General features: G+C 42.7%; 3 protein-coding genes, 9 long non-coding RNA genes, 1 other non-coding gene and 4 pseudogenes across 57 annotated transcripts, besides 87 other annotated features; 8 read left to right on the top strand and 9 right to left on the bottom strand.

Moving 5' to 3' along the window:
- Nucleotides 369-523,341, top strand: TSHZ2 (teashirt zinc finger homeobox 2). Of its 10 annotated transcripts, none has more exons than XM_047439875.1 (5): nt 369-1,344; nt 281,510-284,582; nt 472,262-472,399; nt 515,155-518,958; nt 522,882-523,341. In XM_047439875.1, exons 1-2 carry the CDS (start codon nt 1,305-1,307, stop codon nt 284,572-284,574), a joined length of 3,105 nt encoding a protein of 1,034 aa, XP_047295831.1. In that variant the 5' UTR covers nt 369-1,304; the 3' UTR covers nt 284,575-284,582; nt 472,262-472,399; nt 515,155-518,958; nt 522,882-523,341. The 10 variants fall into 10 exon arrangements, with proteins under 10 accessions (XP_047295831.1, XP_047295830.1, XP_047295829.1 ...); XM_047439874.1 differs by having other exon boundaries at nt 522,885-523,341; XM_047439873.1 differs by having other exon boundaries at nt 515,155-515,343; nt 518,877-523,341.
- Nucleotides 75,773-76,972: an enhancer, noted in NCBI's record as "MED14-independent group 3 enhancer chr20:51664301-51665500 (GRCh37/hg19 assembly coordinates)". NCBI's record gives its function as "activates an origin of replication core promoter dependent on BRD2, BRD4, P300/CBP and CDK7 cofactors, and independent of MED14, by STARR-seq in HCT116 cells {active_cell/tissue: HCT116}" and the evidence as "EXISTENCE:reporter gene assay evidence [ECO:0000049][PMID:35650434]".
- Nucleotides 93,162-94,361: an enhancer, noted in NCBI's record as "BRD4-independent group 4 enhancer chr20:51681690-51682889 (GRCh37/hg19 assembly coordinates)". NCBI's record gives its function as "activates an origin of replication core promoter dependent on BRD2, P300/CBP, MED14 and CDK7 cofactors, and independent of BRD4, by STARR-seq in HCT116 cells {active_cell/tissue: HCT116}" and the evidence as "EXISTENCE:reporter gene assay evidence [ECO:0000049][PMID:35650434]".
- Nucleotides 94,998-95,499: an enhancer, noted in NCBI's record as "NANOG hESC enhancer chr20:51683526-51684027 (GRCh37/hg19 assembly coordinates)". NCBI's record gives its function as "activates a minimal SCP1, AML or CMV promoter by ChIP-STARR-seq in naive H9 embryonic stem cells {active_cell/tissue: H9 hESC(naive)}" and the evidence as "EXISTENCE:reporter gene assay evidence [ECO:0000049][PMID:30033119]".
- Nucleotides 116,727-116,953: a silencer, noted in NCBI's record as "fragment chr20:51705255-51705481 (GRCh37/hg19 assembly coordinates)". NCBI's record gives its function as "represses an EF-1alpha promoter that drives an FKBP-Casp9 reporter gene in an ReSE screen in K562 erythroleukemia cells {active_cell/tissue: K562}" and the evidence as "EXISTENCE:reporter gene assay evidence [ECO:0000049][PMID:32094911]".
- On the top strand, nt 125,664-125,908 carry RN7SKP184 (RN7SK pseudogene 184; annotated as a pseudogene).
- Nucleotides 177,227-177,427: a silencer, noted in NCBI's record as "peak4263 fragment used in MPRA reporter construct". NCBI's record gives its function as "represses an SCP1 promoter by STARR-seq MPRAs in K562 erythroleukemia cells {active_cell/tissue: K562}" and the evidence as "EXISTENCE:reporter gene assay evidence [ECO:0000049][PMID:32103011]".
- Nucleotides 185,431-185,550: a silencer, noted in NCBI's record as "silent region_13046". NCBI's record gives its function as "represses an Ori minimal core promoter by ATAC-STARR-seq in GM12878 lymphoblastoid cells {active_cell/tissue: GM12878}" and the evidence as "EXISTENCE:reporter gene assay evidence [ECO:0000049][PMID:35858748]".
- Nucleotides 204,281-204,575: a silencer, noted in NCBI's record as "tiled region #1604; K562 Repressive non-DNase unmatched - State 7:EnhWF". NCBI's record gives its function as "represses a minimal TATA promoter and a strong SV40 promoter by Sharpr-MPRA in K562 cells {active_cell/tissue: K562}" and the evidence as "EXISTENCE:reporter gene assay evidence [ECO:0000049][PMID:27701403]".
- Nucleotides 222,941-223,235: a silencer, noted in NCBI's record as "tiled region #9561; K562 Repressive non-DNase unmatched - State 13:Ctcf". NCBI's record gives its function as "represses a minimal TATA promoter and a strong SV40 promoter by Sharpr-MPRA in K562 cells {active_cell/tissue: K562}" and the evidence as "EXISTENCE:reporter gene assay evidence [ECO:0000049][PMID:27701403]".
- Nucleotides 310,128-310,683: an enhancer, noted in NCBI's record as "OCT4-NANOG hESC enhancer chr20:51898656-51899211 (GRCh37/hg19 assembly coordinates)". NCBI's record gives its function as "activates a minimal SCP1, AML or CMV promoter by ChIP-STARR-seq in naive and primed H9 embryonic stem cells {active_cell/tissue: H9 hESC(naive and primed)}" and the evidence as "EXISTENCE:reporter gene assay evidence [ECO:0000049][PMID:30033119]".
- Nucleotides 310,946-311,552: an enhancer, noted in NCBI's record as "NANOG hESC enhancer chr20:51899474-51900080 (GRCh37/hg19 assembly coordinates)". NCBI's record gives its function as "activates a minimal SCP1, AML or CMV promoter by ChIP-STARR-seq in primed H9 embryonic stem cells {active_cell/tissue: H9 hESC(primed)}" and the evidence as "EXISTENCE:reporter gene assay evidence [ECO:0000049][PMID:30033119]".
- Nucleotides 359,561-359,855: an enhancer, noted in NCBI's record as "tiled region #12391; K562 Activating DNase matched - State 5:Enh, and HepG2 Activating non-DNase unmatched - State 20:ReprD". NCBI's record gives its function as "activates a minimal TATA promoter and a strong SV40 promoter by Sharpr-MPRA in K562 cells, with weaker activation in HepG2 cells {active_cell/tissue: HepG2 | K562}" and the evidence as "EXISTENCE:reporter gene assay evidence [ECO:0000049][PMID:27701403]".
- Nucleotides 425,679-429,330, bottom strand: LOC105372670 (uncharacterized). Its single transcript, XR_007067659.1, has 2 exons — nt 429,144-429,330; nt 425,679-428,498 (listed from the first exon to the last, which is right to left on the bottom strand). It is a non-coding gene; the product is annotated as an uncharacterized LOC105372670 (long non-coding RNA).
- Nucleotides 435,962-436,256: a silencer, noted in NCBI's record as "tiled region #11508; HepG2 Repressive DNase matched - State 13:Ctcf, and K562 Repressive non-DNase unmatched - State 13:Ctcf". NCBI's record gives its function as "represses a minimal TATA promoter and a strong SV40 promoter by Sharpr-MPRA in HepG2 and K562 cells {active_cell/tissue: HepG2 | K562}" and the evidence as "EXISTENCE:reporter gene assay evidence [ECO:0000049][PMID:27701403]".
- Nucleotides 441,202-441,251: a silencer, noted in NCBI's record as "silent region_13047". NCBI's record gives its function as "represses an Ori minimal core promoter by ATAC-STARR-seq in GM12878 lymphoblastoid cells {active_cell/tissue: GM12878}" and the evidence as "EXISTENCE:reporter gene assay evidence [ECO:0000049][PMID:35858748]".
- Nucleotides 449,203-449,689, top strand: PPIAP10 (peptidylprolyl isomerase A pseudogene 10; annotated as a pseudogene).
- On the bottom strand, nt 459,982-532,329 carry TSHZ2-AS1 (TSHZ2 antisense RNA 1). Of its 2 annotated transcripts, NR_187667.1 has the most exons (6): nt 532,120-532,329; nt 489,480-489,615; nt 483,267-483,451; nt 480,948-481,119; nt 475,225-475,288; nt 459,982-463,004 (listed from the first exon to the last, which is right to left on the bottom strand). It is a non-coding gene; the product is annotated as a TSHZ2 antisense RNA 1 (long non-coding RNA). The 2 variants fall into 2 exon arrangements; NR_187666.1 differs by lacking the exon at nt 459,982-463,004 and having other exon boundaries at nt 471,094-475,288; nt 489,480-489,579.
- Nucleotides 488,613-489,191: an enhancer, noted in NCBI's record as "NANOG-H3K27ac-H3K4me1 hESC enhancer chr20:52077141-52077719 (GRCh37/hg19 assembly coordinates)". NCBI's record gives its function as "activates a minimal SCP1, AML or CMV promoter by ChIP-STARR-seq in primed H9 embryonic stem cells {active_cell/tissue: H9 hESC(primed)}" and the evidence as "EXISTENCE:reporter gene assay evidence [ECO:0000049][PMID:30033119]".
- Nucleotides 489,192-489,769: an enhancer, noted in NCBI's record as "NANOG-H3K27ac-H3K4me1 hESC enhancer chr20:52077720-52078297 (GRCh37/hg19 assembly coordinates)". NCBI's record gives its function as "activates a minimal SCP1, AML or CMV promoter by ChIP-STARR-seq in primed H9 embryonic stem cells {active_cell/tissue: H9 hESC(primed)}" and the evidence as "EXISTENCE:reporter gene assay evidence [ECO:0000049][PMID:30033119]".
- Nucleotides 500,923-501,540: an enhancer, noted in NCBI's record as "H3K27ac-H3K4me1 hESC enhancer chr20:52089451-52090068 (GRCh37/hg19 assembly coordinates)". NCBI's record gives its function as "activates a minimal SCP1, AML or CMV promoter by ChIP-STARR-seq in primed H9 embryonic stem cells {active_cell/tissue: H9 hESC(primed)}" and the evidence as "EXISTENCE:reporter gene assay evidence [ECO:0000049][PMID:30033119]".
- Nucleotides 532,081-532,731: an enhancer, noted in NCBI's record as "H3K27ac-H3K4me1 hESC enhancer chr20:52120609-52121259 (GRCh37/hg19 assembly coordinates)". NCBI's record gives its function as "activates a minimal SCP1, AML or CMV promoter by ChIP-STARR-seq in primed H9 embryonic stem cells {active_cell/tissue: H9 hESC(primed)}" and the evidence as "EXISTENCE:reporter gene assay evidence [ECO:0000049][PMID:30033119]".
- Nucleotides 538,405-538,906: an enhancer, noted in NCBI's record as "H3K4me1 hESC enhancer chr20:52126933-52127434 (GRCh37/hg19 assembly coordinates)". NCBI's record gives its function as "activates a minimal SCP1, AML or CMV promoter by ChIP-STARR-seq in naive H9 embryonic stem cells {active_cell/tissue: H9 hESC(naive)}" and the evidence as "EXISTENCE:reporter gene assay evidence [ECO:0000049][PMID:30033119]".
- Nucleotides 538,907-539,406: an enhancer, noted in NCBI's record as "H3K4me1 hESC enhancer chr20:52127435-52127934 (GRCh37/hg19 assembly coordinates)". NCBI's record gives its function as "activates a minimal SCP1, AML or CMV promoter by ChIP-STARR-seq in naive H9 embryonic stem cells {active_cell/tissue: H9 hESC(naive)}" and the evidence as "EXISTENCE:reporter gene assay evidence [ECO:0000049][PMID:30033119]".
- On the bottom strand, nt 544,929-553,321 carry LOC105372671 (uncharacterized). Its single transcript, XR_001754720.2, has 4 exons — nt 552,887-553,321; nt 552,665-552,776; nt 545,273-545,379; nt 544,929-545,183 (listed from the first exon to the last, which is right to left on the bottom strand). It is a non-coding gene; the product is annotated as an uncharacterized LOC105372671 (long non-coding RNA).
- Nucleotides 563,257-563,557: a silencer, noted in NCBI's record as "silencer 6 fragment used in repoter construct". NCBI's record gives its function as "represses an SCP1 promoter by reporter assays in K562 erythroleukemia cells {active_cell/tissue: K562}" and the evidence as "EXISTENCE:reporter gene assay evidence [ECO:0000049][PMID:32103011]".
- Nucleotides 580,781-603,319, top strand: ZNF217-AS1 (ZNF217 antisense RNA 1). Its single transcript, NR_110051.1, has 6 exons — nt 580,781-581,098; nt 584,649-584,766; nt 590,760-590,878; nt 598,283-598,514; nt 600,659-600,867; nt 602,369-603,319. It is a non-coding gene; the product is annotated as a ZNF217 antisense RNA 1 (long non-coding RNA).
- Nucleotides 584,927-585,427: an enhancer, noted in NCBI's record as "H3K27ac hESC enhancer chr20:52173455-52173955 (GRCh37/hg19 assembly coordinates)". NCBI's record gives its function as "activates a minimal SCP1, AML or CMV promoter by ChIP-STARR-seq in naive H9 embryonic stem cells {active_cell/tissue: H9 hESC(naive)}" and the evidence as "EXISTENCE:reporter gene assay evidence [ECO:0000049][PMID:30033119]".
- Nucleotides 587,358-587,541: a silencer, noted in NCBI's record as "fragment chr20:52175886-52176069 (GRCh37/hg19 assembly coordinates)". NCBI's record gives its function as "represses an EF-1alpha promoter that drives an FKBP-Casp9 reporter gene in an ReSE screen in K562 erythroleukemia cells {active_cell/tissue: K562}" and the evidence as "EXISTENCE:reporter gene assay evidence [ECO:0000049][PMID:32094911]".
- Nucleotides 595,082-625,713, bottom strand: ZNF217 (zinc finger protein 217). Of its 13 annotated transcripts, NM_006526.3 has the most exons (6): nt 621,767-621,850; nt 609,472-611,179; nt 606,345-606,461; nt 603,738-605,291; nt 599,732-599,864; nt 595,082-597,275 (listed from the first exon to the last, which is right to left on the bottom strand). In NM_006526.3, exons 2-5 carry the CDS (start codon nt 610,835-610,837, stop codon nt 599,755-599,757), a joined length of 3,147 nt encoding a protein of 1,048 aa, NP_006517.1. In that variant the 5' UTR covers nt 610,838-611,179; nt 621,767-621,850; the 3' UTR covers nt 595,082-597,275; nt 599,732-599,754. The 13 variants fall into 13 exon arrangements, with proteins under 13 accessions (NP_006517.1, XP_011527338.1, XP_047296418.1 ...); XM_011529036.2 differs by lacking the exons at nt 599,732-599,864; nt 621,767-621,850 and adding an exon at nt 625,642-625,713; XM_047440462.1 differs by lacking the exons at nt 599,732-599,864; nt 621,767-621,850 and adding an exon at nt 622,792-625,713.
- Nucleotides 601,165-601,315: a silencer, noted in NCBI's record as "fragment chr20:52189693-52189843 (GRCh37/hg19 assembly coordinates)". NCBI's record gives its function as "represses an EF-1alpha promoter that drives an FKBP-Casp9 reporter gene in an ReSE screen in K562 erythroleukemia cells {active_cell/tissue: K562}" and the evidence as "EXISTENCE:reporter gene assay evidence [ECO:0000049][PMID:32094911]".
- Nucleotides 609,851-610,642: an enhancer, noted in NCBI's record as "H3K27ac-H3K4me1 hESC enhancer chr20:52198379-52199170 (GRCh37/hg19 assembly coordinates)". NCBI's record gives its function as "activates a minimal SCP1, AML or CMV promoter by ChIP-STARR-seq in naive H9 embryonic stem cells {active_cell/tissue: H9 hESC(naive)}" and the evidence as "EXISTENCE:reporter gene assay evidence [ECO:0000049][PMID:30033119]".
- Nucleotides 610,040-610,169: an enhancer, noted in NCBI's record as "active region_18119". NCBI's record gives its function as "activates an Ori minimal core promoter by ATAC-STARR-seq in GM12878 lymphoblastoid cells {active_cell/tissue: GM12878}" and the evidence as "EXISTENCE:reporter gene assay evidence [ECO:0000049][PMID:35858748]".
- Nucleotides 610,200-610,269: an enhancer, noted in NCBI's record as "active region_18120". NCBI's record gives its function as "activates an Ori minimal core promoter by ATAC-STARR-seq in GM12878 lymphoblastoid cells {active_cell/tissue: GM12878}" and the evidence as "EXISTENCE:reporter gene assay evidence [ECO:0000049][PMID:35858748]".
- Nucleotides 620,561-620,800: a silencer, noted in NCBI's record as "silent region_13048". NCBI's record gives its function as "represses an Ori minimal core promoter by ATAC-STARR-seq in GM12878 lymphoblastoid cells {active_cell/tissue: GM12878}" and the evidence as "EXISTENCE:reporter gene assay evidence [ECO:0000049][PMID:35858748]".
- Nucleotides 621,221-621,370: a silencer, noted in NCBI's record as "silent region_13049". NCBI's record gives its function as "represses an Ori minimal core promoter by ATAC-STARR-seq in GM12878 lymphoblastoid cells {active_cell/tissue: GM12878}" and the evidence as "EXISTENCE:reporter gene assay evidence [ECO:0000049][PMID:35858748]".
- Nucleotides 621,861-621,940: a silencer, noted in NCBI's record as "silent region_13050". NCBI's record gives its function as "represses an Ori minimal core promoter by ATAC-STARR-seq in GM12878 lymphoblastoid cells {active_cell/tissue: GM12878}" and the evidence as "EXISTENCE:reporter gene assay evidence [ECO:0000049][PMID:35858748]".
- Nucleotides 622,031-622,870: a silencer, noted in NCBI's record as "silent region_13051". NCBI's record gives its function as "represses an Ori minimal core promoter by ATAC-STARR-seq in GM12878 lymphoblastoid cells {active_cell/tissue: GM12878}" and the evidence as "EXISTENCE:reporter gene assay evidence [ECO:0000049][PMID:35858748]".
- Nucleotides 624,671-624,720: an enhancer, noted in NCBI's record as "active region_18121". NCBI's record gives its function as "activates an Ori minimal core promoter by ATAC-STARR-seq in GM12878 lymphoblastoid cells {active_cell/tissue: GM12878}" and the evidence as "EXISTENCE:reporter gene assay evidence [ECO:0000049][PMID:35858748]".
- Nucleotides 626,311-626,811: an enhancer, noted in NCBI's record as "H3K4me1 hESC enhancer chr20:52214839-52215339 (GRCh37/hg19 assembly coordinates)". NCBI's record gives its function as "activates a minimal SCP1, AML or CMV promoter by ChIP-STARR-seq in naive H9 embryonic stem cells {active_cell/tissue: H9 hESC(naive)}" and the evidence as "EXISTENCE:reporter gene assay evidence [ECO:0000049][PMID:30033119]".
- On the top strand, nt 636,365-662,601 carry LOC105372672 (uncharacterized). Its single transcript, NR_134576.1, has 3 exons — nt 636,365-636,522; nt 645,848-646,009; nt 662,541-662,601. It is a non-coding gene; the product is annotated as an uncharacterized LOC105372672 (long non-coding RNA).
- Nucleotides 636,521-636,840: an enhancer, noted in NCBI's record as "active region_18122". NCBI's record gives its function as "activates an Ori minimal core promoter by ATAC-STARR-seq in GM12878 lymphoblastoid cells {active_cell/tissue: GM12878}" and the evidence as "EXISTENCE:reporter gene assay evidence [ECO:0000049][PMID:35858748]".
- Nucleotides 638,781-638,830: an enhancer, noted in NCBI's record as "active region_18123". NCBI's record gives its function as "activates an Ori minimal core promoter by ATAC-STARR-seq in GM12878 lymphoblastoid cells {active_cell/tissue: GM12878}" and the evidence as "EXISTENCE:reporter gene assay evidence [ECO:0000049][PMID:35858748]".
- Nucleotides 649,556-650,320: an enhancer, noted in NCBI's record as "H3K27ac hESC enhancer chr20:52238084-52238848 (GRCh37/hg19 assembly coordinates)". NCBI's record gives its function as "activates a minimal SCP1, AML or CMV promoter by ChIP-STARR-seq in naive H9 embryonic stem cells {active_cell/tissue: H9 hESC(naive)}" and the evidence as "EXISTENCE:reporter gene assay evidence [ECO:0000049][PMID:30033119]".
- Nucleotides 654,908-655,100: a silencer, noted in NCBI's record as "fragment chr20:52243436-52243628 (GRCh37/hg19 assembly coordinates)". NCBI's record gives its function as "represses an EF-1alpha promoter that drives an FKBP-Casp9 reporter gene in an ReSE screen in K562 erythroleukemia cells {active_cell/tissue: K562}" and the evidence as "EXISTENCE:reporter gene assay evidence [ECO:0000049][PMID:32094911]".
- Nucleotides 671,290-671,339: an enhancer, noted in NCBI's record as "active region_18124". NCBI's record gives its function as "activates an Ori minimal core promoter by ATAC-STARR-seq in GM12878 lymphoblastoid cells {active_cell/tissue: GM12878}" and the evidence as "EXISTENCE:reporter gene assay evidence [ECO:0000049][PMID:35858748]".
- Nucleotides 671,380-671,429: an enhancer, noted in NCBI's record as "active region_18125". NCBI's record gives its function as "activates an Ori minimal core promoter by ATAC-STARR-seq in GM12878 lymphoblastoid cells {active_cell/tissue: GM12878}" and the evidence as "EXISTENCE:reporter gene assay evidence [ECO:0000049][PMID:35858748]".
- Nucleotides 681,213-681,262: an enhancer, noted in NCBI's record as "active region_18126". NCBI's record gives its function as "activates an Ori minimal core promoter by ATAC-STARR-seq in GM12878 lymphoblastoid cells {active_cell/tissue: GM12878}" and the evidence as "EXISTENCE:reporter gene assay evidence [ECO:0000049][PMID:35858748]".
- Nucleotides 683,035-683,154: an enhancer, noted in NCBI's record as "active region_18127". NCBI's record gives its function as "activates an Ori minimal core promoter by ATAC-STARR-seq in GM12878 lymphoblastoid cells {active_cell/tissue: GM12878}" and the evidence as "EXISTENCE:reporter gene assay evidence [ECO:0000049][PMID:35858748]".
- Nucleotides 688,223-688,282: an enhancer, noted in NCBI's record as "active region_18128". NCBI's record gives its function as "activates an Ori minimal core promoter by ATAC-STARR-seq in GM12878 lymphoblastoid cells {active_cell/tissue: GM12878}" and the evidence as "EXISTENCE:reporter gene assay evidence [ECO:0000049][PMID:35858748]".
- Nucleotides 688,293-688,352: an enhancer, noted in NCBI's record as "active region_18129". NCBI's record gives its function as "activates an Ori minimal core promoter by ATAC-STARR-seq in GM12878 lymphoblastoid cells {active_cell/tissue: GM12878}" and the evidence as "EXISTENCE:reporter gene assay evidence [ECO:0000049][PMID:35858748]".
- Nucleotides 689,273-689,332: an enhancer, noted in NCBI's record as "active region_18130". NCBI's record gives its function as "activates an Ori minimal core promoter by ATAC-STARR-seq in GM12878 lymphoblastoid cells {active_cell/tissue: GM12878}" and the evidence as "EXISTENCE:reporter gene assay evidence [ECO:0000049][PMID:35858748]".
- RNU7-14P (RNA, U7 small nuclear 14 pseudogene) lies at nt 696,709-696,768 on the bottom strand (annotated as a pseudogene).
- Nucleotides 719,329-719,828: an enhancer, noted in NCBI's record as "H3K4me1 hESC enhancer chr20:52307857-52308356 (GRCh37/hg19 assembly coordinates)". NCBI's record gives its function as "activates a minimal SCP1, AML or CMV promoter by ChIP-STARR-seq in primed H9 embryonic stem cells {active_cell/tissue: H9 hESC(primed)}" and the evidence as "EXISTENCE:reporter gene assay evidence [ECO:0000049][PMID:30033119]".
- Nucleotides 726,587-726,787: a silencer, noted in NCBI's record as "peak4269 fragment used in MPRA reporter construct". NCBI's record gives its function as "represses an SCP1 promoter by STARR-seq MPRAs in K562 erythroleukemia cells {active_cell/tissue: K562}" and the evidence as "EXISTENCE:reporter gene assay evidence [ECO:0000049][PMID:32103011]".
- Nucleotides 736,014-736,063: an enhancer, noted in NCBI's record as "active region_18131". NCBI's record gives its function as "activates an Ori minimal core promoter by ATAC-STARR-seq in GM12878 lymphoblastoid cells {active_cell/tissue: GM12878}" and the evidence as "EXISTENCE:reporter gene assay evidence [ECO:0000049][PMID:35858748]".
- Nucleotides 739,324-740,225: an enhancer, noted in NCBI's record as "H3K27ac-H3K4me1 hESC enhancer chr20:52327852-52328753 (GRCh37/hg19 assembly coordinates)". NCBI's record gives its function as "activates a minimal SCP1, AML or CMV promoter by ChIP-STARR-seq in primed H9 embryonic stem cells {active_cell/tissue: H9 hESC(primed)}" and the evidence as "EXISTENCE:reporter gene assay evidence [ECO:0000049][PMID:30033119]".
- Nucleotides 740,226-741,126: an enhancer, noted in NCBI's record as "H3K27ac-H3K4me1 hESC enhancer chr20:52328754-52329654 (GRCh37/hg19 assembly coordinates)". NCBI's record gives its function as "activates a minimal SCP1, AML or CMV promoter by ChIP-STARR-seq in primed H9 embryonic stem cells {active_cell/tissue: H9 hESC(primed)}" and the evidence as "EXISTENCE:reporter gene assay evidence [ECO:0000049][PMID:30033119]".
- Nucleotides 741,127-742,028: an enhancer, noted in NCBI's record as "H3K27ac-H3K4me1 hESC enhancer chr20:52329655-52330556 (GRCh37/hg19 assembly coordinates)". NCBI's record gives its function as "activates a minimal SCP1, AML or CMV promoter by ChIP-STARR-seq in naive H9 embryonic stem cells {active_cell/tissue: H9 hESC(naive)}" and the evidence as "EXISTENCE:reporter gene assay evidence [ECO:0000049][PMID:30033119]".
- Nucleotides 743,547-743,747: a silencer, noted in NCBI's record as "peak4270 fragment used in MPRA reporter construct". NCBI's record gives its function as "represses an SCP1 promoter by STARR-seq MPRAs in K562 erythroleukemia cells {active_cell/tissue: K562}" and the evidence as "EXISTENCE:reporter gene assay evidence [ECO:0000049][PMID:32103011]".
- Nucleotides 752,351-753,350: an enhancer, noted in NCBI's record as "H3K27ac-H3K4me1 hESC enhancer chr20:52340879-52341878 (GRCh37/hg19 assembly coordinates)". NCBI's record gives its function as "activates a minimal SCP1, AML or CMV promoter by ChIP-STARR-seq in primed H9 embryonic stem cells {active_cell/tissue: H9 hESC(primed)}" and the evidence as "EXISTENCE:reporter gene assay evidence [ECO:0000049][PMID:30033119]".
- Nucleotides 753,351-754,348: an enhancer, noted in NCBI's record as "H3K27ac-H3K4me1 hESC enhancer chr20:52341879-52342876 (GRCh37/hg19 assembly coordinates)". NCBI's record gives its function as "activates a minimal SCP1, AML or CMV promoter by ChIP-STARR-seq in primed H9 embryonic stem cells {active_cell/tissue: H9 hESC(primed)}" and the evidence as "EXISTENCE:reporter gene assay evidence [ECO:0000049][PMID:30033119]".
- Nucleotides 756,563-757,063: an enhancer, noted in NCBI's record as "H3K27ac hESC enhancer chr20:52345091-52345591 (GRCh37/hg19 assembly coordinates)". NCBI's record gives its function as "activates a minimal SCP1, AML or CMV promoter by ChIP-STARR-seq in primed H9 embryonic stem cells {active_cell/tissue: H9 hESC(primed)}" and the evidence as "EXISTENCE:reporter gene assay evidence [ECO:0000049][PMID:30033119]".
- Nucleotides 757,464-757,513: an enhancer, noted in NCBI's record as "active region_18132". NCBI's record gives its function as "activates an Ori minimal core promoter by ATAC-STARR-seq in GM12878 lymphoblastoid cells {active_cell/tissue: GM12878}" and the evidence as "EXISTENCE:reporter gene assay evidence [ECO:0000049][PMID:35858748]".
- Nucleotides 757,794-757,893: an enhancer, noted in NCBI's record as "active region_18133". NCBI's record gives its function as "activates an Ori minimal core promoter by ATAC-STARR-seq in GM12878 lymphoblastoid cells {active_cell/tissue: GM12878}" and the evidence as "EXISTENCE:reporter gene assay evidence [ECO:0000049][PMID:35858748]".
- Nucleotides 762,127-762,327: a silencer, noted in NCBI's record as "peak4271 fragment used in MPRA reporter construct". NCBI's record gives its function as "represses an SCP1 promoter by STARR-seq MPRAs in K562 erythroleukemia cells {active_cell/tissue: K562}" and the evidence as "EXISTENCE:reporter gene assay evidence [ECO:0000049][PMID:32103011]".
- Nucleotides 763,593-764,498: an enhancer, noted in NCBI's record as "H3K27ac hESC enhancer chr20:52352121-52353026 (GRCh37/hg19 assembly coordinates)". NCBI's record gives its function as "activates a minimal SCP1, AML or CMV promoter by ChIP-STARR-seq in naive H9 embryonic stem cells {active_cell/tissue: H9 hESC(naive)}" and the evidence as "EXISTENCE:reporter gene assay evidence [ECO:0000049][PMID:30033119]".
- Nucleotides 764,499-765,402: an enhancer, noted in NCBI's record as "NANOG-H3K27ac-H3K4me1 hESC enhancer chr20:52353027-52353930 (GRCh37/hg19 assembly coordinates)". NCBI's record gives its function as "activates a minimal SCP1, AML or CMV promoter by ChIP-STARR-seq in primed H9 embryonic stem cells {active_cell/tissue: H9 hESC(primed)}" and the evidence as "EXISTENCE:reporter gene assay evidence [ECO:0000049][PMID:30033119]".
- LOC124904933 (uncharacterized) lies at nt 764,774-769,811 on the top strand. The gene is made up of 2 exons (XR_007067660.1): nt 764,774-766,869; nt 768,415-769,811. It is a non-coding gene; the product is annotated as an uncharacterized LOC124904933 (long non-coding RNA).
- Nucleotides 765,403-766,306: an enhancer, noted in NCBI's record as "H3K27ac-H3K4me1 hESC enhancer chr20:52353931-52354834 (GRCh37/hg19 assembly coordinates)". NCBI's record gives its function as "activates a minimal SCP1, AML or CMV promoter by ChIP-STARR-seq in primed H9 embryonic stem cells {active_cell/tissue: H9 hESC(primed)}" and the evidence as "EXISTENCE:reporter gene assay evidence [ECO:0000049][PMID:30033119]".
- Nucleotides 768,581-768,875: a silencer, noted in NCBI's record as "tiled region #8160; K562 Repressive DNase unmatched - State 5:Enh". NCBI's record gives its function as "represses a minimal TATA promoter and a strong SV40 promoter by Sharpr-MPRA in K562 cells {active_cell/tissue: K562}" and the evidence as "EXISTENCE:reporter gene assay evidence [ECO:0000049][PMID:27701403]".
- Nucleotides 776,262-776,855: an enhancer, noted in NCBI's record as "H3K27ac-H3K4me1 hESC enhancer chr20:52364790-52365383 (GRCh37/hg19 assembly coordinates)". NCBI's record gives its function as "activates a minimal SCP1, AML or CMV promoter by ChIP-STARR-seq in primed H9 embryonic stem cells {active_cell/tissue: H9 hESC(primed)}" and the evidence as "EXISTENCE:reporter gene assay evidence [ECO:0000049][PMID:30033119]".
- Nucleotides 778,799-779,300: an enhancer, noted in NCBI's record as "H3K27ac hESC enhancer chr20:52367327-52367828 (GRCh37/hg19 assembly coordinates)". NCBI's record gives its function as "activates a minimal SCP1, AML or CMV promoter by ChIP-STARR-seq in primed H9 embryonic stem cells {active_cell/tissue: H9 hESC(primed)}" and the evidence as "EXISTENCE:reporter gene assay evidence [ECO:0000049][PMID:30033119]".
- Nucleotides 782,589-782,638: an enhancer, noted in NCBI's record as "active region_18134". NCBI's record gives its function as "activates an Ori minimal core promoter by ATAC-STARR-seq in GM12878 lymphoblastoid cells {active_cell/tissue: GM12878}" and the evidence as "EXISTENCE:reporter gene assay evidence [ECO:0000049][PMID:35858748]".
- Nucleotides 782,669-782,748: an enhancer, noted in NCBI's record as "active region_18135". NCBI's record gives its function as "activates an Ori minimal core promoter by ATAC-STARR-seq in GM12878 lymphoblastoid cells {active_cell/tissue: GM12878}" and the evidence as "EXISTENCE:reporter gene assay evidence [ECO:0000049][PMID:35858748]".
- Nucleotides 790,792-791,458: an enhancer, noted in NCBI's record as "H3K27ac hESC enhancer chr20:52379320-52379986 (GRCh37/hg19 assembly coordinates)". NCBI's record gives its function as "activates a minimal SCP1, AML or CMV promoter by ChIP-STARR-seq in naive H9 embryonic stem cells {active_cell/tissue: H9 hESC(naive)}" and the evidence as "EXISTENCE:reporter gene assay evidence [ECO:0000049][PMID:30033119]".
- Nucleotides 795,660-795,829: an enhancer, noted in NCBI's record as "active region_18136". NCBI's record gives its function as "activates an Ori minimal core promoter by ATAC-STARR-seq in GM12878 lymphoblastoid cells {active_cell/tissue: GM12878}" and the evidence as "EXISTENCE:reporter gene assay evidence [ECO:0000049][PMID:35858748]".
- Nucleotides 796,152-796,748: an enhancer, noted in NCBI's record as "OCT4-NANOG hESC enhancer chr20:52384680-52385276 (GRCh37/hg19 assembly coordinates)". NCBI's record gives its function as "activates a minimal SCP1, AML or CMV promoter by ChIP-STARR-seq in naive H9 embryonic stem cells {active_cell/tissue: H9 hESC(naive)}" and the evidence as "EXISTENCE:reporter gene assay evidence [ECO:0000049][PMID:30033119]".
- Nucleotides 802,099-803,298: an enhancer, noted in NCBI's record as "P300/CBP strongly-dependent group 1 enhancer chr20:52390627-52391826 (GRCh37/hg19 assembly coordinates)". NCBI's record gives its function as "activates an origin of replication core promoter dependent on BRD2, BRD4, P300/CBP, MED14 and CDK7 cofactors, with strong dependence on P300/CBP, by STARR-seq in HCT116 cells {active_cell/tissue: HCT116}" and the evidence as "EXISTENCE:reporter gene assay evidence [ECO:0000049][PMID:35650434]".
- Nucleotides 807,807-808,007: a silencer, noted in NCBI's record as "peak4272 fragment used in MPRA reporter construct". NCBI's record gives its function as "represses an SCP1 promoter by STARR-seq MPRAs in K562 erythroleukemia cells {active_cell/tissue: K562}" and the evidence as "EXISTENCE:reporter gene assay evidence [ECO:0000049][PMID:32103011]".
- Nucleotides 827,127-827,327: a silencer, noted in NCBI's record as "peak4274 fragment used in MPRA reporter construct". NCBI's record gives its function as "represses an SCP1 promoter by STARR-seq MPRAs in K562 erythroleukemia cells {active_cell/tissue: K562}" and the evidence as "EXISTENCE:reporter gene assay evidence [ECO:0000049][PMID:32103011]".
- Nucleotides 829,307-829,808: an enhancer, noted in NCBI's record as "H3K4me1 hESC enhancer chr20:52417835-52418336 (GRCh37/hg19 assembly coordinates)". NCBI's record gives its function as "activates a minimal SCP1, AML or CMV promoter by ChIP-STARR-seq in naive H9 embryonic stem cells {active_cell/tissue: H9 hESC(naive)}" and the evidence as "EXISTENCE:reporter gene assay evidence [ECO:0000049][PMID:30033119]".
- Nucleotides 856,735-856,844: an enhancer, noted in NCBI's record as "active region_18137". NCBI's record gives its function as "activates an Ori minimal core promoter by ATAC-STARR-seq in GM12878 lymphoblastoid cells {active_cell/tissue: GM12878}" and the evidence as "EXISTENCE:reporter gene assay evidence [ECO:0000049][PMID:35858748]".
- Nucleotides 858,111-858,255: an enhancer, noted in NCBI's record as "145 bp enhancer 186 fragment used in the MPRA reporter construct; PK_construct_1603". NCBI's record gives its function as "activates an SV40 promoter by MPRA in HepG2 cells {active_cell/tissue: HepG2}" and the evidence as "EXISTENCE:reporter gene assay evidence [ECO:0000049][PMID:23512712]".
- Nucleotides 858,177-858,190: a transcriptional cis regulatory region, noted in NCBI's record as "HNF4 motif; enhancer activity is reduced when this motif is scrambled". NCBI's record gives its function as "necessary for full MPRA enhancer 186 activity {active_cell/tissue: HepG2}" and the evidence as "EXISTENCE:site-directed mutagenesis evidence [ECO:0005528][PMID:23512712]".
- Nucleotides 867,687-868,257: an enhancer, noted in NCBI's record as "H3K27ac-H3K4me1 hESC enhancer chr20:52456215-52456785 (GRCh37/hg19 assembly coordinates)". NCBI's record gives its function as "activates a minimal SCP1, AML or CMV promoter by ChIP-STARR-seq in naive H9 embryonic stem cells {active_cell/tissue: H9 hESC(naive)}" and the evidence as "EXISTENCE:reporter gene assay evidence [ECO:0000049][PMID:30033119]".
- On the top strand, nt 873,494-881,716 carry LOC124904934 (uncharacterized). 4 transcript variants are annotated; one of them, XR_007067663.1, is made up of 5 exons: nt 873,526-873,567; nt 874,929-875,056; nt 876,034-876,219; nt 877,742-877,919; nt 880,205-880,497. It is a non-coding gene; the product is annotated as an uncharacterized LOC124904934 (long non-coding RNA). The 4 variants fall into 4 exon arrangements; XR_007067662.1 differs by having other exon boundaries at nt 874,956-875,056; XR_007067664.1 differs by lacking the exon at nt 874,929-875,056 and having other exon boundaries at nt 873,494-873,567; nt 880,205-881,716.
- Nucleotides 875,325-875,384: a silencer, noted in NCBI's record as "silent region_13052". NCBI's record gives its function as "represses an Ori minimal core promoter by ATAC-STARR-seq in GM12878 lymphoblastoid cells {active_cell/tissue: GM12878}" and the evidence as "EXISTENCE:reporter gene assay evidence [ECO:0000049][PMID:35858748]".
- A 9,871-nt stretch (nt 881,717-891,587) lies between the features above and the next one.
- LOC124904935 (uncharacterized) lies at nt 891,588-894,175 on the bottom strand. The gene is made up of 2 exons (XR_007067665.1): nt 893,072-894,175; nt 891,588-892,497 (listed from the first exon to the last, which is right to left on the bottom strand). It is a non-coding gene; the product is annotated as an uncharacterized LOC124904935 (long non-coding RNA).
- Nucleotides 894,176-902,508: 8,333 nt separating this feature from the next.
- Nucleotides 902,509-903,720, bottom strand: SUMO1P1 (SUMO1 pseudogene 1; annotated as a pseudogene). Its single transcript, NR_002189.3, has one exon. The product of NR_002189.3 is annotated as an SUMO1 pseudogene 1 (transcript).
- Nucleotides 902,909-904,108: an enhancer, noted in NCBI's record as "BRD4-independent group 4 enhancer chr20:52491437-52492636 (GRCh37/hg19 assembly coordinates)". NCBI's record gives its function as "activates an origin of replication core promoter dependent on BRD2, P300/CBP, MED14 and CDK7 cofactors, and independent of BRD4, by STARR-seq in HCT116 cells {active_cell/tissue: HCT116}" and the evidence as "EXISTENCE:reporter gene assay evidence [ECO:0000049][PMID:35650434]".
- Nucleotides 913,227-913,427: a silencer, noted in NCBI's record as "peak4276 fragment used in MPRA reporter construct". NCBI's record gives its function as "represses an SCP1 promoter by STARR-seq MPRAs in K562 erythroleukemia cells {active_cell/tissue: K562}" and the evidence as "EXISTENCE:reporter gene assay evidence [ECO:0000049][PMID:32103011]".
- Nucleotides 934,100-935,299: an enhancer, noted in NCBI's record as "CDK7 strongly-dependent group 2 enhancer chr20:52522628-52523827 (GRCh37/hg19 assembly coordinates)". NCBI's record gives its function as "activates an origin of replication core promoter dependent on BRD2, BRD4, P300/CBP, MED14 and CDK7 cofactors, with strong dependence on CDK7, by STARR-seq in HCT116 cells {active_cell/tissue: HCT116}" and the evidence as "EXISTENCE:reporter gene assay evidence [ECO:0000049][PMID:35650434]".
- On the top strand, nt 943,500-971,592 carry BCAS1-AS1 (BCAS1 antisense RNA 1). Its single transcript, NR_199019.1, has 5 exons — nt 943,500-943,577; nt 965,374-965,605; nt 968,443-968,609; nt 969,296-969,406; nt 970,186-971,592. It is a non-coding gene; the product is annotated as a BCAS1 antisense RNA 1 (long non-coding RNA).
- Nucleotides 958,984-959,083: an enhancer, noted in NCBI's record as "active region_18138". NCBI's record gives its function as "activates an Ori minimal core promoter by ATAC-STARR-seq in GM12878 lymphoblastoid cells {active_cell/tissue: GM12878}" and the evidence as "EXISTENCE:reporter gene assay evidence [ECO:0000049][PMID:35858748]".
- Nucleotides 963,023-963,524: an enhancer, noted in NCBI's record as "H3K4me1 hESC enhancer chr20:52551551-52552052 (GRCh37/hg19 assembly coordinates)". NCBI's record gives its function as "activates a minimal SCP1, AML or CMV promoter by ChIP-STARR-seq in primed H9 embryonic stem cells {active_cell/tissue: H9 hESC(primed)}" and the evidence as "EXISTENCE:reporter gene assay evidence [ECO:0000049][PMID:30033119]".
- Nucleotides 966,781-967,075: a silencer, noted in NCBI's record as "tiled region #3819; HepG2 Repressive DNase matched - State 20:ReprD". NCBI's record gives its function as "represses a minimal TATA promoter and a strong SV40 promoter by Sharpr-MPRA in HepG2 cells {active_cell/tissue: HepG2}" and the evidence as "EXISTENCE:reporter gene assay evidence [ECO:0000049][PMID:27701403]".
- On the bottom strand, nt 971,552-1,098,605 carry BCAS1 (brain enriched myelin associated protein 1). Of its 19 annotated transcripts, none has more exons than NM_001366298.2 (13): nt 1,098,444-1,098,605; nt 1,086,658-1,086,734; nt 1,086,096-1,086,165; nt 1,056,403-1,056,983; nt 1,023,903-1,024,061; nt 1,023,023-1,023,067; nt 1,020,523-1,020,657; nt 1,013,298-1,013,510; nt 1,003,400-1,003,441; nt 994,917-995,084; nt 985,443-985,508; nt 981,443-981,706; nt 971,552-973,007 (listed from the first exon to the last, which is right to left on the bottom strand). In NM_001366298.2, exons 2-13 carry the CDS (start codon nt 1,086,727-1,086,729, stop codon nt 972,933-972,935), a joined length of 1,890 nt encoding a protein of 629 aa, NP_001353227.1. In that variant the 5' UTR covers nt 1,086,730-1,086,734; nt 1,098,444-1,098,605; the 3' UTR covers nt 971,552-972,932. The 19 variants fall into 19 exon arrangements, with proteins under 19 accessions (NP_001353227.1, XP_011527392.1, NP_003648.2 ...); XM_011529090.4 differs by lacking the exon at nt 1,098,444-1,098,605 and adding an exon at nt 1,086,986-1,087,031; NM_003657.4 differs by lacking the exon at nt 1,020,523-1,020,657.
- Nucleotides 977,108-977,207: an enhancer, noted in NCBI's record as "active region_18139". NCBI's record gives its function as "activates an Ori minimal core promoter by ATAC-STARR-seq in GM12878 lymphoblastoid cells {active_cell/tissue: GM12878}" and the evidence as "EXISTENCE:reporter gene assay evidence [ECO:0000049][PMID:35858748]".
- Nucleotides 1,096,419-1,096,496, bottom strand: MIR4756 (microRNA 4756). The gene has a single exon (NR_039913.1). It is a non-coding gene; the product is annotated as a microRNA 4756 (primary transcript).
- Nucleotides 1,097,324-1,098,198: an enhancer, noted in NCBI's record as "H3K27ac-H3K4me1 hESC enhancer chr20:52685852-52686726 (GRCh37/hg19 assembly coordinates)". NCBI's record gives its function as "activates a minimal SCP1, AML or CMV promoter by ChIP-STARR-seq in primed H9 embryonic stem cells {active_cell/tissue: H9 hESC(primed)}" and the evidence as "EXISTENCE:reporter gene assay evidence [ECO:0000049][PMID:30033119]".
- Nucleotides 1,107,716-1,107,775: a silencer, noted in NCBI's record as "silent region_13053". NCBI's record gives its function as "represses an Ori minimal core promoter by ATAC-STARR-seq in GM12878 lymphoblastoid cells {active_cell/tissue: GM12878}" and the evidence as "EXISTENCE:reporter gene assay evidence [ECO:0000049][PMID:35858748]".
- Nucleotides 1,108,741-1,109,242: an enhancer, noted in NCBI's record as "NANOG hESC enhancer chr20:52697269-52697770 (GRCh37/hg19 assembly coordinates)". NCBI's record gives its function as "activates a minimal SCP1, AML or CMV promoter by ChIP-STARR-seq in naive H9 embryonic stem cells {active_cell/tissue: H9 hESC(naive)}" and the evidence as "EXISTENCE:reporter gene assay evidence [ECO:0000049][PMID:30033119]".
- Nucleotides 1,151,565-1,152,370: an enhancer, noted in NCBI's record as "NANOG-H3K27ac hESC enhancer chr20:52740093-52740898 (GRCh37/hg19 assembly coordinates)". NCBI's record gives its function as "activates a minimal SCP1, AML or CMV promoter by ChIP-STARR-seq in naive H9 embryonic stem cells {active_cell/tissue: H9 hESC(naive)}" and the evidence as "EXISTENCE:reporter gene assay evidence [ECO:0000049][PMID:30033119]".

Genomic DNA, 1,153,433 nt, shown 5'->3' on the forward strand with positions numbered 1-1,153,433 from the left:
TGGTCAGCCAACCTGGCCCCCCTGAATCTCCCTCCACAGCCTCCCAGCTTCAGAGTTCAGCCATCATCACACTGCCTCCTTTTCTCCCGCACCCCTTCCCTCCTCACCTCCTTTCCTCCCGCCCCCGCCCCTTCCGCCTCCCGGAGGGGTGTCCCCGCGCCCGGTGGGCACGCCCTCGCCCCGGCGGAGAGGGCGCACAGAGGGGCCTGGGCCGGCGCGCCGGGGCCCCCGCCCCCAGCCCCTCTCCCCTGCGGGACGCTGTCCCTTTAATAGGCTCCCGCTGCCTGGCGCTCTGCGGCTGGGGAGTAAATTTCTCCCTGTCATCAGGTCGCGGGGAGAGGAGGAGGAGGAGGAGTTTGTTAATGTTCAGTTTGTTCAGCGGGATCGATGTTTGCTGGCATCGCCTCGCCCTGTCTTGTGTGTGTGTGCGAGGGTGTGTGTGTGTGTTTGTGTGTGTGTGCATATGTGGGGGGTGTGAGTGTGTGTGTGCGAGGAAGCGGGGGTGCGTGCGCGTGTGAGTGCGTGTGTGAGTGTCTGTGTGTGTGTCTGTGTGTGTGTGTGAGTGAGTGAATTCCAGATTTTCTGTCTTTCCAAAACCCGCTCCTGTCCTCTCGCATATCACTCACAGACGGGGATCTGACAGCAGCCACAAACCTACAGTGAGTGATCGCTCTCCCCCCGGCACGAATCCGCCATAGAGATCGGCGAGGAGGAGGAGGAGGAGGAGGAAGAAAAGAAGGAGGAGGTGGAGGAGGAGGTGGAGGAGGAGGAGGAGGAGGGAAAGAGGAGAAGGAAGAAGAAGAAAAAGAAGAAACCCACTACCTTCCCAGGATTGCCTTTTTTTTTTCCTTATCTTTACGCGCGAGTGTGCCTGTGGCGCGTGTGCGCCCCTCGTCCCTTCCATCCGAACCCGGGCTTGGATGTTTAATAAAGAAATCAAGTGTCTCAACAGTCACCAAAAAAAAAAAAAACCGCAAAAACAAAACCAAAAAAATTCCAAAAGCAAAAACAAAAAAGAGAGAGGAAAAAAAATTCAAAATAAACAAACAAACAAACAAGGCAGAACCAACCTCTACTTCAAAGCAGCCGGCACAAGCCACCCGTGTCTGCCACCCAGAGAGGGGGGTCTCTGGCCCGTGGTGGAGGAGTTGCAGGGGGGATCGTCAGGGGGACAGAGGCCGAGTGACGTCCTAGGAGCCACCGGGCAAGAGGCGGAGGAGACCCAGAGAGGCCAGAGAGACAGCGGGCCCCAGCGCGCGGCTCGGGGCTGGGGCGCCAGAAGTGGGACTGGAGCGAAGTAGAGGATGCCGAGGAGAAAACAGCAGGCACCCAAGCGGGCGGCAGGTAAGAGAAACGGCTCCGCTTCGGGGCTGCCCTGTGCGCCGAGCTCCTCGCCCGCCCTCCTTGCCCCTGGGTGCCCGGGGGCACCACCCACTTAAGCTTTCGGGGGAGTTTGCGCCGGGTGCCCTTCTAATAACCCCGTCCTCTCTCGCCTTCTCTGGTCTCCCAAATCCTCCCCTTCCAAGCTCCGGTTGGGTTGGGGTGAGCTATCCCACCAAGCCTTTCCTCCTTAAACTTTCTTTCCTCCACCCTCTACCCCACCCCTAACTTTCTTCCAGTCTGTTTCTTGCCTCTCGGGCCAAAGTCGGATTGAGGATTTGGGGTGCGGAGTAGGGAGACAGCCCCTCCACCCCTGCATCCCTCTGCGTGGTCAGTGCCAGTGGCTTTTGGCCTCCAGGGATAGCGTCTCCTCTCACTGGGGCTTGGGGCGCTGAAGTGTGAGGCATACCTAACACTCGGGCTGCAGGCAGGCTTTGGGGCCAGCAATAGGAGTTTAGCGTTGATCACCAAGGTGGACAAAATGCCCCCAGGAAATGGATGACTCTTTGCATATATTTTCTAAAAGGATCCATATTTGGAAATGTAATTAACAATTTCCCTATTCTTTAAAAAAACCAAAAAGGGTTGTAGGGGGGAAATTCCCCATAGAAATTTAAACAGCTCTGGATTTTCTTTGCCTAGAGAGTTGCAAACTTTGTGAAATGATTCGTACTGTAAAAACTATCCCATCTGAATCCTTACTGCCCCCTAAAAAAGATAAGAACAGGTTAATGGATCAGTACAATAGACCTTCTAAAGTTTTTTTTTCTTTTGGGTTGCTTAATTGCTTTTTTAATAGTATGCTGGGGTTTTGTTTCTCGGAAATGTAATATGAAAGTTCATTTTTCTTCTGCCAGACCCACCCACTGAAAAATCAGCTTTCCACTTGATTGCTAGTTTTGATTTGACATTTGATTGATCACCTGTCATCTCGCTGCCTTTGATCTATTCATTCTTGATATATATCAATAAATCACTCACCATGGTAACTCAGAGTGCCAGTGACGCAAACCTTGCCCTCTATATTCAGAGCCAGACATGCACAATTATTATCTTGTTTGGCTTTTAATGTGGGCGTTTTTATTTCTTTGTGTCCTTTAGTTGAATCAGGGCTTTCGCAAAAAGCTTAAGTTTAGTTGTTTTTTCCTCTCTCTCTGTCTTTACCCTCTTGATTTAGGCAACATTAGGTAAGACTGGTCTTCTGCAGACCCACCTCCACATTTCATTCTGTTCCAACTCTAGCAAAACATAGGGAGAAGTTTGGTGGAACACTTTCATAAACTTTGCAAAGTCACCCTTAGAACAAATCCAAAGTTAGTTAGGAATCTGAGGAGAGTGGGCATCCCTTGTCTGAATGTGTTGAACCACCAAGCTCATCCTCCTTCCTCGCCTGAGTGTTTCAAAATATCCACAATTATCATTCCTTCTGAGCACAGAATTGCTTCCCTATTTGTAAGTTGGTTCAAGTGGCATGCAGAAATATTGATAAAGCGTGGATTCATATATTTTCTGATCGTTTCCCTAAAAGCAAAATAATTAAAATATTTTTAGTGAGGTACGTATTTGGAACTTGCCTCATCAGTGAGGTTTTCTTTTTTCAACTCTAGTTACTTCTTTGGAAAACAATGTCTCTTTCCTACCGTTGTCTCTTTCTGCATTTAACTCACTGATTTCCTAAAACTTAGGCTGCTTTGCAATCTGACAGCGTGTGGATGTGTTCAATGGCCTTTGAGACCCAGGAACAGTGAGCCTGCTGCATCTAGTTCTGGCAACATAAGTTTAAGTGTAGCTACATTATTAGAGATAACGTCCTTATTGTTGTCCCGAAAGAGAACCCTGGGCTACGGTCCAGCAAGAAGTGATACTGCCCTGAAAATTACTCTTTTTTTTTTTCTGGTTGTTCCGGTAAAGACTATCAACAACTAGGCAGTAATTTAAATTACCAGAATGACTGGACATGTCTCCTTTAGTAAGCTCATTACAAAAAGTGCATTGCTCAGAATTGCTCGACTTTGATTATAATTATCCTACGATCGATAAGGATCCAGGTGTACGTAACATAACACTGTATCACATTATTTAAATCAGGTCCTTTTCATTAAGCTGTGTCTGTTGGTGCTGGCTAGTTTATTGGTGTGTGTGGGTGTGTGGGGGTGTGTGTGTGTGTGTGTTAGAAACTTGTAACTATAGTTTCAGTTTTCTGGCCTATTATATTCCTACTGTCTTTGTATGTTTGTTTTGTATGATTCTTATTATTTTCACCAGAAGCGGAAACCCTTTTTAAGCTGAAAAAGGATGATTCATTTCGTACACAGTGAGGGCCCTCTTACCTTATTTATTTGCTCACATATTAATAGAGGAGACAGTTTTTCATGCAGTGTTTCTTCTGTTCATCTAAGGTCATCAATGCCCTACTCTATTTCAGCTGAAGTGGTTATTCACAAGTAAAGTTAGCCACTTTGGGGTTCTGTAGTCAGTTAACATCCAGGGAAGGGGAGAAGGTGGGTTCTAAGATTATGGCCATACTAACTTTTATCACTGCTTAAAATTAAACACAATGCACAACTGTAAGTAATTACACCCAAGGACTGATGTTGAAAGCTTGATTTCTAGCTTGATTAATGAATAATGGGAGATAGAAAAAGCCTGTGAGTGGATCCGAGCTGAGGCTCTCCCGGAGCGCTCTTTTTCCCAAGAACTGTTCCAGGCAATTTGATTCCTTTGTATTATTAGTTATAAGTTCCATGTTTCAAGGAATCAATTACAGAACTTTCTACTAAAGCAGGTATCTAAACAGAATAAACAAGATGATATTGTAAGTGATGAGGAATTTTAGTCTTTATTTGTTATGTTCCTCCCCCTTCAGGGGGAAGGGATGTGAGGGGACAATTCTCTTTAAGGAAACAGCTAAATCAGAGTATTTCCCTCTGAAATGTCATTCTTCCTGGCTTTCTTAAGCTATGCTATTCCACCATACTATTACTTAGGGCAAGAAAAAAAAAGTTGAGAAAGCAGCCTACAGTACCCCAGGGGTTTGTGTTGTGTGTGCATGCTTGCTTCCTTGGATGTATATTTCACTCACCATTAAAATACATCCACTATTACCTGAAAATATTGCAGGATTCAGTACCAGCATTTTCCCCTTCTATGCATTTCAAGGGAGATAGAGAAAATGGCAGGAAAGTAAAACAGAACGGTGTTTTGATTTGTTTGCATTTTGCAGGATGCAGAGTGGTTAAAAATTTAAAATTGTAGACTTAGAATCTAACTCTTGATTTTCTACAGCCTATCTCAGCCTCTGTGCGCGCACATAAATAATACGTATTTTATTTCACCATACTGAACTGCTTTTATATTAATGACAGCCAATTGCAATAGAACACACAATCTTTTGTGAGCACATCTTGTGAATATATCTTTTATATATGTAAGTTATAGGATTCTGCCCCTGCCCACCCAAAGCAATTAGATGTTTCCCTCTTGCTGACTCTTAAAGGCTTTCTGATCACCCAGATCTGAAGAGTCTTGCAAGAAAGAACAGCTCCCTCAATTTATTTTGTTTATTTAATATGGAGATGAATAATGCAGATTTTGTTTTCATGAATGTCCTTGTGTGGCAGTAAACATTAGACTATTAGCAATCATTACTTAAAAGTTGCAATTTGCACCTTAATAACACAGGTTATTTACATGGGAAACATAGTCAACAGGGACAACTCTGAACACTGCAACAGAGCAGAAATGACCTCAGAGATCTCTTTTCCACCTCTTGATAGTGATGACTCTGAATTAACCGGTGAGGTCCCAGAAATCTCAACCAACAGGATGGAGGGAGGGGGCAGGCAGCTCAGGGCGAAGTTTACCTTTAATTTACTGTCAAGTGGGACAGCTTTCAAGAGACTAGGAATCGGGTAGATTTGGGACCCTTCCTCCCTCACTTTGTTTAAACATCCTTCAGAAAGACAAGTTCACATCTTGAATATTTAAATATCTCACGCGATGGATTCCTTCACTTGCCCAAAAGTATGTTTTTAACAAATGAATGGAAAAATACACACACACACACACACACACACACACACACACACACACACACACACGCATGGACACAATAAAGTCCAAAGGGTCTTAGCAGCACAAACTCTTTTGGCCATTCTTGTTACTTAAGGCAGATATCTGAAAAAGGAAGGATAGATTCCTTGAAATCGCTTGGTCCACACAACATTTTGGACGGAAATTGATTGCTTAAGTGGTCCTTTTCCCACCCCCGTCTTGATTTCCTTCTTCCACCTCTCACCTCACCCTTAAAGACTCAGACTGAATAGGACATCTCAAAAGCCCATTTGTTTTAGGCATTTATTGATTTCATTTTTAATCTGCCATATCAGGACACAATACGTTAACCCTAATCAGCAGATTACAAGTGACAGAGAGTTTAGTGGAAACTCTGTAAGGGAGCAGGGGCTCCGGGAAACTTCTTGACAATGAAAATCTTCTCTGAGGCTTAAGAGTTTGGATGCTGAAGATTACTTTTGGGGAGGGGAGAAACATTCCTCAGAAACAGTCTACATTTTTTTCTTCCACTTTACATTTCTTTATCTCCCAGTTGCCCATTCTACTGCTACACTTTGGGAATGCTTAACACCCAAGAAATACCTCCCAAGTATTTTTAGGAGGTCGGTCCCTGAAGCAGCTTGACTTTTGTCATAGTCTCCAACGGACGTTTATGCTTTCATTTCATCCCAGCTGATTTCTCATTCATTTGACGGAATTTCTCCAAAGGATAATACCTGAGTTGATCTGTTTCTTTTCCCAGGGCCTTGGGAATTGTGCTGTCCATTGAATGGGTTTTGGTCATGGGGGTGGGGGCACAGACTGAGCCTGGCATTTTTTAAAGCCATTGAAATGATGCCTCACTGTTCATCACTGCAGCTGAGCTTATCAAGTCAACCAAGAAGAAAACCTAGGCCCTGGTCACGTTTGTGCTATGCCTGTAATTAGCTGACACGAGGTAAATGTCCAAAGTCGACCTTCCCTTCCATCACTGTATTTATACTATCAATTTTATTTGGGAATGTCATGGTCTGGGAAGACTCAGCCACTATTTCGAAGGCAATGCCTGCTTCTACCTAGGTCCCCTTTAAAAAAACACAGAAATTGCCGAACAAATTCTATATTAAGACCAGGCATACACGGAGTATCATTTTCGTTTGATGCAAAGTCAGTTGGAAATACATTTAACTAACAGTTAAATAGTGTCTTGCATCGCTTCCCTGAAGCAGTGGTTTTTCATTACATATTTAATTACAATCAAACTGAACGACTTTTATTAAAAAAATCACAGTGGTATTAAAAGAAGCCTGGCGCACAAATAATTTTATTGCTTCACAAGTTGAGAACGCTTTTATATTTTTATTTCTTTGAGAGAAATTTATTTTAATTTTCTAATGTTGTGATAAATACAGACTATCTTTTACTGTAGTCTGTAATCAGGGAGAGCTTATCCTTCTATCTTTATAGAGTCTGCTTACCCCAGAATAGGTTTTTACATTCATTTTTCAGTAATTTGTAACAATTGGTATTTTTAATTTTTTTTTTAAGTTTTACAAGTTCTATTTAAAGTTAGAAATTCTCACATTCCTTAGGGTGATCTTTGGCAAGCAGCTCTTCGATTATAGGAGGAAGTTAGTCATTCTAACCACATAAGAAAGTGGAGAGTACTTGCTTGCTTACCTGAATATTACAGTAAGAAAAAAACACCATCTATTTACATGCCTCTAACATGTAACACTATTTTCACTGGATTTATAATTTCTTTTTTTTTTCCTCCTACTGACCTTTCATTCACTTGTTTTGGGAACTTTTTCTGAGAAGAACGTTTAGAGATAGCATTTAAAGTGGATTTCAAGATACATCAGATTTTAAGACATTGTAATAAAAATTAGAGACTTCAGAGCCCAACGGTTCACTGCTAGTCTAGGTCTGCAAACTAATGAGAAAGCACCTCTGCAAACACATAGTTTCAACTTTAACTTGCACATGAATGGGGAGCGTCTCCAGCAGTGTGGCCGTATCCATATTGCTCATTTTGTCCGAGAAATTATTTTGTCCAAGGGTATCAGACTGAGGTCCGTTCAAAGACATTATATACATACACAGAGACACAGAAGAGAAATCTGAGATGCGAGTGGGAATTGCTGATATATTTGTTTCCAAAGCAAACTCCATGAATGAAATGATTCAATAATTTGGAGGCATTTGAAAGTCATTAAAATGGCCATTTGGAATTTTCAGTTGTTGCCTCCCTCAATTTTTTACGTTTCCCCTGTAGAAAAAGACATCCTCTGGGCACCCTCAAATATTCTGGGATGCTAAAGTCATGCTAAAATTATTTACAATTTTAGAAATTAAAATTCAGGAGGCACAGCAAGATAATCCGATTATTAATATATCAGTATTATTTAGCTATGCATAACAACAGGAAAACGCACAATGCAAAAGTTTTAGAGATAATGAGCTTAGAGAAATTACATGGGGGGAAGAAATACCTGGATCATATTTGAAAGCATTTGTCTTGAATTCTGCTCATCTAAATGAGAGCTCTCTTTCTACCTGTGTCATTTAAAAAACAATTTCAATATCCTCCTACCTGCTACCCCAGCCTGAAGCAGGGACTAATGAAACTCTCTCTGGACACACAGATGTAAGACACTATATTACACAACACTTTTTAAAAAATTGTTTCAGAAAACCAAATGTGGGCATGCAAACCAAAAGAAAAACCTCAAGGATCTTCGTAAGATAGCTAGCTCAGGGTTCAAGATCAAGAGAACTTTGTTGCGGCAGGATAAGAAGACAACAGCATTGCGTTTTAGCTAAACATCTCTTCTTGGCAAATGAGAAGCGGTGAAGCAGGGAAGATTTTTTTAAGGAGCTTTTTAGCTCTTTTGCATCTCTCTCCAAAGACTAATTTAATTGAAAAGCTGTAGTGTCCATTTATGATTAAGGAAAGGCCTCATGTTTCCACAACACTGCTAGACACTAAGGTGGGTTTGAAGAAAAAAAAAAAAAGGCCAGCATTCTGCAGTTTCTGTTAGTATAAAAATTAAGATCACTGGTCTTAATTACTTGAGTGCTTTCAGAACTGAAGGAATACTCTAAAATCACCCCTGAGCTTTCTTCTTAAAGCCACATCTAAGCCATTTCTATGGAAATTATATAGTTTAGATATTAAGGTGGGTAGAATACAGTTATTGCTTTTAATGAAAATAGTTACGAAGGGCAGAATGAGATAAAAACAGAGTTGGCAGCAGCCATTCTATTTGTAATGAATTTGAAAGAAACTTCCGTAATGCTTTACTGGATCATGAAAAACCCATGAAACCTTGTGACATGGGAGATACAAAAATGAGACAGAGGGTCAAGGTCTTCTATAGGGGAAAAATGGCTTGTGTAAGTGAGAGCAGTGGCATATAAATATCTCTATATAAACTGCACAGGGCTTACTTTAAATCACTTCAATTTATCAGATCCTTGGAATTTTTTTTATGTATTTAGGAGCCTCTCTTTTATACCCCAGAGAGATATGAATAGCTTCTGGGCCAAGATGATGCTGTAGAGAAGAGTCAAATCTATTCTATGTGCACGGTGCCATTTGGTACAGAAGAAATGCCAAAATGAAAAGCCATAAATGCGTTTTATATCAGAATTGCCTTTGGCTATTTTCCTTTATTAGAAAGTTGGGTACACTGCTGAGTGCTTCTTCTTGTTTTCCCCCTTGGGATTAGATTTGAGACTGTGGATGGAACAGCGGAGTAAGGGCAAGTGACTTGGGTTCTGGTTGCAGCCTTGCCCCACGCTAGTTATTTAGCCCCGGGCAAGCTCTAGAGATAAACCTTACTCTCCGGGTAAGAATGTGAGTTTTTGGAGTCAGACTGATTGAAGTTCAAGTCTCTAGGTCTAATTCTTATTCGGCCGCGTAAACTTGGGCAGGCTGCTCAAATCTCTGCCCTCCACTTTCTAATCTATAAAATGGGGGCAATCATATGTTCCAGGTGTGTGGAAAGGATTGTGTCAGAGGAGGGCTGAGAAAGTGTGCTGAAACTGTTAGGCACCACAGGGATACGAGGGAATAGTGTGTCTTTACCCTGAATAACCAGACTATGGAAAATTTATATTAACTGGGAAACAAGCAACTTACCAGTTATCACAGAACAAGGGGTCCAGGGCTTGAAAGAAACCAGATATGGATGGATTTTGATTTGTAAGCCTGGAAACACAATGGCTAAGCAGTGTTTTAGCCTCTTCTCCTGAGGCAGACTCATTCTGGGCTGTTTGGAGTCCAGCACCCGCTCAAAAAAGAGTTTCTTTCCCAAGAAATAGAATTTATAGCACCACCAACAACGGTAACAATGGTAACAATGATATCTGCCACTAAACAAGTGCTTTTTACATACCACGTGCTTTATATGTTTACATTTATTCGTTTACACGGCAGTTATTTCTTGAGTTCCTACTATGTGTCAGATGCTGTTCTACTACCTGGACCTGGAGGTGAATAGGATGGGGATGATCCCTGGGGATCTTGCCCTCCAATTGGGGGAAGCTAGAGAATATACAAAGAAATTTATAAAGGAAAAGATAATTTCAGTATAGAAAAAAAGCTTCATGATGGCAATAGCTTTATAAAAGCAAAATTATGAGAGCAGGAGTTGGGACAACAGAGATGTAGATGGTCAGGGGAGACCTCTCAGAGGAGGGGACATCTGGGCTAAGTCCTGTTCCTTATAACTTTCAAGTATAATCCCTGTTTTACTGATGAGAATCTGAGTAAGTTGCAGGATAACTCATTCAAGTTCGTGCGGTAGCCAAGCTGAGTTTTAAACTCAGCTCTTCCTGCTTCCAAAGTCCATGCATTTAATTTATTATGATCGTTTATCTAGAATAGTCATAGCGAGTTGCCAGGAAGGACCCAAGGAAGAACCCTCAGTCTTATTATTCTCCCCCTGTGTCTATTGTGATGTCTAAAGCTATGGGGTTAATTGAGAGCCTAGACGGAGGATGCTGCCTTTAGCGGCATCTCCAGATAGAATCTTCAGGCCAACTCCTGTCATCTGAAGTTGTCTCTTTATGGGATGTTCTTTCATATGTCCGTACATGCATTCATTTGTTCAACAAATATTGGCTGTGCATCTATTATGTGCCAGGTATTGTTCTAGGTGCTGTAAAAATAACAGTAGACAAGAATAGAGATGCCCCTGCCCTCACACAGCTAATATTCTTGTGGGCTAGCCTAAAAAGCTAACAAACAAATAAATATATAACACAATATTGAATAGTCCTAATTGCATTTCATAAGAATAAATCTGGCTTCATGAGGTAGAGTATGATGGAGGGTTGCCATGTTATATAGAGTGGTCAGGGGAGCTATTTCTCCAGTGGTGATTTGATCAGACCTGAAAAAAAAGTGAGAGACTAGCCAAGCACAGGGCTGGGAGAAGCAGTCCAGGCAGAGGAAGGAGGAAATGCCAAAGGCCTAAGGAGGTGATGTGATCTGATTGGTTATTAGTTGAACATAGGTCCTGTTTGTATTTCAAAAGTGATGATGGACTTGGGCATGTTTGCTCTCTCCGTCTACTTACCCAGCCCCTAGTGATGGTGAGTAGGATGCTTAGGATGATAGAGGTGGCAGCTGGAGATAAAAACACATTCCCAGCCTTCATAGAGAGATTGGTGCTGTGATGGATGACATGGCGAGGCTGTGGAAAGGCATTGTTAAGAGTCAAGCCGACCTGGGGTCCAACTGCAGCCAGCTGTGCACTCAGAAGCAAGTTTCCTCACCTCATTGCACCTCAGCGTTTTCATCTGTCAGATGGGGATAAGAATTTTGCTCACCTCACATTTTACTTGTGATAATTAGATTATGTGACACATATAAAACTCTTGGTGCGGGCCCAGTATTTACATGGGTTCTTCCTCACAAATGAATGTTTTTTATTCTTGCACTTAATTGTGTTTTCTTTTCTGCAGGAATTCTGAGAGAAATCTAGGCACCTGAGTTAGTCCTTGGCACCGTTTAGGCAGTAACCAAATATTTCCTGATGAATGAATAAATGAAACTGTAAAGAAATGAATGCTTTCATTCATATATTGCTTTGTATACTAATTAATTACTTTCAAGTATAAGGATCTCTTTCATAGGTCTAAAACTTTTAGCAGACCTCTGGACCAATTGCAAATCCTAGCTGTTCTTAGAATATGTTTCAAATGAGAAAATATTAATGACCAAAAGACGATGATTTTCGTCTGAATCTTGTATTTTGCGCATCGTGACATCACGTGCCTTCGACTGAAGAGCAGTGATATCCCTTTGTGCGGTAAATATTGTGCATTCATCTTCTAGACAGTGCTTGCTGAGAACATGGATGGAGGGGAAGGAGTGGAGGGTCCTCATTTCTGACCCTGAGGTTCAGCCTCTCCCTGCGCGCTCTCCAAGTGGTGCTCCGAGCCCCCCAGGACCTGGCAACTCTGTCCCTCCCCCACGGGGAACCCGCGCTCATCCCCTCAGGCCCCAGGCGGCGAAGCTTAGGGGTTGTTAAGCTAATGGGAATAGGCTACGGGCTGTTTCCTGGTAACGCCTTCTTCACTTTTTAATTGTCACCTCCAGATAAGTGCCTGAGAGCAGGAAGAAGGGAAGCTGGCTGGCTGCCTGTTAAGATGTATCTTAGGACAAAGAGATTTGGGATCCTGGAGAGCACGGGGGAGATTCTGCTGCCTGCCTTAGGACCTTTATGAACAAGCGTGATGTTGGGAGGGCGGCTGTGGCTGTGTACCAGGTGCTGTAGGAGGCGCTGGAACTGGAGCCTTGCATCCGAATGACAAAGTGCCTGCCTTCCCGGAGCTTACATTGAGTGCGGAGGACAGACCAGGGACTAGCCAGCAGACAGTCCCATGTGTCAGGGTCTGGTGTTTGCAGAGGGTGTTTGCAGGGGTAGAGCATGACAGGAAGTGGCTGTTTTGGATAAGACGATCAGGAAAGGTACCCGTCTGCGGAAGTGATACTGGGTCTGGAGTGAAGCGGTTGGAAGAAAACTGCACCTCTCTGGAGGAAGACAGTGCCAGGCACAGCTGAAAATCCGGGGCTAGAGCTACTGGGAGGAACAGGAGGAGCAGCTGGGAAACTGGGTGGCCGGAGCAGACGGGGAGGGTGAGCAGGGAGGGTAAAGATAAGCAAGCAAGGGGCTGGGGCTGTCACCGAGGTGGGGTGCCTCGGAGGGTGCAGGAGCAGAGTCAGGATCTGACTTAGGTTTGATAGGCTCCTCTGGCTGTCCTGCGATTTATCAGGGACCCAGGTTGCGAGCAGGCCGACCACTCAAGAGGCGTCTACATCAATGCAGTCAAAGGCTATGCTGACTTGGACCAGATGGATGGCGGAAGAGCCATGACAGTGGTCCGGGGAGAGACCACAAGTTTGCAGGCAGGGTGCTAGTGAAAAAGAGGCGTCTACTGAAAGCTGTCCAGGAGAAATCAGACTAGGTTAGCCATGAATATTTTCTCTAATTCTGTCTTCTATTTTTCTCCTCCAGTTATATGTAAGGGTCTTACTGCAAATTGTCAGTCTATCGTTCTCTGAGCCAAAGTGGAAACCAATAAAAGTGTTGGGAGCTGCCTACATTCTAGAACTGACCGTACAGGGAAAGAGGCCACACTTTTCCACGCATATTTCCTGGAGTCCTGGAATGGCTTCTTCACATATTTCTCCACCCCCATTAGACAACTCAGTCACTAGGCAAGAGGATGGATCTTGGAGTCTGACAGACAGGCATGGGTTCAATTTCTCTCCAACGATTATTTCATCTCGGTGCGACCTCAGGCATCTTTGCTTTCCCAGACTTTGTTTTCTCATTAGCAAAACAGACCTAATAAAAGGACTCATTTCATAGGTTTTTTATGAGGATTAATTGAGATAAACCAGATAATACGCTTAACACCGTGGTACTTGCAATGAAGAAAATGGTGAATGGTACATACATGGTAAGTGGTCAATACATTTTAGTCATTCTATTAACAAGTTAATAATCCTCTCCATGCCTTGATTTCCTTATTGGTAGAATGGGGATAATAAAACCCCCTTCTGGGTAGTTGGGAGAAGTCAAGCATTAATACCAGTGAAGCACTTCAAATGGTGCTTTGCATACAGCGAGTGCTCAATAAATGTTAAATTCTTAAAATCATCACCACGATTCTGACCTTATGGACTTTGAAGGGCAGATGTTGTGTCTCATTGCTTTCGTGTCCACAAGACCTGGCACATAGACGATGCTCAATAAATATTATTTGAAGGAGTGAATGATGGTGACATGGTTCTTAGGAGTTAAAATGAGAAAACCCAAGGAGCCGAAAGCATGTCTCTACGGGGAAAGGTTAGAGAGCACTGACTCAAACCATCGTCTCCAATTATGCAGTTTTAATGAGGAAGCAAGCCCAACCTTGAACATTATTTAAGCCAGAGTTATCCCAATAAGCATTTTCCTACCATGAGTGGTAGATTAAGTAGCATTGAGTCATGTAGTGAAAGTAATGTCCCTTCTTCATACCATTTCAATGCCTCTGGTAAGTCAAGAGAAAGTCTTTGATAATAGCCTATTTTTAACACCTCTCACCCTTGTTTGTCAGAAAGAGCAGACCTCAGATTCAGAGACTTTAGCAAGCAAAGATATCCAGTAAAGAAATGAAATAATGGCCGGGCACAGTGGCTCACGCCTGTAATCCCAGCACTTTGGGAGTCCTAGGCAGGCGGATCACGAGGTTGGGAGTTCGAGACCAGCCTGACCAACATGGCGAAACCCCGTCTCTACTAAAAATACAGAAAAAAAAAAAATTAGCCGGGCGTGGTGGTGGCACATGCCTGTAAACCCAGCTACTCAGGAGGCTGAAGCAGGAGAATTGCTTGAACCCGGGAGGCGGAGGTTGCAGTGAGAGCCGAGATTATGCCACTGCACTCCAGCCTGGGCAATGGAGCAAGAATCCATCAAAAAAAAAAAAAAAAAGAAAGAAAGAAATGAAATAATAATCTCAGGGCAGGGCATGGTGGCTCACGCCTGTAATCCTAGCACTATGGGAAGCCGAGGTGGCAGATCACCTGAGGTCAGGGGTTTGAGACCAGCCTGGCCAAGATGATGAAACCCCATCTCTACTAAAAATACAAAAATTAGCCAGGCGTGATGGGGCATTTCTGTAATCCCAGCTACTCCGGAAGCTGAGCCAGGAGAATCGCTTGAACCCAGGAGGCGGAGATTGAAGTGAGCCGAGATCTCGCCACTGCACTCCAGCCTGGGCAACAGAGTGAAACTCCGTCTCAAAAAAAAAGAAATAATAATCTTAGACTTTTGTTGTCTGATTACCATCAATGTATGGCAAATGATATGGGTTTTTCATTGACTATGACATAAATTTTTGTTTTAAAATAAAATTACGGCAAGAAAAAAGAAGGAATGGTTTTAAAGAAATATTAAAAAATCAATTGTGTGTGTGTGTGGTGTGTTTGTGTGTTTTGTGTGTGTGTGTGTATGTAGGGGAAGATGTTGCACAAGCTGTGAAGAGGGGGTAGAATGATGTGAGGACACTGCAATGCCAGGGCAGGGCAAGGTGCAGAAGAAGCTGTGAGTAAGGGCTGTCAAGAAACCCCCAGAAGATAGAGGCTTTCATTAAAACTTCCAAAAACTTTGGAAATCTGAAGGAATCTCCTCTCCCAGGATATCAGCGGGAAGCTCAGGAAAGTCTTTACTCACCCCCAAAATTTTGCAAATATGGAGGGAATGGGAATGATTTCCTGGTTTTGCATCTAGAATAGAGGAGTGGTTCTCAACCTTTATTTGGTATACTCATCACTTGGAGAAGTTGCTAAAATGCAAATTTGCAGATTCCAGACCTACAGCCTAGAGATTCTGATTCCATAGGAGGGGAATGAGGCCCATGAATCTGGGAATCTGTACATTAGATATCCATTAATCCATTTGAATTACAGGATAACAGGAAAAAGTACATAAAATTTATATAAGTTCCCTTTTTTTATACTCTTTCTCTCTCCTCTCTCTCTCTCTTTCTCTCTCCTCTCTCTCTCTCTTTCCCTCTCTCTTTCTCCCTCTCTCTCTTCTCTCTCTCCTCTCTCTCTCTCTCCCCTACCCCCAAAATGCCAAAGCACTTATATTTTAAAAGTTGTTTCAAAGTTGTTTGAGGGGTCCATTTTCACTTGTGGCTTTTAGTGAACAGAAAAAAATATAAGAAGGCTCTCTATTGTGTTACAGCGAGGAAATGCATGCATTTACACATTTGTCTACCTGGTCTCAGCATGAAACAGAGCCCAGAAAAGTCTTCAATTAAGAAGGAGAAAGACAAGCAATCCAGAAAATAATTTAAGAGGGCTTTGTCTGCTTGGGAGCCAGCTGGCAACCTGGGTTCCAGATCAGTGAGACAAGAAAGAAGCAAAAGGGATCTCTCAGACTTGATTCTTTATTTCTTACACCCTACAATTCTCAAGACTCTATAGAATGAGGGCAGAAAACCTGGGTTGTATTTTTTGGAATCTCCTCTACTTTCTTGTTATCTGTTTCATATTTTTTCATACTTTTTCAATGACTTCTCTTCTTTTTTATTCTTCCTTCATTTCCTTTGTTCTTTCCTGATTTCCTTTCCTGAATCAGACTTCCAAGCCCTTTCTATGTAGTACCGGTGATCCATGGGTGAATGTGATAAAAACGATGATGGTGCTAATGATGAACATGACACTAACTGTCATCGCCTTAATGGTTACCATTTCTTGACCCATATAACAACGAAGCCAAAAGGACTAAGCTTGTACCTAACATTTACCAAGCACTGGCTACATTCAGGTTGTTTATATACAATCTCTCCCCGAGACATCCTGTAAGCTGGTTATGATTATTGGCCAATTGAATAGATACGGAAACCTAAGTTTTGGAAATTTCAAGGAGCTTGACTAAGATGATGACAAGCTTTTAGATAGGATACTGAAGCCCAGGCCCACCTATCAGAGTCCAAGCTCTCAGACACTATGCTTTGTTGCTTCTCATAGTATTTCATGCTTAACAGCACAGACTCACATAAATAAACTTCCACAATATAGTATAGATACATGGAGGCTAAGGCCATGAACTGAAATTTAGTGTTTCCCCAGGTTGAAGTAAGTCAATTGTGTTGTAGAAAAAAAAAAAAAAGATCATCCCTACTTATTTAAATCCCCAAACACCATCTTTAAAACTTGAGCCTATGAAGAAAAAGAATAAAGACTTTTGAAATCTCTTATGCTATCCATGATGGCATTTTTGTAAATCCATTCCTGTTTCACTAAACAAAAGTAGAAAAAAATCATGAAAACCCCCAACACAGTCCATCTGGGGCGTCTCAGTAAGAATCGTGCTCACCCACTCCACAGCATCTTTGAGGATGTGGCCTTAAGTCAGACGCTGCTCATCTGTTCCTGATAAATCTCTTGTAGGCTCCAGGACTCTTCCTGGCCATCAAAAAATATGGAACGCATGCAACGACACTGCCCTCTTATTTATTTTAGCAAATGAAAATCTGCCCTCACAGGTTTATGGTCAAGATGTCTAAAAGATGTCTTGTATTTGTATTTAAGAGTCACCTTAACAGTAGGTGACTCTTAAATGAGTACTCCAAATAATAGGATAAGAAAGGTGATCATGAAACTCAAGGGATCCTATCTGAGAGGGAGAATGTTGTCTACACCAGAAATCATGATAGACTCTGTCTGGCAAAAAAAAAAAAAAAAATCAATTGTTTTTAGTTATTATTGGTGATGTTTTTTTTTAACATTTTTGTTTATTTATTTCCTTTTTAGTGGGTCACATTTTAAAACAACCCATTGTGTTAATACAAAGTTTGGCAAACTGCCTTGCCATCTGATTTGAGGTTAATCTAATAAGAAATGGAATGAAATGATCATCCTGTTTTATTGTCTTTAACATTAATGTTTTCTTTGTTAGTATTGGATGGGAAGTCAGTCAGATGGAATAGAAGAAAGAACTGTTAAAAAAATAAAATGAGCTTATTTCACTTGATCAATCAATTTCAGATATAAAATAATTAAGCTTTACAAATAGTTAAGGACTCTTTGAACAACCAGCTTAAAATCTCTGTGCCTCACTCCTGTAAAATAGGCATAAGGAGAGTTCTTACTTCCATGCACTATTATGAGAAGTTAAAAAGGTGATACTTATTACATACTCAGAACAACGCTTGGCGCATAATAAGAATTCAACAAATTTTAGTTATTATTTCCTTTCTCAGTCTCTCCCTAGAGACAGGCACTATTAAAAATCTAGTGTGCGTATCTTCCATTATTTATAGTTTTACATGCATGTATATGTTGTTAGAAGCATTATTATTCTTTCGTATATGTTTTTAAAAGATTGTGTAAATAGTTTCACACTATATTTTGTAATTTTTTTTCCTTTTTTTTTAACTTTATGTTTGGACTCTAACCAAGTAAATAGATAGGTAGAAAAAAGAAAAAGAGAGATGATAGGTTTTAATATATATACATACTAATTATATATATATAACTAATTTCTCTTTATGTGCTTTGTAATATTCCATCATAAGAATGTTCATTTGTATTCATTTATCGGTTCCTCTGTTAATAGACATTTAGCATGTTTTAAATTTTTCACCATTGCACAAAATCCTGTATTGAATATTGGTGGTAATTTTTACAATCTTCACATAAGTAATTTATGTGGAGAAGAACAGTTATGAAAAATTTACTGGATGTAGTAAGAAAATCATTTGGGAAAAAAATAAACATTATTGAAACAGCTAATATTTTATAATTTGAATATTTTTTGTAACTTCACTGAGATGTCTACCCCTCTAATGAAAAATGTCTACCCCTCTAACCAAAGATGTCTACCCCTCTAACCAAAACATTTGCACATAGTAGGCACTTGAAAAATGCCTGCTTGGCTTAAGTACGCTGAACGTAAATAAAATATATCAATAATCCCAATAATAAGTGTGTTAAGAAAACTGAGTAGCTGCCTTGGGGTGGGGTGGGGTGGGGAACAGGGAGAAGTAAAAAGAAAAGCATGAACAACAGAAAAGAAATCACACTTGTCCTCAGTGTTTGTAATAGATCAAGCTTCAGAGCTGGCCAGCTACGGCTTTAGAGATGCCGAGCTCCTGGAGTGTTACAGGTGTGTGGATGGGGTCGGGTCAGGGAAGGAAGAGCCCCCCGGATTTTGTGTTACAAGATGAATTGTTAACAACAGTCAATCCCGCAATTTAACACTTTAAGCAGTTAAACTTAAGTTAATGCAGTTTAGCAAACATATATTGAAGCTCACTGGTAGGTCCAGGGGGTAGAAATAAATAAGACAGAACTCCAATGTTTAGAAGGTCCATGTGGTACAATATGCTTTTCCTAACCAAGACCAACATCATCCTTATAACAGGGATGTGTGTGTGTGTGTGTTGGGTCTATTACCTCTGCGTATTGAGAACACTGTGTGTATATTTTACCCAGCATGACTTGGTTACACTGTATGTATATTTTGATTGTGTATTTCTGCTGTAGGTCTCTTTTATTGTGTGCGTGAGTTGTGAATACATGTATATTATGTGTGTTGTGATTGAACATGTGTGATGTATGTTGTGGGTATTAGTGTGTGTGTTGTGGCAGGGGAAGAGAGCATGAAAAGCTTTTCTGATGCATGATTTTGTGTGGATTATGTATATTGTGGGTATTATTGTGTGTGTTGTAGGGGGAGAGAGTGTGAAAGCTTTTCTGATGCATGATTTTGTGTGGATTATGTATGTTGTGGGTATTAGTGTGTGTTGTGGGGGGAGAGAGTGTGAAAGCTTTTCTGATGCATGATTTTGTGTGGATTATGTATGTTGTGGGTATTAGTGTGTGTTGTGGGGGGAGAGAGTGTGAAAGCTTTTCTGATGTATGATTTTGTGTGGATTATGTATGTTGTGGGTATCAGTGTGTGTTGTGGGGGGAGAGAGTGTGAAAGCTTTTCTGATGCATGATTTTGTGTGGATTATGTATGTTGTGGGTATTAGTGTGTGTGTTGTAGGAGAAGAGAGTGTGAAAGCTTTTCTGATGTATGATTTTGTGTGGATTATGTATGTTGTGGGTATTAGTGTGTGTTGTGGGGAGAGAGAGTGTGAAAGCTTTTCTGATGCATGATTTTGTGTGGATTATGTATGTTGTGGGTATTAGTGTGTGTTGTGGGGGGAGAGAATGTGAAAGCTTTTCTGATGCATGATTTTGTGTGGATTATGTATGTTGTAGGTATTAGTGTGTGTGTTGGGGGCAGAGAGTGTGAAAAGCTTTTCTGATGCATGATTTTGTGTGGATTATGTATGTTGTGGGTATTAGTGTGTGTTGTGGGGAAAGAGTGTGAAAAGCTTTTCTGGTGCATGATTTTGCGTTTGTGGTGGACCTGGCATGTTCATGTGTTCTTGCCAACTATGCTGCTAATGGAATCACTGCAAAGCCCTTCAGGATTTTCCCTGTGAACATGAAGCCGACGTCACAGTGTATTTTCCTGGGGGTTCCCCTGTGGCACTGTACCCTGACCTCCTGGTCATGGCTTGGTTAGAGGAAAACAAAACCACTGTTACACAGGATGTCCCCTGCTCAGGAAAATTTGCTCTCAATGGGAAATGTATAAGAGACAGATAGTACTGGAAGCTCCACACCCTATTGTAATGTCTATTTCCTGGCCTCTCTTCCTCTCCATGCCACATGTTCTATCGTGTCAGGGATTCATCTTAGGAATTGTGGGAACAATTCATTTGCAGTACCTGGAACACAGTCAGTGGGTTGAATGCATGAATGTATGAATGAATGAATGAACAAGGGGTTCTCCAAGGTTCCAGGCCTTTGGAATATTTAGATACCCCAGTTATTTATACTCACAGAGCTGACTGTAGTAGGATCTTAGTAAATGTCATATAGATAAACCGATGCATGCACATGGCACTCGTGAACATTTGCTTATCTCAGAAGCAGGCTAGCAATCGTAAGAAAACAGTTCTTCAGTGGGGCTTTTATTCTTCCTCTGTGGATCCCATAGGAGCCCCTTGTCTCCTGTCCCTTTGGTTTAATTATTGTTCCTTAAGATCAGCAGGGCAGCCCTTCTGTTTACTGTCAAACTGCAGCCACAAATGGAGAGAAAGAATGAAGGGGAAAAAAATCTTCATAATCCAGGTACAGGAATTTCCTCAAAGATTTTTTTTTCTTTAAAAGAGGTGAAAGGAAGGTGGAAAAGTTGGGGAAATGAGTTTCCAAACTTGCCAAACACATAAACCAACAGAATTGTGTTGCTGCCTCCATAAATGTTTAATAAGTTTTATCATCTTGTGACTAAGGTTAAACAAATGTGAGTCCTTTGAGGAATTATTTACTGGAAGCAAAGTTATAGCATCAACATCTGTGTTTCCAATCACTTAGATGAGGAATAGATCAAATAAATCATGAGTAAGTTCCACAAAATAACTTCTGTATTATCATCTCAGGAGAAGAATAATGTAAGCAGCTCTTTTAGGTGCCCTCTCGATTGGAATTTACAGGTTTTTTTCTTAGGCTTCTCTTTTTTTATTCATTTCATTATCTCCAAATAATAAGTCTTCACTGCTTTGTGGAAAGTTACCATAAAAACATCCACAATAGAAGGACTTTGAAATTTCTCTCTGGGAATCTGGCTATTTCAGCCAACATTCTCATTTGGGAATGGGCTAACATTTCCAATATATAACATCCATATAATTTAACCTCATAAATTTATTTTTTTTCACAGTGATGTAATGGGGAGACTGACCTGGAGTTTATAAATGTTCCCTGCTCACTGCATTCCCCCGGGCAACATAACATTCTAGACAGTGTTTTATGTGCCCTGATTAAAATATAACGTATTCTTGCATTTCCTGTGGACTGACCTGTTAGTACTCTTAGCAGAACATTTAAGGAATACAGAGATGTTTTCAAACGTGTAACAATGCACTGTGTGAGGTTTGTTTTTGTTGTTGTTATTAAATCATGATCTCATTTTCATTTTAGATCACAGTCCCCTGGGCGCCCCTCCACAAGAAAAGTTCTGTGCTTTGGTTTGACTTTTGAATCTGCCAGTGCACTCTGACAAATAAAAATAAGCAGGAACGCTTGTTTGTAACTGCAATTGGAATTCTTAGGCACATACTTTAAGCTGCTTTCCTGAAGTGGAGGGAAGGATTTGGAAAAGTTAATGGGGAGTCCCCCAAGATAAAACAGTAGCAATGGAAACTTATAACCTTCCTTATTGAAAGAAAAAAATAATAAATGAAGACAAGGGGAAGGGCTTCCTATAGTTTTTGCAATCATGAAAATGACACTTGTGACACATAGTACACTGAGCAAACCAATTTGTGGATTGAGATGTTTTAATTTTCTATGCGAGAAACACATAACAAAAGTAAAAGGCCACCCTTGCCTTCCGGAGGAGCAAAGGGAAGTTTGTGGGGTGAGGATGTGAGCTGGAAACCTTGCTGGGCTGAAGCTGATGCTGCCATGTAGCTTTTCCAGGGTACAAATCTCATTCCAAGAATAACACAAAAGAGGCTTGGAAACTGCTTGGAGGAAGAAGGGATGGATAGATCAAACAAATTAGTGAAAGATAAGTTCCCAGAAAGGAGTATGTGTATTTGAGAGTCTGCCTTTTATTCATTTAACAGATATTTATTAATTTACATTGTTTTCCGGCCCCTGTGCTGTGTATCAGGGCTTATCAGGATAAACAAGGCACAGCCTCTGCTTTCAGAGGTTAGCAATGGAGTGCCCAGAATAACGTCCGGAAGAAGGCACCCAGTGAGGTCTCAGGAAATGTTAGTTGAAAGAATGAATGGGTGAATTAATGGAAAAATAGACGGGTGAATGAATGGATGAATGGATGAATGGATAGATGGATTGATGGATGGATGGATGAATGGATGGATAAACGGATGGATGGATGGATGGATGAGTAGATGGATGGATGGATGGATGAGTGAATGAATGGACGGATGGATGGATGGATGGATGAATAAATGAATGCATAAAGATGATCTGTGGCTCCCTAGGAATTCAAGCTCATGTCTATATGTTTGTTTCTGGATCTAATTGTTGATTTCTGCCCGGATTTTATCACAGGTGGGCCCTGACATTTTCATTAGCAATGGTTCCCTTGATTTCCCTTCAGACGAATCCTTCCTGAACCCAGGTGCCCTTTATCCTGCACATTAGCCCCTAGTCAGCTCTTACAAGCCATAATGTGCCGTGAAGTTCTCCAGATTTTTCCCTGGTTGGCCACTCTGAGTGTTTTTCACTGCTCACCACGACCTCTAATCAAATCAGCTTGGTTTCCCTGTGTCTCCTTCCCTCTGTTTTGCTCCTGGAAACTGTGATAACCAGATGCATTAACATTTCCGAGAGTCCACCACATGCCAGGCTCTGTCCCATGTACATTACAGTGCACTTGAGGCTCATTTAGCCTCCCTTTCAATTGAGCAGGTAGACTATTATTCCTGTTTTCCAGATATGCAAACTGAGGCACAGAGCTGTGAAGTAATTAGTTCAGATGGAAGACACATAGTGGAGCCAGGATTGAAGCTCAGGTGTGTTTCACTCTAAAGCCACAACAAGTACCTAACCTCAGCACCTCTAGAGGTCAAACTTTTTTATCTTGATGAATCCTGTTTTTGCCTGTGATACATTTTCCAGCATCTCAGTTCCTCAGCAGAGCTCCAGCTTCACAGCTACAGATACAGAGACCCAAGGAATGGAGTTGGGGTAAGCTCCATCTTTGATGTTTTTTAACCTCGCTCCTCATTCAGAATCTCTACATGGGGTGGCTGTAGTAACCACCTACCATCATCGTCCATCTGGCTTAGCCACTAGCAGAAAAGAACATCTCTCTCAGGACCTCCAGCAAATATTCTGGGGTTGACCTTAACCTACATAGGTTTCCACGACCCTCCCTGAACCAATCACTTTCTCTGGCTCTGTGCATCCAGAATGATTTGCCAAAGCAAAATCAAAGTGGCATTACCAAAAAAGGGAGGAATGCATGCAGAGCCAGCAGAGTCCATAGCTGTCCACTACATTCTCTATAGGGTTGCAACCAAGTGCTTTGAACTCAGGCAAACTGAGGTTCCAATCTAGGTTATTTATTTTTTCTTTCCTTTTTTTTTTTTTTTTTTTGAGACATAGTCTCGCTCTGTCGCCCAGGCTGGAGTGCAGTGGTGCAATCTTGGCTCACTGCAACCTCTGCCTTTCAGGTTCAAGCGATTCTCCTGCCTCAGCCTCCTGAGTAGCTGGGACTACAGGCATACGCCTCCATACCTGGCTAATTTTTGTATTTTTTTTTTTTTTAGTAGAGACAGGGTTTTGCCATGTTGGCCAGGCTGGTCTTGATCTCCTGACCTCAGGTAATCCACCCACCTCGGCCTCCCAAAGTGCTAGGATTAAAGGTGTGAGCCATTGTGCCCGGCCAAGGTTATTTACTTTCTATCTGATCGTAGACAAGTTATTTAACCTTCTAAGCCCCACTTTCTTAATTAAAAATAGTGTTTTTAATGCATGCTAAGTACATAGTAAGTTCTTAATAAATGTTAATGTGGTGTTTGTAGACAACAGTATGTTGAAGACTACTGGAATAGCACATAGATGTCTTTGGAGAAAGAGATATATTCTTTTGAGGTCTGCATTTATGCTTTGGGGCACACAGTTTAATAAAAAGGTAATATAAAATGGAAGTGGGGTAAAATATGTCTCCCAGAATGAGCCAACAGGATTGAAAGAACCACTTTCCAAGTCTAGATCACTGTAGCATCTTTTTGCTTAAGGCCGAAAGTTCTTCTCAACTTTCCTTTCAGGTTTTTATTTATTTATTTATTTATTTATTTATTTATTTATTTATTTATTAGGCAAAATGGGAATTGAGAAGCCTGAAATGATGAAGATGCTCATGATTTTAAAAAGTTTTTGTATGTCAGGAATGAAAGATGTGGTGAGGTTGAACAGGAGGAAAAAAATGACTGTATCCCAGTCAGCCTGGGTAGTATCACTTCCTGCTTTCCTGGGGTAAAAAGCCTGGAGGAATATGGGCATTCGGTTGTTGAGAAAGAGTTTGTCTGACTTCTCTTGCTGTATTTGGGATTGTTCAGAGACTAACTGGTTGGATTGCAATTTGCTTTCTTGTGGAAAAACTGATCTAGCAACATATATTGTGCGTTTGAGCTTTAGAGAAGCCTTTTCTCTTGTAGTTTATTCTCTTGCATAGTGGTGTTTCTAGGCTGCTGACATATGCGAAGGAAACATTGTATTGATGTGTGCATGTGACAGTCTACCTGCAACATGCATGTGCTCGTGGCTGAATCATTTGTGCATCCAAAGCTGAGGTCCCTGGCTGCTGTTGATTTAGTCCAATGCATATGTAATACTCTGTGGAAAACATTCCTGGTTAGTAGCTCCTCACTACTGTGTTATACAAGCTGCTGGCAAAGGTAATTATGCTTAATAGGAGCCACCTTTGATTTAAAGCTGCAGAGGTGAGTAATTAAATTGAGCTCGCTCAAGCACGAGGGGGTGGCATGCAACCTTTGTTTGGGGACATTCATTGGGAGCGGCTGGGATCTGTTACAAAGGCAATGTTTCTTGGGCTCATATTTGTCACCCAGATTGTCTTAGAAAGACATCAGTGCACCTGGGAGAGATGCAGCAAAGGCATAGTGCAGGCATCTCTTTCTTCGTCCTGTCCCCTCAAATATCACCAAAGGAGAACTCGCCTCCCAGCTTCATCTGCCCTGGTTCCTGTGCTCATCTTGCCCCGGGGGGGGGTTCAGCACTGTCCTGCTCTCTGGTTTCTCGATGCTCATCTCTACAGATGATCACAACTGATCACCAATAGTGATCAGTCTTGCCACGTGGACTGGCAGTCCTGAGATTTCTAATCTGGGTCTGCTCGGACATCAACAGCAACAACAAAAGCATACCAGTCCCTTAATCCTTTAATGATTGAATATGAGACGAATTCGTGTTTGTAAGATTTCATTTCAATCCCATGGGTGGCTATTATTGCATCTCAAAGATGATCTATTTGTATACATTTCTATATTTTCTTTTCAGCAAACCTAACCTGATAAAAGAAAAAAAAAATGCCTGGGCTGTCCTCTCCCCAGCCCTACCCTCTAGAGTTTCTGAATGGTAACACCCAAGCAAGCCGGGTTCTGTTGGGCAAAGAGCCTGTTCCAGGCGATGCCACCTAGAACTGGGGTGACATACTTGCTAGGAAAGAACAGCAACTCCAACTAAATCTTTGTGGCTTCCAAAGGATTCCCAAGCTCCAGGCAGAGGGTTTTGCTCTGTGATAACTGCAAAGTGGGTTCATAAAATCCAGAGGAATCCTAGGAAAATCTCTTTGCCTAAACTCCCCTGCTTTTAGGATAAACAGATGGCCTTACATCTTCCTACTCAAAGTATGGCCTGCAGGCCAACAGCCTCAGCATCTCCTAGGAGCTCATTAGAAATGCAGATTCTCATGCCCCACCCCAGACCTGCTTCATCAGAATCTGCATTTTCAGAGGATGCTCAGGGGGGGATTCGTGAGCACGTTGAGATTTTTAGAAGAGTTAGCCTACCCTGAATGGTTGACTCCTGCCTCCTTTCTGACTTGAAATCCTCATCATTTCCTTGCCTGAACTGTGGTTTCTTTCTGTCCTTATTCCATGCCCAGCTGTGCCTTCTTCTTTTTTTGGGGGGACAGAGTCTTGCTCTGTCACCCAGGCTGGCATGCAATGGCGTGATCTTGGCTCACTGCAGCCTCTGTCTCCCAGGTTCAAGCGATTCTCCTGCCTCAGCCTCCTGACTAGCTGGGATTAAAGGCACCTGCCACCACACCTGGCTGATTTTTGTATTTTCAGTAGAGACCGGGTTTCGCCATGTTGGCCAGGCTGGTCTCGAATTCCTGACCTCAAGTGATCCACCCGCCTTGGTTCCCAAAGTGCTGGGATTACAGGTATGAGCCACTGCACCTGGCCAAAGCTCTGCCCTCTTCTTGGTCTAGTTAATGCCTTCACATGGTTCATATATTAGCCCAAGGGTTACTTGCTCAGGGAAACCTTGCCTCAGCCTTTAGATTAGGTTAAATCCACCCTCGCCAGTACAGGCCTGAAAGCACCATATACCTCACTGCCTTGCTCTTTTCAGGGTTACAATTCTATGATTCTTGGTTTAGTTAATTTCTGTCTATCGCCTCTGCACACAGTTCCATGAGGGCAGGAACCATGTCCAGTTTTATGACTCCCACCTGCTGGGACCCCACCATAGTGTCCAGTACATGTAGAAGCTCAATAAATATTTGTTCAGTGAACAGATGCGTGCTCTCAGGACATATAATTAGGAATATTGTAGGCGTATTGCTGGCTACTTAGTTTATCTCTTCAGGAATGTTCAAAACATTTCTAGAACTGTTTTCTGTTTATTCAATTCCAGGTGATGAGAAAATCAACTCAACCGAACTACTATTTTTAAGCACTTTCCACACATTCAGCATTATACCACTTAATCCTCACAACATTTTATAAATTTTATAAATGAATAAACTGAAACTTACAGCAGTGATTTCAGACTAGCAAAATGATGGCAGAGCTGAAAACCACGTTCTACTCTTCACTGCCACATTCCACTCTTCACTGCCACATTCCAAGACCCATGAGTCTGAGGCCTCATGCTCTCCCTTGGGTTGGAATCAGAGTGGTTCTCCAAGATGCACAGAGTTCCCGATTCACCTCCTTAACACAGATCTTTATTAAGCACACCACCTGGGTGCCAAGCACTGTTCTGTAGCAGCAGTAATGAGTAAGATCCATCAGGACCCTGCTCTCAGGGGACAGAAGCAACATATATACTTAAGATGCCATGTGGTTAAAAAGGGGCTAAGAAGAAAAACAAAGGGTGGCAAAGGGAGGGAAGGTGAGGGAAGGGGGCTATAAACCATAGAGCCTTTGCCTCCTTCATTTTTGTATCTGAGCACTTGGCTCAAGGGCCAGTGTGCGATAGGTCTCCTCAGTTAGCATCGGTTGATGACTGACTGACAGATGGAATCCAACATTTCCAAAGTGGGCTAAGCACCAGCTGGTGTCGTATGTGACCATAAAACTGAGCAGAGCAAACGGCCAGTCTAGAGATTGGGATTTCCTACCCTGTTGCCCAGATTTTCCTCCCTCTATCAGCCACTGGTTTGTGACTGGAATCATCAGAATCGCCTCTAGAGCTTTCAAAAAAAAGTCATGTGCTCAGCTTTTCCTTGGGCAAACTGGGATTTCTGGGGGTGGAAAACCAGCATGTGTGTTTTTAAAAAATCCTACAGTTAAGTCTGATGTGCTCAAATGGTTGAGATGCTGTATACCCCAACCATGTGAAATAATAACACCATCTAGCTTTCACTGAGTGCCTACTGTGTGCCAAGCCACATACTCAGTGGTTAACCAACCCCACTAAGAGAGAAGAAGATGGTGACGATGATGATGGTAATGAAAACAACAGCTAATATTTATTGAGTAATGTTGTTTGTGCCTGGTGTTATGCTAAACACTTATGATGTCCAAATAGTTCATCTTCGCAGACGTCCAATGAGTCTTTTTCTGTCTCACTCACCATTATAGACATTTCAGAGAAGGTTCAAGTAAGTATCAGATATATGTTTCAAGCAGGGGTTGACAAACTGTGACCTGTGAGCTAAACGCCACCTGTTTTTGTATGACCTATGGGTTAGAATGGTTTTTACATTTTTTAATGATTGGGAGGAAATGTGAAAATTAGTTTTCTTAGGTTATATAAGTACCTATATAATATCTTAAATTTTGTCTCTTGGCCTGCAAAGCTCAAATTTACTATTTGGTCCTTTATTGGAAAAGTTTGCTGGCTTCTGCCCTAGTGTATTTTTTTCCAACTTGTTGTATGTGTAGGACAGTCATATGAGTGATTGTTTTAGGTGGTAGAAGCATGAATTTTTAAAATAATTATGGTTTCATTTGCTGTGTAATAGAAGGGGAAAGTAAAACTAATATATTAAAACTGATTTCATGGATGTTACTGCTCAATCCAATGTAAAGAAAAAAATGAATCTTTTTGAAATCAATTTTTAAAAAATAATAATACAGGCAGTATGGAGATAAAACAGAAATCATGCAAGTTATAGAAATGGGATAAACACTGTTATAGGATCAGAAAGTGGGATGAATAGGGAAAAGTCAAAATAATGGAAACAATTTCACCTGGATGAGAAAGATAGGAGATGAGATGACGGAAGCTTTTTGCATTTTTAATATTCTGTGATTCTCAGTTTCTTAGAACCCTTGTTTTTCAGGACTTTTTGATCTCTTGAGGTCTCTTCCAGCGCTCTGATTCCATGAAAAGTTTCCTCGGGAGATACTGACACAAGCTGGGGGATGTCCAGGGTTCGTTATAGCTCAAGGCACAGTCTTCCTGTGTTTTTCCTTCTGCTGACTTAGAAAGACAGATGAGCAAACCTCAGATGGATTCAGAGGTTTGGTGGGGAAATCTGAGAGGCTCTCTAGTTCAGCCAGGAGTGGAAGAGGGGGACAGCCATCTGATAATGACTGTTGCTATTTTAAGACACAGATAGCAGAGATGAGGAGTAGCGTGATGAAAACTCACATTAAAACAACCAAGAGAGGCACAACAGGAACTCTATGAACCCCAGAGAGACCCGGTCTGGGTTTACAATGACAATGTTGTGTGTGCGTTCATGTGCGTGTGTGTGTGTGTGTGTGTGTGTGTGTGTGTGTGTGTGTGTGTGTGTGTTTGGGAGGGGGTGCTGATATTTTTTTAAATGCAGATGGTTTTGTTCTCTGTAGTTGAAGCTTCAGTTCAGCAGCTCTGAGACAAACAGGAAAGCCTGTGTTATTCTCTACAGGAACACATCAAAGGTAGTTTCTGGCAACAGTCAAAATGTATATCAAGGAAGGAGAAAGGATTCATGACCTGTTTGAACAACTAGTGTTAAAAACACATTCGAGAAGAAATAATGCTAGGTAGAGGATGAAAGGAAAATAGGAGAAAGGAAGACCCCTTGCTTCACTCAGACCTAAAGATGATTGTTTCTCACCATTGCTAGCTTTTTCAAGAATAAGGAAGCGAAAAAATCACCTGTCTCATTTATCATCTGACAGGGGAGCTAAACTCTGCTGGATGAAACTTTTTCTTTTGCCCCAGACTAAATAAAGCCCCACCTCGTCTTCTGTTTCATTTTGAAAGAAAAGAGGTAAAACATGCACAACTAAAACACTTGTTTAAAAGTGTGTGACATTTCAGGAAGGTTTAACGTTACGTATGTCTTCCCTATTGAGTTTCATAAACAGAGTATCATTGTTTGATAGTGGCATAGCTGTGGTTTTGAGAAGGCTTGTCTAGAACGGAGTTCCTGAGCTGCTTGGATGATATTTCACTGCTTTGATGGAGAACGGACTAAAGAACATCATTGTGACCTTTTTATCAAGGCTTAAAGGAAGTATAAAAAGAAAACGGAAGTTGTCAACACTCACCAGGCTCTATTGTGAGGCACACAACCAACCCAGGGAGGAAAATCTAAGGTTGCTTTTGTCACCTTAACTCACATCACTTCATTGTAGTACAAGTGAGAGCCGGAACTTATTGGACACTTACTCTGTGCCACACAGGCTTTGGGTGAATTTTTGCATTTTAATTCTCACCCCAGTAAAGAGACATAATGGTATCCATGTTAGAAATGACAAAGAGGCACACAGTGAAGTCAGGTGACTCGGCCAAGCTTCTGCAGCTGCTTAGAGGCCAGGCTGATCTACCTAGCCAGGGGTACCTGACTTCCAAGCCCGTGCTGTCGACCCTTCTGGTTTAACTCTGAGTAAATTTCATACTTTGTGGAGCGTCCATCAGCCAATCACAATCTAAAAATAATACAAAATGAAAGAAACTGTCATACATTATCTTTTTTTCATCTTCCTAACAAATAAGCTGGCATGATTATTCTTTCCATTACCCTGAAAAATAAACCAAGGCTCAAGGAGAGGTCATGGTCTGCCCCAAACCACAGCCTCCATTCTCTGGCTTGAAATCTTATGCTTTTACCCACCTTTTGATGTTACCTCTTAAGTGATGTTGCCAGAATTAGCAATAAAATAAATTTATAAAAAAGAAAATAAATATTTTTATTTATAAAAAATAAATTTATAAAAAAGAACAGGATGCACAGTTAAATTTGAATTTCAGATAATATAAAAGAATGTTTAGTATAAGGATGTCCAGTACAGTATTTGGGACCTACGGGCAAGCTTTAAAGAACATAAGTTTTATCACATTCTCCAGGTACGACGTGTGTATTAATAAATCAATAGAAGTTTATCTGTGAGCAGTTATCTCAGTTTTTTAATTCCTAAGTCTTCATGTTCTGAAGAAATGGCCATCACCTTGCATTCCCAGGGCCTATTGATTATGAGGCTTCATAAACCTTAGGACTTGAGAGAACAGCTGGGATTCCTTCCCAGTTGCTAACCAATGACTTCATAATGTAATGGACAGCTCTAAATTGTGCTTCTACGTTGTAGACATAATAAGAGACACACTAAAGGACAAATACATTATCTAATAAAGCTGCCTCGAGCTTAAGAGATAACAAAATGTCAAAACTAAATTCTTTTTCTAAGCACTTCCAGTATGAAATTTAGTTCACCGTCCAGGTACTGTCCTTCATTGTGGGGAGAAACATCCTGCCTGTCTACCTGGGGTTCTATTTTATTTCATCAGCCTCCTGTTTTTCTCCAGGGATGGTGTGTGTGTGTGTGTGTGTGTGTGTGTGTGTGTGTGTGTGAAATTTTTTCCTAAATATTAAGTCAGTGCACCTTCCTCGCAAGCGCTGGACAGCTCAGGATCTTATTTTGGAAGCTCGAGGTATGAGCAGGCCTGAGAAAATTGTGGCCCTTCTTTTTACTCCTTCCCTCTGTGAACTTTTGAGAAGATTCCTTAGTGATCGGCTTACACGCTTTCAAACTGGCACGCCTGTAATCTGGTAAAATGTGTCAGCCCTATGGAGAAATAAGCCTTCCAGAAGAGTTTCTTCATTGTTGAGGTAATTGTCTCCTCTCTGACAGGCACATTCATCAGTGGCTTAATGGTCAATCACTAGTTGGCAGGCAGAGTGTTTTCATTCTTCCCTATCCACTACATTAGGCATACTTAATCAAAATGTCTCCGGGTAATGGCTGTGAAGAGTTCATGACTGACTGATCCGTTGTCTGTGCTGATAGAAAATTAACAGCTCAGTGCTGGAAAGATGCGAGCCCACAGATAAACAAATTGTACATTAATATTTCATCTTGGGGACCTGGGATGTGCTGTCCATAGCAAAATATTTCCTGGCTGCACAAGCAATTCTTTCTTTCCTTCTCTTTCCTTCTTTTTTTTCTTTTTCTTTTTTTTTTTAATTATTTCTTTCCGTAAGCTGTGCACACTCATACCACATGGACAGTATGCATCCTGTTCTAGAAGCTTCAGTGTCTGTGGAAAGTTCAGGGGAGTTCATATTCGATGCCCTGTTTTCATCACTGCCAAATGAAAGCAGGCGAAACCCTATAGAGGAGTTGTTTTGTTCTTTCTTTTTCTAGTATAATATCTGTGGGCTGACTGTTGCCTGAGCATGGAACACGCACCCACTCCCCCCCTCCAATTAAATACCTGCCCCAACTTTAAACATATTTCATACAGAATATTTAAGGGTTTCTGGATGAAATACAAATTTCATCCAGAAATACAAATTTCATCCAGAAATACAAATAGGAAAACACACATTGCTCAGTCCTACTTATTTTAGCTGTAATTCATTGTGTTGGATGATTTTGCAGAGTATTCTGATAGTGAAGACAAACTGATTCCCTAGTGAAGCTGAAATCGGTCAAGCTTCCTGATGGCCAAGACGTAAGATGATACAGCAGTTGACCATGTGCGAAAGACCAGAAGGGTCAGAGTTTGACTTGCCTTGACCCCATGCAGGCGTTGCCCCGCCACCTCTTCCTGTCTTTTTAATTTTATACCCAGAAGAACAAAAACAGAGAAAAGGCATTTACGCTTAGCAGTCCAGACCTGCCGGGAAAAGCATAAAACAAGGTGTATAAATGCTGGAAGAGGAAGCCACACCATCCTGCTGCTTATGAGCTCAGGGAAGTTCTTTTTAAATGGTGTCCTAGGTGCACACAAAAGAAATGTGTGGGCGTCCGTGTGACATCACATGCCATAAAAGACATCAAGATGCTACCAAAAGTCAGACCCTCAGGTTTAATCTGAGTGGTTCAATATAATAATAAAAATAATAATAGCCAACTTTCAGTGTTTACTATAAGATAGGCAATATGGGCTGTACATGAATCTTCTGATTTAGTGGAGGTAGATACCATCATTATTCCCATTTTACAGATGAGCAAACTAAGAGAGACAGGAGGAAATTCATCTAAGACCAAACAGCCAGTAAGTGATATAATAGAATCGTGGGAGTCATCCTGAACTTTGAACCTCTTCCCTTAACTGCACTACATATAAGAAGCCAGGTTTAAGCCGGGCCTGGTGGCTCACACTTGTAATCCCAGCACTTTGGGAGGCCGAGGCCAGAGGATCAGTGAGGTCAGGAGTTCGAGACCAGCCTGGGCAACACGGTGAAACCCTGTCTCTACTAAAAATACAAAAAAAATTAGCCAGGTGTGGTGGTGCACACCTGTACCTAGCTACTTGGGAGGCTGAGCCAGGAGAATCGCTTGAACCTGGGAGGCAGAGATTGCCGTGAGCCAAGATCACACCGTGCACTCCAGCCTGGGCAACAGAGAGAGACTCTGTCTCAAAAGTAAATAAATAAATAAATAAACAAATAAGCCAGGTTTGAGCTGAACTATTTAGAAATATAAAATGTTGAAGCTGGAGAAAACGTGTAGATGTCCTGCCATCTGAACTCTTCCTGTTCCAGAGGAGAAATGGTGGCCTAGAGGAATGGGAGGTGAAGGGTCTAAGGTCTTACCACTGCTGTCCCCAGGCAGTAGACACATTGGTTTTATTAACAGGAAATTCTTTGGAGATTCTCTGTAAATCCTGCATGCAGCGTGTCCTGTGTCATGTGGTGATGAGAAGCTGAATAAATTCACACTTGGATCATTCTCGATCTGTCCTAGGCAAGGCCCTGGAGAGGTACTCGGTGTTAAAATTTCTGGAGTGACTGTGACATCTTGAAGTATAAAGTAGAACAAACCTTTGTGTATATAGCCCCTCTCTCCAAGTACTGGCTCTTTCTGGTTATTCTCTGGCTAGATTTTCTTTCCTCTAGCTGATGTGTTTGGTGACCTCACTTTTTCTTCTCTGTTTTGAGAAATCTATGAAATTTAAGATAAGATAAGCCCATTGGGTTAATAGCATTTCACCTGCCTTTCCTGTATACTCAAGAAATAATCCCAAGAGAAGAATCTTAGCTTTAAAGGCATCAAGTTTAACACAGAGCAGGGTGAGATGGAATGTATTTAATAGTTAGATGATCCTTCATTCTTTTCTTTTTTGTGACACACACACGTACATGTGTGCACTCAAAATGCTTAACTTATAACCAGTTCCATTGCCACTTCATTCACTTACGAGCCTAAAGTTTGGAAGTTTGCTCCTATTGAAAGAAAAGTTGTAAGATGTTCAACATTATAAAAAGTGCATGAGTTGATCTGTTCCCAGACAGACTCACAGAATTTTACTTAACATATATTGTTGCAAAAATGTTTGCATCCCTACTGAAAAATCATTAGTGTCACTATTGCAAGAGTAGTTATTAAACAGTTAAGAAAAAAAGTGATATTTTCCCTAACGTTAAGTATTCATGCCTGAAAAGAGACTGAGAAATAGATACAGATTTTTATAGCTATTCTGGAAGAAGTCTCCATGTGCTTTTGAAGAATTTGCAATAGGAGCACAGGCTCATGTATCCTTAGATGCCTTGCATGGAAGCACATGACCAAGATAAACTGAACACTAGCCAATAGGGAGTGGTGAGGACCATGGAGTGCTGCAAGCCCCAGTCCCTTTTAATGTGCACCACGGCTACTCAACTCCAGTCTGTAGTCACCATGCAGGAATCCATCATCTATGTTGCCAGATCTTTTGGTTTCTCAATGGATTCACAAACCTACATTTCAATTTCCTAAGCAGCACAAGTTAAGTAAATCACACGTGGTACCTGAATTCAATGTAAACTGCCATTTTATAAACTCAGATTTAGAGATACATGTAGTCCTTCATTCTTCATTCTTTCACATCATTTTCTTTGGTACAGATCTAAAATAGCATCATTCTAATATTAATCTGTCATGTTGGGTGGTGGTGGGGTAGGGTGCTATGGTTTATTTTGTTTGGGGTCAAACATGAATAAAAAATAAAAATAGGACTTTTCTGAGTTAATTGAGTAGGAGTTGGGAGAGTTAGAGGGGAAAACTGAATATCAGTATAAATATTTGAGCACCTACAATGTGCAAGTTCTGGAAATCCATGAGTGAACAAAGCTGATGATGCCCTCATGACACTTGTAAATTTCTCAATAATTCTTTAATTGCCATTGTGACTGGTGCTGCAAGAGTAAAGGCTGCTACTGTGAGGGTGTCTGACAGCCCTAGCCTGGGGTGGCAAGAAAGGCTTCCCTGAGGAGGTGGCATTGAACTTGATACTTGAAGGCTTAGCAGGAGTTGACCAGGCTGAAGTGGCCTGGTGGAGTAAGGAGCTTCTGGCCAAGAAGGCCTTGGGTGCAGAAGTCCTGAGGTTGGAGACAGCAGGTGCATGGACAGAGGAAGGTTGGCACGATCGGCTCCAGTGAGAAAGAGAAAGATGGTAAGGAAGGAGGTTCAGAAATCAGATGGACCAAACACATGAAAATGTTTGGTCATTTTAAAAAGATGACTTGCAATATGGCAACTGGGCCATAAAGAGTTAACAAGAGGAGTATGGCATGAGTATAGGCCTTTCAAAGTGAAAGACAGGAAGAAGCACAAAATACGTGTTGGATAAAATAATTTCTTGGTGATGACATTAGCATGGAATAGTTACCATCCTAGAGAAGGTGCTAGAAGATACAGGGGAATGATAAGAGTCATCCAAGAAAGAAATGTGTGTTTGTGTGTGTGTGTGTGTGAGTATGTGTGTATACTCGTGTGTGTATGTATGTATACTCATGCGTGTATGTATGTATATGCGTGTGTGGTGTGTGTGTATGTATGTATACTCGTGTGTGTGTATGTATATTCGTGTGTGTGTGTGTGTGTGTTTGTATTTCTGACATATCCATATATCCAGTTGAGTATTTGCAGAGTGATGTGAGCATGACATGGTTAATGATTAAAATCCAAATTAGGTTTCATCAGGAAAATTAAAATAATTTAAAAAATAATAATACAACACAGCAAATGGTCTGGCTGTGTTTCCTACTTTTATTCATAATACTAATTTATATCATTATAAATTATGTGTAAGGGTGTCTACCTTGTCAAGCCTATGTTTGTAAAGAAGAAAGCATTTTGTATCTCACACCAAGAAACCAATTCCACTGAATTGTATGTGAGTTAATATTCAAGGCAAAAAAGACCAATTTAAATCAATACATAATTAACCTTGATATTAGAATTGAGAATGAAAGCCCAGTTTAGAGTGTTGAGCATGATTTTCTTAATGATATGAACAGTGTGTTTAGTCTTTATGAAGAAAAAAATAAAGGGAAGAAACACTGGATGGAAAGAGGAGAGAAGTAGGTAAAGGCATTTCAGAAATATGGTTAATTGGGTAATTGGGGATTGGGTGTCACTTGAACTTAAGCCTGTGGTTAATTCATGGCTTATTCTTCAGGAATGACATTGGCAGAGCAGTTATTGGAATAATGAATTGCTCACTTGTCCTGGGCAAATAGAAAATTCCCCTGGTTGAATAAAACAGTGGGAGGAGGCATTTGATAGGCTTATAATGGCTTAAGAGCCTGGGTTAGGGTTCTTCCCCTGACAGTCAGAAAAGAGAACTTTGGGGGATTGGATATTTTCAGCAAAGGGGCAAAATTAAGAAAGGATTATAATCACCTTTTTTTTTTTTTTACGGGAATTGACATTGATACTTAAAGCATTTTCAAAATGAACGTCAAAAACAGAGTTAAGCAGCAGAATATTAAGTCAAGGTAGGGGGCTGATATAATAAGGAGTTTGAGGAATTTTAGAGGAAAAGTAGTCGATATAAAGGCCAACTTAGTCAAGTGTCAATTATTCCCGTTTTAAAAATAGAGTAGTGTATACCCTTATTCATGGGGAATACATTCCAAGACCTCCAGTAGATGCCTGAAACCTCAGATCATACCAAGTCTTATACATATTATGTTTTTCCTATACAAATATACCTGTGCTAAAGCTTAACTTATAAATTAAGCACAGTAAGAGATTAACAACAATAAAAAATAGAACAATTATAATAATATACTCTAGTAGAAGTTATTTGAATGTTGTCTTTCTCCTCTCTCTCTCTCTCTCTCTCTCTCTCTCTCTCTCTCTCTCTCTCTCTCTCAAAATATCTTGTACTGGCTGGGCATGGTGGCTCACACCTATAACACCAACAATTTGGGAGGCCAAAGTAGGAGGATTGCTTGAGCCCAGGAGTTCAAGACTAGCCTGAAAAAATAGTGAGACCAATCGCTACAAAAAATATATATATATACAAAAAATTAGCTGGGCATGGTGGCATGTGCCTGTGATCCCAGCTACTCAGGAGGCTGAGGCTGGAGAATCGGTTGAATCAGGGAGGTTGAGGCTGCAGTGAGCCGTGATCCTGCCACTGTACTCCAGCCTGGGTGATAAAATGAGACCCTACCTCAAAAAAATTCACAACAAAACAAAAAATATACAAGCAATATCCTGTACAGTGCTCACTCTTCTTTTTCTTGTGATGATGAAAAATGATAAACCGTGTGTGCAAAGAGATGACGTGATGAAGCGGGACAGCTCAGGATTTCATCACACTACTCTGAAAGGCACATAATTTAAAACTTATGAATTGTTTATTTCTGGAATTTTCTATTTAATATTTTTGAACCATAGTTGACCACAGGTAACTGAAACCACAGAAAGCAAAACCACAGATAAGTAGGGACTACTGTAAAAAGAGAAATAGTTCCATAAACTTTCAATGTTAACTTTTTTAGCCCCAAAGTTTAGAAGATTCAGAGGAGAAAGATTTTCCCAGTCAAAAAGCTTCTGCCCAAACTCAGACTTTTCAGATATCTTGTTGAAGGCAAATTTCCATGTTATTTCAATGGCAAATGGCAGACCCTTGGACCAACCACCAAAGATACTCAATTATTTCCATTAATGCAGTGAAGGGACTAGAAATTCATTACCCAAAATTCCCCCCAAAAAAAGACCTACATTGGGAACTCTGAGGATTTTGTTTGTTTGTTTGATTTGTTTCTAATATGGCTTCGTGGCATCTTGTGTTTCGGGGATGATGTAAACTATATCATAATCACTATCATTGTCATTGTTGATTCTCTTAGTCTTTTAGAGTGGACAAAAGGCTCTCGTCCATGGGTCTACCCTCCCCTTCTCACCTACCATTTTCTCCTCATCCTCGTATGTAAATACTGAGAACCTACTCTAACCACAAAGCCAGTCATTCAGGACCCATTGCCTCAGGCTGGATGCTGCAGTCTTTTGGATGGAACCCAGGAATCTGGATTCCTAACTGGAACCCTGGAGGATGGTTACACACGTCGAAGTTTGAGAACATCCCTCTATTCCACCCACCACATTGCATCACATGGCAGAATGAGAAAAGATTGATCTTTGAACAATTCCCCATTTTGATTGGATCATCAAAATCCTATCTGCACAATCCTCCATGTCTAAACACACACTCCTAAAGGAAGCAAAGCAAAACAACAACAGCAATAACAAAAAACATGGCACTAGTAACTCAGAGTGGAAAACATGACTCTGCTGTTCAGTGGTTAGAACCAGCTGGATGCAAGATCCTCTGGTCGGATTTTATGTGTGCCCAGCCTGTGAGCCTTAGGAAGGAGGTCAGTTGGTTTCTTTTTCTTGGCCAACTAGATTGGAAACAAAACAAAACAAAATAAAATGCTGATATGCTGAGTTATGACAAACTGAGACACATGTCATGAGAGGAAAAATGACAGCTTTACTGCTGCAGTGATTACAAAAAACACAGCAAATTAACCACCAATATGGCTTTGTATGTAGAGTGAAACAACTTTATTGCACTGTAAATTGGAGACCTAGAACATATTTTAGGAGTGTCACACCTGAAAAGCTGACGATTTTCCCCAAATTGCTATTAATATTTTTTTATTTTTATTAGTTTTATTTTCCACCCAACTGAAAGCTGAAACTAGAATTATTTTTCCTCCCTAGAAAAATTTTATTTTGTAGAGTTGGACATTTTCTTTATTACGTTGTCTCTGTAAGAGTTACTTAGCTATAATAAAACAGTCATATTTATAACTTAATTAAATCTGGCCATTTAAACAGAAATACTTGTAAGTAATACCAATAAAATAAAAAAGTGAATATCATATTTGATAAGTTTTGCTCAAACAGCTTTCTTTATTAGTGCCTTTTATGTAACTCAGGGAAAAAATATACTGATCCAGCTTGGCCTGAATTTTACTGTGAAAAGTCCTCAGATGAGTTAATATTTGTTTGCTGTGTTTTAAGTTATTGAGCTAAGCAGGGGTGTCATGAATGAATGTTCAGGTTGTGCACTGTGCAAGTCTGCCATATCTCAAGAGCCCCAATTCATATCCTGGGATCCTCTTTTGGTTCCAATTTCAAATATCACACTGTAGCCGAGAATCTCACTTTTAATGCCCATAACAAATTATTAATACCTTTATTTCCAATGTAACAGTGGCCAGATAAGTAAACCCAAAGTTTTAAATATAACAGGACCAACAGTGTTCATTCATCTAATCCAACATGATTACATTACTAATAAAAAGCCAGGACCTTATTTTATGCTATATAATCCTAATAGTTCAGAACTAGCAGACTTATTCAGTTTCTATCAGATTGTGTATTAACCAAACACATTTCTGAGATGATTTTTTTTGAATATCAAAGAGCACACAGGAGTATGTGGAAAATTAGGGTAGGAGCATAGTAGGATCTCAAGAAATGTTTGTTTCATGGTTAATTAAATAAACAGATGGCTGAATGACCATATATTGCTTTTATATAAGAGGAAAATTAAAATCTCCCCAGAGTCAGTTTTAAGGGCAGTTTTCTTTACACTGGGAAAATCGAACAACCCCACAGCTGCCTTTGGAAGCTGTACCTTTTGGCTGAAGAGTGAATGGTTCAACTTCTTTGAGTCAGTCCCCATCTGCCTTCCCAATAGGGTCATTCTTTTCTGTGCCTGGCAATGGTCCCTGCACTTTACAAAACAAAGTTATGAGGTAGGTACAATTGCCACCACATTACAGATGAGAAAAGGGAAGCACAGAGAATTGAGAAACGGGGTCTTATGCTAGTCAGTGATACAGCTGGGATTTGATCCACGATATCTGGTTTCAAAGCCAGTGTTCTTGACCACTACACGATGGCCCATGACTGTTCAGAGAGGTACTCATACAGATTTATACTTCAATGTACAATATTTCGAGATAAACAGCCCTATTGTGAATCAGTGCTACCCAGGGCTGGCCAGAGGTCTTGCATCCTAATTACCAGCGAGGTCACTTTGATATCCAGTAGGTACCTCTGGGTCCATTTGTCTGACCTTATCACCTTCCGTTCTTGTTTCCCGTCTCTGTTTCTGCTCAGTTAGCCACCAATCGGCCTTCTCTGGTCCCTTACTCCTGGGTGTGTTCCATCTCCTCGCTACTCAGAATGTGGTCCTCAGAGCAGGAGTATCAGCATCGTCTGGATTTGTTAGGAATGCACAATCTCAGGCCTCTGCCAACCCAAATGAATCAGGATTTTCATTTAACAAGATCCGCAGGTGGTTCAAACACACTTTAAAGCTTGGGAAGTTTAGGTGTGGTACCTATTTTCCAGAACCCCAAGCAGCTGGGCCAATTTAGAACATTCCCTTGGTTTGGGAAGGTTCGCTTCTCCATTTCCCTCTAGGACTTCCTTGTTTTCTTCAACAGGCCCCCTTTACAGCCCTAACCAACCAACCACACACACACACACATGCACATGCACACATACATGCACACCTACACATATGCACAGATGCACTGACACAGGTGCACAAGTACACTTTTTGGGAAGGCAGTTTTCTTTTCTCGCTCATGTCTCAGACTGCCTTGGCCCTTCCCGGCTTCTCTCTCTGTCCCTCGCACCTGCCACTTCAGCTAAGATCTCTCCTTTCCACAACAGTGGATCCCACTCTAAAATTTCAAAAAAACGACCAAATGCTGGGGAAATTAGCTCCAGGTTGCTCTCTCTTTTACTTTGCCAAATAAAGACATTAAACTAAAACAAGACAAGCTACCCTAGTTGATAACTATCCCTTTATGATCTCAGAAAAAAAGAATAGGGTTTAACACATTTTACTTGATAAAAAATTCACTATATTTTCTTCTTGTTTTCTTGTTTCATCTCAGTGTGATTGGAGTTTTAGTATAGCTTCACAGAGTAATATTTATAGATCACTTCAGATTTTGTGACCATTGCAGCAAAAATGTTGGGTGATCAGCCATGTCTTTCTCTCCTTTGAGTCACCTACTCCCAGGAAGATTTTATTATCCCAATTAAAACAAGAGAAGTAAAGGCTTCCCAACAGGCTCTACTTGTTAATGGAAGGTGGCTATTTCCTGTATGAAACTCTCACATCCCTATTTGTCCTCAATGGTTTCTGAGCTCGAGCATTTTTTTTTTATCATACAAATACAGCCAGCTTTATAAAGAGGAAATACATAGAGACAAGGTACTAAAGAATTTTAAATGACACTACTCTGGAACTTCAACTGTTCTCCATAAGAACAGGAAAGGGTCCTCAGCATAGGTTAACTTAACAAATATTTATAGTGTGTGGTCCTTGTCCTCTAGACTGGGCGAGAATCCTTGTCATCCATTCTTTGCTACTGCACCAGTAGACACTATTTTAAGTAGTTGTTTGTGGAATTATTAATATCATCCCTTTAATTGTGGTCTAATAGGACCACATCTGTTTTGTTCACCATAAGCTCCCCAGAAACCAACACAGTGGTGATGACTACATGTGATAACTTATAGTAAGTGGCGCTAAGCAAAGAGGAAGCATAGGCTGATTACATTTATTTAAGCATCAGTGATAGCTTTCTATTGCCTATGTGGTTTTAAAAAATCTTCTTTCCTTTGCATTCAGGCTCATTTATTTATTCTTTCAAATGATATTTATGACACTCTTACTGTGTGCCAGGCAGCGTTGAATCCACTTGGGATAAGGGAATGAAAACAAAAGGCAATACTTCCTGCAGCCATGGAGTTTACTTTCAATTTCCTGCCTCGTGGGGATGATATGAAAGTGAAATGAGCAGTGAGTGTGTATTAGTCAGCTCAGGCTGCTGTAACAAAATACCATAGACTGGGTGGGTGGCTTAAATGACAAACACTTATTGCTTACAATTCTGGAGGCTAGAAAGTTCATGATCAAGGTGCTAGCATTGTCAAGTTTCTGGTAAAGGGTTTTTTTCTGGCCTGTAGAAGAAGCCATCTCTTCATACGGCAGAGAGAGAGAGAGAGAGAGAGAGAGAAGAGAGCGAGTGCACATCCTCATGTCTCTTCTTACAAGGGCACTAATACCAACCTGAGGATTCCACCCTTGTGACCTAATTACTTCTTCAGGGCCCCTCATCCTAATACCATCACATTGAGGGTCTGGGCTTTAACACAGGACTTTGGTGGGGACATAATTCAGTCGATAGCAGCATGTTGAAGTGATTAGAAAAATTCCCTACATGTGAAGAATGCAGAAAAATTTCTTCACCTATTTATGGAGCATTAGTTATGAACCAGGAGCTGTGCTGGAATTTGGGGACCAGGTGGTGACTGGAGGCACCTGGATTCCTGCTGCTCATGGGTTCCTAGGCAGTGCTCTCTGCCCTGCCTCAAGTTCTACCCTCCTCTTCCTCTTGACTAAAGCTCCATTTTCTCCTCCTTCAAGAACCTCTCCCTTCCTCTTTCCGTGCTAGGAAATGTACCCCCAGCATTTTGTATCTATCTCTTGTTAACACTTATAACCCACTTTTTCTTGGCCTACTTGTTAATATCTTTCAGTAGTCTGGGAACCTCTCAAGGTCAGGGACAGGGACTTAGTTGTTTTCATACATTTCCAAATCCTGCTCCCCTCCACCTCCCTGAAGCCCCAGTACAACGCTTCGTACAGAATGAGTCGTCTGTTCGTTTGTGTGCAATGAATGGATACATTTTGTAATGTCACCCTGTGTTTAAAACTCCCAATAACTTCCCAAACTGCATTTAAAGCCTAATTCTTTGCCCTGTCTCTCCTCTGCCTACCTCCCCACCTCTCCAGTGTGGAATAGCGCCATTCCCTTGTTGCCCCACACTGCATGGTGGCCACTGTCTTTCCTTCTGTTTCTGAAAACAGCTGACCCCATTCTGTCCTCTCAGTTTTACACTTGCTGGTTTCCTGGTTCTTCCCATGGCCTGGCTTCTCCTCATCATTGTCACTGTCACCTCCTCTGAGAAGCCCTCTGTGATCCCTTTGCTGAACTGATCTCTTCTTTTCCTAGACATCCTCTTTCAACCTTTTCAAATCTCATTTTCCTCATAGCAGTTACCATTGTATGAAATTACCTTGTGTATATTTCATTTCTTGTACGGGAACAGTGGTTCTCAACTGGGACCATTTGCATCCCAGAGGACATTTTTTTGTTATCACAGTTGGGGAGAAGATGTCACTGGCTTCCAGTGTGTAGAACCAGAGATGCTGCCAAACGTTCTACAATACACAGAACACCCCCAACTACCCCTAGCAAATAATTATCTTTGGCCACAATATCAATAGTGCCAGGATGAGAACCCCAGGATAGAATTTGCACAATGAGGATGGGGCCTCTTCTGTCTGGTTCTTGTCAATGTTCTCATGGTCTCAAATAGCACCTGGCACAGCACATTCCTTTAGCCAATGTTTGTGTCATGGATAAATTAAGTTCTATGTTAAAATATAGGAGGGTAATGTGACTTGGGGGCCTCTACCTCATTATTTTGGAAGAAATGGAATCAGAATTCAATGCCACACCATTAGACATTCTCTAGTGAAATGATGCCGTTAACTCACCGGTGATCATGCTGCTGGGACAGGATGGGAGGGTGAGAAGTGGGGGAAAGGGGTGTTTTTCTCTATTCTTAAGGATGCTGTGAAGTACACCTTGCCCAGTGTTCAGGGGGCTGAAAGTAAGGGCAGCACCTATCTGTGTCATGCATGACAAGAGGCTGTGCCAGAAAGGGAAGAATTTTTAAAAATAATAAAAATCCCGATTTAATGATAAATAATCATGCCCTGCCTCTGACGTTAAAGGGCATCATTGTCTCGGCTCAGCGATGTAAATCACCATAATGGACGAATCTTTTAAAAGTAACATGGAATTTAAAAATGGAAAATATGAGGGCCATGCAGGATGACTGTGAAAATCATCCGTTTATTATCTAGGTGTGCTTAATAATCTGCTGCCTGGGGAAGAATCATTTGCTAACCCTGAGGAATGGCTCATTTTCCAATTCAATCATTCAGGCCAGCACTGCCTAGGACTTCTCTTCCTCCTCCCTTCCCCTCCCCACTCATGACTTCTTTCGTCACTGTCTAGAAAGAGTCTATCACTGCCATAACTTCCATTAAAGCCTCCACTAAACAGTTTCAAAAGAACAAGGTAGGTTCACCATGAGCTGGTGCAGTTAGCAACAAATCAGCCTTCAATTGGTGAGAATGACTCATTTGAAAGGGATTATTAGCCAAATGTTAATTGATTAGTGGAACTAAAGCAATTAAAGTGAACAGAGCCTTAGCCTGTCTCCACCCATCCTCAACGCAGGCATCTTTCTACCATGTGACTCACCCTCTGCAAATTATGAGCATTCCTGGTCCACAGAGAAATGGTTTTTCCTTTTTACGGTTTCCAGAATTTTGTGAGAGGCTTTGAAATCAAGAAATGGAAATCAAATAAGTAAGTGCAAAAAGACAATCTACTACTTGGTATGCCTGTATCAGATAGAATTGGCTGGATTATGCTGCTGTAACAAATAGCCCCTAAGTCACAGTGACTTAACACATCAAACGTTGACTTTCTATTCACGCTACTCATCTGCCATTAGTTGAGGGTGGTGGGCTCCACAGGTTGCATCCCCATAAAGCTGACCTTGCATAATACACAACCCCCAAATCACAATGACTTAACACAACAGAAGTTTACCTTTTACTCGTGAGTTGCAGGTGGGGGGCTTGCTTGTTTTCATCACTAACTGCTAAGGAGACAAGGACGTTATTCTCTACCATGGACTTGGAGGAGAAGGAGAATGGAAATAACTGTAAGAAACCCTGTTCATTACCCCAGTGCCTAGTGCCTTATACAATTGAAGAACATTAGTCATCATCATATTCCTTTCCCCAACAATTGACACCATTATTGAAGTTTGCCTATGTTCAGATCTGTGCTCATTGCTTTATGTGCGGTATCTCATTGAATTTTCACAACAGCTCTGTGGCATACAGGGCATTGTAAACCTCCTTTTCTGAAATGAGGCTCAGGGTAATTAGTAACTTACCCATCATCTCACCTAGTAACTTACAGAGCTGTTTTGATCCCTAGTTTGCTTGACTCCACAGCCCATGACATGCTACAAGTCGTACTGAAATAAGTCCTCTCTGTCTTTCTCCCTGAGGATCTCTCAAAGTGCAGTGGATGTAATTCTGGTGTTTCACAACATGATTTTACATAGCATACGGGCCAACATTTTTTTTCTTTAACAGTTGATATGTATCGTAATGTGTATGTGAAAAAGATATAACTCGTGGCAAAATCATGATCTAATAGATGTTATTGCTTAAGTTGAGGCTTAACTGAATTTTTAAGTTTAAAAATAGTCAAGTTTTTAAATTAAGTAAATATAATAGGGAAAAACATGAAAGCAGTACACAATTAATGGAGGTTTGAAAATTTGAATCTTTTCACATAAACAATCCATCAAACAGCCTAATATTTACTAAGATTGTCTGTGGGCTAGAGAATACTTTGACATCACCCGCTTTGGGAAGTATTTATCATCCCTTCCTTTTAATGCGTCTTCACCCCAATGGTTAAGAACTTTCTTTTCTGTGCTTCAGAAGTATCTTGTATAGTTTAGGACCAATCACATTGTATAGTAGTTACCTAACATGTCTCTCTTTCACAATAGACTATGTAACTTTCATGGGATTTTATTAATCTTGGTATTTTCGGCTACTGATCCAAATAGATATTTTACAATAAAATCATGGAACTTACCTAGGTGGAGTATGCAATGCAGTGAAAGAGACGAACATCGCATCAATAGGATTCTGCTACAAGTAACAAGGAAAACATCACATTCAAACTGGTTTATAAGGAATTACTGGCTCATGTAATTGAAAAACCCCAAAATCATGTATACATCAGGGAAGGCTTGCTCTAGCAGCTGGACAATATCACCAAGAAGGCAACGTCCTTCTGTCTCCTACCATTTCTTGCAGCCTCAAGACGGCAGCTAGAAGACTCTAGAGTTATAAACTTCCTCATTCATATCCAACAGGAAAGAGAAAGTGTCTTTTTCCTGTCTTTCCCAGCAGTTTTGTAGACAATCACTGGGAATAGACCACCTTATGTCATATACCAAGTTCCCAAACCATTACCCGTTTTCAGGGGCATGAAGTGAGCTCATTGGCTTGGTCAAGGTCACCTGCTCCACTGCTAGTCCTGGAAAGGGGGTCTGGGTTTCCAGAATTCTGCAGAGGATCTGAAGCAAACCAGGGGCTAACAGAAGGGGGAGGGCAGGACAGCAGATAACAAGAAACATGAATCTGACTCCAGTGAACTGGAAGCATTTTGTAACTAGCATTGAATGCCCCTGTGTCACCTTGAAAGTGATGACTTTGCCTTTGTCCTATCACAGGTCACCACTGCCTTTAAATCAGATTACCTAAAAGCAATGTTGAACTTTAACACATCTTTCCATATGCTGTGCTTCCCGTAGGCAAGATTTTGCATTTGTGCTATTTTCTCCAGCCCCTTTTCCTGGTTTCATTTTGCATACCATAAAGATCATGAGAAAGCTTAATTCAGGACACAACTCTTAGGTTCTCAGCTCTACACTGAGATCCTGTTTTGTTTCACCTTGCTAAAAACGTCTTGCCCAGTTTATCTTTCAATTCGTTTTCTGGATCTTCGTCCAATTTAAAAATATGTTAAGATTATTTTTAGATCCTAGTCATTAGTGCTATGAGACTGTTTTCAAACAGATTTATTCTTTTCTCTCATTTGCTCAATATTTGATTCCCTATTTAAAGTGCTTTTCTCCTTTCAAGCTTTCTACAAATCTAAACATTGGGAGAAAAAAAATGAGGGAAAGGACCAATTCTCTATATTTGTGTAATTGTAAGCAAAATGTGCTGTACTCTTTTCTGGCCACTTGGCACATAGGTTACAGGTCATGAACTATATATGAAGGCCTGCAGTTCAAATGAGATCCACAGATCTGGTATGTTCCTCCCAGACTGTGTTTCAAATAGACAAGTGTTAGTTGCCTGGGTTTTTTTTTTTTTCTTTTAAAGGAGACTTCATTTAAATTTCAGGGTATTTTATATCCAAATATAGAATTAGAGCCTTCTTTAAGACTTGATTTGAAAGCACTGAAGTCACTATCCTATATGGCAATAATTGGGTGGAGCTTTCACTGTTGGGGCTTACCACTCCCACTGTGACTGCTGGGACAAGGCTCAAACTTCTGAAACTCTGTGGCCAAGGAGAGGAGACTAGCTACAGTTTCTTACTGAGGAAAGGGAGTGGTATCAGGGGGTTGGGGGAGACCCCTGTTGTTGAATGTCCAGAGGTGGTGCCTGTGATATTGACCCCCATAGGTGAGCTCGTGTGATGTAATGGTCAGGTCTTGGCCTTTACGTGAATCTACGTGAATTCCAAAGTGGTGAATATATATTCCACCACTTTGGAATTACATCCTCGTGGGCAAGTTGCCTACTTCCTCCAAGCCTCCGTTCTTGTTTGTAAAATGAGGACATTGTTACAATCTACTCGTAGAATTGTTTTAAGAATTAAATGAATCCATGAGTTGAGTCCACAAAGCATTGAGCACAGGGCTTGTCCAGTGGAGAAAGTCTCATGAAGGTTGGTTATCACTCTCTTCCTGTATTAGTCTGTTTTCACACTGCTATAAAGATACTACCTGAGACTGGGTAATTTATAAACAAAAGAGGTTTAATTGACTCACAGTTCTGCATGACTGGAGAGGCCTCAAGAAACTTACAATCATGGTGGAAGATGCAGGGGAAGCAAGGCACGTCCTACATGGTGGCAGGAGAAGAGAGTATGCAGGGGGAAACTGCCACTTTTAAAACCGTGAGAGCTCGTGAGAACCCCCGCACTACCATGAGAACAGCATGGGGGAAACCACCCCCATAATCCAGTCATTCCCCACCAGGTCCCTCCCTGGACATGTGGGGATTACAATTCAGAATGAGATTCGGGTGGGGACACAGAGCCCAACCATGTCACTTCGTCACCATCGGTCCTCGTGTTATTACTACTTCTATTACTGTTGGTCCATTTTAATTTTTTATTCTCATTCTTCCTTTCTCTAATCTCCTTTTTCTCAGTCTCATTTCATTTTACTTAGCATGGCATCCTTGTAGACAAGGTGGTGGTCAATATTTGTATTTCCCAGATGGCCAACGAAAACAGCCATGTAGAGCCTAACAGCTGTATCCTAACTCGCATTACAAGCTAGGATCTGGTGTTCACAAAAAACCACCTTCGTTTCTGCTGTTTGTAAAAAGGTCCGAAACCACTAGCTTCTTGTGGCTATTTTTGGCCCCATAAAGAGGTCTTGGCTCTTGAAATACTGGTCACATTCCAATTAAACAGATTGTCATTTGCCTTCCTGGGCCAGGGGTGAATATCACCACTTACTTCCTGCAGGAATTGCCAAGAGCAAGTGGGTCTAAATGGGGTGCACACCCACTGTGAAACTGAATAGCCAAAATCCAAAGACCAGGGATAGCCTCAGGTTTACACTGTGATACTGTGTTTCTGGATAAAGAATCTGATAAAAATAAAAGAAGCTGCTGTATCTCTGTCTTCTACCTGGAGAGAAATCTCCACAGTCTTCCAATTAAGACCATAGGCTCCGGAAACAGACCTGAACTCCAACCTCAGGCACACCACTTACCAGCTATGTGACCTCAGGCTAGTATTAACCCTCAATTTCCTCATCTGTAAATGGGGAACTATATTAATGTCTACCTTTTAGGATAAGTGTGTGAATGAAGTAAGGCTTGTAAAGCACTTAGCATAGGTCTGGACAGAGGGAGCTCTACACAAACATTTGTTGCTGTTATGACTGAAACAAATGGTGGACCAAACCATGGCAGTTTAACACACATTTATATCTCCCCCATCTCCTTTCCCAGCCCTTCCCCTAACGCTGTGGAATAGCACTTGGATTGAATAAAGGAGGGAAAATGGTTTTAGGACAATAACTGAATAACTGAACCACTTTGGATTTTTTTCTGGGGGGAAGGTGTGCAGGAATTTAAGCAGCATCAGCCTCACCTAGGAACTTGTTAGAAATTCAGACTCTCAGACCCCACCCCAGACCTACTGAATCAGAAACCATGACAATGGAACCACGTGCGCTGTGTTTAGCAAGCCTCACTGGTGATTCCAAAGCACACTAGTTTAAGAACCACTGGTTTAAATGGAAGTTGGAACTCCGCTGATGCTGAATCAAATTGGGTTTGCCTTCTTTCTTCCTTTCTTCCCCTCTACTTAACAATGCCTGTGTCAGCCTATTTGGAACCAAATTTCTCTGTCTCATAATGGAAAGAAAAAGCATTTCTTCCAATAATTTCCCCTTACGATAAATATGCATCTCTGTTTTTTATTTTTCAAAAGCCCCAGAAAAGCGTGATGTGGGACCAGCCTTTACCAACTCCAGCAGGAACTGATCATAAGTCCAATGAATATATTCTTAGGAAGGACTTGTCCTAATTATCCACTGCAGGTTCATCTTACTGTGTCTCTACAACCAAGCCATGTGCTAGATGGCAAGGGAGGAAGCTGTATTTCTATGTTAAGTAACACTGATGTATCCAGATACTTGGTTTTTAAGTAGTAATTTTTTTTTAACTTTCAGGCAAGTAAAAGAAACAAAGTATCACTGAGGCTACTTGAAGGAATCTTGGGACCTGAGTATGTTTATTAAGTATTTTTCTTCTTTCTTCTTCCAAAAAGAATTTGAGGAGATTTTTCAATAAAAGAGATAAAATCATAAAAGTAACATGGTGGAGGGACAAATAGGGGCTCATAATGAAGGAGCAGATCAGTTGTGCCAGAAAACCTAAGCTAAGAAGTGCTACTCTAAGTGACTGCAAAATGAAACTCAGAGGTTCCTGGCTGCAAAGGCAAAAAGAGAAACAGGATGAGTCACAGAGCCTTTGTTCTCTAACAAGAAAGCAGATACATTCATCAGGAAAGAAAAACTATTTCCTAGCACTAGACTCTAAGAGAAATTTATCGTGGAGTCCCTTACATAAGGTACATGAGTATGTATATTTAACACAGATCTCCGGTGTTAACCGTGGGATTTATCTGTCTTTTAGGGAAGTAAATTTCAGAGCTCAGCAGGTTGACAGTGTCTCTTCAAATTTACAGTGTCAACGTGCAGTAAACTAGCTGCTTCCCATGCCACGTTTTACTGGACCGTCTATCAATATTTGATCAAATTGGGCCAAAGTTTCAAACTGCCCTTAAATTTACCCAGAGAAAGTGCTTGTACATGCAGAATGCCTGAGTGGGCTTCAAAATTGAGTCCTTGTGAACGGGAAGCATCTTTTAAAAATATATCTGCACCGTTTGCTCAAGTCTGAATCCTTCCTAAGAATGCTTATAATGTAAATCTATCTGCAAATCCATAGTTGCCCATAAAAATGCCAAGCACATGGCTTGTTTCTCCCAGGTATACAGACAATAATTTACGTGTAATCGTGTCTCTAATTGTATATACATCTAATTGTACATACATCTAACATGAATAATGTTATTCACAGAACATATGTGGTTGACTAAAATAGGAGTTCCTTTGTGTGAACCTAAAGGATTGATTGAGATGATAAAATATCATCGCTGCTCTGACTACGTCTTTGATATTTGTATGGAATAATTACATGAATAGGTCCAATGGTTTTATTACCATGGCGATGCATTGTGTGTTATTGCTTCTCTTCTTGTCTAAACTGGTTTTCCAGGACTCTGCTGGAAAATGCACCTCTATAATCCTCAGACTACCCCCCCACCCAGATCTGCTCCTGACTCCATATAAAAGTAAATTCTTATCACCTGGGAATGTTTTTCCTTCAGCCTAAAACAGTCTCTGTTCCATATTCTTGAAATCCCAGGATGGAAGTCTTGCTTGAATTATAGAAGTCTTGCTGGTTGAAGCATTGCTACATTTTTTGGGTGTATTGTTTCACCTTAATATATAAGATCCTTTTACTGTCCAACATGAGACACTTGGAGGTGGTGTTCATGGCCTTTCAAGGCTGGTTCCTATCCCATAGTCAGAGATATAATCTATAGAGCCTTTAACTCAATGGGAAATGACAGAAATTGCAGCGGGAAGCAGAATTTTATCCAAATGTTCTTCCTCTGAATTGTTAAGCATTAAACCTCAACATTAACCTAAATGTTCAGAGATAGTTCTTTCCTAGGTATGTGGAATATTAACCAAATGGTTTTGGCAATTTACATTTTTAGCCTCTACGCAGGAGTACATTCCATTTAGAAAACTAGATATTCTAAGTGGTGGAAGATGTGACAGAGGCGTTAATACTTGAAGCCATCATAGTTCAAGTTGTAGTTTCAGTATTGTGCTTTAACTCGTTTTTTGTTTTTTTTTTTGCTTTTTGTTTTTTATGAGTTATCAAGTTATCATGTTTCAAATACCATTTTTCTTCCTTATAGTTAAAAACAACAGCAGCCAAAGCCCTTGCAGTGAATATTTTGTGATATTCAAACCTGTGGGAAACAGGAATATCAAGGACATTTTTCTTTCCTGGATTTTCTAGTATTTTGAAAATTTTGTGCTGTTTATAAACAAGCAAATTGTCCACTGAAACGCAGCACACCAGTGAGCAATCTTTGAGCAGTGTAGGGAATCTGACTTGAGCGTTTTCCTGAGTGCCCTCTGTTTGCACCATTAGTGTTAAATGTCTGTCAGCCTTTCCATTGTAGTCACTGTTTTTCTGGGATTTATTACTCAACTCTAAAAACCAGCTCCAGGCTACAAATTGCCATAAAGGGGAGGTCATTTTTTTCCCCTATTGAAGTAGTGTGGGTGGGAAGGAGAAAAAGTATTCATTCCACCCTCTTATTTTTTTTTTGAGTCAAAAAACAAAAAAGCTGTACTCATAACCAGAGTGTATGGCTTGATATTTTATTGAAATAAATATGTACATAAATTATTATCTTATCTTAAAACTGTTGGATGATGTTGAGAGATTATTGTTAGTAGGTCAAGCCAAAACTTGACGTTTTCAGGGGAAACCAAATCATATGTTCTGCTTTTAATCTGGCGTTTCCTGGTTTGTGTTTTAAGGGAAATGTCCTTCATTGGATGAACCTTTATTTTGTGCCTTGGAACCAGGCATACGTGATAACAGGATACATAAAAGGTGGTAATTGTCCCTGACCTCAAATAATTAATGGTCTAGGTAGGAGAAGAACATTAAACCATGGTTTCCTACCATGTGCACTTGCTCTTGCAGATTTTTTTTATTATTATACTTTAAGATCTGCAGTACATGAGCAGAATGTGCAGGTTTGGTTACATAGGTATACACGTGCCATGGTGGTTTGCTGCACCCATCAACCCATCATTTACATTAGGTATTTCTCCTAATGTTATCCCTCTCCTAGCCCCCCACCCACCAACAGGCCCCGGTGTGTGATGTTCCCCCCACTGTGTCCATGTGTTCTCATTGTTCAGCTCCCACTTATGAGGAACAACATGCAGTGTTTCGTTTTCTGTTCTTGTGTTAGTTTGCTGAGAATGATGGTTTCCAGCTTCATCCATGTCCCTGCAAAGGACGTGGACTCATCCTTTTGTATGGTTGCATAGTATTCCATGGTGTATATGTACCACATTTTCTTTATCCAGTCTATCATTGATGGGCATTTGGGTTGGTTCCAAGTCTTTGCTATTGTGAATACTGCCACAATAGACATACGTGTGCATGTATCTTTATCTTGCAGGTAAATTTTAAGCATGCAACCCTAAAATATGTATATCGTGTGTAAATTATATGCATATGCTACTGTACTAGCAAAAAATGTGCTTCATTAAAATGTGTACAAAATGGAAATTTGAAAAGAATTAGATATAAAAATTAAGTTTATGTAGATAGTATTAAAGACTATATATTATTATATATTTTATAGATATGCATAAATATTATTTATATGTAAAACTCCATCCTATTTGCTCATAGTATTTAAAAAATTCTGGCTTTTAATTTTTTTAAACATTTTATAGTAAGAGCAAACATTTAATATGGTTCATAATTTTTGAAGATCTTGGTTTATTACTTCATCATATATTGATTCAAAGATCTGGTTGTCAATTATTATTATTATGTTTAGTGACTTCATTTAAATGGCTGTACTAGCTGAGATATAACACAAAAATGCATGAGTTCAAGTGGATCCAACTAAGCCCAGATGATGAAGTCCATGTATCCAGTTGCATAGGCACATTGAAGCTGCCCTTCCTGGAAATAGGCTGAGATTTAAGGAAGGAGCCAAGGATCACATCAGCCCTCCACCTTGATGAACTTCCCCGCCCCACCCCTGGGTGCCTGCCCCCGGCAGATGACACCTTCACATCTAGAACAAGTCAGGACACCAGTGTCAACCTGTATTTTCTTACTTTCAGATAAAAATTACTATTTCTTACCTAAAAAGAAAACACAAATAGATATAAATTCAATTTCTTATATGATCTTCCTGTCACAAAATGAATCCTCTCTTGAACTCTCTGCAGTGCACACAGGCCCCCAAAGGGAGACTTACTAAAATGTAATATGAGCTTCCAATTCTCTCCTATTTATAGGATGACCCTCACCTTTAGGAGCTCTTCGACTGCCAGTGATACTCTTTCAGCCACCCCCACCCATAAAAACATGTAGTTCTCTTTCACCCAGACAGTAGTCCCTGAGAAAAGCGACAGAAGTAGAGCCCGTTAGGATTGCAGGAGGCTGTGGTATGGCAGTGTCTGGCTGGTAGGTGTCCCATGTACCCAACAAGTGCTCTTTGTCATTTGTTTTTCCTCTCTAAGCAGGAAATTATTCCCAACCCTAAGTTAGTGAAACCAAAGCTTCCTCTTCCCAACACACACACATACACACGTGAGTCTGACTGCTTGAATTCAGAGGCAGGTTCCATGAATGGAACCATAACTGGAGCTGGTTTGAGACCAAGTTTATAAGAAACAGGATCCTTCTCATTGTGCCTGCCCTCCTGTGACCTGTCTGCAAGCTCTTCTCTATGTCAGGCCACCTCTGGCCCCAACTGTAGCCCCAAGATACCTGCAGGAATTGGGATACCAAGGCATCCTCTCATATTCTTTTTTTTTTTTTTCTCTGAGACAAGGTCTCATTCTGTTGCCCAGGCTGGAGTGCAGTGGCTCGATCTCGGTTCACTGCAGCCTTGCCTCCCAGGTTCAACTGATTCTCCTGCCTCAGCCTCTGGAGCAGCTGGGACCACAAGCGCACATCACCACGTCCAGCTAATCTCTCATATTCTTTAAAAAAATTTTTTTCTAAGACAAGCCAACAAAACTTCTATAGCTATCATACATCCACAAAAAGATGTTTATTGTGGCATGCTTAGTAAACCCATGCAAATAAGAGAGAAAAATATAACTGTCACATCCACACATGGTATGCTGTTAACATTTTGCTGCTTTGTCTTTCTGTACATTTAATGCCTTTTTAACAAAATATTATTATACTTAAAGTATGTACTATTTTGTAATATCCTTCCTTAGTTAATGATATATCTTCAACATCTTTTCATATTTTTAAATAGTGCTGTAGAAGCTTAGTTTTAATAATAAAATCAATTTCAGGCTGGGCGTAGTGGCTCATGCCTGTAATCCCAGCACTTTTGGAGATCGAGGTGGGAGAATTGCTTGAACCCAGGGGTTCATAAGTTATTTATGTATTTATGTTTATAAAGACAGCGAGACCCTGTCTTTATAAACATAAATACATAAATAAACAACAAAAACTACATTTCATTAAATAGTACTCTAATGTACTCTAATGCATTAAGTCAGTTCAAGTTGTTTGCAACTTTTTTGCTATCACAGCCATATTCTAATACAAAAAAAAAATTGCAGCTGAATATTTGAATACATCTATGATTATTTTCTTGGGATAACTTCCAAAAAGTGGAATTACTGAGCCAGAGCTGTGTTTATGGGTTAGGATGTACTTTTCATTTTTATTTTAAAATATATGCATATGTATTTATACATGCATATGTACAGTTCACATATACACATACACACATATCCATATATGCTCATATATGTATTTATGTATGAAGCAAAATGGTTTCATCCAATAATACAGTTCTACTATATATGCTGTTAGAGCACATGCACCTTATGGTACTTTATCTAATCTTAGTTGTTGAGAAAAAAATCATTTGTCAAGGAAAATGATGGCTAACCCTGAGGCTGAAGTACCAGATAGTGGAGAGGGGAAGGGATGGTAGAAGAGGATGGTATTTACCACATAGGAGGAGTGACAAGTAGAAAAGCCTGGAATTGGTAAAAGACGCTGCGTTCAAGGTACCAACAAATAGTTCTGTTTGGCTGGAATGAGGATAGAAGATAGATGAAAGATAAAAGGAAAGACCCCTGCTGGGTGCAGGGGATCGCTTGAGCCCAGGAGTTTGAAGCTGCAATAAGTTAAGATCGTGCCACTACACTCCAGCCTGAGTGACAGAGCAAGACTTCAACTCAAAAAAAGAAAAAAATGTAGAGACCCTGAAGGGACTTGAAACCCATACTATTGAGTTTACACCTTGCGAACAGCACAGTGGGGCTATGGAAAATGCCATTTAAGGAGAGGAGAGGGTGGTTAGATATTTTTTTTAAAAAAGAAAAGAATCCCAGTGGTCACCAGGTAGAAACTTGATTGCAGCGACACAGGACTGCAGTCAGGGGAAAAGTGGGGCACTGCTGAAGTTATCCAGGAGACGGGGCTTGTGGTTGCATTGGAGGAAATGGCAGGACATGGAGGCCCAGGAGCTGATTTCAGAGCCATTAAGAAGCAGCATCTACAGAGTGCAGGAAATCCAGTCTCTTCTCTCTGCCTTGGGCTCAATTTGTTGGGAAATGGTGGTGGTGGATAGCAGACATGTGGGTACCAAGTACCCCATATGATAGAATAAGTACTGGAGAGACTGAGCTGATCCACACATGAAAGCCACACTCATGGAGTTTCCCCACTACATCCCCCTTCACCTGGATGGATTTTCCAAGCAGTGCTGAGAATAACAAAGGTTCATCCTCAGAATGAACTCCTTCAAGCATCACATCCCCGATGTGGCCATCTTTAAACCATCTCCTTGTTTCAATTAAGAGCAACAGCAATGTGGGCCACAGAACCCGGTGGCGGGAACCCTGGGCTTTGTTTATTGCCTAACACCTTGGCAATGTTTGATGACTCGCTGCTCCTGTTGGTTGGGAATCTATTTCTTTGCCCTGGAAATTGTGACTTCTAGACTGAAGATGAAAGATGGACTTTTTCTCTTTGCTTTGTTTTTCCTTGTTGGTTAGTCACTTTCATTCAATGTCATGCTTTTTGGCGGAGGTGGTGCCTTAAGATCTTGGACCTACTGAGTCAGTTGGGGCAGGTTTCTCAGCAGTTTCCTCAGTGCCTGCCGGATTGTGAGATGTGCTGGAGATGGGAATAACTTTTTCACACTTTACATGTTCCAGGAAGGACTTGGTGGTGAGTGAAATGGCTTCCTCTGGCCTGCACTCTGGAGATTACACCATCTTCTAGAGCTGGGTTCATTAACTCAGATGTCTAAAGGACCCAGGCAAGTTACACAAATGAATCCACTGACAGGTGTAATATAATGGTGATGTGGCAAGGACTGTGATTAACTGAACAGTTCTTGGCTTTTATAACAGACACAGCTATGACAATGTGTTGCTAGATCTCTCAATTTTTTTAGTTCATTCAAAACTATGCTTTTCTAATTGGATACTTACAAAGGAATATGGGTAAAACATACATGTGAATTATCAAGCATACTAATACTATGAGCACCTATCAACCTATCTATTTGAACTCCATTCAAATAGAACATTGTAAGTATTGTTCAGGTTTCTTGAGTGAGACCCCCAATATTACACACCTGCCATCTGCAGTAGCTGCTGACTAAAATTGAATGTTTATAATTCCCTCGTTTTCCTCTATAGCTTTACCACATGGGTTTATATCCCAAAACAAGGTATTATTGACTCATTGCACATATACAAAGAGACAAGTACAAAAATATTCAGTGAAATTATTTGTATTAGCCCAGAAATTTTCATTAAAGGAGAATATAAAAATATATTGTGGTTTTAAAGGCATAAAGATGGGCTAGGCGCAGTGGCTCACACCTGTAATCCTAGCACTTTGGGAGGCTGAGGCGGGCAGATTATCTGAGGTCAGGAGTTCGAGACCAGCATGGCCAACATGGTGAAACCCCGTCTCAACTAAAAATACAACAATTAGCTGGGCGTGGAGGCACGTGCCTGTAATCCCAGCTACTTGGGAAGCTGAGGCATGAGAATTGCTTGAACCCTGGAGGTGGAGATTGCAGTGAGCTGAGATTGCACCACTGCACTCCAGCCTGAGCAATAGAGTGAGAATCTGTCTCAAAAAATTAATAAATACGGATAAACCACAGTTATGCAATTCATATGGATGGATGTTGGAAAGATGTGTGGCGAGGTGAACAAGCAAGTTGCAAACGTACAGTATGATCACATTTTGTGTTTTATAAAACTCAAAGTGGGAGGAGCTTTCCTTTTTCTTCAAAAATTCTAGAAATTTGGAGTTTTTTTGATATCTCCCAATTTTTTTCATATTAGAAAGCAAATTATCATATTAAAAATGCCTATGACTGCCAAATAAAATCTGTCTTTGGATGATATCCTGTGAGCTGCATGCTTCTGACTTCTGCTCTAGGAACTTAGATCAACTCTTGTTTTAACATCTGTGACGCACCTACTATATGCCAGTTCCTTATATTTCGTCATTTAAGCCTCACAACCCCTCAATAGGGCAGAAATTATTATTAGTTTTAGTCCCATCTTATCACTGAGGCACAGAGAGAGGAAGTGGTTTTCCCAAAGCTATACCACCAGGAAGTACCAGAGCTAAGATTTGAACCCCGCCACTCAGCCTCAAAAATCCTATTTGTAATTACTGTGCTAAACTGCCTCTTCCCTCCCACCTGGTGGTTGATTTTTGCTGAAGATGTGTATGTGGTAAATTCACAGACGACACTATTCTCAAGGTTTTCAGTTTCCCTGGAAATAGAGCACTGACTTAAAAAAAAAAAAAAAATAGTCAACCTGGGTTTTGCCTAACAGGAAATTCACAGTTTCATCTTTCAAAAAGAAATTCCGAACTCAGCCAAGAAGCCAAGATCAAGCACATCATGGTCAGCAAGCATCAACAGAAGGTTTTAGGTTGCTGTATGGAGTCTCTCTGGTCTCTGGGTCAATTTTTTATATCATGGTTGCCCTTTATAATGAGGGCATCAATTCTGATGAGATATAGATGGAGATATTCTTAAATAGGTTACAGTATGTGAAGTTTCTGAAGTCAATGGCCATTGTGTCTCTGAAATAAAAATACCTTTGTTTCTTCTGGCTATAAAAGGAATACACATACATTGTAAAGTGTGGAAAGAAATTTAAAATCACCCACAGATATCACCACTGGTAATATTTGGACTACAGCCTTTCAAAAGCTTTTTCACATAGAGATGCGTAATGTAAACATTATAATCATATAGAGGATAGCGTAATCCAGTAGAGTTTTACAATCTTTTTTTTCCTGAGTACTTAAGGAGAATATCTTTTTCCATCAACAGATAAAGAAACACGTAAAAATTTTAAATGGTGATAAATATTCCATTGTATGGATAGGACATATTTATTTAACCTATTAACTTCGCCTTATTGCTGAATGTGGGCTTTATTTTTTTTAAAATTTCTTTCTATTCTAAACAACACTGAGATGAACATCCTTCTATTTGCATCTTTGCACACTTGTCTATTTTTCTTTTTGGGATAGCATCCCAGAAGTAGAATTGCCAAAATTATGCCTGTTTAATGCTTTTGCTACTTATTGCCAAATCACCCTAGAAAGGATAATTTATTGACTTGCACATAAAGGGCTTGCTTAATGGGATTTGATATTCACAAGCTTTGAAGGTGCTATCGCAGCCTGTCATGTCTGGGGCCTGGAGGTCCTCTCTGATGTAAATCAAAACATTTGAGTTAACAACATTCAGCCTTGTCAGTCACCCACAAATTATAGGAGGCCTCCTCTGTCTTTGTCAATAACAAAAAAGGGAAAAATTACTCCAAAATGGCATAAAAATTAGGAACCAGACAAGTAGTCACCAAAAGAAGACAAGTGAGACAACAGTTGAAGAATTTCAGATTTGTAGTGGAGTGCAGCAAGTGAACAGGAATTGTCTGGGTTTATAGAGAAAGGCCTGTAGCATCTGACTCCTGCGTGCTTGGTGACAGGGTCAGTAGCACAGAGCTGGGCACAGAGAAGTCACTCACACAGACGGCAAGGGTGGAAAAGTGTATAGAGGGTTGAGGAGCTTCACTCTGTAGTGGGAGGGTATGATCCTCAACAGCAGCAGAATGTTAATTTCCTTAAGTCTTAAATCTTGCCCTGATATGGTATAGATTTTTCTCTGCAACTCTTTCATATTTTCAGCTCTTGCATTCTGTAGCACCACATGGGAGAATATGTTACTCAAGAGAAAATTTTTAGTGATGTGTGTTTTGTCTTCATTTCTGAAAATAGTCTCAGTTGTGGAAAGGCAAGTAATCCATGTGCAGCATGATTAGGGAAGGAAGGAAAGAAGGAAGGGAGGGAGGGAGGAGAGAGGAAAGGAAGAAAGGAAGGAAGGAAGATAGGAAGAGAGAAAGAAAGAAAGAAATTCAAAGCTTGAGTCTTTAAAATCTTTGCGTCTCTAAAAGAAAAGGATTTAGTTATGGGTCTGATGCATACAGCTGGTATTTCTAGCAACTAGTGTGGGCTTCTTTTTTCTGCTGCAATCTATTCATTCTGTGCATCTTACCACAAATTGCTCCAAGAGGAAACACAGCCTCCTTAGGAGGCTAAAGTCCAACGAACGTCAGATCCAGAACAACATTGCTTTGCGTCTCTATTTAACGTTAGAGCGGATGACTTTTTGACACGTTTATAGCTGACGAGTTCTATAGCCAGTCATGCAGGACGATTACGTTTGAACTAATTTGATGAATCAACTTGATGTTCTCCCATAGCCCCCATAACCTTCAGGAGCATATGTACCCAATTTTCAACTGGAAGTCAAAAAGAAGCTTTGAAATTTGGCTAATCCCATCATATCCGCAGGACCCGTCTGGTGGAATAATCTTGGGACATAAACTCTTGATTGATGCCAAAAATGGGAAGAACCACTTGGTAATATCATCAGGGCCATCAGTCAGGCCCTTGGTAGGTCTTGAGATAGGGTTTCAGAGGCCAGCGATTGTTTTGTGAGTTCTTGAATAATTTTGTGGTGAGGGAAGCAGAGTTCATTGTCAAAGCATTTGGGGGTCAGACCCCGGGGAAAAATCATTTCTCATTGTTGGATTCAGTTTGATGGGGATTTGTGAGAACCGATGAGGAGGCGTAAAGATTTCCTGAGTTACTTTTCCCCATGTCCTGATTTTTTTTTTTTTCCGACTCCTTTCTTGCCAGGAGGCCTGCTAGCATAGTCATTCAGAGCATGAGTGTGGGAGTAAGAATGCCTGGACATAAATCCTGCCCTTACCACACTCCCATCATTGCACAATACTGGGCCAGTCACTTCACTTCTCTGCAACTTGCCTTGCTCTGTGAAATGTAGATAATAATCGTTCATACCCATGGGGTTATACTGGAATTAAATATAACAGTATGTACAAAGGGACATAAACAGTGCCTGATATATAAGCTTTCAGATACTAGAAGCTATTGGCTATAGACTAGTGAATTTTGGTGACTTTCCATGCCCAGAAAGTTGATAGAACTTGATTAATCCAAACAGATTAAGTAAGTAGATGCTATGATTTGAATTCACAGCTGGTATTATTTTTTCCCCAAAATCGTTAGCAAAAAGACTATTGTGCCATCACATAGTAAAACTGATTCTTGCTATCGAGAATAGTCCTTTTCTACAGCTGAGAGTTACTAGTATGTGGAACCGGCTGAAAGCAGGTGGCTTGCTACATCATAAATTGGGTTGGCTGGGTACTTCATGTGTTCATTCCACCCATATTTATCGAGTTTTTCCTACTGCATGCCAGTGTCAATGTGTGATGTGAAAAGAGGAGAATATTTTGGGGAAAAGCGAACATAAGCTCTACCAGTGACTACCTATGTAAGCAAGTCACTTAATCACTCTGGGCCACAGTATCTTCATCATTAAATTGAGATAAGCATGATCCGCCTTCTAACGTCTCCTGCAAGGAGCAGATGGGATTGTATAATCCAAGGGCCTAGGTCAGTGGCTGGCACATAGAAGGTGCTCAATAATTGCTGTTTTTATGCCAGGAATTTGTTTTAGTCGCCCTCTGCATTGATTGATAAAAAGCTTTTTTTTTTTTTTTTTTTTTTTTTGGAGACAGGGTCTTGCTGTGTCACCCAGGCTGGAGTGCAGTGGTGTGATCTCGGCTCACTGCAACCTCCACCTCCCTGGTTCGAGCAATTTGCTTGCCTCAGCCTCCTGAGGAACTAGGACTGCAGGCATGCACCCCTAGGCCTGGATAATTTTTGTATTTTTGGTGGAGACAGGATTTCACCACGTCGGCCAGGTTAGTCTCGAACTCCTGACCGCAGGTGATCCTCCCACCTTGGCCTCCTAAAGTGCTGGGATTGCAGGCATGAGCCACCGTGCCCTGCCAAAAGCCACTTTTTAAATAGTAAGAGGATTTTGGCAGCCTTATAGACTCAGATATCTGGAGAGCGTAGCACAGGACATAGGACATATTATATTCTCGATAAATACTTCTCGAATGAATCAATGAGTAAATGACTAGCTTGAGCTTACTATATTAATAATACACTGTTTACTAGTAAATCAACACGTGGGAAACAATAGACAGAGACTTGTGGGAGCATGGACTTTGAAGTCAGAACTGGGTACAAATCAGGCTTGGAAACACTAGCTAGATGCCCCCTTGGACAGGTTACTTAATTTCTCTGAGGCTCAGTTTTCTCATTTACAAGTTATTTGTAATAACAGCTGCATTAAAGGGTTGTTGGCTTATATATATTATCAATAGCTTTTATTATAGTGCTGCAAAATAAGGTGTCTGCCCCATAGAGGTATTGAAAATCTACTCACTGGGCATCTACTTTGTGCCAGGCACTGGGTACTGGGGATAAAGAGTGAGCAAGACAGACAAGATCCCTGGCTTCAGGGAGATGACGAACTGGTGGGCAGGCTGGACAATAAATAACCATGATGACTTTTGGTGAAATAGAATTTCCAAGAAGATAAAATAGAATAATGTGTTTGTGAGTCGGAAGTTATTTTACAGGAGGTAATCAAGAAAAGCTCCTTTGAGGAAGGAACATGAAAACAGTTACCAATGAGAAGAAGGACCCAAGCATGCCAGGATTTGAGGGCGAGGGCTTCCAGGTTGAGGGAACAGCAAGGGCAAAGGCCCTAAGGCAGAAATGTTTGCTCCAGGGTTCTTTTCACACCACAAACAATGAAGAGAATGGCCCATGGTAAAGTCCAAGATCCTCAAGAGCCCACTCCTGCAGGATCTTATAGGTCAGGATAAAATATTTGGATTTTATTCTGAGTGTGATGGAAACGATTGGCAGGGTTTTCACAGCTGGGTGGCAGAGTCTCACTTCCTTTTCAAGGTGGATTACTCCAGCAGCTGTGAAGATTATAGAGATCAGGATAGCAGGAAGGCAAGTAAGGAGACTCCTGTCTAGAAAGAGATAATTATCACTGGAACAAAGAGGATGGCAGTGGTGAGGGAGGCATGAACGACTTAGGACGTGGTTTGCAGGCAGCACCACAGGATGTAGTAGAGGTGAAGCAGAGAGAAGGCACCTGGCCTCTGTCAGCCCACACGACTACAAGCCTGGAAGCCTCAAGTTGCATTTCTTATTCTCTGGTTGCTTCTCCACTCTCCTCTGTGATTTGCTGCTGGGTGCCTTGATCTCCATAGCAATGAGTCCTCTTTTCTCCTGTGAGACTGATCTGGGGATCAGGAACCTCACCTCTGACTCCCAGTAGAGGTGAAATCAGCAGTGGTTCAAGGGAAAGAGGCAATGCAGCAGAGACTGATTTCTGGGATGAGGTTTTTTGTTTTTTTGTTTTTTAGTTTTTTAATTCAATATTTACATGGGTCCACTTAGTGTCATAAAAGGTTTTAAAGGAACTTGCTATAAAAACTCAAGAGGAAATTAAATGCAAACCAGTACACACCAGATGCAAGATAGGAATCAAGAAATATAGTGAATATTTCCTGTGGTATATTAATTAAAATATTATTTCCCCGTAGGAATATAATAGGATGCCATGATCTATTGATTTATTTATTCAACTAGAATTTGCCATATATGTCGCTCCAAGCTGGATATGAGGAAAGGGAGGTAGATAACAGTCCCTACTCTCAGGGAGCTTTCAGTTTAATGGGGAAGACAAGTATCAAAGAATCTCTATAAAAGAAAGCAGAGTTCATTGGTTTCATAGCAGAGAGTAGCTATTTGTGTAGCAGCGGAGTGTAGGTGACAGACACATTAGGATCACTTTTATACTACAAAGATTAGAAGTGCACATCAAACCATTAGCATCAGATAGATATTCCTGACTGAAGACCTATTCATAAGTGTATATTTTTTATACATATTTGTTAGAATATCAGTGATTAAGAAAATATACACATATTATTCACTTAAATATAAAATATGTTTATTGATCTTTAGGAAAGACATTTCACAAATAATCCTTCAATGCCATATTACCAAGTAAAATTTTCCTCTAACTCAATGACTAATTCCGCTTCTCGACCACAGAAAAAGGTTGAATATGCTATTGTGTGCAGAGCAACAAATGAAGTAAAAATTTATGATGTACCCACTTAATTTGACCCACATGTACTCAGGATTTCACGTGAGGCTTGGGAGTTATTTATTCCTTGCTGAAATGATTCTATTCTCTTACCTTGCTTTTTCTTTTCTCAATATGATAAACATTAATTAAGTATCTGCTTTGTGCAAGACACTGTGATCCGAATAAGCAAGTCATGTTCTGTGATGTTAAATGTTATAAAAATAACTTTTATTATTCATATTATAACAGGAAATTTACATTTTGAATGTACCTTTAATAACGTGTATGTATATGCACGTATACATACACACATATATACACATATGTATTAGAAAGAAATAGAAACACATATACATACACACATATATAAACACATATATTAGAAATAAATACACATATATATTAGAAAGAATTAGAAATAAAAGAAGTTTTAAAAAGTAAAAATGTATTCTACATTTTATTATGTATATCATATATAATATAGAGAGGTTGGGTTTATTGCATTACACATTATATATTATATATGATATTTATAATCTGTACATAATATGTGTATGTATTACTATGTATATGTATGTATATTATATATGTATTTATAATATATATTATATAATTATATATATTACATAAAGTATATATTATATATTTTAAAAGCATGTAACAATACATATTCATATATAACAAACATTATTTCACATAAACTTTATATTATATATGTGTAGATAGACATCTCTTTAATGGAATCATATTGCTTATATTTGCTGTAATTTTGCTTTTTTACTTAGTTTCATGAATATCAGTTTAGTCATTAAATATTCCTTTACATTTTAATAGCTGCTGAATATTTCACTTTTTAAGTTGATAGTATTGTATTTAATTATGGTATTAGTGCAGTGTATTAGTATTATAATCCTCCTAATGTTGCATTTATTTATTTTTTCCCTGATCATTTCTGTTATGAGGAACATCCTGTCAGTTAAATAAGATTCTTTCCCTATGATGAATTTTCAGGCGCCGCCTCCGAGGTCGGGGCTTCCTGATAATTGCCAGTGTCACCCTTGCCAGGTCACTCAGGCACGGGTCAGTGAGCGCTCAGGAAGCAGAGGCAGAAAGGGCTCCACGTGTGCTATCACTAGTCAGATTATTCTGCACACAATAAAACATTCTTTTGTACAAAAGTGAAATCCCTAAGTCAAACTGTGGCTTATAAGCAGAAATCCTGGTTAGTATTTCAAAGTTCTCTTAGCGTTTTCTCCTGCGACTTAAAAGACTTAAAAACGTGAAAAGACATGGACCTAAGACTCCAAACAAAAATACATTTCTTTGAAACTAAATAGCTCTTAAGTAAGAAAAAATTCTATAGATCTTCAAATCATCCCCTAAGCAAAATATTCTCTAATTAAGTATTTCTGTATTTCCATCTATGTTCTTCCCAGGCTTGGGGCTGTTGATCAGACCTATTTTTACGGGTAAGTTTCTAGGGGTCATAGAAGATACAGATTTTGACCTGCTTAATGTCAAGAGGTTGCACGGTTGATTTGTCCAGTTGTGAATTCTATGAATGAAGCTTTTTGCTTAAATAAAACGATATTCCCCTCTGGCTGCTGTGAGCACCGGGAGACTTGTTTCGGCAGTGCCTGGGTGCTGGGGCAGGGCCGGTGGCCCTGGATCATCCGCTACCAACAGGACTTGCCTGTGTGCATCTGGTCCACCCTCTCTCCACACCCAACTTCATGAGATGCACAGGGGCCTGTGTGCAGAGCAGGGCGAGTCTGCCAGGACAGAATGCCTGGGTCTGCTTGGTTGGGTCTCCACATGCGCTCAGGTAAATCTCAGTCTGTCGCTCATGCTCGTATTCACTGTGCTGACAAGCTCCAAGCTTGGACAGCGTGTTTAGTGTACCGCAGGATCACCTTCGGGGAGGGAACGACAGCCTGCCCGGGGCTAAAAGAAACTGCCCAACAAGAGAATCGCTTGAACCCGGGAGGCGGAGGTCGCAGTGAGCTGAGATCGCACCACTGCACTCCAGCCTGGGCGACAAGAGCGGGATTCCGTCTCAAAAAAAAAAAAAAAAAAAAAAAAAAAAAAAAAAAAAAAAAGAAACTGCCCAGAATTTGAATGTTGTACTTGAAACCTGCTTGATCCTTAAAGTTCATTTCTAGTCATCTCCATCAATAAGCCTTTGGGTTTGAGAAGCAGAAGCTTACTATCCCAGCTAACTTGGGCCTTACAGGAAGATTGGGTTTCTCCCCTGGGGAAGAGTGGAGGGTTGCTGTTTACGGCCTGTCTACTCCTACCAAGCACTGTGCTAGGCATGATGAATGCCTTTCCTGCTGAATCCTCTTCTCACTAAGAGTATTGATCATCTCCATTTCACAGGAGAAATGGATCTGAAAGTGATGACATAATGGCTGCCTTTTCTTAGAAAATCCCAAACCCTGGCCCCTCCTTTAGGTGCCTCCCCAAGCTCTCATTCTGTCTACTTCTTTAACTTTGTCCCATGTCCAGCCTTTCCTTCCTCTGGCTACACCAACCGCTTTTTAACACATGTTGCTTAACACATATTTAATGAGGGTCTACCTGTACCAGGTGTGAATAAAAGAGCATCCAGAGAGATAAAGGTACTGACTGTTGTTATTGAGAGATACTCATGCAGACATATGTATTTGTTAGAATAGGTATTCTAACAAAGTTCTTCTGGGTCCAAGGGCCTTTTCACTTCTTGTTTTTTTTTTGTTTGTTTGTTTTGTTTTGTTTGTTTGTTTGTTTGTTTGTTTTTGAGATGGAGTTTCACTCTTGTTGCCCAGGCTGGAGTGCAATGGTGCGATCTCGGCTCACAGCAACCTCTGCCTCCCGGGTTCAAGCCATTCTCCTGACTCAGCCTCCCAAGTAGCTGGGATTACAGTCATGCCCGGCTAATTTTGTATTTTTAGTAGAGACAGGGTTTCTCCGTGTTGGTCAGGCTGGTCTCGAACTTCCAACCTCAGGTGATCCACCCACTTCCACCTCCCTACACTTTTCATTCCTGCCATCTGGAACCCTTCTCCTTCTTGGTCTACACATGGGGGGATGTGCTTTCTCACCATCTCAGTGACTTCATCCACTTTGGAACCTACCCCGATCATCTGATTAAAAATACTCCCTGTTCCCAGCCATCCTTGATCACCCCAGAGAACTTTCCACACTCTTGTTGTTCTTTAATTTGTCTACATGAATATTTCTCAACAACAAGTGTCAGTACCTTTTTCTCTCTCGATGCTGTTGTATTCACACCTGGTACAGGTAGATCTTTATTAAATATGTGTTAACCAAATAAATTGAACAAATATTTATAGGCCTCTTTCTGTGCACTTGACACTGCTCTAGGCACTGGGGATACAGCAGTGAACAAAACAAATAAAAATCTCTACTCTAGGAGGGAAAGACAGATACTAAGCAAAAGAGTGAATAGTTGGTCAACATGGTGAAACTCCGTCTCCACTAAAAACACAAAAAATTAGCTGGGTGTGGTGGCAGGCACCTGTAATTCCAGCTACTGGGGAGGCTAAGGCATGAGAATTGCTTGAACCTGGGAGGAGGAGGTTGCAGTGAGCAGAGATTGTGCCACTGCACTCTAGCCTGGGTGACAGAGCTAGACTCCATCTCAAACACACACACACACACACACACACACACACACACCAGTGAAGAGGGCCGGCTGTGGTGGCTCACACCTGTAATCTCAGCACTTTGGGAGGCCAAAGTGGGCGGATCACAAGGCCAGGAGATTGAGATCATCCTGGCTAACACAGTGAAACCCTGTCTCTACTAAAAATACAAAAATTAGCCAGGCGTGGAGGTGCAGGCCTGTAGCCCCAGCCACTCGGGAGGTTGAGGCAGGAGAATCGCTTGAACCCAGGAGGCGGAGGCTGCAGTGAGCCAAGATCGAGCCACTGCACTCCAGCCTGGAGACAGAGCAAGACTCCGTCTAAAAAAACAAAAACAGTGAATAGTTAGTTAGGACCTCAGGGAGAGATGCACAGTGGTGGTGGGGTAAAGCAATCAGCCCAGAGACGAGGCCTGTCTGACAAGGTGAGACCTGAATGAAGTAAAGGAGCAAGTCATGGTGATGTCTAGGAGAAACATGTTCCAGGAAGAAGCACAAAAGTCCTGGGGCAGAGTCATGTTGGTCAATTTGGAGCCGCATGGCACCTGTGTGGCTGGTGTGGAGGGAGGAGGGCTAAATCAGAGGGCAGGTGTGGGGTAAGTGGTGCAAAGGCTTGTGGGCTGTGCTAAATATCTCAGCCTTTGGTGTCAAATGCAATGGGAGCCATGGAAGGGTTTTGAGCCAAGGGGTGGCATGGATAAATGAATGAGGTTACACAACTTGAGAGCAGAGAAGCTGGGATACAAACTGGGCTCTCTGAGTGCAGTTTGCTCCCACCCCGTCCCCCCACCCATCATTGCTGCATCTGTCCCTGGCCACGTGTTCTTCCCTGTGCATTTTATCATCAAAGTGAGGCCTTAGCCTTTCACGGAAGCCTGGTTGTGGGGGCTTAGCCCTGACCTGGTGGCAGGGTCCATTTTGTTTTGTTTTTCCTGTTTGTTTGGGGACTTAGTGTCCACCCTTGGACCCAACGACCCTTACCCAGGTGCGGTGTCTTCCAGCTGATCCCACAGTGGGGCCCAGGTTGCATCAGCTCAGCCTTCCTTAGGCGCAGCATTTGCTCCCTCCCCGAGTTTGACACCCCACAGCCTGGCACGGTGCCAAGTATGAGTAAATTGGGCTCAGGGTTCCTGTTGTTCCTATTCACACAGCAGCTGCTTTCTTTACCGTGCCATGAACCTGATCTCCTGGCATTGTCAGTCAGCCCTCTCTTCTCAGGTGCCAAGGGGAAACGAAACTGGTTAGTCTCTGCAGGAAGCTGAGCCGTCTCCTAAGTGCCCACCCGGCTCCTTGTGCACTAATTACCAGACAGTGGACTGAACCTTTTGCATATTTTATTAGTGAGGACTCTAAGTTTCGAGTGATTGGAAACCCAGTGGGTTTAAATCAAGAAGATTAATTTATGGCCCATGTCTCCAAAAGGCCGGGGAGGCCTTGGCGTTGCCAAGTTGGACATAAGGGCTCAAATGACTCATCAGAATTAGGTCTTATTCTTTCCATCTCTGCTTTCTTCTGGAAACTTCTATTCTCAGGACCTAGCAAGATGCCAAAATCAGATTACATCCTAATATCTCAATAAGCCCAGATTTACTTTTTAACATTTCTAGTAGACATCTGGGAATTGAGTCTCCATGCCCAGTCCTAAGCCTGTTGCTTTGCCCAGGGAATGCAGTTCTCTGATCCGCCAGTTCTGGGTCACCCATTCAGCCCTGGAGCCAGCCTAGGAGTCAGCCCATGTGACCCTCCAGGACCAACGACATAAAGGGGACAGTTTCTCAAGGAAGACTAGGGTCAAATTACCAGATACTGGATAGGCTAATATAACAGATGCCAAGTCACGCTCACTCTTTTAGTTAATCCTCGGAGAACCCTGTGGCATAGTAATTATCCCACACTGCAGATGAAGAAGGTGAGGCCCAGAGAAGTTAAGCTGGCCAAAAGTATGCAGCTGGTAAGTGGCAGAGCCAGCATTTGAATACAGATTCGCCTTTCTGCAAAATCCATGCCACGAGTCTCCTGAAACTTGAAAGAAAAGTGTTAAAACAGGATCGAGATGATCCTTGATACCCACTGCCTAAAGCAGCCCTACTGGCATGAGCTCATTCCTTCTTCTAACTTCTTTGAAGCATTTCAGGTGAATTGGAAGTCTGTTTTCCAGGAAATCTGATTATGGTGGCAAGTTCCTCCCAGCAAGAACAGAGAGGAGCATTCTGAGATTTTCCTGGAAGGAAATAAGCCTCTCCTACATTGCAGCATATTACCCAAATGTGGGAAAAAAAAAACATATGCCCATGACATTCTCTTATATAAATGTGTGGGGGCATGTTTCAAAAGCATATATATTAATATCTTCTGTGTGTATGTATATAAATATAGGTATTTATCCCTCTGCTGGATTCATAAGCATCGAGTGATTCAAACATTAATTACAATCTCCTTGGTGAGGGAAAATATTTTTCCTTCTATCATGTTCATTTTAGGATCATCTGAAGTTCATCTTTTTAGAGGGTACTGAATCATCTGGCAACACAATGTTCTTTAATTGTTAGATTGTATACACATTTTGGCGTTACTTTTTCTGAACCTCCTACTCCCTTGATTTTTATTATTAACTGTGAGAAATCACTTCAGTGTGCTAGGCATATACATTCGTATATATACACACACTGCTATTATTATATATAATCTCAATAAATTCTGACAATGCTTTGAAAGAGGCAGTACTATTATTGTTATTATGGATGAGGAAAGTGAGTTTAAACAATTTGCCTAATGAAACATGAAGATCATAGGGAATGATGGAATTGGGACTCAAATTTCGAGTTCTTTCACTTCAGAAAGTGAAAGTCAGTTACTCAGCCTCAGAACAACTGACATTTATCCATGCTATTAACTACTACACTATTATGGAAGTAGAGAAGAAAAAAAAAAAAAAAACACTGGAATTCCAAGCTTCCAAGGCTACCAAGGAGGCTAAAACATCTATTGGGGATTTAGTGGAAAATTTGCGGAAATCTATCATTGTTATAAGTGCATATGTTTCGATCCAGCAATTCCACTAGAAATGCTGGCACAAATGTGCAAGGATGTAAATATAAAAAATATTCAATGCAGTATTGTTTATAGTAGGGAAAGCTGGAAATACTTAAATGTCCATCACTAAAAAGTCAGTTAAATAAATTAGAGTGCATGATTCCAGTGGAGTGCAGTGTCACTGTTTCTTAAAGTAGGCAGAACCTCTAAATACAGGCATGTGGACAGGTAAATAAGAAATATTTTAATTTTTTTAGGTTGGCAAAGAAAGCATAATTCCAGTTTTAGGGGAAAAAAGTTAGCATCTATGTCTGCATGGAGACGGGATAAAGGTGAATGTAAATTTGATTGTGCATAAAAAAATTGCTGGAAAAATATAAATGAAACTGGTAACAGTGGTTACATCAGGGAAGTTTTTATTCTGGGGAAGGGATGTTCAGTTATACTTTATATGCCTTATTTATACTGTTCTCAACAGGAGGTGGTTTTGCCTCTCAGGGGACATTACCAAATGTCCCCGTTTTTGTTGTCACAACTCAGGGAGTGGGGTTTGCTACTGGCATCTATTAGGTAGAGACCAGGAATACTGATAAATATTATCAATTACACAGAACAGCCCTCACAATGTAGGATCATCCTGCCCAAAATGCCAATAGCACCAAGATTGAGAAACTCTGCTTGTAACCCTAAGTGTCTGAGTTTATTATAATAAGCATTCATTAATCTTGCACTTAAAAAAAAAATCTCTGAAACATAGTCTCCATTCTGATACTTGAGTGGAATTATTGCTGCTGCTGCCTTCATAGATCAAATCAAAGTCACAACTTTAATACTTTGGCCATGTGGACATAATATACTTTTTCTTCCATTACCAGAACAATTTCTTCATTCGAATATAGGATTTGTATATATTTATCTTTCAGTCTCAAAGATAGGCAATCTTATAATATAGGTCCCATCTCACAGATTAAAAAAAAAAACTGATACCTGGGGAAGCTCATTGTTTTCATGGACAGCCAATGCCAGCTAGAACCTTGGTAAACAAATTTAATAGTTTCTGGAAATATTAAATTGCTTAATCTCAAACATCTGTACTTCGCTGGAGACTCAAAGAAAAAGCACTGAGCTATATTTTCAGTTCTTTAATTGGGATAAGAGGTAAGTTTCCTAAGTAATCCTTCATTCTCTATGAGAGGGTATGTACTCCATCATTTTGTCCTCCGAACAGAAATACTTCCTGCTCACCGGGCATTCACATTTCAGTTTGGAGATACAGGGTGAGTATCCCTTGTTTGAAATGCTTAGGAACAGAAGTATTTCTGATTTTGGATTGTTTCAGATTTTGGAATACGTGCAAAGAGCATCCCTAATTCACATATTTGACATTTGTGATGCTCCAACGAGCCTTTCCTCTGAACGTCATATCAGCTCTCAACGTTTCAGATTTTGGAGTCTTGGATTTCAGGTTTTCAGATTAGAGATGCACAACCTGTGACACATATCTTCTGTCATATTCCGCTCTGTAGCGTAGCCATGGTGTGTTGGGTTTTGACACATCAACATTCTGAGTGCAAGATGATACTGAGTGTGACTGGTGTGGAGTGAGCTGCGAGTGAAGTTTCTAATGAGGAGGAAAAGTGTGCTGTAAAATCTGTCATGGTCCTTGTGACACCAGTAGCTCTCACTTAGCAAGACACTAGCTACGGCCATCAGCGTGTCAGTGGCTCCAGGACAGAAGGAAGTTGCTGAGCCAAGGACCAAGACTTGAAGTGGCCTGTGTTAAGCACCCCCTTCACCAACTCTGAAGTGTAAGTCACAGAGTTCTTGGACCCCAGCCCCAGTTCCCCAACCTTTAAGGATGCAGACAGTGCTGCTTGTATGTTTTGGGGTGCTTTCTTTCTTTGTTTGTTTTTAGACATGGGGTCTCACTGTGTTGGCCAGGCTGGAGTACAGTGATGCAATCACAGCTCGCTGCAGCCCTGAACTCCTGGGTTCACGGGATCCTCCTACCTCAGCCTCCTGAGTAGCTGGGACTACAGGTGCACACCACCATGCCCGGCTAATTTTTTGAAAATTTTTGTAGAAACGGGGTCTCACTTTTTTGCCCAGGCTGATCTTGAACTCCTGGCCTCGAGTGATCCTCCCAGAGTGCTGGGATTACAGGTGCAAGCCACTGCACCCAGCCCTTTATTTTTAAAAAATTAATTCTCATATTTGTCAGGATGAGATAAGTTATGTGGTGACAAAGAAAAATCCCCAAATCTCAATAGCTTAAAACAACAAAGATGCATTTACCACTCACACTCCATGCCCACAGTGGGTCAACTGAGGGCTTCTTCTGGGACTCCAGATGACTAGAGCAGCCACCATCTGACACCAGCATGGCCTGCCCCTGTGAGAAGGGAAGAGTACAGCGGGTCATACGCTGACTCTCACAGTGACGTCCTCACTTCTGGTCACATTTCTCTCAACCTTCCGTGATTTCAAAAGGGTGGGGAAGTGCAGCCAGAAAATACACATGAGAATCCAAAAGGAGAAGAGACCCAGGATATTTGCAAATGGTTCTAGTGATTTCCACAGTCCACTGGTAGTTGGTGTAAACATCATGTGCACATCTGAATTCCTGGATCCTTTTGAGAAATCACAGGACCTTGGGACAATATGCATGGTGTAGGAAAGGGGGCACTCACGAATAGTGACTCCGTTTAGACGAGACATTTCCCCCTCAGTTCCCAGGCTCTACCTATCCTGATTCATTCACCTAAGGAATCAGCTTTGTCCCTGTAGGAATTTGGATTGGCAACTTTTGAATTAAAGTCTAATCCAGTGGTAACAGTTCACCCATGGAGTCAGATAACCTGGCTTCGAATCTGGGAACCACCCTTATGGCTGAGTGGATTTCACTCTCTGCACCTCAGCTTCTCTACCTATGGGTAGTAATCCCGGAGGGATGTGGTGAGGCATAAGAGAAAATCCATATAAAGCACTTAAATGAGTGCCTAGGACAGAGACAACACAACTGTTCCATCATCGTCATCTTTCCAAAGTGCCACTCTGCATGTACCTTTAACTTACACACACAAAAATGGGGTCATACAGTAAGTGCTGTTGATGGACAGATATTGACCAGCTCTGCTCCTTTCTCTGTATCTGTTTCCTGTCTTATAAATCAAAAGGGTCGGCTCAGAAGCTTTCTGAGGTCCTTTCCAATTCTGACATTCTGTGACTCCAAGATCCAAGGAGGGCCCCCAGATTCCTTCTTGAGCTTTCAAAGCATTCCCGATGTGTGCTTTAGAGTGGGTCTGGACAGTGTATCTGTCAAGGGGGCTGCAGGCAAGAGGGGAGACACGAAGCCAAACTATGAGACAAGCATGGGAACAGCCTTAACCGCAAGCTCTAGCCTTGAACCCATCCAAAGAACACTGATGTGAGCCAACTGTGCATATCTGTTGATTAATCTTCCCAGGAAATGATGTTCTAGAACCCTCCACAGCCACGTGACCTCCGCCGCCAACATCAGCCATCATCTGGACTGGTCTTTTCATCCAGGGCACTCGATGGTGGCTAGCAAAAGGACCCCCAGCCCATGCTGAATGCCAGGATTTGTATTTTTATCTTGCCCTGCAGGCTGCCTCGCCTTGAGCAATGCTGTGTGATGACAGAGATATTATCACCCTAAGCTAAAATATTCACCAATAACGAGACAATGAAAACAGTTGCTAGAAGTCTGCGGTGAATGCAGAGGGAGCAAACTCTGTTAATTATTCAGGAAATCCTCTTCATAAATTCATTTAGATTTCTGCAAATGAGTTAGTATTTGATTAAAAAAAACAAAACAAAACAAAACCCTGGGAACTCAGCCCAAGCAGTAGAGTAGGTATAGGCTTGAACAAGTTCAGGAATCAGACAGCCTTGGACGTTCAGCCCCATGACCTTAAACAAGTCTGTGCCCCCTCAAAACTTCTGTTACCTGTCTACAAAGTGGGGATGCTAATACTAACCTGTGGTGTTGGGAAGGTGGAACTAACAGGATGCATTCTGTGTACTTCACAAAAGGTCTGGCTCATGAGCCCTTAATGCATGTTATGAACAGGGTAACTTCACTGTGGCTTTCTTATTAACCATCCCTGTGTATCGCTCTAAGGAGAGGGCAGAGTCTCAAGGCTATTCATGTTTGAATGAAGGTGCTGGAAAGAGACAGAGGCGTAAGGGATCCTGCATGCCTCATATGAAGACACATGTGAACACAAGGAAACATGGCTCCAGTGTTGCAGCTGCTTCTGATTTTTCAAGATAAATTTTAAAAGCATAATATTTATTTGAAACCTCCTGATTTTTAAATGTTAACATTAAACAATGCCGGTTTGGCTTCTGTAAAACAGACTCTAACTCTTCATATCCTGAAAGATAACATGACTTTATTAAGGTATAATAGAAGCTTGTTTCTGTCTTATATAAAGGTCTGATATAAAAGTCTCGGTAAGTGGTTGAGAGCTAGCAGGACACTTCTTGGTGTTGGGATCCCAAGTACCTTCTCTTTGGTTGCTCTGCCACCGTAACACAAGGCTTCCTTCTGATGGTCCAAGATGGCTGCCCTGGATTCTACCATTATATGCACATTCCAGCCAGCAAGAAAGGAAAAGCAGTGGAAGGCAGGCCCCTCTTTTTAAAGATATAACCTGGAAATCACAAATATTACCTCCACTGACAGCTCAGTGTCTAGTGCATTGCCACAAAGCTGTATCTATCTGACAGAGGCTGGGAAATGTAGTCTCTATTCTGAGTGGTCAAATACCAAGAAACAGGAGATCTATGAGTGAAAGAAAAAAGAAACAAAGCTACAACAAGTAATTCAGACTTAAGAAAAACACTATGACAACCAAGCAAAATACAGTCACGGGCCATTTTGGAGCAAAAAAAAACCATTCTTTACTGAGGATGTGATAAGAGAGTGTCCTTATAATAAAATTCCTGTGTGTTAAAACTACTGCTGCCTTCAACATCAAAATAGGTTCCATGCATGGAGTGCATACCCCATGCATGGATGTGGTGTTAGGTGCTAAACATACATAGATTTTCGCTGACTCTGAAAACAGCCCTGCAAGGTAGACACCGTCGCACTTTTAATTGGCAGTGGAAACGGAGGTCAGAAGGGGAGACGGGATGTGGCCAAGTTAGTAAACAGGTTCGTAAGTGGCTGAGTGGCGATCCCATCTCAGGCCTGTCTGCCCCCAGCGCCTTTTGTGGTACTCTGTGCTTGAATACAGCTGGCGCTGACCTTCCTCTCCGCTCAACATTCTGCATCATTCTCCATCTTGTGCAAAGGAGGAACTGAGAGCCACAGTGTCACAACATGGACTCCAGAGCCCCAGGGTAGAGCCGATCAAAGACAGCCCAGGACCCATTCTGACTTCTGGCCTTTCCCGTTGTTCTTTGATCTTTGTTTTCATAAGTTACAAATTCCTCCACCTACTTACATTTTTAAAAGAAGGGGAGGAGAGAGAGAGAGAGAGAGCAAAATAATAACTTCTTAGCCGGAACTGCTTTTCTTCAAAATCACGAATAATTGTTTTCCTGCTCTGTCTGGGAAGGCATTCCCCTCTCATCTTTTGCCCAGGACTTGGCAATCCACTTTCCATCTCCCCTTCGCTTGTCTTTCTTTAGCATCCACGTTCCGTGCAATCCATCATCAGAGCCATTACCCTCCTCCTGATCAAGGGTGGAATGGAAAAGCTCCCTCTCCCTTCAACACCTACCACCAGCTCTTTGATTTGCCGGGCGTGGGCAGCAGGAAAGTTTCCGGCGGATGACCTCAGACCCTCTCCATAGAGAGCCCCACCAGCAGCTCATCACCATCAGTCTGCAAAGTGAGAACTCAAGTCAGGCTCTTTGGAAACAGTCAGCAAATGGCTTCTAGTTCACTCAGTGCAGAAAAGCTTTTCTTTTTTCCCCTTTTGTATGGGATTTTGTGAGTGGGGGGTTCTAATAGCTGCTCACTACACACCTCCAGCCACCCACTGGGCTTGCCAGTGTTCTGTGCAACACGCCCTGCGTCACAGGTTTCAATAACAACAAACTCTGCACATTTTTAAAATAAAAATAAAATAGGTCAGAGATTCACCCAGCTGGCCAGTAAACCAGGGCAGGATTTCTCTCATTCATTCTTTATTCTACCGAAACTGTCTGAAACTCAGTCTTCATGCCTATGAAATGGACAGAATAATCATATCTATTTCATGAGGTTGTTGGGAGTATTCATTGACATCGTGTTTGTAAAATGCCCAGAAGCCCTTACAAAGGGCGTCAGGCCCTTTGTAAGCAGGAAAGGAAAGCTGGCTTGGATGAACATCGGCTATTGGTACTGAGCTAACAAAGCAGCTATGAGGACCAAAGAGGGGCCCCTAATCCCTTCTCTAGCCTCTTTTCTCACCATTCCATGACTCCAATTTTGTGTTCTGACAATGTCAGATTCCTTCTAGTTTCCCTCATGCAACATGTTCTGACTGGGCCCCCAGCTCCTATTCACGGTGCTCTTCCAGTACGAATTCCTGCCCCCACCCCTCCCGTCTTCATGGTTAACATATATTCAACCTAAAACTCAACTGAGAGGTCACCTCCTCCAGGAACCATTCATGATTGCCTCTTTACTTTTCCCAAGCTGAGGCACATCCCATCCCCAGTGACGTAGGGAGTCTTAGTTTATCTTTAATTTGATTTTTCAGACATTTTATGTTTTACTGTCTTCACCATTAGGTAGTGCCCTCCATAAAGGAAGCGCTTGTGTCATATATGTCTTTGAATTCTTAGGATTCAGCTTGGGATTGTACACTGAAACTGCTGAAACACCTCTCAGAGTAGACAAGGAAGGAAAGGAGAGACGAAGGGAGGTGGGGTGGGGAAGGAGGGAGAAAGAAATGGTGAATGAAGCACACAGCACAGTGCCCTAAGGGGAAAAAAAGCAGCATTTGAATCAATAGTAGGTACTTTAGGCTGGGCAGTGGCTCACGCCTGTAATCTCAGCACTTTGGGAAGCCAAGGCAGGTGGATCTCTTGAGGTCAGGAGCTCGAGACTAGCCTGGCCAACACGGTGAAACCCTGTCTCTACTAAAAATACAAAAATTGGCCTGGCTTGGTGGTGCATGCCTGTAATCCCAGCTACTCCGGAGGCTGAGGCAAGAGAATTGCTTGAACCTGGAGGCGGACGTTGCAGTGAGCTGAGATTGTGCCACTGCACTCTAGCCTGGGCAACAAAGTGAGACTCAATCTCAAAAAAAAAAATGTATATGTGTGTATATATATATATATATATATACACATATATATATGTGTATATATATATACACATATATATGTACATATATACACATATATATGTATATATATATATGTATGTATATATATGAATGTTTATATATAGTGGCTACTTAAAAAGTGTTTTGTGATTGGTATATTTAGTTGTTCTTACTACCGCTGCCGATTTACTCTCACTGTTGCTAACCAAAGAGCAGAGTTAAGTCTGCAAAGAAAGATACCTTCCCTTTTCAATGATGAGGTTAGTGTCTTCACAAATAAAGCATCTGATACCTTAGTCTGATACATTAGATACAAATTATGACTAATAATTTGCCCCATTTTCCAAGTTTTCTCTTGATTGTGTTGATTGACTCAATAACGACTCAGCTCCTGATTCAGAGATGAATCAAAGAATGTCTTGCCCGCACGGGGCTGTGAGTCTAGATGGAGAGACATTCGTAGGGAGCTGTGTAATGTCAGCAGAGACGTGTCATAGGAAGACTGATGAAGCAGACGATGGAGAAAGTTGAGTTGAGTTGGTTGCTATTTAAAAGGGGTTGTCTAGGAAGGGTCTTTGATAAAGCAACTGAATAAAGAGCTGAAGGTAGTAAGTGTTAAGATCAAAGGATCTTTATAGGAGATCCAACCACCTCCCTCTAAATGGTAGTTCTTGGTGTGCTGTGTGTAAACCTCAGAGTATTTGCAGAAAGGAGATAACTATTTGGGAGCTGCGTGTATCAACATGTTCCAGAATACATAGGATGTTGGTAGAAGCCACCTGAAGATAAAACAGTCTGTTGATTCTGGCAAAATAGATAAACAATATTTACTATCTTTACTCTAGAACTCTTTAGAGCTTTCAATAGATTAATACACATTGCAGATCTCCAAGTGGGAACTAGAGCATTTAGTATTTCCTAACAGAACTCCTTATTCAAGAAGCATATTGTAGCTGGGCATGGTGGCTGACTCCTGTAATCCCAACACTTTGGGAGGCTGAGGTGAGCAGATTACCTGAGGTCAGGAGTTTGAAACTAGCCTGGCCAACATGGTGAAACTCCGTCTCCACTAAAAATACAAAAATTAGCAGGGTGTGGTGGCTGGCGCCTGTAATCCCAGCTACTTGGGAGGCTGAGGCAGAAGACCTGCTTGAACCCAGGAAGTGGAGGTTGCAGTGAGCTGAGATTTTGCCACTGCACTCCAGCCTGGGTGACGGGAGCAAGACTGTGTCTCAAAAAAAAGATATTGTACCACTTGTATTCAGAGGAATGAATGTATTTTGGTAAAAATGACTTTTGAGTGGGTACCAAATCTAAAGAAATATTCTTATCATATTACTCTGTGGCGCACGCACACACACACACACACACACACACACACACACACACAATTCAGGTGGATTTGCACTGGAGCCCTGTAAGTATTCAAGCTCTTTTGCTGTAGAGAACTAAAGAAAACATCAAGATATCAAGTAGTTTTATTGATTTATTCCATAATATTTTCTGGAACATATTGGCTTGTCTGAGTTACTTACAGGCCTTGCCACCTGGCAAAAATCATTTCAAATTATTGGGAAAAGAGCCACAGAAGTGGAAAATATCAAGAATATGGGCTCCGACTGCACAAGGCTGGACTCACACACAAGCCCTGCCAAGTTCTCACACGAGTCTCCGTTTATGTTGCTTCTAAAATGGGGTCCAGTTGCAGGACAAATTTTTGATTTTAATCAAAAGAAAGGTGCGAACCCATAGAACGGACCTTTGCAGGAGAAAGAAACAATTGTGGATGGATGTGAAAACCGAGGCAGCTGTTGCTTCACATAGATAATATGCCCATTACCTTTTGGAACAAAATTAAACATTTTTAAGTGTATTAAGATACACATAACATTGCAATTTATCATCTGGAACATTGTTAAGTATACAGTTTAGAAGTGTCATGTATATTTGCATGGTTGTACCACCAGTCTCCAGAACTTTTTCATCTTGCAAAACTAAAGCTCTATACCCATCAAATGACAACTCCCCATTCTCTCCTACTCCCCAGATCCTGGCAACCACTATTTTATTTCCTGTTTCTAAGAACTTGACTATTTTAGGTACCTCATGTACGTAGAATCACGCCACAGTTGTCTTTTTGTGACTGGCTTATTTCACTTAGCACAGGGGTCCTCAACCCCTGAGCTGCGGGTCGCTACTAGTCCTTTGCCCATTAGGAGCCAGGCTCCACAGCAGGAAGTGAGTGGAGGACCAGCAAGTGCGGCATTAGATTCTCATAGAAGTACGAACCCTATTGTGAACTGTGCGTGTGAGGGATCTAGGTTATGTGCTCCTTATGAGGATGGAATGCCTGATGATCTAAGGTGGAACAGTTTCATCCCAAACCTCCTTCCTCCCCTGAGCCACCAGTCCTTGGAAAAATTGTCTTCCACGAAACCAGTCCCTGGGGCCTAAAAGGGTTAGGGTACTGCTGACTTAGCATAACATCTTCAAGGTTCTGTGATAACATGTATCAGAATTTTTTTCTTCTTTAAGGCTGAGTATTATTCCTGTGTATGCATATACTACATTTCGTTTAGTCATTCATCTGTTGATGGACACATGGGTTACTTCCACCTCTTGGCTATTACGAATAATGCTACTACAAATACAGTATACAAGCATATATGGCTGTACAAATATCTCTTAGAGACCTTGCTTTGATTGATTTTGGATACATACCCAAAAGTGGGATTATGCCTGTTAGATTGCATTTCTTAAGACAGCTCTATTGTGATACAATTCATATACCATAAAATTCACTTCTTAAAGTATAAAATTCAACAGTGTTTCGCATGTTCACGTAGCTGTGCAACCGTCGTCGCGGTATCTAATTTAGAACATCTTCATCACCCCAAAAAGAAACTTCATATCCTTTAGCATTCACACCTCCTTCCTCCCTTCCCTGAGCCCTAGGCAGCCTCCGGTACTGGTAGAGAGACTTTCTGTCTCTATAGATTGACCTGTTTGGGGCCTTTCATATACACGGAGTTCTACGCTATGTGATCATTTGTGTCTGGCTTCTTCCACTTAGCATAATACTTTCAAGATTCGTTCATGTTGTATCAGCACTTCATTCAATTTTATTACCAAATAATATTTCATGAAATGGATATGCCACACTTTATTTATTCATTCATTTGTTCATTTGTTGATGGACATTTGGGTTGTTTCTGCTATACCCATTACTTTTGTTCCTTGCCAATGACTGCATATCTGTAGCCTCATAACATTCAGAATTTCCCTTTTCTCTACCAAATGTGCTTAGGTTTCAGGGACAAACAAGGTCCTCTGTGAAAAGGTAGCCAAGAGAACGGTCTAGGTAGCAGACAATGGATTCATTCCCCCACCATCTTATTCCCTCCAAATAAAAAAGGAAGAAAAAGAAAACTGCTTCCATTTGTCTTAAAAGCTATATATGTATGTATATGTGTGTGTATATATATATATATATATTTTTCTCGATATCTAATGGAAGAGACTTGTGCTCTTTAGGGAAATCAATAGGAGGGATAACAACCGATTATACTATGAGAAAGAAAATTTTAAAAGACTCTTTGGAAATAGCGCATACATAAAACATTTTTGAACTATCTGCAAATGTAGAAATTATGCCTCAATGCAAGGGATCCATGCCAAAGTAAAAGTCTGCTCAGGCTTTTATGAATTTCAGTGTTAGTGGCAAGTTTATCACTCCAGTATCTGTGAAAGCCACTGCATTTGTCCCATGTTGTCCATTGCCATGAGAGGAAGGGGCTACCCTGTCTAATTAGTGACTGCGCCCTAACTGAACTCATAGTGTTTTCTGTATCACAGTTCTTGACCACGTATCCAATAATAGCATTTTGATTTTATTGAGTGCCAGATTAAAAGATCCTTAGGGGTTTGGACAACATATTTCCTTGCTCTGGAATTGAAAAGACATCGAAGTCAGATCCGGAGCGAATCGAGGAACGATGTACCACAAGGTGGCCCACACAAAAGCTATGTGGGCAATTATCTCATGATTTGAGCAGCCTGACAAACTTCTCCCTTCTCACTCATATTTCACACAGATGCAGCCACGGTCCAACTTTGTTACAAAGAAAGAGAAACTTGTCATTTGTTTGATCATCAGCATGGTGTAAGAATTTGCCTGTCACTTGTTTAGGATAATGGCTGAATTTTTCAGTTTTCAATTGATGCTTGGCAGCTTCGATGTGTTAGATTGCTCTCAAACAACTGAAAGAAATCCACACATCCTATCCATTGTCAAGCTCATTTAGCAGATTATTCTAAGACTAAAGTAAGGGAAGGTAGCTTGTGCTATGAATCTTTTAAGAAAATATTACACAGTGTGAACAAAAGCAAATCCGCAGAACTTTAAAATGTCAGAGCCCAAAGAGAACTTAGAAATCCTTCCATTGAAACATCTGAAACCTCACATGCCCACAGAGTCCAGGCAAGTAGCAAGCCAACAGCAAGAGATGTAGATTGAGTCTTTGCCGCCCTAGGAGGGGTTCTAGTGTGCCAGACTGTATGTTTTCATAAAATTTGCAAAAGTAAGATGTTTAACTTTAATTCATTAATAGGGCTGTCACTTTTTGACATCCTCCTTTTTTTCTCCCTTATGTTAGGGTGTTAGATGGCATTGGAGTCACCCCAGGAATTTTGTATTCATGGGCTATGGGCACTATACAGCTTTTAAAACTTCAGGATCCACAAAACCAGCAGGTCAGATAGACACTATGGCAAAGTGGAATGCTCATGCTCATTTAAAGGAGGTGTTTTTGCTTAGTTCCTGACAATTACTGTCAGGTGAGAATTGAAGGGCTCAGTGTGGTCAGTTCTCTCAAGGGAAGCCAGAAATCCAGATTTATATGTCAAATCTTCTGATTTCAAAATGTTGATAACTAACCGAACAACACTAATCTGAAGGCTGAACTTGATCTGTGGGCTGTCAGTTTTTATCCTCAGGCTAAATTCAACCCTTGCTATTGATGACAAAAAAAGCAAATGAACAGGTCTAAAAATAATTAACCCTCTATCCACACCATTGTCTTCCACAGGTTTTATATTGAAATCATCAACCTGGTTTTCTTATAATCATTCGTTGAGCATTTCTTGAGTGTTAAGTGTGCATTTTAAGTACATTTGGGTTTCCCTCAAGCTTAGCTCTTGATTAAATGAGTCCAAAGTAGTCCACATCCAGGTTCAGAGTTAGGAGACAGGACTGGATGTGAAATTATCTCACTGTGCCAGGATTTTGAAAACAATTCACTAAAATTTGCAATAATTCAGACAAGGCTTCAGATACTTATTAAGAGAAAAGTTTCAAAAAGTGGTGTGGGATTTTATATTTATGGACATGTTATTGTAATCCTGCTGTTAGTTATAATTTTTTTGCATGAACTTTGAGTGATTTATAGTACCCAGAGGTAATGAATCCATTCCCATTTTTACTCCTCCTCTCGTTGGAACATTTGCATCAGTTTTCTCCACTTCTCAAACATTTTTTTCAGTTGATATTTCCATGGCTGGACCCTTCTTATCACTGAGGTCTCAACTGACATGTTACCTCTTTAAAAAAATCTTTCCAGAAGATCTTAGCTAAATTCACCAACTCCCAGCTCTCTATCCCAGGGGCAGATAAACTATGGCTCACAGTTTGAATCCAGCCTGCAGTCTGGCTTTGTAAATAAAGTTTTATTGGCACTCAGCTACATTTATTTGTTTACCTCCTGTCCATGGCTGCTTTTGTGCTACCCCAGGAGACTTGAGCAGTTGCAACAGAGACAGTGTGACCTGTGAGTCCCAAACTATTTACTATCTGGCCCTTGATGGAAAATGTTTGCCAACCTAAGACTTTTCCATTGCTATTTTATTTTCTTCACAGTAATGCTTATCTGAGATTACTTATTTTTTACTTGTTTGCTTGTTTGTTTCTGAATTCTACTCTTAGAATCTGAGCTCCTCAAGAGTTATTTTATCTATACCTAGAACACAGTAAGTACACAATATATTTTGGTTGCGTGAACTTAATAAATTCCATGCTTCAGCCTTTTTTCTTATAGCAGAGAGGGCTCCTAAAGTCCTTCTGTGCAGGTGGGTCCTAAGGATCCTGCTGCTTTTCAGTACTACAGGGAATATCAGGCCAAGTTTTTTATTGTTTCTGGTTGTGCAAACTGGACCAACTATATACACTGAAACAGGTGATGCCTAAGTACCAGACCCTTGAACTGGATGAGGAAAAGCCAAGATGGGAAACCACTGGAAAACATCGCAGTCTATTGATTCTGTGTATCATTTCGCCCAATACCGTTGTCGTTATCAAGGGCTAACTCTTATTTGTCAAGTAAAGAAAGACTACAGGTTCAACTGACTTCTAAGTTAGCAAACATTTTGGTTCCTCCCTATCTAGTTAAATAAATGAGTTTCTTTTTCTAAAGCCTCAACTCACCTAAGGACAGGGTTCTTTGTTTTTCTCTGCTTAATTGCGTCATATTCCTCCATACCAACTACACAAACCCCAGCACACACTCAGCTGCAGATTACCATCCTGTGTTCTTGTCACCTCATGCATTTTACCTGCTGGAAATAAATGCTCACACTCTGCCCAATCCCATCTTTCCCTGCACCTGGACATGCTTCAGAACTCCTTTTGTCTGTTCCTCTCTCTCATGTGCCTGAACTCTTCTGTGACTTAGAATCTCTAGCACATGATTCAGAACCTTAGGATCTGTCCAGTGGCTTCTTGTCTGTTAGTAATTTTTGTTCTCTCAATGATATGGTGTGGCTGTGTCCCCACCCAAATCTCATCCTGAATTGTAGCTCCCATAATTCCCGCGTGTCGTGGGAGGGACCTGGTGGGAGGTCATTGAATCATTGGGGCAGGTTTTTCCTGTACTGTTCTCATGATAGTGAATAAATCTCATGAGATCTGATGGTTTCATAAAGGGCAGTTCCCCTGCACCGCTCTCCTGTAAGATGTGCCTTTGCTCCTCCTTCACCTTCCACCATGATTGTGGGGCCTCCCCAGCCATGTGGAACTGTGAGTCTGTTAAACCTCTTTTTCTTTGTAAATTACCCAGTCTTGGATATTTCTTCATAGCAGTATGAAAATGGACTAATACACCTAGTACCTTGTAAGCATGCACCATTTTTACTCATATTTATATCTTCCTCTTTTACTCAATTTGTGTTTGACCGAACTTGAATCTGCAGTACCAGGCCCCTGGCATTGTGCTGGGAGTTATGCCAGGCACTAACAAGACCACTGAAATTTCCCAGACGCCCTACAACCTTCCTTTGGGAGTTCCCATACCATATAGTAATAAGCCTGTTAAAATGCACCCACTTGCCAGGTTATGTATGTTTTTTTTTCTTTTAAGAAATCATAATAATTCATTTGCTTTTTATGTTGTTATTATTTATTATAATCATAACTTCTTTTTATGTCTCAACCAATGCATATTTGGTCATATCCCCAAGGATTTGAAGTCCCTTGAATTTTTTAGAGGCCCAGGAGAAGCTGGTATACCTAATATACCATGCCCCAAATACCTACTGTATTCATACTGCTTTAGCAGCCCTGGACACTCACAGAAACAGTGATGAACACGCATGGTTCTTGTCCTCAGGGAGTCCAGAGTCCAGGGAGTGAGGTGCAGGTAAGCACGTGGTAATAGAAAACTGTGAGAAAGTCCATTGTGAAGGATGGGCAGAAGCTAAATAAGATTTGAGGACATGGACAGAAATGGGGTCAGGAAAGGGCATGGAGGTCCCCTCCCTGGAGGAAGTAATGTCTTAGATCGGTGGTCCCCAACCTTTTGGGCTCCGGGAACCAGTTTCATGGAGGACGATTTTTCTAGGACTGGAGGTAGGGGGATGATTTCAGGATGAAACTGTTCCACCTCAGATCAAGCATAAGTTAGAGTCTCATGAGGATCGCACAACGTAGATCCCTCACACGTGCAGTTCACAATAGGGTTTAGGCCCTTGAGAGAATCCAATGTCACTGCAGATCTGACAGGAGGCTCAGCTCGGGCCATAAGACTCTCTGGCCCACCGCTCACCACCTGCTGTGTGGCCTGGTTCCTAACAGGCCACAGTCTCGTACTGGTATGGGTCTGTAGCCCCAGAGTTGGGGACCTCTGTCTTTGATGGCCTCAAACAATGCAAAGTGGAAGGATCCAACTTGAATTCTGCCTGTCAAAACACAGCCAATTTCCCCCAAGTTAGCCTTGATAAATCTACCTAGTCAACAAACTAATTCACCTGAAGTCACAATCATAACAGGCTACAGTTTGTGAGGCCTGATGCAAAATGAAAAGGCAGGGCCCCTTGCAGAATTTCAAGACAGCAACAGCAGGGCATTAAACCATGTATGGGCCCTTCTGAGCATGGGGCCCTGTCTGACAGCACGGGCCACACACCCATGAAGCTGACCCCGTTAGTTGTTCTAAAAGTGGGGCCAGTGTCATTCAAAAGACAGTAGGAGAAAAAAAGCACCATGGACTAAAGCCCCAAGTACATAGCAGATGCTCAACCAAGGTTTGTGGAACAAGGCTGAGTTTCTTTAGTTTATTTTGCTTTTCTTGGAAATAGGCCTGACCAGGTGGCAAATGTCTGTAAGAAAGCAGTTACTTTGTCATTTTCCCTTTCTAGAAGCTCAGGACAGATGCAGAGATCCAGGTCTGGCCTGGGGAAACATGACCAGTCTGGCTGCCTTTTGTCTTGGAGATGACTTGGGTATTAATACATATATTTCGTTTGTTTGAAATATATACATGCATTTAAATCTGTATACAAAACCTTTTGGTGGACATTTTCTCCACATCCTATCCTGACAGAAGATGACGATAAACTCATGCTAGTGATTTTTATTAAGTCTCATTGAGTGTATTTTCAGAAGCTGCCACACAAGGAAATGTACTAAACATTTTTTCCCTGTCTGTAAATGTGAGTAGTCTTGAATTGCCAAGCCAGGTAAAATGAGTCCATGGATAACTCTTAAATGTATTAAACTCCTAAAATATTAGATCCTTCTGCAACAGATGAGGTTTGGTAGTGCAGCTCATTAGCATTTGAACAAATTAGTGAGACTTTTAAGGCATGTTGTTGGATTGAGCTAAGTAGATGAACACAGTGAATTCCAGACCCTAATGACTCCATTTATCAAGGGAGCAGGTTTTAACATAATGCATAAACCTTTCTCACATGGCCATTTTACTATGCATTTAGTTCTATTGCAACATGGTGCTTTGGGCAGAGGAAATGAAAAACTTAAACAAGGTTAACATTCCGAGAAAAGACTAGGAAAAAATAAATACCCCCGTCCCTCCCCAAATGAAAGATGATTTACAAAAATGAAAATCTGTATCGATAACAGAGTCTTACAGATGACAAAATATACCAGTGATGGTTTGTGACTAGGACATGAGCTGCCATTTCTCCTGAATTCATATCCAGTTTTAGGGATAATGTAATGAAAATGTTTTAGTGTGATTAGTAAGAGGTTATTAATTGGTTAAAGACCCTCCTACAGCTTTGAGATTTATTTTGAGGACAATGAAGAATTCTATCTCACTTATTTTGTTTCACGTTCCTATTGACTTTGAAATGTTGTCCTTTTTTCTGTTTATGTATGCTTAAGAAGAAGAACTAAAGCGACTGTCTTTCTTCTTACTCAGGAAGATTTGCCAGAATTTAACACTAACACTTCATCCCTTTGGAATACCCAGTCGTTCAAAATTTTTTGTTTTGCCTATTAGTGATTTAAAAATACCCTAGCTTCATGACATTTGCAGATGTAGCATTATGGTTTTGTCTATCAAGGAGGCAGCCAAAGGCCGAGGGTTTGTATTGTGCAGGGTGGCATTTATATGTAAAAGTGTGTAATTTTACTAGTGAGCTGCCCAGAGCTATGTCGAAATGTAGATTTGCGGCTTCTCTCTTGGGCTACATTGTCTCTGCCTGCCAGTGTAGTTGTAAAGCAGTACACACAAAACAGGTCACTTTTTACAAATGACTTTTGATTCTACATTTATACGGCCATTAAGAAACTAAAGAAGTCAAAATTTTTCAGATCTACCTCACTGAATTTTATGAAGGAAAAGATATGCTTTGGTAGATTCATAAATTTAGGGGATTTTGAGGGCTGTAGAATGTATCTCCAACAAATGGCAAAGGTCTATGGCAAATAACTCTGATTTCTCAGGAGCTGTTTCCCTGCTACTCACATAAAAAACACTTCACTACTAATACCTAAAACAACCCCATAGTTGCTTATTCTATCCAAACTATTATCCAAAGTTATTTCCTTAAAAAGTTGAGTCTTCCCAATTTCCCTGCCTCCCTAATGAAACTGGTTTTCTACACGGTGCTAGGCAGGACACAAGTATTGACAGAATAAGTTATGCTAAGTTAGATAGCTGAAACTGGATAGAATTTCCATCACTCAGAAACAGAAATGTAAAGTTGGAGCTTAAGCATGGAGCTTAGCAATTTGTCTTCCATCTTCAGAAAACTCAAAATTATACTTACGTAGTAAAAATGGGTTAACTAAATAATATCCTGAATAGAAGGAAGAGTGTTTAAAAGTGTTTTTTCATAAAAGTGAGTAAAAATATTAAAATATCCTTCTACACAACAGTATCCTTTAAAAGTAATAAAACCCCATCAAAACCGTGGATATCAACAGCCAGATTTTTCACCATATCCTGGCAGCACTCAGAAGTCAGGGCAGGCCTCTCTTCCTCAATGAATCCTTTTCCTGGTTTTCACAGTCTAGGTTGGGTGGTGGTGTTTCATTTCCTTAGTCATTCTATATTCCTATCCATTATCATACTTATTACATATTGCTTCATTGTTTTCTTATCTGTCTGTCAATTCAATGATAAGTACCTTACCGGTAGGTACAAGATCTTACTAAAGGTTCCTTTCTTGGTTCTAAGTACAAAATTGACACTGTTGAACCCCAAAGAACATTTGTGAATGAATTAATCAATGAATGACTGAATGCAACCCTGAACGTTTTTTGAAGCTTCAGATATTTTGAACGCCAGAAATGACAAGAAAATAGAGGTAAGGTTGGAGAATTTCAATCTTTACTCTCCTTTTAAGCACATAGAGGAATTCTACCACCTCTTTCAATAAGAATCAGCAATGCACAGATCACCAGCACATGCGTCAGAGAGAGTCCATTGTAGGGGCTCAACATATATTCACTGAGCTAAACCCAAATGCATTTGAACTTCTGCCCAGTAGCTTGTCAAAAGACACCCTGAGTCATTCTAACAGAGGATCATAAGAGATGAAAAGGAAAAGATATAAGATTATGAAAACAACATTGCACATCTAGTCTGGACTTCTCTAATCTGCCCAGTGGTGAATCCAGGCAGCAGGTTATGAAGATGCTGGGAGATTTCCTGTGTAGAGTTGTTGAGCTGAACTAGCTTTCTCAACTATTCATGTTAATGTGTCACCAGTCTTGGAACTTTCTTTTACTGACAGGTTGTATCTATTTTTCCTATTCTGTTTTTGTGAACTCAACTTAAAACATCATCCAGCAAGGTTCCAGAAAGACTCCAGGCTTCTTAGTGAGATGTTATCCAAATGGCTTGATTCTTTGGATTTGGCACTAGAAAGAGACATGTTTTTTATGTATGATTTAAACTCAAATTCCATTTTAAAATCAACGAATGTGCTTCACCCAACCACCTCAAATCTCAGAGACATGGCCCACTTGAAATAAAGGTTAACAATCTTCAAGTTTAATTCCCAAGCTTTTCTGATATCATTTTCCCAATTATAGATTGCATCATTTTTTCTTCCCTATGTAAATAAGTAAGTCTGGGCTGAAGTTAAAACACTTAAGCAAGAATTAGCAAGGCTTTCTTTAAAAAAAGTAGGCCATATATCTTCCAAGAAATCTCTATGAAGAGATGTGTTTTTATACCTTACCAGGAAGCAGCTGTGGTACAAGAGTGGGAACTTCAACTCTTAAAAGCTGTTTTTAATCTCAACTAAGCCACATCACCAGTTAACCTCTCTGATTTTGTCATCTCATCTGTAAAATGGAAATTAATTGTGCCTTCCCTACAGGGCTATTATGAGGATAAAATAAGACAATCACCAGGAAACTGCTTGGCAAATTGTAAAGTGCAGTATAAATATAAGAGATATTAACTATAAACGGTCATATGGGAGGTTTTCGAGCACAAAACAGTAAGCTAGAGAAAATTCTGAGGCAGTGCAAATTCAGAAAGGAAATTATAAAAGTAGGTATAACCATCCTAATAGTTGTGACAATGTAATTTCAGAATATTGGTGAGTTACAACATATACCACATTTAAGTGTTTACAAGTGTTAGTGTTTACAAGTGTTAGTGTTTCTTGAACTTCATAAACCAACCTCTGTTACCTTTCAACTTTTCCTCTGCAGCTTCCTCATCTCCCTCAGCCTTCACAGAATTGAAGAGAGTTAGGGCCTTGCTCTGGATTAGGCTTTGGCTTAAGGGAATGTTGTGGCTGGTTTGATCTTCTATCCAGACCACTAAAACGTACTCCATATCAGCAATAAGGCTGGTTCACTTTCCTATCATTTGTGTGTTCAGTAGAGTAGAACTTTTTATTTTATTCAAAAACTCTTTGTTGGCATTCACAACTTGGCTACCTGGTTGGCACAAGAGGCCTAGCTTTCAGCCTGTCTCAGCTTTCAACATGGCCTTCCCAACTCAGCTTAGTCATTTCTAGCCTTTAATTTAAAGTGAGAGATGTGTGCCTCTGCTTTTCACTTGAATACTTAGAAGCCATGGCAGGGTTATTAATTGGCCCAATTTCCCTAATTTCAGGAAATAAGGAGGGCTGAGGAAAGAGCTTCCCTATTTCCAGTTTGTTTGGCACCCCCGAAACAATTACAACAGTAACATCAAAGAGCACTGATCACAGATCATCATAATAGATATAACAATAATGAAAAAGTTTGAAATATTGCGAGAATTACCAAAGTCTGGCACAGAGACTTGAAGTGAGCATGTGCTATTGGAAAAAATGGTACTAATAAACTTACTGGATGCAGGCTTGCCACAAACCTTCAATTTGTAAAAAGTTCAAGCTTTTTACAAATTGAAATACCTCTGAAGCACAATAAAATGAAGCACATTAAACCAAGCATGCCTGTATATGCACTTAACCAAACATTTCCAGTACTGTAAAATACTCTAAAATTCTACTTTGCCTATATATTACATATGCACATTTATATAGATATTATGCATTTAAATAAACATTAATGCAAAGGAACATATGCATAAAATGATTCATAATATAAATTATGGACAATTTAAAGATTTTTAAGGGTAGATTTCAGACTGTAAATAAACTTACTACTTTCACACTCATCCCCTGCAGAAGATGAGAACTGGCAGTATAGTCTAATTACTTAAGTAGGAGTGGTGGACATCATTGTGTTATTTTGGAGCATATTTTTCATCTTTTCTTAAGTGAATTGTAAGTGAATAGAAAATGTGTGTTTGCTTGCATGCATATGCATATGCAAAAATCAAAACTGATTTGCCCAGGTACTCAACTTGAGCACAAAATCACAGGCATGAATATGCAAGGAAATTTGAATGTGTGTTTGTCAGCAACCGAATATTTGGCAAAGGGGAAAAATTAAAATAGATTGCACTTAGAGCTCAAGGAAGGAAGAATAAACACAAATTTACAGGTGAGTGTTAGCAAACAGCACATATATTGAATAGTAGTCTGAAATAGACCCATCTGAACTCGGTGGGAAATTGACATTCTGTTTGTGCTACTGTGTATTAGAACTGGAAGCCTCAAGTTATATTTCTTAATAGCGATGCAGCAAATTACTATATCTACATGGCAGGCACTTGGCTTTTAACAGCTGGCAAGATTGAGGGTTATTTGAGGCATTTAAAATAAAAATTTCAGATAAGATCAAATCAGTGTGGTCAATCAGCAAGATAGTCAACAGGTATTTATGACACCACCACTTATCTATATACATATTTTTAAATGTTGTGCTTGATGGGATCCGAATGGGGAAAAGACCCAAAACATTAGGAGATCTCTGGCTCTGGTTTAGAAGACCAAATGGTAATAAACAAGGGCCTTGGAGTCACACACACCTGCCGCCAGAACCCGGACACCTCTTACTTTCTAAGTAAGCTCCACATTTTATGTGAGGGCTAGGTTCTGAAGCCAGGCCATTAAGCAAAAGTCATGTACAGTCAGAATTATCTTTGAAATTTTATGTCTTCTATGCTTAAGCCTTCTTTATTTTTTTTATGTTACTGAATTAAGAACGTTTGAGCCCCTATGCCATTAGAAGACAGAAATTTAATATCAGCCAAGACACACACACACTACTTGGGAGGCTGAGGCAAGAGGATTTCAGGAGTTTAAGAGCAGGAGTTCAAGCCTGCAGTGAGCTATGGAGTGCACCATGCACTCCAGCCTGGGCAACAGAGCAAGACAGCATCTCTAAAAAATAAATAACTTTTTAAATAAATAAATAAAAGACGTAGACAGAGAAACACACACACACACACACAATTGTGTGAAGCCTTTTCTCGTCAGTTTTATGCCCACAAAAGTTTGATAATTGCTGTGCTAATGAAAGGGCCAAAAAGAAAGTCTATGTGTGGATATCTGGACTTTTGACTCATCCTGCCTTTAAGATATGATACTATCAAATCCCCAGTGTGAGGAGCAGATGGTAAGACTTCTAAAGTGTTCCTGCTTGCCTTCAGGGTTTACTCTACTCACTTATAATAATAAGCCTCTCTGACTTTAATACATGTTAATAGACCTATTTGATGTTTAGAGGATTAAATGAAACAGTGGATGGCAACTTCTTTAAGGGTTAAATTCGAAAATCGGTACATAAGTTACCTGTGCTTTGTGACACTTCTTCATTTATGTGATCTTTGTCAATGCACTTAACCTCACTGCGCCTCATTCGCCTCGTCTGCAGGATGATGCAACACACAATACCTACTTAAAGGAGTTGGTGACACTCTAAGTATGATAATGCGTGAAGAGCTGTTGGCAGACTAGTAGCAAGAAATTAAAACATAGTAACTATTTTATTATTATTACAAATTATTGTTGTCGTGGTTGAGATGATTATTATTACTTGTATGCTCTGAGACTTTGGACATGTTACCAGATCTTTCTGTGCTTTAGTCATTCATCTGTCAAAAGGGAGCATGATATCTTTTCCTCCTACCTCAAAGAGCTGCAGAAGGAACAAAAAAAAGACAAGGGGTTGGAAAAGCATGAAAGGTTGTACAAGTAGAAGGTGAAAACGGAATAATGAAACATAATATTCAAATCCCAAGGCACCCCAGTTTCAGGGATGTTGCAAACCAATGTAATCTGCAGAACAAGGCATGTGGCTGAATAGCAACACAGTCGGGACCCAGGCAGATCGTAAATGGTTGGATTTGTCCTGTCCCCACCCCTGGGGATACCACTTAAAGTGCATTCCCTCTGGAAGGGGGCGTGGAAATCTTGCTGTGGAATACACAGGACCCTACCTTCCTCCCAGAAAATACTACCATGAAGAGTGGCTTTGTGCTGCAGACGTGAATATATAGGTCTCTAGCCCAAATGGCAAGAAACCTATTGTTATTTTTTTCACAACTGAATTAAATTCTTATTATAATCACCTTTGCCATTGGTTGACAGAAACGTAATCTCTGTCAAGTTAGGGCATGTAGGTTAATTCAGCTTCCTGAGATTGTGCCTAAGTTCCAGGGTGTTTACAGACATCCAAGAATCTGGGGGTCATACGTGGTTCTCAGTTATCACCTGTATCCACGCTGACTTCCGCAGGGATCTGCAGCTCCCTTTCTGCTCACCGACTGAAGGCTATTCCGGAACTGCTGGGGCTTTCCTAGAAACGTCTCAGGCCCCTTGCTCAGTTGCAGCACGCAAGCATCTCCAGTCTTCTGCTCCTGCGTCATGGTGCGTGTGGAAGAAGGAATGGCGGCCTAGGGGAGGTGGAGTTTCTTTACAAGGCATTGGAACAGAGACCTCTTCTGCTCTTGAATCGCCAAACTCAAGGGGAAGGGTTGGTTTATGCTCCCTCCGACCCCCGACTCCACTCGAGGCCAAGGAGGCCCTGCAAGTAGCAAGTGGAAGTCAGGACACAGAGCTGCTTCTCCGCTCCGAGTCTGAATGGCAAAGACTGCTTCTCCTTCACTGCCCCCCACCCCCCACAATTTTCACATTCCTCTCAATACCCAGGAAGCCTTATCTTCTACGTAAAGGGAGGTGAGAAAATGGAGGTGAAGTGGACCTCCGGCTATCGCGTTTTGCTCTCCTGAAGCTGTTTCTTGTTTGTTTTTGTTTGTTGCTTTGTTTGTTTGTTTGTTCTGAGACAGAGCCTAGCTCTGTCACCAGGCTGGAGTGCAGTGGCTCACTGCAACCTCCGCCTCCTGGGTTCAAGTGATTCTCCCGCCTCAGCCTCCTGAGTAGCTGGGATAACAGGTACGCGCCACAACACCCTGCTAATTTTTGTATTTTTAGTAGAGACGGGGTTTCACCATGTTGGCCAGGATGGTCTCAATCTGCTGAGCTCGTGATCTGCCCGCCTCGGCCTCCCAAAGTGTTGGGATTACAGGCGTGAGCCACCACGAAGCTATTTTTTTAAATGCTAGGATGTCTCCTTATGAAGTCCCCAAACCAAGACTAAGGCTCCTTGTTCAGCTTTCTCCCCTATGATGCCTCTTCTGAGGCAAGGGCTGCGTCTTTTACAGAGTGGGGTGCAGGAGACAGCTTCAGAAAGTCCCGCTGCAGGAGTGGGACCAGCTCCTCACATTTCAAAAATATTATCCACCAACAATGTTTAGAACATTACCCAGAAAGGTAGATTTCTGAAGGAGTTGAGCGTGCATAGTAGAGCGTGATTCTGCCATAATCTATGTGGTTGGATGAGAACCAGTGAATTGCTTTGGTCCGTTTATGACAACGTGAATAGTTTGTCTTATGGTGATAGGGGACCAGTGATTCTAGCTTTGACTGTCTCTTCGATGGTTGATGGTATGTAATTGAAACAAGTGATCCTCCCCCTTGCCCCCCATCACATCCTATTCTGCCACATTCTTAAGGGAGGTGAGAAGTAACTCTTTATGCTTTGTCATTCTTGAGCAGGTTTTTTGTTATGTAAAAAGCAATTATAATTCAGAGAAAAACAACTCAATGTGTGAAATGGTAAAATAATTCTAATGTCACTTGCAGGCTCCAGTTGGGGTCTGCAGAATACATCTTTGTATGGAATAGAAATACATGTGCCCAAATTTGAGAATTGTCACTGAAAAGTAACCTTTCTCTTTCTAGCCCTCCTGGGCAGTGCAGCCAAGTCCTCATCAGTGCCAAAAATATACATTTAGCAAATGTCCATGCCAGCGCCTCACTCCCAGAATGCACAGTTCTCCCAAGCTGCTTCCAGAGCCTTCTAAAGTACTTTCCCACTCCATCTCTGACCCTCTCTAACTTGGTGGTGTTCATTCTGCAGACAAATAGATCTTTTGAAAATGTAAACGTGATAGATACGGTCACTTTCTTGCCTTTAAAACTCCTGCCTTCCCTGGCAGTTCTGCTGTGGTTCTCTGGGTGTGTTAGTGGCTGCTGGGACAAAGTGCCACAAACTGGGTGGCTTAAAATCACAGAAATGTACTGTCTCAGAGCTTCAGAGGCTAGAAGTGCAAAAACAAAGGTGTTGGCATGGCATTGCTCCCACTGAAGGCTCTGGGGAGGACCCTTCCTTGCCTCTTCCAGTTTCTGGTTGTGGCCAGCAATCCTTGGCTTGTAGACACATCACTCTAATCTCTGTGTCTGTTGTTACATGGCTCCCTTCCCCTGTGCGTCCGTGTTGTCAGGTGGCATCCCCTCTTTTGGTGTCTGTGTCCAAATTTCCTTTGATTTTTAAGAACACCAGTCACTGGACAAGGACCAATCCTAAAGACGTCATCTTAAGCTGATTACACCTGCAAAGACCCTTCTTCTGAATAACGTCATATTCACGGGTACCAGGGGTTAGAACTTCAACTTTTCTTTTCAGGGGACACAGTTTAACCCATAACCCTGGGTTTATTCAGGTAAATTCCAACACTTTACCATCACCCACACCAGTCTATGGATCCCGAGTCCTGCTTGTCTCTTTGGCTTCAAGTTTTGTTGTTGTCCTTCTCATAATACTTTCATACTCCAAACTCCACTGGACTTCTCTGTTTTTTGAATTGCTGTGCCACTTCCCACTTTAGGAAATTTTTTTGCAAGCTATGCATTCTTCCTGAATTGTCTTCCTCTCCTTATTCCCTACTGCGTTACTTTTCTGGCAGAATCTGCCTTAAGCCCCCACACCGAGTCTAGTTGCTTTGCCATCTCCTATAGCTCTTCCATGGCACTGACCACACTTGGCAATCAAGAATGTATTTGTGTGACTATTTAAGTCATAACAATCACACCAGTGTAAGGTCCCAGCAAGGGGTCTCTGGCCAGAGTAGGTGCTTAATAAGTAATTATTAAATGAATAAGTATAAGATTTCATAAATGCTAAATTAGATTACAGTATGGTTGGTTAAGTCCCATAGGACACCCATATGACTTTTAATCTTAAGAAAAATGGTCCTTTTCATGCACTCTTTGGATTTTAGCACGCTGCAACTTAATTTTGGCTTTGCAGAGGAATCTATTAGAGATTTTCTGTTGTTTTTTTTTTCCATAAAGAACTGAGGCAATGACTGTGAGAACTGGATTTAGAAGTTGAACACCTAAGAACCCCGTTTTTCTTAAAATAAAAAAAAAGGTAGAATAGAAGAGAAAGGAAAGGAAAAGAAAAACAACTGTGTCGAGTGTTAGGTTTACAGTTCAGGGAAGCACCAGGAGCCATTTTATCTGATTTTGTTATTATTTAACCACTGCACAAACGAGAAGAGCCCATAATCCTCTGTGGAATAATGCATTAATCCTCATTAGTTGTCATTCAGTTGGGTCTGCTTTCTCTGCGCCATGTGAAATATGAAGAGATACCTTCCCAAGAAGGATAAATGTGTTATCTCATAGTTCACCTACTTTAGAATACCCAGTGGGCTGCACTGGAAGTATATGTTGTTTATCATTACTTGTAGGGGGCAAGATGGGCCCTACTGAAGACTGCTGGACCGTGAGTGATTTATGGTGCTTTTTACCCCTCCACCGTTGGGGGAGGTGTCCACATGGTTAGAATTCCATCTGTCCCGTATGCAGCCCCTTTAATTAATGATTTATCCTATTATCTTCCTTCCTGAAAGAAAAAAATATCGAGGTTTTACTTTATCGGTAAAACTACCATCTACCAAAACAGAATCATTATCTAAATCCGAGTGACAAACAAGTTGATGGGAGTATTCTGGGGAAGAGAAACCTAAGGGGAAACGGGTTAACAAAATCCCTTGTTTCCTGAGGGAAACATTAGGAGGTGTTCCCTAATCCTGCCTAGCAAAAGGTCAATGCTTTGATACACACACACACACACACACACACACACACACACACACACACACACACGCTCAAGTTTCCATATAACGAGAGGAAAAGCAAAGAGACGCCACTGGATGAGGGGAGCCATTAATACAGTGGGTTTGACAGTTGGATGCTTGAAAAAAAGATGACTTCTTATTAACATGCAATTGTCACCATGTTAATAATGAAATATTGATCTGTTCTTGCTTAATGAAAATCAGCTTATTCTAATTTACCCCTGGAAAGAGGACCACTTAGGGTCCCGTTCCAACATCTTTACACTATCCATCTATGTATTGTTTATAGCTAGATTTATTTTTTAGTATGCACCTCTGAGCCAGGGAGGGGAGAAGGGAATAATGAATGTCAGGTAAACCAAAATTATTTGTCTTTTCTTCTTTTGTTGAAATTCAGTCATCTTATTTAGCAAGAAAAACTTCATGAAAGACCTTAGAACAACATTACAGGGTATTCATGATTTTATGATTAAATGATTACAATCTTTTCCAATAAAAATACTGTTATATAAGAAATGTGAACCTTAGAAAATCACTAGCACTCCTCATCTAAAGCTTGATTTACAGCTATTTATAACCATATATGCATTACAGTAAGGACTGAGAGAATCCACAAGATTTATCAGTCTTACTCATGGAGAACAATTTTACACAGAGAAACCCTGTCTAATAGCCTATCTTAATTAGCTGCCAATTTTGTGAACTATTTCTGTTTTATAGTCACAGTTTTTCTACTCATTTATTTACCTGCGCTTTCGAAATTATCTGTGAAGCAATCTCTTTCGGATAATAGGGAAAGGAGCCAGTGACTGTGACCCTCTAAAAATGTAGATCATTTTTATTTACAATTTAAAATGTAAATGCTTTGGGGTCAGGCCTCTGCGAAAAGAGTAATTCACAAGTCAATACATTACTCCTTCACACTTAAACATTGATTACCAAGAGGCACATACAGTGATGTGTGTGTGTATGAATGTGTGTGTATGTGTGTGTGTATTTACCAATGTAGTGGCTTTTATTGTTTCTGTTAGGTGTTGTTGCAGAGAGGTTCACATAAACATTTATATAGGTTTCAGAAAACGGTTGTTACTGAGGAAGAGCCTTTTTCTGTTTACACAAATTCAGAACAAAGAAACATTGCTACAGCTTCCGGTAATTGACATGTGGGCGTGTTCTTCAAGTCACTGACTGGAAGAAGTGAGTGTCTGAGATTTATTTTTGACAGGACTTAAATTACTGGTAGTCTGACACATTTTTGAACAATTACTAGACACTGAGGTGTTTAAAGTAATGGGTACTATTTGTTTGAGGGATGGGGAAGTTTCAAAACCGTTAGAACGAAACAATTTTCCATTTGATTAGTAAGATGCTAACACTCACATTTATATTACTAAATAGCACATACATAAATGACTCCTCGAGTGAGAATTTTTTCTCAGAATAAAAGTTGTACTTTAAAAAATATCCCCCCCATTTGGTGAACTGGTGAATCATGGAGTTCAAGAGAGGAATGAGCCTCTGTGCTCACTGTCAGCTTTCTCCCCTCTAGTTCTTTAGATCAGTCCCTGAAGTATACAGAGACGGGAGCATTGTCCTGCTTTGTTTCAAATGTCTTAGAAACTAGGGCTTAATGTTCATTAATTAGTGACTATCTTTCAGGAGCTTCTAAACATTGTTGAACCAGCCATCTGAACTCCGACTGCTAAATTAAAATTCACATTTCATGAGCTGCTAGTGTCCCCAAAAGATAAAGCAACTACAGCTGCCATAATTGGCAACACACTGACGTTTTAAGTTACCCAAAGAGTCAAAGCAGTCATTTTTCTTCCTCCTTCTTTCCTGTTCATGGGTCTGATGAAGATAAAGGATTGCAAAGTCTCTGTCCTCTTCTTTTCTATTTACTATGGCTTAAAAAGCCAGGCCAATTTTGGGGGAAGGGTCTATCTCACGGACCTACGTGTTCTTGCTTGTAGTTCTTAAAGCTGTGGGTCGGGAGAACCCAGAGCTGACTTCTGTGACCCATCACAGGTGACATGGGTTTTATTGCTTATCCAAGATCTTTTTCCTCTCCCCTGCATCCAGGGACGTCCGTGAAGTCATGTCCCCTGAATACCCCTGGAGAGTAGTACTGTGTGTATCTGTCTATAAAAATCTCTTTTGCTTGTTTTATTGGAGACACTGAGGGCTTTGGATTGTCGTTGTCTCAACCAGGAATGATCCTGTACTGCCCCAGCTCCCCAACCCAGGCCGGCATTTTGCAATTTGCAGAGTCATTTTTGGTTGTCAAAACAGATGGGAGCTTTTACTGTCAGCTTGTGGGGTAGAGACCAGAGATGCTGCTAAACATCCCGTAATGCACAGGGCAGCCCCACAGCAGAGAATCACCTGGCCCCAAATGTCAGTCGCGCGGAGGCTGGGGAACCCCGGTGGAATATTCTGTGCTATGCTGTAGTAGCTGGGGTTTGTTTTCCTAACCAACAAATCCAAACAGAAAAGCATCGGGGATGCTAAGCTGGGTTGGAGCAGAAGTAGTTTGGGAAATTCTTTTGTTTCTATGACATTAAGGACTTTTTTTAAAGGGATGCATCCCATGTTTTTGGCTTCTTTAAGGCAACATGGTATACAAATACAAGTGCAAAGAGTATCTTCAGGGTATACCACAAAATCATAATAATCCAGCAATATCAATTACCACTTGGGGGAAAGGGGTCCTACTATGTTTCTCTCTTAGAAATAATAAAAATATTCATTGACTGAATGCTCACAGCTGCTCTGCAGCCCTGCTTCTGTCCCTTTTCATTTGTAAGCTTGGAAAATAAAATTGTCCTTCCTAGTCTCCTCATTCCTCATTGCAACATGAAAGGGGTGAATCTAAATAATGTCTTGTTTCCATTCTATTTGTAAGAGCCCATAAAATTGATAAACTACTTATAGATTTTAATTAATATGATTAAAAATAACTGATTTGGCTTCATTTTCTCCTTCTCATTTGGGTGTTTTGACACCATCCCTAGAAGGTTTTCCAAGACTCCTCTGAGAAGTCCATTTTTGGAACCTAGAAAGTATGGGAATAGAGTCTGTGAGACTGGACATTTCCTTACTGTTTACTGGGGGGTCGAGGCAGGTAAATTCACTAGAATGGGATCAACCATTAGCCTTGAAAACAATAAAGGCATATACTTCTGCCCATCCATCCATCAATCCATTCATTCAATCCTCCATTCCTTCATCCATCCATTCATCCCTTAATCCATTCATCCATCCCTCCGTTCCTTCATCCATCTATCCCTCCATCCATCCCTCCCTTCATCCATCCCTCCCTCCATCCATCCCTCCCTCCATCCATCCCTTCCTCCATCCATTCCTCCTTAATCCATTCATCCATCCCTCCATTCCTTTATTCATCTATCCCTCCTTCCATCCATCCCTCCATTCATCCATTCCTCCATCCATCCCTTAATCCATTCATCCATCCCTCCATTCCTTCATCCATCTATCCCTCCATCCATCCCTCCCTCCATCCATTTATCCCTTAATCCATTCATCTGTCCCTCCATTCCTTCCTTCATCTATCCTTCCATCCATCCATCCCTCCATTCATCCATCCATCCCTTCATCCATCCATCCATCCATCCATCCCTTAATCCATTCATCCATCCCTCCATTCCTTCATCTGTCCCTCCCTCCCTCCCTCCATCCATTCATCATTTAATCCATTCATCCATCCCTCCATTCCTTCATTCATCTATCCCTCCATCCATCCATCCATTCATCCATTTCTCTATTCTTCCATTTACACATATGGATAGAGACACATCTGAAATATAATTAACTGAAGGTTAGAGTAATTTCTAGATGCTGGGCTACTGAATGATTTTAAAACTTTCTTCTTTATAATTTTCTCTATTACTTAAATACAGTAAGTATGAGTCATTTTAACAATGAAATTATTATTTTTTAAAAGGAAGGGGATGATACGGGATGAGCTAATGGATGCTTTTCAACAGTCCAGGAACACTGTTTTGATAGTTGAAAAGAGTGGTTCTCATCTTTTATTAACTCCATTCCGTCAAGTTAAAAAAAAAAACTGGTCTATTTTCAGTTTTAGGCCTGGGTTGATTGATGTACATTTTTAACTTTGAGACATGCATGTTTAATTATAGTTTTCCACTGACCTCAGTGTTTGTTACTTATACTATACATTAGCTAAAAGTAGACACTATTAATTATACAGATTTGTTTCAGGATTTCTTGGGGGCAGGATTTTGCTACATACTTTGGGATGCCTGGTGATGTGTGAGGTGCTTCCACACTTTCTAATTTCAAATTTCAAGGATCTTCAGTCTGGCTGCAGTGAAAAGAAACTAAAAAACTGACTTCGCAATTCTAGCATTGTAAAAGACATGTACATACAACTGTCTCTCACCTTCATGACATCCTTGGTGAACTCTTATGTATCTTTTAAACTGCTGTTCAAATGTCGCCTTCTCAATGGAGCCCTCCTTGACCACTCCCTTGTGAAGTTAGAGGATTCTTCCTTTGAGTAAGAAGTTAAATGTTTCACTTTCTTCTCACAATACCCTGTATTGTACTTGGAAATAGAAGTTACCACATTGCTGAAATTATGTCCTAAGTATCAGTCCTTTCTACTGGATTTTGAGTTTCCAGAGGGCTAGGACCAGGATTCATGGGTCTTTGTGTTCTTACAGTGCCTCAATTGCTCACCAGGAAGTGGGCTGGCCAGAATACAAGTCAGAATGAGATGGATGCAGTACGAAGTGTAGAAATCCAACAAATGTGTAAAAGGTAAAGGCAAACCAGATTTTTTTAAAGCTTATGATTGTTGGAAAGTTCAAGTATACACAGACTAAACAGCTGGACAAAACTTGCAAAACAATGAAGAAAGGAAAGAAAATAGTGATTGCTATGTCTGAGTTTCAGGGACTCATAATAAAGGACTATTCAGATTAAGAAAAGGCTACTTGGAAACTATAGATACTAATTATTTTTAACTATAGATACTAATTATAGTCTGAATTTTAAAGAAAAATTCAGGCACATCTACTCTGTGCCAGGGAAGGTGCTGAAGGAACTAGCATGTGTATTACTCGTTTTTCAACAGAGATATGTATTGTTAGTCCCATTTAACAGATGAAGCAATTGAGGCTTAGAGAAGCAAATGACTTACTTGAAGTCATCCAGCTCATCAGAAAGAACCCCAACCCTCCCAAGGTATTTGACCTTGCAGGTCAGTGTTTTTCCCACTCAACCACAGATGTTTTATGTCCTCTTTTGTCGCTGACGTTTCCTCCATGTGGAAAGCTTTGAAAGTGCTCCAGTCACATTTTGAAATTTCATGACAAAAAATTGAATGTCATCCAAAGCATAGTTGAGGATTTAAACATCCCTGTCAATCCTGGCTGTCATCACCAAAAGATTTCTATCCCAACGATAGATCATTGTGACGTGCTTGGCCTAAAGGGCCCTGGGCTGTTATAATGAGTAAGATTGGAATCTACTGAGTAATGCAAATAAATAAAAAAGAGACAGGTAGTCTCAGACTTTTTCATTATTGCCTTCTTTGCTGTGAAGCTCATGGACTGCTCTGTGCAAAGGATCTTTCTTTTTACCATTTTAATAGCCTGTGCAATGGGATTAAGAAAGATCTTGGGTTTTTCATTCAACAGATATTTTCATCATTAAAATGCTTACTGTTTTTGAGCACATAAGTGACTCTACTGGAATGGTAGTAGGAAAATAGGGACACGAAGGGGATTTGAAGTCAGATTATGAAAGCACTGCATGCCAAGCTATAAAAGGAGCGACAAATCAGGGAGGTTAGTTTCTGATACTAACCTTGGCAAACACAGAGAGGGGAGAAGCAAGTGCAAAAGCCCTAGATGAAAATGAGTTTGGATAGTATGTTCTAGAAACAGAAGGCAGCAGGACAGGTGAGAACTAAACAAGGCAGAGCGTGATAAGATATGAGAATGAAGGTGGAGGAAGGAGTAGGGTGATCACCAGCCCAGGCTGCTAGGAGACTGAGGGAGTTCTTGGGGTGATGGATTTTCAGTTTTTAAACTGGGAGAGTCCACGGCACACTGGGACAAGTCAGCCACCATCGGTGGGAGCCAGGTTCTGCTGGGACTGGGGACCATGGGAAGGAGTTTGGGCTGTACTTTACATGCAATGGGAGAGACTGAATGTGTTTTAAGTGGCACATTCTCAACTGCATTCAGTCTGGAGACTGAAACACTGATTCCTTGTTCTTTGGCAAGTCACCCAACCCCTCTTGACCTCGCTTTCCTCACTTCTAGCGAGAGGTGGTTACACCAGATGATCTTCAAGGTTCCTTTCGACTCTGAGACCCTAGGACACTTTTCACTTTGTTCTGTAGACAGAAAAGAGTGGTCAAGGATTACTGAGCAAAGGAATAACACAAAGAATTTTTTGAAGGATTAATCTGGCAGTAGTTTACAAAACTAATCACAGCAAAGAGAGATCTGAAGAAAACAGTTGAGCTCTTACAGTGATCCAAGCAAGAGATGATGAGAGCCTGGACTGGATGACAGCAGAAAGGATGATGGAGACAGGAAGGAAGGGTGGAGTGATATTAACCAGAAAAATTGCTGAATTTGCTGGCAAACTGCACATGGCTGATAATGGAGTCACCAAAGTGTGATTTAATTCATTCATTCATTTGTTCAACTTACTGAGGCCCTATTGTGTGCCAGGCACTGGATGAAAGTAGATGAGCAAGTCCTTGCCTTCACAGAGCTCACAATCTAGTGGGGAAACCAGTATCAGACTGCACGTTTCAGTTGTGCTTAATACTATGAAAGGACTGGGCCAGATTCCATACAAGCGATGCGGAGGTCCTGACCCAGTCTGAAGATCACTGAGGGCTTACTGAGATGAGTGATGTCAAAGCTCACAGCTAAAAAAGAAAAAAACAGCACTAAATTAGGTTGATGGTGGGAGGTGAGGGTGGAGCAGGCCATGGAGTGGAGAACATTTTAGGCACAGGTACCTTATTTGCTGACAACATGAGGCAGGAAGATGTTGCACATTCAATGAACTTAGGAAAACACAACCTGATGAAGGACTAGATGGAGGATCCTGGAAGGCTGGAAAGAGTTAAATTATAAAAGGGACTTGCAGATGCATAATTCATTTTGGACGCAATTCAGAGAGTGATGGGAAGTCATTAAAGAAAGAGTTATAAACAAGACCCTGATGTGCAGTTTCAGAGTTTTGCATTTTTGTATCCGGAAGAATCATGGTATTCCTAAGAGAACTCGGGCTTAGAGAGAGTGGAGAGGTAAATTCTGATGGAAAAGCAAAAGAGGGGAAAGGAAAAGTGTGACCAAGTGGAAGTAGTCTCTCAGGTGCTGAAGACACAAGTCTATGAGCTTAGCAGAGATGAGAGGTAAAGATAATGCTCTGGAGGCCAGGCACGATGGCCCATGCCTGTAATCCCAGCACTTTGGGAGGCTAAGGCGGGTGGGTCACTTGAGGTCAGGAGTTCGATACCAGCCTGGGCAACATGGTGAAACCCTGTATCTACTAAAATACAAAAAAAAAATAGCATGGTGGCGTGTGCGTGTAATCCCAGCTACTTGGGAGGCTGAGGCAGGAGAACCATTTGAACCCTGGAGGCAAAGGTTGCAGTGAGCCAAGATTGTGCCACTGCACTGCAGCCAGGATGACAGAGTAAGACTCTACCTCAAAAAAAAAAAAAAAAAGATAATACTCTGGGGATCATCTGTACAGTTGGAGCTGTGAGAGTGAATTAGTTTTGTTTGAGAAGGGAGAGTTAGCAAGGGGAGAAAAGATTGACAAGACCAGAGTCTTGGGACCTGTCCACATATTAGGAGCAATTCTGGATGATCCAGAGATAGAAAGGCAAACAGAAGGGAGGACGACCCAGGAGGTTTAGGCACATCATACACAGCAGCCAAGCCTGAGTCACACAGACAGGGTAGTGGAGGTATCAAATACTGCACAAAGGTCAAAGAAAAACAAAGCCTGACAAAAGGCCAGTCAGTGTGGCAATTAATAGATCATTCGTTATCGCTGAAAAGGAGGTTGGTGACTAATGTTTGGATTACATCACCTTGGACAAAATTAATAACAAATTTCCTGATAGTCACTTGCAAAGATGCAATGGAAATTGGCTGCTCACTCTCCCTGTCTGTTCTGAAATTTCTTAACTTTGTGAACACTCTAATCTCCTCTGAGTACTGCAGCAGAAAATTGAAATGTGCCCTGTGTACAATGTGGGTGAGTTTCTGTTACCCAAATCCTTACCTTTTAGATGTTTAGAATGTCAACTTCTCCAATTTACTGAATGCGTAGGCAGAGTTTGCATGACTGTTTCTGAGAGTGAATCTATCGGAAAGGAGGGAGAATGACATGCGAAGAGCTTCTATCAATCACGAATCCAGCTTTAGACTGCAAAATCTGTGTGTTCACGCTAAGAAAGGGAGATTTCCTGAAGTCAAAGATCTAAACCCAAAATCTAAAAACATATGAGTAAAGAGTTTTGCACTTAGGGGGATTACTCAGAATAGAGAAAATAATGTGGGTTTAACCATTTCATGACAGCTTTTTTTCTATTCCTTTGAATGAACACCTAGACATTTTTTAAATTAAAATTTTGAGTAATACTTGTTCATTGTAGAAGATTTGCCAAGTCCAAGAACTACAGTATGCCTGACACCTAATAAATACTCGTTAAATATTTCTTGAAAAAAGACATGAAATGGTACAAGATAAAACTGGATTAGAGGGACTCTGGCATATTTGGGATCATGTTAACACTTTTCGATGTGGTCTTTGAGCATGGAGGAATTATTATAGGTTTTTAGTCACAGGATTACATCATAAATTATCTTTGAAAAATACCCTGGCTGCATTTTGCTGGATGTATTGGAGTAGAATGAGGATGGATTCAAGGACAGCAGTGAGGTAGTTACTGTGATAATCAGGTGACAAAAAGATGGTGGCTTAGACTAGGCTGGCAGCAATAGAGATGTAGAGAAGTGGGTGGATTGAGATAGATTTGGTGGTAAAAATCAATAGAGCTTGGCTATATGGTAAATTTAGAGGTACGCTGGGAATAATGGAGTGGGGGAAAATTTTGGTAAAGGTAAAAATCGTAATTCCATTTGGGAACTGTTAAGTTTGATGTTCAAGAGTTAGGGAGAAGACCATTGGGTACTTATCTGGATTTCAACATAATACCCAATTACATCAATGTCAAAGTCCTAGCAAATAGAACATAATGAACCCCTGGCAGTGGACGAGCATGTTTAGGGTGAGATTATTGAGGAAGAAAGACTAAGCCCTGAGAAAGGCCAATATCCAACATTGAAAAGGAAAAAAGTCTGCAAAACATGAGCTTTTGGAGAGCGTGGAAGACTATCAACATAGGGTGATTGTCAAAATAGGAAGTAATAGAGAAGAGAGTGTCTCAAGAGGGAAAAAGTGGTTAGCTCTACTAACTACTTTTAGTAGAAGTCAGTAAGGTGCAAGTTGAAAAAATGCACACTGGACTTAACTTGGCTGAGCTCCTGGGTGAACTTAGTAAAAGCATTCACAGTAGACCAATGGGAGGAGAAGCCAGACTGGGTGGGTTGAAAAATAAATGAGAGATGAGAAATAGAGACAACAGTGTGCATATCTCATGCGGGTTGCCAGACAGTGGTTAACGTAGACAGTGACATGTTCACACTGGAAGAGGTTAATCTGCAGAGCAAGTGCAAAACCCTCTCAAATCGCTGCTATGTTTAAGGCATCTTAGCGCTACAGAGACAGAATAATCCTGTGTATTGGGAATACAGAAAGGAAAAAATCAGGAATGCAGAGACTTCAAGTCTTTAGAGGCCAAATTCCAAGGCTTTGGTCTGAGCCAGGCACTATTTCAAACAGCTGGATTATGTGCCAATATGCCTAACGAAGTGAATATCAGCTGGCCCCACACTGGTAATAAAACGATAATAACTCTATAAATAAATGTATTGAGTGCTGACTGTGCCCTCTATCACACTAGCCACTCTATACCCTTTATCTCATTTAATTTTCACAAAAGCACCAGCAGATAGCTACTATAGCTACTAGTAACCTTTTTCTTTTTCTGTTTTTTTTTTCTTTTTTTTTGCAGAAGAGATCCTGAGGTCCACAAAAGTTGAATTATATGTCCTAATACACATAGCTTATGAGTGAAGCCGTGATTCTGATTGGTCTGACTCCAAAGTTCAACTTAGGTTATTCAGTCTCTTCAAGTTGTTGTTGCCCAATGAAAACTTGTTGCCTAGCTAACTGGAAATCTGACTGAATTTCCAGACTAGCTCAGCTTACCTAATTTAATAAAAAACATCAAGACCCGAAAAGCAATTATGTAGAATGATTCGAATCTTAAACGAGTTAATATATCCAGAGCTCTTATGGTACCAGACGCATAGAGAGCCTTATGTATGTGTTTCCCATTAATTCTTACTAAAAGGCTCTAGAGAGAAATTGGTCTGCCCTTCCCTGGTGCTAATCAAACATTGTGAATAGTAACACCATTTTTTCCTCCCAAGGGCCACTAAATTTCTGCTTCTTACAGAGTAGTTTTCAACTTGGTCTTAAGGAAGAGGATGGTATTTCCTGGCTTTGTGCTTAATCTCTTTACAGGAAATGATATTGTTGTAGGCAAGGACAAAGGTACAAGTGTACACATTTAACAAATGCATTGAATCCTCTATTAACATTGCAAGTCAGTTCTTTAGAGCAACAGTCCCCAACCTTTTTGGCACCAGGGATCAGCTTCATGGAAGACAATTTTCCACGGACAAAGGTAGGGGAGATGGATGGTTTCAGGATGAAAGTCTTTCACCTCGGATGATCAGGCATTAGTTAGAGTCTCCTAAGGAATGTGCAACCTAGATCCCTCGCATACACAGTTCACAACAGGGTTCGTACTCCTATGAAAATCGAATGCCCCTGCTGACAGAAGGCAGAGTTTAGGTGGTAATGTTCGCTCGCCCACCGCTCACCTCCTGCTATTCAGCCTGGTTCCTAACAGGCCACGGACCTGTACCGGCCCGCGGCCCAGGGGCTGGGGACACCTGCTTTAGAGTCGTATCATTTTTGTTGATCCAGAATAACAAAGAGATGAACAGCCTAAGTCCACCAGCTATGAGTTTGGGATTGAATTTGACACCAGTTTAATTGAGGCAGCCACGGAGATCAAGGCAAAAATAACACTTCTTAAGGTCCCACTGTGTAGTGACAAACATTAGCTTCTTTAATCTTCATAATGCTGTCGGTTCTGCTATAATACTGCTTTTAAAACATGTTTTTTAGAGACAGGATCTTTCTCTGTCACCCAAGTTAGAGTGCAGTGGCATGATCATAGCTCACTGTAGCCTCAAACTGCTGGGCTCAAGCAGTCCTCCTGCCTCAGCCTCCCAAGTATCTGGGACTACAGGCATGTGCCACCACACCCACCTGTTTTTTTTATTATCTTATTATTTTTTATTTTGTAAAGATGAGGTCTCGCTATGTTACCCAGGCTGGTCTTAAACTCCTGGCATCAAGTGATCCTGCCTCAAACTCCCAAAGTCCTGAAATTACAAGCCTGAACCACTGTGCCCAGCCAATGCTTCCTTAAAACATAATTTTGCTCCAAAATGGTGGATACACTTTCAGCTTGACACTGAGTTTGCATTTGTGTACGTGTGACTTCGTCCTTGAGAAACACTGAACACAGAAAACTGCACCCAGCTGAACCAGGCCATGTAGAAATACACAAAAGCAAACACACACATACCTCAAACATCTACTCACTTCCTTCAGCTGGTGTGCCACAAGCCCCACCCACCCATGCACAATTGCTGTTACAACGCTGTAGGATTCCAGGTAACACTCCTCCCACCACTTCCAACACCCACTTCCACGGCTCTTTATTAAGGTAAAATACTTATTTATCACGGTGTTTATAAATTTTTTCACCATTTAACCTGCATAAAACGGTGCTACTGTTTGTATTAGGTTCCTGCTTTTTTATTATATGTTACTGACAGGAGCTTTGTTCTCCCAAACCCATTTTCCCCGTAAGCTCTGTGGGTTTTATTGTGAAATTTAGAAGACTGTGGTCCTTTTTAGAAACACACAAACACCTTATATTAGACTGACTGTACGTAAGTATGAAACAAATATGTTTATTCTTTTTTTTTTTTTTCTGAGACAGAGTCTTACTCTGTCGCCCAGGCTGGAGTGCAGTCAGATATTTTTGTTCTTATTCCCATTCCACAAATATGAAAATAGCCCAGAGGAGATGAATAACTTACCCAAGGTCACCCGTCACTGACTTTGTATTTGTGTAATTTCGTCACTCCCTTCTCTTAACAGACACTTCTAAATAGCTTCAAAGCACATTGAACTGGACAGTTGTTGCAAACCAGCTTCAACATTACAAAAATAAACATTTTCCAGAAAGGCCTTCACTCAAGATGACCCACACAACTCTTTGAATGGTCTATGTATTTTTAAATCATGTGGTAATCCCCTTTGTACATACTAAATAAGTCCCATTCTGCTCACATGTTAATAAATTTTTCTCATTTGTGAGAGTTGCTGAATAGAGCAAGCGAATTGTTTTACTCAGTAGGTGGTCGAGCCATAATAAAGAAGCCTCGTGATTAAGTAGAGTTGGAGCCTCTTATCTTTCTCACTGAGTGGGAGGCACCATTAGTAGTAAAAGTAATTACCTGTGTAGAACACGCTGATTGCATCAAGTACCTACTACACGCTACTAAGATAGTCATCTCCATTTTAGAGCTTCTTAAGAGATCTTCATTTGATGTTAATTTTACATTTTAAGCCAAAGTACATTATTTTTGGAAAACATTGTCTTAGCTGGATGAACTCATTTTTAAAGCCTTTCAAAGGACTTCTGTGCCCTGGTGATTCCCTCACCGATGCCCTTTCTCCAAAATGGCAGCTGCAAAGCTGTCTAAACAAAGTTGGAAATGATAAGCCACCTAAATGTGAAAGAATCTATCTGGCAAGAGTTGGTTTTATGTGGGGGTGAAAAACCTGTGCTTTCATCTATGAAATCACAAAGTCCGTTATGGGAAGGTGTTGGCTATTTAAAGCAGTAATTCCTGAGAAACTGTCCATGCCAAATCTTGTTAAATGTTGTACTGGATAGTTTCAGCAAATTTCAAATTCTTCTCTGATGGGAATATTAGAAACAGGGTGCTCCTGGTTAGATGGAGGCAAGGCCAGAGCCTTGACACTTAGTGGTGGTAACTCAGAAAGAGTCCTCAGCAGAGGGGTTTTGGAGGCCAGAGGACTCCCCCAGCTCTGTCTTTGGCTGACAAAATGACCACTACTTGCAACCTAACCTTCTGTGTATAAAATGAACAGATTGAATAGGTGTCCCATCTAAGTCCAAATTTTGATGTAGGTATACAGCTAATCATTTATTAGATTTATTAGAATTCTTTATGTGTGTGCATTTACAGTTAGGCATCTGTGCAATCGTCCAACCAATGAATCACACCATGCCTTTGAGTTTTCCAATTCTCCCTTAAATGTAGCTATCAATGTTATTTTTACTTATAGGACCCCAAAATGTGACCTTCCTTAGGGAGGTAAATAAGACATTGCTTGTAGGCCTGACTTGAGGCTTGTAAATAGCTTTCCAAATTAATAGGTCTGCAAAAATATATTCTGAAGCCTCACATTTCTATCGGTTTTAACCGTATAGCCAGGGTCGGTGATCCTTTTTTCGCCATATCTACTTCTTTCATATTGCTGATCACATCGGAAAGCCAAAAAAGGACTATCAGATATGATCAGGTTACCTGATAAAAAGAACAAACAGTTTTCGAAGTCAGACAGACTGGTTCAAATCCTGTTTCTGTTTATTCAGGCTCAAACCTTAGTCTGTCATTGTTACCAGCTGTGAGACATTCTGCAAATTATTTAACTAATTGAAGTATCAGTTTCCTCATCTATAAATTGGGCATGACAGTAATATTTGCTTCACCGTTATAAAGACTAAAAGCAAATGAGATAGTATGGAATTCTGTTTCTGTTTTTACTGGAAGGAATTATAAAAATTTCCAGTTTGCATTGATAACTTGAAGAGGGAATGTCTATTTTTTTTATAAGTTTTCTTCCCTTTCTATGTGAATTTTTTTAACTGTAAGCATTTATTGCATTTTTTTTACTTCTGTCTTTTAACATCATTTGATTTATCTTGGGTAAAATCATAAGCCTTCTTTATTATTGTTTAAGTTTCTCTGATTTAAAAAAACTAAAATATTATTAAAAATTAAATAAGATAACATAGCTAAGGTATTTTTCATAATGTTTGCCACAGAATAGCCACTAATCAAATTTGTCATAAGTAATAAGATCACTTCCATAACTACAAAAATTTTATAACCCAGGAAAAGTAAAGAACGACAAAATACACAGCAATTACTCAAAAGATTTTTCATTCCACTTATTCTGGTTAATTTCAGGTCCTGGAATCAAGAACAAGTGTTTATATATCGGTTAAATTGTTTTATAATGAATTTTGAAGAACCCTTGGAATTATTTTTGTGTTGGAATTATATTGTATTAAAGAGTGTTTGAAGCAATTTGGATATTCAAGTGGACTTAGTTTTGTCGGGGTTTTTTCCACTAAGATTTTTCACTGTTTGGGCATTATTTAAGATTCAGCCCAACAATATGTCACTAGCTAAAACTGAATGATGCTGTAATCCATACAGAGGACAAATGACAAATTTGTTGACTAAACTTCTATCAGTTTGGTTAGTGAGGAGCATTCTGATTATAGGTGGGAATTTTTGAGCAAGATTGACTCTTAATTTCATGTTCAATTTTTAAAAATTTATTCATCCTTTCCTCTGTTTTTCTTCCTTTCCAACCAAACTTCCTCCCTCCCTCCCTCCCTCTCTCCCTCTCTCCTTCTCTCCTTCTCTCCCTCCCTCCCTCCCTCCCTCTCTCCCTCTCTCCCTCTCTCCTTCCCTCCCTCCCTTCCTTCCTTCCTTCTTTGGTTAAGCACCTATTCTGTATTTTAAAACCAGTAGTCAAGCTCAGTTCATACTTTTTTATGCAAGTGCCTTTCACCAAGACAAAAACCAAGGCTTGAACTAACATTTAGCTTTTCTGAAAGCAATTTACTGAGAAAGTAAGATGCTTGGGTTTTTTCTGTGTAGACATTAATAATCATTTATTAGATTGTTAGGCCTATTTCAAGCCATGTAACCTCACTGGGTCTCAGTTTGCTTTCCTCCAAAATGGGATAATAATACCTGCTTTATCATATACATGAAGAATTTAGTCCTGTGCTAGCTCATGGTGCATTTGTTAAATAAGAAAAATAGATGCTGGGTGTGGTGGCTCACGACTGTAATCCCAATACTTTGGGAGGCTGAGATGGGTGGATCACCTGAAGTCTCCTGACTTCGAGACCAGCCAGGCGAATATGGTGAAACCTCATCTCTACTAAAAATACAAAAAAATCAGCCGGGCGTGGTGGCGGGCACCTATAATCCCAGCTACTCGGGAGGCTGAGGCTGGAGAATCGCTTGAATCCAGGGGGCGGAGGTCGCAGTGAGCCAAGATCGCGCCACTGAACTCCAGCCTGGGCAACACAATGAAACTCCATCTCAAAAAGAAAGAGAGAGAGAGAGAGAGAAAGAAAGAAAGACCGATATTTCACTTTAGGTAGAACTTTTGCATGTCTTGGAGAATCTGAAATATGACCAGGCTGTCAGTGGGGAAACACACCGAGGAGAAACTGCATAGTGGTAGTGGCTTGGTTCCTAAAGTAAGACAAACTCAGGTGTTCAATGCTGTTATTTATTGAACACTTATTTACATGCCAGGCCCCTTGTCAATTACTTTGTATGCATTGTACACTAGGTGTTATTTTATTATTCCCATTTTACACATAAGGAAATGAAGGCCCCTGAAAGAGGGCAAGGACTTTCCCCAGGATAAATTACAAAGTTCAGATTTAAACCCAGGTGGTCTAGACCTCATGATCTTAAACACTATGCCCCCAGGATTCAGGGCCAGAAAGGTGCCTAGCTGCAAAGTCATGCCCATTACTGAGTTCAACTTCCTCAAATTCCCCCTGAAGTAATCCCACGCAGGGCTCAGTGGTGGCGTTCAGGCGTAAGCATTAAACCACAAGCCAGGCAGACCTTCATGAGGGCTTCTCAAAGTTCTCCTCTCCAGCTGCGCTCAACCTCACCTGTGCCTCTCAAGGCCTAGGGTTATTGTGCATGTGGCATGGTCTCCAGCTGTTCCTCATCCTGACTTCTCCATCTGCACCAATCTCTTTGCATGGAGGCCGTGTCTTCTGGTCTCTTGGTAGCTCAGTAGTGGTGGGGTGGGTGCCAGCTGCCCACTGTGCATCTCAATCAAGGTTTCTTTAGTTGTAAGGAAGAATAACTCTCTTCAAAGGAAACTAAGCAATAACAACTAAACAGTAACAACAAAAATGTCTAAGGAGGGCGCTGGCATAGACCAGGGAATTGATGCAAAGGTGGGGTTGAGTGGGATGTCGGAGAGGGTAGAGCCAGGTATCTTTATGAACCAAAAGGTATATGTGTTTTGCACCTTCCTTCAGACTTTCCTTCTCTCAAGATCGCCATATCTCCATTCAGATTTTTGGGCTAATCTCTACCAAAAGCTTGGCTCTCTGTGGGTAGCCTACTTTCAGTCCATTTGTCTCTGATTGAGGTGGAGTCTGTTAGGGCTTGAGGAGCAAGTAGTTCTTGTGGAAGGGAAGGTATGGCTTGAATAGATCATCCCCAAGTGTGTCTACCACATTGGTTCTTTGGAAGGTGATTGTTGGAGAAACCTCCTGTCAGGAATGATGTATATAGGGCAAATAACAACCTCTCCCTGGTGGCCTTAACCATAAAATAGAAGTATGGACAGCTCTGTTCATCCTAACAATTATTTATAGGCCACCTCAATTTGCCTCTGTTAACTGGAACTCGTGTCCTGAAACCGTGTCTTCCCTTTGCACAGTTCTGTGGTTGCTGAGATGGCATGCACCATAAGGAGTGTCTGCATTTAAGACTTATCTTTTAATGCCAGTTCTCCTTCCAGGAGCTGGGGATATAGCAATGAACCAATCAAATGTTCTTGCCTAAGAATTCAGGTAAGGGAGAAGGAAAATAAAAAATGAATATATTAGCTAGCTGGCATGTTAGACGTGAAATGCTAAGGAGAAAACAAAGCCAAGAAGATGGTAGAGGAAGAGTCAGGGGATGGGGTGGAGGGTTTCATGCTAGATAGGATGGCCAAGCATGGCTCTGCGGAGAAAGGAACCTATGAGTAGACTCATAGGAAGTGAGAAAACAAGCCATGTGATGATCTGAAGGAGGAGAATTCATAATACCAGATTCTCACATGGCTAGACCTTTTGCCCTTTCTTGAGCAACAGCCTGTCATGAATGGAGAGAAGAATTGAGGTCAACCAAAAAAGGGAAATTTTTTTGCCCAGGATCAGATGCTTTTCCAAGTAAACAAGTAGTTACTCCAAGGGATATTTCCAGGAGATTCTTCAACTCCAAAGGCCAAATCTTCACGTTTCCGTTACTGTAGAGCTTTCTAAACACAGATAATTGTTTGCACAGTTGGTCAGCTCACACAAATCCCTTGGCAGTTTCTACAGACATTTATGCATTACACATTTTCGATCCTTGGCCCAAAGTTCTGATGTTTTAGCTCTGACAGTCGGCTCATGAGAACTCAGACTTCTTGATGCAAGCCCCCAGTCTTCACTTTTGAAAGACCATGGACCAAAGTTTTAATTGCCTCGTGGGTGTCTCTTCCTCTTCACTGGGTGCACAGCGTTACTCATAATCATGCTTCTGATTTGTGTCTGTTAAAAGAAGGATCAGAAACAGACTGGCAAGGTCTTACAGTTCTTGGTAAAACTCTTGGAAAAGACTTTCTTTTTTGATTTGCTTGTGTATTTTAGTGGTGTCTTCAGGCTATTTAGAGAAAAGTAGTATGTCTATTGATTCGGCCATTGGCAGGGACTTAAATGATGGTACGTGTTGGCTGTGTAGTACCTCTGCTTCTTCTAGTTGGATTAAATCCAAGGACAGGTAAATTCTTTTGGCATTTGGCTTGACCAGAGACTTTGTATCTGCCATATTGGTAATTGGCCACCTTGGTGATTTTTGGACTAATGCTCCAGGGAGAGAAACTAAATAACTCTCTCCTCCAACCTTTTCCCAAGCAGTTCTCTCTACCTGGCATTATTTTTTAAAATTGACTTAAGCTTTGCCCCCTCTTGGAAGCATTCTATTACCCCATGTCTGTCTTCAAGATGAATTCAGCTTCCTGCTCTGTTGTCCCATAAGTATCCTGGGCATAGTTCTGCTCTGGGACTCATCACCTATTGCTGAAATCCTTTTGTTTTCTTACCTGTTTCCTACTGAACAGAGAGCTTCTTGAGGTCCAGCACTGGGGCTTAATTTGATTCATTTAGTAAGTTTTTGTTGGGAACTTACTATATATGAAGCACTGGATTCAACTCTGGGAACTCAAAAGTGAACAGAATGTACACAATTCTGCTCTCATGGAATTTATAGTCTACTGGAGTTAGACAGACATTTTAAAAAATTATCATACAGGAAATTGCAATGAGTAATTTTGTTGGGTACTATGGAGGGAAATCCTTTAAGGGCCCTGTTTGTTTCTGACTTTAAAGCACTAGCAACAAATTGGCATTAACTGATTATGTGATTTGAATGGAATTGAGGATCTCAGCGTTGGCCCTCCGTCCTGCTGTTGTCAACTCTCCCAAGTTTTTAAATGCCAAGTTGTAGTTGCCTTTGTTCCGCTAAATTGAAAAATTTACCCCGTGCAAATGAATAACTAAATTCATATTTTTTTGAAGAATTCTATCTAAATGGAGATTTGATGGCTTTCAGAAACCTTTAAAACTTCCCTTTCCCCCATATGAATTCCACTATGGATTGACATATGGCATATTTTCAATGTCTAGTTTTTGTAATTAATTGAAGGCTCACTCTGTCTGAGAAAGAGAGTGCTTTGGCATTTCCGAGACCTGTGGATTCCATCCAGAGTACCACACAGCAATGCAGAGACTCCACTGCCGCTCACCTAGCTAGGAGGCTGCAGCTCTGTTTGTGAAATGTTGCTATTCAGCTTTCAAGTTTATTGGGAGCACTGAGTTCCAAGGATAGCAATTAGGTTGTTCTGCATTCTTCGGCTGGCTCAGGATGCACGTGCTGAGACTGCACATCATAGCAACGGCTCCTTGACTGCCAGGGAGAACAGTGTGAAAGCTTTCCGTGGCTCATCTCAACCACCTCCTCCTCGCCCCTGGCGCTCCGCAATCCTCTCTACTCCTTGGTGATACCTTTTTAAATCTCCCCATTATGTTCAACAGCATGTCAGCTGAGAGTTCAGGCTTACGAGATCATGTCCAATAGGCCAAAGTGTCGAAAATAAATGTTAGCTCATAAAACATACGTGGCACATCTATAGGGCCTGAGGAAAGCCCACACAGAGAAAAAAATCTTAAGTGAACTTGTTTAACCCAGCAGTGACAGGTACAGGAATGGGATTTTCTTTTTTTTTTTTTTTTTTTTTATTAAACAGAGTTTTTCCAACTTCCAGGCTGGCAAAGAAGTTGTAAAGGGAATGTACATTTTGCACCGTAATAGAAAGAGATAAGTAGGGATTTTTCCAAGATTTGGAAAGCTGGTCTTCGTAAGTCCATTTATTTATTCAACAAAAACTTTATGAAGTATCTATTACATGCCAGGCACTGTACTTGGCATTTGGGATAACATAGTGACTGAGAAAAGATTTGCCCTTGAGAAAAATCACAGCCCCTTTGGAGGGACTGACATTAACCATTTAATCACATAAATATGATTTTTCACACAGTAATAATAGCTATGAAGATTAAAAAGCTAGATCATAAGATACGTGGCTATAAGAGAACTCCCTGATAGGGTGACATTTTAGATAAGTCTCAAAGGGTGAGAATAAACTGTCTACATGAAGAACAAGAAAAGAACCTTTCAGTCAAAGGAAATAGCAAGTGCCCAGACCCTACTGAGGAAGGCCTGGGGAGCGCCCAAGAATCCTGTGTTAATCAGGGTTCTCCAGAGGGACAGAACTAATAGGATAGATGTATATATCAAGAGGAGTTTATTAGGAGAATTGACTCACAATTGCAAGGTGAAGTCCCACAATAGGCCATCTGCAAGCTGAGGAGCAAAGAAATCAGTCCAAATCCCTAAACCTCAAAAGTAGGGAAGCTGACAGTGCAGTCTTCAGTTTGTGGCCGAAGGCCCAAGAGCCCCTGGCAAACAAGTGTTGTAAGTCTAAGAGTCCAAAAGCTGAAGAACTTGGAGTCTGATGTTTGAGAGCAGGAAGCATCCAGCACAGGAGAAAGATGAAGGCCAGAGGACTCAGCAAATCTGCTCTTTCCATCTTCTCCTGCCTGCTTTATTGTAGCTGTGCTGGCAGCTGACTAGATGGTGCCCACCCAGACTGAGGGTGGGTCTGCCTCTCCCACACCACTGACTCCAATGTTAATCTCCTTTGTCAACACCCTCACAGACACCCCCAGAAACAATACTTGGCGTCCTTCAATTCAATCAAATCGACACTCAATATTAACTGTCACAAATACGAAGGAGACCATTCTGACTGGGGTTGAGAATAGGGTGGAGAGAGTCAGGGCATGAAGCCATGGGGGAATAGGTTTGCTGGAATTTGAAAGCCATGAGACAGAGTGAGGAGTTCCTTCCAATTGAAAGATTTTAAGCAGCAGAATTCAGACATGAACTTTGGCTGGGTTTGGAATGGAGTGCACCTCTGTAAGACTGAGGTGCACCATTTCCCCGTCTGCCAAAATGGAGCAGCTGACAGCAGCTTGCTTGCAAGGGTCTCCGAGCCCACAAGCCCAGGTGTGCTTTGAGGTGGCTTCCTCAGCATCTTAAGATAACTCACAGCAATTATTTTGCTGTGGATTTGCAGAATAAACAAAGGCTTCATCGAGCCTCTGGTTTGAGGTAATAAGTCACTAATGCTGTGTGTGCACACTCCTAAGCTTCAAGCCTGTGTGGATTCTTTCTTCAATTTTACTCCCCTTTTCGTTTGCTGTTTTGTTTCCAATATGTCATGTTTCCATATAACAAAACACGCATACAGACTTGATACCATTTAATATTTAATTCAAATAATAAAATACTTACCATATCAGATAAAATGTTTACATGTATGAATGTTTATATTCCCTCAGGAGTGTGTTTTGGAGGATGGGTGAAACTCTGATAGCACACAGTGGCATTTTAAGTGGTACACAGATAAACTTCCTAACAATTTAATTGTAATGTATTTATTTTAAGGTGTAATACTTGTGTAAAATGAGGACCACATCAATTTGGTAATTTTGTAGCTATTATCGCTAGATTGCCAATGTCAGTTGTGATAGAAAATACACTGTTCAAATTCATTTACTTAAGAAGTGAGTTTATGTAAAGCCTGGATAGTAGTGCAGGAGATAGTTCTATAACGGCAACATTGGTGAAAGAAGTACATCTATGCTGAGCATTATAAAACACAGTCCCTTGAAAGGGATTGTGTAGTCATCAGCCACTTCTCTAGGTTTGTATGCCGCTCCCGGTTTTCACTGGATGTGGGTTGCCTGCTGAGCTTCCAGCAAAGCTACAGATTCAAGTTGCTTTGCTGAAAATATAGCTTAAATAATTTGTAAGATTTACCTACTACTTAAATCCTTCATTTATATTCTGATTTTGCTCATTAAAATTTGCAATATGATTGTATTTTATATGCAAAGCCATACTATTTCTTGGTAGATCCATTTATTCCCTTACCTTAGATTTTTGAAGATGCAAAAGTATCACGACTTCCTGTCCAAAAGGAAATGAGGCACTGTTGATGCCAATGCAGCATTTATACTTAATGTAGAGAAAGCACTCCATTATAGTGTACTTCAGAAATTCAGAGAGTGTGCTAAAAACCCGTGCTTCTGGTCAGCCTCAGTGGCTCACGCCTGTAATCCCAGTACTTTGGGAGGCAGAGAGATTGGAGGATCACTAGAACCCAGAAGTTCAAGACTAGCCTGGGCAACATAACAAGAGCCTGTCTCTACTAAAAATAAAAATAAATTAGCTAGACATGGTGGTACCCGCCTGTTGTACCAGCTACTAGAGAGGCTGACAAGGGTGGATTGCTGGAGCCCAGGAGTTCAAGGTTGCAGTGAGCCATGATTGCACCACTGTATTACAACCTGGGTGACAAAGCAAGGCCCTGTCTCAAAAATATAACAACAAAACCGATGCTTTTGTTTGTTTCCCAGAGGAGGGTTTTGGAAGAAACTACTGACACAGCATGTGACAGCAAGCATCACACTCACAATATCGTTTCCTTGTGTGACCGCTCCCATCAATTAGAATTGACATCAGTTCCAATCCTATACTTTATAGCCCTATACGAGAGACCTTAGTAGAATTGGAAACCAACCTAGTTACCATTCTGTGTTGTCACATCCCTTTTTTAATGTGTAAACTGAGTCAAGTGTCGACTGAAGCTTCAGCCAGAATTCAATGCCAGGATTCATTCTCCGTCTTAACACTAGCCACCAGATGATGTTTTATCAGTCAACTTGAGTCTTCTCATATTACCCGTTGACTGTGTTCTGTTTGACAAAGAAGCTGTGTGGGTTGCTAGTATATTTTTCCCTCAAGACCACCTAACAAACACGGCATTACTTGTGGGATAAATGTTAGCCATGGGAAAAGGAAACAATATTCCCTGGTATGCTGCTCATTGTCACATGCTATGTCTTTAGTTTCTTCTGAAACCCTTCTTGGAAACATTTCTCTCCCAGTTGTAATTTGTATATTGCTGCATCTTTTGAAAAATTATTTTGAAGTCTTAAGATAAAATACTACATGAGAACGGAGTGGGAAAGGATCTAAGAAGCAGTTGTAAAAATAACATTCTGGGACAGTGGCACTCATGGTAAAGTATCTTTGTTGCATCACGTTTGTTTTGGACATTCTGCTGGCTAGAAAGAGTAGCATAGACCACGGATTGGCAAACTTTTTCTGTAAAAGGGCAGTGGATATATATGTTCAGCTTTGCAGGTCATATAGTCTCTGCAGTACCTACTCAGCTGGAAAGCAGCTATAGACTAGGTAAACAAATGGCCAGGATTGTTTCCCAATAAATCTTATTTACAAAACAAGCGGTGAGCCGGATATGGCCCTGGGACTGTAGTTTGCCCTGTGCTAGGGAGCACAGAAGAGATGCATTTGACTCTTAGAAATATACAGACCTGAGCCACATCCTGGCTCTGATACTTACCAGCTGTGGGTGCCTGGCCATCTGAAAGCATTTCTCAGCTCATCAGTTTCTACTTAAGTAAAATGGGACCAATTATACAACCCCTCTGATGGGTTATTGGGAGAATCTAACGAGGAATGCTCAGTGATGAACACAGACCTGACCCAGTAAGCACACATCCAATGTTAGATGCTACTGTGGCTGCTGTGTTGCCGTGGCTGCTGGGTTGGAAGCCCTGCTCCACTCTTCCCCCTCCAGTCTGTTGCCCATAGGGAAGGAAGAGTAACCTTAACATGGAAATTGACCCAAGTGTCTTTTCTGCTTAAAGCCTTTCCGTGGTTTCCCACGCCTTTCACTATGGCCTGATCTAGCTCATGCTTCCTTTTCCAACATGGTGGTGCTGCTCTCCTTCACTCTCGCTGGGTGGGCTCCAGCCATACTGAAGCAGTGCATGGAGCTCTTTTGTGCCTTGGGACATTTACATGCCACTTTCTTTTCCAGAATGTTCTTTCTTTGGCTTTTCTAATGGCTGGTGTCTTCTCATTCATTATGTGTTTGCTTAGATGTTACTTCCTCAGAGAAGTCTTTATCATTCTCTTACCATAACTATTTTCTCATAACTCTCAGCAAAATTCATCAAGAACCGTGCCTGTCTTATTCACAGTTGAAATCACAGTGCTTTGTACAGTGTTCTGGCACATAATAGACACTCAATAAACACATGCTAAAAATAAGTGATTTAATGATTTATGATGATAATCATTATCATCATGAATAAATCTGAAAGCATAGGACCTCAGCCGGGTTTCATCAGACTTCAACCGTCTTCAAACTACTTCATGATTTTTACCTTATCTAGGTACCACTTTTGTTACAAATATTTACAATTTTTTACTCCCTTTTTTGACTTAGTTTTTTTTTTTTTTTTTAAATAAACCAGGGATTGACAAACTACAGCCTCAGGGCCAAATTTGGCCCTCCGCCTTTTTTTGTAAGTAAAGTTTTATTGGAATACAGCCATGCCCATTTATTACTGTATCGTCTGCAGATGCTTTCACCCTATAGTGGCAAAGTTAGATAGTTGAGTAGAGACTGTCTGGCCTGCAAATCAGGAAATATTTACTGCCTGATTCTTTACAGAAAACATTTGCCAACTACTGTACTAAGTCATAAAAACCACCAAATCCCATGTTTGATACGCTAGTTATGTTTTTGTTTTCATTTTCATTAAAAACAATCTTGTAACTATTATGATTTTAAAAAATGATTTACTTAAGGGCCCACTAAAAACATCTTGTCTGCCATCTCTGGTATATGAGCCACACTTTGGGAACCAGAGCCACAGTAGTCTTTAAACTTCATCAGTGACATTCTACACCTGGGTGAAAGTCCAATATGTGGGTCCCTGACTCGGTGCAAGTTAGAACATTTTCCCCTCCAGAGATCCTTTAGTGACTACTTCATTTTGGGAAGTGCGATTTTCAAATTTACCCAATGGTAAACTCATGGGCCTTTCTCCCCACGGTGCAGTACATCTGCCTGGCGTACTCTTGCTAACCTTCCACACAGCGTGCTGAGAGTCTGATGTGAACATCTGCATCATGGATGTCATTATAACAGGTGTCAAAAATGCTACTATGCCCCCAGAACACCTAGACTCTTCACAAGATAGATGAAACCTATGGCTCTCTGTACCTGTGCTTCCAGAAATCAGGACTGATGGATTTTTCTCATATTATGAATAGCCAGTGGCTGTTCTGTTAGATGGCCCTTTGTAAAGAAAATTCTGCCTCCCAGAAGTTTCCCCAGATTTACCTGTTGCATTATGAAATCTCCTGTAAATAATGCAGAGAAATTTGCAGATGCCTTCTTATTTTTGTTTTTCAATGAAAATCATTTCAGGTAATGAAAGTTATGACCTCAAAGTGAAAGGTGTATAAGGTAAGCCTCTTCCAATTACAGCAGGCAGAAAACCCAACGCAAAATGGCTCAGACAATCAGGCAATTTGCTGGCTCACGCAACTCAAAAGTCTAGGACAAGCTGGCTTCAGGTACTGCTGGTTCAAGCCATTAAATTACATCACAAAGGTTTGGTTTCTCTCTATATATTTCTCTGGGTCACTTTTGCTATGTTGGCTCTATCCTGAGGCAGTCTCTCTCCTCGTGGTAACCAGGTGGCTCTAGCAGCCTCAGCTTTATATCTCTCAAGAGTAAGTCCACCGTCACAGAGCTGGCCTCTGTCTCAGAAGTTCTAGGCAATATCTCATGATATCAAATTGGGTGTGCTTGTGCCAGGCTCAACCAAGAGAAATGGGATGTGCTGATAAGTCACATTTAGGACATGCGACAGCTGGAGCTGGGGATGGAGCTAGCCAGCCCCCTGAGAATCACATGGACTCTAAATGGGGATCTCAAAGCAAGATGATAAGATATTATTAGAAGCAGCATGAATAGGTGGCAGGGAACAACAACAGCAGCAACAATAATAAATTTCTGTTACATAAAAAGCCAGCTTGCTCCCCAAGGCTTGATTTTCCATTTCACCTTCTACTGCAGGATTTTCAACCTAAGCACTCTTGACATTTAGGGCCAGATAATTCTTCGTTATGGGGCTGTCTCGTGAACTGTAAAATCTTTAGCAACATCCCTGGCCTCTACCCCTGTGATGCCAGTGGCATCTCCTTCTTACCCCCCACCCCAGTTCTGACTACCAAAAATGTCCTCTGGGAGCCAAAACGGCCCCCAGTTGAGAACCACTGCCTACTGTTACAAGTGGAAAGTGGGGAGCAGAGGATTATCACCTCACAATTCACCAGGGAAATAATACTAAAGGGGGAAAGAGCCACTCCTAGGGCTGGGCTTGACAACATTTCAGCATTGGGTTTGAAGCCTTCATTTTACTCTCTTTCTCCAATGAACCTGGGGAAGGTTGTCAGAACCCCAAAGGGCCCAGCCAATCCTATCAGCAGAAGCAATTGTAGTCTAGGGTTTAAGGATCCTAGGGTCAGGAAGTTCTAGGTCTCCCTCCTGTTAACACTAACACCTCTGTGTTTTTTGTTTGTCTGTTTGTTTGTTTGTTTTTAGAGACAGAGTCTCACTCTGTTGCACAGGCTGGAGTGCAGTGCTGCAATCTCGGCTCACTGCAACCTCTGCCTCTTGGATTCAAGTGATTCTCTTGTTTCAGCCTCCCAAATAGCTGAGACTACAGGCGTGCACCACCACGCCTGGCTAATTTTTTGTATTATTAGTAGAGACGGGGTTTCACCATGTCGGCCAAGCTGGTCTCGAACTCCTGAGCTCAAGTGATCCACTCGCCTAAGCCTCCCAAAGTGCTGGGATTACAGGCGCGAGCCACCATGCCCGGCCTGTATTGTTTTTTAGTACAGGTGTGAGATTTCAGTGATTATAAATGACAACTATTTAGCAAAGGGGCAGGCGTGAGATGATCACTCAATAAATATGAGCTCTAATTTTGTATGTCATTATCATAAGCATCATCATCATCATTTAAACCAGGTTTTCTCGGCCAGGCGCGGTGGCTCACTCCTGTAATCCTAGCACTTTGGGAGGCCGAGGGGGGTGGATCACCTGAGGTAAGGAGTCCAACACTAGCCTGGCCAACATGGTGAAACTCGTCTCTACTAAAAATACAAAACTTAGCTGGGCGTGGTTGTGGGCACCTGTAATCCCAGCTGCTCAGGAGGCTGAGGCAGGAGAATCGCTTGAAATCGGGAGGCAGAGGTAGCAGTGAGGTGAGATCCTGCCACTGCACTCCAGCCTGGGAGATAAGAGTGAAACTCCATTAAAACAAACAAAAAAACCCAAAAACCAAAAAAAACAAAAAACAAAACAAAAACAAAAAACAAAAAACAAAAAAAAACAACAAAAAACAAGTTTTGTCAAGCTCAATGGTATTGACATCATTTGGGGGCAGACAATTCTCTATTGCAGAGGACTGTCCTGTGTGTGGTAGGATGTGTAGCATCCCCAACATCCGCACTGTAGATGTCAGTAGAACTCTCAGTTGTGTCAATCAAAAATGTCTCCAGATATTGCCAAACATCCCCTGGGACAAGGAGGGGGATGGGATGAGGGACAGGGTGGGAACAAAACTGCCTCTGATTGAGAACCATTGAGTTAAACCCACTCAGGGGACAGAATGACCATCTGGCACAGTAATAATTCTCTTGCTATGTTTTATTCCCCAGAGCTGGTCCCATGATTTTCCCAATAAAAATAAGAAGGTACTTCCCAACCTGCTTAAGAAAATGTTTGAGGTATCAAGGCCAGATATAATACCCAGATGACTGTTATTAGCAACTCTGATTTCCTGATGCAGAGATGGGGAAAGCATTCCCATCTCCTTTGGCCTTTATGTCTCAGAAATGCTGTCTCAAGACTCCTAGATCACACTTGTTCTATTTCCAGTTTCAATCTGGCCCAGGGGATCCATGCAGCAAATCCAGTTAGTTACTTAAAATGTGTCTTAATATTTGGCAACCAGATGGAAAATCATTGCTCCAAACCTTGGCCTGCATGTTCTAATGAAAATGCTTGTTAGATTTAATGAAAACCAGATGTGAGGACGATCTGGCTGTGACATCTGTCACCCCATTGATTGCCAGGGTTGATTTGGCTGATCTGGCTGGCTAGGCGGGTGTCCCCTTCCTCCTTCACCACTCCATGTGTGTCCCTCCCGAAGCTGCAAGCTCAGCTGAAGAGGATGACCATCCCCTATAGAGCAGGACAGGTCTTTGGTCAAGGGTATTCGAGTAGCTATGCTCCCCTGCTAGAACCTCCAACATGCTCTCAAGGTCCATTAGATTTAATGAAAGCCATAGGCCAGACCATGAATAGTGTGGCGTTTTAGATACACAAGAATGGATATGCAGAAATATGGTATTGCTGATGATGTGGATGTGTACAATGAGGACCTTTAGTTTTCCTATGTTTGCCTGACACTGAGGTTTCTTGTGATCAGTGAGAAGCTAAGTCTGATTTGGAGTCTGGTAAACTCGGCTCCCACCATTCTCCATTCAAAATCAGCAGAATATTGTGGTTACGAGCATAGCATTTGGAGCCAGACAAACTTCAATGGCTACTTAGCAGCTATGTGTGGCTGGCACATCACTGGTACTCAATAAATACTGGTTGACTGTTGAATATTGCCCAGCCTCAGCGATAATAATGCATAATGCTTAGTTTATTCATCTTGAGATAAAAACAATGTCTATGTCTGGGGTAGTAAATTAGATAATCTTTGTAAAACATTTAGCACAAAGGAAACAGTCAAAAAATTATAGTTACCATATGTAACAGATGTACGAGATTCACAGCCATTTTGTTCATTCTTTATTCATTATTCAACTCATTTTTATTTAGTGCTTACTTTGTGTACTGTCCTAGCAATTAGTAAGTCAACAACTAAAGAGACCTAAATGAGCAATTGCATACTGTTTTCTAGTTAATAATACTGCAAATGTTTAATGTGTAGAATTTTTTTGGTCCCATTTGAATCCACTGTGTGATGAATTATCACAAAAAAATGAACTGTCTCCAATTATTTAACTTTCTCAAAAATTAGCTAGAAATTCAGGGGGGAATTTCCCTCTCAGTTCCTGCCACATCTCCACAGCATTCAATAATACTTTTTAATTTTCAAAAAGAAGTGAAGTTTCCAGGCAAGGCACTGACAAGTAAGTTTAATGGAATTTATTGCAGACTTATTCCTGATCTATCCCAAGAGTCCCTTGATTTATTTAGTTTATCCTATAACATAAGAACATGGGCTACATGGATGAGGAATGCAGTCTTAAGGCCAGGGTTGTGGTTTTCTGTATCCTTCTGTATCTTTGGATGGTTACAATTCCCTCTCTTAGCATATTTTCATATGGTTAAGTCTTAGCGTGATTCCATTGCCAATGAGTCTTTGCCTAGGTGCTTGGACCACCTTTGATGCCATCTTGTGGTCCTACATATAATTCTAGTCTCCATAGTGAATGAATGGTGACCTCCCCCACCACCTCCCAGCTCAGCCTAAGAGGTAATGGAATGATCTTCTATTGACTAGGCACCAGCAAGGAAGAAAGAAGACCCAAACAGGTGCAGGTCCTTTGAGCGAGGGTCAGGTGTGAAGGATGCAGCTGCATTCCTCAAAGGCAAGTTCTTCACAGAAGCTTATCTGGAATGTCCCAATTCTCAATTTAATAGTAAAAGTCATAAACCCTATTATTATTATCATCTAGTGCTTGTAGAGGGCCTTCCCTGTTGCCATTCTCTTGTCTTAGAGTAGTCTACAAGGTCCAGCTTAGACTCGACTTCTTGCAGAAAGCCTCCACAATCTCTCACATCTGAAATAAAAATGGTCCCTCTCTGATCATTTGCTACAACCTGTTTCTTCACAATACTTCTTACTGCCTGAACATATCATGCACATTTTTGTTTACTTATTGTATTAGTCTGTTTTCACGCTGCTGATAAAGACAAACCCAAGACTGGGTAATTTATAAAGAAAAAGAGGTTTAATGGACTCATAGTTCCACTTGGCCAGGGAGGCCTCACAATCATGGCGGAAGGCGAAAGGCATGTCTTACATGGCAGCCGGCAAGAAAGAATGAGAGCCAAGTGAAAGAGGAAACCCCTTATAAAAACATCTGATCTTGTGAGACCTATTCACTACTACGACAAGAGTATGGGGGAAACTGCCCCCATGATTCAATTGTCTCTGACAAAGTCCCTCCCACAACACATGGGAATTATGGGAGCTACAATTCAAGAGGAGATTTGGGTGGGGACACAGCCAAACCATATCACTTATTTATTGTTATTACTTCTCCTCTACACACTAACCTGGTCCTATCATGATAATGGGGATCTGTCTGCAGCAGCAGTGAAGGGGGAATGGAAGGAATCCACTTTTTGCCAAGTGAATAAGCAAGTACTCAGTGCCAGGGGCTGGGCTGAGGCCACTGCTGAATACTGGCTGTTGGTGGTGATTCAGTGGCTAAGATTTGACCCCAAACCACCACTGGATGCATGTTATCATTAATCCTGGAGACTCACTGAGATTAGTTAACTTGCTTGAGATCCCACAGAGAGTAAAAGATGGAGCCTTGATTTGCACTCGTGGACTCTGATTCTGTGCCTGCTTTCTTAACCTATTTGCAAACGGCCTCAACCTCACTTTGCCCCTTCATTTCTAACAAGGGAAGTTCCTTTGCCTTCCCGTTTTCCAGGTCATTGCCCAGGTCCTAACCCACCTGTCTGGTTTTGCAAAAGTCTAAACCCCTCGTTGGCTGTGGCTTTCTTTCCCCCATTAATATTCAGAGCTCAAGTTGCATCAAATGGTTAAAAAATAAAGTGCATATTATTAAACTTTTCAATAATGGAGTCACTTTAATGTTGGGAAATTCTACCACAGGATAATGCTTTTTGGCAAGCTCCTGTTTTAGCAGGAAGCCTGCAGTGAAGGTATGCAGAGAGAGAGAGTGAGGGGGCATCTGTTTGCTGTCAGTTTCTCTGACAGCTCTGTTTGTGTCAACGTTCCCAAGGATGGTAACTATGATTTCACAAAAGGGTCAAAGCCCATCAAACCTTTTTGCCTGCTGTGGTCCCACCCCCAACCCTTCTCTCCTGCCTCTTTGTCCCTTCTAAATTAAATCACATTCCACTGCCTTTTATTGAACAACCTCTGGACAAAATACTCTTCCACACACTCCTCGCTTAAGGCAAAGTAATTGGAACAGAAAGTGCTACTGGCCAAGAGCCACCAACTAATTGCTTTATGCCCAACTCCCCTCGCCAGAGGCACACCCAGCATTGACAAATCCATGGCTGTTTCCCAGTTTTTTGAGGTTTCTGAAACAATTGGTCCAATCTTAATAGTGGGGCAGGTGGGGGAGAGATGCAAAGCAGGGGTAGGGGTGGGAGAAAATGAATTCTCTGTAGTCATTAGTACCTTTTACCTGGTCTGTTTAATCTCCTATTATTTTGATCATGGATATCTGGTTTTTTAATTTCCTGTAATCCAGCAAGGAATGCCGTTCTAAGGACATCTGTGGTCTCTGCTTTTTCATGTTCCAAAAATCCTAAAAGAGATGTTTTGTCAATGACTGGATATTTCATTAGAAATCCAAAGATTCCCATTAACTTGAATTATTTTCATAGCTCTGATCAACTTTTAGGTTAATAATACATGATATTTAATAACCTGTTCAGATCGTCACCAAAATTATTGATTTAATAATATTTGGTCATTAATAATGAAAAAGGAGGGGGGAGTGATAGTTCCTATCACTTACGTCAATTTATTCCTTATTGCGTTGCAAATCTCAGGGAAAACCAATCATTGTAGCAACTTTTAATATCCCACCGTCGTTCTTGGTAGAAGCCAGGAAAATGTTCTGCATTTTAAAATGTCTGTATTCTTAAGTTTAAAGAATAAATACAATGAAGGCATCTGTTTAATCCAACCATTCTTGATTTCAGAACTTTCCGACAGTTTGTAGAAACCACAGCCCCCACTCCTCCTGGGTTCTCTAGCACATCTCAATTGGCTTTCTTCCTCTTTTTTATTATATTCTATTGAGTCACATTGTAATCACCTTTTGTGGTTCTTTGCTAATATACTTTGAAATTTGAAACAAGAATTGAGCTGAAAAGTTCATCATCAATTTATTTTGGCAACATGAAGGTTCAAATAGTTTTCCTGTAGAGGTCGTATTGGTGATGGGGTTAAAGTGAGCATTTCATCTTATATGAAAAAAAGTAGAAGTCACATGTATGAACCAGATGTGTAAATATTGATTACTATTTTGAAGTTATCACATTTTATTTCCAACTTTAAAATCACTTTTTTGGGGAGCGTCTTTTGAAATTTGTCCTCATTGTTGGAATATCCCTATGAGGACTTTTTTTTAATTTGGTAACAATAAATAAGTCTCTTGGCTGACTTCCAAGAAGAACCTACATTATTTCAAATTCTATTCAATACTTAATGGTGTTATGGCAAATTTCCAGCACCTAACTTTCCAGGCAATGAGAAATTTCCCTCTAGAATTGTATTTTGATGGAAACTGATTTCCTGTATTGGATAAATAATGGACAATATGTACGCAACTTTAGCTCAAGAAACATCATCAGATTTCCCCCAACCTGAGGCCTTCTCTGCACATGCCAGAACATCTGCAGGAAAAAAGTGCCTGGGGCAGGTACAGGGTCACTGTGTCTACACAGTGCTAGAGCATCTGTATATTTGAAAACATTCAGACAATTAACTCTATTTTTCACTTTTTGTCACATAGACCCAGTTTGAGTTTAACGAAAAAAAAAGAAAAGAAAGAAAGGAAAGGGAAAGAAAAGGAGAGGAGGTGGGGGAAGAGAGGAGAGGGGAGGGAAGAAGAGGGGAGAGGAGGGGAGAGGAAGGAAGAAGAGGGGAGGGGAGGAAAAAGGAATACTCTTAATAAGACCGTAAAGAGTGAAGGGTGCAATTTACGGAGAGTAGAAACAACCTTTGCAAAACTCAAACGGTGTCCATAACATCTCAGCTGAAAATATGTTTTGGGTTCTACAATAGTGATTCTAAATCCTGCTATAACACAAATACTTCATAATCAACCTCCCCCCATCTTGTTTAATATTTAATATGTAAAAAAGTTATTATGGTAGAACGGAAGAATATGACTTGGATTTTGAGTTGAGCAGCTCATGTAGTTTAGGAGAGGGCATTGTTTTTCAAATTGTGGATCAAGGCCCATTAGTACAATGAATTTTGTGGATTATGACCAGCATCTTTCTTTTTTTTTTTTATTATACTTTAAGTTTTAGGGTACATGTGCCCATTGTGCAGGTTAGTTACATATGTATACATGTGCCATGCTGGTGCGCTGCACCCACTAGGATAGATTAGAATACATTTGAGTACCTTGCATGTAGCAAGGGAAGTAAAATTGTTTAATTGACTGTTTCTTTATAACATATGAGCGCACGTGTACTGGGTCACAATATCAAATGTGTTTTTTACTATAGGTCAATTACAAAGAAAAAAAGTTCTAAAGCCCTGGTGTAGAAGGAACAGTTTCTCATATTCAGGGGTAGAAAGAAGTAACATAAAAGCTAATATGCAAGAATTATACCTCCCAAGTATATTGAAAAAACATAATCTTTTGTTGGTTTCATTTTCCTGTATCCGAGCAAAAATGGGTATCTTTTGGTTCTACTTCTCTCTTTATTTCTCAAATGCTCAGCAGACAGCAAAGTCCCCAGGGGTTTCTTAGACAAACAACCTCTGATGGTATGTTTAAAGGAGAGTCTAATTTCACAAAATTAAAATAAGCCAACTACCTAATACATATGTGTGCATTGATTGCTTTTATTTAGGAAAGACAAAATGTCATTCCAAAACTAGAAGAAATTGTTTGGGGGGAAATATTTTGTCTAATTTGTAGGGAAAGCAGAGAGAGTGCTTCAGCTTGGTTTTGAAACAGGAATGGAAGTATAGAATAACTTCAGTTACCAACATTTTTAATAACAGAGAAAAATCATCTCACTTCTCCATTCTGCCACTATAATTTCAGGCCCACAGGTAGGTTGACCTGACATCTGGGAAGTGTGACTTGCCCCTCACCATTTCAGTTACAGGGCATATTTGCTGTTTATACGAAGCTGGTGGCTCTCAGTATCATGGCCTTTCAGGTGCAGATTTTGATGCTCCATGATGAATCTGGCTCTTGCCACACCTGGATTTTAATATTCATTGTTAACTTGAGGAGCTGCCGCAGGTGGGACAAGATTTCATTATGAGCTCTTTGAACTTATACCAGTTATAGAAGTGGAGAAATAGATTTCACCCAAGAACATTTTTAATGTTATGTCAGAGCCCAATTGATCTGATGGACTTTTAATGACTTCAGTGATAATAAGAGAGATCATGACTTAGACCCGCTTCAGCCAGTGTGGAAAGGTTGCTGGCAATTTGCATGGTCTGATGAGATCTGAAGTGGGAGGAAATGGACATCTGAGTTCTAAGACATCGCGCTCTGCAGAGGTGCCATGATCTGCTGGCTGCTGGGGACATTGACCACTGGGCACGCGTGCTGTGAATTCTGCATGCCTCAAGTCACCTGAATACATCAGCAAAAGTCATAACCTATCAAGAAAGCAGGCAGACTGGGGGGTGGGGGGAAGGTGGGAGGGTTGGACTCACCCACAGACACCGGAAGACCTGAAAGAATGCTGAATAAAGGAGGAGTGGCGAAAGAGAGGAAGAAAGTTTCCCCACTGTTAGAGGCCATTTAGGCTGCTTAAGAGCACTAGGAGCAATCCAGAGAAAGTACTTTTCACTTGCATTTTAAGCAAATAGGAGGTTTAGCAGGATATTATCACCTGGAGAGCACAGTAATGGGTAATTGAGTAGGGAAAGGGACTGTGCATTTCTGATTAATATTTACCAAAGTCTTTGTGTGTTTTTTCCTTAAATGTTAATGATGTGACAGATCCGACTGAAGAAAAAGGACACTGTGGTTGGGAATATGGTACTGTGCCCATCAAATTCTGCCTCCTCTATGCTTGGCTTATGATGAATACCATTCTTTAATAGCAAACTGGTGTTCGTGAAGAACTTATTACGGAGGCTAAGAGAAAACCAAGAATGAAGGAATGCCCGCCTGGCAGTGATCAATCACCCCCTCTTAAAGATGAACCGATCCTTCTGTTTTAAAGTAACAGTTCTTACGAAGGTCTCAAACATAAATATGCAAGGCATCGAAGCAATTACCGTTGCCCCATCCTATTCATGTTTCTGTGCATGTTTGAGGAGAAGGTGAAGATGGCGCCCACCTTTCCCGGGAGAGTTTTCTTCTAGGAGAAAGGAGCTGAGGCTCTTCTCCAGATAAGGCTTCCTATTAAATGGAGGTTAATTATTAGTACCAGCAGCATAATAATATCCTAATGCCAAAGGACGAAGTCACATTTGGTTAGAGATTTCTGCATTCCTAGATGCAGTAGTCAAAAGAGAGTCACTCCCAAGAGAGCTAGCTAAGGAAGCCATGCTTGAGAACTAAGGAACACGAGAGTCTGTCTTCAGAGCCAAGATGCCCCAGACCCGGAACTCATTTCGTGGCCACGTGAAATTTGCAATGCCTTTTTCAGTTTACCCCTGACTTTATCATTTCTTGCTCAAAAATCTTTAAAGCAAGATTTCTCCACTTCCTTTACCTTGGCACTGCTGACATTAGGAGCTAGATGATTCTTCTGAGAGGGGCTGTCCTGTGATTGTAGAATGTTTAGCGGCATCCCAGGCCTCTCCCCAGTGGATGCTGGTAGCAGCCCCTTTAATAGTGGTGATAATTAAACTGCTTTCAGATATTGCCAAATGTCTCTTGAGCGGTAAAATCTCCCCCTGTTGACAACAATGACTTTAAAGATAACTTGGCGCCTTCAGAAAAGTTTAATCTTTTCTGAATGCCCAAAGGCCTTGATCTCATCTCCTTTAACCTCCACTTATCATTCACTGATACCAATCCCATAGAGTTCTCTCTCTTTTTTTAAGTTATATTTTATTTTATTTTTATTTTTATTTATTAATTTTTTGAAACAGGGACTTACAGGGTGGCCCAGGCTGGAGTGCAGTGGTGCAATCACACCCCACTATAGCTTCAACCTCCTGGGCTCAAGCCATTCTCCCACCTCAGCCTCCTGAGTAGCTGGGACTGCAGGCACACCCCACCATGCTCAGCTAATTTTTATATTTTTTGTAGAGCTAGGGTTTTGCCATGTTGCACGGGCTGGTCTCGAACGATCCTGGGCTCAAACAATCTGCCCACCTCAGCATCCCAAAGTGCTGGCATTCCAGGCATGAGCCACCGCACCCAGCCTTATTTTATTTTTAATTGGCAAATAATAATTGTACATATTTATGGGGTACGATGTGACGCTTTGATACATGTATACATTGTGGAATTATCAAATACAAGTGTTTAGCATATCCATCATCTCAAATCTTTAATATTGTGGGAGGAGAACCTTTCAAATCTTCTATTGGCTATTCTGAAATATAAAACATATTATTATTAATTGCAGTCATCTTCCTGTGCAATAGAACACCAGAACTTTTTTCTCCTATCTAACTGTAATTTTGTACCCATTGACTGAGGTCTCCCTGATCCTCCCACGCTCCAGCCTCTTATAACCACCTTTTTACTCGCTTTTACTTTTTTTAGATTTCACATATAAGTGAGGTCATACTGTATTTGTCTCTCTGAGCCTGGCTTATGTCACTTACCATAAATTATTTCCTCTAGGGCCTTCTCACACTTTCTTTTTTTTTTTTTTTTTTTTTTTTTTTTTTTGAGACGGAGTCTTGCTCTGTCTCCCAAGCTGGAGTGCAGTGGCACGATCTTGGCTCACTTCAAGCTCCACCTCCCAGGTTCACGCCATTCTCCTGCCTCAGCCTCCTGAGTAGCTGGGACTACAGGCGCCCGCCACCATGCCCAGCTAATTTTTTGTATTTTTAGTAGAGATGGGGTTTCACCATGTTAGCCAGGAGGGTCTCCATCTCCTGACCTCATGATCCGCCGGCCTCCCAAAGTGCTGGGATTACAGGCGTGAGCCACCACGCAGGGCATTTTTTTTTGTTTTTTTTTTGACACAGAGTCCCTCTGTGGCCCAGGCTAGGGTGCAGTGGCACTATCTTGGCTCAATGCAACCTCCACCTCCCAGGTTCAAGCGATTCTCCAGCCTCAGCCTCCCAAGTAGCTGGGACTACAGGCATGCACCACCACGCCCAGCTAATTTTTGTATTTTTAGTAGAGACGGAGTTTCACCTTATTGGCCGGGGTGATCTTGAACTCCTGACCTCAAGTGATCCGCCCACCTCGGCCTCCCAAAGTCCTGGGATTACAGGCGTGAGCCACCGCGCCTGGCCCTTCTCACACTTTCTAAAATGCTCCAGGAGCAAGCCCTCTGCCTGTATCTTTCCCGTTGCTGTTTCCTTTTAGGCCCAGTTCACTGTAGGGTCCTGGTGCCCAGAACAGGCCCTAGAATATGGACATGCAGATGACTTGACCTTCTCCCACAGCCCTGCATCTGCCAAAATTCCCTCTCCCTTCAAGCCATAGCCCAGTGGGTTCTTTGGCAGAAGGCTTCAAGTCTATCATCATGGTTGAGAACATAAACTCTGGAGCTATCCTGAGCTTAATTTCTCCTCCTCAACCTGCCAGCCATGTGATTGGCAAGTTACTGCAACTTCTCTGTGCCTCAGTTTCCTCATCTATAAAACAGATATCATAGTGGAGTCCATGAGGGCCTCAGAGGGCTAGTGTGAGAATTTGTGAAAAAAGCATCTGTCACGTAACAAAAGCAGCACCACCTCGCCTCTGTTTGCCATAAGCAGCACCTCCTAACCTGAAGCCTTCTCTATGGGAGAGGTTTGAACATCCATCTCAGTTTTCTTGTAGCATATTTTCATTGACTACATTTTCTGAGCCAAAATCAGGACATGGTGTGTAATAGCATCTAGGACAAGGGTCCAGAGGTCTGAAATATGAGCAGCCTGAAAACCTGTGGAGAGTAGTTGTCATAATTATAGTTCATTCCCATGTGTGTGCATACACGTGGGTGCCGCACGTATCTTCCCAACAGGTCATGGGTGGGAGACCGTATCTTCATGTCTGTTCCATGTGCAGAAGTATTAATAGAGTAGGGAGAGTGTAGGGGGCCCCTGTGGAATATTTGTTGATTTGAATTCTTCTAATTTAATGAAAGGAGAGCCTCTTTCAGAAACTCCTCTTTCTTTCTGGCTCCCCAAGTCCTTCAGTTAAGAAAGAGATGATCTTTTGCACCCTCTAATTTCTTAAAGGCAGGTCCTGCACTTCTTACCAGAACAATTCAGGGTAAGATTTGTTATTTGTCAGAACTTGTGGAACAATGTTTTGTTTTGTTTTTAATTTTTCTAAACATAATCTCTCTTCCCCATGGGGAGCTTGATTAAAATGTAGATTTCTAGGCTTCAGTTTAGACTTACCAAATTAGAAATTCTGGTGATGAGACCTGAGAATCTGAATTTTTAAATGCATCCCAACCACTCATGTTTACTCTTACTCCTGTTGAGAACCACAACTTTAGGATAAAGCAGCAAAAAGTAGAGAGGCTCTTTGGCATTACACATACACAGAGCCAGAGAGAGTCTGAGCTTGAAAATGCTGCCATTTTTATGAGGGGAGTAAGACAGAATTATTTTCCTCTGTGCTTTCTGTCATGTTCTGGATAATGTAAGTTATGCACATGGAGGCATTTTCTTTTTTAAATGAAAGGCTTGTATTCCACATTCCACAACTCTTAAAAACAAGCCGCCCTGAGGAGGAGGACTAGGTTTTTACAATTATAGCTGGAAGACGGTACGTGTTACCCTCAACACAAAGGGCAGCACAGGTAGTCGACAAGTTCTGAGAATTCTTTCTGAATATCATGAGTGCAGACTGTGACTTCAGAGCATCCCTTTTGGGAAGTCTCCATTAGCAGGTGTACCAAAAAGGGTTCCATATGGCTCCAATATCCAGTAGGATTGGATGCATATTTGAGCACAACCCAAAGAGATGAAATAATCCATCCTTGGTTTATTTCTAGATGATTAATCTCTCCTCAATATCCAAGACCTGTTTTATGATTAATTTGAGTTTTCCCACAACCAAGAATCTGTATCACATCCTCAAGAGTAACAGAGCCCCACATCCAATGTGATTTATTTAAGAAACAAAAGCAAACAGGCTGCTGAGTCTCTACCTTCAGTGTCCCTGGTTCGCCAACAATTTCATACCATTAATTTCTTTTTCTTCCTTCCCTGCAGTTTCTGAAGAATACACAACTCTCCCTTCTGCCCCTCCACCCTCTACCCTCCAAGAACTCAGGACAGTTCTTGGGATTTTTTCATTATCTCTTTTCAGCTGGAGGTATTCCAAATGGACCTCTTGAATTCCCACCCTCTCATCTCCTGACTTCTCCTCTCCTGACTTCTCCTCTCTCCATACAAACATTCTCAAATCTCTCTTTTCAACAAATAGACAAATAACTGAAATACAAAAATACACTTCCGTACTTCAGTTTTCTCATTTTAAAATGAGCTTAAATATAGTATCTACTTTATAGGGTTTTGCAAGGATTAAATGAGTTAGAGCTAAAGCTCTTAGAAGATTATTGGCCCACAGGAAGTGCTCATCTACTCTCAGGTAATAATTTCATGGGAGGGTGTGTCTGTCTCAATCACCTATCATCTGTCTGTCGGTCTCTCCGCCTGTCTCTAGACCTATGCTTCTTTCTCAATCCACCCTATCTCTCTCTTATCTTTCATTACCAACCTCTTTGGAAGAGTCCTTCTCATTTTCTCCCTGGAGCTCCTCCTCTCCCACTCACTCCCATCTCTTTCAATTTGCTTTGGCCAACCCTAGCTGGACCTGAAGACGTAGTTGCATGGCCCATCCTGTGATTTCTCTTTTGAGCTCATCCCTCCAGAAAGTACTGCAATATTGTGCACAGAATTTTAATTCTCCCTTTGTTTTATTTGCAGTGTTGCAATGGAGTTTCATCGATATTTCCCTTTCTAAAAGAATCATTCTTTGGTTGTGGATGTAGTTGCGGCTGCTGTTGTTTTCCTGGTTATGATAGAAACAGAAGCTTGTAGTCCTAGATAATCTCTCCTGACCTACTTTGTAAGAATTGGAGTGCTGCTCCTTCCCAAGCTCTGTGATGATGCTTTTGCTCTGTTCTTCCTCCAATGACCCAGTAAATGTCATGGCTCCCTAGGACTCTGTCCTGGGTTCTCAGCTCAGCTCAGCTCAGCTCATCTCCTCTTTACACTCAGAGATCTCAAAATAGCAACCTTCAAGAAGGCCTGGTCCACAGAAATGTTCTGTTGGAGCTTCACAATACTTTAAAAAAATTAGTTTCTACATTTCCATTTTTTCACCTAACAATTCCTATTTCTGGCTTCTTTTGAAAAATCAGGGCGTTTCAGCATGCCAGGCTTGTGTTTCTGTGTGATCATGGCCAGCTGGAGCTATGAGTAGAGCAGTCTTAATCAGGGCATTTCCAAATTCTTACAACCATCTTCACTTAATTCTGTTCACTGCCCCGCCCCTCTAGGCAGCTTAAGTTGTCATTCCTATTGTGCTAGCCCTAGGTAAGTTATGGCTCCGCAAAACAAGGACAGCCAAATTTTTATTTTTCAGCCCACCGTGACCCTCATGCCCACAGCCAAATTCCCATACATGTTCCAATAAATCCCAGACTTTCTCCGGCCCTCTCTTGCTGCTCACACTTGCTGCAGCCCTTCTTCTCTATCCCTTTAGCATAACCTTCAGAACTCAACATTCCATCTGAGAGAGTGTTCAGATCTGGAATTCTAAAAGGAAAAAAATAAATTATGTTATGCATTACTACTTGGAGGCATGCTAGTTGGGCACCACTACTCTATAAGAAGACTCTAGTTACATAATAAAAAAAAATGTTAAGAAGATACGTGATCAACAAGGAAGGCAGGCCAACGTCTGTTGGAGCAGTTGGGATATGAGATAAAGAGTACTGGAAATATGGTGGTAAGGGGTGGAAATTCAGACCATAGTGAATCCAACAGCCATGGCAGAGAAAAGTTGGGAGGCAGATAACATTAAAATAAAATAAAATAAAATAAAGCAGATGCAAAACCTAAAATAAAGCTACAGAAAGAGCTTGTGGGTTGGCGGTGCCACCGAGATATAGATGGAGGCAGAGACTTGGGGAACTGTTGATGGTTCTGGAAGATGCAGCTGAGTCCCATTTTGGGCATACTGAGTCAGATGCCAGCAGACATCTAAAGAGAAAGGTTCTGTACAGTTGAAGGCAAGAGATGACATGTAGAATAGAAGGGTGGATCTAAATGGCAGTTTCAGAAGTCACCTATCTATCTGTGGTTTTCAAAAAGTTCTCTGTGAAAAGGAGAACACAGGGAAAGAGGAAGAAAAATGAGGAGCCCAGGCAGGAGATAAAGATTCAAGAAGTGCAAGGTCAATCAGAGAAGTTCAGAAATCAAAATGATAATTTGATATAAAAGGAAATTGTCCAAGAGGGTCAACTGAGCAAGGAAGAATATCTGCATAATATATCTACATGAGGCTCTCAGACGTGGCCAGGAGAAGATTATTTATTCAGTCAATGAATATACACTAAACATCTATTATTTGCCAGAAAGCATGCCAAGAAGAACAATTCATCACTGAGATTATATCCATCAGTGTAGACTAGGTTTTGCTACACTAAACTCCCAAATCTTTACGGCATAAAATAACAAAAGTTTATTTCTTGGTCATGAAAGGGGCTCTGATCCCTGTCATTCTCATTCTGGGCCCAGACTGATAAAGCAGCCACCCTTTGAAACATGGTGCTTACCATGACAGAGAGAAAGAAGATATGAATCAGCTCTTAAATCTCCTCCCAGAATGGAAAAGCAAGTCAGGTGGCCCACGTAACTTCGAGAGGACATCAAAGTGTAATTCCAGCACATCTGCAGAGAAGAGACCTGGAACATTGGTGCAAAGCCTCAGTGACTCCACCAGGGTTGATTCCAAGAGGGAGTGGAAGACATTCACAGCCCTAAATATTTTCATGTTATTTCTCTAACCCAAGGCCAACTAGAGGGGCCCAGTGCAAAATGGAAATGCAGACCCCAGATCGAGCCAGGAAAGTCAGTGTTTCCTTCCCTCAGGCCCCCACCTTAACTCAGGGTTGTGGGATGACCCCCAGAGATTGCACGCTCTGGTACCTGATGCAGAGCTTACAATCCTTGGGGGTCATCCCACCACCTGGGTCAGGGATGGGCAAGAGGCCCCACCTACCATGCCTTGGTGCTGCCACCGCCTTGCCCCATCCTGAGATGCTGAGGGCACGTGTCTAACCCTGACTGTCTCCACACCCATGTCCCGGCCTCATCAAGAACTGAGAACCATGGCAGAATATGGGCCTTCCCTCACCTATATGACCCAGTTGCCACCCAGGCAAAACCAGGTAATAGGAGCAAGACAGGGACAAGGGAGGAAGACAGGTAGGGCCCAGGTCACCAGAGGGCAGGGAGGGGCCAGCTGAGAGCCCTGCTTAGGGAGCAGGGAGAGCAGAACCACACAGGAGCCCATGCTCCAAGCCCCTAGCTCATGTCCTATGTCCCACTGGACTTCAGTTAACAAAACACAAATTCACAGATAAAATTATTAAGAAGTTCTTCAAGCCAGCAACCACAGAGCCCCTTCTGAGAGTGAAATCCTGTGCAACTGAACTGCCTTAAGTCCATTTTAATGCCTCAGTTTTGACTGGAAGGACATATATCTCTTCTGCCCCTTCACTTGTCTTCTACTTTTTCTATCCTTCCTTCCAATTACTCTCAGAATCATATTCAGATTAGGGATAATCCTAATAAGAAATTCATTTTTTGTTGGTTTTTTGTTTGTTTTTGAGACAGAGTCTCACTCTGTTGCCCAGGCTGGAGTGCAGTGGTATGATCATGGCTCACTGCAGCCTCAACCTCCTGGGCTCAAGCAATCCTGAGTAGCAGGGGCTACAGGTGTGCACCACCACACCTTGCTAATTTTTGTATGTTTTGTAGAGATGGGGTTTCACCACATTGCTCAGGTCAGGAATTCCAGACCAGGAATTCTTGAGCACAAGTCATCTGCCCATTTCAGCCTCCCAAAGTGCTGAGATTAAAGGCGTGTGCCCCTACACCCAGCTGGAAATACGTTTTTGATGTAACATAAATCCCATCTACTGAGATTACATGAACAAGCTTGAAAATAACCTATTATTTTTTAATAGTCTTCATCAAAGATATTGGATTCTTTGTAACCCTTGGTTTGGGGCCTGAGAAAAGGACAGGGCAAGGGTGGAAGGCACAAGTTAACTTGGCAGGACCCATAATTTTCAAATTCCAGATTTATGCAAAGTTTAAGAATATCAGCCACGGCTTGCAGTGAGATTGCATATTTGATAAGCCCTCAGATTCCCTCTTTGCCATGGAGGCGGACTGCAGAAGAAGTCAGGTGTCAGGGAAATAGAAATAGGTGGTCTTAATGTGCTCTCTGGTGTTATATCTGTCTGTAGAGAATATAGCTTACAACAGATTAGCAGACCTGACATATACTGAGAACGCAGTAAGAATGATGCTGTTGATGTTTTCAGAAATCCCTGGAGGGAAATTTTCTCCTTTTTTCTTCTCTTTCTTTCTAGAATTTGTTTGTTTGTTCCCCCTCTGTACTTCGTTGTTCGTTAGCCCACTGCCGTTTATCTCCCTGAAATAGTTTTGTGTATCTAACCATATTAAACCCATTTATTTATTGTAGTTTATCGCTGTTTAGCGTATAAAATGTTTATTTATCAACCACTCACGTATCTAACATTTACCTGATTGCTACTTGCCGATGCTGTGTGTTGGCATGTATCTGGCTGGGCTGCACATATATTTGATATTCTTAGATAATAGGAGTAAATAGAACTGTTTAGAAGTTCTAAAGAGAGGTTTCAGAATATCTAAGAGGCAAAATATTCTGCACCCAGAATGTGCCCTAATACCCAGAAAAATGTGTCCTAGAATTGACTCTGAGTGTGTCTGAACAATAACAAAACTTGGCAGTCCTTAAGCGTAGGTTAATCCCTTTTAGTATTTGTGCTTTTAATACCTTAGGCATCTCCTCTTATCACAAATTAATAAGTATTAGTGTTTTATATAAGGCTGCTTTCCCCAGTCATGTCTGAACTCCATAATGGGATCCAGAAGTGTATGGATTATCTGGTTTTCACTCAGCAGTGGCTCTTTGACACCTCTCAATGCATGGTACCAAAAAAAAAGGTCCATATAGTCAGGGCACGGTGGCACATACCTTATAATCTCAGCTACTCAGGGGGCTTAGGCAAGAGAATCACTTGAGTCTAGGAGTTCGTGGCTGCAGTGAGCTGTGATCATGCTACCACATTTCAGCCTGGGTAATGGAGCAAGACCCTGTCTCTTATGAAAAAAAAAAAAAGAAAGAAAAAAAAAATGGTCCATACACATTTCTGGAGTGGATGTTGATTGCTTGGTTCCATTTTGACCAAGACTCTTACTTTTCTAATCTCTTATAAATTTGCGTCTGGGATTATTCTAATTTACTTATATGTGTTTCATGGACGAGTATACACAAAGCATCCATGAAGAGACAATCTCAGATGAGTGCTCAGAATCTGGGCTTTGGAACTGTGTTTATACCTAGTCTTGAGCCTAACTAGCTGCTGAATCTTGGACACATCACAAAATCTCTCTAAACTTCAGACCCTCATCTATAAAGGAAAAATAGTACTAGTACCCACCTCACGATATGTCATGAAGAAGAAACGAGATGATCAATGCAAACTATTCCGTATACAGTAAGCACTCCATAAATACTAGCTACCACTGCTCTTTCCAGTGCAGTCTGGTCAAATTACATGTGTTGGGCACCTCTGTCAGCAAGTTAGAAATTTGAGGTGTAAAATGGGCTTCTCAGTGCAAACTTGTTGGTGTGTTGGTGCTGTGACCTCTTTCCGCCACTCTGGATCTTCCCCAAATGGCTGCTCTTGCTCAGACAGAGGCAGTCTCTAGAGTTTACACACAACCCTAATTTCCACTGAAATTCTTTAGAGAGGAGGTGGTAAAAGAGAGGGGTGATTATTTGGGCCTTCTGCTTAAATTATTTTATGCCTGGGGTGTGTGTGTGTGTGTGTTTGCCTCCAGCAAACTCTGAAGCAGGAACAATGCATATGTGCACTAAATAAGAGTTACCGATGTTTTAAATTGTGCCCACCAATTCTGAGGGTGGACCTGAGAGGCAGGAAAAAACTTGGGTTGGGTATCACGCATTCTTCCTTGCATGTGGGAGTGTTAATTCTCAGTGGCTGGTGTCCACTGAGATGGATGAAGTGTCCTTGCAGGGGCCAAGTCTTACGCATTTGGGTGGCCCCCTTACCTTGTCAGGCTTCCTCATTTGTTCATTCCACAAATGCTCATCAAGGCCCTACTCCATGTCAGGCACTGTGCTGTGTGTGGGGGTACAAAGTTTTTCCCCTTGTGGATCATACCTCTAGAATAGAGGGAAGCCATAAATATGTGATTGAATTTTAAGTACTATTTGGTAGCAATATGGTTTGGCTGTGTCCCCATCCAAATCTCATCTTGAATTGTAGCTCCAATAATTCCCACAAGTCATGGGAGGGACTTGGTGGCAGGTAATTAAATCATGGGAACAGGTCTTTCCTATGCTGTTCTCATGGTAGTGAATAAGTCTCATGGGATCTGATGGTTCTATAAAGGGCAGTTCCCCTGCACACATTCTCTCTTGCCTGCTGCCATGTAAGACATGCCTTTGCTTCTCCTTTGCCTTCCACCATGATTGTGAGGCCTTCCCAGCCATGTGGAACTGTGAGTCCGTTAACCCTCTTTCCTTTATAAATTACCCAGTCTCAAGTATGTCTTTATTAGCAGCATGAGAACAGACTAATACAGGTGGCATGACAAAAATAAGTAAATAAATGACACAGAGCAAAGGAATTGAGAATGGTAGTGAGGTGCAGAGGTGGGGAGGGAACAGGTGTTTTAATTAGGCCAACAGGGAGGTGGTATTTGGGCAAAACAAGGTGAGAGAATGAGTCTGGTGAGAGGAGAGGAAGCACATTCCAGGCAGGTGAGCAGTTGCAAAGGCCACTGGTGGGGAGATGAACTTCAAGTGGAAGAAGGGGAGGCACATAAGCAGGATTTGGGGGATTAAAATTAGAAATTATGGTTTCATATTGAATGAAAGAACAACAAAGGAATGAGTGGATTGATGGATGTGGGTGTGGATAAGTGATTCAATCCAGCAGTGGGGAAACCAATGGGCTGCTGTGGTTACAGTCAAGGAAACCAAGCTATCGTGAGACAGGTGATGCAGTGAGAAAAGTCTTGTGTTGCATTACTTCTCTTCCTTATATCAGTTAGCTCTGTAATCTTTCTGAGCTTCAGTTTTCTCATCTGCAAAATGGAGATAATCTTTAATGGTTCTTATCAGAATTAGAGATTCTGTATGCATCAATAAGCTACTGCTATTAATTGATTGCATTACATTATATCATACTATTTTAAATATTTTTCAAAATGATGAAAAAGGAATGCACATTTAAGGAGGGAGGGGAGATGCCCTAGTGTTTGACTGTGTAGCTCATTTTGTCTTTATTGCATAGGCAAATCATTATTCGGTAACCTGGAGGTTCCTTTTGCAATGCAAATCTCTGTAAGAGAAGAATGTGATGGCTTCCCACAGGCCACCTCTCTGGGTGCCCCAATGTCTTCCTTACTCTCCTGACTACAACCTCGCTCATTCTCTCTCAGCTCCTTAAGTGCTACAGGCTTCTGCTCCTGCCCTCCACCCCACGGCTGGTACACAAGCCATTTGTCCAACTGGTCTCAAGACATTTTGCACAATTTTAGGGCAAACTGACCACCTAGAAATGCAGTGTGAATAGTGTCCCCTGCAGCTGCAGAACTCTGAGATCCTGCAAGCCTTTTTGCATGGCATGAACGTCACCTACCTCCTGATTTCTCCAGTGGTCTTCTACTCATACTTGAGACCCTATGTCCTCAGGGAACCTCCTCTGGCCTCCCAAATGTTTGTTTAGTATATTGTTTTGAATGGCATTTTTTAATTCTGCCAACGAGAAGGTCAATGATACAGCTGTATGTATTTGCTAGTGTCTTAGTCAGTCTGGGCTACTATAGCAAGAACCACGGGCTATGTGGCTTGCTCAACCAACACTTGAGCAAGTTTAAATATTCCAGAGGCTGGAAGTCTGAAATCAGAGTGTCAGCATTATTGGGTTCTGGTGAGGGCCCTCCTCCTGATTTCTTCATGGGGGAGAGTGAGAGTAGGGTGGAGGATGGTGTAGAGAAAAAGGAAAAGGGAGAGAAAGAGAGAGAGAGAATGCTTCAGTGCACGTTCTCTCATGCCTCTTCTTATAAGGACATGAATCTCCTCATGAGGGCTCCACCTTCATGACCTAAGTACTTCCCAAAGCCCCTATCTCTTAATACCAACCCATTGGGAGTTAGAACTACAGCATATGAATTTTAAGGGGAACAAGCATGCAGTTCTTAACACCTAGTAAGCTCCATATAGAGGTTCCTGGCCAATATCATCACTGTCTGCAAGAGATAACATATGGCATATCTTCCTTACCAAGAACAATTTGGAGTTAGCTAAACTAATTTAAGTCATTCATCCACTTAATGTATAGTTATAAAGCACACACAAGGTATCAGGCTCTGTTCTAGGCACTAAGAATTTGGAAATGAACAAGAGACAAAAGTACCTGCCCTTCAGGAGCCTCCTTCCTGGTGAAGGGAGACAGACAATAGTTGTGTATGTAAGACAATCAGCTAGTGCTAAGTGCCATTGTGCACATAAGACAGGGTTATGCATTCAGGAATAACACTGGGAGAAGGAAGCAGTTCTAGATTGAGCTGAGAACCAGGTGAAAAATAGGAGCCAGTTGTGCAAATATTTAGAACAAGAGTGTATCAAGGAGAGCCAGCTTCAAGTTCAGAAGTCCTGAGGCTTAGTTAATGGCATTGATCAGTCATTTGGCAGTATAAACTGATACACCGTATTTTAAAGCCGTAATCATGGCAAAAAGCAAGTGCATTCAAGGCACCACTTGGGTTCTAAGTAGCTCTCTGTTCCCATCTTTTGGCCAAGCAGTGGACAAATTCAGTATGTTTCTCACTGCTTAATCCAATGTCTTCCCTCAATCTACCTGTCTCTCCATTACTAAATGACTGAAATGGCACCTGGATGTAAAGGATGAGAAGTGTGTATTTTCATAAAGACTTGTCACAGTTGCATTACAGTTGGGCCACATGGAGAAGTGACAGAATTATTATCCTTCTTATCACTCAGGAGAATTGTGGAATTGTACAGTGATGGAATTTGCTCTTGATCACCACTGTTTGATCGGCATGCTTAGAGAATTTACCAGTGCATTCATGGGTTAAAAGGGATATCCAGATAAAGGAGCCAGATGCCTCTGCTGGCTTACGCTATATGGGTAAATGGTTCTTACGAAGCAGTGTATGATAGTTTTGAGGGTTAGTGAGGGAAGATTTAGGATAAATTTTGTAAGAAACAAATAGATTTTAATTTTAGGGGAGCGGGGTGGGAAGAAGAGTTAAAATATGACCCAAAAAAGAAGAAGAAAATCCTAGTGTCTTATGTGAGGTCCACTGAAAGCAGAGCCTGAGGCAGGGATTTAGGTGCTGGTGATTTATAGAGGGAGAGGTCTCAGAAAAAAAAATAAAACAAAAACTTACGAGAGAGTGAGGAAAGCAGGACAGGGCAGGAGAAAGATGAGTGGAGGGAGGGTGTGATCTCAGGGAAAATCTGATCTTGGTCTGAAGCACAGGCAGAGGGCTCTGGAACATAAACTCCAGTGGAGCTGTCCTCATTTGAGGTAAGGGGGTTGGATTTGTGTATCCCAATGTCAGCCAGTCATCAGTTATGGGTGTCAGGGAGGTTCCTTAACCTCCCAGGTGGGTGACTGCTAGCAGCCTCTGGGGACAATTTTCTGGAGGGGGGAAGCTGTAAGCAGCCAGCAGCCACCACTCACAATAGCCATAGAATGGCCACACCAGAAAGGCATCTTGGTGGGTGTACTAGTCCATTCTCACATTGCTTTAAAGCGATACCTGAGACTGGGTGATTTATAAAGAAAAGAGCCTGTTCCACAGGCTGTACAGGAAGCATGATGCTGGCATCGGCTCAAGAAGCTCACAATCATGGCAGAAGATGAAGGGGGAGAACACATCCCATGGCTGAAGTGGGAGCGAGAGGGAGAGAGAGAGAGGTCAGGTGCTGCACACTTTTAAATAACCAGATGTTGCAAGAACTCACTATCATTAGAACAGCTCCAAGGGGATGGAGCTAAACGATTCATGAGACACTCACCCCCATGATCCAACCACCTCCCACCAGGCCTCACCTCCAACACTGGGGATTACAATTAGACCTGCAATTTCCTAGGGACACAGATCCAAACCCTTTCAGTGAGGTATTCATCGAGTCTCCTGCACATAGATTCTCCCTCTGCCAAAAAAGATCTATTTTTCCACAAAAGAAAGTGCATACATTCATTTAATTGTTAACTTATTTATTCAGTAAGATCTTACTGAGCATTTGCTATGTTCTAGATATCGGTGTCACATCAATGAGTAAACTGGATTTGTTGCCAGTTGTCATCAAACTTAAGCAAATAGGGACGAGACACAACTAAATGAGACATTGTAAGACACGATGATAAGTGCTACAGCAAGAGAGGTCAAGTTCATGGAAGCTCAGAGCCCTCAGTGCAGTCAAGGGGAGAGAGTCCAGCGCTATGCTGCCCAGCATGGTAACGATGAACACATATGACTGTTGAATGCTGGAAATGTCACTAATCCCAATGGAGCTATGTTTTATGAAATACACATAGACTATCAAGATGTAATATGCAAAAAAAGAATGTGAAAGCTTCCACTGACAATGTTTATATCAATTATATGTTAAAATGGCAACATTTTGAATATATTGAGTTAAATAAACTGCATTTTTAAAATTAATTTTGCTTGTTTAATGTGGCTGCTAGAAAATGTTAAATCACATATGGGGTTCACTTTATATTTCCATTGAATGGCATAGCTCTTGGGGCTTCGTAAAGCTTTATTTCTTCCCTTCTGCATCACAGAAAACCTCACAGAACAGTCTTCTAGCTAACGTGTATTTCCACTGAATAACTTCTCATAATAAGGAAGATGTAGCCAAGAGTCTCTAAATCTAATATTCAGCATTTCTAACTGTTTGAGGTGCCTATGTTTTGTTTTGTTTTTAATAAGGCCCTCTAATTATGGATTCCTCTTTATATTTTCCTCTGGTATTCAAAGGATCACAAACATACAATTTCCCTCCCACATCCCATCTAGATAATTGGAGTTTGATTCAACACTGTTTCCATCCACCACGGATACAATTCTCATTTCATGATTCCTTTCTTTCCCTTCTCCACATGGAATGAGCATGAATATGAATCCGTGGATTCCAAAGTGAAAAGGCAAAGAAATATAAATGGTTTGAAGTGCGTCTCTTTTCAAGCAATTTTTTCACCTAACCTAGTAAGATGTCACTCCGCAGAGATCTCACAGCACAGCCACACTACAAAGTATGATAATCGTTCAAAACATAATTGAAAGATTTCAAAAGTTGAACTGGAAGCATTTTTGTCAGAGTTTATTGCAACTATTTTGTATCTTTAAAAAAAAAGTTTATGAAAGTTCTGTGACAAGAAGATAAATTATGGAACCGTAAGAATGGGGAAATAAATGCATTCTGGAGACTGACAAACAGGGCAAATGACGAGAACATATAATTTTAGAACACAAAAAAAGGTAACTAAATTTGAAAAATTGCATTAGTGTATCATTTTCTGTGTATGAGCCATTAGAGGGAAAAAGTGGAAATTACACCCTGTAACAAAGTAAAAATGTTTTCAGTGTTTAAAGGTAATTTTGTAATACTGCTACTATTACTTAAACTCTTACCTCTTATAAAAAAATCCAAAGACAGGACCCCTGGTGATATTACCTGTGTCTTAGGCAAAGAGCAACAATTTGAATTCCATTCAAACACATTTGTATTTTGCCAAGTGCTATCAAGCCCTGAGTTGCATAATTTGCCGTATAAGTGAAATAGATACTTTTCCTCTGCACATTTATCACTCTCCTGTGGGCTTCATTACTGACAATCAAATCATAGAAGATGTACAAAATTGTCATGATGCACTTATTTTCTCATGATATTCGATACAAATAGTTCTTCTTTACAAATGGCCTCTTTTTTTTTTCTCTTTGCCACAACATTTTTGCTGTCTTTCAGACTCTTAGGAAAGTTCCAGTGATAGACTTTTTTTCCCAGCAAAGATGTAGGCCTCCTTGGAAAACAAATATTTCTATTTGGGGAAAAATTAAAAATGCTTCAGACAGACAAAATCAGTATTGTTTACAGGTAGTTCTTTTACTGTTGCTCCATATGTGTGTCTGTGTGTGTATGTATAACATGTGAAAGTATTTATGAAAACAATAGCTTCTGCCTCAAATTGTCTTCCTTTAGAACTCATACATGTCTCATTACTAAATCATCTTAAGGATTAAATTTAGGGTTACAATATCTAATACCCCAAATCTAGTATTAAAAAAAAGTAAATGAGGCAGTGGGCAAGATATATATAGCCTTCATTGTCTAGCTATTATTTTTCTACTTTTCAGAGGATTATGTTTCAGTCCACTCTGAACAATGATGGCAGGCAGTTGACACTGCACCTGTAATTGGAAAGACTGCAGGGAGCAGTGGGGACTGTGATAAACTGAAGACTCATAGCCTCTGGAGGGAGGAACTGCTCTCAACTCCTGTTTTGAGTTACTATGTGGGATGCTACATTCCCCCCTTTATTTGTCTTCAAGAGAAGCCAAAAATCTGGATGTCTTTCATTGAGAGACAGTTATTTTCTGATTTTTAAAAGTTGATAATGTTTTTAAAAGTGTATAAACACCAAACAAGCCAAAGAAAACACATTTTCCAGCGAGATACAGCCTGAAGACTGCCAGGGTGTGGCTTTTGTGGAAGAGACTCTTCTCTAAGTTTCTCGGGGAAGTCGAGGTCATTAAACAAGAGTAGTGGAGTAAGTCCTGAGTTTTATTGTCCCTCCTCTCTCCCTCCCAGCAAGTGATCTATTGGAAATGAGATCGTCTATTGATAGATGTTGCTTAAAATGTCATCTACATTAGCTGCAAATATTCCACTTTTCTTACCAATATTGATAGTATTTGAATGTTAAAAATAGTGATTTCTGGCTGGGCGTGGTGGCTTATGCCTGTAATTCCAGCACTTTGGGAGGCCGAAGTGGGTAGATGGGTTGAGCTCAGTAGTTTGAGACCAGGCTGGGCAACATGGAGAAACTCTGTCTCTACCAAAAACACAAAAAATTAGCCAGGTGTGATGGCATGCACCTGTGGTCCCAGCCACTTAGGAGGCTAAGGTGGGAGGGTCGATTGAGCCCAGCAGGTGCAGGATGTGGTGAGCCAAGATCACGCCACTTCACTCCAGCCTGGGTGACAGAGTGAGACCCCATCTACAAAAAAAAAAAAAAAGAAAGAAAACAACAGCAACAATGATTTCCTCTATCATCAACAACCATCATGACATTATTGTCATCAACATCATCAGCAGTAGCATCTAGTTGAGTATGTTTTAGGACAAAAAAACGAAAGATCTACAAATAAGACCACTTTTATTTTCTAGACTTCAAGTTAATTTCTATTTCTATCAGGGCAAACAGAAGGCTTCAATTTTAATCTTTTACGGGGTCCTCTTTCCCTAAGGTTGAGCCAGGGATCTAGAAAGTACTCCAGCCCAAGGTGTTTGGAGGGAAGAGGGGGCAGCTCTCTGGAAGGATGTACAGCCTGTTGGGTTACGGGGAGACGTTCATCACACCAGTCAGGATGCTCTCTCTGGCATCTGGGCCATGCTTGGAGGATGGATATTTTTCGGCAAGGCTGCCTCTGGTATCACGGCTACCTAGACACACCAAAGATATTGAATCCCTGGGATGTTGGCTTCCATTCACTGTGCAGTTTCTCCTCCTCCCAGCCAAAGTGGACTCTCTTTTTCATCTAGAATTGGTGGGGGACAGGGCATGAGGAAGGCCCACTCTCAACCCCCACTTCTGATTAAATACATTTTCTTTTATTTCTGTTCCAAATTCTCTAAGCTTCCCTAGAGATTTAAACTTTTGGAAATAAAAACTGGGGGAGGTACTGGGTATTTCCGCTTTCTACTCTTCCACTTCCCTTCCCTGACATAAGAAGCACCACCCATAACTACATGAATGGGTTGGAGACAAAACACGGATTAAATCACAGAAGTATCTCCTCACTGTCACCAATCCGGCTTCTCCAGCCACCTCTCCATCAGCTCTGTGCTGGATCTCAGTAGGTATTGTCTCATCTATTTTTCAAAGCAACTTCTATGAAGTAAATATTCTCATCCGTGTCAGTTATCTATTGACAGGACAGTGCTCCATAACCAAAACCTCCAAATCTCAGTGCCATAAACTTTAACATTTTTTTAGCTCACCAGTCTGTGGAGTACAGATGACCTGGGCTAGAGCTGGGCTGATCTCAGTTGGTCCTCTTCAATAAACGTATGATCAGCTTCCATGAGGGATTACAGCCTCTGCTTGTCTGGACTGGACTCACTGACATGTTTAGGGGATTGACTATCGGTTGGCTGATCTAGGACAGCCTCAACTATGATGGCTAGGACAACTTGGTCCCATATCACACCTGTGTAATTGTGGAGCAGGCTAACCTAGGCATTTTCTTCTTACATCAATGGCTGAGGGTAAAAGCCTGAACAAGTCCATTCAGGTAAGCATTTTTCAAGTTTTTGTTTGCATCACACTTGCTAACATCCCAGTAGACAACATGGCACAGTCAAGCCTACAGTCAGAGTAGGAAGATACAAGTAAGTTAGCCGGCAAAGGGCATAGCTAGAGAACTGAAGTACTGGGGCCCATAAAACAAGCACTACCCCATTTCCCGAATTATGGAACTGAAGCTGGAAGAATGAAACAATTTGTGTAGGGCCAGAGCCTGAAAGTAAGGTGGCTGGGCTTTGAACCCATACATGCCTGGTTCCAAAACTGGACTCCTAAGTGCATGACTCTACTGCCTTAATTTTTAAAAGGTGCTTATAAAAACAATTCTCCGTGTTAATGCAGCATCTTCCAGGCCAAATGGAGCGTTGGGTAATTGCCTGCTTAATATGGTTGATAGAGAAAGCAAACTTCAAGCCAAAACACCCGAATTTCCCCTAAACATATGTAATCATCTTAATTTTCTCTTTTCCTCTGTTGACATAGCTTAGGGAAGACAACTCCCTTTTAGCGTCAGCCAGTGTTTCCCTGGGAAGCAGCATGCAGGGAAATAGGGTTGGCATTCTTTCCTCCTAAAAAATGCATTTTATGTAATCCTGCTATCTTTCCTGGGCCGGCCCTTCACTACCCACTGGGGATCTCTCTTGCTTAACTGTACTCTTTTCCAATGGGTTTGAACCCCCCTGCATGTCTGCAATCAGGCTTCTGTTGGGCAATTTGGGACCCAGATTTAGTCCCAATCACTTGAATCCATTTGGAGGCTGAATTTCATTCCTAATGAACAAACTGCTCAAGCAGTGCTGATGCATCTGGAAGGACTAGGTCACTGATCAGTGACTGGTTTGTTCCAGAGGGCAGTGTTGTCCTAATCTGAGAGACAGATCACATTTTTGAAGAGCTAAATGCAAACCTAGCATCAGGAGGAGCTCTCTCCATGCATCATCGACATGACCAGGAATTGCCAACTTGGCTTTACGGATGATTAGACTTTTTAGAATATGGCATGAAGCCCTAGTTATAGACTCAAGTTATAACAATAGTCATCATATAGCAATAAAGATTTTCTGAACCTTTGTCAGGTAGCAGAACCTATACTAAACTCTTTCTTTGCATTTTATCTTCACAACCATCCTAAGATGTTGATGATGCTACATGCCCATTTTCCACCTGAAGACATGGAGATTTAGGTGACTTCTTTCCCAGGGCCACACTGTCAGCCAGAAAGTGACAGACACAGCCAGGGAGTGGGCATAACACGTGATTGTTAGGAGGTTAGCAAACTTTTTCTGTAAAGGGCCAAATAGTAAATATTTTAGGCTTTGCAGACCATGCAACAACCACTCAACTCTGCTGCTGTTGAGAGGAAGTAGCCATAGATAATTTGTAAGCAAATGGGTGTGGCTCTGTGCCAATAAAACTTTATTTACAAAAGCAGGCAGTGACCTGGATTTGGCATCACTTTCAAGCTATATTGCTTTGGCCAATTTACTCAACCTCTTTTGGAATGCGATTTTGTCATCTCGAAAATGAGGATGATAATAATCATAATGCTTAATTTATAGGGTGATTTTGAGGATTAAATGAATGTTGCATAGAAAGTTCTTGTTTATATTATTACTAATGGTTTATATTATTGCTAATTATTAATAATTACAAAGAGATATTGTGAAAGGCCGTAGAGGAGAGAAGTCAACAGCAAGTCCTCCCTGGGCATAAGTCTCATCTCTCCTGGTTACCCGCTGAGTGGCCTTGGGCATGTTACTTACTCTCTCTGAGCCTCAGTTTCCTTTTCTTGTAAAGAATAGTAAAAGGATGAGTCTCACAGAATGATTACAAAGGTGAAGTACATTTAATGCCTGTGAAGCTTTTAGAACATTGCCTGGCACATGGCAAGCACTTTCTGGTTGCTCGCTGTATTACTATTATTGAATAATCATGAATTGAGCCCAAATGGCCTGGCTTCCTACCTCAGGCTCTTTCCCACCCTACGTTCCTGCAGGGGTTCTTAAGTATTTTATACTATCAGGCAACCCCCCGGTGATCTGCTGACACCTGTGGACCCCTTTTCAGAATACTGTTTTTGAATGAATAAAATATATAAAAGATTACCCAAACACCTAATTATACAGGAATGCAGTTACCAAAATATTTAAAAAAAAAAAATTGTGATGCAGTTGTAGATGAGCTTCTTTATTAACACATTAGATAACCAAATCTATCAGTGGGCTTAATAATTACAACAATTTTGAAATAGAAATAAGCCTCAGTGATATTTCAATATCTCTGCAACAACTGTAATGTGATATGCAGATATTTATGATTTGTATTGGTGCTAAAGTCACAAGTCCCATGACTTAGTGGCTACATTGATAATAGCAGAAATGCTAAATTTCACTTAAAAGTTGGTAAAAATAAAACTCTGGGTTTTTGTTTGTTGTGTTTTAAATGCACATTTATGAAATTCCCAGATTCATGGGACTCTTGATGTCCATAGGCCCCCAGGCCAGGAACCTCTGTGCCTACTACCCTGAAGAAGCCATTTTAAACAGTAATAAACCTGAACAACACTAGTGCTCATCCACATAAATACTCCTTGCATCTAGATCTTTTGGCACATAAACATCGATTAGATTTGGCAGAGCGATGTCCACAAAGAGAGCCAGCGCTTCCTATGCCTGTGCGATCACACAGCATTCATTCCTGGGTATGTGAGCCAGAAATTAGGGACTGCCTTGTCCCGTAATTTGATGCCCTACATGGGGAAAGATTGTCGTTGGGACTAAGCCAACGAGAGGTAATAGAAACATGATACCACTGACCTCATCCAGGAAAAATAGCTATTGTCACAGGACAGTGATGCTGAGTATTTGTAGGTTTGGGGAGAAATATATTTGTTAGTGAAATGGAGCTTACTCTGGAGTGAGTAAAGGTGAATTATTTTTCAGATGACTAGAGGAGGTTTATGCAATATAGTATTATTGAGTGGGGCTATTAACAGAGTGAATTGCTATTGTGACATGCCATTAAATTGTTTTTAGTGTCCACAAAGGTATCATTCAGGAGCTGGCAGGGTTAGTAACAGAGTTGTATTTTTGGTGGACAGCAGTAGATCTTGAAACAAAATAGCATATTTTACAAAAAAGTAAAATATGACCAAAGCTGAAAGTCTATAGCGCGAGGTAGTCATTTGCAACTACTTGACAAGCACCCCGAGGATCTGAACAAGGCTTTCCGGATCCACACTGTTGTAGATAGTGGAGGCTGAAATCTGAGCAATCCATCAGGAAGGGGAAGTGAAGGAAGTGAGAGGTAGAGATAAATCTGAATCCTGGGCTCTTTCGAGGATGTTCTGTCCGTTCCATGAATGTACCTCCAACATGTAGCAGAGAGACTGGCTTAATAATTATTGGCTGAAGGAAGGAAAAAGGTAAAAAAAAAGAAGAAGAGGAAGAGAAAAAGAAAGAGGGAGGCAGGAAAGAGAGAAGAGAGAGCGAATGAATTAGCCAACCAAACTATTGGTGGTATATTGATGGTATCTATAGATGCACATGTGGATCTGTGTGTGCATGAAGATGTATTCATTCATTTGTTATTTTTCAATAAATATGTATTGAGTGCCCACTAAGTGTTGGGCACTGTGCCAGAAACTAAAAATATATTCAATGAGACAGAAAAGGACGAAGCTCTCAGATGACTTACATTTGAGTGAGGGATTCAGAGATAAACAAGGATTGAAATAAGCTTACTTCAAGATAGGGCTAAGTATTATAAAGAAAACAAACAAAAAATAAAAACATTGTAACAAGGGAGAGGATAACTAGAAAGAAGCTATGGCTGGGCATAGTGGCGCACGCCTGTAATCCCCCAATGCTTTCGGAAGCCCAGGTGTGAGTATTGCTTGAGGCCAGGAGCTTGAGATGAGCCTAGGCAACGTATTGAGACCCTGTCTCCAAAAAAACTTTTTTTAATAGAAAGAATGGGCTACTTTGGGTAGGATGGTGGCCCTGAAGCTGAAACCTTGATGACAATGAACCAACCATGGAAAGATCAGTGGAAACTGATGTTTGATTGACAGCGACCCACATGTCAGGCATGCACTCAGTTCTTTGCATCCATTATTTGATTTAATCTTTATTGAAAACTGTGAGGCAGAGTATTTATAACAACTTCATCGATGACAATGAAGAAAGTGAGACTCAGAGAGACAAGATGACTTGCTCACGGTCAGAGGGCCAGGAAGAGGCAGAGGCATGATTTGAACCCTGACTTGCTGGATCCAAAGCCTCACAGATGAGCCAGGGTGCCCTGCTGCCTCAAGACCAAGGGAAGGTCTTTATTCCTGTTCATGCTAATGAGGGGAGAAAAATTTGCTCTAAAGTCTCTGTCTTTTGATTTGCAAATGAGTGTTCTTTTTTTAATACCATGTTGTGGCTGTTTTTGGCTGGTCACTTGGCTTTAATCGTAAAACTTGTTGTAATCCAGATAGTAGATTTCATCTTGAGGGTGATTCCTAAATGATACTAAAGAAAATGTACATCTTTCCTATGTGGTCAAAGAACTGAGTCATCTTCCTAAGTTAGATGGTGGTGGGGAAAGGGACAGGGACTTAAAGAAAACAAATTCTTCCACTGAAGAGGCTCAACCCCATATGGGACACATTTTCTCATAACTAAACTCATATGGGCTGAGCCATGTGGACTGTTAGAAAAATAGAGTAATTTTAGTATCAACCAGCTACATCCTGCTCTGTTTCTGCCTTGGTGCCTTGGTTTTATTGTTTGTTTGTTTTCTTGTTCCGTACCTGCTTCACTGGGGCCAGTGAATTTGGTGTTTGTTGTTGTTGTTTCTTGGTTTTTGTTTATATTTTAAGACAGTAGATTGCTATAAAACATTGGTAGTATGATGATAGATAATTGCTTACCAAAGACATGCAACTTAAACCACCAAGTACCATAATTGTTACTGTTACTATGATTATTTGGGGTATCAATTCGCTATATTATTTCTTTATGTCAATACCCAGAGAAATGAGCAGGAGCACTTTTTTTTTTAGATGGAGTCTCGCACTGACGCCCAGGCTGGAGTACAGTGGTGCAATCTCAGCTCACTGCAACCTCCACCTCCCAAGTTCAAGTGATTCTCCTGCCTCAGCCTCCCGAGTAGCTGGGACTACAGGTGCACGCCACCACACCAGGCTAATTTTTGTATTTTTAGTAGAGATTGGGTTTCACCACATTGGCCAGGCTGGTCTTGAACTCCTGACCTCGGGATCCAATCCCCTCGGCCTCCCAAAGTGCTGGGATTACAGGCATAAGCCACCATGCCTGGCTGGGCAGGAGCACTTCCATATGCGCCAGGAGAAAGTCCAAATTCATAACCCCCTCTGTTGAGCACTTTGGTAAGAGATCAAAGGCCCATGAAGTGAACAAAGGCTGTGACCCCGTACTTACATATCTAGCAATCTAGTAGGAGAATCTCTGCACTAAGATATATGTAAAATTATATCCAGTGAAACATTGGTAAAATAGTGAAAAATTAGAAACAACAACAATATCCAATAATAAGGAAATATTTATTTTTGTCAGTAATATAAAAACTTTTATTATTTTAGGGCAATACTTCCCAAATTTCAGTTATTTGCGCACCATTTTCACAATGTGCCAAAGCTCTACTCTTTATTATTTAATTTTTAAATTTTGTGGGTACATGGTAGATATATATATGTATGGGGTACGTGTGATGTTTTGATCTAGGCATACAGGGATTGGTTACTTTTTTAAAAATCGGGCAATGGATCATCACCTAGCATTAAAAATTCATGTTTATAAAATGAAAGGTTTCCCACATATTAAGTAGGAGGAACAAAAGGCAACTTACAAAATAGTGTGTACATTATAATCTGTACCATACTATATCCATTTATAGCTATAATATATCAATAAGTGGATGTAACTATAGATAGATACTGTTGGATAATATTGTTATTACATTGTTATGATACAATTTATCATAGACAGTGCTCTTCTTTACATTTTTCTATTACTTCCAGATTTTCCTTATGAAACATGACATTATCACCAGGAAAATATGCACACACACAATGAATGAAGGTCGGCGCTGACGGTGCAAGTTTGGCTGTCAGTCTACGCAGAGTGGCTCTGCGTGTCTTCTCCCCTCCCGTGCCTTGCTTAACCTTCGGTTGGATGATCCACCCTTTTCTGTGGCCAGCGCTGGCTCCTGGCATCCTTCTGCTTGCCTTTTGGTTTTCAGCACAAATTCCTGATCTGATTCACCAGGTCCTGCTTAATATGTATTACCAACCCTGTGTTGACAATTTCAGAAAAACTCAGTCCTGCTTTTATACTCGTTTTCCTCTCGGAATGGTAGCCGGCAAAAGGTGTTCTTAGAGATGGGGGGTCCTGTGTCTTACTAATTCCCATAAAGGGAAGGGGAGTGGCAGAAGAAGAAAAAAAGTAGGAAAAGAAAATGTTAGTTATGTGTGGTTGATAGTGGCTCAGTGGGTTTACATATTATGATAGTTATCAATTTCTTAGCGCTAGATGCTGCAAATCTAAATCTATGTAAGACTCAAGAAGTGGTTGTGTGTCTTGCATGTGAACTGTATCTCACAGCTAAAATTTAAAAAAAAAAAATAGAAAGAAAAGAAAAGAAAAGAAACAGTCATGGGAGCAAGGGAGAGCAAAAGCCAAAGGTGAATTTTATTTGTTGTTGTTATTTAAAGTAACTGGGTCAGCCAGGTACAGTGGCTCACACCTGTAATCCTAGCACTTTAGGGGGACCAAGGTGTGCAAATCACTTCAGGCCAGGAGTTCAAGACAAGCCTGGCCAATGCAGCGAAACCCCATCTCTACTAAAAATACAAAAAGTTCGCCAGGTGTGGTGGCGTGAGCCTGCAGTTCCAGCTACTCAGGAGGCTGAGGCATGAGAATTGCTAGAGCCCGGAGGGTGGAGGTTGCAGTGAGCTGAGATTGCTCCACTGCACTCCAGCCTGGGTGACAGAGCAAGACTCTATCTCAAAAAATATATATATAAATAAAAGTAAATAAAGTAACAGGGTCGACTGATTTCAGAGGAATGTGTATGTTGAAGGGCAGTGTGGTTAGGAGAGAAGATCTCAGTCGCTGGATTCAGAGTTGCCTGGGTTCAGACCCAGGCCCTGAATTCATCGGCGTTGTTACCTTGAACAGAGACAGTACTATTTGGCAATTAATACGAGCATCAAGCAACCAGACACCCAAGTTCCAATCCCAGCTCAGCAATTTCTAAGTGTGCCATTTTAGGCAAGTCACTTAAGTGTCTGAGCTACACTTCTTTGCATGCAAAATGAGTGAAATGCTATTTCTTTTACAGAATCAGAAATATATTATTAAGCCTCTGACACGTGGATGATACATAAAATGGTGACTAATATCACTTTCAGTGATGATGATTTCATTTTATGTATGTGTCTTCCAAAGAGGAAGAAAAATAAGAACATGAGGAAGAGGGAAAGATAAACCAGATTAGGTTGTTTATGATTTCATCAAATGGAGAACTCCTGAACGTTTTGTTATGTGTTTTGTTTTTTTGTGAAACACAAGAAAGTCACCAGGACATCTGTGTGGGCATGTGTGCTCCCCTCCATATTAGATTACATGTTTTAGGACAATAAATCAGTGAAAGAAAAGTAATAAATAATGCATGCTGACAATGTGATCATGTTTATTAAGAAGCAACAGCCTTGTCATCTTCATTTTCTTCTTCAGTGATTCTCTTCTCTAAGGGTTTTCTCTGCAGGGACTCCCTGCAATCTAGCTGGAGGCCATTCTCTAATTCCTGTTTGCAGAAATACCTGCTTTGCAAAAAAATAAGTTAAAAGCTGAACACCTGGGTCCTCTGATGAGTCTCCCATCAAATGCAGCCCATCATTAGAGATGGCTTCTCAGTTTTGAACATCAGGGAGAAACGAGTGGCCCCACTCCACGCCTCCTGCGTGTTGGTGCTTTCCCACCCTCTGTTCTTGCTCCTGTCTTTCTGCTGTGAGTTTTCTAAGAAGTATCTTTAGGCATCTAGATTTTGAAAAAGAAAAGAAAAAGCTAACTTTTCTTTTCCTAGAAATTTGCAGCTGCTAAAACCAGATGTAGACATTAGTACCTTGTGACATCTGAAGATTTTAATTGGGTTTGCATTTTAATCTGTTACTCTTCACTCATTTGCACTTGAATGACAACCCCCCCCCCCCCCCAAAAAAAAAAAGCCACACTAGCAATCCTAGTCTCTCAGATGCCTGGAGCAGAATTTTGCTCTGTAAAATTGAAGAGTGTTGCATATTGAGAAAAAGAGAGGGAGCGAGCCAGGTTGAGAAAGTGGGAGTGGTGAAGGAGAGTAGAGGGAAAGAGACAGGAAGAGAGAAGAAGGAAGAACTTGCAGGCGGTAGCCAGGAGCACCCTGGCTGGAGTAGAAGGAACCTCACATGCGCCTCACCCTCAGCCTTGTATCACCTCTTTGAAAATGTAATGATCAATCTGACCCAGGCAGTAACTGTTCTGACATGCCCTTTCCTCAAATGTCTTGCTGTCTGTGTCCTAGGTTCTGAGAGAGGGTTCTATCTTTTGAGAACAGAGCTAGCTTAGGATTTCAGTCAAGGGTCAGCTTATATGTCTCTAAATACCCTTGAATCCCCTGCTCCCACTGCAGGTTTCTCATTATTCTTTCTGCCCCTAATTTTTTTTTTTTTTTTGAGATAGAGTCTCACTCTGTCGCCCAGGCTGGAGTGCAGTGGCACCATCTTGGCTCACTGCAACCTCAGCCTCCAGGTTCAAGCAATTCTCCTGCCTCACCCTCCTGACCTGGCTTATTTTTGTATTTTTAGTAGAGACGGGGTTTCCCTATGTTGGCCAGGCTGGTCTCAAACTCCTGACCTCAGTTGATCTGCCTGCCTCAGCCTCCCAGAGTGCTGTGATTACAGGCATAAGCCATGACACCCAACCCTGCCCATAATTTTTTTTGTCCTCAAATAAAACGCTAATCTTAGAAAACCACAAAGGTCCCCCTCTCTTTCTCTCCATTCTCCTTCCTAGTATTATACCACCTCTTCATCCCAAGACCTGCATCATCTTGCTGAAGGTGTGTGTACTGTGACACTTTATCATTGAGTGCCAAGCCTATTGTGCTTAAATTATTCACTAGTCAATTACCTGTGTACAGAATCCATGTTTAATTAGCTTGTCCTGACATAAAATATCAGGATTTTATGTTCCCTCTGGCTTACCTCTGACATTCATTTTTAAGTTAATGTTTTGTCTTCTTGCTTCCTTCATTCCCTCTCTTCCAGCCTTCCTCTCTTATTCTCTTTCTACCGTTTTCTATCTTTCATGATGCATATCTCTTTTCTCTTTCTCATTCTTTTCTCTCCCTGCTAGCATTTGATTAAGTTACAAAAGCAGTAATATCTATGTTTTTAATATTATTCATTGCATTGCTTTCCTGACCTTCTTTTTCCCTCCAGGGTGGGAATGCAGCCCCTGAATTCCTTGACAGGTGGCCACTCTTTGACACGTTAGACTCCAACTTGCTCACCTTCTTCCAACTGGCTTCAGTTCATTCCATTTTGACCACTGCCATGGTTGGCTTCTACATGATCCCCATTTGTGTCTCAACTTGGTCTCCTCAGCCAGGAGCTCTGAGCTGCCTGTTCCTTGCCTTTGATGTACCTCCATTTCCTGTAATTAATCTCAGCTTTCCCACAGCTCAGCAGTACATGACAGACACAAGGATAAAGCACCCAGTTCGAGCCAGCTCCAGTGTCTCTCCACTTGTATCCATTCCTCGTGGTCTGCCACTTTGGTAGGCATCATCTTACCCCAGAGGTAGCACATATGCATGCCATGCAGAAAACACAACACTGACTTCTGTTCAAAGAAAATCAAACCGCCAGAAAGTGAGGTCATGCAAGCAGGCAGCTCGTCATATTCTCAACAGGGAGCTTTGCTGGATAATTCTGCTTAAAAATACATATATTTACATTTTTATTTATATTTAGTTCTATGTATATTCAGTGTTCCAAGAAAAACTAATAAAAATCAACTAAACATCTAGCCATTCCAGTGAATTCTATCGCATTGCCAAATATAGTATTGGGAGCATTGTCCTAACTCTGTTGTCTCCGTGGTATCAAAAGCCAGTATCACTCTGTGTTCTTGATTTTTTCTTATCGACATTCCTGACACTGGCTATGGGGTGTGTTCAGCACCAAAAGGTCTGTTTTGCCTAACCCTTTGACCAATAGAACAAGTAGATTGGAACAATCTGTCCTTGTAAGGGTTCTTTATAAAAATGTTGTCCTTGCATTCTTTGATAGATTTTTTACCATTTTTTCTGAAAAAAAAAAAAAAATAGGCCACGTTTCATGGGCAAGACCTTGATACTATCTGGAGAAACAGATAGCCACAAAAAGTACTTTGAAAAATTAAAGGCATTCTACTCATTCTATTCTCTAAACAGTTAAAGGCACTCTACTTGCCCCATGAGTCTCAATTTCCTCACCTATAAAGTGGGCACAACTCAGCACGCCAGACCAATAGCAACCTCTCTGAGATAACCCATAAAGAAGTGCTCTGAAAACCCCAGAATGTTCTAACAATGAAAACACTGTGCTCCATCTTCATTTTTATCTGGAAAATACAGCAAATTATATTTTCTTTGAAGCTGTCTACAAGAAGTGTTTGGCTGGATTAGCCAGTTAATGTTAGCAAACTGTGTTGAGATATTGAAAGGTTTTGTAAAAAAGAAAACAATATATGTTTTTTTCTGACACTGTAGAATGTTTAGTGTTCATTTAACCTGGAGCATAGCACACCTCAATATAAATTTTCTCATCATTTGACACTTTTTATTGTCTCTGCTTACCATCTGAAAGAAGGAAGCTGGGCATTTGGAAAGGGGGGAGTTTGTGTATCTCAGGATTTTGACTTGTCTGTGTCTTCCGAAGGAGATGCATCCTCTATGTATTACGCAGCAACTTGCTTTGCTCACTTAAAGATATAGCATGGACACTCTTAACAATTCGGCAGCTACATAGCTACACGGACAACTCGGTGTTTTTACGCACTCACATGTTACATAATTTTACATAATTACGATCACATTATATGATATTTGCTGCTTTTATATTTTTGTTGGTCATCTTCTCCCTCTTTATGTACTGACCCTTTCACTGTTGGTCCCACCCCTTTCCCACTACACTCTGCTATCCCACCCCATCCGAAAACCCAAATCAACAACTTGAAGAGGACGTTCACACTTTATGCCATGGGAATATGACCTGTTTGTGACATTTATACTCTTTTTCTCTCCAGGCCATCTCTCCCCTGACAAAGAAACACACACACACACACACACACATACATGCACATGCAGACACACACACACACACACACACACACACAAGGGTTGTGGCACTGCCTTTTTATTTTTTAATCTATGTTTGTGAAAATGGCAAGCATCCTCCAAGAAAGAAGACCTCAAATTTGTGTCTGGTTGCTTTTTGTCTTATTTTTAAAATTATCATATGGTAAAATTGACTTTCTCCTGTGGTATACAGTTTTATGAACTTTCATTCATGTATAGATCTGTGTTATGACAACAACAGTGAGGACCCAGAAGAGCTCCAGCCCTCCAGAAAACTCCCTCCTGCTTCCCTCTCCAGTCACACCCTCCTCCTACCCTACTCCCGGTCAACCTTTGATTTGTTCTCCATCTCTATCATTTTGTCTTTGAATAATGTATATAGATAGAAGCCCGCAGTAATTAACCTTTGGGGACTGGCTTCTTTCATGTAGCATAAGGCCTTTGTGATCTGTACGAGTTGCTGCCTGCACCTGCCAATTACTCCTTTGCATTGCAGAGGAATGTTCTGGTACATGGATGCACTGCCGTTTGTTGATGGGTTCTCCCAAGAGTGGAGATTTCCTATGGTGCTGGTTAAGTATGTTTGTTTATTTTTATTTTATTTTATTTTATTTTGAGACAGGTTCTTGCTCTATCACCCAGGCTGGAGTACAGTACAGTGGTGCAACCATAGCTCACTGCATCCTTGACCTCCTGGGCTCAAGGATCCTCCCACTTCAGCCTCCAGAAGTGAGGCTGGAACTACAGGTGTGCACCACCATGCCCAGCTAATGTTTTATTTTTTTTTTTAGAAATAGGGTCTCCCTATGTTGTCTAGGCTGGTCTCAAACTCCTGGGCTCAAATGATCCTCTGACCTCAGCCTCCCAAAGCATTGGGATTATAGGCGTGAGCCACCACACCCAGACAATGTTTGTCCCATTTCTAGTACTTCAGTTTTAGGTAGTGTATTCGTGTGCTTTCTGTTGCTTATAACAGAATATCTAAAAGTGGTCAATTTACAGAGGAAATAAATGTATTTATTATAGTTACAGAAGCTGAGAAGTCCAAGGTTGAGGGGCTGCATCTGGTGAGGGCCTTCTTGCTGGTGGGGACACTCCACAGAGTCCCAAGGTAGCATAGGGCATCACACTGCGAGAATGCTGAGTGTGTTAAGGTGCCATGCACAAGTCTCTCTTCCTCTTATAAAGCCACTAGTTGCACTCCCATGTTAACCCATTCATTCATTAACCCTTTAATGCATGAATGGATTCATCACCTCTTCAACGCCCTACCTCTCAATACTGCCAGGCAGGGGACAACATTCAAACCATAGCAAGTAGAGAGCGTATATTGGTGCATGCATTTACCAAATTAAAACATGGAGAAAACCAAGGGATCGAAGAGCTAGTTTTTAAGGGAACTTAAAATTAATTTGAGCTTACATGGCAGATGGACTACTGGGAATAATAACTCCTTCCACCATGTATTGGCTACTTGCTGTATGTCAGGCACTGTGCTGAACACTGTATTTCAATATTTTATTACCTCTCTTAAAGCCCACTTCAGTAGACACTCTTAATTCTGTTTTATAGAAGAGGAACCTGTAACATCAAAGTAGTTAGAGGAAAGTATCCAATCTCCCTCCCAAACACTGGAACTTCCCAGCAGTTTGTGCTTCTCTTGGCTTGAGTTAAGAGTTTCAAGTCTCCTTTCACTCAGTAGTTTAGATAAACTTGATATTATAGTTTCCTTTCATTCCTCTAAGTGATGCAAATTGCTTTACCCAAAGAAAGGCATCACATTACACCATTACAGGAAAAAAAAAAATCTACTGAGGAAGAAGGGGAAAAGAGATGTTTGGATTTTTTTTCCCCTTCATTTTTTTTTCTACCTGATTAAAATGACTGTTAGGATCCATTTTCCCCTTCTTTCTTGTTAAGTGAAGATATTCCGATCTTACATACAGAAGCAAAATGAAGAAAAGAGATGATCGGTTATGTGGTTTAATGGACTGATATCGTCTAGATGATTCACAAAGCAGGGAGGGTGGTGTGTCTGCCCTCCTCTGCCTGTCCCTGTGTGGGGATGGCGCTTGGGTTCCGAAAAATTAAAATACATGCAATCAACCAGTTACCTACTTCAATTTCCCACTGTAGTTATCCTGGTTTGCCTTTATCATTGATAGTAACACTTCTGCAGCTAAAAATCTAAGAATTAGATTTACAAAATACCAAGAAAACTGCTAACAGAAATTTTTCTTCTATTAGCTATGTAGCATCCACAGCTGGGCAGACAGATGGATAATATATTCGTGTTTCTTTTTTTTTTTTTTTTCATTCTAAACACTGTGTATCAAGTAAATTGTTTTCCCCAGGAAGGATCTTGCTGGCTCCGTCACCAAGAATTCAGCTCCTGCAGGTTACATAACTGTTCGTTAGGCATTGAAGAGCTCAAGATTCCAGCGTCTGTGAATAACTGATATAAATGGAATCACTTTGTAAATGGCTGTCAGGAACTGCCCCTCCATTAAGGAGCCACGTCTAGCCCATCACAGTTGCCACCATCCCTCTCTCACCCATCAAATCTGCCGCTAAATCCTATTTGGTCTACCTCTGAAGTGGCCCTCAAATGAGTCCCTAACTCTCTTCACCCCCACGGCTGCTGCTTCATCCAGGACTTTGTCACCTTTCAGACACATTCATATCATCGCCCTCTAGCTGATCTCTGTGCACGTAGCCCCTTTAATCCATTCTTCTTATTGGCAACAGGAGCATCTTTGTAAAGCACAGCTCTGACCTGATCATGTAGTTCCAAAAATACTACAGATCCCAGGGCTCCAAACAATATTTCCACAAGTGTAGCGGATAAGATGCTTTGGAGGAACATACAAATGAATACATTTCATTTGAATAGTTGTGGTATTTTTAGAGCTATCTTTAAAAAATAAATCTAATAAAGTGTATTTTTAAGTGAGCTACTTAAAAAAGAAATCCCCAAGTCAGTAGCCAGCCAGGACAAAAATTGTGAAAGTGGTCCACAAATGACTAATGTTTGGAAAACACTGGCAGAGGCAGAAAATCCAAACTCCTTAGCCCAGCATTAACAATACTTCATATATCAGTGGCCGGGCGCAGTGGCTCATGCCTGTAATCCCAGCACTTTGGGAGGCCAAGGCGGGCAGATCATGAGGTCAGGAGATCGCGACCATCCTGGCTAACACGGTGAAACCCCGTCTCTACTAAAAAATACAAAAAAATTAGCTGGGCGTGGTGGTGGGCGCCTGTAGTCCCAGCTACTTGGGAGGCTGAGGCAGGAGAATGGCATGAACCCAGGAGGCTGAGCTTGCAGTGAGCAGAGATCAAGCCGCTGCACTCCAGCCTGGACGACAGAGCAAGACTCTTGTCTCAAAAAAGAAAAAAAAAAAAAAACAATACTTCACATATAGGTTCCTCCAAAATAGCAAATAGTCACCTTAAGGTCTGCCTATTCTCCCTCCACACAAGCTTTTCAACCAGGGCTTTTCTCTCACCCTTAGTCACATCAAACACTCGGCAGTTTTTTCAGCACACTAAGTCCTTTCATATTTGTGCTCTTCCTCCACCCCCCAACCCCTGCCAACATATTGTTCCTTTTATCTATTCTAGATTGTATTTTTCTACCTGATGGACTTCTATATATACTTCAAAACCCAGTTTACATGTGCCAAACTTTGAGAACCCTTCTCTAAGTCCCTCAGGTGGAATTCACCAGGCCTCTGAGCTGCTACACTCTGCTGGTAACATTCAACACCTGATGTTCTGGCTGTTTCAGTAGGTGTTTCCTTCAATCCCCAGCACTAAGGAATCCCACAGGGCTGTGCCCAAGTCTCTGTCTCTATTGACCAGCGGTGGGCATGGTGCACAGAGAAGGGCTCAAACATTTTCTGAACAAATGAGGAAATGAATAGCTGAGTGAATCAAGGCAGATTCAAGGGTGTCTACAGGACAGGGAGGTCTCACACACAACTAATCTGACAAAAGGAATTAATCACAATACACCATCCTCCCTGCTAAGTGGGTCTGAGAAAGTTGTTCTGACAGTGTTTCTCAAGCTACTTAACCACAACTATCTTTTCTTCTTTAAATTACTCTGAAACATTTACCCTTAGCAAATGGTGACACAGCTGCACAGATGCCTTCACATAACACTCACAAGACTTACTATAACTGCTTGCTCTCTGCCTCTCCTCCCCACCAGATTCTCGGTTTCACCAGAGCAGAGACTAAGGCTATTTTGTTCATTGCAGTATCACCTGCTAGTACAGGGTCTGGTTTATAGTAAGTACTTGTTATTTCCTGAATAAATGGCATCTAAATACATATTCCATGAATTTATGTGGCCACCAGACTATCTCGATTTTTCCTTGAAGAAAGAGACTGGGCAAGGTGAGGTGGGAAACCTCCCACAGAAGGCCCCTTCAAAGCAAGCCCTTTCTTTAAAAAGTATTTGCCCTGCGTTTACTCTGCCCTGCTGTGGTACCAGCTGCCAGCCTGGAGTACTTTCCTTCATTCCCTGAATTCCCACTGTCCTCCCAATACAAATCAATCTAATTCTGTGTTACTGGCCAGCATTTTGCTTTTAAGTGGCAGTGATCAAAAGTGGAATCTTTCGTGTCAGATAGAGGGCTAGCAGAGTGGCTGGCACATGGCAAGGCCTCAAAAGTGCTATTATCATTTACAATAATTTATCATGATGTTTACACTCCTAATGATAATAAATGCTATGTGCAAAAAACTTGGTTCTCTTTTTCTGGTCCCTTTTATCATTTTATGTCCAGTCCTGAATCCATTCGACTGTTTATTAGGATTCACACTAAACCATACCTATCAGTGATAGCTGCCCTAAGAAGCTTTTTTGCATGTTTCTCAGCATTTAATCATTTTAGGACTTCGCTACAGAACTTCTCTAATCCCATCCTCTTTATGTTCACTCATGCATGTACTTTTTATCTGGCCGTTTTTTTGCCTCACTGGATCTTAATTTTCTCAGTCCTTCATTAATTCGTTCGACAAATATTTACTGAGCACCTACGCTATGCAAAGGTACTGTTCTAGGCTCTCAGTGCACAGTGTTGAACAAGACAGAACAGCTTTTACCCTCATAAAAAGTTTACTGTAGTGGGGAGAAAGACAAAAAGAAGAAAAAAGGGAATAATATGTACATAAATAAATATGCAATATATATAATATGATATACTAAAATATGTTAATAGAATATAGCATTATATTTAAAAGATAGAGGGGCCAGGCACGGTGGCTCGCGCCTGTAATCCCAGCACTTTGGGAGGCTGAGGCGGGCAGATCACGAGGTCAGGAGATCGGGACCATCCTGGCTAACACGGTGAAACCCTGTCTCTACTAAAAATACAAAAAATTAGCCAGGCGAGGTGGCAGGCGCCTGTAGTCCCAGCTACTCAGGAGGCTGAGGCAGGAGAATGGCATGAACCCGGGAGGCGGAGTTTGCAGTGAGCTGAGATCACGCCACTGCACTCCAGCCTGGGTGACAGAGCAAGACTCCGTCTCAAAAAAAAAAAAAAAAAAAAAAAAAGAGGGACAGTCACGAAGACCTGAACCTCAGTCACAGAGTCAGTGGTTTCTTGGTTTAATTTCTGATTCTGACCCCCATGGCTATATTCCCTGGCCTTGCCAGGTACCCAACCAGATCTGTATTATCTCATGACCCAAACAAGCTTCCCGCTGACCTTTGCACGTTTCCAGTCTTACCACTCCTCAGGCTTCCCAGACCTTCTGCCGTTGGTGGTTCTGATCTGTGCATCACTCTGGGAAGAGGGAGAGCTTTGGGGGCAAAGCATGCCAGGTAGAATCTGTCCAGGGAAGGGGTGAGTTGAGGGACGGTGTGGACAGCAGGTACTCCAGGGTCTTTCCCAAACCCGTATCTTGCCTATCAATCAAAAATGAAGCTTTGTGTGTCTTGCATTTCAAAGGCATGCTTTAGCCACAGAGAACTTTCTGGAGGTTCCTCCTTGCACTGTGGAAACATTATTTAGCACAGCATCTTAAATGAGGTAGGCGGTATGGGAATATTTGTTAAGTGTTTGAGACCATCAGAAGCTGACCACCAAGGAGGTTCTGGGAATTTAACTCCATTGATAGGGATGGTGCAGTGAGCCACGTGGGTACCACTGCTGTCCCTCGGTGGATGGAGGACACCTATAGCTCCTGAGCAGACAGCAAAATGAGCTCCAAGGAGCCACCCCAGGCCAGCAGCCAGCCTCCAGAGTTGTCTGATTCTTCATGGCCCTTTTTCAGACTGGCGAAGGCTGGGAGCCCAGGGCATCATTAGTATCCTTCCATCACTTCCTCATTAGTTCTTAGATAGTGTTTTAATGACAGCTTGAGAGGCTCCGCATCCTGGCCTCCTTCTATTTATGATCCCCACCGTGTTAATGTGCACTTAATGAGAAATTCTTGTCTTGCTTGTAAATCCTGTAGCCGGCATTCAATTTATTGACAGATGTTTGCTTGGATCTCTTTAAAATTACTTCATAAATCTTCCCAGATAAAAGGCCTCAAGTTTGGTTATTAAGACAAGGCCTTGTTGACAGTTTCATATTTAACTGTTTAGAACTCAGCTGTCAGGGCTGTAATGGGGTGTATGGCCAAGGGGCACAGGGCCTGGGTGCTGTTTGTCACCTTTCCTGCACCTATCCGGGCCCTCCCTGGTGGAGTGTGTCTACTGTTTCCTGCAATCCCCTCAGTTAACTTCTGGGTGACCTCGCTGTGCCTTGCACTTATTCATTTAGCATATCAGCTTGTCAGTGTGATGAAGTGTTCCTGCTGATAGGCGCTAAGGGCTGAGTAAGCCACAGTGCCTCCATCACCGGGGAGAAGTGTTGATGGGAGCCCAACGCTGAGGTCGCCCTTCCCACAACAGCCACCAGGCACCAGCTGGAAACCTGTGGGCTTCACCTCCATCTGTGGGCAGGAAGCAAGTGGATGTCAGGGACGGTGGTGGGGGGCTCTGCTTGGAAGTTTTAAGACCACACTCATCTTTTGTGGCCATGGACTTTTCAATACCATCCTAAGTCAAGATTTTTTGTTGTTTGTTGTTGTTTTTGTTGTTGCCCATGACAGAAAACTCACCTCAAAATGACTTAAGGAAAGAGATAAAGGAGAAGAAAGATAGTTAACTGGCTCATGTGATTGAAGAGTACAGGGGAAACGACCTTCAGGCCAGGTGCAAGGGTTAAGGTAATTTTGTTTCACTCTCTTCCTAGGGTCCTCCTTCCTCTGTATTAGCTACACTCTCAGATCCTGTCCTGCCCCCAGCAGCTCCACAGGGCTTCCGGTTCAGACCGGAAGAACAGGAGAACAGAAGGCCACGTGCTTCTCTTCCAAATGCCCAGGAGGAAAAAGGCTAATTAAGTCTCATTGGTCCCACCAGGTCACATGTACAGGCTTTAGCCAATCACTGTGGTCAGAGGTAGGCTATGTTTTGATTGGTTAGGTCTGAGTCACGTGATGAGTTCCAATACAAGCACAGGAAGGAAGATAAGGCCAGAGGATGTTCTCTAGAGAAAAAGTGGGGCTATGTTACCTGAACCAGTCAGCACACATGTTCAGATATTCTGATCAAGTTCAGAACAACAGCCTGCTTTGTCTAATGCTTGCATTTCATTTTGAAAAGTTGTTATACATTGGCAGCCTCTGAGCTGAACTACTGAGGGTGTGGCCTACTCATTTGCAGAGTGCATTCAAAAGATTAAAATTCCAGAAAACCCTGGAGAGGCCAGGCCATTGAGAGGTCCTCTAAACCCACCCACAAGCCGGTAACAGTATTAAGATGAAAAAAAAAAAAAATGCTCTGCTTAATACTATCACAAATCAGCCCATTGCATGTAAGACGATAATGAGCACTTGGGCCAAAAATAGCGTGTTTTTTGCTTACTTGCTGGTGTCCTGTCACATTGCATTGCTTGAACTGTGTCAGATCGCATTGAGTAACTTTGCTTAATCCGGCGCTGACGTGACCCGCTGCTTTGCAACACTTAAGACAAGTGTGTAGGAGCTTTTCTCCTCAGTCCATTTTGTGTGTGTGTGAGTGCAGTTTACCAGATGAGGCATATGTAAATACTATTCGAATTGAAAACACATCTATTTAAGCTAGAATTTATTAAGGGGCCTGTAGGAGTGAAGGCACAAGAAACATTTACTCACAGACCCCGACAGGCTTCTACAGAAGACTCACTCCTTTGCCCCAGAAAATACCACGTTTACTAAATTCTGATATTCACAGTTTCCTATGTGGAAACTTCTGAAAAGTTTAGGGCACACTATGGCTGACAGCCGGAAGGTAAACTTGGCTATGATTTTCTGTTGGGCCAACTCCCCATGCCCCTGAGAAACACATTCTTCACAAAAAATAATTGTAATAGGCCGGGCGCGGTGGCTCACGCCTTTAATCCCAGCACTTTGGGAGGCCGAGGTGGGCGGATCACAAGGTCAGAAGATCGAGACCATCCTGGCTAACACAGTGAAACCCCGTCTCTACTAAAAATACAAAAATTAGCCGGGCATGGTGGCGGGCACCTGTAGTCCCAGCTACTCGGGAGGCTGAGGCAGGAGAATGGCGTGAACACGGGAGGAAGAGCTTGCAGTGAGCCAAGATCGTGCCACTGCACTCCAGCCTGGGCAACAGAGCAAGACTCCGTCTCAAAAAAATAAATAAATAAATAAATAATAATAATAATAATTGTAATAATCTTGACTTAGAGTTGCCTTGTAATGTAGCCTCCCAGTGGGTTCTCCTTGCCCACTGCCTAGACACAGCCGATTTATCAAGACAGGAGAGTGGCAATAGAGAAATAGTTTAATTCACGCAGAGCTGGCTGTATGGGAGCCCGGAGTTTTATTGTTATTCAAACCAGTCTCCCTGAAAACTCAGGGATTGGAGTTTTTAAGGATAATTTGGTGGGTAGGAGGTTGAAAAATGGGGAGTGCTGATTGATAAGTTTGGAAATGAAATCATATGGAGTTGAAACTGTACTCTTGCACTAAGTCAGTTTCTGGGTGGAGGCCACAAGACCAGATGAGCCAGTTTATCCATCTGGGTGGTACCAGCTGATCCACTGAGTGCAGGGTCTGCATAATACCTCAAGCACTGATCTTAGGTTTTACAATAGTGATGTTATCCTGAGGAGCAAATTGGGAAGTTTAGAATCTTGCAGCCTCCAGCCGCATGACTCCTAAACCATAGTTTCTAACCTTGTGGCTAATTTGTTAGTCCTGCAAAGGCAGTCTAGTGCCCAGACAGGAAGGGGATTTGTTTTGGGAAAGGGCTGTTATCGTCTTTATTTCAAAGGTAAGCTATAAACTAAGTTCCTCCCAAAGTTGGTTCAGCCTATGCCCAGGAATGAACAATGACAGCTTGGAGGTTACAAGCAAGATGGAGTCAGTTAGGTCAGATCTGTTTCACTGTAATAATTTTCTCAGTTACAATTTTTGCAAGGAGGGTTTCAGTAGTAATAACAGCAAACGCTTATACAATGTTTGCTATCTGCCAGTTATGGTTTAATCACTGTATATGTTTTAACTCCATGAATCCCTACAACAGCCCTATATTATTAGGTATTATTATTATTCCACTGAGAAAACTGGGGCACAGAGATGGTAAATAACTTGTCTAACAACCCATAATATTCATGGAGTTGAGATTTGAACCCACACAGTCTGACTCCGGAGCTGTGCTCCAAATACTATATATACTATGTTCCTCGTACTATGAGGTTATATGGGTAAACACACTGACTCAAGATTCATGCCACTAAATAGTATTACATGTATTAAAATGTATGAAAGATGAATTAAATATATATATAATAATATATAAAATACAATGCAGATATATATGTAGCCTAAGTATTTTTTAAAACTTTCTCTTCAAAGAATTGAGTCCAGATATAATAATTCACACCAACAATGTTTATTAAAAGAAGATGAGAGAGGAAACAACGGCAAAATTAAATTTTGTTAAAACAATAAAATGAAGCAGGGAGAAATGTAATTCCACAAGAATGTATTCAACTAAAATTGGAGTGAAAATTTGGGCCTGAGGATCCTGAAAGATACAGCACAAGAAAAACAGGTGAAGAGTTATAATGTTCGCCTCATCCCAAGGTTCAAAGCCCATGCCTGTCTCTCAAGACAAGTCCAAGAGAAATTTCTCCCATGGTTCCTCTGATCAGGACATGGTGGGTGGTGAGGAACATCACTTTCTTTTGAAGAAAGAGAGTTGGAGGAGGACCAGGGCCTGATAGAAATCCCATGCATTGGTGTCAAAATGGCAGACCCACTCTCTTTTCCTGCACAAGATAATAGGGCCTCTGTTTTTCTTTCCTTATCTGTACAAATGTGCTGTCTTCATTTGTGTTCCCCGAGAATGACACCTTGTATCAAGAATTTGAGTACACATTCTTTCTTTGGTTGTTGATCCTGGGAAACCCTAATAGCAGAGTGGGGCCATAAGACAGGAAGGGAAGGATGTTAATGAAGGGTGAGTTATCCAGCCTGACAGCCCAGTGGGCAGCAGGAGCTTCCTTGTGCTGGGGAATTCTAGAAGAGAGTGTAGAACACACACCTCAGAGTTATCCCAATGAGGGCTAAGGATGCTGGGGTAGTTTTTAACCAAATCTTCATCTGTCATTGCTTGGAAGCTTCTAGGGGCATTATTCTCCAGCATTTCCAGCTTGCCCTGTATGGGAACAGCCAGACAATTGCCCTTAACCAGAGAAGCACAGGTAATCCCAGAAGAATGCTTGGGAGGGAGAGGTACATGCCTAGGAAATACGCACAAGGCACAGAAGAACTCTAGCATGGATAATTGTGGCCCTTGCCTCCTAGCACAGTTGTAATGACTGAATGGTAATAAATAGAAAGCACTTGGACTGCTGTCTGATTTGAGAAAAAACTTAAGAGTTGGGGAAAATCATGTTGGCTCACAATACTAAAACGTCTAGGAGAAAACCTTGAAGCTTCAGGAAAGGGTGGATCCAGGCACTCAAATATATTGGTCTAGGCAAGAGCATGGTGGGAGGGAAATAGCCTGTGCTGAGGGGTGCAGAGCTTGTGGAATACAGATGAATTTTAGAGTTTGATTTAGTAAAGACCATGTTGTCTTTGTGGTCCATTTCATATCTAGTATATTAAGCAGATTCATTGTCAGATACTCAAAGTGAACTCAAATCATCAGTGAATGCAGTTGTGGGGCAGGGGGCGGATGAGTCAACACAATTTGGCATCATGTAGCTAAAACCACCAGTGGTGTGATGGATGGTTTCATTTCTTCTTGGACTGTTTTGGCATTGTGTAGACGGAGCCTAAATTGGTGCCCGCACCTCACACTAATCATGCCCAGAGAGAGATAACATGGAGCTATTGAGATCCCCAAGCAGCACTTTGGCACACACACTATCTGACAATATCAAGAGATGAAGGAGGCCTTTGAAATGAGCTTTCGCGCGTGAGTAATGACCTTCAGGATGTGGCTCAGGATTGTCTTTTGAAACTGGTATATCTTGATGGATGATTGAAAAGCTGCTGTCTTTGGTATAGTTTTCGTGGTTTTATATTTGAGGATGTGTAATAAATAAATGTGTAATTGCCCTCAACATGATGCAAGACCAGGAGGTGAAGATGACACAGAAAAGTCCTATAACAGCATAAAATTTTATTAGGCTCCCCATTGGTAGGCAAGTCAGTGTTGTGTGAACAAAGAATAGTCTGTCTTAAGGTGACCAAGATAGAAACCAATACAGTGAGGAACAAATTCCACCAGCTGATTTGCAGGGAGGTAGAGGAGCGAGGCGGGCGTGAAGGATAGGTACTCTCATTTTTAAGATCTTTATGAAAGTAGTTTCAGGACCCGTATTAATAACTGCAACAACCACCTGAACCATTGACCTTATAATTCTGAAGATTAACCAGTTAGTATTTATAAAGCATTTGATGTTATTTTTTCAGTTGATGGGAATAGCTACATTTCAGTGGCCTGTAATTCTTAATTCATTGATGTCTTCTTCTTCCATTTTGATGCTAAGGTTGATTTTGTGCCCAATGTATTAATTACATGCTTTTTGTTTTTTATTCTTTGTGATCTCAACTCAGCTTATTACATATTTTTTGTTTCCTCATGTGACTCTCATTATTGGCTTTATACATGGATAAATCTATCTGTCTCTTCTAAATTAACTTTGATCTCTTTTAGTGACAATTGATGGGTGACAACCTTAGATATTATACATGGTGCCTGGAAACTGGGCTCAGCTTTCTTTTCATCCCCTTTTCTTTCAGTAGGTCAAAGAATGTCTTTAATATCTCTGTATAAACTCCATTTTGAAGATTTGTATGTTAACAGTTTTGTGCTATCATCTACAAAAAAGGCATAGACACAAAAGTTTAATTGTAGTCCTACCTTCTTCAATCCAGTCTAGAAACTTAAATGTTCACAAAGATTTAATAATATTGTTTAATGAATACTAATTCAATATTTTTCAAAGCTTTAATAATGTCATGTCATAATATCATTAGAAAAGAAATTTTTGATTGTTGGTTGCCATATCACTGTGGTATTAATGTGATTTGTGTGAGACTAAGATTTCTTTTTGTTTGTTTTAAACCAATATTCAGTTCCATCATATCTATGCATAAGACATGCATAAAATAAGTGGTGGGTCTATTTTGTTTTGTTTTGTTTTGTTTTGAGACAGAGTCTCATTCTGTTGCCCAGTCTGGTGTGCAGTGGTGCCATCTCTGCTCACTGCAACCTCCACCTCCTGGGTTCAAGTGACTCTCCTGCCTCAGCCTCCTGAGTAGTTGGGATTATAGGCATGCACCACCACGCCTGGCTAACTTTTGTATTTTTAGTAGAGCTGGGGTTTCACCATGTTGGTCAGGCTGGTTTGAATTCCTGACCTTGCGATCTGCCCGCCTCAGCCACCTAAAGTGCTGGGATTACAGGCGTGAGCCACCATGCCCGGCCAGTGGGTCTATGTCTTATAACAAGATTTGTGTTGTTGTTACACAGCTTAAAATAGAGGCATTTGCACAAACCTGATAAATACAAATGTGTCTTTTGGAAAGTCTCTAAATTCCTACAGCTAATATTTTCTATATCGTACTATTTAGTGTTTAATTATCTACGAACTTCAATTGATCACATGAATGTTATTTCTCTTTGGGGATTTGATCTCAAATGTCTAGAACAGTGGTTCTCAACTGGGGCAACTTCATTTCTCAGGGCACATTCTGCATTGTCTGGGACACTTTTTATTGAAACAACTAGGGTGGGGAAGCTGTTAGCATCTAGCGTGTAGAGGCGAGAGTTGCTGCTAAGCTTCCCACAGTGCACAGGACACCGCCCACCACACAGAGTGATCCAGCTTCGAACCTCAATAGTGTTGAAGATGAGAAATCCTGCATAGGAAGAATTTTGCTTTCTATTTCTTAATTTCTTGTTCTGGATATAGTACAGGCCTGACACCCTGTAGATGCTCATATTCAATTTGAGAATGTGGCTGAGTTTGCCTATTAAATCAGGACCCCAAGTGGATCTAAGTGCAGTGGTTTTGATTGAAAGAAAAAAAAAGTTTTTGCATTCAATATGTATGGATCATGGGGTGGGGGTTGATACAAAATAGAAAAAATATATAGATAAAGAAAATGAAGACATCTCCCAATCTTTTCTGAGATTGCCATCAACATAAAAGGCAGGTTATTAATCTTCAGGGTACAGTCTTTGTATGGAGGGAATCCCTTGGGGGTTATTGGAAATTTTATTGCTTTTCATTGGACTCAGTGTAAAATGGGGTAATTTAGGCTTAACAAACAAAGCTCGGGTTGACTCACTTTTTTTCAGAGGCTCCAGAAAGAGAATTCTCACAGAGCAGGAATCAACCTTTTCCTCCATAAATCACAGGAGGAGGTGAGAATTTGGCTAATATCCAGAGCACTGCAAAGAAATAAACAATGCAAAGCAATCTGTGGCTTACTTGATGCCAGTTTCTCCGTAGATAAATATTTCTGTGTTTTGATCTTATACATTCTTCCCCCTCAAGCTGAAACTTTTTCTGTCTCTCTTCCAGTCTGTCTGTTAGGCGAGGCCTTGGGAGCAGGATCCTGACAATGTACTGGTCAGCTCTTTTAGGGTTTTTTTTTTTTTTTTAAAGTTGATTTCCTCTGCTGGTGAGCCATACATCACTGACATCCCTGTCTGTGCTGCTTGTCTGTGACAGAATGACAGGTGTCATTTGTCACTGGGGCTTGCGGAAGCTGTGGGAAGAGGGATTGAAATTTTTTTTCTGGAAGGGCTCAGTGTCTGCCAGATCATTAAAAAGGGGGCTTTCCAAAGAAAGCTGTGTGTAATGTGATTGCACTTACTGTCAACGATAGGCTAAAAGAAAGAGAGAACATCAAAAGGGAGTGAGAGAAAGAGGGGGAGGAAAGAGAGGAGGAGTTTCTGCCAGGGGCATTTAAAGTTCTTGAGCTGCCAATGCAAGGATCTGCTTTAGTTCAGTTCTAGTGTGTGCATGCTAAATAAGTCCTTCAGAGATTTCCGCTCAGCTCATGGTGCCAATGAGGAGACCGTAACAGGAAACCTCTTTAATAGCACTTCTTCTCATCACATATTATGTAGGGCATGGAGACAGACTTGGTACTATACAGGGCATGACTTGCAGTCCAATCATTGAAGAGCTGAGGCAGGAAAACCTATTTGAACAAAAGCAGAGGGTCCCAATAAATCACGAGGCAAAACTGAGACCTGCTGGCAGGCTCCTTCTCCAAAGAGACATTTACAGCATCCTGTTTGCATAAGCACGCTCGGAAAATGCCCAAGAATATCTCCTTGCAGCTTCTCTCCTCTTGGCATGAAGTCCGTCACCAAATGGATCTCCAGGGATCAGGGAATAGAGTCTGCTTATCATTTCATTGCAAAGGGGAAGTGTTCCTTATTCTACTCCCTGTGCCATTAAAGTAATAAAAAGAAGTTAACACTTTCATAGTTCTGCCTATGTGCCGGACACTGCGGTAAATGTTTTACTTATACACCTCACTGTAATCTTCATAGCAATCCTATGAGATCGCTATTTCTGTTTTGGGGATGGTGTCATTGAAGCACAGAGAGGTTAAGTAACTTATCCAAGGTTGCACACTTCTTGGCAAAGCTGGGATTCAAATCTGGATAGTTGGGGTCTGGAGTCTATGCTTTTAGCCTCTTATTGGGAGGGTGAATGATGAACACAGTGGGGAGGCCAGATGATTTTGATAACTTCCAGATTGCAAATCTAACCATGCTGATTTAGGAAATTAACAATTTAGTGATGATGCAAACCAGGGATCTGCAAACTACAGCCAGTGAGTCAAATCCCACCTGAAACCTGTTTTTATATAGCTGGCAAACTAGAAAGAATTTTCACATAAATGGTTGAAAAATTTTGTAAAAATCTGTTTTCTCTTTTGTTACATAAGTACCTGCACATATCCTCAATTTAGTCTCTTGTCTTGCAAAGCCTAAAATATTTACTAGCTGGTCCTTCACAGGGAGTGTTGGTGGCTTCTAATCTAAGGTAAAATCAACTACAGGAAAATAAAATAAAATAAAATAAAAGTTTTTTAAAAAAAAGAAGGAAAGAAAGAGAAAGAAGAAAGGAAAAAGGAAGGAAGGAGGAGAGGAAGGAAGGAAAGGAGGAAAAGAAAAAGAAGGAGGGAAGAAAGGAAGGAAGGAGAAGATCTTAAAAAGAGAAGAAAAGGAAGGGACTTCATTTAAAAGCAAATAAGAAAACTAAGATCCTCACCAGTGGAGCTCTGAGGCCAACAGAAACACTGAAATTGGGCTGGCTTAGGTATACTTACGTGGGAAGGCCATCCTTTCAAAATAAGTTTTCCTTGACTGCCTTTCCACAAAGCCTGCTGCTTGGAGAGACAAATTAGCTATTAGGTAATCTAGTTAATTGACAAGTGACTTAACTAATTACCCTAACATGCTTATTAAATGTTACCTTTCCCATTCTCAACACATTGTTAGAGCATCAATGTATTTAAGGCCTTATCATATCACGCTCTCTTGACAGCACATTCCTGTTAAAACAGAAGGTGCATGCAGTATGTTTTTTCTATCACTATTTTTCTCCCTCTGTGGTTAGAGTCATAAGAGATAGAATTGGGAGCTGGGTACATAACAAGCCCATCCCTATTAAGGAACAATGTCCTATTATACTGGTGCCTATTCGCTGAGATGGATCAAGAATGGACTAAGTAAAGAAATAATGCATAATATCAAGCCTCGGCTAATGGGTGTAGCTAAAGCTTAGAGAAAACTTACTTTGACTCTGGACTAGTCTTTCCTAGCTGGGAGGGCTAGTGTCTATATTTATACAAATCTACAAATTCCTCAACCAAAATTCTTTGAGGCAGATGTGTTTTACAGTTCAGAGTTTTCCAGATCTTAGAAAGAGAATATGGTACATATACCATGTAGTAGATAATATCTTCAGGAAGGAAGGTGAGGAATAGCATCTTGTATGTAAAAATATAAATATTTCTGCAATGAAGCATTAGGATTACTAAATGAGATTTTTTTAAGCTTTAAAAAGTTCAATAGATTTTTCTGCTACATGAATCACAGAAAATAAGTTTAAAAAAACTTTTGGTATTCAGAGCTTTTAGGATTTTGGGAATCAAAGATAAGGGATTGTGAACTAGGGTAAATGTTACTATCACCTCATGGCCTTTCTAATAACTACAGCCTTCAAGTTATTTTTAAATTTTATATTGGTCATAATTGATACATATGGATACCATTGGTGATTATTCTTTAGCATAATGTGAGATGAAGCATGATATATATCAAGATACATACAAAATAATATGTATGAATATATTTCATTATAATTAATGCCTTTATAAAATACTAAGCAATACAAGACGGTTGGAAGTAAATACAAAGATTCTCTTCTGTTTAGAACTGAACTCGAGGGCAAGGTTGCTGTAAAATGGGAAGCATCATCTGGTCCAAGGTTGACAAACTCTGATTTCTGCCAGAGCCACGCAGGTACCATGTACTAAAATCCTAAGATATACATTTTTCACATTACAACATCCCTGAAGTTAGGATGCATCCTCCATTCTTCATTGTACAATAGTTTGATTGGCAACATTTTTTTTTCACTTTCTTGACTGTGAAAGTAAAAAAGCATTAAGGAGCTTAGATCCAATCCACTGCAGTCTCAGAGGTGAGCCAGGGAACTCAGGTGACTTAGGAGCTTACACAGTTTCTACACAGGGCTCACTGGGGCTAACCCAAATTCTGACCCTGACCCTCACCCTAACTTTAACCCTGACCTTCACCCTAATCTTGACCCTAACCCTGACTCTCAGCCTAACCCTGACCTTTATCCTGACCCTGAGCTTGACCCTTATTCTAACCCTGACCCTAATCCTGACCCTGATTCTGAATGGCTGAATGGCTGTTGCTCTACTGGTTGTTGCCACACAGAAACACAGACCAGGGGTGGCCAATCAGATCTTTTGAGAGAAGCTAGAAATTCAGCCATGCAGTCTCACAAGATTTAACTGTTGTCATTTATTAACCCTATGTAGGACAACCAAGACAGGTCAGGTATCTAGATTGGATCTGGCCCTCCAACACCTAGAAAGATTTAATGAGTTGATTGACCAATATCACTCTGCTGAAATATGAAATTATGTCTGACACCTATGGTTTTATTTTTTGTCTGATTGGAATGACAGGTGAAATGATAAAAGCATAAGCCCAGAAACTCAGGGAACTACAGCAGAGAGGGAGAGATATTCAAGTAAACATAATTACATTTATAACATGGTGTGATGCTACCAGGGGCTTTGAGGACCCAGAGAAGAATTGCCTACCCCAGTCCTGTGCAGGCAGGAAAGAACACTCAGAGAAAGTGTTCAAAGCTGACAGAGGAATGAGTAGAGGGTGGTGTGGGAGAGAGGTTGATAGGGATATTCCAGGGAAAGGGAGCAGCATGTGCCCAGGTCCAGAATCCATCATGCCTCAGAATGCCTTTTCAAAAATGAAATCACCCATAACACAATCAGGACATCCTATGCAGCCGCATGGAACCAAAATCAGCTGACCTATTAGGAAGTTGATAAGAGAGAAAAGAATATCTGCTGTGACCATAGCCCCTGACACATCCTATAGCTCTGTAGCGAGGCAAGCATAAATGTCCCCAGCCTGGGATTCTATCAGAGCTCAAAGAGCAGGACTGTTCCTGCAGTGTGGCCAAAGCAGGCAGTGGCCTAGAGAGTGCTAGGCAAGAGGTCCCTGTCACCAGGTATTACTTCAAAAGTTGCATGTGCCACCCTGTCCCTCTCCTGCTTGGTCAAGGCTGTAGATGACCACATCAAATTGTATATTGGGATGTTACAGTTCTTGGACTGCAAGCAGGATCAACTGACTTGGTAACTTAAACAAAAAGGAAATTCCTTGCAGGGTTACCAGTAACTCACAGAATGGATGTGAAAGGTGGAGGACTAATCTTAGAAATGGTTCAATGTCAGAACAGACCCTGAGTCTAGAAAGTAGAAACTGCAGACCAGTTTGTTGAGGTCCCACCACTGGACTAAATGAATTGCTCTTCAAATTTCCTCATTTTCTTGTCTTCTATGGTCAAGATGCAAATTTCATGAAAAGAGTGTCCAGTTTGCCCAACTGGAGCCATTAGCTTTTGCTGCATTAAAAAACCATTCCAAAACTCAGCAGCTTAAAACAGGGACCACTTATTTAGTCCGTGGTCCTGCAGGTCAATAATTTTGGCTAGACTCAGCTGATGACTGGCTGGTCTTGCGTGGCCTTAGATAAGATGGTTCAGCTCCTCTCATAAGGTCTCTCATCCTCCAGCAGGCTAACCTAGGCTTGTTCCCATGGTGGTAGCAGAGTTGTAAGAGCAAAAGCCTGTAAGTCCTTGTGATCTAGTCTCAGAACTGTACTGTGCTTACTTCTATTGCATTCCATTGGACAAAGTAAGTCAAAAGGCCAGCCCAACTTAAGCAATGGAAAAATAAATGCTATCTTTTAACAGACAGAGCTTCGCAGTCACATGGCAAAATGTGTGCATACAAACAAGGCCAATTTACCAGCAATCAGTCATACTGGCTAGGGGACTAGAACAGGGGACTTGAAAAAGAGCTTTATCAGGCTACATCTAATGGGGAGTAAGTAGCAACTCCCCCAAAACTTTAGTTTTGTTAGGAAAGGGGAATGACCTAAGTGACCAAAAAAAATTTTTTTAAGAAGTAAATGTTTTTTTAACATTGCTCCTATGTATGATTCATTAGAAATAAGTGTCTTTTCCCATGAACAAAATTTGTTTCAGCAGTAAAATAAAAATAACAAATAATAAAATTAGGTCTCCCAGCTTCTCGTCAACTTCCTGGCATAGCAAGAACTGTGACCTTCCATGCACAACCACTGCGGGTGCCCTCTCTTGCCCAGTTGAAGGATCCAAACAGTGTGGCCCAGAGATTTTTGATTCAAAAATCAATTTCTGAAATATATGATGAAGTTCATCAATACTTTTCTTTCTGGACTACTCCAGCCCTCATTGACCACTCCTGTCTTTGAAATCTGAATGCACTGAAATCTAGAGGTAACTATGAGAGCTGGGCTTGAGTCACACACTTCCCGTATGATTCTGAGTCAGTGAACATCTCTAAAACCTCAAGGTTCTTATCTATAAAGTGAGTATAGAAGTGTAGCTCCCTCCAAATTTTGTGAGCTGTCACTGAGACAATCTATATAAAGCACATAGCATAGTATCTCCCGAATAATCAGCAACCAAAAACTATCCTTTGCTTATGCCATCATCATTATCATTATTGACATGCATTTAATTAGTTCTTCTGCCCCACTAGAAATTATGACATCTAAATATTACCTTCTGTATAAAAGATGCCTGTCACCTCGATGTAAGTTGAAAAAAAAATAGTTAATATGTGTGAGACTTTTGTTTCTTCTAAGACAGGTGTTTGAATATGCATTTTTTTTTTTTTTTTTTTTTTTAGTTTTGTCAGGAACTACATAAAGGTTAATCTCTTTTTCTGGCAAATATTTCCTGAGTGCTTCCATGAGGACTGCGTGGGTAGCTCACCTGTGATTCTGATCCGGAACTGGACCCTCCCTATGAAGTATTATTGTATCAATTGTTTGACCAGGCAGGGAACACCTGACCTACCCCAGTAGGTAATAGGGGAAGAGTTTAATAAAAAGACAATGAAAAGGTAGGAGTGGTGTTTAAGAAACCAAGAAGGGATAGTTCAGTGACCTGAGACTGGTGTCAGAAAGGAACCTTTGGTAGACGAACATAGGACTCATGGTAACCTGGTCAAAAGGAACCCGTGGGATATATATTCCCGCCTTTCCTCCTCCCACCTGCCCATCCCCTTTGGGCAAACTCCAGGGGTAGCCAGAGGACAGAGGATCTCATTGAGGGGATATATCAGGGACAGTCTCCCAGGGCACAGGTCTGGGAAGGAGGGTGCAGAATTAATGTACAGGGCAAGCAGAAGATACCCGGGACAGATCACTGAAGATTGAGGGAAAACTCAATGCACAATATCTTCCCACTTTGGGAAGACCCACTCTGAAAATGACTTCACTTTTTAGGACCTGGGCCCAGGAAAAATTACAAAAGGTTTTAAAACCCCGCTTACTAGGGAATTTTGCACATTTCATTTCAGGAGATGGGTTACCTGGTAGATCTCAATGTTGTGATAGACTCTACATTGGCCTCAAAAGACAATTAAGACATGATCCTGTTTTAAGTTAATGAGAAAACATTCCATCACTGGCTGTCTGGGTCACAAACTTGTAGCCTACAAGACAATACCACCCCTGGATGTTTCTCTAATATTTTTTAAAACTTTAATTAGGTATTGGCTAATTAAATATAAGGAGGTTTTACATATGTCTCTAAATGCCTGTTTCTTTTCAGAAGTTAGAAACCTGACCCCAAGAGTCTCATTTTCTCCTGGGAACAAGGGGCTGCAGCTGAGAGTGTGCAAGCTCTCCAGCTTGCCACAGTCCTCACCATTCTCTGTTGTCTCTAATTAGCCAGACCCACGTATCCTTTACCATTTTTATTGTTCTTGCACTCTAAATTTCATCATGGTAATGTTTCTTTTTACCCATATCTCTATCAGCAATGGGCCAAAAAAGCTAGTTGAAGAGGGTCAGTGAATTTTAAGCAAAATTTAAGAAAACATATGTCTCTGTGGAAGAAAAGAATCTTCCTACACTTATATACACAAAATGATGGTGTCTGCCTGGAAGGATGGCAACTCAGTGGGCCTTCTTTGGTTATCTTATTGGCTTGGGTCACATGGGCACTTGGGTTTGCAGTCCTGAGAACCCTATCCTTTTACATTCAAGTCACACATTCCAGAAGGAGAGCACTTTTGTATGCACCATCTCACTTAAACCTCATAATGACCTTGTGAAACAAGCAGAGCAAAGCTTATCACTCTTTAACCTAAGAAGAAGCTCAAACCAGTTCAGTGATTTTCCCAAGGTTACCCATCCAGCAAATGTCAGGACTAAAACCCAGATCTCATCATGAAGGGCAAACTCCCATGATTCAGAGACGACTGAGGCTTGTGTAGCCCAGAAAGAAAAGAATTGCTCAAGTTTGTCCTACATTTCAGGATGAAAGACCAAATGTCGTGATTTCTACACTGTGCTGAATTAATACTTTTTCTTAATTTTTTTTCTGGCCTACTTCATTTCCCCAATAGGTTATATTCTAAAGGCAGTCAAAGATTATAAGATAACGTTTCTGTAGGTAGGGGGAAATAAGAGCTGTTGAAATGACCTGAGTGTCATCTCTATCTCTGGGGACAGATACCATCTCACGACTTCTATCTGCCTAAGAGAAGTTAAGCAAGAAGGTGCAGAGCTTTATTAAGCAGAGAAACATTAGACCTTTCAGCTGCTTGTGCCATCTAATTACCTGTGACTCCTGGCATCACATGCAAGCTTTATTACTGCATGTGTGAAAACTGCAAGTCCTGCTTTCGTATCTGCCCTTTGAAACTCCTCCAAACATCTACCTCTACTCAATTTTCAGTACAGCTAGAATCTTACCCTCTATGAGCAAAGAAGCTAATTTCTCAATTATGCTTGAAATTTAGTAATTCTAGGAACAATTTTTTTTAGAGCTTAGATCCTTATGGGCGTAAAACACTCTGATTGTGTTTAAGGATTCTACCTTTTATCAGTGTCTCCAGTGGGTTTGAACAGAATTACTTCCTTTGGCAGTTTTCTGGAACTCTCTATAAATTCATTTTACTAATGTTCTGTTGAACAAACCTGTTCTATCCTCCAACATTGAGTTGGTTTTTTTTTTTTTTTTTAGAGACAGGATCTTGCTCTGTTGTCCAGGCTGGAGTGCAGTGGCATGATTGTAGCTCACTGCAGTCTGAAACTCCTGGGCTCAAGCAATCCTCATGCTTTAGCCTTCTGAGTAACTAAGACTACAGGTGCGCACTACCATGCCACGCCCCGAATTGGTATTTTTAAAGAAAGTATTCTCATCATGAAAATTTCTGCTTTGCTATAGGAAGCACTAGATAAAGTTGTTTGGTTAACACCAAGTGAAACTAGTGTTATGTATAGTAATGCATCTCAACATATTTACTCTATTTGATAATGAAACTGATTTACTTCTGCTTTTAGAGAGAGGGAGAGATGAATGGATGGTTCCTTGAGTGTTCTTCATGTATTTATTTATTTATTCAACTCACATACATTAAATACCTACTTTATGTTTCCTAGGCATTTGGGGGTCGCAATAAAGAGTAGTAAAGGTTCCTGACCTCAAGAAGGTTATACTCTAAAGGGAAAGAGTGGTGGGCAGTCACAGCCACAAACCAATGAATTTCAGGTAGTGAACACTGTCATACAGAGAGAAACTGAGAAATTTGAGTGGGGGATTGTGAATTGCTGCTGCCTTGGGTGGATTAGTCAAGGAAGATCTCATTTGAGGAGGCGATATTTGAACAAGATCTGAATGAAGTGAGGAAGGAAGCTGTGGGGCCGTGGAGGGAACAGTGTCCCAGGTGGAAGAAAACAGCCAAGACCCGGAAGTCACCATGGGCTTTAGAGACAGCAAGGAGACCCGGATGTCTGGAGCCGAATGAGGAAGGCAAAAGTGGAAGAGGCCACCAGGGGGCAGACTGTGCAGAACCTATGGGACTTCATAAGGACTTTGGATTTCACTGGAAGAGTAATGGATGAGGCTAGAAGGTTTGGGGCAGGAGAAAAGCATCATCTGACTTACCTGTGAGCAGGTTGACTGCACACCGGTGGATGGACCGTGGTGGGGGTGAGCTGGGAGCAGGCAGGCAGGACAGGGCTGTGGCAGTCGGTAGTGGCTGTGGCTGGGCTGATAGTGGTGGGCTGATAGTGGTGGAGGTTGTGAGAAATGGTTGGATTGTGGGTTAATTTTTGAAGTTTGAGCCTATCAGTGGGAGAACAGGACACTAAGAAGGACAGAGTAAGTGGCGTGTCCTTTAAATGAGATGATCTCAATATCCCCAGAAAGTGGCTCCTGTTTTTACTCTATCAACATCCATTTCCAAGACCCTGCCTCATTGCCTGTCAGAGTGTCGGGCCCTGGAACGCTCCAGCTGTGATAATGTCGTGGCCCTCAAGGACCACCCCCTCCCCAACCATGGAGGGACAAGCTAAATCCCTCCTTCATCACCACCGCCTGTTCCAGGCCACCATGGGTGCACACCCAGACTTCCTGTAGTAGTTTCTCCCATGGCCTCCCTGGCTGGTCTTTGCCTCACCTGCCCACTTTGCACACAAAAGCCACAACAATCTTTCTTTAAACCTTAAAACATTCTTTACATTGACTCTCCCTCTTTTCCTTCATTACATTTATTTTTAAAAGAAATTTTATTTCATAACTATACAGGGAAAATTAGCAGAACTGACGACAGATAGAAAGTAAACATGAAAACAAATACGATAGGTACAAAACAAGGTTGTCGAATTCCAGCTCATTTATTTGACAGCCTCTTACCCTCACAACCATGCTTTGTTATGACCATTATCTCATTTTAATCCTAAGTAAACTGAGTCCCAGAGAGATCAATTGATGTGCCAAAGTTCATAAAGCAAGGCAGGGAATGTACCACCCTAGTTTCCAGAGTTAAATGCCAGGCTGAGCCTGTGTTTTTGTCTTTTCCTCATCCTCTATAGTGGAGTCAGCAAAGTACAGCTCATGGGCCAAGTCCAGCCCAACATCTGTTTTTGGAAATAAAGTTTTATTGGCACACAGCCACTCTTATTTGTTGACGTATTGTCTGTGGCAGCTTCTGTACTATAATGGCAGAATTGAGTAGGTGCTACAGAGACCATGTGACCCTCAAAGCCTGAAATATTTATTATCAGGCCCTTTATAGAAAAAGTTTGCCAACCCATGTTCTAGATAGAAAAAAAAATGAAGTACATCAAAGAGAATAAGTTATAGTTCATGGAACACACATAATGTCTATTCTTCCCATGACTGCAACAAAATGTCAGTTAAAGAGAAATAAATGTTTTTTCAATGAATGATTTAAAAAACAGGAGTTAAAAAAAAAAAACAGGAAAACACTTAAGTGACCAAAGTCAATAAGTTTTCTATTGTTCAAAATAGGAATTGCTCTTATGACTTTATTCTTTCAGTTGATTCTGACAGTAAATTTATTCATTCATTTTTTTCATTCATTTGACAAATATTTATTTAATGTCTATACCATACTAAGCCAGTACCTGTAATAGCAACAGCATGTTCCATGCTGAGCAAATCTGACATTTTTCTTGCCTGAACATTGCTCACCTCTGGTGATAGACACAGTTGTTAGTCAAATAATTATAAAATTTGACTAGTCAGGGAAGTTGGAGGAGGCTTTCCTGAGGACGTTGTGTTTGAGGTAGGAGCTGAATGATGAGCAGGTGAAGAGGAGAGGGAAGTCCATCATCCCAGAAGGGAGGGTCCACATATGAAAAGGCCCAGTGGTAGGAGGGCACATAGTAGGCCCTAGGAAATTCAAAGCAAGATGCCTGTATGTCTGAAGAACAGAATGCAGGAGGGGCACATGGGAGAGAGGAGATTGGGGAGGCAGGTATCTCTGACCATACTGGGCTAAGAATTTCATGTTAAAGAGTTATTCTCCATCCTAAGAAAATGGAAAACATTGAAAGGGCTAAAGGGGGTGGTAGTTTTTTATGGGATGATCTTTCACCTTCATGGGTTCAGGAGTCCACATCAAATCCCTTATGGCTATGCCGAGTCTAATCCCTAGTCGTGCAAAGTATCTCTTCTCTGTGTTCCATAATCATCTGTTGTTCAGTTCAGGCATTTACAGTATTGCTGGAGCCAAGTAAAGCATGCACAAGTGCAGTAATAAGACAGACATTTTCAGGGCCGGGGGCAGTGGCTCATGCCTGTAATTCCAGCACTTTGGGAGGCTGAGGTAGACAGATCACTTGAGACCAGGAGTTCAAGACCAGCCTGACCAACATGACAAAACCCTGTCCCTACTAAAAATACAAAAATTAACTTGGCATGGTGGTGCACACCTAAGGCATGAGAATCTCTTAAACCCGGGAGGTGGAGGTTGCAGTGAGCTGAGATTGTGCCACTGCACTGCAGCCTGGGTGACAGGGCAAGACTCTGTCTCCAAAAAAAAAAAAAAAAAAGACATTTCAGTTTGCCCTTTCTAGATGAACCATGTGGCAAACTACACCTCTGGAAACATTTTTCTTTTGCTCACCATAGGCCCATCTTCTTTGAATGTACATCTTCATCTATATATTCCCTACTCTTAATCTATTTCTTTATAAGGTGCTAATAGGCCAGGTGAAAATTTCCACTAATCTATTAATAAAAGCAGACCAGTGATAGGCTTTAAGAATAAAGTCATGATAAAGTTAGCAAATACAGAGGGGAAAGAAACAGCAAAATGTTTGGGGTTTTTTGTTTGTTTGTTTTCGAGAACATTGCTACTTGGTTCCATTAGACTCCTTTGATTGTACATGACAGAAACCAACTCTGGTTATTTTCAGCAAAAAAAAAAAAAAAAAAAAAAATAGGAGGTAATGCAAGGCTATCTGATGGAGTGGTATTTGACTTGAGAGCTCATTATTGAGGAAAAACCCAGCCAAATGAATGTCTGCGGAATGAGTGTTCTAGGCAGTGCAAAGATCCTGAGGTGAGAGCAAAAGAGGTGTGCCACAGGGTTGGAGGAAAGACCCATGGGTGGGAGGAGGGTGAACATGACGGGGAGCACTCAGACTGATGAGACAGGGCTTTGTAGCTCATGGTAAGGAGTTTTAATTTCATTCTCTGTGATAGAAAGCCTTACATGTGTAGTAGTCCGTTTTCACAGTTCTATAAAAATACTACCTGAGACTGGGTAATTTATAAAGGAAAGAGATGTAATTGACTCACAGTTCTGCATGGCTGGGTAGGCCTCAGGAAACTTACAGTCATGGCAGAAGGCAAAGGAGAATCAAGTAACTTCTTCATAAGGCAGCAGGAAAAGAGAGTACAAGCGAAAGAGGAACTGCCAAACACTTATAAACCCATCAGATGTTGTGAGAACTCAACTCACTATCATGAGAACAGCATGAAGGAATCCGCCCGCATGATACCATCACCTCCCACCAGGTACCTGCCTCAACACGTGGAGATTATAATTCCAGGTGATATTTGGGTGGGGCCACAGAACCAAACCATATCATAGGGTTTTAAGTAAATGAGTGATATTATTTGAGTTAGAGTAGAGAAATATCACACTTCTATAAACAATTACTATATCTCAGGCACTGTATATCCACCTTAGGTCCTTTTCCTTTAATCTTCACCAATGAATGGGTACAATTATTATCACTTCTCAGATTAGTAAAGTGAGGCTTAGGGAGGAAAAGCAACTTGTTTGGAGTCACATAGTGACTATATGGCAAATCTGAACCTCAACCCTTGTCATCTGCCTCCAGTTCCTGGCTCAAAATACTCATTAAAGGCTCATTTTTATTGCCATTGTTTATGATGTTTATTTTTCTAACCCTTCCAAGAGTGTTTTGTGGATTGCATTATTCTTTTCTTCTCAATTTTATAAATAAAAGAGACTCGCCTCAAAATCACAACTGAAGGAAAAAAATAACAAACTTGTAGTTTCCTCTAAAGAACTTCACGGACACCCAGCTCAGAAGAATTTGGCCCGGCCAGGGATGGGGCGGGGAGGGAAGGACTGGCTGCCGCAATGTTTTGGGTTCGGCCATCCCATTTGTGAGAATTAGGAATGTTCTTTGGACAAAAGATCAAACACAAGCTTACTCCTTTCTATGCTGAGACGTTGCCCACTCGCTTCCTCTTTTGTATCTTTCCTGGTAACTCGACTTCAGTTTCTCTGATGGTAAAGAGATGAGATCAGCCACTAGGGGATCGGTCGATGGGATCAGGTTTCAGTCATCAAAAAATTACGTCAAGTGCTAAGCATGAGTTACCTTCCACTGCCAGTGTCAGCCCAGGACGTGACTGCAGGGCCATCAATCCTGCCTTCCTTGTCCTTGTAGATGTTAAAATACAGGGTACTCTGGGAATTCATTAGTGGGGGTGTTGCATGGGAAAGGAGGGGCTATGCTCCAGGAAAAGTGGGTATAGAGGCAGAGATGTAGCTTTCTAATGCTGTTACCTTGCACATTCTAACTATTAACTGCAGAGACATCTGCTGATTGTTTTCTTTACAAAGCGGGGGAGGGGGAGAAAATAAGAAAGTTAATTTCAGAGTTGGAAGCAGGTTTAAAATGACCTTCGTCAGTTATAAATATAACATCTACTTACTTTTAACCAGTTTATTTCCAATTCAATAACTTTTATTGAGTGTTTCCATCATAATAATTGTTTTTAAAAAGTTTACTATTAGAAAGTACTGAAAAGAATGTAGGAAAACAATTTCCTCCATAGTCCTACTATACAGAGGAAGATCCATTCTGTTTCCTGTCTATCGGCCTCTCTGCTCCTCTTTTAAATACTGAACCCAACTTTTTTATTGTTTCAAATGATGTGACTATATTGTACCTATGATTTGTGTGATAGGCGTCACACCCAGGAGGTGTGATGGTCCCCACCTGCTGAGATCCCTGTCCTTGTGTGATTTTATCCTCTTGAAAGTGGATGGACTTACCCTCCTCTAGTAAACAGAATATGGCAAACATATTGGGATGTCACTTCCAAGATTAGGTTATAAAAAGATGGTGGCTTCCATCTTAAGTGCACGCACGCTCTCTGTCTCTTTTTTTTTTTTTTTTTTTTTTTTTTGAGGTTTCAGGGCATCTTTGGTGCCACAGTAGCTCAAGAAGAGCCTTTTATTTTATTTTATTTTATTTTATTTTTTTTTATTATACTCTAAGTTTTAGGGTACATGTGCACATTGTGCAGGTTAGTTACATATGTATACATGTGCCATGCTGGTGCGCTGCACCCACTAATGTGTCATCTAGCATTAGGTATATCTCCCAATGCTGTCTCTTGAATCACTCACGCTGGGGGACAGCCAGTAGCTGTGGTGTGGGCTATCCTGTGGTTTGGTGAGATACTGAAGGCGTCACTAGGCAGTCCACAAGCCTGCCAGAAATCACTTGCCAAAAACTACATGAGTTAACTTAGGAGTGGACTCTTCATTCCCAGTGGCTTGACTGCAACCTGGTGAGAGATTCTGAATCAGATTCACTGAGCTAAGCCCCTTCTAGTTTCCTAAACCACAGAAACTGTGAGATAATAAATGTTTGTTGTTGTTAGTTGCTGGATTTTTGAATAATATGTTACACAGCAATTGATAACTAATATAATTTTTTATTCTGGTTTTCTCCATTAATTATGTCATAAGCATCTTATCAAGTGGTTATATTATATTGTAATAACCATGTTTATGTAACATCATCAAGTAGGAGTATTTATACTTATTTATTGCTTATTTAATCTCTCCTTTATTACAGGACATTTACTTTGTTCTGTTTTTTGTACTATAAACACCACTGTGGTGAACATCTTTTTATGTAGAGCTTCTATTTTTTTTTTAGCTATTATCCTAAAATAGATTGGAATTAGTTTTAGGATTAGGAATCAGCTTGGATTACTGGATCAAAGGGTAAGAATATTTGTATTTCTCTGGATTTTTATTACACAACTTCTCCCCAGTAGGAGAGATTAATCAATACACTACTACCAGAAATGCAGGTCAATGTCTACTTCATCTCACCTTTGCCTTTTATTTTGATTATTGACAATTTGATAGGCAAAATATTTCATAGTTTACAACTATTAAAAGAAAGAGATCATTTTCCTGGTCACCTTTCTTAAAAAAAAAAAAGGAATATACATAGGGGTTGAAATACTGAGATAAGGAACTAAATATTAATTAACTAGAAGAAGTGCTGTCCAATAGAACTTTCTGTGATGATGGAAATACCCTCTATCTGTATGTCTACACTAGTAGCACTAGGCATCTGTGGCTGCTGGGCCCTGTTAGCTAGTGCAACTAAGAAACTAGTTATTTTTTGAATTTTATTTTATTTTAAATGCCCACATGGAGTTAGTGACTACTATATTGAACTGCACTGTTCTGAAGGATTAAATGAAATACTAGCCTTCTATAGAAGAAAGCAGTTGAAGTTTGAGACACTGAAGCTTTCGCCTTCCTAACAATATCCCCTTTTCCCTACGCATTGGCTTTAAATAGGATGTCCCATGGGTCTGACATTTAAATCATAGTAACATTATTTCCATAAGGAATTCTATAAAATAAACATATGTTGCCTACCATAAAAGGACACGCTTAGAGGGACCTAATATCATTGATGTTTGTTTGAGATGCAAGGATCCTTGATTGATGGTTATATGATCACCACTTTCATTTAATCTCTGCTTCTACTTTCCAATATCCCTGCCTAGTGGTCTTGCAAACCATTACACTTGTCACAGAGGCTGGCATGAATGAGTCGATGGATAGATGAGTGGATGGAAGGGTGGATGGATGGATGGATGGATGGATGGATGGGTGGATGGATGGATGAGGATGGATAAAAGTAATAATAACAGCTAACACTCATAGTGTGCCTATTAAGTGTCAAAATTTGGACGCAAGGTTTTACCTGCAACATTTCATTCCCATTCAATCTTTGTAACAGCCCAAAGAGGCAAGTGTCACTAATTTTTCCTGTCTGACAGATGAGGAAACTGAGGAAATAACTAGTAAGTTACACAGGCCATGTTTGAACCAGATTTGTCTGCCTTCAAGCCTTTTCCTAATCAATTATCCAACATCACACCATGAAGCTGTGAAATACAGCACCATGCATTATTTACACCTTGTCACATTGTCGTGGTGGCGATTGAAAATTTTCTCCTGCAGGTAGCTACAGATGCTAGGGAGAAAATGCTCAAAACTGACAGGTACCTCACTTGTCTCTAAAAGTGGCTCTTTCACTTTTTATTGCTGACCAACTTCTAATGTGTCAGTGCTATACTAATGTGGTTAACTGTTTGCCTGGGGCAGAAAAATAAAGCTTCTGACATGCAATTAAAACCTGTCTTGCCCAATTGGGCGACTAATGAGATCAGCAAGAGTGGAAGCTGCCTAGTTAAGGCGTAGTTTGTGTCTCAGATCCATTTCATGGGGCAAGTGAAAGAGTGGCCAAGTGGAGTCGCCTGATGGTGAATTTGAAACATAATTAGGTAGTCCTCCCAGCCACCCTTGACTGCCCATTTGGGTCCACATGCAGACTCACTCACAACGGTGACTGCAAACCCTTGCACAGCCACTTAACACTGAGCTCCTTTCTGATGGGCTCACACAGCATTCCCATCATTCTGTCCTCTGGCCTGGACACTGAAGTTCATCACAAACTTTCTAGTTTCAGATGGTGGCATATGTTTAGTTGTCCCGTTCCCAAATCTGTGAACTCTTTGTTCCTGCAATGACTTATCAGAAACTAATACAAGTTGAAGATTTGTCTAGAATGGGCTGTGACGACAACTGGACATCTCCACCCTTTGAGGATATTGCTGGGAGCTTAGAGTCCTTGTTAGATTTCCCCATCCTTGGTTTTGTTATTAAAAGATTTCTCAGGAGGTATTGGGGCAGTTTCAACATATTCTATTAATCAAGTTAGTTTTGATTTACTTTATTCAACAAATGTTCATTGAAAACCAACTGGGTAAGAAAAATTCTAAGTGTGGTGCACACAGACATTGAATAAGGCGAATTTGGGCTGGGCATGATGGCTTACACCTGTAATCCCAACACTCTGGAAGGCTGAGGTGGGAGGATTTCTTGAGGCCAGGAGTTTGAGACCAACCTGGGTAACACAGCAAGAGCCTGTCTCTACAAAAAAAACTAAACATTTGAAAAATTAAAAATTAGGCCAGGAGTGGTGGCTCATGCATGTAATCCCAGCACTTTGGGAGGCTGAGGTGGGTGGATCACTTGAGGCCAGAAGTTCAAGACCAGCCTGGCCAACATGGTGAAACCCCATCTCTAATAAAAATACAAAAATTAGTCAGGCATGGTGGCACATGCCTGTAGTCCTAGCTACTTGGGAGGCTGAGGTAGGAGGATCACTTGAGCCTGGGAAGTAGAGGTTTCAGTGAGCCAAGATCACACCACTGCACTCCAGCCTGGGCAACAAAGTGAGACTCTGTCTAAAAAATAATAATAATAAAATAAAAAATCAAAACAAAAATAAGGCAAACTCTCTGCCTGCATGCAGCTTACAATCAATGGTTTGAAAAAGACAATAAACAGGTACATAAATATCTGAATAGGATAATCTCAGATGCTGCTAAGTATTATATTAAAAAAACCTGATAATGTAATAGTGAATGACTAAAAATAAAGGTGGGAACAACTATGGAGACAACGGTCAGAGGAAGGTGACATATAGGCTGTGACCAGAAGGCTGAGTAGTCCCAGTCATGACAAAAATCTGGAGGAAGACCTTTCTACACAGAGGAAGCAGCAGGTACAAAGGTCCTGGGGTGAGAATGAGTTGGGTTTGTTCTTTCTGGAAAAGAAAGATGGTGGCTGGAGCTCAATGAATCCAGAATAAAGTGGGAAGATGAATGTAGAGGCCAGCAGAGGCCAAGTCACATATGACTATGCTGTCTGTGGAGGTGAGCTTTTATTCTACATCAAGAAGGATATAGTTTACATCTACTGTAACCAGACACTAAATTGAGCACTTTATATACATTTTCTCTTCTGATCTTCACACCAACCATATAAGGTAGACATTATTTTCACTATATAGGTGAGAAAACTGGTGCTTAGGCATGTTTAATAACTTTCCTAAAATCACAGGTAGGAAGCAGGGAAGTCAGGCTTCAAACCTATGTTTGACCCCATCACTCATTCTCACAGTCACCAAGCTGTGCTGAGATCAGACTTTGTGTCAGGGTGGAGAATGGTAGGGAGTAATGTTTTGTTTGTTTGCTTGCTTGTTTGTGTGTGTGTGTGTGTTTGTGTGTGTGTATGTGTGTGTTTAATAAGGGACTCTAGGTATTCCTCATATCATATCAATTGGATGGCAGTTTAATTCATAATGTCTTAAACATTGCAATCTCAAATTGTTCTTCCTGGAGGCCTGTGTGTTTGAATGAGAGGTGCAAGTGGTGAAGGTGGCAGAGAGGTGAACTTTGCAGCACCTGTCAATGCACGCTCCCACTGGGTGGGGTATTACGTCCCCCGTAGAGTCATGTGAAGTTATGACAAATGTGACATTAGCACCAAATTGGAATAAAGAAGACAAAGTTGAACATGTGAATAACTGTCTTTCAAGGTGTTTCTTTATGCCCAGGTGACAAAAAGTCCCTGGTACATTTCTGTCTGATTTTCTGACAAACTGACTGCCACAATCTGGCAGGGAGTGGCAATAGTCGCCTTGCCAGTCATGGGCAACCTGATTTGTTGGACTGCAGGGTCTGTCTGGCATCAGTTGGTCATTGTTCTTTTTGGCATCATGGGTGTGTGATTATGTCCAGAAGGCAAGCAAACCTCAGTCCCCGAGATCAAGTGCACTCTCAATTTGATTTGTTCAGGGTTTGTCCAATGGCACTGTTGACATTTTTGTCTGGATAGTTGTTTGCTGATGGAGGCTGTCCTGTATATCGTCGGACGTGTAGCCCCTACCCTCAGATACCACTAGCACCTCACCCCAGGCTGTGACAGACAAAAATGACTCCAGACATTGTTCTATGTCCCCTAGGAGCCAACCTCCCCACCTGAGAAATGAAAACCACTGGCTTATTCACATAGTCTAGTTTATGAGAATGGAATGTGTTCTTAGTTAAACTCCAAAAGAGTTAAAATCCACTCAAATATACCAATCCTGAAGCTAGAAATAACATCTATGGCTGGCTATTCAGAGACTTTGCCTTAGAAAACTTATGATGAATACTGGAAAAATTGATTGAATATATATGGATTCCATGACATACTCTGAAAGATGTTTTTGCTTGTCTGTCTCCTTGTATTAGGATAATTAAGGCTAGCTGGTGAAACAAACAGCTAAACATCTCAGTGGCCCAACACAGTAAACATTTATGTTTCACATGTACAAAGTTGATCTCCACGTGGTGACTCAGATGCAACCTTCTTTCCAGGGTAGCTCTGCCATCTGGAGCATGTGGCTTCCAAAACCATTGAAGGTGTGAATGAGTTCTGTAACTGATGCCCATCACTTCTTCCCTCATCCCATTGGCCAGAAACTGGGAAGAGTGGTCTTCCTGTAGCAAGAGAAAGAAGAAATAGGATTTGGCAAACAGGTGGCATCACTTCTGCTATCATCCTAGATATCGGCTTTTCAGTTTATTGAATAATGTTCAAAATCTTCTTGATTTGTAACCTGAATTACAAATAAACAATAGTTATGACAGTACAGTCTTCCCTAAACATGCCAAGCATCAGAATTACAGACTCCTCACGTCCTGCCCATCCATTCCAATTTGAGAGGTCTGAATGAGGTTCAGGAATCTGTAATTTTTACTTGCTCCAGGTAAGTGGGATGGATAGGTATCTAGGACTCACTGGTCTCAGATCCAAGTAGTCTTACATCTTCATTTTTACTGCCCTTCATTAGGTTAAGAAATTGAGAGTTGGTTCTCACCTTTCTGGGCTTTATTTGAAACAAAAACTGTATTGTCAGCTGGGTTCAGCTCTTCCTCCAATCTGGTAAACTCTCCAAGCCATAATTGTACCAGCTTCTGGCCTCTCAACGTCATTGCTCCAGCCGTGTTGAGCTCTAGTCTCCCATGCTTCCTTGACCAATGCTCCACACTGCTCAGTAATCTCTTAGGAAATGCAAATCTGTTGGTTTTAATTCTTTGCCCAAAGTCATCAATGATTTCCCATTGTCCTAGGATCAAGTCCAGATGTTTTATTATCTACCTAAAACCCTTTTCTTCCAGCTCTCTTTTTTAACTACATCGCCAAGGCTAGCATGGTTCCTGGCATATAGTAAGCCCCTCAAAAAAATCTGTTGCATGAATGAGTTTGTAGAATGCACTGAACTGTGCATATATGTAAATTTAAACTTGTCAGAAGAATTAGATGTCATTCCCCCTCCCCTTTTTAAACAGAATCCAGTTTATATCAGTTCTTCACAGTGTCAAGAACTCAAGTCTTGAGAATAGTTGTCTATTTTTATAGAAATTTGCATATCAATTAATAAATTTTGCACATGTGCATGCCCAGGTATGTGCCTATATATACATTGTATATTATACTTATGTAAAGGTATTTATACACAGTTATGTAACCAATGTATGGTATGTATACTTATACATTCATAAGTAAATATATTCAATAAATGTATGTGTGTATAAGTGTGTATATTTACATATATATGCCCATTTTTTCTGATCTGCATACCACCATTGAAGACAAGAATGCTACTTGTCTTCAAGAATGCTACAAGAATAACTACTGTTTGGAAAACAGATGTGAAAACTGAGGCTTGCAGAGGAAAATCAACTCTAGCAGAGCCACATAGCTAGTAATTACAGAGCCAGGTTTTGAATGGAGATCTATTCAGCCCCAAAGTCTAGACTTTGTCTTTCGATTACACTGCTTTTCTAGGGCTATGCTGCTTCTAATTCCATGTTAACATTTATACTGTAAACAGAATCGCTGTTCCTCATAAATAAGCAAATGAAATTGACATCTAGGCTAAGAAGCCGTAGACTGCAGCCTGTATCTACTGTAATGTGATTCTGAAAGAGTTTTGTTCATTTTCTCTTAGGATAGATACAGTTTTGTATTTCCTAGCAAGCGTATGCCAAAATCTGAGTCTGCTTCCTTAGAAGTTTGGCATCTCTTCTCTCTCCTAAGATGAACCAGGGTTTCTGAATCTTGACAACCTTGACGCTATTGAACCAGATACTTTCCTGCTATGATGGTGGTGGCGGGGGCCGGGGAGGCTGTCCTGGGCACTGTACACTGTTGAGCAGCATCCCCGGCCTCCACCCACTGGATGATTGTAGCACCTCTCCCCCAGGTTGTGACAATCAGAGAATGTCTCCAGACGCTGGCAAATGTAACCCCAGTTGTGAACGCTGAAATGTGTGGTATGAAAAAAGGTTTCTAATCATAATGCTGAGCTTAGCGGTACTAAAATAGACCTTTATATAATGAAAGGGCATTGGTTTGTCTTCCTTAAGGTGAGGGATATTGGATGTTAGGACGTCAGAGTGGTGTTTGGGCCCAGCTCTAGCCTTGCCCAAGACACACGTCTCTGGCTCTCCCTCCTCCAGTCCCAAATCCCCACACCTTTGATGGTGCTCCTCTCAAAAGGAAGGAAAGACAATAAAAAATGAAAAGAAAAAAAGTAATTAAAAAAAAAAAACACAAAAAGATATAGTTTCAAAATTACATGTCCTTACAGTCTGTCCAGCTAATAGAATTATGCACCGCAGCTTTAATTTAGACATCGAGTTTCATCTCTTACTTAAATGTATCTGTGTGTTTTAATAGGAACATTCAGCTTTGCTTTTATTAATGCAAAAACATTAAGGCACCAGCCCTCGATCCGAAAGCCTTAAAGGGCTGTTTCCAACAGAACCTGTCATAAAATGTGCTCTCAAGCGTGTCCCCTTTAAGAGACTCCAGAATTAAATGTTCCCGTATGTGAATTTTATTTTGTACAGCACATTTGCTTTATGGCTACAATTAAGTTAGATGTGCCGATAACAATGTCTGTTTTCCATTTTAAATCGCACATTTCAGACAGTGTGCATTGTTTTATTATCTAATCCACATGCTTTTAATTGCAATTATGGTCCCTTATGAGTCCCCTGGGAGGGCATGATTGCAATTAAAAATGTAATTTAAATGTTAATTAATTACATTCATTTTCTAAACTGGGAAAATTTCATTTATTATTTTCATGTGTTGTGCACTTATCCTAAATGCATTACCTTCTAAATGTTTTTTTTTTCCTAAATTAAGTGTTATGTTTATAAAACAGGGTGTTTAATACCCTTTAAAATTTTTGTGAGGGTGTTTGTACAAATTATTACTTTAAATTAATTGATTCTGAGCTATATGCAGGAGCTATATGTTTAATATATAATAAAAATAATTTTGTTGACTTTTCTGAGGCTAAAACATGGTATCAAAATATATGTTTTTCTCATTTATTTTCTGGTTGACTTTGATATGGAAAGTCTACTTCTTATGACTATCATTATTATTGTTTTTTCTTAAACAAAGGAAGAAAGGTATTGTTACTACAAATGATACAGATCATTAATAAGAAAAGGGCTTTCCCCCTAGATGAAAATTGCAACCTCTAAAGAAGAAATTTATAGGTAGAGTAATAAGTCATCCTGCCTCATATGAATAAAGGGGAACAAAAAAAGAACCACAAGGACATGAAGCTTTAAAAATCATTGTAACTTACGAGGAAAAAAAATGATTGTTGTATGCATATCTCAGTTTATCCAGTCAGCCCTGTCATTTTTCTGTCTATCTCACTTTGCCTAGAACAAGAGGGTCATTTTAGATATGAATTATAAAGCAATGTCTATCTACTTTAAACTCTGAACCATATCAATTTTGGTTGGTTTTAGTGAATTAAAGTGTAAGTCCCAAGAGGACAAGGGCAGAATTTGTGTTTTTCCCAATTCAATTCCAAGTATATGCTACATGTGATCAATTAATAAAAAGGCTTTTGAGGATTTTCTTTTTTCCATTTGTTTCCTCTTCAATTGGCCAAATCTTCTTCTAGCTCTTTTATTTTAAAAATGCCTGCTATGTCTGAACTCTAGCTATTGTTTGGGTTTTATTTTTATTTTTATTTTTTAGATTTAAAATATTTAAAAGATGTCTTAGGAAAATTCTAGTCAGTTAACAGTTTAAGCTGCTCTGTGGGTAGAGGAGGAAGAAATAAGAGAGAAAAGAAAAAGTTCCCAGACTTACAACGTTCAACAAATACTTATGGCATCTTTACTCTGGAGTCTAAGCTTGAATCGTTTGTAAAATCGACTCTGTGCCTCCTCTGGGCCAGATTATGTTGCTAAATCCTCACAACCATCCTGTGAGGTGAGTACTATCATTATTTCTGTTTAACAGAGAGGAAACTGAGGCACAGAGCATTCTGGTAACTTGCTAAAGCTTCACGGCTAGAAAGAGGGAAAGCCAGGATCTGTGCCTTGGAAGACTGACTCTGGACTTGATATTCCATTCGGTCCTCTTCACCAGAGCATGGCTAAGAAACACTAGCAAACTTGAGGGAATCACGAGAGTGGACTCCACACAGCAGGTAGAGAGGAATGATAGGAGGTAGGCTCTGAAGACAAGCTCTGTGGGTTTGAATCTACTTTGCATTTGTATAACCTTGGACAAATTACCCTCCCTGCTGTAAGCCTCAATTTCCTGTTCTGTACAGTGGAGGAATGGCAGTACCTGTCTCATAATGGTCTTGAGCTGGTGCATGACACATAATGAACACAGTGCTCCCAGCACAAGGAAATATCAACTGTAGCTGCTACTATTAAATAGAGCTCTGCCTTCAAGAAGCTTACAGTCTAGCTGAGAACAGGAGTAAATGATAGAAGGCCAGGGGGAATAACTTTAACAAAATAAAATAAAGTAGATTAAAATAAAAATCACCAAATTGTCCATCCATAAAGGATTGGCCAAATAAACTATATCCTATCCACCTGCTAAAATGCTAGGTAAGTATTTAAATAATAATAAAGCGGAGGCTGGGCGCTGTGGCTTACACCTGTAATCCCAACACTTTGGGAGGCAGAGGCAGGCGGATCACTAGGTCAGGAGTTCAAGACCAGCCTGGTCAACATGGTGAAACCCCGTCTCTACTAAAGATACAAAAAATTAGCCAGGCATGGTGGTGTGCACCTGTAATCCCAGCTACTCAGGAGGCTGAGGCAGGAGAATCGCTTGAGCCCGGGGGGCAGAGGTTGCAGTGAGCCGACGTAGCGCCACTGCACTCCAGCCTGGGCAACAGGGTGAGACTCCATCTCAAAAGAAAATTAATAATAATAACAATAAAGCAGATCCATATGGATCAAGCTTTTAGGTATATTGTTAAATGAAACAGTCAACAGTCTGAACAGTTGTGTAACTGAAAAGGGGATGGATGGGTGGGTGGGTAGGCAGGTAGGTAGGTAGAAAGTATTTTTGTAAATGCACGATCATGTTCTGGAAAGATATGAGACCATACACAGTGATGATTTGGGGGTTGGGGCTGCCAGGAAGGTGTGTGGAAGGCACCCAGGATCTTGTTTTGTTTTGTTTGTTTAGATTTTATACCTCTGTGTGTAGTGTGTGTGTTTTACAAAGTCCATGTGATACTTTTAATTTTAGATAGAACTTCAAAGTATACACAAACACATACAGACAGACATACACACACATACACATACCCATGAAGGCATGGCCCTGACCACAGGGAAATTCAGGAGGGAGAGGAAGGGGAAATGGAGAGGAAGAGACATCTCAGGATGCTGGAGTGACCAGCATGGCTTTATCTGTGTGTTGTCCTAGCTCTAACGGTTTTAGCATGGGAGAGATGTCAAATGGGCTAGAGTAAGAACAAAGCGTTAGAGCTAGGATAGGGTTGTGCGCCCAGCCAGAAGCTGATAGAGAATTAAGGGGAAAGTTGGCCCCTTGGGTAATATTTAAATCTATGAAGAATAAAATCAAGTAGAAAAAGAAAAAGGAAAACAAGAGATTCCTTGCCTTGAGCTTCAGATCTAAGGAGAAACTTTCACAAACCCCACTAGCAGTTGAGACCTGGGGACTCAACCATAAGTCTTGCTGTTTGTCAAAAGCAACCCTTCATAGGCCATGTCGAATAAGTTCCAGCATTTTTAATTAAATTGGGGCCAGTGGAATGGGTCACAGATGGACTGGGCTCATTTTCAAATCTGCTTCTGCTAACTGTGTGCCTTGTAGGACTCAGCACCCACCTTCTTTATCTGCAGAGCAAGAATGATAATACTGGTGGGTGGATGCCTATCAAGCTCTGAGTTGTCAAGCCTGGCACTCAAGGCTTAGCTATCATGACGCCTGTGTCTCTGGGACATGCTCAGGGTTATTCTCCTTTAGGCTCTGCCTTGGTCACGTGGGTTCCAACAAAGGAAAATGTAAAATGGAATTTGGGGTGATTCAAGTCCACGGAGGGGCAGTCCCAGTGTAATATTTAGACAAATCCAGAGAAATGCAGCACTTTTTAAATTGGGTCCCAAACAAAAATGGCATAGTGGTAGGAAGGAGGCAGCGTGAAGGAGGAAATGGATCAAGAGCAGGAGAAAAATAAAAGAAAAAATGAATAGGAAATTGCAGGACCCCATTTCTGAGGGTCTGAATAAATAATCTTTCTTGGCTCTTCGTTTTTTCATTATTTTACAAATGTCTTTCTCTCGATGAGTTTCTGTTTGCTGGCTTTTAGAATGAGACGTAACGGGGGCAGCAAGAGGATGATTCCTGACTATGTTATAGCTCCCTGGGCTTTTTCTTCTCCTTCTCCTCCTTCTTCTTCTTTCTTTTTTTTTTTTTTTTTTTTTTTTTTTTCAACGGAGTTTTGCTCTTGTTGCCCAGGCTGAAGTGCAATAGCACGATCTCGGCTTGCTGCAACCTCCTCTTCCCAGGTTAAAGCAATTGCCTGCCTCAGCCTCCCGAGTAGCTGGAATTACAGTCGCCCACCACCACGCCTGGCTAATTTTTTGTATTTTTAGTAGAGACTGGGTTTCACCATGTTGGCCAGGCTGGTCTCTAACTCCTGACCTCAGGTGATCCACCTGCCTCGGCCTCCCAAAGTGCTGGATTACAGGTGTGAGCCATTGCACCTGGCCCCCTGGGCGTTTTTTTCTTCTGCCTTGGCCCTTGGTGGTTTTGTCTGATGCTCAATGGCCAGAAGGAAACACACCCTTGTGCTTATATCAACGGCTTTCTTCCAGGAAGCATGGCACTGCTTTCAGAGCATGCACACATTGTTATCTTGTCTGTTCGAGGGAAGTCAGGTCAGTCTTCTCATCTGTCTCCCACAGATAAGCAGCTGAGGCAGAGGGTGGATTGGGGTAGGGCAGATAGTGGCTGCTCCAGGCCATACAGTGAATCAGGAATTAGTGCCAGAATGAGAAGTTCCATCGGCTCCTCTAGATTGCTTGGATTCAGATTGGTGGTACCCCGACCTACAGACTTGGTTAGCATGTCACAAAGACTGACTTCCCCCAACCTTTGTTGCATTCATTCAGCTAAACTTTACTGGGCACATGCCAGCTGCCTGTCCAGGTGTGGGGAATCCTTCAGTGAACAGAACAGAGCCTTATTCTCATGGAGATTATTTGCTAGCAAAGGAGACCCAGAGTAAAAACGTAAATAAATAAACAACGTAATTTCAGATCATTACAAGTGCTGTGAAGAAGATGAGTGTGCACACACCCCTTTAATCCAGATATTTGACACTGACTGGACAGAGTTAAATTCCCTCCTTGCTCTTTCATTCACAAGGTGTTTGACAACAGGTGCTGAACTGCTGGAGTTACTGCTCCTTAGTTCTAAGGTCATCTTCAGGCTTTTCCCTCTCAAATGCCTTTTCCACATTTTCCTCCTATTTTCTCTCCCTCTTTCTTTTACCCGTTTTCCCCTCCTGTCTGTATCTTCTCCCTGATAAGCCTCAAAGAATGCCTCATAGACTGAAATAGTTCTTTGCCCTCATCCTTAAAAGTTGCTGAACACCTGTAGCCAGCAGGTGTCAGAGGGACAGTGCTAGAATCCTTTTGGGAGGAGGTGTCTGCTAGGCTTAGCTCACCTCATTCCCCAGTGCAGGGAGCCAGCGGGTAGGTTTCTCAAAGCCCTCTTAATTGAGGGTTGCTAGGGAGCATTGTTAGAATGAAAAACCAAGGGGACGTGACTGAGGACTCCCAACCTGTGCATGTTTCCTACAGCATTGATTACTGGAGTTGGTGACCGGTACTGGTGCAAAACTCCCTAATTATTTCACAGGGCTTAAGTCAAGAGTAACAGGATATTAGTGATTTAATCAACATTGTTATCTCTAAATTATATTTTTATTTAGAAGTTGTATTTCTTTGTTTCTTTCTTTTTTTTTTTTTTTTAGACGAAGTCTCGCTCTGTCACCAGGCTGGAGTGCAGTGGTGCAATCTCGGCTCACTGCAACCTCCGCCCCCTGAGTTCAAGCGATCCTCCTACCTCAGCCTCCCGAGTAGCTGGGACTACAAGCATGCGTCACCACGCCCAGCTAATTTTTATATTTTTAGTAGAGATGGGGTTTCACTATGTTGGCCAGGAAGGTCTCGAACTCTTGACCTTGTGATCCACCCGCTTCGGCCTCCCAAAGTGCTGGGATTACAGGCACGAGCCATCGCACCCAGCCAGAAGTTGTATTTCTTTATGTATTTATTTTTGTTATTATTGTAGAAATTATATTGTAGAAATTTTTTGTTATTATCATTGTAGAAATGGGAGTCTTAGTATGTTGTCCAGGCTGGCCTCGAACTCCTGGCCTCAAGTGATCCTCCTGCCTCAGCCTCCCAAAGTGCTGAGATTACAGGTGTGAACCACTGCATCCAACCACTGTATGCATCTTTGTAACCTACCTGCCTTACCAGGGGTAAAAGGACACCTAAACCAGCTCCCAGGAAAACCTCTGTCCTTACCCAGCATGGTTTTAGATTCCAATACAGGTTAAAATTGCCGTGGCTCATGTGAAGATGAAGAGTTAGTATAAATTGTTAGTTCAGGATTTAGTGGAGTGCATCTCAAATTTTAATGTGCGTATGAATCTACTGGGGATCTCATTAAAATGTAGATTCTGATTCAGCAGATCTGTGCCGAGATTCTACATTTCCAAGGAGCCTTCACTGGTGCACATACGGCTGGTCCTCAAACCACACTTGAAGAAGCAAGGCTTTAGACTTGCCCTTTAATTCCAGTTCTTTCTTCAGGGCTGCATTAGGTCTTCCATGAATCCTTGGCACCTTTACCTTCGGGGCCCCTCGCATTTAAAAAGATATTAAAAATTATATCCTATGATTACATTAGTATACAGACAAATATGTTAATCTACATTTAAGCAGTTTCTTCTATCTAAAAGTTCATTATTTTTCTTCTGATTTTAAAATAAATAAAAATCTGGTCATGGACCCACACATAATGTTTCTAGGGACAGTTCCTAGGTGCTCTCCCTACAGTGCCCAAGGTAGGACTTGATCCCAATGTTGAGAGGAGTTGCCCCTTACTGACTTCATGCTGAAACTCTCAGAGCCTCTATTTCCTCATCTGTAAAATGGGGATCACAGTATCTCTCGCACTGCTTTGGCTCTTTGCACAGTGCCTGGTGCATTGTAAGCACTCTGGAAATGTTAGCTTTTGTCTCCAAAAGTTACCTGGCTCCCCGTTAGCTGTCACTGTCTCATGACCTATTAAAAGTCAGATCCTACACACATCACTGCTGCTCTCTTAAAGCTGTTTGATATGTCCTACTGGTTGCATGACCTGGATAATTTCCATAAATTAACCTCTTTTACCTTCCATTTCTGCGCTACCCTGCTGTTCCTCTTCTGGAAGGACCCTATCATCTCTTGGACGCAGCAGACAGCGATGCCACACGAACTTCTGCCATGACACTCGGCACCTCCCGCGAGTGCTCAGACACTCATCTGCAGCTTGCTCTCTAAACTCATCATTTCTGTAGAAAGGCAGCACAGCCCCTGATGGATCTGGAATTAACTGTCGATTTTTCTGCCTGTCACTCTGAGAAGAGGAAGGGACCATAGAGCTAATCACATGAGGCATCACCATCACTGTTTTCATGTTCTTTTGTTTATCTTAGCCCCTGACTCCTCTTGATTGTACTTGCCTCAATCCTAAGACTCTGTCCATTGTAAAACATGCTGTAGATTTGGCCAAAGCTTTTTTGGGGAGGAGTGAGTGAGAGGTGGAGAAGGAACCCTCGCATATTAAATGTACACACAAATTGCATCCCAATTTCATGTGGAAATTAAAATAAGGTGATTTCAGAGTGAAGGAAATGCAATCATGTTTTATGGAGTTTGATAAAATCCCATAGTCTCATTAAGGAAATAGTCATCACCAGGATGTGGGCCTCACTTTATAAGAAGATAGAGTAAAATGAAGCTTAATTTTCCTTTGTAATATTTTTGATACTTCCAAATAGTGATAGCATCCAGTCATAGCATCGCCAAATGATAGATGCAGAATTTGCTATAAATTTGGATTTTCAAGCTATATCCTTTTTCATTTTCTTCTATAGGAATTCCTATCACATGTACTCTTTGAAGTAGTAATGTAAGATCTTAAGTTTTCATAAGCACTTTGCATTGCAATTCAGAGCATCCACTCATGCGAAACATAAGCTGTAGTTTTAGTGTGATTTTTTTAAAGGGGAAAGGGGTCAAACCCTTGCCAGTTGGTCAAACTCTTTTCTTTTTAGTTTATCTTCATCACAGTCCAAATCTTTCTCATTGAACGGGAAACATTTTCTGATCTCAACCTTTATTGATACAAATGTTGATTTTTTTTTTTTTAAGGAAAAGAGTATCTCCTTCCTCAAAAGGGATTTCATTTGAGTGTTTCTTTCTCATTTTCTTCGAAGTAATTCTTCCAAATTGACCCACACCACATCGAGTCTTGGTCTCCACTGCCAACCTCAATTATAAAATGGAAACTAGGTGAACAAATTATCAAACCTCTGTATGGGAAATGTGGAAAACATTTAGAAATATTCACCAAGATTTACTTCCAGCCATCATGACTTAATCACAGGTGCTGCATCCGTAATTTTCACCTTACAGAAAGTACATAAGCAGCTTTGCAGATTTCAGTGCTAGGATGCCAAAGGATCCAGAGAAGTCATAGGTGAGACTTCAGGTGGACAAACTACCTGGACAGTTGACAAGGTTTCCGGCTGTTCCAGAAGCTCACGTGCCACCTGAGTAGGCTTACTGAGTGATAGCCCATAATTGACAGGTATTACCTCTTGACTCTGAACATCTGGTCTCCCATTTACTCCCTCCCCTGGTTCTTCTGTGACCCATCGTCATTGTCCAGGCGGCCTTGCCTGTTGAACATATCGCTTGACCAGCACTGCTTCCTGGATATCTGTAGAGCCTTTGGCATACCCACACGTGTATTTTATAAAATTTAAGTTCAAACTAAAGCGTGCTGGGGGCCAGAGAAGATAAATGCCAGCTTTTTTATCGTCAAGGTAACGATAAGAGATTCACTAGAATTTACATAGCACCAAAGTCGATTTACGTGCTTATTTACTCTGTTGTTCTCCTTTAAAAAAGATGGAGTTACCCTAGCAACTGTAAGATCACGTGATGTTCAGAATAACCGTAATGGAAACACCTTCTGAAAGGAAAATACGCATTTCACCAGATGCATATTATAGGCACATAAACTGTCATTTATAGAATGTCGAACCATTTTGGAAATGATTGGAGGAGGTTCATGTGGCATTGAGTACTTTCCCCATTAATTACTTCAGTAGCTTCAGAGATTCTGTGACAAAAGAAAGAGATTGGGAGAAAGGGAGGGCTTTGGATCTTCTCCTGGGCATGTTGATAGAATTGTACACTGTATCTCGATAAGCACAGCAGCAGAAAGAGCACATTACCAAAATCCATCTTTCATTACATTTTTGCATTTGGGTAGAATCTATTACTCTATTCAAACTTTGTTCCAATTCCCAGGATGATGGCATTTTCCCTAGAGGGATGGTTTGCTTTGTCTAAAGCAGAATACTCAAAGGGAACAATCCGAAGTAGAAGAAACCCCCAAGAAATGGCTTGGTCACTCAGCCAATTGGGTTTCATTTCAGTTTTACAAATTAATTTGCTGAAGTCCAGGGTGAGATACAGGTTTATGCAGAGATCACACCAGGGCAGCCCTTCCTGATTTTGGTTCAGTCTTGCATGCTCAGGATAAATAAAGCAACCCTGGAGAACTCTGTAGTTCTAAAACTCATGTAGGAGGGGCCACAACTGCCAACATCCTTCTCCTAACACTGCTGAAATGTATTTGATTAGGAGCACACCATTCGGGTGATAGGTACACTAAAAGCCCAGATGTCACCAAAGCAGAATGTATGTATGTAAGAAATCTGCACTTTTACCCCTAAATATATTTTTTAAATTAAAAAAATTATAAAATAAAATGAAAAGATCACTTGTTAACACAAAGCAAAAAGGGACAAGGAGCTGCCTTACTGAGTCAGACATGTGGCTCCTAGGAATTGGAGCTTTTGTTTTGCAGAATAATATAAATTAGATCCCATGATCTCCTATCCACGATCTCATATCCAGACCGTCTGGATAGGAGGGTCTGCCCTTTAGACTTAGCTAAAACCCCAGCCAATTGCCTTATTTCCTGGTCCCTCCCCTTCATTGAGTGTACCCCACCATTTCTCACCTTTCTTTTTCACATGTTCCTCCTTTCCCCAGCTCTTCGCTGTCTCAGTGTTTTTGCAGTTAAGTTTCTCCTAACTTCACTGTCATCTCCTGGAAGAACTTACCCTGGCCCCGCTAGATAAAGAATCTCTTCTCTACATCCCTTTTTCTCTTTTCCATAGCTCCAGTCACTCTCTGAAATGATATTGTTCATGGGTGTGTTTGTTCCTTATCTGTTTCCCCAACAAGACAATAGACTCCGCAGGGAAAGGACCATGTTGTTCTTTTTTCACAAAGGTACCCCAGCTCCAAGAAGAGTGTCTGGGGTGTAATTGCTGCTGTGTACATATTTACTCCACAAACAACAGACTGGAAGACAGTCTAAATAGATTCTGTTTCTGACAGATCAAAGGAAACAAACAGAAGTTCAGCATCTCTCTTGAAAACAAATACACTGGACAGAAAAAAGAGGTCTGGAAAGATGGACTGAGCCCACAGACACAGAAAAGCATCTAACAAATCAGGGGCTCTGAGGAGTGAGGAGTAGGGGGTCGTTGCTTTTATTTAGAAATTAACAACTGTGGGCCGGACACGGTGGCTCACACCTCTGATCCCAGCACTTTGGGAGGCCGAGGCGGGCAGATCACGAGGTCAGGAGATTGAGACCATCCTGGCTAACACAGTGAAACCCTGTCTCTACCAAAAATACAAAAAATTAGCCGGGCGTGGTGGTGGGCGCCTGTAGTCCCAGCTGCTGGGGAGGCTGAGGCAGGAGAATGGCGTGAACCCGGGAAGCGGAGCTTGCAGTGAGCCAAGATCAAACAGGAGAAAGAGAAATTAACAGCTGTGCCCAGACAGCCAGTGTGGCTGACCAGAAAGACTGAATTTAGCAAAACATGGTTTTAAAAAAATTAAATGAATGAAATAGGTGAAGAAGTGATGGTAGCAACATGTGGGCCTCAATTCTCTGACTTTTTATTTGATGATCTTAGGATATTATGCATCAGTCCATGTTGCCCCATCAAACACCTACTACGTGCCACATATAGTGCCTAGGCCGGCCTGCCTTCCTTTCCTTCCTTCCTTCCTTCCTCCCTTCTTTCTCTCCCTCCCTTCTCTCCCTCCCTCCCTCTCTTCCTTTTCTTTCTTTCTTCCTTCCTTTTCTTTCTTTCTTCTTCTCTTCCTCACTCCCTCCTTCCCTCTTGACTCCCTCCTTCCTTCCTTCTATCATTTTTTCTCTCCTTCTTCCCTCCCTCCTCCGTCCCTGCCTCCCTCCCTCTCTCCCTTCAATATTTAGTAAATCTTCATTATGGCTCCAGCATGGTTTTAGAGCTTCAGTCATTCATTCATTTGTTCATTCATTTAACAAATATGGGCAAAGTACTCTGATCCATGCAAAAGTGGATTATCCAGTCATGAGCCACCTCTGCATAGAGGTAACGAGGTGGGCGGGGTTTGCCCTCATGGCATTTCCAGTCTAAACAGACATTAAACAGTTACAAATGATTGACTAAATGATTATTTAATGGTATTAAGTCAAGTAAAGGGATCAAATTATTTAACACCTGCTAATGATTAATTAAAATGGTATACATTTTGCCAAAGAATCTCTCTAACTTTTGGTAATCTGAACTTCTCTCTTTCCCTTTGATAAACGTGCTCAGAGTAAAAAACAACCAACTACCAGGAGGGTTTTCTGCCAAATTTGTTCCCAGAATGTTTAAAGATGAGTGTCTCTCATCTTTTCCTCTGTAATTCATTCTCTCTCTGTGTGTCTCTCCTCTCTTTGAACAGGGATACAGCCTATGTGTGTTCAATGTTCTAATAACCCCAAATTTAGACACAAACCATTATTTACTGATATTTAATGAAGTCACCTCATGGCGTTTTAATGATTGCTAGATGGAACAAATCTAATGATTGTTAAGATGGAACTTTACAAACCCTTTCAGTCAGGACAAGTGGCCTGTTCTCCCCACTTCTCCTTGAACTTGGTGTACTGAGCAAAAGACATGCAAGCAATGAGGTTGAGACTCATTTTTCAACATTACCCAAAGAACAGTGTGTACTGGATCCCTGGCAGCTGAGAAAGGACCCTTCCCCTGGCTGGGAGACAAAACTTCAATGAAATTAGGGCATTCTCCCAACCCAACCATTCCCACCCTGTGCTGATGTGAAAAAGTTCAAAGGATATTACGGGCAAAGCTCTCAAGATGTGTTTCCCTCGAGAATATTTCAGGTCACCCAATGTGTAAGGGCCCCTTTGAAGTCAAGATTGATTGAAAAAGCACAAGGGTGTGGAGTCTAAGAATTTGGATGTGGCCATCCTCTGCGTCCCTGAGTGAAGATGCTGCTCGGGTCAGTATTCATATTAGCCTGGCCCATTCCCTTTGCCTGCGGTATTTACAGTAACCCACATGCAGAGCAGGTGGAAGCCAAAGCGGGGCATAGCCAGGGATTGTGGCAGGGGCTTGAAAAAGTGTTTTCTTTTAATTGTAGGGGGATGATTCTGTTTGGCAGGATTCAAGGCTCAGCTGTGTGTGAGCAGATCCTTCATACACAACCACACACACACATATACTCAGCTTCCTCTCACATTTCTCATGGAAAACTGATCACACACAGCTCTCAGGAGTTTCCTGGAATGCAGGATAAGACATTCAGCTGATCAGTGACTGACATACTAGGGACCTGATTTCCTGAAATTAAAGCCACTGCCACTGCCTTGTATCTTGAGGCAACACAAAGTATTGTCTTTTTAAGTTTTTATTTTCACAAGGCAGCATCGTTAGAGTAGCCAGGATGGGTCAACCATTCGAAGGAAACAAAGGTGTGAGAGCAAGGCTGCTCTGCAGATTGCATCCACTTCTCTGGATGCTTTTGGGATGTGGGTGGCTCCAGTCTCCCCGTTGGCCTCAGGAGTGTTATCCTGAGAGAAATGAAGGGAGTCCTGCCTGGCAGCACCATTGCCCACAACGCTATCCAGAAGACGTGCAATGCCAAGGCCAACAGTCAGTTCCCTCTCAGTCGCTTCACCTCCTGAATGCATCTCAACTTGTATTTTGCCTTCATCCTGCCATTTTTCTCTCTTTGTGGCCTCTTGTGGGACTGTGGCTTTGCAACACAGCATCATCAAATAAATCATCTTTCCATGCATTCTCTCCTTCCTTCACCCCTTCCCAATCACCAAGGTCAGTTGTCCTTTATGGAATTTGAAATGATTTTTGGATTTGATTCAATCAACAAATATTTGCTAAGCAGCTACCATATGGCATATTCTGTACCATGTTTCTGGGAATGCAGTGGTGAACAAAACCACTGAGATAAATGCATTTGACTGACTTTTTCTGAATTTTAACGCATCTTGGAGTTACTGTGTTTTGGAGGTCAATATTGTTTTTCTGAGCATTTTACTCCTTTTTAAAAATAATCTTTTTTAAAATGACAGAAGCAAAATGTGAATTTTAAGGCATTATAAAATAGGAACAAACATAAATAAGAAAATAAAAACATCCATCACCCAAAGATCACACTACTAACATCAGTGCCTACTTCCAGAACATTCTCTGTGCATATATGTATATTTAAACACAAGACTGTAATAGACATGCTGTTATATAACCTGCTATTTTCAGTCAACAATCTCTATTTTTCATTTTAATAATTTTTATTGTTTTTAATTTTTCTAATTTTATAATTTTTTGAGACAGAATCTCACTCTGTTGCCCAGGCTGGAGTGCAGTGGCACAGTCTTGGCTCACTGCATCCTCTGCCTCCCGAGTTCAAACAATACTCATGCCTCAGCTCCTGAGTTGCTGGGATTACAACCGTGCACCACCATGCCTTGTTAATTTTTATATTTTTAGTATAGATGGGATTTCACCATGTTGGCCATGGCTGCTCTCAAACTCCTGGCCTCAAGTGATCTGCCCGCATTGGCCTCCTAAAGTGCTGGGATTACAGGCTTAAATATTCAGACCATAATCATATTCTTCCAGTTATGCCATAAATATCCTTTTCAGCTGGATTGGTCGGACTGTTCCTAAATTCAGGAACACGTGTTTTATCCAGTTGTTTTGTTTATACATTTTTTAAAATCTTTCATCTTTTTATGACCCAGAATTATAGAAGAGATTGAGCCAATTGTTTTGAAGAATGTCTTTCCTCTGAATTTGTCTGGGAGCTTTTTACTGTCATTTAGCCTGTTTCTCCAACCCCTGTAGAAGTGATGCATAAAACCTCGTGGGTTCAAATTGGACATTTATTTTTCTAGAACACACCCGACATGTAGGCTCTATTGCAATACATCTGAAAACACAAAATCTGTTTGCTCCAAAATTGGTGATAGCCTCTGACTTAAGATGATGGTGGCCAGGCGAGGTGGTTCAAGCCTGTGATTCCAGCACTTTGGGAGGCCGAGGCAGGCAGATCAGATCATGAGGTCAGGAGTTCAAGACCAGCCTGGCCAACATGGTGAAACCTCAGGAGGCTGAGGCAGGAGAATTCCTTGAACTGGGACCCAGGAGGCAGAGGTTGCAGTGAGCTGAGATCACGCCACTGCACTCCAGCTGGGGATACAGAGCAAGACTCCATCTCAAAAAAAGAAAAAAAAGAAAGAAAAGATGATGGCTGCTGCGTTGCTCCATTATACAGGTACAACAGTTTACCCACTTGCTGCTAGAAAGTCATCCCTATGGCTCTATTCTCTTGCTAAATGGATGTTCAGTTGCCCTTCAACCATTTTCTTAATGGTTTGAACACTAATTAATAATCCCTTGCTTGTATCAGTAATTTAATTGAGTTTTTAAATGATACTTTTTCCATATCTATCAGCAGACTACAATCATTTTGTTGGCTCTTAACTTTGATTCTTTCATCATGGCTTTTAGAACTCAGGTGAACATTAGTCCAAGTCGAGGGTTACTGTGAATGGTGCCATCTTGGGACTGGCACTTGGGTGGATTTCTTACTGACATAAAGAGGGCTTTAATCAGCCCTGCTGCAAACGCTTCCAATGTCTCTCCTTTCTCACTATGACTAACATTGATTTGGCTTCTCCCTATCACACGCTCTTATTAACTTGATTCATATTTCCCTTTGATGTAAGCTGGTGGAAGGCTGGGGCCAGCTTGTGTTGTCCAGCTGTTGCTATTTGTGTGCATCTCTCTTTCCATCTCCTTCAGTGGCTCCTTGCAATTGTCCATAGCAGGAATAATTATACCATTACAATCATCAAATGTTTCAATTTAGGACATTCTTTTAGAGCTGGGTATTAAAGATTTACCAGCTCACCAGTGGTTTAAGCCATCGGTGTTCAAACCTGGCTGAAACTCAGAATTGCCTGAAGACTTTTCTACAATACAACTTTCAAAAACCCACTGCAAACGTACTGAATCAGAAACCCTAGGCTTGAAGCTCTGCAAGTCTGTGTCTTTGATAAAATACTGCAAGTAATAGTTTGAGGGTTTGGGGTCAAGCAGTCAGCTCTAGGAAGAAAACTCTATATGTGCTCACATCCATCTCACTTTTTCTGAGTGGTCTCAGGTTGCCATCCTCACCACCTGTATTGTTTTCAGGGCAGCATGTCAAACCGAGGTACCCCCATTATTGAAGAAGGTTTCTTTTCACCTGCCTGCAGGCATTCATCACACCACCTCTCCTCTCTGCCACCCGCCTTTGCTTTGAGTCTTTTATCCCATTTCCAAGTCATTCTCTGTCTGGCATCCACCTAAATACAACCACACGGGGGAGGGAGGCAGCAGCCGTATTAACAATCTCCCCTCATCAATCACTTGGGGGAGAGTTACTTCTTTGCAATCTAAACATGAAAGCTTGTCTCCTCTTGGGGGCAGTGTGTGCGCAGGGACACTAGGGTTTAATATATATATATATATATTTTGGGGCCAGGTCGAAAGAAACCCCTAGGGCATAATCTCCTTAATTACACTTCTGCCATTTTTCATGGAGCCTGGTAGTTCGAGGAGCCCCTTTCTTTGTGTGTATATAGCCAAAATGAGTTTTAAGCTGTGGAGGGAGCAACCTAATCAATTTCCTTGGCCTGGGCCTTTTAGAATCCAATATAGCATAGATACAGGACAGTGATAATGATTTGACACTCGCCGCACGTCTGGGGGCTACACATCGCTGGTGAAAAAATGTCATGCCCAGATGAATACTGTTGGCCTCTGGTTCCAACACAACACCAAGAAAACATTGCAGTATTATGAGAATTCCTGTTCCTTCTGTCGATACGTTCAAGATGGTTCTTACTTCTGAGCAGGTATCGATTGTGTATAGGTTAGGCCCCACCTGTGCCATTTGTCATTTCTGATATAATATCGTGTTATCGTTTAAAGCTGTAATGGGAGAGGTGTCTGTGTTTAAAGCAAACCGGTGTCTCGAGCTTTGATAAATGGCTAGATGGTCTTTGTTTCTGCAGCAGTGAGCAGTTGGCTTGCTATTTGCTTTACCTTTTATCCAAGAATAACTGTGTGAGGAGTTCTGGAAGCGAGCAGTATCATTTTGTCAGATGTGGTCCGTGGCTAGCCGGGTGGTCCCAGCAGAACAGCTGTGGGATTTTAGCACCCGACAGGATGTTAGCAGAGGGCCTGTGTAAATCTGAAACAACTCAAGCTCCACATGGCTGCATTTGGTTGAAAAGTTCTCAGTGCTGTTTTTTTTTAAGGTGAGAGGACAGGAAATGCTGATGGGAAAGAAAAAAAAAAATATGTGCTTGGGATAATAATTTTATTCAGATGGAGCATTTCTGAGAAAAAGTGATCTGAGGGAAAAGGGTGGTGCTATCATGAGGGAAAATGGGAAATCAGTAAAGTGTGGCTGTCTCTAACATATGCATACCTCCCATCTCCAAAAGCGTGGCTCAGGCAGCTCCTGCTACCCTTAAACCACCCGCCTCCTGGTAACATGGCTCACCCTCTCCATATATCATTAGAACCCTCAGAAATGTGGCACGAAGCAAGTCTGGAAGACTTTCTGTTCCTGGAACTGAAGGTATTCGTGGGTTACAATCATGACACTTAATTCATCAGAACAGGCAGTTTGTCAGGACAAATAGCAGTAGTTTTGTGCCCACAGTTCCCTTCTCAAAATTCATGAAAACCAAAATGCTCCCACAATTCCAATGCGACTTTGCATGGCGGCAATGACTATCATTTCTCTCTGCCTTCTTTAAGGGGGAGGGGAGGGCCAGCCATGTATCATTACATAAATGGTACAACATGCCTGTTCCCCCAGCTCTACAGCCGAGGGGACTTTTGGAGAAGCGCCTGACATGAATCTGCTCCTAACTGGGAGTCGATCAAGTTATTTTCAGAAAAGTTCACCAGGTTTTCAATGTTCAGTGTAAAATCTACATTGGACTAGAGATACAAGGCAATGCTAAGCAACCTTGTTTCCTGGAGCCTGCTCTTCACTTTGATTTCTCTAGGACAGAGAAGCTTTTTGGTGATGAGTCCATACTTTCTCAACAGCATCTTTCTAAATTAATGAAATGCACTTGCTAGACAATGGAGAGGGTCTGTAGAATACACAAGGGCTATGAGACAGAATAAATGTCCACAAGCCTTGTTAGGATTTGGTGCTAGTCCATAGAAGAAATAGGTCCAAATAGGTATATAATTAAATATATATGTCTAGCTCCATCTTACACACACATATACATATGAATACATATTAATAAACATTCATACTCTCATAAATTCAGTATACCTATGAACCAGCTGCCTAAGTTATAAGAACGTAAATTGCCTATATATATACGGTTCTTACGTATATAAGAACCTGATTAGCAAGTACTTATATGTATCAATATTTTAAATTATATACCTACTGTATACCAGGCATATATGTACATTAGTGCATTTAATCCTTATAACATGTCTATGAGGAAATATGATTATCCCCATTTTTCAGATGACAGAGATGAGGTTGGAGAGAGCTAACATTCTTTGCTCAAAAGCACACAGCTTAGAAGTAGCAGATTCTTTCCTCATGCCATTTCTAATAGGTCACACAAGGATTTGCATATCATTTATTTATTGTACATGTTTGAAATTATGACAAGGTGTACAAATGTAACGAGAAAAACTTTCCCCTGAAATTCTAAATTCAGAATCTAGCAGAGTTCTAGGGAAAAAGATTTCCATCCTTTTCCATGAGCTTTCCAGAGCAAAGAAACCTACACCTTGGAAGGCCCGTTCTATTAAACCAGAATATGCAAATAGCTGCAAGAAGCAGGTAGATGACATAAGTCAAATGGAAGTCAGACCATAAAGTGGTGCAGACAATGGTGAACTCCAGGGCACACATTTAAACTGAAAGGGAATCTCTGTTCAGCTCTGTGCAAGAAATATGGACTCAGTGGTATCAGATCACCTGATTTTTCTGTTTGCTTGTTTTCAGAGAAAATACTCTGTAGAAACATTAATAATGGTACCTCACATGGTTGTTACAAGAATTAACTACATGATTATTGGTAGAATGCTTGGAACAAATTCATAAAGTGTTTGGAACAATGCCTGGCACATTATAAGCACCATATTCAGACCACATATTAGTATCCTCATCCTCATCATCCTTTTCCACATCAAGAGTGTAAGAGCCACGTGAGCAGAGATGCTGTCTCTCTTCTTCAGCTCTGTATCCCTGGTATGCAATGTAAAGCAACTGCTCAGGAAATATTTATAGAATAAATGAGTGATAGAAAGGAAAGTACAATAAAATGCACTTATCCCTGCTTGATTAATTCTTAAATGTCTGGGCCAGACACAATGGCTCACGCCTACAATCCCAGCACTTTGGGAGGCCAAGGTGGGCAGATTGCTTAAGCTTGGGAGTTCGAGACCAGCCTGAGCAACATGGTGAAACCTCATGTCTACGAAAAATACAAAAATTAGCTGAGCGTGATGGCACATGCTTGTAGTGCCAGCTACTCAGGAGGCTGAGGTGGGAGGATCACCCGAGCCAGGGCAGGTTGAGGTTGCTATGAGCCATGATCATGCCACTGTACTCCAGCCTGGGTGACCAAACAAGACCCTGTCTCAAATATATATATATATATATATATATATATATATATATATATATATATATATATTTTCTTAAATGCCTCTGTTTCTTTTTGTATATCGCTATCTGTGTTTCTGTGTGTTTAGGTCTCTCTTTCTCTTTCTTTCTCTCATTAAATTAAAATAAGGATGAGAATAGATTACCAGGCAAGCTGGCAAAATGGCTAAGTAGGTTGTCCAACCAGTTGTTTCCTTGCGAGCTGGTATCTGAATAATAATGTCCCACTTGAACCACACAGCCCCCATTAATGACTTACACCAAGGGGGTTCAAAGACAGGAAGTGGCAGCAGCAGCAGCAACACCCCTCTAGTGGTTCTAATGATGCAGGGCGAGGGTGCCTCTTGCTCCTGGGCAGAATGGAAAATGGAGTAGAGAGCCCCAATCCGTGTGCAGAGGTGCCGTTTTCAACAAAGAAATCCTGCCATTCCAAACTGTCGAGACCTTTAAAAATAAAAGATGTGCTGTATTTCCAGCACTATTCAGTATTCATGAGGCTTCGCAGCTTGTTGTAAGGCAAGATGAAAACAATACTCAGTAGATTTTCATAAGTGACATGTAACTGCAAGATTGATAGATGATGCAGTTTTAATGTATGTGAAGTTCAAAACCAACATAAAAGCTTCCAGGTAGCTGAACACCGGATTTCAAACCCACATTTCTTCCAGTGATAAGCCCTAGACTTTCCCCAAGTCTCCTGCATCTATAAAACAAAAAGTGGGCATCACCCTACCGAGGGCAGAATTTCTACTGAGCCTCCAAGGACAAAGGCTGGGATGTTTCCATGGGTGTAGCAGGGGGTCCCAGGGTACATTTTTTTTGTGAAATGAATGTGATGAATCATGAATGGTTAAATATCACTATTTGCTTCTGCTAATGAATGCTAAAGAAAAAGAAGGTTGACCTTCCTGATGGTTCAGGGAGCACAGAAAATTAGTTACATTTCTAGTCATTTCCCAAAACGTCCTTGCTGTATATCTCATAGCTTCTTGGCCACTCTGGGTTTGTTATGTATTATCAAAATATACACACGTATACATACACATGTGCATATATATATATGTACAAATCAAACATTATTACGTATTGTATTGTATATGTAATGTATATGACCTATGCAGTTAAATATATTATTCATAACTATGCATTATACAGTGAATATAGGGTTTTATGAGTTTTCATGGTCAGCCTCAATTAAGCAATATTTCTCTACTCCATTCCATGAATATCCATTACATAACATTCATGAAATGTTATAAAAAGTTAAACTACTGGCCAGGTGTGGTGGCTCACGCTTGTAATCTCAGCACTTTGAGAGGCCGAGGCGGGTGGATCACTTGAGGCCAGGAGTTTGAAACCAGCCTGGGCAACATGGTGAAACTCTGTCTCTACTAAAATTACAAACATTAGCTGGGTGTGGTGGCACGTGGCTGTAGTCTCAGCCACTTGGGATGCTGAAGTGGGAGAATCACTTGAACCCAGGAGGCGGAGGCTGCAGTGAGCTGGGATTGCACCACTGCGCTCCAGCCTGGGTGACAGAGCCAGACTCTGTCTCAAAAAAAATTGAGTTAAACTACACATCTTCACTTTGGAACCCTTCTTTCCTTTTGTCTTATCACTTGTTCCCCAGCACTGATTGAATATTAGGACCTGTCAAGTACCGAACAGAAAGTACTGTAAGGAAGTCTGACATAGACACAAAGAGATGACATATGTTAAAGAGAAATATACATACATGTCAGCAGGCATACATACACATGTGATTGTTTCTATATTGATGAGTCTTCCTTTCTTTTCACTTATTCTTTGTCTTTTTTGGAGGAGAGTGCTGAGATTGTCTCTTTTTATTTTGCTTTGGTTCCAGTCTAGTTAACTCAAAATGCATGGGGTTAGAAAAATTAAATTAAATTTTAAAAATCACAATAGCAGTGAACATTTTATAACATTCAGTGCTTAAAGTATGTGCAAAACAATCTTACAAGGAGATAATATTATTAACTTGGTTTTATGAACAGGGAAATGGAGGCTCAGAGTGGTTGATCAACTTGCAGAAAGTCACACAGCTAATAAGCACAAGAGGTTGATTTTTCATTGTACCTGTTAAATAGACATCAGCGAGATGCAAGTGCCAGAGCAACATAATGGACAATTTTGAGATCCACGCTGTTCTAACCCTTCTCTGGCTAAAAAAAAAAAAAAACAAAAAAACAACTTTGCTTGTGCATGTCAGACAAGAAGGCTTCCAAAGGACAAGGACAACCTCCTTTGTGTATTACATTGTCACTTTCTAACACAGGGCCTGGCACAGAGCAAAAGCTTAGTAAATGTAGAGTAAAAAAGAAAGGGAGAAAGTGGTAAGGTGGTGACTCCCTTGTGGGCATTTGGGAGCTGGAAAACCAATGAGATCTTTCCAATTTTAAGGTGAGCACAAAAGGAAGGACAATTTAGTGTCTGGAAAAAAAAAAAAAAAACCCACAACAACTGGTCTATGAATTGGCTGCCCAGAGAAGGGGACAGGGCAGAATGTAAAGACCAGGACAGAAGGGCTCTCCTGGGTGTCTCCTGACAGAAGATGAGAGAAGGAAAATACACAAGGTGAGGTATTTATCTCGAGGTCTCTGGCTTCTCATTGGCAATGCTGGAATCTGAAGAAAACCTGGGTCTTTCTCCTACAACTTGAGCTCACATCTCCTGATTTTCATCATTGGGCAATTTTTCCAAACTTTTCATTGTTTTGGCTGGATCCTGTTGAGAAAGATGATTTTTCTCAGGGCTGGAATACAAGATTCCTCAGGTTGAGATAGGATCTAAGCCAGGGATGCTAAGGTGTCACTGAGTTCAAAGTGGGAATCTTCTATGATCTTTGCCCATGGGCAGAGCGGCTGTGCCAGCAGGTAAACACCACAGTGGGGACATGCGGAACGCTCTTATCCACTCTACTTGTCCATAGGATGGTGTGGAAGACCCCAAAACAGAGTATGGTAACCACCTACCTGTGTCGTCTGTATAGAACCATGAAGAATGTTCCTCCTTTGGGCAAAGGGTTTTAAAAATACTTTCAAAAAAAAAAAAAGAAAAAAGAAAAAAAAAACACCACCTCTGGTTTCCTGTATTCAGAAAAGGATCTCATATCAACTCCTAGAGATTCAGAGAAAAAATAAGAAAATGTTTCCAGTCTTCTGTTTCCTACCCTCTTTGTCTTGTTCCCTTCTCCTGGGCTGACAACTGCTCCAGACACATTGCCGTTCGCAATCCTGTTAAGTCAAGAGCATGTATCCTTAGGGGCTCTGCACCCAGGCAGTGGCTGCTGTCATCAACTCGTTATGCACTGCCTTTGCCCCCCAACACACCCCCTTTTGTAACATTCATCCTATTTGTTCTCTCTTTTGTATGTTGTCTCCCTGTGACACTATAATGTAATTGATGACTGGAACCAGATCTGTCTCGTTCATCACTGTTCCCCAAATCTAACCAAGAAGGTGCCTAGAACACAGCTGATGTTAAATAACTTTTTTCAATGGGTTGAATTCATACAGGCACCCACCCTTTCTTTTCAGTGCTCGTACCACAGGAATGGTCTACAGCCTGGCAGGGGCTCAGTGTATATCTGTTGAATAATAGAAGCAGCACATCAGAGATTGCCACTGCCATCCGCTGTAGGAAAGCAGGTCTCTTCTTGAGCTAAGAGGAAACCCATGTTGAGTTGACAATAAGAGGGAGGAACCTTGAACCTGAGGGAGTTGACAGTAAGAGGGAGGAACCTTGAACCTGAGGAAGAGGAGTCAGTTTCTCTAGCATTCCGCATAAAAGACAAAGTGGACAACGGGGAGGTTCTCATTTCCCTCCTCCTCAGTGCTCAGACTTTGGAACACAAGTTGTATTGCTTGACCTATGTGTGTCTTTTGACCACCTCTGATGATTCATTTATCTGATTTGAGTGCTTTCCTGATGGAAAACACAGTCTGTTGGATGGTAGTTCACTGATTCCCTCTTGATGTCCATCATCTCTAGTGATGGCCTTCCATGAGCACAATGGCAGGATTCTTGACCAGTTCCCCGAACTCTTCTGTTTTGTTTTGTTGATATGTGTCTTCTGTTTTGTTGGGAGCCTGCTGTTGCTTACATAGAATGTCCTCTGCCACTGGTAATGACCTTCATGAAAGAGGCTCAAACCCTGATTTGTAATCTCTAAGAGCAGCCTCCCACGAGGTAGGATCTCCCAGCTGAGGTGAATACCTCTAGTTGGCTTTTTTAAATTAAGGCTCCACATTGTAACTAGTCAACGTACATTATTGGGAGAGTGAATGTCAATGCCACTGCGTTTTCTTTCTCTCCTTTATCTTTGTCAGTGATTCAAAGACATGATTTATGGTTAGTCTCCGACTTTCAGCATCATCCATCAAGTCCTGGTTTCACTACAGGGCTCCACATTGTAAATCATACCGAAGGGTTGTCACTCATTCCCCTTAACCCTTTAGGGGTATGTTTCAGGGTCGCTGTCCAAGAAGGAAACTTTGTAAGATGGCAGTTGAGGGGGCTTGGGCAATTGATAGGGACTCATTAAGTCAGTGGCATTAATTACTTCACCTAATGTGATCATTATTAAGGCCTGGGTAAGGCCTGGGCCAGCTCCACCCAGCCCAGGCAGGAAGAGAAACTCGCTCCCGGTGACTTGAGAAACACACAGATTCCTGAACCAGCTCTATTCTGTTTTGAAATGTCCATTATGGATGTGAAGTGCTGAGTTTCACTTTGGAATCAATCACAGGCTAGTTCTGATTGTGACCTTGCAAAGATTACAGAATGAGTGCAAAGACCCATTAGCAGCTGCTATTTCAGGCTTTGTAAATTAACAGTCCTCTCCTCCTCCCACACTTTTTTTCATGTCTCTATCACTCTGTGACTCTCTGTCCCTTTGTCACCTTCGGGAAGGTGGGGATTGGTGGCAAGGGGTGAGACTGAAACTTGCAGGCAGAGGAGCAGGACTTTTGCAGGGCCAGATCTCCCCTTCTGGCTGATTCCAGTCATGCAGGATTAAGGCTTTGAGACATGGCACACCTGGTAGAAGCAAAATCCAGGCAACTGGCATTGAATGAATGGGCGTGCTCACCTACCAGAAGTCTGCAACTAGTAATTGCGGGTCATTAATGAAAAAATAAATAAATATATATATATACACACACACACATATATATTCTTGGGATCTATTTGTTCAGAGTCTGCATTTGGTTGAAAGCGATTTTGTTCCTGAATTGTGCATAGCTCTGTTTTCCCATGGTAAGCTGATGAAAACAACTATATTGGTGAAAGATATACAGGTAAATAAAGTGAAGGTTTGTAAAATATGAACGTTCATCATCTAAACTGTGTTTTCATAAGAACTCCTCCTCAGATGGTGCTTGAGGGGCTCAGGACTTGGATGTTTTCAAATACAGGTCACAAATGTGCCTGCGGTCTTCATTTTTCCAAAAATTAGCACTTATTTAGTCTTCAAGGATTAAGGCACCTCAGTTTACCAGGACAGTGACCCTGACGGGTCCCCTCTTTACCCAGCATTCTCACTTTCCAGCATACAAAGTGGCTAGTCTTAGGATTTTATCTTTCTTGGAAAGAGCACAAGGATCTTTTCAAACTTTAAATGACCCAGAGCCATGAATCCTCCTAACAGCCTTGGAAGGCAGGTAAACTGTTGCCGAACTAGTATTTCACGGAGCAGCCCTTCTCTCTTCTGCCCTCCCTCCTGCTCAGAAATCAGATTTATATGGTATACACAGTGTCTGCAGACCTAACTGCAGGTGACTTAGAAACGGAGAGCCTGCAGATTAATGTGCCCATTCAGAATGATGTATTCTATTTTTTTGTGCTAAGAGCAGCGTGGATGGCTCGTTGGGAAGGCATAACAAGGGGGCCAGTCTCGGCTTCTGCGTCGCAGCCTATCACAGAAAGGGCTTCTGTCGGGTCTCTGTTGTGAAGTCAGCTACTGACTGCCATTTGAATTCCATCGATACGACGTCTTCTGTTTATGCCACATGGATTTCATTATGCCTCTGATCAAAAGAATTTTCTAGGCGCTGACAATAAGGAAGCAAGTTGTTCAGCTCATGGAACTAATAGACAACTTTGAGAGTCCCTTTCCCTCTCAATGAGCAAGAGGAATTCTCCCTTCTCAATATTGTCTGTCCCTAGAATAATTGTACATTTCTGCAAATCTTGTTCAGGCCAAGAGACAACATCCCGGAGGCATCAAGAATCTGCTGCTAAAAAAAAAAAAAAAAAAAAAAAAAATGTGCTTTCAACAAATTAGAATACGCCACCTAGTGAAGTTCTTAATTAGCATGGCACCTCAGATATAAAGTTAGGAGGCCTGATTGCGGTCAACTCACCCCGACCTCTTACTTGAAGGAACCCGGAATTATAGGAAGGACTCTGGAAAGAAAAAGAAAATGTAATTAAATTAAAATAGTCCTGCTCTTTCTGTCTGAACCTAGCCCATTACTATGATACCTTGTTTCATGATGTCTTGTCGGAAGCATTTAGAATGGTGAATTACCCCCCTTTTAAAAACAGGCAGACAAAAAATATATATACGATCTTATTCACACAACATGTGGGTCAGTGTTTTCTGGTTAGCATCCTGCCTAGAATTCCAGGTATTTCTAAGGTATTCAACTCTGAGTGGTGCAAGTCTTCACAGATCTGTATTTGGTGAGGCATATTTGCCAGATTTGCCATGGTGGCAAATTTAAATAAATTGTCCAGATGCATACACATTAATCCACTGGCTGGAAGCCAGGAATATGCAGTACAGCCTCAGCTTCCCTATGTCCAATTTCCCCTGGGACTTTTCTTTTTACACAGAAAATTTCAAGCTGTGTGTGTCTAAACACAGAAGTTGCCTTCCTCCTTCCTACCTTCTCTCTCCATAATCGGTAATTTTTCCTCCCATCAGCCCCATCCTCGTTTTCATTTTGTCAAATAACAGTGTGACTTTGTCTTTGACATTAAACAGTTGTATATACTTTTAGCAGTTTGTTTACTCCATCTGTATTTCCAATCAGCGAGGAAGGTTTACCAAAGTGGTTCATTACTGATTTATTTATGATGTATTTAGATAGCAAATATGAAACTGTCAGCAGTTGCTGGCTAAACAGTGTTGACAGACATTAATAACATATGGTATAGCAATGGAATTATGATCTTTTAATTTTTAAAAAAATTTTGATTCTCAACGTGCAGTTTTGGGTTTTGCATTTCTTAGGTAGGTGCGTGCAAAGGAGAAGACTTTTAACAAAACTATGTTTTCTTTTTATTTGTAACCTTTGGGGTTTCCTGTTGGTGACATTAACATCTTCTGTGTCTATTTAGCTGTTCAATTTAATGGAAGACAAATCCTCCCAAAGGTTTAATTTACTCTTGCAAACTGAAATCACCGTATTCACACTGTGGGAAATGGCCCTAATTTTCCCAACCTTCAGTTGCCATCAAGCATATAATTTATTTCTCCCCCTTCGATACATTCCCCATTAGAAAACAAAGTTTTTGATATTTAAATGTTACCAAGTTCAAACGGAGGAACCGAGTCTCCCGTTTCTGCAAAATGCTGTTGCAGGCATGGCTGCTTCTACCTGACAGCCACCCATTTATACTGGGCCAGAACAGACAAACATTTGAATTTCTGACCTTTAATTGGCTGTTCCTTTGAGCTTATATGGTTTTTTCCAGCACCAAGGGAGGACATTTTTCAGCTCAACTCAAAGGAAAAACAACAAGCAAACCCAGGTAGCAGTAAAATTCAGCCCATTTGCTTTGAAGTAAGCATGGGCATTTTAGCCAGAAGGTGACCCGACAGGCAATAAAGTTTCTCTTTGGCCAAGAATTCTTCCATGGTTCCGTAAAGATGATCTCGTTTTCCAGACTCCAATTCGTTCCCTTGAATATGTCCAAAGGACATGAAAGTTAACATTAGAAAAAAAAATAGGAGTCTTCTAGGGCAGGAAATATCTGTGATGGGGATCCATTGAGAATTTGGTAAAAGCTAACACCTTCTCACTCAGCATACACATAAGCATTACCTGTAATTTCAGGGTTCTGGCATCCTGGGAAGCCCATCCAGTGTCTCTGGAGCCCAGTTAAGAATCAGCCATCATTCAGGTCATTACGGGATTTTTGTGTGTGAAGTACAAGAACTTGCCTTCATTTTCTAAGGTTAGAGTGGGGAAGAGATGGCTCATGTGCCACATGAACTGAGTACCTCTGGAAGCTCTTTTAGTGTTTTATACACGTTATCACACTGGATCCTCAAAACACCCTAGGAAGTAGGTATAAGACTTAATCCCATTTTGCAGATAGGGAAATTGAGGAGTAATGAAATTGAAATTGAGGTCACATAGCTGATAAGTAAAGGAACCACACGTCAAATCTCAACACTGATTCCTGAGCCAAGTCAAATGGGAAATTTTGCTTAAAATGAAAAATGTAAGTTAATTTATAAGCTTTTACCTTCTTGATTTTTTTTTCACTATTTCAAAACTGCAAAGCATATTGGAAATTATCCCTTTCAAATATCTTACTTTACCTTTGAAATAACTAAACCCAGAGGAACTCCAAGACTTGTCCTGAGTTAAACAATTAGAGGCTGAGCCAGAGCTGGCTTATTCCGACTTGGGATTCAGCTTTGATAATCAATGCCATACCATGTCCTTGGGCATGTTAAGGCTTGAACTTAAACATAATGGTGGCTAGTTTTGAAATATATCTAATATTTTGAGAATATTAATGACACTAGAAAATAAGGATCAGAGAGCCATCTCTGTCCTAATCCTAATCCCTTCACTGCTGAAACTCACAAGAAATAATAAGGTGCCCCGACTAGAGCACACACTTCCTCAGATCACTATTGGAATCCCACCTCTGATGCCCACTGTGTGATGTTAGGCAGGCCCCAGCACCCATCTGAGTGTTGCTGTTTTTCCCATGTAAATGGCTTAAATAAAGCGTTCTATACAAAGCCATCGTTACAGAGCCTGACGTAGAGCCAACATTCATTAAATGTTAGTTTGTAGAATTATATTTATTACAAGTGTGTTTAGAACTAAAATCAAGACATGTGGCTGGGAGCAGTGGCTTGTTCCTGTAATCCCAGCACTTTGGGAGGCCGAGGCGGGTGGATTGCTTGAGGTCAGGAGTGAAACCCTGTCTCTACTGAAAACACAGAAAATCAGCCAGGCGTGGTGGCACACGCCTGTAATCCCAGCTACTCAGGAAGCAGAGGCATGAGAATTGCTTGAGCCTGGGAGGTGGAAGTTGCAGTGAGCCAAGATTGTGCCACTATACTCCAGCCTGGGAGACAGGGTGAGACCCCATCTCAAAAAAAGTAAAATAAAATAAAAAATCAAGACACATGAATATTGTCTATTCAATGTAGACATCTTCTACAGTCCCCAGTCTTCAAAGCCAGAGACAGCGAAACTCCAGTATCACATCCCAACACATCAAGTCTCTGACTTTCCTTATCTCTGACATCTAGGGGCTCATGTGACTAGGTTAGGCCCCCACTGGATAATCTCCCCATTTTACAGTGATCTGATTTGGGAGCTCAGTTACATCTGAAAAACTCCGTCCCAGCAATGCCTAGACTAGTGTTTGTAGAACAACTGGGCAAAGGTGTGTGTAGTGTATATCGGGGGCAGGAAGCGTGTGAGCCAGGAATCATTTTAGAATTCTGCCCACCACAGCCTCAGTCTTCTAATCTGTCAAGTGGGGATGTGCAGTGGTTTCTATGGCACAGGTGCCTGTGAGGAGTAAATGTGTATACATCACGTAGTATAGCATGGGACATAACACACATCCACGCGGTACCTTGCAGCTATGGTTCTTGGAAGGGAAAATAAAACTCAGATGTGGAATAGTTTATCAGATGAGGGTAGTTTAGAGCTCAATCCTGGGAGGAACAACCAATCAATCAATCAGCAAGAACATATTATGGAACACCAAGACGCTTTGCCAGGGATTGGGTGCGATTGCCAGAAGCTGCAATGGATGGCGAGGAAGAGCTGCTTCTTGTGGGCGGGTGGAGGGGGACTTCCTCAGGGTATACACAGTCTCCTTGGGAACTTGCCATCTTGCCTCTCCTCCCTGCCACAGTGGCAATGTTCATGCAGTGTCACATGACCAACCAAGGGGTGGGTTTCCAGGTTGTGTGACAGCGAGTGCAAGGGCCCTGAGGTGAGCCTTCACCTGAAAACCAGGAAACACCAAGGATGCCAGTAAGGCTGAGCACAGTGAACGAAGGAGAGAGGGGAGGAAACTGAGTCAAATCTGGGAGTGATTGGAAACTTGAACTTTGAGTATTTTATGACGTTACGGATAACTGTAATTGTTACTATTTTTTTGGATGTGAGAATGCTTATGTTTCAAATTAGGAGGAGATTGGATATGCATTAAAGACAAGAGTGCTGCCTTCACCACTCCCATGTGGATGAGGATGTTCTGTAAGACTTCTTACAGTCCTTCTTGCTGCGTTTTTGGGGATTTGGGGGATTTTTGTTTGTTTGTTTGTTTGTTTGTTTGTATCCTGTTCTGGTTTTGGCTTCACAGAGCAGAAACTATAGTTGGTACCGACCATGGCCCAGACATCCAAATAAATAGTACTGGTTGTTTCTCAACACAAATGAACAAACAAACAAGGAGAATAGTTCTTTTCTTTTGGAAGTACATACTAAAATATTTATGAATAAGAGGATATGAAGTCAGAGATTTGCTTTAAAATAATTATGGTGGGAACAATGGTTGGAGGTTTAGATGAAGCAAGATTGTCCTGGGTTGACAAATATTAGAATGGGTTGATAGTAAATGAAGATGTATTATTCAATTGGATCTATTTTGGGATATGTTTGAAATTTTCCATTAATTTTTTTTTTTAAGAAAAAAAGAAATTGAGTCAAAAGAAATGGCAAGGATCAGATCATTGCAGGTCTTATAGCTGGGGTAGGGACTTTTTACTTCTAAGAACAATGGGAAATTATCAAAGAGTTCTGAGCAGAGTAAACTCATCTGACTTACATTTGTAAAGGTTATTCATTTTGGATTGCTGATATAACACATTATCACAAACGTAGTGGCATAAGGCAACATAAATTCATTGTCTTTCTTTCTGGAAGCCAGAAGTTGGAAACCAGTTTCACTGGGCTAAAATGGATGTGTCAGTAGGCCCACATTCCTTCGGGAGGCTCCAGAGGAGATTCTTTTTCCAGCTTCTAAAGCTGCCTGCATTCTTCGGCTCAGGGCTCCCTTCCATTTTCAAGCAGGGAATTGCATCACGGTGACCTCTGGTTCTGCTGTCGTATCACCTTCCCTGACTCCGATTCTCCCACCTCCCTCTCATAAAGCCCCTTTGGGTCCTTCTCATTTTGGCTACCTGGAAAATCCAGGATAATCTCTTTATCTCAAGATCCTTAATTTTCTAACATCAGCAAAGTCCCTTTCGTCACATAAACTGACATTCACAGGTTCTGGACATTCGGACGTAGACATCTTTGGATGCCATGATCTCGCCTGTCACAAGGGACAAGGGTGAAGCTGAGGGCTGTGAGGTTTCAAGCCTCAGCACTATGGACATTTTGATCCACACCCTTTTTTGCTGGTGGGGTGGTGGGATGGGGAGCTGCTCTATGCATTGTTAAATGTTTGGCAGCATCCCTGGCCTTGACCCACTAGATGTCAGTAGCACCTCTCCCCCATGCAAGTTGTGACAATCAAAAATATCTCCAGACATTGCCAAATGTGCCCTGGCTGACAACCGCTGGGGTAGCGAAGTAATGGCAGAGAAGGCCAGAAGTGATTGGATCCCAGTTGTATTCCAAAGGCAGTACTGACAGGTGTAAGCCTCTCTCTCTGCCCATCGCTAACCACCACAAGTAACAAGAGAGACTACCTTTGCATATGTGTCGCTCACATGGACAGTATGGAAACAAATGGCAACACACCTTTGTTGTCAGCTTCTATTTAATGTTCTCTCCAAGCATTTCTTTTGCTGCTGGAGGACAAAGGCAGTAGCTGTTACTCCTTTTACCCATGACCTTCCTCGGTGATTGGAGCATTGTAGAGGGTCGATGAGTACCTGCTGGCTTTGGTTTTATAATTATAGTCTCACTACACCTTTGCTTGGCCATTGTGGAAAAAGAACCTAATATCCTGTGTATCACTTTCTCTTCTAAGTGAAATGTGAGACATCGTGTTGGCTAAGTGGTTTGGAATCGTCGCACAGAAAGAATTAACCTTAATATAAAGACTTTGCAACTTGGTACATGATTCTCTGCAGTGTAGCTGTGTTGATACTTACTAGTAATAATTTTATATGCCCCCTTAATCATTGCTAGAATTTAGCGAACACTTACTGCTTGTTGACCACTGAGCTCGGTGCTTTATGTTAATATATATTATCTCCATCTTCCCAGCAACTTTAAGAAATAGAAGCTATTATTAAACCCATTCTACAGATGAAGAACATAAGATTGAGACTTATGCAAATCACCGTAGCATAGGCAGAGGATACATTTCAGAAATGTCTAAATTCTAAATCTTTGCTCTTGAATTCTTTACTGTATTGCCTTCATTCTAGGCTGCCTGGGGTGCCTTGATCCAACGAAGGGAAGTCAGGTTTAGCATTGGAAGCTAGCAAGACTTAACTGTTTTGTTGATGGCTTTAGGCTTTGGGTTTTGATGTATGCTATAACTTGTAATACTTCCAGCCTTGGGGAGGGAGAGGCAGGGGTGCTTTTCTGTTTCAGGAGAGGGATCAGCCACTCCCTCTATTCACTCTGCCTTTCTCTCTTGGCTACCATGGCTATGTACAAAGCCATTAGCGATGAATCATACGTAGGCAGATCAAGGGACACAATATGAGCTGTTTAGTCTTTTCCATCCTTCTCGATATGAATCATTGTCAGATTCAGAGCTGTAGCTCTCCTTATATAACTTTAGCTGCTCCCTCAGATGAATCTATGGGCACAACTCACCTTTAAGCTGAGAGGACAAATGAAGTTCACAGGTGCAAGGCAGAGAACTGGGTCTGAGCAGACTCAAATTTTTTTTTTTTTTTTTTTTTGAGACGGAGTCTCACTCTGTTGCCCAGGCTGGAGTGCAGTGGCACGATCTCGGCTCACTGCAACGTCTGCCTCCTAGGTTCAAACAATTCTCCTGCCTCAGCTTCCTGAGTAGCAGGGATTATAGGCACCCACCACCATACCTGGCTAATTTTTGTATTTTTAGTAGAGATGGGGTTTCACCATATTGGCCAGGCTGATCTCAAACTCCTGACCCCAAGTGATGTGCCCACCTCCACCCAAATTTTAAGTTCTGTTTTGAGGGTTCATTGATTTGGCATGGGGGTCTCAAACTCATAGGTCTACAGGGGCCAGGCTGGTGTGGGAAATGAGAAAGATGGTGATAAATGAGACATGAGAGGCTAAGAAGTGGGTGGGATGGCAGGCAGATTCTCCAGCATCCACACTGCCTCCCCTAGGAGGGCAGACTCATCTCCAGCCAAGGGTGCCAGGTGGAGTGTGGTCTCATCGCCAGACATAGGCTTTACCAAGAGAAACCAGGAAAATAAATTTTTATGCGAAATCTCCTGATTTTTTAGGTCTTGGTAATTCGTTTGTTTTAAAACTGCATGTCCCAAACCAAACCCACCTAAAAACTGAAACTGGGTTATAAACTCTGCCTTGGGAACTTGATCCCAAGCTCTCTAGACCTGCAATGTTCAAGCGGTATGTCCCACATACCACATGGGGCTACTAAGCCCTTCAAATGTGACTGGTCCAAATTAAAATATACTGTAAGTATAAAACACACTGAACTTGAAAGGCTTAGTCCAAAAACCGTAGTGCACAATATCTCCTTCATTTTTATAATATGATACTATTATATCATAATTTTATAATATACTATTATATCATATTATATGATACTATTTATATCATCATATGATGATATGATATACTATATCATCATATGATGATATGATATACTATATCATCATATGATGATATGATACTATATCATCATATGATGATATGATACTATATCATCATATGATGATATGATACTATATCATCATATGATGATATGATACTATATCATCATATGATGATATGATACTATATCATCATATAACATGATGATATGATACTATATCATCATATAACATGATGATATGATACTATATCATCATATAACATGATGATATGATACTATATCATCATATAACATGATGATATGATACTATATCATCATATAACATGATGATATGATACTATTATATCATAATATGATATAATATTTTGGACATACTAGGTTAAATAAGATATAGTTATATAAATCAATTTCACTTATTTCTTTCTCATTCTTTAATGTGACTACTGAAGCATATGAAATTCCATGCATAGCTGACATTCTACTTCTATTGGGCAGCGCTGCTTGAAGCCTTCAGTATCTGATCACTTGCAACAAAAACAGAGACATAATAATAATCACAGACACCATTTACCGGGTTCCTACCATGCATCACTGTATGAAGTTTTTTGTGCTTTCTTTTATTTCATACTCAGAATAACTCTTTGAAGCTATAATCTTACTATGGTCCCCATTTTATAGATGTGAACATTGAGTATTAGAAAGCTAAGTAACTTGTGGCCGGGTGCGGTGGCTCACGCCTGTAATCCCAGCACTTTGGGAGGCCGAGGCGGGCGGATCATGAGGTCAGGAGTTCAAGACTAGCCTGACCAACATGCTGAAACCCTGTCTCTACTAAAAATACAAAAAAAGAAAAAAAAAATTAGCCGGCGCCATGTGTGCACCTGTAGTCCCAGCTACTCAGGAGGCTGAGGCAGGAGAATCACTTGAACCCGGGAGGCAGAGGTTGCAGTGAGCAGAGATCTCGCCACTGCACTCCAGTCTGGGCAACAGAGGGAGACTCCATCTCAAAAAAAAAAAAAAAACCTAAGAAACTTGCTAAGAGTCACACAGTTATCACGTGAGCGATTCAATTCTGGATTTGTCTACAGGTTTTCAGATAATAAAGCCCGAGCAATTAACCACTGTGCTAAGCAAGAAAAACACAGAGAATTTGGACAAATCTGAGGAGAGTTGGTGGCTGGCTTCCAACATGCGCCTAAGCTTAAAATAGCATGCATTTCAGCCCAGAAATTATGGTATCTCTCCAACTTTGAACTTGTGGGCAATGCTTCATTTAAATTCAGAAGACAGAAAATATTTCCAAACAGGTGTACTTTACTCTGTGCAAAATGTACATATTCTTTCTGCATTGAGCTGAAACCAACTATTTGTGACTTGAAACACATTTGATATGCACAAAGGAAGTTCCAAATGTTAAGAAAACTATCCTGGGTCTTTTTAAAACTCGTATAAAAAGATCTACATCTTCCTTCTTTTGTGAATATGCAGCCGCACTGTCCATTTTGCAGGGTTAGGCCTTTACCTACAGGTTTTTCCTAGACATGAGATCCGAGCATATTTACCTGAACCTGATACTTGTCCACAATTTTTATGGAATAGACTCATGGGTGTGTTTGGGAATTGGAGGGTCCCTGGGAATGAATACTCCTCCTGCTCCCTCTCAATGCCTTCATCTGCTTCTAAAAAATATTCAGTAACACTTGTAGAAGGCATGGTGATCAGTGCAGTGTGAGCTTTAGGTTCAGATAATCCTGAGCACTGATCGTGATGCTATAACTTATGAGCTGTGAGCCTGGTGAAGCCATTTACATTCTTTAAGGCTTAGTTCCCTTATCTGAAAAATAAAGACATATGGGCCGGGCACGGTGGCTCACACCTGTAATCCTAGCACTTTGAGAGGCCAAGGCGGGTGGATCACGAGGTCAGGAGTTTGAGACCAGCCTTACCAAAGTGGTGAAACCCCGTCTCTACTAAAAATACAAAAATTAGCCAGGTGTGGTGGCACGAGCCTGTAATCCCAGCTACTCAGGAGGCTGAGGCAGGAGAATCGTTTGAACCTGGGAGTCAGAGGTTGCAGTGAGCCAACATTGCACCGCTGCACTCCAGCCTGACGGCAGAGCCAGACGCCGTCTCAAAAAAATTAAATAAAAAATAATAATAAATAAAGACACACATAGCAGTCACCACATATGATTGCTGTGAGGATTAAAAGAGGTTAGGGTCTAAATGTGCCAGCACAGTCCCTGGCACAAAACAGGCCCCCGAGTACAGTAGCCATTATTACTAAATAATAAACACGATGATGAGGATAATGATTTTTGTTCCTCAGCCCTTGCTTTTACTTTTCTGACTCTAACACTCAGGACTAAACTTGGTCAAAGGGTTAAAACAAATAGAGAAGGGAAAAGATTTCATCTATGAGCCACCAAGGTCATGGGTATTTGGCCGAAACACTTACCTCTTCAAGGCTTTGCATCTGGGTCTTTCATCCCCTTGCTTTTTTGAACACTGTATACCCTCTGTGAATGTAAAAACATTTGAAGAGTATCAAGCACTCCACGGGTAGTGGCAGTTGCAAGAAGTCTGGTCCATTTTTCTACCTTTCACACTGTCAGAGCACGAGACCTTGGGATTTTTATAATCCAAATTGATACTCTCTAGGAAATCTCTTCCACTCCAGCTCCCTGCCCTGGAAAGATTCATTTTCTTGTGGGCATTTCTCCAGCCCTGGTGGGTAACGGTGACTGAGGGTGAATTCCTAACCTTCCCTTGATAAGGTTCAAGTCTTGCTAATTTGAATCTCTCCTATTTTGCTCCCATCCACCTGGTGCTGTTTGATTTATCTGTGCTTGTTTGTGGATTCACTGATCACTTTCTTATTACTCTTCCACCTCCATCCATTTCAGTTTGCGGTGCCTTTCAGGTGATTTCTTATGCCACCCCTTACCACCTGCTCAACCTGACAAATTATCGACTCAAACTGTTGCTCCTGACCTGGCGTGGTCTCTTCCCAGGGATATAAATGATGCAGTTCAGAGGGATAATGATGCCCTAATAAACATACAGTTGTTCCTGTTTCAGCCTGCCCTGTTTGAAATTCAAGCATGCCACAACCACTGGCTGCTGCCCTAGTAAAGGCAGTGAGAAGGAAGAGAGGGAAATTGGAGGGCTGAGGGCTGAGAAATCCACGAGCACCAATAATGAGATCAGAGAAATCACAGAGGGGAGTTGTTGTTTTTTTCAGGGGTGGGGGGCACTTAACATCTTATTTTGCTGTAGTTAAAAATCAGGCAGGAGTGACAGGTTCCCTCTCCAATCAGGTGTGTTCTGAAGCCCTGAAGTTTGGTGGCAAGAAGCAGCAATAAGGCCCCAGAAGCAGGAGGTCAGTAGAGAGGAGATGCCCTCAGCTGCCCATCTTGCCCCTACCCTGGCTCTCACTTGTAGGGACATGGCTGCAGAGGCCTATCTGACCCCAGTTTTGTCCACAGCCACATCTTTAGAGATGAGCACCCTAAATCCCACTTTTATAACTTAGACTCTGAAAACCTTTCCAGATCACAGATTTGGGGCTGCAGCTCTTCTTTTTTATTTTATTTTTTTATTTATTTTAGAGATGGGGTCTTGCCCTCCTGCCCAGGCTGGAGTGCAGTGGCACTGTCATAGCTTACTGCAGCCCTGGGCTCCTGGGCTCAAGCAATCTTCCTATCCTAACTTCCCTAGTATAATAGTTAGGGCTACAGGCATGCACCATCGTGCCCAGATACATTGTTTTACTTTTTTTTTTTTTTTTTTTTTTTGATAAATGAGGTCTTCCTATGTTGTCCAGGCTGGTCTCAAACTCCTGGTTTCAAGCAATCCCCCTGCCTCTGCCTCCCAAAGTGCTGGGATGACAGGCAGGAGCCACCATGTCCAGCCTCCTGTAGTTCTACTAATTGCTATTATTACTCTTCACTGGAGAATCAAGTCAAAAAATCAATAAAACAACATAGATGCAAATATCTTTGACCTTGTTGGCATGACAGTTCTACCACCATTTCCCCTTTAGCTGATGGTAAATCGCATTCGCCCTAAGACCAATTTCTTTGGAGAATGTAAGCCTCTAGCATAAGTAATAAATAAATAAATGCAACCTTAAATCAAGATGAAGACCACCCTAATGTCTTTTCTCTTCACAAACCCACTGGTGGCGCTAGTGAGCAGGGATCACACAGGCTGGCTGTTCCTCACCCTGGACTGTTCCTCCCTTTGGTAGATACAGAAATGGAGAAGACAGGGAGCTCACAGCTACTGTTGCCTGCCCTGTGCCAGGCATCAGCTCTTGTTTCTCATTTAATCCTGGATCAGTTCTTTGTAGTAAGAGGTGTAACCCTGATTTGTGAATGAGGAAGCTGGAAATCAAGCACTCCCCAAGTATTGTAACTTGCATCAAACCCTCCGAGAGCACATTTCCCACCCACATCCTGCTTGACTTGATAATGACTCCCAACACGTACGGATCGCTTACCAGGTGTGAGGCGGTCTGTGTGTCAAAGCAGTGCACTTGGACTTTCTCATTTAAGGTCGCCAACAATCCTGTAGGTTGGAATTGCTGTTCTCCTCATTTTACAGTCGAGAAAATGAGCTCAGAGCAGTTAACTAACTCTTTGAAGGTCATACAGCTAGAAAGTGGTAAATTCTAGAACCTCACCCCCACGCCCTGTAACCACTGTGCAGTGCTACCACAAAGGTGTGTTTGTTTTATTTCCTTATGCCAGAAACACAGTAGGTGGTGCTGCTCAGCAGACAGCTCTGGGCGTCTCTGGGCCCCCTTACTGCTCTGCAGCTGATCCCAGAGAGCCTCTAGGTTTCCAAGTATGCATTGCTTACTCTTTCCTAAGAGCTTTGCCTCTACCAGGACACACCTTTCACTTGTTCCACCTACCCATTTTGACTTGGCATAAAATCAGCTTCTTTGCATGTGAAAAAGACATTTCCAAAACAACCATGACGGCTGTATTTAAAATGCAAATATGCACATTTTTTTTTTCGGAGATGGAGTCTCACTCTGTCACCCAGGCTAGAATGCAGTGGTGCCATCACTGCAATCTCCGTCTCCAAGGTTCAAGTGATTCTCCTGACTCAGCCTCCTGAGTAGCTGGGATTACAGGCATGCGCAACCATGCCTGGCTAATTTTTGTATTTTTAGTAGAGATGGGGTTTCACCATGTTGGTCAGGCTGTCTCGAACTCCTGACCTCAGGTAATCCACCTGCCTCAGCCTCCCAAAGTGCTGGGATTACAGGCATGAGCCACTGTGCGCTGCCAAAATGCACATATAATTTAACACCCAGTTCTCCTCCCAGTACTCTACTGTGCAGTGCAGAGGGACTCATGGGCTGGCCCATTTTATCAGAGCTGTTTGGGGCAATGAAATCATGAAAGGCATTTAAACGCCCATCATTAGAGGTCTAGTTAAATGAATTAGGATATATCAATACTATCTAGCCGTAAAAAAGATACTGACAGGTGGCCCTACCCTGCTGAGGTTTTAAGAGTGCTAATCAGAGAGCCCTCCCATTCTACTTCCAAATCAATCAAAAAGTGAATGCCTGAGTCAGAATGGAATCAGCTGCTTTGCTTGGGGAGAAGCTGGTTTGGAGCCGAGCTGAACTGAAATGGGCCTCCTAACACTTCCCCTTGTGCTTCTGGGAAAGCTTGAAGAACAGTGCATACGTGGAACCTGCAGATGTGAAAACTGAACAATGGCTTTGAACGCATGGACCCTGTTGCACAGCAGGCTCTCACCGGGATGGCACAGAGAAGACGACAGATTCTTCCCTGTTCTTCCAGGAGAGCAGAAGTACCTACTTCCTAGGCAGTGGCAACCACTTGGGGAAAGGAAGAAGATGGCCCCCTCTACAAATGCGTTTCAATTTGGAAACATTGCCTTGATGTAGCGTTAAGTCGGAAAGAAGCAAATTAATAATGAAACGGGAGAGTTCCCAGATCCCCGTCGCAGGACGTGAGACAGGGGTGTGGCTTGCCTGTTGGGTCGTTGCCACTGCTCAAACCCCTGAGGGGTGGGGGAGCACGCAGACAGACAGGTGCAGGAGCCCGAGTGGGTGTGTGTTGCAGTGTGCCGTTTTAGCCCTGCCATCCACGGATGGCTAGAGCGTTAACCAGCTCAATGGACCCTCTGCCTTTTTGCAAGAGCAGAGAGCCAATGTGACAGCTTTCTGTATCCCAAGCTTTTGCCCAGCATCCAAGGGAAAATCGGGCCACATGTGGGCTTGAAGGATGAATGAGGGATTTTATCGAGCGGTGGAGGTGGCTCTCAGTGGGCTGGATGAGGAGTTGGGAGGGGGATGGAGTGGGGAAATGATCTTCCCCTGGAGTTTGGCTGTCCAGTGGCTGAACTCAACTCCAACCGTTTCCACATGAATTCCTGTCAGCATTCAGACGTTCCTTCTCTCTTTCTCTGCCGTGCCATTCCATCGTCCATCTGCTTGTCTCCTTGTCTCCTCATCTGCTTTTGGAGCCTGGGGTTTGGGGTTTATACGACTACAGGATGGGGGATATGGAGGACCAAAAAGCAACACTTTGGGTGTAAGAACAGAAATGCCTGTTCCCACTTAAAGCTTCAGGTCTTCAGGCTTGATGGGGGGGCTCTTTGCTCAGGACCACCCTCTTCTATCCAGTATTTCCCTGTCTCCTGTCCATATCAATAAGACGTATATAATCTCAATTAAAAAGTGTGTGCATATCCGTGTGTGTGTCCACACAAAATCTCTTAACAGAGATTACTTCCAGGCAGCAGGATGACAAAGGGGTTTATGAGATTGGGTTCCTACTTTAAATATTTCTGCAGTGTTTGGAGTTTCTAAAGAAATATTCCTTTAGTAATTAAAGAGAGAGAAAGGAAGAAAAAAAGAGAAAAAACAAATGGATAATTATGTTCTCAGAGAATCCATCTGGACATAATAAAAACAGCAGCAGCAGTTGTATTAGTAGGTAGTATTTATTGAGTGATTTGCTATGTATGCCAGACTCTTCTAAGCACATTACTTGAATTGAGTCATTTAATCCTTGCTGTAACCCTGTGAGGTAGGGATTATTATTATGCTCAATTTACATATGAGGAAACAGGCCCAGAGACTTTAAGTAACTTTCCCAGGTCACTAAACAGTTTCCCAAGATCGGCGTTTAAAATTAAACCTCCGATGAAAGATAAAAGCTCTTTTTGTGTGAAACAAAGCAAAGCAAAACAAGAGGTCCATAGATGCCTCCACTCAGGGTCCCTGGCTCCATTAAGCACTGTAGGCTCAGGAAACTTTCAGAAATGTTTTACTTTATTTTAGAATCAGAGGGATAAAAGGAACATTCACAGTCAAAGAAAATGCTTTACTTTTGTAGGGCCCATCAAAGTGTAATAAATTTTGCCTGAAATAAAAAAAAAAAAGTAAACATTGATGCATTTAAAGTAATATCAAGAATAATTTTTAGGTATGAGCCACACAGTCGCTCCTACCTGCAATCCCAATACTCAGCAGGCTCAGATGGGAGGATCGCTTGAGCCAGGAGATGGAGGCTGCAGTGAGTTACAATTATGCCGCTGCATTCCGGCCTGGGTGACAGAGTGAGACCCTGTGTCTAAAACAATAATAAAGAAGAACTTTTAATATTGAAAATATTTTATCATCGTAGACTCAGAGGGTACCTGTGCAGGTTTGTTGCATAATGATCAGGTTTGGGCTGCCAGTGTACCCGTCACCCCAGAAGTGAACATTGTACCCAATAGGTAACTTTTCAACACTCATCTCCCTCCCACCCTCTCCCTCTTTGGAGTCCCTGGTGTCTGTTATTGTCATAATATTGATAATGTTTAGTATTATAGGAGGGGTCCATGAAGACAAAACTGCTGATGGCCACCCTGTCCTTACCTGCGTTACCCAGCCCACTTAAGTTTCAATCATATCGAAGTGGCATAAATGAGCTCAAAATTGTTCCTAACTCTCAATCGTGTTCAGAAGGGCCTGTTTGCATAAGGACTGGGGGCCCAGACAGCACTGCTTCTCTAATGAAGTTGTCATCTTGGAATCCCTCACATGGAGTCCCTGAGTGACCCAGCACTTGGAGCATAGGAAATGAAAGAACAATGACTTTGCAATAATTTAAAGTGTTACATGAGCAATGACAACATACTTGCGGATATTTGAGCTATTTCTTTAGAGGAAAAAAGAACAGTTTGGAGAAACCTAACTCTTGTCATATGGTTTATTTAATGATGATACTAATTTAGAGTAGGTTCCCGCTAATGAAAAGCTGTAGCAAATTATACTAACGAATCCTTGCTGTAAAATTCTTTCTTGTAATTCTTTACGGGAACACAGGGCAGTTTTCAAATGAAGATGTGATGGACATTCGTTCTTGAGTTTTTAACTGCCCCCAAAAGGGAACTCTGAATTACTGGGACACATCGAGGGGGAGGGATATCGTTTATATAATAATCAGGACTGCTTTCATTCAGAGTACAGAAAGCCCAACTCAAATTAGCATCAAGAGGGACTTCATTGGGTCTTCTAACTGAATAGTGTGAGGATAGATCTCAAGTGTGGCTGGATTCAGAAGTCAACCCACTTTCCTCTGTGCCGGCTTCATTTACAAAAGATTCTCTCCGCATGGAGGTGTGGTCCCCCAGATTGAGAACCAGCAGGAAAGGAAGTACTGCTTTCTCCTGGTGGTTCCCAGGAAATTCTGCAAGTCTTATTTTTCAGAATTGGCTCAGGAACCCATCCCTGGACCACTCCTTGGGGCCAGGGGGATGACGTGCTCCAAAAAAGCTTTGGGGCTTGCGTGGCATGCTCATTAGGTGGTTGGTGTGGGTTGACTTCTCCTGAATCCTGTGGATCAAAAGTAAGGAGGGGGATCCACTTCATAAGACAATTGAAACCAAGGTGTTGTCAATCAAGGGAAACAGCAATGGACACAGGGGAAAGAAAGGAAAATGTCTACTGCAATATGTAATTAATAGTATGGAGGGTTAAGTTTCAGTTTTTGTTGATTTATGGAGTTTTTCAATGTCTTACAAACAATCAAAACACCGAAAAACTTTTAAATAAAATTTCAAATAGCTACAAATCTAGCTACCTTAGGTTTAAGTCACTGGAGATTACTGGTTGAAAGTTTGTTAACAGTTTCTTGTTCATGCCTTGAAAATTTCATGCAAAATTGTACCTTTTGGCTCTCTCTGAAGAAACATGACAATTTGGAGTCTGGATTAGTCCTTGAAAAAAGCTGGTCCCTGAATTCCTTCTGCTGCTGCACCTGGATGCTTCGTTACAACTAGAGCTAATAGGAACCACCCAGCACTCGTCAATGCCTGAACTGGGCTGACTGCATGGCTGATTAAACCCACAGCAAAAAGTGTTTAAAGTTTAATTAATCAGTCAACAAGAAAAATTGAACTCTATACCATGGGTAAAGCGAGGCTGCACACACACACACGAGAGACAGAGAGAGAGAAAGAGAGAGAGAGAGAAATTTGATGGTGAAGTATTTCCTATAGAAACAACCTCTCTTTCTTTGGTGACAACATTATTTGGGACACCATTAAGAATTTAATAAACTAATTGGACTTTTTTTTTTTTTTGCAATTTCATGCCAATGAACACTGATAAACCAACTTCATGGTTGCTCTTCACACTTGAGATTTGAATAGTACCTTTATAAAACAAAGCCATTATGAAATGGCCCTGTCACCGTGACTTCTAAAGGGTAAGACTGTGCCTCCTGACAATAAGTCCAGCCTGACTTTGTAACATCTCTTGGCTCCCTTGTCTGGAAGGATGATTAAAATCAACAACTATTTCCTGAGTGCCTCTTCAATATAGGACATTGTGCTAAGTACAATATAGTAGTAGGTGCTGGCGGGGAGGTCACATACACAGATAAACCATAGGTGTCGGCCTTACATTGCTTCAAATTCAGTGTGAAAACACAAAACTCACACGATAAAGTACAGTGTAAAGTGACATATGGTAAGTAGCCCAAATCAAATGAAATTATTTAAATTGATGTAATTAAATATTTATTGAAATACTTACACCTACATAACAGGCTTAGTTCAAGGTCTTGAGGAAATAACAATGAGCAAAACATACAAGATCCCTGATCTCTTAGAGTTTATGTTACGGGGGTGGCAGGGGGAGAGGGAGCGGATGATGGACGATTGAACAAATAAGTATAAAATATGTCAGATTATTAAATGCTGTGCAAGAAAAATGAAGCCGAGCAAGGGCTTAGTTGGAGGTGGAGGAAAGTGCACTTTCCTAAGACTGGTATGGGAAGGGGCTTTTAAGAAGACAGTGTTGCGAGGGCTCACGCCTGTAACCTCAACACTTTGGGAGGCTGAGGCCGGCAGATCACTTGAACTGGCCAATATCGTGGCCAAGACAAACCTGGCCAATATTGTGAAACCATGTCTCTACTAATAATATAAAAAATAGCCAGGCATGGTGGCACGTGCCTTTAATCTCAGCTACCTGGGAGGATTAGGCAAGAGAATTGCTTGAACCCGGGAGGTGGAGGCCGAGGTGACCAGAGATCATGCCACTGCATTGCACTCCAACCTGGGTGACAGAGCAAGACTGTCTCAAAATGAAAAGAAGAAGAAGACAATGTGAGCAGAGAAAGGAATGAAGCAGAAGGAAGGGAGGGTGTGTAGAGTGTCCAGTGCCTGCCTGTGCTTAGTAAGCACTCAATCAATAAACACTATTATTATTATAATTAATCTAAGAAGGAGCCCGTAAACCTGAGAGGAGAGTGTCATTGCAATGAGCTTGATTGAAGCAAGATTTGTGAAGGATGTGGCATTTAAAAGGTTGAGATAAGAGTTCATGGGGAGATGAGGGAAGGGCCATCTGAGGGAAAAGGAAGGATAAAAAATCCAATGGACACTGAGATCGGGCACACCAGTGGGCGGGACCCATAGGCTAATGTCCTCCTGCAGAAATGCAGTTTGGGTTTGTTTTTGCAGGGAGGTTGTTTGTTTGAGTTTTTTTTAAAGATTATCTCATCAAAACCTGAATTTCAGGCTACTGTGAGAAAAAGTAGAAAATCTAACAGCACTGAGCCCACTTTTCCACGTGGCAAACACTGGTCTAAGTCCTTACAGCCCTGCCACATCATCCCAAGATCACAACACCACTTCCCGGGATTCCAGTATATTGCGGTGGTTTTTAAGAGCAAAATAGCAGCATTTTGAGAGCTGCCTGTCATATGAAAAGCGTTCTCACCACACCCTTCCACTGTCTAACCATGCCACAGTATCTTGTTTCTCTTTTGGTTCTCATTTCCTGGTATATGGGAGAGGTTGAGTGGCTTTTGCCAGACATTTGCTTTCTTTCCAGAGCTCCTTCAGCTATGGTCTACAGTCAGAGTTCCATCATGGAGGCATCCTAGATTTTTTTTTTGCCTTTGGGAGGGGAGAAGTGAGGAAGAGACTATATTAAAAATGTAAGAAAGGCTGGGCACGGTGGCTCACACATGTAATCCCACCACTTTGAGAGGCCAAGGCAGGTGGATCACCTGAGGTCGGGAGTTCGAGACCAGCCTGACCAACATGGAGAGAAACCCCATCTCTACTAAAAATACAAAATTAGCCGGGCATGGTGGCACATGCCTGTAATTCCAGCTACTCAGGAGGCTGAGGCAGGAGCATAGCTTGAACTCAGGAAGCGGAGGTTGTGGTGAGCCGAGGTCGCGCCATTGCACTCCAGCCTGGGCAACAGGAGCAAAACTCCGTCTCAAAAAAAAAAAAAAAAAATTTAAAAAATGGTTTCATAGGGATGGGAAAAGAGGGGTCCCAGGCCTAATTCCCAGTCTTTCTCCTAGGGTTGAGCTCCTGCCCTTTTTCCCCTAAGGCCAAACACCTGTCTCTGATGTCTGATTCCTCTTCTCCCAGAATTCTTCATTTTGGCCAAGACCTTCTTCCCCAGTCAAATTCCCAGAGACTCATATCTGGAGGACAGAAAGGCACGACCTTAGCTCTTCCTCAGAATGAGGAATAGAAAACAGTGGGGGGCCAGCTCACTTTTTAATAAGACACTAGTATTTCAGCATTCTATGAAGTCAACACCCAAGGAATGTCCCTGTCATCTGTTCTCACCTTGCAATTGCTGGTCCTGTTGTCTTCCCCAGCCCTCTCCACACCTCACTTCACCAGCCAAGCCATTGTTGGCTCCTAAGCATTTCAGTTCCTGATGGAGGAGTAAGACAGGTAGTCAGGTAAAGCTGGAGTGAGGACAAATGGGACTGGGGTGGCGGAATCCCTGGCAGAAAGTCAAGGACGTGAACATACAAGGAAAAATAGGCCACAGCCAGAGCACTGAAGGCCACAAATGTGAACCCCTAGCTAGGATATGTCATTTTATGCCAGGCAAAATCAGGACAACAAAGGGTTCTCAAGCATAGGTGCGACCCAACCAACCCTTCACCAGCCAGGAACATTTTCTGGTGTTAATGCCATCTTAGAAAATGCTGTGAAAAGCTCCTTGCACTGAGCTAGTTTCTCATCCCCTGATGTTTACACCTCTCAAAGGTGCATGGAGCCCCACAATGTGTCACTCTCTGATTTGTCACCTGGAGAACACAGCGCAGACATGTTTGGCTGCTTTAATATTTCTCTATAAATCAATCCTCTTTCCCCTTAATCATGTGGGTTGTTCTTCTCTGAACTTGCTCCAATTTGTCTACATCTTGCTGGGACTGAGTTGTCTAAAAGTGAACACACCCTTCAAATGCGGGAACTCTCCCTGCAGCCCCTGGCAGCTCCTGGCGACTCACTTCACCGCCCGGAGAATTCCGTGCAGGGCTCCAGCGGTGAGCAGAGTTGGAAACGGCCCATCCCCAGTTTCCAAAGAGGCCGTGTCTTTCTGTTCCTGAGCGGGCCCGTTTGTTATTTTTAGTGTCTGATTGTCAGGCTGCGGCATTAGAAAGTCTGTGGTCGCATTACATATTCCAGAAAGTCACATTGCTGGTGATGTGCGGCTGTATCGATGGATGAGTAATTGCTCGCTGTCAGGCCCACCCGGTGAAGCTGTGTCCTCCCAAGTTGTGAAAGGGGGATAGTGCGAGAGCCGCACCTGCCGCGGCCCCACCTGTCTGCGCTTGGCCGATGCCAGCACCTGCAGCCTTTCGTACCAGCGCCCTCTGCTGGTCGGACGCCCCACTTCTGGGCGCTCAGGGAGCAGAAGGGGCCTGGCCTCACCCGACAGCCCCCTGGCTCTAGGCAAGTGAGATATTATTATTCCCATTTTAAAGACCAGATAACTGAGCCCCAAAGAAGCGAATATGTGGCTCACAAGCAGAAAGGGATAACAGATGGAAGAACAACAATAATCAGAACAGCAACGCCAGTGAACCGTTGCACATCACTTAATTTGCCAGGGGCTGCAAACCCACAGACAAATAATGGCAGAAAGTGCAGAGAGCCAGGCGCAATATAAGGAGTGGATGGGGACCATGGCAGATCCCTGGTGCTCAGTCTAGAGGAGGCAAAAGCGGTAAAGCTCTGCCACGCAACCACACAGGGCCAGTAACGTCAGAACTTCTCAGAAGGCATCTATCCTTAAGTGTGAAATTTCTCTGATTTTGAAACAATTCATGGGCCAAACAAAATATGGCTAAGGGCTACATTTGATCCACTGCCCCTGCTTGTAACCCCTGGTTTACACAGAGTTATCTGACTTACTATCTCATTTAAGTTTCACATAATCCTGTGATATCATTACTGGTTTTATCCTCACCTTTGCAAACAAAAAAACTAAGGTTGAAGGAAGTTATGCAAATCTAATTTATGTTAGAAAGGAGAGTCAGACCTAGGCTTTCACATCCCAAAGCATAGATTCTCCTCCCTGAACAATACAGACAAGTATTTTACTTTGGGAGAAAGGAGACTGGCTAGCCCAACACCCTCCTTTTTAAGAGTGAGAAAGCCGAGGCTCCTTTGAAGGAGCCGCAAATGGCAGGCTGCACTTTACAAACAGTCTCAAGTCTGGTTCTTTCAAGTCATGATGTTGTCCTTTATTCTGCACTAAATTTGTTTTCTAAAGACTACGCCTATAGGCTGAGGGCCTCTCACCTGTGATTAGAACATTTGCTTTGAGTAGCTTTCAAGGAACAGAGCTGTGTGTGTGCTGCACCAACCACATGGTCTCAGCTGGCACCTATTATAATTCAAATTGAGAGATGGGAAACATTGAGATGCATTAAGCAAGATCAAACTTTACAACAGTTGGCACAGGGGCAAATGAATTCGGCTTGCCGACTTATTTGTTCGGCCCACACAAACCACTAAATAAATAGATAATCGTAATAATAATGTACACAGCATTGCCAAAATTTGTCAATCAGGTGATTTCGCATAAAAATTCAATTTCTCATATTCTTTTGCAAAATCCAAACATCTACCGCATTGGTTCTATATTCGCAGATGACGAGATTAGCTGGAGCTATGTTGTTGCCACCTCTTTCCAGCAGGGCATTCACTCAGCAACTCTCCCCAATACCTACCTCTTTCTATTGTCTCCCTGAGGCCAAACATCACTAGCCATTTATCATTGTGTTTGGGTCTTTCTTTTCATAAAGAAAATGAGTTGTCTCCTATAGTAATGTCTCTCAAAAGTGAGAAAACAGACTGAGAATTCGAGAAAAATAAGAGAGAGCATCTTTCTTTACAGTGATGAAGATATTCTAAAATATTCATATTTATTGAACAATTTAGTGTTACTTTCCTTGTCTCTGGTCAGCACCTGAGTTTTCTACACCATTTTGGAGACTTTCTAATACAGTCTAGTATCTGTTAGTCTAGTAATATGAACTACCTAATACAGACTTAATCAGTGCAGTTTAATGAATCAGCTGATTCAAAACAAGATTGGGCAAAATGAGAACCACAGCTTGCTAAGCCCCCAGCTGCACTGTGGGTAGCCATTTCCAACAAGAAAACAGTTAGGTAAAAGAAGCTTTTACTGTGTCTCCCCCTTGGAGGCCTTTTCTCAGTATTTCCATAGAAAGCCAATTTCTCATTTCTCCATTGGCCCAAGACTTTCAGGTAAACACAGAGTCTATTGAAATGCTGTGAATTCCCCCATAAAAGCTGATGTCCTCATCCATCCATTTCTATGGCCCACCCCTGGCTTTTTAAACACGAGAACAATCTTAAGCAGTTTAGCCAACAACAAGAAATAAAATTTGTGAGGCTTAACATCTCCAAACAAAAAGCAAGTGGCAGTGTTGCTTTTTTCTTCTGCAGTTATAAAAGACTGAAAATGGAATATTCATCCCTGTTTCTGCATCATTTTGTATTAAATTTGTAACTACTGCATAGTTAGCACTATAACTTTCTATTGGTATGATTGAGATAATTATTGTTATTCATCTTTTAATTGATAAAGCTTTGGAGATGTTATGGGCTAGCAATTTGTGACTGTTACCTTTATTTGAAGAGACTAAAATCCCAGAAGTTGAAATTATCTGTTCCTTGGGTCACAAACTCCCTCAAGGACTTCTCCAGACAGGTAATTTGTGTGGGCAAAGTAACCTTATAAAGAGCTCCAGCGATCAAAGAAGTTACCTATACTCAGCCACAGCCAATTATATACATGGAAGAATGCATTCCAGTATTACTAGATCCTCAAATTTTTCAAGAAAAGCCAATAATCTGATTGGTGACACCTTTTGATTTCCCAATGTCAATAACTAATTCCTATTTTGTTTTTAAATATTCTGAGTCAAACTAAATATGTATGTGGATCCACATTTGGTTCAAATTTACCAGTTAGACACCTCTAATATAGTGTTGACTCCTCGATTTTGCAAAAGGAAACTGGAGATCTGTCAAGGGATACTCGAAAAACAGAGACAGAGAGCTAGCATTCACATCCACACCATTGAACAAGCTAAGGTGAAGCCTGACTGTGAGATAAGACAAGAAAACCACTTTCCTCTGAAATGAAGAACAATGAGGGCTCTCAGATTTTTCCTTACCATGACCCTTCATTCTCAGTGGAAACCCCTTCTTAACCTCATTATCAAAATAACGCATTTAGCTAACTTGCCATGAAGGAACAGATTTTAAACTTTCATTTTTCTTGGAGGAAAGTCTTTGGGGTAATTGGAGCAAAAAGCTACTAAGAGTCAGTGAATATTTCAGAATGAAAAAATGAAGAAGGAGCTAAGTCACATACATACACACGTTCATACACACACACTTGTCTAAAGGTGGGGCTTTAAGAGTTTGAGCACTGACTTGGGAAGAATTAGCCTCACATCTATTGAAAGCTCCCTGTTGATGAGAAAATTCCTCTACAGGGTTACTGATTAAGGGCCAGTTTTTTTGTTTGTTTGTGTTTTTTGTTTTTCTCCCATGTCAGGGTTAGCTCATGGGCCAACCTATTTTTATGGACACAATTTTATTGGGACACAGCTGTGCCCCTTTATTGATGCATTGTCTATGGCTGGTATCACGCTAAGACAGCACAGCTGAGTCGTTGTACCAGATGCCGTATGTACCACAAAGCCTCAAATGTCTACTATGTGGTCCTTCACAGAAAAAGCTTGCTGACTGCTCCCGGATGTGAGGGGCCGGTCATGCATCCTGTGGCACCTTGTAGGGTATTTTGTGAATGAAGGACTAAGAAAATGATAATGGGTACCAGGAATCAAAAACTCAAATGATTATAGAAAGAAGAAAAATTAAACACAGCAGGCCATGAGAAAACTGTTGTGAACTGGAGTGCTTGTTCTGCATCTCAAGGTGACAGCATCTGCTAAGCTCAGAGATTGCCATCTGGCAGGAATGTAGACCCAGTATTCCCAAACCTTCTGATTCATGAATGATATGGTTTGGCTGTGTCCCCACCCAATCTCATCTTGAATTTCCCATAATTCCCACGTGTTGTGGGAGGGACCCAGTAGGAGATAACTGAATCATAGGGGTGGTTTCCCCCATTCTGTTCTCGTGGTAGTGAATAAGTCTCATGAGATCTGACGGTTTTATATGGGGAAACCCCTTTTGCTTGGCTCTTATTCTCACCTTGCCAGCCTCCATGTAAGACATCCCTTTGCTCTTCCTTTGTCTTCTGCCATGATTGTGAGGCCCCCCCCGCCATGTAGAACTGTGAGTCCATTAAACCTCCTTCCTTTATAAATTACCCAGTCTCAGGTATGTCTTTATCAGCAGCATGAGAATGAGCTAATACAATGAGCACTCATCAATCTGGATTTTCATGTGAAATCTCAATTTTTTAAGTGTTGGTAACTACATTTAAAAATAAATACTGTGGGTATCTATAGGGGCCACCTATTTTTGTTATCTTCTGGGTCAGCAGGGAATGTCCTTATCTTTCTTGTTTCTGATCAGGCTACAGGAAAATGGATTGCTAGAGAACAGAGGTTTTGTGACGGAGTGGTATAAGAAGAAATCTGATGGCCAAGGGCTTGTTACTGGGTCTGTTTCAAATGCCAGCACCTTCTGTGTCTGCCTTCAGACAACACCAAACACCTAAATCATCTTGGTAAACACAGATAGAAAGAGACAGAAAGGTTAAAAGTATACTCATAATCACTTGCTTTTTTTCCCCTCCTAAACGTGTTTGAGAGCAATATTGTTTCGTAAAAACAAAATGACCCCATTTCTAAAGCAATATTCATGCTAAGCTACTCAGCTGTTAAGTATAACCAGCAGTTTGCATTATGATGAAGCTAAGCCAGAATTTCAATTATTTTCTGGACACATTTAAAATTATAATACTTTACTGGGTTAGTGTTATAGTTCATTCAAATTACTCACAAACTATCATATCAATCTCTTGCAACTGCTAATGCCTTACAGATGCGTGAAGTTAGGCGAAATAAGAAACTGACCAGGGTAATGACTTTCATACTGGCATTGTATTTTAAGGGATACATGTCCCTAAGTATTTGGATGGCTAATGGTCAAAAGCTAGCTCTTACTTCTTATAATATTTAGGCTAAAAGATATAAAAAGAGGATAGAGACCATTCTTTTTCCTATTTCCAGGAAAACATCTGGGTCTGTACAAAAATTCCCAGCAGTCCACTCTACCCCTCCTCCCCACAAATTTTACCTCTTCTGACAAATGACTTTAGAATTCTGTCTCCAAGTACCCAAGGGTGGCATTGCTTTATTTTCTCCCTCTGGGACACTGTTGCCACCAACCCTTGAAATCTTCAACATTCTTGCCTCTCTACAGACACTCAGCTTTCAGTGGTGTACCTCAATGCAGACCAGCAGTGAGAGCAAAATTCATCAAGTGCAGGTCCAGTTAATCGACAAAGATTTATGAATGTCACCACCAGCAGGTGCTTAAAATGTGGATCTTCCTGAAGAAGGCGTGCCACTCTAAGCCTCTCCTAATCAATGGGAGCCTTTCATGCCCTTCGCAAAGTCTGGAATACCATGTGCAAAAATGCGTTCAGGTTAATTTATGACTGCCTCTCCAAAGGTTCTGTCACTTGGCCCTGTGTTCTGAGGGACACGGTGTCACTTAAAAAGCAGGAACCATGGGAACAAGCTGTTTTGGACTTGCTCTGAATGCTAACTGCTAATGCAGTGAAGTTAGCCAAATGCCCAGAATCAGCAAGGGGGCTTGGACAGCTAATATGAGGCTTAGCCACATGCAAGCTTACAGACCCAGGTGGGATCCAATCAAATAAATACATTAGAAGCCTATTTAAAACACTTTTTACTATTCAGATTGTCTTTGCATTGACAAAGAAACTACAGCAAAACAAGAAATGTATCCTTTTTTTAGTGTCTTACCCTTCATATCTAGAGTTGCATTGTCCAGAAAAAAAGCTACTTGGCACCTGTGGCCATTTATATGTCGATTTGAATCAATTAAAATGAAAGAAAATGAAAAATTCCTTTCTTCATTCGAACAAGCCACCTTTTAAGTGTTCAGTATCTACAGGAGGCTGGTGGCTATGGACAGCTTGGGTGTCTAATATGTCTATCATCTAGAAAGTTCTGTTGAGAAGTGCTGACCTAGAGATTTTTTTTTTTGGTCAAAAGCATCTTTGTGGCTATATTATCTGTCTGCTTGTCTATCAGGTTTTATTACCACCTATGGCAGGATTTCCCAAGTATGATATAGGCACCACTCAAGTTAATTTTAACATGAATTTTTTTAACTTCTAAAACGTATATAGTTATTTCAGGGTGAATTTTAAAATATATGACAAGAATTATGCCAAGCTTTTTAAAAAGCCAGACTCAAAAGGTTACTTGCTCAAAAACTGACCCACTCCATTTATTTATTTATTTGAGACGGGGTCTTGCTCTGTCACCCAGGCTGGAATGCAGTGGCATGATCATGGCTCTCTGTAGCCTAGAGCTCCTCGGATCAAGTGATCCTCCCACTTCTGCCTCCCAGATAGCTGGGACTACAGATATGTGCCACCACTTCAGGCTATTTTTTAAAATTTCTTTTTGTAGAGACAGGATCTTGCTATGTTGCCCAGGCTGGTCTCAAACTCCTGAGCCGAAGTGATCCTCCTACCTCGGCCTTCCAAAGTGCCGGGATTACAGACATGAGCCACTGCGCCCAGCCCCACTCCATTTCTATCACATTCTTGTAATGACCAAATTATGGAGATGAGAAAAGGATTGTTACCTAAGGGAAAGAAAGGGGGAGGTAGCTGTGGCCATAAAGAGTAGTACAAGGAGTCCTTGTGATATAACTCATCTGTGGCATTTTGGCTGTGGTGGAGAGCTCATGAATCTACACATGTGAAAAAAATGTTACAGGACTAAACACACACACACACACACACACACACACACACACCCCTAAGTTTAGGTAAAACTGGTGAAACCTGAGTAGGTCAGTGGATCATATCAACATCTACTTCTTGGGGTGATATTGCACTTTGATTATGCAAGATGTTATCATTGAGGGAAAACAGGGGAAGGATATGGAGGATTTCTGTGTATTATTTCTTATAGCTGCGTATGAATCTACAATGATCTCAGAAGAAAAAGTTGAAAAATACATATGAAAGGTACATCAAACCCAAAATGTTTTGAGTATAATGTCTAGGACAAAGCTAAAGAAACAAATGTCATTACAATCTATTATTCAAGGAAAAACATTAGCCAGCAAAGAACAGTAAAGGGGATATGCATGTGAAAATAATGTATGGAGATGTTACATGAGAGACTGTTTGAGCAATAAAGTGTGAAAGGCTCTGACATTGTGATTAGGAAAACAAGTTGGAATGAAACAAAGCTAGGACCCAATGACACTAACTATCTGGGTGGTTTTGGGCAAATTACTAAACTTCTCTGTTCCTCCATTTTCCCATCTACACAATGAGAATAAGAACAGAACTGTTCTCATGATGTTGTTGTGAAGCTATGATGGGAGAATAACTGTGAAATGTTAGTGCATTCTCCAGTTCCTACTAAGAACTTAAGAAATGAGGCTGGGTGCGGTGACTCATGCCTGTAATCCCAGCACTTTGGGAGGCTGAGGCGGATGAATCACCTGAGGTCAGGAGTTCAAGACCAACCTGGACAACATGGTGAAACCCCGTCTCTACTAAAAATACAAAAATTAGCTGGGTGCGGTGGTGGACACCTGTAATCCCAGCTACTCAGGAGGCTGAGGCAGGAGAATTGCTTGAACTTGGGAGGTGGAGGTTGCAGTGAGAGGAGATCATGCCACAGCACTCCAGCCTGGGTGACAGAGCAAGACTCCATCTCAAAAAAAAAAAAAAAAAAAAAGAACTTAATAAATGGTTGTTATCATTGGGTTATGTGTACCCTGTCCCACAAGAACTGGAGATGATTAATTATTCCTGTAATTGCTTAAATCAGAGTCATCAAACTTTTTCTGTAAAAGGCCCAAGAGTAAATATTTTTGTCTTTGCAAGCAGTATGGTTTCTGTTGCAACTGCTCCACTCTGCCCTTGTAGCACAAAAGCAGCCCTAAGTAAATGAATCAGTATGGCGATGTTCCAATAAGATTTTATTAGTGAAAACAGGCAGTGGGTCAGATTTGGCCTGTGGGCCATAGGTGGCCAATCCCAGGCTTAAACCATCTCCTGTTATTGACTTCTTAAGGGAAAGAGACTATTGAAGGCAGACCCACTCTTCTTTCTCTTCCCACTCACCTCCTCCCATACTTACAGACCATTCCATTAGGAAGCCAACCAGAGGTTAAGTCAAAATATGCCTGCTAATTGTGTACTTCTATTGACGAGAGCCCATCATGGGTCCCCTGGGTCTTGTACATAGTAGGCTTTCAATAACTATTGAGTGATTGATTGATTGACCCATTAACGGAGAGAGCTGGATTCTGACGAAGGTTAACGGAGATTGGAAGGCCAGAGCTTCCCAGGTGACTTCGCCCTCAGTGCTGGAAGAAGGGAATGTTCGTATTGATGCAGGCTTCGCATTGATTTAACACTGCAGGGTCTGCAAAGCATTTTATTAGGTATCATGTCATTTAATCATTCAAATCTTCGCAACTCCGCTATGGCAACTATTGGTAGTTTTGTTTTACAGCCGAAGAAACTGGTACTCAGAAAAACCAAGCAGTTTTCCTAAAATCACACCGCTTGTTCATTGGCAGAACTGAGGCTTCAACCCAGTTATCTCAATTCCAAAAGCAAGTCTCTTTCCATGATGTCCGGAGCTCTGCTAAAGAAATTTCTGACAAATGAAAAGTGGCCTGGTTGCTCCTCCAATATTATTACAGCTCTAAATTGTAACAGGGAAAGAGGGAATCGGTTTAAATATACTCAACTTTAAGTTATTTGGAAAATAAGTGAAAAATTCTACTATGGATGTATTTATGTATAATTCCACATTTATCAAAGGTTTTTGTAATGCTATAAAGTTATATAATAAGGAATATATGTGACATAAAGAATAAATATACATGTATATGATAAAGTATGTATACATAGACATTATCATGAAAAGGATGAAAACCATAAGTTTAAAGAAGATGGCTCACAGACTAAATTTAACACACACACACACACACACACACACACACACACACACACATGCACACAAACACAATGCTAACTCAGCTACTAATAAACCCAGTGGCCATGGGAGCTTTGGGGACAGGCCTAGGATTTGGGTCTCAGCCTTGCCGTATTCTGTCAGTAACCTTGGGCAGTGTCCCTTCATCTGTAAAAAAGACACAACAAAAATATTTCCCCTGCACAGTTGTTATAAAGGTAAAATGAAATATTGTATGCAAAGCACCTCTTACCTGCTCTGTGCTCAGTAAATAGCAGCTGTTATTGTCATGAAGTGTGTGGGTCGGTGTGTGTATGTGTGTGTGTGTGTGTATGTGTAACTCTCTCTCTTAATTAGAATAGTCTGTGGCCAGTAACCGTGTCAAATCCTTATTCTCCAAAGGACTTAGCATTGTGAGTTTCACTTAGAAGCTCTTTAATAGATGTGTGTGAAACCAGGGAATGATTTGGAAGTTAGGATACCATATTAACAAGGGTATTATTATTATCCTAATAAAGCTCAGGTGTTCAAATGGTGTATTTAGAACAGGATTTCTAAGGCTCGGCCATATTACCATTTGGGATAATTATTTACCGGGTACCGTCCTGTGTTATCAGTGTTTAGTGGCCTCCTCAGCCTCTACCCACTAGATGCCAGTAGCACCCCCATTCCTACCTCATCCAGTTGGAGACAAAAATGACTCCAGATATTGTGCCCTGGGAGGCAAAATCCCCCCGTTGAGATCTAGATCCAGCGGTGTCTGAAAAGTCCTCCTTATGTGAAATTTCAATAAATAGTAGGGTTGTTGTTCGGGGAACTGAAACTCCAAGGGTTAGAAAAGTCAGGTGAGTTTTTGTGGTCACGGAAGTATCAGTTTAGAAAATGCAATTTGCTTTCATATGCAGAATTTTTTACTTCAACAAAGGACTTTAGGGAAGAAAATGCTGATCTCACACCGGCTTATTGAATAGCATTTTGCAAACTCCAGGCCTATTTCTGTAAACCTTCCAAAAGAGAAAGCCAGCCTCTCGGTGTCCTGAGCCTCACTAGATGATAATATATGTATGAGATCCGGAGAAACCCATGCATTCCTAGGAAATACTTCAAAGTTATTTTTTAACATCAAAACAAACAAGGGTCAGTGGGTCTCCCGTGCAGCCTCTGTCTATTTATAATTATATTTTGTATAAACATATTTGGTGACTGTGGAAAAGACTTCATGGGCACACAATGGCAAGCGTTCTTCAAAACTGTCTTTAATTATTCATTTGGCTGTGCTATATTTTATGTTTCTTTTCATAAATGTTAATCTTTATTATTGCCTTAGTAAGTGGGGAGGAAAACACACACACACACACACACACACACACACACACACAGAGTAATACCTGTTATTAAATGACCTATCAGAGTGACATGGATAAATGTTGGGAGTGATTTAATTGTTTCTTATCTGCAGTTTTATACAGTTTCTATCAAACTGAAGGGTAATTTTTTTTAGTAGCTGCTTATTTTAAATGTACAAAACCCTTGTGTGTAATTCCATTAGCTGCCCTACAGCATTGCAATCTACAGTTTCCCTGAGGCTGTTGTGAAATATTGATGAAATCCTTGCTTTCGTGGCTTGCTCTGATACACTAAACATTTGTCTGATGTTAGTTGAACTTGAATGGATCTGTTCAGAGCTATATCAGTACTGACTTCAAAGGGAGTGAGGCTGTTACAGTATTTTTTCCTCATTTTTCTTTCTTTCGTTCTTCCTTTTTTCTCTCCTTTTTCTTATTTTTAACGAACTGAAGTTTCAAAGTTTTACCACGGTATACTTTATAAAAACAAAGTTTATATCAAATGGGCCCAAGTACGTAGCAAACTGCTGATCTTTATAATTTCAAATGGTGTTTTTTTTTTTTTTTTTTTGATTCTGGTTTGTTGCTGGTATCATTTAAGATATTTTGATACAGAGGTGGATGCTGGCCCCCAAAACACACACACACACACACACACACACACACACACACACACTCACAGAGACAGAATGGGAGAAGGATGTGAAACAGAAACCCTGGTTTTGTGAAGTTAGCCTCAGGACTCTGTGCCTCTGGAAGTCGACCACATAGGACTCTCCCTTTCAACGTTGATGAAAAGGCACCATGAATGAGAAAACTCATCTCCAACTGACTTTTTCCAGCTAAAGTTGTTTGAATGGAACTTCACAACTTTCAGGACTAGAGCTCACAGTTATTCCTGTGTTTTCTGCTCAGGTTGTGAATTATAACTGCTGAGAGTTACTAATTTGTAAAAAGCGATATAACAGTCTTTTAGGAGCTTATAAGCAGTAAAATAGCTTCCAAAGCAGGGTTTCTCAACCTTGGCGCTATTGAGATTCGGGGTCCGGTAATTCTCTGTTTTGGGGCTGTCCTGGGCATTTTGGGAGGCTTAGCAGCACCCCTGGCCTCTGCCCATTGGATGCCAGTGGCACCACCTCCCGAGTTGAGACAACCAAAATTGTCCTCTGCCCATTGGATGCCAGTGGCACCACCTCCCGAGTTGAGACAACCAAAATTGTCCTCTGCCCATTGGATGCCAGTGGCACCACCTCCCGAGTTGAGACAACCAAAATTGTCCTCTGCCCATTGGATGCCAGTGGCACCACCTCCCGAGTTGAGACAACCAAAATTGTCTCCAGACTTTGTCACATGTCCAGTTGGGGGGAAAAATGCCCCCCAACTCCTCCTGGTTGAGAATCCGTGCCCGAAAGACACAGCTTCCCTCCACTGTAATAGAAGGGTCCCTTTATGTCTCAACAGGCGGGATGACCTTGCAAAATTCTCCAGATGAGTGTCTCACACGATCATTCTTCAGATCAGTTTTCTAGAATGATTTTGACCCATACTCGGGAGTCAACACACTCTTTGCACCTTTGCTTTTTAGAGTTCTCTGGAAACAGGAATCAGAACAGGAGCATTTTGTCTTCACTGAAACCTCTAGAAACGGGCTGAAGGGGCTTGACCCTGAGCTGGATGGCATTAGTTTGGGAAGCATCGATTGGCTATGAAAGCTCAGTAAATTGTAATGAATGAGCCCCAAAGTGACTTCCATCAATTTTTTCTTCCAATAGCCCCACCCCCTAGAGGAGCAGCTAACCCAGTACGTCACCTTTGCCCTGGGTCAGTACGTCACCTTTGCCCTGGGTCACTTAGTACAACTTTTCCAACAGATCCTCCAGCAATGCCACCTTGCCATTGGCTTCACGCTCACAGAGAGCAAAAGCAGCCATGTTTTATATCAACAATTGGCCCTCTGTCATAACTGTTTCAAAGACAGGTGATTTACTGTATGCCTATTAAATTGTGTGATCGTATTTAATTAATATCAGCCTTGCCTGCAAAGTTCTAATCGTCATGAGCCTAGAACACCTATGTCTCCTTGCAGTGGTGTCTCTGTTGCCCATCCCAGTACACACGGTAGGGGCTCAGCTTTTCGAACTAAATAGTTCATTAATTAAGGGTTTAGAAGCCTCTTCACCCTCATTCCCCTCAGCTCCCTTCCTCTTTGGGAGCAGCACTCTCTTCTCTGCCTTTCAACCTGGCAATTGGGAGAGAAAAGAAAGAAGTGTGGCTGACAGAATCGAAAGAAAGGAGGGGGAAAGGAGGGAGAGAGGGAGGAGGGAGGGAGGGAGGAAGGAAGGAAGGAAAAAAAGAGGGAGGAAGAGAAAGAAAAGAAAAAAAGAAGAAATGGAAAGAAAAGAGGGAGGAAGAAAGGAAGGAAAAGAGAGAGGGAGGGGAAAAAAAGAGAAAGAAGAAGGAAGAGAAAGAAAAGAGAGGAAGGAAGAAAGAGAAAGAAGAAGGAAGAGAAAGAAAAGAAAGAGGAAGGAAGACAGAAAGAGAGGAAGGGAAAAAAGAGAAGGAAGGAAGGAAAGAAGGAAGGGAGGGAGGGAGGGGAGGGGGAGGAGGAGAGATAGACTGTAGTCTTTCCTGTTCTGTCCTCCCACCTGTTCTAGTATGAACCCTCAAAGAATGGACATTGTTCACTCATTTGCTTTTTTCATATATTTATTTATTGATGATATCTCTCTATACTGTGCTAAAAGTAGACACAGGCAAATCCCACATTCAAAACAACCATAATAGAAATAAATGAACAGAATAGAAAGTTCAGAATTATGATTGGATCATTTCCCCTGAAGTAGATTACATAATTTATTATTTGAGGGATACTGGCTTTATTTCTTCTCCTTTTCCCTCTCTCCTTCCTTCTCCTTTCCCTCAAATAACCATTCACATCAACAAAGCAGCCACCAGGTGGTGGCTGTGTCTATCTGGCACACAGACATCAACTGGAAGGACACTCCCTCTTCTTTGTGGCACAGAGAACACAAATGTCATGCCACATGCACAGAGAAGCCAAGAGAATGGAGTCACGGTGCCCCGTTTTCTGTAAGCAAGAAGGGAGAAACCAATGTTGGCTAAATCAAAAAGAGTCAAATCATTGCCGGGCATGGTGGCTCACGCCTGTAATCCCAGCACTTTGGGAGGCTGAGGCAGGTGGATCATGAGGTCAGGAGTTTGAGACCAGCCTGGTCAACATAGTGAACCCTCGTCTTTACTAAAAATACAAAAAATTAGCTGGGCGTGGTGGTGGCCACTTGTAATCCCAGCTACTCAGGAGGCTGAGGCAGGAGAATCGCTTGAACCTGGGAAGCAGAGGTTGCAGTGAGCCGAGATCACACCACTGCACTCCAGCCCAGGTGAGACTCCATCTCAAAAAAAAAAGAAAAAAGAAAAAATATTTTCAAGTTCCTAAAAACAGCCCTGAAGATTAAAATTAAATTAGCCATAGGGATGCAAAGTAAAAGAGGTTTGAAAAGTCCTCAACTTAATGTCTCCTTCAAGTGTGGAGAGGCTGGACTTTCTGTCTGCTTTGCTTTCTTGAGGGAAGGAGGGTATTTGTCAAAGCAGCAGCAACTTCACTTTGTCTCCACTGTCAGTGTATCTGGAGTTGAAGAAGCTTATTTTCTGCAAATGCCTTCAGCCCTAGACATGTCTGCAGTCTATTTATGTTTGGCTAAAACAAGCGGAATAAACAGTTGAGAGGATATCATTCATATTGTGACGGGAGACAGAATATAGGGCATTCTTGACATCCTGCATATACAAATCATTGAATGTCTTTCTAACTAGCTGCACTTGTAAATCAACCCATGCGCCCCTTCAGAAAGAATCTACTGTAAAGTGACTTGACTTCAACTGGCAATAGATGAATTGGAATATTGAAGAGCTGTTTCTCTTAGGTTATCTACAAAGTCAACATTAGTTCATTGATGTGGCCACACTGAGAAATGGCCCTGGAAGCCACTGAACCCAAGCCATGAAAAGGATTTAAACACTGGGTGGATGTCCAGGAGAGTTGCTGGAGGGGAGAAGAGGTCATCAATGGGTAGTTGTGGTCTCAGCAATGATCTTGACACTGGTCCTTAGTCATTCAACATATATACACATATTTACTGAGCATTTACTACGTGCCTGGAAGTGCCTGGAAGTCTTTTTTTTTGGTCTTTAAGAAATCACCCAACCCACAAGGAAAGGAGACTCACAGATAGCATCTTTCCTCAACCTCTACGGGAACACACACTCACACACTATTTGTTGCTCACCTGTCGCTAAGACATGAAAAGCCTTACACTCTGAAAGCCCTGTTGAATGTTCCTGAGTTTTTAACTCATTTGCAGTGAATCCTTGAGAGTTGGTACTACAGGCCATACAAAACAATATTTTTTTTTCTAGAGGAGGGTCTTGCTCTGTTGCCCAGGCTGGAGTGCAGTGGCACCATCATAGTTCATTGCAGCCTCAAACTCCTGGGCTCAAGCCATCCTCCCACCTTAGCCTCCCAAACAGCTGAGACTACGGGCGCCTGCTACCACACCTGGCTAATTTATTTTTTTATTTTTTTGTAGAGATGGGATCTTGTTTTTTTGCCTAGGCTGGTCTCAAATTCCTGGCCTCAAGCAATCCTCCTGCCTCATCCTCCCAAAGTGTTGGTATTACAGGCATGAGCCACTGCACCTGGCCAAAACAATAATTATTGAGCCCACACTGATACTGAACAATGTCTCTATCTCTTTATAAAACAAACAGAGCATTGGAATTCTCCATCTACAGTCTTCCTCACTGGATCCTCATCTAATTCACACGTTTATTTTTGCATTTAATCATCTAATTTTCCTTGAGCCTACCATCTTGCAGGCTCTGAGGAAACAGAAGGACCCAGACTGATAAGACTGAGCTCCAAGGAGTTTACCATTGGGAGGGAGACAGAATAATAATTGCAACATGGATCACATTTCTGATCGAGGCTGATTTTACTCAAACAAAACATTCCTCTATTAGACATTTCTGCAGAAACTTAGATGTGTTGCAAGGAAACCCAAATCATTAAGTAAGAACGTTACAGTTGTGTTAAATATTGAATTAGCCAGGTCCTCTTCATAATCATAATAATCATCATACACAATGCTGGAAGGATGGCTGGAGCCCAGGAGTTAGAGGCTGCAATTAGTTACTATGGCACCACTGCACTCCAGCCTGGGCAACAGAGCGAGACCCCCCCTCTAGAAAAAAAGAAAATTATTATTGTTCTGTATGGTCTGTTGTATTGAGCACTTTCTCTGTGCCAAGCACCGTGTGAAGCACTTTTACCTTTTTCATCCATTCAACAATTACTGTATTTTATCTAAGCTAAGAGGCCATTCAGCAAGCTGCACTACTTCTAGTTTGCACCACTGAGAAAAAAAAATGCTTATAATTAAGCCATGACACACTGCTCTCCTGCTATCACTTAGAATTTCTATTTTATACTTACTGAAAGACTCTTTTAGACTTCTTTTTAAAAAAGATCTTTATAATGTAACACTCTTGTGTTTATATAAAAAGAAAAAGATAAGCAAAATAAATTGGTTAAGGCATTCCTGAAATAGCTTCCAACTGCCCCCTGGCAGCCATTTTAAGATACCATTGATTGTAAGATTCACCCTAATTCCCAAGATGTTAAAATGTGGAAGGAAGATCTTGGAATCAATGAAATGCTATTTGAAAAGTGAATGCTATGCTGCAGGCTCTGACAAAATGCAGAAGATACTGCAATGCACAAGGCACAAAGTCCCTGCCCTCATGGAGTGTAAATGGCAGAGTCAAGAATTTAACAATTACACAAATAATTGTTTAATTGTAATTTTGATGGGAGCAATCGAGAAAAATCCCATGAGACTATGTAAGAAGAGATCCTGTCTAATAGGGGACAGAAAAGATCTTCTAAGGGTGAGACCTTTACGCTAAAACTGGGAAGTTGAGCAGGAGGCAGAAAAAGAATTAAAAGAAAGAAGAGAACTGTAGCATTTTCTCATAAATGTCCTCAGTGGCCATACAGATTTAGTATTATAATTATCCTTGCTTTACAGATGAGGAAACTGAGACTTGGAGAGTAGAAGTAACTTGCCTAAGAACACATAGCTAGCAAGTGATAGAGCTGGGATTTTCCTCATCTCAAACAATAAATTATCTGCTTGTTCAAATGGGCAGACTCAGTTCTTGCTGCATTAGAGACAGAGGGAGAAGGAGGAAGAACTTGGAGACTCTGTAGTATAAATTCAGACATTATTAAATAGTTTCAGTACTAACAAAAAAAGAAGAGTATATGTCAGACTCCCTATATCCTGGAACCAAGGATTCCAGCCTCATAGGACCAGAGACATGGAAGGGTGCAATAAAATAACATGCTTTGGATTTTCTTCCAAGCAATTAAAAACTTTTTAAATGTCTGGCTTAAGTAACTTTAGGAAGCATATTCAATAGCCCTGATGTGTATCACTTATAGCCCAGGCCCTGCATGGTTGTGGACACAACCCGGCTGAAAGCATGGGCCCAGTAAGTATTTTTCTGATTAAGAAGCATCTCTGCCTTTACTGCAAGTATTTCTGTATTTCTACCCTTAAATTGACTTCTAGATATAGAACCAGATGGGTTTTGAGAAAGGCTATCATACTGAGCAAATGTTGGAAGTCTGGGAAGCAAGACTAGTCCCTGGGACCTATGTTTTATTGGAAAATAGAAGGTAGGTGCAAACCCACAGCCAACCCAGAAAAATTCTGGTGAGTGGGTAAGTTTTGCTCTCCTTTGGGAGTTGAAAATGTCAAAGATTCATGAAATTTTCATTGAGTCATTCAACAAATACTTTTTTGAGAACTTACCAAGCACCATGCACAGGTGCCTCCATACAGCATCAAGCCAAAGAGACAAAGATACCGGTTCTTACAAAGCTTACAAACTAACAAAGAAAGATCACAATTAACAATAGAAATAATAAAGAAGTAAATTCTGTAGTAAGCTACAAGTTGGTAAGTATGAAGGCAAAAGAAAAATAGAACAGAAGAAGGGAATTGGGAGTTCTGAAAGAATGGGGAGACTGGTTGCAACGTTAAATAGGGTGACTGGAGTAAAGTGCCATCAGGAAATGATATTTAGGCAAAGATTTGAAGGAAGTTAGGAAAAGTGCAGAGACAGCAGCCAGCGCAAAGGCCTAAGATGGGAATGTTCCTGGCTTATGGGAAATAGCAAAGAGGTCAGTATGGCTGGAGCAGAAAATCCAGGAAGAGGGAAATAGAAGAAAGCGTTGGAGACCAAGTGGAGAGCTAACATACATAGAAATCTGAGGGCCATGGTGAGAACATTGACTTTTTCTTTGAGTGGGAAGAATGTCCCTTGGGAGGTTTTGAGCAGGGAAGTGACAGGATCTGATGTATCTTTCATTCTGACTGCTAGGAGTGTTAAGCATTGACAGTAAGCCACAAGGATGGGATCAATTCATGGAGGAGTCAAGGTGGCATGAGAGGTGCCCAGTTGAGACCATTGTTCACTTTCAGTCCCCTAGGAGCGCACCTCGTCACTTAATGTCTCATTGCAGAAAGTTGAGGTGGAAGATGCTTGGGTCTTGGGTCTCTGAGCTTGGTTTTGTTGGGCGGGGCGGGGGGGGGGGAATGGGGGAGGGCGTGTTTGTTTGTTTGTTTGTTTTTGAGCCAAAGTCTCACTCTGTCACCCAGGCTGGAGTACAGTGTCATGATCTTGGCTCACTGCAACCTCTGCCTCTTGGGTTCAAGTGATCCTCCCACCTCAGCCTCCCAAGTAGCTGGGATTACAGGCGTGGACCACCATACCCAGCCAATTTTTTTGTATTTTTAGTAGAGACGGGGTTTCACCATGTTGGCCATGCTGGTCTCAAACTCCTGACCTCATGTGATCCACCCACCTCAGCCTCCCAAAGTGCTGGGATTACAGGTGCGAGCCACCACCCCTGGCCAGGACTTGAGTTCATATCCTGCTTCTGCCAGTGTGTACCAGAAAGCCACTTTCATCTCTTCTGCTAGCCCGAAATCCCTCACATAAATGTAAAAATATCTACCTCACAGGATTATTTCCAAAATAAAATGTATATTGCATACTGTACCAGGCACACAGTAGGTACTTGAAGAAATAAAAGGGAAGCTCTCTCTTTATATATCCCCAATAATGAGAGAGATTTTATGAGATGCAAATTCTGTCGCCTGGAAGCTATTTAGATTTACAATCTTTATTTTAAGTTGGTTTGCCTGAGTAATTAATTCAAAGTTAAGATTTTATTGGTGAGGTGCCCAGGATTTTAGCAATTGAGTTAGTTGAACATGAAAGGTCTTTAAGAATGAAAGATAAAATAAAGTCTGTTCCATTGTAGCTCATCTTCCTGTGAAGCAGATTAGTTCACTCCTGATTGGTAAATAGGTTAATGATATGAATATAATGAGAACGTCACATTGATGCACATGTAATTTTTTCCAACACGTTATTGTTTAGCACCACTGAGTAACAGCAGCCAAATGCAAAGTTCACCAACACAGCTGAATCCAGCAAAGAAAGCAGTCAATTCATAAAAGTCAATCCTCTTAGCTCAGGTTAACCATGTAAATCTGCCTCAGAAGCCTGACTGTCACCTCTCCCTGATTTTTAAAAATTTGACCTGCCTGTAACTTCACAATCTCACTACCTCTTTAAACTCCTTTCTATCTAACTACCATCACTTCTTTATTTACAAAGGTTAAGTCTTTTATTTGCTCTGGCATTCCTTTACTTATTATGAATTGAACAAGTGTATCTAACCCAACCAGTAGGTTTATTATGTTTGTTATTGTTTGCTTACTCTCTGGATGCTAAGTTGCTTACTTTCTAAGTGGTCTATCCTAACCTTATTTTTCCCATAAGTGCTATAATTTTAACTGCAAAGCTGTGCAAAATGCAAGATTTGTCTAGGAACACACATTGCATTATAGCAGAAACACACGTGCCTCCACTATACACATTGGTAATGGCAGGGCATCATGGAAAACTGACATGCCACAAGTAAGCTAGTACACAGCTGTGAGAGGGCACTGGGTCTGGGGTCTAATGAACTCACTTCAAAGCTAGATTCAATCAGTTTCTGGGCATGTGACTGTATTAGTTCATTCTCACGCTGCTCTAAAGAACTGCCTGAGACTGGGTTATTTATAAAGGAAAGAGGTTTAATTGACTCACAGTTCTGCATTACTTGAGAAGCCTCAGGAAACTTACAATCATGACGGAAGGCAAAGGAGAAGCAAACATGTCCTTCTTCACATGGCAGCAGGAGAGAGAAGTACAGTATGAAGTGGGGAAAAGCCCCTTATAAAACCATCAGATCTCATGAGAATTCACTCACTATTATAAGAACAGCACAGGGGAACTGCCCCCATAATCTAATCAATTCCTCCCACAAGGTCCCACCCCTAACACGTAGGGCTTACAATTCAAGATGAGGTTTGCATGGGGACACAGAGCCAGACCACATCAGTGATCTCAGGAAAGTTGTTTGACTTCTGGAAGCCTAAGATTCCTCATCTTCAAAAATGAAACTGATAATATCACCTCCACCATGGGAGTGTTGTGAGACTGATCTAAAACAACTCACATGAGATCCTTACTAAGTGATAGCTATTAGGATATTGTAGATATAGAAGTCATTTGGAAGCAAACAGGGTTCTTATGAAGTGCTGTAGAATAGGTTGTCTTCACAGCAGAATAAGGTCAGATGGAGGTCTCAAAATCAATGCCTCTAATTGACTTAAACAGAACAGTTTTTTGTGTGTGTTTGGAGCCCAGCTTAGCTCTCTGAATCACACACAACTGAGTGATGGTAGAAACCTTCAAACCAAAGAAAGGAGAATATTATTCTCTGGTCTTTCACTCCCTACAATTGCACAACTGGTTCAAGCCCAGTTTATTTGTGCAAGATGATATTGACCATACATATATGCCCTGCTCTGTCTCTCTCTTTCTCTGTGTGAGTGTGTGTGTGTGTGTGTGTGTGCGCGTGCATCTGAATTTCTTTCTTCTACATACGAAAAATATAGACAAAAAAAGATAATGCTCCCATGACTGGAAAAAGATGAGATCATTTGTAAGTGGCTTGTTAAAGTGCACATCATTTTCCTGATCAGCGGTAGCGAGGCTGCATCTTTAGGAGCTGATGTGATTTATCATGTTATTATATATTTAGAGACATTTTGAAAATGCTGCTATTTACTCAACCGACTGTGTATATGGACGATTTAAAGCAGATTTTTGACCCAGTAGACTGTACCAGCTCTATCTATCGTCTCAATGAGCATGTGGGGACTCTTAAATATGCAGATTATTGACACAATAGACTACGAGCACTGCAACCGTACTCGAGACGGGTACAGTCAAGTCATTGGGGGATGATATGTTTCCAGAAAGCATTTTTAAGGCAAATCCACATATATAGACTTGCTCTATGAAAAAATATACATCTGGATAGAGGGGACTCTGGCTTTGGAAGGGAATATTTGCTATCTAGAAATAGGGTATTCTTACTAACATGCCTTTGTGTTCTGCCCTTTTGTCTATGAACATCTAAATAATAATACCTACCCTCTACTTAATCCCAAGCAATGTACCAATGGTTTGAGCTTAGTTTACTCAAACATGCCAAGAAACCATTCCGTTTGGGTTAGTATAAATGCATTCTTTGATTCAAAGTATGTATTGAGCACCATCTATCGAACAGTGGGGTCTTTGATTGCAAGCGATAAATATTATCTTTGGCAAACAAGTAAAAACAAGGAATTTGTTGGGAGGAACATAGTGTAGTTCACCAAAAGGGGAGGAACTAGTATGTCTGTGAGGACCAAGGGGGCAGAATCAAAAGACAATCTCTCTATCATAGAATTGTGAAATGGACCTACTCCAGCCCATTTCCACCTTTGAGTCATAGGTTCAGAATTCACATTCCATGGAGCAAGAGTTTGGTTGGCCAAGCTGGTGTTCTGTGCCATAGTAAAGCAAAAACAAAACAAAACACCAAAATGGGAAAGAAGAGAGAAAGTTGTCATATGTTCATTTCACCTCCCTGCTCCTTAAACAAATGATCAGATATTTAAACACACAGACATAAACACACACAATGCACACACAGGATGTCTATATTGTTTTTGCTGGAAAACAGTCCAGATGCACTGGGGTACCATGAAATTAAACTCCCAGAGGGCCAGAATCTCTGTTCTGTTGTCTCCTTTCCAATGTGTCTGTAAGGGAGCAGTTTTATACAGCCTGGACCTTATGATGCTATAAGTCAGTCCCAAGTCAATCTTATATCTAAAAAAAAAAAAAAAAAAAAAAAAAGAGCTACGCTACCTACTTTAACATCAAGGGGGAAGGGAGGGTGATGGGTGATTTCAATTGTTAATTCATCCAAACTGCAAAATTAGAAGTGCAGAGCACTCCCGCCAAGATGGCCAACAGTAGGAAATGGATGGTGGTTAGACGTAAACAGGAAAGAGTTCCCTCAAGACCTGGGCTTGCCACTAGGGATAAAGCAATGAACCAGACAGATAAGTCTCTGTATTTGTTGCATGAAACTGTCCTGTGCATTGTAGGATGTTTAGCAGCATCCTGGGTCTCTACCCACTAGATGCCAGTAGCACCTTGTCTCCCAGTTGTGACAATCAAATGTCTCCAGACATTAACGAATGTCCCCAGGAGCAAAATCACCCCAGATGAGTCATTAAGGGTGTGTTGGACATTACCAAGTGTGTCTCTAATTTAGTGTCCTCTCAGGAAGCTGGGACCCTCTGGGGGTAAACATCATCTCTGTTGTCCTATTTAAGTAGGATTCTGGAGTTCTGGCTATGTGCAAGATCTTATGTAGTCACAGGATACAAAGCAAGCAAGGAGAAAGAAGAACATTTATAGAGTCTTTACTGTATGCTCAAAAACTCCTGGTGCTGGGCATATAAAGATAAACACTCATAGCCCCCTTGTTCTTAAAGAGCTTACCACCTGGGAGGGGAGGTCAAGAATCACAGTTTGATTTGTCCAGCAGTAGAGAAGACCTTGGGGAGGAGATGCCATTTGAAGTGGCCTTGGAATTTGAAATCGCAATGGATAAATAACAATGGATTTGGTGCTTAACTGCGAGCAGCAATCCCAAATTTTACAGTATCAACCAGATCTTCATGAAAAATTAATGGACAGAATAGCAAAAAATTACCTCATATTTTATCAAACAAAAAATTATAATATTTTGCTATCATAATTGTTAGGGACTGAAGAATATATACACCAAGGAACGAAACAATGTGTAACATGAAAAATATCAGGGCACAGCAAGGCTAATTTGTACACATTTATAAAAATGTATCTAATTTGTAAAGTAACGGCTATACAAAACTATAAAATGTGCGCATACAAATTAGATATATTATGAAGCTCTCAGTTGCAAGGAACTATGTTAAGCAGTAAAGGGTATTATTTGTTCATGAAATTTCAAAGTACAAAGACAAAATCTTCAGGTAGAGTTTGATCAAGGTTGAAATTTTCTTGGCTCCGTGATGTCATATATGTTGGCTTGGTTCTCCAGCCACCATTCCTCATACTAGCAAAGCTCCTAAAAGTTTATGAGATTATATGTTCTTATATGAAAATAGGAAAAACAAATGGTAAAAACCCTTACTTTCTTAACCATCAAATCAAACTGAGAATGCCAATCACCAATTGGCTTAGATCCAGCCTGAATAACCTAAATAGGATGCTACGGCAAGGTGATTAGGTTTGATGATTCAGCGCCCACACATAGACCTGGGATGGGACCAACCTCAGCCACACTTATTGGGAAGCAACCATAGTGTCTCCTATGATGTACCCTAGAACACTAGTGATCTCTTCAGCATTGCTCAAGAATTAGCACATTTCATTTTTAAATGCTTATAAGTAACTACCAATGTCCTCTTTGAATCTCCATTTTTAGGTACAACTGCAAATTCCCTTTGTACCTCCTAAGGGTCACTCAAAGGTGTTAGAAGCTGCATATAAGGAGATGCTTTTCCAGGAACTCAGCCCATGCCTAATAATCCTCCTCCAGGTCAGAAAGAAAGATCTGGGTTTTGTTTTTGGTAATTTCTCCAAGAAAAGAAAAACTATCATTTACTCCCAGAAGCAAATAAAACAATAAACTCGACTGTGCATTAAAATAGATAGATAGATGATAGATAGATAGATAGATAGATAGATAGATAGATAGATAGATAGATAGATATGGTTTTTTAGGGGAGTTTGACTTCTATAAGTGTGGTCTGAGAACTGGCTGAAAACTAACATCAGAATAATTAAAAAGCAAGGGAAAATAACCCCCAAAAGGAGAATGAAACAGAGACAAAAAGCCAGAAAGAATATCAAGAACAAGACAATGGCTGTCTTAGGAACCATTTATTGGTGTTCACCACTGGAGAATATTAAATCACCAGATAGTGCTGTCTTCCCCAACTTTCCTGTCCTGGGACAACAGCCAATTTGGTACTATTAGGAGGATGCTGATAAAGTGACCTAAAGCCTCTTCCTATTTACCCATTTTCTCTATAGGTAGGGACAAAGAAAAGATGACAGCTCTTGGAAATATCATTCTTAAACTAGCCCTAACCTAAGTCGAAGGGTCAAAAAACCCTGGAGAGTTTTCCATTAGATTCTCCAAACTGTCCATTCAAAAATATCGAAGACCTATATATTGAAAACCTATGTATCTCCCAGAATTTTGGTCTTTTCCAAGTACTGCTTCATGTAACTATGTGTTGTGGGTTTGGCCCAGCTCAGACTCGCTGTTCCATATAATTTGGCTCATTTAAAAGCTAACCTAGTTAATTAAGAACTGAAATAGGTCAGGATTTATTTGGTGGAGTTACTGGAGTAGTTTAGAAATGCTAATCCCTTTTATCATTAACTTTTTTATTCGTTTGTTTCTTGTAATATAAAAATACTCAATCTGATAAGGGGATTTAAATGAATCCAGAATGAATTGATTGAGAATAATGTTAGGAGCCTGATGAACATTTTTTTCAGCCAAAACTTGAAAAAGTATATACAAAAAATCCTGAGAAATCCAGCTCCATAACATGATTCTTCATGACTAGGTTTTTGTTCTTGTGATGGTAATGAGAGGAGACATACTGAGTGCTGATTTTTACCAGGCATTCTGACTTCTTTCCAGTTATCTCACTTAATTTTCAAAATGATCTTTGAGGCAGGTACTATTATTATCTCCAATTGATAGATGGAGAGACCGAGCCCCACACAAGTTGTTAGTTTGCTCAAGATGATAATGCAGGACATGGCAGAGATGAGATTTGAACCCAGGTGGGCTTGCTGTAGACCTTGTTCTCTTCCATCCTGTAACACCTATGAGGGTGGTACACACACTTTCTCCTCTATTAGGCTGATGCAAAAGTAATTGCTGTTTTTGCCATTAAAAGTAATTACTTTTACTTTTGAACCACTCTCTTTTAATAATAGAGTGTTCTTCTCTGTGCAGACCCTTGCTTCATTGACAACTAGAAAGAGCATGAATGTCACACTTACTTGTCGTCAATTCCCAAAGCTTTAGCTGACTTTGACTTTGCAGCATTTCTAAGCTATTGACATATTGAGGCTGTATAATTCTTTGAGTAAGGACCGTCCTGTGCATTGTAGGATGTTTAGCTGCATCCCTGGCCTCTACCTGCCAGATACCAGCAACACCGCTTCTCTAGGTATAGCAACCAAAAATGTCCTCAAACGTTGTCCCATGTCCCCTGGGGAACAAAAACCACCCCCAGAACTACTAAGAGTATTATGGTGACCCAGCTGACTCCTGGAGTCCCATTTTCTTCTCTAGAAGAAACCAGCTGCCAAAAATAATGATCTAATTAACTCATTCACCCTGAAGTGCAAAGGTGAGATAAGAGATTAGGTTTTTATATTTTTATAGGGGATGAGTTCTTGGTCCACCTCATGTCAGATGAACATAAGCCAAGTTGTAGGGTTTAAGGCAAGAAGAAGCAGAGAGTAAGAGGTGTCACAATTGCGGGCTCCTGAGTTCACATCACACTTGTACCTGATTCATCTACTTCCCATAGGGAGTAACCCACCCTGTGAGTTTAAACCCATGTGCACACTTCAACCATCCAAAGCAATATTCTGTTTAAAAGATACCTTGTTGTTGTTCTCTATGGCTTGAAAGCAAATTGGGACCAGTGAGTAAAATCTAAGTTTTGAACAGAATCTAAGTGTTGGATAGAAAAGCATACTTCACTGATGCAATCATTCATTCACTTATGGGTCCAATCATTCATTTATTTATTCATATATCCAACAAACACTTGAACAAGGTGGGCTGGGTATAGCAATGGGATACAGTGGTAAACAAGATAGATTTGACCTGCCCTCTGGGAGCTTACAGTCTTATCTAGAGGACAATCAAGTACATAGTAAGTACAATTGCAAACTGAAATAAGGTATACAAAAGAAAAATGGGGGACTGAGATAGAAAATAACTTTGGTTGTTGGTAATTTCGGAGGAGTAAGTGGGGGAGGGTACAGTGATCAGAGATGACCCATCCGACGAAAGGCATTGGAGCTGAAACTAAAAGAATTAGACTAAAAGGAAAGACTTAGATATAGGGAAAGGGGGAATCTTTTATACATAGGGAATGGAATTTCAAGGGCCTTAAAGAAGGAAAGAATTTGATGAATTTAGGGAACAAGGAGAAGAATTTTCGCTTTCAAGTCCTAAACAAAATGAACAGTGATAGGGTAGTTCTGAGATGGAAACTGGGCAGGTCATTGCACTCTATGAGTCATCACTGCATGCATGTTCAAGTATATGCTGAGCAGTACCTGACAGAAGTGTTGATGAAGAGATGAAAGCATATCATAAAAGCTTAAACTGAAAGTTCTCCCCAATCCTTTGATTCGATCAAATTGTACCATGATGGAAACACGGCTCAACTCCTAAGTGTGAGGAATGGAAATGGTTCCCATTCAGTGTGGTCCTCATAGCAGGCTAGTAACAATGACTGTGCTGGTGGAGAGTCCAACATGAAGAAGAGGGTTGGAAAGTCAAGCATCTGAGCCATTTAAGGATACCAAGGCCAGGAAGCCCTTTCCTGAATGAGAAATTGGCCCAATGACATGAAAATTCTTTCCACTTCGGGCTTCTGTGATTCTTCTAGAGACAGCAAAGACTTTTCACCAGAAAACTAAAGTCCAGCCTGCTTTCTGATAGTGCCAATGTAGCTTTTCTGAGAGAACAGTGGGTTTCTTGCTTGCTTGCTTGCTTTTTTTTTTTTTCTTTCTTTCTTTCTTCTTAATGGGTAGTGGTCACAGCCATGAACTTAGCAAAAGAAGCAAGTTAAAATTTGTCCATTCTTGGCTAATGCAGTTAGACATTTTTGAGAAAAGGCAATGAGAAGTGGTCATTATCCATTATCTGCATGAAATATTTCAGAGAAAGAAGCAGCATTTGCCAAAAAAAGGAAAAGATGTTTGACTTCAAGCCAGGCAAAAAGGAAACAAGATCACCTTCTAGCTCTGTGGGATGGCTGTGCTAATGATGTTATTTCAAGTAAAATTGGAATATATATCTGAAAAAATACAGATGGTGCAGCAGCTTCATATACTTTCTGAAGGTCATTTTGGACAATGATTCACTGTCCCTTTACTTGGGAAAAAAAAAACCTCTCCAGTCTTGGAAGGAACTATATGTGTGTGAGTGTGTTTATATATCCTTATGCGGAATAAACGTATAGAAAATAAGCATGCATGACTTGCTGAAAATATTTGTTACCACTTGAAAAGTCAACACCTAAAAATCTTAATTTGATAGGAGAGTCTCAGTTCTATTGTGTAGTTTCTTTGTTCCTGTTTCGTTTCACTTTGTTTTCTCCTCTGTTCCTGATTTGTGACTCTCTGGGTGTAAGGATAATGTAAGGATAATGATTTCTAAACTGGAGCTACCAAAAAGCTTATAAAGTGGTCCCCTTCTCACCCTTCTCCATGAATATTTTCTCACTCTGCTTTTTTAAATTGTCACCAAGACACGTCGCAATAATAATATACGCTGGACTGAAATTCCAGGTAGCTGAATATAAAGCATTTTTCTTGGAGACCTTCTGCTTTAAACATTTGTCACCTCTCTCAGTGCAAAGCCCGAGGCCTCTAACAAAGACCTTTTTTCTCAGATGGTGGGTTGCTTTATTTCTTGAGGATTGCAGACATTACCATTATGGCTAATGACCTAATAACTTGCTATTTGATGTTTGTACATCACTTTCTACGGAAGTTCCCGGCACACATACCACTGGCTCCTTGTACAAGTGATTTAATATTAAATAACAAACCCCAAACTGGAGGAAGCTCTTTTCTTATGCATTCTTATGGATGACACATAAACAAAGCTGGTTCTTATCTATTGTGAATACCATCTAAAAGCTGTTGGCTTGGAATAAGATTTAGGGATAACACAGAATGCCAGACTCAACTGATTTCAGCCATCTGTGGGTTCAGGTTGAAGATCAGATGTACAGTGGTTGGAAAGTGCCTAGAACCAGCACTGAGAAGTTGGGAGGTAACCCTGCATTCTTGGTGTTTCACATACTTTATCACATGCTATACTCTAAAGCATCTTAAGAAGCAGATACTATTATTATTCCTATTTTATAGATGAGGAAGCTGTGCCTTTGAAAGTTTTCAGTAATTTTCCCAAGATTGTCTTGTCCTTCCCAAGACATTACACAGTACACCAAGGTCTGCCTGATCCTAAGGCTGAGGGGCCATCTTATCTACCCTGTTAACTGATCAGTTCTTGAATCAGCAATTTATTTCTCTCTTGGTTGGTGTTTTCCAGTATAAACTGGGAGCAACCATCTAAGCCATAGGCATTTAGTCTCTTGGTCTCTGGAGAGGACAGGGGCTGAAAGTCCTCAAAGTTGTATGATCTTTTCACAAAGCTGGTTCCCACATACACTGGTGAACATAGGCATAGAGAAGTAGATTGCTAAATATCTCTCTACTAATTAACTGTTTTGCAATTTACATCCAAACTTCTCAAACTTCCTGGCACATAGGAATCCTCTAGAGACCTTGTTAAATGATTTCTATTCTGTAGGCTTGGGGTGGGGCTGAGAGCCTGCATTTCTAACAAGCTCCCAGGTGATGCCAACACCATTCATCAACCCTACTTGAATAGTATGGGTTTACAATACACTTCCTCTTTTGTCCTGATAGGACCCTTTCAGTCAGTCAGGCTTGGGATAGTCACTCCTATTTGAGGTTGACAGATGAAGAAATAGGTCAAAGAGCTGATAGGAGAGAGAACCAGAAAAGCACACCAGATTCTCTAACCCCTGGTTCCTGCGGTTCAGAGGTTGCAAATGGTTGGGTCTCAGATGTATTTAGTTTTGTCCACACAGTTGGGCCCAAACAAAATACCTGGCAATCCCAAACTCCATGAAAGTCCTTCAGTAGCAGCTGTGCTTTTCTTTCTTTCTTTCTTTCTTTTTTTTTTTTTGTTTGAGACAGAGTCTTGCTATCTTGGACAGGCTGGAATGCAGTGGCGTGATCTCAGCTCTCTGCAACCTCCGCCTCCCATGTTCAAGTGATTCTCCTGCCTCTCAGCCTCCCAAGTAGCTGAGATTACAGGCATGCACCACCACACCCAGCTAATTTTTTGTATTTTTAGTAGAGATGGGTTTTCACCATGTTGGCCAGGCTGGTCTCAAACTCCTGACCTCATGTGATCTGCCCACTTCTGCCTCCCAAAGTGCTGGGATTACAGGCGTGAGCCACTGCACCTGGTGCACTGTGCTTTTGATGTGCCATAAACTTTCCTCTTACTCACAGCCCTCGGTGTCCTCCAGACAAGTGTCCAGTCTAGCTGAGTATACATGATTACTTACCTTCACAACTGAGAACGGATTTTCCTCCACCTGGCCCGCTTCGCCCATTTTCATTACCTGCCTTCCATCAGTAATGTGTGACCTTTTCATGACCTCTCTCTCCAAAACCTCAGCATCCAACTTCTCTCCATAACTCACCTCTCTACTTGCCTTGGCCTTGGAAGACCCACTGTGACGAAAGTCCTAGTGAAACTCCACTAAAGTGTCTTGCATGTGGTAACTGCAGAATAAATATTTCTTGATTAAATGAATAAACAGATGAACCACAAAGGGATGACAGAATATCCACTTCTCCTGACTTAAACTAGCTTAGCCGTTTTTTTGCTGATGACCAAGATGTGGAGAAATTCACAAAATGTGATTAGAAAACGTTTTACAGTCCAAAGAGCTGTAACGATGGCCCAGGAAAGAAGCAACAAGCGTACATTAAGTGTTTAGACGGACCCCACCTGGTATGCAAGCGCGGTACATGTAAAGCATTCCAATTACCCGAACCATCTTCAGGAAATTGAAAAAAATAGAGAGAGATTGTTGTTTTGATGACCACCAGAAACCTCCCCATTTATCTCCGCAGAGTACTCATGGGCTCAGGATGGCCCCCCATCACTGTACCCACGCCATCTCCAGCAGTGCTTTAAACAAAGAATTCTATTTGTTTGGTTCTGACTTTCAGACAGAGGAGGGAGCAAACTCTTCTCTCTCGATCCGTATATATCAGTAACACTTATGTTATATGTGGCATGACAGGGATAAAAATCCACGCACCATAAATGTCACATTTCTTTTTGAACATTTTTCTGTTTAAAAATGTGCATGAACGTAGATCACTTCTCCAGCCAGCAAACACACTGGGCCCTGGCCTGTGGTACCTGGATTCTCTGTAAATGAAGTCTGTGCTCAGGAATGGTGCAAGGATCCCACAGCTCTCTAGACTTCCTCTCTCCTGAAACAAAAAGCAGAGGGATCCCTCCACATGGCCCTCCAAGAGGCCCTCACTCCAGGCCTGGCTACCCTTGAGAATAGCTCAGCTTCCTTGAACACTGAATCCTATATCTCTTTACTCAGCCTGCCAACATGCATGCCAATTAGTGCCAATAATAACATACATACTAACAGACTTTTAGACCACAGTCACCCAAACACTAGAGACTCATGACAGGGAGCTCTCATTCCGAGTCATCATTTTTTGTACCTACTGGGTACACGCTGAGAAATTCTCACGATCTCCTCATTTACGTCTGCCTTGAACCCTGTGGCATCTTCCTGTGACTTTAAACAGTCATTTAGTGCGGTAGATTGGCGAAAACGATCCTGTCACCATCGGATATGTTTTTAAATGAGGTCTTGGTTGAATTCTGGTTTAGTTTTTAAAAATCAGCCTTCTTGAGTTTTAAATTGTTCTTATGTTATGATTCCACTTCTGCTGCCATTTTTAAAACTGTCAGTGTTTTTACTGTAAACACTATTGTGGACTTTCAAGGTGACTACAGAAACGTATACCTAGCAAAAGTCTGATATGTAACTCCATACCACCCATGAATTATTTTGCACAATTTCATTTAAATCATTCTGACTAGAGGTTTGGAAAAAATTGAGGTGGTATAGTTTTAAAAATAATTGTTTTCCTCCTTCTGTTGTTGTTTTTTTGGGACAGGGTCTTGCTGTGTCACCCAGACTGCAGGGCAGTGGCGTGATCACAGCTCACTGCAGCCTCAACCTTCTGGGCTCAAGTGATCCTCCCACCACAGCCACCCAAGTAGCTGGGACCATAGGCATGCACCATTATGCCTGGCTATTTTTTTTTTATTTTTTTTGTAGAAACGGTCTAGCTATGTGGCACAGGCTGGTCTCCAACTCCTGGGCTCAAGTAATCCTCATGCCTCAGTTTCCCACAAGTACTGAGATTACAGGTGTGAGCCACCATGCCCAGCCATTAACTTTTCATATGAAAGAAAATTTCTCTAAGAAGAAAATAAAATATAAGGGTTTATTTCTAATTTTTACCCACATACTATTAGGGTAAAACAAATGCAGCATATAAAATATTCTTCTCCAATAATATTTCTCCTTTTTTAAATGAAGAATTCAGGGGAAGGCTACTCTAATATGTATGTCTGCTAATACATATGTAATGTTGTTTATAGTAGACCAGCTAATGGACTTTATCCATGATAAAATTAGTCCATACTTTCAAAGTTCCCATGTGTGAATCTTTGTTGAATCAAAGTCTGTTCACATTAAGAGCATAGATTCTGATGCTTTGAGGTCTTGTTGCTTATTTGCAGCCTTTATACTTAGGAGTGTAAATCCACAGCTCAAAGAAGTTGGGCAGCAAGGAAGTTGGTAGCTGGGTTGTTCTGAAAAGATGATTTATGGGGATGCTCTGGTATTATTTCATTTCATTTCATTTCATTTTAGACAGAGTTGCACTCTGTCGCCCAGGCTGGAGTGCAGTGGCAGAATCTCAGCTCATTACAACCTCCATCTCCCACTTCAAGTGGTTCTCCTGCCTCAGCCTCCCGAGTAGCTGGGATTACAAGCGTGTGCCACCACACCTGGCTGATTTTCTTTTTTTTTTTAGTCGAAACTGGGTTTCACCATGTTGGCCAGGCTGGTCTTGAACTCCTGACCTCGGGTGATCTGCCTGCCTCAGCCTCCCAAAATGCTGGAATTACAAGTGTGAGCCTCGGCACACAGCCGATACTCTGGTTTTATCATTGAGTGAAGTTGATTAGCATGATTGTAATTCACATCTATCTACATGGGCTGAGGGTGGGCAGATCTTTACCCACCAGAAGTACCAATTTCACTGCTGAGGAATGGAGCCAAAGTTTGCAGCTGGAATAATCCTTTTTACTGTGTAATCTATTCATTCATTAACTCAAATAGTTTGTGGACATCACTCTGTGCCAGGATGTGAACTGAGCACTGGGGAGGAGCATTCTGACTGCATGGGGATAGATATTCTAACCTTACATCCAGTAGAAGAAGACATCAATCAATAAACAAATGGGTTTATTTCAGAGTCTGGTAAGTGCTCCAGGGATTTCAGGCAGTAGGGTGATGTGATGGATAGTTACACAGAGCAGGGGAGACATCAGCAAAGGCCTCACTGAGAAGGGCCCATTGGAGCTGAGACTTGATGGAACCTGCTATGTGATGGTGCAGACAAAGAACTTTTCGGTCAGAAAAATCTGCAAAGGCAGAAAGCCTCAGTCAGGAGAAGGATTGGCGGGGTCAAGGAGGGGCAAGTAGATTATTGTTTCCTAGGCATGAAGAGAAGGCCGTGGGTGATGAGAGAGGGGCAGGGAGGTTGGCCTAGGGCACATCCTGCAGGCTCTTGTAGACCATGCTAAGGGTTGAGATTTTATTGCAAGTGCAACAGAAAGACACTGCAGGAGTTAAAAGAGAGGGCTGTCATGACCTAATCCCTTTTACAAAGAATCTTCTAGCAGTTCACTGAAGAGCAGACTGTGGGAAGTAGAAGCAGGAAGCTCATTGTCCAACCTAGGGGACAAAACGGTGGCCCAGGCTAGAGCAGTGGCCATGGAGTGGGAGAAAAATGGTCTCTTGAGTCAGTAGTTCAGTCAAAGAATGGACCGGATTTGCTCGTGAATCAGCTGTTCCAGGAATGGGGACATCTCATGTGGCCAGAGTCAAGCTGGGGAAATGGATGAAACTGGAAATTGAGGTTGGAAAAGGAAATTTTTGCCACTATGAAGTTTGATCTTCGACCCCCAATCAACAAGGAAGTTCTATAGAGAACAGTTCTTTTGTCCTGTGCTTTGGCATAACTGTGATAGTTTTCTTTCATTAAATAAGTATTCATAAGAGTAAACTTGCCACTCATCCACTTATCCTAAGACTTACACAAGATGCAATCTTATTAAACAAGTCATCAATACAGAGAGAGACACTGATACTCATTATTCACTCAGATCACCCCTGTTCTGGCTGCCTTTCCTCTCTTGCCCCAACTGCTGGTGGCAAACAAAATCACTTAAGTCAAGTGAACAGTTTTAGATGTATAATATTGAAAGGTGTTTTTTTAAAAAAAACTCCTTGGAACCCTCAGCCATTGTTAAAATACACTCACTTTGACAGATGTTTGGCACTTTTTGTATGAGGCTTTTCAATGCCTTACCTTATCCAGTGCATGAGATTTAGTCGGCTCTGCAGAGGAAAACAGACAAAAAGGGTCTCTCAGCACGAGTTACTCTTCTGTAAAGGTTATAGTAAACATGTCAATGCCTAATTAAGCAGAAAATTTTATCTGTATTGTGGGGGAGGCGTTTGCTGTCTCTGACTTTTCTTCTGGGGAATCCATTTAGAAGGACAAAGTAGATTGTGAGGTTGAGCTGGTCCGGAAAGCTCTGCTTCCAAATGTCAGTGGGAAAAAAAAAAAAAAAAGAACACTTCTTTTCTCCTAGTTTGAAAATGACTATACTGGGTGGGCAGATTGTGTGTGTGTGTGTGTGTGTGTGTGTGTATGCACAGGTGCACGCATTAGAGTGCATGTATGTATATTTCATCAATGTACACACAAAATAACATGAATTACTTCCCAACTTCTTGCTAGATGTCAGGCACGGTGCTAGGCACTGAAAATACTGAGATGAATGAAACCCAGAAATGCCCTTAGCCAATTGTGATGACAGAAAGTCCTCATGGCCACCAAATCCCCAGATTTCTTTACTTGCTTCTTTGTTGCTGTGATTACGTTACCCACAGGTGTTGTCACATGTCTTAGTTGGCCTGGAACATCCTGCTGACTACCTGTTGACCCAGCGTATGTTCCAGAGTAATAGCACCCCTTCATTCTCCAAGTGACCCTATTTGATTGATGAAATTTGTCTGATTCTCTGATGTATGTTACTTGGCTCAGTAACAACTTATTTTATCATTTGTTATTTAGTTTATTAATTTTATAACAGAGACTTTCTCTTTGAATGGTATATCTATTTTTTGCAAACATACAAGTTAATCCAGGAAAAAGGAAATGGGATGATACCGACAGGAATAATCTAATTCGGCCATATGGTCATTTTAAACTACAGTTTTCCTGCAAGTTGTGACCGCTTATTAATGGTTTTTTGACTAGATTGAGTAGTTGTTGTTTTTTTCAAACCAATCTTTGAAGCTAGAGACCAGTAACGCCAATTTAATAAAAAATCCACCTGTCAATTTGCTAGGAAGGTAAAACACACCACACCAATAGCAGTAAAATAACTAACACAACCATAAAACTCATGGCTAGACTGAATTTATACATTTCATCTTGTTTTACGGTATTCTGTCACTAAAATCATGGGCTCTTGTCTCCAGTTTTCCCACAGTTTTCCCCTGTGATGTGGTTATCTATTTAGTGACATTTCAATGAAATTCCACTGCTTAACCTTTAGCCTTTGGGTCTCATCAAAGGGTTCTTCTTCATTAGGTTGGCAATACAAAGATAGCAGCATCTCCTGTATTCGGGCATTCTCCCATCAGGCAGACTTGGGTGTCTGTCCTCACTCTGCAACGCTAGCTGTGTGGCCTTGGGTGAATTTCCTTACCTTAAAGCCTCAGTTTCCCCCTCTGTGAAATGAAAGTAATAGTGGCTACTTCATGCAGATATTAGACAAAATGAAAGAATGCATTTGCAGTGTTTAGCTTACTTCCTAGGAGACAGCAATTGCTCAATAAATATTCTTTATCTTCAGCAGCAGCAGCAGCGGCAGCCTTTGGAGTTGCTGATTGTAGCTGCTTTATCCTAGCAAATCCCCTTCTCTTCTAATTCTCCGTGCCTGCCTCACAGGATGGACCTCCAGCGCATGACCACTCCTTTTCCAAGCTTTGTCCTTAGTGACTGGAAATAACAGAGCCTGCTCTAAGGTTTTCCCCACGTCGCTACCTGCCACAGAGAGAGGAGACAGAAGTTCATAAAGAAAATATTGCATTAAGATTGTGCAGGCCTTGCAAACCTAAAACTGGATCTCCTTTTCTTTGGGACTTCTTTGGTTGCATGTTATCTGCATGGTTCTGAAAAGGCCAGGTGAAGAAAATGAGCCCATAGGCATAATGTCACATTCCCCATCTCCATTGATGGATATTTGCCCATTAATTCCCTTTGCACTGGCTCACTCATGTCTTCATTTTCCCTATGTAATTACTGGTCCTAAATCCTTTCAGAGAAGGGAAAGCATGCATCCCCAATAGCATTTTGCATCTACAAATCAAATATATAATTGGCATCTCATGACGGGTACCCACAAATCACAGTGCATTTGAAATTACAGGCACAAGATCGAGAGGGCATTTTCAACCTTGTCTGGAAAGGTCTTCACAAACCTGTTTTAGAATAATAAGATAGTCGCCAAATCTCCCATTCTAGCACCATTTGCGATTATTTTCAAGTCATTATATTTGCTGAGCTTATATAATTTTTCAACTATCAACAGAAGATTTTATTTGCATACCCCATCATCTCTCTTCCTGCTGTGTGATTCCCTACAAATAAAAATGTTATAGCAAAAAGACAGGGGCTATCAAAAAATATAATGGCTGTGTATCCAAATTACTTCTGAGCACTCAAAAATGATTTATTTATATGGTTATATGCCAATATATCCAAGTGTCTTGGTAAACTTTACCATCTAGATGCCAAGAGTCAAGTCTTAGTCTCCCTATGAGCCAACATTCTTCCCTGTAGACACGTGACTTTAATGGGATATGAATTTCAATCCAGATTTCCTAAAAGTCATACACATGAATTTAGCAACTATCCCATCACAGGAATATTAGAAAGATATTCCTTAAACCTGAAAATTATTAACTTGGGATCCTAGGCATTTATAAAGAATTATGACTCCTGCCAATTGAAAAAAAAAAAAAAAAAAACACTAGATGGCACGAAAGACACCATTTGGCTTTTCCTGTGTCCACTGCTCACAGTGCATAAAAATGTAGATTAAATCACCGTTCAGTTCGGCATGGGAAGCACTTAGTCTATGTGAGGAAATTGGAATGGAATATGGAGCCTGTTACTGTCGTTTCATCTCTTCTTCTTCTCTTGCAGGCTACGCCCAGGAGGAACAGCTGAAAGAAGAGGAGGAAATAAAAGAAGAGGAGGAGGAGGAGGACAGCGGTTCAGTAGCTCAACTGCAGGGTGGCAATGACACAGGGACGGACGAGGAGCTAGAAACGGGCCCAGAGCAAAAAGGCTGCTTCAGCTACCAGAACTCTCCAGGAAGTCATTTGTCCAATCAGGATGCCGAGAACGAGTCTCTGCTGAGTGACGCCAGTGATCAGGTGTCGGACATCAAGAGTGTCTGCGGCAGAGATGCCTCAGACAAGAAAGCACACACTCACGTCAGGCTTCCAAACGAAGCACACAATTGCATGGATAAAATGACCGCTGTCTACGCCAACATCCTGTCGGATTCCTACTGGTCAGGCCTGGGCCTTGGCTTCAAGCTGTCCAATAGTGAGAGGAGGAACTGTGACACCCGAAACGGCAGCAACAAGAGTGATTTTGATTGGCACCAAGACGCTCTGTCCAAAAGCCTGCAGCAGAACTTGCCTTCTCGGTCCGTCTCGAAACCCAGCCTGTTCAGCTCGGTGCAGTTGTACCGACAGAGCAGCAAGATGTGCGGGACTGTGTTCACAGGGGCCAGCAGATTCCGATGCCGACAGTGCAGCGCGGCCTATGACACCCTAGTCGAGCTGACTGTGCACATGAATGAAACGGGCCACTATCAAGATGACAACCGCAAAAAGGACAAGCTCAGACCCACGAGCTATTCAAAGCCCAGGAAAAGGGCTTTCCAGGATATGGACAAAGAGGATGCTCAAAAGGTTCTGAAATGTATGTTTTGTGGCGACTCCTTTGATTCCCTCCAAGATTTGAGCGTCCACATGATTAAAACAAAACATTACCAAAAAGTGCCTTTGAAGGAGCCAGTCCCAACCATTTCCTCGAAAATGGTCACCCCGGCTAAGAAACGCGTTTTTGATGTCAATCGGCCGTGTTCCCCCGATTCAACCACAGGATCTTTTGCAGATTCTTTTTCTTCTCAGAAGAACGCCAACTTGCAGTTGTCCTCCAACAACCGCTATGGCTACCAAAATGGAGCCAGCTACACCTGGCAGTTTGAGGCCTGCAAGTCCCAGATCTTAAAGTGCATGGAGTGTGGGAGCTCCCATGACACCTTGCAGCAGCTCACCACCCACATGATGGTCACAGGTCACTTTCTCAAGGTCACCAGCTCTGCCTCCAAGAAAGGGAAGCAGCTGGTATTAGACCCGTTAGCAGTGGAGAAAATGCAGTCGTTGTCTGAGGCCCCAAACAGTGATTCTCTGGCTCCCAAGCCATCCAGTAACTCAGCATCAGATTGTACAGCCTCTACAACTGAGTTAAAGAAAGAGAGTAAAAAAGAAAGGCCAGAGGAAACCAGCAAGGATGAGAAAGTCGTGAAAAGCGAGGACTATGAAGATCCTCTACAAAAACCTTTAGACCCTACAATCAAATATCAATACCTAAGGGAGGAAGACTTGGAAGATGGCTCAAAGGGTGGAGGGGACATTTTGAAATCTTTGGAAAATACTGTCACCACAGCCATCAACAAAGCCCAAAACGGGGCCCCCAGCTGGAGTGCCTACCCCAGCATCCACGCAGCCTACCAGCTGTCTGAGGGCACCAAGCCGCCTTTGCCTATGGGATCCCAGGTACTGCAGATCCGGCCTAATCTCACCAACAAGCTGAGGCCCATTGCACCAAAGTGGAAAGTGATGCCACTGGTTTCTATGCCCACACACCTGGCCCCTTACACTCAAGTCAAGAAAGAGTCAGAAGACAAAGATGAAGCGGTGAAGGAGTGTGGGAAAGAAAGTCCCCACGAAGAGGCCTCATCTTTCAGCCACAGTGAGGGCGATTCTTTCCGCAAAAGTGAAACACCTCCAGAAGCCAAAAAGACCGAGCTGGGTCCCCTGAAGGAGGAGGAGAAGCTGATGAAAGAGGGCAGCGAGAAGGAGAAACCCCAGCCCCTGGAGCCCACATCTGCTCTGAGCAATGGGTGCGCCCTCGCCAACCACGCCCCGGCCCTGCCATGCATCAACCCACTCAGCGCCCTGCAGTCCGTCCTGAACAATCACTTGGGCAAAGCCACGGAGCCCTTGCGCTCACCTTCCTGCTCCAGCCCAAGTTCAAGCACAATTTCCATGTTCCACAAGTCGAATCTCAATGTCATGGACAAGCCGGTCTTGAGTCCTGCCTCCACAAGGTCAGCCAGCGTGTCCAGGCGCTACCTGTTTGAGAACAGCGATCAGCCCATTGACCTGACCAAGTCCAAAAGCAAGAAAGCCGAGTCCTCGCAAGCACAATCTTGTATGTCCCCACCTCAGAAGCACGCTCTGTCTGACATCGCCGACATGGTCAAAGTCCTCCCCAAAGCCACCACCCCAAAGCCAGCCTCCTCCTCCAGGGTCCCCCCCATGAAGCTGGAAATGGATGTCAGGCGCTTTGAGGATGTCTCCAGTGAAGTCTCAACTTTGCATAAAAGAAAAGGCCGGCAGTCCAACTGGAATCCTCAGCATCTTCTGATTCTACAAGCCCAGTTTGCCTCGAGCCTCTTCCAGACATCAGAGGGCAAATACCTGCTGTCTGATCTGGGCCCACAAGAGCGTATGCAAATCTCTAAGTTTACGGGACTCTCAATGACCACTATCAGTCACTGGCTGGCCAACGTCAAGTACCAGCTTAGGAAAACGGGCGGGACAAAATTTCTGAAAAACATGGACAAAGGCCACCCCATCTTTTATTGCAGTGACTGTGCCTCCCAGTTCAGAACCCCTTCTACCTACATCAGTCACTTAGAATCTCACCTGGGTTTCCAAATGAAGGACATGACCCGCTTGTCAGTGGACCAGCAAAGCAAGGTGGAGCAAGAGATCTCCCGGGTATCGTCGGCTCAGAGGTCTCCAGAAACAATAGCTGCCGAAGAGGACACAGACTCTAAATTCAAGTGTAAGTTGTGCTGTCGGACATTTGTGAGCAAACATGCGGTAAAACTCCACCTAAGCAAAACGCACAGCAAGTCACCCGAACACCATTCACAGTTTGTAACAGACGTGGATGAAGAATAGCTCTGCAGGTATGGGTTTGCTCTGAGGCATTGCGATTAGCCTGGTGAGGAGCTTTCTTACAGGGAGATGGGTCTGCTTAGAGGCAGCTAGCATCTCCCAATGCCAAGCAGGATAGTAGCTTGCTGGAGTAGGATTTATTTTAATGAAAGACCAGAACATGAAAACTAAGTCCTAATCATTCTCTTAAGTCCTCTAGTTTAGAGCTGGGAACTAGAATAAAACGGGTTTAGAGAGATAAAGTTCACAGATTACTACTGCTTTTTTTAGGCCTTCATCATCCATAATCCTGAATTACCCAAGGCAAGCTCCAGTGTCCAGCCAAGGCTATCTTTCATTTTAATTATTAGATACTAACTTCTGTCACCATTCCATTTCACCACCCCACCTTTCCATAGCAATGCCAATGACTTATAAAGTGACAAAAAGTTGAGCAATGGAAGAAAGATTGGAGAGTGCTAGAAGTAGTTACTATATAGAGATTCCTTAATCAGCTCATGAATAGCTTAAAGTTGTCTTTATGATTGTTACTTGTAATGAATGCTTTTTTGCAGCTTACTTTTAGTAATTGCCACCTTCCACCTCTTCCCTTTGGTTATTTTCTACATTAAGTGTCCTATGAATGAGCATGTGCCCTTAACAGGTTGGTAGAAAAATATTCTTCTTTGCAGAACATTGAGATGAAAAGAAGCTTATTTTCTTCTTTCATCTTTTGGTTTTCTTGTGGATAGACCAGTATTAGAGCCCACCTTTAACAAAGATAGAGGCAATGTGTGCCCTTGAGGTTTCATTTCACATAAAGAAACAAATGGCTTTCTGTACACTTATGTTAATGTGCATGGAGTCCCATAGCTTGAAGATAATGTGCATCATGTGTCATAGAAGTTCCATGCCTTATATAGTCAACCATGCCCAGACCATTTGTGTCATTTTTAGGAAACAGGGCAGAGACCAAGGTCAAATGCTTTGGCAGATTAGTTTCACCAGCCATTTTCAAATGTTGAGGATAAGCAAGGCTGGGTCTTAACCAATCTCTTTCATTTGCCCATTTGTGTTTTCTCTACTTCTTTTTCTCTCCCTTCCAGCATGATGCCCGCATACACTAAGGGCCCTCCTATGTGTTCAGGTGGTCCTCCACCTTCGGCCATTCCCCAAGATGGGAACCCAACCTGAACTAAACCTTCTGTGCTGACCAATCCAGTTGACGTCATGTTAAGTTACGGATTTGCTCCTAGTTAATTAGCTCTTAATTCACGATCGAATATGAAAAACTAATAACATATAATCGCTCACCACACCCTATTGTCAGAGCATTGGTTTACAAATAGAAGACTTTCAGAACAAGCTAGAAAGGTAGGACACTAGGAGAGTTCCAGGTAGAGAGCGGTATTTACATGGCATGGCTTTGGGCTTGCCTCACATCAGACAGAGGGGTTTACTGGGTGTGAAGATGGCCAAGATGAAATAAAAAGTTAAAATATCTGACCTGGGACTTTCCCCTGAGTGAGGCGATCTACGCTTCTGATGGAGAGGAGTCCTCCTATAACTCTAATTGCTATCTAGACCCAAATGAAGACTATCTTTTTGGTTTGCATGTTTTTATCATGATGATTGAATGTGTTATTGGCAGATTCTTCTCATTCTTTCCAAGCATGATTTGTTCAGCTCACGGAATTGAAAGAAAAGCCAAAATGCATCCATTGAATTCACACCTGAGCTTGGGGTTCAACAGCGTCCTATTTATTTGCTGCATAACATTTTAAATCTTAAATAACTTGCCATTATGTTTTCCTGGTTCTTAAAAAAAAAGAGGGGGGGCATACAGAGAATACTTAGAGAGAAGAAAGATATTTCAAATCCAATAGTGGTGGGTTGAAACCATGGTGAAGAGGACAAATAGGTAATATTTATTTGTACTATAACAAAGACCACTTTTCCACCTGTTAGGTTTGTAATCTTTTTTAGAAAATTAATATAATTGCCAAAACACTCTGATATGTAGATAGGGAGAGGTAAGGAAAAGAAAGCTTGATCCATCGTCAGTCAGAATCTGGAGTGTATGATACCTGTTCTAGGGATTCAAAGGTGAACCAATAATTTGGAAAAACATATACAAAAGGTACTTCCAAATCCATTAAATACATAGATAAGATAGCCATTTTGGCACTTCTCTGCATTTGTACAGGATGAGTATATCTAATTTGGACCTCGAAAGCACCGTATTGGTGTTTTCATTATACAAAACCAAAGCTCCATCCTTACAAGCACCATTAGGCTGTGGTTCTGAGAGGATTGCAGAAAAACAGGTTTGAGTGTTTGGGACTCACTCAAAGCCATGGGCGTGTATGTATGTTTTGTAAACAGAAAAGATGGTGCAGGTACTGGCTGTGTTTGTGTTCATCGTAAAAATACTCCTATCTGCCTGAATGTTTCCCCCATCTGTACAAAGGTCGATTCTTGGTGCTTTGGTCACCTTAGAAAAAAATGCCTCCACCCCCGGGGTCCTCTTTTAGAACAATATTTATGCAATACCTTGCCCATTGCTTAGAATGATGCATGTAAGGTTTCTAAATGGTCATGAAATGACATCACTGTTGTCTGGAACTCTAATCTTAGTTGTAATGCATAGTAGCACAAATTGTGCAAAGTGACATGATATTTTAGAAAGTATGATCAAGATTTCTTGGAAACTATGAGAGCTTTAACCTATCAATGTTTTTTGAAAGACACAACTTTTGATCTGAATTTTCTTTCCTTTACCAGATATATCTTAAATCCTGCAAAATGCTCTGCCAAATATTAAATGCAACTTTTCGTTAAAAATTTCATTAGAAAATATTAAGTGTGCATCTCTATTTTAGGTCATAAGTAATCTAAAACAATTTCAATATGTATTTGTATATAGCTTTAAAAGCCACATGCTCTTGACTAATAGAAATTAAACAGAGAGCAAATCAATGAGTCTGAAATGCATAAAGGCTTGAAATTATAGTCATCACTGTGTAATATAGTGTACAAGCTTAACAGCACACCTAGCCTTGAAATTGTTGGCAGGAAAGTATTCTAGTCCAATGAGCTGCCACTTCTGTTGTGGGCGGCTTGATAAAAACACATATTCAGGGTGAAAAGCGCGTAAGGTTGCCAGACAAAATACAGAACGGATGTCCAGTTAAATGTGTATTTCAGATAAATGACAAATAGGTTTTGAGTATAAGCCTGGCCCAAATATTGCATGGGCCATACTTATATTTTTAAAATATTCATTGTTTATCAGAATTCAAATTTAACTGGGCATCCTGTATTTTTATTAGCTAAATCTGGCAACCCTAACAGCATAGATTATATGGCAGTTGGGAAGAACAAAATAGCCTGGACAAATTAATATCTATTAATGGCATCAACCATTCCTTCCTCCATTAAATAAATATTCCTTCCTTTCATCCTCTTTTCCCTCCTTTGTTCCTTCATTCCTTCCTCTTTCCCTTCTTTCCTTCCTTCCTTTTTTCTTCTTTCCTTCCTTCTTTTCTTCCCTCCCTGCATTCCTTTCATCCTTCAACAAATACTGGTTGTGCTTTTACTATGCACCGGACTCTATTATATTTAACAATGGAAGTATAATACTGAACCAGAAGTTCTACCAATTGTAATAGCAAAACATGCCAAGCCTTGCAGCAAGCACTTTGCAAACATTATTTTGCTTTATTCTCACAAACAGCCGTATGAAGTAGAGGTTGATTCACTCATGATAGGGAAGAGAAAATGGAGGCAGAGAGATTCTGCCTGAATTCCCCAAGGTCCTACAATCTCTGAGCCTCACTCATTCATTATGACATATCTAGAAAGCCATCGTTCCACAGCAAGCACTGTGCTAATTCCCAGGGAGTAAGCCATAACCAGGACAAGAGTCTGCCTTTGAGGCTAGTGGCAGACAAATAGATGAAAAACTCTAGGGGAAATGCTGAAAGGAGCACACAGGAGGTGGCTCTGCCTGGTTCTGGGGGAAGCCGGGATGGGGAACAGTGGTCTCAGAGGCAGTGTTTGGAAAAGAATGCTGGATTTAACCCCCAACTCACTTGCTTTCATGAAGACATGCCCCACTTCTACATCTTTATGATGTGGACATAATATCCTTCTCATAGGAAGGTTGTAAGAATTAAATGTATGTAATTATTTTCCTTAAAGCCCATAGTAGGTTTACAAGAAAGCACATAGTAGGTCTATAAGAAAAGCAAGTTCTAGGTAGAGCCACTACATGCTCTTACCATGCTCTGTAGCCTCACCTGCAGCGTAGAGAACTTGCAGCAACTTCTCAACTCTAACTAATTAATAATCCTGCAAAATCTCAACCTGCTGTTTGATTCAGATAACAATGACAGTGAAACTACCGTTGACTGGCCTCTTTTTATAACTCAGGCATAATTATTCATATTATCCTCATTTTGCAGAGAGGTAAACCAAAGCTCAAAGAGTTTCATGATTTGTCCAAGAAGACAAAACTAAACCTGGAGGTAGGTTTTGAACCCAGGACTGTCCAATGCTCATCAACTTTCTCCTGCTCCTTGGTTTCCTCCTCCTTGCCTGATGGTTTCTAGGTAATACTCATGGCTGGATGTACCTCCAACAGCCCAGAGAGAAAGCTGTAAAATGTGGCCTAAGAGCTGAGAGGAGAAAGGACACTTTCCTGGGCCTTTTGGAGGCTCCAGCTATCAAACATTGCAACTCAGGGGCCCAGGACTGACCCGCAGGGTGAAGCAGAACATCCTTGTTCTCTTTCTTTTAATGCTCTTGTTCAATCAGGCAATTATACATTTGCCATATGGTGTCTAACCAAGAAATGACCCAAATTCCAGTGAAAATACATACACCTAATATTAAAAAAGAACATCCTCATTCTGACCCTCAGGAATTCATTTTAGGGAAAGGAAATGAGAACTGAGGAAACAGGGTCAAGTACAATAATCTAGCATCTCTCAAGCAGCAAGAAACAAATGCATCGTCTTCCTTAACGTTTGCATTTTTTCAAAAATATTTGGCTTAACTCCGTCTATGCATCTCAGCCTCCATTGCACCTTCCCCCCTCATTTGGACTTTTGAATGCTCAATCCTGACGTGTATAATTTGGTGCTTTAATATAGAGTAACATTATTTTTCATTTACTCCAATCTGCCATCAGTATCATCTTTTCATTTAACCAGATGCAATTCTTTTTTCTTTCGCTAAATTGAAAATCCATGAGCGACAGGGAGTGCAATGTTTTAATTAGCTCATATTTTTTATATGGATTTATGTCTTTAAAATACATTTGTGTAATTCTTCAGCTAAATTAAAAACGTCTTTGCGAAAGTGAGGAGGGGAAAATAAAGAGCTAAATTGTGTCATTAGCTTAGGTGGTTGCAGATGAGGAGCAGAATCTGGTGGAGGGACACACAATCGCCAGAGCTGCTCTCTGTGAGGATCTTGAACTTGCCCTTCCTGCAGAGAAGTCTTTCTCCATAAAGATCTCTCAAAAATGGCTTGGGGAGGATTTTTTTTTAAGGCCTCTAGTAAGTAAACAAGCAGTTACCTTCACTGAGCTAATTTGAAACCCAACCTGCCACCAAACAAACAGAGAAAAAGAAGTCATAATGATAAACAGTTTTCCTTGCATTTCTCTTTGTCTTTTTCTTTTTTTAACTATCAAGTTTAAAGCTTTCCACGATGCTTTTTTCTACTTTCTAGGAGACAAGTGACATTCTGTGGTAAATGGGAGAAAAAGCCATGCAGAACTGAAATCTCTCTAACGCATTGACACTAACTTGCCCTCTATTGTTGGAAATGAGCAGGCGTTCATGATTGTTCATCAAACGGCTCCTAATGCAGTTAAAGCATTCAGCTATAATTTCTCCTTGCATTTATAATTACTGTCATAGACTGCACACCTCGGTGAGCAGATTAAAGCTATAAACTATTTAGCCTCGGCTCTAAGACGAGGAACTTGATTTGTCTGGCAGGAGTTATTTGTTAGGGAGCTTGACACTTCACATAAAAATGACTCAACTTGATGAAGAACAATGCAGTTTTAGCAATGTGGGGATTTTAAATCAGTCATGATGCCACGCCCTGCAAGAATCGCAGGGCAGTTTGTTAAATGATATGTAGGCCAGGGAGATAAGGGAATGTGTTAAGGGTACCAAAATAGAAGAGGATTTGGTGTGCAGTTGCTTTCTTTCCCGACTCTCTCCTGGAAGATCAGGAGTTTGTTGAAAATCAGTGCATGTCATGTTCTCCTATTAAATCCAGTGTAAATGTTATGTGAGGCTCACCTGGAGGGAAAAGGGATGCCAGCAGCCACAGGCACATGTCACATTTGGGGGTTTTACAGAACTCTGTGTAGCTGTTGAGAACATTCGCCTCCAGAAGCGAAGTTCTGGAGTATATGGAAAAGCCAGGAGTATATGGAAAATAGTTGTTTGGTTTGGTTTGTTTCCTGGAACATGTTCATGTATTTCTTTGTGTATTTGTTTGTTTACTTGCAGGAGGCATAGAATATATTTAGGCACAGAAGGTGTTTCCATGGGGCTGATTCTATACCTTTTATCTGTGAAAATAAACAAAAAATAGATACTTTCCAACTCAGACATCTTCTGATTGTTGAGACACAGTGATCAAGAGCTTTTTCTCAATGAATTTTGGGCAAGTTTGACTTGCCATGGAATCATCTCCCACCTACCCACACTTCATAGCCATAAATAGACACAAATTTCCCTTAAAACTGGCATTCAGCATCAAGACTGTTGAATGTTTATTTGCCGCAAACAGTGGATACCGGTGCCCAAATATTAGGGATCATGAATACAAGTGCTCCCAGGACTGGGCGATGACCTGGAGGACCCTAGCATGCCGGCAGGGGCCGTCACGGGGAAGCTAGGAGGCCTTGCACAGCACCAGTGGTTTCCAAAGAAGTAGCAAATCCAGATCTTTGTGTGAGCCCCCCAGTGTTCTAGTCGAGAGGGTTTTTTTAATGGATGTGTTTTGGTTTAGTTCGGATTTTAGTTTGTTTTGTTGTTTTTGTTCTGAACACCCTTCAAGCCAAACAAAGTACATCAAAGACCAGATTCAACTCCTAGGCTGCTAGCTCGCAGCCCCTGGATCTGGTGGCAGGTCAGGTGGAGACACTGGACCTGTTTCTTGGTGTTCTTTGTCCCCTCTCCCCCAAGGTAACCCCACTAGGACTTTGGGCTCTAACATGAGTGCCACTTTTCCGCATCTCAGAGGATACTGGGCTGTTCTTTAGGAAACTCTACTTCCTTCTGAAGATTTCGTCAAGTTGCTGCTACTCAGAGGAGGGGGGCAGGCTGGGCTCCCCTGGAGAGGAGCCAATCATTCAGGCTTACCCAGGACTTGGCCGGGAGGGTTCCAGGGATTTGAGAATGAAACCAGAAAATTCCAGGCAAATCAGGTGAGTTGGTCACCCTGCTCTCCTGATATACTCTGGTTTCTTTTCAGATTATATAAATCTTTTGCCTTCTACTAATACATCTCTTGCCTTAGGGCACAATACTCATTGCCGGCGTAGCTTGTGAAATGGTGTGTGTTCTCTAATCCTTATGATATTTAGTCAATGCTGTTACCCAGCACATTTGACCTATGGTATTTGTCTAATCCTCACAGCAAAACTGCAAAGTAAATATTATACCCATTTTAGAGATGAGAAAGCTGAGGCTCAGAGAAGGCATTTCAGGTGCAGGTAGCAGGTAGCAGGTAGCACACAGCAGTAGCACAGCAGCAGGTAGTGGAGCTGAGACTCCAGGCCACAGCCATCAGAATCGGAGCACAGGGCTCCTTATGCAGCACTGGGCCACCAGTGCTCAACTTCAGTGTATATGGAACAGACAATGTTTCAAAGCATGGTGCCTTTAAAGTGCATAGTCTTAATGAGCTGATTTTTGAACATGTGTAACGGTGCCTTGGCTGTATTTGCTACAAAGAGTGGAATCTTCTTGCATGCCAAAAACCCCAGCCCAAAGGATGCATGTCCAGAATGAGCAAGTGTTTCTAAAGTTTTACCAACTTTAGCCCAAATATATGCCTTGCAAGCTACCCAGCACTCATGCCAGTAGGCAAAGGACTATGGCTAAAGGAGATTTTGTTCAATGAAGTTAGCCTTCAAGTTATTGTTCCGTGATATGTGTTGATTTTTTTTTATACAAAGCTTCTCCCTTTATTCACTTGGGTGCTCTACAGGGAGCACTCACTGTAGGTTAGGAGCTGGCATTCCTGTCGGGGAGATGGGCAGACAAAAAGTGTCATAATGATGGAAAACATGGCAGTGTGGAGGGCCAGAGGGCACCATGGCTTACAGGGAACTCAGGGAAGGCCTCATTGGGAGAATCTGTTTATGTTGAGACTGGCCAAGAAGCACTTAGAGAGAGGGGTTCCCAAGAAGCGGTAAGAGTACCTGCTCCTCTCCAACCACCGAAGGCGAGAGCAGGCCTGGTGGATCTGCAGATGTATCAGGGGTCAGGGGAGACACAGCTTGGGGAGCAAGGGGAGAGCATTGAAAATGAAAACTGGAGAAAGAGGCCAGGGCCAGAGCGTTCAGGGGTGGGGGAGATGGGGAGAAATAAGGCCTAGAGAGGTTCAGTGACTTAACCCAGGCCACACAGCTAACAGACTTCACATATCCAAAGAAAGTCCCAGTGAGAACATTCAAATGCATTGAGCCAGACAGGGAAGGCACACTTAGGGGCTTGGAAGATATTAAATTTCACATTTTCAATGCCACAAAGGCTGAGACAAGGGAGAGACTGGCAAGCATGAGAGGGGCTTGAGGGGTGTTGGAGGTGAGCAGGGACAGGCGGGGGTGCAGCAAGTCATGGCAGGGGAGTTAGGAAGGAGGAAAGGAGGTCTGTTGGCTGCCAGGTACAACACAGGGGAAGCTGCTGTTCCTTTCCTCCTCCAGCCCCGCAGCGTTAACCTACTCCGTGGGGGCTCAGCCCACCTCTGTGAGCTGGACTTTCTTTTTCTGTTGTATAATAGGCGCCATGGCAGTAAATGCCACCTCCCTGGCTCCCTCGGGGAAGCCCCACGCCTTGATTATTCCTGAGAATTGGTGACATTCTGTGGCTGCTCCTTGTGGGGGAGGCACAGGTCTGGCCCACCTGATGGTTTTTGTTCACTTCTTGCTGTCACTTTTGAAAGAGAGGAAGGTTTTACATACACATAAGTAATTAATTTTGTTCTTTCTTATTCTGAACGTCCCACACATCAGCAGAAAACCAGAAAGACTTCTTCAGGACAGAGAGGCACAGGAGAGCAATCTAAGAGAAATGTGTTTTCCCTTCCTCCCTCCCTCCTTTCTTCCCTCCCTTCCTTTCTTTCTTTTTACCAATATTTGTCAGACACTTCTTACAGGCACTGAGACTATAACAGGGAAAAATGCGAGCTCCCTGCCCTTGGGAAGCTTAGAGTCTGACCCTCCACTTTAGACTGAGGCTCGAGAGAAGATATTTGGCCACAGCTACACCAGTTTTACCTGCAGTGGGATAAGATCTAAGCAGTTAGACTTACTGGGTTTTATGGGAACACCAAGGAGAAACATCTAACCCAGGATGGGGGTCAAGGGTGGAGGAGGACACAGGGAGTCCGGGAGGGCTTCCTGCATGGGAGCCCTGATTCTGAGACTTGCAAGATGAGCAGAAAGAAGTCAGGAGTAAAGAGATGAAGGAGGGACACAGCATGAAAAGAGAATAACAGAAAAGGAAATCTTCTGGAAACAAGAAGTTCAATTTGAAAGTATTTGTGCGCTCTGCCCCACGCCCAGAAATTGTTTTCTCATTTTCACTAATTTGATGTAAATAACTGTACACTCAAGCTCTGACAATGCTGGGACCCTGTGTTTTCACCCCTCCACTTACAGGATCACTTTCTAGTTCAAGGCAACACAGTTTGTTCTCTCAATGCACCTATGCACTCTCACCTCAAATAAGAAACCAATTACCTTGGCTTTTCTGAAATACCAAAAATAATTCTCATTGTCCCATCATTACTACTAGTAAGAATAATATGGCTATAATAATAGTTAATTGTACCATTCATAAATCCAAAAGTGTTTGTGTGCATGTACTTTTTTCTCAAGCCCTATACAAGGCTCTAGGGATAGAGTGGAATCACAAACAATGACACTTCTTGGCCTTGTGGAGTTCTAGTCTAGCAGGGGAGGCCGATCGACGATTTTTTTTTTTTTTTTTTTTTTTGAGACAGAGCCTCACTCTGTCGCCCAGGCTGGAGTGCAGTGGCACGATCTCGGCTCACTGCAACCTTCACCTCCCAGGTTCAAGCAATTCTCCTGCCTCAGCCTCCTGAGTAGCTGAGCTTACGGGTGCCACCACCACACTCAGCTAATTTTCTGTGTTTTTAGTACAGAAGGTGTTTCACCATGTTGGCCAGGCTGATCTCAAACTCCTGACCTCAGGTGATTTGCCTGCCTCAGCCTCCCAAAGTGCTGGGATTACAGGCATGAGCCACCACGCCCGGCCTCGATGATGATTATATAACCACACAGGTAAACGTTGATGGCACTGGTAAGAGTACCACCTATGAGGCTGCAAGGGCCACAAAGTCTCTAGCAGAGGCTTTGACCTGGCACTGAGATCAGGATAGGCCTCGAGGGAAGATGGGAAGGGCCTCAGAGCTAGTGAGCTGAAACAAGAAGTGTGTCCCAGGCAGAGGGCAGAGCCTGTGTCGAGGCTCCGAGGCCAGTAAGAAGAGGGACAAGTACAGGTGCCTGAAAGAAAGCCAGTGAGCTGGAAGGGAGAGGGAGAGCATGGATGGTGTGAAATGAGGCTCCAGTGATGCAGTTTCTTTTAATATTTCAGCCTCTGCTCAGATCCTTAAAGGCGCTATTCACATCTTTCAATAATCTCACAGGATGGGTGATAGTCATCCATTTTACATAAGAGGAAACTGAGGTTTAGAAATAATGAAAAGCCCCAGCCTCACAGTCCATGGCAGAGAGAGGATGGGAGTCCAGCTTAGACCCTACACATGTGTTCCTTCTACCACATGACTCTTGTAGTCATGTCATCTCCTGTCTGTACCTACAAAGGGCTGTTTAAAGATGCCCAGTGTATGTTAGATGCTTGCAATAGTCAAGGTCAGATACTCACAAACACTTAGTAAATAAAACTAAGTAAGGAATAAATGAGTGCTGACATACTCATCAACACTGATATTTATTGAATGCCTCATATGTGCTAAGCTCAGGCTAAGCACTTTTCACATAGTATCCTTCTTAATTCTTGCAACAACTTTTTGAAATAGGCATTTTTATTACTATTCCCCCTGTGCTGCTGAGAAAACTGGAGCTTTAAGAGCTCTAGTGATTGTCCAAGGTCACGCAGCTGGTGAGGGTTGAAGGTGGGACTCAAACTCCCAGCCAGAGCCTGAATCTTAACCCTCCCTGGACTGCTTCTGGTGAAGCAAAGCAAAGTCCATGGAGGCTCAGTGTGCAAGACAGTTGGCTTGGCCACTTGGGGATGGAGCCTTCGGAGGCCTTTTCAGGAGAAAGTGTGGATTTGAACTGAAGAATTGCATAAAAAAGGCAGGGGGCGGGCATTTGGAAGTCCTTTGGTCAAAAACACCTTTCCATTTTCATGTTGGAGCCTCCAATACATTATATGTTCCATGCAGAATACGAAAGAAGTCTGTGCAAGATACAGACCCAGATTGAATTACTTACTATTCATTTCGTGTCACGTCAACAAAGATGGGAACCAGTTAAGGAATGGGGGTGGATCTTTATAATTGAGAAATTCAGATGTTCTGAACTTTGGGACCTGAGATGATCTACAAATCCAGACATGGGCCGAGACATGGCAATACGAGGGAAGAACTCAAGCAGGAGGAGAAAAGACTGCCTATCCAGGCAATAGCGTGACTTAGAAACAGGATTTGAGTACCACTTCATGGCTAAGCATGTGCGGGATGGAACCGGTCTTCCTGGGCTTACATCTTTGCTTTGCCTCTTCTTTCCCTGTGATGAGTCTTGGGGTAGGCCTCAAAGGCTGAATCTTCAATATAAATACAACAGTGAATGAACAACAAATGGTTATTTTAAAGATCTATCTTGGATGGCTATTTAATTTCACTAAACCCCAGGTTGCTCACCTGTTGACTGGAACAAACAATAGTCCCTTCTTCATGCGGGCATGGTGAGGGTTTTAACCCCGCATTGTCCACAAAGACCACTTAAATTATAGTAGATGCTCAGCAAATCTGAGCTATTATTTTTATCACGACTGTCAGAGGTCAGATCAGGCTTCGGGGTCAGACACACCTGGGTTCAAATCCCAGCAGGGCCACTTACTGTTGGAGCCGGGGCAAGTCAGTTATTCTCCCTGAGGGTCAGTTTTCTCATCCCTAAAATTCCAACTAATAATACTCATCTTTCAGTGATGCCGTGAGGTCTTAAAAATAATATAGGTTCAGATTGATAAAACAGGCTGGCACAAATTGGATGGCAGCAAATGTCCTTGCAGCCCTGTGTCTCCTGCCTTAGTTTGTGTTGAGGATTAGGTCAGATAGTGTACAGGGGTGGGGGCTGTCAGCGTGGATCTGGCACACACAGCAAGTGCCTGAGGAACTGCTTTCCTCTCAATTCCCTTCCCCTCAACCCCCAGCCCTTGATCACCTAAAGAAAAAAACCCTTTCATTTACTTAAGGTTTAAATTAAGATGTGAAATGGATGGTGCCACTTTATTTGAAGGAATAAAGAGAGATTGTAAGTATAGATTTATCTAAAACAGCTCTGGGAGGGGTGGGGGGGATAAAAGATATGCCCCTGAGAAAAAATGGAATGTAGCATTAACCTGCATTTCCTTCCCTCCAACTTTCCCATTCTCTTCCTGCCACCAGCCACCTTGCAAAGCCCCACTTGTTACAACACACATTTGCTGGTGGCTAAGCCATGCTTGGGAAGAACTGCACTGGAGTTTTCAGTGAAGGTGATGATGATGGTGATGATCATGATGATATGATGATGGTGATGAGGAGGAGGAGGAGGAGGATCTGATGATGAGGATATGATGATGATTAAATGTTGTAACACACGAACTTAGAATAGTGCCTGGCACAGTATCCATTATCAGAAAATCCATGTCATTCACATTAGTGGGTGCAGCGCACCAGCATGGCACATGTATACATATGTAACTAACCTGCACAATGTGCACATGTACCCTAAAACTTAGAGTATAATAAAAAAAAAAGAAAAGAAAATCCATGTCATTGATATTGACAGAGAACTAACATTTATTGAGCACTGTTTGAATCACCACATAGGTTAATTATATTATCAGTAACAATGAAGTGAAAGGAACCTCTTCTTTTAATCCTTTTTTATATAAAATAATATATTCTCATATCATCTCTGAGAGGTAGATGGAGACCCTACCTTCATTTACTAATTTACCTTTAAGGAAACTGAGGCATTTTTCAATAAAACTGGGAGCTATGTAGGAATCTGGCCACAGTGAAATGCACCTGTAGAGGGTATGGTGGAGATGCCTTTGGATGTCTGATACTATATCCTTGTGCCCACGCCTGGCTTCTGCTTGTTTTCCCCTCTAATAGATGCACCTGCAGCTCTCTTCTGAGGACATCTCCCAGCTCCTGGAGCTACTCTGCTTGCACACACAGAGCACCCTTGGTGCCTGCAAGTGTGTGCCCCTGGCTGGCCTTGAGTTAATGACTGATGTGGAGTACCAGAGCCCAATTCTTGCCTCCCGAGAGGCCAAGCTCTGAGTCCTAAGCTGCTAGGGCCTTATGTATCCTATCTCAATTAATCTTTCTCCTAAATTCTATAAAGAAGGAACTATGATTGCACCCAGCTTACAGGTGAAGAAACCAGCCCTCAGAGATGTGAAGTGACCAGGAAGGCCACACAGCTAGTAAGTAGCAGAGCTGGAAACTAAGTATAGACAAATGGAGGATTTGCCTGAAGCCAGAATTTTGGCTGAAATGTCAGCACCATTCTGGCATCCCTTGGTGAAATTCTGTGCATAGTACACCAAAGCGTGAGATGCAGACACACCACTTATTTGAAGGAGAGAACAGATGAATGCCTCCCCCCCAAAAAAAGCTTAAATATCCCCAAAATTCAAATCTTTGACCAAGGCAACTTTCTACCACTCGGGGCCTTCAGCAAATTGACACTTCAAATGTGCATGGTTTTATTTGGTATTTTTTTATCGATGGAGAAAAAAATGATGTTTCAGGTTATGCTTTTTTCAATGCTACATTTCTCAATTTCACAGTCAAATAATTCTATTTTTGTTCACCAGAGGATTTTGTCATCTTTAATTGTTTATGACTACCCCCTCCCCCTGTACTTGCGGGAGCCTCCACTTTTCCCCCTGCTGCCTTTCGTTAGACTCTCCCGTGAGCAGTAACCATGGAGATGGGTCCCTATTGGATAGTCTCTGCTCTGGCTTAGAAGTCAAAGAGCCAATCAGGACCTCGTCATCCCAGAAATGTAAGAGGATGAAAAATGCGAGGCCTTTGTAAGTGGAGGGGAGACCTGATATGCAGTCTCCAGAGACAGGGAGTTCCTGATGCCTAGAAATCCTGGGAAGGAAACACACAGCAGCTAAGCTCAGTGGGGAAAAACATGGGTCCTGGAACTGCTGGAGTCTGGCCCCAGGGCTGAGTCTCCTCTTCCTGGCTGAGGGACCTGGGTCAGGGCACACCACTTCTTTGAACCTCAGCTGTCTCTTCTATCAAGCAGCAGCAGGAAGGCTGAGCTCACATACTGTTATAAAGATAAAATTAAATACAACCCACTAAGCACCTGCCTAGCCCTGTATCAGGCATGTAGAAGTCCTCAATTAACAAGAGCTACTCTCATAATAACTAAAAATATAGCAACCCTAGAATTGAGGCTGGGTGAACAGGTCTAACAGCCCTGCCCTCAGAATGTTTGCTGCCCATCACGGAAGGAAGACAATGAAACCACAAGGCTTAGCCTCTGCTCACTGCTAGCACAACAGAAGTACGGAGCCAGTGGGGAAAAGAGGGGTCAAAGAAGTCTAACCAAATGAGAAGAGATCTAGGCTGAGTCTGGAATGATGAAAAGGAGCTAGCCAGGAGGATAAGAGGGAAAAGTGTTGCGGAAAGAAGGAACGGCAAGAGTAAAGTCTTGTTAAGTGAGAGAGAGGGTGTGGTTCATTCCAGAAAATGCATGTGGCTCAGTATGATTGCAGAGAGCCCAGTTTTGGGGAGCAGATGGCAGAGAGAGGAGGCTGAACAGACAGGTGGCTGGTGGATGTGCATACAATGGCTTCTCCTTGGGTGCACAAACTTTGTCTTTTCATGATCATAGAGACAGATATTCAATTGAGGTTTGCTTTATGAAATATTGGAGCATTGTTTCCATGAAATTGACTTTGCAGGGCTGGGAAGTGAGTGGAGAAGTGGATTTTTTTTTTTCTTTTGTGACGGAGTCTTGTTCTGTTGCCAGGCTGGAGTGCAGTGGTGCGATTTCGGCTCACTGCAACCTCCACCTCCCTGGTTCAAGTGATTCTCCAGCCTCAGCCTCCTGAGTAGCTGGGATTACAGGCACGCACCACCACACCTGGCTAATTTTTGTATATTTAGTAGAGATAAGGTTTCACCATGTTAGTCAGGCTGGTCTTGAACTCTTAACTTCATGGTCTGCCTGCCTCGGCCTCCCAAAGTGCTAGGATTACAGGCATGAACCACCGTGCCCGGCCGAGAAGTGGACTTTTAACTGAGCCTCCAGTTGACATTGGATACAAGGTCGACCTCCACCTCGAAGCTCTGGGAGGGCAGGGGCTGCATCTGACTGGCTTCCTGTTGTATTCCTTGGAACCCAGACTCTACAAATATTGGATAAAAGAAAGGAAGGAAGGAGAAGAGAGAGGGAGAAAGGGACATGCTATCTAGGAAGTGATTATACTTCCTTTTGCCATCCTCCATGGGCGAAATGACAATAATACTTACGTCTCTCATCCGTGAGGCAGATCAAATACATAAAAGTACACAAAACATGAAGCACAGTCCCCAGCATCTAACATAAGCCCAGTGCAAATGAATCTTCAGGCTTTGCACAGCCAGAAAAGTATGAGGATGTAAGAAACATTTCCAGCCTGCCGTAGAAAGGACTAACACTCTGCCAGGATGTTTTTGCATCCGGGGTAAGAAATGTCTATGCTAACTCTTGGAGGAACTGCTGTGTGCCAGGCTCTGTTCTGAGTCCTGGGCTACACCAGAGAATAAGAGAAACAGGGGATGCAGGTTGATAATAATACTAAGGGCTAACATCTATTGAGCACATAAATACAAGTAACAATTTCTGAGAATGAGGGGCTACCAAGGAAATATGGGGTAGTGCAAGGGACTGTGACAGGGCCACCTACTTTAAATAGAGGAGATTGAAAAGACAGGAGTCAGGTGGCAACTTGGAAGCAGAACATCCCAGGCAGGAGAAACAGGAGCAGGGCTGATATGTTTGATTCAGAGAAAGGCCGGAGTGTCATGAGCTGGGCATCCAGTGGTGGGACATGAATTGTGGGATGAGCATGGGACAACTCAGGGCTTTGTAGAACATGCTAAGAACTTTGGATTTTTTGAGACCATGCTAACTGGGTGGGGAAATAAAAGAACGTTGGATTTGTTTTTCATTAGGTCCACTGGGAAGCCATTGAAGCAGCTTGAACAGGCATGTGGCATGATCTACTTTCTTTCTTTTTTTGAGACAGAGTTTCACTCTTCTTGCCCAGGCTGGAGTGCAATGGTGCGATCTTGGCTCACTGCAACCTCTGCCTCCTGGGTTCAAGTGATTCTCCTTCCTCAGCGTCCTGAGTAACTGGAATTACAGGCATGTGCCACCACGCCTAATTTTGTATTTTTAGTGGAGACAGGGTTTCACTATGTTGGCCAGACTGCTCTCGAACTCCTGACCTCAGGTGATCCACCTGCCTCGACTTTCCAAAGTGCTGGGATTATAGGAATGAGCCACCACGCCCAGCCTACTTTCATTTTTATAAGATCACTCTGGCTACTGGGTGTGGAATGGACAAGAGGGTCAGGAGTGAAAGCAGGAGGCCAGCAAGGAGGCTGTTGGGAGACCGGGAACAGATGGCCTTGGTTGGAGCCTCAGTGGAGGCGGTGAGCATGGGAAGGAATGCGTGGACCTGGGAGAATTCTGGATCACTCAGGACCATGCTTGCCTAGGGAGGAGAAGGGACTTCAAACAAAGAAGACACGTGTTCATGGGGACAGATTCTCTCAGCTTCACACTGTGGGGCCCCGGGTGGGCTCTAGAGGACCAGGATACAACTGCTCTTCCCGAATCTCCCCTGGACCACCCGGACTCCCAAGCATGCCATCACTGCCCATCTCCCAAGAGGAATCCATTCCGATAAAAGTAAACCACTAGTGGCCGGGCGCAGTGACTCACACCTGTAATCCCAGCACTTTGGGAGGCCAAGGCGGGCAGATCACAAGGTCAGGAGATCGAGACCATCCTGGTGAGACCTCATATCTACTAAAAATACAAAAATTAGCTGGGTGTGGTGGCGCGTGCCTGTAATCCCAGCTACTCAGGAAGCTGAGGCAGGAGAATTGCTTGAACCTGGGAGACGGAGATTGCAGTGAGCCGAGATCGCACCGCTGCGCTCCAGCCTGGCGACAGAGTGAGACTCCATCTCAAAATAAATAAATAAATAAGTAAACCACTATTTTCATGCTTCTCCAGGAATTACGAAGTGTAAAGACAAAAGGTCCCGCTGTGCTCGCCTTCCTATTTTTCAATCCTAATTTCATTCCTCTCTCCATTCTGTAATTCAGCTCCCCCTCCTCTGAGCCTCCACAGTAGGTGGTCCTGACTTCTGTGGGAGATTTACTGGAGAGATGACATGGAGGAACACATTGTCTTTTTCAAAATGATTTAGTGACCTTTTTGGCATCCCCGTGATTACTGAAATCTTGCGTAATTATTCAGTTTGCCAGCAGAGAGTTCTGTTGATCAGGGGAAAGCTGAGGTAGATGTCAGATGACAGTAAATTTGCAATCCATAATTGTAACCACTTGATGCTGGAGCAGACCAGGGAACAAGGACTTGGTCACAAGGCCATGGATGGTTGAACCAATACGAGCACCAAATTATCTCACGCATCACACATGCAGAAACGTTGCCTATCTTTCTTTCCTCGCTAGCGCTCTTTCTCTTTCTTTGCCTCTTTTTCTCTATCTCTATCACTGTCTTCATCCCCTTCCCTAGAGATGGGCACGTTGAATACTCTGCTCTAAGTCTTCTAGGTCCATTTCCACCCAGAGCCAGTGATGCCGTAAATACAGCCACAGGTTTTTCCCCCAAGAATTCCCATAAGCTCTTTCTGGTCTTACTGTTCTGGTCTGTTTGGCCCCTGCTGGAGCTCAAGCATTGATTTTTTTCTGCTTTGCTTGCTTTCTGACAGCACGGCTTATATTGGAAAGGTCTGTGTCAGGAATTAGAGAACATTCCTAACAATGGGGAAAAGTACCCTAATATAAATATACCATTTGTGGACTTGCACTTTGACAAGTGCAAATGAACTGGAAGACACTGGAAAAGCTCTGAAGTCATGGAAACATGTAACAGAGGCATTTACTTAATAACTCATCTCATTCCTTGAGCTCACCTTATCAAGCTTTAACCTCTGAGTCTCTAAGTTCCTAGTTCAAAAATGCAGAGTCTCCTCTGTCCTCATGTTAATTTTTAAATTATATATCATTGTAGAGAGGCCCTTATGTTGAATATTATGAGCCATTTTCATATCTGAAATGGGGAATTATAACTGAACATTAGCAATTGCCTATAAATCTCAGCAAGCAAAGTGGCATCTATAATACATGGCATTAACTGGGGAGAAATGTGGTGCACAAAAAGGGGGATTTAGAGGGGTGGAGGTGATTTTCAAGAGGAAAGGCTGCAGGTCGATGAGCACAAGCCCCCTGTGTGCTGTATAATTCCTAAAATCTTAGTGGACCTGGGTGGAAGTTTGTTGACACTTTTGGAAGCAATGGTTAAAACTGTTCAGCATGTTGCCTGGGCACGCTGGCTCATGCCTATAATTCCAACACTTTGGGAGGCCAAGGTGGATGGATCACCTGAGGTCGGGAGTTCAAGACCAGTCTGACCAACATGGAGAAACCCCATCTCTACTAAAAGTACAAAATTAGCCAGGCGCGGTGGCACATGCCTGTAATCCCAGCTACTCAGGAGACTGAGGCAGGAGAATCGCTTGAACCAGGAAGGTGGAGGTTGTGGTGAGCCGAGATCGCACCATTGCACTGCAGCCTGGGTAACAAGAGCGAAACTCCGTCTCAAAAACAAACAAACAAACAAAACTATTCAGCATGTTAAGTCTACATTGTGTATATCAAAATCTCTTATTTACAATTCACTGCAAACCACATCAAAGTTAAGTAAAATAAGAAATGTACCGTCTCATCCAAGGAGAGAGTTGGATTCATACATGGAGGAATCCTTGGTTCAAAGGATGTATGCCGTCAGAACTTTGTCTTTCTCCACCTTTCCACTCAGATGTTCCTTGTGTTGTCTCATTATTAGGCAAATGGCAAGATTACCTGGACCAGCTCCAGGGTCTAAAGCTAGGATTTAGCTCCAGGCCTGGCTCTTTCATTTTTTTTTTTTTGGAACCACTTTTTTAGGTGGAAACTTCCTTGGAAGTTGAGAAATTTGTCCTAAGGCTTACTAGGAATTGGCAAAAGGGCAATAGGATATGTCATTCCAGGACAGTGTGTCTGCCAGCCAACTGGAATGCGAACAGGGCACTCTGCCTGGGAATATGAGCAGCTGCGTAGATCTATCCACTTTTGCTGGGGATCACCAGTGAGGAACCATGGTCAGGCTGCCTGGGTTTAAATTTAGGGTCCACTACTCACTAGCAGTAAGAGCAAATATTCTAACGCTCTCAGACACAGTTTCTTCATCTATAAGATGGGGATAACTGTTCTACCTCAGGAATTGATAGAGTTAAAAGAAATAATCCAGATAATGCTTTAAGCCAGTGGTTCTCAAACTTGACTGTACATCGCAATCACCTGGAGGTTTGTTAAAACCCAAAGGACTGAGCGCCATCCCCCGAGTGTCAGATTCAATAGGTCCAGGGTGGAGCGAGACCTTGTGAATGTCTAACATGCACCCAGATGATACCAGTGGTGTTGGTCCGGGGACCACACGTTGAGAACCATTGCTTTAAGTACCTGGGCATGTTGTAAGTGCTCCAGATAGTTTGCTTTTAGCAGCTTTCCTCCTGTCTTTGAGCCTGTCTGACACTCTGTCCTTTGTGAGATCTTAGCTTACTGCACAAAATCAAGTCAAACCAACATAGGGGTCCATCAGGATGACCTATTACAGGGGCTAAACAGAGAGCAGGAGCTGAAATAGAGAAGCAAAACAAGGAGAGGCCCAAAATCTAGAAAAGGAGTGGGTAGCCAGGAAGTTTGCTTGAGTCTGCTGAGATCGCTTAAAGAGGTGGACAACCTCAGCTCAGTTGCTTGTACTGTATTAAGAGGAATTTCTCACCTGATGCACATGACCGGCTATCAAGGGAAGAGGTCTTCCTCTTGACTTAGCTTAATACCTTCCTTAATTCTGAATTAATTGGCCCTAAAAGTATTTTGGAAGCAATGGTTAAAACTGTTCAGCATATTAGCTCTATATTGTGTTTATCAAAATCTTTTATTTATAATTCACTGCAAAGCAAATCAAAATTAGTTAAGTAAAACAAGAAATGTGGCTTCTCTGTCTATGAAGTTGCCATCCTATTGTTTCTTTGCTTCTCTACTAAACTTGCTTTCACTTTGCAAAAAAAACCAAAAAACTAAAAAACAGGAAAAAAAAAAACAAGGAATATAACAGCTCATCCAAGGACAGAGTTGGACTCATGCACAGAGCAATCCTTGGTTCAGAGGATGTATGCCATCAAAACTTTGTTTTTCTCCACCTTTCAGCTCAGGTGTTCTATGTGTTATCTCATTCTCAGGCAAATGGCAAACGTGGACCAGCTCCAGGGTTATATCCTATCAGTTTAGATGCACCAGTAGATAGAGGGCCTGTTTCCCAAGGGTACCAAGAAAATATGGACATTTGGTTTAATCAGCCGGGAATAAGGAAAGCACATACCCTTAAAGCAATGCCTGCAACTTGGAGAATTGGATGCTGTCTTTGGCCTGGGTTCAAGTCTCTCCTGTGGAAGCAGTGAGCAGACTCAGCACTGCACAACTTGGGCTGAGATTGGTCCACCCAGAGGAGTTTTGATGTCATTGTTGCTTGGGGAAGAATGACCTCAAATCCAACTAACACGCTCCTCCTGCCAGGACTGATGCAGTAGCCACCTTCAGGTCTTCTCATCTCTACTTACTACCCTGTCCCAGTTTGGCCAGCACAGAACTTCCAGATTAAGTCATAATTCAAAGCTCATATCACAATGAGAAGAGCTACCATTTCACGAGTGTTTATTCTGTCTCAGGTGCTTCAGTTATAGTCCTTCTGATCCTTATATTAGCCTTTCTCATCATTTAAATCTCAGCTTAAACATCGTCTTCTTTAAGGATTCTTGCCTGAAAGCCTATCTAAATCAGTTGTTGTCTGTAAAAGCCCAGATAGATAGCTGGAGCTTGGCCTAAGCCATCTTCTCACTTTCCTGATATTTTCTAATTCTGAAATGGTAGGTAGCCTTACTCTTCTCATGATGTCTCAGCTTAGGATCTATGGACCTTCCTTTTTTCTGTCATCTCTCCTCACACTCTTCATTTATTCCATCACTCATTTTTCTTGATTGGACCTCCATGATGCTTTTCCCATGTCACTTCCACTTCCATTTCCACAGGAGCCATGTCATTTGAAGTATACCCTCCTGTTGCCAGGACTGATGCAGTAGCCACCTTCAGTTCTCATCTCTACTTACTACCCTGCCCTAGTTTTCCCAGTACAGAACTGCCAGACTAAGTCATAATTCACAGCTCATATCACAATAAGCTAACATTTCATGAGTGCTTATTCTGCCTCAGGTACTTTAATTATAGTCCTTCTGATCCTTATATTAATCTTTCTTATCATTTAAATATCAACTTAAACATCATCTTCTTTAAGGACTCTTCCATGAAAGCCTATCTAAATGAGGAGTCATCAATTTCTTTCTACAAAGGGCCAGATAGTAAATATTTTCAGCATTGTGGGCCATGCAGTCTGTGTCACAACTACAGCTGACCCTTGAACAATGAGGGAGTTAGCAGTGCTGATCCTCTGCATAATCAAAAATCCACAGATAACTTTTGACTTCACGAAAACTTAACTACTTATAGCCTATTGTTGACCAGAAGCCTTACCAACAACATAAAGTCAATTAACACATATTTTGTATGTTATATGCGTTATATACAATGTTCTTACAATAAAGTAAGCTAGAGAAAAGAAAACGTTGTCAGGAAAATCATAAGAAAGAGAAAACATATTAACTATTAAGTGAAAGTGGATCATCATAAAGGTCTTCATCCTTGTCATCTTCACATTGAGTAGGCTGAGAAGAAGAAGTAAGTAGAGGGGTTGGTTTGCTTTCTCAGAGGTGGCAGAGGCAGAAGAAAATCCATGTATAAGTGACCCACACAGTTCAAGCTCATGTTGTTCAAGGGACAGCTGTATTCAATCTTCCATTGTAGCATAAAAGCAATGATAGATTATATCCCAGTGAATGGTAGTGACTATGATCCAATACAACTTTATCAAAGGACACTGAAATTTGAATTTCTTGTCATTTTTGTGTGTCATAAAACATCATTCTTCTTCTGATTTTTCAACCATTTAAAAATATAAAAACCACTCTTACTTTGTTGGCCCTATGAAAGCAGATGGCAGGCTGGATCAGGCCCACAGGCAACAGTTCACCAACCCCTGATCCAAAGCAATCCAGCTCTCTCACTTTTCTCTTTCTCGTCACCCTGTTTTATTTCCTTCATAAAATTACAACTATCTGATATCATGTTGTTTATGTATTTTCTCATATCTAGCACTGTGCTAGGCTCCAAGGATACAGCAATGAACAAAATGACATTTTCCTTTCCTTCACAGATCTTACATTCTTGTTGGAGGAAATAGACACAAAATTAAAAAATAAATAAGGCCATTTAGGATCCCATGAAGGGAATAGAGCATTATGGGCCTGGGTAGCAGTGGTGCTAATTTACTTTGGGTGCTCCAGGAAGACTCCTTTGAGGGGCAGCTTCTGACATATGAAGGACTGAGGGAGCCACAAATGAGAAGAAGAGGATTTCAGACAGGGACAGCAAGTGCAAAGGCCCTGAGGCAAGTAGGAGCTGGGCTCGTTGTGGGGAACTGAAAGAAAGCCAGTGTCCCTGGAATGCTGTGAGCTCAAGGTGACAGACTCAATTGTGCAGGCCATGGTAATGAGTTCAGATTACTCTGAATACATTGAGAGGCTTTAAATAGGGAAAGAGCATGACCCAATGGGCATTTTTGAAGATGACTCTGCTCCTGTGTGCAGGAATGGATTGCACACAGGACATGTATGTGTGTGTGAATGTACCTTTCCTTCCTTATCAGGAAGCTCCTTGAAGACCTCAGGCATATGAAGGCCTCAACAAAAACTTTATAAACTTAATGCATCAATTAAAACCATTAACACAGCCACATAACTTTTTCTTAACCTCCTCACTAGCAATCCTTTTTATAGCCTGGTTCCCAAAGCAGGTCAATTTATATCATAAAACTCAAAAATTACAGCTTATAGCATAAAATGACCTCCCATGATATAATGTGGCAAAATAAGCGAATTAATACCAGAGGTAGTAAATGTCTGGGCACTAATGTGACTTGAGTATGAAATATGTTTCCATCGCATTAGGAGTAAGGATCCAAAATGAGAGGGGGATCGGTGACCTGGCACCACCTACATGGAGCTAGCTATGCTAAGTCCTGGTTTAGAAGATCCACTTGGTATGAATGCAACCACTTAGGTATTTTTGATTCTTCTCATCATTTAGTCAACAAGTCGTTTTTTTGTTTGTTTGTTTGTTTGTTTTTTGTTGTTGTTGTTGTTGTGTGTGGGGGTTTTTTTGTGTGTTTTTTTGAGATGGAGTCTAGCTGTCGTCCAGGCTGGAGTACAGTGGCGCGATCTCAGCTCACTGCAACCTCCGCCTCCTGGGTTCAAGCGATTCTCCTGTCTCAACCTCCCGAGTAGCTGGGACTAGAGGTGCGTGCCACGACACCCAGCTAATTTTTTCTATTTTTAGTAAAGATAGGGTTTCCCTGTGTTAACCAGGGTGGTCTCGATCTCCTGACCTCGTGATCCGCCCACTCATCCTCCCAAAATGCTGGGATTACAGGCGTGAGCCACCACGCCCGGCCAGTCAGCAAGTATTCCTAAAAGTAAACTGTATTTAGATACTATGCCAGGCTTGTATCCAGAAATGAGCAAGGCAAAGAAAGCCTCTGGCCTCATGCAGTTTATGTGCTGTTGCTGTCATGGAGCAAACAATTTAATCAAAGAGAATAATTTCAGTGCTGTTAGTTGTAAGAATGCTGAGCCAAAAAATGGGGAAATGGAAGGCTACTTTAGATGGGTGGTCAGAAAAGTCTTTTCTGAGAAACTGACATTTTTGCTGAGACCTAAATAATGAGAAGCAGCCAGGCATCCACTGAGTCAAGGAATGAGGGCTCCAGGCAGAAGGAACAGCACATGCAAAGTTCTTGAGGTCAAAAAAAGCTTGGTGTATTTAAAGCATTATCTAGTACAGAGGTTTGTAAACCTCTTTTGTCAAAAGGCCAGATAGTAAATGTCTGAGGCTTTGTAGGCCATACAGTGTCTACTACAAATCTTCAACTCTGCCATTGTATCACAAAAGCAGCCATAGGTGATATGTAAATGATTAAGCATGGCTGAGTTCCAATAAAACTTTATTTATGAAAATAAGTGGAGGGCCAGATTTGGCCCACAGGCTAGAGTTTACCAGCCTATGGTCTAGTAGGATAGTGTCTCATGTGGGGGTCCTAGAAGCAGATCCTGACATCAGGGTTCCTGGGCTATTAAACCTATTGAATCCCTGGTTTCTCAGGAATGTGCTCCCAGGAAGAACCAGTAAGGGAGTAGGGAAGCAGGACAGGGAAGGAAAGAAAGCCAAGCAAGTCCTAGCCTCTGCCTGATCCCATGGGGAGCCTCAGAGTTCCACCTGTCTGTAAGCAAGGGCTGGGCTACCTTGGCTAATGACTGATTGACTCCACATCAATCAGTCATTGGCTCAAGGATAGCCAGGGGTACACACTTGAAGGCAGCAAGGGCACTCTGTGTGTACTGGCAGAGCAGCTTCAGCGACCAGGGGACATCCCCAGAAGAGAGCTGCAGGTGCACCTATTAGAAAGTAAAACACTCAGAAGCCAGACGTGGGCACAAGGATATAGTATCCAAAATCCAAAGGCATCCCTACTGTGTCCTCTACAGATGCATTTCCCTGTGGCCAGGTTCTTATCTAGCTCTCACTTGCATAGAAAAATGTCTCAGTTTCCCCAAAGTTACCTTTGTGAATAAAGGTAGACTCTCCACCTACCTCTCAGAGCTGATGTTAAAATATATCAAGTTCTTTTGTCCAAAAAAAGGATCAAAAGAAGAGGTGACTTTCACCTGATTGTCACTGATAAAATAATTAATTTACATAGCAATTCAAAATAGTGCAAATATACAGGAATCACGTTTTTGAAAGTGATCAGAGAAGCCTGGCCTCTGGCTTAGCCTTTCATATGCAGATCAGTGAGGGAGAGGGAACTGGCATTGACTGAGTACCTGCTGTGTGCATTGTGTCAAGAGCTTTTCTATCTTTTTTCTGATTTAACCCTTACCACACGCTTTAAGTAGCGATATTACCCCCATTTTATGGATGGGGAAACCGAGGTTCAGGTATAAGCCCCTCAAGGGCAGAACAGGGGCTGTAAAATTTAAAATCCTTAACTCATATTCACCGAATGGACCTCAGAAAGGTCTGTAACATACTGAGGGTGACCATGACTGACAGGTGACAGAGTTAGGATTTAAGGCCGGTTCTGACACTGAAGTCTGTGCATTTTTCTAGTGGCACCTTTCAGACTGGTGATTCGAAGGAATAAATACAAAATGGCTAGCCAGTGGCGTCATGCAGTGCTCTTTGTATAAGGAGGTGGCATTCCTGTGCCAAGCATGTGATTTGTGTCAATTGCTTGCTGTCGTGAGGAGGCCTTGCCGAGACTCCTTCACACATTCTCACTGTGCCACTCCCAGATCAGAACAGACACATGCAGTCCTCTTATCCTGTTCCCTGGACAAATCTTTCCCAAGACGGAACCTGGGACATGCCTAATAATGATCTGACTTGCTGGTTCAATCAACAAATATTTATTCAGCATTTATTATGTACCAGGCACCATCAAAGCCCTGAAGACACAAACTTTTATGACAATCATAATTAACATGGAGTTAGCGCCCTACCAGTGTTATCTCATTATTCCCTTCCCACATCCTCCAAAGTAGGATCATGGGTCCCCATGTTGTAGAAGAAAAAGCTAAGCCTTAAAGAGGTTAAGTAAGTGGCCCATTATCATACAGTTAGGAAGCAGCAGAACAAGAATTCAAATGCAAATTTGCCAAACTTCATTATCACTGCCAGAACTCATGCCCTGTCCTGATTCTTGCAAAAAATCAGGGCTAATAGTTATTGAATGCTTACTATGTCCGAGGCACTCTTTAAAACTCTTTACATACATCATGCCATTTTATCTTTCCTGCCATCACACCAGATAGGTCCCTGTCATCACCCCTATTTTACAGATGAAGTACCTAAAGTCAACAGAAATTAAGCGCCTTGACCATCACCACACAGCTTTCAGCTGGTGGAGCTTGGATTTAAACCCCAGCTCTGCTGGACTTTAGGGCTTGCTGGGAAGCAGAGTTATAATTTTTTAATTACCAAAAAAAGGAAAAAATAAAATAGTAAGAAGAATAAACATATACTGAAAGCTTACTTATGTGCCAAACACTGGGTTTAGTACTTCTTTGTTTTAGCTTATTCAAGCTTCCGTGCTCTGGGAAGTAGGTGATTTTCTTATTCCTATTTTACAGTTGAAGGAATGGAGGTATAGCAAAGTGAGGTCATCCTACCCAGTCACACAAATGTTTTGTGATGAGGGCAAAATTCAATTACAGATTGGTCTGACTCTCCAAGATAAACAGATTAACCCTATTTTTATCCAGGGAAGATTTTCCTGCATGCTTGGTCTGTGACCTGGGTTTATGAAGAATGAATAGAAACCTGTGCTCGCCTGCTCCATCCAATTGACTGCAATATGCAAAAGAGGCTTGAATGTAGAGCTTCGAGGAGTTTGGGGTGAAAGAAGGTGGCAGAAGGAAAGTAAAAACGGGTACAGTAATTCCCAGGGCTCTTTGTCAAGTTCCTGACCAAATGCCCGGCAGGGGCTTTCTTCCTCTTCTTCCACTTCTTCCTTCATTCATAAGAGTTTTACCGCCTCGAACAACGTGAAATGTGTAGCTTGGGCTTGTTGAGAATGGAGTGTGTCTGTTAAGTGTTGCTTCTTGAATGCTGGACCGCCACCTCCATCTTAGTTACGCACGCCCATCTTTTTCAATCTAATGAACTCCAACCATCAGTGCAACTTAAGTTCGGCTGTCTGTTCGTGCATAGTTAATATTAAAAATGTACTAACAGTGTGGCTGAGAAATCAAATTATGCACATAAATATGCTGGCATAGCACAGGCGGCGGCAGAAGCTGAAGTTAGCAACACTGATGCCAGTTCACATTTGCAAATCTCCCGTCAATCTGTCATTAAACATGTTATCAAATGATGATAAGTGTATGCTTCTTGCTTGCATTGGTGAGCCGATTCCCGATGTTGATGCACATTAATGGGATAATACGCATTAACATAGTTGTGCTTGGATGAACACAAAACATTTTTTATCTGTCTCCGTTTGTTTCCCCCTGTGGCCCCGAAGTAAGTGTTTTGTGTTATCAAATTGCCAAAAACACGGGAAAACATATTACTTTTAATTAGCAAATCTTGTTGGGATTTTCCCCCCTACACGCCCGTCCCCCCCACCCCCATTGTGTGATGGCAATAAGAGAGAGAAAGAGAGAGGAGAGAGAAATAGAGAGAGGAAGAGAGAGAGGAACTCTACTGTCTTCTTTCAGTAAAACGATTAATGTCAGCAACTCAGAAGCTGGCAATTATGTTCTGTCTTAATGCACTGGCCTTTCATCTGGGGCCCTTACTCTTGACAGGCCTGATCGTTTCAGTTCAGTGATATGAAAGGCAGCAGAGGAAATGATCGTAGACATCCCGGGTCTGTCACGAGGGCCGGCGCTGCAATTCGGATCCAGCTCCACGTTCTGAAGCTGTTCAGCAGAGTCAGAAGCACAGGAGACAGATGGTGGCCCCAGGCATTGCCCAGACTTTGGGTGTCACTGTGCTGAGTGGGGAAGTTGTAGCTACCACCATTTCCCAAACTTAAGAACTGGGAAAATGTGCAAGCCCCCACAAAGTGAGAAACACGGTATTAAAAAGTTAAATGTCCTTTTGCGTTGATCACAGAGCACCAGCTCAACGCAAGGATAAACGTGAATGCGGGCAGTGATTTCATACAGCAGTGTTTGGATAGGAGTCTCTTCTCCTGAGGATCCAGGAGAGGATTGGATTCATTTTTCACCAAAATGAAAATAAAATTTAGATATTCTTGATTGAAAATTCAGAACTTTATGAAATTTTTTTGCAGATGTTGGGTCAGTACAATATCTGAGAAATGGGGCCAGGTGCGGTGGCTCACGCTTGTATCCCAGCATTCTGGGAGGACAAGGCAGGCAGATCACTTGAGGTCAGGAGTTCAACACCAGCCTGGCCAACATGGTGAAACCCCATCTCTACTAAAAAGACAGAAATTAGCTGGGCATGGTGGTGCCTGCCTATAATTCCAGCTACTTGGGAGGCTGAGGCAGGAGAATTGCTTGAACCCAGGAGGTGGAGGTTGCAGTGAGCCAAGATGGTGCCACTGCATTTCAGCCTGGGGCCGCAGAGCAAGACTCCGTCTCCATCTCAAGAGAAAAAAAAAAGAAAGAAAGAAAGAAAAAGAAATGGTAGTGGTGCCCAGCTTCCTTTGTGAAGTGATGTTCTGAGCCATTAGGGTTATATATGTTTCCACAAAGGATCTGTCAGGACATCTTTGAGATTGGATTGATTCATTCATTCAACACAGATGGATTGAATATCTACTATATGCCAGAATTACTGTAGCATCAGGGAGTAGGACAGAAATGATTCCTACCCTCATGAAGCTTTGGGTATTTGGGGAAGGGAAAACAGAGGTTTTTTTTTAAATTGCTACATAATAATCAATTTATTTTTATTATGAAAAGTGAAGGTAGAGGTATATGGAGTGCAGTTGTTGTAGCATTTACTTCTCGAGCTCAGTGGAAAATGTTTTCTGCCATTAATAATGCCAAAAGGTTATGTGTTTGGCCTTCCTGGATTCTTGTTTACATGTGTTTTAAAATTAACATTGACTTCTTGCCATTTGTGTTTGTTCCTAAGCGGAGTGAGCGGCTTATTAATGATTAGAATTATTGTTGCTATTATGAATGCACTAATTAAAAGAAAATTCTGTCATGAGGCTTTGTGAGGCAACACAAGACTTTACAGTTAGAGACGTCAGGTCTGGAAGTGTGGAGACAAAAGTGTGAAATAAGAAAACAGAGTTCAGGATGAGGAAAAGAGTTCTCAAGATGTCTACAGTCCTTCATTAGAGATTCTTTTTCAGGGCATTTTCCCTAGTAAGGGTATGATGAAAATCCAGTTGTTTTTTGATTGGAGGTGTCACCTTTATTGTTTTTCTTTTTTTTTGGTCTTAGGGCAGAAATAGCCGGCTTCTCTCCAACTTGAATTCTAAGAACATTTTATCTTCTACAGCTTTATTCAAATATGTAAAAACAGGCACAGTAGCTCACACCTGTAATCCCAGCACTTTGGGTGACTAAAGTAGGAACATCAACGGCTTGAGCCCAGGAGTTTGAGACCAGCCTGAACAACACAGTGAGGTCCTTTCTCTACAAAAATAATTTATTTTTACTTAGTCAGGTAGGGTAGTGTGCACCTGTAGTCCCAGCTACTTGGGAGGATCACTTAATCCCAGGAGTTCAAGGCTGCAGTGAGCTATGATTGTACCAATATACTTCAGCATGGGTAACAGAGCAAGACCCTGTCTCAAAAATACACACACACACACACACACACACACACACACACACACACGTAACACTTCTGAATTGATGACCAGATGCCAGACCAAGGATGCCAGACCAGGACACAGTTCCTCCCCGAGGTTCATCATCTAGGGGACAAGGAAGTGAAGCGAATGCACAATCGTAGTGCCTGGACACATTGCTGTGATGGGAAAGATACAGGTGCACAAAAGAGGGGCACCCAGTCTTGTCCTTCGTAGTAGGAACAAATTATTTCTTTATATTGTGAATAAGTATTTATTTAACATACTCAATATACTGAACTTTTTCAAGGAGACAAAAATAGACATAATAATGATACGAGCTTATATTTATTGAAAAATTACATGGCACTTCTCTAATTGTTCATTTGAATTGTCTGTTCTCTAATTGTCTGTTCTCTTGCTGGTCTTTCCCACTCTACCTTGAGCCTCACCAGGGCAGACACTGTGTTTATCAGAACTCATCTCCAGGGTCTGGTCCACAAGGGGTGGGCATTTTCATGTGCATTGACTTACTTTTCAGGAGTTACAGTTTAGATGTTGGAGGTTAAAAGGTGATTGCAATACAAGTGCAGTATAAGTAACATGTGTACCCTAAGATCTGTCATGGGTTCAGAGGAATGAAACTGAACCCACCGCATCCCACAGAGTGAGCAGCTGTTACTTATCTGTTGAGTATCCCCAGAAGAGGAAGTGTTGCTTGACTGTCTAAGAGGTTAGTAAACTTGCATGGAGACTGAGATTGGAAAAAGCTTGGGAAATAATTAGTTACAGTGAGTGCCAGGGTAGTGGTATTTTGGATTTCTTGTCCTTCTAAAATTGTTTTTCTGTGGTTAATATCACCTTGAAAACAAACAAAAATCATGGTAGATGAAAGTAGAAGTCATTTTTTAGGAGTTAATATTTTTCTTATTCAACCTGAATTTCTTGAGTTTTTAAAACTTTTAATGACTCAGCTTTTTTTCCCCTCCAAGAGTATTTCAAAATGGAAAATTTTATATTCTATAAAAATATTTTTCAAATCTCTTCCTGACATTTATTGGAGAAGATTAAAGTCTTTAATCCTCAAGCTAATTTCTATGTGGTCCTCATAAAATTCCACTATAATTCCATTATCGGGAGGCTGGCCATAGAGGAAACTTGAGTCTTCAACCTAATGTAAAAATCTGCCTTTAGACAGATGTGTAGATTTTTCTTAATGTCAAAAACTAGTTACCGGTAGGCCAGGTGCAGTGGCTCACACCTGTAATCCCTCCTGCACTTTGGGAGGCCAAGATGGGCAGATCACTTGAGGTCAGGAGTTCGAGACCAGCCTAGCTAACATGGTAAAACCCTGTCTGGACTAAAAATACAAAAATTAGCCAGGTGTGGTGGCAGATGCCTGTAGTCCCAGCTACTCAGGAGGCTGAGGCAGGAGAATTGCTTGAACCCGGGAGGTGGAGGTTGCAGTGAGCCGAGATCACACCACTGCACACTGCACTCCAGCCTGGGTGACAGAGCAAGACTCCGTTTCAAAAAAAAAAAAAAAAACTAGCTACTGTTCAATAAGTTTTAGGTTTATATTGACATTAAAATTTGTTAATAGAAGTCTAGTTTTCTCACATCTGTGTTTTTTTGCCAAAGTCTTGGAGAATGAATAGTCTTGGCATCCCATCAACAGTGATTGGGAGGACCGCTCATTTATTCATTCAACATATTTTTAGGTGCCTACCATTGCCAGACACTGTAGTAGGTTCTGGAAGCTTAGGACTGAACAGAGACAATATTTCTGCTCTCAAGGAGTTGTCATTCTAGTGGGAAAGACAGATCCTACACAAATGAAAATATAATATGCCTGATGCTAATAAGTGCTAAGAAGAGAAAAAGAAGAGCAATAGAGAGGAAGGCTATTTTATTTATTCATGTTTTAATATTTTATTTTATTTTAATTTAATTCAATGGTTTTGGGGAAACAGGTGGTTTTTGGTAAAACGGATAAGTCATTTAATGGTGATTTCCAAGATTTCAGTGCACCCATCACCTGAGCAAAGTACATGGTACCCAATGTGTAGTCTTTTATCCCTCACCACCCCCCACCCTTTGCCCTGAGTCCCCAAAGTCCATTATATCATTCTTATGCCTTTGAGTCCTCATAACTTAGCTCCCACTTAAAAGTGAAAACATACAATATTTGGTTTTCCATTCCTGAGTTACGTCACTTAGAATAATGGTCTCCAACTCATCCAGATAGCTGCAAATTCCATGATTTCACTCCTTTTTATGGCTGAGTAGTATTCAGTGGTGTATATATACCACATTTTCTTTATCCACTCTTTGGTTGATGGGCATTTAGACTGGCTCCATATTTTTATAACTGCAAATTGTGCTGCTATAAACACGCATGTGCAAGTGTCTTTTACATATAATCACTTCTTTTCCCCTGGGTAGATACCGAATAGTGGGATTGCCTCATTAAATGGTAGTTCTATTTTTAGTTCTTTAAGGAATCTCCACACTGTTTTCCATAGAAGTTGTGCTAGTTTACATTCCCACCAGCAGTGTTAAAGTGTTCCCTTTCTACCGCATCCACACCAACATCTATTTTTTTTTATTTTTTAATTATGGCCATACTTGCAGGAATAAGGTGGAATCTCATTGAGGTTTTATGTTGCATTCCCTTAATAATTAGTGATGCTGAGCATTTTTCCGTATGTTTGTTGGCCATTTGTTTATTTCCTTTTGAGAATTATCTATTCATGTCCTTTGGAGGAAGGCTATTTTAGAGACATGGTTTAGGGAAAGCTTGTCTGAGAAAGGGATGTCTGAGCTGAGACCTGAATGAATCAAAAAAGGAAGACATGCAAATATCTGGGAAGTTGAAATAAATCAGCTTCTAATTCTGATGGCAATTAGCTAAGTCATAAAAAGAATAAAACCATGATCAAACAATCATTGAAAATTGAAATGATTGAAATTTTGCAATGAGTGCAAAAGACTATTAATTATAGCCAGGGGATCAAAAGACAATGAAATCTAAACATTTTCTACATTGCTATTATTTCAATGATAACTTTCATTTCTGTTCCCAGAAATTGCATGAAGAGTTGTAAATGGCCTGAGAATGAGATTTAGTGGTTTTTAATTCAGAGGATTAGTTGTCAATATTTAAAATCAGAGAAATTTACATTAAACTCCATATTTTCAGCTTCTCTTGAAAAACTAGAAAAATTGTCAATGGCGTTCCACCTTCCTATGTGGAGTCAGTTGGAGCTAAGGGATATTTTCCCCTTTCAACAGGACGTGCTCTCTTCAGGTTACCACAATCCCCACCACCTCCTACTACCCTACCCCAAGCCCCCACCCTCGTTTATATTTTCTGCTTGGCCCCTATATGCACTGCAATTTGTGATCACAACTTCAAAGGTTTATAGGGTTAATACTTCACTGTTCATTTTGGTGGATTCATGATCATCCAAACCTTAGCTTACATCTATCACTAATTTAAAAAGTACTCTAAATCAAAAACTAAGTAATTTTTTTTAATTGAGCAAACATTTATACAATGTCTACTATATGAAAGGCAAACTACTAGAAAAAAAAGGATTAGAGTTAAAAGACACAGGTTCTCATCTCCAGGAGTTCACTGTTTATTGGGGAATAAAAGTATCATTCTAACAATGTCCCCCATATTTTTAAACACTTTTAATATAGTCAAAGCACTCTGAGATCTGTTACTTCGTTTGGTCTATCCAGAATTCTAGGTAAGAGGAAACACAACTATTATTGGTTTCATTATGGGTATTACGTGCAAAGACAGGTATAGAGAGGTAAATGTATTTGTCCAAAGTGACAAGGCTGCCAGTATTAAGGCCAAGGCTAGACCTGTAGTCAGTGTCCACTCTCAAAAGTTCTATTTTACCAACTATAATCTCCAAAGTGCTACCTATGTCAAGGGTTGGCAAATCCAGCCTACCACCTGTTTCTGTAAATAAAGTTTTTTTGGAAACAGCCTTGCCATTTGTTTACATATTGTCTATGGCTGCTTTTGTGCTATAATGTCATATTTGAGGGGTTGCAATGGAGACTGTTATGATCTACAGAATCTGAAATATTTACTACCTAGTCCTTTACAGGAAAAATTTGCCGACCCATGGCCTATGCAGTAGCTGCTTAGTGAGGGTAGATGTGAGCGTAGGGGAGAAAGCCATATTCCCATGTCTCCTCAAGAACATGAAAACTGAAGGAAAGGTCACCAATTCACGGTGAGGGGTGCTAGTCAGTTCCAAATACCCTGGTCAAAAATATCAAGAGCAGGCTGGGAGCGGTGGCTCACGCCTGTAATCCCAGCACCTTGGGAGGCCGAGATGGGTGGATTGCTTGAGGTCAGGAGTTCGAGACCAGCCCGGCCAACATGGTGAAACCCAGTCTCTACTAAAAATACACAAAATTAGCTGGATATGGTGGCACACACCTGTATTCGCAGCTACTCAGGAAGCTGAGGCAGGAGAATCTATTGAACCTGGGCGGTGGAGGCTGCAGTGAGCTGAGATCAGGCCACTGCACTCTGGCCTGGACGATAGAGCAAGACTCTGTCTCAAAAAAAAAAAAAAAAAAAGATCAAGAGCAAAATTGTGGGTTCAGTTAGGATTCTCAATTACACATCACAGAATCTACACCAGCTAACAGAAAAAAAGTTTCATCAAATGTTATTATATAGTTCATGGGACCACCCAGAGATCCAGAGAATCAGATTTGAAGGCTACACAGTCAAGAGTTTTGCCAGGACTGTGCTGGTGGGACCACTCTTGCACTGGCTGTGCTGGACGTTTGACTTTCCTATTAGGAGTTCTGAAACAGCTCCCTCTGCAGGGCAGATGGCTTTCACCCAGGTCATGATAAAATCCGCCTGGCACCTGCCTCCTCACAGCACACTCTTCTGAATCAAAGCCCTACGTTGGTACATTTGGTACATCAAGGCAAACCTTAATTTCTGCCTTGAGGAATGTCCTTCCTTCCAGTCAAGTTATTGGGATACTGACACCATGGTACAGATGATATTAGTAATTTCTGAAGGGAAAAAATATAGATATCACAGAAAGATAGTCAGGATAGCATTTAAAAAAAAAAAAAAAGAACAGATAGGGAATTTCGTTAAGGGGAATTCCAAAATTGCCCATGGGAAAAGGACATCTTTGGTTATGGAACATTTAGTGTCTGGCCTATGATGGGGAAGGTCTCACATATAATAATCTTAATAATAATGACTAATTATTGAGGCTTCGGTCCATTCATCTAGGAGGAGAGCATGATTCTGTCCACATGTTTTCTATACCAAAACTGCTGCATGGTGAACTGGTAATCCTGACCCTTACAGGGGTAGAGAGTTAATCTGAGACCATCTGTGCCTTAAACTTCCACACTGGAAATGAGAGGATTTTTGACTGCTTGTCTGGAACATTTCTGAATCCAGTAGCAAAGCAATCCTAGTAGCCTCTCTAGCCTTCCAAGAACTCTTTCTGAAGTTCATTAGAATTTCACCCTCCTGGCCAGTAAATGCACACAAACCACCTATTTTTTTTTTTTTTTTTTGAGACAGGGTCTTGCTCTGCTGCCCAGGCTGAAGTGCAGTGGTGCAATCATAGCTCACTGCAGCCTTGAACTCCCAGGTTCAAACCATCCTCCTGCCTCAGTCTCCCGAGTAGTTGGGACTACACATGTGCACCACCATGGCCAGATTTTTTTTAATATTTTTTTGTAGAGATGGGGTCTCACTATGTTGCCCAGTCTATAAACCACCTTCTGGCTACAATTTCCTTTTCCATGCTGCATGTGTACTAACAGTAACTGCATTACCCAGAATAGAAGCTAACAATCTGTTGAGAGTTTGCTCACTGTCAGGCTCCAGAGCAATGGCTCCTTTAATCCCCCTCAATGGCCCTGTTATCATTTTCCAATTCAGACAGTCAGAGAGTTGAAGTAACTTGACTAAGGTCACAGATCCAGTGAGTAGCAAGGCTCAGATAAAAGTCACATGCATCTAACACTACATGCTTCTTATATGTCCCCTCAGGAATATGGAATAATCAGAGAAGACTCAATCTCATCATTGGTCCATTCACAGTCAATAGTTTAATTAGGTGGGTAGGGAGTTTTGATGATATAAGGGTCGCCATTGAAAACAAGAGCAAGAATTTGAAACCCACCACCATTAGCACAAAGGCCACGCTCTTAAGCACAGATTGTATGAGTTATCTTTTAAAATCTCCGTGGCATTTCTATACTTTTTAGTATAAATTAATACATGAGCCAAGTGCAGTGGCTCACACCTGTAATCCCAGCACTTTGGGAGGCCAAGGTAGGAGGATCACTTAAGCCCAGGAGTTTGAGACCAGCCTGGCCAACATGGCAAAACCCTGTCCCTACTAAAAATACAAAAATTAGCCAGGCCTGGTGGTGCAGGCCTGTAATCCCAGCCACTCGGGAGGCTGAGGCACGAGAATTGCTTGAACACAGGAGGCAGAGATTGCAGTGAGCTGAGATCATGCCACTGCACTCCAGCCTGGGAAAGAGAGTGAGACTCTGTCTCCACCTCAAAAACAAAAACAATTAATACATGAGAATTCCAGGTTATTCTTCAGGCCCCCTCACTCTTCAGGCAACAGAAGGCTGACCAGTCTTGGATGTTGTCCAGAGGGCATGGACACTTTGAGAAGGGGGAAGGCAAACAACAGTGTGGCACCAGACAGACTGGTTATGGATGCTGCTCTGTCAATTACCAGGCATGTACCCAGTGCTGTGCTGGTAAATTTTAACAACTGGCTCTCAAAAAAAAAAAAAAAAAAGAAAAGAAACAGGTCCTGGCCAGGCATGGTGGCTCACACCTGTAATCCCAGCACTTTGGGAAGCCAAGGCTGGCAGATCACGAGGTCAGGAGATGGAGACCATCCTGGACAACATGGTGAAACCCCATCTCTACTAAAAATACAAAAATTAGCTGGGCGCAGTGGTGCATGTCTGTAATCCCAGCTACTCGGGAGGCTGAGGCAGGAGAATTGCTTGAAAAAGGGAGTCGGAGGTTGCAATGGGCCGAGAGATCATGCCACTGCACTCCAGCCTGGCGACAGAGCGAGACTCCATCTCAAAAAAAATAGATAAATAAAATAAAATAACAGGTCCTGATTTGCCGTGTTGACCAATTTCTGTGGTGTAAATACTTCCACAGTGGGAAGAGGCGCACACAGGCAGCTGTCATGAGCTCTTGTGAGCTAGGAGGGGCTGGATCTTGGCAGGTCGCTTAATCGCTCTAGCCTCCAGAGACTGAGCAAAAGGCAGGTACCTCCCTCAAAGGTTGTTAGGCAGATTAATAACAAAACATGGTAAAGCAGTTAGTGCCGAACCTAGCACTGTGGTAGACGTTTGCTAAATGGCTTGATTTACTAGTTGAGATTCCATTAGGTAAAGTCCTAATGTCTTATGCCTCAAATGTTTTAATCTTAAAAATAGTCATAAAATACTTTCCCCACCTCTTGCTCAGGATAATTGGAATGATTGAGTGAGATCATCTGCATCAACTGCTTTGGAAGTCCACAAGCTTATAAAAAAAAAAGAGAGAGAGAGAGACAGAGAGTATTTTATTAAAGTCAAGTCAAACCCAGAGAATAAATTTTTGCTGGGCAAAAATTATACAACTGAGTCATAAGTTTTTAGTTCTTCTGTCATCATTTTTTCCTGAGCTTTCAGGTTCTCCTCAGCTCCTGATACTTAAATAATTCCCATTTAAAAAGCATTTAATTGAGAGGAGCCTGGAAACTCACCAGCTCAGAGAAAAATTCAGTCCATCAAGAGGTTCTGAGAGTCTTTGGGTTTAAGTCTTTCTGATCTTTTACTCCTCAATCCTCTAATCCTTTTTGTGAGGAATCTTTCACAATCCTTGTTTTTAGTTCTTATTTCTCAAGTTTCCCTTTGAAAAGCAGGATTCCCATCACATCTCAAAGGTGAAGGCAGCATAAAGCCTGCTTCCAACAACACTACTGCGGTTACATAAAGACACGAGTCATTTCTGCTGCTGGAGGCTCCAGTGGAGTGTTCCCTTGGATTTGCTCATTTCTTTGCTTGGTCCTCCCTGTGATCTTAGAGGATTGCAGTATTTATGAACATCATCTTGTTACTTTCCATTTAGTACATTTCTGCCTAGTCATTGGTTTTTAATTTTGTCCTCGTACCCTCCATTTACAAACAGAAATGTTTAACTAATGCTTCAACAACCCAGGTTCATGGATTGACACTAATTGCTCACCATACTCATTTCCATTTGCAGGCAAAGCCAGACCTCCTGGTTGCAGGATAGCACAGTTATAAAAAATTTGCGTTCTGTGGTCCAAAACCCTCCTGTTCAAATCTTGGCCTTGCAGCTTTCTAGATGTGAATTCTGGGCAAATTACTTAAACTCTCTGTATGTCCGTTTTTCCTATAAAAACATGGATAATAATAAGACCTATCTCAAGGGGTAGTAAAGAAAGTTAAATGAGTTTATGTATACGTGTGTGTGTGTGTGTGCACGTGTATGACTTAAATAGCTCCTGATAATCACTAAAAACAAAGAAATGTTAGCTATTATCATCATAAAGCGGTGTTTCCCTAATTGTATTCACATGATATTTGTACTTTTTGCCATATCTGCAAACCCCTGTGCTTTTATTTACTTATGATAAATACTTGTATTAAAGAGGAAACTTTAATCACTAGACTAAATGGAAACCAGTATAACTTAACAAAAAAAGGAGCAAATGACAAAAGATACATAAAGTGACCACAAAACAATGTTTTCATATCTGGCCAGATCCTGATGCTTGCCTAAGTCTTGGAGCTGAGCTCTGGTTTCTCTTTGTTGGGACAAGAGGTTAAAAAGTGTTAGTGGGATGTTAAAACCTTGAACTTGAATTTGAACTTGACACTTTGAGATTTTCTTTTTTGGAGCATAGAAGAAAATTTAAAACAGCCATCTTTCACTTTATAGTTCTGTGTTTTTTGTTTTTTGCTTGTATTGCTGCCTCTATGGACCTCCTAAAAGTTTCTCTCATATATCTAATGTTCTGCACCTCATGCTTTAGCTAAGGTGAAGTTGAAGGATTCATTACTATCCAGGTCTGTAATGACTGCAAAAAAAAAAAAAAAAAAAATCCAGGCAGTTTGATGCATATTATTCTTGAAGACTGTTTCTCCTCTCAGCCTTAGTTCTGTTATCTATCCGTCCCATCTCCAAAATTTTTTTTAATGGTGTGCTTCCTTCATAAATTTTTCAGATCTAGGTCTGCGTTTTTGTCTCCTCTGAAGTCCAGAAATTGATGTCTCATTGAGGAATTTGCAATTTGCTCTGGGCTTCACAATGCTGAGCTGCCCACTTCCTGACTTAAGGAAAAGACCAGATGTCAGTGTTTATTAGTGTGATCATGCAGTTTAGTTGCTGTAAGGTTTTATTCTTAAAAGATTGCAATCTATCCTATTGCATGATCACCCAACATTCAATATGCTGGCAATTTCCAATATGTAACCTCCTTCAAATTAGGCTCAGTGTTATCTCCCTCATCCATCAGTACAGCAAGATGGGTGAAAAGTGCTGTCGAAAACAGCTGGTCAGCTGGGCTAGCATTTCCAGGGTTGTTTCATCTCAAGCCCTTTCACTCCCACACACTTTATCTTTTTCTTAAAACACAGTCTCTGGACTATCTTTGTCCTTTATCATAACTTGAGTTTGTTCTGTTCTTCCTTGGTCTGAGGTCAAAGCCATCTTCCTAGAAACTTCTTTATATTTTTGGTCCAAGGCTAAGGTTAGGGTGATACAAACCCAGAAATACATCTCTTATCTTTTCCCTGTTCAAGGCAGTTGACAGTTTTGCATAGTCACTCATATTTTTCATGCAAGCTTTGGAAATTTTCCCCAAGCAAAGAGACTGAGATGAAACCAAGTTTTAGAATTTCTGCAGGTCTAGGGACGCCATCACAAAATGGACTTTGGAGTCTGCTTATGCTGCAGATGGAATGAATGAAGTAGAAAGGGAAATGATCTGCCCAAAGTGAATCCAGGATCTTTGATTTCCAATCCATTTACCCCAGACAACTTCAAGGTAGAGAAAGTCACATGATATTTACATCCCCTCACAGTACCCTGTCCCATGACCCCTGGTGATCTGGCCATGCTGGCAAGTCATATCACCTTATTCCAAGTTATTATAGTCTTGTAATCTCTAACTGCAAAGGATTTTAGTATACCTTAAGAAATAGCAATGGGAACCAGGTCAGGAAATAAGCTCAGTGTCAATGATAAAGGCTGAAATGCAGGGGAAATTGATCCAATGAGAGAAATCTCAGAATCTTTTTTTTTTTTTTTTTTTTGAGACCAGTTCCGGCTTTGTTACTCAGGCTTGAGTGCAGTGATGCAATCAGGCTCACTGCAGCCTTGACCTCCCAGGATCAGGCGATCCTCCTGCCTCAGCCTCCAGAGTAGCTGGGACCACAGGTGTGCACCACCACGCCCAGCTAATGCTTTAATTAGCGTGCCGTCTTACCCAAGGTAGTCTTGAACACTTGGGCTCAAGCTATCCTCCTGCCTTGGTTTCTGCGATTATAGGCATGAGCCTATAAAATGCTGCGATTATAGGCATGAGCCACTGCACCTGGCCATAGAGACTTGATATGACTTATAACCTATCAACCAGTGTATTATCTTGGGCAACCTGGGGGTAGGACACAGTTAGTAGCAGGAACTCTGCAGTCTCACTAACTTGGTTTGAATCTGGGCTCCATCATTTATTAACTCTATGACCTTAAGCAAGACTTAACTTGTCCAAGCCCCACTTTCCTTGTGTATACAATGGAGAAAGTAATAGTAACACTTCTAAGGCTGCTTGAGGATTAAATGTTATAATTAGGCCCATGCCTGACACACTGAAACACTAGATAAATATTGCCTGTAATTATCATGTGACCTATTTGAATATCCCTCAACCCTGGAAGGTTTACTGCAGAATTTAGTGGCCTCTTACAGATATCAAAGAATTGGCTATGAAATTGTACAAAATGTCGAAACTTATTCTCTCCTTTCCAGGTGGGTGAGCAGGGGAGATAATGTATCCATAAAGGAGCTTCTTGGATGGGTGGTGTCTCCAACTTCTTTCGGTCACCTACCTATTATGGGTGATCCTCTTCATGAGGCATGTCCTTCTTGACCCAAAATCTGTAACCCCACCCTTTTTGTTCTAATTAGAAAAACACTCATGCATTCATTTAGATAAATATTCATTGAAAACCCACTATACGCCAGGTACTCTGCTGTACACGGAGACATCAATTGTAACTATGATATGTTCTCCTGGCCCTTACATTCTAGAGGAGAGGGGCAGAGAACAAACACGTAAACAAAAATAAACACAAAATAATTTCTAACGCAGTGTGAAAGGATACAAACCATCGCACTGGGTCTGAGAACAGTGAGAGAATCAGATTGGAGTGTAAGTTGGATGGATGGACTATGTGGACGGGGTCATCAAGGACCCCACTCTGAAGAGGTGAACTTTTTTGCTGACACATGAATAATGAGAAAGAACTGGCTTCAGAGATCTGGGGAAACAGTGTTTCAGGGAAAGGCAAAAGGATGTTTCACATACGAGAAGGAGCTTGGCTTGTTTGGGAAACAGCAAGGGGGATAGTACTGAGGCAGGGAGCGGGAGGTTGGCTTGCTGTGCAGAAGCCAGGGTGCAGGGGATCTTGTCAGCTGTCTCAGAGAGGACCTTGAGAAGTCACTGGAGGCGGGTAAACCCAGGAGTGGCAGCATCGATTTACCCTTTGAGAGAACATACTGGGATGCTACTGAGTGAGGAAAACAATAGCATAGAAGAGTGTGAAATCTAGTCTCCCTCCTTCTTAATCAAGTAAATTGTATATTGCAGTCCTTAAAAGAGATTGGTCACAAATAATTTTCAACACACCTGATAACTGTGCAAAACTTCTTTTTGTCTCATTTTTGAGAAGTGCTCTGGTAAAATATGAAGTGCCTCTGTGAAGGTGTGAGCCTCTGTCCCAAAAGGGCTTGTGGGAGTTGTTTTGGAGCTTATAGATGAGACTCTGCTTTCCAGCTCCTGTGAATTTCACAATCCCAAGAGTCAGTAGTGACATAGTCCCAGGGTAGGTGGAGAAGATTAGAGCCTGGGAATTGTCTTCTTCCTGGGCAAACCCCCAACTTAACAGATGATGTATAGCTAACTAGACCCCATCTGTTCTATAAAAGAGAGGAAGCCGCACCCTGTCTTATAGCAGCACTAGAATGTTTGAACACAGTTTGGAACAGTCCCACCAACAAGGTCAAGAAAGAATTGAGGCAACTAATTGGATAATTCATCAATTAGTTGAAATCCTCTGCCCCAAAGATTTTATGTAAAACAACTTGAACTGCTCTTTTCCCCATTAAATTACAATGACTCCTCAGCTCACCACTGCGTTTTTGTGGATATGATTGTCTTTACAAAAAATATTTTATTATAATATGGGTAAAGACTTTTTCCCTTGTTTTGCCCATTTATAAATGTGTACTTTTAAAACTGTTCTGTCCCAAGTATAACTGCTCTCTTTACTTATTTTGTCATTAACGTCATCTTTTTTGTTTGTTTGTAATTCTAAGTCCGATTATTCTCTGCCCCATGCCTTTCCAATTTTGCTGTCTTATTCTCCCAATTGCTAAATAATTAGTCAATATGGCTTCACCATATGTACAGAGCTCCACAGATAAGCAATTGGCCTTTGACACTACTCAGCCAGTAAGCTCTCAATGCAGAAGTTTGAATTTTGACCACATGTCCCTACTTGCTGGTGAACACCTAAGAATGTAATTAGATGACTACAGTTTGGTTGTTCTTCCTTGGACAATTCATTTTGCAACTTAATTCCCAGGTTCTCAGAGACACCAACTTCTAAACATTATACAGAGCCCATCAGAGGATGACATATTCCCCCACATGATAGCATATTTTTTATCTTTAAAACTTAAAAAGTAAAATAAAATAAAAAAGTAAAACTTCAGCACGTTTTTCCTCTCCAGGGTTTATCTTATTTACTTCCCTCGTGCTGTTCAGCTAATTCCCTGCCAGGGACTTATTGCTGTAACTAAGCCATCACACAGAGGCATGCCAAAGACACTTGTGAACAAAGTGTTTATTTCTCTTAACAGAGCCAGCAATTTTCAGATTTTCTGAAGTGCAGCCCCCAGCAAACCCTCACTACCTGTTTTAGTAACTTCCCACAGACGTTCACATTTTCATAGGTTCTGTGGTATTGTTTCGTAATGATCTTTAGGAGAGAGGGAAAAAAAACTGCAGCAAATGTCAAACCTTAGGATGTATTCAAGAGGCCTTCAAGTCACTGCAGATTCAGGATCTGCAAGATAACTAAAGCACTTACATCTCAATATATGGCTTTTAAGGTCAGAAGTATCATAAAATCACTCAGGACATCTTGTTCTGTTCAAGTTCCTTTTCATTTTCCCGCCCTAATGGTAGTTGCTCAAACTTCTTGAGAAAGGCAATTTCTGATGTTCCCCTGGAAGAGATTTTCTTGACAAAGGATTTGAAGGGTTAGTATTTTCTTTCTCCTTCTTCTCTCTCCTGTTTTAATCTGAAACGTAATATTTATTATCTCCAATAGATAAAATACAACAGTTATTCCCCCTTCCCCCTCCATGTCATCCTTTTCTTTTAAAATGAGTAGTGTCTGCCTATGTCAGGATGATTTTGGTGAGTGAATGGATATAATTTGCCTCAGATCAGCCCAACACATCAGTCAACATCACTAAGTGGTCAAACACTCCAGTTTCAAATATGTTTCTGAGAATCTAACTGCTGAAACCAGGGAGCTTTGACTAAATTTCTTTGGAACTTTGGAGAGGAAGCAGGGAGGAGAAAAGGGGTCGCAATTGGCAATGTGTTTCCTTTTTGCCCAGTGGAAGGTGTTGCATATTTGTTTATATGGATCAAATAGCTTCAAGGGTAGGAGGACTTACAGACAGAGTGATTTCTTTTCTTTTCTTTCTTTCTTTTTTATTTTCTTTTTGAGGCAGAGTCTCCCTCTGTCACCCAGGCTGGAGGCTGGAGTGCAGTGGCAAGATCTCGGCTCACTGCAACCTTCACGTCCCCGGTTCAAGCAATCCTCCCTCCCACCTCAGCCTCCCAAGTAGCAGGTGTGAGCCACTAGGCCCAGCTAATTTTCATATTTTTAGTAGAGACAAGGTTTCACCATGTTGGCCAGGCTGGTCTTGAACTCCTGACCTCAAGTGATCCTCCCACCTCAGCCTCCCAAAGTGCTGGGATAAAAGGCATGAGCCACTGCGCCTAGCCCCCAGAGTGATTTCTAAAAGGGAAAAAGAAATACATGTTAGTAACAAAGTGAGGTAGCAGAAAGAATATGCCACTTTGAAATCAAGGAGACTGAAGTTCAGATTCTGTCTTTCTCAATGACTGTGTGACCTCAGACAGGCCATTTAATCTCTGGGTTTTATTTTCCTCAACTGCAAAATGAAGATTTAAAAATATGTTTATCTACCCTGCTCCTTTGCCAGGGAAATTAAACAGTTGCTAATGGTATTAGGATGTAGTAAACTCTCTGAATGTTGGTGTCTGCCCATCCCCTAAGCCGAACTAAGCCTTTAATATTTATACATTAGAATACCTCAACCAAACGACGTAGGAGCAAGAAGGTAAAAGGAAAAGCATAGAGAACGACAGATACACGTTTGCAAAAAGCAATACTTCTGTTCAGTAGATACCCTCTTCTCCTTTTATTGTTACTTGGTTGCTTGGCAACTTTAACCCGCTCATCCCTAAAAGCACAGTGCCACCTGCAACCCCCAACTTTCAGGTTTTTAAAAAAGGAACCTTCTATTAGGAGAAAATTCACCTTCGTGGCAGCGCCATTTGACGGGAGAAAAGTATATGTTTGAAAAGGCACCCCAGCCAACATGAATACATCTCGCATTTAGCACTCGGAGATGAGAATATCATAATATTTAAATCAGTTTTGAGAACTTTCCTTGAAAAGGAAAAGTGGGGGGAAAATCCACTAGTTGAATACCCAGGGAGGCCGCGGGGAGTGGTTACCATAGCGATTTCGCACTGGCAAGTGGTATTGGGGAGCAGATTGGCATCGCTTAATCCTTTTTATTTGTAATTTATGTATGTTGGCTCATTCTCTGTGCCAGTCCAGATTTTTCTGTTTACCTGCCATTCCGCTTGATATGAGTGAGGAGCGATGATGCCAGGTTGCAGCCATTTCTTCAATTTGTCAACATCGGGGTTCAGAAGGACAGCCGAGAGTACATGGGGGTGTCCTAGCACTCGGTTTTGCCCGATGTTAGCAAAGCGTTGAGGAAAATTTTGTGGGAATTGCTGGGAGTGAGGGAGAAAGCCATGAAATTCTCTATGATAATCCAGAAACGGATTGAGACCCATTTTGGCCTTATAAATCTGGATTTCATCGAACCTTGTTAGTGAATAATTTTTATTCTCTAGTGAATGCAAAAGAAAAGGAGATGGAACACTTTTGGTCTTATCTCATCATCCTGTGGCAAACATGATCCTTGAAAATAAATATTCTGTTGCCTAACCTGCTAAGTAATTGTCTTTCTAACCGTGTGTGGGTGCTGGGTTCCCGGGAGAATGGGTATTAACAGTGTTTCTCGAACCCTCTTCACACTTCCTCAGGATTAGGCCACAGGAAAATGTCAGTTTCACTGACAATTAAATGGAGTAAGTTCCTTATTCTCAAGAAAGGAGGAAGGAGATGAACATTTTCTAGACACCTTCCTTTAGTCTCAGTGAGCCTTGGACTAAGAAAGGCAAGCCTTCAAAATGGGCTTCAGTAGATGTCAACTAATAAATGTTCATTTCCATAAAATTTAAATGAACCCCGTAAAATCTACCTCTTGCTGTGCCAGAGCCCTATCTCATTACTCAAAATAGCAGCAATGTAATCATTGGAAACCACACCCTCCACGGCCAAGGTGGCTGGTAGGAAAGAAAGTCATAGCTAATTTCCACACGCTTGCCCACAAAGGTGGTGAAAATAAGTAGCTAGACCTCTTCCAGTTCTTTCTGCTGTAGGCCATATCTCCTTCCAACCACATGTACCTTATAAATTAATAATTTTCAGATGTAGCGCTGCATTTTGATTAACCAAGAGGCAGAGCAAGGATTTCTTTTTCTCTCAGTACACACAGGCAACAGTCCAAATATCTAAATACTTAAAAACTGCACGTGCTCTTTAAGAAAATTTCAAAACTTTAGACACCCCCCAAGACAGGGACCGATTTACTGCTCTAGATGAGTTCTGCGCCCTCTTTGCATTTTAAGTGACCTTTAAGCAATGATGACGTCTATCTTGTTGAGACTTAATTGCTTAATCAGAGAAACTGTTTTTCAGTTACACAAATATTTCCTTTAAGGCCCATCTTTTAAGTTTAAAAAGCCTTCATTTAAATTTAGACACATTGAGATATTCCATATTTTCATCATCAACAGCACAACTGGAAGGTGGTTTACAGAAACACTGAGATAAGCAGTATTCTTCTATGAACGGTATCACAGACAGCGATTACATGAAGTTTTCAAGTGATTAAAAGGCTTGCAGCCTGTGCAGATATGCTCAAACTCCCACCCATCTTGAAATCCAGTGCCCTCTTGACGTTTCTGTGAGTTCCCAGAAATTGTATTTTTCTTAATAGGGAAGGCAATCTGGGGTTGTGGATAAGAACTTAGATGCTAGAATTCGACTACCTAGTTTCAATTATTGTATGTCTATGGACAAGAGAAGCAGCCTCTCTGTTCTTCAGTTTCCCCATCTGTGAAATGGAGAAAATAATAGGTCTGTCTTATAGGTTCTTGAGTAGATTAAAAATGTTAAACTTTTAAGCACTTTGAACCAGGGCTCACCATGTTGTAAGTACCCAATACACATTTACTGTAATTATTTTTTGTTTCTTCAGAATTCTTTTTTCTCACCTTACCTTTGTAGCAATTCTTTTATCACTTCCCTAGAGTTAACCCAAGGTGGACCCAGCCCTTTCACCTTAATCATTGACCATCCCCAACCTTCACACATCATTCAAACAACAGATTCTTTATTATTATTATTATTATTATACTTTAAGTTTTAGGGTACATGTGCACAATGTGCAGGTAAGTTACATATGTATACATGTGCCATGCTGGTGTGCTGCACCCATTAACTCGTCACTTAGCATTAGGTATATCTCCTAAAGCTAACCCTCCCCCCTCCCCCCACCCCACAACAGTCCCCAGAGTGTGATGTTCCCCTTCCTGTGTCCATGTGTTCTCATTCAAACAACAGATTCTTGTAGTAAACTTTTATTGGAAGGTAGAGGTGAGTACAGCAAACAATCTAATATTTAGTTTTAGAGCTCCCGGTACTTATGGCATATGGCATTGCACCATGACATGCCCTGCTTGTAGCATATCGTACTGTGGGGTAATTCAAAAGTCCAGTCTTGGTCTAGGCTGCCATGATGCTTGTTTCCTTCCTCACCATTCTACCACCCCAAGAAAAAGCAAAACAAACGAACAACAACAACAGCAAAAAAAGCACCTCCTCCTTAATTAGCAGACTTATAAAATTGCCTGCCCCAAACCTAAACTCAGCCCACAACTTATTTCACATAGCAAAGAACTATTAATGAAGTTTTTTGTTTGTTTCCTTGTTTGTTTGTTTGTTTGTTTGAGACACAGTCTAGCTCTGTTGCCAGGCTGGAATGCAGTGGCGCAATCTTGGCTCACTGCAACCTCTGCCTCCCGGGTTCAAGTGATTCTCCTGCCTCAGCCTCCTGAGTAGCTGGGATTACAGGCACGCACCACCACGCCCAGCTAATTTTTGTATTGTTAGTAGAGACGGGGTTTCGCCATGTTAGCCAAAATGGTCTCGATCTCCTGACCTCGTGATCTGCCTGCCTTGGCCTCCCAAAGTGCTGGGATTACAGGCATGAGCCACTACACACGGCCTTAATGAACTTTTTTTTTTTTTTTGAGACGGAGTCTTGCTCTGTCGCCCAGGCTGAAGTGCAGTGGTGCGATCTCGGCCCACTGCAAGCTCCGCCTCCCAGGTTCACGCCATTCTCCTGCCTCAGCCTCCCAAGTAGCTGGGACTGCAGGTGCCCTCCACCACGCCTGACTAATTTTTTTTTGTATTTTTAGTAGAGATGGGGTTTCACCGTGTTAGCCAGGATGATCTCGGTCTCCTGACCTCGTGATCTGCCTGCCTCGGCCTCCCAAAGTGCTGGGATTACAGGCATGAGCCACCGCGCCTGGCCCTTAATGAACTCTTTAAATGCTGAAAACACCTCGTGGATATTATTCTTTTCTGCCCCCATCCATCTAGGTAAGAAACAATGGAATGGATGGAGCTACATTTATTATGCTGTAGCCCGGTAGAAGGCACAGTCAGCTCTGGTTTTGGATAGCCAAGTTTTTTTCTTTCTTTTTTTTTTCTTTTCTGGTACAATGGTCATTCAGCTTACTAGGCAGAGAAGTGCCTGCACTGGGACACGCCAAGCTATATCCCAGACAAGTGAATGACTGGACTTATAAAAAACGCTCCTTATACAAATGTCTGACAATCACAGGGTCTCTTCATTTCCTGCTCCAATGAGTTTGGCTCTGGTTTTAAGTTGGCTACAAGGAGGTGCTTTGATCTCACCTTGAACATGCTTATTTTCAGTGTCTGGCTCTTTCTGGGCACCACGGATGTACAATATAAAAATGTGTTTGGCTGGCCGGGTGCGGTGGCTCACTCCGGTAATCCCAGCACTTTGGGAGGCCTAGGCAGGTGGATCATGAGGTCAGAATTTCGAGACCATCCTGGCCAACATGGTGAAACCCCATCTCTACTAAAAATACAAAAATTAGCCAGGCATGGCGGTGTGCACCTGTAGTCCCAGCTACCTGGGAGGCTGAGGCAGGAGAATTGCTTGAACCCGGGAGGCGGAGGCTGCAGTGAGCTGAGATAGTGCCACTACACTCCGGCCTGGGCAGCAGAGCAAGACTCTGTGAAAAAAAAAAAAAAAATACGTTTGGCTGCAAGTAACAGAGAGCCCAGCCCTCACTGGTCTCAGACCACAGAAACTGGCTTTTCTCACTGAATAAGAGGCATCTGCTCTGGTGGTTCTGCTCACTCATCTTGGGGTCTCCATGGCTCTTTTGGCCTCATCCCTTGTGCTTGCACCACGGTCATACCATCATCCTTTCTCCGTGAGCGTGGCAACCGTGTGCAAGACAAGAGGACTGGGTAGAGCCACCACCCAGCTCATCTGCTCTTCTTGCCAAAAAAGCAAACACTTTCTTGGACCACCCCTCCCTCTTGGCAGGATTCCATTAGCATCTTATTCACCAAAATTGTGTACTCAGCCACACCTAGATGAAAGTGAGGCTGTGAAAAACGTGTATTTTGCTTCTCCAGCCCCTACAGTAGAGGAAGCACAGCAGAGAGAGGTGACAGTGCTGGAGGTGGTGTTTGCTCTAGAATTAGCCACCCAGTAGCTATAGCCACCCAAAAGGAAGGAAAGTCTGAGATGTACAGATTTGAAGGGGTTAGGATTTTGCTGCTGCGTCTCAATGCTTATCAGCTACACAATGCTAAGAGCCTGCATGAAACCTCGCGGAGGAAAAAAAAATAGTTAAATATTTAAATGATTTGCCGACATGGGGAACTTGCCATTGGCAGCAAAGATTTATTAAGCAGGCTGCAAAACAAGATGTCGTTAAACAGTTTGAAGGCACGCCCTCATAATTAAGAAAGGAGAAGTTTTCTAATTTGGGTAATGAAATCTGTGGCTCAGATGAACATTTATTTTATTAATATTTATCGTGTGCCTACTGTGTGCCAGGCACCTCATGAACTAATCCCATTAAACAACAGAAAAGTTTCCCTAATGCCAAATCTACTGGTAATAATAGCTGCCATTAGTTGGACACCGACATGCTACCAAGCAATGTGCTAAGCATTTTACCTAACAGTTTATCCTCACAGGAATTCTAAGAAGTAGGTATAATTGCTGTCAATTTATACATAGAGTGAGGAACCACCCCAAGTTTGTCCGGACTGAGGCATTTCCCAGGACACAGGACTTTAAGTGTTAAGCCAGAGACGTCTCAGGCAAAGTACTGGGAAATGAACAAAGTGAGGCTGAGTGCGGGTAAATGACCAATCCAGGGTCACAGAATCGGCAGGTGACGCTCCTGGAATGCAACGCAATGCCACCTGTTACCTGCTCCTCCCAGGCTGCAACTTGATTCCCAAACCTCCCCTTGAACCCAGAACACTGACCACTTCCCTTCCCTGCCACTTCCATCCCACCATCTGCTCTTCCAAGTACAAAAGAGCTGACCCAAACCCAAAAGAGCTGACCCTCTCTCTGAGCTATAGAGCTGTCAAGAAAAATCCTGGTCCCCATTGGATGGGCTTGGGTGGTCTTTCAGGGGCAACAGCACTGCATCATAGCAGCTGTTTCGACCCTTCACCACAGAGGCCTGCATGCTCCCTCCAGCCCCTTCTCCAGGCCATTAGAACTTAATTGCCTGCAGACTGTTTCTCAGCCCTGGTCGCACATTAGTGTCACCTGGGGAGCTTTTGCAACATACTGAAGCCAGCACCATCCATAGCAGAATCTGTAAGAGTGGGCCTGGATGTAGGGCTTTTTTTCTAACTTTTTAAAAAATTCAGGTTATCTTTTCTGCAGCCAAGTTCATAAATATTAGTAAAGTTCAATGGATTTTACATAGGTTCACACCCATTTAACCACCCGCCAGATCAAAATATGAACTATTTCCAGCCCTTGGGAAATTCCATTATGGCCACGGATATGGTTTTAAACCCCCAGAGGTGATTCTAATGTGATCTGGGCGGCTCTAAACCAGTAGAATGACCCTGGATAGGTCCTTTACCCCAACTCAGACTCAATCAGATTGGAACGCTACTGGTTTAGAGCCCAGATCCTCTGTAGCCAGAGAGGATGCATTTTTCCAAAGATGGCAGTGGCTACAAATTCCTCTCTCACTGGACAGAGAAGGGAGAAAAAAATAATCCTCAGTAGTGCATCCCGCTGTGTTTATTTGCACATATTCTTCTCCCACGACATAGTGAACATCTTGAAGGCAGAAACTGCATCTTTCCGAGAGCCTGACAAAGGGCGTTTGCATAGTAAATATTTATCAAATGGAGAAAAATAAAGAAGAAATAGACATGTGTACTGGGGAGTCATGTTTGGTCTCCAGTTAGGTTCCTCAAGTTTCTCTGAGAAGACAGACAGAGAGCAGCATTCAGTCCTTTTTGCAGTCTCTGCTTTCTTTCTTTGACCTCAAAAGGGCGAGTTCAGGAAAATGTTGATTCTGGGTCTTGTTCTTCTGTAGAGTTCACACGCGGTCTGTGCATAGGTGACACCAGTGACTTGTAGTGTAATCCTGCCGTGTTGAAAGCTGATGTCAACTGCTAAATGGGGGAAAGCAGGGCGTCTCGATGGTGATGTGTATGTATGTACACGTGCAGCCGGAAAATAAGCAAAGGACTCAGGAAATGGATGTTGTACCAGCAAAAGGCCACCGACACTTAGGAATGATCCATGTCGAATGCACGTTGAGCTGCCCTGGGTCACCGGGGGAGGCATTTCTTTTTTAATGTATAAAACTTACAAGTTTGAAAAATACGTATTTAGCCTGGAGGGCAGTTAAAAAGACTTTATTGTGTCAGCATCCCCAGATCATTTATACATTTTTGTGCCCACATATTTTATTCATAATGTCTATTTTATTCTTCTTTATTTTGTCAACTTGGTGTTCGACATTACTGTTTCTCTTAGAAAACAACCCCGTTATCGGAACCAGGCCACATGACTGTGGATAAAGGCGAGAGCATTGTCGGGCAAGGTTAAAAATCAGCACGGTGTTAAGCACCTGGGAGGGCTTCATGGTTTGGGCTTGAGTTTATTGTTATATGGTTCCTGAGGCCTTGCATCGGGGCAGCAGTTGGGGAAGAGGGCTGCGGTTTTAACAATGACAGAGAACTCAGGGGGCAAAAGACTGAAGGCCATTCAGGTTCTTCACATGAAGGGAGGACCAAGGTTTGTTCGCCAACAGGCAAGACAGAGCAGAGTGCTCACATCACACCACCCCCGAAAATGGCAAATAGAGCAAGATACAAATCACTGGCTTCTCAGGAATTATCTGGACAGCCCAAGAGGTCTTGGGAAATGACTGCCATGAGCTGAGGGCTCAAAACCTTATATTTATTCAAAGAACGACTGCCCTGTTGCTGTCAGGTCACACAGATTGTTGGGCTACTTCAAGAAGTGTTTCTTCTGAAATCAGGTTCTGGGCTGAAGATGTGAGAATTTTAGGATATTAGCTCTTGTTTCTGCCCTCCCACCCCACTTCTATACCAAAGCATGCAAAGCCTTTCACTGAATGCAATGAAAAAAGAATTTATCAAAAAGGAAGAGAAGCAAAGAGAAAGGAGAAAGAAAAGAAAGAGAAGAGGAAAAGAAAGGAAGGAAAGGAAGATAAAAGGAAGAAAGAGAAGAAACCACTGTACATTAGACAAGTGTTAATGGGAGAGTTCAGGAGAAGGAGTTTTACAAATAAGAAGAAGACATTTTATTCTCCAGGGCAACAAGCATGATGTGTATTTCCAGTATATGTCATGTACATCTCCCAAATTAGCATGCTACCAATGGAGTGATATCACCATATTAATATTGCTGCTTCTTCAACTGTGTCAGCCTGGCTTTTGCAACACACGTCTGTCAGCCATGAGATGTTGGATCTCAGTGCATCTAACCTTCCTGTCATTCAAAGTCATTTGAAAGTGGAAAGAGTAGGAACCCTTCTGACTTGGAAGGGCATTTGCAGACCTTCCTTTAGTGTGCTCTGTGTAACATGAATCCCAAAACCGAGGAAACAAAAGCAAGGAGGGCTCATGATCAAATGAGTATGGATAATGCTTTTAACTCCATCTCGTTATTGGACATTCCCAGTGGAAGTGAGCAAATGAATAGCTCTGAAAGCCACTGAAATAAAGAAAATTGTTGAGCATCTAACATAGTACCTCCCAACTCTCTCTGACCATGGAATGTTTTTTCTCCACCTGGAATTCTTTTAAACAAGTATTCTAAAGAACATGCTTTGAAATAAAAGCAAGAGCCCAGGAGACAGGAGACCTGACTAAAGACTAAATTGCCTTTGCAGGTCAGCTAGTCCAACGTTTCATTTTAGAGATAAGAAAATGAAGAAACAGAAGTTGTATGGTCAGTGGAGGGTCACAGAGGCAGAATTAGAACCAAATGACCCAGAACAAATGCATTTACCTCTGTGGGCCTCAGTTTCCCTGTCCCTATTGGACTAGATCAGAGGATATCAACTAGTAGGCCTTGAAACAGTCTTAGATGTGTCACCTAATTCTGAATAATGCGTGTATTTGTAGTCTGCTGCTGTGAAACTAATTACCCCAAACTTAATGGCTTTAAACAACATGTTTATTATTTCACAGTTTCTGTGCATAAGGAGTCCAGGCACCAGTTAGGTGAGCCCTCTGCATCAGGATTTCACAAGATTGCAATCCAGGCTTTGGCCAGGGCTGCAGTCTCATCAGAGGTTTGACTGGGGAAAGACCCACTTCCAAGCTCTCACACATCGATGGTAAAATTCATTTCCTTTCAGCTCTAGGATTGAGGGCTCTGGTTTCTTGCTGGCTGTTGACTGATGGCTACCTTCAACTCCTAGAGGCCATCTAGTATTAGACCTCCACCATGTGGGATTCCCCAACATGACCATTTACCTCATCAAAGCCAGCAAGGGAGAAAGAGTCTCTTTCAAGATGGAGGTCACCATCCAGTGCATTATAATTATGAAAGTGACATCCCATAACCTTGCCGTATTCTATTGGTTAAAAGCAAGTTACAAGTCCCACACACACTCAAGGAGAAGGGACTACACAAGAAAAACATGCACATCAAGAAATGGGGATTATAGGACCACTGTAAGAGCCTGGCTGCCAAAATGTGCAAAATTTATTTTTGCTGAAAATGAGTATACCATTACAGAGATATTTGGTGGGGTAGACCATTGTGCTGAGATGATCATCTGATGTGCTGTAAAGCAAGGTATACCTTGCAATAAGCTAAAAGTAAGAATTATAGCACAGAGCAGAATTGCATCTCACAAGGTGTAAACTTCTAAAAGCAGCTCATAAGAGGAAAATTGCCTATAGTCAAAATTACCATTAAAAATCTTTTAAGCCATTCATAAAGTACAGTGCACTTATTTTGTGTATTACTACATTGTACATTACCTTGAACTGTAATTCTTATGCAGCTGAAGTTTAAAAATTATTCAGCCAGACTGAAGGCATGTCTATACCCAGAATCTGGGCATTCAAACCATCCTGCCTCAATATAAACTTCTAACAGTAAAGCAAATATGGATGAAGAATATTAAAGCATCTAGCCTCCAGAGATTATTTCATTCTGTTTTAAAAGTATGCTTCAGAAACCTTATAACATGCTAATAGGTTTGTTTGGTTGGTGAGAGTTAAACAAGATAAAACACATGAAACAAATCAGCCCTCAGCCTGGCACACACAGTGGGCAGTGAATTTTTGCAGACTGTGAACGTGCATCTTGATCAGACACTCAGACACACGTACACTGCCTTTTGAAGAGCTGCAGAAAACAACTTGGCCACATGTGTCCTGCTTGTCCAAGATGGCATTTTCCTCTGTAGTTTCCCAGCAGTTTCCACTCTCATGAGCACTGTGCCCATCTTCATGAGGAGAAGATTCTATAGTCAATGCCTTATTTGAATGAGCAAACAGGACATCTTACCTGTAGTCAGGCATGGTGGCTCACACCTGTAATCCCAACACTTTGGGAGGCGGAGGTGGGATGATCACTTAAACCCAAGAGTTTGAGACCAGCCTTGGAAACATAGGGAGATATTGTCTCTACAAAAAATAAAAGATTAGCTGGGTATGGTGGCACATGCCTGTAGTCCTAGCTACTCATGAGGCTGAGGTGGGAGGATCATTTGAGCCCAGGAAGTTGAGGCTGCAGTGAACTATGATCCTGCCACTGCACTCTAGCCTGGGTGACAGAGGGAGATCCTGGCTCAGAAAAATAAAAATTTTTTTAAAAAAAATCTTACCTGTAATGATGCAACTGCACTCACATGACAAGCCTACAGTAAGGGAAGATGCGGCGGAGTGCAATAAATATGTCTCATAGATATATAAGCACATAAGGACAGGGCAGTAGAGCATCCTACTTAGCAGGGTAGCGCAGTCACCCTGAACTCTTTTACAAATATCAAGAGACGTGGAGACATTGTAACGGAGGCTGCCTGGTAACTAATCGCTAACTTGTTCAGTTTGGGTGAAATCTGCCACCAGCATGTCTGTCTTTTGACGATATGTCACACACACACCAAAAGGGTGCAAAACCCTGAATGGCAGTGATTGTTCCCTTATCTTTCCTTCCCTAAAAAGAATTAGGGTTCTAAGTCTGGTGTCAAAAATTCAAAAGCGACAGGAGCCAGGCAGGTAATGTATATGAGAAGAGGAGACAATAGAGAGGGAAATGGAGTAGGTGAAATGGCACCAGTCGCTCTATCTCTCTAAAAGAATTCAAATTTGGAGATTTTTCCAAGCACCGCGTGGGTGAGACATAACAGGCTTACAGCTGGATTCAGCCAATGAGCACGCTGTTCCGAGTTCTTAATTAAGGGCCTGCAGGTGGCAAGGTCTGTTTATATTGTCCCCAAAATCCTAGATTTTAAAAAAGGAAAATATGATGACCCTGTGTGGAAACAAAATAGTAGATTTTTTGTTGATCTGACCACACTGAATTATTAGAGATTTGGGGTGATACCACATTCATTCTTGAACTTGTAGCCAAACACCTCTGAGCAAGGCTAGGAGGAGATAAGATTTTTATTTTCATTTTCTTTCCATGAAGGACTGTCTCTCAGCAACTCTCACTACTGTTATCCCATCTGGTTGTAAGTGAAATACAGATTTGGAATATCATTTTTATCTGCACATATTTAAAATGTAATGTCCAAATATTATGCTGTTTGAAAAGAGACACCTGTCCAAAAAATTCCCGGGAAGGTTTCAGAGAGTGCACTTAAGCTCAGATTTAGACACAAGTAAAGCTCATTTTTCATTTAGCAGAAACCTTCAGACTAGCCAAGACTTGGAATACATGCTGAACATTTTGCAAATACAGCAATGCCTCATTTATTTGACGTGGACTGTTCCATGTAAATGCATTTTCCACATAACTGAAGCTTATCCCATTGCACATCAAATCATACATTTATTTTAGCCATTTTGCATGGGAATATTTCTGAGAGTGCATTACACACTTCCCTACCTCCTTAAATAGAATATGAGAAACATAATTTAATCTTTGCTATCTGACTCAGGGTCATAGTCATGAATATCAAGTATTGGGCTGCTTTAGGCTGAAATAAAGGGATGCCCTGGGGTCCCTACAGCATAAAAGGAGTTGTTTGACTTCACTTTGCAGGAGCTGAGGTTTCCACACTTTTGAGAGTGTGCCTGCCAGCTCTCCATCTCATCCTTCAGTGCTCTCATTATACCTAAAAGTCCTTTTGTTCCAAACCTCTTTAAATTTGTCTCGTCTATGGAATAGGAAGGTAAAGTGAAGTGCCTTACTTGGCTGACCAGAAACCCTGGGTTATTTTCCCATTTTTAATACATTCTTGTACTTTGTTAACCTGCACAAGCTACTTGACCCTCTTGGCCTCTGTTCCACAATCTAGAAGTGAGAGAATTAAACACATTGTCTAAAATCCACCGAATCTGCTTCCATTTGCATAATTTTATGTGATCTTTGGCTCTGAAATGAACAAACTTGTTAAAATTGTGCTTAAACATAGAGATCGTGGGTCCCAAGTGAGCACTTCAACATCCCTGTTAGAAGCAGAATTCACTGGCTGTGTATTACCTTATTTGTTTATTGGTTCCATTATATTCTACATTGTTGAAGCTGTCAAAGAAGTGACCACTCGATAAATTGAAATACGATGCTGGCCAGGCACGGAGGCACTTTGGGAGGCTGAGGTGGGCAGATCACTTGAGGTCAGGAGTTCAAAACCAGCCCGGCCAACATGGTGAAACCCCATCTCTACTAAAAATACAAAAATCAGTCAGATGTGGTGATGGGTGCCTATAGTCCCAACTACTTGGGAGGCTGAAACAAGAGAATCGCTTGAACCTGGGAGGCGGTGGTTGCAGTGAGCCAAGATCACACCACTGCGCTCCAGCCTGGGCAACAGAGCAAGACTCTGTCTCAAAAAAAAAAAAAAGAAAGAAAGAAATATGATGCAGTTTCAGTTATCTATTGCTGTGTAACTAATCGACCCCAAACCTAGCAGCTTCAAGCAGCAAAGGTTTGTTATTTCTTTGATTTCTTTCATTCTGTGGGTCAGGAATTCAGGCAACATTCTGAAACAGCTTGGTGGGGCATGATCTGGAGAAGCTTCCTTAATTTCATCCACCTGCAAATGGGCTGAACTAGGAGGTCAAAGAAGTCCTCAGCCACATACCTGGTGCTCCATGCTCCTCCACCTGATTGCTCTCCTTCCAATCTCCTTACGAACAGTCTTATTTCATAATGTAGTCCTAGCTTTTTTTTTTTTTTTTTTTGAGACAGAGTCTCACTGTCTCCCAGGCTGAAGTGTAGTGGCATGATCTCAGTTCATTGCCACCTTCCCCTCCCGGGTTCAAGTTATTCTCCTGCCTCAGCCTCTCAAGCAGCAGGGATTACAGGTGCCTGCCACCACGCCTGGCTAATTTTTGTATTTTTAGTAGAAACAGGGTCTCGCCATGTTGGCCAGGCTGGTCTTGAACTCCTGACCTCAAGTGATCAGCCTGCCTCAGCCTCCCAAAGTCCTGGGATTACAGGCGTGAGCCACCACACCCGGCCTAGTTCTAGCTTTTTTGCAACATGAAGGCAGGCTTCCCCAAGGGAAAGCAAAAGCTGCTAAGCCTTTAAAGGATATACAAGAATTGACACAATATTACCTCTGCCATGTTTTATTGGTCAAGTCACAACTCAAGGAGATTCAAAAAAAGGAGATGCAGACCCTACTTCTTGATGGGTGCAGTTCCACGCATGTGTATGAAGAAGAGGAATTAGTAGCTGCCATCTTTGGAAATCGCTACACTCTTAAGACATCTTCACATTATACTTTAGAAGACTAAAGGTTTTCTTTCAACATCAAAACTATTAATTAGTTTTGATGTGTGTGCCTAATCATTTTCTTAAGTAGTGTAGATTTGGTAAATAACACTTTTCCTCTGGGAAAGGAATAAAAAGACAATCCACACTTTTAATTGGATCCTTCTCTTGAAGTGAATTCCAAGTCTGTATTTTCTCTTGTAAACATACAGCAAACTTTCCACGTTTTGATCCTGTACTTCATGAATCAAAGTGAAATCTTGGGAAAGAAAACATTACCTCTTTCTGAACTTTGTGTATAGGCGTGCTTGCCTTTGGTTGTTGTCAAAATTCTTTGAAAGTGTTTGCCCAACAAACCAAATTAAATAACTGCGATATTCTATGTGCTCTCTTGTCAAAGGAAGATAGGTTCCTTTCTCCTTTAGGTTTTTGTGGATTCCCGTTTTTTGTTTGCCCTGTTGTTCATTTGTTCAGTTACTTATGCAGATTGTCTCAGCATATTCTATGTGCCAGGTTTTTAAAACAGGCAGTGAACAAGATAGACATCACGGCGCTCTCATGGAGCTGATGTTCTAGCATGGAAAACAGATAATAAATAAATAACTAATCCATTATAATTGCAACGAATGCTATGAAGGAAAAGCAGAAAGGGTAGAAGCTAGATTTTAGGGGCCTACGTTGGTATGAGAAATACACAGAGGCCTCCTAGAGGACGTGATGTTTCAGCTGAGCTCTGGAGGTGGGTGGGTGTTCCATAGGTGAAAGAACCATGGAAAAAGGAGCCGAGGAGGACATTCCAAGCAGAGGGAAGAACACATAATAAGACCCCTTGGAAGGGAATGGAAGCTAGTGGGTTCAAGGAAGTGATAAAATCCAGTAACAGAAGCCAGGATGAAGATGTGTGTGATATTTAAACTAAAGTAGCCATTTAAAAGTTGTGCAAACTAAGGCATAGTACTCAAACTCTTTGAGTCTTGGGGTAAGGAAGAGAAAGGAAAATGATGTCAACCCTCAGTCATCCCCACTCACAAAGAGGCACAAACGGAAATCTCACTCATCACTTGGTTCATTGTTGTTGAGCTTGTAAATGTATTGATAACTTCTCCTAAGTGCCAGGCATTGTATTACATGCTGGGAGCACAAAGATGAATAATAACAATAGGTTCACAGAAAAGATGAATTGATTGAGAGAAAAAGAACCCTCCAGGAGCCCTCAGCGTAGTAGGGGGTTGGTGTTGGAGGGTGGAGGAATGGAAAAGGCCCTGAAATGCAGGCAGAGAAATGATGAAACAATTCAGGGGCTGTGGTGAGGTTAAATGAATATCTTTACAGCAGCCTCGAAGACTGATCAGGTTACTATACCCTCTCTTCTGTCCACGTGCATTTCAAAATAGTATTTTATGTTTAAAAATGACAAAAAAAAAAAAGGATGTACACTGGAAATAAAAGAACTTTCTAGGTTTTTTGTGAAATATGTAATTTTGGGTAAGTTCATCAAAGCTGAACTCATTTTGTTACTCATTTACTTATTTATGTAGAGATTTTGGGTGAGTCATGCTCTCACTGCAAAGTTAAGTAGTTGCTACAGGACCCGTATCACCCACAAGGCTGACACTATTTACTATCTGGCACTTTGCAGAAAAAGGTTGCCAATCCCTGCTTTTTTGGTGCATTCATCCTTTTCATAAGGAGAAATTGCTCCAGGTAAAAGTCATCACAATAAATGGTTTCTTTTATTTTTTTTTAATAACACCCTGTTTCAATGAGCTGCCTACAATCCCACCATTAATGCTTCAGTGTTTTGGCTTAATGCTGGCTTCAAGTAGTTCTTTTCAAGAAGCAAATACCCCTGAGAGCAGTAGCTCATTATTTAGCTAATAACAGTGTGAGAAAGCAGTGTGGTGTTTAGCAAAAGGCAGTGGTCCAAGGAAAAGGCCACCAATATTCCCAAATGCAACAATGTCTAGTTTTCCAGTCTGATTTCCCAGAGTGAAAGAAGCTCGTGTAGTCCAGGCCACAGGACCAAAAGGCTCCTGCCAGGCTGAACTCCCTAGTCTTGGGCAAAATATGCTGGGGACTTACTTATCCTATTTGCTGGATCCCAAAGAATCAAAGATAAGGATTAGAATGGTTGAGTTCACACAGAGAATTGTTGATTATGTTTTATCCTTTTAAATATGTGTAAGTCATAGAAAGCTCTGCAGTCAAAAATATTGATTGCATTGATCTCTGCCAACCACAGAAGCATGGGGCTCATGTGGGCTGCAGTGGAAAGGCTGTGAAATACTTAAAATAAAGACGTTATCTGATGGAAGATGCTTTCCTCCTCCTCTCCCCCACCCCAGAAGCAAGTTTGAACTGAAAATGCACAAATGCCAGTCAGCAAAAGGAAAAAGTACTTTTGCAGCTCCATTTAAACATCAGCATGCAGGCCTCGAGTCCAGCAGCACGTTCCAGGGCAGCAAGAATACAAATTTCTGCAGCATGCATGGATTTTACAAGAAGAGTGTCGGCGTGAATTGTATTACAAGGCCTGATGAGCAATGTTGGTTTTCTTACAGAGAGCAGCCCCTTTATCATTCAAAGGACATTGCCGATCAAAAACCCTCTTTTTGCACACACAGCCCATGTTCTGGAGCAAAGTATTTACGCATCATTCCCTTACTCGGTTAATCAGCCCTCTGTTCTGCAGGGTGGAGTCCCTACTTTGGGTCAGCCCCTGTGCTGAATGTTGGCAACAATGTCTATGGCCTCAACAAGTCTGTGAGGAAAGATGGACATCAATTTGAAGGTTCTTTGGTGGCAAAAATTTTCATCTTGTTGGTCATTCTAAGAGCACAAGGCCAGACATGTAGTAGGGGTTCAGCCAGTATGTGTTAAACAAATGACTAGATGAACAGGTCGAATGTAATACAAGGAAGAGAAAATAAGCTTGGATCAGAAAAATAAACAACTAACAGCCAGGGAGGCTGGGAAGCCTCCAGAGACCAGGTGAGATTTGATGTGGGCCTTGAAGAATGCCTAAAAGTTCAGGAGGTAGAGAGAGAAAAGGGCATCTTAGAAAGATCCTTCTGGTAGGAGAGGGCAAAGGATGGGTTTTCCCAACCCCTTTCTGGAAACAGGCACTTTATAAATCAATACAGCTAAGGCTCCCCATAAATGCACCCAAACCTTCCAGAATTCCACGCGGAAACACTCCCCAAAGGCATTCAGAATGCACCAGAGCTTCATCCTGCTGCCTTTTGCATGATTTCTCAGGGCCTGGCAATTAAGACAATTGTTTCATCTTGTGTGATGATGTGAAGAGGATCCAAGGAGTGGCAGCATATCACTCCCAAACTAGCTTAGGACAGGGCAAGCAGGTACAGCACAAATGTTGCACAGAATTTTCCAGGTGGAGGGACAGAGGAAGATAGAAAAAGTTGGCATCGTGGGCAGGAACACAATGTAGCTTCCCTGGGAGAAGAAGGGACAGTTGCTAGGCTCAATTCTGCTCAGCCTTTACTGAACCCCACCAGGCTGGGCACCATGCTTGGCAAAGGGCATAAAACAAGGAAGTCAGCAGAGGGGGCAGCTTGGTACAGTTAGTGAGAACATAGGCTTTGGAGGTAAATATTCTGTATCAACCCATTTTCATACTGCTTTGAAGAAATACCCAAGACTGGATAATTTATAAAGAAAAAGAGGTTTAATGGACTCACAGTTCCACATGGCTGGAAAGGCCTCAAAATCATGGAGAAAGGCAAAGGAGGAGCAAAGGCACATCTTACATGGCAGCAGGCAAGAGAGAGTGTGCAGGAAACTGCCCTTTATAAAACCTTCAGATCTCATGAGACTTACTCACTACCATGAGAATAGCACGGGCAAGGCTCTCCCCCATGATTTAATTACCTCTCACCAGGTCCCTCCCATGACATGTGCAAATTATGGGAGCTACAATTCAAGATGAGATTTGGGTGGGGACACGGCCAAACCATATCATATGCATTCACTCATTTCGTTCAGCTAATATTTATTGATCACCTGTTATGCTGTAGGCACTGAGTACAGTTGTAAAAAAGCCAAGTATAAGTGCTGCTCTTGTAGAATTTATGTTCCAGGAGAGAAATGCAATAAATATTAGTGCTTACTACAGGCCAGGCATTATCTCCAGTACTTTGTATATGCATTAAATGTTACTCACAAGAAACCTTTAAGTTACTATGACACTCCCATTTTACAGATGAGGAAACTGAGTTTCAGAGAGTTTAAACAAGAGTTAGAACACAGATACAAGGATTGGCCTTCAGAGTCTGGCCGTTAACCACTAGGTTGTCCCATCACAGGACAGAGAGTGGACAGGGTTTGGGAAAGGGACAGAATGACCCAGGAAGCCCCCTCTGAGCAGTGACATTTGGGCTGTACCCAAATGAGAAAGAGCCAGCCATGGCTAGAGTTTCATGACAAGGCTGAGAGTGGAATGGAGCAAAGCAGAGGGGACGGCTGTCCGGATCTCATGTGGGCTCTGTCACTTACTGCTTCATGCACTTAAGCTATTTAACTTCTCTGAGTCTCAGTTTAGTCATCTAAAAAATGGGGACAAAATCTTTAAGAGAATGAATGCAATGCACTCACCCAAAGCCTAGAGCGGAGCAAGCACTCAACACATGTGGCCATTATTCCTGTTAACAGGACAATTGCTTCTCTGCAGAATGTCACAGCTGAGAGAGAGACTGATTATTACTCTACAGTGTGGCTAGATACCAAATGTTTCTCATTTCCCGGACTCACTGACATTCTGGGTGTGGTGCACTTCTAGCATTTGCTTTCCCTTCTTCATGAGAAAGCCCAATCACCCTTTCTGGGCCATCAACCTAAACCTCAATGGCCAAGCATCTTTCTGAGCCTATGCACTACCATCATCATCACTGCCAACACTGCCATCATCATCATTATCATCGTTACGGTCATTATCTTCATTGTGAACCTCAGCAAAGCACGTACTGTGTGCCAGGCTTTGTCCTGAGTGCTTGACCCTTGTTCTCATTCACTCATCATAGTGGCTTCTAAGGTTGGTGTATTATTTTCCCTGTTTTTTCAAATGAGGAAACTGAGGCATAGGGAGGTTGAGTAACTTGCCCACAGTCACACAGCTAGGAGGTGCATCTGAACTGAGGCAGTCTGGATCTGCTGGTCCTGTCTAGAAACACTATGTTTCCCATCTTCAGGATTTTTGCCTCTGGGCAATATTTTCCTGCCACTATTTGCATCAGTTCTTTTCATTGCCTCAATTCACACTTTTACTTAAATGAACACTTTGTAAAACCACATCCTAGATGAAAATCAGTCATATTTGTCATTAAAAAGGGAGCACTATAACAATGAAAATGCAATAACAAGAAAACTGTAGCATCAAAATCCTTTCTAGAAGTGTTGCTGGTAGAAGGCTCAGAGCCCACGGCCAGCTCTTTCTTTGCAGAAAGGGGAGATAACAAGTGTTAGGGGGTGTTAAAAACACATCAGCACAAAGCTCACCCTTTGACTCAACAGAAAAAATAAAAAAGAATTAAAAAAGGAATTGTCCTACTCAACTACCTGTCTTCCTCCAGCATTCCCTCCCACTTTGGGAGAGACTGAAGTAGAAGGGGTTTGGGGCCTGTGGTCGGGGGACATGTCTGTAACAAGCTGTGTGTGCTTAAGCAAGACCTTGTGCCTCCTCTGAGTGATGAAGACATCGTTCCAGTTTAGGGTCATCATCATCAAGAAGCAATTAGCTGGCCAGTGCCCATGTACGATAAACTTTTCTCTAGACAAATTAGAAACATAAGTCCCAGTAGAAATGAGATTTCCATAAAGTTACTTTTAGTGAATTTAATAGACTCTTTCTTGGTCTGAAATTCACCCAACAACATGCATTCCACAATTTTTGTGGAGCAACCACAATACACCATCACTCTAGGGCGCAACAGGTTTTCAATAATGAAATTGTTCCTTCTTACTTTAGAAAAATGAAAATATCCTCCATTTTTATTACACAATGTTCATAGTAATTCATCTTTCTTCTTTTGTGTGTCCATCTTTAGCAAAATTAAAGTTTGGTCCCTTATATCATTCCTTCATATTTTTTTTCTGGAAATTTCGCTGGTCTGTCTCTTATATCCCCAAATCTGAGAACTCCTGGACTAAGTGGGTCCCTCTGGGCTCAAGTATGTTGGCATCCATTTGTGTGATGCTTTATAGAAATTCCTTGTCAGGTGCGGTGGCTCACGCCTGTAATCCCAGCACTTTGGGCAGCCGAAGCAGGCGGATCACGAGGTCAGGAGTTCAAGACCAGCCTAGCCAACATAGTGAAACCCCATCTCTACTAAAAATACAAAAATTAGCCAGGCATGGTGGCACATGCCTGTAATCCCAGCTACTTGGGAGGCTGAGGCAGGAGAATCACTTGAACCCGGGAGGCGGAGGTTGTGGTGAGCAGAGATCATACCACTGCACTCCAGCCTGGGCAACAGGGCGAGACTCCATCTCAAAAAAAAAAAAAAAAAGAAAGACATTCCTAAGCCAGCAGATGACAAATTGAGTGAAGGGAGGTGGAGACACCAAGCAAATTGAAGTCTGATGCCTCATCTAAAGGAGTGGCTGCTTCTCACCTCTGGGGAATTGTTGTCATGGACAGTGTGGACCCGGTGATGCCTGATCTCATGTGGTCTCAAGAGAAGGCACAAGCCTGATTTTCATGGGGAGTCCCTGTGAGCTGGATCTGGTGGATGTGCCACAAGAGGGCCGCCATCCCCTGCTTTTTTTCATTAACTGGCTTAAGTCATGTCACAGAGACAGGTGGTAAAAGGAGGCAGCAGGGATGTCATGGAGAAAGCTTGGACTTTGGGCCGGTGGATCTCAGCACCTTGCCATTCATAGCTGGGTGACCTTGGGCAGAAAGGACAACCTCTCTGGGACTCTATTTTCCTATCTGTAAATCAGAGATTTTTATTCTACTTCCTCAATTTTATTCGAGATCAGAAATAACATCTAGTGTTACAAGGCAGAGGACAGTGATTTTATTTTGTAAGTAAAAGACTTGAGTCTGAGCCAGGCACCTGTAATCCTAGCACTTTGGGACGCCAAGGCGGGTGGATCACTTGAGGTCAAGAGTTCAAGACCAGCCTGGCCAACAGGGCAAAACCCCATCTCTACCAAAAATAGAAAAATTAGCTAGGCGTGGTGGCAGGCGCCTGTAATCCCAGCTACTCAGGAGGCTGAAGCAGGAGAATTGCTTGAACTCAAGAGGTGGAGGTTGCAATGAGCCAAGATGGCACCACCACATTCCAGCCTGGGCAACAGAGCAAGACCCTGTCTCAAAAAAAAAAAAGAAAAAAAAAACATGACTTTAGTCCCGCTCTTCTGTTCTCATTCCCCATGATCATTTCTGGGTGCCACTGGCTGACCTTTTTCTAGCTTTCTGCCTCCTCTTGAGCCAGTGACAAAGCCCCTGACCAGTGACTATCCAAGGCTTTCCAAGCCCAAGCTGCCACTGGGGAGGGCCCTGATGCAAATGCAGGGAGCTGGGCCTTGTGTTTCTAGGCCTGGCTCCTCTTGAGCCCAGAATTCAGTATAAAGCCATCTTCTTGGCAAGAAGGCAAACACCCACGTAAAACGCTAGCCTACAGGAAATCATGACTGCCTCCTGCCCACCACGGAAGTAAAACATCACCCTGTTCTCTTCCTGGAGCCTCTGTGTTTGGTGCTCATGGAAACCAGTATCTTTGGGGCTGTGAGTGAATAAGCTCAACTCTTAGCAGATTTGCCTCCAGGGTGGGTTGTAGAAGAAGGTAACCAGCCTTCCCAGTTTATCTGGGACTAAGGGACTTACTGAGATGCCAGACTTTTCTGTTTAAAGCCACAAAAGTCCCAAGCAAATGGGACAAGTCGGTCACCCTGCTCCAGATCTTGATATGGAAAAAGCATGTTGGCCTGGGAGAAGATTCTTTCCAGCTCTAAAATGTCAGTGCTGTGAGTCCAGGTGTGTTCTTGGACCCCAAGCCACTCCTTGGGGCTGAGGCACCTATCTGAGCTGCTAAGCCAGTGCCTGAGAGCCAGAGGCTGGCACACATCTGCCAAAACAGACAGTACTCCGGGTGACTCTTATAAAATGACCTTCCTTGGTTCACAAGGTGACATCGATTTGCTATCTTGGCTTGAGTCTCTACCTTCTACCGTGTGAAGTCTGTAGAAAGTGCCCTGGAAATACTTGTTTGATGAATGAATGAATGAATGATGTAGTTAAAGTTTAAAGTTTTAATGGAAAAAGAAATAGGTGAATAAATAAATAAGTGAAAGGATGACTTGGTTTCAGTTCTAAGGATTCTTTCTTCCCATCAAAGCCACCCGTTTTCATTGCCTTGGAGGGCTTTTTTTTTTTTTTTTTTTTTTTTTTTTTTTTGACAGAGTCATGCTCTGTCATCCAGGCTGGAGTGCTGTGGTGCAATCTCTGGTCACTGCAACCTCCGACTCCCAGGTTCAAGCGATTATCTTGCCTCACCCTCCTGAGTAGCTGGGATTACAGGCGCACACCACCACACCCAGCTAATTTTTTTGTCTTTTTAGTAGAGACAGGTTTTCACCATGTTGGCCAGGCTGGTCTCAAACTCCTAACCTTAGGTGATCCACCCGCCCCGGCCTCCCAAAGTGCTGGGATTATAGGCCTGAGCCACCATGCCCGGGCTCCTCGGAGGGCTTTATTACATCCTCTTGATCACATCATTTAAGACCAACTGACTTGGAGTAAATCCTGGGCTACAGGGGCAGACGGGTAGGGCAAGTCCTGGCTCTTGTGGTCCCTCCTGACCTCTCTGGACGCCCTGTTCATCTGTACACAGAGCTGCAGGGGAACTTCCCAGTCTCCTTCACTAACATGCGACGGCCATCCCTCAAACTGGGCTCCTGTCACTCCCTTCCACAGCAAACATTTTCTTTTTAGCTCCGGCGTTTTTGAGAGAATGCCTCCACTCACAGGAATGGTTCCAGTGGCGGGATGCTCGGGTCCTAAGATAGAGATATATGAGTGAGGTTTTTGTGTCTCGGAATCATCAGAGAGCAGGCAGCCATCTCCACTGGGCACAGCACTCATGGTCCAACAGCAGGCGGGTCCAGTGTAGAAGCCCTAGGTAGGATGAGGGAGAAGGAGGCAGTTTCCTTTTCTACTTTTTGTTTTTGGTTTTGTTTTGTTTTGCTTTGTTTTTTGAGACAAGGTGTTACTCTATCACCCAGGCTGGAGTACAGTGATGCAATAGGAGCTCACTGCAGGCTCAAACTCCTGGGCTCAAGCAATCCTCCCAACTCAGCCTCCCCAGTAGCAGGGAGCACAGGTATGCATCACTATGTCTAACTCTTTGGTATTTTTTGCAGAGATGGGGTTTCACCGTGTTGCTTAGGCTGGTCTCGAACTCTTGAGCTCAAGTGATCCACCCACCTCAGCCTCCCAAAGTGCTGGACAGATTCCTTTTCATCCTCAAAGCCTCTGATCACATCACCTCCTCCGTGAAGACCTTGCTGACCTCAGGAAGAGCTAGTAGCTCTTTCTCCTGTAATCCTGTGGCACTTTGCCCATCTGCTATGATTTTGATGCATTACAAAATGTATTGCCCCTACTATTCTCCTCTATTAGATCAAGAGCACCCGGGATCAGGAATTGTGTGCCCAGGCTTCAACCCTGTGTCGGGACAGCCAGTTTTGTGCTCAACAAAATTGGCTAGTTATATTTGTAAGCTAACAAATAGCCAAAGTAATAATAAACAGAGTGACAACAGTCAATGCAGGTCTAGCCACCGCCAAATGCATGAATCTGGCAGAATTCCTGAGGCCTAATTATCAGGGAAAAGACTTGGCAAGTGGCATGGAATAATCCAGAAGCAGTGTTTGGTCTTGGTTAAACTGTCTTACGAACACAGGGACTGTGAAAATGGAGATCCATGTTTTTCCACCAGAAGCATTTTATTTTTCTATGTTTTTCTTGGTTTTTTGATTCTTATGTTGTCATTTCCCTGAGTTGAGATCTCCAGCAGTTCCTGAATTTTCTTGGAGCACTGCTCTGTGCAATTTCACCTGACCTCCTTACATCTCTGAGGGGAGGGCTTGATTTAACTAGGGTATTGATTTAACAGGGACTTTCCCTGAAAATCTAGATCTAAAAAGTCATCATCTTAATCATTAGTAAAGAGGAAGGTGGAGAGGCAGTGATGGGTTGAGAGCCCTGGGGAAGAAGCTGCATGTGTGGACATTGAAGCAGGCCTGGGAGAGCAGCTGGCCGTTGCGTGTGGACACCACTGCCTTCCAGTGAAACACAGGGCAGTTCAGCTCAGGGAGAGTCACTCCTCCCCTGGGCGGGACTTCAGTGATGGGCCAGGAGTGTCCACACCTGGGTTCCTGCCATGAACTGCCTTCTAGAAGCTCTCCTTAAGGTCTACACATCGTATAATGGAGGCAAGTTGCTGCATGAGGGGGAACTGCTTTGTTTGTTGTTTGTTTGTTTGTTTGTTTGTTTTTAACTGTGTGAAGTTTTTGTACCAATGGAAATAGGAGGAAGTAAAGCAAATTAAGGCCCTCCCGGCTACTTTAGTATCTTTTTTTTGTTTTGTTTTGTTTTTTGAGATGGAGTCTCACACTGTCTCCCGGGCTGGAGTGCAGTGGCACGATCTCGGCTCACTGCAAACTCCGCCTCCCAGGTTCAAGCGATTCTCCTGCCCCAGCCTCCCAAGTAGCTGGGATTACAGGCATCTGCCACCACGCCCAGCTAATTTTTTGTATTTTTAGTTGAGACAGGATTTTACCATGTTGGCTAGGCTGGTATCAAACTTCTGACCTCGTGATTCCCCCCTCCTCAGCCTCCCAAAGTGCTGGGACTACAGGCCTGAGCCACCGCGCCCCACCCAACCTTGGTATCTTAAAGCAAGTGTCTTACACCTGCACCACCCCTGCTGCCTCTTTCTCGGCTTTATGCTTTGAGAATGGGAGAGAGGACTGTGCTTGTCACAAGAGAATGCATTGCTAATGGTGGAATTTTAGATATTAGAGGAACAATGACTTTTGTCGGATTTGTCCCCATCCATTCACATCAGCAAATATTCCATGATTGCCTGTGATATGTCTAAGCAAAGGAACTTGGAGTGCTGAGCAAAGGAAGACAAGACAGGGACTTCTATCCTGGTTGAGTTGCACTATTAATAGATAAGACATCTCAGGCCATAGATAGTTAAGATCTCAGTATTTACAAACTTATCACTTGTAATTTAGTCTATTCCTCAGCAACGCCCATGATAGAGGTGCAGTAACTTATCTTTTAGCTGTACATGAATTTGATTTGAGCTGCAATATTAATGGGAAGGGGTGATTCAATTGGTCACTAAGCGCCTCTAGAAAGCCCCCCCGGCAACCACCTCCCAATAAGGCTTTGCCTCCCTCCATGCATCACTGTGTGCGCCATCATGCTGATGATGTGGTATAACTGTTTGGTAGTGGAGATGTGCCATCGTTGGAGGAGGAAATATTATTAGTAAGAGCTGAAATATCTTATTGCAGAAAGGTATTTATAGGAAATGTGTGACTCTTGAAGAAAGTAAGAATTAGGAGAAACCCAGGAGCCTATATCAGCAAACCTCTGTTCACAATTTTAGTAATCTGGGAAAATCTTACACTACCTGCCTTGCAAACTGGCGAAAATTAGCAGGTCTACAATTATGATGATCGGATTCTCCGAGATGAAAATTAGGTCCCGTGATACATAAGTTCAGATGTCCCTGGAAAGATCCAAGGAGGAAATATTTGAAATAGAGCTTGTTCTGGAAAATATTTGAAATTGAGAAGGTTGTGGAAACCGTACATGCAGCACTGTGCATGCAGCAGGATGTGTATAAAGTCTGATGAGGACATAGATGAGAGTGCTTGTGAGCCCACATTCTCAAACCACACCAAGTACACAGCCCCTGATAGCGAGACCAAGCTTGACCATCCACATTTGTTCATTCTGTTGGGTAGAATTTATCAAACCAGAACATACAGGTCACAAGTTGTTCCTTCAATCAAGGAAGATCCCCTCGTCATCTGGACACTAGCTGTGGGATGTCAAAGAGTTCTCAGGCCCCTGAGTAACTAATGACGTACAGCCATTAACTCTATTATTTACTAGAAATGACAGATGCGTGGTGGCGGGTGCCTGTAGTCCCAGCTACTCGGGAGGCTGAGGCAGGAGAATGGCATGAACCCGGGAGGCGTAGATTGCAGTGAGCCAAAATGGCGCCATTGCACTCCAGCTTGGGCGACAGAGCAAGACGTCTCAAAAAAAGAAAAAAGAAATGACAAATGCATTGGTCCAAAACCTACAGTGCTTCCTGGAAGACCTTCCAAGTGATGTAACAAGGGTTATCTTCCAGAGATGCGATATTAGTCCTGTGATTGCCTGTTTACTCATTCATTGATACAATAAATATTGACCGAGTGCTTGCTATGTGACAAGCACTGAGCTAGGGCTGGGAAATCATCAGTGAATAGTCAGAGAAAGTCCTTGTTTGCAAGAGCATAGACTCTAGTTCGAGGAGAGAAAATGAACAAGACCACTTCAGGGTACGATAAGAGCTTTGAAGGCATCAAAACAGGCTAGGGAGCCTGGGTGGAAACTAGTGTAAAGAGGATGACAAGGAAGTCCTGACCAATGTGAGACCTGTGCAGTGAGGAGTCAGCCACACGGAGAGCAGCAAGGGCCAGCAGCCCAAGGCGAGAGTGCACTTTGCATTTGAGGAACAGAAAGGTTTCGTGACTGCAGACTTGTGAATTTGGAAGCAAGTGGGAAGAGGCCAACCAGGGCCTGACCCTTGGTAAAGATATGCAAAGTGAAGCCTTGGGAGTCATTTAAAGCAGGGGGCTGGGATGTGTGCTGGTTATACATTGAGGGACGATAAACCTGACAATGGTGCTCACCCTTAGAGTCCAACACACTCTTCCATCATGACCAGTAGGAGGAAATGTGTGCCGAGATTGCTAAATTTCCAAGATTGCATGTAACTCCCAGCATGCTTCATCTGTGCTGTATTTTATAAAATATCTGCATAAACAGAAATATTTGAAATAGAGCCTATTCTGGAAAATACTGGAAATTGAGAAGGTCGTGGAAATCGTACATGCAGCACTGTGCAAGCAGCAGGATATGTATAAATCCAACTCTGTTTGTAAGTAGTTGGAATCTCAGCATTTACAGACTTATCATTTGTAATTTGGACTCTTTATTCCTGAGCTACTCACATTATAGAGGCATAGTAATTTGTCCTCTCTGCAATGCTGATCAGAAACAGTGATGTGAACCGTCCGGAACATCTGTGCACTAGCCAATAAATGATTGAATATTGATAAGCCATTGATAATTGATTATTCAACATACAGAATCAGTAGCAAAGCATTTTCTTGTCTAATTTGATGAGGAATTAGCATCTTTCTATTCTAATCATAAGAGCATTAAAAATTATATTGTTCCTTTTTCCCAGTGGTTGCCAGGAAGCTCATATACGAAGTGAATGGTTAATCACAGTAGCCATTCTAATTTTTATCATTAAGATATTTGCTTTATCCTCCTTTTTAAGCTTTTTTTATTTATTTCCATTATATATCACCTTAAATCTTTTTGTAGCTAAAGGTGGAATATCAATTTTTTTAATTGCATGTTTAAAGCCATAACCCTGGCCTGCTTGATAGATACTTTAGAAATGTTATATCCACCAGTGGCAGGGTGTGAATAGTTAATTGAATCAGCAATTAAATACATCATTATAGATAATTTCTAGAAAATGTTAAGCTTCAGGACTTTAGCCAAGAATGTATCACCCAGGCAAGTAACATTTCTACTAGAAAATCAGGTTCTACCATAAATTCAAGGTCTGACTATTGCCATCGGAAGGGTTTCAAGCTTAATATAAACCAGGAATGTTTCTCATCACTCGAATGCATTTGCCAAAGAACTTCAACTTCTGTCTCCTTTCCTGTTGAACTTTAAAAACCGGAGAGGCAACTGTCTGTCGAGACTGTTTTGTCTAGAGCAGGGCTGGAGGCAGGAATCCAGCATTATAAGTTTCAATTCTTGGTCCTCAACTCAAAGCTTTGGGAAGCACCTTCATTGTACCCTGTTAATCACAAAATTAACTTAAAACTAAAAGAGTCTGTCTTCTCTTTGCTTCCTACAAAGCAGGATGTATGGGGGCGGTGATTATACACAGACCCCAGGACTGTATTTCTGTGATCTAGCATCGAAAACCATTTATGGCTGAATTTAACTCCGGAAAGCCCTGCTTTCTCTTTTCTTCTGATCCTCCATATCAATATCAGTCTGATGACTCTGGCATTTACTGGCACAGCTGACCGTAAACACACTGCAGCCATTAACCAGAAATCACCCACATGTGGGATTTGGTCATAAACATGGGCCTTGCGTCTAGACTAATTATATGGATAATGGTTGTGGGGGGCGGGGGAGGGCGTAAAAAGAGGAAGAATGCCAAAATCTGGAAGATATTCTAGGTAGTTTTCCGTAACTTTTCTAAAAACAAAGAAATCAGCTAAAAACAGCAAGCACTTTATTTTTTAATAATATAACTAATAGGCATCCACTGGAGGAAAAGAAAGAGAAAGAGAGAGAGAGAGAGACAGGGAGGACAGAGCCAGGCCAATGTTAATTTGTATCACTAACATTTTGGGACACTTTAAGGTTTACTACAAAAATTCTAGATCAGGGTTGATACACTGAAACCCTCAGGCCAAATCCAACCCACTGCCTGTTTTATAAATAAAGTTTTATTGGAACACAGCCATGTCCATTTGTTTACATGTTATCTATGGCTAATTTCACGATACAATGGCAGAGTTACAGAGACCATATGGTATGCAAAGCCTAAAATATTTCTTTATTATCTGCCCCTTTCCAGAATAAGTTTGCCAGCTCCTGATCTAGACTTTTTTGTCTCTACATATTTATCTTTTACATAGTCTTTCAACTTTTTTTTTAACCTTTTGGCTTGAAATAATTATAGATTCATAAGAAGTGCAAGGAAATGTAAGAAGAAGCCCAGTGCACCCTTTCCGAAGCTTCCCCCAGTGCTTGCATAACTATAGGGCAATAACAAAGCCAAAGCTAGTTCAGATTTCACCAGTTCACCTGCCATCATTTGAGGTGATATGTAGGCTTTTTAAACATAAAAGGGGTATGAAATACAATGCCTTTAACGTTAAGAGTGATAATAATGAGAAGCCTTCAATTGACAGACTGAAGAGAAAGAAACGTGAATACGGTTAGTGCAGCCTGAGAATCTCCTAAGAGTCCGATATGATCCAACAGTCCTAAGAAAACCAGAACTATTTCCTCTGTACCAGTAGTCACTCCTAAGTCATAACAGCCAGGACATTTAGGTGGAGATTGTATGTTTTATTTTCTCCTAAACTTATAATCCTCTCTACTTTCCTTCTTCTGCATCCCCATCATCTTGACACTAAAAAAAGAAAAAGAAAGACAGAAAATGTGTGCATGAAATGTGACCAGGGAATCAAAGATGACAGAGCTTTGATAAGGTCCAGAAAGTCTCAGCCCCTCCAAAGCAAGCGATTAAAGAGAAAGGTGACGTTCGGTTTATTCAAATATGTTTATCTGACATCTGTCTGGGTTTCATCTGAAGTGTGTAGGCTCCTTCTGGATCCTTCCCCACAAGAGCCTGGCTTCAGTATCATACACTTTGCGTGGGATGAAGTTCTCAAGCCTCAACAGCTAAGGAAATCTGCCAGGGTGTCTGGCAAACTGTGTAAGAGGGAGAAACACCCCAGCTCTGAATTCAGCCTGCTGTGAATTATATTATAACCAACTGGTTATAATATATGGACAGAGTTACCAGGTGTCTATGCGGGATTTGGATGTACTAATGTTTGCTTGTGTTGAGTGAGGCTGGGCTAATGAGCCTCGGTTACAGGTGTTTGGGAGAAGTATGAATACAGTTGGTAGGGCATAGTGATAAAGCTTTGCTCTGTTTTGTTTTTAACAAAGGCTACTTAAGAAGCTGGAATTATAAAGCATTGTGGTCTGAGAAATTTATAGGGCAGCTTGAACGGAAGGTAGTAACTAACCAGGGAGAAGCCACGGAAAGCTCTGAATCCTCTCCTGGACACCAGAGGGTGTGCCAGAAAAGCAGGCAAAAACCGAGGTGCTTGGTTCTTCTTCCGGGACCTGGTGGGGGCCAGGAGATTTAATGTGAGGGAGCACAGCCGGGCCAGGGGGAACCAAAATCCTGATACCAGGTGGCACCGCCAACCATGCACGACCTCTGAGGGGAGAGGGGAGAGGGCCAACAGGAAAGCCAGGCAGGAGCCAGAAGAATGAGGAGCACAAAAGAGCCAGGCGTAGAGAATGGACAGTAGGTGTCAGACCCTGGTGTGTGTGGGAGAAGTGACCACCATGGCTCAACGGAAGTCAGTCCCTCAGCCAGATGATGAATATTCACTGAATTCCTGCTGCATTAGTCAGAGTCCCCTAAGGAGACAGATGGCAAACTCAGATTAGGAAAAGGGTTATGACAAGCAGAATGTTTTCCTGGGTGGAGTCGGGGCATGTGAGAGAACCACAGGGACAGGGCAGGAACCCCTTCCTGGTGGCGGCAGAGCTCTTGACACCTCTGGGCTTGATGGGCCAAGGGGAATGGATGATGTTTGGAATCTGCAAATAGAAAGTCATTTGGAGAGAAGGGACAGTGACTCTCGGTCAGGGGTTGGAACAAGCTTGAGGGAAGTGTGCAGGGATGGAGCCAGGAGGACAGAGACTCCATCTTCACTGCCCTCCTCTGGGGTCCCATTCACTGAATACATCTGAAGCCAGAGGGCAAGGAGGCCTCCTGTGCAGAAGGCAGGGTGGGGAAGGGCAGATGAACTGGAGCGCACCCCACTGAAGATTCTGGCATGGCTACCACATGCCAGGCACTGTGCTGAGCCTGGGACTCACCCTGCCGAAGCCTGAAGGCAAAACAAATCATCATGACTGAGCTAAAGCCATGAAGAGGCCCCAGTGCTCTGGAATCACCTAACAAAAACAGCTCCTAGCCTAGTCTTGGAGGTCCAGAAAGATGCCTCTAAGGCTTGGGCATTAGCTATGGAAAGAACAAAGAAGAATGTCAAAGGCAAAGGCAACAGCATGTTCAAAGGTCCTGGGGTGCAACACAGCATGTTTCAAGTCAGAGGGGAAAAGGCAAGAAGAATGAAAAAGACGATGGCAGAACACAGGGCCTGATCACACGAGGCCCTGTGGCTTTTTAAGGAATTCACACATGATCCTGTGGGGGATGAGGAGAACCCAAAGTATTTTAAATGCAGAATGGATTTTAAAGGGTTTGTGTGTGTATGTGCACATACATGCAGGCACGCATGTGTTTGGAGTGGTGTGTGAAGCTGAAAGCCAAATGGAATGACGAGGCGAAACTGGAGATGTCTAAGAAGCCCGAGTGTGCTAAGCTAGTTCAGGCTAGATTCAGGAGGAATCAGCTTGTGTACCAACTTTTTCCTTTTCTTGTGTAGTTTGCACTGAGAGATCTTTAGCTGCAAGATGAGAAGGCGCAGAGACCTGATGCCTATTTTCAAATCCTGGCAGATGCATTATAAGAAAGGGGGACTCAATTTGTTTTGTACAGACTGTTCCTTCAAGAACACTGGCATGCAAAACCTACTGCATCTGGTGCCAGCCCAGCCACTACCACCTCTTCTTTTACTCCTTCTGACAGGCCGAGATCCTTCCTTCTTTCAGCTCCTGCATTAACTACACTGGTGTGTGTGATTCTCTCTCCCAGATCTTCCTGGGGCTGCCTCCTTCTCAGAACTCAGATCTCAACTCAGAAGGTATCTCCCTCTTCTATCCCATAAGCTCCATGACATCAAGCATGTCATTTGTCCTGCTCACTCTTATATTACCCTCAGTATCTAGAAAAGAGACACCTATGTTGTGGATTCTCATTATTTTGTTGATTGAACAAATATTTATTTAGAGCTTTGCAAAATCTGATTAAACTACCTAGGAAATACTGAGTTTCCTAAACTTGGAGGTAAAGAAGTAGGGACAAGTTGGTTAGAGAGAGCATTGAGTTATAAAAGAGGCTAGATCGCAGATTGAAAACACAATTAGAGGCCTTTGAAGAACAATCTATTAAGCAGATTTTGAAGTGGAGAGAAGGAGATGTCCTGGTTGAATGGGAGTTGGGAGGCCCAGAGCACTCCTCCAGATCTCTCTGCCAAGCATGGTTTCTTTTTTTTTTTTTTTAGATGGAGTCTCGCTCTGTCACCCAGGCTGGAGTGCAGTGGCACGATCTCAGCTCACTGCAAGCTCCGCCTCCCGGGTTCACGCCATTATCCTGCCTCAGCCTCCCAAGTAGCTGGGACTATAGGCACCCACCACCACGCCTGGCTAATTTTTTTGTATTTTTAGTAGAGACGGGGTTTCACCATGTTAGCCAGGATGGTCTCGATCTCCTGACCTCATGATCCACCCGCCTTGGCCTCCCAAAGTGCTGGGATTACAGGCGTGAGCCACTGCGCCCGGCCTGCCAAGCGTGGTTTCAAACCCTTGAGCTACATAGCTCTTATGTTTCCTTCCTCCTAGGATGCAGCGACTGCATCTCTAGCATGGGCAGGAAGGTGACTCTTGCATCTCCACTTGGTAACAGACAAAAGCCTGCATCTCAAGGGCCAGATCACTGGGAGACAAATCTCTAGGCTGGAGACTTCAAAATGGCAGTCTAGATAATTCAGACCACAGATTGGTGCACATGATATTTGCAATGTTCTGGAATTAGTGGCCAAAGTCTGTTGACTACATGCAGATATTCCCACACATCAGAACATCTGTTCATCCTGGGCCCACATTCTCTCATTCTTCCATGTATTCATTCATTGTGTTGATATAATGGAGAGCAAAGTAGACACCAATGTTGCCCTAAGGAGCTTGTGTTCTAAGGGTAAGACACAGATAAAAAGTAAGTCATGGAATGTATCAGATAGTAAGCCCTGAGAAAAATAAAGAGAGAAAAAAACAACAGCTCGTGGGAGGGGGTTAGGGGAGGTCAAGGGATACAGTGTTTCCCAGGATGGTTGGAGAGGGCCTCACTGTGAAAGGAGTCATCTGAGCTAAGGTCTGAGGAGGTGAAAGTGAAAGCCACACAGACATTGGGGAAGGAGCATTCTAAGTGGGGGAACAGCAAGTGCACAGGCCCTGAGGTGGGAGCATGCCTGGTATGTTCTAAATGGGGGAACCCTAAGGGGGTCTGCATGGCTGAAGCAGGATGGGGGAGGCAGGGCACTGCGGTCAAAGAGAAAATGTGGGGAGTGAAGGGTCCGACCGGCAATTGCACTTCCAGTGTGCGGCCAAGGGGAGAAGCACTGATTTGGGGCCTTGTAGAGATAGTATAAAGAACTTGCCTTCTACTAAGTGAAATGGATTTTGAACAGAGGAGTGACGTGGATTTACTTTTTTTTTTTCTAATTTAAAAAAAATTTTTTTTTGAGGCAGAGTCTCGCTCTGTCGCCCAGGCTGGAGTGCAGTGGCGCACTGCAACCTCCGCCTCCTGGGTTCAAGCGATTCTCTTGCCTCAGCCTCCCGAGTGGCTGGGACTACAGGCATGCACCACCACGCCTGGCTAATTTTTGTATTTTTAGTAGAGACTGGGTTTCACCATATTAGCCAGGCTGGTCTCGAACTCCTGACCTTATGATCCACCAGCCTCGGCCTCTCAAAGGGCTGGGATTACAGGTGTGAGCCACCACGCCCAGCCAGATGTACTATTTTTAAAGAATCCTGTGTTGAGAATAAACTATGAGTAGGCACGAGTATTTGCCCAGAGGCCAGTTAGGAGGCTGTTGCAATAACCCAGGTGAGAGACGACCATGCCTTGGACCAGTGGTTCTCAAAACGGGGTTCTTAAGCAAGCAGCGTCAGCATCGCCTGGACAGTTTTCTTAAAGCAAACTTTTTGGCCTCACCAGAGACCTACTAAACCAGAAACTCTGAGGATGGAGCCAGCAACCTGTGTTCAAATCAAGCCTTGAGTTGGTTCTGATGCACAGTGAGATTTGAGATCCACCACTGCCTTGGACAAAGATGGTCATCATGGAAGTGGTGAAAGGGCTTGGTTCTGTATGTTTTAAAGGTAGACTTGGACAATAGGGAAAGGCTAAATAGACTGGGTCCCTAAAGACAGGATCAGACTTCTCCAGTTTGCCACTGGCCCCACTCAGTCCTTTCTGTTCCTCTCTGGACCCTGTAGGCATTTGTCTTTGCCCTCTGCCCCAGACTCCTGGATGAGAGAGGTAGAAAACTCAATGGTGGGAATCCCACAAACTTCTGTTAGGAAAATTGCCTTGGGTCATTTCCTTTTGCATATCGGAAGAATCATCTCAATCATTCGTTTGCAAGTGTGACAAGGGAAAAGTGAAATGTCTGTACTGAGGCTTTGGGGAAGGGTGAGAAGGGTGTTGAGGAAGGGAAGGAACAAATGAGCTCATGGTTTCCTTTTTCCAATCTGGCTCTCCTTTCCCAGAGGGAATACTCAGGGAACCTGCTGTTACTTCTCACAAGCACTAGAAAAAAATCACTTCCCAACCTCATCTGCCAGGCGGCAAAATCTTAGCTGTGAACTGCAGTTCCAAAATGTGACTCTTATTAAACATCGCTATCACATTAAGCCCAGACAGTGACCTACTCTGTCGCCTGAAAGAATCCGCAATTAACATGGGGAGTCTAATCAGGATATTAACGAGTCTGGTTTTGAATTCCTATAATATTTTCATCAGTTTTTTAAAAAACTCATTTCAACCTGCATTAAGCTTGGCAAGTGGATTCTGTGGGGTGAAAAGCGACAGGATTTGGGAAAGCTTATATTTTCTCATCAGGTAAAATGCAAGCATATGGAAGATTCAGTTTGTTTTAAAAGAAACCTTCATTAAGAAATGAAAGGTTGAGCCTGTGACCACTTTGTTACAGGGTGGCTGAGCTGCAGGAGAGAAGGTGAGGGCATCAGGAAGAGAAAGTACACTGCCAAGAAAGGCTGAGAAATTCTACCACGTCTCCTTTCCAGGACTGGTTATTTCATAGCTTCACGCCCAGGGAAATCACACATGCAAATCGGACACTCCAAAATACACAGCAGATTAAATCAAGTCAATATTTGGTCTGTAGCTAGTATATTTTATTAAACCTAAGAAGCTGCAGATTATAAGATGTGTCATTATTTAGGACCCTTTCCATGAATAAAACAAAAAGAAGAATGCCCTGAATTCATTGTAAGATCTCATTGATTGGAAGATGCATTCTGATTTTAGTGATATTAAGATGTCTGAGGATGGAGCATCCAAGCTGGTGGGTAAGCACAGTGAGGCCAACACACACCCATGTTCTTTCCACCTCTTTCTGCTCCGTCAGCCTTAGCTTCCATGTCTTGTTCTTGTGTCTGTGTTACGATGGTAGATACAACTTCATGCCTCACGTGCACTGTGCAAGAGGAAGGAGAGTGTAATCAGCCAGGACTTTAACAGAGAAGGCACAGGACCAGTTGAAGATATCTTCTCGCTTTCTCTCTATATATATGCATATGTATATAATGTATTATATATATGAATAGATGTGTGCATATACGTATATGTGTGTATACATACACACACTCATACATTCCACACTTGAGTAAATACATACAAGTGCATATGCATATTTATATAATGTATTATATATATGAATAGATGTGTGCATATACCTATATATGTGTATACATACACTCATACATTCCACACTTGAGTAAATACATACAAGTGTGTATACATATATACAGAAAGCAAGAGAGAGAATGAGATTTATACTGTTGTGCAGCATGGCTGGGCAAGGCTGACACCTGCAGGGCTGGCCAGCAAGGTGGAAGCTCACAGATAGGAGCTGAACTTGTCAATCCACAGGCAGAATGTCTTCCTCAGGAAAAGCTCCGTTTGGGCCTTATTCAACGGATTGAATTCTCCCTGCATGCATTGTTGAAGATAATCTCCTTTGCTTAAAGTCAATTTCTTATGGACTTTCATCACATCTAGAAAACACGTTCACAGCAACACCTAGATAATTACTGGTTGAATACTGTGGGACTGTTGCCTTGCCATGTTGACACATAAAACCAACCATCACAAAGGGTGCCATGATTTTTTTAAAAAGTCCCTTCTAACAAGGTTTTGCCTTTTTCATTAGAGAAGGACCCATTCTCTGTATGTTTCATTGGACGGAACTGTCACATGACCACCCCTGGTTACCACAGAGGCTGGAGCTGGAGTATGTTGTTCCTCAGCCACTCTAGGAGGGATATACCCAGGGATGTCAGCTGTGAGTGGATGCTGAGTGAGCCAATCCATAGGATCTTCCATGACCTAGTTACTGAACATCTAATGAGTACAAGAGGCTGAACAACCACGTGTGGCTCAGATTCGATTCTTGTTAATCATTACCAAAGATAATTAAATAACATTGACTCCCAACGTGAAAAACTCATTTCCCTTCCATGCGTGGCAGCTGAAACTGCTTTTTGATGTAGAGTAGGGCTATAAAATGCCTTTTAAAGTGTTTAAGCTAAAATGGAAACCCTGTTAAAGAAAAATATTTAGAAAGTGCCTTGGTACTAATTGTACGCTAGAGCAGACATTGGGAAACTGTCATGTGAGTTGCTTAGTCATGAATCACTGATTGGAATATGGTTCTTCAGTGCTTCCCCTGGCTAAAGCACAGGCTCAAAGCTATGTTGTCCATGTCCCTGGCCAGGCAGCATGAGACGTGTTCATGAGGAAGTTAGAAAACCTCTCTGACCCTCCATCTCCTCACCTGCAGAGCAGGGACACACCATAGTGTGTCCATGAAGTCAAACGTGGTCCTGCAAACTCTTTGCAAGGTGCTGGCCTGTCGCAGGCATTCACCAGCCATGAGGTTATTGTTACTATTCCACCTCATAATTTATCTGAGCAGAGAGAATGTCTTCATAATTCTTTCCACATAAAATTGAAGGGTTTTAGTATAAAAAGAGTGATGGGCTGGGTTGGAGGAGGATTTAACCCTGCCAAACCATCATGCTCTCTATCTAACGTGGGATGGTGAGAACAATGGAAACATCGGTGAAGCCCATTCGCCTCTCCAAGGAGGGTCTCCTATGATGACTGCCTGGGTCCTCCCTACTAGAAAAAGTAACACAATTAGTATTCTCTCTTCCAAAAGGAGTAATTCAGGCACTTTATGATTAAATAACTTGTCCCAGGTCAAACAAGTAGTAACTGCCCACACTAACTTGAAATCGACAAGGTGACTTTGCCTTCTAGGGGACAGTTGACAATGCCTAGAGACATGGTTGATCATGACTTGGAGGGCTGGGGTGGTACTGGCATCTGGCAGATAGACACCAGGGAAGCTGTGGAATGTCCTACAGTGCCTGGGACAGCCCACCCCCTACAAGAAAGGAGCACCCAGCTCCAAATGTTAAGAGTACTCAGCTCTAAATGTCAGGAGTACTCAGCTCCAAATGTCAGGAGTACTCAGCTCCAAATGTCAGGAGTACTCAGCTCCAAATGTCAGGAGTACTGAGGGCGAGAAGTCCTGCTCCAGAGTCCCTGTGAGCCTTTCCTCACAGGTTTTCATGAGGGTCAGATGAGGCCAGCACTGCGTCAGCGTTCTGTAAACCTCAGGCAGGAGCCAGGCATGCATTGCAGTGATGGGAAGCACTGATGAAGCCTTCTTAGCAAAGCACAGACGTGTTGGCCAATGCATACATTTAAGAAAGTGGGTTCCAAATTTTCTCTCTCTGAATCATTGGCAAATAACAACAAATGACAAAGAATTAAGCTCAGCATTGTCACCAAACTAGCCATGTCACACCTGTAACAGTTAAATACCTCAGTCCACAAGCTTGGGTGCAGAAGAAATCTAACATTCTCTTATTTTCTTCACCTGAACTTAATTTATATTTCCAGTCCCTAATCTTAGTGGCAGATACTTCATCTTAGTCAACTCAGGACTCCTTCCTCTTCCAAGAGATACAGCTAATACCAGGCCCTATGCAGGGAGTGGTGGGCACATTCAGGCCAGGGAAAGAGGGTTCATTGGCCAAGGTGGCTGCGGAGGCCTGAGTTGTCCCCAGCCTCAAGCTCTCATAGTATTTTCTGGTGGTCAAGGGCCAGGGCATTACTGGCTGTTCCTGAGCCACTTTGAACCCTGAAAGGCCTCATCATGGCGTATTCTGCCCTCAAACTTGGGAGACAGCTCCGTCCTTCTCACACTGGGGCACGTGGGAGCTCTGTAAGGTGGCCACAGCCAGCTACATGATTTTCAGGGCCCAGTAAAAAATGAGCATTCAGGATCCCCTGTTCAAATATTAATAGGAATTTCAAGATGGCAAAGTGCATGAAGCCAAGCACAGGACGCTATGCAGTTGCACAGGTCAAATGCCCATGAAGCTGGCCCTGGAATGACCTTCAGGCCCATCTGCTGAGATGCTCCTCTCAGCCACTGTGCTGCCAATCCTCCCCTCCTGCACTGGAGCCCAGGAAAGCTGGGGGACTCGCTGCTCTCCTGGGCACTGCTGGAGGAAGGGATGCAGGTTATTGCTACTCCTAAATCCACGCAAAACTTTTAGGATTTGTATCATCTCCCCTTCCTCTGGAACACCAGGCAGCATCTCACTTCCCAGCCCACCTGCAGCTCTCATCTGCCCCCCAAATCCCAATGTGTGTCTGCTCAGGCCCAGCAGGGAACACCTGTGCTTTACTCATGCCTTTTCCTTTGTCTGAGTTGTCTCAAGAATCTTGCTTTTGCAAAAATTGCATCTGTTCAACTCAAATTCCTTTTCTTTGATTTTTGGTGTGATCATCTCTTTCCAGAAGCAATAAATGCCAATGCCTGGTGGGGGGAAGAGCAGCCAATGCAGGAATGCTAGGATAAAACAAGGTGACTTTTCTTTCTTTTTTCTTTTTTTTTTTTTTTTGAGATGGAGTCTCGCTCTGTCACCCAGGCTGGAGTGCAGTGGCACAATCTCGGCTCACTGCAAACTCCGCCTCCCAAGTTCACGTCATTCTCCTGCCTCAGCCTCCGAGTAGCTGGGACTACAGGCGCCCGCCACCATGCCCAGCTAATTTTTTGTATATTTTTTAGTAGAGACGGGGTTTCACCGTGTTAGTCAGGATGGTCTCTAACTCCTGACCTCGTGATCCGCCTGCCTTGGCCTCCCAAAGTGCTGGGATTACAGGCGTGAGCCACTGCACCTGGCTGCTAAAACAAGGTGATTTTTCAAAAAATTATTGCACAATGTGCAATGAGCCCTATATCATCATCCTTTCAAAATATTCTACACAGGTTATTTCCAAAGACAAAGAAACTCAGTGGGGATTGCATGGGAGAAACTGTGTTGCGCACTCCTATGAAGGATCCCCATGTAGCCTTCACAGTTTCACTTAGATTCTGTCTCTTCCAGGACGTCCTCTCTTATTTCACCTAACTTGGGCTAGTTCGTCCTTCTGAAGCTCCTGTAATGTAACAGCTGTGCCTCTAGCCCTCTCTTTCTCTCTTCTTTGTCTTGTAGACATGAGAGACAGCAGTGAGTAATGGGACAATCACCAAGCATGGGAGAGGGACAAAGGTGGGGTAGGCCCTGCATCTGTGTTCGCTTGGACAAGCTGCCTGAGTTCTCCAGACATCAACTCCTCAATCTGAAAAAAATTGAGCGCAATTATTCCTACCTGCTGGCTTGTTGGTGGCTGTGCTTGCCATTGTCATTTTAATTTTTGTTATTACTGTTGTATAAGTTTTAGGTCTGCTATTAGATTTAGGATCCTTCAGGCCAAGACTTTATTGACCTTTGTGTTCCTAGCCCCCTTCTATGCCAGCATAGAGGACAGTCCCTGGCACATAGTAGATGCTCAATAGTATTTGTCGGGGCAGTGAGTAAATTCCCTGCCTCAGTTTGCTTGTCCTTGAGGAGGTAGATACAAAATCAGAACTCACAGCTTCCCTTATCCACCTCCGATCGCCAGCCTTCCAGAGCATTTGCTGAGCTCACCACCAGGGAACGAATACAACAACATTGATTGCGATGCTGAGTTGTGCCAGACTCTGTGCTAAGGTTGGAGTGACCAATAATCCCAGTTTGCCTGAGACTGAGGGATTTCCTGGGACATAAAATTGTCAGTCCTAAAACTGGGATAATCACAGAAGGAGGAACAGGTTGGCCACCCTTGCTAAGGCTTTTCATGCATTATCTCTTTCTGTCTTTTTTCTTTATTTTTTTTTTTAATAGAGATGGGGTCCTTACTATGTTGACCAGGCTAGTCTCGAACTGCTGACCTCAAGCAATCCTCCCATCTCAGCCTCCCAAAGTGCTGGAATTACAGGCTTAAACCGCCATACCCGGCCGAATTATCTCTTATCTATTTTAAATATGCTTCATTTCTTAGAACAGTTTTTTATTTATGTATGTATAGATATATTTGCTTTGTGGGGCAGGGGGGTGCGGGCTGGGGGGACAGAGCTGCTCTGTTGCCCAGGCTGGAGTGCAATGATGTGACCTCAACTCACTGCAACCTCCACCTCCCGGGTTCAAGCGATTCTCCTGTCTCAGCCTCCCAAGTAGCTGGGATTACAGGCGTGTGCCACCACACCCAGCTAATTTTTGTATTTTTAGTAGAGAAGGGGCTTCACCACGTTGACCAGACTGGTCTCGAACTCCTGAGCTCAGTTGATCCACCCACCTCGGCCTCCTAAAGTTCTGGGATTATAGGCGTGAGCAATCATGCCCAGCCAGAACAATTTTAAATATACAGAAAAATTGAGATGCTTGTCCAAAGAGCCCCCACATGCCCCACACCCAGTTTCCCCTATTTGTAACACCTTACGTTAGTACCGTAAATTTGTCACAACAAATGAACCAGCACGGATACGTTATTATGAACCAAAATCCATACTCTATTCAGATTTCCTTAGTGTTTCCCTGCGTCATTTTCCTGCTCCAGGCTCACACTCGGAATACCACAACACATCTACTTTCCATGTCTCCTTGGGCTCTTGTTGGCAGTAATATCTTCTCAGGCTTTTTTTTTTTTTTTTTTTTAATGATGACCTTGACTGTTTTAAGGCGTACTGGTCAGGTATACTGTAGTATCTCATTTAATCCTCATATAAACCTTAAAGAATGAACACTATTGTTCCATTTTACCAATGGGGTTGCTGACGCTTACGTCCGGTATAACCAGTAAAGGGTTGAATGGTAATTTGAGTTTCCACTGGGGGCAATGATTCCTTAATAACATCAATTCATAGTAAGTATTATCTTCAGTGCTTGTTCTGTCTCAAGTACCCTGCAAAGAAGCCCGTCCCTATTGTATTCTTTCATCCTCATAAGCACAGCACTGTAGACACTCACGTATGCCCATTTTACAGATAAGGAAACCAAGGCCAAGAAAGGTTAAGTCTCTGGCTCAAGTCATGAAACTGATGGAAGAATGTAGACCCCAATCCAGGGCCTCTGCAATCTTTATGCTCTGTCTTTCTAGGAAATACTTTCTCCCTATTAAAGATTGACCCGTTTGGAGGAATATTTTCTCCCTTCTGCTGTGGAACATCTACAGCAGGGTTTCTCAGACTTAACTGTACCTACTCATCACCTGAGGATCTTGTTAAAAATGCAGGTTCCGTAGGTCTGGGATGAGGCCTAAGAACCCGTATTTCTTTTCTTTTCTTTTCTTTTCTTTTTTTTTTTTTTTTTTTTTTTTTTTTTGAGACCAAGTCTCACCCCGTCACCCAGGCTGGAGTGCAGTGGCACAATCTCAGCTCACTGCAATCTCCGCCTCCCGGGTTCAAGCGATTCTCCTGCCTCAGCCTCCCAAGTAGCTGGGATTACAGGCGTGTGCCACCAAGCCCAGCTAATTTTTGTATTTTTAGTAGAGATGGGGTTTCACTTTCCTGGCCAGGTTGGTCTTGAACTCCTGACCTCAAATGATCTGCCCATCTCAGCCTCCCAAAGTGCTGGGATTACAGGCGTGAGCCACCGCACCGGGCCAGGACCCGTATTTCTAACAAGACGGCAGGTGCGGCCACACTGGGAGTAGCGAGGCTGGACACTGACTCCTACCTCACATTTTCCTTTCTTTCCGGAACAAACACGGTAACTGCTGTGTGGGCACACAAGGCAGTGGCCAGAATTCTCAGGTCACTTCCTGACTCTCTGGAGCTCCAACTGTCGGCAGATAAAAAGAAATCTAGGCACTGAGAAATCCCAGGCACTAACATTCCGGACGACCAATTGGCAACTCCAACCTCTCCAGCAGGGTTTGTAAAGAAAACGTAATGAGCCCAGGTGAGGCTCATTAGAGCCAGCCTGGAATTCTGCCAGTGCTACCATGAGCTTTATGCCAACCCTTGATTTTCATATCAGTGGCAGTACTGACAAGGAAGCTGGAAGGCAGGCTGGGAGGAAGCTTTGTACCCATGGAGTCCTCTCCCTCCTCCCCATCCAGTAGCTCTCGCCACGAGGTGAGGCAGTTGGCTTCATCAAATCAGAACCAGCTCATGAGTAATTTTCACTGTCTTCCCTTTCTAACAGGCTGGGCCCCAGGTGATCCTAAAAATTAAATGAAGCTCAGAAAATGAGACACTTAGGAGAGCCAGGCATGAATAGCCTATCCCCGGCTCTAGCGGAACTCTTTACTTCCCTTGTCAATTTCCTTGGACTTCCTTTGGGCCTTTGACTAGTGGCAAAGTTTCACTCCAGAATCTCACAGCTCTGGAGTATTTCTGCCAGAGGGTCCCAGTCCCCTGTGTGTTTTCTTGTTCTCAAGCAAAATTTAAAATGGGCAATGGTAGCCAATGCTGTCTTTTCTCCTTGTAAATTGAGATATTTATGCTGATGCAATATTTTCAGAATAGGACTCTAGGCTGCCTCCAAGCTTCCAGGTACTTCCCAGATTCCAGCAAAAAATTCTTACTACCATCACCCTCCTCCTCCTCATCATCATCATCATCATCATCCCCATTATCATCACTGTCATTACTGGGAATTTATTGCATGTTAAGCACCAGGCTTGCATTTTGCTTGTATTTTCTCAATTAATACAAGCATTGAGGAAGGTCATATTGTTATTCCCACATTACCAAGGATAAAACAGGCTTAGGTAAAATAGCTTCCCAAGGCCACCCTACCGCTGAATTGACCATACTGTCTGCTTGGCCACTGAAGTTGAGACCAAAGATGTTTTTCACTATGCACATCCCCCAAAGATTTTTGGATAAAAACTGATTGACTTACAGTTCTGGCCAAAAGTCAAGCTGATCATTGGTTTTTATATGAGAGAGCGAATGACAAAGAGAGAAGAAAAGAAGAGAAAAATCACTGAATTCACAAAATAGTGCCCTAGTGGTTTATAAATGAGGGGAAAAATGGCACCAGTGACACTGTATTTATACTAATCACTAAAAGCAAATGAATTCCAACTGGGTATGTTAAAAATAGATGCATGTTGATATGTATATATTAACCTAATATGAGAAAAAGTAACCCCATTGAGAAAAGTTAGAGATAAAGTTTACAACCTTCACTTTCTCCCCTGCACAATAGAACTTATGCCATGATAAAATCCCACAACTTAGTCATTTGTTTATTTAAAATGCATTTGTTGAGCACCTCCTATGAGCCAAGAAGTAAAGATTGTGTAAAAAAATAAAATACGTGGGTAGATGGACAATTCAACTAGCAAATGCAATGCACTGTGATTGACAAGTTTGAGTGTTTGTGTTAGAATTATTTGTGTGCAAGCAACAGAAGCTGACTCTGGTGAATCCTAGCAAGTTCAGCATCTCATGAGAAAAAAAGAGCATCTAACACAGACAGAAGGGAAGTGGTCAGGGAAGCCTCCTGGAGGAAGTGACATTTCAGTTGAGACTTGAGGAAGAGGCAGAGGAACCTGTGCCAAAGTGTGGATGTGTGTTTTTGTGGATATGGAGCAGGGCAGAGAGGCTGGTTGGCAAGTGTCCTCAGCAGGGGACAGCACAGGTGAGATGACAGGGAACTAGGCACAGAAAATTCTCTCACAAGGCAGTCACTGGAACCACCCCCACCATTGCCTGTTAGACACCTGGAAATAGCTCTTGGTGGTTGGGAGAAATGGGGCTAGGTGGGAAACAACGTCAGGGAATAACACACACAGAGGACTTGTCTGGTCCCCCGTCCCCCAGTGTAGACCGCCATAGGAAAGCTATGTTGTAAGAAATCATAGAGGAAGGAGACAGCACAAATTAAAACTCCTACTATCATAAGCATCTAGCAAGCATTTTATGAAGCTGCCTTGTGAGGAACTACTTCACTCTAGGAAAAACCCTCCTGGTTACCATGACTCAGAGAACGATCTGCAAAATAATTCACCAAATTAGAGTTTGCCGAGTGCACATTTGTAAATCTGATCCCGCCTGCCCGCCCCCCCATTCTGTTGATTATATCTTTCATCCCCAAGAATGAGGCCAAGAGCCTCCTCCCTGCCCCTCCTCCCCTCCCTCTGTAATCCTCACCCCTCATTTCTCTCCCCTCCCCACTTCTCAGCATCCTGCCACCCCTAAGGCGGTGGCGTGATCACGTGCTGATTTCAGGGAGTTCATTAAAAACCACCACCCTCCCCGCTGACCACGAGGCACCGGCAGCAGCCCCTGGGGCCATGGCGCTGGCAAGAGCATGCCGGTCACTCAAGAGGGGCCGACCCACTCCGAGGACAGGGACCCCCTTGCACAAATGAGAAGAGCCAGCAAACAGTTAATGGTTGAATCCTTTGCAGAAAAAGTCAAGGCAGACTTGTGATTCTTGATGTTAATGAAGGTGTCACACATTGTCTAGAGAAAGTTGTGCCTGGCAATCTTCCCTGTTTCGGATGCCTACCCCAGTGACATTTCATCTCACATCCACCTTAATGAAATGCATAATTAACATATTCTAATTGTGCTGAGCGCTGCGATGATTTTGACAGAACTCACTTTCCATGTCTAATTTGATGCTAATTTAATCTGTTCCTCTCCCGCTGACATGACCTTTCTTGATTGAGTTTCACTGAGGAAATTTTTTGATGGATTGATTTATCAGCATTGCAGAGACAACAAAGGCTCAGGGTGCACGACAGAAAATAGGAAGGGAACGGCCCTCGAAGCCAGCACGCTCTGAACTTGCCGGCTGGAATGTCCTCTTTCCAGAGACGGCTTGTCTGACCTACTGATGGAATTTGAGAAATGTGACATCTGTGCGTGGGTTTGATCTCTCCGATAAAGACAGTAAATATCTTATTGTGGTTGTGAAGCTTTGCATGGAAAACTTCTCTAGGGCTATTCGAAGGAAGCTTAGGCTCCTCCTGTTGACCAAAACCCTAAGCGTGTGAGGCCAGGCCACAGGTTGAGGGCCCCGTCTAGGGTAGAGTGTTTGCTCATTAGCTTTAACCAGGAGAAAGCACGAAGAGGTGGAAGTGTCCGTCTCAAATTAAAACAGAGAAACGTCGCAACTGCGTAGGTCATTGAGCATGGATTTCCTACTTTTAGATATTCTGTAGACATCTACAAAAAGGGGAGTTAAACCTAGATCTTATGGAAGCGTCTGTGGAATGTCCTCCAATACCTGCCCCCACAGATACACAGAGTCTCAAAGCTATTAATATAAACATCTCTTTGTCCAGTTCCTGGTCTTTGTAGAAGTAGGTGCTCAGGATACTGATGACAGTCTTGGAGTGTCCCAGTTCTCACAGGATTAAGTGGCTGAGGGCATTAGACTCCCTCATCCTGAAGATACAGGGGTCAAAACCAGAACCATAGCTGAATGGGCTCCTGGGAAAGCAGTCCCTCACCCTACCTTATACAAAAGTGGCTGCTTTTCAACAGCTGTGAAGGCTTGGATTCCAAGGGGCTTGATCAAAATTTCTCAGGTTTGGCACTATTGTCATTTGAGGCTGGATCATTCTTCGTTGGGGTGGGAGGGGTCTCCTGTGCACTGTAAGTTGTTGAGAAGCATCTCTAGCCTCCACCCACTAAAAGCCAGTAGCACTCCCATTCCTGAGTTGTGGTGACTAAATTTGCCTCAGATTTTGCCAGATGTGTCCTGGGGAGGCAAAATCACCACTGGCTGATAACCACTGAGGTAGAGGGCCAAGTGATAATGCCTGTGACCCCCACATGTCTGCATTGCTCAACACCCCCTACTTCCTCTGCCCAGTGTCACCTCCCCAGCTAGACGTTGTCCAATGGAGCAGACAAGTCCTTATCCACCCCCCAACTCCTTATTCAACTTCTCCCTTTTCCAAATCATATATGACTACACTGTATTAAATATTGATTTATTTATTGTCTGTCTCTACTCAATAAACCATAAGCTACATAAGGCTGAGATGTTGTCCATCTTTTTTACTTTTTTTTTTTCCAACTTTTACTTTAAGTTTGAGGGTGCATGTTCAGAATGTGCAAGTTTGTTGCATAGGTAAACATGTGCCATCATTGTTTGCTGTACAGATCAATCCATTGCCTAGGTATTAAGCCCAGAATCCGTTAGCTATTCCTCCTGATGCTCTTTTTTTACTTTAATTATGGTAAAATATACATAACATAAAATTCACCGTTTTAAGTATCATAAAGTATGCAATTCAGTGGCTTTTAGTACATTGACAATGTGTGCACCTATGCCACTATCGAGTTTCAGAATATTTTCATGACCCCGAAAAGAAACTCCCATACCCGTAACGTGGTAACCCTACTCTTTCCCTCCTCCCAGCCCCTGATAACCGCTAATCTGTGTCTACTGATCTGCCTATTCTGTACATTTCACTTAAATGGAATCATACAATAAGTGAACCTTTGTGTCTGGTGGTTCCTCAATAAGATAAACATGAAGTGACCACAGGACCCAGCAATTCCATTCCTAGGCATACATACAAAAAACATGGGAGACAAGTGTTCTAACGAAAACTTTTATATGAGTGTTCCTAGAAGCACTCTTTGCAATAGCCAAAAGGTGTCCATATGCTCATGAATGGATAAACAAAATGTGGTATATCCATACAATGGAATAGCCATAAAAGGGAATGAAGTGTGGATACATGGTGCAACATGGATGAACCTTGCCTGTCTTTTCATCGTTACATCCTCAGTAGTGAAAATACTGCCTGGCATGTAGTAGGTGCTCAGTAAATACAAGTGGAATAAATGAAAGGCATATAAAAGTAAATGAATTGAGGATAGTCAAGAACCATGGATAACTAGTTAGAAGGGCCATTCACATTAACTGTGTTTCTTTTAATTTAGAAAAAAAAAGAAAAGAAAAAAAATAGACCCCCCCAAAAGAAACAAAGAAACAAAAATGAACCTGATATTGAGCCGGAAATTTTGGAGGCGGGGAGGATCGCTGTATGTGAAAAATAGTTGAATCATGGAGGGGAGCTGGTAATGAAAGTGTCATGACAGAATACTAAAACTTCCCTGCTTTCTGTTCTATTTTGTTTTGTTTCAATGTCAAGCTCTACTTCTTCTTCCCAAATGTTTCTTTCAGAAGCAGATACTTAAGCTATCCATAGTAAATAGATATTTTCCTTCAAAGTACTCTCCTGGGAGGATGAAACATTTATTCCAAAGTAGTTGCCCTGACTGCAAAGATTTTTGCAAAATTTCTTCAGGAGCTGCCTTCCGAGCCCCGCAAGGATACCAAGCTAACGAGATTATCATCATTATGATTACACTTCATCATAGATCAAAAGCAGTTTAACTCGGCAAAATGACCTGGCCTGCTTCACTAGTCTTTATTCTAAGGGGCTGCTGGCTTTGTTCAAAGGCTAAAATCTCTCTGCAAAGCCCAGTTGAACAGTGTCCAGGTGTGCCCCCAAGGCAGGGGCAAAGTGGAGCATGGTCTAAGGGGTCAAGCTACTTAGGTCTCAATCCTTGCTCTACCACTAACTGGGAAAGTGTGCCTCAGTTTCCTCATCTGTTAAAACTGCATAGTAATAGTCCTACCTCAAAGAGTTCTCTTGAGGATTAACTTAGTTAATAATACATAAGCCAAGCATTAGAAACAATGCCCACCACATAGCAAAGTCTTTTAGGTATAAGCTCTTCTTATAAGATATGTGTCTGAGCCTTTTCAGTAATTGTGTAGTGGCCAAGTGAGGTGGCCCATGCCTATAATCCTAGCACTTTAAGAGGCTGAGGAAGGCAGATCACTTGAGTCCTGGAGTTCTAGACCAGCCTGGGTGACACGGTGAGACCCCATCTCTACAAACAATATGAAAACTACCTGGGCATGGTGGCATGCACTTGTAGTCCCAGCTACTCTGGAGGCTGAGGCGGGAGGATCACTTGAGTCTGGGAGGTAGAGGTTGCAGTGAGCCAAGATCATGCCACTGCACTCCAGCCTGGGTGACAGAGTGAGACCCCACCTCAAAAAAAAAAAAAAAAGAAGTGTAGCTTCCCCAGGTGAAGTCTGAAAGTGGTACACTTACTATTTTTAAAAATAATTATTAAGAAATCAGGCGTGCAGTTTTAATGCAATCTTCAGTGGTATATTCATTCTTATATTCTTATTACTGTTGTAACAAGTTAGCACAAACAGTGGCTTAAAAGAAAACAAATTCATTATCTTTCAGTTCCAGAAGTCAGAAGTCTATGTCAGCTTCGTAGAGAAAAAATTAAGGTGTCAGCAGAATTGGTTCCTTCTGGAAGTCCCAGGGGATTGTTTTCTTGCCTGTTCAGCTTTTAGAAGCTGCCTGCATTACTTGGCTCAGGGGCCTCTTCCTTGAATTACTCCAACCTCTTCTGCCATCATATCCTACTAATGACTGATCCTCCTCCCTCCCTTGTATAAGGACCCCTGTGATTACATTGGGTCTGCCTGAATAATCTAAACCAAGGTTCCCATCTTGAGATCCTGAATTTAATCACATCTGCAAAGTCCCACTTACTATAGAAAGTCACATATTCACTGGTTCTAGGGACTCGAATGTAGACATCTCAGGGACATTTATTCAGCCTATCACATATGACTTCATTTTAGGTGGAAAGTGGTTCTCAGTGGAGGATATCAATTCCTTTCTATCTCTCAGTGCAACTCTGTTGTGCCATTTTGAGGACAGAAAAACAATGTGGAGTTAGCCACTGGAATCCAAGGTTGGATGGACCTCTAGGACGGTGAAGTCTCCTGTAGTTCTCTTCCTCAGTGGCTTTGTAAGGATTTTGTTATGTTTGACCAGCAACCCCAGGACTGGAGTTATTCAAGGGGTCTAACCCCAAACACATGTCACATGAGAGAATACCAATTTGGCTGTAAGTTTCATTGTGACCTTGTATCCTACTTGATAGGTTTAAGATAGCACAGTCCTCCAGTGCACCTGGCTAAAGTCATTCTTACATAGCCTCCATCAGGTCATGATTTTTGTTCTGTTCTCGTATGTTTTTGCAGCACCAAAAGAAGTCCCCAGCACCTTACAGGATTGATATTGAGAGCTTTTACAGTGTTTAAAGGTAACTGTTTTTCACAAAGATGAAACACTTTTTGTCTGTTTCACCAATATCCCACCTGGAATATCCTGTATTTCTCTGAATATTATAGTAACCTGTGGCTATCTTGAAACTTCCAGGTTTTCCCATATGAAACTAGAAGACAGACTTGGAAGGCAATGTTGCTTAGAGCAATGCTTGCTCACCAAATCTTTTTCATTAGAATAGTTCACTTAGATACTGGGCAGTTTTGATAAACCAGCATTCAGGGAACAAAGCTTTTATGAAGGTTCCAGCCATAATTTTTGGCCTCAGAATATTGCTGGGTGTTTTTTCCTCTGTCAATCTAAAATGAAAATGTAACATTTCAATTGCAATTCGTTAGGAAGAAGCAAAGAAGGGGATATTTGCATTTGATCACCAAATTGGACGAGACTAACTTTCATCCGCATCTGATCTGCCAATATCAGCTTTTTTCTGAAATATAAAATAGTCATTAATTCACTGTTTTCCCTTATTGAGTGAATAGATTTTTTTTTCTGTCACCTGTGTTTTTATCCAAAATCAGCAATAGAATATTTTGCATGGTTAAAAACTGGGGAGGTGGGAATTGACATTTCCTTTGAACTCCAAACAAATGGCAAACTTCAAAAAATGTTTGATGAAATACTGCAGTATTATAACCCAAAGAATCTATGATGGAGAAAAATATGAAGAAAATAAAGAATTTTTTTAACGAATGGATTATGATACTTACCTTCAGTAGGTTAGCTTTAGTGTTTACAAGTATTAATTGATTTTTTGTCAAAAAAAGTTACATAAAAAATTAACTCAATTATCATCAATCCAAAATTTTGAAAGATAAAATGTGGCAGGTGGAATTCTAAAAATGGCCTCTGAGATTCCTGTCCCATGTTTATTCAAACACTAACCTAGGTACAGCTTGTGAAGGGATTTCACAGATGTGACTAAAGTGTCAAGTCAGTTCACTTTAAAATACAGAGATGACCATATCACACGAGTCTCATCCAAACATGAAATCCCTTTAAAATCAAAGCTTCTTCCCCAGGTGGTAGCAAAAACAGACATCTTCCTCAAGGAGGAAAACAGGAAGAGAATCAAGGTCAGAGAGATTTGAGTTCAAATTTTCCACTTATTGGTTTTATGACCTTTTGAAAAGTTTCCTCATACCTTGTGCTTCCTTTCCTAATTTGTACTGCTAGTCACTCCCTAAATTTATGGGAAGGAATTAAGAGACAGAATGTACACAAAATACTTAGTCATGTGTCAGACACATACTATGTGCACCATAAAAGATAACTATTATTACTTTAGAAATTGTTCACTCTATAAGATTATCCTTCACTGACTCTTGCAAACTGTATTCTGATTCTAAAACCATGTGAGTTCACACAAAATGACACTGAAAAGCATAATGCAAGTGTGGAGCATCCCACCATGTGCAAAGTTTGGTTGGGGCCAGCTCTTTACCCCACTGCATTCCGTTTTGGCCCCTCTCCTAAGCTCTTTTTTTTTTTTTTTTTTTTTTTTTTTGCTCTATTTACTGCATATCTGACCAACACCATGAATTTCCAGAACCCCAGTCCTTTATCACCAACATCATTCTCCACAAAATTTAAGTAGGCTGTGCACTATTCTTACAGGGTCCAATGAGGAAATAGTCTTATAAACTAAGTTAGGCTAAATTGTTAATAGCTAATGATGACTTAGCTTCCCATATGCACTTCATCAAAGGGATTTGAAGCCTTACCCCTAAGAAATAAGGTGGGAAGTCTGGGGGCGGTGGCTCACTCTCTCAGCACTTTGGGAGGCCAAGGTGAGCGGGTCACGTGAGGTCAGGACTTCAAGATCAGCCTGGCCAACATGGTGAAACCTTGTCTCTACTGAAAATACAAAAATTAACCAGGCAAGGTGGCACGCCCCTGTAATCCCAGCTACTCAAGAGGCTGAGGCACAGGAATGGCTTGAACTTGGGAGGCGGAGGCTGCAGTGAGCAGAGATCGTGCCACTGCACCCCAGCCTGGGCGACAAAGTGAGGATCTGTCTCAAACAAAAAAAAAAAAAAAAAGAAAGAAATAAGATGAGAATTTTAGGCATCAACTTCGGAGAGGAAAGAAAAATTATTTGGAGGTGCAAATTCCTTTGGTATTAGTAAAAATTGACTCACATGGGCCGTAGTCTCCACCATGTCCAGTAAATGTCATCTTCCTCTGTTGCTAATCCTTCTGCTTATATATATTTGCTTAATTTTTGCCCTGACCACCAGGAAAAGATTTCCCAAGTTCCTTTTTTCTCATGTAAACAATTTGTATTACTTAGAATAAGGATAGTGCATGCTTATTTATAAAGGACTAGAAAACAGGGAAAATGAAAATAGAAAAATTAAAAATCATCTATAGTCTCACCCTTCGTAGAAAATGATAGTCCAGGATATCAGTTAAGGAGGGGTTTAAGGTTGGTAAATCAGGTTGGAAGATGGCCTGGAAGATTTCCCCTGAGGCTGTGACTGCATAGCAAACACCCAGTGATACCTGAGAGTGTGAGCGGGTTGCTGATGGAGATTAAGGGAGGAATGAAGTCTTGGCCCCTAGCTATTCAAGACCATCTGCAACTGCCCATTCTCAATATTTTGTTTGTATTTCTCATATGTGTGTACACATACATGTCATAGAATTATTTAATTTTTGGTAAAAACTGAAGTCATACCTACATAATGTTTTATAAATCGATTCTTCCTAGCCTAAAATTGTGAATGTCATTCCCGTGCCATTAAGCATTTTCTTCTACATTCATTTTTAAAGGCCATACAAGAATATTCCATAGACCAAATACGTATTTTTTCATTGGCCTAGGGTTGTATATTTAGGTTGTTTCCAACTCTGATTCTAATTAACAGCATACAACTGAGCACCTTTGTAACCAAACTTTTACACATATACGTGATTAATTCCTTAAATTCCTATAAGTAAAATTGCTGGGTCAAGGAGTTACATATTTTAAGACTTTTCTGAAATAACTATGTCATTCAGTTTATCTCAGATTTATCATCAGGCAGTTGAAACAAGGGTATTAGAAATCATTTTAGACCAATATGAAAGACGAATGGACATTAAGCATCAGTAGTCTTTAACATGAACTTTTCATAGATACCAAAGAGTAGGGGGATCAACTGTTTCTATTTGCCCAGGACTGAGGGGCTTCCTGGCATGTGGGTCTTTTAGTGCTAAAACCAAGACAATATCAGGCACATTGGGACAGTTGGTCACCCTATCAGAGAAGACCAGGGACTGACTGACCATAATGGAAGGATTCAGTGTAATGCCGTCGTAGGCACCATTGCCAGAACCATGGTCAGAACAAGGTGAAAGTTTAACTACATCATTAGCCCTAACATGGTAGAAGGCAAGTAATGAGTTTCAGAAGCCATGTTCAAGAACTTTGAAGTGTAACGACGTAGAATTATGGGGTAGAGAGCATAGACTAGAGAAAATGCAAGCTTCTAAGAGTCCAATGACAATTTCGGGAAACATGAGGAGACATGGTGCTCTTGTGGTGGCCTGTATTGGAATCTGGTTTGCCCCTCAAGTGAATAGTGTTGATTTGAAAACTTCTAATATTCTTTCTTTTAGGAGATCTTCTTGATAGTTGCAGAAATTCTGACTGGAATAGATTAATGTCTTGCTATTTGGCTTGTATAGTAGCAGCATAAAATTCCACTTCTTCTTAACTGAAGAAAGCATTTAATTTAAGCACAAGAAGATGACTCAAACTGAGCCACTGCAAAGCAGGTGAAGGGCTCAAAACATTATAGTGGTTTCTCAATTTGAGTCATATTTTCATTCTCTTGAATCAAAGGGTCACTTAACAAACATGATTTAATTATATATGTCTTGCCTGATTTTTAGTCACAGAGAAATTCCGAGATGAAAACTCTGGAAAGGTGTCATTAACTCAAGGAAGACAAGGGCAGAGTTAGGCTAGCAACTAGACACTCTGTGTACAGTTTCATATACAAGCAAGACTTTCCTTTAATATTGATAAAGAATTGAGTATCATGTATGCATTCCCTTTTATGATATACAATTAATTGTAAGTTATTTCCCCTTGTATGCAACCATCCACATTTTTCTTCTGACCTTTTCCTCAAGTCTTACAACTACTTTTAATGACTGCATTTTGGAGGTGGTCCCAGGAGAACAGATGTTGCCTTATAATGGTGTTTTTCCATTTTTTTCTTTGATTGGGCAAGGGGGTTGGAAGTATTATTTAGTCATTATATGGATTCCTCTAAAAATTGTTCAATAGAATATGTATTCATTTATTCACTTACTTATTGTTTATTTATTGCCTAGAGTATACCCAACACTGAGGATACAATAATGATCAAGACAGGTCTAATTTCTGTCCCATAGAGCTTAAATTGTAATTAGAAAGAATTTTTTTAAATAAGCAAAAAGGAAAAGAAAAAATAACTACAAATGATAAGTGTTCTGAGGGAAATTAACATTCTAAGAGAACACCTGGGAGACAAGAGCCCTCCTTTGGGCAGTATGGCCAAGAAAGTCCTTTCTACTTGCATGAAATGTTCTCAGTAGCATCGTTCATAAATATCCAAAAAGAGGAAACATCCAAATATCCTTCAGCTAGTGAGTGGACAAATAAAATATGATGTATTCATACCATGGAATGCTAAAGAGCAATTAATAAAAGATGAATTACTTGTTCATACTATTATAATGATAAACTTCAAAAACATTAAGCTAAGTGAAAGAATCCAGACATAAAACATACTTTATGTGATTCCATTTATATGAAATATCCAGAAAAGGCAAATCTATAGAGATATAAAATAAGTAAGTGGTTCCTAAGGACTAGGAGTGGGAATGAAGAGTGACTGCAAATGGGCACTAGTTTTCTTTTTGGGAAGAAAAAAATGTTCTAAATTAGATTGTGGTGAAGGTTGAACAACTGAAATTATACTAAGAACCACTGAATTGTACCTTTTAAACAAATGAATTTTATGACATGCAAATTCTATCTCAATGAAGCTGTTAACAAAACAAAAAGAAGGATGAAAGAATAAGCACAAAGAAGAAAGGATTTCCTAAGGAGGTGACATTTGAACTGACATAGGACTTATGCAAAGAGAGGTCTTGGCTGGGACTGGGAGAGAACACTCCAGGCAGGGAGAGTCTGTGCAAAGATCCTGAGATGAGCGAGCATTTGGCATGCATAACAAACTAGTGGAAGGCAAGGATGGCTTGAGTATGTTGAGCAAAGTTTAGAGGTAGTGAGAAAAGAAATTGGAGAGGCAGATAGCAGCAAATTCACACAGGACATTGCATTGCAGGCCTGATACTGAGGGTGCTTCATGTGCTACGAAGACATTGAGAGATTTTAATTGATGCTATGATGTATACTTGACAACATTCTACCTTAATAAGAATAAAGTCAGCCAATACTGTTGACTTACTATTCTATGAATTTTACACATACTACCCTATGAGGTAGGTACCCTTATTATTATGAGTAAGGAAAGTGAGATACAAAATAATTTACTCAAGAAATCTGAGGGATAATTATGATCTGAACTCAGTTAGTCCAGCACCAGAGCTTGAAATCTTAACCACTGCCCTACCCTTGAAAGTAGGACTAGCTTCATAGGCATACAACCTATGCAGTCACACAGGGCCCCATGCTTAGAAGAGTCCCACACTTGCTTTAACAGCCTGCTGTCACCATCTTGAAATGCTTAAAAAGTTTTTAATAAAGAGACCTCACATTTTCATTTTGCACTGCATCTCACAAATTATGCAGCTAGTACTGCTTGAACAGTCTTTTAGACATTTTACTACCAGAGGAATTATTAATCCATTGAAGATCATAGATAAAAGCTGGCCAGGGAGGAGAGGCAAACCCTTAGAATTAACATCCTATGTCTTATGCATGTCCATTTTGGGACAGAACTCTCAAAAGGATCCATAAGTCCAAAAGGGTTAAGACTCCTTGATTTACCAGCAGCCACCATTCTGATATTTAGGAATAGCTAGATAATGAAGTAGACTTACTATTCAGCTTCCTGTTGTCCTACATCTATTGATAAAGGGTTGCATTGGCAACACTCTTTCCAGAAAACAGGAAAATAATAATAATAATAATAATAAGGATGAATGAAAATAAATGGAAAAGAATAAATTCTAAGCAAAATATTTTCTTTAGTGTGTGTGAATGTGTGTGTGCGCATGTGTGTGTGCATTTTTCTCAAGGGACCTAAAGTTTGTCTTTTTCACTATCATAATAATTTTTTAAATCCCTAAAACACAAAAATCAAAACCAAAGGGACAGTTCTTCTGAATTTATACTAATGAATTTGGTCAAATATATCACTCATTTTCCGCTAGTTTGCATAAATTCCATTTCTCTTGTTTCAGAGGCTGACTTGGGTTATAGGAGAACTTTTAATAATCACTATTACATAGGACAATATTCTGCATGCAATAATTCCACAATAAATTCATGTCACGTGTTAATTTTGACATTATAATTAATGTATCAATAATTTGTTACTATTATTTTCTTATAATCTGGGCTTACTTGTAACCAGAAGAAAACTAAAGTTTAATGGCAAGTTTTCAATTGCATTTAAAATACCCCCAGGCCAGGCTTAGTGGCTCACGCCTGTAATTCTAACACTTTGGGAGGCTGAAGTGGGAGAATCACTTGAGCCCAGGAGTTCAAGACCAGCCTGGGCAACTTAGTGAGACGCTGTCTCTATTTTATTAAAAAAAAAATAAAATTAAATAAAATAACCCCCAATTAATTTCTAAGCTAGTAAAGGCAAATAATAAAAAATGTGAGCTCTTGATACAAAATTTTTTAGAATTTTTTTGTGCTCAAGAAACAATTACGTACTCATGAAAATGTGATTATCCACTTTAAGAATAATAGGGATTAAAATAGGCCTCTGAATTTGATATCGTGAAATGATTAATTGTTCTTCGTCACTGAGGTGCTGCTTTCTTTGTATGCTTCATTGTTCAACCCATGAAGTCCCTAGATCTTTGAGCTACCAGACAAGTGATATTTGTGCCTCCTGGGGCTCTCCCAGTGTGACCCCACAAGGAGACCTTCTGACTCTGTTTATTCTTAGAGTGAGCAACTGCATACAAATAGAAGATGTTATGACACAGGCCACCAGAACCAAATACAGAGACAAGAAGATATTTCTATGAAAACAAAATACTAATTCTACCCTAAACTAAGGCTAGACTTTCCCAAGTGGAAAACTATTCCTGGAAAGAACCAGGGAGAGATGGTATAATTTCATTTTCACATGGACGACCGCAAACTCAAGCTTCTTTAAAAGTGCCATAATGAACCCAGCACACGAACACTCTGGCTCTGAGACAAAAGCAAGGATTTTCTCATTTGCCACCTAACATCCTTGTAATTTCCCAGTTTTAGCCTGTGTCTTTATGGGGGGAAGCAAAAAAAGCAAAACCAGCTTTGTATTGTTTTCATGCAGTTACTGAGCCTGGGTAAACTGGGACAAAATCCTAGCAACTGAGACCAGGCAGAAAAAAAAAAAAAGTTTCTGTGGTTCTTTTTTTTTTTTTTTTTTTTTTTTTTTCCCAAACAGAGTCTCATTCTGTCACCCAGGCTGGAGTGCAGTGGCAGGATCTCGACTCACGGCAACTTCCGCCACTCAGGTTCAAGCAGTTCTCGTGCCTCAGCCTCCCCAGTACCTGGGACTACAGGCGTGCACCACCATGCCTGGCTACTTTTTTTTGTTTTTTTTAGTAGAGATGGGGTTTCACCATGTTGGCCAGGCTGGTCTCGATCTCCTGGCCTCAGTTGATCAACCCACCCCGGCCTCCCAAAGTGCTGGGATTACAGGCGTGAGCCACTGCACCCAGCCGTTCTTCATCTTTTTGAAAAAAAATTTACTTCCAATTATTTGATGGTAAAATCCACCAATTTATGCATAAAATAAAATGGCAAGTTAGATTTATTTGGAGAAATAAATTGTAGAAACCATTCATCCGTTAGGGTTTTTTAAACGGTCTTGTGCCACTTGATGAAGCAAAAATAAAACTTCACTCAGCTGACAGATAATCTAGGTGACAAAATCTTTTGTCTCTCCCTTATGAAGTGACCGCTTTGAATATTTTTCTTATTTTAAAAACCAAAAATCCTTTGAATGCTATTTATTATTTTAGGAATCAAAAACCAAATGTCTATTGTGAACACAAGTCTAAGAAAGAGTAATATGAACCAGTCTTTTTCAAGATGGCCTGCTTTTTCTGCTTGAAAACATTCCCATGTTAACGTTTTTCTTCCTGGTTGCTCTGTTAGCCTTAATCTGTAAGTACTATTTTTTTGGAGGGCCTACTCTAATCCAGTTGTTTTATAGACATTATTTCATCATTCGATCCTACCAACAACTTTATGAATTAGGAGTTACAAATTTGCTTTTGTAGATAAAGAAGCTCAACATCACAGACCTTCATTCATAAAAAGGGTGAAAACTGTCTAGGGTCAGGCAGACTGGGGCCAAACCTGTTCTGGCTCTTTCTTGCTGTGTGATCTTAGCCAAGTTATTTAACCTCTCTGTGCCTCAATTTCTTATCTGTAAAATGAAAGAGAGTAATACATGCCTACAATTCCTTAGCCGTGATTCTCAAATCAAAAAATCTCTGAAAATTAAAGTGTTTTCATAAATAGGACAGCAGGGAACATACTTAAACAAAAATATTACACGTTGTTTATCTGAAACTCACATTTAACTGGGTTTGCTGTATTTTCATTTGCTAAATCTGGCAACACTAGTTTGGCGCCAACATTCATTTGGCATAAAGATTAAACTGTGCTGGCAAGAGGCTATTACAATCTTTATTTGTCCCACGTGGTGAAGATCTGAGCAGCGGGGCCAGCAAATACAACAGCTCTGAGCCATGTGGTTGGTATGTTCGAGGACAGAGAGAAGGCCACTGTGGCTGGAACAGAAAGATGGCTAGACAAAAGAGGGAAAGGAGATCAAGTCAGAAAGGCAGGCAGGAGTCAGACCGTGGAGGGCTTCGAGCCAGGCTAAAGATGGTGAGAGGTAAGCCCAAGATCACACCGATGGTGAGCAACAAAACCAGGATTCAACCCTAAGTCAGTCTTATTAGTGCATTGGTCAGTCTGTCAACAAACATCGTGGGGGAAAGTCATCCTTAAGACATCGTTATAAAGATGTCTTCAGGCTCTGGAACTAATTGAAAGATTATCAACTTGGCAGCCAATCAGCTCCTACATTGACTTTAGTACTAGAAAGAGGTACAACTGAAATGGACTTTTCAGTCCAAGGTGATAACATTGATGCCCATTTCATAGCCCTTGCTGAGTTTCTGTGCAATAGGAAAGCATCTTAATGAAAAAATCAAGATTTCCAAGTGAAGGGGGAAATGATACACTTTGTAAATGTAGTATAAATAAATCTAACATATAAGACAGTGTAATAATGATAATTCAGTATAAGACAGCATATGTCATTTTGTCACCTACCTTGCACACTTATGGTTACACATATCACCTCCTTTTATGTCCTAAGGTGTAATTTACACAGTACTAGAATTGGTGGAACGTGCTCATCTGGTCAGCCTACTTTAAGTACTCTGCCCGTGACTTTTACTTTTGTTAACCGAAGTCAATAAATATTTCGAGCTTCTACTCCATATGAAGCACAGTGCTGGGCATAAGAGACATAGAAGCAGACAAGGTCTACTCTTGAATTCACCAAGTTTGTAGTGACTATATATTTTTTTGTTTCTAGAATGCACAACGAGTGATATTTCATGGTTCCAAGATGGTGTGATTTTTGTCAGGGTTTTAATAATAACATCACAGTTAGACAGTCTTACAATGTGCTAGGCACTGTGCTAAGCGTTTATGGGGATTATCTTACCTAATTCTTAGAAAGCCCAAAAATGTAGCATTATCCCCATTTTTCAGATGGGGAAACCAGAGATTAAGTATCTTATACAAGGTACAGAGCTTGTAAACAATAGACCTGGAGTATCAAACCCAGGCAGTTTGACTTCAAAGTCAGTTCTTTTAATATAAAGTTGTGCTATGACAAACCTTATATTAAAAACTTTTGTGTTCAGGATAATGCCAGAAGCCAAGCTCTCTTCTATTTTAGCTAAGATGAGATGGTTTCTCGCACAGCAGGACTTCCTCAAGCCTCTTCTTTTTCTCCCTCTGGGGGGCTAGTTCGGGCTTTTCTTTTGAACCAGTGAAGCACAGGAAAAATCCACACGTGCTGAATTCTCCACATTGGCTCTGTACCCGCTGCCCGCCCAGCCCCCAGGATTTGCCCCAGCGTGGCTGTGCTCACTGGCCCCATCCTCTCTGTCAACACTGAGGCATCAGTAAATAAAGAACACCCCCCAAAGCTTGTCAGATTCTTCTGCACTGGTGCACACACCCCAGTGATGAGCAAACTCCTCTATCATTTGCCCAGGATCTTTGAATTTAGATGCTGGGTCAAGAAAGAATGACACTTTTGCAGGAAGCTGTTCTTTGGGAGAAATGATATTTTTTAGCTTCTTCCTCAGGCCTGCAACATAATAGGCAGGTATTGTCCTGGTGATAAATGATAGCTCCTCTGGAAGAAATTACAACACTGTGTGTCATAAGCCGAGGCTTCTCCAACATTCCTCTCTGCTGTGGAGTGGGTATAGATCTGGCCACAAAATCAGAAGTACCTGCAAAACAAACTCTTTTTTATAACTCAACTTAAATTTTTTGTTTCAAATTCCCATTGATCTCAATTAATGGCATATTGTGTCTGAGTCACTCTTGAGGCCTTCCTTCCACCCTTTCTTTTGATCAATAGTTTATAAATGGGAATAATATCGCCCTTAGTCAGCTTTCCAGAAATTATTTTGGGGGATCGGTTGTCACAAAGATTGAGAGGTGACACCGACATTTATTTGGTGGTCAGAGGCCAGAGGTGCTAAATGTCCCGTAATGCACAAGACAGTCCCACACCATGAAGAATTGTCTGGCATCCCAACTTTTCAATGTCCAGTAGACATTCATGCAGGTGAAACATTGGTTTCTAACTCTCTGAGCCATGCACACAAAGCATCCTTCACATAGTTGGTTTTCTTTTGTTGTTGTTGTTGTTTGTGTTGTTGTTGTTGTTTTGTGTTTTTTTTTTTTCTGGAGACAGAGTCTCACTCTGTCACCCAGGCTGTCGTGCGATGGCGCCATCTCGGCTCACTGCAACCTCCACCTCCCAGATTCAAGCGATTCCTCTGCCTCAGTCTCCCGAGTAGCTGGGGTTTCACCATGTTTGCCAGGCTGGTCTCGAACTCCCAACCTCAGGTGATCCACCACCCGCCTGGGCCTCCCGAAGTGCTGGCATTACAGGCGTGAGCCACCGTGCCCAGCCTCTTCACACAGTTTGTTGTTTTTTTGTTTTTTTTTTGAGATGGAGTCTCGCTCTGTTGCCCAGGCCGGAGCGCAGTGGCAGGATCTCGGCTCACTGCAAGCTCCGCCTCCCAGGTTCACACCATTCTCCTGCCTCAGCCTCCAGAGTAGCTGGGACTACAGACGCCCGCCACCACGCCTGACTAATTTTTTGTATTTTTGGTAGAGACGGGGTTTCGCTGTGTTAGCCAGGATGGTCTCAATCTCCTGACCTCCTGATCTGCCCACCTCGGCCTCCCAAAGTGCTGGAATTACAGGCCTGAGCCACCGTGCCCGGCCCACACAGTTTTTATATGCTCTGAACTGTATAGAAATGTAAGTACCCTGTAAATTGAGGGAAGACTGTACTTCGTTCTAACTGTACAGAAACTTGTTCAGCATATCAAAAACTCATGTCATGAAGGCAATATTATGAGAGGCATTCGATTCTCTGACACAACACACCAGTCCAGATCTGTATTTGTGCTGTCACATTCAGTGTTTCTATGTATAATGGTAAGAATCTGATTGCTTTACCATATGTTCTAGTATGTCATGCCGAAGTATTTAAATGTTGGAATGTACATTAATTTATTATAAATACTTCCCTTGTATTTGCCCCTTAAAAATTGTGCTTGTAAATAAGGGATTTCAGGTGTGGACAGGAGTATTTAGCAGACTATGTGCATAGCCCACTCATTCCTCTGAACACTCATCTCCACACATCAAAAGGTGTCCTCCGCCAACACCTGCCACCCTCAGGTGCTGCTATTCTTGGCCTCAGGACGTTTTCCTGGCTTTGGGATCACACTCACAGCCATGCAGCATCATAGGATTTAACGAATGCCCCAGAAGCAGCCCTTGACCAATGGTGCACAGTGAGTGGGTGGACAATATGCCTGTCACCCCGTAGGAGGGGTATACCCGAGGCATGTGCTGCACGTCTCCCGGAGGTCCCCAGTGGGAATGAGCCTCTGCTGCCCATGGTGGGCCCTGCCTTGATCTCACATCCTGGATTGGCTTCTGGCCTTTTCCTATCTTGCTATACCATCACCCTAGCTGTGCTTCCTGGGATCATCTTCTGCATCAGCTACTTAAATTGATGACTTTGTCTCAAGGTCAACTTCTTAGAAGCCCAACCTAACGTGGGCCATTACCAAGAATTTGCTTCCAAGAGGGACATTGAGTGTAACAGGGTTCAAAGCCAGTGCTCCAGACACCGTCAAGATTTGGAATTTTGTTCAATGCCAAGGAGCATATCATTGGGATATGGATTACCCCTTTCCATGTGGCCCCTTCAGGACTGAGATCTCCTGATTTTGAACCTAGCTTGAGATAAAGTCAATTCTCCAACATGGAGTCTGTGAATCCATCTCTGGTCTCCAGGGGATGCAGAGGAGATTCATCAAAATAAAGCAGATAAATGAGTGAGTGGAGCTGTCTGGGTGCATGGAAAGTCATGCAGATAGAAACATCTTTTGTGACTGGGCGTGGTGGCTCATGCCTGTAATCCCAACTACTTGGGAGGCTGAGGTGGGAAGATTGCTTGAGCCTGCGAAGTCAAGGTCGCAGTAAGCCAAGATCATACTACTGTGCTCCAGCCTGAGTAACAAGCGAGACCCTGTCTCAACAACAACATCAACAACAAAAATTTGTTTCCCACTGTAAATAGAAACCTGATTCATAGAATCTCATTCTTTTATTTGAGAAAGATTTATGGAGCATCTATTCTATATCACGTACTGGGCATAGAGTGGTGAACAAAACAGACAAAATTATTTTTTCTATCAAGTTGGGAGAGACTGATAATAATAAAAACATATGGATGGTGTTAAATAGTAATAAATACCTTTGAGAAAAAAAGAAACAGGAGAGGGGAAGAAGGAGGACTGGAGATGAGGGTGGTGAGTTTTTAAAAGATAGATCAGGGATAAATGGCAACAGACACTCAGCATTAAGGTCGAGGGTTCGACTCCTTGCAGGGCATGGTTATGCTGGCAAGGTCTGCCTGGGAGGAAGGTGCTTCTGCTCAGCTCAACAAGGACCGCCGTGTGGGAAGACAAAGCCCAGCTGGCAGGTATTCTCATTTTCCAGAGGAAACTTATAGACATACCACCTGCCCGGAGAGCTGCTAGCAACAAGGCAAAGCTCTCCATATTTTTAAGAGTTCAAACTTGCCTTCCCGCTCAGCATGTTCAAACAAGAGTCAGGGAGTCGCGCTGGTGCCCTCTCCTCTCTATCCTGCCCCATGCCTCCCCTGAAGCCATCACTTTCTGCCTGAATGACAGGAAGGGAAGGAGAGGGGAAGAATGTAGAAAGAAAACAAATCACAGATTAGGATTACCCAGCCCCACTTGTCCAGCCAGTTTTCTCTTCTTCTGGATGCAAACTGAATGTTGGAAGCATTGCCTTGCAAAGTCAGTAGTCAACAGGGAAGGTTCAGATTTGTTTCTTCCTTGAAAGCTGCAGAATGGGATGTTGCTAGAGATCCCAGTGGGAAATTTCCCAGATAGAAAAGCCATGTTGGCTTGTGGAGTGCCGGGGCTTGGCATGGGGGCACTGCCTTGGCAGAGCTGTCTTGATGTTTCTGGAAGGCATTGCCAACACCAGCGGAACTTGCAGCAGGAGTTTTATGACCCTTTTTCATCCAAGCCACTATTTGGGCAGATGCCTGATTACTTCTAATGACTCCATTTCTGTGATAATGGCCAAGTCCTCTGTCATCCTGCTGTGGCCTGGAATGGCCCTGGTTTTAGAAACGAGATGCTCCTTGTAACGCGTGGAGGCACTAATGGCTGCTCTCCAGGATCCTGGCCTCCTGTGCCAACAGGCAGAACAGCCAAAAGCAACAATGCAAGTGTGCAGAAACCATTCTTGAGACAGGGGGATCATTGGTCTGCCCATTACTAAAGATGCCCAACTCTACACTAGTCAAGAAAATCTTTGTCCCTTGAAATTTTATGTATTTCTCTAACTTCTGAGGAAGCCAAGATCTGAGAATGAAGGAAACTTTTGTCATGAGGACTGATGGTTGGGCAAAAATGATTGGCCTGTTTTCTGGTGCTAAAACATGCTCCTAAGTGGCCAATTGGCTTCTAGTCATAGGCTCTTGGCATGATGAATGCATGTGTGATGGTGTCTGTAACAGCTATCCCAGCTTGGGGGGGTCGGGGGAGGCTCTAGCTTATTCACTTAGTATGTACCCTTAAAATACACATGCCAGGGTTTCTAAACTGCCATCTCCCTAGGACCCCACTCCACTACTATTTGGGGATGGGGGAGGTCATACTATCTGAAGTTTTGCAAGTGGAGATTTTTTACTTACAGTAAGTGAAATGGAAACTGACCAATACCTTAGGACATGGTTAGATGCCGTTTACGCTAAGAGGTGACCAGCTAGATGCTGGATCCTGACAAAGCAAAGGTGTGGTCCCCCACCTCAGGTGACAGGCAGTGGTCATTGAAGTGAATGCTGAGTTACCAGCTGGCAATGCTTACTCTACCATGTGGCTTCCAGGCTTTCAACAAATGTTCTTCCCTGCTCTTCTCAGCCAAATCCACCCATCTCACTACTTCCAAACCTTGGTCTCTCTTCTGGAAAAGTCTCTCCAGCTCCCAGATGTCAAGGACCTCCTGGGAATCCACTTCCTTCTCCACTGACTCAAATCCCTGCTAGTCTGATGGTCCAGAGATCCTTCTTTTTCCAGAGAGCACTTCCTCCTGTTGCCTCCAGCACAAAAAGCCTTTCACCCTCATTGTTCTTTGATCTTTTATAATCCTCAACCTTGGAGATTGTTTAGGCTCAAAGCCAGAATCAACCAAAATTCAGTTCCCTTTCCTCAAAGGCAGAGAGGGCTTAGCTTTCAAACCTTCCAGTGTCAGAAGAAAAAGAAGGGGGAATACAAACAGCTCAGTCTCTGTGTTGAAATAGTCTGAGTGCCTAGTCACCTGAAAAAGAGAGTTATTTGGATCATTCTCCAGGGCTGTTATTTTGGAGTAAGTCACAACTTACTTGGTCCGGGATTCACTGCCCACTGTGGAGACAAAGTTTCTCAAATTCCTTTATCAGCATCAGGAACCAAGCTATTCAGTCCCACTGTCCACAGTTTTGCTGAGAATTTTTCTGTAGAGTTTATAAGTTATTGTCATTCTGCCTGTCTGTATGTCTGTCCACCTATCGTAAAAGTTAGGTAGTGGGAAAGGTGTTTAGTCTATTTAAGGAAATAATTACTCAAAAACTAGTTTTTGCCTTTTGTGTGTGCCAATACGCAGCTTGATTCCAAACATGATGATACCATTTCGGTGCCTAATTCCATCTGCCTGGGATCTAACACCACCTCTGCCTCTTACTACCTTTGTGGAAAGCGGGTCAACCTCTGCAAGTCTGTTCTCTTCGCCCAACGCAGAGTGCAAGAGGCTTTCCCTTGTAAGGCTGCTGTAGACATTAAATGAGAGAGGCTAGGTCAAGAGCATGGCAAAGAGGAAGGCCCCACTGCGTATTAGACAGGGCTATTGTTATTATTAAGGTGGGACAAATAGACCACACTCTGTTCCATATTTCCCCCCTTTGGCCTCTAATGTTTGCTCCTGCACATTCTTGAAAGTAACAGAACCACATGTCTTTTCAAACAGTAATAATGATAGATATCAGTATTCAGTTCTGACTCTATGCGAGGCAATTTGCATGCATTATTTCATTCAAACCTGGCAACAGTTCCATGAGGTGCCACTTCTATCAGTTCAACTTTGTAAAGGAAAGGCTTGGGCTGTGCGACTTAATCGAGGGCATTGCCGTTTTCAGTGTAGACGCTAGGATCCAAGCCTGGTTCAAACTCCATAGCTGATACTCTTAACTAGCCCTGCATAGTGCCTCATTATTCAAATGCCAAATAATTCAGAATTTTGCTAACTCTGCAAGAACTTTATTCTCAGCCGGGCGTGGTGACTCATGCCTGTAATCCCAGCACTTTGGGAGGCTGAGGTGAGCGGATCACTTGAGGTCCAGAGTTCAAGAGCAGCCTGGTCAACATGGTGAAACCCTGTCTCTACTAAAAAAAAAAAAATACAAAAATTAGCCAGGCATGGTGGCTCGTGCCTGTAATCTCAGCTACTCAGGAGACTGAGGCACAAGAATCTATTGAACCTGGGAGGCGGAGGCTGCAGTGAGCCGAGATCAGGCCACTGCACTCCAGCCTGGGTGATAAAATGAGACTCTGTCTCAAAAAAATAAAATAATAAAATAAATTTTTAAATTTTTTAAAAAACAACTTTACTCTCCTGAGTCCAGATGGGGTTGACTTTACTGATCCTGTGCATTTACTTTGTGTAGCAACCCTAGATAGTAGGTACTGCTGAAAACAAAGTTACAGAAGTTTTTCTTCTCCCATTTTCTTATTCTTTTTTTTCTTTTTGAGTCTCACTCTGTCACCCAGGCTGGAGTGCAGTGGCGCGATCTCGGCTCACTGCAAGCTCCGCCTTCTGGGTTCAAGCCATTCTCCTGCCTCAGCCTCCCGAGGAGCTGGGACTACAGGCGCCTGCCACCACGCCTTGCTAAGTTTTTTGTATTTTTAGTAGAGACGGGGTTTCATCGTGTTAGCCAGGATGGTCTCAATCTCCTGACCTCGTGATCCACCCACCTCGGCCTCCCAAAGTGCTGGGATTACAGGCATGAGCCACCACGCCCAGCCTTCTTATTCTTCTTTTAAATAAGCCCGTAACTAGTAATGAAAACCAAGGATAAATCTATTTATTTGTATTGTTTCAGGAACTTCAGATATTAAAAAGCAATAAAACACTAATCCAATAAAGTAATTTCTGCACACTTGTTTATACGTGACGTAGCGCCGATTTCACAGCTTGGACTCATGAAATTGTTTTCCTCCCGCGCTGGGACAAAGACCCATGACAGCAGCTTGTAGAAGCTGCCACAAGGACTGCCATCTGATGATTCATTTGCTTCTTGGTTTTTCGGGGGCTTGTGTTTTTTTACTTGGAGGTAGGGTTTCTTTCAGGGGAAGTTCAGTAACCGACAGCTACGAGATCTTTACACAGAACGATCACTGCTAAACCAAACCAAAATACCAACGGGGTTTTGGACTCGATGGTAATTTTTTGTTTGTTTGTTTGTTTGGTTTGTTTGGTTTTGATACGGAAGCTCCCCCTGTCACCCAGGCTGGTGTGCAGTGGTGTGACTTCGGCTCATGGCAACCTCTGCCTCCTGGACTCAAGCGATTCTCCTGCCTTCAGAGTAGCTGGGATTACAGGTGCCTGCCACAACCCCCAGCTAATTTTTTTATTTTATTTTTTTAGTAGAGCTGGGGTTTCACCATGTTGGCCAAGCTGGTCTTGAACTCCTGACCTCAAGTGATCCACCCTCCTAGGCCTCCCAAAGTGCTGGGATTACAGGCGTGAGCCTGTGCACCTGGCCCCCATGATAATTTTTATCACATGATGTTATCCAAGGATGACGCCATAAACTGATAGCAATATAGGGTAACATTTACACCTTTCATGAGCAAAATGAGGGGAAATAAAGATGCTCTGGGAGGTTTTCAACAAGTGAAATTTACTCAGTATGAAGTATTGAACTTTATTTGATCCAGATCAATAAAATTTATTGAGCACATTCTGTGTGCCAGGCACTCTTCTAGGCATTGATGAAAACAGAATAGTTGTTCTCAGAGAGTTCTTATTATAGTGGGGATAGACAGACAATAAACAAATAAACATGAACTGGGTTCAGTAGCAACAAGGGCCGTAAGAAGAGCCTGCATGAGGGCATAAAGGATTCAGTAGAGGCCTAGCATCGTGGCTCATGCCTGTAATCCCAGCACTTTGGGAGGCCGAGGTGGGCAGATCACTTGAGTTCAGGAGTTCAAGACCAGCCTGGGCAACATGGCGAAACCCCGTCTCTACAAAATGAAATACAAACATTAACTGGGTGTGGTGGTGCACACCTGTAGTCCCAGCTACTCAGGAGGCTGAGGTGGGAGGATCACCTGATCCCAGGAGGTCATGACTGTAATGAGCCTAGATTGTGCCACTGCACTCCAGCCTTGGTGACAAAGCCAGACCTTGTCTCAAAGAAAAAGAAGAGAGAATGCAGTAGAGTTAGGGAAGTCCATGCCAAGGAGGTGACAATTTAGCAGAGGGTTGCATGAATAGAGGAGGAGGTAAGCCTTGACTATATCTGGGGAAGAATGTTACAGGGAAAGGGAATAGTCATTGAAAGTCCCTGAGGAGGCCGAGCGCTGTGGCTCCCGCCTGTAATCTCAGCACCTCGGGAGGCCAAAGCAGGCGGATCACCTGAGGCCAGGAGTTCAAGACCAGCCGGGCCAGCATGGTGAAACCCCATCTTTACTAAAAATACAAAAAAAAATTAGCTGGGCATGGTGGTGCATGCCTGTAATCTCAGCTACTCGGGAGGCTGAGGCAGAAGAATCACTTGAACCTGGGAGGCAGAGTTTGCAGTGGGCGGAGATGGAACTACTGCACCCCAGCCTGGGTGACAGAGCGAGACTCTGTCTCAAAAAAAAGAAAAAAGTCCCTGAGGAAAAAACGACCTCATGTATTCAAATATGACAAGGAGGCCAGTGTGCAGAGATGAGGGAGAGTAGAAGAAAGGCAATGAGGTTTTCAACGACCTCATGAAAAGCTTGTTAGGGCCAGCATAGTTTTTATTTGTACTCTGAGCTTGTGTGTTTTCCACTACACTGGTGATAGAAACGCCTTTCTTTAATGCAAAGATGGTAAGGCAGTGTTCTTTGTGTTGGAAAGTTATTGTGTCGATTCCTTGAAATTTTTTTTAATCTGATCTGTGAAATCCAGAAGTCTGGGAATGTCAGGAGACGTCTGGTGGCATTCTGTAGGTGGGAGTGTCACGGTGTCGTAGGAAGTTCAGGAATCTGAAGTCTGTGTCCCAGCCATCCTCTGTTCCAGACATGCTGGGTGACAGTAGGCAAGGAATTTCTATTTCTGGGTTTCACTTTTCTAGTCTCTAAAATTCAGAGAGCAGCTTTAAAGAATCCTGAGCCGACGAGGGCATGAAGGACATGGAAAGCCTGAGAGGAAAGCCAAGGAGTCAGGCAGGTGGACTTCCCGGAGGAGGGGACCTGGGGAGCTGCTCTGGGCAGGCTCTTTGTGAAGGGAGAGCAGCCCTGCTCAGTTTCTCCGTGGAAAGTCTCAGGGTTACCATCTCCGCCTCAAATTTTTCAAAAAGAAACAGAAATCATGGTTTTTATGTTAAATCTCTCCGTTCATAAATATTAGCAACCGCTTTAATTAAAAACTAAACAAGGCCAGGCATTGTGGCTCACACCTGTGATCCCAGCACTTTGGAAGACCGAGGCAGACGGATAGATTGAGCCCAGGAGTTTGAGACCAGCCTGGGCAACATAGCAAGACCCCATCTCTACAAAAAAATTTTTAAAAATTAGCCAGGCATGGTGGCATGCATCTGTGGTCCCAGATACTCAGGGGGCTGAGGTGGGAAGATCGGTTGAGGCCAGGAGTTCAAGGCTGCAGTGAGCCGTGATGATGACACTGCACTCCAGCCTGGGCGACAGGGCAAGACCTTATCTCAAAAAACAAAACAAAACCACGTGAGCCCATAAAACACATTTGTGGGTTGGGTTTGGCTGAGGGATGGCACGTTCATTTCCTGGAGCTGCTATAACAAATTACTACAAACTCAGTGGCTTAAAACAGCAGAAATTAATTCTCTCGCAGTTGTGGACGCTGGAGGTTGGAAATCAAGGTGAAGGCAAGGCCACACTCCCTCTGAAGATGCTAGGGATGAGCCCATCCTGGCCTCTTCCAGCTTCTGGTGTTCCTTGGGTTGCGGCCGCATCGCTCCAGCTTCTGCTTCCTTGTTCAAACAGCTTTCTCCATGGGTCTCCGTCCTCTCTTCTTATAGGACTGTCAGTCATTGCTTTTCGGGCCTACCTCATCTTAACTGAATTACACCTGCAAAGACTCCATTTCCAAATAAGGTCCCATTCACAGGTAGGAGGGGTCAGGACTTGAGCCTGTGTTCTTGGGAGGACAGAATTCAAGCCACCATGATGGATATGACCTCTATTATAAATTATTCAGTATAGAGACTCTGGCCTAGGAATCTGGGAACCACCGAATGATTAAAAGCTGCTCTGTAAAGTTTACAAAATCTGTCTCTCCAGGAAGTGAATGATGAATGTGAGAGAGTTCATACGGGTTTCCAAACAGGATTGTCCTGGCTGCAAGACCCAGGTCAAGTCAGACACATTCTAGTCTTCAGAACAGTGTTAGGCGGTGTATTTGTTTCCTGGGATGGCTGTATGAAGGACCACACACTGGGTGACACAGGGCAACAGAAATGTGCTCTCTCACAGTTCTGAAGGACAGAGTCTGCCATCAAAAGTCAGCAGGAGCTGGGGAGGAGGGGGTGGCTCACGCCTATAATCCCAGCACTTTGGGAGGCCGAAGTGGGCGGATCACTTGAGACCAGGAGTTTCAGACCAGCCTGGCCAACATGATGAAACCCCATCTCTACTAAAAATATAAAAGTTAGCGGGGCATGGTGGCACATGCCTGTAGTCCCAGCTACTCCAGAGGCTGAGGTACAAGAATTGCTTGAACCCAGGAGGCGGGTGTTGCAGTGAGCTGGATCATGCCACTGCACTCCAATCTGGACTACAGAGAGAGACTCCGTCTCAAAAAAAAAAAAAAGAAAAAAAAAAGAGTCAGCAGGACATGCTCCCTCAGAAGGCTCTAGAAAAGGAGTCTTCCTGCCTCTAACTTCCCCGTGACTCCCAACAATCCCTGGTGCCCCTCGGCTTGTGGCAGCATCACTCAATATCTGCCTCCTTCTCTGTGTTTCTGTGTCCTCAGTCATTGAATTAGGGCCCACCCTAATTGAGTCTGACCTCATCTTAATTACAAATGGGAAGACCCTATTTCCAAATAAGGTCACATTCTGAGGTTCCAAACGGCCATCAATTTTGAGGTGACTCTCTTCAGTCAGTACTCAGTTCAGGCCGAGTGCAGTGGCTCATGCCGTAATCCTAGCACTTTGGGAAGTCAAGGCAGGCGGACCACTTGAGGTCAGAAGTTTGCGACCAGCCTGGCCAACATGGTGAAACCCCATCTCTACTGAAAAAAGAAAAAATTAGCCAGGCGTAGTGTCACGCACCTGTAGTCCCAGCCACTCGGGAGGCTGAGATAGGAAAATCGCCTGAACCCAAGAAGCAGAGGTTGCAGTGATCGGAGATCACACCACTACACTCCAGCCTGGGTGACAGAGTGAGATCTTGTCTCAAAAAAATAAAGAAGGAAGAAAGGAAGGAAGGAAAGAAGGAAGGAAGGGAGGGAGGAAGGGAAGGAAGGACCCAGTTTATTCACCCAATACCAGTTCTCTTGTCTCCAAGGTCTCTTCCATCTGCCTGTCTCTGTGACTCTAACTTTCCTATCTTTCCTTGAGAGTCTTTGCTGGCCTTTCCATTCAGCCATTTTCTTAAGGAACTTTCATCAACTTCCAAACGCCCCCACCAATCTAAAGCTCAGCTTCAGCTGGAAAATGTCTTAGTGGCAAAATGGTTTAGGGAGGAAAAAAGGCTTTATTTCTTCTGATATTTTTAAACCCGATAGCTCCTCACTTTGAGACTTTAAGCTTCATTGAACCTCTCTGAAAATCTACCTCCTGGAATCATGGGATAGAACATACAGGGGAGGAAAAGCAAACCGCTTTTTCACTTTCTATGTCCCAGGGAATAAAGGACTTCAAGAAAACTGCCCTTACCTTTCCAGCCACATTCCACAATGGCCTTTTCTAACCACAGTTCTTTATGAATCTCCTTTCCATCACATCTCTGATGAGTCTTTCTATTGCTTTGCATGACAAAATACACCAAATCCTAAACTTGTTCTTGTGAGAAAATGGAAAAGTTCACAAGGAAAGAAAATGACCTAAGATGAGTGAGCAATGGTATTCAAAAATAAGGAGATTAGATAATGACGCAATTAGAGTCCATTTCTATGGTTTTCTATAATTCTGAACATTTGCTGACGACTTTGACTGGTTTGGTATTTATTCTTATAGCACATCAATTTAAAATCACCCTCTGTGCTCTAAGAGGAATGATAAATTATGAAGAAAATATGTTCGGAAGAATTTTTTAGTGGGCTATCTGATGCTGACCTGAGATGTTATTATGAGGCCATCCAATCATTCTGGGTTTTTTTAATTCTATCATTTGCATTCCAAGCATTTTAAATATTTAAATGGCCTTTCTTCTTGCTCCTTAATGAGAGTTTGTTTGCATTTAGCACATAATAACTGACTAGAAATGGCTTTCTTCTTCTTGTGTTCTCAATCCAGTGGAAATGGGGAAATCAGTGAGGAAACCAATGTTGTCAACCCAAAGAGAGACGGTGATGACTTAAAGTTGGGTGGAAGTGATGAGAAATAGTTGCATTTGGGATGTATGTTCAAGTTCAAGCCAACAGGATTTTCTGGTGGCTTGGCTGTGAAATCTTACAAAAAGCAATGAGTCAAACATGTTATTACAATTCTGAATGAGGTTTTTATAAAGTCAGAGCTACAGGTCAAAGGCACCAGGTTCCTAGGGCCAGGATCTGAGTGGGCTTCAGATGGGGCCTATGTAGAATTCTTCCTAGACCACTGATTACCATTACAGTAACAACTCCAGGTTGGCTTCCTATTAAAAACAGACCAGATCACCTTGGATTATATGACTGCTTCCCAAAGTGTGATATACATAATACATGTACTAATAGGAAGCTTTTATGTTTTACAAAAACCTATTTATTTTAACTTTTATTTTAGATTCAGGGGTACATGTGCAAATTTGTTGGTTTGTTATATAGGTAAATTGTGAGTCACAGGGGTCTGGTGTACAGATTATTATGTCACCCAGGTAATAAACGTCGTATCCAATAGGTAGTTTTTGCATCCTCACCCTCCTCCCTTCACCCTCCAGTAGGCCTGGTATCTGTTATTCCCTTCTTGGTGTCCATAGGCACTCAATGTCCAGCTCCTACTTATGTATGAGAACACATGGTATTGGTTTTTCTGTTTCTGTGTTACTTCACTTAAGATAATGGCCTCCAGCTCCATCCATATTGCTGCAAAAGACATGATCTCATTCTTTTGTATGGCTGTGTAGTATTTCATGGTATATATATGCCACATTTTCTTCATCTAGTCTACCACTGATAGGCATTTAGGTTGATCCCATGTCTTTACCATTGTGAATAGTGCTCTGATGAACATATGTGTGTATGTGTCTTTATGGTAGAATAATTTATATTCCTTTGGGTATATACCCAGTAATGGCATTGCTGGGTTGAATAATAATTTCATTATGAGCACTTTGAGAAATCTCCAAACTGCTTTCCACAATGACTAATTTACATTCCCACCAGCGGCATGTGAATATTCCCTTTTCTCTGCAAGCTCACCAGAATCTGTTTTTGTTTTGTTTTGTTTTGGTTCTTAAGAGCCATTTGCACTGGTGTGAGATGGTATCTGATTTTGGGTTTGATTTGCGTTTCCCTAATGATGAGTGATGTTGAGCATTTTCTCATATGCTTCTTGGCCACATGTATGTCTTTTTTTGAAAAGTGACTGTTCATATCCTTTGCCCACTTTTTAATGGGGCTGTTTTTTGCTCACCTTTGTCAGATGCATAGTTTGCAAATTTTTTCACCCATGAGGTAGGTTGTCTGTATACTCTGTTGATATGAAAAAAAAAAAAAAAACACTATTTTTAAATAGCCTTATCCCAAGTCATAATCCATGAAACTATAGTTTTTATGGGCATATTTTTAAAATCTATTTTGAGGCATTTATTTCATTGAGAATTACATATACACATGTGTACATACACACACACATGCACAGAAACACACACCAGCCCATCAAACCCAGGAGTGCATGGATTATTGCCTAAGGGTGAGACTAACTTTAAAAAACACTGGTCAATTTTTTAAATCATTAGGAGAATAATAATAAAATTGATTCTAGAATGTGGCAAAAATTGTGAAGGTGGCCTGCAAATGATTGCAGATTGAAAAACACAAAATTATATCAAGTCTTATCTGCATGCATATGAAAATGACAGGAGAATAAAATTCAAATTCAGTTAGTGAAAAATCCTTCTAATACACAGTCTATGTACTTCTACAAATCAAGGCGACAAACCAGCATAAATGAGGAGATGAAATGACAGGATGTGAGGGGTGATATGAGTGGTACTTATTCCCCAAATGAAATAATGACTTACTAAAGGAAAGTTGAGTGAGGAAAAACATTGATAATTGTCCAATAAATCTTTCCATAACCTCCCATTAGTCATCAGAGCATTTCAGTCCCTTTTTTACCTAGGAAGGGAAGTCAGACGTAAAGCACAAGCAAGCAATTGCTGAAGCCACACCAGGGAACCACAGGGCTGCTGCTTTTCCCATCTCGGGGTGCCTATGGGTGTTCTCCTTCCCTGTAGCATCAAGACCATCAGATGGCCTATAAGCCCATTTTAAATTGCCATTTGCCCTTTTTAGAACTACTGGGAAACATTCTTGTGTGCATCAAAATTATTTTTTCTCCTCTGGCCTTGGGACCTCGGTCAAGTTAAGTTAGCTCCTCATTACCAAAAGGATTTGAAAACAGTAGTTCTGGGTACTAACTCCTTTGCCAGTTTGCCTTCATTTCTTTATTTATTATTTCAGCACAGAACTGTGAATCTCATACTCTAACAGGATAGGAAATACTTATCAGATAAATACATAAACATTTGCCAATTCAGTTTGGTGTTACCAAGAAGTACAAAATGTTGTAAGGGTCTATATTAATGAGGAAGCCTTGCCTTAGAAGTCCTGGGAGTCAGGGAAGACCACCCTAAGAAATTGAAGTTTGGGGAGAAGTTAGCCAAGTGAGAAGAGGGAGGAAGAACATTCCAGACAGGGATACCAATTTGCACTAAAGCTCTAAAGCATAACGGACTTGGTGTGCTTGAAGAACAGAAAGAAATTTGTCATGTCATGCATAGGGTGGCCAACTGTCCTGGTTTGCTCTGGACTAAGAAGTTTCCCAGGATGTGGGGCTTTCTGTGCTAAAATCGGGAAAGTGTTGGCAAACTGGAACAGATGGACCATCCTTGTAATAAGCAATAAGTACAGTGATGTTAAACCAAGCTGGAGAGATGAGCAGGGGCCATTTATCTGAATCACCACTTGTTACTGCTAGGATCCTGCCATCTTGTCTGACTTCTTGGGGCCTCAAGATAACAAAGATATTCTCTTCTGCATATCTTCCCAAAACTTAGAGGCTTAAAAAATAATTTATTAGTATCTCTCACAGCCTAGGAGTTGACCTGACTCAGCTAGGATGTCTCATTTAGGGTCTCTTATGCAGTTGCTTGGGCTAGAATCACTTGAAGCCTTTACTTCCAGTTGGATTTCTCCACTCATATCTGGTATCTCACCTAGAATGGCTGAAACAACTGAGAGCTAGCTGGGCATCTCCCCTTCACCTCACTTATGTTGTGCACACTCATGTGCATAGCCACCCTATGCGACTAATCTGGCTTCCTCACAACATGGTGGTCTCAACACAGTCAGACTCCTTACATGGGCCAACTCTCCCTAGAGCAAGCACTCTCAGAGGCCCACAGAAGTTACAAAGTCTCTTATGACCTAGCTTCAGAAGTTACCTCTTTTGCATTCTATGGGTCAAAGTGAATCACAGGCCTAGGCCAAATTCAAAAAGAGTGGAAATAGGCTCCTCTCCATGGGAGGAATAGCAAAAATCGGTGGCCATCTCTCTTCTTCTATAGATGCTGTGGGTCAGTGTGCCTCACAGAATCGTGGTGTACTTCACTGACAGCAAGATATGCTTGGCCTCATGAAAACAAGCGAGGAGTCATTGCAAGTCCAACTCAAACATGTATAGTTTGAACAAGACTTGTGTAAGTCAAGGCCTCATTCTGATACTGCAACATTTTACAGTCCCTTTCAAGAACCTTACACTTGCTCTCTCTACTGCATCAAGGAATACTGCCTGATGGGCTAGAGAAGGACCAAGCCTACCAGTGAGACCGTCACCTCAGTTCAAAGCTATCTGCCTTAAGTACTTTCTTCTTGTGACATGTTGGGGAGTTCTAGATTCCCCTGTGACTTTCTTACAGTCCCCAAGCAAATCAGAGCTCTCTCACTCGGTAGCTTGGAAGCAAGACTACTCCTTGGCTCTCTCTTGTTTATCCAGAATCTATCGACTATCAGATGTCAGCAAACTCATTCTTTAAAGGACTTGATGGTAAATATCTTAGACTTTCAAGGCTTTGCTGTCTCTGTTACAGATACACAACCTGAGGTTTATAAACTTTATAAAAACAGGCCACTGGGCCGGGTATGGTGGCTCACACCTGCAATCCCAACGTTCTTGGAGGCCAAGGAGGGCGGATCACTTTAGCCCAAGATTTCGAGAGACGCCTGAGCAACACGGCAAAACCCCATATCTATAAAAAAAATACAAAAAATTAGCTGGGCATGATGGTGCATGCCTGTAATCCCAGTTACTCGAGAGGCTGAGATGGGAAGATCGCTTGAGCTCAGCAGGTCGAGGCTGCCGTGAGCCATGATCGGGCCACTGCACTCCAGCCTGGGTGACAGAGTGAGACCTTGTCTCAAAAAAACAAAAGGCTACTGGCCAAGTCCCGTGGCCAGAGTTTGCTGGCCCTGGATTAGATGCTTGTCTCAAGGTCTCAGGGATAAGTATTCTCTCTTTCCACTACGGGAAATGTGAAGACAAAATATCCTAAGATGAGAGAAACTTCAGCTTTTACTCGGTGGTTCTGTTCAAAAGATAAAAATAATAGAACCTAGGCCAGGCACGGTGGTTCACGCCTGTAATCCCAGCACTTCGGGAGGCCGAGGCGGGCGATCACCTGAGGTCAGGAGTTCAATACCAGCCTGGCCAACATGGTGAAACCCCATCTCTAATAAAAATACAAAACATAGCCAGGTGTAGTGGTATGCGCCTGTAATCCCAACTACTCGGAAAGCTGATGCAGGGGAATCGCTTGAACCCAGGAGGCAGGGGCTGTTGTGAGCCAAGATTGCGCCACTACACTCCAGCCTGGGCGACAAAGCAAAACTTTGTATCAAAATAATAATAATAATAATAATAATAATAATAATAATAATAGAACCTAATGCAGAGCACAAGCTAAATGACTAGCCAAGGAAAATGTCATTCAAAATCTCCCACACCTTAAACTGGAAGCCAGAAAAAAAAACTCTTCAAATTTGTACTGAATTTGTACTTTAAAGCCCCAACAGGTTTTCCCCCTGTTTCAGTGTGTCTCTGAATATTCATAACAAATTTAAAACCCTGTGTAGTGTTTTTCACATGACAGGAGTTCAATGGCTTCATCTGAAAATTAAATCAGTGTTTTCCAAAATGGGAAACATACATCTCTGGTAATAAATGAAATTTGAGGTAGGATAGCTAATGAATACTTTTTGTTTGAATTGTCTATTTATTGATCACAAAACTTATTGTAATATGTCTTTAAAAAAAAACTGCCACATGGAACCTGTTACCTTACAGATGTTGCTTAGGACAAGGGAAAGAAGATATTTACATTTTTTAAAAGTCAGTTGATGTAAATAAAACCACTAAAGAAAAATAATATGAGAGATGATATGAGGATGTAGAAAAAATTTGTGAGAACAGTAAACAAATTATTCTTTCTCGGGAAACACTGGAATAAATGTTTCCTATCCCATCCTGGCTGTTCAAACACTGGCCTAACCACTTGGTTAGCACAGGTACCATGTGGGATTTTTTTGTTTATTTTTTATTTTATGTTCTTCATCTCTCTCACCTAGCACAGTGCTTGCTACATAAAAGGCCCACAGTAAGCCAGGCATGGTGGCACATGCCTGTAATCCCGGCACTTTGGGAGGCCGAGGTGGGTGAATGGCTTGAGCCCAAGAGTTTGAGACAAGCCTCAGCAACAGGGCGAAACCCCGTCTCTATAAAAAATACAAAAATTAGCCAGCCGTGGTGTCACGCGCCTGTAGTCCTAGCTACTCAGCAGGCTGAGGTGGGAGGATCACCTGAGCCCGGGAGGTAAAAGCTGAAATGAGCCGTGATTGTGCCACTGCATTCCAGCCTGGGTGACAGAGTGAAACCCTGTCTCAAAAAATAAATAAGTAAATAAATAAAGGCTCACAATAAATGTAGAATGAGTGGATAAATTAATTAAGTTGTCACTCAGATTATTAGGTTAATTTGAGTCACGGAAAATAACCTGACACTAACTCAAGGATCTAGTATTTCAGATGTTCTTAAGAACAGTCTGAAGTTTGCAGAGCGGAAGAGATGAGCTTGTTTAAAATCAGTGAATTAGAAGTGGACAGTCTCTTGGGATGTCTTTGCCAAGCGAAGCCCAATGGTGCCATAAATCAGGATGTCTAATTGAAGCAATGTTTTAGGAATTAAACAGCAATTAAATCAAATGGGAAAGTTTCTAAGGGACACCTTTGACACCATGGGGAGAAAAGTCAAAACAACCCCAAGAGTCTATGGGAAAAAAAAATGGCTTTCTTCCAAAGGGCTTGCTGGTTATAATTATCAAACATATCTGTGATTAAAACCCTCTTTCTTCCAAAGACTTTATGATCTTACCATAGATTTCCCTCCTGTAACATCGTGAGCCAAAGCAGAAAAATCACCGAAGCATCACAAATGCAGGAAACCATGGAAAAAAGACTTGGAAAGGAAATGTGTAGCAAAAACTTTCATCCTGCCAAAAACTAGTTTTGTGAAACCGGTTCTCAAAATAGATGGTATAACCTGTATCTGTTTACCCAGCGAAAGTAATTTAAGGCATTTCAGCCTCAATGTCACCAACTTCAAGAGAAGCCTAACTTGAGCTTGAAGGTTGATGGTTGGAGAGTGTGTGTGTGTGTGTGTGTGTGTGCACACGCATGTGTGTTATAAAAGGTTTATTTAAAACTGTGGTAAATTCTTTCATAACAGTGTTTCCAAAAATATGGGACTCCTACCTGCAATAGAGGTGATTTTAGGTAAAATGTGAACAAAAAACAAAGGCTTTCTTATTTTAGCAGTTACAGAGTCTTATATAAAGCAAAATAAAAATATACTCAATACATCCATGATAGTATGAATTATTGCTTAGAATGAGGTGAAGTTTTTAAAGTATGTTAATTTCTCTAAAAAGAATATTAAGGAAATAATTGAACATAGGAGTAACTCTCAAACATGGCAAAATTTGTAAAAGTTGCTTCCCAAATGGCTGAGGATTGTGAAACACTGTTCTATAGCACAGCTAGGACTCTTTCTAACACACAATGCAAAAAGGAGGAGCTTGCATCCTTCATTTAATAAAATCCAACAAAGACAGTAAAAAGAATAATGGGGCAGAAGGTAGGGATGAAGAATTCACTTTTCAAGTTCAGATTATCCCAGCTGATTATCCAAGTGATCACTTTGATGATGAGATTCTGGAAAAATAAACTTCACTGCCAATACTTCACCTTACAAGCAGGTGAACACTCTTCTGCATATTTAGGAAATATTTATTTTGTGAGGGTTCAAGAGAATGGCAATTGTGTACATCTCATTTTTAAAATAATAACTATTATCATTATATTATCGCTAGCATTCATTTCATTAGAGAATCCTCTCTATCCCAAAAAACTAGAAACCACGTATAAGAAAATAGATACTATAGTAATGACTATGCTGGTCTCATCAATTCAGACTGTATTGTGAGTCCATCCTATGCAGAATCCTGCGTTTGTGATTCTAATTCAGGATCCAGCATTTTGTAGCTCTGTGATTTTGTGTGACTCACTCATCCACGAAATCTTGGTTGTAACATCTGTAAAACAGGGATGATGATTCCCACCTCAGATTGATAATTAAATAAGAGAATGTATAAAATATGTACAAAACACCAATCATGAAGTTAGTCCACAGCACATGTTAATTACTGCTAGTTTTCTAGGCCTCTCCACTTTCTTTTCACCCCCATCACTCACTTTAGCAGTTCTACTGTACATCAGGTCTACTGTACATCATCCACAAAGACCTCACATACGAAAGGTAGAAAATGAACCCATTTGCTTGCCAGTAAATGTCTACCACTGCCTCTAATATCATTTGCTGGAATCCAACTTGTATTTGCATCCTGAATCATTCATGCCTTCATTCAACGAAAATAAATGGACTGCCTCCTCATGCCATGCACCATGCTTGCTCCCTGGTAAGGAAACAAGCAATTAAATGCATATGTCAGGTACAATTTTCACACAGCACAAGCTCCAGTGTGTGAAAAATATAACTGGCTTCATTTTTATCCTATAAATTAATTTCTTTCTTGGAGCCCTCATTATATCTAAAGTGAAGAAAATACCTCAGTTACTGCAGGGTCTCTTTGGTAAATTCAGGGATTTCCCACTTGCCTTCACTTGGATTGCTTTTATGACTTAGGTGACTCAGGTAGGGATGAGTCAAGGGAGAAATTGGCGATTTGTCTGGTCCTCAGTGTTCATTTCCTCCCCATGACTTTTGGTGTCTGTGTATGGTCCCTACTGGCAGGTAGTAGGGACTGCTCTTCCTACACTGCATCCACAGAGATGTCCCCATTCCCAAATCCACAGGGTTACCTGCTGTCCCATGTCTCTGTCCCTTTGTGGGCATTGCTTTCTCTGCCAGCTCTTTCTTCTCTGTTGAGCTCTGTACCTTTTTTGGGGACAAGGAAAATGTTGGCTGTTGCAAAAAGCTATTCTAAACCTATGAAAATGGAGACAGGCTGGCTCACACCCTCCTTGCAGGTGGAGCTCTGAGGGCTTCCCAGTGCTGCAAGCATGGGTCTCCTTTGCCCCTCAAACTTACCTGCGGAATCTTTCCATGCCCTCCCTAGGTCTAGCCCCACCTAGGGGTAGGAGGTCAAACTTCAAAGTTCTTTCCAGAGATTTATCCCAGTATCTTACTCTCTTGTGCTCCTAAGAGGCTCTTTTTCCTCCCCAAATCCCGACATTCCTTCCCTGCTGGTGCTGGGGTCAGGGCTAAGTAAGGTTACAGGCTGGCTCAGGAAATGTTCCTCCGAATCTGTTGTGATTTGGCCATGCCCTTGGCCTTTGACTCTCCAAAACCCAAAGTTCCATTCCTCTGCCCTCAGGTTCAGGCTCCTCCGTGACTATCTCCCGTCCAAACAAGGAACGGTCCCAGTGGTTAAAAGAACTGGAGAAGGGGGAAGAAATCAATGAAGCTGTCCCAAGATTATCCCACCATATGAGCCAATGCAACACAGAGTGAAAACAGGGACCCAAAGAGAGCACAGAGCAGCTGCAATGGGAGGTCAGACAAGAAATAGAAGCTTCGGGATAATGACATTCAAATTGCTCTTCACGAGCCCTGGTGGCCTTTCTCAGGCACTCCATGGCTCCCCCCGGGCCACAGTTTCCTGTCTGGATTATATCACTCAGCACTGCAGGAGACCAGGATCATATAGTTCTGAAGATGAATTAATAGTAACTGCTGCACATGTGACTGCAAAACTGCAGACTTTCATGACCAAAGAGACAACCTGGTGTGTGGGGAAGGACAGAGTCCTGTGGCTTGGGTTTGAGACAGGACTTCTCTAGCTCTCAGTTCTATGACCTTGGCCAAGTCACTGCTCCTCTCTGCGTGTTTCCTTATCTGCAAAATGGGATACCGATCCCTCTTTTACAGGGCTTTTGTGAGACTATCTGTGAAACTACTTTCTCACCGGGCACAGTGGCTCACGCCTGTAATCCTAACACTTTGGGAGGCCAGGGCAGGTGGATCACCTGAGGTTCGGAGGTCGAGACCAGCCTGGGCAACATGGTGAAACCCCGTCTCTAATAAAATACAAAAGAAATTAGCCGGGGGTGGCGGTGTGCACCTGTAGTCCCAGCTACTCGGGAGGCTGAGGTAGGAGAATTGCCTGAACCTGGGAGGCAGCGGTTGCAGTGAGCCGAGATTGTGCCACTGCACTCAAGCCTGGGCAACAAAGAGAAACTCTGTCTCAAAAAAAAAAAGAAAAAAAGAAAAAGAAAATGCTTTATCTACCAGAAAGACTACACAAATATTAGGTATCATTTTTATTGGTAGTCTGTCATTAGCCTGAATATATAGCCCTAATCTTGAGATGTACCCTAGAAGTTCTTACAAATACCCTAGAAGTTCCATAGGGGTGGATAAATCCATGACTTTTATTTTGTAACTATTTAATTGTTATTAAGGGCCTGGTGCGGTGGCTCATGCCTGTAATCTCAGCACTTTGGGAGGCTGAGGAGGGTGGATCACTTGAGGCCATGAAATCAAGACCAGCCTGGCCAATATGGTGAAACCCCATCTCTACTAAAAAATAATAAAATTAGCTGGGCATGTTGGCCCATGCTTGTAATCCCAGCTACTCGGGAGGCTGAAGCAGGAGAATCTCTTGAACCCTGGAGGTGGAAGTTGCAGTGAGCTCAGATTGCACCATTGCACTCCAGCCTGGTGACAGAGTGAGACTCCGTCTCCAAAAAATAATAACAATAATAATAATAATTGTTATTACAAAAAAAAGCCCGGTTTCCATTTCCTCATAAACGCTCCATCTATTTAAGCTTGCTAATTATTTCAATCCTGGAAAATTACCAGGATAAATGATTAACTGTTCCCTTAATATGATTTCAGGAAGTAACCAAAAAGCTAGGCTTCCCAAAGTAAGCCAGATCCTACTTTGGCAGTTTAACTTGTTCCCAAACCCTCTTCCGGATGACATGTGAGTTCCACCTGGGGCTCTGCATTTCACCTTTTTGCTATTTTCGAAACCCGAAGACATCAGAATGGTGCCCAGGGAAGGCCCCCAGAGACAAAAATGCAAGACCGGGGCCAAGGGGAGGTGTGAGAGCCGACCAGATTTCCCAGGAGCTGGGAGAGGCAGAGATTTCTTCCAGAAACAGGGAAATTTATGTGGGGAGCACACAGTTGGGAGCCGTGAGCCAGTTCTTGCTTACAAATAGCAGGAAGAAACTAGACGGGGAAGAAAGGAAGACATTCATTACTGAAGGCGAGGGATTTGACTGGGCCTGGAAACTCCAAAACTGCAGCCCCAAATTGCTTCATGAACGAAGCCATTCACTTTTAGCCACACGCAGACCCGTTTATTTAGATCAAATTAAGATCCGAATACAGCAATCTTAATCATTTAATTGTTTGGTGGGGAGAGCATCATATAGTCTGTATCTTCTTTGTTTATGGCTTCACCTTGACGAGCTGTGTCTGTGACTCATGCATTGGGTTTGCCATCCACTGTCCTGACGTCTAGTCCCTGCCTGACCACTTCCCAGCTGTGTGACTTCAGCAAGGGGCTTGACCTCTTTGGGCCTGTGTTCAATTTTATAAAGTGATTGTGAGGCCTGCTTCACAATCACAATTAAAACTTGAAGTTGTAAGTAAAAATGCCCCCTGACCAAAAATGAGATAAAGCAATAATGATCCAGGTGGTACCTGCATTACTTAGTATCCTCAGTGGTTTTTTTAGACATCAATGGAGGATATGTCTAAGTCTACAATTAAATGACATTGTACTTTCTCATTTTAAAACATAAAGGAGTCGGCTGGACGCGGTGGCTCACGCCTGTAATCCCAGCACTTTGGGAGGCCAAGGCGGGTGGGTCACGAGGTCAGGAGATCGAGACCATCCTGGCTAACACGGTGAAACCCCGTCTCTACTAAAAATACAAAAATTAGCCGGGCATAGTGGCGGGTGCCTGTAGTCCCAGCTACTCGGGAGGCTGAGGCAGGAGAATGGCGTGAACCCGGGAGGCGGAGCTTGCAGTGAGCTGAGACCACAACACTGCATTCCAGCCTGGGGACAGGGCAAGACTCCGTCTCAAAAAATAAAAATTAAAAAATGAAAAATCAAAAATAAAACATAAAGGAGTCAACCCAGATCTAGATATATGGGGAAAGCATGCCATGTATAGTAGGAATAATATAAAAACAGGAGGCGGAAAAGAGTTAAGCCTTTCTTAAAAGGGATTTTTTTTTCTCTTTGGAATGTCATATTATTGACTTATGATATTTCAGTTTCTCAGAATTGGAAAATAAAGGAAAACTCAGAAGTGAGTACTGCACAGACACTGGCTAAGTATATATTTGCACCCCCACAGAAAGAAAAAGGCTAATGGAGATACTGGGGCGCCCCAAAGGATCACTCACGCCTCCCTCGGTGTAGGAAACGCAGATCACAGCCATCAGATGGTGAAAGGACAACTCTCCATACTTAGCAGTCATGGGAAGAATGGGAATACCATTCTCGGTCGTGGGGCGTGACAGCCTTCCTCATAATTCTTCCTTAAGAATCTTTATCTTATCCTCTGTCGCCCTGGAGATGTTTTTAAGGTCGCTGTTAGGGCTCCAGTTTTAACCCAGGGTTCCCAAGCCAAGCTCTACCCCGTTAGGCAGTACTTGGTCCACGGGGAGCTTCATTCATTCATTCCATCAATTTGATTTAACTCCTTCTGAGCCAGGGACCAGGGATAACAACGAGGAACAAAGCCCAGGCCCTGCCTAAGGCAAGAAGGAGCCTGGAACTTTCGAGAATCTGAAAAGAAAGCTGGAGAGGCTGGAATCTAGTGAGCAAAGCAGGAGAGTGGCCCAGACAAGCCTGGAGAGAAAAGTAGAGACCAGATCACTCCGGACACAAAGATGATGTCCCACCTGCCACACCGGACGAGGGTGTTAGACCCATAGTCTCAACCGCACCTTCATTTTTAAGACAGCATTCCAATTGGCTATTCCCCCTGCCTCCAAATGAGCCTGGCTCCTCCACTGGAGAAGGCCAGGCCCTGGGTCTCACACAGTATTTAGACAGAACTCACCCCTCACCTCTTAGCGTGGCCTGAGAGCCTCAGCTGCAATGGCAAGGCTCTGTATTTATATAACAAGCCCTGCTCAAGTATTTTTAGGCCTACTGTTTAGAAACACACAGAGGGGGCAAGAAAGAGAATAAATATGGAAATCAAATGTAAAAACTTCTGGCTCTTGCAACCGGCTTCCTGGGGGAATATTCCTCTGTGTTCTTTCCACTTCTTCTACTCAGCGGAATGACTGCTAGTCATTAAGGAAATCTGTGAGGAGCTCACGGTACAGGAATTGTACACCAATGCTCCCATCCTCATTTGCATATCCCATTTTTTGATTGGCAGCTGTACATGAAATGCCATATCAGTTGAAAGTATGTTGTGAGCTGGCACTAATGATCCTATGGCTCCAGGGAAGCCTGCCATATTGTAATTTGGCTATCAGGCATGAAAGAAATAATTCTAAGTGCCAGGAATGCAAGACTGAATAAATGTTTCACTGCTGCAGGTTGTCAAGGGCGACACTTCTGATTTAGTATAAACGAATGCCCCGTTGCCTTTGGGGTACCGGGAGTTTGCATTGTATCTGAGCTGTGTGTATAAAACATTAGTCTAAGAAAATGGCTTCGGTGTAAGATGGGAAACAGAGGCCTGCTCCCAGAAGGCGGCGGAATGTTTACAACTAATCACTGGATGAAAGGATTTTGCTACCTTCTATAATGACAGGCAAACAGGATTTGCTTTTCCTGAGATGGAGAATAATGGTTATGTTAACTCTGCCTCACCTAGCCTTTTTTTTTTTAAATGAAATGCTCTTTTGTAAAGAAAATCACATCTGTTTCCTTTTATATATGAAAGGGATATAAATTCTTTTTCTTTCCCTCCCTCTGTGTGAATAGCCCGTGGTGTACCTTGGAATTAACCCTTTCTGATGTCCTCGGGTTTCAGAGGTCTGGAAACATGACCACCACTTCCTTCTCCCTGGCTCCTGACTTCACACACCTGCCTAGACAGAGAGCGTCTTTAGAAGTGGACAGCGATCGTTTTCACTTGAATTTTCACTAAGATCCCAAAGCCAATTCCCGGCATACCGAGCTCCACGGGATCTCACTTTCCACTAACAAACTTCCCGAGCGTTCACTGTATGCAATGTAGAAAACAGTGGTCTAAAAAGCAGTGCCTCCCTAGAAGAAATGCCACTGGAAGTTTCTTCCTAGCTGTGGCCTCTGTTGACCATCTGGGACCTGGCTTCAGGATCATCTTAAGATCTGTTTTATTTTCCCTTGATTCTATGTGGGGATATTCTTTGAAGATGGTTTCCACCATGTACTTCCTTGCTTGGATGTCACTAAAGTAAAGGCTCGGGTACCTGTTTAGACATGACAGAACAGCAGTCACAGGAAAAGACCATTTTTCCATTTGTTCTCTAGGCAAAGGCCAGCTGGGGTAAATCAAGACTGGGCTGGGGAGCACCTGGACCTCTTTTGCTCTCAAGTCTTGATTTGGGAAGAAACCAACCTGACACTTGGACTCCCCTCTTGAAGTGAAACTTCATTATTGCCTCTCGCCTACAGTTGAAGTGAAACTGCATTGTTGCCTCTCGCCTGCAGTTGAGGTGACTCTCAGGTGGGCTTGGCAAGAATGGGAGTGAAAATGATAACTTAAAAGATAACTAGGCGGGCATGGTGGTTCACGCCTGTAATCCTAGCACTTTGGGAAGCTGAGGTGGGCAGATTGTCTGAGCTCAGGAGTTCGAGACCAGCCTGGGCAACATGGTGAAACCCTATCTCTACTAAAATACAAAAGAAATTAGCCAGGTGTGGCAGCATGCGCCTGTAGTCCCAGCTACTCAGGAGGCTGAGACAGGAGAATTGCTTGAACCTGGGAGGCAGAGGTTGCAGTGAGCCAAGATCATGGCACTGCACTCCAGCCTGGGCAATAGAGCGAGACTCCATCTCTACAAAAAAAAAAAAAAAGGATAACTAAGTGTATGGTCAGATGGTCAGATTTACTCATCCCTATCAAACTGACGCAGGAGATTCCCATCATAGCAATCCCTTCAGCCATTCCACTGTTGTAGATTGTGTCATAGGGTTGTAATACAATACACAGATCCCATAAGAGACAGCATCTTACAATGTTTCTCTTCAGTAGGTGAAGAATTTTTAAATTGTAGGTGGAGGACACTGAAGATACTGTTCATTCAAACTCACATTTCTTGCTCCTTCACTTAAATGACACACAAATTATTGGGTATTCGCTCTGTGGTGGGCTTTGGGGGTATAAAAATAAATGAGGCAGGTCCTCTGCCCTCGAGTAAGTCATAGTTAACAGGAAATGCGCATCAAAACATAAAAGCAACCACATCTACTGTGATGATACAACACTGAAGGTGGGTGAAACCCACAGTCGAGAGCCTGACAGTCACAGTCGCAGGAGAAAATGCCAGTTGAACATACTCACCTCTTTAACTTTCTTCTTCTACTTTTCTTTTTTTTCTTTCTTTTTTTTTTTTTTTCTTGAGATGGAGTCTTGCTCTGTTGCCCAGGCGACCTTGGCTCACTGCAACCTCTGCCTCCCAGGTTCAAGCAATTCTCGTACCTCAGCCTCCCAAGTAGTCGGAATTATAGGCGCCCACCACCACACCTGCCTGGCTAATTTTGTATTTTTAGTAGAGATGGGGTTTTTCACCATGTTAGCCAGGCTGGTCTCAAACTCCTGACCTCAAGTGATCTGCCCGCCTTGGCCTCCCAAAGTGCTGGGATTACAGGCATGAGCCACCACACCCGGCTGCCTCTGCAAGTTTCAAGGGCCAGCTTAAATTTAGGTTTAAATTGTGTACCCACTACATGCCAGGTACAATATTTAGCTACTTTCACTTATATTATGTAGTTTAATTCTCTTCCAGTGGATGATTATTCATTGATATTAAGATTACAGAGGTTCAATATTAAGAGAAAATGAAGTAAACCTTGCAGGCAAGCAGGAACATACTGGAATGTGTGACCTTTTCCTCATCAGTTATGGGAGATTTTCCAAAAGTATGAATGTCTGAAAACCCAAACATCTACAGATAGGGTCCCCTCCTAGTGTTCCTTTCTTCCAGGTAATCCAAAACTTCTCAGAACATCAGCACTCGTAAAAATGACCAAACAGAGTTAACTCTGCAATATCATTCATACCACATTCAAGGGGAATTTCAGAGATTTTCTAAGTGTAACTGGGTTATGTGTAGTTTTCACTTAAGCCCGGACTCGAAGCTCAACTCCTACACGATTGTGTCTCTATTGCTTGTTGAAAGGGTGATATATGTTCAGAGGAAATTGTGTCTAAGTCCACATTAGGCCTGAAAGAGGGATGGTCATGGAAGACTTCATTGAGGTGGTGATTTTCCAGAATGCATGAATTAGGAGAGGAAATTCCAGGCAGAGTGGCCAAGACTAGCAAATGCTAGGAGGAGGTGACAGAGTATGGCTGGCTTTGGGTTGAAAGACTAGAAGAAAAGTAGTGGCAGAGGTGAAGTTACAACAGTAGGCAGGTGGCCATGCTCTGCTGGTTGATGTTATTGTGTTGCCTACCCGCTTGCTTTGAGATCTCCAGACCTGTGGTTTTCAACAGGGAGATGACTTGGCCCCCAGGGGACATTTGGCAATGTCTAGAGACATGTTGGTTGTCACAGTTAAGGAAGGGGTGCTACTGGCATCTAGTGAGTAGAGGCCAGGAAAGCTGCTAAATATCTTACAATGCCTGGGACTATCCCCGACAACAAAGAATTGTCCGGCCTGAAATGTCAATAGCGCTGAGGTTGAAAAAGCCTTTTCGTCTAGACCATGGCCACTTATTTTCATGCTGTTCTGGTGTCATGGAGGCAAATGCAAAGCAAGTTTAAACTTTGTGTGTTGGAATAAGGATGTCTCAGGACAAATATTTATTTGGAATCCCTGTTCCTTTTGAGCCAGGGAATAGGGTGGGGAGGCAGCAGAGAGAGCGACTTTAGGGAGAAATATTAACCTTGCAAATGTGCGCATTTTCAATTCACATCCTAGTGACAGGCTACAACTTGTAATCAGTATAAAATGATTTTCCGGGAGAGTAAATGCTTATTTTCACTGTCTTGATGTTGGCACTGGATTACTTGGTATTAATCCCAGGGTGACAGAGTCACATTTGGAAGCCGTGAGATTTATTTGGATGTCTCGCAGGGCCAGGGGCAGCCTTCATTTTACATCCTTGATCTTGGATAATTTAAATAATAGAGCTGCTTTTCTGTATACACTAGTGGTGTGAAAAGGAAGTTATCCACCTAGGACATATTCCAAGAGCCACAGAAAGCCAGGGAAGGAAGAAGAGAGGATAAGAATGTCTCCATATTTATTGTTATCTCCATGCTTAGCAGCAGCAACTATTATTACAACAAACAATGAACACTTATTAAACACCGACTGTGTGCCTTCTTCCCTGGCACAAGAGAGCAAGAAAGTCTTTGCTATTGTGAGCAGTGCTCCAATAAACATACATGTACATGTGTCTTTATAGTAGAATGATTTGTAATCCTTTGGGATTATAATGGACCCAGTAATGGGATTGCTGGGTCAAATGGTATTTCTGGTTCTAGATCCTTGAGGAATCGCCACACTGTCTTCAACAATCGTTGAACTAATTTACACTCCCACCAACAGTGTGAAAGCATTCCTATTTCTCCACATCCTCTCCAGCATCTGTTGTTTCTTGACTTTTTAATGATCGACATTCTAACTGGCATGAGATAGTATCTCATTGTGGTTTTGATTTGGCCAGCAAAATTTGTTAAGGGACCAGAGAGTAAATATTTTTAGCTTTGCTAGCCATACAGCTTCTTTGGCAACTACTCAGCTCTGATGCAATGTGAAGCAGCCATAGATAATATATAAACAAGGGAGTGGGACTGTGTTCCAATAAATCTTTATTTACAAAAACAGGCAGCTGGGCCAGATTTGTCCTGGAGGTTCTAATTCATCCGCTCCTGATCAACAGCATATACTACACTTTTGTTTTGTTTTGTTTTGTTTTGTTTTGTTTTGTTTTGGTTTGGTTTGAGACAGAGTCTTGCTCTGTCGCCCAGGCTGGAGTGCAGTGGCACGATCTCGGCTCACTGCAAGCTCCGCCTCCTGGGTTCACACCATTCTCCTGCCTCAGCCTCCCGAGTAGCTGGGACTACAGGCACCCGCCACCACATCCAGCTAATTTTTGTATTTTTAATAGAGACGGGGTTTCACCGTGTTAGCCAGGATGGTCTTGATCTCCTGACCTTGTGATACACCTGCCTCAGCCTCCCAAAGTGCTGGGATTACAGGTGTGAGCGACAGCACCAGGCCGTTTTTTTTGTTTGTTTGTTTGTTTTTTGTTTTTGTTTTTTTTTTTTTACAATCACAGCTCACTGCAGCCTCAAACTCTGGGGCTCAAACAATCCTTCCACTTCAGCCTCCTAAAGTGCTGGAATTACAGGCATGAGCCACCATGTCCAGCCCAGTGTACTATTTTAAAGACATTCCTTCTGAATATTTAAGCAATGATATTAAGAATGGCAAAATAGCCGAGCACAGTGGCTCTCGCCTGTAATCCCAACACTTTGGGAGGCTGAGGTGGGTGGATCACCTGAGATCAGGAGTTTGAGAACAGTGTGGCCAACATGGCGAAACCCTGTCTCTACTAAAAATACAAAAATTAGACAGACGTGGTGGTGTGCACCTGTGATCCCAGCTAGTGGGGATATTGAGGCACGAGAATTACTTGAACCTGGGAGGCAGAGGTTGCAGTGAGCCAAGATGGTGCCACTGCACTCCAGCGTGGGTGACAGAGAGACTTTGTCTTAAAAACAAAACAAACAAAAAAAGAATTAGTAATTTTACATCTCTGAATCTAGTCCTAAGAATATCTTTGGCTTTGCACATACAAATTTTTGCACAAATATGTTCACTGTGGTAATACTTAGAATAATAAAGACATGGAGGTAATTTTATTGGTCAATGATAGGGCATCAGAGAAATCTTGCTCTGTGATGGAGCAATGAAATATTGGGCAGTCTTAGAAAGTGATCATTCTAGGCCAGGTGCAGTGGCTAACACCTGTAATCCCAGCACCAAGGCAGGTGGATCATCTGAAGTTGGGAGTTCAAGACCAGCCTGACCAACATGGTGAAACCCCATCTCTACTAAATACAAAAAATTACCTGGGTGTGGTGGTGCATGCCTGTAATCCCAGCTACTTGGGAGGCTAAGGCAGGAGAATCACTTGAACCTGGGAGGCAGAGGTTGCAGTGAGCTGAGATTGTGCCACTGCACTCCAGCCTGGGCAACAGAGCGAGACTCTGTCTCAAAAACAAACAAAAAAAAATGAAAGTGTTCATTCTGAAGGGTTTTCATGGTGTACTTAAGATGTAATATTAAGTCAGGAAAAGTGAGATAGAAATTGTGCCAACAGTTTTGTAGCAATTAAGTATAAATCCACATTGCATGGAAAAAGAGTAGGAGGAAATATACCAAATTGTTAAGGATGGTGAGGCTATGGGGTGACTTTTCTTAAATTTAATTCCAACATGGATTCTTTTTAGCATTGTATTCATTCTTTTTTATTTTTTAAAAAAACTTCATCTATATTTCTTTGGGGTACCTATGCAGGTTTGTTACATGGGTAAATTGTGTGTCTTGGGTTTTGGTGTACAGATAATTTTGTCACCCAGGTAATCAGCATAATAATGCAAAAGTAGTTTTTCTTTTTTTTCTTGAGACAGAGTTTTGCTCTGTCAACCAGGCTGGAGCACAGCGGCATGATCTGGGCTCATTCAACCTCCACCTCCCGATTTCAAGCAATTCCCCTGCCTCAACCTCCCGAGTAGCTGGGATTACCGCATGCACCACCACGCCCAGATAGTTTTTGTATTTTTAGTAGAGAGGTTTCACCATGTTGCCCAGGCTAGTCTTAAACTCCTGGCCTCAAGTGATCCACCCACCTCTGCCTCCCCAGGTGCTGGGATTACAGGCAAGCCACCACACCTGGCCCAATAGGTAGTTTTTCAATCTTCACCCTCCTCCTATCCTCCACCCTCAAATATGCTTCGATGTCTATTGTCTCCTTCTTTGTGTCCATGTGTACTCAATGTTCAGCTCCCACTTATAAGTGAGAACATGCAGTATTTGGTTCCCTTGTTCCTGCATTAATCCGCTTAGTATAATGACCTTCAGCTCTACCCACCAACATAAAATTATTAAAAGAGGGCAAGTGTTGGCATCCAACAGATTTAGCTTTGCAGTTCTCTGGCTAAGCAGGTGACCAGTGCAAGGTGACTTAAGCTGTCTGAGCTTCAGCTCACTTCTTTGTAAAACACATGTAGCATCTGACTTTCCAGATTGATGGGAAGATTAAATGAAGTAATGCACATAAAACAGCCAGCAGAGTGTTTGTAACATAGTAGGTACCAAACACATTGTACCTGTTAATATCATTATTCTGTTTGTTCCAAGCAGTCTGTATCTTAGTTTCGGTGGTGATTACATAAATCTATGCAAGGGACAAAGTTGCATAGAACTACACACGCAAACACACACACACACACACACACACACAAATTGTAAAAACTAAGGTCTGTAGTCTAGTTAACAGTATTGTACCAATGTCGGTATCCCGGCTTTGATATTGTACTCCAGCTATTTAAGATTGACGTCTCCACGGGGAGAAACTGGGAGGTTACATAGGACTCTACTATTTTTACAGCTTCCTGTGAATCTATGATTATTTCAAATGAAAGAGTTTTTAAAGTACAGTAAAACTTTTTTAAAAATTCTAACGACTTCCATAATTTGCATCTCATCTATTCAGGTGAGGTAGGAAAAGTTAGGAATGGTTTGTTATTATTTATAAAAGGAAAAACTGACAGAGTGACTGGTTGCTCTTCTCCAGGTCAATCAGAAAATAAGAAGAAAAAGAAAAGCCATGTCACTGAATGTTCAGGACTTTTTAACGGTTGCTGATCCTGCCTCAAAAGTTGTCCTGTGTTTAATGGGATTTATATTCCCTCAATAAGGAATGTGACCTCTGAGGTTTAAGGATAGACCTGCTATCTCATTCTTTAGATGTATGTAAAAGGTGGTCAATGGACAAGGATGTCAGAACAGAACATAGAATCCCATGAACCGATGTCCCCAGTTGAGGTTTGGAATAAGGCAAAGCAGGAACAAGTGACTGTCTCAAAGAAAACAATAATTACTCAAGTGTTTACATGTGCTTATCAGTTTTATTATTTTTATGTGTACTATTAAAACTGAAAATAAGTTGTCTATAAATTAAGAAAACTGGCTTAAGGTTGCTACAGTTACAACTCTCCTTGCAAAAACTCAAGTCACTAACTCACCAAATATCTGCTAAATATCTGCCATGTGCAGTTACTGTTCTGGATGTTGGAGATGTGATAATGAACTAGACCCATCCAGTCCTGCTCTTCAGGAATGTGGTTTAGGTCAAAAGGCAATTGATTAGAGCCTGCCTTTTCCCACTTGCTTGCCATGTGCTTTTAACAGTTGCCTGGGCCTTAATCTCCTTTTCCTGGCCTTATTTATATAGCAATGACAAACACACATGTTCACTTACCAGCCCCACCTCTTGCATTCAAAGCAAACATCACTAATCAATCTGTCTCAAAAAAAAAAAAAAAAAAACTGTTCTTCAATTGCCTTTACCTATCTGATTCTCTCAAAGCTCCACTCATGAAATCCCACCTGTCCCCCAGAACTCACCAAAAAAAAAAAAAAAAAAAAAAAAAAAGATCCAAAGTCCCCTCCACATGCAGCCTCCACTGGCTCTGTTCCTCTTTGCCACTTCCCACTCACCTCCTTCTTGCCTTCCCATGTCTCTGCTCTTTCTTGGATTTAAACAACAAAGCCTAGAAGCTGCGCTAGTCAAGCCAAGTTCTCTTCAGCATGCGGGGAAGGTAGAGGAGCTTTAAAGTGGAGGAAAGTAGAATTCAGTCATGTGAAATCAAAGGTGAAATGATAAAAAGAATAAGGACAGAGCACAACCCACCAGATCAATGAAATAATGTCTGAGAAAGCACTTCAAAGAGTGTCCAGCACAATAAAAATAGATTGTCCTGGAGAAGCAGTTTCTGGAGTAAGAAAAATGTGACTTTTAGATGGATCTTGAAGAATTAATGGAACCTGGACCTATGGAATTAGAGACGATGAGTAAGCAAAGAAGAAGGAAGTTGAGATGGCAGTACCAGCAGGAGAAAGATTCTGTGCAGGAAAGGGTTGGGTGTGTTCAAGGAGCCTGCATCAGTCTCTAAACTGAGGTTTCCTACGTTTATTTCCTGTCTGGGACATTCTGTGACACATGTCCAAATGGAAAAATCATTCTCCATTGAGCTAGCCAAATATCTTCAATAAATAATGCAAAAATTATTAAGACATTTTCCAGAGGACCACACCATTTCCTGTCTTGACAATGGAGCTGGATTTGACATCAGCTAATTCAAGAGGTTAGAAATAAAAGCTGTGGCCAATTCAAACTTCCCTTCCAAATGTTTTTCAATAATCTGAAATTGGTCCAAGAGACAGGACTTGTAATCAACTTTTTTCAAACCATCTTAACATCTTTCATGAAGTCATGAACATGACCGTGCAGACGTGCCATTGACTAATTATTGTCCTGGATTGTGGGAATAGGAAGGAACATTGAAATAAACGATGACTTCACTGGTCAACCTATGGAATGTTAAAAGAAGAGGGAGCTAAAGGGAAGATGTTCCAATAGCATGCAACATGACCTTGGGGTAATGAGATAGACACACATTGGAAAGTTTTAAGCGTGTTTGTTTGTTTGTTTGTTTGTTTGAGATGGAGTCTCGCTCTGTTGCCCAGGCTGGAGTGCAGTGGCGCGATCTCGGCTCACTGCAGGCTCCTCTTCCCAGGTCCACCGCATTCTCCTGCCTCAGCCTCCCGAGTAGCTGGGAATACAGGCGCCTGCCACCACGCCTGGCTAATTTTTTGTATTTTTTTAGTACAGATGGGGTTTCACCATGTTAGCCAGGATAGTCTCTATCTCCTGACCTCGTGATCCACCCGCCTTGGCCTCCCAGAGTGCTGGGATTACAGGCGTGAGCCACTGTGCCCGGCCATTTTAAGGGTTTTAATGAGAATAATACAAAATATCCAGCTCACATGTACGTATCGTGGTTCTGATGCACCAGCTGCTATTCTAAGCTGTTGACATATACCATGTAGTTTATTCCTGACAATGACCCTGAAAGAGGCAGGCACTTATTCCCATTGTACAGATGAAGAAACTGAAGTGGAGGAAGTTAAGTAACTTGTCCAAGGTCACACCATCAAAAAATGAAACAGTCAGCATACAGGTACTATCTCTCCAAGGAACCTCCAGAGACACCAATCAAAAGAGAATGCATATTCTCCTTGCAATCCCATCAGTTAAAAAAGAGAGAGAGACCAGGTATGGGTGGCTCGTGCCTGTAATCCCAGTATTCTAGGAAGCCGAGGCAGGTGGATCACTTGAGCTCAGGAGTTCAAGACCAGCCTGGGCAACATGGCAAAACCCCATCTCTACAAAAAATACAAAAATCAGCCAGGTATAGTGGCTCATGCCTGTAGTCCCAGCTACTCGGGAAGCTGAGGTGAGCGGATCACTTGAGCCTAGGAAGTTGAAGGCTACAGTGAGCCAAGATGGCGCCACTGCACTCCATCCAGTCTGAGTGACACAGCAATACCCTGAAAAAAAAAAAAAAAACAGAGAGAGAATGCTGAGAAAATCCTGCCCCAAATCTCTAAAAATTACCAAGGCAAACATGTAGAAAGCTGAAACTGGATCCCTTCCTTACACCTTATACAAAAATTAATTCAAGATGGATTAAAGACTTAAATGTTAGACCTAAAACCATAAAAACCCTAGAAGAAAACCTAGGCAATACCATTTAGGACATAGGCACGGGCAAGGACTTCATGTCTAAAACACCAAAAGCAATGGCAACAAAAGCCAAAATTGACAAATGGGATCTAATTAAACTAAAGAGCTTCTGCACAGCAAAAGAAACTATCATCAGAGTGAACAGGCAACCTACAGAATGGGAGAAAATTTCTGCAATCTACCCATCTGACAGAGGGCTAATATCCAGAATCTACAAAGAACTTAAACAAATTTACAAGAAAAAATCAAACAACCCCATCAACAAGTGGGCGAAGGATATGAACAGACACTTCTCAAAAGAAGACATTTATGCAGCCAACAGACACATGAAAAAATGCTCATCATCACTGGCCATCAGAGAAATGCAAATCAAAACCACAATGAGATACCATCTCACACCAGTTAGAATGGTGATCATTAAAATGTCAAGAAACAACAGGTGCTGGAGAGGATGTGGAGAAATAGGAACACTTTTACACTGTTGGTGGGACTGTAAACTAGTTCAACCATTGTGGAAGACAGTGTGGCAATTCCTCAAGGATCTAGAACTAGAAATACCATTTGACCCAGCCATCCCATTACTGGGTATATACCCAAAGGATTATAAATCATGCTGCTATAAAGACATATGCACATGTATGTTTATTGCGGCACTATTCACAATAGCAAAGACTTGGAACCAATCCAAATGTCTACCAATGATAGACTGGATTAAGAAAATTTGGCACATATACACCATGGAATACTACGTAGCCATAAAAAAGGATGAGTTCATGTCCTTTGTAGGGACATGGATGAAGCTGGAAACCATCATTCTGAGCAAACTATCGCAAGGACAGAAAACCAAACACCGCATGTTCTCTCTCGCTCATAGGTGGGAATTGCACAATGAGAACACTTAGACACAGGATGGGGAACATCACACAGAGGGGCCTGTCATGGAGTGGGGGGAGGGGGAAGGGATAGCATTAGGAGATATACCTTATGAAAATGATGAGTTAATGGGTGCAGCACACCAACATGACACATATATACATATGTAACAAACCTGCACGTTGTGCACATGTACCCTAGAACTTAAAGTATAATAAAAAAATGAAGAAAAAAAATTACAAAGGCAATAATGCAACCACCTCAGCACATCCAGGAAGACTGGATGACTTGCCCAAGATTAAGTGAAGTCAAAACCAGTACTTGAACAAGGATTTTCTCACTCCCAGGTATCAAGCAATCCCCTGAGCATTCATTTCTCATCTGGACATGAGAAATGTGCACTGGACATCCAAATACCTGCTTACCAAATCATCGATTATCTGCCAAAGCTCTTCAGCAAGTAATAGCGTTGTAAAAAGTATTTTATAATTAGGAGTATCTGAAGTCAGACCAACTGATTTGAATCAGCATTACCATTTATTAACAGTTCTATCAGGCCAGGCACGGTGGCTCATGCCTGTACTCCCATCATCTTGGGAGGCTGAAGTGGGCAGATTGCTTGAGCCCAGGAGTTCCAGACCAGCTTGGGCAAAATAGCAAGACACCATCTCTACAAAAATTGTTTAAAACATTAGCCAGTGTGATGGTGCATGCCTGTAGTCCCAGCTACTCAGGAGGCTGAGGTGGGAGGATCGCTTGAGCCTGGAAAGTCAAGGCTGCAGTGAGCCATAATTGCACCACTGCACTCCAGCCTGGGTCACAAAGTGAGACCCTGTCTCAAAAACACACAAAAAAGTTTTATCTGTGGATAATTTAGATCCTGCTCAAATTATCAGTTTTTTTCACCAGTAAAATGGGAATAATCATCATAGCTATTTCATGGGATTCCGGAAGATTAAATATTATGCATGCAATGCATACACTGAGCACCATCCCTTACACATAGTAAGTGCTCAATAAATATTCAATAATAATAATAAGGAAATCATAGCCACAACATGTGTTATGCTGTGTTCATTACAATAAGACTGTGAAACCTATTTTGATGAAGCAGGCCATTATAGCTTGAGTAAGAAATAAAATAGGCAAACACCAGAACTTTAACCTAACACCATGACCACTCCCAAAGTTTAGCATATTACTGGAAATCGCTAACGGAGCACTGCCCATTATTCATGATATGAACAGTAAGGAATCATGCATAATGGAACAGAGTCCCTGCTAACAGCAGATTCACACACGATAATTTAAACTTGTTTGTATGGAAATAAAGGACGAGTCTTTGAAGTGAGCCTTAATGAGATTCTGCTTGATCTTTGGTGTATCCTGGGAGAAAGAGTTCAATTTTTCCTCCAGCATCTGACTCATGTTGGTGGCGTGCAGGAAAGAAAGGGCTGACTTAAATTATGAATGGCCTTTCTTGTCTTTGTGATAGCAGGTGAGGAGGGTGGCACTCATCCGGGGGCACTGGGGAGATGCAGGGAGACAATCACAGTTCTCCGAGGTGGCCTCTGCATCTGAAACTTAGAGGAAGGCTTGGTGGGCTGGAGCCTCGGAAGGCATTCGTCATCCAGAAGGATGCTTTACAGACTCTGAAGAAGCAAAATAAGCTGGTGGGCTCTGGCAGGAGACGCAGAGGTACTAGTGTGGCCCCGCACCTTTTCAAATTCTGCTTGTGCATGAAAGGGATTCAGCTCCATCCCAAGCTCATGCTGGAGGAGACCTGGCAAGCAGTCGCCTTGCCAGTCGCTGCTGACCTGGCTGCTGACCAACTCTGAAGAGGGCTCGGTGTTTGCTCAACGTGGCCTGGCTGTCAGAAGGTCCCAGGAAGTGGGTTGTGTTTTGGTTGCCAAATGCAAGAGAGTATGAGTTTTGAGTTTTTGAAATCAGTTCAAGTCATGGGACAGGTCTACCTCATTAAGTGGCCATTAGATTTATGATGAAAAGATGACGACTGTGGAGTGCTGTGTACAGGCTGGCCACTCACTGTAGAGTGCAGAGTATAGACTGGCCACTCACTGTAGAGTCCTGACCACAGGCTGGCCACTCACTGTGGAGTGCTGAGCACAGTTTGGCCACATACTGTAGAGTGCTGAGCACAGGCTGGCCACTCACTGCGGAGTGCTGAGCACAGGCTGGCTACTCACTGTAGAGTACTGAGCACAGCCTGGCTGCACACTGTAGGATGCTGAGCACAGCCTGGCTGCACACTGTAGGGTGCTGAATACAGGCTAGCCACACGTTGTAGAGCCCTCAGTGCCTGCTAGATGTCATTTTATTTTTCTTTTTACCTTTATCACTTTGAGGGCTTTTTCAAGTCTATGGTCTTTCAGGCTCAATTAATTGTAACTAAGCCTCTGAGACAAAGTGCTTGTTGAATGTCTTCCACTGTTCCGACACAGAAACGCAGCATAAGTCGAAGTTGCAATGGACAGCATACGTCGAAACTTCCTCTGTGCCAGACTCCTTGTGGGGACTCTCTTCTCATCGCCTCCTTTAGTCCTCACCACTGCCCTATGAGGAAGAATGTGCTTTTTAACTTCATTTTACAGATGAGAAAACTGAGGCCCATAAGGCGAAGTTACTCTCTCAAGCCAGTAAGCAGTAGGAATTGGGATTTGCACTCAGCACCCATTTGATCCCGGAGTCCGCTTTCTTGATTGTACTCTCTACTGCCTCACCTTCAATGGCTTCCTCTAATGGAAAAGCCTGCCCTCACCCTAATGAATACTCTCAGCTGGGCACAGTTAAGGGATGACCTCTGTGCATCTAATGAGTTCATCTCAATCCCTCCCCAGGGTACAGATGTGTTGTGTAACTTGGGCATCGGGAAGTCCAGGACGGAGCAAAACAGAGGAGGGTGCTCTCCCAGACCTGTATCATCCACCTCCGTTATCTCCCCTCACACAGACTCAAGAATTCAGATCCCACCTATGTTGCCTTGGTATTCTAACAAACATCTCTCATGTTTAAGCTAACATGTCCTAAGCATTATGTTAAGAGGGTTTCATGCATTCAATCATGTAGAACTTTTATTCCCATTTGACCAATGAGGCTCCTGAGGCTCCTGCAAGTTAAGTAACCAGCCCGAGAACACACAGCAGCTGCCTGGTGTGTCAGGACATTCCTGCATCGTTGGTGTGATCGATGCATGCTTACCTCTGTGTGCCTGAGGCGGTGCTCTGTTTGGGGACACTGCAGTGACTGAGACAGATCAGGTGACTGCCCTCAGGGACCTACACTCTGGAGGGGAGACACAGGCTAGGAACAAATATACAAATTAGACAACACAGTCATGTGTCCAGTAGTGACATTTCAATCAACAATAGGCTGCACATAGGACAGTGGTCCCATAAGATTGTAATTCTATATTTTTACTGTACCTTTTCTATGTTTTTAATTATACTTTCTTTTTTATTATTTTGTTTTTTATTTCAATAGGTTTTGGGGGAACAGGTGGTGTTTGGTTACATGGGTAAGTTCTTTAGTGGTGATTTCTGAGATTTTGGTGTACCCATCACCTGAGCAGTGTACACTATACACAATGTGTGGTTCCTTACCCCTCACTCCTTCCAACCCCTCCCCCCCGAGTCCCCAAAGTCCATTATGTTGTTCTTATGCTGTTGTGTCCTCATAGCTTAGCTCCCACTTATAAGTGAGAACATACGATGTGTGGTTTTCCATTCCTGAGTTACTTCACTTAGAATAATGGTCTCCAATTCACAGGTTTCTGTGAATGCCATCATTTCATTCCTTTTTATGGCTGAGTAGTATTCCATGGTATATATACAACACATTTTCTTTTTTTTTTTTTTTTTTTTTTTCTTCAGACAGAGTCTTGCTCTGTTGCCGAGGCTGGAGTGCAGTGGTGTGATCTTGGCTCACTGCAAGTTCCGCCTCCCGGGTTCACGCCATTCTCCTGCCTCAGCCTCCCAAGTAGCTGGGACTACAGGCACCCGCCACCATGCCTGGCTAATTTTTTGTATTTTTTAGTACAGATGGGGTTTCATCGTGTTAACCAGGATGGTCTCGATCTCCTGACCTCGTGATCTGCCCGCCTTGGCCTCTCAAAGTGCCGGGATTACAGGCGTGAGCCACCGTGCCCAGCCATATACCACATTTTCTTTATCCACTTGGTTGATGGACATTTGGGCTGGTCTATATTTTTGCAATTGCGAATTGTGCTGCTATAAACATGAGTGTGCAAGTGTCTTTTTCATATAATGACTTCTTTTCCCCTGTAGTGGGAGTGCTGGATCAAATGGTAGATCTACTTTTAGTTCCTTAATGAATCTCTACACTGTTTTCCATAATGGTTGTACTAGTTTACATTCCCACTGGCAGCATAAGTCTTTTCTATGTTTAGATGTATCTAGATACACAAATACTCACCATGGGTGTTGCAGTTGTGTATGGTACTCAGTACAGGCCCATGTTGTACATACTTGTAGCCTAGGAGCCACAGGATATACCATGCAGCCTAGGTGTGTAGGAGGCTATGCCATCTAGGTTTGTGTAGTATGCTCCCTGATGTTCTCAAAATAATGAAATCACCTAAGGATGCATTTCTCAAAATGTATCCCCATGGTTTAGAGATCATTTCTATGAAAAAAAGCAGCAGAAAGAGGCAAAAGAAGGCACTGAGGGGAAGGATGTGTTAGTTTCAATGGGGTAACCAAAGAGATCAGCCTGAGAAAGTGACATTCGATGCCTGACCTGAATGAGTGGAGGGAGGTGGAGGAAACACATGCCAGGCAGTGGGATGCTTGTGTGCAGAGTCCCCGGGGCACAAACAAGTTGGGGAAACATCAGGAAGGTGCTTCTGCCCCAAGTGGGGTGGAGGAAGTGAGTGAGTCAGAAAGGAGGGTTGCACTCAGCCACATCAAACCGAACTTTGATTCTGCAGCCTGTTCTCCTACCCACCACACTGTTCAGCTCCCAGGGCTGCCTCAAAAACATCAACTCCCAAATTTCAGCTTTTATTTCAGATACACGGGGTACATGTGTAGGATTGTTACCTGGGTATATTGGACCAAGGTAGTGGACGCAGTACCCAACAGGTAGTTTGTCAACCCACGCTCCCTTCCCTCCCGCTCTCCAGTAGTTCCCAGTGTCTGTCATTCCCATGTTACCACCGTACATGCTCAGTGTTTAGCTCCTAGTTATGAGAACATGTAGGATTTGGTTTTCCATTCCTTCATTAATTCGCTTAGGATGATGGCCTCCAGTTCCATCCATGTTGCTGCAATGGACAAGATTTCATTCCTTTTTATGGCTGCATAGTATTCCATGGTGTAAAATAAAAGCTGAAATTTAAAAACAACTACCTCAAATCACTTTTAGATTGAGGCTCCATAAATAAATGAAATTAACCCAGATTACAACAAAAAATCAACTCCTGATGTCCACTTTACCTGAAGTTTCTCTCTTCTGCGGGTTCCCCAAGTCTCTTTCTTTTTAGATTATTACCAAATGTAGATACCCTGGAATCCATTCTCTTTTTAAATAATTTGAATTAAACTAAGATAAATGTCCACCAAGAAGTGAGGAGTAGAGAACTCTGTGTGCAGCATCCACATCTGGTCTGTGTCCTCCTTCATGTTCACGGATGGCTCTGCTGATGGAGGCCACCCTGAGTGTGTGTGCGGTACACATGCCATGAGAAAGGGGTGCCAATGTGGCTGCTCACACACAGAAACGCTTCCATCTCTGAGAGCTGTCGAATGAGAGAATGTGCTGGTGCTTTTATACTGAAGCATATCAATAGTGGATTTGTCAAACTAGCCCCGTATTCAGGTGCGAGTCTTCAGTATTTCCAGCTGAAGGTCTGCGGCTCGTAGGCTCTGGGCATCTTCCCCTCTTCTGGCACAGTTTGGCTTCTTCCTTCTGCTGAATGGATGCATTCTTTACACTTTTGATTACTAACCACAGCCGTGAGCCAAAACGTTATAATTAAATAAAATAAACAGATCCTGGGATGAGTCTTTGAGGAAAAAGCAGTCTTTTAATAATCAAAATCTTCATGCATTTTATTTCATCATTATGCTAAGATGTTGAGAGAAATGGATTTCTAGAATATGACCTGGCCCTGACTTTGTGTCTAGTCAATTACAAGTTCGAGCTAACCACCTCAACATTTCAAGGATGGCCTTTTCTTTTTCTTTTTTTAAAACAGCAGGACTAAAATTTCATTGTATTGAACATAAATGGGAAAACGTGCATTGCAGAGTAAAATTTAAAATGCTTTTATGGAATTTTCATTATAAAACTGCCTGTAATGGAGTTGACCTTATATTCACCTAAGATTTCTCTGGCTCCGAGTTCAGATTTCATGCCAATTAACATGTTAATGACATATATCATTTAAAAAGCCCATCATAACTTTTATCACATCATGTTACATCTATTTCCTTGTAATTAAATCAGAATTACAGGGTGTAATTACTTTTCTTTTCCTGAATACCCATTCCTTTTCAGACATTTAAATTCAAGTGCAAGTACTAAAAGACACTTGAAAGTAACAACCTAATAAAAATATTATCAGTTAATGAAAGCGTTGGGTTTCTCCTACTCTCTGGTTTCTTTTTGACAAATTCCTATCTCCCCATGTACTTTGCATGACATGTAATGATTGGTCGTATCCAGTCAAATGCTTCCTAAGCTCTTTAAATCCTCAGGGCCCTAGTCTCTATTAATATGCAACGTTCTCACACATAAATATAATTACATACAATTATTAGCGGAAAAGGATCAGATAAGGTTTATTAACGAAATATCCTATAATCATCCAAGTCCAAGACTTCCCCTTACATGCTAATTCAATGAAGGGTTAGAGTCTGTAATCACTACACCTGCATTGATCACTGATGGCAGGATCAAAGAAGGGGAACACCTTTGTTTAAAAGACTTAAACAATTATTTTGTAGACAATTCTATTATCTGACTGCTTCTGTTCTTCCACGCACTCTTCGACATCCAATTTAAAACTTAAAGTTGGCCGGGCATGGCAGTTCATCCCTGTAATCTAGCATTTTGGGAGGCCGATGTGGGTGGATCACCTGAGGCCAGAAGTTCGAAACCAGCCTGGCCACCAGGGCGAAAACCTGTCTCTACAAAAATACAAAAATTAGCCAGCTGTGGTTGCGCGTACCTATAGTCTCAGCTACTCAGGAGGCTGGGGCAGGAGAATCACTTGAACCCAGGAGGTGGAGGTTGCAGTGAGCTGAGATTGCACCATGGCACTCCAGCCTGGGCAGCAGAGCAAGACTCTGTCTCAAAAAAAAAAACAAAGTTGCATCATACTTAATTTTGGAAACTTGTTGTAACTTGAAGTAGTATCTAAGAACTGGGAAGTAATCTTACAGGCGTGTGCTGTCCTATGATGATCTATTAGGATTGTGTGGGCAGAACCACCGGGGACTGACATATATTATTTGAGGAAGTCAGCACTTGAAGGTAGGTAGAAAACGAACTCCTTTGCTGTCAGGAAGTTCTGCATACATAGATCAAATCACTCATTCATTTGGCAAATATTTATTGAGTGCTTATAACAGCTAGGTACTTTTTTAGTCCTAGGTACTATTTTAGTCCTGGTCAAGGTCATTGTTGCCAAGGTGCCAACATTCTAGGGAAAGAGAACAGACCATAAACTAGTAAACAGAAGAATAAATAAGATAATTGCAGCTAGTGATGAGAGACAAGAGGAAAAGATAGCAGAACAAGGTGATAAAAAGAAATAGTGGCCAGGTATGGTGGCTTATGCCAGTAATGCCAGCATTTCAGGAGGCCAAGGTGGGTGGATTGCTTGAGCTCAGGAATTCAAGACCAGCCTGGGCAACATGGCGAGACCCTGTCTGTATCAAAGATACAGAAAATTAGCCAGGCGTCATGGTGTGTGCCTGTGGTCCCAGCTACTCTGGAGGCTGAGGTGGGAGGATCACTTGAGCCCAGGGGGCAGAGGTTGCAATGAGCCTATATTGCACCACTGCACTCCAGCCTGGGTGACAGAGCAAGACCCTGTCTCAAAAAAATAAATACTTTTTTTTAAAAAAAAGAAAATAAATAGTGGTGAGGTGGATGATTCTAGACAGGGTAGATGATGAAGGCATCTCTGAGGTATCTAACTTTTGAGCTGAGACCTAAGTAGTGTGAAAGAGCAAGAGAGGATCAGGGGGCACAGAACCACCAACTATCAAGGTTATAAGAGGGAGAGAGCTGATGTTTTGGAAGAAAAAGAGCAGGTGGATGTGTCTAGATCAAAGGGAGCAGGATCACAAAGATGGCGGTAAAAAGATGGCACCATCTATGTAGACTCTCCGGGCTGCCAAAAGCTTACAGATTTTGCTCTAAGAATGACAGAAAGCAGCTAGAAGGTTTTAAGCCAGGAGGTGACATTATTCAAATTACATTTTGAAAAGGATATTCTGGGTGTAGAGGCTGGATTTGGAGAGGCAGGGGTAGAACATCAGACATTTAGGAGGCTGTTGGTGCCATCTGGGTGAGCAAAGGAACCAGCTTAACCTCAGCTTGACCTACCTGTGCCAGGACACAGGTAGAGTCCCTGGTATGGCAGGTGGACAAGCAAGGGCCACTAAACAGGCATGTGGCAGCTTGCAGGAACCCCCAATTCCTCCTGACCATTTCTTGAACAAATATATCATATCTACCATGTGCCAGGCATTGTTTTAAGCTTTGAGAATGTAGAAGTGAGCAAAGCAGGCAACATCTTCTTCTTATGGGTCCCAAATAATGACAGAAGAGCAAGTCAGGCGATGAAAGGTGTATTGGCAAAAACTAAAACATGGCGTGGGGATTGGGAAGAACAGGGAAGGAGGGAGAGACAGGTACTTTAGATTCCAGGCTCAGGGAAGGCCACATGGAAGGCATGATATCTGCATAGTCCTGAATGAGGTGACATCAAAATGCAACCCAAATGTCAACTGGTCCCACGTCTTCCTAATCCCTACATTTTGCCTCTGTTTTCCTTTGATGCCAACCCCAAACTCAGCCCCACTTCAGGGTCTCTCACTAAAGCACCAATGAGCAATGGGGATGTCAGAAAATGTTCACCAGGGAAACACAGCAGTGGGGGTAACATCATGTGTACAGTGACCCCTGACGAAGCCTCTCCCACATTTCTCTAGAAAAATCCTAAAGATTTCTTTTCTCTTCCCCGCTGCATGTGACCTCCAGCTTTCTTCTTGAATTCCTTTCTTCTTGATTTCTCTTGTTTCCACAATATCTAGTCCTGCTTTCTGCTGCAATGCAGAGCAATTCAGCTTGGCCCCCAATCCACCCACCAAGCCCTCCAGCATACTCAGCAAAACAATGCTCTTCTGTGAAAAGGTGACACAGTGGTCATTTTTGCCCCTTAGAGTTTCACCTCCTCATTCCTATCACAAGTGGCTCAATATGGTATTTCTCCTTAAAACACTCAGTGCCCTCACTAAGAGAAATTCTTTTGAATGCAATTATCACCTTGCAAATGGGTTATGGACAGGCATGTGCCTAGAAGTTCCCCACTTATTGAGCCCAGAGATTCATTTCCATGGAATCTCGTGGAAATGAAGAGGATCAGAAGCCACCTAAGTTTGCACAGCTTCTTCCTGTCCATGGTTACCTATGTTTACTCTCTCTCCACATATAAAGTCAGGCTGAGATGAGAAAGTAAGGGAATTCTTGCCATACATCTATGGACTTTGGTTTAAGGCAGGGGTTGGCAAACTACAACCAGTGAAAAGGTCTTATTAGAACACAACCATGGCCTTCACATGCAGGTTGCCCATTTCTGCTTTTTCACTATGGTGCAGAACAAACTCATTATACAGCACAAAAGCAGTGCCATGTGATACACATGGGTGTGACTGCATTCCAATACCACTTTACTTCTGGACACTGAAATCTGGCTTTCATGTAATTCTCACATATCATGAAATACTATTCTTTAATTTTTTCCAACCATTTAAAAATGTAAAAACAATTCTTAGCTTGCAGACTTTACAAAAACAGGCCACAGGATGCATTTGGCCTGTGGGTCACAGTTTGCCACCCTGATTTAAGGGGTTGTTAACAAACATGAGACCCTCTGAGTTACTGAATCAATCTCAGCATCACGAGGTCTCAGCATTCTGGGGAGAAAGCAGAGCTGGTGTCCGGCTGTGTCTGGACTCCCCCTGAATCCGCCAGGTGGCCAGTCTCCAGAATGCCTGTCCTTCCACAGAAATGCTATCCCTTTCCGTTCTCCAAGTTTGGAGTCTGAGCCCTTTGAGGAAGGGTCCTCCTTCTTCATCCTGATGTCCCCAGCGTTCGACACAGAGTCCAGTACCAAGCAGGTACTCAAACCACATTAGTGGAGAAAAGCAACCCAGGAACATATGAAAGACACAGCATCTTTTGTGTGGTTCTCAAGCCAGTCTCTAATATCGTTAATGCATTTGATAAGATAAAATCATTACTTACTAGCAAAATGAATAATTAGCCATTTCTCAAAACCTAGTAGGATAGGCAAGAAGGAGGAAGACAGGGAGCTATGTGTACATAAGAGTGATATGTCTAAGTGACTTCTTGAAATACAGAGCCCATTGTCCCCACTCTGCAGTGGAAATCCATCGATTTCCAAATGAGTTGAGGCCATTTCCTGACAGTTGGGAGGAAAGGGGCCAAACCGTTGGGCTCCTATTCGTCTTCAGCATTTTACAATTAAGAGCTGGCCTTGTTTAAAGCCCAACCTGTCATTACTGTTAATATTGAGATCGGACACTTTGATCCGAATGGAACCTGACTGCCTGATACAACCCAAAGTTAAGCTGCTTCCAAACGTATCTTTCACTCTGTATATCATCCTAGCTGGCTGATGTCTGTTTCAACTGAGCAGTGGGGTGATCTCACGATGGTGCAATGGAGAACTGATGTTGCATGAACTTTTCTGCTGTTGTTTCTTTTCCAACTGACAGCTTAGCCCTGCACCCTAGGCCAGCCTATTCTTCTCGTAGAGACGGTCACTGATTCCCTCTCTTCTGATTAGCCTGGGCAATGATTGGGATAATTTAGGACGTGCACTGTTTGATCATCTGTACACTTACAACAAATAAAACATTTTAATATGAGCAGTCACTGCATGTTTACTGTATCATATTGCTGAGAGCTGAACAAATGCCAAACGCTATAACAGAAGGGGGGATGTGAACTCCAGAATGATGACACTAATAAGGAAATTACAAAAGGCCCAACAAATGGCATTTATGTTAAATCAATAATGCTCTGTTTGTTTTTTTTAATTCTAATCTTTCTTCAGAAAAAAAAAATTATCTTTCTAAACAGTTGGCGATTCCTATTCTTGTTCGTCTTCCTGAACATAATTAAAAACATGTTGTGGCGCCTACTTAAGACATCAACTTTCCCAAGGCTGTCTTGTCCACTGTGTTTTAAACAAAGACACTTGTTTTGGCATTGTGCCCTTAATTAATCATTTGAGGCTTTATTGCTGTACCAAAAAAAAAAAGTGTCTTTGTTTAATGATTCATCACAAGCCCAATTTCTGCAGAACTTAATCAAATACAGAACCAACTTTCTAATCAGCTTGAATATTAAAAAAATTGATGTAGTCCTTGTTTTCAGGATGTTGTTTGATAAAAGAAATATTGGTATGTGACACTCTGTTCATATTGGCTTTCTTTCATGGAATTCTTTCATGAAGATGAGATGAACGCTTTGCTTTTGGAGTCGAGAATGGAAGTCCATTGTTGATTGAGAAAATAGAAACTTTGACAGCCCAGTGAATGTCATTTAGCATCTGGGCCTTGCAGAGCTGGGGACAAAGCCTTGAAAAAGGTCTTCAGAATTCACATCTTTGTTTTCTTTTCTTTTTTTTTTTTTTTTTTTTTTTTTTTTTTGAGACGGAGTCTTGTTCCGTCGCCCAGACTGGAGTGCAGTGGCGCTATCTCGGCTCACTGCAAACTCTGCCTCTTGGGTTCAAGAGATTATTCTGTCTCAGCCTCTTGAGTACCTGGGATTACAGGTGCATGCTACCACACCTGGCTAATTTTTGTATTTTTAGTAGAGACAGGGTTTCACCATGTTGGCCAGGCTGGTCTTGAACTCCTGACCTCAGGTGATCCACCCACCTCGGCCTCCCAAAGTGCTAGGATTACAGGCGTAAGCCACCGTGCCTGGTTTTGTCTGCCATTTTTAATGTTCACTCTGAGAATCAGAGGGCGCATCCCAGGATGAAGGTGACTCTGGGACATGCTGACCGCAGCTACCCTCCCTGACTTACCACTTACATAGATCAGGCCATGGGCTCTCCCCTACTTTCACTCAGCCTTCAAACCACCAGCTCCACCAGCTTCCTCATCAAACTTGCTTTCTCCAGGCACATCCCTGAGCAGAATTCACTTAAAAGTTACTGATGTAAGAAAAAACAGAGCAAATCAAGGCACCTGTAAGTTATGCCAAGGCACCTGTAAGTTATGAAAAAGGTCTCAGTACGATAACAAAATCGGTGGAGGAGGAGGCATAGCATTTGAATTAAATCAACTTACAAAACACATAACTCTCTGGGCTTGGCATACATAACAACCTAAGAAGAAGTTTGGGAATTCTGTTATTATCGTCACATTATTATTATTATTATTATTATTATTATTATTATTATTAGCTGTGTTATATTTATGAAAATGTAAAATCCATGGTATTGATCATAAGCACCTTTTTTTTTTTTTTGGCACGGAGTCTCGCTCTGTCACCCAGGTTGGAGTGCAGTGGAACTATCTAGGCTCACTGCAGCCTCTGCCTCCCAAGTTCCAGTGATTCTCCTGCCTCAGCCTTTTGAGTAGCTGGGATTACAGGCATGCACCAGGACGCCTGGGTAACTTTTGTATTTTAGTAGAGATGGTGTTTCACCATTTTGGCCAGGCTGGTCTAGAACTTTTGACCTCATGTGATCCACCTGCCTTGGCCTCCCAAAATGCTGGGATAACAGGCATGAGCCACCATGCCCGGCCATTGGTACCATTTTTAAAGCACTTTAATATGAGCTGTAATTCAATGTTCCCTGGATCCTGCTCCTTCAAGTCAAATATTAGTGCAAATGCCACTTATGAAACACTTTCCTGTTCATAACTGTGAACCATGTTCAGCATTTTGGGGGTATCTTCTTCTATAAGACGGGAAGTGGGGCCTTCATGTCACAGAAGAGTGAGTGGAGGCTACGTTTGACCTGAAGTTTTTCTACAGCTAGGACCATGGCCTTGGCCTCCCTCAACCTTCCTGACATGATGTGGAGTCCCAGGGGCCTCCAGTCTCAACTCATCCCAGACTTGGCATGAACTTATGTAAAGGGAGAAAACTGTGAGCACTTCCCTAAAATCTAAGGGCAGCCTGCGGACTCTGGGTCTCCAAGTGAGCTCCATGTCTTGGCCTGGGGCAATTAGGAAACAGTGGTTAAGAGCAGAGCTTTAGAATCTGACAGACCTGGCCTCAAATCCCAACTCCTACTGTGAGCCCCTAGGACACTTAACATAAGCTCTCTGAACCTGTTTCCTCACCTTAAAAAAAGTAACTTAAGAGTACCTAAGGCTGAGGATGATGGCTCACATCTGTAATCCCAGCACTTCGAGAGGCTAAATTGGGAGGACTGCTCAAGGCCAGGAGTTTGAGACCAACCTGGGCAACATAGTGAGACCTCGTCTCTATAAAAAACTTAAAAATTGGACAGGTAGGTTGGCACGTGCATGTAATCCCAGCTGCATGGGAGGCTGAGGCAAGAGGATATCTTCAGCCTAGGAAGTCAAGGCTGCAGTGAGCTCTGTTCAAGCTACTGCACTTAAGCCAGGATGACAGAGCAAGACCCTGCCTCAAAAAATAAAATAAAATAAAAAAAAGAGTACCTATCTCATAGATGGAATTAAATTAGCCTATTCAAGCAAGAACATTTAACAAAGAGTCCCACACATAATGAGCATTAAATAAATGTTAAAACATGCATACATGTTGAATAGGCATGTTGCCTGAAGGGTGATCAAAGCATCATTTTCTTTCTTTCTTTCTTTCAATTCTGTTCAGAGGGAATAAACATTCCCCTCCCTTGAATAAGACTTCAGGCAACTCATGACTTTTCTGCTCACTCTTAGCAGGGACGAGCCCATGGTCCCATTAAGACTCAGTTCACAGATCCAATTCAGAGTCAGAAAAGTCAGGTTAACACGTCCGGTCCTGCTCTGGGCTGGAGGCACCCAGTGGGAAATTGGAGAAGGGCTCGATTCTTCTCTATGGCTGCTCCTCTGGTCTCCTCCCCAGCCTGCTGACAATAGCTTCAGGATAGTTAGAAAAGGGAATGGGACAAGAAAGGTCCCAGCCCTGGAGCAAGGCTACTGGTTCCCAGCCTGTGTGCTCCAGGAGAATGATCAAAGCTGACCCATTGTTGGTTTTGTTTTTATTGTGGTAAATTACACATAGGATAAAATTTACGCTTTTAACCATTTTTAAGTGTACAGTTCTGTGGCTTTAAGTGAATACAAACTGTTCCACAACCATCACCACCATCCATCTCCAGGGAAACAAGCTAACTCTTGATTTCTGGGCACTCACGGGTTCTGTGGACGGTTCCCTCTGGGCCGCCACTTATGAAGTTCCCTGCTCCGGGCAGAGGCCTCCGTCTCTCAGGGGGTGCACAGTGACTCTCCACGCTGCTTCCAAATGTCAAGGGTCCACCTTCAGCCCCTGACTAAGGGACAGCCTCATTAAACACGCCTCAGCACCACCACCCACAGGCTCTCTCCCCTGCAGGGCCTGTAACAATCACTCCCCACTCCTTCCCTAAACAAACTGTCAGAGGTCAGCTGATCCAAGCAAGCGGATTCCTCCTGAAACCCATGGGAGCAGCTAGAAGCCTTCTGTTTCTGGAAAGACCTCCGATCCCAGTCCTCAGGTTGGAGCTAGGGACCAGGGCTCTCTGGCTCCCTGGCAGGCCTCGACATCTTCTTAACCCACCCCCGGTATTCCTGTCCCAACAATACTCGGGTTTGTCTTGGCTCAGGTTCCCCCAGAAGCCTCCTCTAAAACAAGGATTCCTGATCCCAGGAACCCCCAATAGGGGAGAGCGGAAGAGGGACAGGGAGGGGAAGAGCAGCTGATCATGCACGATGTCATCGTGGGTAACTGGCCCTTGATCCTTTAGAGTTCTGGGAGCAGATGTAGAACATAGTCCTCAGAGAGAGCTGGGGTGTTTACAAACCAACTCCCGCTGATCGGTGGCTGACCGTGGCAAGGCGCGGAAGTGAGGGGGAAGGAGGCCAGGTGGAGGGATTTCACTTTCAGTCACTTTGCTGCAGATGTCTCCGCCAGTGGGCGCTGGCTGCCAGAGAAAGTCCCCAGACAAAGGATGCAGGTGCTGGACTTAGAAATCCTGCAGTGTGGCCAGGTGCGGTGGTGCACGCCTGAATCCCAGCACTTTGCGGGGCCAGCGGGAGATCACGTGAGCTACTAGCTTTGAATCTTAGTTCTACCACTTGCAAGTTGTGTGATGTCGGGGAAGTCGCTTCACTTCCCTGGCTCAGTTTCCCCATCTGATAAATGGGACTACTGAAGTATCTATTTCATATGGTGGGTAGGAGATGACACGAGTTAATATGGGTAAAGCACTTAGAGAATGTTTGACACATAGCAAGGACTACTCCATTGTGAAGTATTTTCCATCCATTGGAATTGCATAAGCACATTTTAGTTTTCTATGCCAGGAGACCCAGTGCAGCCTTTCAAACTAATGAAGGAAATTCTTCTATGCTGATACAGAGCAATTGCAAGAGTTATTACTTAGTGGAAATACCAAGTGTCTATAGTATTCACCTTTGTGTTAAAAATAATATCTACATTATATCCAAAAAAGTTCTTAAAAATAATATTAATATAGCCAGTAATCCCAGTACTTTGGGAGGCCAAGGCAGGAGGATCACTTGAGTCCAAGAGTTGGAGACCAGCCTGGGCAACATGGCAAAACCCCATCTCTACTAAAACTACAAAATTAGCTGAGCATAGTGGCACATGCCTGTAGTCCCAGCTATTTGGACTTGAGCCTGAGAGGTCAAGGCTGCAGTGAGCCAAGATCATGCCACTGCACTTCAGCCTGGGTGACAGAGCAAGACCTTATCTCAAAAAATAAAAATAGAAATAAAATTTAAAAAATTTAAAAAGAATAATATATACATATACACACACTCATGTTTATGTAGAGAACATTTCTGGAAAGATCAGAAATGAGCCCTCGGGTTACAGGGGTACTTTATATTTTTGTAGTGTTTGACTTTTTACTAAGTTCTTGTACTGTTTTTTCCCAGGAAAACTTTTATTTAAAAGAATAAGCCAGTACTGGCTCAACATAGTGGCTCACACCTGTAATCCCAGCACTTTGGGAGGCCAACGCAGAAGGATTGCTTGAGCCCAGGAGTTTGAGACCAGCCTAGACAATATAGCCAGACCCCATCTCTACCAAAAAATAAAAGGATTAGCCAGGCGTGGTGGCACACACATGTAGTTCCAGCTACTCAAGAGGCTGAGGTAGGAGGATCACTTGAGCCCAGGAGTTCAAGGCTACAGGCATGGATGGCATGACTCTTTTGCCAGCAGCCTGCCAGGAGCTAAGATCATACCACTGCACTTCAGCCTGGGCAATAGAGCAAGACCCTATCTCTTAAAAAAAATTTTATTTAATTAAAAAATGAAAAGAACAAGCCAGGACTATTCTCAGTGGTTTAATAGCACTAGACTTAAACCAAGGGCTCACGCAAGCACATTTCCATGTGAATCTTGCTGATTTTCTTGTTAATAAAGCTGCTGAGCTTGGTGAAGTGACCAGAGTGACCAGGCTCCTGAGTGGGCAGACCTGGGTCTGCCGCCTTCCAGCCACGTGACCTAAGATAAGCCATGTCACTGTCTGCACCTCATTCTTTTTTCAGATGGACAAGAACAGCTTCTTCAGGGTTTTTAGAGGATTGATTGAGATAATGTTTGTAAAATGCTGAGGACAGGGCCTGTCATATATAAATAGGGGTTATTATTATACACGGTGGCTGATTTCTAACTGCGAGCTTTACAAAGGTGGCAGCGAATCAAGATAGTCACTATTGTCATTTATGCAAATTAAGAAGACAACACCTAGAAAAGAAAATATCTTTCCCCTCTCTCTTTCATTTGCCTTTAACATACTCCATTATTGAAAACCCTTAAGGCTTCTGTTGAAAACTTACACAATCAACACATTAAAAATCAGCAAAATGCCAGGTTGGCTATTGTCTAAGATTCATCTTTGTAGTCTAATGAATGTCTTAAGAAATGCCAGTGGGAGAAAAAAATTAAATATGCAATGATAAAATGATCAGTACAGATGATTCCAGAGAAGCAGGCACTGTAGCTCCTATCGCTCTGCTCTCCACTGGGGCCCCAGGCCCCTCATTGCCCCCTACAGTCTCTGCTCCTTCCTCTGCTCCCCACCCCTTCTTCCTCTTCCTCCAGGCACCCCATGCACCCCACACACACAGCCTCCTACTCTACAGGCCTCCCACCTAGCACACTCTTACTATCCTAAAACTATTACAGATAATTTACCTACCTGTACTTGCCTATGCAGCTGCCCCCAAATCTGTATAATATCCTAACCCCATAATATAAATAGTAAACAAAAAGAAAGTTTATTATAGTAAAACGTGATGTATGTGTGTATATACATATTATATGTGTGTATATACATATTATATATGTGTGTGCCTGTGTGTATATATGTGTATGCACACATGCATGCTTGTGTACTATAAATGTATGTGTGTGTGTAGATATACACACACACACACACACACACGCACACACAGGCATGACAGTGTTAGGAGACGTAAGAGGAAGTCTAGATTTAAGAAGGTAATATTTAATGTACTGTTATTTCCCCCTTTTCTTTATATTGACATTTTGAAACAAAAGCTAAATAATGCCTGTGTATAGATGTGTGTATATGTACATCCTGGTGAATCCGGTAACTGTCAGGAGGGTCATGGAGCTAGAAAAGAAGGGTTTCAGTGGGGACTAACGCAGTCAGCTCTGCAATTTAGGAGGGTTGCTCTGGCACCCACGTGAAGGGCAGGTGGGTGGTGGAGACGAGTGGAGGCAGAGAGGCCATGTGAGGCCACTGCCATGCTGGGCAACTACAGCAAGGATTAGAGGGAGATGAGAGAGAAAGGCTCACAGTGGGCAGAACACAGACCCCAGAGGGCGATTTGGGTGTTAGGTACAGGTCTTAGCGGTCATCAGGATGAAGGCGGTGGGAAGTGGAGCAACAGAGATCCAAATATGGAAAGAGCACGTGCTGATACCAGAGGCACTGGAAATAATAGCAATATCCGAAAGTCTGCTCACCCTGCGTCATTCCTTCAGACAGTAGTCGGGCTCTATTCACTTGTTAGTTTTCCCACAGGGCTGTGAGCTTGAGAGCTAGTTCTTCGCCCTTTCTAATCTCTGTAGCCTCTACCAGGAAAAAGGGTATCAGCATGCCAGGACCAGTGGGCTAAATCCTACCCAGCACCTGCTATAAAGTTTCAGGGCACAGTCACACCCATCGTTTACATATTGCTGCCTTAACTCTGCAATGGCTTAGTTGAGTACCTGTTACAGAAACCCTATGGCCTGCAGATCCAAAAATGTTTACCATTTGACCTTTTAAGAAACTGCCAACCCCATGATCTCCCATCATGCTGAGAACATAGTAGATGTCCCACAAATATTTACTTAGTGTGTAAATGCAAATCATAACAACAGGACTTCTTTTCGTCACATAGAGAAATAATCCATTGATTCTGTTTTGACTGGCACACCCCTTGGATTGCATCCCCAAATGTGAACCTCTTTTTTCCCAAGTCATTCATTCTCCCATTTGGTTCAATCCTTTGGAGAATTAATTCTTGAAAAAGGCTGATCTCAGGGGAGCCCCTGAAGACAGAAGACTAAAAGTTTTGGAATAGAAAATGTTTTCTCAACCTTGGCACTACTGACATTGTAGGCAGACTTGTTCTCTTGTGGGAGGCTGTCCTGTGCATTGTAGAATGCTGAGCAGCAGTGCTGGCCTGCACCCTCCCTCCTCCCCTGCATGACTCTCAAAGCTGTCTCCTAGGAGCCAAAGACTCCTTCCAGTAGAAAACCATGACTCTAGAGAGAGAAACTGTAGGTAAGAACTAAGCACCATCTTGCAAACATCCCTGAGGATATCTATATACAGACACAGACACACACAGACACACACACACACACACACACACACACACACACACACCATAGTTTTTTTTTTTTATTTGTTTGTTTTGTTTTGAGAAGGGGTCTCGCTCTGTCACCCAGGCTGGAGTGCAGTGGCACAATCTTGGCTTACTGCAACCTCTGCCTCCCAGGTTCAAGCGATTCTCCTGCCGCAGCCTCCCAGGTAGCTGAGAATACAGGTGCATACCATCACTCCCGGCTAATTTTTGTATTTTTAGTAGAGACAGGGTTTCACTATGTTGGCCAGACTGGTCTCCACCTCCTGACCTCAGGTAATCTGCCGGCCTTGGCCTCCCAATGTGCTGGGATTACAGGCATGAACCACTGCACCCGGCTGTTCACCAGCATCATTTTTTAGAATAACGTGATAGGAATTTGCACAGCCTCCCTTCATAACCTATTCTAATCACTCAACTCAGCCTATCAGAAAATTTCTGATGTCTAACCTAATTCCTGCTTGCTGCATTTGCTTCTCTTTTTTTTCTTATCCTATCTTCAACAAAAACTAAAAAATAGGGATGAGCTGGTATAGATGCTTGCCATAATAATCCTCCTTCTATGGCAGTCTCTTTACAAAGAAATCTGGAGAATACATAATAAAAGTAATCACTCATTCAGCAAACACTGAGGACCTCCTCAGCTGGTCCTGCTTTGAGTGCTAGAGACACAGCAAGGAACAAGAGTGAGCAGGGCTCTGAGCTCACAGAGCTACATTCTAGTAAAAGGAGCAAATCATCAAATAAACAAAACAAGATAATAGCACTTATTAATGAGTGTTTGACGCCATAAGAGTGGCTGTGGCTGAGGTTGGAGGGGACCCTTAGCTAGGATGGTAAGGAAAGGTCTTGCTATGGAGGGAATATTTAAGCAGAGGTCTATATGATTCAAAACAGCCTGCTGAGAGAGTAAAGGGGAGAAATATCTGCTTTCCATGTGTTCCCCATTCCAGGTTTTCCATCTAAAATGGGTGTGGGATCCTACTACTTCCCAAGGTTCCCTTTTTTCTGATGGGAAGGAAAGAAGCCTCTACGTGGTCCTGGATTCTCTGAGCAGCTTCAAAAAACAGCCCTCTTGATTAGCCTGATGCAGCCTGAGGATGTCATAGGCGTATTAGTCTGTTTTCACACTGCCGATAAGGATATACCCGAGGCTGGGCAACTTACAAAAGAAAGAGAGATTTATTGGACTTCCAGTTTCACATGGCTGGTGACACCTCACAATCATGGCAGACAGTGAAAGGCACGTCTCACATGGCGACAGACGAGAAGAGAGCTTGTGCGAGGAAACTCCCCTTCTTATAACCATCAGATCTCGTGAGACCTATTCACTAACACGACAACAGCACAGGAAAGACCTGCCCCCATGATCCAATTACCACCCCCCAGGTCCTTCCCACAACATGTAGGAATTCAAGATGAGATTTAGGTGGGGACACAGAGTCAAACCGTATCAATAGGGATTTCCTAAATGAGAAGAGTCCATGCCAAAAGTTAGAGACTCCCAGGTTCTCAATAAGATCAACCTGAACCTGAAGTACTCTCCTCCCCACTCGCTCCCAGCTCAGTCCAGGCCGCCAAAGGCCTAACACTAAGGCAGGCCACCCAGACAGGTGTGATCATAGCTAGGATGGTGTTTGGGTGGGGGAGACCCTCTGACTAACTCCTCTAAAGCCAAAATGTAAACATCCGGGTTCATCCCTCTCTCTCCTCCAGCCTCCTCCACTCAGCTCCTGTCTGTCTTTCAAAGTTCAAGCCATCCTGTGCAATGAAGCAGCTCTTGTTGGGTGAATTAACAACATGAGGAAAAGCTAGATCCATCGGGAAGTTGGCGCTAATTGTTAGATCTAAGAGGAAAAAAGCAACTGTCTCAGCATTAAGCCGCTTTGTGGACCAGGTTGTTTTGTTCTACTTGTGACTCGGGCTCCCCGTCAAACCGCCTCAGACACATGGCAGGTGTCACTCAGACCCTTCTCACTCACTAGGGTCCTGCAGACATTAGCTCACATCTGGGCTACTTTTACTAACAGCCAGACGTTGGGGAAGCCACTTACACTCTTTGGACTTTCATCTTTTTATCTTCAAAATGGAAGGATCTCCTTTGGAGGGTTGCTATGAGGATGAGAGATAAGGTATGTGTTAATAATAATAATAATGCCATCATGCAGTGAGTTTCTGCTATGGGTTAGACACTGTGCTAAACTCTTTACACAAATATCTCATGCTCACAACAGCCCTAAGTGGAGGGTCCATTATCACTAGCTCCATTTTACAGGTAAGAAAGGTGAGGTATAGACATTAAACACCATGCCTAAGTTTGCCCACTCTATAAAGAGCAAAGCCAATATTTGAACTGAGGTTTATTAGACTCCAGAGCAGGAGGTCTTAACCACAGGCCCCTTCCACAGCGGGCAGTCAATAACAAATAGTCTTCATTGCATTATAGCTATGACCACTGGGAGAATCAGAGTCAACAAGTGGCACTACTCTAACCACCCTCACTCCTGACAAACACGGGACATGTGAGAGATCTGTGGCCACCTTGCTGGGGCAGAAGGGGCAGCTCATTCTGTTAAGGGACACTGATGTCACCTATTGATGTACAGTGTCCCAGGGCCTGCATGACACCACGCTGCCGATCTCCTAATACGTCCTGCTGAGCCAGGCAGCTGACATAATTATGCAAGGACCATCTGTCACTTAGCCCCTCTCTGTCTCTCTGCACCGTATATAAAGCAGGAATTCAGAAATTTAGTCATTCACTGTTCAACTAACCTTCACTAAATGTCCACTAAGTGCCAGGCACTGCTCTATACAGAAGTCTACAGATGGACGTAAATGCTGCACTCCTGGTGTTCACACTGGAAGGAAAGAGTCCAGAAAGTAAAATAGATAATATGTTTAGAACACAGAAAGAATCAAATGCCTATGGTGGCAGGGTGGGAAAACAGGGAAGGCCAGGTACAGGGAGGATGCTCAGTTCAAAACAGAGTGGTCAGGGAAGGCGTCTCAGAGAAGGCGGAAAAGGTGTGTCAGCCGGGCATGCAGATATCTAGGAAAGGACATTCCAGACAGAGGAAAACAGCAAAAGCAATCAATGACCCAGAGGTGAATTTGGATTGTTAGAGAAAAGTTTCACAAATTTCATTCCTGGAACACCAAGCTCATAAGACATTCATTGAAAAAAAGTGGGCCAGGCGCGGTGGCTCACGCCTGTAATCCCAGCACATGAGGCCAAAGCGGGCAGATCACGAGGCCAGGAGATCGAGACCATCCTGGCTAACACGGTGAAACCCCATCTCTACTAAAAATACAAAAAATTAGCCGGGCTTAGTGGCGGGCGCCTGTAGTCCCAGCTACTTGGGACTACTGGGAGTAGTAGTCCTGAGGCAGGAGAGTGGGAGGCTGAGGCAGGAGAATGGCGTGAACCCAGGAGGCAGAGCTTGCAGTGAGCCGAGATTGTGCCACTGCACTCTAGCCTGGGCGACAGAGCAAGACTCTGTCTCAAAAACAAAAAAGAAAAAGTGTGTGGGGTCCAATAAATTTTTGTTAATGCCTCATGCTGTACACCCCACTTTTGGAGTTTGTGTTACCCATTAGCATAAAAAGGGACAGAAGATGGGAAGTCTTGCAGTAAAGTCTTGCTCAGCTCAGGCTCACTCACTCAAACATATTTGACTACACAGACATTTCTTCACATAACACCTGATGGTATCTCACAGAGCTACGTTTCAATGGAAACCAATCTGGGAAACTTTGGCATAAACTCAGGACCCTTTCCCTAATACAGTTTCTTGATTCTCTGTCCCGCATTGGGTCATTCAGCAAACGCTCACTGAGCAGCCTCTTACTAAATGAGAGACACTGAGCTAGATTTGGCTGGAGATGGAGCAGAGAATAAGACTCACTGACTCCATCTAAAAAGTCATGGCCACAGCCACGGTCAGCCCTACCATGTTCAATATCACCGCAGATGGCGAGCCTTTAGGCCATGTCTCCTTCGAGCTATTTGCAGACAAAGTTCCAAAGACATCAGAAAACTTTCATGGTCTGAGCACTGGAGAGAAAGTGCTCCTGCCTTTGCAGAATTATTCCATTATGTACCTGAGTGGTGACTTCACACGACTTAACGGCAGTGGTGGTAAGCCCATCTACAGGGAGAAATTGGATGATGAGAACTTCATTCTGAAACATGCAGGTCCTGGCATCTTGCTGGACTCAACACAAATGGTTCCCAGTTTTTCATCTGCACTGCCAAAATCGAGTGGCTGGATGGCAAGCGTGTGATGTTTGGCAAGGTGCAAGAGGGCATGAATCAATATCACAGAAGCCAGGGAGAGCTTTGGGCCAGGAATGGCAAGACCAGCAAGAAGATTGCCATTGCCGACTGTGGACCACTCTAATGAGTTTATCTTATGTTTTTGGTTTTTTTTTTTTTTTTTTTTTTTTGAGACGGAGCTCTGTCGCCCAGGCTGGAGTGCAGTGGCGCGATCTTGGCTCACTGCAAGCTCCGCCTCCCAGGTTCACGCCATTCTCCTGTCTCAGCCTCCCGAGTAGCTGGGACTACAGGCGCCCGCCACCATGCCCGGCGAATTTTTGTATTTTTAGTAGAGACAGGGTTTCACCATGTTAGCCAGGATGGTCTCGATCTCCTGACCTTGTGATCCACCCGCCTCGGCCTCCCAAAGTGCTGGGATTACAGGCATGAGCCACCGCACCCGGCCTATCTTATGTTTTATCTTAACCAGCAGACCACTGCTTCTGTAGCTCAGGAGAGCACCCCGCCACCCCATTTCTCACAGTACCGTATCATATTGTGCTCTTAATGCAGTTCGTTGGGTTTCGTATTTTCTTTATTCCTGTCTATGGCTAGCTGGACTGCCGAGTTAAGGTTATGATTATGAAATAATAACTAAATAACGAAAAAAAGGTCATATCCACAAAGCAAGCCAATGTCTGCCAGGGAAGATTAAAGTGTGTGCATGCTGACCCTTCCCTTGAATTCAGTGACCCAAACTTTCCAGTGGACAGTTCTTGGAAATGAACGGTTAAGGACCACTCCTACCCCAAACTCCTCCTCTTGTCACTTGTGAGATTTCAGCTGTTGGTCTCACCTGCATTAGGAGGGCACTAAGATGATTCTTATCAGATCCATGTGGTTTTAAGGGAAAGGAGTGGTGGTTGCTATTATAGACGAGACGAAAGGAAAAACTCACAGCAATTTATACGTTCTCAACACCTTCTCAAGAAGAAGAGAGTTGAAAAAAATCTCAGAACCACCCCCCTCAGATGCAATTTCAAACATACACCCACATACAACACCCCAACCTTAATCAGCCTTTGAGTTAGATTAAATTGACTTCCAGCACCACAAACACACCCGCCGGCCAGGCCTCTCATTACCACCTGCACAGGATTGCTTTTCAAAGGCTGGGCTTTTCTCATTACAATCTCGAGTCCAAAAAAATAGGAAGCAATGCTGGGAGGAGGGGAGAGAACAAAACCTTATTTATTCACACATAAAATATACTTATTCTAATCACCCCTGGATACACTGATCTCCTTCAATATACAGTCAGGACTTCACGAGCAACATGATGCAGTGTTAAGAACATAGAATGCAAATAATAATAATATCTATACTTAACAGTAGTAATTTGATTTCCTGGTTTGAGAAGCTGCTATTAAGGGCATTACCTACTTAACTCCTCAATGCGTTCTTAGTCCCCATTTTATAGATGAGAAAACAGAGATCTACAAAGTTGCAGTAATTTGCCCAAAAAATCACAAAGAAAGGCGTCTAGCCAGATGAGAAACCCAACACCTACACTGTCTCCTGGTAAAAGGTATATGATATTTGGGTTGGGCGCCGTGGCTTATGGCTGTAATCCCAGCACTTTGGGAGGCTAAGGCAGGCGGATATCTTGAGGTCAGGAGTTTGAGAACAGCCTGGCCAACATGGCAAAACCCCGTCTCTACTAAAAAATATGAAAATTAGCCATGTATGGTGTTGGCTTTCAGGAAGGCTGAGGCAGGAGAATCACTTGAGCCCAGGAAGCAGAGGTTGTAGTGAGCTGAGATCATGCCACTGCACTCCAGCCTGGGTGACAGAGCAAGGTTCCATCTCAAAAAAAACAAACAAACAAAAAAGGCTATGATATTTGAACCTTGGTGTGCTTGAATTTCAGCCTGAGCACTTCTGAGGCAAGATACCTTGCATGGATCACATATTTTTTCTGAAACTCAACTTCCTTATCTGCTCTCTCTGCAACTCTAGGCAAGAGTGCCCATTTAGCCCAGGGTAGGGCCTCAACAAACTCTATTCCCTTTCCTTCACCCAGAGTTTTCTCTAGACTTTGCCAACTGCTTTGTTTAAGACAATCTCCCAAAGTCAATATGTGCTGGAAACTGTGCTGAGAACTTGCACATGTCACCTCATTCCGCCCATGCAGCGTTACTGAAAAATGCATTGGTTCCCCCTCTGTTTGACTGGCGAGGCAACTGATGCTTCAGGATAGTCAACAACTGGTCCAAAATGACCACACTGTCAAGTAATCAACTCATAGTTTAAACCAATGGTTCTCAAAGCAGGTGAGTTTCGGGGGATATTTGCAAGGTCTGGAGACATGTTTAGTTGTCACGCCCAGGGGGTGGTGCTGTTAGCGCCTACAGACTAGAGTCCAGGGATGCAGCTAAACACCCCGACGACGCGCAGGACAGCCCAGCCCCGCTGCAAGGAATCATCCAGCCCAAATGTCAATAGTGCCAAAGTTGAGAATCCTTTGGTTTAAACCAGATTTATCTGACATCAAAGTCGATGAACTTGCACTGTTTTGCTTCCCTAACTGAGGGTTTCTCAGCAGTACTGACATTTGCAGTCAGATAATTCTGTTATGGCAGCTGTCCTGTAGGATATTTGTAGGTTATGTGTAGGATGTTTGCAGCATCCCTAGTTTCTACCCATTGGATGCCAGTAGCACCTCCTCTCAAATCGTGACAACCAAAAATGTCTCCAGATATTGCCAAATGTTCCCAGCACTCGCTCCTCTTTCCCCTGGGGGGCAAGTCATTCCCGTTTGAGAATCATTTTCCTAATTTAAGGAAATGAGCTATGAAATGAGAATAACAAAACAGCCCTGAAAAATATTAAGAGAATATCCCGGATGACCATTATTTGCATGTGTTTTTAAAAAGTAGATATGTCTGTTTAAGTATACACACATGCACTTACATATGTAGCCATGTATATATATAATGTTTCATACCTGGGCACATATGGCAGGAAGAAATATTGACCAACCTCTTTTTTTTTTAAATTTTTTTAATTTCTGGGGTACATGTGCAAGATGTGCAGGTCTGTTAAATAGATAAACGTGTGCCATGGTGGTTTCCTGCACCTGTCAACCCATCACCTAGGTATTAAGCCCGGCGTGCATTAGCTATTTTTCCTGATGCTCTTCCTCTCCCAGCCAGGCAGGCTCCAGTGTCTGTTGTTCCCCTTCCACCCATATGTCCATGTGCTCTCATTGTTCCACTGCCACTTACAAGTGAGAACAGTGTTTGGTTTTCTGCTTCTGTATTAGTTTGCTGAGGATAATGGCTTCCAGCTCCATCCATGTCCCTGGAAAGGACATGATCTCATTCCTTTTTATAGCTGCATAGTATTCCATGGTGTATATATACCACATTTTCTTTATCCAGTCTATCATTGATGGGCATTTGGGTTGACTCCATGTCTTTGCTATTGTGCATAGTGCTGCAATGAACATATGTGTGCATGTATCTTTATAATAGAATGATTTCTATTCCTTTGGGTATATAACTGGTAATGGGATTTCTGGGTCAAATGGTATTTCTGGTTCTAAATCTTTGAGGAACCACCACACTATCTTCCAAAATGGACCACCCTCTTTCTATCCCTGCATGTGAGTTCTCACTTCTCTCACTTGGGTTCCAGAGACTACATAGCAGAGCAGAAATATAGTGCAGTGTTCCCTTTCTTGTTGTCCATGTTCTGGTTTTGGAACCTCATTATCATTCCAAAATGAATTAGATCTTAATTTGAAACAAAGCTATTCACTCAGAGGGACTTCCAGCCCTCAGACACTGGACAGCAGAAGAGTCCACAAAAGCATGAGAGGGTCCAAGGTCCAGCATCAGAGTCAGGTGCTCATTTCCCTGCAAGGAAGCCCATCCTTCTCCAGTAAACTAAAAATTTACATCTGAAAAATTTGATGCGTCTTCACGGGTGTATATTGAGAATTTCCATGTCTGGGAAAATTGAGGCACAGCCAAGTTCTAGCAAGCTCTCCGTGATGATATAAAACAGAGGTAGGCAAACTTGTTCTCTAAAGAGCCAGATGGTAAACATTTCAGGTCTTGCAGGTGATGCAACCTCCATTGCAACTATTGAGCTCTGCCATTATAGCATGAAAACAGCCACAGACAATATAATAATAGGCCAGGCCATGTTCCAATAAAACTTTATTTGTGAACACTGAAATTTGAATTGCAGGTAGTGTTTATGTCATAAAACGTTCTTTTGTTTTTTTTTTTCTCACCATCTAAAAATATAAACATTATTCTTAACACCTGGGTCATACAGAAACAGGTAGCAGGCTGAATTTGGTCCATCCCTCCCTTACATAGAACATGACAAAAAAGGGAATTCCTGCTGTCTCCAAAAAAACCCATAAATTCCCACTTTTCTATCCTTAAGATGAAAGAAATTACCCTCGATATTGGGAACTCAGTTCAGTTACCACTATAGGAATTAATCTACCAATATCTGAACTTCTGGAATGTTCTGTTTACCTAGCCCAGGATAAACAGGGGAGGACAAACTCCGAGTAACTGAGTGCTGGCTTTTTTTCTTTTCCTGCTATGACTTCATGAAAGGGTTGTTTACGGTAGGAAGTAACCAATGATTTTGATTGCTTCAGGACTTCCTGGTTAAAAAATAAAATGGAGAAGAAGAAAGAGGAAAGTCCTCAAGTTGTAAGCTTTGGAAATACAAAGCCCTCAGGTCCTGTGTAAAATTGAACATGAAAAATAGGCCTCTAATTTCTGTCCTCTCTCCCTAAGCAGTCAACCATTGGAGAAGGTGACTGGGGGAGACCCTTGGCTCAGAACTTCTTGGTGGTTATAAATTCTTTATCAACTATGGCTTATGTTTTTACAGGGAATTTTCTTCTTCCTCTTCTTCTTTTTTTAAGTTACGGTGATCACAATTTTCAGATTTTTGACTACTTATCAAACTTTTTTTCCCTCCCCCTCTTAACAGAGAAGGTCAGTCACTTTTAAGATATAAGAGAATTTGAGAACAGATTAATGACAAAGATAAATGATGATTTTTATTTTAGCGGAAGTTTCAGCGCGTTTTCTGCCCAGCCTGGGTACTGCTAATAAAGTATACTTGACATATAACTGCGTAAGTTCTTTGCTTTAAAGTTCAATGATGGATCAAAAGAGAGAATTCTCTCTTTAGAAAGAAATGTCCTGGAAGGAAAAATAAAAGGAAGGTGGAGGGGAAGCTCATACATCCCTTTTGTCTTTTTCTCTTCTCTTTGTGGCCCAGAGACAGAGCATTGAGTGACTTCTTCAGAAAAGAGATCAGTGAAATTGTCAGTTGATTACTTCTCCTTGATTAGCATTTATAAGAGCCCTGTGATACAGTATTTGCATTCCTATTTAGCCGTGATTTTTGTGGGGCACCAATGATTAAACTTGTCACAGGGCTTGATTGACGGGGTCAGATCTTCACTTTCTACTCTTTTGAAATTAAAAACAAATGTGTCAGCTCCCTTCATGGGCTGGAGCGCCGTGAAGCTCGCCTGCCTTGTCATTGCAGATAGGTCAGGAATGTTTTAATTTTAGGGATGGATTCTGCTTGTCAAGTAGAGTGTGATGGCGTGTGGTTCTGGAGATGAGATGTGAAGGGTGTAGCACAAAGAAGGGGAAGAACAAAGACAAAGACACTCACATTATTAGACAGATTTAATTAGTCTGAATGGATATTATGCTAGATGAAGCAGTGAGCTGTGAAATTAACCCTTGATTACGGATTGGCGGATCCTACTCATAAAGAGAATCAAACCTTTGTGGAGAGACGCGAGGTATGATTTCAGTTTCTCCTACCCTTCCGGGTTGCATGCCAGATCCCCACCCCCACCACCCACCCCTGTCGACTTAAACACCAGAATCTGTAGGGGGAAAAAAACTGTGGAAGTTCATCTTTAACTTGAGCAGGCAGGTATACCTAGAAAAGGAATTCCACCTGGCTTCCTCTCTTCAACTTTAGAGAAAGCAACAAGCCCAGGGTGGTTGGATGTGAAGCTAAGAGGCTCACAAAGACACAGATTTCTGAATCCAAAATAGAGAACAGAAATAGCTAAGTTTGAATAAGAGCCATGTATTTTGAGGGTCTGAAGTGAATAGCTCTATCCACTGCAGTAGAGGGTCACCTCCCGGGAATGTTTGTCCTTCATACAATGTGCCCCCCAACTTACTGCTGCCTTTCCATGGTCTTCTCCAGTGAATCCCAGCTGCATCCTGACTTCCAAGAACTTCAAGCATGTTAAGAAAGGGATGGAAGGCCTAGAGCCCTCACCCAGCATTGATGGTCAACTAAGAAAAGTCTCTCAAACATTAATACTAAGGACTCTAACATGGAGGGGGACATGGGCGAGATGGGTCTGAGATCATGTGGCCTTCCAGAAATCCTTTAACTTATCCAAATTATCTGATTTGGCACACTCTGGACTCTACTGATAAAGGCTTTGTACAAAGCTTGCACCAACTAACATCTCTATTTTTAAGTGACTCAGTCCAAATCATTCTCCAGCACTGATTCCAGGAATGAGAAGTCTCTGTGGGGGCATGATGTGGAGGAGAAGTATCTGTTAGGCTGGCCCAGGTCATGTGGAAAGTCAGCAAATTAGGAAATGCAGAAATGGAGTTAGAGAATTTGCTCCGCAGCTCTTTCACAAACTCAGTCTTCTCGTTGGTGAATGAGATGTGTAGCTCCTTCTTTAACAATTGTGCTGAAATCTTAACTGTGTACTTTAAGTGCCAAGAAAGGCACTGTGTATTATTATTATAGCTCTCTGTAGAAAACATGGCACTAATTCTAAGTCACTTTTCTGGCTCTGTCTCCATCCAGTCTTCCTTATCACAGTTTCCCACTTTGATGTATAAGTGGCTTCAGTTTGGGGAACTCCTGGTTGAGGAATTCCCTGAACAAACAATTTCCAAGTGTGGTCTTGAGACTCTGAATCAATTGTCATGAATTGCAGATAACTTATTCCCAATCATTGTTGAAGGATGAGGGTGGTCAATGAACTCATTGGCATTACACTTTAATTTTCTGAATGGAACAGACAAATGGGAAATTGTAATCCTAACCCTGGCTCCATTTATGAAAATGCAAATTCTCTAACTCCATTTCTGCAATTCCTAATTTGCTGACTTTCCACATGACCTGGGCGGGCCTAACTGATACTCCTCTTCCACATCATGCCCCCACAGAGCCGTCTCATTCCTGGAATCATAAAAATGTCATGCATGTGAATGACAGGCATCGCAGGTCAGGGGAGGGAAACTGTTGAGAATCTCTGCTCTATCAGGAAATGCCAGTTTCCCTTCACTGGCTTGTGCTTTAGGTGACCATACTGTGGAGGTCACATTGCTCCAGGTAGATGGTTGTATCTCAAAGTCCTTTTGCTTTTGTCTCTGGAAAATCAGATGATTCTACAGGTAAACACAGCTATAGTTACTGCTATTCAGAAATGAGTATTGTTTCCTTCCCAAAGATAGGTTTTGTTTCTGAAGAAATTTCTTTCTTAGAACTAAGTGATACAAGAAATAACCCACTGCCTCCGATTTGACTTCACTGAGGTTTAGAGGAGGAAATCTGCCTTTACGGGACTTGATAAGGGAACACAGAGCAACCTCCACCACAGAGAATTATGCAGCCCACAGTGTCAATAGTGCCAAAACAAAAGGGACATTGTGATCCTAACCCCAGCTCCATTTATGAAGATGATAAATTCCTTACCAGAGAAATAGAGAAATCTCTTGATATGGTTTGGCTGTGTCCCCACCCACATCTCACCCTGAATTCCCACGTGTTGTGGGGGGAACCCAGTGGGAGGTAATCGAATCATGGGGGCGGGTCTTTCCCGTGCTGTTCTCGTGATAGTGAATAAGTCTCACGAGACCTGATGGTTTTAAAAACGGGAGTTTCCCTGCACAAGTGCTTTTCTCTTGTCTGCCACCATGTGAGACATGCCTTTCACCTTTTGCCATGATTGTGAGGCCTCCTCAGCCAAGTGGAACTGTTAAGTTCATTAAACCTCTTTCTTTTGTAAATTGCCCAGTCTCAGGTATGTCTTCATTAGTAGCGTGAAAACAGACTAATACACATCTCTTGTCAGGAGAATCAAAAAATTCTATTAGGGGATTCCTGGCACTTGATACCCTTGACCCTGAAGGTACACAGAGTGGTTTAGATGGTACTTGGGTGAGCTTTTCTATGGTTATGTATTTATTTTAAAGCATATTCAATTGTGTGTGTGTGTGTCAGGGTGTCAGGGTTTCTCAGGTCTGGCACTACTGACGTTGTGAGTTGAATAATTCTCTGGGGTGGGCAGTCCCACACATTGCAGGATGTAGCAGTATCCTTGGTCCTCATCTGCTGGATGCCAGGACTCTCACCAGGCCAGGTGGGACAGCTAAAATATCTCCAGATACTTCCAAATGTTCTCTGAGGGACAAAATCACTCCCAATTGAAAAACCCTACTATATATCTATGATTCTATAGACATTATTGGACATTATTGCTTAAGGGGATAAGGCTTCTTTTTTTGAGACAGAGTCTCACTCTGTCACCCAGGCTGGAGTACAGTGGCCCTGTGTTGGCTCACTGCAACCTCTGTCTCCAGGGTTGAAGCGATTCTCCTGCCTCAGCCTCCCGAGAAGCTGGGACTACAGGCTCCCTCCAACACACCCAGCTGATTTTTGTATTTTTAGTAGAGACAGGGTTTCACCACATTGCCCAGGCTGGTCTCAAACTCCTGACCTCAAGTGATCCACCCGCCTTGGCCTCCCAAAGTGCTGGGATTACAGGCATGAGCCACTGCACCCGGCCAAGGATAAAGCTTTTTAAAGTTACAGAAATTAAAGAAAAATATTATATTAAAAAAATAGAGAGAGAATACAGGTGATAGTGCTGTGGCAGAAATCAAGAAATCAGAAATCAAGAAGGTTATATGTGAGAGAAAGAAGTTTATGGGCCATATGCAGTGGCTCACACCTGTAATCCTAGCACTTTGGGAGGCCGAGGTGGGAGGCTCACTTGAGCCCAGGAATTCAAGATTAACCTGGGCAACATAGTGAGACCCCATCTCTTCTAAAAGGAAAAAGAAAAAATAATAAAAGATTTTTTAAATAAAGCGAGAAATTTAGGAAACACTGATTTGATTTAGTTTAGTTTAGTTTAGTTTTGTTTTGTTTTTGTTTTGAGATGGAGTCTTGCTTTGTCGCCCAGGCTGGAGTGCAGTGGCGTGGTCTCGGCTCACTACCTCCTCCTCCCGAGTTCAACTGATTCTCCTGCCTCAGCCTCCCGACTAGCTGGGACTACAGGTATGCGTCTCCACGCCCAGCTAATTTTTGTATTTTTAGTAGAGACAGTGTTTCACCAGGCTGGTCTCGAACTCCTGACCTCAGGTGATCCACCTGCCTCAGCTTCCCAAAGTGCTGGGATTACAGGCATGAGCCACTGTGCCAGGCCTGATTTAGTTTTTAATTCACATTTTACGATGTGGATAACTGAAATCCAGAACATGAGATGGACTTGTCCAAAATCATGAAGCTGTCACTCCCTGTATTAACATCACTAAGACAATGCAGGAAAGGCACTTAGGGCTGGGTGCAGTAGCTCATGCCTGTAATCCCAGCACTTTGGGAGGCCGAGGCAGATCACTTGAGGTCAGGAGTCCTAGACCAGCCTGGCCAGCATGGCGAAACCCCATCTCTACTAAAAATACAAAATTAGCCAGATGTGGTGGCACATGCCTGTAATCCCAGCTACTCAGGAGGCAGAGGCAGGAGGATCACTTGAACCCAGGAGGCAGAGGTTGTGGTGAGCTGAGATCACGCCAGTGCACTCCAGCCTGGGTGATGAGAATGAAACTCTGTCTCAAAAAAAAAAAAAAAGAAGAAGAAGAAGAAAAGAAAGGCACTTAGCACACCACCTGCCACCTAGTAATAATAACAATCCCTACTACATATTGAGCACTTGCTATGGGACAGGTACTGTTTTAGGCTCTTTACCTGTAGCAACTCATTGAATATTTACAACAACCCTGTGAGGTAGGAATTATTATTATTCCCATTTATAAAAAGAGAGAAGAAAATAAGTTAAACAAATCCATGGTGAAGGTGGAAGAGAATAAGCCATTTTGTGGAGCTGGGGATGGGAATGTGTGATTTATTATTTATGCTTTCTTTCATACCTATTTTAAGATATTTCTCTAAGTGTCTACTATGTGCCAAGTAATATGTTGCATGTGGCCCAGAAAATACACATAATAAAAACACGTAAATAACAGTCAATTATTACCATTAGCTGTTATTCCCATGGTTCTGTGTGCTGTTACTGAGTTAGTAAAGGAAGCCTATAGCTGTCACTTCTTGCATATCATTCATGCAAATCTGGAGAATTTGTGGGTTTTTTATTTAAATAGCTTTAGGGGTATACACAGATTTTGGTTACATGGATGAATTATATAGTAGTCAAGTCTGAAATTTTAGTGCATTGGTCACCCGAGTAGTGTACCCAAAATGTAGTTTTTTCCTCACTCCCTTCCAACCCTCCCCACTTCTGAGTCTCCAGTGTTCATTACACCATTCTGCATGCCTTCACTCACCCATAACTTAGCTCTCACTTATAAGTGAGAACATATGGCATTTGGTTTTTCCATTCCTGAGTTACTTTACTTAGAATAATGGCCTCCAGTTCTGTCTAAGTTGCTGCAAAAGACATTATTTCATTCTTTGTATGGCTAAGTAGTATTCCATGCTGTGTAAATACCACATTTTCTTTATCCACTCATCAGTTGATGGGCACTTAGGTTGGTTCCATATCTTTGCAATTGTGAATTATGCTGTGATAAACATACATGTGCAGGTGCCTTTTGATATAACAATTTATTTTCCTATGAGTAGATACCTAGTAGTGGGATTCTTGGATTGAATAGTAGTTCTATTATTAGTTCTTTGAGAAACCTCCATACTATTTTCCATAGTGATTGTACTAATTTACATTTCCATCAGCAGCATATAAGCATTCCCTTTTCACTACATCCATGCCAACATCTATTGTTTTTTGACTTCTTAATAATAGTCATTCTGGCTGGGGTAAGGTGACAAAATGCTCAACATTGCTAATCATCAGGGAAAAGCAAATTAAAACCACAATGAGAATTTTGTTTTTTTCAGTTGGGCTTCTGAAGTTTTGTTACTTAAGAAAATTCTAAGTTAGGAATGCTTTAGGCTGCAAATAAAAGGCAGCTTTACTTATAGTGATTTGAATAAATCAAGATTTTCTTTTCTCACCATCCCAACATCCAGAAGTAGGCAACAATGGCATTGAGTCAATGGATTAGTGATGTTAATCACTAATTGACATCTGGATTAGAAGATGTCTCTGTGAGTCTTTTGATCATTGCCTTACAACTGCAAGATGGCTGCATCATGTCCACATTCAAGGTAGGAAAAGGAGTGAAATAACAGTACTAGCTACCTTTGCCCCTCTTCTCAGAGGAGCAAATCTTTCTTGGAAACCCAGCAGAATTCTACATGAACCTCCTCAGCCAAACTGTGTAATTTTGTCATCCTTAGCTGCAAGATGCTGTGACATATTTAACTGGGCACACTGTCACAGAAAACAAAACTAGGATTTTGTCCGGGCACTGTGGCTTACACCTATAGTCCCAGCATTTTGAGGCACTAAGGAAGGAGGATCACTTGAGCATGGGGGTTCTAGACTGCAGTGAGCTATGATCATGCCACTGCATTCCAAACTTGGGGACAAAGAGAGACCCTGTCTCTACAAAAAGTTTAAAACATACATTAAATGGGTGTCGTAGCATGCACCTGTAGTCCCAGCAACTCAGAAGGCTGAGGCTGGTGGAGGATCGCTTGAGCCTAGGAGTTTAAGGCTGCAGTGAGCTATGTTCATGCCACTGCACTCCAGCTTGGGCAATAAAGCAAGACTCTGTCTATAAAAAGAAGCAGAACAAACCAACACAGACACACAGACACACAGACACACACACACACACACACACACACACACACACACACAGAATTTTATTGGCAAGGAAGAAGAGTGAAATGGATATTCCGTAGGTAACTAATGGTATCTGTCCCAGGGACTAATCCAGTAGCAAGAATGTTCTGTCAGTCCTTTTTACCTTTTCTCCCCAGTCTTTTCTCATCCTGTAACCAGCAATTGACTGGAAATCTGTTTATCTTTCTCAATTGTTAATTGATCATCAAATGTTGACTAGATACAGTATTGGCCAAAAATTTCCTAAATAAAATGGGCTTTATGAAATGCATTTTTTTGAGATGGGATCTCACTCTGTTGCCCAGGCTGGAGTGCAGTGGTGCAATCTTGGCTCACGGCAACCTCCACCTCCCGAGTTCAAGCAATTCTCCTGCCTCAGCCTCCCAAGTAGCTGGGACTACAGGCACATGCCACCATGCTCAGCTAATTTTTTTGGATTGTTGGTAGAGATGAGTTTTCACCATGTTGGCTGGGCTGATCTTGAACTCCTGACCTCAGGTGATTTGCCTACTCGGCCTCCCAAAGTGCTGGGATTACAGGCACGAGCCACCACACCCAGCTGGAATGTATTAATAATGTAATCATAATCATCATTACTGCTACTACCACCACCACAAGAATAACCTGTTGAGTATTTCCCATGAATTCTAAGTGTTTCACATACATTATCTCATGTAATCATCACAATGACCCTCCAGGTATTATCATCATTCAAATTTAAGGTCACCCAGCTTGGAAGAGGTGGATCTAGACCTTGAACCCAAGCCCAAGCCACTGTTTTTGCTTTTAAGGTGCTGACAATACAATAAGGGAGACAAGAGTAACTCATAAGAAGTAGTCTACCAGTACTGCAAGACAAAATAATACTAAGTACTAAACTATGTGGTCCTGGAAATAGGTTTTGGAAGAATCATAAGGAAGATCGTTTTCATGAAGGCCACATGTAGTCAAGAAAGACACTTGAGTTGTCCGTTAGGGGGATATTAGACTTGTTTTCTACGTGTAGTGGTTATCAGGGTCAGTTCTGCTCTCCCAGCTACAACAAACACACAGAACCAAACAGAACTTAGGAAGTCTGGAGAGCCGCAAAGCAAGCAGACACCATTAGACTCTGCGTAGATTTGTTTAGAGTTTGTGGGCATTGTTGAGGTCTCTCAGGGTCTGCTGACAGTCCTGTGACCATCTGCCTGGCAGCAAGGACTTCAGTTGTTTGCAATGCTTTGGCCAAGCCGAGAGCACGCGGATCTGGATGCACAGCTGCTGAGCGTGTGCTGACGGGCCTCAGCTCCTCGAGCGTGTTTGTTCAGACTGGTCTGCCTAAATCCACTCCAAAATTCTTCCGAGCCAGAAAAGGAGAACATGTGCTTTCTTTTCACATAGTATTTCTGAATGCCCATGAATATAAAAGAGAGAAAACAAAACCAAAAAAGTCTAAGATACATGATATTCCCAAACAACAAAAAAGACAGGAAGCTTTCGGAATCAGAAATCTGGCCCTTTCTTAAGGGAATTCCCTGTTGGTTTGGAGACCATGCTGGTTGTTAGAAAATTTAGATAAGGAACAATTTTATTTCTTTGCAGCACAGTTCAACCATTATTTTCTGAGTACCAATTGTGTGCAAGGTCCTGTGTCAGATTCTAGAGCAAGATGCTAATGGATGCAAAGACAAGCAAGACCATCAGGAAACTTTTTGGCAGAAGAAGCAATAAAGACTTCACTGAGACCAGGACAAGAGGGTGATTTGGAGCACTGCTAAGATGACTGTTTCCTTCTTTGTTTTTCCCCCGCCCCGGGTAATGAGCACATATTGCAGAAAGAACTTTACATAAAAGTTGAAAACGTATCTATGTGAAAAAACAAAATAAGGGAAGGCATTATAGCATGGTAACAGGGAACTTTTTTTAAATTAATTTATTTATTTTGAGACAGAGTCTTGCTCTGTCGCCCAGGCTGGAGTGCAGTGGCGCGATCTTGGCTCACTGCAACCTCTGCCTCCCAGGTTCAAGCAATTCTCCTGCCTCAGCCTCCTGAGTAGCTGGGATTACAGGCGCGTGTCACCACGCCTGGCTAATTTTTTGTATTTTTAGTAGAGACGTGGATTCACCATATTGGTCAGGCTGGTGTCGAACTCCTGACCATGTGATCTGCCCACCTCAGCCTTCCAAAGTGCTGGGATTACAGGCATGAGCCACCACACCTGGCTGTAAGAACATTTATTTGGAAAGCAGCTTTATGCAAGCTCAAGGTCAAGCTCTCCCTCTTGCTAAGTGTGTGACTTTTAGTAAGTTATTTATCACCCTGTGTCTCAGTTTCCTCGTGTCTAAGATGGGCATGATAATACCCCAACCTCACAGGACTGAGACAATGCAAGAAAAGCACTGAGCACAGTGCCTTGCACGTAACAAGTGCTCCGTCAATTTTTCTTTTCAATGATAGCAATAATGATAACATATTGTTATGATCATCAGGCGTAGTGCAGTATCTGGAATAGAGTGAGCACTCAGTGATGGTTTCTATGGCTGGGCTGTTTTTTGTGCTTCCACTGTTGAAGTATTTAACACAGTATCTGGCAACACCTGGTGACTCAAAGAGCAAGCTATGATGGTTCCAAAGCTGGGGCTCAGGGTGAAACTCTCTCTATGGGAGATCTCTGGGATTCTCCTGTTCAGGCTTAACGATGAAAGGTAATGTGCCTTCTTTTCTTTTATCTCCAAGAAACTACGCTAGTCAGTTTGATCCTGCCCAAAGTCGCCATAAAGTTAAAATTCACAAAACCAAACCCAGAAGCTCAGAGGCTGCCCAGGGAAGGACACACAGTGCCCTGCGGTGTGTCTGTGTTTCTACATCTGAAGCCGTGGACGACGTACCTAGACAGAAGATGCCACGGATCTGGCCCCAGGGCTTATTTTATTTATTTATTATTATTATTATTATTATTATTTTTTTTTTTTTTTTAGATGGAGCCTTGCTCTGTCATGCAGGCTGGAGTGCAGTGGTGGGATCTTGGCTCACTGCAACCTCCGCCTCCCGGGTTCAAGCACTTCTCCTGCCTCAGCCTCCCCAGTAGCTGGGATTACAGTCATCTTCCACCACGTCCGGCTAATTTTTTTTTTATAGTTTTAGTAGAGACACAGCTTCACCATGTTGGCCAGGCTGGCCTAAAACTCCTGACCTCAAGTGATCCACCTGCCTCGGCCTCCCAAGGTGCTGGGATTACAGGTGTGAGCCATTCCACCCAGCCTCCTTTCCTCCTGTTCACTTACTCTTGGCCCTAGCAATTCTGTGTGATTCCAGGATAAGCCTCATGCTTTTTTTGGAATTCCATCTTCTTGCTCCCATTGTCCTCCTTGTCTCTTTCATATGAATGTTTTCTATATTTCAAAGCCCTGCTCAAACACCACCTCCTCCAGAAAGGCTCCTGGTATCCTCTTTCTTTTCTAACCTAGAAAAGAGTATGCCCTCCTCTGGGCACCTCCAGAATATTCTCTCACGTCTTATATGACATGTGTCAATCTGTACCTTGATTTATAATCACGTGTGTGTTAGGACTATGGATTGCACATGACAGAAAAATCCACTCAGGCCAGGCACAGTAGCTCACGCCTGTAATTCCAGCACTTTGGGAGGCCGAGGCAGATGGATCACTTGAGGTCAGGAGTTCAAGACCAGCCTGGCCAACATGGTGAAACCCTGTGTCTACTAAAAATACAAAAATTAGGCAGGCATGGTGGCAGGTGCCTGTGATCCCAGCTACTCTGGAGGCTGAGCCAGGAGAATTGCTTGAACCCGGGGGACAGAGGTTGCAGTGAGCCAAGATTGCACCACTGCACTGCAGCCTGGGTGTCAGAGCAAGACTCCATCTAAAAGGAAAGAAAAGAAAAGAAAAGAAAAAAGAAAAATCCACTCAAACCAGTTTAAGCACAGAGGGATTTTACTGGCTCCTGGGAAGGTCAAGGGTGCAACAGATTCAGGCAATGCTAGATCCAGTGCTTAAGTGGTGTCACTGGAAATCTGGCCTTCTCCACCCGACATGGTTTGGATCTTTGTCCCCTCCAAATCTCATGTTGAAATGTGATCCCCAATGTTGGAGGTGGGGCCCAGTGGGAGGTGTTTGGGTTATGGGGGCAGATACCTCGTGAATGGCTCAGTGTCCTCCCTGTGGAAATGAGTGAGTTCTTACTCTGTTGGTTCACACCACGGCTGACTGTAAAAAAAGTGTGACACCTCTCCCTCTCTCTCTTGTTCTCTCTCTTGCGTGTGATGTGCCTGCTCCTCCTTCACCTTCTGCAGTGAGTAAAAGCTTCCTGAGGGCTGGCCAGAAGCAGATGCCAGCACTATGCCTCTTGTACAGTCTGCAGAACTGTGAGCCAAAATAAACCTCTTTTCTTTCTAAATTACCCAGTCTCGGGTATCCCCTTATAGCAACGCAAAACAGACTAATACACAGCCTCTCAAATCTCCTGGAAGGATGTACTTGGGTGTACTTTTCTTTCTTTTTTTTTTTTCTTTTTTTTTTTGGAGACAGAGTCTCACTCTGTCACCCAGGCTGGAGTGCAGTGGTGCAGTCTCGGCTCATTGCAACCTCTGCTTCCAGGGTTCAAGCAATTCTTGTGCCTCAACCTCCCAAGTAGCTGGGACTACAGATGCCCGCCACGACACCCCGCTAATTTTTTGTACTTTAGTAGAGATGGGCTTTCACCATGTTGGCCAGGCTGGTCTCCAACTCCTGAGCTCAGGCAATACCCAAGTGCTAGGATTACAGGTGTGAGCCACCAAGCCCAGCCTGCAAGGGCATAATTTTCATGTGGTGGCTCAGAAACCTCCAGCAGCCCCAAGTTGAGCCGTCATAATAAGAAAATTTATTTTTTAGGAAGAAATCTCTCATTGGACTACCTAGGGTCGTGTGCTCATCCCTGGACCAATCACTGTGGCTAGGAGAATAGAACATGCTGATTGGCCAGACTTGGGTCACATGCCCAGCCCTGTAGCTTGGAAGTGGGGTGAGCCCTATGGGATCCCCTGACCTAAAAATGAGAAAGCAGTGGATCCCCAAATAAAAATTAGGGCTGGGCTGGGTGCAGTGGCTCACGCCTGTAATCCTAGCATTTTGGGAGGCCAAGGCAGGTGGATCATCTGAGGTCAGGAGTTCGAGACCAGCCTGACCAACATGATGAAACCCCGTCTCTACAAAAATTACGAAATTAGCCAGACGTGGTGGCACACGCCTGTAATCCCAACTACTAGGGAGACTGAGGCTGCGGAATCGCTTGACCCCAGGAGGCGGAGGTTGCGGTGAGCTGAGATCGCGCCATTGCACTCCAGCCTGGGCAACAAGAGTGAAACTCCATCTCTAAAAAAAAAGAAAAATTAGGGCTGTCGCCTGAAGGAAACAACAATTATTTATGGCAGTTATACAGTTCCTGCCTGTTCATTTCTTGGTAATTCATAGTGCCTAGCATTTTGTTCATCATAAAGTACATGCTCAACAAAATTATCAAATAAATGAATAAACAAAGAGTATGACTTTAAAATGTACCTACTGACTTTGCACATGTCTTCCTCTGACACTCACAGTTATACTGTATTTGGCCAAGCAGAGATCACACATCATTTTGAGTATTTCTCCAGCTCTTTTAGGGAGTATCTTAGGAAACCAGACATCACAAATCCTTCCATCTGGAGTCAGTAATAATGCAGAAGATACTAATGTTTAATAATCCAAAGTGCCTAGCTCACTATTAAAAAAAAAATTTTTAACCTAATAAGAGAGAATTGGCCGTGACCAAGTCCTTGACCTGTCTGTTGGAATCCTCCCTTTCTAGCCATTTCTGGTCATGAAAATTGGGCAGGATTTCTGGCATCCTTTATGCTTCTTTGTTATTAAAAGCAGGATCAGTTAATAAATAATTATGATGCTCAGTTTCTAGGGAACAAGGAGATAAGGACAGGAACACTTGAGTCTCACAAATTACATGCTATAGTATAGATTCTCACCCAGAGTGAAGAATAGCCTAGCTTTTTTTTTCCCTGTGGCATAAATTGTTCTAATTATACGTGCAAGATCCTCTATTCCCAAAGATATGAGTTGGAAGCGCTGTGTCTGTTCTTTTAATTCCAAGAAGACTTTGCAGTTGGGTGTTTCCACCCCCCTTGTTTTCAAACTGAATTGTTTCAGTGGTAGCTTGGTGTGTCAGCTTGTAAGTCTATAAAACAGTTTTATACCAGCTGGAGATTCAACATGCTACATGAATACATAACAGTGCCTAACCAAGAAGGTTTGTAATTCAGTAATTAGCTGTAATTAATGAACACAAAGTGAAGACTCATTTACAGTTTAAATTATCACATTAGCTCCTGTCACCCTCTATGTACACAAAACAGCAGGAATTCAATTATTTTTATTCTTCAAAGCTAATTTAAAATTTAAGGGATGCCATTACATGAAATAATAGGTAGGAAATGTAATCGAAATCACTGGGAACAGTTGGCCGTCCTTAGAATTAAAAAAAAAAAAATGTGATCACTGACGATTTGGAAATGTTTTTTCATCTGTGAACAGATGAAGGATTGAAATCTCTGCTCTTTTCAGTATATTTAATTTAAAAGGAGAAGCGAGTTTGGTGGTTGCGGGATCTTCACGCAGGGAGAATCATGGTGCGTAATTGTAAAAGCAGCTGATAACTGATAATGCTGTTGATAGTAACAAGAGGGCAGCCTGGGAGACACACATTCCATTATCCCTAATGGAGCTGAGCCTTCTGCAATTGCAGGGGGTTCCTGGAATTGTCACCCATTTCTGATGCATCATTTCAGCTTGGGAGACCTTACGTCATTGTCACATTTCTGTCGTCCTTAATTCTTTGTTCGTATCTATGATAAATATTCTTTCATTCATTCATCAAACATTGACAGAGCACCTCCTCAGGCTCAGGCATTGTTCTAAGTTCCAGGACCACAGCAGTGGGGAAGACAGGCCACATTCCTGATCTCGTGGAGCCAACACTCCAGTGGGGAGAAACGGACAATAGCCAGGGGTTCTCAAGTTTGGCTGTGCCGTAGAGTTGGGGAGGAAGCTTTAAAAATACATGTGTATCAATGCCTGGTCCCAACCTCAATTGATTGAATCAAATTATTCTCACTCCTTTCTTTCATTACAACTCTTTAAGTATGCAAACACTTTCTTAGCTCAAGAGCTGCACAAAAACAAGCTGTGAACTACATTTGACCCACTCAAGCCACGTTGGGAAAAAACAAGACCAGCAAGTGCAAAGGCCCTGAGGCAGGTTTGGGCATCAGTATTTTTAGCAGCTTTCTAGGTGACTCACATGGTCAACCAGGGCTGAGAACCATTGTCACAGACTAACAAATACAACAAATACATGTTTATTGGTGATGAGTGCTGCAATAAAAATTAAGCAATTGAGTGTAGAAGGTAACTACAGGCTGCTCTGGATTGGGTGTTCCCCAATTTCTTAGGGAGGTGGCATGGGAGACCTGAGTGGTGAGAAGCCAATCTTGAGAAGATCTGGAAAGTTGTTCTATCTCAGCCATCAGTAAAACTTCTGCTGCTTTACTTCTTCCTTTTTTTTCCATTATAACCCTTATTTATTTGTTTATTTTATTTTATTTTATTTTATTTTATTTTATTTTATTTTATTTTATTTTATTTATTTTGAGATGGAGTCTCACTCTGTTGCCCAGGCTGGAGTGCAGTGGCACGATCTCGGCTCACTGCAAGCTCCACCTCCTGGGTTCCCGCCATTCTCCTGCCTCAGCCTCCCAAGTAGCTGGGACTATAGGCACCCGCCACCAAAACCGGCTAGGTTTTCTTTTTGTTTTGTTTTGTTTTTTGTATTTTTAGTAGAAATGGGGTTTCACTTGTTAGCAAGGATTGTCTCAATCTCCTGACCTCATGATCCGCCCACCTCGGCCTCCCAAAGTGCTGGTATTACAAGCGTGAGCCACCACGCCCAGCCTCGTATTTTATTTTTGAGATGGAGTCTCGCTCTGTCACCCAGGCTGGAGTGTAGTAGTGCGATCTCAGCTCACTGCAACCCCTGCCTCCCAAGTTCAAGCAATTTTTGTGCCTCAGCCTCCGAGTAGCTGGGATTACAGGCATGTGCCACCTTGCCTGGCTAATTTTTGTATTTTCAATAGAGGCAGGGTTTTGCCATGTTGGCCAGGCTAGTCTTGAACTCCTGACCTCAAATGATCCACCCGCCTCAGCCTCCCAAAGTGCTGGTGTTACAGGCGTGAGCCATCACTCCCAGCCTTTTCATTATAACCCTTTAAATGTGCAAACATTCTCTCCACTCGAGGGCTGTGCAGAAACAAATTGCAAGCCGAATTTGACCTATCCAAGCCATATTCTAAAGAAAAGGATCAGCAGGTGCAAAGCTCCTGAGGCAGGCATGAGTTGAGTGTGTTGGGTTGGGCAGAAAGAATGCCTGCGTAGGTGGGGCTTAGCTGGTAAGAAGGAGTAGATGAGGTTAGAGGAATGAGCAGGAATTTAGATTTTATTTTGTATTTGTTGAAAATATAAAGGAAGATTTTAAGCAGGGAATGTATGAGTGTGTGTACGTGTGTGTAAAGGAGACAGTTCTGTACCCATACTCTCCACAGTATGTTTCCCTGCAACCGCCACTAATCTCCTTCCATGCCAGTTCCAGGAAGAAAAGGAAAAGCAAACCCCATGTCAAAAGAATGCTGTGTCTGTTGCTTTGGACTTCTCTTTTCTGCACTTTCCCCCTCCTCTTCCCATATTCATTTTTCTTTTTCCTTTAAATAGGCCACTCGAAGCTGCACTGTCTAATTTTTCATAGGTGATCGACTGCTGAGCGGGGGCTTAGGTAGACAGAGGGAAGGTGCTGATAAGCCAGTGCACGGATTCTATTAGGGAAATGCGGTGGTAATTAATGAATCCTGCCAGTAATCGGGAAGGTGTGAGTCCCCGTAATATCGTAATGATAGTCATCTGTCTGCGAACCCCCCATCACTCTGAGAGATCGCTCATCGCTCTGTGATCTCAGACTCTTAGCCATGCAAATCTCCCTGACAGGACGCTATGTCTCTGTCTCCCTAATTGGGCATTCTAGAGTTGTTTATGGATATTGCCGGCATTTAGGCCTCAGTTGGAGGTTGTTCAAAAAGCGTTAGCAAACTTGCCTTAACAACATTGTCAAATATGTATTCCCCCGTTTCGATATCTGTTTTTAAGCCGGCAGAGGTTTGTGATGAAATTAAGTGATGCATTGTGTGCACTTGAGCTCTGGGCGTGATTGTTATTAAACCGTTTTTGAAGTAAAAACCAATTTGCAGTAATATCTCATCCCGCTTAAGATCAAACTTCAGTTTGTGTGCAGGAACTGGATGCTTTTTTAATAGCATGTCCTCGTTTCTATAGAGAACACTGAGTATGTTAATGCCATCCCAAGACACAACCATTTGCAAAAATTACAGTTTTGCATTGAGACTGGTTTCTAAACATCCATCACCATTTAATTCCAAAGAAGCGTCTTTACTGGAAGCACTTGCCACATTTTCTTGCCAGTATTTTTTTTTCTGCATACAAGTGGTCACCCTCTTGTCTTCCCCCAACTGGTGTGATCAATTGCTTGAAATGCCATGAAATATATATATTTTAAAAGCCTTTATAACTCTGATAAGTGAGCTTAATATTTCTGCCATGATGTTTAAGAGGGATCTTTTAAATATTTAGAAAACATGGGAAGTACCGTTTTAATGTATAATCAACACACTTTAAAATATTCAAATATGAACTGGGACAGTTTAGACTGCATCTTGATCAACTCTAAATAGGAGAAAAATTCAAGAAATTCTGGCCTCCATTTTCTTCCACATGAAGGAAGAAAGAGATGTCCATGCAAAGGGCAACATAGATTTAGAATCCTTTAACCCCGATTCTTCCATCCATGAGCCCTGGGTGGCCTTGATTAAGCTACCTAGCCTCTCCGATCTTCAGGTATCATCTGTCTCACCCATGCTCAAATGTCATTCTAAGGCTTAAAGCAAGTTAATGGCTGTGAATGTACATCATTTCCATGAGGGAAGGGGCTTGGCAGTCACACCCAAGTAGCTCTGCTGGGAGAACTTGAACAAATCACTGAATGCCCTCTGAGCCATAGTTTCTGCATCCGTAAAATGAGCCAGTTATACACACTTTGTAGGGTAGGTCTGAGGAGCAGAGATAATTAGTTGAAAGTACCCATGAAGCTGGAGACCCAGAAGTCTCTCCACCAATGGTGGCTACTGCCTGTTGAAACCCGTGGAGAGCTAGGCCTGGTGTGTTCCAAGGGCATTCGCAGAGTGGATGGGGGAACCAAGGCACCATCAACACTGAAGAGAGGTTTGGAGAGAGGGAACGCGTCCCTGGGAATCGTCTCTCTAGAGTTTAAGTACGGTGGCCAGCCATCATCGTTTTCCCGGGACTGAGGCATTTCCCAGGACAAGGGACTAAAACCAGGATGAGAAGTCACCCTATGTTTGAACAAATCTCCTCTTCAGCCCAAGAAATGGACAGGTCATGGTTCACTGAAGCCCCAGTTTCCCTGAGAACCTTCTCCATCTTCCATTCTGAGCTCTGTTTGCTGATTAGTCGTGGTTCTCTGTCGCACATTCTAGCATATTCTGGAAACTCTCAAGAAACAAAAGTTGCTGCCAGACAATGCTCTCCCTCCACACACGGCTCCATCTCAACTCCACGGACACTAGTGAGAGAGCCACTGGTGGCTACCCCTTTCCCAACTGTGTCTCTATTAGGTGAGTGCCGGGGACAGGGGAGGAGTGGGCACCGAGGGAACAGGCAAGAAAAGGAGAGAGTGAGTCCTCCAGTGCCGGTACTGCAGTGTGCTGGGAATCACCAGGAAGGGATTGAGAGAGGCCCACACATGTGGGAGGGGAGCTAGGGAAATCAATTTGGCAGGAGTTAATCACGAGAGCCCTGTCAGCATTTCAAGGACAGGCTTGTGTTTTCCTGTTCATCCGTAAGTAAACACTGAAAGCCTCCTCAACTGTGCAAACCCGCTGAGTCTTTTCTCCGTGGACATTCTAGCCCGGGAAGTTTCTAGGGTATGTCAAAGTGTCCACAAGCCCTGTAACCTTTGGTGTGTAAATCACAAACCTCCCAGGGTGGTCTGCTTGGACAGCTAGGACTTTCCTACCAAAGTCTTCATTCATCCCAAGTGGCCAACCAGCTGGAGCATCTTTAAATTAAAGGTTTTATTTTGCCACTTGGCCCCCCAGCCCAACCCCTGGCTCCTTTTTCTATTCTAAATCACTGTCCCTTGCTCCTCCAAGCTCTGAATGAATTGCATGTAACGAACATGTCTGCTGGTAGGCCTCTGTCATGAGCATTGAGGCCGATGTGGTTCAGTAACCTGATGCCTCAAACTTGAATAAAACACATGCCAGGGCCTCCCATCCTTGAATGTGAATGTGCTGGCATTTCACATTATTAAAAAAATAAAGGCAGGAGGGATGAGAGGGAGAAACTTGAAGTGTAAGGAACTTTTCTGAATGCAGCAGCTACCAATCCTGGATGCAAACTGCTGTGCAGAATAATTGTCAAATGCTTGCATAAACACATAAATAAGATAAATTTATTTTCATGATTCATATTGGGTGCTCTTTCCTTCCACTTATTTATGCTTTAAACAACAGTTACGGTAAATATAACGATAGAAAAGTGCCTACAGTGGACAGGAAGATGATCAAGAAGTCCTGATATACAGCAATCCACGTTGCTTCTTTACAATCACTAACGAATCTTAACTGGAGCCATGTTCCGTTCCCATGTGAGTGATAAGCAATGATTTATTATGAAGTGTCATGAAACCGGAATGCCATACAGTGAGCCATGAGCTAGTGGAAAATGTTTTCCCTGTTTCCCAACCTCATTACTCAAAGATGCAGTGTCCCTTTACCAAGCCTAATTTAACTGACTTTTTTGAGCACTCTACTCATTGGCAATGGAAAGTGGCCAATTCGAAGATGTCCAGGAAAGCCTGGTACCCAATGCCACAGCACTGGTCCATATGGTGTCTGAGCTGGCCGACAATGCTGGAACTGTGCAAACTGGCCAGTCTCCAGAAGTACAATCCCAAGAATCAGCTCAGCTCTCTGCCAAAGCAGCAAAGACACTAATGCACTCAGGAAATGAAACCCACCAGGGGAGAGGGAACCCAAAGAGCAACTTTGTTAGCTTTGGACCTTGTATTATCTATATGTCATGCCATTGTCCTACTTGGAACACGTGCCTTGATCATGTAAGATGTATCCAAGGGTACAAGGGAGCCAGCTGAGCCTAGAGGAAGACCACAGGCCTCAGAGGCAAGCCAAACCTGGTTTGGTCCCACCTCTTCCACTTACCTCCACAACCGCTGTGGTAGATGCACCAACAACCCCAGTACTTTACCCGCTCTGTATTCATGCCCTTGATCATGTCACTGTGTGGTGTCCTCTCGTTTGGATTCTAGGCTCAGCTATGTGACTTGCTTTCTCCAAGCAGATGTGATGCAGGCAGTGGCTTGAAAAGAGCTTGAACCTCTGCCATTGTTATTACAACATACACAGACTAGCCTGCTGGAGGATGAAAGAGCTATCCCTCCAGTTGTCCCATCCTTGAAACAGGAAGTGAATAGAAGGTCAGCTTTTGGCCAGGCGCGGTGACTTACGCCTGTAATCCCAGCACTTTGGGAGGCCGAGGCGGGCAGATCAAGAGGTCAGGAGATTGAGACCATCCTGGCTAACACGGTGAAACCCCGTCTCTACTAAAAATACAAAAAAAAAAAAAAAAAACTAGCCGGGTGTGGTGGCAGGTACCTGTAGTCCGTCCCAGCTACTCGGGAGGCTGAGGCAGGAGAATGGCGTGAACCCAGGCGGCAGAGCTTGCAGTGAGTCAAGATCGCACCACTGCACTCCAGTCTGGGTGACAGAGCGAGACTCTGTCGCAAAAAAAAAAAAAAAAAGAGAGAGAAGGAAAAACAAGGTCAGCTTTTTCACTCTTCTCTACTTCCTCCTTTTTTACACCTCCTTTTCCTTGGATGGGTGTTGGTGGAAAGAAGGACATGAATTCATAAATTCTCATATTGATGAAATGCTACTGCAATCATCTCTTGCCAGTGGATGCCCCTGGTAAGGCAGGTATCCAGGGACTGACTCTCTAGTGGGGGCACAAATGGGGTCTACAGAAGTCCCAGCTCCTAACATGGGAGATGAGTTCCATTCAGGAAGACTTCTAACTTCTAACCTAAACAGCTGCCCCACTCATGGTTCACCCTTCACTCTCTTGCCCCTAAGAGCCTTCCTCCCCTCTAGGGCTGGACCCCATAAGCAAAAAGACAGCTCTTGACCTAGTGGAAACTTACACATTTTTTTTCTTGCCACAGCATGGAGCATGTAGGAAGCTCAACTGCTTTCCCTTTTTCACTCCATCACCTTCCTCCAATAGCCTTTGCTCCTTCTCAATAGTCACAGAATATAGATCAGAGACTGCTGCATAAGCATAACCCAACAGGAAATTAGATGCCAATCTCCTCTTCTTGCTGGAACTCAATCCCTTCAAGTGTTTTTGTAGGACCACTCACCGGACTTCAGTGTTCCCCCTCCAAGAATTCCTCCACGAATTCCTCCAGTCTTTTCCTAAACAGGCTGGTGCAAGAAGGAGAAACTGATTAGTGGCCTGTTCTTCTGCCACTTAATAAATCCCATGGAAATGTGTCTGATTGCTCTCCCTTCCCTTTTTTACACCTTTTATTTTGAAATACTTTTAGACTTCAAGATAGTTGCAAAAAATCGCAGTTTATGCATACCCTTAACCCAACTTCCCCTAATGTCTTGCCTAAGCATGGTACAATTATCACAAGCAGGAAATTAACACTGGCTCAATACTAGTCACCAAACCACAGATCTTATCTGAATTTTATCCAAACGTCCTTACGCTGTTTCAGGACCTAACTTGGGCTCTTACATTGGATTTAGTTCTTGTGTGTCCTTCCCTTTCCATCTGTGACTGTCCCTCAATCATTCCATGTCTTTTATGAGCTTGACACTTCTGATAAACACTGGTTGGTGATTTTGTGAAATGTCTCCCACTTTGGGTTTATCTGATGTCCTCTCATGATTGGATTGATGCTATGGATGTGTGGCAAGTTTACCAATGATGTGCTCTCTCCTCGGTGCCTCATATTGTTACTGAAACACCAGGGGTTCCATCTGTGTCCTGTTGCTCACTGCAAATTAAAGCCAAATCACCAAGACAGTGAGTATTGCCAGGGAAGAAGAAATTTTTTTTTTTTTTTTTTTGAGACGGAGTCTCACTCTGTTGCCCAGGCTGGAGTGCAGAGGCGTGATCTCGGCTCACGGCAAGCTCTGCCTCCCTGGTTCACGCCATTCTCCTGCCTCAGCCTCCCGAGTAGCTGGGACTACAGGCACCTGCCACCATGCCCCGCTACTTTTTTGTATTTTTAGTAGAGATGGGGTTTCACCGTGTTAGCCAGGATGGTCTCGATCTGACCTCGTGATCCGCCCACCTCGGCCTCCTGGAAGAAGACTTTAATCGGGTGCTGCAGCTGAGGAAAGGGGAGATCAGTCTGAAATCCATCTCCCTGATTGAGTAAAATTAGGGGTTTATATAGCAGAGAAGAAATATAACTATGTGTAGGAAAACAGGAGTTAAGGAGGGTTAAGGAAGAGGAGTTGGTCAACAGGAAGCAGGTAGTCACTTAGGCAATCATGATGAATGAGGTGTCTGGTGTCTCATTGTCCAGATGCAGTGATCTGGTAAGTTTCAGTTCCTGGATACTATCAGGGAGTCCTGAGGGTTGGTTTCCTGAGAAAGGAACTCAGATAAGACAAATGTAACTTTCTCAAGTTTTAAGACTGGGAGGGTCAATTTCTGTGTTTCCTCAAAATAAACCATAAACATCAGTTCTATCAGATAATTGGGCTGGTTTCCATATCAGGAGTTTCTTGATGTTGATTTATCTTATTACTGGTGATGTGAACTTTGATCACGTGGTTAAGGTGGTGTCTGACAGCTTCTGTTAAGTAGGAGGCATACAGCTCCTTTAGTCCTTAACTTTGTGTCATTCCCCAAAATGTCATGAAACAAGAAGGTTTAACTCAGTATCCTGTTACCCTAGCTGTGTGATTTGGGGCATATAATTTGATGTTTCTCTGGACCACATATTTCTCTTCTGGAAAAGGAGACTAAAAATAACCACCTTTCAAGATTGCTGTAAAGATTAGTGATCATCCAGGCAAGATGACAGATGGCCTGGTAAACCCTCAAAAAATGGATACAAAGAACATCTTGAGTAATTTGCACACATTATCACCAACTCTCCCACACACAAAAAAAAGATGTATATAATCATCACCTATTTTTAGAAAAGAAACCTGGAACTTGAGGCTATGTGACTCCTCCAGTCATGTCCCTCCCCTGTATCAGAGTCTCTAATGACTCATCACCCCCCAACACTTTACTGTGGTCCTTCCCAGATCACTCCAGATTACCCTTTTAATATTAGTAACCACTCTTAACCCCTGGAAGGTATGATTAACATGTGGTCCCTGGAGTCAGAGAGCCCTAGGTTCAAACCATACCTGGGATATTTTGTGCCTGTTCTTTAGATTCTCTTCTCCTTTCCAAAGTTTCTAACTCATTGGGTTGTTGTGAGAATTAAATAAGTAAATAAAAGTTTTCAGCATAGTGAATAGCAAGTAGTAAGCACACAATAATTATATATGAAATGGGTGGTAATTACCATTTACTCATTCAACAAATATTTATGAGGCACCCACTATGTGTCAGGCACCGTTGAAGGCTGTCAACAGTGACTGAACAAGGCAAGAAATGTCCGTGTCCTCATTGAGTTTATGTTACAGTGGGTAAGATAGACAAATAAGTAAACAAGTAAGTAATATACTACCACATCTCTTAAGCAATGTGTTGGTTAAATGAACTCACCAACTATTCCCCAAACAAGACTGTATCCTTCTGCCTGGCTGTTCTTTCCACACAGAGGACTACCTGTTCCATCTTCACATATTAAAATCCTACCCCCTTCTTCAAGGCTTAGCTCAGCCTCCATCAGTTAATTAATTATTCATTTATTGATTCTTTAATTAGACTGACTACTATCTTATGGGTCTGCTTCTCCCACCATTAAGAGTGTCCCAATGCTATTATTTATGTACACATTAATCACCACCCCCATGAGCCTCCAGAGCACCATTTACTTCCCTTTGGCAACATTGATCTACTTTTTGTTATGTGCTTTGCATTCTACTTTCTTCACCAGATTTTAAGTTTGTTCTCTAAGGTCAGAGACCACATCTAGCTAATACACTTACTGGGTGGGACCCTCTTAATGGGCCTAGGGCCTGATATGTATAGGTGCTCAAATGTTTATTGATTGAAGAAATACATCAATGAATGAACATATCTTAACCTTCTTGCTGAATTGTGATTCATAGAAGGCACTGGCTATGCCTTACTCATTTAATATTTGTTTAAATGAACTGAGACACAGTAGTATTGAACATATTTGCTCCACTAATTATTTTGCTTGTGCTTTTGGCCTGGTCTCTCTTTTGATGTCCCCATCTCCCCCTCTTTAAAATACATCCTTCCATCCTTAGATAGTTTTTTGCTACATTGCAAGAATTATGTGATGGTAAAAGAAAGAATATGTGTAAAGCATTTTGATTGCTTTGGCAATGAGGTGCTCCAAAAATCTCAGGGATCACTTTTTGTTGCCAGTATATAGTCCCTAACTTTTCTTGAACTCATGCAGGATCCACAAGAATGAGCCATTTGCCTTTATTCTATTATTGTTTATGATTTCATAAGGCATTATCACTAATTTTACTGTGAAGAAGACTCTAAAGACCACTATTTTTTTGAGGCAGGGCCTTGCTCTGTCACCCAAGCTCCAGGATGGAGTGCAGTGGAACAAACATGGCTCACTTCAGAGTCCACCTTCTGTGCTCAAGCAGTCTTCTCGCCTCAGCCTCCTGAGTAGCTGGGATTACAGGCATGTGCCACCATACCTGGCTTTTTGTTTGTTTGTTTTGAGACAAGGTCTCCCCATGTTGCCCAGGCTGGTCTTGAACTCCTGTGCTCAACCAATTCTCCTGCCTTGGCCTCTCAAAGTGCTGGGATTACAGTCATGTAATCCACCACTCCTGGCCCACATTTTTCTTTCTAGTACCTATGCAGGCTGCCAGGAAAAGAAAAACAAAAGGTGCCAAGTAGTGGCTTTAAGGATTTATTTAGTTTCCTCTTTACAGTGTCCACTTTTCTCTACTTAATACTACTTTCCAGTCTCAGAAGCCCAGAGGGAAAAAAAAAAGACCATGAATCTTCCTCTCCCAGATTAAAGTACACACTTTGGAAAACAGATTGGAAAACCTTTCTGAAAAAAGTTGACTGAAACTCCAAACCAACATGCCATATTGTTGATGTTGCTCATGAAAATTGTTAAAAACCTGTTCTAGATAAAGAACAGTCTCAAGTTTTTGTACAGCCTACACATAGTACAAGGGTCCCCTATGATGATTCTTCTGTAGGACGAAATAATGTAATTTTTTCAGTTTCTGGTTTATAACTCTCTCGATCTCAAAGTTGACTGATTAAAACACCTACTCATGCAACAGAGAATAAAGCACTCATATTTTTATAAATTATATGGACCAAACTATTTTGGAAATCTTATCTATTGGAGACACAATATGCTGGACTAAAGCAATAATTATTTTATTCTCAATGTCTGTGCTAACCTCAATGACTTAGAATGCTTTGCTATATTTTGCCTCTATGCCTCAACCACACTGGCTTTCTTTTAGCTCTTGAACAAGCCAAACTGCTTCCTGCCTCAGGACCAGATATTTTGGGACTTCTCTTAAGAATTCTATTTCCTTAATTCTTTATCTGGGTAACTTAGTTTTATCCAACACTTCAGATCCTGCCGTAAAAACTCTTCTTATAGAAGCCTGTCATGACACTGTCTCTCTTCTCCAACATACTCACCAGCACACATGTAGACTAGATTAGAACCTCCTGTTTTTCTTTTTCATACTTTTCTCTATCATGCTTCCCTCCATTATAATATTTTTATTATGTGTGTGAATGTCTGCCCCAAGTCAGTTTCCTCACTAAACTATAAACTCCGTAAAGCTGGGATCCTTCCAATTTTGATCACCACTTAGTACAGTAGGAACACAGTAAAGATTCAATTGGTATTTGTGGAATGAATGAATGAATTGTTTTGCTAGTAAAGTCTGGGGGAACCCAGGTGAGAAGAGCCTAGAAAGCAGGTCGAATCCAAGGCTAGATAGACTTAGTGTTACTCAAGAAAGGGTAGCCTGAAAATAAAGGTTCAAATTATAGTCAAGAATAGTCAAGACATGGGCAAGACAAGAGTGCTGTCATCAAGTGTGAAGAACAAAGGGAAGTCAGTAACCCCAGATGACTAATGAAGGGGACAGGAGCAGCTTCAGCTGCAGTTCATGCAATGGGTCTAGGCAAGTGGCTTAGGGCTGAACTGTGCACAGTGTAAGGGGCTTAGAGGACCTACTTTATGTGGCCCAGGGGCCAGACTTAGAGTTCAAGGGAGAATTTGAGCCCATCTCTTATTAGTTACAGGAATTTAACACCATCTCTTATTACCTACAAGAACTAGAGCAGGCCAAGCGTGGTGGCTCACGCCTGTAGTCCCAGCACTTTGGGAGGCCGAGGCAGGTAAATCACTTGAGGTCAGGAGTTCAAGACCAGCCTGGCCAACGTGGTGAAACCCCATCTGTACTAAAAATACAAAAATTAGCTGGGCATGGTAAAGTGTACCTGTAATCCCAGCTACTCGGGAGGCTGAGGCAGAGAATTGCTTGAACCTGGGAGGTGGAGCCTGCAGTGAGCTAAGATTGAGCCACCGCACTCTAGCCTGGGTGACACAGTGAGACTCTGTCTCAAAAAAAAAAAAAAAAAGGAACTAGAACAAATCAATCACTGTATCTCTCTGAGCCCACTGAGCCCATTGACTTCACATGCAAAATGGGGTTATATATCAACACGTACCCCTACAACAAGATAGCATAGTATAAAACAATATTATGTGTGTGAAGGAGGTACATGTTTCTTCCAAGTTCTACTCAGTTCTTCTAAGAAGCTTCTACTCAGACATGAGTTCTGCCTGTTGTTTGTGTTTTTCTCAAGGAACGTTTAGTGTTGTATTGCTGTTAGATTGCTGCCTTACATATCCTCCATTGACTAGAAGCTTCTTGAAGGGAAGAAGCATGTCTTATTCACCGTAATTTTGTCGAGCTTCTGGTAGCATGCAGGTTGAGTCGGGAGATAAAAATGCCAGGCCTTCAGGGGTTTGATGTATGAATGAGGACCATGAGATTATAAATCAGCTACAAGGCTCCATGTGATCTCTCCATAAGCATCCACTCCTTGGAAGCTGTCTGACTTTATTCGTCTGTATGGCACAAAAGAGACACTTGGTAAATATTGAATGAACTGATGAATGAATGAATGAATTCGCCTTTGGTTAGGCATAGCAATAAAGAAAATGAAATTTAACTTTGTCTTCTAGACTTTGAATGCCTCTGCCAACAACTAAATATCTTCCAGGGAGGGCAGATGGCGGCCTGTACAATGAACAATTTAATCTTTAGAAACTGGAACAACTTTGCCAGCAAACTCCATTTTTCTCTACGAACACATTGTCAATAACATGTGCTCTCAAATATGTGGTGAAATTGATGACTGGGCCCTGATTTATAGAAACAACAACAAATTAAATGTTTACCTTTCTCTTTCCTAGCTTGGGGTCCTTCAGACCAGCCATGAATTTTTTTTTCCTGTGCTCTAATAATAGAGGAGGTTTAATTACAATGCTCCATCGTGTGATTGTGTGTGGAGTGGAAGCAAAGCAAAATGTCCAGGGTATCTTAATTTAAAACCAGGAGGGGAAAAGCCACTTATGTGATAATGAAGATTAACGTAGGGAGCCGCTGGCTCTCCCTTCTCACATAAAAGCAGATATTGGGGGAATCCTTCATACAAACATTTCTGTGACCACTCATTTAGCCTCTTGTAGGAAATCTTCTTGATTTTGGACAAACTCGAAGCTTTAGATTTGCTTGAAAATAGGCCAGGGTAGGAGAGGGATGCCCAGAGAAATGGAATTCTCCAAACAGTAATCAGGCTACATGTTTGGGACTATTCCTGGGAATGACAGACTGGTTTGGAAGAAGTCACCATCCTAGGACCTCTTCTTCTAGAATGGTGGCTCTGAACTCCTACTTGGGTCAAGAGCCTTTTTGAAAATATCATGAGAGCTACAGATTCTCTCTCCAGGAAAATCAAGTCTACCTATAACTTCATATACACACATGCACCAAAATGCTAAATTCTGCTTACAATGTCATCTCTTGTCTTTGCCATAAACTTAAACAACTTGAGTGACAATTGCTACTGAAAATTCCAGGCTTCACCAACCTTTCTGTGATGCTCATCCAAGATTAAGAACTGCTAGACTTAGAGGACCCTTGGTTTCTTTAGGCCACAAAACTGCTTAACTGTCTTAGGCTGTGGACTTCTTTGGCTGTCTGATGAAACCCGTGGAGCCCTTTAAAATGTCTTTAAAGGCCAGGCGTGGTGGCTCACACCTGTAATCCCAGCACTTTGGGAGGCCAAGGCAGGCAGATCACGAGGTCAGGATTTTGAGACCAGCCTGGCCAATATGGTGACACCCCATCTTTACTAAAAATACAAAAATTAGCCGGGCATGGTGGCACGTGCCTGTAGTCCCAGCTACTCGGGAGGCTGAGACAGAAGAATCACTTGAACCCAGGAGGTGGAGGTTGCAGTGAGCTGAGATCGTACCACTGCACTCCAGCCTGGGTGACAGAGTGAAACTTGGTCTCAAAAAAAAAAAAAAAGTCTTTAAAAACTAATGTTAAATGTGTTAATGTGGCTGTCCCTTTCCCATCCTTCAGGTCTTCATTCAGATGTCACTCCCTCAGAGAGGGCTCCCTCTCCCCTTTCTCAAAGTAGCCCCATCAGAACTGAAACCCTCCCAATTGTCCCATAGAATGGATGGTTATGGTTTCTTTTGAGTAAACATAGAAATTGACTCTCCCAGTCAATTTGAGAAAGTTTCATTTGTCTTATCTGAGCTCCTTTCTCTGGAAACCTACCCTCAGGCCTTGCAGACAGTATCAAGGAACTGAAACTTACCAGATCACCACATCTGAACAATGAGACAGAAGACCTCTCACCCATTATGACTGCCTGAGCGACCACCCACTTCATGTTGACCAAATTCTCTTTCTTACCACTCCCTAATTCCTGTTTTCCTTCATGTAGTTATATTTCTTCCCTGCTATATAAAACCCTTATTTCTTGTCAGTTGGAGAGATAGATGAGATTGACCTCCCATCTCCTGAGCTGCAGCACCTGATTAAAGCCTTTTTCTCTGGCAATACTTGTTGTCTCAGTGGTTGGCGTTATGTGTGGCGAGCAGTAGGACCTAGACCAAACCCCTGGCCTTTCAGTAACGATGCCCACACCTGCACCACTCAGTCCCATCACCCTGCTTACGGTCTTCACAGCACTCACCTCATCTGACGTGGTCTTGATGGCTTGCTTGCTTATTGTCTTCTCCTCCCTCTGGAATGCAAACTTACCAGAGGCAGAGGTCCTATCTGTCTTGTTCCTTGGTGTGTCCTCTGTATCAAAGCGGTACCCAGTAATGGGCCTGAAGCAAATGTTTTCCCAATATTTACTGAAGGAATCTATGTTCACTGGTAAGTCAAGAGCAAAAAATACACAAAGTTTTGCTACTTCACCTGGTCTAGTGGTCATCGGGCATTATTATTTCATAAATGTATACTAATAATTTTAGTAGCAGTTGAATATGTTTTTCTTTTTTTATTATTATTATACTTTAAGTTTTAGGGTACATGTGCACATTGTGCAGGTTAGTTACATACGTATACATGTGCCATGCTGGTGTGCTGCACCCACTAACTCGTCATCTAGCATTAGGTATATCTCCCAATGCTATCCCTCCCCCGCCCCACCCCACAACAGTCCCCAGAGTGTGATGTTCCCCTTCCTGTGTCCATGTGATCTCATTGTTCAATTCCCACCTATGAGTGAGAATATGCAGTGTTTGGTTTTTTGTTCTTGCGATAGTTTACTGAGAATGATGGTTTCCAATTTCATCCATGTCCCTACAAAGGACATGAACTCATCATTTTTTACGGCTGCATAGTATTCCATGGTGTATATGTGCCACATTTTCTTAATCCAGTCTATCATTGTTGGACATTTGGGTTGGTTCCAAGTCTTTGCTATTGTGAATAATGCCACAATAAACATATGTGTGCATGTGTCTTTATAGCAGCATGATTTATAGTCCTTTGGGTACATACCCAGTAATGGGATGGCTGGGTCAAATGGTATTTCTAGTTCTAGATCCCTGAGGAATCGCCACACTGACTCCCACAATGGTTGAACTAGTTTACAGTCCCACCAACAGTGTAAAAGTGTTCCTATTTCTCCACATCCTCTCCAGCACCTGTTGTTTCCTGACTTTTTAATGATTGCCATTCTAACTGGTGTGAAATGGTATCTCATTGTGGTTTTGATTTGCATTTCTCTGATGGCCAGTGATGATGAGCATTTTTTCATGTGTTTTTTGGCTGCATAAATGTCTTCTTTTGAGAAGTGTCTGTTCATGTCCTTCGCCCACTTTTTGATGGGGTTGTTTTTTTCTTGTAAATTTGTTTGAGTTCATTGTAGATTCTGGATATTAGCCCTTTGTCAGATGAGTAGGTTGTGAAAATTTTCTCCCATTTTGTAGGTTGCCTGTTCACTCTGATGGTAGTTTCTTTTGCTGTGCAGAAGCTCTTTAGTTTAATTAGATCCCATTTGTAAATTTTGTCTTTTGTTGCCTTTGCTTTTGGTGTTTTAGACATGAAGTCCTTGCCCATGCCTATGTCCTGAATGGTAAAGCCTAGGTTTTCTTCTAGGGTTTTTATGGTTTTAGGTCTAACGTTTAAGTCTTTAATCCATCTTGAATTGATTTTTGTATAAGGTGTAAGGAAGGGATCCAGTTTCAGCTTTCTACATATGGCTAGCCAGTTTTCCCAGCACCATTTATTAAACAGGGAATCCTTTCCCCATTGCTTGTTTTTCTCAGGTTTGTCAAAGATCAGATAGTTGTAGATATGCGGCATTATTTCTGAGGGCTCTGTTCTGTTCCATTGATCTATATCTCTGTTTTGGTACCAGTACCATGCTGTTTTGGTTACTGTAGCCTTGTAGTATAGTTTGAAGTCAGGTAGTGTGATGCCTCCAGCTTTGTTCTTTTGGCTTAGGATTGCCTTGGCGATGCGGGCTCTTTTTTGGTTCCATATGAACTTTAAAGTAGTTTTTTCCAATTCTGTGAAGAAAGGCATTGGTAGCTTGATGGGGATGGCATTGAATCTGTAAATTACCTTGGGCAGTATGGCCATTTTCACGATATTGATTCTTCCTACCCATGAGCATGGAATGTTCTTCCAGTTGTTTGTATCCTCTTTTATTTCTTTGAGCAGCAGTTTGTAGTTCTCCTTGAAGAGGTCCTTCACATCCCTTGTAAGTTGGATTCCTAGGTATTTTATTCTCTTTGAAGCAATTGTGAATGGGAGTTCACTCATGATTTGGCTCTCTGTTTGTCTGTTGTTGGTGTATAGGAATGCTTGTGATTTTTGCACATTGATTTTGTATCCTGAGACTTTGCTGAAGTTGCTTATCAGCTTAAGGAGATTTTGGGCTGAGACAATGGGGTTTTCTAGATATACAATCATGTCATCTGCAAACAGGGACAATTTGACTTCCTCTTTTCCTAATTGAATACCCTTTATTTCCTTCTCCTGCCTAATTGCCCTGGCCAGAACTTCCAACACTATGTTGAATAGGAGTGGTGACAGAGGGCATCCCTGTCTTGTGCCAGTTTTCAAAGGGAATGCTTCCAGTTTTTGCCCATTCAGTATGATATTGGCTGTGGGTTTGTCATAGATAGCTCTTATTATTTTGAAATATGTCCCATCAATACCTAATTTATTGAGAGTTTTTAGCATGAAAGGTTGTTGAATTTTGTCAAAGGCCTTCTCTGCATCTATTGAGATAATCATGTGGTTTTTGTCTTTGGCTCTGTTTATATGCTGGATTACACTTATTGATTTGCCTATATTGAACCAGCCTTGCATCCCAGGGATGAAGCCCACTTGATCATGGTGGATAAGCTTTTTGATGTGCTGCTGGATTCGTTTTGCCAGTATTTTATTGAGGATTTTTGCATCAATGTTCATCAAGGATATTGGTCTAAAATTCTCTTTTTTGGTTGAGTCTCTGCCCGGCTTTGGTATCAGAATGATGCTGGCCTCATAAAATGAGTTAGGGAGGATTCCCTGTTTTTCTATTGATTGGAATAGTTTCAGAAGGAATGGTACCAGTTCCTCCTTGTACCTCTGGTAGAATTCGGCTGTGAATCCATCTGGTCCTGGACTCTTTTTGGTTGGTAAGCTATTGATTATTGCCACAATTTCAGCTCCTGTTATTGGTCTATTCAGAGATTCAACTTCTTCCTGGTTTAGTCTTGGGAGAGTGTATGTGTCGAGGAATTTATCCATTTCTTCTAGATTTTCTAGTTTATTTGTGTAGAGGTGTTTGTAGTATTCTCTGATGGTAGTTTGTATTTCTGTGGGATCAGTGGTGATATCCCCTTTGTCATTTTTTATTACATCTATTTGATTCTTCTCTCTTTTTTTCTTTATTAGTCTTGCTAGCAGTCTATCAATTTTGTTGATCCTTTCAAAAAACCAGCTCCTGGATTCACTAGTTTTTTGAAGGGTTTTTTGTGTCTCTATTATTTCCTTCAGTTCTGCTCTGATTTTAGTTATTTCTTGCCTTCTGCTAGCTTTTGAATGTGTTTGCTCTTGCTTTTCTAGTTCTTTTAATTGTGATGTTAGGGTGTCAATTTTGGATCTTTCCTGCTTTCTCTTGTGAGCATTTAGTGCTATAAATTTCCCTCTACACACTGCTTTGAATGCGTCCCAGAGATTCTGGTATGTTGTGTCTTTGTTCTCGTTGGTTTCAAAGAACATCTTCATTTCTGCCTTCATTTCGTTATGTACCCAGTAGTCATTCAGGAGCAGGTTGTTCAGTTTCCATGTAGTTGAGCGGTTTTGAGTGAGATTCTTAATCCTGAGTTCTAGTTTGATTGCACTGTGGTCTGAGAGATAGTTTGTTACAATTTCTGTTCTTTTACATTTGCTGAGGAGAGCTTTACTTCCAAGTATGTGGTCAATTTTGGAATAGGTGTGGTGCGGTGCTGAAAAAAATATATATTCTGTTGATTTGGGGTGGAGAGTCCTGTAGATGTCTATTAGGTCCGCTTGGTACAGAGCTGAGTTCAATTCCTGGGTGTTGACTTTCTGTCTCATTGATCTGTCTAATGTTGACAGTGGGGTGTTAAAGACTCGCATTATTAACGTGTGGGAGTCTAAGTCTCTTTGTAGGTCACTCAGGACATGCTTTATGAATCTGGGTGCTCCTGTATTGGGTGCATATATATTTAGGATAGTTAGCTCTTCTTGTTCAATTGATCCCTTTACCATTATGTAATGGCCTTCTTTGTCTCTTTTGATCTTTGTTGGTTTAAAGTCTGTTTTATCAGAGACCAGGATTGCAACCCCTGCCTTTTTTTGTTTTCCATTTGCTTGGTAGATCTTCCTCCATCCTTTTATTTTGAGCCTATGTGTGTCTCTGCACTTGAGATGGGTTTCCTGAATACAGCACACTGATGGGTCTTGACTCTTTATCCAATTTGCCAGTCTGTGTCTTTTAATTGGAGCATTTAGTCCATTTACATTTAAAGTTAATACTGTTATGTGTGAATTTTATCCTGTCATTATGATGTTAGCTGGTGATTTTGCTCGTTAGTTGATGCAGTTTCTTCCTAGTCTGGATGGTCTTTACATTTTGGCATGATTTTGCAGCGGCTGGTACCGGTTGTTCTTTTCCATGTTTAGCGCTTCCTTCAGGAGCTCTTTTAGGGCAGGCCTGGTGGTGACAAAATCTCTCAGCATTTGCTTGTCTGTAAAGTATTTTATTTCTCCTTCACTTATGAAGCTTAGTTTGGCTGGATATGAAATTCTGGGTTGAAAATTCTTTTCTTTAAGAATGTTGAATATTGGCCCCCACTCTTTCTGGCTTGTAGGGTTTCTGCCGAGAGATCCACTGTTAGTCTGATGGGCTTCCCTTTGAGGGTAACCCGACCTTTCTCTCTGGCTGCCCTTAACATTTTTTCCTTCATTTCAACTCTGGTGAATCTGACAATTATGTGTCTTGGAGTTGCTCTTCTCAAGGAGTATCTTTGTGGCGTTCTCTGTATTTCCTGAAGCTGAACGTTGGCCTGCCTTGCTAGATTGGGGAAGTTCTCCTGGATAATATCCTGCAGAGTGTTTTCCAACTTGGTTCCATTCTCCCCATCACTTTCAGGTACACCAATCAGACGTAGATTTGGTCTTTTCGCATAGTCCCATATTTCTTGGAGGCTGTGCTCATTTCTTTTTATTCTTTTTTCTCTAAACTTCCCTTCTCGCTTCATTTCATCTTCCATCGCTGATACCCTTTCTTCCAGTTGATCGCATCGGCTCCTGAGGCTTCTGCATTCTTCACGTAGTTCTCCAGCCTTGGTTTTCAGCTCCATCAGCTCCTTTAAGCACTTCTCTGTATTGGTTATTCTAGTTATGCATTCTTCTAAAGTTTTTTCAAAGTTTTCAACTTCTTTGCCTTTGGTTTGAATGTCCTCCCGTAGCTCAGAGTAATTTGATCGTCTGAAGCCTTCTTCTCTCAGCTCATCAAAGTCATTCTCCGTCCAGCTTTGTTCCGTTGCTGGTGAGGAGCTGCGTTCCTTTGGAGGAGGAGAGGCGCTCTGCTTTTTAGAATTTCCAGTTTTTCTGTTCTGTTTTTTCCCCATCTTTGTGGTTTTATCTCCTTTTGGTCTTTGATGATGGTGATGTACAGATGGGTTTTTGGTGTGGATGTCCTTTCTGTTTGTTAGTTTTCCTTCTAACAGACAGGACCCTCAGCCACAGGTCTGTTGGAATACCCTGCCGTGTGAGGTGTCAGTGTGCCCCTGCTGGGGGGTGCCTCCCAGTTAGGCTGCTCGGGGGTCAGGGACCCACTTGAGGAGGCAATCTGCCCGTTCTCAGATCTCCAGCTGCGTACTGGGAGAACCACTGCTCTCTTCAAAGCTGTCAGACAGGGACATTTAAGTCTTCAGAGGTTACTGCTGTCTTTTTGTTTGTCTGTGCCCTGCCCCCAGAGGTGGAGCCTACAGAGGCAGGCAGGCCTCCTTGAGCTGTGGTGGGCTCCACCCAGTTCGAGCTTCCCGGCTGCTTTGTTTACCTAAGCAAGCCTGGGCAATGGCGGGCGCCCCTCCCCCAGCCTCGCTGCCGCCTTGCAGTTTGATCTCAGACTGCTGTGCTAGCAATCAGCGAGACTCCATGGGCGTAGGACCCTCCGAGCCAGGTGCGGGATATAATCTCCTGGTGCGCCGTTTTTTAAGCCCGTCAGAAAAGCGCTGTATTCGGGTGGGAGTGACCCGATTTCCAGGTGCGTCCGTCACCCTTTTCTTTGATTAGGAAAGGGAACTCCCTGACCCCTTGCGCTTCCCAAGTGAGGCAATGCCTCGCCCTGCTTTGGCTGGCGCACGGTGTGCGCACCCACTGACCTGCGCCCACTGTCTGGCACTCCCTAGTGAGATGAACCCAGTACCTCAGATGGAAATGCAGAAATCACCCGTCTTCTGCGTCGCTCAGGCTGGGAGCTGTAGACCGGAGCTGTTCCTATTCGGCCATCTTGGCTCCTCCCCCTCCTGTCACAGTTGAATATGTTTTTCAGATAAAATCTTCTACAGTACCCAATATATAAAACAGATGAATATAAATGAGAGTAAGAAGTTCCAAAAAGACTCTCTCAGACACACACTCCTGCATGCCCTTGTTGGAAATTTCTACATCCCATTCTCTTCTGAGAAGCTCTTTTAAAGTCCTTCTTCTGGTCTAAAATTAACATCTGAGATTGCTCTTCTTCATTAATTACTTCATGGTTACCAGGAAGCTAGTTCTGCTCAGTAAGAGATGTAAGTTATGGAGGTGACAATTTCCAACAAACTCTTTTTGAAACATCTAGGGGATTTTCTTTCCCAAACACATTGGTAAACCTATTCAAAACTGAATTCTAAAAGAGAGCTATGGCCCAGGAGCAGTGGCTCATGCCTGTAATCCCAACACTTTGGGAGGCCAAGGAAGGCGGATCACTTGAGGTCAGGAGTTCGAGACCAGCCTGGCCAACATAAAGAAACCCTGTCTCTACTAAAAATACAAAAAAAAAAGAAAAAAAGAAAAAAAACTAGCAGGGCATGGTGGCGGGCACCTGTAATCTCAGCTGCTTGGGAGGTTGAGGTGGAAGAATCACTTGAACCTGGGAGGCGGAGGTTGCAGTGAGCCAAGACTGTGCCATTGTACTCCAGCCTGGGTGACACTGCAAAACCCTGTCTCAAAAACAAAACAAAACAAAAATTCATTTTCTTATAAGGACACCAGTCAGATTGGATTAGGGCCCATCTTAACAGCCTCATGTTTACTTAATTACTTCTTTAAAGATTCTGTGTCCAGGCAGTCACATTCAGAGGTGCTGGGGCTTAGGGCTTCAATGTAAGAATTCGGTGGGGACACAATTCATACCCACAACACTGGCCTCCACGCTGTTGGTCAATAAAGCTTTTGTTGTTATTCCTTTACCTTCCCTACTGCCACCCTGCCCCAGCCCTGGCTTCAGAAGGAGCAGCTTGTAGCTATGGGAACCTTCTACGCAAGCTTCCCATTAACTTCATTTAGCTTCATTTATGGCTGTGCTTGGGAGGACTGAACATTTTCTAGTAAATGTTATAAGGAAAGCATTTAAAATACATATCATAGCTGCTCAACAGCTGATTTGGGGGTGGAGGAAAGCCTTGAATTACTTTGAGAAAGAAAGCCTGGTTCCATGTTTCTGCAGTGCACAAATAGGATGGCAGAACACATGCTTGGAAGCTTCCACCAGGAGGTCACATGAGCCAGTGGTTAAGGGGCAGGGGTGATGGGAGCAAGTAAAAAGGGATCCAAATCCAGGTTCCACCTCTAATAACCATAGTGACCCCAACTACTTGTGGTCCCATGAGCCAGTTGACCCTTCTGCATAATGGTCATGCTGATCATCCCCATCTCCCTTTTGTTGTGGGGGCCTCTCTGTTCATGTAAAGTGCCTCACACAATGCCTGGTATAAGGTAAGTCCACAATAACTGATAACAGCTATTGTTGTTATCACTGAAATGCAAATAAATCAACAGAGCCCAGGGACTCAAAGGTCTTGTACAACTAGACCACTTTGGCTCTGGATTGTACATAAGATTTGCTGCCTTTATATGCAGTGGTGCACTGCACTTCTAAAATAAATATTTGTGTATGCTTGTGAAGGAACTTAGTCTATCTAGAAATGCAGTTTTAGGATTGGGTGCAGTGGCTGATGCCTGCAATCTTAGCACTTTGGGTAGAGACAGGAGAATCACATGAGCCCATGAGCCTAGGAGTTTGAGACTAGCCTGGCAACATAGGGAGACCCCTGTCTTGAAAGACAGAGAGAGAGAGGAAGGAAGGAAGGAAGGAAGGAAGGAAGGAAGGAAGGAAGGAAGGAAGGAAGGAGGGAGGGAGGGAAGGAAGGAAGGAAGGTTGGCTTAGGGGGTAGGGAGAGGAAAGAAAGAGAGAAGGAAGAGAGGAATGTCGTAGAATTATAGAAGTTATGTGTTCTACCATGTCTCTGAAAGAAGGATTAACTGATTAAATGGTAGAAATAAGTGAATAAATGAATCCTATCTGAGAGCAGTAGTTCTCAATCTTGGTAGTGCATTAGAATCCCCTGAGGAACTTTTAAAAACCCCGGGCCCAAGTCATACCCTGGACTAGTCAAGGCAAAACCTTGGGGAGTAGGGCCCAGGCATCCACAGGTGACTCCTACCTGGAGTGGGGCCAAGTGACAGAATCTGCTTAGAGGCGGGAGCCTCAGCTGGACATCTCTGAGTCACTTATTAGGTGTGAACTTGGTCAAGTTGCTTAACATCTCTGAGCCTTGATTTCCTCCTCTATCTTGAGGATTAAATAAGATATAATTGGTAAAACACAGGCTCCCTATCGACAATGGACCGAAGTGCTGAATAGCAGGTGTTTCCCATTATTACCGCCATCATTGCCATCCAGTGCGTAAGCCTGAGCCTCCATGTCACCACCCGCAAAATGGTAGGGGAGAAAGGATGCCTGAAGACCCTTTACTTTCATTCTGATGATTCTATCAAGGTAGAGCAATGGGCCAAGTCAACAGAAAAGTTCACCTGTCTTCACCAAGTGACAGCCATGGACCAGGAGCCATGGTGGCAACTCTGGAGACTGTTGCACAAACAGTCCCACCTCTGCTCTCCTAGAACCTGAATGCTAGTGGGGAGACATGTCAAACAGTGCTCGTCCAGACCAATATATTATTCATGACAAGAGGGATCTAAGAGAGAGGAAATCTGAGGACCTCATCTGGATCCCAGGAGAAGAAAAGATCTTTCTGACAACGAGCTCTTTAAACCAGGGGATGAATGTGGAGTAGGAACTGTCTAGGTGGAGTTGTGAGAAGGGCCCTTCAGGCAGGGGTAGAACAGGAGCAAAGGCTGTGAGGAGGGAAGGAGCTTGGATTTTTTTTTTCTAAGAGACAAATTCTCTCTCATTGCGCAGGCTAGAGTGCAGTGGTACAACCATGGCTCCCTGCAGCCTCTACCTCCCAGCTCAAGTGATTCTCCTACCTCAGCCTCCCAAGTAGCTGGAACTATAGGTGCACACCACCATGCCCAGCTAACTTTTTTACTTTTTACTTTTTGTAGAGACAGGGTCTTGCTATGTTACCCAGGCTGGTGTCAAACTCCTGGGCTCAAGAGTCCTCCTGCCTCTGCTTCCCAAAGTGCTGGGATTACAGGTGTCAGCCACCACGCCCAGTCAGTATTTTTCTTTCTAAGAGACACAGTCTCACTCTGTGGCCCAGTCTGGAGGGCAACGGTGTGGTTACAGCTCACTGCAGCCTTAAACTCCTGGGCTCAAATGATCCTCCTGCCTCAGCCTTGCAAGTCACTGGGATTACAGGCATGAGCCACCACGCTCAGCTTAGAGGTAGACATATTTGAGGTGCTTTTACTTAAAACATGGATACTTGAACTTTTAAAAGCATCTTTTTTTCTTAGAGCATCCTGGGCAACTTGGGTTCCCCATAACATACTTCAGGAAAGGGCAGGGGAGCCCAGTGAGGCCAGGGTTGAGCTCCAGACAAATCTTGATTTCATTCCAGCTTCACTGGGAAATGGCTGTGTGAATGCAGGGGACAATTTAACCTCCCGAAACTTCATCCATAAGGAGAAAGTAAGAACTCATATTTTGCCACTCATTTGTAAAAATTGGTAATTATTGATAATAATCAAATTGGTAAAGGGAAATAGTTATTACTTTTGTGTGTGTGTGTGTGTGTGAGACAGAGTCTCGCTCTGTCACCCAGGCTGAAGTGCAATGGCGCGATCTTGGCTCACAGCAACCTCTGCCTCCTGGGTTCAAGAGATTCTCCTGTCTCAGCCTCCCGAGAAGCTGGGACTACAGGCACCCACCACCACACCCGACTAATTTTTGTATTTTTAGTAAAGACGAGTTTTCACCATGTTGGTCAGGCTGGTCTTGAACTCCTGACCTCAAGTGAGCCACCTGCCTCGGCCTTCCAAATTGCTAGGATTGTAGGCATGAGACACCGCACCCAGCCAGAAATCTTTATTACTATGAAGCAGCAGGGTACATTGGTGACAGAAACCTGAGTTCAAATCCCAGCTCTGCTACTTCCCAGGCATGTGCTGTTGGTCCTGGTACTTAGATCTCTGACCCTCAGTTTTCTGATCTCTCAAAAAGAAAAAGGAGTTTATAAGAGCTATCTTTAAGGGACTATTATAACAATTAAATAAAACAATAGCAGTCAAGCTTCAGGCAAAAGATGGAAACTCAATAAATGAAAACTACCATTAAAATGAATACAAACTCTTCTTAGGAAGAGGGTTTGGCTGAATTATTTAAGTGTGTGTTCCAATCTACCAACCCTCTTTTCCAGTGTAGACACAACCACAAACATCGCCACCATGAGCTTAGACATATAATCACAGTGGTTAAAAAAAAAAAAAAAAAAGACTGTAATCCCAGCACTTTGGGGGGCCCAAGGCAGGTGAATCACAAGGGTCAGGAGTTCGAGACTAGCCTGGCCAAGATGGTGAAACCCCGTCTCTACTAAAAATACAAAAATTAGCTGGGTGTGATGGCACATGCCTGTAATCCCAGCCACTTGGGTGGCTGAGGCAGGAGAAATCACTTGAACCGGGGAGGCAGAGGTTGCAGTGAGCCGAGATCGTGCTGTTGCACTCTAGACTGGGCGACAGAGCAAGACTCTGCCTCGAAAAATAAAAATAAAAAAAAAAAAAGAAAGAGAAAAAGGAAAAAAAAAAAAGTCTACCTTGTTTATGTCCATACTTGGAGGGCATACCGTTCTTATTAAATGCCAGCAACTCACATTTTAGGCAGCAGTAAAGTCCCCTAGCTGTGTCCATGCAGTGAATCTCGTTGGGCTGTAAGTTAGCTGCAATAAATAACATTGGCTCTGCACTCCACTTAGAGAAGATGGGTTCACTGTGAATCATGTTGTTGGCGGTTTGGACTTTAAGCTGTCCAGGTTGTTTATGGTGGTGTTTGCCAGCATGTAGACCTCTTTCAAACAATTTAAGTGCTCTTTTGGAGTATACGAATGTGGCTCAATAAAAATGGGTACAGGAAAATTGCCTCCTTTCTCTCTTCTATGGCCATACCCCAAAAGCAACCATATATGACAATTGTCAAGTGTTAAGTATAATTGCTCAACATGAAATTATAATTAACACTGAAGCCACCAGGGACATTTTCTCTCTCCATTGTCAGGATGTTGTCCTGATCTGGATGTTGTCCTGATCTTTGTGACCCTTTTAATTTATCTTTTGAAAGGATGGCAACAGCTGGGTAGTTTTTCAATCCTTATCATTTTGCATTATATAGCTTTACTGAGCAATGTGCCTTTGGAAGATTCTAGTTAGTTTCATTGACAGCAATAAATACTGGTTAGAGAACAGGCTTTGAAGTCAGGCAGACCTAAGCCCAAAGGCTGGCTCTCCCACTTGCTAACTATCTGATCTTGATTACATTTCTTAGCCAATCCAAGGCTCTCTCTTCTCATCAACAAATACAGACAATGAAATCTACTGTCAGGTAGTACTGAGGAAGGCAGAGCTTCTAACAAGCACTTAATAAAATGGTAGATATTATGACTGTTTTCTGCTTTCTTCTTCTTAATATCCACATCAAATGTTTTGAAATGCTATTTTCTCCTTTTTTATAAAAAGGGAAAAATTTTCTTAGCTTCCCTTCTGAATTGACAACTGATTTCTTTTCAACATTTGTTTAATGCAGCAACGAAAGAGCTTTTTGACTTCATTTTTTAAATTTCCAGAAGGAAAGAGTGGTCTATTTTCCAAGACCTAATGACTACTTATTTGTAACACATAAGCAGAATTTTATGCATGTATTTTTAATTTATTCTACATCTCATTCCACAGCAGTTTTAAGATACTGTACTATATGCAATGCAGCAAAATTATAAAAGAAATAATAGAAATCATTAAAGATATCTACATTTCGTTAAGCACTTATTGAACGCCAGGCAACATTTGTGAAAAGTACTATATATTATTATCCTGATTTTGCTGATGCGGAAACTGAGATTAAGAAAAGGTAAGTTATGTCCCCCAATATCACACAGCTAGTAAATGGCAGAGCCAAACTATTAACACATATACCAAAGGAAAATGGAAAGAGAATATCAAAAGAAGTTTACAGGTATAGACTGCAGCCTTAGGAGGCTACATAATTACTAAAGTTGGGCCACCAATTTGACTCTGAGCTTCCTGGTAGTGAAAGCAAGAATGCAAACATGATCCATCCCAAGAACCACCTTTCCATGAGGATATGTGTACCAGGCTTTAAAAGCAAGCAACGTCTTCCCTAATACGTAGTGTCTGGAAGAGATTTATGACATAACTTTTGTGACATAGTCAAATGCAACAGAGACGACAGGAGGTTCCCGTGATAGAACCAAATATTTGAAACTAAAAAAAAACATTCTTTCTGTAAAAGAAAAAAAAATAACACCACTCCTTCCTGCAAAAATGTTTTACTTAACACTGGGCTCCATCTCTTTTTTATAATTATTCAATCCAAGCTTTGTCAAAGCATCATACTGAGAAGAGATTCATGTTAAAAAGCTAGTGGAGGGGGGTGGAGTAGATAGCAGAGAATGCCTCTCTGTCTTATCATTTTTATTTAGATTGACATACCTTTGATTATAATTAGGGATAACTGTTCAGCAGTTAAGACTCCATAATCCCATCATTAGTTGTCAGGAGATTTTCACAGGGCAAACTCTCATGCCATTTCTCTCATTTCTGTTTCTTAACTACTTGGGCAGCCTGCAGTTGAAGAGTGTGCTTTATGGAAAAGATTTTCTGCTGCCATTGAAATCTTCTAAGCTGACACACAGTTAAGGACACAAATGAAACCTCCACTCTTGGGAGGCCCCACATCTTCTTGCCTGACATTTTTGTTGTTGTTGTTCTCCAAGATATCGCCCTGTTTCTGCTGGTTGCGTTCAACAGCCATTTTGCACACACTGGTGAAGAGATCTTAAACCATTTCAGAGGTGGCCCATAAAGGAGGCAAAAGGGGACTTGCCGTAAAAATTATTTCCATAGACATGCAAAGTTGATTATATAAGGTAGAGGTCAGTTAAGATTCTCTGGCATCCATTACGAGACAAAAAAAAAAAAAAAAAAAAACTAAAAAAACTCTCCTCCAACTTGAAAGCTGAAGGCAGTGGGTCGTCTGGTTTGTGTCATGAAACATACATCATGCATTTGAGACACATATTACAAATTGTACTTTAAAAGAGGAAGTTCAGAAGTTGGGATTTTCCAGTGTGTCAATTATGACCCGAATGCTATCTATATTTAAATGTTCCAAGCCGACTATCATGATCATGTCCCCTTATTCTTCAAGGGTCTGATGAAGTACCCCTTTGACAAGGAATGAATGGTCTCATCAGTACAGATCCAACTCAACATCAGGAACAATTAGCTTGGCAGTTAAACCTAAAGGCTCTGAAATCGATATTTTATATATATATATATATATATATATATATATATATATATGTACATATTCTAATTGAATGTTAGAATATTCGGTTTCACTTATAATTATTCAGATAGGTCACTTCAAGTCTCTAAACCTAGAGAGGTTTTTTTCTCTGTAATATTGGATACCTTGTTGGATTGTTTTAATAATTAACAGAAATAATGCATATGTGGTGGATCAAAAATGACAATCATGGCCAGATGCAGTGGATCACACCTGTAATCCCCACACTCTGGGAGGCTGAGGTGAGTGGATCACTTGAGGTCAGAAGTTCAAGACCAGCCTGGCCAACATGGTGAAACCCCATCTCTACTAAAAATACAAAAATTAGCTGGACATGGTGGTGCACGCCTGTAGTCCCAGCTACTTGGGAGGCTGAGGCATGAGAATCACTTGAACCCAGGAGGTGGAGGTTGCAGTGAGCCGAGATCACGCCACTGCACTCCAGCCTGGGTGAGTGAGACTCTGTCAAGAAAAGAAAGAAGGAGGGAAGGAAGGAAGGAAGGAAGGAAGGAAGGAAGGAAGGAAGGACCCAAGAAAGATAGATAGAGAGGGAGGAAGGGAGGGAGGAAGGAAGGAAGGAAGGAAGGAAGGAAGGAAGGAAGGAAGGAAGGAAGGACGGACCCAAGAAAGATAGAGAAAGAGAGAGGGAGGAAGGGAGGGAGGAAGGAAGGAAGGACCCAAGAAAGATAGAGAGGGAGGAAGGGAGGGAGGGAGGGAGGAAGGAAGGAAGGAAGGACCCAACAAAGATAGAGAAAGAGAGAGGGAGGAAGGGAGGGAGGGAGGAAGGAAGGAAGGACCCAAGAAAGAAAAAAAAGAGAGAGAGGAAAGGAGGAAGGAAGGAAGGAAGGAAGGCAGGCAGGCAGGCAGGCAGGCAGACACAACCCAGATATTACTGATATATAACTGTTAAAATGTTTTCATTAACTCAACCGTTCTGAGGTTTGATAGAAGAAGAAAAAAAGAGTCCCTCTTGCCATTTGGAAACTCAGCCACTTTGTTCTTTCTGGTTTATTTTGTGACCTCCCTTTCCGACAGCAATTAGTCTCAGTCTCTGTTGTCAACGCTGGGAAAACTACATGGAAGAAAGGAATTAAGGAAAGGCAATACATCAGAAAGTGTTTTAAAATAGTATCCACTCACCCACATGAAGCTGTGTCTGGCATATCAAAAGTAAAGTATTCAATATATTTAAGCAATTACCTGTATTTTATTCACTCTAAGAATTGAAATTTGTCCACTAAAGTTGAAGGGTTTCCTCACACAGAGATTTCTCTTAGGAAAAATTAAATGAAACACTAATAATGAAATTCAGCAATGTAGATAAGCCAATTTGCATTTCCAAATTGTAATTCCATTTGAAAAATATTAACTACAGGTTTCTCCCAGGATTACACCGCTAAGCATCATGTGTCTCCATTGCTCCTTTGCTTCCTTGTCACAGTCTTTTTAAAATAATAACACTTGGCCGGGCGCGGTGGCTCATGCCTGTAATCCCAGTACTTTGGGAGGCCGGGGTGGGCAGATCACTTGAGGCCAGGAGTTCAAGAATCAGCCTGGCCAAAATAGTGAAACCCGCCTCCTAAAAATACAAAAATTAGTCAGGTGTGGTGGTGCGCACCTGTAACCCCAGCCACTCAGAAGGCTAAGACAGAGAATCGCTTGAACCCGGGAGGCAGAGGTTGCAGTGAGCGGAGATTGCGCCACTGCACTCCAGCCTGGATGATAGAGCAAAAATCCATCTCAAAAAAAATAAATAAATAAAACACTAAATATAGGTTTTTCTTTTTTCATTTTCAACCAAACAGCTTTAAGAAGCCCTAAATTAGGAGTCATGTGTCCTGACCTATCACTGAATCACCCTGAGAGCAAGTTACTTAAACTCCCTCTGCTTCAACTTCTTTATCTTTGGGGTACTAATATTTATCCAATATGTTTCAAAAGAGAATGTATATGAATGGTCTTTGAAAAAAATGTAAATTGCTTCAAAATGACAGACAAAATTATTCTTTGAACTTGAAAGCACCAAATAGATGGCAAAGCTTCTGGAGTCCGCTTGTGTTTCCTTGGGCTATTTTTCCAGTCTCTTTCCATGCTCTAAGTTGTTTCTTTCATAGAATTAGAGAAATAGGATTCTAGGTACATCTATTTTTTTTTCTTTTGTATTGTTTTAGTGATAAATACTTTAAAACCCTTCATGGTTTCCATGTTAGAAAAGATAGGCTTCAAATTAGTGTCTTTAGAACTCCATTCATTCAACAAGTATTTATCAAGGACCCACTCTGTGACAGATAGTGGGTTTTATACTTGGGACTGTGCTGTGCTCAAACTCTCACCTTCCTGGAGTTTACACAGGCAGGCACTAAACTCAAAATTATATATGCGATGATGTGCTTATACGCTGCAATAAGTCTTATAAGGACACTGCAAAAGGTTCATGCAAGATGATAACAAAAGAATGTAGTCAAGTCCTATGGGTAAGAAAAGACTTATTTGAGAAAGCACCATCTGAACTGAGACTTCAAGGATGAAAAGGTGCTGGCCAAACAAAGAGTGGGAAGAAGAGCATGCTAAGCAGAGGGAGCAGCACGTGCAAAGACCCTGAGGCCAGTGTTCTTGGTATATATCAAGTGGCAGAGGGACCCAGGTGAAGGCAGAGGGATGGCAAGACCAGATCAAGCAGGACATTAAAACAAGTTTGTCTTTTTTCTAAGTGCCGTAGACACTTTTCTTTTCTTTTTTTTTTTTTTTTTTTTGAGATAGAGTTTCACTCTTGTTGCCCAGGCTGGAGCACAATGGCATGATCTCGGCTCACTACGACCTCCATCTCCCAGTTCAAGCGATTCTCCTGCCTCAGCCTCCCGAGTAGCTGAGATTACAGGCATGTGCCACCACGCCCAGCTAATTTTGTATTTTTAGTAGAGACAGGGTTTCTTCATGTTGGTCAGGCTGGTCTCAAACTCCCGATGTCAGGTGATCTGCCTGCCTAGGCCTCCCAAAGTGCTGGGACTACAGGTGTGAGCCCGCGCCCGGCCAGGCCATTGACAGATTCTAAGCTGGAATGAGGAGTGACCCAACTTAATTTGAGATTTTATAAGCTCACTTTGTTTGCTATATGGAAAGTTATCAGAAGGACACCAAGTGGACTAAAACAGCCCACTGAGCGAATGCCACAGCCATCCAGGGCAGATAGGCGCAGGCCTGAATTGTGTGCACAATTGCAGGTGGCCGTGGAAATACAGTTCGGGAGGATTTCATGACTAGGGTCAGGGTGAGCCATTGGATGCGAGGGAGGAGTGAGGGCACAGTCAAAGACGACCGAACTTTCTGGCTGAAAGTTGAGTCATATGAGTTCCATTTCCTGTGAAGAGGAATACAGAGGGGTACAGAATAAGGATTGGGGGTGCAAGCACCCTGTTTGGGGAAAGGTTTTATTGAAGTAGTTGTGAGATCTTCACAAACAGATGCCAAGATGCCAGCTGGATGTTCAGATCTGGAACTCACAGTCACCAGCACGCAGACGATATTTCAAGTTTCAGAACTGGAAGATGCTGCTTAGAAAGAGCTCCTCAGGGGGGAGGGAGGAGCCAAGATGGCCGAATAGGAACAGCTCCAGTCTACAGCTCCCAGCCTGAGCGACGCAGAAGACGGTGATTTCTGCATTTCCATCTGAGGTACCAGGTTCATCTCACTAGGGAGTGGCAGACAGTGGGCGCAGGTCAGTGGGTGCGCGCACCGTGCGCGAGCCGAAGCAGGGTGAGGCATTGCCTCACTCGGGAAGCGCAAGGGGTCAGGGAGTTCCCTTTCCGAGTCAAAGAAAGGGGTGACGGACGGCACCTGGAAATCGGGTCACTCTCACCCGAATACTGCGCTTTTCCGACGGGCTTAAAAAACGGCGCACCACGAGATTATATCCCGCACCTGGCTGGGAGGGTCCTACGCCCACGGAGTCTCGCTGATTGCTAGCACAGCAGTCTGAGATCAAACTGCAAGATGGCAGTGAGGCTGGGGGAGGGGCGCCCGCCATTGCCCAGGCTTGCTTAGGTAAACAAAGCAGCCGGGAAGCTCCAACTGGGCCCAGCCCACCACAGCTCAAGGAGTCCTGCCTGCCTCTGTAGGCTCCACCTCTGGGGGCAGGGCACAGACAAACAAAAAGACAGCAGTAACCTCTGCAGACTTAAATGTCCCTGTCTGACAGCTTTGAAGAGAGCAGTGGTTCTCCCAGCACGCAGCTGGAGATCTGAGAACGGGCAGACTGCCTCCTCAAGTGGGTCCCTGACCCCTGACCCCCGAGCAGCCTAACTGGCAGGCACCCCCCAGCAGGGGCACACTGACACCTCACACGGCAGGGTATTCCAACAGACCTGTGGCTGAGGGTCCTGTCTGTTAGAAGGAAAACTAACAAACAGAATGGACATCCACACCAAAAACCCATCTGTACATCACCATCATCAAAGACCAAAAGTAGATAAAACCACAAAGATGGGGAAAAAACAGAACAGAAAAACTGGAAACTCTAAAACGCAGAGCGCCTCTCCTCCTCCAAAGGAACGCAGTTCCTCACCAGCAACGGAACAAAGCTGGATGGAGAATGACTTTGACGAGCTGAGAGAAAAAGGCTTCAGACGATCAAATTACTCTGAGCTACGGGAGGACATTCAAACCAAAGGCAAAGAAGTTGAAAACTTTGAAAAAACTTTAGAAGAATGTATAACTAGAATAACCAATACAGAGAAGTGCTTAAAGGAGCTGATGGAGCTGAAAACCAAGGCTGGAGAACTACGTGAAGAAGGCAGAAACCTCAGGAAGCGATGCAATCAACTGGAAGAAAGGGTATCAGCGATGGAAGATGAAATGAATGAAATGAAGCGAGAAGAGAAGTTTAGAGAAAAAAGAATAAAAAGAAATGAGCAAAGCCTCCAAGAAATATGGGACTATGTGAAAAGACCAAATCTACGTCTGATTGGGGTACCTGAAAGCGATGGAGAGAATGGAACCAAGTTGGAAAACACTCTGCAGGATATTATCCAGGAGAACTTCCCCAATCTAGCAAGGCAGGCCAACGTTCAGATTCAGGAAATGCAGAGAACGCCACAAAGATACTCCTCGAGAAGAGCAACTCCAAGACACATAATTGTCAGATTCACCAGAGTTGAAATGAAGGAAAAAATGTTAAGGGCAGCCAGAGAGAAAGGTCGGGTTACCCTCAAAGGGAAGCCCATCAGACTAACAGCGGATCTCTCAGCAGAAACCCTACAAGCCAGAAGAGAGTGGGGGCCAATATTCAACATTCTTAAAGAAAAGAATTTTCAACCCAGAATTTCATATCCAGCCAAACTAAGCTTCATAAGTGAAGGAGAAATAAAATACTTTACAGACAAGCAAATGCTGAGAGATTTTGTCACCACCAGGCCTGCCCTAAAAGAGCTCCTGAAGGAAGCGCTAAACATGGAAAAGAACAACCGGTACCAGCCGCTGCAAAATCATGCCAAAATGTAAAGACCATCCAGACTAGGAAGAAACTGCATCAACTAACGAGCAAAATCACCAGCTAACATCATAATGACAGGATAAAATTCACACATAACAGTATTAACTTTAAATGTAAATGGACTAAATGCTCCAATTAAAAGACACAGACTGGCAAATTGGATAAAGAGTCAAGACCCATCAGTGTGCTGTATTCAGGAAACCCATCTCAAGTGCAGAGACACACATAGGCTCAAAATAAAAGGATGGAGGAAGATCTACCAAGCAAATGGAAAACAAAAAAAGGCAGGGGTTGCAATCCTAGTCTCAGATAAAACAGACTTTAAACCAACAAAGATCAAAAGAGACAAAGAAGGCCATTACATAATGGTAAAGGGATCAATTGAACAAGAAGAGCTAACTATCCTAAATATATATGCACCCAATACAGGAGCACCCAGATTCATAAAGCAAGTTCTGAGTGACCTACAAAGAGACTTAGACTCCCACACATTAATAATGGGAGACTTTAACACCCCACTGTCAACATTAGACAGATCAACGAGACAGAAAGTCAGCAAGGATACCCAGGAATTGAACTCAGCTCTGCACCAAGTGGACCTAATGGACATCTACATAACTCTCCACCCCAAATCAACAGAATATACATTTTTTTCAGCACCACACCACACCTATTCCAAAATTGACCACATACTTGGAAGTAAAGCTCTCCTCAGCAAATGTAAAAGAACAGAAATTATAACAAACTATCTCTCAGACCACAGTGCAATCAAACTAGAACTCAGGATTAAGAATCTCACTCAAAACCGCTCAACTACATGGAAACTGAACAACCTGCTCCTGAATGACTACTGGGTACATAACGAAATGAAGGCAGAAATGAAGATGTTCTTTGAAACCAACGAGAACAAAGACACAACATACCAGAATCTCTGGGACGCATTCAAAGCAGTGTGTAGAGGGAAATTTATAGCACTAAATGCCCACAAGAGAAAGCAGGAAAGATCCAAAATTGACACCCTAACATCACAATTAAAAGAACTAGAAAAGCAAGAGCAAACACATTCAAAAGCTAGTAGAAGGCAAGAAATAACTAAAATCAGAGCAGAACTGAAGGAAATAGAGACACAAAAAACCCTTCAAAAAATTAATGAATCCAGGAGCTGGTTTCTTGAAAGGATCAACAAAATTGATAGACCACTAGCAAGACTAATAAAGAAGAAAAGAGAGAAGAATCAAATAGACGCAATAAAAAATGACAAAGGGGATATCACCACCGATCCCACAGAAATACAAACTACCATCAGAGAATACTACAAACACCTCTATGCAAATAAACTAGAAAATCTAGAAGAAATGGATAAATTCCTCGACACATACACTCTCCCAAGACTAAACCAGGAAGAAGTTGAATCTCTGAATAGACCAATAACAGGATCTGAAATTGTGGCAATAATCAATAGCTTACCAACCAAAAAGAGTCCAGGACCAGATGGATTCACAGCCGAATTCTACCAGAGGTACAAGGAGGAACTGGTACCATTCCTTCTGGAACTATTCCAATCAATAGAAAAAGAGAGAATCCTCCCTAACTCTTTTTATGAGGCCAGCATCATTCTGATACCAAAGCCAGGCAGAGACACAACAAAAAAAGAGAATTTTAGACCAATATCCTTGATGAACATTGATGCAAAAATCCTCAATAAAATACTGGCAAAACGAATCCAGCAGCACATCAAAAAGCTTATCCACCATGATCAAGTGGGCTTCATCCCTGGGATGCAAGGCTGGTTCAATATAGGCAAATCAATAAGTGTAATCCAGCATATAAACAGAGCCAAAGACAAAAACCACATGATTATCTCAATAGATGCAGAGAAGGCCTTTGACAAAATTCAACAACACTTCGTGCTAAAAACTCTCAATAAATTAGGTATTGATGGGACGTATTTCAAAATAATAAGAGCTATCTATGACAAACCCACAGCCAATATCATACTGAATGGGCAAAAACTGGAAGCATTCCCTTTGAAAACTGGCACAAGACAGGGATGCCCTCTGTCACCACTCCTATTCAACATAGTGTTGGAAGTTCTGGCCAGGGCAATTAGGCAGGAGAAGGAAATAAAGGGTATTCAATTAGGAAAAGAGGAAGTCAAATTGTCCCTGTTTGCAGATGACATGATTGTATATCTAGAAAACCCCATTGTCTCACCCCAAAATCTCCTTAAGCTGATAAGCAACTTCAGCAAAGTCTCAGGATACAAAATCAATGTGCAAAAATCACAAGCATTCTTATACACCAACAACAGACAAACAGAGAGCCAAATCATGAGTGAACTCCCATTCACAATTGCTTCAAAGAGAATAAAATACCTAGGAATCCAACTTACAAGGGATGTGAAGGACCTCTTCAAGGAGAACTACAAACCGCTGCTCAAGGAAATAAAAGAGGATACAAACAAATGGAAGAACATTCCATGCTCATGGGTAGGAAGAATCAATATCGTGAAAATGGCCATACTGCCCAAGGTAATTTACAGATTCAATGCCATCCCCATCAAGCTACCAATGCCTTTCTTCACAGAATTGGAAAAAACTACTTTAAAGTTCATATGGAACCAAAAAAGAGCCCGCATCGCCAAGGCAATCCTAAGCCAAAAGAACAAAGCTGGAGGCATCACACTACCTGACTTCAAACTATACTACAAGGCTACAGTAACCAAAACAGCATGGTACTGGTACCAAAACAGAGATATAGATCAATGGAACAGAACAGAGCCCTCAGAAATAATGCCGCATATCTACAACTATCTGATCTTTGACAAACCTGAGAAAAACAAGCAATGGGGAAAGGATTCCCTGTTTAATAAATGGTGCTGGGAAAACTGGCTAGCCATATGTAGAAAGCTGAAACTGGATCCCTTCCTTACACCTTATACAAAAATCAATTCAAGATGGATTAAAGACTTAAACGTTAGACCTAAAACCATAAAAACCCTAGAAGAAAACCTAGGCTTTACCATTCAGGACATAGGCATGGGCAAGGACTTCATGTCTAAAACACCAAAAGCAATGGCAACAAAAGACAAAATTGACAATTGGGATCTAATTAAACTAAAGAGCTTCTGCACAGCAAAAGAAACTACCATCAGAGTGAACAGGCAACCTACAAAATGGGAGAAAATTTTCACAACCTACTCATCTGACAAAGGGCTAATATCCAGAATCTACAATGAACTCAAACAAATTTACAAGAAAAAAACAAACAACCCCATCAAAAAGTGGGCGAAGGACATGAACAGACACTTCTCAAAAGAAGACATTTATGCAGCCAACAGACACCTGAAAAAATGCTCATCATCACTGGCCATCAGAGAAATGCAAATCAAAACCACAATGAGATACTATCTCACACTAGTTAGAATGGCAATCATTAAAAAGTCAGGAAACAACAGGTGCTGGAGAGGATGGGGAGAAATAGGAACACTTTTACACTGTTGGTGGGACTGTAAACTAGTTCAACCATTGTGGAAGTCAGTGTGGCGATTCCTCAGGGATCTAGAACTGGAAATACCATTTGACCCAGCCATCCCATTACTGGGTATATACCCAAAGGACTATAAATCATGCTGCTATAAAGACACATGCACACATATGTTTATTGTGGCATTATTCACAATAGCAAAGACTTGGAACCAACCCAAATGTCCAACAATGATAGACTGGATTAAGAAAATGTGGCACATATACACCATGGAATACTATGCAGCCATGAAAATGGATGAGTTCATGTCCTTTGTAGGGACATGGATGAAATTGGAAGTCATCATTCTCAGTAAACTATCGCAAGAACAAAAAACCAAACACTGCATATTCTCACTCATAGGTGGGAATTGAACAATGAGATCACATGGACACAGGAAGGGGAATATCACACTCTGGGGACTGTTGTAGGGTGGGGGGAGGGGGGAGGGATAGCATTGGGAGATATACCTAATGCTAGATGACGAGTTGGTGGGTGCAGCGCACCAGCATGGCACATGTATACATATGTAACTAACCTACACAATGTGCACATGTACCCTAAAACTTTAATAAAAAATAAATAAAAAATAAAAATAAATAAATAAATTTAGTTATCAGATTAAAAAAAAGAAAGAGCTCGTGGGGAGCAGAGGTCCTCCGCCTTTGCAGACTCACTGTTGACATTTTAGGACAAGCATTTTATAACTTCCTTTTACCATCCTGAAATAAAATTTCTAGATCGGGTGGCCAGCCTACACACAAACCGCAAAAAGAAATCATCTAATAAAAAAGAAAGGGGCCTGGCACAGTGACTTACACCTATAATCCCAGCACTTTAGGAGGCCCAGGTGGGTGGATCACTTCGGATCAGGGATTCCAGACCAGTCTGGTCAACATGGTGAAACCCCATCTCTACTAAAAATACAAAAATTAGCCGGGTGTGGTGGCGCATGCCTGTAATCCCAGCTACTCAGTAGACTGAGGCAGGAGAATCACTTGAACCCAGGAGGCGGAGGTTGCAGTGAGCCAAGATCGCGCCACTGCACTCCAGCCTGGGCAACAGGGCAAGACTCTGTCTCAATTTAAAAAAAAAAAAAAAAAAAGGAGAAAATTGAGACATGAAAATGCACCAGAACAGGGCTTCTCAAACTCGAGCATGTACAAAAATTGCCCAAACATTCTATTAAAATGCAGGTTCCAAATCAGCAGCTTGGGGTGGGCCCTGTATTCTGCATTTCTGACAAGCTCTAGGTGATCCCAGTACTGCTGTTATATGGACCACCCTCAGAGTAACAACATCCTAGAAGATGTAATGAGGCAGTCAGATGTGCGCCATAGGCAGACTCACCGTGAACATGTCAGTGGTAAACGCAGAGCAATATGGGTGGATTGAATGGGGGTCTTGAGGATCATGAACAGTAATACAAAGGTGACTTGATTTTCTAAAATGGCAAATAACTCCCATTAAATTCCAAATAAAGCAAAATACAGGTTCTCTTTGTCAGATAAGCTTTATTTCTGGAAATTACAATGTGTGTTAAACTGTGCAGAAAAGACTTTGTGTTTATATGTAAAACAGAGTTAAGTTCTAGCCTCAGATAATTATAAAAAGGTTTTGAACCAAAGACAATTTTGTCCTCCACGCCCAATGGGCATTTGACAGTGTCTAGACACAACTTCAGTTGTCACAACTCAGGGGTAAAGCAGATGCTGCTGGCATCTAGTGGGTAGAAGCCAGGGATGAGGCTGAATATCTACAATGCATAGACGGGCGGCCCCCACCAAAAGGAAGTATCTATCTGGCTGAAAATATTAACAGGGCCAAGTTAGAGAAAAACTGGCTTGCAGAGATATTTTCAAAAATGGTACAGACTGAGAGTAATGGCTCACACCTATAATCCCAATACTTTGGGAGGACGAGGCGGGAGGATCACTCGAGCCCAGGAGTTGAAGACCAGCATGGACAACATAACCCAGGTTTTTGTTTTTTTTTTTTTTTTGAGATGGAGTTTCACTCTTGTTGCCCAGGCTAGAGTGCAACGATGTGATCTCGACTCACTGCAACCTCCACCTGCTGGGTTCAAATGATTCTCCTGCCCCAGCCTCCTGAGTAGCTGGGATTACAGGCGCCTGCCACCACCACCAGCTAATTTTTGTATTTTTAATAGAGACTGGGTTTCTCCATGTTGGCCAGGCTGGTCTTTAACTCCTGACCTCAGGTGATCCACCTGCCTCAGCCTCCCAAAGTGCTGGGATTACAAGCATGAGCCACCGTGCCCAGCCAACCCAGGTGTTTTTGTAGAGACTCCATCTCTACAAAAAAATTTAAAAATTAGCCTACTGTGGTGGCATGCGCCTGTAGTACCAGCTACTCAGGCAGCTGAATCAGGAGGTTCACTTGAGCCCAGGAGATCAAGGCTGCAGTGAACTATGATCGTGCCACTGCACTCCAGCCTGAATGACAGAGCAAGACCCTACCTTCTAAAAAAAAAAAAAAGAAAAAAATAAAAAATGGGTGCAGGATGATGGACAACAGCACCTTGTGTGAAACTGTCTCACACATTGCAAGGAGCCTCACGTTCCCAGCCCCTAACCACTAAATGCCAGCAGTGCCCCCTTTTAGCAACCATAAGACATGCCCTAAAAATGGGAGTGTCGCATAAGAACAACAGCAGAGAGTGAAGAGAGAAGGGGGTAGGCAGGAGGAAGGCAAGAAGAGTAGGAGCCAGCCAAAATGCTGTGCCAGGGGATGAGAAAGGCTGGCATGGCCAAATTAAAGCATATGTCATTCTACGCATCTGTTGGTGGCTCTGTAATTAATACAAAAATAATTACATCTCTTCGCCTGGCTCTCCCTCACAAACTACTTAATGAACACTGCCAAGAACTTTTTAGATATGTAATTAAATTTTTTATTTATTTCCATTTTATTTTTATAGTAGTAGCTCAATATATTAGAAAAAAAAATGCAGCAGCAAAGCCCAGCCTCAACTACCATTTGAGAGGCAACTAACAGTATCCACTTCCTTTTTTTCTCAATCTGTTCTATGCAATTCATTCTGAACAGCAGGAAATACTAACAACAGTTCTCTTATTCCCCTTCCCTTCATTTTTCAGGTTTAATTATCTGCCAGGATCTCCTCTTTAGGCACAGAGAGAAATGAGGTTTTTACTTTACTTTTCTTTTAATATAAGAAATAATTTGGCTAGGCACGGTGCCTCATGCCTGTAATCCCAACACTTTGGGAGGTCAAGGCAATAGGATTGCTTGAGTTCAGGAGTTCAAGACTAGCCTGGGCAACGTGGCGAAACCCTGTCTCTACAAAAAATACAAAAAAATTAGCCGGATGTCCTGGTGCACACCTGTGGTCCCAGCTTTTCAGGAGGCTGAGGTGGGAGGATCACCTGAGCCCAGGAGGCAGAGGTTGCAGTGAACAAAGATCATGCCACTGTACTCAAGCCACTCTGGGTGACAGAGTGAGACCCTGTCTCAAAAAAAATAGAAAAAAAAAAGAATTTTAAAAAAATAATAGTGTGTTGTCCCAAAGTGGTCCAAGATTTGGATCTTCTCTTTACCCTTCTTCAAGTATAGGAACACTGACCTTTCCAAAAGCCCCCACCACTTCCATCAGTCATGGTGGGATCCAGGAGACTTCTCCAATAGAAATACTCCCATAGCTAAGTTTCATAAAAGACATAGGTATCTGAAATTTAAAAGTAACTATACTCAGATAATGGCCGGGTGCAGTGGCTTACGCCTGTACTCCCAGCACTTCAGGAGGCCGAGGTGGGTGGATCTCCTGAGGTCGGGAGATCGAGACCAGCCTGACCAACATGGAGAAAGCTTCATCTCTACTAAAAATACAAAATTAGCCAGGCATGGTGGCGTATGCCTGTAATCCCAGCTACTCGGGAGGCTGAGGCAGGAGAATTGCTTGAATCCGGGAGGTAGAAGTTGCAGTGAGTCGAGATATCGTGCCATTGCACTGCAGCCTGGGCAACAAGAGCGAAACTCCATCTCATAAAAAAAAAAAAAAAAAAAAAAAAAAGTAACTATACTCAGATATTCTTGGGAAAACGCCTCTAAATCACTAATAATGTCAATGTTCAGCACTTGAAAACAATACCAAATTATTACAAGCCGTATAAGAAGCAGTGGTTGAAGAGACAAGAATGACCACAGGCCCAACATCTTTACATCTCTTAACCCTCTGTTTCCTAGGTTGAAAGTGTAGAAATTATGATCTCCTGAACTGCAGCATTGTGAAGTTGACACAAGGTGAAGCAATGTCACATTGTCACCACAACAGGATCCTTTCATGCTGAGATCCAAAAAAGCCAGATAACCTGAGTCAAGAATCACAGAAAGTCAATAACAAAATCAGGACTGAGGTCTTGAGAACTGGAAAACTTCCTTGGTTTTCACACAGGAATCTGTCATTTGTGCTTATTTCACATTGCATGCCTGTATCAAAACATCTCATGTACACCATAACTATATACACCTACTATGTGCACACAAAAATTAAAAATAGGGCTGCACATGGTGGCTCACGCCTGTAATCCCAGCACTTTGGGAGGCCAAGGCAGGGAGAATGGCTTGAGCCCAGGAGTTCAAGACCAGCCTGGGCAACGTGGCGAAACCCTGTCTCTACAAAAAATACAAAAAAATTAGCCAGGTGTGCTGGTGCACACCTGTGGTCCCAGTTTTTCAGGAGGCTGAGGTGGGAAGATCACCTGAGCCCAGGAGGCAGAGGTTGTAGGGAGCCAAGATCAAGCCACTATACTCAAGCCGGGGCAACAGAGTGAGACTCTGTCTCAAAAAAAACAGAAAAAGAAAAAGAAATAATTTTTAAAAAATAATAATGTGTTTTCCCAAAGTGGTCCAAGATTCAGATCTTCTCTTTACCCTTCTTCAAGTGTAGGAACACTGACCTTACCAAAAGCCCACCAGTTCCATCAGTCATGGTGGGATCCAGGAGACTTCTCCAATAGAAATACTCCCATAGCTAAGTTTTATAAAAGACATAGTTATCTGAAATTTTAAAATAACTATACTCAGATAATGGCCAGGTGCAGTGGCTCACGCCTGTAATCTCAGCACTTTGGGAGGCCAAGGCGGGGAGAATGGCTTGGCCTGGGCAACATGGCAAAACCCTGTCTGTACAAAAAATACAAAAGAATAAACCAGGTGTGCTAATGCACACTTGTCCCAGCTTTTCAGGAGGCTGAGGTGGGAGGATCCCCTGAGCCCAGGAGGCTCTACAAAATACAAAACTTAGCCGGGCATGGTGGCGCACCTGTAGTCCCAGCTACTCAGGAGGCTAACGTGGGAGGATGGATTGAGCCCAGGAGATCGAGGCTGCAGTCAGCTGTGATTGCACCACTGCACTCTAGCGTGGGTGACAGAACAAAACCCTGTCCCCCACCTCCCCCATCCCCAAACAAAACAAAACAAATTTTTAATTAAAAAATTAAAAAACAAAAAGGATCTGTCATGAAGGTATTTTTCAGCAAACAACACTCAGGTATATTTGTGAATCTTAAATAGGGAAGAAAAGAGTTATCAAATAAACCTGGCAAGTACTGAGTTAAGTAAAGACACACTATGTTTGGTTTGATTTTAATTGCAGGACTTCTCAGAGTCTTTAATATGTTAATGTGTGTTGTGAATTTCCAAGACAGGAACTATAATAAAATCATTATTTTCTTTCTCCTTACTTTCATTCCCAGGACAAACTTTGCCCTAAGAGAAACTCAGTTAGAAAAGTCTGGGTGTTGATTTAATGTGGAGCCACTTCAAGGAAGTGATAATAAAACAAAGTTCCATGAAATTGATATCATATTAATATCATGGTCAAAGAGGAGAAAATGACAGCCTGCAGTAGGCCTGGTGTGAAACAGTCCTTCAGCCAGGACTTCACTCTTGTTTCACAGTGTAATGCCATTGCAGTTTCCAAAAGTCCACCAATTTGTGGTCTCCACTTTTCCTTTGACCCATCTCTCTTCTTCCAACCACATGATCACCCTCCTTTAAGCTTCTAGACCTGCCAGAGGATCTCAACCAACTCAAAACAAAGATTGCCAGGGACCCTTTTTCTCTCAAGTGCACATCTAATGTCAAAGGGAAATGGTTCTCTCCACTGATGGTGATCAAGGCATTCACCTGTAATCTAGGTAGGGTGGTGCCTGTCATGAGCTTGGAAGCTTCAGAGTAGGAAGGACTAAATTTAAAGCCATCCTCTGCTTTTTATTAGCTGTGAACCCTAGGACAAGTCACTTACTTTTATCTCTCTCTTTTTTTTTTTTTTTTTTTTTAAGACAGAGTCTCACTCTGTTGCCCAAGCTGGAATGCAGTGGTGCGATCTTGGCTCACTACAACCTCCGCCTCCCAGGTTCAAGCGATTCTCATGCCTCAGCCTCCTGAGTAGCTGGAATTTCAGAGGTGCACCACCATGCCCAGCTAATTTTTGTGTTTTTAGTAGAGACAGAGTTTCGCCATGCTTACTAGGCTGGTCTTGATCTCATAGCCTCATGTGATCCGCCCGCCGTTGCCTCCCAAGGTGCTGGGATTACAGGCGTGCACCACCATGCTCGTCCTTTATCTCTCATTTTTAAAATGAGATTGTTTCAAGAGTTAACAGTAATGTGTATAAAGTGACTGGAATTTGGTAGATACATAATAACTGGTTGCTAGTATTCCAGTCATACTATTCCTTACCAAGGAATAGTTTCAAATGTCTGTTATGATTATCTTGTGCATCATTTCTGTACACATATCAAATGTCATCTGATTTTCAATTTGTCTTTATCCTTCCACTAGAAATTTGGAAGCTTTCCTTTTCTAAAAAGACTAATCATATTTAGGTTCAGTGTTTTTTCTCACTAAAATGAACATTACCACCAAATAACAAGATGTAAACAAGAAACTTCACTCAGATTGGGCTGAAGGAAATTGCATGCTTTCCACACAGTAATCCAGAGCAAAGTTCTTGGAAAGAAAAATCACCCTGTTATTAAGTAGCACTTCTCTACCGAAAACGTTCCTATCTTTTGACAGGAATTCCACACTTAAGAATTTAAGCCTATGAAAATATTCCAGCATACAGAAAAGCTTGAAACGCAAAGATGTTCATCATAGTGTTATGTATTATTGAATAAAAATTGCAAACATTAAATGTCCAATATTACATTATCGTAGTATCATAAACTATTATAATGTATGTGATAGAACTTCTACAGCTGTTTATACTGATGCTTTCCAGTGAAGAAATACCTCCAGACAGGTGCCTCATATAGTCAGCATATATAACTATGTAAACCTAACGAAATGCATGGGAAGGCCAGACACAGTGGCTCACACCTGTAATCCCAGCTCTTTGGGAGGCTGAGGCAGGCGGATCACTTGAGGTCAGGAGTTCAAGACTAGCCTGGCCAACATGGTGAAACCCTGTCTCTACTAAAAATACAAAAATTAGCTGGGCATGGTGATGCATGTCTGTAATCCCAGCTACTCGGGAGGCTGAAGCAGGAGAATTACTTGAACCCAAGAGGCGGAGGTTGTAATGAACCCACATCGTGCCACTGCACTCCAGCTTGGGTGACAGAGCAAGGCTCCAGCACAAAAAAAAAAAGCATGGGAAAAGAAAAGACTAGAAGGAAATACAGCAGAACGTGAATGAGAGCTTTAAGCCTAGTATGACCATAGGTTAATAGGTTGTTTTGTTTTTGTTTTTCCAAAAAGCTTTATAGTGAAAAAAATCATACATTATGTATATGTATTTCTAATTGCAGTAAAATACACACAACATAAAATTTATCATTTTCACTATTAAGTGCACAGTTGAGTGGCTTTGAGTACATTCAGATTGTTGTACAAACATAACAATGTCCATCTACAGAATTTTTCATCTTACAAAAGATGAAACTGAAACTGCTCTGAGTGAACAAGAATTCTTATTGCTTTTCCCACCTCATCCCCAGTCCCTGGCAACCATCATTCCTCTTTCTGTTTCTATGAGTTTGACTACCTCTAGATATGTTATATAGGTATAACCATATAATATATTTCTTTTTGTGACTGGCTTATTTTCACTTAGCATAATATTCTCAGGGTTCATCCATGTTGTAGAACGTGTCAGAATTTCTTCCATTTTTAGGGCTAATATTCCGTCGCATGTACATATCACATTTGCTTATCCACTCATCCGTTGGACACTTGGGTTGCTTCTGAGTTTTGGCTATTGTGAATAGTGTTGCTATGAACACGGGTGTTCAAATATCCTTTCCATACATTATATTAAAAATATTTTTTTTCTTAAAGTTGCAACTTTTTGGCCAGTCTAGGTGGCTCAAGCCTGTAATCTCAGCACCTTGAGAGGCTGAGGTGGGAGGATTGCTTGAGCCCAGGAATCTGAGATAGGCTCTGCAAAATAAAAAATAAACCTAGTCAGGCATGATGGAGTGTGCCTGCGGTTCCAGCCACTCAGGAGGCTGAGGTGGGAGGATCACTTGGGCCTGGCAGGTTGAGGTTGCCGTGAGCCGTGATGATGCCACTGCACAAGTATAGCGACAAAGCGAGACTCTGTCTCAAAAGGAAAAGAATAAGAAAATTGCAACTTTCTTTTTAGATACAGAGGGTACATGTGCAGTTTGTTGCATGGGAATATTGCATGATGGTGAGCTGTGGGGTATGGATCTCATCACCCAGGCAGTGAGCATAGTACCTGATAGGCAGTTTTTCAAACCATTTCCTCCTTCCTCCCTCCCCAGCCCCAGTAGACCCTAGCGTCTGTTGTTCGCATGTTTACATCCATCTGTGCTCAGTGTTTAGCTCCCACTTATGAGTGAGAACATACAGTATTTAAATAGTTTTTTTCTCAAAGTTGACTCCTCCTTTTCATGTTTCACAGTCTGGTTATATAACTAGGACTCTACTCAGAACATTTGGACAAATAAAGTAGTGGAGGTGGGCAAGGTGATCACCCTGGGGAAAAAATCACCTGGGCTACACCTCAGAAAATAATGCATCTTTCTGTTGTTCTGATTCCCATTACAGGACGAATGCCTTAGTTTCCACTTTCCAGCCTGGATCCCCTCACACTGAACCCTTCTTCGTTGCACCATCCTGCTTCTGACATTGAACTCATTGAACTCCTCCTGACACCCTGGCTCTGAGAAGACTGCCAAAAAAAAAAAAAAAAAAAAATCACCCCAGCCATTTCTCTTCATCCTCACTAACAATTTGGTAATGAAGTATTGATTTCCACTTCTCTGCTTATGGGCGGTATTAGATTTTCATTGATAAATTGCAATGGGGCTGTCTCGTCTCCACAGTACCCTTTTCACTGTCACAAGAAAACAAAGTGCCACCGAAGAAAAGTAATGACTGAGAGCATTGATGTACTTATTTTGTCAGTTTGTAACAGGAAAGTGGGGGGGAGTCTAAGTCTTCATAGTCTAATGTCCAAGTGGGTTGCACTAGATGTAGACACTTGGAGGCTTACTTTTCATGGTAATGTCCATTTCCTATTTATAACCCCTCTGGGAACGTTTGTCTAAAGGAAATGTTTCTGTTCAGTGTAACAATTACAGTTGCACCTGGATTGCCCAGTCCTGCCCCTGCACTAGGGGACCATTAATCACTGCAAAGTAGAAGAATTATTAAGTTAAACCAGAGTTTGAGCCAAGAAAACCCCTGAACAATGTTCATCTTCTGTGAAACTTGCTCAAATAGTTAAGCTTAACCATGTTGCTGCCAAAGACTTTTCCTATGCAGTGGTGGGGCACCTTGATCATCATCATTATCTTGATTGGCTGAAAAAAAAATAGTTTTAAGCACACACCACTGTCTATGAGAACTGCAAATTGGGAGAATAGGTGAAATGCAGAATCTGAGAGAACGCGAGAAGATGAGATCATTACAGGGTGGAAAGTTCTGCAGCAGCCTTTTCTGGTAATCCCTTTCTGCAGAACCTGATGTTTATGGGCTCTAAAACGCAGCTTAGCTTTAGAAGCAACAGAAAGCATGAAATAGGGTGTCCATTTTAAATGTGTTCCTGCAACTTTTTTCATTAAAACTTTGAGGGCCCAATTTTAATTTGTGGAATATTCCCGTTAATAATGAGATCTAATTAAGACATCCATTAAAAGCCCGTTAAAGTTAATTTAACGTAAAAATTCCAATAGAACTGTATTAGATTTTCTCCATTAAATTAACGTTATGGATTTTTAACGGATGTCTTAATTATACGTTATTATTAACGGGAATACTGTATTACACAGATTAAAATCAGGTCCTAAGTCAACTTGGAAGAGCTAAGAGCATGTTTTAATATTAAAAGTCTTGCATACCTAGTGCACAGTTTGGAGACGCAAGGATAGATCTGTTTACTCTAGTTGAACATTTTCTATACAATTGAAAGCAACCTATAATAGATAAATCCATCATTGCATTTAAACAATGAATTTCCTTATTCTCAAAGGACAAATACGTCTGGATTATGTGGTAAATTGCTACTCAGCTATGGTGAAATATTTATACTATTCTAGGCACAACACTAGGAACTAGGTGATTCTGAAACAAAAGGAATATTTTCTGTTGTTGCTTTAATTACCAAGGTTATTTTTTTTTAATCTCAACACTGACAAAATGAAACCAAATATCTCTTCCTCACCATTTCTCAAGGAGGCTGCCTGTTGGAATTGTTTTGGAAATTTTGACATGATCCCTAAATTCAACATTGGGATTAAAAAAAAAAAAAAACTTCTTATTTACCTCCTAGGGAAAGTGTTGCCCTTATGCCACATATAATAGCAAATTGCTTTTTTTATGGCATGCATAACCTAGATGGGAAAAAATATGGCGCTTCGGGGAAGGAGGGAAAAAGTAAATGAAGTTCCAGGAATGTCATTCTGAAGTAATGAGGCATGGACAGAAAATATACCCCTCACATCATCGGATTGAGATGGCAGTCGAAATAGCTTCATTGAAGTGTCAGCACTCATCCATCAATCAATCACCCACAAGGAAAAATAGCAACAGTACAACGGGGTGGCTTTTATGGGATTTACTCATGGGCATAGGGAATAGCGGCTCAAATGTAGTTCTGACATGAAAAGCAAGGTGCTGATATTATTTTTTATGATGGGAGGATCATAAAGTGAATTGAGAACAGTGAGGTCTGTCTTTGCTTAACCTATTCAACCAGAAATGAATGGAGCTCGACTGGAAAGGAACAGTCTTCAGATGGGTTAAGATTGAAGGGTGGACTGGACTCTACTGAGCACCGTCCTTCAACAAGGAAATTCTATTAAAGGAAAATCAATGCATTAGTATTGGGGTTCTCGTAGCTGTTAAAAATTGTCTGCTCCAATCCAGGGTTATTAGGCCAAAGTTACATAATTCAGATCTCACTGCAACCATCCAAAAGTGGATTCTCGAGCCCTTGCTCCAATGGGGGGAGGAGATCAATACAATTCCCAATTCCATGGAAATTGTTTCCCTTCTAAGGAAGAAAAAATAAATCATCTGCTTCAACATATAATCGATATGGTTTTGTTAGCGTAATTTCTATGGTGGGTGGGGTGGGAGGTGAGAGAAAAAAATATTGATAAATTTGGTAAGACAGGTGAATTGCCGCCTGGCAACCGTGCATGTCACTGCCGAGGGATGGCTGCTAAGGTTCACCTTAGAAAACAAGATCTGGGCTGGCACTGGGGCATACATCACCACTCAGCATATTCCTAGAGGCCAGGCCTGTCTTCACTCAGCCAGCCCTCTGAGGCTTCTAGAAACTTCTTTCTGGAGGAAAAAAACTAAATAACATAAACTCAGGAGAATGTCTTTACCCACCTTCATACCACTGCTTTCTTTTTGCTGAATAAAACACAGTTCTGATAAGTAAGAACTTTAGAATTGGAAAGGAGGCTGACATGCAAATATAATGCAAATTACCCTCAAGTATCGCCATTCTTCCACCACCTCTTGGTACCAGTGAGAGCGAGAGATTGCCTTTTCTTCCCCATCCCTCCTTCCAGCTAAGACCACCAACCAGCTGCAAATTGAGATGTCCATTTAAAAATTTATATGTCAATATTTAAATGTTACATATTTGGCCCTATTTTGTAGTTCAGCAAATCCTCCAAATACACAGCATGTTACAAGGCACTGGTGGCACAGGGCACAACAGGAAATGATATTTATTTAGCAAATTCATTTAACAAATATTATTGGGCACCTGTTATGTGAGACACTGTCCTAGGCACTGTGGGATAACAACAGCAAACACTTCACACAACAGCCTGGCCTTCCTGTGTTTTACAACAGCTCCTAAAGATAGCTGATATCAAGACATTTGAGGGACACAGTTCATGTAGAATCAAAATATTAGTATTTCAGAATAAGGATTTTTTTTCTGAAAAGCATACAGAGAGGAAACAGCTTAAAAATAGGTCAAGACCTAAAAACAGAATATAATCACGGAATAAACTGGATAACCCAGACAGTCCCCACAGAATTTCTTTCAGGTCACAGATTTCTTAAAACTCACCCCCAAAATGTGCCTGCTTGGTTGTTTGAATCTTGCATAATTAATGTCACAGGCGCAAGCCGCTGAACTTAGTTGAGATGCAGAAAACAAACAAATGCAATGACATATCTGAGAAGCATTTATGTAACTCCGGTTAAGTGGTGAGGAGGGGTGTGTGAAGACAGTGTGCATGCATGAGTGTGTATTCATATATATGTGTATACATATGAATTTCACTGTTATTTTCCAGGGTCTATGGACAATGTGGCAGTAAGAGTCTATGATGTTCTGAAACTTTTCACAGTAAATCCAAAGATTACAGACCTTACAAGGTGCTTGCATTCTGTTGCTTTTCCATCTGTCACTTCTCAGGTTATTTGACTGTGTTCAAACCTTCTTTTCTTTTTCATTGAGTTTCATTTTTTAAGCTTGTTAAATGCTTTTGTTTAAAAAAAAAAAAAAAACCCCAAATGTCATTTTTCACATTATCCTCTCTTCTCTGCAACAAGGATAGTAAGATGTAGATGAATGCAAAAATAATAACAACAATAAGGAAATATATTAAAGCTTTAAAATATGCACATATGTAGTTCTAAAGAGCAATAACGGTAGTATCTATTTCGAACATGCATTAGGCAAAAAAGAAATCAAAACTGAAATTTTCGTGTATTTTTCCCCTTGTAAGATGTTCAAATGCTAACTTCATTTTCTCCTTTCCTCTATGTGGCACTTTCTCAAAATATCTATGAAATACTTTTAGACAAAGATTGAGCTGGAGAAAGAGATACAAATTTCCATCCCCCCAGACAGAGAGACATATTTCCATTGTAGGAAGGCATTAAACATTTTGAAACTTGTGAATCATCTTTAGAATTTCTACTGGGGAATTTTACTTCTTCATCCAAAGTAAAAGCCACTTATCTCCTTTGGTTCCCAGTGACAGATTCAGAGGCATACGCAGATATACAATTTTCAGGCTCTAGTTAATCTTCTTCCAATAGTTACGAACAATGGGCTAACAGGCGTGGGTGTTTCTCCAAAAATTATTCATGCACAAGGCAGCCCAAAGCTTCAGGGAAAACTAGAAATGTGTTATGGATTAGAATAGGACTGTTTTAAAATGCTAGTACCAGGTGGAACGCTATTTCTGCAACAGGACTCTGTCCATTTCCTTTGGAACAATATATTCCAAGTAAAATGGCTCTTCCAAGGAATGACACCTTTACTTGACACCCTTCGGCATACAAATGATTTTACCAATAGCCATGATTATTATTAAGGCCTTTTAAAATACAGGCTGTTTGAAAAAAGACAGATTAAATATTCACAGCCTTTGTATCATGGTTATTTGCTTAAAACAGCTTTTAGAAGTACAAGTAATAACTTTTTGATAAGAAACCCCAGGAGAAACTTTTTGGTAAGAAACCTCAAAAAATTTGAACAAAGGCATTACAAAAAAAAAAAAAAAACTAACCACTCCATTCAACTCTCTCAGAAAATAAATTTCAATGTGTTCAATGAATTGTCTTGAACCTGAAACCTGCATTTAGATATCAGTCCCCTGCCAATAGCTAATATTAACAGAATTTGAACAATCATACAATTATGTCTCAAATGTGAAGACTTTGTACAGTAATATTTTCACTTTCTAAATGACCCATATAACATTCAGGAATTATAGATGTGTATGTATATTTTTTAAGTACAGAAAGTTCAGCCAGTCTTCAGAGAAGTAAAAGTGATGTCTATTGTGCATTGAAGTAAATATTACAAACATTCCAGTTTCGCAATACAATACTTGAGCTTTCGAACACCTCAGACACTAGAATGTGTAATGCGAGTCAAAAAAGCTGACATACAAAACAATTCCCATTTGGCTCAGGGTTCCTAAATGTCACAATATCTTGGGTAAAATATACTTTTTGATTTCCTGATGATGTCCTTCTAATCCCTTCTGACTTTGATTCCTAACAGCCAGGCACTGTTGACATGAATCATTAACTTCCAAACCCCTTTAAAATCAAGAAGCTAGGTGATCATACAGTCATTTCAATGGCCAACCAGTTCTTGCTCTACAGAGCTTTTACACCTTTTTGGGAAACCTGATATCAAACACATTTATGTTATATATTTGCTCCCTTGCATTAATTCTAGATTTTTTTTTAATTTCTTTTAGAAAGGGCAGGGGGGAAGTGGGTCAGAGCAAGGTTCAAGAATCACATTCATCCTTGCTCTAAAGTGTTTACTTGCCAGCAAAGAAAGGCAAACACATTTTTATATTCAGAAAGCAGACCGGTCATTTTCAAAGAAAAATGACTGCAACCATGCCTGTAGAATGTTTCTGTGCAAGCGCACTAATTTTCTATCACCTGCATGCTGTATATAATACATTTGCCTGTATACTAGGAAGAAAAACCAGGCTGTTTTCCCTGAGTACAATGCAGCTTGGATGGCTGGGAGCGTAAGCCTTCCGTGCATTTTTATAGTGTACATATTTGTATATACTAACTATATCGCCATGTATGAACACAGATTTTGTTATATTTGCTTGTTTCTGTTTCCTACCAAACTGGCCCACAATGGGGATTCTTTTGTATAGAAAAAATATGCTTGTAATTTTTTCCTGGTCATTCTCTTTCAATAGCTTATGAAAGAATTAGATCTGAGTTTACAAAGAAACTATAAGAACCAAGTTTGTCTGTCTGCATGAGTCCCGTCCAATTGCTGGATCTAGGGAGGAACCAACTTCCTAATTCAGAGTTTTCCTTTTAAAGGCATGCTTTACCCCCATGGGAAAACTGCACACTCATCCATGTAGAATTATTCTCTTTGTATTTTATCTAATAGTGCCTGAAAATTTTTTTAATGTCTTCTTAGAAGAAGAATTCATAATTGTCAAAATTTGAAACATTAGCTTAATTTTGTTTTTATGACCTCAAGATTCTTCTCCTTATTTATTCGGTTGCTGTTGTAATGGGGCCCCAGGCCATTCCTGACATCGGCGTGTTCTTCTTCTGCATTAAGGATGTTTTTGAAATTACAGAGATTATTGAGCCAACAGGCTGTTTTAATCAAAACCATGTTTCACTTCTTTTTGATGATTATAAATTGTCCTTGCAATGAAAAAAAAAAAAGAACTTTTCTGCTAGGAAGATTATACCACCCTGTGGCCAAACAGATTCATCACAGATAGGCATCTATGCCCATTTCTCTGGGATCTGGAAAATTCTTCCCTTGGCTGACCCCAATTTCTTTTACTCCCCATTATCCTGAATATTAGCTTTCAATGCAGTCACTATTTGACATTTCCAAAGGCTTTGCCGCATTGTCACTGCCCAAAGACAAACAACCACTGGAAATGATGGCTTTCCTGCTTGAAACGAAGGGGGCCAGGTGCAGTGGCTCAAGCCTGTAACCCCTGCACTTTGGAAGGCTGAGGCAGGCGGATCACTTGAGGTCAGGAGTTTCAGACCAACCTGGCCAACATGGCAAAACCTCGTCTCTACTAAAAATACAAAAAACATTAGCAGGGCATGGTGGTGCGTGCCTGTAGTCCCAGCTACTTGGGAGGCTGAGGCAAGAGAATTGCTTGAGCCCGGGAGGCGAAGGTTGCAGTGAGCTGAGATGGTGCCACTGCACTCCAGCCTGGGCAACAGAGCAAGACTGTGTCTCAAAAAAAAAAAAAAGAATGGATTTTCAGAAAAAGTGCTCCCTTTCCTGTCCTGTGGTGCCACCATCCTGTCCTCCTTCGTAATCATGAACAATCTGATCTTGAACTCCCACATAACTTAAATCAGGCAAAAAGAAACATTCACAGCGTCCCCTTGCTGAATAAAAATGACTTTGTTTGGAGGCACTTAAGATGTATGCCTGTGTGTGGTGCCGCAGCATTGAAATTATCTGTAGAAGGGGAATTTTTTTTAAAAATACAATTTTATCACTAGAAATAAATTCCGATGGTGGAAACGAAGAAAACCCTTAAATTATATCACAAAAGCCATTATTTTTTGCATCCAAAGAGTTTTTTTTTTTAAGGAAAATCATTCTACTTTGAGAACTGTAATTAAAGCCCTAAATAACAGACACTACTTTGTTGAGCTATTGTGAAAAAAAAACAACACATTCGCCAAGGTTATATGGAGCCCCTGATTTCCATCAAAAAGGTTTCTATAAGTATATTATTTACATTTTTATACATGATAACTCTTGCCTTTGTGTTGAAAAAAAAAAAGTCTCTTTTTTTTCCCCCACTCAGCAGTTATTGGAAATAGACTGTTCCCATCTGAAACCGTATCGTAATTTGCATCAGGAAACCCAACTGCTGACATTGAGGACCTGGGTGTGTTCAATTATGATTTTGCTGGAGGCTGTCCCTCATTTTAATGCTGCAGCTATTGAACCACCTTCCTGAAACCTAGCTGATACGGAATAGCAGAGACATGCCTCTCAACACCATTAGCTTTGCAAATGGCTTCATTTCAGTCAACGTCGACTTCTGCTTTGGCCAATTGAAAAATGAAAATTAAAGGAGAGAAGAAAAAAAACACAGATGCACTTAAAACATGAAAAGAATTATTTATATGATAAAAATATATTTAGCTTTTCAAAGCACAAGACTGAATAGAAGTGCTCTTTTTATGCTTTCTGGAGATGTTACTGTTAAATGTCTTTCTACATCAGGCTTAATAAATCTGTAATGACATTTGATGGATTGATTTCTGCCTATGTGTGTTTTTTAAAGATGGCAAGAGAGGAAAAAGGCAAGAGAGGGGGGATGAGGGCGGGAAAGAACAGCACCGACCCCCGGGGAGGCTAAGCGAGGACGTTATTGGTAGGCCTCTCTGTGGTTGGGACCCGCTGACCCACTTCCAGAATCTCCCCTCATCTCCATCAGATTTCCTTTTTTTTTTTTTTTTTTTTTTAACAAATGCCAGCACCCCTTGTTTGGTTTCTGGGCTGCCTCTGACTGCTCTTATCTCTGGTCTGCTTATGCCTGAGTAATTTATGATGTAATCTCAACAGAGGCAGTGGGCGGCTGTGTCACAAATTCAAGGAAGCAAGGCAGAGAGCAGCCGTGATTGAGATGGCCCGACCTTCTCCACCTCAAAGCGATGGCCCTGCTTACCACTCAGTTTCCCTGTGTACTCCCCTCCACTTCCTTTAACGTCCTGGGAGAATTGGACCATGTTTCATATACAAGCTGCCCAAGCAGACGCTGATGCCCCACCAAAAATGATTTGTTGTCTGTGCACAGCTAGCTCTCGGCTCCTGTGTCTTGTGGTTGCATGAGCCCCATACTCATTAAATTATGATGGCTACCGTATCACCTGTTAGCTCTACATCATTGCCATGGCTCCATGTCTAGGACATAAAATAGGAGCAGCCAGGCTAGAGAGAGCAAGTCAGCTGAGGAATGAGGGAGGTAGCCATGGCGAAGTATTGGGATAAGCACCTTGGACCCAGTCAAAGAGTTCTTGGTCATCATTTACTTAGTGAACACTGACTGAGCACCTACTATGTGTCAGGTCTGAGGATGACACAGATAAATGAAGGCAGTGATGGTTATGAGAACAGGATTGAGAGCCAAACTGTGTTAAGGTCCAGGTCCTGTCATGTTTTATCTGTGTGATCTAAGGCAAGATCACAGAAAGAAAAGAACACAAAGCTGCCAGGCGTGGTGGCTCACACCTGTAGTTCCAGCACTTTGGGAGGCCGAGGCGGGCAGATCACGAGGTCAGGAGATCGAGACCATCCTGGCTAGCATGGTGAAACTCCGTCTCTACTAAAAATACAAAAAATTAGCTGGGCGTGGTGGTGGGCGCCTGTGGTCCCAGCTACTGAGGAGGCTGAGGCAGGAGGATGGCATGAACCCGGGAGGCGGAGCTTGCAGTGAGCAGAGATAGCGCCACTGCACTCCAGCCTGGATGACAGAGTGAGACTCTGTCTCAAAAAGAAAAGAACACAAAGCAAGGATGATAATGAGGGCTGTGGAAGCTCAGAGGTGGCCCCCAGCCAACCTGAGAAGTCACAGAAGGATGAAGGCAAAACCTGTGCCATCACTGAAGTAATTTCTCAAAGGGGTGTGGAAAAACCACCAGGACACGAGAGTGTGTGCCTTAACTACCCCCTTCTTCCAATCTAGTCCGTCAACAACTCCTGTGGTTTCTAACTTCAAAATACATGAATCTGTTTACTTTAGGTCTCTCCTAGACATCTGGGATGGCCGCCCAACTAATCTCCCATCTGTCATCTTAAGCCCTCTAAACCCAAATCCATGCTCCACATGGTAGCTGAAGTGATGCTTTAATAAAGTAAATCAAATCATGTTATTTTGCTCTTCAAGACCGAGGGTCAGCACACTTTTTGACGGCTCAGATAGTAAATATATTCATCTTTGTAGAACATCTAGTCTCTGACCCAGCAACTCAACTCTGCCATTGTTGTGCAAAAGCAGCTATGAGCAATAATAAGTAAATGAGTGTAGCTATGTTCCAATAAAACTTTACTCCATAAAAACAAGTAGCAGGCCAAATTTGGCCCACAGACCATAGTTTGCCAACCCTGGCTCAAGGTCCTTCAACACCCAGGTTTCCATTTATCTTAGATTGATTTCTCATGGAAACAGGCCCTGAGATGAGGATGCGAGGTCAGGACAAGTAGTTCATATAGGAGGTGAATCCAGGAAACACTAAGAGAGGAATGGGGAGGGAAACAGGAAAGGAAGAATGCCCAAAAAAGAGGCCTTAAGAACAATTATCGCCATGGGCAATGGAGTCCAATTCCACTGGGGAGCTCTGGAAGACAACGTGCAGCATGCCTCAGTAATCCTGCCTGAGGGGTGAGGGAGCTGGGGTATTTATACACCACCTCTGCTCAGTTATTAGTCAAAGGCTACTGCAGGGTAAGGTAGGGGGACATCAATTCCCTAGCACTTCCATCTGCCCAAAGGTTGGAAGAAATAGTCTTCAGTGGCCAGAGAACACCTCAAGGCACAGAGTTCCAGCTGCTTGAAACTGGAAGTAAAGATGAACGACATGCAAAGAAATAGTCTATGCCAAGGAATGGGGGCAGGGCTTCTGCAGCACCCCGTCTCACATAGAGAGAAATCCAAACTCCTCCCCAGGCAGTATTTTTTTTTTTTTTTTTTTTTTGGAAACAGAATCTCGCTCTCTCACCCAGGCTGGAGTGCAGTGGCGCGATCTTGGCTCACTGCAATCTCTGCCTCCCAGGTTCAAGCAATTCTCCTGTCTCAGCCTCTCAAGTAGCTAGGATTACAGGTGCCCACCACCATGCCCGGCTAATTTTTGTATTTTTAGTAGAGACGGGATTTCACCATGTTGGCCAGGCTGGTCTCAAACTCCTGACCTCAGGTGATCCACCTGCCTCGTCCTCCCAAAGTACTGTGATTACAGGCGTGAGCCACCACACCCGGCCCCCCAGGCAGTATTGAACCTTCCTGGTTTGTCCCCTGCCTGCTTTCCTGACCTCATCTCTCCTCTAGACACGCAGCTCTAGCCATGCTGCCCTGCAACAGTTCCTAAACCACACAACACTGTTCCCTCTAGTGACAGTGTGAACCACCTAGCCAGGCTTCTTCCTATTTCCCATGTCTCTGCCTTGGGAATCTCCTCTTCTGAAAGGTGCTCTCTTAGCCCTCATCTACAGTGCCCTGTTACTATACCCCTCAGCCCCGATCACGAGTTTGTTGTCATTTATGTGTGATCAATTTCCTTCACAGGCCACCATGTGAAAACAGAAACCAATGTCTGTTTTTTTCATGTATTCCTATAAGAAGCATAATGCCTGACATACAATACGTGTCCAACAAATAATTGTTAAATAAATGAACGCTGTTCTTCTGAAGGCCTGGGAGGTCTCCAGGCACAGTCTCTAAAATTCTCCCTCCCTCCCCCTGCCCGACCACTGCCAGGAGTCACCGCTTTCATCCTCCCCCTAGTGCAGGGAAGCATTTCTCAAGGATTTTATACAATCACAGAACATGCTATTGAAATATCTGAACTTTCTGGGTAGCCAGGGGCCTCAGTGAGCTCCAACTAGGTTACAGAGCATAGTCTCAGGAAGCCGCAAGGAAAGGAGGACCCCAGGAGCATGAGACCCTGCACCCAGTGCCAGGTCCCCACTGAGAGCCAAAGAGCGTGTGTGTTTGCCCTAAAACCAGTGGACTCAAGGCAGTCCCTTAAAAAGTTCAAGCACAGGCCAAGTGCAGTGGTTCATGCCTGTAATTCCAACACTTTAAGAGGCCAAGGCGGGCAGATCATCTGAAGTCAGGAGTTCGAAACCAGCCTGGCCAACATGGCAAAACCCCATCTCTACTAAAATACAAAAATTAGCCGGGTGTGGTGGCGGGCACCTGTAATCCTAGCTACTCAGGAGGCTGAGGCAGGAGAATTGCTTGAACCTGGGAGGAGGAGGTTGCAGTGAGCTGAGACTGGGCCACTGCACTCCAGCCTGGGCAACAGAGCAAGACTCTGTCTAAACAAAGAAAAAAGTGGGGGTGGGGGGAGCGAGAGCGGTGGCTCACGCCTGTAATCACAGCACTTTGGGAGGCCAAGGCAGGCGGATCATGAGGTCAGGAAATCGAGACCATCCTGGCCAACACGGTGAAACCCCTTCTCTACTAAAAATACAAAAAATTAGCCAGGCGTGGTGGCATATGCCTTTACTTCCAGCTACTCGGGAGGCTGAGGCAGGAGAATCCCTTGAACCCAGGAGGTGGAGATTGCAGTGAGCCGAGATCATGCCACTGCACTCCAGCCTGGGCGACAGAGCAAGACTCTGTCTCAAAAAAAAAAAAAAAAAATAATAATAATAATAATAATAATAATAAAAGGCTGGGCACAGTGGCTGACGCCTGGAATCCCAGCACTTCAGGAGGCCGACGTTGGGGGAACACTTGAGGTCAGGAGTTCAAGACCAGCCTGGCCAACGTGGCAAAACCCCAACTCTACTAAAAATACAAAGATTTGCTGGGTGTGGTCACGTGAGCCTATAATCCCAGCTACTTGGGAGGCTGAGGCACGAGAATCACTTGAATCTGAAAGGCTGAGTTTGCAGTGAACCGAGATTGTGCCACTGCACTCCAGCCTGGGTGACAGAGTAAGACTCTGTCTCAAATAATAATACTAATAATAATAACAAAAAAATAAAATAAAATAGTACTCACACAACTGATAAGCTTACCAGAAACTGAAGTTAAGTATTTGTTTTATGCTATAAATTAAAGCATATTCCAGATGAACTAAAGGATTATATCCAGAAAACAAATCATAAAACAATTAGAATAAAATCTATGTTGATAGCTGATATGAGTCAGGGAAGTCATTCCAACCTTAAAAGTCTTAAGTTCCGGTCTTAAATTATTTCTTCCTTAAATGGTAAGAAAGAAATAAAAAGAAGAAATAATAAAAACTCCAGGAGTCAAAACACACACACACACACACACACAAATACTGTAAATACAGTGAAAAGTCACTGGGGGAAAATTATTTATATTGATACATGATTAATGGTGACAGTTCTAATTAATTATATGAAGAGTGTTTTATATATATGTGTATATATATATATATACACACATATATACACATATATACATATATATGTGTATATATGTATATATGTATGTGTATATATATATGTGTATATATATGTATGTGTATATATATATGTGTATATATATGTATGTGTATATATATGTGTGTATATATATATATGTGTATATATACATATATATATATGAAAAATAAGTAAATATCCAAATAGAAAACTTTTGGCAAAATGTATAAGCCAACATTAAAAAATTGATAAATTAAAATGGTTAATAAACATTTAAGACAAGTGACAATAATAATCAAAGGGATGTAGAATAAGTAAAATAAGAAGAAATCATTTTCACTTATCAAACTGACAAAAATAAAGAAAAATGTTCCCATTGTTGGAGAGGGCTCAAAAAGAGATATACACACACATCGTTGCTGAAAGCAAAAATGGATAGCAACTTTCTGGAAAATAATTAAACAGTATTTATCAATTTCTCTAAAATGTGTATGCCCTTTGATTAATTACTATTCTGGAGAACTTTCCTTGAAAATAATTGAAGATGTGCACTGAGATTTATTTAATAAGAATGTTTGATCATAACATTGGTTATAAGAGTGAAAAACTGGAATAAACCTAAGTGTTCTAAAATAGGCTGATTAAATAAATGATGGTACATCTATGCCTTAGAATAGTACACAGTCATGAATACTTGAGCACTTAAAAATAGTCACAGTATATTTATTAAAAAACAAAATAGAAAAAAATGAAGATAGACAAAGAATATAGACCAATGTTATTGGTGTTGAACTTCTGAATAATGTTTAATTTTATGTTCTTTGGTATGTTTTTACTTTTTCTTAACTTACAAAATATTTCTTTTTTCTTTTTTTTTTTTTTATCATTTTTTTGAGACGGAGTCTCATTGTGTCGCCCAGGCTGGAGTGCAGTGGCACGATCTCAGCTCACTGTAACCTCCTCCTCCCGAGTTCAAGCAATTCTCCTGCCTCAGCCTCCTAAGTAGCTAGGACTACAGGCACCCGCCACCACGCCCGGCTAATTATTTGTATTTTTAGTAGAAACGGGGTTTTGCCACGTTGGCCAGGCTGGTCTCAAACTCCTGGCCTCAGGTGATCCGCCTGCCTTGACCTCCCAAAGTGCTGGGATTACAGGGGTGAGCCACCACACTAGGCCCAAAATATTTCATTATAAGCATATATTACCTGCATAAAAATATATATATATTAGGAGTGTCATGAGCTGAGATGGCACCACTGCACTCTAGCCTGGGCGACAGAGAGACTCCATCTCAAAAAAAAAAAAAAAAAAAAAAAAAAAAAAAAAAAAAAAAAAATATATATATATATATATATATATATATATAATATGTGTGTTTGTATATATGTATACATATATGTAGATATATATATGTGTATATATATGTATATATACCCATACATATATGTATGTATATTTTAAAAAGGCAACAAAAAACACCACAATGAGTAGGAAGCCTCTTCATGTTTCTTTTCTTCTACTTTTTTTTTTTTTTTTTTTTTGAGGCGGAGTCTAGCTCTGTTACCAGGTTGGAGTGCAGTGGTACAATCTCAGCTCACTGCAACCTCCAACTGCCTGGTTCATGCGATTCTCCTGCCTCAGCCTACCAAGTAGCTGGGATTACAGACACACACCACCATGCATGGCTAATTTTCGTATTTTTAATAGAGATGGGTTTCACCATGTTGGCCAGGATGGTCTCGATCTCCTGATCTTATGATCCGCCCTCCTCGGCCTCCCAAAGTGCTGGGATTACAGGGGTGAGCCACTGCGCCCTGCCTCTTCTACATTTTTTGTATTGTTTATTTTTTTATTTATTCATTCATTCATTCATTCATTCGTTTATTTATTTTTGAGACGGAGTCTAGCTCTGTTGCCCAGGCTGGAGTGCAGTGGTGTGACCTCAGCTTACCACAACCTCTGCCTGCCAAGTTCAAGTGATTCTCCTGCCACAGCCTCCTGAGTAGCTGGGATTACAGGCACGCACCCCCATGCTCGGCTAATTTTTGTATTTTTAGTAGAGACGGGATTTCACTATGTTGGGCAGGCTGGTCTTGAACTCCTGACCTCGTGATCTGCCCGCCTTGGCCTCCCATAGTGCTGGGATTACAGGTGGGAGCCACCACGCCTGGCCTCTTTATATTTTTTATACTGAGCTTATGTTTATCTTGGCGTGAGGTGTTTTTTCTAATTTTTCCAGGAACATATCAATATAGTATGACCACAACATGTGAAAGAAACTAAAAAAGTGGTAAAAATGCATTAAAATTAAGTGGCCACTATAGCAGTTTTCTGCCCCAGAGGAGTAGAGAAAAGGTCTCAGGGCACAGCTGAGCAATTGCCCCTAAATTAGCTGAAGTCCCTCTAGGACCTTGTCTTCCAGCACTTATTACAGTTGTAATTTTATCCTGCTTGGCATGATCATCATTAATGAATGCCTACCTTCCTCACTTACACTAAAATTAACAGCTTAGCATTATAATGGTACACACCACATGCCAATCGTTTTTCTAAGCACTCTGCCTATATTATTTCCTTTAATCCAAACAAACAACCCTCTGAGGTGAGTACAGTTTTCTCCTCCATATGACAGATGAGGAAACTGAGGAACAGAGAGGGCAAATAAGTTGTTCAATCTCCACAGGCTAGTAAGTGGCAGAGTTGGGATTCAGCCAGGCCAACTGGCTCCATTGTTTGTGGTCTTGGCCAATTCTCTACCAGGCGTCAGCAGATTGCAACCCATGGGCCAAGCCCAGCCCCCACCATCTGTTTTGTTTTTCAATAAAGTTTTATTGAAACACAGCCATGCTCATTTGATTACTTATCTATGGCTGCTTGCACTTTACAACAGCCAAGTGAAGCATTTGCTACGGAAACTTACATGGATCTCTCCTCGCTCCACACCGCTGCATGGCACCCTCTGGGTTACAGTGATGCCATCATAATACAATTTCATTTTTTGTTCCCCAAGGCCAAAAATATCTACTATCTAGTCGTTTACCAAAAATCTTTGACGAGCCCCATTACTCTGTCACTAGATTTCAGACTCATGAAGACAGGAGCAAAATCCTGCTTGGTCTCCCACTGTTTCACCAGCTCCTGCAACAGAGTCTATCAGCCCTCACACTGCACAGTTGCTTAAAAAAAATAAAATTATGTATACATAGAAAAGAATCAGGCCGGGCATGGTGGCTCATGCCTGTAACCTGAGTACTTTGGGACGCCAAGGCAGGCAGATCACTTGAACCCAGGAGTTTGGGACCAGCCTGGACAACATGATGAAACTCCATCTCTACAGAAAATTTAAAAAATTATCCAAGTGTGGTGGTATGTGCCTGCAGTCACAGCTACTCGGGAGGGTGAGGCAGGAGAATCATCTGAGTCCCAGAGTTCAAGGCTGCAGTGAGCCATGATTGTGCCACTGCACTTCAGTCTGGGCGACAGAGCAAGACCCTGTCTCAAAAAAGGAAGGAAGAGAGGGAGGAAGGGAGGGAGGAAGGAAGGGAGGAAGGGAGGGAGGAAGGGAGGGAGGAAAGAAAGGAGGGAGAAAGGGAGGAAAGGAGGGAGGGAGGAAGGGAGACAGGGAGGAAGGAGGGAGGAAGGAAGGATCAACAGATACGTGGAGGAGCCAAGATGGCCGAATAGGAACAGCTCCGGTCTACAGCTCCCAGCGTGAGCGACACAGAAGACGGGTGATTTCTGCATTTCCATCTGAGGTACCGGGTTCATCTCACTAGGGAGTGCCAGACAGTGGGTGCGGGTCAGTGGGTGTGCGCACCGTGCGTGAGCCGAAGCAGGGCGAGGCATTGCCTCACTTGGGAAGCGCAAGGGGTCAGGGAGTTCCCTTTCTGAGTCAAAGAAAGGGGTGACGGACTCACCTGGAAAATCGGGTCACTCCCACCCGAATATTGCGCTTTTCGGACGGGCTTAAAAAACGGCGCACCACGAGATTATATCCGGCACCTGGCTCGGAGGGTCCTACGCCCACGGAGTCTCGCTGATTGCTAGCACAGCAGTCTGAGATCAAACTGCAAGGCGGCAGTGAGGCTGGCGGAGGGGCGCCCGCCATTGCCCAGGCTTGCTTAGGTAAACAAAGCAGCCGGGAAGCTCCAACTGGGCCCAGCCCACCACAGCTCAAGGAGTCCTGCCTGCCTCTGTAGGCTCCACCTCTGGGGGCAGGGCACAGACAAACAAAAAGACAGCAGTAACCTCTGCAGACTTAAATGTCCCTGTCTGACAGCTTTGAAGAGAGCAGTGGTTCTCCCAGCACGCAGCTGGAGATCTGAGAACGGGCAGACTGCCTCCTCAAGTGGGTCCCTGACCCCTGACCCCCGAGCAGCCTAACTGGGAGGCACCCCCCAGCAGGGGCACACTGACACCTCACACGGCAGGGTATTCCAACAGACCTGCAGCTGAGGGTCCTGTCTGTTAGAAGGAAAACTAACAAACAGAATGGACATCCACACCAAAAACCCATCTGTACATCACCATCATCAAAGACCAAAAGTAGATAAAACCACAAAGATGGGGAAAAAACAGAACAGAAAAACTGGAAACTCTAAAACGCAGAGCGCCTCTCCTCCTCCAAAGGAACGCAGTTCCTCACCAGCAACGGAACAAAGCTGGATGGAGAATGACTTTGATCAGCTGAGAGAAGAAGGCTTCAGACGATCAAATTACTCTGAGCTACGGGAGGACATTCAAACCAAAGGCAAAGAAGTTGAAAACTTTGAAAAAAATTTAGAAGAATGTATAACTAGAATAACCAATACAGAGAAGTGCTTAAAGGAGCTGATGGAGCTGAAAACCAAGGCTCGAGAACTACATGAAGAATGCAGAAGCCTCAGGAGCCGATGCAATCAACTGGAAGAAAGGGTATCAGCGATGGAAGATGAAATAAATGAAATGAAGCGAGAAGGGAAGTTTAGAGAAAAAAGAATAAAAAGAAATGAGCAAAGCCTCCAAGAAATATGGGACTATGTGAAAAGACCAAATCTACGTCTGATTGGTATACCTGAAAGTGATGGGGAGAATGGAACCAAGTTGGAAAACACTCTGCAGGATATTATCCAGGAGAACTTCCCCAATCTAGCAAGGCAGGCCAACGTTCAGATTCAGGAAATACAGAGAATGCCACAAAGATACTCCTCGAGAAGAGCAACTCCAAGACACATAATTGTCAGATTCACCAGAGTTGAAATGAAGGAAAAAATGTTAAGGGCAGCCAGAGAGAAAGGTTGGGTTACCCTCAAAGGGAAACCCATCAGACTAACAGCGGATCTCTCAGCAGAAACCCTACAAGCCAGAAGAGAGTGGGGGCCAATATTCAACATTCTTAAAGAAAAGAATTTTCAACCCAGAATTTCATATCCAGCCAAACTAAGCTTCATAAGTGAAGGAGAAATAAAATACTTTACAGACAAGCAAATGCTGAGAGATTTTGTCACCACCAGGCCTGCCCTAAAAGAGCTCCTGAAGGAAGCGCTAAACATGGAAAGGAACAACCGGTACCAGCCGCTGCAAAATCATGCCAAAATATACAGACCATCGAGACTAGGAAGAAACTGCATCAACTAACGAGCAAAATCACCAGCTAACATCATAATTACAGGATCAAATTCACACACAACAATATTAACCTTAAATGTAAATGGACTAAATGCTCCAATTAAAAGACACAGACTGGCAAATTGGATAAAGAGTCAAGACCCATCAGTGTGCTGTATTCAGGAAACCCATCTCACGTGCAGAGACACACATAGGCTCAAAATAAAGGGATGGAGGAAGATCTACCAAGCAAATGGAAAACAAAAAAAGGCAGGGGTTGCAATCCTAGTCTCAGATAAAACAGACTTTAAACCAACAAAGATCAAAAGAGACAAAGAAGGCCATTACATAATGGTAAAGGGATCAATTCAACAAGAAGAGCTAACTATCCTAAATATATATGCACCCAATACAGGAGCACCCAGATTCATAAAGCAAGTCCTGAGTGACCTACAAAGAGACTTAGACTCCCACACATTAATAATGGGAGACTTTAACACCCCACTGTCAACATTAGACAGATCAACGAGACAGAAAGTCAACAAGGATACCCAGGAATTGAACTCAGCTCTGCACCAAGCGGACCTAATAGACATCTACAGAACCCTCCACCCCAAATCAACAGAATATACATTTTTTTCAGCACCACACCACACCTATTCCAAAATTGACCACATACTTGGAAGTAAAGCTCTCCTCAGCAAATGTAAAAGAACAGAGATTATAACAAACTATCTCTCAGACCACAGTGCAATCAAACTAGAACTCAGGATTAAGAATCTCTCTCAAAACCGCTCAACTACATGGAAACTGAACAACCTGCTCCTGAATGACTACTGGATACATAACGAAATGAAGGCAGAAATAAAGATGTTCTTTGAAACCAATGAGAACAAAGACACAACATACCAGAATCTCTGGGACTCATTCAAAGCAGTGTGTAGAGGGAAATTTATAGCACTAAATGCCCACAAGAGAAAGCAGGAAAGATCCAAAATTGACACCCTAACATCACAATTAAAAGAACTAGAAAAGCAAGAGCAAACACATTCAAAAGCTAGCAGAAGGCAAGAAATAACTAAAATCAGAGCAGAACTGAAGGAAATAGAGACACAAAAAACCCTTCAAAAAATTAATGAATCCAGGAGCTGGTTTTTTGAAAGGATCAACAAAATTGATAGACCGCTAACAAGACTAATAAAGAAAAAAAGAGAGAAGAATCAAATAGACGCAATAAAAAATGATAAAGGGGATATCACCACCGATCCCACAGAAATACAAACTACCATCAGAGAATACTACAAACACCTCTATGCAAATAAACTAGAAAATCTAGAAGAACTGGATAAATTCCTCGACACATACACTCTCCCAAGACTAAACCAGGAAGAAGTTGAATTTCTGAATAGACCAATAACAGGAGCTGAAATTGTGGCAATAATCAATAGTTTACCAACCAAAAAGAGTCCAGGACCAGATGGATTCACAGCCAAATTCTACCAGAGGTACAAGGAGGAACTGGTACCATTCCTTCTGAAACTATTCCAATCAATAGAAAAAGAGGGAATCCTCCCTAACTCATTTTATGAGGCCAGAATCATTCTGATACCAAAGACAGGCAGAGACACAACCAAAAAAGAGAATTTTAGACCAATATCCTTGATGAACATTGATGCAAAAATCCTCAATAAAATTCTGGCAAAACAAATCCAGCAGCACATCAAAAAGTTTATCCACCATGATCAAGTGGGCTTCATCCCTGGGATGCAAGTCTGGTTCAATATATGCAAATCAATAAATGTAATCCAGCATATAAACAGAGCCAAAGACAAAAACCACATGATTATCTCAATAGATGCAGAAAAAGCCTTTGACAAAATTCAACAACCCTTCATGCTAAAAACTCTCAATAAATTAGGTATTGATGGGACGTATTTCAAAATAATAAGAGCTATCTATGACAAACCCACAGCCAATATCATACTGAATGGGCAAAAACTGGAAGCATTCCCTTTGAAAACTGGCACAAGACAGGGATGCCCTCTCTCACCACTCCTATTCAACATAGTGTTGGAAGTTCTGGCCAGGGCAATTAGGCAGGAGAAGGAAATAAAGGGTATTCAATTAGGAAAAGAGGAAGTCAAACTGTCCCTGTTTGCAGATGACATGATTGTATATCTGGAAAACCCCACTGTCTCAGCCCAAAATCTCCTTAAGCTGATAAGCAACTTCAGCAAAGTCTCAGGATACAAAATCAATGTTCAAAAATCACAAGCGTTCTTATACACCAACAACAGACAAACAGAGAGCCAAATCATGAGTGAACTCCCATTCACAATTGCTTCAAAGAGAATAAAATACCTAGGAATCCAACTTACAAGGGATGTTAAAGACCTCTTCAAGGAGAACTACAAACCGCTGCTCAAGGAAATAAAAGAGGATACAAACAAATGGAAGAACATTCCATGCTCATGGGTAGGAGGAATCAATATCGTGAAAATGGCCATACTGCCCAAGGTAATTTACAGATTCAATGTCATCCCCATCAAGCTACCAATGCCTTTCTTCACAGAATTGGAAAAAACTACTTTAAAGTTCATATGGAACCAAAAAAGAGCCCGCATCGCCAAGGCAATCCTAAGCCAAAAGAACAAAGCTGGAGGCATCACACTACCTGACTTCAAACTATACTACAAGGCTACAGTAACCAAAACAGCATGGTACTGGTACCAAAACAGAGATATAGATCAATGGAACAGAACAGAGCCCTCAGAAATAATGCCGCATATCTACAACTATCTGATCTTTGACAAACCTGAGAAAAACAAGCAATGGGGAAAGGATTCCCTGTTTAATAAATGGTGCTGGGAAAACTGGCTAGCCATATGTAGAAAGCTGAAACTGGATCCCTTCCTTACACCTTATACAAAAATCAATTCAAGATGGATTAAAGACTTAAACGTTAGACCTAAAACCATAAAAACCCTAGAAGAAAACCTAGGCATTACCATTCAGGACATAGGCATGAGCAAGGACTTCATGTCCAAAACACCAAAAGCAATGGCAACAAAAGACAAAATTGACAAATGGGATCTAATCAAACTAAAGAGCTTCTGCACAGCAAAAGAAACTACCATCAGAGTGAACAGGCAACCTACAAAATGGGAGAAAATTTTCGCAACCTACTCATCTGACAAAGGGCTCATATCCAGAATCTACAATGAACTCAAATTTACAAGAAAAAAACAAACAACCCCATCAAAAAGTGGGTGAAGGACATGAACAGACACTTCTCAAAAGAAGACATTTATGCAGCCAAAAAACACATGAAAAAATGCTCATCATCACTGGCCATCAGAGAAATGCAAATCAAAACCACAATGAGATACCATCTCACACCAGTTAGAATGGCAATCATTAAAAAGTCAGGAAACAACAGGTGCTGGAGAGGATGTGGAGAAATAGGAACACTTTTACACTGTTGGTGGGACTGTAAACTAGTTCAACCATTGTGGAAGTCAGTGTGGCGATTCCTCAGGGATCTAGAACTAGAAATACCATTTGACCCAGCCATCCCATTACTGGGTATATACCCAAAGGACTATAAATCATGCTGCTATAAAGACACATGCACACGTATGTTGATTACGGCATTATTCACAATAGCAAAGACTTGGAACCAACCCAAATGTCCAACAATGATAGACTGGATTAAGAAAATGTGGCACATATACACCATAGAATACTATGCAGCCATAAAAAATGATGAGTTCATGTCCTTTGTAGGGACATGGATGAAATTGGAAATCATCATTCTCAGTAAACTATCACAAGAACAAAAAACCAAACACCGCATATTCTCACTCATAGGTGGGAATTGAACAATGAGATCACATGGACACAGGAAGGGGAATATCACACTCTGGGGACTGTGGTGGGGTGGGGGGAGCGGGGAGGGATAGCATTGGGAGATATACCTAATGCTAGATGACGAGTTAGTGGGTGCAGCGCACCAGCATGGCACATGTATACATATGTAACTAACCTGCACGACGTGCACATGTACCCTAAAACTTAAAGTATAATAAAAAAAAAAACAGATACATAAATGAGTCTTAGCTAATACCTTCATATGTGCTGTGTAGTGACGCTTGCCTAGTAAGACATCATGCTGAGAAATGGACTGATTCTCACAGCAGCCCGCAGGGTACTAGTCACCCCCCATTTCACAGATGAGAAGATTCGCATTGCTCAGTATCACACACCACTTGACATGTAGACCTGAAATTCAGACTTAACGTTTGTGGTGTGGGAAAGTCCACACTCTTGTGAGCCCCTAGCATGAGTCTTGGGAAATGGTGGGCCCTTTAAAAATGATAGTTTCTTCACTATGTGCAAACTTTAGGGACCTAAGGCCCATGCTATTACCAAGAGGTGTTGCAGGACTTCTAAGAAGACCCGGTGAGGCCTGGAGGCTGCAGGATGAATAATGGAGGACAGGCACTTCCCGGAGAAAGTGAACATGACAAGCAAAGACCTTTGAAATATGAGCTGGTGTCTCACTTCCCCCTCTAGGTCTTCCAGCCCCTCCTTGGTCTGCTTCCCAGGCTCCAGAACTAAGCTCCTCCTGTCTCGAGGGAAACCGAACGGCTTTGGGAAAACACACGATGTTCTCAGAAGTAAGGGCAAGCTTCCTGCGCCCCCAGCCTGTCCTGCCTGCGCTCATCCTGGATTGATTACTTTTATCGTCCCCCTGTGGCCCCAGATATGCTCCAAAGGACTCAGCAGGCCTGAGACTCTGTCTGGTCTGGCTCCTGCCATTCCAGCACATTCTACACTCCAGCCAAACTGGAGTCCTCTGGATCCCAGCACCTGCCACCGTACCTTTGCATGTGCTGGGACCCTGGTCTTCCCACTGTCCCTCACCCTTCAGCTTCCCCTAAGGACTGCCTCTGACTCTCGGCTTAGAAAAAGTCCCCTGCCCTCCAGTCCCACCCTGGACCTCCCTCTTGCAAAGGTCCTGGCAGTTGCAGTCACATGAGCTGTTGCAAAGATCCTGGCAGTTGCAGTCACATGAGCTGTTGCAAAGGTCCTGGCAGTTGCGGTCATGTGAGCTGTCTGCTTGTCTCCCACATGCACTAGGGGCAGGGCTCCAGCAGCCTTCCCCCTCATGCCCCAGCCTGCGTCCCCAGCACCACACCCTGTGGCTAAGACACAGTGGGAGCGCAAAGAAGTCACGTTGGCGTGGTGCACATGACAAAGGCCGGGTGATAGTCTCGCTCCAAGCAGCCTCAGGTATGCTCCTGTGATGGTTAAGTGTCAGCTTGATTGGACTGAAGGATGCAAAGTATTGTTTCTGAGTGTACCTTGGTGTGTCTGGGTGTTGCCAGAAGACATTATCATTTGAGTCAGTGGACTGGGAGAGGAAGACCCACCCCCAGGAAGATGCACCTACAGTGTAGGTGGGCACCATCCAATCAGCTGCCAGTGCAGCTAGAAAAAGCAGGCAGAAGAAGGTGGGATAAGCTGGCTGGCTGAGTCTTCCAGCCTTCATCCTTCTCCTGTGCTGGATTCTTCCTGCCCTTAAACACCAGACTCCAGGTTCTTCAGCCTTTGGACTCTTGGACTTACACCAGTGGTTTGCCAGGGAATCTCAGGCCTTCGGCCACAGACTGAAGGCTGCACTGTCGGCTTCCCTACTTTTGAGGTTTTGGGGCTTGGACTGAGCCACTACTGGCTTCCTTGTCCTCAACTTGCAGACGGCCTATTGTGGGACTTTTACCTTATGATCATGTGAGTCAGTTCTCCTTAATAAACTCCCTTCCATATATACATATATCCAGCCGGGCACGATGGCTCATGTCTGTAATCCCAGCACTTTGGGAGGCCGAGGCAGGCGGATCACTTGAGGTCAGGAGTTCAAGACCAGCCTGACCAACATGGTGAAACCTCGTTTCTGCTAAAAATACAAAAAGCAGCCAGGCCTGGTGGTCTGCACGCCTGTAATTCCAGCTACTCGGGAGGCTAAAACAGGAGAACTGCTTGAACCCAGGAGGTGAAGGTTGCAGTGAGCCAAGATAGCACCACTGCACTCTAGCTTGGGCAACAGAGTGAGACTCTGTCTCAAAAAAAATAAAAACAAAAATAAATAAAAATACAAAAATTAGCCAGGCGTGGTGGCAGGCACCTGTAGTCCCAGTTACTCAGAAGGCGGAGGCAGGAGAATTGCTTGAACCTGGGAGGTGGAGGTTGCAGTGAGCTGAGATTATACCACTACACTCCAGCCTGGGTGACATTCCAGAGTGATACTCCGTCTTAAAAAAACAAAACAAACAAACAAACAAAATATATATATATACATATGTCCTATAAATTCTGTCCCTCTGGAGGGCCCTCACTGCATTATAGAGGAAAACGTGCATCATGCACGGCAGAGATGAAGACACAGAGGCCCAGGTGGGAGAGCTTACAGCTGTGCAGAGCCATGGAGCAAACGGAGACCCGAGCCGAACCTCAGATCCTGAACTGCGCTGTGACAGCACAGGATCCCCTCAGCCACAAGACAGTGCCTCCTTCTACTCTTTTGCTCTCCCATTCATACTCAATATGTGGGTATTAGACTGGGAAAGAAGATCACGTGTGTTAATGTACGATCAGTAACATACCTTATATAATACACATTAATATATTATTGAGCACTGACTCTGCATTAGGTTCTTGGCACAAATAATCTGTTTTAATTCTTTTACAATTTCCTTAAAACACACATGCTCAACAAGGTGATATCCCCCCCAAATGGGCAAAAATTAATTATTGGGGAATGAAAAGCCTTAGCGATTGCCATGGTCTGTGGCCTTCCAAAGGGCCACAGAACATAAACAATATAGTAAGTATCTCTGATATTAAAATGTCATTGGTCATGGGGTCAGGCACGGCAGCTCAAGCCTGTAATCCCAACACTTTGGGAGGCTGAAGGGGGAGGATCACTTGAGGCCAAGAGTTCAAGATCAGCCTGGGCAACAAAGGGAGACCCCTATGTCTAAAAAAAAAAAAAAAAAGAAAGAAAGAAACAATTAAAAGGCATAGAATGTAGGTCTGTTTTAAAAAAAAAAAATTCATGGGGAGGGGACAAGTAGGAACAAAATGTCTTAAAACACTCCTCAAGGGAGCAATTAAAAATAAAAAGGCAATTTTAAAAAAAGGCTCACACCTATAATCCCAGCAATTTGGGAGGCCAAGGTGGGAGGGTTGCTTAAGCCCAGGAGTTCGAGACCAGCCTGGGCAACGTAGGTAGACCCCCCCCAATCTCTACAAAAAAAAAAAAAAAATCTGTTAAATTAGTCGAACACGGTGGCATGTGCCTGTGGTGGGAAGCTACTACTTGGGAGGCTGAGATGGGAGGATCACTTGAGCTCAGGAGGTCAAGGCTTCAGTGAGCCATGATCACACCACTGCTCTCCAGCCTGGGCAACAGAGTGAGACCCTGTCTTGAAAAATATGAATAATTTTTAAAATAAAAGGTTGAGTAACACCATCCTAAAATGTAGGTGTTCTCATGAATTCCGTGGTACAGGCTCAGAGAGGCAAGCTAATTTCCCCAAAGTCACACAGCAAGTAATGTGAATTCTTGTGTAGAGAAAGAATTCAAACCCACATCTATCTAAAGCCAAAAGCCACACCCTAAATGACGTCTGAATCATCTGCAGACATTAAGTCAGCAACAGTAGTAAGAATGTCCTCCAGATCTCGCCCTCAAACCAGCAGGAACGGTGGCTTCTGATAGCTTGGTAGAAATGCAAACTCAGGCCCTGCCCCAGACCTACTGAATGTGAATCCGCAAGGCGCCCTCATGACTGTGCACAGGCCTTTGCTAAGGGAGCTGGGATTCCCACGGCCACAGCTGAGCAACCCTCATCTTCCCTGAACAGCAGAGACAAAGACGCCTACGACTGTTCCCACATCCGAGGTCCCCAGCCCCAATCAGAAACTCCCTTGTCAGACTAATTATACTTATGGGTGTTCCGTGACTTGCTGTATTCCCAGAAAAAGAAAGAAAAATGAAGTTCTCTTTCAGGTTTTCAGGGTAGATAATGTCAAATATTTACAGAGCAAACATCATTCTAGAGGCGCGCCATTCTCTTTCTGCTGATTAGAGCACTGCCAATCACGCCTTGATGAGAGGGCCTGTCAGCCTTCTCAACAGCAACCCCGTCATCTCGACTGAACTGGGCATGCCTGCTGTGCTGGGGAATGCAGGGAGAGGTTCTGAAGGCAGGCCTTTGGAAGGAGGGGGCTCCAGGGTTGCCAAAGACTCACCTCTGTGGAGTAGGACGGGCTTGAAGCTGGCTGTTCAATGAAGATGCTGGAGGAAGACAGAAGAGAGGCCTTTGGTGGCCTCTCTCGTAAACCAGAGCTTCTCAGACTCGAGCTAGCATCAGAACCACCTGCAGGGCATGATACAGTGACTGGCCCTGCTCCCAGGATGCAATAGGTTTAGAATGGGGCCTGATGATTTGCCGGTCTGCAAAGCTCCCAGGTGATGCCACTGCTCTGAGCACCACACTTTGAGAACCAGGTCCGAACCTTTGCTAGTCCAGGTGTGAGCCTCTGAGCAGTACATTCAGTGTTACCCAGGAGCTTGTTAGAATGCAGAATCTTGAGAGGTGATTAATGAGTACAAATATAAAGTTAGAACAAATAATCTTCTCGTGTTCAATAGATCAGTAGGGCGACTATAGTTAGCAATAATCTATTGTACATTTCCATCTAGCTAGAAGAGAATAATTTAAATATTCATAGCATAAAGAAAGAACTTTTTTTTGAGATAGGGTTTACTCTGTCACCCAGGGTGGAGTGCAGTAATGCAATCATAGCTCACTGCAGCCTCAATCCCCTAGGTTCAAGCGATCCCTCCACCTCAGCCTCCTGAATAGCTGAAATGACAAGTGTGTACTACCACACATGGCTAATTTTTTAAATACAGACTGGGTCTCACTATGTGGCCTAGGCTGGTCTCAAGCAATCTTCCCTCACAAAGGGAAGCCTCAACCTCCCAAAGTACTGGGGTTATAGGCGTGAGCCACTGTGACCAGCCAAGAAAAGATAAATATTTAAGGTGATAGATATCCCAATTATACTAATTTGATCTTTACATATTATATAAATGTTAGCAGAATATCACAGGTACCCTGAAAATATTTACATTTATTTTATATCAATAAAATCTTTTAATTAAAAAAAAAGAAATGCAGAATCTTGGAACCTACTCTAGCTACTGAACAGAATCTGCATTTTAACAAGATCTATGAGTAATAACTGTGCACATTAAACTTTGAGAAGGCCTGGTCTGTCCATAATTACACATCAGAATCAGCTGGAGCAGCTGTTAAATGCAGATTCCTGGGCCCCACCCTGGATTTAAATAATCAGAATATTTGAGGAGCAGGACCAGGGAAATAGTATGTTTAAGGAAGTGCGCAGGTGAAGGCTCATAAAGTCAGTGGTATTGGTCTAAAGAGTGGTCTCTAAACTACCAAGGTGATGTGCACACACCTGTAACCCCCAATGGATCTTTATTTAGCGATGCAAAAATAATATATACATCTTATTATATGAATTTATTGTGCATATTATAAAACATATTCAAAAACACAATGCAGCCAGGTGCATTGGCTCACGCCTGTAATCCCAACACCTTGCGAGGCCAAGGCAGGCAGATCACACGAGGCCAGGAGTTCAAGACCAGCCTGGCCAACATGGTGAAACCCCTTCTCTTCTAAAAATACAAAAATGTGCCTAGGTAAGAAAAGGAATGAATTGTAAGCCTTGAATCCTAGCGTTGTAAAGCAAATGTCCACCTGCTCCAAACAGATGGATAAATGGATGGATTTAAATCTCTATGTGACGTGCCCGCCAGTCCTAATCCCATTCCTCTTCACAAGAACTTTTAATATTAAGGTCACGATAGCATCAAGCTTCTATTTAAATTACATTTCTTGGTTTTTGTCTACTTAAAGCAGAGTAAAAGCAGTAGGGGTGTGTGTATGTGTGTGTGTGTGTGTCCTGGTTATCTCACATTTATTTGCTTTCTTAGGTATTCTGACATTAACCCAGGCCTGCTAGGGGACATTAGTAAATATTTGGTCGTAAAGTATCTTCAAAGAACAATTTTCTGAGTTAACCACACCCGATAAAATCCTCTCGCATCACTGAAAGGCTTGTCTGGCTGTCAGGCAGTGAGATCGTTTTATTGAAAAGACTCATGATGTAGTGAACAAAAGCTTAGGAAATAAACTCTAATCCCCAAAGGAACACTCAATACAACTCTACTCACACTAAAATATTCAATTTATGGCCTATATTGAATCCTATGTCTATAATTTACTGCCCTAACTACAAAGGAGTTTTTTTAATACAAACCAATTTCAATATATTTTACTATTTTCCTTGCCTCTGTTAAAGCAGAAATAACAAATTTTGCTGAAAGCTTAGGAGATAAATGCAATAGCAATTTCCAGGGGTGCCTCTTACAATCATCTAGTTTTCATCAGACTTTAACTGAGTGCCTAGGATTGTGTCAGGTGCCCCGGGCATTGCTTTTTTTTTTTTTTTGAGACAGAGTCTCGCTCTGTTGCCCAGCTGTGCAGTGGCACAATCTTGGCTCACTGCAACCTCTGCTTCCTGGGTTCAAGCAATTCTTCTGCCTCAGCCTCCCAAGTAGCTGGGATTACAGGTGTGTGCCACCACACCCGGCTAATTTTTGTATTTTGGTAGAAACGGGGTTTCACCACATTAGCCAGGCTGGTCTCAAACTCCTGGCCTCAATTGATCGGCCCACCTCAGCCTCCCAAAGTGCTAGGATTTCAGGTGTGAGCCACCTTGCCCAGCCCATATTGCTTTTTTTTTTTTTTTTTTTTTTTTTTGAGACATACTCTCGCTCTGTCACCAGGTGGGAGCACAATGGCACGATCTTGGCTCACTGCAACCTCCACCTCTCAGGTTCAAGCGATTCTCCTGCCACAGCCTCCCCAGTAGCTGGGATTACAGGCATGCGCCACCATGCCCAGCTAATTTTTGTATTTTTAGTATAGACAGGGTTTCACCATGTTGGCCAGGTTGGCTCTATTTCTTGACCCCGTGATCTGCCCACCTCAGCCGCCCAAAGTGCTGAGATTACAGGCATGAGCCACCCTGCCCGGCCCCATATTTTTTTAGCTAGCTTCCCAGGTCCTTCTGATATGTACCCAAGCACCATAGCCCTCAGGAAAACAAAAATATGTTTATTCAGTAAACATATATAGGGTACCTGCCATGTGCCAAGAGTCATTCTAGGTGCTGTGGACACAACAGTAAAAAAACTAGACAACAGAGTCCTTCTGTTTAAAGGGCTGTCGTTCTAGAGAAAAGAGAGAAAATAAATAAATCAGTAAAATATACGCTATACAGCAGGGGTCCCCAAACCCCCGGCCACGGACGGGTACTGACCAGGACTGGACTGGACAGCAGGAGGTGAATGGCGAGCGAGTGAGCCAAGCTTCATCTGTGTTTACAGCCGCTCCCCTTCACTCACGTGACTGCCTGAGCTCCGTATCCTGTCAGACCATCAGCAGCATTAGGTTCTCCGAGGAGCCTGAGCCCTGTAGTGAACTGCAAGTGTTGAGGGATCTGCATTGTCCTTATGAGAATCAAATGCCTGACGATCTGTCACTGTCTCCCATCACCCTCAGATGGGACCGTCCAGTTGCAGGAAAACAAGCTCAGGGCTCCCACTGATTCTACATTGTGGTGAGTTGTATAATTACTTCATTATATATTACAATGTCATAATCATAAAAGTGCACAATAAATGGAATGTGCTTGAATCATCCTGGAACCACCACCTCTCCCCGCCACCCCCGGGTCTGTGAAAAAATTGTCTTCCACTCCAACCTGGGTGACAAAGCCATAGGGGAAAAAAAAAAAAAACCTGAAGACGTTAAAAAAACAACAACAAAAAACACACACACAAATAAAATGTCTGCTGTGGGGGCCGTTTTTTTTTTTTTTTTGACAGGGTCTCACCCTGTCACCCAGGCTGGGATGCAGTGGTGCAACCTCAGCTCACTGAAACCTCTGACCCCCGGGCTCAAGCGATTCTCCTGCCTCCGCCTCCCAAAAATAGGTGGGAAACAATAAAAAAGAAAAGAAAAACAAAAAAGAGAGAGAGAAAAATAGGTGGGAAACAAAGAGGAGAAACGCAAAATTCTACATTCAGAATGATCTAGAGTATGTAAAAAGTATGTTCATTTCAAAAGAGCAAAAATAAAAACAAAACAAAACAAAAAACTGGAAGTAAGACAATGACAATGATCCTGGCCTTGGAATGCTGGGACCCTGAGAAATAATAAGACCACTTCTCTCTACATTCAGACTTTTTTCCAAAAATAAAATATATGTATAAAATATGGCTGGGTGCGGTGGCTCATGCCTGTAATGCCAGCACTTTGGGAGGCCAAGGCAGGTGGATCACTAGGTCAGGAGTTCGAGACCAACCTGGCCAACAAGGTGAAACCCCGTCTCTACTAAAAATACAAAAATTAGCCAGGTGTGGTGGCGAGCCCCTGTAATCCCAGCTACTCAGGAGGCTGAGGCAGGAGAATCACTTGAACCCAGGAGGCAGATGTTGCAGTGAGCCGAGATCGTGCCATTGCACTCCAGCCTGGGGGATAAGAGCAAGACTCCATCTCAAAAAAAAAATAAAAAATAAAAAATAAAATAAAAATAAAATAAAAAATATATATATATATATAATGTTTCTGATTGGACTTAGGCTCCAGAAACAACTAAATAGAAAAATATACATTATCTTCCTTCATAAGAAAATTTACAGATGATATTTCTGTGAACATGAGATTAAATCCTATGGCCTATTATTATGACATTTTAAAATTTATGTTCTGCCTCATTTCACAAAAGACTTAAAGCAGAAATTTGGACATATTTTATGGAAATAACTATTTAGCTGAGACTACGCCCCATTGCTGTAATATTCAAGATGAGTTTTTTTTTTAAATTATATATTCAGAGGAAGAAGTCCCAGGCATTCTAAAGAAGAGACATTATTAGATCAGAGGACGGCAAATGTTTTCTGTAAAAGGCCAGAGAGTCCGTGTTTTCGGCTTTGCAGGTTATACGGTCCATTCCACCATTAACTCACTCTGCCCTTGCACCAGGAAAGCAGCCACAGACCACATGCAAACCAACAAGAGTGGCTGTGTTAGCAGAAAACTGTATTTATGGACACTGAATTTTGAATCTTAGGTAATTTTCATGTCATGAACTATTACTCTTAATTTTTTTTTTTGCGACAGTCTTGCTCTGTTGCCCAAGATGAAGTGAAGTGGCATAATCTCAGCTCACTGCTACAGCCTCCACCTCCCAGTTTCAAGCGATTCTCCTGCCTCAGCCTCCCAAGTAGCTGTGACTACAGGTGCCCACCACCACACTCGGCTAATTTTTGTATTTTTTGTAGAGATGGGGTTTCACCATGTTGGCCAGGCTGGTCTCGAACTCCTGAACTCAAGCAATTGGCCTGCCTTGGCCTCCCAAAGTGCTGGGATTACAGGTGTGCACCACCGTGCCCAGCCCCCTACAGACATTTTAAGTAGAGCAATGCCTACTGACCCCTTTAAAATATGTCTGCAGGTTGGTTTGTAAAACTCTTCTCTGTTTGTCCTTAAAAAATGGCCAATAAAGTCCTCAGTACCTTTTAAATGATTGGTCTGAGTGGGTTTTTGTAGTTTAAGATGAAGGAGAGAGAGGCAGAGTTTCGGGGAAGTAGGGAAGAGGAAGAGGCCTCACACATGGAAACCAGAGCTCTGTAGAAAGAAATTGGCCCCAAATTTCTTAATCTCCCAAGGGATTAGCAGAACTATTTGGTAGAGCTTTGGAACGGCATACGACTGGGAAGTGGGGACTTCAAGGCATTTTTTTAAAAGATATCAAAGGGGCAGAGAGCTCTCTGGCTGTCATCCACTCTGTAATTATAATATTGAAAACACTTTCCAAACTATCTCCACCACCACGCCCAACAGAAATAAAGAAAATCCACCTGGCCTATGACCCTAAATTAGAATCCTTCTTCATCAGGGCTTCTGAATGACAAAACTTGGATGTGATGGGTGGGAAGTAGAGAAGAAAAGTGAGAATGATAAATGACTCCAAGAAAATAGAGAAGCTAGTGGAATATGAGATGGGTGAATTCAAGTTTTAGAAAAGATTAAGACCACTAAATATGTAGACGCAGAGCAATTCTGAAGGAGGTTTATTGATTTTCTTTTTTTGAGACAGGGTCTCACTCTGTTGCCCAGACTGGAATCCAGTGGTGCAATCACCGTTCACTGCAACCTTCAACTCCCAGGCTCAAGTGATCCTCCCACCTCAGCCTCTTGAGTAGCTGGGACTACAGGTTTACACACCAGCCTGGCTAATTTTTTTATTTTCTGTAGAGACGGGGTTTGGCCATGTTACCCAGGCTGGTATCAAACTCCTGGGCTCAAGTGATCTACCCATCTTGGCCTCTCAAGATGCTGGCATTATAGGTGTGAGCCTCCGCTCCTGGCCTTACACATGATTTTATGAGTATTTTTTAATGAAATGCTTCAGATTTATAAAACATATTAGAGAGTAATAAAGCAAACACCTCTGTTTCTACCAACCACTTAAAAAAATTTTTTTTGTCTTTATGTAGTCAACAAACCTTGTAGACTGATTTGAGTCTTTAAGCCATAAGCATGCATGGCTGTGATAAGCATAAAAAATGAAACGAGTTATTTAGAAATAAAAACTAATATTTAACAGAGCAGTAGAAGAAATTTTAACAATAAAATTACAGCATCCATATCTTCTGTAGTCAAAACGGACTGTTTTAAGCAGTAGTTTTTCTTCAATGAATAAGTAATTATATCCAGTTTTTTAAAAATAGATCCCTATGAACCTCTCTCTTCCCTCTCCTTCCCCTCTAAGATAACCACTATCCTGAATTTGATGTTTCTCATTCCTACATATATCTTTTTTTTTTTTTTTTTTGAGACGGAGTTTTGCTCTTGTTGCCCGGGCTGGAGTGCAATGGCACAATCTCGGCTCACTCTAACCTCTGCCTCCTGAGTTCAAGTGATTCTCCTGCCTCAGCCTCCCAAGTAGCTGGGATTGCAGGCACCCACCACCACACCTGGCTAATTTTTGTATTTTTAGTAGAGATGGGGTTTCACCATGTGACCAGGCTGGTCATGAACTCTTCACCTCAGGTGATGCGCCTGCCTCAGCCTCCCAAAGTGCTGGGATTACAGATGTGAGCCACCACGCCTGGCCTCTTTTTTTTTTAATTTATTTTATTTTATTTATTTTTTTAAATTATAAAACATTTTACAGTGCTTTTTAAATAAGTCTTTGAAACCTAGCATGTATTTTACATTTACAGCACATCTCGGCTGGGATTTGCTGTGTTTCAAATGCTTATAGCCATGTGTGGCTAGTGACTGCCACTGGGATGGCACCACCGTCTAGACCTTGTTTCTTAAAGCATGGTTCTTGAAACAATAGCATCCAATTACCTAGCACCTTGTTTGAAATCCGGAATCTCAGGCCCCACCCTAGTGCCGCTGAATCTGAACCTGCCTTCTAATGAGATCCCAGGTGATTTGTGTGTACAACAAAGTCTGAAAAGTGGCTATGGAATCTCTTAGAGACCTAAAGATCTAGGACTCTGTGAACAGGTTTCTTGTTCACCCATTCATTCACCAGATATGAGCCCTGTTAATCCCTGACTCTGTGCCAAGCAGCGTCGGGTGCTGAGGATAAACCGGAGAATGACTCATACATGGCACATGCCTTCAAGGAGGTTACCATCTGTTGAAAGTCATGGAAAATGAAAATCTGCCGGGAGCAGTGGCTCACACCTGTAATCCCAGCACTTTGGGAGGACGAGGTGGGTGGATCACTTGAGGTCAGGAGTTGGAGACCAGCCTGGCCAACATGGTAAAACCCCATCTCTACTAAAAATACAAAAATTAGCCATGCCTGGTGGTTCACGCCTGTAACCCAGCTACTTGAGAGGCTGAGGCAGGAGAATGGCCTGAACCCGGGAGGTGGAGGTTGCAGTGAGCCCAGGTCACGCCACTGCAGTCCAGCCTGGGCAACAAAGCGAGACTCTGTCAAAAAAAAAAAGAAAGAAAGAAAGGAAGAAAAGAAAGAAAGGAAAGAAAGGAAGGAAGGAAGGAAGGAGAGAAGGAGGGAAGGAGGGAAGGAGGGAAGGAGGGAAGGAAGGAAGGAAGGAAGGAAGGAAGGAAGGAAGGAAGGAAGGAAGGAAGGAAGGAAGGAAGGAAGGAAAAAGAAAAGGAAAAGAAGAATCCAAACAGAGAATCAAGCAAAAATGAAAATTATGGTATTATGATTAAGAACATGGGATCTGGAGTTAACCAGCTATTCTTGGACAAGTTTCTTCACATCTCCGTTCCTCAGTTTCTTCATCTCTATGTGTGGGATCATCTTTGACGCTGGGCACTGTTGAGTATCTACCTGGCAACCATCATTCTTTTCCTTTGTTTGTTTGTTTGACTCGGAGTAAAATCACCCAGGCTGGAGGGCAGTGGTGTGATCTCAGGTCACTGCAACCTCTGCTTCCTGGGTCCAAGCGATGCTTGTGCCTCAGCCCCCACCAGGTAGCTAGGATTACAGGCGGATACCACCACGCCCAGGTAAATTTTGTATTTTTAGTAGAGATGGGGTTTCACCATGTTAGCCAGGCTGGTCTCCAACTCCTGGCCTCAAGTGATCCTCCAACCTCGGCCTCCCAAAGAGCTGGGATTACAGGGGAGAGTCACCGCGCCTGGCCTCTTTCCTTCTTAATAGCAGACTCTGACTTTGTTCTGGTTCATTCCTCCCCTGTGTGCCCCAGGCAACCCAGAAAGAGCTGAGACTAATCCCAGCTCTTCCTCATGTGGCATTTTCCTGGCCATTGTTCTGAATGGGTCACATGCTTATCCCCGAACCAGTGACTGGCGAGAGGAATATGACGTTCTGATTACCAATCCCTGCATCCCAGGTCCACCCCTGGACTCAGGGTTAGAGTGAATTCCACCAGAAGCCCATGAGCTGGGCTGGGGAAATGACAGCCTGAAGGTCAAAGCACACCTTCCCTTCTATTGCACAGCCTTTTCCTGTCAGAGAGAGACTAAGCCACAAACAGAAATAACCTGTAAAGAAAGTTTTCGGCTGGGCATGGTGGCTCACGCCTATAATCCCAGCACTTTGGGAGGCTGAGGTGGGTGGATCACCTGATGTCAGGAGTTCGAGATGGGCCTGGCCAACATGGTGAAACTCCGTCTCTACTAAAAATACAAAAATTAGCCAGGCGCAGTGGTGGGACCTTTAATCCCAGCTATTCGGGAGGCTGAGGCAGGAGAGTCGTTTGAACCCAGGAGGCAGAGGTTTCAGTGAGCTGAGATGGTGCCATTGCACTCCAGCCTAGGCGACAAGAGCAAAACTCCATCTCAGAAAAAAAAAAAAAAGGAAGCTTTCTTGAGAACATACAATGTGCCAGGCACTACACATGACATCCACTGTTACCAGTGAGCCCATGTCATGCAACGTAAATCATTTTATCGTCAATTAAAAAGATGAAAACTGGGCCGGGCACAGTGGCTTACGCCTGTAATCCCAGCACTTTGGGAGGCCAAGGCAGGCAGATCACTTGAGGTCAGGAGTTCTAGACCAGCCTGGCCAACATGGTGAAACCCCATCCGTACTTAAAAAAACACAAAAATTAGCCGGACATGGTGGTGGGCACCTGTAGTCTCAGCTACTCAGGAGGCTGAGGCAGGAGAATCGCTTGAACCTGGGAAGCAAGGGTTGCAGTGGGCCAAGATTGCACCACTGCCCTCCAGCCTGGATGACAAAGCAAGACTCCATCTCAGAAAGAAAAATTAGAAAAAGATAGACTGGATAAGAAAATGTGGCACATATACACCATGGAATACTATGCAGCCATAAAAAAAGAAAGAGTTCATGTCCTTTGCAGGGACATGGATGAAGCTGGAAACCATCATCCTTGGCAAACTAACACAAGGACAGAAAACCAAACACCGCATGGTCTCACTCATAAGTGGGAGCTGAACAGTGAGAACACATGGACACAGGGAGGGGAACATTACACACCAGGGCCTATCAGGGGGTGGGGGCAAGGGGAGGGAGAGCATTAGGACAAATACCTAATGCATGCAGAGCTTAAAACCTAGAAGACGGATTGATAGGTGCAGCAAACCACCATGGCACATGGATACCTATTAATAAACCTGCATGTTCAGCACATGTATCCTAGAACTTAAAGTAACATAAAAAAATCTAATTGTATTGCACATATCTAATTATCTGACAATTCCACCTCTAGGTACCTACCAAGAGAATTACTCTCACATGTGCACAAGGAGGTAAAGCGAGGCTGTTTACAGCACCACTGCTGGCAAGTGTGGAAAATTGACAACAGGAGGCAGGTGAATTGGTAGAGGAACAGGTGCAGGTACTGCATTACAGATTGTTCACTGGCTGAGTTCAAGGAGGCTATTCCTCAACATGGGATAAGTCTAGAACTACAAGCATGAACTCATTCCCTATACATAATGTTAAAAGTGAAAAATAACCAAGTTACAGGAAAAAAGTGGGAAGAGAATGAAGCTATTTGTATTTTTTAAAACCTTACTTATCTATGCAATGCATGGGAAAACATCATGAAAAATACACATCAATTCATAGCAAGGATTATTTTCGAGGAGGGGACAGGACTGGGCAAGGCAGGGAATTAAAGGATTACTTTTGTTTTTCTATATTATTGGAAAGACTTACAAGACTCTTCACATTTTCTTGGGAAATTTTTGTAGTAGGATGAGATAAGACTCAGTTAAAAGGAAGACCGCCATTTGGTGAGTGATTCAAAATCTTGTTAGTTCAGATTTCCCTGAAAAAAAAATGCACATTTTGCACATTTATTTAAAACTGTGCACTCAGGGGATTCACAGATTCACTGCTAGTTGTCCAAGAGACCCAGTGGCCTCCGGTTTAACACACCTGCAGTGGAGAGAAAGAACATGGTAGATTAACCAAGACCCCGAATTATCTGCTGCGCGGCCCATGGAGAGGTGGGATCTAATTCTTCCTTTGAGTACAGGCCAGCCTTAGTGATTGGCTTGCCAATGGACCACAACAGCAGAGGTGCTCTGGCCCTTCCGAGGCAGGTGTCAGAAGCGTTGCTTGCTGATTCTGCAGGGGACCCCTGGAAACACTCCCTCCGGGGAATCCAGCATCTGTGTGAGGAGTCTGAGGCTTCCGTGACGTCACCATGCTGGAGAGGCCACGTGTAGGAGGCAGTCCCAGCTGAGCCCAGCCTGGCAGGCATCCGAGCTAGGGCCCCCAATAGTGAGTGCAGCCACCTTGTATCTTCCCAGCCAGCTCATCTGCCAGCTGTGGAGCGACTTCCAGCAACACCAGTGAGGAGCAGAAAAAATTTTCCAAATTCCTGACCCACAAAATCAAGAGATACAATAGTTTGTGATAGGTTTATTATATATATAATATGTAATATATGACTTATTATAAATTAATTGTGAGATTCACAGTCTCACAAGGCAGATGTGGAAATAAGTAATTACATTATATTGTGAAATAATAGATGTCATCATTATATAAAACTTATAATTATGTAAGTTGTACATAATTTATAATACATGTAATAGAAAATAGGTTGTAGATTTAAGCACCAAGTTTTAGGGCAGATTGTTAAGTGGCAGTCGCTGAAACAGGGTGGGACTGCACGCTGCACGCCTATGATCAGGGTGAGGGTGGAGACCCTAGGAAAAGTACCGCTCTGCAGACTTTGTGTCTTAGGAGTGTCCTGACATACCGCTGGGAGGATTACCTCATCCATTCCTTCTTTTTCTTTTCTTTTTTTTTTCTTTCCTTTTTTTTTTTTTTTTTTTTTTTTTTTGAGACGGAGTCTTGCTCTGTCGCCCGGGCTGGAGTGCAGTGGCGCGATCTCGGCTCACTGCAAGCTCCGCCTCCCGGGTTCACGCCATTCTCCTGCCTCAGCCTCCCGAGTAGCTGGGACTATGGGCACCCGCCACCACGCCCGGCTAATTTTTTGTATCTTTAGTAGAGACAGGGTTTCACCGTGTTAGCCAGGATGGTCTCAGTCTCATGACCTCGTGATCTGCCCACCTCGACCTCCCAAAGTGCTGGTTTACAGGCGTGAGCCACCCCGCCTGGCCATCCTCATTCCTTCTTTCCTTCCTTTTCTTACTTCCTTTTCTCCCCAGACATTAATTGAGCACCTGCTAAATAAGAATAAAGTATAAGTCAGTCTCTGGGGAAACACAAATTGGTTAGATACGGTCCCTGTTCTCAAAGAGTCACAATCTTACATGGGCAGACATGGAAATAAATAATTACAACCTATTGAGAAATAGTAGATTTAATCGTAACAGAAGTCTTTTTATAATTATAATAAAATATTAGCATTAACTGGCTTTATGTAATGAACATATTTTATCCTCACAACAATCATACTACGTGGGTCCTATAATTATTTCCATTGATCAGATAAAGAAACTGAGGCACATATAAGTTAAGAGGTGCATCCAGGATGTGAGTAGTGGCTCGTGCCTGTAATCCCAACATGTTGGGAGACTGAGGTTGTAGGATCGCTTGAGCCCAGGAGTTCGAGATCAGCCTAGGCAACTGAGACCCCATCTCTACAAAAAATCAAAAAACTAGCCGGTTGTGGTGGCGCACACCTGTGGTCCCAGCTACTTGGGAGGCTGAGGTAGGAGGATTTCATGAGCCCAGGAGGTTGAGGCTGCTGCAGTGAGCCTGGGTGACGGAGTGAGATCCTATCTCAAAAAAAAAAAAAAAAATCACAAAGCCACATTTGATGGAAAAATCAAAATCAAAAGTTCAGTTTCAGGAGTGTTAATTTGTTGATGTATATTAGAAATTCATTGGTGCATTCCAGTGGCCCATCGTAAATGAGGCTAAACTTTTAAAGGAGGAGATTTCATTCTCTAAAAAAATAACCTGCTCAGATTCATAGAGACACAAAGTAGCATGATGGGTGCCAGGGGGTGGGAGGGGGAGGTGGGGAGACCACATTTAATAGGGACAGAGTTTCAGTTTGGGACGGTGAACAAGTTCTGCAGATGGATGCTGCTGACGGTTGCACAGCAATGTGAGTGTATCTAATGCCGGAGAACTGCACGCTTTAAAATGAGTAAAATGGTAAAGTTTATGTTACTCATATTCTGCCACACACACAAAAGTAGCCTGAATTTTTGTACTCTCTTGACAAGTTGGAAGACCTGGCAAGGCTGTGACGCTCCACGCTGCACGGTGGCTGCTCCTCACCTGGGCTGGGTCCCCAGCACACATCAGCCACTCTCCTGCCCTCTCCTGCATTGCTTAATGACCCATTGACACCCAGGCTCATGGCTCCACAGAGGTCCCAGCCGGCTGCCCGGAGAACATTCTTCTTTCTGGATGATGCCCCTGGCTTCCTGCAGCACCAAGGCCCAGAAAGGGTTAGCGTAGAAGAGTCAGGCTCTGAGGCAGTGCAGGACGGCAGGGCTGGGCCTTCTGCTTCTAGCCTGTCTCTAATTATGATGATTGTTGCTGCCCAATGATGAGCCAACTCTCCTGCCAGCATTAAACAGTCATTTATCAAATCCTGAAACTCCTTCTTCAACGGAAAAGCGTGGCCTCAGCCCTGCACTCGGGCACACCGAAGCCACTCAAATCACCCCTTGTCAGTGTTTGAGGCCAGGGTTCCTGGCCTGCTCGGACCCCCTGACATGCACAAGGAAGAGTGAAAGCAAGGCTGGGGGTCACCATGGGAGACACATCTGCTGTCACCAGTGTGTGTGTGCACGTGTGTGCCTGTATTAAAGATGCTTAGAGTTCAGACATAGCAGCTTTTGCGTGTGGGTGAGACCCTGTGTCCATCCCAGGAACAGCTCTGGCAGCCCTGAGTCTCAGTCCACAGACTGAGGGAGGAGGGAGGGAAAACAAAGTAGCTTTGTTTCCTTTTTTGTTTTTTTTTGTCAGACGGAGTTTTGCTCTGTTGCCAAGCTGGAGTGCAGTGGTGCCATCTCGGCTCACTGCAGCCTCTCCCTCCCAGGTTCAAGCAATTCTCCTGCCTCAGCCTCCCAAATAGCTGGGACTACAGGCGTGTGCCACCACACCAAGCTAATTTTTGTATTTTTAGTAGAGATGGGGTTTCACGATGTTGGCCAGGATGGTCTTGATCTCTTGACCTTATGATCTACCTGCCTCAGAGTGCTGGGATTACAGGCATGACCCACCGCATCTAGCCCCCCCCTTTTTTTTTTGAGACGGAGTCTCACTCTGTTGCCCAGGCTGGAGTGCAGTGGTGCCATCTTAGCTCACTGCAACCTCCACCTCCCAGGTTCAAGTGATTCTCCTGCCTCAGCCTCTCGAGTAGCTAGGATTACAGGCACATGCTACCATGCTCAATAAATTTTTGTATTTTTGGTAGAGACAGGATTTCACCATGTTGCCCAGGCTGGTCTTGAACTCCTGGCCTCAAGTGATCCACCCTCCTCAGCCTCCCAAAGTGCTGGGATTACAGGCGTAAGCCTCTGCACCCAGCCTCTTTTTAATTAATTAATTTATTCATTTTTCTTTATCCAATCAGTGTCATACATTGAACTTTTTAATTTTTTTAAAAGTCCCCCTACATTATTTTCCTAGGGCTGCTGGAATAAATTACCACAAACTGGGTGACTTTATTTATTTGTTTGTTTGAGACAGGGTCTCTCTTCATCACCCAGGCTGGAGTGCAGTGTTGTGATCACAGCTCAGTGCAACCTCCACCTCCCAGGCTCAAGCCATCCTCCCACCTCAGCCTCCTGAGTAGCTGGGACCACAGGCACGAGCCACCACACCCAGCTAATTTTTGTATATGTTGGATATATACGGGGACTGCTTACGTTGCCCAGGCTGGTCTCAAACTCCCGAGCTCAAGCGATCCTCCCGCCTCGGCCTCCCAAAGTTCTAGGATTACAGGCATGAGCCACTGCACCTGGCCTAAACTGAGTGACTTTAAACAACAGGCATTTATTACCTCACAGTTTTGGAGGCCTCAAGTCCAAAATCAAGTTGTTAGCAGAGCTGTGCTCCCTCTAGCACGCCCTTCCTGGCCTCCTCCAGCTTCTGGTGGTTCCTGGTGATCCGTGGCTGTGGCTGCCCCACTCCAATCTCTGCCTCCATCTTCATGTGCATGGGTTTCTTCCCGTGTCTCTGTATGTCTTCTCCTTTTCTATCTCATTGGCCTTAGGGCCCACTCTCATCCAGGATAACCTCATCTCCAGATTCTGACCTTAATCACATGTACAAAGCCTCTCCTTCCAAATAAGGTCATATTCTGAGGTTTCAGATGGACAAATTGTTTTTGGGGGAGACATAATTCAACTCACCACATCCTATTACCTCAGCCTTTGGTCCTCCAGGCCACTGTGCCCATGGAATATGTCATCTCAGTCCTTCCAGGGTTTGTAGCACAGTCCTGCAACCTTCAGCATGGAAGTGGGGTGAGGGTGGGAGAATCTGGTCCTCAGCTATCAGTCCACCCAGAAAAACACCACGGCGGCCCTTGTCCTTGTCTACATAGCCCCTCTAGAGTTTCCATGCAACAAAGAACCATTGTTGGCTGGGCGTGGTGGCTCATGACTGTAATCTCAGCACTTTGGGAAGCCGAGGCGGGCAGATCACTTGAGGTAGGGAGTTCAAGACTGGCCTGGCCTGGCCAACATGGTGAAATCCCATCTCTACTAAAAATACAAAAATTAGCCAGGCGTGGTGGCACACAGCTGTAATTTCGGTTACTCAGGAGGCTGAGGCAGGAGAATAGCTTGAGCCCAGGAGGCAGAGGTTGCAGTGAGCTAAGATCATACCACTGCACTCCAGCCTAGGCAACAGAGAGAGACTCTGAAAAAAAACAAAAAACAAAAAAAAAAAAACGTTGTTATGGGACTATAGCATTGCACAACTTCAGAGGGCACCATTTCCCAGTGGCCGTGACATGCACAACTGCAGAGTCAGATGCAGCAGCCCCTGTAGGCAAGAATCTTTCAGGACTGCCTCCGAGGACAGGTGACTTAAGTTTAAATCCCCACTTGGGCACTTCCTAGCTGTGCAATTTAGGGTAACATACTTAACCTCTCTCTGTAGAGTATCCTTATCTTAAAAAAAGGGATAGGCCCTGAGGAGGTGAGAAAAACAATTACAATATTGAAGACAAGGATAATAGTAATAGTGACTTCATAGGATTATTGTAAGGGTGGAATGAATTGGTGTCTTCGTGGCACACAGCAAATGCTCTAAGTGTGTGTGTCTATTGTGATTGTTATGATCTGAGCTGCACACACCAGAGCACATGGATTGGAATTTTACAACAGAGTTTTTTTGTCCCACCTGCATTTTTTAAATTTTAATGTAATGTATTTATAAAGAGAGATTTACATAATAATCCAAATTTCTAACCTCTCTAAAAAAAAAAAAAAAAAAAAAAACCTGAAAACTTGGTGATATGGTTTGGCTGTGTCCCCACCCATATCAAATTGTATCCTCCCATAATTCCCCTGTGTTGTGGGAGGGACCCAGTGGGAGATAATTGAATCATGGGGCAGTTTCCCCATACTGTTCTCTTGGTAGTGAGTAAATCTCAAGAGGTCTGATGATTTTATAAGGGGTTTCCTCTTTCACTTGGCTCTCATTCTCCTCTTTTGTCTGCCACCATGTGAGACGTGCCTGTTACCTTCCGCCATGATTGTGAGGCCTCCCCAGTCACATGGAGCTATGAGTTCATTAAACCTCTTCTGCAAATTGCCCAGTCTCTGGTATGTCTATCAGCAGCATGAAAATGGACTAATACAGAGGGCAATATTGCATTTGCATTGCCATATGGCTGTCATCAGTGACAGCTAAGTAGCCATAACTCCCATGAAATGGGTTGAAGTCTCCTCATACCCCTCCCAATTCTGTATGCACACACACACACACACACACACACACACACACACACACACACACACACACCCCTGAGCCCCCCTCTGGCCTGCAGTTACCTGAATAAGCCCTGGTGAGGCTGGAATTTGCCATCTCTGCTCTCCTCCAATCCTTTCATTTTCACAGCAAGGAAACTGACACCCAGAGAGGTTGTGTGACCCACCCCAAGTCACACAGCAAGTTGCAACGAAACTGAGACTGAGCTCAGGCCTCTTGGCTCCCAGCTTCTTTGTCATCACTAAGATATTTCTAAATGTAGGATGACCCTGCTTGATGTTTCAAGATGATAGAAATAAAAAAGTTGAAGGCTGGGCAGGGGGCTCACACCTGTAATCCCAGCACTTTGGGAGGCTGAGGGGGGTGGATCACTTGAGGTCAGGAGTTCCAGACCAGCCTGGCCAACATGGTGAAACCTTGTCTCTACTAAAAATATAAAAATTAGCCAGGCGTGGTGGCGCACACCTGTAGCCCCAGCTACTCAGGAGACTGAGGTGGGAGAATCGCTTGAACCTGGGAGATGGAGATTGCAGTGGCAGACATCATGCCATTGCACTCCAGCCTGGGCGAGGGAGTGAGACTCCATCTCAAAAAAAAAAAAAGTTGGATATCCCTCTTCTTATTTTACAAATAATGCTAAGTATTCTGTCTTGGCATAAAGAGGAAACCTTAGAGAGCTACCTCCCAGACCAGAGTTTCTCAAGTCGGAATGAATTTGCCCTCCTGGTGTCTGAAGACACGTTTGGTTGTCACTATTTGGGGGGTGCTACTGGCATCTGGAAGGCAAAAGCCACAGATGCCACTGAACACCCTACAATGCACAGGACAGCCCCCACAACAGAGAACTATCCAGCCCAAAACATCAATAGTGTCAAGATTGAGAAACCCCGCCAAGATCCTTGCTTCTCAAAGTGTGGTCCCTGGGTCAGCAGCGCCAGCAACACCTGGAAGCTTGTGAGAAATGGGAAATCTTGGGCCCACCCAGACCTAGACAATCAGAAACAATTTTAATAACATCCCAGGTGATTCACTGGCACATTAGATTGCAAGAAGCATGCTTTATATATACTCATTGGCACATCAGGTTGCAAGAACCAGTGTTTCTCAACCTTGACTGTAAAATAGCATTTCCTGGGAGGGAGAGGGGGTGGTGGCTGAAAATCCTAATGCCCAGGGCACCCTTTGGAGCAATTACATTAGACTCTCTGGGAGTGGAAACCAAATATCCCTTTTTTTTTTTTTTTTTGAGATGGAGTCTCGCTCTGTCGCCCAGGCTGGAGTGCAGTGGCACGATCTCACCTCACTGCAACCTCTGCCACCAGGGTTCCAGCTATTCTCCTGCCTTAGCCTCCTGAGTAGCTGGGATTACAGGCAGCATGCACCTGTAGTCCCAGCTACTCAGGAGGCTGAGGTGGGAGGATTGTTTGAGCCCAGCAGTTTGAGACTAGCCTGGGCAACATAGTGATATCCCTGTCTCAAAAATACACATTAAAAAAAAAACTTTAACTGCATAAAATGGATATTATCACGAGCAAAATCAATTACATGTATACAAAGGTATTAATGTATTTATAAAAACAAATCTGAGGTATCATACCCTATGTGCTTCTTTATTAATGCATTTAATAACAAAATTCAGAGCAGGGTTTAATAACCACGATAATTCCAAAGTCATGACAAGGTGAGTAATATTTCCAGATATCCACGGCTGCTGGAATGCTATGGGAAAAGATCCGTGGCTTCAAATGGTGGCAAAGTGGCAGGTACTTGTGCCACTGCATGGTGTGTTGCCAACTTTCACAATCAAGGAAATGCTAAGTTAGAGTTAGAACTTAGAGAAAGTAACTGTTTGTAGACTTTCCCATGCAAGGTCACAGACCTCCTGAATTCTATCCCTGAAATCCCTGGCTCTGGTAAAGGGAGACAGACAAGCTGATGATAATACAGTGTGATTAAGGGCTAAGATTAGGGGAAGTAATACAAAAAGGGGAACTGCAGTTCCCCTTTTTAAATATGTCTGCAGGCTGGGTATGGTGGCTCATGCCTGTAATCCCAGCATTTTGGGAGGCCGAGGCAGGCAGATCACGAGTTCAGGAGATGGAGACCATCCTGGTTAACACAGTGAAACCCTGTCTCTACTAGAAATATAACAAATTAGCTGGGCATGGTGGCACACACCTGTAGTCTCAGCTACTCGTGAGGCTGAGGCAGGAGAATCAACGTGAACCCAGGTGGCGGAAGTTGCAGTGAGCCAAGATCACACCACTCCACTCCAGCATGGGTGACAGAGTGAGTCTCTGTCTCAAAAAAAAAAAAAAAATCTGCAAATTTTTAGCCAGACGCAGTGGTTCAAACCTGTAATCCCAGCACTTTGGGAGGCCAAGGAGGGAGAATTGCTTCACCCCAGGAGTTTGAGACCAGCCTGGGCAAGATAGCAAGACCCTGTCTCTGCAAAAAAATTTTTAAAAATTAGCCAGGTATGGTGGCACGCATCTGTGGTCTCAGCTACTTGGCAGGCTGAAGCACGAGGATCACTTGAGCCTGGGAGGTCACGGCTGCAGTGAGCTGTGATCACGCCACTGCACTCCAGGCAGGACAACAGAGTGAGACTCTATCTCAAAAATAAATAAATAAAATTGCAAAATTGCAAATTTTCTGCAAATTTTTGATGCTCCTCTCAAGAGGCAGAATGTAAGTCCTCACTAACCCACCTCCCCTGAATGTGCAAGACTTAGTGCTCATTTCTTTTTTTTCTTCTTCCTTCCTTCCTCCCTCCCTCTCTCTTTCTCTCTCTCCTTTTCTTTCTTTTCTTTCTTTCTTTTTCTCTTTCTCTCTCTCTCTTTCTCCTTCCTTCCTTCCCTTCCTCCCTCCTTCCCTCCTTCCTTCCTTCCTTTCCTTTCCTTCTTTCTTTCTGACAGAGTCTCACTGTGTCACCAAGGCTAGAGTAGAGTGGCGTGATCTTGGCTCACTACAACCTCCACATCCCAGGTTCAAGCAATTCTCCTTCCTTAGCCTCCCAAGTAGATGGGATTACAGGTGTGTGCAACCATGCCCAGCTAATTTTTGTATTTTTAGTAGAGACGGGGTTTTGCCATGGTTGGCCAGGCTGGTCTCAAACTCCTGACCTCAAGCAATCCACCCACCTTGGCCTCCCAAAGTGCTGGGATTATATGTGTGAGCCACCACGCCCGGCATGGCTCATTTGTCATAACTAGAATACAGCAGAAGTGACATTGCATGACTTCCAAGGCCAGGCCATAAAAGACAATCCGGACATCAAGTGTCAGAAACATGAAAGGGAAGTCTTCGAAATGACTCCAACCTGGGTCATCGTCTAACTAGGGCTGCAAGAACCACCCCGCTGAGCCCTGCCAGCCCCCGAATCATGAGATACAGTAACAACAAACTATTATTATTGTTTTATGTCAAACCCAGACTAGAGAGTGGGAAAAAAATGTTCCTAGAAGAGCTGGTGTTGAGCTAAGACTGAAGAATGAGTATGAGGTGGCCAAGCCAGGGCAAGAAGAATACCTTATGCAATTCATGTCAATTCAAGAGGACAATTTTTGTAGCCAGCTGCCCTAGATTTCACAGAATGCCCACATTGCAGACCTCCATGAACCCCAAAACACTTGAGAGATGCAAATATTTCGGTGTCCAATTTAAATTTCCCACACTGCTTCTTGGACTCAACTGCTATATAGATTTCTTTTGTCTGATCTTGTGCACCAATTTTGGGTTTGGAAATATGGTCATGCCCCAAATCACGGAAACAATCTTCCCTTCTACGTCTGAAGAATCCTAGGCTTCAGTGATCATGAAAGACATCGCCATCATCTCCTCCTTTTACTACATAATCAAGCATGAAATAAAAGACCTGTTAAAAAAAATAAATAAATATGGGGGGTCACCATATCCCCATTGTGTGATCTGAAGGATCCCCAGTGGGTCCCTACTTTCACCCATCAACATTCGCCAACCTCCAATTTTCTCATCCTCTCTGTTGTCTGATATTCTACTATCAACAATGCGTTTCTTAGAAGAAACTCTGCCCCTTTCCAAATCACATTTTTCTCTTTTAAATGCAAGTCCCCTGGGGAAAGAAAGAAATGACTGTGACATTTAGTGCTAACGGTGTAGTATAAATTTGGGTATATAATTTCTTTTCTACTGGAGAGAAGAGATTAAGAAACTTGACAGGATCCTTTGTAAGAAAGGGAATGAGATGAGAGGTACAAGTCTGGTGTTTTGGGTGGCTCCACATTTTTTCTCCTCTTCTCTTGATAACAGCATCCTGATTTCCTTTGGGAAACCACTACTCATTCTCAGTGAGTCTAGTTTGGCTGTGGCTGACTGCTCCATCCAGCTGCAAAGATGAGCAATCTGACCTGACCAATCAGAGTGCAGCATCTCCCTGGGTACAATGAGAGGTTCAGTGATTAGCACCTGACCCAAGCTAAGTCAATAAGAATCTTACCTGGGACTTTCAGAAGAACCACTGAGAAAGAAGTCAAAAAGGATTATTTTCTTTTTTTTTTTTTTTTTTTTTTGAGACAGAGTCTCTCTATGTCGCCCAGGCTGGAGTGCAATGGCACGATCTCGGCTCACTGCAACCTCTGCCTCCCGGCTTCAAGCGATTCTGCTGCCTCAGCCTCCCAAGTGACGGGGATTACAGGTGTGAGCCACTACGCCCAGCTAATTTTTGTATTTTTAGGAGAGACAGGGTTTTGCCATATTGGCCAGGTTGGTCTTGAACTCCTGACCTCAAGTTATCTATTTGCCTCAGCCTCTCAAAGTGCTGGGATTACAGGCGTGAGCCACTGCACCCGGCCAAATTATCTTATTTTCTGTCCAACTTCGCCCTCCAGCAAACTAGGAGTCATCAATTCATAATCAGGCACTGGTCAGATGAAAATGCTTTAGACACACAGGTAAACATGAGTTAGTGTCCAGTTAGTATAGACCAGGGATCTGAAAATTATAACCTTCCAGTCAAATCCGATGCCCCCACCCCCATGTTTTTGTGAATAAAGTTATGTATTTAGGTGCAATGGCTGATTTTGCACACAAGTAGCAAAGTTGAGTAGCTGCAACAGAGACCAGCAGGCCCACAAAGCCAAATATATCAACTATCAGTCCCTTTACCAAATAAGTTTGCCAACCCCTGGTGTCAAGCCGTGGAGAATGTGTGTCTGGAGATGTAGAATCTGGGACTCAGAAGGCTCTTGTTAGGTTAGAAACTTTCGTCCTGGCAATGTTACTTATAATGAGCATTCACCCTTCTTCCGTCCTTCTCTGCAGGGTTAGGTGTGTTTGATTGCATTTTCTGCCTGATTTGATTGCAGCCAACTCTTTGGCAGCATTGTCACTCTGAGGCTACAGAGGGGACTTTTCAGTTAAACTTTTAAAGTCTGCAGCCTATTACAAATCACAGTACTGCTAAACTGAGACAAAGAATGAGAAAGACCTCTTATCCCTCTTTAAACAACCTGGATCCACGGGCTTCAGCAGCTGCGGTCATCTGGCACCAGCCCATCAGACAAGTTGCAAGAAAGGAAGATAAGAAATATGAGCTGGGTGCTCAGTGGCTCACACCTGTAATCCCACACTTTGGGAGGCTGAGGCAGGAGGATCTCTTGAACCTACAAGTTTGAGACCAGGCTGGGCAACATAGCGAAAACCCTGACTCTACAAAAAAATAGAAAAAATTAGCAGGGCATGCTGGTACATGCCTGTAGTCCCAGCTACTTGGGAGGCTGAGGTGGGAGGATTGCTTGAGCCCGGGAGGTTAAGGCTGCAGTGAGCTGTGATCACACCACTGCATTCCAGCCTGGGCAACAGAGTGAGACCTTGTCAAACAAAAAAAAAAGAAGAAGAAGAAAAAAAAAGAAACAAAAAAAAAAAAGAAAAAAAAAATATGAGTTAGGTAAAGCAATGCACTTTTCCAGAAACTCCCAGAAAGGACATAATTAACCCAGGGAGAAGGAATACCTAATTTAAAATTAGAAAAACGTAGGCCGAACATGGTGGCTCGTGCCTGTAATCTCGACACTTTGGGAGGCTGAGGGGGGTGGATCACTTGAGGTCAGGAGTTCAAGACCAGCCTGGCCAACATGGTGAAACCCCGTTTCTACTAAAAATACAAAAATTAGCCAGGTATGGTGGCACGTGCCTATAGTCCCAGCTACTCAGGAGGCTGAGGCAGGAGAATTGCTTGAACCCAGGAGACGGAGGTTTGCAATGAGCTAAGATCGCACCACTGCACTCCAGCCTGGGCAACAGAGTGAGACTTCGTTTCAAAAAAAAAAATGAGAAGAATGATTTGGAAAAGCAAGAGGCAACTTCTAAGCCTTTTCCCCCTTGATGAATAACAAAAATTGTTTAAACAATAGTGATTCACCTTTATCGAATATTTACTATGTGCCAGATTTCTCTCAACTGGAATAAATTAACTCATGAAATATTCCTAACAATGTGAGGTTGATACTCTCATTGTCGTCATCTTACAGCTGAGAAGATTGAGGCTCAGAGAGGTTAAGTTACACAACCAAGGCAACACAGCCAGGAAGAGGCAATGTCAAGATTTGAACCCAGGCTCCTGAGCAACCACACTACACTAGAGTGAAGGTTCTACTACAGTTGGGTCAAGGTAGAGAGTGCTATGTATTATACTTGCTTATAAGCCTTTTTTTTTTTTTTCTGAGACAGAGTCTCACTCTGTCACCCAGGCTGGAGTGCAGTGGCACAATCTCGGCCCACTGCAACCTCCACCTCCCGGGTTCAAGCGATCGTCCTGCCTCAGCCTCCCAAGTAGCTGGGATTAAAGGCGCCTGCCACCAAGCCTGGCTAATTTCTGTATTTTTAGTAGAGACAGGGTTTCACCATATTGGCCAAGCTGGTCTCGAACTCCTGACCTCGTGATCCACCTGCCTCAGCCTCCCAAAGTGCTGGGATTACAGGTGTGAGCCACCGCGCCTGGCCCGCTTATAACTCATTTTTAAAACCTCTCTCTTACATTTCTTCTTCACTTTTTCAACAACCTAATATTGAGGACCTACCAGCCTAGACTTAGGCCCTAGGGCCACAAAGATGAGTGAAAATCAATACTATTCAAAAGCCTAAATTTCTATCCAAATTATTGGTTTAACTCAAAGTTTTGATTTCTGGGCGGGGTGTGGTGGCTCACGCCTGTAATCCTAGCACTTTGGGAGGTTGGAGGTGGGCGGATCACTTGAGGCCAGGAGTTCGAAACCAGCCTGGCCAACATGGCAAAACTCCGTCTCTACTAAAAATACAAAAAAATTAGCTGGGCATGGTGACACGCACCTGTAATCCCAGCTACTCAGGAGGCCGAGGCAGGAGAATCACTTGAACTTAGGAGGCAGAGGTTGCAGTGACCTGAGATTGCACCACTGCACTCCAGCCTGTGCGACAGAGCGAGACTCTGTCTCAAAAAAAAAAAAAGTTTTGATTTCTGCTGGCAACTCCTCTTTGGGATGCTTTAAGCTGTTATCCCATGTTAGAGCCTCTGTATAAATCAATGTTTCGCTAGGGACGTTAGCCATCCTCCAAAGATTCATGTACTCTCTTTACAACATAGAGCTGTTTCAAAGTCTTCTTTGTGAAAAAGAAAAATCAACCCTCTTCAGCAGGATGAATGTGACGGCCCAGACTAGATGTGCTGAGCTACCTCAGTTAGTAGCCTGGTGACCTCTGGGAAGGTTTCGGTGCACATGCTGATGGGCCTGGAAGCCTTTGGTTCTGAAGGATGGAGGGATGGAGGCAGCTCTGGCATTTTGTGGGTGGTACTGTTCATATGTGTGCTCGTGTGTGTGTGTGTCTGTTTAGTGTGTTTGCTTTGGGCAGAAGGGTACCCCAAGGAAGTGATTTGGAAGGGAGGAAGGCAAGAAGAAGGTATTACAGCTGTCACCCTTGGAACTGGTTTTAAAAGAGGTGATAATGGAAGAAGCTGATTCACAAGAAACTTCTAGGAGACTCTAAGCCCAAGCGATGTTGCTTGGGTAGAGCTGGCCAGAAAGTGAGGCACTCATTTTGGGCACAAAAATTCAAGGGGTAGTTCCAAAACTTCAGTAATCATGGTAAATATTTTAATGCAATTTTTTTTTTTTTTTTGAGACAGGGTCTCATTCTGTCACCCAGTGTCACCCAGGCTGGAGTACAGTGGCGCGATCTCCACACACTGCAACCTCTACCTCCTGGGCTCAAGTCATTCTTCCACCTCAGCCTCCTGAGTAGCTGAGATCACACACCTAGCTAATTTTTGTATTTTTTGAAAGGACAGGCTTTCGCCATGTTGTCCAGGCTGGTCTCAAATTCCTGAGCTCAAGCAATCTGCCTGCCTTGAACTCCCCAAGCACTGAGATTACAGGCATGCAATATTTTTTTAAAAATCAAAATTAATGCCAAAAATTCCATGACGAACAAAATACCAAAACTTAAAGGACAGGACTGGGGGGCCCTGGGGACAACATGTAGCGATGAGCTGGGGAGAGAAAGCTTCTAGCAGCTTCTGCAAGGAAACTACATGTCTCCGGCCCCTCAGGAGAGGGGCCCTTGGGGGCTTTCAGAGGCAGAGCCTGCCGCAGACACTGAGTACTTCAGAGGTGCATTGCAACAAGGCAGGGTGAGACACCGTGATGGGGAGTGCATGTCAGCTCTGCTTCTGAGTCTGGATGAAAATCCGGCCACAGACTCCTCCAGAGAGTTGTGGAGGAAGGGAGGTCTTTAACCCTCCAATTATGGGCTGGGAGCCACGATAACTTGAACATCAGGGAGAAAGTACTCATGGCTAGTGAAGCACACATGTGTTTATTTATTTTTACAACAAAGACGGATGCCCCTCCTAGGTGCCAAGTATGCTTAGCCACAGGGGACACAGAGCACCAGGAGGCAGGAAACCAGTCAACCCATGGTCAAGGAATCACAAATTATGAGGTGGCCTCAGTGAAGGAGAGCAGAAAGGGTCTATGTCAAGATCACAGGCTTGATCCCAAGGAGCTACCTGAGCTGAGGTTAATATCTGCCTCTGCCTCTCCATTTCCCACTCTTTTCCCAGTGCTTTTTTTGAGACACTGTCTTGTTTTGTCACCCAGGCTGGAGTGCAGTGGTGCAATCTCAGCTCACTGCAACCTCCACCTCCTAGGTTCAAGCAATTCTTCTGCCTCAGCCTCCTGAGTAGCTGGGATTACAGGCATGCACCACGATACCCAGCTAATTTTTGTATTTTTAGTAGAGATGGGGTTTCACCATGTCGGCCAGGCTGGTCTCGAACTCCTGACCTCAAGTGATCTGCCCACCTTGGCCTCCCAAAGTGCTGAGATTACAAGCGTGAGCCACCAAGCCCGGCCTCCAGTGCCTCTTTACTCCCTTTTTGTCTTGCCTTCCGTCTTCTCTTTTCTTTCCTTTTCCTATGCCATTGGAACCTCCCAGCCTCAGTCCTCTGGTAGAATTTGAGGCTGAGCAAGTTCATTACAAAAATATTTCTGAGCTAGGCATGGCGGCACATACCTGTAGCCCCAACTACTCCAGAGGCTGAGGCAGGAAGTTACTTGAGCCCAGGAGTTCTAGCTATAATGAGCAATGATAGAGCCTGTGAATAGCAGCCATTTTACTCCAGGCTAGCCAACACAGAAAGACTCCTTCTATAACACTTTTTAAAAATATTTCTGAGCCGGGCACAGTGGCTCACGCCTGTAATCCTAGCACTTTGGGAGACTGAGACAGGTGGACTGCCTGAGCTCAGGACTTCAAGACCAGCCTGGGCAACATGGTGAAACCCTGTCTCTACTAAAATACAAAAAATTAGCTAGGCACAGTGGTGTGTGCTTGTAATCCCAGCTGCTTGGGAGGATGAGACAGGAGAATCTCTTGAACCTGGGAGGCGGAAGTTGCAGTGACCCAAGATCATGCCACTGCACTCCAGCCTGGTCGACAGAGCAAGACTCCATCTCAAAATAAATAAATAAATAAATAAAAATAAAAATATTTCTGGCCCAGGCACAGTGTCTCATGCCTCTAATCCCATCACTTTGGGAGGAAGACACGGGCAGATTGCTTGAGCCCAGAAGTTTGAGACCAGCCTGGATAACATATCGAAACCCCATCCCTACAAAAACTATAGAAATTAGCTGGCTGTGGTGTTGCATGCCTGTTGTCCCAGCTACTCCGAAGGCTGAGGTGGAAGGATCGCTTGAGCCGGGAGGTCGAGGCTGCAGTTAGCCGTGAGCATGCCGCTACACTCCAGCCTGGGTGATGGAGCAAGACGCTGTCTCAGAAAAATATGTACATATTTCTTTTATTTTTTTCTGAGACAGAGTCTCTGTCGCCCAGGCTAGAGTACAGTGGCCCGATCTCAGATCACTGCAAGCTCCACCTCTCAGGTTCACACCATTCTCCTTCCTCAGCCTCCTGAATAGCTGGGACTACAGGCGCCTGCCACCATGCTGAGCTAATTTTTTGTATTTTTAGTAGAGACGGGGTTTCACCATGTTAGCTAGGATGGTCTCGATCTCCTGACCTCAGGTGATCTTCCCACCTCCGCCTCCCAAAGTGCTGGGATTACAAGCGTGAGCCACCGCACCTGGCCCATATTTCTGATATAAAAATAGGTGGGGGCTGGGCACGGTGGCTCACGCCTGTAATCCCAGAACTTTGGGAGGCCAAGGCAGGCAGATCACCTAAGGTCAGGAGTTCCAGACCAGCCTGGCCAACACAGTGAAACCCCATCTCTACTAAAAATACAAAAAATTAGCCAGGAGTGGTGGCAAGCGCCTGTAATCCCAGCTACTTGGGAGGCTGAGGCAGGAGAGTTGCTTGAATCTGGGAGTCGAAGCAAAGACCTGGGAGGTGAGCAGAGACCGCGCCACTGCACTCAAACCTGGACAAGAGCAAACCTCTGTCTAAAAAAAAAAAATAGGTGGGAAACAAGAAAAAAGAAAAAAACAAAAAAAGAGAAAAAAACAGGTGGGAAACAAAGAGAAAAAACTCAAAATTCTATATTCAGAATGATCTAGAGTATGTAAAAATATGTTCATTTAAAAAGGCAAAAATAAAACAAAAAAAACTGGAAGGAAGGCAATGACAATGATCCTGGCCTTGGAATGCTGGGACCTGAGAAATAAGCCCACCTCTCTACATTCAGATGTTTTTCCAAAAAAAATATAAAATTTTTAAAAATGGACCAGGCGCAGTGGCTCACGCATGTAATCCCAGCACTTGGGCAGATCACTTGAGATCAGGAGTTGGAGACCAGCCTGGCCGACATGGTGAAACCCCGTCACTACTAAAGACACAAAAATTAGCCAGGCATGGTGGTGCGTGCCTGTAATCCCAGCTACTCAGGAGGCTGAGGCAGGAGAATTGCTTGAACCCGGGAGGCAGAGGTTGCAGTGAGCCGAGATCGTGCCACTGCACTCCAGCCTGGGCGACAGAGCAATACTCCGTCTCAAAAAAAAAAAAAAGTTTCTAATTAGACCTAGGCTAGACTTAGACTCCAGAAATAACTAAATAGAAAAATATACGTTATCTTCCCTCATAAGAAAATTTACAGATGATATTTCTGTGAACATGAGATTAAATCCTATGGCCTTTCATTATGACATTTTAAAATTTATGTTCTGCCTCATTTCACAAAAGACTTAAAGCAGAAATTTGGACATATTTTATGGAAATAACTATTTAGCTGAGACTATGCTCCATTGCTGTAATATTCAAAATGGGGTTTTTTAAAATTATATATTCAGAGGAAGAAGTCCCGGGCATTATAAAGAAGAGACATTAAATCAGAGGACGGCAAATGTTTTCTGTAAAAGGCCAGAGAGTCCGTGTTTTCAGCTTTGCAGATTATACAGTCCATTCCACCATTAACTCACTCTGCCCTTGCAGCAGGAAAGCAGCCACAGACCACACGCAAACCAACAAGAGTGGCTGTGTTAGCAGAAAACCTTATTTATGGACTCTGAAATTTGAATTTTAGGTAATGTTCACACGTCATGAAATATTACTCTTCTTTTACTTTTTTTTTTTTTTTTTTGAGACAGAGCCTTGCTCTGTTGCCCAAGATGAAGTGAAGTGGCGTAATCTCGGCTCACTGCTGCAGCCTCCACCTGCCAGGTTCAAGTGATTCTGCTGCCTCGGCCTCCCGAGTAGCTGGGATTACAGGCACGTGCCACCACACCCAGCTAATTTTTGTATTTTTAGTAGAGATGGGATTTCACCATGTTGGCCAGGCTGGTCTTGAACTCCTGGCCTCAGGTGATCCACCCACCTTGGCCTCCCAAAGTGCTGGGATTACAGGCATGAGCCACCACACTCGGCCTCTTTTACTATTTTTTAACTATTTAAAAACGTAAAAGCTATTCTTAGCTCCCTGGCCATACTAAAACTGAGAGCAGGCAAGATTTGGTCCACAGGCAGTAATTTCTGGAAACCTGTTCGAGAGCAACGTTTTCCAGTGTTTCCTGAGACAAAACCCTTCCTGGAGATGGTAATTGATGTCTTTCAAAAATAGAGATACGAGACAGGCGTGGTGGTTCACGCCTGTAATCCCAGCGCTTTGGGAGGCCAAAGTGGGCAGATCACCTAAAGTCAGGAGTTCGAGACCAGCCTGGCCAACATGGTGAAACCCCAACTCTACTAAAAATACAAAAAATTAGCCAGGCGTGGTGGCGGGTGCCTATAATCCCAGCTACTTGGGAGGCTGAGGAAGAGAATTGCTTAACCCCAGAGGTGGAGGTTGTAGTGAGCCGAGATCGTGCCATGGTACTCCAGCCTGGGCAACAGGAGCGAAACTGCATCTCAAAATAATAATAATAATAATAATATATATATTATATATATATGTCGGACTCTCAGTCAAGTAAAGTTGCATCAATACTAAGTTTAATGAGTATTTTTTCTAGAGAATTCTGAGTCTCTGTTGTGCTAAGGTACATGGTAAATCCCCAAGAGATGCACCTATTATCCAGTGGTGAATCTTATTATTCATTATAAACATCTTATTAATAATAATCATATAATTAATGTTACTACATGGTGACCTTCTGCCAGAAACCATGCTGAGCATTTTGTAGGGATTAACACATTTGCTGGGCACAGTTATTCATGCCTGTAATCCCAGCACTTTGTGAGGCTGAGGCGGGAATATCGCTTGAGCCCAGGAGTTCAAGACCAGCCTGGTAATATAGTGAAACCCCATCTCTATGAAAAACAATAGAAAAAATTAGCAGGGCATGGTGGTGCATGCTCGTAGCCCCAGCTACTCGGGAGGCTGAGGTAGGAGGGTTGCTTGAGCCTGGGAAGTCGAGAATACAGTGAGCTGTGATCGTGCCACTGCGCTCCTGCCTGGGCAACAGAGCAAGACCCTGTCTCAAAAAAACACAAAACATGGATTCTTCACTAGAGTTAAGAATCTGTGAGATAAGAATCATTGTTAATAACTTATTCTACAACATTAATGTGCCAAAGAACACAGTTTTGGAAATGCAACTCTAGACCCTAGAACAGGGTTTCTCTACCTCAGCACTATTGATATTCCAAAGCTTCTTTGTTACCAGCACTGTCCTGTGCATTGTAGGATGTTTAGCAGCATTCCTGGTCTCTACCCAAAATGCTAGGACTACCCTCCCATCCCAATTGTGACTACCCAGGATGTCTCCAGATATTGCCATATGTCCCATGGGAGGCAAAATCACTCCCACTCAAGAACCACTGCTGGAGGCTGCTCCAAAGGTAGTGAGTTATCTCAATTCATTGTTCACAGTCCGTTACAGATAGAACTCCTGGTTCTACTCTTTCCCCTTCTTACTACTGCACTCGACTAGCCTTAACCAATAAATTAAAACATATATATAATATTTTTATATACTATGTTATAACATATAATGTGTACACGAAATTATATGTAGGTCAGGGTGTGGTGGCTCACGCCTGTAATCCCAGCACCTTGGGAGGCTGAGGTGGGGGGATCACGAGGTCAAGAGATCGAGACCATCCTGGCCAACATGGTGAAACCCCGCCTCTACTAAAAATACAAAAATTAGCTAGGCGTGGTGGCACACACCTGTAGTCCCAGCTACTTGGGAGGCTGAGGCAGGAGAATCACTTGAACCTGGGAGGCGGAGGTTGCAGTGAGCCGAGATCACGCCACTGCACTCCAGCCTGGCAACAGAGCAAGACTCTGTCTCAAAAATATATATGTATGTGTGTGTGTGTGGGTGTGTGTGTGTATGTATGTACATATAATATATACAATTATATTTATAACATTATATATAACATATATATGACATATATGTTATATATAACATAATATATAATATTATATATATAATTATATATTTTTTTAAAAACCACTGCTATACAGTCTGTAGCAATGTGTGCAGATTTTTTAGTGGAAACTGTATCAGAATGATCTTTTAACTGGATTTGAACAAACTTAGTCCTGGGACACTATCTTAAAAACAGTTGGTAGTCGTGGCTTATGGTGTAATCAACAAAACAAGTATTGCTATCTCTGATAAATCATCATGTGCGCTCCTTGTAACACTTTCTGGATATTCTAAAATATTCTAGCCTTTGACCCAATAATTCCACTTCTGAAAAATCTAACCATGAGGAAATCGGAAATGTGAACAAAGGTAAATGCACAAAAATATCAACATAGTGTTTCTATAAATAACGAACACTCCAAAGAAACCAAGACTCAGCTTAGGGTATTGGTGTCAAAATGTATGTTTCATTCATCAGTGGAAGGCATTACATTGTTCAAAACTTATGACTACAAAGAATATTAATAACTGGGGGAATGTTTTCTCTTATACCATTAAGTAAATGAAAGAGGACCCAATTTTGATGATAAAGTTTAATCTTGGCCAGGCGCAGTGGCTCACTCCTGTAATCCCAGCACTTTGGGAGGTCGAGGCATGTGGATCACCTGAGGCCAGGAGTTCAAGACCCGTCTGGCCAAAATGGCGAAACCTCGTCTCTGCTAAAAATACAAAAGTTAGCCAGGCGTGGTGGCAGGCGCCTGTAATCCCAGCTACTTGGGAGGCTGAAGCGCAAGAATTGCTTGAACCCGGGAGGCAGAGGTTGCACTGAGCCCAGATCGTGCCCCTGCACTCCAGCCTGGGCAACAGAGCAAAACTGTCTCAAAAAAAGAAAAAAAAATGTTCAATCTCAAAACAAAATGTTAATGTATAAAAAGAACAGTGCTCAAATGTTAATACTTCAAAACTGTGAGGTTAGGCTGGGCCTGGTGGCTCACGCCTGTAATCCCAGCACTTTGGGAGGCTGAGGTGGGTGGATCACTTGCGGTCAGGAGTTTGAGACCAGCCTGACTAATATGGTGAAACCCCATCTCTACTAAAATTACAAAAATTAGCCAGGCATGTTGTCATGTGCCTATAGTCCCAGATACTCGGGAGGCTGAGGCAGAATAGCTTGAACCCAGGAGGTGGAGGTTGCAGTGAGCTAAGATCGTGCCACTGTACTCCAGCCTGGTGACAGAGCAAAATTCTGTCTCAAAAAAAAAAAAAAAAACTGGGAAATTATGAGTATTTTCTTTTTCTATGACCAACTAGGGGTAGTTCTTAATTTGCCAAGAAACCTTTCTCTTTTCTAAAGCAACTGAAGAAACCAGAGAAGAGTAAAGCTCATTCGTTGTTGCTACTGTTTGGATGCACTCCTTAGCACTATGTCCTCACTAGCTGTGTACAGGTGCAAGGTCTGGTGTCCTCATCTATAAAATGGGGATGATAAAGGTTCCTATCTCAAATGTAGTTGTAACATTTAAATGAGACAATGCATGAAAAATGCATGGCCCATTGGACATGCTCCGTAACTGCGAACTATTTCCCGGTCTGTGGAAATGTACAATGTGTTCGGGGAAATTCAGATGAGTTATTCTTTCTTTGTTATCTTGATTTCCTTAAGAATTTTTCTCAAACCAAAAGAATTAACACCTTTAAAACAATGCCTTCCAACACTGATCTTTATGCAAGTCTCAATGAAGTTTTCACTGATTTGTTTTTCATGAGGGTTTTTTTTTTTTTTCAATTTAAAGGACAGTCCTTCAGTCTTCAATTATGTTTTTCCAACTGTCTTGGTTTCTCTTTTGTGAAATGATAGTGAGAGTAAATGCCAGTTGGATTTTTTGAATACCCTTTCTTACCTGGCAAAATCAAAACTTGGTATCCTTACAACGGCATCAGTTTTTTTCAACATTACTGGTTAATGAATTCCAAAACTCTGGGAGCTCTGGCTGTCCACCCAAATTAAAGGTTTTCCTGGACGCTTACTTTCATCTGCCGCTGTTGTTGTTGTTGTTGTTGTTGTGTTGTTTTGTTGTTGAGACACGTTCTCAGTTTGCTACCCAGGCTAGAGTGCAGTGGCCCCATCACAGCTCACTGCAGCCTCAACCTCCCAGACGCCAGCAATCCTCCCACCTCAGCTTCCCAAGTAGCTGGGACCACAGATGCATGCCACTGCATCTGGCTAATTTTTCATTTTTTGTAGAGATAGGGTCTTGCTCTGTCGCCCAGACTGGTCTCAAACTCCTTGTTTCAAGCAATCCTCCTGCCTTGGCCTGCCAAAGTGTTGGGATTGTATGCGTTAGCCACCAAGCCTGGCTTCATCTGCTTTTCAAGTAAGCATGTCATGCAATTGCCTACCCTACCAAAAAAAAAAAAAAAACAGTTCTTTGGAGGCTAAGCAGTGCCCTTTCCTTTGGGTCATCATCTGTGTGTGACAACATAAGTACCGGGGGAATCAACTTAAGATCTTATGGGGCAGCTCCAGATGCAATTGTCCTGTAGACAGGAATGTATGCAGGGAGCCCTTGCTTTCCAGCTTAACAGGTCAGAATCCTCACTGTGACAGTATGAGCCAATGGCTGGTCTGGTTTACATTTGTTTACCCGGAGTTCTACAGTTGCTGATTAATTTCCTAAGGTTGGCCTAGAAATCCAGTAGCTGGTTTATTTTAGTTTCTCTTGCAGCCTTTGTTTCCAAGTTGCAACCAATTGCTATTCTTAGCTAATACTTCCCTCGTGTGGACAGAAGCTGCAATACCAGTGCCTGGGAGAAAAACCTTTTCCTCTGATCCATTTGAAGTCCTCTCTCTAACGGGCTGCCTTTAATAAAACTAAAAGCTGTCTCTACCTGCGTCTGGGTTCTGAGTGCTGTAGAGAGAGAAGGTAACCCAACTGAGTAGAGACTGCTCTAGGTTGTGAGTGCAAATCGAGGCTTCACTGCTGGGATGACGCCCCCTCAGGCCTCAGTTTCCTAATAAATAGAACAGGCCAGGCACGGTGGCTCATGCCTGGAATCCCAACACTTTGGGAGGCCGAGGCGGCAGATCACGAGGTCAGGAGATCGAGACCATCCTGGCTAACACAGTGAAACCCCATCTGTACTAAAAATACAAAAAATTAGCTGGGCGTGGTGGCGGGCACCTGTAGTCCCAGCTACTCGGGAGGCTGAGGAAGGAGGATGGCGTGAACCCAGGAGGCAGAGCTTGCAGTGAGCGGAGATCGTGCCACTGCACTCCAGCCTGGGCGACACAGTGAGACTCTGTCTCAAATAAATTAATTAATTAATTAATTAATTAATAAAATAAAATAGAACAGTAGCCTTCACACACTAGGTATAAGATAGAAAAGTTAAAAGGAAAATACAGCATATTCTCCTAGGCATAAATTAAAATTCAATAAACATTCACTATAACTCAGTTCTTGTAGAAATTTAATTATATGCCCAGAATTTATGTCACATATATAACAAAGTTTCAAACGTATTCAAATGTTACAGTTAATAAGATACAAAGCCATTCACTAGACCAATAAATGTCTTGGTAGTCTTTGTTATTAAGGGTTGCCTCAACTAATATCATCCATTCATTTATTCAAAATATATTTATTCAGGCCGGACATGGTGGCTCATGCCTGGAATCCCAGCACTTTAGAAAGCCAAGGCAGAAGGATCACTTGAGCCCAGGAATTTAAAACCAGCCTGAACAACATGGCATTACCCTATCTATACCAAAAAATACAAAAATTAGCCAGGCATGGTGGTACATGCCTGTAGTCTCAGCTACTCGGGATGCTGAGGTGGAAGGATCACTTGAGCCCAGAGGGTGGAGGCTGCAGTGAGCCGAGGCTGCACCATTGCACTCCACACTGGGCAACAGAATGAGACCCTGTCTCAGAAACGAAACAAAAAACAAAACAAAACAAAACAAAAAACCCAAAATATATTTATTTAGATGTATTCACTGAAGACTTAGCCAGGCATGATGGCTCACACTTGTTATCCAGCACCTTGGGAGGCCGAAGAGGAGGATTACTTGAGGCCAGGAGTTTGACACCAGCCTGAGCAACATAATGAGACTTTGTTCCTACAAAGAAATTCAAAAATTAGCTGGGTATGGTGGCACGTGCCTATAATCCCAGCTACTCAGAGGGCTGAGATAGGAGGATCCCTTGAGTCTGGAAGTTTGAGGTTTCAGTGAGCTACGATTGGGACACTACACTCCAGCCTGTGCAACAGAGCAAGACCATCTTTAAAAAAAAACAAACAAACAAAGCAAGTACTATTATTTAGACTAAAAGTCTAGGAAAGAGTATCACACTAATATGGGGTCTTAATATTGCAAAGTAAAAGAAAAAAGGAGCAGGGTGACCCACGTGAGCAAGCAGTTCCACTCCTAGTTATACACTCAAAGAACTTAAAAAGGACATTCAGACAAAAACTTGTCCAGCAATGTTCACAGCAGCATTACTCACAATAGCCAAAAGATGAAGACCATCCAATGTCCGTACTGATGAATGGATAAACAAAATGTGGCCTGCATTAGGCTGTTCTTACATTACTATAAAGAAATACCTGGCCAGGCGCGGTGGCTCACGCCTGTAATCCCAACACTCTGGGAGGCCAAGGTGGGCGGATCACGAGGTCAGGAGTCCGAGACCAGCCTGACCAACACAGTGAAACCCCGTCTCTACTAAAAATACAAAAATTAGCCAGGCATGGTGGCGGGCGCCTGTAATCCCAGCTACTTAGGAAGCTGAAGCAGAAGAATCGTGTGAACCTGGGAGGCGGAGGTTGCAGTGAGCCGAGATGGTGCCACTGAACTCCAGCCTGGGGACAGAGTGAGACTCCGTCTCAGAAAAAAAAAAAGAAAGAAAGAAATACCTGAGACTGAGACTGGGTAATTTATAAAGAAGAGAGGTTTATTGACTCACGGTTCTGCAGGCTGTACAGGAAGCATAGCAGCTTCTACTTCCAGGGAGGCCTCAGGAAACCTACAACCATGGTAGAAAGCAAAGCGGGAGAGAAGCGTCTCAAATGGCGGGAGCAGGAGCAAGAGTTGGGTGGGGGTGCTACACACTCTTAAACAACTATATCTCATGAGAACTCACTATCATGAGAACAACACAAGAAGATGGTGCTAAACCATTCATGAGGATCCACCCCCATGATCCTGTCACCTCCCACCAGGCCCCACCTCCAACACGGAGGATTACAAGTGAACATGATATTTGGGTGGGGACACAGATCCAAACCATATGTTGGTCTATCCACATCACGGAATATTATTCAGCTATAAAAAGGCATGAAACACTGATCCATGCTCCACCATGAGTAAGCCTCAAAAACATTATGCTAAGTCCCAGCTGGGCTCAGTGGCTCACGTCTGTAATCCCAACTTTGGGAGGCCTAGGTGGGAGGATCACTTGACCCCAGGAGTTCCCGACCAGCCTGAGCAACATAGTAAGACCTTCTTGTCTCCTCAAAAAATAAAAATAAAAAAAATTACCCGAGTATTGTGCTGAACACCTGGGGCCCCAGCTACTCAGGAGGCTGAGGCAGGCAGGAGGATCACCTGAGCCCAGGAGGTCGGAGCTGCAGTGAGCTGCGATTGCGCCACTGCCCTCCAGCCTGGGTGACAGAGCAAGACCCTGTCTCGAAAAAAAAAAAAAAAGTTACACTAAGGGCAAGAAACCAGACACAAAAACCACATAATTCCAGTCATATGGAATGCCCAGAATAGGTAAATCCATACAGACAGAAGCTAGATTAGTGGTTGCCAGAGGCTAGGGGAGGGAAGGATGGCGGGTGGTGGCCTAACTGGGCTTCCTTTTGAGACAATGGAAATATTTTGAAACTTGATAATAGAGGTGGTGGTTGCACAACGTTGTCAGTGTACTAACAGCTATTGAATTGTACACTTTAATATAGTTTTTCTTTTTGAATTTTTTTCTTCTTTTTACATATATTTTGTTTATTGGCCTCCAGCTTTGCATAATGTGGTATATTTTATGTTTTGTAAATTTTACCTCAATATAAATAAACATATACATTTTCAAAACATTTTTAAATGTGTGTGATGTTCTGATGAAGAAAACTCAGGCCCTCGAGCCCAGCAGTCTGTTTCCAGTCCCAACTCAGCCATGTGCCAGCTTTTGTGTGTGTGTGTGTGTGTGTGTGTGTGTGTGTGTGTGTGTCATGGAGTTTCTCTCTTATCGCCCAGGCTGGAGTGCAATGCAGCAATCTTGGCTCACTGCAACCTCCGTCTCCCGGGTTCAAGCAATTCTCCTGCCTCAGCCTCCCGAGCAGCTGGGATTACAGGCATGCACCACCACACCTGGCTAATTTTGTATTTTTAGTAGAAACCTCAGGTGATCTGCTCACCTCGGCCTCCCAAAGTGCTAGGATTACAGGCATGAGCCACTGCGCCCAGCCCATGCGCCAGCTTTATAACCTTGAACATGTTCCTTAACCACTCAAAGGCTCAGTTTCCTCACCTGAAAAAGGAAGGATATGTAGTTCCTTTTCTTTTGGTTTTGTTTAGTTTTGTTTGAGACAGGGATCTCATGCCGTTGGCCAGGCTGGAATGCAGTGGTGCGATCACAGCTCACTGCAACCTTGAACTCCTGGGCTCAAGCAATCCTCCCACCTCAGCCTCCAGAGTAGCTGAGACTACAGGCACATGCCACCAGACCTGGTTAATTTTTAAACTTTTTGTAGAGATGAGGTCTCACTACGTTTTCCAGGCTGGTCTCAAACTCCTGGGCTCAAGCAGTTCTCCCGCTTCGGCCTCCCAAAGCTCTGGGATTACATATAGTTCCTTTCCATGAGTTTGTTGTGAAGATTAAACAACACATTTATCACAATTAAGATAGCATCAGGATCAGAGTGAGGGTTTTGTAGCAAAGTTTTTGTTTGGTTTTGTTTTGTTATTTGGAATCAATGGAGCAAAAGCAAACACACACACACACACACACACACACACACACAAACACACACAGAGCCTTTGAAGTGAGACACGCGTTTGAATTTTGGCTCTGCCACCTACAACCTGGACCACATTGGGTAAAGCTGTTTAGACTCTCGAATCCTCAGTTTCCCAGCTCCTTAAGTACAGGATCTCATCTGACCTTCCTCATTAATACTGAATGACTTCAATTTAAGCAACGCCTGCATATATGACTGCTCACTAAAATATTATCTGTTGAGGCTGGCGTGGTGGCTCACTCCTGTAATCCCAGCACTTTGAGAGGCCCAGGCAGGCGGATCACTTGAGGCCAGGAGTTCAAGACCAGCCTGGCCAACATGGTGAAACTCCGTCTCTACTAAAAATACAAAAATTACCCAGGCATGGTGGTGCACACTTGTAATCCCAGCTACTCAGGAGGCTGAGGCAGGAGAATTGCTTGAACCCGGGAGGCAGAGGTTGTAGTGAGCTGAGATTGCGCCACTGCACTCCAGCCTAGGCGACAGAGCGAGACTCCATCTCAAAATTAAAAAAAAAAAAAATCATTGAAATGATAAAATAGAATCTTAACTTTTCCAGTTATTTTACAGGTTATGATAATCAAACATGTGACAACATTAAGCACCCTGGTAGAGGCAAGATTTGCCAGGCGGCTCTCACATACCCCTGCCTCCCACAATACTACCCCCGCCTCCCATGATATGATGAGATGACAAGGCACTTTACCTCTGCATTATACTCCACAAAACCCGTAATCCCAGACAATCATGAGAAAACATCAGACAAACCCAGATCAGCAGACATTCTACAAAACACCGAGTCCTTCCCAACACTGTCCACGGAATGAAAAACAAGGAAAATCTAAGAAATGGTCACAGACGAGAGAAGACTACAAGAGGCATGATGACTGAATGCAAGGTAGGATCCTGGGACAGAAAAAAAATCCCACCACTAATGGGAAAACTAGGGAATTCTAAATAAAGTAACATACCAGTGTTAATTTCTTAGTGTTGACAGATGCATTGTGCTTATGTAAGATGGTAGCACTAGGGCCAGCTGGGTGCAGGGTTGGAACTTGGGTTCGAATTCAGGAACTCTCTGCAATCTCTTTACAACTGTTCTGTGAATATAAAATTATTCCAGGCTGGGCGAGGTGGCTCAAGCCTGTAATCCCAGCACTTTGGGAGGCCAAGGGCAGGAGGATCACTTAAGGTCAGGGATTCGACACAAGCCCAGCCAACATGGTGAAACCCTGTCTCTACTAAAAGTGCAAAACTTAGCCAGGTGTGGTGGCGCCTGTAGTCCCATCTACTTGGGAGGCTGAGGCATGAGAATGGCTTGAACCTGGGAGGCGGAGGTTGCAGTGAGCCAAGATCACACCACTGCACTCCAGCCTGGGTGACAGAGCAAGACTAAAACTTAAAAAAAAAAAAATCCCAAAATAAAAAAGTTTTTTTAAAAAAGTGTGTGTATAGGCTGTGTGCAGTGGCTCACGCCTATAATCCCAGCACTTTGGGAGGCTGAGGCAGGAGGATCACAAGGTCAGGAGTTCAATACCAGCCTGGCCAACATGGTGAAACCCCGTCTCTACTAAAAATACAAAAATTAGCCAGGCATGGTGGCGGGTGCCTGTAATCCCAGCTACTTGGGAAGCTGAGACAGGAGAATTGCTTGAACCCGGGAGGCAGAGGTTGCAGTGAGCCGAGATTGTGCCACTGCACTCCAGCCTAGGCGACAGACTCCATCTCGGGGTGATGGGGGCAGTGGAGGGGGGGGAGTGGGTAGTGTGTGTGTAAAAACATTTTGTGAGCTATAAAATGTAGCCGAGGTGACCTTCCTGTGGCTTCCTGGTCCTCTAATGACCTCTGGCCTGTTGCCACCTCTGCAGCCTGCCAGTCCGATTTGCCTAAAACTAATTCACTGAATAATCAAATATCAAATGATCATTTCACTGACTTTTCCAATTGTGTTTTTAACAGCTTTTTTAAAAGCAAGAATATTTTAACAGCTTTAACAGAAAAGTACAATTTTGATTGCTGATTATGAAATGCAATTGTCTGAATAGTAGCTAACCGAAGCTGATATGCTGTCTGAGAAGCTGCTGGAAGAATCCTGAACATGCTAGAAAGTTGGCAAAATTGAAATCAATACAAACTAAAACGTTCCCTTATGAAGTGTTACTTTTTCCAATCAAAATTCCAACTTTTTTTATTTTTTTCAGACGTAGTTTCGCTCTTGTTGCCCAGGCTGGAGTGCAATGGCCCAGTCTCAGCTCACTGCAACCTCCACCTCCGAGGTTGAAGCGATTCTCCTGCCTCAGCCTCCTGAGTAGCTGGGATTACAGGCACCCGCCACCATGCCTGGCTAATTTTTGTATTTTTAGTAGAGACGGGGTTTTAGCATGTTGGTCAGCCTGGTCTCGAACTCCTCACCTCAGGCAATCCGCCTGCCTCGAACACCCAAAGTGCTGGGATTACAGGCATGAGCCACTGCGCCCAGCCTCCAACATTCTTTATACAGTAGGGTAGGTTTAGCTATTCATGTTCTTCAAAAGCTCTTTTTTTTTTTTTTTTTTTTTTTTGACAGAGTCTTGCTTTGTCGCCAGGCTGGAGTACAGTGGCGTGATCTCGTCTCACTGCAACCTCCGCCTCCCGGTTTCAAGTGATTCTCCTGCCTCCACCTCCTGAGTAGCTGGGACTACAGGCACCTGCCACTATACCCAGCTAATTTTTGTATTTTTAGTAGAGACAGGGTTTCACCATGTTGGCCACGATGGTCTCGATCTCTTGACCTCGTGATCTGCCCGCCTTAGCCTCCCAAAGTGCTGGGATTACAGGCGTGAGCCACCACACCCAGCCTTCAAATGTTTTTGAATAACGTGTTCTATTTTATTTATTAGGCAAATTTTAGTTCATTTTTGTCAATTTCACCAATGGCCTATCAGCCTTGTTTTTGTTTTTCTAAAAATGAATATTTTAATTAAGTTTAATTTACATAATTTTATTTACTACGCTATTTCTCCAGCTCCTACGATGTACTGGGCAGAATGTCATGTGCTTGGCAGAGAGTTATGAACTATGAACCAAACCGAAGTCATCCTTGACCTCCAGGAGTTTGTGGTGTGCCAAGGGCTGAGGGCAAATAAACTGATGCTCACAGCCCTGCAAGTAACAGGAAAGTGGGAGTGCTTCGGGATCAGGCAGGAGAGGAGGCCCTACATGTGGGGGCAGCCACAGCTAAGAAAGAACAGCCAGCTGAGATCTGAAAAATGAATAGAAGTTTTTTTTGTTGTTTTTTTTTTTTTTGAGATGGAGTCTCATTTTGTCGGGCATCACTTGAGGTCAGGAGTCTGAAACCAGCCTGGCCAACATGGTGAAACCCCATCTCTACTAAAAATACAAAAATTAGCCAGGCGTGGTGGCACATGCCTGTGATCTCAGCTGCTCGGGAAGCTGAGACAGGAGAATCTCTTGAACCCGGGAGGCGGAGGTTGCAGTGAGCCAAGATCACGCCACTGCACTCCAGCCTGGGTGACAGAATGAAACTCAGTCTCAAAAAAAAAAAAAGAAAACTCAAAGCCCATCATTGTTTGAACCCACAAGATGCAAGTCTAATTTCAACAAGGAGGGGACCAGGCCACCCTGAAATAAGATTTTTAGAGCCTTTCTAATGTGGAATTCACATTATTGCAAATTTGGTACATACTGTGGAACTCTAACAAGCCTCTAATTCACAACTTCAGATTTGCACAATTCAGATTTGCAGAAAATAAGACCTCACTGTGTCAGCTAAAGTCCAAACAGACCAAATGCTACTTCTCAAGGTCTTTCAGCTTCTCAACTCCAGGTGTCTTTTGTATCGTAGATGAAAGGAGGCCATTGGGCTGGTTACGACTTATGACTACTTGCTTTATATTAAGGATCAGCAAAAATCAGTAAGAGTCACTAGAGGGTTTCACTCTTTTTTTTTTTTTTGAGACAGAGGTTCACTCTTGTTGCCCAGGCTGGAGTGCAATGGCATGATCTCAGCTCACTGTAGCCTCTGCCTCCCGGGTTTAAGAAATTCTCCTGCCTCAGCCTCCAGAGTGGCTGGGATTACAGGCGCCCACCACCACACTCGGCTAATTTTTGTATTTTTAGTAGAGACGGGTTTTCACCATGTTGGTCAGGCTGGTCTCAAACTCCTGACCTCAGGTTATCTGCCCACCTCGGTCTCCCAAAGTGCTGGGATTCCAGGTATGAGCCCCCGCGCCCAGCCAGGGTTTCACTTTTCAACGTGTGCTGCACTCACCTGATCACCTTCAACTCTAACTGATAGTATCAAGGACAAATCAATAAAAGTTCAACCAAAAGGTTGTCTGGCCATTGATTTTTAATGTTGCATGTTCACTTCCGGTCAATGAAATGGTAGATCTTGTCATTCTGCGACTTTGCACTCTTCATTGTCTTTTTTTTTTTTTTTTAAACAGGGTCTCACTCTGCTGTCCAAGCTGGAGTGTGGTGGTGCCATCATGACTCACTGCAGCCTTGGCCTCCCAGGCTCAAGCGATCCTCCTGCCTCGGCCTCCAGAGTCTCTGGGACTACAGGCATGTGCCAGCACCCCTGGCTAACTTTTTTGGTATTTTTTGTAGACACAGGGTCTCACTATGTTGCTTAGGCTGCTCTCAAACTTGTGGGCTCAAGCAATCCTCCCACTTCAGCCTCCCAAAGTGCTGAGATTACAGGCATGAGCCATCATGCCTGGCCTCTTCAGTGTCTTTTTATTGACCACAAGATAATGCCCACATTTTCTTAACCAGCTCACCACCACCTCCTCAGCCTCTTCGTACCCTTTCCTGGCAGAAAACTCCTTACTCAAGGGCATCCCCCTCCTGATGATCCCCGAAATGTGCCTTGTTGCCTTTAACCTCCTCCCAAGAGGGAAGTTCAGAGGCAACAGCCGGTGCAAACCCTCCCAGATCCTTGTGCAAGCCTCAGATTAGACAGCTCTTCTTCTAGGAAGCCCTCCCAACCCTCCTCCTGGGGGTCGGGGGCACTGACAGATGAAGCCTTCCAGAAATGGCAATCAAGTTCAATGAGGTGGGAGGAGCAGCTCCGGTCAACCCCGTCGGTGTCTCCGCATGAATATTCAGCCTCATTTGGAATTAACATCAATGATGCAATGGCCCTCGGGTCAGACACCATGAAGGAAAACACAGCTGTGCTAAGTCCAGTCACTTAAACCCTCTGCTAAACCTCCCCACAGCTTCCCATCACACCTAGAGCAAAAGCTAAAAATTGGGCTGGGTATGGTGGCTTACGCCTATAATCTCAGCATTTTGGCAGGCCAAGGTGGGCAGATCACCTGAAGTCAGTAGTTCAAGACCACCTGGCCAACATGGTGAAACCTCATTTCTACTAAAAATTACAAAAATTAGCTGAGCATGGTGGCACATGCTTGTAGTCCCAGCTACTTGGGAGGCTGAGGTGAGAGAATCTCTTGAACCCGGGAGTTAGAGGTTGCAGTGAGCTGAGATCGCGCCATTGCACTCCAGCCTAGGCGACAAGAGAAACATTCCGTCTCAAAAATAAAATAAAATAGGCCGGGTGTAGTGGCTCACGCCTGCAATCCCAGCACTTTGGGAGGCCGAGGCGGGTGGGTCATGAGGTCAGGAGTTCAAGAACAGCCTGGCCAAGATGGTGAAACCACGTCTCTACTAAAAATACAAAAAACTTAGCTGGGCATGGTGGTGGGCGCCTGTAATCCCAGCCACTCGGGAGGCTGAGGCAGAGAATTGCTTGAACCCGGGAGGTGGAGGCTGCAGTGAGCCGAGACAGCACCACCGCACTCCAGCCTGGGCGACGGAGCAAGATTCATCTCAAAAAATAAAAATAAAAAATAAAATAAAATAAAATAAAATAAAATAAAATAAAAATTGGGCTGGGTGTGGTGGCTCACGCTTGTAATCTAAACACTTTGGGAGGCCAAGGTGGGCAAATCACCAGATGTCAGTTCGAGACCACCTGGTCAACATGGCAAAACCCCATTTCTACTAAAAATTACAAAAATTAGCTGGGCCTGGTGGTGCATGCCTATAGTCCCAGCTTCTTGGGAGGCTGAGACCAGAGAATCACTTGAACCCGGGCGGCAGGGTAGGCAGCAGAGGTTGCAGTGAGCTGAGATCACGCCACTGTACTCCAGCCTGGGTGACAGAGCAACACTCTGTCTCAAAAAAAAAAAACAAAAAACAAAAAAAGGAGGTGTATTGTGAGTCATAACCTCAATTTGTTCATACTTTACTCTGCTATTTTTTCCTTTTTTAAAATTGAAGTATAATACAGCCAGGATTGGTGGCTCATGCCTATAATCCCAGTACTGTGGGAGGCTGAGGCAGGAGGATTGCTTGAGGCTAGAAGTTCAAGACCAGCCTGGTCAACAGATCATCTCTACCAAAGAAAAGTTTTTAAAAGATTTTTAAAAATTAGTCAAGCATGGTGGTGCATTCCTGTAGTCTAAGCTACTCAGGAGGCTGAGGCAGGAGGATCACTTGACCTCAGGAGTTGGAGGCTACAGTGAGCTATGATCACACCACTGCACCCCAGCATCCCAGTGACAGAGTGAGACCCTCTCTGTAAAACAAACAAAAAAACTGAAGTGTATATATATATATATATATATATATATATACACACACACACATATATATACACACACATACATATATGTGTGTATATATATATACACACACATATATATGTATATATACATATATATACACACAAAAAGTGCCCAAATCATAAGTGTAGACTTCAATTTATTTTCACAACATAAACCAGCACCCAGACCATGGAACGAAAGGTCTAGAATCCCAAGCGTGTCTGTACCTGCTTGCTGTTTGCCCACCACCAGCAGCAGCGCACACGCCATCCTGACTTCCAGCAGCATAGGCTAGTGCTACCCATTTTTGTCATTTGCATGAGTGGAGTCATACGGAACACAGTCTTTTGTGTCTGGCGTCTTTTGCTCTGCATTATGTTTGCGAAGTTTCTCCATGTTGCTCTATGATTGTAGATCATCCGTTCTTGTCACTGTATACTGACCACTGCAAGGAGATGCCACAGCTTACTCATCCATTCCATTCTTGGCAGGCTTTTGCACCTTTGCTATTTTACTTTGTTTGTTTGTTTGTTTTTTAGAGATGAGGTCTCGCTATGTTGCCCAAGCTGTTCTTGAATTCCTGGGCTCAAGCGATCCTCCCACCTTGGCTTCCCAAAGTGCTGGGTTTACAGGCAAGAGCCACCGTGGCCAGTTTATGCTATTTTAAAGTACCAAACTATTGGTATTATTGTTCATGTACTACCATTATTTCTCTACTTAAGAAAATCTGTAACCAGAATAATTGATATCACATGGCACACCCAAGGAGGTATTTGTGGCATTAAAGTTGCATCTGGGCTGGGCACAGTTGCTCATGCCTGTAATCCCAGCATTTGGGAGGTCAAGGTGGGCGGCTCACTTGAGGCCAGGAGTTCGAGACCAGCCTGGCCATCATGGCGAAACCCCATCTCTACTAAAAATACAAAAATTAGCCAGGTGTGGTGGCACACACCTGTAGTCCCAGCTACTCGGGAGGCTGAGGCATGAGAATCAATTGAACTTGGGAGGCAGAGGTTGCAGTGAGCTGAGATTGTGCCACCGCACTCCAGCCTGGAAGACAAAGTGAGACTCTGTCTCAAAACAAAACGAAACAAAAAACAAAACAAATAAAGTTGCATCTGAATAGAAGTTCAAGAAGCCTTGTGATCTCTGTCATCCTGAGTTTCATTCCCATTTGGGGCGAATGGTGAGTTGGATCATTTTCCTTGCTAGTCGTCTTTAGGTCCCACAAACCACACTAAGCCTGGTCCATTTCCAGAAGTTTTTTTGTTTTGTTTTGTTTTTTTGAGACGAAGTTTCTCTCTTGTTGCCCAGCCTGGAATGCAATGGCACAATCTCAGCTCACCACAACCTCCGCCTCCTGGGTTCAAGTGACTCTCCTGCCTCAGCCTCCCGAGTAGCTGGGATTACAGGCATGTGCCACCACACCCAGCTAATTTTGTATGTTTAGTAGAGATGGGGTTTCTCCATGCTGGTCAGGCTGATCTCGAACTCCTGACCTCAGGTGATCCGCCTGCCTCGGCCTCCCAAAGTGCTGGGATTACAGACATGAGCCACTGCATCCGGCCCAGAAGTTCTTGATGGATCCATCTGCAAATGAGGGATAGAGGGAAGAGAAGTGGGGAGAGAAGAAGGCAGGAGGAAGGGGTGAGAGAACCAGGAGAGGGGAGCGCGGCTCCAGGCTCAACCCCACCCCGCCTGGAGCTTGAGCAACTCCTTCCCTTCCTTCAGGACTGGCTTTCTCCCTTTTCCCTCCAGGGCCAAATCCTGTCTCTTAGGACTTGACTCCTCCTTCCCAGGGTCATTTACTTTCCCCTGGGCTTTCTTGCCTTACATCCTCCCTAGAAAATACAAGCCCTGCCCCTGGAGCTCTCAGAGCCCAGCACCTGGGGCAAAGTGGAGAACACAATGGCAGTGAGAGTTCCTTTTTTTCTTCTTCTTTTAATTAAATTGGGTTTTTGGGGCCAGGAGTGGTGGCTCACACCTGTAATCCCAGCACTTTGGGAGGCTGAGGCGGGCAGATCACTTAAAGTCAGGAGTTGGAGACCAGCCTGGCCAAGACGATGAAACCCTGTCTCTACTAAAAATACAAAAATTAGCCAGGCGTGGTGGTGCATGCCTATAATACCAGCTACTCAGGAGGCTGAGGCAGGAGAATCGATTGAACCCTGGGAGGCAGAGGTTGCAGTGAGCCGAGGTCATTCCACTGCACTCCAGCCTGGGTGACAGAGCAGAGCAAGACTGTCAAAAACAAGGAAGGAAGGAAGAAGGGAGGGGAAGGAAAGAAGGAAGGAAAGAAAGAAAGGGAGGGAGGGAGGAAGGAAGGAAGAAAGAAAGAAAAAAAAACTGGGCCTTTGGCATCACTGGAAATAAATATCCATATAACAGCGGTGTCATTTTGCTCTGCTGTTACAATCACTAAGCACAAGGACTACACTAGGTAATGAACATACAAGCTAGCTCAAGGAACTTTAAATTTTTTTGAATTATAAAAAATTTAAAGTTTATTAAAAGCGTTACTAATAGAGTTTCATCTTTTCTGCCGCATTTGAAATAACACAAATGTTCCCCACAGCATTTGAAATAACACAAATGTTCCATCTTTGAAAAGTTGCTCAACTATCAAAGTTGAATTTCAAAGCTGGTAGAACAAGGAACTGGCAAACTTTGTTAACACCCGTGCCACCTGGAGGTGACACTTTATGGCACTAAGTAAAATGCCCCATCATTGGTCAGTTAGTTCCATTGAGAAAAATAGCCTTGAATAGTTCAGATATTCAGTTATTGATGGTCTTCAAGAACGCACTTCTCCCCTACAATTTGGCAGAAGTGTGTTGTGCTCATTGCCTTCTTCATAACTAGAGACTGGTTTGGTTCCCAATGCAACCAAATCCTCGTTATTGCTTCAGCTAAATTCACACACATAACCATTTTGCAAAACTCACCCAGCCTGGGCAACATAGCAAGACCCTACCTCTACAAAAAAAAAAAAAAAAAAAAAAACGCACAGAAATTAGGCCGGGTGAAGTGGCTCACAGTTGTAATCCCAGCACTTTGGGAGGCCAAGGCAACAGATCACTTGAGGTCAGGAGTTCGAGACCAGCCTAGCCAACATGGCAAAACCCTTTCTCTACTAAAAATATAAAAATCAGTTGGGTGTGGTGGCATGTACCTGTAATCCCAGCTACTCGGGAAGCTGAGGTGAACCAGGGAGGCAGAGGTTGCAATCAGCCAAGATCACACCACTGCACTCTGCACCTAGGTGACAGAGTGAATTCTGTCTCAAAAAAAAAAAAAAAAAAAGATTAGCCAGGCATGGTGGCAAGCACCTGTAGTTCCAGCTGCTGGACAGGCAGAGGTGGGAGAATCCCTTAAACCCAGGTCAAGCCATGATCGCACCACTGTACTCCAGCCTGGGAGACAGAGTGAGACTCTGTCTCAAAAAAAAAAACAAGTTATTATTATTTTTCCATTGAGTTGGTCTTGTTCTGCTGCCCAGACTGGATAGAGTGCAGTGGTACAATCATAGCTCACTGCAGCCTCAACCTCCTGGGCTCAAGTGATCCTCCCACCTCAACCTCCTGAGTAGCTGGGACTACAGGTTTGCAACACCATGCCCAGCTAATTTTGTTATTTTATTTTATTTTATGTATAGACAGAGGTCTCACTCTGTTGCCCAGGCTGGTCTCGAGCTCCTGGCCTCAAGCAATCCTCCCATCTCGGCCTTCCAAAGTGCTGGGACTACAGGCATGCACCACCATGGCCGGCTAATTTTTGTATTTTTTGTAGAGATGAGGTCTCTCCATGTTCCCCAGGCTGGTCTCAAACTCCTGGGCTCAAGCGATCCACCCTCCGCGGCCTGCAGAAGTGCCGGGATTACAGGCAAGAGCCACCATCCCTGACTAAAAGATTTTCTTTTCTTTTTTTTTTTTTTTTGAGAAGGAGTCTCACTCTTTCGCTGAGGCTGGCTTGCAATGGCACGACCTCAGCTCACTACAACCTCTGCCTTCTGAGTTCAAGCGATTCTCCTGCCTCAGCCTCCCAAGTAGCTGGGATTACAGGTGAGTACCACACCTCGCTAATTTTTGTATTTTTAGTAGAGACGGGGTTTCACCATGTTGGCCAGGCTGGTCTCCCGACCTCAGATGATCTGCCCACCTTGGCCTCCCAAAGAGCTGGAATTACAGGGGTGAGCCACTGCGCCCGGCCAAATTTTCTTTATATTAACATGTAGTGGGATTATTGTTGTTCTTGAATTTGTAAATTATTTAATAGTTTTCCATATCTATTAAGGTAAATATCAATAGCTGTAACCTATTCTTTTTTTTTTTTTTTTTTTTTTTTTTGAGACGGAGTCTCGCTCTGTCGCCCAGGCTGGAGTGCAGTGGTGCGATGTCAGCTCACTGCAAGCTCCGTCTCCCAGGTTCATGCCATTCTCCTGCCTCAGCCTCCCGAGTAGCTGGGACTACAGGCACCAGCCACCACGCCCGGCTAATTTTCTGGTATTTTTAGTAGAGACGGGGTTTCACCGCGTTAGCCAGGATGGTCTCAATCTCCTGACCTCGTGATCCACCCGCCTCGGCCTCCCAAAGTGCTGGGATTACAGGCGTGAACCACCGTGCCCGGCCAAGATTCTTTATAAAGCATTAATTACATGGCCACCTCCTTTCATCCTCTAGGACCTGTTAGGTCCTGTCCTGACCACCCAGCTCTCGTGGGTTCTCCTAATTATTCTCAGTCTCCTGCTGATTTCCTCCCCAGCCACTACAGCAGGGCCATAACTGGTCTGTTGACCTTTTCTCCCCTCCCCTCCCCTCCCCTCCCCTCCCCTCCCCTCCCTTCCCCTCCCTTCCCTTCCCTTCCCCTCCCCTTCCCCAGCCCTTTTCTTTCCGAGACACAGTCTTGCTGTGTCACCCAGGCTGGAGTGCAGTGGCACGATCTTGGCTCACTGCAACCTCCTCCCACCAGGTTCAAGCAATTCTTGTGTCTCAGCCTTCCAAGTAGCTGGGATTACAGGCGCACACCACAAAACCCGGCAAATTCTTGTAGTTTTAGTAGAGACGGGGTTTTGCCATGTTGGCCAGGCTGGTTTGGAACTTCTGACCTCAAGTGATCCACCAGCCTGGGGCTCCCAAAGTGCTAGACTTACAGGCATGAGCCACCGCGCCCAGCCATGATGACCTATTTTCAATGTCTTCCACCACCAGCAACCCCACAAAGACAGCCCCAAGAGGGTAGGAAATGCTACCTGGTTCATGAGACACATGTCCCTGGCACCCAGCCAGTACTAGCCCTAAGCGCCTGGCACTTAGTGAAAGCTCAATAAAGATATACTGAAGAAATAAAAGCAGGTAGAGAAAAGACCACCAACTTCAACCTCTCCAAAGTAGATTTCTTCGAGTCATTTGATGTTCAGCAGAAAACCGTGTTCTTTTAAAAAAAAATTTTTTTTCAGCGTTTTTTTCGTGTGTGTGTGTGTGTGTGTGTGTGTGTGTGTGTGTGTGTGCTGTTTCATTCTCCAGGAAAACAATGAAACAGTGCTAAAATCAGCCTGTGCTAGTGTGGACTGTAAACTCCTTTTTAAATAAGAAAGGGAGATATAAATAGACCTGCAAATATGCCTGTATTTTCAAAAAGAATTAATGAAAAGATAAATCAAAAATTAATTTTTAGGCTGGGCGCAGTGGCTCACACCTGTAATCCTAGCACTTTGGGAGGCTGAGACAGATGGATCACCTAAGCTCAGGAATTCAAGACCAGCCTGACCAATATGGTGAAACCCCATCTCTACTAAAAATACAAAAATTAGCCGGGCTTGGTGGCATGCGCCTGCAGTCCCAGCTACTCGGAAGGCTGAGGCAGAGAATTGCTTGAACCCGGGAGGTGGAGGTTGCAGTAAGCCAAGATCGTGCCACTGCACTCCAGCCCGGGCTACAGAGCGAGACTCATTCTTAGAAAAAAATAATAATTTTTAAAAATGGTTACTTTAGGCTGGGCGCGGTGGCTCACGCCTGTAATCCCAGCACTTTGGGAGGCCAAGGCAGGTGGATCATGAGGTCAGGAGATCTAGACCATCCTGGCTAATACAGTGAAATCCCATCTCTACTAAAAATACAAAAAAAATTAGCCGGATGTGGTGGCAGGCACCTGTAGTTCCACCTACTCAGGAGGCTGAGGCAGGAGAATGGTGTGAACCCGGAAGGTAGAGCTTGCAGTGTGCTGAGATGGCGCAACTGCACTCCAGCCTGGGAGACTGAGCGAGACTCCAACTCAAAAGAGAAATCTGAAAGGTTCATTGGGCAGTGATAAGAGCAATAACATTGGCATTGTTTCTGTTATATACAGTAGGTTAAAGCCAGGAACCCAGCTTTTCAGAAAATCAAAAACAAAATCAAAGAAAACTCTAAAACGTGAGTTGGAAATAGCAGTATAATTCACTGAGGTTTCCTTTTTGATAATATTTATTTCCTTTCCCTACATTAAAAAGGCCAGGAGCACAACCACCCAGGTAGGACTAAATGCCCCTTGCGCCCAAACTGCCCTAATTACCGCTTCCCATAAAAGGAACCCAGGATCCTTGGATAAATGACGGTTCCCAGGTGTGGGTCAGTACAGGTGGGATTTGGATCATCTCCGGTTTTGTTTTGGGGTTTGTTTTTAGAGACTGAGTCTCGCTCTGTCGCTCAGGCCGGAGTACAGTGGTGCGATCTCGGCTCACTCCAACCTCTGCCTCCCGAGTTCAAGCAACTGTCCTGCCTCAGCCTCCCTAGTAGCTGGGATTACAGGCACCTGCCACCACACCTGGTTAATTTTTGTATTTTAGTAGAGACGGGGTTTCACAGTTAATTTTTGTATTTTACTAGAGATGGGGTTTTACCATGTTGGCCAGGCTGTTCTGGAACACCTGACCTCAGGTGATCCGCCCGCCTCAGCCTCCCAAAGTGCTGGGATTACAGACGTGAGCCACCATGCCCAGCCAGAACATGTTTTAACAAAAAGTTAAGAAGCCTTCAGACTTTTGTCCTGCAAACACTGGGCCAACTTGGAACTCCCACTGACCAAAAACAAGAGACTTGAGGCATCAAAATGACGACCACATGCTCTCAACACATCAAGTGTATAAGACTTGTGAGCTCATACCAAAAATGTAAAAGCTTATTCCTGGGTCACCTCTGGAGAATGCTGGCACCAACTCATCCTCAAAGCTGGTAATCAAGAGGAATAAAAAACAAACAAAACGAGCATTTCTCCTTTTTTTGGTTGAAACTGTGTTTCAGGGTAACCAAATAATCATAAGGAAGCTCTTCTTAATAGAATTTCAATTAACAGATGTGGAATTTTAAGAAGTCTTTAAAAGTGACTTTTGCAACATCAATGGCAGCTAAAATCCTAAGGAAGAAGGTTGGTGGGCTGGGCATGGTAGGTCACGTCTGTAATCCCAGCACTTTGGGGGGCCGAGGCAGGCGGATCACTTGAGGTCAGGAGTTCAAGACCAGCCTGACCAACATGGTGAAACCCTGTCTCTACTAAAAATACCAAAATTAGCGAGGCATGGTGGCACACGCCTGTAATCCCAGATACTTGGGAAGCTGCGGCAGGAGAATCTCTTGAATCCAGGAGGCGGAGGTTGCAGCGAGGCGAGATTGCGCCAGTGCAGTCCAGCCTGGGCGACAGAGCAAGACCCTATCTCAAAAAAAAAAAAAAATAGAAAAAAGAAAAAGAGTGTGGGGTTTTCTTGTTTTTGTTTTTGAGATGGAGTCTCGCTCTGTTGCCCAGGCTGGAGTGCACTGGCGCAATCTCAGCTCACTGCAACCTTTGCCTCCCGGGTTCAAGTGATTTCTCATGCCTTAGCCTCTTGAGTAGCTGGGGCCACAGGTGTGCACCACCACACTCAGCTAATTTTTGTATTTTTAGTAAAGACGGGGTTTCGCCATGTTGGCCAGGCTGGTCTCAAACTCTTGGTTTCAAGTGATCCACCCGCCTTGGCCTTCCAAAGGGCTGGGATTACAGGCGTGAGCCACGTGCTGGCCTTAAAATTGTGTTTATAAGCCAGGCATGATGGCTCGATACTCGGGAGGCCGAGAGCTGGAGGATCAGTTGAGCCCAGGGGTTCAAGGCTGCAGTGAGCTGTGATTGCACCACTGCACTCCAGCCTGAGTGACAGAGCAGGAGCACATCTCAAAAAAAAAAAAAAGAAAGAAAACTAAAAAGTTAAATAAAACAAAATCAGAAACCAGAAACACAATAAACACTAAAACTCAAGATTGCAAAACACCAAATCTATATTTACACTTCCACATATAATAACATAACTTTAAGCTGAAATATATCATAAATAAAACAAGTAATGTCTACTGTTCGACAACTTAAGTATCAACAATTAAAATAAATCAAACTGGAATGAAATAAATACATAAACAAAAATCCAACGAATTGTACCTCTATTATATGTACTGTTGTCTCAAAGAAAAAAAAATATAAAACCAGTAGTATACCAATAGTTAATACTGATGGACACAAAAACATATTTTGAAGTACAAAGGGCTGTAGGAAAATAATTGGTATTTTTATACATTCAGAAATGTGGTTAAAAAGAGAAATCTGAAAGCCCAAAAAATTCCAGCATAATACAAATCGACTTGTTTTCAAATAGATTTGGTGATTCTTTTTTTTAAATACAGGTTTAAATTCCAGCCCTCTATTATCACATACCCCCTTTAAGATTTATGGTTCTAGTCACAGCAAGCTCTCTGTAACACTCATTGGATTAGGCAAAGATTGAGTCAATCATCTTGCAAATGTGTTAATCTTCAAAAATAGGCTATAAAAGTGCAAAACTATGAAAACAAAATCTAGATTATGTACATATGGCTCAGCTTGTGAACAGGAAAAAAGGTCAATAGTGTACACTTTCCTGATACAAAGCACTTCATTGCAATGCCAACAGACTGATCTCAAATGAGTTCTCCCTTGTAACACAGGAGCTAAGACTTCTATCAAGGAGGACATCTTACGTTGCATAATTTAAAAAAAAAAAATTTTTTCTAGGATTACCCTTGCTCTATGGAGAACAGCGAGGCCAGAAAAATGAACAGTGCAAATTTATTTTTGAAACAGTTTCTTAATAAAATATTTTGTGGTCACTAAGCCCATGTACTAATAAACTCAGCCATGGACAGCATATTAAAGAACAAAAGTTTAAAATATCTAGGAAGCCAGCTGGTGGCCATCTTCTCTAAAACCCAAATTGCATGTGCACTGAGAAAAATGTTACTGCTTCAAAACAACCAAAAATGGGAAAATAACTGAGGTCTAGAAACAGATTTTCTCTTTCTAGACTCCCAGCGGGCTCGGCCAGCAGTTCCTTATTCAAAATCAATGTGTCTATAATCAACTCTAGTATGTCCACAGTTCACCCAAATGCCAGATACATTAAGACTACCAAATACAAACCTAAAATGTTCCCCCCAAAATTTCCCTTAAAACTGTTCCCCAATACCTGCAATTCACAGATATAATTTAGCATTTTTGTTTTTATATACTAATTTAGGCAAAACCCCCCCGCCACTGAATCGTCCAACAAAAATGATTAATTTGACAGAAACAAATTTAAATAACTGCACATACAGTTTATGTTTATACAACGTGTGGCTGCTCTACAGAGAAAATGCTTGTCTGTAGACACACTCTCTTAAAAATCCTACAAGCCATCCCAACGCCCTCAGTCAAGGATCCTGGAGGTTCCAGGACAATCTGGAGAGGCGAGGAAGAAGGTGCCTTCCCCATCTGAGATGCTCAAAGTTGCGATAAAATGCTGCCAGCTTCCGAATGGCTGACCTCGATATCTGCAGCACATATCATAGAGGGTCAATACTTCCATTAACAATTTTAAGACAACAATAGATTTGGGTGGATTCAACATAATACAAAATCATTGACAGTTTAAAAAAAAAAAAACATACATTTTAAATGAAAGAGCACAATAGCAGAAACTGCTCCAAGTGATGAGCTGCATTAGAGAAAAGGAATACACACAGTATTTGAACAAGCAGGTTTACAACTTAGATATTTACAGATTTTTACCTGAGGTGCAAGCATTATATACTTTTCCCCCATCCCGCCCCACCCAACCCAAATGATTTCTTTTCAGCAGCGCTCAAGTATGCAAAAATTCCACTTCTTATTTGGTCAATTCTAAGAAAAATATTATTCAGGGACAAAATAGAGATTTCCAGTCCCCATGTATGTAAGTTCCAACTGTTCCAACTAGTTTGTATTGCTATTTGGTACAAAAGTTAACAGAACAACTTTACACAACTGTAGTGTTCCTTGCAGATTCCTCATATGTTTTATGTACAGTACAATCACAGCTTATTTCAGTAGCTTTCACCATTCGCTTCTCAAAGGATGAAGTAAAATTTAATTTCATGGGGAGTAAGCACTGACATCCACCAAGACCTAAGGAAAACAACATTTTTTAAATGATTAAGATCAAAACTGAATACAGTTTAGAAAATTCTTTCTTTAAAAAAGCGTAATACATAGAACCAAACTGACCTAGAAATGCAATGGGTTCTATTTGTTGTTGTTGTTTTTGAGACAGTCTCACTCTGTCGCCCAGGCTGGAGTGCAGCGGCACGATCTTGGCTCACTGCAACCTCTACCTCCCAGGTTCAAGCGATTCTCCTGCCTCAGCCTTCCAAGTAGCTGGGACTACAGGCATGCACCACCACGCCCGGCTAATTTTTTTGTATTTTTAGTAGAGAAGGGTTTCACCATGTTGGCCAGGCTGGTCTTGAACTCCTGACTTCAAGTGATCTGCCCGCCTTGGCCTCCCAAAGTGCTGCGATTACAGGCATGAGCCACTGCGCCTGGCCCTGGGTTCTATTTAAGTTCAACTTTTGCTATGAAAGTATTAGGAGAATGACTAACTAGATAATGCTGCGAACTTTGGAGCTACTTTTAGTAATTTAACTGAGATGACTTAACCAAGAATCAGAATTCAGTAAAAGGCAGTTGCCATGCACAAGAAAATCCCAGCTACTCAGGAGGCTGTGGTGGGAGGACTGCTTGAGCCCAGGAGTTTGAGGCTGCAGTGAGCCAAGATCGTGCCACTGCACTCCAGACCCTGTCTCAGACAAACAAAACCAATATGTGAGCTGGTCCAGAGGATGAGAAAGAAGAGGCTGGAAAGCAAAGACAGAGCAGGCAGGATGTTCTCCAGATGAAGGAAACACAAGCAGAGAAGCTCAGAGCTCCCAGAGAGACACCAGCTCCAGATACAGGAGCATGGCTGTTTGCTACTACTGATCAGTTGTAATGGATGCTTCGAGTAACCTGTTACTAAAATCTGCTCCTCATAATTCATAAATTATTTTTATGTTTTAATATAGAGTGGACTGGATCTTATTCCTGTGATGACAAAGCTTTACTCCCTCATGTTCTTCATCTATTATCCTAAGCAGGAGAAAAGACTGCAGAACCACACAAGGCTCACGCTGCCCAGGGAGAACGTCATCTCAGTTCCCATATGAGTCCCGATGAAAATATGACAGAGAAATTCTGTCCTGGACCACGAGCATCTTTTCATCTTCGTATCCTAGCAGCCAGCAGGCACTTGGTGAAGAGGCTGCTCAACGAATATACAGTGACGGTTTTACGGGACAAGAGTTACCTGAGGAACAACTAAATCTGCCCGTGAGCCCCAAGCTTTCCATTTAATCTTATTGTTGAATGAGTCATAGTATAACCTGTACACAGACATCACACCTTCTGCCCAAACTAATTAACTAAATATAAACTAACAAAACCAACATGCATAATTCTGATACTACTACTTGAGCCTTACGGGACGGCGGTGCACTACAGTGAGACCTTTAACATGTGAACCACATGCTCACATACTTGCTCCTGTCCCAGTTCCCCTCCTTGGCAGATAAGTACTTATCTTGGCAGATAAGTACTTGCCAAGTCTTTGAACAAGTTCTTAAACTAGAACGTTGGGCATAGAGCCTGGATCTTTGCAGACCTAGGACAAAAACCAGGCTCCTGCCTCTCACAGGCAGAGCGGGGCTTTGAGCAAACTGCATAATCCATGCCTCGGTCTCATCTGAAAAGCATGCACAGTACCTCCTAATGCTGGGTCACAAACTTTTTCTGTAAAGGGCCAGACGGTAAATAGTTTCAGCTTTGCAGGCCACGTGGTCTGTCACAACTGCCCGACATTGCTGCTGCAGCAAGGAGGTAGCCACAGACAATATGTAACAGATGGGCATGATCATGTTCCAATAAAACTTTATTGATGATGATGCATGAAAAGCTAGTTTGCTCATCCCTTACCTAAGCCCTCTGCTGCAACAGAATTAAATGAGATCCTGATAATAAAACACTTCATTCAATGCCTAGCACAAAGTAAATGCTCAGTAAATTCCAGTCACTATGACTGTTTTCCTATTATCTTCAGTAATATCCAAAGATCCTGAGGACTCTAATTTTAAAACACCTAAAAAATCAAAATCCAACTTAAAAGCAATTTTGTTACATTATATTAGACAACTTAATGGTTTATTTCCGATCAAGTAAAATCAATCCCCGCCCCCGCCCCCCCTTTTTTTTAGACTGAGTCTCGCTCTGTCACCCAGGCTAGACCTGCAGTGGCACAATCTGCTCACTGCAACCTCCGCCTCCTGGGTTGTTCAAGTGATTTTCCTGCTTCAGCCTCCTAAGTAGCTGGGACTACAGGCACCCGCCACCACGCCCAGCTAAATTTGTGTATTTTTAGTACAGACAGGGGTTTCACCATGTTGGCCAAGCTGGTCTCAAATGCTCGATCTCAGGTGATCCGCCCGCCCTGACCTCCCAAATGGCCACCGCACTCAGCCAATCCAGTGTTTTTAATTGAAACATATGCTCACCTTTTTTCCCCCTAATTAGTGAATCAAGTTTTTTTGTCATTTGGTCGATAATGTGCATTCCCAATAAAATTCTCATAGTTTCTCTTTTGTGCCATGCTGTTAGATAAGTGTTGATATGACACAGGCCTTTTTCCTGATTGAAAAAAAAAACATATTTAGAGTTAAGGTCAAACAATTAGGTAAGATGTGTATAGGTTTTTAGAAGTCAATTTTCAAAATTTCTGACACTGATAATGTAATCAACGCCTAAGTCACACAGTCGCATGCAAGTGTTTTCAGTTACAGCTGAATTGTTTTTATGACACTTGTTAGCACAGAATTTGGTTGATGTCACTAACATTAAAATTGTCTGGGCTGTCACTAGAAAGAATTAAAAAGCCGGAAAAAAATGACATCACAAAATACTTGAAACGTATATGCATCATGAACCAAACTATGTAAAAGTGTTGTTTTTTGCTTTTTTTAAAATCATTTAAAAGGGGATTTGCCAGCATAGGCAACATGGTGAGACCTCTTCTCTACTAAAAATAAAAAATTAGCTGGGTATGGTGACATGCACCTTTAGTCCCAGCTACTCGGGAGGCTGAGACGGAAGGATGGAAGGATTGCTTGAGTCCCGGAGGTCGAGGCTGCAGTGAGCCGTGATTGCCCCCACTGCACTCCAGCCTGGGCAACAGAGTGTGACCCTGTCTCACAGAGGAGGGGAAAAAAAAAAGAGGATCTGACTTGCAACACACAGAGCCTTTTCCCCCTTTAAGTAAAGACAAAGTTTTGATTCATGTCCATTTTAAGCACCATGGGGGGGGAAATGAAGATTTTTAACCAAAAGGCAGTAAAAATTACTATTTCATCACAATTTTTATAAAATCTACTGGAGTGTCTGAAAGCAATTGTTTTTTAATTTGCTATCTCTACTGAACCAATCAGCATCAAGCAATTCTTGACAGAGTGTTGTCACCACACAGAATCCTCAGTTTGAAACTAACACAAACTGAAATGTGCAAAACTGAATCTGTTTCTTTGGGGAGCACAAACCAGTAGAGCTTCTATGTGATAAAGGAAGATGCTGCAGTTTGACCGAGTTTGCCAAGGAGAAGATGTCCCTGGGACACTGAGCTACTTTTTTACACATACAGGTATGTGCCAGACACCTGTACGAAGTGACACCACCAGGACACATTTCTATGGGGAAAACCCCAGTCATCTATGAGGTTAACAATCTACCTATGGGGGAAATAAGGTTGGTTTTAAATTAATACAGTTGTCCCTCAGTATCCAGAGGGCACTGGCTCCAGGACCACCCGCCCCCACCACCCCAGCCAACAGATACCAAAATCCATGGATGCTCAGGTCCCTAATATAAAACAGTGTCGTATCTGCAGTATTCATAGTATCTGTAGTACTATTTTTTTTTTTTTTTGAGATGGAGTCTCGCTCTGTCGCCCAGGCTGGAGTGCAATGGCACAATCTCAGCTCACCGCAACCTCCACCTCCCAAGGTTCAAGTGATTCTCTTGCCTCAGCCTCTGGAGTAGCTGGGATTACAGGCATGCGCTACCACACCCAGCTAATTTTGTATTTTTAGCAGAGACGAGGTTTCTCCATTGTTGGTCAGGCTGTTTCCCAAAGTCCTGGGATTACAGGCGTGAGCCACCGCAACTGGCCTTGTAGTACTATTAATTTGCAGTATTGTAGCGTAACCTATTCACATCCTCCCATATACTTTACTTACTTATTATTTATTTATTTATTTGAGACAGAGTCTCACTCTTTAGCCCAGGCTGGAGTGCAACAGTGCAATCTAGACTTACTCACTGCAATCTGCGCATCCCCGGTTCAAGCGATTCTCATGCCTAAGCCTCCCAAACAGTTCGGATTACAGGTGCAAACCAACACACCCAGCCAATTTTTGTATTTTTAGTAGAGACGGGGTTTCACCATGTTGACCAGTCTGGTCTCCAACTCCTGGCCTCAATCGAGCTGCCCGCTTCAGCCTCCCAAAGTACTGGGATTACAGATGTGAGCCACCACATCCAGCACCTCCCATATACTTTAAATCATCTCTACACTGCTGGGCATGGTGGCTCATGCTTGTAATCCCAGCGCTTTGTGAGGCCAAGACAGGAGGATCACCTAAGGTCAGGAGTTCGAGACCAGCCTGACCAACATGGCGAAATGCCGTCTCTACTAAAAATACAAAAATTAGGCTGGCGTGGCGGTGGGTGCCTGCATCCAAACTACTCGGGAGGCTGAGGTAGGAGAACTGCTTGGACCTGGGAGGCAGAGATTGCAGTGAGCTGAGATCACACCATTGCACTCCAGCCTGGGCAACAGAGCAAGACTCCATCTCAAAAAAAAAAAAAATCATCTCTTCGTTATTTATAATACCTAATATGAAGTAAATGCTATGTAAATAGTTGTTATACTGTATTATCTAGGGAATTACGACAAGGAAAAGAAAACTGCAGATGTTCAGTACAGATGCGACCATCCATTTTTCCCCCAAATATTTTAGTCCCGCAGTTGGTTGAATCCACTGAGGCAGAACCCAAGGATATGGAGGGCTGACAACATTTAACAGCAAAACGGTTCACAAGACTCTTTAATCGGAAGTTCTTTTGCTTTCTGCTCTTGCCAGGTCAAGGGTCCACGTGTGGTCCTTACTGGGCGCCCCCTATTCTGCCCCGTGTGGGAAGCATGTGACTTGATGCTGTACATGTAAAACATGGTTTCTGCTCTTAAGAAGTTTACAGGCCAGCAGGGAATGGTAAAATGCGTGAGGAAGAACCCCTAGGCTGGGCGCGGTGGCTCACACCTGTAATCCCAGTACTTTGGGAGGCCGAGGCCAGTGCATCACCTGAGGTCAGGAGTTCAAGACCAGCCTGGCCAACATGCTGAAACCCTGTCTCTACTAAAAATACAAGAATTAGCCGGGCGTGGTGGCACGTGCCTATTACCCCAGCTACTCAGGAGGCTGAGGCTGGAGAATTGCTTGAACCCAGGAGAAGGAGGTTTCAGTGAGCCGAGATCGTGCCACTGCACTCAGGCTGGGCAACAAGAGCAAAACTCCGTCTCAAAAAAAAAAAAAAAAAGAAAGAAAGAAAAAAAAAACCCCCGCAACTCCAGGTGGATTGGCACTGACTACTGAGCACACCATACATGTGCAAAGGAAGAAAAAGGGCTGTGATGAAGTGAGGCAAGCTGGGGCCTCAACTGGCTGCATCTGGAATTTCAACAGCAAGACAAGAATGGACTAGACAGACCAGTGTTCTCACCCACTGTTTCCATGATCACTCTCACAACAGAAAAATAAAATTGACAAGAAAAATTACTCAAGAATAAGGCTGGGTATGGTGGCTCGCGCCTGTAATGCTGGCATTCTGGGAGGCCGAGGCAGGAGGATCACTTGAGGCCAGGGGTTTCAGACCAGCCCGGGCAACAAAGCAAATCCCTGTCTCTACAAAAAAATAAATTTAAGTTAGCCAAGCGTGGTGGAGTGCATCTGTAGTCTAAGATACTTGGGAGGTCAACGCAGGAGGATCACCTCAGGCCAGGAGTTCAAGACCAGCCTGGGCAACTCCATCTCTACAAAAAAAATTTAAAAATCAGCTGTGCATGGTAGCAGCACATATAGTCTCAGCTACCTGGGAAGCTGAGGCAGAAGGATCTCTTGAACTCAGGAATTCAAGACTACAGTAAGCTATGATTACACCGCTGCACTCCAATCTAGATGACGGAGCAAGACCCTTTCTCTAAAAATAAAGTAAGACTAAACAAATCAAAAGAATAAAATACACAGGGTTAAGAGTTAAACCCACAGAGTTAAGTAAGCCTTGGAGGACCACAAACCACTGCCGTATCTAAGAATGCTTCTCTCTGTGACCCCCAAGAACTTCTGGCTGCCTACCCCCCACCCTTGGGAGTGGTACCATCTCCACTGAGAATGCCTGGATTAGCTATTAATCACTGTAGGCAGCCATTTAAACACGACGCCCCTCATGCAATACCTTCTAACGTCGAGCTGGATGCTGGACTACCAGCAGGCACACAAGTGTAAAGTGGCCCGGAGCCACCATAGGGCTTCTGAACAGTCAGCACATTTGGAGAATCGACCTCGCTGGAGCTCAGGAACCTTGGTTTGGGAGGCAGCGCCTGCGACGGATACACACAGTCCTGCGGTAACAGTGATGTGATGCCTCTGACCATATGGTACTTGGGAAGGTCATAGCCTCTTCTGTAATTGGCCCCGGGCTGGTCAACGTCAAGGGCAACCACGCTGGACTTCAGTCTTTTTGGAAGGGGCTCACCAAATTCTGCTGCAGTATTGCTGGCACTCCGATTACAGAAATAGTCTCTTCCCGGAGGTGCCCACGGGCTGTCGTTCTTGGCGGGGTAGTCGATGGAACCATTGATGTTACTGCTGCCGAGGGTGGGCTGAGAAGGAGCTACTGGAAGAGGTTTCAATTTTGTCTCGGGTCTTTTTGTCTTATCCGGTGCAGGGGAAACACTGGTTTTAGGAAACATCTCAGATTGCTGTTGCCTGGTGGCGGCCCCTTGGACCCCCACATTCTGCTGTGGTCTGTGGGACTTCAGGTTACTTGGGGCTAAAGTGCTAGAGTCTATCCCTGAAGTCAGAGGGGCCTTGCCTGGCCCAGGAGGGCTCTGCTTCCCCTTCGCAGATGGCAGGGATTTGGACTGCGCCGGGAAAGCAGACTTGGGCTTGGGTTTACAGAAACTAGAGAGGGGAGGCACATCTTTTCCCAGCAACGCTGGCGGGCATCCGGTACGTCGACTTCTAAGCAAGGACTTGTTTCGACAGTTTTTATGAACGTCAGGATTGTATTTATGCTCCAGTCTCTGGTGCATCATTAAAACTTCTGGATAAAATGTCTTGAAGGTACAAAATGGACAGGTGATACTTGGAATCAAACTTTTACTCAAAGAAATTGCCGGGCAATTGTGAAGAGCCCCCACGGATAAATTTAAAGGTTTTTCGTGACAATCCACACTTGGCCTGTATCTGCAGTCAGCTGCGGTCTCCGTTTGCTTCTCTTTGGGGCTAACTTCAAGGTTATGGGTGGTACTGCCATCCGGAGGAGGAGTAACATCCGCCTTGGTTCTACAGATGAGGTTATTTGCCTGAGTTTCAACTGCTGATCTCTTTTTTAACAGGTCCAGGTAAGCAGGGGTAGGGTTTTTATTCACTTTATCAGCACTGTCATCAGCTGCATTTTTATGGAAATCCTGAGTATCTTTGTGTGCTGGTGAGAGGACAGCGCTGCCCAGAACATTCTGAAAAACAGAAGGCATCTCCTTAAGCTGCTTTGCAGGTGGACTGCCTGTAACATCTTTGGCACCATCAAAAAATCTTTTCAAATTTTTGGTTTGCGCACTGTCAGCGGTTAATAGTGCATCTTCAGTGTCCTGATTTTTACCATCGTTCTTGACTTCAGCAGCAACATCGGTTTGTTTTTCCTTGTGATGTCTCTCCAAGTGATACCTCAGAGATGTCTTCTGGGCTGCAGCATATTCACAAAATTCACATTTGTATGGTTTTTCACCTAAGGCAAGAAATGGCACTTTATTATAGAAGTGTATGAAAAGCACTGAAATAGATCAAATATCTATTTATTAAGAAAACAGGCTTCTTTCCTCCTTTTGCTTTCTCGATCTACTATCACATAGGATTTCTCATCAGTTCTTTATCATCCTTACTGTAATGAATATTTGAAATTATGAATGCCTATCTTCAATAGAAAAATTAACAGCAACACTTCTAACTTATTTAATCTTCCTAACAGCCCTAGGGAAATATGTATTATTCTACTTTTACAGCAAAGAAAACTAAAAGCACAAAAAGGTTAAATAACTTGCCCAAGGGTGCACAGATAGTAAGTGGAAGAGATGAAATTTCAAATCTACGCAGCCTCCTACATCATGATGTCATAGCTCCTTTCACAATCTCAAGACTACTAAATAGATTCTCATTTCATTCTCAATCATAAAGACATAAGATGCAGCATTTTAAAATACTGTAGCTTTTAATAAGATAAGAGTCAGGACATAGCAGTCATAAACTAAACAAATGAACTTTGTCCGGGCGCGGTGGCTCACGCCTGTAATCCCAGCACTATGGGAGGCCAACACTATGGGAGGCCAAGGTGAGCGGATCACTTGAGGTCAGGAGTTCGAAACCAGCCTGGCCAGCATGGTGAAACCCCATCTCTACTAAAAATACAGAAATTAGCCGGGTGTGGTGGCAGGTACCTGTAATCCCAACTACTGGGGAGGCTGAGGCAGGAGTATTGCTTGAACCAGGGAGGTGGAGGCTGCAGTGAGCCGAAATTGCACCACTGCACTCCAGCCGAGGTGACAGAGCAAGACTCCGTCTCAAAAAACAAAAAAGAAAGAAAAGAAATGAACTGCAAATAAGAACAATGGCTCAAGTTACAATGGCACTAAAAGAATAAAAATAACCACTGCAATCAACATGCTACATATTTATCCTTAAGCTAGTCCAAGGATCTGGCAGAGTATCTGAACAACAACAACAAAAAAATTAGATAACTACATAATTTAACTAATGCATGGTTAAAAAAATAAAAGTTCTTTACCTGTATGCGTTCTGAGATGAATATTGAGGTAATAATTTGAACGGAAAAACTTTCCACAATAACTACACTCTCTTGAAGATGTAAGATGTTTTATTTTTCCTCCATCATCATTTTTATCTTAAAGGAAAAACAAAAATATTTATATAAGAAGGTAGCTGAAGTACCTGAATAAGGCATGCTGACTTAAATATTCTTGACATAAACATTTTTGGAAAGCATGAAAAAATTCTTTTATATAACATCGGGTTAGAACAAAACGGCTAGACACACACCAAATGCTGTTGGAGGTTGTTTGAAGTTTTAGAGTGTTATAACATGATTTTGTTTTGTTTTTTTCTGGGTACAGCAGAGTACACTATTAAACATTCAGTTCTTCGTTTGCCTTAATCACAAGAAAGATCATTTCATAGACTGAATTGCCCGGGCAGCTTCCGGTTCTCAGTGTCTCTGAGCAGGCAGGATCTGGCAAACTGAAGGTGGACATACATACTGGCGGGAAAAATTATCTTCTTCAGAATAATTTAGAAAAATGAGCCAATTACAAACCGTCAACTTCCCAACCACCAGGGGAAAAATAAGCCGTTTAAGGTTAGGATTAAACAACTGACCACTAGAGGGCAGCAAGCACAACTTAATCTTCAACAGAAAAGAAAGTCTGGCATTGGGCAAGCACCTAGGAAAGTCTGTCAAAATTTAGCAAAGTTTTGGAAAGCAGGCTGTATTGTCCACAAACACTCATGTGGGCGAAAGAGATCTGACAAATGAAAACCTGTCCCCAAATGACAGTGTTTGGCTTTAGTTTCTGCAGGACAATAGGACAATGTGTCTCACGTGCATCAGGAGAAGTTAGAGTCCACTGGAAGGAGGACAGAACTTCAAACACACACCAGCCCTCCAAAAGACAATCAGAGGTGCTGCCGTTAAAATACCACCCCCAAAACACATGAATGTTTAAGTTTTAAATAAATGTCCCCTCACTGTAGATCATATCACTATCCACCTGTAAGACAGACACCCTTGATGATCTATATAGTGTCTAAAGAAAGAAAAAAAAATTTACTTGATCTTCTTAAGTCTTAAAAAAGCCAGGATGATAGTACAATATGATAAATCTAGACTACTAAGATAATATAAGTTTAGGAAAATCAATTCCCCAAATACAGAATGGCCAGCTTTTTTTTCTTACAATCATACCCAAACTAGCTGGGTTTATAACTGGGCGTTGTTGCAATTTCCGACTCCCAACTATGTGTCAGGATTTATGGTATGTTGCGTCATATCCAAAAAGCTATGAAATGCCTTTTCTTTAGAACAAAGGACATGACATTTCCACATCTACCTGGTTCCTGCTCTTTCAAGCATCACCTCTGACTTTACAGTTATATTTTTTAAAGGACTGTGATCTTTTTACAAATAGGCTGTTGAAATTGTCCTTGGGAGGTGGAAGACAGGGGTCAATGAACCATTTTGCAAACAGGGAAATAGTAGCAAAGAAAGGTTAAGCAACTCATAATTGGTCACAAAACAACGCAGTGGTAGAACCAGAACTCAACGCCAAGCTGGGGTGCTCCCACCCACAGCCAGGCATTCTGTCCTGCCTGATGATCTAGCCCATGTTTTCCACACCACCTACCGGTAACTGGCCTTTTCATTTCTTTCAGGGAACTGGGGCATCTCACAGGGCCCCTGCAACAGTACCGGCACTAGCAGAAACCACTTAGCTAACTGGAGTCTGTGTTTAAAGCCTCTTTTTATGATGCCATTAAGACATTAGATTTGTAGTATGCTAAGTGCTGGGTTTCCTGTGTCCCAGGAAACTCAAAAACATTCTAAAGATTTGATATACAGACTACAGTTCTCACGTCAATCACATGATCAGAAAAGGAACTGGCACTGGCTGAAGAGCAGGTGAAGGAAGAGTCCAATCAATCGTGTGGGCAAATTCATCGTGGGTCTCATACACCCAGTTTTCCGAAGAATTCAAGCACACAATCAAGTGACACTGAGAGGAGGAGGCACTTGTTTTAACCGAGGACCACTTTGACAGATGCTTCCCTAAGACCGATTCATGTTCCCATCATTCGCTTGTCAATTACGGCCTGCCCATCAGGGTCTTTTCAACTGTTTTAAGCAGCAAGATCCTCTATTCAAACAAAATACTAAACTCTGATAGGAGAAGCTCTGGCTACAGTGAGGATGGGCGCAACTCCAAACACAGGTGGAATCCTTTGCCCTAGATAACGCCCACCAGGGCTCAGGAATATTATGTGAGCATGCCTTCAGTGATCACCTTCTCTTTCTATAAATGCCACTAGTACACTGAAAATTCTGCTGAGCAAATGAGCCTTCTTAAAAATGTCTTCAGTGTGCTCACATTCCTTGTATTTTATGACAAATCATTTGGGTTCCTGAGGTACCTATAAATGGATACTAGCTTGCCAGACAGAAAGGACAAGGTTTTGGACAGCACCAAACGGCTGCCCAAATAATATTCCTGGCTCTAGTTGATCATCACTCCCAGTACCTTTTATGGCCACTAGAAATTCACTACAGAAAAAGATCAGGAACGCCAGAAAAACTTAAGTGAAGGCTAGGGTCTCTCAATGCTCAAACTATTGACATTTGGGACCAGATAATTCTTTGATGATGGGGCTGTCCTGTGCACTGTACCATGCTGAGCAGTGTCCCTGGCCTCTGCCCACTGGATGCCAGCAGGCACACCCACACACACAGTATGACAACCAAAATGCCTCCAGACATTGCCAGATACTGATTGGGAACAAAATCGCCCCAGTTAAGAAGCAGTGCATTTGGGCTGGATGCACAAGTTATTTTTTTTTTAAAGTGTGTTTTGTGAGCAAAACGATACACGTTTAAAAAATATATATATATTTTCAGAACAAGGAGACCTCTTAACTCAACCCTGTTATTACAGAAATGAGAAAATTAAGGCCCTGAGAGGTTAAATGACTTACACAGAGTGATACCAAAAAGAGCCTGGACTTGACTCTGGCTCTCCAAACCCCATTCCTGGCCAGCGTTGTCTGGAGATGGGAATAGAGAGGGGGAGACGGGGAGACAGACAGACACAGGCGGAACAGCACGGGACGGAGACAGGGCAGCTTACCCAGATGGATTCCTTCGGGAAGCCCATCCTCAGATCCGTCTTCAGAACCACCTTCCCCTCGATCCACGGCTCCATTTTCATCCAGAGGGGCGGCGAGGTCAGGAGAACACGTCCCCGGCTGCCTCCCGTCCACAGACATGGTGGGCGACTCCGCGCCGGCCCTCCGGTCCTTCTTGTGGACCCTGGAGTGCAAGACCAGCTGGTGGTAGGTTCTGAAAGCTTTGCCGCACTCGGAGCAGTGAGTGGGCTTCTCCTTGCTACTGGGTAACTTGGGATCCGCGTCCACGGAGGGCGCTTCGCCGTGGGAGTGTTTGCACTTCTCTTTCTCTTGCGAGAGGCCTGCACAACTGCCCTTATTTGTTTCTCCAAGCTCCTTCTCGGAACTCGAATCGTCGTTGTCGGTGCTCCCTTCTTGCCCCGATTCCTTCACTTCTTGGCAAATGGCAACTTTTCCTTTGGTAGCCAGCTGCCAAGCCTGGAAGGTGGTGAACGGATCGAGCTGAGGGATGCATCTGACAGGCTTCTTCCCCGTTTCAGGGTGAGATTTTGGTCTCAAGTTGAACAACTGCAGGAAGTCCTCCCTCGAGGACGGCATTCCTCCTTGTGGAGAGTCTGTCTGCGCGCTGCTGGTACCGAAAGCAGTTTTTTTGGTGTGCACCTTGCGGTGCTCAATTAGACTTTCTTTATTTGGAAATAGGAAGCCACAAACCATGCAGATTTTGTAAGGAGAGGAGATGCTCTCGGCCGCGTGCACCTGGACGACCTCGTTGATCGTTGCTGGACTACTCTCCAAGCCTTGCTGCAGTTTGCTTCTGGCCCCCGATTTGCCATTATGTGTCCGCATGTGATTTTTAAGAAACCAAGGCTCCTTGAATCTTCTTCCGCACATGTTACACCCGTAAGTGAAAGAATCTTTGTGTGTTCTCATGTGGATCTCAACATCAAAAGCGACTCTAAATGTCTGCCCACATACCTCACAGCTAAATTCATTTTCCTTGCAATTCTTTTCCTTGGGAGGTTCTGTTCGCACTTGACTTTTATCAAGCGGACTGAGATACTCTGCTTCAACCCGAAGAACTGCTGGTTCACAGAGGGTAGGCCGGTGTTGCATTAAGACATGTTTATTAAGGTCTTCTGAATGTGTGAAGGTCTGGCTGCAGAACATGCAATCCAAGGGCATATACCCCTCGATTTGGATGACATTTTTTTCTTGTGTAGCTCGGAATGGAACAACAGCGGTCCCTTTCATTGACAAGGCATCCTCCATCTCCATCGGACTGCCAAGAGAGCTGCCAATCACTTCTGGCCCATCCATGTACATTAAGAGGGATTGAGTTGGCATGTTTCCTGTCACTTTCGATTGCATATAATCTCAAAGTTCCGTTGGGCAATTTCTGGAGTTGGAATAAGGCCACTTGTAAGACTTGTCACTCACCCCTCTAACAGCCCTGGGTTCCAAAAACCAGAGCAAATATTTATTATAAAAGTTCAAAAGAAAGTGTATAGTCCTCTAACTTCTTCGAACTTTTAGGAAGCTCAGTGATGGTGTCACTGGTTCTTTCCACAAACAAGGCATACAGGGTTCCCAATGCCTCGATTCAAATATGAATCAGCACAAAGCATTAGTTCTCTTTGTCTCCATTGAATGAGTGTTTCAATTGAGCAAGAAGTCAATCCCAGCAACCTGGAGACAAGGGATTTCCAAACCCTAGAGGAAAAAAAACAGAAACGGTTAGCTACACTCAGAGCGAAGAGAAGGCTGGTGTGGGTGAGTCATACGGTCTTTTCCACGCAGCAGAGAAGGTACCTAATTCAATTGCTTCACTTTTAACTAATATATAGGGCATCCTGTTAAACGTGCTTGTTAATTAAATCATTGGCATTTTATCCAGTCAGTACACTTATTAAATCAGAATTTCATCCAGTTAAAATCCAGTTTAAATCAGTGCTTTACCGACTTAAATCTAAAATGTCAAGTTTTAGGTCAGAAATTGTTAAATTCAGCTGAATACATTTTAAATGCCACTAAAATGCACATGTGGATGCCATCAACAGCCTCCCTAAATCTAAAGACTATAAGAACTGTGAAAATTAAGATGAAAAAATTAAAACACTTTAGTAAACTATTTTAAATCCAGTGTATACAAAACAATTTAAAATTTGTTTCATATACAAACAAATCTGCATCCAAGAAATCTAAGTGCCCAAACACCCCCTTAGAGATTTTGCACATACAGAGGTCAACAAAATGAGCACAGAAATACAGAAACTTTTCCTAAAATCCCCATTCAAGAAATACTTAACACCTCAGAATGGTCACTCATCTTGGCCAGGGGAACCCTGATATATTTTGGTTCACTGGATATTCGAAACCTCAATCCACTGTTCAAATCCCAGCTTGCTTTCAACGACTTTCTGCCTTCAACAAGCACTGGGTGGGGCTTCCTAGTCCAAACAACAAATAGGGAAAGACATACACAAAGCTCCTTTGTGAATGTATAGATTTAAAATAAAATCCTCAACAGGGCTGTTTCAACATGGCTTAGTCTTTCATCAGAAAATGGGCCCTCTCATTTTTTTAATCTACCTTTCACATCATGCACTGGCCAGGTGGAAAATTACTTTATTTAGCTCTGCTGCTTCTGGTTTAGAAGCTAATTTTCACTCCTGGAGAAGAATTAACTTCTAAAGCCAATACCCTCTGCCTTTATGGCAAACATTGGATAGGCATTGTTTTTAAATAGTCCCAACTACTTAAAACTTAAGTCAGTTAATTCCACCCAAGAAAACCAAAAGGCATGCAAACTACTCCCAGCAAAGTAACCTTAAAAAACAAAAGCATACTTTACTTTCCTCCCTCTCTCTACTTCCTTAAAGAGCAAGGAAGGCCTGCAGGCTCAGAGAAGCCAAGGAAACATCTCCTCCTTTACACTCCGAAATAGAAATTCTCATACTCCTTGTTATCTTTAGTTTTGAATAAACTAGATCTTTAACATTAAGCTTTTCTAAATAAGACTGCAGATCAAGGATTAGGGTAAAGGAAAGAATGTCCTGAAGTCTTTTCTTTGTTGCTATCACAATGGAGGATCAACACATGGGCTGGTGACCAGCTTGGTGTGATATAATAGAACACTCCAGAGACCCGAGTTCTAGTCACAACCTTCAAGTTGTCACTGCCACATACCACATCTTTCTATTATCTATTTAACGCAGTTGGTTAAACTATAGGATGGCCTTTACAGTTCCAATATTCTGTGGTTCTGGGGATAGAGCTACACATTGAAAAGAATATTCAATTACTCTGCTAATCAGAATGTGAAGTGACTTAGGTTTCTATACATAGAAGCTTAAGTTTCATTTGCTTATTCAACAAGTATTTACTGAATGCTAGCGTCCCAGGCAAGGTTTTAACTGAATAACAGCACATACCCTAGAAAAACAGTTATCAAATTCTGACAACGCTGTTTTCCCTGGCCAAGAACAAAGACTCATTTATTTGAGGTCCTTCCTACTTTTAGATGCTAAAATACGCTTATTTTTTAAAAAATCAAATAGTGGCAATAGGCAATAGTGGAGTTTTTTGGTTTTTTTTTTAATGTCCTTATTTAGCAAAATCAAAGTTCAGTGAGAATTTGAAAAAAAAAAAAAAAAAAAAAAACTAAGTTAGTCCCTATGTCAGCTCTCAACATTATTACTGTATTTTAGAAACTTGACTAATACGTGAAACTGTAATTTTGGGGAACTCCACTTCTCTACTGACATCCTTTAGAAAAAGAGACACCAGCTCTACAGTCTCGGGATTAGAAATATGATGTGAGGACGGGTATAGTGGCTCACACCTATACTCCCAATGCTTTGGGAAGCCGAAGTGGGTGGATCACATGAGGCCAGGAGTTGGAGACCAGCCTGGCCAACATGGTGAAACCCCTTATCTGCTAAAAATACAAAAATTAGCTGGGCATGGTAATACACACCTGTAATCCCAGCTATTTGGGAATCACTTGAACCCAGGAGGTGGAGGTTGCAGTGAGCCAAGATCGCACCACTGGTCCAGCCTGGGCAACAGAGCAAGTCTCCCCTCTCCGCCCAAAAAAATAAGAAATATGATGGAGTGTTATTTCCCACTCAGGGAAACAGCATAACTTAGTTACTGAAAATATTTATTAATAGAAAGATGTTTTGGTTCCAATTCTCAATTATCTGGGTTAAAGAAGTTACCATCACTCTCCACACAAGACCTTGTAGGATTATTTCACTGCGGTGAAGGACAATGAAGGAGGTTCAGTGGGAAACGATCTTAGGACAGAGGAAGCTTCCACTTTGCCTGGGAGGGTGAACAGCCTGGGAGACCTGGAGATGAGGGCAGGCATTCTAGGCCAAGGGGTCTTCTTGTGTGGTCAGATGGGGAAGGAAACCCTCCTGGCAAAACAGCAGAATTCTTTCTCCAGGAAAGCTTCTGAGACTGACTCTAATAGTCAATTGTGACCAACTGTCCTAGGCTCCCAGGGCCACAGCAATCCTTAGGCACCCCAAATGTGCCATCCCTGACTACCCAGCACACCCTACCCCCCCAAAGTATTGTGACAGCTCAAGGATGACTTCCTCTGAAAACCTCTGTCCAGATCTAAAACCATCCTGTTTGTTTGCTTGTAACTGTCTTTTTCTAAAAGTAACACCTCAGGATGGAGACTGTTGCCTTGTCCACTGCTGCCCCCAATGCCTGGAACAAGGTGCCTGACACAGGATTAGGCACTCGACACATAGCTGGTGAATAAATGTCACGGAATTAGCACACGTGTAGAATCAGTACACACGTTTGGCCACAGTCACTAACCGTAACTGATCAGAAATTAAAATTAACTTGCATGTTCATCAAAACTTCTACATGGCTATCAGCGACTGCCATCTAATTGCCATTCTGCAACTTCAAGAGTACAATTTCAAGAGCGTAATAAAAAAAATCGTATTTAATCACACCATAAAGTTGATCAGCACAAGCAAAAAAAAAACTGCACTATTTGGATTTATACTCACTCTCCTTATGACCCTCCAAAACAAAAATGCTGGGCATCCTAGGGCTATCTCTGACAGCAAATGCCTTCAGCTCTTGACTTAGAAACTGCTAACACACTAGACAAAACACTTCCTTAAACTCTAAGACAATGAATAATACTTTAAACCAGGTTTACATCCCTTAAAACCAATTTGCTCATCAGTAATCGTTAAAGTGGTTGTAACAATAAAGACGTTAATAACAGAATACAGCAAAATAGAAATTCTAATCTACTAACAGCAAATCACCGTTCCAATTGAATGGGGTGTGTGCACAAACACAAGCCTTCCCAGAAGCCTCCAGCTCTCCACACTCCTGCACACAGAAGGCAGCAGTAAACCGATGGCACTGCTGATAAAGTAAATTGTCTTTCTTGACAAAGAACTGGAGGAGAAAAGCAGGATATTATAATCCAACACTATAATCTAAATGCTTCTAGCTTGCAAGAAAGTGAGCGTTATGAACACGCTAAGCTTACTGAAAAGTACTTCACAAAAATGTTTTCCAATGTTTAAAAACATTTTAAAATCTTTACTCAGGTAAACGACAGAACTTAACTCATATACCCCCTAACACCTAAGGCAAGTGGGCTATTGAGTATAGCCATATTTTGAAAGAAACTTCTATTGGGATTATTTCAGTAGATACTTTTAAAATTTACCAGAGCGTAATCTTTGAAATCCAGTAGGAACCATATTGCTAGAAAAGGCTGGAATAGAAGTGTGATGTTCTTTAGGTCACTAATTACACACTGATTTGTGACTAAAGCTACCATGAATTCTACCACTACCTGTAGATCTTGAAATCAGCAAATAGGACACATTCTACACTGCTTAATAAAAAGCACAGTAATCTGTGCTTAAGTACAACTAACTAGGTACAACAGCCACTTTGCTGACAATTACTGTAACTTGGGAATATTTTTCTTTACATCCTGATGTACTCAAACTGTTAACTTTTAGAAACAGCACAGCCTCTGTTTCTTCTGATTAACAGGTTATCTTACATTGTTGATATGGAATATGCATCTACCATAATACAGCTTTGAATAAGGTATTCAAAGTCCTCAAAAACACAGAAAAATTATATTTATACACAATTTGTCATACTGCTAACAAAGCTACTTTTTCCCAAGTTACTGAGGTGTCCAAATAAGGAGTTATTAAAAAATTCAACTTAAATTGCTATTCTCTGGCCAATGCATTTGTACCCTGAAAACTACAAAATTATCTCCAAGACCTGGCTAGAAGTTTACATTTTCTCTGAAAGTTTTTCCTCTGTCTTTTACGCACAGTATTTTTTCTTAATCTGACAAGTGGAGAAAACTCTGCATAGCCATCTACTAACAATCAAAAAGCTACAGGTTTTTTTATTTTTTATTTTTAATGCTCTAAATTCTTCAACACTGTTTCAAGGAAATTACTAGGGGTCACACCCATGAGGCTAAATGGTCAACCCAACTTTCCTAATTTAGCTGTGGAAAGATGCTTCCAAGTTAAGCGAAAGAAAAAGATTGGAATATTCAAAGTTTAAGGTTACAACCTAAACTCTTCAACTTGGGAAGCTTGTAAAGGAAATAATTTCATTTTGCTGAAATTGTTCATAAATTACCAATTTTAAATAGGATTAGAGACCAAAGTACTATAAAAATATAATCATATAGCATATTTGAGTGTCATTAACTAGAAACTGCCTGAATTCATCTTAAATCAGTTAAGGTCAGTTAAGGGATCTTAGTAAGAACTTAAAGTATAACATACTAGTTTTAGTTTCAATATTAACAGATACTGTCATCTGCAAAGTGGTTTTTAAAAACATCCTGATCTGAAAAAAAGTTATAATATAAGGAAAGTGAATTTTTAAAAACTTTAATTAAGCAAGATTAAGCATTGCTATCCGTTTCTCCTATTACTACTACTTAACCAGTACAACCTTAAATATCTGTAAAAATTTGACAGGCCTAACTGCACCAAAAAAAAAAGATTTCAGCAAATTAATTAACTGTTAATAAACTGTTCTATCTTTACCTGCACTAACTCTCTGTAATGAAAACACTGAACGTGTGTATACACACATCTATCTATATATATATATATATATATATATATATATACACACACACACACAACTATGCCCACTACTAGACCACTACACCATACCACTTCTTCCAATGAGCGCTCTCAATTAAACACAATTCAAGTAACCTAGTTAAATACAAGCTTAGGCAATGCCTTTTAAGGCATAAGATCGTTCTTCTGCAAGATTTAAATATTCCCCTCCCCATCCTATCTTTTGCTGACTACATACTAAAGTTGTATATCTGGCTCTTTCCAGTCACCTGTTTGCTTTCAAAATCAAGGGGAAAAGTCTCCTTTCAATTAGTAATACAATCATTGTTCAGTAGATTTATAAACTGAAGAAAAACTCTATATTGATTACAAAAGAAACAAAAACACTTCAGTATAACTGAGATGCTTTGTTATCCTTATTTGATAGAGGTAGAAGTAAAAGTAACTATTACTCCTAACGCTGATTCAAGAAATGTCTAGAGTCTACATTTCCAGTCCACTTAACTACATTTTAAATTCCAAAGGTTTCCAGACACACCAGAAAATAATGGAACACCAATACAGAAACACTACACGAGTCTGTTAAAAACCTAGCTTCTGAGTCTGGGGGAGCTTTTCTATAGGAAGTACAGTCATGTGGAGGTCAGAAACAAGTTTTGTAAAGCTTAATAAGAACAAAGGCTAAGTAAGGAATCCAACTAACTCTCTCATACAACTTCTTCAGCTGTCTTTTCAGGTTTAGTAATTTTATTTCTCAACTTTATCATAAAATTACCAAACTGTCCCCAAATTTCCAGTAACTCAATTATGCTGATACCCTGGACAGGAAGTAATGGAGATGTTCAGAACAGTCAGTCAACAAATGTTCAAATGGAAAGCATTCCAACGTTAAATATAAAAGGGTAATATGTGGCGGCAGCTGGCTAGCGGGGGCTTCCCCCCTATTTATCTGGAAGATAGATGTGTACAAGAATTGAGCATGTCATCGTGAGCTGCAGATTTTAGGAAAGAATGGTCCCTGTTCTTCCACTTCCTTAAAGTCAGATTTCTATCTCTCCTCGTGGTCTAAATTCAAAAACCTTTGCCCCAGATACCACTGCAAATTTGTCTGTTATTACTGGTTGGGGAAAAATAACCCAGTTCACCTTACTCCAAAAACATGAGCATTTCAGAAAAGTTTTTATACTGCCTCTAAAATGAGGCCATTAAGTGATATTCAATAATCAGGCTTCCTTCACCCGAATTTAAGAAATTTCCTGCCGTCTTTGTGTAATACATTTTTTTTTTCTTCCATGTGCGTTTAAATTTTAACACCCCTCCCCCCCGCAGAATCTGGAGAAGAGGTGTGCGGATCAAGACCCCCCCGCCCGCCATTGTCTCAAGTTTAATTTACATGCTGTAACCAAACCCTTCCCTCTTTAGAATATTTAACAAGATTGAGATTCCTTTAATTCCATGTTGGTAGCTGTTCTGTAAATACCTTTCAGGTTTTTATTTTTTAACATCCCAGTAATCTAAAAACTATTCTGTTTTTAGATTTCAATTGTAGTAACTGGATTTAAAATCTTATTACATTTATTTTATTAGTGGAATACTCAGTTTATGCAACTGTCTCATGTTTTTCATTCCTACTTTCTAATTCTAAGGCTTGAAAACAGCCATTGCTCAGTCCTTCAGCTTCACCTTCCCAATTCATTCATTAAACATTCCGCTCAGGGATTAAACTGAAATGGGAAATTAGGAAGGAACGATTTAAAACAAATCATACCCAGCAACCTCAAAATCTATAACATACAGGCCATATGGGCATACAGGAGATGGGACAATTTGAATTTTTTTTTTAAGCAAATGGAAACAAAGCTTCATATAAAACATAAAAAGGGTCCAATCATTTACTTTCAAATAGAGTCAGCTAAAAGTAGCTCCTTTTTTAAAGTGGCATCTTTCAGGCAGTCAAGAGTCATTAAAACTACTCCAAAGTTCTTATCAACCAATATCATGTTTGTGACAACTGTGAGAAAAGAATGTAATTTTATAAAGTGGGAAAACAGCACATCTTTTGGGACCCCTGAGGCTCTAATCAGGCATCTCAGAATTAAGAGTGCTCCAGGGTTGGGAAATGGCTACCCTGCTGTGGCAAAAACATGCCATTTCATAATAAATGTTGTTAAGAGAGAAAAAAGTGATTAGCATGTATCTGCAATGAGGAGATAGAAGGACTTAGTCATTGCCAGGCCATTATATTCCTTAATTATTTCATCAGTTTATAAGTGACTTGATGATTAAGTCTTATTTTCAGATTTCCTCCAAAACAAGTCCACTGGAAGGGGATTAGGGGCTCCTACTCCTCCCTGAAGTTTTCCTGCCAAAAATGGAGGCTCACAAAGAAAAATGCAAATCTACCCCCACCTTAAAAAAGTAAAGGCAGTCAAAGTCAAAACCTTCACTGCTCCTCCTTCCTCCCCTACTACCTGGAAAAAAATTTTGACCTGTTAACCAAAATAGATTCCTCAGGGTAAAGGGGAGAAAAGTTTTCTACAAATTTTTTCTAAGTGGTGTATTAGTTCCTTTTTTTGAGTAAGAAGTGAAAGGGAATAGGAACCCAACACAACTGCTAAACTTCGATCTCACAAGTTACTAAAAAACAGCAAAGGTCAAACTGCAAAGCGTTAGAAAAGTGTTGTGAAGACAAAAGGATTAAAAGAGTGGGACACTAAAGAAAAAAGTGTGTGTCCTTCACCAATAAAAGTCATATCTTGTCCTCTACTTCCTCCTTCTGTAGGCAAATAAAGACAATTCTAAAGGACTAGCTTTCCTCATCACGCCAAATCATTAAAATTCCAAACAAACAGATTATTAATCCTATTCTAACAATTAAAATAAATGATGAATCTGCCTTGGAACTACTGACAACTGTATTTTAAATAACTTACTGCCTCTTGAATTTAAATATAACCGATTAAAAATGGCAGCAACATCAGGGTTAAGAAACAAAACGAAACACTATTAGTCTCCAGAACCCTGAACAAAACAATATCTAAAATAAATATGACTTCCCAGAAGGAAAAAAGTTATCTACCATTAAGGACACACCTTAAAAGTTCTTAGCACACATTAAGTAAGCACAAACTAGTGGCTTGCCTGTTATATTTTCAGACAAAAAGCAATGAGGTTATTCCTCTGCACTTGTCACTGCAGACACATCAAGGCTTTTAGAAACTACATCTATTACTCGTTGTCTAAGTATCATAAAACTTAGCATTTTAAGTCTTGTTTGATATCAATCAAGAAAGAACATCCACTTCAGGGGAAAGAAGTACAGTAAAATAAGAACATTGTAAATCTCCTTCTTGACATATACAAAAGAGAAGGTAAAAGGCCTCCTAAGACCCCTACCTAGTGGCCAGGCCTGGACGGCAGCTGTTGCTACCTCGCCTTTTCTTTTGTTGAGCTTAATCTCATGTCAAGTCATTCAACCAACTCAAAAGCAATGAAGACATAATTGAATCAACCTGAACTAAATCAGACCTAGGCTTCTTAAAACATACAGCTTAATGCTTCCAAACGATCTAGAAAACTGAAAAACCTAGCTACGCTGTAGGACACACAGTGGCCAATAATACAGGACCCCCAAACTGGCCAGTGGACCACTGCAACCGCCATTTACTTTCTCCGTGTTTAGGAATGTTCAACGCTCCAAGCCCCATAGACTGATTCAGGAAGATAAACTGAGGCTCAAGGAATTTCGAGGTAGAACAATACACCAAAGCCTTAAACCTGAAATGACTACCCTTTTCTGGGGGGTGGGGGGAAAGAAAAAGAAAAAAAAGTTTCTGGGGCTCTCAGGGCGGCCCAGATGCCAGGGTCCCAGAAGTGGCCTTTTCTAGCTCCTGTAACTAAACCTGGCGGAAAACTCCCTGCCTGCTCACCCCACCCCCACCCGCCCAAGAAAGCGCCTTCCCGTCTTCGGTGGCCCTACCCAGAATCCCAAAATGTGGGTTCCAACCCGGGCCCTGAACATCTTCTCAAACTCCCGGGACCCAGGTTCCGGCGCGCGCCCCGCGTGCCGGGTCTTGCCCCTCGGGCGGGACCGCCCAGGCAGCCCCAAATCCAGCCTCCCGGGCCCCCAGCAGCGCCCTCCGCCTCTCCACCATCCCGTCCGGCTCGCAGTCGGGGCCAAATCGAGAGACAAGAGGGCTGTGCCTGAAACTGAGCGGTTTCACCACTCGGCACCTCCTGGCAGAAACTTCCCTTAAAAAAAAAAAAAAAGAAAAGAAAAAAAAAAGCAGCAGCACTTTTGGGCTAGCATTTCAATCCTTCCTGCCCTTTAGAGTTCCCAGTTCTGCTTCCAGCTGGCTTTGGGTGTTCCACTAGAATTGAGTTGTAAAGATATTCTTTAAGTGTTTATAGAACATTAAGACTTAAAAAAATCTTTAAAATTAGAGGAGGGAAAAAAAAAGCCACCTTATCGCACACATCCAGGAAACGCAGCCCCGTGCATCCCTGTTCAGGGATGAGCAGGCGCCCCAAGACTCCCGGGGACAGATTTTTGGGCACCCGAGGGAGTCACGGGGCGCGCGTCGGGGTCCGCGGCGAGGCCCAGCCCCTCCCGCGGTCCCTTAGAGGCGCCCTCCGCCCGGCCCGAGTGGACCGTCCCGGCCATTGTTTACGGGGGGATGCCCGTCCGGACGCATTGTTTTGGCCGCTTCCAACTTGCCCCGGCCCTTCCCCGGGCATCGCGGGGGGACCCTACGCCGACGTTCCCCCTCCGCCCGCGCCCCAAGGGCCAACTGGGCAAATTGGGAGACCCGCCCCGCGGGGCGACCCAACTTTTCGGAACAGCCCCCCACCGCCCACCCCCGCAGACCCCCGCTCCCGGCGGAGATTCAGGGAACCCCGCACCCCAAGCCCCTCTGAATCGTGCGGCGTGAGTGTGACGGCCAAGAGCGGATGCAGCCCGGGATCGCCCGCACCTTCCCGCGGGCGGAAGCGCAGGAGCCGGCTGGGGAGGGGGCGCCCTAGAGGAGCGGATAGAAAGCTGAGACGGGGAACTGAGGTCATCCTGGGGGGGGACAAGACAACGAGAGCCGGGCGCCTCGGGGGCGGCGCGGGAGCCTCCGCAGGACCGGGCGGGCGCCCCGGCTGGCGCGGGCGGGGGGCGCGCCCCCTTTACCTGCGGCTCCGGCTCCTCGGCCATTTCCTCGCGCGGCGGCGGCCGGGACTGAGCTGACACCACTCGGGCCGGCCGGGTTTGAATGAGGAGGAGCGGGCGCGGAGGGGAGGGGGCGGGGAGGGCGGAGGGAGGGAGGGAGGCGTCGCGGAGTTTCTCTCAGCCTTTTGTGCGGACACCTCCCGGATTCCGCGCCCGCACCCGGCCCCCCAAAAGACACGGGGAGCCGCGGGCGAGGGGTGCAGCCATCCGCCGAGGAGCCTAGTGCCTTCGCGCCTCCAAGACCCCCCCCCAACAAAAAAGGAGCGTCCCCCACCCCCACCCCCGCCCGGAGAATATAGGGGCCGGGCTCACCTCGGGCGCGGGGCTAAGGTGAGCGGGGCGGGGGTGCGCACGGGGGCAAAGGCGCGGGCGCCCCCTACTCGTCCGCGCGGGGACAGTGCAGGCGCGGGGGGTCCCTAGAGCCGCCGGGGCGCGGCGCGTCCGGCGCTGGGGGACTGTTGGGTCAGAAAGTGTTCAGGGAGCAGCTGTTGCGCCCTCCCTCGGCCCCGCCGCTCGGAGACGCCCCGCCCCCTGCCTTCACCGGCCGCCCCGCCCCCTGCCTTCACCGGCCGCCCGGCCACGCCCCACACCGCCCCGGCCCCGCCCCAGCGCCCACGTGACTAGCATAGGCGCGCCCCTGCTCCGCCCCCCGCCGCCGACTCCGCCTCCGGGACGGGAGCGAGCGGCGAGCGCGCGCACTCCCAGTTCTCGCTCGGCGACTCCCGCGCACGCGCGCGCCGTGCCACCCTCCCCGCGCCCCCCGCCCCGCACCCCTCCTCCCGCCATCCGGCTTAACGTGGCGGGCGCGCGCCGCGGCGGTAGCCGTGACAGGTACCCGGGGAGGCCGGAGGGAGGGGGCCGCGAGGGTGTGCGCAGGCGCAGATCCGGCCCTGTCCCCGCCGCCCCCTCCTCTGCAAGGTGTGCGCGGGCGAGGGGAGGGGCCCGCGGCCCGAACCCCTGGGTCACCCCGAATTACAAACAAAAACCTTAACGCCGTTGCTCGCGGGTTAGAAGGCAGCTGTGCGCGAAAAACACCAAAGATTTTCTTCAAGCTTGAGGAAGGTCGAGAAGATAAACAGTTTTTAAATGAGTATCTTCAGAAAGCTATTTAATTGTTGTGATTTTTTTTTTTCTGAAAGGGCTGGGCTTGCGCTATTCTAACTTGAGATTTCTAAACTTAGCCTAGGTTCCAAGAATCTACTTGGTTTTGATAGAAATCCATTTGGAGGAAACCGGGGACAAAAAAAGGGACAAAAAAAAAAAAAAAAAAACCGCTACCCTTTCCCCTCCTCCCTACGCACAACTCATTTAAAGCGTTTCCCAAATGTTTTCTTTCCTTACTGAAAAAAAGGACAAAAAAAAGATCCTGATTCCTAAGGCCTGTGATATTTCCCCATTTTAAATAAGCTTCGAGGAACCATAGACATAACAAGCACATCCACAATTTTTCTACCCCAAAATGCAAACTAATGCAAATGTGAAATGGATCTATGCAAGTCGCTACTAACAAAATAGCCAAATATTTGTGTTTTTACCGGCCTTCAGCATATCCAAAATGAAAAAACTTTAAAACACATCAAGAAAAGCATTTAAAATATCTATTTCCTAAATCAAAAGAAAGAACGCACTACAGAAACGATCCGGAGCTGGTGAGCAATGCAATCTTAATAAATAGGAAAAGGAATTTGAGAAGACAGCTCAGCAAAGGGGAAGAATTTGCCAAGTGTCATGTTTTGCTGTCATTTTATATATAACTACTAACCCCACATATGGTCTGGTTAGTCTTTTTTAAAAAGGAAGCGAATCAATTACTCACAATTAATTAGCAGTGCCAGTAGATTCTTAGGCCAGCACTAAAAAACTAAATTGGGTGAATTTTTTTTCACTCAAGTCCACTGATATTGATCACTTTTAGTATTAGGATTCCTTTTCTGACAAAGGATGAATACCTATCTTTAAAATATATTTTTTAAACTTATTGTCACATTCTAAAACACAGTCCAAAAACACTTCATAAACAAGAAACTTCATTTAACTTTATGAAAACAAATGACTATGAGCCTTGCTACACAACAAAGAAACTATGACCAAGTGGAACCAGGTTGAGCCTGAAGTGTAACCTCATTCTACATGTTAATGGATAACCTTTGAACTCCGAGACCTTGAATGCTGTAAACACAATAGCACTGATAGTTAAAAATTCTAGTGTCAAAATCGAGCAAAAAGAAAAGTCCAAACTTTTCAGGGGGAATAGGGAAACAATCAAATATTTTGACAAATAATCGTTTCAGTAAGAACAAGGAGATTCCTGGCTCTCAGACCTTGTTGCTACTGAATTATTTTCTGAGCAAAAACGGTTGTGCTTGTTTTCCCCCTGTGCCCTCCAAAGCTACCACTTTGTTCACATTATAGCATCATGATTTGTTACTGTTTCGCCGCCTCTCTCAAAAAAAAAAAAGAGAGCGCCTTATTATGTTGTAGCTTTTAAAACTGAAAGATGATTATAATTCACTGATCTGTCTGCTAAGAGTTTTATTTATATGTGATCCTCCTTATGTTTGAGCAAAGAATTACAAAGAACCTTGTCCTGGAGTCGTGCCAACGAAACTGGGAAATCGTTGCAAAATTCTGCCAGTGACTGACTGCTGGGTTGCAAATACATACTGTGTTTTCAGAAGGACATAGAGGGATCTGAATTCGCCTGGGAGGGCTTTTCCCTAAGACACATTCTTCCCTTAGAATGTGAGACTCATACTTCCCATTTATTTGGAAAGCATGTATAGTTCAAACAATTAAAATATGGAAACTCCAAAAGTAACAGGAGAACACTGGAAGCATTTGGTTTTGTAATAAAAGCTAGGAACTCATACTGCACAAAGTGAAAATTGAAAATCGAACGTTGGTCTTCCTATGCTTAGCTCCACCCACAAGAAATCCAGCTTCGCCATCACTCCCTGCGTAGGCCATCTCTAAAGGAGTCAGGTGCTACTAGATGCCAGCAAAAAAACAAAGAATGGAACCAAAAGAGAAGCTCTGCACATGGTACTTGGAGAAGGGGCAGAAAATCCCCACTTCACCTTCTTTCAATGCAGCAAACATCAGCTACACCTCATTTTTCACAATCATCCAAACAGGCCCTCCTTAAGACATATTTCCTAGTATGCGCTTATAAAATCACACCATTATCTCTAATTTAATCCTAGTGATATAAGGCCTCTTCGTTTAGCCAACATCTGATTTTCTATCCAGATCCTGCCAGTCACAGCATGCTCAGATCTAGTAACATAACAAAAAAAAAAAAAGAAAAAAAAAAAAAAAACTTCTGATTTGCTGTATTTAACACTTACTGGAATCCTCTTTTGAGACTCAGCCTTAATTAGAAGAACAGAATGAGGTAGGATCTTCTTATTTCACAAGACGTTATTTTACTGTGGAACTATTATAGAAAAACTATTTGGAAACTGTGTGTAAATCCCTGGAGCTGAAACAGAGCCAACATAGATACGGGACGTAAAAGAATTCAGTGTTCAGAGCAGGAAAACCTGAAAAACTGCAGTGAGGAGTTAGCAGGAAAAGAACATGAAAAAGTTAGGCAAACCTGCCAGCATCTGCAAACTACAAAGGACATTTGAGAAGGAAACAGGGACAGCCCTTTGAACAAGACTAAATGCACTCAAGTAAGTAGGAATAACAAACAGCTCGAAGGAGCACCACATTGCTCTTTTCTATTAAGTTTCTTGATCCCATGCAAGTCACTCTTCTGTAAAGTATCACAATAATATACTATTAAAAAAATATATTTATATATATGTATATATATATATAGCAGAACTTACCTTTCAGAAGAGAAGGCAGGGTCTGGAACCTGATAACTCTGTAGGACTTCACTCTACCTGGCTCCAAACAATACTGGAAGAGATGTGATTGCGGGTTTTTATAAGCACAGCAAAAAGGGAGGGGTCAAGAATAAGACTTAATTTAAATAAAGGTTTCAGTACCCTCCCAACTTGATTGGATTAGTCAATCTTGATAAGGTTGACAGCATTTTTTAACTGGATTTGTCCTATTCGATGAGTGCCCTCCCCCACTGCAAACACAACTCATGACTCCTCTAATATTCTGGATAGTTTTCTGAAATTACCTTCACTCAAAATGTTAATGTAAAAACTCCCTTAAAAATTGCACACAAAACACAACACTGGGAACGCCTCTTTAAAGTTTTCTGCCTTCATTAGATATTCCAAACAGGAAGTTTTGGAATGAGGGACGGAGGGGAAGAAGAGGGTGACTAACATTAATTGAAATTCAATCATCATTATAATCTCAAGCCAGAATCTTAAAATCTAATCAGGATATTTCATCTCCATCTACTCCACCCTACACAGACCTTGCATCCATCAGCAAACCTTCATATGTCTCAATTGTGTCCATTTATCTTTATCTCTAACAAAAGCCTACACCAGGTACCACTGGCAGGTGCCATGCACGTGAACGCGGAGTCTGCTGTTGGAAATGTGTTGGGAAGGGAGAGTTCCCGGTAAGAATTATGTATTTAGGAGCTTTCCAAATACTGATGGCATGTTGAGCCATCAGACTGGATAAAATCACACGAAAGAGGTGCTAGTATTGGGCCCTTGGGTGGTTCAGCGCCTGGAAGTCAAGGAGAAGAGAAAGAGAGCAAAGGGGACTGAGAGGGAGCAGGCAGTGAGGTCTGAGGGACCGCAGGAGAGCATGGGGACCCAAATGCAAGGGAAGAAAGGGTGTCAGCTCCATCACGTGTTCTCCTCCAGACAGAGACAGTACTGTATATGCAGGTTTCTCCAAACTTCTTCCTTTCTAGGTTTCCCTTAATGCTTTCTCTACCTATAATCCAAGACTTTTACCCAAAAAGACTTTTACCACGGATATCAGATAAATTCACCACCCCTTAATGGCTTCCTATTGCCTTGAGGGAAAAAAAACTCCACAGCTTCCCCCACCAGCTCTGCAGATCTGGTCCCTGCCTAACTCCAGCCTCAAGTCCTGGCAAGCCCTTCACTGAGGCATCTGAACTCCAGCCTTCTCTCTGACCTAGAGCCTTCAGCCCTGGGGTTCCCCTTGCCTAGCACCTCCTTTCTCATTCTCTTCAAGAACTTGGCTTCTGTTCTGAGAGTGGTTTAAAACCCCTAGTTCCCTGGGAGGGGGAGGAGGGGGGAGGCTCTGACATAGTGTCCTGGTCATGAACATCTTCTCTCCAATAACTTGGGCTCAGATACTCAGATTCTACCTCTGGAGAGCTGCATAACCCTAGAATATTATTTAATCTCTCTCAGGTTTCAGTTTCCTTATCTATAAAAGGGGAATGATGAAGATGATGAAGACGACAATTATAATAATTGTTTGTGTTACTTATATAAGTAATAGTCACATTTCTTCAAGACTCTGGAGAATGAAATGAGACACACTACAAAGCTTGTGAGCCTAGAGTTTTGGGGGCCCTGGCACTGTTCTAGGCATGGGAGATAGAACATTAAGCAAAACAAACGAATTCCTTGTCCCATTGGGGCTTATCTTCTTGAGGGAAGCAGACAACACACTGGTAGTTATATTTACAACCTACTGGGACTGGGTCATAGGAGAGGGGAAAAGCCTGCTGTTATAGATTGAGGCTCCCTGAGGAGCAGAGACCTCCCAGGAAGTCAGGTGGCAAATCATACCGGGATGGGGAGGAGTGTTCCATTCATTCAGAGGGAACAGAAGGTGAGAAGGACCAAAGAGGAAGAGAGCCAAGCTTGGAGAAAGAATTGGAAGGCAGCCAGTGTGTCTGGGGGCCATGGAATGAAGACAGGATAGGGACAGAGGAGCAAGAAATCAAGGCAGGCCCGTGTGAAGACCGGGGATTTGACTCTCGTTGCAGCAGGATATCAGTGATCAGTTCTCTGTTCCCTAGTATTTGCCAAATCTGCAACACTTGATAGAGCTCTTTCCTGCCTTGCAGTTGGGTCCCCATGCTATCCTGATCTCCGTCAGTCCTCGCTGGCTGCTCCCTCCCAGTCCCCTTGGCTCCTTCTTTAGACTCTCTTCTTTGACTTCCAGGTGCTGACATGCCCAGGGCCCAATGCTAGCAACACTTTCTTATTCATGTGATTTTATCCAGTCCGAAGCTTCAGCATGCCATCAATATTTGGAAAGCTCCTAAATGTCCATATTTCCCACCTGGAACTCTCCCCTCAACTCCCAAAACACATTTCCAACTGCTGATTTTGTCTCTACATGAGAGGTCCCTGTGTTTACAGGGCAGAAATGTAGACCGTCCCATTCTAAGCGGCCACAATTGACCTTTTCAAAAGTCGTCGTCTGGTTATGTCATGGCCCTCATGCGTCTTAGAATAAAAACAAATTCCCGATAACACAGCCCTCATGCATCTTAGAATAAAAACAAAGTTCCCGGCTGGGCGAGATGGCTTGTGAGATGGCTCATGTCTGTAATTCATAATTCCAGCATTTTGAGAGTGAGAGTTGGGAGGACTGATTGAGTCCAGGTGTTTGAGACCAGCCCGGGCAACATAGCGAGACCCCATGTCTACAAAAAAATAAAAAATTAGCCGTTGTGTGCCTATACTCCCAGCTACTCAGGAGGATGAGGTGGGAGGATCACTTGAGCCAGGGAGGTTGAGGCTGCAATAAGCCGAGATTGTGCCACTGTACTCAGCCTGGGCAACAGAGTAAGATCCTGTCTCAGAAAACAACAACTAAACAAAAAAAAAACAACAACAACAAAACAAAACAAAAGTCCTGAGAACATGGCTGTCAAGATCTGGTGGGCCATGCTAAGACTCTGGGATTTATTCCAAGAGCACTGGGAAGCCACTAAAGGAAATGGAAATAAAACCAAAAGAACCATTGAACGTCAAGTAACTGTTTCTTTCCCAAGAGATGTTAATGTCTCCCAAAAGACCCCATCCTGGTTTAACAAAGAGGATATGACAAACTGTAAGAAGTTGGAGTCCTGCTGGGTGTGGTGGCTCACGCCTGTAATCCCAGCACTTTGGGAGGCCGAGGTGGGTGGATCACGAGGTCAGCAGTTCGAGACCAGCCTGACCAACATGGTGAAACCCTGTCTCTACTAAAAACACAAAGGGAGGCAGAGGTTGCAGTGAGCTGAAATTGCGCCACTGCACTCCAGCCTGGGTGACAGAGTGACACCCTGTCTCAAAAAAAAAAAAAGAGAGAGAAAAGAGAAAACTAAGGCTCAGGATCATTCAGTAACCTGCCTGAGGTCACACAGCTAACAATTTGTTTCCCTACTTTCCCGACTACAATGAAGCCAATGCACTAGTTGAACCCAAGGTCAGACTCCCCCTTTATCACCAACCTAAATTTCCTCAATTCTAAAAATTGGCACTGATGCATATTTCTTGACCCCCTATTTCCAGGATGTTTACCAGTCAGTCATGTGTGGCTCTGGGGCAAGGTTGAAACGTCCGCACCCACTGTCCTCCCTTCCCCACATTCTGGAACAGCAATACAGTGTTTCACTTGGTTGCCTGAGGGCTAGTTTCCTCCCACCTGTGTCACTCCCTTGAGTTCTTGGTATACCTGTATTCAGGACCCTCTTTTTCACCAGACTGTAACAGACTGTAAATCTTTTTTGTTTGTTTTTTTTTTTTTTTTTTTTTGAGACGGAGTTTCGCTCTTATTGCCCAGGCTGGAGTGCAATGATGCAACCTCGGCTCACTGCAGCCTCCACCTCCCGGGTTCAAGCAATTCTCCTGCCTCAGCCTCCTGAGTAGCTGGGATTACAGGCGCCCGCCAACATGCCCTGCTAATTTTTTGTATTTTTAGTAGAAACAGGGTTTCACCATGTTGGCCGGGCTGGTCTCAAACTCCTAACCTCAGGTGATCCGCCCGCCTTGGCCTCCCAAAATGCTGGGATTATAGGCGTGAGCCACCACGCCCAGCTGAAATCTCTTTTGAAAGGGAAACCGGGCACGGTGGCTCATGCCTATAATCCCAGCACTTTGGGAGGCCAAGGCGCTAACCTAAACCCAAGAGTTCAAGACCAGCCTGGGCAATATGGCGAAACCCTGTCTCTATGAAAAATATAAAAATTAGCTGGGCATAGGGCTGGGCACGGTGGCTCACGCCTGTAATCCCAGCACTTTGGAGGCCGAGGCAGGTGGATCAGGAGGTCAGGAGTTCGAGACCATCCTGGCTAACATGGTGAAACCTTGTCTCTACTAAAAATACAAAAAAAATTAGCCAGGCGTGGTGGCGGGCACCTGTAGTCCCAGCTACTCAGGAGGTTGAGGCAGGAGAATGGCATGAACCAGGGAGCGGAGGCTGCAGTGAGCCGAGATTGCACCACTGCACTCCAGCCTGGGGGACGGAGCGAGACTGTCTCAAAAAAAAAAAAAAAAATTAGCTGGGCATGGTGGTTGGCACCCATGGTTCCATCTACTCAGGAGGCTGAGATGGAAGGATCTCTTGATCCCAGGGAGGTCAAGGCTGCAGTGAGCCGAGATGGCATCACCATACTCCAGCCTGGGCCACACACCCTGTCTCAAAATAAAAAGAAAGTGGGGAAGAAAATGTAATACAAATTAATATACCAACAGCAATTAGTGAGTACTTTTTCCATGGAGCTGGGAGAGAGAATGTTTGTAAAATTAAAATGTTCTACGCTAGAAATCAACTTTCCTTCTATGCCTTCTTTATTTCACCCCTTATAGCTAGTTAATAAATCTCACAAATCCTATCCTTCTAATCTCTCTGAAATGTATGTACCCTTTCCTTTCTATTCTCACCACCCATGTTTCTTTGTTTCCTTCTAGCCTGTGTAATAATCTCATAATCGCATCTCCTGTACCTGCCTTCTTTCTAGTCCAGAATACTTTTTCCTAAATTCCGCTAATAACCATCCTGCTACTGCTTTGTGTGAAATTCTCCAAAAAAAATTTTACTTTTCCAAAATAAGTCAAGCTCCCTCTCTTAGGATGCAAAACCACACCATGGTCCCAGCCAATCTTTCAGCCTGATTCACTCAGTATATATTTATTGACCTCTCCTTCCTCCCAAGCACTTGGCTAGATAGTAATTAAAGAGTGAGGCACAAAACAAATTGGATTCCTCCCCTCATGGAGCTTATATTTTAACAGGAAACATAGACATTGAATAAATTAAAACAAAAAAAGACAAGAATATAATTACAGTATCTATCCTAGAGAAATACACTCATGCAGAAAGCATACACAAGGATGCAGCACTGTTTCCAGTAGTGAAAAGCTAGAAACAACCTACATGTTCACCAAAAGAAAATGGCCACAAAAACTATACCATATCCAAATTATCCAAATTTTAAAATATAGACAACAGGCCGGGCGCGGTGGCTCACACCTGTAATCCCAGCACTTTGGGAAGCCGAGGTGGGCGGATCACGAGGTCAGGAGTTCAAGACCAGCCTGGCCAACATGGTGAAACCCCGTCTCCTCTAAAAATACAAAAAAATCAGCTGGGCACAGTGGCAGGCGCCTGTAATCCCAGCTACTGAGGAGACTGAGGCAGAAGAATCGCTTGAACCCGGGAGGCAGAGGTTGCAGTGAGCCAAGATCGCGCCACTGCACTCTAGCCTGGGTGACAGAGCAAGACTCCATCTCAGAAAAAAAAAAAATAGAATATAGACAACAGGCCGGGTGCAGTGGCTCATGCCTGTAATCCCAGCACTTTGGGAGGCAGAGGTGGTCTGATCACCTCAGGTCAGGCGTTCGAGACCAGCCTGGCCAACATGGCGAAACCCCATCTCTACTAAAAATACAAAAATTAGCCGGGCGTAGTGGCGTGCGCCTGTAATCCCAGCTACTTGGGAGGCTGAGGCAGGAGAATCACTTGAACCCAGCAGGCAGAGGTTGCAGTGAGCCGAGATCATGCCACTGGGCAACAGAGCGAGACTCCCTCTCAGAAAAAATACACACTGTGAATAAAATGTTTACTAGTTCCATATCCTGCTTTTGGATAAACATTTGATACACCATTCTATACTTACTCCTCTCTTTGCTCTATTCTGACTGCCTGCACCCCTCTCCGCCACCCAATCCCCCAACATATATGCCATATATATAAACATCAACCTGTAACCACCCTAATCAGCCCCAAGGTCACTCGAAATGCCACCTCCTTCAGTTACTCTCTCCTTTGTTCAATGCCTCCTTTATGACACTGTCTGCGTTATGCCTAGCCCTGGGTATGTTATTTCTCTTACTACCTGAATAGGGGGGAGGCTCTTCCAAGGGAAGACCAGTTTCCTCCATGTTGTGGAACGGTCAACACACAGGAGGTGCTCCAATATTTAGCTGTTCCGCTGTTCTGTGCTCCTTGGATTTTTTTTTTTTTTTTTGAGACAATGTCTCACTCTGTCACCCAGGCTGGAGTGCAGTGGCGCGATCTCAGCTCACTGCAACCTCTGGGGTTCAAGCGATTCTCCTGCCTGAGCCTCTTGAGTAGCTGGAATTACAGGCGTGCACCACCACACCTGGCTGATTTTTGAATTTTTAGTAGAGAGGCAGTTTCACCATGTTGGTCTCCAACTCCTGACCTCAAGTGATCTGCCCGCCTCCCAAAGTGCTGAGATTGATTACAGGTGTGAGCCACTGCTCCTGGCCTCCCTGGATTCTTTTTTTTTTTTTTTTTGAGAAGGTGTTTCCCTCTTGTTGCCCAGGCTGGAGTGCAATGGCGCAATCTCAGCTCACTGCGACGTCTGCCTCCCCAGTTCAAGCGATTCTCCTGCCTCAGCCTCACTAGTAGCTAGGATTACAGGCGCCTGCCACCACACCCAGCTGATTTTTTGTATTTTTAGTAGAGACGGGGTTTCACTATGTTGGCCAGGCTGGGCTCGAACTCCTAACCTCAGGCGATGCACCCGCCTCAGCCTCCCAAAGTGCTAGGATTACAGGCATGACACACCTCGCCCGGCTCCTGGATTCTTTAATACACTCGTTTTTTTCCTATCTCACGTGACATGTACATATTAAGCACCCACTATGTACCAGGCATTGTTCTAGGTGCTGGAGATGCCGCAGGGAACCAAACAGATCAAAATGCCTATCCTCATGGAGTTAACATTTGATATTATAGTGTGTTAGATATTAAAATAAGTACTATGGAGAGAAATACAAGGGGCAAAGGGGCTACAGAGTGGAGGGGTGGTGAGGGAAATGTTAAATAGATTGGCCCTGAAAGGCTTCATCATAGACACATCTAAATAAAGATCTGAAGGGGGTGACAGTGGGAGCCACAAGGAGTTCTAGGGGAAGAGCATTCCAGGTTCAGGGACAGGCAAGCGAAGTCCTTGAAGCAAAGTGCACCCAGTGTTTCAAAGAACAGCAAGGAGGCCAGCATGGCATTGTGGCTGGCGTGGCGACAAGCCCGGAAATTAGGATGGGGATGGTGCATCTTGATTGCACGGATCTTTCTGGCCATGGTAAAGATTTTGAATTTCATTCTGAATGGGCCTGAGAGCTCTGAATAATCTGAGCAAAATGGCCGGGCTCGGTTAGTAAGTGGCGTATTCAACGGGTTCACACCATCAGGAGCGCTCCTAAAATAGTAACACAGGGTCTCTCTCCTTTGCTGAAATCACTCAGATATTTAAATGTATCTCTATTTCAGGTTACTTCTACAACCATAACAGTAATAATAATAATAGTAAGAAGAGGACTGAGTGCAGTGGCTGGCTCACGCTTGTAATCCCAGCACCTTGGGAGGCCAAGGCCGGCGGATTGCTTGAGTCCAGGAGTTCGAGACCAGCCTGGACAACATGGCGAAACCCTGTCTCTACAAAATACAAAAATTATTACAAAATTAGCCAGGAGTGGTGGCAGGCACCTGTAATCCCAGCTACTCAAGAGTCTGAGGCAGGAGATCACTTGAACCCAGGAGGCAGAGGTTGCAGTGAGCCAAGATCATGCCATTGCACTCCAGCCTGGGCAAAAAGAGTGAAACTGTCTTAAATAAAATAAAATAAAAATGTGCCGGGCTTGGTGGCACGCGCCTATAATCCCAGCTACTCAGGAGGCTGAGACGGGAAGATAATTTGAGCCCAAGAGGTCGAGGCTGCAGTGAGCAGTGTTCATGCCGCTGCACTCCAGCCTGGCCGACAGTCTCAAAAAATAAAATAAATAAATAAAATAAGAAAAACAGGGAGGAGAACAGGAGGGATAAGAAGGGGAAAAACAGGCCGGCCTCGGTGGGAAGCCAGCACTTTGGGAGGCAGAGGCAGGAGGATCACGTGAGGTCAGGAATTCCAGACTAGCCTGGCCAACATGGTGAAACCCTGTCTCTACTAAAAGTACAAAAATTAGCCGGGCATGGTGGTACATGTCTGTAATCCCAGCTACTTGGGAGACTAAGGCAGGAGAATCGCTTGAACCCCGGAGGCGGAAGTTGCAGTAAGCAGAGATGGAGCCACTGCACTCCAGCCTGGGCAACAGAGACTCTGCCTCAAAATAATAATAATAATAAAAGGGGAAAAACAAAATGATTTACTGCACCCCCACTACGTGCCACTCTCAGCTCCAAAGCTGATTTATATTATGGTGTTACTTAGTTCTCCTGATAACCTTCATGCTTAAATCCATTTGCAGATGAGGAAACTGGGGCCTGAGGTTAACTTTCTGACTTAATTCTCTTACTTGAAGATCTACAACTAGAAGAAAGTGGGATTCTAGCCCAGATCCAATGCCAAAAGCCATGCTGACTCATACCATTCTTTTCTGTCCTAAGTGGTTGACCTTGGCCTTAGGAAAACAGAATAATAATAAGGATCACTGATTGGGCATTGACTCTGGGTCAAGCACACCATCCTCCATTTTGAGATCCCCCAGCAGAGTTGGAATCCAAGTCTCCCAGAGTACAAAGTGGCACCCTAGGAGCAGTGACCACCCCCCCCCACAGCAGGTCAGGGCTGAGCTCTTGAAAATGGCTCTCTGGGTTCAAACCAAAACTCGATTCCCCAGCTGTGCCGCTTTGGGGCTTCCTTTGAACTCTCTTTGACTCCATTTTCCCCATTTTACAGATGGGGATAATAGAACTCCCTAACGGCCGGGCGCAGTGGCTCCAGTTTGTAATCCCAGCACTTTGGGAGGCCGAGGTGGGCAGGTCGCTTGAGCTCAGGAGTTCAAGGCCAATCTGGGCAGCATAGCGAGACCCCTCTTCACTGTCTCTACAAAAAATACAAAAATGAGCCAGGCATGGTGGCTGAAGCCTGTAATCCTAGCACTTTGGGAGCCTGAGGCAGGAGGATTGCTTGAGTCCAGGAGTTCAAGACCAGCCCTGGCAACATAGCGAGACCCCTATCTCAATTTATTTAAAAAAAATAAATAAATAAAAAATAAAAATTAATAGGCTGGGCACGGTGGCTCACGCCTGTAATCCCAGCACTTTGGGAGTCTGAGGCGGGCGGATCACGAGGTCAGGAGATTGAGACCATCCTGGCTAACACAGTGAAACCCTGCCTGTACTAAAAATACAAAAAGTTAGCCGGGTGCGGTGGCACGCACCTGTAGTCCCAGCTACTCAGGAGGCTGAGGCAGGAGAATCGCCTGAACCCGGGAGGCGGAGGTTGCAGTGAGCTGAGATCGCGCCACTGAACTCCAGCCTGGGCAACAGAGCGAGACTCTGTCTCAAAAAAAAAAAAAAAAAAATATATATATATATATATATATGCCAGGCACGGTGGCTCACGCCTGTAATCCCAGCACTTTGGGAGACCAACGTGGGCGGATCACATGAGGTCAGGATTTCGAGCCCAGCCTGGCCAACATGGTGAAACCCTGTCTCTACTAAAAATACAAAAATTATTTTTTTGTATTTGAGACTTCATGTCAAAAAATAAAATTAAATTAAAAAATAGCCGGGTGCAGTGGCTCACGCCTGTAATCCCAGCACTTTGGGAGGCTGAGGCAGACGGGGCGGATCACCTGAGGTCAGGAGAAACCCCCTCTCTACTAAAAATACAAAAAATTACCCAGGTGCTGCGGCGTGTGCCTGTAATCCCAGCTACTCGGGAGGCTGAGGTAGGAGAATCGCTTGAACCCGGGAAGTGGAGGCTGCAGTGAGCCGAGATGGCGCCACTGCACTGCAGCCTGGGCTACAGAGCAAGACTCCGTCCGTCTCAATAAATAATTAATTAATTAATTAAAATATAAAAATAAAATTTAAAAAATAGTACTCGCTGACAAGTGAATTTGGGAGGAATAAGCAAGACCTCACTCGTGGTAACGGGCGCGGGGTGGGGGAAGTCGGGGGGTGGCACACAGCGCTCAGTTAAGTCACGCCATTATGATCACGACCACCGCCCGCGGCCGCAGAACCTGCCCGCTCTGCACACCAGGGCGGACACCCACAGACGCGTCCTTCACCCGCGCAGGGACCTGCCAGGGGCGCTTATACCGGAGGGTGTTCAGAGCAGGAAAGGAAGAGATCAAATCTGAACCCGGATCCGTCTCCTACAGAACCTGAGTCGCTCAATCATCAGCTAGATCGCCCCGTGTAGACAAAGCAAGTGGAATTATTTGAAGAGTATACCTTGAGCTGGGCAATCCTCATAGAAGGTCGGGGACGACCTGCCCTTCAGTGTTCCTGGAGCATCTTCTCCAAAGTGGAGGTCGAGCCAGGCCTAGGAGGAAAGAGAGGGCAACTGCGGACGACCCCACCGCAGAAGAGGTGAAACCGACGGGCTCCAGGTAGGTGTGTCCTCCCCAACCACACCCTCCCACAGGGCCCGGAGACTGGGGAAGGCCGGAGATGAGATTAGGGTCAGAGCCACACCCCTGACCCGCGTACAGGACAAACTGAAGCCACGCGTCTACACTGGCGCTCCGAACTGCGTTGGCCCAAAGCTTCTTCACCGCTTCCAGCGGAGGGCTTAAAGCGGTCCCCCCAGCCCTCACACAGCGGGTTTTCTCAGAACCCAGTCTCCAGAGACCGCCTGGATTCAAATCCTGCCGCCGCCCTCAGCCGCTGGGAGAGCCGGGCCTTGGCCTCACCTTCTTCCCAGCCTCACCTGCAGAATGGGCGTGTCCCGAGGGTTAAATGCCCTCATCACCATGAAGCCTTAAAACGGTGCCTGGCACATGGCGATACGCAATAAACGTCCGCCAAAATGACGTTAGCCAGGATTCGCCCCGGAAGGCTTCCTGTTCTCATACAGCCCTTCAATGAGGGCTAATCCCTTTGGCTCCTTTAACAACTTTTTTTTTAATGTGGTTAGCACATTTTGTTGACTTTTTTTTTTTTACAAAGACCAAGTCAGCATGTCCTCTTAAAAATATCTTAAGAGATTATGTTTTGTTCCTACTTGCTTTGAGGAATGACTTCGTCCTGGTTGAGTGGGGTGAAAACAGTGAAATGCGAACAAGGATAATAAGACCATCTTTCCTGTACTGTTTCTTAAAAAAGGAGGGGAGTGAGGAATTAAAAATTCAGATGCTGGATTTTAAAGACTGTCATGCTAAGTATTTTCTTATCAACTTCCTTTTTTTTTTTTTGTCCTCATATAAACATAACAGTAGTTGAGTTTTTCCTTTCTTCTTGACTCAAAAAAAAAACTGACACATAAACTTCTCCAAACCAATACAGCTGAACTTTCTACAAAGATTTGTAACTGATATATTCCTTAAAGAAAATAAGAATGCTCTGAACAGAAATAAACAGTTTCTGCAGCAGTTTTATTTGAAGCCCACAAATAAAAACAGCATGTCCCCAAGGAAACAAAATAGAATTGGGAGTCGCAGCTAAAATGGCTCTGCCCTAATCCTCTCTTACCCAGTACTATGGGGTTTGTTTACAGGAAACCCTTGCCACGAGAAGTTTTCTGCTAGTTTTCAACCGTATTTTGGCATCATCAACTCAGGCATATGGAAACAAATTAAATATTCAGCTTAAAAAAAAATTACAAAGTAAAGGAAGAGAACGCTGACCTGTTCCTTTCTACCTTCTTCAGGATGGGTAGAGGCATGAAGAAATGCAGGCTCCCCTCCCCCTCCGGGCCACGCTTCCCGGCTGGGTGGAAACTATCTCATTACCACATTTTCAACAAGTAGACCAGTTTCCTCCTTTAATCAAAGTTACTTTGTGGTTGTTTGGCAGTCTGCGCATGCCATGTTTTTATAGCTATAGAAAATGCGTATTTATTTATTTTGAGATGACTATGACCATATGACAAACCTAAGTCAGCCTCTTATAGCCAATGATTTATAAGAGCTCTGAAAAGCCCGGCCTTTAAACATTTTAATAGAGGCTCTCTCATCCTTTGTAAGTGGAAGTGTAAATTGGTACAGTCCTTTTGTAAACAACTCAATGAGACAAGTCAAGGGCCTTACAAATGTTCATACATTTGGATGCAGCAATAACACTCCTGGAATCAATCCTAAGGAAACAGCCCTAATGTAGGAAAAGGTGTTAGGAACAAAGATCTTCGTGGTAACAAGATTTACTACGAGGGGGAGAGCAATACACGTTCACTCTCCATGCATGTGTGGAGGGACACAAATAAAGGAGTGGTTAGTCATCCAAGTTATGTATCCCCACACGATTACATACAGCCATTTTAGAATTAGAAAGCTTTGAAAAATAGGCCATTGGGAAATATTTATAATAGCAAATGAAAAAACCGAGATGCAAAGTTGTATTTTTAATGAACTCTAATTTTTTCTATTAGTAACGAAAAAAGGATGTAATATACATAAAAATATTTAAATTGATTTTATCAGAAAAATTTTAGTACAGACTGAATATTATATGAAAACAAAAAAATTTTATTTCATTAGCTGTAATAATGGCACGGATTATTACAGAATATGCATTATATATATATTTAAAGATGTATACTGAAGGATATAGAAGAATGACATGACATAGGAGAATTTATAATACTTTAGTAAATAAAAAAACAAGAGAATTGAACCAAAGGTGGTTAACATCTTGAAACTAGAACTTGCCCAGGCACCGTGGTTCACGCCTGTAATCCCAGCACTTTGGGAGGCCGAGGCAGGTAGATCATGAGGCCAGGAGATCAAGACCATCCTGGCTAACACGGTGAAACCCCGTCTCTACTAAAAATACAAAAAATTAGCCGGGCGTGGTGGTGGGTGCCTGTAGTCCCAGCTATTTAGGAGGCTGAGGCAGGAGAATGGTGTGAACCCGGGAGGCAGAGATTGCAGTGAGCTGAGATCGTGCCACTGCACTCCAGCCTGGGCGACAGAGCGAGACTCCATCTCAAAAAAAAAAAAAAGAAAAAGAAAAAGAAACTAGAACTGGGCATCAGATATGGGGGTTACTCATTACACTATTTTTATTATTCTCTCTACTTTCGCATACATTTCAAAATTTTTATTAAAATTGTTTCTTTTTTTCTTTTTTTACCCTTAATCCTATGATGGGTTATATTTAAAAATTTTTTTAATGTTTGTTTTTCAATAATGGCATATGTATGACCCTTTTTCTACTTTCTATTTTTCTCTAATTATTTTTCATAATCTACTTATATTACCTTTGAAATAAATTAACATTTATTTTACCAAAAAGTAATTTAAAATAAGAATAGTAAACAGTTCCACAGAAAAGTTTTTCTTGCCATGTAATTCTAGTGAATCCTCAGAATGCTATGATAAGCCTGTGTACCTTAAAATGTGAGCTTCTAAATGGTCCAAATCTTTTGGGACGGCACCGTGCCATCTGAGACTGCTGTAAATATGATCAGCTGATAAAAGGCCAGCTGCAACTAACCATTTTAAAGATTAGGAACCATTTAAAAACACACACACACACACACACACCACCTCTGGCCTCTTAAGTGTTAAGTGGCAAGATACTCTGGTTTATTTCTAAAGTTTCATGCAATAATCACGTAAGCACCGAGCAGGACAGAATTCTACATACCGCCAAGCTGACTCAGAAAGAAGGGTTCCACATTCCTTAATTAGCAGCATGAGAAAAGCACCACTTCCTGCGGTGGAGTTCCCATTTCATCCAGCCACTCCACTGGCTCGGTACATCCTCAAGTCCACGAAAAAGATTTTCATAAAGTCTGGAGACACAGTGTTGTTTAATTTATTTCATTTTACTTTGTTTTGTTTTATCCTACTTTATTCTATTATACTCTATCCTATTATATGTATTCTAATTTTTACAAATTGAAGATGTTTGTAATGACGTAGATTCTTTGTTTCTAGACTTTATGGATGCCTGTATATACTGAAATCACAGTTGGAGGCAGAGTAGGTGAACACTTGACCAACTTGAAAATACAGCTTCTACTTTGGGAGGCCAAGGTGGGAGGATCACTTGAGCCCAGGAGTTTGAGACCAGCCTGAACAACATAGTGAGACCCCCCCATCTCTATTTTTAATCTTTCTTTTTTTTTTTTTTTTTAAGACAGAATCTCACTCTGTCACCCAGGCTACAGTGCAGTGGCATGATCTCGGCTCACTGCAGTCTCCCTGTCCCGGGTTCAAGCAATTCTCATGTCTCAGCCTCCCGAGTAGCTGGGACTACAGGCATGCACCACCATGCTCGGCTAATTTTTGTATTTTTAGTAGAGATGAGGTTTCACCATGTTAGCCAGGCTGTTCTCAAACTCCTGACCTCAAGTGATCTGCCCACGTAAAACTCCCAAATTGCTGGGATTACAGGCGTGAGCCACACACACACCCGCAGCCCCCACCACCACCAGTCGTCTCTATTTTTTAAACGAAAGAAAATACAGCTTTCTTGATTATTAACAGTCAAAAGATTCAAAGTCCTAGACCAGAAGTTTCTTTTTTAGTACCTATGACTTAAGTTTATGATTTGGATTAAAGTTCTCTGGCAGAACACCCACAGGATGCCAAAGCCTGAGGAAGATTTCCGAACAAGATTACACGGTTTTCCAATGGGATACATTTGATCACGTGTGAAAACATGGTGGCAGCACTACTGCAACCTTAAATGAAAGGGCAAATTCTCAGGAAACACATTCTGCTTGTAAATATTGGATGTAACCATTCTAACAGTTATTTACTTTTAACTTGAGAAATTTTAAAGAAATGTAGCCGGGCGCGGTGGCTCATGCCTGTAATCTCAGCACTTTGGGAGGCCGAGGCGGGTGGATCGCCTGAGGTAAGGAGTTCGAGACCAGCCTGGCCAACATGGTGAAACCCCATCTCTACTAAAAATGAAAAATTAGCCGGTCATGGTGGCAGGCGCCTGTATGTAATTCCAGCTACTCGGCAGGCTGAGGCAGGAGACTCGCTTGAACCCAGGAGGTGGAGGTTGCAGTGAGCCGAGATGGCGCCATTGCACTTCAGCCTGGGTGACAGAGCAAGACTCAAAAAAAAAAAAAAAAAATTTCTAGACTTTTTTCCTTTTTCCCTTTCTAAGCTTTTAAAGATTTTATGTCTGTCTTAGTTTTCAAGTTATACAGCAAAACACTGTAGATCCATTACAGAAACACTAAAATTTTAGGGTATAAGAATTCAAAGCTTCTATTATCTGGAACACAAGGGCACCCCTCATTGCCAGTGTATTCTGTTGTGTTCTGTTTGCATAGAATCCAGCCTAAATGCTGCCCACCTGGAGTGAGTTGCTAGATGGACTGAAATAATCCTAGCAAACTTGTAATGGTTTGGGCACAACCACTGCTCCTTTGCCATCTAGCTGGTACTGCTGCTGTTACCAGGTCTGTTAGATAGCGACCGATGAGGCCTCCTGGCCTTGTTGATATTTCTTTGCCTATCAGTGGATCGTTAGTTGGAGTATTTCCTTAGTCACAGACCGGCCTTTTATTGGGATGTTCTCAGTAGGAACTACATTTGCAGATAACAGATGGTTATTTAAATAAGAATGTGAAAAATATATATACTCTTTCTCTTCTGGGGCCTAAGATGGTTTTTTGCTGATTCTTAAACCTGTAGCTGTTTTTATGAGTGGATATCTGATTTTTTAAAAATCTCTCATGACATGTAAATGTTTAAGTTGTTTGAAAACATTTACATTTTCTGACCAGCCAGCAACACTTACAATCTTCCATAGTTCCTAAGATTAAGAAAACAGGAGAAAGCTAGAGAGATTTGGCAAAGTATGTAATAACCTAGCAAGGAAATTCTTGAGCAAGAGTATATGGGTTTGAATTTATTGGAACATTTGAAAGCAATTAAATTTTTTTTCCTCCAAACTTATTTTTGTCCTTTTTAAAGCACACACAGGCAAACAACTGAAAAAGATCATTGCAAGTAAAATGAATCATTAAGCTGATCAAGCCTAGAAACCACCACCAGAAGTATTTATAGCATTATTAGGGTGGAGTATCTATAATCCATTCTCAGACTTATTATAAGTCTCAAGATCCACCCTTTGAAAAGCTAATCCTATCCTCAATCTTCAAATTTAATTAGTATTTATTGATCTCATATGGAACGTCCAGCACAGTGTTAAAAAGGACCATCTTCATCAAAAAAAAAGAAAAATAAAAAAACAAAAAAATGGAAAAAAATAAAGAAATTAAAGAAAAAGCAAATGAAACAAAAGGTACCATCTTCCAAATGTGAGAATAGGTGCTCAAATGATATCTATGGTTCAACTATACATGTGTGTTGAACAAATGTAAATAGCATATAGTAGAAGCCACCGTAAATGAATCAGAATGATTCAGGCTAACTTTACAGTAAACTAGAAGAACACTGCTGTTAGATCTGTGTATCTGCCATATTTCAAATACAAGAGTCCTCACATTTTACAAGGTCACTTAGGAAAGATTAGAGGACACACTCTAATATGCAATGTATAATTCTTTTTTTTTTTTTTTTTTTGAGACGGAGTCTCACTCTGTCACCCAGGCTGGAGTGCAGTGGCACAATCTCGGCTCACTGCAACCTCCGCCTCCTGGGTTTAAGCAATTCTTTGCCTCAGCCTCCTGAGTAGCTGGGATTACAGGCGCCCACCACCACATCCAGATAATTTTTGTATTTTTAGTAGAGATGGGGTTTCACCATCTTGGCCAGGATGATCTTAAACTCCTGACCTTGTGATCCACCCGCCTGGGCCTCCCAAAGTGCTGGGGTTACAGGCATAAGCCACCATGCCTGGCCAATTCTTTTGTTTTTGTTGTTCTGGTCATGCAATGTATAATTCTTTTTTGGTTGTTTGTTTGTTTGTTTTGAGAAGGAGTCTTTGCTCTGTCACCCAGGCTGGAGTGCAGTGGTGCGATCTCAGCTCACTGCAAGTTTCGCTCCTGGGTTCAGGCCATTCTCCTGCCTCAGCCTCCTGAGTAACTGGGACTATAGGCGCCCGCCACCATGTCCAGCTAATTTTTTTGTATTTTTTAGTAGAGACGGGGGTTTCACCATGTTAGCCAGGATGGTCTCAATCTCCTGACCTCGTGATCCACCTGCCTCGGCCTCCCAAACTGCTGGGATTACAGGGGTGAGCCACCATACCTGGCCTTTTTTTTTTTTTTTTTTTTTTTTGAGACGGAGTCTCACTGTATTGGCCAGGCTGGAGTGCAATGGCATGATCTCAACTCCCTGCAACCTCTGCCTCCTGGAGTCAAGCAATTCTCCTGCCTCAGCCTATGAAGTAGCTGGGATTACAGGCACCCGCCACCACGCCCAGATAATTTTTGTATTTTTAGTAGAGATAGGGTTTCACTATGTTGTTGGCCAGTCTGGTCTCAAACTCTTGACCTCAGGTGATCTACCTGCCTCGGCCTCCCAAAGTGCTGGGATTACAGGTGTGAGCCACTGTGCCCGGCCGCAATGTATAATTCTTAAAGAATACTTTTTTATTTTTATGATTAGAAAGCCTTACTTGGCTGGGCATGGTGGCTCACATCTGTAATCCCAGCACTTTGGAAGGCTGAGGCAGGAGGATTGCTCGAGGCCAGGATTTGGAGGCTGCAATGAGCCACGACTGTGCCACTGCACTCCAGCTCGGGCAGGAGAGCAACACCCTGTCACGAAAAAAAAAAAAAATTAATCCCTACATATTATAGAAAATTTCAAAATTGCACCCATAAACCCAACACATAACATGCAGAAATAACCACTGTTCCAATTTTGCTGCCTTCCTGCAGCTTTAAAAAAAAATGGCCATTTTCCAAAACATTATCTGGGCGTGGTGGCATGTGCCTATAGTCCCAGCTACCTGGGAGACTGAGTTGGGAGGATCACCTGAGACCGAGAGTTAGAGGCTGCAGTGAGCCATGATCATGCCGCTGCACTCCAGCCTGGGCAACAGAGCAAGACTCTGTCTCTAATGATTGATAATAATAATAATAATGTAAAGCTTTTTATTTTTCCTTTTTTTGAGACAGGGTCTTGCTTTGCACTGTCCCCCAGGGTGGAGTACAATGTCAGGATCATGGCTGAGACTAAAAGCTCATGCCACCACGCCCAGCTAATCTTGGCTTTTTTTTTTTTTTTTGATAGAGTCTCGCTCTGTCGCCCAGGTTGGAGTGCAGTGGCGAAATCTCGGCTCACTGCAACCTCCACCTCCCAGGTTCAAGCAATTGTCCTGTCTCAGCCTCCCGAGTAGCTGGGAATACTGGCACACGCCATCAAGTCCAGCTAAATTTTGTATTTTTAATAGAGATGGGGTTTTGCCATATTGGTCAGGCTGGTCTCGAACTCCTGACCTCAGGTGATTCACCTGCCTCAGCCTGCAAAGTGCTGAGATTACAGGCTTGAGCCACCACACCCGGCCATCTTTGCATTTTTATACAAATAAAAATAAGTAAATACGGGCTGGGCATGGTGGCTCATGCCTGTGATCCCAGCACTTTGGTAGGCCAAGGCGGGTAGATCACTTGAGGTCAGGAGTTCAAGACCAGCCTGGCCAAATCATGAAACCCAGTCTCTACTAAAAATACCAAAAGAAATTAGCCGAATGCGGTGGCTGGTGCCTGTAATTCCAGCTGCTCAGGAGGCTGAGGCAGGAGAATCACTTGAACCTGGGAGGCAGAGGTTGCAGTAAGCTGAGATCACACCAATGCACTCCAGCCTGGGTGACAAGAGCGAAACTCTGTCTCATAAATAAATAATTAAATAATCTTTACCCTGGTCCTAGGGATGACCCTGCAAAGGGAAGGGGACTCGAGAGTCAGGGGAACCACAGTGGGTGGGAGAGAGACTGACTTTTCTCTGTGTACCTTTTGATATCAGAATTATGTTTTAACTTCATAAAAGATACATATGTCGATTTTTTTTTTTTTTTGAGACAGAGTCTAGTTCTGCCGCCCAGGCTGGATTGCAGCGGCGCGATCTCCGCTCACTGCAAGCTCCTCCTCCCAGGTTAACGCCATTCTCCTGCCTCAGCCTCCCGCGTAGCTGGGACTACAGGTGCCCACCACCATGCCCAGCTAATTTTTTGTACTTTTTTAGTAGGGATGGGGTTTCACCGTGTTAGCCAGGATAGTCTCGATCTGCTGACCTCGTGGTCCGCCTGCCTCAGCCTCCCAAAGTGCTGGGATTACAGGTATGAGCCACCGTGCCCGGCTCTTCTCTTGTTTTTTATTTTAGAATCAATTTTTCTGGGGTTAGGGCAGGGATGGGGTGAAGGGCACAGTAACTAATCATAGGACACCTCTATTTTGCCCTTGAGTAGATTTTCAGAAAAGCCTTGACAACACCCCCAGAACTAGATGGCCTAACCAAATAAAATGGCAACACCTAAAGATACTTATAAAATAAATCTTTAGGCCCGGCACGGTGGCTCACGCCTCTAATCCCAGCACTTTGGGAGGCTGAGGAGGGCAGATCATGAGGTCAGGAGATCGAGACCAACCTGGCTAACACGGGGAAACCCCGTCTTTACTAAAAATACAAAAAATTAGCCCGCATGGTGGCAGATGCCTGTAGTCCAGCTACTTAGGAGGCTGAGGCAGGAGAATTGCTTGAACCCGGGAGGCGGAGGTCACAGTGAGCTGAGATCACGCTACTGCACTCCAGTCTGGGCAACAAAGTGAGACTCCGTCCCAAAAAAATAAAATAAAAATAAATAAATAAATCTTTACACTATTTGTGGTTTATATTCTAGGGCTTTTTCACTCATTCCCTAGGCATGTGGGACCTCGAAGATGCCGAATCAGCTAAACGGGAGGTGGCTTGAGTAGGATTTGCTGCCAGCTAAAGCGTGAGATGCTATTGCATGTGCAAGGCAAGGCTTTCTTCAGCGGCATCATCTTCCAAAATAGCCCAGGTATATCTCACCAGAATTAAACCGGGCTGCAGGTGGCCTTTCCTCATACTTGACCAATGACGTGATTAATTTAGATCTGTTCGGAAGTATTTATTTAAATCCATTCTCTCCCTGAGTAGGTGTGAACTTTCCTCTTCCTACTATTTCTTTGAAATATTTCCACCTTACATGAATGAGCCATTGCACTGGAGCAAGTTTTCTTCCAGAACATAAAATAGATCATATGTATTCACACAAATGTAAAAACGATGTGCAATTTGAGCTTTCCCTCAAAGAAAATAACAGTGATTCTGGTTTTAATTCCTGGTATTAAATGTTGCAAGATTGGTAATTTGATATCCAGTGTGAGAATCTAACATGGGGTGCCTCTCTTCTTTGTCTATCTCTATTCTATTTCTTTTTCTTTTTTCTTTCTTTTTTTTTTTTTTTGAGATGGAATCTTGCCCTTGTTGCCCAGGCTGGAGTGCAATGGTGCAATCTCGGCTCACTACCACCTCTGCCTCCCAGATTCAAACGGTTCTCCTGCCTCAACCTCCTGAGTAGCTGGGATTACAGGCGCCCGCCACCACGCCCCGCTAATTTTTGTATTTTTAGTAAAGACAAGGTTTTGCCATGTTGGCCAGGTTGGTCTCAAACTCCTGACCTCAAGTGATCCACCTGTCTCAGCCTCCCAAAGTGCTGGGATTACAGGCGTTGAGCCACTGCGCCTGGCCCTCTATTCTGTTTCAATCCAACTATATGTCTGGTTTGAGGAAATAGCCAGGGACCCACGCTGTGATTAGCCCAACAACCCAAGCAGGGCTGACTCCTGAAGCCAGAGTAGTAACAATCAGTTCTGGCCTGGCTGGTCACGGTGGCTCACGCCTGTAGTCCCAGCACTTTGGGCGACTGAGGAGGTGGGGGGGGGGGGCAGATCACTTGAGGTCAGGAGTTCGAGACCAGCCAGGCCAACATGGCAAAACCCCATCTCTACTAAAGACACACAAGAAATTGGCAGGGTGTTGTGCTACACGCCTGTAATCCCAGCTACTCAGGAGGTTGAGGCAGAAGAATCGCTTGAATCCAGGAGGCAGAGGTTGCAGTGAGCCGAGATCTGGCCACTGCACTCCAGCGTGGGTGACAGAGTGAGACTCCATCTCAAAATAAATAAATAAATAAATAAATAGGCAGGGCATGGTGGCTCATGCCTATACTCCCAGCACTTTGGGAGGCCAAGGCAGGCGGATCACGAGGTCAGGAGATCGAGACCATCCTGGCTAACGCGGTGAAACCCGGTCTATACTAAAAATAATAAGATTAGCTGGGCATAGTGGCAGGCGCCTGTAGTCCCAGCTACTCGGGAGGCTGAGACAGGAAAATGGCGTGAACCCGGGAGGCGGAACTTGCAGTGAGCCGAGATCGCACCACTGCACTCCAGCCTGGGTGACAGAGCCACACTCCGTCTCAAAAAATAAATAAATAAATAAATAATCAGTCCTGACCTAATACAACAGACATGAATGGCAAAAAGTTTGATTGTGCAATTTTCTCCATAAGAGGACCTGAGGCAGGTCGTATGCTTGCTGTCTAGAAAATAATTTCAATGTATTTTGGATTCATCCATACTAAGCAGTTTTTGCTTTGTTAACTGTTTCACCTTATGAGATTTTTATTTTGAGAACAACGTGTGGTGAACGTTGGGATGTTTTTTTCTTCCTCCTCTTTTTTTTCCCTTCTGCTTTAAAAATAAGATAAGCTTGCATGCAAATAGAGTTCAGGGTGACCACAGTAACATTCTCAGCTTTATTTACTGAATTACGGAGTCTCCCTTCACTTGATTAAGTTCCATTTGCATATCTTTAACATGAGAAACACTTTATTCCACTTTATTCCATTAATGAGTCATTTGAGACATCTTCAGAGTTTATAGCAATGCTGAAAGAATGGATGTCTTCTGTATGAAAACTTAGGGGTTGTTTTATGTGCAGAGAAAGAGAGAGACAAATAGAGGTTTTTTAAAAAAAAAAATTCTAAAACTGAAATGTGCTCAAATGAATTAAAGATATTTGAAATATATTTATGTATGTATTTCTAGCTAAAGAAATATATAGTATAACATTCTCATTCTATGAAGAAATAGGCTATTTCCTTTTGTGCTACATATAATTAGTTTTCTTTTTTTTTTTTTTTTTTTTTGAGATGGAGTCTTGCTCTGTCACCCAGGCTGCAGTGCAGTGGTGCGATGTCGGCTCACTGCAAGCTCCGCCTCCCAGGTTCACGCCATTCTCCTGCCTCAGCCTCCCGAGTAGCTGGGACTACAGGTGCTCACCACCTCGCCTGGCTAATTTTTTGTATTTTTAGTAGAGACGGGGTTTCACCGTGTTAGCCAGGATGGTCTTGATCTCCTGACCTCGTGATCCGCCCGCCTCGGCCTCCCAAAGTCCTGGGATTACAGGCGTGAGCCACCGTGCCCGGCCATATAATTAGTTTTCGAAGAAGAATAATAACTCTATATGTTTACTATTTTTATTTTTTTAATTTAATTTTTTTTTATTTGAGACGGAGTCTTGCTCAGTTGCCCAGACTGGAGTGCAGTGGCACAATCTCGGCTCACCACAACCTCCACCTCCTGGGTTCTAGCGATTCTCCTGCTTCAGCCTCCTGAGTAGCTGGGATTACAGGCGTGCACCACCACACCCAGCTAATTCTTGTATTTTTAGTAGAGATGGGGTTTCACCATGTTGGCCAGACTGGTCTCGAACTGCTGACCTTGTGATCCACCTGCCTTGGCCTCTCAAAGTGCTGGGATTACAGGCGTGAGCCACCGCACTCGGCCTATTTTATTATTTTTTATTTTATTTTTGGAGAGCAATGGCACAATTTCGGCTCACTGAAATCTCGACCTCCCGAATTCAGGCGATTCCCTTGCCTCCCGGAGTAGCTGGGACTACAAGCGCCCACCACCACGCTCGGCTAATTTTTGTATTTTTATTAGAGACAGGGTTTCACCATGAGGGCCAGGCTGGTCTTGAACTCCTGACCTCAAGTGATCTGCCAGTCTCGGCCTCCCAAAGTGCTGGGAATACAGGCTGTGAGCCACTGCGCCTGGCCTGAATTTTTATTTTTTTTTTTTGAGATGGAGTCTTGCTCTGTCGCCCTGGCTGGAGTTCAGTGGCAGGATCCCAGCTCACTGCAACCTCCGCCTCCTGGGTTCAAGCAATTCTCCTGCCTCAGTCTCCTGAGTAGCTGGGATTACAGGCATGCGCCACCACACCCAGCTAATTTTTTGTATTTTTGGTAGAGACGGGTTTCACCATGTTGGCCAGGCTGGTCTCGAACTCCTGACTTCAAGTGATCTGCCTGCCTCAGCCTCTCAAAGTGCTGGGATTATAGGCATGAGCCGCTGTGCCTGGCTGAATATTTTTACATAGGAAAACAAAAGAGAGAGAAAAAGAAAGACAATCTCAATGCTTTTCTCAGAAAGAACAGGAAGCCTCAAGGAGGAAGTAGGTGACAGTTTATTTTTCAACAAGCACACGTTATCAAGTGAATGAAATTCCTCTGGAAGCTATAAAATTGAAGATTGGAGGATGGCAGTGTTCAGATAGCATGAAAGGTTGCTCACTATTTAGGAATTTTTTTCAAAGCTAAGTTATTAATGAAAGCCAATTATTTGCACTTTTCCAGAAGGAAACACTGAGTCATTCATGAAATGATCTAAGATTTTGAAACTTGCTTACACCATTTTTTTCCCCTCCTCCTTTCTTACCTGTGCCAAAAACAGAAAAGCCAACTACTCACTGGGGCCTAAATCCAGGGAGCCTGCACCAAATTAGCTCAAGACTGGAGTAATTTAACAGACTCGTGATGCCCCGAAGGCTTAGGTCCTACCAGGATGGTAAACTCTGAAGTGCCTCCATTGCCCCCGCAGGGTGCAGAGCACAGGGGCCTGGTCCCCACCTCTGGAGGGCCTGTGATTAACTGGTTCTGGCTCAGTAATTATTTAGCCATATCCCTGGACTGCCTCCAAGTTTCAAGTCGAACAGCAAAAGGGCGTGGGCCCGCAGATAGGCAGAACCGTGCTCCTAGGAGGCATTACTTATTTACAGCCAGATCCCTACGGAATTTGGCCAGAGATGGGATACAGATGAGAATGTGTTTGGCTAGGAAATACTGACTTCTTGATGCATTTATGGAAAGTTTGTGAGCTTAGGCCAGTAAACCATGTCAAAAACACAGTCAACAAATGTTTGTTTCAGGAATAAACTGTGAGTGAGGTGGTTTTAACCTAGGGACAGCTTCATTCTGTTTCTTTCCTGGTGAGACTATTTCTAGGTACTTTTTAAAAAACGTACGTTGAGGCAAATTCACTAAGAGTCAAACCACTGAAGTTTCTGGTTAGGCCATCAGTGGAAGCTGCTTATTTCATCTTCACAAACAACTGTAAGTCCATGTAGATAAATAATGTAGACAAGGAAACAATGTTTTGATCCAAACAATACAGAAAAGCTTGGAATTGTGCCTCCTTAACGTAACACCTTATGTTTGCATTGTTCTGTTAAAAGGATTTTACAGATACATTATCTTAAAATGACACTGCAAGGTACAGAGGGGAAGTTGAATGTCCCATTTCACAGATTAGACAACGGTGGCTCAGAGAGACCATGACCTTCCGAAGGTCACAAAATTAGTACATTGCAAAGTCCATGCTTAAATCCAGGGCCCCTGGCAAGAGTGCTGAGCTTGCCCCTTACAAACCGGATCTGAATGTTCCCTTCTGTATACCAGGACTCTGTGAGCTTATGTCCTTTGGTTTTGCATTAAACCTGAGCTTTTAGCTCCTAGAATTCACAAGGAATATTCAAGTCTATTTCCACTCCCTACCTTGAAGCTCCTGGTCTGTTTTCACAACAGGGGATGTGCCTGTTTGAGAAGGAAGTGGTCTAGAGTCTGGTATTAGTGTAAAATGGCTTCCTCTTTTTCTCCTTGAATTTATTCTGGTAGTATTTTATCCCAATACTCCTCCCCCGCAGCAAAAAAATCCCAAATTCTGCAACACAATTGAGGAACTTAAAAAAAAAAGAAAAGAAAAACCTTTCTCATCCACTAAGATGTTACTAATGATCACCAGTGATTTTTAATTCCCTTTGTATATGTGTGTATTTTTCAGCTTTTTTTTTAAACAATGATATAGGGTGGGGTTTTCTAACATTTAGGGAAAAAATTATTTTTAAAAAATCTCATTATTTTTGTGTAATTCACATGGTGTAATTCACACAATGGGTGGTTATTACTAACACCAGTAGGAAAAAATATCACAGGAGCTTCATGACAAATCCTTAGGCAGGGTTTAGGTCTCACTAATTTAGAATATGCCTGGTAAGCACTGGTTAAAAATTGATGATCCCGGGAAGTCTTTCTCAAACGATTTTTGTAAAATACCTAGGAGACCTTGAACTGTCTGTTACGGAGGTTTCCAATCCTGAGGAGAAGGACGGAGGGTGGCGTTCACGAGGGATACTGCCTATTACTCAGCTTAAAGTCCCCTTGGCTCTGCCCTCCTCCTCCTCCTCGTGCTGCGAGCTGGGAGGAGTCAGCGTTTTCTCTCCCTAACTGGCATTTTCACTAGGCAGAATACTTGTCTTTTGTGAACGTTTTCATTTTCAAGACATATAAAAGAAAACTTTGTTCTTTAGTAAGTGATTTTCTCCCCCGACAGGGAGAGGGTTACAAATCCCTCCCTCTCCAGCGGAGTTTTCTTATCTCTTATTTACAGAGCAGTAGCCATTTTGGGGAGGGGGAAAAGTTGTCAGCAACTCACGTCCTAATAATGGCAGATATTTTTCTTAAGCCCTCACCATGTCCCAAGCACTCTCCCAAGAGTTTTACATGTATTAACTCAGTTAATCCTTCCTAGAGCCTTATGGTATACGTGCTATTAGGATCCCGATTTTACAGAGGAAGAGACTGAGGAACAGAAATGTAAACTAACCTGCCAAGATCACACAGAGGCTGGGATTAGCTCTCTGACCTCTGTCCCAGAGGCAGAATTTTTTTCTAATCTCACGAGTATAGGTGAAAGTCAGAGTCTCATTACAGATTGAGACTGAACAGAAAGTTGGAATCCATTGAAAAAGAGGTGTGTGACATTGATCAAGGCCAGCACTTTTATTTTTGCCCATTTATACTTCCTTAAAAATCTATGAGCCAACTCTGTTGTTACAACACAAACATGCAGTGGTTCCCTAGCCAGGTCAGGTCAGCTAGAAAATACAACATACGCTCTTGAACAACTAGATTTATTTCAACCCAATTTTCAATGTTTATATAATTCAATTGTAAAATGTTAAAACTTGGAGGATTTTATTCACCAGCTGAAGGACTCATAGTTACTATCTTTAAAAACAGCAGTGAATAAGCAAACTATAAACTAACAAAAAAACCAAGCACAACAAAACAAACAGCAAATTAGGTTTAATCATAATGCTTGGGAGAATATGTATTTGGCTTAATTATATTTTCTTCTTTTTTTTTTTTTTTTTGAGATGGAGTTTCGCTCTTGTTGCCCAGGCTGGAGTGCAATGGCACGATCTCAGCTCACTGCAATCTCCGCCTCCTGGATTCAAGCGATTCTCCTGTCTCAGCCTCATAAGTAGCTGGGATTGGCCGGGTGCAGTGGCTCACACCTGTAATCCCAGCACTTTGGGAGGCCGAGGCAGGTGGATCACGAGGTCAGGAGTTCAAAACCAGGCTGGCCAAGAAGGTGAAACCCCGTCTCTACTAAAAATACAAAAAATTAGCCGAGTGCAGTGGCAGGCACCTGTAATCCCAGTACTCGGGAGGCTGAGGCAGGAGAATCGCTTGAACTCGGAGGGCGGAGGTTGCAGTGAGCTGAGCTCGCGCCACTGCACTCCAGCCTGGCGACAGTGTGAGACTCCATCTCAAATTAAAAAAAAAAAAAGAAAAGTAGCTGGGATTACAGGTGCCCGCCACCATGCCCGGCTAATTTTTGCATTTTTAGTAGACACAGGGTTTCATCATATTGGTCAGGCTGGTCTCAAACTCCTGACCTCAGGTGATCCACCTGCCTCCGCCTCTCAAAGTGCTGGGATTTCAGGCGTGAGCCACCGCGCCCGGCCAATTATATTTTCTAGTTACTCAGCTATCTACAAATAAAGGTTTTGTTTCATCTTTACATATTTTAAATATGTCTTACTATATATTTATATGTATACATAAATATTTCTTGTACTCTTTTAATATGTAAGGAATAGTTTTCCATCTTTAAACATGTTTAATATGGTAAACATCCTTTTTTATGAAACAAGATTGAATATCAATAAACTAAACCACAAGTAGAAAAAACTATCATTTTTCATGGAGAATTCACAGTTCTTTAATGCTCTCATTCTGAATCTGAATAATCATTCATGATGAAATAGAAAGCACAAATAAGTTTTACCCACATGGACTCTTCATAACATTCCCTGGAGGCTTCCTTTTTCAGACCAAATCTTTAATATCAGTTCTGTCCTTATGATTTATCTCTTCCTCCTTCAAAAGAGAAAGTAAAAAAAAAATAAAAATTAAAGGCTTTTTTTTTTTTTTGAGACGGAGTCTCACTTTATCGCCCAGGCTGGAGTGCAGTGGGGCAATCTTGGCTCACTTCAACCTCCACCCCCTGGGTTCAAGTGATTCTCCTGCCTCAGCCTCCCGAATAGCTGGGATTACAGGCACCTGCCACCGTGCCCGGCTAATTTTTTTATTTTTAGTAGAGACAGGGTTGCACCATCTTGGCCAGGCTGGTCTTGAACTCCTGACCTCGTAATCCACCCACCTTGGCCTCCCAAAATGCTAGGATTACAGGCATGAGCCACCGCGCCTGGCCTAAAGTCTCAGTTTTTATACATACACACACACATATTTTTTAATGTGGCACACACTATATAGAATATTGCAGTGCAATTTTAATGAGAAAGAAAAATGATCTTTGAGACACAACTGAAATTGAAGTACACAGAACTTATATTGTTCATTAAAACTTGTCTTTATTATACAGTTTCTAAACACTGAAGGACACAGGCAAAAGCTATGACCAGTATAAATTTAATTAAGCTTTCCATTCTGTGTATGATGAAAAGAACCGAAGTCTGTCATTTTAAAGTGAACTCCATGTAAATCCCAAGAGAAAAGTGTAAATGATTTTATTGTATGAAAAAGTTCAGTGAACTTTGAAATTCTTATTGAGCATAATAGACTTATACTGATCAAACCAGGCCAGGTGAAGTGACTCACACCTGTAATCCCAGCACTTTGGGAGGCCAAGGTGTGAGGATCACTTGAGCCCAGGAGTTTGAGACCAGCCTGGGCAACAAAATGGCACCCCATCTCTATTAAAAAAAAAAAAATTAAAAATTAGCTGAATGTGGTGGTGCACACTTGTGGTCCCAGCTACACAGGAGGCTAAGGGCAGGAGGCTTGCTTCAGCCAAAGACGTCAAGGCTGCAGTGAGCTATGATCGCACCACTGCACTCCAGACTGGGCAAAAGAGTGAGCCCCTGTGTCTAAATAAATAAATAAATAAATAAGAAAAAGCCAAACCCCATGATGCAAAAGATTTTGCCAATCCCCCTGCACCAAGAAGTGGTGTTCCCTCACCACAAACAGAAGATGTTTCATTCAGGGAATCCTTCACTAAAGGAAGACATAGTAAGCCAATGCAGCCAAAAAAATCATCTATGCAAAGTCCATGGCTGTCTTCTATCTTTAGCATTACAGATCTCAGAATCAAATAGATAGAGGCTGAGTGGGGTGGTTTATATCTGTAATCCCAGCATTCTGGGAGGCCAAGGTGGGAGGATCATTTGAGGCCAGGAGTTGAAGACCAGCCTGGGCAAAATAGCAAGACCCCATCTCTATTACACTTATTATTATTTTTTTTTGTCATTTTTTTTTTTAATTTTTGTGGAGAACGGGGCCTCAGTATATTGCCCAGGCAAGTCTCGATCTCCTGGGCTAAAGCTATCCTCCTGCCTCTGCCTCCCTGAGAGCTGGGATTACAGGCATGAGCCATTGTGCCCAGCCTTGAGGGGAGTTACAGTTCTTTTTTTGGTCTTTTTTTTTTTTTATCTCTATTAAAAATAAATAAGGCTGGGCGCAGTGGCTCACGCCTGTAATCCTAGCAGTCTGGGAGGCCGAGGTGGGTGGATCACCTGAGGTCAGGAATTCAAGACCAACATGGTGAAATCCCGTCTCTACTAAAAATACAAAAAATTCCCCAGGCGTGGTGGCACATGCCTGTAGTCCTAGCTACTTGGGAGGCTGAGCAGGAGAATTGCTTGAACCTGGGAGGCGGAGGTTGCAGTGAGTCGAGATCGCGCTATTGCACTGCAGTCTGGGCAACAAGAGCGAAACTCTGTCTCAAAAATAAATACATAAATAAAAATAAATAAAAAACAAATAGATATAGAAAGAGGTTTATGACATGACTGATCTGTAATCTGAGAAAAATCCTATCAGTGTGCAATACATGAAAATCTTACCCTGGGCCGGGCGCTGTGGCTCATGCCTGTAATCCCAGCACTTTGGGAGGCCGAGGTGGGTGGATCATGAGGTCAAGAGATTGAGACCATCCTGGCTAACACGGTGAAACCCCGTCTCTACTAAAAATACAAAAAAATTAGCCGGGCGTAGTGGCGGCACCTGTGGTCTCAGCTAACTCAGGAGGCTGAGGCAGGAGAATGGCGTGAACCCGGGAGGCAGAGCTTGCAGTGAGCTGAGATCGCACCACTGCCCTCCAGCCTGGGCAACAGAGCTAGAGAGAGAGACTCTGTCTCAAAAAAGAAAAGAAAAGAAAAGAAAACTTGCGTAGTGTTTGCAAGTCAGCTTCTCCTTGGCACAGGAAATAGAATACCCGAGGCCCATGATAATTTTAGGGGCCCACAAAAATATTTTTATTTTAATTTATTTTAAGGACAGAAGAGAACATGAATAATATTCATATATATAGTAATATAAAGCATTCATATATAATATATAGTAATGAATCCAGCCTGAATTATATTTCCTCTTCAGGCCAATGTAGTCATAAAATATAATTTTTCATATCCTTTTATGGAGGAAGGGGTCCACAAAGGCAAATATATCTCAGGCCCTTAAGAGTCATGATTGGGCTGTGTATGCTATGGAAACCTGTAAGGAGCTTGGAGGTGGAGGGAGTTTGGATGAGGCTTCTAGGTAGGAGGGACCCATTGAGTGGAGACCTGAAGGGAGAATAGAAATCAACTACGCTAAAGGCAGGGCAGAGGCCAGGCATAATGGTTCACGCCTATAATCCCAATACTTTCAGAGTCCAAGGCAGGTGGATTACTTGAGATCAGGAGTTCGAGACTAGCATGGACAACATGGCGAAACCCCATCTCCACTAAAAATTAGGCAGGCATGGTGGCATGTGCCTGAAATCCCAGCTACGTGGGAGGCTGAGGCAGGAGAATCGCTTGAACCAGGGAGGCGGAGGCTGCAGTGAGCCAAGATCGTACCACAGCACTCCAGCCTGGGCAACAGAGCGAGACTCCATCTCAAAAAAAGATAATATTAATAATAAATAAATAAAAAATAAAGGCACGACAGGGAGGAATGAACACTGAGAAGGTAGAACAAGGAAGAGTTTTCTTTTTTTTTTTTCTTTTGAGACAGAGTCCTACTCTGTCATCCAGGCTGGAGTGTAGTGGCGCAATCTCGGCTCACTGCAACCTCCGACTCCCAGGTTCAAGCGATTCTCCTGCCTCAGCCTCCCGAGCAGCTGGGATTACAGGTGCACCACCATGCCTGGCTAATTTTTTTGTATTTTTAGTAGAGACGGGATTTCTCCATGTTGGTCAGGCTGGTCTCCAACTCCTGACCTCAGGTGATCCACCCGCCTCGGCCTCCCAAAGTACTGGGATTACAGGCGTGAGCCACCTCACCCGGCCAGGAAGAGTTTTCTAAGTAGAGGGAACAGGATGTGCAAAGCCCCTGGGGTAGGAAGAAACAGGAACATTTGAAGAACTAAAAGAAGAAAGTAACACTGGTTAGAGAAACTGCAGCCAGGGGAAGAATAGTGTGAAAAGAAACAGAAGCCAGTCAATGCTGGGCTTATAGACAATGGGAAAATATGTTCTGTTTTTTTCTCTCCTTTGCCTGATCTCTAGTTTGCTTACAAAAGGAAATAAAGATTTCCTTTTATTGGTTTGCAAATTGTACATGAGTATCTACTTTATCTTTTTTTTTTTTTTTTTTTTTTTTTTGAGACAGAGTTTCGCTCTTATTGCCCAGGCTGGAGTGCAATGGTGCGATCTCGGCTCACCGCAACCTCCGCCTCCTGGGTTCAAGTGATTCTCCTGCCTCAGGCTCCCAAGTAACTGGGATTACAGGCATGCACCACCACGCCCGGCTAATTTTGTATTTTTAGTAGAGACGGAGTTTCTCCATGTTGGTCAGGCTGTTCTCGAACTCCCAGCCTCAGGTGATCCACCCACCTCAGCCTCGCAAAGTTCTGGGATTACAGGCGTGAGCCACCTCGCCAGGCTAGTTATTATCTTTTTCTTTCTTTCTTTTTTTTGAGAAAAGATCTCACTGTGTTGCCCAAGGTGGACTACAGTGGCATGAACATGGCACACTGCAGCCTTGACCTCCTAGGCTCAAGCGATCCTCCTGCCTCAGCCTCCCAAACTGCTAGGATTACAGGCATGAACCACCACACCTGGCCAGTTATTATCTTTTTAGTGCTAATAACCATCTAGGTTTTGGTTGTTTGTTAGGATTTGGAGATATCTCTGAAAAAAGAAGGAAGAAAGCATTCATGTTTCTTCATATAGAATGAACCAATTTATAAAAAAAAGAAATGAACCAACTTCTTTGTCTTTCAGAAGTTTTCTTAGATACTGAGATTTGATAGTGAGGCAGGATAATCCAGTTGTCATCATGACTATTATAATTTGAAATGTTCCCAAAAGCTTTATGTCTGACTGTAAACATATTCATGAAGATTTTAGTTTCACAATACTTACTCTTTACCATTATAGAACAAAGGTAATGTATTTTGGTAACTGCGAGGTAAAAGGAGAATTAAAACTGTAAATACAGGCCTCCGTCAGTATTTATGGGGGATTAAGTTCTAGGCCCTCCCATAGATACCAAAATTCACAGACGCTCAAGTTCCTTGTATAAAATGGTGTAGCATTTACATATAACCTAAACATATTCTCCAGTATACTTTGTCATGTCATCTCTAGAGTCCTGTTTTTTTTTTTTTTTTTTTTTTGAGATGGAGTCTCGCTCTGTTGCCTAGGCTGGAGTGCAATGGCGCGATCTCAGCTCACTGCAACCTCCGCCTCCAGGGTTCAAGCAATTCTCCTGCCTCAGCCTCCTGAGTAGCTGGGATTACAGGTGCGTGCCACCACGCCTGGCTAATTTTTGTATTTTTAGTAGAGACGGGGTTTCACCATGTTGGTCAGGCTGGTTTCAAACTCCTGACTTCGTGATCTGCCTGCCTCAGCCTCCCAAAGTGCTAGGATTACAGGCGTGAGCCGCGGCACCGGCCTCTTTTTTTTTTTTTTTTTTTTTTTTTTTTGAGACGGAGTCTCGCTCTGTTTCTCAGGCTGGAATGCAGTGGCGAGATCTCAGCTAACGACAACCTCTGACTCCCGGGTTCAAGCAATTTTCCTGCCTCAACCTCCCGAGTAGTTGGGACTACAGGCACATGCCACCATGCCCAACTAATTTTTGTATTTTTAGTGGAGACGGGGTTTCACTATGTTGGCCAGGCTGGTCTTGAACTCCTGACCTCGTGATCTGCCCGCCTGGGCCTCCCAAAGTGCTGGGATTACAGGCATGAACCACCTCGCCTGGACCCAACTTATTTATTCTGTATTCCTTTTTTTTGAGACGGAGTCTTGCTCTGTCGCCCAGGCTGGAGTGCAGTGGTGCGATCTCGGCTCACTGCAAGCTCCGCCTCCCGGGTTCACGCCATTCTCCTGCCTCAGCCTCCCGAGTAGCTGGGACTACAGGCACCTGCCACCATGCCCAGCTAATTTTTTGTATTTTTAGTAGAGACGGGGTTTCACCGTGTTAGCCAAGGTGGTCTTGATTTCCTGACCTCGTGATCCGCCCACCTTGGCCTCCCAAAGTGCTGGGATTACAGACGTGAGCCACCGCGCCTGGCCCCAACTTATTTATTCTTAATATCCACTAGGCCAAATACAGTGGCTCATGCCTATAATCCCAGCAAATTGGGAGACCAAAGTGAGAGCCTGGCTTGAGCCCAGGAGTTTGAGGCTGTAGTGGGCTATGATCGTGCCACTGCATTCCAGCCTGGACAACAGAGCAAGAACCTGTCTTTATTTATTTATTTATTTATTTATTTATTTATTTATTTATTGAGACAGAGTCTTGCTCTGTCACCAGACTGGAGTGCAGTGGCGCCAACTGCAACCTCTGCCTCCCAGGTTCAAGCAATTCTCCTGCTTCAGCCTCCTGAATAGCTGGGATTACAGGTGCCCGCCACCACGCCTGGTTAATTTTTGTATTTTTTAGTAGAGATGAGGTTTCACCATGTTGGCCAGGCTGGTCGTGAACTCCTGACCTCCGGTGATCCACCTGCCTCGGTCTCCCAAAGTGCTGGGATTATAGGCGTGAGCCACCGCGCTCAGCCAGGACTACTTTTTAAAATAATAAAGGCTGGGCACGGGCACAGTGGCTCACCCCTGTTATCCCAACACCTTGGGAGGCTGAGCCTGGAGGCTCACTTGAGCCCAGTGGGTTCCAGACAAGCCTTGAAAACATAATGAGACCCTGTTATTTTTTACAAATCGTAAAGATTTGTAAAATCCTTGTAACATTGTGCCATCGCACCCCACCTTGGCCACAGAGCAAGACGTTGTCTCAAAAAGTAATAATTCGTTAAGATCTTAGACAAGGTCTATACATTGTGCTTGGTTGTTATTCTGCATCTATCATATATGAAGCCTGAAGCCTGATGCTGGTGCAGGGTGTGTACCTAAGAAAAGCACCTTCCTCTCCCCGCCTTGCCCCTTGGCGACGAGGCTCAAGGCTCCAGGCTGAAGAATCAAGTTGATCATCACAACAGCAGTAGCCTCCTAAGCACTCTCTGCAGCTCCACTCTAACTTCCCCTCCGGGCTCTTCTCTTCAGAGGTGCCATTCACGCCACTGATCTTTGTTGAGCTCCTACTGTATGCCAGATACGTCAGGACACATTACTGCAAACAGAAACCTTGGTCTTCATGGAGGTGACAGCTTAGGGGTTTAGGAGGGGAGATTTTAAAAAATGATAAACAAGATAGTAAGTTAAATATAGAAAAGACAGATGATGATAAGCTGTTAAGAAAGAAGGATAGGGCCGGGTGCAATGGCTCATGCCTATAATTCCAATGCTTTGGTAGGGCAAGCTGGGTGAATCGCTTGAGGCCAGGAGCTAAAGGCTAGCCTGGACAACACAGCAAGACTCCGTCTCTACAAAGAAAACAAATTTGAACAACATTTTTAAAAATTAGCTGAGCGGCCAGGCACAGTGGCTCAAGCCTGTAATCCCAGCACTTTGGGAGGCCGAGGTGGGAGGATCACCTGAGGTCAGGAGTTCCAGACCAGCCTGACCAACATGGAGAAACCCCATCTCTACTAAAAGTAGAAAAATTAGCTGGGCGTGGTGGCGCATGCCTGTAATCCCAGCTACTCCGGAGGCTGAGGCAGGAGAATTGCCTGAACCCAGGAAATGAAGGTTGCGGTGAGCCAAGATCATGCCATTGCACTCCAGCGTGGGCACCAAGAGCAAAACTCCATCTCAAAATAAATAAACAAAAATAAAAATAAAAATTAGCTGGGCAGGCCGGGAGCAGTGGCTCAAACCTGTAATCTCAGCACTTTGGGAGGCCAAGGTGGCAGATCACCTGAGGTCAGGAGTTTGAGACCAGCCTGGCCAACATGGTGAAACCCTGTCTCTTCTAAAAATACAAAAATTAGCCAGGTGTGGTGGGCATGCCTGTAATCCCAGCTACTCAGGAGGCTGAGGCAGGAGAGTTGCTTGAACCCGGAAGGGAGACGTTGCAGCGAGCCGAGGTTGCATCATTGCACTCCAGCCTGGGCGACAAGAGCGAGACTTTGTCTCAAAAAAAAAAAAAAATTAGCTGAGCATGGTGGTGCCCACCTGTATTCCCAGCTACTTGGGAGGCTGAGGCAGAGGGAATCCCTTGAACCTAGGTGTTCAAGGCAGCAGTGGGCTAGGATTGTGCCACTGCATTCCAGCCTGGGTGACGAGAGAGAGAGAGAGAGAGAAGAAACAGCGAGCCAGGCACGGTGGCTCACGCCTGTAATCCCAGCACTTTGGGAGGCCGAGGCGGGCGGATCACGAGGTCAGGAGATCGAGACCATCCTGGCTAACGTGGTGAAACCCCGTCTCTACTAAAAATACAAAAAATTAGCCGGGCGTGGTGGTGAGCACCTGTAGTCCCAGCTACTCGGGAGGCTGAGGCAGGAGAATGGCGTGAACCCGGGAGGCGGAGCTTGCAGTGAGCCGAGATCGCGCCACTGCACTCCAGCCTGGGCGACATAGCAAGACTCTGTCTCAAAAAAAAAAAAAAAAAAACACAACATGTGGCCTGACTCTACCATCTTGGACAGCACAAATGTAGATTTCTATCATCACAGGAAGTTCGGTTGGACAGCATTGCTCTGTAGGATTCATCTGACTCTGGTTTTCCTAGATAGATAGATAGATAGATAGTTAGATAGATAGATAGATAGACAGATTTTTTTTTTTTTTTTTGAGATGGAGTCTTGCTCTGATGCCTAGGCTGCGGTGCAGGGGTGGAATCTCAGCTCACTGCAACCTCCTTATCCCAGGTTCAAGCGATTCTCCTACCTCAGCCTCCCTAGTAGCTGGGATTACAGATGCCCGCCACCACTCCCTACTAATTTTTGTATTTTTAGTAGAGACGGGGTTTCACCATGTTGGCCAGGCTGGTCTCAAACTCCCGACCTCAAGTGATCCACCCGCCTCGGCCTTCCAAAGTGCTGGGCTTACAGGCATGAGCCGCCGCACCAGGTCATGTTTTTATTTATTTTTTGTTAGATACTGGGTCGTGCTATATTGCCAGAGCTGGTCTCAAACTCCTGGGCTCAAATGACCCTCCCGCCTCAGCCTCCCAAAATGCTATTTTTCCTTTTTACGTGTTAAAGAAACCTGGACACATGTCTGTAAAAGTTCCCCACGTTTTAAACTCTGGTGATTTCCAACTCCCTGGTGTTATTGAACCTGTTTCTCCATTCTCTGTACTTCCTGTAAACCAGGAGTTAGACCTGGAGGCCTGATTAGATGCAGGGTTGATTCTTGGGAGCAGTTGAAGATGACAGGCAACCTGATTCTCGGTATTGTGTTAGAAAGCACACAGAGTGAGTGGAATCTAGAAGGATGTACACCAGCACGTTATCGGTAGTTATTTTGGGGAAGTAGAGTGACCTTATTTTTGCTGATCTAAATTTTATTTCTTTTTTTCACAGTGAGCATGCCTTTCTCCTGAAAAATAAAAAATAGTTGGTGTTTACTGCAATCGTATGGCAAATACTGTGTTGAGAGATTAATTTACATGAACTCATAGAACCCTCAGGGCAAGTTTATGAGGTATTTACCATCTATGCTCTGCAGTATTTATTTATTTATTTATTTATTTATTTATTTATTTATTTGAGATGGAGTCTCACTCTGTTTTCCAGGTGGAGTGCAGTGGTGCAATCTCGGCTCACTGCAACCTCTGCCTCCCAGGTTGAAGTGATTCTCCTACCTCAGCCACCCGAGTAGCTGGGATTGCAGGCATGTGCCACCATGCCTGGCTAATTTTTGTGTTTTTGGTAGAGATGGGAGTTTCACCATGTTGGCCAGACTGGTCTCGAACTCCTGACCTAAGGTGATCCACCTTCCTCAGCCTCCCAAAGTGCTGGGATTACAGGCGTGAGCCACCGTGCCTGGCTGCAGTAAACATTCAGAAATATGAAGTAACTTGCCCGAGTTCATATGGTCGGTCTTGGGTAGAGGTGGATTTTATCTGTCAGCTGTCTGACTCTGAAGGGATTCTGATTCTGGAAAGTGTGGCATGCAACCTGAGAGACTTAATTTCTTTCTGGAAGATTCCCTTAAGTTATTCTGATGCAGACCCAGGCCTGAGAACCACAGCCTCTCTGCCCACCACATGATGTCACCATCCATAAAACATCTGCTCTCCAGCCTAAATTTGCTCTCAGCTGAAAAGTATTCTGTGCCCATCACATGTGAAGCCTGAAGCACGATGCTGGCGCAGTGGACCCAACAAGAGCACCTTCCTCTCCCCGCCTTGCCCCTTGGAGACGAGGCTCAAGGCTCCAGGCTGAAGAATCAAGTTGATCATCACAACAGCAGTAGCCTCCTAAGCACTCTCTGCAGCTCCACCCCAACTTCCCCTCCAGGCTCTTCTCTTCACAGTGCCATTCATGCCACTGATCTTTGTTGAGTTCCCACTATATGCCAGATACGTCAGGACACATTACTGCAAACAGACAGAAACCTTGGTCTTCATGGAGGTAACAGCTTAGGGGTTTGGGAGGGGTCAGTAAAAAAAAGATAAACAAGACAGTAAGTTAAATATAGAGAAAGGCAAATGATGATAAGCTGTTAAGAAAGAAGGATAGGGCCGGGTGCAGTGGCTCCTGCCTGTAATTCCAATGCTTTGGTAGGGCAAACTGGGAGAATCGCTTGAGGCCTGGAGCTCAAGAGCAGCCTGGACAACATAGCAAGACTCCATTTCTTAAAAAAAAAATTTTTTTTTTTGAGACAGAGTTTCGCTTTTGTTGCCCAGGCTGGAGTGCAATGGTATGATCTGGACTCACTGCAACCTCTGCCTCCCCAGTTCAAGCGATTCTCCTGTCTCAGCCTCCCTAGTAGCTGGTATTACAGGTGCATGCCACTATACCCGGCTAATTTTTGTATTTTTAGTAGAGACGGGGTTTCATCATATTGATCAGGCTGGTCTCGAACTCCTGACCTCAGGTGATCCACCGCCTTGGCCTTCCAAATTGCTGGGATTACAGGCCTGAGCCACTGAGCTCGGCCACAAAAAAAAAGAAAAAAAAATTAACAAATTAGCCAGACATGTTGGCGCCCAGTTGTACTCTCAGCTACTTCAGGGGCAGGCTAAGGCAGGAGAATCCCTTGAGCCCAGGAGTTCGAGGCAGCAGTGAGCTAGGAATGTGCCACTGCACTCCAGCCTGGATGACAGAGTGAGACAGAGAGAGGAAAGAAGAAGGAAGGAAGGAAGGAAGGAAGGAAGGAAGGAAGGAAGGAAGGAAGGAAGGAAGGAAAGAAGGAAGGAAGAGAAAGAAAGAGAGAAAGAAAGAAAAGAAAGGAAAGGCCGGCCACAGAAAGAAAAGAGAAAGAAGAGAAGAGTAAAGAAAAGAAATGAAATGAAAAGGAAGAAAAGAAAAGGCGAGGTACAGTGCCTCATACCTGCAATTTAAGCACTTTGGTAGGCTGAGACAGGAAGATTGCTTGAGGCTAGGAGTTTGAGACCAGCCTGGGCAATGTACCAAGACCTTGTCTCTACAAAAATTTTTAAAAAGTTATCCAGGCTTGATGGCACATGCCTGTGGTCCCAGCCACTCGGGAGGCTGAGGTGGAAGGATCACCTGAGCCCAGGAGGTTGAGTCTGCAGTGAGCCATGATCATGCTATTGCCCTCTAGCTTGGGCAACAGAGCAAGACCCTGTCTCAAAAACAAAAAAAAAAAAGAAGAAGAAGAGGAAGAAGAAGAAGAAAAAGAGGAAGAAGAAGAAGAAAAAGAGGAAGAAGAAGAAGGAGGAGGAGGAAAGGAAGGAAAGGAAGGAAAGGAAAGGAAAGGAAAGGAAAGGAAAGGAAAGGAAAGGGAAAAGGGATAGGTTGAATAGGGATTGTGTGTGTGTTTGTAATTTTTGAGAGCATGGCCAGGGAAGTACTCCCTAAGGCAGGGGGTCAACTAATTACGGACTGAGGCCAAATCCAGCCTATTGCCTGTTTATGTACAATGGCAAGCTAAGAATTGTCTTACATTTTTAAATAGTTGAAAAAAGTCAAAGGAAGAATGTTTTCTGACACCTGAAAGTAACTTATGTGACATTCTATCTCAGTGCCCACAGTGAAGTTTCTTTTTTTTTTTTTTTTCTTTTTTTTTACCCTGAGTCCCGATCTGTTGCCCAGACTGGAGTTCAATGGCATGATCTCGGCTCACTGCAACCTCTGCCTCCTGGGCTCAAGCAATTCTCCTGCCTCAGCCTCCCGGGTAGCTGGGATTACAGGGGTGTGCCACCACGCCCGGCTAATTTTTATTTTTAGTAGAGATGGGGTTTCACCATGTTGGCCAGGCTGGTCTTGAACTCCTGACCTCAGGTAATCCACCTGCCTCAGCCTCCCAAAGTGCCGGGATTACAGGCGTGAGCTACCGTGCCCGGTATCAATGAAGTTTTATTGGAACACAGCTATGCTCATTGGTTTACTTACTGTCTGTGGTTGCTTTTGCCTGACAAAGGCAGAGTTGAGTATCTGCCACAGAGACCCTGTGGCCCACAGAACCTAAAATATCCACCCTCTGGTTTGTTTGTTTGTTTGTTTGTTTGTTTGAGAGGGAGTTTCGCTCCTGTTGCCCAGGCTGGAGCGCAATGGTGCGATCTTGGCTCACTGCAACCTCTACCTCTCAAGTTCAAGCGATTCTCCTGCCTCGGCCTCCTGAGTAGCTGGGATTACAGGCATGTGCCACCAGGCCTGGCTAATTTTTTGTATTTTTAGTAGAGAAGAGGTTTCACCGTGTTAGCCAGGATGGTCTTGATCTCCCGACCTCAGGTGATCCGCCCTCCTTGGCCTCCCAAAGTGCTGGGATTATAGGCATGAGCCACCACGCCCAGCCTACTCTCTGGTTTTTAACCATTCGCTGACTCCTGCCCTAAGATGTCATTTGAAGAGACACCTGAGGCAGGTGAGGGAGCCAGTCATGCATTTATCTGGGGGAATATTCTAGCAGATGTCACAGCAAATGCAAAGACCCTGAAATAGGATGTCTGCTGTGTTCTTGGCAAGGCATGAAACTCACTATGACTGGAGCAGAGTGGATGAGGTCAGAAAGCAAGGATGGACCAGATCACGCACAGTCTTTGCTCCTAGCCTGAGGCAGATGGGAGCCATGGCAGGTGTGTGTGTGTGTGTGTGTGTGTGTGTGTGTGTGTGTGTGTGTGTGAGAGAGAGAGATAGGGTTTTGCTCTGTCATCCAGGCTGGAGCACAGTGGTGCAATCATAGCTTACTGCAGCCTCAACCTCCTGGCCTCAAGTGATCCTCCCACCTCATTCTCCCAAGTAGCTGGGACTACAGACATGAGCCACCATGCCTGGCTAATTTTAAAATTTCTTGTAGAGATAGTGTCTGACTACGTTGCCCAGGCTGGTCTTAAACTCCTGTCCTCAGGTGATCCTCTCACCTTGGCTTCCCAAGGTGCCGGGATTATAGCTGTGAGCCACTGCACCCACCCGCCATGGCAGTTTTGAGGCAAGCGGTGATGTGGTCTGGCTTATTTTAACAGGATCTCTCTATTTTAAGAATAGACTGGCTGGGCACGGTGGTTCACATCTGTAATCCCAGCACTTTGGGAGGCCAATGCGGGTAGATCACCTGAGGTCGAGATCAGCCTGGCCAAAATGGCAAAACCCCGTCTCTACTAAAAATACAAAACTTAGCCAGGTGTAGTGGTGTTTGCCTGTAATCCCAGCTACTTGGGAGGCTGAGGCAGGAGAATACCTCAAATCCGGGAGGCAGAGATTGCAGTGAGCCGAGATCACGCCACTCCACTCCAGCCTGGGCAACAAAGTGAGACTCCATCTCAAAAAAAATAAAAAGAATAGAGTGAAAGATAGAGTGAAAGGGAGGGCAAGAATGGAAACAGTGAAACTAGCAATGAAGGCATTCTAATAATCTGGATGACAAATGATGAGGGGTTGAGCCAGGGAGCTGACAGAGGAGCTGGAATTTATCTAGTGGGATTCTACATCCATGTTGAAGGTACAATAGACAGGATTTGCTCTAGACTAGATACATGAGGGAGCAGTCAGGGATGACTCCGAGGTTTCTGGCCTAAGCCAATAAATGCTGGACTCTCCTTTACCAGAACTGAGAAGACTGTGGGAGGAAGACAAGGTACTCAGTTTGTGTTATAGTAAGTTTAAGATGCCTTTTGGATGTTCCAGTGGAATTGTCAAGTAAGTAGCTGGATATGGAAAGCAAGAGCTGGGAAAGGTCTAAGTTTGAGATACATATGTGGGTGTCAGCATCGTAGGGCCATAGCACTGGACGACATCACTGAGACAAGGGATGCAGATGGGAAAGAGAAAATGTAACTCATACCATGCTTATTGCTTACCCCATCCCACAGATGACCTCTCCAGTGGGCTTTCATCTTTTTGCATAATAAAATCTAAAGTTCTTACCATGTCAATGTTTCCAGAGCACTAGTCTTACCAATTTTCTCCTGGCCTATCAGCTATTAATATCATTGCACTATCCTTTCCTTTCTTCTGGCCGAGCCAGCTCATTCAGCCCTGGGGTCTTTGTCTGCAGTCTCCTCTGCCTGGAATACTCATAGACTTTTGCATGGCTTGCTGGTTAACTTTATTCATAGCTTGGTCCAAATATGAGCACTGCAGGGACCTTCCCCAACTCCTTTAACCAAACAGCTCCCCATTCATCTTGTGTCCATGACCCTGTTTTATTTTCTTTCTACCTATAAATTTGTATGTTTAGTGTTTGTCTTCTTTGGTGAAACTGTAAGCTTCCACTAGGGCACGGAAATTGTCTTACCGTTGAGCAAAGCCTGACATCATAGAAACTCAAATATGTGTTAAATTTAATGAGTAAATAAGGGAGGTACAATAATTTTCTGCTATTTACATTCTGCATTTTCTACCCAAAAGCCTAGCAATGTACCCCATAAACACTCAGTTTAGGAGAAGGCTTTGGGCTCAGTCACAGGCTTCAACACTAGACATGCAGGCAGTAACAGAGGGGACTTGGGAACCAGAGAGTGCACCTTCCAGACAAGGAGGGCAAGATAAAACATTCCTGAGTTTGGGCAGTTTTATATGACGATCAGGATAGACAACTATAAAATAAAGTGAGATGAGACGGGAGGAACAGGCAATGGTTAGACAGTCCCTTTCCAGTTCCTTGTCTGCCCTATCTTTGCAGGTGAAGGGGCTTCTCTTGGGTGTTTGGCAAGGCAAGTTTTGGTCTGATTCTGCATGGGTGAAGATACGAACACCAGGATGGAAGACTTTACAGGGATATCCAAGTTGCAGCCAAACAAAGTCTCACTCTGTCGCCCAGGCTGGAGTGCAATGGCATGATCTCAGCTCATTGCAACCTCTGCCTCCTGGGTTCAAGCGATTCTCCTGCCTCAGTCTCCTGAGTAGCTGGGATTACAGGCACCCTCCACCACGCCCGGCTAATTTTTTGTATTTTTAGTAGAGACAGTGTTTCACCGTGTTAGCCAGGATGGTCTCGATCTCCTGACCTCCTGATCTGCCCGCCTTGGCCTCCCAAAGTGCTGGGATTACAGGCGTGAGCCACCGCGCCCGGCCTTCTTTATTTTTTTGAGACAGAGTCTTGCTCTGTTGCCCAGGCTAAAGTGCAGTGAGTCCAATCTTGGCTCACTGCAACCTCCGCCTCCTTGGTTAAAGGGATTCTCCCGCCTCAGCCTCCTGAGTAGCTGGGACTATAGGCGTGCACCACCACAACCTGATAATTTTTGTATTTTTAGTAGAGATGGGGTTTCCCTATGTTGACCAGGCTGGTATCGACCTCCTGGCCTCAGATGATCCACCCGCCTCGGTCTCCCAGAGTGCTGGGATTACAGGCGTGAGCCACTATGCTTGGCCACAAAATGACTTTCTGTAGGTCTCTGCCAACAAAGAGAATCAACTTTCATCTATTCCTAAAATAAAAGCACCTTGGAGAAGGAAAAACGAGAAAAAATGAGCAGTTATGGGCTGGGTGCATTGGTTCACGCCTGTAATCCCAGCACTTTGGGAGGCCGAAGAAGGTGGATCACAAGGTCAGGAGCTTAAGACCAGCCTGACCAATATGGTGAAACCCTGTCTCTACTAAAAATATTTAAAAATTAGCCAGGTGTGGTAGTGTGTGCCTGTAATCCCAGTTACTCGGGAGACAGGCAGGAGAATCGCTTGACCCCAGGAGGCGGAGGTTGCAGCGAGCCGAGATCGAGCCACTGCACTCCAGCCTGGGCGACAGAGCAAGACTCTGTCTCAAAAAAAAAAAAGAGCAGTTATGTTGAAAGGACAGAACTTGGAAGGGCAGCTTGTTGAAATATAAAAGGAGGGTATTTTAGGGCAGTGAAACTATTCTGTATGATACTGTAATGGTAGATACATGTCACTATGCATTTGTCAAAACTCATAGTCCTGTACAACACAAAGAGTGAACTGTAATGTAAACTATAAACGTTAATTAGTAATAATGTATTACTATTCGTTCATCAAGTGTATCAAATGGACCACATCAATGCAGGATGTTACTAATAGGGGGAATTGTACAGATGGAAGGAGGGAGTTGGAGAAGAGGGCATATGAGAACTTGTCACACCGTCTGGTCAATTTTCTGTAAACTAAAACTCCTCTAAAAAAATAAAGTCTGGGTCGGGCGTGGTGGCTCATGCCTGTAATCCTAGCACTTTGGGAGGCTGAGGCGGGCAGATTACCTGAGGTCAGGAGTTCGAGACCAGACTGGCCAAAATGGTGAAACCCCGTCTCTACTAAAAATACAAAAAAATTAGCTAGGCCTAGTGGCACACGTCTGTAGTCCCAGCTACTCAGGAGGCTGAGGTATGATAATTGCTTGAACCCAGGAGGCAGAGGTTGCAGTGAGCCGAGATCATGCCATTGCACTCCAGCCTGGGTGACAAAAGCAAAACGCCCTCTCAAAAATAAATAAATAAATAAAGTCTGTTAATTTAAAAATAAATAAATGCTTAAAAGGCACTCTGTCTAATGAGTACAAAAATTGGAAGGAAAATGACCCTTCACTTCACTGTTGCATGAACAGGAAATGGAAATGTTTTTGGGCATATGTATCTCTTGGGAGAGTGAGGTGGAAAACAATACCAGCCACCATTCTTTAATTTGGATTGATCCACTGTTCTTGATTTTGAATAGCAGGTGGCTTTGCTGTGGTGTTATTGTTGTTGCTCTTTTTTTGTTTGTTTGTTTGAGACAGAGTCTTGCTCTGTCGCCTAGGCTGGAGCATAGTGGCGCGATCTCGACTCACTACAACCTCCGCCTCCCGGGTTCAAGCGATTCTCCTACTGGGATTACAAGCACATGACACCATGCCCGGTTAATTTTTGTACTTTTAGTAGAGACAGGATTTCACCATGTTGGTCAGGCTGGTCTCGAACTCCTGACCTCGTGAACCACCCACCTTGGCCTCCCAAAGTGCTGGGATTATAGGCGTGAGTCACTGTGCCCGAACGTTGCTCTTTAATGTTAGTATTTTGTTATCCCAAAGAAAGCTCTCAGACCACGGAGACTCTTAAAAGACAATATCAAATGTTTCAACAACTGACAAACCTCAGACTTCCTGTATTTCTGTAAGTTGCAGTTTTCCCTTCCTTCTTCTTCTAATTTGTTAATATCTCTGGGGCCACAGGCTCTCTCTCTCTCACACAGGTCTCTAACTAGATCAGTGGATCAAAGGTGAGGCTTTGCTAAGTAATCAGGGTAATTTCACCGGTGTAGCAAGCTATTAAAAACAGACCTGCAGGGTTTTTCAAGGACAACCAAGGTATTGATTTGGCAACCAAAAACTCCTGTAGTGCAAGCAATAATACACCAGGGCCAGTGTTTCCAACACCGTCACAACTCCTCCCCCTCCCTGTCCCTAGTGACATTACAAAAGGCACAGCTAAGGCCGATACTCCAGCTCCTATGCCCCTGCTCCTGTCTTCAAAAGGAACGTCACTGTTATAAATTAGACAAGGGAAGAAAAACCTCATTTCTTTGATGATTTTTTTAAAGAGCTTTGTTTTCCCACGCATAATTGTTCTTCCTATTCATTATGCCTTTATGTAGACTTTGCTTTTTCCTTTAAAGAATACACTTCTTATGTAATTTGTTTTGCATTTCTGGAATGAGGAACTTTTCTGCTCATATTGTTGTTAAAATCTAGACAACACGCCCGTGTGATAGATCACCCTGAGCCTTGGAAGGAAATGATTCACCACAATACTGTAACTGAAAGTCGTCTAACACCAGGGCTGGAAGGCAGGCTATGAACCGCTGCATTACCTGCGTGCAGCAGCAATGGGAGGCAGCCAGAGGTTCCCTCGGCCTGCCTAGCTCACTTCAGCTTTGTTCCTGTTCTGTTTCCTCCGTCCGAGTAGCAGGATGCTGGAAATTCATCCTCCATTTTTAAGTTTTAAAAGAAACCCAAAAATTGTGATTTTTTTTTTTTTTTTGACACCGAGTTTTGCTCTTGTCACCCAGGCTGAAGTGCAATGGCACGATCTTGGCTCACTGCAACTTCTGCCTCCCAGGTTCAAGGGATTCTCCTGCCTTAGCCTCCTGAGTAGCTGGGATTCCAGGTGCCCAGCATATGCCCAGCTAATTTTTGTATTTTTAGTAGACTCAGTGTTTCACCATCTTGGTCAGGCTGGTCTTGAACTCCTGACCTCAGGTGATCTGCCCATCTCAGCCTCCCAAAATGTTGGGATTACAGGGGTGAGCCACTGCACCCAGCTGGGATTTTTAATAAGCCACATCTGCCCAAATGGGCCTTTCCAGGCTACTGTCTTATAATTTTGCACTTAAATTTGTATTTAAACCACACATTAATGCACTGTATGGAAAAAGTGAACACCAAACATACCTATTACTAATAAAAAGATTTCAAACAATAAAGCCAAAAGAGCAGAGAAACTAAAAATAAAAAATATGTATTTTATTTTCCTCTGCATGTTTTTGGTGAAGGCAGATCATAGATTACGCCCATGTCAGAAACAATGCAATTTTATAATTCTTATGAAAAATGGGCCAGGCGCAATGGCTCATACCTGTAATCCCAGCACCTTTGAGAGGCCTAAGTGGGTGGATCACCTGAGGTAGGGAGTTGGAGACCAGCCTGACCAACATGGAGAAACCCCGTCTCTACTAAAAATACAAAATTAGCTGGGCATGGTGGTGCATGCCCGTAATCCCAGCTACTAGGGAGGCCGAGGCAGGAGAATTGCTTGAACCCAGGAGGCAGAGGTTGCAGTGAGCCGAGATCGCTGGTTGTGGTGGTGTGCACCTGTAGTCCCAACTAGTCTGGAGGCTGTGGTGGAAGAATCTCTTGAGCCTGGGAGGTTGACGCTGCAGTGAGCCAAGATTGTCACCGAACTCCAGCCTGGGCAACAAAGCAAGACCTTGTCTCCAGAAAAACAAAAACAACAACAAAAAAAACTAATTAATATTTCAGTAAAATTTAGGTATAAATTTGGCAAGAATATAGTTCTTCACTTTTTTTCACTATGCTGCTCTTTTCTAAAATCAATTGATGAAATTTAAAAATTCGAGTGAATGTGTGTATGAAAACTGAATTAATCTGATATTTTCTTATATAAATTTGATTTCCATGATTACAGCTGAAATTGAGTTTAAGCTAACACAAATATTCAGGTGGTTTCCCTCCCTCCCTCTGTCCCTCCCTCTTTCTCTTTCTTTCTCCCTTTCTTTCTTTCTTCTTTCTTTCGACAGGATCTCTCTCTGTCGCCCAGGCTGGGTGTGGTGGCGGGTGCCTGTAATCCCAGCTGCTGGGGAGGCTGAGGCATGAGAATCACTTGAGCCTGGGAGGCAGAGGTTGCAGTGAGCCGACATCAGGCCACAGCACTCCAGCCTGGGCAACAGAATGAGACTATGTCTCAAAAGAATAAATAAAATGAAATGAAATGATGATAATAATAATAATAATAGTGCTAGTCTTAAGAGTGGGCTGTGCGGCTGGGCGCAGTGTAACCCCAGCATTTTGGGAGGCTGAGATGGGTAGATCACCTGAGGCCAAGAATTCAAGACCAGCCTGGCCAACATGATGAAACCCGTCTCTACTAAAAATACAAAAATTATCCAGGCATGGTGGCGCGCACCTGTAATCCCAGCTACTTAGAGACTGAGGCAGGAGAATCACTTGAACCCAGGAGGCAAAGGTTGCTGTGAGCCAAAGATCATGCCACTGCACTTCAGCCTGGGCGACAGAGCAAGACTCTGTCTCAAAAAAAAAAAGAGTGGGCTGTGACAGATGGATGACAATCCATTGAAAGCAGGTCTCAGCCATCTAGGTCAATCTGGGCAGCTGCTTATTTCTGTAAATAAAGTTTTATTGGAACACAGTTGAGCCTACTCATTTACATATTGGCAATGGCCTCTGTTCTACTTCCGGTTAAGACAAAGCCTCTAGCGCTCAAAGCCTAAAACAGGTATTAGCTGATGCTTTGCAGAATGTTTACTGACCCCTAATCTAAAGTATTTAGTACAGTTACTCGCATCTGGAAGATACCTGCTATTTATATGTTAAGTAAACTCAAAGGCAAAGATCAGCTTCTGTTTATCATTCTTCCTTTCCCTGGGTTCAGCAAAGGCCTTGCACATGTAGTGTGTGCTTTGTGAAATATGAAGTTAACATAATTCATGACAATAAAATATAATTGTCATGATATAGCATTCAGAGAAAGTTGATAAGTAATAAAACTTTGGGCACAGTTTCAATTTAAAATAATCCCAATCTACTTTTTCAGTATTCCGTAATTTCAGTTAGAGTGCAAATAATTATGTAATATTGGAATGCCATTCAACTGGCTTGTATTTATGTGAAGAGAAGTTGGTCAATGTGAAAGGAAACCAACATTACCATCTTTTTTTTTTGAAGCTGTAATGATCATAAAATGTAAATGCATTCTGCAAACTTCAAATAATGTGTTTTAATGGCCTAAACCCCTGGTAAAGTTAGCTTTTAGAGCAGACACAAAATAAAATTGGGTCCTGAATACTGGTTGGTGCATCATGGGGTAGAGGCAGAGGAAGAAAGAGGGGAGAGGCCAGGCGCAGTGGCTCACGCCTATAATCCCAGCACTTTGGGAGGCTGAGGCAGGCAGATCACTTGAGGTCAGGAGTTTCGAGGCCAGCCTGGCCAAAATGGTGAAACCCTGTCTCTACAGGAAAAAAAAAAATTTAGCTGGGCATGATGGCAAGTGCCTGTAATCCCAGATACGCGGGAGACTGAGGCAGGAGAATCGCTTGAACCTGGGAGGCAGAGGTTGCAGTGAGCTGAGATGGGACCACCGCACTCCAGCCTGGGTGACAGAGCGAGACGCCATCTCAAAAAAAAAATAAAAGAAAAAAAAAGAAGAAAGAGGGCAGAAAAAGAATGGAGCGAGATATCATTAGCTCACCACTCCAGCTGAAAATCAGTTCAAAGTAGAGCTCTGTGCCATACCAGTCCCCAGCGTGGGCACTTCTAATTACAGTCAATGAGCATTTTGTTTGTAAGGGAGAATTTTTTTTTTTTTTTTTAATAGGGACAGGGTCTCACTCTCTCGCCCAGGCTGGAGTGCAGCAGCATGATCATAGCTCTGCAGCCTTGAACTCCTGGGCTCAGTTGATCCTCCTGCCTTAGATTCCTGAGTAGCTGGGACTACTGGGACTACAGGTGCAGGTGTGAGCCACCACTCCTGGCCTTGGGGAGAATGTTAACTTCTAAGTAGAACTTAACCAGAGGCAACACTCAAGAATTCCCAAGAGCAGCAGGCATAGTGGCTCCCCCATGCCAGCATTTTGGGAGGCTGAGGCCAAGGATCCCTTCAGCCCAGGAGTTCCAGATGAGCCTGGGCAACGTAAGGAGACCTCATCTCTCTCTCTCTCTCTCTCTCTCTCCCTCTCTTTTTTTTTTTTTTTTTTTTTTGAGACAGGGTCTCACTCTGTTGCCCAGGTTTGGAGTACAGTGGCACGGTCTCGGCTCACTGCAGCCTCAACCTCTTGGGTTCATTGCCTCAGCCTCCCGAGTAGCTGGGATTACAGGTGTGCACCACCATGACCAGCTAATTTTTGTATTTTTAGTAGAGACAGGCTTTCACCAGCTTGGCCAAGCTGGTCTGGAACTCCTGACCTCAAGTGACCCGTCTGCCTTGGTCTCCCAAAGTGCTGGGATTACAGGTATGAGCCACTGCGCCTGGCCATGGATTTATTATTATTATTTTTTACTTTTTTATACAAAGACAGTAACCCCAAGAGGACAGAAACCTGCTCACAGCTGTATTTGGCACCTAATATGACATCTCGGAGGTATTCGAGGCTAATTTGTTGAAAAGTATGAAAGCAGGTTCTGTTTTTTTGGCTCTGTTGCCCAGGCTGGAGTGCAGTGGCGTAATCTTGGCTCACTGGAACCTCTGTCTCCCAGGCTCAAGTGATCCTCCCACTTCAACCACCCCAGTAGCTGGGACTATAGGCATGTGCCACCACAACTGGCTAATTTTTTATTTTTTGGTAGAGATGGGGGTCTTGCTGTGTAGTCCAAGCTGGTCTCAAATTCCTGGGTTCAAGTGATCCGCCCATCTCAGCCACCCAGAGTGCTGGGATTATAGTTATGAGCAACCGTGCCCTGTTAGCGGGTTATGTTCTAACCCCTGACAATGAACATTTTCCCTGCTCTCCTGGAGTGTATGTTTTAGTCAAGAAAGGCTGAAAGCGATCAAGAGAGCAAACAAGTTCATTATTAATAATCGTGATAATTGCTCTGAAGGAAACGGGGCCTAAGGTCAGAAAACCAGAATCATAATTTTTGTTCTTGACCCAGGGCCAGGCACAATATTTCGACGATGCCAAAAACTCAGTGATTTACATAAATTATACATATATATACGATTTTTTTCTTTTTCTTCTGTCACCCAGGCTGGAGTTGCAGTGGTGCGATCATAGCTCACTGCAGCCTAGAACTCCAGGGCTCAAGTGATCCTCCCACTTCAGCCTCCTGAGTAGCTAAGACCACAGGGGTGCACCACCACACCTGGCTAATTATTAATTAATTAATTATTTCAATGTTTTATTTAAAAAATTATTTATATAGAGATGGGGTCTCACTGTGTTGCCCAGACTGGTCTCAACCTCCAGGGTTGAAGCCATCCTCCCACCTCAGCCTCCCAAAGCGCTGATATTACAAGCATAAGCCACTGCACTGGGCCTATATAAATAATACTTTAGGCTGGGCACAGTGGCTCACGCCTGTAAGCCCAGCACTTTGGGAGGCCGAGGCGGGCGGATCACCTGAGGTCGGGAGTTTGAGACCAGCCTGACCAACATGAGGAAACCCCATTTCTGCTAAAAATACAAAATTAGCCGGGCATGGTGGTGCATGCCTGTAATCCCAGCTACTCGGGAGGCTGAGGCAGAAGAATCACTTGAACCCAGGAGGCAGAGGTTGCGGTGAGCTGAGATCGTGCCATTGCACTCCAGCCTGGGCAACAAGACCAAAACTCCATGTCAAAAAAAAAAAAAAAATTAGCTGGGCATGGTGGCATGCCCCTGTAGTCCCAGCTACTCGGGAGACTGAGGCAGGAAAATCGCTTGAACCTGGGAGGCGAAGGTTGTGGTGAGCCGAGATTGAGCCACTGCATTCCAGCCTGGGCAACACAGCAAGACTCTGACTCAAAAAAAAATAATAGGCCAGGCATGGTGGCTCACACCTGTAGTCCCCGCATTTTGGGAGGCCGAGGTGGGCGGATCTCTTGAGGTCAGGAGTTTGAGACCACCCTGGCCCTCATAGTGAAACCCCGTTTCTACTAAAAATGGAAAAATTAGCCAGGCGTGGTGGTACACGCTTGTAGTCCCAGCTACTCAAGAGGCGGAGGCAGGAGAATTGCTTGAACCTGGGAGGCAGAGGTTGCAGTGAGCCAAGATCACTTCACTGCACTCCAGCCTGGGTGACACAGCAAGACTTCATCTCAAAAAGAAAAATAAAAAAAATCAAAATAGGCCGGGCAACATGGCTCACGCCTGTAATCCCAACACTTTGAGAGGCTGAGGCGGGCAGATCACAAGGTCAGGAGTTCGAGACCAGCCTAACCAACATGGTGAAACTCCGGATCTACTAAAAATACAAAAAAAAATGACAGGCATGGTGGTGCGTGCCTGTAATCCCAGCTACTCAAGAGGCTGAGGCAGGAGAATCACTTGAACCCAGGAGATGGAGGTTGCAGTGAGCCGAGATTGCATCACTGCACTCCAGCCTGGGCAATAGAGTGAGACTGTGTCTCAAAAAAAAAAAAAAATCAAAATAAATGCAAACAGCCCATGATGAACAAAATATCAAACTTTTATATAATGACAGAACTGATATTAGGGTAAGGATGGCAAGGTGAGCCCTGCAATAGTTTCTCTGCTCCCGTTGCTTAATCTGCAAAATGGGATAAAATGGGATTGTATCTACCTTTTTTTGTTTTTGAGACGGAGTCTCCCTCTGTTGCCCAGGTTGGAGTGCAGTGGCAAGATCTTGGCTCACTGCAACCTCCGCCTACCGGGTTCAAGCGATTCTCCTGCCTTAGCCTCCTGAGTAGCTGGAATTACAGGCGCCTGTCACCACGCCCGGCTAATATTTTTGTATTTTTAGTAGAGACAGGGTTTCACAATGTTGGTCAGGCTTGTCTCGAACTCCTGACCTCAGATAATCCACCCGCCTGGGCCTTCCAAGGTGTGGGATTACAGGCATGAGCCACCGTGCCTGGCCTAGTATCTGCCTGTTTTTGTTTTTGTTTTTTTTTTTCTTTTTGAGACAGAGTCTTGCTCTGTCGCCCAGGCTGGAGAGCAGTGGCGTGATCTTGGCTCACTGCAACCTCAGCCTCCCAGGTTCAAGCAATTCTCCGGCCTCAGCCTCCCGAATAGCTGGGACTCCAGGCACGTGCCACCATGCCTGGCTAATTTTTTGTGTTTTTAGTAGAGACCGTGTTTCATCATGTTAGCCAGGATGGTTTCAATCTCCTGACCTCGTGATCTGCCTGCCTTGGCCTCCCAGAGTGCTGGGATTACAGGCATGAGCCACTGCGCCCAGCTTAGTATCTGCCTTTTAAGGCTTTATGAGGATTTGTCCAGAACTTCACACAGGAAGAGCTCAATACATGCTTATTACTCTTTTATTATTTTCATCAATATTATTAATCCTACGGTTGTGTACCACAGAACAAATATTTAAGCAATAACATCAAAATTTCAGAAAACTAAATGGGCTAGTTACTGTATTTTGTCGAACCTAAAACGTCACCATTTGTGAGATTTTCCATTATTTTATTTACTTATTTATTTATTCTGTAGAGTTGGGGTCTCTGTCACTATATTGGCCAGGCTGGTCTCGAGCTCCTGGGCTCAAGCGATCCTCCTATCTTGACCCTTCAAAGTGCTGGGATTACAGGCATAAACCACTGCATCTGGGCATGTTCCATTATTTTACGGACTATTAAATAAATGTTTTCAAATAATAGCAAGATGCCATTGACTGCAAAATACATATTGATTTTAGTTATATTAAAATGTAAAAACTAAAGTGCACTTTAGAATTGATAAAATATAATATTTGGGCCGGGTGCAGTGGCTCATGCCTGTAATCCCAGCACTTTGGGAGGCCAAGGTGGGCGGATCACTTGAGGTCAGGAGTTGGAGACGAGCCTGGCCAACACCCCGTCTCTACTAAAAATACAAAAATCAGCTGGACATGGCGGCTGAGCGCTTGTAATCCCAGCTAATTGGGAGGCTGAGGCAGAAGAATAGCTTCAACCCGGGAGGCGGAGGTTGCAGTCAGCTGAGATCCCACCAGGGCACTCCAGCATGGGCGACACAGTGAGACTCCGTCTCAAAAAAAAAAAAAAGAATATTCTGAGAATAAGTCTACATATTGGGTGCAGCATGCACTGGGGTGACGGGTGCACTAAAATCACAGAAGTCACCACTAAAGAGTTTATGTAACCCCAAAACCACCTGTACCCCAAAAGTTATTGAAATAAAAGTTTAAAAAATTAAGCTATTATAGGCCGGGCACGATGGCTCATGCCTGTAATCCCAGCACTTTGGGAGGCCAACGCGGGCAGATCACCTGAGGTCGGGAGTTTGAGACCAGCCTGACCAACATGGAGAAACCCCATCTCCACTAAAAAAATACAAAATTAGCCGGGGGTGGTGGCACATGCGTATAATCCCGGCTACTCCGGAGGCTGAGGCAGGAGAATCACGTGAACACGGGAGGCGGAGGTTGCGGTGAGCCAAGATCGCACCATTGCACTCCAGCCTGGGCAATAAGAGCAAAACTCCATTGCAAAAGAAAAAATTTTTTTAAAAAAATTAAGCTATTATCATTACATATGTTTATTATACTCTTTGCACATAAAAGTTTATACATTTTCGGCCGGGCGCGGTGGCTCACACCTGTAATCCCAGCACTTTGGGAGGCCGAGGTGGGCGGATCACAAGGTCAAGAGATCAAGACCATCCTGGCCAACATGATGAAACCCCGTCTCTATTAAAAGTACAAAAATTAGCTGGGCATAGTGGCACACGCCTGTAATCCCAGCTACTAGGGAGGCTGAGGCAGGAGAATCGCTTGAACCCGCGAGGCAGAGGTTGCAGTGAGCCGGGATTGTGCCACTGCACTCCAGCCTGGCGACAGGGCGGGACTCCATCTCAAAAAAAAAAAAAAAAAAGTTTATACATTTTCTAACTTTTATTGTACATTTCATTTTATCAACATAAAATTAACCTTTGGTTACTAAAAAAAATATATTGATAGATGGCAAGCATGCTTCCAAACGGATTGGACTTGTTGTAGTCAATTGATGTTTATGATTTAAAAAAAAAAAAGAAAACAAAACCTGTTCATTTAAACAATCATTATTATTTCCAGGTATTTTATGAGGAAGGGGCTTACACAGACATTTCTGTAACTAATAAATTATTTTTCTGCTTCTTTAGAGTTAATTATTCACAGTTACTTTGCGTAGTTACATGAGTTAGCTCTTCCCAACATTAGTAGTATTTGTTTTGTTTTGTTTTGTTTTTGGAAAATTTTCATCTAAATCACCGTGGGATATAATCACCATTCCACATGTTGCTTTGTTCAGTTGTACAGTACCTACCTTAGCCTCTGTAAAATTTGGTAAATATCACTGCTTTCTGGTTAAGTTCTGTGGAAGAAGGCAGAAAAAAAAATTACACCTCCCATGTCCCTTGTTGAATTAAGAGTACACAGACTTCTCTTTCCCCTTTTTTAAAATAAGTATCGTGGCAGTTGAAAACAGGTGCTAATTCAGTTCATTCACGATATGAGAAAGATCAATGTACATTTGAAACTCTCTTCAGAGCAGAAAATTGTTAAGAGTTGCGCAAAACAGAAAGCAGGTCCTTTTCTAAATATAGCAACGTCATATGACCCCACTGGTCTTTGTACTCAGAGAATTAAGGTATTAGACACATTGCTCCACGGATGCAGCATATAATTACTCTGGGGAAGAGGGACTATGACCAACGAGCACAGATATTAATATAAATATTGGGCTTGTGTCTGTCCTTTTTGATCTAAGGAAATAGACTTTTGAATGTTGCTGGGACATCCCCACATGACAGCTTGTCAACTGTGTAAACTTTCCCACTGCACACAGAAAACAGTTCTTCCATCTCTTTGGTTTTATTTTTATACCCCTTTTCACAGCAGTCAATGTTTAAACACTTTTCAAACAGTAGACTTTTTTTTGTCTATTTCCTTCTTTAACTGTGAGGTCTCAAACTGATGCTAATTCAGTTTTGTTGGTTATCATGATCATTTATGATACTAGATAGTTCTCAATTTAGGTCCCCTGTAATTAATCTCTGTGAACGTGGTGTTTTGTTTGTTTTGTTTGGTAACAACTCTTTACAGGGTAATTTGGACATGTATCCTTAAAGCTTTTAGTGCTTTTTAATTTTTTTAGTCTTTATTTTTAAAGACCATTTCAAGTTTACTGTGTATCTGGGAGAAATTAAAGATTAAATTGGGAGTGCAATGTTCAAGAGCTATCACTGCATTTAAATGTGTTTATCTGCAAGCTAAAATTCTTAACACCACCATTCTATTTTGCAGGAGGTAAGTCTTTCCAGCCAAGCAAGGGTTTGCAAAGCCGAGGTTAGTCAGTAAGGGCCGATACATATTAAAATTGAGAAAAGGCCTGTCCAAGCTTGGGGAAAAGCAGCTGTTCTCACACTGCTATCAGCATTTATCAAGGGGGAAATTTTTGTGTTAGCCCTCTGGGCCCACGGGAGGGAAGGAGTAGAAGGAAGTAACTATGATAGTTGCATATTTGAAGGAAGCAGAGGCCTCAGCTGGTTGCTAAAAAATCAATTTAAAAAATAAATGATGGAGCTCAGGCATACGGCAAGTTGTGGACTGAGAATTTGGTTTCAGGATTAGGGTGTTTCTACTTGGAAATTTACCATCCAGTTCCCTGGACCTGTCTTGGGGCATTTTTGTTGTTGTTGTTGTTGTTGTTTTGTTTTGATTTTTTTTGAGACAGGGTCTCACTGTCTCCCAGGCTGGAGTGCAGTGGCGCGATCTTGGCTCACTGCAACCTCTACCTCCCTGGTTCAAGTGATTCTCGTACCTCAGCCGCCCAAGTAGCTGGGATTACAAGTATGGGCCAGCACATCCGGCTAACGTTTGTATTTTTAGTAGAGATGGGGTTTCACCATGTTGGCCAGATTGGTCTCAAACTCCTGACCTCAGGTGATCAGCCTGCCTCCACCTCCTAAACTGCTGGGATTATAGGCGTGAGCCACCGCCCCGACTTTGGATTGAGGATACTCATTGATTAGTTTCAGATGTCCCTTATGAAATCAATTTCTTCATAAACCTTTTACTCCATATTGTCTTTTACAAAAAAGAGTACATTTCTGTACTATTATATACTTAAAATTATTTGTTAAACTATGTATTTTTGACAAATAAATCCAAAGACTCCAAATTTTAAAAAATAACCCCTCTTTTCAAAACAGCCTTCCCAAAGTTAAATTAAAAGTTGAGTTGGGGCTGGGCACAATGGCTCGCGCCTGTAATCCTAGCACTTTGGGAGGCCAAGGACAGCGGATCACGAGGTCAGGAGTTCAAGACCAGCCTGGCCAATATGGTGAAACCCCGTCTCTACTAAAAATACAAAAATTAGCTGGGCATGGCGGCGTGTGCCTGTAGTCCCAGCTACTTGGGAGGCTGAGGCAGAAGAATCACTTGAACCTGGGAGGCGGAGGTTGCAGTGAGCCAAGATCGTGCCACTGCACCACTCTAGCCTGGGCAACCAGAGTGAAACTCCATCTCAAAAAAAAAAAAAAAAAGTTGAGTTGGTCTCTATGACCTTTGCTTGTCTTTAAAAACAAAAAAATTAAACAAACTGCTTTTCTGGAATGTCCCTTGCAAAACGATAAATTATAACTTTATCAACTTCCCTAGAGGCCTTCAAAACAAAAGGAAAAAGTTAAATTAAGTTCAATCACTCTATTAGTTCATTCTAAAAGGTAACATTCCCCGAAATATATTTTTGTTCAGAGTACAACATTTAGAGAGCCGCGGGGTGGGATGAGGTGGTTCAGGCCTGTAATCCCAGCACTTTGGGAGGCTGAGGCCAGCGGATCACCTAAGGTCAGGAGTTCGAGACCAGCCTGGCCAACATGAAGAAACCCTGTCCCTACTAAAAATACAAAAATTAGCCGGGTGTGGTAGCATGCACCTGTAATCCCAGCTACTTGGGAGGCTGAAGCAGGAAAATTGCTTGAACCCAGGAGGCAGAGGTTGCAGTGAGCCGAGATTGTGTCACTGCACTCCAGCCTGGGCGACCGAGGCTCCATCTCAAAATAACTAATTAAGTAATAAAAAAACCCTCAAAATAAATATATAAGTAATAAAGAACCGCGAACGCAGCTTTCCTTTTTGAATGCTGAGTGAGGATCCCTGGCCAGAGGGAAACTTGGGCAGATACCAGTCACGATTCACCAGGAGCGCTCCGGATTCAGGGTTTTACTTCCTTAATTACAGAACCGAAACTGGCTAAGTGTTGACTGATCAAGAGTTAAGAGTTTCGAAGTTAAGGAAGCAGTAAACTCATTTCCAAGAGTTGTCTTCCCAAACTACTCCTTCTCCTAATACGTGTAGGATTTTCCTAGTCTAAGACAGAGGTCTCTCTCTCTCTGTCTCTTGCTCTCTTTCTTTCCCTTTAATAACCCCAAGTATTTGATAGTTCATTAATATGAAAGAGAGTTTTGTAGTTTCCTTAATAAAATGTTGAGCACCTCCAGAAGGGAGAGAATTTCCCCCAATAACATTATCTATGGACATTTTCTGCCTTTTTGTGAAACCTCCCTGAAGCTTAGCCCTGCCTTCATTTCTGATTAATCACTTGGGCTCACAAGATAATTCAGGAATCACACTCCACCAGCAGTGAACTATCTTTAGGAGATGAATTGATTAAAACTCACTGTTTGATGACTTGGGTTTGATACGGTTCAGCATTTTTCGAATACAATTAGAGATATTTAAATCTTTCCAATAAAAGGAGAAGGTGGATTTTTTAAAAATCCACCATATGTCTCTAAATCATTTTCATTTTATCTAAAGAATGGGGAATTTAACATCTCCAGAAATATCTGGCTTCCTTTTTTTTTTTTTTTTAATGTAGTCAGTAGGTCAAAAAAAAAAAAACCCACATGTAATAGGAAGTGAACATATTATACACGTTTTAAAAATTTGTTCATATATATATCATTTAAACCTGAGTCCTCTAAACTTTGTTCCTATAGAATTTTCACTGTATATTTTCACACATATATATTTTTATATGTTTATCCATACGTAAATACTTACACACAGTGAGGTTATTGAGAAAGTAGTCTTGGAATCCAGATACTAAAACCACAACACTTTAGAATTGGAAACCATACAATTTTGTTTATTCCAGCTCTATCATTATAGAAAGGGATACTTGGGCTGAGAGAAGTTATTTAGCTTGCTTGAAGATCTTTGTATTCTGGTCTTGAATTTGCCACATAATAAATATTGCACTTAACCTTGAGGGTTTCTGTCTCCTCATCTGTAAAATAGGTCCACTGGAAGACGATTTTTAATTTAGTTGAATGTATCTGATTTTGCAAACACGGGGGTTTTGGAGCATGCAAAAGAGGATGATGTTCAGGAGTCCAAATGACTAGTCAGCCCAACCTTTTTAGCCAATGGATTCATTTATTTTGGCCCTGGACAGGTATTAGCTGTCCTTTAAAAGATTGGCTTCTGGCAGTTTGGGTTTCCCCCACACGTTTGCTTCTGTGTATTTTTATCAGCCCTCGACTCAGAAGAATCCAATTAGAGTCAATTCCTTTAGTGCAAGTGGCAGCAAATACTAGACTATCCAGAATTGTCAGAATCTTGTTTCCTGCTTTACCCAGCCGTCTTGTCTCCATTTTACATAGTTTTCAGCTTTGCTGGAGGAATAGGCCTGCTGTACTTTTTGGAATTTCCTCAGCCACTCATCATTTCAGGCTGAACATTAATGATTTATCCAGCAAAGGTTATTAAAATTGACTATAGTCTCTGAAGAAAGGATAGTTTGTCAAACCCACATCTTAAGACTCATTGGATATATTTTGCATGAATTGTGATTAATGCAAGGTAATTTCAGAGGATGGCTTTTGCTAATTAATAAATCAATCACATTGACTCATCTTGGTAGACTGAACTTTAAAAGTTCATTACTGACTTGCTCAAAACCAGAATCCCACACATACATAGTTTAGTGGTTTAAGGCAATTCTTAAGAAAGCAAACAGATTGAGCAATACTTTAATTCAGAAACAAATTGCTTAATCTGTGTCCTCTAAAAATAACGTGCCTGAGAAAGAAAAACTATAAAATACAGGCAATACACTAACATATTCCTGCTTCTTGATTGATTTCACATATACAACAAAGCTCACATCATTATAAAAGATTTGGAAAGGTCATATGGAAACATCACACTACCAATAGAAGGATTTCTGAAGTAGTTGAAAGCACCAACTTTACCTAAAACAACAAAACAAAACAAAAAATGTAACCAAGTTGTTATAAATTGTCCGCTCTAAAGTTCTAGAGATCTTATGGAATAAATGCAGGCTATTATTATTATTATTTTTTGCTTCTGCCCAAAGCGAAGTTTAGTTATTTAAAAAGCCACTGGAATTGTGCTTTCAAGAAAGCAAAAATGGCTTGTGTTTTTCATATTACTTTGAAAGGGACAGACATGCCCTTCAACAGAAAGCAATAAGCTGCCATTCAAAGAATGGAGTTTCCCTGCAGCTAATGGCAGTGGGATCTGAATCAGATAATACACATATGTAGAATCTTTAGGACCAAACCACAAAAAAAAAAAAAAAAAAAAAATCAAAGCAAAGCAAAAAGCAAAACAAAACAAAACAAAAAAAGAAGAAGTGTAATTCAAGTCCTGTATAAATTAAACCTACAGTAATTTTCTCAAAGTGTATTTTCTGTTTTAGGTTACTAGAGTATTTTAAAACTTTCTCCATGAACAAATAGGAATGTCCATATACAAAAAAAAGTGGAACCTGGATTCCAGCCAGGAGGGGTCTGCAACCACGTAGAACAATTGGAGACTTAACAATCTGTAATATTCGTGTTATATTCTATAATATTCACTGAAATAGACCTCAATGACTTTGAGCTCAGGACTCCATGAATTTCTTCCACATGTGCTTCCTCTGGATGATGGGGGAGGCAGGGGAAAGGGAGAGCAAACAGCTGCTTGAGATGGGAGGGGGCAGAGAGGTGAGGAGGAGAGGAGCTTAGGAGGACTGAGATCCTCATTACCTACCCTCAATAGCTGTGGCACAATAATTCTTTTCTTTTGGAATGCAAATATGGTATTTATAGCCAATCAGGTCTTTTGAGTGGATTAACATTTAGTCCTTTTGATATGGGAAGAAAGAAGGGGGAAGGAGAAGGAAGAAAGAAGAAAAGAAATTTAAAAAAATTAAAAGTAGGGAGAAATAGATTAATCCTGACACTAATATAATGATCTGGATAGCTAAACTACATCGATGTTTCTGGGGTGCCAGGTATAGGCTAACACTTTCTTTTTATACTTATCCCCTAAATCTCCAATTAAGTAAACCTTACCCTAGCTGACACTCCCTCAGTTTCTTCAAATCTTTTAGTCATCTTTCTTGAGGGCATTTAATGTTTTTCCTACTTTAAATTCACGCTCTTGCTAAAGACCATCTATGTAAGATAGGTGCACTATTCATGGCACAATTATGCGGTTCCCAGTTAAAATGTGATAAGGGAAGTTATAGCTGGATTCTCCTATGATGTAATGTAGTCTTTGAATGACACTTTAAACAGTCACAGCTTTTCTCCATTGGGATCCCCATTCTGCCCCTCAAAGCTGTGTGATCTTGGGTACCTCTTCACACTTCAGTTTTGCCATCTGTAAAATGGGTATAGCAATGGTATCAAACCTTAAGCGGCATTACGGAGGCCAAATATGCTAATGTGTATGTTTGGTGTAGAGTAAGCCCCAAATAAAGACTAGCCATTGTTTTCGTGGCCATTTTTTGTCTGTTGAGAAACTGTTAATGCAGCAACTTTCTCCGGGTTAGAGTTGGATTAACTAACAAGCTTCTGAGGAAAATATTAAAATTTCCCGTGATTTTCCACAGTGGCTATTTAATATATATTACATCAAGCAAGCAGGTAAAGAAAAGCAATACTTTCAGGTGTAAATACAGCACCTGGATTGGGTTGATTTTGGTAATTCGGTTTTTTTCCTTAGACAAAGCTAGGTTTTCAAGCCAAACAGTACACAGCTGTAGAAAACAGTCACTTAAAATTTCAAAAGGTTGCTCTGTATGTGTAATTACTATTATTATTATTATTTCAGACAGAGTCTTGCTCTGTCGCCCAGACTGGAGTGCAGTGGTGTGATCTCGACTCACTGCAACGCTCAAGGGATTCCCATGCCTCAGCCTCCTGAGTAGCTCGGTGTAAAATTACAGGCATGTGCCACCACGCCCGGCTAATTTTTGTATTTTTAATAGAGATGGGGTTTCGCCATGTTGGCTAGGCTGTTCTGGAACTCCTAACCTCAAGTGATCCGCCCACTTCGGCCTCCCAAGGTCCTGAGATGACAGGTGTGAGCCACCTTGCCCGGCCCCGTATGTGTAATTATGTATCTACTTTTATTCTTGATGTTGTTTATAAGTACATTCCCTCTTGTTTTTCTTACTCATTCTTACCAATGGACTTAAACTTAATTTTATTGGACTTTACAAAGAATGAGTGATTTTTTTTTTTTTTTTTGAGACGGAGACCCCGTCGCCCAGACTGGGGTACAGTGGCGCAATCTCGGCTCACTGCAAGCTCCGCCTCCCGGGTTCACGCCATTCTCCTGCCTCAGCTTGCCGAGTAGCTGGGACTACAGGCGCCCCGCCCGGCTAATTTTTTGTATTTTTAGTTTAGACGGGGTTTGTTTCACCCTGTTAGCCAGGATGGTCTCCATCTCCTGACCTCATAATCGGCCCGCCTTGGCCTCCCAAAGTGCTGGGATTACAGGCGTGAGCCACCGCGCCCAGCCGAATCAGTGATTTTACTGATCAAAAAGTATTGGTTGTTTTTTATTTATGTGACAACTTCCGCTCTTAAGTTTATGAATTCCTTTGTATATTAGATTATGGAAGTGTCTTTAAGAAATAAATACAATTTTAAAATATCTATCTACAGGTAATATCCACATCTCTATGTCTATCGATAGAGAATAACATTTAGGGAAACGGAGAGGGGAGAGGGAGCTAGAATGGAAAGGGCACCTCACAGATGATTTCTCCCCTAACAAATTTTTGTTTTGTTTTGTTTTGCTTTGAGATTTTACTTTTTTGCAAGAAGAATCTATTTAGGTATTAGTTGAATTTTTCATCGGTCAGGTCCAAAGAACAAGGGGGGGTGGGGAGGGGACGGCGGGAGAGTGTGGCAGGGTGTGGGCGGGGCAGGAAGAAATGGGGGCCCACCCTGAAGGCTTTCTTAGGTCCTTTTCTCAGCCATTTTCCTCCTTCCCCAACCGGAGAATTGCCCCGCGTGTGCAAGGAGCGGCGTGCCTCCACGCAGCAGCAACAACAACAGCCGCGCGAGTGGCCGCAGCGTCCACGCCGCCCGCGAGTGGCCGCAGCGTCCACGCCGCCAGCGCAAAGTCGGTGCGCACAGCCTGGCGCGAGTTCGAAGCTGGAGAGGGCTGTAAAATAGATTGGGGGGCGGGGGAGACCACGTGATTTTCTGGAACGCTGGCTCGCCTCTTTATTTTGATTCTCGAGTAAACTTACAATCCCCAAAATGCGTTGAGGGCATCGGAAAGAGTAAAGTCACGTTCCGCTGGAAAGGATCACTTCTTAAGTTCACATGAACCTATTCTTTGATCCTCCTTCATTGCTGCTTAAGATTTACTTCTCTTTCAAATCAAATAATGTGTTTCTTTCTCATTCTGAGAAAAGCTTTCAAGATGTGATTTCCCTTTTGAAACACTTTGAAGTCTTTCCCCAGCACATCCTTTCTTAAAGGGATTTGGTAAGAGGAGATAGGCCTGGAGGCCAGGGCATTTTAAAGTCACTTTCCAAATACCCTGTGTTCCCTTAAAGAGTCTTGAATTGAAACATCCCAGCTGCTGGAAGACGTTTCCAAATGTGACTCTGTGGCTGCAACACCCTAATGTCTTCTCTCCTAGGACCCTGGTGGGTCATAAAGACAGACAGAGCAGAAAGGAAGCCTTTAGTTTTTTAAGTAAAGCCACTTCCATGGGCTTCCTAAAACAACAAGGATTCTCACATTTAGTTAGTCCTCTCTGTTAGGACATCAAGGGAGAAACAGCTGAAATCCAGGGCTGAACATTTCCTGGCGCGGCTAGATTTGAAGCTTCCAGTATGTGGAGTATCACCTTCATTCCCTCTGGGGGCGTCTATATGGTTTGTGCCAGGTGGGAGCACCTGCCCCGTGGTGGCCAAAAATACTGACAGCAATTCAAGCTTCTCACTTCCGAATGAGATGTTTGTACACGAAGTGACCTTTAATTGTGTCTTAGAAACTCATGTCAGATCAACATGTGGTTTCACTTATTCAGGAGAGGTTATTACATTTCAAGCTGTTTTGTGTTAGTTTTTAGCATTTAAATGAAGTATTTTCTCTTTCATATATTTGATGTGGCTCAAAGAAGCTTGCTTCTTTTTCTTTTTTTTCCTTCATAGATTTTATTGTTTGATTAGATCTTTTTGTCAAGTCAGATCAAAGATGGCTTTTCCTTTCTTTAGGAGAGAGATCTTTTATGAAAACAAATCAATAGAACAGATTTCACAGTAAAGAGGCATTTTGTTTAAAAGATTTTGAAAAGAGGAAAAAGATTACAATGAGGGTAGAAGAGAGATGTTTTTATTTTTGTATTCTATTTGTCTGTCAAAGAGTTAGATGAAAGCAAATACTTTGGCATTCTCAACTTCAGATTTACTGTGGGGAGGCTTTGCAGACTCAGCTAGATAGACACATCCTTATAGAAGAATTCACTTTACCTTTTAGCATCTGGGAATATCCGAGAGCTGGTGGCTCCTCCCTACCTATCCCTGCTCCCTCCTAAGATGATGTAGATGCTGGATTCTTGGCTTTTTGGCATCTTTTTCAGATGAACTCCTTCACATGCTTCAAGAGAAAATGCAGGAGTTTCTAGATAGCATTCATGTTTTTGTAGCAACTTTTAGTTCCCTCTATCCAGGGGCTACCACAGTATATTGAAATGATGTGTTTACTTGGTGGCTATGCTGCTCTTTAGGGGCAGGAAAGGGCTGGTTCACCTTGTCCCTCTCCCTGCTTGTCGGAGCTCAACAAATATTTGTCAATCTGAACTGAACAAAGGCAGAAATGTGGTCAGTATTCCCTGTGCTATTTCTTTTTTTTCTTTTCTTTTTCTTTTTTTTTTTTTTTTGGGATGGAGTTTCGCTCTTGTTGCCCAGGCTGGAGTGCAATGGCACGATCTCTGCTCACCGCAACCTCCACCTCCTGGGTTCAAGCAATTCTCCTGCCTCAGCCTCCCGAGTAGCTGGGATTACAGGCACGCACCACTGTGCCCAGCTAATTTTGTATTTTTAGTAGAGACAGGGTTTTTCTCCATGTTGGTCAGGCTGGTCTCGAACTCCCGATCTCAGGTGATCCTCCCGCCTCAGCCTCCCAATGTGCTGGGATTACAGGCATGAGCCACCGCACCCAGCTCCTTGTGCTATTAAAAAAAGATAATTAAGATTATATTGGGAGTATTTGGCAGTCACCAGGTAAATAACATCTGTAAAACATCATAGATGGAATATATGGATGCCTCTAGACAGCACTTATTATCTCACTCAATATGTGTTTTTCTTATCTGTCTCTTTTTTTAAAATTTTTTTTTTTTTTAATTTTTTGTAGAGACAGTGGTTTCACTGTGTTGCCCAAGCTGGCCTCGAACTCCTGGGTTTAAGCAATCCTCCCACCTTGGCCTCCCAAAGTACTGGACTTACAGGTGTGAGCCACTGCACCCAGCCAGTACCTGTCTCTTCAGCCTAAAATGTCTGCTCCATCAGGGCAGGATTTTGTGGTAAACATTTAGAACAATGCCTGAGACATAGCAATAGCTCAGAAGTTATTTGAAGCAATCTACACATTTCCTCTTTCCCATTTCCGGGCATGATGAAGGGGTAAATTAAGAACAGTCATCCAAATAATTCAAGTAAAAGACAATCTTGAGGCCGGGTGAGGTGGCTCAGGCCTGTAATCCCAGCACTTTGGGAGGCTCAGGTGGGTGGATCACTTGAGGTCAGGAGTTTAAAACCAGCTTGGCCATCATAGTGAAACCCTGTCTCTACTAAAAATACAAAAAATTATCTGGGCATGGTGGTGTGCGCCTGTAATCCCTGCTACTCGGGAGGCTGAGGCAGGAGAATCGCTTGAACCCAGGAGGCAGAAGTTGCCGTGAGCCAAGATCGTGCCACCGCACTCCAGCCTGGGTGACGGATCGAGATTCTATCTCAAAAAAGAGACAATCTTAAGTGATTTGCCAATCCAGAAACCTCAGTTGTGTGGTTGCTACAATTCTCCAGTTGCCTTGGCTGTGAGTGAGGACTTAGGCATCCAGAGAGTACATCATGTATATAATAGTTGATGCCTCTCCAGTGCCCCAAACAGTATTATCAATATATCTTTTGTTTTGTTTTGTTTTGTTTTTGAGACAGAGTCTTGCTCTGTTGCCCAGGCGGAGTGCAGTGGCATGATCTTGGCTCACTGCAACCTCCTGCTCCCAGGTTCAAGTGATTCTCCTGTCTCAGCCTCCCAAGTAGCTGGGATTACAGGTGTGCACCACCACACTCAGTTCAATTTTCTATTTTTGTAGAGACAGGGTTTCTACAAAACCTGTCTGGCCATGTTGGCCAGGCTGGTCTGGAACTACTGACCTCAAGTGATTTGCCTGCCTTGGCCTCCCAAAGTACTGGGATTACAGGTGTGAGCCACTGCCCCCCGCCTCCAAACAATATATTCTTTATTCATTCAAATAATCAGGCAATTCCATGAAAACAATCAAGAAAATGCATTGGGCCGGGTGTGGTGGCTCATGCCTGTAATCCTGCACTTTGGGAGGCCAAGGCAGGAGGATCACTAGGTCAAGAGCTTGAGACCATCCTGGCCAACATGGTGAAACCCAGTCTCTACTAAAAATACAAAAATTAGCTGGGTGTGGTGGTGCGCGCGCCTGTAGTCCCAGCTACTCAGGAGGCTGAGTGAGGCAGGAGAATCGCTTGAACCCAGGAGGCGGAGGTTGCAGTGAGCTGGGATCCCACCACTGTACTCCAGCCTGGTGCCGGAACGAGACTCCGTCTCAAAAAAAAAAAAAAAAAAAAAAGCATTGATTTTTGTATCAAAGTATCCTGAAGAATTGCTGAAACAAAAATTTTAAAGTATGTCTTTTTCTCTCCATTTCTCCTAACACGCTTCAAAGGGTGGATGCTTAATAGAACTTTCTTGACTTGACCCCAGCCAAGGAAATTTAAAAAGTCAAAGCACTTGGTGTGTAGGATATAAGCTCCTTAGTGCCTGAAACCCAGTGAAGTCCTGCTCTCTGCTGTAGCTTACACACCTGGCAGAATGCCTGGCATACAGTGGGTGTTAATGAATGAATCGTGTCTGTCTCAGCTACTGTTTTATAGATTGAACTTTAGGTACCACTTCAAATCTTGAAAAGTTCTGGGAGAAATTTCCCCTGCATTTACAATGTAGTGGTTGAATGGCTAACCATTTAATTTGAACATTTAGGCGGCCACCTTGTATGCGCAATTAAGTTTCCAACCACAGTTTTGCTTGTTAATTACATATGGCCTCTGTAATTAACAACATGTGTGAAATACACCAGGCTTTTGGTAATAGAAGAAGCAACAAGGAAATATATATGTATATTTCAGAGAAATGAGCATTGAAGGAATACTGGGAGTCAAAAACAAAAAAATCAAAGCAATTAGATAGTGTTTTCCCCTTGTTTACAGCCAAGGGCCTCTGATAGCAGGTGTAGGCTCTGGTAAAAAAAAGAAAAAAGATTTTTTTTTCTCAGGCCAATGCAGTCTGGCCAGCCTAATTTATTTACTCAGTGCATTGGTTAGCTTTTTTCAATTTTTCAAAATTTTTTTTCTTTTTTTTTGTTTGAGACAGAGTCTCACTCTGTTACCAGGGCTGGAGTGCAGTGGCAGAATCTCGGCTCACTGCAACCTCTGCCTCCCTAGTTCAAACGATTCTCCTGCCTCAGTCTCCTGAGTAGCTGGGACTACAGGCGCTCACCACCACGCCACCACCACGCCTGGCTAATTTTTGTATTTTTAGTAGAGACGGGGTTTCACCATGTTGGCCAGGATAGTCTCCGTCTCTTGACCTCGTGATCTGCCTGCCTCGGCCTCCCAAAGTGCTGGGATTACAGGCATGAGCTAACGTGCCCGGCTCTTTTTTTTCTTTTTCTTTTCTTTTATTTTAAAGCAACAGGATCTTGCTCTGTCCCTCAGCCTGGAGTGCATTGGGCGGATCATAGCTCACTGTAGCCTCCAACTCTTGGGATTAGGGATTCTCCTGCCTCATCCTCCAAATTAGCTAGGAATACAGGCATATTTCATCAGGCCTGGCTTTTTTATTTTTTCGTAGAGACAGGGTCTTGCTATGTTGCCCAGGCTGGTCTTAACTCCTGGGCTCAAATGATCCTCCCACCTCAGCATCCCAAACTGCTGGATCACAGGCATGAGCCACCATGTCTGGCTGTATTGGTTAGCTTTTGCTGTTTAACAAATCACCCGAAAAGTTAATAGCTTAAAGCAACAACCATTTTTTATAGGCCATATTCTTCTTCCTTTTTTTTTTTTTTTTTTTTGAGACGGAGTCTCGCTCTGTCGCCCAGGCTGGAGTGCAGTGGCGGGATCTCGGCTCACTGCAAGCTCCGCCTCCCGGGTTCACGCCATTCTCCTGCCTCAGCCTCCCAAGTAGCTGGGACTACAGGCGCCCGCCACCACGCCCGGCTAATTTTTTGTATTTTTAGTAGAGACGGGGTTTCACCGTTTTAGCCGGGATGGTCTCGATTTCCTGACCTCGTGATCCGCCCGCCTCGGCCTCCCAAAGTGCTGGGATTACAGGCGTGAGCCACCGCGCCCGGCCTCTTCCTTTTTTTTTTGAGACAGGGTCTCACTCTGTTGCCCAGGCCAGAGTGGAGTGGTACGATCATGGCTCACTGCATCTTTGCCCTCCTGGGCCTAAGCCCCCCACCTTGGTCTCCCAAGTAGCTGGGACCACAGGCATGTGCCACCATGCCAAGCTAATCTTTTTTATCTTTGTAGAGATGGAGTCTCACTATGTTGTTCGGGCTGGTCTTGAACTCCTGAGCTCAAGTAATCCTCCCATCTTGGCCTCCCAAAATGCTGCAATTACGGGCATGAGCCACTGCACCTGGCATATTCTAGATTTAGCCAGATGAGCTGATCTCTACTGGGCTCTCTCATGTATCTGTGGTCAGCAAGTCTAGGATTGCCTTGCTCCCGCATCCACGGATTGTCACAGATACAGATACTCAAGGGGTCCTTAGCTGGGACAGGTTGTCTCTGTTCTATGTGGTCACCCATCTTCTGCCTGGGTGATACAGGGTCTTGCTGTGTTGCCTGAGCTGGAGTGCAGTGGTGCCATCGTGGCTCACGGTAGCCTCAACCTCCCAGGCTCAGGAAAATCCTCCTGCCTTAGCCTTCTAAGTAGTTGGGACCACAGGCATGCAACTACCACATCCGCTACTTTTTTATTTGTAGAGATGAGAGTCTCACTGTGTTGCCCAGGATGGTCTCAACTACTGGCCTCAAGTGATCCCGCCTTGACCTCCCAAAGTGCTGGGATTACAGCAGGTGTGAGCCACCATGCCTTCCATATATATTTTTTGAAGATTTCTAATGTGACCAGAAGTACCTGGAATTGGATGCTCCTGATAGTTGTACTTTACTCACATTTCAAATTTAGCAATAGAGATTATAAAGAATTTTTATGTATACACACTTGTGCACACATACCCTACAGTCTCGGGAATGTAGATTAGACCCTTTTTTTTTTTTGGAGATGGAGTTTCACTCTTATTCCCCAGGCTGGAGTGCAATGGTGCGATCTTGGCTTACCTCAACCTCCACTTCCTGGGTTCAAGCAATTCTCCTGCCTCAGCCTCCTGAGTAGCTGGGATTACAGGCATGTGCCACCACGCCCAATTAATTTTTGTATTTTTAGTAGAGATGGGGTTTCTCCATGTTGGTCAGGCTGGTCTCCAACTCCCGACCTCTGGTGATCCACCCGCCTCGGCCTTCCCAAAGTGCTGGGATTACAGGCGTGAGCCACCGCACCCAGCAGACTCTTGAAGTCTGTAGGGAAGAGAGGTGTCTCAGCTAACTTGAGGTATTAAGGGAATGGCATATGGCAATAATAATAACAATAACCATTATACCAATAGCTGGGTCAGGATTGCTGCCCAAGTGATCTCATGCAAATCCATTAGCCTTCCTGAGCCTTGGTTTTCACATCTTATTTTCCTGTAGGACGTTAGAGAACTACTTGAACACTGTTTGCACAAGCACACTTTAAACTTTAGTGTATTACACATACATTAGCAATTATTATGCCCAGAAAGCACTGGCTTTTTTTTGTAGCTGAACAATGTAAATCTATTTTCAGACCCAATAAAAAAGGATACATTAAAATTATTTTCTTCTATGGCTGGGCGCGGTGGCTCACGCCTGTAATCCCAGCACTTTGGGAGGCTGAGGCGGGCGGATCACCAGGTCAGGAGTTCAAGACCAGCCTGGCCAACACAGTGAAACCCCGTCTCTACTGAAAATACAAAAAATTAGCCGGGCGTAGTGGTGAGCGCCTGCACTCCCAGCTATTCAGGAAGCTGAGGCGTGGTGGCCGGCGCGTGTAATCCCAGCTACTTGGGAGGCTGAGGCAGGAGAATCGCTTGAACCCGGGATGCAGAGGTTGAGGTGAGCCGAGATTGTGCCACTGCACACCAGCCCCTGTGACAATGTGAAACTCCGTCTCAAAAAAAAAAAAAAAAATTACTTTCTTCTGCAGTAGGGATTGTCCAGGCAGAACAGCAACAACAACAAAAGAAAACAAAATAATAAGTTTATGATTGAAAATCAAATGCCTTACCCAATTTTAAATTCCAACTTTTATTTATTTTTATTTATTTATTTAATTTTATTTTATTTTTTGAGATAGAGTTCACTCTTATCGCCAAGGCTGGAGTGCAATGCAATGGTACAATCTCGGCTCACTGCAACCTCTGCCTCCCGGGTTCAAGCGATTCTCCTGCCTCAGCCTCCCAAGTAGCTGGGATTACAGGAATGTGCCACCATGCCTGGCTAATTTTTGTATTTTTAGTAGAGACGGGGTTTCACTACGTTGGTCAGGCTGGTCTCAAACTCCTGATCTCAGGTTGATCCACCTGCCTTGGCCTCCCAATTTCCAGCCTTTTAAAATTCACATTACTTTGATGATGATCACTGTGTTTGAGTAAGGATTGTGGGATCCTTGCCTTTGTGGGCTGAATATTGTATTCACAACATTGGGCACAAAACTGAATACGGTGCCTGGCTTCTAATAGGTGCTTAAGATGTCGTTTTTTGGCCACGTGCAGTGGTGGCTCACGCCTCTAATCCCAGCATTTTGGGAGGCTTGGGTGGACAGATCACTTGAGGTCAAGAGTTCGAGACCAGCCTGGCCAACATGGTGAAAACCCGCCTCTGCTAAAAATACAAAAATTAGCTGGGCGTGGTGGTGTGTGCCTGTAATCCCAGCTACTCGGGAGGCTGAGGCAGGAGGATCGCCTAAACCCAGAAGGCAGAGTTTGCAGTGAGCTGAGATCATGCCACTGCACTCCAGCCTGGGGGACAGAGTGAGACCCTGTCTCAAAAAAAAAGAAAGAAAGATGTAGGGTTTTTTTTTTTAGTTTTTTTTTTTGTTTGTTTTGTTTTTTTTTAGTTTTCTTAAGGGGGCTTTCTGGCAAAAACCAGAAAGCCTGCTAGACAAATTGTAAAAGAGTTGTAACACTAAGATGTAGTTGTTGAACAATAAAATAAATGAATGAATAAATGAACGAACTTCTGCTGTGGGATGTTCTTTTTTTTTTTTTTTCTGTTGAGATGGAGTCTCCCTCTGTCGCCCAGGCTAGAGTGCAGTGGTGCGATCTCGGCTTACTGCAACCTCTGCCTCTCAGGTTCAAGCGATTCTCCTGCCTCAGCCTCCCAAGTAGCTGGGATTACAGGCGTGTGCCACCATGCTCGGCTAATTTTTGTGTATTTAGTAGAGACGGGATTTCACCATGTTGGCCACGCTGGTCTCAAACTCCTGACCTCAGGTGATCCGCCTGCCTCGGCTTCCCAAAGTGCTGAGATTACAGGCATGTGCCACCGTGCCCAGCCTTTGCTGTGGGATGTTCTAAGTGAATGCATAAACTTTATGTTAGAGAAAGCCCCGCCCACATTTATAGGGTTTATTTCCCTATTGCAGGTTGTTATAAACTTGTGCTCAGGAGTCCTTCATCTGAAGACTGAAGTCCAGTCTAGTGCTGAGAACCACTCCCTTACCGAGAGCGAGCGCTTAGCACAACATAGCCATAATAATAGCTGCCTAATAACCTTTTCCTTTCTGCCTGGCTCAGAGCTACCTTCATTAAAAGCTTTTCTGGGGGTTTCTCTTTGTTCCAAGACCCCCTTCCTTGTCTCTGTGTGGGGGAGCTGTTCTCTTCTTTCTTCCTTCTTTCTTGGTTGTTAAACTTTTCGCTCCTTAAAACCAAAAAAAAAAAAAAAATGTTTTCCTGGCTTAGAGTTTGAGCTCTTGGGTCAGAGGATTTGGGTTTTAATCCCTGTCCTACTGTTCACTCTTGTGTGACTTTGTGCAACTTTCTTTTTCTTTTTGGCTTGCTTTTGTTGTTTTGTTTTCTTTTGAGACAGGGTCTTGCTCTGTTGCCCAGGCTGGAGTGCAGTGGTGCCAGCTGAGCTCGCTGTAACCTCTGCCTCTGGGTTTCAAGTGATCCTCCCACCTCAGCCTCTCAAGTATCTGGGATCACAGGATCGTGCCAATACGCACGGCTTTCTTTTTCTTTTTTCTTTTTTTTTTGAGACAGTCTCACTCTCGCCCAGGCTGGAGTGCAATGGCACAATCTCAGCTCACCGCAACCTCTGCCTCCCGGGTTCAAGCAATTCTCCTGCCTCAGCCTCCTGAGTAGCTGGGATTATAGGCATGTGCCACCACGTCCGACTAATTTTGTATTTTTAGTAGAGACGGGGTTTCTCCATGTTGGTCAGGCTGATCTTGAACTCCTGACCTCAGGTGATCTGCCCGCCTCAGCCTCCCAAAGTACTGGGATATAGGTGTGAGCTACCGCGCCCCGCCCTGCTTTCATTTTTTCATCTGTAAAATAAGAAAGGTAAGCCAGGCATTGTGGCTCATGCTTGTAATTCCAGCATTTTAGGAAGCCAAGATGGGAGGATCGCTTGAGCCCAGGAGTTCAGGATCAGCCTGGGCAACATAAGGAGACTCCATCTCCACAAAAATAAAAACATTAGCCAGGTGTGATGGCACACGCCTGTGGTCCCAGCTACTTGGGAGGGTGAGGTGGGAGGACTGCTTAAGCCTGGGAGGTCGGGGCTGCAGGGAGCCATTATTATGCCACTCTGCTCTCGCCTGGGCGACAGAGCAAGACCCTGTCTATAAATAAATAAATAAATAAATAAAGGAGCTAGCTGGGCGTGGTAGTGTGCGCCTGTCATCCCAGCTACTCAAGAGGTTTAGGTGGGAGGATTACTTGAGCCTGGGAGTTCAAGTCCAGCCTGGACAACGTGGTGAGACCTCATCTCTTAAAAATTAAAAATCAACAACTACAAAAAAGAGGGAGGTAGTAGGACCTATTTCATGGAATTATTATAACTATAAGAATAGTTATGTTTGGCCAGATGTGGTGGCTCATGCCTGTAATCCTAGCACTTTGGGAGGCCGAGGTGCACAGATCACAAGGTCAGGAGTTCGAGAGCAGCCTGGCCAATATGGTGAAACCCCATCTCTACTAAAAATACAAAAATTAGCTGGGCATGGTGGCGGGCGCCTGTCATCCCAGCTACTCAGGAGGCTGAGGCAGGAGAATTGCTTGAACCCGGGAGACGGAGGTTGTAGTGAGCTGAGATCATGCCACTGTACTCCAGCCTGGGCAACAGTGAGACTCTATCTCAAAAAAACAAAAAAAAAAAAAAAAAAAAGAAAGAAAAAGAAAAAAGAAAAGAAAATCTTATGTTTGGATAATATTTACTGAGTGCAGTCGGGCATGGTGGCTCACGCCTGTAATCCCAGCACTTTGGGAGGCTGAGGCGGGTGGATCACCTGAGGTCGGGAGTTTGAGACCATCCTGACCGATATGGAGAAACCCTGTCTCTACTAAAAACACAAAATTAGCCGGGCATGGTGTCACACGCCTGTAATCTCAGCTACTCGGGAGGCTGAGGCAGAAGCGCTTGAACCCAGGAGGCGGAGGTTGTGGTGAGCCAAGATCGTGCCATTGCACTCCAGCCTGGGCAACAAGAGTGAACTCCGTCTCAAAAAAAAAAAAAAATTTACTGAGTGCTTGTTATGGACTCTGAATGTGTCTCCTCAAAATTCATATGTTAAAATCTAGTCCCCAATATGGTGGTGTTTGGAGGTGGGGCTTTTGGAAGGTAATAGGTTATGAGGGATGATCTCTCATGAAAGGGATCAGTGTCCCCTTAGAAGAAGAGGCCACAGAGTTAGCTAATCCTCTTTCCACCATGTAAGACTACAGGGAGAAGTCAGCTGTGTACAACTGGTAAGACGGCCATCACCAGGGCCCAACCATACTGGTGCCCTGATCTTGGGAATTCCAGCTGTCAGAACTGAGAACTACATGTTATCTAAGCCACCCAATCTATGGTAATTTGTTATATGAGCCTGAACTAAGACAGTGCTTATTACATGTCAGACATTTTCTCATTCCTAATCATCACCGTAGAATCCATCAAGGTAGGTAAATTAAGTCATAAAAATATACCCCACCCAATGCAATAAAGCTCTTTGCATGACTATATATACCTTTAAAAACATTTTCTTTCTTTCTTTCTTTTTTTTTTTGAGATGGAGTCTCACTCTGTCACCCAGGCTGGAGTACAGTGGCACCATGTTGGCTCACTGCAACATTTGTCTCCTGGGTTCAAGTAATTATCCTGCCTCGGCCTCCCGAGTAGCTGGAATTACAGGCGCCCACCACTACGCTTGGCTAATTTTTGTATTTTTAGTAGAGACAGGGTTTCACCATGTTGGCCAAGCTGGTCTCCAACTCCTGACCTCAGGTGATCCGCCTGCTTTGGCCTCCCAAAGTGCTGGGATTACAGGCATGAGCCACTACACCCGGCCTCATCTTTTATGAATTGTCCCTTACAGAAACATCTTTGCAAACCACTTGTTTAGGAGATAGTAGAATAAAGTAATGGAAAAAATAGCTGTGGATTGTTAGGAAACAGTAGAATATTTTAAAAATAGGATAATAAAATATAGGTCTTTTTTTTTTTTTTTTTTTGAGACGGAGTCACAAGCTGGAGTGCAGTGGTGCGATCTCGGCTCACTGCAACCTCCGCCTCCAGGGTTCATGCCATTCTCCTGCCTCAGCCTCCCGAGTAGCTGGGACTACAGGCGCCCACCAGCACGCCCGGCTAATTTTTTTGTGTTTTTAGTAGAGACGGGGTTTCACCGTGTTAGCCAGGATGGTCTCGATCTCCTGACCTTGTGATCCGCCCGTCTCAGGCTCCCAAAGTGCTGGGATTACAGGAGTGAGCCACCTCGCCCGGCCAATATAGGTCTTTTTTTTAATTAAAAAAAAAAAAAAAAAAAACAAGGATGACTCACATTTTATCCTCTTGAAGAACTCAGTTGTTCTTTGAGGAGTGACTAGTTCCATGGTCAATAAATTCAGGAAATATAATCTCCCCTTGAAACTCTACAACACGTGTTCATATGTAAAATGCACTAAGAAGTTCTGTAGGAAAGAAAACAGTTTGATTTTCTCTAACCCAGCGTGTCCTATGCTGATTTAACCACAGAAATTTTTGTTGTAGTGTATTCTACGCCTTTTTAACATTGTGGAATATAGTCTGGAAAACTCTAACAGATTGCTGTGTCTACAAGAAACCCAAGCAAGCATGGTACACTCATCGGAATCAGAACGTAACTTCACATGAGGTGTTGGTTAGAATCCAAGAGGCAAGGCAGGCAAGTGACCAGCTCATTCATTTTTCTTTTTCTGTTTTTTTTTTTGAGACAGAATCTCACACTGTTGCCCAGCCTGGAGTGCAATGGCTTGATCTCGGCTCACTGCAACCTCTGCCTCTGGAGTTCAAGCAATTCTCTTGCCTCAGCCTCCTGAGTAGCTGGGATTACAGGCATGCGCTGCCATGCCCAGCTGATTTTTGTATTTTTAGTAGAGACATGATTTCACCGTGTTGGTCAGGCTGGTCTCGAAATCTCGATCTCAGGTGATCCGCCAGCCTCAGCCTCCCAAAGTGCTGGGATTACAGGTGAGAGCCACCATGCCCGGAAATATTATTTAATTGAGAAAGTTATTTATTCAGTTTTTCTATTTACACTTTCTTGGTTTTTTTCTCATGCCCACTCTGCACTCAAGTTTTCTCTCTGTATTATTTATTTATGCTTTATTATTAAAATTTATAAATAGAGGTGGGGGTCTTGCTACATTGACCAGGCTGATCTCAAATCCCTGGCCTTAAGTAATCCTCCCACCTCAGTCCCTTTCAAAGTGTTGGGATTACAGGCATGAGCCACCACTCGAGGCCAAGTTGCTTCTCTGCTTCATATGTTCCCAACTCTTCTGAAAAGAGATTTTGCTATTGTCTAAACCACTTGTGTTCAGCTTTAAAGAGAAGTACAAAGAGACTTGAAGTCATCTGAGAGTCTACCACATAGAAAAGAGCATCCTTAACTCTTGGTGAACATCGTTTTAGGCTTCTCTTACACAGTAATTTTACATAAATACAATTAAACTACAAATTCTGTGCAATATGTCATAGACTTTTTTTTTTTTTCCGAGACGGAGTCTCGCTCTGTTGCCCAGGCTGGAGTGCAGTGGTGCAATCCCAGCTCACTGCAACCTCTGCCTCCCGGGTTCAAGCGATTCTTCTGCCTCAGCTTCCTGAGGAGCTGGGACTACAGGCGCCTGCCACCACGCCCAGCTAATTTTTGTATATTCAGTAGAGATGGGGTTTCACCATATTGGCCAGTCTGGTTACAAACTCCTGACTTCGTGATCCGCCCACCTCGGCCTCCCAAAATGCTGGGATTACAGGCGTGAGCCACTGAGCCTGGCCGGTCATAGACTTTTTTCTGCAATAATAAACATAAATTAACATTATCTTTGTTAATGGATGGGCCATAGTTTATGCAACCCTTTGACAGCTTTTTGGTTTGTTTGTTTTTTTGTTTTTTGAGACGGCGTCTCACCTTTTTGCCCAAGCTGGAGTGCAGTGGCACGATTTTGGCTCGTTGCAACCTCAGCCTCCTGGGTTCAAGTGAGAGTAGCTGGGATTACAGGCAACTGCCACTGCGCCCGGCTAATTTTTGTATTTTTAGTAGAGACAGGGTTTCGCCATGTTGGCCAGGCTGGCCTCAAACTCCTGACCTCAGGTGATCCGGCCCACCTCGGCCTCCCAAAGTGTTGGGATTACAGGCGTGAGCCCCCGCCCCCAGCCTTTTTTATGTTTTATGTATATTTTTTGAGACCGAGTCTTACTCTGTCACCCAGGCTGGAGTGCAGTGGCGTGATTTCAGCTCACTGCAACCTCCGCCTCCCGGATTCGAGAGGTTCTCCTGCCTCAGCCTCCTGAGCAGCTGGGAATACAGGCATGCACCACCCCCCCAGCCAATTTTTGTATTCTTGGTAGATGCGGGGTTTCTCCATGTTGGTCAGGCTGGTCTTGAACTCCTGACCTCAGGTGATCCACCCACCTAGGCCTACCAAAATGTTGGGATTACAGGTGTGAACCACCGCGCCCAGCCCCCTTTGACAGCTTTTGAGGGACATTTAGTTTCTTTGCAATTTATAATTATTCTTAATTGAGCCTTGTGCAAACACCCTAGTGTGTCCAGACTTTAACATTTGAGAGATGTGGCCGGGCGCAGTGGCTCACGCCTGTAATCCCAGCACTTTGGGAGGCCGAGGCCAGCGGATCACGAGGTCAGGAGATCAAGACTGTCCTGGCTAACACGGTGAAACCCCGTCTTTACTAAAAATACAAAAAATTAGCCAGGCATGGTGGCGGGCGCCTGTAGTCCCAGCTACTCAGGAGGCTGAGGCAGGAGAATGGCGTGAACCCGGGAGGCGGAGCTTGCAGTCAGCCGCGATAGCGTCACTGCACTCCAGCCTGGGCAACAGAGCGAGACTCCGTCTCAAAAACAAAACAAAACAAAACAAGAAAACCTTTTGAGAGATGCTCTCCTTTTTTTTTTTTTTAATGCCTTTTCTCACTTTGTGGTCCAGGCGGGGGTGCAGTGGCGCCATCTCTGCTTGATTTCTGCTTGATGTAACCTCCGCCTCTCAGGCTCAAGTGATTCTTGTGCCTCAGCCTCCCAGGTAGCTGGGATTACAGGCGTGTGTCACCATGCCTGGCTAATTTTTGTATTTTTAGTAAAGACGGGGTTTCACCCGGTTGGCCAGGCTGGTCTTGAACTCCTGACCTCAGGTTGACCAGCCTGCTTCAGCTTCCTAAAATGCTGGGATTACAGGCGTGAGTCATTGCACTCGGCCTCTCCTTAAGGTAAATCCCTAAAGGTAATATATATCTGCATCAAAGCGAACCTCTGTTATTTTTTGTTTTATATTGCCTAACTGCCTTTTGGAAAGGTTATACCAAATTACCCTTATTCTGAATGTGCAAGAAACTTTTATTTTTATTTTAAAATTTTATTTATTTATTTATTTTGAGATAGAGTCTCGCTTTGTCACCCAGGCTGGAGTGCAGTGGCGCAATCTCGGCTCACTGCAACCTCTGCCTCCCAGGTTCAAGTGATTCTCCTGCCTCAGCCTCCTGAGTAGCTGTGATTACAGGTGCCCGCCACCACGCCCGGCTAATTTTTTTGTATTTTTAATAGAGACAGGGTTCCACCATATTGGCCAGGCTGGTCTCGAGCTCCTGACCTTGTCATCCACCCGCCTCTGCCTCCCAAAGTGCTGAGATTACAGGCATGAGCCACCGCGCCTGGTGTTAACTTTTATTTTTTTTGAGACAGGATCTTACTCTGTCACTCAGGCTAGAGTGCAGTGATACCATCATGGCTCACTGCAACCTCTGCCTCCCAGGCTCAAGCATTCCTCCCACTTCAGCCTCCCAAGTAGCTGGGACTACAGGTGCACACCACCACGCCCAGTTAATTTTTGTATTTTTTGTAGAGATGCGTTTCCTCATTTTACCCAGTCTTGTCTAGAACTCCTGGGCTTGAGTGATCTGCTCTCTTCAGCCTCCCAAAGTGCTGGGATTATAGGTGTGAGCCACTGTGCCCAGCCTGATACCTGTACTTTTACTTTCTTTCTTTTTTTTTTTTTTGAGATGGAGTCTCGCTCTGTAGCCCACGTTGGAGTGCAGTGGCGCAATCTTGGCTCACTGCAACCTCCGCCTCCCGGGTTCATGCCATTCTCTTGCCTCAGCCTCCAGAGTACCTGAGATTACAGTCACACGCCACCACACCTGGCTAATTTTTGTATTTTTAGTGGAGACGGGGGTTTCGCCATGTTGGCCAGGCTGGCCTTGAACTCCTGACCTCAGGTGATCTGCACATCTTGGCCTCCCAAAGTGCTGGGATTACAGGCATAAGCCACAGTGCCCGGTCCATATCTGCAATTTTTAACCATTTATGAGATCACTTCACTATCTTGAGATCTCCACTTTAATGTATTCAAGGAAAAATGCTTAGTTGTATTGTGAAATGGATCACTTTAGAGAAAAGAAAAATGCCTACAATACAGTGAGCTGGTCAATTTTCCAATGCCAAAAGATAAACGTGAATATCCCTTTCAGGGAATTAGCCAATGTTTCAAGCAGCATGAAGGCAAAATTTGAGTTGAACATTGTAATACAAATAGCTCTTGGGAAATTCTTATGAGTACCTTTAAATAGATGTAAATCTATTAAATCAAAGATTTAATTACTTAGTATATAATAAGCAACCCACTATTAATAATATAAGAGGTAATACTGCCTTTCAAATTTTTCCCTTTCAAATTCTTGGAATTATTAACTATGTATGCCCCAAATAATGGGTTTCTGATGGTGTATTTCCCCCTGGAAAAGAGCATTCTATGCAATGCCCAGTTCCCAGTACATAGTAGACATTCAATTAAAAAAAAAAAAGTTGAGGCCGGGTGTGGTGGTTCACACCTGTAATCCTGCCGCTTTGGGAGGCTGAGGTGGATGGATCACATGAGACCAGGAGTTCAAGACTGGCCTGTCCAACATGGCGAAAACCCGTCTCTACTAAAATTACAAAAAGTAGCCGGGTGCAGTGGCGCACGCCTGTAATCCCAGCTACCTCAGGAGGCTTAAGCACGATAATTGCTTGAATCTAGGAGGCAGAGGTTACAGTGAATTAAGATCCTGGCACTGAACTCCACTGCACTCCAGCCTGGGAGACAGAGGGAGACTCTGTTTCAAAAAAAAAAAAAAAAAAAAAAGTTGAATGAATAAATGGCATATTACAAAGTTAAAAAGTAAAGCGTCTGTCTTATCAGTCAGTTTATCTAATCAGCCAGTTGTTCAGAAGCTATTAATAGGTAACTGATGGTGTAAGTCCAGTGTGTTTTAAATAATCCTTTTCTGGACTTTTATGTTCTTCCTAAGGAGAGATAGGAAACTGGTGGACAAGTGTTGGGTTTGCTACAGTCATGTTTTCTTTGGCTCAGATGGTATTCAAACATTTTGAAATAGTCACCAACATTTCTAAAGCTTCTACATAAAAATTGGGATTTCTGGCTTTCCTTAACAAAATGTGAGCTCTGGCCACACCAGGTCCAAACTCCAAGCCGCAAGGCCATAGAAGGGCTGTGGGCAAGGGACACCTGCCCCCTCCCCCTTTGATTGCCGCGGCCCCCGCCTGGTGGCCGGCCTCTCTTTTGCCACCTGCCTGGCCCCGGGAAGGCATTTTGACTTTGCCACAGCCTGTTTCTCTTTTTAAGTTTGGTGTGTGTACATTGAAGATCTTATATTATTGCCTCAATTCAAAAAAATGTTCTTGCTCTCTCTCTCCCAAATTTTCAAGACCTCACTGCTCCTGAACCTTCTGTGATGGCCTGGGCTTTGTTCTTTGTCGTCACCAGAGAGAGTAGCAGGAACAACTCTCTAGAGAGACCCATCTCTCAGCCGACTCCACTGTAGGTTGGTGGCAATCAAAGACATCGGAATACTTTCTCCTGTGTGTGCGGGGTGGGGGAAGGGAAGGTTGAGAGAAAGGAAGAAGCATAAAGATTAGGAGGGCTGTTGCTCAACCTTCCTGTTCTGGGCCAATCGTGCCTGTCAGACCAGCTACAGAAAGACATGCACTTGTAGTATGTTTTTTTGGGGGAAAAAGTATCTTGATTCTACTCTGCTTTGAGAAAAAAAAAATACTGTTAACTCTCTTTCTCTGTATAATTAGACATCAAAATACAGAGAAATGTTCTTAGCACTTTGCTATCAGAAAAGCAGACATTTTCGACTTTGTAGATTCCATACAAGATAAACGCCTTGACCCTTGCTCCCCATCCCCAAATAAAATGCCAAACTTCAATTACCAGTTCGTAAGTAGTCTGCATCGCTTTATTTTTCCTTCTGACAGTAGGTGTTTGGTGTCAATGTACATTTTCTTACCACAATGATTTCCTTCCCTAAACTATTAATTTTGTTTTTATGAATAATACAGTATGCCCCAGTTATTATTTAGTTTGATTGTATGCTAGCCTCATGCTCTGCATTTTAATTTAAGTGTAACTGCGCAGGAAAAAAATGCAAATCTCTTCTATTCAAATTCAAAAGAAAATAAATGGATTTTTTATGGCCTAAAGGATCTATTCATTACCAAATCATTTATCTTTTCAGGAAGAACAGTTTATGTATCCAATATGCTCTCGTGCTGTCTTTATTTTCTTTATTTTTTTTCTCTTTTGATAAATATGCTCACTCTTTCAAGTCTCTCTTGAATCTCTGCCGATAGGGGCAGCTTATAGCAGCAAGAACAAGAATATAATTAATAGCATTAAACAGAAAGCAAAGGTTGCAGAGAAAGCTTGAACATATTGGATATTTTAAAAATAATAATAAACAAACCTAAAATTGGATTGTGTCAAATGAATTTTTATTTTAACAATTGTAACATTAAGAAAAAGAGATACACAGTTGGCCCTACCAAAACAAAATGACAAAGGGGTGGGAGGAGAAGTCCGTGTTTTCAACAGACTAGCTTTTTTGGGGTCTTGTTGCAAATAGCCTGAAGAGGTAGAAGCATTACTGATTTTGCTTCTAACATGATCGGCTCTTGGAAGTTTGGCATTTTGAATTCTGGGCTATATTTTTTTTATTTTTATTTATATCTTGATTAAATAAGCCAGTTTAGAGGTCACTGCATCTGGGAGGGTGTCGTAATACACAAACAGCTGTGATACACAAAGCAGTTTTCAGTAAGTATCTTTCATGTAGCAGCTGGAATGGCTTTCTCCTGAATGAGAAAGGCCCCTAAGTGAGAATAGTGGCAAGTGTGAGTTTATGTATGTCATTTTTTTAAAAAGACATTTGTCTTTTTCTAGAGTACTGTACTTTAAAAATCATATAATTGTGTTAAAGTTACCCAGAATGTTGACTTTTCCCTATTCATGTTTATGTATCAAATTGGATTTCAGGGCAAATTCAATGGGTTTCTTTGTTCTTTCTAGATTAAGTCCAGATAAATAATCTGGTTTCGTTGTGGCTGCATTGTTTAAATCATGCTAATTATAGTGCTTACAATACAATGGCAGAGGGGGCAATTTAAATGTTCATTTGAAGAAGAAAAAAATCTGATGCTGAGCTCAAAAATGTACAGTCACTCTAACCGCTCCCTGAGGGCCATTTTAAGACTGGTTTTCAAAGACTTGTTTACCTTGAAATTCTTACACACCAGGCATGCTTCTATCCTCACGACCTAGGTACGGGAATGTTAGTGGTCTCTAAGCTGACTTGGAGTCTCATGTAGATAGAGTTCTGATTTCAGAACAGGCTGCTGGCTGCTTCCATGCCCCTCAGAAGGAGCAGGGAGTCCTCCCCGGCCACAGACTTGTAGCCCTTTTTGACTGAAGGCTTCCAAAATGAAAGGAAGGGGTTGGCTTTTGAAGAGGTGAAAGAGAGATCCTTTGAGGGAAGGACTGAATGAATGAGCAGCCTCAGGCCAGGGCGAGATAATCAAGAGACTATCTGACCTCTAATTCCTTCAGAGACAAAAATAAATCAGTGCTCAAGGAGGCGCTTTTATTAATCACTGCATGTTTCCTGTCAGAAGAAATGATGGGATTAGGGTGGGAAGAGAATACACGGGACATATAAGCAAATGTTTACCTAGGCTACTTCTTTCTGGATCCTTGGGATTGGTTCTTAACTTGTTTTTTCTTGAGACAGTCTTGCTCTGTCACCCAGGCTGGAGTGCAGAGACATGATCTCAGCTCACTGCAACCTCCGCCTCCCAGGTTAAAGGGATTCTCCTGCCTCAGCCTCCCAAGTAGCTGGGATTATAGGCGCCCGCCACCACGCCTGGCTAATTTTTGTATTTTTAGTAGAGACAGGGTTTCACCATCTTGGCCAGGCTGGTCTCGAACACATGACCTCAAGTGATCCGCTCACTTTGACCTCCCGAAGTGCTAGGATTACAGGAGTGAGGCACTGGCCTGGCTCTTAACTTCAATTGTTCTCTATTTTATGATTTATGATTTATTTGGGAAATTCCTGAGGTGGGGGCAAAGGGACACGTCTAGGTCTTGGCACCGAGAACTGAAACAAATAGCACATTAGACTATATTTAGCAGATGATAATACAGACACTGAAAAACAGATTACGGATGATAAAAAAGAAAGAAATAGTGCCGTCCTGGCTTGAAAGCGATGGAATACTGAATGTGAGGCGTGGATTGTTTAGGGAATGAGTGTGGAATTTCTCTCCATAAATCACCCATTGCTCAGGGGCTAGATGACTATAGGAGGTGGGGACACAAATATATCACCTCTTGAGGAAGGAAAGAGAAGAGACTAGATGAGAATCACAACGCCAATGCCAAGGTTGGTGTTGTGTCGAAAACAGTAATACGGACAATAGATTTTGCAGAAAAAAAGAATCGGGAGCCGGTGTGGTGGCTCACGCCTGTAATCCCAGCACTTTGGGAGGCCAAGGTGGGCAGATCACCTGAGGTCAGGAGTTGGAGACCAGCCTGACCAACATGGTGAAACCCCATCTCTACTACAAATACAAAAATTAGCCGGGCTTGGTGGCAGGCCCCTGTAATCCCAGCTACTCAGGAGGGTGAGACAAGAGAATCGTTTGAGCCCGTGAGGGGGAGGTTGCAGTGAGCCGAGATCGTGCCACTGCACTCCAGCCTGGGTGACAGAGCCAGATTCTGTCTCAAAAAATAATAATAATAATTGGGAAAAAAATAAATAATTGGGAGTGGACTTTTGCTTTGCCCCCATTTCCAGGAATTGTGCATGACTCAAAGTTACTGCTTTGAGTAGCCCAACTACAGTTGTTGGGCTGATCTGCTCACTCTTTAAGACCCTGGACAAATTCATCAAGCTTTTGCTTTGCACCCCTGTTCCCTCAGCTATAAAATGGGTTTAATAAGAATTCATTCCGGCCGGGTGTGATGGCTCACAGCTGTTATCCCAGCATTTTGGGAGGCCGAGGCGGGTGGATCAACTGAGGTCGGGAGTTTGAGACCAGCCTAACCAACATGGAAAAACCCCGTCTCTACTAAAAATACAAAATTAGCCGGGCGTGGTGGCACATGCCTGTAATCTTAGCTACTCTGAAGGCTGAGGCAGGAGAATCGTTTGAACCTGGGATGCGGAGGTTGCGGTGAGTGGATATTGCGCCATTGCACTGCAGCCCGGGCAACAAGAGCGAAACTCCGTCTCAAAAACAACAAAAAAAAAGAATTCATTCCATTTGGTTGTTGCAAAGATAACAGGCGATAATGTACATAGAACGTTTAGCTACACCTGGCTAAAGCTAGGTCTTAGATAACAAGAATGAGACTGGGCATAGTATCTCATGCCTATAATCCCAGTGCTTTGGGAGGCCAAGGCAGGAAGATTGTTAGAGACCAGGAGTTCAAGGCCAGCCTGGGCAACATAGTGAGACCCTGTCTCTACAAAAAAATAAAAATAAAAAAAAGATAATGAAAACACACCAAATTTGTAGAAATACCAGAAAATCTTATTTTAGTTATTCCTTTTTGGCTTCTTTTTGTTTTGTTTTGTGTGCAGTGGCACAATCATTGCTTAACTGCAGCTGCGACCTCCTGGGCTCAGCCTCACAAGTAGGTGGGACCACAGGTGCGTGACATGCCTGGCTAATTTTTTTTTTTTTTTCTGAGACAGAGTCTCGCTCTATTGCCCAGTCTGGAGTGCAGTGATGCAATCTTGGCTCACTGCAGCCTCTGCTTCCCAGGTTCAAGTGATTCTCTTGCTTCAGCCTCCTGAATAGCTGGGATCACCGGTGCACACCACCACGCCTGGCTAATTTTTGTATTTTTAGTAGAGACTGGGCTTTGGCATGTTGGCCAGGCTGGTCTTGAACTCCTAACCTCAAGCAATTTGCCTGCCTCAGCCTCCCAAAGTGCTGGGATTATAGGCATGAGCCATTGTGCCCAGCCGAAAAGAGTTACTTTTATAAAAAAACTATTGCAGGCTGGGCAATATAGTGAGACCCCATCTCTATAAAAACTAAAGAAAATTAGCTGAACATGGTGGCATGTACCTGTCGTCCCAGCTACTTCAGCCTGGGTGACAGAGTAAGGTTCTGTCCCCAAAAATATATATACTGTTGTTTGCTTCTTTATATACTTGTATGATAAAGGCCATACCATATAATTTAAGAGCTGCAAAGTTTTCTTTACTGTTCTTTTACAGATTGGCTTGAAGTTGTACAAAATTAAACACAAGAAATACATGTGGCCAGGCACAGTGGCTCATGCCTGTAATCCCAGCACTTTAGGAGGCTGGGGTGGGCAAATTGATTGAGCTCGGGAGTTCGACACCAGCCTGGGCAACATGGTAAAACCCCGTCTCTACTAAAAATACAAAAATTAGTCTGGGTGCGGTGGCTTACGGTTGTAATCCCAGCACTTTGGGAGGCTGAGGTGGGCAGATCACGTGGTTAGGAGTTTGAGACCAGTCTGACTAACATGGTGAAACCCCGTCTCTACTAAAAATACAAAAATTAGCTGGGCATGGTGGCGTGCACCTGTAATCCCAGCTATTTGGGAGACTGAGGCAGGAGAATCGCTTGAACCTGGGAGGTAGAGGTTGCAGTAAGCCGAGATTGTGCCACTGCACTGCAGCCTGGGTGACAGAGCAAGACTCTATCTCAAAAAAAAAAAAAAAAGCAGGAAAAAAACAAACAAAAAACAATGAAAATTAGCAGGGCCTGGTGGTGCACACCTGTAATTCCAGCTACTTGGGAGGCTGAGGCATGAGAATCCCTTGAACCTGGGAGGTGGAGGTTGTAGTGAGTCAAGATGGAGCCACTGCATTCCAGCCTGGATGACAGAGCAAGACTCCGTCTCAAAAAATTAAAAAAAAAAAAAAGAGATCTAACAGAAGTTGAGACTCACAGTATACCTAGCACGCTTCTCAGTGATTAGCTTATTTAATCCCCAGAACAGCTTAGTGAAGGAGGCATTATTTATTATTCCCATTTCACAGATGAGAAAACAGAGGCTTAACAATATGAAGTGACCATGTAAATTCCCATGGCAGTGACAGTGGAGCTGGGATTTGAATGTTAGCAGCCTTGATGCTTAACTCGATTTTTCTTTCTTCTGTTTTCTTACCACAGTACTAAGGAGGGACTTAATGCCATTTGTTCCCTACCCACTTGGCATTCATTCCTACCTGCCTTTGCTAACTGGCATTACTGATTGTCCACTAGATGCAACACCTATGCTAAACAATGGGGAACACAAAGATCTTAGGGATTTTTTTTTTTTTTTGAGACGGAGTCTCGCTCTGTTGCCCAGGCTGGTGTGCAGTTGCGTGATCTCGGCTCACTGCAAGCTCCGTCTCCTGGGTTCAGGCCATTCTCCTGCCTCAGCCTCCCGAGTAGCTGGGACTACAGTCGCCCACCACCACGCCCAGCTAATTTTTTGTATTTTTAGTAGAGACGGGGTTTTACCGTGTTGGCCAGGATGGTCTCGATCTCCTGTCCTCGTGATCTGCCTGCCTTGGCCTCCCAAAGTGCTGGGATTACAGGCATGAGCCACCGTGCCCGGCTGATCTTAGGGATTAACTGATTGATTGATTGACTGATTTATCTTTTTTCAACCCTGGCCTACAGAAGATCTTTGGAATTCACATAAGGTTTTTCTTGGGCCGGGCATGGTGGCTCACGCCTGTAATCCCAGCACTTTGAGAGGCCAAGGTGGGTGGATCACCTGAGGTCAGGAGTTCAAGACCAGCCTGGCCAACATGGTGAAGCCCTGTGTCTACTAAAAATACAAAAATTAGCGGGGTGTGGTGGTGGGCGCCTGTAATCCCAGCTACTTGGGAGGCTGAGGCAGAAGAGGTGGAGGTTGCAGTGAGCCAAGATCACACCACTGCACTCCAACCTGGGTGACAGAGAGAGACCCTGACTCAAAAATAAATAAATAAATAAATATATACGATTTTTTTTTTTTTGGAGGCAGGGCCTTGCTGGATCACCCAGGCTAGAGTGCAGGCACAATCTCGGCTCATTGCAACCCCCGCTTCCCAGGCTCAAGACATCTCCCACCTCAGCCTCCTGAGTAGCTGGGACTACAGGCACGTGCCACCACACCTGGCTAATTTTTTGTATTTTTGGTAGAGACGGGGGTCTCACTATGGTATCCAGGCTGGTCTCAAACTCCTGAGCTCAAGTGATCATCCCGCCTCAGCCTCCCCAAGTGCTGGAATTACAGGCGTGAGTCCCCTCCCTCGGTCGATTTTAGGAATGTAAAGGCTGGTAGAGCACTTCCAACTCCCTGTGTTTGGATTCACGGATTCTTCATGGAGCATTTCCCCAGGAAAAGACACACAAACAGATTAGGTGCACAATTACAGGGGTTTCATTAATATTCTCCAAGTTTATTTATGGATTCCCTAGACTTCCAAGATAAGGGCACTTGGTTTTACAGCATAATCCCCATATTTTATCACCCATAGGTTCACAGGATTGGGTGACTTGTTCAGGAGACTTAGTGAAGTGTTGTTCGTTTAATGTCTACGCTAAGTGAGTAAATGTATGGTCCTCAGTATTCTCAACCCTAAGTTACGGAATTGCTAGACACAGGGCCAGCTTCATGGGTGTATGTCTTGGGCAGCAGTTGCTTAGGGCTCTGTGCTCGGAAGCAGCCCGTCTCGAATGTCTGGGCTCAAGCAGTCTTCCCTCCTCAGCCTCCCAAAGTGCTGGGACTGCGCGCATGCACTACTGCACCCTGCCACTTTGAAATTTTTAATAACTTTTTGAACAAGAAGCCATGTGTTTTCATTTTGCACTGGACCTTACAAATTATGTAGCTGGCCCTTATTAGACATTGTGACACCTAAGAGAGACCACCCCCTGGGAGGACTGAACACTTGAAAAAATAATATTTATTGAGCAGGTATTAATTCATTTAACCTTCACAATGACCCGGTGTGGCAGGTTCTAATTTTACCCACATTTTACAGATGAGGAAAGCATTCTGTAAATGCAGTCAATTCTTGAAATGTCTAGTGTTGCTTAGTAATTAGAGGGCCTTACTTATGACCAAGAAGTTTACAATTTTGCCTATTTGCATACATTCTCCATCTATTTTAAACAAACAAGAGCCAAAAAACAAAACAAAACAAGCAACAACAACAACAAAACAAGAAAAAGTTGAGCCCCAGCTGTGCAGATTTCTTTCTGAAAACACTGGGTTATTATATTGAGTATTTTAGTACTAATTTAGAAAGTATTTTGATCTTGATTCGTCTACTGATCATGTCAGAATCCAACTCTGAATAATACTGAACGTGATTAGAGTCCCCAGAACTGAGCCAGACTGGGTCTGCAGAAAGTTCTTACAGCTACCAAAGATGGCTTGATATGTGTCTGGTGGGGGTAGGGAGGAGAGTGTGGCCTGTGGTTCCTCACAGCGGGGAGCAAGTGGCCTGTGGGTGGAAGAAACTGTCACTTCACCTGCAGCTGGGGGCACCCATCTTATTCATTACAAGGTCTGAGGAAGCTGGTTTACCAGGTCAGAATTCAGAAACGTGGATTTCACCTTTACCAGCTACTCAGCCCTAAGGCAGTTCACAATCTGAGTAACCATGGGCTGCTGAATTGTGATTGTTTAAAAACAGGCCGGGCTCAGTGGCTCATGCCTGTAATCCCAGCACTTTGGGAGGCTGAGGTGGGTGGATCACGAGGTCAGGAGATCGAGATCATCTGGGTAACATAGTGAAACCCTGTCTCTACTGAAAAAAAAAAAATACAAAAATTGGCTGGGTGTGGTGGTGCGTGCCTGTAATCCCAAGCTACTCGGGAGGCTGAGGCAGGAGAATCGCATGAACCCAGGAGGCAGAGGTTGCAGTGAGCTGAGATTGTGTTACTGCACTCCAGCCTGGCAACAAAGCTAGACTCCGTCTCAAAAAATATAAATAAATAAATAAAAATAATATGGCCCAGCCTGGGCACCGTGGCTCACGCCTGTATTCCTAGCACTTTGGGAGGCCAAGGTGGGTGGATAGCCTGAGGTCAGGAGTTTGAGACCAGCCTGGTTGGTGAAACCTCGTCTATATTAAAAAAATACAAAAAATTAGCTGGGCATGGTGGCGGGCGCCTGTAATCCCAGCTACTCGGGAGGCTGAGGCAGGAGAATCGCTTGAATCCAGGAGGTGGAGGTTGCAGTGAGCCGAGATTGTGCCACTGTACTCCAACCTGGGCAACAAGAGCAAAACTCTGTCTCAAAAAATATATAATAATAATAATAATAATAATATGGCTGGGTGTGGTGGCTCACGCCTGTAATCCCAGCACTTTGGGAGGCTGAGGCGGGTGGATCACCTGAGGTCAGGAGTTTGAGACCAGCCTCCAACATGGTGAAACTCCATCTCTACTAAAAACACAAAAAAATTAGCCAGGCGTAGTGGTGCACGCCTGTAATCCCAGCTACTCAGGAGGCTGAGAAAGGAGAATCACTTAAACCCAGAAGGCGGAGGTTGCAGTGAGCTGAGATCGTGCCATTGCACTGCAGCCTGGGCGAGGAGCGAAACTCTATCTCAAAAAAAATAAATAAATAAAATAAAAATAATATGGATTGCTAACTCAAAAGAGAACTGAAAGTTTTTTCTCTTCGCACTAAATAAAACCTCCCAAACTGTGGGGCCTTTAGATGCTAAAAGAAATGCTAGATTTTCTAATTAGTCTTCTCTAATAAAATACTTTTACAGTTTTCTGTGCCAACTGGTATATTATTCCCATAATTATTTGATTAAAAAGGAATGAAGTTCTTTGAAAACCATATTATGGTAATATTAGAACTGAAATTATACTTGTCATTTCATACTATTGCCTATGGAGTTTTTGATCTTTCTCATTATGCCGATTTGTGAGATTTCTTTTTCTTTCTGTGGGAAAACCCTGTGGACTTCTCTTCTTCCCTCCCGCCCTTCTTTCCTTCCTCCCTTCCTTCTTTCCTTCCAAAAGAAATGAACTGGTTTATTATTTTGTAGGATATGCATTATTTCCTATATAATTTTGGGACAAGCTGGTTTCCTTTCATGAGTAATTTATTAATACACTGTATTTAAAAAATCTAAATATAGGGGTGTGGGGATGGGAAAAAAAGAAAAAACTAAATATTATAATTGAGCCTGATTGCATGATATGTATTCATGTATTTCAGCCTAAACATGAAAATAAATACCCAAGTTTCTTTTTAAACACCCAGTATTTAAAAGTGCTAGGCTCTGCAACAGGCGCTGTAAATATTGAGCTGATGAAAACCAGTTTAAACAATTATTGCTTTATTTTAAACATTTATTGAGGTTCTATGCTAAGAACCTCTAGATTCTCTGAATTTTTTTTCTACTTTAAAAAATAGAGACGGGATCTCACTACGTTGCCCAGGCTGGTCTTGAACTCCTGGGCTCAGTGATTCTCCCACCTTGGCCTCCCAGAGTGCTAGGATTAAAGGCATGGGCCACCATACCCAGCCTAGATTGTCTCATTTAATCCAGAGAAACATGCAAGGAGATGATATTATTATCCATGTATTACTCATGAGAAACACCCAGAGAGATTAAGTAACTTGTCCAAGGACACACAGCTATTGAATGGTGGTGCTGATTATAAAACTAGATCTGTCTGATTGCAAATCAAGATCACTTATAACTGTTGGGTGTGGTGGCTCACACATATAATCCCAGCACTTTGGGAGGCTGAGGTGGGAAAATTGGCTTGAAGCCAAGAGTACCAAACCAGCCTGGTCAACATATCAAGACTGTTTCTACAGGCCGGGCGCGGTGGCTCACGCCTGTAATCCCAGCACTTTGGGAGGCTGAGGCGGGCGGATCACGAGGTCAGGAGATCATCAAGACCATCCTAGCTAACACGGTGAAACCCCGTCTCTACTAAAAATACAAAAAATTAGCCGGGCGTGGTGGCGGGCGCCTGTAGTCCCAGCTACTCGGGAGCGTGAGGCAGGAGAATGGCGTGAACCTGGGAGGCGGAGCTTGCAGTGAGCCAAGATCGCGCCACTGCACTCCAGCCTGGGCGACAGAGCAAGACTCCGTCTCAAAAAAAAAAAAAAAAGAAAAAAAGACTGTCTCTACAAAAATAGAAAAACAGAAAAATTAACTGTGCATCATGGTGTGCACCTGTATTCCCAGCTATTGGGGAGGCAGAGGCTAGAGGATTGCTTGAGCCCAGAAGTTTGAGGCTGTAGTGAGCTGTGGTGACATCACTGCACTCCAGCCTGAGCGACAGAGAGAAGGAAAAAAAACCAAAAAACCAAGCACTTACAACTTACTTTCATTCTAGGAGTCCTATTTAGTTGAATTGAGAAGAAAACCAAGAGGGTTAAGGCATTCACAGGGCTTAGTGCCTTATTTGTCTTATGTGACTCACATCTGTTCCCGTCTCTCAAATAAAACTAAAAGTGTGACACCTTTTGATTTGATTCAGTTTATTTTGGTTTCCAAATAAAACAAGACTCACTTGCTTCTTTTTGTTGTTGTTGTTTTTGTTGTTTTGAGACCGAGTCTTGCTCTGTCACCCAGGCTGTAGTGCAGTGGTGCGATCTTGACTCACTGCAACCTTCGCCTTCTGGGTTCAAGCAATTCTCCTGCGTCAGTCAGCCTCCTGAGCAGCTAGGACTACAGGTGCGTACCACCACGCCCAGCTGATTTTTGTATTTTTAGTAGAGACAGGGTTTCACCATATTGGTCAGGCTGGTCTCAAACTCCTGACCTCGTGATCCACCTGCCTCGGCCTCCCAAAGTGCTGGGATTATAGGTGTGAGCCACCACGCCTGGCAGTTTGTTTTTTTTTTTAGGTGGAGTTTTGCTCTTGTTGCTCAGGCTGGAGTGCAATGGCACGATCTTGGCACACCGCAACTTCTGCCTCCTGGGTTCAAGTAAGTCTCCTGCCTCAGCCTCCCGAGTAGCTGTGCCACCACATCCAGCTAATTTTTTTTTTTTTTTTTTTTTGAGACAGAGTCTCGTTCTGTCACCAGGCTGGAGTGCAGTGGCACCATCTCGGCTCATTGCAACCTCTGTGTCCCAGGATCAAGTGATTCTCCTGCCTCAGCCTCCCGAGTAGCTGGAACTACAGGCACGAACCACCACGCCCAGCTAATTTTTGTATTTTTAGTAGAGACAGGGTTTCACCATGTTGGCCAGGATGGTCTCGATCTCTTGAGCTTGTGATCCGCCCGCCTTAGCCTCCCAAAGTGCTGGGATTATAGGCGTGAGCCACTGCGCCAGGCCAAATTTTGTATTTTTAATAGAGACGGGGTTTCTCCATGTTAGTCAGGCTGGTCTTGAACTCCTGACCTCAGGTGATCCACCCTCCTCGGCCTCCCAAAGTGCTGGGATTACAGGCATAAGCCACCACACCTGGCTTTTATTATTATTATTATTTTGAGATGGAGTCTTGCTCTGTCGCCCAGGCTGGAATGCAGTGGCATGATCTTGGCTCATTGCAACCTCCGCCTCCCAGATTCAAGTGATTCTCGTGCCTCAGCCTCCCAAGTAGCCGGGACTACAGGTACGTACCATCACGCCCAGCTAATTTTTGTATTTTTAGTACAGATAGGGTTTCACCATGTTGGTCGGGCTGGTCTCAAACTCCTGAGCTCAAGTGATCCACCTACCTTGGCCTCCCAAAGTGCTGGGATTACAGGCGTGAGCCAATATGCCCAGCTTTGCTTCTAAGCATTTAAACTCTGGAGCTAGACTGTGTGTGTTTGAATCTCAACTCTGCCCCTAACAAATCATGTGGATGTGTACAGGTTGTTTCACTTTCCTGAGACTCAGTTTCCCAGTCCAGAAAATCGGGATAATGATAGTGGCCCACTTAAAAATGTTATGGGGATCAAATGAGATCTAGGTAAAACACAGGCAGAAACTGGGGTCTGCCTTATTAAGCTTAATAGCTTTGCCTGATGATTAAATTTTCTTTTTTTCTTATTTATTTTTTTGGTGATGATTGAATTTTTTTTTTAAGTTGACAAATTTAACCATTAGGAAAAACATTTTTTTCAAAAAGGCCCTATATGGGCGCAGTGGCTCACCCCTGTATCCCAGCACTTTGGGAAGCTGAGAAGGGCGGATCATGAGGTCAGGAGATTGAGATCATCCTGGCTAATACGGTGAAAACCTGTCTCTACTAAAAAAATACAAAAAATTAGCCGGGCATGGTGGCACACACCTGTAGTCCCAGCTTCTTGGGAGTCTGAGACAGGAGAATCACTTGAACCCGGGAGGTGGAGTTTGCAGTGAACTGAGATCACACCACTGCACTCCAGCCTGGGTGACAGAGCGAGACCATCTCAAAAAGAAAAAAAAAAAAGGCCCTAGATTTCTGGCTTCTAAAACTTCATACTTTTTGAAATTGAAAAAAGAGCTGGACTTTAAAGAATGAATTGGAGGAAAAAAAAAATTCAAGGTGAATAGATGGGGAAAAAGTGAGCCAGCATGAGGAAAACATGCAGATGTCTTTAGGTAAGATCAAGTAGCGCCAGGCGTGGTCGCTCACGCCTATAATTCCAGTGCCTTGGGAGGCTGAGGCAGGAGGATCACTTGAGCCCAGGAGTCTGAGACCAGCTTGGTCAACATAGTGAGACTTCATCTCTACAAAAAAGAAAAAAAAAATTAGCTGGACATGATGGCAGGAGGATCACTTGAGCCCAGGAATTCAAGCCATGATTGTACTGCTGCACTCCAGCCTGGGTGACAGAGCGAGACCCTGTCTCAAAAAGAAAAAAACACAAAACACCAGTTTACTCAGGCAGCAGATAGATTGTATCTATCAGGGAGATAGATTGTATAAGCACAGGAGTGGAAGCCAAGGGTCCAGTGTGGAAGCTCCTGCAATTATCAACTGTAGGAGGTTAGATTGGAGGGGTGTCCGTAGGGAAGATGAAGCGGGTGAACAGTTTTGAGAGATTCTTGGGCAGCAAAATTGGCAGGACAGGTTGATGGTTTAGACAAGCAAGGCGAGGAGGAAGGAGGTATCACGGCTGACTCATAGTGTTTTTAACCAGGGAAGCAGGAAAAACTGGAAGAAGAGACGCTATTAAATTATGTAGGTAAGAGGTCCTGAAGATGCTGAGTCAATGACAGTAGGACTGGCAGGAGGACTCCAGGGCACTGCAGGGATATAATCAATAGGGTTTGGCAGCTGATCGGCCATTGGGAGAAGGCTTTATGGGACAGGGAAGGATCTAGAAGGACTTCAGCCCCAAGCAGGGGTTGCTGTTTTTGTCTTGAATATGTAGAGTGGGATTATGAAGCTGTGTCACATGAAATACCCTCAAATCTGTCCATTTATACATACATGAGCTGGTCTGTGAATGGTTGGAGGGAAGCAGCTCAAAAAGGGAAGAGTAGAGTTTTTCAGCCTCAACAAGGTATGATCATTAGAGTTAAAGGGAAAAAAGACTTTGTTAATGAACCCATCAGAGACACTTTGGAACCTACTGCAGCCATAGAAACTGACCTGGAGGCCGGGCGCGGTGGCTCACGCCTGTAATCCCAGTACTTTGGGAGGCTGAGATGGGTGGATCACCTGAGATCAGGAGTTCGAGACCAGCCTGGCCAACATGGTGAAACCCCATCTGTACTAAAAAATACAAAAATTAGCTGAGAGTGGTGGCAGGTGCCTGTAATCCCAGCCACTCGGAAGGCTGAGGCAGGAGAATCGCTTGAACCCAGGAGATGAAGGTTGCAGTGAGCCGAGATCACGCCACTGCACTCTTGCCTGGGCGACAGAGCAAGACTGTCTCAAAAACAAACAAAAAAACAAAGGCCCTTACCGTAGCCTCTGACTCTCTCATTATATTATTACCATTGGAGCACTTTTCATCCCTTTCAGGATTAACCTGTCTTAGCTGTATGTGTTACCTGGTTTATACCTGTGTCTCTCCTGCTCGAGTGTCACCTCTGTCAGGGCCATGTCCCCCCGCCCAGCCACCCGCCTCGTTCAATCCCATTTGCTGCTGTATGTCCAGCTGTGATGGCACTGCCTGACACTTAGTAGGTGCTTGAAACATGTTTTTTGAAGTGGATTGGCTTAAGCCACCCTGAATGCTAAACGCTAGTATTTGGGTGCACCATAGTGACCGTTCTCCTAGGGAAAGCTTTTCACACATTCAAATCTGTTGCTACAGGCAGCGTTCGTGCACACACAAACAGATCCAAGTAAGCGGTGGCTGCAACCCAGTCCTGAGTCAATGGGTTTGGCAGGACAGCAATTAGCCACACATTCTGAGGAAGTGGAGCATCAATCATCCAACTCCTTTTAAGGCATGAGTTAGCTGTATACTTTTGAAATTAGCTTTATGGAGGCATAAGAATGATATCATGGACTTTGGGGACTCAGGGGAAAGAGTGGGAGGGGGTTGAGGGATAAAAGACTACCCACTGGTTGTAGTGTACACGGCTCAAGGGATGTGGCCACCAAAATCTCAGAAATCACCACTAAAGAATTTTCTATGCAACAAAACACCACCCGTTCCCCAAAAACTAGTTAAAAAAATAAAAGATTGTTGGGATTAACAGAAAAAAATAAGATAAAATTATCGTTATTGAAATATAATTCTCATGCCGTATGACCCACTAATTTAAAGTGTACAAACGCAATGATTTTTAGCATGTTCAGAGTCGTGCGACCATCACTGCTATCTCACTCCGAACATTTTCCTCACCCCAAAAGGAAACCCCTTATTCATTAACACTCTCCTCCCATTTCCCCTCCAACCCTAGGAAACCACGAATCTACTTTCTGTTTCTTTCAATTTGCCTATTCTGCACATTGTGTATAAGTGAAATTATGCAGTTTGTGGCCCTTTGTGTCGGTCTTCATTCACTAAACATAATGTTTTCTTTTGTTGTTGTTTTGAGACAGAGTTTCGCTCTTGTTGCCCAGGCTGGAGTGCAATGGGGTGATCTCCGTTCACTGCAACCTCCGCCTCCTGGGTTCAAGCAATTCTCCTACCTCAGCCTCCCAGGTAGCTGGGATTACAGGCACCCGCCACCACATACGGCTAATTTTTTGTATTTAGTAGAGACTGGGTTTCACTGTGTTGGTCAAGCTGGTCTCGAACTCCTGACCTCAGGTGATCCACCTGCCTCGGCCTCCCAAAGTGCTAAGATTATTGGTGTGAGCCACCGCGCCTGGCCACGTAATGGTTTCAAAGTTCATCCATGTTGTAGCATGTATGAGTACTTTATTCCTTTTTATTGCTAAATAATTTTCCATTTTACATATTGATTCTTCTGTTGATGGACATTTGGGTTTTTTCCATTTCTTGGCTACTATGAATATATATATATATATATATATATTTTTTTTTTTTTTTTTTTTTTTTTTTTTTTGAGATGGAGTCTCACTCTGTTGCCCAGGCTGGAGTGCAGTGGCATGATCGTGGCTCACTGCAACCTCTACTGCCCAGGTTCAAGTGATTCTCCTGCCTCAGCCTCCCGAGTAGCTGGGATTACAGGCACCTGCCAGTGCGCTTGGCTAATTTTTGTAGTTTTTAGTAGAGATGGGGTTTCACCATCTTGGCAAACTCTTGACCTCGTGATCCACCTGCCTCAGCCTCCCAGTGTGCTGGGATTACAGGCGTGAGCCACCGTGCCCGGCCAAATTTGTTTTTTTTTGTTGTTTTTTTGTTTTTTTTGTTTTTGAGACGGAGTCTTGCACTGTTGCCCAGGCTGGAGTGCAGTGGCGCGATCTCTGCTTACTGCAAGCTCTGCCTCCTGGGTTCAGGCCATTCTCCTGCCTCAGCCTCCTGAGTAGCCAGGACTACAGGTATGCACCACCATGCCTGGCTAATTTTGTATTTTTGGTGGGACTGGGTTTTGCCATGTTGGCCAGGATGGTCTCCAACTATCGACCTCAGGTGATCCACCCACCTTGGCCTCCCAAAGTGCTGGGATTACAGGCACGAGCCACCGCGCCCAGCACTGTGCTAATATGTTTTAAACAACTTTCTAATACTTGCAGACCTTTCTTTGGAACCAAGAGAGCTGGTCTCTCCTTCATCAGGGCCTTCGGCAGGCAATGCTACCTGGCTAGAAGTTAGCTTTTTTTTTTTTTCTTTGGCATATTTTTCAGCGGTTACCTTCTGTTTATGGAAAATGATATTGATTTTTCATTTACAGAGGTGATACAGTTTCTTTTTTTGGCCTTGATTCATCACCTCTTAACAGTTTCATTTTACAAAACTAATTTAAAGTAGAAGCTGTCGGCCGGGCACGATGGCTCACGCCTGTAATCCCAGCACTTTGGGAGGCCGAGACAGGCGGATCACGAGGTCAGGAGATCGAGACCATCCTGGCTAACACGGTGAAACCCCGTATCTGCTAAAAATTCAAAAAAAAAAGTTAGCCGGGCATGCTCGTGAGCGCCTGTAGTCCCAGCTACTCGGGAGGCTGAGGCAGGAGAATGGCGTGAACCCGGGAGGCGGAGCTTGCAGTGAGCCGAGATCCTGCCACTGCACTCCAGCCTGGGCGACAGAGCGAGACTCTGGCTCAAAAAAAAAAAAAAAAAAAAAAAAGTCGAAGCTGTCTATTAAAAATAAATGATAGTAATAATCTAACGTGGTTCATGAGGAAATTTAAAAACAATAAGGCACCTGTAATTCCAGCACTTTAGGAGGCCGTGGAGGGTGGATCACTTGAGGTTAGGCGCTCAAGACCAGTCTGGCCAACATGGTGAAGCCCCATCTCAACTAAAAATACTAAAATTAGCAAGGTGTGGTGATGCACATCTGTAATCCCAGCTACTCAGGAGACTGAGGCAGAAGAATCACTTGAACCTGGATGTCAGATATTGCAGTGAGCTGAGCTCATACCACTGCACTCCAGCCTGGGCGACAGAGTGAGTGAGATTCCATCTCAAAAACAAAGAAACAAACAAACAAAACACACACAAAAAAAAAACCACACAAAAAAATAAGGCTCTTAGCAAAATAATAGCTAAGTGTTTTTATTTTATTTTATTTTAAAATTGTACCAAAACCATAGATGAAACTAAGTGTTTTTTTATATCTTCATTAAGTGACAATCAGTTTGTTTGTTTTGGTTTTTTTTTTTTTTAATTATTTAGGGATGGGAGTCTTCCCTTGTTGTCCAGACTGGTTTCAAACTCCTGGCCTCAAATGATCCTCACACCTCAGCCTCCCAAAGTGCTGAGATTACAGGCGTGGGCCACCACTCCCAGGCACCAATCACAGTTCTAAGAATTTTACATAGATCAACTTTGTTGAGTCCTCACCATTCTCATCCCACAGATGAGGAAACTGAGTCGCAGAGAGGCTAAATGCATTGTTCAGGGTCACATAGCTGGTTGTGAAGGTGGTGTGTGAATGGCAGGTTTGGAAAGGCCAGGTGTAGGGGCTACATTGTGGAATGCCCCCGGCTCATGATGACTACTTAACTTCCCTCTCCCCTCCTCTTTGCATGCAGTGGGCCCCCAGCTTCTGGCTTGTACTAAACACTCTGCTCTCCCAACTGTTATGGAATGAAACGGGAGCAAGACTTGATGCATACTGGGTAAATCTAACCCTGCCCTGAAAATTTGGAATAATTACTGAAGAAGATGTCATCTGCACAGTAGCACTGAAGTAAATCCAATTACTCAGGGGAGCCCTGGACGCCGTCATTTTCCTCAGATGCAGTCAATCTGCAGGAGAGAGAAGAACGAATACATGCAGAGAGAGGCAAAGTGGAGAGATGGGGTCTTCCTGAGCCCCAGTGTTTCCACTTCTTAGACCTGGTCCTTTCTCATCCACGTCAGGCTGCACCCCTCAACTTGTCTTTTGGTAACTGCCCCCATTCAACCTAAGCTAGCTGGGGTTGGTTTTTGCTTTACTTAATAAAAACATTTCTTTCTTTCTTTCTTTTTTTTTTTTTTTTTGAGACCGAGTCTCGCTCTGTCGCCCAGACTGGAGTGCAGTGGCACGATCTCGGCTCACTGCAACCTCCGCCTCCTGGGTTCAGGCCATTCTCCTGCCTCAGCCTCCCGAGTAGCTGGGACTACAGGCGCCTGCAACCACGCACGGCTAATTTTTTGTATTTTTAGTAGAGACGGGGTTTCACCATGTTGGTCAGGATGGTCTCGATCTCATGACCTTGTGATCTGCCCGCCTCGGCCTCCCAAAGTGCTGGGATTACAGGCGTGAGCCACCGCGCCCACCTAAAACATTTCAAAATAAGATACGCAAGCTCTATGTGGAAGCGAAAGGGGGAAGCAGGGAATTCAAGATCTACAAAAGGAGTTTTAGGAAGTGAAATGGGTATTCTCAAGAGTGGGTTGGCTGGGTGCAGTGGCTCATGCCTGTAATCTCAGCACTTTGGGAGGCCGAGGCTTGGGAATCGCTTGAGCCCAGGAGTTCGAGACCAGCCTGGGCAACTTAGCAAGACCTTATCTCTACAAATAATAAAAAAAATTAGCTGGGCGTGGTGGTGCACGCCTGTGGTCCCAACTACTTGGGGGGGCTGAGGTGGGAGGATTGCTTGAGCCCAGGAGGTTGAGGCTGCAGTGAGCTGAGATCGCACCACTGCCTTTCAGCCTGGGCGACAGAGCAAGATCTTGTCTTAGACAAAAAAAAAAAAAAGGAGGCCGGGTGCGGTGGCTTACGCCTGTAATCCCAGCACTTTGGGAGGCCCAGGCGGGCGGATCACTTGAGGTCGGGAGTTTGAGACCAGCCTGACAAACATGGAGAAACCTGTCTCTACTAAAAATACAAAAAGTTAGCCGGGTGTGGTGGCAGGCACCTGTAATCCCAGCTACTTGGGAGGCTGAGGCAGGAGAATCGCTTGAAACCAGGAGGCGGAGGTTGCAGTGAGCTGAGATCGTGCCATTGCACTCCAGCCTGGGTGACAAGACCAAAACTCCGTCTCAAAAGAAAGAAAAAAGAAAAGAAAAGAAAGAAAAAAGAAAGAGAGAGAGAGAGGGAGGAAAGGAAAGGAAAATAAAGGAAAAGAGGGGAGGGAAGGAAAGGAAAGGGAGAGGAGGGAGGGAAGGAGGGAAAGAAGGAAGGGAGGGAAAGAAAGAAAGGAAAGAAATAGGCCGGGCACGGTGGATCACACCTGTAGTCCCAGCACTTTGGGAGGCCAAGGCGGCGGATCACAAGGTCAGGAGTTCAAGACCAGCCTGGCCAGCATGGTGAAACCCCCGTCTCTACTAAAAATACAAAAAATTAGCCGGGCATGGTGGTGTGTGCCTGTAATCTCAGCTACTCGGGAGGCTGAGGCAAGAGAATTGCTTGAACCCAGGAGGCAGAGGTTGCAGTAAGCCGAGATCAGCCACTGCACTCCAGCCTTAGGGATAGAGCGAGACTCCATCTCAAAAAAAAAAAAAAAAGGGAAAGAAGTTAGGAAGTTGATACTATTTCAGACTGTAGAGTCTGGTTATTTTCCCAGGTCAGGCTGGCTGAGCAGAGTGAACTTGTCTCTCCAGGGGTCCCACTTTAGCATCATTTCACATGTACTAGGGCTTGCGGCGTGGGCTATCTAGAGCCAAATAGAGATCTAGAGCCAAAGAGAGTGCATTTTCTGTCAAACTCATAAGAAAGAGGAATGGTCAGCATCTGAAAGTTCCTTTTTTTTTTTTTTTTGAGACGGAGTCTCGCTCTGTGGCCCAGGCTTCAGAGCAGTGGCGAGATCTCAGCTCACTGTAACCTCTACCTCCTGGGTTCAAGCAATTCTCCTGCCTCAGCCTCCTGAGTAGCTGGGATTACAGGCGCGTGCCACTACGCCCGGCTAATCTTTGTATTTTTAGTAACAACAGGGTTTCACCATGTTGGTCAGTTTGGTCTGGAACTCCTGACCTTGTGATTTGCCTGCCTTAGCCTCCCAAAGGGTTGGAATTACAGGCATGAGCCACCGCGCCCGGCAAGAGTTCTTATACCTCAAGCCCACCATAGTTAAGAACTCAGGCTCTGGAATCTAAGATGTCCAGGTTCAAGTCCCAGCCCTGCTACCCCTTGCTAACTGTCACCACTTAGACAGTTGATTTAACCTCTTTGAGCTCTAACTTCCTCATCTGTAAAATGACCAAATCCATTTCTTTTTGTTTTCTATTTTACTAATTTTTACATTTCGGTGTATTCATCCCTTCTATTCTTTCCTATATTTCATTATGATTCTCCTTTTTTTGTTTGTTTTGTTTTGTTTTGTGATGGAGTTTCGCTCTTGTTGTCCAGGCTGGAGTGCAATGGCACGATCTCAGCTCACTGCAACCTCTGCCTCCTGGGTTCAAGCAATTCTCCTGCCTCAGCCTCCCAAGTAGCTGGGATTACAGGCACCCGCCACCACGCCCGGCTAATTTTTTGTATTTGTAGTAGAGACGGGGTTTCACCATGTTGGTCAGGCTGGTTTCTTTCTTTCCTTTTTTTCTTTCTTTCATCTTTTATTCTCTGTTAGCCAAGGCTGGAGTACAGTGGCACAATCATAGCTTACTGCAGCCTCAAATTCCTGGGCTCAAGAGATCCTCTCACCTCAGCCTGTCAAGTATCTAGCTCACGTTTTATTTATTCATTTATTTATTTTAGAGATGGGGTCTCACTATGTTGCCCTGGTTGGTCTCCAACTCCTGGACTTAAGGGGTTCTCCTGGCTCACTCTTTTCAGTTGCTGAAATTACAGGTGTGAGCCACCGTGCCCAGGGAGCATTTCCACACATAAAGGAACAATCTGGGACTGTCAGTTAACCTCCTGAACTAATAGGGTGACCACGTGGTTCCAGTTGGTCTGGGACTTTCCTGGTTTTAGCACTAAAATTCTCATGTTCTGGGAAAACCCTCAGTTCTGAGCAAACTGGAATGGTTGGCCACCTTACCAGGTTGTCCTTAATGCTTGGAAATTCCAGAACATTCTGATGATAGAATGATCCAGTGATGCCCAAATGCAGAGTAAGAAAGAAGGACATCCACATACCTGAAGCACCAATTGCAAATGAGGATACCTCATCCTGCTTCAGACTGACAAAAAATTTACTGGGATGTGGCCCAAGAATGTGTATTTCTCCCAGGGGATTTTTATGTGTACTCAAGTTTAGGAGAACCAAAGTTCTCAAATTGTAGATGGCAGCCCAAGACAGAGGTCCTGATAACAGCCACTGTAGTCAGGTGTAGGAGAGAAGAGAGGAGAGGAAAAACCCTGGGCGTTGGAGCTGAGCTGGCACCTGACTTCCCATTTATTTCTGGGTAATAAATGACCTCCTGAAGGCTCAGTTTTTTAATGTATTAAATGGGGATAATTAAAGGCTATAATATGTGTAAAGCCCCTGACATCCAGTAAGTGTCTGATAAATTTTAGTTCCCCTTCCTTAGACTTTGATGCAGAATTGCAAGAACTGGCCATAAAAAGCAATTCTGCACATGGAAAAACTACTTTTCAGAATATTTCCTCATTAGGACCTCAGTTTCAAAACCTCCCAGGAAGTATCTTTTAGACATTAACATCTGAAAAATACAATAAAGAGTTGCTCTGTTTCTTTCCAGATGGCTTCTCTTTATGGCTTGGCTGTTGGGAAGTTCAAAGTCAAATACTGAAAATCTAATCATTTAAAAGCCACTCTTTTTTTTTTTTTTTTTTGAGACAGAGTCTTGCTCTGTCACCCAGGCTGGAGTGCAGTGGCGCAATCTCGGCTCACTGCAACCACTGCCTCCCGAGTTCAAGCAAGTCTTGTGCCTCAGTTTCCCAAGTAGTTGGGACTACAGGCGTGCACCACCATGCCTGGCTAATTTTTGTATTTTTAGTAGAGACAGGGTTTTGCCATATTGGCCAGGTTGGTCTTAAACTCCTAGGCTCAAGCGATCCTCCTGCCTCGGCCTCCCAAAGTGCTGGGAATACAGGCACGAGCCACTGTCCTCAGCTGAAGTGTTTTATTGCATACATATTATTGATTTCTTTCTTTCTTTCTTTTTTGTGATGGAGTCTCGCTCTGTTGTCCAGGCTGGAGTGCAGTGGCGCGATTTCTGCTCACTGCAAGCTCTGCCTCCCGGGTTCACGCCATTCTCCTGCCTCAGCCTCCTGAGTAGCTGAGACTACAGGCGCCCGCCACCACACCTGGCTAATTTTTTGTACTTTTAGTAGAGACGGGGTTTCACCATGTTAGTCAGGATGGTCTCGATCTCCTGAGCTTGTGATCCACCCGCCTTGGCCTCCCAAAGTGCTGGGATTACAGGCGTGAGCCACCACGCCCAGCCCTATTATTGATTTCTTTCAACGTTTTATTTTGTAATCACTATAGTTTCACAGGAAGTTGTAAAGACTGCAGAGAAGTCTCATGTATCCTCCATCTAGTTTCCCCCAGTGGTTACATCTTATAAACGGTAGTACGGTGCCAACACCAGGAAATTGGCAGTCCTACAATGAGTGCGTGTAGAGTTCTATATCATTTTGTCACATGTGTAGATTCATGTAACCACCACCACAATCAAGATACAGAGCTGTGCCATTACCACAGAGATCTTCCCCAACTTATCCACTTCTAGTTAGCCACACTCTCTCTCCTCTTCACCATCGCAACCCCTGGCAGCCACTTACCTATTCTTTGTCTTTATAATTTTTTGTCATTTTTGAGAATGTTATATAAATGGAAGCCTACAGTGTATGACCTTTTGAGATTGGCTTTTTACTTTTTATTTGTTTACTTTTAAGACAGGGTCTGGCTCTGTCACCCAGGCTGGGGTACAGTGGCATGCTCTTGGCTCACCGCAACCTTTGCTTCCAGGGCTCAAGCGATCCTCCCACCACCTCAGCCTCCCGAGTAGCTAGGACCACAGGCTCAAGTCACCACTAATTTTTTTGTATTTTTTGTAGAGACGGGGTCTTGTCGTGTTGCCCATGGCTGGTCTTCAACTCCTGAGCTCAAAGCGATCCGCCCACGTCCGCCTCCCAAAGTGTTGGGATTATAGGCATGAGCCACTGCGCCCAGCCGGGTGGCTTTTTTCTCTTCAATATGCCCTTGAGGTCCATCCAAATTGCGGCATGCGTCCACAGTTCATTCCTTCCCATTGCCAGGAGTTTTCCTCATATTATATTATAAGCAATAATATATTATTTTCATTTAAATCACTCTAAAGTAAGTAAAAAATGGAGCTATAAAGACAATGTTTTACTGAAAAAGCTACTCATGGCTTTATGCTGCTCAGGTACTGACTTGTCTGATCCTTAAAACAGGCCTGCGGCCGGGCACAGTGGCTCACGCCTGTAACCCAGCACTTTGGCAGGCCGAGGTGGGCGGATCACCTGCTGTCAGGAGTTTGAGACTAGCCTGCCCAACATGGCGAAACCCCGTCTCTACTAAAAATACAAAAAAATTAGCCAGGCGTGGTGGCATGAACCTATAATCCCAGCTACTCGGGAGGGTGAAGCAGGAGAGTCGCTTGAACCCAGGAGGCGGAGGTTGCAGTGAGCCGAGATCACACCACTGCACTCCAGCCTGGGGACAAGAGCGAAACTCCGTCTAAAGAAAAAAAAAAAAAAAAAGGCCGGGCGCGGTGGCTCACGCCTGTAACCCAGCACTTTGGCAGGCCGAGGCGGACGGACCACCACGAGGTCAGGAGATCGAAACCATCCTGGCTAACACGGTGAAACCCCGTCTCTACTAAAATAATACAAAAAAATTAGCCGGGCGTGGTGGCGGGCGCCTGTAAGTCCCAGCTACTCAGGAGGCCGAGGCAGGAGAATGGCGTGAACCTGGGAGGCGGAGCTTGCAGTGAGCCGAGATCGCGCCACTGCGCTCCAGTCTGGGCGACACAGCAAGTCTCCGTCTCAAACAAAACAAAACAAAACAAAACAAAAAAACCCCAGCAAGTCTTCGAATAGAATAGCAGACATTGCAGAACCATGGCGAGTGGAAACAAGATGAAATATGTCAACCTTTAGGGTATTACCTGTGTTCTTAAATAAAATAGGGCAGATTCAGTGTTTATAAATAGTGGGGGGGTGAGGGGGCGGGTGTGGTGGCTCATGCTTGTATCCCAGCATTTGGGAGGCTGAGGCTGGCGGATCACTTGATGCTAGGAGTTTGAGACCAGCCAGGCAACATGGTGAAACCCCATCTCTACTAAAAATACAAATATTAGCCAGGCGTGGTGGCGCATGCCTGTAGCCCCAGTTACTCGAGAGGCTGAGGCAGGAGAATCATTTGAACCCAGAAAATGGTGGCTGCAGTGAGCTGAAATCGTACCACTGCACTCTAGTCTGGGCGACAGAGCAAGACTCCATACATTTTTGTAGTTTCTTATGTATTTATTTATTTGAGACGGGGTGTTGCTCCGTCGCCCAGGGTGCAGTGCAATGGTACAGTCATGGTTCACTGCAGCCTCCGTCTCCCAAGCTCAAGTGATCTGCCCGCCTCACCCTCCTGAGTAACTGAGAACTCAGGTGTACAGCATCAAACCAGGCTATTATTATTATTATTATTATTATTATTATTATTATTATTATTGAGCCAGAGTCTCTCTCTGTCGACCAGGCTAGAGTGCAGTTGTGTGATCTTGGTTCACTGCAACCTTTGCCTCCCGGGTTCAAGCAACTCTCCTGCCTTAGCCTCCCAAGTAGCTGGGATTGCAGGCACATGCCAACACGCCCGGCTAATTTTTTGTATTTTTAGTAGAAACAGGGTTTCATCATGTTAGCCAGGCTGGTCTCGAACTCCTGACCTCAGATGATCCGCCTGCCTCGGCCTCCCAAAGTGCTGGGATTACAGGCATGAGTCACTGCGCCCGGCCCACTAAGCATGATCTTAAGCCTTAATGTTGTAGCACATATCAGAAGTTTACTTTTTAAATTTTTTATTATTTATTTATTTATTTATTGAGACGGAGTCTTTTGCTTTTGTCACCCAGGCTGGAGTGCAATGGCACAATCTTGGCTCACTGCAACCTCCACCTCCCAGGTTCAAGCCATTCTCCTGCCTCAGCCTCCCAAGTAGCTGGGATTATAGGCGGGTGCCACCAGGCCCAGCTAATTTTTTTTGTATTTTTAGTAGAGATGGGGTTTCACCATGTTGGTCAGGCCGGTGTTGAACTCCTGACCTCTAGTGATCCACCTGCCTCGGCCTCCCAAAGTGCTGGGATTACAGGCGTGAGCTGGCCTATTTATTTTTTTGAGATGGAGTCTTGCTCTGTCGCCCAGGCTGGAGTGCAGTGGCACAATCTCGGCTCACTGCAACTTCCGCCTCCCGGGTTCAAGCAATTCTCCGGCCTCAGCATCCTGAGTAGCTGGTACGACAGGTGCGTGCCACCACATCCAGCTAATTTTTGTATTTTTAGTAGAGACGGGGGTCTACCATGTTGGCCAGGCTGGTCTCCAACTCCTGACTTCAAGTGACCCGCCCGCGTTGGCCTCCCAAAATGATGGGATTACAGCTGTAAGCTATAGCGCCCGGGGTGTTTTTTATTTCATTTTATTTGTTTTATTTTATTTTTTGTAGAGATGAAGTCTTGTTATGTTGCTGAGGCTGATCTTAAACTTCTGGTCTCATGTGATCCTCCTGCCTCAGCCTCCCAAAGTGCTGGGATTACAGGCATAAGCCCCTGCATCCAGCCTGTTCATTTCTTTTCTTTCTTATTTTATTTTATTATTATTTTTTTTTGAGACGGAGTCTCGCTCTGTCGCCCAGGCTGGAGTGCAGTGGCCCAATCTTGGCTCACTGCAAGCTCCGCCTCCCGGGTTCACGCCATTCTCCTGCCTCAGCCTCTGGAGTAGCTGGGACTACAGGCGCCCGCCACCGCACCCGGCTAATTTTTGTATTTTTAGTAGAGACAGGGTTTCACCGTGTTGGCCAGGATGGTCTCGATCTCCTGAGCTTGTGATCCGCCTGCCTCTGCCTCCCAAAGTGCTGGGATTACAGGTGTGAGCCACCCCGCCTGGCCTGTTCATTTCTTTTAAAAACTGGATATGGCCAGGCGCGGTGGCTCATGCCTGTAATCCCAGCACTTTGGGAGGCCGAGGAGGACAGATCACGAGGTCAGGAGACGGAGACCATCCTGGCCAACATGGTGAAACCCCGTCTCTACTAAAAATACAAAAATCAGCCGGGCGTGGTGGCGTGTGCCTGTAATCCCAGCTACTCGGGAGGCTGAGGCAGGAGAATGGCTTGAACCAGGGAGTCGGAGGATGCAGTGAGCCGAGATTGCCCTGCTGTACTCCAGCCTGGCAACAGAGCGAGACTCCGTGTCAAACAAAAACAAAAACAAAACAAAAACTGGATACTATTCCACTGCATGGACGTACAACATCTTGTTTATCCGTTCATCCCTTGATGGAATTTGGGTTGCTTCCATATTTTAGGTATTGCGTGTAGTGTTGCTATGAACATGGCTGCACAAATATCTGTTTGCTTTCCTGTTTTCAATTTTTTTTTTTTTTTTTACCTAGGAGTGGGATTGTTGGATCATATGATAATGCTATGCTTAACTTTTTGAGGCACTGCCAGAATTCCAAAAAGGAGAAGAAGGAAGCAAATAAAAAGAAACCATAACAAACCTCACATTCTGGCTTAGAATAGATATGTGCACCAATTATATTTTTCCCCTCTCCTACCAAGCCTTCCATCTGTAATTCTGCTAGTTAATATTCAGAGAGAGAGACTTAGGAAAATATAGTTTGGAGTTTTCTTTGAAGGCAAGTCTTCCCTTTAGAAGTCCTGATAAAATAAAATTTCTCTATAACTTTTTGTATTTTTATTTTATTTAATTAATTTATTTATTTTTGAGACGGAGTTTCACTCTTGTTGCCCAGGCTGGTGTGCAGTGGTGCAATCTCAGCTCACCGCAACCTCCGCCTCCCAGGTTCAAGCATTTCTCCTGCCTCAGCCTCCGGAGTAACTGGGATTACAGGCATGCGCCACCATACTTGGCTAATTTTTTGTATTTTTAGTAGAGACAGGGTTTCTCCATGTTGGTCAGGCTGGTCTCGAACTCCCGACCACAGGTGATTCACCCGCCTCGGCCTCCCAAAGTGCTGGAATTACAGGCGTGAGCCACTGCGCCCGGCCTTTGATTTTCTTCTTATTATTATTTTGAGACAAAGTCTCGCTCTGTTGCCCAGGTTGGAGTGTAGTGTCATGATCCCAGCTCACTGCAACCTCCTCCTTCTGGGTTCAAGCGATTCTCCTGCCTCAGCCACCCGAGTAGCTGGGATTACAGGCGCCCGCCACCACACCCAGCTAATTTTTGTATTTTTAGTAGAGACAGGGTTTCACCATGTTGGCCAGGCTGGTCTTGAACTCCTGACCTCAAGTGATCCACCCACCTTGGCCTCCCAAAGTGCTTGGATTATAAGCGTGAGCCACCATGCCTGGCCAAACTTTCGTATTTTTAAATCATGCTTGACACTGAAGCCAAAATAAGTTCCTTTTCTGGGTGTATTTTTATTGTAATGTCCAAGGATACACATGAATAACTGCACATAATTGTAGGCTAGACCAATATTAGGCAAGCTGCATTCATACATCTCTTTCCTCAAGGCTGTGTTTGCTTGAATTTTCAAATTCTTGGTCACAATGAGTAAGTCAATTTTCCTCATGCGACTTCACCTTACAAGCAGGTAAGTTCTTAACTATATGCAACATTTGATTTCACCACATGTATGACTTTTCTAAGATTGTAACTCAGGCACCAAGGCATCATCAATTGAGGATAAAATTCTTTTGGAAACTCAAAATATTTCAGGAATCTTAAATATTCTACTTACAGATGGGATAAAATGTGTTCTCTGTCCATGGAACCAGAACATGTGGTGAGCACAATTCCCTGAAAAATAAAAATAAAAAACCCACCCTGTCTCTACATTCTGTGCATTTTGCTGTCTGTATGTTCTTGAATTGAAAGATCCTCTCTACCAGTTCTGAGAAGCAATTTGTTATTTTCCTCTAAACCCCTCGGTTGTGGCGAGACTTTCCTCCCAGCTGAATCGGTCTGCTGCAAGAATGTACTTGCGTGATACTTAATCCCTTAGTGGGAGCCCAGATAGAGTTTCTTGCCAGAACTAGAGATTGCCCCTTTTACAAATTCCCCTTTCTAAGCAAGCTATGATAACCCACATTTGGGGCCTGCAACATCCTTTCAGTGCATTTTTAAACAAGAGAAAAGGGCTCCATCTTGTATCATAAATTACAGTAACATCCTTTCTAACCACAGAGGTGCAGTTCACATGAGCAGAAACAGTCTATTTCAGGATCTCATGGGTAAGCTGTATACCCATGAACAACTGTATAAAGTAACTGTTTATAACTCCTAGACCAGTGGCACTCTGGTTAACTGGTTCTAGTGGGTGGAGGCAGAGGAGTCTTGGTTGTGTTTGTCAGTTTCCACGGTGTAAATATTCCCACCATGTCTAATTTTAGACTGCAGTCTGTGAGGATAGAGTTGAAAAGACATGTGCAAAATCAGCTTTCCAGAGCCAGTACAAAGAGTTCTGATGCACCACATTCTCAAACCTTCCTTTGACTTGAGACCCAGAACCGAAATCTCTTGAAACAGCAGCATCCTATTCTTTCTTGGACAAAGTTAACAAAAATGAGGTTTTGTTACAACCATGATATCTTGTCTCCATCACAAAACCCCAGAGGCCTTGCTAATTCTTTCCAAGTAACAGAATTTACCTAAATTGTGCCAAAGTTAATATTAAACCTCAATCACTGTTCTGACCCAGGGCATAAACATCCTGAGAAATCAAATGCTTTTTTGTATTAAATACATGTGTACGCACACACACAAGCTCACACACACATGCGCACACATACACACACAAACACAAGCACACACATATATACAAGCACACACACACACAAACACATACACACAAGCACACACATATATACAAGCGCACACATACACATGCACACAGGCTCAAACACACACATGCACATACACGTACACATGCATTCACACATTTACATACACATATACACAGGCACACAATACACACCTGCACACATACACACACATATACACACACAAAGCATCTCATTAGTGACTCCCTGCTGTGAAAGGAATTTTATTTAAAAATAATTGTCACATGTACTTTAGGACTTGTAATTATTTTAACAAAATGTTCTTGTCATGTTGATGACATTCTAATGACATGTTATTGGTATTTTTGTTCTCCAAATGCGAATGTTTCCCAGGAAACTGACCAGTGGGAAGGAAGGTGGGTGGGGAAGTGAAAGTGTGTCAGAAACTGCAAGTTAGAGTTCTGCTTAACTCAGTTTAAGTTCTAGGGTGACTAACATTTTCTAGGGAGGAAGAGCGTTCTGGTTTCTTAGGAGTAACTGCAAACCCCTTCTCTGGGATCCTCTGAGCTTCCTCTGCATCCTGAGCAAATGCTTGTGACACAGAGTTGGTGCTTTTGATTTCTTTATCTGATTATCCTATTAGATCAGGCTCTTCATCAAGTAGCTGGCTTCTTTATCTCTTTAACACTCTCCAGTGTCCAGAAAAGTACCTGAATTTGTGTGTGGAACAAGTGACATGACTTATTTTCAAAATGAAAATGATACCATTGAGATTTCAAGATTCAAATGAGCTCATATTTTTTATGAATTCATCCTATGCAATTCAGCCCCTTTTAAGGTCTCTACCGTGGCAGCCAACTCTGTTGAAAGTAGCATGGGAGAGAGTGGTTTTTGCAGATGGCTCAAGCAAATGACAAGGGGGTGATGTGTGGGTTAAAGGCAGCAGGTTAATAGTGTGGGCAGAGAGAGGAATGTGGAACGGAATCACAGCTTTGTTGTGGCACTGAATCGCTGTGAGCATTGGTTTGCTCAGCTGTAAACTAGGCTCACATCTAAAGCCTAAAGACGTTGTAAAGATTAAATGAGATAATACGCATGGAAGGCTTAACAGGCTGACTGGTCCAGGGTCATTTTCACTCAACAAATGTAGTTCCTGTCCCTGCCTTCCTCCCTCCACCAACTACCTCTTTTTTTTCAGTTAAGTGTGTTTTTAAAAATTGTGGTAAAATATACGAGACAAAAATCTACCAGTCTGACCATCCTCCCCTCCCCTCCCCTCCCCTCCCCTCCCCTGTCTTCTTTTCTTTCTTTTTTTTAACAGGGTTTCACTTTGTTGCCCAGGCTAAAGTGCAGTGGCATAGTGACAGCTCACTGCAGCTTTGACCTCCCCAGGCTCAAGCCATCCTCCCATCCTAGCCTCCAGAGTAGCTGGCACTACAGGCATGTACCACCATGCCCAGCTAATTTTTCTATTTTTTTTTTTTTTTTGTAGAGATGGGGTCTTGCTATGTTGCTCAGGCTGATCTCTCAAACTCCTGGGCTCAAGCAATCCTCCCACCTCAGCCTCCCAAAATGTTGGGATTACAGGCATGAGCTACCATGCATGGCCTCATTGTAACCATTTTTCAAGGCATGGTTCAGTGACAGTAAGTACATTCACCTCATTGTGCACCCACCACCACCATCCATCTCCAGAACTTTTTCATTATTCCAAACTGAAATGCCATCCCTGTTAAACACTAACTCCCCGGCCAGGCATGGTGGCTCAGGCCTGTAATCCCAGCACTTTGGGAGGCCGAGGTGGATGGATCACAAGGTCAGGAGTTTGAGACCAGCCTGGCCAATGTGGTGAAACCCCGTCTCTACAAAAAATACACAAATTAGCCAGGCGTGGTGGCGTGCACCTATAGTCCCAGCTACTTGGGAGGCTGAGGCAGGAGAATTGCTTGGACCCAGTAGGCGGAGGTTGCAGTGAGCTGAGATCGCGCCACTGCACTCCAGCCTGGCTGACAGAGCAAGACTCTGTCTCAAGAAAAACAAAACAAAACAAAAAAAACACACTAACTCCCATCCGCCCCTTTCCCACCTCCTGGCAACCTCCACTCTACTTTCCGTCTCTATACATTTCACTATTCTAGGTATCTCATATAAGTGGAACCATACAATATTCATATTTGTCCTTTTGTGTCTCGCCTCATGCACTTAGCATAATGTCCTCAAAATTCATCCATGTTGAGGCATATATCAGTATTCCCCTTTTTTTTTTTTTTTTTGAGACCGGCTCTCACTCTGTTGCCCAGGCTGGAGTGCAGTGACACAATCACAGATCACTGCAGCCTCGACCTCCCGAGCTCAGGGCTCAGGCAATCCTCCCACCTCAGCCTCCCAAGTAGCTGGGACCACAGATGCACACTGCTACATCTGGCTAATATTTCCTATTATTTTTGTAGAAGGGGATCTCCCTGTGTTGCCCAGGCTGGTCTTGAACTCCTGAGCGCGAGTGATCCTTCTTGGCCTCCCAAAGTGATGGGATTATAGGCGTGCCACCACACCCAGCCCAGAATTCTATTTTTTAAGGTGGAATAATATTCCATTGCATGTATATATTACATTGTGTTAATCTGTTCATCTGATGATGTACATTTGAGTTATTTCCACATTTTCACTATTGTGAATAATGCTGTGGTGAGTCCTGGTGTACCAATATCTGTTTGAGCCACCTCCTTTTTCAAAAGTGTGTTTGACAGTCTTGGACTCCATTCTTTTTTTTTTTTTGAGATGGAGTCTCGCCCTGTCGCCCAGGCTGGAGTGCAGTGGCGTGATCTCGGCTCACTGCAACCTCTGCCTCCCGGGTTCATGCCATTCTCCTGCCTCAATCTCCTGAGTAGCTGGGACTACAGGCGCCTGCCACCACGCCCGGCTAACTTTTTATATTTTTAGCAGAGATGGGGTTTCACCGTGTTAGCCAGGATGGTCTCGATCTCCTGACCTTGTGATCCGCCTGCCTCGGCCTCCCAAAGTGCTGGGATTACAGGCGCGAGCCACTGCACCCGGCCTTGGACTCCATTCTTACCTAAGACATTGATGGTATGTGTTCCAGAACAGCCTCCAATCTCCCTCCTTAGGATTCCTTGAGTCCAGGAGTTCGAGACCAACCTGACCAACATAGCGAGACCCTGTTTCTACAAAAAATAAAAAATTAGCCAGGCCAGGCACGGTGGCTCACGCCTGTAATCCCAGCACTTTGGGAGGCCGAGGTGGGTGGATCACCCAAGGTCAGGAGTTCGAGATCAGCCTGGCCAACATGGTGAAACCCCATCTCTACTAAAAATACAAAAATTAGCCAGGTGTGGTGGCATGCGCCTGTAATCTCAGATACTCAGCAGGCTGAGGCAGGAGAATTGCTCGAACCCTGGAGGTGGAGGCTGCAGTGAGCCGAGATTGTGCCACTGCACTCCAGCCTGTATGACAGAGTGCGACTTCTTCTCAAAAAAACAAAAATAAATAAAATACATAAAATGAGCCGGGCATGGTGATGCATGCATATAGTCCCAGCTACTCGGGAGGACTGAGGTGAGAGGAGGATTGCTTGAGCTCAGGAGGTCGAGGCTGCAGTGAGCTATGATTATGCCACTATAATCCAGCCTGGGTGACAGAATGAAATCCTGTCTCCAAAAAAAAAAAGAAAAGAAAAATCCAGAAAACCCCAACCCACCCTTTTCCAAGAGGGCTTCCCTGTTTCCCTTACCTAAAATGGCCCCCCTCTGTTATTCTCTAGCCCTTGATTCAGCTTCAGTTTTCTCATGAGAATTACCAGCATCTTATGGTAACGGATTGCAACGGGGTAGACCCCATCTAAATAACAGAAAATATTAGCCTGGTGTAGCAGTGTGTGCCTGTGGTCCCAGCTACTTGGGAGGCTGAGGTGGGAGGACTACCTGAGCCCTGAGCCCAGGAGGTCGAGGCTGCAGTGACCTCTGATTGTGTCACTACATTCCAGCCTGGGCAACAGAGCAAATTATAAATATTGATTTGTTTATTAACTGTCTCCATGGACTACTCTGTCAGATCAAGGAGGAAGGGCAGGAACTTAGCTGTAGCTGTATTCCAGTGACTAAAACAGTGCCTGGTATACAGTAGGTGCTCAACAAAAACATATTTAATGACTGTGCAGCATCTGGTTGCCTTACCTCTGCTTGTCTGCTACCCACTCAACCTGAACCACTGCTGGGGACACACACAGCCTAGTGCAGAAACATGTCTCTAGGTCTGGGAAGGAACTCATAAGCAGCCCTTTACCAGAGTCTGCTGACAAACACCAGTGTGAGGGCGTCTGCAGCCAGTGTGGCGAGCCACATCCTCGAGTTGTTTGGGATTCTGGAACAATCCAGGTGGTGAATGCTGATTCTGGCCTTGCCCTTCCCGGGGCTTGGTCTGACACATGACCCTGATCCCTAAGGTTCAGGGTGAGCTCTGGCTCACACGTGCCAACAGAGGTGAGTAAGGCTCGGAGAGGACAGTGCATGACACACGACAACCATGTTTTAAAACAAACCAGTTTCACTCACTTGCTCCTCATTGTTTTATGTAAAAACATTGCCTCATGGCGTCCACTGGTTCCACAGCCCGCCTGCTTCATTCCTGATACATGCGTTTGAAGAACTTGAAGTTTTCCTCCCTCCTTCCCTTCCTTCCTTCTTCCCTCCCTACTTCCCTCCCTCCTTCCTTCCCTCCCTTCCTTCCTTCCTTCCCTCCCTCCCTCTCTCCCTGTTTTCAGGAGCATCACAATGACCCTCAACTGAGTGTTATGTCCAAACAGGCTGCAGCTGGCCAAGCTGCCTCCTTCAGGCATTTAGCAAAACAGAAAGCCCCGGGAGCAGGCTGGAAATGGAAAGCGGGCCCCAGGGTACTTTACTTAACCCTTCAGGCACTTTGAGGTTAAAAGCGCCAACATGAATGCCCTTCGCCAACTCAAAATTGTATCATTTGGCAGCATTCCCACTAGTTCGTGCAGGTAAGAAATGAATGGTCTGCTTGCTTGGCAGCGAGCTGCGTGAACTTGGGCAGGTCACTTAACTCCTGTGAGCCCTGGTGTCTTCATTTTTAAAACAAAGCAGCTGAATCACTAACAACCACAACAAACTGACAAAGTATCTTGAGCGTGGATGTAACATCCATCAGCTTGAATTCCACTGAACTCACTCTGGAAAGGGGTTTTGCGGGAGAACTCAGGTGTCCTGTGGTGTCTCAGTTTTCCTCTGATGTCCTCAGATTGGTGATTGCAAAATCCACCAGAGTTGCTGGAAACCAGGCGTCTGTGACGCGGAGGTGAGGAAAGAAGAGGGCAGGTTACCGTAAAGCAGTGGCCGATTCCAAGGCTGGTCAACATGCTGAAACCCCGTCTCTACTAAAATACAAAAATTAGCCAGGCGTGGAGGCCTGGTTTGGCAGTGTCTGGAGACATGTTGGTTTTCCCAATGTGGGGAGGATCACCATGGGTCATCTAGCGGGTGAAGGTGCTGAGATGCTGCACAATAGACAACGCACAAAGCAATCCCCACAAAGAATTACCCAGCTCCAAATGTGCACGTGCTTGAGAGACTCTGCCTTTCTGGGGGCTGGGGTGAGCCAGGCTGCGAATGCTCCCTTTCTCTCACTAGCCGGCACCCACGATGGGACTTTAGCTTAGGGACCAGATCCTGGGCCAGGATTTTGATTTTTATTTTATTTATTTATTTATTTTTGAGATGGAGTTTCGCTCTTGTTGCTCAGGCTGGAGTGCAATGGCGCAGTCTCGGCTCGCTGCAACCTCCGCCTCAGGGGTTCAAGCAATTCTCCTGCCTCAGCCTCCGGAGTAGCCACCACCATGCCTGGGGCAGGATTCTGCACCAATTCTTCCCCAAACCCAGGTCCCCTCCTTCCTGCAGCCCCTTCCCCTCCCAGGGAGCCTGCCTGTCAACCCCAGTGAGTCCCTCGGGTCTAGTTGTGTTTGCTGGACTTCATTCATGCACTCAACAAACACTGAGCACCCCTCTGCACCTGATCCTGCCATCGGCAGCAGGGGACAATGATGACCATGACAGGGGACCATTGCCCTTGCTTGCTATAACCTTCCCCAAATGGGATAAAGAGGAATCCCCCGCACCAGGTGGACCAGGGCTGTGGGTGGACAAGGGCTCCTGCGCAGAACCATCAAATTCTTCCTTTCAACCCCAGCCCAAGGTGGGTCCTGGTGCTTCCCATAGTACCAAGTGTGCCTGGCAGAGGTGGAGAAAACTCCCAGGGGTCGGGGAGACACTGGGACCCCTGAAACGCCCCTCCCCTCTGCCTTGTGCGGAGTGGTCCCCAGTCACCTGGCTTGTACTAAAGACCCAGCACCTCCAACTACTGTGGAATGCGACAGGTCAGGTGAGAATGACGAAAGCTGAGCAGCGGAGCTGGGGGAGGGGATTGCACCACAGACCCCTCAACTCCCACACCCGCCCTCGGCCTTTCTTCCGCACAAGCTCCTCTTGTCCGCTGTGCTCTTCTCCTCGCCCTCCTTCTCTTCTTCCACAGGTGTCCCAGAGGCGCTGGCTCCACTTCCCTCCTTCACGTTTTTCCCTCTTAACTCTCTTCCCTGGTCTCTATCTCCAGAGATCTGAATTTCCTTATTTTCTTTCTTTTTTTTTTCTGGGACAGTCTCTGTCGCCCAGATTGGAGTGTAGTGGCGCAATCTGCAACCATCGCCTCCCCGGTTCAAGCGATTCTCCTGCCTCAGCCTCCTGAGTAGCACGGATTACGGGCACGCGTCTCCACACCCAGCTAATTTTTGTATTTTAGTAGAGACGGGGTTTCACCATGTTGGCCCGGCTGGTCTTGAACTTCTGACTTGAGGTGATCCACCCGCCTCGGCCTCCCAAAGTCCGAGGCGGGTGGATCACCTGAGCCACATCGCCTGGCCTCTGAATTTCTTTCTTGCCTTAGGCAGAGCAGCTTAGAGGCCAGTTTCTCTAGGGGTCGCCTGAAGCCATCTTTGCTTCCCACTCTGCAGACCTCCCAGCTGCCCAGGCTGCCTGTTCTTCCTTCAAAATCTATTTCCTATTGGTTTCCTCCTCCCATTACCCTGATCCCACCTGGTGCTGGCAAAAACTTCCTTGGCCAACTTCCAGCACCAGCCTAAGGATGCCATGGTCCTCTTCCTGGAAGCCCAGCCATTCATTCTGCAGCAGTGCATTCTAAGGGTGCTGGCTCTGGAGGCAGACGAACTAAACAGCGTCCCGACTGCACCGTTGCCTAGCTGTGTGACCTGGGACAAGTGACTTAACTTCACTGTGCCTCAGTTTCTTCATCTGTAAAATGGGTACCATGATCATCCCTGCCTCTTAGGGTTGTTTTGAAGGTTAAACAAATGAGTGAATATATAAAATGCTCAGAACAGTGTCTGGCACATAAGAAGTGCTTGATAATGTTGACAATTCCTTTTATTATTATTTTTGTAATCTTCAAGATTAAGAGTCTACTTCTTGTTGGTCGGGTGTGCTGGCTCATGCTCATAATCCCAGCACTTTGGGAGGCCGAGGCGGGAGGATCACTTGAGGCCAGGAGTTTGAGACCAGCCTGGCCAACATGGGGAAACCCCGTCTCTACTAAAAATACAAAAATTAGCGGGGGCGTGGTGGCGTGCACCTGCAATCCCAGCTACTCAGGAGGCTGAGGCAGAGAATCACTTGAACCCAGGAGGCAGAGGTTGCAGTGAGCCGAGATCATGCCACTGTACTCCAGCCTGGGTGACAGAGTGAGACTCCATCTCAAAAAAAAAAAAAAAAAAAGAGTTTACTTGTTTCCTTTCCCATAAAGTATTAAACGCTCCATTGCTGCTACCGAAGCTCTCTACGCATGTCTGCTTCTCCTCACCTATGCAAATCTAGATCTATCATAGGTAGGTCTATCATACAGATCTTCCTCTCATCTAATCCTGAGCTCCTGCTAGACAAGGAGTATGTGGAAGGTTTTCAGGAAACACAGCCCCTTCTCTTGAGGGAGTTTATGGTGTGAAACAAAATTCAGGAAAACTGATCACCCAGGTAGATCCCAGTCTGGCCCCAAGACATTTTGTTTGGCCTTCATGGCCAAGGTCGGCTCCAGGATATGCAACCTGGGCAGCTGCACAGGGCCCTGATCTCAGAAGGCCCCATGCTTGGTTTAATGCTTCAATACTGATGTCTTAAAACCCTTCACAAATTTGAACCAGGGGCACCAGAGTTTCCATTTACGGTGGGCCCTACACGTAATAAAGCTCTTCATAAGTCTGGCTTGCACCATTAATTATTCTTTTTTTTTTTTTTTTTTTGAGATGGAGTCTCACTCTATCGCCCAAGCTGGAGTGCAGTGGTGCGATGTCAGCTCACTGCAACCTCTGCTGCCTGGGTTCAAGCGATTCTCCTGCCTCAGCCTCCCGAGTAGCTGGGATTACAGGCACCTGCCACCATGCCCAGCTAAGTTTTGTATTTTTTAGTAGAGATGGGGTTTCACCATGTTGGCCAGGCTGGTCTTGAATTCCTGACCTCGTGATCCACCTGCCTCAGCCTCCCAAAGTGCTGGGATTACAGGCGTGAGCCACCGCGACTGGCCTAATTATTCTTTTTTAAAAATTATTTAATTACACTTAAAAAGTAGGATGCTGGGGATGATGGCTCATGCCTGTAATCCCAGCACTTTGGGAGACCGAGTCGGGTGGATTACTTGAGGTCAGGAGTTCGAGACCATCCTGGCCAACATGACGAAACCCCATCTCTACTAAAAATAAAAAAAATTAGCCAGGCGTGGTGGTGTGTGCCTGTAATCCTAGCTACTAGGGAGGCTGAGGCACGAGAATAGTTTGAACGCAGGAAGGGAAGGCTGCAGTGAGCTGAGATCGCGCCACTGAACTCCAGTCTGGATAACAGAGCAAGACTCTGACTCAAAAAAAAAAAAAAGGGAAAAAATCAAAGTATTTTCTTTCCCTCTGAGTCTTCCTGTTGGCTGAGAATGGCGCCAGTGATAAAACAGTAGTTTGTCTCTGACTTAAGGAGGCAAGGAGATGTGAAGACTCAGCGCAGTGTGGTGTCTTGGGTGGGATTCTGGAATAGGAAGAGGACATTAATTGAAAAGCTGGTGAAATTGGAATAAAGTCTGAAGCTGAGTGAATAGTATTTCATCAATGTAAATTTCTTAGTTTTAGTAAATGACTTAGGATTACGTAAGATGTTAATAATTAGGGAAGTTGGGTGAATGGCCCGTGGGAACGCTGTAGGTCTGTAAAAATCAAATTATTTCAGACTAAAACTACCAAAGGAACTACAAAGAAGATAGAAGAGTTTACGATGTTTCCCATTCTTCCTCAATGCTTTAATATTATAATAATTAATAATACATACAATAATAATCATACATTTTATTTTGGGAGGTATTATTTAAACTTTTTTTTTTTTTTGAGACTCACTCTGTTGCCCAGGCTGGAGAGTAGTGGTGCGATCTTGGCTCACTGCAACCTCCGCCTCCCGGGTTCAAGTGATTCTCCTGCCTCAGCGTCCCGAGTAGCTGGGACTACAGGCATGTGCCACCACACCCAGCTAATGTTTTGTATTTTTAGTAGAGACAGGGTTTCACCGTGTTAGCCAGGATGGTCTTGATTTCCTGACTTTGTGATCCGCTTGCCTTGGCCTCTCAAAGTGCTGGGATTACAGGCGTGAGCCACTGTGCCTGGCTATTTAAACTTTTATATATATATACATATATATATATATATATATATATATATATATATATATATGTATATATATGTATGTGTATAGATAACCATATATATAAGTTTTTTTAATGAATACATGCCATGATACCAAATTCATAGGTACAAAGGATTTTGAGTCTCCCTTCTGTTTTCAAGTCCCTTCCTGTTTTGAGTCTTCCCTCCTGTTTTCAAGTCCCTTCCCTGTGGAAAACTTATTATTTCAAGTTTCTCATATATATTTCCCGAGTTATTTTATGAATCTGGAAGCAACCTCTGTGGTATGTATTGTGTACATTTTCTTTTCTTTTCTTTTCTTTCTTTTTTTGAGATAGAGTCTTCCTCTGTCGCCAGGCTAGATGCAGTGGCACGATCTCGGCTCACTGTAACCTCTGCCTCCTGGGTTCAAGTGATCCTCCTGCCTCAGCCTCCCAAGTAGCTGAGAATACAGGCATGAGCCACCATGCCCGGCTAATTTTTGTATTTTTAGTAGAGATGGGGTTTCACCATGTTGGCCAGGCTGGTCTCGAACTCCTGGCCTCATGTCATGTTATCCTCTCACCTCGGCCTCCCGAAATGCTGGGATTACAGGCACGAGCCTCCATGCCCGGCTGTTGTTATTTCACAGTGATTTTGGCGTCACTGCGTACCTGCCAGCACCTCCTCACTCTTTGCCGTAACTGCTGCATAGTATTCCTTTTAATGAATTAATTTCTGTCACCGGTCTCCTATGAATGAGTATTTAAATAATTTCTGCTCCTGTGCTCTTACAATCAGTGCTGCAACAAATAAACTTGTACGGTATTTCATGTGTGTGGGAGTACTCCTGAGGGAATAAATATCTAGGAGTTACACACACATTTTGGAGAAAATAATGAAAAGCAAATCTCCACTGAATTTTCCCATTCAAGGCTTGAGAGGTGATAAAACACATTCTCGGAGGCCAGTGTCTTGTTTTGGAAACACCACGTTCAAGGAGGCACCCGTCTGCAGCCCCACAGAGGCATGAGGGCCTGCTTCAGATCACTAATCTGGCATTAATACCCTCCTGAAAGGGGGGCGGAGGACAATAGCACCCAGAGAGTTTACACACTTGAGAAATGACTGGAAAGTAATTGGAGCTGGTAGCCATCTGCCTGGCTCTTTCTTTAGAGAGCCAGCACGTCTATCCACTGCAGGCACCAGAAGAGCCTCATGTGGGCTTCAGTCTCCGTCAGAGCTCACCCATCATTCTGGGGGCCCGAGCAGGAGCTGGTTTTCCCTGAAGCTCTCACATTCATCTCCAGGCTGAACTGGCTTTGAAGAAAGATGCCACCTTACCCATCTCCTCTGTCTGCCAATGAGAAAAGAGGACTTTTTTTTTTCTGGCCTTTCAGCATTTCACAATATTCTTCAAAATCGTTTCTTCTTTTCTTGGTAAACAATGATCGCTACTTGTGAAATCCAGTTTTTCATTTCACTTGGAAAGAAAGACTATTTCATTAGCTCATGAGCTTTTTTTTTTTGAGACAGGGTCTCACTCTGTTGCCCAGGCTGCAGTGCATTGGCGTGATCACAGCTCATTGCAGCCTCAACCTCCCAGGCTCAAGTGATCCTCCCACTTCAGCCTCCCTAGTAGCTGGGACTATAGGCACACACCACAACACTTGGCTCATTTTTTATTTTTTGTGGAAATGGGGTCTCACTATGTCGCCCAGGCTGGTCGCCAATTCCTGGATGCAAGCGATCCTCCTGCCTTGGCCTCCGAAAGCTCTGGGATTATAGGCATGAGCCACCATGCCCAACCTTATGAGCTTTTTCTATCTGTCCCAGCTAGGGGTAATTGTCTGAGCTGCTCACAAACCTGCAAAGCTCAGAGTGGGGACTGCTCTTGAAAGCTATGATGATGATTAATAATAATAATAAAATTATACTAGCTACCATTTGTTGAGAAATTATTGTTTTACAGGTTGCTATGGACTGAATCGTGTCCCCTCCCAATTCATATGTTGAAGCCCTAACCTCAAATGTGACTGTATTTGGAGTGAGAAAGTAATTACGGTTAAATATAGTCATAAGAGTGGAGCCTTTATCTGATGGGATTAGTGTCCTTATAAGAAGAGACACCAGGCCTGGTGAGGTGGCTCACGCCTCTAATCCCAGCACTTTAGGAGGCTGAGGCGGGTGGATCACCTGAGGTCAGGAGTTCGAGATCAGCCTGACCAACATGGGGAAACCCCATCTCTACTAAAAATACAAAATTAGCCAGGCGTGGTGGCACAAACCTGTAATCCCAGCTATTCGGGAGGCTGAAGCAGGAGAATCGCTTCAACCTGGGAGGTGGAGGTTGCAGTGAGCTGAGATTGGGCCATTGCACTCTAGCCTGGGTGACAACAGTGAAACTCCATCTAAAGAAAAATCCCAAAACCTCAAATTTGTCAAGAAACACAATTTTGGAGCTGGCAGGTTGCGTGAACTATAAACTGTATATAATATAGCCATATGACAATGCCAGCAAGTTGATAAACAGAAATTTTTTGAACTATGAAAGTTATTTGGTTGCAAATCCTTTGCAAAAAATGTGTCTGCTCTGTATAGAGTATTGAATGAAAGTATAGCATGTAGATTTTTACAAGCCTACAGGTACATAAATACTTTTGATTTTTCTCAATCTGTAGAGATTTGCTATAAGATAGTCTTTGGGCTAGGCGCGGTGGCTCACGCCTGTAATCCCAACACTTTGGGAGGCTGAGGCAAGCAGATCTCCTGAGGTCGGGAGTTCGAGAACAGCCTGACTAACATGGAGAAACCCTGCCTCTACTAAAAATACAAAATTAGCTGGGTGTGGTGGCGCTTGTCTGTAATCCAGCTACTTGGGAGGCTGAGGCAGGAGAATCGCTTGAACCCAGGAGGCAGATACTGCGGTGAGCCGAGATGGCGCCATTGCCCTCCAGCCTGGGCAATAAGAGCGAAACTCCATCTCAAAAAAAAAAAAAAAAAAAAGATATTCTTCGGCTGGGCATGGTGGCTCATGCCTGTAATCCCCGCGCTTTGGGAGGCTGAGGTGGGCAGATCACAAGGTCAAGAGATTGAGACCACTCTGGCCAACATGGTGAAACCCTGTCTCTACTAAAAATATAAAAATTAGCTAGGCATGGTGGTGCACACCTGTAGTCCCAGCTACTTGGGAGGCTGAGGCAGGAGAATCACTTGAACCCAGGAGGCGGAGGTTGCAGTGAGGCGATATTGCACCACTGCACTCCAGCCTGGTGACAGAGTGAGATTCAAAAAAAAAAAAAAAAGATATTCTTCAATCAACACTCTGTATACTTCTGTATAATTCTTCACAGAAATTATTCCTCAGATAACCTGCACTTACCATCAAACTTGTAATTATCCCCACACATACAAAGTTGCCTTTGAATGTGATGTTTCTATAGAGTACAAAGCTGAATTATTTTATTTTATTTATTTATTTTGAGATGGAGTTTCGCTCTTGTTGCCCAGGCTGGAGTGCAATAGTGTGATCTCGGCTCATCAAAACCTCTTCCTCCCAGGTTCAAGTGATTCTCCTGCCTCAGCCTCCCGAGTAGCTGGGATTACAGGCATGCGCCACCACGCCCGGCTAATTTTGTATTTTTAGTAGAGACAGGGTTTCTCCATGTTGATGAGGCTGGTCTCAAACTCCCAACCTCAGGTGATCTGCCTGCCTCGGCCTCCCAAAGTGCTGGGATTACAGGAGTGAGCCACCACACCTGGCCAAAGCTGAATAATTTTAGATTGTTCCTGTGTGTGAGTCTTCTGGAATGTCTCTGGGCATCTGGAGTCAAAAAGTGTGTTTATTCTTTAGTGAAAATGATTGCCATTGTTGTGAGAGATATTGAAAAATGACATCAAATTGCTCAGACCTTGCAGCAAATCACAGTGGAAACGCCTATTAAATCTCATATGCTCTTTGAATGGTCTTTGTTAATTGGAGCCACAGCACGAATGACAAAGAGACACTAAAATTATGACGGAGGATTGCTTCCTGTCTTACCTACTATATTTGGGTCTATTCTCATTTCAGTGAATGAGTCACAGTGAGGTACAATTTGTTTTTCCAAAGACAAAAAGAAATAGAATAAAAGAGGAGTTGGCAACATTTTTTGGTAAATGGTGAGATATTAACTATTAAAAAAAAACATATTTTAGGCTTTGGAGGCCAGATGGCCTCTGTAGTAACTTTTTTTTTTTTTCTTTTTGAGACAGGGTGTTGCTCTGACGCTCAGGCTGGAGTGCAATGGTGTGATCTTGGCTCACTGTAACCTCCGCCTACCGGGTTCAAATGATTCTTGTGCCTCAGCCCATAGCTGGGATTACAGTCCTGCACCACCACACCTGACTAATTTTTGTATTTTTAGTAGAGACGGGATTTCGCCATGTTGGCCAGGCTGGTCTTGAACTCCTGGCTTCATGTGATCCTCTTGCCTCTGCCTTCTAAAGTACTGAGATTACAGGCGTGAGCCACTGCGCCCACCTGGCCTCTCTGTAGCAACTACTAAACTCTGCCTTGCCCTGTGAAAGCAGCCATACACAATATGTAAATGAATGAGCATGGCTGTTTTCCAATAAAACTTTATTTCTCAAAACAGGCAGTAGGCTTAGTTTGCCAACCCCTGGAATAAGGCATAAATATTTAAAGATATAGATATGAATTGGCTGGGCACAGTGGCTCATGCCTGTAATCCTGGCACTTTAGGAGGCCAAGGTGGGCAGATCACCTGAGGTCAGAGTTCCAGACCAGCCTGGTCAACATGGTGAAACCCTGTCTCTACTAAAAATATAAACATTAGCTGGGCATGGTGGTACGCACCTGTAATCCCATTTACTCAGGAGGTTGAGGCAGGAGAATTGCTTGAACCAGGAGTTGGAAGTTGCAGTGAGCTGAAATCATGCCACTGTACTCCAGCCTGGGCGACAGTGATACTCTGTCTCAAAAAAAAAAAAAAAAAAAAAGATATGAAGTGATAGACATAAACAGATAACTTGAAGTGTGGCAGAGAATGTTACCTGCCAACCCACCATCCCTATTCTTTGTGAACAGAGCCACCATACTGTTGGGGTCAGCAATGTCCTCAGTTAAATATATCTATATCCTAGTCTCACTTGCCAATAGGGGTGACTTCTGAAGTGAAAGCAGATACAGATGAGACATGTGGGAATGCTCTGTAAAAAGGCCTTATCTTCCTTTTTTTTTTTTTTTTTTTTTTGAGACAGGGTCTCACTGTATCGCCCAGGCTGGAGTGTAGTGATGGTGCAATATCAATTGGCTCACTGCAACCTCCACCTCCCAGGCTCAAGTGATTCTCATGCCTCAGCCTCCTCAGTAGCTGAGATAACAGTTGTGTGCCACCACACCCAGCTAATTTTTTATATTTTTAGTAGAGACGGGGTTTCACCATTTTGGCCAGGCTGGTCTTGAACTCCTGGCCTCAAGCTGATCTGCCCGCCTCAGCCTCCCAAACTGCTGGGATTACAGGTGTGAGACACCATGCCCGGCCTAGGCTTTATCTCTTGGGCAGGTGCCATTTTGCCTTCTACTTTTCTTTTTTTTATCTGCCTGGAATATGGGAATGATTGGTGGAGCTTAAGTGGCAATTTTGTGACTAAGAGGGCAAGTCCGAGAAAATATTGGAAATCTCATCCTTTGCATCCTCGAACCAATGAATCAAACCAGCAGGAGCTGACCTCTGGACTTCTTGTTATATGAAGGAAACAACCTTTCTATGCTTAAGCCACTGTTTCATTTGGATCTGTATTTACTGCTGAATCAAAATTCCAATACTTTTAATAGAAATAACAAACATATAGTCCAGCTTACAAGTAGTAGAAGTAATAGTAATTTAAGGCTATGTGAACAATAGAGAGGTAGTATTTCGGATTGAAGACTTCAAATCCATCAGTTGGATCTGGGTGTCAAATCCTGCCCTCACCACTAACTTGGTGGTGTTTTGTTTTGTTTTGTTTTGTTTTGTTTTGTTTTGTTTTGTTTGAGATAGGATCTCACACTCTGTTGTCAGTGCTGGAGTGCAGTGGTATGATCTCGGTTTACTGCAACCTCCACATCCTGGGCTCAAGTGATCCTCCCACCTCAGTCTCCTGAGTAGCTGGGACTGGTGGCACACACCATCACGCCCTGCTGATTTTTATATCTTTTATAGAGATGGGTTTTTGTCATGTTGCTCAGGTGGGTTTTGAACTCCTGGGCTCAAGCAATCTGCCCACCTTGGCCTCCCAAAGTGTTGGGATTACAGGCGTGAGCCACCGCGCCCCCCACCCCCACCACTTACTCTCTCTATTCCTCAGTTTCCTCCCTGGAAAAATAGAGATCATAATATTATATGATTTATGGTATTGTTGAAAGACTTAATTATGATAATGCATACATAAAGTACTTGGCACATAAGAAGTGCTCAAAAAAAGAGAATATTATTGTTGCTGCTACTATTATCATTTTGTTGACCAGAGATGAATGACTATTCACTTCTCTGAAACAAGGGTGCAGGTGAAAACAGCGATGACATTTCTTCCCCACTCCTCACTCTTCAGGCCTCTCCATCATCTAGAACAATACGTGGAAATCCACTCACGACCTCCGTGTTTTTAATAAGTATGACGTGTCGGGCTGAGTGCTTGGTTCCGGGAGTTCTGGGTGATGGAGACAGTTCCTGTATTCAGTGTTATCAGGGCAGAGTGAGCAGAGGTAGCCTGGAGGACAATCAAGAATAAAAAAGTGTTGGGTGGAGAACAGAAATATGAATGGGGTACAATGGGGAGAAACCAAGAAGAGGTTCAGTTCTATTATTGGGTGGGAAAGCGGTCTAAAAATATTTTATAGAGGAACTGGTATCTAAAATTTGAGTATTGAAGAAGGTGGTGTTGGCTATTATCTACTATTACTAGGAAGAATTTTTTTTTGAGACAGAGTCTCACTCTGTCACCCAGGCTGGAGGTCAGTGGCATTATCTCGGCTCACTGCAACCTCTGCTCCCGGACTCAAACCATCCCACCCCAGCCTTTCCAGTAGCTGGGACTACAGACACGCACCACCACGCCTGGCAAATTTATGTATTTTTTTGGAGACAGGGTTTTGTCATGTTTGGCCAGGTTGGTCTCGAGCTCCTAGACTCAAGGGATCTGCCCACCTCAGTCTCCCAAAGTGCTGGAATTACAGCTGTGAGCCGATGTGCCTGGCCAGGAAGAATTTAAAATCAGTGATGGCATGTAAATATTTTTCTTGTTCTTTTTTTTTTTTTTTTTGAGATAGAGTTTTTGCTCTTCATACCCAGGCTGGAGTGCAATGGCACAATCTTGGCCCACTTCAACCTCTGTCTCCTGGGTTCAAGCGATTCTAAAATATTTGAGGTGCCCGCCACCATGCCTGGCTAATTTTTTGTATTTAGTAGAGACAGAGGTTCACCATGTTGGCCAGGCTGGTCTCGAACTCCTGACCTCAGGTTATCCAACTGCCTCAGCCTCCCAAAGTGCTGGGATTACAAGCATGAGCCACTGTGCCGGCCATATTTTTTTTTTTCTTTCTTTTCTTTTCTATTTTATTTTATTTTATTTTATTTTGAGACAGAGCCTCACTCTGTTGCCCAGGCTGGAGTGCAGTGGCAGATCTCGGCTCACTGCAAGCTTCGCCTCCCGGGTTCAAGTGATTCTCCTGCCTCAGCCTCCCGAGTAGCTGGGATTACAGGCGCCCACAACCACGCCCGGTGTATTTTTATTAGAGACGAGGTTTCACCATATTGGCCAGGCTGGTCTCGAACTCCTCCTGATCTCAAGTGATCCGCCCGCCTTACCCTCCCAAAGTGCTGGGATTACAGGCATGAGCCACCGCGCCCGGCCCGGCCATATTTTTCATCTCCTCTTCCGGATCTCCTCTCCGACCCTGCCCTCCGGCCTCCGTGGTGGCCTTCCCTGGACGGTATTCACACGTTCCCCTACTCTATAGTTTCCAGTTGGGTTTAGCCAACGGGAGACACCTGGAGGAGATGGAGGGAGGAGAAAGGGAGGTTGGAGCATGTATTTCCCTGGCGCCCTCTCTGCTAGGTTGCCCCAGGTTGGCTGCATCTCTCTCCTGAAGGTCACAGTCCTGGTCAGGTCGCTTTCTCTACAGCTGTGTTCTTCAGATTCTGGGAACCACACCTACCTTTGCCTTTCTGGCCTGGGGGCAAGAATGGCTCTCTGCTGCTGCGATTAGCCTCAGGGCGTTCACTACTTCTTGCTCCTCTCTCTCTCTCTCTTTTTTTTTTTTTGAGACAGAGTTTCGCTCTTGTTGCCCAGGCTGGAGTGCAATGGCGCAATCTCGGCTCACCACAACCTCCGCCTCCTGGGTTCAAGCGATTCCCCTGCCTCAGCCTCCGGAGTACCTGGGATTACAAGCATGTGCCACCACGCCAGGCTAATTTTGCATTTTTGGTAGAGACGGGGTTTCTCCATGTTCGTCAGGCTGGTCTCGAAGTCCCAACCTCAGGTGATCCGCCCACCTTGGCCTCCCAAAGTGCTGGGATTGCAGGCGTGAGCCACCGCGCCCTGCCTAATGCTAACTCTATTTTAAGGGGGCATCTGTTTCCTGCTGGGATCCTCACTGGCAAACTCAAATGCCCACCAGGGCAGGATACGGGTAAAGTGGTCGAAGTGTAATGCAATAGGGAGGGGTGGTGACTGGTGAACTGGAGAGCCCTGAAATGGGCACCTGCTACTATAGGCTCCAGCTGCTGGTGCCCTTTGAGAGTATGATTCTAGCATTAATTTTTCCTTTTTTTTTTTTTGAGATGGAGTCTCGCTCTGTCACCCTGGCTAGAGTGCAGTGGTGTGATCTCGGCTCACTGCAACCTCCGCCTCTTGGGTTCAAGTGAGTCTCCTCTACCATTAACTTTTCTAATTAAAAAAATTTTTAAACTTTTTCTAATTTTTTCTATGTAAGCTGAAAGTATACATTTTATTAGAAGAACTTTCCACATTTATAAAAACATTCTCTGGGCCAAAGAGCATGTGCTTGAATTTGACCTGTGGCTGACACTGCTATAAGGGCAACAGCCCTGGTAGTCAGAGAATGAGTTAAACTATGATAATATTAAGTATTGTCACCTTGTGCAGACACAGCATGCATTATTTCATTTAATCGTTAGGACAATATCAACTTGAGGGAGGTTATATTGCTATTATATAGATGAGATCCCTATTATATAGTTAAGAAAACTTTTTTTTTTTTTGAGATGGAGTTTCCCTCTGTTGCCCAGGCTGGAATACAGTGGTGCAATCTCGGCTCACTGCAACCTTTGCCTCCTGGGTTCAAGTGATTCTCCTGCCTCAGCCTCCCGAGTAGCTGGAATTCCAGGCACCCCCCTGCCACACCCAGGTAATTTTTGACTGGGTTTCACCATGTTGGCCAGGCTGGTCTCGAACTCCTGACCTCAAGTGATCCCCCGCCTTGGCCTCCCAAAGTGCTGGGATTACAGGTGTGCGCCACCACGCAAGGTGAGAAAACTCTTTAAACAGTTTCAAGGAGGTTAAATGCTTCAACTAAGGTTGCCTCTGGATAAGAATCCCCAGTAGGATTCTGGAGCCTGGGAACTTCAGCTGAGACTCTCTGCTACCTTCTTGGCTGAGTTCTTGAGTGGGGCACTGGGCTTCGGACTGTGATCATCTCCCTGCCTGCTGCACAGACAAAATCAATCCACTCAGACCATGGCACGACAATAAAGAAAGAGTTTAATTAATCCAAGTCCAGCTATGCCATGCGGGAGATGGAGTTACTACTCAAATCAGTCTCCCTGAAGGCTTGGAGCTTAGGGTTTTTCTGGACAATTTGATGGGCAGGGGGCTAGGGAATAACTGCTGCTGATTCGTTGGGGAAGCAATCATAGGGGTGTGCAGAACTTGCTGTTGGGTGGAGCCATAGGACCAGTTGAGCCATGAGTCACGAGTCCTCTTGGGTTCAATCTGAACAAAAATCTAAAAAAAAAAAAAAAAAAAAAAAACACTGGGTGCGGTGGCTTATGCCTGTAATCCCAACACTTTGGGAGGCTGAAGCAGGTGGATCAGTTGAGGTCAGGAGTTGGAGACCAGCCTGGCCAACATGATGAATCCTTGTCTCTACTAAAAACACAAAAATTAGCCAGGCGTGGTGGTGGGTGCCTGTAATCCCAGCTACTTGGGATGCTGAGGCACGAGAATTGCTTGACCCTGGGAGGCGGAGGTTGCAGTGAGTTGAGATTGCGCCATTGCACTCCAGCCTGGGGGACAGAGACTCTGTCTCACAAAACAAAACAAAACAAAACAAAACAAAACAAAACAAAACAAAACAAGTGCAGTTTTGTTGCATGGATATATTGCATAATGGTGAAGTCTGGACTTGTGGTGTAGCCATAACCTGAATAATGTACATTAAACTTATTAATTTTTTTAATAATTTTTTTTAGAGACAGGGTCTTGCCATGTTGCCCAGGCTGGTCTCCAACTCCTAGGATCAAGTGATCCTCCCACCTCAGCCTCCCAAGGTGCTGGAATTACAGGCGCGAGCACCATGCCTGAACACATTAAACTCATTAAATAATTTATCATCTCTCATCGCCCCCACTCCCCTCACCCATCTGAGCCCCCAGTCTATTATGCCACACTCTGTGTCCATATTTATTTATTTATTTAGAGGCAGAATCTAGTTATGTTGCCCAGGCTGGACTCAGACTCTTGGACTCAAGCCATCCTCCTGCCTCAGCCTCCTGAGTAGCTGGGACTACAGACGTGAGCCACCTCACGCAGCATAAGAAAACCCCAATTTTGTTTCAAGTGAGAAAATATTCAGACCCAAAGAATTAGGATTGGTCTAAGTATGAGGTGACAAGCATGGAGAAGAAAAGTCAACCTGTGAACAAGGGTAGAGCAGAGAAGGAGATCAGGTCTATACCACATGGTTCCTTCAGTCTTCTTGCCGTGTGAGGTAATGAAAGGTGTTTCTTGCTTAAGCTATTGTTAGTCGGATAAGCAGTGAATTCCTGCTGCAAGGATTCCTAACTGCAACATATGCAATGGAGTTATATTAGATAAGGAGAAAAAAAATAATAGGAGAAGACAGAGGGCAGATAGAAGAAAGTAATTAAAACCAGCAGTCAGGCATTTTGGAATTCAGACCTCATTATTTTCATTTTCCAGATGAGAAAACTAAGGTTCCAGAGAAATGAACATAACTTGTTCAACATCTTAAAACTAGTCACCAGCAGACCTGGAATTCAAACCCAGATCTATTGGATACCAAAGACTGGTTTGAACAACTATATGTAATGCTTTGTATTGGGGTGTGTGTGTGTGTGTGTGTGTATGTGTGTGTAAGGGAGAGAGTGAGAGCTAGAGAGAGAGAGAGAGGGAGAACTAATGGTCACTGTTTGCTATGTGTCTGGTTATGTGCTTTACACTTTTGGCATATTGCTTTTCATTCTTAAATACAGCTTCAAATTTAGTTGTCATCTTCCTCATAATTTTATAAGAAAACGGAAATTCAAAAAGTTGAGTGACTTTAATAATTGAATATTGCCCAAAAGAAAAAAGGAAATTCTCTATGCCACCTGAGGTAGATCTAAAGAATTTTTCCCATCTCTATGTGCAGTGTATCTTTGTAGACCCTCCCATGAAGAAGTGGGGTCACTTTTTTTTTTTTTTTGAGACAGTGTCTCGCTCTGTCACCCAGGTTGGAGTGCAGTGGCACGATCTCGGCTCACTGCAAGCTCTGCCTCCCAGGTTCATGCCATTCTCCTGCCTCAGCCTCCTGAGTAGCTGGGACTACAGGCACCCACCACCACGCCCAGCTAATTTTTTGTATTTTTAGTAGAGACGGGGTTTCTCCATGTTGGCCAGGCTGGTCTTGAACTCCCGACCTCAGGTGATCTGCCCGCCTCAGCCTCCCAAAGTGCTGGGATTACAGCCATGAGCCACTGCGCCCAGCCAGAGTCACTTTTTTACCCTTTGAATCTGGGCTGAGCCATGTGATTTGTTTTGGCCAATATGTCATTAGCAAATGTTGGGGGAAACAGAGGCTTCCAAAGTACTTGTAAGCAGTACTTTGCTCTTTGGGAATTTTTACTGTCAAAGTAAGCTCTGCCGGGCGTGGTGGCTCACGCCTGTAATCCCAGCACTTTGGGAGGCCGAGGTGGGTGGATCACTCGAGGTCAGGAGTTCAAGACCGGCCTGGCCAACATGGTGAAACCCCATCTCTACCAAAAATACAAAAATTAGCTGGGCATGGTGGCAGGTGCCTGTAATCCCAACTACTTGGGAGAATGAGGCAGGAGAATCCCTTGAGCCCAGGAAGCGGAGGTTGCAGTGAGCTGAGATTGCATCACTGCACTCCAGCATAAGTGACAAAGTGAGACCCTGTCTCAAAAAAAAAGTACTTGTACCTTGGGGTTTGCCTTCTTACTTCTCCTGGGAACCCTATAACTTCATGTGAAGGAGCTAGCCTGTTGGATGATGACGTCCAGACATGTGACCCAGTTGCTCTTGTTACCCAGGTGATGGCCCCCAACCTCCACACATAGACAGGAAGCCGTCTTAGGATCATCTAGCCACCAGCTGACCACAGACACCTGGGAATACCCAGCAGTGATCATATGAGCTGGCCCAGAAAGGAAGAACCTCTCAGCCCACCTATAAAGTCACGAGCTAAACAAATGGTTGTTTTTAGCCACTAAATGTTGGAGTGGTTTGTTATGTGGCATAACTAATGGATACACTGACTTTCACTATATCAGACAAATATTGCAAATAATTGAGTGAAATGGATAGATATTGAGAATGTTTAATGTAAAGGTTTAAGTTAAATCTATCTTTTATGCAAAATACATGCCCATGTTCTGTTCCCTTTTTCTTTTTCTTTTTTTTTTTTTTGAGATAGAGTCTCGGTCTGCCAGGCTGGAGTGCGGTGGTGCGATCTCGGCTCACTGCAACCTCTGCCTCCCGGGCTCAAGCGATTTTCCTGCCTCAGCCTCCCAAGTAGCTGGGACTACAGGCACATGCCACCATGCCCGGCTAATTTTTGTATTTTTAGTAGACACAGGGTTTCACCATGTTGGTCAGGCTGGTCTCGAACTCCTGACCTCGTGATCCACCCGCCTCAGCCTCCCAAAGTGCTGGGATTATAGGCGTGAGCCACCACACCCGGCCAAACATAACTCTTCTTATAGTTATAATGATTCCGTGAAATAGGTCCTACTACCTCCCTCTTTTTTGTTGTAGTTGATTTTTAATTTTTAAGAGATGAGGTCTCACCATGTTGCCCAGGCTGGACTTGAACTCCCAGGCTCAAGCAATCCTCCCACCTAAACCTCAGGTGATCTGCCTGCCTCGGCCTCCCAAAATGCTGGGATTGCAGGCGTGAGCTACCTCGCCCAGCCTGTTCCCTTTTTCATTAGTGATAAGATCCTTGGCCATTAAAAGTTGTCAGTGAAGAAATATAGTGTCCCAGTGACGAGGAGTATGAAAAATACATTCTATTTTCACATCTTAAATGTCATTAAGATGTTGAAAGTGTTAAATATCAAATTCAAACTCAACTAGGTTTGACCAGCTTGTCCCAGTTTGTCTGGGATTTTTACATTTTAGTACTGAAAGTCCTGTGTCCAAGGAAACCCCTCAGTCCAGGAAAAACTGGGACAGTTGCTCACTGCTATGTTTTGTTTTGTTTTGTTTAAATCAGCCTACATCATGCTTTGATCTGCTGCAGTTTGAACACATTCCCTTTAAAATTTATATGTAGGAGGCCGGGCGCAGTGGCTCATGCCTGTAATCCCAGCACTTTGGGAGGCCAAGGTGGGTGGATCATGAGGTCAGGAGTTTTAGACCAGCGTGGCCAAGATAGTGAAACCCCGTCTCTATTAAAAATACAAAAATTAGCCAGGCATGGTGGCAGGCGCCTTTAACCCCAGCTACTTGGGAGGCTGAGGCAGGAGAATCGCTTGAACCCAGGAGATGAATGTTGCAGTGAGCCGAGATCACGCCACTGCACTCTAGCCTGGGCGACAGAGCGAGACTCCATCTAAAAAAAAATATGTGTGTGTGTGTGTGTGTGTGTGCGCGTATATATGTATATATGTGTGTATATATGTATATATATGTATATATGTGTGTTCATATATGTGTGTGTGTGTATATATATATAATATGTAGGAACTTAATCCCTAAATGATAGTATTAAGAGCTGGGGCCCTTGGGAGGTGATTAGGCCGTGAGGACTCTGCCCTTGTGGATGGAATTAGTGCCCTTATAGAAGGGCTTGAGGAGGAGAGTTTTTCTCTCCTACTCTTCTGCCATGTGAGGACCCTGTGTTCATTCCATTTAGGGGACGCAACAGCAATGCTCCATTTTGGAAGCACAGGAAGTCCTTACTAGACAATCAGTCTGCTGGTGCCTTGATCTTGGACATCCCAGCCTCCAGAACTGTGAAAAATACATTTCAATTATTTATAAATTACCTGGTCTGTGGCATTTTATCGTAGAGCAGGAATGGACTGACAAAGGCACCTGAAGCTCAACTTTAGTGTTAGTTCCAGCAGGGAGGAATCTTGCAAATTCTTATTGATATATGACAATAGATATTTAGAAGCTAAGAAGCTGAGTATTTTCTCACACGTTTAGGTGTAAGTTACAAATTAGTCCTGCTTTTGATACACAGCTACTTCATGAGTTTGCCCTAACTGCTCCCAGATAAGTCATATTCCTTTGAGAAGTCCCAATTGGCAAAAGTTCTTTTTTTTAAATGCCTCTTGTAAAAATTATCAATTTTTTAAAAAATGCCTCTTGTAAAAACCATCGACACAATTTCTTTTTTTTTTTTTCAGACGGAGTTTCACGCTTGTCACCCAGACTGGAGTGTAGTGGTGTGATCTCGACTCACTGCAACCTCCCCCTTCCGGGTTCAAGCAATTCTCCTGCTTCAGCCTCCTGAGTAGCTGGGTTTACAGGCACCTGCCACCATGCCCAGCTAAGTTTTGTATTTTTAGTAGAGACGGGGTTTCACCATGTTGGCCAGGTTGGTCTTGAACTTTTGATCTAGGTGATCCACCCACCTTGCCCTCCCAAAGTGCTGGGATTACAGGTATGAGCCACCCCTCCTGGCCAAGATTCTTGAATGTGTGATTAGTATTTATGGAAACTGACCCTGTATATAATAATCTTCTGCCTTCCTTACCTGCAAGTCATGAATTATATTTATGAACTGAATGTAAGAAAAATCTATGTGTCATTTATTCATTCACTCATTCATTCATCTCTCTATCCAACAATATTATTAAGTGCCCAGTAGATGCTATGTACTGTGCTAAGAGATGAAGATAAATAAAATGGTGAGCAAAAATGGACACTGTTGACCGGGCTCCTTGGCTCACACCTATAATCCCAGCATTTTGGGAGGCCGAGGCAGGCGGATTGCCTGAGGTCAGGAGTTTGAGACCAGTCTGACCAACATGGAGAAACCCCGCCCTACTTGGTCATCAATCCTTGACATTCCTTGCAGCTAGTTCACTCCAATGTCTTCTTCTGTTGTCACATGGCTTTCTCCCTGTGGATCTGTGTCTTCTTATAAGGGCACCAGTCCCATTGGATTAGGAACCCATCCTATAGTATTGGTACACTCTACTGAAAATACAAAAGTTAGCCTCGCGTGGTGGCACATGCCTGTAATCCCAGCTACTTGGGAGGCTGAGGCAAGAGAATCGCTTGAACCTGGAAGGCGGAGGTTGCGGTGAGCCGAGATTGCGCCATTGCACTCCAGCCTGGGCAACAAGAGTGAAACTCCATCTCAAAAAAAAAAAAAAAATAGACACTGTTCTTGCCTTCCAGGAATTTTTAGTGTTGTGGAGTAGAAGACAGTCATCCAACAAGCAGATAAATGCAAAGCTACACCCATGACAAGACTAGCAAACAAGAAGTGGTGTTATAAAATTTTGTGGAATTAAAGGAATTTGACTTTGTTGGGGGGCAGAGTCATTTAAGAAAGGCGTCCCCTTCGGACAAGGGAGCCAAGATCTAGAGGTGAAATGAGAATAGAGGTTGGAGTGAGGAAGGGGAAAATATTCCAAGCAGGGGGAAATGTAAAACATTTGAGCAAAATCCTGTGGCAAGAGGCAACCTGGACCATTTGAAACAGGGCTGTGCGCATAGAATCAAAAAATAGGGCAAAGGGTGACAGAAGAGAAAGCCAGAGTGGGAGACATGGGCCTAGCTGAAGAGCATCTCAAAGCCTGTCATGAGTTGGAATGTGTCCCTCCAAAAAGATGAAGTAGAGCCCTATCTGCCAGTATTTCTGAGTAGGACCTTATTTGGAAACAGGGTCATTGCACATGTAATTAGTGAAGATGCGGTCATACCGTAGAGTGGGTTCCTAATCCAATGGGACTGGTGTTCTTATATGAAGACACAGATCACCAGGAGCGGTGGCTCACGCCTATAATCCCAGCACTTTGGGAGGCCGAGGCGGCAGATCACGAGGTCAGGAGATTGAGACCATCCTGGCTAACACGATGAAACCCCATTTCTACTAAAAATACAAAAAATTAGCCAGGCGTGGTGGCGGGCGCCTGTAATCCCATCTGCTCGGGAGGCTGAGGCAGGAGAATGGCGTGAACCTGGGAGGCGGAGCTTGCAGTGAGCCGACATCACGCCACTGCACTCCAGCCTGGGGGACAGATTGAGACTCCGCTTCAAAAAAAAAAAGAAGACACAGATCCACAGGGAGAAGGCCATGTAACAACAGAGGAATACATTAGAGTGAACCAGCTGCGAAGAATGTCAAGGATCGATTGCCAAGTAGGTCGAGGCAAGGAAAGAGTCTCCCCTCCAGAAGAAGGTGGCTCTCCCGACACCTTGATTCTGGACTTCTAGCCCCCAGAACTGTTAGGAAATAAATTTCTGTTGTTTTAAGTCACCCAGTTTGTTGTACTTGGCTATGACATCTGTAGGAAATTAACACAAAGGCCACAGTAGGATTTTGGTCTTTGTCCCAAGAGCAGCAAGGAAGCATGGCAAGAATTTAAACAAGGAAGGGAGAGCGGAGGATGTTGGTCTGGCTAAGGTGGGGATATGGAAGGGAAGGAAACAAGAGTGTGTGCAAGGCAGACCAGTTAAGAGGCTTGGGCGAGGGGGACTGCTTAGGAGGCTGCAGGGAGATGAGTTAGCAGTTGATGTGGTTGTCCGGGAGAGAGATGACAGAAGCTTGGAATAGGTGTTAAGGGTAAAGATGAAGCTGAATGAAAGGATTTTGGATCCCTATGGTGAGTGAGATACAGAGCCATGTCAACAATGACTTCAAGGCTTTGGGCTCACTCAACTGGATGGATGGGGGCGCCAATCACTGAGCAAGTGATCCTCAGGGAAGATCAGACTCCACTTAGCACAAGGTCTCTCAGCCAGCAGAATGAGTTTCAATGTTCTTAAAGCAAACACACCCCAAAGAAAATTTCCTTTTGAATTGTAATAAATACACTCTGCAATGCCTTCTGTTTTTACAGAATAATATTTCTGGGAGACCGGTACACATAAGCACTTGGAAGTTGATCTCTTTCTTATTAATAATTGCCTGATAATTCATTGTGTGGATATAAGATAATTTAACCAATCTATTTATGTATTTAGCTTGTTTCCAGATTTTAAATTATTTCATTGCAAGTTTTTAAAAATTTTCTAGCTTCATCCATTAAAAGAAATACTTTTACATTGTTAACTACTATATACACATACGACACACAAATACACACACACACAGCAAAAAGTTTCACAAAATAGTACTTATCCTACCTATATGTCATTCTATTCTATTCTATTCTAATTCCATTCCAACTAAAAGTAATAGCCATGACCCACTAAATTGATCTTACCACCTACTGACAGGTCACAACCTGCAGTTTGAAAAACACTTTCAATGCATATTTATTCAATGAAAAGGGACAAGTAGGCCAGGCGCAGTGGCTCATGCCTGTAATCCCAGCACTTTAGAAGGCCAAGGTGGGAGGATCACTTGAGGTCAGGAGTTTGAGACCAGCCTGGCTAACGTGGTGAAACGTCATCTCTACTAAAAATACAAAAATTAGCCGGGCGTGGTGGCAGGTACCTGTAATCCCAGTTACTCGGGAGGCAGAGGCAGGAGAATCACTTGAACCCGGGAGGTGGAGGTTGCAGTGAACTGAGATTGTGCCACTGCACTCCAGCCTGGGCAACAAGAGCAATACTTCGCCTCAAAAAAAAAAAAAAAAAAAAAAAAGGAAAAGTACTTATTTATACTCCAATACTGTTCTGAACATTTTGTAAGTAATAACTTAATAATCCTTACAATGACAGTGTGCCAGTGGGCTAAGAATTATTATCTCTCCGTTTTCCAGATGATGAAACTGAGACACAGAGAGGTAGACAAGTTACCCAAGGTCACATGCTAGTATGTCGGAGAGCTGTGCTTAAACCCCGGCGGTCTGGCTGCAGTTTATGCTCTTAATCATCAGCCTATGGTATTTCCTTTAGCCTTAGGAATTGATGTGAGACTAACCAGGTATTTAGCAATGCACAGCTCTAAATAGCCTCTCCAGTATTTCAAACCACGGCAGGGCAGGTTCCTTTACAAGATAGTCAAACAGGACATAAGTGTATTACTCTGCTATTTATATACCTCCATGGCTCTAGAAGGCAAACAAAGACTCCTGAAATTTAATAATCTCCTCCAGAAACTTAGCTTCAGCAACACACACACACATTCTCTCTCTCTGTGTCTCTCTCTCTCTCTCTCTCTGTCTCTCTCCAAAAGCCCCAAACCTTCAAGCTCCCAAATAATCAATGATGACCACTCTCAGTGCTGGACTGAACGATAATATTACAGTCACTTCTTATTCAGAGGTAGTGCTCAACTTCCCCATTATTTATTGATTTTCCCCCAAAGTTATCAAGTTCTAAAGCCTAATTATTGGTGTAATAGCTGAGATGTTAAGAGAATTGTAAGCCCCTTTAGCTAATGCATGGCATATGTTGAAGGGATTCAGCTAATTCACATATCTGTCTGCACTATTAATAGAGAAGGTTACATGCCAATTATCCAGGCTTCAATCAGCCTGTTTGGATACAATAGAGGCAGTGTTCACACACTTGATGTGCCACATTCCTTCCCGACATCAGAAGCAGCTGGTCCAGATAAAGACCGCTGGGGTTTTGATATTTAGGAATCACGTCCACGGAAGAGCTGGAGTTGAGACTTGATTGCTTCATGGACAAATTCCCTGCAGGTATCTTTAACCTGGACTCTTTTGAAAAATGCCTAGTAGGTTTGCAGTTCACTGGGCTTTACACTTTTCCTGCTCAGACTTGTTGGGTGGGTGGGTGGGTGGAGGTGCTGAGGAAGAGGAGAAAGACAAAGGAGCAAATAGCTCCAAGGACAAAGCAGGGAATAATAGGAACGGGCAAATGGATTCCAATAAAATAAAGAACCCGCACACATTCTTGTGCCCAGTTTTAGAACCAAACAGGCTAAGACATTTTCCTCCTAAGAGCTCAACTTCGTGTGTTGAAAAATAGGTGGATGGATAAATATCTCTGTATATTTCACCTGCATTCTTTTCTTTTTATTTTTTTCCCCTTTCATTTCTTTTTTTCCTCTGATTCAGAAGCTGGACTGGAAGTGTTGTAATATCATCAGAAAATGCTGCTTCCGGTGGTATTTTTAACCAGGAACAGAAGCTGAAGTGTCTGAAACCACCGGAGAAAGCCCCTGCTCTCCTGAGAGCTGTTCTCTAATTTTGCTGGCAGAGAGCATTGGATCAGTGATCAGAAAGTTAAAATGGCAGATGTTGGGGCTTCTAGGGGGAGGGGAGGCAGATACCTGATACTCTCCGGCATTTGTTTTTTTATCCTTCCCCTTACCTTCCTTTCTCGGATCACAATATCCTTCCCCTTACCTTCCTTTCTCAGATCACAAAACAGAGCTGGCGTCCACTTTTCTAAGGTCACACAGCCAAATGCTGGCACAACAGTAAACAAACAAACAAACAAAAAACAACCATCCCCAGGACCTGCCTCTCAGGCTGCATCCTGACCCTCCTGACATTTCTCAAATACAGCAGCAGACCTCAATACTTTTTACAAAAATCACCAAAAGCTAATCAACAACAGGCAGATAGCCCATGTCAGCCGTTGTTTCATGTGCTATTTCAGCTCCGTGTGTATTTTTTCACCCTCCCAGATGAAAATACAGTAATTAACTCCATACAGAGGGGGGATGGAGGGAGGAAACTCCCTTTTTTTTTTCCCTTCCCCTAGACTTGAAAAGAAATTCTGGCAGATAATTTGGCTGAACATGAAAAGGGAGAGGCTGCTTACAGCCGCCCAGATAAAGTGCTAGGTTGGTGAGGCTTTGCGGGCTAAGTTGGTTATTTCACGCCATGAAAAGCAGACATTTATCTGTTCCCATGGAGATGTGATTTCTACTAGTCAATCAGGCACTGGGGAGGTCAGACAATAGCCAGTGGTTCCCTTTTTCATCTCAAGAGACAGTCCATTCCTGTTCTATTGTAACATTTCACCTACATTTAAAGGAATCTAAATGATCTCTCCGAAATACCTGCAGACGCAGCCATTATATTTTCAAGTGATCAAAATTAGCAGACATTCCAGCTGCCTCAGAGGTAGACGGGGCGTGCCCCCCACCCCCCAGTTTCAGATCATAGGTTGTTCCAGCACCATCCTTATTTGGATAATTTTGGCTTCCACACTTGATCCTTCCCTCCTGAATAAAATAATAAGGTCATAAATTACATGTTAAAATTTGGGGAGTGGGCAGAGGACTTCAAACAGAACATCGCGGGAGCAAGAGAACGCTGCCCAGAAGAGAGCAAAGCCCAGAACTACTGCAAGTTTGATAAACTGTAAACTTTGTTCCCGGTCACAGGACTGGGAACCGCCTGAAAACTGCACATGCAGAAATGATTAGGGCTGTTATTTGATCTTCAGTGTTTGCTATCAATCCCAGAAAGCAGATCATGTCTATTTGCCAAATATGTTTATTTCAGTAGGTGAATTGCAGTGTAAGCACCTAGAAACTAGGATTCACATAAGGACTTTGAAAATGATCTCCGAAGTGTCTCTTTTTCCCGCATCATTTTCACACATGCCTAAGGCAGAAGAAAACGTAACGGGGGTGGGGGGCCTTCTTCGAGCTAATTGAGAAGCAAGAGGCTATTTCCATGGGATCCCATTTGAAAACGCTGTCTGAGAGGCTTTTCCAACTCTCAGAGCATATTTGAGACGCAGACTGTCAAATGTGACTTACACAGAAGGCCGTTCACAGGATGGCAGCGTAACAGAAAACAGCAGACAGGCAAGGCCATTAAGTAACTTCATGCTTGTTAATGGGAGTCACTCAAGTGCAGCTCAACTGCGCAAGGCAGGAAAGTAAACACAAATACGACTCCTGGTTTGCCACAAGCCCGGCCTCTGTAGTGAGAGAGCTGTGACTGCGTTTCCAGCTCCTTGAAGGCAGAGAGACTCCTGCCTTTCGGGGCGGGCGGGCTGGAACAAAGACACCAACGGGGCCACCTCGGAAAGTCTTTTTGAGCAGTTTCAGCAAATAGCATTTAAGGGAAGGGAAAAAAACTCCAATGTACTCAATAAGGTACAGTATAATATCCCATTATTGAGGAGCCAAAAAGCAGGGATTTACCGCAAACGTTTTTGGGAGCTCGATTTCTCTGGAAAGACAGGGCACGCATTTCTCATGTATCGTGGGCCAGTATTTGACCATTTCCTGTGACCATTTCTTTACATAATTTTCTCAGTTTAGTTTTTAAAAATTAAAATAGAAGTCATACCTAATCTCTTTAAAACGTTCAAACAGTATAAAATTAAGGTAAAGGAGTTGAAGTTCCTCATTCCTTTTGCTCACTCCCACGCAGCTCATGATCTCACCAGAGATAGCTAATAACTACTTTTTAACAGTGTGAAACATATTTTCCAGACGTTTTCCATAAAATGCACATATACAAATACACATGCTTTGTTTTAAATACACCACTGGTATCATATTTATAGACACTGTTATACAACTTGCTTTTTTCACTTTGAGTATCGATCATGGACAATTTCCAATGTAGGTATTTTTCTAGTGAGCTATAAATTTTGGGGAACCATGTCATACATGCTCCTGGGGAAAATTCAAATTATAGGGCTTGTGGGGAAGGGTGGGTCTCCCTCCTCCCCCGCAGACAATGACTATTAGCAGTTTGTAGTGTCTCATGCCAGAAATAGTCCACGCATAGATCAGCATATATGCATATCGAACGCTCACACCTTTCTTTGTCTTTACACAAGTATCTTTCAGCTTGCATTTTCCACTTAAATCTCTTGGACAGCACTCTGTGTTAGAAAAACTTGATGTTTTAAGTGGTGGCATAGTATTTCTTTAAATGGTATTCCTTAATGTATTTCACTTGCCCTTTTTCACAGACTTTTTGGTGGCTTTCAGTGTTTGCTTCTACAAACAGTGCTACAATAAGTAGTCTGGTGTGTACCCAGTGATTCTCTGCTCAAACACACTCACTCCTTTCTGAAAGCGACTCCTATTACACCACACCTGTCCTAAAGTTGCTGTAATCCAAAGAAAAATGGATCGAATTAACTTTTTTTTTAAAACGAGGGTTTTAAGCAGAACATTATTAACCCATTAAAAATCTGTGATAATAAACTCGTGCCCTTTCCTGTGGTTTTTAGTCTCTCCTTCAGCTTGAGAGTAAGAGATTCATGAAAATGAAAAGAAAAAGTCTATCCCATCCTCACCTCCTCATCCCCTATCAGCCATGTCAAGATCACTACATAGCATCCCATGCCTGCTTATTACAAATGCATACTTCACACTGAGTAATTCCTTTCCATCTACTCCTTTCATCTTGGGCTCAGAGAAAGATCGCAGCTCACGCTTACAACTTAGGTGCAGACTTCTGCTCTTTTTTTGTGTGCAGGAGTAAAGCCACTGGGGATTTAGAACAAAGTGTGTCCTTGGAAAGAAGTGGGTAGAATTTTGTGTGTGCAGTAGGTGGGGGAGGGAACCCCCTCCCGAGGGAGGAGTTCGATTTCATTATACAGTTGGAAACCCGGTGAAATCATGTATACGACTGGATCTTTTCGCTCAGCGAGTGAGGTCTTTTTGTTCTTTGTCTTGCAGTGTGTACAGCAAATTTCTGTTGTGCCTGGGAAGAAGGAAATTTGAGTTAAAGAGGAGGCCCGCTCCATATGCCTTGTCACAAGTACACTCACTGAAACATTAATTCACGAAGAGATTGCAACAAGACCAAAACGAAAGAGGAACAGGGCCTGACAATGTTCAGAGAAGGAAAACCGAAGAAGTAACCATCCCCAAGTTAAAAATGACGTGGGGATGAAAAAATAGGTTGCCTGTTGTATTTGTCATTGAAATGCACAATCTTGTTTACTGTTTATCTTGAGACTCTGGGAGCTCTCCTGCTGCTTAGGAAAAAAGAGGCAAAGGTTTAGGAAGAAATGCTAGTCATAAGAAAGAGAGGCATTAGAAACCCTAGAGAGAATGGGAGGTGTAAATAGTATGTGGGCATTTGGCAATCACCACAAAGAAATGGGAGACAAAGGCAAGTGTCTGATGCCAGAAATCCTAAAAACTTGAGTGGAAAACCCAGACACAATAAAAATGTCCAAAAGAAAAAAAAGGCAAAATCCCATGAGATCTTTTTTTTTCTCTGTGATGTTACCTAATGGAGAAAATAAAGGTGGGTTTTGCCACAGTGATCATGGTGCCGTATCCTAAAGGAAGTAGCTTCATGATAAGCCTTCAGAGGCTCTCTCCAGGCCAGCCCCAGCCTTAGGACAAAATGGGACAATCTTGGGGGACAATTTCTTTCTCCAAAAAGGGGATGAGATTGGGCAGAAGAAACACTTGCAGGGCAGAGTTATTATCTCTCTCCCCGAAGAGTTTAATCAATTGTGGTCATTTACAGATCTCTGTCGTTGTCCTTTTCTCTCTCCCTCTTTCTTTTTCTTTCTTTCTTTCTTTCTTTCTTTCTTTCTTTCTTTCTTTCTTTCTTTTTCTTTCTTCTTTCTTTCTTTTTCTTTCTCTCTCTTTCTTTTTTTCTTTTCTTCTTTCTTTCTGATGACTTTGCCTTGAAAGGAATTGCTTAGGAAAGAGGGAAAAGGCATTTTTAGTCAAAAGCTAAGCTAAGATCAAATTAAATCGGGCAATGGAAACCTCCTCTGGAGGCTGTGCAGTAGAGTGTGACACCTCCTAATTTCATGACTTGGGCAGATTGCTTCATTTTCCTACTGTAAAAAAAAGGAAAACGATAATAACAGGTAATGTTTATTGAACTCCTACATGGAATAAGTATTTTATACACAGATCCATTTCACCCTCTGAATCTAATGAGGTAGTATAATTATTATCTCCGTTTTATAGATGAGTGGAGGCTCAGATCACCCAGCTAGAAAATGGAGATAGAATATAATTCTAGATCAGGGGTTAGCAATGACCGCCTGAGGGCCAAATTCTGCTCAGTATGTGTTTTTGTAAATAAAGTTTTATTGGAACCTAGACTTATTTGCTTATATATGGCCTGTGGCTGTTTTTCAGCTGTAATAGCAGACACTGTATGACCCATGAAACCCAAAAATTTACTCTTTACAAAAACCTTTACAGATTTTTGATCTAGATTATCCTAGCCCGTGCTCTTAATCTCACATATGTCCTGCTCCAAAAATACCTTTTTTTTTTTTTTTTTTGAGGTGATGTCTCCCTCTGTAGCCCAGGCCGGAGTGCAGTGGTGTGATCTTAGCTCACTGCATCTCCACCTCCCAGGTTCAAGCCATTCTTGTGCCTCAGCCTCCCAAGTAGCTGGGACTACAGGCCTGTACCACCACGCCCGGCTAATTTTTGTCTTTTTGGTAGAGATGGGGTTTCTCCATGTTGGCCAGGCTGGTCTCGAACTCCTGACCTCAAGTGATCCACCAGCCGCGGCCTCCCACAGTGCTGGGATTACAGGTGTGAGCCACCACGCCTGGCTAGAAAAATGCCTCATTTTAAAAATGTGATGCTGACCAGGAAAAACAAAACTAAAATGTCAAAAGTAATAATAGTTATTAGATAACTGAATCTATTAGGGGTCCAGGAAAATTAAAAACAAAACAAAGTTTTTAAAATTTGTGTTCCCCCTTTCTCCTTTTTTTCCGCCAAAACTTGAAAATGTTTATATCCTGAATTTACAACAAAGGAAAAACCTTTTCTGCCTCATCAGCTTTATTGAAACTACATATAAATGCTTATCTAAAAACCAAAAGTATATGCTAGGGAAATTTCCAAAATAATGAAAAAAATGGTTTTCCAGAAGACAAACATTATTTTTCATATATATTATTTTATTTATTTATTTATTCCGATAAGCATTTTGCACTTATTTATTTATTTATTGACACAGGGTCTCACTCTGTTGCCCAGGCTGGAGTGCAGTGGCAAAATCATGGCTCACTACAGCCTCGACCTCCTGGGCTTAAGTGATCCTCCTGCCTCAGCCTCTGGAGTAGCTGGGACTACAGACATGCACATCACCCCACCTCACATATATGTTATTGGCAAAATTGCAAGTAGAATACATTGTTAAAGTAAGAAGCTTCCATGTTTGAATGTGATATTTACAGATAGGTAAACTGGGGATTGGCTCTTGGAAATTGATTCGTGTTGCCATGTGAGCTAAATTGCTGTTTTCAGTGTTCTAATATGGCTTAATTTTTCATGGGTTTCCAGGATCGATGAATGTAGCCACATAACATATCCAGGTTTTAAAAATGTTAGTGAACAAGATTAATAATAGTATCTTCTGTCTGGGCACACTGGCTCACGCCTGTAATCCTAGCACTTTGGCGGCTGAGATGGGAGGATTTCTTGAGGCCAGGAGTTCGAGACCAGCCTGGTCAATAGAGTGAGACTCCTTCTCTATTTATAAAAAGAAAATTTAAGGCCGGGCATGGTGGCTCACACCTATTATCCCAGCACTTTGGGAGGCCGGGGCAGGCAGATCACTTGAGGTCAGGAGTTTGAGACCAGCCTGGCCAACATGGCAAAACCTGTCTCTACTAAAATATAAAAATTAGCTGGGCATGGGGTGGCACATGCCTGTGATCCCAGCTACTTGGGAGGTTGAGGCGGGAGAATCGCTTGAACCCAGGTGGTGGAGGTTGCAGTGAGCCAAGATCGTGCCATTGCACTCCAGCCTGGGCGACAAGAGTGAGACTCTGTCTCGAAAATAAAAAATAAAATATAAAATATAAAAATAAAAATAAATAATATCTTCTGTGTTTCCAAAATTCCAGGCCCCTTGCTCTGAGTTCTGAATATTCTATGCCAAGCCTTCCTGATAACTCTATAAGGCAGATGTCATTTTCATTTTCTAGATAAGAACGAGGCCCAGGTACACCAGGTGCCTCATCTAATACATGGCTGAATGACCTCAAATCCCATACTTTTTTTTTCCTCTAAGAGGAGGCCTGTGTTCGATTGTTCGTCTTTTCATTCAGGCAAATTCTTACCTACTTCAGAGCATACCAGGTGCCAGGCACTGCCCTGTGTTCTGGGAATCCGGGAGTGAACAAGACAGATAGTAACTCAGTTGTAGTCAATGAACAGGATATTTTCAGGTGAAGAGGAGGAATGCTAGGAAGGAAACGACACGGGATAGAAGAGACAGAAAGTGATCAAAGTTGGGTGCAGCAATAGGGGCCGCAGAGGCTAAGGAAGAGGCTTGAATGATGAACGCAAGCCACGAGGTGAAGATCTAGACCCCTGAAGAGAGTTCCAGGCAGAGGAAACAGCAAAGCCTCCCTCCCTCCCTCCCTCCCTCCCTTCCCTCCCTCCCTCTCTCCCTCCCTCTCTCTCTCCCTCCCCCTTCCCGCCTGCCTGCCTGCCTTTCTTCCTTCCTTTTTTTGAGACAGGATCTCTCTCTGTCACCCAGGTGGGAATACAGTGGCGCGATCATGGCTCACTGCATCCTCAATCTCCCAGGCTCAGGTGATCCTCCCACCTCAGCCTCCCAAGTAGCTGGGACTACAGGCACGTGCCACCATTCCCCACTACTTTTTGTATTTTTTTGTAGAGATGAGTTTTTGCCATGTTGCCCATGCTGGAGCCACATTTCTTGAAGTGGGAGACATCGTGGTATGTTGAGAAAATATGTTGATTCTTTATGACTTTTCCCAATTCAGGAGTCACTTAACCCTTGTCCAAGCTTGAGGGTCTTAGGTGCTGCTTTCTTTTTTTATTTTTAAACTTTCTATTATTGTTATTTTTGAGACAGTCTTGCTCTGTCGCCCAGGCTGGAGTGCAGTGGCGCGATCTCAGCTCACGGCAAACTCTACCTCCCGGGTTCAAGTGATTCTCAGCTTCCCTGAGTACCTGGGACTACAGGCATGCGTTAGGTGCTGCTTTCTAAGTGCCAAGGTTACCTGAGGGTTTGTCCTCAGGTCTATGAAATGTGGCTCTGATTTCCTAACATCTTTCTTTCTCTTTCCCTTTGTCAGACAGGGGAGCAAGGTGTTCCTCATTCATTTGTGATTGGAAACAGTAAGTTACCAGTCACTGAGTACATGCTGTGTATTGTGCTAACTGCTTAGTTGTATTACCTTATTTAATCTGCAAACAACCCAATGGAATATTGTGGAATAGTAGTCTTAAAACAGAAGCATGCCCCCTCTATCTTCCTTTCTCCGCCATCGTGGTGTGCGCTTGACTCTGCTTCTTGCCATGTCTTCTCACAAGACTTTCAGGATTAAGCGATTCCTGCCAAGAAACAAAAGCAGGCTGGGCGCAGTGGCTCACGCCTGTAATCCCAACACTTTGGGAGACTGAGGTGGGTGGATCATGGGGTCAGGAGTTCAAGACCAGCCTGGCCAATATGGTGAAACCCTGTCTCTACTAAAAATACAAAAATTAGCTGGGCATGGTGGTGCATGCCTGTAATCCCAGCTACTTGGAGGCTAAGGCAGGATAGTTGCTTGAACCGGGACCCGGGAGGTGGAGGTTGCAGTGAGTCGAGATTGCGCCACTGCACTCCAGCCTGGGCTACAGAGCAAGACTCCGTCTCAAAAAAAAAAAAAAGGAACAAAAGCGAAATCGTTCCAATCCCCAGTGGATTCAGATGAAAACTGGTAATAAAATCAGGTACAGGTCAGGCATGGTGGCTCACGTCTGTAATCTGAGGTCAGGAGTTCAAGACCAGCCTGGCCAACATGGTGAACCCTCATCTCTACTAAAAATACAAAAAAATGGCCAGGCATGATGGCTCACACCTGTAATCCCAGCACTTTGGGAGACCAAGTCGGGTGGATCACAAGGTCAAGAGATTGAGACCATCCTGGCCAACATGGTGAAACCCCATCTCTACTAAAAATACAAAAATTAGCCGGGTGTGGTGGCACGTGCCTGTAATCTCAGCTACTCAGGAGGCTGAGGCAGGAGAATAGCTTGAACCCGGGAGGCGGAGGTTGTGGTAAGCCGGGATTACGCCACTGCACTCCAGCCTGGCAACAGAGTGAGACTCCATCTCAAAAACAAACAAACAAACAAACAAACAAACAAAAAAATTAGCCAGGTATGGTGGCATGCTCCTGTAATCCCAGCTACTCGGGAGGCTGAGGCAGGAGAATCACTTGAACCCAGAGGGTGGATGTTGCAGTGAGCCGAGATCGCGCCATTGCACTCTGGCCTGGGCTACAAGAGTGAGACTCTGCTTCAAAAAAAAAAAAATCAGGTACAACTCTGAAAGGTGACATTGGAGAAGAACCTTATAGACATTGGGTCTATAAGGAATTGCACACGAGATAGCATATATTTATGCTGTATCAAGGTCATGATGATCTTACCATATCAAGCTGAAAATGTCACCACTATTTGAACCATCGGACATGTTTTATTGGGAATGTATTTTTTCTGTTTGTATGCTCTGAGCTAGCAGGCTGGGTTCAGTAATAAATATGTGAGAAATTTTGTTTGAAAAAAACAAAAAACAGGAGCATGCTGTACTGATTTAAGAGGATTAATTTCTAGAATCTACATGTTCATGCTTATATTTACTTATTCCGATTCCATGTGGGTCTGGGTGGGACACGAGGATCTGCATTTTTAACTAGCTTTTGGGGGATGCCAATGCTTCTGTTTTATAGAACACACTTTGATTAGCATCATTCTATACCAGAAGTTGACAAACTTTCTCTATAAAGGGCCAAATAGTTAATATTTTCAGTTTTGTAGGCCCTGAAATCTTTGTTACAAGTACTCAATTCTGCTATTGCAGCAGGCAGAAACATGTAAATGGATGGATGTGGCTGTGTTCTAATAAAACTTTATGTATTTTTTATTTTTTGTTGAGACGGAGTCTCGCTCTGTGGCCCAGGCTGCAGTGCAGTGGCGCAATCACAGCTCACTGCAAGCTCCGCCTCCCAGGTTGACTCCATTCTCCTGCCTCAGCCTCCCGAGTAGCTGGGACTACAGGCGCCCGCCAGCATGTCTGGCTAATTTTTTTGTATTTTTAGTACAGACGGGGTTTCATCTTGTTAGCCAGGATGGTCTCGATCTCCTAACCTCGTGATCCGCCCGACTTGGCCTCCCAAAGTGCTGGAATTACAGGCGTGAGCCACCGCACCCGGCCAAAAACTTTATTTATAAAAACAGATGGTGGGCCAGATTCCTTGCAGTTGCAGTTTGCTGACTCTTGGCTTAGACCAATCATGGTTCATCTCCTGGACTCATCTCCTCTGAATATATTGCTGACTAAAGGCTGAACCAGTAGGGATTCTCCTAGTCAAGGAAGACATAGGTGAGGATTCCTGAGAAGCATGTCAATTCCTGTGATCTAAGCCATTGGCATGGAGCAATTCTTAGGTTATTTTTGGTGGAGGTAAGTGTTAGTGATTCCCCCACAACCTAGCTACAGTTTATCATAAAATCAAATCTTGGCTGGGCGCGGTGGCTCACGCCTGTAATCCTAGCACTTTGGGAGGCCGAGGTGGGTGGATCACGAGGTCAGCATTTCGAGACCAGCCTGGCCAACATAGTGAAACCTCTTCTCCACTAAAATTACAAAAATTAGCCAGGCTTGGTGGCGGGCACCTGTAATCCCAGCTACTTGGGAGGCTGAGACAGGAGAATGGCTTGAACCCAGGAGGCGGAGGTTGCAGTGAGCCGAGACCACACCATTGCACTCCAGCCTGGGTGACAGAGTAAGATTCCGTCTCAAAAACTCAATCAATCATTCAATCAAATGTCAGTCCAAATTCTGCTACTCTTTTTGTTTTTTTCTTTTTTTTTTTTTGAAACAAGAGTTTCGCTCTTGTTACCCAGGCTGGAGTGCAATGGAGTGATCTTGGCTCACTGCAATCTCCCCCTACCAGGTTCAAGAGATTCTCCTGCCTCAGCCTCCCAAGTAGCTGGGATTACAGGCACCCACCACCACGCCTGGCTAATTTTTGTACTTTTAGTAGAGATGGGGTTTCACCATATTGGCCAGGCTGGTCTCGAACTCCAGACCTCAGATGATACACCTACCTCGGCCTCCCAAAGTGCTGGGATTACAGGAGTGAGCCACTGCGCCCGGCCCAAATTCTACTACTCTTATAGCCAAATATTTATTAGCAAAGCAGGCACAAAACAGTTCATACAACCTGTTCTGAAAGGTTGTTGACAAAGTCCCAGCATTTTGTTCTTTTTTTCCTTTATTATTATCTTTATTATTAAATTTAATTTAGTTTTTGGCTGGAATCAAATGACTGGTATATTATTATTTTCAATTGACACATAATAGTGATACATATTCATGGGGTACAGCGTGACATTTCACTACATGTATACAATGTGTAATAATCAAATCGGGATAATCAGCATAGCCATCACCTCTAACATTCATAATTTCCTCGTGTTGTGAACATTCAGAATCCACTCTTGTAGCTATTTGAAAATATAAAATAAATTGTTGTTAATGATAGTCATCCTATGTACCCTATACAGCCTAGCACTCCGTTCTTATAGGTGCTCTGGTCACACCCTGCAGGAAGGGTGTATTCAAAGCAGGCATAACAACATTCCAAAAGCTGGGCCCTGTGCTCTCTGGCCTGTATGAGGCAATCAGAAATTCTCTTAAACCAGTGACTGGAACAGAATCAGTTAGTGAATGAGGCAGGGAAGGGTATAGGTGAAGGGTAAAGGGTTGCATCCTGTATCACATTCTAGTCAATCTACTTGTCCTGAGTACCTTAATTCCACCAATGAAAATCCATTTGTAATATCGTCATGCAAATTAACTAGTCACTAGTTTCACCAATAGAAACCCTATTCCTGAACTGCAGGAAGCACTCGCAATACCTGTGGCCGGAGTGTGGACCTTTCTAACATTGTGCTTGCGAACCATCCTGAACAACATATTCTTCATTGCTGATTAGCTGACCCCTCTTATTATACAGCCAAGCTTAGACTCACTGTATGGATAGTTTAGCTCGCTGATTAATTACACTGAAGTATGTTCAAGTAAAGTACAGATCTGGTAACCAACTATGTCTACTACAGGGCTTGTGGCAAGGATAGGGATGATGTGGTTAAAATCCTGGCAGACAGTGGGCACTTATTTAAAAAAAAAGAGAGGAATAAAGAGTGCTATGACTGCTGTTCAGAGAACTTGTCAGAAGTAAAGTAATACCAGTCTGCGTGTGTGTGTGCGTGTGTGTGTGCATGTGTGTCTGTGTGTGTGCGCATCTGTGTGTGTGAGTGTGTGTGTGTGTGTGTGTGTGTGCTCTCAGCCATATGGCTTCCTGTGCTTTCTGTGCTTTTCTGATTTTACAAGGTAGAGGTACAGACAAGAAAAAGGAGGCACTGATTGGATAAGAGCTGGGTTCAAATCTAGTTTGTTGCTCACTAGCTGTGTAAGTTTGTCAGTTGCTAGGTAAGTTGTTAAAACTTTACAAGCAGTGGTGTAGCACAGCTCAAAGTAGAAAATAGTGCTGTTGGTTTTCCCCTCTGCAGTTGTCAAGAAGGGGCCTCATATGCAACATGGGGATAATGATGGTGATGATTAAGTAAGAAGGCGTGTGAGACAGAGTCTACTGCCTGCACACAGCAAGCTCTTGGTAAATGTTGTCTGCCATTATCCTCATCCCGATTTCGCAGATCAAGGCTTACAGAGCTTAAGTGATGCTCTCAAAGACAGAGGCAGAGCCTGGGAAAATAACAGCTACACAACAGTGCCACCCACACCAAAATAATATATTCCAGGGGTATGGTGAATCTTTTACCTAAGGCTTTTCTAGAAATTAAGGACACCTATCAGTGATTTGAGTCTTACATTTAAATGACAACGTTGAAAAAGTATTTAAACAGGGTCTTTGGCCAGTGTAGGCTGCATTAGATTTAAAAAAAAAAACAGTTATCCAAGTTCTTGCTTTTCTGTGTCCAGAAAGTTCTGAGATTAGGGGTCTTTATCAACTGTAGGGGGCACTTATCCTTGGTCTCCCATCTGAACCTGCTTGTTAAACTTGGGGAGTTTCTCCCCTGTTATTCTTGGTAGGAAGCAGTATTGGTTTTTCACCACAGAAACTGAAAATGTCAAAAATTGATTTCCAGTCCTCCTGAGGGATTTAGGGTCACCCAAATCCTGTATGATATCATCTTACTCAATTACATCTGCAAAAATCCTATGTCCAAGAAGGTACCATTCTGAGGTTCTGGGCAGACATGAATTTTGGGAGTAGCAGGGAGACTCTATTCGGCTCTCTACGCCTACTAATAATCTTTATTTATTTTTATTTTTTTGAGATAGAGTCTTGCGCTGTCACCCAGGCTGGAGTACAGTAGTGCGATCTCAGCTCACTATAGCCTCCACCTCCCGGTTTCAAACAATTCTCCTGCCTCAGCCTCTCGAGTAGCTGGGATTATAGGCAGCCGTCACCACACCTGGCTAATTTTTATATTTTTAGTAGAGACAGGGTTTCGCCATGTTTAATGTGAGAAATATTTCATGCCTGTAATCCCAGCACGGCCTATATTTCTCACATTTAATGCGACCTTTGTATGTTTCTTTCCTTTTTTTTTTCCTTTGAGATGGAGTCTTGCTCTTGTCACCCAGGCTCGAGTGCAATGGCACGATCTCAGCTCACTGCAACCTCTGCCTCCCTGATTCAAGCGATTCTCCTGCCTCAGCCTCCCAAGTAGCTGGGATTATAGGCGCCCACCACCACGCCCAGCTAATTTTTGTATTTTTAATAGAGATGGGGCTTCACCATGTTGGCCAGGCTGGTCTCGAACTCCTGATCTTGTGATCTGCCCGCCTTGGCCTCCCAAAGTGCTGGGATTACAGGCGTGAGCCAGTGCGCCTGGCCAGATCTTTGTATGTTTCTTTGTGGATATATTGATGTATCAGATGGTACAGGGAGTGCTGCCCCGACCCCGCTGGAGGTGCAATGTAATATCAGATATAGGCACCGCATTACATTTCTAAAATATAAAAAGTGTAGAATTCCAAAGTGTATTGGGCTATAAGGGTTTGGATAATAAATTTGGATGTATATTTTACGTCATTTTAAAGCTGAGGAATAGAGACACTAAATACCAGCGCCGGTGAGTGACAGTGCCTGGACTGGAATCCAGGGATCGGAGTTCTGAGTTGAGTCTCTAACCACTAGGCTCTCTTAAGAGAGGTAGACTGATGCTTATTAACTGCATGAACGAAGGAGTAAAGGAGGCTGACTGGGCCTTGTTCCAATTCCTGGGCTGTTTTGCCTGCTGCTAGGGAGATTCCTATCTTTCTCTGGCAGAACATCTTTCTAAGCCCCGTGCTGCAGCTGTAAGTGTGCGTGCGAAACATGCATGGACACACACCACACACACACAGACTCACACCTTGGAGAGGAGCTGCATGCTGTTATATTTCCTGGAGCTTTGTGGCTGCCTGTTGTTTCAGCGATCTCATCTTTATGAATGAGGCGACAGAACCCACTAGTAACCAGGCGAGGGAGTGAAAACAGATGCTTTTCCAGCCAGGCAGGGCTGTGCTGAGCAGTTTGTCACTGGTTAAACCTCTGTCTCCATCAAGACACACTCCCTGTAAAAAATGATTACCGTTCTCTCTCTCTGACTTTAGGAACTGCTCCGGTCCTGAAAACTCAAAGTCACAGCTAACAGGAAAAGGATAATTTGTCTGTTGGATACTTAGACCAGAATAAGGCAATGGGGTACAGTGATGCTATTTCTGAAAGTGTGAAGGCCTAATTTCCTCCAGCCAAGAGAGGAAGTGAGCCTGCTTTGCGTGCTTGAAAGCTTCCTTGAGAGGAGGTGAGGTTGCCTCTAGAAGGCAGTGGAAAATCAACGTGGTTTTAAGTGAGCAAAAGTCTTCAAAAAAGCCTCAGGAATAAGATAGGCTATAGGTTTGGCCAAGGACAGACCATCAAGCAATATTGTTGATTGAAACACAGTTGTAGAAAGGTGAATACTGTATGATTTCCTCTACGTTTAAAAAAAGGACATGTATCTGCACGTGTGTGTGTGTGTTTAGATGTGTAAAAATATTTAAAAAAGGACGAGAAGAATACTCTCTTACCATTAACACAGGAAGTAAATAAAAAATGGGGTGGGGGTGGGGAAAGCCATGTCAGAGGGAGAGAAGGGTGAGTTTCTATTTTCAGTCATATATACTACAGTGTTTTTCCTTTACTTCTGTAATCTAAAATAAAAATAAATAAAGTCAACTGGCAAAAGCAAACACCCAAGCAAACAACTACATAATAAACAGAAAGCCCTTTAATTTCTAAGAATCAGGAGGCTTCAGAACATGAAAGAACTTCCTGGTTCGAGGCATTCCTCGTGAAATCATGTTTGGAAGCCAATCTGGAATTCTACCCCGCCCGGAACGAGGTAGACTCCATAAAGCAGTATTGAAATTTCCCTGTTGAACAAAAAATAAATGTTTGATGCTTTCTCTCGACCTCTGTTTAAAGTTATTAACTCTTCTTTTATTTAACTTTTATTAAAGTTATTAACTCTTCTTTCAGCTTACTGCTGTGGTGGTGTGTGTGTGTGTGTGTGTGTGTATGTGTGTATGTGTATTTAAAGCATAGGAAACATCCAAATGACTAATGTTGTTTACATTCTATTCTTTAAAATACACATCATACTAGATGAAAGCATAAAACAATATCTTTAAATATTAAAGAAAAACAATCCTGTTTAAAAACCAGCCTCTTCCAGAGCCTAAGAGAGATACACTAGGCCCTTGAGGATGCTTGAGACTGTGCGCAAAAAAATTGGGGTCTTTGGTTACTCTATTGTAAAACAATCAGGTTGCATTCTGGCTTTTAGATTGTTTTAAGTGAAGTTTCACTACTTGCTTGTTACTTTTGTTTAACTTATTCCTTATAAATTGGGTTAAGTAGAAAATAGGAAGAGAAAGAGGAGCCCAAGGAAGGTGGTGATGGTAGGTAAAGCTGGGAACAGGCACCCCCCTTCTGCCTCATCTCCACTTGCAGGGACACCAGTAATTCAACAAATGGTGGCTGCCGGCAACACCTCCGGTTGAGAAGCTTTCCTGGTTATGAACCTGAAACAGGCTTTTCTTAGGAGAAGAGCATACTTAATTACTGGAATCTCAATCACATGCGCTGAAAGAATAAATGACCAGCATGGGCAGATTTTGATTAAGACTTGTCAAGGGGGAAATGATTTTCTTAAGTTTGGGATTTTTAACTTTATAAGATAGTCTTCTTGTTGGCAAAATTCGTCAGTGTCTCTGGGGCTTTCAGGCTACAGGATTGTGTTAGAAACAGTCTGTGTGCCATCACCTTTTAGAATATGTCCATATTAAATGAGGCTCAAACAAAAAACATTTTGTTTCTATATATCAAATAAAATAAAGAAAAGGTCCTTTGAAAGCTTGATCGAAACGTTAGGTTTTGTTACTGTCCTTTTCAAAGCACTATTATCATATTATTTCTTATTCGATTCTCTTAGCAACCCGGGAGGTTGTCAGAGTAAACAATCTTCGTGTTATAGATGCGGGAGAAAATGCATAAAAGGCTAACTCATGCATGTAAACAATTGGTCAGAGAGTTTAGGATTCCTAGTCTGTTTTACTCAACCTTTCAGTGAGGGCGAGTATAGTTCCTAGCAGGTTGTATTCAAGCATCTCCTCCAGGATTCATCTTGTACTAAAAGTTATGGAAAAAATCTCGATAAGCTCAATAAAATATCCAGAGAGGAGGCTTACTTAAGCACAATGCACCCCAAATCCTTACTTAAGACTTTTGGGAAGGGATTCATTTTGCCTTTGTCATCAGGTACGTGCCAGAAGCATTTGTAAGTCTTGCCAGGAACTTGACTATTTTTGCTTTGTTTATTACCTGAGCTGGTTGTGCAGCTGTTGGTCTTAGAGAACCGTACTAGATCCCTGCGAGTGGGTGGCAATGTGATTCTGCAGACACAGATAATAATTCTAGACAATCGTAGGCTCCGTTTATTCCAGGGATGTGCCCTTCATTTACAGAAAGAAGCCTGAATCAGAGAATGGAAAACAACTATGACACAGCACAGCAGGAAACAAAAGAACGGGATTGGTTCTTATTCCCCCCACCCCCGCCCCACCCTGCTTAACTTTTAGACTACGTTGTCTTAAATGTAGACTTTGATCTAAATGTTGAGTCCCTTTTCATTACAACAGTAATTCAAAAGGCAGAATCTAGATATGCCTTTTGATGATCTGTTGGTCTTTGCTTAAGGGAAAACAAATAAAAGTAACCTGGGCCAAATGCAAAACATGCAAATTAGGAATTCTGTCTCTCTCTCTCTCTCTCTCTCTCTCTCTCTCTGTGTGTGTGTGTGTGTGTGTGTGTGTGTGTGTCTGTGTGTAGCAAATAATGGGTTTCTAGCATGTGCAAAAGTGATGTAAAAATAACAACAATAATAATAATCACAGCTCACATATATGTCAGGCACTATTTTAGGTGCTTTACATTGCTTTACAAGTATTAATTCATTTAGTGCTCACATCAGCCCTATGAGGTAGATGCTGTTATTATCCTCACCTTATAGTTGGGAAAACTGAGGCATAGAGGGGTGAAGAAACTTATTGAAGTCTGGTAAGGAAGAAAAACTCAGTCGCCATCCTTGCCTTGGTGATACATGCAAACATACCCTTAGGCATGGATTCATTCCATTTTAAGCTGGCTGCCACCAACACAAACCCATTTGAGAACTCTGTGCTAATTAGAAAAAGAGGATCTCCCTCCACAGCCCAGGGCAGGAGCTGCCTTTTTGGGTTGATGGCGTTGAAGGGGATCTTCAAGAGCTCTGCGTGGCAAGCGGAGGCAGGGCTAAAATGCAATGGACTCCTTTCTGTTGGCTGGGAGCCCTGGTGTGGGGCCATACTTCCTGTTTGTGGTGATGCTGTGGCTCCCACACACACTAGTTGTGAGACTTTGGGGAGGATCCTCAATGTCTTTGAGTCTCTGTGTCTCCATCTAAAAAACTGGCATGATGCTGCTGAGCTCACACAAAGGCTTGTGATGAGGATTAAAGGTTGAATTGTATATGAAGTACTTGGTACACAGGAAGCACCAAGAAGGCAAAATTAAGCATGTGATAGAACCAGGCCAGAGTTTTTGGACTGGGTCATAAACTCCTTCATGGGAGTTTATTGGGGGGCAGAGTAGCCATTGGAGACTCATTAAAAAATACCATGGACTACATATCCCAGAAAAGGCACCGGGGTTTTTTTAGCAATGGATTATGTCTTCACTCAGTTTTTAGCATGGAAAGATGCTGGTGCTTGAATAAACTGTACCATTAAGCTATGTCCTTAATAAACTATCTTTCTCGAATTATGGTCTTGAGAGCCACGTATTGAAATAAACAGAGTGGATACCACTAAACTGGGGAATTGCTTTCAGAATGCCTCACTTGAGTCTAAATGGGCTTACAGATATTCTATGTGACGTTAATATGCCAGTGGGAAGTCACATGCCCCACATGTGCAATGAAGAATTGCCATTTAAAGTTGTGTGACTGTGGACACATTTCTTTTCTTTTCTTTTTTTTTTTTGAGACAGAGTCTCACTCTGTCGCCCAGGCTGGAATGCAGTGGTGTGATCTTGGCTCACTACAACCTCCGCCTCCTGGGTTCAAGTGATTCTCCTGCCTCAGTCTCCCAAGTAGCTGGAATTACAGGTGCACGCCACCACGCCCGGCTATTTTGTATTTTTAGTAGAGATGAGGTTTCTCCATGTTGGCCAGGCTGGTCTCGAACTCCTGACCTCAAGACATCCACCCACCTCGGCCTCCCAAAGTGCTGGAATTACAGGCGTGAGCCACTGCACTCAGCCACATTTCTTTTTTTGAGACCAGGGTCTTGCTCTGTCACCCAGGCTGGAGTGCAGTGGCACAATCATGGCTCACTACAGCCTCAACCTCCTGTGCTCAAATCATCCTCCCACCTTAGCCTCCCAAGCAGCTGGGACCACAGGCATATGCCACCACACCCGAATAATTTTTATATTTTTTTGTAGAGACAGGGTTTTACCATGTTGCCCAGGCTGGTCTCAAACTGGGCTCAAGGGATCTGCCCGTCTTTGCCTCCCAAAGTGTTGAGATTACAGGCGTGAGCCACCATTCCTGGCCTGGACACATTTCTTAGCTATGCTCTGCATTAGCTTTCTCATCTGTAAAATGGGATAATAACAGTTTCTCCTTCGTGGGCTTGTGAGGCTTACATAAGAAAGATCCATGTGAAATGTGTGGCACCATTAATGGCAAATAATAAGTGCTCAAAAAATGCCAGCTAGCTTAGTTAATTGATTATTATTATTAAATGGTATATAAACCTAAAGGCAATATTGTCATTTTCAGATTCTCTTAAATTCCTAAGTTTAACCCCACAGGAAACTATACTCAGTAGACACACAGTAATTTGTTGGCCTGTGTTGTTTCTCCTGCCTTCTTTGAGGATGCAGTATTTTTTCTTCTACCACTAGATGAGTGTAAAGTTTTGTTGCAGACTTGTACATCAGTGTCTGTCACTAGGAAGAAGCTCCAGGGCAGAAGATCAGTTGGCATCTTTAATTGCTTAAATTACTGGGACTGAAGCTCTTGGACGCCCAAAAGCCAAGGAGGAATTTTCCTGCTTGTCTTAGCATTTGGCTTGGCTTTGCTTTTTCCGCGTGCATCAAAGGCCAAGATCTAGTTTGAATGTGGAAAGTTGATGACAGTCAATAAAAGGATTTCTCTCCCCCGCTGCTTATTTGGTGAGTTAAATGCTTAGGTGATGCATCTCCAGTATATACCTTTCTATATGGTGAATGAGTTTTCCCCCTGAGTCCTGGAGAGCTGGCTGGATTAGCAAAGGTCACTTTCAGCTTTGCTGAGGTAGAACACCCACGCCCCTCTATGTAGCACATACTCCTGGGTGCCTCCCTGCGGGTTAGATTGCCTTGGCTGCCTGTAGCAAAAACTACCAAATGGTGGGTTATTAAATAGGATTTTATTTATTTTTTCCTTGTAATATGTAGTCTTAGCTTGCAGGGCTATTGGGGCATTTTAAGGAAGTTATCAAGGACCCAAACTCCTCCCTTCCAGCTTCACTATCCTTTGTGTATTGCTCTCCACCTAATGGTTTTGTTTTTTTTAAAAAAATGTGATTATCAGCCGGGCATGGTGGCTCACGCCTGTAATCCTAGCACTTTGGGAGGCCGAGGTGGGCAGATCACAAGGTCAGGAGTTCAAGACCAGCCTGGCCAACATGGTGAAACCCCGTCTGTACTAAAAATACAAAAAAAATTAGCCAGGCATGGTGGCGGGCACCTATAATTCCAGCAATTCAGGAGGCTGAGATGGAGAATTGCTTGAACCTGGGAGGCAGAGATTGCAGTGAGCTGAGATGGCACCATTGCACTCCAGCGTGGGCAACAGAGCGAGACTGTCTCAAAAAATAAAATAAAATAAAATAAAATATTAAAAAAATAAGATTATCTTTAACTTCTTTTTTTTTTGACAGAGTCTTGCTCTGTCGCCCAGGCTAGAGTGCAGTGGCGCAATCTTGGCTTACTGCAACCTCCACCTCCCAGGTTCAAGCAATTCTCCTGCCTTGGCCTCCTGAGTAGCTGGGATTACAGGCATGCATCAGCACGCTCAGCTAATTTTTCTATTTTTAGTAGAGACGGGGTTTTACCACGTTGGCCAGGCTGGTCTCAAACTCCTGACCTCAGGTCATCTGCCCGCCTCGGCTTCCCAAAGTGCTGGGATCACAGGTGTGAGCCACCGCGCCCGGCCTTAAGTTTGTTTTCAAAGTGCGTTTCAAACTTAAATAAACCCAGGCTCAGCAATGAAAGGATTCAGGTTATTACATTCTGATTGTCCAGGGAGCAGGCAGTGCGGCTGGCTCCCCGGGAGAATGCTGGATCGTTCATTCAGCGAGTGCGCATGCCTAGAAGACGATCTGCCAGCTGCACAGACACGCTGCCACTTGCTGTGCGTTCATCTCCGTCAGCGCATAGAGACCGGGAGCCACCTCCTGACTGAGGCACCAGACTCTCTCCGACCTTTCAAGATGACCTGCTAAAATACCATCTTGAGGATTTTCTACTGAGATTCCATAGAACCTTTCTATTTCAGTTCCCCCAGGCTCTACTGGGAGTATTATGATCATCCTTGATGAAAGGAAGGGCAGCATTTTAATTCCTTCCTTCCTTCAACAAAACATGATTGGGCACCTACTGCATGCCAGGAACTGTGCTCCACAGTGCCTGTCTCAGGGCAATCCCTTTCTAGTAGGGGAGCTCATCAAATACTAATACGTAGAAAAATTAACTGATTTGTAAACCAATGCAGGATAGAATAGAATAGTTGATGTATTTATTTAATTACAGTTAACAAAATAATAGTATTTATTAATACATGGCAACTCTTATGTAGTACTTATTACATGCTGGGTGGTGTCCTCAGCAGTTAATATATTAATTCATTTTATGCTTTCCTATTTTGCAAATGAGGGAACTAGGAAACCAAAAGGTTAAGAGCATATATATATATACTTTTTTTTTTAGACGAAGTCTCACTCTGTCACTCAGGCTGGAGTACAGTGGTGTGACCTCAGCTCACTGCAACCTCCGCCTCCAAGGTTCAAGTGATTCTCCTGCCTCAACCTCCTGAGTAGCTGGGATTACAGGTGCCTGCCACCATTCCTGGCTAATTTTTGTATTTTTAGTAGAGATGGGGTTTCACCATCTTGGCCAGGCTGGTCTTGAACTCCTGACCTCAAGTGATCTGCCTGCCTCGGCCTCCAGAAGTACTGGGATTACAGGCATGAGCCACCATGCCTGGCCAGGTTAAGTATATTTTAAAAGTCCCACAGCTGGTGAAGTGCCCGGTGAATATGAAGGTCAGCCATTCGGATTTGAGAGTCCCCCTGGTAACCACACAGCACTTCTGTGCATGCTCTTTACCGATCTCCCATAAAAGGTGGACGAGACAATGCAGAGAACTGACAGATTCCACAAAGGAACAAAAGGTGGGTAGTGATGTGGATCGGGACTGCTGGACTGGTAGGGACCACTTTATTGGGGCTGCCTGAGCAGAGACCCTAAGGATGAGAAGCGACCAGCAATCTGGGAAATGGCCCTTTCCACAGAGAGAACAGCAAATGCAGGAACCCCAGGCAGGGAAGAGCCTGGCACATTTCAGGGACAGAGAGAAGACTGCGTGACCAGGGCAAGCTGTGCCATGGAGACCGAGGGTCAGAAACGTAGGAGGGATATCCAATATGACTTCAATTCAAATTCCATTCAAAAAAGAAAATTCCTCACCATCTGCTCAGGGTTTTGCAGGGGGCTTGAAGTGGCTGGCATTTGTCATAGAGCTCAAGAATATGTAGAAATCGTTTGTTTTGTTTTGTTTTGTTTTTTGAGATGGAGTCTCATTCTGTCGCCCAGGCTGGAGCGCAATGGTGCAATCTCGGCTCACTGCAAGCTCCGCCTCCCGGGGTCACGCCATTCTCCTGCCTCAGCCTCCCGAGTAGCTGGGACTGCAGTCGCCCGCCACCACGCCCGGCTAATTTTTTTGTGTTTTTAGTAGAGACGAGGTTTCACCATGTTGGCCAGGATGGCCTTGATCTCTTGACTTTGTAATTCACCCGTCTCGGCCTCCCAAAGTGCTGGGATTACAGGCGTGAGCCACTGCAACTGGCCGGTTTTTTTTTTTTTTTTTTTTTTGAGACGGAGTCTCGCTGTCGCACAGGCTGGAGGGCAGTGGCGCGATCTCGGCTCACGGCAGGTTCCGCCCCCCGGGGTTCACGCCTTTCTCCTGCCTCAGCCTCCCGAGTAGCTGGGACTACAGGCGCTCGCCACCTCGCCCGGCTAATTTTTTGTATTTTTAATAGAAACGGGGTTTCACCGTGTTAGCCAGGATGGTCTCGATCTCCTACCTCGTGATCCACCCGCCTCGGCCTCCCAAAATGCTGGGATTACAGGCATGAGCCACCGCTCCCGGCCAACTGGCCATTTTTTGTTGTTGTTGTATTTCAGCAGAGTCACAGTTTTTTTTTTTTTTTTTTTTTTTAGTAGAGACAGGGTCTCACCATGTTGCCCAGGGTGGTCTCGAACTCCTGAACTCAGGCAATCTGCCCTCCTCAGCCTCCCAAAGTGCTAGGATTACAGGAGTGAGCCACCGTGCCCGGCCAAGAATATGTAGAAATCTTGAACATCATTCCGTGTCATTTGAAAGCCTTTAAGCATTTCAGAATCTTTGCTTCCTTAGTAAGTGTCCAAACATAATTGAGTATCTCTGTAATGATTGGTGGTCTGACCAGAGCAACAGCTCTGGGTCCAATGACGCAGGTTGAGTTCCGTGAACTTGCAGCAGTTTGAGCTGCACTTATGTGAACCTCAAGACTTCCCCAAAGTGGAGTTTCTTTGGTTGTGGTTTAAAAATAAATTTTAAATATTAGGTTATTTTCTTGTGATTTACATTATTTCTAAAAATGGGGCACAAGGCCAAAAATAAGAAAGAGAAGAAGGTAGGCTTTGTATAACCTGTTTCCAGTGAATCGAGATTTCACTGTCATTTGTATTTGCCTCCACAGAGGAGACTCTTGGAGGAACCATGGATTTGGCAGGTAAATAAAAGGGTCGAGTTGAGGGAAAATATTCATAGCCCAGTCAAATATTTTGCAACAAAAATGAATGCAATGGCACCACTTGGAATTGATACATTCGCTTCATAGTCTGAGCAGAACAATCGTAGCACATTGGCAAACCTGATAGTTAAGGCATATTGGACTCCAATTGCTCACTGTTAGGGGCAAGGGAAGCCCATTTGATTGCTTTTTTTTTTTTTTTTTTTTTAGGTGGAGTCTCACTCTGTTGCCCAGGCTGGAGTGCAGTGGCGTGATCTTGGCTCACTGCAACCTCTGCCGCCTGGGTTCAAGCAATTCTCCTGCCTCAGCCTCCCGAGTAGCTGGGATTACAGGCTCCTGCCACTGTGCCCAGCTAATTTTTGTATTTTTAGTAGAGACGGGGTTTCACCATCTTGGCCAGGCTGGTTTTGAACTCCTGACCTTGTGATCCACCTGCCTCGTCCTCCCAAAGTGCTAGGATTACAGGCGTGAGCCACTGTGCCGGGCCTTGATTGCTTTTTAAAGGCAAACACTCAGAGCTTTTCACAGAATATTAATGAAGAGGAGAAATGAAGAGTTCAGGCACCCTGGGTTAGAATCCCCAAATTCCTAATTCCTTGAAGTGTGATATTAATGTCCCTGAGCCTCAACTTCCTCATCTGTAAAATGTGCATAAAAACAGTACCTACTGGCTGGGCATGGTGGCTCACGGCTGTAATCCCAGTACTTTGGGAGGTCGAGGCGGGTGGATCATCTGAGGTCAGGAGTTCAAGACTAGCCTGGCCAAGATGGTGAAACCCCGTCTCTACTAAAAATACAAAAATTAGCTGGGCATAGTAGCAGGCGCCTGTAATCCTACTCAGGAGGCTGAGGCAGAGAATCACTTGAACCTGGGAGTCAGAAGTTTGCAGTGAGCTGAGATCATGCCACTGCACTCCAGCCTGGATGACAGAGTGAGACTGTCTCAAAAAAAAAAAAAAAAAAAAAAAAAAGTACCTACTTTGCAGGGCTGTCTTGAGGATAATGATTACATTGATGTAAAGAAGTTAGTTCAGGGCCTGGTGTGAGTAAAGCCTCAGTTAACACTTCTATTTGCTTCTGTTCCCATCATATCCTTCCCAGCCCTTAGTCTGTGACCCCAGTGCTACTATACTATGGCACATCATTGGGTGGCCTCAGAAGGCAGTAGGATGAATATCACTAGGCCCATAGTGTGGCAGAGAAGGAAGACATCACACTGTGCCCTTACAGAGAAGTTGCTTCTTTTTTGTTTTTGAGATGCAGTCTTGCTCTGTTGCCCAGGCTAGAGTGTAGTAGCGCGATCTTGGCTCACTGCAACCTCCGCCTCCCGGGTTCAAGCAATTCTCCTGCCTCAGCCTCTGGAGTAGCTGGGATCCACCACGCCCAGCTAATTTTTGTATTTTTAGTAGAGACAGGGTTTCACCATATTGGCCAGGCTGGTCTCGAACTCCTGACTTTGTGATCTGCCTACCTCGGCCTCCCAAAGTGCTGGGATTACAGGCGTGAGCCACCGCACCCGGCCGAGAACCTTCTCCTTACAAGGAGCTTTTGCTCTATGGCAGGGTTTCTATTATATTCAAATTCTGGGAGAGGCCATCCTTTGTTGAGGGGCCATCCTGTGCACTGTAGGATGTTAAACAGCTTCTCTGGCCTCTGCTCATTACATACTAGTAACACGTACCCCATGTTCCAGGAGGCGACAGAAAAACATGCCTTTGACCTTTGCCCAGTGTTTCTCTCAAGGCAAACTCACCCCTGGGTGAGAATCTCTGGTTTATAGACATGTGCCTGAATGGGAAAATGGGTCAAATGTTAGTGCCCACCTTTGTCCTTTTTTTTTTTTTTTCCCTGACAGGGTCTCACTCTGTTGTCCAGGGTGGAGTGCAGTGGTGCAATCATAACTCCCTGCAGTCTCGAACTCCTGGCCTCAAGTGATCCCCCCTCCTCAGCCTCCTGAGTAGCCGGGACTACATGCACCACCAAGCGTGTCTAATTTTATTTTATTTTTTTGAGACGGAGTCTTGCTCTGTTGCCAGGCTAGAGTGCAGTGGCGTGATCTCGGCTCACCGCAACCTCCGCCTCCTGGGTTCAAGCAATTCCCCTGCCTCAGCCTTCCGAGTAGCAAGGACTACAGGCATGTAGTCCAGGCACGCTAATTTTTTGTATTTTAGTAGAGAGGGGGTTTCATCATGTTGGCCAGGATGGTCTTGATCTCCTGACCTTGTGATCTGCCCGCTTTGGCCTCCCAAAGTGCTGGGATTACAGGTGTGAGACACCGCACCCTGCCCCATGCGTGGCTAATTTTAAAGAATTTTTTGAAGAGACGGGATCTTGCTCTGGCTGGCCTCTAATTCCTGATCTCAAGTGAGTCTCCCGTCTTGGCCTCCCAAAGTGCTGAGATTACAGGGGTGAGCCACCATGCCCTGCCTCAAACTCTTCAAAAATATATGCTTGGTCAACCTTTGAGATTCTTTTAGAGTGTTCAGGATTGGAGAAGAGATATGCATCTTTACTGATGGGAAAACTTTATTTGTTTATTTATTTATTTATTTATTTTTGAGACAGAGTCTCACTCTGTCTGCCCTGGCTGGAGTGCAGTGGCGCGATCTCGGCTCATTGCAACCTCCTCCTCCAGGGTTCAAGTGATTCTCTTGCCTCAGCCTACCGAGTAGTTGGGACTACAGGAGTGTGTCACCACGCCCAGCTAATTTTAGTAGAGACAGGGTTTCACCATGATGGCCAGGCTGGTCTTGAACTCCTGACCTCAAATGATCCTCCCGCCTTGGCCTCCCAAAGTGCTGGGATTACAGGCATGAGCCACTGTGCCTGGCTATTTTTTTTTGAATATTGAACTTGATTCTCATAAAGTATTGCTACCTTCATGATGCTGTAGGAGCTGGCTCTTTCTTGAGGGTAAGCCACAATCTCATCCACCACAGGTTAGCTACATTGGCTGCTTTCTGATTCTCAAACACAAGCCCTTGTCTACCTCAAGACCTTGGCACTTACTGTCCCTGTGTCTGGAATGTCACCTCTGCAGACTACCTGTTACTGCCTGACCTCCTTGAATTTCTGTACCTACATGATTTTTTCAGGAAGGACCTCCTCTACCCCCTCTCCACCCCTAGTTATTCTCTTTTTCACGATCTGGTTTTATTCTTCATAGCACTCACCCAAACCCAATTTATTGTTATTTTTTAGATTGTATATTGCCTACCTGCCCCTAAAAACATAACCTTCTTGTCAAACATGTTCATCTGTGTATCCGCAGTGCCCTAGCCCAATATCTTGCCTACAATCGGTGCCAAATAAGTAGTCTCTGAATTTGCTGTTGACTTGGTGAATTTATAAACAGGTAATCAACATTTGGTTGCAGTCATCTTTGATTTGTAGGCAACTGAATTTTATTTCCAATTGCCAAAAGTTGTCTTTATTTGGGATGACAGCACCAAAACCTTTGCTGTCTTGTGCACCATGAATATGAAGCCGAGATGTCAGGTGATACCAGATAAAGAATACGTCATGGCAGCTCTTTAAACATGTAAACATATTAAACATTCAGGGCATCAGCCCCTGGCTCGTGGAGAATTCCATCCTTTAGCACATGACAAGTTGGGGTTTACAGTCAAAGTCCACTTAGCAAATGTTTGTTCTACAACGTGCTTTCCTTTTGTTTCCTGTAAGTATGGCTTCATGCCCTGCCAGGATCTGAGGTCATAGAAACACGAGGAGACGATTAACATATCAATGGAGGGGTCTCTTTGGAATCCAGAATTTGGAATGATATTTGCATCTTGAGCTCAGAAGCCGTGCAGGCGAGCCTGCTTATTGATTGCCTTTAATTTCCCCTTAAAACAGTGTCTTTTTCTGAAGAAAAGATTAATAGAGGAGGGCTCAGTTTGTCGCGTGATTTATGCTCAAGTCCTGCCTCCTTTGCATTCAGAAGCGCATTGCAAGCTCGTCCCCACCCCTGAGATGTTTGGATTCAGTTTCTCAAGAAAAATAGCTGCTGGTCACCAAAGCTTACAGCTTAATTGAATTTGTCTTTGTCCACTTAATCTTCATGCTTACAAAAAGTGGGGGTGGGAGGATTTATACAGAAGAGATGTACCTAAAATATACACGCGATCATTAGGAGGGTGGGCTGAAGAAAGAGATATAAAATGAAAATGAGGGTGCCACTTAGTCTATGCTGCACTTCTCTTTGCTTAAGGCATTGATAAATACACTAGTATCTCCCCAGTATAAACATGAGAACCTAAGAAGTAAATTGTATTGTACCAACTCTGAGCTGTTCCATCATTTTTGTTTTGGCTAAAAATTTGTTTTTTTTCTTTGAGGGAAGAAAAAGACACAAAAGGAAAGTGAAGATTTCTGTGTTACATAAAGTTTGGGACCTCTTTCTATAAATAAATAGCTGGCTATATTCTGTGTCACTAATAATCATAACACTAATAGTAGCAATCAATTTATCAAGCACTTTTTTTTTTAGCCATTGCACTAAATGCTTTATAATTTTTTTTTTTTTTTTTTTGAGACGGAGTCTTGCTCTGTCGTCCAGGCTGGAGTGCAGTAGCGGGATCTCGGCTCACTGCGAGCTCTGCCTCTCGGGTTCATGCTGTTCTCCTGCCTCAGCCTCCCGAGTAGCTGGGACTACAGGCGCCCTCCACCACGCCCAGCTAATTTTTTATACGGGGTTTCACTGTGTTAGCCAGGATGGTCTCAATCTCTTGACCTCGTGATCCGCCCGCCTCGGCCTCCCAAAGTGCTGGGATTACAGGCGTGAGCCACCGCGCCCGGACTTTTTTTTTTTGAGACAGAGTTTTCGCTCTTGTCACCCAGGCTAGAGTGCAATGGCACGATCTCGGTTCACTGCAACCTCCACCTCCTGGGTTCAAGCAATTCTCCTGCCTCAGCCTCCCAAGTAGCTGGGATTACAGGCACCCACCACCATGCCTGGCTAATTTTTGTATTTTTAGTAGAGATGAGGTTTCACCACGTTGGCCAAGCTGGTCTCAAACTCCTGACCTCAGGTGATCTGCCTGCCTCGGCTTCCCAAAGTGCTGGGATTACAGGCTTGAGCCACTGCACCCGGCCAGGGCTTTATAATCTTTATCTTATTTAAACTTGACTCCAACTTTTTTTTTTTTTTTTTGAGACCGAGTCTCGCTCAGTCGCCCAGGCTGGAATGCAGTGGTGGGATGTCAGCTCACTACAACCTCCGCCTCCTGGGTTCAAGCAATTCCTTGCCTCGGCCTCCCGAGTAGCTGAGATTACAGGCGCCCACCACCACACCCAGTTAATTTTTGTATTTTTTTTTTTTTTTTTTTTTTAGTAGAGACAGGGTCTCACCATGTTGGCCAGGCTGGTCTCAAACTCCTGACTTCAGATGATCCTCCCACCTCAGCCTCCCAAAGTGCTGGAATTACAGGCATGAACCAGCATGCCTGGCTTTTTTTTTTTTTTTTCTTGAGAGACAGGGTCTCATTCTGTTGCCCAGGCTGGAGTGCAGTGGTGCAATCTTGGCTAACTGCACCCTCCACTTCCCAGCTCAAGTGATTCTCCTGCATCAGCCTCCCGAGCAGCTGGGATTACAGGTTCTCACCACCATACCCAGCTAATTTTTGTATTTTTAGCAGAGACAGGTTTCACCATGTTGGCCAGGCTGGTCTCGAACTCTGATCTCAAGTGATCTGCCCGTCTTGGCCTCCCAAAGTGCTGGGATTACAGGTGTGAGCCACCATGCCCGGTTGACTCCAGAATTCTGAAAGAGGCCCTATTATGTTATTCCCATACACACAAGGCTTAGAGAAGTAAAGGAAGCTGCCGAAGTTTGTCCCGTGGCAGACCCAGATTTTGAAGCTGGGCGTATTAGACTTGAAAATCGAAGACTGCAGTCCTACCAAGAGAAGGACGTTCATTTGGATTTGCTTCTGTCTACATTTATTTCTCCAGCATGGTGGATGGAGGAGGCATGAACTTCCCAGTTACTCAGCCTTGAGCTTCTTGTCTTAAGTCTGCCTCCAAGACTTAACCAGCGGGCCGTATCATCTACCATGGCCAAGTAAGATTACTGCAGACTGTGCTCTTCAAATCTGTAGCCTTTTGTTATTCTACACGGTCACTTTTAGTCTGACTTAAGATGCTTGAGTGACACAAGGAGCAGAGAGGGAAGCTAGGTCGGTAAGAATCTAAGTGTGACCCCGATGCACCATAAGATCCCCCCTCGTGCCAACCAACAAGATTAACATCCAAGGTACTAATAAATGGAACGGCACCCCCCAAGGTGTAACTCCTTGAGAAGTTAACAATTATATTTTTATCCTAAGTAAACCCAATGATGCTGGGCGAGGTGGCTCATGCCTGTAATCCCAGCACTTTGGGAGGCTGAGGCGGGCAGATCACGAGGTCAGGAGTTCGAGACCAGCCTGGCCAACATAGTGAAACCTCGTCTCTACTAAAAATACAACAAATTAGCCGGGCGTGGTGGTGGGCACCTGTAATCCCAGCTACTCAGGAGGCTGAGGCAGGAGAGTTGCTTGAACCCGGGAGGTGGAGGTTGCAGTCAGCCGAGATTGCGCCATTGCACTCCAGCCCAGGCGAGAGTGTGAGACTCCATCTCAAAAAAATAAATGAATAAATAAATAAATAAAATAAAATAAACCCAATGGTGCTGAAGGTTGGAAGCTGAGTGTGTGGGAAGTAACCATTTGAGTGTTTCCGAGTTTCTTTCTTTGATGGCGGACATAGCGATGGACTGAATGTTTGTTTTCCCTCCAAATTCATCTGTTGAAATCTTAATCCCTAATGTGTTGGTATTTGAAGGTGGGGATCTTTGGGAGGTGGTGAGGTCATGAGAGTGGAGCCCTCATGCGTGGGATTAGTGCCCTTATAAAGGCAATCCCAGGGAACTTTCCCTTTCTGCCACGTTGGCAGTCTGCAGCCTGGAAGCCGGCTGTCACCAGAGCCTGATGGTAGTACCCAGAGGTCAGTGGGAGTCAGAGATCAGGATACCAGATGCTGACATTCTGTTCTCTGACTTCCAGCTTCTAGAACTGGGAGAAATCAATGTCTGTTGCTCTAAGCTACCCAGTCTATGGTATTTTGTTACGGTAGCCCAAAGGGACTAAGACAGACATGTAGAATGATTTTGGCCTAGTGATCAAAATTGTGCTAGGATTAAGTTTCTGGAAGAAAGAAATTTTGAAAGAAAAAAGTGAAAGTGCTTGCTTTCTAGTTTGGAACCATGATTTCGGATTCCCTGGTCCTATGGCTCTTTGCACTTCCCCTACACCTTTCCAATGATTGCTTCATTTACTCAAACCAAAACCAAAACCAAAACCAAAACAAGCCCCAAGTCCCCCAAACCTGTTAAAAGATACCAGTGGAGCATTGGCTATGTGCAAACTCTGTGACAGACACCGGGAATGAGACACCAAGGCAGATAAAAGTCTTACAATCTAATCAAATGGAAGCACACACCAAAGAAATACTTTCACAACTAATCATTTAATTACCATGCTTTCCCCACAAAACATTTTATTACTATAATTGATATTTTTCTTACCATTTTTGGCAACATTAATCAAATAATAAATTTCATCTGGAAGAACAAGCCAGCAAAATAGACAAGGAAATTCACAAAGGTAATAACAAAATAGTAATCTTGACATATTCAATATATTTGTAAGCAAAGCAAAGTGACATTGCCTTAAAATATAGAGAGGTATCAACAGAAAAACAGAGAAAACTCCTGAAAGAGTTCAACTCATTATATAAATTTTAATTTGGTTGCAGTTAATCACCATTTTCAATTTGCTGTGAAGAGAAATATACATGGGATGCAATGAGACTATGTCTGAGTTGCATCCAAACTTCTAACCTACCCCGTCTACTTGTGATTTCTTTTCCATTTGCCTCACTGTAGTGTATTGGCTAAACATGTAGACAGGTAGATCTGACTACAGGGTTTCATATCTGGTTTTGGCCCTTCGTGGATGTGTAACCTTAGCTAAGTTACTGAACCTACCTGAGCCCTAGGTCCCTCAGCTGTCGAGTGAAAATAATAGAAGTACCTACTCCTAGGCTTATCATGAAAATCAGATGAGATGATCTGAGTGAAAGCACTTAGCCTTGGAATGGAGCACACAGCAGGTGCTCAATTAAGGCTAGTTGTTATTATTAGTCTCTGAAAGTGATCTCTACATTGTTCTCTCCCCCATGCCGGGAGGCACTGAATTAACTTACTCAAGATGCGACAAGGAACATAGTTTGGAGACTGACTTAGCACTGACCTGCCCCTGTCAGAGCCTGGACATTGTTCAATAGCTGTGCATTTTGGGGCAAGCCACACACCCCCCTGGGAGACCCCATTGCCCTCATCTACAAAAGGAAGATGATAAATCCCTTTGACAATTAGAGTTAATAAGTAGAAAACACTTAGCTCAGGAAATGTCCGCTGCTGTTATTATTTTTTTTTAAATTTGTATTTTTTTGTAATTTTATCGGAGCCTCTTTTCATTATACAGCTGCTGTTATTATTACATTAATATTATTTTTAGGCTCTGTAAAAAACATAATAATGCCTTACTATGTCTTTTAATCCCACAGGTTTAGTGGTGTTTATGCCTCAATTTGAAAGTGGAATTTCAAAGTCCACTGAAAGTCTTTCTCTGAAGAGTGAATTGTCTTTATCCCTTAGCGTCTCTCCTGAAAGCTCTTATTTGGTGAGTAAATTTACAAGACGGGTGCTAGATAAGGGATTCATGTGGAGTTTGTCCTTAAAACACTTCTTTAATCTCTGCAGTTGCTGTGGAATTTGTGTCATTTTTGCTTGGGTGATCAGATTACATTTCATAAACAATATCCCCTATGTTTAAAAATCTTTAAACAGCCACTTGGAAGTAGCTTGACGTGGACTACAGTTAATGCCTTGTTTAATGTGGCTCCTCCGTGGTAGACAGGGCTGACAATCAACTGCATATGCCCGCATCAGACTCCTAAGTAGATTTCTATATTTTACAGAATTTTTTTCTTATTTGAACTAGTTTTTTGGTTTTCTAATATCTCATATAGGATAATTTTGGTACAACGATGGTTCTTGTAAGCTTCCAAAAATTGGAATCATTTTTATTGCTCTTTTGCCCTTGTTAAATCTTGGTTTTCTTCATCCAGAACTTTCTTTTGAGACAGGGTCTCACTCTGCTGCCCACGCTAGAGTGCAGTGCTGCAGTCTCGGCTCACTGCAGCCTCAACCTCCCAGTCTCAAGCCATCCTCCCACCTCAACCTCCTGAGTAGTTGGGACTACAGATGTGTGCCACCAAACCAGGATTCTAGAGAGATACACACACACACACACACACACACACACACACACACACATATATACATATATATACACACACACATATATATACACACATATATATATACACACACACATATATACACACACACATATATATATATATACACACACACACACACATATTCTTTTGAGACAGAGTCTTTCTCTGTTGCTCAGGCTGAAGTGCAGTGGTGCAATCTCGGCTTGCTGCAACTTCCATCCCCCAGGTTCAAGCAATTCTCCTGCCTCAGCCTCCCAAGTAGCCGGGATTACAGGCGTGCACCACCATGCCCGGCTAATTTTTCTGTTTTTAATAGAGACAAGGTTTCACCATGTTGGCCAGTCTGGTCTCAAACTCCTGACCTCAAGTGATCCACCCGCCTGGGCCTCTCAAAGTGATGGGATTACAGGTGTGAGCCATCGTGTCCGGCTGTATTTTTTAAAATAGAGATGAGGTTTCACCATGTTGGTCAGGCTGGTCTCAAACTCTTCGGCTCAAGTGGTCTGCCCGCCTTGGCCTCCCAAAGTGCTGGGTTTACAGGTTTGAGCCACTGTGCCCAGCCAGAACTTTCAAACATCAAAATTGCCAGCTCACTCTGACCCTTCCCCACCTTAATCACCCTGGGAATGACTGGGGAGAACTGGATATTTTATTTTCTTAACATGGTAAAACCCCATCTCTACTAAAAATACAAAAATTAGCTGGGCATGGTAGCGCACGTGCATCTGCCTCTGTTCACTGCAACTTGGTCTGGCCTCAGGGTTTTTTGCCCTTGCTTTTCCCTGGGCCTCTACAGTTCTGCCCCCAGAGCTTTGCCTGGCTCTTTTTTTTTTTTTTTTTTTTTTTTTTTTGAGACAGAATCTTGCTCTGTTGCCAGGCTGGAGTGCAGTGGCGGGATCTCAGCTCACTGCAACCTCTGTCTCCTGGGTTCAAGTGATTCTCATGCCTCAACCTCCCGAGTAGCTGGGACTACAGGTTCGCACCACCACACCCATCTAATTTTTGTATTTTTAGTAGAGATGGGGTTTCACCATGTTGGCCAGGATGGTGTTAATCTCCTGACCTCGTGATCTACCTGCCTCGACCTCCCAAAGTGTTGGGATTACAGGTATGAGCCACCGCGCCTGGCCTGCCTGGCTCTTTTCTAACTGTTCCTGTTCAGCAAAAATGTCACTTCCTCCAGGAGCCTTCCCTGATGTCCCCTGCCCTGCTTCAGTGGCTTCGCAGCACTGAGCAGTATCTGGAATTGTCTTTTCTATTTAATTCTAGCATTGTTTTTCCCCTCCCCTTCTAGAACAGGGTAGAATAGGAGCTGTCACTCTCAACACTATTGACAGTTGGGACCAGGTAACTTTTTGTTCCAGGGGCCGTTCTGTGCCTGACAGGGTCTGTATGTAGTGTGTCCCCGGCCTTCACTCACTGGATGCCACCAGCAGCTTCTCCTTGCCCCCCGCCAGCTGGACAATAAAAAATGTCTCCAGATATTACCAAATGTCTTCTGGGGCAAGGGGGCAAAATTGCACTGATCTAGAATTTAAGGTCTTTTTTTTTTAAGAGACGGAGTCTCGCTCTGTTGCCCAGGCTGGAGTGCAGTGGCACAATCTCGGCTCACTGCAACCTCTGCCTCCTGGGTTGAAGTGATTCTTCTGCCTCAGCCTCCTGAGTAACTGGGATTACAGGCACGCACCACCACGTCTGGGTAATTTTTGGAATTTTTAATAGAGACAGGATTTCACCATGTTGGCCAGGCTGGTCTCGAACTCCTGACCTCAGGTGATCCACCCGCCTCAGCCTCCCAAAGTGCTGGAATTACAGGTGTGAGCTACTGTGCTCGGCAATATCTGTCTAATTTTAGCTCCTGTTTTCTTAACCACTCTGCCATAGCACTTCTGTTAAAGCTATTCGGCAACAAATAAATCTTTTTTAGCATTAAAAATACAAAAAATCATGCTAAAAGATGCCCAGGGCTTCTGTTATTATGACCTATGCTTCCTTCTTGTGTCTTTAAAAACATTCAATTGTTACTGTTTATATTTTCTCTATTTTAAAATTTTAAACCATCCCCGCACAGCTTGCCTGGAAACTGTTGACACTGAAACATATAGGTTAAATTCATACAAGCTGGCCTATTATAGTCTTCCTGCAAAGTGCACAGTGAATTGCAAATGTTTGCATTTCCCATTAACAAGAAAATTAGTGTCTCTAGAAACAGTAGTCTTCTCTGGACCAGCATTAAATGCCTGTTTTGTTCTTTTCAAGTTGCTCGAGTTCATAATGGGGCTTTGGTCCTCATATCTTTTTTTTTTTTTTTTTTTGATACGGAGTCCTGCTCTGTTGCCCAGGCTGGAGTGTGCAATGGCGTGATCTCAGCACACTGCAGCCTCCGCCTCCAGGCTTCAAGTGATTCTCCTGCCTTAGCCTCCCGAGTAGCTGGGACTGCAGGCGACTGCCACCACGCCCGGCTAATTTTTTTGTATTTTTAGTAGAGACGGGGTTTTGCCATGTTGGCCAGGCTGGTCTCTAACTCCTGACCTCAGGTGATCTGCCCGCCTCAGCCTCCCAAAGTCCTGGGATGACAGGCGTGAGCCTCAGCGCTCAGCCTGGTCCTGGTATCTTTCACTTACTCTTCACAATTGTGTGTGACTTCTTTTCTGGTTGCAGGATTGGTTACAACCTCCTCCATTAAGCCTGAATTAATCTTTACTCTCTGATTCCTGGACCATATCCTTGAATGCTTGCATCCTAACATCCAGTAAGACACCTCCGTACTGCCTTTTTCATCCTGGCAAATCACAAACTGATACTTCCAGCACTTTGGGAACAAACTTCTGCTACAGGACACAAATGCATGGCTGCTAGGAAGCTCTTGGTGCCTGAAAACATATGCCAGGACTCAGAGCACAGGTGTGTGTGTGCGTGTGCATGTGTTGGATTGTTATAAATTTATTAATTTATTTTGGGGAGTTTTTGGAAAAGGTAGCAAAACAGCCTCACAGGGAATCACTACTGTTCAGGGAAGTATTAAATAGAAAATGATTGGGCTGGGCGCGGTGGCTCACGCCTGTTATCCCAGCACTCTGGGAGGCCACGGCGGGTGCGAGATCAGGAGTTTGAGACCAGCCTGGCTAACATGGTAAAACCCCTTCTCTACCCAAACTACAAAAATTAGCCAGGCATGGTGTCACACGCCTGTAATCCCAGCTACCCGGGAGGCTGAGGCATGAGAATCACTTGAACTTGGGAGGCGGAGGCTGCAGTGAGCTGAGATTGTACCACTGCCCTTCAGACTGGGTGACAGAGTGAGACTCTGTCTGAAAAAACAACCAAACAAACAAACAAACAAAAAAACGAAAAAAAAAAGAGAATGAGTGAATCTTTATGTATTTTAAAAGGTGTTGGCCAGGTGCAGTGGCTCATGCCTATAATCCCAGCACTTTGGGAGGCCAAGGCGAGCGGATCATGAGGTCAAGAGATCGCGACCATCCTGGCCAACATGGTGAAACCCCATCTCTACTAAAAATACAAAAACTAACTGGACCTGGTGGCGTGCACCTGTTGTCTCAGCTACTCAGGAGGCTGAGGCAGGAGAATTGCTTGAACCTGGGAGGTAGAGGTTGCAGTGAGCCGAGATCACACCATTGTACTCCAGCCTGGCAATAGTGGGAGACTCCGTCTCAAAAAAAAAAAAAAAAAAAGGGAAAGGTGTCAGTCTTGCTGGCTCTGATTCGGATTTCCATTTAGCCTCACAGTTCTTCAGTGAGATCCAAAGTCGGGAGGCATGCTGGTGTAGGGCAGAGGTCAGCCCACAGGTCAATCCAGGTTGCTGCCTAGTTTTGTAACTTAAAGATCATGTTTGAGCTGCATATTTGAGTAGGATTTTGCTATGCAGATGGGGAAGCAAGAACATTCTAAGATGGCCTAGCAAACTCCAGTCTGGGGGCCAAACCTGTCACACTGCCTGTTTTTATAAATAAGATTTTTAATTTGAACACAGCTACACTCATTTATATATTGTCTCTGATTGCTTTTACTCTACAATGGCAGAGACTGGATGGGCTCCAATGACTAAAATATTTACTGTCTGATCCTTTACAGAAAAAAAAAAAAATCCACCCGTGGTGTAAGGCTTAAACATTTAGGCTATGAATCAACAGCCTGTGTTCAAATTCCAGCTCCACCAACTGACTTCTGTGTAACCTTGGTTACACACTTATAAAATGGAAATATGAATTCCTCTGGGTTGATGTGAGAAGTAAATTCAGTAATCCTAGTAAGTGCTTACTCAGTGACAGTTATTATGATTCATCCAAATTAAAGAAGATTTTCAGAGGCTTCCCATAGTCTTAATGCCCTAGATTATAATCATACTAGATGTTCTCTGTCCTTATAAAAATTAAACATCTAAAATATTTGAGGAATTTGGGCAGCCACCTTTCCTGTTCCAGGAATGAAAGGTTCATAAAATACTGGCAGTACATTTTCAGTTATTTGATGTTGATTAATAGAGTCATGGAAACCTAGAAGGTCTCCAGGGGTGTGCCCTGGGACCCTGTCTTTGATCTATCCTGGATATCATTTTGATTCAGGACTAAAGAATTAAGGTTTTCAGATGCAATTTCTAGGAGACAAAATATTGGTATTACAGGATCAAGATTCACAATGGTCTCCATAGCTTCAAATGAAGGATTGGAAGAAATAAGAGAGCATTTACCAGGGATTGATGTGGATTCTGGCATCAATTATTCACTTCTGGGAATGGGGAGACTTGGCCAGACAGCAGTTCCTGGGAAGTAGTTCTGGGGCTTCTCGTTGGCCACAAGTTCAATTTGAGCCAGATGCATACAGCTGCCGACAAGCAAAGAATCTTAGGCTGCATTAATGGAGTCAGGATATGCCTTGTGGGCTCCAAGGACAATAAAGAAAGAAAACAATTTGAATGAGCTAGGCAACCCATGTTTGCAGAATGGAGGTTCGTTATGGAAACAAAGTACAATTTTTAATGAGGATCCTGCCAAAGTTTCATAGGTTGAGGGGGCGGTAGGGGAAGAGGCGAGTTGATGAGTGATCTGGGAACTATGTCATAATGAGGAATGGCTGAAGGATTTAGGGAGTTTCCCAGGAAAAGAGATGACCACAAGGGAAGAAAGCTTTGGGAAACCACTGAAGGTCTTCCGTGTGGAAGAAGGTGCCTTATTATCTCTATTGCTTTTTGGCAAAACTTGGAGAAAATAAATGTGAGGTACTTATCTTTTGCGATATCAGCTCGGCTCAGTGTTTCTTGTATCCCTGCCCTGAGTCCACTGTCTCAGCTAAGGGGAGTCCCTGGAAGCCATATTTGTTCTTCATAACCCTGTTGATAGCTGATCCAACAAGAGATGAATGCCTGCTGGAAACCAAAACAATCGAGTTCTCTACCCCAGGGAACATGGAAGTTGCCTTGAGGACTGTCAGTCGGCCTCTTTGAATAGTTGGATCTGTAAGGTATAAATCTGAGCACAAAGGTAGACATTTTCCACCATGACAATGCACCGACAGAGAAAGTCAATCTACAGTGAAAAGAATGAGGCCAAGATGCAGAGAAGCAGGAATGGAAAAGCAGAAGGCCAGGCCGGGCATGGTGGCTCACACCTGTAATCCCAGCACTTTGGGAGGTTGAGGCGGGCAGATCACCTGAGGTCAGGAGTTTGAGACCAGCCTGGCCAACAGGTTGAAACACCGTCTCTATTAAAAATACAAAAATTAGCCGGATGTGGTGGCGCATGCCTGTAATTCCAGCTACTTGGGAGGCTGAGGCAGGAGAATCGCTTGAATCCGGGAGGCGGAGGTTGCAGTGAGCTGAGATTGCACATTGCACTCCAGCCTGGGTGACAGAGCAAGACTCCATCTCAAAGGAAAAAAAAAAAAAGAAGAAAAACAGAAGGTCTTGCTGGTTGGATTATTTTATTTTGTTCATTTACTTATTTTGTTGTAGATATAGGAACTTTCTATGTTGCTAACGCTGATCTTGAATCCCTGGCCTCCTGCCTCAGCCTCCCAAAACACTGGGATTACAGGCATTCAGCCACCATGCCCAGCCTGGTCAGGTTCTTTTTAGCTTCCCATCTCCTGGTTTCAGTCCTTCCTAAGGCCTAATCACCTTCCTGGACTTGGGCTTCATGAGATATCTTTTTGTTCTTGTTATAAATTCTCCCTTTTTACTTCTGCTAGTTCAACTAGGTTTCTTCATGTACAACCAAAAGTGTCGTAGCTATATCAGAGCACAGTAGAGAGTAGCTCAGTAGATGGAAGACACGGTGAATCTGTTCAGCCGCTTGAGAGAGTTACTTCAAGAAGTTAAGGCTATGGCCGGGCGAGGTGGCTCACGCCTGTAATCCCAGCACTTTGGGAGGCCGAGGCAGGCAAATCACAAGGTCAGGAGTTCGAGATCAGCCTGGCCTATATAGTGAAACCCTGTCTCTACTAAAAATACAAAAATTAGCCAGAAGTGGTGGCAGGCTGAGGCAGGAGAATTGCTTGAACCCGGGAGGCAGAGGTTGCAATGAGCCGAGATGGAGCCACCACTGCACTCCAGCCTGGGTGACAGAGCGAGACTCTGTCTCAGAAAAAAAAACAAAAAACAAAAGAGAAGTAAGGCTATTTCCTGGGAGCACACAGGTGGAAGTGAAATAACCCTAGATAACTGGGAGGCATAATGAAAGCTTGGGCTTGAACTTCAGAAAAACTTGGGATTAATTTTAAGCACCACCACCACTTTCTAGCTGGGACCTTGGACAGTGGTCTTAACTTTTACTGAGCCTTTTTCTTGTGCAAGATGGGGAGAATACGGCATACCTCATAGAATGGTTGAGGATGAAATAAGCTACTCTATTAGTTTCCTATTGCTACTGTAAGAGATTGCCACAAACTTAGTGGCTTAAAACAAATTCAGAGGCCGCCACGGTGGCTCATGCCTGTAATTTCCACACTCTGGGAGGCTGAGGTGGCCAGATTGCTTGAGCCCAGGAGTTCAAGACCAGCCTGGGCAACATGGAAATACCCCGTCTCTAGTTTTTGTATTTTTTTTAATACAAAAAGTTAGCCAGGTGTGCTGGTGCACACCTGTGGTCCCATCTACTTGGGAGCCTGAGGTGGGAGGATCTCTTGAGCCTGGGAAGCAGAGGTTGCAGTAAGCTGAGACTGGTACCACCGCACTCCAGCCTGGATGACAGAGCGAGACTCTGTCTCAAACAAAACAAAAGGAAACAAAACAAAAATTTAGGCCAGGTGCGGTGGCTCACTCCTGTAAATCTCAGCACTTTGGGAGGCTGAGACAGAAGGATCCTAGTCCAGGAGTTTGAGACCAGCCTGGGCAACACAGCCAGACTCCATCTCTACAAAAACGAAAGTTAAAATAATTAGCCAGGGATGGTGGTGCACACCTGTATTCCCAGCTACTCCGGAGGCTGAGGTGGGAGGATTGCTTAAGCCTAGGAGTTAAAGGCTGCAATGAACTATGATCATCACTGCACTCCAGCCTGGGTGACACAGTGAACAGTGAGACTTTGTCTCAAAAAAAATTTTTTTTAAAATTCTTAATTAGGAGGTTATTATTTATTTATTTATTTATCTGAGACTGAGTCTCACTCTCTTACTCACGGTGGAGTACAGTGGTGTGATCTCAGCTCACTGCAACCTCCGCCTCCCAGGTTCAAGTGATTCTTGCGCTTCAGTCTCCTGAGTAGCTGGGATTACAGGCGTTTGCCACCATGTCCAGCTAAGTTTTGTATTTTTAGTAGAGATGGGATTTCACCCTGTTGGCCAGGCTGGTTTTGAACTCCTGACCTCAGGTGGTCCACCCTCCTCGGCTTCCCAAAGTGTTGGGATTACAGGCGTGAGCCACTGAGCCCGGCCATTATTTTAATAGGATTCTTTCTGGTGAATGGTGAGATTTCCATGAAGGATCTTAAAGGACAAAGACTCAGTCGATCTTGGTTTCCACACCTCACTTCATCATTTAACTGTGTGATGGTGGGTAAGGTTAATGCACCTTTCTGAAGCTATATCCTCATCTGTAAAGCGTGTGTTCATAGTTTTTCTGGTAGGGTTTCTATGACAATATGATTGCAGGCGGAAGCACTTTCTATAGCACCATACAAATATTACTTACAATTCCTAGATAATTCACCAAAAGATTAATCAGCAGGTGAACAGCACAGAGACTGTGACCCTCTTGTGGACAAAAAGGTGAGATTAGATGCAAAGTTTCCACCTCAGCTCACAATCGTTCTTCTACCCCTGCCCTGAGTCCACTGAGTCCACAGCTAAAGGGAGTCCCTGGAAGCCATATTTGTTCTTCATAACCCAGTTGATAGCTGATCCAACAAGAGATGAATGCCTGCTGGAAACTAGAACAATCGAGTTCTTTCCCCCAGGGAACATGGAAGTTGCCTTGAGGACTGTCAGTCGGCCACAGCAAAGGCAAAGTTTCCAGATAAAACGAGGCACCTGCCAGGTCTCTAGGCTGGAGCGAAGCCATCATTGCACAACTTCAAATGTCCCAGAACAAAGATAGACATTGGCTGGCTGGGAAGCAGCTGTCGTTCTGCCTCGGGGTGACAGGCGTCATTTTCTTGAGTTGCTAGCTCATGGTAAAGGTCTGCTTTCTATAGTGGAGACCTAGATGTGCAAGTCCCAGCAAGCCTGGGGCTTGGGGGATCCGGGTGCTAGCTGTGGTTTGATCACCCATCATCGATGGCCTTAGGACTTTTTTTTTTTTTTGAGATGGAGACTTACTGTCACCAAAGCTGGAGTGTAGTGGCGTGATCTCGGCTCACTGTAACCTCCACCTCCCGGGTTCAAGCAATCCTCCTGCCTCAGCCTCCCTAGTGGCTGGGATTACAGGCACTCAACACCATGCCCTGCTAGGTTTTTTATTTTTAGCAGAGACGGGGTTTCGCCATGTTGGCCAGGCTGTTCTCAAACTCCTGGCCTCAAGTGATATGCCCACCTTGGCCTCCCAAAGTGCTGGGATTACAGGAATGAGCCACCACGCCCAGCCGGGACTTTTTCCTTTTCTGGAATCAGTTTTCCCACCTGGCAAAGGGGCAAATTGGATGAGATCATGTAATCTATGGTTTATGTAGTTATTTTAATAAATAGACCAAAAAGAGAGAAGGGAATTCCTTGCCAACATGTAGAGTTTTTCGTATTTTCTTAAGTGGTCCTGGAGGTATCTGAACACCACAGTAAAATGTAAATGAAACTGTTTTATAATATTCATGTTCTAAAAGTTAAAATTTCAGGCCAGACACCGTGGCTTATGCCTGTAATCCCAGCACTTTGGGAAGCCGAGGCAGGTGATCATCTGAGGTCGGGAGTTCGAGACCAGCCTGACCAACATGGAGGAACCCCGTCTCTACTAAAAATACAAAAAAATTAGCCGGGCGTGGTGGCGCATGCCTGTAATCCCAGCTACTTGGGACGCTGAGGCAGGAGAATAGCTTGAACCCAGGAGGCGGAGGTTGCAGTGAGCCAAGATCGTGCCATTACACTCCTGCCTGGGGGACAAGAGCAAAACTCTGTCTCAAAAAAAAAAAAAAAAGTTAAAATTTCGACAGGTGAAAATGGTTTCCCTCTGTCTTTTTGGTTGTGATCTCTTAGTTTTCATCTCCACAGACAAGCAGTTACAGGAAATCTTGCACAGGACAGCTGCCCGTAGCAAAAAATTATCTGGTGCAAAATGTCAGCAGTGCTAAGGTTGAGAAACCTTGCTTTACACATATATTAGCAAATATAAGTGCGCATGCACACACAGAGGCACACACACCCTTTCATACACAAATGGGGGCTACACTGCACATATTTCTACATCTCGTCTTTTTTACCTAACCATGGAGATAGTTGTGTATCTGCACAGATAGACTCTTTCGAGCTGCAGAATACTGTATTCTCCTGTACAGATAGATCACTTATTTACTCAGTCCCCTATTGATAGACATTCAGATTGCTGCCAGCTTCTACAAATAATATTGCTATAATTATTCTTGTTCATAGCTTTGTGTGCAAATGCCCATATGCTATTGTATCTGTCTGATAATTCCTCTAAACAGAATAATCAGGTCAAAGAGTATGCAGCTTTAAAATGTTGACAGACCTCACAGAAGTCCTCCAAAGATGACTGATTTATGTTCTTACCAACTATGTAGTGCTATGCCTTGCTGACACCTTTATTAACAAAATAGAGCCTTCTGTCTTTAAGTTGACTTAGCTTCAACTAATTATGTATTTGAAACCAACTGTAATTTCCAACCATTCGTTTTTCAACAAACATTTATCCTTTGTGTCAGGAACTGGGATGAGAGGAATGAGGGGATACCCTCAAAATATCCTCATTAGACTAGAGGTACAGAGACAGGCTAACACATAGTTTGTACCACAGTGTGACAAAGGCTATGAATTAGGTAACATAACATAAAGGATATTTCCTGTAGCTTTTAGTTTTCATGGAGGCCCAGGGTGTGTCCAATCTTCTAATTTTCTTTTTCTTTCTTTCTTTTTTCTCTTGAGACAGTTTTGCTCGTGTTGCCCAGGCTGCAGTACAATGGCGCGATCTTGGCTCACTGCAACCTCCGCCTCCCGGGTTCAAGCGATTCTCCTGCCTCAGCCTCCTGAGTAGCTGAGATTACAGGCATGCACCACCACGCCCGGCTAATTTTTTTGTATTTGTATTAGAGATGGGGTTTCACCATGTTGATCGGCTGGTCTTGAACTACCGACCTCAGGTGATCTGCCCACCTCGGTCTCCCAGAGTGCTGGGATTACAGGCATGAGCCACCACGCCCGGCCTTTTTCTTTCTTTCATTCTTTTTTTTTTTTGAGACAGAGTCTCGCTCTGTTGCCCAGGCTGGAGTGCAGTGGTGTGATCTCAGCTCACTGCAACCTCAACCTCTTGGACTCAAGCGATCCTCCCACCTCAGCCTCTCAAGTAGCTGGGGCTACAGACGCACCACCACGCCCAGCTAATTTTGTTTATTTTTTGTACAGGCTAGGTCCTACTATGTTGCCCAGGCTGGTCTTGAACTCCTGGACTCAAGCAATCCTCCTGCCTCGGCCTCCCAAAGTGCCGGGATTATAGGCATGAGCCACCGCACCCAGCCTTAATTTTTCAAGAAAAGCCTGGAAACTAGGTTTTTATATCACAGCTTTTTATTTTGAAATATTGGCAAAAAATTTAAATATTATTTCAGTTGGCATAATGTCCTCAAGGTTCATCCATGTTGTAGCATTTTATTTTATTTATCTTTTGAGACTGAGTCTCACTCTGTCACCCAGGCTGGAGTGCAGCGGCACAATCTGCAACATCTGCCTCCCAGCTTCCAGTGATTCTCCTTCCTCAGCCTCCTGAGGAGCTGGGATTACAGGTGCATGCCACCATGCCCGGCTAATTTTTGTATTTTTAGTAGAGATGGGGTTTCACCAGATTGGCCAGGCTGGTCTCGAACTTCTGACCTCAAGTGATCCGCCTCCCTCGGCCTCCCAAAGTGTTGGGATAACAGGCGTGAGCCACCATGCTGGTCATGTTGTAGCATTTTAATGTTGAATAATGTTTCATTATATATATGTACTGCGTTTTTGTTAATTCATTAATCTAATGATGGATATTTGGGTTGTTTCTACCTTTTGACTATTGGGAATGATGTGGATATAAATACTGATGTACAAATATCTGAGTCCCAGTTTTCAATTCTTTTAGATATATATATCTAGGAGTGGGATTGCTGAATTATGTTCTAATTCTGTATTTACCTTTAAGATTTTTTAACTTTAAACATTTTAATCTGTATTTAATGGAAAAACATAAGAAAGGAAAAATATCCCAGAGGAAAAATATGCAAATAAATTCTACCTCTGGTTGATATACAGTTATTAATAACAAAACTAGTGTGAGTTTAGAGAGAATGTTTAGCAAACACTGATAAATGAAAAGAAAAAAAATTACCAAAAACCCTGTATCTGCAAAACAACCACTGTTAATAGTGATCTTTATTTTCAGAGAATACAAATATAGATCAAGATTAATAGTGAAAATAAGGCCAGCATTTAGAACAGTATATGTAAAATCATTATTTAAAAACAAACAAGGCTGGGTACGGTGGCTCACACCTGTAATCCCAGCACTTTGGGAGACCGAGGCGGGCAGATCACCTGAAGTCAGGAGTTCAAGACCAGCCTGGCCAACATGGTGAAACCCCGACTCTACTAAAAATACAAAAAAAATTAGCGAGGCATGGTGGTGGCAGGTGCTTGTAATCCCACCTACTCAGGAGGCTGAGGAAGGAGAATTGCTTGAACCTGGGAAGTGCAGGTTGCAGGGAGCCGAGATCGTGCCATTGCACTCCAGCCTGGTCAACAAGAGCGAAACTCCGTCTCAAACAAACAAACAAACAAACAAACAAACTAGGCCAGGCACGGTGGCTCACGCCTGTAATCCCAGCACTTTGGGAGGCCGAGGTGGGAGAATCGCTTGAGGCCAGGAGTTCAAGACCAGCCTGGCCAACATGGTAAAACCCTGTCACTACCAAAAATACAAAAATTAGCCAGGCACGGTGGTGCGCACCTGTAGTCCCAGCTATTTGGGAGGCTGAGGCAGAAGAATTGCTTGAGGCTGGGAGGCAGAGGTTGTAGCAAGCTGAGATCATGCCATTGCACTCTAGTGTGGGAGACAGAGTGAGACCCTGTCTCAAAACAAAAAACAAACAACCCCCGCCCCGAAAAAAAACCCCAAAACAAAACAAAAAAAACAAACAAAGCCAAGATCTCTCTGAGGTTGTGCCAAGCCCACTGTGCTTTTTCTCATTTATCTTGGCTTCTGAAAGAAAGGAATGCTATTATGACCACTTTACAGTGGGAAAGGTTGTGTCGTAGGGCTTCTACATCATGTGTCAGAGCTGGGATTTGAACCCAGGCCATCCCAGTGCCCATGTTTACCTGTAGGCACAGCAGCCTCACAGATGTCACATCACACACAGTGTTTGCGAAATTTATCTCAACTTTTGTTGTGATGAAAAATTTCCGACAAATACTTTTCTGCAAGATAATTTTTTAACCACTGCACACTATTCCAGGGATGGGTGTATCAATCCCATACATCTCTATTGATTATGTCTCCATGATTTCATGTTTATACTATTACATCAATGAGGTGAATAGCATTGTCTATATATATTTGCACGCATTCTTATTTTTTTTAGGATAAATTCCCAGAAGTGGAATTGCCCAATAAAACAAAAAAGACTTCAAGCCATTTGATATACACTGCCAAGCTGGCTCTCAGAAAATTGTGCTAATTTACATTTCTAACATCAGTATATAAGAGTGCTTTCTTCTATATGTTACCAACACTGGTTATTAACAATGGAAATTCTTTTGCAAATCTTATAGTTCAAAATATTATATATTACCTTATTATTCATGATATTTTCTGGTAAAATTAAAATGCTAACCATACCAAGAGTAGGCAAGAATGTAGAGGGACTTGGCCAGGCACAATGGATCACACCTGTAATACTAGCACTTTGGGAGGCCAAGGTGGGTGGATCATTTGTTGGGAGTTCAAGACCAGCCTGGCTGACATGGTGAAACCCCATCTCTACTAAAAATTTAAAAATTAGCTTGGCATGGTTGTGTGCTCCTGTAATCCCAGCTACTCGAGAGGCTGAGGCTGGAGAATCGCTTGAAACTGGGAGGTGGAGGAGGTTGCAGTGAGCCGTGATTGCACCACTGTACTCTAGCCTGGGTGACAGACTGAGACTCTATCTCAAAAAAAAAAGCTGCCATGGGGGCTCATGCCTGTAATCCCAGCACTTTGGGAGGCCGAGGTGGGTGGATCACCTGGGGTCGGGAGTTTGAGACCAACCTGACCAACATGGAGAAACCCTGTCTCTACTAAAAATACAAAATTAGCTGGGCATGGTGGCGCATGCCTGTAATCCCAGCTACTCAGGAGGCTGAGGCAGGAGAATCACTTGAACCTGGGAGGCGTAGGTTGTGGTGAGCTGAGATGGTGCCGTTGCACTCCAGCCTGGGCAACAAGAATGAAACTTCATCTCAGAAAAGAAAAGAAAGAAAGAAAAAGAATGTGGAGGGACTGGAACTCTCATATACCACTGGTAGGAAAGAAAGATGTTGCAACCATTCTGGAAAATAGTTTGACAGTTTCTTTAAAAGTTCAATGTCCATCTACCCTATGATCTAGCCATTTCATGCCTTGGTATTTATCCAAGAGAAAAGGAAATAGATGTCCATACAAAGAGTTGTACACAAATGTTTATAGTGGTTTTAATTGTAATAACTTCAAACTGAAAATAAACCATATGTCCGTCAACAACTTAATAGATAAACAAATTGTGGTACATCCATACAATGGAATAGCACTCAGCAATAAAAGTAAATGAACTATTGATACATGCAATGACATTAGTGATTCTCAAAATTATTATGCTGAGTGAAAGATGCCAGACAACAAAGAGTACATGCCATTTGATTCCATTTGTATAAACACTAAGAAGTATACACTAATCTCCATTTAGTGACACTAACCTATAATGACACTAATCTATAGTAAAGCAGACCAGTGGTTGCCTGGTAATCGGCGGGAGGAACAAAATAAAGTAATTACAAAGAAATCTTTTGGACTAATGGATATGGTTACTATATTGATTTGTGGTGATGATTTCATGGTCATATACATAGAACAGAACAAAACAAATTGTACCTTTTCAATATGTGTAGTTATTGTATGTTAATTACATGTCAATAAAGATGCTTTTAAAAATCCCCCCAGGTAGGCCAGGTGCAGTGGCTCATGCCTATAAGTCCAGCACTTTGGGAGGACAAGGTGGGAGGATTGCTTGAGCTCAGGAGTTTGAGACCAGCTTGGGCAACATGGCAAAACTCTGTCTCTACCCAAAATACAAAAATTAGCTTGGCATGGTGGTGCATGCCTGTGGTCCCAGCTACTTGGGAGACTGAGATGGGAGGATTGCGGGAGACTGGGAAGTTGAGGCTGCAGTGCGCCATGATGATGCTACTGCACTGTAGCTTGGGTGAGAGAATGAGACCCTGTCTCAAAAAAAAAAAAAAAAAAAAAATTCCTCTCAGGACGGTTGGCCCTACGTACGTGCGGATTCTGTATCCATGGATTAACTCAACTCAACTGAAAATATTTGAAAAAAAAAAAAAAAAGATGATTGCCGGGCGCAGTGGCTCACGCCTTTAATCCCAGCACTTTGGGAGGCTGAGGTGGGCGGATCACCTGAGGTCAGGAGTTCGAGACCAGCCTGACCAACATGGAGAAACCCCGCCTCTACTAAAAATACAAAAAAATTAGCCGGGCTTGGTGGCACATGCCTGTAATCCCAGCTACTCAGGAGGCTGAGGCAGGAGAATCACTTGAACCCGGGAGGCGAAGGTTGTGTTGAGCAGAGATTGCGCTATTGCATTCCAGCCTGGGCAACAAGCGTGAAACTCTGTTTAAAAAAAAAAAAAATGCATCTGCAGTGAACATGTACTGACTTTCTTTCTTGTCGTTTCCTGAATAATACTGTACAACAACTATTTATATAGGCTTAGGTGTTATAAGTAATCTACAGGTAACTTAATGTGTACAGGAGGATGTACATAAGCTGTATGCAAATATACCTTTTTCTTTTGTTTTTTGAGACAGGGTGTGTTTCTGTTGCCCAGGCTGGAGTGCAGTGGCAAGATCTTGACTCACTGCAATCTCCACCTACTGGGCTTAAGCCATCTTCCCACCTCAGCCTCCCAAGTAGCAGGGACTACAGGGGGACGCCATCATGCTGAGCTAATATTTGTACTTTTTGTAGAGATGAGGTTTCGCCATGTTGTCTAGACTATGCTGGAACTCCTGAGCTGAAGTGATCCGCCTACCTTGGCCTGCCAAATACACCTTTTTCTGTCAGGAACTTGAGCATCTGTGGATTTTGGTATCCGTGGGAGGTCCTGGAACCAATCCCCCAGGGATATGGAGGGACAACTGTATTACAATATTCTCATTGTTTTACTTATTGTTGTTGTTTACTAAGCAGGGGCACTGAATATGGTCAGGCAGGCTGCCAGTTTCACAGTTCTCTATTTGGAGTGTCTGTTTCCAAATAGACACCCCCCCCGAAGCTGTGAAATGGGGCAGCTTCGCCAATAAGCTGAACATCATGGCATCTATTGATCAGCCTTTTATATTTCTTTTTACGGGTATTGCCTTTATTTTGAGGATTTTCCATCTGTAAGTTCTCTTTATATAGGCTATTAGGCGTCTGTCATACATGTTGCAAAGATGTTTTCCAGCTTTGCAATTTGGAGTTGACTTTTGACACCGATGAACCAGTGACAATTACTTCTGATCCGATAACTTATTTGTTGGCAAAGCATGGTCCTGTGAATTCCTTTCTTGGCACCTAGGATCATTGCTTCAGCATCTGTTCTTTTAGAAAACAGGTTTGTCCAGCAACTTGTATTTGTCATCTTCCTTGTGATTTGTTTGATCAAGTACATTGTCTGTTAAGTTGAGTTGCTGCTGGCTTTCAGGTCAAACGCATTAGGCTTTAATAGGCATTCTGAAGTGCTTACCAAACCCAGCTCTGTAGTAAAGGAACTGTTAAGAGTCCTTCTTTTCTCTTTTCCTTCTCCTACTTTTATTTCAGTTTGTTGAATTCCTCCCATAATCTGCCTCTGGGTTAAAGGCTTTACGTTATCTTTTCACATCTAATTCTCATAACCTTGTGATCCTAGGTGTGGTTAGTTCCGTTTTTTATTTAAGGAAACTAACTTGTGGAGAAGTAAAAAAAAAAAAATTCTACCCAGAATCACATGGGTAGCAGGTGAGGAAAGTGACTTTTGAACTTACATTGGTCAGACTCCAAAAGTCAAGCTCTTAACCTTCACCCTACTACCTCTAACTTACCCTGGCTTTCAATGAGTTGCTTGTGTGTTTCTTCGTCTTTTAACCCTGATAAAGAGATTTGGTGCACAATAGGACCTGAGATCTATTGGGTTGAGAAAGAGAAAGAATATTCTATGTGGGGTGGGCTGAGGAGGTGTTTCCAAAATGTTTCCACTTCAGTTTCATACACAAACATACAATGGATGAAAAAGCAGGAAGGCAATAAGCTCACTTTGTTACACACTCCTCCGCAGTCAGGTTGTACATAATGCCGCTACGAGCAGCTTCTCAACCTCAGCACTGTTGACATTTTGGGTGGATAATTCTTTGTTTTGTGTTGCTGTCGTGTGCCTTGGATATTTAGCAGTATCCCTGGCCTCTACCCACTAGATGCCAGTAGCACCTCCACCCCTGCTGTGACAATGGAAAATGTTTCCAGACATTGCCAAACGTCCTCTGGGAGGAAGAATCGCCCCTGGTAAACACTCAATGGCCTATGATTAATAAAGGCTTAACAATGCCTTTCACAGCTCCAAAGAAATATCCATAGATTACAAGGCTAATAAAGATACACTGGGTCATGTATTTCTCTCCTTCTCTCTCTCTCTCTTTTTTTTTTCCCGCTAGCAGAATTTCCTAGTGGAAGCTGAATGTTTGATTAGCACACTTAGAAACCGTAGAAATGTTTATTTAAATATATGGCTAACACAAAGAAAACATTTTTATCATTATTTTCTCATTACAGATAATTTTTTTTTTTGAGGTGGAGTTTCGCTCTTGTTGCCCAGGCAGGAGTGCAATGGCATGATCTCAGCTCACCACAACCTCCGCCTCCCGGGTTCAAGTGATTCTCCTGCCTCAGCCTCTCGAGTAGCTGGGATTACAGGCATGTGCCACCACACCCGGTTAATTTTGTATTTTTAGTAGAGGCGGGGTTTCTTCATGTTGATCAGACTGGTCTCGAACTCCTGACCTCTGGTGATCCGCCAGCCTTGGCCTCCCAAAGTGCTGGGATTATAGGTGTGAGCCACTGTGCCCGACCATTACAGATAACTTTTATTGAACTCATACTGTTTGCCAGTCCCAATGCTAAATCCCTTACTATGTCATTTATCTCATTTATGACTCACAGGTTTTAAAAATAGACATGAATGTTATGCCCATTTTACTGATGAGGAAATTGAGATTTACAAACATTAAATAACTTCTTTTAAGATCACTGGAAAGATTAATGCAGCTGAAAACTTAACCCAAGTTTGTTTTACACTGGGGTTTATTTACACTACTGACTTCCAAAATTAATATTCATCCACAGTAGGACAATTAAACACAATCATTAAAAACAAAATGAAGACTATAAAATCAGTGCTATCTTACCACTCAGCAATAATCTGTATTGACATTTTGCTATGAATTCATTCAGTCTTCATTCTCTGCATTTAAAAACATATATGCTTTAGAAAAAACGAAACATGTTTAATATCCTATGTTTTTTCTTTATATTTGGGACTACTTTTCCATCATGATGTTAAACATTCTTTACTAAGTACCATTTAAAAGGGCTATATAAAAATTAAAAAAATTAACCAGACATGGTGGCATGTACCTGTAGTCCCAGCTACTTGGGAGGATGAAGTGGGAGGTTTCTTTGAGCCAAGGAGTTAGAGACCAGCCTGGACAACATAGTGAGACCCCCACCTCTAAAAAAATAAAAATATTTAGCCAGGGGTAGTGGCGTGTGCCTGTTGTCCCAACTACTTGGGAGGCTGAGGCAGGAGGGTTGCTTGAGCCCAAGAGTTTGAGGCTGTAGTAAGCTATGATCGTGCCACTGCACTCCAGCATGGGTGACATAATGAGACCCTGTCGCAAAATGAATGAATGAATGAATGAATAAATGAAAGAGCTATTTCATATTCTACCAGGGAACATTTAAACAGTCTCCCATTGCCAGACATTCTGGTTGTATTTTTTTCCTCTCTCCCTCTCTCCTTCTCCCACCCTCTCTCTTTCTTTCTTTTTCATGTTATTTACACAAGATAAATTCCTAGCAGTGAAATACTGGAGTAAAAGTAATCCTATGTATTTTGAAGAGTGCCGATGTCATCAAAAAGTGATATATTTTTAAGGCTCATGATGCATGCTGTCAAATGCACCCCCCCAAAGGTTGTACTGATTTACATTTTACCTGCATTGGATGGATGGATATACTTTTTTCCTCCAAAAAACAAAGGGCTTCTAACTAATTAAAAACAAAAAAACATGGCCAGGCATGGTGGCTCACGCCTGCAATCCCAGCACTTTGGGAGGCTGAGGTGGGCGGATTACCTGAGGTCGGGAGTTCGAGACCAGCCTGGTCAACACTGCAAAACCCTGTCTCTACTAAAAATACAAAAATTAGCCGGGTGTGGTGGCACATGCCTGTAGTCTCAGCTACTTGGGAGGCTGAGGCAGGAGAATCGGTTGAACCCGGGGGGCAGAGGTTGCAGTGAGCCAAGATCACACCACTGCACTTCAGCCTGGGCGACAGAGCGAGACTCCATCTCAAAAACAGACAAAAAAATACACACACATATGCATATTCACACACACACACACACACACACACACACACACACACGCTTGTAGATATCACAGAGAAAGTCATATTGCCTTTTATTTGCATTTCTTTGCTAGTAATAGTTCTTTATGAAACATGAGAAATTTATGCACTTAACAAGAAGTAGTGGGGGAGTAGTAGTTAAAGATAGACTCTGCAATATGAGGAATAGTGAGACCCATTTCACAGATGAAAAAGTGTGTAGACCTAAAATGTTAATGTGTATATTTAATTATACAACATAACTGCAAATCAATGTAAGAGAATAGGTTTAAACTCCTTACAAACATACTTCTTATATATCTCATAAATCTGAACCCTAAGATGAAAGCAAATTGACAAATTAATACAAACAAAACTATGAGGACTTGGAAACCCAAATTAGCAGCAATAATTTCATATGTGGATGAAACAACTGCACAGAAGTGCAATCTCTGTAAGCAGTGTGGATGCCTTGTCATGGCACTTTCTGAGTCTGCAATGACTCAGCCCATCCTCCACTTTTCTCCTGAATCACGAAAAACAAAGCATTCCTGCTGGCACAAATGCATCCTTTACATGCCCATCCTGCCTCTTTCTTCTTCCCATTCACTCCACAAGTAAAGTAATATAACTTGGGGTCATTTATTGTAAACCCAAGTACACAATTAAGTGGGATGTTTAGTTAGCATACGGAAATATTATGTTTAGATCATTTGCGAAAGAGAATGGAAATGTAAACTACTTTCTTATAGGAAACTAAAACCCACTTAGCTAAATGTTGAAAGCATAGGCCAAGGATGAGACAGACTGAGCAAGTCAGAGCCACAGTGTTCTTATCTGTGAAATGGAGGAAATAATAGTTACCCCATAGGTTGTAGTAGATTGAGTCAGAATAATGCAGGTAGGCTGCTTATGACATGCAAACTATTATTAAAACATGTTTTCCATTCGTCATTTGGTTTCTTAGAGACAACCCAGATTTTCGTCTTCTTTTTTTTTTTAGACAGAATCTCGCTCTGTTGCCCAGGCTGGAGCACAGTGGCGCAATCTTGGCTTACTGCAACCTCTGCCTCCTGGGTCTAAACCATTCTTGTGCCTCAGCCTCCCGAGTAGCTGGAATTACAGGCACGACCTACCATGCCTGGTTAATTTTTTTGTATTTTTAGTAGAGATGGCATTTCGCCATGTGGGCCAGTCTGGTCTCGAACTCCTGAGCTCAAGTGATCCGCCTGCCTCGGCCTTCCAAAGTGTTGGAATTACAGGGATGAGCCACCATGCTGGTATCTCTTTTTGGTGGTATCTCTTTTTCCCTCCCTGTATCCATACCCTTTGCACATACTACCTTTGTGATCTCTTCCATGAAGAAATGAGATCTATTTCCCACACCTTGAATAGCAGCTGGATTTTTGTCTTGCTTTGGCCAACGGAATCCTGTTGTATTTAAGGAGAAATGTTTCATTCCAAAACAAGACCACAGATTATTTTAAAAGTCCCCAAAGCAGGAGATCTGTGTTCCATGATCCCCCCCCGCCCCTGCATTTGCTCCACTCAGCCAAGGTCTAGCTGGAGTGTTTTTACACCAAGATTTCTGTTCGTTTTCATTGATACAATTCAGTTGCACAGAGCGCTTCTTAATCTCTCTGCTCAAATAATTGGATGTGTTTCGAGTGATTTTCTAAGTGAGAGAATCAGTGGTTTCTATGCAGCATAAACACCGGGAACCTGATTCACAACTTTCTTAGTGGAGTCTGACATCTACAGAAGCCTCCCTGCGGATCTTGACTCTCCTTCCTGGCATCTGACTCCAGGAAGGTGGCGTCTGAACCACCTCCTGCCAACAAAATCCTGGGAAAATAAAGCTGGACCCATTCAAGGCGAAATTCCCCATAGCCACAGCAAGCTGGAATGAATTTACATGCACATTTAGTTGATATTTCCTGCTTGTCTCTTGAACATGTAAATGGATGCTACTCCTTTCTGTAGAAGCAGGGTCAGGTAAGGACACAATTAATGCTTACAGGTTTCCCTGAGGGCTCCCAGGCCCCCAATCTCCCAATCTCACACTTCCCTAATACCGTGACTCATGGAGTCTCATGCTCACAGTGAAACCCTGAAACCCCTGCCAGTTCCTTCAAATCTTTTTAATCTTTTTTTTTTTTTTTTTTTTTGAGACGGAGTCTCGCACTGTCAACCTGGCTGGAGTACAATGGCACAATCTTGGCTCACTGTACCCTCTGCCTCCTGGATTCAAGCGATTCTCCTGCCTCAGCATCCCGAGTAGCTGGGATTATAGGCGCCCACCACCATGTCCGGCTAATTTTTTGTATTTTTTAGTAGAGACAGGGTTTTACTATGTTGGCCAGGCTGGTCTCGAACTCCTGACCTCATGATCCACCTGCCTTGGCCTCCCAAAGTGCTGGGATTATAGGCATGAGCCATGGCACCTGGCCTCCTCCAAATCTTTCTAAGAAAGCATTTTGAAGCCCAACTTCATTTTCATTATTATTATTAATTGGGGTCCAATTTTGCATACAATACGTTGCAAAGGTTTGTATTTATTTATTTATTTATTTATTTATTTTTATTTCTTTATTTGAGATGGAGTTTTGCTCTTGTTGCCCAAGCTGGAATGCAGTGGCATGATCTCGGCTCACTGCAACCCATGCCTCCCGGGTTCAAGTGATTCTCCGGCCTCAGCCTCTCAAGTAGGTGTGATTACAGGTGCACGCCACCACTCTCGGCTAATTTTTTGTATTTTTAGTAGAAACAGGGTTTCACCATGTTAGCCAGGCTGGTCTCGAACTCCTGACCTCAGGTGATCCGCCTGCCTTGGGCTCCCAAAGTGCTGAGATTACAGGTGTGAGCTACCACGCCTGGCCAAATTGCAAAGATTTTAAATGTAGTTTTATGTCTTCCAACAAAGCTCTATACCCTTGTAACCACTGCTCCAATTGATATAAGAACTCTTTTATCACTGTACATTCCCTTATGTCTTTTTCCAGTAACAATCCGTCCTCTCCCGAGATTTTGATTTCTAACACCGTAGCTCAGTCTGGCCAGTTTTCAAACTTCACATAAATGGAACCAGACAAAATGATCACTTTTGTGTCTGGCTTCTTTTTATTGAAATGTTTTTGAGATGCGTCTGCATTGTTATTTATGTCCTTAGTTCATTTTAAAATTACTTCTGAGCCATGGTCCATTGTGTAGCTATACAGCGCTTTAACAATTCACCCGTTGATGGACACTTTATTTATTTTTTCCAGTTTTTGACTATTATGAATAAAGCTGCAATGAACATTTCTGTATGCATGTATATATTTCTTTTTGGAAATGTGTGTTTATTTCTCTTGGGTAAATACTTAGAAATGGAATTGCTAGGTCAGGGGGTAAAAGTATGGTTAATGTATGTATAAGAAACTGTCAAACTGTTCTCCAAAGTGGAGAACTTACTTGATTTTGAGACTTGTGATTACATTATGTGCTGCATTTCCTGCCCTTTATTAACACAATAGTTTTTTTTTTCTTCTTTGTCTGGGTAAAAGAGATTGTAAAAAGTGGCTGTATCTTTTTCCTCCCTGTATCTATACCCTTTGCACATATTTTTTTGTGATCCCTTCTATGAAGAAGTGGGATCTATTTCCCACTCCTTGAATAGCAGCTGGATTTTTGACTTGCTTTGGCCAACAGAATGCAGTAGAAATAGCAGTGTACCGGCACCAAGCTCCAGCCTCAGGAGACCTCATGAGAGTCTGTTTATATTTTGGAACACTGCTACTGCCATAGGACAAGCCTGGCCTGGCTAGATGGATGGGAGACCACGTGGAGAAGGGCCCAGCTGTCTCAGCTAAAGCCATCATAGACCAACATACAGCCAGCCTACTTCCTAACACATGAGAGAGCCCTGTCTGGATTAGCAGAAACACCTACTCAACACAAAGCTGATTACAGAAGCACGAGTGACCTCAACTTGGAAGAGAAGAACCCCTTGGCAGAACCCATAAACTCATAAACAATAGCAAATGCTTATTGTTTTAAGTTGTGGAGTTTTGGGATTATATGTTATGCAGCCATATGTGACTGATACAGGCTAGATCTTCACCTCTTCCCCTACCATTTACTATTTGTGTAAACATAGTCAATGTAGTTAATATCTCTGAACTTAAAGACGTCTCATCTGTATGATAGGATCATGATACTTGCTTTAAAAAACAATTTGGAGGCCAGGCACGGTGGCTTACATCTGTAGTCCCAACACTCTGGGAAGCCGAGGTGGGCAGATCATGAGATCAGGGGTTCAAGACCAGCTTGGCCAACATGGTGAAACCCCGTCTCTATTAAAGATACAAAAAATTAGTCAGGTGTGGTGGTGCACACCTGTAATCCGAGCTACTTGGGAGGCTGAGGCAGGAGAATCACTTGAACCTAGGAGGCAGAGGTAGCAGCGAACTGAGATCGCACCACAGCACTCCAGCCTGGGTGACAGGGCAAGACTCTGTCTCAGAAAAAAAAAAAAATAGCTTGGAGGATTAGATGAAAAACTGAAAGAACATGAACAGAGCTGATAATAAGGCTCAATACATTCTTTCTCTAGTAATAATAATGATAAAACCACCACCTCTTCTTTTTACCTTAACACATTTTCTTACAGTAAAATCTTCTATGACTTTGGGACTAGAAAGGCCTGGACATGCTCAAGACTTGTCCTTCCAGTTTGGAGTATGAGTGCATTTTCCTTCGCCAGATATTTCATCATCACATGGTCTAGTTATTTATTTTCATTGATTGAGAAGAACCTGTGATAAATGCACAGTTGTAAAATATCAAGTGCTTTTGCCGTGGATTTGTAGTTTATGAAATTACAATAGCCTTGCCAGTGCCTTTAAAAGCTAGTGCCACATGAAAACCAAGATGCATTCATTTGGTTTACAGATACTGTTTTGTGTGTATAACAAGTCACAGGATCCTTTCCTATGATTTCCTAGCTTCTCAAACCCGTCGTCTTTCACCACTGCAGGGGACTATGGCCAACGGGCTAGAAACTATTGATTAAGGCCAATAGAAGACTATGAGACGCGGCCCTTCATGGACCAAACTTTCCTTAAGCTTGCTTAATTATGGCCCTTGTCATGCCTCGAAGTTCACCTACTACCACCGTTTCGCTTGTTCATTTTGTTCTTGTTTATAAGACAGAGTCTTGCTCTCTTGCCCAGGCTGGAGTGCAATGGCAGGATCTCAGCTCACTGCAACCTCCGCCTCCCGGGTTCAAGCAAATCTCCTGTTTCAGCCTCCCGAGTAGCTGGGATTACAGGCACCCGCCCCTCACACCTGGCTAATTTTTGTATTTTTAGTAGGGATGGGATTTCTCCATGTTGGCCAAGCTGGTCTCAAACTCTTGGCCTCAAATGATCCACTCACCTCGACCTCCCAAAGTGCTGGGATTATAGGAGTGAGCCACTGCGCCGTGCCTTGTTCCTTTTGTTCTATCCACGCTGGCCTTCTGGCTGTTCTTCAACCAAGCAAAACGAGGTTTTTTGCTACTTCCTCTGCCTGGGAAGCTTGCTCCTGGCTCTTCACATAGCCAGCTCGTTTTTCCCTTCAGATTTGTGCCCAAAGATCACCACAGCCGCTGAACATGGAGGTGGGAGGAGATGAGCAATAAGACCATTCCTTACATGGTGTTTCCATGACACAGGAGAATCACTGCAGGAGCACAGATGATAGCAGCAAAGTGTGGGAAAATCATTAGGAAGGGATGAGTTTCCACTCTTTGTTTCCTTTGTTATTTCTATTTTTAAATTTAATTTAAATTTTTTCATTTTTAATTTTTGTGGGTACATAGTAGGTGTATATGTTTATAGGGTACATGAGATGTTTGGAGACAGGCATGCAATGTGAAATAAGCACATCATGGAGAATGGGGTATCTATCTTCTCACGCATTTATCCTTTGAGTTAGAAACAATCCAATTACAATCTTTGAGTTATTTTAAAATGTACAATTAAGTTATTTTTGACTATAGTCACCCAGTTGTGCTATCCAATAGCAAGTCTTATTCATTCTGTTTTTTCTTTTTCTTTGAGACAGAGTCTTGCTCTGTCACCAGGCTGGAATGCAGTAGCAAGATCATGGCTCACTACAACCTGGAACTCTTGGGCTCAAAAGATCCTCTCCCCTAAGCCTCCTGTGAGGCTAAGACTACAGGTGTGCACCACTGTGTCTGGATAATTTTTTAAAAAATTTTTAATTTGTAGAGACAGGTCTTGCTACATCGCCCAGGCCGGTTTCAAACTCCTGGCCTCAAGCAATCCTCCCGCCTCAGCCTCCCAGAGTGCTGGGATTACAGGCATGAGCCATTTTGCTTGCCTTTTAAATTTTTTTTTTTTTTTTTGAGACGGAGTCTCACTCTGTCACCCAGGTTGGAGTGCAGTGGCGCGATCTCGGCTCACTGCAAGGTCTGCCTCCCGGGTTCACGCCATTCTCCTGCCTCAGCATCCTGAGTAGCTGGGACTACAGTCGCCCGCCACAACGCCCGGCTAATTTTTTGTATTTTTAGTAGAGACGGGGTTTCACCATGTTAGCCAGGATGGTCTCAATCTCCTGACATCGTGATCTGCCTGCCTCAGCCTCCCAAAGTGCTGGGATTACAGGTGTGAGCCACCGTGCCCGGCCTAAATTTTTTGTGTGTGTGTGTGTGATAAAATGTACAAAGCATGACATTTACCATTTTAACTAGTGTGTAATTCAGTGGCATTAAGTATAGTCACAATGTTGCATCAACATCACCACTGCTTTCAGAAATTTTCTTTTAAATCATCCCAAACACCAACTCGTTAAAAACTAACTGCCTGTTCCCTTTTCCCTCCTTCCAGCCCCTAGGAATTTCTCTTCTATTTTCTGTCTTTATGAATTGGCCTATTTTAGATTATTGTAAGACTTCACTTAAATAGATCCACCTCATATAAACGGAGTAGTACAGTATTTGTCCTTCTGTGTCTAGATTATGTCACTTGGAATATCCTTTGGTTTTATTTTTAATTTTATTTTTTTATTTATTTTTGAGATGGAGTTTTGCTCTTGTTGCCCAGGCTGGAGTGCAATGGTGTGATCTCAGCTCACTGCAACTTCTGCCTCCCGGGTTCAAGCGATTCTCCTGCCTCAGCCTCCCGAGTAGCTGGGATTACAGACTTCTACCACCATGCCCGGCTAATTTTTTGTATTTTTTAGTAGAGACAGGGGTTTTACCATGTTGGCCAGGCTGGTCTCGAACTCCTGACCTCAAGTGATCCACCCCACTCAGTCTCCCAAAGTGCTGGGATTACAGGCGTGAGCCACCGCGCCCCGCATCCTTTGGTTTTAATATCATTTATTTAAATTTAAGTTTGGGCCGGGTGCAGTGGCTCATGCCTATACTCCCAACAATTTAGGAGGCTGAGGCGGGAGGACTGCTTGACTCCCGGAGTTTGAGACCAGCCCTGGCAATCTAGTGAAACCTCATTTCTTCAAATAATACAAAAAATTAGCCAGGTGTGGTGGCATGCGCCTGTAGTCCCAGCTACTTGGGAGACTGAGGTGGGAGAATCAGGAGGCAGTGAGCCATGGTCGCGCCATTGCGCACCAGCCTGGGTGGCAGAGTGAAGCCCTGTCCTCTCTCTTTTTATATACATATACATAAAATAAAATAAATTTTAGTTTGTAGAATTTAATTTTTTTAAAGATTGTGTTTAACAACCAGCTTGTGAAATTCCTGAAAACTTAACAACCAGCTCTTAAGTGCTGGGGTGAGCCCAGGGTCCAGCAATCTTGGAGCCAGAACTCCAGCTGAGGACTCTCAACTCCACAGTCCTCCTCTGTATCACTGATCCCACAGGCCTTCCTGACTCAATTGATCACCTCATCAGTGACCTTATCACAAACTGTGGCAGAACCCAGGCATCCTAACCATCCTCCCCACTTTGGAAACGTGGCTGAAGGGTGTAGTGGCCTGCCCCTGTAGTCCCGGCTACTCAGGAGGGTGAAGTGGGAGGATTGCTTGAGCCCAGGGGGTCAAGGCTGCAGTGAGCCGAGATTGCACCATTGCACTCCACCCTGGATGACAAAGCAAGACCTATCTCAAGCAAACAAAAAACAATAACAAAAAACGTGGCTGAAAAATTGGAAACATTGGTGGTGCTTTTGTAGCAAGTCCAACTCTTATTAACTCATTTTAGGTCAAATACACACACAAATACAGTGAGATGGGATCTCACTGTATCCCTCAGATTGGAGTGCAGTGGTGCAATCTGGGGTCACTGCAACCTCTGCCTCCTGGGTTCAAGCAATCCTCCCACCTCAGCCTCCCGAGCAGCTGGCACTACAGGTGTGTTCCATCACACCCAGCCAATTTTTGTATTTTTAGTAGAGATGGGGTTTCACCATGTTGGCCAGGCTGGTCTCGAACTCCTGACCTCAGCTTGCCTTGGCCTCCCAAAGTGCTGCGATTACAGGCGTGAGCCCCCATGCCTAGGTTCCTTGATACAGTTTAGATAGTTCTCCCCTCCAAGTCTCATGTTGTAATCTCATCCCCAGTGTTGGAGGTGGGGCCTAGCAGGAGGCATTGGGGCCATGGGGGTGGACCCCCAATGAGTGTGTTGGTGCCATCCTTGCTATAGTGAGTGTGTTCTCACTCTGTTAGTTCCCTTGACAGCTGGTTGCTTAAAAGAGCCTGGCACCTCTTCCTATCTCTCTTGCTTTCTCTTGTGTCATGTGACCTCTGCACCCACCAGCTCCCCTTTCCCTTCCGCCATGAGTGGAAGCAACCTGAGGTCCTCACCAGATGTAAATACTGGTGCCATGCTTCTTGTACAGCCTGCAGAACCCTAGGTCAATAAGCTTCTTTTCTTTTTTTGAGACAGGGTATCACTCTGTCACTGAGGCTGGAGTGAAGTGGCATGATCATGGCTCACTGCACCCTTGGCCTCCTGGGCTCAAGCAATCCTCCTGTCTCGGCCTTCCGAGCAGCTGAAATCACAGGCATGCACCACCACGCCTGGCTAATTTTTAAATTTTTTACAGAGATAGGGTCTCGCTCTGCTACCCAGGCTGGTCTCAAAGCCCTGGGTTCAAGTGGTCCTCCCACCTTGGCCTCCCAACTCTTCCCTTTGTAAATTATCCATCCTGTGGTGTTCCTTTACAGCAACACAAAAAGATTTAGACACTCCTACTCTATTTTCTCTCTGATGGTCCGGGATATACTTGTTTTGTTTTTAACAGCATTTTTGGATATATAATTCACATATCATTTCATTCATCTATTTAAACCGTACAATCCAATGGTTTTTAGTACATTCGCAGAATTGTAAAACCACCACCACCATTGACCTTAGAACATTTTCATCACTTCAAGAAAGCCCAAACCCTTCCGTTATTACCCTCTTCCTTCATGTCCTCCCATCCCTGAACAAGCACTAACCTACTTTCTGTCTCTAATGATTGACCCATTCTGGGCATTTCATATAAATGGAATTATAAAATATATGGTCTCTGTGACTGGCTTCTTTCGCTTACTGTAATGTTCAAGGTTCATCCATATTACAGCATGTGTCAGAACCTCATTTCTTTTTATGGATAAGCAATTGTATGCATATGCTACATTTTGTTTATCCATTCATCCTGTAATGGACATTTGGGTTGTTTCCACCTTCTGTCTATTGTGAATATTGCTGCTATAAACAGTCATGTGCAAGTCTGTGTGTGAACATGTGTTTTCATTTCTCTTGGGTAAAATACCTAGGAGTGGAATTGCTGGGTGATATGGTAACTCTATATTTAACCAAACAGGGAACTGCCAGAATGTTCTCCAAAGTGGCCATACCATTTTACATGACCACAAGTGGTGCAGGAGGAGTCCAATTGCTCTACATCTTCAACAACCAGAGTGCACGCATTTGCCTATCTATCACCTACACCTGGGAATATAAGTGGCCTGAAGGCTGGAGGTGCTCACCTCTGTACACGTCTCCCACCTTGGAACATAGTGGACCATGCATAGCAGATGAATGAGTAACATCCCTCTTCTTCTAGAAACTAGCATAGCACTCGGCAGAAGAAGGGCTTGCAGGCTGGGCACAGTGGCTCATGCCTGTAATCCCAGCACTTTGGGAGGCCAAGGCAGACGGATCATGAGGTCAGGAGATTGCGACCATCCTGGCCAACATAGTGAAACCCCATCTCTACTAAAAATACAAAAATTAGCTGGGCGTGGTAGTGCGTGCCTGTAATCCCAGCTACTCAGGAGGCTGAGGCAGGAGAATTGCTTGAACCTGGGAGGCAGAGCTTGCAGTGAGCCAAGATCGCACCACTGCACTCCAGCCTGGCGACACAGTGAGACTCCGTCTCAAAAAAAGAAAAAAAAACAAAGGAAGGACTTGGAAATCGTTGAAACTTGCAAAGTCTGGTGGTTGTGGAGTCCGTTTGGCATGCATCCAATGTGCATTTAATTTTAGGCTGAATTTAAAATCGTTTGTTCTCCTCCCTCCCCCAACACACACACACACACTCCACACACACAATGAAATCTCGCTCTCTCATTTAATTTTCACAACTGCAAACAAATCTATGAACTCACATCAAGGTCATGGAGCCAAACCCTATGGCAAGCAAGGTGGCTTAGGTGTGCTCCACAGTCTGTCAAGGAACGCTGGGATGTGGCAGTTGTATTAAAGACAGGGTTAAGAATGTCACACCTGCAGGCACAGAGAGATTTTTTTGTGCTCATTTCTTTGGTTGAACTCAGAGGATCTGCAAATCAGGGCAGTTGGTCAAGTGATCTGGAATCAAGTCCAGACTCTATTGTTTACCATTTGTGAGGCTCTGGACAGGTTATTTTTTCTTTCTGGGCCTTACTCTTCTCATGCATCAATGGGAATAACAATGTTTACCCCCAGAGCGTTATTATTAAGTATGATAATATTTTTATTTTTATTTTGAGACAGGTTCTCACTCTGTCGCCCAGGCTGGAGTGTAGTGGCAGTGGTGTGATTATGGCTCATTGAGCCTCAACCTGCTGGACTCAAGTGATTCTCCTCAGCCTCCTGCGTAGGTGGGACTACACGTGTGTACCTCCACACCTGGCTGAAGTTTTTAAATTTTTGGTAGACATGGGGATCTTACTGTGTTGCCCAGGCTGATCTCAATCTCCTGAGCTCAGCGATCCTTCTGCCTCAGCCTCCCAAAGTCCTGGGGTTACAAGTGTGAGCCACCAAGCCTGGGCTATTAATATATAAGTATAAGGATTAAGTGAACTGATATATAATCACCCCTTCAGTAACTCCCCTCCCACTTAAAATAAAATCCAAGAAACCAGGATGTCTGGTCATTCTAACTCTAGATTACTTTGGACTTCAAAGCTCCTATGCAATAATGATGCCTGAAACCTAGAAGAAAAGGACCAGAATTCCAGAGGGTCCAAACTTACTTTCTGAATTCTGCCAAGGAGAAACAATATCCTATACACAGCTTGGCAGCTAAGGGAGAAGGCAGCCATGGTCCTTATCAACAGTGACCATCTATAGGATCATCTAAATTGGGACGCTCGTATGGATACAACAGATACTATTAATAATCACACGGGGACCGCAAGCATTAACCAGGACAGTCCTGGGCAAATTGGGCTGCAGGCTCACCCCAGTGTATCTATTTGCAGAATCTGGAGGGCGGGCCTCCTCAGCAAGCCTCTGGCGCATGTTTGAACTGCTCTTAAGCTGTTAAGCACTAAGCGCTGTCATCAAAGTGTTTTTCTGATAAGAAGCTCGAAGTCCACTGAGAAGAATCCAGTTGAGATAAATGGGCTCTCTACTCTGTGTCCATGTTACGGTTTTCAAGGTTCAATAGTTACCTGCCTAGGGTCTCCTCTGTAAGTCACCAATAACCCAGTTTGATTGTATTAAAAGCGCTGGAGTTTCTTAGGTCAAAAAGAACTGGCATAACTGATGTAGAAATAGCAGTTATTATTTTCCCAGCAGCTCTTCCACTCCAGGCACTGTTCTGAGTCATTTCAGCATCGTGATCTTTCTTGGAGGTGGTCGTTGTTAGACCCATTTTACGAGCGAGGACACTCAGGCTCAGAGTAAATAAGGAACTTGTCCGAGGTCACACAGCCTATAAGGGGCAGGCCTAAGAATCTGAATCTGGGGAGGTCTGACAGCAGGTCCTGGGCTCTTTATCTGTGTGGCCTCTTTCTTGTGTGGCGGTCTTTGATCTGCATCTCCTGGAGCCCTTGGGTTAATTGATCTGTCCATAGGAATCCTTAACCAGGTGTCCACGGACTCCCAAGCAGTCCTGGGATAGAATTTATGATACATTGATTAACAAACAGACAAACAAACAAAAACACATATATACTCTAATCTGCATTTTCTCATTTTTCCCCTTTCTTTCTTTTTTTTTTTTTTGTTTGAGACAGAGTCTCGCTCTGTCGTCCATGCTGGAGTGTAGTGGCGCGATCCTGACTCACTGCAACCTCTGCCTGCCAGGCTCAAGCGATTCTTGTACCTCAGCCTCCTGAGTAGCTGGGACTACAGGCGTGTGCTGCCACGCCCAGCTGATTTTTGTATTTTAAGTAGAGACAGGGTTATGCCATGTTGGCCAGGCTCGTTTCGAACTCCTGACCTCGTGATCTGCCCACCTTGGCCTCCCAAAGTGCTGGGATTACGGTCGTGAGCCACCACGCCCGGCCTATTTTCCACCTTTTGAATATAGGCAAACCACAGCAGAATTAGCAGTCCTTGAGACTTTGTTGCCAGTGGAAACCAGATATTTTCATCTTACACCAGAGTTACAAATAATAGGAAGTATCCTCTATAGTTATTGCTATCTCAAAATTACAGTTGTTAGAATCTGCACTGCATCTTGTCACTTAATGTGTTAATAAAAATGCACACATATTACCATATTATACATTTGTTTTAACATTTTTAGGGGAACTGCATTTTAATGTAATTGGATTTCTTTGCAAGCCTGTGCATTTTTTTGTCCTGAGAACGGGATCACAGGCTTCCTCAGACAACCAACAGGGTCCACGGTACAAAAAGATGGAACTACTGCAAAGAGTTGACGAATGGGCCAGTTAGTAAACAAATCATTCACTCTTTATGTGCAAAATTTTATCTAATTTCTCCATAACATCACCAAAACTTGCACATGTAAGTAGAGAAAGCCTTAATGGAAATTTCTCATTCATTTATTTCTTTTCTTTCTTTTTTTTTTTTTGAGACGGAGTCTCTGTTGCCCAGGATGGGGTGCAGTGGTGCGATCTCAGCTCACGGTAACCTCCACCTCCTGGACTCAAGCGATTCTCCTGCCTCAGCCTCCCGAGTAGCTAGGACCATAGGCACATGCCACCGTGTGTGGCTAATTTTTATATTTTTAGTAGAGACAGGGTTTTGCCACGTTGGCCAGGCTGGTCTCGAACTCCTGACCTCAGGTGAGCCACCCTCCTTGGCCTCCCAAAGTGCTGGGATTACAGGTGTGAGCCACCATGCCCAGCCCATTTATTTCTTAAATGGATGTTAATTGGGCACCTCCTGGGTACCAGGCCCTGTGAATGGCATGGGAGATACAGGAGGGGACAGGACAAACATAGATGAAAGCCCCAGCTTTCGTGGAGCTGACATGATAAGCGGTCAAAGCAACAATCAAACAATAATCGTACATAGAATTAGCTAACCCAAGTGTGACGAGCTGTGGCAGAATGCACTGAGAATTCTTTAACCAAGTACTGCTTGGCCAAGATCTGAAAGATGATCAAGTGCCAACAGGCAGAGAGTTTAGGCAGAGCAGCCCAGGCTCAGCACCAAGGAGCTGAAGCCAGTTCTCTTAGGCCAACCAGAGCCAACTGTTAAATTTTCAGGAATTTTGTGACCTGATTGTTAAACATAGCCATTATTAAAATGGTTATATAAACTTACAATTAAATAAATTATATTGAAAATAAATATCTCTAGCATGGCTCTAGAGATCTTAACAGGTGGATACTGCTGTATTCTTTTTTTTGAGACGGAGCCTCGCTGTCCCCCAGGCTGGAGTGCGGTGGCGCGATCTCGGCTCACTGCAAGCTCCACCTCCCAGGTTCACACCATTCTCCTGCCTCAGCCTCCTGAGTAGCTGGGACTACAGGCACCCGCCACCAAGCCCGGCTAATTTTTTGTTTTTTAGTAGAGACGGGGTTTCACCGTGTTAGCCAGGATGGTCTTGATCTCCTGATCTCGTGATCCACCCGTCTCGACCTCTCAAGAGACTGCTGTATTCTTATACCGTGCAAGGATAATGGAACCCTCCCTCCCTCCCTCCCTCCCTTCATTCCTTCCTTCCTTCCTTTTTTTTTTTTTTTTTCTGAGGCGGGGTCTTACTCTGTTGCCCAGGCTGGAGTGCAGTGGCTCAATCTTAGCTCACTGCAGCCTTGAACTCCTGGAATCAAGCAATTCTCTCATGTCAGTCTCCTGGGTAGTTGGAACTACAGGCGCATGTCACCATGTCCAGTTAATTTTTAAACTTTTGTAGAGATGTGATCTCACTGTATTGCCAGGGCTGGTCTCAAACTCCTGGCCTCAAACAATCCTCCTGCATTGGCTTCCCAAATTACTGGTATTACAGGTGTGAGCCACCACACCCAATCTCCCATACATTCTATCCAATTGTATCTTGAACACCACTCATTTCAGCAGTGAACATTATTTCTAGTATCCTTTCCAGCAAACCCTCTGGTGCAGGGTCCTATAATATCTGAAAGACTTAAGCAACTGTCACTGCCTGGTGGGTTCCTGATTACCATACTTTAAATACTGACTAATTCACTCTGGGTTGCAAATTCAAGTTCATTAATACACATTTCCTCCTGCTTCACATTATTTACTCTGGAGACTTTTTTTTTTTTTTTTTTTTTGAGACAGAGTCTCACCCTGTCACCCAGGCTGAAGTGGAGTGGTGGGATCATGGCTCACGGCAGTCTTGAACTCCAGGGCTCAAGTGATCCTCCACCTGAGCCTCCCAAGAACCGGGACTACAGGTGCATGCCACCTATGCCAGGCTAATTTTTATTTATTTATTTTTTTGAGGCGGAGTCTCGCTTTGTTGCCCAGGCTGGAGTGTAGTGGCATAATCTCGGCTCACTGCAACCTCTGCCTCCTGGGTTCAAGTGATTCTCTTGCCTCAGCCTCCTGAGTAGATGGGATTACAGGTGTGTGCCACCACACCTGGCTAATTTTTGTATTTTTAGTTGAGACGGGGTTTCACCATGTTGGTCAGGCTGGTCTCGAACTCCTGACCTTGTGATCTGCCCACCTCGGACTCCCAAAGTGCTGGGATTACAGTCGTGAGCCACCATGCCTGGCCTTATCAGGCTAATTTTTAAAGTTGTTTTTGGAGAGACAAAGTCTCCCTATGTTTCCCAGGCTGGTCTTGAACTTCTGGGCTCAAGTGATTTGCCTGCCTCAGCCTCCCAAAGTGCTGGAATTATAGGCATGAGCCACTGCTCCTGGTCATGTTATTTACTCTGAAGTACTCTTATAGTAAACAACAACACATATGAGATCATAATGTCTAACATCACCAGTTTATCCCGAATTTTGTTGCATTTCACTATTTCTTCTGTTCAGCATCAAATGTAGAAGGTGGGTTGTGTTTTGGGTTCCTATCATTCAAAATTTCTGTACCGTTAAACCCTACAATTACACATAGTGGAATGAGACGTTGTCACCATGAGAGGTAAAAAGGAGACAGGACCCCACTGAGGAAACCAGGGATTCATGCCTCTGACCTCCAGCTCACCCCAGGATACACACTCAGTGATGAAATAATCCTAACCCTAAATTGCATGAATTACATTGTTCTCCCTCCCTGTCCCTTTCCTCTGATCCATCTCTTTTGCAAAACTCATGCAATCTGAGTGTGTTTCATGGTAAAATTGTAATGTATACAGTTTTCCCATTTGTGTTTTTATTTGCAAACTGACAGCCGCTTAACCCTGGCACTCGTGGAAAATATTGCCTTGGAAAACGACCTCACCTGACTATGGCATCCATGAGGAGCAGTGAATGATACTGATAGGGGTTAAGACTTGCTTGCCCCTCTGCTTTTGCACAAGTGGTGCCTCTGCCTGGAATACCTTGACCTGCCTCCTGAGCTGTGTATCCAAATCTCAGTTCTGGCATCCCTCCCTCTGTGATGCCATCCTGGGGATCTCCAGCAGAGTCATCATGGCCTTCTTTGTCCCTGCCCCTTACATCTGCTGTGATACTTTTCCTGGAGGTCAAAACACAAATACGTAGAATGCTCAATTTCCACAGAAGGCTAAGAAATGAACCAAGTGGGTTGGGGGTGAAGAACCGGGAACCAAGGCACCAGAGTGAACTGGGAAGCCTGTGCTGGGTCCAAGGGTGCAGCTGCTGCTCAGGCCTGGCCTGGTTTCTATGAGGAATGTGGGCTCAGGGTAGCCAGAGCTCCTGATTTTTCAAGAGAACTGGAAATCTGAACTTTCTTTTTTTGACATATGTCTATCTTTAAAGGCAGTTGTTCCAGATTTTAAAATGACTCCATTCAGAGTTGATAAATCACACACATTCACAGAATAAATCCACTCCACGGGCCACCAGTGACAGCCCATGCTCTAGGCAAAACTCTCCGGAGTCTGAGGCTCTGTCCTTTCTTTCTCAAATTCCCAGTGCCTGGGGCACGGAACCTGGCATGAAGAGGCACTTAGGAAATGTTTGTTGAGTGAATAGATGAGGCAATGAATCATCAGGATATTAAAATTCTTTCCACTCTGCATGAGCCATACATATAGTGTAATTTGTATATTTATATATGCTTTCCTTCGGGCCCATGAACAAAGCCAGGTACTTGCCAAAGTGCAAAAAAAGTTTGATATTTGTATAACAATAATAAACCCAGGGCTGGGCGCAGTGGCTCACACTTGTAATCCCAGCACTTTGGGAGGCTGAGGCAGGCAGATTGCCTGAGCTCAGGAGTTCGAGACAAGTCTGGGCAACATAGTGAAATCCTGTATCTACAAAAATTAAAAAAAAATTAGCCAGGTGTGCATGCCTGTAGTCCCAGCTACTTGGAAGGCTGAAGTGGGAGGATGGCTTGAGCCCAGAAGGTGAAGGTTGCAGTGAGCCGAGATTGCACCACTGCACTCCAGCCTGGGTGAAAGAGTAAAACCCTGTCTCGAAAATAAATAAATAAATAAATAACATTAAATTAAATTAAATTAAAATAGGACAGGCATGGTGGCTCACACCTGTAATCCCAGCACTTTAGGAGGCCGAGGTAGGCAGATAGCTTGAGCCCAGGAGTTCGAGACCAGCCCAGGTAACATGGTGAAACTTTGTCTCTACAAAAAAATAAAAAAATAAGATAAATAAAAAAAAATCAGCTGGACATGGTGGTGCATGCCTGCAATCCCAGCTACTCAAGAGGCTGTGGCAGGAGGGTCACTTGAGCTCAGAAGGTTGAGGCTTCTGTAAGCTGTGACTATGTCACTGCATTCCAGGCTGCGTGACAGAGTGAGACCCTGTCTCAGAAAAAAACAAACAAAAAGCCAGTAAAAATAAAAATAAAAAGAATAAACCCAGCAGCAAGGCATCTGTCATCCTCTCATACTGGTCATTATAATTTTTGGTTAATTCATAAAACTGCTCCACAAGGTAGGTCATATTATCAGCTCCATTTTACAGAAGAGGAAAAATCGGTAAAGCTCAGATCAATTCACCTGCCCAAGACCACAGAGTTGGCAAGTTTCCTGTTATCCTCAGGTTAAAAGCCAAAGTCTGTAAAATGGCGCTACAGGATCCCCCTTCACTCCCCATAGCCCATCTGACCTCATCTCTCCCTCTCCTTCATTCAACACCTGTCTCCCTGACTTCCTCAGACATCCCACATGTGCCCTGGCCTCTGGGCTTTGTCACTGACCCTCTGCGGGGGATGCTGTCGCCTAAGACCTTTGCATGGCTTCCTCTTACCTCCTTCCAGTCTTTGTTCAAATGTCACCTTTTCACTGAGTACTATACCTGACTCCCCTGCCCACTTAGGATCACAGCTCCCATCGCCTTCTGTTTCCCTCCCTTGTTTCCTTTATTTTTCTCCATAGTTTTTTTTTTAATCACCTTCTAACATACTATGTAATGTAATTATTCATTTTCTGCCTTCAACACTGTCAGGTTAAACTCCATGAGGGCAATATATATATATATATATATATATATATATATATATATATATATATATATATATATATATTTTTTTTTTTTTTTCTATTTTCTTCCCTGCTATATCTCTAGTTCTAGAATTGTGCCTGGCACAATACGAATTCTTAATTAGAAGGATAGTAATATGTATGCAGTCTTTTTTTTTTTTTTTTTTTTGAGACAGAGTCTCGCTCTGTCGCCCAGGCCGGAGTGCAGTGGCGCGATCTCAACTCACTGCAAGCTCCGCCTTCCGGGTTCGCGCCATTCTCCTGCCTCAGCCTCCTGAGTAGCTGGGACTACAGGCTCCCACCACCGCGCCCGGCTAATTTTTTTTTTGCATTTTTAGTAGAGACGGGGTTTCACCGTGTTAACCAGGATGGTCTCGATCTCCTGACCTCGTGATCCGCCCACCTCGGCCTCCCAAAGTGCTGGGATTACAGGCGTGAGCCACCGCGCCCGGCCTGTATGCAGTCTTAGAGTGGCCTGTCTGGGCTGAAATCCTGGCTGTGCCACTGGCTTTGTGACCTGGGAGAGTTTATTAACCTCAGTAAGCCTCAGTCTACTCGTCTGTCAAATGAGGCTACTATACTGCATTTCAACCAATCTAAGAAGCCACTGAAATACATTATTTTAGTGAACCACTAAGAAAAAAGTCACGAATTATAAAAGCCCATCAGATCTAAGACTCCTATAGGCTTTAGAAATATTTTAAGTAGGGGTGCCAGATAAAATACAGGATGACCAGTTAAATTTGAATTTCAGATTTTAAAAAATGAGTAATATTTTAGGATAAGTATATTCTATTTAAAATGTACTACTGGGAGGTGTATCTATACTAAAAAGTTATTCATCATTCATCTTAATTTCAAATGCAATCAGAGTCCTGTATTTTATTTGCTAACTCTGGCAAACCTAGTTAAAAGACAAAAAAAATGTATGTTCTAGACCCAGTGAAATGGTAGTGTATGTCGCATTAAGAGATGTAGGTTGAATGAATGAATGTAAGAAAAGTCTGGGCCGGGCGCGGTGGCTCATGTCTGTAATCCCAGCACTTTGGGAGGCCGAGGTGGGCGGATCACCTGAGGTCGGGAGTTCCAGGCCAGCCTGGCCAACATGGCGAAAAACCATCTCTACTAAAAATAGAAAAATTAGCTGGGTGTAGTGGCGCGTGCCTGTAATCCCAGCTACTTGGGAGGCTGAAGTAGAAGAATTGCTTGAACCCGGGAGGCAGAGGGTGCGGTGAGCCGAGATTGCACCACTGTACTCCAGCCTGGGAGACAGAGCGAGACTCCATCTCAAAAATAAATAAATAAATAAATAAATAGCCTGGCACATAGTAGGTGCTCAGTAAATGTTAGATGTTATTATAAAATAGCTAGGACCAGGCACATAGTAGGTTCAGTGCCTGGCACAGAGTGGGTACTCAGTAAATGTTAGATTACTATAAAATAGCCAGGACCAGGTCCATAATTCAACAGGCTAATATCTACTGGCCTGTAGCTCCTTGAAAGTGCTCCCTTTGATCCCCAAGGCTTGCCGAAGAGCTTCTTACACTGAAAGAACCCAGTAATACTTATTCAATGACTAGAGGCTCCTTTTTTGCTCAATGAATGGAGAAACCCCCTTTTATAAAAATTCAGTGACGGCAGAGCCCCCACTTTGTTTTTTACCCCTTTTCTACACTGATTCATTCATGGTTGCAGTCCTTTGAATGCACAGTGGGGCCACTTTGCTGGGAATAGTCTCTGAAGTCTGGAGAGAGAATCCTTTTAGATAAAGCCCCCACAATTAGCTCCTCTCCTCATCTGCCTCCTCCACCTCCTCCAGAGGCTGCTGCCTTCTAGGTTCTACCTTTGAGAGCTCAGGTGCCTGCTGCCAATTACATTTCCACCCTACTTGTGAAACTACTGTGTAATTAGCCTAATTACAGGATTGCAGGCAATGGCAGCAGGCTGCCTGGGAAGGGGTATTAACCCTGCATTTCCCATGCACGTTGCAAGCACTCAGTGTCTCAGGACTGGGGAGGTAGGCTGCAGGCCATCCACCCAGGTTCTGGGTGGCCACTCTTGCCAAGTTGTTCCTTCTTAATGGCCAGAATATTCGACAGTCTTTTCAGAGTCTGTCCACTACAAAGCAACAACAGCAACGTAGTAATACTAGCAGCACATACTCAGGGCCAAACATTTTCAACAGGACAGAAGTAAAAAGTGAGACATAAAAGTTGTCTGAACCTGCACACGTACTCCCTGATTCTAAAGTAAAAGTTGAAAAAAGAAAAAAAAACTGTCTGAACATTCATCACCTGCATTCCAGCTCCACACCCCAGAAGTAACAATATCTAAAATAACAATACCTATCAAATGTAGACAGAAATGTTCTACACACAAGCAAGCTATATGTATAGATGTAGTCTTTGTTCTGCTAATGTTTAGTCTCTCTAAATAATAAAAAATAAGTCAAAAACTAAGTACAATGTGTTTTATATAGATATAGTCACCCATAAATGTCTGTTCAATTTACTTCGCACAATGAGATTATACAATACATATGCTTTTGTGACTTGCCCTTTGTTGCTAAATAATATATCCTATCTGTCTTTAATGCCTACATATTAGTGCTAACTCATTCTTTTTTATAAGGCTGTGTAATATTCAACAGGAAGAACGTGTCATAATTTATTTAACTAGTCTTCCATTATGAAGCATTTAGATTGCAAACAGATTTATGCCATAAAAAGAATACATAATCCCAGCACTTTGGGAGGCTGAGGTTAGTGGATTGCTTGAGCCCAGGAGTTTGAAACCAGCCTGGGCAACATGGTGAAACCCTGTCTCTACAAAAATACACATACAAAAAAAAAATTAGTTGGGCATGGTGGGGTGCGCCTATAGTCTTAGCTACTAGGGAGGCTGAGGTGGAAGGAGCTTAGAAGATCAAGGTTGCAGTAAGCTCAGATCGTGCCACTGCACTTCAGTCTGGGAAACAGAGTGAGACCCTGTCTCAAAAAAAAAAAAAAAAAAAAAGTGCATGAAGCCACACAAATAAGTTCCTGGTGCTTGTGAAGGAGATGAGGGTGGGAGGCAGCTTCCAAATAGTTAGGTGTGGTCCAAGAAGCAGGGGTAGAGAGATCCACTATAAAGCTGCGTGTTAACCCTTTAGTTAGTTGCTGGATCCTAGGAAGCCCTAGATGATTCCAGGGAGAGGCATTGAAGGGCAGCTCTTGACCAACCAGTATGGAAACCGTCCTATATTTTAACTACCAGTGTGGTCTTCCTGGTCACAGCTCTTGATGTTGGCTATATTTGCTATATTTGAGTATATTCACAGGTTTCCAACCCTAGAATTCTTGGGTCAAATGGTATAAACTCTTTTAGTCTTAATGAGTCTGTTATCAAACTTTCTCTTGGAGTCTTTTTTTTCATAAAAATAAAACAGTAATAGTAATAGATGGCATTTATGAGAGCAAAGCAACATACTAAAGGCTTTTTATACTTGATGTCCTGCAATTTTCCCAAGAGGGCTATGCCACAGGCACTTTTATCCCCCTCATTTTACAGATGGGGAATCTGAGACTCAGAGGCTAATGACCTGCCAAGTTTCACACAGCAAATCAGAGGAGGTGCTGCGATTCCAATTCATTTCCATAAGGCCCTGAAACCACCATCCTACTGGCTTTCTAAATCTTATTGAGCTGGGACGGTGGCTCATGCCTATAATCCCAGCACTTTGGGAGGCTGAGGAGCCTGGATCACCTGAGGGCAGGAGTTTGAGACCAGCCTGGCCAACATGGCGAAACTCCGTCTCTATTAAAAACACAAAAAATTAGCTGGGCGTGGTGGCAGGTGCCTGTAATCCCAGGTTAACAGGAGGCTGAGGCAGGAAAATTGCTTGAACCCGGGAGGCAGAGGTTGCAGTGAGCCAAGATCACACCATTGTACTCCAGCCTGGGTGACAGAGAGAGACTCTGTCTCAAAAAAAAAAAAAAAAATCTTATTGGAACGTGAAGATCAGGAAGGAGGCCCACAGTCTTTCCACTGCAGGGTCCATGAGCACACCTGCTTACATGTGCAAAGACACACTTAGATGGAGATGGAGAGAAGAAGCTAGGATGAAAACTAAAGATGGCAAAAAGAGAAATTAATATCAGGTCACTGTCAACAGAAATTTGTGTCACAGTGAATGGCACTTCTAACAATTGGCTACACAACCTAGGCCTTTTCAGGCCTCAGATTTCTCATCAGTAAAATGGGAATGATTATCCAATCCAGTAGAACTGTTGAGCAGAATTGAGTTAATCCATATGAAATGCCTGAGGCCTGGTAGGACAATTCACAGTTACTGTTAAGGTATCTGCAATGAGAAGAACATCTTAAACTCTTGACAGCATAGTTCTATAATATATAACCAAGGAGGAGGATTGCCCTTTAAAGGTCTGTCATTCCCCTCAACAATCCAGCAACAGTCCTGCTCCAACCACATTAAAACTAGTCCAAAAAATTTCCCCAATCCTGTGAATAATTATTTACCATTAGAAAAATCAGAGATCCTGACTGGGCGCGATGGCTCATGCCTGTAATCCCAGCACTTTGGGAGGCCGAGGCGGGTGGATCATGAAGTCAGGAATTCAAGACCAGCCTGGCCAAGATGGTGAAACCCCGTCTCTACTAAAAATACAAAAAATTAGCAGGGTGTGGTGGCACGCACCTGTAATCCCAGCTACTCGGGAGGCTAAGGCAGAAAATTGCTTGAACCCAGGAGGCGGAGGTTGCAGAGAGCTGAGATCATGCCACTGCACTCCAGCCTGGGAGGCAGAGTAAGATCTGTCTCAAAAAAAAAAAAAAAAATCAGAGGTTGAGAGCAGTGGCTCACAACTGTAAACCCAGCACTTTGGGAGGCTGAGGTGGGCAGATCACTTGAGGCCAGAAGTTCGAGACTAGCCTGGCCAACACGGGGAAATCTCCATCGCTACCAAAAAATACAAAATATTAGCCAGGCATGGTGGCGCACACCTGTAGTCCCAGCTATTTGGGATGCTGAGGCAGGAGAATAGCTTGATCCCAGGAAGCAGAGGTTGCAGTGAGCCGAGATCATGCCACTGCACTCCAGCCTGGGTGACAGAGTGAGACTCTGTCTCAAAAAAAAAAAGAAAAAGAAAAAGAAAAACAAATCAGAAACATATGGTTAAATTAAAAAAGACAAAGATGAAAATTAACTGTAATGCAATCTACGGTACTGTTAACATTTTGACATTTATGTTGATATACATTTGTATTTATATACTTTTAAAAGTCCCAAATGTTCTGTCTTATTGCACATTCTGCTGGGGGGCTGTTTTTTCTCTCCTTCCAGGCCATTCTCCACTGTCTGACCATCTCATGCCTTGGAATCCGGCTTTTGGGTTTTGGGCAGCTCCCACAGCCCTCACTCTCTTTAACTGAAACACAAGGTCCACACGTTTTGAAAGGTTTTCTTTTTTTTTTTTTTTGAGATGGAGTCTCGCTCTGTTGCCCAGGCTGGAGTGCAGTGGCGAGATCTCTGCTCACTGCAAGCTCCGCCCCCTGGGTTCATGCCATTCTCCTGCCTCAGCCTCCCGAGTACCTGGGACTACAGGCACGCACTACCACGCCTGGCTAATGTTTTTGTATTTTTAGTAGAGACGGGGTTTCACAGTGTTCGCCAGGATGGTCTCGATCTCCTGACCTCGTGATCCACCCGCCTCAGCCTCCCAAAGTGCTGGGATTACGGGCGTGAGCCACCGCGCCAGGCCTAAAGGTTTTCCTTTCTGGCCTTCTTCTCTCACCATTTTCTCTCTGCTTGTCAGGTCTTTGAACAGCCTAACCTGCTTTCCTTGCTGAATCCTGGTAGGTACCGTGGGAATCTAGCTTCTTTACTCTGGGGGTCCTGGGGCCCCCCTTTCTGGGCAGCTGTCTCTGTACCCCCATCCCCTGTCATCACCTGATCACACTTCATTGTACTGATTGGATAACACCTGCTATGGATTGAATGTGTCCCCCAAAGTTCGTATGTTGGAAACTTAATCCCCGGTGCAACAGCATTGAGAGGCAGGGCCTAAACAAGAAGATTAGGTCAAATGAGGGCTCTGCCCTCATGAACGGATTAATGGTGTAATTGTGGGAGTGGGTTAGTTATCAAATGAGTTTGGCCGCTCTTGCTGGCTCATACTTTTTTGCCTTTTTGGCTTCCACTATGAGATGACACAGCAAGAGGGCTCTTGCCAGAGCCTTAAATCTTGGCTCCAGAGCCAAGAGCCAAACAAATTTCTTTTCTTTATCAATTACCTCCTCTGTTGTATTTGTTATAGCAACACAAAACGAACTAAGACATAATCTGTCAGTCTCCACCACTGGTCTGTGAACTACATGAAGGCAGCTGGCCATGTTATGATGAGCCAAAATATATCCTCAATGTCTAGCATAAGTGCGTGGCATGATGTGCTCAATACGCACTCACTGAATTAATGAGCAAATCTGTGTGATTTTTACTTACTATAGAACCTGAGCATGGGACGTATGTGTCTTTACATTCCATGAGACAGGTTAGGGTGGGAGAGTAAAGGATTGACCTGGGAACATGCTTCTTCACTGGGATACCTTAGAACCTAGATCATGGGCTTTGCTGTCTCTCAAGAATCATGCAAATGACAAACATCACTGTGACTCCCAGTATTGTGGGTGCTGGCTGGAGTTCATTCCAGCAAAGAGCTAGAGAAACAGGAATAATATTACTCATTACTATTGTGCTTAGACTTTCTATACGATACCCAGATTCTACAAGTATTGCACCCAGTTGCTGGTGCACAGAAACCAGAGTTTCAACCACATTGCTTTGCACAGACATTTCTTCTGCAGTTCTCATTACCACTTTTACTTAAAAGGCATGCAGGCTGGGTGTGGTGGCTCATGCCTGTAATCCTAGCATTTTGGGAGGCTGAGGCAGGTGGATCACGAGGTCAGGAGATCGAGACCATCCTGGCTAACACGGTGAAACCCCGTCTCTTCCAAAAAAAAAAAATACAAAAAAATTACCCGGGCTTGGTGGCGGGCGCCTGTAGTCCCAAGTACTCGGGAGGCTGAGGCAGGAGAATGGCGTGAACACGGGAGGCGGAGCTTGCAGTGAACCGAGATCGAGCCACTGCACTCCAGCCTGGGCAACAGAGCAAGACTCTGTCTAAAAACAAAACAAAACAAAAAAAGACTTGCAAACAGATGTCTTGTTTAGTTTTGCAAATATTTGATGTGCAGTGGGATACTGAAATTAACATCAATAGAGTCAATAGGCAGAGAACATTAAGAAAGTGTTTGTAGATGTGCAGGAAGGTTTACGCATGCATGCATGCGATTTCATGGGTGAGAAAAAGCAGAGCCATCTGAAGTGGTTGAGAATGTGTTTTCCTCCACAAAAGAGGTGTGATCTGAGAGAACAAAATAGAAACCCCTATATTGACTAAGATGAACGCAAAGATTAAGGAAACAAAGTTACCTATGAGTGGAGGGCTCAGGGCCTGGCTGGCATGGCACGTTTCTAAAATCCTATGGCTGCAAGAAAAACCACAACTGCTAAAGTTCCTAACAATAGGCATTACCAGATCTCTCCTAACTTTGATTTATAACCCAGATGACTACAGCTCTGATTGAACAAAGACCTCAACAAAATTCTTTTCTGATAAGTTGCTGCAGATTTTTAACCAGTTTCAGTCAGCTTGTAGAGGCTGTGCACAAACTGTCATGTCCTTTAGTTTACCTTTTGATGTAAAGAACCAAATTCCACCCGATTTTAGTGCTAAAACATAGGATGTGTGTTACATACATTTGATGGCTGATTGCTGTAGCTAGGACTTCCAGTACTATGTTGAGTAACAGTGGTGAAAGTGGACATCCTGGTCATGATCCAGATCTTAGAGGAAAGGCTTTCCATTTTTCCCCACTCCGTATAATACTAACTGTGGGTCTGTCATATATGGCTTTTATTATGTTGACTTATGTTCCTTCTATCCCCCTTTTTTTTGAGGCTTTTTTTTTTTTAATCATGAAGGGTTGTTGAATTTTGTCAAATACTTTTTCAGCATCAATTAAAATGATCATATAATTTTTGTCCTTCATTCTGTTGATGTGATTTGTCACATTGATTTGTGTATGTTGAGCCATCTTGCATTCCAGGGATAAATTCCACTTGGTCATGATGAATTATCTTTTTAATATTTTGTTGAATTTGGTTCACTAGTATTTTGTTGAGAATTTTGGCATCAATATTCATCAGAGATAGTGACCTGTAGTTTCCTTTTTTCTGGTATGTCTTTGGTTTTGGTTTCAGGGTAATACTGGCCTCATAGAATGAGATTGGAAGGATTCCTTCCTTTTTTATTTTTTGGAATAGCTTGAGTAGGATTGGCATTAGTTCTTTAACTGTTTTGTCAAATTCAGCAGTAAAGCCATTGGGTCCTGGGCTTTTCTTTACTGGGAGTAAATTTTTTATTATTTTTTATTATGACTTTGATCTCATTGCTTGTTATTGGTCTGTTCAGGTTTTGGTTTTGCTCGTAGTTCAATCTTGGTAGGTTGTATGTGTCTAGGAATTTGTCCATTTCTTCTACATTTTTCAACTTATTGGCACATAGTTGCTCACAGTAGCCACTAATGATCCTTTGAATTTCGGCAGCATCAGTTGTAATGTTGCTTTTTGCGTCTAATTTTGCTTATTTGGATCTTCTCTTTTTCTTAATCTGGCTAGAGGTTTGTCAATTTTGTTAGCTTTTCAAAGAGTCAATTTTTTTATGTCATTCATCTTTTGTATTGTTTTCAACACTTCAATTTTATTTATTTCTGCTCTGATCTTTATTATTTCTTTTTTTCTACTAATTTTGGGTTTGATTGCTCTTGCTTTTCTAGTTCTTTAAGATGCATCATTAGGTTTTTTGTTTGTTGTTTGTTTTTGAGATGGAGTCTCGCTCTGTCGCCTAGGCTGAAGTGCAGTGGTACGATCTTGGCTCACTGCAACCTTCACCTCCCAGGTTCAAGCAATTCTCCTGACTTAGCCTCTTGAGTAGCTGAGATTACAGGCTCCTGCCACAACGCCCGGCTAATTTTTGTATTTTTAGTAGAGACAGAATTTCACCATGTTGGCCAGGCTGCTCTCTAACTCCTGACCTCAAGTGATCTGCCCGCCTAGGCCTCCCAAAGTGCTAGGATTACAGGTATAAGCCACCATGCCCAGCCTCATTAGGTTATTTGAAGTTTTTCTTCTTTTTCTGATGTAGGCACTTATAAAAGTCCCTCTTAGTACTGCTTTTGCTGTATCCCATAGGTTTTGGTATGTTGTGTTTTCATTATCATTTGGTTCAAGAAATATTTCAATTTCCTTCTTCATTTCTTCATTGACCCATTGGTCATTCAGGAGCTTATTGTTTAATTTCCATGTATTTGTATAGTTTCCCAAACTCCTCTTGTTATTGGTTTCTAGTTTTATACCATTGTGGTCAGAGAAGACGACTGATATTATTTCAATGTTTTTTGGATGTTTTAAGACTTGTTTTGTGATCTAACATATGGTTTATCCTTGAGGATAATCTATGCGCTGAGGAAAAGAATGTGTATTCTGCAGCTGTTGAATAAACTGTTCTGTAAATATCTATTAGGTCCATTTGGACTACAGTGCAGATAAAGTCTGTAAGATCTGTACAATGCTGAGAATAGAGTGCCGAAGTCTCCAGCTATTATCGTATTGGGGCTTAGCTCTCTCTTTAGCTCTAATAATATTTGTTTTATGTATTTGGGTGTTCCAGTGTTAAGTACATATATATTTACAATTGTTATATCTTCTTGCTGGGATTGATCCCTTTATCATTATACAGTGACTTTCTTTGTCTCTTCTTATACTTTTTCACTTGAAATCTATTTTGTCTGATATAAGTATAGCTACTCCTATACTTTTTTTGGTTTCAATTGGCATGCAATATCTTTCTCCACCTCTTTATTTTTATTCTGGGTGTGTCTTTTTATTTATTTATTTGTTTTTAATTTTTTTGAGATGAAGTCTCGCTCTGTTGCCCAGGCTGGAGTGCAGTGGTGTGATCTCGGCTCACTGCAACCTCAGCCTCCTGGGTTCAACCGATTCTCCTTCCTCAGCCTCCTGAGTAGCTAGGATTACAGGCGCCGCCACCATGCCTGGCAAAGTTTTTGTATTTTTAGTAGAGACAAGGTTTCACCAATTTGGCCAGGCTGGTCTCGAACTCCTGACCTCAGGAGATCTGCCTGCCTCTGCCTCCCAAAGTGCTGGGATTATAGGCCTGAGCCACCACGCCCAGCTCTATGTGTGTCTTTGGAGGTTAAGTGTGTCTCTTATAGGTAACAGATCATTAGGTAGCAGATCATTAGGTCTTTTTTTTTTTTTTTTTTTTTTTAGTTGATAGGTAAGAACTTACTCCTGGCATTTTGTTCTTTGTTTTCTGGTTGTTCTGTGGTTTTTCTTTTTCTTTCATGCTTGTCTTTTTTTTTTTTTAATGAAGGTGATTTTCTTTGGTGATATGATTTAGTGTCTTGCTTTTTATTTTTTGTGTATTCATTGTATGTTTTTTGGTTTGAACTTATCATGAGGCTTGCTAATACTATCTTATAACCCATTATTTTAAGCTGAAAACAATTTATCACTGTTTGCATAAACAAACAAAAAGAGAACTAATAAAGACTCCACACCTTAACTTTTTCCACTTTTCTTTTTAACTTTTTGTTGTTTCCATTTATCTTATTGTAGAGTCTGTGTCTTGAAAAGTTGTTGTACTTATTATTTTTGATTGGTTCATTGTTTAGCCTTCCTACTTGGCATAAGAGTAGTTTACATACCACAATTACAGTGTTATAATATTCTGTGTTTTTTGTGTACTTACCAGTGAGTTTTGTACCTTCAGATGCTTTCTCATTGCGCATTAACACCCTTTTCTTTCTGATGGAAGTACTCCCATTAGCATTTCTTGTAGGGAAGGTCTGGTGTTGAGGAAATCCTTCAGCTTTTATTTGTCTGGGAAAGTCTTTATTTCTCCTTCATGTTTGAAGGATATTTTTCCTGGATATACTATTCTAGAGTAAAAGGTTTTTCCTTCAGCACTTTAATATATCATGCCACTGTCTCCTGGCCTGTAAGGTTTCCACTAAAAAGTCTGCTGCCAAAGGTATTGGAACTCAATTGTATATTTGCTTCTTTTCTTGTGCTGCTTTTTAACATTTCTTACTTATCCTTGACATTTGGGAGTTTAATGATTAAATGCCTTGAGGTAGTTTTCTTTGGGTTAAGTTGGCTTGGTGGTCTATAACCTTCTTGTGGCAGGATATTGATATCTTTCTCTAGGTTTGATAAGCTCTCTGTTATTATCCCTTTGAATAAACTTTTTACCCCTATCTCTTTCTCTACCTCCTCTTTAAGGCCAATAACTCAGACTTGTCCTTTTGAGGCTATTTTCTAGATCTTGTAGTCATGCTTTGTTGTTTTTTATTCTTTTTTTTTTGGCTCCTCTGATGTGTATTTTCAAATAGCCTGCCTTCAAGATCACTAATTCTTTCTTCTCTTAATCAATTCTGCTGTTAAAAGACTCTGATGCATTCTTCAGTATGTCAGTTGCATTCTTCAGATCCAGAATTCCTGCATGATCCTTTCTAATTATTTCAATTATCTTTGTTAAATTTACCTAATAGAATTTTGAATTCTTTCTCTTTTTTGTTTTTGTTTTTGAGACAGTGTCTCACTCTGTTGTCCAGGCTAAAGTGCAGTGGTGCAATTATGGCTCACTGTAGCCTTGACCTCCCAGGCTCAAGCGATCCTTCCACCTCAGCCTCCTAAGCAGCTGGGACTAGAGTTGTAAACCACCACGCCTGCCTAATTTTTAAATGTTTTATAGAGACAGAGTTTCCCTATTTTGCCCAGGCTGGTCTCAAAGCCCTGGGCTCAAGCGATCCTCCTGCCTTGGCCTCCCAAAGTGCTGGGATTACAGGCATGAGCCACTATGCCTGGCATCCTTCCCTTTCTTATCTTGAATTTCTTTGAGTTTCCTCAAAACAGCTATTTTGAATTCTCTGTCTGAAAGGTCACATATCTCTGTTTCTTCAGGATTGGTCCTGGGTGCGTTATTTAGTTCATTTGGTGAGGCCATGTTTGTCTGGATGGTATTGATGCTTATAGATGTTCTTAGGTGTCTGGGCATTGAAGAGTTAGATATTTATTGTAGTCTTTACAGACTGGGCTTGTTTGTGCTTGTCCTTGGGAAGGCTTTCTAGATATTCAAAAGGACTTGGGTCTTGTGATATAGGTTGTGTCTGCTTTAGGGGGCCCAAAGCTCAGTAATTCTGTGGTTCTTGCAGATTTGTAGAGGTATCGCCTTGATGGTCTTAGACAAGATTCAGTAGAATTCTCTGGATTACCAGGCAGAGATTCTAATTCTCTTCTCTTACCTTTTCCCAAACAAATGGAAACTTTCTGTCTGTTTTGAGCCACCTGGAGCTGTGCATAGGCTGATACAAGCATCCCTGTGGCCACCACCGCTAGGACTGCACTGGGCCAGGCCTGAAGCCAGCATAGCACTGGGTCTTGCCCAAGACCTGCTGTAAAAAGTCCCTGGCTAAGGCTTATGTTCACTCAAGGCCCTGGGGCTCGATAATCAGCAGATGGCAAAGCCAGCCAGGCTTTTATCCTTCCCTTCAGTGTGGCAAGTAGCCCCAGGCCCCGGGCATGTCCACAGGTGCTGTTCGGGAGCCAGGGACTAGAGTTGAAAACCTTAGAAGTCTACCTGTTGTTCTATCGTACTGCAGCTGAGCTGGCACTTCACCACAAGATGCAGTCCTTCCCACTTTTCCCTCTCCTTTCCAAAGGCAGAGGAGCCTTACCACATGGCCGCCAACTCCACGGACCCACAGGGAGTACTGCCAGATTGGCATTGTGTTCCCTTAGGGCCCAAGGGCTCTTGGGTCAGCTTGTGGTAAATGCTGCCTGGCCAGGGACTCTCCCTTCAGGGCAGTGGGCTCCCCTCTCCTCTCACCCAGGTCAGGTACAGAAATGTTGTCCAAGAGCCAAGACCTGGAATCAGGAATCCCAAGAGCCCACTTGGTGACCTATGCCACTGTTGCTGAGCTGGTACCTGATTTTTGGTTCTTATGAAGCTGTTTTTTAAATTTTGTGCAGATAGTTGTTAAATTGGTGTCCTTGTGCGGGGATGATGAGTGTAGCATTCTATTCCTCCATCTTGCTCCACTCCAGGTCTCCCTAGAGATTATTTAAAGTATACAGGAGGATGTATGTAAGTTATATGCGAACACCATACCATTTTATATCAGATAATTGAGCATCCATGGATTTTGGTATCCTTGGAGGATTCCTGGAAGCAATCTCCATGGATACCAAGGGATGACTGTATATGAGATCATATTATAACAACCATTTGGCCAAGTGCAGTGCCTCATGCCTGTAATCCCAGCACTTGGGGAGGCTGAGGCAGGTGGATCACCTGAGATTGGTAGTTCAAGACCAGCCTGGCCAACATGGTGAAACCCCATCTCTACTAAAAATACAAAAAATTAGCCGGACGTGGTGGCAGGCACCTGTAATCCCAGCTACTTGGAAGGCTGAGGCAGGAGAATTGCTCAAACCTGGGAGGCAGAGGTCGCAGTGAGCCGTGGTCATGCCATTGCACTCCAGCTTGGGTGACAAGAGCAAAACTCTGTCTAAAAAAAAAGAAACCACTTTCTCTGTGTTTTAGTCAAAGACATTATGAGCACCTTTCATTAAATATTCTTTCTTTCTTTTTTTTTTTTTTTTGAGACACAGTTTTGCTCTTTTTGCTCAGGCTGGAGTGCAATGGCACGATCTTGGCTCACTGCAACCTCTGCCTCCTGGGTTCAAGTGATTCTCCTGCCTCAGCTTCCCAAGTAGCTGGGATTACAGGTGCCTGCCACCACGTCCGGCTAATTTTTTGTATTTTTAGTAGAGATGGGGTTTCACCATATTGGCCAGGATGGTCTCGATCTCTTGACCTCATGATCCACCCGCCTTGGCCTCCCAAAGTGCTGGGATTACAGGCATGAGCCACTGCACCCAGCCTCATTAAATATTCTTTACTCCAGTTCTTAGAGCTATCTAGTATTCTGTTTTATGGTGGGCTACAATATGTTATTCCTTCATCGTAAATTATTTAGGCAGTTTTCAATTTTTCACTATTTATTACAGTTCAATTTGGTGTTTAAACACATCTGTTTACCAGATGAAATAGTACTTGGGAAAAAGCTTTATGAAAATTTACATTATTACTTTCTTGTTATTTCCATTGTTGTTGGCTTATTTGACTATGTTACTCGTTTTGCCCTGGCCCAATGGAAAGTGCTTTGAGGGTGAAGACAGTTCCTTAATTCCTGCTTTGAGGTGTGCCATCCCCAGCACAGCATTGAACATAAGACAGATATTTCATGGGAGCGATCAGATGGGATGGTCAGTGATGCCTGGTCAATTGCAACAGACTCGTACTCTTTTGAAAACATTGATCACAGTGTATGTCCTTTTGTTGAGATGAAGTCTCACTCTTGTCGCCCAGGCTGGAGTGTAATGGCACGATCTCGGCTCACTGCAACCTCTAACTCCTGGGTTCAAGCAATTCTTGTGCCCCAGCCTCCCGAGTAGCTGGAATTACAGGCATGTGCCACCACACCTGGCTAATTTTTGTATTTTTAGTAGAGATGGGGTTTCACCATGTTGGCCAGGCTGGTCTCAAACTCCTGATCTCAGGCGATCCGCCCACCTTGGCCTCCCAAAGTGCTGAGATTACAGGTGTGAACCACCGCGCCCAGCCCTAGTCTATGTTCCTTTTAAATTAAAAGTATTTAGGAAAACATTTTATATATTTTAACTTTTTTTTTTTTTTTTTTGAGACAGAGTCTCCCTCTGTCACCCAGGCTGGAGTGTAGTAGTGCCATCTTGGCTCACTGCAACCTCCACCTCCCAGTTCAAGCGATTCTCCTGCCTCAGCCTCCCAAGTACCTGGGACTACAGGTGTGCACCACCACACCCGGCTAATTTTTTTGGTATTTTTAGTAGAATCTGGATTTCACCACGTTGGTCAGGCTGGTCTTAAACTCCTGACCTCAAATGATCCACCTGCCTCAGCCTCCCAAAGTGCTGGGATCACAGGTGTGGGCCACTGCGCCCGGCCTATTTTAACTTTTAACTGTGCATCATACTCATTCAGAAATGTGTACATATCATAAATATACAACCCAATAAATTATCACACTGAGCATGTGTGGGTAATTGGCAGCTAGATCAAAACAATATTTCAGCACCCCAGAAAATCCCCTTTGTAGTCCACACTTAAGTTCTTGGTTTTGTTTGATTTTGTTTTGTTTTTGTGGTCATTGCAGGTGCTTTGGATTTTAGTTGCGTTGTTCATTTTCTTAATTTTTCAGATTCAGCCTTAGCAAATGGAATCTTGCTTATAGCAAGATTGTCAGTTACTGGTAAAAGGAGCTCTGGGGCCCAGCGCGGTGGCTCATGCCTATAATCCCAGCACTTTGGGAGGCAAAGGTAAATCACTTGAACCCCTACTCTACAAAAAATTAAAAGAAATTGGCTGGGCATGGTGGTGCGCACCTGTAGTCCCAGCAGCTACTTGGGAGGCTGAGGTGGGAGGATGACTCAAGCTAGGAGGTCGAGGCTGCAGTGAGCCATGATTGCACCACTGAACTCTAGTCTGGGGGACAGAGCAAGACCCTGTTCCCCCACAAAAAGACAGTCAGGTAGGCACTGGAGGGAACAGCATCCCCCAAAGTGGCTCCAAGCAAGGGCAAAAGCTCTGAAGTCAGAGCCAGGCTTTGGGCCACATTGAGGGAATGCGAATGAGACCAAGTGGCTGGAGCCCAAAGGGCCATGGGGAGGAGGCTGGAAATGAGACGGAATAGATGCTTCAGGCGGGCAGGTGAAGAGACAGATCTTGGAGGCACTCAGGTTGTAGGAACGTTTATATTTACTCTGAGGGAAATAGGGAGCCATGGGAGGGATGGGAGCACAGGAGTTATATGACCTGGCTTAGATCATTAAAAAGATCATCCTGGCCGCTACTAAGGTATTTACTGGGGGTAAGAATGGAATCAGGAAAACTAGTTTGGAGCCTGTTACAACAATCTGAATGGGAAAAGATGGTCCTTTTTCTGATATTTATTGTTGTTTAACAAACTACTTCAAAACTTCTGGCTTAAAACATCAATGGTTTATTATTTTTCATGATTCTGGAGGCTTCTGGCAATTCTGTGCTTCGCGAGTATTGGCTCAGTCATATTGTCTCCCTTCTTTGCTTGCCTGGTAATTTTTATTTTTTTATATTTATTTATTTATTTATTTATTTAGAGGCCGAGTCTTGCTCTGTCGCCCAGGCTGGAGTGCAGTGGCTCGATCTCTGCTCACTGCAAGCTCCGCCTCCCAGGTTAACGCCATTCTCCTGCCTCAGTCTCCCGAGTAGCTGGGACTACAGGTGCCCGCCACCACGCCCAGCTAATTTTTTTTGTATTTTTAGTCGAGGTGAGATTTCACCATGTTAGCCAGGATGGTCTCAATCTCCTGACTTTGTGATCCACCCGCCTCGGCCTCCCAAAGTACTGGGATTATCGGCGTGAGCCACCGCGCCAGGCCAATTGTCTTGTAATTTTTAAAGAACTGTTTGCCAGCCAGGTACGGTGGCTCATGCCTATAATCCCAGCACTTTGGGAGGCTGAGGCAGGAGGATGGCTTGAGGCTAGGAGTTTGAGAACAGCCTGGACAACATAGCTAGATCCTGTGTCTATTAAAAAATTATAATTTTTAATAAAAAATTGTTTGCCAGGAATGTATTTTACTTTGTTGGGTGCAGGATATTATGTTTCTGTGAATTATCTCAAGTTCTGTTCTGGGATGCAGTTAAGTTCCTTGGAAATAGTTTGATCCTTTTAGGGTGTAAGATGTGTTAAGTGGGATCAGAGCAGTGTTTAGTCCAGAGCTAATTATTCTCCACTACTGAGGCAAGATGCTTCTGAGGGCTCTGCCCAGTGCCTTGTGAATTGTGAGATTGTCCAGGCTGCCTGCGTGAGCTCCAATACTAGTTCCTCTAATCCAATGCTCTAATTCAAGAAAATATGACAGAGTTCATTGTTGTGAAGCAGAGTTGCCCAGGAAGCCCACAGAATCATGAGAAATAATAAAAATTTGTTAAATAATAAATAACTGAAAAAAAAAAAAGAGCTGGATCCAGGTCTTTGCACAACCTCAGGTAGGTGTTGCTAGTGTGTGCCAATCAGAGCTCAGCTGAAGACCTCTGGTGGGCCCTTTGCCGATCTCTGGAGCTCTCTCTCTGCAGTATTTTGCTCTCTGGTATGCTGTCCACCTGAATTCCCTCACTGCCTCAGTCTCCCCTGCCTCTCAGCTTCATCTCAACTCAGAGAGAGCCTGTCCTGACCCTCCTGGACATGTTGAGTTTAATGTGCCTCTTACCATACTAGTGAAGATTCCTTGAAATGCCGTCTGGAAGAGGTCCCTTATAAACAAACTCCTGGATTTCATAACTCAGAAAGGGGAAACCAAACATCGTATGTCTTCAGTTATAAGTGAGAGCTAAGCTATGAGGATGCAAAGGCATAAGAATGATGTGATGGACATTGGGGACTCCGGGGGAAGGGTGGGAGGGGGTGAGGGGTGAAAGACACATTGGGTACAGTGTAGACTGCTCGGGTGATGGGTGCACCAAAATCTCAGACATTACCACTAAATAACTTATACATGTAACCAAATACCACCTGTGCCCCCAAAACTATTGAAAAAAAAACAACAACAACAAAAAAGTCCTGGACTTCAATTGTCCAAGGTGAGTCAAAGACTCAGGCAAATCTCCTACGGAATGTCAGGTTGTCTATCAATTGATTGCCTTGTCATTTGGGATCTGATATTGGGATCAAATTGGCATCTGTAACTCCTCAAGTTATTTCAAGTACTGGGTCTTTGATTTGGTCTATGAGCCACAAAACCTTGTCTGTCTCCTTCCTGTTTAGCTAAAACAAACAAATAAGTAGTGATTCTGATAATCCCTTATTTAAAAAGTACACGTAACATGTAAGAGATTTTACTTGTGACCTATGAGCCGCATTATTATTTGTTATTAGTAGTAGCCGAAATGCTGACATTGATGAATGATAGGCTTTTCAAAATATTAGTTAGATGTAGTTAGTGTGTTCTTATAATAATAACACTCACTCATCAGCTTCAGTGTTAGCCAGGACTCTTGCTTGAAAATCATGGAAGTCAACTGAGAGTAATTTAAGAAAAACTTCTACAACAAATCCCCCTACAGAAATGAAATTTAGAGGCCCATTTAGCTCAAAAGCCTAAGACGTAGGGCCTGATTCAGTCTTCAGATCTCTCTCCTTCCCTGTCGATTCTGTTTCCTTCTCCCTATCTTCATTTTCAGCCTGGTGGGACCAGATTTACGTCAGCCTTAAAGTTTTGATCTCTAAATAAATAAATAAAAGAATAATTTCTCTGATATCTCTGGCAAAGTCCTGGGGCAGGGGGAATCTCAGGTGCCTAGGCTTAGGTCTCATGCCCCTCCTTGCTGTGGGGTCAGAAGAGGGTAAGCCCACAGGGTCATGTGACTTCAGCAGGCTTCCCACGGAGTGGGCTTTTTCATCCCTGGCAACATTGATACTCTGGGCTGGATGATTGTCTGTTGTGAGGCTGCCCTGTGCATTATAGGATGTTTAGCAACCTCCCTGGTCTCTACCCACTAAGATACCAGTAGTACCTCTCTCCTTTCCCCATAGTTGTGGTAACGAAAAATGTCTCTAGATGTTGCCAAATGTCTTCTGGTGGGCAAAATTGCCCCCATTAAGAAGCACTTCTATGAAGCAGGAGTACTTTCCTTTGGGTAGAGATGCTGGGCAAGACAGGGCAGGATGGCTAATGCCTAGAGTCCCAACACTTTGGGAGGCTGAGGCAGGAAGATCTCTTGAGTTCAAGAGTTGGAGACCAGCCTGGGGCAACATAGTGAGACCTTGTGCCTACTAAAAATAAAAAAAAAAAAATAGCCAGGTGTGGTGGTGCATGCCTGTAGATGAGCTACTTGGAAGGCTGAGGCAGGAGGATTGCTTGAGCCCAAGAGATAGAGCCTGTAGTGTGCTGTGATTATACCACTGCACTCCAGCCTGGGCAACAGAGTGAGACCCTGTCTCAAGAAAAAAAGAAAAGAAAAGAAAAAAAGAGAAACCGGGTAGGAAGACAGGCCCACCACCCAAGTCAATGTGTTTTCTGAGCAAAGCAGAAGGAGATGGATCTACAGATGCGATCTGTACTATGAACAATTTCAGTGGCTGCAACGTTGTGCAGTGCTTTAATTTCTCACAAAATAATTTTGGGAGAGGGTTCATAAAAACTGGGAAATACCTGTGAAAATGTGAGATTAATGTAAGTATCGTAGCAGAACCAGAATAAATGAAAGCTCTCTAGTGTCATGATGAAAACTATTAACTATTACTATTAACTATTAACTAAGACTGTGTCTGATTCATTGCTTGTAACACAATCCTTGAAACTGGGTGATTTATAAGAAACAAAATTTACTCCTTACAGTTCTAGAAGCTGGTTGAGGAGAGTCATCTGGTGAGAGGCTTCTTGCTGATGGGGCCTCTGCAGAGCCGCAAGGCTGCACAGGGCATCACATGATCACATGGCACAAAGGCTGAGCATTCTAGCTCAGGTCTCTCTTCCTCTTCTTATAAAGACACCAGTTCCACTCCCATAACAACCCATTAGCCCATTAATCCATGAAAGAATTAATTCATTCATGAGGACAGAGCCCTTGTGACCTAATCACCTCTTAAAGGTCCAACCCCTCAATACTGCCACATCGGCAATTAAGTTTCAACAAGAGTTTTGGAGGTGACGAACACTCAAACCATAGCAGACTGAAATACCAAGTTTTATTTTGGCTCAATATTGTACTAGGTACATGATCATTCTTAAATTATTTAATCTTTGAAATCATTGGTTTCCTCCAGTATAAAAGATGATAAATGATATCAGGCAACCAATTGCTGATGTATGTGAAACTGTGAAGTACTAGGCAAATGGAATATTATTTAAACATACTCTTCAATTAGTTGAATATGAAAGCTACTTTGGTGACTTCTGATTTTTTAGAATCAGAAAATTTCCTCCCTTCCTTTCTTCTTCCCTCCCTCTTCCCTCCCTCCCTCCTTCCCTCTGTCCCTCCCTCCCTCCTTCTTTCTTCCTCCCCATCCTCCTCCCTCTTTGTCTCTTCTTAATTTTTTCTTTCATCTTCTTTTTGGCTTGTTGGTTAATGTAGAGATATAAGTGTTGTAACAAATAAGTTACTATTATTTTCTAGTATGTTCCAAGAAGCAAAAAAAAAAATATTGCTTGCCTGATTTATTACCAGTTTATTCTGTTCCTGCTGTTAAAAAATTAGGGAAAAAAAAGGGAAAGGAAAGAAAAACATTTCCAGTTCGTTGAGCTAACTGGTGGGTGAGAGGCTGAGAAATGATACCATCCTTGCGAAGGCAGATATTATGTCCCAAGAGCACACGATGTGTATGTTCTCAACCTTCTGGCTCTGTTCCACCTTGGTAATAATCCAACCAGTTAATTCCGTGGGACTTAAGCTTCTGGTCTTTGTCTGAACAAATCAGAAATTGCCAGAAAATGTTAGAACAAATTGTAGATCCCAGTTGTAGTGAAGGGTAGAATATATCCCAGAAACAAAACAAATGACTTAATCCATTGTCAGATGTGGGGGCTCTATGATTCATCCCTTAAAAGAGAATTATGGTAGGGCTTACTTCCCAAGTGAAAGAAAGACAATGTGCTCTTCCATCTAATCCGATTGTAGGAAAATTTCGGAATGTCACCTTTTAGAGTAAACATTGCTTGACTCTTAGATTAGGTCTGTAATTTATGGTGCAGGATCTCCTTTAGAGTTTTCAGTAAAGAATGCTGTATTTGTTCCTTTTCTGTTTGCAAAAATAGGCGTTTGGGTGTGACATCCCTTAGGGTGATCATTATCAGTGGATCATTTTACATATTCTTGTGCCAATTCTAAAATAAGCACATATATTTCTCAACCAGTTGAGTATCTCCTAAATGATGCTTTCTTCTCAGTGGGAAGCTTTGGATACTTATGAAAAAAAAAATCAGAGTTCTTTAAGTTGGAGAGTCCACGCTGATATTCATCACAATTTGCATTTGAATAGTACAAACTACAGGAAACCATGGTTGGGGGGGGAGGTGAAATTTTTATTATGTGCTTGGCGAGGAGTCTCTGAGTGTTTATAGTTTGGGAACGGATACTAGCAGAAGGCTTTCTGTTGTTGTTAGGGACGGCTCACATTCCCTTCCCACCCACTCACTGCCATCTACAGCTCAGCTTTGGAGTCAGAATAGCACTTTTCCTACGTTTAGTAGGACTAAGAAAGATTTTTTTTTCTCCCCTTGGCATATTCCTGCAGCTGGATATTAGGGAAGCAAGGAAGCTGTTGAATAGCTTTCTAGCTAACCACATTCATAGTATTCTTTCTCATCTTCCTTCAGAGTTTCTGTTTAGTTTTGTTCTGTTCTAAGGACCTATTTCCTCTCTAATGAAATTTTCGTAGGACCCTGTTGTTTGAATGTTTGTTTCTGGACCCTTTGAGGTTTCTTTACTGGCATTGTTATTTTGATTGGAGAGCCAATTTGCTATCTGTGAACTTTTGCAGATGCGTGAATCGTGAGTGAGATAGAGAGGTGACATATATTTGAGTGTGTGGTATGGGGGAGAGAAAGAGTCACTTTTTGTGCTCTTCCGGGCACGTCTTCAAACACACCATGCTGTCCCCCACACAGTGAGTAGAATTATCCCAACTGTTTTTAAGTTTTAAAGTGCTAACAAACAGAAAAAACAATGAAAATAATTTTCTCTTCAAGGATCTCTGAGAACTCTGGCCACACCTCATTCTTAAAAGCATAATATGTGAGTGACTAGGACAGAATTCTTTCCCTGGATTCCCTTAGAGAATGTCTCACGAAATAACGTCTCATGGCAATGAATCATCGGCTCAGGATCCGACCAGTAAGCCACTGGCCACATTTCTATTTTTAAGAGTCACTAGGAAAAGTTGGAAATAATTTTAGAAAATAAAGAAAATACTCTTTGGCCTTTCTTTCATTTTCTTTTCATTTGGGGAGTAAGTGGAGAATGGGGGAAGAGATCTCATGTCTTTGATTCATGTAAAGCCAAGTTCTGGAAATATAGCAAACGCAGGAGAACTCTTTCTTAAGTGGTAGGAACAGTCCTAATTCCCACAGTTTAGGTTATCTGGTCTATTTCAAGGTTTTGGTGCGTGAGGTTTGGTGTCAACAGCATGATATGATCTGTGGTATACTTAGGGTTCCCAAATATGAATGTAGAAGCATTGAAATAATTTATTTTATTGGATTTGAATTCACTAAATATAGCCCTTGAGTCATGTATAAAATCTCATTGTTCTAATATGAAACAAATGCTGAGTTTATTGTCAAGCCTAATTAACATGTCATGAACATGGGGCACCTGTAAATGATAGAATCTGAGTTAACAACAGCTCTCTGACTGTGTGCACGGGCTGTTTGGAGGGCTTCTTCATGCTCAAAGTTCAACGGCATTTAGAGTTTCAACAGTTCACTGCTTCAATTTTTGTTTACTTTCGTTTCCCCTGGGCAGAACTCTCTAATCTGGGTTTAACTTTTTATACTATACTTGTGAGAGGTGCTCAAATTACCCTACTCCAATAATAGCATACTCTTCATATGGGAAATTTGAAAAGTGCCTCTGCCCACTCTATACAGAATTTCCTGTGCTGTACATTTATCCTGCTGAGACAGGAAACACAATTATTGTTTGGAATTAAGCTAGACCCTTGAGGAACATGAAGTTCTGCTTATGGTTTCCCCACCCCCCTCCATCATCAGACATGGGTGTTGTTTTATCAGAAATAAATAAAAACGGATAATGTAGCTACAAATAGCTACAGGGAAGGAAAAATCTATTTGTAAGATTTTTATTACTTGTGCCTAAATAAGATGGTTCTCTGAACATTTGCTGACTGTTTACAAGAGAAAAATAATTATTCCTGGCTTGTAAGCCTGTCAGGCCATCACAGAAGAAGGTACAAACTATTTCCACATTTTTTAACCCCCTCAGTTTCTCTATGATTATTCGTTGACTATTTTAGCTGGTGACACAATGAAAAAACAGAGTCTAAGCAATTTCTCTAGGAATCAAGATTTATCTGCATTTTTTTTTTTTTTTTTTTTTTGGCCAGAGTGGCGTGATCTTGGCTCACTGCAACCTCCGCCTCCCAGGTTCAAGCGATTCTCGTGCCTCAGCCTCCCAAGTAGCTGGGATTACAGGCATGTGCCACCATGTTCAGCTAGTTTTTGTATTTTCAGTAGAGACGGGGTTTTGCCATATTGGCCAGGCTGGTCTTGAACTCATGATCTCAGGTGATCTGCCCACCTTGGCCTCCCGAAATGCTGGGATTACCGGCATGAGCCACCATGCCCGACCTTGCATCTTTGGATAATCAAATATTACCTCTTCAGAAAAGACTTCCATGGAAGCCCCTTATGAAATACTGCCAGAGCCCTCACCTCCCATATGGCTCCATTTTCTTGTCCTGTTCACTTTCTTCAAAGCATTCATCACTATGAAGTATTATATTAATATATGTATTATTTACTAGCTTATACACCTCTAGGACAGTGCTACCCAACAGAAATATAATGCAAGCCACACAGGAAATTTAAAATTTTCTAGGAGTCATATTAAGAAAGTAAAAAGAGGTCAGGCGTGGTGGCTCACTCCTGTCATCCCAGAACTTTGGGAGGCCAAGGCAGGCAGAGAGCTTGAGCTCAGGAGTTCGAGACCAGCCTGGGGAACATGATGAAACTCCATCTCTACTAAAAATACAAAAATTATACTAGCTGGGCATGATGGTACACACCTGTAGTCCCAGCTACTCAGGAGGCTTATGTGGGAGGATCGCTTGATCTCAGGGAGGTCAAGGCTGCAGTGAGCCGTGATCATACCACTGCACTCCGGCCTGGATGACAGAGTGAGACCTCATTTCAAAAAAAAAAAAGAAGGTAAAAAGAAAATGAATACTATTATATTTATTATAATAGTAGTGTTTCATTAAACCCAGTATGTCCATAATATTATCATTTTAACATGTAATCAACATAAAATAATTGTTAATGAGATATTTTTTATTCATTTTTTGAACTAAGTCTTTGAAATCCAGTGTGTGTTTTACTCTCACAGCATATCTCAGTCCCGACCAGCCCCATTCAAGTGCTCAGTGGCCACTTGAGGCCTGTGGCTACCATATCAGCCTGCGTGGCTCATCTATAAACTCCAGGTGGTCAGCAACTTTGTTTTGTTCCCTAGAGCATTGACGCACACACACTAAAGACATAGTAAATAGTCAATGAAGTAGCAAATGAATGTTAAAATTATAAAGACCACAACTGTTTAGCCAAAGGTCTGTGTATTCAATGCCTTCCAGCATGTTGCAATGACTGTAGTTTTTCTCTTTTTCCTAATGTTTCCTTCTTGCCCACCAATCTAAGAATATCAAAATGCAAAGAATGTCACTATGATCATTTGTTTTGTCATTGAACTAGTTTTTCTGGGAAAAGCCAGATACCATATCCCGTGGTGACTCTCTGCCCACACACCCCTCTGAATGGATTCATTAAAGTTCCATTCTTGCATATTTTTTCCTCTTGGCTCTATGTTCCATCCCTTTAATCAATTCTTGAGCTGCTTAATTAGCAATGATTCAAAACATTTTTTAAAAGATCACGCATCCGTTGATATTTTGCCAGCACCTCCTTCCTTTCATCAAGGCCAATAAACAAAAATGCATTTGGCGCCTTCTTTGTGCCAGATACCATTGCAGTAGGAACTGCAGATATACTTTAGCGTAGCGAAGACCCCAGTCCTCTCCCTCAGTCCAGTGGGGAGAAAGTCAGTCATTACGATGAGGATGAGGAGAGTCTGGTGGTACAGACACGAGCTCTGGTGATGGACAATGGAGGTTCAAATCCTGGTGCTGCCACTTGCAGCTATATGGGCTTGAGCCTGTCACAATATATCTCTAGCCCTTAGTTTTTCCATCTGTAAAATGGGGATAATAATAGTATGTACAGGTATTAGTCAATTTTTACACCGCTATAATGAAATAACAGAGACTAGGTAATGTGTAAAGAAAAAGAAGTTTAACGGACTCACAATCATGGTGGAAGGCAAAGGAAGGCAAAGGCACGTATTACATGGTGGCAGGCAAGAGAATGTGTGCAGGGGAACTGCCCTTTATAAAACCATCAGATCTTGTAAGACTTATTCACTATCATGAGAACAGCATGAGAAAAACCCACCCCATGATTTAATTACCTCCCACCGGGTCCCTCCCACGACACATGGGGATTATAGGAGCTACAATTCAAGATGAGATTTGGGTGGGGACACAGCCAAACCATGTCAGTACCTCATAGTGTTGTGAGGATTAAATTATACATATGTGTTCTGTGGTGAGCAGGTCTACGCAAACCTACCCCAAAAGTCCTAAGAAGCTAAAAGACCAAAGAAAGTGGCTGACACAACGATTTTCTTGGAAAATAACATTTCATAGGGACTTACAAACAGAAAACATGTTTGTGTCTTGGGTGGTGGTGAGACAAGATGGTGGATCCTTGTGTCATTATCCCCCTGACCCAGAACTTCTATGTTATAGGGAAAGGTGACTACAAAGGGATGTTTAGGGCAATTGAAGTGCAATAACATCTAGATTGTTTGACCTCAGGGCAGAATTTACAGTAACTACCTGCTCTTACACAGGAACAATAGACAATCTGGAAATCTTGGAGGCCTTCTGGGGAACTAGGGTTAATCAGAAGTCAACATGTCGGGTTAGCTTCCAAGATGGCGCTGCTTTAGCCTCCACAATACGTGTCTTTGTTACTGATTGTCTTTATTACACATTATAACCCCTGTTAAGGGGTAGCCTTGGCTCATTGCTAGCAGTGGTTAAGAGACATACATATCTAATACATAAAAGTAATGACAAAAACCACAATTACTTTTCCACCAACCTAATGTTAATATTAAAACATGGCCCTTTAGAGCAATTCACAAGGCACACTAGCCCTGACACTGATGGGTCAGGTGACATTTCTTAGGGGAAGCACCTTCTCAACTGAAAGCCGGTGGCGAGTCCAAGTTGGCTGGATAAAACGTTTAAGCGGGAGGGAAGAGTGTGTGCAAAGACCCGGGATGAGGAACTATTCTGGCAGTTTAAGGAACTGGAATAAGTCAAGCCTGGCTGAGACACAAGCTCCAAAGCCTCTGGGAACCAGGTAGAATATATTAGGGTGAATCATATAATACTCAACAATTTTCAGACTATAAGAACAGCGATTACCTACGGTTTAGCCTAAGAGGATGGCTAAAGTGTGCTGTGTGTTAAAAACAAAAATGTAAACCACAACAACAGCAAGTTCCTTGATAAATTGTGGGGCAGGAAACATTGGGTCTCAATGAGCAGCCGTGGCCACTTGGGCTGGCGGAACATGTGGAGTGGAGCACCTGTGCAAAGGGTGGCCCCAGTGCATTGCCACCACAGACGCCCTGTGTGACTAAATACTCAGCTATGTGCATTTTTAAAGGGAAGTCCAAAAATAACACTTTATAGGTTGTCTTTTGATTTTAAAATGTTAGTGTGCTCTCTCTCTCTCTCTCTTTCTCTCTCTCTCCCTTTCTCTTTTGGCTAGGGGAGCAGAGTAGGGACCAGAGTATTTGCAGGCTGAATGTGGCCCCTAAACTACTTGAAGCCAATCTTTGGCTCAGAGTTTAGACTAAGGTGGGCAGGAATGAGGCACCTTCTGATTTTTTTAATTTTTAATTTTTAGGAGCACCTCGTTGAATGATTTTTTTACTTTTTCTTGCTCTGCTTGAAATCTTTTCCTTTTATTTTTTGAGACAGAGTCTTCCTTTGTTGCCCAGGCTGGAGTGCAGTGGCAGGATCTCAGCTCACTGCAATCTCTGCCTCCCGGGTTCAAGCAATTCTTCTGCCTCAGCCTCCGAAGAGCTGGGATTACAGGCATGTGCCACTATGCCTGGCTAGTTGTTTTTTTTTTATATATATATTTTTAGTAGAGACAGGGTTTCGCCATGTTGGCCAGGCTAGTCTCGAACTCTTGACATCAGGTGATACACCTGCCTTGGCCTCCCAAAATGTTGGGATTACAGGTGCAAGCCACCTTGCCTGGCCAGAAAATCTTTTCCTTCTAAAGCCCTCCAGTGGCTACTGCGGCACTTAGAATCAAGTTCAAATTCTTTGCCATGGTTTATAAGACTTCCCCCAGCCCTGACCTGATATACCCTGTAGCCTCTCAACTGTTGAGAGGAACCTCTTCTACTGTTCCTCCGTAACAGTGCTCTAACTGCACTTAACTTTAAAACAATTTTTTTTTTTGAGACGGAGTCTCACTCTGTCACCAGGCTGGAGTGCAGTGGCGCGATCTCGGCTAACTGCCACCTCTGCCTCCTGGGTTCAAGTGTGCCTCCCAGGTTCATTCAATTCTCCTGCCTCAGCCTCCTGAGTAACTGGGACTACAGGCGTGTGCTACCACGCCCAGCTAATTTTTGTATTTTTAGTAGAGACGGGGTTTCACCCTGTTGGCCAGGATGGTCTCGATCTCTTGACCTCGTGATCCGCCTGCCTCGGCCTCCCAAAGTGCTGGGATTATAGGCGTGAGCCACCGCGCCTGGCCTAAAACAATTTTTAAAACTCACCAAGTTTTTTTGCCCCAGGACCTTTGCACTGGCTGTTCTGTCTGTTTGATATGCGTCTCTCTTAGGTGATCACAAGGCTGGCATCTCCTCATTCAGAGTTCAGGTCCAATGTTATCTCCTTGGGGAGGCTGTGTCAAGGATCACCAAGTCACTCTCAGACTTGAGGACTTGCCAGGAGAACTCACAGGACTGAGCATCTAGTAGTGCGCATGACTCACGTGTATTGCAATAAAAGGACGCCAAGCCAAATCAGCGAAGGGAAAAGGCACTCGGGGTGATGTCTAGGGGAGACCGGGTGCAAGCTTCCAAGAACCCTCTTGCAGAGGAGTCACACAGGACGTGCGTACTTCCCCAGCGACAGTGGTGGCAACAGGTGTCACATGTTATCTACCAAGGAAGCTTATTAGAGACCCAGTGCCCAGGGTTTTACTGGGGGCTGGTGAAATGCATACCCAAATCCAGATTCCCAGAAGGAAAGCAGATATTCTGCATAGACTGTGTCGTCTGTACAAACAGTTTAGGCACAGTGAGCCATTCTTTCTTTTTCTGTTGGTTTGTATCTTTTTATTTCATAAATTGTTTTTACAACTCCCTATGGTTATGACCACCTAATGCCAAAGTAAAAATTTTGAATTGCCAGATTTTTATGAACTGTCAGAACAGTATGTAAAACTATACTTTAAAATAAAACTATAAAATAAAAAAATTAAAAATATTAAAAAAATTAAAAATAACTATAAAAGGTTGAGGGTCACCAATCATTCTAAAGAATAGAGACAAAAGGAGAAGCATATTGTTGTTTATTTAATATAATCATAAAAGTTCTGTAACACTGTCATTCAGGTAGAATTTGTGTCATTAGGCCAGGCGCGGTGGCTTACACCTGTAATCCCAGCACTTTGGGAGGCCGAGGAGGGCGGATTACAAGGTCAGGAGATCGAGACCATCCTGGCTAACACAGTGAAACCCTGTCTGTACTAAAAATACAAAAGAAATTAGGCGGGCACTGTGGCTGGTGCCTGTAGTCCCAGCTACTCAGGAGGCTGAGGCAGGGGAATGGCGTGTTCCCGGAAGGTGGAGCTTGCAGTGAGCCGAGATCATGCCACTGCACTCCAACCTGGGCAACAGAGCAAGACTCTGTCTCAAAAAAAAAAAAAAAAAAAAGAAATTGTGTCATTAATTATTAATGTCCCTATCTATTATCTAGGATTGACACTTTGAGGAAATTGACTGTTTTTGTAGATCCACTTCAGATAAGAGCTCATAGCGATAGATCTAGTGGCTTAGCTGCTTTAAGATTATCTCATGAAATGTTGCAATAAAAAATTATTTTTCGGCCTGTCGTGGTGCCTGTAATCCTAACATTTTGGGAGGCCGAGGTGGGAGGATCACTTGGGGTCGGGAGTTTGAGACCATCCTGGCCAACATGGTAAGACCCCGTCTCTACTAAAAATACAAAAATCAGCTGGGCATGGTGGCGGGCGCCTGTAGTCCCAGCTGTGCAACGCGGGAGGCTGAGACAGGAGAATAGTTTGAACCCGGGAGGTTGCGGTGAGCCGAGATAACGCCATTGCACTCCAACCTGGGCGACAGAGCAAAACTCTGCCTCAAAAAGAAAAAAAAATTACTATATATTTTGTCAAGTCACTCTTAATAGTTAATGGTGGGAATCCTCCTGAGATCCAAGCTTTCAGACAGTGGTCAAGGGCCCATAGCAAGTAGACGTTTCTGAGGAGGGCAGTCTCACACTGCTATTTAAACTCTTTCCTGCGCAGAGGGCTTCCCTGAGCACACCCCCAAAGTTACTCTCCCCTCAGTCAGTTTCTGATCTATAATTCGGTTTTCTTTTCTTCTTGGTCCTTACTACAGTCTAACATAATCCCATTTATTTCTTTGCTTACTGGTGGGCTGCCTGTCAGGTAAAGATGTGGACTTCTTGTGAGAGGAAACCACACCTGACGATTTGCTGTTTGAACCCTAGTGTCTATAACATTGCCTGGCTCAGGTAATCAGCGACCATTTATTAAATGAATTAACAAATGATTCACCTGTCCATTGCTCAAGGATAATGCTTGCTCCCTGATGGGACAAGAATGACTTCCTTTTACTTGTCCTAAGTGCTCCTCTTTCAGGCTTTGCACTTTGGCCTGTGGGTGCCCTGCTCAAGGTGTTGGCTGACTTGCTCAGCTGAGAGGCAGCTCTCCTGGGTGGGAACAGTCTAGTTTATCCTCTCCCTGGCCAGGCGGACTGACTCTTCTTTTCTTTTCTCTTTTCTTTTTTCTTTTCTTTTCTTTTCTTTTCTCTTTTCTCTTCTCTTTCCTTTTCTTCTCCCTCCCTCCCTCCCTGCTTGCTTGCTTTCCCTTCCTTCCCTCCCTCCCTCCTTCCTTCCTTCCCTCCCTCCTTCCTTCCTTCCCTCCCTCCCTCCTTCCTTCCTTCCCTCCCTCCTTCCTTCCTTCCCTCCCTCCCTCCTTCCTTTCTTTTTCCTTTCTTTCTTCTTTCTTGGTTTTCCTTCTTTCTCCGTCTTTTTTGGTTTTCTTTCTCTTCTTTAATTTTTAATTTTTATACATTTAGGCAGTCCAAGTGCAGTACTTGATTATATAGTGTTATGGTTGAGTCTGGGCTTTTAGTACAACTATCATGCAAATAGTGTGTGTTGTACCCACAGACCGCATCTTTCCGGACTGAAATGTTTTGTTTGTTTCTTTTTTTTTCTTTCTTTCTTTCTTTTGAGACTCTGACTCCCTAGTTCAAGCGATTCACCTGCCTCAGCCTCTCGAGTAGCTGGGATTACAGGCGCCCACCACCACACCCGGCTAATTTTTGTATTTTTAGTAGAGACAGGGTTTCACCATGTTGGCCAGGATGGTCTTGATCTTCTGACCTCGTGATCTGCCCGCCTAGACCTCCCAAAGTGCTGAGATTACGGGCATGAGCCACCGTGCCCGGCTCAATTTGTTTCTTTTTAAATTTAATTTTAAATTTAAATTTTATTGATTTATTTATTTGTTTTTGAGACAGTCTCTCCGTCACCCAGGCTGGAGTGCAGTGGTGCGATCTCGGCTCTCTGCAGCCTCCTCCTCCCAGGTTCAAGTAATTCTCCTGTTAGTCCCATTTTATGGATGAGGAAACAGGTTTCCTGAAGGCATTTGCTTTGGGTTAGAACATAAAGCCAGCGAGTAGGGGAACTGGAATTCAAATTGAAGTCCGTTTGACTTAAGAGGCTCCACCTTTGACAATTAACATGCTGTCTACACAACACACACACACACACACACACACACACACGCGCGCGTACATTTTATAAGCGCTGAAGTTGTAAAAGGGTAACCTTTGATCCTTACACTACCTTATACTTCACAGCAAACTTTTCCAGAGAGTTTCATCTCAACTTCCAAGGAACTTTTCCCAGCACTTTGGGAGGCTGAAGCCGGTGGATCACCTGAGATCAGGAGTTCGAGACCAGCCTGGCTAACATGGTGAAACTCCATCTCCACTAAAAAAAAATACAAAAATTAGCCAGGCATGGTGGTGGGCACCTGTAATCCCAGCTACTTGGGGGGCCGAGGCAGGAGAATCACTTGAACCCGGGAGGCAAAAGTTGCAGTGAGCTGAGATCATGTCACTGCACTCCAGCCTGGGCAACAGATGGAGACTGCGCCTTAAAAAAAAAAGGGGGGGGCCGGGCGCGGTGGCTCATGCCTGTAATATCAGCACTTTGGGAGGCTGAGGTGGGCAGATCACCTGAGATTGGGAGTTCGAGACCAGCCTGACCAAAATGAAGAAACCCCGTCTCTACTAAAAATACAAAAATTAGCCAGGCGTGGTGGCGCATGCCTGTAATCCCAGCTACTCGGGAGGCTGAGGCAGGAGAATCACTTGAACCCGGGAGGCTGAGGCAGGAGAATCACTTGAACCCAGGAGGCAGAAGTTGCAGTGAGCCGAGATTGCGCCATTGCACTCCAGCCTGGGCAACAAGAGCAAAACCCCATCTCAAAAATAAATAAATAAAAACAAAACTTCCTTTTTTTTCTTTTTTCCCTTTTTCTTTCCTTCCTGCTTTCCTCCTCTTTCATCCTTCATTCACTTTTTCTTCAGAAACGCAGCCAGGCACTGTGCTAGTCACTGGGGAGACAGGTGCGAACAAGACACACACCTGTAGTTTGCCTCTTTGCAATCTGGCTTTAAGGTGCTGCAGGCATTGAAGCCACCAGGTTCGTAAATGGCAAGCCACAAGAATTTTGCAAAAGGTCCCAGAAAGTGAGGAAGCCACTGAGGTCATGACTGCAGGGCACTCCCACTGTGCGAACAAAAAGTGAGGCCACAGCTGCTAGGTGCCACCACAGGAGGAAGCAAAAATATCATCTCCTTCCTGCCAAGAGGCCTGAGAGGACGCAGCTGCCTGCACCTCGGCATGTCCAGCCTGCATCCTGCTCCTCACCCTGGCTAGGATGGTGCCTCCCCAGCTATGCAGTCAGTGGGCTGTGTGGGAGCCATTGTCCCCACGTCCACCTCCCAGAAACCTCACTGCTAGGATTGGCCCTGCCTTTCACCCAGGTGTGGCCACCAACTACTTGACCTTTAGACATAAAGTTTTTTCTTTTAACTTTTGGTGGCTGCTTCACAAACATTTTCTTTTTATCTCCCTCTTCTTCTTCTTTTCTCCCTCTTCTCAAAAGAGGCAGCCTCTGGAAAACAAAAGAAAAAGACAGAAAGAGGGGGATTTAAGGACTATCGAACCCTCCCCTCCTGCTAAATGTTTAGGTTTTCATAGTCCTTATTAACCCTATCCATGGTTCCATTAATGAAACATCCCTCAATTCCCAATAATAACAGCTAACTTTAGGCCAGGCGCTGTGGCTCACGCCTGTAATCCCAGAACTTTGGGAGGCCAAAGTGGGTGGATCACCTAAAGTCAGGAGTTCGAGACCAGCCTGGCCAACATAGTGAAACCCTGTCTCTATTGAAAATACAAAAAAATGAGCTGGGCATGGTGGTGCATGCCTGTATTTCCAGCTACTTGAGAGGCTGAGGTGGGAGAATCACTTGAACCCAGGAGGTGGAGGTTGCAGTGAGCCAAGATGGTGCCATTGCATTCCAGCCTAGGTGACACAGTGAGACTTCACCTAAAAAAATACTACTACTACAATGACTACTACTAGTACTACTACTTGTAATAGCTAACTTTAACCAAAGACCTTATGTGAGCCTGCACTAGCTCACAGAATCCTTCCAATACTATGCAATGTAGGGACTGTGATTATCTCCAATTATAGATGAGAAGCTGAGCCTTGGAGGGAGGACTGCCATCTGTCTAGCATTAATGGTTAAATAGCTGGAAAATGGTGAAGCCAGGCAGGTCAGACTCCAGATATATATGTGCATTTATTGCAAACTCAACTTTCATTTTCCTTTACCCATGTATAGAACCCATCACAGAGGAAATGGATTTCATGTGAGTCACATGCATATTTTTTCTATAACATTTTGGAATACTTAAGCACCATCAATTAAAAAGTCACATATCTCTCTGGGTTCTTTGGTGATACTTACTGAGTGGAAGTAGACATTATGTTCTCTGTCCATAACTGATCAGCTCAAAATCTTTGTTAATTATTGTGCCCTGAGTTAACTTACTCATTATTTCTTTTTGAAAGATGGTAGGCTTGAAAATATGTCTAAGGAAAAATCATATTTGTGTGGATATATTTTTTTAGCCCTCTATGTAGATTCTTACTGCACTGGGGCATAGTCTCACAGGGTTAAATTATTCAAGCCACAGACAAAAACTTGTACCCAAATGTTTAGAGCAACATTGTTCATAATAGTTAAAAGGTAGAAACAATAAAAATGTCCATTAGCTGATTAATGGAGAAACAAAATGTGATCTATTCACACAATGAAATATTATTGTCATAAAAAGAAATGTATTAATACATGCTACAACATGAATGAACCTTGAAAAAATGTTAAGTGAAAGAAACCAATCACAAAACACCAAACACTATATGATTCCATTCATATGAAAGTCCGGAATAGCCTGCAGGCTGAGGTGGCTCATGCCTGTAATCCCAGCACTTTGGGAGGCCAAGGTAGGAGGATTGCTTGAGGCCAGGAGTTTGAGACCAGCCTGGGCAACATAGCAAGACTCTGTGTCTCTACCAAAAAATTAAAAAAATTTAAAACATAATAAAGATAAATAAAATTTTTTAAAAGCTGGGTGAGGTGGCTCATGCCTGTAATCCCAGCACTTTGGGAGGCCAAGGTAGGAGGATTGCTTGAGGCCAGGAGTTTGAGACCAGCCTGGGCAACATAGCAAGACTCTGTGTCTCTGCCAAAAAATTAAAAAAATTTAAAACATAATAAAGATAAATAAAATTTTTTAAAAGCTGGGTGTGGTGGCTTATGCCTGTAATCCCAGCACTTTGGGAGGCCAAGGAGTTGAGGCAAGGAATTCGAGACCAGCCTGGGCAACATAGTAAGACCCTGCCTCTACTAAAAATAAAAATAAAATTACCTGGGCATCGGGGTGCACACCTATAGTCCCAACTACTTGGAAGGCTGAGGTAGGAGGATTGCTTGAGCCCAGGAATTCAAGGCTGCAGTAAGTTATGATCATGCTACTGCACCCCAGGCTGGGTGACAGAGAGAGACCCTATCTCAAAAATAAATAAAATAATAAAATAAAACGAGTCCAGAATTGGGCAATCTATAGAACAGAAAGTAGGTTGCTTAGGGCTGGCAGGGCAGGAGGAGTGGGTACCGGGGGATTAGGGGATAGTAGGTAAAGTTTATAGGGTTTTTTGTGAGGTGATAACAATGTTCTAAAAGTGATTGTGTTCGTGGTTGCCCATATCTATGAATACACCAAACACAATTGAATTATGCACTTTAAAAGGGTGACTTTCATAATATGTGAATATATTCCAATGAAACTGTTTAAAATATCATTAATCTGGCCACATAAAGCTTATAATTCAAGCTTTATGTACAGGCATCCCTTGTTTTCACTATGCTTCACTATATTGCCCTTCTCAGGTACTATGTTTGTTACAAATTGAAGGTTTGTGGCAACCCTGTGACCAGCAAGTCTATCAGCACCATTTTCCCAACCACAAAGTGAGTATGACGTGCTCACTTTGTGTCTCTGTGTCACATTTTGGTAATGCTCACAATACTCACACTTTGCCATTGTTATTATATCTACTATGGTGATCTCTGATCAGTGATCTTTCAGTTACTATTGTACTTATTTTGAGGTACCATGAACCATACCCATATAAGATGGCAAACTTAATTGATAAATATTGTGAGTGTTCTGACTGCTCCACTGACTGGCTCATCTCTCTCTCTCTCTCTTTCTTTCTTTCTTTCCTTCATCTCTCACTTTCTTTCTAGGCTTCCCTAGACCCTAAGACACAACAATACTGAAATTAGGCCAGTTACTAACCCTGTGATGGCCTCTAAGTGTTGAAATGAAAGGAAGAGTTGCATGTCTCTCACTCTAAATCAAAAGTTAGAAATGATTAGGGCATGTCAAAAGCCAAGAAAAGCCAAAAGCTAGGCCTCTTGTGCCAACTAACCAGCCTGTGCATGCACAGGAAAAGTTCTTGAAGGAAATTGAAAGTACCACCCCTGTGAACACATAAGTGATAAGAAAGTGAAACAACTTTATTGCTGAGATGGAGAAAATTTTAGTGGTCTGGATAGAAAATTAAATCAGCTATAATATTTCCTTAAGCTAAAACCTAATCCAAAGCAAGGCTCTAACTCTCTTCAATTCTGTGGAAGGTAGAGAGGTGAAGAAGTTGCAGAAGAAACGTTGGAAGCTAGCAGAGGTTGGCTCATGAAGTTTAAGGAAAGAAGCCATCTCCATAAGATAGAAGTGCAAGGCTGGGCGCAGTGGCTCATGCTTGTAATCCCAGCACTTTGGGAGGCTGAGGCAGGTGGATCACGAGGTCAGGAGTTCGAGACCAGCCTTGCCAAAATAGTGAAACCCTGTCTCTACTAAAAATACAAAAATTAGCTAGGCATGGTGGCGAGCACCTGTAATCCCAGCTACTCAGGAGGCTGGGGCAGGAGAATCACTTGAACCTGGGAGGCGAAGGTTGCAATGAGCCAAAATCACACCACTGCACTCCAGCCTGGGTAACAGAGCTAGATTCCATCTCAAAAAAAAAAAAAAAAAAGATAAAAGTGCAGGTGAAGCAGCAGGTGCTGATGAAGAATCTGCAGCAAGTTCTCCAGAAGCTCTAGCTAAGATCACTGATGGAGGTGGCCACACTAAGCAATAGATTTTCAGTGTAGACGAAACAAACTTCAATTGGAAGAGGATAGCATCTAGGACTTTCACAGCTAGAGAGAAGTCAATGCCTGGCTTCAAAGCTTCAAAGACTGATTCTTTTGTTAGGGGCTAATGTAGCTGGTAACTATAAGTTGAAGCCAGTGCTCATTTGTCATTCTGAAAATCCTATGGCCCCTAAAAAGATGATGCTAAATCTACTCTGCCCATGCTCTATAGGTGGAACGACAAAGCCTGGTTGACAGCACATCTGTTTACAGCTTGGTTTACTGAAAATTTTAAGCCCACTGTTGAAACCTACTCCTCAGGGGAAAAAAATTCAAAATATTACTTCCCATTGACAATGTACCTGGTCACTCCAGAGCTCTGATGGAGATGTTCAAGGAGGTGAATGTTGCTTTCATGCCTGTTGACACAACGTCCATTCTGCAGCTCTTGGATCAAGGAGGAATTTTGACTTTCAAGTGTTATTATTTAAGAAATACATTTCTAAGTCTATAGCTGCTATAGATAGTGATTCCTCTGATAGATCTGGGCAAAGTAAATTGAAAACCTTCTGGAAAGAATTCATGATTTTAGATGCCATTACAAACATTCTTGCTTCATGGGAGGAGGTCAAAATATCAACATTAACGGGTTTGGAAGAAGTTGATTTCAGCCTTTATAGGTGACTTTGAGGGGTTTAAAGACTTCAGTGAAGGAAGTAACTGCTGACGTGATGGAAACGGCAAGAGAACTGTAATGATTAATGGAAGTGGAGCCTGCACATCTGACTGAATTTTCGCAATCTCATGATAAAACTTGAACACATAAGGACTCGTTCCTTATGGATGAGCAAAGAAAGTGGTTTCTTAAGGCCAGATGTGGTGGCTAACACCTGTAATCCCAGCACTTTGAGACGCTGAGGTGGTTGGATCACTGGAGGCCAGGAGTTCGAGACCAGCCTGGCCAACATGGCGAAACCCCATCTCTACTAAAAATACAAAAATTGTCGGGTATAGTGGTGCACAACTGTAATCCCAGCTACTCAGGAGGCTGAGGCAGGAGAGTGGCTTGAACCCAGGGTCAGAGGTAGCAGTGAGCTGGGGTGGCACCATTGCACTCCAGCCTGGGCGACAGAGCAAGACTCTGCCACAAAAAAAAAAAAAAAAAAAAGAAAGTATTTTATTGAGATGGAATCTACTCCTGGTGAAGATGTGAACATTGTTGAAATGACAACAAAGGATTCAGAGTATGACATAAACTTCGTTGATAAAGCAGTGGCAGGGTTTGAGAGGACTGACTCTAATTTTTAAAAAAGTTCAACTGTGGGTAAAATGCTATCAAACAGCATCTCATGCTACAGAGAAATCTTTTGTGAAAGGAGGAGTCAGTTGAAGCAGCAAACTTCGTAGCCTTATTTTAAGAAATTGGCACAGCCACCTCAACCTTCAGCGACCACCACCCTGATCAGTCAGCAGCCACTGAGGCAAGATCCTCTGTCAGCAAGAAGATTACAACTGTCTGAAGTCTCAGATGATCATTAGCTTTTTTGCCAGTAAAATATTTTTACATTAAGGTCTATAAATATTTTTAGACATAATGCTATTGCACATTCAATAGACTACAGAATAGTGCAAACATAAATTTTATATGCACTGGGAAAAAAATGTGTGACTCACTTTATTGTCATATTTGCTTTATTGTGGGGGCCTGGAACAGAATCTGCAATATCTCTGAGATATGTCTGTGGTTTTTTTTTTTTTTTTTTTTGAGAAGGAGTTTCGCTCTGTTGCTGAGGCTGGAGTGCAGTGGCATGATCTTGGCTCACTGCAACTTCTGCCTCCCAGGTTCAAGTGATTCTTCCGCTTCAGCCTCCTGAGTAACTGGGAATACAGGTGAGTGCCATCCCACCCAGCTAATTTTTATATTTTTAGTAGAGGTGGGGTTTTGTCATGTTGGCCAGGCTGGTCTCAAACTCCTGGCCTTAAGTGATCTTCCCGCCTCCGGCCTCCCAAAGTGCTGGGGATACGGGCAGTATGGAGTCTTTTCAGATTGGCTACTTTCACTCAGTGATGTGCACTTATCTTTCCTCCATGTCGTTTCATGGCTTGATAGCAATTTTTTTTTTAAGTGCTGAATAATATTCTATTGTCTGGATGTATTACATTTGTTTATCCATTCATCTACCAAAGGACATCTTGGTAGCTTCCATGTTTTGGCAATTATAAATAAAGCTGCTATAAACATTCATGTGCAGATTTTTGTATAGACATAAATTTTCAACTCTTTGGGTAAATACCAAGGAGTACAATTGCTGGATCATATGGTAAGATTATGTTTAGCTTTGTAAGAAGCTGCCAAACTGTCTTCCAAAGTGCCTGGACCATTTTGCATTTCCACCAACAATGAATGACAGTTCTTATTGCTGTACATCCTCACTGGCATTTGGTAGTGTTGTTGTTCTGAGTCTTGGCCGTTCTAATAAGTGTGTCATGGTATTTCATTGTCATGGTATTTCATGGTATTTCATGTGTATACTTGGCATTGCCCAGATGACATAAGATGTGCAGCATCTTTTCATGGTTTATCTATGATCTGTGTGTCTTCTTTGGTGAAATGTCTGTTAAGGTCTTTGGCCCATTTTAAAATTTCATTGTTTGTCTTCTTATTGAGTTTTAGGAGTTCTTTGTATATTTTAGATAATAGTTCTTTATCAGTTGTGTCTTTTGCAAATATTTTCTCTCAGTCTGTGGCTTATCTTCTCATTCTCTTGTTGTCTTTCATGCAGCCTCTGGAGTTTTTAACTTTCTGACTTGTCCACACATGAGCTTCCAGTCATGAATCAATTACACTTCAGGTGTAAAAAAATAATCTTTTTTTTTTTTTTTTGACATGGAGTTTTGCTCTTATTGCCCAGGCTGGAGTGCAATGGCGCGATCTTGGCTCCCTGCAACCTCTGCCTCCCGGGTTCAAGCGATTCTCCTGCCTCAGCCTCCTGAGTAGCTGGGATTACAGGCATGCGCCACGACGCCTGGCTAATTTTGTATTTTTAGTAGAGACGGGATTTCTCCATGTTGGTCAGGCTGGTGGCGAACTCCCAGGTGTGCCTACCCTGGCACCGGTTCCCACGGAGCTTTCTGCCCTGGTAAATTGTGATTCCGGATATTCGTCTGCTGGTCTCTCCAGGTTGGGGAGTAATGGTTTGCCCCATGACCTCTCTTGCCATAAGAATCTAAAAGAACTGTTTGGTTTTTAGTTTGGTTAGCCTTCTCCTTGTTGTTAGGATGAAGTGCTGACTCCCAAGCTTCGTGCTTGCTGGACTGGAAATTGGAAGTCTGCCTGCCAGTTTTAAGAACCTAAAAAGTGATGAACTGAAAATGTCAGGTAAAGGGATTTCTTTTCTTTTCTTTTCTTTTTTGTCATTTGGTTGGATTCTAAATATAAAATTTAGGCTTCTGGTAGAAGTTCTAAAGATGCCTGAAAGAGGATAGTTTTGACTGATATGTTTGTTGGCCACGCGTGGGAAAATGGTGTTAGTGAAAAGCACATGAATCCTGGTGCCAGCAGAAAGTGGGCATGAATTCTTCTTCCGTCAATACCCAGCTTTGTGCCCCCAGGCAAGTCACTTCACTTCTCTGAGCTTCCTTTTTTTAATCTTGGAACTAGGTATTGAGCCAGTAACCGGAAGTTGTGGTGAGGGTTAGAGGAAATTTGTATATAGAGCATTACAGAAGGCATATTCCCCGTTAGTGCATACATGATAAAAAAGAAACATCACAGAACATTATAGAAGTAAAATATTTTCTTTCCTTAAGTATGGAAAGAAACTGATGGAGTGTTTACTTAATTCTACAAGGATAAAAGAAACTATTCAAGGTTAACACAATGCAGACTGAACTGAAGAGCGTTATGTGGAAAGCAAATTTGAATAACGGAGAAAACACAACTCATTCTCACAGCTGTTGAAAGTCTCTGGGCACATTGGGTAAAGGCTAAGAGGTTAAGCTTTCCCCCTTGGAGCCTTGTGGTCATTGGGAAGATTCTCCTTTGAGGGAATCATTCTGTAACATAGTAATTGGGTAGTAAGAGAGAATTGTCTTGCTAAGAGCAGTAAAGTAAGTGGCCGAGTAGCAAATCTTCATCAGTTATCAGGTGCATCTCTTAAAAAGGCCTATGTAATACTCAGCAACAGGATCACGCTATTGTGTTTGGGAGAATAAACTTATTTCAAGCACAAAGATTCCTCCTTCCTCTTTTAAAATCTCTACTTTCTGTGCTCCTCCCCACTTTGAGGGAAGTGATACACTAAAATTAAGTGATGGCTTATTATCATGGTTAACCAGTCTGTCTTGAATTTGCAGCCTGAGCTGACCAGCGCTTATCCTCATGTGACCTTGGGTGAATTAATGGACATCTCTGAACCTCCATTTTCTCCTGTGTAAAATAGCAGCTGCAGCAAAAATGAAATATCAATAATCTCTGAAAAGAATTTAGCTCAGTGTTTGGTGAAGATTGCCTCTCCTGAAGTCTAGAAAAGGGCTGGTTTGGTATGTATTCAAAATCTAAATGTTCTTTTGAAACAGCAACTGAGAAACACTGTATTGAAATTAAAGTGGCAGTTTAGAAGAAGTTTAAAAAGCTGAGAAAGTATGGATTTTGCGATGATCAGGGGTAATCTCGCCACCTGCAAGAGAAAACAAACATCCTGCTATGTTTTTTGCTTTGCTGTAATCACTTCGACATCTAGCCCGTAAGTGAACAAAGATGGGAAAAGATTGGCAAGGATCAAAATAGAATTGGAGAAGAGTTTCAAGAAGAGGTCAATGGAGGGGGACAGCTTATCAGTTCTGGATGGAACCTGGTCATGAACACATATGGAGAAGACTGACAGGTGAATGCACAAGCAGCTCTTGCAGTTGTTCAGGCTCACATGAAGCCCTGGACAATGCTGTGCTGCTGTGGCTGCACCTGCTACCAGCCTTGACACTGCATGTTCTCTATAGAAATGCTACTGCTCTTGAAGGGGTAAAACTGGTTCTTGGGAAGACATGAGAAAATCTCACTTTAGAAAATATTAATATAGGCCGGGCACGGTGGCTCATGCCTGTAATCCCAGCACTTTGGGAGGCCGAGGCGGGCAGATCACTTGAGGTCAGGAGTTCTAGACCAGCCTGGCCAACATGGTGAAACCCCATCTCTACCAAAAATACATGTATAAAAAATTAGCCGGGTATGGTGGTGCATGCCTATAATCCCAGCTACTCGGGAGGCTGAGGCAGGAGAATCACTTGAACCCAGGAAGCGAAAGTTGCAGTGAGCTGAGATCACGCCACTGCACTCCAGCCTGGGTGACAAGACTCCATCTCAAAAAAAAAAAAAAAAATCTATCTATCTATCTATCTATCTATCTATCTATCTATCTATCTATCTGCCAGGTACAGTGGCTCACGCCTGTAATCCCAGCACTTTGGGAGGCCGAGGCAGGTGGATCACCTGAGGTCAGCAGTTCAAGACCAGCCTGGCCAACATGGTGAAACCCCGACTCTACTAAAAATACAAAAAAATTAGCCAGGCGTGGTGGTGGGCACCTGTAATCCCAGCTACTCGGGAGGCTGAGGCAGGAGAATTGCTTGAACCCAGGAGGCGGAGGTTGCAGTGAGCCGAGATCGCACCATTGCACTTGAGTCTGGGTGACAAGAGCAAAACTCCGTCTCAAAAAAAAAAAAATAATATACGTAATACACAATATATGTACCATACAAAAACAGATAACAGTATACATGTGGTATTGAAGTATCATGGGGGACAATTGAAAAAAAAAGTCTAAAAGGCTCTCCGGAGGATTACAGGTGAAAACAGCTCTGAGAAGCACTAACTCACACCACTAGAACGGGGCAGACGGAACATGGCAGAAGGGCAGGGGCCCGATACAGGACCTCAAGGAAGAAAGGAACTTGGGAGGACAGGGAGGTGGCGGTGGGCCTTGGGAATAGGGATTTTGTGAGTTTGGCAAGTGGGAGATTCCCCTTGAGGTAGCAACGCAACCCTCTTGCTTCTTCCTCCTCTCAGTTTGGAAGGCTGTGCCACGTGGCAAGAAGAGAATAAACATCTTGGGAATTCTGGCTGTGCTGTACATTTGCTGTGTGGCCTTCGGCAAGCTACTGACTTCTCTGAACTCAGGATCTACAAACTGAGGATAAGCAACAGGAGAATCTCTGTGAAGTACTTTAAAAACAGGAGATGTTTGGTAAATGTGCAGTCACGTTCATGACTCTTCAAATTTCTTTTGAAATTTCTGAAAATGCCTGGTGCGGTGGCTCATGCCTGTAACCCCAGCACTTTGGGAGGCTGAGGCGGGTAGATCATGAGGTCAGGAGTTCAAGACCAGCACGGCCAAGATGGTGAAACCCCGTCTCTACTAAAAATACAAAAAAATTAGCTGGGCGTGGTGGTGCGTGCCTGTAATCCCAGCTACTCAGGAGGCTGAGGCAGAGAATTGCTTGAACCTGGGAGGCAGAGGTTGCTGTGAGCCCAGATCGCACCACTGCACTCCAGCCTGGGCGACAGAGTGAAATCCGTCTCAAAAAATAAAAAAAATTAAAAAAAAGAAATTTCTGAAAATACGTATATGGGGGATTAATTGCACATGTGGTGTTGTACATCCATTATTCTATTTAATCCTTACACCAGCCCTATGAAGTGTCTATGATTAGTGTTATTGCCCTTTTACTAATAATAAACTCAAGCTCTGGAGGGTTAAGTGTAAGTGGTTCAAGCTCATATAGTGCCAGAGAGTAAAGATGTAAATTCCCCCACCCCATCAGCAGAGAGCCCCGTGCTCGTTACCACCATATTATTCGTGAACATTTCACATCAGCTGGGACTTTTTGCCCAGGAAATTACACATCTGTGCACAATTTTGCATACCATTGCAGAAGACTGAGTCTATCCCAAACTCCTTGTTCTAAAGTAGAAGTTTCAACAAGGGACTGTAACTTCCTCCTGAAACACAGTTTGGGAATTGGTAGAGGTGCTTTGGATGAACACATCAGTGTAGTACTAACATGTGCTGGCATACACAGCAGGGATGATGGGTTGGATGTATTTTTTGAAATGTATTTTTAAATTTACATACAGTAAAATTCACTCTTTTTGGCGTACAGCACAATAAGTTTTGACACAGTATAGTAATTTGTTTGTTTTTTGAGAGACGGAGTCTTGCTCTGTTGCCCAGACTGGAGTGCAGTGGCACGATTGCAGTTTACTCCAACCTCTGCCTCCCAGGTTCAAGCAATTCTCGCGTCTCAGCCTCCCGAGTAGCTGGGACTATAGGTGCGTGCCACCACGTCTGGCTAATTTTTGTATTTTTAGTAGAGACAAGGTTTCACCTTGTTGGCCAGGCTGGTCTCGAACTCCTGACCTCAAGTTATCCTCTTGCCTTGGCCTCCCAAAGTGCTGGGATTACAGATGTGAGCCATAGCACCCGGCCTAAATCTTTTCCCCGTTAAAAAAATGGGTAATTTCTTTTTCTTTTCTTTTTCTTTTTTTTGAAACGGAGTTTTGCTCTTGTTGCCCAGGCTGGAGTGCAATGGCACAATCTCGGCTCACTGCAACCTCCGTCTCCTGGATTCAAGCGATTCTCCTGCCTCAGCCTCCCAAGTACCTGGGATTACAGGCATGCGCCACCACACCTGGCTAATTTTGTATTTTTAGCAGAGATGGGATTTCACCATGTTGACCAGGCTGGTCTTGAACACCTGACCTCAGGTGATGCGCCCGTCTTGGCCTCCCAAAGTGGTGGGATTACAGGTGTGTGCCACCGTGCCTGGCCGGTTTATTTTCTTATTTTTGAATTTTGAGAGTTTAAAAACCATATTATCAAAAACCTTTGTCGAATATATGATTTGCAAATTTTTTTTCTAGTCTGTAGCTTGTCTTTTCATTCTCTTAACAGTGTTTTTTCAGAGTGAATTTTGATAAAGTCTATTTTATCAAAACTTTCCTCTATGTATTGTGGTTTTGCTGTTGTAGCTAATGTTTTCAAACACCATAAGCCAACCAAAATACAACTAGGGGTCATATTTGCCCTGTGGGTAATCCATATTTAGGTAGGATTTTTAGGCTAGAAGGAACTTTAGGAGACATGGAAGACAGAAACATGTGCCTCTTGTATTTCCTGCAGCAGGGACTGTAATTGACCGAGGGCCCTGCGATGCTGTGATCTGAAAGCTATTATCATATTTGTGCCAAGGTTACATTTCCCGTGGGCTGCTCCTTGCCCACGACTGCATGCGACAGGGATACTAAGGCAGGCTTGTTCCTGGGGGACATGAGACTCCTCTGATACATAACTTTGGCTTTTTCAAAACTTTCTCAGAACTGCACCACCCTCTCAGACTTTCCCTACCAACCCGTCCTTTTTCCCCTTCTTCCTCTGCGGGGGTTAGGGCAGCATTGTGGGAAATCTCCTTCCCCTTCTCCCTCCAGCTGTTTCTTCCAGGAAATGTGAGGCATGCTTTTTCCACTTTGCAGTCTGATAGTCTGCACCTCAAAGGAACCAAACGAATGCAGAGGATCCCCTGCCACAGGAATCACTGTCTCCAATGCCATGCCTGGCAGGTAATGTACATGAGTAAACAGGGTCAGGTGAGGACTGAGGTGAACTGAAAATTCCATGCCCTATTTTATGAGGACAGCTTCTACCTAGTTCTAACAGGCTGTTATCAAGATGAAATGTGAGCCCACAGTTGAATGCCACTAGATATTTAAAGAGAAAAGCTACAAAATTTTTACAATTTCTTTTTTTTTTTTGAGATGGAATCTCGCTCTGTCGCCAGGCTGGAGTGCCGTGGTGCAATCTCGGCTCACTGCAATCTCTGCCTCCTGGGTTCAAGCGATTCTCCTGCCTCAGCCTCCCGAGTAGCTGGGACTACAGGCGCACACCACCACACCCAGCTAATTTTTTGTATTTTTAGTAGAGATGAGGTTTCGCCATGTTGGCCAGGCTGGTCTCGAACTCCTGGCCGCAAGTGATCCGTCCACCTCGGCCTCCCAAAGTACTGGGATTACAGATGTAAGCCACCACGCCCGGCAATTTTTACAATTTCTAATTCAACCCTGTCATTTGTCAGAAGGAGACAGCAAGACAGAGAAAGGAAGTGCTTTTCCTAAGATCATCTGAATAGAAGGTGCAAAGTGTGGCTGGAATCCAGAGATGCCACCTCCTGATCCAGCTCTTTCCTTTCTTCCTCTCTATTCATTATTGATTGACTATCTGGGTTTGTATTTGCTGTGTCACAAGTTATCTAAACATTTAGCATCTTATAATAAGACATATTTATTGTCTCATAGTTTCTGTTTGTCAGAATCAGCCCTTGCTTCAGGGTCTCAGACAAATCGGCATTCAAGATGTCAGCCTATGCTGGGATTTCATGTAAAGACTCTACATGGGAAGAAGCTGTGTCCAGGCTCAGGCGGTTATTGGGAGGATTCAGTTCCCTGAGGGCTGTTAGATTGAGGACCTGAGATCTTTTCTCACTATTGGTCAGAGGCCACCCTCCATTCCTTGCCACCTGGGGCATTCCAGATGGCAACTTACTTCATCGAAGTGTGCAAGCTGAGAAGGCCACAGAGAGAGTCTGCTAGCAAGACGAAAGTCACAATCTTTTGCAACCCAATCGTGGAAATGACATCCCATCCCCTTTGCTCTATTCTATTTGTTAGGAAGTCACTAGGTCCAGCCCACACTCAAGGGCCTACACTACAGGGACATGGGGATAGGGTGGGGACCATGGGGCTGGGCTAGAATTCTGCCTACCACAAGGCCTTTTTTTTGAAAATGGAAAATTCTCAGTTGTGCTTGATCTTTCTCTTCTAAACCAGGAAACCACTTTTCATGGGAGAGGTCAGGGATCTATTAAGACAGAAACAAGAGGGGAGGGGAGGGGAGGGGAGGGGAAGGGAGGAGGGAGGGAGGGGAAGGGAGGAGGGAGGGAGGGAGGGAGGAAGGAAGGAAGGAAGGAAGGAAGGAAGGAAGGAAGGAAGGAAGGAAGGAAGGAAGGAAGGAAAGAAAGAAAGAAAATTGGAAAGGCTCCTCCTCTCCCTCTCCCTCTCCCCACGGTCTCCCTCTCCCCACGGTCTCCCTCTCCCTCTCTTTCCACGGTCTCCCCCTCCCTCTCTTTCCACGGTCTCCCCCTGATGCCGAGCCAAAGCTGGACTGTACTGCTGCCATCTCGGCTCACTGCAACCTCCCTGCCTGATTCTCCTGCCTCAGCCTGCCGAGTGCCTGCGATTGCAGGCGCGCGCCGCCACGACTGCCTGGTTTTCGTATTTTTTTGGTGGAGACGGGGTTTCGCTGTGTTGGCCGGGCTGGTCTCCAGCTCCTAACCGCGAGTGATCCGCCAGCCTCGGCCTCCCGAGGTGCCGGGATGGCAGACGGAGTCGCGTTCACTCAGTGCTCAATGGTGCCCAGGCTGGAGTGCAGTGGCGTGATCTCGGCTACAACCTCCACCTCCCAGCCGCCTGCCTTGGCCCCGCAAAGTGCGGAGATTGCAGCCTCTGCCCGGCGGCCACCCCGTCTGGGAAGTGAGGAGCGTCTCTGCCTGGCCGCCCATCGTCTGGGATGTGAGGAGCCTCTGCCTGGCTGCCCAGTCTGGAAAGTGAGGAGCGTCTCTGCCCGGCCGCCATCCCATCTAGGAAGTGAGGAGTGTCTCTGCCAGGCCGCCCATCGTCTGAGATGTGGGGAGCGCCTCTGCCCTGCCGCCCCGTCTGGGATGTGAGGAGCGTCTCTGCCCGGCCGCCTCGTCTGAGAAGTGAGGAGACCCTCCGCCCGGCAGCCACTCCGTCTGGGAAGTGAGGAGCCCCTCCGCCCGGCAGCCACTCCGTCTGGGAAGTGAGGAGCGTCTCCACCCGGCAGCCACCCCGTCTGGGAGGGAGGTGGGGGTCAGCCCCCCGCCCGGCCAGCCGCCCTGTCCGGGAGGTGAGGGGCGCCTCTGCCCGGCCGCCCCTACTGGGAAGTGAGGAGCCCCTCTGCCCGGCCACCACCCCATCTGGGAGGTGTACTCAACAGCTCATTGAGAACGGGCCATGATGACAATGGTGGTTTTGTGGAATAGAAAGGGGGGAAAGGTGGGGAAAAGATTGAGAAATCGGATGGTTGCCATGTCTGTGTAGAAAGAGGTAGACATGGGAGACTTTTCATTTTGTTCTGTACTAAGAAAAATTCTTCTGCCTTGGGATTCTGTTGATCTGTGACCTTACCCCCAACCCTGTGCTCTCTGAAACATGTGCTGTGTCCACTCAGGGTTGAATGGATTAAGGGTGGTGCAAGATGTGCTTTGTTAAACAGATGCTTGAAGGCAGCATGCTCGTTAAGAGTCATCACCACTCCCTAATCTCAAGTACCCAGGGACACAAACACTGCGGAAGGCCGCAGGGTCCTCTGCCTAGGAAAACCAGAGACCTTTGGTCACTTAACTGCTGACCTTCCCTCCACTATTGTCCTGTGACCCTGCCAAATCCCCCTCTGCGAGAAACACCCAAGAATGATCAATAAAAAAAAAAAAGAGAAAGAAAAAAAAAAAGACAGAAACAAGTGCTGGTATAACTGCAGAAAGAGATAGAGAAGAGAGATCAGTGAGAGCAAGAAGGAAAAAAAATTGCAGCGGATAGTGTGAGGGGAGCAAAAGGAAGCTCCAAGCCAGGACAGCAAAACCCTCTGTTCTCCTTTTCAGATGATTTCACTGTGCTCTCTTTTCTTTCTTTTTTTCTTTCTTTTTTTTTAGATGGAGTCTCACTCTGTCACCCAGGCTGGAGTGCAGTGGCATGATCTCAGCTCACTGCAACCTCTGTCTCCCAGGTTCAAGCGATTCTTCTGCCTCAGCCTTCCGAGTACCTGGGATTACAGGCGTGAGCCACCATGCCTGGCTAATTTTTGTATTTTTTAGTAGAGACAGGGTTTTGCCATGTTGGCCATGCTGGTTTCGAACTCCCGATCTCAGGTGATCTGCCCGCCTTGCCCTTCCAAAGTGCTGGGATTACAGGCGTGAGCCACTGCGCCCGGCCTGTTCTCTTTTCATTTTGTACTTGCCACAGGTGTGAAAAACTGACAGATTGTTCTTAGCAAAGTTCAGACATGGCTTTTGCAGAGATTATTTGCTCTTTTGATGATTACGTATTTCTTCTTCCACTACTGATAGTGTATGTAGTTGTCAAGGGAGAATACCCAGATCAAAACAAAGGAAACTGATTCCTTTGCACATAGGGAGGAAGTTGTAACTGCCCAATGGGTTCTCCTTCCTCATTGCCTAGACAGACCTGATTTATCAAAACGGGAATTTCAATACAGAAAGAGTTTAATTCATGCAGAGCTGGCTGTACAGGAGGCCAGAGTTTTGTTGTTACTCAAATCAGTCTCCCCGAAAACTCAGGGATCGGGGTTTTTACGGATAATTTGGTGGGTAGGAGGTTGAAAGACGGGGAGTGCTGATTGGTCAGGCCGGAGATGAAATCCTAGGGAGTCGAGGGGGTCCTCTTGTACTGAGTCAGTTTCTAGGTAGGAGCCATAGGACCAAATGAGCCAGTCTATCCAGGGCTGTGCTAGCGGATTCACTGAGTACAGGGTCTGAAAATATCTCAAGCACTGATCTTCGCTTTTACAATAGCAGTGTTATCCCCAGAAGCAATTTGGGGAGGTTCAGAACCTCGCAGCCTCCAGCTGCACAGCTTCTAAACCATAATTTTTAATTTTGTAGCTAATTTGTTAGTCCTGCAAAGGCAGTGTAGTCCCAGTCAGGAAGAGGGTTTTTGTTACAGTCTTTCTTTCAAAGTGAAACTATCAACTAAGTTCCTCCCAAAGTTAGTTTGGTATCCACCCAGGAATGAACAAGGACAGCTTGGAGGTTAAAAGCAAGATGGAGTCAGTTAGATCAGATCTTGTTCACTGATACAGTTTTCTCCATTGTAATTTTTGCAAAGGTGGTTTCAAAGTGTGGAAAAATATTAAATGAATAACTGTTAATATTTTTAAAGGGCTGGACAGCCTTGTCCCATTGAATGCTCAGAACAACCCTGTGAGATTGATATTAGTATTGCCCCCATTTTACAGAGGAAGAAATTGAGGCTCAGGGCGATTATGAAACTTGCCTAACTGAGGTCACAGCCAGATGGTGCTGGAGCAGGAATTGCTTCATATTTGTTTTACTCCAATAACCATCACCAGAGCATTACCCAAACTTCATTCACTCATGTATAAACTGTCATAGTTGTTGTCATATCTAATATCGCTTATCCTACTGTCACATATTTGTATCATATATGGGAACATTTTACCACTCTCTCCCTATAACATGCAGTGGTCCAGGCTCTGAACTGCTGAACTGAACTGAGTTCAATTCTGATTCTACCACAAGCTGGACCATCTGGGCAAGCTACTTAACCTCTCTGTGAGCTGCAGTTTTCCCATCTCTAAAATGGAGCACATGGCTCAGTTTGCCGGCTAGTAGAGAGACTAAGTAATATGATAGAAATAAATTACCAGGTACATTGTAGGTGCTCCATAAATACTTTGTTGGAAGGACCCTCAAAAAGTAGAATTTCTATTTAATTAGCTCTTCTAAATGACATATCCATAGTTAACATATTTCCAACACCATCATCAATATTAATGAATTTCTTAGCTTCCCAGGACTTCCCAGAAATGTCCAATTAAGTACTTGTTAAAAATGGAATGAAAATTTAATATCCCATAGTTTGAGGCAATATCAAAAAGCCTTGTTAGTCTATTTGGATCATATCAAGGAAACTAGATAAATATATTTGCTTATATTTGCTATAGTTTTGTGTGTGTGTGTTTGCTTACTTGTGGAAACCATAATGACCAATATTATACCATGGCTGAGAGTGTAGATTTGGAGGTTTTAATTTCTGATCCCTCAGTTCATTGACTTTGTGACACTGATTATCTAATAGTTCTCTGTCTCAATTTCATTAGATAAGTTGGGAAGGCTTTCAGCTGTAAGTAGTAACCACCATAACAAAAAGCCAACAGAGGCTGAAACAAAGAGGTTACAATTTTTCCTCACTTTAAAGGATGCAGAGGTAGCAATGTGCTTCTGTAGCTCAAGAATGTCAGTGCTTTGTGGTTCACCTAGTCTTTCCTTATGGTCACAGGATGCCTAACCCAGTTCACTTTTATGGCAGGGAAAAGAGAAACAAGTAGAACCACTGACATCTAATCATTTGCAAGACAACAAACCCCTGCCCAGAAACTTTCCAGCCGTCTCTTCTGTTCGGGCTTCACTGGCCTGAATTGTGCCATAAGGCCAAGTTGCAAGGGAGCCTGGGAGGGGCTCCAGAGTGGAAGTGGCCGAGGAACAGGGAGCTGTCGTGAGGATGAACTGAGATAATGCTTATAAAGGGCTTGGCACTGTGCCGGACTGTAACAAGCACTTCATACTTACAATGATTGGCATTTTCATAATCGGGCTGTTTGAACTGGAACAGGGAAACTCAGCCCTGATTCCAGTGTTCTGCAGGGAGTGAGTGTTAGACGCAGGGCAAAAACCTGATTTTCTGCCATACTGGATGACAATATTATAACATGACTGAGAGCATAGATTTGGGGGTTTTAATTTCTGATCACTTAATTCACTGACTTTGTGACATTGATTATCTAATAGTTCTCTAATAGCTCCCCTCCATGAGGGGCGGGTTTATGTCTTTCTTGTCAATTAGCCCAGCTCAGTGCCTAAAAGTAGATAAACATATGGTGCTGCTGAATAAATATTTGATAAATGAATACATACGTAAAGATAATTTGATACATTTATTTTTTTTAATTTTTTTATTTCCATAGGTTTTTTTTGGGTAACAGGTGGTGTTTGGTTACATGAGTAAGTTCTCGAGTGGTGATTTGTGAGATTTTGGTGCACCCATCACCAGAGCAGTATACACAGAACCCAGTTTGTATTCTTTTATCCCTCACCCGCTTCCCACCCTCGCTCCCTGAGTCTCCAAAGTCCATTGTGTCATTCTTATGCCTTTGCATCCTCATAGCTTAGCTCCCACTTATGAGTGAGAACATACAATGTTTGGTTTTCCATTCCTGACTTACTTCACTTAGAATAATAGTCTCCAATCTCATCCAGGTTGCTGCAAATGCCATTAATTCATTTCTTTTTATGGCTGAGTAGTATTCTATCATATATATGAGATATATATTGATATACATGATATATAGATATATATGATACATATGATATATATTGATATATGATATATAGATATATATGATACATGGATATATGATATATATTGATATGTATACCACGTATATATGTGTGTGTATATATGTATACATGCCACAGTTTCTTTATCCACTCATTAATTAATGGGCATTTGGGTTGGTTCCACAGTTTTGCAGTTGCGAATTGAGCTGCTATAAACGTGTGTGCATGTATCTTTTTTGTATAATGACTTCTTTTCCTTTTTTTTCTTTGAGACAGAGTCTTGCTCTGTTGCCCAGGCTGGAGTGCAGTGGCTCAATCTCAGCTCACTGCAACCTCCGCCCCAGGTTCAAGCGATTCTCCTGTCTCAGCCTCCCAAGTAGCTGGGATTACAGGTGTCCTATCACCATGCCCGGCTAATTTTGGTATCATGACTTCTTTTCCTCTGGGTAGATACCCAGTAGTGGGATTGCTGGGTCAAGTGGTAGGATAATTTGGTGCATTTCTTAAAGTTTTTACTGTTCACCATTCTCAAAAGCCATTTATTCGTTGTCTATTTAATAAACTTCAGAATATAAGAATCATAAAACTGGAACTTTTGTAAGTATATTAATTATCTCTTGCTGTGTAACAAATTTTCCCTAAACGTACTCGCTTAAAATATGGACATTTAAAAACTTTTTTTTTCTATTTATTAAAATAAAATATTGTCTCAAGGGCCAGCTAGAAAAATAATGGACATTTCTTAGCTCACGGTTTCTGAGGTCAGCAATCCTACAGCAGTTTGGATGGATGGTTCTGGCTCAGGGCCTCTTGTGAATAGTCAAGATGCAGTCAAGATGTTGTTCTGGGCTGTAGGCACCTAAAAGCTTGACTGGAGTTGGATAACATGCTTCTGAGCAGGCTCACGCACGTGGCTGTTGGCTGGAGGCCTCTGTTCCTCACTATGCAGACCTTCCCATAGGGAAGCTTGAGTTCTCATGTCGCAGCAGCTGGGTTCCTAAGAGGAACAGCAAGGAGGAAACTCCAGTGCCTTTTATGATTAGTCTTGGATGTCACCCAGTGTCGCCCCCACAACCTTCTGTTCCTTAGAAACAAGTCTCTGGACTCCGCCTACACTCAAGGGGAAGGGAAATAACCTCTGCCTTTTGGAGACAGGAGTGCCAGAGAATTTGTGGACCTATTTTAAAACCACCTCCAACTGTTTCGTTCAATGATTTCTAGCATCTAAATATGCTTGGCTCATATAGTCAGTGCTTTAATGGAAGTGGTTCCTGTTTATAGGTCTTCAACCTTATACAATTGGGGGCTTCCCAAAAGAAAAAGAACACAAAATTAGTTAGGAAAGTTAACGTTTATTTAGAATAAAAGAAGAAAGTACAACAAATTGTAAAAATTTTAAAGCTGAAAAAAATTACTAATATCATAAAATCCTCCCAAAATAGCATCTTTTAAAAATTAACCAACTGCTTGACTTTTTTTTGAAACACAGTCTTGCTCTGTAGCCCAGGCTGGAGTGCAGTGTCTCGATCTCGGCTCAGTGTAAACTCCGCCTCCCGGGTTCAAGTGATTCTCCTGCCTCAGCCTCCCGAGTAGCTGGGATTACAGGCACCTGCTATGATACTTTTGTCCTGTATGTTTTAGCTACAAACTCTTTAATTATCTTTTAACAATACTGGGTTATTATTTTATAGAGAGTGACTATGAGAAGGAGGATTTAGTCTTTCCTCCATCATGACTGATCAGAATTTTTAATATAATTTAATTTAATTTTAGAGACAGGGTCTCACTCTGTCGCCCAGGCTGGAATGCCATGGAGTGATCATATGCTAACTGCATTGTCAAACTCCTGGGCTCGGGTGATCCTCCTGCCTCAGCCTCTAGAGTAGCTGGGACCACAAGTATTAGCCACCACACTTGACTAATTCAATTTTTTTTTTTTGGTAGAGACGAGATCTTGTTATATTGCGCGTGCTGGTCCTGAACTCCTGGCCTCAAGTGATCCTCCCAAAGTGTTGGGATTGCAGGTGTGAGCCACTGTGCCTGACACGATTGATCAACAAAAATTTTTTTTAATTACTATTGTCAGTTTTGAAAAGTTTCTTTTGGCTTCACCACTTATTACTGGTCAGGTATTGTAAAATTTTAGGATTATTGTGTTAAATTTGAGAAAACATATATCACATTTCTTTCTTACATGACCTCCAAGATTTCAGGGCAATTCGAGTTTTCTTGCGCAGCAATTAATCTTAATGCTCTTTGAAGGATGACACTCATTAACCAGTCTTGTTGTCCCCATCCTCTGTGTAAAGATGGAGCATGTGCTTTATGTTATCTTTGTCGATGCCAATACATCATGTCAAGTCAACAAGAACTTTACTTCATTTTTCTGGGTGATTCTATCATTTACTCCTCTTTAATAATAGGATGATTGGATAACCCAATCGCTTATTCATTACTTTTACTCAAAATTCCGTCTTGTTCTTAATGGTGTGACCTGTGTTCTGTTTCAACAGAGAACTCACTGAGAGTTAAAGGTCAAGGTGCATCAAACATTATGAGAGGCGGCTGGGCACAGGGGCTCACACCTATAATCCCAGCACTTTGGGAAGCTGAGGCAGAGAGATCAGCTGAGGCCAGAAGTTGGAGACCAGCCTGGCCAACATGGTGAAACCCCATCTCTACTAAAAATACAAAAAGTAGCTGGATGTGGTGGCACACACTTATAACCCCAGCTATTTGAGAGGCCGAGGCTGAGAGTTGCTCAAACCCGGCAGAAGGAGGTTGCAGTGAGCTGAGATCATGCCACTGCACTCCAGCATGGGGGACAAAGTGAGACTTTGTCTCAAAAAAAAAAAAAAATTCATGAAAGGCCACCGGATTTGTTGGAAATGCACTAACCGTGACCATCCTGTGTGTTCTCACACACATGCTTGCTGTTTGTGGAACTGCAACACTGAAAGGTACATTTCAGTGTCTGCATATACTGTTTTACTGGAACACAGCTATGCTTATTCTACATGGATGCTTTTGTGTCACGCTGTCTGAGTTCAGTAATTGCATTAGAGGCTACGTGGCCTACAAAACCTAAAGGATTTGCTATTTGGCTCTTTACAAAAAATTTGCTGACCAGCTACCCTCCTATGGCAATAAGTAAAAGATATACTCACCCCTTCGGCCTCACTGAAGCAATGACCATTTTTCAGTCCTGAGTACATACCAACCTGTAGACTGCCTCAAGACTTACCTCCCTGCTATTCCTTCTGCCTGGAACATTCTTCTCTTTCCTAGCTAGTTTTCCTTCTGATCCCATTCATTCTTCAGACAATATCACCTAATAAGAAAAGACTTCTCTGAACGCCTATCTACAACAGGTCCTCCCTGTTCTTCTTTTTTTTTTTTTTTGAGACAGAATCTGTCACCCAGGTTGTAGTGCAGTGGTGTGATCTTGGCTCACTGCAACCTCTTCCTCCCAGGTTCCAGTGATTCTCCTGCCTCAGCCTCCCAAGTAGCTGGGATTACAGGCACTCGCTGCCATGCCCCGGATAATTTCTGTATTTTTATTTTTATTTTTTTTACTTATTTATTTATTTATTTTTTATTGATCATTCTTGGGTGTTTCTCGCAGAGGGGGATTTGGCAGGGTCATAGGACAATAGTGGAGGGAAGGTCAGCAGATAAACAAGTGAACAAAGGTCTCTGGTTTTCCTAGGCAGAGGACCCTGCGGCCTTCCGCAGTGTTTGTGTCCCTGGGTACTTGAGAGATGGGGTTTCACCATGTTGACCAGGCTGGTCTCAAACTCCTGACCTCAAGTGATTTGCTGGACTTGGCCTCCCAAAGTGCTGGGATTACATGTGTGAGCCACTGCGCCTGAACCTTCCTGTTACTCTTCACCATAGTTTCCTGCTCTTTTCCATGATGGTCCTGCCCATGGTTTCTAATGATTGATTGATCTTCTTGTTTAAAGTTGTTGTCCTCTTTACTCTGTAAACTCCCTGTCAATAGAAACTACATGTCTTATCACGATAGGTAAAAAACATGTACTCCGATGTCAGATGGCCTGGATTTGAATCCCGGCTCTGTTACTTATAAGTCATGGAAGCTCGAGTAAGTCATTTCCCCTCTCAGCTTCTCAGTTTTCTCATCTGAGAATGGGCGCAGTCATAGTAACGATTGCATTAAGTTCTGAAGGTTAAATGAGTTGATGCAGATAAACCACTAAGAACAATGCCTGGCTCATCATAAGCGTTAGAGAAGAGTTAGTTATTAATACTCAAAACTGTATCTTCAAGGTCCAGCACAAAAGAGCTGAATGAGTATCCCTTTAACAAGTGAAACTTTTTTTTTCTGAATGAAGCAGTAGTGGAATGAAGGTTTTATCTAGATGAAAAAATAAGTATCTCATATCTCTCTTGCTCTTTAATCATATGCTGCTGTACTGAAACACTATGGGCGTCTAATTTCATTTATCACATGAAAGGCAATGATTCACCTTGACTTACAAAACAAAGTCGAATCAGTAATGCAAGAGTTTGAATTATTTTTTAAAATTAATCCCCCCTCCCCCCAAGACTCCCCCAGGATCTGTATTAGTATGCCATGGCCAGAGTAAAACCTATAAATATTATGAGGCCTACATTACTCAGCTGTTGCCACAATAATGCAAAAAATCACTCCAAGACTCAGTGGCTTAAAATGGTAATTATTTATTCTCACATAAACATTTGCAAATTAGCTGGGGTTTAGATGACCTGGGGTGGTCCGGGCTGGGCTTCAAGTTATGGGCTGAGTCCAAGTTTGCTCCAGGTGTCTTCCATCTTCCTTGGACGCAGGCATGTGTATGCATCTCAAGGCAATGTTGGAAGTGCAGGAGAGCCAGGCCCACTGTGCAAATCCACAGTGACCTTGATGGCATCATGCTTGCTAACATCTTACTGGCCAATAGTCACATGGCCAAGTCCAACATCCCTAAGTCAGGGAAGGGTATTCCTCCAAAGTGTGGAGGAGTAAAAATTTTCTGAACACAAATCCGAACTATCCCAAGACCTGTACCCAAATAAAAATGAAAACAAAACTCAACTAAAACTTAAAACTGTGTCTTCCAAGGGACAAAAAAATCTGTATGTTGAAACTTAAATTAACTTTCCTGAATTTTCTTGTTGCATCATTTGGCCAGTAAGGCAGGAGCACGGTGTTCTCTCTGCTTTTCTGGTCCTTGAAGCATGTGCTTCGTCTGCATAATGGACCAATCAGAGCTGTTTATGTTTCTGTCCTAGCACCGCCCCCATGCAGCAGATATTTGATAAAGTTGGTGGAAGGCAATTGTTGAATTCTATAAATATATGGCAATTGCATCAATGCATGCTATATTTGTTTTACAGAAATTTAAGGTCGCTGTAGGTATTGTGCGTTTCTACATCAAAGCTTCAAAAATAGTTCCGGGGTGTGGAGGTGCACATAGCTTCTACTAGCAATACACACACTCTGGAGCACTCCCGGGAAGTCGTGGCCTCTGGGTTTTCTGTTTGTTTTTCTGTCTCCTTTGCAATGTAAATGAAATCACTTTCTCAGCCTGATCATTGCTCGAGGGAAATGCATGCCTGGAAAATAATCAACAGAGAGGAGAATGTAGACAAGTAAGTAAACAGTTTAATGAATATAAAATAAAACGTGAATTAAAGCTGGCTTTCAGAACCTACCATTATCCTTTCATCCACTGTTTATTCAATAATTACACAGTCAATTACAACTTGCATAAAGGATTTTATATACCTATTAGTCTATAAATATCTACAGTATATGCGTATTTATAGATAAAGAGGGAGGAGAGGATCGTGACTGAGGAAAAGCGTTCTGACAGAAATAACTGCAAATATTGCAAGGTTGAGCTTCTACCAATGCTAGTTTTTCCTGACCCAGGAGAACTCACATAGTGTTATGAATTTTAATATCACAGCAATTTTTTATCGAGAACCTAACAGGAGCCGCACATTGGATTAACCGAGAAATCTCTCTGTATCTATACTCATATTATTTCTAACCCATGTGACACAGCCACCAGATATCCCATTTTACAGAGGAGAACACTGAGACTCAGGAAGCAGTTCGAGCCTGTGTTTGAACTCTATTATGTTTCACGAGAGAATAGGCCTGTGATGAAGTTTGGCTACCCACCTGTGTACAGAGAGGGCCGATGGAAGACAAACAATGCAGGCATATTGATATCCATGTGGCTGTCGCATTTTTTGTGTGCCAGGATTAATGTAATAGAACACTCAGCATGGAAAGCCACCCCGGGGCTGCTCCTGTATATATTTTGTTACATATTCCCTTCTGTTTCCCTTCAGTCATTTAACATAGAGCTTCTTTCACTGGAGGACGAGAATAGGCGTGGTGAGTATGTCTCCTGGATTAGCAGGTGCCTCTGGTTTGAAAATGTTCATTCTCAGAACCATCGGTGAAACCCAGAGATGAAATCTTACAAGCTAATGATAAAGCTTCAAGTAGCCACCACCATGGGAAGGACTTAATTATGTGATGTTTAAAGCAGTGTCTGTAGATTACACAGATATGGTGTCTCCTTTCTGTCTGGCACATGCCTTACAAGGCACCTTTATTGAATCATGACTGTTAGCTTTCCTTGGCTGTGTATTAGGGCCCTGGAAGCTTCTATTCAGGTTTAGCTATTATCCACGCAAAGATCGTTATTGCTCTCTTGTTTGTATTTTAGCCTGGAGATTTGTCAAGGAAAGAAAAAACAATTAGGTAACTGTGTAATGACAAAAGAGCAATTTGGTTTGAAAAGTCTCAGAAAACAGCTATTTTTTTTTTTTAACTTCTAGGGCATTTCTGCTTTTTTGAAAACAAAATATGTTTAGGAGAATCTTTGTTTTTACAGATACAAAATAAAGCAAGAGGGTTTCTGCCTTTCTAGTTAAAGAGCAATCTTTAAAAGTCATCCAAGAAAAGTTGGCTCTGTTTTCTGAATTGCTATTTGGGAGAACAAAAGAAGCAAGGGAAAGTTTGACTTGACTTCCTCTACAATTTGTTTATATCATCGGAGCAGAAAGAATCTCAGGGCTCAGCTCTCCACTTCCTGAATGAGGAGAGAGAGAGAGAAAAAAAAATGCCCGTGTGTCAAATTCATTGAGATGTGCAAAGTGATCAGCAAAAATCCTGATGGACTGGAGCCCAAATGGCAAAGGAAGGATATTCTTCAATTCAGCTGCTATCTGGCAAGAGAGCTGCAAAGTCCTGATGGCGAGTGTCACCAAATACCTCCTCCTCTCCTCCCCAGCCACAGAAAGGACAGGCAAGGAGGGTGCAGCCTCTCCTGGCCTGTTGCTATGGAGTCGGGCTAATCCAAGACAATGTTTCAGTCGGTCCAATCCAAAGACAGCAGTGGTAGCAATGGAATAGCATTGAAATTATAAATATTTACTTGAAAATAATGCTCAAGCCAGACTTAACTGAAATGATAAGGTCCTGTTTACTTCTCTTGGTAGTAGCCAGCTGAAACAACCAAACCAGTTAAGCAACATTTTTTTTTTTTTTTTTTTGGTCAGGTATGTACTGAATCACTGGCAGCAAACTTGTGGGATTTTAGGAGAGAGCTTTTCTCTCTCTCTCTCTCTCTCTCTCAATTCTGGGCAGAATGCTTATTTTTGTTTCGTTTTGTTTGTTTTAAGGAAAACAACAACAGAACTTGAGGCTGGCTGAGTTTATTAGATTACTGATTATCACTGTTAGTTTCCCGCTGCTTGTATTTGTTGGGGGTGGTAAGGGAGATGAGGACAAGAATTCAGATGAAAAACACCCAGGCTTTTCTCTTCATGAAATCCCCCCTGTGAGGTTTTCCAGCTTGCCTTCCCATAACTTGATTCTGATGAGGTCTGCCATAGCTAACCTATTAAAGAGAACATTGAAATTGGTGGGTGAAAAGGGTTAAAAATACAGCTTAGCAGTGAATATATTCGGGTTTAGCACCCTTACTGGAGGCTGTGATTTCACTGGCCTTGGAATACCAGAGGGAATTGCAAAACATGTAGATAGAATGAAGAGATAGAGTGCAGATAGAGTGGGGACAGAACAGAGTGGTAAAGAGAACCAGGCTAAGGGTGGCTACTTCCCTCTGAAGGGTGGGTCATTCTTGCTAAAGTGGGTTTCTTGGTGAATTACAGTGGCAGCTCAGAGCTGGGTAAGAGGAGAAAATGCCATCCAATAAGGCTGGAGGCAGTTTGAAAGATGAATAATATAACATGCAGTGATTTCAAACTTCACGCTTTCTTATTGAAAGTTTTTCTTCCAGTTTGGAAGGCAAGTTTCAATCGATTCTCTTGTCTAATCCCTGCTTCCTGCCAGGCTGAGCTGTTGCTGTTTTCAAGAAGAAACCTGGGCCTTGATTTGAATGCTTCAAACACTCAGTGCTCAATTAGCCCTCTTTTGAATCCTCTCTGACGGTTGGTTAAATATGGGTCGAAAGTGCTTTTTTAAAGTGGAACTGATCTTGGGTTGAGGTAACTTAATCTTCCGGGTGTTAAGACGCTGAAAAATAATGTTTTAACGGAACAATTACTAGAAGACATGGAAATTGCATTAGGCTCGTCTGTCCAGTTCTATTTTATAGACATGAACATTTCAAAGTACAAAAGGCTATTCTATAAAAAGGACACTTGGCTATTCTTTATAAAGGTTCCCCTTGTACTTTTATAGAATGTTTACAAGGTTAATAAGTATGCTTTTTTTTTTATCACTGTATATTTTAAATGGCCCAACGACTGCTCCCACGTTGATTTGAGAATCATTGAAACTGCCTGAATGGAGCAGGGGTATCCTTTGTTTCCCATTGATTTGGAAACAAAAGACTCAGGGGGGAAAGAAAAGTTTAGTTTGCTTCTGAATGCCATATGCAGATGAACGTTCTGCTGATAAAATACACCAAGGATCTGAAAACTTTTTCAAGTCTTAGAACAGGAAGGTTACTCTTGCAGTCACACTGCATGTTTGAACCTGCCTTCCATTTTTCATTTCTCCCATTGTGCCCTGGGCTACCATGGGATTACTTATGTCACACACCCAAGTCTTCGGAAAAAAATAAACAGCAGTCAATAGAAGAGAACCACCATCAAACGAGGCAAAAGTTGTCTGCTGTTTCTTACTTAGGAAATACCCCATGGACATCATCAGTAAATAAGGTCCCCCACTTTCCCCCTCATCATTTTTCCCAATTTCTCTATATCCAAGATTCCCATCCTTGGCGCTAATATTTACGACTAGAACATTCTTTATTGTTGGTGGCTGTCCCGGGCAGTGTAGGGTGCTCACCAGTATCTGGTGACAGTAGCTGTTCCCTCTACAGTCATGAAAATAAAAAATGTGAAAATTGAGAGCTGGGCACAGTGGGTTCACCTGTAGCCCCAGCTACTCAGATGGCTGAGGCAGGAGGTTCCTTTAAGCCCAGGAGTTCTAGTCAAGCCTGGGTAATGTAGGAAGACATTGCCTCTAAAATACATATATACACATATATATTTTATATACAATATATTATATATTTTATATACAATATATTATATATTTTATATACAATATATTATATATTTTATATACAATATATTATATATTTTATATACAATATATTATATATTTTATATACAATATATTATATATTTTATATACAATATATTATATATTTTATATACAATATATTATATATTTTATATACAATATATTATATATTTTATATACAATATATTATATATTTTATATACAATATATTATATATTTTATATACAATATACTACATATGATATATTATATATAATTTATTATTTATATATAATATATATTATAGAATATATATTATGTAATATATATAATCATAATATATAATATATATAATAATATATTATATATATTATATATCATATATAACGCATATAATATATATTATATAATGCATATAATATATATTATATAAAACATAATATATATAATACATACAACATATAATATATTGTATATATAATACATACAATATATAATGTATTATATATAATATATTTTATATAATATATTATATATTATATATTTTATATAATATATTATATATAATATATTTTATATATAATATATATTTTATATATAAAACTAAAATAAATGTTATATATAATGTATAAATTTATATACAAATATAATTATACATAAATATAAATATCTAGAATATAGCATATATGGTATAGATCATATATATCATACTATATTATAATATATATTATAATATATAGTATTATAGTATGATATATACTATATTTTATATTATATACTATATACTATATGATATGCATCATATATTATATGATATATAGTACATACTATATATGTATCATATATTATATGATATATAATATATATAATATATAACATGTAGGATATACACTATATAATTTTATATATAATATAGTATACATATTATATATAAGTATGCAGCCTAAGCAATATGGCAAAACTCCGTCTCTACAAAAAAATTAGCTGGGGGTGGTGGTATGTGCCTGTGGTCTCAGTTACTCAGGAGTCTGAGGCGGGAGGATCAGCTGAACCTGGGGAGGTCGAGGCTGCAGTGAGCCACGACTGCACTTCAGCCTGGGCAACTGAGTGAGAACTTGTCTCAAAAAAAAAAAAAAAAAAAAAAAGTAAAGTGTCAACGTTGCCAATGTTTCCAAGAAGGGGAGGTGGGGGGTTGGCTTCTGGTTGGGAAATACTACTTGAGAACCATCTGCCCACAGACTCCTGCTTGAGAAAAGAAGAGGTTAGTTAAATGCTCAGCCAGTTATAATGAAAACAACTGGTTACAAAATCGTACTTTTAGTCAGAATTCATAGAGTAGAACTTAAAATAGACAAAAGGAAAGGGAAATAATGCATCAAGGGACCCAGAGATCACAGAATAGCCAGCCCTTCATTTTCAGGTGAGGGCCTCTGTGGGAAGGTGCGTTCCAAGCCACACAGTTGGAAGTTGAGCGAACTGAACCAAGGCTGGGCTTTTGTGTTTGCTGTTTAAACAGTGTGTGGTTTTACTCACCTACCATAGTGCTCCTCCTACTGGTGGGCACCTTAGAGTAGGCTGAAAACAACGTGTCTCACTGTCCTTTTTTGTTTGTCTCTGAGTATTTTTCCTTATGATCTTGAAGTAACATTTACTTAATTTGCAATGAATGAAAACAGGCATGTACAGCAATCGTTTAAAAAGTATATTTTATGAGGTTTTGTAAGGATAATAGATTAAAAATTATTGTAGTGACTGTAAATAAATATGGCTATAAAAAGTTAAATTCTTTTTGGCATATAAGATACATCTTTGCTCCTTTAGTAGGTGTAGTTTACATCAACTATTTTGTTATATATCTAAAAAAGAGAAGCCATGCCCAGAACCAAGTATTCCAAGTCCTATAATCATAAAGGTAATACTAGTAATGAGTGTTTCATGTTTACTTTTTAAAAAATAAGTTTTGAATTATGAGCTGTCCTGAGCAATAGCACAGGTGGACAGAATAGCATCACAAACAGTCCTGAGCTCAGCACTCTGCTTGACTGGTTTTGAGCTCTCCTGTTTCAGGGTCTTTTCAGGTCCTTCTGGCCAGGAACCGTCTTTCCTTTGCAGGGCTCACACCTTCCTTCCTTCATGCAAGCCTCTGCTGAGATGTTATCTCTTCGGACAGGTCTCCTGACTGCTCTATTTGTAGTGAATGCAACTCCTAAATGTATTCTGTATCATAAACAAAAAGCACCCTCCATCTCCCCTGGTCACTCTTCATAGCACTTATTATATATTTGTTTGACTTATTTATTGTCTAGCTTATCCAACTAGAATCCAGGCTGTGACTCGCTGAGGGCTTTGTTTTGTCTACCAATACCCAGAAGGATGCCTGTTATACTGCAGGCACTGAGTAAATATCTATTGAATAAAAGTATTATTGCCTGGGCAAACTTTGTAGGCAAGAGCAGGCTAGTAACAGTTTGGTGTAGGTTGATGAATTCTTACACTCTGGTAAATGACCTTTGTCTTTTTAAGTATAATAATATTATGTTTAATGTTTAAATGGCTTAACACGACAAATTATATTTCCAAGAGTTAATCATTTATCCATCTTAAATAACAGGTCTTGTTTTCAGTAGAGAAAAGTTTAAGAAGAAATATAAAAAATGGCCTTTCAGCCTACTGATCAGAGAAGCCCTAGTGACACTTAAACAAGCAAACAAACAAATAAAAACACGAGTTTAGGCTGCGGCTGCTCATGCCTGTAATCCCAGCACTTTGGGAGGCTGAGGCAGGCAGATCACCAGCCTGGCCAACATGGTGAAACTCCGTCTCTACTAAAAATACAAAAATTTGCCAGACGTGGTGGCACATGCCTGTAATCCCAGCTATTCCGGAGGCTGAGGCAGGAGAATTGATTGAACCTGGGAGGCGGAGGTTGCAGTGAGCCAAGACTGGGTCACCGCACTCCAGCCTGGGTGATTGAGCGAGACTCTGTCTCAAAAAAAAAAAAAAAGTTTAGAGTTAGAAACTTAAAATTTTATGGAAAGGTACAGAATAAAAAGTGGCAGATGTTCCCCTGTGTACTTTCTTGTTCCTTTCATAAAAATAAAACTCCTGTAACTAATTTCTCATGGATTGTTCCAGAAAAAATTTTCTATGCCTATAGGCATAACTTTATCAACAAAATACACATTCTCTTAAATTGCTTTAAAGATACACACACATGCACGTGCACTTCCCAGAAGTTTCTGTAACAACCCTTGCACAATTTATACTTAGATATTTATTTGCACAACCATATTGTGAATATCACCTCCACCTGTCTGCCTGTCCCCTGTTCCCTCCCTAGTGCCTGGCACGCAGCAGGTAATGACCTATTCATTGAGTGAATAACTAAACTAGTACATCCTCGTTTAACAGAAGGCACTATGCTTTTATTAATGCACCCTGACAAACAGAATTCTTATACCACTAGTTAAGTTCTTCAAGATTCATACTCAATGAATATTGATGGTTTTTTTAAAAATTGATTTTGTTCTAGGTGCTTTCACATGAATGGGATCCTCAGGCTAATCTCCTGAAGTGGTTATTTTAATTCCTGTTCTTCAGATGAGAAAATGGAGACTCACAGAGTTAAAGCCAAATTATATAATAAGAGCTTAATTCTAGGAAAAGGTTCTAGGCCTTTGTGCCCTACTTATATTTCTAAGTCTCTTCCTTTCTGCTAGTTTCAAAAGTAAGAATGCTATGAATGTTTAAGCTTAGCTCTGAATACCAAATATTTCTGTACAGTCTGTCATGCTACAAAGGTTCATTTCAAATCTAATTAGCCCAGCAGATAAAACAAGGAGCTGGAGACTCTAAATAAACCACTAACAAACAAAAAACACCTCTAACACAAAAGAAATCTCTTGATGGTGTAAAAACTAAGCAATGTGGCTTCTAAGAACGTGGCTTCTGAACAGCTCAGAATCAAAACACAGGAAGTAAGCTGTTAATGGCACAATGAAATGAATAAAAACTATTTTGGGGGTGAACCAGAATTTGCTCTGCTATTTACTGGTTCGTGTTCAAAGTGGGGAGAGGGGCCTTGGGGTCAAGAGTTTCCCCAGTGGCCCTATTTCCAAGAAGAAATAGCCAATACACAACTCTGTAAAAAAATTAAAAAACATGGAATTGCACACTTAAAATGGATGAATATTATGATATGTAAATCATGTCTCAATCAAGCTGTTAGAAAGAAAGAAAGAAGAAAGAAAAAGCAAGCAAGCAAGCGAGCCAAATTTAATGCGGTTTTACTTTGCCAGCTGTCAGCTGGTACAGATTTTGGTCGTGTGTGGTGTGTGTGTGTGTGTGTGTGTGTGTGTGTTTAAAAAATGTGGTCTGTGATCCAGAGCATACCAGGATGTGGGAGACTCACAGGTTACTGTTTAATATTATATAGAAAACGTGTGCAGAGCCAAGGAGGGGAAAACAGTTCTGTAATTAAAAGACAGGACTAGGGCTTCCTGAGATGTAAAAATAGATGAAAAAGGTGAATCTTTTGTTCTGTGGGTGTTGCCACAACGTCACCTACTAGGGTGAAACTGCAGTGTGTACCACTCGCCTCCCACTTATAGCTGGTCCGTTGATTCCGTTGACTCGGAATAGCAGCCTTGTTCCATCTGCTGGAGTCAGAGGTTTATGGAGGCAGAAAGTGTGTGGAATTATTTCCAAAAAAAATAATCACAGGAACGGGGAGAGGGAGGGAGGAAGAGAGAGAGAAAAAGAGAGAGAGAGAGAGAGAGACAGAGAGAAAGGAGAAATGAATTTTCAGAATAGAATGAGGTTGGCTGTGTTTGCATTAAAACATTTAAATGAACACTGCAAAAGCTATAAACTGATGCTTCCTTAAGAAGAGCTGTTGGGATTGGACCAGAAAAAAGAACCTCAAAAGGGAAGGGATGGGCAGGAGGGAACTTGCTACTGAGAGGAGTAGGGTTTGCAGGTTTGCAGTTATACCTGTTGCTGTGGTTTGATGCCCCTGTGACTGCGAGGCAAGAAAAAGTAGGTGGAACGTGAGGCTCTCTGCCAGCCAAGGGGCCAGGGGAGACCCCACACACACTCTGCATCAGTGCCTCACCACAGGAAGGAGGATAAGGACAAACAAGCACCCCCTCCATGCCAAACAACAAAACAAAACCTTCTTATTCAATGTAAAAGGAAAAAAAACCCAAAAAAACAGGTAAGGTATTTCCCACTCTCCCACTTTTTTTTTTTTTTAAGAGCGAGAGTTTCACTCTTGCCCAGGTTAGAGTGCATTGGTGCAATCCTAGCTCATTGCAGCCTCAACTTCCTGGGCTCAACCAATTCTCCCACTTTAGCCTCCCAAGTAACTGGAACTACAGGAATGGACCAGGGTGGCCGGCTAATTTTTAAAATTTTTTTGTAGAGACAGTTTCATTAAGTTGCCCAGGCTGGTCTCACACTCCTGGCCTCAAAGGCTCCTCCCACAGCGCTGGGATTACTGGCATGAGCCACAGTGCCCAGCCAACTGAGGTAATTTTTTTTTTTTTTTTGAGACAGGGTCTCGCTCTGTCACCTAGGCTGGAGTGCAGTGGTGCAATCTCAGTTCATTGCAATCTCTGCCTCCTCAGTTCAAGCGATTCTCCTGTCTCAGCCTCCCAAGTAACTGGGATTACAGGCACACACCACCATGCCCGGCTAATTTTTGTATTTTTATAAGAGATGGGGTTTCACCATGTTGACCAGGATGGTCTCGATCTCCTCACCTCGTGATCCACCCGCCTCAGCCTCCCAAAGTGCTGGGATCACAGGCGTGAGCCACCACACCCGGCCTCAACTGAGGTAATTTTTTGAGAAATTCTGGGCAAATGCCCTCACTTACCACTGATCATAGGTTTAAAAACGCCAATAAAACTTGTTTATTGCTTAAGACTAGGGCAGTAGTTACCCTGCTGGGGAAGTGATAGAAGGGGGTGCAGAGGTGTCCCTTTGTGAAAACCCATCAAGCTGGATATTCCTGATTTTTCCACTACTGTGTATCTAGGAAATATTTGACTTTTTTTCTTTTACAATTTTTACAAATATTGTTTATTTTAATGAAGCTGGTGTAGACAATGTCCATTTAAAACCCGATATCCCAGGCCAAAAAGTACAAATAAAAAAGAGCAGTATTCTGTTGTATTCATTTCTGCATGTATACCTTTATTGATAATGAAAATCAGAACTTTTCTGGGATCTTCTGACAAGATTAAGAAAAAAAAAATCTTCAAATGTCTTTTCTTCAGGGAAGCCATCTTTGGAGTTAGTCGTTACTCTCAACCTTATCTGTCACCTTGACTTAACCTGATGCTCCTTTTCTTTTGGTCCAGACCCTCAAATCTTAAAAATAGCTTCAAGTTGTTAAGGAGAGGTCATTTTTCCACAGCTCAGTTCTCTAAAAAACTTCCATCTCCCACCAAAAGTCATAGTCCAGGAGTGAAACAATCACATGGTTGAAAATCAGGGCCAACTGGAAAGTCATTATGAATACTTGCATTGGTCAATCTTATCATCTGAAAATGTACAGTCCTGAAAAAGGTGGCCTCTCTGTGCACACATAATTTTTATAAAAGGAGAGGGCAATATGAAGAGGCCTGAGCCTTGATCACCAGAAATCAGCATAATGAAAACAAACAATAATGAATAATGAACACTAGAATTCAAATTACCAGATGTTTTAAAGAGATGGAGTGCCTGTTTTCAATTCCGTTTTAAATACCATGCTACAAAAGAACTATTTAAAAAAATAAAAAAGGATTGAGGGAAAAGGAAAAAAAAAAAGAATGTCTAAACTGTTGAATGACCTCCGATTTGTTCCTGATAAACCTCAATCACATCTTCTTCCTCCATTCCCAGTTCTTCTGGAGTATGATTATCAGCAATTCTCTGACCTTCAAAGAGAAACCTGAGGGAATTCACTGGAACGCCCTGTCTCTGACAGTACGATTTCTTGAGTTTCTTGAGAGGTGTTGTCATTTTCACTTTGAAATGAATCTCACTGCTATCCTGTCCAATAACCCTGAGTTTAATATCTTCATCTTTTATCTTATCCCCCAAATGCTCAGTTGAAGGTTTTGCCTCCAGGTCAGACATGGTGATGGGGCATTCACCTGCAGGTCTCCGAACAGCAGCAGTCTCGGGGTAGGCAGAACCTCGCTCTGGCGTTTACAATGCCATCTCCCTTCGTCACAGCACGACACCATGGCGGCAGTCACTTCCGCTATGCCTCACGACACTTCTGCTACGCCTTGCATCACTTACGGTGCACCTTGCATCACTTCCGCTAGGCGCAGAGAGGAGGGAGGGAGAAGAGCTAACTTTTTTTTTTTTAAGTACCGATATGTATTCCCTGTTCCTGCTTCCTCATCAATTTCAAACTTAACATGACCCAAAGAGAACTTGGGTTCTCTGTTCTCAGGGGCTGCCAGCCATCTTTTCCCAGCCTCACTCCAACAACTTCAGCACATCCTTGATTCTTCTTTCTCTAATCTCCTCACCCAGTCTGGATAGCCTGTTGTCTCTCCCTCTAGAACAGGTCTCAAATCTCCTGGCTTTACCCCATCTTCATCGAGCTGGCCGAGTCCATGTAGTATTTTGGCTGGACAACTGCCACACACTCCCAGTTGGTTTACCCCCTGCTTCACTTGTCTCCCTCTCCAGCGAATCCATTCTCCATTTCCATTTGATTTTATTTTATTATTTTATTCTATTTCATTATTATTTTTTGAGACAGAATCTCGCTCTGACACCCAGGCTGGAGTGCAGTGGCACGATCTCGGCTCACCACAACCTCCGCCTCCCGGGTTCAAGCAATTCTCCTGCCTCAGCCTCCTGAGTAGCTGGGATTATAGGCATGTGCCATGATGCCAGGCTTTTTGTATTTTTTAGTAGAGACGAGTTTTCACCATGTTGGCCAGGCTGGTCTCAAACTCTTGACCTCAAGTGATCCGCCCGCCTCAGCCTCCCAAAGTGCTGGGATTACAGGCATGAGCCACCGCTCCCGGCCCCCATTTCCATTTTATAAGAATGGAAATCAGATAACGACATTCTCCTTCTGTAAAACCTCCCCATGGCTTCCCTTCACATTGAAAGAACCACCCAGGCTAGGGAGAAGCCTTCTGGTGTCACACAAGAAAAGCCATGGCCACCTCCCCTCATCCCTTCCCTCCTCCCTCTTGGTCATTGTGTTCTGGTCTCCTTCTGTCCCTCCAACATGCGTAGCTCATTCCTTCCTCGGCGACTTTGCCTTGCTGTCCTCTGTCCCAGGTCTCGGCCCTAATGTCTCCTCGCCACAAAGGCTGTCCCTGGTCACCTGTGTGGTTGCCACTCACCGTCTCATCACCTTCGAAACCCCTGTCACTGCTGGACATGTGATCTTACCTCTTTGTTTTGTTGTTTATTGGATGTTTCCCTCATTAGGATATAAGTGCCCAGAGGGGCAAGAACTGTCTACCTTACACTACCCTACACTACTTCGGGTGTATAAAAACAATTTGAATGGTCACATGCTTAAAACCCGATTCCTGAACTTCCCATTCCCACCGTCAGCGCCTCCCTCCTGTCCTGATCCTCCCCTGGTCTTCCCCTCTCAGCGCACGGCAACTCTATTCCTTCAGCGGCTCAGACCCAGATATTGGAGGAGTCCGGGGTGCCCCTTTTCCCCTCACATTCCACACTCATCCTGTCCGCACCTTCAGTTGCCTTTACCTTGAGAGAGCCTGAGACCACCTCTGTGTCCTGCTTCCGCCCTGGTCTGGGCAGCCACAGGGGTTCCTGGAGCTTCCTGCAGTCGCTGCACTTACTGTCTCTACATCCCCCTGTGCCCTCCTTCAATCTAGTCTCTGGAGTGAGGTTATTTGAAAATCATTTCCAATGCCACATCTCTTTCCAGAGTTCTCCAAAGACGGCCAGCTCAGAGTGAAATCTAAAGCCATTTAGTCACATCAGCCCAAATGCCCCTCTCTGACCGGCTCGCCCACCTACCATCCTTTTCCTTGCTTATTCCACTCTGGGGACACTATCTAAGGGCACGCCTCTGAGGCCCTGTGAGTCTGCTGCTCTCTTTCTGGAAGGACCTCTCCCAGATGCTACTCAGTGCTCCCTTCCTTGTGGAGGTCTCTGCTCAGTGAGGTCCTCTCCAGCGTCTCCCTTTAAAATTGTCCCCTCGGGACAGGAGCTGTGGCTCCTGCCTGCAATTCCAGGGCTTTGGGAGGCCAAGGTGGAAGGATCACTTGAGCCCAGGAGTTCAAGACCAGGCTGGGCAAAATGGTGAAACCCTGTCTCCACAAAAAAATACAACACTTAGCCAGGCATGATGGTGCAGACTTGTGGTCCCAGCTACTCCGGTGGCTGAGGTGGGAGGATTGTTTGAACCCAGGAGTTGGAGGCTGCAGTGAGTTTTGATAGTGTCACTGCATTCCGGCCTGGGTGACAGAGTAAGACCCTGTTCTTTTGTTTTGTTTTTAAATGCCCCCTTATACACATGGTCCTCCCCTATCTATCTCCCTATTTTTTCTCCAGAGCACTTCTGACTCCTCAGACGTGTGTCGTTTTTATTATTTGTTGATGCTCTTCTCCCACTACAATGTAAGTTCCACGTGGGAGTGGATTTCTGTCTTTTTGTCACTGTGGTATCCTCATAGTTCAAATTGGTGCCCAGCAGGTATTAAACACTCATAGATATTTGCTAATTGAATGAACTAGTGATGATGTTCACTGTTGAACAGCATACGGTACAAATCTAAGTCCTCATCCAGTGAGCGAATTAATGATAATTAAAAGAAATTTACCAAACTTCAAACTCACTCAATCAACAAAGATATATAGAGTTTCTATTGTAAGTCTGGAACTGATCTACCCTGATCTACAGTGTTGAATGAAATAGACGAGATCTCTGACCACCTGAAATTAGCAGTGTACTTGGGGAAAATCCACTGATCAAAGAATCATAGAAACGTTTCATCACAAACTTGGTACTGCTGGCAAGGAAAAGTCAAGAACTCTCGGAGTGTAGTTCCATTTGAGAACTAGGAGGGCTTCTGTGAGGAGGTGACATCTGAGCTGAGATGAGAAGGTTGAGATGGTGAAGGGAAGAGGTACAGGGGTGGAGAATGGGGAGAAAATTTCAGGCAGAAGAAACTTCAGAGGCAAAGTCCCCAGTCCCTGGGTAATGGTTAATCATTTACATCTTACTGCTTCCAATATTCTGGTTTCTGATGATTACTATGATTTAACTTCATTTTTTAGCTACCAGTAAAATATTGGTGATAATTTGCATTCTTTACCTCCATATTGGAGGGATGGGAAATGCCTCCAAACCCAGGATTCTAATTAAATTTGGGAGACCACAGAGTTTATGCAGCGTGTGGTTGGATTTTTACATCATCCTTGTTTGTTTTCTTCTCTTTCCAGTCCTTCGACACTGGCTAGTCATTAAAATTTAGAGCTCACCCTAGGTTAAGTGGACAATTTCCTGGAAAACAGCTGGTTGAGCTCCCCCCTGTGCATCGCTGAAATAAACATCCCCTTTGGAAAAAGGCTTCCTTTAATACCTTCCTGCTTAGCATCTTTTTGCAGTCTATATTCCTGTTTTGCATGACTTCTCAGAAAAAATCTAGAATGATAAGTAAAATAATAGGCAAGGTTTATTAAGCACGTCATTGCTTCACACTACCGTCCTGGGAGCTAGGCACTATTATTATCCTGTATTCACAGATGAGGACCCGAGGCTTGGGAAGCTAATGTGTTTCACACCAGTCAATAATGAGCAGAGGCAGGTTTAACACCCAGGACCATGTGACTCAACAACTTGTGCTCTTAACCATTGAGCCACAAGGCCTCCCTGGCCCTAAACGTGAAGGTCTCCTGTCAGTTTCAATTTCCCCAGCTGTTACATGAAGGCATTGCAATTGCACCCAGCATTCTACAGTAGCTGTGCAGAGGGTGGGATTGGTGTTTTCTCTTGTAGAGGGAACCAACTCTATCTTAACCTAAAACTTGGCTGGGCGCTGGGGCTCACGACTGTAATCCCAGCACTTTAGGAGGTGGAGGAGGGTGGATCACCTGAGGTCAGGAGTTTGAGACCAGCCTGACCAACATGGTGAAACCCCATCTCTACTAAAAATACCAAAATTAGCTGGGTGTGGTGGTGCGCGCCTGTAGTCCCAGCTACTCAGGAGGCTGAGGCACAAGAATCGCTTGAACCCAGGAGGCGGAGGTTGCAGTGAGCTGAGATCGCGCCACTGCACTCCAGCCTGGGTGACAGGGCGAGACTCCGTCTCAAAACAGAACAAAACAAAACAAATCTTGTGCTAAAAAAGTTTAATACATGGATGTTGAGTAACTCACAGGTGGAGAAAGGAGTCCTAAGAAACAAAGAAATACAGAGGCAGAGAGGAAGAAGAGAGGAGGAGTAGGGGGGTGGGGAGAGAGAGAGAGAGACAGACAGACAGACAGACAGACATGAGCTAAGGCCTAGCTCCCAGGATGGTTGTGTGAAGCAACAACAAGCTTAATAAACCTTGGCTGTTGTTTTGTTTATTATTCTTCTAGATGTTTTTGTCAAAAGTCCCACATTTCTAGGGAACAGAAATGCTTCTTGAGAACTTTCTGCTGGAAGGGGTGAGCTGCAATTCTGTTTTCTACTCCATGTCACTCTGGTAAAGATTCTCCATCCCTGCAATTAGAGTTTGATGATTTGCCTTGGCCATGGACTCATTCCTTGGCTGAGGGAGAACAGGCTGTCTTCATTAACACTCTGCTGAGATGGCTGACAATGGTTTGTGAGGGTAGATAATCCGCTCAAGTCGCTGTGTAACCCAAAGAACCCGAAATGAATGCTGGGCTTTTCAAACCCAGCCATTACTCTTCCTTCCTCGTGGTCACCTCCTGTAGAAAGGCTGGAAGTGAAACCTAATTCAGTCTCGATTCTGTCTTTTGCTCCCACTTTTGAGAGCTCATCTTTATTCAGAAGGTGCCTGGTACGGTACCAGGCACGTAGTAGGTGCTTAGCCAGCCAATGGTGGGGCAAATAAATGAATAGAAAAGAAAAACACATCCTCACTGTTTAACAATTGCTCCCTTCACCGAAGCTGCCTAAAAGAAGACTTCCTTCTGCTGGGCTTTTTGAGGAGGTCCAACGAATAGCCCTTTCTTCCCTGCCTGGCTTCTTAAGCAGCTGAGCCATAAGATAGAAGAATAAGCCAAAATGTGGGCCTGGCACGGTGGCTGACGCCTGTAATCCCAGCACTTTGGGAGGCCGAGGCAGGTGGATCACCTGAGGTCAGGAGCTCAAGACCAGCCTGACCAACCAGGTCTCTACCACAAATACAAAAATTAGCTGGGGCATGGTGGCGTGTGCCTGTAATCCCAGCTACTTGGGAGGGTGAGACAGGAGAACTGCTTGAACCCAGGAGACGGAGGTTGCAGCGAGCCAAGATCGCACCACTGCACTCCAGCCTGGGTGACACAGAAAGACTCGCCATCACAAAAAAAAAAAAAAAAAAAAAGCCTGGGTGTGGTGGTTCACGCCTTTAATTCCAGCACTTTGGGAGGCCGAGGTGGGTGGATCACGAGGTCAGGAGATCAAGGCCATCCTGGCTAACACGGTGAAACCCCGTGTTTACTAAAAAAAATACAAAAAAATTTAGCTAGGCGTGGTGGCGGGTGCCTGCAGTCCCAGCTACTCAGAAGCAGGAGAATGGCGTGAAACTGGGAGGCGGAGCTTGCGGTGAGCCGAGATCGTGCCACTGCACTCCAGCCTGGCAGACAGAGTGAGACTCTATCTCAGAAAAAAAAAAAAAAAAAAAAGTCAAAATATCACCTTTATTGCTGAAAAGTCTATAAATATGTGTGGGCCACAGGGCTTGCCAGCACTGACCAGAATTAGGCAACCCCTCCAACTCCAACAGGAACAGAGAACACAAGATCCATGGGCAACTCCCTCCTACCCAAATATACAAGGAGCAGGTGGCAGCTCAGCCGCTTTCTTCTTCCCCAATCTACCAGCCAGATCAATCACTCCTCTTGCAGCATGGAGTGGGGAAGGGGCAGAGACAGGCCAGGAGTTTTAGGAGCTGGGCTTTCTTCTGGGGGAAGATGCCTTTCCTCCCAGCCTCCTGACTAGGCCCCTGTGGGCCTAGGGATGTGCAGAAGGGGTGTTGGCCCCAAGCTGATAAGAATCTACTCTGCAAGTCCTGTTCATTCTCTGTGTGGCTATCTACTGATTACTTTTTCACAGCCTGTGACTAAAAAAATTTCCGTTACCTGAGACATGATATTAAAACGCCTGGTTTTGAAAAGTAGGGTTTGTCAAATGACTGTGAAAGTTCTCTTGCAACAGAAAAGTAAAAATCCCTCAGAAAAGCAAGATCTAATAATTCAAAAAGCAAGATATAATAATAATAATTATTATCATTGACTGGGTGACATCCAAAAGTCAGTTTATCCAATGCCAGGAACTGAAATGTCTGGCCCGCCAGGAGAACAGTGGCTGAGCTCCATGATGCTCCTGAGTTTGAACTTTTGCTCTGCACCTTGTCAGCTGTGTAAACTGAGGCTTGTTACATATGTGTGTGTGTGTGTATATATATATATATAATTACAATTTTTCATGTTCGTAGGTCTATGGTAGGTGTATATACTTATGGTGTGCATTAGATGTTTTGATATAGGCATGCAATGTGTAATAATCACATTATGAAAAATGGAGTATCCATCTCCTCAAGCATTTGTCCTTTGTGTTACAAACAATCCAGTTATACTTTTTTAGTTATTTTGAAATGTACAGTTTAACTATTATTGACTATAGTCACCCTGTTGTGTTATCATATACTAGGTCTTATCCATTCTTTCTAACTTTCTTTGTTCTTTGTACACATTAGCCATCCCCACCTTCCCCCACCCTACCACACCACCCCATCCCCTCTCCCCTGCCACCCAACCCCACACTTCCAGCTTCTGGAAACCATCCTTCTCTTATCTCCATGAGTTCAACTATTTTGATTATTAGATCTCACAAATAAGTGAGAATGTGTGATTTTCGTCTTCCTGTGTCTGGCTTATTTCAGTTAATATGATGACCTCCAATTCCATCCACATCGTTGCAAATAACAGGATCTCATTCTTTTTTATGGCTGAATAGTACTCCATTGAGTATATGTACCAAATTTTCTTGATCCATTCATCTGCTGATGGACACTTAGGTTGCTTCCAAATCTTGGCTATTGTGAACACTGCTGCAACAAACATAGGAGTGCAGATACCTCTTTGATGTTCTGATGTGCATTCTTTTGGACATATACCCAGCAGTGGGATTGCTGGGTCATATGGTAGCTCTATTTTTAGTTTTTTGAGGAACCTCCAAACTGTTCTCCATAATGGTTGTACTAAGGTGCATTTCCACCAACAGTGTATGCGGGATCCCGTTTCTCTACATCCTTGCCGGAATTTGTTATTGCCTGTCTTTTGAATATAAGCCATTTTAACTGGGTTGAGTTGAGATCTCATTGCAGTTTTGATTTTCATTTCTCTGATGATCAGTGATGTTAAGCACCTTTTCATATGCCTATTTGCTATTTGTATGTCTTCTTTTAAGGAATATCTAGTCAAACCTTTTGTCCATTTTGAGTGGGTTATTATATCTTTATATTTTTTATTTTTTTTAGACAGGGTCTTACTCTGTCACAGAGGCTGGAGTGTGGTGACTCAATCATGGCTCACTGCAGCCTCAACCTCCTGGGCTCAGGCGATCTTCCCACCTCCCAAGTAGCTGAGACCACAAGCACAAGCACATGCCACCATGCCCAGCTAATTTTTTCTTGAGATGGGGTTTCACCATGTTTCCCAGGCTGGTCTTGAACTCCTGACCTCAAGTGATTCACCTGCCTCAGCCTCCCAAAGTGCTGAGATCAAAGGCGTGAGCCACCTCACCAGGCCAGATTTTTTTCCTACAGAGTTATTTAAGTTTCTTTTATTTTCTGATTATTAATCCCTTGTCAGATGGGTAGTTTGCAAATATTTTCTCCCATTCTGTGGGCTGTCTCTTCACTATGTTGATTGTTTCCTTTGCTGTGCAAAAGTCTTGTAACTTGATATGATACCATTTGTCAAAGCTTGTTACTTAATCCATCTGGACCTTATTTACACAACTATAAAATAGGGATGGTAATAGCATCCATTCCTTAGGCTTTTTAGTGGCGATTAATTGAAGATATATATGCATTTCAAACACACACACACACACTAGTGCCTGGCATATAGTAAGTTCCTAATAAATGTGGTTGATACTGTTATATGATTTGTATTATTGGTGATGATAGTTGGGGTCCTTGGGTCACCATGAAATATAAGTTATTCACTCTTATTATCCCCGTTGTCTATTTGCTAATGTGCAACAGAAGTGCACTGGGATGCCGGGTGTGGTGGCTCATGCCTATAATCCCAGCACTTTGGGAGGCCGAGGCGGGCAGATCACTTGAGGTCAGGAGTTTGAGACCAGCCTCGCCATCATGGTGAAACCCCTTCTCTACAAAAAATAATAAAAAAAGAAAAATTACCCAGGCATGGTGGCACATGCTTGTAACCCCAGCTACTTGGGAGGCTAGGGCGCGAGAGTCACTTGAACCTGGGAAGCAATTGTGCCAAGATTGCACCACTGCACTCCAGCCTGGGTGAGAGCGAGACTCTATCTCAAAAAAAAAAGTGCCCTGGGAGAGCAGTCTGGGAGTCCAAGTTCAAATCCAATCTCTGGTGTTTTCTACTATGTGATAATTGGCAAGGTCACTAAGCTTCTTTGAGCCTCAGTTTCCTTGCCAGTTATGAGTGACAAAGAATCAGAGGAAAGATCAATTTGACCTTGGAACAGGAACTTTGTGCTCCCTGGAGCATTCTTTCCTTCCGGCTTTTCTTTAGTTAATACCTGTTCAGCTGGCTGCTGCCTCTGTAGGGGAGCCCTCCACAACCTCCTAGACAGAGTCAACTCCCCTGCTCTTATCCCATTGTGTCTATTCACTTGCTCCACAAATTTTAATGAGCAACTACCTTCCAGACACTGCTCTAAGGTCAGAGTGATGAACAAGCAAAACGTGGCCTTGGGCTTTCTAAATTGGGAAGAAAAAGTCAAGGGACTCTCCTACAATATCGTGTTCTCCAAGGTGACCTTCTCTCCCCAGGTGGGCTTGTTCTAGGTTGTGGACATGATCCACATGCTCCAGACCTAGGAACACACACACACACACACACACACACACACACACACATTCACTTACCTTCTCCCTAGACTAGAAACCTTGTAAACCTACATATCGGTTTCTAGCTGAGAATACATTGAATTTCCCCAAAAATGTTCTCCCAGCCTCAGGACTCCTCTGCACCCCAGACTGAGATTATTCAGAGGCGTTACTTAGCCTCTTCTGAGAGCTCCTTTCTGAACATTATGGTGTTAGAGGAGCACCAAGGCTCTGACTCAATCTACTAAGAGGTGGGGTTCACTGAGGGGCTCCACCACAGGCAAACAAGTGCAGGAAACAGCATAAAACCAAACCAACCAGAAGTAGATAGGTCATTTCCTTTCTCACTCCTGTCTGGGATGCCTTTGGCAAGCTTCACTGGGAAAGGAGGAGCCAGAGAGCTGAGCTATTAACACACCTGAGTGTCCTCACTCTGCCACTTAGTACCAGCGTGGCCTCAGGCGAGGAGCTAACTCATTTTAGGCCTTGGTTGCTTCATCTGTAAAATGGGATGATGGTGTTGACTTCATAAGATCAACATGCGTGCTAATGGTGATAACACACGACAAGTGTTCACTATTATGCTTGCAGCATAACTGCTGAATAAATATGAGCTACTATTACTATTAGGATGCATGCCATTCTTCTTACATAAGAGAAAGACAAAAGTGGTTTGATGAAAATACGTAACGAATAAAATACACGGAATATATGATTCTTCTCTCCCCCCCACCACGCTCCCCCACCCACATGGCTGACTCATGTCACTTTTGAGATCACGGTGGAAATGTCATCTCCTGAGAGAAGGCTGTCCTTTGAGGCAGTTATTCCCAACCTTGGCTGCACACTGAAACACCTGGGGAGCTTTTCCAAATAATGGTGCTGGTTCAACCCCCAGAGGTGCTGCCTGGATGTGGACTTTTTTTTTTTTGAGATGGAGTCTTGCTCTGTTGCCAGGCTGGAGTGCAGTGGCACAATCTCAGCTCACTGCAACCTCTGCCTCCCGGTTTCAAGCGATTCTCCTGCCTCAGCCTCCCAAGTAGCTGGGATTACAGGCATGCGCCACCTCGCCCCGTTAATTTTTGTATTTTTAGTAGAGACGGGGTTTCAGCATGTTGGCCAGGATGGTCTTGATCTCTTGACCTCGTGATCCGCTTGCCTCAGCCTCCGAAAGTGCTGGGATTACAGGCGTGAGCCACCGCGTCCAGCAAGGATTTGGAGATTTTTAAGTGCTCCCAGGGAGCTCTAGCGTTTAGCCCAGCTGGAGAGTCACTACTGCTTTTAGAGGCAGTGTAGCGTGGTAACTGAAAGCACAGCCCTGGAGCCAGACTTCTCAGGTTCGAATCCTGATTCTATGGCTCACTAGCTATATAACTTTGGGCAAGTTATCAAAACTCTTAAGGCCTCAGTTTCTTCATATGTAAAATGGGTATAACGATCATAACAGACCTATCTCACAGTGTTGTGAAGACTAAATGAATTAATATATGGCATAGACTTAGTGTTGGAAAGACACGGAGTGTTCACCAAAAATAAAATTTGAAGGCCCTCCCTGCCTTCCCACCATCTGGATGGACCCCCTTCCTCAGCCAGTGCACTCCAAATTTAACCTGAAAGGCTGGTTCAGGCCATGACAGGAAAGAGGGGGAGGTTGGACATGCCTCATTATGCCCTCCTCCCTTTTGTAATTCAAGAAAGCCAATGAGCATTTAACATCAACATAGACCTTAAGTCTGATAAGAAACATTTACAATCTATTCTCTCTGAAGCCTGCTACCTGGAGGCTTCATTTGCATGAGAAAACTTTGGCCTCTGCAACCGCTGATTGTAGCCCAGATATTCCTTTCTATGGATAATAACTTTTTCAACCAATTGCCAACCAGAAAATTCTATTTTTAAAAATTTTTATTTATTTATTTGTTTGTTTATTTATTTATTTATTTTTCAGACAGAGTCTCACTCTTGTCACCCAGGCTGGAGTGCTGTGGCACGATCTTGGCTCACTTCAACCTCCGCCTCCCAGGTTCAAGCGATTCTCCTGCCTCAGCCTCCTGAGTAGCTGGGATTACAGGCGCCTGCCATCATATCCGGCTAATTTTTGGACTTCTAGTAGAGACGGGATTTCACCATGGTGGCCAGGCTGGTTTCGAACTCCTGACCTCAGGTGTTCCGCCCACCTCGGCCTCCCAAAGTGCTGGGATTACAGGCGTGAGCCATCGCGCCCGGCCGCCAGTCAGAAAATTTAAAAATCTACCTATCAAGATATCAAAATCTACCTTTCCAGCACTAAGTCTGTGTCATATATTAATTCATTTAGTCTTCATAACACTAAGAGATAGGTTTGTTATTATCATAGGTAGAACCTGGAACCACCTTCCCCTCACCCCGCTTAAAGTTGTCCCATTTTTCTGGACTGAACCAATGTATATCTTACATGTATTTGATGTCTTATATCCCCTAGAATATAAAAGCCGAGCTGTGCCCTGTCCACCTTGGGCATATGTTCTCGTGGTCTCTCAAGGGTGCTGTCATGGGTCATGGTCACTCACATTTGGCTCAGAATAAATCTCTTAAAAAATTTCACAGAGTTTGACTCTTGTTGTTGACAATAGCGAGGTCTTTAGTTTTAATTCCTTTTTTATTTTAATTTTAAATACATTTTTATTGTGGTAGAATATACATAACATAAAATTTACCATTGTAGCCATTAATAAGTGCACAACTCGGCGGGGCGCGGTGGCTCACGCCTATAATCCCAGCACTTTGGGAGGCCGAGGCGGGCAGATCACAAGGTCAGGAGATCGAGACCACGGTGAAACCCCGTCTCTACTAAAAATACAAAAAAATTAGCCGGGCACAGTGGCGGCGCCTGTAGTCCCAGCTACTAGGGAGGCTGAGGCAGGAGAATGGCGTGAACCCGGGAAGCGGAGCTTGCACTGAGCCGAGATCGCGCCACTGCACTCCAGCCTTGGCGACAAAGCGAGACTCCGTCTCAAAAAAAAAAAAAAAAAAAAAGTGCACAACTCAATGGGATTCAATGCATTTCCAATGTTGGATGACCAACACCACCATCCATTGCCAACACTTTTTCATCATCCCAAACAGAAACTCTGTACTCCTTAAATAACAACCCCCCATTCTCCCCAGCAGTCCCCGAGCCTCTATTGTACTTTCTGTCTCTGTAAATTTGTCTGTTCTATGTACCTCATAAAAATGGAATCATAGAATATTTTTCTCTTGGGTTTGGTTTATTTCACTTGGCATAATGTTTTCAGGTTTCATCTATGTCATAGCATGGATCAGAATTCCACGCTTCTTATGGCTGAGTAATATTCCATTGTATGCACGTACCTGTTTATGCATTTATCTGTTGATGGAATGTGGCTGTTTCTACCCTTTGGCTATTGCAAATATGTGCTATGAGCATTGCTGTAAAAAAGTATCTGTTTGGTTGGGCGCTGTGGCTCACGCCTGTAAACCCAGCACTTTGTGGGGCTGAAGTGGGCGGATTACCTGAGGTCGGGAGCTCCAGACCAGCCTGACCAACATGGTGAAGCCCTGTGTCTACTAAAAATACAAAAATTAGCCAGGTATAATGGCGGGCACCTGTAATCCCAGCTACTCGGGAGGTTGAGGCAGGAGAATCGCTTGAACCAGGGAGGCGGAGGTTGCAGTGAGCTGAGATCCCACCACTGCACTCCAGCCTGGGTAACAGAGCGAGACTCTGTCTCAAAGAAAAAAAAAAAAGTATCTGTTTGATACCTTTAATTATTTGGGTTTATACCTACAAGTGGAATTGCTGGGTCATGTGGTATTCTCTTTAATTTTTTTGTTTTCCTCAGTGGCTGCATCATTTTACATTTGCTCCAGCAATAGACAAAGGTTCCAATTTCTCTACATCCTCACCAACACTCATTATTTTTGGTATCTCATTGTGGTTTAGTTATAATTCCTTTTGATCTCATCCAAAGCAGATTACCCACTACCTGTCATCCTCTCACCCACAGAACGCAACTCTTTGCTTCCATGCTGGTATCACAGCGTGGCCTCGTGTTTGTTGAACGTTTGCCTTGCTGAGCAGCCCAGGAGTTGGCAAACTGTGGCCTGGGGCTGCAGGTGAAACCTGGTGGCTGCTTGTTTTTGTATAGTCCACAACCTAAAGATGGTTTTTATATTTTTAACTGGTTAAAAAAAAAAAAAAGAAAAAGAATATTTTGTGAAATATAAAAACTATATAAAATTCAAATTTCATTGTTTATGAATACTCTTATTGGAACACAGCCATGCTTACATATTTAGGTACTGCCCATGGCTGCTTTTGCCTTAGAAGGCAGAATAGAGTAGTGGCAACAGGGGCTGTATGGCCTGTAGAGCCTAAAATATTCACCATGTGGCCCTTTAGAGAAAAGGTTTGCTGAACCCTGCACTGGACCCTGAACTCAGGGACAGTGATCCTGCCGTCTCCAGGGTGCCTGGCCATTGGTAGGAAATTAACAAATAGTCATCGTATTGGTTCATTCTCTCATACTAACTCCAGACACAAAAATAAATTTGAGTTAGATCAGAGAACTAAATATAAACTTAGAGTATTCTAGAAGAAAACATAGAATAATATTGTCGTAGGCTTGGGTTAGGCAATGATTTCTTAGGACACAAAAAGCACTAACCATCAAATAAAATAAATAAATTGGTCAACATTAAATTTTTAAGCTTTGTTCATCCAAAGATACTACAGACCAATCTGGAACCTGCCACATGTACCAAAATCCATGTATACTCAAGTTCCCCAGTCGGTTCTGTGGAATCTGAGTATATGAAAAGTCAGCCCTCTGTTTTGCAACCTGAAAATACTGTATTTTCGATTTGCAGTTGGTTAAAAAAAATCTACGTATAAGTGGAACCACACAGTTCAAACCTGTGTTGTTCAAGGGTCAACTGTATTAGGAGAATAAGTAGACAAGCCACAGATTGGGGGAAAATTTTGCATATGTGATAACTTGTATCCAAAGTATATAAAGAACTACAAATAATAATACAAAGATAAACACAACTTTTAAAAATGAGCAAAAGACATCGAAGTGCAATTTAAAACCACAATGAGATACAATTTCATGCATATTAGAAGAGCGAAAAAACAAAAACAAAAAAGGAAACAAATGTTGGTGAAGATGAAGAGTAACCAGAAGGCTGGTTCATTGCTAAAGGGTGTACAACTGTCTGGCAGTTTCTTATAGACTCTACTCTTACGTATTACCCAAGAGAAATGAAAACCTGTGTCTACACAAAGACTTATTCATGAATATGCGTAGCAGCTTTATTCATAATAGCCACAAACCGGAAACAACCCAAATGGCATTAATAGCAAAATAGATTTTTTAAAAATTATTTTATTTTATTTTTTCGAGACAGAGTCTTGCTCTCTTGCCCAAGCTGGAGTGCGGTGGCATGCTCTTGGCTTACTGCAACCTCTGCCTCACAGGTTCAAGCAATTCTCCTGCCTCAGCCTCCTGAGTAGCTGGGACTACAGGCGCCTGCCACCCCGACTGACTAATTTTTGTATTTTTAGTAGAGACAGGGCTTTGCCATGTTGGCCAAGCTGGTCTCAAACTCCTGACCTCAGGTGATTCACCCGCCTCGGCCTCCCAAAATGCTGGGATTATAGGCATGAGCCACCGCATCCAGCTGCAAAATAGATTTTTTAAAAATGAGGTCTATCTATACAGTGAAATATGATTATTCAGTAAGAAAATGGAACAGACAGTCCATGCAACAACATGAATGAATCTCAAAATCACGTAGAGTGGAAGAAGACAGACATGAAGGAGCACAGTCTGAATTATTCCATTTCTATGAAATTACAGGAAAGATTAATCTATAGCAACCAAAAGCAGGTTAGTCATTGCCTCTGGGGGGTGGGGCATGGGGCTTGGCATTGCTTAACAAACAGCCCATGGTGCTTTCTGGGCTAAAGGACACATTCCCTTACTTGTTTTGGGTGGATGTTAATTACAGGGGGGTATATCATTCTCAAAACTCAGAACTGAACACTTAAGATCTGTGCTTTTATTGTATGTACATTATGCTTCCTTTTAGATAATGGGAGAGGAACAGCTGCCCTTGAAAGGTGACAAAATATTCCTTCATAGATGGACAGTGTCCAAGTGTCAGCCCCCATTCTGGCCTTGGTGAGCCCAGTTGGATTGTGAAGGAAACGGAGAAAGCATGGTGCCCTGATGTCTGTCCACTGCGAATGGCGTTTCCTGTTTTAACCAGACTTCTCTTGTGAAGGAAAAAATAGCCATCACTCCATGAGCCCTTCAATTGCCAGTCTAGAAGGCCATTTCCTGGCCTTGCGAAAAAACGACAGCACCCTCTGCCCAGCCTAGAACATCTTCTACCTGCTGGGCCCTGCTGGTGGCTGGGGCCCATCTGAATGCAATCACTTGTTTGTCCCTGGCCAGGGAGAACATCCTTCCAGCAGCCTTGCCTGGATCTGCTGAGTGAGCACCCAGGCTCCCAACACTGCAGGGGAGGGGGAGAAGCAGAAGCAGTGATTGTCTCTACTTTTATTTTTAGATGATCAGTGAGACAAAGCTGCCTGCATGAGGCAAGTTGTCAAGACCTCTGACTTCCTTATGGATCTGAAGCCAGCTTCTCAGTCTTCTCTCATTGTATCAGTTTCCTATGGCTTAAGGATAACAAATGTCCTTAAGCACTAAGTGGCTTAAAACAACACAAATGCATTAGCTTACAGTTCCAGAGGTCAGAAGTCCAACACAAGTCTCATGCAGCTAAAATCAAGGTTTTGCCAGTTCCTTCTGGATGTACAAGAGGAGAATCTGTTTCCTTGCCTTTTCCAGCCTTAGAGGCTGCCCACATTCCTTGGCTCATGGCCTCTTCTCCACTGAAAGCCAGCAGCGTTGGCTCTCTCTGTGCCTTTCTTCTAGAGTCACATTTCTTTCTGACTACTTGACTGTCTTCTTCTTCCACTTTTAAGGACCTATGAGATTACACTGGGCCACTTGGATAATCCAAGCTGAACTCCTTATTTTAAGGTTAGCTGATGAGTCAAGCTAATTCTGTTTACAATCTTAATTCCCTCTTGCCATGCAAGGGAACACAGTCATAGGTTTTGGGAATTAGGATGTGGATATTTTTAGAGAGCCATTGTTCTGCTGATTGCACTCCCTGATGTTCAAGTCCAACTTTAACTCATAAGCTCCTTACTCTCTTAAAATGGCCCTAGGTTGATAGTTTGGTTCCAAGACTTATAAGGTGTGTGGATAATGGTAACAGCAACAGCAATAATTACAGCAACCATACACCAAGAACATGCTATGAAGCAGGCACAGGAGACACATGATATCATCTGATCCCTGTAGGACCTGATGGAGTAGGCATCATCATCCCTATTATAGATGGGGAAACCGAGGCCTGGGCAGTATAAATAATGAGCCCAAGGTTACTCGGCTTTTAGATGGCAGATTCAAGATTGGAACTATAGCTTGCCTGACTTTAACGACTTCCGTCCTGACAGCAAATGACTAAATAGCAAACCTCTACCCTGTCTCCAAGTCAAGCTTCCTCTGAGCAGAGATTTTAGATGAGGAATAGAGATGATGTCTGTCCAATGCTTAGTGCAAAAGAGAACCCAAGACATGGAAGTTTAGTTAGGTAGCTTAAAAACAATATTATTGGCCTGGCGCAGTGGCTCATGCCTGTAATCCCAGCACTTTGGCAGGCTGAGGTGGGCAGATCACCTAAGGTCAGTAGTTCAAGACCAGCCTGGCCAACATGGTGAAATCTCATCTCTACTAAAAATACAAAAATTAGCTGGGTATGGTGGTGGGTACCTGTAATCCCAGCTACTTGGGAGGCTGAGGCAGGAGAATCACTTGAACCCAGGAGGCAGAGGTTGCAGTGAGCTGTGATTGTGCCACTGCACTCCAGCCTGGGTGACAGGGCAAGACTCTGTCTCAAAAAAATAAAAAATAAAAATAATATTGTTGCCTCTATCTCCCCTTTCCCTTTCCCCTTCTCTTTCCCTCCCCTCCCCTCCCCTCCCCTCCCCTCCCTTCCCCTCCCTTCTCCTCCCCCTCCCTTCCCCTCCCTTCTCCTCCCCCTCCCTTCCCCTCCCCTCTCCCTTCCCCTCCCCTCCCCTCCTCTCCCTGGCATCTTTTAAAGTGGGTGACAATGGGGTAAGGGTTTAGATCTAGGCTCTAAGTTTAGGCTACCCAGGTTCAACTTCTAATATTGTCACATTAGCTGCTTCCACTTGGGTCCACCTCACCCCTGTAAGCCTCAAGTTCCTCCTCATTTGTAAAAATCGTAGTGTGATACTATCTGCCTTGCCAAGTGCTGGGTGGATTAGAAACAATCATGCATGCATAGCACACGGTAAACGATCACTATTAAGCCACTCCCACATGTCCATTATTGAAGCAGGTGGTGTGAACAAGAGAGGCATGTATGGTCTTTGTTCACAAGCATCTCTCCCTCTCTCCCTCAGCCTTTCTTTCTCTGTCTTTTACACACACACACACACACACACACACACACACACACACACCAGTTAATGACATCAAGGGGGAAGTTAGGAAAGATGAAAAATTGGAGACCAAGACGGTCATAACATGGTTCTAATTTGTGGTTAAGAAATTCATGAAGGAATAGGTCAATGTGTACCCAGAGAAAGGAAAGATTCACTTATGAAGAACGTGGGAGTGAATCACAAGACTGTCACTGTCTGCAACCCTTGAAGGGGCCCCTTGACCATCTTGCTGGGCGATTTGAATCACCAGATGTGGTCTACCACAGTGTCTCTCATGCCGCTGCTCACATATGAACTTCATGATTTTTGCCATATCTCTTGCTGCCTTGTTTAGTGTTGACTTAAGATTTTTCTTTCATTATTTGGATATTGACTACACTGACATAAAAAGGAAACTTTATGTCACTATGGTAAATGGGAGGCTGATTTTCTTGCCACAGATAGAAACTGTGAAAAAAATACATACCGTTTTTTTTTTTAAAGAATGCTTTTTTTAAACTTTTTTTTTAGGTTCAGGGGTACACGTGCGGGTTTGTTATATAGGTAAATTGTGTGTCATGGGGTTTTGGTGTACAGATTATTTTGCCACCCAGGTAATAAGTATAGTACGAATAGGTAGTTTTTCCATCCTCTCCCCACCCCACCCTCCACCCTTAAGTATATATGTGTTCATGAAAATACACAACTATTAAAAGTAATACAGCCAGGTGCAGTGGCTCATGCCCGTAACCCCAGCACTTTGGGAGGCCGAGGCGAGCGGATCACCTGAAGTCAGGAGTTTGAGATCAGCCTGGCCAACATGGTGAAACCTCGTCTCTACTAAAAATACCAAAATTAGCCGGGCGTGGTGGCGTGCGTCTGTAATCCCAGCTACTCGGGAGGCTGAAGCAGAAGAATTGCTTGAACCCACGAGGCAGAGGTTGCAGTGAGCCAAGATCGCATCACTGCACTCCAGCCTGGGCAACAGAGCGAGACTCCACCACAAAAAAAAAAAAAAGAAAAAAAAGTAATACATAATGTTGCCGATAGCTCTCTGAATACCCTTCTGTATCCCACCAGTGTTTGGTATAACATACTTCAGGGTGCACCACTCTTGCAGAAAAAGCTGAAAATTCTGTATCTTTAGTTATTTGATTTTTTTTTTGTTTTAGAAATGGGGTCTGGCTCTGTCACCCAGGCTGGAGTGCAATGGTGCCATCATGGCGCACTGCTGCCTGAATGTCCTGCACTCAAGCTATCTTCCTGCCTCAATCTCCCTAGTAGCTGGGACTACAAGGCGTGAGCCAACACGCTGGCTGGATTTCTGCATCTTTAGGTTCTTAATCCTTAACCTTTTTGCTTCTCAGTTTCTCATCATTAGAATGGGGCTGTTTCACTGTGCACAGTGTCTCACACCTGTAATCTCAGCACTTTGGGAAGCCAAGGCGGGAGAATCTCTTGAGGCCAGGAGTTTGAGATCAGCCTGGGCAACAAATCAAGATCTCCATCTCTACAAAAAATTTAGCCAGGCATGGTGGTGTGTGCCTGTAGTCTTAGCTATTGAGGAGGCTGAGGCAGGAAGATCACTTGAGCCCAGGAAGTTGAGACTGCAGTGAGCTGTGACCACACCACTGCACTCCAGCCTCGGCAACAGAGCAAGACCCTGTCTCAAAAAAAAAAAAAAAAAAAAGAGTGAGGATGTTTATAAAAAGAGTCATTATTATTGAGAAATGACTGAGCTGAGCATTTTGCACCCATTCGTTAATATAGCCTTCATAAAGTTTCCATAATGATGTGGTATTATTGAGGTGGTATCTATGAGGCCACCGAGGCACAAAGAGGTAGTTTTGTTCTGTCACACAGCTTGTCACTGCAAGGAGTGCGAACCCAAGACCATCTGAACATGAAGCCTTGACATCCTGCAGTCCTGCCTCTCTGTGCTAGCCACTTCATGGGGGCTGAGAGCAGCCGAATTAACTAACGATGAAGAAGATGCACTGGGGATAAAGAGGAGAGGCTACTTACTGGTGCTTGCCGTGGGCCAGAGACTCCTGGAAGTACTTTTTCTGTATCAACTCATCTCATCCTCATCATAGACGTATAATGGAAGTCTTAGTATTATTCCCATTTTACAAATAAGGATGTTGAGGTACAGAACCTTTAATTAACTTGCATCCAGTAAGTGCTGAACCTGAATTGGAACCTAAGGGGTCTGGTTCCAGAGCCTGTCCCCCAACCTGATAAAGGCATCACACAGATGGTACAACTGTTTATATCATCACCGGTGACAGTTTCAACTCTGCAACTGAAGACTTATCTGTCTGCCTCAGGCTCTTATTTAGCCCCTGCCTGGCCCTACCTTGCTTGATTTCTTTTTTATTATAAGATGGAATTCAGATGACGTGAGCCTTCTAAGGAATTAACTTTGTGGCAGGAAGGTGCTCATTCGTTCATTCACCTAACCAACATAATTGGTGTCTAGCTATGCAAGACACTGCACTGTGTGTCAACAAAACAGGAAAGCGGTTGTGTGTGATGGTTCAGATGGGAGACACAACAACCACACAGACCCAAGATCCACACCCCACATCCATATTCGTTAGCTTGCAGGAGTTCTGGTCTGAACTTCTCCAAGCATCTGTTTCCTCATTCTTATTCCTATAAAATAAGATGACTAAACTTGTCCATAATTTATTTTTTTCCTATAATTTTTTTTTTTTTTTTTGAGATGGAGTCTTGCTCTGTCACCCAGGCTGGAGTGCAGTGGCGTGATCTCGGCTCACTGCAACCTCCACCTCCAGGGTTCAAACAATTCTCCTGCCTCAGCCTCCCAAGTAGCTTGGATTACAGGCAGACACCACCATGCCAAGCTAATTTTATTATTTTTGTAGAAACGGGGTTTCACCATGTTGACCAGGCTGGTCTTGAACTCCTAACCTCAAGTAATTTGCCCATCTTGGCCTCCCAAAGTGCTGGTATTATAGGCGTGAGCCACCGCGCCTGGCCTTTTTCCATAATTTACTTTTTGAAGAGAATGTTCTAGGTGGATGTTTACTGTATACATACCTTCTTAATTGATTGTCTTCTGTTGAGTAGGAGAGTATCGTTATAATTTTCACCTTCCTATCCCCCTGATTATAAAAATAATACAGGCCCACAATCCTGTATCCCCGACCCAGGGGCCAGATGCATTTTGTAAGCCAAATTTTTTGCGCTTTTAGATGCATTTTGTTTACACTAAATGTCAAATAATACATGAATACCTCTTCAGAGAAATGTATGGATAGTCACACCACCTGAGAACATTAAAGACTTCATGGAAACTCAGAAGAATCCATATTTTGCTGGCGAATGAACTGTGTGGATTTTGGAATTATAGGTAAGGGATTATTAATGGGACCTGCATATGCTTGTGGTGGCAAATTTGGAAAAATACAGTGAAGTATTAAAAAGAAAGTAATCACATTAAAAAGAAATAACAATTGGAATTTTCATGTATGTTTTCTAATTCGTTGAATTATTCAACAATATCATTGATCCTCTATTAGATGTTCTAGGGCAGTGGTTTTCAAAGGTGAAATTTTGTCCCCCGAGGGGATTTAGCAATATCTGGAGACATTTTGGTTGTCACATCTAGAGCCAGCTGCTAGTAGGTAGAGTTGGCATTTAGTAGGTAGAGTTGGCATTTAGTAGGTAGAGTTGAGGATGCTGTTAAACATCCTACAATGCATAGAACAGCCTTCACGACAGAGAATTATCCAGCCCCAAATGTCAATAGTGCCATGATTAAGAAGATTAAGAAATCTCGGCTAGACTTTAGACATACAGTAATGAATAAAACAATTAAAAGTTAATATATTTACTATATATTTATAACATATATATGATGTATGCACACACAGAAAAATATAAGGGTTTTAAAATGTGGTATTATTCCATATATAGTTTTTTTTTTTTACTTAACATTGCTTCATGAATGTTTTACGATATCAAAAACTCTTCAAACACATCATTTTTATGCCTATAGAATATTGCTTCAGAAAGAAATGAAATTATTTTTAGCCATTTCTTTACATAAAAATTGATTTTGCTTTCTTTATTTAAAATAATGCCATGATGAACATCCTTATATTTACATTGTTTTATGACATCTCTGATTATTTCATTGGGTTCTCAGGCTGACAGCTCATTCTAGAGTAGGGTTATTGAGTCAAAGGGTACAAACTTTAAAACATCCTTAGTGTATGTGATAAAATTGCTTTGCAGAAAGGTTGTTCCAAGTTTTACTTGGTGCAGGAGTTTACATTAAAAATCAGAGACTTAGGGTACCAAATAAACATAGCTAGGGCTGGGCGTTGGTGGCTCACACCTGTAATCCCAGCACTTTGGGAGGCCAAGGTGGGTGGATCACGAGGTCAAGATATCAAGACCATCCTGGCCAACGTGGTGAAACCCCGTCTGTAGTAAAAATACAAAAATTAGCCAGGCGTGGTGGCGTGTGCCTGTAGTCCCAGCTACTTGGGAGGCTGAGGCAGGAGAATTGCTTGAACCTGGGAGGTGGAGGTTGCAATGAGCTGAGATCTCGCCACTGCACTCCAGCCTGGTGACAGAGTGAGACTCCGCCTCAACAACAACAACAAAAAACCCCAAAAACCCCCCAAAATAAAAAACAAAAACAGAGCTAGTTCAAGCTATGAATAACACATCCAGAACATTCTGGTGACAGGAAGAAGCCTTCAGAAACAGAATAGCCTGTTGGCTATTCTCAGCTGGCCATTTGGTCCTGGATGGACTCAGTCAGGCTCATGATACTCATTGTATTGTAATCACCCCAGCATGCAAACAGATTGGACAACAGTTCAAAGACTGGGCAACAGAACACAATTAAGAAGTGATTAACTTACGGGAAAAGATGAAAAGAGCTCAAGTATGAAAGCCATGTGGCAGAAAACCCTGGGAGGAGGTGATCACCATTTCCAAGCATTGAAATTCCATAAATAAAAGGCTAGAAGAGGAACTTCTCGGGGGATGATTTAAAAGGTAATGGCATATCTTTGAACAATGAGGATTCCAGGCTGAAATCTCAAGAGGAAGCTTCCTTGTTGTGGTTCTCGACAGGAATAATCCGTTGAGGAAATGATAGAATTCCTTTTAACGTGTCGGTAGGTGAAACAGCAAGAGGAACACAGGCCAATCAGATAATGTGAATTTGTCCTCCAGCAAGTGCTGCACCGGAGCTTAGTGAATGAGTAAGGTTCTCCCAGACTCAGGGCAAAGGGAGCACAGGCTCCACTATAGGCAGCAGTTGATGGAGAACCTCGATTTGGACGGAAGAAAATTCCTGGTTTCTCTTTTTCTGAGGCTGAAGAAGAACAGAAGCTCATCAAATAGAGGAGGGCTGGCTACTCCTGTAGCCATAAAAAGGGAGACGTAGATATTTTCAGCTTTGCAGACCCTCCAGGCTCTGTGTCAACCGCTCACCTCTGCCTTCGTAGACTAAATGCAGTCATAGACATGGGTAAATAATGTGTGTGGCTGTGTTTTAATAAAACTTTATTTGCAGAAACAGGCAGTGCCTAGGGAGCATGGTTTGCTGACGGCTGATCTCAAGAAGCGGGAAAGACGCCCTGTAAAAGAGCGAGGAAATTTAAAGAGAATGGGTTCAAGTACCATCTCTACACTTAACGGCTAGTTAATTAACCTTTGTGAACACTTGGGGTTTTTTTTTGTCCATGAAAAGGGTTAATTGCAGTGCCTCCCTCATGGGTTTGTTCTCAGAATCAAATGGAACAATGTCTGAATAATGCTTATCATAGGCCTGGGTGCACAGAGGTACTAAAATAAGAGAAAGAGTAAAAAGAATGCACATTTTATTATAGTTCTTACCCTATTCTATTGGGTTTATGTAACTGTTTCCTTCACTAGTATGAGCTCCTGAAGTTCAAAAATCCCACTTAGTTAACACACGTCTCCAGTACCCATCATGGTGGCACATGGTGGGTGGTGTTTTGGGTTTGAAAGCAGCACTGGGGATGGGGGTTGGGGGCAGTGGTTTAGTGAGGGAAGGCTCCCATGGGAGTGGGAACCAAGGAAGCAGGACACGGTGGGAGAAGGAGCGAAGCAGAGGTTTTTGTGAACTGGAGTCTAGCTTCAGCCTGATGCCTTGGGGATATACATTGCGTGTATCGGGAGCAGATACTGCACCCCAGCATTAGCTCATGTTGAAGCAAAGGCGCTGGCCTTTCATGGCCTGGAACAGTCAGTTACTGGCTGTAGGCTGGCCTCATTAAGAGTGAGGAGATAATCTCCCAGGTGAATTGGCTTCTGTGCTGCTGAATGAGAGCAGCTGGGAGCTGTTAGCTCTGCCAATGGGGTGGGGGGATGGGTGAGGGGGGCATGACAGCTTCTCTGCAGTGCCCAATTATTGCTTGTTCCATAAAAGCCTATGTGTTCTGTGGTTATGCTCTAAATCACCCGTGAAACACAGCTGGTTTATAGGAAACGGGAGAAGGGCAGAGCCAGGGTGACTAAGTCATCACCTGTCACTCCAAAGATAAATTGTTTAGCTGAGAGGCTGAGCCCAGAGATGGTGAGGAACCTGACTCAAGGATGGTGATGTTCTCTCTTTGCAGGGACAGGAAGTGGCTTCTTTTTTCAGTGGCCTGTGGGCGTTTCCTTTGCCTGGAGGAGTGTGTGGTACCATCCAGACTGAGGGTTGCTGAAATCCCTCACCGGGCTTGACACAAGTGCCAATAATGCCACAGTAACATCTGCCTGGGTTCTGGCATCTGGCGAGAGTGGGATTGAATCCCAGCTCTGCCACTTTAGCCATGTGACCTTGAACCAATGACTTAGCAATATAAGCCTTATTTTCCATGTCTGTAAAATGGGAATAGCAATACTTCCCAATTCTTAGGGCTTTTGTGAGGCTTAGAGTTAATGCTTATAAAATGGCTGGCACTTAATTAAACTCCAATTTCAATACACGGTAATTTTATTTACTTTCTTTGTTATGATGGTGTATTTGTTATGTATTTATAGAAATGGTATTGTTCAGTTAATGTTTCCCAGTTGTCATTTGCATATTACTTTGGATTTTTGCCATATCTGTTGCCACCTGTACTATTATTTATTTAGCATACATTAGTTGACTCTTGAAAATAAAACTTAAATAGTTTTAATAGGACCAGGGCAATAAGGGGTTTGGATGGGCTAGTGCTTGGCCTATGATAAGTATGCTATGAATGGGAGCTACTATTATCATCAACACTGACATTAAATGACTCTTAGTTTTGTATCCTATCTGGGAATTTGCATTGACTCATTTCATTTCTTCCTTTTAGAATCAAGTTGCTTGCATTCTCTCCATTGGATGAGGTCACGTCTTTACTCCTGCCTGAGCTAATTGATGTATTCTTAAAGTGGCTTGCTTGGCTAAGAATTTCATGCATAGTATCAGGGGATTTTTTCTTTCCTCTGTTAAATAACTTGGGCTCTGACAGATTACAAGGAAGTTATTACTCAGAGCTAAGTGCTCAAAACTGATTGTAGGGAGCAGTGGAAATTCCCCTTCCTTGCCTAAAATAACTGGAACTGGAACATGACAATATGAGCTTTGTCCAGGCTTGAAACAATATCCTTTCCAAGTGAATTTTGTACGGAAATACTTACCAATATATAGTGGTAGTTCTCACTGACAGGCTAGAAAAAGGTTAGTCATTCCCCGTATTCCATAGCTAAAAGGGCCATTGTTAGGGACAATAAGCCCCCGAGGAGTGAAATTTAAGCATGTGGACATAGTAATATTGGACTTACCTGACTTCTCCCTGCCCCTTATCCCATTTGATTCCTTCACTATCAAAAGAATCTAATTCCGGAAATAGACATGCTCTCCATTTGTTTGATTATTTTTATTGCAAGTATGTTTGTGACAACCTTCCCCTGAACACCCCCGAGCAGGTCCTGAGGAAACGGGAGAAGGAAATGCTCAGGTCCTTATAGTAGATGCGAGTTCAGAGTAGCTGACTCAGATGAATGTCCGTGAGTTCAAATTCCACAGCAGTTTTTAATCCCATGTCTTGAGCTGTTTCAGAAGGTTGATAATTAGCAAGGGCATGTGTCCAGCCCTCGCAGACTCAGGATGTAAAGATCTGGAGATTTTGTTGGAGTGAGTATTCCATTGCTGAACTGTTATGCTCATTATTACAGATTAAAAAAATAAACTGGGCAAGATCTTGTGAAGTGCTTCACTCTGTTTTTTTTTTGTTGTTGTTTTTGTTAATAAAAATTTCTTATTAAAAAAAATTTAAGGCTAAGTGGAAAAGGGGGGCAGGAATAAAAGTGGGAATCCGTCAATGAGCTTTTTTTGTTATTATAAGCTCCAAGAAATTTTGTTAGTGCTGGTCATATTAGCTAGTGTTAAGATTTTCTCAAGGCCTGAAATCTACTGCATGCAATTTATTAAGCTGCAGCACCCGTGCCAGGAAACATTCCCCTCTAAAGGAAGAAGGAGGCGGAGTGTAAGGGTTATTTTGATTTACCTTTCCTGGCTGAGGTCTCTGAAATCACTCTCAACACAACAGGCTTCCTCTTTTGGGGAGGGTCTCCCTCTCCCACCAACCTTGCAGGTTCAGGAGGGAGGCCCTGGGGGGCAGGAATTTGCTCCACCCACTAAGTGAGGCCAGATGATTCTGGCATTTAGTGGAGTGGCAGGTGGGACTTCAGAGCTCACTAAAGTCTTTCCTTGCTTTTCCCTCTTCCGTGTCTCTCATCAATGCAGAGGAGTCACATCTTTAGGCTCCTAGAATGGATATGACTCCAACTCTGCCATCCCAAGCTTGGCAGGGGTAATAGTAGGAATGAGAGGGAAATACCAATATTAGTGGGGCCTGCCAATTCACACACGTGCAGGTCGCAGGGGAAGCTTGAGCTGGGAGGGCGTGTGATGCCGGCTCTTCCCTTAAGAAGGGGGCGTCCCCCTGCTCCTGAGCGAGTAAGCACAGTTTACAAAGGCATATATATTTTTTCTTATACTGTACTATGGTACCTTGAATGCAAGTCTACTATTGCATCTATCACAGTATTCAAAGAAATAGTCATCTCTATACTCCACAGTACCCCTTATGTGGATGCCTAAAGAGACTTGAAAAGAATCCTTATGGCAGCATGGCTGGTCATGGTGATCACCTGGATATGCACAAAATGGCCAACAAGGAGAATGGGTTCTGGGTTGGGTATGTGTTCCAAGTATAGCCAGAGAGATTCTTGCCTGGGACTTTCGTGAGAGCTATTGGGAAAAAGGGGTGTGTGTGTGTGTGTGTGTGTGTGTGTGTATGTGTGTGTGTGTGTGTGTGTGTGTGTTTCTTTTGGTTTCTTTTGGAGCCACCAGTTGTGGGGACCATCTAGGCCTGAAGCTACAGATGATTGCTTTGCCATTCACATGGAGACAGCCTACTTGAAAGTAATGGCAATATAGAGGAAAGCAGAGCCAAGAAATAGAGAATGACACATTCTTGATAACGCTTCTCGCCGCCTGGATCCAGCATGCCTGAAGTCAGCAGTAAACTTGGATGCTTCAGTTACAAGTGCTAAGTTCCCTTTCATTCTTTTTTTTTTTTTTTTGAGTTGGAGTCTCGCTCTGTTGCCCAGGCTGGAGTGCAGTGGCATGATCTCGGCTCACTGCAAGCTCCGCCTCTCAGGTTCACGCCATTCTCCTGCCTCAGCCTCCCGAGTAGCTGGGACTACAGGCGTCTGCCACCTCGCCGGGCTAATTTTTTGTATTTTTAGTAGAGATGGGGTTTCACCATGTTAGCCAGGAAGGTCTCGATCTCCTGACCTCATGATCCGCCTGCCTCAGCCTCCCAAAGTGTTTAGATTGCAGGCGTGAGCCACCGCACCCGGCCTCCTTTCATTCTTAAACAAGATGAGTTATGTCATTGTCATGTGCAACAAAAGCAGTCTTGGCTATTTCATCTTCCTCCTATTGATCTGAACTCTAAATGTATAGGTAAATACTTATTTGGTTAGAGACCAAGCTTTGCAAGAGAGAAAAGTCACTATTCCAAGGACCAAGCGCTTAGGCTCATTTGTGCTCCAGGTTGGACTTTTATTTTGAGAAATTGGCCTGCTTTAATCACAGATAATTTGTCTAAGCTATTCCAATTGCGATTGAATAGTCATTTATGCCATAAGTTGGAATCAGCCAGTGCCTTCAAATGTTGATATCTGTGATGAGTGCAAACAACTTTTTTTTTTTTTTTAACAATCAGTTTTCATAACAGGGGTGCACACTCAGCCCCTGAGTCACCCGTTGGCTAACAGTTCTCTCTCCCATTTGTGATGGCCATTCACCCATCTGAATTTTTGATAAATATACACTCCCAAATATCTGTCCTTAATGAGCCTCTATGTTATGCTCTGGCATGTGGGATATTGCCCCATAATCCTGTGGCCCCAGTATAGACAGGTACCCATTTCCTGTGGCTGCCCACTGAGAGAGTGGTGATTTCCCCATCAGAGGCATCAGCCTTTGACTTGTTTTTCTTGTAGATATGATGCTTCATGCCAAGTCATCCACCAAACACCATGCAACGAGGGACAGGGCTGAGTTGTCTAGAGATGCAAAAAGAAAATTTTGTAAGCTGGTTGCATAACCATCGCTCCTTGTTAGCACTAGTACCTAAGAGGACTGTCTTCCTCTTTCAGCTTTCCAGAGATCTGTGTGCCCTCAGGAAGCAAGTGCAATAGGGATCTATCTCCAAGAATATGGACACTAAACAGGTACAGGGCCCAGGACCACACAGAAGCCGGGAGAGACACAGGCGTGTCCACTCAATGAGGCATCTGGCATTTCAAGACATAAAGATGAAGAGATGCCAAAATAGGGGTTACCCAAATTTATGAAATATATTTTTTTCTTTTTTTTTTTGTTTTTCAGAGACAGGGTCTCATTCTATCACCCAAGCTGGAGTGCAGTGGTTCCATCATGGCTCGCTGCAGCCTTGACCTCCTGGGCTCAAGTGAGCTTCCCACCTCAGCCTCTTGAGTAGCTGGGAACTACAGGCATGTGCCACCATGCTTGGCTAATTTTTGTTTTTTAAATTTTTTGTAGAGACAGGGTCTCATTATGTTGCCCAGACCGGTCTTGAACTCCTGGTCTCAAGCGGTACTCCAGGTTTGGCCTCCCAAAGTGCTAGGATTATAGGCATAAGTCACCACTGGTCTCCTTGGAATATTTTTCAGTGTTATATTGAACAAAATAAAAGTTTGAATACACACACACACAAATTACTGTTCATTGCAATGGCATTGTGCTGTATACAAGGCTGTAGAAGTTATTAACCATATTGTCTTAGAATGAACTTGAGGTAACATGATCTGTGGATGGGTACATAAGTATAAAATTGCCCTATTACGAATGCATCCCTGTGAATTCATGCAATCTTTTTGGAGATGACATTGGAAAGTCAATATGAGGCCAAGGCCAAATGTCCCCTGGCTCCTCACAGCCAACCCTACTAGAAGGCATTAAGTTAATACAAAATTAAGATTTTTTTTTTTTTTGAGATGGAATCTCACTCTGTCACCCAGGCTGGAGTGCAGTGGCATGATCTCGGCTCACTGCAACCTGTGCCTCCGGGTTCAAGCGATTCTCCTGCCTCAGCCTCCTGAGTAGCTGGGACTACAGGCACACGCTGCTGTGCCTGGCTAATTTTTGTATTTTTAGTAGAGACGGGGTTTCACCATGTTGGTCAGGCTGGTCTCAAACTCCTGACCTTGTGATCCACCTGCCTTGACCTCCCAAAGTGCTGGGATTACAGGCATGAGCCACCATGCCCGGCCAAAAAATTAAGATTTAAAAACATGATTAGGTTGTGTCTTGTGCTTCCTGCCTCCATAGGCCTGGAAGAGAAGGGCAGTGTGGCGTAATGGAACTAACACTAACTTGATGGGGACCCAAAGGAATGCAATGCTTGCTCTTGTGGCTTTGCCCCAGCTAGCCATGAGAGCGTGGGGGAAATCACTTACCGTCTTTGGATTTCCCCATCTATAAAGATGTTAAGTGTTGGACGATGGGCTTGCAAGTTTCTTCTAAAACTTGGTGATCACATCTGTTCCATGTGGACGGTCTAGGTACTAGGGATACAGTGGTGTGAAAAATCACCCTACGCAGATCGTTCCTGCCTACAGGGAATGAGGTAGGGGGATGAAGACAGAGAGGTGAGAGGATAAGGGGGTGGAGTTTATGGGTATGTTGATAACAAGCAAAAATATGAACTCTACAATGTTAGAGGGAGCAAACGCAATGAAGAGCAATGAGCAAGGGAAGGAGCTAGAGAGTGGTCAGGGAAAGCCTGTCTGGCCATCAGTGCTTCCCAACTGATTGGCTATTTTTTTAGAAAGACATTAATAAAGGATGTGCCATAGAGCGGGTGGAGGACTCAGTGGGCAGAAGAGCCACTGAAGAATCTACTAGATACAGAAAATGATGGTCATAGGTAATGGTGGTCGTTCATTATTTTTGCATACCGATATCCAATTGTTCAAGTGTCACTTGTTGAAAAGACTACCATTTTCCTACGGAGGAAATAATCCAAGTTTTAAAAAGTTCCACTTAGTGGTCATTTCTATGAACAAAATGAATAGTGCTGGATAACAGATGAGACTTACATGATTCAAAGGCAGTTACGTGAAGCCCTGGGGAAGAGCTTTCCAGGAGAGGCAACGGCAGGTGCACAAGCCCCGAGGTAAGAAAGGGAAATGTCAAGACCAGAAGGCAGGCTGATACGGAGGAATCTTCCAGAAGAAGTCCAAAGGATGAACTGAGACTGGACTTGAGGCAGGACCTTGTGAGCCCAGGTAAAGATTTAAATTCTACTCTAAGGAGCAATGGATACCATGGGTTTTGTGTTACATAATCAATTCTACCATATAGCTGCTTCGATGTAACTTACTGGCAAGAGTGAGTGCTTGGCCTGTATTTCAGAAATTTCTAGAGTCCTGAGAAACCACTGGGGGTGTGGCTGTGCCATCTGGCAACTTCCTGAGAGCCCCCTAATCTGGGAGAATTTATGAAGATGCTCAGGGATAGATGTACTTCACATTTCGGCTGTTGAACGGCCCTGTATGCAAATAGGAATTGTATTAGAATGAAGAATGAGTTTTGATATATGGGGTGCATGCGTGTTTACAATTCTTAATCTTGATGAGTCATGAAGAGTATTTCCACATTTCAATAAGTGAACATTCTGGTTATTGTTTACAGTATTTCTCTGTCCACAGCTTTTGAAACACCTTTTATTTGAAAATAAATTCAGGCTGGGCACGGTGGCTCACGCCTGTAATCCCAGCACTTTAGGAGGCTGAGATGGGTGAGTCACTTGAGGTCAGGAGTTTGAGACCTGGCCAACATGGAGAAACTCTGTCTCTACTTAAAAAAATTGAAAAATTAGCTGGGCATGGTGGCGCATGCCTATAATCCCAGCTACCTGGGAGGCTGAAGCATGAGAATCGCTTGAACCCAGGAGGTGGAGATTGCAGTGAGCTGAGGTCACACCACTGCACTCCAGCCTGGGTGACAGAGCGAGACTCTGTCTCAAAAAAAAAAAAAAAAAAGTTCAAAGTTACAAATATAGAAGTAGTATAAAAATACCTATATTGCCTTTATTTATCTACTGATATCTTAATATCCATCTGCATGATTGTTTATGCAGTCCTGTTAACTGGAACATTCTCACAGCTTTTTTTGTCTGTTATGATATTAGCATTTTCAAAGAATACAGCTTCCTCCTGTTTGATAGAATGTTCTCCATTTTCTGTTTGTCTGATGTGTCTTGATTCGGTGTAGGCTATGCATTCTTTGCTGGACTGTGGGGCAAAGAGGATGTTGTATCCTCCTCAGGATATCACATCTGGAGGCAGGTGGTGTCTATCTGTTCGTCACTGGTGGCATTAAATACCTCCAACGTTGAATCCAATGTTTGTGGATGAGACAAGGTGGGGGAGGGGAGGAAGAAAGTTGAAAACACAAGATGCCATGACTCAACATTAGTTAAGTTCTTGAGTCATCTGTGTTGCTAAATTAACCACCAATGCAAAGCACATGTAGGCACGCACACAAGCACACACGCACATGTTACAACACACACACACACACACACACACACACACACACACACAGCTCAGTTCTATGTTGCATTTTTAAAGCTATCACTGGCCGGGCACGGTGGCTCACGCCTGTAATCCCAGCACTTTGGGAGGCCGAAGTGGGCGGATCACCTGAGGTCAGGAGTTTGAGATCAGCCTGGCCAATATGGTGAAACCCTGTCTCTACTAAAAATACAAAATTGCCAGATGCGGTGGTGCACGCCTGTAATCCCAGCTATTCGGGAAGCTGAGGCTGGAGAATAGCTTGAACCTGGGAGGTGGAGGTTGCAGTGAGCCGAGATCGGGCCACTGCACTCCAGACCAGGCAACAGAGCGAGACTCGGTCTCATTAAAAAAAAAAAAAAAAAGCTATCACCAAAGTCCCGTTTTAGCATTGAGGACATTGGAAGAAATAATTTCGGGAGATTTTCAAATTCTGCATTAAGACTTCACATATAATTAGTACTTCCTAATAATTCCTTGGGTCTTACAGGATTTGGTGCTATGGCTAAGAGGTCTGTGGGCACCAGCCAAGCAAATGCATTAGCTTAGAGCAGTCGTTTTTAGCCCTGGCAGTTCATTAAATTCTCTTGGGTGGATTTAACACCCAGTGCTGTGCAGACCTCACCCCAGATCAACTGAATCAGAACTGAACGTGGGCCACAGATGGGAGAGTTTAGAAGCTCTGCAAGAACTTCTGATGTCCTGCCGAGGTACAGAACCATCAGCTGAAAAGTGTGATTCTGAAGCTTCAGTGATCCCCAAATATTCCTTGCCCTCTGGTCAGGTGCTCCCTTTAATAGCTAACATAGATTGAGTACTTACATGTGTACCAGGCCACATGTTGTGGGCATCCATAGATTTTTGTATTCACACATTTATTTCCCTTCTTTGTGTAAAATCTCCCTAATTTTCCTTTGGCTAACTACCACACCCACTTTCAGCTCGTGGTTTTTAGGGTGCTGACTGTGCACTCTGACTTCAAGGATGAACATTGATTCCCAGCTTGGCAAACTGATTGGTTCATAAATGATCTAAGTGGTCAAGTGAGACTTGAGCCCAGGACTTTCACTGAAATTATTGGGCAAGAGGCTGGACGTAGCAGCTCACACCTGGGATCCCAGCACTTTGGGAGGCAAAGGCGGGCAGATCACTTGAGTTCGAGACCAGCCTAGGCAACATAACAAAACCGTTTCCCTGCAAAAAAAAAAAAAACCAAAAAACAAAAAACAAAACACAAAAATTGGCCAGGCGCAGTGGCTCACTCCTGTAATCCCAGCACTTTGGGAGGCTGAGGTGGGCGGATCTCCTGAGGTCAGGAGTTTGAGACCAGCCTGGCCAACATGGCGAAACCCCGTCTCTACTAAAAATAGAAAAATTAGCTGGGCCTAGTGGTGGGCGCCTGTAATCCCAGCTACTTGGAAGGCTGAGACAGGAGAATCGCTTGAACCCGGGAGGCGGAGATTGCATTGAACCGAGATCATGCCACTGCACTCCAGCCTGGGCGACAGAGCGAGACTCTGCCTCAAAAACAAACAAACAAAAAACCACAAAAAATATGCTGGGCATGGTGGCGTGCACCTGTAGTTCCAGCTACTTGGTTGGCTGAGGATTGTTGGAGCTCAGGAGGTCTAGGTTGCAGTAAGCCGTGATCATGCCACTGCACTCCAGCCTGAGCAAGAGAAAAAAAAAGAAAGAAAGAAAGAAAGAAAGAAAAAAATAAATTATTGGCCAACAGATGTTTTTATCTTCTCTTGGACTTAACATGGAGAAAAGGGAACCATGAAGTAATCAGAGTTTACTACAGAGAGGGGCCAAGCCAAGAATGAAACCAACATAGAAGAAAGCAGAAAGAAAGAAAAAAAAGAACAGGGTGGATACGGTTTGAGCCCCCTGGATTTAGCCACGCCTGAAGCTATCAACTCCTGGATCATTAAGTTATATGAGTCAATAAATTCCTATTTTGCTTAAGTCAGTTTGAGTTGAGGTTTCTGCTATTGCAACTGAAAGGCTCCTGGTTAAAACACATTTAAAACTTTTAAAAATTTTACAGAAGTCCAGGAAGTAGTTATTGTTAGTATCCTTGTTTTATAGATGCTTTATAGACACTGAGGCTTAGGGAGTTAACAGCTTCAGATGATTCCTGTGTATACTTAAATATGAGAATCACTGATAAAGGTACTTGATCTAGCTGCTTCTTAAGGGTGATAACACTTTTTTTCTCTTCTTTCCTTTTCTTTCTTTCTTTTTTTTTTGAGATGGAGTCTTGCTCCGTCGCCCAGGCTGGAATGCAGTGGTGTGATCTTGGCTCACTGCAACCTCCGCCTCCTAGGTTCAAGTGATCCTCCTGCCTCAGCCACCTGAGTAGTTGGGATTACAGGTTACTCAGGTGGCTGCCACCATGCCCAGCTGATTTTTGTATTTTTAGTAGATGCAGGGTTTTGCCATGTTGACCAGGATGGTCTCGAACTCCTGACCTCAAGTTATCTGCCCAGCTTGGCCTCCCAAAGTGCTGGGATTACAGGCGTGAGCCACTATGCCCTGCCTCTCTTCTTTCTTCTTTTCTTTTCTTTCTTTTTTTTTTTTTTGAGACGGAGTCTCGCTCTTGTCACCCAGGCTGGAGTGCAGTGGTACGATCTCAGCTCACTGCAACCTCCACCTCCTGGGTTCAAGCAATTCTCCTGCCTCAGCCTCCTGAGCAGCTGGTATTACAGGCGCCCGCCACCATGCCTGGCTAATTTTTGATGTTTTGGTAGAGATGGGGTTTCACCATGTTGGCCAGGCCTGTCTTGAACTCCTCACCTCAAGTGATCCACCCACCTTGGCCTCCCAAAGTGCTGGGGTTACAGGCGTGCGCCACCATGCCCGGCCTCTTTTTGCTTTTAAAAATAAGTCTGGAGTCTAACATAGTCTAAGCAAAGAAGGTTTAAAATCCCCACCCAGACCTAACTGACTAGGGCCATGGAGCATGGGGTGAAATCATGAGGTGCTTGGGTTGGAACCGTGTGGATTGCAGCGTGGCTGCAGTGGTGCCTGCCACTTCCTAGGTGTGTGGCCATGAGCACACTGTGAAGACCCTCTGCCACAGGGCTTCCAGGAGCACCGCCTGCAGCGGGCTTCCCACACCTTCACTGAGATGAACCATCGAAAGCCCTGCCTTGGCACTCAAACCTCCAATTTCAAGATTGGGAAAGACAAGTGTATTTCTGCATGTTGAATTTTCTTTCTTTTTGTTTCCTCTTTTGGTGGCTTTATGAGGAAGATGGAGGTGGCAATTGCCAAGTGGAGAATAAGAAGAAGTGGAAAAAAATGAAAATAAGAAAGATAATAGGTGGAAGAGAGTCAGGCAGAGTGAAGGAATCAAAGAGCGGCACAGGACCCTGAGATCCGCCTAGCATCCATTAACAAGTATTCACGGAGCACCGATGTGTCAGGAACTGTCCTCCGCCCTGGGACCATGCTGGGACATGGACCGAGAATAGTCACATGTCTGTGGAGCTAGTGAGGGAGAGAGATGCCAAATAATTATGGAAAAGGTATATCTGCCAAGTAGAGGTAAGTGCCGGGGAGAAAAATAAAACAGGGAGAGTAATGGATGCGTGGGGGATGGGAGGGCACAGCCTTGTAAGGGGTGGGGAGTGAGCCACCAGAAAGGAGGGTATATTAGTCCGTTTTCACGCTGCTGATAAAAACATACCCGAGACTGGGAAGCAAAAAAGGTTTAATTGGACTTACAGTTCCACGTGGCTGGGGAGGCCTCAGAATCATGGCAGGGGGCAAAAGGCACTTCCTACATGGTGGCGGCAAGAGAAAAATGACGAGGAAGCAAAAGCAGAGACCCCTGATAAAAGTATCAGATCTCATGAGACTTATTCACTATCACAAGAATAGCAAGGGAAAGACCGGCTCTCATGATTCAATTACCTCCCCCTGGGTCCCCCCACAACACATGGGAATTCTGGAAGATACAATTCAAGTTGAGATTTGGTGGGGACACAGCCAAATCGTATCAGAGGGAAAAGCCACAAGGTGGGAACATGCTTGGCCAGAAGCTATTGTGGCTGGGGTGAAGAAAACAAGGACGGAGAGGAGTGACAGAGGCCATCAGGCCAGGGCGTGAGTGAGGATCCCAGAAAGATAGAGATATGTCAGCGGGTACAAGTCTGGGGGCACTGGAGCGATGCAGGCCTTCACAAATTCCGAAGTGGTAGTGGCCCTTGCAGGTGGCCTTTGTAGGGAGGGCCTTCAACTCCAGCACACATCCCTGCCCTGGGCTAGCCATCCTTGCTTCAGCTTTGACCAGGGTCCATATCAGCAAGATCATTGTGACCCTGTTAAAGAATCCAGGTTTTGTTGGAAGGATCATGGGGAGTCCCAAGCAGCATGAGACAATGCGCTTTACATTTTAAAAATGACACTGATGCTTCTCGGAGAACAGATTGCAGGGATGAGGGCAAGTGGGCAGCAGAGAATGTGACCAGTCATCTGGATTTACCAGAGATGGAGGGGTTTCCTGGGACATGGGACTTCCAGGGACAAAACCAGGCACTGGAATGAGCTGATGACCAGAAAGCAGAGAGACCAGAGAGGAGGCTATAGTAGTCTTTGACCAAGAGGTGTGAGTAGCTTAGATTAGGGTAAGAGCAGGGCTGTGATGACAAGCGGTTGGATTTGAGAGGTATTTTGAAGGAGTGGTAAGAGGAGCTATTGCTTTAAGAAGCAGGCAAGGCAAATCTCAGCTCCAGGTGGCAGGAAAGCCTTTCAGAAGGAGAGCTCTCACCCTGGGCCTGCAGGCCAGTTGGCTGTGGGACATCAAGTCATTCATCTCCCCAGGTTCCAGCTCTTTCCTCGGTTGGGGAGGGTGTGGGGGTAATGATGCCAACCTCGCAGTGTTGCCACAGGATTCAGTCACACATCCTGGGATGCCCCTTTGCAGCAGGTGCTGGCTGATATTATTTCTTAGGAGCCTGCACAAAAATTTAAGAAGGCATTTAGGAAGTTGGTGGAGCAGGAGATATGGATGTTTATAAAATGAGAGCTGTCTCTCCTTTGGCCAGTGCTGGATCCTCTCTGCTGTTTGTATCTACATGTGAGAGGGAGGTTTGGGGATCTTATGTGCAAGACTGCTTTCTGTGCTCTCTGTCTCTTATCTCCTGTCCCCAGCTGAGGTAGGAGCCGTCACTCCATCATCCTTGCCCCCGTCGAATGGTGCTTGTCTTCTGCCCCAGCCCTTGCCCTCCTGGCCTGCTGTGTAGTTAGTTCCTGGCATGGAATGGAATCTAAGAATGAAAGACAGGTCGAGCCCTTACAGTTTGCAAGGCCATCTGAGAGGTCTTCGTGTACCTTGATGATGACGGGGTCCTCTCCACAGCCCCAAGTGAAGTTCAAAGGAAAAAGATAATAACGCGGCCGGGCGCAGTGGCTCATGCCCGTAATCCCAGCACTTTGGGAGGCCGAGGCGGGCGGATCACAAGGTCAGGAGATCAAGACCATCCTGGCTAACATGGTGAAACCCCGTCTCTACTAAAAATACAAAAATTAGCCAGTCGTGGTGGTGGGCGCCTGTAGTCCCAGCTACTTGAGAGGCTGAGGCAGGAGGATGGCATGAACCTGGGAGACAGAGCTTGCAGTGAGCTGAGATCGCGCCACTGCACACCAGCCTGGGCGACAGAGCGAGACTCTGTCTCAAAAAAAAAAAAAAATATATATACACACACACACACACACACACACACACATATTCATATATATACGTATATATGTATACATGTATATACGTATATATGTATATATACATATATGTATATATATCCATGTGTGTGTATATATATCCATGTGTATATATGTATACGTATATATACACGTATATATGTACGTATACATGTATATATATACACATATACAGATACATGTATATATACATATATATAAAATAAAGCATAAGATATAATTATATTTTTGGAAATGACACATAACTCTATGTATTATGATGGTTTTCTTTTGAGGTTTCCTCTTTGGTTCTTGAGGAGTCAAATCCCTTCTTTGCTATGCCGTAGTTGCATGTTGAGAGGTCCTGTGCCAGGTGCTCAGGTGCCTGTCATTTCATCAGCTACACACCCTGGAAGCAGGCCTGACTCAATGGTCCCTGCTTTCCCCATGAAGCAGCAGTGACTCAGAGAGATGACACATTTGCCCACGGTCATTCAGTTTCTCAGCTAAATGAAGCTTCATTTAGCTTCATTTCTCCTTCTCTTAATCTCCAGGTATCTATTTATCTATCCATCCATCCATCCATCTTCCTATCCATCTATTCTCTATTGATGTATGTATATATATATATGTATTATGTATCTATGTGTCTATTACCTGTTTATGTTTCTATTACTTATCTATATCTACCCATTTATATGTATGTATGTATCTATCTACCATCTATCTATCCATCCTCTACCTATTTTCCATCTATCTATCATCTATGTATGTATTATGTACCTATGTGTCTGTCATCTATGTATCTATTACCTATCTATCTTTTTAAAAATTTATTTAATAGAGACGGGGTCCCGTTATGTTGCCCAGGCTGGTCTTGAACTCTGGACTCAAGTGATCCTCCTGCCTCGGCCCCCCAAAGTGCTGGGATTACAGGCATGAGCCACCATGCCTGGCTGTACCTATCTATCTTTATCTACTCATCTATATATATTGTATGTATCTATCATCTATCTATCTATCTATCTATCTATCTATCTATCTATCTATCTATCATCTATCAATCATCTATGTGTCTTATCTATCATCTATCTTATCTATGTATCTCTATGACCTGTCTATCTATGTATCTATCTGTTATCTCTCTGGTTATCTGGTCTCCAGTGCCCACCTCCTCCTCCCAGTCTTTTCTCTCACCCTGACTCTGAACTTCTCCAGGCCTGGTGTTATGTTTTCTGTAGCGTGACCTTATAACTAACCATCCCATCGAAGACGCTTGGGGGAGTGAAAGGAGGGGCTATTAATACTTCTGCAAAAACTGGCGCTGCCCTGAGCACACTGGGATGCCTGGTGGTGGTGGTGGTTAGGTGTAGATTTCTCCCCATTCCTTAGTGCCTCACAAGGGTGCTGTAAAACGTTTGTCGAGTGTGTTTTATCAACAGTCTCAGAAGGGGTGGTAAAAAAAAATACTCGTTTGTTTCATACAGAGAGAAATTGCATTACAAAGTGATGACTTACAAAATCACCGAAAGGAAATCAATGGTGAGGTGGAGCCAAACCTCTGCTGTAGAATTTCTGGATTCAGATAACACAGAGCTCTCTCCATCAAGCATTTGTGTGCAGAAGCTAAGCTCCAGGCCCAGGGAGAGAGCTTGAAGCAAAGACATAATAAAACAGTAACAGCTGCTACCGAAGCTGTGTCATGCAACTTTGCTTAGCCCTTTACTGTATGGTCTCATTTATTCCTTAAGGAAGGTGAGATTATAATAGAAAAGGAAAATGAATGTGCCGCAGTCACACAAATCACTCACTACTACACTGCCACCAGAGCCCAACAGAGTAGCCACAATTGTTTTCTTCCTAAAAGGTGCAATGGAGTAATACTGCACAATTTCCATTTAGATGTCCCTTCAACACGTTTCCTGGGAATCTTAGAGCAGTTAACACCCATTTAGAAAGGAGCTTTTTCATTTCGTAAATATGTTCAGTGCACCAAAACAGGCAAACAAGATAACCCGAACTCTTAACTTGCCTCAGCACCTCACCCCTTAAGATACATAGAAACAAATCAGAAATTATGCTCAATAAGGAATTTGCAAGGCTGAGGAGGGGGAGCTGGAGTCAAATCAGCTGGGTCTTCCGCCCCCTTCAGTAGGAGGGGGAAGATTACTGCAGAGAATGTAACAAGGAGAATAAGAGAGAGGGAGGGAGGGGGAAGAGAGAGAGAGAGGGAGGGGGGTGGAGAAAGAGAGAGACAGAGAAGGAAAGGAAGAAAGAAAAAGAGAGAGAATAACTGTTGGTAACGGACAGCCCAAGAAAATTGTAGAAAAGTCCATCTCTGGTACCTACCTGGTGCCACCTTCCCCCCACCCCCGCGTTGTTTATTTATTTATTTATTTTTTCTAGCCACCACCATTTTGTTGCCTGGCAGAGGTGTGAGATGCAAGGCTGTTTACAAAGCCCCCAGCAAGAGCAATCCCATCATCAGGAGGTTTGCTTCCCCCCCGGGCCAGCCCTCTCGCTCTCCATGCCCGTCTTGGCTGCATGCGTTGTACCTAACACATTTAACCCGCGTTTCTTAAGAGTTCTGCAAAATGGTGTCTGCTGGTGTTTGCAAGGGAAGCTCCCGCTGGGCGTCCCGAGCTGGGTGGGAGCTGAGTGTGCGGTTCCCTAACGAGCTGGCGGCCGGCCTGAGCGGCTCTGATCTCCAATTCTGACGGCTTGTCCTTCAGGTGACCTATATTATCTGGCACCTCAGTTGCTGCTCACAAAGAAAAAGTATCACTGGAAGAAAGAAAAAAAAAATCCCAAGTGATTGTGTACATGCTCTTTATTGAGAATATTAAACTCAGACGCCCTCTGCTGGGCAAGACGGGAAGGGGAGGCTGGGAGTAGGGGAGGGTGGCCGGGAGGGCTCAGGAGAAGCCGGGGACGGCCTCCTTCCTGTGAGATCTGTGGGCATGATTCAGGGCAAAGGGCGCCCATCAGAGCTGCTTTAGGCAAAGGGAAATACAAAACAAAAGTGAAACCGCTGACAAGGAAATCATTTAATTGGGGAGAAATGACAACTTCTTCACTTGGATTTTTTTTTTTCCTGTTCCTAAAATTGTTGCTTTTGATAGGTGAGAGGGAATGGGGTGGGGGAGACTGCTGGACACTGCCAACTTATTCATCAAGACAAAGGGTTTGGGTTTCAGGGAAGTCCTAGCAAAGAGTGTGGCTCAGCGGGTAGAAGGGTAGCTGAAATACCAGGACATTTTTGAGAGTGAAACAGAGTGCTATGGATGATGATGCGGACACAGCAGGTATAGTCCAGAGTGTCCCAGGCAAATCTGACTACCTAGTCCAGCACTGCACAGAGAGCTTTCTAGGATGATATGAATGTTTTGCATCTGTCCTGTCCTATCTATCTATCTATTTATTTATTTATTTTTGAGACAGAGCCTTTCTCTGTTGCCCAGGCTGGAGTGCAGTGGCACGATCTCGGCTCACGGCAACCTCCAACTCTTAAGTTCAAGCGATTCTCGTACCCCAACCTCCCGAGTAGCTGGGATTACAGGCACCCGCCACCATGGCTGGCTAATTTTTGTATTTTTAGTAGAGACAGGGTTTCGCCGTGTTGGCCAGGATGGTCTCAAACTCCTGACCTCAGGTGATCCACCTGCCTCAGCCTCCCAAAGTGCCGGGATTACAGGCGCGAGCCACTGCGCCCGGACTGTCCTGTCCTATATGGTAACCACCACCCACATGTGGCTACTGGGCTCTTGAAATGCAGCTACGCAACTGTGAGGGGATGAATTCTTAACTTCATTTAATTTTTGTTATTCTGAATTTACATTTAAATAGTCACGTATGTCTAGTGGCTATCAGACGGTAGAGCTCTGGTCTTACTATTCACAGGAACACACCGTGACCCCCATTGACAGCAGCTAAGACCCCAGGAACAGGCTTGTTGCGAGAGGCCCTCCAAACAATTTATTGAATGAATAAAAACTCAGTAATCAAAAGTCACAGAGATAGAAATTCACAACACTTCTTGGAGACTTATAGGAGCTTCCAGAAACACAACTTCTCCCAGGGAGAGTCAAGAGAGCAGTGTCATTTCCTATAAAATGTCCAAGGCCAATCCCAGGTCCCGGTGTCAGCCCTTGCGTGTGGCACTGGCACCAGCAGCCAGAAAGGTTACTTGTGACTTGTTTTCAGTGCTTTCCTGGGAGTGTCCTGAAAGCTGGCAGTGTTTCTGCCTCGTCAGAAGAGGCCTCATTCATTTGGGGTTGTACCAGCAACTTAAAAAGTTTTTTTTTTTCTTCCCTCTTCCAGTGTTAATAGATTTTGAAAGAGGCATTTTTGTTTCTAATTACAAATTCCTGGGTGATGTCATTAAGCCCTCAAACACCCGGTGAGGGCGGCACTGAATGGGGAAAGACAATATGCTAACAAGTTATCTGAGGGTGTCAGAAAGAAATGATGAAAAACAGTACAGTTGGGGGAAATGTTTTCCAGCCTGCTTTCTGGTTTTAGCGACTGCATGGGAAGAGATAAGACACACATGGCTTTTATAAGGAGCCATCGGGATCTCTAGGGGACATGAGGCAGGAGAAAAGAATTGGGCTGAAAGCATCCAATCATCACATATTCACGGAGAAAGAGATTACAATATAGCAGAGGAAGCTCTTCCAGGGCTCCTACAGGGACCTTTGGGACAAAGATTCAGTGGGCTTTGGGACAGCTTGACTTCAACTAGATGGTATTTGAATAATCTGCTGGAGAGAAAACAGATATAGCACACACTGTCACATTTAGCGTTGAAACTCTCGGTTTGACTATGAGTAATGTTCAGCCATGCCCAAGGGTCAGGCCTACACTCACTCAGAAACAAGTGGGGAATTGAAGCAATTATTCAGATAATCCATAGACATAGCTACTGGCCAGTGCTGCACCCCTGATTTAGCCCAGAAACAGTAATGCTATTATAAGCTGTTGGTGATTTGTGGAGCAATCTTGAATTTATTAAGGAAAGGAGATTATAGAAAAATCCAGAATGCCAATGGGATGCATTCAGGTTGAGTCATGCAGAGTAAGGTGGGAAATGGAGGGCCTCCCACCCCTGCAAGGAACATCTTGCTTTAGGCCAAAATGGAAATAAAACTTTGGGTTGAAATTTTGCAGATGGTTTGTTTCTCCATATCACTGTTTTTACATGTGTAGTTGATAAATTTCATGTTGGATTGTATGTGGATCAAAAGGCAGAAAATGGTAAAATGGCATATTAAGAATTTTGAGATAATATGAATAAAATATTATTTACAGCTGTTTCTTAATTAGTACCTTCCCATGATTTTGAGTGGACTAGCCAGTGGGAAAAATGTGTTCATTTTCTTCAGTTGTTCAAAACTACTTTGAACAGAATATAGTTTACCTGCCTATAATGGAAAACCCAGATACCAGCAGCTTAGGCAAGATTTATGTTTCTCATTTACTGCATAATCTAGAGGTAGATAGCTAGAGGCAGAGGTATAATCCAGAGGTACCTACCTAGAGCTGGGTAGCTGCCTACCTCTACTCTACCCCGTCTCTACTAAAAATACAAAAATTAGCCAGGCATGTGCCTGTAATCTCAGCTACTCTGGAGTCTGAGGTGGGAGAATCGCTTGAACCCCTGGAGGCGGAGGTTGCAGTGAGCCGAGATCGCGCCACTGCACTCCAGCCTGGGCGACAGAGCGAGACTCCGTCTCAAAAAAAAAAAAAAAGAAAAAAAAAGAAAAAAGAAAGAAAGAAAGAAGGGCGACTCAATTAGACCCAATTGGGGTAAGCATCACGTAGACTTTACCATTTCAAAGAATCTTTAAAACACGGAAAGTAGTAGTTGATGTGGTGTGGATTTTAAGGCCAGATTTTTTGACCCTTCTTTGATCGTCACCTAGTCTTCCAGGTAGCAGATGGTCACATCGTCTTCCAGGGAGAAGGGCAGGAGGAATCACTGATGTCTGCACTCCTACGTGCAACCCCACCTCCACCTTTAAGGAGCTTTTGGGGAAGCCTCAATCAATGATTCTGACATCTCATTGGCCAGAGGTCTGTTAAATGGCCACCCCTAGTTGCAAAGGAGGCTGGGAAATGTAGTTTTAATCCCCCGCGACCCCTCCCCTTCGCCCTCACACACCAAGTTGAAATCACGTTATTAATACTAAGAAGGGAGACTCAGCTGGGCGCCGTGGCTCACTCCTGTAATCCCAGCATTTTGGGAGGCCGAGGCAGGCGGGTCACCTGAGGTCAGGAGTTCAAGACCAGCCTGGCCAACATGGTGAAACCCCATCTCTACTATAACTACAAAAATTAGCTGGGCATGTGCCTGTAATCTCAGCTACTCAGGAGGCTGAGGGAGGGGAAGAATCGCTTGAACCCGGGAGGCGGAGGTTGCAGTGAGCCAAGACCACACCACTGCACTCCAGTCTGGGCAACAGAGTGAGACTCTGTCTCTAAATAAATAAATAAAGAAGGGAGACCCAATTAGGGGTAAGCGTCATAAGTCTAAAGTAAAGTAGACTTTACCATTTCAAAGAATCTTTAAAGCATGGAAATTTGTATCTAGTTTTACAAAAATCATCCTAACTCAGTAGTTTATAGGAGCAACTTTTATTTGTAACTACCATGGAGCAAAATAATCATTATGTATAATAATTATATATGTCGAGGAGACAGTTAAGGGGTGTGTGTGTGTGTGCTCTAAGAATGTAAACCTCATTCTTACTGGCTGAGCTTAACTGCACTGCTCCTTGGGATTTTAAATAAATTAGCTGTGTCTTTGTCCGTCAGCAACTCAGTCTCCCTCTATTAGCATCTGTGCTGAGTAGTGCACTCCTGAGAACTAAATGAAGAGCTTCAGTAGTAGTTTCGTAAACCTGAAATGCAGTGTCTAGAGCAAGTTCAACTTCATTAGCGATTTGAAGAGAGATTTATCGAGCCAAAGGGAAGACCTCTCTGAACGGAGTTTGTCTGCCTTGATTTAAGTAACGAAAACAACCATGGCATTTGAGTGGTGGTTAGGTTCAGGTCTGAAACAATTTCTTTGTGAGTCAACTGTTATTAGCGGTGGAAGAAAGGATGGGGATGAAGGGAAGGGCCGGGAGTAGAGACTATGGCGGGGCATAGGGGCTGATCACACAGGGTCTTGCGGGCACATTAACAGACTGAATTTTGGCCTTTGGTTCGGTGGTTGGAAACTCTTTTAGGGCCAGGCAGTAACATCCGTGCATGAGGCTGGCCAGGGTACAGAAATAGAGAAAGGAGAAAAACTGCAGGGCTGTAAAGCATGTGACTCCCCAAAGCAATGGTCACTACCTGGCTCTAGAGGACTGATTCCATGGGAGACTAAAGACCTACCGCTACAAGCCAGTTAGATTTTTTTTTTTTTTTTTTTTTTTTTGAGACGGAGTCTCGATCTTGTCACTCAGGCTGGAGTGCAGTGGCGCAATCTTATATCACTGCAACCTCTGCCGCCCAGGTTCAAGCGATTCTCCTGCCTCAGCCTCCTGAGTAGCTGGGATTACAGGTGCCTGCCACCATGCCTGGCTAATTTTTGTATTTTTAGTAGAGGCAGGGTTTCACCATATTGGCCAGGCTGGTCTCGAACTCCTGACCTTGTGATCCGCCCGCCTCAGCCTCCCAAAGTACTGGGATTACAGGTGTGAGCCATCGCGGCTAGGGCAAGTTAGATTTATCAGGAAAAGCCCAGTATCTAAATACTTGTATGAAATCTGACGTCATAATGTTGGATCAAATTTTATAATGGGTCAAGTGCTGAACAAAGGTGGCCACAGTTAGCAACTGTTTGATGGGCAACATGGCGTTAGCAAGGCACTCTGAGCAGGGAAGACACGGATGCTTTCCCTTTCTCCTCCTCCTCTCTGCCTCCACCTCTTCCTTCTCCCCTCCCTGCCTCCTCTGACATGAGGTTCTCTCCAGCGGCCGTGGCAAGGATGCTTTTGAATGGAGTGGAGGGTAGCACAAGGCAGGTAGGGTAGGCATTGCCTAATGGCAGGAAAGCCAGTTAGGATGTTCTGGTCACAGTCAGGATTTGATTTGTTGAGAGTTGGAATTAAGGCAATGACAGGACAGAACGATGGGCTGAATTCTGGAATGATTTCTCAGTCACTCACGGGAGTGGTGTCTGACTGGATAAGGCACAGGTGGGTGTTAGGAAAGGGAGAATTTGAGGAAGAGAGTGATTTTGTTTGAGGTCGAAGTCACCATCTGGGATCTTGGCAGCTGAACCTACTCCACAGGGGTGTTTTGTTGAACACAAGGGATTAAAATTTCTTTTGAATTGATTTTCATTTCTTAAGAAAATGCGAGCACTTATATTTAAAGCTAGATTTCCACCTCCTTTTGGAGAAAAAGAAATCTGAGAGTATTAGGCATAGATTCCAATAAAGCAACAACAGCTGGAGCTGGGGGGTGGGGTCGGGGCTTGGGTATTGGGGGAGGTACACGGATTCCCTAGTATTTCTTTGCCCCACCTGCCTTCGGTAAGTATTTGAGTCTGTGACCCCTGAGGGAACCGGTTGTGCAAGTCATAGGAATATACGAGATCATTCAGGCACAACAAGGAGAATTCCAGGCAACAATCACATTTCAGGACAGATAGAAAAGGAGAAGATTGCAAAAGGGATTTAGAAGCTTGGGCTGGGAGAGCGGGCAAGCAACAGGAAGGCAAAGTGGAATAAAAGATAGAAGTGGGGAACCTGCTGTACGAGGCTACTGAAGAGCCGAGTAGCATGGGGTTGAAATGGGTTGTTGATGTAAATGTGCCGCGTTGTGGTGGTGGTGGAGAGGTTGTCGGAGCCTATTAATGTTAAAAGGAAAAGTGCGCACTCAATCAGCCTGCAGGTGCAATTCTTTACCTGCCCTAGAGAAATGAAATTCTCATGGGTGCACAGGGAGAAGTGGTAAAGGGTGCCCTTTGTTGTATTATTATTTGTTTCAGTGAAGAACTAGAAACAACCTAAACGTGCATCAGGAGTTCAAGACCAGCCCGGCCAAGAGACCAGCCTCGCCAACATGGTGAAACCCCATCTCTACTAAACATACAAAAATTAGCCGGGCGTGGTGGCGGGCACCTGTAATCCCAGCTACTCAGGAGGCTGAGGCAGGAGAATTGCTTGGACCCCAGAGGCAGAGGTTGCAGTGAACCGAGATCGTGCCACTGCACTCCAGACTGGGTGACAGAGCAAGACTCCATCTCAAAAAACAAACAAACAAAACCAAAAAGAAACGCCCCCTCACACAAAAAAGTGGAGTTATAGGAAAATATAGCGTTATAGATGGCCTGTGCTGCGGCTTCCTCTCCCTCTCCTCCTCCCTCCTCTTCCCCCTCTCATTTCCACCCCCACTTCTTTAGAAACAGGATCTGAAGAAAACGCATCACATATACAACACTAGATACCCTTGATGTTCCTGAGATTGGGAATAAGTGGTTAAAAGTGAATTTAGGCCAGGGGCAGTGGCTCATGCCTGTAATCTCAGCACTTTGGGAGGCCGAGGTAGGAGGATCACTTGACGTCAGGAGTTTGAGACCAGCCTGACCAATATGGTAAAACCCCATCTCTACTAAAAATACAAAAATTAGCCAGGCATGGTGGCACATGCCTGTAGTCCCAGCTACTTGGGAGGCCAAGACAGGAGAATCACTTGAACCCGGGAGGTGGAGGTTGCAGTGAGCCAAGATTGTGCCACTGCACTCCAGTCTGGGCGACAGAGCGTGACTCCATCTCAGAAAAAATAAAAAAATAAAAAAAAAATGAATTTAATGTTTACCTTTATCTTTAAATTGTTGATTATCATTTTAACTAAGAAAGTGCTGTTGTGTATCACTTGTGCAATTAGAAATTAAAGCATAGCACAATGGATTTCGTGTTTTGCAAGGGCTGTTTCAGCAGTTATGGGAGTGGAAAATAGATTACAACATTCTGAGAAGTAAATGGGAGGTAAAGAGGCAGAAATTGAAATTAAGGGGAAGTGAAACATAGGGCTACAGGATGGGGGAAGACAGTCAAGGGAAACTTCTGTGTTGGTTTGCTTTTAACTGGAGTGACCCAAAAGCTCACTAAAAGGGCATGTTGGCTTCTCCTCAGAGGGCGTTGCTGCTACGGTACAGCAATGGAATTTGTTTCTGAGCTGAGATCACTCCCGTAATTTACATCCCAACTCTTCTGATACAGAAAAGCCTAGAAGGAAGTTGGTGTGAAATAAAAATAGTTTGATTGGTAGAATCAAATTATAATCTCTGTATAAAGGCTAAACATTTGCATGGGGGAAATGTTGCTTGAAATAGGATACAAAGGAATGTCCACCAATAGAGAAATTATTAAATGTTATAATAACCTGTAGGGTAGACTATTAGGTAGTTATTAAAAATCATGTTTTTCAAGTTTTAGAAAAATTTTAAAACATGGGAAAATGCTGGTAATACAATGTTTAATTTTAAAAGTGCATGCTATGAAACTTTATGCAGTTGAGTGCTTACAAAATAGTATTTCTGCATAAAGAAAAAAAGAAGGAAAAGTGGTTAAAATGTTAACAGTGGTTCTCTCTGGGTGATGAGGAAATTGGTGATTTTATTTTTCATGCATTTCTGTTGACACAACAATTTTCCGTCAAAAACATCATTGCTTTTATAATTCCCCAAAGGAACTGTTTTTAAAACTGTAGTTTGAAAATCATTTAGGAGGGAAGACAGCCAAGGAAGGGTTCCTGTTTGACAAGCAATCAGGCAAGCAGGCCGTAAGCAGCCTGGGCTTGGATTTTGGAGTTTTTTTTCTCCCACCTTTTCCCCAGATATCAAATGTCAGGCCTCCACACCATTAAAAGGACCTAGAACCATCAACTTCTCCAAGACTGGGTAACAAAAGTCAACTCTTTCCTGCTCCTAACTCAAGGGGGTGTTGTGTGTTCTTAACTTTATAAGAGAAACACAGAACTCTAGGGAGCTATAGACACAAGCTAGCAACAAAGATGTGGCCCCTGTCTCCTCAGGCTGACCTGAACAAGTTGTGTGATTCGCTGAGAGAAGGACTCTGCCCGCCTCCCTCATACTGACCCCGCTGCTTTCCCCAACATGGCAGGAGGCGATGCAGCCTCGTGATTAAGTCTGCAAACTGGGAATCACACACTCCCATTTGGAATCTTTGCTTTTTTGCTTAACAGCTCTGTGGCTTCTGGCAAATTCTGTAACTTCTTTACACCTCAGTTTTCTCATGTGTAGAAAGGAGATGAAGAACCCCACCTCACTGGGTTCCTCTGAAGATTAAATGGAATAACTCCATAGAGGAGAACATGCAACAGTTACTGAATCAATGATTTCATTCTCAGGTTCTCTAATTTTATTTTCTTTTCATCCTGCCTTATGGCCATAATTCAGGTGATAAAATAAGAAAGGACATGGCTGGCTGTGGTGGCTCTTGCCTGTAATCCCAGAACTTTAGGAGGCCAAGATGAGAAGATTCCTTGAGGCCAGGAGTTCAAGACCAGCCTGAGCAACATAGCTCAAAACATTCTCTACAAAAAAATGAAAAGATTGCTGGGCATGGTGGCATGTGCCTGTAGTCTCAATTACTTAGCAGTCTGAGGCAGAAGGATCTCTTGAGCTCAGGAGTTTGAGGCTGCAGTGAGCCATGACTACGCCACTGCACACCAGCCTGGGTGACAGACCAAGGCCCTGTCTCTTAAAATAAATAAATAAATAAATAATAAAAAAAAGGATAAAGAAAAGAGAGTTTGAGGAGAAAGATTCTCTCTCTCTCTCTTTTTTTTTTTTTTTGAGATGGAGTCTCTCTCTGTTGCCCAGGCTGGAGTGGCAGTGGCATGACCTCAGCCCACCTCAACCTCTGCCTCCCGGGTTCAAGCAATTCTGCCTCAGCCTCCCGAGTAGCTGGGATTACAGGTGCCTGCCACCACGCCTGGCTAATTTTTGTATTTTTAGTAGACAGAGCGTTTCGCCATGTTGGCCAGGCTGGTCTTGAACTTCTGACCTCAGGTGATCCACTCGCCTCGGCCTCCCAAAGTGCTGGGATTACAGGCGTGAGCCACCATGCCCAACCCACTGTGGCTTTCTAAAGCCAGACTTAGAGTTAACCAGATCTGCTGAGATCTTTCCTTACTTACACCTACTAAAGGTGAATTTATTGTTCTTTTGTTAATGAATACATCAAAATACTCGTATCTTTTATTAATCTCAGATAAAAGATCACTAGAGTATTGGAGGAATCGTTTCTAATACAACTTTTTCAGAAGAGGGGAAAGCAGCTTTTCAAAATGAAAATGAGGTCACTATTTCGTTCACGTGACTGTCATCTTGTGAAGTTCATTTTATTACAACCTGATCTTATAAAAAGAATCTCATTTTGGTTTAACTTTTTTAGGCTACCTAACAGATAACTTAAAAGTTTAGCTGAGAGTATTTATTTCCAAATTCCACAGTTGTCTTAAGAAATTTTAGAAAAAAAGGCAAAACACTGTGTACAAAACAGTTCAATGTGGTGTTATCTAAAATAGTGTGGTTTGTAGTAATTCCACGTATAATAGTACAGCAAAAGAAAAATGACTTATTCAAGGCTTGTTACACTGACACCATGAGATATCTTGTAGCCATAAAATTGTAATCGTGTTGTTTATGAGGAAAAAGAAACCAAAGCGAAATATATCTGATATAATTTTACATACACAAAGCATAAAACAAAATAGTTTGCACTGAACTGGGGAGTCAGCCAGCGAGCATTTAATTGAGTGCCTACTATATGCCAGCTACTTTCATAAGTATGAAATGGTCAATGTAAAAAATATTTGCAAGGACTGTGTAAAATTAAGATTGTGCCGGGGAATGGGATTATCATGGTTGTTTTTCCGTTCTCTCCTCTAACGTTTAAAAATACGTTGTGGTTTCATAATAAAGAAAAATACATGTCTGAAACAGCGTCATAATAAACGTTGCAGATGCTGATTTTGTGCTAACTTGATGCCAGGCACTGCTCTGAGCAGTGTGTGTCTGTATCTGATTTACTTCCATGATGATGGTATTATCACCATAGAACAACGCCATTATTACCATAATAGCACCACGCCCATTTTATAGTGAAGAAACTGAGACAGGATGTTCTAGCTCAGTGTCTTAGCTTGAACAAGCTCTCCCACTTAGCTCAGTGGGAATCCATGTTCTTAACCAAGACTTCCAGCATATCACACAGGGGTCTGCAATACAGTTATGCATGTGGCAGCTCCTATAGTATTTTCTCGACATTTGGCCTTTGGAGTGGCTCCCTCCCATTATACTGGGGTGTTCTGTGTTTTTCTGATTTATCACTCCCCTAAATCTTTACTCATAGGCAATACTCAATCAGGCATTGAATAAATCAATCAATTCCCCTCTCATAAAAGAGGCCAGGGATAATGTTGTTCACTTTCTTTTCTTTTAGAAGTGTCTGTCAGCTCCCTGAGATTTTCATAGAATTTTTTTTTCCTACATGCCCCACCACTGCCAGTTTCAACAGACAAGGCTAACTCAGTTCACTAGACAAGCAAACACTTCAACTGAGAAGGCAGTGATAAACACAGGAAGTTATTTCACCCTGGGAATATTCCGGAAACCAACTTTGAATAATTGCTTCATGTTCAGTTGGACACAAGTTCACTCCCAGGTTGACTCACGTATGTAAATGCTCCTGACTACCATCTGACTGCATCACACACACACCCCTACCTTTCCAAAATGCTAACTACACAGCATGAATCAGCCGCTCCTGATTCAGAGCCCCGAGTCCTTCATCATCAACCTGGGCTCCTGCCTTTGTCTCCTACCCTCATCCAGTCCAACAGCAAACCCCACCCGCCCCATCTTCTAAATAAATCCAGAATCTGATCACTCCTCACCATCCTGCAGCAGCACCTCAGTCAAATTCCAGTCATCACTGAGCTGCGTGACAGCAACAGCCTCCAAACTCCTCTCCCCGTTTCTTCCATTGGAAGGCTTGGAGCTGATCTGACTTAAATTTTAAAAGACTCATTCTGGCCGCTGTGTGGAGGGTGCACTGGAAGCTCACCTCTTTCTCTGGACCAATTTCTATCTGCTTTTTCCCTTCACATCTAAAATAGGTGCTCCCCGGGGATTTGGCTCCTGATCTTATACATACATGTATATATATATATGGGGCGTGTGTATATATATACACACACACACACACGCACACACACATATTTGAAATGGAGTCTCACTCTGTCACCTAGGCTGGAGTGCAGTGGCGTAATCTCGGTTCACTGTAACCTCTGCCTCCCGGGTTCAAGTGATTCTCCTGCCTCAGCCTCCCGAGTAGCTAGGACTATAGGCAGGCACCACCACGCCTGGCTAATTTTTGTATTTTTAGTAGAGATGGGGTTTTGCCATGTTGGCCAGGCTGGTCTTGAATACCTGGGATTACAGGAGTGAGCCACTGTGCCCGGCCGCTGATCCAATATTTTACAAAGTTTGTGAAGAGGATGACTAATTCGTGGAATCACAGGTTTTAATAAGTTCAGGGGCACTGGGCTCAGCAACTTGCAACTGGTTATTTACTGCAGGGATTCTCAGAACCTTTAGTATCCTCACGTGTCCTGGGGATCCTCAAGAGAAAGACAACAGTGGGTGTTTTCAAACCATGATGTTGTCTCAGATTCCTCCAGGGCTTGCTCCCTTTGTCCTTCAGGTTCATGCTCCATGTCACCTCCTCAGAGAAGCTGTCGCTGGCTATCCATAACATCCCGTCCTCTTTCCCTGACTTAGTATTTTGGGATGTGTGGCATTTATCAACATTAATAAAACGATATCTCTTTTTTCCTATTTATTACTATTATTTTTGCTTATGTAACCTCTTGAATTATCTTTGCTGATTAGTTTCTGCTACTTAGAGTCAGTAACCCAGAATCTATTAATATAACCTTCAGGAGTGTGCATGACGAAGTTATATTCTGTCCTGCTTAGTCTTCAGTGGTCACACGTTTTTTGTTTTTTGTTAGACAAAACAAAACAAAAACCCAAAAACGTGTGACCACTGAAGGTCAAACGTGTGACCCTGCTCTGTTGCCCAGGCTGGAGTGCAGTGATGCCATCTCAGCTCCCTGCAACCTCCGCCTCCCAGTCTCAAGCAATCCTCCCATCTCAGCCTCCTGAGTAGCTGGGACTAAGGGCACACACCACTACACCCAGCTAATTTTTTTGTATCTTTTTTTTTTTTTGAAGGAGTTTTTGGTCTTGTTGCCCAGGCTGGAAGCAATGGCGGGATCTCGGCTCACTGCAACTTTTGCCTCCCGGTTTCAAGCAATTCTCCTGCCTCAACCTCCTGAGTAGCTGGGATTACAGGCATGCACCACCAAGCCTGGCTAGTTTTGTTTTTTGTTTTTTGTTTTTTTTTTGAGACGGAGTCTCCCTCTTTCGCCCAGGCCAGACTGCAGTGGCGCGATCTCGGCTCACTGCAAGCTCCGCCTCCTGGGTTCACGCCATTCTCCTGCCTCAGCCTCCAGAGTAGCTGGGACTGCAGGCGCCCGGCTAATTTTTTGTATTTTTAGTAGAGACAGGGTTTCACCATGTTAGCCAGGACGGACTCGATCTCCTGACCTCGTGATCTGCCCGCCTCGGCCTCCCAAAGTGCTGGGATTACAGGTGTGAGCCACCGTGCTCTGCCTAGTTTTGTATTTTTAATAGAGACGGGGTTTCTCCATGTTGGTCAGGCTGGTCTCGAACTCCCAACCTCAGGTTATCCGCCCGCCTCAGCCTTTCAAAGTAGTGGGATTACAGGCGTGAGCCACCGCACCTGGCCTTTTTTTTTTGTATCTTTAGTAGAGATGGGGTTTTGCCATGTTGCCCAGGCTGGTTTCAAACTCCTGAGCTCAAGCAATCTGCCTGCCTTGGTCTCCCAAAGGATGGGATTACAGGCATGAGCCGCCCGTGCCCGGCCTTTGTTTTTCCTATTTATTATCTGACTTTCCCCGCTAGACTGTAAGATCCAGGAGAGCAAGAGCTTTGTCAGCCTCGCTCTCTGTGCAGCTAGACTGTAAGATCCAGGAGAGCAAGAACTTTGTCAGCCTCGCTCTCTGTGCATCTTCAGTTTCTACAACAGCACGTAACATGCAGTAGGTGCTCTCATTAAATCTTGTTGAATGGACACAGGTGTATTGATTTTCTATCATTATGTAGCAAATCACTGCAGAGTTAGTCACTTAAAACAATACCCATTTACTGTCTAACAGTTTGAGACTCTGGGTATAAGTTAGATGGGTCCTTCGCTTTGAGTCTCACTCGGCTGAAATCAACATGTTGGTCAGGGTTGTCATCTCATTTGAGGCCTGGGTCCTCTTCTGAGCCCACTAGTTTTTGACAGAATTCAGTTCCTGGGCAGTTGTAGGACTGAGGGACTCAGCTCCTGGAGCTCCTAGTTGGCCGCTGTGTTGTTCTCTCCACAGCATGGCAGTTTGTCTTGTGTCCCATACAAAGCCATGGGACAACGTCTGCTGCTGCTTCCCTAGTTCCTTTTAAGGGATCACCTGATTAAACCAGGCCTACCCAGGATAAACTTCCTCTTGATCAAATCAGAGTCAACTGACTGGGGACCTTAGATACAACATTCTTTTACCTTTGTCATGTAACTTAATCATAGTAGTGAAAGCTCATCAATTCAAAGGTCCAGCCAATGTTCCAGGTAAGGGGATTATGGATGCCATGTACACCAGGTCAAGGAGGGGACAATCTTGGGGACCACTTTAGAATTCTGCCTAGCACAATGTGAAGCTTTATATCCCTTAGAATACCTTATAGGATTGGTGGTCCTCTGGGAAATGCTTTGAGAAAGGTGCTTTCTCTTCCCCAATTCATCAACCTCATTTCTTAAACTAGAGAGCATATCTGCAGACAGCTCTGGGGGCTGAGCAGGTAAGAAGAGTTCTGTGGGGATTGTGTAAAAGTGAGACTAAGCCCCAGCAAAGGGGAAGGGTCATTTGGTGTCCTATATTTTGTCCGTGATCCCCCAACTTCCAATATTTCAAGAGAACATGGAAATCTGAATTTGCATATGCATTTTTCTGGTGTTTAAATCTTGGAAACAAATTCAAGTTTTAGCAGAATGCGTTGCCCTTTCCCGAAGAAACATGACTGTAGGCTGTACTGGGGAGGTTGCGTTGAAAATTGTTGCTGAAATGATCACTGTCTTTTGAAGGCTACTGCACCCATATCTTTGACTGGAAACTCTTCTCTGAAGTGTCATTTACATTTCTACTTGCTTGCATGGTGGAAATGTTTCTTGAGCTCAGAACAGAAAGTCCACTAACAGTTTCATCATATTTTTACTCCCTCCTCATAGTCACACGTCCTTCCTGGTGGGGTTAAGGGTTTTCACATACACCTGTTCAACCAACCTCAGACCTCAGTGATGTTTATGACTTGTTCTGTCTCTGTCACTTTCCTAACATCCAACTATCATGGGGTGAAAAAAATCGCTCTTAGAAAAGCTGCTTGAAGCCCTCTCTCTCCTGGCAGGAGGGCAGGAGGATGTATTTATGGAGAAAGTTTGCTTTTTCCTTGGAAAATCATGCTAATAGAACTTGAATTACAGAATTTAAAGCCTGTCAGGGAGGAAAGTGACAAATTAACCTACTTGGAAGAGAAATGGAAAAGCAGGTCTTATGAATGATCAGATTCTGTCACTTCCCTGCCCAAAATGCTCTAGCATCTTCCTATCAAGTTCAGGCTAAAATCCAGGTCTTACCATCATGGTTACAAGGTCTTTCTGGTTTCTGACAGCCTGTCCAACATTATCCAAGGGCACACGAGCTCTTTTCAATGTGTCAAATGTGCATTCACCTTAGGGCTTGTACAGTACCTCTTCCTTTTGTCTGGAATGCTTTTCTTCCTCATATTTGCATGATTCACTCCCCAGTCTATGAAACTCTGTGGTCAAATGTCATCTTAAAAGAGCCTTTCCCTGATCAACCCAACTAAATTCACATGCCCTTTTCTCGGTATTACTCCACTTTTTCATTTACTAATAGCATATTCCAGTTTTTGACATCTTATCACTAGTTGTTTGTTTATTGCCTGTTTCCTGTACCAAAATATAAGCTCCTTGAAGGGAAGAACTTTGTTTTGTTCACTTCTTTATTCTAAGAAATTAGAACAGTGCCTTATCCACAGCATAGATTCTCAGTAAATATTTATTCAATGAATGAACGAATGCAAGGATGGATGAACAAATGAATGGTAGGTCTGTTAATCTATCAATAAGAGGTGTTGCATCTCTGCAAAGAGATGTTTTGTTGTACATTTATTTTCTTTTCATAACTGTCTTTATTATCTCCTTGTTTCTAATTTTTCTAGGTTTGATTGCTTTTATTTTTCTAATTTTCTAAAGTGTGTGCTTAGGTCATTGATTTTCTTCCTCTCTTGTTAGCTAATATGTGTATTTAAAGATAAACATTTCCCTATAAGCACAGCTTTAGCTGAATCCTACATTTTGATATGTCAAATAAATATTTTCTAATTTCTACTGTGATTTCTCTTAAATCATGAGCTATTTGGATTGCTTTGCCTCATTTTCAATTATTTAGACATTTTCTTATCCTTAGTTATTGGTTTCTAGCTAATTCCACTGTAGTCAGAGAACATATTGTGTGTTTTTAGCATTTGAAGTTTGTTGAGACCTACTCCATAGTCCAGCATGTGACAACTTTTGTTAAATGTTCCGTGTGCACTTAGAAAAAGAAGAGGTAGTGTGCAGTTATTGGTTGGTTTGTTCTACAAATGTCAGTTAGGCTGAGTGTGTAAATAGTGCTGGTCAAAATTTCTCCATTCTTACTGACTTAAATTATCTTTTTGTTTATCAGTTGCTGATAGAAATAGGTTAAAGCCTACTTCTATAATTGTGGATTTATTTCTCCTTTTAGATCTGGCAGTTTCTGCTTTATGTATATTGAAACTATTCTAGCAGGTACTGTAGATTTAGAATTGCTTTTTCTTGTAGGATTGACCCTTTTTGTTATTATAAGATAATCCTCTTTACCTTTTATATTGTTTCTTTTCTTAAAGTGTATTTCATCTGATACTAGAATAGCTACACTAGCTTTCTTTTGATTAGTATGTTCATGAAATATCTGTTTCTATCTTTATTTTCATCTTTTCTGTGTGCTTATATTAGGTCTTATCTCTTGTAAGAAGATTATATTTGGGTTTTTTTTTAATTTAGCATAAAATCTGTCTTTTAGTTGGAATATTTAGTCTATTTACACTTAAAGTAATTATTAGTATAGTACTATCACAATATTAATATATTACTATTTTAATTAGTTTCAACTTTTACCAGTTCCCCCTTTTCTCCCTTCTGACCTTTTAAATTAATGAGGTCTTTTTTCAATCATTGTGCTTCTCCTATTAGCTTGTTTTTTCTATATTTTTTATTACCTTATAGATTACAATGATAATTCCTGACTTATCAGAGTCTAATAAAATTAGTACATTTGCTAGCTCTCAGGCAATAAAATAATTTGGAACATGTTTAGTACCGTTTTTTTCTTGACTACCTTTTGTGTTATTGCTACCATGTATTTGAACTCTACATATATTTTATTTTATTTTATGTTTTATTTCTTTTTGAGATGGAGGCTTGCTCTGTCGCCCAGGCTGGAGTGCAGTGGCACAATCTTGGCTTGCTGCAACCTCTGCCTCCCGGGTTCAAGTGATTCTCCTGCCTCAGCCTCCCGAGCAGCTGGGATTACAGGCATGCACCACCATGCCTGCCTAATTTTTGTATTTTTAGTAGAAATGGGGTTTCACCATGTTGGCCAGGCTGGTCTCAAACTCCTGACCTGAAGTGATCCACCCACTTTGGCCTCCCAAAGTGCTGGAATTACAGGTGTGAGCCACCACACTTGGCCTTCTATATATTTTTTAAATCCCAGAAGACATTATTATGATCTTTTAATAGAGTTGGTATTCGTTTAGATTTACCGACACATTTGTCCTTCTGTTGCTTTTAATTCTTTCCTATGTTTTTATTCTTCCATCTGAGATCATTTTATTTTTTTCTTAAAGAGTATCTTTTAGTATTTCTTTTAGTAAGGACCTGCTGGTAATATAGAATTTAGTTTTTGTTTATCTGAAAACATAGCAATCTTCAATTTTGATAGCTATTTCTTACTGGGTGTAGAACTATAGGTTGGCAGGGTTTTTTTTAAACCCCTTTTGTTTTTCTTTCTTCTTTTCTTTCTTTTTCTTTTCCATCTTATCTTTTTTTTTTTTTTTTAAGGAGTTTGTCCTCAGACTTTGATTAGTTCTGCTGAATCAGCTGTCAGTCTTATTGTTGCTTTCAATTGAAGTGGAGCACTGCATCTCTCTTTTAGGATGCCTTCGAGGTATTTGTCTAGCTTTCATGTTTGTACTCAGTAGGTAAGATGGTCTGCAACTATGTAGCCATTTTTCCCAAGAGAAATTTCACATATTAAATGGCTTTGGTTTTCCACAGATGATGTTAGAGATAGCAAGTGGAGGTAGAGGGAATGAAGGGAGATCAAATCAAGAGAGGTTAAGATAGAGGAAGTAGCTTTACCTAAGGTGAGTAGACCCTAGACAACTGGCAGAACGCTGGGCCAAAGGAAAGATATAGGGGGCAGGATGGCATTTTCTGCAGATAAATGACCCCAGAAATTCAGACACTGTGATATCCAATATTCACTTTATATCTCTCTTTATTGTGTTGTATTTCCCTTAAGTAAGTGAGGTTCAGAGAGGATAATCAGCTTGTCCAACATCAAACAGCCGGTCAGAGTGACAGGCTGACATTCAAACTCATGCCAGTAGACTCTAGATCCCACACCTTTCGCTGCTGAACTATATTAAAGATCAGAGGCTTTTAAAGTTTTCTTATTACAAATCATAATAAGAAATACATTTTGAGTCTATACACATACATTAGTAATCAAAACAAACCTTCCACTAATGGATGTTAACCATATTACCCGTGATGCACCATGAGCTTTCTGTTGTATTCTATTCTATTCCATTCTGTTCCATTCCATTTCATTTGCTGGATCAACATAAGTGGGTTGGGCCCTGGCTTCAAATAAAAACCACTGCTAAAGACAGGAACTTACCTTAAAGGTTAAAAAAAGTACATAACTCCGATTAGCCAAGAAAAACTCAGAAAGTGAGAAGGAAGGGCAAAAAAAAAAAAAAAAAAGTCACTTCTTTTTGTCTTTCAGGAATTTTAATAATAAAACAGCTTTGGATCACCTATTTTAGATTCTTCTAGTAGACAGCCCCCAGTAGATTCCTTAACTTTTCAAATGGCATTGAAAAAGCGAGGAAGTTATTTCACCTCTTTGGGAGGCTGTCTCAGTCCTCTCTATCCATTGGAGGGCAGGGCAGCCACTCAATAAGTGTCTGTTGCATGAGTCAAGTAAAGGATCAGACCGGGGTGTCTCAGAGCCTTCCCTGCTCTTCTATTCTCTGTTAAGCCACTGAATGAAGAAGGCTGCCACATTTTCCTCTGGGTCAATATCAACAGCAAAACAATATCCCAGAACGGTCATTTCTGGGACAATAAATAGTTTTCCAGAGCTGCTATCTTAGGCCTCTCTGCCACTAAGGGATTAAAGAGAAATGCACACCCCTCCAGAATTTCCTGTCCTGTCTTGCGGTTAACTTAAAACATTTTCAACTCCCGCCTCCCCCTTTCTCACCATCTCTCTTCATGGTTAAAGAGGTTATAAATTTGCAAAGGAAATGATTAAGCAAATCCAGAAAATTTGGCCATGGGACCTGATTTTTCAAGGCCTTAGTTTTTGAAAGCTGAAGAAATCTGTCCACTGAAGGATTTGCACATGAGTTTTTTAGTCTTAGGGCTGGGGCATAATTTCCTGTTTTTGTATTCTCAAAACTGTTAAGCTACTTGTGAACAACTGGCCAGCAAAGATAGGGAGGGGGCAGGGGATGCGGAGAGAGGGTTGTGAGCCCAGAGGGGAGGAGAAAGGCTGTTTCTCCTCAGTTCTCACAGAACCTCTATGAAAATAGAAAGATTTATTTATTTATTTACTTTAAAGACTGTGAAGTAGAGACAAGGGGTAGATTCTAGACATTGAAGTTGGAGGTGTGAGTGGTAAAGAGGAGAAGAAACATGTTTTAGCAGGAACTTGAATAAGCTGATTGAAACTCAAAGAACAGTCTGTTTCCATAAGCATGAACATTTCTTAGACACTCATTTTGTGCTTTGCATGGAATACATCGTTAAATCCCCACAGCAACTCAGTGAGGTGGATTCTACTAGTGTCTCCACTTTATGGATGTGAAAGTGAAGCTGGAAGAAGTTAAGGAACCTGCTCAAAGCCACGTGGCTAGCAAGTAGCACCACTGGGATTGCAACCAAGGCTGTTTGGACCCAGAGCCTGTGTTCATAGCTACTGCTCTCTTCTGAAGATAAAGGAGGAGACAAGGATGTCAGCATGACCATAGCATACATGTTCATTTATTTAGAGCCAGGGAAGGGGGTGGGACACTAATCAAGGTTGCCCCTTCCCTTCACTTCCCTTCCCTTCCCTTCCCTTCCCTTCCCTCCCCTCCCTTCTCCTCCCCTCCCCTCCCCTTCCCTTCCCTTTTTTCTCCTCTTAAAGCCACCAACTGTGCTAGGTATTTGTATGTTTACTCTCAGATCATTTTTCCAAGCTTCTCTTCAAACTGCATTTCCCAGGTTCCATTACCAACTGGCTTCTGGTTAAGTTCAGCCAGTGGGCGGCACTGACACGTATTTTTCCTGCCTCCTCCCTCCAGTCAACAAAAAGGTACTGCTTGCAGAAGCCTCCATTGGGTTCCAGCTACCCTCAAGCAGCCTCACCCCCATCCACATGGGGTTCTATTTCCCACAGGGTGCCGGGTTCCCTAGCTCCAGAAGCATCACCTCTTCCCTTTGGCTGTGTGTCTCTAGTGGTGGTTCTTTTTGTAGCCTATTTCTATTTCTTTCTTTCTTTTTTTTTTTAAATTATACTTTAAGTTTTAGGGTACATGTGCACAATGTGCAGGTTAGTTACATAGGTATACATGTGCCATGTTCTATTTCTAATCTCCGGGTGGGCCTCACGGCCCCATGGTTGTCTTTTCAACTCTTCCAGTACCTTTAAAACTAGCACCCATATTAATGTCCTTCTATTCAGCTCCTTGTCATGGGATAGAGGTTCCCGAGAAAACCCTAAGACACAGATCACAGATTTTTCTTTTTTTTTTTTGGAACAAAGTCTCGCTCTTGTCCCCCAGGCTGGAGTGCGATGGTGTGATCTCGGTTCATGGCAACCTCTGCCTCCCGGGTTCAAGGGATTCTCCTGCCTCAGCCCCCCGAGTAGCTGGGATTACAGGCGTCTGCCACCACACCCGGCTAATTTTTGTATTTTTAGTAGAGATGGGATTCTCCTTCCTCAGCCCCCCGAGTAGCTGGGATTACAGGCGTCTGCCACCACACCCGGCTAATTTTTGTATTTTTAGTAGAGATGGGGTTTTACCATGTTGGCCAGGCTGGTCTAGAACTCCTGACCTCAGGTGATCCACCCGTCTTGGCCTCCCAAAGTGCTGGGATTACAGGCGTGAGCCACCGCGCCTGGCCGACACAGAGGTTTTTAACCTAAGACACAGACCCTGAGACAAAAACTTAGGTGCAAGTAGTTTATTTGGGAAGTGATCCCAGGAAGCACAAAAGGTGGGGTGGGGGGGCGTGCTCATGAGTATGTTACTGCTGTGGGTGACGGGTGGCTCGGTCTTGCTGAGGACCCTTGAGAGAACACAAAGACGACCCCTCAACATTGTCCCACTGAGAGATGGGGCAGCTGAGGTGTTTACCTTTCCTCTCCCATCTTTCACTGATTGAGAATTGTCCTTCGGGGCATAAAATTTCAGGTATTTTCAAAATGCCATGCAGGTGGGCTAAACAAGCTCCTACAGCCCCTGGAGAAAGCCACCGAGAGGAAAAGCAAAGAACGAGGAGTTTTGGGGTGGGAAGCTGTCAGTGCTGCAGGTAAACTCGGGTAGTCTGAAGACGATGGGGCAGGGCAGCCACAGCACCTACTGCCATGGCGACTTGGCCACCGTTATAAGTAGATGCAACTGTACAACCAAGGATAGCCAAGGGTGGACCTGAGCCCCCTCTCCAGAAATTCTGCCTTACTTTAGAATGGGGTGAACAGCAGGGAAAATGAACATTTTTCTTTGCTTTTTCTCCTCCCTCCTTTCTTTTTTCTAGATAAGCCAGCCAGCCAACTGCTTATGAGGATAAGGAGAAACTGGGGCAAAGTTTAAGGATGTCGCAAAGTCTGGGTGGCCTTCAGTCCATGAAAGAGAACACATCTGTTCTATCTCAGGCTGAGGTCATCTGCATCCTCATCAATAAGCTGACTGAGCACTCATTACCTGCCAGACACGGTGCCTACATGCTCTAAATGCACGGTCTCGTTTATTCTCAGCAACTTTCCGAGGTAAGTGCTGTTAGCATTCCCATTCCACAGAGGAACAAACTAAGGCTCTGAGAAGAAGTAATTTGCTCAAGACCTCACAGCCTGGGATCATGGGTATGAATCATCTGGGTGAATGATGAGGCCAAATCCCAAGTCCATGTTTATGACACTTAGAAATAACCATTTAAATGTCCTTTGAAGGGTCAAAACCATTTAGAGGTTTTATCTCTTTCTTACAATCTTCAAAGAAGTTTAACACCTTATAATAAATATCTCACAGATAACTCAGGTCACTTAGTGAATATTAGTTGAATTGCTTTTGTATTAGATCCTACCTGCAGCCAAAATATAAATCTATGTTACCCTCCAGCTCAAATATCTTCCATGGCTCCCCATTGCCGTCAAGAGACAATTTAAACTCGTTACTATGGACTTTTTACTCCAAGTCCTTGAGATCCATCTGTGCCACCTCCCCAGCTTCCATCCTCTTATCCGTTCTCCTCACAGTCTCACTTCAGCCATGCTAAGCTACCTGCCATTCTCTCTGTGGACCCTGGGCTCTTGCACTTGCTGTTCTTCTGGGAGCCCTTTTGTCCAACGCTTATTCATTCTGTGTGAGTTAACTCAACTGTCACCTCCCCAAAGTGGCCAACCTCCACCCACTGTGGTCTTGCGCCAGTGCCTTCCCCTGAGTCCCATGACACCCTGCATTTGCTTCTCTTACATTGTATTATTATTATCTTTTTGCCTGCCTGTCTCTCCCACAGACATGAAAGCAAGCTTTTATGTACTTAGGTTGGATTTCAACCTTGGCTCTGCCATGTGTGTTCTTGGGCAAAGTTGTTTTTTTCTCTGTGAGCCTTAGTTTCCTCAGCTGCCAAATAAGCAGTGAACAAAGTTAAGTCATGTGACACACAATACCTGGCATATAGTGAGGTTCAATGTTAGCTTTTTTTATCTAAGCATCTTCAGGGCCAGTCTTTGGACCAAACATGCTGTTGATGCTCAGTGAAGTGGTAGCTCTACCTGGACCAGTGGTTTTCAAATTTTCTCCTTCATTGGAACCTCCTGAGAGGCTGCTAAAACACAGGTTACTGGGTCCCACCCCAAGAGTTTTTGATTCTGCGGGTATGGAGTGGGGCTTGAGAGTTTGCATTCCTAACATGTTCTCAGGTGGTGCTGAGGCTGCTGGTCCTGGGACTGTACTTTTAGAACCACTGGGCTGGTTACCTGGGAAGGGTAGATGTCTGGTTAGGGTGATCAGACATTCAGAGCTAAAACAAATTCACACTAGAGGATAAGGCAATCCACAATGGGTGTGGCCACAGGATATTTGTTTAGCAATTTATCCATTCAACCAATATTTGTTGAGTATCTACCATGTCCAGGCATTGTGCTAGACACTGACAATAGAACAATGAATGAGCAAGACAAGAAGGTTCAGATCTTGATAAGTTCACATTCTAGTGGCACTGCTTTGGAAGGTGGGGGCCGTCATTACACAAATCCCATGGGTGTGAATTGAAGGGACACAGTTAGTTTGGGGAATGGTTAGCCTTAAAGCCACTGATACCAATAATGGCTTTACTGTCTACTGTATCATTGTATTGCCTTCTCAACATGATTTCACCAAAATGATTCATTGAAACTGATTATGGTATTCCCATAATCCCCTTGCCTGGAACTGCATCCATCATTCAGCACAGTTTTAGGATGAAGTCAACCCATGGAACATGGCAGAATGGAGTGTCAGAGAACCAGAGCCAGGCTATGAGACTTAACACCAGTTATATGAAACGATACATTTCCTCATTATCGTTGTTAGCTGGAAGAGAGTCTCAGAGAATCAAAGCCAAAGATGTTATACAACACCTATTATATGAAATGATAAATACCCTTATTGTTACGATTATCTGCCAATTCAAGTAGGGGTTTTCTGTTACTTGGTGCTAAAAGTTCCCCATGATAGAATAGCTTGCCTTTCCTAAGTGCTTACAATGTGCCAGCCACTGCACTAAATGTTTGGTATGCACCATCTCACTGCATGCTGGCAGCAACTCCACGAGTAGGCTCTATTATTAGCCCATTGTTGAGGGAGGACACTCAGAGTTTAAATCACTTGCTCTTTAGTTGGGAGTGGAGAAGATGAGAGGTAAGGCTGCTTTGTGGAGCAGGATGGGCCAGTAAGGATTACTTAAATGCATTGCAATGACACCAACTGAAACGTTTTGCAATCACACAATCTTCCTTGAGCTTCTTCCAAGATAGAGCAGATAAGGATGGAAACACAAACCAACCAACCTTATCTTCATTTGGAGGACTGAGAATCATAGAAGGCAACTGACTTGCCCAGTTCAGCTTTCTCGTTCTAGTTCTCCTAATTAAACTTGACTGCTTTCTAGAAGTTAATCAACAAATACACTCTCAGGCTGCTTTGGCCCAGTTTCCCGGTTAGGCAATCAGGGAAAAAGGGCTAGGCATTGTAAAACCCCAGGTCCTGCAGCTCCCCCACGTGGCTGCATTTTGACAAAAGCAAGCTTCTGAGAGAGTAGATCACGTAAGGAACCAGCCCTTCCATGGCTGTCATTAGCAGAAGTGCAGCTGGGGGCCATTTTGTCAAGAAGTGCTTATTTGGAAAAACAAAACAAAACAAAAAATGAAAAAAAAAAAAAAAATCTATACAGGTGCATGCCAGTCCCCCGGTAATGAAATGTAACAAAGGAAGCACTTAAGTTCAGTGAGGGAAATACAGCTTTAAATTACAGATTGTACCCAGAGCACTTTATAAACGGTAATGTGTGATAATGTATTATCCTTACTTCTGTGAAATTGTGGACTGCAACTTCTGCCGGGGCCAGTTAAAGGGCCAGGAGATGGAGAGGGTTGCGTGAATGCCATTCAAGAAAAGGGCAACAGAGGCTAAGGGGTTAAACTCCCCAGAAAACCAATTTATGCAAAGGGCTGGATCCTGACCGGCATTCTGCACTAAAGATCTGAATTACAAATTTAGAGAATTTGCTGCTCGGTAAGTAATTTCTTTTCTTCCTAATGGAGACTATAATTTCCAGTGGGCCGGTGCCACTTAATTTGCACTGATAGAGTGAACAAAATCTTGACCACGGAGAAGCCTAATTCTACTCACCGTGCAAAATTGCCCTTTAAAAAGGCTTAAAGAGGGACATTCAAAGGATGGTTAAAACCAACCCCTATAATCTTACATTGCTGCAAAGCACATTCCCTAGTTTCCCCTGTGTTTGTATCTTGGGTTAGTTAATAATTGGAATTAGTTCTTTTTCCTTCCCTGTAAGGTAGGTAGTGTAGCTGATTTTATTTTTTTAAGGTATAAGATCTACTTGGGATTATCTGACATAAGAAATAACATTGTCAGATTCAGATTGGAGAAATCTGCACCCTTCCAGGCACTCTGAGAAGGGAAAGGACACAGATTCTTGGTTTCTTGAAATCTAATTCTTTAAGACACTTAGAATCTAATTTAATGAGACCCCAGTGCTTCTGGACTGTTTGCAAACAGACAAGAACAATCTAGTGTGTGTGAAGTGGGAGGAGGGAGGGGAGAGAGTGTGTGTTTAAACCCCTGATAATTTATCTAAAAAGCAAGGGGATACATACAACAAAGACCAGGAATTTCACTTTCTTTCTCTTTTCCTTCCCATTTTGGTTTCTATTTTGTTATGTGCCTCCTTCTCCAAGACAACGAATGCAGGAAGGACCTCACTGGCTGCTGGGAACAACTGCCCTTTTGAATGAATTCTTTTATGGTTACCAGTCAAAAAGTCACCGTCAGCTGGAACTGGAAGGGAGGTGTGTGTGTGTGTGTGTGTGTGCGCGTGTGTGTGTGTACGCGCAGTGGCAGCCATTTCAGCTCAATAGCTCCATTCCTGGAAAGGCCACTTCTTCTTGACATGGGAGAAGACACACTTCCCTGTGTACCTAAAAATAAATAATAAGTAAATAAATAATAATAATAAGAAAGTCATTTTTGCTCCCTCCCCCAGGTCTTAATTCTTCTTTCTCTTTTAATCATGTTTTTCTGTGTGCCACCTTTGCTTTGCTTATTTCCCCCACTGCTTGTTCTGTCTGATGGCATTTCTGGGAATCTGTGTCCTAAAGGCTTTCTTGGGTTTATTGGTGAGTTTCAGCTCTTTTTCACTCTAGTTCTGCATAAGGGGTGGGCATTAGTATTTATTGTAAATGCATTGGAAATGGGATCTCAACAACAATAACACACACACACACACACAAACACAAAAATGGAGTATTAACTTGTTTCTTAAGCCATAACTGAATTTAGAGTTCTCCCAGTAAGTCATGCGCTTTACTTCTCTCTGGCATTTCTTGCTTTTTTAAAAAAAAGCAATTTCATTAAAAGACTATTCTCTTTTTTGGCCCAGGAGCATAGGAAACCAGTTATAAAAACTGTTGGCATGCTTTGCAGAGAGATTCTCAGCAAAGAGGCTTTTTTTTTGTTTTATTTTGTTTTGTTTTGTTTGAGTGGGGGCTTGGGAGGGCTCCATCTGCCTTAGTAACTGGCTAAGTAACTGGCCTGGGCTACTCAGTCTGTTTCTCTTCCTCCTGCCTAGGGGCATTTCTTATCTGGGCAAAAAGCCCCTGTACCCAGCGAGGTGAAACTTGCAAATGATACTGTCACCTTCCTCAATGGACTGCAGCTCAGGAGCTCACCAAAGGTTGCAGCAGACAACCCCCACGGTGTTTGGAGACAAAGGAATAGCAGCTGCCTGGTTTCCTTGAATCACCCCGTGCTCTGACGATGGCAGTGATGGGCCTCCCACCAATGGCTTCCCCAAGTGCTGTTTTCCTGCTTCATGCCAAGTTAAGCATTCTGATACTAAGCGGCACGAGATAGTTCTCAACTGGGTGAGGCACAGGTGTGAGTAATCTCGAGGTATGGTCAGGAGGTTTGAAAAAACTAACCCAGCTGCAAGGAAAAGACCTCTGGTCTTTATTGGAAACACGAATTTGACCTGTCCAAGCTGGGAGCTAATAGGCCCCAGCAGCTCAGGATCCCCTCCTCACTTACGCTTGGGTTTTGAGTGATACCATATTTTTCTGAACACATTTTCCAAATGCCTATTTGCCAAAGCCGTGGTGTAATTTGCCTAAGCAGCAAACTTGTCCTTAGAGTCGAGGTCCATCCACATCAGGAGAGTATATTCAATGTTTATCTCCGATCAATGTGTGATGAATTGCATATGAGATAGATTTGTGTGAGCCAATGTGTGTGTGTGGATCTGTGTTAGTTACATGTGTTTATTTGCATGTATGTAAATATGACTGTGTGAGTGCATGGATCTATTCCTGCATGATATATATTTATATATATGAATATGTGCATATATATGCAAATATGGGTATAAATATGTATCTGAACATATAGGTGTGTATCTGTAGTGGACACTGTCAATGCACTCATCCTCCAGTTACTTAGGCATCCCAGCTTCTCAGCTCAATGGGGGCCGCTTGCCCATCCCCCCACCTCCCAGGGCAGCCCAGAATTCACCTACCAGGGTTCAAAGGCTGGCTCCCTTGACTCAAGGTCAAACTATCTGGGTGGTGCAATTCATGCTCCAGTTGAAACCAACCCTTGCCCAACTCTTTTCTTGCCCTCTTCTTTTTCTCTTACTCCCTTTCCCTCGGAGCCCACTCTCAGTATATCCTATGCGTCCAAATCCCCATCTCAGGCTCTGCTCCAAGCAACCTGGCCTAAGACAGCACTATTCTATACATGCATGTGTGTGTACATGCAAACATACAACTGCACACATTTGTGTGTGTGTGTGCCCATATACAAGGAAATCCGGGAAGATCTGGGAGAGAATGATCTTCCAAAGAAGATAATGGAGAAAGAGTATGGATTTTATAATGTAGAAGTTAGAGTCATCTCAGATATAGAGTGGGACTGCTTTGAAGTTGAAAATTAAAAGATACTTTAGAAGTAAATGTATTTTTTATTAAATCAGAAAAAGAAAGATACAGTTTACATGACTGTCAGTCAATCATATGCTACTTTGAATTACATTTTAATAGACTCAGGGTCCTATTTACTCCTTTGTACAGGTATTAAAAACAACTCAGGTATTTGAGAAGTCTTCTGTAAATTTTTATTAACTGAGGTTATGGGGAGGGTTTTATCAGAGCACATCCTGAGAACATTAGGAATGACAGACACACTTGAGATAAGTGTCAGACGGAACAGATGAAGCGAGCCCCTCAGCCATCTGAGAAACATTAATAATGTAAGATAGCAGAGACCAAATCTTTGTTAGGGATACAGTATTACAGGATAAAAATGGGGACCTTGCCGCCCCCTTGTGTTGCAAAATAACCGTGCAACTTCCTTTATTTTTTATTTATTTTTTTTTTTTAAGTTGTAATCTTTGCCGTTGTCACTGAGCCTCAAAAGCAATTGTTTTCCCAAATCATTTTAAGCCCTCCCCAGTCAATCTTTTCCCTCTCATCAATAACTTACAAGGACCCTATTTGAAAAACAACGCTTATTCATTCCTTTTTCTATACCCCACACATTCCGTTCTAGGAAATTGGCAACCACCCAACACAGCCCGGGTTCTCCCTCCTTGAGATGTGAATTTAAACAAATGGATTTTCGTCTCCCTTCTTCAAGCTTAGAGGATAAGCACGCATTTACTACAACGCTTAATTCCTTCTAGCAGCATTTCTCTTCTATAACTTACTTGCCACTGCCTTTTTTTTTTTTTGATAGAATCTTGCTCTGTCGCCCAGGGTGGAGTGCAATGGTGCAACTTCGGCTCACTGCAACCTCCACCTCCTGGGTACAAGCGGTTCTCGTGCGTTGGGCTCCCGAGTAGCTGGGACTACAGGTGTGTGCCACCATGCCTGGCTAATTTTTGTATTTTTAGTAGAGACGGGGTTTCATGATGTTGGCCAGGCTAGTCTTGAACTCCTGACCTCAGGTGATCCACCTGCCTCGGCCTCCCAAAGTGCTGAGATTACAGGCGAGAGCCACCACGCCCGGCCACCACTGCCATTTTCATCACTTAACCCGAACACATTCCTCTATTCCCTCCCTTTCCTGCTTGGTGATCATCGACTCTTCTGACCCAACTAGGTGACCTGCTAAACCATCTTTACTGTTATTTGCCAGAAAAGACTGGACCAGAGACGTAAATAATACACCTCAATATACAACAGCTCGGGCTTAATTTCTAGGCAGAATTTCATTTGCTGGCCATCAGAAGAATATATACATGGAGCGTGTTTGGGGAGGAGATGGAGTAAGGAGAACACATCTTGGTGGCAGGAGAACCTGGTGGGAACCGTGCTGATTTGTTTACTTGGATTTGCCAACTGGTCCGATGGATACTGGGTCTGTTTGCACTTGAGCATCCAACATCCGCTTTGGTCCCTGGAGAAAAACAGAAAGACGTGGCAGCCTATTGAAGCTCTGTAATGTCAACAGCAACAATGGCCATTTATGTAGCACTTACTCTGTGCTAGGTGTTGGGCTAAATTAATATATCTCATTCCTCAGTGCTGGGTAAGAGAATGGTCTCCAGTCAGATGCCCGGGTTCGATACCCAGTTACATGACTTTCTAGCTTTGTGAAATCTTGGACAAATTACTTATCATCTCTTTGCGCTTTGGTTTCTTTATCTTTAAAATGGAAATGACAAACTTATCTCAGAGGGTTGTTCCCAAGATAAAGTGAGTTCATGCTTATAATGTACTTAGTACCTAGGGGGTACTAATTCTACCTCACTTTAGCTCCCTCCCCAGTTACCATCTAGGTTCACCACCCTGTTTTATTTTCTTCTTTTTTTTTTATTATACTTTTAAGTTCTAGGGTACATGTGAGCAATGTGCAGGTTTGTTACATATGTATACATGTGCCATGTTGGTGTGCTGCACCCATTAACTCGTCATGTAACATTAGATATATCTCCTAATGCTATCCTTCCCCCAACCCCCCATCCCAAACCCTATTTTATTCTCTCTCAGAACATACCACTCTCTGAAATGATCTTATTATCTAATTTATTTGTCTAACATCTGTCTTCTACACCAGATTGGAAGCTGCAAGGATTCTGCGTGTCTCAGTGCCTTGCAGGTTCCTAGCACATGGTACCTAGCCTTAACATTGACTGAATGTGGGTGAAGGAATGTTGTCAGGCAGATACAATTATTTTATTTTATTTTTTTGAGACAAAGTCTTACTCTGTTGCCTAGGCTGAAGTACAGTGGTGGGACTATGTTCACTGTAGCCTTGAAGTCCTGGGCTCAAATGATCCCCCCACGTCAGCCTCCCCAGTAGCTTGGACTACAGGTGCACACCACCAAACTCAGCTAATTTTAAAATTTTTTTTGTAGAGACGGGGTCTCAATTTGTTGTCCAGGATGGTCTTGAACTGCTGGGCTCATGTGATCCTTCTACCTTGGCCTCCCAAAGTGATGGAGTTACAGGTGTAAGCCACTATGCCTAGCCTGAGTACTATTATTATTATTATTACTTTACCGTTTCTGTCAAGTATAACTTATAAGTAGTAAAGTTAACCTTTTCTGTATTTGGTTCTATGAGGTTAGACCAACACAAATAGCCCCCTAAAACCACCATCCAAATCAACATGTCACATGGTTCTGTCCCCCCTCAGATCTTTCTTGTGCCTTTTGTGGTCAACCGCTCCCCACCGCAGACCCTGGCAAGCACCGATCTGTTTTCATCCCTAGAGTTCTGCCTTTGCCAGGATGTCATATCATGGGATCCTAGAGTATACACAGCCCTTCAGACTAACTTCTTTCATGTAGCATAGTGGATGTGCGATTCATCCACCTTGCTGCATGGATCAATTGTGGGCCTCCTTTTATACTATAAGACAGTATAGGGTAGTACAGTATAAGATTTATATATTGTATACAGTATATATATATATATACACACACACATAGAGAGAGTATAGTATAGAGTAGTATAATAACGTATTGTAGCATAGTATATATAGATAGTATAGTGTAGTATAAGGTAATATAGGATAGTATAATATAGGGTAGTGTATATTTTATAGTATATATAGTATACATATATAGTATAGTCAAGTATGGTAACTATAGCACAGTATAGTTTAGTCCACTGTATAGTATAGTAAATAAAGTATAGCAAAGCATAATGTACAATATAGTATGATATATACAGAACACTATAGTATATAGTATAGGAAAGGGAAGTATAATGTACTATCACAAAGTATGTATGGTCTAGTATATGTACATAGTGTCATATGGTTTAATGCAGTAGAATATACATGATATCGTATAATATGTAATATAGTATATAGAGTGTATTATAGCATAATAAATAGAGTGTAGTTTAGTATACATGATGTATATAGGGCACATATATAGTATATGTATATAGTACATAGACTGTGTAGTGCCCTGTATAATCTAGCATAGTATAGTATATTGTATTTACTACATAGTGTAGTGTAATTTCATGTAATTTACCAAGGAATCAGATTGCTGGTCTTTGAACGCCAGACCTGCCACTTCCTAGCTGGGTGACTTTGGTCAAATTGCTTAACCCTCTACTTAAGCCTTAATTTTACCGTTGATAAAATGGGAATTCACAGGGTAGTTTTGAAGATTAAGTGTTAGTATATGCAATGTACTTTGAACAATCTTTGTCACACAGTAAGTGTGATAAAAGAGTTATGATTATTTTTAGTGGTGGTAGTTGAATTCACTACTTCATTCAACAACATATATTGAGGACCTACTGCAGACAATACATTGTGTTATTAATAGTTTTGGGGCATCAAGAGATGACCAGGACACCGTGAAATACCAAAAGCTTGGGCTCAGGAGTCAGCTGTGGGTTTGGGGATGCTCCATCCCTTTCTGGTTGCATGACCTCTGGCCGGTCCCTCACCGCTGAGAGCCTGCTGCCTCATCTGTGTGAGGTCTTAGACTGCCATCCCACCCGGTCCTCACTGCAGCCCACGAGGTTGACGCCACTGTCGCTCTCAGGCTACAGAGGAGGCTGCTGAAGCCCAGCGAGCCCAAGCCACTTCAGTCAAATTCCTGCCAGTAAGTGGGGTGCCGGCTTCTGTCCCCGATCTCTGAACCCTGAGCTGGGTAAAGGCCATTCCCCAACCCCTCCATTTACCGTGCATTGTAATCGCTTGTTGCTGTGATTAGAGCACAAACTCCCCATGGCACAGCGGTGCCCGACTCATCTCTGCACCTTTACAACCCAGGGCAGGGGCTAACTAAATAATACTCACAAAATAGCCTTTCCTGACTAGTTAAACCTCACAAGCATTGCTCTAAGGGCATTGTACACTACTGCCCTTCATCTTCATGCTAACCCTGTGACGTCAGCACCATTCACTTCATTGATCTGGTATCTGAAACTCAGCAAGATGACAGGTCCAAGCTCACTCAGCCACTAGATGAGAGCTAGGTTCAAGTCCAGGAACAAGCTTCTTGCAAGTGTCTAGAGCCTGGTCTCAGGCTGGCCACGGGTGGCAGCCATCCATCCTGCCTCTGTTTGCCCAGCGTGCCTTGCCGTGGATCCTGGTTCACCCAGGCTCCACCCTGCCCAGTCAACTCACCTCTATTAAAGCTTACTTCCCCGAGGTTTCCATCCTTTAGGTTCCATGAGCTTGATCTTGGGGCTTGATGGACTAAACAGCAAACTCAGATGGCCAAGTGGCTGCCACGGGCCTGAACTTTGCAATAGATGAACTTGTACAAGCATTTTCTTCATTTATTAAAAAAAAATTAGATGCTGGCATTTAAAAATTAGGTATTTGCTCTTAAAAATTCTCCACCTTTGTTATTTTCTCTTGACTAAATGGACAGGTCCTGCCACAATGGGTCTGCAGTCCCCCAAGGTAACATGTGGCTGGTGCTGAGGAGGGGCACCCCCTTTAGGTGGGCACCTGCCCTTCAGGTAGCCACAGACCACACCTGACTCACTGGCCTCATACATACACATGCCCTTCTGGCCTCACTGGGACTCCACCTTGGAGGCCAGAGACATAAATGCAACCCCTTTCCTGCCTTATATACCAGGACTACACGTCACAGTTCACAAGGCCAAACCAGACCCATTCTCTTACCTGTTCTCTCTCCAGCCCAGTGAGGTGGACAGTGATTATTATTCACCCTATTTTACAGATGCAGAAACTGAGGCTCCAAGATGACCTAGGACTAGGTCATGCGGTAACGGCCTGGCCACTTTGACTTGGAATCTGGCCCTCAGCTCACCTGTTGTCCCCGGCTCTCTTCTGTTCACTGCCCGCTCTTTCCAACCCTCGGTCTCAGGCTCCTTGCAGTGACTGCGCTGATTGTCACAAGCCTCGGTTCAGCCCACACCAGTGTGGACAGATGTCTTCCCTTTTCAAGCCTCCATTTGTTCACCTGCTAAACCTGCCTGCAGATTGCGCTGCACACAATCTAGCACTTCAGGGGCTCATGAAAATGGGAAAGGGGAAGGCTGGGAAAGGGCCATCAAAGAAGTGGTGCTTAGGGGAAGGGAGAAACCCAGTCTTCCATCAATCAGAATAGTTTCACTTTTATCATATGTGTCTGTGTGTGCGTATATGCATATATCCGCACACACACACACACACACCCAGGTTTTGTGACATTTTCTTTTGTAAACAAAAAAGTCCCTTTGCTCAAAAAGAAAGGAAAATGTTTTCAAACAGTTGGACTTTGTGAATGCCAAGGGCTTCCTTCCAGTTCTTTTCAGATTTTTGAAAACCAAGTGGGTTGCTCTCAGTTAGAACTCAAGTAGCATGATGGAGAAGGAGGAAAAAAGGACCTGACTAACGAGGACGTCACTGTGAGACAAAGATCATGCAGGGATCGGCCTGCGGTGTGTCTCATTTCCTGTGGGTAACAGGCACCACAATAGTTCTGTGGGTGGTGACAGGCTCGGCTGCCAGCATTCCCCTCCCAGGAAGGCGGTCAGGCAACCCTGGGGAATGTGTCCAGCTTGAAAGTCTTCGAGGCTTGGTCTTTGGAAAGCGGCAGGGAAGCCCCCCTCCGTCCTCCATCATTGCTGGAGGCCTTGTGACACTGGGACGATGCAGGACTTGGGGTCTAGGGGGCCTGAGCTGAATGCTGCCTCTGTCTCTGACAACCTGTGGAATGTTCAGCAAAAGACACAGCTTCTTGGAGGCCTGGCTTATGTGTCTGGGAGGTGTGGCAGAAGCAGTCCCAGCCTGAAGGGATGCTGCCATCCTAAAGAGATGAGGTCTGTAAAGGAGTGTGGTCCCAGAGGAGGGACTCGGTGTCTAGAACTGTAATTAGTGTCTCAAACCTGTCCACTTCTTGTCACTTCTTCAGGAATCACCAGGCCAATCTCCATCAGCTCTCCCAAGAAATATGACCTGTATTAACTAGCTCCTAATGACCTTCAACAGCCATTCTCCACCACAGCAGCAAAATAAAATCTTCGAATGTTATCAACAGGGGCCAAGACTTCTTACTTAATATCTGTGAGTAGCTTCCCTGCTCAGATAGGATTATGTCTGCATTCCTTGCACAGCCCGTACAGCCTGCATGAGGAGGTCCCCGCCCACGGCTCCAATCTTACTTCCATCATTCTCCCCCTACCCTACCTCTCCACCCTCAGCAACCACGGCCTTGTTTCTCTTCCTGAAATGTACTAAGCTCACTAAGCTCATTCCCACCCCCGTGCCTTTGCCAGGGCTGTCCCCTCCTCCTGGAAGAAAGAGCCTTGCTCTCTTCCTGTCTGGCACCTTTAACCTTTCCTGTCTCATCTCAGATGTATCTCCTCAGAGACAATTTTGGGATCCACCGATTAAAAGTAGCACACCCCGCCCCCAGACACACTCAGGCAAAAGTAGCACACACCCCCCCATCCATACTCAGGCAAACTCTATCGCGGGACCTTGTTTATTTCCCTCAGTGATCTCCCAGACCTACAATTTTGTTGGCAAATTTTGTCTTTAATTTTGTAATTTTAACGTTGTAGTTTTAATAATTTTAACCTTGTTTTTAAACTTATCTACTAATACTTTTTAGCTGCATGCTTCCCCTTCGAATATGAACCCCTGATGTCAGGGACCCTGTCCCCTTTGTTTGCTGAATATACCTCCAGCGCCTAGTTCAAGGCTTGGCACATGTTTCTGCAAAGGGCCAGTTGGCAAAAATTTTAAGCCTTATGAGCCATGCAGTCTAGTCAACTAGTCAACCCAACCAGTCAACCCTAGTCATGCAACTAGTCAACCCTCATGTTTTTGTGTGAAAGCAGCTAGACAACATGTAAATGAATGAACATGGCAATGTTCCAATAAAAATTTATTTATAGAAACAAGGGTTGCATTTTTAATACCCCTGGTCTAGCTCACTGCCAGGATTCTAAATATTCTACAAATATTTGTTAAGTGAATGACCAGATTATTAGAAATCATCTGAACTTTTCCATACCATCTTTCTTTTTCAGCCTTCGTACCTATTGTAGAGGCTGGCTTCTATTAAAATAATTAGAAGCCACAGTGTAAATCATTCCCTGGGTGGTGTTCATTTTAAATGAATGAATAAATCATGGGTTAAAAACGTGTAAACTAAGACCAGGCATGGTGGCTCATGCCTGTAATCCCAGCACTTTGGGAGGCTGAGGCGGGCGGATCACTCGAGCTCGGGAGTTCGAGACCAGCTTGAGCAACATGGAGAAACCCGTCTCTACTAAAAATACAAAATTAGCCAGGCGTGGTGGCGCATGCCTGTAATCCCAGCTACTCGGGAGACTGAAGCAAGAGAATCGCTTGAACCCGGGATGCGGAGGTTGCGGTGAGCCGAGATTGCACCATTGCACTCCAGCCTGGGCAACAAGAGCGAAACTCCATCTCAAAAAAACAAAAGAAGTAAACTACAAGAAATCCAAATACTTTCCCCAACATCTTTCCTGGTCCTTTAGGAACTTGCTACTCAAAGTGTGATCCCTGGATCAGCAGCTTTTGTAGCATCAATCAGGAGCTTTGTGGCATCCCAAGTTGGACCCCAAAACTACTCAATCAGAATGTGTGTTAATAGATCCCTGGGTGATTCGTGTGCACAGTACATTTTGAGAAGACTTGCGTTGGCAAATCCAATACAGCCTCACCCACTTGGGTGAAGTCCTTCTCTCAGGGCTACAAACTGGCATTCTTGCTTTACATCAACATCTGCCTTCCTCACATCAATGAAACCACTGCAAGGACTACATGATTAGTTTGAAGACTGCACTACACCCAGAAAGAAGAAGCTAATAAGGAACTATTACATCTTGTGGGATAGGAGAGAGAAGCTATGAGTGTGAATGTGCTTTAGATGGAATGCTTAATAAATATTTTTGGAAGAAAAATGAAAGAAGGAAGAAGGGAAAAAAGGAAGGAAGGAAGGGAAGAAATTTCAGTGGTTTCCATATGTAAATCAAATGATTAGTGGATACCCACTTTCAGTGTCTCCATTCTCAAAGTGGGTATTTTTTAAACATGCAAGTAGAAATTGTTAAGTGTGGTTAAAGTTGAGTACAATGTTTTATCGAAGGGTAACAATTTCAAGTAATGTATTCCAACTTTATATATCATATTTTGGTATCTATTATTTTAATCTCATCCATTCATTCCTTTGTCTATCAAGCACCTGCTGTTTATGCAGTCCTATTTCAAGTCCTTGAGATACAGCCTTGAACCTGAAAGGTGGTGCCCTGCCCTCATGGAGCTGGGAGTCCAGTGGTGAAGAGGGGCTTCCATTTTGTAGAGGAGAGTAAAATAAGCACATCTAAAACACCTCCCCACCAGTCTGCCTAAAATTGCAAGCAGTAAAAAAATTTCCTCTGCATCTAGCAGCCATTGATTCTATAGTCCATGGAGTAACACAATTGTGCATTTATACCCCTGTTAAATTAAATAAGCAGGAGGCCTTTAGCCTGAGGCAGTCTCCTTACTCCCAGTGTCTATGTAACAAACTGCAACCACATTTAGTAAGTAAACAAACCAAAACCTACCTTATGAGTATCCTTTTTTTTGTAACAAATAGCCATGTTGCAGCCAATCACAAATAGCTGAGCTTCAGCCAATCACAGGCAACCAATTGATCAGACCATTCCCAAATAAGGCAGACAACTCATCACATCGTGACCAAATAAGGCAAACACCTCATTGTACCCAATCAGATAAGTTTTCTACTTTGCTTCCATGTTTGGCCTATAAAATCTTACTGCTCATGCCACTGGGCAGTGCTCTCTGAACCTCTTTGGGTTTTGAGTGCTGCCCAATTCATGAACTGTTCTTTGCTCACAACATAAAGTGTGTTTAAATTTGATTTGTCTAATTTTTTTAACACGTCAAATTGGTATAATATAATGTAAATAAAATCAGCCAATAATGCATTCATTCATTCATTCATTCAACAAATATTACCCAGAGCATCTGCTACGCACAAGACACTGAACAAAACTGATGATGATGTTGATGGTGATGATGACGATTACTTCTACATGCTGATTGCTCCCTAGGTCTCAGGCACTGTGCTAGGTGACTAGATGCAGTATCTCACCTGTTTCATGAACTCTATGAGTTAGGCATCATTATGTATGAACAGATAAAAAATCTGGTTCAGAGAGGCAATAATTTGCTCAAGGTCTCAGCTTGTAAAATGGAGAAGGATTGAACCTGCTGGAAGTCACATAGCAGTTCAAAAACCCTGAGTGATAGACCCGGGATCCCAGTGTGAAGAGCCACATGTAGAATTTGAAAAACTGACTGGGGCAGATGGTGTTGGGGAAGGAGAGAGCCCAGAAAGAAGAGGCAAAAAAAATCCACCTACCAGGCCTTTAAAGAAGCCCCCAAGGGACTGCTGCCGCTTCTCAGGTCTCTTTTGGAGCTTGTCCCCATTCTGCAGTGAGTTCGTGTCCACCGTGGCCTGCTCTGTGCACTGGGCTGGTTCTTTGGCTTCCTGCTTGTTGCTCTTCTGCTTGTTCATCTCGGCTGCTGACTTCTTGTCCTTCGAGGAGCCCTCTTTACCCTTCTGTGGTGCTCCTGTTGGTTCAGGCTCTGGCGGTGTGATAGTCTTTTCTGTGGAGTCTGATGTCTACAGCAATTTCAAACAAAGTACATTTTTAGTGGCTGCAGGACAACTCTCAATAGCAAGGGAATAAATATGTTAAAACAGAGATGTTCAAATGTTGGGTGGTATCTACATTTTCATGAATCCTAGGTGAAATGAATATAAAAAAAGGTAAAATGTGCACTTATGAAGTCATGGTGGGGACATTTATTTAGTTATCTAATAATTCATTAATACATTTTATGCTATCCCAGAAAGCACTCTTTATCCCTTATTCTGGAACCAGAACTTGGCTTTTCCTTGGGGAAACACCCTTCTTCCTCATCTACTCCGTGTGGTCCAGGCAAACTATTTCCACCTCCAGACAAGAGCATGTGACTTAGGCCTGACTAATCAGAGCATTGTATATGATTGGCCAGCTGTGATTGGCTCAGCATAGCCAAATGCAGATAACACTGGAGCTAATCTCAGAGCTTTGCTGAAATGAGAGAGAGGCTGGTTCCCTTTCTGTTAGATCTGAAGCTGTGAAAATGTAAGACTGGAGCTTCCAGAACCACCAATATTTCTAGGGAAAATCTCCCCGAAAAGGAAGCCAACACAGAGAAAATCACAGCTGAGAAATGGAGAGAGAGAGAGAGAGAGAGAGAGAGAGAGAGAGAGAGAGGGACCAGGCATTGATGGTATCATGCGTGCCTCCTAGATCTAGCTGTTCCTGGAGCCCTTTTATGCTTAAGCCAGCTTTGAAGGGGCTACTCCCACTTGCAACCACATGCGAGTGTTTTCCTGGGGATGCCCATTCTTTTCTTCATAATTACATCTACCCTAATTTTTGGTGTGAAATTGTCCTTTTGCTTCATGAAATGGTGGTAAAAGAGATGATTGTTTTATTAGTTTGGAATGTATATCGTTTTTTGTCAAACTGAAAGGTTTACAATCCCACATGCTTCCAATAATTTGATGAGATGAGGCTGTAAAATCCAAAAATCTAGTAAATGCAGGCTGGGGTAAGAATAACCATGTGGATATCTTATTTCTCCAGCTGCAAAAGCAACAAAGGTCCAAAAAAATATTTCTCCAGTATAAGAAAAGCACCAGTTCAAGCAAGGCTGGCTTTGATGTTGGGGAGAAAATTTAGAGCAGGGGAGACTGAATGTTACATGCCCTGTCCAAAGGGCAACAGTTGCTCTGATCCAGCCAAGAGATACCACGTAGGCTTGCAGCCCCAGTGTGGTCAGAGCTTCTGTTGTTTCAAGACAACCTTGAAATTAAATTTTAAAAAATGCAAAATGTCAACTTTTAAATATTGACTTCAAAAGTTTTAAAGCCCTGATTGTGGCAACTGGCAAACACACTTGACCCACCGGATACATGTGTATAAGCATGATTCATGAAGTTATGTACTGTACCCAGGTAAAAAGTTCTACAACAAGGTAGCAGCTTTGATGGAGAAGGCATCAACTGTAGGAGAACTTTCTTTTCACACCAGTGAATCATGCACGCCCCTTAGAAGTAAGCGGGAAGACAAACAGCAGAGACTCCCCGGTCCAGAAGGCCTCCACCGGTGCTCTTCAGAGGGCAGAAGTCCTTGGAGAAAGAAGCAACAGGCATCCAGTGTACCTTGAGAAGCTCTTCTGTAATATATGTCTTGAACACTTCTGGCAGACCCCAACTGTCAGAGTTGCAGCAAATGCTAAGATATGGATGTCCAAGTACAATAGATATCCCAGAGCAGATACTCTCCTTAGAATGAAACAGAAACTCTCACCACAATGCTCTTCAGAAAGGCCAGAAACCAGAGATCCCAGTTCAAATGCCTTGTTAACTGTTTTTGTTGTGTAGAAGATTTTAAGATGCAGTGAGTGGCTAAGAACTCAGTGTCTGGAGTCAGAAGGACCTGGTTTGTTTCTAATTCCACCATAACCTTGCTGTGTGACCAAGGATAAACTGACCTCCTAGTTTCCTCATCTCTATGGGAGCAATAAAAGAAATGACACCTTATGGTGCTGTGAGAATTAAATTAGCTAAAAATGGAAAGGACACACCAGTGTTCTCAAGTCTGAATCCAAGGCTCCGGAAAATAAAATTCCCAATTGGATTCTGAAAACACTCCTAGGTGGGATGTTTCTAGCTTATTTGGATTTGTATGGATGTCATTCCAATTTTAGAATCACCAAGATTATTGGCATAATTCCTTCACTGTAAAATTCCAGACAAAATATACCATCATATTTAAGCTTGTCTTAAAAGCTTAAATATGAAGAGTATAGTAAAAAGCAATATATTTCCTGTTTAAAAATGTAGGATAAACCAATTATTATGGAAATAAAAATACAAAAACATATTTACAGTCATTACCGTCCATTTGTGAGTGTGATATGGGCAACATTATAAGATGGAAATTCCCTATCAGCAGCATAATAGTAATAGTAACATATAGACACTGTTAACAATAGAGTTGTGCCCCCACCCCAACGCATATGTTGAATCCTTAACTCCCAATGTGATTATATTTGGAATAGGAAGTAATTAAGGTTAAACAAAGGCATAGGGTGGGGCCCTGCCCCAATAGGATTAGTGTCCTTATAAGAAGAGACATTGGCAAGCTTATTCTCTTTCTCTCTCTGCCGTGTAAGGACACACAAGCAAGAAGGTGGCCATTTACAAACCAGGAAGAGAGTCCTCACCAGGAACCAAACCCTGCTGATTTGGTTACTCCTTAATCCTATCCTTTCCAGCCACAAGAACTGCAAGAAAATAAATTTCTGCTTTTAAAGCAACCACCTATGGCATTTTGTTATGGCAGCCCGTGCTGACTAATACAGTAGCTAACATGTATTGAGCCCTCTATACCAGAAATGTTCTAAGTGTTTTACATGTATTGATTCATCTAAGTATGACAACCCCATAAGGAAGTACTTTTCATAGCTCCTTTATATAGATGAGGAAACTGAGGTGCTGACAGATTTGGCAATTTGCCTAAGTCACACAGCAAAAAAAAAAAAAAGTGGCTGAGCCAGGATTTGAACCAGACAGTTTGAGTCTACCACTCATTCTTGTAGCCACTTCTCTATATTGTCAAAACTACTAGAAGAATATTTGATGCCATTTTTTGTGGAGGTGTATTTTTAAATTAAAAAAAGAGTGCAGCTGCATGATCCTATTTAAAAAAAGGAACACATGTAGTTATAAATATGTCATAGCTATGTTTCTTTAGAATAAAGAAAATAATGAAAGCAAACTGTGTGACCCCCCGACTCCATGTCTTTATTCTGTTCAAGACATAGATTCTAGTACTTGCCAAACACCATGCAAGGTGATAGAGAAATAGAAGAAGGAGACTTCTTGCTCCACAGACATTCCAGACAGACATGAGAAGAAACAGGGGAGATAAATGAATTATTACAATTTGTGATGACGCTATGAAATAAAAGAACAATATGTAGTTATGAGAGGCAGATATGGAAGGTCTTTTTGAAGAGGTGACATTTATGGCAAAAAGTGAAGGGTGAGAAGAGATTTTTAATGCAGAAAAGAGGGAAGCACATGTGTGAAAGTTTTTTGATAGGATAAAGCTGAGGAACTCTAGCTTGTTCATGCTTGTGTCTGCAGACCCCAACATAGTTCTTGGCATATAGTAGGTGCTTAATCCTGAGATATTAAATGAGTTGGCTGTGGCTGAGAATTTTATTGAAAAGTATACTGTGAAGAAGTGAGAATACACCACTAATCCCACCACCAAACTGAGTTCGAGGTCACTTACTTGGCAGCTGGAGTCTTTCCCATTTATTTCTTCTGAGTGGGTGATCCCTCCATCCCCTTTCACTGACTAAAATAACAAACAGACAATGGCCTTCAGCCACAAGTACAGTGACGTGGAGAATGCAAGAAAGTTCTGAAATGGATGATCTCAGTCATTTATCATTGAGGTTTGGGGTCAAGACAAATGGAAGGCCAACTGGAAACATGTTACTCATTGGATATAGAGATTTCCATGCAATTTCTAACCAGATCTAATTAAATTCAAGTGTTGGCCTCCAAAAATAACAACAAAAGTACTAAATCCTGGAATTAGGCAATTCTGAGATAAATGATGACGGTTCCAATTAATGTTGGAAGCAGGAGATAGTTGAACATATTAAATGAAGACTGAATGAACAATTGACCCATGAGTAGCCTTCCACTGGGAATATTTAGGCTGTGGGTGTTTTATTGTTTTTTTTTTTTTCTCTCCTTGATAGAGATATGAGTTTTGTTTAATATTTCATTTTCCACCCTTTAGCACCCCCTATAGCCAGCAACACCAGTGACAGGGATAAAAGGGGTTGGACTTGACTCCTTAAACTCCACACTCTAAGCTAATGGTTCTAGAAGTATGATTCCAGGACCAGCAGCTTCAGCATCACCTGGGAACTTGCTAGAAAGGCAAATTCTGGAGACCCAGGCTGGATCTAATCAATCAGAAGCTTTCAGAGGCAGAGGCTCAATGATCTGCATTTTAATAAGCTCTCCAGGTGGTGCTGAGGATTGTCTGAGTTTGAGTACCACCGCTCTCAGCAAGTTGGCCATATACAGGTTCAGACTCATGCTGGGGTCTGTGGTTTTAACGGTGCATTTAGTAATGTCCTATGCTTAGTGCCTGATACCTAAGAAACCTGGTGATAAAATGTTCGGTTCTTATCAACAACATTGACTCAGGTCTAATTCCCACACGTTTGATCACTGCTTAATGTCTCCTCTTCCCAGCTAAGGGAGGAGTATAGAGAGCAGGGTTTCAGCCATATGGGGCAAAGAGGAAGACTCCAGATTCCACTGTTATTTATGGCCATGGCTGTTCTCTTAGCAGACCGTAAGAATCCACAACACATGCACTAAGAACAGCCAGAAACATTGAAAGCACTCAAATACTTTTTGACTGATTAATATTATGTATCTTTGTTGTCTGAGCTACGGTGTTCACATTAGAGATAATACAAATTATTATTTATGAAGGATAATTTTTAGTGGAGTGCTTACTAAGTGCTGGGCATTGTGCTAAATGAGATAATAACTTGCATTATTTCATTTATTCATTATGTCAGAACCTTAAGATAGTGGAATTACTTTATTTTTCAGACAAGGAAATGGAAGCTCAAAGATACTAGCATCACCATGGAACTAGCAGGTTTGAGTGCCAGTGTTGGACAGCAGGCAATGACTCCATATTCCACACTCTAAACCACCTCCCCATACTGCCCCTAGAAGGCAAGAGGCACCACTCAATCAATAAACGTTTATTGAGCATTCACTGTATGAAGTTGCTGAATGTTAGATTAAACAAAATGATAAAAGCTTGGATAAGATGGAGGATGACCAAACTCAAATGTGGATGTTTATGGGATGTCCCCTCATCAGGAGTCAACTGTGCTCTTCTTTATTTTTGATATTATTATTGTTTTTAAGAGACAGGGTCCCATTCTGTCACTCAGGCTGGAGTACAGCGGCACAATCATCATTAACAGCAGCTTCAACCTCCATGGTCAAGCAATCCTCCTGCCTCAGCCTCCCAGATAGATAGGACTACAGGTGTACACCACCATGTCCAGCTATTTTTTTTTTTTTTTGAGAGAGAGTCTCACTCTCTTGCCCAAGCTGGAGTGCAGTGGCATGATCTTGGCTCACTGCAGCTTCTGCCTCCCAGGTTCAAGAAATTCTCCTGCTTCAGCCTCCCAAGTAGTTGGGACTACAGGCGCCTGCCAACACGCCCTGCTAATTTTTGTATTTTTAGTAGAGACAGGGTTTCACCATGTTGGCCAGGCTGGTCTCAAACTCCTGACCTCAAATGATCCACCCGCCTCGGCCTCCCAAAGTGTTAGGATTACAGGCGTGAGCCACTGTGCTTGGCCCAGCTATTTTTTAAAAAATTTTTTTGCAGAGACAGAGTCTCACTATGTTGCCCAGGTTGGTCTCGAGCTCCTGGGCTCAAGTGATCCTCCAGCCTTGGCCTCCCAAAGCACTGGGATTACAGAAGGGTTGTGCTCTTTTTAATATACTGCTTAGTGTGAAAGAGGTGGTGTCTGGAAGTTCCGTGTACTGAGGAACATCATTGGTGCAGGTTTCACTAAGATTGACAAACAAAGATCAGACTGTCCTCTCCATAAAATTTAGATCTGTCTACATGGAAAGTGGGTTTTTCCTTCCTCCGTGCCTTGTGCATTGTTCTACAAAGGCCAGTCTTGCTTGAGAAGGTTTAGAAAAAGAAATGAACTGTTGGCTATTTCTTCCCTCCTCATAACCAGCTCTGTCAGCCTTCCCATCACACCCAAAGCTTTGGACACGTAAGGATTTCATTCAGCCTCCAAATTCGGGCTGTGTCGTAAGAGCCCTTCCTACTCAAGCCCATTCCCAAGTGGCCTTTACACTGTGGCTTTGGATCATATCTGTCAACCTTTGGGAATGTTGAGCAGCAAAAAACAAACAAATGCACAAAATGGCTTTTTAGGCAAAAACCGAATGGACATGAAGAGTCACGCATGAGCACTCCACCACCTTCTAGAGAATAAAGTTCTCTCACTTGCCCCCTAGGAGACAGGAATTCTAAACTTCCCGTTAGTTGTTTCAATTTGGCATTCATTAGGGACTCTGTCAATTTAAGGTTTCAATTTGCTTTCTTTCCCCCCATTTCTTTGAGAGCCCTTGGAGAAGAATTGGGATTGAATCAGAAGGCTGTGTTGACAGCAGCTGATCTCAGCTGACATCATGAATCATGAAAACAGACCTCCAGGCTGTCAGGGAGATTACTGCAACAAAGTTCAACTTCTTAAAAAAAAAAAAAAAAAAAAAAAAAAAGAGAGAGAGAGTATCTCAAACTTTTCAGTGATTTTTCTTTATTGCTTATTTTGAGGCATGTAAAGCTGTATGTATGCAAAGGTGACTGAAGTTTGGGTTTACACTTAGAATCTTATTAAATCCATCTGAAGTCACTTCTGTAGCAGCAGTTATTATTAATAACAACTGTTTCCTTCCTTCCTTCCTTCCTTCTTTCCTTCCTTCCTTCCTCTCGTCCTCTCTCTCTCCCTCACTTCCCTCCTTTTCTTCTACCCTTCTTTCTTTTTTCTTTGCAGAGACAAATCAGAATAATTCATGTTGAACTCTGTATTCAAAGGAACCATAAACATAGAAACTTATTTTTTCCAGCTGTCAAAAATAGCAAAGTTACTGTTTAAAGAGACTAAAATTCTTCCAGAGACTATTTAATACTTTGAAGAACAGTTTAAAGACTATGAAGTAATTTCAGAGATTTTCCAGTGTGATATTGAGCAACTTTCTTCATGGAGTTAATTTTTATTCATGACAGTCAAAGGTGAAGTATCTCAGGGCATTCAGCCTGCAGTGTTGAGATGGAATCTACTTGTGGCATTCACGCCTTGTATATTAATGAAATCATTTTTTATTTCTTTCATCTTGTCATGCATTCCTATAGCTTGATACTCTGAGGAATGTTTGAACCATCTCCAATGTATATCACTTAGCTATTCAAAAATCTAGCAAAAGTGTTTGGTGGTCAGTTCACATTTCTTTGAAGGGAATGTTAATGTATTTTGATGGCAATATAATTCAAACACAATTGACATTTAAAAGAAAAAGAATTGGGCTGAAAATTTAATATATGGTGACTATATCTGCAATATTGTTTATCAGACCAGTCTCATGAAAACAAATCCAAGAATGGGATCTACTGAAAATTTCTAGGATCAACAAAGGTAATGGATCTGAGCTTAGTATTTTACCACAATGCTCACTTGAAATGGAATTGGACTAGTCAGGCAAAATTCCCCAGCCAAGGTAAATTTTGTTTTAGTGACAAATATATTTAGAAAACCTATGTGCAAGCTTTAAGTAAGCCATATATTAATTTTCTTCTCCTTTCCCTTATTGTCATTTTAGGTAAGTGCAACAGCTCAATGCATCAAAATGGTACTTCCATAGAACACATTACTAAAGAAATCACAACAATGGAGCATGTGGTTGTTCTACCTTCGTATCCTTTCTGAGAATACCAGCTGCAGAAGCACAGGAAGCAGCAATTACACATGAGTCAAAGGGTGAGCTTTAGAACAACAAAATGACAACAAAACAACAAACTGAGTTGGAATTCTGGCTCTCCCGCTTACCAGCTCCCGGACCGTGGAAAAATCCCATAAATACTCACTAGTCTCTGTGTCCTTATGTCCATCATGGGGCAGAGAGAGCACTTGTTTCCTAGAGTTCTCTATTAATAAATGAGATACTGCGTGCAAAGTGCCTAGCAGACAATAAATAAACGGTAGCTCTCATTGTTGTTACTGCCGATAACTGAAAAGTGCTGAACGACTACAGAGACCCTCTTAGGGTAGAAAGGAATGCAAGTCATTGGTAGGGACAGGAATTGACCAAATTAATGCTTCCTTCAGAAATCTTTCCTTAAAGAGCAAATCAGTATTAACATTTTAATGCTCAGAGAAGAATTTCATATGGAAGACTTTCGGTTTTCTGTTTTGTAACTACCGTCACAGACCACCCTCTTTCCACCTCCAATAGTACATTTCAACAGATTTTGTTAGACTTACTAGATTGAATGTAATTAATTTAAAAAACCCTCTGATTTCATGGCTGCCTCCTCATTTGGACTTTTAATTTACCCATTATTAAAGCTCACAGTATTTCTCTAAGCCTGAGAACATTATTCCAACAAAGATTTTCTTACAAATCTAATGGTCCAAAGAAAGATATGAGGAGGAGTAAATGAAATAAGGTAGGTGAAAATAGTTTGGAGGAGGAAAGCATTTTCAAGTGTAAGGTGTTATTAATATTGACGAAGTATAAAACTGTATCTAGATCTACCACCTTTCTGGTTTCATTTGCCTACCTGCTTTGTGGACACATGAATGCAGTATTCTACCCACTCACTTTATAAAAATACACCAGCACTTCAAATATTCAATTTCTTGACATACAGCTGAATTAATATGTATAAGAATCTTTTCCTATTTAGGGCATGACAGATGTCTTAGATATTCCTCGCAATTGTTTAAAATCCTGCAGGAGCCCGCAGGATTTCTGTGAAGTGCTACATCTCTATGTGTTGAATGCACTGTTAGGACTTACATGATTCTGTTTTCCTTTCCCTAAAATATAGTTATTTTAAAAATGATACTTTTCCTATTTTTATTTATTTATTTAAGACGGAGTCTCGCTCTGTCGCCCAGGCTGGAGTGCAGTGGCGCGATCTCAGCTCACTGCAAGCTCTGCCTCCCGGATTCACGCCATTCTCCTGCCTCAGCCTCCTGAGTAGCTGGGACTACAGGCGCCCGCCACCATGCCCGGCTAGTTTTTTGTATTTTTAGTAGAGACAGGGTTTCACCGTGTTAGCCAGGATGGTCTCGATCTCCTGACCTCGTAATCCACCCGCCTCGGCCTCCCAAAGTGCTGGGATTACAGGCGTGAGCCACCGCGCCTGGCCTCTATTTTTATTTTTATGAGCAGTAAATTTCTAGAGAGAAAAAGATCTCTAGCTGGATGCAGTGGCTCATGCCTATAATCCCAGCACTTTGGGAGTCCGAGGCGGGTGGATCACCTGAGATCAGGAGTTTGAGACCAGCCTGGCCAATATGGTGAAACCCTGTCTCTTCTAAAAACACAAAATTAGCCAGGTGTGTTGGCATACGCTTGTAATCCCAGCTACTCGGGAGGCTGAGACAGGAGACTCACTTGAACTCGGGAGGCAGAGGTTGCAGCGGGCAGAGATTGTGCCATTGCACTCCAGCCTGGGGGACAAAGCGAGACTGTCTCAAAAAGAAAAAAAAAAGAAAAAGGAGGGAAATGCAAAGGATAGAAAGCAGAAAATCAATGATTTGGTGAATCAAAGCATAGGTTTTGCAGCTGAGTTCTCTCTTCCATTAAATCAATTATTTAAACAAATCGATATTTTGCTAACAATATCCAAAATTTGTCTGAAACGTTTATTTATTTGGCTCAACATCCCCAACCGCTCAAAAAACCCTTAGCGATGGGCCAGATGTTGTCTCTATTTTCAAGCTGTTAGGGCAGGTTTTTTCTTTCCTGCATAAATCCGAAGACTTTGAATCAGTTTGGAAGCTATGAACATGTTACTAAAAAGTATTTCCTAAGAATGATTGCTAGAGCCAACTTCCAGAAATCTACCCAATGGGGACATTAACACATGTGCATAGAAGTAAGTGTGTGAGGATCTTCATACAGGCTTGCGAAGCAGCTGAAATAACGTGGGTGAGACACTTGGTGTGTGCTCACTGAATATGAGGATAGAGTTAAAACTAAATGTCTGTTTTATTCTCCGCCGGGGGAGACTGCACCTGTTTACGCTCACTGTTGTATCCCTTGTGCCTGGAACATAGTGGACACTCAATAATTATTTGTTGAAAAAGTGAATGCATGAAATGCAAAAAGTTGAAAACATACCACATGTCCATCCATTGAGCAATGGTTAACCTGAGTATGATAAATCCAGACAATATGATTCAAATAAGTTGTTCTAAAGAATCAGGCGGTTCTCTATCAGGGATTGCAAACTCAAATACCCACAGGGAAAGGGCCGGTAACATAAATGAGTGAGCTAGACTGGGTGTGGCAATAGGGAGTGGTAGGGACTTTAGTAAGCTGGAAAACTCTTCATTTGTTTATTTGAATTAATCACAGTATAAATATAGTGTTGTAATGAAGGCAAAACAGAAAAAAAGACGATAATTAGAATACCTGGAATTTTAAAGTAAATTCCAACAATCAGGATTTAAATTTTGCAAAGATAATGTTCGTGTTCCCAGGCCTTTTCGTGGGCAACTGGTAATAAGAACAATGGACAGCATGGAATCCAATTCTAAGAATCCATTGGGGATTGCTGGGGAAAAGTGTGTCCTCACCTACCTTCATCCCTATCCTATAGCGAATTGATTCCAAAGGACGCTTTTCTTTTCAATTTGTTTCCCTCAGAATTTAGACTTACCCATTTTCTACTGCCAAAAACTTTTCCCAAACAGCATCTAACAGATAGCTCTGGGGGATAAATTTAAGTAATATGAGACCTCATTAGAATTTAAGAATTTGTTTTAGATGGATGCTGTGAGTGGTTTAGAGGTTTTTTTTTTTTTCATGCTTTCTTTGGAGTTTCTTGTACTTTTCCCTGTTTTAAATGAAGGAGCTTCATGTTGGTTATTTGGAAGAGACCATCATTCTATTTACTGTTTTTTTTTTCTGTACCTCTCAATTCCATCCAGAAATGGAAAAGCTGATCACTCTCAATATTATGATGAGATATTTGGGGATCCCATTTGTAAGTTAGATGAGTTGCCGGAAACAGGCCAAATGTTCTTTTCTTTCCTGGCATCATGTAAAAATTGGTTTTAAAAAAAATCTCAAGTCTTAATCTCCATTTTCACTGCCAAATTGCAGATCAAATGGCCAATGAGATAGATGGGGTTTTGGCCATATGGGCCGCCCACAACTGATTCTACACTTTTTACTCCATGAGAATATAACAGGAAAAGAAAATGATTCCTGTCAACAATTTCTAACATAATTATTTCTAATATGCCTCAGTTCCCATTGGCAAGGGTTTTGTTTTGTTTTGTTTTGTGGGCTAGATAGAATTCCTTAACAGGTTGAGCCTGTGAAATTAGAGAGTTGCTTTCTCAAAGGATTAAACTCCAAATACTCCTGAAAATAAAGTCACACTATAATGAAATTCTTGTTTTTCATTAAAAGAGAATTAAACTAATGACCTTTTACATGCATTTTTGTTTTTTGTTCTCCAACTGATTTAGGTTTTGTTGCATTATATTATTTAAGCTCCTGGCTGTTTAGTCATTTAATGTGCATTGCTTTTTATAAACAGTAAATATATCTATCACATTCTTTCTATTCTACACAAATTAAAAGCATGGCTAATTCATCAACTAAGTTATATATTTCACTATTGGAATATTATGTTGTCATTTCCTTATTTAATTTATCTATAAGCTAGTTTTGTCCAAATTTGTGTCACTCACGTCACCTTCAGAATTTTTGCCATATCTTTATATAACTTGGACTATTTGATACATAATCCTTAAAATGCCTGATATTCTTTATGTAAACAAATGTAATTCAAAGAAAACCTCATATCATTACCATAATAAGAAAAGCAGTATCATTGACCACCAAGAGAAGGAAACTTTAAAAATAAATAATAGTAAGCAATAATAGTAACTTCCAGTTAGATGCTGTTGTATGCCAAAATTTGGACGCAACCACAATTAAAAGGCCGAAAAAAAGAAATAGATGTTGGCGTGGAGGTGGTGAAAACGGAACACTTTTACACTGTAGGTGGGAATGTGAACTAGTACAACCACTATAGAAAACAGTGTGGAGATTCCTTAAAAAACTAAAAGTAGATCCACTATTCGATCCAGCAATCCCACTACTGGGTATCTACCCAAAGGAAAATAAGTCATTATCTGAAAAAGACACCTGCACACACAGGTTTATTGCAGCACAATTCACAATTGCAAAGATATGGAACCAACCTAAGTGCCCATCAACCAATGAGTGGATAAAGAAAATGTGGCTTATGTACACCATGGAATACTACTCAGCCAGAAAAAGGAATGAAATAATGTCTTTTGCAGCAACTTGGATAGAGCTGGAGGCCATTATTCTAAGTGAAGTAACTCAGGAATGGAAAACCAAATACTGTATGTTCTCACTCATAATTGGGGGCTAAGCTACGAGGATGCAAAAGCATAAAAAATGATATAATGGACTTTGGGGACTCAGGGGAGAAGGTTGGGAGAAGGGTGAGGGATAAAAGACTGCATACTGGCTGTAGTGCACACTGCTCGGGTGACAGGTGCACTAAAGTCTCAGAAATCACACTAAAGAACTAATCCATGTAATCTCAAATCACTTGTATGCTCACAACTATTGAAATAAAAAAAATTCCAACCCAAGGGCACCTCTTTTTTTGTTAAAAAGTGTTAGCAGGCATTAAAGAAGGGTTAAAGAATATTAGCAATAAACTGAGACTTTCTGTATGATTGAATCAGAAGGAAGAAAGGGAATTTTCTCACTATGCAATCCATATTCCATTCACATTCCATACACACCAGCTACAATTATGTCTCCTACTACCTGTGGCATGAGCCCATTGTTCCCAGAAGCCGCTCTAGGTATCTTAGGTTTCCTATACTGGAAGTAAGGGGCTTACCATTTGTCTGAGAAACGCCATCAGAGAGGTTCTTGGTTTGCTTTCTTCTCTTTTGAGTTTCGCTTCTGTGGGTTCAGGTGCAGCATCTCCTTCGTTGAGGTCCACTGTTTGTAAGGCTGATTCTACTTCCTTGGACTTTATAATCTCTACTGGTGACTCACACACCACCTGGATTATTTTGCCAGGTAATAAGAAAATGAAAAACAAAACATTCCCCCAAAACATGTTTTACAAAGTGGGGTCCTTGTTGCCCCCCTGTCCACATAGTAGCTACAGTTTTGAATCTATGACCATTTCTACACAGGCACATCTTGGAGAAGTAATGCTTATGTTGTACAACGCACCAATTTCCAAGCTCAACTGCCACATTGACATGGAAGTGGCAAAATCCCTTCCCCAAGGGGAAGAACAGATAAGAGGTCCTTTTTGGGGACTGTCATTCAGAGCATGCTCAATACCCAATCAAATCTAGTAAGCCCACCTCTTTAATCTGCCACGTAGGTGAATTACATTTGGCCTGTCTAGAAACCAGGAATAATCATTTTCTTAAGAGTCCAACGTTAGAGACGGTAACCATGACAGCTTCCAGTTCTCTTTCCAGTTCCCCTGCAACTATAAAGAAACTGTCCTCTTTGTAGAAAGGAGAGTGTAAAAACCACTGAATTTAATTGACTTCCTCATTAAGCGATATCTAATTTTTCCCTAGAACAGTCATTTGCCATTTCACTTAATTGAAGTTTATGCTTTCAGAAGAAAAATGAACTTGGCAAGAAACTGATGGCTAAGTTGTTCGCGGCCCTGGCCACTGTACCTAGTGAGCTCGATTTCCTCTGCCTCTGAGTGTCTGTGGCGGCTTGGATGGAAGGGCCCATCTACCACACTCTGCTCTCAACTTGTGTTCTTTTGCAGTGCCTCACTCCATTTGTACAGGGCCCCAGTCACATCTGGGACAGTTTCTGCATTTGTGTTGTTCCCTGCCACAGGACAGAGTGAATTGGCCAGGAGAGGTTTTTTAATTTCCTTTGTTTCCTCAGGCAGGGGCTGGCAAAATACTACCAAATCCAGCTCAGTAACTGTTTCTGTGTGGCTCCTGGGCTAAGGATAGTCTTTACCTTTTAATTTTATTTATTTATTTAAGAAATGAGGTCGTGCTACGTTGCCCATGCTGGCTTTCAACTCCTGGGCTCGAGTGATCCTCCTACCTTGGCCTGCCACGTAGCTGAGACTATCAGCACACGCGACCACGCCTGATGGATTTTACGCATTTAAAGCGTTGGAAGAAATATTTTAAAAGATAAAATGTATGGGATGGAGACCACAAATGGCCTATGAAGCCTGAAATATTTACTATCTGGCCCTTTAAACCACATGGCTTTCATCTGCTGCCTCCCTGGAAAGTACCATAGAGTCAAAGGCATCTTCCCACTTGTCTTTGCTGGGCCAGACCCCTAGCTTCTTGGAGCCTTGTTCTTGGTGTCAGGGGGTAGGGGAAGGGGACTTAGTTATTTCCAAAAATATCGTCTGCTGAGAAACTATTTTCTTTCCCATCATACAGAACATACCATTGGTTTGCAAAATGACCCGAATTTTCCAAATCGAGAAGAACCCTTAGTCTCTGTATTGCCATTTGATTCAGGGAGTTGCCCATCAGTAAATCAGCATGCAGAACACCCCAACATTTGGCAACTAAATCACATTTCTTAAGCTAAATTAAATTTCTTAAGCTACTGACACAATTTCTAGTATTTTCTTTTTTGTAAACAAAAACGGAAGTTGGGGGGTTACAAACTCAAAAGTCCTCAGGAGGCAAGGCAGAGAATATCAGCATGGATTGACCAGACCTAAGACCAAAAGTAGTGACAGGGATGATGACAAAGTAAAGTCAAGCTGTCCCATCTAAAGATGTTAAATGATTAAAAATGCTGGATTGGCCAAACAAAACCTATTTGTGAGGAAGGGTCTGCTGCTGGGCTGTTGGCTTTGGACCCCAATCTATCTTTAGGAAACGAGGTGGAGACTGGAGCCATATCAGAGACTGAGAATGGCAATAGAGCATGGACATGGATTTCCACATTTTGAACTGATTTAATTCAATCGCATTTCCGAAAAGTAAGTGTGAGCCACAAGAGCCCTTCAGGTGAGGCTGAAATATAGGCAATCTAACTCGTGGTCATAGAGGACAAGCTCCAGAACAACTTGCTGGGCTCTAAATCACATCTATATCCCTCATCTAAGCTCAGTGCCCAACATCTCTGTGCTTTTCGTGTTCTCTGTTCTCGGTGGGAATTGCATACACATCAGAAAGTTGTCTGCATATTAAATCAGGCAATACATGTCAAGTTCTTAGCACCATGCACTCAATTAATGCTAGTGGTTGTTATTTGTGTTAATGTTAGAGCTATTTAGTCCATGAGCATGAATTATCTGGATTAGGCACCATGCACATATCCAATATTTAGAGATGATTATATTAATAGCTACTTCTTGCTATGCCTGGTATTGTACCGGGTGTTTAATATTTTTTTATAAATAGCATCAAGATAGTTCGACAGCTTAGGAAATATAACATTATCCCTATTCTATAGATAAAGAGTGAACAATTGAATGATTTGGCCAGAGTCTTACCACAGATAAATAGGCATTACAATAAGGATGGCATTTTCTGCGGCAACTCAATGTATCTAATAGTGGCTTAACCAATGAAAACATGGAACAAGAAGTTCTGGGGTTGGTTGAGTGGCTCCACAATATCTCTAACAACTTTGGCTCTTTGTTCTTGGCTCCACTATTCTTGGCATGCTAGATTTTCATCATTTTATTTGTTACCTCATGGTTAAAAAATAGCTGCCACAATTCCAGATATCACATCCTCAATCCAATGTTCTGAGAAGGAAGGTCACAGCCAAAGACTTGCACCAAATAAACATCTGTATTTTGATCCCCTACCTCAGGGTACCTAAATTTCATGGGTCAGAGCTAGGCCACTTACCCCCAGGCTACTTACTAGTGAAGAAAATGAGATTACTAACTTAGACTAATCATGATCAAATACTTTGGGGGTATAAAGTTGGCAACTTTGCCTAAAACTAAGGGTAGAAGAGTGGAGAAATAGAAAATAGCTCTTAAGTAGATAAGGAATAGAGTTTGCGTTCAGAAGTATTCTGTCTTTGAGGCAGTGAGTTCTTTCTTCGTGTGCAAAGACCTGGAGGAAAAATTACTCATAAATAAAATGATCAGATTGTATGGCAATAACTCTGTAAATCAATTCTATTTGGATGCCAGTGGTTCCCTTGCTGAGCCTTTCCAAATGTTGAGAGGTATCAACCCATAAATCCTAGGCCACAAGTCCATTCTCCAGAACACAACTATTGCAGTAGGTAAAAAAATATAGTACTTCTGGAGACTTCCACTACCTTTGAAGTCAGGCCAAGAAGCTGGCTTTTAGTAGCCAAGGAAAATCCACTGACATCCAGTGTGGAAATCCAGAACAATCTTGGCTAAATAAGGATCTGATTTGCATATACAGACATAGGAATTCAATTTTTATTTGGATAATTTTCCAAATTTCTCCTAGGCCAGGGCTTTGGAAAAAGTTGTTTCCTATTTAGAACATATGACCGCATCTGCACATTTTAATTTTGGATATCATGAATGGACATAATTAAAGTCAGATGTGCGCTACATTTTAGAATTAAATCCCCCCTGCTTGATTTCTGTAGAGGATATGGTAGACATTGCATGAAGATGGCAGGTACATCTAACATTGACAATATACATTTCAGTGAAGAGTTTCCCTTTTTGCCTCAAATTTTATACCACACTTATTCTTGAAATTTGGTTATACAGTTTTTACTAGAGCTGTGGCTTTTGGAAATTGATTTATGGCAAATAGATTTCGTCCATTTAAACTTCATGCACAACGTCATATTAACATTAAAGGTTTTTATTTTAGAATATTTTAAAGATTATTTTGATAGGACTTTTAATGTGATTGATTACAAAGACCTCCCACAGATTTTTTTTTTTCTACTCAGTAACTATTCTCTCTCATCTGCTTACACACTCTAATTTTGCTTTGGGAGAGCAATCTTTCCCATCTTCAAGACTATGTAATTTGGATTAAGCCAATTAAAAAGGTCTAAACCAATCAACATGGTCAAGCTCCTTGACTGTGGTTGGTTTAGAAATGACAGCATGCGGCAAATTGTATTATTTCTCCAATTATTTACCCTACCTTCCTGTAAATGAATTACACACCTGTGCCCATTGATGTGTGACTTGCTTTAGTAATGGAACATGGGTAGAAATGACATATACCATGCCTGAGCAGAAGCTTTAGGATCCGTTGCATGATTCACCCATGCCACTATTTTCTCTCTGCAACAAGAACTGCATGTCCTTATTGAAGGGACTGCTGCTTCTCTACTGACCTCAGCAGGAAGAGGCCACATGGGTTAGCCAAAGCCAACTGATAGCTGGCTTGTAGCATGAGTGAGAAAAGAAAAAATAAAACAAACTTCTTTGCTATTGAGAAGCACTGTAATTTGGGACCTGGTTGTCACTGCAACACAACCTGGCAAAAGCTGACGAATACAGCATGTGAATGCATTTCAGTCAGTGAAACAGAACAAACTCCAGGACATGCAGGGTTGCTACTTGACAAATAGCTCATTTACTTTGGACTGAGTGATGTGATGTTGGAAAGCTGAGCATGTAGCCAGGCCAAGAAGGCTGAACCCAAGGAGAGCCCTGAATTAAATTTTATTTGAAAGCAATTTAACTTTCTAGTAATGAGAGCCAGTAAAGGCCACTTTCTTTCTAATCCAGGTTGAATTGGGTTTTCTTTCACTTGCAACTGAGAGATTACTTATTAAGAGAGATAAACAACAGAAGTACCTGTTTCCATGGTCTTACAGGTTATTGGAAGGAAAGAAATTTTTTTCATTAGAACATTAACTCAATTAACCAATGGGCAAAATATTTTTTTTATTACAACTGAAAGATTCTATCATTTCAAGAGTTAAAAAAAGATTTATTTCTGATAGGACCAGAAGCACATTCTAGGAAAAGCACTAAACTTCCACAGGCTTCAAAATCCTTATTTTTCTTTCTGTGAGAAACTTTGAGAAATGTTGACATCACTCTGTTTTTTAGTTTTTTTTAAATACAAGTGGGCCTTGCATCCGTTGATAGATTAGTTCTGGAAAGTTGTAGGTAGAGAAATTTTAAAGAATAAACTCAACCACATTTTAGCCAGAAGTCGTTATTTAAAGCACTCTTGTAATATGGTTAATCATATCTAATTGTCCTGTTGTGAAGGTGTAGAGCACTATACATTGTTTTGACTAATGCCTTCTCTCTTATTTAAGAGAGGAGGAAATTAAAGCTAACTCTGTTTTACACATTCCTTCAATCCACATGGACACTGAGTCAGCTGTGAGCTGTATCATTTCACTAGGAAAGAAAATCACCGATTACTGGGACATGCTCACTCACTATGTTGTCTCTTATTTGCTAATTTGCTAACAATTACTGCAGAAGGTGGCAAACTTTTCCTGCAAAGTCCCTGCCAATCAGTGTTTCTGTTGAAACTACTCAACTCTGTTGCCTAGCAACAAAGCAGCCATAGATGATATGTAAAGGAATTAGCATGGCTGTGTTCTAATAAAACTTTATTTCTGGACACTGAATTTGAATTTTGAATTCACATCATAAAATATTCTTTTTAAATTTTTTTTCAACCATTCAAGAATGTAAAAATCATTTTTAGCTTGTGGGCTGTATTTGGCCCATGAGCTACAGTTTGCTGATCCCTAAAATTATTGAGTTCCTCCTACATTTCAGGCACTGAAGTAAGCACGTTATAGACATGATCTCCAATTTTCACAAGAACCCGAAAGTGTAGGTGATATTATTATCGCCATTTAACAGATGAGTAAACTGAGGCTCAAGAGGTGTGGCCTGAAGATGATGGGATCAACGTCACAACCATCAGTCTCATTCCCTCCAAGTGATAGGCTGTCAGAAGATGAAATACTGATGCTGGGAGTGGTGGCTCACGCCTGTAATCCCAGCACTTTGAGAGGCCAAGGTGGGCGGATCACTTGAGGTCAGGAGTTTGAGACCAGCCTGGCCAAGATGGTGAAACCCTGTGTCTACTAAAAATACAAAAATTAGCCAGGCATGGTGGCGCATGCCTGTAATCCCAGCTACTTGGGAGGCTGAGGCAGGAGAATCACTTGAACCTGGGTGGGTGGAGGTTGCAGTGAGCCGAGATTGCGCCACTGCACTCCAGCCTGGGTGAAAAGAGCAAAACTCTGTCTCAAGAAAACAAACAAACACACAAACAGAAAAAAAGAAGATGAAATATTGAGCCTTAAAAATCAAAATGTTGCTTGCAGTGTTAAGTCATTTAAGGCAATTTTTATAATGCTTCTTTATTTTATTTAACAAATATTTTACCTTATTTTATGTCCCTATCATCAGTTTTTGTGTTATCGTTTGGTGTCGATAATTTAACTTTTAATTCCTGTTTATATTTCTATTTAAAATTTCACAGTAGAAAATAGAATATCTCCTGTTTGCCTGTTAGAGATCAACTCTGCATTTTAGCATCTGAGCTGCGGGAAACACAGGGTTCCTTAAACAAGCAACTACACACAAACATCCAAAAAGTTTTTCTTTAGAAAACTCAGAACCTCAAAGCTAACAGATGCTACAGATTTTACGGGCAGCTTTTAAACTTAAAGTTCGTAGAAAGAAGTCTTGTGGAGTCCTCCTTGTAGGTTGCGGGAATAGAAACTTTGACTTTCTATAAAATAGTAATTCATGAGAACTTTCTGGAATGATGAGAGACCTGAGCTTTGCTGGGCTAAGATTGGCTCAAGAAAGAAAAGAAGGAAGGAAGGAAGGAGGAAGGAAGGAAGGGCAGTAAAACCAACAAACAGATTTTGAGAGGTGAAGCCAGCTGGATGTCCTGGGTCGAGTGGAGACTTGGAGAACTTTTCTGTCTAGCTAGAGAATTGTAAATGTACCAATCAGCACTCTGTAAAAATGCACCAATCAGTGCTCTGTGTCTAGCTAAAGGATTGTAAATGCACCAGTCAGCACTTTGTGTCTAGCTTAAGGATGTAAATGCACCAATCAGCACTCTGTAAAAACACACCAATCAGTGCTCTGTGTCTAGCAAAAGGATTGTAAATGCACCAATCAGCACTCTGTAAAATGGACCAATCAGCACTCTGTAAAATGGACCAATTAGCAGGATGTGGGCGGGGTCAAATAACGGAGTAAAAGCTGGCCACCCCAGCCAGCAGCCACAACCCGCTTGGGTCCCCTTCCACGCTGTGGAAGCTTTGTTCTTTCCCTCTTCACAATAAATCTTGCTGCTGCTCACTCTTTGGGTCTGTGCCACCTTTAAGAGCTGTAACACTCACTGCGAAGGTCTGTGGCTTCTTTCTTGAAGTCAGCGAGACCAAGAACCCACCGGAAGGAACCAACTCCGGACACAATTTCAAGATTTTTCTTCCAATAAGAATCATAACACAGCCATTCTAATTTTTATTCCACATCACAGACAACATTTCAGAAACGTGTTTGGATGTTTAACATCTGTTCAGTTCCCATAACTAAATAAAAATAAAAACACACGCCCTATTTATGGCAAGTAAATAAGGGACACCCAGAACAAGTTTTGCTTTGGCAACATGATAATGTTCGGTTTCTATCTCAAGGAGCTGTGAATTCACTTATCCCTACTTATAAAAATTTCCCAAAGACTGCGCACTTCTTTCAAGGCAGAGAGCTGTTGTTTTGGGTCTGAAACTCACGAGGTCAATTTATTAATCTCCCTGGAAGCTACGTTTTTGTGATGTTTTATATAGCACCATCCCTTTCGGGGATGAATGAACTGTCTTGAAAATTTTGACAATTCCTCTAGAAGATTAAAAGCCAGGAAAACTGTGAGGCTCAACGTCTCTATCTCAGAGGTAGACCCGTCAAGTCAGCGCTCTAACCTGAGACCGACATTCTCAGCGTCTGTTGCTGCAAGATGTTCTCATGCCTGATGCAACTCCCTGCCCTGGGTACCGCCCAAAGTTAGTAAGAAGCTGGATCACCATGGAAATAAGAGTGAACGAGCAGTCAAGGTGGAATGAAGCAGAAGGCGGAGCATCATTATCCCTCAAGGAAGCGCAAAGCTGTTCTTACGTGTAGTAGACTCTTTCAGCCCCTACTGATAACAATTATAAAAATTTGTGCCCTGATTTTGCATTTATTTTGCACTGATTCAATGAGAGTTACAAAAATTCATCCAATGTTATCCTCCATGCGTCCCTAATCACATACGGGATAAGAGAGTCTACAACAAACGAATCACACTGGCAGCATGCAAGAACACAGGACCCCAGAGCTGAAAATGCCCAATTGTACAACATGGCGGAAGATGAGAATGGAATGATTCTGCCGTGGTGTGTGTAACTTACATTCTCCTCCGCACCTGTGGGGACTGAGTCCTCTTTAACTGACTAAAGGAAGATAAAAACAAAAGTGAGAGTTAAAAGGTTACAGAAAACAAAATTGTTACATAAAAGCAAAGGGTTAGTTGGGCTCACAGTCTTGGGGTGCGTTCGGGGACACTGAATTGCCTAGGTACACCTCCTTCTAAAAAGAAAGGAGACTTACAAAAATGAAAACGGTATATATATATATATATAGTTATGTATTTTAAAATGCAACAAAGAGAAAATTAAAACACAGATGCAGCCAGGATACAAATGGAGCAAGCAGAAGCGTTGTCACAGAAAATGCTAACTGCTGTAGGTAAGCAATGTACTTGCCTTTATATTTTTTAGTAGTTGATGAAAAGAGAGAAATGCAATTAATCATTCAATACAGAGTCACTGTTAGGTAAAACAAAGAAGCTACTCAGGAAAATTCTGGTAATAAGTGCAGAGAAACTCGTTCAATTGTCCTTTTGAGCAAGCAGGCTTTATAATACAATAGGCAGGGTCCAAGCCCTACCCTGACCATAGCACAGGGGCCAGCAGCAGGGGCCGCTGCTTTCGTCAGCCCTCAGTCTAGGCCAAGTTCATTAGGTCAAAGTTCAATTTGACTAAAACATGTCTGTGGAAGGCTAGAGAGCTGCAGTCCTACATATCCACATTCAAACACCGTTTTACTCCCAGGAGTAATTCTGGCATATACAGTCCTGCCCCAAGTGGGATAGGAGTTATCCCGATTCTGTCAAAGGTCAAAGCCACAATCATTCTATCAGTTAGCCAACTTTGGAGTTCATTTTTGCATCTTTCTTTTGGTGGTTCTTAAACTTCTGGATGGATGGTGGTGGATGTTACAGACCACTTTGAGACTCATTTGATAGATCTGGACTCTCCTCCCAGAGAAATGCACATAAACAATATACTTTGCAAATAATTTCAGGATTCATAGACCTTCTATGTCTCTCCTCTTGGATTACAAGTTAAGAACTCTGTCTATATCCATTTTGTTACTAAGTCCTATTTTTTTTTTTCCTTTAAGGCATCCAGGGGAGGGGAAGACAGGAAGTGATATTTACAAATGTATCTTCTGCACTAGGCATCTTGCGTTATATATCATCTCACTTAAAGCACCCCAAAATGGTAAGTATTGTGATCCTAACTTACAGAGTAAGAAATAGAAGTTCAGAGAGGTGAAGCCACTTGTTCCAGTTAAACAGCTAGAAAGTGGTGGAAATGGTTTTAATACATTTATTTTACATCTAAAAGCCAAATTTTCCCCTGCTATGATGACTTCAAGGGTCAGAAACACATTTTTTCGGCAATCGTGTGAATTCCTTTCTTCACATACAGAATTATTCTCTCTAGATGAGATCTTCAGATTGCATAATTTATTTCTAGTTATCTTCTTCCCACAGTGAAGTTTCTCTGGGCACAAAAATGTTCCTAAAAGAGATTGCTGAATTTCTGAAAGCTTCTGATTATCAGGAAATTGTAATGTGTTCAGAAGAAATTAGCAGTAGTGTTACTGTATTAATCCGTTTTACACTGCTATAAAGATATACCTGAGACTGGGTAATTTATAAAGGAAAGAGGCATAATGGACTCACAGTTCCACATGGCTGGGGAGGACTCAGGAAACTTACAATCATGGTGGAAGGGGAAACAGGCACATCTTACATGGTGGCAGGCAAGAGAGAGCGAAGGGAGAAGAGCCCCTTATAAAGCCATCAGATCTTGTGAAAACTCACTTGCTATCAAGAGGACAGCATGGGGGAAACTTCCCCCATGATCCAATCACCTCCTATCAGGTCCCTCCTTTGACACCTGGGGATTATGGGGATTACAATTTGAGATGAGATTTGGGTGGGGACACAGCCAAACCATATCAGATACTTTCTTGAAACTGCACCCCTTTTTCTCTGAGATTAGTCAGACACTGGTTAATACCATGAACACGTAATGAACCAAATGGTATCTTTAAAGCCAGACCTCCTCAAGGCCGGCCCACAAAAGTTTCAGGAATCATTATACTGTTTATATTAGACTGAGAAAACCCTTCCATTATTTAAGAACAGCACTTCTAGGTTTACATACCCTTTTTCCTGTCCCAGTTTATTGCAACAAGACTAGTTTTTATCTTTGATTGCCTGTGTCTAGAAAGTTTCTGGTTGTTCATTGCTCACTATATTTCAGAAGCAACTGGGAACTTGGAGTAGATTCCATCACCAATGTAGATGATGGTGAGGAATAGAAGGGGCTGCTTCTGAACAGATTTTTTAAATCTTCATTATGGTTTCAGACCTCCACATCTTTCTGATGTTTTAAGTCTGGCATTATAAATATTGTCTTTTTCAAAAGGAATTGCTATTTTATATTTTTAAAGTCAGACTACTTAGCAAAGCACTCATTTTGGGAAATAATCCAGTTGAGCATCTCTCAAACTTCAATGATTTTCATACCATGTTCTAATTCTTTTTTTAATTTATTTATTTATTATTATTATACTTTAAGTTTTAGGGTACATGTGCACAATGTGCAGGTTAGTTACATATGTATACATGTGCCATGCTGGTGCGCTGCACCCACTAACTCGTCATCTAGCATTAGGTATATCTCCCAATGATATCCCTCCCCCCTCCCCCCACCCCACAACAGTCCCCAGAGTGTGATGTTCCCCTTCCTGTGTCCATGTGTTCTCATTGTTCAATTCCCACCTATGAGTGAGAATATGCAGTGTTTGGTTTTTTGTGGAATACTATGCAGCCATAAAAAATGATGAGTTCACATCCTTTATAGGGACATGGATGAAATTGGAAATCATCATTCTCAGTCAACTATCGCAAGAACAAAAAACCATGTTCTAATTCTTGACCTGTCCATGTACCACCTCTATTCAGTTGATGTTTTTCTTTAAACTGACTCTCTTTTTACTTAAATATATTTTTACTTAATATTTTTTTCTTAAATATATTTTAAAAGAAATGCCTTATCATTACAGCAAATGTCATATCAACATCTTTGCTGTAAATAGTAGTACGTATTAAAAAGTACAATAGATAAAAAACATGCAGTAAGTTCTAATTGTTTTTAAGTCTTTCTTTAAAAAAGAGATCAGCAGGTGTTTGTACAGTAATAAATGCCTGTGAATATCAAGAAGAGACTTCTTATAGAATGAAAACAGGAGATAAATGCACTATGTAAAGGATTAAATGCTTCTCAGATTGTGTCCAAGAGTCACTCTAAATAATTTTGAACTATTCTTGTACATTTGCACACTGGCCTGCAAGTGTAGCCTTCTGTTAGTGGTTGTTGAAATATCCAGTTAAAATAAGAATTCAAAAATGGATAATAAGAGGGCAGGTTCTGATCCCCCTTTAGTGTTTGACACATGTAAAAGAAAATCTGCTCAGAACCCAAGTCTAGAGTACCATACACTGTGGAATCAGGTACAAATTCAGTGTTTCAGCTATGCAATCTTGAGCAAATTAATCACACTTCTCTGCACCTCAGTTCACTTACCCAAAGGCTGACTGTTAGACTATCTACTGCTCATAGCGTTGTTTTAAGGAAAAAATAAAATAAGGCCTGTGTAGGGAAAATCATGGCTGAAGCACAGCTGTGACTCACTGAAGCCTGGTGGCTGGAGTCAAACCCACATGGTTCCTCTTGGTACTTACATGAAGACCCTCATTTACATGGGAGTTGGAGATCCTGGAAGGTATGTTTATGGGGGAGGGGTAGGAACAACTCAAACCATGTCTGGAATTAGGGTACAGTGGTCTATAGGCTTTTCTACAAGCCAGAATGTATTGAAGTAGAGCAAAAATAAAGGTTTCAAGAAATGGACCCTAGCAAGAGAATTTACCAGGAGCAATAAGAACTCCAGAATCAGCAACCTCCAGGGCTTGTGGGAAATAGTGGTTCTGGGTAGGGTGCTGGTGGCTGGTAGAACAACTCATTCCAGCTCAGCTACTCTCGAACTGGCTGTCTACTGGGGAGAAAAAGGGCTGTATGGATGCCTACAGTGGGTCTTGCCAAATGGGGCCACTCTGGGGTCCAAGCAGCTGCAGCGGGATTCTCCTTCCAGAGCTAAGCACAACATGGAAGGAAAAGGTTTTCTGCCTGCTGCCTTGCAAGAGACAGGTGAACTCTCGTGGGCTTGGGAGTCCCAACAGCAGTGATGAGTGGGATAAATTGGCACGGATCATCTCCTTGGTGGCTGTGGTGGTGGCAGTGGTGTGGCTTGGGGGTGACCACCCAGTAGGGACATATGGCAGCCCAGGCTGATTCATGATCACCTATCTTGGATTCCTAGAACTATCTGGATGGGATTTGTGTGGGCATGGATTCATGTATGTTCAGCATTCTATGAAAATTGCTGATATTTATTTTGTTTATGTAAAGCACTTAGCACAGTACCTGCACATGGTATATTTTCAATTAGCAACAGCAATTTTTATAAATGTTGGGAAGAAATGACACTGGCTAGATCTACTAGACCTATTTAGAATTTTTCTTGAGTAATTCTATGTTGCTTTTGAAATGTTCTTAAGTCTGCTTGGGCCAGATGTATGTTTGCTACGGAACCCCTTATAAACAGACATTTTTAACACTGCTAACTAATAGGTTATATTAGGTTCCAAAGTTGGAATGGTGTAGGGGACAATGTGGGTCTCAGTTAAAATCTTGATGACCCAAGTACCATAACATAGTGTTATGTTGACCTTTGAAAACCAAAAATTCTAGGTCATACTAACTTCAGCCCATTGTGCCGTTATTTTGAGATTCATATTGTTTATATTTTGGACTGCACTAGTGAACCCACCCAGCTTGTAAACTTGATAAATGTTCTTTTAACTTGGTCGTTGTCCAAGTTAACTGATAAAAATTTTGAATAAACAGGGCTGAGGCCAGATTCCAGAGGGCTTCCCGAAGACAGCTCCTTGCAATATGTTTTGTTCCTTAATAAATATTCTTTGTCGGCTTGCATTCCTCCAGCTTCTTAGCATGCATTAGATGCAATTGCACAGAGCTGAAAAAAATAGTAATGCTAATAGAGATAATAGTGATGACAACCCACATTATAGGGCCACTCTTAGGCTATTATTGTCAGGCAGTGGGTTAAGTGCTTTATGTTGTATTCCAAGCTAGTATTCAAATGGAAACCAATCTTCTTTAATTTCTAGGTCTCTATTGGAACATCTAATAAACTGTTGCTTTTACTCAAACATCACATCTGCCTTTGGGGCTTGAGGTGTGTCTCTACTCTCCTTGAAAGCTGACTGATGTATTATAGCGTCCTCTTTGAGCATCTTTGAGCCAAGCCTGGATCTCACATTTAACTTGTATTTGTATTAGGCATGGTTTCCATGCTCATACATAAAGACAAATGAAGGCAACTTCTCCCTTCTTTCTGTATGTTCTCTATATAACAGGAAGCCTGGAGCTAGGGAGCCAGGAATATCATTTTTCAATTCATTATTTTCTACTGCCAATGAGTATGTTGTGGTGGATGATCCACAGTTGAGGTCCAGCCTCATTAACAGTGACAATAAAAAATCTAGTTTAAAATCTACGGGATCCTGTTTGGACATTTATATTGCTAAGAATGGGGAGCTAAACAGCAGATAACCTATCCATAGAAACTAGAATAACAGAGTTTCCTCTCCTTTAAAGAGCAAATTCAATTCTTAAGGTTTCTTTAAAAGACTTTCATATGGTAACACTTAAGCCAGCATTTGCCCTGTTCCTAGTGAGTCTTCTAAAAGCATCATTTTGATCATGTGACAGCTCTTCTGAGTCCATTAACTTCACAGTAGCCCTAAGACATTTTCTATTAAGCCCAGATTGGTCAGCCCATCTTTCAAGTGCTTCCATAATTGCCCAGACATATGCCCAGACTTTCTTAACCAGAATCCCCATGGGAAGGTGTTAAAATCTGTATTTGAAACAAATCACCCAAATGATTCAGATACGTTTTTTAAGTTCTTAAGTCTATTTTGACGTACACTGATTGCTCCCTTTTCTAAACAACCGTAGCATTTGTTACCTGTACTCCACAGAGTAATACTAAATTGCAAATTTCGTTGTTTCAGAATCGGGTTATAATTCACTGAATATCAGTCATTTGGCGTTCTTTTTTTTTTTTTTTTTACTCGATCCTCCCAATAAACACGAAAGATAGATGTCATTGGCCAATTTTATAACTGAAGAAACTGAGGCTCAAGAGTTTAAGTGCTCCACTAAAATTTAAACAGTCAGTAACTGTCAGAACTGAGATTTGATAATGTCTCTGTGGCTTCAGAGTGCACATTATTTTCCCACTCCACTCTTTGTCTCCCCCAAAGGAAAGCAGAAAAGGGATATTTTGAAGATATTCCAAATATATCAATTATTAATTACAAATACATGTGCGTGCGTGTGTGTGTGTGTGTGTGTGTATCATGTTCCTCCAAATGGATTTCAAATCTTTTGATGCTAGCAAATGAATTTTATACTTGTTTTGTACTTAGGTGGTGTTAACACCAGAAGCCACACGTGGGTGTTTAGTCATGACCACTGATTGTTCATACTTGAAGAAATGATGACATCATTCACTGAGCACATACTATATATTAGGTGCTTTATATGTACAATTATTGGTTTCTTATAACAACACTGTGAGAAAAACACAGTCCTTATTTTACAGATTAGAAAGGAGGGTCTTTGAGTGGTCAACCAATTTGTCCAGGGATACACAGCTCAACCTTTCTGATTCTGTTGTGTAAGCCTTGCCATACACAAGAATTATCAAGACTGTGTATCCCAATCCTCTTATTCAACAAATGAGGAAAAGAAACTCAAATAGTGTAAATAACTTATGTAAGGTCACAGAGCAAGTGAGAATCCAATTTACTCAGAACAATAAATGGCATATTTACTCCAGTTAACTGCATTTTAAACACGTTTTTGGAAAGTACAACATAATTTGAAATTGGTTTCCTTAAAGGTATTTTTTTATTTTATAATAATAACTACTCTAGCAATAAAGACTATAAATCAAAACAACTTATACTTTCATATCCATAGCCTGTTCTGGGAAAAATTCATTTCTGCTGTCTGTAACTACAGGCTTATAAACTTTAAAATCAATATGTTTGAAAGCTTTTCAACTAAAAATGAGAGAAGAAAGAGAGGTTAGGTTAGTTATCAGTGAAAATATAAGAAAATGTAAGAATTTCCTAGAATTTCCCTTTGCATTTTTCAAAACTCTTCAAAAATTTACAAGGGTGATTTTATAATCATAGTCTTTGTAATTTAACGAAAAGAAAACAAAGGTCCTCATTTTGCTTTCTGCTAGAATATAAGCTTTCTTACAAGAATATAAGCTAGGAAAGGGCAGACATTTGTTTACTGCTACTTTTTCAATGCCTAGTATTTAGCACAAACTATATAGCACAAAACAACTTAGCACAAATAAAGTACTTAGCACAAATAAAGTAATTACAATATTGTTGAATAAGTAAAACTTTGACGAAGAGCCTTTTCTTCTGATTGGGTGCAAGAAGGAGAGACACAGGGGATTTGGTTTTTGATTTCTTTTAACTTCATATTTTTAATGATATACTAAATAAAGCTAAATAGTGGCTCAAAAGACAGTGAGACTGAAATAAATGAAATTCTATCATTAGGGAGATGAATGTCAAGTTGTCCTGACATTGTTTTTCAAAGGAATAGCTTGAACTTCAAAGAAGAACCACTGTATCTCTTGTAGATTCCAAACATTAAATAAGCACTTGAGGCAATAGTTTAGCAGCTTTCTCAAACTGGACAGTATAGAAAGATAAAGACGTCGGCCTGGTTAGTTCTTCAGCCCTCCTGAGCACGGAGGAAATAGATGAGAGGTAACACTGTTCAGTGGGCACTTTTGTACTAGGTCCAGTGTTGGAGGTTTTACCATCATTATTTCACTTAATCCTTACTTCATTTGTATTCATTTGTATGACATAGGTACTATTATCATTTGCATCTTACAAGTGAGGAAACGAAAGCTCATAGAGACAAACTGAGACTCAAAGTCAGAGCTGTCTGATTTCAAACTTTTAGCTTTTACATCAGTGTTTCTCAAACTTTAGCCACTGGCACACCACCTATGTGGTTTTTACCATATTGTATCATCTGTAGCAGCCATGGAAGTGTGCTGCTCAGATTCCTGCAAGAAAGACAGCCCCACCTGTCATGCCTTCAGCTTCTGCTCCTCTCCCTGGGGGCTCCTACCAATGACTGGGCACGACAGGAGTACTGGGCCATTCATTCCGGTCCAGTGTGGGCCTCTGGAACAGGCAATCTGTACTCTATGATTCTCCATTGGCTTGGTCAGGACTTTCTTAGCACCACCTTCAGTTTGAGGCTTTCTCCACCCACTTCTCCTTCCTTCTCTCTCTTTCTTGCTAGATGGTCAGAACTCTCTGTAGTCTGAAGGCTCTCTGTACCTAGCTCTGCCACTCCTACTTCTCCTTCACAGATGTCTTCCTCCAATAAATCTCTTGCACGTCAATTCTGTCTTGGTGTCTGCTTCTTGGAGGACCCAAATTTACCATTATTTATCTACTATCAGAACCATTATTTATGTAATACTGTCTTTTTATTAGATTCCTTTTTAAACAAAATATGCTTATTTAACCTTGAGCAAAACATACGTTAATCTCAAATTTAATGTGCTAACTCTATTTTTCCTAAGACACCTTGAATATGCATATGAATACATGGTAATTATTTAACTAAAATTATTCAGATATGGGCCACTTAAGTCTTCTCTCTTGTCTCCAATATACACATATACCTCACTTGGAAATTGTTTCTTCTATTATATTGCTGGTAAAAGATATTTTAAGATAAGTAATGGTGGGTGATGAAGAAAAAGGATTACAACAGAATGTGTCAGCTGACATCATCCAAAGTTTTTATGAAATAGTGAAGACTGTGTTCTGGGAAGAACCTGGAAGGAAGGTTTCTGTATGACAGGAAGCAAACAGGCAAGGGGCCCCGCATCCAGCTGGATTCTGGACGACGGAGTAAAGCTGACACCACAGTGGCATCTGCATTCATCATCTGCTTTGCATGGTGTGCCAAGTGCGATAGATGTTTTGATGAAATTCTGAAGTTAGATTTTTCCAGCTCTATGAATTCCACCCACACCCTCATCTCCAACTTCTTGCTCATCTTTTGGCCAAATTTAAAACAGACAAAAGCTCTGCACATGTGTAGCAGCTGGGGCTTGCTCAGCAATGATAATTAAGGAATAGATCTAGAATAACTCAGCCCCACTCTCCCTGTCCTTGCACCACTCAGACCTCAGATGGGAACAAAATCAGACAGTGGTTTGACTTTTCCTGTCATAGAGCACAGTGTTTGCCTACCCTGGTGGTGAACTGATGGACACCCTAGGTTTCTAAAAGGATAGTGGAGACCTAGTGGCTGATAATGAATGATTCTGTCTGGCTGGGGAGGAGTGAAGACAGACAGCCCCTAGGTAGTTCATCTTGCCAGAGTAAGAGTGCTCAAAGAGACCAGGAAGAAGTCAGGGTTTTAAACCATTTCAGAAGGAAAATGAAATCATGAAATACCACAACCCTCTGTCATGAAATGAAGTCACTCAAAGAATGAAAAATTCTACTTGTTCATTTCCTTTTCTTCCCCACGAAACACATGTTTATAACATGACAGGCGTTTCATTTTTCCTAGGAACACATTAGAAGGCTTCTACTCAATGGGAAGCCGAGTCATTTTGAAGAAGAAGAAACACCTTCCATACATTGTTGAGTACAACAGTTAGCCCAATAGAAATAAGTTCTGGAGTCATCCCCGCCCGGACGACTCTCTAACGCTTGAAAATCAGACTTACCTTTTTCCAAAACAGTTTGCCCAGAGGCAGAGAGGTGGGTCCTGATTTCTCCTTGGTGCCTTCCTTCGCAGGTTCAGGGGTTGTCACGGACTGTGTGTGCCCCGATGGGTTGCATCCTTTGGAATTCTTGCCAGCCCCTTGGGTCTCCTGGGATGTAAAGTTGGCTTTGTCTGACTTAAGGTCAGCTGAAGTGGTGGGTGACTTTTCAGCACCCTAAAGAGTTAAAAAAAATGGAGGGAAAACATTCAAAATGGTCTCAAAATTTTAAAAATGGAAGATCTCTTTTTAATAAACATGGGCTGAGGTTATACATAATGTTAATTTTCTTCTTTATATTTTTCTGTATTTTAAAAATTTTTACTGTGAATGTGGACTTGTGTTAAAATCTCAGAAAAAGTTAAGATATTTTTCTTTCAAAAAATAAACATAGAAGCATTATTAATTATGTTTATGTAAGTAACTCATTAGGAATCAAGGTGGTGGTAAGAGACCCTTTGCTGTTAGAATATGGAGTTCTTATTTAGGCCACTGGTCTCCAAATGGTTTCAATCAAGTTCCCATCAGTAAAAACATTTTGAATTTCCACCTTCAATACATGCATACTTATTTATGTATATATTATAAACATGCATCATCTTACTGATCAAAATTAGAAATTAAAGGAGAGTTAAATTAAATATAGAACTTCTGAAATTTTTCTCCATACTCCACTTTGGGGATGACTGAGTTAGACTATAAAGTTAGTAAAAGGCAACTAGGCTGGAACTTGGTGAAGGGATTTTGAATTGGAAGAGTGTCCACAAACCCTATTTCTTCACTTTTAGGTGCAGCCCTACACTCCACAATTAAAACTTCTTGAAATGTTATCCATTCGGTCTTTATTTCCTCTCTTCCTCTCTCTTCCTTCCCTTCTTCCCTTCCTCCGCCTCCTTCCCTCTGTCTTTTTCTCTCTCCCTCTGTCCGTATCTCCTTTCTCTCTTTCTGTCTCTCTCTCTGAGCAGCTGCACTGAAGTCCAATTCCAGGACATCTGATTTCTTCAGCAAGGGGGTGTTAATTTCTATGCTCTGCCACCCACTGAGTCATGAGATAAAGGAAGAGTTGGGAGAATTATAGTCAGAATTTATCTTGACATGAGTGAATATTGGTACTCATAATTTTAACATCAGGTTCATCTGACCTAACCTCTTAATCCTAAACATCTTCATTTTATGATTTTTTTTGCTCTGGATACTTATGACTCAATCCCTTTAAATTCCCAGGGATGTAATATCCTTGAATAAATTTTCTGACTAAAAGAAAAAATATATTGCAATAAAAATGGGGTATGGGCCGGGTGTGGTGGCCCAACACTTGTAATCCCAGCATTTTGGGAGGCCGACGTGGGAAGATTTCTTGAGGTCGGGAGTTCAAGACCAGCCTGGGCAACATGGTGAAACCCTATCTCTACAAATAATAAAAAATTAGCTGGGCATGGTGGCTTGCACCTGTGGTCCCAGCTACTTGGAGGCTGAGGCAGGAGGATTGCTTGAGTCCAGGAGGCTGCAGTGAGCCATGATCGTGCCACTGTACTCCAGCCTAGGCAACAGAACAAGACACCATCTCAAAAAAAATATAGAATATGGACAAATTCAGAAAGTTTGACAGTATTTTTTGATCCTGGAAAGAGTCTTAAAGCCCATCTGATCCAATGCATGAATTTTCATGGATGGGGAAACTGAGGCCAATGATCTGCCCAACGCTGAACAAGGGCACAACCTGGCCTCAAGTCTGAACTTCTGGCTCCTTTCTAGAGCTCTTCCCAGGCAGCATATTGCTTCTCCAAAGGATGTTTGCAAATAACATGAATTTTACTATTTGATGCAAGACACAACATCTTCTTTGCTGAAATTTTTAATACTAAGAAGGAGTCATCCATTGAGCAGATTCTAAGTTCAAGTTAAGATAAAGAACTGACGTCTGGAAATGAATTTTGTGATAGTTGATACTGGAATAGCTCCAGTTCCATTTAAAAGTATACAAAATGGCAAAATGTTGGAATTTACAATAACCTTTGCATTTTATAGACAGTGAAGTCAAAATGGCTGAGCTCATAAGATTCTGCATTACAAACGTCCCAAACGCTCTTGAGTACCTGGTGCTATTTTAGCTCTAAACGGTAATTAAATTAAAGGGGACTGGTTAAAGGGTAAGTACCCCTCCTCCTAACACACACATGCTAAGTAGCTTGTTTTCTTTTTCAGAAAATAAGAGAAAGTATTATTCAATAATTCATTTAAAATCCACTTTGAGTGTCCTCTATGAGCCATGATATGTACTAAGTGCTGGGGTTACATGTCCTCAAGGAGAGGATGACAGTAAATAATTCCACAAATAAATGTAAAATTTCAACTGTAATAAGTGCTACTGAGTGGGGAGGCGATTTGAGGCTATTCCTCTCAATCCCATAAAAAGCTAAATCAAGGAGTTTGATCCACTCATGAAAATCAGGGAAGACTTCACTGAGAAAAGGATGGTTGTGCTTTGATCTGAAGGGTGACTGAAAATTAACCAGAGAAGGGAAGAAGAGAGTTTTCCACGCACAGGGAACAACTGCCCTAAGGTCCTTCGGCAAGTATCGGAGCAAAGAGTGGCCAAGCGTGGCTACTTCAACAACAACCTCTCCTTCTGCTTTCCTGGGAGAATCTCCATTTGCCCAGTGGTCCATTTTAGACCAAGAATCCAGGGGTTGGGGCTGACCTCATCCCCATCTCTAAGAAAGGGCTCTGGTTGCTTTAAGCCAATCATCAATCTGCCGAAGTCATTAGAAGGGCGGCTCCATGGCCCCACGCTATTTTGGTGTAACTTCTGTGGCTTGGCTTTGTACCTTTTCTAAATGCTGTGTTATTTTTCTGGCTCAAGGGTTCCCTTTGATGTGCATTTAGCCCACTTACTCAGAGTCACATAGAGGTTACAAAAAACAAGGTCCCCAGGTCCTGGAGTGCCAGAATTTACCTGGGACAGCTCCAGTTTACCTAATGCATTACATACTTGGCCGTTTTCACCGCTCAGCCACCACCCTTTCTCTCTCTGCTTAGTCTCCCTGGACCACTGTTGCATCTTGAAGACATAATTTCCAACTTTAAACTTTTATTTGATGACAAGAATAAAAGGTAACAGTGACAGACACTGTTTTAAGCACCTGAATGTCCTGACAAAAGTCCTATGACGAACGATTATTTTTTGTATTTTAAAATTGATGAATCATAGTTTTACATATTTTCGGGGGGTCCATGTGATATTTTGATGCCTGTATACAAAGTGCAATGATTAAACCAGGGTAACTGGAATTTCCATCACCTCAAACTCTTATCCTTTCTTTGTGTTGGAAGCTTACAATTTTTCTCTTCTAGCTGTTTTGAAATATCCAATAAATTACTGTTAGCTGTAATTTCCCAATGGTACTATCAAATGCTACAACTTACAGGAAGACACTAATTTTTATGCCAATTTCACAGACAGGGAAATTTAGTTGCTTGGTGGCTAAGTAACTTGCCCACAGTTACACTAATGAGGGGGCAGAGCTGACAGCTGAATCCAGGGAGTCTGATCCCCAAACCCAAGCATTAATAGTGACTCCATACTACACTGTTTCCAATGAATCAAGGTTTCCTGCTCCCTGGGCTATTCCACCCATCAGTGAGGGAAATCTATACCACCGTTCTCAACAAGGGCAATATACAACAAAAAATAATATTGCATTTGTTCTTGGGAGAAGGGTTATGCCAAATTAGATATTAACATGGTCTGTGTCTCCCCTAAAGAATTACAGTGCATTAACAGGTATAAAGAATATTTGTTACATTAAAATTTCGTGGAGGGAAGGGTGATTAGGGCAAAAAATAGTCTAAAAAAGTATCATGGTGAGGGCTGATACTGAGATAAAGATTGGGAAACACATCTATACTGATCAGTTTCATAGGGAAGTGACCAATTTTTTTTTCTCTTTGCATTGGGAGGATATCCAGAAACCCTTCAAAAACATTACAAGGGCATGACCCTACTACAGTTATAGTAACTATATAATTCTAATTTATTTGTGTAGTTGTTTGTTGAATATGTATCTCTTTTGCTAGAGTCTTGGTCATCATCATATCCTAAGACCAAGAAAGTCTTGGTCATGATTACGTCCCCAATTCCCATCAGGCCTAGCTTCTGGCACAAAATAGACAATCAGTCATTCAATTAATAATTACAGTCTATGACAGGGACCAGAGACAGACACCCACACAAGATCCTGTCATGCCATATTTCCAGCCACCCACCCCTGCTCACTGGGTTGTAGAATACCAGTCAGAACACCATTAGTCTTTTCATTCCTGCCCACCACTCTCCTGCCTTCCCAAAGAAGTCCCCCAGATGGAGTTCTGCCAGCATCAACCAACTGGATATTCTTTGTTTGCGTTACAGAGGAGACTACAAAAATTTTAATTGTGTTTTCAGAGGCAATCTCATGAATAGGGTTGCCAGATTTAGCACATGAGAATAAGAATATGAGATATTCCATTAAATATTAATTTAAGATCAGCAAAGAATAATTTTCTAGCATAAGCATGTCCCAAATATTGCATGGGACATACTTATATTTAAATTAAAAAGTTATTTCTTGTTTATCAAAAATTTGAATTTAACTGAGTCCTGTATATTTTACCTGGTGGCCCTGCCCATGAAATTCTAGTGGATTCAATTTGGAGATTGTATGTCAAATGACCTTACCTTCTTAATAAATTTTCGTCTTGTTTTCACATTGGGTGTGGGAGAGAGGAGATGTTAGTAAGATGTAAACACTACACCAAGAACCAAAAACAATGAATGAATGGTAGAGCTTATAAATCATGCATGCTGCTTGCTAATACTTCAGCTGCCTTACAGAAAGGGTGGGCACTGGGGAAACCTGAGGAGAGAGGGGAGCATTTTGGGGCATGGCAAAGGCATTCTAAAGGAATGCTCTGTTTTGTGTCTAAAGTTGTCACCAAACAGTGGTGGCCACATGAAAAAGTTTGATTCTGAGACATCACATGCCATTAGGCCGAGAAAAATGGTTCCAATTCAGCAAAAGCTGACACTAAATGTATTTCACTTACTGATTTCAGACTTCCCTACTTTTTGAACTGAGAAAATTCTTTTTATAAGAAGGATCATAGAGATGTAGAGAAATAAAGCCCCAGAATTAACCAGAATTGGTAACTTTTTTTTTAATAGCAAAATAGTTTTATCCTTCAATTTGCTTGAATTTCTCGTTTTCTTTTCCAGGTGACAAACCCATGGGGAAATGGAGAGTATCACACCTCCTAAAATCATGATAATGTCACTGAGAGAATCTGGCTGGTTATTTAAAGGCCCTACTTTCCTATCTTTAGAGACAACAGAAATAATCAAAAGAGAAAAAGAAATGAACTATCTCAGGTGCAGAGGTAAAAGCCAATGAGCTCTAACAAACTGCTGCGTAAATAAGAATTCAGAACATTTGGGAGGTGTCCCTTACTTTGATTTACACTTACATAAAAAAATACACTGAATGCCACTCAAGGCAAAACCCTGAAGTCCTTGTGTCTGTGTTACAGAATTCCAGAAGGCTGTTCCCGCGGCCTCTTCCCACTCTTCCAGAATCCTGTCTTTTCCCCATCTACCTCAGTGACAAGATGGGAGGCCAACAGTTTTTGGGAAGCCCTAGGAATGATAACATTGAACTTGGGTGGTCCCTTTATTGGTGGCAAGAGATACTGCAGACGTAAAATTTTGTAGTGCATGAAGTGAATGTCATAATGAAAGGCAGATCTGGGGAAACATCATACACTTCTTAAACTTTCAAGGCCCCTTACTTACAAAAGCTCCAAGTGGGAGTTAAACTAGATTCTTTCCTATGAGATCTATGACGCGTTTCACCAGCAGTTACTAAGTTATTTCCCAGCAGTTACTAAGTTATGTGATGTTGGAGCACATTTTAATCTTCCCTCCCCCGTTGCAATATTTATCATTCCCCATTCTTTTCTCTTCACAGAACAAAATTATCCTGTATGGAAATTGAAAGGTGGCTTCATAACATAGTCTGCTTACGCAAATACAGATTCAGCTGTGAGAACTTTCTATGGAGTGCTTATTTGCATATACAATCCCGGGACTGTGACATCCAGGTAGGGAAGTTTTTTTAATACAGGCTTTTGACTTGGTGGAAAATGGCTGATATTTTAAACAAATTTTCAAGCATGCTAACCCAATTCAGGGATCCTTTAAACTGATGGTTTCAGACAAACACTGGCGTCTTCTTAGACATTGGAAGCATAATATTTCCCAAACTGACTTCAGTGTTGTCCTAACTTCCCAAGGACATGGAGCTGAAACATGCTCTGCCTTCATTCATTGCTTTTTTCCGCCTGGACTTTTATTTGGGTTCAGTGTAAGCTTAGTTAATATTGGAAATAGATGAAACAGACCACAGAAAGATAACATTATTACTTGAGGTTAGAAGAGTATTTCCCAAAATGTAGGAAGCATACCATTGGTGGATCAGAGAAGATTATAGATTGTGCAGAAATATGATATTACATAGTATTCAAATAGTGAAACCACTTCTCCTTTTCCAACTCTCATTTAATCCTTCTACTAACATTCTGGAGAAAGTCTCAGTCTGGTGATGGTACATCTTTAACATTTTTCTACCATTGGCCAATTAATCACCTTTTAATAAAGCTAGAAAGAGCATCAGATTCAGAGCTTAATACAAATGAGGTAGCTAGAATGTAATGTCTTTTTAATTAGCCAAATTAATGCTTACCTTCCTCTTAGGAAAAATTATTCTGATTTTCTATATATGATATAAAGTTTCTTTTAAAGATACAATTTAAATAGAAAATAGGTCAATTTCAATGTAAAAATATCAAATAATAGTACATCTAACAAAAATGGTGAAGGTGGTACACAAGTTATTGACATTTGGGAAATACTGGGTTAGAAGAATAGTTCCAGAACCCTGGTCCGCACTAGGAAGACACCTGTTTGAAATGTTTATGACTATGGGGACTTAAAAATCACTGAAGTTTAATTCATATCATCTTTAATTCTCTTTTAATGATCCCCACCACCCAAGGCTCTGTTTTTACTGGAGAGGAGCTGGGTGGGCTCAGGATGGCACATGTCTTGTGAAGACCAGAGTTCTTGTTTTTCCTCCTACTTTAATAAGATACAGACCTTATGCCTAAAGAATTTTCTAAAGGCGAGTCCTAGCCTGGGGCTATCCAGGTGCTTTTTCTTGGTGCCTCTAGCCTGGATCTCGGATGTCTTCTGACCAGCTTGTCCATCACAGACACTTTCTGCTTTCGATGCCTTTGGGGCAACAGCAGTCACAACCTCAGAACTTTGTTTTTGAACAAAATTCTTTTTGTTTTCTGTTGTTTTAAAGTGCATTAATACGCTGTGACAATTAACTGTTGGTACACCATCCCCTCTTCTAACCACAAAACACCCTGTAAATGTTTATCTTTTTTAAACTTCCATATTCACAATTTTAGATATACAGTGATTTTCAACAGTGACCTATTTAAATGACCCAGATGAACACACCTCAAAGCAAGACAGAACAAAACAAAACTCTGTATCTCCATTTGCTGAAGACAAATAACAGGAGAAGATAATGCAGTCTCTACTTGATAGTTGTAGATATCTAAATGCTATTGCTACATGGTAAAGTAAAAAATACCTGCAGACAAAATATTTCTTTTTCATCCTGGAGTCAAAGCAAAGACTGCTGCTGAATGTCTTTTAGTCTCAAATCGATCTCCTTTGATTCACTATTAGAAACTTTATGGAAGCAATATCACCTGCAAAAATTTCAATTCACTTCTAGATGGGTAGACCCCCGCCAGGCAGAGAAAATGTGTAGTGTGAACCAATCCACTGAGGCAAAGTAGAGGGAGATCGAAACCGAAATAGCCTGGCTACAACCACTCAAGATTGTTGGCTCAAGTTACAAATGTCAGGGACTTTCGTGTAGGGAAGGTAGTGGGCTGAAAACAATACAGACTTCAAAAGCATGAATCCAAGAACTTCAGTAGAAAAGATATCAAAATTGCAAGGTATGAGAACCAGGTTTGTAGAAAACACATCTGTTTGTGGGTGTCATGGACAACCTACATTCACAAAACCCGCTTTTGAGACCCAGCTCCACTAATGTGACCCCACAGCTTCCTGGGCAGGACGGTGAGATTTTATCAGCTGGGTACGTTCAGTTTTGACCACATTCTGGGTCAGGGAGGAGTCTTGGTCCATGACCAGCTAAAGAGAATGAGTGCATCAGGTCACTTGGGAAGCCACACACACATTCCCATACTCCACTGTTTAGAGCCTTTTACGCTATGTGGCTTCAAACAACGCAAGACATAGAACCAAAAGAAATACGTTTTGCCCCAACCATTCATTGAACTTGACCCTATGACCTCGGAGCAAATGAATAACTTTATAGGAAAATGCATGTAGATGCTTCAGATACATATTTTTTTCCAATGGAAGAAGAAAATTCTCGAGGAAACCAAGAAATACAATACAAATGTAGTCATGTCATTCAACCAATCTTGGCTGTGATCATTGAAATAGGGATCGCTACATTTAATCAGAGCTCTACAGTTTGCAAAACAATGCCACACCTTCATTCAACCTTGGGGTCCAGGACAAAGAATTTTTTTGTCCCAATTTTATAGACATGAAGACTTGGGTTCAGACAGATTAAGATTGTACCACTATCAAGTAGCAGAACTGGAGCTGAAATGCAGGTCTTTTGAGACAAAATCTAGGATCCTCTTTTCACAGCCAGCTCCTTCACATGTGGGTAGCAGATGTAGGGGGCAAACCAAGCCATGTATCTGATCCCACTGTTTTTCAAAGCACTTTCCGATATCAGAAGAAGGACCCAAGACACTTATCTGTCACCAAGTTAAACTTCCTTCATGGTTCCCGTGAAACTTAAACCGTGTATTCCACTAGAGGTAACGAGCCTTGTCCAGTGTAAAGGGAGAACATCTCTAGGAAGATGGTATTTCAAACCAAGTTTATTTTGAGGAGAGTGGGCTGAATTCTTGGATGACAGTGAAGAACCTAGGCTCTCTAGCGTGTCCTAACGCCTCTGCATGGCCATCCGTTTGGCAGGTGCCCCAGGGAAACTATTCTATTTCACCAAACCACTGCCTTTGCAGTAAAGATTTATTTAGTTTTCAAATTACATTGAAAAATAACATATTTTTTAGAAAACAAAAATATAGCAGCTTTCTTCTACTTTATTTTTTTAGAGTCCACGTCCTACTGAAAAGCTTTCTTCTACTTTACATGGACTGTTTTTTACTATATTCCCTGGGTCCCTCTACGCACAACTAAAAAGACTAAGATGATGATATAATTATTAGTATTCTGTTCTTATGCTATATAAGAAATTGGTATTGTGATATTATTTAGCCAGAGTTGGCACGTCTTTCAAGCTTTCCAGTAAAATTTTAATTTAACTACTGTTAATGTAAATAAAATATTTTAATGACAACCTAACAGCACTATTAAATTGCTAATTATATATAGATATGATACACACACACACACACACACACACACACATATATGTATTCAAAAAACAAGCAGGCAGACACAAATCCAAATCCAATTCTATGCGCAAACCCAAATATATACATACACACTTCCAACTACCTACCGTGTCTTCTGGGTCCTTTTTTGTTTCAGCTTTGTTAGGTGAAACCTTAAAAGTTTGAGAAAGCCAAATATTAGAAATCATTGCTCTTTAGAGTGATTTTTATTTCATAGATAAATAACTCTTTAGGGTGGTCCAGTTCACCATACAGGTCAAGAATAAAATGAGAAGTATTTTTAGTTCAATAGAAATCTCAGGACCGCCGGGTAATACAAAAGTTAACAAAATTAATATCTTATAATGAGATACATCTGATCTTATACATTTACCAAGAGTTTGACCACATTCAAAATTGTCTCCTGGAAGACCACAGACTTCCAATAAATTTTACCATTACTCCAAACACATGTGCAACCCTCTGGTGTTTGTGGCACATTCTGTTGACATTTATTGTTTTTTCTTTTGAGGTTAGTCTTGATATTTGAAAATAGCCCAAACACATTTGGGACAGTCTGCTTCACTATGCATTCATTCATTCAGGTTTTTTTTTTTTTGAATGATTTCTACAGTATTTTATTTGCCACTTGAGTGGCAAAACTGCTTTGAGATGTCCACAACACAGGGAGATATTTTTCAATTATTTTTATGATCAATGAACATAAGACATTCAATTGCAATAGAATTCCATTACAACACAGCCCATGTTACATGATTTGGGCATCCACTGCTTATACCATGGTTCCGAGCTTCAGGGGCTCTCTTGCTAAAAGTCTGATATAACACAACTTTCTTATGAAGCATATCTTGTCCCTGTTCTCTCCCATGCTCCAACAGCACCATGATAATTCATTTAGTACAATAACATTCAAATGTGCATTATTCTTAGAATTAACAAAACTTTTGAGCAATAGAGTGGAGGGGAAAAGAGGAGAAAACTGCTTACCAGAGTTTTAAAGAAACTCATGATGGAATTATTATTCTCTGCTATAGCTGCTGCCTGGGAATCGTCCTTTGCAGTCTCCAGTCCTTCTGGGTCCCCAGGGACAGAGCAATCCGCAGTTCCAAGTTCTTGTCCTTCTTTTTCCTTGCCGTCAACTATGTCCTAGGGGCAAAACAGTTGTCACAGTTGCCACTTGCTGAATGTGAACTCTCAAAGTCATACTTTTGCTTCACACCCCTTTCTCTCTTACCCCCTAATTCCAGCCATACTTCTTCTGCCCACAGGCGTGCAGAACAATCATGAGATTATAAGAGTCACTCTTCCTTCCCTCCCCCTCTTTCTAACATATTCAGCATTTGCTGTTGGTTGGAGGGACATTGTTTGGAGCCAAAGGGTAACAAACACAGCAGTGCACGTTGCATTTCAAACAAAAACCCTTTTCTTCCAATTCTGCAAAGAAGTTGTGTAAGGTATCGATATTTTCCATCTTTATAGTCTCCTTATCTATGATGTGTACATTATCCCCAGAGATGGCGTTTCCCACAATTTCCACAGAGTTGGATTATATCAACTAAAAAAAAAAAAAAAAAAAAAGAAAAAGAAAAAGAAAAAGTACTGGTGTTTAAAAATAACTATTTTGCTTTTGAGATATGAGGTTCATCTGTGCAAGGGGTGTGATAGGGGAACTGATTTTCTCCCCGACCTCCTCAGGAGGGTAGGATGCGTTCTGAATCTGCCTTCCTTTCACCATCTCACCTCTCACGACCCCAGGACAGGAAGCTACTGCCTCTCCACCTTCTGACTGCAACAGCCCTGGCCTTGTCTCTGGTTGGGCTCTTGACCCTCACAATACATTCTTTACTCAACAGATCCCATCTTCCCACTCCTTACCACCCTCCAGTAGCTTCTGACAGCTCTTGGAGTCAAGCCCAAACTCTGATGCAGGATCTCCAACGTCTAACATGGTCTGCCCCTGCCTAAATCTCCATCCTCTCTGTACCACGTGCTCCTTCATTCCATTTTCTGGCCCACTTTCTTTGAGTTTTTCAAACATACCACAGGTTATTTCCAAACTTCTGGCTCTCTGTTTGAAACATTCTGCTCCTCTGTCTGCCCGTAGGTAATTTCCATCCATCCTTAAGGTCATAAGTGTCATCTCTTTGGAGAGATTGTCCCTAAACATTCATCTAAGGCTGTCCTCCCACCACTGTCGTCTCCACCAGAGTCCCTTGCCCTTTTAAAAATCTTTGCTGTGTCAGCAGTTCTGTTTACTTCTCAGTCTTTGTGCTTTTCCTCATACTCCCATTAGACTACAAACTCGACAAAGACAGGGATAATATCTACTTCACTCAGTGCTTTTCTCAAGTACCAAGGACAGCGAGGCCCACAGAAGGCATTCAATAAATATGTATCATTTATGAAAATTTTACAAACATAGAATAGTGCTATCTGTACCAGCATAAATTCTCATGTGACAAAGTAGTACAGAAACTTCCCATTGCAACACAGCTAAACCTGCCTCATTCTTTACGACTCAGGTGACATTTATTCCATTGCTTGGTTATAACATTGTTTATTGTCTAATATCCTTATTGATGGACATTCACAGTGTGTATAGTTGTACATCTAGAGTATTATAAGCAGTAGTAAAGTGATCATCTCACACTTTTATTTTTAAATACTCATGTATCTATATTTTCTTTGGGTAAATTATCAAAAATGAAATTTTTGGGTCAAGAGGTATGCAAATTATATAAACTTGATGAATATTCTTGCAAAAAATGAGAAGGTTTCAACAGAGAGGTCCTGCAGGTACATCGGTGCATCTGAGAAGCTGTTTGGTGCACCGGAGGTTGTGACAAGTGAGACCTAAAACGTATCCGGGCTGGGCAGGTTGGTGCATGTGGTTGTGGCCTGGCAGTGGGGAGCTTGGTCTGGAGGTGGGTGGAGTGAGGGAGGCGGACTCGACTCTCACCTGCTGGTTGAGCATCGTCTTCACTCTTCGCCCTCCCTTTCATCCCCGTGTAGTCCTTCCTTTCATCCCAGGGCTGTGGGTTCCGCCTTCTCCACACCATCTCCCTGCCCCCATGCTGCCAGTTCCCTTACTTAGAGGAGAATGAAAGGAGACACTTCTGTTTCCTCAAAAGCGATTTCTAACAATTCGCAGTGTGTGAGGTGGCAGAAGCCCACAGAAGACTTGGTATTTCTATTTTGACCCCTTCTCTCAGTAGTGGAGAGTGGGATATGGTGGCACTGCATTTAGACTCCTGGATTTTATACTTTCTCCTCTGGGGTTGGCAGTGTCTGGACAAGCAGTATAAATTGATATGGGTTGACTATCCCAACCACTGAGATACAATTCAACTCATTTTAATGGACGATTGTATTGGGCCATTTTTTGCGTTGTTATAAAGACATACCTGATTCTGGGTAATTTATAAAGAAAAGAGGTTTCATTGGCTCACAGTTCTGCAGCCTTTACAGGAAGCATGGGACTGGCATCTGCTTGGCTTCTGGGAGGCCTCAGGAAGCTTACAATCATGGCGGAAGGAGAAGTGGGAGCAGGCACAGCACATGGTCAGAGCAGGAGCAAGAGAGAAAGAGTGGAGGGGGTGGTGGGACAAACTTGCAAATGACCATATCATGTGTGAACATAGAGCAAGAGCTCAGTTACCACCAAGGAGATGGCCCAAGCCATTCATGATGGATCCACCCCTGTGATCTTTCACCAGGCCAAACCTCCAGCATAGGGGATTACAATTCAACATGAGATTTAGGTAAGGACAGATGTGCAAATTACGTCAACTACTTATTAAGCATTACATGTACACCAGTGCTTTCTCTTTCCTAAGCTAGTATAATTTGAACAAGGTCGCTTAATCTTAATATATTATTATTTATTATAGAATAATATACAATGCCAATACGTCAAATATTTTACATTTACAGCATGCAAACCACTATACAAATAAATGCATTAAACATATGTCACTTAATCTTTACAACAATCTTCTGAGACAAATATTACAATTAACAGTTTCAAACAATGAAATGAGGCTCAGAGAGTTTAGGTTACTTGTCTAAGGTCACACAGCTTGAGAGAGGCCAATATGGGGATTATAAGTCAGGCCTGTCAGAACTGAACATCTTAAAATTCTATAGATTATTTGGCTATGAGTGTCAACTTTGCTAAACTTATATAGTGTGTGCAGTAAAATGTAACATCATATAAATTAAATCCAGGTGGTGGAAAACCAAGATCCTCATAGGGAGTGTATATAAATATAGACTACATCCATAAATTCCACCAGTAAAAACCCTTCATAACTTAACTCTCCCAAAAAGTACTGCACTTATAACTTGTTTAAACCATGTCATCCTTACGTCTTAAACAATGCTTGTTTATGCTTGTATAGCTTTACAGTTACGAGGTGCCTTCACAAATCTATCTTATCTAATCTTTGCCAAGATTGTGCAAGGCAAATTACAGATGAGAAAACTGAGGCCCAAAGAGGTTTAAACATCATGTCCAAGGCCACAGTTGGCAAGCGTAAGCATTAATTTGTTTTTGCCTAAGTAGCATTCCTCACTCCTTGTGACAACAGGACCCTCCTGCTCATTCCTGGAGAAGTGCCCCTCTTCCATTCCATTCTCATTGCTTTCCTGCCCGTTTTTTTTTGTTTTATTTTCCCCCTGGGTCACTCTTTTGTAACCCCAGTGACCTGCTTGCTCTTCTTTGAACATGTCAAGTAGGCTGTTGCCTCAGGACCTTTGCATCTGGGCTGAGCTTCTGCCTGCCAGGAGCATGTGACCTTACTTCTTTCAAGTCTTTTTCAATTGTCACTTTTTTCTTTTTTTTTGAGACAGAGTCTCACTCTGTCACCCAGGCTGGAGTGCAGTGGCATGATCTTGACTCACTGCAACCTCTGTCTCCCTGGCTCAAGCCATTTTCCTGCCTCAGCCTCCCAAGTAGCTGGGATTACAGTGTGTGCCACCATGCCTGTCTAATTTTTGTATTTTCAGTAGAGATGGGGTTTCACCGTGTTGGCCAGGCTGGTCTTGAACTCCTGACCTCAGGTAATCCCCTCACCTCGGCCTCCCAAAGTGCTAGGATTACAGGCATGAGCCACTGCGCCTGAGCCAATGGCCACGTTTTCATCGAGGTCTTTCTTTACCACTCTACTTTAAGTTGCTATAATATATCCCGGCATATCTGATGCTGCTAATTGCTTTATTTTTCTCCTAGTAGATTTCACTTCTAATATATTACTGGCTCCTCTTCCCCCTAAGGACATCTGGTAATGTCTGGAGACATTTTTTTGATTGTCACGAGTAGCGGGTTAGTGATTTACCACTGGTATCTGGAGGATAGATGCCAGGCATGCTGCTAAAATTCCTGCAATGCCCAGGACAAAGAGTTATCTGGCTCTCAGTGGCAAGACTGAGAATTATATTAAAACTCTCACTTGTCATTTTGTGTTTTGTTCCTCTCCCTTCACTGGAATAGAAACCAATGAAGGTTCTTTTTCTCCCTTATGTTTCCCCAGCACCCAGACTTGTGCACATGGTACAATCTCAAAAATTACTAGTGAATGAATGAACAAATGATTTAATCCAAGTGAGAGTATCAGTCATCAATTTTTAGCCATTATGATTTCAAATATTTTTTCTTCTCTCCTTTTCTCTCCTTTCATGGACTCCAATTACCTGCCTACTAGCCTACTTGAAGTTATCCTGTAGCTCATTAATGTTCCTTTCTTCCTTCTTTTTGAAAAAGCCCTCTTCCTTTTCACCCACTGCCCTGTGGTTCCTTTTGGATAGTTTCTATTGCTGTGTATTTAAATTCACAATTTTTTTTTCTGCATTGTCTAATCTGTTGTTAATGTCATCCAGTGTATTTTTTACCTCACACACTGTAGTTTTTATCTCTAGAAATTTGATTTGGATTTTAAAAATATATCTTCTATGTCTCTACTTAACTTTCCAAACATATGAGACACATTTATGCTAATCCTTTTTATTTTTTTGCCAATTCTAACACCTGTGTCAGTTCTGGGTAGGTTTTGGTTGATTTCTCTTCACATCATGAGTTACATTTTCCTGCTTCTTTGCTTCCCTGGTAATTTTTGTTTGCATGTCAGACATTGTGAATCTTACCTGTTTGGGTGGCTGGATATTTTTTGTTCCTATAAATATTTTTGAACTTTGTTTTTGGAGGTAGTTAAGATACTTAAAATCAGTTTGATCCTTTTAGTTCTGGCTTTTAAGATTTGTTCGTGAAACTGACTTTGCAAAAATTATGAGTGAAAAAATTATGACTGTGAAAGAGATCTGACCTAACCAACACCATCTTGCCTTTAACTTCCAAGCTGCCCTTGTTCATTCCTGGGGGTAGGCCACACTAACTTCGGGAGGAATTTAGTTATAGTTTAACTTTGAAACAAAGATAATAACAGTCCCTTCCCCAAACAAGCCCCCTTTATTCTTGGGGACCAGTCCACCTTTGTAAAACTAGCAAATTAGACACAACATTAGAAATTATGGCTCAGGAGTCATACAGCCAGAGGCCACAAGATTCTTCACCTCCCCAGTTGTTCTTATGGATAACATTACTGCTGTAAAACCTAATATTGGTGTTTGAGATATTTTTCAGACCCTGCATTCTGGTCTGGCTCATCTGGACTTGCGGCCCCCACCCAAGAACTGACTCAGTACAAGAGGACATCTCTGATGTCCTATGATTCTGCCCCCAATCAACTAATCAGCATTCTCCACGCCTTAGCAATCTGCCCACCAAACTGACCTTAAAAAACTCTAGCCTCTGAATTTTGGGGGGAAGCTGATTTGAGTAATAAAAAAGTTCTAATCTCACATTTAATTGGCTCTATGTGTAGTAAACTCTTTCTCTATTGCCATTCCCCTGTCTTGATAAATTGGCTCTGTCTGGGCAGCGGGCAAAAATAACCCATTGGCAGTTACATTAGGTAGGACCAAAATCGTGTCTAGTCTAGGAAGCTAATATTTTCTCGCTAATGAGGAAAGACCCTGTGACTACTCTACCCAGTGCCTTATTAATAATGAGGTTTTCTAGTCTGGCTGGTGAGAGAAGGCACTCTCTCTGGCCCTGTGTAAATGCCTTTCTGGTGGTTGGTTTTTTTTTTTTCCCCCTTCAGTCTTTGCTAGTTTCCTCATATGAACATATTGGTCAGCTCTCTGCCTCATACTATGTGAGGACCTTTGACAGACCCTTGGAGTTTGCTCTCTGTGTATCTCTCTCTCTCCTCTGATGCTTTGTCTATGAACTCTGGCCACCTTGGGCTCAGGGAGCCTGCTGGGCTCTGCCTCAGTTCCTCCCCCCTAGGCTATGGGCTGGAAACCCTCTCAAGGCAGTAGGTAGGAGCAGACACAGGGATTATCTCTTATGTCCCGTCTCTCAGAGAACACCTATCCTTGTTGCCTGATATCTTAAAACAGTCTTAAAAATTGTTGTTTGGTTTTTTTGTCCAAGTTTTCATCTGTTTTAGGCAAGAGGGCAAAGCCAGTTCCTGTAACTCTCCCTTAGCTGAAAGCTTCTACTCTGTTAATAGTAGAGAGTGTTGACTTCCTGTAGCTGGCTACAGGTGAGTTCGTTTTTGGTGATGCATGAATCTTGAGCTACATTATCATGTGAACAGCAATGAGGATCAAATCAGGTCTGAAAAGAAGTGAGCTCCCTAAATTTGAAATTAATAAGTGTATTTGAAATATGAACTTTGTCACCAAAATTAATAATAAATCTTGTTCTAGGGGTGTAGCAGATCTTTTTATATTAATTAGTGATAATGATTATGAACATTATTTATAAATGAATAAATGAAGGGAAGAATGAATGTCAATGATCAATCTCTCTTTCTTTCCCATAGACTGATATTCAATTGAGTAATTTTGCAAACAAGAATTGAAGCTCATTATCTCTTACTGCTATTTGTTTTCCTAATTCCCCTCTCATCAGTACCCATCATACTGAATCATAATTGATTAATTGCCAGTATCACCTGCTCAACTGGGCATTTGAGGACAGGCACTGCGTGTGTCTCATTCACAACAAGATCAAGTGGTTGATAAAAGTTCCAGTGCCTGACAAAGACTCCATATTCACCTCCCAGCTCCACTCACAGGTTGAGGAACCCCAGCTGGGGTCTTAGCCTCTCTGAGACAAGGTCGTCTCATGGAACACAAGATTAATAATAAACCTTGCCTGGTATAATTCGTTGTGAGTTTCCATAAGAAATAATGCATGTAAATTCCTTAGCATAATGCCTAGTATAGAAGTGTCCAATAAATGTTAGCCAAACAGACAAAAAAAAAAAAAAAAAAAAGCAATGAAAATGCCATACAATTTGCAAAGTTCCTGACACAGAGTAGATTCAGGAGAAACATTTGTTAAAGGATGAAAGGATATGGAGTAAATTCTTTTTTCTATGCCTTTGTACACTGTGCTCTCCAGCTTCTGTCTTCCCTTTTGAAATCTATTCTTCACGATTGGAATCAAGTCTCCCTCTCCCACCGACGTTTTTCTGGGTCAGGCCACCCATGGACTCTGTCCCCTTCTCTGAATTTCTATACCACAGTTCTCAGCACTCAGTTGGTACTTAGATTATGCACTTAGACCAGCCTAACACCAAAGGCCAGGTTGGAATAGTTTGCATTAAAAATGGGGCTTTTGTGAAATGGCTGCAAAAATACAAAAAGCACATTTTGGTGAGTATTTTAAAAGTAACAATAATACACATATTCTACAAGGGTTTCAATCAGCCCCAGGACTCTTTCTAAATGGAAGCATATTTCTTGTGAAATGCCTCATGAGCAGCTGAAGCTTCATAAAACTAAAAGCAAATAAAAGCCATGGTCTTAATAGTCTTGTTAGGTTTTCTGGTTAATTCTGGGAGAAAAGTGTTTTGCTTTGGAAGAGATGTACTTTTTAAAAACAGGTTCTAATATGAGTTGAACTTTTAAAAACTAACTCTGAGGTATAACTGGGATCCAAGCGGTTAAGCTGGTTGATTAGAAGGATGGCTGCAAATTCTATTTATAGCAGATGAGTGTTGATATACGTATGAGGAAGGCGATTTTATTTTAGGTGGTATGTCCGCGCACACACACAGTTATTCTTTTAATGTGTATTGTGGACTGAAAGTTTGTGTCTCCCCAAAATTCATGTGTTCAAATCCTAACTTCTGATGTGATGGTATTAGGAGGTGGGGCCTTGGGGAGATGACTAGGTCATGGGGTGGAGCCCCCATGAATAGGATTAGTGCTCTTATAAAAGAGACCCCAGCGAGCGTTCTAGTCCTCTTTCCATCATTCCAGGGTGCAATGAGAAGCTGGCCATCTGCAACCCAGAAGAGGGTCCTCACAAGAACCCAACCATGCTGGCATCTTGATTTCAGACTTATAGCCTCCAAAACTGTGAGATATCAATTTCTGTTGTTTATAAGCCATCCAGTCTATGGTACTTTGATAGCAGCCTGAACTAAGACAATGTGCACTAGAAAAATATGTCCAGCATCAACCTTTTCATATTATGGATATTTTTGTGTAGGTGAAGTTCAATATAAAGTAAACTTTAAATAAAGCTATTACATGAATAACTGAACAGGTGTCTTGAAGATGAGTCATTATGAAAGTGGCACAAGACATAAATCTAGACTGAGAAATTCCCCACAGGCCTAAGTAAGGTGTTGCCCAGGAGCACCATTCATGAATTCATCCTCACTCAGTAACTATGTGGGGGTAGTTACATTACATACAAGCTGTGCAGAGGCCACACAGCATTAGCATGGGCTCTGAAGTTATGCTTTCACTGTGTATTGTGGACTTAAAGTTTGTGTCTCCCCAAATCCTAACCCTCAATGTGACTACATACAAGCTGTGCAGAGGCCAGCTGCCCAGGTCCAATCCCTGCTCTGCCATCTACACCTCTGCAGTACTGCACTTTCCCTAACTCTAGGTTGCAATTTGCTCATTTGTAAAAGTGGGGTGATGAGTAGCACCTGCCTTTTAGGGTTGTTGAGGGAGTAAATGGGATAATCCATATAAAGGACTTAGGAGAATGTGCAGTACAGAGGAAGCATTCAGTAATGGTTAGCTATTATTATTGTGTTTAATTTAATTACTGAGCACTGTGGTAAGCTGTGAGATTTACAAAAATGAATCTGACACTGTCTTCTCTCCTAGATGCTTGGAGCCTTATGGTGGATAAAGGTCAGTAGATAGGGACAAGTACTCTGATAAAAAGACAAGTGAGGCTAAGCACAGTGGCTCACATCTGTAATCCCAGCAATTTGGGAGGTCAATGCAGGAGAATTGCTTGAACACAGGAGTTCAAGACCAGCCTGGGCAATATAGTGAGACCTTGTCTCTATGAAACAAAGCAAAAACAAAACAAAACAAAACAAAACAAAACAGAAATTAGCCAGGCATGGTGGCATGCACCTGTGGTCCTAGCTACTTGGGAGGCTGAGGCAGGAGAATTGCTTGAGCCAGGGAGGTCAAGGCTGCAGTGAGCTATGATTGTGCCATTGCACTCCAGCCTGGGTGACAGAGCAAGACCCTGTCTCAAGATAAAAAGAAAAAAAAGACAAGTTAATTTCATCAGCCCAGTGGGTCTCAGCATAACTGGATTTTAGAATCACCTGGGCAGCTTTTTAAACAAATGCCAATACCCAGATTCCACCCCGACCAATTACATTAGTCTTTTTGGAGGCGAGGCTCAGATGTCAATATTTTTAGACCTCCCCAGGTGATTCCAGTGTGCACCAAGGTCAAGAGTGACTGAACTAGAAGGGAGAGGGAGACTTGAAGATGAAGCAGCATTTCCCCAAGGCCATGGAGCATAGGTTGCAAGTAGACTCGCAGAAACAGGGAGGAATGCGGGATGGTGATGGAGAAATTTCTGTCAAGTGGACATGGAGGAAGGCATGTGAGAAATGCAGAAAAAGATGAGGTGGGGATGGGTTTGGGGAGGGTTTAGGGGGCAGGTTATTCAGTTCAGCAGAGGTATGGGGGTTATGAAAAGCAAGATGGTTATAACAATAATTTGGAGTCAGACTGAGGAAGTGTTGACTGACATTTAAGGAGTAGGTGCCATGGAAGGTGTTTGGGCTCAGGCAGCCTCACTCTACCTTACCAGGATGGTGGGCACAGGGCAAAGGGGCTAAACAGCAGCAGAAGCAGCAGAGGGTTCCATCACATAATTTTGAAGTGGAGAAGTCCCCACCTATTCCCTGAAGAGAAACATCATGTGGATGCCCACAACGGAGAAGATATGGAGAGTCAGAGAGAACAATCTGCAAGGCAAAAAGCCTAGAGCCCTTTCCCCTTAACCCCTCCTCCCTAAACTCACATGCACTAGGGGAGGACGAGAAGAGGAAAAAAAGCAAGTCCCCCTTCTTCCAGACTGCAAGGACCTCAGGCCATGGTCAAGGCAGAGCTTGGTTCTAGCAGGAATTGGGATGAATGTTATAATGAATGTGTGATTAAAGTTTTAAAGTTGGATTGGGCTGGGCATGGTGGCTCACGCCTGTAATCCTAGCACTTTGGGAGACCGAGGCAGGCAGATCACCCGAGGTCAGGTGTTCAAGACCAGCCTGGCCAACATGGTGAAACCCCGCCTCTATTAAAAATACAAAAATTAGCTAGGCGTGGTGGTGCATGCCTGTAATCCCAGCTACGGTGGAGGCTGAGGCAGGAGAATTGTTTGAACCCAGGAGGTGGAGGTTGCAGTGAGCCAAGATCGCACCACTGCACTCCAGCCTGGGCGACAGAGTGAGACTCCATCTCAAAAAAAAAAAAAAAAAAGTTGGATTGAACAGGACTTTTGAATCACAGCAAGTCTGGGGACTTGCCTACGGTGTCATGAAAGATTAGGAGAGAAATTTTTGATCAAATATCTACTGTGTGCTTCCCACTGATGGAGGCAGTGAGAGTACAGCTCACAGTCCTTGGGGAGCTGAAATTCTCACAAGGGAAAAAACCGAAGTGGACAAAAACACAGATAAACTAATACATCTCACAGATGACTCAGGTGGTGAGGGCTGCTAAGGAGAAAAGAAAAGGCAAGGCCACGGAGGGTGAGGTGATGGGCTGCTGGCTACTTAGACAGTAGGCAAGGTTCTCTGAAGTTGGCGTGGAGGCAAGGAGGTAGCTCTTCTGATCCCCAGCCTGGGTCCACTGCTCTGAGCTACTCCGGTCTGACAGCCCACGTGCTCCCCAGTGCTCATCACAGAAAATAAAAGGGGCTATGTCTAGGTTGCCCGCAGCTCCTGTCCTGATTGGGTTTCCTAAAGGGCTGCAAGGCAATGATTCTTTTTTGTGGTTCCAGGGCTAGACATACAGGGGATATCTATTGAACTTTCTCAAAACAAAATGGAATACAGTGATGTCAGCTGAAGGGACTAGGAATTACTAAAATATCAAGTGGACCCTATGGATCTAGGTGGCCATCAGGATCTGCCATGATGGACGCCCTCTGAATGAGGAAGAAAGCTGTGAGTACTTCCGTAACCTGGAGAAAGAACCCTACTGGAGCAGACACAGTTCAAAAGAACTCCAGGAACACAGGAGCCCGCTGCCTTTCTGCATTGCCCCATGACATCTTCTCTAGCCTCTCTGCTTCCCTGATTTCCCAACTGCAGTAATGTCTCCTGCCTTGGACAGACAGTAGCTATGGAGGAGCAAGATCTGCCGGCCCAGGGCAAGGAGTAGGTTTGCCTGTGGCTCTTCCTGAGTGAGAGTTTTATGGCCTTTCCAGGTGAAATTCTCAGCTTGAACTTAAGCCCTTACTTTGAAATATTTTTTTTTTCTTCTTAGATTGACATTAAAAAATAACATAAGACTTCTGCTTCTGGGAAGATGGGGCACACACACTTTCTCCTGTTCCTCTCACCAAGGACAATGAAGAACCCTGGACATTATAGAGAAAACATACATAAAAGGATTCTGAAAGGTGGAGAAGAGAAGGCAGACCAGCTGAGGACCCGAGGAAAAACACGATGGTGAATTCCTTGGGTTTTCTTTTTGCCTCAAGTACCCCAGACTTGGAGTTGAAGAAATTAGCAACCTGGAAACACCTATAGGCTCTGACATACTCACAAATCCTTTCCGAAAGCCTACTCTCTCTGACTAAAGGACCAGGAAAGGGCAATCTGGCAAGACAGAAAACTTTTAGACAATGACCATACTACTCCAGCCAAATACCACAGGACATTCTGTGGTCTCACCATCTCCCATGCCAGAGAAAGCCAAGTGGGGAGCCTAGACTTCCACTTTCACAAGACCGTAATAGGTTATCCCAATACCCCTGCAAGATGGCATCTGTGGGGCTAAGTAGGGAGCTGGGATTCTCATCCTCACCGGTTGGTAATAAGCCCTCCCCACCATGGTGTCCGCGGGGACCACATGGGGAGCCTGGACTTCCAACCCCACCCAGGAGCAATGAGATGCTCCTCCCTCTCCCCACTGGGGTGGTGTGAGAAGAGACCCAGTGGAGTTAGCGTCAGCCAGTGGTAATGAGACCTCCACTGTGGTATCAGTGAAGGTCATGTGAGCAGAAAACTCCCGCCTCCACCCAGTAGTAATAAGGAGTATACCCCCGCCCCCCAACAATGGAGGCTGGTGAGAAACCTGGATGTTTGCCTCCACCTGACAGTAATGAGGTAGCAGCCCCAGTACTGCTGGAATGGTGTCCGGGACAGCCAGCTAAAATAGAAAGTTTAAGCAAGATGCAGTCTCATAATATGAAAATGGTCAGATTTCAATTGAAGATAACTTGTCATACCATACCAAGAACTAAGAAGGCCTCAAACATAATAAAACAAGGCAATCAACAGATGTCAACCTGGAAATGAGATGACAGAGATGCTAGAATTATCTAACAAAGATTTTTTTTTTTTTTTGAGACGGAGTCTTGCTCTGTCACCCAGGCTGGAGTGTAATGGCACAATGGCACAATCTTGGCTCACTGCAGCCTCTGCCTACCGGGTTCAAGCAATTCTCCTGCCTCAGCCTCCTGAGCAACTGGTATTACAGGTGTGCACCACCACGCCCAGCTAATTTTTGCATTTTTAGTAGAGATGGGTTTCACCATGTTGGCCAGGCTGGTCTCAAATTCCTAAACTCAAGTGATCTGCCCGCCTTGGCCTCCCAAAGTTCTGGGATTACAGGCGTGAGCCACTGTGCCCGGCCTCTGACAAAGATTTTAAAGTAGTCACAATAAAATGCTTCAATTAACAATTGTAACAGTGCTTGAAACAAATGAAAAAATAGAAAGCCCCAGCAAAGAAATAGAAGATATAAAAATAACTAAAATGGAAATTTTAGAATTGAAAGGTATAATAATGAAAACAAAAAGCCCAGTGAGTGAAATCAACAGCATAATGGGAGAGACAGAGAGAAGCAGCAGCAAAAACCTCTATTAGTAGAGACAACAGATGACAACAAAAAAGAGAGAGCAAGAGAGTCAAGGTACAGATTACCAGTATCAGGTACAAAACTGGATAGGAGAATGCCATAACCAATGCTACCTACATAAATTTGATAACGGGCAAAATGGAACATTTGCTCAAAAAACACAAACTATTATAACTGACCCAATATAATATAAATGATTTAAATATCCATATAACTATTAAGAAAATTGAATTCATAATTTAAAAACTTCCAGGAAAGAAGTCTTCAGGCCCAGAAGACTTCACTGGAGAATTCTATGAAATGTTTAAAGAAGAATTACACCAATTCTACATGAAATCTCCTAGAAAACAGAAGAGGGAATGCTTACTAATTTATTTTATAAAGATAGTTACCAAAAACTTGGTACCAGAAACAGATAAAGATGGCACCAAAGAAATGAAAAATACCCTACTGATCAATATGCCTCATGAGTATAGATGCAAACATTCTTTACAAAATATTAGCAGGTAGATTTCAGCAATATGTCAAAAGAAGTATACATCATAACCAAATGGGATTTACTATAGGTTTGCAAGCTTGATTAATATTTGAAAGTCAATTGATGTTATCCACAATAGTGACAGACTAAAGAAGAAAAATCACATGATCACAACAGTGAATGCAGAAAAAGTATTCAACAAAATTCAATCCTCCATTCATGATAAATCTCTAAGGAAGACAGTAACAGAGGGTGCTTCCTCAACTTGATAAAGACGATCTACAAAATAAAAATTGAGAACTAACATTATCCTTAATTCTGAAAGACTGAATGCATTTCTCCTAAGATTAGGAGCAAGGCAAGGATGTCAGCTCTCATTATTTGTATTCTACATAGTAGTGGAAGTTCTAGGAAGTATATTAAGGCAAGAAAATAAATATAGGGAATACACATTGAAAAGGAAGAAATAAAACTGTCCCCAGAGAAGATGGCAAAATTAGACAATTTCATTATTTTCAAAATTAGAAAATCCCAAGGAATCAACAGAATAACACCTAGAATTAATAATTGAGTTCAGCAAGGCTGAAGAATACAAGATAAACATGTAAAAATGATCTAGATTTCTATATACTAGGAATGAACCCATGGGCACTGAAATTAAAAATACAATACCATAATAATCATACGAAAATGAAATACTAAGGTTTACATCTCACAAAACATGTGCAAAACTTGTATGCTGAAAGCTATATAATGCTAATGAAAGAAATCATAGGAGACCTAAATAAATGGAGAGACACACAATGTTCATGGATTGGAAGACTCACATAGTAAAGATGTCAATCTGCCCCAAATTGATATACAGGTTTAATGCAATTCCTGTCAAAATTCCAGCACTTGTAGCAAGACATTTTGTAGAGATAGATGAGGTTATTCTAACATTTATATGGAAAGACAAAGGATTTAGAATAATTTTTTAAAATATAAATTGATGAATCAGTCTATCTGATCACAAGCCTTGTTATATAGCTACAGTAAGCAAGGCTGTATGGTATTGGTGGAGACATAGACATATAGAACCAATGGAATAGAGAAGCCAGAAAAGACCCACACAAGTATGCCCAGACGACTTTTGACAAAGGTGTAAAAGCAATTCTACAGAATAAAGATAGTCTTTTCAACAAATTGTGCTAGAGCAATTTGACATCTATAGAGGAAAAGAAAGAACCTCAATTTAAGTCTCACATCTTATATAAAAATTATCTCAAAAGAGATCGTGGACTTAAACATAAAACCTCAAATATAAAACTTTTAGGAAAAAAATAAGAGAAAATTTCTGAGACCTATGGTTAAAAAAATCCATAAAAGACCAAAGACCAAAAGCAAAATCCATAAAAAGAAAACATAATAAATTGGAATTCATCAAAACTAAAAAATTTTGCCCTGTAAAAGATCCTGTTAAAAAGATGAAAAGAGAAACTAGAGAGTGGGAGAAAATATTTGCAAACCACGTATCTGACGAGAGACTAGTATTTAGAATACATTTAAAAGAAAAAAATTCTTAAAACTCAACATTAAAAACAAACAAAACAATCCAATTAGAAAATGGGCAAAAGACGTGAGGGGGCATTTCATTGCAGAGGATATGCAGATGGCAAATAAGCACATAAAGATGTTCAATCTCATTAACCATTAGAAAAGTGCAAATTAAAACCATAACGAGACATCACTATGCACCCATCAAAGTGGTTAAAGCAAAAAATAGTGACTATTAAATGCTGGGAAGGATGCAAGAAACTCGATTACTCACTTTACAATGTAATCACTTTACATTGCTGGTAGAAATGTAAAGGGATACAGGCAGAATAGAAAACAGTTAGACAGTTTCTTAAATAATTAAACATGCAGGCAGGGCGTGGTGGCAAGTGTCTGTAATCCCAGCTACTCTGGGGGCTGAGACGGGAAGATCACTTGACCCTGGGTGGCTGAGCCAAGATGGCACCACTGCACTTGCCTGGGCAACAGAGCAAGATCCAATCTCAAAAACTTAAAATAAATAAATAAATAAAACATGCAACTATAGTGATTGCACTCCTGGTCATTTCTCCTAGAGAAATGAAGAATTATATTCACACAAAAACCTATGCATTAATGTTTATAGCAAAGTTATTTACAATAGCCTCAAAGTTGGAACAACCAAACATCAAACTGGTACTTCCACAGCATGGGATACTACTTGGCAGTCGAAAAGGACCAATATCTACCAAGACACTCAGTGATTCGGATTAATTTCCAGAGATTTATGCTGAAGGGGAAAAAAGCCTATGTAAAAAAGGGTACCCACTGTATGATACTATTTAGATAGCATTCTTGAAATAATAAAGCTATAGCAATGGAGAACAGACTAGTGGTTGCAGGAGGTAAGAAAAGGATGGGGGTGAGAGGGAAGTGGATGCACCTGAACAGTCAGTATGCAGTATCCTTGTGGGGATAAAAATGTTCTCTATTTGATTGTATCATTGTCAATATCCTGGTTGTGATATTGCACTACAGGTCTGAAGATGTTACCGTTGAGTGACGCTGGATAAAGGGATAACTGTTGTATTTCTTACAGCTGCATGTGAATCTACAATAATTTCAAAGTTAAAAAGTAAAAAAAAAAAAAAAAAGCTTGATAGGATAATTCTGGAAGAGCAACAATGAAGAACCACTTAAAAAGTTGAACTTTTGGGATCTGCAGTTAAATAAATTCGCATGTGGTTTTAACATGTGAAATTAACCCATAACAATGTGTGATGGAATATTTTGCAGCCATGAATTATTTAAGGAGTGTGTAATGACAAAATAAGTGTCCATGATAACCGTAAAAATGATCAGCCTTTATGTGTCAGGCCCAGTGCTAAGCTTGTTAAAAAGATCCCGTTTAATTCTTACAACGATCCCATGAAGCATGCACTGTTTGTAATTCCAATTATACAGATGAAGAAATTAATGCACAGAAAGAATAAATAACTTGCCTAAGGTCATAAAGTAGAGTTGGGATTTGATCCCAGGCCCAGCTGATTTCAGAGGCCAAAGGTTTTTCAGTGCTGTGCTGCACTGATTCTATCTCCTTTCCTTCAGATGTTTACTCAAATATTATCTTCTCAGCAAGTCCTTTCCTATTTTAAGTTCCTGCCACTTTATTCCTTTTCTCTGCTGTATATTTTTCTACTTTGTAACCATCAGCCATACAACATATGTTACCATCAACCATACAACATATGTTAGCATCAGGCATACATGCATACGTTGTATGGCTGATGATAACAAGGTGGTAAAATTCCAAAGACATATAGGAATTTAGTATATGATAAAGATGATACCTAAAATCTATGGAAGTGAAGAACTTTTAAATAAAAGATGTAGGAAAAACAGAGCAGCCATCTGGAAAAAAATTAACTTGGTGTCACAACTCAACCCTCTACCAGGATAAAATCCAAATAGATTAAAAATAATACAAGGAAACATGGAAAACAGCTTTTCATTTTGGATTGAGAAGGCTTTTGTGTGTATGACTAGAAATCCAGAAGTCATGAAAAGGAAGATTGAAAAGTAAAAAAATCCAAATGTTTACAAAAACATTCATTGGCCAAGCTTGTGTGAAGAAGGCAATCATGCATTGCTGTTACAAGTATAAACTAATTCAATCCTGATGGAGGGCAGAGTGGCATTGTGTACCAAAACTGTAAAAAGGATATATTCTTTTACCCTGTATTTCCATCTCTAAGAGTTGATGTAGAGGATAAACCTAAACTCACACGTGTGAAATAACAAATGTACAAGGTTATTCATTGCAGTGAGGTTAATAGCGAAAGTCTGGAAGCCAGCCAATGGGCATTAAATGGGGTCCTGGTTAAATAACTCATGGTACAACCATTCAACAGAATACTCTGCAGGCATTACAAGTGAGGAAGCTCCCTACAGATACAGAAAGTATTGTTAACTGAAAACAAGCGTGGAATAGAACAGAGTGCATATTATGTTACCGTTTGTGTAAAAAAGAAAGAAAAAGAATTTATGTTTTATTTCTTATATATGCTCAAAGGAACCCTAGAAAGATACATTAAAAATACAAACAGCAATTATCTACTGGGTGGCATTTTATAATTTTTTGTTTTGAACAGAGTGAATATGTTACGTATTAAAATTAAGACTAAAGCAAAATATGCATGATTAACTAAAAAAATTTAAAAACATCAAGAGGGCCAAGCTAAGCACAGTTGTGATGAGAGTCCAGCCTTCAGGCCACCAGTGTGTGGCCTGTGCTTTAAACATGTTATTTGTAGGTGCTGCTGCTATTCTCATCAGGCCTCCGAATCATTCTCAGCAAACAACATTATACGGAAACAGAAACATTCTCCAGAAAATACCTGGAAACTGTTTTTAAGCAAACAGGCGTCCGTGGTGTTAGCTTGTTTTTCACCTCTGTGTGAGAAGTTTATATATATTTTCTTTTTTGTTGGCTTCAAAGAGCAAACAGATAGGAACACTGCTAAAGTGATTACAATTTGTCATGTTGAAAAATAATGCCGCCTTATCATAATTTGATTGTCTGTAATAAGGCCCATATGGAACTTCTGGCACTTTCTTTCAACTATTGTCAGCTGGACTTCAGACTCCTTTAAGCAGATCTACATTGTTAAAGTGAAAATATAAGATAAGGCTTAAAAAGCCTTGTCTGGAATGATCTGTGATGCCTCTACTCCATCTAGATTTCCTCATTGTGTAGCACTGATTTTACTCTTAGTCTTAACACCACGAATCAGTACTGAAAGTACAGGTGAACACAAGAAAATTTGTGTGAAAAATGTTGAATGGTACAGAAACTCATGACTCCACTCCTTTCCATCTGTCAGAAATTTGAGCCCCATGCTGCCTGGGATAAAAGGGAAGGCTCTGCTTCCTCTCCCCAGAGAATATCACGCGAGCACAGAGGGTTCGATTTGCTGGACAACAATAGTCTCTGGACAATCACGAAGTCTTCATTTTTCTTCTTCTGAAAACACTGTCACCTGCGTGTAGCCATTGTCAGATTCAGGAAGAAAAATAGGGTTTGGTTAATTTTTGAAGATAGAATTTGTCCCCCAATTTGCCTAGAAAGGAAAGCAAATTAATATGCAAGCAGGAAGGAATGTGAAGACCAATACTAAAAATATTTTGCAGAATCTCAGAATTTCCTAAGCAGACTATGATTTTTTTTTTTTTTGAGATGTTGCCCAGGCTGGAGTGCAATGGTGCAATCTCGTCTCACTGCAACCTCCGCCTCCCAGGTTCAAGTGATTCTCCTGCCTCAGCCTCCGAGTAACTGGGATTACAGGCATGTGCCACCATGCCCGGCTAATTTTTGTATTTTCAGTAGAGATGGGGTTTCACCATGTTGGCCAGGCTGATCTCAAACTCCTGACCTCAGGTGATCCACCCCCCTTGGCCTCCCAAAGTGTTGGGATTACAGGCATGAGCCACCATGCCCAAACTCTTTTTTTTTTTAAGTTTGTTTTACTACAGTGCTCAAAGCCACTGAAGGAAGGTCAATAAATATATATTAATGTAGGTAATTCTGTACTTTTATTTTTTCCACTACTCCTACCCAATTCACATCAACTGATAAAAATTCAATGAGTAGTTTTTTTTTTATAATGCATTCACATCTTTCAAGCCCATGGCAAAAACAGGGAAAGAACACAGACAGCACAACCATAGGAAATCCAATTATGAAAGGGCTTCAAATCTGCCCACTTAGGACAACATTTCTCTTTGTGATCTCCTGCTGGAGATGATTACACATTAGCTATAAGTATATTTAAAAAGTTGTTATTCTTTCTGAACAATGAATTGTCACATAAGCTCTGGGTGGCATAGTTTGGAAATTATTGTTAGAGGAAAATAACCTCTTGTTGAACTGTTGCTAGCAGCCTGTGGCAATTTCTAATTAACACAGCTCAGGAATCCTCAGCCTCTTAATGCAGTCTAGAGGAGGAATCGAGAAATTACCTAGATGGTGGCATTTTTTTACTTTTAGTTAGATTGGTGGTTCACTACAGTGCTCCTTTTATAAAAAAGAGAAAATACAGATAACAAAGAATAAAACGAAATGCATCGATTATTCTATTACTGAAAGTCAACTGCTGTCAACAATTTGCAATTTTTTATTCCACGCTGCTCTTTGGGTGGGATGACAGAGCTATGGCACAGGAAGGCAGAGATCATTTTTACCCAGAGGAGATTCTTCTGCATGCTATTTTGAAATCTGCTTTTCTCATTTAACATTATACTATCACTTTCTTCACCTGACCAATTCTATTTTTATGTCACCCTCGTTTACGGTGTCTAGTGTAAGGGTGTGCCACAATCAATATGAAAGACCTATTGGATCATTTCAGCTTTTTTTCTTACAGACAATACTGGAAATTTTTTAAAGCCCCATGCATAAAATATTGATCATGTTCTCAATACATTATTTTTAAACATTTTTTATTGATGCATAATAGATGTACATAATTTTGGGGTACGTGTGATAATTTAATACATTCATGTAATTTGTAAAGATCAAATTCGTGTACTTGGGATATTCATCACTTCAAATATTTGTCTTCTCTTCATGCTAAAAACATTCGACTTATTCTATTCTAGCTAGTTTGAAATGTACAGTAAACTATAGTCACCCTCCTGACCTATCAATCAATAAATTCTTAAATGCAGATTTGCTCATTCAGAAAGCATGTGTGTTTGAAGACTTTAAAATTGCATACTGCCAAAGCGCCACGGTGGAAACAAGCTTCTTAGTGGTCCAGGTAGTTGATTAAGAAATTATCTAAGACTTCAGAGGGAAATAAAATAACATGAAAATATAAAACCAAGAAATCTAGATTTCCATTGTCCTCTGGCATCTTTTCTGAGATGGAAATTGAGTCTGGATAACACAGATATAAAAATGTTCCACTTAGCCATTTTTCTTCCTCTTTTGGGGAAGAGAGAGGCAATGTTAATTTCAGCTGCTTATACTAATTGAACCAAGCCGGGTTGGACCAATTATCCAGTGTGATACTCTCTACTGTAAATCACAACATCACTACCTGTTTTACTACCCTGTGGACATAACCTCAGGATACTTAAGGCTCATCTCACACGGGGGTAGCAGAAGTCTAGCCCAGGGCCTTAGCATGGTACATCATCATTAATCCATAGTTATTAACTGATGTGGAGATGTTACATTTGTAAGATTAAATAAAGCATTGTCTGTTGTTCACATAGGGGGAGGGGGGAAAGAAATCTATCTAAGAAAGCAACGCACACTTGCTTCCCATATAAAGCTAGTGTACATTTTCTCTTTTCTCCCTCAGCAACTCCTCTGCTTGAGGGGTAAGTGAATTTGTCAACTTGAGTTCCAATGGCAAGTAAAATGTGGGTAGAGAATTAAGCAATAAAATGTTCTTCTCTTGTTTCCCTTTTGGCAGCAGGCTTTGCTTTGGGGATAGTCCTAAGGACACATGAGTTGGCACACTCTTAAGTATAGTTCCCTTATGTGTGATTTTTTTTCTTTTCTTTTTTTTTTTTTTGAGGTGGAGTCTCGCTCTGTTGCCCAGGCTGGAGTGCAGTGGTGCGATCTCGGCTCACTGCAATCTCCATCTCCCAGGTTCAAGCGATTCTCATGCCTCAGCTTCCTGAGTAGCTGAGATTATAGGCGTGCACCACCATGCTTGGCTAATTTTTGTATTTTTAGTGGAGATGGAGTTTCACCATGTTGGCCAGGCTGGTCTTGAACTCCTGGTCTCAAGTGATCCTCCTGCCTCAGCCTCCCAAACTGCTGAAATTATAGGTGTGAGCCACCACGCCCGGCCAATATGTGTGATTTAAAATGGAAAAATACTGCTGCAGGCAGAGTGAGTGAAGAGTGATTCCCAGGGTAAGCCACACTGGGCAAAAGGGATTTGTGGAAGATTCTTCTGTTCCATGATTAGTTCCTAACAAGCACAACCTTCCAGACTGGTGACAGCATTTCACATTTACTAAAGGAAAAATACCCAATGTTACGGAAAACAAACAAACAAAAACAAAAAACAAACAAAAACCACACCAGAAAACCTGCCTTTAAATACAAAAAACTAATAATCCACAGCCTAGAACACATTCGTCATCTATTTAACAAACACTTCCCCAAAGCGAGAAAACAGTTTTGAATGCTGCCAGAATTAGGTTGCAGACTTTCTAAGAATTGTTTGGCCCGTGCAAAGAAAGAAAGAAAAAGTCACATGCTATTCACTGACTGTTTAAACACTTCTCTGTTTCTGTTCCTCACCCAGTTGTGATTTTCACTCTCCTGTCTACTTTCTATCTCAAAACTCTGTTTATTTCACTCAGAGCTCTTTCTAAACTCTGGAAGTGTTTGCTTGTTAATTCTCTTTCTTTTTTAAATTGTTGGTCTCTCCACTAGAAGGAAAGCTCCCATGAAGTACACTGTTCTACCTGCTGGGGAATCTAAAATCATTCCTGGCACAAAGGAAATACTCATATTTGTTGCATGAATAAATGAAAGTATCCACTTACTTTTTTTTTTTTTTTTTCGAGACAGAGTCTCGCTCTGTCATTCTCCTGCCTCAGCCTCCCGAGTGGCTGGGACTACAGGCGCCCGCCACCACGCCTGGCTAATTTTTTGTATTTTTAGTAGAGACGGGGTTTCATTGTGTTAGCCAGGATGGTCTCGATCTCCTGACCTCGTGATCCACTTGCCTCGGCCTCCCAAAGTGCTGGGATTACAGGCGTGAGCCACCGCGCCCAGCCTCCCACCCCTTTTATATATTGCTTAACACTGGCTGCCTGATTGACTCTCAGGCTGGAATGACAGATGGTCATCTAAGTAGCTTCAAATTCTGATAAGTGCTATGAAGGATGAAGGAAGTAAAGTGGTCCATGATGGGTGTATTTACTTGATTCTCAACTGTACCCAAGAAAAATACCAATGCAAGTGTTATGACGAAGGACAACCTACATGGCTGCGCTGCTGGGAATCATTTGGTGAACTGGAGAGTGGGTGCCCCATCTTAAGGGACAGTCACAACTCACATTCTGTCTGGAAATATAGGGCAAAACTACCCATTATGGGGAAGTCTGAAATATAGAATTGTATTGACATATTATTGCTTTAAAATATCATCAACTTTGTTAATTCAAAAATATAATTAATTAATTAAAATATTATTTAAAACACTATGTAGGCCAAGTAAGATGCATCTCTGGCTAGAGGCCTTCTACAGATGGCTAGTTTTCAACTTCTGGTTTATGTTTTTTATTTTATTTTACTTCTTCAAACCCACAGCCAACATCATACAACTTCTGGTCTAAATGCCTAGCTCAACGTTCTCTAGAAGAACCATTCCTTGGAAAATTGAGCTACCTTGTTAGAGGCCCAACAGCTACATGGATGATTAAGTTTGAGAAACACTTGGTTAAACAAAGTGAAACAGGCGTGCTTGCTGCAGGACTTCTCAGAGCCTTTAGTAGGTGGATGTCCATTGTGAATCTTCAGTAGAGACTATAAAGCAAATAGATTTTCTGAAACTATTCCATAGCAGAGCCCTATTTCTAGGCCCATCTTATTGGACTAACGTTCCACAGACCAACTTGGAAAGTACTATCACGCTGGTTAACATTAGGTGTCAACTTGATTGGATTGAAGGATGCCTAGATGGCTGGTAAAGTATTGTTTCTGGGTGTGTCTATGAGGGTGTTGCCAGAGGAGATTAACATTTGAGTCAGCGGACTGGGAGAAGAAGACCCACCCTCAATGTGGGTGGGCACCTTCCAATCGGCTGGCAGCATGGCTAGAACAAAGCAGGTGGAAGAAGGTGGGATAAGCTGGGTTGCTGAGTCTTCCAGCCTTCATCTTTGTCCTGTGCTGGATGCTTCCTGCTCTTGGACGTTAGACTCCAGGTACTTTGGCCTTTGGACTCCTGGACTTACACCAGTGGTTTGCCAGGGGCTCTCAGGCCTTTGGCCACAGACTGACGGCTGCACTGTCGGCCTCCACACTTTTGAGGCTTTTGAACTTCTGCCACTACTGGCTTCCTACCTCCTCAGCTTGCAGACGGCCTATAGTGTGATTTCACCTTGTGATAATGTGAGGCAATTCTCCTTAATAAACTCCCTTTCACATATACGTCTATCCTATTAGTTCTGTCCCTTTGGAGAACCCTGACTAATACAACTAACTTTAGAATTTTTTAAAGATATAAGATGTTTCAAAAGTTTTAAAGTGTTTCATCTCTTTGAACCTATAGGCACAGTGGTTAAGTGTGTGGGCATCGGTGACCAATTTCCACCCTGCCACTTTCTAGCACTATGATTTGCACAAGTTACTTTACCTCTCCGTGACTTAGTAAACTTGATAAGTTATAGCCGTTACAACTTCTGAGGGGGCGAGTCAGATGGGACAATACCAGAGGGAATGATAACTCAAAATTTATTTTACAAATTAATTGCAAAAAACAATTTACTAGATATTTCAATGGATTAACGCCATGACATGTTAAAGACCAAATTTAAAATACCAAGTAGATAGTACAAATGTAGACTTGTACTATGATTCTAAAGTTTAAGTGAAATCGTATACACCACATATTTTGCAATGACTTTCTATTTCAACTTGTGTTAGGCAGAGCAGATAATGACGTTGCAATAATACATCCTAACAGTCTGAAAAGTTGAACCATGACGTGTACCACCCTTATTCTTGTCAGGTTCATTTAACAAACATTATTGGATGCCAACATGTGCCAGCCATTGTGCTAGGCATTGGGAATACTCAGTTGCATAAAAAATGGTCACGTCTCTTAAGATAACTGTCTCAATGTGTCGAAGTGGTCAGATAACAGAACAGCGTTCTCCAAATTTCAGACTGTGATCATTAGCAGATTTAAAAATAAGGTAGTGGGTCAAAACCAGCAGTAAACAAATCAAACAGAATAGAAAAGAATACAAAATCCCTGCAGGTGTTACATGCTGCAAGAATAGTATTACTTCATGAATTCTTTGTTTCATGTATGCGCATGTATATCAGCTCAAGTAAAATCTAGTTCTTACTATGGGGTCACAGTTAAATTAGAAAACTAATGTAATGGATACACTCAGATGAATTACCATAGGTGGATACTGTAGCAGCTTCTACTTGCTCCATTCACTTAATGATTTCCAGACAATGTTAGGTAGAGAAGATAAATCTGGTTTCTATCTGTGGCATGTCCTCTTTGCTGGAAGAGCCTTCTTTCTACTGAAGAAACTGAAAATGCTGGCTGATAGCTATTTGCACCTTGACACAGACACGTGACTCAATTTCACCAAAGGGCTCTGAGGATAAATTTTAGGAAACTCCTTTCTTATTTATAGGACATTATGACACATACATCGGAAATATTACACGTCCAATTCCAGGTCACTGCAATAGAGTCAATATCACAATAGAGTCACACACATTTTTCGGTTTCCCAGTGCACATAAAAGTTCTCCACTGTCCTGGAGTCTATTAAGTGTGCAATAGCATTACGTCTAAAAAAAAAGTACATACTTTAATTTAAAAATACCTTGTCTCATGGTGTATATGTACCACATTTTCTTTACCCAGTCTATTGTTGATGGGCATTTGGGTTGATTCCATGTCTTTGCTATTGTGAATAGTGCTGCAATGGAATACTATGTGTCCATAAAAAGGAACAAGATCATGTCCTTTGCAGGGATATGGATGGAGCTGGAAGCCATTATCTTTGGCAAACTAACGCAGGAACAGAGAACCAAACACCGCATGTTCTCACTTATAAGTGGGAGATGAACAATGAGAACAGATGGACACAGGAAGGGGAACAACACACACTGGGGCCTGTCGGGGGTTGGGGGAGGGAGAGCATCAGGAAAAATAGCTAATGCATGCTGGGCTTAATACCTAGGTGATGGGATGATAGGTGCAGCAAACCACCATGGCACACATTTATTTTAAGTTCTGGGGTACACGTGCACGTCACCCGGGCTCCTGCACATCCTGCATTTGTACCCCAGAACTTAAAATAAAAATTACAACAAAAACTTTATCTCTAAAAAATGCTGACACAAAGACACAAAGTGAACACAGGCCATTGGAAAAATGGTGCTGACAGACTTGCTTGATGCAGGATTGTCACAAACCTTTAATGTGTAAAAATGCAGCATCTGTGAAGCACAATAAAGAGAGGTACTCCTGCATACTTGGAATCATGTTAAAACCACAAGGGACTAAGCCTAGGGACTAAGCAACAATGGAGGACACCAGTAGAGAAAGACTGAGGCGGGCTTGTGGGGGCTGTGAAGATGTTGAACCAACCTGAACTCCCCTACCTCTAGGGTTCTTTTTACATGCAAGAAATAGTACATCCTCCTTGTTAAGTGAACCACTATTAATTGATTGTTGTGTGTGTGTGTGTGTGTGTTTCCTGCAGCCAAAGTAAAAATGATATATTACCAACCCCTAAATGATACACTATTCAAACTCCATCACTCTGAAAAGCCATTTGATCTATTTCATAATTACTCATTTCTAAGTTTCTAACAATTTAGAAAATATACAGTTTTATTTAGCATGACTACTACTGATGGCCTATATTATCTTCTAACTTTACAAAAACCCCTAGGGCAGGTAGTAGCTTCCTTTTGTGGATGAAAACACAGGTTTTTAAATGATTGAGTATAACAGGCTTAGGTGACAGATGGATCTCGATTCCACTTCTGCCACTAATTAGCTTTGCGACCTTAACGCAGGTAACTTAAGTTCTCCCCAAGTTCTCTCCTCTGTTCAATGGCAATAGAAATACCTACCTTGTTGGGTTTTTTTAACAATAAAAACAGATAATGTATGCAAAATGCTTACTGCACAGCCTAGAAATAATGAATTATTTTAAAATGGGGCTATTATTGTCATTTAACTCAACCACACAGCTATTTAGTGGTAGAGTCTGGACTCATACCTAGGTCACCCAGGCTCCTAACACTTCCACATCACCTCTGCCACTGCAAACATCTCATATTAAGCGTTTCTTACTGCTAAATGCATCAAAATCCCAGTGGTATAGCTGAGGACCTTGTTTACTCCAAAACTTGCATAATGTAAGATGGATTTTCCCTTTGCACTGACAAAGTCTTTTGGGTGGCTAGTTCTCTTTACCAGTTGAAAAGGCATGGCCTTGTGGACATAAGGCAGAAACAACACAAAATAAAAAACAGTTAATAATTCACTTGGCCTTCTAATGTTGAAATTCGGTAATTCTTTTTATTTGTTTTTATTTTTCACTTGGGATTTTGGGTATTTACAACTTTGCATATGCTAACATCTTTGAATTTCATTGCCTCAAGTTGTAACTTCATTGAACAAGTTTCAAATAATTGGCAAAAATAGAAACGTTGACTATTTAAGACTATGGGCTTTGGAGATGGACAATTTTGGCTGTGCCACCTTTTAGCTGTGTGTCAGGAGTGATATGCTTTCTCTGAACTGTTGACTTCTTCATCTGTAAAATGGTGAAAATACAGGAATTCCCTGGTAAGATTTGATGGCTCAATGAGCTGATTTCTACAAAATGATTTAATCACAGAATTTGACTTAAAATGCGAGAGGGATTCATGCTGTCCGAAATCATCCAAGAGTGGAGATATCTGGTTAGCTTCATGGAGAACCTGGCACTGAATATCAAGTCAATTTTTGATAAACAGAGAGAGAAAGGGACATAGGCAGAGAAAATACCAGGAGACAGATGGCGTTTGCACAGGTCAGGTGTTGGCCATATTGACTGGAGAAATTTAAGGGAAGGGTGGAAAATGCAGTTGGAAAATAGGCAGAGGAAACATTGTGGAAACCCTTAAATGTCAGACAAAGAAACTGAGGCTTATGGGCATGGACACTAACATTTCTATTGTTTCAAAAATAATTTTACAACTTTTATACCTTTCTCACCCAAGTTAGGACTTGTGCCTTTGGTTATACAACTCTTAAATTAGAGTCAACTGTGCTATCTCTGTGAGTTTGGGTTGAGGACTATGGAAGGGAAAGGCAAAAAATAAAAGTAAAATGTGAAGTAGAAGACAGGGAGAAAACCCATAATACTGGTAATAGCTAATTTCTCTTTTTCTTCTTTCAAAATGCAATTTGTGCTAAGTACTTTATATGGCCTATCTCATTTAACTTCTAAAAGTGTGAACAATGTGAGAATGTGCTAGATACTATTATTATCCCCATTTTACAGATGAGGAAACTGAGGCTCAGGAGGTGAAGTAGCTTGCCCAAGATCACACAGCCAGTAGGTGACAGAGGTAGAGAGGAAACCTAGGCTACTTGACTATGATGCTTATGTTTAATTCACTACTAAATACCATGTAGGAAAGGACTCTGGAGACCTTAGTTCTTTAATTCCAATTCTACCACTAAACAGTAGAGACAGGATGAACTTGTCATTCACTGAGATGGAAAACCCCGTGAATTAAACTGGTGGGCATTTTGTTTTTGTCATTGTTAGGCGATGAATGAAGAGTTCCATTCTGGACACATTAGGGTTGAGATACTCAGTGAGCAGCCAAATGGGGATGTAGAAATTCAAGTAGACATGTGGAAGAGGAGGCAGCTGAGACTCACGTCTGGACTTCAGGGATGGATCCCGGCTAGAGATGTAAATTTGGAACTTGTCAACCCATAGCAGTATTTAAACCTTTGGGACTGAGGGAAACCTTCAAGGAAATAAGCGTAGTTAGAGATAGCCAAGAAGTGAACCCTGGGGAAGTCCAACATTTAGAGGGTGAGATCCAGCAAAGGAGATGATGGAAGAGTACCAGGGAGGTGGAAGGATGTTGTTTCAAACAGCAAGGTGTGGCCCACTCAGTCACTGTGTCGGATTCAACTTGCAGGTCAGACCTACTAGGACAAAGATAGAGACCTATAGGATTTGGCAGCCAGGGTGATGGTAGGGAATTTGAAACATCATGGTGGCTGTGACAAGAGCCTGAATGGAGTGTGTTCAAGAGAGAAAAGAAGAGAAGTGAAAACACAGAATATTGTTCTTATTATTAGTAGCCTGAGCCAATCTGAGGACCGATGCACTTATCACAATGTCTCTTAAAATACTATGTCTCTTACTAGATTATACACTCCTTGACAGACGAGAAACATGATTTATTTTTCAAATGCCTTGCACAAGGTTAGTGCGAAAGTAACGATTGCAGGATTTAATTACACTTTTAAAAGAAAAAAGACATTCTTCATCTTATGAAACTCTGCATGGCAACACTTTATGCGCCCCACACCCCCACTCAACACAAACACAACTCTGGAAGTACTGTGTTGATAACAGAAATGTGGTGGGTTTTATTTTTAACCAATAAAGGTCAAGTTTGCATTATGTGATTTTGTGTGTGTGTGTGTTGAATCTTTTAAATGCATATCTTACAGCTCTGGTTCAGTTGTTGTGGGGAGAGGAAAAAAACCTCATCCCTGCCAACACATTGGTTTGTATGAATCACAGCTCAGTGAAACCTTTCAGGCATATAATTTATCTTTTCTTTGGCCTATGTAGTAAACGCTTCATTTGTTCATGAATTCTTGCCTTGTTTTAATTATGCTTTGCCCTGAATGTAGTTTTATAAGGCACAAAAATAAGATTGTCGTTCTGAAAACACAGAAGATTTGTATGTTTCCCCCAGGATGAAATGGTGGCATCTTTCTCCCAATTCACAGCTCTGTGGGCTTGTGGCTGGAATTCCAATCCAGCAGGGAGCAAGCCATAAAAATGGGGGGAAGGGCTGCTGGAGGGAGGCAGTAGATGCGGCTGAGCCCAAGGCATAATTCACCCTAAGAATTCTGAATCAATACACTGACATCCAGCCATGTACAATGTGGTACTCCCACCAAGAAAGCCACTGATTGAGAAGTTTTATTCATGTTACTTTCTGAGGGTTGGATTGTCCCATTACATTTATAGAACAATTGCTTTTTTCCCCCTAAATACAGAACTATGCAGCCGGGAGTCAGAAAAGAAACCTTGACAATCAGAAGGCTGTTTTGTTGTTGTTGTTAAAAACCTTTGCAGGCATATGCATCTGAATATCCATAAGTTCACAGGCTGAGGGAGAAATGGCTATTTCATAACTTTTCTGTGTTTCTCATGTACATAGTACAAAGTGGGCACTCAGTATTTCAAATTTCAATATCACTGAAAAAAATGGAAATTTGTCATGTAACAAAATCAGATGCAGACTTCACTGGTGAATCTGAGGGAGTGAATTCACTTATTCAGAAAGGAAGACAGTTACAATTCTTGGGTCTTCTGAGAGATCATTATAACTTGAAAATATTACACAAGGGCTTTGCTATATTAGATACCTGCCATGTTCCTAACACAAGCTCCCATTTTCTGACTCAAATCTCATTTTGGAACACATTCCACTCAAATTGAGGTTCTACCCCTAAGAGTTCTTTTTCAATAAAGAAAGCTGAGTTAATAAATCACAACTCCAAAACTTTTCCTCACTTTTCTTAGACTAGAAATAGATTGAGTGTGTCGAGGTTTTATGGCTGAGTACATTGGAGGGCTGGCTATTCTATGCTGAACTGGTTTACTTGATTAAGATGGGGATTTGGATGAGTCACCGGACACCTGTCCAAAGATGAGTAAAACACATTCCTTCATTGTCTTCCCATAAATAACTCAATCTTCTCCTAACTGAGCCAATGGATAGGCTTTGGATGCCCAAGCAAAACAAACACATGACTGTTAAAAAATCACAACCTCAAAATGGCCTTAGAAGCCTATGACCAATAATGAGAATGGTTTCTCCACTCAGGCGCAAGTAGTAAACAGTTTCTCCCATATGCAGGAATATTGACGACTAGTTTACCGCCTCTGGGCACGTAACTTTCAGGTCCTGGTTCATGCATTTGCTGGAATGTTCCCTGGGCCATGGAGCCCAGTTCTCCTGGCATCTGGCATCTCCCCCACACTCTGCTCCCCCAGCACAGCACTTGGCATCTTGCATTGCAATTGCAGGTTTATTTATTCACTTCTCTCACTGGACAGCAAACTCCACCAGGGCCGAGACTCTGTGTCTCGCCCTTCACTGTGGTCCCTGTGCCTCACCTGTTCCTAGTACAGTGTCACACTCAGTAAAGAGCAGATGCCTGGTGCATTTGGAGACTTATTTTAAATTATACGGAAAGTTATTCAACCGGCTTCTTGAACTGGTGAATTTTGGAAAGTGGGTGTTTGAAGGGAAAATGTTTAAACTCTGAAAGAAATGTTGGAAATAAGCTCTTTGAATCAAAATGTATAGAAAACACAAGAATGCTGACAGTAAGAGCCTAAAACACATGATGACTATTATCTTTTCCCAATTTTAACTCTCCAGAGTGTTCAGCGGTGCCCAGCCTTCATAATGTAATTCTTCGTAGCACCCTGGATGCATTAAAACCATAGATTAACGTGATACTTATTTTCATTAAGGAAAATAATTTACGTACAGTGCTCAGAGTAGAGCCTGGCACATTGAACATTTTCAATAAATGACAGCAAGTGTAATTATTAGCACTTCGGAAGTGCAAAGTTGCATTGTATTAAGACAAATATATTTGGAGCTCATCCAATTTTTTCCTGGCTCTGAAGTCTGCTAGTGGCACTTAACTTTATTCCCAAGTTTTGAAAAATATTGTTATTTAAAAAGTCTGTTAACCAAGGAAATGCATGCCCTAAACCTATAATGTATCAAGTTTTACTTCCTTCTTCTTTTAAGGAGTTCTTTTCCTGCCTTGAATACAAACAGGCTCTCTCAAGGTTAAAAGCAAATGCTCTTTTTAGTGTCAAAAAGAGCTTGCCTTTCTTCGCTCAGGAAAAAAAGCAACTGATTCCAGGATACCTTCTTTGAAAACCAACACAAAAAAACCCCCCAAAAAACAAAAAAAAAACCCAAAACCCCTAGTTTTTACAAAGGTTTATTACTCCTACTTGTTGGAAAAGAATTACTACATAAAAGAGTCTGCCCAGAGCTGTAAAATCTCCTTATTCAAACACACACCTTAGAGCAAAAGATGGTTAAATATCAATTCAGGCTATTAACAGTAAGGGACGAAATGTGTTCCAACAAAACTCTGCATGTCAACAAACTACAGAGACTAGGTAACATCTTTTAGGAATCATTTTTATTCCACTAATGCCTTTTCCTCCAGAATCCACTGATCGTAAACGCAACCTGTCTACTTCCGCCTTTGAAAAATGGATGGACAAATTCATCTGCATGTAACTCACCTCCTCTTTTCTTTTACATAAAACAGATGCCACAGCTGTTATTGTTCTTCACACAGAAGTTTCTACCCAGAGAAACATCAGGATGACACTCTGCTGCAATGTGCTATTTGTTCTAGAGGGGTCAACAGCTTGCCACCTTGCCTAGGCCCAGGGTGACTGCATATGTGCAGTGGTCTTATCCCATTAGCGCCCCCGAGCATGCATTCAGAACCAAGTGGATACACCTTGGCACACTTACCTTCCCTGCAGGGACATCATCGGACTGCCCTGATAAGCCAGGAACCTCATCCACCTTGTCTTGATGCTCTGCCCTCTTGGCTTCCTGTTGGCTGTCACCTGGCACCTTTTCCTGTCCCTTGTCCAGCTTGAAGAATTTGTCAAAAAAGCTGGAGTCCTTGGGCTTGGAGGGAGCTTCTCCTCCTGCTCCCCCTGTCTCAGGTGGGAGAAGCGTGGGATCCCTGGCGGCAGAGAGGACCTTGTCTTGGGCCGGGGCGTGCCCTGGGGTTTTATCTGTGTCCTGCCCCGGTCCAGCTGCCACCGGAAGTGTCCAGCTCTCACTTGGGTCTTTGTTCGCTGGAGCTTTATTGGAGCTGACATCAAGCTTCACTGATCCAAGGGATGAATCTGCGGCTTGGTCTCCGGTACGTCCTGGTACAGGCCGAGAGAGCATCAAGAAAAAACGAGATTTAGCAGCTGGTGCCTCGGGTTTGGCCTCTTTCCCAAGATTCTTTCCGTTGGCATCCGCAACAGCACTTATCTCCGTTGTCTCGGGGGAAGAAGTGGCCACATTATCCGTCTTGACACTTATTCCCAAGTCGACTGTAAACACAAACATAAACAGTGGTTATTCAGCCAAGCCGGGAAATTCAGGCACTAATAATGGACTCCAGACATTTTTTATACAAAAGCCATACTGCATACTGGAACTGTGTTGTTCTCTGGTCATTCTGAAAGGCAGAAGTTAGCTCTCTACATCTCCTTGGACCCTGCTTTTCTTGGGAGAGGAGAAGGCAAGGTTGGTGAGGAGGGAAAGCTACTTAATGGAAAGTCACTAGCTGCCAGGTGTGGAATGAGTGATATTCAATGTTAATTAATCTTCTTTTATCTGTGTAAGAACTCCGTGAGCAGCATATTGTCATGATGTCAACTGGGAGGCAGTACAGCAGTTAGGAGCTTGGGTTCTGGAGCTAGAACAAGGTTTCTCAACCTCAGCACTACTCACATTTGAAGCCAGATTATTCTTTGTTAGGGAGGCTCATCCCGTGCCTCATAGGCTGATTAGCAGCATCCTGGCCTCTGCCCACTAGACGCCGGTCACATTTCCCAGTCATGGCAACCAAAAATATCTCTAGGCATTGCTAAATGTCCCCTGGAGGACAAAATCTCTTACGTTTGAGAGGCACTGAGCTGAAATGTCTTTTTGAATCCAGATTATCTAATTTTCTGTGCCTCAACTTTCTGGTAAAAGGAGACAGATAATAAATCTCGTAATTTTGTTAGGAAGATTACATGAGTTAATAGTTTTAAAGCAAGTACAATAGCACCTGGAATATATTAAGTGCTTAATAAATATCACAAACATTAGTTATCATTATTCATGAGTGAGAAAACTGACAGTCAGAGAGGTCAGTACACCCTCCCCTGGCTGCCCAGTAAGCTAGTAAGCAGCAGAGTCTGGCTTCAGGCAGAAATCTGACTTCTAAGTTCATGCGCTCTCTGTCTTACCAGGGACTTGTATTAGCATAGACTGTTAAGAATATGGGAAGATTTTTAAAATACAGTACTCAGAAAATTTCTCTTTGAAAGGCTGGAAGAGCAGATATCCACACAAGAAGGCAAATTAGACCTCAGGCCAGTGTGGAATTAAAGGTGTAGGGTTATCTGGTCAAGACTGTGTGTGTGGATACAGGCTCCAACCCCTCCAGGCAAGGGCACTGTTTCCAACATCCACCCTTTCTCCTTTGACCTCTACCTTGACCTAAATTAACTATAAAAGGTCCTTCTTTTCTAGGACCCTACTATAAATCAGTGAAATATTCAGGAAAAAAAGAACACCAAGAATGTTGGGATCCCAGTTAAAGATCAAGATTCTCTACTGATAAGCTGTGTGATATGGAGTAAATCACTAAAGATCTTTGAATCTCTTCATTTGTAAAATGGGAATATTGGTAGTCCTACTGCAGGGTTGTTGTAATGCTTAAAGAAGAAAAGTCATGCAAAGGATCTGGCACAACGCCTTTTCCATAATAAGTGCTTAGTAATTGACAGATACTGTGATAACTTTTCAGGTTTCTCTCATGCCTTTGACAACATTGCATTTTGCTTGCTCTATCTGTAGTCAGACACTTCTTAATATCTGTTTGCAGGAAGACAGAAAAATAAAGGGAAGAATTGAGATTTCTTTGATCTATTCATACTGCTCATTAATATGTAGTGAGAAATACATACACACACACATACACACACATGCATCCATTAGCAATTGTTTTTGCCCAACTCTAGTGTCTCGCAGTGTCTAGACTAAACAACAAACAAAAAAGGGGGGAGAGTGAGCTGGATTAAGCATTGAGGCACAGTGAAGAAATGGTCTGGGGCAAGCCCAGGGATGAATGTTAGGGGTTTCTCATAAACCTGAACCTGAAGAAAATCACCCTGCCAGCATATTGATCTTCTAGCTCTTCTTAACCTTTTTTTCTGTGATTCAGGAATTCATAATGATAGAAAATATTATACTAAAGAAGAAAAAAAGAGGGAGAATAAGTAAGTGATAGATGGATGCATCAGGGTGTAAAGTTAGCAAGTAAGGCTGTTGAAGTGTCAGAGTGAATATAAATGAATTGTGGGAATGGTCCATGCCAGGAGAAGAGGGTATGGTTGACAAAAAGGGAAATGCTAAGATTCAAAACAGGGAAGGGCTTTTCAAAATGCCAAGAGCACCAACTTATATCTTTCAGTTTAATTCCTCTCTTCCTTACCCACTGGCTGGAAAGCAAAGGAGCTAGTGGTAAGTAAGAGTGTTATAGCCAGAGAAAAAGTCTTCAAAAAACACAAAGTACTTTCCATGGACAACCTTTTTTATTTTAAAGTGCCAATATGTTGCTTTGAAAAAGAATAAATTCCTTACATCCAGGTATCTGGACTAGACTTCAGTGCATTTAGTGATTATAGCAAATCCAAACAGTAGCTTTTGATATCAGAGAATGGGTAAAGTGTTTTTGACAATTTCTAAGAACTTAGAGTTCTTCGGTGATACGTTCCATGCAACTGAAGCTCTGCTCTCCAAATTTAGGTGGGTACATACCCAAGTCCATCACCTGGGGCTTCTATTTCCTTTGCTCAGATGCTCACCTCCTAGGTGGGCACCTGACATAAGATAGACTAATAAAAATAAGTCCTGTAACTTTTGATACTCCTATTAAAAAAGAGTTGCAAACCAATAGGAGGTACACTTGAGAATCAGCACAAATGAAAGTAGAACCTGGAAATCCAGGAAGCAGATACCCAATCATGTCATTTAAACATTTAGATCCAGCTGTGCCTGAAGCTGAACTTTAGCATTACATAAGCCAATAAATCACTCTTCCCCAACTTACGCCAGTTGAAATTGAATACATACTCAGTGACTTTGAGAGAATTCCAGGGAATTGGTCAGTCCCTGTTTCACTTGTAAATACACAGCAATCAAGCCTACCAAATCTATGATTGATTGGGGTGTCTGAAAGAGATGGAGGGAATGGAATCAACCTGAAAAACATATTTCAGGAGTTCATCCCTGAAAACTTCCCCAACCTAGCTAGAGGGGCCAACATTCAAATTCAGGAAATGCAGAGAACCCCAGTAAGATACTCCACAAAAAGATCTTCCCCAAGACATCATCATCAGATTCTCCAAAGTTGAAATGTAAGAAAAAATGCTAAAGGCAACTAGAGTGAAAGGCCCGGTCACCTAAAAAGGGAAGCACAGACTTACAGTGGACCTCTCACTGGTAACCCTACAAGCCAGAAGAGATTGAGGACCAATATTCAACATTCTTAAACAAAAAGAATTCCAACCCAGAATTTTATATCTGACTAAACTAAGCTTCATAAGCAAAAGAGAAATAAGATCATTTTCAGACAAGCAAATGCTAAGGGAATTTGTGACCATTAGACCTTCCTTGCAACAGTTCCTAAAGGAAGCACTAAATATGGAAAGACCATTACCAGACACTACAAAACACACTGAAGTACACAGACCAGTGACATTGTAAAGCAACTACATAACAAGTCTGCAAAATAACCAGCCAACATCATGATGACGGTATCAAATCGACACATAGCAACACTAACCTTAAATGTAAATGGACTAAATGATCCCATTAAAAGACATAAAGTGGCAGGCTGGATAAAGAACCAAGAACCATTGGTATACTGTCTTCAAGAGACCCATCTCCTATGCAGTGACACACATAGGTTCAAGATAAAGGGATGGGGAAAAATCTACCAAGCAAATAGAAAACAGAATAAAACAGGGGTTGCAATCCTAGTTGCCGTCAAAACAGACTTTAAACCAACAAAGGTTAAAAGAAAAAAATATGGGCATTGCATAAGGATAAAGTGTTAAATTAAACAAGAAGATCTAACTATCCTAAGTATATATGCACCAAACACAGGAACACCCAGATTCATAAAGCAAGTTTATGGAGACCTTCAAACAGACTTAGACTCCCACACAATAGTAGTGGGAGACTTTAATACCCCATGACAATATTAGACAGATCATTGAGACAGGAAATTAACAAAGATATTCAAGATCTAACTCAGCACTAAATCAAATGGCCCTGATAGATATCTACAGGACTGTCCTACTTGAAACCATACAATTACATGGTAATTGAATGACCTGCTCCTGAATGACTTTTGGGTAAATAATAAAATTAAGGCAGAAATCAAGAAGTTTTTTGAACTAATGAGAACAAAGATACAACATACCAGAATCTTTGGGACACAGCTAAGGCAGTGTTAAGAGGGAAATTTATAGCACTAAATCCCACATCAAAAAGTTAGAAAGAGCTCACGTTAACAATCTAACCTCACAACTACAGGAACTAGAGAACTGAGAGCAGAAAAACCTGAAAGCTAGCAGAAGACAAGAAATAACCAAAATTAGAGCTGAACTGAAGGAGATTGAGACATGAAAAACCATTCAAAAGATCAGTGAATTCAGGAGCTGTTTTTTTTTTGAACAAATTAATAAAATAGACCATTAGCTAGAGTAATAAACAAGAAAATAGAAAAGATTCAAATAAACACAATCAGAAACGACAAGGGGGATATTACCACTGACCCCACAGAAGTACAAACAACCATCAGAGAATATTATGAACATCTCTATGCACATAAACTAGAAAATCTAGAAGAAGTGGATAAACTTCTGGACATATACACCCTTCTAAGACTGTACCAGGAAGAAATTGAATCCCTGAACAGACCAATAATGAGCCCTAAAATTGAGGAAGTAATACATAGACTACCAACCATAAAAAAACCCAGTACTAGATGGATTCACAGGTAAGTTCTACCAGTTGTACAAAGAAGAGCTGGTACAGTTCCTACTGAAATTATTCCAAAAAGTTGAGTAGGAGGGAGTCCTTCCTAACTCATTTGATGAGGCCAGCATCATCCTGATATCAAAACCTGGCAGATATACAACAAGAAAAGCTTCAGGCCAATATCCTTGATGAACTTCAATGCAAAAATCCTCAATAAAATACTGGCAAACTGAATCCAGCAGCACACCAAAAAGCTTATCCACCATGATCAAGTAGAATGCAAGTTGGTTCAACATATACAAATCAATAAATGTGACTCATCACATAAACAGAACTAAAGACAAAAACTACATGATTATCTCAACAGATGCAGAAAAGGCTTTCAATAAAATTAGACATCCATTTATGTTAAAAACTCTCAATAAACTAGGTATTGAAGGAACATACCTCAAAATAATAAGAGCCATGTATGACAAACCCACAGCTAAGATCATACTGAATGGGCAAAAGCTGGAAGCATTTTCTTTGAAGACTGGCATAAGACAAGGATGATCTCTCTCACCACTCCTATTCAACATAGTATTGGAAGTCTTGGCCAGGGCAATCGGGCAAGAGAAATAAATAAAGCGCATCCAAATAGGAAGAGAGGAAGTCAAACTATCCTTGTTTGCAGATTACATGACATTATATCTAGAAAACCCCATAGTCTCAGCCCCAAAGCTTCTTAAGCTGATAAACAACTTCAGCAAAGTCTCAGGATACAAAATAAATGTGCAAAAATTACTGGCATTTCCATGCACCAACAACAGTCAAGCCAGGAGCCAAACCAGGAATGCACTCCCACTCACAATCGCCACAAAAAGAGTAAAATACCTAGGAAAACAGCTAATTAGGGAGGTGAAAGATCTCTACAAGGAGAATAATGAACCAGCGCTCAAAGAAATTAGAGATGACACAAACAAATGGAAAAACATTCCATGTTCATTGATAGGAAGAATCAATATCATTAAAATGGCCATATTGCCCAGAGCAATTTATAGATTCAATGCTATACCTATTAAACTACTGTTGAGATTCTTCACAGAACCAGAGAAAACTATTTTAAAATTCATATAGAACCCAGAAAAGAGCCTGAATTGCTAAGGCAATCCTAAGCAAAAAGCATAAAGCTGAAGGCATCATGCTACCTGACTTCAAACTATACTACAAGGCTACAGTAACCAAAACAGCATACTACTGGTACAAAAACAGACACATAGACCAATGGAACAGAATAGAGAACCCGGAAATAAGACCACACACCTACAACTATCTAATCTTTGACAAACCTGACAAAAACATGCAATGGGGAAAAGATTTCCTATTCAATAAAAAGTGCTGGGATAACCGGCTAGCTGTACACAGAAGATTAAAGCTGGACCCCTTCCTTACAACATATACAAAAATCGGCCGGGCTTGGTGGCTCACGCTTGTAATCCCAGCACTTTGGAAGGCCGAGGAGGGCGGATCATGAGGTCAGGAGATCGAGAACACGGTGAAACCCCGTCTCTACTAAAAATACAAAAAATTAGCCGGGTGTGGTGGCAGGCGCCTGTAGTCCCAGCTACTTGGAGAGGCTGAGGCAGGAGAATGGTGTGAACCCGGGAGACAGAGCTTGCACTGAGCCGAGACCACATCACTGCACTCCAGCCTGGGCGACAGAGTGAGACTCCGTCTCAAAAAAAAAAAAAAAAAAAAGAAGACATACAGGTAGTCAACAAGCATATGAAAAAAAGCTCAATATTACTAATCATCAGAGAAATGCAAATCAAAAACCACAATGAGATACCATCTAATACCAGTCAGAATGATATTATTAAAAAGTCAAAAAATAAGATGCTGGTGAGGTAGTGGAGAGAAAGGAATGCTTATACACTGTTGGTGGGAGTGTAAATTAGTTCAACCATTGTGGAAGACAGTGTGGCAATTCCTCAAAGACCTAAAGATAGAAATACCATTCCACCCAGCAATTCCATTACTGGGTACATACCCGAAAAATAGAAATCATTCTTTTATAAAGATACATGCATGTGTATGTTCATTGCAGCACTATTCACAATAGCAAAAACATGGAATCAACCTAAATACCCACCAATGATAGCCTGGATAAAGAAAATGTGGTACATATACACCATGGAATACTATGCAGCCATAAAAAGAACGAGATCATGTCCTTTGCAGGAACATGAATGGAGCTGAAGGCCATTATCCTTAGCAAAGTATTGCCGAAAAAGAAAATCAAATACTACATGTTCTCACTTATAAATGGGAGCTAAATGATGAGAACACATGGCCACACAGGGGGAACAACACACACTGGGGCCTATTGGAGGGTGGAAGGTGGGAGGAGGGAGAGGATCAGGAAAAATAATTAATAGATATTATTTCATCACCCAGGTATTAATAATACCTATTTCATCACCCAGGCTTGATACCTGGGTGACAACAAACCCCCATGACACAAATTTACCTATATAACAAACCTGCCCGTGTACCCCTGAACTTAAAATAAAAGTTAAAAAAATGCAAAAAGATGACATACCAAAGAGATGTTACTTTTCATTTTTAAAAAAGTCAAAGAATTTAAGGAAAATTAAAAAGAAATCAAGAATGACAGTAGCAGCTCCAAAATATTTAGAAGGTAGAGTTGAAAATTTTGATTTTCTTAGTGCAGAAAAATATTTTGTGCTGCATGTTTTTTTAAAGAAAGTCATTTTATCTGTATATGTGATTAAAACCTTATTTCCAGTGCCATCTTCGTGTAATTGTTAAGAACTTGGATTGTGGATCACAGGAACCTGGCTTTGACTCTTAACTGCTCACTCTTTAAATGGATAACCCGGGTAAGTTATTTCCTGTCTCTGTGCCTCAGTTTTCTTACAAATTGGCATGAAAATAACAGTGCCTCCTTCAGAGGGTAATTCTGAGGATTAAATGAAATATTGCCCATACAGTGCTTACCACAGGCTGGTAGATGATTGGTATTCGGTAAACAGTAGTTATTTTTGTTATACTAATATGTTATTAATATAATTACCATTTTGTATTTTTAAATGTAAGCCATAAGGAAAGGAATTATTCCAATAGTTTAATTTACAAACTTGAGTTTTCTAGAAAGACTTTTAAAAACAGTAGTGATATAAATCAATTTATCTTAAGAAACATAAGTATCTGGGCCAGGCAAGTTTCAGAAATGTTTATCATTTTCAAAGTACCAAATATTCTCGTCAAAACAAGCTGCTTCATCAGAGTTCTAATTATATATTTAAACATACATGCACACACACACGTTTGTATTACAATATTCAAAACTTCTGAGGAAGAATTATCTTTTTTTTTTCATGTGCCAAAGCTAAAACTTTCACTTGCTACAGCTGTGTATTAGTCTATTTCCATACTGCTATAAAGAGCTGCCCAAGACTGGGTGATTTATAAAGGAAAGAGGTTTAATTGACTCACAGTTCAGCATGGCAGGGAAGGCCTCAGGAAACTTACAATCATGGTGGAAGTCAAAGGGGGAGCAAGGACCTTTCTTCACAAGGCAGCAGAAAGAAGTGCCAAATGAACAGGGAAGAGCTCCTTATGAAACCATCAGGTCTTGTGAGAACTCACTTACTTTTATGAGAACAGCATGGAGGAAACTGTCCCCATGATCCAATCACCTCCACCTGGTCTCTCCCTTGACACGTGGGGATTATGGGGATTAAATTCCAGATGAGATTTGGGTGGGGACAAAAAGCCTAACGACATCAAGCTGTAAAAACAATAGCTAACATTCATTGACTGTTTCCCAGCATTAGGATAAATGTGTGTAACAAGAGGCATTTTATTTATGTATGACATTTGTTTATTTATTATTTATTTATTTGGATAAATGTCTATAACAAGAAACATTTTATTTAAGTATAACAGCAAATCTACAAGTTAGGTACTATCATCACTCCCATTTTACAGGTCGTGAAACTGAGGCTCTGAAAAGTCAAGTCAGTTTTCTAATGTTGTCCAGCTAATGACTGGTAGATTTAGTATTTGAACCCACATTTGCCTGATTCCAAAGTTCAAACTCCCAACAACATGTGGTAACCAAAGCAGGAACAGAAGAGAAAGAAGAAATAGAAGGGAGGGAAGATGAACAAAGTAGACAAAGTTTAGTTAATAGAATTAGTGGATACCCAAGAAAAAACTATGTACAAGAGGGGGAAAAAAACCCTGTTTTCTCACATCTGGGAAACATTGATATCTATATATTTTTGGTTTTAAATAAAAATTAGGTTATGTCATTCATTTGCATAAAACCATCCAAAGAAGGGCCTCACAAAATTAAAACAAAATCCAAACTCTCTACTATGGGCCACACCCTCCAGAACTTCAGCTCGTACTATGTTTTTCCTCACACCTCTCAACATACCAACATGTTTCCACCTGCAGCCCTCACCACTAGTTATTCTTTCAATCTGGAAATATTTTCGCTAAGATCTTCCTATGGTTACCTTCTTATCATTCAAGACTTAGGTTATGTCAGGCCTTCCCTGACTCCTCCATCTGAAGTAACCCCTCCTGCTTACTCCTGTTTATTCTCTAGACTCCACAGAGGATTCATCACTCTCTGAAATGATCCCATTAATTTCTTCTTCACTTGTTTCCTCTCCACGACCTGTAAGCCCCAAGTGGACCCGGACTTGGTCTGCTCTGCTTACAGCTGGATTCCAGTTCCCATAGTGCTAGACACTAGGATTAAGCCAGGAAACATGGGTGAAGCAGCAAGCACAGAGCTTGGGGCACAGCCTAGCAAACACTCCACAAAGGACCATGATTGTAACTGTAGTAGGGCACACCAATGAACAGGTTGGGAAACTGAGTCTCTGAGAAGAGACTAATGTTGTGCTGGATGAAATTTCTTTTTCTGACAATACATTATCCAAATCCTCCAAGCTTTCAGTTTAAAGGGGAAAGCAGGAACTATCATTATAATTTTATTTACAAAGTGTCCATGTATGAACATTATTCACCGCCGAATCATCTCTTCCTATGCAAGCAACACCGTCCTATGCATCAATATCCTGATCTGTCAGGATTCAGGATAAAGTGGACATATACACACTAATTGCAAAGGGAAATTGTACATCTTGCAAAAGATGCAGGGGTTTATAGAGTCTTGTAACATTGGTGAGCTGCTCAGATCACACACATGACCGTGGTTGGACAAGGATCTGGCAAAGTTAACACAGATCACCGAAGAAGGAAAAGTGGACAACACAACACAGTAAGTTCTTCAAAAGAGTTATATTAGAATATCAAAAGATTATGTTAGGCCTTTGGGAAAACTCAAAACTTTATGAAGACCTCAAAAAATTATGCAAAAATGACCCTTCAATGGTCATGCTGCAAGAGTCAAATGACACTTCAAACAACTGCGGCTTTCTATGTTGTGCAAATGCATTTGTTGTTTTAAAGGTCGTAAAGTCAGGGTACACGTGGCAGATACTTATGACTTGGAGGAAGACGTTAGATTAGATTTGAAACTTTCACTGAATGATCGCATTTCATGCTTTTCATCTGTACATTAAAAAGCCAGAATGTCTTTGCCAAGAAATTCTAGCATAAATAAAAGAAAAGGATGGGATTTTGGAACATCATGGTAGAATTCTTGACTATCAGCTTTATACAACATGTCTGGACATTTAGTGATGGAAATGCTGGATTCCAAAGGAATGTAGGCAAAGGTACTACTACCCCCATGCTCTTCAGAAAACATCCTCTAAAAGCAACAGTGATGATCAGATACTGTGGGGCAAGACTGACAGTGACACTCAAGATTTCCACTCTTCTCTTTAATCATATATTTCCTGTCATTCATGTGCTACAAAACTCTGGAATATGCAAAGCTCATTCAAATGCAAAACCAGCCTTTGCTCCAACATGAGCATATATTTTCATTTAAAGACAAATCAGATGTTTCATTTGATTTTTTTTATAAATCTGATAATAATGTACATTTAACCCGTGTTTACAACCAAAATAATTAATCTCTCTGAACCCTTTGTTTTTCCTGTCTCTATCCTCCACCCTCATTGCCAGATAAATAACATCTGCAACCTGATGTGGCATATTGAACTTTGTTTATACTCACACAAACACGTATAAGCATCCCAGATACACATATACAGGGACTGTATCTGTCCTTGTTGTTTTTATAGAAATTGGATCACATTAGACATATTTTCTGATGACTTTTGTACATTATAGTTGGTCTTCACAGTCAATAGCTCCAAAGCTATCTTATCTTCTAAAATAGCTGCATAATATTCCTCAGTATGGATATACCAAAAGATATTTAAACCATTGCCTAATCAATGAATATCCTGGTAGTTTCCACATTGTTTTTTCCATTTCCACTATAGTGGAATAAACTTTCGTGTTCAAAAATCCTAAACTGGTGCTATATTTCTATAGAATAGAGGCACAGATGTAGAAGTGTTACCCTCAAATCAATATGCATTTAGTTTTGAAAAACAGACACTGCCATATTATTTTCTTAAAAAGGCTCTACAGATTCACATTTCCAGCAGCAATGAGTGTCTCAAGCACCTTTTAAGTGGTAAGCAGCTTACCAGGGGAGGTGGCCTATTATTCTATCAGTGGCTTCAGTTGTTAGGACACCACGGGTCAGCTGTGGAGATACGGTTGTGGGGCAGGTTGAGTTCAGGACACATAGAAGATTGCCAAAGGGTGACTATTATTACTTTGAGACTCTGGAAAAATTAGCCAGGAAACAGAGACAAGAGGCTCAGGGTGCAGCAAAGCAGCCAAATCAGGATGATAGTGTTTTCTTTGGAGCAGATATACTAATGGCCAAGGAACTCATAAAAAGATGCCTAATGTCATCTCATTAGGGAAGTGCAGTCAAAGCCACAGCATGATACGTCTTCACACCCACGAGGATGGCCATAATCAGAGAGACAATAACCAGTGGTAGGGAAGATGTGAAAAAATCGGAATGCTCATGCATTGCTGGTAGGAATGTGACATGGTGCAGCTGCTTTGGAAAGCAGTTTAACAGTTCCTGGAAAAGTTAAACATGGAGTTACCCTAAGACCCAGCAATTCCATTCCTAGGTAAGCAAGAAAATGAAAACATATGGCCACACAAAAACTTGTACACAAATGTCCATAGCAGCATTTTCATAATAGCTGAAAAGTGGAAACAACCCAAATATCCATCAATTGGAAAAAGGAAATCTAGCATTTGCATATAATAGAGTATTAATCAGCCATAAGAAGAAACAAAGCACCGATCCATGTTATATCATGCTTTATACTTGGAAGCATGGTACTAAGTGAAAGACGCCAGACACAAAAAGCAAAATATTGTATGATTCCATTTATATAAAGTGTCTAGAATAGGCAAATCCATAGAGGCAGAAAACAGATTAGTGGTTGCCAGTGGCTGGGAATAGGGAAAAAACTCAGCGCTAAAGGGTAGGGAGTTTTGTTTTGGAGTAATGACGATGTTCTGGAATTAGACGTGGAACGATTGCACACATGGTGCAAATATCCTTAAAATCACGGAATTGTCACTCTAAAAGGTGAATTTTATGGTAGGTGAATTGTACCTCAATTTGTAAAAAGAAGAATTAGATAAATAAACAGCAACACAGCACCAAGGGGTGGGGGTAGGAAACAGACAACAAATAGGAGTGAAGAGTTCACAGGAAAAGACATGCAGCCAGCTTTTAAGCAGAAGAAAAGATGTTTGGCCTCATAAATAGTAAAATAAAAGCACAATAAAATTATGACACTTGGCTTTCCCTTGCCAAATTGGTTAAAAAGGAGACAATTGATGACCCCAGTGGAAAGCGTATAAAAAAAGAGCAGCTGTGGCTGGGTACGGTGGCTTAACGCCTGTAATCCTAGCACTTTGGGAGGCCGAGGTGGGCAAATCATGAGGTAAGGAGTTCAAGACCAGCCTGGCCAACATGGTGAAACACTGTCTCTGCTAAAAAACAAAACAAAACAAAACACCAAAAAATAGCTGGGCGTAGTGGCGGGCGCCTGTAATCTCAGCTACTTGGGAGGCGGTGGCAGGAGAATCATTTGAACCTGGGAGGCAGAGGTTGCAGTGAGCCGAGATTGTGCCACTGCACTCTAACCTGGGCAACAGAGTTCAGAGTGAGACTCTGTCTCCCCCAAAAAAAAAAAAAAAAAAAAAAGAACAGCCATATAGATCGTCGGTGGGAGTGTAATTTGGCCACTTCTTTGGAAAATAGCTCAGTAATATCTATTAATACTTAAAATTTCACAAACACTGTAAGTCTAACTTCCACTTCTAAAATGTTATCCTAGAAATAAAATTGCATAGGGGTACAAAGGCTTACGTATGGAACTATTTGCTGGACTACTGTAGTTGTGGCAAAAAACTGGAAATGACCTAAACGCTTATTAGTAGAAACCTGGTTAAATAAATTATCATATGTCCTTGAGGACACAGGGACACAAAGAGGGGAATGACAGGCACTGAGCCTACTTGAGGGTGGGAGGAGGAAGTCGATCAGAAAAAATAACTAGTGGGTACTAGGCTTAGTACCCGGGTGAAAAAATAATCTGTACAACAAACCCCCATGACATGAGTTTACCTTATAACAAACCTGCACATGTAATCTGAACCTAGATAAAAGTTTAAAAAAATAAATAATCATATGTCCCTACAATGAAATATTCCACAGGCATTAAAATTCCCCAAGGAATTTTAGTAAGGAAAGAAAAAGCTGTGCCCAACAGCACGTACAGTATGTTTCCATTTGTTTTTAAAAAATGGTGTCGGGAGGTTGAGGAGACAACTTATAAATAGACATGCCTGGGATACCTCTGGATATAAGAAACTGTAAAGTATTTACTTCTAAGGAAGGAAATTTGGGATGGGGCTTGGGGAGCCATCAGAGTTAGGGTGGGGATTTTTTCTCTGCCTTATCTTATTATGTATATCGCTCAGAATGTTTGCTATGTGTATGCACCTACCCCATCCATTAAGAAATGAAGAAATAATGAAAAGAAAAAATGAAAGTAGGGAACTAGAAATGAGAGGTGGGATTCAAAGTGGACTGAACACTTGACCTATTTCCCAATTTGCCTAGGGCTGGCCCAGCAGCGAGGCAGGTTCTAACCAATGAGCATCAGCTTTGAATGGAGGGGCTGATAGGCCAGGTGGGCCCTGCTTGCTGAGAGTGTCATGGCCTTAGGGACATCTCCATGTTGCAGAGTCTGAGCCTCTGCTTGGCAAATTCAGAAAATCCAGCTTTTCTTTTTATATCACCTGGAGCTGATGTAACTCTCAGAAGGCATTTTTAAGAGGACTCATGAATTAACCACATAGCCAACTTACTGGCTTAAGACTACGTGACAGAAAGCTGCAAAGGGGGCCAGCCACTGGTAACATCCCACCACTGTCCCTCTCTGTGGAAAACACAGATGGGATGCACATTGTGACGGGCAGGATGCCTGGAGAGCCCACAAATCTGCAAGCACAGCTGAAATTGGTTACAGGATTTCAATGTTTCATTGCTTGAAGCTATGATAACTTGATGATGATGATGATGATGATGATGATGATGACGATGATTTTTTTTATAGCCATCTTTTTAGAGGGATTTGAGGTAGGGAAAAAAATAAACCTCACACTATCGGAGGTTGCCAACTATGAGGTCTGCTGATGGTTTGGCCAACACAGTGTTTATATTTTTTTGAATTGGGAAATTTCATTTAAAAGTCCTAAAATCAGGCTGTTATTGAAATATCTTATTATTGGCTCAGGGTTTCCCAGGGCAGCCATCCTTGAAGCTGTGTGGAGCCCTATAAACAAGGACGCTTTCCAGTTCCCTGCAAACTCCATTTCATTCAGAGCCTTGAGCCAGTTCTTACATGGTCCTCAGACTTGAGCTAGTGCAAGAATACCCGGGAGGGGTTGTGGGAACAGATAGCTGGGCCCCACCCCCAGGGAAGGGGGTGTTTCTGACTCAGGAGGTCTGGGCTCCGGCTACAGAAACTGCACATCTAACCGGTACCCAGGTGATGTGATGCTGCTGGCCCAGGGACAACTCTGCGAGTCACTGCTATTGGGCACTGCTATTGCACCCACACAAGGAGGCAGGCTCTGCTTACATTTTTCAGTTCTTGTTCCCAGAAACATTTGCTCTTTGGGGTATGCTTTGCATATAATGGATCCTACCCACTAATACAGTATGCTGCTTTTATTGATAAACTTCCAGAAACTTGAAGCGCACCTTACCATTTCTTTGATCTCGCTGATTATTTTTATTTTTGTTAAATGAAAATTGTTGGTAAGTTCTTTTTGGTGTGGTAAAAGGATATGAAAAGCTGATTTTAAAAAAATGTCCACTCTAGGATTAGAATTGTAGGTGTGTTTATTCTATTTCAAGATCTGGTTAAAATGCACCTTGAGGAAAAGAATTGAGTGCAGCTGTTGTTATTTCTCAATGCTGTTTCTCTTTTCATGTTTTTTTCATGTTGTCTCTTGGTCTGTCCTATCTCTCTTGGTCTATCCTCCAAGACAGAGATGAGTGATCTTGAAACCCTGCCCATGTTTTTATCTTTGGAGCCCAACTGTGCTGCCTTGTTTTCTTCTCCATCCAAAGAGGCAAAGAGAAAGTTGCATATTACTCAACAGCAGTTGCATGACAGTTAAAATCAGACTGTATGAGTCATGGAACAGTAAGTTGTGTCCAGAGTATCTGTCATGGTAAGTACAAAAAAGTCCTTAAAAATTTAAAACAGAAATGCCAATGTTTTATTTTTGAAAAATGTGAAGAAGAAATTTTCCGGCCGGGCGCGGTGGCTCATGCCTATAATCCCAGCACTTTGGGAGGCCAAGGTGGGCAGATCACCTGAGGTCAGGAGTTTGAGACCAGCCTGGCCAACACAGTGCAACCCCATCTCTACTAAAAATACAAAAATTAGCCAGATGCGGTGGCACGCGCCTGTAATCTCAGCTACTAGGGAGGCTGAGGCATGACAATCGCTTGAACCCAGGAGGCGGAGGTTGCAGTGAGCTGAGATCATACCACTGCACTCCAGCTTGGGCAGCGGAAGGAGACTCTGTCTCAAAAAAAAAAAGAAAAAAAGAAATTTTCTAAGTGTATTCCAAATAACTTTTAATATTGGATAAACATTACGAGTTTAAAAATACTTATGCCAGAGGAGTGCTGTGACTCGTGCCTCTAATCCCAGCAATGTGGGAGGCCAAGGAGGGACAGTCACTTGAGCCCAGGAGTTTGAGACCAGCCTGGATAACAAAGGGAGACCTCATCTTTACAAAAAAACTAAAAAATTAGCCAGGTGTGGTGGTGTGTGCCTGTGATCCCAGCTACACAGGAGGCTGAGGCAAGAGGATTCCTTGAGCCCTGGAGGTCAAGGCTGCAGTGAGTGATGATCATGCCATTGCACTCCAGCTGGGTGACAGAGCAAGACCTCATCTCAAAAAAAAAAAAAAAACAAAACAAAACAAAAAACTTACGCCCAGGTAAAAATTGTCAGAGAAAAATAAGAAAAAAACTGAATGCCCAAAATTAGCATAATGGCTGAATGAATTATAGTATGTCTATACCTTGAAGTACATTGTAGCTTTAAAAAAAATGAATTAAAGTTATACCAGTTGAATTTGGAGTTGAGATGGGGAAGATTATTACAATTAAAAAAAAACAAACACTATTAATGGATGTGCTGGGAAATGTCTGTATGGGGCTAGTTAAAGTAAATTAAAATAAAGACCAGACCTGAAGAATCCCTGAGCGGACAAAGCCTGTTAGACCACATAAATGAGCTAAACCTTGCTTGATTTGCAGACATAAGCAAAACAACTCGAACTGTTTCTTGTAAATGCCTATGCTAAAGAAAAACAGAACTTGAGCTCAACCAATCAGAAACAGTCAACAAACTTAAAATTATATAACTGGGTACCTTCCAATGAGATGATCAAATAAGGCAACTGTGTAATTGTAACACATCAAACACATTTTATATTATGCCTCTGCATTTTCCCTTAATTCTGGCATGTAATGCTTTGTCATCAAAACACTAATTCCCTTTTGGTTTTCTTTTCTCAAATTAATGAATTGCCTCTATTCAGATACACTCTTTGAAATTTTATTGTGTCTCAGATTTGTCTTTTACAAAGTATAGAACAAAGAGAAAAATATGAAAGAAGAAATATTAGGTTGTTAGCTTGGGTGTCCTTGGAGGGGGTAGGGAAGATGTGAGATGAGGAAGAAGCCAATAAGAAAAAGAAAAAGACAGGTTTCACCAAAACAACAATAACAGAAAATATGATTGCATTTATTCATATATGTTAATTGGTATGTATGTAAGTATATATGCATGTAAAAATAAAATACAAAGAATTAAAATGCATACTAATAGTTATTTCAGTTATCTATGGCTGTGTAACAAGCATCCCCAAAATGATTGACTTAACCACCATTTTATTAGGTCATGATTCCATGCATTAAGAATTCAGGGCCGGGTGCGGTGGCTCATGCCTGTAATCCCAGCACTTTGGGAGGCCAAGGTGGGTGGATCACGAGGTCAGGAGTTTGAGACCAGCCTGCCCAACATAGTGGAACCCCGTCTGTACTAAAAATACAGAAGATTAGCTGGGTGTGGTGGCGGGCACCTGTAATCCCAGCTACTTGGGAGGCTGAGGCAGGAGAATCACTTGAAGCTGGAAGGCAGAGGTTGCAGTGAGCCAAGATCATGCCACTGCACTCCAGCCTGGTGGACAGCGCGAGACTCCATCTCAAAAAAAAAAAAAAAAAAAAGAATTCAGGCAGATGCCAGGTGCAGTGGCTCATACCTGTAATTCTAGCACTTTGGGAGGCTGAGATGGGCAGATCACCTGAAGTCAAGGAGTTCCAGACCAGCCTGGCCAACATGGTGAAAACCAGTCTGTACTAAAAATACAAAAATTAGCCAGACATGGTGGCACGTGCCTGTAATCCCAGCTATACAAGAGGCTGAGGCAGGAGAATCACTTGATCTGGGACGTGGAGGTTGCAGCAAGCCAAGATCGTGCCACTGCACTCCAGCCTGGGTGACAGAGTGAGACTCTGTCTCAAAAAAAAAAAAAAAGAATTCAGGCAGAGAGAGGATAGGATCAGCTTATTTCTGCTCTATGATGTCTGGAGCCACAGCTGGGGTGCCTTGAAAGGATGAAGATGGCTGGGACGGCTCACACAGGGACATATGTCTGGAGCTTTAGTTCTGGCTATGGGCTGGTTCCTATGGTCCTTCCTCATACGGCATCTATTAGCTGAAATGCCCATGATGTCTTCTTTAATCACAGGTCTGGTTCCTGGACTGGGATGGCTGGAATATTTGGGAACTGGCTGGGTACCTCTCTCTTGCCTCATGGCTTCTTCATGTGACTAGCTTGGGCTCTCTCACAGCATGGCAATCTCAGGGTAGAACTTCTGATATTGTGTCTAGCCTTTCTCAGAGCTAGTGTTGCAAGAGACAAGGCAGAAGCTCCGAGTCTTCTTAAAAGGCTTCTTGAAAGTCCTGTGTCATCCCTTCTACTACATACTGTTGGTTATATAGGACCAGCCCAGAGGGGACTACACAGGGGTGTGAATACCAGGAAGCATGGGTTATTGCGTGGTGGGTTGTATGTGTGCATCTTTGGAGACTATCAACCACAATAATGCAATAGGGAAGATAATTTTATCTAACAGGAATTCTCCACTAGACTTTTTGGTGAGAAAAAGCACTGAGTTTGAGAAGGATGAGATTTCCCCAGGGCTCTTGCTCACTCCCAAGGAAGACAGAGGCACAAGGAGCTGTTGGGCCATCTGGGAGAGCCAGTGTTCAGAACTCTCTGTTATTACTTTAGACTCAGTGGTGATACAGTGCAATGGAGGGAAAGAAGAAAGGAGAGTGCCTGTGAGTGTTACCAGTGGAGAGTTGTCCAGGTTCTTGGTGTTTTGAACAAAAAAATTGGACAAAATGCACAAAGCAATGAAAGCACAGATTTATAGAAATGAAAGTACACTCCACAGAGTGGGAGCAGGTTTGAGCAAGTGGCTCAAGAGTGCTGGTTACAGAAATTTCTGGGGTTTAAATACCCTCTAGTGGTTTCCCATTGGTTACTTGGTGTATGCCCTATGTAAATGAAGAGGATGAAGGGAAGTTACAAAGTTATTTACTTGGTGTACACCCTATGCAAATGAAGAGGATATTTCCTGCCATAGCTGAAGTGCAGTTACATCCATAGTTGAGCATAGAAAGTTGTGGGTTTTCTGCTTGATTTAGTTCTAGGAAGTCCTTAGCTTCCCCGCCTCCAGACCCTATTCCCCTACCTCATGAGGATGGGGTGTCTCACAGAGTTTCAAGGTGGAGAGTTGAGGATAGGGAGCCTCTTGAGTGAGAGACATATAGCAATGTGAGGAGAGAGAAAAGTGGTGTTTAGGATGTGAGTTAGATCTCCTTAATGTCTTTTGAAAGGCCAGAGTGAGGATATGAACTACTTTCCTTTGCTCAATTCTAATAATTCTTTGGAATCACCTCTGGCAGACACTGTTTGTGGCCTGCCCAATAGCCAATCGTCTCCAGCCCCAACCATGTATTATTATTATTCACTTGCATCTCAAAGAGATGCTTGATTCCCAGTATCCCATGCAGCTGGTATGGGCCATGTGATGTAGCTCTGGCCAATAAGAGGATGCCTACATGGTGGCAGAGGCTTCAGGGAAGGATCCTCCTTCCTCGCATAATACAAGGAGAAAAAAAAATGGTGGCAAAGTTTGGCCTTTCCTCTCCTGCTTTTGGATCCCATGATGTAGAGATGTGATGTTTGGTTCTGTGACAGCCATCTTGTGAGCAGGAGTGACACAATTGGCTCATGTACTTGGTGTTTTGATGAGGCTGTCAGACTGCTGTACCAAATTTAGAACTGCCACCTCCAGACTTCTTGCTCAAATTAAAAGTGCTATTTACTTATCCAGGGTTGCATTCCTTGAAGCTGAGTGCAGCAGAGTCTGGGAACTTGCCCTTCGGCCTTATTATTTTATTCCTCTGCTACCACTGGCTTAATATGCCACTGTTCATTGATCAACCATTTCTAAGTCTTTAGTGTATCTCAGGCCTTGTGCTGAGCTCTGGGACCCTCATAACAAGAAAGGATGGCAAGCGTCCTGCTCTCAGGGACTTTTACTTGAGTTTGGAAACAGATAAAAAATAAGATCAATTGGAGGGAAATAGTGGACACTAGGAGAACACATGTATTTGCTCCCTTCCAGACAAGTGCTGTTGCCTATATTTTTTACTACATCAGGGAGCTATGCTTTTTGGCATCAGGTCTCCCATTCCACTTTGACTAGGCATTGATATTGGCAAATGCTTCTCTTCTCACTCATTATGTTATTGGCAGGAGCACTTTTCTCAAGTTAGAATTTTCAATCCAATAAAATGATTCCACTTACATCTTTTTTTTAAGAAAAGCAAAATTAGTCTATTCTTTTTAGGAACAATGACTAGGAGCAAAAAAGGAAAATACTAATTTTAGAAACCTTTTATCCAGGTCAAACATTCCTTCTGTTTCTGGAAAATGACGTGTCCTGGCAGGGAAGGCATGTCTTAGTCTCTGCCATACGTTAGCAGTGAGGCCTGAGAACTAATGTCATAAATTTGCTAGAAAGGAATCAAAGAAGGCCAAAAATCAGGCATTTTTATTTCTCCAAAGATCTATGAAGTTTTAGGCATAAATAATATGCAGGTGGGAAAATCTGGTCAGGTGATATGTCAGGGAAAGCCAATGGTAAAGAATAAGTATGAAAATAGCCTCTACTTTTTTTTTTTTTTTAAATAGAGATGGGGTCTCTATGTTGCCCAGGCTGAACTCAAACTCCTGGACTCAAGCAATCCTCCCACCTCAGCCTCCCAGAGTGCTGGGATTTTAGGCGTGAGCCACTGCACCCATCCCAATAGCCTCTACTTTTAGTTTTGCCCGGACTCCTTTATTTCAGCACTTTTATCTTGTGCCAGCTGCTGTTTTTAGAGCTCCCCTACAAAGTTCATACTATTATTCCAGTTTTACAGATGAGACTCAGAATAAACTTCCTTGCCAAGGTTGTACAGCTAGTGAGTGGCAGAGCCAAAACCTATGCTTGGGTCTGTTAGAGTCCAATGCTTGAGAGGATATGGTTCCATTTCCGATTGCTGTAATGAATTATCCCAAATGCCCCAGCACAAATATATTACAGTTCTGAAGCCTGTAGGTCAAAAATGGGTCAGCTTCTAGAAGCTGTAGGGGAGAATCTATTTCCTTCTTTTCTCTGGTATCCAGAGGTCACCTACATTCCTTGGCTTGTGGCTCCATTCTCCAGCTTCCAGTCCAGCAGTGTAGCATCTTTAAGCCTCTCTCTCTTTGTGACATCTGCTCCCATAATCACACCTTTTCCTACTCCAACCCTTCTGCCTCCCTCTCATGAAGACCCTTGTGATCACACTGGGTCCACCTGGATAATCCAGGATAATATCATCATCTCACATTCCTTAGTCACATCTGCCAAGTCCTTTTGCCATGTAAGGTCACATACTCATAGGTGCTGAAGATTAGATGTGAGCATTTGATGGGAGGAAGGGCACCGTGCCTTGTGCTGGACTCTTAGCTATAATACTCTGTGGTCTCATACATGAAGAAATTGCATAAGTAAGTTGCACTCCCTAGTGTATGCACTCTCAGTGGGGATGGTATTAATCCCAAGAGGGCGAAAATGGTTCTATGGGAGAGGATGAACAAAACTCATTCTTTTTACGTATAGAGCACAGATACAGTACATACACAGATACACGTCAGTGATATTACAATTTCATGAATGGGATGCGCTTAGCTCTTAATGCATTACCTCGTCTAGTCCTGGATGTCACCTGCGAGGCCAACGTGTCATCTCACTTGCCCACCTGCCTTCTTTGCCCTGGCCGTCCACGCTCTGCCTCCCCTTGCGTCCCTCCCCAACACCTCAGCTCTGCTTGAGTGAGAAGATGACTCTGGGGTCCCCCTTGAGAACATATGTGCCTTTTAAAACTATGTTTTTGTTATTGAAGAACAAATGTTAACTAAATCACATCAGCATTAGCTGCACTCTCACAGAGCTTGGTTTTATGCTAATACTGGCCATCTATCTCTTTAGGTGGGTCTTTTGCAAAGAAACAAACTAGAAAACAACTATATTCTCAAGGTGGTAAAAAGCCTTTTTAGGTATTTCCTTCCCAGAATCTCTAGGCTTAGGCTTTCTCTTCTCTTTTTAGCTTTTGAGTGAAAAAGGTAAGGAGCAGCCGTCATTCTCCTTTCTTATTGGTGGGAAAGTGATTGTTGCATATTAATAGGGGTTGTGGCACCTCCGTGGTAATGTTTCACTAAATGGAACAGCATATTCTCTTTCTAGGATGATTAATTTTGTGTGGCCTGACAGTGGTGTGTGGGACTAAATGTTCTGTCCTTTCTAACTGCCTGATCTCTGAGCCATGGGAGATTGAGTTTCTCCTTCACAATCCACCAAAGTTTGCATGTGAACAAAACAGGGGATCTCTGTACGCAACAGGAGGGTGATGTGCTCAACTGTGAAGTGTGGTCCTACTTGAAGTTGTCTGATTCAATGAGATGCAATAAATTAACATACCACATGTATTGGGGGGAGGTGAAGAGGTACCAGATGACAGTCTCCTGAGGTCTCCCTCTCTTGGGCAGTATATGGGAGGAATGGGCTGACAAAATAGCTAAGAGATGTCATCTCTTCACAAAACACCTCCCCATCACATTACTTTCTTTTGTGCAGACTCCTCCTGCCCCCAGTGATGAATCCAGAGGAAGCAAAAGAACTGGTTGAGCAGAAGACACCCTTCTAACATAGCAAATGATCTTTCCCCCCATTCTTTATTGAATTTATTTTTTTTCTTTAGTTGATGTGAGCTGCTTTTGACTATGCTGGTTTTTTTTTTGTTTGTTGTTGTTGTTGTTGTTGTTGTTGTTGAGATGAGGTCTCTGTCTGTCTCCTAGGCTGGAGTGCCGTGGCACGATCTTGGCTCACTGCAACCTCTGCCTCCCTGGGTTCAAGAGATTCTCCTTCCTCAACCTCCAGAGTAGCTGGGATTACAGACGTGTGTCACCACGCCCAGCTAATTTTTGTATTTTTAGTAGAGACGGGGTTTCACCACGTTGGCCAGGCTGGTCTCAAACTCCCAACCTCAGGTGATCCACCTGTCTCGGCCTCCAAAAGTGCTGGGATTACACGCGTGAGCCACTGCACCCAGCCAACTATGCTGATTTTTAAAAAACTTCATTGTACCTTAACAGCATTTACAAAAATCAGATTTATCTGATTGAAGTATAATTCACATACAATAAAATCCACCAACTTTAATAGCACAATTCAGTGCATTTTGACAAAATATGCAGTCATGTAGCCTCCACCATGATGAAGGTATAAAGCTTCTCCATCATTGCAAAGTTTCTCGATGCCCCTCTGCAGTGAGTGTCTCAACCAGCCCCAGCCCCTAGCAACCACTGATCTACTTTCTGTCACTACATTTGTGCCCTTTCTAGAATTTTATATAAGTGGAATCATGTAGTATGTTGCCTTTTGTGTCTGGCTTCTTTTTCGTAGTATAATAATGTTGAGATTCATCCATGCTGTTGCATTGATCAGTAGTTCCTTCTTATTTATTGCTAAGGAGTATACCATCTGCTATAGCCTGAATGTGTCCCCCAAAATTCATATGTTGAAACTTAGTTACCATGTGATCATATTAAGAGGTGAGGCCTTAAGGAGGTGATTGAGTTTAGAGGGCAAAGACCACATAAATGGAATTATAGACTTTATAAACGGACTTGAGGGAACTAGTTAGTCCCTTTCCTGCCCTTCTGTCGTGTCTGCCATCTGAGGACACAGCATTCCTCCCCTCTGGTGGGCACAGCAAGGCGCCATCTTGGAAGTAGAGAACAGGGCCCTCACCAGACACTGAACCTGCTGGTGCTTTGATCCTGGACTTCCCAGCCTCTAGAACTAAGAGAAAAAAATTTCTACTTTTTATAAATTACCAGATCTATGGCATTTTGTTATAGCAGTACAAACAGATTACGAGACCATTGTACGGATATACCCTAATTGGATTATCCGTTCTTCTAATGATAGATATTTTGCTCTAATAATTCTCAAGATATTTTTGGGTTCAAATAAAACAACTATTTGAAAAGGATGGAGACAAATTGAGGATACTAATTTAAACAATTGCATTTTGGCAGAACAAGCACATAAGCCTCTCACCCAAAGTTTGCAAGCAAATGTGTTTGTCTTAGTGGCATTGCAGGTAAATCACATGGTATGTTGTTTTAACATCATTAGCAACCTACTCCAAAACGGGACACTCAAATAACATCTAAAATTGGTGAGTTAAGCTAGAAATATAACATAAGCAAAAACTGAGACATTTTGATTTTTTAATATATTGTTACTTAAGATGAATAATAATACCAAACTTTTGAGAAAGATCTCCAATCCACATGGATTGTATTACTTAATGTTTGTTTGATATCAAATTCCCATGGTGGTTTGCTCTTACTAAGAAAAAGCACTCTACACGATACATTTCTTTCTAGGAGGATACAGAATGTAATTTCATGTTTTAGTTTAAAAGAGGTATTTTCCCTGATTGATATCTCTCACATTGTATCGAAAGACAAATAAAAGACTTACAAGGCATAAGGGATGTAGGAAAGACTAGTTTTAACTTTTGATCTTAAAGTTCCAAAAGATATGTTAGGCAGAAATAATACAGTTAACTTCAAATAGCAATGGCAGTCTTTATGTCAATTGACATTAAATCCAAGACAGAATAACTTTCCTTATGTGTTTACCACATGCCAGACACTGTTCTGAGAGTTTTAGGAGTATCAACTTATTTAAACCGTACAATAACTTAGAAGCTTTGGTCCTATCATTATTATAATTCCCATTTTACAGATGACAGAACAAAGAAGCTCAGAAACCTGCCCAAGCTCACATATTGGAGCCATGATTCAATGTAGCATTCCAGCCTCTTTGGCTGTTTGCTTAGCCATGGTACCATTGCTGCTTCTAAATAAGCCTTCATAGGAAATATTATTGGATGCCAATGGTATTAGTCTGTTCTCAGGCTACTAATAAAGACATACCTGAGACTGGGTAATTTATAAAGGAAAGAGGTTTAATGGACTTACAGCTCCACATGGCTGGGGAGACCTCACAATCATGGCAGATGACGAAGGAAGAGCAAAGGGATGTCTTACATGGCAGCAGGCAAGAGAGCATATGCAGTGGAACTCCCTTTTATAAAACCATCAAATCTCGTGAGACTTATTCACTATCATGAGAACAGCATGGGAAAAACATGCCCCTATGATTCAATTACCTCCTACTGGGTCCCTCCCATGACACGTGGGGATTATGGGAGCTACAGTTCAAGATGAGATTTGGGTGGGGACAGAGCCAAACCGTATCACCAATGAATTGTTTTAATTGTAATTTTTGTAAGTAGGAAAAGTATAGATAAAAAGAAACCAAACAGTCAACTAGATTTCTATTTACATATTTTTCCAATGACTTTTCTATACCTCTATACATATATGTATACACCAATAGAGATCAATAGAAATGTGCATCAAAAGACATGGTCAAATAATTCTCTCTGAAGGACAAGAAAGGGTCACCCAGAATTTCACTTTTATACCCCTTAAAACTGCACTGAAAATTATAACTTAGCTAATAACCTTAGGAAAACTGCATGAGGACAACAATAAGCTTAAAAGGGGTAATCACTCTAAAGCAAGTTTCACAGGTTGAAGATGTCAATGAATAACAGGCAAAATTGCTACCTCGGGATTAACTGGGACTCTTTACAAACTCTCCAGCAGTAGCTGAGGATGTTGACAGCAAGACTGCCAGGTGTGAGGGCGAGGTACAAATAACCCATGACTCAGAAATGTGTGTTTCTTTTCCCTCGTCATGTGCAGGTGTTCACACGGCAACTGCTGTCTCAGACTGTTGTCCTACGTTTCAAGAGAAACCTATTTCCCTCCTTTTGGGAACATCTTTGTAATATACATACATATATATGAAATATGCATATATATATGTATATCTCAAATATGTGCATACATGTATGTGAGACATACACATATATGAGATATACCTATGCATATGTGTATCTCATATATGTTAACACACATGCATAATATATAAAAAACATAAATATATTACAGGTGAGAGAGGAAAGAAAAGAGAAAGTGAGATGGAGGATGGAGAGAAGGATAGAGAAGAGGCTTTCTCAATCCCAACAATTTTTCCCTATTCATTCCTTGCCCTTGCACTCCATATTAAACATAAGAAGATAATTGAAAACAAACAACCCGATTAAAAATTGGGACAAAATGAGAATGTAAACTGGCGTAGTCATTATGGGAAATAGTATGGAAGTTCCTAAGAAAGTTAAAAAATAAAACTACTATATTAGTCTGTTTTTCACACTGCTGATAAAGACATATCTGAGACTAGGAAGAAAAAGAGGTTGAATTGGACTTACAGATCCATATGGCTGGGGAGGCCTCAGAATCATGGCGGGAGGTGAAAGGTACTTCTTACATGGTGGTGGCAAGAGAAAATGAGGATGATGCAAAAGTGGAAACCTCCGATAAAACCATCAGATCTCATGAGACTTATTCACTACCATGAAAACAGTATGGGGGAAACTGCCCCCATGATTAAAATTATCTCCCACTGGGTCCCTCCCACAACACATGGGAATTATGGGAGTACAATTAAAAATGAGATTTGGGTGGGGACACAGAGCAAAACCATATCAACTACCATATGATTCAGCAATCCACTTCTGGGTATATCTAAAAAAGTGAAAGAAGGGTCTCAAAGTGGTAGCTGTAGCCCCAGGTTCATTGCAGCATTATTCACAATAGCCAAGATATGGGAATGACCTATGTGTCCATCAGTGGATGAATGGAAAAAGGAAATATATATATGGACACACACATATACATATACATGTGTGTAAATACACACACACAACAGAATAGTTATTCAATCATACAAAAGAAGGAAATATTGGCATTTGAAACAACATGGATGAACCTGGAGGACTTTAGGATAAGTGAAATAAGCTAGACACAGAAAGACAAATACTATATGATCTCACTTTTATGTGGAATCTAAAAAAGTTGAATTCATAGAAGCAGAGAGTAAAATGGTGATTATCAGGGGCTAAGGTCCAGGGAAAATTTTGGTCAAAAGGTACATACTTTCACTCATAAGATGAATAAGTTGCATGGTAAATATAAGTTAATAATACTGTTTTGCTTACTTGAAATTTGCTAAGAGTAGATTGTAAGGGTCCTCACCACACCCTACAACAAAAACAAAAAAGTAGCTATGTATGGTGGTGGATGTGTTGAATATATATATACACATACACACACACACACACACCATGGAATACTACTCAACCATAAAAATAACAAAATAATGTCTTTTGCAGCAACGTGGATGGAACTGGAGGCCATTATCCTAAGTGAAGCAACTTAAGGACAGAAACCAAATACTGCATGTTCTCACTTGAAAGTGGGAGCTAAGCCATGTGTATACCGGGGCGTAGGGTAGCATAATGGATATTGGAGACTCCAAAGAAGGGAGGGTGGGAGTGGAATGAGGGTGAAAGTTACTTATTGGGTACAATGTATACTACTCAGGTGACAGGTACATTAAAAGCCCAGACTTTGCCACTATATAATCACATCCATGTAACCAAAAACCACTTGTACCCTAAAGCTATGATTTTTTTTTAAAAGAACCTTCTACAGAGCCCCCAATAGTTCAGGTTCTCAGTCCCCAACTTTAGGGTATTCTGAATAGCAGCTACGGGATGAGACTAGGGCATGGAATTTTTAATACATTCCCTAGGAAATTCTAAAAGCTTTGGAACCAATGCTGTAATATACCTCCTTCATTACTCAGGAAAGGAAACTGAAGCCCAGAATCTTACATGTGAAAGAAAACAACCATAACCATAATATGATAATGATAGGAGCACTTATTATCAGTCAGGCACTGTAATATGTGCTTTCATTATATCAGATGCTTATGCTATAAGTACTGTCATTATTCCCACTGTACAGATGAGGAGCCAGAGGTTCAGAGAGGTTATGTAACTTGCTCAAGGTCACACAGCTAGTACGTGGCAAAGCTAGCAATCTGATTGCAGAATTCTTACCCTCAACTACTGGGCTATACTACCTCTTCTTACATAATTTATATGTATCCGTCACATAGTAGAGCCTGACCACCCTGGAAGCATTGAATATACAGTCTTATACTCCAGGATAAAGTCAAATAGGTAAGTATATGCCTCAGTTTTAACACTGCCCTCATGTGGACACAATTCTGTTGTCTTTTATAATTTATCAGCTTCTGAGGAATTCCTAAGTGCTGATAATGGCAGAGGCTGTGCACATTTGGGGAAAAGGAATATATGAAATATCGCTGGAGACTATGTTAAATGTTTAATAAACAACCTCCTTTAATCCTGATAGCAATTCTGTGAGGTAGGTACTTTTATCCCCATTTTACAGATGAGAAAACTGAGGCTGAGAAAAGCAGATGCCTTGTTCCAGGTCACACAGCCAGTAATCTGCAGGGCAGAGATTGCAACCTAGGTCTGCCAAGCTTCATGTTTTCACTCTATTGCTTTTATCTTATCTGCTGTAACTCCTCAGTCTCCTCCAGCTGTCACACACACTCAGAAGAGATCTGTTGTTATGGCTGAATCATATTGCCCCCAAAGATGCTGAAGTCCTAACCCCCTGTGAATGTGACCTTATTTGGAAACAGGATCTTTGCAGATGATCAAGTTAAGATGAGGTTATTAGGGTGGGCCCTAATCCAACATGACTGCTTCCATATGATGAAGGGGAAATTTAGACATGCATAGAGGGAAGATGACATGAAGATGCAGGGAGGAGATGGCCATATCTACAAGCCAATGAGAGGGGCGTGGAACACGTTCTCCCTGATGACCCGCAGAAGGAACCAATTCTGCTGACAACTTTATTTTGAACTTTTGGCCTTCAGCACTGTGAGACAATACATTTCTGTTGCTTAAGCCACCAGGGCATGGTAGCCCAAGGAACAAACGCAAGTATTTTCAAACTGAGCCTGCGGCTTCGACCCTTTCATTTTTTTTTTTTTTTCACCGTAAACAGCATCTGCAGACCCCCCTTCCCCACGAGAGGGTAGATGCCCTTCCCAGAGTAGCACTGACCTTCCTCTAAGTGCTGAACTGTGTGGGTCGACACCACCACTGGAACCCCGTTCAGAGCAGACGCGTTGTCCTGAAACAGAGCACGTGGCATTGTGAGACAAATCTTCGGGGGAAAATCAGAAGAACTCAAGGAAGAACCTCTAAGATACAAGGGTGTCTCACAAAAAATTAAACTTAACTTAAAGGCTGTGTTTCTAGAAACTCCCCAGTTTTCTATCATGCCTTGGAGAACCAAAATAACTCACTCCAAGAGTGGACTCCAGTTATTATGAGAGCACACCATGGTGCCTCAGCTCAGGGGACCCCACACTCACAGGAAGCTCTGACCCGTCGCACGGAGGGGACCCCAGGCTCAAATGGGCATTTGTCAAGTCAGGGCTGGAGCACGAATTTAATATGCTGATTCTGACACCTTTTAGGTTATCCTCGCTCCACTGTCTTGCACACACAGACACAATCAATCAGCAGCCAGGACTTCAGTCAACACACTTGTCAAATACAGGAAGTTCTTTTTTTTTTTTTTTTTTTTCTGCTGATGCCCCTGTAATGGTTACTACACTACCTGGTAAGTCTCTGCTTCTGGTTCATTCTCTTGGTCTTCAACTCTTTGGGGAACACTCATTTGGTTACCCATTGCTCCTATAATGGAGAGAAAGAGAGGAAGAGAGAAAGAAATCAAAACCAAACGAAGCTACATGTGCTACTAAGGTGCAGAGGCCTGACAAGCCGCCCATGGCTGTATTATCATCAGCTGAGATCAGAACAAATTGCTTGTATTAGTCCGTTCTCACACTGCTATGAAGAAATACCCGAGACTGGGTAATTTATAAAGAAAAGAGGTTGAATTGACTCATGGTTCCGCATGGCTGGGGAGACCGCAGGAAACTTACAATCGTGGCAGAAGACACCTCTCCACAGGACACCAGAAGAATGAGTGCGAGCTGGGGAAATGCCAGATGCTTATAAAACCATCAGATCTCGCGAGACTCACTCAGTATCACGAGAACAGCGTGGAGGAACCCGCCCCCATGATCCAATTACCTCCACCTGGTCCCATCCTTGACGTGGGGATTATGAGGATTACAATTCAAGGTAAGATTTTACGTAGAGACACAACCAAACTATATCATTGCTTATATTTATTTTGGGAAATAGAAAGGAGATTTTGGACTCATGTATTCAACAGAATTAAAGTTAAATGCAGTCATAATTTTCAGTTGCATTTCATTGCTAGGGGAAAATATTTATCATCATGAAAAGTGTATTCAGTGTAGATAGCATTTTTTTCTCTTTTAGTTAAAGTCACAGCTATTAGGATTTTAGAATGAGGGTAATTGAAATAATAATATTTTTTTCTGATTCTCAAACTAAATTAATTCCCCTATTAAAACCTTTTACACTACGGCCTTTTTTTTTTCATAGCATTTAGCAGGGCTTGTAATTATATACTTACTTGGGTATATATTCATGCTTTCACTGATTTAGCACATATGGTCATGTGTCACTTAAGGGCGAGAAAATGTTCTGAGAAATGCATCATTAGATGATTTCATGGTTGTATGAACATCATAGATAGTATAGCCTACTACACTCCTAGGCTGTATGGTATAACCTATCGTTCCTAGGCCACTAACTTGCACAGCACGCAACCACATTGAACACTCTGGGAAATTGTGACACACTGGGAAGTATTTGTGTACCTAAACATATCGAAACAGAAAAAGTCCAGTAAATACATAGTATTATAATGTCATGTGACCACTAAGTATATGTGGTCCATCATTGACTAAGGTATCATTATGCAGTGTATGACTGTGTCTATTGAGCACAGCTCTGCACCTGTTGCTGGGCTGGGCACTAGGGTTACAGCTGTAAATTAAACAGGCAAGGCCCTCTGACTTCATGGAGCTGAAGTATGGTGCACAGGGAGAGAGTTAACATAGGAACAATAAATCCACAAACGAGGTTGTTTCTGATAGTTCAAGGCAGCATGGCACAGTGGTTATGACCACAGACTCTAGAGCAAGACTGCCTGGGCATGAATCCTCTCTCTGCCCCTTGTAGCTGTGTGTCCTTGGGAGAGTTAATTAGCCTCTCTGTGCCTCATAAGACTGCTATAAGGACCCAATGAGTTAATGCTTGTGACGTGGTTAGAACAATGTCTAGCTCATGTTAAGCAAAACATATCTGCTTATTAAACAAAAATGCATAGGGTTCTAAGTTATGAATAAAAGTAATTTTTTTTTGAGACGGAGTCTCTCTCTGTTGCCCAGGATGGAGTGCAGTGGTGCAATCTCGGCTCACTGCAACCTCCGCCTTCTGGGTTTAAGCAATTCTCCTGCCTCAGCCTCCTGAGTAGCTGGGATAACAGGTGCGTGGCACAACACCAGACTATTTTTTTTTTTTTTTGTATTTTTAGTAGAGATGGGTTTTCACCATGTTGGCCAGACTGGTCTCGAGTGCCTGGCCTCATGTGATCCACCCGCCTTGGCCTCCCAAAGTGTTGGGATTACAGGCATGAGCCACTGCGCCTGGTCGAATAAAAGTAATTAATAACATTACGTGAGATGGGATCATATGGGAGATGGCAGGTTGTGGCACTGCTGGGTAGGATGGTTCTGAAATGACTGTTAATGTGGTTATTGTCCCATAGGTGAAGGGCAAAGTTGAATATTTAATTTATGTCTCCCTTCCACAAGAAATTGTAAGCACCCTGACGTCAAAGGCAGTGTCTACCTTCACCCAATTTTGTATCTCCTAATCTTAGCAGTGTGTTTGCATTTACTGGGAGCTTAATTATTGTTAGTCAATGGAGGGAATAACGATTGATAGCATCTCTCACATATGAGGCACAGACCTAGGTACATGACCACATCATCACCAAACCTCTGAAGAGCTTCGTTATAATAATGTATGATATATAATAATAATGATGATAATAGCAAATCATTACTTAGCATGTTCTCAATTCCAAGCTCTAATTTTGGAGTGCTTCACCTGTATTGTCTCATGTAGTCCTATAGCACTCCTGTGAGATAGAGGTATCATGATTTCATTCTTCATATGAGGTAGCCGAAACTCGAGGGGGTTAAATCATTTTCCAAAGGTCACCCAGTTAATGAGCAAGATTCAAACACAGTCTGGCTGTGCTCCTAACCACCGGAATGTTCTGCATATTACTAGCTTCCCTTAAAAAGGAGGAATGGAACCTCCAAGACCCACCAAGGGCAAACATCCAGTGAGGAATTGACTCCTAGTATATCTGATCCCTACACAAGGACTCTTGCAGCCACTCCAAAGGCCTGCTGTCTTGCCACCTAAAGTTCTTTTGCACATGTAATTCCAATGTAGCCCATCTCCAAAGACCTAGCTTCTGGCTTATCTGCTCTAGTGGCTCTCGGAATAAAAATTAGGACTTTTGATTTCTGGCTGAAAGGAGTCAATGAGTCACCAGGGATTCTTGTGGATCTCTCGCCATTGGTGTGAGTTTTTATTCCCTGGTAGTAGACGCATTGAGCAATTAGATATTGAGGAGGCCAAAAAAAGGGTCATGGATCTCACCATGTGTTCTCTTGCAGGAATTTAATACATAACCAAATCTGGGGATTTTGTATGTCTTCTGATCATACCACATAATAAAGCTGAGCACTGTTAAAACATGTAGGACACTTGTTGTTTTGTGCTATTTTCTATTTATAAAATCCGTGACTCACACACTTGCATCAGATCATCGCTTCTGTCTGTTAATGGGACATTATGAATAATATAATATTGAATCCTCAAGACCAGGGTTGGCAAAGAACAGCGGTGGCTGGATTCAGCTCACTGCCTGTTTTAGTAGGCCAGTGAGCTAAAAATGAGTTTTAAATTTATAAATGGTTGGAAAAAAATTAGAAGAATCATAGAATGTGACACATGAAAATTATATGAAAGTCAAATTTTGGCATCCATAAATAAAGTTTTGCTGGAAGATAGTCATGCCCTTTTATTTATATATTGTCTATGATGGCTTTCATGCTATAATGGCAGAACTGAGTAGTTGCAACAGACACCTATGGCCTGCAAAGCCTAAGATATTTACTATCTGGCTCTTTACAGAAAGTTTACCAGGATTTGAGCCTACTGTGTATAAAAACAATGACAACAACTCTAAAAAATCATAGAAATGATAGAGTAATAACAATAACAACATTTGGTGAGTGCTTACCATCTGTTGAGAAACTTCTAGGAGCTTTATTTGCAGTAAAACTAATTTGCTCTTTGCAGCAATTCAACAAGACAGAGGTATTATTATTTCAATTTTGCTGGTGTGGAAACTGAGGCACGCAGGTTAAATGTCTCAGTCAAGGATACGCGCAAACACATACGTTCATATATACACATGCAAGAATATATACACACAAAGTATCTCTATCTAAATTCAGCTTTTAACAAGTTTTAAAATTATTTTAACAGTAGGATTACAAGCTTTATTTTAAAGCTCTTACTATTTAATGTAAATTCAATCCTAACAAAGCTACTTTGAATCAACACTTGAGGTTATGAAAAACCTTGGTGCTGGAAGACGCATGGTGTACAGAAGTAGGAGAGAAGATTTTTCTTCCCACAGAGTTGGGGTTACATTATTCTGATCATTGCACACCCTAAGTAGCCTCTCGGCCACTTCAAGGTGAAGGGCCCTGAAAGAAGGAAAATCTAATGGCGTGTCTTTTTCAGTGATAACCTGGATTCAGATATTGTCACTCTCCACCAGCAGATATAATGCATGTGTCGTGAAATTGCTCCTGCCTGTCCATCAACCTTTTAAAGAACAGGATTCATCTGGGTGGGACAAAAGCAAAAGGTTACTGCCATCTATTGGCTGATGTCAATATTAGCAGAAATGAATTCAGCCTACAGGACTAGGTCCAAACAACTGGGAAGGCTGAAAGAAGCATTTTGATGTTTTGCAATGAAGCCTTCTGTTCACAGTTGGCAAGAAGATGGCAACTCCTTCAGTGCCCCAAAGGTCCTGGAACTCGTAATAATGATAACCATATATGACTTGTATGGAGAGCTTGCCGTATGCCAGCCCAGTGCTGAAGCTCTATGTAGACATCAGTGTAGCACATAGGATAGGAATGTGGGCTCTGGAGTTTGGAATCCCTGAGCATCACTGAGCCTCGCTGGGCCTCAGTTTCCTCATCTGTAAAAATGGGGATAATTATAGCCTCCATCTCAAGGGGCTGGTATGGAGTCAAACCAGTGAATATAAGCAAAGTGCCCTGAACAGGGCCTGGCACATAAAGAGGACTGCACAAGAGTTAGCATGAGTAGGACTCTCACGGGTATGATCCTTGCTCTTTGAAGCCAGTTTCTCCCACAGGTGCCCGGTAGTGAGACTCTACCGAGGAATCCAGCAACATTTCTGATTCCTGTGATCCTCTCACCGAAAAGTCAATTTGGGGCCCTGGAATTTGTATTTTTAGCAAATGCCCCAGTGATTCTCATGATCAGACACCTATAGAAAATAGTGTGATGGTGACCATCTTCAAGCTTTTTCCAGGAGTGAGGATGCTCTAGGACACAGGACTCTTATGTTAAAATTGGAAAACCCTGGGCAAACCAGAATGACTTGGGTGGAGACTTTTTTTTAAATCCCCGTTTAATAGATGGGAAAACTGAGGCTCAAGGCAGTTCAGACAGTAATTCTTGTCTGTAATAGTTTTCTCCCATTTCTCAAAAAGGAGAAAAATAAATCAGATAGAGTTTTTCATGATAAACGTACAATTGAAAGAGCTAACTTTCATTTTTGAAAAAGAAAAAGTTTGAATGGGGTGTTAAAATGCCCTTTCTTTCATGAACTGATTATATGAGTGTTTTGTCTTTATGACCTTATTTTACATTAAACATACGAAGCTATGGTGGGTGGAGGGGTGTTGTTTTTGAAATTAGACTTGTGTTTGAGGGTTTGGCACTTTGCCACTGGGGGTTGATTGTGGAGGTTCAGATGAGAAAGCCCCTTCACTTCCCCGCCTCCTGCCTGTGTTATGGGGGCCCATGCCCAGACTGGGCTGCATGTGAGAACCTCCCACAGAGTTCTGAGATCCCCATGCCCAGGCCCCTGCCAAACTGATGACAGCAGATTCTCTGGGGTGGGGCTGGGCATCGGGGTACTTTCAAGATCTCTAGGTGATTTCCATGGCTGAGAGCCCCTGTTTTGGATATTTCTGGGGTGAGTGAGTGAGTGTCTCCTGGGGTCAGAACTCTCCTGGCTGCTGCCTACCCTGACCTAGACAACCAAACCCACGGATTCTCAGACGGAGGAATAGCTCAGGCTTCGGAGTCCACAGACCACCATCACCCAGGCACCTGAATACACTCACAACCCTTCTAGGGGCACTGCTTTGCTGACGCACTGTTTCGTGAGCTTGCAAATCAAGAGAACTGTCCTGGGCCTCCAGCTTCCCTTCCCCCAGAACTGGCGGGCAGGGCAGGCTTTCCAGCTGGTTATTCAGAAGCAAGCCCAGATGCCCCACCGGAGGTGGGTGGAGGCTGCCCTCCGCAGTCTCGCTCTCCTGCATCTCTGGGGTTCCCCTCTCTCCTCTTGAGAACAAGAGATCTGGAGTGAGACAGGCATCCGTAAAATCCCACGATCGTGAGGCTTTGGGCAAAGCACTTGACCCTTCTGAAAGTATCTTTCTTGTGGAAAATGACAGTATTCATAATGGTGGCAATAATAAACACATTTAGAGTGTTTTCTCTGTGCTGAGCAGTTCTGATTTGCATATATTTGCCTCTCTTGGTCCTCCCAACAACTCTCTGAGTTAGGTACTTTTATTTTCCCAGTTGTCTTATGAGAAGCCGGAGCACAGAGAGGTTGAGTGGCATGTCCTGATACATCGTGGTACCGTGCGAAGGGGTAAATGTGATGGGAAAGTGCCTGGCAGGGCGAGCACCTAGTAGCTATTAGTGATATAGATGTCCCAAACTCAACTCATGATGGTTCGACTGACAATATTTCAACTTTATGATGAGTATCTATCTATCATCTATCTATCTATCTATCTATCTATCTATCTATCTATCTATCTATCTATCATCTACTTTATCTATCTATCTCACACACACTATATATATAACATATTTACAATGTTTAGGGTATTTTATTTTGGTACCAATTTTCCAGGACTATATATCTATATTTCATATTTTGGATATCTTGTCCTATTCCTCGATGACTTACATTGCTTTGCTAAACGTTTTCTCCTTGGAAATATGCTGTTCTTTGTTTCTCCCTCACAATAAGTGGAGCACAGCGTTTCTGGAGTCAGGAGCGATTTTGGCCCCGAAGGGGCATTTGGAAATGCCTGCATGCAGTTTTGATAGTCACGGTTCAGCTTTGGGGGGCGTGCACTGGTATCCGGTGGGTAGAGGCTGGGGACGCTGCTACATACCCTGCAATGCCAAGGACCGCCCCCTTCCCCCAGCGAAGAATTGTCTGCTTTGCTGAGGGTCGCTAGTGCTGATATTGAGGGGCCCTGCTCTAGTGCCTGGACTTGGGGATGTTCTCCTCGTGTTTGTAGCCAGGTGTCACCTAGGGATCTGCATTTCTGAAAAGCACGTGAGTAAATTCGTCTGTGGTGGTGAAATAGCGCAAGCCCTCTGCCTGGGCTCCCCTCTGGCTCACCCTGGCCATATGCATAAGCCCTGGCTCCGTGTCTGAGAAGTGAGGGGTGGAGGGAAGGACCATAATAGATTCCTTGCGTGGAGCTCCTGTGAAGATTAGAAGGGTGTGGCCCATGTGTTGTATAACTGGGTGGCTGGTGCACAGCAGCTGAGGAATAGAGATAAGCTGTTAGTATAAGCAGTAAATAAAATGGACCATACATTAGCAGTAGTAATACCTAATATTTTTGTAGCGCCTACCTTATGCCAGCCATTGCTCTGAATGCTTCTCTGTGTTAACTCACAGCTTCCTTATCAGAACCCGATGAGGCAGGTATTTTTTTTCTTTTTTTTTTTTTGAGGCGAAGTCTGGCTCTGTCGCCCAGGCTGGAGTGCAGTGGCGCCATTTCGGCTCACTGCAAGCTCCGTCTCCCGGGTTCACACCATTCTCCTGCCTCAGTCTCCCGAGTAGCTGGGACTACAGGCGCCTGCCACCACGCCCGGCTAATTTTTTGTATTTTTGGTAGAGACGGGGTTTCCCCGTGTTAGCCAGGATGGTCTCGATCTCCTGACCTCGTGATCCGCCCGCCTTGGCCTCCCAAAGTGCTGGGATTACAGGCGTGAGCCACCGGGCCCGGCCGAGGCAGGTATTTTTATTGTCCCCATTTTACAGATGCAGAACCTGAGCCCAGGGAACTTAAACTCCTCACTTAAGATCATGCTATGGATTGAAATGTGTCCTTCCAAAATTCGTGTTGGATTCGTGTTGAAGCCCTAACGTGCAATATGACTGCATTTGGAAATGTGGCCTCTAAGGAATCAAGGCTAAATGAAATCAGAAGGGTGGACCTTGATCTGATAGAATTAGTGTCATTATAAAAAGAGACACCAAAGAGCTCTCTCTGTCTCTCTCTCAACCGTGTGAGGACACAGCAAGAAGGCAGCTGTTGGCTAGCCAGAAAGAGTGGTCTCACCAGAAATGCATCGGCCAGAACCTTGATCTTGGACTTCCAGCCTCCAGAACTATGAGAAAACAAAAATGACTGTTGTTTAAGCCACCTAGTCTGTGGTGTTTTGGTTACCACAGCCCAAGCTGACTAATACAGATCATCTTCTAGTAAGTGGGAGAATGAGGACTTAACCCTCGCAAACTCAAGTCCAGAGTTTAGACTTTTAACTTTTCTATTTTCATACTTTCTACTGTCTCTTCTGCTGTATAAGTGATGTTATAGTTTTATGAAATATTTATATGTAATATAATAGAACATGGAATAGAAAATATTTCCTGCATATTCATTCTTGCAATGAGAAAATTATAACTAGGCAAGGAATATATATGGTACAATCTAAAGTGAGGATTAGGCCGGGCGCTGTGGCTCATGCCTGTAATCCCAGCAGTTTGGGAGGCTGAGGTGGGTGGATCACTTGAGGTCAGGTGTTTGAGACCATCCTGGCCAACATGGCGCAACCCTGTCTCTACTAAAAATACAAAAATTAGCCAGATGTGGAGGCACAATGCCTGTAATCCCAGCTACTTGGGAGGCTGAGGCAGGAGAATCGCTTGAACCCAGGAAGCGGAGGTTGCAGTGAGCCGAGATCACACCGCTGCACTCCAGCCTGAGCGACAGAATGAAACTCTCTCAATAAGTAAATAAATAAATCAAATAAAGTGAGGATTGAACAATTGAAGGGTCACTGATAATCACTGTAAGGATTTAGCGCCAGGGCTTGGCAGTACTCAGGTGAGTAAACGTTAGTTATTGCTAATATTATTCATTTATCTTATTATTGTTATAATTGAGTTAGTTCTGTGTTCTGATCCATGAGTGAATTGGCCTCCTGGAAGCTGCCCTCAAATCCCTCCTCTTTTACACAGTGATTGATGGTCCATGTCGCCTCCTTGTAGTTACAGATTAATAATAGGCCCTCCTCCTGGAAACAGGCCAAACGCCAAACCCCATGCAAGCTGGCCTGGAGAAAGCACTTCTGAAACTTCATCACCAGCAGGCAGCTAGACGACTGTTGAATGGGAGGGGGGGTGGTTTTGAAGGGTGGAATGGTGACAGAATTAGTCACCAAGTAAACAAGCAACACCTTCGATCAATGCAATGGAATGTAGGTAACCCAGGGGCCCTCCTCACTGCTCAGCTGAGGGTGACGCCAACATGGCCAGGCTGGCACACCCAGCAGAACCAGCCCTCTGCCCCCAACATCAGTAAAGACCTTGCAGGAGGAAAGAACAACCCCGCTTTGCCTGCCCCACAGTCCTGCAGCTCCATGTGTGTGCCCGCACAGTGCTAGGAACACGGCAGCTATTATCAGGAGTGCCAGGTACAGTGCTACAGGTTGCCTCCTGTACAAGGGGACACAGGGAACTGAAATCCAGTCCTCACTGAACTGCCCAAGCCCTGATTCCTGGTATGGGACTTTGTGGGTCCAGGGGCAGGGGTGCCTTGATCAAAATCACCTTGGATGTTTTAGGGCTGCTTGGTGATTGATGTTTTGCTTTCGGAGTACTTAATTATGTTTGCACAAACGGATGGTAATCCTAAAAATCTTAGAGCTCGCTCTCATAGTCTTATTATTGCACCAAACATTGTTAAGTGCATGATAATCGCAGGTAATTTTAATTGGAGGCTTACTATGTGCCAGGCAGCACCAGGGTGAGCATAGCAGGACACAAAATATAGGAAGGCAACCATCTCTGGTGCAGAATCGGCAGCAGAGAGTGAGCGCCTCCCTGCATTTTATCCCCCAGGTGCTCACTGGCTTCACCCTTGCCCTGACCCTGGTGCCAGGCACTTCACACACATTGTCTCCTTTTCCCTTGCAGAGTCCCATTATTCCCTGATTGCACAGATAAAGAAACCAAGGCTGAGCAATGCCATCCCCTCATCTCACGAACGTCACCTCCATGAGGGTAGGCACCTTACTAGTCCTACTTGCCCAAGAGTAGCAGTCAGAAAGCTACGGGGAGGCACACCTGGGGTTTGAACCTGGGTCCACGTGACTCAGGCACTCAAATCCTGAACTGCTTCAGGGCAGGGCACTTGGCTTGAAGAGAAGCTGCAGACACAGAGACAATCAAGTCACATCTAATACTCCAGCAGGACAGATGAGCCTGCAAGGTGCAAAGGTACCCCCGCCCCCAACCCAAAGCCTTTTTCAATTCCTCTCCCTCCACATCTCTTGTCATGGTAAAGCAGGCAGAATCCATGGGCTTTAACGGGCCCATTGCTTTTCCCAAAGCTCATGCCTTTTTCCTAAAAACAAAACCCTTCTGGGTTCCAGAACTCTTTGGAAAAAAAGAATCTTCTGTGATTTGGGACATTGGTTTGTTCCCCCACCCTCACTTAAATGAGAAACTACTTTAGCATGCCCCGCCCCGTCTGTTGTCTTTATTTAGGAGGAAGCACCCTCTACATACCCTGAGTATATACACCCAGGGCCTGAAGCTGCTGTGATCAGCTCAGGATCCCCAGGAGGCTGAGGCGGATCAGGCCCTGGACTCCGGGGGAACAATGTAAGGGACACCAAAAAGCTCAGCCATGGAGATGAATAGTATTTTAACATGAAATTTGTGAAAATCAAAATTACCGCTGTTCCTGATCTTATCTTTCTGTAACATGTTCATAGTTTGTTCATCACGGGTGTCTTGCCATTAATTCTGACTTTTAAAAATGTTGTGTTAACATACCGTTTATCTCCATGACTGAGTTTTTTGGCATCCCTTACATTTCGTGCCCAAGGTGAGAGTCTCACTGGCTGCACCCTCATCCCAGGCCCGACTGGACTCCAGTTCCACAGCATCCTTTCCATGAGACCTGGAACCAGATGCAGCTCCCTCTTCACCCAGCTTCATGTTCCTAGTTGTAAAATGGAGACGATGGTAACAGCGAAAACAAGAACCACAGCTAAGAGTTACTAAGTGCACAGGTATTTACGGGCAGTAGAGTCCTCTCAGCCCTTTGATCTCAGTACTGTTATTAGGTTCACTTTACAGATGAGGAAACTGAGGCCCAGAGGGCTGAGGGAACCTGCTCCAGGGCACCCAGCCAGCCCAGGGTGGAGCTGGGGCTGGCATCTGGCGGTGTGGCTGCAGCGCACCCGCATTCTAATCGCAATGACTCTTCCAGGCAGGAAACTGGTTCAGAGGGAGATGTAAACAGCAGGGGTCCTGAAGCCAGGATTTGAATCAGCAGCTGCCTCATAGGGTGGTCTTGAGCGTTAAATAAGATTCACAAAAGGCACTCCACAAGTCCTTTTTCTTGTCCTCCCACTTCTTTAGGCAATGCCTGAGGTGAAGGCTCAGATTCCACTCGGCTATGGGGCATTCTTGCCCTGACGGATCCCCAAATCACACAGCCTATCCCTCCATCCAGTGACTTCTCCCCATGTCCTGTGCTTGAAATGACCCTCAATAGTTCCACCAAATAGGAGTTATTTATGTGGCTATGCGCCTAACACTGACCACATTGTCATTTGCTCCTTGTAAAACTAAAAACTTTGAGATGAGTGCTATCTTTGGGTCCATTTCACAGATAGTGGAACTGAGGCTTACACATATCCAAGGCCACACAGTGAACAGAAGGCAGAGCTGGGATCAAACTTGACCCTGTCTGACCCCTGGCCTCTATATGACACCGTCTACCACAAACAGCAAACCCTCCAGCCATGCCTAAAGGATCTGAAAGCAGTTACCTGCTGAGCCCCTGTGGGAGTATCTTCAGTCCCCTCGTGTCACCCGGAGCTGCTCCTGCACAGGGTCCTGGGTCTCCAGTGCGTGCTGCCCAGTGCCTGGCTGTCGGTGGAGCCTGGCTCCCTGCACTTTGCTTCCTTGTGCAGAGCCTGCTGGCTGAATACACAGAGCAGGGCAAACACAAGCCTGGGTGGAGTCCTCCCTTCTCCCCGGACCATCCTGCAGAAACAGGTTCTCTTCCTGATGTGGGGCTGCCCTCCCAACTCCAATAAAAACTGAGCACCTGACTCCTCTCGCATTAATGCCTCCCTGGCACCCCAAGTATTCTACCCAGTGCCCCTCACCTACTGAGGCTGCCGGGTTGACCTGGGGAAGCAGTTTCCTTCCCCAGTAACCGTAGGTCATGGTCAGAGCAGGGAAAACACGTTCTGTGAGATTTTGTAGTTCTGTCTGCTGACTTCAGAACACCACCTCCACCACCACCTAACCACCTAATTGGAAGGAAATAGCTTCTCATCCACTCAACTACCCCTAGTCATGTAAACCTTATTCCCAAAGGGGTTTGGACACCAGAAATCAGGTAACCTGAGGGTGGTTTATTGCTCTGGAGACATACCATGATGTTGGAAAGGGCATTCTTTTTCTTTGCAGGCCAGAAATTCGACAGGCTATGCAATTTATTTAATTCAAGCAAGGATGTTGTTTAAAGTGTCTTACAAGGACATATACAATAGATTATGAGAGCATGAAATAACATGTAACAAAAGAAGATTGAAGAACAAAATTTGGAACATCAAATGAGAACAGGATCAAAAATAAATGCTCTTGTTGATTTACAGACTTGCTATGAAGGGTTTGCAGATATGGCTTTGAGCTTCCTAACAGCCAATGCAAGAAAGGAAACTTGATAAGTTACACTACTTAGTGCTCTGGAGAAGACATTCAAGAGAATTGCGACCAATAATTATTGTGGTTTTATTCAACAGTATACTCAGCTTAACCCCTATCATGAATACTTGTCAAGCACCAGGCTATATATATAAGCCAGAGTTTAAAGAGGTGAGTAAAAGATGCTGGGTCTCTACCCTTCTTGCACTCAGTGTCATTGGACATAGAATCCTGTAAATATAAACATAGAATTACAGGGTGTGATTCTCATTATAAAAGAAAAGCCAAGGCAGCTAAGGGAGAGAAATAGAGAGAGCTGGGGAAGGCCTCTTTCAGAAATCAACATTTAAGAAAAAAAATACTATTTAAATAAATGCTGAATACACAACCAGGCACACCGTAATTAGGGTTGTAAAGTCGATTCCAGCTCAGCACTGTACATGTCAATCTGGAATGTAGTAAACCCAATTATTAAGCAGCTGCCATGCACACGCTCTGTGCTGACCCAAGCCTGGAGGCTCAGGAGCTTGAGCTCTGGCCCTGGGTTGAGACAGACAAGGGCTCGGATCTTGATTCTTACTGATCGGCTGTGGAATTATGAGCAAGCTACTGTACTTCCCTAAGTCTCTGTCAGCCCCCTCAGCTGTGTGCTCCTTTGTGTTTATTTTGCATCTATTCTTGTATCCCCAACTCCTGGCACCCTGCAAAACGAGGATGGGGATCCCTCTATGATAGAGTAGGTACTCTGCAACTCCTGGCTGATTGGACTTGTTCATTCTTTTTTTTTTTTTTTTTAAGACGGAGTCTTGCTTTGTCATCCAGACTGGAGTGCAGTGGTGTTATCTCGGCTCACTGCAACCTCTGCCTCCCAGGTTCAAGCAATTCTGTTGCCTCAGCCTCCTAAGTAGCTGGGACTACAGGTGTGCACCACCATGCCTGGCTAATTTTTGTATTTTTAGTAGAGGTGGGGTTTCTCCATGTTGGCCAGGCTGGTCTGGAACTCCTGACCTCAAGTGATCCACCCGCCTCAGTCTCCCAAAGTGCTGGGATTATAGGCGTGAGCTAACACTCCCCATTGTCTTGCTCTCTTTTAAATTATACATGGCAGTAACTGCCATTTGGATGGCATTAGTCTTTGCAAAGCCTTTTGTGTTTATCCGTCCATTTCATTTATGTCCACAGTGAAATTAAGATCTTTTGCTCCCATTTTACAGAAGAAAAACATAAGGTTTAGGGATATGAGTGATTTAGGAGATTAAGAAAAATCATTCAGGTGGGGGCACTCAGCAGTGTGTCTGGCAAAACGTAGACCATCACCAAGCATCAGCTGGTGTAGTCAAGGGTGTTGATGAAGGATCTGGCAAACTGTAGACCATCACCAAGGATCAGCTGGTGTAGTCAGGAGTGGTGATGAAGGGTCTGGCAAACTGTAGACCATCACCAAAGATCAGCTGGTGTAGTCAGGAGTGGTGATGAAGGATCTGGCAAACTGTAGATCATCACCAAGGATCAGCTGGTGTAGTCAGGAGTGGTGATGAAGGGTCTGGCAAACTGTAGACCATCATCAAGCATCAGCTGGTGTAGTCAGGAGTGGTGATGAAGGATCTGGCAAACTGTAGATCATCACCAAGGATCAGCTGGTGTAGTCAGGAGTGGTGATGAAGGGTCTGGCAAACTGTAGACCATCACCAAGCATCAGCTGGTGTAGTCAGGAGTGGTGATGAAGGATCTGGCAAACTGTAGATCATTACCAAGGATCAGCTGGTGTAGTCAGGAGTGGTGATGAAGGGTCTGGCAAACTGTAGACCATCACCAAGCATCAGCTGGTGTAGTCAGGAGTGGTGATGAAGGGTCTGGCAAACTGTAGACCATCACCAAGCATCAGCTGGTGTAGTCAGGAGTGGTGATGAAGGGTCTGGCAAACTGTAGACCATCACCAAGCATCAGCTGGTGTAGTCAGGAGTGGTGATGAGGCAGGACCGGCTACATAATCTGCTGAACCCAGTGCAAAACAAAAACGATGAGCCCTTTGTTCTAAAAGCAGGGAAAAGTACCGTTAAAGGTATGAAACATAAAGCTGTTTTCTCTCCTTCCTGGTCTCTTTCTCTACCTGTCATGTATTTTACTTATTATTTGAAGTCATTCTAAGGGAAGAAAAAATAAAAATGTAAGTGATCAGCGTGAGTTTTGCCATCCGTCTTTAGATCAAGCCATGCTGGTTTGAAATGCAATGAACTCGAGGGCAGAATCACCAAAATCATACGACTTGTATTTTGTAGTTAGTTACGGGGCCCCCGTAGTCTGTTCTCACTAAAACAGTGTAAACGCTGCATAGAAGTCATCATTCAACTGTTTTTACTCTACCTCTGGATACTCACCCATTCTACTAATGCTCTCTATCTTCAGTTTATTGATGAATAAGGAAAAATCAAAAGAAAAAGAAACTCTAAGCTGCCCTATATTTCTGTCTTGCTATGTTATCATTTTCAGCACAAGTGGTTGGCCCTTACAGGGAGGTAACCTGGGTAAGAAAGGCTAGGATAGGATTCTTTTGTTGTTTGTGTTTCTTAGAATGTGCTGCCTTTTTTCTGTATTGAAGATAATTTCTGATTTGCGTGGAAAGCCTGGACTCTTGGGGTGTCAGTGCCTCCACATACTCAATTGCAGCTGTAACTCACATGTGTTTTACTTGCTTTGAGGCTTACTGAATAGTCATGAACTCACTGGCATTCTCTGCTCATGGGCATCATGGATGTTATATGTGAATAGGTGGCAATGAACAGTAGACTTGCATATTGCTTGTATCTCATGACTATGCTTCATTGTCTCATCAGATTTTACTTACTCAACCCAAGTTCAAAGATAACACTACAACTGACCCTTGAACCACAAGGGTTTGAACTGCATGAGTCCACTTAGACATGGATTTTTTCCCTTCTTCTGCCACCCCTGAGACAACAGGACCAACCCCTCTTCTTCCTCCTCTTCCTCAGCCTATGCAATGTGAAGATGACAAGGAAGAAAACCTTTATGATGATCCATGTCTACTTAATGAATAGTAAATATATTTTCTCTTCCTTATGATGTTTCTTAGAATGCGTTGTCTTTTTAATGTTCTTAATACCATTTTCTTTTCTCTAGCTTACTTTATTGTAAGAATGCAATATACAAATGTAATACATATAACATAGAAAACGTGTTAATACATAAAACATAGAAAACATGTTTATGTTATTAGTAAGGATTCTGGTCAACAGTAGCTTATGAGTAGTTAAGTTTCTGCAAAGTCAGAAGTTATACTTGTATTTTCAACTGCACAGGATTGATGCCCCTAATCCCCGTGATGTTCAAGGGTCAGCTGTGTTAAGATTTTCAATATGGCAACTGTAGAGCAATAAACCAAGCTCAGGGCCCTGGGTGGAGGTAGCAACAAGTCTTCAAAAGTGCAAACTTCTTGGTGGAAGAATTTACTTCCCGGTGTCGACAAAGCAGGGAGTTCACTAAGAGTAAAGTTTCTCCTTGCTACACAGACTTCAGGTGGTGCTCACCATCATGCTCCCAACTTGGTTTGCCTCTTAATCTTCTCTCTTTACGATCTCCACCCCTCTTCAAATATTGACAAGCACATGTGGCTGTCATCTCCTGTTATCAAACTGCTTTCCTGAAAATCTGGATAGAGCTGGTTTTTGAATCAAAAAGAGTCATTGGAAAACTGAAATTGGAAATCTCCCCAGGACCCTCTTTCAGACCTGCCCCTGCCTCTCTGCAAATATTCCGTCCTCCACCCAGGCTTCTCGCTCATGCTAAGCCATGTTGGCTGTGTTTTTGATCACTGAACCAGCGGAAGGCATGACCCAGCCATTATAGTGTGGTCATGCACCCAGGGCCTGTCAGTGACAGCTGGTCTCCTGCCAGTCAGGATGCCCACCCTGCTCCAGCTGAGACAGGAAATCTGACATGCACCTTTGTCTTTCTGTATGCCACCCATCACTTGGCATTTTTCAGATCACTTTCTTGTGCTTTATCTGATATGCTCCTTACTATAATCCTATGACATAAGAAGTATCTATTTGCCTGAGGAGGAAACAGTTTCAATGAAGACCAATGTCTTATGCTAAATTAAGCCATGGGCTAACACTGGGGGCAGATCTCTCAAGACTAAACTCAGGGTCAGTCTTGGTTAGGAACCCAGGGTCTGGCATCACTCAGCCTGAGACAGAATTTTGGTTTCACAGTTGATTCACTGTGTGACCTTGAGGAGGTTGTTTGCCCTTTCTGTGCTTTCGTTTTATGACCTAAAAATGGTTCTATTGGCAGCACCCAAGTTATAGAGTTGGTGTGGGAATTAAATGAGATAATTCACAGAAAATGCTTAGCACAGTGCCTGGCACCCAGTATGCTTAATAAAATGACACAGTCACTAAGGATAGGGTTGGGATTTAAACACATAGCATCTGACCTCAGGACCTGCACTCTTAACAACTAAATTTACACATGCATATGTAATATATATGCACACACATGCATAAACATATCAACATAATTAAAGGAAAATAAAAAATAGTAACAAAACTCACAAATAATCTAGAAACCCCATGCAAACTGCATTGAATGTGGATTACTTGACCATGCATCTCTGTTTCAAATCTCTGATTCTTTAGGTCATATTTTAAAACTTACACAACATTTTGAGAACTACGTTGGATGCTTTCTCATGGAGAATGCATCCAGTGTAGTGCATGGAGAGAGTCTAATCCTCCTAATCTAGTTGAAGTGTGAGAATATCATGCAATAAACAGAACACAGTTTTGTATTCACCTCTATCCCTGTCCCTGGAGATAGGATGGGGGTTTACTGCTGTCATCGGCAAAGACCATACCTGCCATTTCCCCTGATTCAAACCATGTTCTCCATCATGATATGCTGTTTACTGACCTCTGTGAGGGGGCCAGTGATGAGCACAGTGGTTAAGAGAAGGCCTTGGAATTACACCCCAGTTTGAACTCTGGCTCATACTTCTGTGCTGTGCAAAATCAAGCATGTGCAAAATCAAGTTGTGCAAAATCTTCTTACTCTAAAATAGAAACAATAACATCTCTCCTGAGGATTGTTTTGAAGATAAAATGGCATGAGGAATGAAAACACCAAGCCCAGATGCTGACAAACACTAAGGGCTCAACCAGAAATACCGGTTATTACTGTAATTGGCTATCATTGAGTCTACAGAGATGTGTACAACCATGATGCAGCCATATATTCAGAGAGATTAATTTTCGTCACCACTATTGGGCACCCCTCTTTTTTTTTTTGAGACGGAGTCTTGCTCTGTCACCAAGCTGGAGTGCAGCGGTGCAATCTTGGCTCACTGTAACCTTTACCTCCCGGGTTCAAGCGATTCTCCTGCCTCAGCCTCCCGAGTAGCTGGGACTATAGGTGTGCACCACCACGCCCAGCTAATTTTTGTATTTTTAGTAGAGATGGGGTTTCACCATGTTGGCCAGAATGGTCTTGATCTCTTGACCTCGGGGCACCCTTCTTTTATTGCGAAAATTGTGTCTTATTTATATTTGTAACCTAAGTGCCTACCTGAATGCCAGCCCAACGTCAATGTTGCCTCAATGGCTCATGGCATGTTGAATACAATATGGTACCTGCCATATCAGTCTTAGGTTTAGATCTCAGCTCTGCTTCAGCTATGCCATGTGAATGTGGGCAAATTCCTTAAGCTCCCTGGAACTGTTTTCTCACTGCCAAATAGGGATGGGACGTTTAATGTATGGGAAATGTCTAGCACACAGCCTGGTACATAACTTGTGATGTACAGCAGCAGAAGGTAACTGCTGTTTTTCATCATTATTAGTATTATTGGAGTATAAAAAAAGTAATATAGAAAGGAAGAAGCCAAGGGTGGTGGTTGAGGCAGAGCAAGGTCTCCCCACCTCTGCACTACTGCCATGTGGGGCTGGATCTTCGGTGCTGTAGGGGCTGTCCTGTGCATCGTAGGGTGTTTGGAGCATTCCTGGTCTCTACCCATAGGTGCCAGGAGCATGTCTCCAGTTGCCATGAGAAAAGATGTCTCTGGACATTGCCAAATGACTCCTAGGGGGCAAAAGCTTTCCCGTTGAGAACCACTGGGGTAGAAGGATGGGTGAAAGTTTGGTAGCCACTTTGCAGGGGGTGCACTTCCTCTGGAAAGCTGAAAATTGGCAAGGATAGGAGGCTTGGAGTATGGATGATAGAAATTCCAGAGAGAGAAAAGAGGCAGGGAAATACATCATACGCTCTGGGATCAGCAGGTGCCCAGTAGTTGGAATATAGGATATTATTGCAATACTTAGTATTATTTTTATTGAGAATAAGGCTATGAATGTGGCCAGGGAAAGAGCTTGGGTATCATGCTAGGGGTCTGGGCTTTATCCTGAAGGGTCACCAAATATACTGACACTGTGAGGAATTTGGGGTAGTGTTGCTTGATAAAATAATGAAATTATGACACAGCTATAGCACGGATGAACCCTGAAGACACTATGCTAAGTGAAATGAATCAGACACAAAAAGAAAAATATTGTATAATTCCACTTATATGAGAAGACTTAAATTCATAGAGAAAGAAAATAGAATGTTGGTTGTCAGGGGCTGACAGAAGGGGAATGGGAACTTACTGTTTAACGGGTACAGAGTTTAGTTTGGGAAGATGAAAAAGTTCTGGAAATGGATAATAGTGATAGTTGCACAGTATTTAGAATGTGCCTAATACCACTAAGACGTATATTTAAAATGGTTAAAAAGATAAATTTTATGTTCCTTATATTCTATCACAATAAAAAATACAAGTCCAGTTAAATTTGAATTCCAGATTCAACAATAAATAATTTTTTTACTCTAAGTATGTCTCAAATACTGCATAAGCATAGCATAAGTATGTTTCATGTACAATATTGGACATACTTATACAAAAACAATTATTCATTATTGTTGAAATTCAAATATACTTGAAATTCAAATTTAACTGGGTGTGCTGTACTTGTATTTGGTAAATTTGCCATCCCTAAGTTGGGGGCATTGCTGAGGGTGGACTAGAGGGAAGGGAATGGTGGCAGGCAAGCCACAGAGGATGCATTTAGCCACAAGTAGCAGGAAACGTGATGGACAGCAGCTTAGACCAAAAGAGCATTTCCGGTTTAATTAACAGGAAATCCACAGGAAGGTGCTTCCGGGGCTGGTGCAGCCGCTCAACAGTGTCTTTGAAACTCAGGTTCTTTCTGATTTTCTCCTCTGCCAGACTCAGGTATTCATCTCATCAAAGCAAGAAGACCACCTCAGCTCTAGAACCACAGTCTCCCCCTAACTTCAGCTGCACGGAGCAGGGATAGACACAAAAGACCTTTCCTTCCCAGATATTGTTGAAAAAAAAAAAAAAAGAAAAGAAAGAAAGAAAAGAAAAAATAGAAACTTTTTTTTTCCTTCTGGGAGAAAAAGCTTTTGAGAAGGCCTCAGACAGAGTAATCGACTTCTCTTCATGCCTCACTTGTCAGAACTGGATCTCACCACTCCCATTCGCAAACCAGTCCCTGCAAAGGGTAGTAGGATTGCTGTAATTGGCTTAGGTCAGGAGTCAACAAACTTTTTCTGGAAAGATCCAGATAGCAAATATTTTAGGCTTTGTGGGCCAAATGGTCTCTGTTTCACACTACAATTCTGCCATTGTAGTGTGAAAGCAGTCAAAGGCAAAGTTTAAATGGATGTGGCTGTGTTTCAATAAAACTTTATTTAAAAAAATACAGGTGGTGACATAACAACTAAACTCTAAGAGTCTGGACAGAAGCCAGACAAAGAAAGCTGTGGAAAGAACATTGAACTTGGAGTCAGCCCCGCTCACCTGGTCTGAACTCTTGGCTTTGCCTTGTGTCCTCAAGTAACCTACTTCTCTCTGAACCTCAGATTCTTCAGCTGCAAAATGGGGATAATAATATTCACCTACTAAGGTTCTTGTGGGGGAAGTAGGCAATGGAAGTGAGTGTAAGGAGGGAAGAGTAGAAGGAGTCCAACAATAATCTGAGTTTTCTGAGCTCAAGAATGTCAATACAGGCAGGGCACAGTGGCTGACGCCTGTAATCCCAACCGAGGCGGGCAGATCACCTGAGGTCAAGAGTTCAAGACCAGCCTGGCCAACATGATGAAACCCTGTCTCTACTAAAAATACAAAAATTAGCCAGGAGTGGTGGCACACGCCTGTAATCCCAGCTACTCAGGAGGCTGAGGCAGGAGAATTGCTTGAACCCGGGAGGCGGAGGTTTCAGTGAGCCTAGATCGCGCCACTGCACTCCAGCCTGTGCGACAGAGCGAGACTCCATCTAAAAAAAAACCAAAAAACAAAAAAAATAAAAATAAAAAAAAAAGAAGTTCAGTGATAGGTTTCAGATTCCACACTGCAACCAACTTTGAGCAACTATCACTTGCCAGGTTTTGGTGGTGGTGTAGAAACTACCTGCAATTACCCAAAAAGGCTGTTCAAATACTTCTCCCTTTTCCAGCTACAGACCTGCAAGAGGCTGGAGTTGCTTTGTGTGCTTCAACCAAAACAACATATGGCAACAGACTGAATGCAGAAGCAGATACAAGAATCCAGCTGTCTTCTATTAAGGCAGACAGTAAAGAGACTTGCAAAAATGTAAAACTACCATTATTTTTGCCCTGTTGTGTTTTGGAACAAAACAAATAGTTTCGTTGAAAAATTTTTAGAAAAAAATCATTTTTCATAAAAATGTTATTTATGTTAAAATGGAAGGGATTTATTTCTTTGAGATGAAATTATATAAATTTTTAAAATTCTTAGTTTTAATTTTTAATGTGGTAAATAGGTATCGCTCAATCCACATAAAAATTCTTTGAGATCTTACATAATTTTTAACAGTGCAAAGTGTTCTGAGAACCAGACTTTGAAAACTGCTTTTTATTTTTTCATTACAAATTTATTATAAAACACACAGAGGATAAAATTTAAAATAATAATCTATAATCCTGTCACTAAGAAATATCCTCTTTTGGTATTTCTTTCCTTCCGTATCAATATCATACCTATATTACTCATTGTGAAATACTGTTTCGAAAGCCGGAATTTTTTTTTTCCATCATAGATGTCACAAATAAATTTAAAATAGGGGTTGAGGGGTTTAAGTACCTGAGATGAATTAACTCCCTGGCCATATTGGGTATTTAAGTGTTTGACACCTTCTGCTATTATAAACATGACAGATTTCCTAGACTTCTCCCTTAGAAGCATTTTCCAGATGTTAAAGTATTGGATCAAACGGTAGTCACATTTTAGAGGCATTTGATACATGTCGCCAAATTCCTGTTCAACTGGATGGTCTTCCGTGAGGCCAGGCTGGGTCTCCATAACTCAGAATTACATTTGGCACTTCCATGGATGGGTGAATGGATGGATGAATGGATGAACAAACGTGTGAAAGGGATGGTTTCTTTGTACCCACGTTAAAATTGGGTGTTAACAGTTAAATTATTTTGTATTTGCTTAATTTTAAAAAGGTGTCTCATTAGGATTGCTGTTGTAATTTTCATTTCCTTCATGACTGTGACATTAAAAGTGTTGTCTCATGTTGACTGAACATTTGTCTTTATCTCTTGTCAAATGCCAAAGCCATTGATTCTTGACACCCAGTTCCTTTCATCTTCTAGCACTCAGCCTCCTTGCAGATCAGTTTTCCCCATTCCACCAAGTCAGAGATAAAAGGAAGGGGCTGGGGGCAAGAGCTTTGTGATGAGTCTTCTGTGATGTTGCTAGAGGGAAGTGTGTTTTTTCCAAGTGAGGATTAATTGCCAACTTTTCTTTTTTTTTTTTTTTAAGACAGGGTCTCACTCTGTCACCCAGGCTGGAGTTCAGTGGCAACATCATGGCTCACTGCAGTCTGGACCTCCTGAGCTCAAGCCATCCTCCCACTCCAACCTTCCAGGTAGCTGGGACTGCAGGTGCACGCCACTACACCTGGATTTTTTTTTTTTTTTTCATTTTTTGTAGAGATGGCATCCCCCTATGTTGCCCAGGCTGGTCTCGAACTCCTGGGCTCTAGTGATTCTCCCACCTATGCCTCCCAAAGTGCTGGGATTACAGGCATGAGCCACCATACCTGGCCAATTGCCAACGTTTAATAATCAGGAAACTTTATATAAAAATTTAAAGATCTAGTCTCTCATTTGTCAATTAAAAGGTTTGGCAATATTGTCACATCACAGTCGCCTGGGTCTAGGCGTTGGCAGCCTTTTCAAAGGGACACTTGTTTCTTAGTTTATGTTGGTTTCCGTCACTCCCTCCCCGCTGGCCCCACATCCATTGCCTATTTATCCTCACCCTCGTGCTGCCATTTTTCTTGGAGCAAATTTATAAGAACCATGAACTATTTCTACCAAAATATGAAAAAAGAACACTATAAGAGATCCCATGTCTTCATAAGAATGCAAAAGCATCCTTGTAAATGAAAAGTTACATATATTTCACAGAAGTTTGATGTATTTAATATAACATAATTATAATATTTAATATAAACGTAGTTGCATATGCTTAAAATACAAAGTATGTCTGTGTTGAAAACAAGTATAATTTTTTCATCCAATACATACTATGCTCTTAGCTGGAGAGTTTATGCCCTGATATTTATCACATAGCATAGGAAGACCCCCATCTCTACAAATATTGAAAAAAAAATTTAGCCAGGCATGGTGCTGCGTGCCTATGGTTCCAGCTACTCGGGAGGCTGAGGCTGGGGGTTTGCATGAACCCAGGAGCTCGAGGCTGCAGTGAGCCATGATTGCACCATTGCACTCCAGCCTAGGCAACAAAGCAAGACTCTGTTTAAAAAATATATATAGATGATTAATTCCCACTTTGAACAAACATACTTCCTGAGTCTTCCTGACCCCTGCAGACACTTGAGTTTGTGAGCCCTGACCTGGCTGCTAAGCGGTGTCCGTTGGTTTTCCTGTTGCGCCCGGGGTAGAAGTTTGAAGCTGAGCTTCAAGTGTTTGTCTTTCCCTTGGGAGAAGGAGATTTTCTAGCTCACCTCACATAGTGTGTAGACATCTGGGTTATCCTCGCTTCTCTAGAGAACTATAGCTGAGAAAATGAGAAGCCATCTCTGAGGAGTAATAACACACAGTGCTCTGAGAGGTTGAAACAGAAACTGAGGAAAAAAAACCAAGTTTTTCAAAGGTGGATTTAAACATGATCAGTTTTGCCATATCTGTGTTTTCTCTCTCCTACTGCAGGGCTTCCCAAACTTTAGTTATACACTGAAGCTTTTTTTCTCATTCCTCATGCCATATAAACGAAAACATATTTTCTTTAAATTGACTCACGATTTCATTTGAAGTATCTAAAATAGACACTGACTATGACTACCATAAGTGGAAAATTAGTATTATGTCCCCCAAATAAAATGTAACATTAAAAAATAAACCTGTAACAACTGTAAAGAAAGGTCTTACGTTCTAGCTAGATTCTGTTGCCTGCCTAAGATCCACACCCAAGGCCAGCTCACTCTGTTAAAAATATGTTAAAGGAATTCTAGCATCGCCGGGCGCGGTGGCTCATGCCTGTAATCCCAGCGCTTTGGGAGGCCGAGGCAGGCAGATCATGAGGTCAGGAGTTCGAGACCAGCCTGGCCAACATGGTGAAACCCCATGTCTACTAAAGATACAAAAAATTAGCCGGGCGTGGTAGCACACGCCTGTAATTCCAGCTACTTGGGAGACTGAGGCAGGAGAATCAGTTGAATCCGGGAGGTGGAGGTTGCGGTGAGCTGAGATCGCACCATTGCGCTCCAGCTTGGGGGATAGGGGCAAGACTCCATCTCAAAAAAAAAAAAAAAAAAAAAAAAAAAACAACACCAGAAAGAAATTCTGGCATCAAACTAAGGCTTTCTCTTTGATACATCCAGAAGCATTAGTTGATAATTGAAAGAAAATGGCAAAGGGAATAACTACCTCACCTTCTCAGTTGGTGACTGAATAGTATTTTAAGTTCACTTTATGCCCAGTGCAAACTTTTGTATCACCACTGGTAAGCATTTCATAACTTGTGAAACACTATCTGACTGTTATTCATTTATTAATTGAAAAGAAAATATTTTTATTACTACTTGTGTTACTCCACCAACCAGCTACTATACCAGCCTCTCACTGATTGAACAATTACCACACCATGCTATTTTTCTTGTTCCCTGACACAAGTTTTTGAACCATTCTTGTATACTATTTTTCAATAATTCCTAGTTCCCCTTTTACAGATGATGAAAATAAGACTTAGTGAAGTTAAGAAACTTAGCCAAGCTTCACACCCAGTAAATATAGAGTTGAAATTCAAATGAAGTTTGGACATTACTTCTAAGAGCTTGAGGTTATCTATCCTTCAGATCAACCACCAAAGTTGATTTGATTTCACCCCTCAAGCCCCAAGGCTCCCACAACTTAAGAAACAAATGATTCTCCTGTCAGAGAACAAGGATAAAAAACTCCAGAGAAGTGCTATTTTTTCCTTAGCAACAAGGGGAGATATGGTTCCAGATTCAGAATCAATCACAAATGTGATTTACATGGAACTGAATTTTTATCCAGAGGAAACATATTTACTTAGTAAATAGACCATCTTGAAGGAGGGCAAGAGTCCAGAAATAAAACAACTTTCATTCTGAGTAAGGGAAAATGTGGTGTGGGCCTTCTTCTCCAGTGATAGATGTACAGAATTTTATGGACCAATTATAGCTGAAGAAGATTAGGTTTCTTTGAATTCCACAAGATGAAAGGTCCTGTCACTCCTTTATCAGCTGCCTTCTAGAAGTTTCCAGCCATTTACCTATCTATCCCTTAAACCATCCACTCAGCCATTCATTCACTTACCTACCAACCCATTCATTCAGGTATGCAACTAACCATTCACCCAACAACTCACTAATCCATCCTTCCACTCTCCTTCCATCCCTTTCTCCATGTATCCACTCCTCTCTCCATCCATCTGATCATCATCCATCCATCCATCCATCCATTCAATGATCTACCCATCCATCTATCCATTCATCCATCCATCCATTCATCCAATCATCCATCCATCCACCCTACATCCATTCATCCATCCATTCATGCATCCAATTATCCATTCAATCATCCATCCATCTATCCTACCATCCATCCAATTATCCATCCATCCATCCATCCATCCATTCTTTTTGTTCTCCAAACATTTATTAAGCACACACCATGTGCCAGGCCCTGCATTAAGTACTAAGATTATAAAAGGATACAAAGATAAAAAGAGTACAATTTCTATCTGGGCTACAGACTAACAGGGAGAGAGGTATGTATAAAGTGAAAAGAATGTGCAAATAGCAGGAAATAAAGGGGGCATATGAGGCCAAGAATGAGACGTGCTCTCTCAGCCTGAGGTGGGGAGTAAGGCTTTCTGAAAGAAGCATCTTATAAATTGAGAGTTGAATAAAAAGGTGGCATTGGTCAGATGAAAGCCAGAGGTCTGGCAGGGAGAGGAAAGTTGATTTCAACACAGCCAGCCACATGTGCAAAGGCCGAGCATCCATAGCGTTTCTAATGGTACAGTGCTGGAATATATAAGCTCTACATTTTGGGTTCTTAAGGGATTGTCTCATTCCTGATTGAGCTTCCTGAATTCAGATCCTTGCTTGGGCTCTCCCTACCTAAAGACTTGGATTTTCATTTGTGTTTGCATTCAGATGTTGACTGAATCTTGGTCAATATTGTCCCAGATTGTTTGGTACCAGGCCTAAATGCCACAGTATTACTCAGAGCAATTAACCTTTAGTCGTCAACCCAACATATTCACCATACCCCTGTTGAACAAGAGACTGGGCTTTTCTCCAGCTCATTTCTCCTGGCCCAGGCTGCCTACTGGCAGACTTGTAATGCAGAATTATTTTGCCTGCAGCAAATATTATGGAAGCTTTCTTGGAGGTCTGAGGTTAAACCAGTGCAGAGTTTGCTTTTTGCGTCTTCTTGGCATCCTCAATGGGGACATCATATGCCCCAGCCTTTTTCTGGTGAGGCTAAACATTGGAAACCAATATCTGTTTCCTTCACATTTTTACATAGGATACAACTTCATAGCATGTTGGCACTCATCATTTGGAATAGTAATTCGGTGGGCAATTCAAACCTGTCACTCTCAAAATGTTGTAGTGCCTGACACTGGATTTGTTTGTAAACTTAAGAAAAAGTGTGTTGGAATTGGAAGGGCTGTGTGACTTTGGGCAAGTTACTTAGAGTCTCTGGGCCTCAGTTTTCTCCACCTGTAATAGTAGGCACAATAATATACCTACCTCATGGAATTTTTACACAAGTTAATATTTGAAGTGTTCAGAACAGTTCCTAGAATACAGCAAGCATAGAAGTGTTTGTTAAATAGAATTAAAAAATAGGAAAGAGGTGTAGAGTAGTGAAATCCATTTATGCCTAGTGTTCCATGATTGGAACACTAAGCATGTGGGAGTTATCTATATCCTACTGCTCAAGGTCATTGCCAAGGTCTGATTTTTCAATTCAAAAAATTGCAACTTCAGGCATAAATGGGTTAAAAGCAAAGGTGCAGGAGCCAGGTAGATTTAGGTTCTGATGTGAACTCTGCCATCTTCTCACTGTGTAGCCTTGGGAAAGCTAATTAACCTCTCTGACAGTCCAGTTGCTGTGAAAATGAGGCTATGACAGTTCCTCCCTCTTAGGATGGTGTGGGGTTTAAATGAGATAATGCACAGCACGCGCTTGGCAAGGTGCTGTCATAAAATATATGGTGGTTGTTTGCTTCTATGTCATTATTATTCAACTTAAGGTCTGAGTTGGCCAGAATGAGGAATTATGAAATCACATTTGCAAGAGGAAAGTGAAGCCCTGTCCCTGGGAATCCCAGCCGTCTGCCCTTCTCCTGCATGTCCTCCAGCATCCACTCAGGGATAGGAATCTCTGCAGGTGGGAGAAGGGGCCTCGGTTACTTCTGACAACGGTCCTGGGCCACAGGTCCTATTGTCCTTACTTTATAAACGTGGGCCCTGAATGTTTGGTGACCTGCCTAAGGTGACCCAAGCACTACGTGACAAAGACAGCATTTGAGCCCCTGTCCCCTGCCCCACTCTTGGCATGCACACGCAGCCCTGGAATCAGACAGGCCTGGGTTTGAATCCTGGCTTTGATACTTCCTGCCTGTGAGACTGACAGTGAGTCACTTCATTCCCTTCAGCTCCAAATTCTTCGTCTGTCGAGATGACTAGCAATGGCTGCTCTCAGGGCTTTGGAGAAGATCGTGTAAGGCAGAACATAAGAAGCGTTCAGCGTCATGCCTGGCCCACAGTGAGTGCTTCATCGATGCCTGGCACATAAACTTACTGTAATGTATACTGCTCTTATTACTCAGCACATTCTCAACGCTACTCTAGATTTCCAAAAGAGGAGAGATTTTTGAAAGCCGGGACCTCCAGCTTCCTCACCCTAGAATGATACATTTATGACTGCCAATTTCCTGGGAATCGTATTTTTTTTTTCTTGTCTGGGTTACAGTGTGTAAACGTTCATAAAAGGACACTGCCCTGTTTGAAAGCCAAGAACAGCTGTTCGGAGAGCATGTGTTGTAGGGAACTTCTCAAACAATCGCACACCCTGGCCACCAAGTTTGTTTTCTGAAGGGTGGCTTTGGATCCTTGACAATATCTATTACTAAAAAGAAAGTGTTTCAGGCACTGGGTCCTTCCCCATCAGTTTCTACTTCTATGACTGTGGAATTATAAGTCAGTGGATGAAATCCATGAGAGCCATCCAGTGGTGTATCAGCAAGGGTCAAAATGACACAGATGACACACTCGAATATGAGGATAATTCAAGGGACATTCACTGCCTGACAGATTAATTACCAACCTTCGAGTGGGGCGTAGCAGGACAGGATAACCTGGAAACCCAGGGGTAGCAACAGTGGACCCCAAAGACAGAGCATGGGATAAAGCTATATCCACTTTTTTTTTTTTTTTTTTGAGACGAAGTCTTTGTCTGTCGCCAGGCTAGAGTGCAGTGGCGCGATCTCAGCTCATTGAACCTCTTCCCAGGTTCAAGCCATTCTTCTGCCTCAGCCTCCTGAGTAACACAGGTGTGCGCCACCACACCCGGCTAATGTATTTTTAGTAGAGATGGGGTTTCACCATGTTGGCCAGGATGGTCTCGATCTCTTGACCTCATGATCCACCCTCCTCGGCATCCCAAAGTGTTGGGATTACAGGCGTGAGCCACTGCACCTGGCCCAGTATCTGCTTTAAGAACAGAACAGGGATTTTCTGTCTAAGGATGCTGCCAATCTGAGGTTACCTCACTCTCCTCCCTTCCTATAATTTCCTACCTGGGATCCTCAGCAGCCAAGCCCAACCAGAAGCCCAAGGATAGAACACTACATCAATTGTGTGTTGCCATCATCCATACATGTTGGCCTTGGGAAACAGAGAGCAGAGATGGGTGGGAAGTGAACCAGGAGGGGCACACAGAAGCAATGCGGCAGGGGAGGTGAGGGCAATGAGCTGCGTGGATTCAGAGGCACTGGAGAAGCTAGTCCCATTAAGATCAATCAGACTGATCAACTGTTGAGCTAGCAATTCAAAGTACCAACTAAAGTTGGGCAAATTTTCTACAATAGCAAGCGTGTCATGCTGCATTGCGATCTAAAAAACACTATATCTTTTGTGAGGCAATATATCGTAAAGCCCAGATAGCAGAATGATTGGCCGAAGTAAAATAGATCATATTATTCACCTCTACTTTACAGTTTTACTGGATCGACTTTTCCTCCACTCCATCCCGAGGATGCTCACAGCCCTGACAGTCAATGGGAATTGGCTATTCCCTGGTCTGGGTACTCTTTTTATCGACGTGTTGATTTTTAGGCCTAGTAACTCAGTTGTGTTTGCTCCCATGCCTGCTTATGCCTGCAGTACCTGTTAATGGCAATTGAAATAATTAATACCTAATTCAGTAAACTGTAAGGATAAAAATAAAGAGAGTTGTTACTTCTGTGAAAATTCAGTTACATTCTGTGGGGAAATAAAATCAGCAAAGGCCAACCATTATAAAAGAATTGCAGTCAAAGTATGTGTGAGCCAGGCAATTGTTAAATGATGGGGGAATCATAAGAATCTAGAAGGATTCTATTTATAATTTATGGTTGGTAGTCCCAGGTCATTCCCTTGCTCCCAATTCAAGCCCGTAGCCAGGCTTTTAACATTCTTCCCTTGGGGGATTTTTCAAGGGTGACAGATGCTTCTGCTCTGTGGTCAATTGCTAAAATGGAGAAGAGGAATCCAAGCCTTGCTCATCTTCTGGAATTTTCCACATCTCTTTCCTTTCATCCAAAGACTTTGCTTGTGCTTCTTTCCCTCTTGTGCTCCAGGGACACCTTGGAAACTTCCTTCATTGATCTTTTAATATTACCAAGAATGGGACATGCCCTTTTCATCTGACCATTTCTGCTTTATACCTGAGGTATACTGAAGATTCCCTGAGGTAACTGAGAAGGCTTTGAGTATGAATGTCCCTCCTCTCTGCTCATGTGGAATTTTTCTCACTTGCCATGTTACCTTTGGACAATTTCGTTCTATGCCTGCCTCTTCTCTAGACAGTAAGCCCCTGAGGATGGGGAACATCTCTCATGCATCTTGGTCCCTTCAATGTCCTGGAATTGCTCTGGAATATTCTAAGCAGTCAGTGAATGCTTGTAAAATCATCTGAAAAGTTTTTGAAAATTATTGCTGGAGACACCAAAGGACCCAAAGATTTTGCATTTATAAGTAATAACACGTTATCCAAGCTCTTTAGACCCGAAGGATGTCTGGATGGGGCTATGGCGAACACACCTGATAGCAATAACTTAAGCATACCTTTAGAATGACCCTGTATGGCAGATGAACCTCGATGTGTGTTCCGAGATAGGGGATATGGAAGTGGCCAGCCTAGAGAGTCATTCCCTGTCTATGAAGAACACCTGAGCCCCGGGGCCATCCACTGGAACATGGACCACAAAGGGGATTGAGGCCCTGAGTGTTGGGTTGAATGACTGCCAGGTGGAGGTTGTTAGGGGGAGGGTGCTACATGAAAGTGCTATATAAACTCCTTGTCTTTTGCAAGCTATTGCGGTTCTTCTGCTCAGCTCACCGCCACTGGGCCACGTGGTTCTCATGTCCAGTCCGCTGCCACTGAACTCTCTCCCCAGTACGTAAGTCCCCAGTAAAACCCCATGTCTTGATTGCTGGCTCTGGGTCTCTTCTTCAGCCTCTTGAACCTGGAGCCAACCTATTGGAGTCAATAGGGGTTTGGTGTAACAGAGGACTAAGCTTGTTGAAGATCAGATTTGAAAAAGCAAATAATCAAAAGTAGAAAAGAGCAGGACACTGCTAGGTCATGCATGATGGCCTCAATAAGTTTGTTCCATTTTTTCCTTCTAATGACTTATTTCTTTTCTTTGCCTGAAAGATTTATGTATCTGTAGGGAATACTTTTGGGTGCAAGTAGCAGAATGCCCAACAAACAGTAGTTTAAACTGTAAGTTCACTTATTTATTTCTTAAGAAGTCCACAGCTCAGCAGCCCAAAGGTGATACAGTGGCTTAATAATGTCATCAAGGAAAGAACATCTTCCTGTCTTTCCACTGAATTATCTTCAGAGCACTGGCTTTTTGTCCTGGGCTCATAATCTTGCAGTTGTCACTAATTTAAATGTCACATCCCAACATGGCAGCATCCAGAACAGGAAGGGAAAGGGTCCTCTTCCTTGTATGGCTCTCTCTGATGTAGGGAGGAAAACGTCTCTAAGAAACTCTAAGAGTTGTCCTTTCCTCATTGGCCACACCTGAGCCAATTGGGTGACTTGCCCACGTGCAGACAAATCACTGGCACATTTTAACCTGTTGCCACAAACTACAAATTGGCTTGAAGCAAGTGTGGCTTATCCCCTTAGGGATGGATCCATCATTGTCTGGAAGAATAAACAGGGTCTATTTGTAAAGAAATGGGGAACCAACAGTGTCTTCTGCAATGTATTTGTTACCATGGCAAACACATGTATTGAGATACATGCCTTTAATGTGGGAGTTTTTAAGCCATGAGAGATATCTCAGGAAGTTCATCAAGCTATCTGTGTTCACCATTTGTCCTTCCCTGAGGAGTAGCTTTTTTTGTCTCAAGATCAAAGATAGAGGTTTCCAAACATTTAAAAGACAACGTTCAGGTTTTTCTTGGGAGATAGAGGTGCACAGAATGTCAGGGAGGGAAACGGGCTGGTGACTGAGAAAGGGGAAGTGATTCCAACCTGGTAGACAAATGGCAATGCCTAGTACCAAGAAAAGGACAACACTTCTTTTGGGGGATTGCTGTTTTCTGTGGGTACCAGATACCAGCACCACCTTTGCCTTCAGTCTTCCTGGTGGGGGGCAGCTGTGGGATGGTAGTGGCATCAGGCTTCTGAGTGCAGAGGTTCTGGGAGCAGCAATGTGAGTCTCTGACTCTCAGCCTACGGTCAGGGGAAAGGTCATCTGTGAAGAGCATCTCTGAGCTGACTTGAAGCATCAGAGTTCAGCAGATGGTGCAAGCGCCAGTCAGGAGCAGGCAAAAGGGGCAGAAACAGCCACTGTAACCTTATAGTGACTCCCCGGGGACTCTGAAACTTCAGTTTTCTTATTTGTAAAAATAGGGACTGTGGTTGGGCATGGTGGCTCACACCTGTAATCCTAGCACTTTGGGAGGCTAAGGGGGGTGGATCCCTTGAGTCCAGAAGCTCAAGACCAACGTGGGCAACATGGCGAAACTGTCTCTACCAAAAAATACAAAAATTAGCTGGGCGTGGTGGTATGCACCTGTTGTCTCAGCTACTCAGGAGGCTGACGTGGGAGGATCCTTTGAGCCCAGGAGGCAGGGGTTGTGGTGAGCTGCTGTACTGCAGGCTGGGCACAGAGTGAGACCCTGTCTCAAGAAAACAAAAACAGAAACCAACCAACAAAAATCGGGGTCAAAACTGTATCTATCTCAGAGATACGATTAACAATATAATATGGTGAAAGTGCTTAGCACAGTGCCTAGCAATAATAAACCTACTAAATAATAGCTGTTATAATATTATTATTTTCTGATATTGTATGATTATAGAAAAAGCAGAGACTCCACAACCAAGATGAAAATGGAAATTCTCAGAAATTGAGTTGGTTAAGTCTTGGAGCTAAATTCATTTGATAAAGAAAAAAGAAGAGATGTGATGCCATTTGAATCTCAATATTGGGGAGCAAATTCCTATCTACTATATTAAGGAACTAATTGAAGGTCCAAGTCCCTTTGAGAATCATGTTCTCTTTGGAGTGCAGCCTTTTCAATTCTACTGCTAATGGTAACATAGCTGAGGCAGTCACACTGTTATCCAGATGTTTCTGTCACCTGTATGCTGAATTAGACATATTATGGTACAGACTGTCTGTCTACCATCTAATTCTGTCATCTTTGTCTGTATGTATCTAACTATTGCTATCTATCTGTGTCTATCTATCTACCTATCTCTGTCTATCTCTCTGTCTGTCTGACTGTCTATTTATCTGACCTATTTAGTTCTTCATCTGTGACATGCACCATAACATTGTCTCATTTAATCCTCACAACAACTCTTCAGGCTAGAACAGAGGCTTTCAAACTTCTTGGAAAAGTTACAACTAAGACAATCACTTTTCCTGAGAACTCTGTTTATAGAAACACACACACATCTGAAAAAGTTGCCTATACTTACTCCATGTGACACATTCTATTCAATTCTATGCTACTGTATTCTATTCTGGTCCATTTAAAACATAATTTATTGTGGGTCACAATGTGGCTTTTATGAATCATTATTCAACTGAGTTCTTGTTATTCTCCATTTATAGAAGAGAAAGAGTTGGGGGAGGTTACAGACAGATGGGAAGAAGCCCAGCTCATCAGAGTAAGAGTTGGAATTGAACCAATGGCTTCTCTGATGTCCGAGCACTGACCATGATGCCCTGCTGCCTCTCACGGTGCTCCTCTGAGGATGGGTGCTTCACACCCAGCTAGTTCCCTGATTATTTTACGACGGCCATTCAAGCCCACCCACCTGCCTCTAGCTCAGTGGTTCTGAATTCTGGCTGCATGTTGGAGTCCTTGGAGCCACTGTCCTGAGGATGAAAATTGCATAGACCTGGACTGGGGCCTGCGCAGGAGTACTTTGTATTATTTTATTCCAACCTATTTCTATCTTTAGATCTAAAGTGAGTCTCGGCCAGGCGCAGTGGCTCACGCCTGTAATCCCAGCACTTTGGGAGGCTGAGGTGGACAGATCACTTGAGGTCAGGAGTTCAAGACCAGTCTAACCAACATGGTGAAACCCAATATCTACTGAAAAAAAAAATACAAAAGTTAGCCAGGCGTAGTGACAGGCACCTGTAATCCTAGCTACTCGGGAGGCTGAGGCAGGAGAATTGCTTAAACCCGGGAGGTGGAGGATGCAGTGAGCCGAGATCATGCCATTGCACTCCAGTCTGGGCGACAGAGCGAGACTCCATCTCAATAAATAAATAAATAAATAAAAATAAAGTGAGTCTCAACCTGTTGAACTATTCTAAAAAATCCATTCTGCCAATCTGTGCCTTTAATTTATTTACACTTAAAGTAATTACTGATAAGGAAGAACTTACTTCAACCATTTAGCTGTTTGTTTTCTGTATATCTTGTATGCTTTTTGTTCCTCAATTCCTACAATACTGCCATTTTTGTATTTAGTTGATTTTTTTTGTAGTGTATCATTTTGATTTTTTTTTTTTTTTTGGTATATGTTTCGTTATTTTCTTAGTGGTTATCTTGGGGATTGCAATTAACTTCTTGTACTTATCAAACCCTGGTGAACAATACCAACTTAATTTCAATAGTATAAAAACAGTCTGCCCCTAGACATCTCTATTCACTCCCCCTCCATATTGTTATCGTCACAGATTATATCTTTGTACATGTGTGCCCATTAACAATGACGTATAATTATTGTTTCATGAACCTAACTTTTAAATCATATAGAAACAAAAAAGGAGTTACAAAAGAACAGTAGGTACTTTGCATTTTTTAAAGTCTACCCATCTCATTTCAGTGTGCACCCAGGGTTAAGAATCCCCGCAGGGAAGAGCCTAATCAGGCGCTTACTTCTTCCTGTTTTAGTGGGGGCTGAGATTGCAAAGCAAACTAGCTAATTTGCTGGGACATTTATAACCAGGGAAGATTAAATAATATGTACAAGCAGAAACACAAGGCATATTATTAAAGCAAGCATGTGTGCAAAACACAGTGTCCTTTCAATTGCAGCATTGTTTGCCTCTTCCGCAGCTGGCTCCCAAGTATGTAATACCGCTGCAGAACTGGCTGTGGGGAGGAAAAAATGAAGTGCACTTCTCTGATTTTGTCTGGTGCCATCCACTTTCACTCAACCTTCCCTCAAGGAGAGAAGAACAATACTCCCATTGAGTCGCCTTTGTAGCTTGAATCTGAATCTGCTTTAATAATTCCTGTTTTTCTGTTTGTGTATAATTATTTCAACTCCCTGGGTCACTAAGTCCTCCCTGAAATCGGAGGGCTGCCTTATTTTCATATCTATGGTATAGAAAGCCCAAAGAATACAGTCAAATTGAATTTCCTCCCCCTGCATAAATGGAAGAGTTCATGAATTCTGTTTTCTCCACATGAACAATCTATTCTTGGGAAAAGAGAATTGCCCTTTACGAATGATGAAGGAGGCCATCGTCAATTGGGTGGAGTCCATTTTCTTCTTAGGAAGCAGCATGAAGAATTCATGGCTTGTTTGTTTCCTGATATGGGAAAAATTCACGTGCATAACAGCATAAATCCCACCCACATATTTAGGTAATAAATTAGGATGAAAATCTCCTACGATAATTAGATTTGAAAATGCCACGTTCCTGTAGAGCTATGCAAATACCTTAGGGAGTGGACTATGATGATGTTCCAATAAGCCTCAGTGTGTCTAGCTGTGAAATGGGCAACAAAGTCCCATCTTCTGAAGAAAGGCTGACATTGTCAAAGAAAATCATGAAGTGCCACATTTATGACTAGCTTTGAGATTCATGGTCTTTCATTTGAAAAAGATACAACGTAATGCTTCATAGGAGTTATCCTAATAGCTCGCTGCAATAGCAGGCGCTGATGGGATTCTTGCCTGCTGTACCGCGTCTTGGCAAATACTGATGTGGGATTATTTTGTTCGATCCCAATAATAAGCGTATCAGATAGGAAGTGATATTAACCCCACTTTTCAGACAGCAAAGCAGGGGTTCAATGAGGTTAACCCATTTATGCCTGAGGTTGCAATTTTTTAACTTTGAAAAATCAGACTTTGAGAAGCAGGATATAACTAACTCCCACATGCTTAGCGTTCCAATAATGGAACACTAGGCATAAATTTAATAAGCTCAGTTATACCATCTGAAAAGTGGGGTTAATATAACTTCCTCACTTCATATAACCTGCAGACATCATTGCCAGGATAGGAAGACAGGTCGCAGGGCAACTGAAGACCTGGTCACTTTTCCCCAGAGTTAGGGAGATGTAACTTGTGGAGAGCTGGATGCTTTTAGGCATTACACAAATGAATTCCATGTATTTATTTATTTATTTATTTTTGATTAAAAATTTTTTTTTAAAATTCTACTTTAAGTTCTAGGGTACATGTGCACAACGTGCAGGTTTGTTACATATGTATACACGTGCCATGTTGTTGTGCTGCACCCATTAACTCATCATTTACATTGGGTATATCTCCTAATTCTTTCCCTCCCCTCTCCCCCCACCCCACGACAGGCCCCGGTGTGTGATGAATTCCATGTATTTAAATGAATAAATCAAGCAACAAATGTATCAAGTAATGTCACACACTTCATTGGACAAATATTATTACTTTAGGGCAAGAACTAATAAAAACAAAATGAATAGGTTACAGAAAAAATATTGAGTAAATAATAATCCAGGTAGTACATGTCAGAAATCTTAATAGCTTATTCAAATGACTAGAACATATTTTTTAAATGGTGGAATAGAAAATGTGAAGGCCGGGCATGGTGGCTCACCCCTGTAATCCCAGCACTTTGGGAGGCCGAGGCAGGTGGATCACCTGATGTCAGAAGTTCAAGACCAGCCTGGCCAACATGGTGAAACCCCGTCTCTACTAAAAATACAGAAAATTAGCCACTCATGGTGATGGGCAGCTGTAATCCCAGCTACTCAGGAGGCTGAGGCAGGAGAATTGCTTGAACCCAGGAAGTGGAGGTTGCAGTGAGCCGAGATTGTGCCACTGCACTCCAACCCGGGCAACAAGAGTGAAACCCTGTCTTAAAAACAAAAAAAAGAAAGAAAGAAAATGTGAAGGACCCTTTATATTTTTTTAATGAGTGGACTCATTATTTCCAGAGTCATAGCCCCCAAATATTATCAGAACCTCTAATTGTCCAGGGGCAGGGGCACATTCCCAGTTCTCCTTTTGCCACAGGGCACAGCCCAATGCTGGAGCCCTGCAAACCCTTAGGAAACTTTGCTGAAAGTGTGCTGTGTCCAAAGGAGCCTAGGCGACTTTGCTGATCTGTCACCAACTTGCTGTGTGGCTTTGGGCAAGTCACTTCACCTCTCTGTGCCCCAGATTTTTTCTGTATAAAATAAATGTGTGAACAAGTTTGTATCTAAAGTATATTCCAATGCTATGTTTCTGGTTGGAATGAGCTAATTAATTAAAAAATTACTAAGTGGATATTACCTCTAGCTATTTTGGGGGGAAGTACCCTAGCCTGGGGATTTAGAGTGGGACTCTGGGTGCAGAATAACTGGTTTGAATCTTGTCTCCACCACTTTTTTCTTTCTTTTTCTTTTCTTTCTTTCTTTTTTTTTTTTTTGGAGATGGAGTCCCGCTGTGTCGCCTAGACTGGAGTGCAGTGGCGCGATCTTGGCTCACTGCAACCTCCGACTCCTGGGATCAAGCAATTCTCTTGCCTCAGCCTCCCGAGTAGCTAGGATTACAGCACCCACCACCATGCCCAGGTAATTTTTTTTGTATTTTTAGTAGACATGGGGTTTCACCATGTTGGCCAGGCTGGCCTCGAACTCCTGACCTCGTGATCTGCCCGCTTCGTCCTCCCAAAGTGCTGGGATTACAGGCATGAGCCACCACGCCTGGTCACCACCACTTCTCTCTGTGTGGCTTTAAGCAAGTTACTTAAATTCCCTGCACTTCAGTTTTCCGTAGAGTTCATGTACATCAGTTGTCAAAGGGCAGATGTCTGGCACATTGGAAATATTACCGAATGTTAGTTATCCGTGAATCGGGGGACTGATTTTATAACCACCCAAATCATATTTATTTCCTAGAGGAATGAAGATGAAAATAGTGGTGGTTAGTGTCTAGCATCGCACTATGTTTGCCAAGATTAATTTGCAATGAGCCGTTTTCAAACAGGATGTTCAGCCACTATATGTACTTCTTGAAGTAACCAGCAGGTGGTGAAGTTGGATTATATTTTAGATGGTCAGGGCCTGGTGTACCTCTTGCCTGGGGTTTTGTGAGAGAAAAAAAATAGCTTTCTTTTTTATCAGCACCCCAAACCATTAACATCTGGAATCAATAGAGGCTGTATCTGTCACTTAATGCTATAGAAATTGCAAGAAAAAAGTCCTGCTGGTTAGTATACCAGTTCTCAAAATGTCAGCATCATTTGTGTCACCTGGGGGTACTTGTCAGGAATGCAGTCTCTCTGGTCCCACCCCACAGGATGGAACTGGAAACTAAGGATGAGCCCAGTCATCTGTGTCTTCAAGAACTCTCCAGTGATTCTGGTGCACTTGTGTTATAGAACCGCTGTGCTAGAGGTCTTAGTATTTGCTGTGAATGTGAGTAGGTAAAGAGAGGGTATTTGGTGAGTGTCACTACCTCAGTGCAGGCCAGGGACCAGTGGTTCCACATCAATGTGGGGGAGTGTTAGAATGCATGGTCTCTGGCCACACCCCAAACAAGCTGGATTGAAAGTCGCATTTTCATCAGCTCCTGGAGATTCTCCTGGAGATTCTCCTGTATGATCTCTTTCTCTTTTTCTTTCCTTCTCTTCCTTTCTCATTCTCCTCTCTCTTCCCCTTTGCCATCTCCACTGCTCCCTTTCTCAGTGACAATTGGGCATACCCCTCGCAGTGCCGGCTGCTCAGGTGGGAAAGTGGAGAAGACTCTTCTATTTCCCAGCCTGAGAAAATTTGCTTACCTGTAATCCCAGCACTTTGGGAGGCTGAGGCGGGCAGATAATTTCAGCCCAGGAGTTTGAGATCAGGCTGGGCAACATGGCGTAACTTCGTCTCTACAAAAAGTACAGAAATTGACCCAGCATAGAGTCGTGCACCTGTAGTCCCAGCTATTGAGGAGGATGAGCTGGGAGGATCATTTGAGCCTGGAAGGCAGAGGTTGCAGTGAGTGGAGATCGTGCCACTGCACTCCAGCCTGGGACAGAGTGAGACCCTGTCTCAAAAAAAAAAAAAAAAAAAAAAGAAAGAAAGAAAACTTACTTGAAGCCTACTGGAGACAGACAGCTAAACATACAGTGTGGGACACCTGTGCTGCCACCTGAGTGCCAAGAGCAGGGAAGGACCCTTTGGGTTGGGAGCTTCGCACAGAGGGTGGCCTTGAGCAGCACCTAGAAATCCAGTTGAGATCTTCACTTTCTCCACATCCTCCTCTCCCCCTGTCGTCTGTTGTTCTTTTTCTACTTACCTGCCTTCTGGCTCTTTTCACCTGTGGATAATTTATTCCCACAACTCAGTCTCACCAGGATGACTTAAAGTCTAAAGTACACGTCAGTGGTTCTCAAAGTGCAGTCCCTTTCCAGCAACATCATCACTTTGGAACTTGTTAGAAAGACAGATTCTCAGGCTCACTCCAGACCTTGTTAAAGGAAACTTTAACAAGGCTTCCAGAAGATTCTAACACACATGACAGCTAGAGAACTGTGGCTTTAGATGGTGGCAGAAATTGTTCATTGCCTACTCAAGCCACGGGTTCAAATTCTTCTTGGTAACAGACCCAGATAGGGGTCCAAGTTTCAGGTGAGTAACAAACACTGTTCTCAGAAACAGTAAGCTCTTTCCCTTGCCCCAGGGGAATGAAATACGATTCGTCTACACTGCGATTCTACTTCGCAATGACATGTAGTGGCAAATTGGGGACCCAAGAAGCAACTGATGGCACAGTCTTAATAAGGTAATTTAACGGGCATTTCCTGAAAATAGGCTATTTATAGGAATGTGAATGTGTAGTAACGCAAGGAAGAGTGAAGTAACCACAGAAAACAGCCTGAGTTGCCTTCCCTGTGAGAAGGATCCCTTCAACTCTAGACCTAAGGGAGCAAGAAAGGAGAATTTAGGAGAGAGTCAAGTTGGGGAGTCCTTGACAGGAGCAATGACCTTATCTCAAAGTCCTCATCCAGCCTGAGGTCAAGCCAGGGGGGATGTCAGGGGACTCCTTCCCCTCTCCCCATCATTGTCTTCTCTCCCTGAGACCTTGAACTGGCACCCCCCATTGGCTGAGACCATCCGGGTATACAGGAACCCTAAAATCTTTACAGGTAGGCTTTACCAGTCTACATAGGGTATTAAAGAGCAGAATATGAGTTTGGGGAGCAAAAGGAAGACATCCTGTTCATTGGTCTAGGGGTGAGCAGGTGGCCCAATCTGGCCAATGAGACATATGGGAAAGTCTGCTGGACGCTTCTGGAAACATTTTCTTTCCTGACTGTCGTAGAAAGAAGGCTCTCCTTTCTACTTGCTTGGGATGCTTTTGAGAGGTTGCACTTCTTGGACTTTGAAGCCACCTTTGGCCACAAGGGGAATGCAAAGAGAACTACTGTCAAGAACCTGGATACCCACAGAGCTATTAAAAGGCCTTGGAACCCCCAGCTCCAGCCTTCTTGTTAAGCAAACAATGGATGTCTCTATAGTTTAAGCTTCTGAGGGTTGTGTGTTCTGTAATGGGAAAATCTGTGGAGTTATTGCTAGGAATGGTAATGGTGAAATCATTAAAACACAGACCCCAATTCAGAGTCAAATTCAGCTGTGTTGATGCCCTTGGATCTGATTAAAAGAGCTTCCTTCTTATTTGAGTAGGGGAAGTGGATTCTGGAAGACAATAGAATATGGACATGGAAAGGCATCCCTGAGTGCCTGAGGAGGGGGCTTCTGGGGGAAGAGCCTGGCAGTGATGCCTGGAGAGTCAGGGTCACACCCCTGGCCCAGGCAGAGGGCACTGCTCAAAACACCTTGTACCTCCCCAGGCAAGGTCCTTGTAACCCATGACCTCAGAGCATTGAGTACTTTAGCTCAGCTTCATCTGTGATAGAGAGGAGACAGCTCAGCCTGTCTCCTGTGAGGGGAAGATTTCTGTGTGTCTGAAGGAAAAGTTCTCTGCACTCGCCCAATGCACAGCACTTCACAGCTGCCCTCACCCCAGCATCGCAATCCTCTCAACTCCTGCCCTGTATCAGCCTCTCCCCTCCCCAAACAGACAGGCAGCCAGGAGTAAGGCCATGGTGGTTGACTCAAGCATCTCTCTTCCCAGGCTGAAGTTCCACAGGTCTTGCTCTACCAGCTACAGTCCTGTGACACTTAGCAATGGGGTATGTTCTGAGAAATGTGTTGTTAGGTGATGTCATCATTGTGGGAGCATCATAGAGTGTACACACACACCTTCATGGCATAGCCTACTACACATCTAGGCTAGATGGCTTGGTCTGTTGCTTCTAAGATACAAAATCTGTACAGCATGTTACTGTACCGAACACCTCAGGCAACCGTAACACAATGGTAAGTGTTTGTGTATCTAAACATAGAAAAGGTACAATACAAATATGGTGTAAAAGATTAAAAAAAAAAGATACACCTGTGTAGGGCACTGTATTAGTCCGTTTTCACACTGCTGATAAAGCCATACCCAAGACTGGGTAATTTACAGAAGAAAGAGGCTTAATGGACTTACAGTTCCACATGGCTGGGGAGGCCTCACAATCATGGCAAAAGGCAAGGAGGAGCAAGTCACATCTTACATGGATGGTGGCAGGCAAAGAGAGAGAGCTTATGCAGGGAAACTCCTGTTTTTAAAAACCATCAGATCTCGTGGGTCTTATCACTATCACGAGAACAGCATGGGAAAGACCCGCTCCCATGATTGAATTACCTCCCACCAGTTTCTTCCCACCACATGTGGGAATTGTGGGAGTTACAATTCAAGATGAGATTTGGATGGGGACACAGCCAAACCATATCAAGCCCTTATCACAAATAGAGACTGCAGGACTGGAAGTTGCTGTGGGTGAGTCAGTGAATGAAGAGTGAGTGAATGTGAAGGCCTAGGACAGGACTGTGCACAGGACTGTGGAATTTACAAACACTGTGCACTTAGGCTACACTAAATTTATAACAACATATTTTCTTCCTTCAATAATAAATTAACTGCTTACTGTAACATTTTTACTTTATAATTTTTTTAGTTTTTTAAACTTTTTGACTTTTTGTGATAACACTTAAAACACAAACACATTGTATAGCTGTATGAAATATATTTTCTTTACATATTTATTCTACAAGCTTTTTTCTATTAAATTTTTCTTTTTATACTTTTTAAGACATTTTGTTAAAAAACGAAGACACACACATTAGCCTAGGCCTACACAGGGTCAGGACCATCAATATCGCACTGTCTTCTACTTTCACATCTGTTCCCACTGGAAGTCTTCAGGGGCAATACTATGCGTGGAGCTGTCATCTCCCATGATAACAATGCCGTCCTCTGGATACCTCCTGAAGGATCTGCCTGAGGCTGTTTTCCAGTTTTTTTTTTTTTTTAAATTTATAGCTAGAAGGAGTGCACTCTAAAATAATGATAAAAATTATAGTATGGTAAACACAAGGCAATAAGAATATTTTGATTCCATTATAATCTTATGGGACTGCAGTCATAGATGTGGTCTGTCCTTGGAAATGGTATGTGGCACATGACTGTGCTTCGTCTGCCTCTATCCTCTCAATCCCAAGCGCCTATTTCTCTAATAGTCAGAGGCACTGACAGAAAGTCAACACACGCATTCTGACTGAGCTGCACAGTACTGACCCTGTTAGTGGCTCTGAAAGTCAAAAACGCTTTAGCCTTCCATCACTAATCTCATTCCTCTTTTGTTTGTTTGTTTGTTTCTTTATTTATTTATTTCCTGAGATGGAGTCTTGCTCTGTCCCCCAGGCTGGAGTGCAGTGGTGCAATCTCGGCTCACTGCAACCTCTGCCTCCTGGATTCAAGCGATTTTCATATCTCAGCCTCCCAGATAGCTGGGACTACAGGCATGCATCACCATGCCCAGCTAATTTTTATATTTTTAGTAGAAATGGGGTTTCACCATGTTGACCAGGCTGGTCTCGAACTCCTGACCTAAAGTGATCTTCTCACCTCGTTTTCCCAAAGTGCTTGGATTACAGGCATGAGCCACTGAACCTGGCATCATTCCTCTTTTAAAGCTTATTCAAACCAATTACTTTCATTGAACTTGCCAAGAATTAAATGGAGAGGAAGAGGTTTCATGTTAATCAGGACTCCTCTTTCCCAGCTTCTTGAGTCATTTTGCTTGAGAACAAATATGATCAAAGTGCAGAGTGAAGGAAAGGCATACGTAGAGGAAAGGGGGCTTTTGTATGCCAAGCCCTGTTCCCACACCTCATATCATTTAATCCCCAAACCATACCAATCACCCCATTGTACAGGGGAGATACTGAGGCTTACAGGACGTAGCCTAATCCCCTGCAGGAAAGAAGGTGTGGATCTGGAACTGAACGGGGTGGTCTGGGAAGACCACCTCGATGAGGTGACATTTGTCTGGAGGTCACGATGAACTGAGAAAACAAATGATATGAATATTTAGAGGAAGAATCTTCCAGGAGAAGGCAGTGAAGAGTGCAAAGATCTGAGAGTGAGCAGGCTTGGTAAGTTCCAGAAAGAGCAAGATGACTAGTGGAGTGGGGTGAGAAAAAAAAAATGCAGTGGGTGAGGTCAGCAGGGTGGAAGGGGTGGGGCAGATAAGGTAAGGTCTTGCTCGATTGTCCCCTGCAGTCACACATATGGGACTCACCCCATTCCCTCTGCTTGCTGGTCCCTGTCCACCCCACATGGTAGCATTTCCCATGCTGAGTCAAAGTGGTCTCTTCACATCTGTATTTCCCCCTTGACTGAATTCCCTGCATCCAGCTTTGTATTCTGGCTCCCAATGGAGTCTTACCTACAGGCAGGTCCCTTTGCTTGAGCCGGGGGGCAAATGAAGTTTCTTGCACAAAATCAGATTATGCTGGAATGCAGACACATCTACAAAACTGTGCTTCGTAAAACTGCATCATCTTTTTCAAGAATGGTCAGTACCTTCCTGGCTGCTCTCTGCTTGTGAAAAACTGAGTATTTTCTATTCCTCTTTGAAATTCACATGGAACATACCAGCATATAAAAGGCCCTGGGAATTGTGGAATCAACAGACTTTATTTTGTTGAACCTACCTTTGATTTAAAAAAAAGTTTGTTGAGCATTAGAATTTTCAAAAGACATATGGCTTTCTAGCAGAACTAGTTTTCCAGGGAAAGCAATTTGGAAAACACTCAGTTGAGTGGAGCAGCAGCAATGGGAATCAAGAAATAGATTTCGTGAGACGTGTTCATTCTTTACAAGGCCTAGGCCTTTTAATATTGCCAGTGAAGGGTAGGAATGGATGAACTTTTTCAGAATGAATTGATTAATTCATTAATCATTAATGAATTAATTCATTTAATTAATTCATTAATGAATTGATTAAATGTGTATTCTTAAAAATATAGGGAATTTGGTTAGGGAACCACAGCTCTTGCGTTAGATGTAAATTGCTGTGTAACAAATTACAACAAACATGGCAGCTTTAAAACAATACACATTTATAATCCCACAGTTTTTGTGGGTCAGGACTCTGGGTATGGGTTAACTGGGTTTTCTGCTCAAGATCTCCAGGCTGAAATCCAGGTGTGGGCTGGACTGCACTCTGATCCGAGTTTCAGTGTCCCTTCCAGTTCACTGGTTGTTGGCGCAATTCATTTCCTTGCAGCGGTAGAACTGAGAATCCCTTTTCTGCTCACCGTCCTCCAGGGACAGCTTTCCACCCCTAGGGGGCGCCCACAGTTCCTTGCCATGTGGCTTTCCTAGACCATTCACAATGTGACGTTTACTTTCTCTTTTTTAATCTTTTTTATTATTATTTTTAATTGACGCAATAATCGTATATATTTATAGGTTAGAGCTTGATATTTTGATGAATGTATACAATATAGAAGATCAAATCAGGATAATTAGCATATCCATCATCTCAAATAGTTATCATTTCTCTGTGCTGGGAACATTCAGAGTCCACTCTTCCAGTGATTTGAAAATATACAGTAAATTGTTAATGATAGTCACCCTATAGTGCTGCAGAACACTAGACCTTGTTCCTCCTATCTAGCTGTTTACCCACCTTGGTTTTCCCTCCTGCCCCTACTCTACCCACCATTCCCTGCCTCTGGTAACCATTATTGTCCTCTGCTTTTATGAGGTCATTTTTTTTAGCTTCCATATATGAATGAAAGCATAGAGCATTCATGCTCATGAAAGATGAGATTTATCTTTCTGTGCTAGACTCCCAAAGAAACAGGATCAGCACCTGACAACCGCTGAGCTTTCTTTTGACCTTTGGATAGTAGTTGACAGTTTGTTTTCCTTCTGCAGGTTCATTGCTAGGATTTCCCCATAATGCATGTGTTCCAGTGGGGAATGTGGCACATCCCAGGCAAGGTCACTGAGGATTTTTGAGCAATCATTTTCTCCAGGTCACTGTGGTCACCGGGGCATAGAAGGTGAAATGCTCCAGTCTGTAACTGGTCTAGATTGGTAGTGATGGAAAAACATTCTTATTGTCAGTGCCCAGCCACTGGGCGGTGGGGGGGGAATGCCAGCTGGCAGGGGCACTGAGAACAAAACCAAATGGATAGTACGATGAAGCAAGGATCACCAGGTGCATAAAAGGAGAAACAACTACCATTTATCGAAGGCCAGTAATGTGCCAAGCATTGTGCCGAGTGCTCTTTTTGCAGATGAGAAAACTGAGTCTTGGAGGTTTTATAGCTCATCCAACGTCACACAGCTAGGACACGGTACCAGGGTACAAATATAGACTAACACAAAACTCAAGTTGGAACACAATGGTTGCACATTAAATCATTATGTAATGCAAAGAGCTGGCCTAGAAGATGGTAATAAAATGGCTTACATAGTCCCTGTCGTGCTGGAAAAGTGGTATTTATAAGCAAGAGCTAAGCTTGCCTTTAAATTTGTCAAGCTTTGGAATTGAGTTACTGTTTCTGGACATGTGTCACACCTATACATTGAGATGATATTCTCTTTGCCTGGCAAAATAACGAATAAGCAATTGTAAAGTCTTTTGATTTTTGTAGGGAACTATCATAAGCCTTCCTGATCCTCCCTAATCAGCAGGCTAAGTCAGTTTGCTGCCATACATAGAAGGAGCAGGTTTTGGAAGAGACAGTTGCCAGCTCTGCCGGTTTTTATGTTAGTGTTCAGTTAGCTCACCTATAAAATATGGATAATATCCGCCAGATTGTAAGACTCGAATGAATGATTTAAGTTCAGTGCTTAGTAGGTATTCATGGCTATAATATCCTCACTGGTGTAGCAGAGAAGAGGAAAAAGCAATTTATTCTAACCGTGGATGCTGAGCTGTGTATGAAATGTGACTTGATTTTTTTGGGCAGTGGAGCAGTGGGGGTGGGTAGCTGCTATCTTCCAGAAAGGGAAATGTGTGGGATGATGAAGAAAGTACTAAACTCTGTACCCAAGAACTCTGTTCACCATCTTCCCACTGGCCTCTGGGCCTCAGTCTTCTAATGTGTTAAAATGAGGCTTTTTTAGATAAGGTGAAGTCTGCAGGGTATTTGTTCCAAAGGATGGGTGTAGGGGGTTAATAATTAAAGCATGCTGTGATCCAATTAGGGAAACAATTGCAAAGCAAATTAAACAGATTATTGTTATTATCCTTAGACTTCTCAGAACCTTTAATGTGCCAATGTGTGTGCTAGCTCTCCTAGAAGGGGCGTGGTAGAGAGTTTCCCAAACTAATTTGAAAGATGCATTAGAAACATTTTATTTCCATCATCCCCAAAGCTCCTCTTGACCTGAAATTCTATGATTCTAATATCTACGTCATGTAGAATGGCTGGTTCTTTAGAGGACAGTAACAACATTTTTCTAGTTTTGACTTAGGATTTTGGATAAGGCAAATTCTACTTCCTGTTACCTCTGGAGACATACGCAGTCATTCAGTTATCTCTCTTGCCTTTGAACTGGGTATACATATTCAGTTGGATTATTTATCTCTGGATTTGAAAGGATTGCATTTAATTTTGAATCAAGGGGAAAGTGATCGTGGTGTTCTGAGTCACTAGTGAAGCCAGTTACAAGCCAGCCTCAAAGCAAGCACAGTCTTGCACTGATTAGGAAACGTTGAGAGAAGATGGCAGCCAGAAATATTTGAAGCTTTAACACCAAACAGTTGTGACAGCAAAGGTCTCCAATTTTTGCTTTTCATCTTAATATTATCTTTATTTATAATATTTTTAAATGATGGAACTACTAAACTGAAAAATAGTGAAAGCTACTAATTATTAAAGTGCTTACCATGTGCTGTTGCTATTCTAACTGCTCTTCTTGCATTATAGCCTCAGTTTCATCCCTGAGAGACAGGTCCTATTTTCTCCATTAGCCAGGCAAGGAAACGGGCAGACAAAGCAGATTTTCTGAAGTTACACAGCTTAGAGGAGAGTGGTCCAAATCCCGTCTTCATCAGTTCCTGGCCATGTGGCTCTGGCCAACTGGCTTATTTGCTTTAAGGTTTGTTAGCTCTTCTACTAAACTGGAATAATAATGAATAATAATAACAATGATAATAGTTTCTAAATGACGAGGTCGTTGTGAGGATTAAACAAGCTATTATATTTATGGAATGCAGTGTTGCCTGCACAGTCAATACTCAAAATCTGCTAGCTATTATTTTAAAATTATGGTTATTATTACTATATTGACATGTATGTTAGGAAGCTGTTATTCTATCTCAGAGATAATGCTTTTAATATAAAATATAAATATAATTGTGTGTATATGGGATAGGTATAAATCTTAAGCTATTAATTCACTGTTATGCCTTTTTAAAGTGTGTAGATTATGTAGTCATAAGTTAATACCTATAGCTTTCATTCTTTTTCCAATGAAATAAAGCTGTTCATTAAGAGCGTCATGTGAACCAAAAATTTGGAATAAAATCATATTGAATTGTACCAGAGTAGGAACTCTCATAGAGTACTGGTGGGCATTTGAAGTTGCAAAAACCATGGAGAGGGAATAATTTGGCAAGATCTAGTAAGGAGGAGGCTGTGCATGCCTGTGACCTAGTAATTAATATCCTGGAGGGACTCACACATGTATACAAGGAGACTTGGGCAGGAATGTTGGTGGCAGAAGGATTTGAGATAGTAAAAAATGGAAACCAACTGAAGGTTCAGCAACTAGATAAAACAAATGAATTAGAGCTCTAAGTACTGGCAAGGTAATATCATAAAAGTAAAATATTGAATTAAAAGGAAATTACAGGAAAATATATGCAGAATAAAATCTGCAAACAGTATCATAAAACTGATCATGAACATATTCATATATTGCAAAAATATCATACAAGCTTGAAATAGTGAATACCAAATTCTTGAATTCAGAATGGCTGTTGTTTCTGGATAAGGAGGAACAAAGATGGGTTTGCTGAAAAGAAGGCAGTGCAATTCAACTGCATCTGGGATGTGATTTTTATGAACGTGTTGGGGCATGAATGACCAATGCCAAGATTTGACAAAGCTGGATGGTGGCTGCTTTTTTGTATGCTTGAAATGTTTCATAATTGTAAAAAAATCCCATTTTATTACTTGTTTTGCCTTCTCTCCTCTTTTTGTCTTCATCTGTTTCATAGTTTCAACAGACTTAGCACCTTATGTCTAGGTGTACGTTTTGAGGGGACAGCAATTTTTTGTGCTACAAACTTTCTGTAAGAGGTCTTGGACTTAGGGATTCCAGTTCTCAGTGTTAGACCTTGTTTTCTGCTGGGTTCAGATGAGAGGTCATACAGTGCAAGCTGGGGCCCAAGTTGAGTTAATTATTTAATAAGGCTTCCACTTAGTCTGTGTAAACTCCACGAGCTCTCCTGATGGCCAACTCATTCACACTCCTTGGCCCACAGAGGGTTCAGAAGGGCCAGGAGGTGAGACAGTTGGTGAGAACAAACGGCATCCTTCCCTGCTGTTTATCAGTGTTTCTGCTGCTTGCTCAAGTAATCAACAGCATAGGTAGGGCTTAAAGAGGAAATCCGGTGCCTGCAGAATTATGACTGACCTATTGAGGAAAGGTTCAGAGAGGCTGGGGAGTTTGTGACCTTCCGGTTAAAGTGTGACTTCAACCAAGGCAGACCAGGAGGGTGGGTGAGGCATCCAGTTCATAGATGAGATCAGTGTCAACGGGTACAAATCCAGCAGGGTGACTCCATGCGTGTGTGTGTATATGTGAATAACACAAAGCATGTCATGAAATAGATGCATTAAATCTGAAGTATGTAATGTTGTATATAATGTCTTAAAAGTTCCCAATTCAGCACACCATGAAATGTCTAACCATGACAATTAAACAATGAAATGGCTCGACAGGAAGGGCTTTTGCATTCCTTACAGAACTTACATTCCAAAAAAGCCAGGTGGAGACATAAAACAATCCTTCCTCATAGATGGTTTGTGTTGTGTTGGTTTATTTTATTTTATTCTATTTTATTTTGATAAGAACATGTAATATGAGATCTACCCTCTTAACAGACTTGTAAGTGTACAGTAGAATGTTGTTATCTATGGCACAATGTTGTACATGGGTCTCTAGGACTTACTTATCTTGCATAACTGAAATTTTATATTTGTTGATTAGCAACTCCCATTTCCTCCTCCTTCCAAACCCTGTTAACCTACATTTTATTCTTCATTTTTATGAGTTTGACTGTTTAGCTAGCTCTTATAAGTGGAAACATGCAGTGTTTGTCCTTCTGTGACTGGCTTGTTTCACTTGATGTAATGTTTTCAAGGTTTATTCATGTTATCACATATTTCAGGATTTCCTTCTTTTTAAAGGCTGAATTATATTCCGTTGTATGTGTGTGCATGTCTATGGAATATAATTATACATGTACACACATACAATGGAATATATATATATATATATATGTATATATATCACATTTACTTTATCCATTTACCCTTTGATGGATATTTAGGTTGTTTCCACATCTTGGCAATTGTGAATAACATTGCTATGAACACAGTAGTGCACATACCTCTTCAAGATCCTGAATTGAATTCTTTTGGATAAATACTCATAAGTGGGATTGCTGGATCTTATTATGAAGCAAAATTAGACAAGTGGGACTACATCAAACTAAAAATCTTCTGCACATCAAAGGAAACAATAATAGAGTGAAAGGCAACCTACAGAATGGGAGAAAATATTTGCAAATTACATATCCAATAAGAGTTAATTTCCAAATATATAACTTCTACAACTTAATACCAAAAAAGAATTACCTGATTAAGAGACGAGCTAATACTTTAATAAATATTTCTCCAAAGAAGACATACAAATAGCCAACAGGTATGTGGAAAGATATTCATCACTAATCATCAGGGAAATTCAAATAAAAGCCATGAGGTATCCACCTCACACCTGTTAGGATAGCCTTTATAAAAGAAAAAAAAAACCACTTGTGTGCTGTTGGTGGGAATGCAAAATGGTGTGCAGCTTCTATGAAAAATAGTATGGAAGTTTCTGGAAAAAGTAAAACTGGAATTACCATATGGTCCAGTCATCCACTTCTGGGTTTATTTGTTTTAAACACATGCATGTGTTCACACACACACACACACACACACACACACACACACACACACAGCCTTTTTCCTTTTTAGCTTATTTATTTTGTTTCATATGAGGAATTGAGAAAGCACCATGGGGTACTGGAGCCATGGTGGTGATAGCTTTCTAGAATTATCTGAGACTAACTGTGTGGTCAGAGGCATTTCTCATCTTTGTTCTTGGGCCAGTTGGTCTGACGAGGTGAGAAGCTGGATGGGGAGCCCCCTCTTCAGGGAATTCTATTTCCCACTTCAAGAGTGAACCGTAGTCATCAGCCCATGGGCTTTGGTGTCTGAGAGATGTGAGTTCAATTTGGGCTCTTTCCAGTTCTACAACTTGATGCAAGTTACTCCTCTGAGCAATAATATTCCCAGCTTAATTAATAAATTAATTAATAAATGCTCAATAAAAATTATCATTACTGTTATTATTTTATTAATTTCATTTGTAAAGCAAGTCTTCTATGTAACCTTCCAGTGAAATCAGGAAAGACCCTACTGTCATAATTTAAAACAAGTTTTGTAAAACTTAATTTTCATTCCTTTATCATTGGTAACATTCACATGGTTCAAAAGTTACTAAGGCTATCTTCCCCAGGGCCTTCCATGGAGGCCTTCACTGTGTTATGCCTTTTTAAAGTGTGTAGATTAGGAATATGCAAACAAACAAGCACATACATGTACCAGGTAGTTACTTACTAAGTAGACTATGTGAGCACTTTGCTTTTTTTGGTCACTTAATGTTTCTGGGAGATATTTCCTTTTTGTTACATAAGAGGTGAAGTCATTCTTTTGTATGACTGTGTTGTTTGACAAATGGATTCTTTTGATTTTTTGACTTTTCTTTCAGTCTTCTTTTGCAGTGGAATACCTAGGAGTTGTGTTGTATTTCTTCATTTTACTCATTTATTTTTCTTGTCTGTGCCTCTTGCACTAGCTGAGCCTTGATTCCATCATGATCGAGGGATTCCACCAAATTCACTATTTGAGAAGCCCTGTGGTGTGATGCATATCAGGGTATATGCCCCAGGAAGGTGAGTTTCATAATCAACGTTGCTGATTACAATCAATGTTTCATAATTAATCTACTCAGGAAATAATTTCTGAGCATCTATTATATGCCAAACACTGTTCTCTAGGCTCCAGGGACACAGAAGAAAAGATGATATGGCCCCTGACCCCGTGGAGTTTATGGTGGAGCAAGGGAGCTATAAAGTCATGTAGTAACTACAAAAAAAGCCTGGCAGATGTCGTGGTGGGTAAATAGAGGAGGCCTTAAGCATATAGGGCAGTGGTTATCAAACCTCAGTGTGTCTTAGTATTCCTTGGAAAGCTTGTTAAAATTCAGATGACTGGGCTGCACTCCCCAGAGATTTAGATAAAGTGTGTTTATGCTGGGGCCCAGAAGCTACATTTTTACTAAGCACCACAAGGGATTCTGGTGCAGGCTGTTCTGTAGACCTCATTCTGAGAAGTACTGGACTAAAGGTTAGTAAAGAAAGGTGGGCCGGGTGCGGTGGCTCACGCTTGTAATCCCAGCACTTTGGGATGCTGAGGTGGGCAGATCACCTGAGGTCAGGAGTTCAAGATCAGCCTGGCCAACATGGTCAAACCCCGTCTCTACAGGGTCTACAGAGGACAGCCCCTCCTCTCTGAGGCTGTGCTTTGCTGTGCTTGTGAAGGTTTGTGCCTCCTCTGGCCCCGAGTCTCATTCACACCCACCTGTCTATTCCTGTTGGTAGGTGAGCCCTGGCTCTAGCTTGGGACTCAGGCCCCATGCATCTCATTTTAAAACAAATGCTCTTTGTATTTTGTAAAAATACAAAAATTAGCTCAACATGGTGGCGGGTGCCTGTAATCCCAGCTACTCAGGAGGCTGAGGCAGGAGAATAGCTTGAACCCAGGAGGCAGAGGTTGCAGTGAGCTGAGATTGAGCCATTGTACTCCAGCCTGGGCAACAGAGTGAGACTCCGTCTCAAATAAAATAAAATAGAATAAAGGTGTATTAGTCAGTTTTCACACTGCTATAAAGATACTACCTGAGACTGGATAATTTGTAAAGGAAAGAGGTTTAACTGACTCACAGTTCCGCATGGCCAAGGAGGCCTCAGGAAACTTACAGCCGTGGTGTAAGGGGAAGCAGGCACATTTTACATGGTGGCAGGCAAGAGAGAATGTGAAGGAGGGGCTGTCCAACACATAAAACCATCAGATTCATGAGAACTCACTCACTATTATGAGAAAAGCATGGGGGAAACTATCCCCATGATCCAATCTCCTCCCACAAGGTCCCTCCATCAACACATGGGGATTACAGGGATTACAGTTTGAGATGAGATTTGAGTGGGGACCCAGAGCCAAAGCATATCAGAAGCCTTCCTGGAGAAGGTGAGGGCTAAGCTGAGATCTAAGAAATGAACATGAATTTGCCATGTAAAGAAGGTAGCAAAAGATCTTCTAGTCCATTACTTCTCGAAGTGTGGCCCACAGACTGGTGTCTGTCTGCAGACTGTTTATCGTCAGTCCCCATCAAGATAGGCACAGAAATTCAGTGTTTAAACTTTATGTGGCAATTTGACATTGTAACGACACCCCAGCATGTGATTAGTGGATTCATCAGTGGACTCATCTATACTGTCTGAGCTTGGTGTAGACCTGCTTGGGTGATGTTAAATTCATGAGGGCATCACATGTGACACAAACTGCACCCTTGTCCTGTATCAAGATCACATGTATGTACAGGATGGATTGGAAGTTAAGTCCAGCAAAAAGTCCCAGTGCTGGTTCTGCCCCAAAGACGGGTTTGGGGAATATTGTTCTAGACAGAGGTACAAGAGGACAGCTGCTTTGGAGGAACTGGAAGAGGTTTAGTGTGATATGGGGGCCTAGGGTATGAGAATGCAAGTAGTAGGCTGTAACCTGGAACAGAAAGTAAGGCGGGCAGGTTGCCACCTGATTGAGAAATTTAGACCTTGTGCAAGTGGCTATGGAAATCCACTGAGGGAACTTAATTGATGTTTTTAGGCACGAGGCCCTTGTGTTTAGAAATTCATTATAACCCTCCTGTGTAGTTGGGTTTCCCTGTTACCTGCAGTCTATTTTCAAAGCCAGGTAAGAGTTGAGGAAGTAGCAAGATTATGAATTCCCCTAAGGGTTTACTGTTTATCCAGTGGTTTGCTTGATTCCTCCATGGGCTTCTCCCATGACGGCCCCTCCTCTCTGAGGTGGTGCTTGTGAGGGTTTGTACCTCCTCTGGCTACAAACCCTCATTCACACCCACCTGTCTATTCCTGTTGGTAGATAAGCCCTGGCTCTAGCTTGGGACTCAGGCCTCATGCATCTCCTTTTAAAACAAATGCTCTTAGTGTTTTCCACATACCATAATGCTTTGAAAAAAAAATTCAATATTTTATTTAAAAAATTTCAAACTATAGGAAAGTTAGTAGAATAACAATATAAATACGTTTTTACTTTTCATCTAGATCCTTCAAATTGTTATCATTTGGCACATTGGTTTCTCTCCTTATAACAGATACTGTATATTATGTAATATATGTAATATATAATGATATAATATATGCACACTTTTTTCTGCTAAATCATTTGGGAATAAATGGCAGATATTATGCCCATTTACTCCTAAAAACTTCAGCATGTATCTTCTAAGGGCAAGGGTATTCTCTTACATAAGCACATGCACTGATCACGTTAAAAACATTTAACATTGCTACAATGCTATCATCAGTAGAGTCCATATTCTGATTTGCTCAATTGCTCCCAAAATGCTATCTTAAGCAGTTAATTATCTGACCTAGGATCCAGGGTCACATATGGTATTAGTTCTCTTCAGTCTTCTTTATTCTAGAATAGTGTCTTAGCCCTCCTTTGTTTTTTCTGATACTGACAATTTTGAACAGTACAGGCCAGTCATTCTGTAGGATGACCCCCAGTTTGTGTTTGTTTTCTGGTTCTTTCCTCCTGATTAGATTCAGGTTAAATAGTTTGACAGAAAAACTGTAGGAATAGTATTGTGTTCTTGGTGAATCATATTCCAGGGTGTACAGTGCCAGTTTGTCCCTTTATTGGCAATATGCATTTTGGCTGCTTGGTTAGGTGGGGCTTTGCAACTTTCAAGATGCAAGTCCCTGGAATAAGTTTATTGCCATGATTGTTTCCTTGGGTACAAGGGTTGCCTTAGAGTATGTCTTTCTCTGGGAAGGCCCTTCTTTACTCCTTTCTAAGAGGGCGGGTCTCTGCCAGCTCTGCCTTAGGACACATGATCAATCGGTCAGGTGACTTCTCCCATCTCCAAGAGCCTGTGTTCTAGTGAGGAGAGACAGGCAGTAAACATGTAAATGTAAATGATCAGAATAAATGAGTCAATTCCAGATTATGATAAGTGCTGTGAAGGAAATAAAACAAAGGAATGGGACAGGGTTAGGTAGGGGAAAGTTGCCATCCATAAAACCAAGTTCCTGCCCTCCTGGGGTACCCATTGCAATGGGGGACATCAAGGATAACAAACATATATATAGCAAGTCAGGTAGTGCTGAGTGCTGAGTGCCCTGAGGAGGAATGAAGTCTGTAAGGAGAGAGGAATATCCTGAAGGATTCTACAGAGGGGGCAGAGAAAACGTCGTTCAGGAAGTGACAGTTGAGTGGAGAAAGAAATAAAGCAAGGACAAGCCCTGTGAGACTCTTGGGGGAGAGTGGGGCAGGCAGAGGCACCTGGTGGGCACAGAGTTGGAGGCAGCAGCTCTTAGTGCAGTGAAGGAAAAGAAAGAGGCTGGGCTGGTTTGGGAAGTGGGCTAGAGTGAGGAATGGGCTGGAGTAGGGAGTGGGCTAGAGTGAGGAGTGGGCTGGAATAGGGAGTGGGCTGGAGTGAGGAGTGGGCAGGAGTGGGTAGTGGGCTGGAGTGAGGAGTGGGCAGGAGTGGGGAGTGGGCTGGAGTGAGGAGTGGGCAGGAGTGGGGAGTGGGCTGGAGTGGGGAGTGGGGAGTGGGCTGGAGTTGGGAGTGGGGAGTGGGCTGGAGTGGGGAGTGGAGAGTGAGTTGGAGTGGGGAACCAAGGTGGGGCCAGGGCCAGACCCTGGAGGCTTTTCAGACCTTTTTCAATGGTAACGACATTGGCTTTTATATTCATATAGAGTTTGGGAAACCGTTGGGGTGTTGAGAGCAGGGAGAGGCATCATCCACGTTTTAAAAGTATCAGCTAGGCCACTTTGTAGAGAAATTGATGAGGTGGGAAGGATTGGGTCCAAGGTCAAAGTCAGGCATCTAATTCCATTTCAAATCCTAAGTTTCGGGATGTATGGGAAAAAGAGACACGGGAGAGGGAGAGAAGTGGCCTCTTGAGATCCAGAACACCAGACCAGGGAGAGGCCAGCAGGCTCTGTCTCAGATAAGGGGCAATTTCTGTGGTCAGCCAAAGCCGCATTTGAATCTCAAAGCAGAAAACCCAGTATCTGGAAGAAAAACGAAGGGGGCTCCATGGGAACCGTGACCTTGTTCTGTTCACCTGTGCCTCCCCAATGCCCACTAAGGGATGCTCAACAAATAAATAGATGGATGGATGGCTGAATGAATGATGCAACACATTAGCTTCTATTATTATTAATGTTCAAGTATGGAAACCCATCTCCTGAGGGTGAATTTGCACCATGTCAATTTAGCTAAAGTGGGACTACGTTTCCCGGAGTTTGCTTTCTTCTCTATCCCCTGCTGGGAGTTGCCTGCAAGAGAAATGTGCACGTGACTTAGAAGAGGGAAGTGAGGAGCCGGCAGTTTGAAGCATCTGGGGGTCAGCATGGAACCAACATGTTCGCAGCTGCCGCAAGCTGTGGCAGGTCAGCAGGCTCATCTTCTTGGCGCTGGGCAGTGGCTCCGTTCCTGGCTCCTGAAGCCCCTGTTGACCAACTCCTTCTGGTCTTCAAATCCTGGTCCAGGCAGATGTGTAACTGCATGGTGAGGAGGCTCCACCGCTCATGCAGGTCACATGCGTGGTTGAGATCAGAGACCACGAGAAAAGTCACAGCTGCAGTGTATCACGAAGGTTTCATGCTGTTCTTTAGCCTTCCTACTTCATGCCCATCTTCTCGACAGCCGGTTCTGCTGACTTCAGCTGACTTCAGGAGCGGCTCCCACAGTCATACAAAACCTAATCTCATAAAATACCCCTTCAAACTCACTCATCCTGGTCCTGCTTCCCTGACCAAATCCTGAGGATGAGACTGGATTTAAGTATTTCTCAACCTTGGAGCTTCTTGGGCTTTGCTATTGCAAATGTTAAGTAAGAATATTAATTTTAAAGGCATGTTTATCAAAATAACTGATCAACTCAGCTATTTTAATACCAGCGATTCTCACCTAAACATACGGAATTGTTTTCAAATGGGTGAATATGTTTCTCTTCAAGTTTTATAGATGTTTGGTAAGAAAGCAAGTTTTTCTTTTTTAAATTGTTTGCCTAAGAGGGATATAAGGAAATGTCTGTGTTCGATTTTGCAATATGTGTGCGAAATGACTTTGCAGTGAGTCGTGGAGGTGATGAAGTTCAGCTGGCAATCATTGGCAGACCCCGCCGCCCCCCCGCCACCCCCACTACACACACACACACACACACACACACACACACACACACACACACAGTTCCCCTGCTTGGGAGCTGTGACCTTTAACTGAGTTCCTGAGATTAAAGTTTAGTCCTAGTTTGAGGCTAGACCTAAAAGATTTTAATTTTTCAGATATATGGGGGAAAGAGACCTGAAAGAAGGAGAGAGAGGCTGGGCTCAGTGGCTCTTGCCTGTAATCCCAGCACTTTGGGAGGCCAAGGTGGAAGGATTGCTTGAGCCCAGGGGTTCGAGACCAGCCCGGCCAACATGGTGAAACCCTGTCTCTACTAAAAACACAAAAATTAGCCATGTGTGGTGGCACATGCCTGTAATCCCAGCTACTCGGGAGGCTGAGGCAGGAGAATCACTTGAACTGGGGAGGGAGAGGTTGTAGGGAGCCAAGATGACACCACTACACTCAACCTGGGCGACAGAGCAAGACTCTGTCTCTAAAATAAAATAAAATAAAAGGAGAGAAGTGGCTGCTTGAGATCCTGACCATTGGAACAGGGCGGGGAGGCCCCTGGGTTTTGTAACAGCTAAGGCACAAGCTCTGTGACCAGCCAAAGCTGGATTTGAATCTCAATCATGCTGTGTAACCAGAAGCAATTGATGCTGCATCTTCAAGTCTTGATGTCCTGGTTTAGAATGTGGGTGATAATCATTTCTCCATGTTTGCAAAGGTCAAATAGGACTGTATACCAAGGACTCGGCACAGCATCTGGTGCCCAGTGCAGCAGACAAGGGATGCCTGACTTTGACCTTGCTAGGTGACCTGTTAAATAATTTTTCTGTGCCTCAGTTTCCTCATCTGTAAAATGGGGCCTACTAATAGTATCCACTTGATAACATTTTCATGAACATGAAATGAATAAATGGTGTGGTTAGGATGGCAAACACTAGATTCAAATCCTGGCTCCAACACTTAATTGCTGTGTGACCTGGAGAAAATTACTTAACATTTCTGAATCTCAGTTTCTGACCTACATAAAATGAGTCTGGTAATAACAGTTACCATAGGGCTGTTGTAGGAGTTAAACGCCAGCATGTATGCAAAGCAGTTAGCAGAGCCTAGTGCATAGAAAGTGCACGTTGTGCACATGTACCCTAGAAGTTAAAGTATAATAAAAAAAAGAAAGTGCTCAGTAAATACTGTTTATTAGTATTGCTGTCCTTATCATGATAATTAACCAGATTCAAAGATCTGAGCGAAGGGCATTGCAGGCCTAATTGTCTTTAACTCATACAACCATTCTTCTGGGTAAGGATGACACCATTCCCATTTTATGGAGAAGCCACTGGAAGGTTGATAGTAGGTGTCATGTTCATCTCTCTGACTGGGGAGCTGAGCTCCTAACCACTTCACCTTACTGCCTCTAGGTTATTTTTTTGTTTCCTTTTCTTTTTTTCTTTTTTTTTTTGACAGAGTCTAGCTCTGTCTCCCAGGCTGGAGTGCAGTGGTGTGATCTCGGCTCACTGCAACCTCTGCCTCCTGGGTTCAAGCCATTCTCCTGCCTCAGCCTCCTGAGTAGCTGGGATTACAGGTTGCACCATCACACCAGGCTAATTTTTATATAGGTTATTTTTTCTAAGAGTACCTCCTGAGGATTGAATGAATGGAGCAGCCCACTTCCTCTGGGATCACTGTTTCTCTCACTCCAGGGTTTGATACACACAGGGCAGCCTGGGGTTTGAGTGCCTGCATTGCTATTGGGTGTCATCTTTTAGGACACATTTGAAAGCCACCCCCTGACACATGGGTAACTATGTGAGGTGATTAGTGTGTGAATTAGGTTGATTGTGGTAATCATTCTCAACATATACATATGTTAAAACAGCACACCTTCAATATTCCTATTTGTCAATCACACCACAGTATAGCTGGAAAAGAAAGCAAAGAAGGAATAGGGTGATCTCTTTGTGTTGCAAGTGATGGTGGGGGGAATGGTGGGTGGGTGGCGGGGGGGACTCTGACTGATCTTCCCGATCCCCTCAGTTTCGTTACTCTGTTGACAGTGGGAATTCTGAGGGGCTTCTCAAGGGAAAAACATAAAACCTGACCTTTGTGTAATTCTAAAGCAAGACCTTAATGAAAACTTGCTTTTAATAATGAAGAATGACAGTATCAAAAGTCAGGAAGCTTCTCCATAGACGTTGCAACTAAAATATATATCAGTGAAGATGCTTGTTGCTAATAGGCGGGAACACAAAACAAAATCTAATGTACAGAATGAATTTCCTCTTTGGACTCCTGGCGAGTGAAAGGTAAGTAGATGCTAGAGGCATTGAGCTCTGTCGATTGCTTAGGCCGCATATTTCAGGACTGACATGTATTAGCTCAGTGCTTCTCCACAAGGACAATTCTACCCCCAATCCCAGCAAAAGATGTGTGTCAATGTTTGGAGACCTTTTTGGTGTCACACTGAGAAATACTACTGTCATCTAGTAGATAGGGGTCGGGGAGGCTGATAAACATTCTACAATGCATAGGACAGCCTCCCACAACAATAGCGAAAATCTGATCCATAATATTATAGTGCCAAGGTTGAAAAGCCCTGAGTTAGAAAGATGTTAGGCAGTTGTCATCAAATATTAACAGCTAAAGAAAAGTTTTTTGTGTTTGGACATGTGTCTTAGCTAGGGTTGCCATAACAAGACACTACCCATTGGGTGGCTTAAACAATAGGCATTTATTTTTATCATCGCTCTGGAAACTGGAAATGTGAGACCAGGTACCAGCATGGTTGGGAGAGGGATAACTTCCTGGCTGGCAGATGACTGTCTTCTTGCTATGTGGCAGGGAGAGAGAGAGCAAGCGAGCAAAAGGGAACATGATGTCTTTTCTTACCAAGGCACTAATGTCATGAGGGCCTCACCCTAACAATTTCATCTAACCCTAATTAACTCCTAACAGCCACATCTTTAAATACCACCATATTGAGGGTTGGGACTTCAACATATAAATTGTGGGGGAGGTGCTAACACAATCATTCATTCCATACAAATGTAACTAATAAGGTTAAACATGTATGTAGCATTTACTCTTCTAAGCGCTTTACATGTATATGAACTGATCTAATCCTTGAACAAGTCTAAAAGGAGACAATGACTTTATCCTCATTTTACAGATGAGGAGATTAAGTAACTTGTCCAAGGTCACTTTGGTTGGGGATGCAGAGCCTGGTTTCCAACCCAGGCAGTCTGGCTCTAGGGCCTGTGTTCTTAAACTTGATGTGAAGAGTAATTGACATACTCCATCCGTTGAAACTTCCTCCAGTTAAAACAAATAAGAAATTATATGTAATGACTGCATTGGCGTAAAGAAAAATACAGGTTGGATTCATTATGACGTATTCATTATCATTATTATATTTCTTTTTCCTTCTGATTTTAAAATAAATTGAAATAAAAACATTTTTGTGGTCCTGGGTCCTGACACTATTCCTAATGGAGAAGTCAGCCTTGGTGGCAGTGGGTGCTGTCAGGAACATGATGGATTGAAGAAAGTCAGGTGTGAAAATGATGGGAGTTTCAGCAGCCTGGGAAGCTGCGCCCCTGCTCTGGGGACAGCAGTTGTTCAGCTCCAGCCCACTGCTAAGAAGTGGAGGGAGGTCAGAGAATGAGGGCTTAGTATTGACAAACTGGCAAATGTTCCAATTTTAGAGAAGAAGCCAAGAATCCAAATACAAGTGTTCTTTTGAGTCAATTCAGTTTCTACAAACACTATTATGAAAGAAAGAAAGAAGAAAGAAAGAAAGAGAGAGAGGAGAGGAGAGGGAGAGAGAGGGAGGGAGGGAAGGAAGGAAAGAGGAAGGAAGGAAGGAAAGAAGGAAGGAAGGAAAAAAAGTAACAAAAAGGGAGGAAGGCAGGGAGAAGAAGGACAAAGCATCACATTTGGTAAAGGAAATGGGCTTTGGGGTCAGATATGCCTTGGCTGGTCTACTTGCTAGGCATGTACCTTGGGCAACAGATTTCGTTTCTCTAAATCTCATTTTATCATCTGTAAAATGGGAATAATACTAGAATGCACGTTTACCACCAGGATGTGGGTACTGAATGCGAATTAGATTTGCATCTCATTGTTAAAGTGCGGTGGCATTTCAAACCCAAACGGGAACTTGCAGATCAGATTCCAGTGCTTTCTGGAGCTAGAAAAATGGTATATATGGGCAAACGAGCCAGGTGGGGCCTGTGGCAGACTGGAGAGCTCAGACCCATCTCAAGGGGAAGCTGCTTGGCCAATTCTTGCCATCTGGGGATGTGGCCCATGTCAGACACATCTCCCATTTTAAACAGTAGTTAGGAATCTGGATTGTTTGTGAAATGTCTCATTTATGTTTTTAATCTTAGTAATAGATTCCAATTTTTGAAACTACAAACTGGGGCTGAATGATACATGCCTGTAAACTGGACAAGGCCCAGGTGGTCACCAGTTCATGGCCTGCTCTGAACAGAAGGCGAGTGTCTAGACAGTGTCTTCCTGTCTTATAGGTGCCCTGGTGGCATCTGTAGACATATCTGTAGTCCAACAGGGCTAAGTTCTTACAGATCAGGTTAGAATATTAATTTAGTGATATAGCTCATATAAGAAAATAAGAATTTTTTAATCAGTTGGGTCCTGGACATCGTGACTGGCAATGTCAGTCTGGAAACCGAAGATGTCACCAGGAAGAAAGGACAAAGATGTGTGAGGGATGGAGCAGGGAATAGACTGATTTTTTTTTTTTATGGAAAAGAATAAAAGAGGATGAAATAGAAGAACAAAAGATTCAGACATGCAAATCATAGTATTCTAGAGAAATTTCTAGGCCCAGAAATCATGAGGAAAATAATGTTAGTTTCTTTTTCCACCCTTTCCAATGAGATTTTTCATGAGGGTAGGAAAGTACTTCTCTTATAGAATTTTACAGCTGAATAGAACTAAAGAGACCTTTAGTTTTCAAGTTAAAACATTTTTTTTTAAAGTAAATAAAATAAGAACTGCAGTGAAGAAATGACTGGTCCATAGCCATGGCACATATGAAAATTCCAAATGTGTATGAGGTAAAGCTAGGGCTTTGCATGAGTGAGATAGACCAGGTGGGAGGTTCTACGGAATGGTGGAAACAGGCAAACAAGCCAAGGGTCTGGCCCGTCCAAGGGGGCTTTGTTACTCAGCTGTAGCCAGCTGTGCTAAGCAGAAAGTGGGCCCACCATAGACAGATCTAACTTTTTTTTTTTTTTTTTGGGATGGAGTCTCACTCTGATGCCCATGCTGGAGTACACTGGTGTGATCTTGGCTCACTGCACTCTCCATCTACCAGGTTCAAACAATTCTTCTGCCTCAGCCTCCCAAGTAGCTGAGAATACAGGTGCGCACCACCACGCCCAGCTAATTTTTGTATTTTTAGTAGAGACGGGGTTTCACCATGTTGGCCAGGCTGGTCTCAAACTCCGGACCTTAGGTGATCCACCCACCTGGGCCTCCCTAAGTGCTGGGATTACAGGCATGAGCCACTGCGCCCGACTGGCAACAGGTCTAACTTTTGAAGGCAAGAGAAAAATATCAACTTTGAGAATGCACTCCCTCAATTTTTAAAAGTTGTCAACAAATTCAAAAGTTTAAAACACATCATGCAAGCCAAAAAAGCCCATGTGAGGTCCACATTTGGCTGGGAACCTGCCAGTCTGTGACTTGCATTAAAGAATCTTCCAGCATCCCACACATTTTCTGACAAGGTAGTTCTCACCTCACTTCCTGTCAATGTTTACCTAAGTAAGGAATGCTTAGTGTGATCATTTTCTTAACTCTTTATCCTGAAGAAGGACCTTCAGTAAAGACAATATTTTAATATTTTACTTCGGTTTCCTATATTTTACTTTGGTTGCCTCCATTATTCACCAATTTGTGCTTGTTCAGCCAGAAATTCAGGAACCACAGGAAAGCTGTTGACTAAAGAAAACCTTAAACTTTCATCCCAGTTCTGTTCACTGTTTTTTATTAAAGAGTTTTCTTTTTATAGTAAACTAAAGAGAGGATGTTCAGAGTCCAGGTTCATGAGCTGCAGGGCTTTTTTTTTTTTTTTTTTTTTTTTTGCTCAGCAGAACCCCAAAAATAGAATTGCAAAAATACAATTTGGTAAATCTTTAATGCCCAAATACTACTCCTTCCCCTAACTAAGTCAGCCACTGGAACCATTTCTGCCTCTGCACATGACACTGACCAGGAGGCTAAGCCCATTATTTATGCACGGCTGATTTTATTTCTCAATTCATTTTGAGCATCTTTAATGCAAAACAACAAGAAAAACAGCAGCAAAACACCCAGCCTGATTATAAGCCTTTTCTCCTGACTTTTAATGCAAACTTGAAGAATGAGCCAGAGATGACTCATAAACTCATGAACTTCAGTTTCTGGTGAAGACCATCATTTAAGACAAAGTCAGTTCCCCAGACTGTGGGTTTCCCTATTTAGTGAACAAACATGTTTACTTTAAAATGCTAATCAAAAAAGTCCTTGAACAGACATTGTCTTCCCCAAAATTACTAAAATAGTTACCATGTTTCAAATTATTTAGAATAGGAAACTAAATTATAATAAAATAATTGAGGATAGAAATCTAACTGATTTTTCACCTATTAAAATTTGGGTCACAAATTATACACACACATATACACACACACGCACCTACACACACATGCATACACATCTCCAAAACACAAGATAGTAAGCACGGGAAAATTTGCCAAATGTCCTAGTGGATTGATCAACAAACAGCCCAGGTAATTCTGCATTTCTTCTTGGTCGAAGTCACTTTTTCTTCCCAACTTCTCACTCAGACTAGGTACAACTAAAATGTAGATAAGTAAGTCACTTTATCTGTGTTTTATTTAAGCAGTACGGTGGTTAGGTGCATGAATGCTACAGCCAGCATGCCTGGTTCGGATTCCTGGTTATGCCACTGTTATTGGTAGCTTAATGTGGAGTTGGTAAGACGGGGATGTGGAAATAGCAGTGTCAATTCGTAACTTGCTTAGGAGGATTAAATGAATGTATAGAACATTGCCTGGCCCTGTGTACAAATTCAAGACTTTGAGCTCAGTTAGTCTGGAGAGCTAGCAGATTCTTAACCTTTGAATCCCCAGCTAAAAACCCTGTCCTGACGAACGTTCATGCACATTTTGACGGCCTTTCAGAGATGCTCAGGCCTTCTCTGCCTCCCTTACTCCCCAGGCTAAGGTCCTCTACTCTAGAAAACACCTAAAGGAACCTGGGGATGTGAGTTACATATGAAAACCACTTTAGTCCTCCTAAGGACACCATACATATTTTCTGAGCCATGGCAAAATCAATAGGTAAACAGGTATTGTTAGAGGGAACTAGGCCTGGTTCCTTTTTCAATGGGGTTTGAAAGTTGTATTTTGTTTATTAGGAAGGAAAGAAGTGGACCTTTCCAGTGGGTGATTCATCATCTGGTTCCTTCAGGGGAAGAGAGGGAGTGACTAGAGAGGATTGATGTCCAGCCTGGGGCCTGCTTTGCTCAACAGGGACCTCATGAAGGCAGGCTTCTTCCTCCTGACATTTCCAGCACTCCTCACGGGCACTCTGGAGAGGGATCTCTGAATCATCGCTGTGTCTAGACACATCAAAGGGCAAGCTGCCTGTTTCTCAGGCTCACCAAACCCAGTCAGGAGCACTAACGTGGCAGGTCTCCCTCTGAATCACTCAGACCAGAGGGAGGGCGCTGAGAGGTGAGCAGGTTCACCCGGCTGTATTCGCTCTTGGGCGAGGGCAACATTCCTCCCTGGGGAATGCAAAGTCATGTTGCCTCTTGCCAAAGCCAGTCAGGTAAGGAGACACTGTTGATTTTGTCTCTGCTTCCTGGTGCCAGAGCAGACCAAGCAGGGCTTTGAAGATGTTGATTAGACGTAAGCCTTGACGAGGAATGTGACTGTCATTCAACAGTGTAGGCACTCAGTAAATACCCGGGGCATGAATTCAAGGGAACGCTACCTTGCAAAATGGGCCACTCACTTCAGACAAGTAATTGAAAGAAACATTTAAAAATTCCAAGAGCAGGAAAGATAAAATAATTGCTTTGGGTTGCTCTTCGGAAGCCTAATGCAACATACAGTTAAGTTTTAGACTTCCTGACTATTCTTCACAAATTTCTTTTCTTCAAACTCATGTTGTTCTTATATCTGAATGTTCTACTGCATACTCTAATAGATTTGATTTCAACCACATCCCACACAAAATCATATTTACACACACACACACACATACATATACACATATGTATATGTATGCAGTTGATTATGGACATAGTTTTCTGCTTTGCAGATACTTTATTAAACATCTATTATATGTGATATTGATATTTCCTTTTCACATGTTAGAAATATTTTGTTTTCCGGTCTCAACCATTTTTTTTTTTTGAAACGGAGTCTTGCTCTGTCACCCAGGCTGGAGTGCAGTGGCACGATCTCGGCTCACTGCAGCCTCTGTCTCCCGGGTTGAAGCGATTCTCCTGCCTCAGTCTCCCAAGTAGCTAGTATTACAGGTGCCCGCTTGGCTAATTTTTTTATTTTATTTTTATTAGAGATGGAGTTTCATCGTGTTGGCCAGGCTGGTTTTGAACTCCTGACCTCAAGTGATCCGCCCACCTCGGCCTCCCAAAGTGCTAGGATTACAGGCGTGAGCCACCCCGCCAGGCCAGGTCTTAACCATTTTTGTAGGCCCTGTGAAATTCTGATCCTGAATTAAATAGCCCTAAGATTGTAGAAATGAATAACCTTTAATGGAGTGTATGCTTTTTATGGCCTCATCAATAAATGAATTTATTCCTGACGTTCTTCTAAGGCTAATCACTCCAAAGGATTTCAGAGTTTATCTACTTGAGGTTATTTACTTGATACATTGAGGTGGTTCCATCCTGTAACTGGTTAAGTGGATAGTGTACTGTTTGGGGCTGTTGAAGGGAGGAATGTAGCTTTCATTTTCTAAGCACCGCAAGAGAAATGGAGAGGAGGTCCTGTGTGTGCCCTGAGATCCCGAAAGGGGAATTATGAACTGCGAGGAGCATGTGCTTCAAATCGTTTGCAAATTTGGGCCAATGAGATGCTCTTTAAAATGTCATCCTCAAAAGAGGGCATCCCATTCATGGGTCTCTGTATGAGCAGCCCTAAAAAGCAAAGAGCCAGCATGGTAGCTCCTGCCTGTAATCCCAGCACTTGACGAGGCTGAGGTGGGAGGATCGCTTGAGCCCAGGAGTTCAAGGCCAGCATGGGCAACATAGTGAGACCCCATCTCTACACAAAACTTAAAAATTAGCAGGGCATGGTGGAGTGCAC

The sequence above is a fragment of the Homo sapiens genome, chromosome 20, assembly GCF_000001405.40.
Source record: "Homo sapiens chromosome 20, GRCh38.p14 Primary Assembly".
NCBI lineage: Eukaryota > Metazoa > Chordata > Mammalia > Primates > Hominidae > Homo > Homo sapiens.

Excerpts from the sequence above, each read along its gene's own strand:
- TSHZ2 (XM_047439875.1), top strand. The coding sequence starts at position 1,305 with ATGCCGAGGAGAAAACAGCAGGCACCCAAGCGGGCGGCAG. Across the intron at positions 1,345-281,509 it reads GGCACCCAAGCGGGCGGCAG|GCTACGCCCAGGAGGAACAG; the intron begins GTAAGAGAAACG and ends CTTCTCTTGCAG.
- ZNF217 (XM_011529036.2), bottom strand. The coding sequence starts at position 610,837 with ATGCAATCGAAAGTGACAGGAAACATGCCAACTCAATCCCTCTTAATG. Across the intron at positions 606,462-609,471 it reads TCCCGAAGGAATCCATCTGG|ATAAAAATGATGATGGAGGA; the intron begins GTAAGCTGCCCT and ends TTTTCCTTTAAG. Across the intron at positions 597,276-603,737 it reads ATCCAGCTCGACGTTAGAAG|GTCTTGGTGGATGTCAGTGC; the intron begins GTATTGCATGAG and ends TGTTTTCCTTAG.
- BCAS1 (NM_001366298.2), bottom strand. The coding sequence starts at position 1,086,729 with ATGGGTAACCAAATGAGTGTTCCCCAAAGAGTTGAAGACCAAGAGAAT. Across the intron at positions 1,056,984-1,086,095 it reads AGTTCAGCACTTAGAGGAAG|TCGACTTGGGAATAAGTGTC; the intron begins GTCAGTGCTACT and ends TTGTGTTTACAG. Across the intron at positions 973,008-981,442 it reads GGGGCTTCTTTAAAGGCCTG|GGACCAAAGCGGATGTTGGA; the intron begins GTAGGTGGATTT and ends GTTTTTCTCCAG.